The sequence below is a fragment of the Argiope bruennichi genome, chromosome 7, assembly GCF_947563725.1.
Source record: "Argiope bruennichi chromosome 7, qqArgBrue1.1, whole genome shotgun sequence".
In the NCBI taxonomy this organism is placed as follows: Eukaryota; Metazoa; Arthropoda; class Arachnida; order Araneae; family Araneidae; genus Argiope; species Argiope bruennichi.
In genome coordinates this window covers 114,273,690-115,427,122 of record NC_079157.1, presented here as the reverse complement: position 1 = coordinate 115,427,122, position 1,153,433 = coordinate 114,273,690, and the positions used below count along the sequence as shown (strand labels likewise).

The following is a 1,153,433-nucleotide window of genomic DNA, read 5'->3' as shown; positions in this document are numbered from 1 at the left end:
ACCGCTACACTATTTTTTCATTATCATCAAAAAATCATGAAATAGTAAATCAAACATGAAAATAGTTAGTGACAGTCCAAATTTAGGCCAATTAATACGAGTAACAATTGCAACAGTTTAGTTGCAAAAAAAATCAAGAATTTAATTTTGTGAATTTAAAGGAAGCATCCTCTGATGCTGACAAGCGAAGGTTATTCAATATTAGCACAGGGTAATCACATCGTTTATTAAATTGTTCTGCAGCAATTTTAGAAAACTTATGGATTACGGTGTTTAAAATTTATAAATTTCTGAAATCATTTTATAGTTATTTCTTTCCTAATTTCTTTGTTTCAATATTTCTCTTACCTATTTTATAAAAATCATGTGATGAAAAACTTCGATATACAGGGTGATCAAGAAATAGCATGAGGTGTTTGGAACCTTGTAGTATGTTATGTACTGGGCATAATATAACAAAATTTGACTACCATACACATTAAAGTATGTGGTTTCGATTTATCAAGAAACACAATTAGTACCAAAAAAACGCAGATAGATGAAATCCTTGAGCAGCAAACGCATAATTCGTGAAAAAAGAATACATAACTGCCAATGGAAACAGTAAATAGCAACGCTCCAAATATCAATGAAAAACGTTTATTATAGCAACTTACTCAATTTTACTCAAGGTGACCACAGCTTGATGTTCCAATAATGTATGCGTTACACGAGCCTTGCATCATATCGGCATTTATTCGTCTGGTATGTAACGTTATTTGATCTTTTAAAGTAGGAATGTAAGGAACATGTCCTTGATACACAACGCCTTTCAAGTGAACCAGAAAGCCCCACAACCAGAAATTTCCAAGATTCATTTAGTGTCATTAGCTAATGGTTGTTATCTTATATAGATAAAATTTCACGATCTTACGCAATATCTTCTGCACCGTCGAGAACGGAATATCTGTTTGTTGTGATATTGAATGTTCACCGCTGGTACCCTGCTTATTAGCTATCGCCTGATCCATAACGGCGGTTGCAACTTCATACCTTTACATCCTCGGCCTTGAATTCTCACACACCAAGAATTCCTGTGGTTTTAAATCTTTCAACTATTCTTCGTAAGTTAGTTATGGTGAACTGTCCTCTACGTAACTGTTTTAACCGCCGATATTCACGAAGAGCAGTACTGGCATTTTCATCTCGCTGATAAAATAGCTTGCTAATAAGTTGCGTTCACATAGTGACAATGCAGAATGACTTAAAATGCCGCAACCCTTCCTTTTTATCTTCTATGTCATGTCACAAAGTACCCGTATAAGCAAATTATATAATAAAGTTTTGGGTCGAAGCTTCAAAAATACTCTATCGGCATTTTTAGGTACAGATTTTTTTTCTTGACAAATCGAAAAGCATACTTTAATGTGTATGGTGGGCAAATTTTATTATATTTCGTCCAGTACCTAACACGCTACAAGGATCCGAACACCTCCTGTTATTTCTTTATCACCCTATAGATTGGATTCCTAGTTTAAGGTTTCTGATATTTTATTGAAAATAAATATCGGAAATTCTTGGTATTCGTTCCAAATCTTTTGTTATATTATATTATTATAAAATAGATTCGAAAAATGTGAAAGCTATACAAACTGCATTACCAAATATTAAGATTTGGATACATGGTTTCATGATTGCCATGAAAGGCATTATGCCAAATTTAGGTACTTCATGAATTCCAAATTATGGGCTTCTAAATAATAAATATTCCTCATTTTTTTTAGAAATACCTTCTTTATTCTTTAAAGGGGAATTCTTTAATATTAAGTTTTCATTTCAAATTTTTCTACCTTTTTACATTGCCCCCTATGTTCCTTTAGCCTTTCACTCAAAACATCCATGGTTGATTTACATACGATGGGTATAAGTCGGTTTTCCTACCAAAAATTGATGTTTAGAATGCAAGCGGTTATCATTATAAACATAGTAAGATATTTTATTACATTATCTAGCCAAAACGTACATGTGTGTGCGTTTTTATGTAAGGTGGACAACAACTTTCTTGACAAAAATTAATGATGTGTCTAAACGTTTGAAGAGAAAATAATCCCTTCGTGTTATCTGTAATATTGAATAGTCTCTTTTTCAATTTATGGAAGTTTCATTTAAGCGCATTGAAGGTTTTTAAATTGAGAACATTGATTATCTCAGTTTTAGTTTATTCAGAAGTGTTTATTTAGTTCTTATTCAAGTGACTCTCTAGAGACAGGAATAGGTGAATGTCAGGAGTAGCAAGATTAAGAGAATGTATTGTTATATATCATATTATAAATAATAAGGAGTTCTCGGCTTGATTCCAATATTTTTGTCTTTTGTCTTTTTTTCCCAATATTTTTGTCTTTTTTTTATCTTTTATAATGTGCTGTTTAGCTCTATTATGGAAAAAAATAAGTTCTTTCAAGTAAAACTCAATGCATGTTCCTGCTTCGAAATTCATGAGCATTATCCTAATAGCTTCAACAGGTTTCGGCATTGATTTGCTCGTCTACTAAGGTCATAGACAATCATTCTATGATGAATATCTCGAATATAATGTCATACAAACCATGACGTAGACCATAATGACCCAAATGAGGTGAAACCGTTTCGGTCATTATGTGTTTGGCGACATTGTAGACCTCGCACTACGCAAGCAAGAAATATATGGTTTTATTATTTTTTCAGAGGTGGTTGACAAATCTGACTGAGTTTAAATCTATGGCGATTGGTTTATTGAAATGTTTTCGATATCTAAATGCACTTAGATGTTATCGAATGAGGTGGTCGAACGATTTCTCAATAGAAATCGAAGGTTGATGCTCGATTAATCGAACAATTTCCTCGCTGATTATTGCACTAGTTTTTCCAGCACTTAATATGATCTTGGAACTATTTCACTTAATCAAAAAAAAAAAAAAAATTGAGCCACTATCTGATTGTCCTGGCACTTACAGAAGACTCTCCAATAATATAAGTTATAAGGTTTACAGCCCTGTATACATTATGCTTGGACTTTCTGTGGCACCAAAGATATGAATAATTTTACATTTTCAACAGAAATTTCGTAAGACTTAAATTATACTTAAAAATTGTAAATAACTAATATAAATTTTGCATGCTCCCTGAATATACTTTAATATCTGCACAACTACCAGGGTTATGCATATTTGGCTGTAGACACAACTACTTCAACGATTTTGGAGCCATCTATCATTTTTGAAAACAACTATATCCATCACCTTGTTCACTGGTATAAGTGAATATTTGTGAAGCAAAATGTAAAATAGATAGTTTCAATAAAAATTGAATTTTACTTTTTTACCCATGATATAGATAAAAATGATAAAATGATAAAAAAAGTAGTGTTTTAAGATAGATAAACTTGATAAAATAATTTGTTCTTTGAAGTTTATGCCTATCTAAAGAATGAATTAAACAATACTCAGGTCAGACATTTTCCCTGCAACATTTCTGATGATATAGATCACATCAATACCCATTTCATAGACATTTCATTTATTTTACCATCTTGATAAGTAATTTTACTGTTAAACCACTTATCGTTTACTCAAAAGTAAAGTAAAAAGGTTATGCACTTCGATTTCATTCACTCCTCTCATTGTCCGGAAATAGGCCTTGTCGAAGTTGACCATTTCGTTTGATCACATTAAATACTTGAATGACCGTGAAGTTTACCATATAGGGGAGAGTAATCTTTTAGATTACTGATCTAAAACTGTTCCATGCTTATTCGAATTCAGGGAGAGAAGATAAGAATTAAAAGTCAGAATCGAATCAACAGAAATAAGGCCAAATAATTGGATCAATTCTCACTAGTGAAAGATATTCCATGTAAGGAATCGATATCTTTAAAGGTGGTTGCTCTTTTAAAGTGCAATAATCTGCTGAACTGAAAAGCTAGGCACTTTAATCTGTTAATCCATGTGGATCACAACATAGGTAGAGCAGAACTTCAGTCTTTATGATTTGCTTAACGCAAACGGAATTATAGATAGTGCATCAGATAAACAGTGTATTTTCTTTTGAAGGAAGATAAGATCTGTGCATCAGATACTCTCTAACTAGTCCAGGGCGATATTTGTATGTGATGAATGTTTGAAGAGGAAAGTAGATTATATATCCTTGTCTCTCTTCTGAGAGGAAGATGCCACTTTCAAGTTTTTACTATCAAGTAGTTTCGAATGAAACAGGTAATCTGTTAAGTTTATAAAAAAATGCTAAATAAATATTTGATACAAAATAAATAAAAAGTGTTCATATAGGTTTTTTTTAGTGCTTTTCACTTATTTAAGCATAAAAACTTTTCAGAAATATATAAATGAATTTCGAATATCCTTTGATAATTATGGTTCATTATTCTCGCAAGAATATATTTGGCATTTGAAAAACAAAGAGCAATTAGTTTCTTTTCGTAGCTGAATAATGTTACATTCATTGCGTTTTCATTGACAACAACAACAACAAAAAATATTGCCTCAAAAAGAGTAAATTTGTTTAAGAATTAAAGGAAGAAATAAAACTTCTGCATTAAAACACATAATACTGGGAAAATCAACGAGCATGTATATGCTAGAAAAAAAGCAAAACTTAAAAGGCAATAGATACAAAAAAAAGCCTACACTCGCTTCAGTAAAAACATAACTCATTTTTTCACACTGTATTTACATACTTAATTTGGTTAGTTTTTTCCTTTCTCGTGATATTTTTAAACCTGAGAAACATACATTTTTTTATTTATAGCAATTCAAGAAATATATTTAAAGTTTTGTGAACTCGTTCCAAATTTTTTATTAGTTTATTAGCAATTTTTTCACTATGGATATGAGAGACGAAATCTATATAAGTAAACCCAAGAAAATAATGAAAAAAATGCTTCATCTTGTATTGCATGTAAAACTATGTATGACCATTTATTGTCAATTTTTCATTCAAAATATCGGCATCTACCATATATATTTTTCCGTAATCAGAAAAGATGCTACCTGATATATATGTTATCATGGGTCTGTAATTATGAAAACTGACATTTATTTATTGATTCGCAAATCTTCTAATTTAAAATATAGGTAATTTCTATCCTACAACTTGAAAACAAAACCAGTGAAATTATGAAATGAAAATATATTAAAATAAAAAGTGTTTATTCATTCATAATAATAACACTAATGATAATTTAAAATAATCCTATTCTTAGAAATTTAAACCTTTCTGAAAAAACGTATTCCATATTTTTTTTTGGGGGGGGGATAATTATATTTTCGATTTCTTCTTTTTTTTTCTCCAATTATATTCAGTATAGCATTTCAGCAAAATCTTCAAATCAGTACGTAAATAATTTTATTTTTTACTTGAGCCAATATGATCGAAGCACTGTTTGAACTTTCTATTACACCAATAAAATTGTTTTTTCCCCTTTTGAAATCGAATTAGTTTGACGGAAAAATCTAATTTAATTTTTGTAAAGTAAAATTTCAAGCGTAAAAATACACGAATACAGATGTTGAAAAAAGCTGTGGGTAAAAGTTCTTTTTTTCAAAGTCATATCTTTCAGTGAAAAAAATACATACCCACTTAAATATTTTTTAACAGTGTATAAATGAAAATTTTAACTTTCTTAAACATTTTCATTATAATTTTTTTAATCGCTTTTTATAAAGTTACTTTTTTACATGCTGTTTCCTTTTTAACAAGACACATAGAGCGTAGGAGAATTAAATTTCATTATTAAGATACTAATTATTATTTAAAGTCCATAGTAAAAGGCTGGCTGAATTTCATATATAATTCTTTCTTTAGTGAATAAAAAGGATAATTGCATATAGAGTCAGTAAAATTTTTGTAATTAAAGAGATAATCATATTAATTTCTATTTGGCATTCAAATGGCAACAATTCCATTTTTTTTTATTTGCCTCTATAATAGAAATCTACTTCCGTCTAATGTAATATCAATAAGAATTATTTTAGATTGTCAGATAATTTTTTTTTTCTTGAAACAAAAAGATAATTTAGCAGTATCAAATTAAATTAGTCATAATATTCTGAATTCTGTTCATTATAAAATATAAAGTAAAGATAATTATTTCTGCATTTTCCTTCAGTAAAAAGAAAGTTTTCATTTCTCTTTACGATAAGAGAATATATATGTTTATTTACAGATTATTATCTACAGTTTCATCTTAAAGCCTGAAATCTGGCAGAGTTATATTCTGGAAGGTGGCAACATTTTTTACATGCGATTTTATAACATTTAACATAATTTAAAAATGTAACAAATTTTTGGTATTTTCTTTTCATAAAATTCAGAAATATTGTCACACAAAAATAATTTTAACACTTTTTTAAAATTCAATAAATTATTTTGCCATGGATACCAATATATTAATTTATATACCATGCAATGAAATTAAATGGAATTTTAATAATTTTTAAGGAATATTTTTATATAAAATTTTGATAACTTTTTGAAACATTGTCACACAGAAATGATTTTTACACTATCATGAAATTCAAAAAATTATTTTACCATTGATATAAAGATCAATTTAGATTTTATGCTTTGGTATTGGATGGAATTTTGATAATTTGAGAAGAATATTGTTATATAATTTTTGCTACAACACATTTTTTAGGAATTATAATGTCTAAGAAGTTGATGTCGCTATGTGTATTCATTTTCATTTATATGCATTACATACTCTTTTCTGTACATTTCTCATTTCTATAAATATCTTGTTCAATAAACATGCGTATTTAAGAAGACTAGAGGCTTCACTTATCATGGAGAAACATGATGTGCATGCCAGCTGCAGAAAGAATCTCCTACAACATTATTGCAATGAAATGTACCATTTTCAATGTTTGCAAATATATGATCGCTGTTTTTCCTTCATTTCTTTTAGAAGTTATAGAATAATGATTCCATTAAGTTTTTAAACATTTTTTGATTATGCCTTTGTAAATATTTATTATTATAATCTATTAATTTTTTCATATAATTAATGAATAAAGTTCTCTAAGATATTATACCTATATTCAATATCTTGAAACATTATACTGGCTCTTGTTTATTTTTCTAATTAGCATATTTTAACCTATCTATTACTTTACCACATGTGTGCAGAGTTAATGTTAAAAAGATTGTTCTATATCAATTTATCGTTGGAATGACTTGCACAACTTAATTTGTTAAATAAAGAAATGACTCTGTGGCATGATTAAGTTTATATTTTTGGTTAAGTTGTTTTTTGATAAATGGCTGCAGATGTAAGTGTTGGCCGAAACAGGCAAATCAAAAATGTCACGCAGTAAGCTCGGTTATCTGTCCACATAATAACACCACATTAATGAATCTGTACTTGCATTATAAATATATTCTCAACTGAAGATTCCGTTTTTGAGCCAAATTCTCGTTATTTATTGGAATTTTAAATTTTCTGTCCCCATTTAAAAAGACTGCAACTGTGGCTCATCGAATGATTTTAAGTACTTCCAATGAGTCTGCCTTTAAGAAAGAACATATCGTGAATAATTTTAATTATTCAGACCAAATGCTACCAAACCATGATGCTAAGGTTATGTTCTGATTTTGGTGGAATAGCTCAGTGTGATATATTGTGCAATGTTGAAACCGAGTGAATCCATTACATGGGATCGATATAGAACTCATTTGATGCTTTTAAACCTAGTATTGGCGAAGAAATGATGAGAGTATAAACAGAGACAGGGCAAAATTATTCTCCAGCATAACAAAGCTCGCTGTACACGTGCCTCAAGATCAGTCAAACATACTTGGAAACGTTAAAATAGGACATCTTATACAATTTATTGTGTTCACTAGCTGTTGCTCCTTCCGACCACTACTTGTTTTGATCGATGGCACACGCCCATCAATTCTACACCGTATTAAGTGTACAACTATACTTCCACCGTTTTTAGATTGATGGCTGCAGTAGTAAATACTTATCGAAAAACACATTTTTGGAAAATGTCTCTTTATTCAACTATTTGTGACAGACTCAAAACCCCTCTCATCTAAACGAATAAATTTAATTGTCTTTACATCAAATTTGTAGATTTCTGTAAAATTTTGAATAAACTCTTTTCACAAGGAGTCTGTCTGTCTTGCTTTTCGAATATAAGTTAAAACAATAACTACAACATGAAGTGATCAAGATGGATGGAATTCAGTACACAGATTTCCAAGAAAGATATAAGCATGTAAACACGACAACTTAAAAACTCAATGATTTGAATATATAAAATTTGGTATGTGATTTTGTGATTGGAGTTAAAGTTCTGTGTCTAATTTTGCATGAAATCAGTTGGAAAAAAAAACTTATTTTAACGTGCACAAAATTACCATTATTAGAGAATATGCGAGAAAGTTTTAGGGAGACCAATCATCCTGTTTGGATTTCTGTCGCGAGTATATTTTCATCCGGTGAAATATTTTCTTTTTAATCAACATCAGTCAGCCAAGAAATACAACTCTACGCCTATTTCTCTCCTTTAAAGCAAGGAAATTTCTCTCCTACTACCGTGAGTATATTAAATTGTTAGCAGAAATATCTGAAACATCTCCAGACCTGCTCTCGTAATTCGTGTTTCTGTCATTTGATCTCCTCGCAAAAGACCGCCAGCAATGAAAATGGAATATCAGCAATATTCACCAACATCTCATTAATATCCGGGCGATGGGATTTAACCTTACGGGCTGACGATCACATCAAAAACCTGCACTGTGACTGACAGCTCATGTACTAGATGTCCTGGTAGAACGCCCGTCTTCACAAAGGGCCGTATCATCTATTCAAACGTCTAGGCGGAGTAAACGTTTTTACCTCCCCTGTAGTATTGGGCGACAGAAAAGATTCAGAATTTTTCCATCCTAGTCTCATGATTTATTTATTTGGATTCATGCCGCGTGTTGTTGGCAGGTTAGTTTTTACCTGACACTACTAAGAATTGAGTTTTAGAGGGTGTAAATTATGCGTAAGCGTTTTAGTTTTATTCAGTATGCTGGAAAAACTTGATATTTTATAAAATTTTGAAAGAGTTTTTCTTGTGAAATAACTAACGAAATAATTTATACTTGTCTATTAATTGAGATTATTTAAACCTAAAAGTATTATTTTTAAAAAAGTTGTTTTTTGTGTTTAGAAATTTAAATGAAAATTTAGCCCAGAAATAAAGTATGCTTATATAATATGCATGCTAAAATTCTGTGAGAAACATTTTTAAATAACTTATATTTATATTAATAATTTATAGATAGACAAAAAAATAATTTCTAGAGATTTATCTTGCTAAACACTATTATGCATGTAATTATAACTGCTTGATCAAATAAGAGTGGGTTTAGTGGGCAGAATATTTAATTAAATAAAATACGTTATTATAGTGATTGATATTTACATAAAATAAATACTAAAAATATAATAAATAAATAAATGATTGTTCACACATGCACATATTCATCTTTATTATTAGTATCGAACGACTGAAAGTTGGTTTCTTAAAATTTGACACATTCTTGTCTCATTTTTTAATTATTTGAAACATGACAAGTTTTATGGTAAACTTCCTCTGGTGTTTTACTATAGATTATTAACGAAATTTTAGAACCTTGATTTGTGGGTTATCAGTTGATAAATGTCAGCAGCTCAATGAAGATTAATTGCGCATGTGTACTGGTGCAAGAACTTTAACGATCTTGTTCAAACGCCCTCACTTCGGAGCTGTAAAAATTCAGTTGTCGGCTTGATGTCGACTTCTTCTTTGACCATGATTCAAAATCAAGAGAATAGTCCTAGATAATTTACAGGGAATTTGAACCTCTATTTCGAAATATTATAGCATGATACTGTTTTAGGCATGATTCGTTCATCTACATTTTATTTTAAAAATTGACTCTTAACTTTATTGTACCGATAGTGTAACCACAAATAATATATATATATTTTTTAAATTTCATTAAGACTAGAGAAAAATTGTAAAGAAATAAAATTGGTATCGCTGTAACGCTCATTTTAAAATTTCAAATTGGTAATATGGCGTAGTGATTTTTGACTACCAATCTCTGGGATGTGGTTAATACATAAACACCAGAAGATCAAATAATCATTTATTGATCATATATGTACTTATTTACAAACCGATTGAAATGAAAATTTAATTTTAGTTTTTAAGTTATTGTGTTTACTTGTACGTGTAAATACCGACAGACGGAAGATTAACCCCTTGATGATTTTGGTTCCAAATTCCACACAAATCTACATTTTAGATGCTAGACTTATATATGAAATATCATTTAGCTCTCATAGTTTTTATTAACTGATATTTGGACTGCTGCACAGACTGCTTTCCTGTCGATGGATTTTTTTCCAAAATTTGGTAGTAAATTACAAATTTTAATTAGCGTCTATATACAAAATTTTATCCGTTTACCACAAAGAATTTATGAGTTGCCATGCTCATAGACTGACAGAAATAATTACAAAACTGCATTTGTAGAACTGAGGGATTGGGTGGGGGGTCTGAAAAGTAGAGATAGGTAAAAATTTTGAGTTCGAATTTTCTGAAAATTAGAGTACTTTTTCTTTGTATATTCCATATATGAGAATATAAAAAACCATTTTCTCGGAATAAAAAGCCTTAATCTTGCATCCGAGAGGCTTGCTGTTTCAAAAATCTAACTTAGACTTTTATTAATTAATATGTCTCAAATTAATAACATTAGAACTGAGATTTCGTTGACTTTTTATTTTCAATATAGAAAGGTTAAAAAAAGCTAATGAATATAAATAATGATAATAATAATAATAAAGGTAGCATCAGACCTGGATTCATTATTTAATCTTATCTAGATCATAGGGTTTTTATTTTGTGTAATTATTTTTAATTGATTTAGTTGAATGTATTTTTTATTAACCACATTTAGATTTAACCAGCGGAGTCTCTCAAAAACATTCCAACATACTTTTTAATAAATTTGACATGGAACACCTTACATGGCACTGGAGCTCAGTATTTACGAAATGTTTTTTGACATAAATTTAACATTTTTAATGTATCTACCGTGTCATCCTTGGAGAATTATTTGGTGATTAATACTTGGAAAGCGTTAATAATTTTCAAAAATCGAATTTGTGTTTTAGATACTTATTTTTTACTGGCCTCCTGGCATAGGGGTTGCGCGTCTTCCCCGTGATCTGGGTGTCTCGGGTTCTAGTCTCGGTTCGGGCATTGTTCTTCTGTGTTCTCTCTGTGAGGTGTGTGAATGTGCCTCCCTGTAAAAAGAGGTTGTGCAAGCGATTGTGACGCATGAAGTAGCTAAGTCTTACTTTTAGCCTTAAATGGAGTTACTGAAAAAACAACAGATGCTCACTCGGCTTAAACCGCTGACAGATCTGTCAGCGGTCTTGTAAAGTGCCATGAGTAACAACAATAATATATACTTTTTCCCAATCGATTGTAATAAAAATCAGAAAAAAACTCTGCACTTGCAGTCACAAAATCTCATACTAAATTCGATATATTTAAGTCACTGAATTTTTGAAATATTCATGTTTCCAAAAGTGCAGACTGACGGATGGTTAATCGGTTGATGGACTTGGCTCAAAATTTGGCAGCTGTCTAAACTATAGATGTTAAATCTGTCTACCGAATCTTATTTATTTAGCTCTCTTTGTTTTGCAGTTATCGGGTAAATTTATATTCGAACAGTCGGACAGACGGATTTCCACTGAGTAGATTTTACTCAAAATTCGATAGAAATTTGCAAATTTGATTTAAGGACCGTATACGAAACTTCAATCATCTAATCAAATCATTTTAGAGTTATCTTTTTCGCAGGCAGATAGACCGATGGACTGACATTTTCGAGCTTAGGAAGGTCTAAAACGTAGAGATTCATCAAAATCTCGAGTTCGAATTTTTGACGGTTTCTATACTTTCTCTATGATACATATACGAGAAAGTAAAAAGGAAGAAGCGGGTATTCAAAAATAAAACGCATCACTCTAAAAATGAGAGAAAACGCTAATGTCTGTTCAATAAATGGATGGCATAAATGAACTTGGCAGTTTAGAATATTATTACGTTGGCTTCCACGTAAATCCGTTGTGATTTATTCCTACTTTTTAACTGGTTTATTTTCTAAACATTATAGTTAAAGGAAATCGGAGAAGAGATAATCCAATTAAATAGTTGACTCGAATGAAATATGTTGGGAGTGGCAACGAATGTGGTAACTATTTCTTTGAAATAGGAATATGTTAAGTAGTCAGGAGGAAAAAATCATGTTTAAATACCCTGTGAACGAGATCTCATAAGAAAAAAAAATGTGAAGACATCGTGTAAATCCCAATAACTTGCATGTGGTTATAATAATATATTTTATTTTTAGATATATTAAATATGATTCATTTGATTATATATTTCACACAATAAAACTGTACAAGTTCATGATTTAATTTATTATTTAAAAATATATTTATGAAGCAGTATCTATTTAGGATTAACAATATAAAAAATTAATATATTCTTCAAACTTCTTTTCCAGCTTTTGATGCTACAAAAGGAATTTTCTAACTTAATATAAGTTAATGAACTGTGGCTCTGCACGAATCTATGAATATATGTTTCACATCCCCGTCCAAAAAACTATGCAGAACAAATTTTGTGCACTTATATAACAAAACATATGAGAAAAAATACTGTCAGATTATAATAAAAAACAGTGCAAAAATTAATAAAAAATTACTAACAATTTGGGTTTTTACTTTCACTTATACTAAAAAGCATAGTAGAGAGAAAGTATAGTAATCGTCAAAAAATTCGAGCTAGATATAGTATACAGATATAGATAAAATATAGTATACAGATTTATAGATAGATTCATAGATTCTTTATAGATAAAATTCAGTATACAGATTTTACATCTATACTGTAGTTACCTGTCAAAGTTTAAGACAAATCGAACCATGGGTTGACTGTCTGTCGGTCTGTACTTTCAGAAATATGTAAACGCGGTAATTCTAAAGCACAGTGACTTAAATACTCACATTTTGTGGGGAATTTCGTAATTACAAGTACAGTTTGGTGTCGATTTTTTGCTTCAACCGGTTGATAAGAACGTGTCTAAAACACAAAATCTATTTTGGGATGCTATTAACGCATGCCAGGGATTAATCGTTAAATAACTCGACAAGGTTCACATGATAGATACAATAAAAATATTAAATTTAATATTTCGTAATTGTTGTACGCCATTACAATGTAAGGCATTCCCTGGCATGACAAATTTATTAGCGAGTATGCGAGAAAATTTTGAAGAGACTACACTCGGTGTTATACTTTACTTTGCTGTATCACTATTCTTAAAAATTCTTGTTTATTTTAATATGTCTTTTGACAATGTTTATATTGATTTGAAATAGCAATACATCCCTGTTTAAAATTAAATTTAAATATTATTTTCAAATGAAAGTATTTTTCATATTTCAGCATTTGTACAAACAATTTGTTATATTTTGGAGCTAATATTAACTAATATTTTTTGTAAGGATTTTTGCGTTTGGAACAGATTTATTTTTATTATACACGAAAAAGTATATAAGAGATTTTTTGACGAATAGAGTTTTATTGAATTTATTTTTACAACGATGAATATAATTAAATAAAATTTTTATGACGAATTAAATTCGTCATCCATAACTTAATCAAAGCGGGTATATAAACGAGTTATAGCCATCAAATGCTTCCAAGGAAGTAACAGCATTTGTTGGTAAAGATTATATATCTGTAGTTTTTAAAATTTTGTTTTATTGAATTGATATTCTGATTTTAATCAAAAGCGGACTATAAAAGAATTTTGTATAATATTTTATACGAAAGTAATTTTTGCAATAAAAATATTATGCATGAAAAGAATTTTAATGTCGAGAAACTCTATGTTTTTCAACTAGTTTAGCATAAGGGAACCCAATATTTTAAGAAAATATATTTGGAATACACCCTTTCCTAGAAAATTGAACATTCGAAAATATATTTTTTGATACTTTCACAAACAGGCTTACGGTTGAAATGGAATTGTACATAAACTAGGACATTTCGAATCTCTCTACTACCTATAACATAAGAGACTTCAAAGCGAGAATATCTTTTTTGGTAAATATCGTAAGAAAATTCTTTAAAAAGAGATATTTCTCTTCGAATGCTTGTTTTAAAATACGTATTTTTCACTGAAAACTAAAATGTGTTTCATAAACTTCAGACGTAATCTAAGTGATTGAACTTTTTCAGATTGTTTTTCAGTGAATCTCACAATTAATGAGCATCCATTTACTTCAATTAGCTCATCATATTCTTCTACTTTTAAATTATAAAGAGGAGAAATGCGCGAAGTTTCAACCAAACAATTTGAATCAAAGACGTGATAAAGTTAGTTTAATTTGGAGAAAACTTTCATTAGAAATGATATTATTTTGAAAGCTGTAGTATTTCGCCTTTCACCTTCATCAATATGTTTTGTAAAATATTGATTTATATGATACATAAAGTTTAAATTAAAACTGCCAAAGATGTATTCTGGAATCAAATATTAAATAATAATATATTAACCATTTAAAGCACAGGTATAATCAAAGATTAAAGCACAGATTTTATAACCATTTGAATATTATGGAGTATTCAAAGCAGGGTAAATAATTATAATACCTGGATTGTTTTTTAGTGATAATGATTACAAGATGGCATAAATCTACAAAAAGAGGTGACAAAATTCATGAATTACCTACTAATAACGTGGCAGACCTTTTTTTGTCTAGCGAAATGTAGCAACTTGATAAGGGACTCAATATGTTGTTGGATGTCTCCTGCAAAAATATTGAGCCATGCTGTCTTTATAGACATGGATAGTTACAAAATTCTTGTCGGTGTAGGATTTTGTGTACTAACTAACTTCTCGATTATTTACCTTAAATATTCGATTGGATTCATGTCGGGAGATCCTGATGGCCATATTATTTTCTTGAATTGTACAGAATGTTCTTTAAACCAGTCGCGAATATTTATGTCCCAGTGACATCGTGTATTATCATCCATAAGAAATCCATTGTTATCTGGGTACAGGATGTCCATGAATGGCTGCAAGTAGTCTCCAAGTAACAGAACATAATAATTTCCAGTGAATAATCAGTTCAGTTGAACCAAAGGACCCACTTCATTCCATGTGGAAACAATCCATATTATTATGTAGTCACCACCAGCTTGCACAGTGCCTTGTCGACAACTTAGGTCCATAGTTTCGTGAGGTCTGCAGCATACTCGAATCCTACCATCAAATCTTACCAACTGAAATCGTAACTTATCTGATCAAGTCACGTTTTTCCAATCGTCTAGGCTCCAACCGATGTGGTCACGAACCCATGAGAAGCACTGTAGGTGATGTTGTGATCTAATAAAAGTCAGATTTGGTCTTTTGCTGCCATTGTTCAGTAAAGCCAAATTTCGCCACACTATCCTAAAGGACACGTCCGTCGTATGTCCCACTTTCATTCCTGCTGTTATTTCACGCGATGTTGCTTGTCTTTTAATACTGGCAATTCTACACACGCATCGTTGATCTCGGACATTAAGTTCAGCCGGTGGGCCACTGCATTGTCTATGATGGGAGGGTATGCCAAAAAGTAGGTACTCTCACCACACTCTTGACATTATGGATCGTGGAACGATGAATTACCAAAGGATTTTCCAAACAGTATGTCCTGTGGGTATAGCTCCAACTCCATTTCGCGTTCAAACTCTATTATTTACCGTTCAACGGCCATAATCACGTCAGAAATCTTTTAATTTGAATCATTTGAATGGAAATGGACGCCTTGTCAATTATCTGCCCATTTATATATTTTGTACGCGATACTACTGCTATCTGTATATTTAACTTTCCCATGCTATTCCATGATTTTTATCACCTCAGTGTATATTACATTGTACTCTATGCATGTGGCAGGCGACATGGATGATTCAGAAATCATTCTGAAAGTCGTGGGTGAAGGGATGTGAGCTATCCACTTTATTATATCATTAGCTGCTCCTTTCTCCTCAACAAATCCTTCTAGAATGTCAAATGGTGTGATTAAAGACAAAATATCCAAGATCCAAACAAGAAACCTAGAACAGCTCCTTTTCCTAGATAGGACACGGATGAACTTCTTTATTCCTATCAAAGTTCAATATAAAACTTTTACTAATGTATAAGGTTCTATATCAAGTCCTTTGATTATGCAAATTAAACTTTGCATCAAATATAATGAACTGGCTGCTATTCATTGAACAGTTTCTGCATTGTATGTTTGTAATGGGATGCATTCTGTAATTTGAATTTTATTATTATTGTTTTTTGGTATTTTAAGGAACTGTTTTGCATATACCTAGCCAACAGTCTGGGAACTTTAAGAGTTTTTGTTGGAAGTATACCAAAAGGTCCATTGTACATGTTATCTATGATGGCTTTATGTAAAGATATAGGTTGATATCAAAGGCTTTATCAACATATTTAAAGTTCTTTGATTTAATATTAATTATGATTCTGGGTATCAATATATCGAGATTTATTCAGTTCATCCACTATTATTTACGGTTTACCACCATTGGTGATAAACATTTGATATTTATGTAAATGAACATATAAAACTGATATATGATGGAACTGATAAAATAATGATAAAACTGTTGGAAATTGTACTTGTTATGGAACTATTCTCTCCATTTATCACTTAATAAACCTTTTGATTAGCAATCATGGCAGACAGACTAACTATTTTGTAATATATGCTTATAAATGTGTGAGTTCGAAGAAGCCTGCTATTCCTGAATTTCAATAAACGATACGAGAGAACATCATGGTGTTGGCTCAGAAAGGTTGTGATATGAAATACCTTTGTGGTACAAATTTGCCTAATGGATGTAACAGAAAATATACAGGAAATGCTTATTCTGTGGTAAAAGAGAATACAGCAGTTTTGAAAGGGAGGATTCCTTGCATGAAAACAGATTACACACTAAACTGTTAAATCGAAATTCCATTCCAATTAAACTACCCGTCATGCATTATTTCTTAATGCAACCACCGGAAACTACTCCGTTGTCATGGAATGCTGCAAATATATCTACAAAACTATGTATACGAATCAAAATAATTGTGTTCATAATTGGGGAAATGTATGAAGAGTTATGAAAAACTTAAATTGATAAATAATAATTATATTGTTGTATGGTTATGTTTATTGAAAGGAATGTAGCTGTAACCTGATTACCTTCAACCAAAAAGCGTTAACTGTAAGTGAACAACAAAATATTTTTATTTACATTTTTAAATATTTAAAAACGGTTAAGAAAAAAATGCTTTACTATATATGTATTTATTAGTATTTTTTTAATGTGATTCACCTAGGAACTAATTCGTGTATCCAAAAGTATCGTTGAACATGCAGTACGAAAATATTAAGTTAAGATTGCGAAAATTATTTTTTTTTGTCTCCAATTTTATTTTTAAGGCTAATATTACGCTTCACTTGTATACAAAGTGATATATGCAGATATATGTAAGAAAATTATTAATGATTTTTCTTTAATTTCAATTTTAAACTATGTTACAGAAATTCAATATATTTCAACTTGATTATAAAAATTGCAAGCTGCTTAAAATTTTGCAACTTTATTTCAATGGTTTTCATCACATCTATGGGAGGATCCTTGCCATCTTTTTTGTAATCTTTTTCCTTGGAGGAATCCTGAAGTATTTCAACTATATTAAGTTATATCAACATGTTGATTGCTAAAGATTTTTTTTAATTTTCTGTATATTCATATTGTAAACACGCTGAAATGTCGAAAGATAATGTGGTAATATAATAACATAATATGGGGAATCCTCAGTTAATACAAAGGATATAAACTCGATGCAGCATTGGTGCATTTAAACGGTGGAAATTGTAGGAAAAGTTGATTGTATTATGTTTTGATAGGCAAACAAAATTTAATAATGTAGTAGGTGAAGTACTTTGTGAAGAAGCGATTCTTTGTATCGTGTATTATTCTCCACGAGGCGCATTTAATATGTGAACAATAAATGCAGTGTGCATTAAAGTCATAGAGGCCCCTCACGGTTAATAGATAAGAGAGTAATGGATTTTAAATGGCGAAGAAAACATATAAAATAGTAAAATTTCTATCAATGGCTGTTTCGATTTGATAAATAAATGCTATAAAAATTTTTCACTTTCCTACGTATAAAGTTGCTAACAAATTGGATCTATATATTTTTAGGGTATAAGCCTCACCCGAAATACGACAATCAGCTAATAGCACATTGAAAAGTGATTCATCTTATACCCTTTATCTTTTTCCTATCACCTTGAATCCAATATATCCAATATACTTGATAGCGATTTCAAGTAGCTCTCTCCTGCCATTAATTACATTTGTCTCTTGAAATGATCAACTACTCCAACTATTCTCCCAATGTTAAATTCAGCTACATTGGCCAAAGGGACATTACTCGGTCACGTTCCTTATCATTTCGTGCAGTAAGCATTAGTTTTCTTTCTGTTTCGTATAAGAAGTTTAGAGAAAATATTATAACTGTCAAAAAAAATTTGAACTTGGAAATTTTGACGAATCTTTACGTTTCAAATCTCCTGAGTCCACAAAACACAATTTTGGCAATATGTTTGTTTATCTCTGAACACGATAATTCGAAAAAACCTTGAGCTAGACAGCTGAAATTTGATGTATGGAATTGAGACCAAATTTGTAGATTTCTATCAAATTTTAAATGAATTCGATTCACAAGAAATGTATCTACATGACTATTCGAGTACTTGTGAAGGCGATAAATACGAAACTCAAAGATCTAGATAGATGAATATAGAAACTAAATTGCAGATATTCACGAAATTTTAAACCAGATCTGTCAAACGGTTTACCATCTGCCATTCTGTATTTTCGCATACTTATAAACGCAATAAATCATAAATGACATACATTTTTCAATATATTTTTGTGACTACAATTATGAGTTTTTATCAAATTTTGGTGTCTATAGGGTAGCAAAAAGGTACCTAGAATATCTATATTCAGTATATGTATATTCAGTAAATATTCACCTAGAATATATATATTCAGTAAATATTCACCAAAGGCCCCCAATTTTATGGGGAGAAAAAAAAGACAAGACCTTTACTGAAGAGTATGCGAGAAAGTTTCACAGAGACCATTCCTGCTTGTTTCTTGGTAATTCCTGTTCAGATGTTGTTAATCACATTTTGGAAACCAATGATGTTTGCTTTGATTACGAGTATAACATTCCCAGATATATTTCTTAAATTTTAAATATTTTCAAAACGCCGTTCCTGATTTGATAAGCTATAATAATTATAGGGCCGGGATAGCCTGGTTAGTAGGGAGTTGGATTCGCGTCCCTTTGGTTGCGAGTTCGAACCCTGCCGGTGGAAGACCGCCGCGCCAGTCACCCGCGTGCGTGGTGACTGACGCGCGTATAAATCTGTCATGGTCACAAACTCCTCCAAGTCAATACAATACCATTGTGAGTGATCAGAGGTGATCGTTCTCTGATTCAGATCTAAATTACGATCTGTGAATGAAATGCACGAATGAAGTCCGCACCATAAAAAGGGTTGTGACGTGTGTGTAGCTAAGTCGTTCTCTTGGCCCTAGTTTGCCCTCCTGAAAAAAACAAGTGACGTACCCTTGGCTTAAGCGATAAATGACTTCTTAAAGTCAGTGAGCTTGTCTAGACAAGATCCATTAGAAACAACAACAGCAATAATAATTATCTCAAATCTTAATATTCATACTTTTACAAGACATTCCTGATTCCACCTCGAAGCATTGATATTTTTTATAGAATTTGAATTGGATACGATAACATTTTATATTTCTTGTTGCATCTTGCAACACTTAATATTGACACTTGCCTTGAATCGACATAGAAACTATAATAGGAAGTATAAGAACGATTATAGGAAATAATTAATGAATTTTTTTGTATGTATTACGGTATATCTGATTAATACAGTGATAATGTATAGTAATCATCAATTATAATCACCATTAAACATTATTGATTGGGAATAATCACTGATAATTGTATATAATCATCATTTTACTACATCTATCAAAACATATATAAATTATTGCGATTTTGATGAAAGATTACTTTTTAAAAATAATTGAAGGTCTATGAAAACGTTACGAATTTATCCAATTGGCGATGTTTTATAAAAAATTGTTTTTAATTCAATCAAATTGTAATATTTAATTTTAATATTTTGTAATATTCAAATTCCTAAAATTTAAATAATTTCTTTTTTTAATTTTATTCATTTTTTAAAAAAAATTGTAATATTAAAAGACTTGTCTATGAAGATGATGGCTTCTGAGTGAATTTTGTCACCAATACATCAATGATAACCCATGGATTTAAAATATAACGGACTAATTTTTGTTTTGTGATAATTTTACTTGAAATCACTTTGTTGGTGAAATTCTCATAGCAAAGTATGCGAGAAAATAAAGGATAGAACATTTACATTTTTGCAAACTAAGTTATTGCGTTGTTAGGTATAGTAAAAAAAAAAACTAGCATCTAAATAACTTAGTTTTGTTTACTGCTTCCTCATATAATAGACATGCAAAGAAAATTTGCTTTTAATTTCATTTTCGAATTTTTTTCTGCTGCTGTCGATAAGGATACAGCAATCGATTGTCAAATGATGCCACGTCGGCAATACAAAGAAGATAGTTGCTGATAGAAATACTCTGTTAGACTTTATGGCCATAATTTTCTACAAATCAACTGACAAATAACTGGCATTTATATTGTATTGTAAAGATTTCAACTTATTTTGTTCCTTTAAAACAAACGAGGCCGTGGTGACCTGATGGTAAGGTTTCGGCTTGTGGGCCGTAGGGTTTGAGGTTCGAGACCCGATTCCACCGAAGAACCATCGTATAAAGGGAGCTGTTGCATATTAATCCGCAAGTTCCAAAAATCCGCACGTCCTCCCACTGGTACTGTCCTCGTCATCTGGCCGTGGTTCAAAATTACAAGGTCCGTCCCAAAATAGCTCTAGTGCTGCTTTACAACAGGTCGTTAATGTATCTAAATTAAACCTTAAAATCAAAGAACCATAAAAATACTGAATAACTTCTGCAAACGCGGCAAGGTAATACGCAGTTTCAGAAACAGTACCTCATCTTAAAGCTTATAATGAAACAATAATTCATATTTTTGCTAATACATATGGCTAAAATTATAATGTACTTGCATATAGTTTTTTTTTATTTGCACTGTTTAAATCTTGCAAAAATTTTGCGCTATTGAGTTAAATAGCAATTTGGTTGGAAAATTTCATTAAATATTATAAAGTAATATTTTATTTCATTTCTAATTGAAACTTTAATCCCATTTCGTTTGTGTTTCGTTTCCTTTGTGTTATTAATTTTAATTATATTTAAAAAAAGTATGATATAGTGCATTTAATAATGCCCCCAATTTTTTAGTATATTTGCTGAGTTTTTCTTTATACCTGTCACTCTATAAAGTAAACGTAAGCAAATAATGCATTAATATAACATTAAAAATATTTAATATATCATCTCTAAAAAGCCTAAAATTAATAAGTTCATACTACGATTTATTTTAATTCTGTCGGAATTGCCCTTCTTTAATTATATAAATTATTCTATTTACAACAAGTCAACATTCCAACAACTGAAAAAAAACTTAAATGTTAACTGAAATTTTTAAAAAGTTATATAAAGTGATATGTCTCAGACAACAACAACAAAAAAAAAGAAAAAAGAAGAAGATTCAGCAGTGCATCATATTAATTCATGAAGGAATATTTGCAAAGATATAAGAAGTGATATGATTTAAAAATTTTGCCTCACTTATTTCATTTTTTACTATAAAATTGTTTCTTTGAAGATTTGATATATGCAAAATAACATATTTGTAATTTCTTTTACTATCTGAATTTTGAAGCATAAGATTTCTGACTTATGCCTGTTGAAAAAAATATTAAAATATTTTAAACTCTCCTTTAGACAGAATATCAATAACGAAAATATTTCCTTTCTTCCATTGAGTTTGAGCCAAACATTGGTACAGCACTTCAATACCGAAACTTTTCAGACTAAGAGCTTTTTCTCGTTTCTACTTGCGTATTCGAGGACTTTCTGTGCGTGTTTATAATAGCAGTGCTATTTTGATGGAAACAAGAAGAAAAAAATCATTTAACAATGGAAGAAAGATACAAATTTCGGCGAATAAAATGGATTACCTCATTCTTATATGATTTACTATATCTATAGTTGAGGGAGAGCTGTCAATCATTTACAAAAGTTAAAAATATTATAAGTTTTTCGTTGTTAGTTACTTAATTTGATTTTCTGCACAATATCCCTTTTTATATCATTTATGATGATTTGGGTTTAGCTCTATTCAAAATCCCATTTTTTTAATAATCACCATTTTACTACAATGTGAAATGCCAGGATAGCCTTGTTGGTAGGTCGTTGGATTCGCATCCCTTGGGTTGTGAGTTCGAACCCCGCGGGACGGAGATTCCCCGTGTGTGTGGCGGCTGGTGCACGTATAAATCTATCGTGGCCCCAAGTTCCTCCAAATAGAGACAATACCATTGGGAGTACTGGTTCAGAGGTGATCGTTGTCTGATTCATGTCTAAATTAGAATCTGTGGTTGTGTGAATGAAATGTATGAATGAAGTCCGCCCCGTAAAAAGGGTTATGACGCATGAGTAGCTAAGTCGTAATCTTGGAATTAGATGGCGCTACTGAAACAAGAGATGCTCTCTCGGCTTAAAATTGCTGACTTCGTTAGGGAACTTGTCTATGACAAGTGCTATAAGTAACAACTCCAATGTGAAAGTATTTTTTTTAATTAAAGCGAATCTCAAACAAGAAAATCTTGTCCATTTATGTGCGCAGATTTTGAATTTGAAAAAAAAAAAAAAAAAAAAAAAATAACACTTCTGAAAAAAAAAAAAAAAAACTTTTGCACTTTTTAATACTACTTTGAAAAATAAAAGAACGTTTCATGTTTACCACATCATGAAATCGCACAGAAGAGCACTTCGTAATTGAGGATGAAAAGCTTCCGACAGTGTTGTTAATTCTCGCCACATTTGTGGGTTGGTTGGTTGGTTGTGAGTTTTAGTGGCGCAAGAGCCAATTTTGGCTAAACTGCGCCAAACCACCTTTGTGGGTATACGAAACGGTGCAGATCTGGCTCTTCCCATCGATGACGGAACGTACTTCCTTAGGGAAGGATTGAACAGTGGCCGGTGATGACCCTTAGAATTCAACCATATTTCAGAACAGTGTTGTTGTTGCTACCATCCGGTCATTCAAGTTTTTCCTTGTGCTTTCCGTCAGGTTCGGAATAGTCTAGCTTTTTGATTACCACATTATGAAGTTTTACTAATTGCATACCCTACAGCAAAATATGATGCATTATTCTACATTTACGTCTTTTACTGTAATTTCCCTTCAGATATTTCTCAATCCAACGCAAATTTGTCTTTTACTATAATTATTCTTCAGCTATTTCTCAACCTAACGCAAATTAGTTGATATTTCAGAAATAGTATTTTCGGTATCGTTGATATGTTTGTGCATTTTTGAGTATTTATTAATGTAAAATTAATTGAAGTAAAAATAATTAATCTTTTTTTGTGGTCAACTATCTCTTTCGGAAAATATCTATCATCTTCATTCGTATAAAATCATTATATGTGGCTTGAAGCATATCTATTAAATTTAAAGTAACTCACAGAGCTAATCTTTTCTTTTCTAATTCACTAATAGACTATCATAGAGACTCTACAAGTAGATTTTGTTTTTTCAGTGTAAGAGCTATAAATGCATTGCATCTCTAAAAGGTTTTCCGGTACTCACCTTACACCAACCCCACAGAAGTAAATTGTCAGCCAATCAAAAATTCGTATTTGTAATACTCGATGTGTCCGATTCAGATTTATTATTAACAAAGAAAGAAGCATGAAGATACACCGCGATCGGTCGGAAAAGTCAACAGATTTTATCCTTGAAAAACTTTCATTTCCCGTGCCTCTATCAGAATTAGGGTTTTAAAAGATAATATTGAAATCTGATCCCCCATTAATTCGAAGAAAAAGGGGAATTACGGAATATTATTAAATTACTAATCGGCTCAAGTGATCAGCTGGTTTACCTAGGATGTTGTTGATTATATTTGTTTTCAGATAAATCTTTTAGATCTCCTTGATTCTGCCAAATTGTTTGAAACTAAAGCAATGTTATTTTAAGTATCTTCTCTTACTTACTTAGTATAGTGTGTACATGAACATTTCTAAAGGAGACAGCCTCTTATTACCAAAGCGCTGTTAAAAATGTAAATATTCGGTTCATCTACTAAATCTCGAGGTATTTTAGCTCCATAGTTTTATTTTTATTTTAAACTACTTGGGTATCAAATAGAATCCTTCTTCTTTATCTTTCAACAATGGAAGGGGCTGGGGTGTCCTGGTGGTAAGGTTCCGGCTTGTGAGCCGTAGGGTTTCAGGTTCGAGACCCGCTTCCACCAAAGAACCGTCATATAAGGGGGAGTGTTGCACGTTAAGTCTGTCATGCCAAATGTCCTCCCGCTGGTGTGGTGTGGCGTGGAGAGGGAGAGTGCCAGCTCAGGTGTCGTCCTCGTCATCTGACCGCGGTTCAAAATGATGAGGTCCGTCACAAAATAGCCCTAGTGATGCTCTACAACGGGACGTTAATATAACTAAACTAAACTAAATTCAACAATGGAAGAAATTCAGGGCTATTAAATATTTGATGAAAAATTGAAAACAATTTGAATTTCAGGGCAACAATGAGACCAATTGATGAAAATTAGGAAAAGATATTTTTAAAGTATTGACAATATTCTGCAAAATTTTGCACAAATATTAAATTTGTATCGTCAAAAAGAAAAAAATAATAATTCTAAAGCGATTCAAACTGTATTAATCTAAATTTAAGGCAAAATTCAGATTAATTTTTTTATTAAAATTGGAATTAAAATTTCAAAAATAACTCTGCGAGGTGCACATTCCCATCCTCCAGAGTATATAAGTACAAAATTTGTCAGTTGTAGATCAAACGGTTTAACCTGTAAAGCGCCAACACAAACATACACACACATTCAACTTTAGTATTGTATACATATGCATGTTTACTTAAAATTGGATCCTATAATATTTAATCTGATTTTTGAATATCTCTGGAAATTTAATTTATCCCAATATTCTAATATATTTTTATCCTACAGCTAATATTTTTGAGCAGCTTTCTCTTTCTTGGTTATTATTTAAACTTTAACTAAAAACGTATTTGAAAAAAATCCACGGATAATCTCAAAATACAAGTTTCTCTCAGCTGTGCTCTTCTCAAAAGCTTGCCAACATTGACAACAGGATATAAGCAACCCTTGCCAATTTTTCATTACTATCCTAAGATGAAATCTAACCCCATGATCCAGCCCCGCCTTTAGAGCCTCCTCTGCAACTGACAGTTCATGTACTAGATGTCATGCTAGAACTCTCATTTCCACAAAGGGCTGCCTCTTTCATCCATTCTTGTGGCTAGGTGGAGCAAACATCTTCATCTCCCTTACAGAAGATAGTCCCAGACAAGATGATATCAAAAAATGTTCTACCAGACGCGAGGAATTTATTTATTCGGACCCGTACCACATGTTCCTGACAGAACAGATATTAACTAACAATACTAAATTTTGGGTTTTGGCTGTTGTGCATTATAGCATAAATATTGATCTTAAATTTCCCAGACACTTTTATAAAATATTTAGGAGCTATTCTGCATTTTTGCTGCAATCGATGCATTTACTTGATATGAGTAAATTTAACAAAACTGAAGTTTTCAAAACTATTTGTACACTACTGTTTGCTCAGAAAAAAAGTTAAAAACAATAATAAATCTTTCAAGGAAAATTTACTTACAAACTTAAAGGACAGTGAAATATTTATTAATATAATTAACTTTTCCTTTTTAAGAGAAATTTTTTAAGGGGACGGCGAACTCTATTAAATATTATTAATTTAGGATTATTAAATTTTTTATGTATATTTTTAAAGTATAAGTATGTCAAATATCTTTAAAAACTTTTTAAAACGTAATCTGATATTTTAAAAAATAAAATGGTTTATAATTTTTGAAAATTTTAAGATATTCCATGCGACTTATTTTTTTAAATTTTTTATAATACTTTTTTTTTATTAACCTATATAAAATTTTCTTTGGAACAAAATTGTGCATTTTTTTGAAATTCCAATCAAATGTTAATTTCTTAGAAATAATTTTATGCTCATGCATTGATATTTGATAAAAATTTTGTCTTCGAACTAATATTGAATTTTTACTACCTAAAAAGACTAGAAAAATAAAATGAATATGCTGTTAGTTTTTAATATTTAGTCAAAATGTTAATTATCTATTTTATTTAATACGTTCAAAAATTAAAATACCTGGAATATTTCAAAGATGTTTAAATCGAAATTGAATATCGTTTTGAGAAGTGTCACTAAAATACTTTTTATTTTACTCTGGGTTCTTTAAATATTTATTTTATTAAAAGATAAATTCAGCTGAATATAAATTTATAATTTACAGATGAAACAATGAAATGAAAATTTCATATTTTTATCCCGTTTTCCTTTTTTTAAAGTCCACTGTACCCCATTAAAGAAACTATTGTAATCAGTCAAAAAGCTGATCTTGGCAATTCATATTTTAAATATTTTTTCTGACTGCTTGTAATCATGGTACCTAAAACATGCTTTGAACTAGAGAGATGAAATTTGGTATGTAGTCTTTACAGCATTTTTTTCGATATTAAACATATTTTGAAAGAAATCCATTTACAGGAATTCTTTCTATGTCAGTGGAAGCTAACTTGATAACTGAAAGCAAAACTCTAGATAAATAAAATTTGGTATATAATATTAGCTGGTGAACAAAATTCGTATTAGACTTTCCACTAAATCCCTCAAAAGGATGTCGTTCTCTACTTTCGATAGTTTAAAATCTCAAAAGGGAAATAAATGAAATTTGATATGTAATTTTCTGACTAAAGTTATAAGTTTGCTTTAAAGAGTTGAATCCAATCGGTTGAAAAAAGTTGCTAAAAATACTCGGTTTTTTTTTTTTAATTATAGTTAAAAAGTACAAAACGCACATGAACCAGATTCTGAAAAAATATTACAACACTCTTGGAGTTCATGATATTTCTCAACCTTCACAGTATTTATGCAAGAGTTTAAAGGAAGGTAACAATTTTATTACGGAATAAAGTAAAAAGTTTCAATGAGACCCTTTTCGTAAGTTTTGTAAATTGAGCCTTTTATTTTATTTCTTGTGATATAAAATTACCCATGATTAAGATTATACAAAAAAGGAAAATTCAGAAGAATAAAGTTAATATTTTTAGTTGGTTTAAATCCCGCCTCTTAAAAATGATTTACTCGTTCTTACTTAAAATATTTAAATAAATCACATTTTTTTTTCGTTGGAAAATAGAGAAAGTAATTTATGAGAAATTGAAATATCTATGACAGAGACTTTGTGATATTTATTTCTCATATTTTGGTAATGAGGAATCAAGTTGTAACTATTTAAATGAGATTTTCTGATGGGAAATATAGCCAGAAAACTCTTTCAATGCATTTTAACGATATCAGTAAGTTATATAAATTAAAAATTCGGTTATGCTTCAAATTCACGAGAATCAATCAATGCTACTATTTCCAGCGATGTGTAAATATGAAAGAATTTAATTTTCAAGAAAGGAAATTAATAAAGGAAATTAGTAAAGTAAAGTAGTAAAGTAACTTAAACTAAACAAAACTATAATATGTACCCATCTGAACAAGCTGTTGCCATGTTAATTGTATATTAGAACTGATTAAAAGCCGTTTTGGTTTGTCTAACTTTTTATCGTGCAGTTTTTTTTCTAGCTAACCTTTCTTTTCTTGCAGCAACATCTTGTTCATACATTATGTTCATGAATACATACATCGAATTTAATTATGAAAATTGAAACAGATACACTAACAGAAAATGACGCACTAACAAATATGAATTTCAAAAATGTTGAAAGAAAATATTATCAATAACTTCTAACTGACCTTAAAGTGAACATCAGCGTAAAATTGCAAACCTCATCTCACCGTCCTTTGCTACAACCAAAATACATTTGTAAATAGAATAAAGAGTTTATGAATCCATAACTAATTTGTCTTCTTGTTTAGCTTTATTCACACACATATAAATCAATCAATTTACAAATCAAAATTAACTTGGTTGATTCTTTTAACGCCTAAACAGAAACTGGGATTTGCGTTATCGATAAAGACTTAATGGGTGGGAATATTTTCCACCTAGCATTACAGATAGATAGTCTTACATTTTGATTAAGTAATTGCTTATTTCTTCATCACTAAAATGTTAATTAAATCTTATTTATTGTGATAAAAGTTTCGAAACAATATTAAACAAAAAAAATCTAGTTTACATTTTTACATTATTAAAGGACCAATAACAAACAACTGTCGTTTTAAAACTACATTTTCATTCCACTTTGCCCTTTACTACTTTTACTTCAACAAGAATTAATCAAAATAAAGCAAATTTCGCCAAACAAAATGTAGTATTGCGAAAGTTTCCAAATCTTCAGGTAGAATCTCTTAGGAGTCATTTGCGAAAAAGAAATCAGAGGCAATCATTTTTAGCACCAAAGACTGGGGAGCCATTTCTCCAGCCAAATATCAAGAGGGCTTTTCATCTTCTAGGATAATGCCATTTATATATCTTAAGTTTGGTGAAAATCCGTGTTACTTATACTTTTGGGTCAGGATGTTATTACCAAAATAGGCCACTGGAAATAGTATTCTTTCTGTTAGTTTTAAATCTAATTGCGATGGTGAAAGTTTCGAGATGCATTTAATGATATAATTTAAATGAATGTCATACTCTGCATGTGTCAATTGGAGAATAGACAGAATCGATAATTCTTTGAAAGAGAGTTTACCGTTAAACATATCAACATTTAATACATACCTATTTCTGCCATAGCCGATCAAATGGCCGGACGTTATGCTTCTTGATTGAATGTAGGAAATATGAATGTTTGAAAGGAAATAAACAAATTAAATTTATTATTATCAAACAAAACTGTATATTGTCAATGTATTACAAACACAAAGAAAAAGAATTTTTAATTCATTGCTTATCGCATTTTTTACATATACAGGGTGTTTCCATTGTACATTTTCCGCACACATATTTTTCACATTCAGAACAAATTTAGTGGTTTTATTGTCGTTACAATATCCTGTTTGACATGCCTTACGTTGATAAAAATCTGTAATAAATTTAGACATTGATCGTTTTGTATTTTTTCTTTCTTTTGGTTGTTCACTGTTGGTTTCCGGAAAATCGGCGACAAGTTCTATTGCTAACTGGAGTAAAATATCTTGTCTCGATATATTTTTGTCTGTAGTTTGCTTGTACAAAATCCAGGCATTTATGCCAATTAAATCAATGTGCAATTTACTGAATTACATTAATTGCTAAATCAATGTGCAATTTACTGAATTACATTAATTGCTAAATCAATGTGCAATTTACTGAATTACATTAATTGCTAAATCAATGTGCAATTTACTGAATTACATTAATTGCTAAATCAATGTGCAATTTACTGAATTACATTAATTGCTAAATCAATGTGCAATTTACTGAATTACATTAATTGCTAAATCAATGTGCAATTTATTGAATGCAATACGTTGAACGCATACATCAAAATTTGTGTTCCGATAACCTTCTAAAGCAATAAATTGTCCCCCGGTCAAGTGACGGTTGTGGTAGGTAATGGCATACGACAAGTATTATTCAAAATAAAAAAAATGCAAATAAAAAATTTTAGAATATTAACTGTTTATATTCTTAGAAAAAGTCATGAAGTCAAATGTGCAAAAGCGATAACATGATATGCGCACTTTCGATGCGAGAGTTCATAATCGGTCATTTGATTTGTTATGGTATGTTTAGTGTTAAAAATTGTCATCGATTACGATTTTTATTGAAAGAGATTTTGGAAATAATTTTCTTACTAGAGATCAAATGTTTTACCGGATGATTTTTCTTTACATGAACTAATGTAGATACCACAAATCGAAAACAATTAATTTTTACGTTTCTCTAGGGTTCAGCCTAGTGATTGATCTGATTATGGTACGAATAATTTAGCTTCCCATTTTTGTTCCATCCTGATATGTGTAACATGTAAAATTCTGATAAAATTACTCATATCATTACAAAATTAACTCTCTGTTAGTCGCAAAGTATAAATGGTACGCATAACAGTTCGGTACAATTTTTGAGACTCTCATTTGCCAAGTATGATTTACGGAATCTACTGTGTGATCCTTGGCGACATTTTTGGCACGCGGTTAATAGTCTTCTACTTCCACACTTCATATGCAACACTTTCTCTATGCTTCGTATACGAGGAAATAGAAATGGCTTTATCTCGAAAAGACTATTATAAATCTTTCCGTCTTGCTCTAAATAAAAAGAAAAACATGTATAATCTGTATATATTTTTGAAATTTTCCCGAAGTAATCACAAACTCTAAAAGTTTTTTTTTTTTATATTAAATCAATTTAAAATGAAATTTCTAAAATAATTCTTCAGAACTGAAACAATTTTGTCAATTTTTTTTCTTCATTTTTTATTACTTTTTCGTATTCCTAAAGAAAATATAATAATAGTAAAAAAATTGGAAATCGAGATTTCGACGAATTTGTACAATTTAGACTGAGTTCCATAAACGCATTCCTGAAAAATGTCTGTTTGTCTGTCTGTTACAAAGATAACTCAAAAAGGCTTTAGCTAGACAGTTGGAATTTGGTATACATTATTTACACCAAATTTCCAGATTTATATAAAATTTTGAGTAAAGTCTATTCAGAAAAAGTTCGTATTTTCAGTTTTTCGAATATAATTTAACACAATAACTACAAAACGATAATAGCTAGATTAGCTAGATACATTAAATTCGTTATACAGATTTAACATCTTCAGTATAGACACCTACCAAATTTTGAGCGGAATCCAACATGGGGTTGACGTTGACCATCAGTCTACCTGTACTTTCGGAAACTGTAAACGCGATAACTCAAAAAACACAAAAACTTAAATATATGAAATTTGGCACCTGAGTTTGTAAATTTAAATGTAGTTTCATGCCGAATTTTAGTTTCAATCGATTAGGAATAACGCGTCTGAAATCTAAATTTCATAATTACCTACTTTTGATCGAATGCCAGGGATTAATCGCCAGAACATTCGCCAAGGATTACATGATAAAATCAGTAAAAATGCTTAAGTTATGCTAAAATTTTATATTTCGTAACTGTTATACGCCAATACCATTCAAGGCGTTCTCTGACATGACAAATTTATTAAAGAGTATTCGAGAAAGGTTTGAAGAAACTACTCCTACTGGTTTAAGCAGAAGTTCCCTTAAATATAATTTAAAACACGTTTTGTTGAAGTTTAAAAAATCTCAACTTTTCGTTCTCAACTACCATTGCTCAAATACATTCGGGCGACAATGCTAAGAAACGTTAAGACACGGGGTTTGAAGGATTTAAGTGATTATATTAATATATTCGGTTGCCTTGTATTATTCAATTAAGTAGTGCTGTCTCGTAGAGCATAATAACAGTGTCTGCCGTCTGCCTTCCTAAATTAGATGATGGCATTACTGTTACTCATTATCTAAATACGAGATTTGTACCATGGTAGGGACTTGAATGTCAATGAGCAGTTGGATTCCGAAATGAAGTATTTGAAATATTATGTCTGGAAAAAGATACCTTTGATAACTTGGTTTTCTTTTAATGTTATTTTAAATGTTACGATCAGATGTTACAATTTCTGTAACTGTTACTATGTGAGATATTAGTATTTGCAAATTTTTGTATCGTGTCTCCCGGTTGTTTTATTTTTTTAATTTCTCATGTACGTTGTATAGAGAAATTATAGTAATTTTTAAAAGATTCGAGCTCGAGATTTTGACGAATCTACAAATTTTAAACCTCATTCAGTTCGAAAACAATTTTTTGGAAAATGTCTGTCTGTCTGTCTGTGACAAAAATAACTCAAAAACACTTTGAGCAAGACTGTTGAAAATTGGTATGCGGTCTTTATGCCAAATTTGCAGATTTCTATCAAATTTTGAGTAAAATCTGTTCAATGGAAGTCTGTTTATCCGGCTCTTTGAATATGAATTAATACGATAACTATAAATCAAAAAAATCTAGATAGATAAAATTCGGTACACAGATTTAACATCTATGGTGTAGGCGACTGTCAAATTTCGAGCTAAATCGAGCTATAGGTTGACTGTCTCTTAGTCTGTCTTTTCATAAATATGTAAACACGAAATTCAAAAACATAATGATTTAAATATATAAAATTTAGTACGGAATTTTGTGACTACAAGGACAGTCTTGTATCAAATTTTTGATTCAATCGGTTAAGAAAAACGTATCTAAAACACAAATTCGGTTTTTTGATACTATTAACGCATGTCAGGGATTCATCGCCAAATGACTCGCCAAGGATGGCACAATGGATTCAGTAAAAATGCTAAATTTACCCTAAAAGTTAATATTTCTGAACTATTGCACGAAATCCAATGCCATGTAAGATGTTTTCTGTTGTGATAAGTTTATTAGAGAAGATATGAGAAAGCTTTTGGGTGACCTCTCCCGTTGGTTTCTGTATAAGTAAAAGGATTTTAAATCATTAATTATGCATTTGAATATAGAATTCATTGACTATAATGTAAATAATAAATGTATATTTAGCATGCACACACATATTAGGAAGTAATATTTAAGAATAATTCAAATTTTTTTTCTCGAATTATCATTTTAGGAAAACTTATTTAAACCTCCTTCTTGTTTGAGAAAATTATAAAGATTATTTTCAAGTGAAATAAATGGGTTTGCATCGTTTTCGACCAATTTTTAAAACCATCTTCTCTCTTTTCCTAATTAGCTTTTCTTTACACTTTATTTAGGATTTCTAAATAATTTCCGGACAAATCGCTGTTATTTGAAATATGGGTTTGGAAATTTATTTTATATTCTGCCGGCGTCCTGGCATAGGGGTAGCGCATCTTCCCAGTGATCTGGGCGTCCCGGGTTCGAGTCCCGGTTCGGGCATGGTTGTTCTTCCCGTTCTATCTGTGAGAGGTGTTAATGTGCCCTCCTGCAAAAAGGGGTTGTGCACGCGAATGAGTGATGCGTTTGTAGTCAAGTCGTACTCTTGGCCCTAGTTGGAGCTACTATAAAAACAAGAGGCGCTCCCCTTTAGGCTTAAATCGGCTGTCTCTGAACAGCGGGCTTGTCCGTGGCGCCATAAGAAACAACAACAATATTTTACATTTTTAACTTATATAATTTTTTTTTAAATATTTATTGCTTGCTTTTTCACAACAAATGAACTATTTGCGTAATTAATAAGCTAATATCTAACTTAAAAAATGAACATTATATAAGATATAAAAGTAAAAAATTAGTATCATTATTTAAAATATATAAGATAAAAATAGTATCATTATATAAAATATATAAGATAAAATTAATCATTATATAAGATATAAAAGTAGTTTTTAACTACTTCTGGAAATGTCATCATAGAACTGTAGAGAGCATATAGCTGTCCTGATAAATACTCAACAAAACAGCATCGATATTTTTATTGTAAGCTCAATATTTTTTATAAACTTACAAATTATTACAATCGTATCATTATGAATACAATAAATGTTCGATAAATATGCAATTTAACCTTTTAAAGGGCCATTTTTTTCTAGTCATATCATGTTAAAATATTTTTAGGCTTGAAATTAGAATAAGAAAAGGGATTCATTTAACTTATTAGATAAATTTAATTTGATTAATTATTAATTTGGTTAATTAATAATTAAGTAACAAATCAAGATACATCATTTAGTCTGAGATAAAGAACTGAAGCATCTAAGTTTCTGACTAACTAAAAAACTTTGTCAGAACGTATGCCAACCTACATAATTTCATACAAAGATTGATAAATTTGGTGGGAAGCATACTTCTTAACGCCCTAGAAAGGGTTAATATACATTCATAAATTCTTCCGTTGTTTAACCATAGGTTTTAGTAACTAAATCATAATGGATGCATTCAGGGCTTTTTATTATTATGTATATTATATAATATACATATTAATATGAATTCAATATCAATGATTCATTCATTACTTTTTGTATTATCTGAAATTTTACCTCACAAAAGGTAAATATTTACTCAAAAACTGTTACCTATAGTTAAATATTTACTTGAAAATTAATACCTACTAAAGGCAAATATTTACTTGAAAACTGTTACATACAGTATACCTTATTAAAATATCCCACACTAATATTATTACTGAATTAATGTTTAAAATCAAAATTACTGTAGACATGTGGCTACGTTTTATTATTATTTTAAATATATGAATGGTTGCTTTTACCAATTCAAAGCAACCATTCATTAACTACAAGTGCCATTTTTGTATCGCTTCTAGACTGTAATAATATGCTGCACATTTGCAGTGTAAATACAGCTAAAGGATATGATTAAAGCTATTCTGGAAAAGCATATTAACTGATAACAGCGATGATAGAAATTTTGAATTGGGGAAACTGTCTGCATGGCAACAAATTACTTAAAGTTGTTCGGTGAAATGTAGGTTATTCGGCTTAATGTATTTAATGGGAACTAATTGATTCTGTGGAAAGTTACAATGTTGATTAAGAATTGGTAAATATGACCCGAGATATTTCGCTTCCCCTTTAAAAGGAAAGGTTTATAGAAAGAATTCATTTCAATGCATATTTCCAGAACTATGTCTAAGTTCGAAATTTCATTCCAATGCAATGAACATAAAAACATGTTCTATCAAATGTAAGAGATGTAACTGACAGTATATAAACCAAATTTAGTTTAGTTATATTAACGTCTTTTATAAAGCAACACTAGGGATATTTTGAGACGGACTTCGCAATTTTGAGCTGCGGACAGATGGAGAGGACAACACCTGAGTATATAAACCAAAGATGGCGCTAAAGGCAAAAAGAATTTGTTTCAAATATATTGTTCATTTTGCCTCAAAAGTAATTAGTTATTATACTGGATATATTACTGGATAGGTAAATCAGATTGTAAAAGCACTGTAAATTTATTTTCTTCAAAAAATTGCCGAGATTGAAATTACATTTTTACTTTTTCGTATGCAAATGTATAGACAATATTGTAATCACCTCAAAAAATTCAAACTTGAGATTGTGACGAAAACGTTTTAAACCGGCTTGAGTTCAAAAAGCACATTAAAAAAATTGTTGTTTGTTCCGTCTCTCTGTGACAAAGATAATTCGAAACTGCTTCGAGCTAGAAGGATTAAATTTGGTATATGATTTTTGCACCACACTTGCAGGATTTTATCAAATTTTGAACAAAATCTATTCAGAGGAAGTCTGCCTGTGCGTTTCGCCAAGAATCAAGCATGTATAAATATGTATTTGTGTGTGTTCTATAACTGCTGAATGAAGAGAACGAGATGATTTCGGCACACAGATTTAACATCTATACTGTAGACATCTATCAACACCTATACTGCAGACACCATCCAACAAGAGGTTGACTGTCTGCGCCTTCATAAGCATGAAGATGCGATAACCGAAAACCGGAATGGCTGATTTGATGAACGTATCAAATTTAGTATGTGATTTTGAGACTACAACTATAGTTCTGTGTAAAATGTTCATTTCAACTGGTTGTGAAAAACGCGTCTAAAATGTGATTTTCGAATTCTATTATTTGCATGCTAGGGATTAATCGCCAAATAACTCGCCAATGAATGACACGATACATTCAGTAAGAATGCTAAATTCACGCCAAAGGTTAATATTTCGTAACTATTTTTCGCCAACGTCAGGAAAATCATTTTCTATCTTGCCGAAGGTCGACAATTTTATACAAGAACATTTACTTGAAGTGAAATGTATTCTGAAAGATAATTTCCAGTGTTCGTCAGTACGTGTTTCAGAAATTATGGGACCATATTATCTTAAGTCGTAATAGGAAATTTGCAACTCAACTTTCTTAGTGCTAAGAACTGAAATGATTTTATTGCAACCCCTTTTAGTATTCATTGCTTAATACGTTTTTCTTTCTAGCATGAGTACGTGATTTGTGCTCTAGAACTATTCATTTTGAAGACAATACTTACAGTTTTATTGGATCTTCAATTGATTGACTTTCTTATTTTGAAGAATTTGTTGGAGATGTGTTTTAGATGGTTAATTCTTAAAGTTTTGGTGTCTTTGATGTTTTATCACTAACGGAAATGAAGTTTACATTTTATTAAGAAGAAGTTTAAACATGTGTTGAATTTCTATCAATGAAAACCGATGCGTCTTTATTATCTGACTTACATTCGTTGCTGAAGCAGTGAGTAAGTAGTGAAATTTTTTCATTGTCTTTCTTGAATCTAATCTTTGTGTCCTTCCTAGAAAAATGTACTGAAATCGGAGAATAAATATTTTAATCCTTTCTTCTATTATATCAAGATAAATATGCAATCTGCATCTGTTGGAGTTTTCTAATTTACTCCAGTTTCAATTTTTCTTACTGAATATTCATTTAAATTCTCATTCAAATTAATTATTATAGTTATAAAGTAAATATTATCAAACCGAATGAACATATCATAGAATTGGCCTTTTTTGCAATCCTTAATTTTCAACCATTGATCAATAATTTGATTGCAATAATCATAATTAACAAGGGTTTGTTTAAAAAATGCTTGCTTCAGATATTTCAAGAGGTCATGTTTCTCCTTGTTTTTAATTAGAACTGTTAAGTTTACCTTTTCATTACAGAAAACGTTATGCTTTACCATGAATGAAGGATAAGTGGGAAAAGAATTTTCTGAATCTATCATTATAAAGACACTCGCTATCACTGATTTCCCATCTCATTTAATGCATATGTAAAATATGCAATGATTGTAATGAAATAATTTCTTTGGTTTACATGTAAGATAACTTATCTTAAAATCCACAGCAAACTCGATTAAAACAATCATTTGGAATTTTAGACGATGACAAAACAAACAAATGTTTATAGCTTGCGGATTTCGGGGATATATCAAACAAACATATTATTAAACACTTGACCTTTGAAATTTATTCAACTTTCTCATTAGATGACACATCGGATATGGGGCATTTATTATTTTAGTTCCCCTAATATAAGGAAATTGAGATATTGAATCCTTTTTCAATGACTTTTGCATTTTAAATTAATGAATACTTTCACTTAATTGCAGATTTGAAATTAAAAATCCAGTAATTCGATGCACGAGTCAGATACGTCATTGTATGCGAAGGGGTTAATAATGTTCTTCTCAAGTTAAATACCGATTATAAATTATTTAAAAGTAAACTGTTTAGATCTTATACCAACCAATACTTATACCAATTATTTAAAATTTTACTTTTAGAATGAAAACCCTTACCTATCTTATTCTTGCTATCAAAATAAAAAATGGTTTAATATTGCTATTTAGTACACGGTATTGATTTGGTTTTAAAATTTTATATAATTAAGTGTAATTTTATCAAATATATATATTATACATGCAGATATATCGGATAAAGTGTTATTCTGTTAGTAATAAAGTGTAATTCTCTCAGACTATTATTAGTATATATTTTGCCAGATTATGTAATAAAGTGCAATTCTGTCAGACTATTATTAATATATATTTTGCCAGATTATGTAATAAAGTGCAATTCTGTCAGACTATTATTAATATATATTTTGTCAGATTATGTAATAAAGTGTAATTCATTCAGATTATATAGTTATTCTATCATTGGAACATAAATTTAGTATTGGTTCTTCCGTTTTAATGAATAAATCAAAATTCAGTGCAAAAGATTTAATGTCTTGCCAATTCTAACAGAATATTTTGGTAGATTTGGAATGTATCCTATTGGTTTATTGGCTAACATAGTGAAAATATTATTTATAAATAACTGCTGTGTCTGAAAATAGATGAATCATTGAGAGTAAAGATTTTTACTCTCAATGAAGGGAAAATAAATGTAAGAATTGCAACTAGGTCTTTGGAATACGTCCAAAGTGTATACATAATTTGCTTTCATGTTTCTTAAGATATAAATTTATATCGATTTTTTCATCAGTTTCCCTAATGGATGATAACTCCAAAGGTAGTATAGTATTTTATAATTTCAGAACTTATCAATTATTCATTAATTTAATTTTTTTAAATTTATATAAAACGTGACATGTGATATTAAATTTCAGTAAAAATATGCTTATAAGAAAAGGTTTTAGTTATAATAAATTATAAAATATCTTAAAGACTAAAAAAATTAAAAAATAAAGTTTTAAAAAAATGCTTATAATAGTTAATTATAGTAAAATATTTTTACTGGAAATTAGACATTAGAAATAAAAATCGTGATGAAGACATGAGGCTTTAAAAAATTAAATAAATAATTGAATTAACAATGGTAATTATAAAATATCCTGAGCCATTTATTAAAAATTAAAATTTTCTGAATCTAATTAAAATTTCAGTTTAATAAGAATATTTCAATTACCGTTAACATGCATTTGCAATTTTTTGATCTACACGTTTTTGATAAATATTGCTTTCTAATCTTAGTTCACTTAAGAAAAAAAGTGTTTTTATGTGTATTTTTTTAGTATGTATATTTTTATTAGATACTGCTTGTAATTACTTTCTAGAAAAAATTCTTGCAGTATTTAAATGGAGGCTTCTCCATTCTTTGAATGAAAAATTGGTCTAATTAATAAGATTCGAATAAGCAACAGATTGAGCAATTTGTTTCTTGATTTTGACATTACATTTAAAACCTATTTCAGGCTAAGAAATTACAAAATAATGTCAAAAATAAATTGCTAATTATCATGAAGTCGATGCAAATACTAAGAATCTAGTTCGACAAACAGTATAGTTCAATCCGAAGGATAAGAAAAACTAATAATGGATATTGAATAGAAGAAATTAGATACTTTATAACATTTTTTAAGTAATCAAGAAAATATATGTCGTGCAATGATTTCTTGGCTTTGATATTTCGAAAATTTGATACATTTCTAGTGATATTCATTAGAGTATGAAGAAATTCTTAAGAATTGGAAAGTCATTTTACAATTCGGTGTCTTACGTTTTTGATTTTGCATCTAAAAATGGTTTAACTAGTCACAAACACCTGCAAGCGTGGAATTTCATTTGATCAGATACTATTTTAAACAACTAAATACATGTGACTAAAAATTTTATAACACATTCGATTTGAGAAATACTAAATTAACTTATTAATTAGTAGGATTTTCCTGGGGAGTAATAGATGCATTATTTACTCGCCTTTCTGCTCATCTTATAATTAGTATAATGTAAATATTAGAGTATTATACCACTCACGAGAACTCACTGAAATCCGACCATTACAAGCCCAAACAAAGCGTGAATGTAGAAACCTGTCAATTTTAGCATGGTGTGGCACGGAATATTGGATATTCACTTTCCAATGCTTCGCACCGTTTGGAATGGACTCGGGCTGAATGTGGGTGAGAAGAGATAATGCTTAAAAGTGATGGCTTGTATTTTCTTTTAAGGCGTTCATCCAGTAAATTAAACGAATTAAATATGGCATGTCATAACCATTAGGTGGCTTTCCAAATGGAATGCCAAGGCATCATTTGTGTGCCCTGAAATGGCATTAAATTACCTGTCTAAATGTCAACATATGAACGTATAATTTGAAGGTTTAAAAGTTAAACTTTTTCAGCATATATTCATTTTTTTAAATCTTAATAGTCTAATTAAAGCAAGGATGTTTAGATTCTTTTCAGTTTTTAACAAACACTTTATTATATAATTGACCTCTCTCTGATGAAAGTCTGAAGCTATATACTTATATTATGAACGGACGTATTTTTATCGTTTCCTTTTTATTTATTCCTTTTTCAGCAAACACGCGATTATATAGTTCATCTCTCGCTGTTTAAAGTCTGAAATTAGATTCTTTTACTGTGAACGGAAGTATTTTCGTTTCCTTTTATAGATTTGACGCCAATTTTTTTCAATACTTTGCAGTTCGAAACTCGCTAATATATTATTTACTATCAATTAGCCGGCGTCCTGGCCTATGGGTGGCATGTCCTTCCCGTAATCTGGGCGTAACGGGTTCGAGTCCTAGTTCGGCCATGGTTGTACTTTACCCTGTGTTTGTTCTATCTATGAGATGTGTGAAAGAGCTCCCATGTAAGGAGTTGTGCAAGCGAGTGTGAGTTTCATCTTCATATGAGCTAGAAGTCAGACTTCTACCCTCGGATGCTCAGGCGCCTTTACCCTCAGAATCTACTGCACAAACTCGGCTTAAATCGCTGACTTCGTCAGCAGTTTTGTCTATGACAAGTGCTATAAGTAACAACAATGGCCAATTGAGTACTAGTTTTCAGAATCTTAATCTCAAGATTTTTCTCTCTAGAAACAACTTGCTTTCATTAGCAATGTACAAAACATTAACAATTAACGATACATTAGCAATTCAAAATATTAGCAATGCTCCAAGAATATCTAGAAATAAATTGAATTTAGAGATTTCGTTCAAGTTGAAAATAGTGGAAAATAAAGGACTAAGTACAAAATCTCAAAATTTATGATAATTATTTATAGAAGTAATGAAAGATTTGATATAATAAATGATGCTACTTATGTGCCATATTTCTTCATTACAACAAAAATATTATTTAATGACAAGTATTAATTTAATGATTTCACCTGGTTTTAAATTTTTGATTGAGATTTATTAGATTTAACAAAATATGAAAAATATAATTGCAAACAAATCCGTTTTAGTTGAATTTCACCTAACGTGTTGTAGCAAGACTTAATCTGCAAAAAAAAAAAAAAAAATCAACATTTTTTGAAAATTACTTTTGTTAAATTGTCTAGTAATTTTTCATAAAATTCAACCAACGACCAAATTTATTAGGTTTTCTATGTATATTTATAAAAACATAGATATATCGATCGAAATGAAGTGATTTAAATGTGGTTTAGTTTAGAGCCCCGGTTGTCAGATGATTATACCCGAGTTGGCAACCCTCACTCTCCAAATGTCCACACATGCATCAGCGGATTTGACAATGAAAATGATAATAGATTCTCGATGCTCAAAATGGAATGCACCTACACTTATGACTATTTTAAAAATGTTGAAACGTTTGTAGTCTTTTATGTAAATTTTATAATTAAGATATCTGATTTTTTTAAAAAATAGGGCTGCTGATTTTGATTTGTTAGATTACCATTTCTTTTTGAAAATGCTTAGGTATATTTAGGTACTGCCTTTAGTCATTTTGACCGTCTTTATTTTCTCGTAAACGAAGAGAAAGTATTGTAATCATAAAAAATGAAGGAAAATCTAAATAAAAAATGAACTAGAAATTTCATTGAGTCTTCCCGTTTTTAATCCTCTCCTCTGAATCCAAAAAACACCCTTTTGTGTTGATGTATGTTTGGATGTGATCAGAACTCAAAACCCGTTATGATTTAGATGGGTGAAATCTGGTATATTGTCTTTACATCAAATTTGTAGAATCTTTTCAAATATAAGCGAAATCCATTCAGAGAAAAATGTCTGCTATTTAAGTACATGTGAACATGAAACTAAAAAACATATATAACTAGACATTTAAAATTTGGAATATAAGATGAGCGTCTAAAATGTAGAGGTATAGCAGATTTGGAACTAAATCCTTCAAGAAGTTGATTGTTTGTTTCTCAAGAAGTTGTCCTTCTATACTTTTGTATCCCTATATACTCAATAGTTATAAAACGAGGAGATAAGGTAAATGAAATTGAAAAAAATGTATTAGAATCCACTTTCCTTTAGCGAATTATCAACAAAAATATAAAAGTTCTAAAATAAGAATTGCAAAGAAAATTTCATTATAACTCAAAATAGATATTAAATTTTTTTTAATTTGTGCATCAAATATGTTGAATTCATAAATATGGTATAAAAATGCATCACTGTGATTCATCATAATAAATCATCATATAAATACTATAATAAATCATATTATAAATCATAATATAAATAATATAATAAATTAAATTAAACCATACAACAATTCTTATAATAAATAATATAATAAATCACATTATAAATCATAATATAAATAATATAATAAATTAAATTAAACCATACAACAATTCTTATAATAAATACTATAATAAATCACATTATAAATCATAATATAAATAATATAATAAATTAAATTAAACCATACAACAATTCTTATAATAAATACTATAATAAATCACATTATAAATCATAATATAAATAATATAATAAATTAAATTAAACCATACAACAATTCTTATAATAAATACTATAATAAATCACATTATAAATCATAATATAAATAATATAATAAATTAAATTAAACCATACAACAATTCTTATAATAAATAATATAATAAATCACATTATAAATCATAATATAAATAATATAATAAATTAAATTAAACCATACAACAATTCTTATAATAAATACTATAATAAATCACATTATAAATCATAATATAAATAATATAATAAATTAAATTAAACCATACAACAATTCTTATAATAAATAATATAATAAATCACATTATAAATCATAATATAAATAATATAATAAATTAAATTAAACCATACAACAATTCTTATAATAAATAATATAATAAATCACATTATAAATCATAATATAAATAATATAATAAATTAAATTAAACCATACAACAATTCTTATAATAAATAATATAATAAATCACATTATAAATCATAATATAAATAATATAATAAATTAAATTAAACCATACAACAATTCTTATAATAAATACTATAATAAATCACATTATAAATCATAATATAAATAATATAATAAATTAAATTAAACCATACAACAATTCTTATAATAAATACTATAATAAATCACATTATAAATCATAATATAAATAATATAATAAATTAAATTAAACCATACAACAATTCTTATAATAAATACTATAATAAATCACATTATAAATCATAATATAAATAATATAATAAATTAAATTAAACCATACAACAATTCTTATAATAAATACTATAATAAATCACATTATAAATCATAATATAAATAATATAATAAATTAAATTAAACCATACAACAATTCTTATAATAAATAATATAATAAATCACATTATAAATCATAATATAAATAATATAATAAATTAAATTAAACCATACAACAATTCTTATAATAAATACTATAATAAATCACATTATAAATCATAATATAAATAATATAATAAATTAAATTAAACCATACAACAATTCTTATAATAAATAATATAATAAATCACATTATAAATCATAATATAAATAATATAATAAATTAAATTAAACCATACAACAATTCTTATAATAAATAATATAATAAATCACATTATAAATCATAATATAAATAATATAATAAATTAAATTAAACCATACAACAATTCTTATAATAAATAATATAATAAATCACATTATAAATCATAATATAAATAATATAATAAATTAAATTAAACCATACAACAATTCTTATAATAAATAATATAATAAATCACATTATAAATCATAATATAAATAATATAATAAATTAAATTAAACCATACAACAATTCTTATAATAAATAATATAATAAATCACATTATAAATCATAATATAAATAATATAATAAATTAAATTAAACCATACAACAATTCTTATAATAAATACTATAATAAATCACATTATAAATCATAATATAAATAATATAATAAATTAAATTAAACCATACAACAATTCTTATAATAAATACTATAATAAATCACATTATAAATCATAATATAAATAATATAATAAATTAAATTAAACCATACAACAATTCTTATAATAAATACTATAATAAATCACATTATAAATCATAATATAAATAATATAATAAATTAAATTAAACCATACAACAATTCTTATAATAAATACTATAATAAATCACATTATAAATCATAATATAAATAATATAATAAATTAAATTAAACCATACAACAATTCTTATAATAAATACTATAATAAATCACATTATAAATCATAATATAAATAATATAATAAATTAAATTAAACCATACAACAATTCTTATAATAAATACTATAATAAATCACATTATAAATCATAATATAAATAATATAATAAATTAAATTAAACCATACAACAATTCTTATAATAAATACTATAATAAATCACATTATAAATCATAATATAAATAATATAATAAATTAAATTAAACCATACAACAATTCTTATAATAAATAATATAATAAATCACATTATAAATCATAATATAAATAATATAATAAATTAAATTAAACCATACAACAATTCTTATAATAAATAATATAATAAATCACATTATAAATCATAATATAAATAATATAATAAATTAAATTAAACCATACAACAATTCTTATAATAAATAATATAATAAATCACATTATAAATCATAATATAAATAATATAATAAATTAAATTAAACCATACAACAATTCTTATAATAAATAATATAATAAATCACATTATAAATCATAATATAAATAATATAATAAATTAAATTAAACCATACAACAATTCTTATAATAAATACTATAATAAATCACATTATAAATCATAATATAAATAATATAATAAATTAAATTAAACCATACAACAATTCTTATAATAAATACTATAATAAATCACATTATAAATCATAATATAAATAATATAATAAATTAAATTAAACCATACAACAATTCTTATAATAAATAATATAATAAATCACATTATAAATCATAATATAAATAATATAATAAATTAAATTAAACCATACAACAATTCTTAAAATAAATAATATAATAAATCACATTATAAATCATAATATAAATAATATAATAAATTAAATTAAACCATACAACAATTCTTATAATAAATAATATAATAAATCACATTATAAATCATAATATAAATAATATAATAAATTAAATTAAACCATACAACAATTCTTATAATAAATACTATAATAAATCACATTATAAATCATAATATAAATAATATAATAAATTAAATTAAACCATACAACAATTCTTATAATAAATACTATAATAAATCACATTATAAATCATAATATAAATAATATAATAAATTAAATTAAACCATACAACAATTCTTATAATAAATACTATAATAAATCACATTATAAATCATAATATAAATAATATAATAAATTAAATTAAACCATACAACAATTCTTATAATAAATACTATAATAAATCACATTATAAATCATAATATAAATAATATAATAAATTAAATTAAACCATACAACAATTCTTATAATAAATAATATAATAAATCACATTATAAATCATAATATAAATAATATAATAAATTAAATTAAACCATACAACAATTCTTATAATAAATAATATAATAAATCGTATAATAAATCATAGTATAAAATGTATTTTAAAAACTTTCATGTTCATCGGAAAAGTTTCAAAATACATATAAAATTATTCAGATTAAAAATTCTGTGAGCGGAACTGAATTTTCAGTAAAGATTTAAATGATCCGCGACGAATGGCTTAAAACGCGAATGTTTATAGAAGATACAAATTGGCCGAACGCTTTTTGAAAGCATTATCGTTACCAAATTCCCAAAAGTGTTCTTCATTTGCATATTTCAAATAAACAAGAAACTCATCCCTTGTGTTTAATAACTGAGATTTCAATCGAGCTTGGATAGTTGCATCATAAAATATTTCTGATACGAGTTCCGCTAATTTTATGAAAGTCCTTATAAAAAAATTATAGGTGGGAATAAATTTATAATGGAAATAAGCTGGTAGGATTATTATATAAATAAGAATTTTCAACAAATTAAAAAATAACAGTATTTAACAATAATTTTCAATTTTAACAGTATAACAGTATTTAACAAATTAAAAAATAACAATTTTCAATAAATTAAAAAATAACAGTAAAATTTCATGCAAAAACTTACTGTTAAGATAAACTTCAAAATCTTTCTTGCGTATTAAAATATTATACTAGATCTTTGTTTTCCAAGAAACTTTCATTGTAATATATTCATTCGATTGATATTTTTGTGTTAAAACTTTTATAAAAATTGCTTTTTTGAAACTTTCATCTTTGCTCACGGATATTCAACCACTAAAACTTTCAATGATTTTAAATTGCTTTAAAATGCAATTCAGCTTTTTCACTTGTACAACCTAGGATCTAATTCAGTAATATTAAAGAAAAAGATGTGAAAAAGGCACTCGTATTTACAGTATTTTATTTAGCTATAAATTATAATTTTATTTTTTATCCTTTATATATTGCCATAGAAATATAAATTGAAAACGTTCGGCAGACTTGCTTCCATGCGCATCAATTCCCTTGGTAAGGAAAAATAGTTTTAAAGATACAGTATAATCTGATAATTTGATGTCGAGTCAATGACGATTGGCCTTTGACGCATTTGGCGATTTTCGTTGCAAAAATGAAGGATTATAAATATTCAAGAATCTTGGTGATAGTTTCATTACTGTTCGAATTCAAATGTTCTTGAAATCTGTAAAAACCCAAGAGGCAGAATCAATGAAGAGTAAACTAGTTGAGAGATCTTAGTTGAGTTGAGTTCAAGCGAATAGTTGAGCAAAGTGTCTCTGGTTTGTCGATTTCCTTCAAGTTCTCTCTGAACACTTTCTTGTGTTATGGTTGTTTATTACCTGATTGATGTTTAGATGCTGTTGTTTATTCTATTTGTTGTTGTGTGTACACTTCATCAGTGCTTTTTTAACCTATATTTCATGTTTTCGTGACGAATAAAGTGTAGTTATATCTTATTGAGCCTATTGGACTTTTATCGTACTCTCTGAGGACGGATTTGATAAGTTTGTAATAATACACTACGATTTCACTTATCAACAATTGCTGTTTATAATTGGCTAACTTCTTATCTGGATAAATTTGCTTACTGACAGTAAATGGGTTAATATACTTATCACTATAGCATTCTTTTTCTGGTAGGACAATTGGCACAGAGTCCCATCAGGAAGTTCAAGTAAGAGTTTAAGCCTGAGCTGAATGGTCATTAGAGAAATCGATATTGTACTATACCAGATGAGATGTAGTGGACAACTTTTATCTATACTTTATCTTCCTTTAAACTGTCGATAGAGGATACCTCAAAGCAGAATTTTAAATATTGCTTCCATTTGAGAAAAAAAAATAGTATTTCCTCACAACTGCTACTCATCGTCACCATTAAACAATTACAAATAAGTGGAATAGAAAGGAGTAAAATTTTCTTCCTATCGATATAAATAGCTTTTTATAGTTGCTCTTTTTAAGGTAGAGGTTGAAGAAATCCATTGCCTAGTATTACTTTTATTCCAGTAAATACTCAAAAGAAAAATATGCTGATACAACATCTATGTAACATATACTAGTTCGGTATCTGCTTTTTTATATCTCGTTTAACCAATTATTTTACCAACATTCATTGGGGTGTTAGAACTGCCAATAAAAAATGCTTATTTGATTGGTCGCTTAATTTCAAAGTTATGGGTATGGTTAAGTCTGACAGAATTAACCTTAGAATGCATATTTTTTTTTTTTTTACAAAATATGATTATATACCGGCATATAATTTAAGAAAATTATTTTTTAACAAAATTAATTACTTTTTCTGTGAATTTTTAAAAAAAACTATGACAAATGGTTACATAATGAATTAAACAATGCCCCAGTGACACAAATCACATTATAACAAATGCGCAGTAAAAATAAAACTCGTTTGTTTTTACCAATATTATTTTTACAATGCAAAAAATATTTTGATAGTATTTTTAATGGTAAAACTCTGTATACATCAGCCATATTGGAATTTTTTTTTCCAAATTTCCAGTTTAAATCTAATTCGTGAACCGTTATTGCCATATTCAATATGTCTTTTCTATAAATGTTTATCAAAAAGAATTTAAAAATGTATTTCCAAACACTCATTTTTGCCCTTTTGGGACAATCATGTGAAGCTTATAAATGGAAATAAAGACTTGTAGCCAAATGGCTGCATGATGTATTGTAGGGTTATACATCATATGAAATGTTTAGAATTTCATTGGACTAACACATAATTTTCGTTGAAAACATTGTTTCATATTGAGAAATTTGCTATATATTCTGTCTGAATGAATCATGAATTTTATTCATACTATTATAATGTAATAGCTGTATTTATCAAATTTTTTCTACAAATATTTAAATATCATGCATATCTCGTATTACTATGAAATCATCACGCTGCAAAAATTGCGAGTTCGTGAATTTTGATTTACCCCTTTCCACTCGAATGATGACTCTCACTCACCTTCAAGACTGCGCATCATTTTGACATTTTATTTTTTAAATTTTGATTTTCAAAATTATCTACAGAATGGTAAAAAGATGTAAATTAACTTTTCGTGAAAATTCATTTTGAGACAATTATATATATTTATTTTTTGGAACAATAAACAAGCCCTTTTATTAATTTCATTTATTCATTTGCATCTAATTATTTTTCCGAGCACAAAGGGTTAATTTTAACTTGCCAATCTAAAGAAAAACTGGCAATTTTCTACTGTAGGTAATCAACAAATGCCGAAAATTTTATTACGCTGATCTCATAGTAGTTGTATCTGTTATATGTAATGTATTTATAGAATATCAGATTATGGTTACCTCTTGTATTTGTTCTATTATATGCATTCGTTGCTAAATTTTGTTAATATTAAGAAACAGAAATTGCGCTAGATTTTTAGGATAACTCTGTAAAGATATAATTCAGGCAAAACTTTGGTTGTCATTTCTTTTTATAAATGTCATTCAATTCTAATTAAAAAAAATGCACGCATTTATTCATGCATTAACTTATATTTCGGTTGGTTTTTCGTATAAAAGTGGAATTTCAAATCTATGAATACGAGATGTATAATTGGAATGTTTGGTATTATTTAGAAACTTGTAGATAGAATATTTGTAATTGATATTTATTTATACAATATTTGCCTGGAATATAATTTCAAGACATAAAAAGACAGAGAGGAACTTAGAATAAAATCCAGAATACAACAATAGATCATCCTTTTTTCGAATTAGATCAGGTTCGAAACGTGTTCCTCTCATTTCCATATTAGAAGGCAAAGTTGTAATTGTTATTCTACTGGTGTTTCTTCAATTTCATAAAACGTACATACATTTTATGTTAACGACAATAGCAATTTAAAGTTTAAAATATTTTGTAAATAAAGTAATGTAAATAAACTAAGTAAAATGGAAACATACAGAATTTAATTGCTGTGAAATACAATGGATATACATGTCAAAGGAAAATCAAAATGCGATTTTAATTAGAATTAAGAATTCACGGAATATGACAGCAAAGCGAATTACTACTATTTGATGATTGCATGTATTTTAATCAGCGACATCTATTGGTAAACATGCGAAGTATCTATATAAACGACAATGGGTTTGGGTTTAGTCATTTTGAAAGTTTTCCCATTTAGTGTTATTGAATTATTCAGTGTATAAAGACCCAAATCACGGAAAGCTCTAAATTGCATTTTCGACATTCGTTGCTTTTTTGCTTGATTTCAAGAAATCTGCTGCCGAAGCCCATCGGACACTTTTAGAAACTTATGGTGAGGCTGCCCCGCCATATCCCGAATGTCGGTTTTGGTTTCAACGATTTAAAAGTGACGATTTCGATGTCAATGACAAAGAACGGCCTGGAGGACAAAAAAAATTCAAGACAATCAATTGCAAAATTTATTGGACAAAAAAAAAAGTTGCAGAGAATGATGGAAAATATTTTGATATATATTGTACCAATTTTTCTGAATAAATACCTTTACAAAGTGAAAAAATGATCAAATTGCAGGCAAGCAGCTAATAATTCTAAATACTGTTAAGCATACTGCCCATCTCTGTAGCGATTATACACAATACATGGATTTTACTAGTTATATAGATGGCGTTTAATTTTTTAGGAGATTGATATTGCATATAACATTTCTGCATTCTTAAAAACATCGTTATGAAGAACTTAGTATGAGAAAATTTATATTGGTCTACGAATATTTCATACTAATATTTTAGAAATAATTGTGATATCATGCAATATTTACTTTATCCTGTCTTTGTAATGTCGATGAACAAGAAGTTGAAACTAGTAGGTGAATGATAGTGGATAATAGAGAACATTTTTCGGCGACGGTTTCTTCCAGTCCTAATGATCATTGCATATTTTTTTTTTCAAATTTTTTTTTCTCTACAAAATATAAATTGTGCGAAGAAAATAATTTAAACTAGCTCTAGGATATACAAAACAATTTCAACACTTCAGGACATGCAAGAAGTATAAAAACTTTCTCATCTCTCGAATTTTTTTTAATTAAAATATTCAAAAAATTTTAAGTATACTAAAGCGAGTCGAGATGCTGGAATGAATAAAAAATGAAGGAAAAACATGAATAACATTCATTAAAATATCACGGAACACAAATTTTTTTAATAATGTTTTTGTTCAAATTTTTTTATGATAAAGTCACTTGAAATATTTTTTCTTCAAATTGATTTCAAGTTTTGCGAAAAAGTTAATTGATGCTCGTTTAATCTAAATAAAGTTTCGTTTTTTTTACGAACCTACAAAATTAGTTTTGTGAATAAGAGTGTTTTTTTTAAAAATCGGTGACTAAGTCTCACGACTGTTAATTGAAAATATGTGCCTAGTACAGAAAATGGGAATTCTGATTTTCCTCTGCATCCTTCATCTTTTATTCTGACATTTTTAATATCGATTCTAAACGTTTCCTCAAAATTTGAGTTCAAGCATTCTGATTTCCTTTAAATTTCAAATACGTTTAATACAGTTATTATATAAATAAAAATTTACAAGATCTTTAACCCTTTCCCCTCGGATGGGGACGCTCACTCACTATTCAAGACGGTGCATCATTTTGACATTTTACTCATTTTCGAATTTTGATTGCTAAAAACGCCTACAGAATGGTAAAAAGATGTAGATTAAAATGTCAGGGAAATTCAACTTAAAACAATTGTTCTGAAAATAAATACATATACAATAAAATAGCCTTTGTATTAGGTGAATAATTATACATCGAATTACTTTTCCATGTGCAAAGGGTTAATATTTATTTTAGCAACGGGATAAACCCTTTGAAAATAAAATTTTCTTAACCTTCTAATCAGATGACTAATCCTATTTTGAACATTTATTATTGTTTTAACTCCTATAATAAATATAAATGTAGCATTTGAGATGCTGAAGCGTTTATAATTTTTGCATTTTAAATTATCTAATACTTGTTTATTTGCAGATTTAAAATTTAATAATTCGATGCGTAAATCAGACAGCGTCATTGCATACGAAAGGATTAAAATTGTTCTATTACGTCTTTAAAGATCGAAAATAATAAGCGAGTATAATTTTTATTTTGTTCGGTTTGATCTCTGATATTTTAAACCTCTCTAATACTTTTATCAAATAAAGTTTTAGAGACATTTTTTATAGAATTCATAAAAATTTCATTTAAAATCGATGGTAATATATTTATTATTTTCTGTAGAAACCTTTCGTATGTGACAAAGCACGAGGCAAAGTCTTTCCTTATTAAAGAAATTACCAATTAACTTTTTTCGCAAAACTTCAATATTTTAGTTGAGGAAATGCTTTTGATACTTGTGGACCATCACTTGCTAGCATTGCTATAATATTGAATTAAATTCTACATTATTATTTACCGAATCCTACTGGCTGCGTGGCAAGATTCTCACCGACCAACAGTGAAATTGGGAATATGGATTGTCACTTCGTTATCTGGTGGGATCAGGTGTCTTCGTTATTAGGTGTCATCTTCGTTATCTGGTGGGATAATGCTGTCATTAGATAGAATATATTTTAGACTTCGACTTCGTTAAATTTATAAAACATTTAATAAGTTTTATTCTGTTTTATTTTATTTGTGATTTTTCACAGCTGTTTTAAATTCATAATTTTTTTAAATGTGGTATTGGGAATTTTTGGGGAAATAGTTTTGCTCTCTTTCAACCCATTTTTGTTTTAATTTAAATTCAGCATAATATAATAGCAGAAAACCTAAATCTACATATAAAATTCATTTTATTATTCTTAAAAACACTTATAGTAGAGGTGAATTATTCTCCTTTTATAGCTCACGTTTCACATTTCATTATTCAATTACTTCTTTATACCAGGAAATAAATAACAAATTTTAAATAACTCAGTCACAGATTTAAACTAGTTGAAATTTGAAAAATCAATATTCTCAGTTGATATTCAAAAGCAATTAGTTTTTATTATAAAATGCTTGAAAAAAATCGCCTCTAATATATTGTGCAAAAGTATCTTTTAAAATGTTTTAAGCACATTTTTTTAATAAAAAAGTTCAAAATGATTATCAATTTAGATAAAACTGGAAAATTAAAACTGAGATTTATTCACGTCATTAATCTAACAAATATGCTGTCTCTTCACAAGAAACATCAATGGACTTTTCTTATAAGTATTTTTCAAACGTTTGAATTATTTCATATAAAAGTCTTTGGTTTTTGTTTGCTATTTTTATTCCTTCATATTGTATTCGATTCTTTGTTAATACAAAAAAAAATCATTTTTTTTTTATATATTGGTATCAGGACCTTTTTTTATGTAATCGACTTTTTTCCCTTGCGGTATAACATTTTCATCATTTCAGTCGTTAATCTTTTTTTTTTGGGGGGGGGGGATCTTTTAGTCTGCTTATGAAATCTTTTAGTCTACATCCAATTTTTATTCTAAAGTCTACATTCCTATCACATCTATTAGTCTACATTCTTCTCGATGAAGGAGATTAATAGATTAATTAATCTCGATGAAGGGCATTAAATAGAAGGAAATTAATAGTTATTGGTTTAAATTATAAGTGATTAACTGTAAAATTATCTACCAATTCCAAAATTATGATAAAGAAAAGTTGTTTATTTTGTACCTAAAAATCTGCGAATAGAAATTTCTTCTAATATTATCTGAAATAAAACATCCCTTTTTAAAAAAGGCAGAGAGATTCTAGAATTCTTATGTTTAATTCCCTCCTTGCTGAGACATTCTGCCATGCTCACATGATCTATATGATTCGAATGTAAGTATACCATAGGAATGGATATATGAAACTATTAGTATAAAATAATGTAGGCCGAATCGTGATATGAATCGTAAATGGCTTCGGTAAGTAATGTCTTAAAGCATTAGCATGCCACTTTGTATATATTATGGACAAGATGCGTTGAGTAACTTTTAAATTGTTTTATAACTATGTAGAGGTGAAATATACAAAAAGCCTCTGAAATCAAATTTGAAGAGTATATATAGGAAAAATGAAAAATATGAAAGAATATCGTTTAACTTTAAACGAGCAATTCTTATATCGACTATCTCAAACTGCTCTAACAATTTCGATCAAATTTTAAATTTAGATAAAATTTTACTTTTTAAGTTTATCTATATAGGTATCTGTCCTGAAAAAACGAGATTTAAAATAAATATAACTAATTATTAGTCTTTTTGTTTCTATTGTCATATAGCGCCATCTCGTAAATTCGCGTGATACTTTCTTTTTTGCCATAGAATAATAACTTACTGTTACCTCAAAAGTATATGAAATGGCGGTATATGATGTTATCTGAATGCGAATAATTTCGGCTCACATTCAAGAATTACAATGCAATTATTGTACTAATCAATCAAATTGTCGTACAAGTAACCTCACTAAATCTAAATATTTTATTGAAAAAAAAAAAAAACAGCCGTGCGAATCTTTTTCTATTAGGTGCTATAGCATAATTTCTTTAAATTCCCAATTCAGTCATTAAAATTCCTTATACTTGCAGATGTATCATTTCTTATTCATCAGAATCTTCATAAGATCAATGTCTAACTAGATTTTACATATTTTCAAAAAATTAGAATCATTATTAGAACTATAATCTTTTAAATCGATTGTTGCACTTTTTCATAGTTGGTACAAGATAAATTATTTTGTAATTATATAGAAAAATAATAAAGCATAAAATCAATCGTTACATATACTGCCTGAATGGCACTTGCTAAGTTATACACAAACCATTTTGGAATGCACGAGTCTGACTCGTTATTACGAATTTAGGCTCCGATAATGTGTCAGTTCCATGCTTCTCGACATGGAAGTTCAACAATTCCCTGTTACAAATTATTTTGTTGCTTATTTCTTTCTAGAAATAGATTTCCGTGTCTTGTATAGATCAAGTCTATTTCATAGTGATTTGAAAATGAAATCTGTTGAATTTAAATTTTCATTCCTGTGAAAGAAATAAAGGGAATGCTAAAAGAAAAGAAATTAATATATTTTTTTCAGTAATGCATCTGTCATATGTAACAGTAATGCATCATCAATATGTAATTGTCTAATCGCTTCTTAATCATTTTCTTATTTTAGCTTATCCGTCCTTTTTTTCAACGTTGCCATCTGAATTTTGAAAATGATTTTAATAATTTATTTAATATTCTATTTTTTAATGATTTTTTAATAAACATAGAATTTGCTCTTTAGTTAACGTTATATTATTAACTTTCACAGACAGGCGAAGTTTATTTATAAAATTTCCGTTTTTGTAAATCCTTCTTGCATTTTCATTAAAGTTTTTTTTAACCCTTACAAATCTATAAGGTTATTTATGAAAAGAATATATTAACAGGTTAGGCATTTCACTTATTTTTCATGTACTGACAGTCGGTAATTATCATTCTGATACAACGATAATTTGCTCATAAGTTATTGCTGAAAAGTGTACAAATTTCGGTTAATATTTAATACACTGAATATTAAATTAGCTTTGCTAAATAAAAAATTGGCAATATTCTCTCTTGTTATAAATTAGTTTCGAAATTTGGCTGAAAATGTTCATGTGAAAACTTCATATGAAAAATTGTGACACCAACCTAAAAATCCATAAGTATTAGAAAATATTATTATAAGAATATATAAGAAATTATCTTATTTTTAAATTCATTGCATCGTATTTAAGAAGCAATATTATGTAATGATTAAGCATTGATTAATTAGAATTGTTTAAATTCAAATACATAGAATTCCATTTTTATGATTATTTTATTTATTAATTTTATATAAAAACAGCATGAAAACATAAAATATTTTGTTTTAAATTATTTCAATAACAGAGCAAGAATGTTAGACGTTAATAGAAAACGAAGAAATAACAATTTATAGTCAATAATTATTTTTATTATTTCAATTAATCGCTTATAACTTAAGGCAAAGTTTTTTGATCATTTTAAATACGCATTCATGTTCATTAATTTATCTTATTGCTTAACAAAAGAAAGGAAAAATCAAAAGGCTGGAAAGATTTGCATTGTTTTGCTGTTTGCAGTTAGATTAAAAATATATATCCTTGATTTCTTTTATATCGAAAATGTGTAAGGATATCGTTAGTATAAATGTGTAAAATATCAAAATATATTACTGCAACATTTTTTTCTTTTAATTACTGAATTTTTTATTCGAATTGCGTAGTAATAAAAGCCATTTTTATGCTTGTCGATGCTTTCATACAAAATTCTCCGATATAATTATAAAACGAAAAACATTCTTCTGTAGAATTTTCCATATTTTATTTGCCACTTAAGATAATACATGCGATGAAATTCTAATGATATTTAACTGCATCTCATTTCTTCCGCTTTAAAATAATTATTAATATCCCTTGAAAATTTTATTAGAAAAGCTATTTTTAATATAAATAGAGGCTGAAATTACTCCTTAAATATGTTATTTTCTGGGGAATAAATAAGATGAAAATAAAATAAATGTTATTCCAAATCTTAAGACTCGTAATATGAGGAACATATTCAATTCGTAACCAGTGTTGTACGTGTTATTCTTATTTTAATAACAACCACAATAATAGAATCTTTACCAAGATATTTAATATGTGTCGCAGCAATTGAAATAGAATAAGCTGGTTCTGATTTAAATTTTCTGTTGTATCTGTATTGTATATATATATTTGCTGTGTCACATCTCATAATCTTTTAAGTTTTTTTAAGCTTTTTGCTAGGAAGGCAGAAAAGCAATTATGCATATTTTAACTGAAAAGGCAGAAAAGCGAACTTTGCATTTTGTTGGTTTTCTGATTGTAGAAAGGAAATAAGATCTGGGTTAGGAAATTAATTGGATTTCCATATATTTTTCAATCTCAATAATTAATAATATAATTTTCTCTTAAAATCCCCCATGTTACTTCATTATAAAACTTTCTTTTATTCCCTGATCCAAATCCCCCTTTTTTTATTTAATTTCTAATCCCCCCTCTAAAAAATTGCTGACACTTAATTTCTCATGCTACAAGGGAGGAGATAAAAAATCTCTAATGCCTACCCATACCCTTTCAACAATAGTTAAGATTTTCTTTCTTGAATGAAGGATGAAAACGATCACTAAAAGAATATCTGAGTAAAAACACTGAAGGAAAAATTACTGACGTCTTGCTTTTGTTTGCTTGTTATTGCGAACGGAAAGTGTTCTGCCTTCGATTTCCATGTTGAAATCATGCCTTCACATGAAAAAATTAATTGAAGTTAAATTCCCAATTTGTCTTTTTGTCGGCCACGAATCGAAAAAACTGTTACCTACAATATATTACTCGTTTTGAAATTTTACAGTCAATATTTTGCACAAAGCCATGCATTATCTTTCTATCAAATACTCTTTTATCCGTCTTAGAAAATTGATCATTATAAAGTTTGCCCGAAAATTTACTCAAGATTTGAATTTGCCACCATTCAATCAGTAAAGTGTTGACAACTCTATTAAAAATGCCATTTGGCAGTTGATAGTTTAGAATTAGTAAAAAATGGACCATTACAAGATAGAATAACGTGTTAATGTAAGCTATGAATTAAATAAAAAAAAAAAAAACAGTTGTTTTGCCGTTGTCCTGGCCTATGGGTAGCGCGTCTTCCCCGTGAGGTGCGTGAATGAACCGTCTTCCCCGTGAGGTGCTTCCGTCTCTGTGAGGTGCGTGAATGAACCCCCCCCCCCCTGTAAAAAGGGGTCGTGCAAGCGAGTGTATGTGGGTGCTATCTTCATTTGAGCTAGAAGTCAGACTTCTGCCCTCGAGTGCTCAGGAGTTTTTACCCTCAGAAGCTACTGCGCAAAAATCTTGGCATAAAATAGTCGCACGACAAAAAAAAAAAAAAAAAAAAAAAAAAAAAAATTCTGCATGATTCAATAAAAACATAATTTAAAGTACAGATAATATTATTATATATGGAATAACACATAGGACAAATGACCTCCACGGCTTTGCTGGAACATACGCACTCTTTTGTTAAAATTTTCGATGACCATTTTGTATAAATGTGGCAATAGATGCAGCGTTGAATTTTCTCCTTCAAAGGACGCATATTTGGAGCCTTATTTGTATAGACCTTTTATTTCAAATATTCCCATGAAAAGAAATCCAATGGTGTTAAATCACATTATCTAGTGGGCCAATTGTTAAATTTTTTAACCATGGCCGACGAACATTTATTATTTTTTAAAAATTGTTCAACAACGAAAACATGTTGTTCTATCGTGTAATGCTGTATTCTCACTAAACCTAAACTATCAGCTGTCAAATATTTTTAATAGGATTGCCAACACTTCACTGCATAAATGGTGGCACATTCAAATCTACGTTGATTTTTGGATAACTTTATTTTTAAATTTCGGTCTAGTTATGTAAATTGAAATTTAGCACAGTGTTTTCTTGTCAATATTCATACGTACAAAAAATGAAATGGACGCAATTACTCATTTTTAATTTTAAGAAACAGCTGTTGGGATCTTTAACTGACGGTGTTATACCAAGATGCTGTAAGAATTGCTTTCAGGGAGAGTCTTTTCAGGAATTCTAATCATTACATCATTTCTCCTGACACATTCCCAGAACATATCTTCTGCAATCACAATTCCTAAATTTCAAATTTTGTCCTGATTCAAAGGCTTATATGTGGAATATTCAGAAACTGTTTACCACTTTTGCGTTGTTTTCACGCATGAACGTCCACTTAGCTTCATTCTTTGATAAATAATAGAAACCATTTTTAGATGGTTCAGTATTTGTCTGCTGCAAGATGAACGTTCTAATTTTTTTTTTTTTTAAATGAATACTCTTCCACAAGGGAGTTTTGTTCTTGCATCCTCTTTCTTATTGATAGGAGCGTACAGCCAATTGAAATTCACTGTAAAGTTTATAAAGTTTCAAATTTAAAATTTTTTTCTCATTTTACACACGCATTGTGTAAATCGAAAATGCAGTCACTTGCGTATTCAACAGTAAACAGTTTTAGAGGCAACACAAATCGAAACAGAGTTTAGGAAATTGGAAAGGATTCAGTTCTCTCCTTCGAAACATCGTAGTATGATATTTATATAGATTTGATTCCGCTGTCGTTAAATTACTCTTAAAAGTTTCTGAAACGTTTTAACAATGAATAATGCACGTTATAATGTAATGTAAACAAATAGGCATTATAGACATACATTATAATGTAAACAATCCAATTATAATCTGTCCTTTATAATCAATACACTATAATGTAAACAAAAGTTGTATTTATTATCCATACAACGTGTGAATTTATTGGTCATATCCAGCAAATAAAACAATGAAAACTATAATTATAAAATATACAGAAAGTATTTTTACAAATTAGGAAATTTGATGAAAATCTACTAATTTTGTATCAACAACGTATACCAAATTTGTTTCTGTCTATCCCAAAGCGGTTTTGATTTATCTTAATCGCAGACAGACATTTCCAAAAATATATTTTTTGAACAGCAGATAGCCTAAAACATGAAAATTCGTAAAAAGAACTAATTCGATTTTTTTAACAATTGCAATACATTCTCGAACTACGTATACGAGGAATTAAAATTGAACTTGAATTTAAATTAAAATTTTCAGCAGGTTTTTGTTTGATAAAGCTTTATTGTATTTTACTTTAATGCACACAATCCAGATCCCACATCCAGACTTTGTGCAAACTTTCAAATGAGCTGATTGCTATAAAAATATGTTAACCGCATTTCATTTATTGTGTAAGAAAAATCTGTTTTTGTTCAATATTTACATCGGAAAGAAGAACAATAACTCTAGAAAAAAAAATGCCCCACACCGCTATTTGTGAACCTGAACTAAAAAAACAGAAGTGAAAGATAGTAATATAGGAGACATGGATATATCTAAAGTGCTCTTATGAGAATGCAATAAATATATCATTCGAATCAGAATGCAATTCCTCATTGTCATACCTGACCATGACAGTTGTACAAATCTTGTGCTAGGATGTTAGATGCCTGTACATAATGCCGGCATCTAATTTAGCAAGGTAGGTGGGAGTAAATGTTATTATAATCCAGGAAACTGCACCGGTTAGTTGGATAATTAAATGTGTCCCAACACTTGTATCAACATAAGTGGATACGGTTTCCTCTGAATAACTTTAAGGACTGTATAAAATGCCTCATTGCAACTGGATGATGAATTTATTTTTCTTCTCTGGTGTAGATATATAAAATGATTTAATTTGGTACTTAATGGTAACGGATTAATGCTTTTAAATAAAATGACGGAGTTTCGTATAAAACGAAGGAAATTATGTAGAATTTTGAAAGTTTGTGATTATTTAATATAAATTTCTTAATATCGTATAGTAAAATATAAGTTAAGATTAATAAAAACAATTTAATTTGCTTGATTTATCGTGTCTATTTAATATTTAATTAGGATAATGCTTAAAATCTATTAACTTGATTTTTATTTTGAGGAAATGCAATGAAGACAGAAATTGCACATACATGGCAATAGTTACAAATAATTGTTGAAGCTAAAAAAATCTGCAAGATGGAAAAAAAACATTCCCAGAGCAAATTTAGAATAAAATTTCAAAGATAGAACTTCAAATTAACACAAGATAATTTAAATGCGGAAACATTACATATTGTCTTGTACAGCAATAGGCATGTTTTGTAATAAAGTGTGTGTGTGTAACATTTTTATTATAATTTTAATTAAAAATTAAAAGTTTTCTTGATGTTCTTCGGCTGTATTTTCCGACAAAGTTACAGCTGATAATTCATTAGCACATTATTTTACAACTCAAAAGACTATCTTCTCAATGATACCAATGTTTTTGATGTTGAATTTGATTATTTTTTTTAATTTCCAAAAAATATATTGAGCCTATTTTTAAAGGTATATTTCATGTGAAATAAAATTTAACCTACTCGTTTAAGTTACACATGCATGAGAAAAATTAACTTTTATCAACATATTGTAATCATATTCACAAAAGTACACACTCTCGGTACAAAATAAACTCTAGAAAATCTTAGCTTTCAGCATATGTCTGTTAGAAATGAAATAAATATGAAATATGATGATAATTATGAAATAAAAAAATATAATTTAGAAAAGTTTTTTTGTAAACTATATTAATTTAAAAATTTTGTATTATTTATGGCAATTGTAGTTTATATGTACAGGATATTCGCTCTAATTGAAGATCAACAGCTAATTTCTAAATAATTAGTGATGAGATTCTGCATCAAATAAGAAACAAATGGTCTAAATGAAGCAATATATATAATATTTTATTCAATAAAAGAACTGATAAATTGCAAGTTATAAATTTTTTACAGACCTTTCCTACGAATGATATTTGATAAAATTTTCACTAACATTTAAATAAAAACTGACATTTTAAGTTTTAAAAATTCCACTCTCTTCTGACTAAAACTAAGTTATAAAAATTTGAATTTCACTATTATATAAAAACTCTGAATTTTTAAATCCCTCCATTGATCATTTCCGAGAAAATAAGCCAATCAATACCCGACTTTTCCCAAGATTTGATTAGACTAAAATAATAATCGGTTAAATTCGATCATAGAATATTAAAAGGTTTTCTTTCCTTTAAAGTAGAGTGTAAAAAAAATATTTTACTGAAAATGATACTGTCATAAATATATTATGTAATGGAAGTACTTAACTTAAATTTTATGACTTTTTTCAGAGCTGAAACAAAATAAATATTTTTATTTAGGTCATTAGATGCATTTGTTTCTCAATTGAAAATATAAACATATCATGAAAAGTTCAGAAACTAATTGTTGGACCATGATTAGGACTGAGATTTTATAAAAAATTTCAGCAAAATGATAAATTTTAAAAATTTATCATTTTGGCTATTGAATAATTTGGCTGTCATCATCGGCTACTTTTTAAAGGCGACAAGAAATTTATTTATAAAATGAGACTAACACAGAAATTTAATGAATCTTTGAAAAGTCTGTTATTTACAAATAAGATAATTGAAATAAACATGCATAGCCATTGTCATCATGCAAATGCTAAACAAAAGCATTTTTCAAACCGTAGTAACATATTTTTCTTAAAACAGGGTAGTCTCAATTAAATAGATGAGAATAGGCTGTGGAGACTGCATTCCCGAGGATAATACCCTGCGACGTTAGGGTCCGTAGCCGCGTAACATAACCACTAGTAACATCAGAAGGTTGCATGTTCATATCACGCCCGGGTCACCAATGTGGAGACAAAAGTGTTCACCGTGGTCCGGAAGTTGTTAACTAGCTTATGAAGCTACCACCACAAGGCCATTAATTTTCTTTTTACGAGTTGTAAGAATGTAGTATTTATTTATATTCTGGATGTATCATCTTAGATTCTTTATACGTTATAACATCAAGATTTTGAAATTTAAGTACATTATTTACTGCTGAGCTAATCGTGAAACTTTCTCTTCAGGTACGAGTTTGTATTTACTTGTATTTCAATGCAAATAGTTTGAAGATTATTAAAGTGGAAACACAAATTGTTTTTCAAAACCAAAGATTATAATTGTCAGTTAATTTTCTTTTCATTACACAGCTACAAATATTAATGATAAACTGATTTTGACATTTGGATTAATGATTCGCAAAATATTTTATTAAAGTTTTAGTAAAAATGAATGGAAAGTGAAATGATTATATTTCGGGAAAACACGACATCGCAATGTGGCACAATGTTATGGCTTGTGAACCCAAATCAAAAGGATTGTGGTTGAACCCCGGGGATTGCACCCTTCTACTACATGGTCTTCATAAACAGAGAACAATATGTAGATCGTGCACATAGTGTCACATCAACTCAATGTAACTTGCGCTTGGTGTTCGAAATTTGTTCATTATGCAAATACATAAGAAAGGTCATGCCTATTCACATGAAATAGCTATAAAAGAGACATTTTCTTGGGGTTGTATTATTTTGATACTCATGGTCAAGGAGAAATTTTTCAAAGCTCAGTATTGAGATGTTTTTACTTTATGGTAAATGTAGTCCTAAGGCGTGATCAGCAGCAAGATTATACCTGCATTATTTTCCTGCAAGCCCACATATTTCTCATCAAATTACCCTAATTATTGTAAAACGTTTAAGAGAGGCAGGTTGTGTGAGTAGTCGAGTTCGATCCAGGACGAGGTTGTAACGTTCTCATTTTTCATCACGTTGCAATTGGCATTCCCGCAAGATGTAACGTCACCAGTTTCCGCACACATCGTTAAGTGCCCTACGGACTGTCAGATGGGCATCCTCTTCACTATTAGACTCATTGTGTATGGTCATTTATTGTATCCAGATAAAGGGCCACAAATGTGTGTTTCGTCGTTTGAAATAGATCCATCATATCTTCAAGGAATAAGAACTTCAAAACATCTAGATGCTAAACTTTTTTTCCATTAGGAACTCCTCATGTCTTCAAGAAATGATCAATCACCAGCAACCGTTGTCATTAAGTGTCGAAGGCGGGTTTACTCTGGCAGTGTTAGCTGTGAATTGTTTATAATTAACCTTGGTTCGGGAAAGGTCAGCTACAAAGATGGATCACTGACATTCCCACGATCGACTGGAAATTGAGGAAGCATTGCTGGGTAGCTGTTGGGCGATAAGAAACTGAAGTTTACCAATAAGAAAGTCAGAGGTGGAGATCTGATGGAAATAAAATGAGAAGTTTTTTGGGGGGGGCGAAGAGGGAAAAAAGGAGATCAGTGAAAGGCAAGTTCGGTGAGACATCGTGTCAGAAGAAGTTGTTCCTGATTTTGTGAGAAGCTCCGTGTGATTCGGATTTCTGTGTTAAGATCCACCCGATAAAGATCGATGGATTTCTGGAGCTTCCCCTGGAATAGCCATTTGCGCTAACTGCCTATCAGCGTCTTTTTGGGTGTCTATTCTCCGATTTGATCGAGGATCTATTTTATGATTAAACTTTCAACTGTTATGTGAGTTTTGTAAATAATATTAACCTAGATGAAAACAAGTTGTTTCTGTGCAGATTTGTTTTGTTGTACATTTGTGTAGTGGTCTCTTATTTGATCAGTTCAGGATCAACATATTATAAGGTATTAGCACACGCCCTTGCATATCCAAAATGTACCACAGAGAATACTGTGGGATCTCCAAAAGTCAGGTGTTGAAATTCCTAAGCGAATTTAGCACTCATCCATGCCTACCGATGCTTTAACAGGTTTTTCTGGATGGAGATGCCGAGCGGTGCAATGTATCGCGCAAGTTTGTCATGAATGAAATACAAGTCCAGCCAACATTTTTAACAGATATAATGTGTTTGGATGAGGCGTGCTTTGCGCGCAATGGAATGTACGATAGGCAAAACGCCAAATACTGGGCGCTGGAAAATCCTACGTTTTACCGGTGTTTGATGTAAAATGCGATTTTGCTCTTTACTTTTTGTGTGCAGTTTAGAATGTCTTGGATATTTATTGGAATTAATTTAATCTCTTATTAAAATTTGCAAACCAACAGTTACATTATTAAAAAATGAAATTTTTAATGATAGAATTGCTGTGCAATATGTAAAAGATTGAAATATAGTTAAGCTTCAGAAATTTCATTTTTATTTCTGAATGACAGATCGATTATCAAATTACCACGCTGAGTTTCATAATTTTAGGGCTTATAAAATAACTTGAATCATTTACAACGAGTCTACAAAAAATTTCGCAAATTATGGAGATGAACATTGAAACTAGCAATATACTCGGAAAAAATGAAATAAAATTAAAACAGTCCCCTGGCACATACTGTTCTATTTTTATAGTTACCTACTTCCTCTGTTTTTTGAACGAAAAAGTGAATTTTGTTTTATAGTTTATTTGTTTCTTCGCATATTTCATGTTTATTAGACTGGAGTTTTAAACCCGATTTTTCACTAGTTTTCACATTGTACTAACTTCGTAAACGTTTGTACAATTACTGATTCGCGAAAAAAATAGAATATTCTAATAAATTTAGAGCTCTTAATTAATGATTAGTATATTAATAAAGCTCAAAATTCATTTCTCAGATATGGCGCTATCTAAAATGTCTATGTATTAATTATTAAATTCGTTAAAATTTGTAACCAAATATATTACAGAAGTTGAAAATAATGAAATTAAAGCAGTTAAGCAACGTAACACTATTTTATTTTTGTAGTAGAAAGTAGTAATCTTTATAACACTAGCCGAGGTTGGCGATTAGTCGTTTTGCTTTGTCTTATTAACTATATAGGTTGTTAAATAATTAAAATGAAATGTATATTTTGAAAATTTCGCCATGTTATCTGATTTGGTTGAAAAAAAATATAAATTTCATGAAATCAGAATAATACATATTATTTCAGGAGCAAATTAATAAATATATATACTGCGAAATGAAAGCGAAAGTGGAAATGTAACTACGAAATTCAGAATAGCTTCTACTTACTTCAGCGTGTTTTTATATATACAGATTTCTTGATTTTAGATAAAAGGTTGTTTACTTTCAATGAAATCTGCATTTCGTATCTTAATATTCAATATTCAGGGAAGAAAATATTTTTAAGCATCATATTTTAACAGAAATTGAAACTGTATTATTTTAATAGACTATACTTGCTCTGTCCATTAAGTTTGGAAAATCACCCCTAAAGAGCCAAATCTCCTGATATCATAGAGTTTAAAAACATAATTGTGTGGTTCATCAACTATCTAGCATTTATAGTATAACTTCACTTATCTGTCATGCGAACATAACCGTATACTAAACAGATTTCTTCTTCTTTAGCGTTCAATATGGAAAAAAATCACGCGTTTAATCTATACTTATATAAAGCTCAGTGTGTGTGTGTGTGTGTGTGTGTGCGTGCGCTCGCGCTCTGCAGGCCAGACCGTTCGACCTACAGCTACCAAATTTGGCACATTTATACCTTGGAGGTCGGGAATGTGCACCTGGGGTCCCTTTTTTTTGAATTTTTAATTAGAATTTTAATTATTAATTTAAAACTAACTTTCCCGCCAAAAAACTCCATTTTCCCACCCTCCAAATGAGTAAGGCTTCAATTTTTTTCCCACGTTAAAGAGGATAGGCTTAACAAATTTATTTAAAAAGATGCTGTTCATTTTCTTAATGTCTGATGCATTTAAAATTAAACATTCTTAATTAATTGATCTTTCACATTCATTCTGAAGTACTTTTGAATAAAAATAAAGCAGAATAAAGGAAATTAAAAATTTCTAATCTGCATAGCGTTATCCCAACTGAAGTAAAAAATTTGCGAATTTGCGTTACCATAATTGGCATTGAAAATTCACGCATGCGCATTGTGTTCTGATTGCTGACAACTATTTTGAAAGGATGCGGACTTGATTTAAATTATTTTTAAGTTACTTTTGTGCTTTTGTAAATAAATTGTATTTATGTTAGTCATATATTTTAATAAGTAGTAGTCAGTAGTCATAAGTAGTTTTTTTAACCTGTTTTCGACCGATTATTTTAAACGATTCTGTTTATTTTATGCTTTAAATTTGTGTTGATGCATTTAAAATCAAGCATTGTTAATTAATTGATCTGTTCATGATGATCTGAGAAAGTTTTGTTGACAAATTCTTGAAATATTACATTAATTAAGAAATATATTCTTTAGTGCCCATAAGGTTTAAATGCTCAGTGACTCTGTTTTCCGCAATCATATTATTAAAAAAAATGCTTTGTTTCAGTAAAAAATATATTAATTGTAGATTAATCATTTCCACTTAAATTTAAAGCATAAATTCTATGGGAGCTAACAGAAAAATAGAGATACATATTACGTTATGATTGAAAGCATTTATAATATGACTGAATTATATGGCTATCAAAATTTGAAGCTTTGAAATATGTTAATGATGAAGCTATTAAAGTAGGAATTACATAAAGTATTTAAAATTTTAACGAACATTATGATTGGCGAACCGGCTGATTACCAAAGGCGGCTAGTAATTAATAAAGCGGGGAATATATTTTGATTTTAGAACGACAATATATTCCATTATACGAAATTATATAAAGTATTTTAAAACACTGTCAAAACTGAAAATTGATTTACATTGTTATTATATGGATACGATTAAAACAATTTTTTAAAATTTTTATTTAAACTTAATTTTATTTTCTTGCTAAAAATATATAATATGTAAAGAAAAGCACTAAAATATCGCTTAATTTTTAATTAAAAACTTTTCTCAAATTTCAAATTACTGATAGAGTATGCATATTAACACCTTCAAAGTATATATACACCGAATACATAATTCTAGATTTTTTTCTAGTTTTTAGATCCTCAAGATCATTTTCTTTTTATTATAAGTAGTGATCGCATTTTTGAAAAGTAACATTCATTCCTTACTTTTTTCAGAAATATATGGCCATTATGCATATGGTATTCAAGGTTATTTTGTTCCATTTACTGTTAGAAAAAAGATTTAAACAACGATTATTTGTATTTAATTTATATATGACATAATCATAATTTTTATGTAGTTCTATCAAATTTCAAAACAATTTTAGTCTCAGAATTGTAACTTGTGCACGATTAAAAGGTCTGTTTTGGGGGTATATGATTTGGGGGTAGCTGGATTATCTTTAAATCATAAATTTAAGTAAAATGAAATGTGTTACATTCCCTAAATGCTGGTAATGGCGTTTTCTTGACAGATTAAAGGCCCTCTTGATATTTCGTTCAAGAAATGGCTGCCAAGTCATCAGTGCTATAAAAGATTGTTTTCTTTATCTTGAATGTATTTCCTGTAGGACCAAAGCTATAAATTTCGAAACTTTTGAAGCAGTTCATTTTGTTACGGAATTGTAGTTAACCCGCAAACTATTTTGAAATGGATACTTTATTTCAATCATTAAGTGAAATGATCTTGTCTCTATATGTATATTAGACTAGCCGCATTTTGCGACCAGTTAGTTCGCCGAAATAAGTAATTACTAAAAATTCCCATTACATGTTTCATGTAACTTAATTTTAATGCCTTCTTCACCAAAATATTTTAAGTTTTAAATTTTAATTCATATATAAACTCACGTTATTTCTGACGTCTTACACATTGCGCCTTTCCCTAATTTTCTATTGTCTCCGCTAAAGTTTTTACTTTAATTTGAAATGAAAGTGATTAAACTTCAGTTAATCACTTTTATAGTGTTTTAATCATATGTCTCTTATGTAATATAAAAGTAAAGAAAATAGATTCGGATTATCAGAAATCTGTCTATAATTTCAGTATATATATTTATAATTAATAATATGTAACTTTTAATGCCTATGCAGAAATTAAAGTACTAGATTATAAAATTTTATTTCAAATAATTATTTTGAATTTTGATCTGCAAAGAAAAGGAATATAAATGTCATTACTCTCCTAATAACATTTAGAAAAAGGAGCTATTTCCATTGCTTCATTCAGAAACTATGATTTAAAGTGTTCTTTTCCCGTTTTCTTAAGAATACTGTTTCGAGGGTAAAATTTCATAAGAGTGAACCCATTTAAATTTTTCATAAATTGTTAACATTTTGTAACGATAATATATAATTATATATTATATTTATGAATAATTTTTTTCTGTATAGTTATAGTTTAACAGCTCTTTTATAAGTGTAATTTTTAATAGAAGAAAACGTAGTTTTTTTTTAAAAACATAAAAAGGTTACAATAAAACATACGAGCTTCCTTAAAAAAAGTTTGATATTTTATTTCTGAGTTTTATTTTTCTGAATATCATAGTTAAAATAAGTAATCATAGTTCTATAAGAATTTTTAATAAATTTATATTGTGTAAAAATATTCAAAGCTTTACTTTTGCTTTAAAAAATGTGTAATTTATTTTCTTAATATTTTACTGAACTCCATATCCTTCCGTCAAGCTTTTCTGTAATATAAAAAGATGCATCATAAGTTACAAATTCCAAACTTTGTATTGTTCGGCTAGGCATATTCTGTCATCAGCACGTTGCTGGGGCAAAAATATATTGCCGGTTTCGTCACAAAAAATCCTTGCATCATCTTATGTGATGCCCTATACAACAAGGCCGACGAAAGCGCTCAGCCCACCTAACAACCAAAATAGATGGAAGTGCCAGACTTCCGAGGAGATGGGCGTTCTAACAGGAAATCGAGTACATGAACTGTCAGTTACAGAGCAAGCTTTGGATTCGGTCGACGGCCTATAGGGTTAAATCCTATCTAAAGGATAATGAGGAGAAATTGTTAAGGATTACTTGCATCTCGTTTCTAGTACTGATAATATTTGAGTAATATTTGCATATAACAGAAACACGTGTATCTGATTATATCCGTGTTCATTGCATCATAAGTCTCATATTGTTCATTTGCATTTTTAATTACAGTGAATTTTTCAGTGAAATGAATTTAAAATTACTCAATTTCATGTCATTTCCAGTTAATCTGAAACTTATGAATATTAATTCTCTTTTAAAGGTTATATATTTCTATCCTTTAATTATAATATAAATTCCTTTTCTGAAGCTACTAATAATAATTGATTTAACTAGATGCTACATACAAGCGTGTTAACACATAAATGCAAGGGAATAGTATACTGTTTTTCAGAACATTTCTGTATATTTGAAATTCAGTAGATTTTATATTTTTCCGATTCCTTAACTTATGAGTACTGATTTAAAAAATAAAATCCAACTTCCTGCTTTTTTCAAAAAAATTGCTTCTGGAGTTGGAATCTTTTATTCTTTTTCTACAACAATAACTCGAGTATTGAATTTAAAGTTTTCGTATGGGTGTATTCATCTGAAATAAATACCATTACATCGTTTAAATTTGATTTCATTAAGTTGCATTTAAGTGCATTAAGCTTAAAATAAAAAGTATTGTATCGAAAAGTATTGTATTTCTTTCCCCATTCAGTTTGAAATTATTGATCTAGGAATGAAAGAAAGAACACTCCTTGAAGATGAATCAGAAGGGGTACTTTCTCCAAAACTTTCTAGTATATTCTTTAAAAATGTTTTATTAATTGCAAATCATTATAGAAAATAGTTACGAAGGAGCCGGTTAAAGTACGATCCTTAACCATTAATTCCTGGAATGTAGTTATTACACAAATACCAGAACACCGAATGCGAATTTTGACTTTTTTTTTATAGACAAATTGGAATCAAAATTTGATATAAGTCTACAATAGATGTCCCAAAATCACTTACCAAATTTCATTTATTTAAATCATTGCTTTTTTTTAATTCATAGTTCTTGCATGTAAAAGTTAAAACCTACAGGCGATTAGTCTCTTAGATTTTGCTCCAAACTCGATGCATATCAAAATTTCAAAAGTTATATCTATGTACCAAATTTTACCCATCTAGTTATCTTCACTTTGTAGTTATTGAGTCAATTTAGGTTCAAATAGCCGGACAGACAAACTTCCTCTGAATAGACTTCGTTCAAAACTTGATAGAAATCTAATTTTTGTGCATAGACCATATAGACTCCATTCCATCCAGCCCAATCCAAAATTTTATCCTTCTAACTCAAAGCATTTAGAGTTATCTTGTTAACGGGCAGACAGATTTAATTCCATTTTTTTTTAACTCTGAACTAGGAGCTATGAAATTTCGAGTTCGAATTTTTTGATTTCACTTCTTATAATGCAATAAATGTCCTCTGATTTATCGAATCCATAAATTTTAGCCTCTCTTGGATTAAAAAGAATGCTTTACAAAATAACTTTTAAATGGAAAAATATCATTAAGAGGTTTAAGTATTTACAATGGTATAAATTTAACAGAACTATATTCAATCGATCTTCCTCTGAACGTTTTAAGAATAAATATTACCGCGTACGGAGTTACAAAGTGAAAATATGTTGGGAATTATAGATTCGCTGAAAATAAACTCTATTTAAAGATATCCATTTCGTTTTCCAAGAATTTAATACGACTCGCACTTCTGATATACACACACACACACACACACACACACACACACACACACACACACACACACACACACACACACACTCAAAAAAAAAAGATAAAGAAACCTCTCCTCAAAAGTTGAATGTACATCATTTTTTGAAAACATTAATGTCATCAAACACAATATAAAGTAGACCCCAAAAAATCCAGAAATACATCTTGTAACTTAACTAAAATCAACATAGTACAGGATGATTATAAATGAATGTAGCAGAAATAAAGGAAGCAAATTTGCAGAGTTATTAAAAGAAAAAAAATAATAAAGTACAATCTTGTTGTTCATTCGATATTGCAAATAGCAATTGAAAGTTTAAATTCAACACAATCATAATGGTTCGTTATTAGCTATTCGAAAATACATTTTCATATTGTTAAAAACCTGTAATGCTACTTCCCAGCACGGTTATTGCAGTTATTGGAAAGACCGTTTTACGATCAGTTCTGTTGAATGCTGATCGGGTGCCGAGTCAGTTATCTCAGAGCTTGGCGGCAAACTTGGTGGCCATTTGGCGACTTTGGCGACAAATTTGATATTACTAGCAATTTCCAAAATTTTAGAGATTCAGCCAATAGGAACTGAGGTACGCCTGATCGGTCCAGAACCTTCTCGGCACGCCTCCCGGAATCTATAAAAAGCCACCAGTCTCAAGCTGCAATCGTAGTCAGTCGGAGTCGTAGACACGTGTCGAGTTGTCAAGAGGATAACGAAGCATAACCGCTGTGTGGAGCTCAAACGATTGCTGATCTGAGCTGTGTACCGAGTCCTGGTATTTATTGTGGACTCAACATCAAGTCCTGTGAGTAGTAGCCAGTCGTGTAGTAGTGTGTTGGCAGTTAAATACAGATAAATCGAGGAGGTAATGGAGAATTGCAGCCGTTTGGAGATACCGTAGAGTGAAGCTAAGAAGACTCTCTCTCCTGCTGAATTCTGTCTAGCTGCTTTATGTGCTGTAGTTATTGCTACCTATTACTATTTGTCGGCTACTGTGAGTTGTAGCGCGTTGCTGTGTGCTGTCCTGGGTGCGTCTCGGCCGTGTATATTTGCCGTCTTTGTGATAATGTCTTCGTATTTAATAAACGTCGCAGTTGTTTCTACTGAGGCCTGCTGATTGTCTTCATAGCATAAATCCACTACAAGCGAACCCGCTGAATTTACGAACCTGATGGAACCTAGTGGAAAGTTTCCGTAACAATATATTCACCATACGTTTGGCGCAGAATGGTCATTTTGGGCTTTTGTGCCATTAAAATCAAACTCCAACTCTTCTAAAAATATAAACAATACCTAGGCCAGCGTTTCTCAACCTTTCAGTACTCGCGGCCCAGGTCTCAATCATAATTTTCATCGCCCCCCCCTCTTGCAATAAAACTTATACAACAATGTATATTGAGTATTTTAGATTCTGTTTTTAAATTATTTTTAACTAACTGCCAAAACAAGAGCAAAAGCGAGCCAACGTTGGCGAGAAACCACATTTGGCATTTTGCCAAGCGGATAGTGAACAGATGAAGCGAATGAAAGCGGGGAAAATTTAAATATTATATTTGAAATTAACGCCAAAAAGGGAGATAGCGTTAAAAGAGTATGAAAGTAGAAAAATTCGTTAATGAAAGTTAACCTAGACAGGGTTAGCTAAATTTAGAAACTGGGAATACATTTTTTTCGAATAATAAAAGAAATAAAACAGAAGCACGACTAAACAAAAAAAATATGTTTGTGGAAGGGAATCCACACGACCGATGCCGTCTCAAGCAGGCGCAGAGCAAATGTTTTCTCATAGAAAGAAGAAAAATGTTCGATAACGCAAGTTTCAATTCCTGCAAGTCTCATTCGAAACTATCCTTCTATCGCTATCGAATATATCGTGATTGTGTATGTTATATATGTTTTCGTGTAAATTGCAATTCATAATATTAAATAATTACGGCAGCAGATTTATGCAGACTCGTGGATCAATTTTTAAGCGGAAATAAGCGAGAATTAGACAATAGTCAAGCACCAATAAATACACATACGAGCGTGGCTCCGAAAATAAAACCAAGAAAATATTCTCAAGAATACTTAAATTTTGGGTTTATCAGTACTGAAGTAAATGAAGAAGAAAGGCCCATGTGTATAATTTGCTCAAAAATGTTGGCTGCAGACAGCATGAAACTTAATAAACTTAAACGACGACATTTGGAAACGCTTCATATTGAGTACAACAAACCATTGAAAATTCTTCGAATTAAAATTAAAATCATATAAAAAGCAAAAATTACTTTTTAAAGAAACTTTGTGAATAAAAAAGCTTTAATTGCATCTTACAAAGTTTCATATAAAATAGCCAGATATAAAACCCCTTACACTATTAGTGAAGAGCTTATTTTGCCACCAGCAATTGAGATTGCAGAAACTATGTTTGGAGATAATTTTTCAAAACAATTGCAGTCCATACCTATTTCAAATGATACTTTTGCTCGTCGAATTGGTGATATAGCTGAAGATGTACAGTGTCAGCTTTTCTCGAAGTTGCGTGACAAATTGTTTTCAGTACAGCTTGATGAAGCAAGAGATAGTAATAAAGATGGTCATTTTATTGCCTGTGTTCGATTTTGTGATATGTCACTAGTAAAACTACTTTTCTGCAAACCAATAGAACTCAAAACAACGGCCCTCGCATTATTTGCTATTTTAAATGATTTTATGAATAAACATAACATAAAATGGAAAAATTGCGTCGGAATATGCACCGATGGTGCTCGTTCACTGTCCGAAAGATTCCAAGGTATACAAGAACTTGTAAAACAAAAATCGACTCAGTGGGTCTGGATACGTTGTATGATCCACAGAGGAGGTTTGGTTTCGAAAGAAATGAGTCCTGGTCTGAATATTGTGTTAGCTACGGTTGTAACCGTAGTAAATCATATAAAAATGAGACCCCTGAAATCGAGAATCTTTTCTGCACTTTGTAAAGACATGGGTTCAGTACATTCAGCGTTACTATTTTATTGCGAGGCAAGATGGTTATCGCGTGGGAAATTTTTCAACGTGTTTATGAATTAAGAGAAGAATTCGCCATTTTCCTAGAAGAAAACAGACCAGAGGCCGAGAATTTTCGCGATGGTTTATTTGTGATGAAATTGAACTACTGGGTCGACATATTCGAGAAATTAAATAACTTGAATCTTTAACTCCAAGGAGCAAATAGACATATGTTGGATACGAGTGATAAAATGAATGCTTTTTTTAGAAAACTGGAATTGTGGAACAGAAATTTAAAGCAAAAAAAACCTAACAATGTTTGCAAATATGGATGATTGTATTAAAGCTTACAAGGCTGAAGAAGAACATGTAAAAGTTGTTTTTGTAACCATTGAAAATCATTCAGCCATGCTGGCAAAGAATTTTAAAAGGCATATTCTTGTTGATGACAAACTGATAGCAAGTTACGAGTGGATTAGGGACTCATTTCATAAGACTCCCGAAGGACTCTCAATTGATGAGGAAGAAAAATTTATAGACTTCACTACAAGTGGCGAAACTAAAAGAAAATTTAGTAATAAATCACTATTTGAATTTTGGGCAGGAATAGAGGATAATTTTTCTGCACTAAAAGCAAAGGCATTTCGCATTCTATTACCATTTTCAACATCCTACCTTTGTGTAACTGGATTTTCTGCTGTGGCTTCTTTGAAGACAAAATACAGACCTCGGCTAAATATAGAAACAGAACTGAGATTGGCTATTTCTAATATTAAGCCTTCCTTCAAAAACTTTGCTCTGCAAGACAGACCCCAGGAAGTCACTAATAATTATTAAATTTGTTTTAATTTAGTATGTTTTGATTAAGTAAATTTTGACTTAGTAAGTTGTTTTACTTTATTAAGTTATTAAATATGTCAATGTATTTTGTTTTATATGTGTATTGTGCTTTCTTTTCAGTCATTTGATCAATTTTTTTTAAAATAGTATTTTATCTTGGATATTCTCGCGACCCCCCCCCCTCTAGTGTGCTCGCGCCCCACAGGTTGAGAATCGCTGACCTGGGCTATACAATAGCTCATCCCATAAATCCATAAATTTCGGCATCTTATGGGATTACTGTGATTAAGTATGAGATTATTTTGATTGACTTTGATTTTAACTCACCAGTTTTAAATTCAATTCAACTTTAAATACGATAGAGATTTTAGTTCGTCAATTTCAATTGGCAGCGATGAAACAAACACTTGCTAGTTTATGTAGCCCGATACAGAAAATATTGCTATTCACTCATATCTGCGTTATTTCAAAGCTTCACACCAAGCATGCAAAAAAAATTGAGGGATGAGCTATTTTACCACTTCGATATCCTTTGCATTTTTGGAGGGACTCTCAATGAACATTTACAACTGTGTCGAATTTAAACTTTCAGTTGTTATCTTTGATTTCCGATTAACAGCAAGGCTGTGCTTTTTTTTTTAAAGACATGCAAATTTGAGAGATTAATTTATAATCATCTTTCATTTCTGAATATATAATTCCTGACTTCAAAGGTAGCATTTAAATTTACTTTTCAAAATAAATGAGACAAATGATTTTGATTGATTCTGATTTTAACAGACTATTTTAAATTCTAGTCAATCTTAAATTTGATAGATGGTTTAGTTTCCTTCAATGCCCAGGGTCGTCTCACTTTATATCCAGTTATTTTTATATTCACTTTCAAATTTCTAAATACAATTTCTTTCTTATTTTATCAATATATTGTTATAATAAATAGCAATGTCAGCGAATGTCCGATCCTTTGATACTTCATTTTATCATCAAATCAAATCATTTTATTTTTTATTTTGAAAAAGCATTTTGTATGACACTTATCTTGCCTTATCTAAAATCAAATTATCTTCATTGAAATGGTGACATCGCGTCATCCAATATTAAAATAGAAATTATTTATAATTATCTGTTTATTGCCAGGATAAATCAATTAGTACACAAATCGCCCTTTATTCCATTTTATTAAAAGACAGATTGTACTCAAATTTTACTATGCATTTTATAATGCATTCAAGATGTTAACAAGAAATGTTTTTAAAGAAATTTTAATTACTCCTAAATATTTTTTACAAAATATAAGAGATTGCCTTCATCAAGCAAGTCCTTGTTAAAAAAGTTTTTTTGTAGATTAAAAAATAAGTAAATTCAAAGATTTTTCCTTAAAAAGCGTGACAAAAAGCATTTCTTAAGTTTAATATTTTGTTATCAAGGTTCTGTATTTTTATCAATATATCTTTTCAATGATGGAAATTTTTTATATGGGCATTCACGTGTATTTTTAGGGTATTTTTGCATCTTTCCAAGATCGGGGTTTTCTTTTGAAAAATTTAATATAGTTTTTCCTCTCAAATTAGCTATTTTTTCTTATTAAAAAATGTTGTTTATGTTTACTGGTTAAAATGTAAAATTATGTTTACTGGTTTAATTGTAAGAAAATTCAAAACTGTTATTTTCTGTGAATGCGATAAAAAAATGAACCAGTTTCACGACCTGCACACCTTCTTGAAAGACTTCTGAATATTATTCTTAAAATATAGATGATTCTAAATGATGGGTCTAAAGGGTAAGGATAAAGTAAGTATACAGAAACAAATCATAATGAAAACCAAACAAGCTGGAATCGTCATCTGAAAACTTTTTCGTATATTTTCTCTAAAAAAAAGATGTCATTTCATTTTCCCCCTAATTAAATTGTGGGCCTTGGCTACAGATATGAATGCTTTGCATGGCACTGGCGAATGATAGCGAAGAAATATTCAACTTTGCCGAGAATTAAGCATTTATACTGAATCTATTGTTTCACCCATGAAGAATTTTTTGGATCTTAATCCCTGACATACGATTAATGGTATGAATTTGTTCCTTAGAGGCGTTTTTTCCAACAGTTTAAAACCAAAATTGGACAGAACTAACAATTGTAGTAACGAAATCATATACCAAATTTGATATATTTAAGTCACTGCGTTTTTGAATTATTGCGTTGACATGTTTCTGAAAGTACAGACCGGCAGACTATCAACCTTTTATTGTATTTGGTTGATCTATAAAAGAAAATTTCAGAGAAACCGCTCCCACTGGTTTATAATTGTGTACAACTTTTTGAGAATTATTGATTCCCTCTCGCACATTTCGAAATATAGTTGTTTCGAATTAGTAAGAAATAAATGATTTACAAGTTTCTTTACAAGCTTGCAGTGCGAGTTTCTTTACAAGCTTGCAGTGCGAGTTTCTTTACAAGCTTGCAGTGCGAGTTTCTTTACAAGCTTGCAGTGCGAGTTTCTTTACAAGCTTGCAGTGCGAGTTTCTTTACAAGCTTGCAGTGCGAGTTTCTTTACAAGCTTGCAGTGCGAGTTTCTTTACAAGCTTGCAGTGCGAGTTTCTTTACAAGCTTGCAGTGCGAGTTTCTTTACAAGCTTGCAGTGCGAGTTTCTTTACAAGCTTGCAGTGCGAGTTTCTTTACAAGCTTGCAGTGCGAGTTTCTTTACAAGCTTGCAGTGCGAGTTTCTTTACAAGCTTGCAGTGCGAGTTTCTTTACAAGCTTGCAGTGCGAGTTTCTTTACAAGCTTGCAGTGCGAGTTTCTTTACAAGCTTGCAGTGCGAGTTTCTTTACAAGCTTGCAGTGCGAGTTTCTTTACAAGCTTGCAGTGCGAGTTTCTTTACAAGCTTGCAGTGCGAGTTTCTTTACAAGCTTGCAGTGCGAGTTTCTTTACAAGCTTACAGTGCGAGTTTCTTTACAAGCTTACAAGTTTATTTTAAACATTTATCACTTTCCTAAACACTATTTGTCTTGTTATAATATCCATATCGTTCTATAATATATAATCTGATTAACAATAATACAATAATTGTTTTTTACCTTGACATTGCGCAAATACAAAATGTTGGACATTGGTCTGGACAATTTGGCAGACGAACAATACAATAACGATTCGGAAAAGAGCGAATAAATGACAGACTGACCCCGTAACTTGGAATAAACTGGTTGATTTGTTTGTTAACATTTTTTTTTTTCATATTGATAGTATTAAAATACAAATAACTTAGGAACGGGTGGTCACTTAAAATTTTTATTGCTATTCCTCAGTATCTCAAAGATTAAAGTGGCTGTTTTAATTTTGAAGAGAAAAAAAATATTGAATTAAAATTTGTTCTGTGTTATTTGATTTAAATGTTATCATATCAGATTCGTCAGGTAAATATAATTTATTTAAGATAAATTTCTTTTTTCCATTCAAATTAGTAAATGAAAAATGATGAAAATAATAGTATTTTTATTGTTTAAAAACTAAGATCACGGTTTTATTTTTCCTTATTATTCACTATAAATCTGTAAATTTAATAAAATTCAGTTTTATATAAAAATATTTGCTTCACAGTTATACTAAAGGAACATTTCCAGGCTTCATTTGAATTATTCGTGAAAAGATAACTTTTCTTAATGGAATTGCCTTTATTGAAAATTCGATTACTTGCGAAAGTATGAAATCTATTTTATTTTATAATATTAATTTTTGTGCCTTTTTCTTTATTTTTCTTTGTTTCCAAATCCATTTCTTAGAGGAGTTAGTAATTTTTGTTTACATTCATATGCATTTTAATGCTATTTTCTCAAATTCAAATCTTTCGAACAATCTTCTTAATAAATATCTCATAAATTAAGATCTAATACGAATTTTTTGTTCAAATTTTCTATAACAATTTCTCAATATATCTTACAGTTTCTGATATAGATAATTTGTAATCTAATCATTCAGAAATATTATTGTGTGGTTTTTAATGTTTTAAAAGGCAAAAGAACCGAAAATTTCATGCTCTGTATAAGTGGAACTCCAATACCTAAAAATGGATAGAAATACAGCTTATTTTTAAATTCAGAAACTTGAAAATATATTTTCTATACAATTTGAAAGTATTTAAGTAAATTATTCAATCAGCAAACCTCCAAACTAAAAGAATTTTATCACGTTTTAGCCCCCCCCCCAAAAAAAAAAAATTTTTTTTTTAATCTTTCAAAAGAAAATGTTTGGGTATCTGATATATTTTGGTTTGTCTTTCAAAATTTTTATACAAAAATATATAACATTTTAGAGTGTTTTTCAAAAAGTGTTAGTGTTTTCCCGAATGTAGCCATACACTTCAATATCGACAGAACAATTCCCGGATAAGCGTAACAAGAACATCTCTAAAATAAATTCCGGCAGTTATGTATTCCTATCTCCACACATATGTCAAATATAATAAAGTGCTCCATCATATTCAGTCTTTCCTTTTCCCTACATCATCGTCTTTGCAATATGCCTGCCCTGGTTGGCATACCAAATGGAAATCCAAGGCGGAAACCAGCCTTGAACCATGATAGATTCTGACGTAATATTCAAAATCCATAAATTATTGATGTGAATGTGTATTACTTAGTTATAAGAGATATAGATATTTCCCATAGGAGATGAGACACTATAAAAACGTTACTCCAAGAAATAATTTTCGATAATTCGTAATTTCATTGTAGACAAGGAATATATATATATATATATTTATCTTTCCTTTTATTTAAACAGACGTTGCTGCCGTTTTCTTTAAATTTACGAAGGAATTTTATTTACAAAGAAATTTATTTGCAGATATAGCAAGAAAAAATATTCCTTTTGAATAAAATTTAGAATTTTTTAACCAGCAAGTGTACAAAGAACTTTTATTTACAGTTTTGTTTTATAGTATTTAAGAGACGGTGTTTTTTTCATCCTAAATATACAAATATTTTAAACTAGCCGCCTTTGGCGACCAGCCGGTTCGCCAATCTTAATGTTCGTTAAAATTTTAATAATTAAATATTTTATGCAATTCCAACTTTAATAGATTCTTCAGCAAAATATTTTAAAACTTCAAATTTTGATAGTCATATAATTCACTCATAATATTATAAAGGCCTTCAGTCATAACGTGATATGTATCTCTCTAATTTTCTGTTACCTCTCGTAGAATTTATGCTTTAAATTAAAGTGTAAATGATTCATCTGCAATTAATATAATAATATTTTTTACTGAAACAAAGCATTTCTTTTAATAATATGATTACTGATAATAGAGTCACTGAGCGTTTAAACTTTATGGGCACTAAAGAATATCTTTCTTAATTTATGTAATATCTCAAGAATTTGTCAACAAAATTTTCGCAGATTCATCATGAACAGATCGATTCATTAACAATGTTTCATTTTAAATGCATTAAACACTAAGAAAATAAAATGAATCGTTTAAAATAATCGGTCTAAAACATGTTTAAAAAAACTACTTAAAAAACGATGTACTTAAAAATATAAGCATATACAAAAAAATATATAACTAACATAAATACAATTTAATTACAAAAGCATGCAACTAACCTAAAAATAATTTAAATCATTGAAAACAGATTTTAAAAAAACTACTTAAAAAACGATGTACTTAAATCTATAAGCATATACAAAAAATATATAACTAACATAAATACAATTTACTTACAAAAGCATGTAACTCGCCTAAAAATAATTTAAATCGTCTGTTGAAAGTGGTTGTCATGACAACAATCAGAACAATGCGCACGCGTGAATTTTCTTCGGAAACTTCTTTTCCCTTTCCAGCTGTGTTGCCATAGAAACCGGCGCACAGCTGTTTACACGTTTATGTTTATCTATTCAGATTTTATAACATCTAATCAGAGTAACGGTGAATATCAGTGTGTTCGTGTTCGTCAATAAATGTTAATTTTTTTAATAACATGATTAACGAAAACAGAGTCACTGAGCATTTAAACCTTATGGGAACTAAAAAATATTTTTCTTAATTTATGTAATATCTCAAGAATTTGTCGACCAACCGGTTCGCCAATCTTAATGCTCGTTAAAATTTTTATATTTAAATATTTTATGCAATTCCTACTTTAATAGCTTCTTCATCAAAATATTTTAAAACTTCAAATTTTGATAGTCATATAATTCACTCATAATATTATAAAGGCCTTCAGTCATAACGTAATATGTATCTCTCTCATTTTCTGTTAGCACCCGTAGAATTTATGTTTTAAATTAAAGTGGAAAGAATTAATCTGCAATTAATATAATAATATTTTTTACTGAAACAAAGAATTTTTTTATAATCTGATTAATGAAAATAGTCACTCAGCGTTTAAACTTTATGGGCACTAAAGAATATCCTTTTCAATTTACGTATTATCTCAAGAATTTGTCAACAAAATTTTCTTAGATTCATCATGAACAGATCGATTCATTAACAATGTTTACTTTTAAATGCATCAAACACTAAGAAAATGAAACGAATCGTTTAAAATAGACGGTTTAAAACAGGTTTTAAAAAAACTACTTAAAAAACGATGCACTTAAAACTATAAGCATATACAAAAAATATATAACTAACATAAATACATTTTAATTACAAAAACATGCAACGAACCTAAAAAAAATTTAAATCCAGTCCGCATCGGTTGATAATAATTCGTCAACACAATGCGGAATTCAGAACACAAAGCGCATGCGTGAATTTTCAACGCCAGTTACGTAACGCAAATACGTGATTTTTTTTCTACGCCAGTTGGGGTAACGCTATGTGGATTAGAAATTTTTAATTTCCTTTATTCTGTTTTATTTTTATTCAAAAGTTCTTCAGAATGAACCTGAAGGATCGATTAATTAACAATGTTTAATTTTAAATGCATCGAACATTAAGAAAATAAACAGAATCGTTTGAACTAATCCGCCGAAAAATACTAACCCTAGCCTCATTACTGTTGGGAGAAAAAAAACCCGGAACCCTTACTCAGTTGGCGGTGGCGAAAATGGAAGATTTTTTTGGCGGAAAAGTTGGCGGTGGGGAAAATGGAAGATTTTTTTGGCGGGAAAGTTAGTTTTTAATTAATAATTAAAATTCTAATTAGAATTTCAAAAAAAGGGACCCCAGGTGCACATTCCCGACCTCTAAGGTATACATGTACCAAATTTGATAGCTGTATGTGAAATGACCTGGCCTGTAGAGCGCCAACACACACACACACACACACATTGAGCTTTATTATAAGTATAGATTAAATGTAAAAAAACAATTTTAATCATTCTTTTCGGACTACCAATTTATAAAGTGCAAATAAATGAGACGTGGAGAGAATTTCAAAATTATGAAAAACTAAGAAATAAAAAGGAAAAAAAATGAAATTGGATGGAATCGTGTAGTATTATATATATATATCCCTTTTGATAAGATATATTTTAATCACTTCATGATTCTGTATTTCAAGAGTATGTTTTGACTTAATCTACATAAATTGAATGCTTTAAACTCTTTTTATTTACACATATCTGACATTATGTATGATTCAGAGAACGCAATATTTGTTATTACTTTTGGATAATATAACGACTCAACAAATGATCTGTTATTATAATAACATATGTTATAATGTTAATCCCGAGAATTTGAAATATTTCTACATAAAATTGTTGTTACAAATATTATAATAAATGATCCCTTATAATATTTGTAACTACAATTTTATGTAGAAAAATTTCAAATTCTTGAGATCACATTCTACTAAATTAGGATATTATGATTGGTAGGATTAATATGACATAAATATCTGAATGAATATATTTTGCTTGTATGTTTTATTCAAAATTTTATTTATCTTTCTTGTAAGTTTTTTTAGTTATATATTGAATAACTTTTTAATCACATAACTAGTAAGTAAGCTATCGTTTATTTATGATGTAGTAGCTGATAGTAAGAAAGAAGCAATGTCAAGTGATTAGATCGAAAGTTTGCTGTTACTGGAATATTCTGGAAGTTGTATATGTGGTAAATTCCAATTTATAAAATGAATCATTTTAAAAAATTCACAAAAGGGTGATTAAACTCGCAAAGGTGCGGCTATAAAGTACACAGATAATCGATAAAGAATGAACATAAGTTGCATATTACAAGAGTGTGATAATTAAAACTTTAAAAGTTTCGAAAAGCCCAAATGAATATCTCGCGATTCTTTGTAGTTCGAGATTAATTAACTCATAATCAGAAATCAAGCGATAAATTAGTTGCGCCATTGTTTTTAATTAATTAAAAATAAATAAAATTTAATAAATTAAGTTTTAATCATTGAAATAATCAATAAAATTAATAATAAATTAATAATGAATAAAATTTAATTAAAAAAATGAAACCAAACGATAAATTGATGGTGCCATTTGAAAGTGACGTCACTTCAAAGAAACGCCGAACAGTAACACTATCCAATTTAATAAATATTCTTTGTCATCTATTTACGCATACTCTAAAATATGTAGTACTTGTACTAGGTTCAATATTCCATTATATATTGTCCAATTTTTTAAAATTTATCAAATTACTCTTTTTTTATATTTTTCATAATGAATCTTTAGTTACTAATTTTTGGAATGAATAAATTGCTGTAGAAACATTTACTTCGAAATCCCATCTTTCTGTTAATGGAAGGAAACATATTGACTTGGTATGCATGAGAAATTCTTCTACTTAAATATTTCACATTAAGTCATTCTTGAATAATCACATCGAAATCATTCTTGATTAACATATTTCGAAAATAAGATATAAACTTTTGAACTACTTTTCTTAAAAATAAATAAGAATGTTTGTTTTCTTCCAAAAGATTGAATTGAACGTCTAGATTATCTATAATCTTTTTTTATTTAAAATTTCAGAGTTGGCAGCATTTGCATTACTGTTTAAGAATTCTTTAGAACGATCAATTACAGCGATCTTAACTTAAGTCTTAACTACGTCTAAATAATATATGTAAATATCGGGTAATAATATTATAAATGGGCTTTCTAAATATATAATAAATGTTTATAAATCTCCGGTCAATTTCCAATGGAAAATGGTCCCAAATTTACGTAACGTATTACCAAATTACTTAACGTATGATAAAATTTCTGTCCAAGTATATTGGTTAGTCCAATGGAAGTGTAGGGAATGATGCAGCCCAAGTCAACATCCCCTACCACGATTAAAATGTCGTTACCTGGTAACCCAAATTTATTCAAGTAGTAGTAGAGAGATTACCAAATTGATAGTATAAATAGTATATAATGCAATATAAATAGTAATGTAATATAATGATAGTATAAAAAGTATAAATCTGCATCAAAGGCTCCGATTTCATCAAGCGATGTTTGTGCATTTTGCAAATCTAATTGTGCATGTTTGAGGTTCGAACTGGCAACATTAGGGTTCATAGCCGAGTAAAAAAGCCACTAGATAAAAGTGTACACTCCTTTCCGGAGGTTGTTATCTGGCTTATGAAGTTACCTTCATATAATTGTCAGTGTTAATAATACAAAGAATATTGACCTGTGAAATACATTAATTCATTTTTTTCCCATATGTTCGCCACTTTTAGCATAAGGTGATAGTTTTTACGAAATTCAAAAGATCCAAAAGAAATATTTATGTCAATTTCATATTATTGATAAAGAACAGTTTTTCCGATCCACCCAAGACGCAAGGAAATATTCAATGACAACATAAGCTGGGACTATGGGTGAGTGTGATTGACTATATGAGGAACTATGGTATGATTGAGTTATGGGAATAAATGCCATTGGTATTTTAAAAAGGACATAAGTGTTTTCTTTGGATTTTATGAGCTTTGCAATAAAGCTATTACCTCATGCTAAAAACGGTTAGCATCCGGGAAAAAATGATTTTGGTACAATCGTTTCTTTGTCCTGTCATTGCTAGAGGGTAGATGAATTCCGTATCCACCAGGCTGGTGAGAACTACCAATCATACAGAAAGCTTCTCGTCCCAAATATCTGCGGTGCCCCCTGGGAAAGATTAAAGCCCAGGTAAAATTGAGTGCAAATTTAATACAATTCTTAAAAGGAGGTGGCGCTGCGTTTCTAGTAAATTAATTTAAAAATTTACTCATCATGCAATTCATAAGGACGTCTTATGGAAACCTTGCAAAATATGATAGAAAATGCATGTTCTCTGTGAAATTACACAAAAGGATTCCTTCAAAATTATTCAGACTCCTTAGATTTCATAGAACTCTTTGAAACATAGATTCCTTTAAAATTTTAAGTGGATGAAATGAAATGAAATGAAATTTAAAAATTTCATTTCATTTTCCTGTCATTTTTTTCTTCATTTTATGATTAAAATTATGAGAAGTAAAAAATATAATAAAACTATAAGTAATGCGAGTCACTTTTAAAGAAATGAGTTTTAAAGAGCTAACTCGAGAAAACGTTTACGCCTTTATAATGTAATTCCATTTTATCATTACGCAATTTATTATTCTCAAAAACTCAATTGGGAACTGAACTGGAAAACATTAAAATTCATCAAAGTAAACTTGTAAAATATAAATTTGTTTTTAACCATTCTATTCAGTTCCCTTTTCAGTTATCCAAAATATTTTTGGCCTTGCATGTCTAGACATTGTTTATTCAAAGACAAGATCTTGTGACAATGTAATATTCACATTTGTTGTTTCTTTAATAACAAACTATTACTAATTTTAAAATTATTTTACTTTTTAGCCTTCGTTTATGAATATCTTTTGCTTGAAAAGGTATTTATAGATAAAAAGAGAGTGAAATCGAAGAGAAATCCTGAAACACTAAAGACCCTCTTGATATCTGTTCAAAGAAATGAAAGTAATAAAAATTATTTGATGCTCCGAAGTCATTAAGGATAAACGAGATTGCGTCTGATTCTTCCCTCTCAAAAATTCCTCTGAGAACCTAATTGAGAATTTCATAACATTTTGATAAGAAATTTATTTTTATTAAACATGTGATAAAAAAATTTCGATATATGAAATTTAATTTGAAAATCGCTTTTGAATAGATTCCTTATTCTTTTGAAATATGTTATTGTTTATTGATCCAGATCATTTAAAAACTTTTATCGTCTTTTGAATCGCAAAATATTTGGCCTTAAGAAATATAAGCAGTATTATCAAGTAAATAAGTTATCAATTATTGTTGATTTCTCTGGAGATTTATAAAACATAATTAATTTGTCGATTATTAATATATAACTTAATCCTAATTTATAATAATTTCACTTAGTATGGTACCTGTATTCAATTTTAAATAACATACATGTTACTTTGTCCCAGCGAAATTGAAAGTATTGTTTTATAGAATAATACATGTTAGAATAGTTTGACACTTACATAAGTAATTATAAGCAATGATACAATGTTTCATATACTTACATTTTGTAAAAAAATAATTAGCAATGTATGAGAAAAGATCGAATTAAATGATTTATTTTGCAAATTAATAACTTAGTCTGTCCATAAATTATAGTTTCTTTCCTTTTTTACGATGGTACAAAGTTTGTCTCTAAATCACAAGCATTTATCTTCCCTCTCCCTAACGCTGCATTAGTCTTTTGTTCCTCCTACAGATAGCGTCTGCCCTGTAGTATTATATAAATTTATATGTGATAACAATATTTAGTCTAGACAGAAGAAAAGATTAATTAGTTGTTCAGGGGAGAGGATCTCATGCCAAAGGAGTGTAAGACCAATAATGGGCACACTTTCATAAGTGAGTCCATTTCCATTGACAGGACGTCACTCCTAATAAGGTTAGTATTTGAATAGGATTTATTTTTCATTTGACAGCTGCTCACCTAATCTACTGAAATAAAGGTTGAAATATAAATTAATAAATATGAACAAATTAAAATATAGGTACTTGATAGGGTGAAAAAGGAGAACGTCATTTATAGATTAACAGATGAATGCTAGCAACTGAAGACCCCTCAGATGGGCATGAATCATATAAAATGTGCTACATTCGACTGTATTACTTGGATATGTACACGTATAACAGATAATTTTATTTCACGTAACTGTACACAATCAAAGATTAAATATGGAATGTATACAAATTTAATTTTTACTTCTGCTTCAAAACAAATGCAAAATATTTCTTTAGAATTTTTCGAATCTCCAAAGCATTCTCCAGCTTTTTATTAAAAACAGAAACAGATATTCTTACTCATAAATATGAAACTTTTGCATTTTTTGGTAATACCTATCATGCTCAACTCCCATTGCGCAAACCTTTACATGACTTAGATAACTAAAGTAGCAGCAGAATGCATTTAATGTCTCACATTCCAAAAGCTGCGAAAACTTGCACCCCATCTGACTACCAAAATAGATGAACCAGAGCCCACGCCGACTCACTTATCCGAAGATTTAGAGTAATACAATGGAGGAAAATGACAGTTTTCTGTGAAAATGGGCTTTCTGCCAGGATTCTAAAAGAAGTTTCAGATACAAAGCATTCTTTAGATATTATTAAATATCTGTGATATAACTTCTGTTCATAATTGTTCCATCATAGGAAAGATAGTTTTACGAACAGCTCTATTGGACGCTAATCGGGTGCCGGATCAATGATTCTCGGGTTTGTTGATAAACTTGGCGATTTAGCGATAAATTTGGTGACTTTGACTGCAAAATGTTAGATTCTTGTAATGTTCTCCAGGAATTTCGGTGATAGGATGTGTATTATGTTGATTCTTCGAGAACCTTCTATGATCTGCTGTGGAAGCTATAAATGATCAACAAACTAAACTGAATTCTATCAGGGTTATGCTCGATACCATAGTCAGTCTAGCGAAGCAGAAGAGCTGAGTGCATTTCAAGCAATTAATGGACAGAGAATTCAGCCGTGCCTCAAATCTTGGAGAAGCAGCATCGAGTCATATGTTGAGTCTCTATTCGTATAGTAGTGGCGAGTCGTACACATGTTAATTGCATTTATTAAATATTTTAGTATCCACTCGTTAGCAAATGCAATCTAAAAATGCTTGAAAACAAAATGTCTTCTTATAATAGCCGAAAACGATTTCATGACCTTACTAGCAACGTTCTTGAACCTGTGACCCTTTGTTTTGAATTTGTATATCGCCAACCATTCTGTTAGTTTCCGTCACCAAAAATTCTGTCAGAGTTGGAACTTCTGTTGGAAATGCTATATATATGGTGAAGGTCAATGAGGAAAGAGGGCTTCTCTCTCTTTCCCTCCCTCCCACTGACAACAATATTAATTATATTTTAATTAAAATTTTTGGTTGTTGCCAATAAAAATTTTAGTATAATCCAGCGATGCCATCTCATTTGGACACACATCCGCATCTCTCATCCATATATTTATTTCTTTGAAAGATTTTGGCTGCGAGTTCTTGCTCGGTAATAAACATAGAATCAAAGTACTTACTCCAATTTAGAAAGAGACAAATATTTAATTATGCTCTCAAAAAGCAATTGTTCCAAATAATTTGAAGTGAAAGATCTTAACAATTGTAAGGGGAAATATTCTTCAATAAGGAAAAACTTAAGTAATTTAATATAATATAATTATCATTCACAACTGTTGATAATGTATTTACAAATTCAAGATAAGTTAATTATATCAGCAAAGGAATTATAAGTAGTATATTTTGCTCTAAATCAAGTGAATTTTCACTTTCTTGTGCGTGAAGTACACAGAAAGTATTTTAACTGGCGAACTGTTCGAATTCGAGATTCTGATGTAATTCCACCTTTTAGACTTCTCTAAACTCAAATGCATGAAGATCTCACGAACCAATATAAAATCCTATCCCATCTGCAAGTACTGTCCTCATTCGGAACTAACTCCAGATCATGTTTTTGACTGTCAAGCCATTATCGGTTCCCTCTTTCAACTTGGAGCACCCCCAATCGAAATCCTCCACAGCCATCGGACTCCAGAACTTGTCACCAAGTCTTTTGGAGGACTCTACTCTTTTGCACTAGCACTGTATGCATAGACACGACGATGATAACAACAACAAACTTCCCTAATCTCAAAAACCACATTTAAAAATAATGTCTGTACAAAACATGACAGGAACGTCTAAAAACGCTTTGGCTAGACGGGTTAAATTTTATATATGGCCTTTACACCAAATTTTAGATCAGAATTTTGTCTATAAAATTTTAAACTGAATCTATTCAAAGGAAATATATCTATCCGTTTTTTCGAATATAAATTAACACAATAACTATAAAGTAATTTATGTTTGGTTTATAAAATTTAGAATAAAGATTTAGCGTCTTTATTGTAAACACTTATCAAGTTTTCAGCCAAATCCAACAAGGAATTTAAAGTCTTTCTGTCTGTACCTTCAGAAGCATGTAAAAGCTTATAACTCAAGAACGCAATGATTTAAATATATAAAATGTAGTATGAGATTTTATGACTACATGTTCAATTCTGTGACAAATTTTTGTTTCAATCTGTTGAGAAAGTCGCTTTTAAAACATGAATTCGATTTTCAGATATTATTAGCCGCATGCCAGAAATTAATCGCCTAAAAAAACTCGCCAAGGATCACACGATAGATTCAGTAAACATGCTAAATTCACACCTAAGGCTAGTATTACGTAACAAATTATACGCCAGTGCCATGCCATCTTTGCCTTTGCCCAAGTCCACGACATTTTGCTTGGGAGTGGGGTGTATCTATTTTATTATTAAAGTATCCGATAAAGTTCGGGAGACCACTCCTGTTGGTTTGTTCATTGTTTCTATATCTTTTATTCAGTCTGAATGTCTGATAGGCATCGGACCACTTCATTTTTTAAAATTATTTTCAGTTCTAATATGCATTTTCTCTGGATAGTTCTTGATTGTTTGCAAGGGCCCAATGTCATCAAGTGTAGTTTGTTCCTTAGTGCTAGGTGGAGTCGCTCTTCAGTAGCCCGGTCAAGTTTCCTGCATGGCCTCTGGCTAGGTCTTGGTATGGCGCAGTATATGTCTTTTGTTCAAATTTTTACTTGCATAATTCCATTACCTTTAAACTCTTGTTTGTGACGGCAAATTTAATTCGATTATAAAATGCAATTAGGTAATACAAAAATGCTTGATGCAATATGAAAATATATAATTTCAGTTCCAGTTCTGAAAAGAGCTACTAAAAAAAGATATACGAAATTCGAATCAGCATATCAAAATAAAAAAAAGAGTGAAGCGAAGCTTCAAGTAGCTCTGAAAATACAATGAAATAATACCTGATATTCGTTTATAGTATATACTGTGTCATATAGTACATGTTTTTCTAGTTAAATATTGAAAATAAGTCCTTTTGCCTTTTCATTATTTATTACATCAAGCGGATTTTACAAATACTGGACGACATAAAATCAACATAAATATATTGGACACAAAAAAAAATTATGATTGTGTACAGCCTTTTAAATTATTATTACCAGCTATTTACCGATTCCGTATGCTATGACTGACCGAATTCCTCATAGAATAGGGCAAACGCTCCAGAATTTTCCTCTTTAGGGATAAGGGATTTCCTCTTAGGTCCAAATGGCCACATACGCATTAAAACAGTTTATACTACAATTGCTGGAATTTATACAGATTGCTGCGGCACCCAATAACAAAAAGGTAAAGCTTATATTGAATGAATGACTGAAGATACCAAAGTTATTTTTCTAGTAAATGGTTCTTGGCCATCTGTTTCGAATTCAAGACAGAAAATACAAACACGTGAAATTTTAGTAATTTTTCAAATTGTAATCTATTCCACGTTTAAATTGACAATAAGAAAACGATTTTTTATAAGTTATAGAAAAGAACTTCCTGAACTTGCATTTAAATGTTCGCTGATATTTATTAAAACATATATTTCACGGAATTTTAATCATCTTAGAAAATAAAATTCTGTGTTATATTCTGCATTAGTAAAGAAAGAAAATACCTTTCTATAAATTTCGATGTATTTGAATTCAAATAGGGAATCTTCTATAATAAATTAGTAATTTTATTTTGCATTACAATTTCTTTCCGAACGGGCAGCAATTTTCTTTGGGAAATGCATATTTTATTTTACTTCTAAAAAAAGTAAATTTCATCAGAATCATTTGAAAAAACAGCAGAATTATATTTCCTGATTCTTAGAATTATATATAATTTTTAAGCCAAGGAAGAAAATGTATATTAAAGGAAAGTTTAAGAAATTTCGATGTTTTCATTTATTAAGAATATATTTATTATTTATAATTTAAATTATATAATTTAATAAAAATATTATATAATATAATAATTATAATTTAAAAAATTATTTCTTTTAGCGAAAGAAATAAAAATAATTTTCAGGTGTATATATTTCTGTGTATATATTTTTTTCTTTTTGCTGAAAACTCAGATATTTTGTACAGGCTGGAAATCATTAGACTGAAACAAGAAACATATAATATCAAATGTATTCTAAAAAAAACCGATTCATTTTCATAATATGGCATTTGTGTTATTTCTCTTTTTGTATAAATTTGATATGCATTTTCTGATTTTAATATTTTAAATTTAAATTTTACTGAACAAACTGCTGTTTTAGAAATCAATCGCCTAAGTTTTAAAATTATTTTAATAAAGAAAGAAGAACTTATTAATTTTTGAAATGTTAATACAATAATATAATTATTATTCTGTTTTTAGTACATTTCTGGTATTCTATCGTAAAAATAATTCAAAAAAATAAAACGTTAAAATATTCATTAAAATAATAGTTCTTTTATGTACAAAATTATGATAGAAAAATAACAAGTAAAAATAATAAATTAATATTCACGAAGTATGATTTAATTACATTTTCTTTAACGAAGATGTTAATTTTCATTTAAATGAAGCTATTATTAACTAGGTTTATAGATTTGTTTCTATTATCTAACAAAATGATATTTTTTTATTATAGAATGAGGATTGACATACATTTTCTTCCTGCCTGGGGAAATAAAATAAATATTCAAGGAATTTCCTAATCACTGTACTAATAAATATAAAATTTATTAATTAATCTGAAGTTTAATTAAATTTTTGTCTCAATCAGAATTTTTTTTCTGCTCTTTTCGGTTCTTAACACATTGACTGCCGCATGACGCGCCAGTGCGTTACAGATAATCTGTAATTGTACCAAACCATCTATGTTATTAGATGATCCCTTCTCTACTACAGTCAGGAGATAGCAAAGAAGGGGTCATCTAACTAGATAGAGGACCCGAATATTGGGTGTGAGTTGTGGCAGCGAAAGTGTTAAATCATTTTGTATTATATAATTTGTTTTTCCTATAAATCCAAAAGCTTTCGCTCCTATATTTTTTATTTCAAAAGCTTTAACTCTTATTATTGACCTGGCCTAACCATGTCAATTCTGTACCATTACAAACCTGTAATGTTACTTTAAAGCACGGTTATTTCAATCACTGGAAAGACTGTTTTATGATCAGCTCCGTTAGGTGCTGATCGGATGCCTTGTCAGTCATCTCAGAGCTTGGCGAAAATTTCGCGATTTGGGGACAAATTTGGTGATTTTGTCAACAAAATAGATATTGCTGGAAATTTTCAATAGTTTAGAAATTGAGCCAATAGTAACCGAGATACCAATGAATGGTCCAGAACCTTCTCCGTCCGCCTCCCGAAAACTATAAAAGGCCGGCAGTCTCAGGCTGCAGTCAGTCTTAGTCGTTGAAAGAGATTGCGGGTAGTTGGATCAATCCAGATAAGCGCAAGTGTTATTTGGAGCTCAAGAAGTTGCTGAATTGAGCTGTGTGCCGAGTCCTGTTTACTGCAGAAGCAGAATCAAGTCGTGTGAGGAGTAGCAATCGTGTAGTAGTGAGTCGGCAATTGGATACAGCTAAAGCGAGCAGACAGTGGTGAATTGCAAACGTTTGGAGAGACCGTAGAGTGAAGCTACATATATTCTCTCCTTCTGCTGAATTCCGCATGGTAGCTCTGTGTGCTGTGGTCTTTATTACTACCGATTACTACTTGTGGACTACTGTTTGTTGCAGTGGGCTGCTGTGTGTTGCCTGTGTTCATATCGGCTGTATATTTGCCGTCCTGGTTTTAGTATCTTCGTGTTCAATAAACGTCGTCATTTGTTACAAAGGACTGTTTATTGCATCGACCAACAAATCGCAAAAGAACCCGGAAGTATGAGTAACAACACACCCAATTCCCGATTCAAACAAAGAATGCAAGAAATAAAATAAATACCATCAAGGATATCTTCGTTTTACATACTGCGCCTGTCATTTGAGATAAAGGGGCAAGCCGGTATAAAATTTGTAGAGCCACTTATATTTTACCAGTAGTGGAATTGTTAAAAATAATAATGCATTCATAAAAATAAGAATGCATTGATAAAACGATCTTTCTTGTTAACTCGCTTTGACTAAATTGGTATTCATTATTCACTTAAAATGATAAATAATTGTCAGACGGAAAATCACCATGGGACTATAATTATATTGGGGTTATATCCCCCCCTTCTCCCGTCGCTGTTTTCGGGTTAAATCTGAATGATCTTTCTTGTGACAGCACTGAGGATGGAACTAAGGTTTTCTAACCATTGTCTCAGGAGATGCTTCCTTTATGGAAATGGAGGTAATTTGAACCTACAACTGTAATCAAACCACCATACTGGAAGCTTCTGATCTCCATATCGAATTATCCTCTGTGAATGTACTTCACACTATGAAAGATCAAATCATTGACTCTTAGTTTTACAGGAGACTATGATACGGTTTTTGGAATTCGTAAAAATACCATATATGATAAATGTTACACCAACCCTTCCATTTTTTTATCTTTATTCTCATCTAAGTATGTTGTATTGGTGTAAGGTTATCATCGCATGGAAGTCAGACTCTAAAAGGTCACTGACTTCTTAAGAATCATATCTTTGGCTATTAGTATTCAATGAGACTACAATACGAAATATTGTAATTCCTAAGAACATAATGTGTGATTAATATTCTATAGATCTGGGAGTTCCTGCACACAATAATATGTCTATAGATACCATTATTTGTACAAAATATTGAATTTGATAAAAAGTTGAAATTGTGCAAACTAAAATTAAATTATTGATGTGTTTTAATGTATTGTAAGCTTGGATAAAAATGATGGTATTCAATTCACAATTGATCAACAATTTATACATATTTTCCTTATTTCTGATCAATGTATGTTATTAAAGAAATTAACAAACTTAATAGTTTTCCCTCTCAATTTTCCGTATGGAGTCGGGTTCCAGTGTGAATTAATTTTTTTCTTGTCAGATTAGTTTTCTACGATTATAAATATATTCGTTTGATACGCAATTAAAAAAATGAAGGCCAAATTAAATTTTATTCCACATAATTGGAATTTGCTCTTTTTAAAATGTCAAATTACCTCCTTTATTTATTTTGCATTTCTCATTTAAATATTGTTTATATTTTAATTACCCTGATTAAGAGTAATTTCTTTCGGAATTTCTAAGTCAAATTGAATTAAATAGTTATAAATAGAATGTTCACAAACATGATCGTACTTTGCCTGTAAAGAAATTGGATGCAATTTGAATTTTGGCATGCATCTTATAAATACTTAAAATACTAATCAGGAATATATAAGGAAATTTTAATTATGCAGTATTCCATGTTTTCAATTTAATATTTCTTGTAAAAAGAACTTGTATGCAGATTGCTTGTTGCTCTGAAAAAAAAAACATTAGGTGCTTGAGTTAAAAAATCAGTTCAAAAAAAGAAACTAAAGGTTCACCAACGTAGCTTAAAAAATAAGATTTTTTTTGTGTGTGTTTTAGTATTTTTTTTTATTATTATTATTAAGAAAGCGTAGGTTTTTCTAGATCTATTTTTTTCCCTGCGGAAATCCCTTTTTTTTTCTTTATATGCATTTCTGCATGTTTGTAGAGTTTTTCACACTTTTTAAGGTCGAATTTTTGTTTGAAGAAATTAAATTAACTTTTCCTCTTAAATTAATTCGATTTCTTTTAGAAAGTATAATTTTACTGGTCTAATTAAAAGCACAATCATTTTAATTATTTTTCGTTAGTGCGAGTAAGAAATTCAAATTAGTTTCACTTTGTTTCTCGAACGTTGAAAGCTATTTTGAATTCATTAAAGAATTCTGACTCATATCTGTAGAAAAGAATTGGAGATTTTCAGACAAACATTTCATATCTTTTCAAGCAAAATTATAAGAAACTTTCATTAGATTTATTTTTTATTATTGATTTGCAACTCTTCTACAGCTTTTTTTAAAGATTTATTTGATTAACATTCTTATCAAGAATTTATCGAGCTTGATAATTCTGCTTTAATGCTCGAAAAATAAGTTGCTCTTTAATAACTAAGTTTCTTGTTTCTTTCAATTTCTTAAATTTAGTGGCTGCACTTTAGAATTACATAAATTTTAATGGGTTATTAAAAACAATAAAACTGAAATTTTTTACAACTGAATAAAAATAATACATAACAATTATACATTTTAATTGCATAGTTAGTTATTCATGGATATTTTGACTAATATTAATGAGTAACTTAGAATAACAATTTATAATTTGGTTTCTACCATTTTCAAAGAAATATAGAAAATGTCTCAATGAAACGTAATATTAAATATAACTTCACTTCAATTCTTTATTCAAAATTAACCTAAGAGAAATTCCATGTTTCAGAAGAGGTACCGTGTCTTAGTTCTGATTGTTGAAAGTCGTAAACAATGGAAAACTTTATAAACGTTATGTACAGTTATGGTTCAAACGCTCTGACGTTTTTTTTTTTTTTTTTTTTTTTTTTTTTTTTGTGCAGAAAAAGTTAATTCAGTTATGGTATTCAGTAATTAATCTCTTGACTTACGGATTTTTTAAATTTTCATTATATTAGATATCATATCCTATTTAGGATATTTATTATTTTAATTCCTTTAATAAAATAAAGGTCAATTTATAAATTGAAACACCTCTAAATTATTTTGAATTTTAAATTGCTCAACCCTTTCACTTAATCTCAGATTAAAATTAAAATTTAAAATTGAAAGTTAATAATTCCATGAGCGAGTCTGTCTCGTAATTGTGTGCGCAAGGTTTAAACGAGATTAAAAATTTGGAGGAACCAAACGAAATTCTGTGAAATTTATAAGATGAGTTGTGAAAAGCGATAAGCAATTAACATTCTAATTTCTTTTTTTTAAAATAAGTGAATTTTTAATCTTTTCACATACGAATTTTATCTTACAAATAAACGGCACTACATTTATAGGAGATCACTTTGTTTGTTTTTTCCAGTTCGCAAAGAAACATAAACACTTCAAATTTTTAACACATTTTTTTAATTACTGCTACTTCAATTTAACCTTCAACTGGGGAGCTGTGGTTTAACAAATCACAGGAACTCAAGCAGCCTATAAAGCAGCTTAGGTTGTCATGGTTAAAATGGAAGGGCATATGCACCTCAATATTTCAAATGGATCAATTATCATTACAAAGTATTCTATAAAAGCATGGTAAACCCCCTGAGATAATGAAAAGAAAGGTCGATTTACTTTCCGATGCTAAAGATCAAAAATTCTAAATGTTTAACTAATAGATATGTCTCAAATAGAAACGAACGGTGGTTGTAGTCCAAATACTTGAGGAAGTTCAATCTTCGCAATTGCGTTTGGCATTGCATTGGTGTTGATGTTACTACGCATTATGTATTCATCTATTCTCTTTAACCATTCTCTAATATCCAGATCAAAAAACTTTTTGGACTCTGTCTTTAACAGAATAATATTTTTCATTAATCAAGAATAATATTTTTCCACTTCTTATTTGAAAGTTTTATTGCTATTCAATTTTTCTAAACGCTCAAAGAGCTATTCATTGCTTAGCGAACTCTACCATTGCCTGAGTTGCTCAGCCATTTTCTTTTCAGATAGGAATTCTGCCTTGCTCCAAGTTGCTTTGAATTTTTAATAACAATGGATTCTAGATTCCATTTTCTATTAATAAAGGGTGGCCCAAAATTAACATAAGATTTAAATTTGCCACCAATCGTGCAGTAATGTGTTGGAAAACTCTATTAAAAGAACCATTTGAAGCTGATAGTTTAGGATTAGTAAAAATGGAGCGTTGCAAGATAGAACAACGTGTTTTCATTGCTGAACAATATTTCAAAAATAATGAAAGTCTGGAACCCACAATTCAAAAACTTGAAAAAATCTGGCGCTCCTAGATCGTGTGATTTAACATCATTGTATTTCTTATTATGAGGTTTTTTGAAGTCAAAGGTCTATGCCAACAAGATCACAAGCGCACGTTCAGGAATTAAGGAGGAAATGAACGAAATTCATCCATATTTATAGAAAATGGTCATGAAAAATTTCAATAAAATAATGCGAATGTGCCAGGAAATCCTTCGAGGCCATTTGCCCTATGTGTCATTCCTGTGTCATTCCTATTTCCTGTGCCCTATGTGTCATTCCATACACAAACCTTTCCTGTGTTCTTTACGATTCAATAAAAATATAACAATTCCGTTAGGAAATTTTTTTTTAAAATTTATTTAATTTAAATTTTGCGTTAACAAATTGTTCTATCGTATAACGCTCCATTTTTACTAACTTAAAACTATCAGCTGTCAAAGGTTTTTTTTTTTAATAGGATTGTCAACACTTTACTGCCCAAATAAAGGCAAATTGAAATCTTGTGCTAACTTTGGGACACTCTTGTTTTTAATTTTTCAATTATTAATATTATAAATTTTTTCATTTCTTTCTTTTACACTTGCTTTCGTTTTTTTTCTCTCTCCTTTCTATCATTTTTTCATCTTAATCTTTTTATTTATTTCTTTATTATTTCCTTTTTTTCTCTCTTTTTAAACCTTTTTTTACCCCAGTATATGTTTAGTGTCCTTATTTACTTATTTTGTAAAACTTATTTTTTTGCCAGCAAAATTACAATTTTTCTTTAAAGTAAATATTAATGAGCTCTTTACCGGTGTAACGCTATTGTTAACATACATCTTATATATCATTATTGCCAATCTTACCATTTAGTGTTAAGAAATACGAAATTGGTTCCAAAAACTGATTGAATAATTTAGCTATTAAACAAATCCTATAAAAAAAGATATTTTTGACAAATAATTCCGAAATATTTTAATTCTTGTCAACTTTGGCATATTATTAAATTTTCCTTTCCAAAAAAATGATAGAAAAAGCCCTCTTCATTGATATTCCCTTTTGCGTGCCAGACTTGCGTCCCATTCCCACTGTCGAATCACTTTATTTCAATTCTATCAAAATAGCAATGCTTTTCTAAACATGCACAGAAAGCCCCATGAATACGCAAAGGGGAACGAGAAAAAGCTCTTAGTCTGAAACTTTCGTATTGGAGTGCTGCTCTTATGGTCGAATGAAATTCAATAGAAAAAAAAAATGATGGGGATTTTTGTTATTGATATTCTGACAAAAGTCTGGTTTTACGAAATATTTCAAAGCCTTTATTTTAAACCAAAAGTAAACACATAATCTAAAGATGCTAACTGTTTCTAATTCAGATAATAAAGGGGAAATTTTTATCTTTGCATGACCGGAAAATTATGCAAAATAAATTATTCATGAAAATGGCGGAACTAAAGTTTGTTTGCATTATATTTTGAATCTTAACTTCTTGTGCATTATATATAGTTATAGGTATGAATTAATGACAATCCTTTGGAACTGTTATGTCAAAAATGTTTTTATTTTTTGTTCTTTTCCTTCATTTTATTCTATCTAGATAATTTTTTTATAGATTTTTATTGTTTCGAAGATTCTTAAGACAATGCAGAAAATTTTCCAACTAGATTAAAATTCAACTCATTATCAATTTTTTTTTCTTCTAGATTTTCTTTTCTTAACAATATACATTTTTACTACTTCAGAGAGTTATTTTATTCTTTCTCCAAAAAGCAACAAATAAAAATGAGATAACTGCCTGTATAATGTTAAAAGGGATTTCAAAGCTTAAAATAAATTAACTTTTTTCGAAGTCACTGTCATCAATTGACTCATGCATGTGTCTCGCAGCATTCGGTGGATCCTCAATTCTCTATGCCACCGAATACTTACTGGCTCTCTCATGGCACATGAGAAAGCCAGAAAAAAGTCTCGAGGAAGAATGGTACGGGAGAGTTGCATCGAATACCTTTTCACGAGGCAAGATCCACTACATAAGAAATCATTCATAAATACCAAGACCTCTTCAAGACTACACAGTAACTGAGACCAAAATGCCACTTGTCAAAATCAATTAAATTATTCATTCAAAAGTGCAGTTCTCACGAAGGAAATCAAAACACAGTACCCAGATGGACGCTATTGATTTATGACTCTACATTGTTTGTTTATATGATTATACATGTCATACAGATGTTCACAATGTAATTTATCAATTTTCTTTTCAGTTAGTAATCTCATTTCCCTGTAAGTTCAACCCATAGTTACCATTTGTTTAAGTAATCTTATCTACTCCATTTAGTTACTACTTCACCAAAAATTGTATACAGTCGTGTAGGATTTGACACCAATAGGTTTCTGTCTGGAGATTCCTAGATGGTTTGTCACCTTTCTTTCTTTTAACATTTTTTTTTTCTTTCTTCCTTCCATCTTGTGCTCATCCATCTGGTTAGATAACTTAGTGTTATAGATACCGGGGCACAGAATGGCGTTATGTTGTTTGGCACTTCTTATCTACTTTGATCATACCTTTTCTAAAGAAGTTAAGAGATGATTGAGATGAGGGTTTTAGTTAGTGAATGTAATTCACATGCATGAATTAGGACAGCGAATTTTTTTAAATGCATTTTCCTTTTTCAAAACCAATGCAAAATTTTAAAAACAAATTAATTATTTAAAAATTGACATAAAATTTTCGTCATTTTACTTTATTGATAAAGCATCTATTATCATTAATGATAATAAATACTGACAGCGTACAACTAATTATTAATCGTTATTTTAACTTCATTAAACTTAAAGCGTCTAATATGCGAGTCATCGTTATAAAACAGTAAATATTTTAAAATAAAAATTAACAAGAAATGACTCCGAATTTATTCTTCATAATATGTATTCATATACAGAAAAATCTTTCGAAATAATTTCATTTTAAGAATTGTAATTCATAATCAAATAGATATGAAAAATATTATTTTAAAACCTAAAGATAATTCAGATATTTGTTTTTTTAATCAATTATTATTAAAAGAATTTTTTAAATTTTTATAAAAGCTTCTAATCGAATTTAAACCAGGTTTTCAGCTTGCTTTTCTTTAGCTAGCTAGAAAAAATCGTTTTTCAGCCAAGTACTTCTTTGTTATCTCTTAATTGCAAGAAAGAAAAGAATATCTAATTAGATAGTAGGTGTGAATCACAAGTGATTCACACAGTGTCTCTGTTGATACCGAGAGTAATAGGCTAAATTTAGATGTGTTTTATTGGCCTCAAATTCTATACTGAATGAGAAATGAGAACTTTTATTATCATTCAAATATGGGTTATAAGACAGGGAACATCATAATATATATATTTATTTCTTAAAATCTGCATTTTAAAATTATGTTTCGGATTTTCTTATGATTTTATATAAATATTTAATATACAAATTTCGGATTTTGTGTTTTTTTTTAAAAATATAATTTTAAGAATTTATAAACTTGATGTAAAATCGAGGGGCAAAAAAAAGTAGCCCAACTTTATTCAGGCATCGTTTAGCATACAATTATAAAAAGGGTATCATTCGAAAGGAATCAATATATTCTCAAAGATTTTTTGAATTAGAAATTTAATAAAAGAATATCTGTATATTAAAATAAGAACATTATGGTTTCTGTTTTGCTTTTAAAATGATGCACCGAGGGGCGTTCGGCAACTAGAAATTCGAATGTTTTGTTTCTTTTTTTTTTTTTAATTGAGCTTCTTCACAATTTCGATAAGATGCATCTTAGATTCATGCTTAAAATTTCCTATTAAAGACTACAATATCTATTTAATCTATCTGCTGTATGCATTACTCTTGTGGCCAAATTGCTCCATTCAAATTGTTATATTCGCTCTTGTAACACAATATTTATTTTCACGATCACTTCTGTTACATATATTAAATGTAATAACACTGGGGACGAGTTTAGTATCAAGACATCAATGTAATACTGGATGAGGATAGCATTTCATGCATTTTATGAATCGAACATGCTTCCAAGTAGATGCTATCGGCATCAAATATTAAAGCACATATTTTCATCATTTTGGTATTGTTTGTGATAGCTTCGATTCCTAAAATTTATTGAGCAATAGTTGGCCACAGTAGATCTATATTATCAAAATGTAAGTCTTAAATCGATTATGTATGTACAATGATGTAGAGCTTTAATTATTGTACAAGAAAGAATATGATTGTCGCATTCATTATTATGTTCAATTGTAGAAACAAAAAGCAACGAATGTATGAAAGCCGACAGATCTTTGTTTTAAACTTTTAAAATGTAGGATTATTTCCAATTTACTGAAAAAAAAAAACTAAGTGGGCAGACCATTTTTCAAAAAATTGAAAATTGAAAAAAAAAAAAACCCACGCTTAAAGAAAATTTAGTATCTTCATTAGGTTATTCAATCAACAGTTATTTATATTAATAAATAAATGATGGGCAGAGATTGATTTCGCATCGTTACCCGAACAAATTACAATGCCTTTGAATAATTACTCTTCTGCCGTAGAGATGGCCATAAATTTGTAAGTTATTAAAACAGTAGATTTTTTACCAATGACTCTTTTGTAAAAAAAAACTGTTTTTGTGTCATAAACAATAAACTTGGTTCACACGCTATCAAATATATGATAAGAGTCGGAAGACTGAATCATCAGTATCATCTTCACTTCCTATTCACAGTAATGAATGATTACGCCTTAAATTGCTGGCATCCTGGCATAGGGGTAGCGCGTCTTTCCCGTGATCCTGGCGTCCTGGGTTCGAGTTCCCGTTTGGGCATAGTTGTTCTATCTGTGAGATGTGTGAATGTGCCCTCCTGTAAAAAGGGGTTGTGCATGATGCGTGAAGGAATGAATGAGGCGTGAGTAGCAAAGTCGTACTCTTGTCCTAGTTGGCGCTACTAAAAAAAACGAGACACCCCCCCCACCACCACCTCTTAAATCGCTGTCTTCGTCACAGCGGGCTTGTCCATGGCAAGTGCCATAAGAAACAACACGCTTGAATTAAATATTTCTTTGGGGCACATTTTTCAAAAATATCTTTTGCATATCCATCATTTATACGAATTGAAACTAATTTTATTATTGTACGTTTAATATAGTTATTAGTTTGTACCCCACAAACTTAATGATAGCGCCTAGAAATTGCCACTAGTTAAAATAAAGATAATTTAACTTTTAACCGTTTGCACTCAAATGTATTCTCTCGTGCACCATTCAAGACGGTTCATCATTTTAGTATTTTATATATTCATTGTTTATTAAAAATACCTACGGAGTGTTAAGAAGAGGTAGACTAATTTTTCGAGCAAATTCAATTTAGAATAATTAAATATATTTATTTTTTCGAGCAATAAACAAGCCCTGGTATTAGTTAATAGTTATGCATTGAATTTGTTTTCCGAGTCCAAAAGGTTGTGTTTAACCACAATTTGATTAAATGACAATTGCAGGCTTTTAGTTGCAAAAGGAGATTATTCTTCGATCGGTAAATTTAGTAACTTTAGGAATAAAGAAAAAAATTAATAAAATAAAACAAATATTTTTAAAGGATAACAGCGTTGCCAAAGATTGTTACTATTAAATAGATATTTCATTATTGAAATTTACTAGAAAAATAATTTTTACATTATGTAAATGACCTCCAACTTACAAAAATTAACGAAAATGTGTAATATAATTTGTTACAAAATCATAAATTTAACCATTGAAAAATAACCAACACAATAACACCAATAAAGGGCAGATATATATCAAAGTTACCTGCACTAGTGATAATAATTCAAACCGTTCAATTCCGAATACAATTCATCATTGATATCCATGTCATGGCTGAAGCACAAATCTTAGACTTAGATCCTTGGAAACATATAATGTGAGCCTCTAATTCAGCAAGGTGCACTGGCCTGCAGGTGCTGTTATATTGCTTCAGGAAACCATATTGAATAATGGAATGATATAAGGCACTCGAACAGCTGTATCAACACACAAACGTAAATCTCCTTCGTGCCATGTGTGTTTCATTGAATAACTTGTTATAAATGCATAAAACAGGAAATCTGATTACTAAGTTTATTTATTCGTATGAAAGTATTGTAATCGTGTAAAAACTCAAATTCGATAGGCTGGCGAATCTTCATGTTTTAGATCTACCTGAGTTTGAAAAATACATTTTTGTGAAATGTCCGTCTGTGACAAAGATAATTCAAAATCACTTTGATCTAGACAAATGTAGTTTCATATATAGTTTATACATCATATTTTTATGTTCCTAACAAATTTTGAACAAGAGCCATCCAAAGGATGTTTGTTTGTTCGGTTGTTCAAATATATGTTGGCATAATTACAAAAGGGGGAGGGTCAGATAGATAAATTCGAGATTCAGATTTAACTTACATACACTTACCAAATGTTGAGCGAAATCCAACAACAGGTTGATCGCCTGTCAGTTTGTATTTTCAGACATACGTAAACGCGATAATTCAAAAAACGCAATGGCTTAAATATATCAAATTTGGTATTTAATTTTGTGAGAGTTTTGTGTTAAATTTTTGTTTCAAACGGTTGAGAAAAACATGCCTGTAACTCAAATTCAATTTTTGGATACTATTAACCCTCAACTGGGAAGGTGAAATTAGGACTTAACTGGGGAGGTGCAGTCTACGAGACCGCATTTCATTTACACTCAAATTAAATTTTCTAACGAATGTATTAGTATGAAAAACTGCCAATATACTTTGCAGATATTTTTCTTGATATCTAGATATGTTTTAGTAATTTTCAAAATATATAATCATTGAAAAAAGTAAATGCGTTGGAACATACATTTTCTTCTCAAATTACATGTTACAATAAATAATATTCTTGAAAAAACGTATTACTTTTTACTTTTTAAATCGTATTTATTTTTACAGTATATGAGTGTATATAGAAGACAATATAATGTAAAATTCAACAATTATATGAAAAATAAAAAATAAAAAATTGACATTGGGTAAAATTGGCCCTTTATTTATCGGCTTGTGTGACTTTCATAGCACGGTTTTCTAGGGCATTTTAAACATACAGTTTAAGAACTAGTATAAAAATCAACATATAAATTATGTGTGTATATCTCTTGGTATATTAATATATTTTATAAATTTTTCAGAATACATCATCACTAGAAAAATTAATTATGTTTGAACATAACATATTGGAATCAGTTGAAAGCGCACATTCATCGAAAAACTTTTCTGTACAATTATCCTTATCACTAAAATCACTCTCTGCTTCATTTAAAAATGTCTGGAGCACAGCTTCATAATAGGATCAGTAAATAGGATGATATTTCGGGGCCCAAGTTTTAGCGCCATCTATTAAGCCTTGTTTATCACTGGGACACCAACAGAGATGCGGTCTTAGAGACCATGCTCGAAGAAATAACTGAATTATTTTTAAAAGCATCCGCTGAAATCGGTTAAAAAAATGGGCGTGTATTGAAAGTCACAAAACAGGAAGCTACAGGGTCAATTCATTAAATTGAGCTAGAAATAGAATAGGGGTGACCGAAAATCCATCACTAGCGGTCTCACAGACCGCACGTCCCCAGTTAAGGATTAACGCATGCCAGGGATTAATTGTCAAATAACTTGTCAAGAATGAAACGATAAATACAGTGATGGTATTAATTTCATGCCAAAAGTTAATATTTCATGACTATTGTACGCCAATGCTATGTAAGACTTTCTCTGACAGGACATTAGAGAGTATGTGAAAAAGTTTTGTGTCTAAACGTGATAACTCAAAAATGCAATGACTTAAATATATCAAATTTGGTTAATGGTTTTTTTGACACAATTGTAGTTTTATATTCAAATTTGGTTTCACTCATTTGGAAAAAACGTGTCTAAAACACAAATTAAATTTTCGGATACTATTATATGTATGTTAGGAATTTAAGATATTTTCAAATTGTAGAAAATGGACATAAAATACAATTTTCTAGATCTCTTATTCTTTATGGATTTGTAAAATGTATTTATAAAGGAATTGGAAACAGAATCGTAAATGATAAAACATAAAATGCGTTCTAAAATATATCTCCTTAATCTGGCATTCTTTTTCTAATTTATATAATGTTGTGGTGAACGCTCATAAGCTAGATAACAGCTACGAGACATGAGTATTACTTTTGTCTTGTGGTCTTATTACTCGGCTCCGAACCACAAGGTCCCAGGTTGTATCTTCTCTCGTAACAATCCGCCACATTGGTGACCTCGGACGATAAACCTTCAATCTTCGTAAAGCTGTTGTAGCGCCATCTACCCACAGCAACCCAAAGTCGTCAGACTCACTTGGCGCAACAGCAGTCACTCATCCACACACCCTCGCCATAACGCTTGGCGCTACACAAATGCTCAAATGGGTACAGGCGCATTAAACTCAACGACTAATACATCACCACTCAACAGCCATATCGTTCGTCTCACCTCCGACTCACTAGAGGGAGAGTACTATGGTGAAAGCTTATAAGCTAGATAACAGCTACGTATTTTACTTTTACTTTTGTCTTGTAGTATTACTTTTTTGTCTTGTGGTCTTGTTACTCGGCTGCGAACCACAAGGTCCCAGGTTTTATCCTCGCGCATAACAATTCGCTACAATGTAAAAGTCGTTAGCAGAGATTACACCAACTGTTGCACTCAAGTAAAATGGTGAAACAAAGATGAGTAGATTCTGACAAATTAGTATGCTTTGATGTTCAGAACAAAAAGTACATTTCTTAAAACGCGTTTGTTGCTATGAGTCAAGCCTATGATTCGGACCGCTATCTAATGAGATGCTTAATTATTTGCTCTCTCTTAATTACAGAAGAGAAAAAATATCTAATTAGATAGTATGTATGAATCACAAACAATTCACGTACTAAACAACGTGTTGACACAAGGAGATATAAATTAAACATAGAATTATTCAACTCGTATCAAATTCTATATTGACTGAGAACTTTTGTTGTCATGTGAATATGAGAGAAACGGTAGTCGAAGTGATAATTCGTATTAATTAGCTATTGCACTTGCGTCCATTATAGGAACAATCTACATATGCTATGAATTATCACCAGATCCCTTTTGATACAAATGTCGGTGGACTTGATATTTCAGATGGAATTCGTGATAAATCCCAGGAGTATTGGAGGAGAAAAGAAAATAGATTTTCCCCATCTAATCAGTCCACATAAAGTAGATTTCATTCATACAGAAATTCAAATAAATACGTTTTAATTGTCCGAATGGTGATACTCCATCATTTGATATAAAATAATCAATCCAACTATCTAATCAGTTCTTATAATGTAAAACTCATGCATACAACAGTTCGAATGGCTGCGCTTCAATTTTTTAAGTTAAAGTTGGGAAATACTGTATCAACACTGTTCTTTGTATCAAAAGAATTGAGTACAGAAAAAATTGATACACGCCAAAAGATCAAGGGATCAATTTTGGATTCAATTGATAATATCTTCGATTCATTCGTTTTTGATGAGATAATACTATATCAATGTATTATCTATTGTTAGATCTATATAGACTAGTTCTTTATCCAACCTCTGCAATGCTATTTGGATGCGTGAGATTTTTAACCGCTTATATATTTTTTCCAGATATTACTCCTTTTAGCCCATGTAATGGTGCATATGCCACAGAAGAGTCCCCGCTTACTCCTATACTATTTATAAACCTTTCTTTGCTCTTCTTAACTATCCGTAAATCACTGTGTAAGCGAAGACTACCGGCACATCATCATCAATTAATGCTAATATAAATATTGAATTCAGTTTGGATTCTTATTTTAATAATTATCAAATACTAGGTGCGAGAATTAGCACTTATCGAAAGTGCGAGAATTAGTACTTATCGAGTGCTCGTTCATGTCCGATGACGAAAGAATCGGTTGCACTTTAAGCTCGTTCATGTCCGATGACGAAAGAATCGGTTGCACTTTAAGCATTTGCACTCCGGAAATTACTTCGATGCATAATTATTAACCTAATACAAAGATTTGCTTATTGCCCCAAATATATAATAAAAATTTTTTTGAGCTACATTTTTTCGAAAAATGAGTCTACAACTTTTTACCACTCTGTAGCTATTTTTAAAAATTAAAATAAGATTTCAAAATGATGCACCTGCTTGAATGATGCCTGAGAGAAGCCATCCTATTGCAAAGGATATAAATCTATTGAGGATTCAACCTTTTTCCCTTACATAGAGATTGAAAGTTTGGTTATTAGGTACCAGTGTCGTTTTTGTAATCTGCTACTCTCCCAAATTGACAATTCCTTTCCCCAAACTCTCTTGTGAATTTAATTATCACTTTCATTTAACTGAGATGAATGAATCAGATTTTAATTGATATGGCTATATAAGATTTATATAAAAATGACAGTTAAAGCAACGTTTTTTTTACAAAAGAATGTTACTGTCTTCTAATAACAAAATAATGCTGTTTCATTAATGAGAACGATGAAAAATAACTATTGATAAAGATAAGGATTTTAGAGGACAGTGGCATATTGTATACTGTATGACTTCCAAAAGAAATGGGAGCTTTAAAATGAAAGCTTAACAATTCAATCTAGCTTTAAGAAATTAGAAAACTGTACTTCACTACTTTACATTTATCTACTCTCATCAAATGAAATAGGTGCGTGCCTTGTAAAATAATGCCATAGTAATAGGGACTTCGTTAGACACCTGTCTAAATGCCTGGAGCGTGATTGAGGCATTGTTTTCAGGTAAAAGGGAGACAAGTAACAACGCTTCATGATAAAGTTAGTATCATAGTCATTAAAATTGTAGCTTAACAGAAACTTTTTCTTAAGCTCATTATGTAGGTAGAAAAATTTCAAAAACTTTTAAAGTTTGTTCAAATTATATTCAGCATTGTGTCATTCCTCTGTCTAAATTTATCAAAATTTGAAATAATATTTTTTTCTTCTAAAATCAAAATTACATATTTTGGTGTATGCATATGCTTTAGAAAATTTGCGAAAAATTCGAATGTAATCTAATTTATAGTTTTTGTGCCGAATGTTTTTAAACCTCTATTATTTAATTTAAATTAACCAATTCAGGCAGTAGGTTCTAAAATAATTTAGCATTATACATAATATTGAAATCATCAATTCAAGATATTGTAACTTGTACTTTTTGCCTTATAATAAAATAGCTTATACATGTATTTATATCACGAATTTATTTTTGCTATGTTATAACTGTTTTTCCGTTCATTATTTTAAAATAAGTATAAAGATTTTTAAAAAATACCTATAAATATGCAAATGTTGTTTCTTATTGCTTGTTAGAAAATTTATCCTTGTTTAAAGTTGATTGAGAAACGAAAGCATACAAAATTGCAAATCATACTCATTTTATTCATCAAAACGCTATTATTTAACATCATAAAATGTTGTGAATGAGCAAAAATGATTTTTAATACAATACTATAATTTAACCCTTCGCTCTCGGAAAAGTAATCCGATGCATAATTATTCACCTAATACAAGGGCTTGTTTATTATTCCGAAAAATAAATATATGTGGGGGTAAGTGATCTCCTAGCAGTTGTGATTTAGAATTAGAATCCTAGTGAGTTGGTATTTTAGAATTTAATAAATGAAATTAGGTTAATGATGAACGAATTTACAGGGTGGTGTGGATAATCAAGTTCGTCTTTTAATAATACGTTTTAATGTTTCGCCCTCGTCTCTTTAAACACGGCGTAATCGCCTCGTCTAGGCGTCAACTACACGTCGCTCTTGTTTCCTCCACCAGAGGCGCTGCTTAGTGGCGGGAAGTGAGATACATGGCACCGCATATATACTATAAGTGTTTTGAATTGGATTTCCTTGAAAAATTAATCTACATCGTTTTACCATTCTGTAGGCATTTTTAAAAATCAAAATTAAAAAATAAGCAAATAAAACGTCAAAATGATGTACCATCTAGAATGCTAAATGAGACGCACCATCCGATTGCAAAGGGTTAATATTCTCTTAATACTTTATAGTTCTCTGGCATATATATTCTTACCACCTGCAAAAGATACTTTATGAGGACTCAGAAAAGTATTTTAAAATTATAAATTTGGTAATCCAATGCTTAAAATTCGACTGAGCTACCTTAATAGCTCTAAAATGCATTAAGTCTATGATTAAATATCATTTAAATTCAAAAGTGGTAAATATGCTGGTAAGGGGTTTTGTAGCGACATTAAGATCCAGGGTTTGTCATTAAATTTTAACTCCTGAATAAATTTTGAGACATAAAACGACACTGTGTTGTGTTTCTTATGTTAAAGATACTCTAATATTCATCATTATTTGTTAATGAATTTATTTAATTTAAATTCAACATCCATTTTTAAAAATGAATAAAAGCCATTGATGTATTTGGAATTTCTTCCAATTCGAAATCTTTTTAATGATTTTATGCATATTTTGACTTGACCTTTGTTGTATTGATTATTTGAATACTGTAGTTTACCTTATTTCAGTTTAATTCTTAAAGCAAAATGTAGCTAAGATGTTATTAATAAAATTGCATCAGATTGCAACACTGTATTTATGCAATGTTGCAACAGACCAGCCAACCTAATTAATGCAAAATGAGATTCCCATTTTAATGTAAGTAATTAGTGAATTTGAATTCCATGATTTCTAGCTAAAAAAATATAAATTTGTTTTAAATTACCTAAAATTGAGGGATAATTATACCAATGAACATTTGATTATATTTCCCCCTTAACTGTCAGTGGCTCAGTGACTTACCACTTTCAGCTTTCCCAGAAGGATCTCTGGTAATTATGTTTACCATCCCTTATTTCTTAAATTAAATGGCAAATAATTAATAACCCTAAAAATTTTTATTTGTCAATGCCCGGAATTATGCCCTATAAAGGATTAACTAATAAAATTCGTCTTAGAATAAAAAAAAATGTGCCCTACACCATTAAACCTGTCGCATAAATATAAGACAAATATTGGAAAAATCTGATGACCGAATTTCGGTCAGTGTTGACCATACACATCTGTGCAACGCCAGCTGTTCTTGAAGTAGTTCCATCTCATAAGTCAAACTAAATAAAACACTTCATCATATTCAACCTTCCTTTTCCTCGTTATTGTACTTACACCACTTCTCTCCTGATTGCCACACCAAATGGAAATCCATGGCGGGAATCAGCCTCGGGTCATGAGGAGTTCTGACAGGATACTGGAAATCCATAAATTATTGATACGAGTATGCGCGGGTCTGTTACAGGAAATGTCCCTTCTTTCGTAGAAGATATGGACGTTGTCGAAATTCGCTAGGTACCGATATTTATATTTCACAGTCAATCTCATTACGAATGAGGAATTCAGTGAAGGATTCCTCTTGTAAAGAAGATACTACTGCAAAACTTTTTTTTAAAAATAAATTGGGGTGAGTTTTATTTCTAAAAAAACTCCAATTCCAAATAAGGCAGGAAAAAGTACTGAAAGTTAATAAAATTAGGCACTTTCCTCCCTGGAGTGTAAAAATTCATTTTTGAATTTCTACTTTATCGCGTTTGGGGAAAAGGTTTATTTTTTGTATGAGGAAATGCATAAATGTTTCAAATTAAAAGCAAAATGGAATCAAAATATTCGATTGGAAAGGAATCATAACTTGTTTTATACAAATAATTTCTTGATGATATACAAATGAACAATCAAGGACATTTAACATTGGACACAACACATTTTAAAACCCTGATCATCGATTCTTATAAAATGGCAGAGTTCTGGGAGCACATGAAATTTCATAAAAATCTTTATAAACAGGCATTATAAACTAATTGGTATTTTGACCCAACGAGCACATGTTCCTTTTACTGCTTTACGAATACATGGAAAAAGTAGAACATTAATGCGCATTTTTTATGTATCAATATTTTTCTTTTGGTAATATTTTGATCAATCGAATCATTTTCACCTCTGAAAGGGAAAAGAATCGATTTATCCATCATTTTTGTTGCTTTCTACCTAACTATACCTTAATTATAATATACAACCTTACTTATTATTAATAATTATACATCAACCTTACTTATATATTACCTAATTACCTTAATTATAATATACAATAATAATTATCTGCTCTGAGTACAATTTTTAAAATTGATGTTTAAATGAAAAACAATGTGCAATTTTATAGAAAATTCGAATTTAATCCGAACGATTATGAACATAAATTGATTTGGCAGAATAATGAGACATCTTTAAAAAAAATCCGAAGAGGTTAAAAATGAAAGAGATTCGATTTAAAGACCTTTGCATTTATGCAATGAGCATTTTTTCGTTAAGCTACTCTCTGCATGATTATATCGGACTGAACTTCGGAAAAAAGCAAAATTTATAGAATAAACAAATCTGAATTTTCTTGCTTTCTAAATGCGCAAATACAACCCGATTGTTTATCTCTCACAAGTCGAGATTTAATATTTTTTGAATCTTTATTACTTTTTCTACAACAGAAAGAACTTGACCAAATCTATCGTGAAGACTCTTTGTTTTAAAAAAAATGTAGTATCACTAATATTGAAAAAAAAATGTTTTTTTAGAACAAAGCTACGTTTTATTTAAATTAACTAAATCTTTTTATGACACTAGCCTAAGATGGGTTTGACATTATCAATGAGTAAATGGAATTTTTCCATGGAATATCACTAGACGATATTTTACTGCTTATTACATAAAGCTTTGAAGTATTTGATTTGATGCTTGATTATTGCTTAAATAGATACATTTCAGTAGACTGCAGTCATTCTCTAAATTCATCTTTATTCTTCGAATCGACCCAAACCATGCTTGCATTATTATATTCATAGTAAATCCAACTCTTTCATACTAGATAGATCGATTTAATTTTTTCGATATTTCCCGATATAAGAAAGGTCTTTCCTCTAACCGATTAATAATTGTTCAAGATCATTCAATTGCACATTATCTTATACTAGTAAACACAATTTTATGCTAAATCTTCTTTTCATTGATCGAATCTCGCAAATAATTACTTCTTAAAATAAGTCAAATTACCAAAGTACTATTAAGTAAAATAGTAAATATAACATCTAAAATGTTTTATAGGAAATTATTTTTTAGCTATTTTTTTCTTTAGAGACAAATTTTATGTAATTAAAATAAAATTATAAATAAATGAAATTAATGAATTAAATAATGAAATCAATGAATTGCTCTTTAAATATAATTAAATAAATGAAATTATTTTATTATAAAAGATAAAATTGAACTTATGAATTCTTGTGCATTATATTTCAGATTCTTCATTTTGAAAATAACAATTCATTCGATAATATTATCAAATTAAAGAAACAATTCGCAATGTACTTCACGATAAACTTTTTTCCAGTTTTATTTCGCCCTTTATTATTCGAAGAAATGACTCTTACATTTTGATATGACGTAGTTACAAGCCTGTAGCTTAGTTATTAGGATATACTTTCTTAAAATTTTATAAAATACCTGAACCTTCATCGCCATTATATAGAATTTTAAGCGAAACTCAATAACATCCTTTCTTATTATTAATATGTCGCATGGAACTAACTAACTAAATAAATAAATAGAGAGACTCCAAGAAAAATTAGGGGCCATTATTTAGAATTTTAAGCACAATAATATCACGGAAACACAACATTTAAAAAACACAATAGCATCTTTTCTTATCATCAATATATTGCACAAAGCTCAATATATTAATAGAGACTCTAAGAAAAATTCCTGCGATATTCTGTTGTCTTGTACCGAAAGCACAATGTAAACGCTTACTACGCCTACTTAGTGGACTAGATTAACTGACAGTCCGATATGGAACTGGGCGTATGAACTGCCACTCACAGAACTAGCTTCAGACGGTGTCACGAACATACTAGGTTAAATTCTATCTAAAGGGCAATAATGAGAATTTGGTCCGTACTGATATACCTTTCCCCACTTTTGACAGTCTCGGAATGTTATAGCTGACAAAAGGTCACATTCCTAAATATTCTTATAGATGTCTTGTATGTTGTTAGCTAATAATTGGTAATGGGGAAAAAAGAGTTTTCATAGTTCAGCATTATTCAATATATGTTTGGTCTTGTCTTATTTTCTTAATCGATCTAGTGAATTAAAAATTTTAAAAGAATGAATTAAATCTTTTAAAAGTGAGTATATATGGTAAATGTGATGAATTCGTTGACAAATTTAAAATCACCTCTAAATTTGGTAAATCTGATAAATTATTGAATATTTATCAAATTTAGCGGCTAGTTTATAAAATCCCGAATTTGTAATGAAGAATGTAATAAATTCAAATTGTTTTGTGTAATAACAAGATCTTATTTTTTTAAAATGAATAATTTCAACTAACGCTGAAAATTTCGCTGCTAAGAAATAGAAGATCGTCATGAGAGCTATTAAAGTTTATAATAATATTTCGATTTGAAAATGTAAATAAATATTGGCTTTCGAAACTTTAATTTCATGTCTTAGAATAGATATATTAGGTAATAACATAAGTTATATAATGTATGACGTAAAAGATATTGAAAAATACAAATGATCTATAAAGTTAGGAGTTTTAATGACATTCCAAATTATGAATTGGGGATTTTATAAATAACTTGTACATTTGATAAATATTCAATAATTTTTCACATTTTCTAAGTGGTGATTATGTATAATTACTGGTAATTATGTATAATTACCGGTTTATTACATTAACCGTAACATAAACACTTTGAGTTTCATTAGATTTCAAATCAGTTTCATAAATATAGAAACAGAGTATACATTAAAAAAAAATATTTCTGCCTCATGTTATTGAATGGATGGATCTTCGAAACTAATAATTTAAACTCATAAGGTTAAACTAATTGGCTAATAAGTAAAAATAATAAAGTTAATTAATAATAAATGAAGATAATAAGGTGAAACAGAAGACTAATAAGTAAAACTAATAAGGTAAGTTGATAATAAGTAAAATTAACAAGTTAATAATAAGTAAAGCTAATAAGGAAGTTAATAATAAGGTTAAATTAGTAGAATAATCAGACCCTTCTGTAAAAAACTCGAAAGTTTGTTATTGCCACAAAGCAAAGGAAAAATAGTAATTCAATTTTGAGTCACGGTCATATTAAATCAGAGAAAACATATATGCTAATTAAATCCTTACATTTGACTTAAAAAAAATAATTGTTTTGATGGTCAGCTAGTGGAAATTTATAAAATCATTTACAGATATTTCTTAGAAATAGAGGTATTGACAGCCTATTTCAACAAATGAAACGGCGATTTCAACACAAGTGCCCGGCTTTTCCAACCTATTAAGGCGGCACTTGTGATTGTGAACATGGTTTTCAATTTATATATGCTGAAAAATACTTTTTCTATTTCAAAAACCAGATCAATTTAAATTCAACACAAAATACATTTAATTATTAATAAATTTATTTTATTCATCAAAACTAAATATACCATCGAGATTCCTTTCAATCTAATAAAACCTTTAAATATTCTGGCTTCATAGACAATTAAGAAAATTAATGTCAATTAATTTTATCGTCCCAAAATTGTAACTTTTTTTTTATTCTAATAAGAAAAAAGCTGGGAAACAATTTGACATTTATCTCATTAGAGTTACTTAATTTGAAATTAAATTACCCTGATTAAAAAGTGGGTCGATTTTCTGTTCAAAATATTTAAAAGAATAGAAATATATACAATTAAGTTTTATTCTGTAATAGAATAATGGTTGCATTCAAGGCTTTCCAGTTTGAACTAATCAAAAAATGATTAATTTCAATTACATTTCACATTTCTGTATACTTTAATTGTTAACGTGATTATAAATGATGAAATTTTAATTGAATAATATGATATAGCACTTTTTAAAAATTTAATTGATAAAGAATTAGAAAAGGTAATATATGTTTATAAAAAAATTTGTACATGAAAATTAGAAAAAAAAAACCCACTTAAATTTGAACTCCTAATTATGGAAGAATTAAAAAATACTTTTTATTTATTTATGCAAAATTATGTTGGTTTTTTTCTATAAAAATTTTGTGCTCTTTGTAATTTATGCACACATGTATTTTGAGTTTTAACTCTATATATTTTTGCCAAAAAATTAATAAATAAATTTGTAAATACAAATATATGTTTGTATTAATGCCAAGATATAACAAAAATTAGTGAAGAATTACACCAAAAGAACTGAATGATGTGTTAAATTAAAGCCAATTATTGCGTCAAAAGGCTTGACTTGCATTGTTTAGACATAAGCTTAAAGTATGTGACTACATTTGGAATGAATCTTTTGAAAGTTCAAAAATAATTATATTTTTTAACATTTTCGTAAAACTGACTGAAAAAAATCTATGAAACGAAACTATGCGTTAAGTGGAAAAAGTTTTTAAAAATTTGGAAAAAAGTGCTATTTTTGCCTAAAAAGAGGTTTAAAGCAGATATCTATTTTAGAAGTTTATCATGTGATTTGCTTAAAATTTGTAGATAGCTTAAATATTTATAGCTCTTGAACTAAAAAAATAAGATTTATTTCTATCCATTCTTTGAATATTGGAGTTCGAGTGACAGATAGTTTGAAATTTTCTTTTTCAAATTGTGAAGCACTAAAACCATTATAAAATATATCTCAGTGAAAATATTAGTTGTTCTCTACTTACAAAACATACTGAAAAATTCCTATATGATATTTGAATAAAAAGTATGCTATTTATAAAGTTTTTCGTAAGTAATTTTTATCAAAGATTAGAATTTGGGAAAATAGCATCTAAAATATATCTATATATAAAATAGCATTAAAACGTATGTAAAGCGGTTATAAATAGCTTTCAAAAAGAATAATATTCTAACATTTTCATAAAGAAACCTGTTTAAACATTAAAAATATTAAATTTTGAAAAAATGCAGAATTTCGAAAAAAAAAATCGACCTTTTTATGTAGTTACCTACCTTACATTTTACAATTCAGGTAATAGAAATCATTATTGGGATCACTTTATATTAATAAAATGCCTCTTTTTTTTATTTCAGACTAGCCGCCTTTCGCGAACAGCGGGTTTGCAAGTATAAACGCTAGCTAAAATTTTCAATTAAATATTTTATGTAAATTGACCCCTTAATAACTTTTTCAGCAAAATAGTTTTAAGCTTCAAATTTTGATGGTCATATAATTCAGTCATACTATTATGTAGGCCTCAAACAGTTCTGTTCTTTGTACTACTTATCTCTTTCTATAATTTTTAGTCAGCGCCCAAAAATTTCAACTTTAAATTAGAGTGGAAATGTTAAACTGCAATTGATATAAAAATATTTTTCACTGAAACCAGCTACGTCTTTTATTCAATATGAAACTTTGGAACAAAATCTTCGGTATTGAAGTTGCATGTGCACTGCAGAATAATTTTTGTAATTTATATAATATCTTAAAGAATTATTCAACAAAAATCTCTATAATTCATCGTAAAGTTCAGTTTTTAATTTTCCTTTCTAAATATTTAAATAATGTATATAAAAATATTTTATTTTAGCCAATAAATGTATTGATGAAAAAATTACAAAAGTTGAAAAGATGAAGTTTAAATTTTACGCAGTCCTTTTATCCTAAGGATTCATATTCTGCAAAATACTCTTGGCACTTCAACTTTTAAATAATAAAAGTTTTTATCTTCTGCGTTGAAATCTGACCAATTTATATGTTTTTATATATCCATTTTAGAACAATCAACGTTTTCTGAACATAGGCCAGTCACTGTCGAGAAACCCTCGTAAAATATCAGCGTATTTTCTTTGAGACGTTCAATTAAGTGGTCTAAAGTAGTCAGTTTTTATAAAAAAGTGATATTCAAATTTCATAAATTAGTCAGTTTTGGTGATTGATTTAAGTGATTGGAGTTCATCAAATTTTATTTCAAATATTGGTGTCCCAAGAATATTTTGTTAAATATGATCCAAAGGGCAGATGATTTATGTAAGAATTTAAAATTCGTAATTCATCGGAGCATTTGTTGACTCAAATTACATAAATTATAATTATTTAGTTTATTTAGACCATTTGTTAACAGATGTATGCCTTAAAGTAGCTGGTGGGCACTGATTAGAGTGGTTATCCTATATATATATATATATATATATATAAACCATGTTTGCCTTAAATTAAACTGTTTTATTGAATTAATGTCGGGTTTACACCCAGCCAGTTATAAGACGTCCAGGAGGCAACGCATGAGTAGAAAGCAATTGATTTATTTTGCAAAAATTTCATAAGATAGCGTCAGGCATTTCATGCTTGGCTATAATTTGCCGTTTTAGTGTCTCTGAATTTTTATTTTTCGCAGTTTATCGTATTAAAATTATGGATATTTACACAAATAAACATAATAAAATAAAAACAAAATTCAATATACATAAAATTTCGAAAACTATAAGAAAGAAATGGCAAATAAAATGAAAAAAAAAAAAAACCTTGCATCAGATTGAGCAAAGAGCAAAAAATACCAGAATTATTCTTTGATAAATGAACAATCTTTTCAAGCCAAAAAACGCCACATTCTACGAACGCATGCACTGTAAGAAAAAAATACAATACAGAGGCATGTTGTTGTCCCGTCGGGACACTTACTTGTCATCGACCGCACAACAATTTTCAGCCTTTCTGCGCATGCGCTCCCTACTGGCCGTCTTATAACTGCCGAGTGTAAACATGGCATAGTAAAATAGATATTGTAAAAGATCATAGAAAACTGTTCCTCTACTTACTTTAGACAATATCTTATTTCAAATTTTTTTCGCTTCATACAGACACGTGCCGAAAATTACACTTCCAAACATTTAAGTTGTAATAATAGTTGATTTATTTTTTAATATTAACTTCTGTTAAAGTGATGGCAACACGTTTATAAAAGCTAATTTTTTCGCATTGACGTGCTCGTGCAGATTAAATTTTGTTTTTATTTTATGTGAAATTATTGTTAAAAATATGGTTAAAATATTTCTTTAAAAATCGAAACTTAAGGTATATGTTAACACACTTTTTTTCATTAGAAAGCTAATTTTTTTATCTTTAACTTGATAGAGAAATCATGTTTGTGCCAATATATTTTTGGAAGTTATCTCGAAAAAATGCTGAAATTTCACATTTTTAATTAATCAAAATTCTTATCAAAAATTCAAAAAAATCGCTCCAAGCTGCACATTCCCGGCTTTCAAAGTATACACGTGCCAAATTTGATAGCTGTAGGTGGAACGGTCAGTCCTGTAGAGCGCCAACACACACACACACACACACACACACACACACACACACACACACACATATTGAGCTTTATTATAAGTATAGATAGATGTTAATATAAAGTATCTAATTCCTATTTAATATATCTTTAAATGGTATGATAGAAAGCATCCATTTTATATTATAGTGTGTTTAATTACGCGAACAAGAAATCCATGCAATGTGATAACCTATTTTCGGCATTTGATAAATAAGTCTACAATTACTGAGAAAATGCCGACTTGTTAGTACTTTCGAACTGATGATAGAAGGTTTATTCTTCATTATTCTACCATAATTGTGATTTGATGCCCTCGAAATCATCTTCACGCTAAAATGTCATTATGGTTTTTAGATCTTGGAAGAGGGTTGTTGTAGCCAATCAAGATATTTCTAATGTCTGATCTCTAACATAGCTTCATTGCTCACATAGCTTCATTACTTCATTTTTAGATAAGGTATTAATACAACACAATATATTTTTGAGATCCTTATTAGCTCAGAAATATCATCAAATGCCCTTATTAATACGTTTACTGCCACAACTTTCCCCTAATAATCGGATCATTTATGTAATTGGCGACCCCTTTCTAACCATTTCTTGACTACAGTAAAAAAGGGGGTCATCTAATTGGATACAGGTTTCACGTGGCACTCAACGTGTTAAGCGTAGGAATAGCGCCGGCGTCCTGGCATAGGGGTAACGTGTCTTGCCCGTGATCTGGGCGTCCTGGGTTCGAGTCCCGGTTTGGGCATGGGTGTTCTTCCGCTGTTCTATATGTGAGATGTGTGAATGTGCCCTCCTGTAAAAAGGAGTTGTGCAAGCGAATGAGTTATGCGTGAGTAGCAAAGTCGTACTCTTGGCCCTAGTTGGAGCTACTAAAAAACAAAAGACGCTCCCCCACTGGCTTAAAATCTTTCTTCGTAACAGCGGGCTTGTTAATGGCAAGTGCCATAAGAAACAACAACAGTGTAGGAATATTTGGATGCAGATTGGACATCCTGGGCACTCATTAATCAGATAATGAGATTTTATTTTAAAACGAGTTTGAATTGCAATTTTAATGATCGAAATCATTTTACCTTTTGCACTCGGATGATAACTCTCACTTACCATTCAAGACGGCGTGTCATTTTGACTTTTTATTTATTTATGTAATTTTGATTGTTAAAAATACCTGCAGAGTAGGAAGAAAATGCAAATCGATTAAACGGAAGAATTCACCTCAAAACAATTATATTTATTTGTAGGAGTAATAAACAAGTCTTTGTATTAGGTGAATAATTATGCGTCGAATTACTTTTCCGAGTAGATGGGGTTAACTTGTTTGATGGCCTTGTTTGTAATCATTTCTTACAATCAACTCAAATTTAATTTGAAAAAAAATCACTCGTCAAATAACTGATAGAAATTGCCTAAGAGTTCACAATATCCATTAATTTAATTATTTTTAAAAATAGTTTATCTTAAAAAAGTTCGAAATCCACATTCAAAAATATTTGGTAACTTTGAAATTCTTTGAAAAAAATTTGTAATAATTTGGTAAACATCAACGGATTCAAGCAGAAATGAATATAAAAATATATTTTTAGATATAACCTACTATTCATTTATACAAAAAAAGAAAATATTATTCTTTTAAAACATACTTAATTGGGTTACATGAATTTATTTAGCAATAAATCGTCTCGCCTCAGTGTATTGAGCTATATGTTACAGTTCACAGAGCATTCTAATGCTGGAGTGTTATGAATGTTAGAACGAAGACTGAATTGTCTCAGGTTCATTTTAAGGATTAATATTATTAATTAGATCAGGTTCATTTTTAGGATTAAGTCACAAATACGAAACTAATTCCAAATCCATAACAGTATTATAAGAAAGAGATGTTAATCTAACAAATAAAATCGCATTAGCAGATTTGAAAAATAATTGCATAATGTTTATTTTCTTTTCAATTTATATTAATTATTGCAATTTTCTATCCAACAATAGTAATGGAAACAAATTTTTGCATACATATATTTTCCTTTGTATGGTGAAATTCGTGTGCCTATACCATTGTCATACCAATTTATTTCTCTTTTATCAAAATAACAATGTTTTTTTAAACATGCAGAGAAAATCCCTTGAATACACAAGAAAGTACGAGAAAAAGCTTTTTGTCCGAATGGTTTTAGTATTGGATTATTGCTCGTATGGAAGACTGGAAAAAAGAATTTTTAGTTATTGATATTCCTAGAAAAAATTTTTTAGATATGTTCGAATCTTTTTAAAATAACATTGTAACAATGTGTCTAAATCAGACTGGATAAAATAATATATTAATAAGATATATGTGATATTATAAGGTATATAAAATATAAATAATTTAAATATGGTAAGAAAATATACAGAATTATCAAATAATTTTGTATTAATGTATATCAAAAATATTCTTGAATTTATACATTAAAATACCGTAATAATGGAATCTTTTCTTTCTTTATTAGATATCTGACCACATGCTATTAAAAATAAATTTTTGAAGCAGATTTTATTAGGTCTCATATGTTAGGTTTTTATTAGGTATAATATTTGTAATCCATCAGTCATGCAATGTATCTGGACTTCATTTATTTATCAAATTTATGTCATCAAAACATTAATGTTGTTTTCGGAAAATTAATTAAGGTATAAAGTTAAATATTTATTGAAATTTCAGTAATTCAGTAAAAACCTATTTTTGCTACATTCATTTATTTTGGAATATTTTCTGGCAATAAAATATTAATAATAAATAAAAAAATAGAAATAATACCCCTATTATTTTTATTATATTTATTGGAAATGCAATACAGACATTTAATTAAAAAAAAATTTATCCATCAATTTTCTTATGCATTCTTTAAACAGCTCTTAATATTACGCATACATTTAATTTGAACCATCCGTTGAAAGCGTACCTCACTAAGATATTAAACTTCGAAAATTAATTATTCAATAAGAAATCAAAAATATCAATTTATTTCAGACGAAATTATTGCATTTAAATCAAAATACCTATACATCCGACACCTACTCTAAAAAGAAAATGAATCACGGTTTCTGCAATGCAGTAAATCAGAAAAGCAACTGAAACTAAATTCTAGCTCGCTTGGATGAATATTTACAAAATGTATTTTGCTGAAATTCTTTTCCTACTGTATTTGCAGGTAAAGTTTCTGTATAGACAAGAATCTTTCCGATTCAAAGAAAATATTGAATTAATATAAAATTAAGAAAAATTTGATTCCATCTCTAAATTTCTTATTCATCTGAAGCAAATTATACCCGCGTTTTTTCTGTCGGTAAGGCACAGATATCTTCTGTAACAGAATCACACACATTCGTGTGAATAATCCTGTCCGAATTCACCATGATCCAAGACTGAATTTCGGCATGGGTATTCATTTGATGGTCAAATTCGGTGAAAAAGTGATCCAAAAGTATCAATACGAGAAGAAAGAAATGTTGGGAAATTTTATTCAGTTTAACCTATATGTGGATCTGAAAATATATTCAATGGATTTACGACTACACAATCAAACGACACAAGGTATTGGCAATATTTTAAAAATCTAATTTATAAACTTAATGCAAATTCAGGAAATAATTCAACATGTGCGAGCATGCGCATAAAACAAATCAGCTGGAATGGTTGTCTCAAAACTTTCTCGCATAATCTCTAATAAAATTGAATTAGTGTTTTAGATGTGCTTTTCCAAACCCATTGAAACCAACAATTGGCACAGGAATGCAATATGCAGTCACAAAATCACATTCAAAATTTTATTTATTTAAGTCATTACGTTCTTAAGCATCACGTTTGCATGCTTCAAAAGTAAAGACCGATAGACACTCAACCCCTTGTTGGATATGTCTCAAAATGTGATATGTGTCTACAATATAGATGTCAAATCTGTGTACCGAATGCTATCCATCTACCTCTCTTCCTTTTCTAGCCATCGTGTTAACTTATATTGGAAAAACAGGACAGATTTCCTCTGAATATATTTTCCTCAAAATTTGACAAAAATCTACATTTTTTGGTATAAAAATTGTATGCGAAATTTGATCCACCTGGCATAAAGTATTTTTTAACTACCTTTGACACAGAAAGTCAGTTATTTTTCAAAAATTGTCTTTTCAGAAAGGTTTGAAGCATGGAGATTCGTTAAAATTTCCAGTTCCAATTTTTTTTGACGATTACAATACTTTATACCTCGTATACAAGAATGCCAAAATAACATTACACACATGTGCTGTGGGAGTGCTCTTTAAAGTGTTAATGTCAAACTTCAGTTCTAGGAAATATTCGCTCTAAATAAACACATGCAGTCAATACTGATCAATGTTATAGAATAAGAGAGAGTGTAGTACTAGAACTGGAATGCGTCACCGGTTGGGATGCCAGACCTCTGCCTTAAGCGAACATTCTGGCAAACCCTGACACCGGAAACAGAGTATTTCCGGAGTTTTTCTTCAGTCTGTGTGCGGTTCCCTTGCTTGCATGTGAGGAACCCATGTTTATTTAAAGAATGTATTTTTTATAGAATTTGTTAATTAAAATTTCTTTTAAATTATTACTTGACTAATACCTATAAATTGGCGCCCAACGTGGGGCGATACATTTTATAGTGGGTATGCTGTGGTTTTCTAAAGAACTACCCGGTTTTAAATACGATATTTTAATTTCCACAAACACAGCTACACTATAGAATTCACAAACACTTATCTACTACACACTCATAAAAAATTAAGTTAAAGAATACAGTATAGTGGAGGGATTCCACCGTTTCCAGCCGAAAGCATTCGGCATCAGCGCATGGGTTGCGCATAGGGAAAAAGTCGACCTCAGGATGTAGGCCTCCCGATTGTCAACTGATTGTCTTATACAAAACGTCACAAGGGGAGCTCTCGGCTCAAGGGGAAAAAGAGGTGCTACAAGAGATTATACCATTGAATGTTTGGAAAGATTAATGCTTTGGACCAAGTTTCTATTTGAGTGAGGTATAAGTATGCCTTTAAATAGTTAATAGTAAAGAATACATCAATTTAATAATTTTAATTAACCATTTTAAGTGAAATTGCTTTTATCGATGGGAAGATTTGATATGAAGATTACAGATGTGTGGCACAAAACCTTAAGTACAATCCAAAATAACCTCGCATAGTTTAAAAGCACTTATTTGTTTTTAAAAATAAAAAGTATCAATCGTGATCTGCTTTAAAAACTCAATCGTAATCGATTCAACATTACAGTTGAGAGTGGAATACCAGTCTTGTTTGAAAAAAAAGTGCCATACGTTGTGCTTCAGATTTCTGAAAAGGGAAGTTTGAGTGTGAATACCATTCAAAATTTTTCCTTCTTTTTTACATTTGAAATTTGTTGCATTTATAATGGAGCCTAGGGAATCCTGGTTGAAAAAAAAAATCAAAGCGTGTATCTTTTCATAAGAATAATAAAGTATATTGAAAAAAAGATGAAAATCGAAAGCAGTTACAAGTCTTAATGAATCCAAAGATTAGAAATAACAGAAACAGACTTAAAAATTTGACTCCTTCAAATGAAATCTATTTTTTTAATTAAAAAAAAACAAGATTTAAAAAAATGAAAATTCCTAAATAAGTAAATAATGCGAATGACTCAAATTAAATATGAACAAGAATGGCATATGTAAATATTGAAACAGAAAAATTACTATAGAAACAAAAAACATGTGCATCGTTGTAATCATTACAGAAATCATTCCAAATACGATGAAGTAATGACTTACGGTGTCCAAGGGCTGCATTTCCTTTACTCTGATAAACTAGAATAAGAACATGGATGATTCTGTTTGTTGGGAAGATGAGAGGTGCTTTCTTGAAACATCATTTAAAATTTAGCTGTGTTATGATAAAGAAATGTTTTTTAATTAATGATGCGGGATATTTTCTCTTTATTTCTGGGAAGTACATAACTACCATTTCTATCCATTATTTACATAATACAAGTACGAAAATAATGCCTAATGCACCAATAGAAACTAGACATTCAAAATTATTAATTCAATTTTAGAAATATTAAATATTTGAACTGTCAAAACGATTTTCAAACAAATACTAACCAACAAATTTTTAAAACGATATCTTGTTATAGTGTGTGTTTTTTTAAATCAAGATACTGGGCATTTTTACTCAGCTGCCGAGCTCAGATTTTGCAGTTGGAAATTCTTAGTGCAAAACCAGCTCTGAACAGTATAAAAATACAATCAATGAATTGAGCAATGATTATTCAATGTAAATATAAAATAAAAACAAAAATCTTTCAAATATAAATATTGTTTTCGTTTTAATAAATGGCTTTTATTTTAACATTTTTACACACATAACTGAACATTATACTCTTGTACAGTTAATTTCTAAAAGTACCCTCCCGAGTATCTGGTTCGAGACCATGCGGCTTCCGTACTGTCCGCCGTAGTTATCTTTTATCGTATTTAAGTAAAGCATTACAGAATTCATGTTAAAATGTGAACAATTTATATCATTTAACTTACTTTTTATCTAATGAATTATTAAAATGTGCAGCGCAGTATATAAACATGTATAAACTACTAGTACAGAGTCTTCTATGTTAATTCGACACGTTACCGGCAACTGCTTTTATGATTCACCGGGCCACGGTCGCGTTCACATTCTACGTGGCTTGAGATAAATAGAGGACTCAGTACTCAATAAGAAGTGAGAAAATATGAATTATAACAGTGAGTTTTAGCATAAAAAAAAAACTTTCCTCTGATATCAGTGGGCAAAGCAATGAGTTCATAGAATTCCGGTCTATCCTGTTTTTTTTTTTTTTTTTTGTTATCAGGCCTGCCCTTCCGCCACATTAGGCCGGATACTTGGGAGTGTTCTTATTTTAAGAGAAATATTTAATTTAAATTTTTAAACGTGTTGATTTTAAATTTCTTAATAATTTTTACAATTTTGATGTCAAATTTTTGATGTAATCTATTTATTTTAAAATTCATTTTATAATTATAAATTTTAAGTATAAAATAAAAATATTTAATTGGAAAAATTAAAAAGATTGATGTGAAAAAATATTTTTAACGACATTTTGTTGTTTGAATAGTAATGAGTGGTAAAATTATTTCTATAAAAGAAATAGAGAGCGCTAGAATCCCTTATCTTTTTAGTTTGTTTTTTCAAATACTTTCCATTAAGACAAATCAAGGTGAAGAACAAAATGATAAAACAGTAAAAACAGTATTACAATTTTAATGAAATATCCTGCTTATTAAATGGAAATGATTCAAAAATGCATTTTATTCAGTTAAAATAGCGATGAGAAACCATTTTCATATGGAAGACTTATAAATTATGAAAAACACGAAAATGTTAATATATTAAATATTCAAAATACTTTCAAAGCTTTCGTTTTATATAAAAGATTTTCATTATTAACATCACTCTCTTATATCTATTTACTTTATTTCACAAGACTATATGCATTCCAAAAGTAATTTCAGTTCTCTATTTATATTTGAAAAAGCAGTGAAATAATATTTTTTATATCTTTTAACTGTAACAATGTTTTCATGTACATGAAATAAGATAAAATTTAATATCTTCAAAAGAGTGGCTTCTATATTATTTTACATGAAATTAAGAAGAGTTGGAAGATTAAATGTCTAACATATAACAGAAAATTAAAACAAAAGTTAGATGTCGCAAGAAATATAGTACAAAAATAAATGTGTATGAAAAGGCATATTTTATATGAAACCTCATTTTCCTAGTTGAATTTATTTTTGTTTAAAATAATAAAAATAATGAGTTGCGTTATCATTATTTTTTCACTTTATTCACAGACATTAATGTATGTACTCTTCAGTTGGCGTTTAATCCTCAAAACTACTAATATAAAAGTATTCTTTCATACATATGGGAAATAATATCTTTAAAAATTATTTTGTATTATATTTGTTTACATAAATAATAAAGAGCGTCTGAAATTTATATGCTAGCAAACGTCGTAAGATAAATGCAGAGTATATAGACACATTTCTTTTTATCTGCCGACTGCGGCAATCTTAAGACTCTGTGCGTAAATTGAGTCGTTTTAATAGAAATTCAAGTTTTTATGTAAATATTTCAAACATACAGCAAACATTTATAATCATCTGTTTTGGCTTGCACAAATTTCTGGGAATTTCACAAGATTTTGTATTAAAAAATATGTATTGAAATTTTTTCCTATAATCCCCTTTCTTATAATTTTATAAATTTCGTCCATTTTTTTTTTAAATTTTTGTTTATTTATAGAACTGTCTTCCAAAAGCTGCGTTTCTGCTCACGAAAAATGCAGTGTCCAGAAATCGAGTAAAATTATTTTAAAAACTTATAATTCTAAAGCTATTTTGTGCATTTATTATAAGAGTGAAAGATAGAAAAGCTTACGGTAGTTAGAATGCATTACTGCATTATGTTCTAATGAAATATTTTTGTAATAATGATTGTTGATTGCCTAATAATAATCATTATTACATATCTTTAAATCATTTGTTTGATTTAAACGTTATAAATACCTATGGGGAATCAAAACATGCTGTCTTTAACATTTAACCCTTTACCTTCGAAAGGTGATTCACGCTCAGCTCATGATTTATTGTTACAACTCGAGAAGTGACTTTCGCTCACCATTTTATTTGTTGCTGGAATTCGATGCGCAGCGATAACTATTGTTTCGTTTTAAAAGCTTGGCATACATTTGAAATATCGCGTGTAGGTTTAAATATTAATAAAGTGTGTGAATACTAAAAATTTTATAAGCTAAATTTTGTATGTAATTATTATAAGTTAGAGGTAAGAAATTGAAATTGCTACGAAACGACTCGAATTGCAGTGCGAAAATGGCCTGGAGGGCAAAAGGGTTGAGTGTGATAAGTTTTTTGCTTAATACTCCTCGAGTTGAATCTAAATGCATTTACGAAGAGTGCATTAAAGAAACAACAAATAGTTTGAAGAACCCCTCAACAACAATATAAGAATCATTTTTACAGATTAATCTGAATACTTGTAATTAAATTGATTAATAGTAAGATAACATCAACTGGAGGACATTGAAAATCAATTATATTAACTCTTAATATTATATACTTTTTTTAAATTTTAATTTCCATAAAAACATATAGTTTTAAAAACATCAATCGGACAAATAAACCTAGAATATACGTCTAACCTAAAAACACATCTTTTTTTTTTTTTTTTTTTTTTTTTTTTTTTGAAAAATGCTTGTGGCGATAAATCAGAATCTATATTTAAAAAATTAAATGAAATGAATCGAAAATTTCGACTTAGAAGTAGATATGTTTAAACATAAATCTACGATATCATTTTGTTCCTGCTTCAGGTAATTGGTGGAAGCCATGCATTTACAATATGGGCGATAAAGCATTGGCAGCTTCGTCTGTTAGCCTCTGGTGGATCTCCATGAATTACGCTGGGTCTAAATGCCATTACTCATTTTACTCATTATTTTATTTACAATGGATATTGTCATGTATAAGAATGCTGGAATATCTAAAAATATGTTGCCAGCCGATAACATCTTATTTGCAATGCGTTTCCATTATACTATGATGTACAAGAATGCTAGAATATCTAAAAATACGTTGCCAGTCGGTGACATTTCATTTGCAGTCCCTTTCTCTGACGTTTACGAATGCTGGAATATCTAAAAATATGTTGCCAGCAGATGACTTCTCATTTGAGATCCATTTTAATTCTATTGCCATGTCCAAAAATTCTTTAATACCTAAAAATCTGCTGTCAGTCGATGACGTCTCGTTTGAAATCCATTTCCAAGAACATGAACTAGTCGATGCACATTAATTTCGAAAACGTTGCATTATTCTTTGCCCTCCTCTATAGACTTCACCTCTTCTAAATGCAGGCAAATGCTTTTATGATGTAGATTTGATAATGAATGCCGATTTCGTAATATTTCATATGTGGGGTGTTGCGAATATTCGAAACAAACATGTATAGTCTCAGAATCTGCTATTAATGTAAAATTGAGAATTTAACAATTTGTCATAATGTGGCTGTTATTAATAACCTCTATGGATCACCAAATGTGTGATATTTGCTTCAAATTGACGTCGTGAATATCCAAAATATGCAGAAACATTGTAACATTTAAAGAAAGAACATTAAATTAACTACCTTGATCTAAAAATGGTTGAAAAGAATATCTGAGGTATTTTATTAGTTTAATATGCCTCGCTAACTTAAATATTTTGATTTCTTAATATACTGCGTCTCATAATAAAATTTCTCCTTATAATGATGAATAATGATGTCATAATGATGTTGCATAAACAGAATACTGATTAAAAAAAATTTCCAATTTTCACCATCAGAGGGCGCTTTATGTGAAAGTTCATCGAGTACTTTTCGCAAAATAGTCAAATATTTGTTTCAAGATCCATGGATAAGCACATTTTGACGATTGTAAGTCGCTTACCGAATGGATGCAGAAATATGAGTAGTTATTATGCCTGCTAATTCCACGAATATTCTGAATTCACATATTGCTAAAAGTAGATATCTCCTATAATATCCTCTCACTTTTATTTCGTGAAAAAATTTCGTATTTTTATTTTGCGTAAAAGCGCAAACAGTTTCCGAATCAAAGAATAAAGAGTAGGTAAGATGAAAAAACAAAACAAAAACGTTTCAGGGAATTTAAAATTGGATTGAATAACTTTTTATATGCATAAAAATCAACGTGCTCCATTTTTTTTTTGTGTGTGTTTTTTCTAAAATCGGAGAATTAAATTCAACTTAACTTACCTTTATGACAGCAGCTATAAAAAAACCATAAGTAAGAAGCCAGACATTTATAAAATACACCTATTAAATGTCTCTAAATAACGTTTTGTATATGAGGGATATTATTTCTTTAAGGAAAATCCCTATTGATGCTTTTACATTATTACAAAATATACATTTCAATGATCTTTCCAATATGTATGAATTCTAATATTTGGACATGGATTAATAATTAAAAATCTTACTTCTTTAAATTGTCTTTTGAAAATAGAATTTTCCGGATACCATTAAAGCTGTCATTTGATGGACCTCTAACAGAAAGACATTGCAAATCTTTAATTACGGCGTATTCATTCAGTTTGATATAAACATCGTTAGTTCAATTAATATATGAAAAAACTTATCCGTTGCAAGACAATTGTTTTAGAAATCAAAATCTTAATTGATAACTCTTTCATAGCTGTGACCGACTTTATTATTCTTAGAAGAAAATATTTCATCCATACACATCATTATATTTCCAATCCTTACTTTTCCTTCTTAACATTAGAAGTCAAAAAAATATATACATATATAATTTAGAATGAAATTCTACCATTATTTTAGAGCACTAATTGCAACAAATATCTCATTCATGCATTCATTTGCCTTTTTGGTTGAAAAAACATTTTGATTAAAATCTGAATAAACCAAATGGTTAAAACATTCAATAAATGCATATAGTGTTATGCTACGAAACATATTTTTGTCTTCTATTATTTGATGGAAAGAAGACACTAAGTAATCCTAAACAAACTTAACTATTGATAAGACTTTCTACTGAAACGATTTCTTTCCGATTTTAATAAAGTTATTAAAAGTTGTTTTTAATTTTCTCTGCGCCCATAAAGTTTTAAGGAAAACTTCAAATTTTATAAATGTAAAAATGTATTTGTTACATATGCTTATTCCTTACTACAAAATATTTTCATTTATTGGCTTATGGCTGAAAAATTTTAAATAGAAGTCAACACGCAATATTTTACATCCATTTAATTATTATCCCTGCTATAGACGGTTTTTTTTACTGTGTTTGTAGGCTTAGCAAAAGTTTATAACTTTTTAGATAAGAAGTGTAGTTTCATAAAGCTTGTCAAGACTGTAAGAAAATCTAGCTCGTTTTATTAGTTCCTTTATCTTAAAGCTTCTTAAACTTTTGTGAAGGACGCTTCATGAATAAATATTAGGAAGCGGAGGAATTTATTTTTTATTAGGGATGGGTGTGTTCTTTTTTCCATTTTTTTTTAACTGACTAAAATTTAAAAGTAAAACATCAAGAAAAAACATACTTTACTTTTAAATATGGTATCATACTGAAGTTGTTTTAACCCATTAACTGCCATTTTTTTAAATATTTTGCCAAATAAGTTATGTATATACATAGAATGTTCTGTAAGAGTTTAATTATATTCAAATTATGTTTGGTATTGAAATTATAAGACATTTCTGTAGAAGAGTATCCTTATAAAATTACTAATAAAGTCATTTCAATAAAATACAAAATATTAAGTAAGTAATCAATCATTACTATATCCACTAAATTATAAATTTATCTATATACTTCATTATAATATAAAAAGCAAACCAAAAATATGATGTTTCAAATACGGCAATTCTGCTCCGTTTCCACTTACAGACGAATTTTATACTTGTTTGGCTTGTTGTAAAGAAAAGAAGCCCAGAATACAAACTTTCTGTTACACACGATATTGACTAATATATATATAGAAGGAAAGTAAACTATCAGGCACACCAAATATAATTTTGACAGCCTAGTGATGAAATTATCATGACAGCTAATAGATTAATAAGCTTAAAGATTTTTATTCCGATTTGTGTTATAGTAATTTAAGAGCAATCTGCCAGTTATATTTCATTATTTTTTTAATGTGAAATGGAATTTTACTATTACTAAAGCTGTCAAACTTGATTTAATAAAAATATTTATAAAAGTTTCGAAAATACAACAAAGTTTGCTATTTTTCAGTTAAATTTTAAGAAAACATTGTAAACTTAGCAATATAACGGCATTCTATTCAATTTTATGCGTGTATTCTTTTTGTATATCAACCTAATTGCAGCTATGTTTTTGCTTCATTTAATTCTTAATTTTTTTAAAATCAATAACAGGTTAAACAATTTTTAAAAAAATTGCTTTGATCAGTTTTCATTTATTTGTAATAAATCATTTTCAATAAACTATTACCTATTTATTAATTTTAATTAACAATTTTAAACTAAATTCAATTTTGAAATAATTAATCCTATATTTCATAAGCTTGCGAATCTCGATTTTCACACTGAAGCTGTAAAATAACGAATATTACAATTTCGGTTTAACAAATTCAAATTACAGATAGATACGATCTCAAAATTCGTGGTAACATGCAACGTTCATCCCCTTTTTCTTTCTTTCAAAGACAAAATGTGTGACCCCATTGCAACACTTCTCCAAGTTACAAATTCATACCTTGCTTAGTTTTAAAACAACCAAGACAAATGAAATGATGCAATGAAAAAAAAGGATGATAATTGTTTGAACGGTATTCAGAAGAAAGATTCCATGTATCGTTTCCTTAACCCGTTAAAAGACTATTTTTTCTTGTCACAGGGTATAGAAATTTTTTTAAGATCGGAATTGGCTTAACAAAAATTATTCATTTAACTTATTAAATAAATTATAGTTAATTAATTTGGTTAATTAATAACTAACAAATCAAAACACATCATTTTGTGTGACATAAAAAACTGAAACATCTATTATTCTGTCTTATTGAAAAATTTGTGAGAATTTATGCTAACCTACTTGATTTCATTCAAAAATTGATTAATTTGTTGGAAAACATTCTTCCCATGGCCTTAGATAAGGTTAAGAGAGGTACAGACATATATATATATAATACTAGCGCATGGCGCATCGCTCTCTACCAAAGGACACTGTGGATAGTTTTGTGTCAGGAGCATTCACGGACAAAAAGTTATCAGCACAATTGCTATGTTGCAAAAATCTTAAAAATATCGAATATGTGGAAACAAAAGGTGCAAGACCTGTCCATTAGCAGGTAAAGAACAAATCAATAATGACATTTTAAACTTCAAATATTCTGTAAAAACAAAAACTTGATATATCTTATAAATTGTATAGAATGTAATTTAAATTATTACCTCCAATTATTCATTACCTAAAATGGTGTAAGCAGAAACATAATTAGACGCGGGTGGGATAATTTTTGTAAAAAAAATATTTACCTGCTGCTTTTTTTCTTTCCGTTTTGTTTTAATAATTGGTTATGAAAGTTCTTATATAGTTTATTTTATGTTATTACATTTTTTGCTTAATTAGTGGTCGTTTTCTTTTATAATTTGTTGTTGTGTTTTATTTCTGTAAAAAATGGTGTTCATCTTAGCCCTTAATTTCAGGGGATTTTCGGATCACGAGGAGTCAATACTGTTAGGCTAAAGTTAGACTTCTCACAGAAAAAATCCCTTATTTTGAATCGCTGTCTGAGGGTGACCCTTGAGAAAGTCTTGAAGCTGGATTCTTATTTTATTTAGTTTAATTTTGATTCTATTTTTTTCTTTTAACTTGATATTTATTCCTAATTAGTATCTCTTTCTATCTATCTATCTCTCACTCTCTCTCTCTCACATATTGTTTATATAATTTGCTTGCTGACTGCTATGGCTGCCTAATGAATAAACGATTTCATTTTCATTTCATCAGTTTCTGATTTAATCACTTAATGGTTAGCCGCTTTTATTGAAAATCAAAATTTAATTGTTATAATGGAAATAGAAATAGGCAATTACAAGCGTCCATAGAAAATCTCAGATCTTATTTCCTAATCACTTAAAAAGAGAGTATTTATTGTTTCTTTCTTAAAATCCCATAGTGACATATTTTCGTGTTTTCTTCCATTAGTAGATATAGTTTTATGTTGAGAAACATCAATTTACATTTCAGTATGCGAGGTATAGAGAAAATACCATAATCTTCAAAAAAAAACTTTTCGAAATCTTGATCTTGACAAATGTTTACATTTTATACTCCCTCCCCCGAGTTCGAAAAACACATTTTTGGTATTATGTCTGTCTATCCGGTCTGTCTTTCTCTGTCTAATAACTGAGAGAAAATAAAGATAACTCAAAAGCACTTTGAGCCAAATGGTTAACATTTGATAATAACGTGCTAAATTTTAACATAGAAACAATTACCAAATATATAAAAATTTTCTCTTGATAATAAATTCATTTAATTATTATGATTTGTACAGATGTTGGTTTCCATCTTTGTATCTATTTTATTCTATATACTAAAATTATATATTGTAAAGAAATTGTCAATTACGAATTGAATTTACACTTGCATTACGAAACATTATTTATGGTAATATCAAAGTATAATTTAAGGCAAGTGATTAACTAAAAATCAAACTGATGAAAAAGATCCAAATATTTTTGACAGTATTTAAATATTTAATATATATATTCTACTTTACTTATTTAAAACTGTTCAATAATTCTGTATGATAATTTCTGTCGATTTTATTATCTTCTTTCATTTGAAATAAACCATAATAATAAGATCTAACCTGATTGAAGATTTATGTTAAGCATTTTGAATGAAACAAGAATTTATTTTCCAGCCTGGAAATCATACTTTATAAAATGAAATCGATGTGAAACTAACTCCTACTCCCTTTCAATGCAAATAGACATGGATTCTTGTCCCCCAGGGAAAAAAATACTACTACTATACTAAATATACTATGTTTCATGTTTCTTTTCTGCTGTTTTAGCAGGGAGAGTATCTTCTGCAACAAAATACAGTGGAAAAATAAAAAAAGTGAAATACATTCTTCTTAAGAAGAATAGATCCTCTCACTAAATTTCTCATTCGTAATGATATTGTGATTTGCCGATATCTGTATCTCAGAGGCAACTTGTAACGGTGTTCCGCCTTTCGATGGAGACATAGATATCTTTCGAAACAAGACTGAGCATATCCGTATTAATGATTTATGCATTTCAAATCTTCTGTCAGAATTCTTCATGACCCAAGGCTGACTTCCATCATTGATCACCATCTGGTTTGCTGTTTATGACAAAGTGATCTAGAGGCGATATGAAAAAGGAAAGATGAAATGATGGAATGTTTTATTTAGTTTGTCCTATATATAGAGCTAGAAAATAAAAACGCTAACGTTATTCAAAGAGAAGTTAGCATTCATTAGACAGATGTATGCACCAATGCTGATGGAGATTTTATTATAGTACAGAAAGCTATTTATGCTGCCGGGCGAGAATTCGAGTGAGATAGATATAATATTAATAATACCTTTCGCTACTTTCTCCGGCCCAATCCGTCTATGAAAGCTCAATACTAATGGTTCGTTTTCTATTGCAGGATGAAAAGTGAGTTATCACTAAGATTATCATCGTTTCACCTCTTAAATCCATCGTTTGAAAAAGAAACTGACCCATTAGTGTAGAACTTGCACGGCCTGGTTGGGTCGGATTAGTTGTCACAGGGTTCAAAATGAAGCGTGGAAAGAACTGTGTAACATAACTGCTTTTTTTTATGTTCAATAGCAAAATTAAGATTAAGACACCATCACGCTATTAATAAGTTTCCTTCGCTGTGTTGAAAGTTTTCGAATAAGTAATGTTGATTGATATTGTTGAAATAGAAAAATAAAAATACTAGAAAATTCCCCATGCTTTTATGAAATGTAATTAAATGACTGGTTTAAAGTCTGTCTCCAATCGGTTCAGTGTTATAATTTTCAGAACTTATTCATCTATATGGTAATACGATTTCTATTATAAATATTTTAAAGTAAAGAAAATTCTAAATTCAAAAAGTTTAATATAGTAATTACTTTATAAATTAAAAATATTTTCATCTAAGTTTACTTGAAATGAATCTTAATTTTTCCCTCTTAATTTTTTTAAGTAATTGTGGATGCATATTAGTTTCAAATTTAATTTATTAATTGTTAGATAAAATAATAATTCTTTGTATCACATTCATGATTATATCCAAAAAAACTCATTAATTAACTTCACAGGTTTCTCTTTAAGATAAAATAATTTTAGCTTTTTTGAAAGGTTGAAGGTGGTGGATAGATAAACTTTTATTAAACAGTATAGACTGTCTATTTAAATACGTTCCTGCAAAAATAATTAATATATTAATGGACTTGCGTTTACGTAGTCAAAAGTCTACAGAGGGTAACAACATTTTTGAAGAAGTGATTTAAAAGAAACTTAATGAAAATTCATGAAATAACTTAAAATGTGTGACCATACGCATAAAGCAATAACTAAAATATATTTAATAAAACAAATCTAACAATATTATAATAAATTTAATATTTTACCCTTGTTTGATAATTTTGGAAAAAGGCAATAAAACAATAATTACCTAAAATCAAACACTTAGCGATGAAATATTAATATCCACACTTGTTTAAGATCATCAATCATCACACAGATAGTGCGGTACCGGCCAATAATCTTCAGCGGTAGCATCATACACATTGTGTGAGCGGACACTAATAGTTGTTCCAACTATCACACACGCATTGTGTGAAAGGCCATTAAAGTGTTAATGAATCTAATCACTTATAATAATGGAATATTTTGAAGGTATGGTAAAATTTCTATTCGGTTAAAGATAAATTGTGTTATATTTTGTATAATAAATTCTAATTTAAGTCACTATCTCAAACCTTTGAGAAATACAAGATACTCAGTTACAAAACGGAAAATATTGTTAAATTAAAAAATATATATATGTATAAGGAAACAAATAGTTGCAGTCCTGTTAAAAACACTTAAAATATCATTCATAACCTTTTTTACTACAAATCGCTGATTTTTAGTTAAAACAAATATAATTTTATCAATCATTTTAAAACACTTTCGTCGGTAATTCGCAAACAATGTATGAAGGTATAATGAAAGAATTTTATTTGAATATCAGCAGGAATAAAACAGTCCGAATACAAGTTACCATCTGATACATTTTTGTTTAAAATAAAAACTGAATTTTTAAAAATGCACATGTTTTTATCTGTTTATTATCCGTATTTATCACATTTCATTGTTTTTAATATATTTAAGAATAATTTTTTACTGAAAAGATATTGGTTCATTTCAAATATTAATTTAAGTAAGTAATATTAAGAAATATTTATTATATAATATTGAGTAATATCATTATGTAAGTAATATTAACTTAGAATTATTCAGTCAAGTAATAAAATGAATAACACTTCGTAAATATTAGTTTATGTCAAGGTGATAATTTTTTTTCAGTATGTTATTTGAATATTTGATTAATTGATGCAGTATTGGAGACTTGACACGATGAAATCAATATTTTGATTCATTAACCATAATAATGATAATAATATACTGATTAGATTTTATCTCAGATTTTTCAAAATTATACAAAAGTAATCAGATTTTTCTAATTAGGTCTTAAAATTTGTGTGTGAAAACAGCGACTTTCTATAATGATATAGTGCTTTGTACGTATTTTGTACTTTTTTAATATTTTTGCTTCGGTTTCGGATATTTTGAGCAGACTCCTGTTTATTTTCATATTCAGAGGCATAGCATGATATAACAGGAAACAATTTAACTTGCCACTTGTTGATGAATGGAATAATATTCTAATTAAAAATTTTATTAATGTATGCAAATACGAAAGTGCTAAAAAATTGAATCTCTCTATTTACAAGAGAAATACACAGTCGTAGTAAACTAATTCTAAAAAGTCTATCAATGTGGAGAAAAAGGTTTTAGAATTAATCAAGAAATATTTAAAAACTTAATAAAAAAATAAAATTAAATGTCAATTGTCATTTCCATAAATTTATTCATCAGTTGCTAGATTCGACCAAAAATCAATCGCATTAAATTTCATAAATCAGTATTTTGGAAATTCCATTATGTAAACATAGGTTTAATTGAGCAGGGATGTGATTATTCCTCGGGTCTGCAGTTTTCCTCATTTTTGAATATTTTATCTTTTTCTATTTTTCAAAAAAAAAAATCAATTTATAACAAAAAATCGTCTTTTTAAAAAGTTTGTAAGAAGTTAATTAGTGAAGTAAGATTGAATTTAGTGAAGAAATTCTTTAACAAAATATAATGAAATCAAACGAACGTTACAGAAAATGTCCTTGGATGGATAATTTGCTGTTCCAGTCTGCGTTGACAAGTGATCCTGTGTATTGGAAACATGCTCTGTCTTTGACATTAATGAAAGGTTTTCCTGACTCGGTGACTGATGTCATTAGTATTGTAGAAAGATGTTATAACTTGGTGGTGTACATATATCCTGTTTTCAGTTTATGGCAAACACATCAGAAGGGACCGGTGGACAATTGGTAGATGGAAATTGAAAATTCCACACTATTTCCACTAGTGTCAAAAAGGGCATGCGTCATGTTCAACTGTTTTCATGGGCCTCAAATTAAATCAACGTATCATGAAGTTGGTCGTCACTTCTGAAATAAATACATAAAGTGTAGAGTCATTTGATTAGTAAAGTGAAATAAGATCTTATGTCTTAAATCTGCAGCCCGATTGTATAAAAAAAAGACAAAGTGGGAAGAATTCTCTGAGAAAATATGATCTCAACAAGAATGAACTACACAGCAGAAATTCTTAGTAAAAATTAAAATATATATATATTTGTGAGAGACAGTCAAATCCAAGGAAAAAGCTTTCCGCTGGTGTGGAGAGGGGGGTGCCTGCTCAGATGTCGTCCTCGTCATCTGACCGTGGTTCAAAATTACGAGGTCCGTCCCAAAATATCCCTAGTGTTGCTTCAAACGGGACGTTAATATAACCAAACCAAACCAAGGAAAAAGCTAATATGAAAGGAAGCTGCAAATATATATTATGTCTGGCAAAGCGGTTAAATTGCACAGAAATATTCATCTGAAAAAAATGAAGTTACAGCTTTCAAAAATGATTTCATTGTGTACAAAATGAAGTTGCTTGTTGTATCAATATGACTGATGTTTAAAAACAAAATATGAAACGCTAATTGGATCATATCAAAAAAGATCTATAAAAACAAAAGGAAAATGTATGTGGTCAAGATATGCCACAATAATCACTGCGTTTTAAATATTAATTTTTTTTTTAGAAAAACATGCTAATGAGGTATATTTACAATAAAGTACTGCTTTTCCATCATATTTGTTGTCCTATATACATTTAAATTTGTCCTGTACAATATGCTTCTTAAAATATCTTTGAAAAAAATCATACGCTACTGATTTCTTATTTCTATAAATATTTTGAAATGAATATAAAAACCGATTGAGCTGTAATTTTAACACCTTTTTTCTGCACATTGAGTACTTTATTCATAATTTTTCCCACGTTTTTCCTTCATGCGTTTGTTTCGTGTCGCATTTCCGGATTTCCTCTTTTGTGCCTTTTGGTCAATCATCCAGAATTGTGCCAAGATGCTAATAATGTTTCATTGCTTTCATTAATATCATTACAAGTGTAATTATATTAATGTTAAGTACATTAATGATCTGTCCGTCTGCTTGCCTGTACTTCACAAACATGTAAATGCGATAACTTGAGAAAGCGATGACTTGAATATATAAAATTTTGCAATTAATCTAGTAACTACAGTTAAAGTCCTAAGTCAAAAAAAAATTTCCTAAATACAGATTCACTCTTCTAATGCTTATGTAATAACCGCATATGGTATTAATGAGAAATTATATTAATTACAGAGTTGTTTCGGAAAACGAGAATGTTTCCGGAAAACTCTCCTGCTGGTTTTCAGTTTATTTATAGAGATTTTAATTAGAGTTTCGTTAAGTTTTAATGGGAAGTAAGACACGTCACAACTGCTTTCTAATTACTGTATCCCTCCTGCTGTCAGTCAAATCGTTGTAAAATTATATGTGATGTTCGTAGTGTTCGTTTCATGCAGAGAAATTTTACCTCATAAATATGATCTTTTAAATTGTAATTCAAACCAAATAATTTTAATTAAGAGCAATTTTTAAGACGCGCATTTTTTTTAATGTACTAAACAGTAAAAATGTATATTATCTACATTTTAGTCATGAGGTCGTTTGTTTCTCGAACACAATGCTAAATATTCCGTTTGATGTGGAAAGAGAATTTAATTCAATGAACGATTAGCAGATAATTAAGTTTTTAAACGATGAAAATAATGTATTGTCATCGAGAATACACAAATGTCAAGTACTTAACAAATCAGAAAGTCAGAAAAATCATTACAAAATCGCATCTATATAAAACGTGAAATAAGTTGAGACATTGATTGGATTGCACATTGTTTTTATAGAGCTATTGAATGTTGTTGATCATTCAGTTTTATCAACGAGTTTTTTTAGCTTAAAGTGCATTTTAATATTAAGTTTCCAATACTTTTGAAAACGCTTTCCTTCAGTTAATTACGTGAATTTAAAATTAGTTACTTCTATTTCCACTCATTTTCTCGTCTGCAGTCATAAATTCTACGAGGAAAAAAAAGTTATTTATTAAAAAAATATATGAATATTAAATATTCTCGTTTCTTTAATTTTTAATGATATTTTTACTAAGAAGAAAAATCATGCCAAAATTGATTTACAGAATTAATTTTAAAAGAAGATCACGAGGTATTTTTCCTTTTTCAAACTATAAAGCTTTCACCAGACAGAATGCATTATGTGAAATCAAAAATGTTATTGCTAATCTAATGTTAGTTATAAAAAATACCGCAAAACTAGGACAAAACTTTTTAAAGTATATTAAAATACTATGCATAATATTCTGATATATAAAAGCTACTTTAGATAAATTACAGTATTTAAAAAATAATGCTATTTTCAAAAATTTTCAAGCCACGTTAAATCTTAAGACAACTTATATACTTTGTAAGAAATATAATTATTATAAAATACAGCTCACGAAGCAATCCTAAATATACATGTAAGTGCTTTAATATGCCTTGCATTCATCAAATTTCACTCCAGTAAAATAGTGTTGGGTACATAGTGTTTCTTCATAACATATTTATTTACATTGGAAAAATTACTTTGGATAAAATAAATCAAAATAATCGATTTCTTTTTGGATTTAATTCCGGTTTAGCCCTTAATTCAAAATGCTTATTCATTTCAATTCTAAAACCATCCACTCAAAAATGCAATAAACTAAGAAACTCAAACAAAACATGATTCTTTTTCCCGCTAAGAGAGAAAAATCCAAATTTTATTACGCAGCTGCACTTCCTTTCTTACGTATTTACTTACAAAGTTACTTTGCAAACAAAATTCATCCAGATTTAAGGAAAACTGAGCAGCAGATCCCTTCTCTATTTTTCTCATTTGTAATGAGATTGTGATTTATCGATATCTATATCTCACAGGCAAATTGTAAAGGTGTCCTTTTTTTTTTCCAATGGAAATATAGATATCTTCTGTAACAGACCTCCACACACTAGTATCAATAATTTATGGATTTCGAGTACCAATAATTTCCTGTCAGAATTCATCATGGCCCAAAGCTGACATCCGCCATGGATTTCGATTTCATTTTCCTTTTAGGGAAGAAGTGGTGTAACGTCAATGGATTGGGGGAAAAGGAAGACTGAATATGATGGAATGCTTTATTTAGCTTGACGTATGTATGCAGCCGGGAATAAATGAGTACTAATCTTGTTATATCCCTAAGAGAAGTTCATCTTACGCAAATGTATGTGGTCAGTGCTGACCAAAGAACTCTCTGCTGAGACGGGCAATATTCATTCTGATATTGGCGTGAGATTTTATAAGGAAGTGACAGGTTTCTTTTGGTATATACCAAACATTCAACGCCAGTAAATAAACTGAAAAGCAATTACGTGTTTCAAAAGTTTTCTTATTTTTCTATTGTATATACCTGAATGGATGTTATATCAGTTTTTCAAAATAAGAAAATTTTAATGGGAATTTTAATGAAAATTTTAATTTTATAATAAATTAAATTTTAATTTATTTTGTAACATGAAAATATATTTTATGTAGACATTTGTTCATATTCAGAATCAAAAATTAAATGTTACATCACTTTGGCATGGAAGATATTTAGCGGACACGTTATTGCGATTTACACGTTTTATATTGTATGCATTTTCCTTTATTTTGAATTAAATCAATTCAAGTAATATAATCCTTATAATAATTATAATTGTTTACCTAATGCTGATAATTCCTTTATTATATAACAGTATCAAATTCCATTAAGTTATGACACCTTAATTTTTTTTAATTGTTTGATAACCGCATTTCGAAACATTTTGAAAATATTTATTTTAACATTGAATAAATATTCTTAGATCAATTTTTTATTAATATGACAAAATAATTTTGTAAGTGTCAGTTACTTATAAAAAAGTATTTGAAGATTTAATACGTCTATGCGTAAGTAGAGTTAGGAGTAAATGTCTATATTACAGTTAAAAAAATGTCAATCGGTTTTGTTTTTAATTGGTTGTTGGTAAATCGTCATCAAAATATCTTTAATTAAACCATTTATTAAGTCAAACAATACCTTAAACATAATTTTTATTTCATTTTAAACAGAAACTTGAAATGATAAACATTAAATTAAAACATTAATGAATTTTAACAATTATCTGATTTTTTATGATTAGTCAAATAGATGGAAGTCATTACAATCTGAAAGAATGTATTGAAATATTTTAAACATGCAAGATAATATTAATTTTACATGAATCAGATTTTCAAAATCAATATTCTTCACAATTTATTGCAAATATTTCCATTTTGCAATAATTTGTATTTGAATTCTTTGAAACATTTTAAATATCTATTTATTTGTCTCTATTGTTATCTCTATAGAAAAATTATTTGTTTAACATACTTCTTAACAGATTAAAGCGAAACTCATCTTTATATAGGAGAAGTTAAACAAATACCAAATGGGAGGTACTAGATGAATCGCTACATAGCAGCCCCCATCTAGCAGAAATACACAAGCGATACTTGTTGACACCGAATAATGGATGACAACATAAATCCTAAAATAGGAGCAAAATAATACAATTTCATATCCTCAAATTATAATAGTGAATGTTATTTTTTGAGTGGAAATATATATTAGAAAATGATACTTGCTTGCAAAATATTTCCCTTTTATGACATCAAAGAAAATAACGTGTAAAGACTTCAGTAAATGGAGCTTGAAAATGTGATCTTTTATGCTTTATAACGTATAAACTAATAAGACAAAAACTAGTAAAATATAATATAAACTAGTATAACTAGTAAAAAATTAAAATAATTTAACAAGTAAATATTCACCATTTAACAATTCTTTGAAAATTTAAGTAGTTTAATATGTTTTTAACGATTTGACAAAGAAAATAAAATCCCTTTTTGCATAATTGTATCCAATAAAAATGCATCCAACGATTTTTCGGTAATTAAAATCTTTTGTAAGAATTATTAAGCAATTTTGATGGTTTTGTAAAATTTAGCATAAAATAACTAGTCACATTTATCGAAAATTGGTAAAATTATTTTACGGTAGGCAGCCGTCTAAAAATATATTACACTTTCTTTTCTGTCTCTATAAATCTTCTCAAAAATAATCTTTCTCAAAATTTAGTATTTTTATAGTTTCTTATTATTATTGCCATAATTTAAATACAAATTTTTACAGTAATAGGCGTACAATGTGTCTGATGTCATAAAAAAAATAATTTCTGATTAATTCAACGGTTTTCATACTTTACAAATTTCATTTCCCATTAACAACATTAAAATTATTACATTTTTATATTTTTATAAATTACATTTATACATTACATTTTTATAAATTATTTACAATATTTATATAAAACTTTTAACCACATTCACAATGTATTTTCTGAAGAACATGCGGTTCTATCCATTCCCGGAAAATTTTATTTCATATGAATGTTTAAATCTTAATTTATATATACATATCAGCCGATGCTTGCATGAAATATGCATTCATTTTATGCTTACATAATTGTTATTTTGGAATTACACTTAAATAGATTTAAATTTTATTGTATTGATATGGGTATATAAAACAAAAATTGCATATTTCAAACCAAAATTACTTATTTTAATTCTAGAAATTTATTATTATTTTAAAAATTTAAGTTTCATATTTTTAACTTTTGATAACATGCAAAGAAATACTAAAACACATCATAGAGATAGTTCTGAACAAAATAGGTTATTAAAAATTAAGTATGTAATTTAACTGCATTTTATCAAATTCGAATAATTTGAAAATTGTTGGTAGGTTCTTTCTACTGATGATTTTCTTCTTATTTATTCATAAAATAAAATTAAAATTGATAAAGTTACATCGAAACTTCAAATTGATTTGGCAACAAATTGAACCGTATTTAATAAATGAATGCTTTTTTATATCGATTGAAGCTATTTAATATTATTTCAAATATTTTGAAAAGATAAGACTTTATCAAGACTACCTTCTAACAATTATGGAAAATGTCACGAATCTGCATTTTTTTAATGGAAAATTTTATGATAAGATTATCTTTTATTGATAAATCCAAAATTGAAATGTACACTGCCAACAAAGTGTATTAAATTAGTTTTTGGAAAAATCTGATGCCTGAAGAAATAGATGTAAATCATTATTCATAAATTGAATTCCAAAGCTTTCTTTTATTGCAATTTATTGCAAAGCAAATTCTTTTTATTTCCTGTTTTTAATTTCAAATGTATGAATAGTATTTTAATCAAACACGGAAAAGATATATATTTGTATCTAATAAAGGCCTTAATGTTATATACAAAATGAACTAAAGCATCGTTTCTTTGGTTTTCAATTTTCGTTTGATATCTGTCATTAATATATGTCGGAATAATTCTCTTTGCTTTGCATTTTCTGAAATATTTTGTATCCAATTTCATTTTGCTGTGATAATGTAAAAATAAATTTCCTTTATAGAGGTAAAAGCCGTAGATTAGCAAAACATGTTTACGGCATTCCTTTGAAAAGATTGAATATCTCACCATTTTAAACGAACTACCAGAAAATGGTGAATTGTCAATTAATATTGACGATAAATATTAACAAAATTTAAAATTCCTCGTTTTTTGAATGAATTATTCTTATTGAATTGTATTGAAAAATGTGTTTGAGTAACTGATATTTTAAAATATTTTGAATGACTTTCAAATGCAAAAATTCTCATATTATGTAAATCATCATATTATGTAAAATGTTTACTTCTTGATAATACAGGGTTCTAAAAGATATGGTATGAATTTTTTTTGAAGTAATATATTTCATAACAGGAATCAATGAATTTTCAAATATATATGAATTAGAAATATGCTAGATTTTTCATGAAAAATAATTGTAAAAGGCATTTTTTAATGTGTCCACTCAGTTTTTTTTCATGGATTGTTGATGTGCTCAATTATCAAATGATGTGGAACCTGAAAACAATTTTCGCATCTTTCATGTCAGAAACATGGCAGGTATCTCTTTTAGAGGGAGAAAGTAAAAATGTCGATTAAAGTAATTAACGTTACCGACATAAAAATGAATATTTACGTAATTTCTAATTTACAAACTTGCTCGTACTGTGAAGTTTAATATCATTTTCGATTCACTTTATTTTAAATTGAAAATTAAAAGAATATAATGTGCATCTGATATGTTGATGAGATTCAAAAATTAATTATTTATAATAAAGAAAAAAGAATTCTATCAGTATACAGATTATTTTTAAGTATAATAACAAACTGTATTCCTTTAAAACAATTTCTAGTCTATAAATTTATTTTATATAAACTTAACTGCTACCTACTGTGCACAGTAGGGCAAACATATTTATATCTTTTATAAGGAAGAGCAACTACAATCAATCGAAATATTCATCTCTTATATTAATTTAAATTCGGTCGAAAATCAACTTCAATGCACTAAATTATCTTTTATATGTTTCTGATCGTAGAAATAATATTAGAATGAAACGAAAAATTTTCAAAACTGATTAATGAATATTTTGTAATTTAAATTCTACATATAAAACATTTACAAACTTTAAACACTCATTTTTAGATTTAGAGGAATTTTTATTCAAAATATAATCCTTTTTTCAAAACTCTTCTCAGCTAGATCTTCTGTCGATTTTAATGATTCAGTTAGGACATGATTTTTTTTTTATCAAAATGGAAAAATTATTTTGAAAGGGTTTTAAGAATAAAGATCTCGAAAAAGGTTTTCGAATCGTGGTATTTTAATTATTTCGTTGCTATTAGGAGGATGCATTTATAAATCATTTCATCTCGACACAGTATATAACGACAAAATTTTTACCAGAGTAACTTTTTGCATAATATTTCCATTGGAGCAGGAAAAATTCGAAGCTTTTTCTTTAGTACAGCATGGTTAAAATAGATATACATGCACTTATCCACGATTATAAAAACTAGTCAAAACTTTTGAGATATAGATTTAAAAATTATTCGAAAAAGTAAAACAAGTTACTCTGCAAATATCAAAAAAATTACGTCTCATAAAAAATAATATTTTTTGGTTATTAAGATTTAACTGCACATCATTAACTATCAATATTTACGAAAAAATATGTTAGATTGCGAAATTTTTCAATTATCTTTGACGAGTAATTGCTGGTTTGCGGCTAATACACAAATACCAGAAGGAAAAGAAAAAAAAAAGTATATATAGATTATATACCTTCCTCCCCCCCAATGGAACCAAAATTGACACAGAACAACAATTGAAGTCGCAAGATCCAATTTTACATTTCAATTATTTGAATTATCTTGTTTATATACATGTATAAACACAGATCTACGGACTCCAAATTTGTTACAAACCTCCTCTTTAAATGTTAAATATGCGTATTAAATTTTAGTTCAGATCTTTTCGTTTTATAACTAGCAAGTTAACTTGTATTTGGGCAGCTGGGTTGACAACAAGTTATTATAAATGTCTTTCATTCAAAATTTATTAAAACTATATACATTTGATATCAAAAATCGCATCCATTTTTATCCGTATGACTGAAAACATTTTCCTGTTCTCAGACAGAAGGACAAATATTCCAAAAATATACTTTTCGAACTCGGAGGCGTCTGCAAAGCGGAGACTTGTCAAAATTTCGAGTTAGATGTTTTTGATAATGACAAAGCTTTCATTTTATACTTCGCATATGAAAAAGTAAAAAAAGGACACCTCTATAATTCAAGTATCTCAACTTTTAGAAAAGGTATCGATAGAAATAATTCGTTGGGATAGGTTTATTTCATCTTTCTGTACTGATTTCTATACTGAGTAATATCTCAGAATGTTTTAAAATACGATAATAGATTTTTTTTATAGATTACTTATCATAAAACTTGCCCTCAAGCATATATTTTTATGGAATTGCGATGAAAATTTCGAATTTTCTTGGATAATCAAAAATACATACATGTATATACAGCGAATATATAATTAAATGCCTCATGCAATCTTCAATAAGACATGTCATAATCTATTATACATTTCTCAAAAATCTTCACATTGACTAAACTAACTTGGCAGCTCTGGCTTGCTGGTAAGAACACGCTGAGTTTGAGTTTTCCTGTGCTGAGGAGCTGAGTTTTCCAATCTTGAGTTCCTATTCTGCCGAAGAAATGCCGTGAAAACAGATGTTCTTTGCCAAATCCACCCTAATCAAATGTTCCTCCAGTTAGTGAAGCGCAGAAATAGGAAGAGAGAGGAGGGACAGATCAAGTGTCGTCGTTGTCATCTGGCCATAGATTAAATTTACAAGTTTCATCCCAAAACAGCCTTATTTTTTAAATGTTATTTAATATAACAGAACTAAACAAAATTCGTAGAATGAACATGCTCTGATTATAAATATTGATGAAATAAATTATAGTGTTTTATTTTCAATATGGAAGCATGATTTTTTTTAAAAATTACAACATGGTAACAATTTTACGGGGGAATGAGATGAAAAACCTTCCAAAGACAAAAATAGTGTATGAATATCTGTTATAATTTCCGAAATGTTTACAAATAATTGGAATACTACCTACAATCGATTGGTAATGCCCATTTTTTGAGAATGTTATATTATTTTTATTTTTTATTCATCGATCACACATGCACATTCGATGCAAAACTTTATTGCTTCAAAAATTGCGGTGAATTAAACTTTCAGTTTGGAAGTGAAACCCTATGCAATATCCTGTTTTTATGTAAAGTTATTTCTCTCAGTCGTACAGAATTTTCGTTCCTGTCCACAATAGATATTGTTTCAGAATAGCTTTTAAACTTTTCACGATAATAGAAAGATATTTTAGATGCAATTCGGCACATAAAATTGCCTTCTTCCGTAAAAAGTAATATTTTGTACCTTTTATTATCATGCAGAATAAATGAAAATTTGCTCATAATTTTCATATTTTCAGCAAATGTATTTCAAATTGCAATACACAAGTAAAACGTGCTCAGTTCTCTACTTTAAATCCTGACTGAGCGCCCCAAAAATGTAATACTTCTCTCTAATTCGTTATAATAAAGGAGCGTTTCACTGGTTGAAAAACAGTCACTCATTATTACAGTGGCCTTGCGCTTATCTTATCATAGTTATTTCAAGGAAAAAAAAATGGTGAAACTATTTACTTTGCACGAATTCTACAATCAGATTTAAAATGAGGGTGAAAATATATATTATAATCCATAACGACATTTAAGATCATAGGAGAATTTCATGAAGCAAAATTTTCAAACTTAAGAATTAGGTTGGAAAAATGAATGTTCCTCTGTAAACCTGTGCACCATATTTTAATTATTTAGTTCTACTCATTTTGCTTTCATCGTGTTTGCTTTCATAGAGACGGCCTAATCTTATCGAATCTCGTTCCGAATTCAATAGAAATCCACAAATTTGGAGTTAAGTTCGTATACTACAGTCCGTCCTTCTAATTTACAACAATATTTTTCAGTTATCGTGTCCACTGATAGACACCAAAGACAGACAGACAGATGGACATGTCAAAAATGTATTTTACGGACTCAGGAATATCCGAATCGAAATCTTCGAGTTCCAATTTTTTGAAGATTACAGTACTTTATATATTTTGTATAGAAGAATACAACCAGTGGGAATAATCTTCTTAAAACCTTTTCGCATAATCTCTTGTAAAAAGGGAATTTGTCTTTCAAATTGAAACAAATTGAAACTAAAATTTGACAAAGAACCGCAAAGAATTGTATTCACAAAATCATATACCAAATTCGATGTATTTAAGTAATTTCGTTTTTGAATCATTGCATTTATTATGCTTCTAAAAGTAAGGATCGGCAGTCAACTTCACGTTCAACTTGTTGGATTTCGCTGAAAATTTGATAGGTATCTACAATATAGAATTAGTTCAGAAAAAGAATTGTATCCATTTAGTTTTCTTAGTTTTGAAATTATGGTGTTAACGTATATTCAAACAGCCGAACAGACAGACGTCCCCATTGAAACCTTTTTAGATATTTGAAGACCATTGGTTTTTACCCTCACGCTTGAAACTTTTTAGCTTTTATTATATTTGTTCTAATTTCTGTTATACTAGATTTTATACTTTTAAGACCGTTTTTCAATTATGATATTTAAAATTTTACCTTTTATTCACAGCTCTAACCACATGTTTGGCGCAGCATGGCCATATATGGCCCTTGTGCCATTAAACCGAAAAAAATAACAACAACAACAACCGAACAGATAGATTTCTGAGTGGATTTTTGTTCAAAATTTCATGGAAAAATAGAAATTTGGTATAAAGACCATGTTCCAAATTTCGTATGTCTATATCAAAGCTTTTATGAGTTATCTTTGTCACAAATAGATAGATAAACAAACAGATATCTTCTAAAAATTTTCTTTTGGTCGATATCAAAATTTAAAATTCGTATTTTTTTATGATTATAGTAATTTTTCTATACTTCGCCTACGAGAATGTAAAATGTGCTAATAAGATAGAAAGCAACAGAAGCTTCAAACAATAATACGTCAATAAACCATGAGGAAATGATCTTTTTTATTTAAATAACGAAATCTTTCATCTTGAAATAATTTGTATATTTACTAAAATACTCCCTGAAATTTTAAATATCTAAGAGAAATAAAACTGATCATCATTGACAATTATAAATGTATATTCGCTCACATTATAGACTATTTGATTGATATAATAGACTTGACGATTAATCAATCAATTTGATCACTAAATTACTGCAAAATCATTAAACTAAATTACCGCAAGTTTGAAAAATATCAAACGAAAATTATACATTGCAGGATAATTAAAAACATCATAGTTGTTATTTACATCATTCTACTAAATATTTCCTAATTTAATTTCACGAAAAGCGATTTGTAAGTATAAATGATAATGTAAATAAATAAATATAAATAATTTTCTTTCCAAAGAAGATAATAAAATCAATTAATACTGCATCCATTTTGCATCACTGTTGAAACAAACATTCATATTCAAATTACAAAATAATTTATTTTTCACTTCAATGTATTCACTACGGCATGAATTCTTTAATTATAATCAACTAATCATAAAATAAACAATATTCTCGAAGAAAATGCTCAAATTTCTGCTTTCCGGTCCACAGAAAAATGCAACAACATTAACTAGTCAATCAGCATATTGATAAAATTTTCATACAATCATTTTGATTATTCAGATGCGAGAAGCGAGGCGCGTATGATTTATTCTGCACAGAATTACTAATTAACTAACTAGATAGTTATCGGGTTTGTGTCTATTGAGGCCCGTATTGTAGTTTGTTAAATCTATGGAATCGGCAATCAAAATGAGTTGATGCTATGACAGGTGTTGAGCGCATTATTTATCTAGGATATAGGAATTAACTCGTAAACATAACGGAAAAGTTTGCATATTGGAATGAATCCAATAGCAGAATATATATATGCAATAGATTTATCACCTGTTTTCATTTGATATTAACATGTTTCATTTATTAGAGCTGCCAAATAGTCTTATAAATTGGAAATCAGGAATGAAATTATCAGTTGGATTAGTGGCCATGGAGTTTTTGGCAGGTTAAACAGTTTAATGGCAGGTTAAAAACACTTGCAATAGAAAATATATCAATCATTCATATTCTGTATATTATTAGTAAGAGATTTCTTATTAAATTCTTACAAAATAATTTTTACTTTTACGAATACGTAGGAATTTTATAGAAAATAAATAATCCTGAAAATATTCGAAATCGAGATTTTGATGAATTTCCTGGTTTAAGACCTCCCTGACTTTGAATAACACATTTTTTTGGCATTATGTCTGTCTGTGTATATAAAGATAACTCAGACATTTTGAGCTAGATGGGTAAAATTTGGTATATAATCTTTATATCAAACCTTTAGATTTCTGACAAAGTTTGAGCAAATTCTGTTAAGAGAAAGTCTGTTTGTCCTGCTTTTTGAATATAAGTTAGCGCCATATTTTCAAAACTAAAAGTACTAGATGGATAAACTCGGTACACTGATATAATATCTATATTGTAGAACTCTGTCGAATTTTGAGCAAAATCCAACAAGAGGTAGAGTGTCTTACAGTCTTTACTTTCAGAAGGATGTAAATAAGAACTCAAAAACGCAATGACTTCAATGTGGTATATGATTTTGTGACTTCAATTGTAGTTCTATGCCAAATTTGGTTTCAGTACACAAGGGAAAATCTCGTCTAAAACACAAATTCATTGTCATTAGAGAGTATGTGAACAAGATTTAGGGGGACCTTATTCTGAAAAGCGCCAAATCCTTTTTCTATGTGTATATGTTCAGAAAGAGATGGTGTTGTGTCGGAATTGATGAAATAGTGATAGAGTTGAATTGGCTTATGATGAATAACTTCAAGCTTAAAATCTAACGTTTTTATGGACATTTTTAATAAATTTAGTTCGAACTTTATTCTGTTCAAAGCATAAAAAATTAAAATCTCTTTTGAAAAGCTTTTTAAAATTCCTATCAAATGTCAGATTTTTTTAATTAGTCAATAAAAGTATAATCTTCACAGATGAGCGTCGGTGTAAAAGATCTATCTGAAATCTACATTCGGTAATATGTATTGGCGACGTTCTATCAAAATGTTTAATGCCAAATATAATACTCTTCAAAATTTACTTATTTGTTGTAACAACCAGAATTGTTATCTACAGATGGCGTTGTATTATGGTAACCTGAAAACAATAAACAACAATTGAAAAGCAGTCGCAGCTAAAATATATAAGTTTCTTCATCAACAAAATATTTTGGCAAGTTCGATGCGGCGTTTTCATATAACAGAATTACCGATAAAGTTTGAAAATCAAGCATTAGCTTAATACCTAAGTTATCCGAAAATTAAGTGGGCTGTTTTGATAAGAATACAAAAGATTGCTTATTTTTAGAATGCAAATTACAAGATACTCTTTACTCATTAATACTGGTTAAGTGGAGACAATCGTTTGGCTCGGGAATTAAAACACATTATTAAACAATACTAATTGAAAAGATTCCATGAAGTTTTAAATAATTTATATCATAATCATTAGATCGCAATCAAATAGCGTTGATATTTTTTTAACATAATAGTATTTATTTTCTGATTTATTTGTTAAAAAGGCAATAAAAATATTGATTAGTGTTAAAAAAATATCCCATGTTTATTTCTTGTGATTTAAATAATGAAGTTTATAGAAATGTATCAATAAAAAAATTACAGTGCAAAGAATATATTATTAAGGAAATGAAATTGAAAAAAGCATAATAAAATTTACTTAGTGCAGTCTAAATATTGGCAATATTCTGAATTATTTAGCGATTGAATTTTTTTTACTGCAGCCATAGCTTCTTTAGGACGGAACGGTGAGTAGATGTTTTATGGCAATTAAGGAAATATATTTGCAAAAAAGAATAGTCAAATTTCATTTGCGCATATACATTATGTGGTTGTTAATTTGACAGAACTGAATGAATATTATTATCGAGACTCTATTGCTTGCCTAAATTTAATGGTACTCACTATCATATTATAAACTACTTCAAATGCATGCAAAATATATGTTTATATTGCTTTAAAAACTGATCCTAGTTATTGAACGATTAAAACTATCAAAAGTTGTTGTTGTTTATAATGGCACTTGCCATGGACAATCTCGCTGACGAAGTAAGCGATTTTAAGCCAAGGGAGCGTCTCTTGTTTTTAGTAGCGCCAACTAGGGCCAAGAGTACGTCTTAGCTACTCACGCATCACATTCGCTTGCACAACCCCTTTTTACAGGGGGGGCACATTCACGCACCTCACAGATAGAACAGTTGAAGAACAACCATGCCCGAACTGGGACTCGAACCCAGGACGCCCAGATCATGGGGAAGGAGCGCAACCCCTATGCCAGGACGCCGGCATTATCAAAAGTAACTGAGTGCATTAGCTGTTATGCAACAAAAAGTCCAATACCGGAAATTTGTCGTAGCTGTTAGACAATACAGATCCAAAAAAATGTATAAATATTTAACTATTGCAAATTACTTATTTAGGGAATTTATCTCCCTCTTACTTAGGGAAAGTATGCGACTTAAAGAACGCACATACATTCCTGCTCCCTAAGTCTTCACCGGGGTGTGTTATTGTCATCATTCTCAATTACATTTACCTACTCCAATTTATTTTCCATATATAACATCATTACAATAACCCATTTTATATAGACAGCTGAATATCTATTTGACTTCGTTTTTTTTTAGCTATTTGATAGACAACTCTCTATTAAATCAAATAATTGCATATAATGTACCAGCCTATTTGCATAATCATAAGCTAGAACAGGATTGGATATTAAGCTTGTATTGGATAGTATAGAATGACAAGCATGAAATCTCGATAACCGCATATATATACAAATTATACATACAATACCTATCATTATTTGATTGAATAGTGGGCAAATATGGTTATGCATCCAACTGCAGAGTAAATATTTGCATAAATAATTATATCTAAACAATGATAATATGCTTGGATCAACAACGGAGGAAATATAGGCATCGAATGTGATTCACATTTAGCAGGAAATAAACCGTAAAGAAAATAAATGTACCATTTCAGTCTTTTTTTTTAATTGAAAATAATTGTTTATTTCAGGCAGTTTGGTATTTCCAATCTTTACTTGTATTAAATTTACAAAACGCATGAAATAATTTTTGATAAAATGAATTTTAAATTTTACAGCTGAGGCAAAAACGATAGCAATTACTTTGTCTTCAACCTGTATATTTCTTTTTGTTTTACATTTAGGTATACGCTTCATTTTTTCTTCTTTTAGACATATTATGGTGCCGTGCACTCGGTGCCAATAATTCTGATCAATATCTGAATCTTTCGATGTATTCGGTGTAATGTTTGTGACGCATGTAGAATTTCGAATCCCTTAGACACTAGCAAAAGTTACGTCGTCCATATCGAATTGGAAAATAAATTGCGTAATTTAAAATCTAGATTCAAATTTTACGTGGCGTTTATGAATGAATATCCCAACTTTGCAAGTCTGTTAAAAGAAATATATATATATATAATTTTGAAATCTACTATCATAAATTTCAAGTTACCATGTGAAAACTTGATATGTGTATATTTTATTTTCTAAGTCACCGTTTGTCTAAATTAATTCAATTCATTAACTAATGTAAACCGGTTTGAAACAATCACGTGACGATCAGATTACGCAGGCTTCGATATTTAGAAAAAATATTTTTTTTTTTCATCTCAAAATCGGTCGCCCTTTAAAACTTTTTCTCATGGCCAGAAAAAAGAATTGTGAAAATCTGGTTTAAACTGGTTTGGAATGATCATGTGCAATCTTTGATTCTTAAAAAAGCGATGTTTTTTTCTTTTTTCATCTCGAAATCATTCGAGCTCATACTTTTTTGCCAGCTATATATACATCTTTCGAAACCTCTCCTCGTTGTTTCGTGTTGATTTCCGTTTTCTTTGTGCTTCCTCCGGCAATAACTTCTTTCCCCCCTGCTGTTTATCAGCCAGACAGGAAAATCGTGTAGATGGAGGACATTTGCTCCAAGCTGTAACTTTTTATAATGTCGCCAAATGTGGCAACCTTCTTTTTCTAATAACCTTAAAAGCTAAAAATTGTTACCTTGTAAAAGCAATAAATCGCCATTTTACTGACCATGCATTTTGAGGCTACAAAAAACTCAAACCAAAACAACAACATTTTCTCACATGATAATAATTGTTGAAAGTTTAGACTGACTATAAGTGTTCAGTGGTGAAGCCCATTAGAAATACGGAGGATATCTTAGCAATGCGATATCTCATTCCACAATTTTTTCTGCTTGCCTGGTGTGAAGTTTTGAAGGATATAGATACTTGATAATATACAATTTGAAGGATATAGATACTTGATAATATACAATTTGAAGGATATAGATACTTGATAATATACAATTGGAAGGATACAGATACTTGATAATCTACAATTTGAAGGGTACAGATACTTGATAATACACAATTTGAAGGGTATAGATACTTGATAATACACAATTTGAAGGGTATAGATACTTGATAATACACAATTTGAAGGGTATAGATACTTGATAATGTACAATAACCTTACTTGATTTTCTTTTCTGGGGTTACATCAAATATCAGGTATTTCTTCTACCGCTACCCATTGACATTAATGAACTTGAGACATGTATATATGCAGGCTTTCAAAGCATCATATAACTGATGATAAAAGAATATGGGATGAGTTTTCGTATCGTCTTAATATCGTTCGTATTTTTAGAGTAACACTTAATGAACAGTTATAAATGTATTGAATTTAAATTTTTAATTCTTATTTGTGATTTTTGATGTACAACAAGGTTATACATAGTTTTGTTTTCATTTAATAGCCCTTCAAAATTGGGATATTCATTTATAAACACCATGTATAAATGAAAATCACGCAATACGCGGGAAATAATATTCAAGATTTTAAGGTATTTAATTCCACAAAATTAATTATCTAGCAAAATTGGAATAGTAGGGAATTGATATAACTAAGCATTAAGCACATTATATGTTGAAAGACAGTTTCCTAATTAATAAATTGAATAAATCATTGTCAATTTTAAATCTGAATTAAAATAAAAGCAAAATCATTAACTAATCTAGATTACAAAGAAAGATATAACCATTGCTTCAAAGCATTCAGTTTCATACAAAGCATTAATCCTTTTTATTAGATTTATATTATATTTCAATTGTAACAATTTCCTATTTTTGGGAACACTGATATTGTGTTTGATTCCTAGAAAAGTGCATTAATACCATTTGTAAGCCGATTAGCATATCAATAAAATTTCGTATATTTGTTACAAACGCTATTATTTATAAAACATAGAACACAGATTAATCTAAATTACTCTGTACGGAATTATTATTAATTAAATAATTGTGTTATAAAGTTTGTATTTAATCTGATTTGTGTTAGTTTGCCGGCTGCATCTAATCAGGTATCTAAATGAATCGGTGCTTTGGAAATTCTGCCTGCATAATTTACGGAAGAATGGTTAATTCATATGAATTCTGAAATGTATTGAGAAGTATGTGTATTGGAGCATAGCCAATAACGGCTTTATTATCAGATTTTATCTAGGGTTTAACATGTTTCATTTACTTAGGCAAAAATTTGTTTAGCACTTTAATTTACGAAAATGTTTCTAGGAAATAGATATTGGCAGTACAAAATAGGTTTAAAATTATTCGGATATTCTATGAAGAAAATTAATTAAAATCCGAAAAAATATTATTATAGAATCATTCATTTTATACATTATTCTCAAGATGCATTATTATAAAAACATTCATTTTATACATTATTCATCCCCATTTTCACGCTCTTTGAGCTAGACAGGTCATTTACGAACACGTTCGATATTTTTATTTTCTAACAACTTATCCCAAGCCAGATAAAATCGAAACCAAATTACTTTAGTTATCCTGCTCAAAATATGACATGGGCAAAGCCCTATTCGTGTGTGTATATATATAATATTATATAACTTTTGAACGAAAAATCGTTTTAGGTTCTAGGGACCATAATCGGTGAAGAACTGAAGGAAACTTCACAAAGTTTTATTATGAGAACAATTGTAATATGAGTCTTCCTATAGGAATTTACCTAAAAATTCAATTCTAAGGCTGTCTTTTATTAATTATAAATACTAGATGGCAATACGGGCACAACGTTTCTCAAAATGTTTGCTGTTTGCTTCATTTGGACGTTACTATTTATTTCATCCAGAGACTCATCCATATAATATTTAATCATATTTTGAAAACAATGCAATTACGCATTTTGATAAGAGCTGCCTAGCAAGAGGCATCCAAAATTCTTTTGATTCATTTTGATGATGGAAGGAAACTTTATTTTAGTTTCATTACCTTGAACACGAACCGAATATTATGGGTTGGCACATTTTAGTTTTCTGCATCTCATTAAACAATTTTAAAGAAATTCACACTTTCCACAACACGCATCTGTAGAATCTATTTCAATGTTTACATTTTTTTTATATGAAAATATTTTCTTACTTAAAATAATATGATCTCTGCACCAAAAACTAATTTAAATTAGAATTTTCCACGTAAAAAGTGTAGGATATTTCAAACCATTTTTTTTTTCATTTTATAAAATATTTTAAAGTTATTTTATTTTTTTCCATCCTGAAACGTAATTGATTACTGCATATTTATTATATGCATTGATATTCATATAAGAGTCTCTCAAAGGCTTGAAAAAAAGTTTCTTCCCCAGAATGGCCTCCAATTTGAAAGTATTCGAACATACAAGCTAAAACCAAAACTTGGTCTTCCATCTATCATCCACACGATACACAGTATCCGTTCAGCCGGACTGCAATAAGATTATAAATGGATGCGTTGAGCTTAGCGATTCGATGATGAATCGAATTTTATTCTGGGAAATATTTCCTTAAATTGTCCATTTTTCTTCTTGGAAACGAAAAGACTATTTTGGATTTCTGAAATAAAACGAAGTTTGTGGGTTCTGCTTTCGCTGCAGACGGAAGGATGGTTTTGCCAATATTTTGACTTCAGAGTCAAAAGATTTTTATTCATTTTTTTTTACTCATTTCTGTGGAACTCTGTTGCAGGTTATTTATGATTCAGTTTTGGTTCATTTTTATGCCTCCCTCGTTATATACATGCAATAAATAATTTAAGTTTATGGAGTAGAATGTTATCAAATAAATTTCTGTATTAACTCAAGATGATTAAAAAGAAATAATTTGCATTGTATAATCCTCTTCCGTTTGCAATGTAGAAATAGTATGCTTAAAAAGCGAAAATATTTACGTAGCATTATCATTTTTTTTTTCATTTTAAATATACTCTTAAAGGTTATTCTTATGCCAAGTAAAGAAATTTTATAAATTTTTGAAAGTAATTTATTAAATTAGTAAACCTCATTTTATTTATTAGATTTTTAAAAAAAAAAAAACTATATAAAATATAAGGAAATTTACTGCTTCGTTTATTTGTTTGTTTGGATTTATTGGCACAAGAACCATTCATTGTCCGTACTGCTCCAGACTAAATTAAATATTTTTATCCATGTAAAATATCTTAAACGTTATCATTTAAGTAAATTGAAAGTAAACAGGCTTGTAAATGATCTTGAAATAGCGGTAAAGCGAATACTAAATTAAGAATTTATAAAAAGTAAAACGGATTAAATCAGATTATAAAATCAATTTGCATTTAAAAATGGGAAAATGAGGAGTATGAGGTGTATTCCCAATCAATACAGAGAGTGCAGTTGAAAATATCTAAAAAGAAATTGAAGGTACTCTAAATTGAATAATGGGAGTTATATCAAAATAGGAAAAACATTTCTAGATTCGGTTATCTTTCTCACATAAGAAACTTACTTACAGAAAGTATTGTAGTCCAACTGGACATAGAAATAATTGGAGTCTGATATGTTTATATTTATCATAAGACCGGTAAAATTGTTTTTAGACAAAACTTTTAATTTTCTGTGAATAAGAAAACATAGAAAAGCAATGATGGAACTAGATGAATCAAATTTAGCATATAGGCTTTCACTTAAAGTAGTAAGTCTGTAACTGGTGCGTCGGGGAACAAATGTGAAATCTGAAACGATTTTGCATTGCAACGTAGACGATGAGAAGTCGTGTCAAAAATTCAGCCCTCACTTTAGATGCTATGTGGCGCGTTTATTGTTAACACCTTTTCAGCAACAATTTCTTTTGCTGTACTGGTAAAAGAATGACTGGAAGTTACAAGAGCATGCATTTGTGATTGCAGAGCAAGAGCCATTTCTGTCTTAATAGGATTAGGCGATATGGCAAAATTTTGCTAAGCCATTATCGTGGGATACAGAAATAGCCAATCATTTGACAATATGATTTGGGAAGGAAGTTTTGATGTCCTTTGTTATTTTCACAGCAATTCTGGATGCAAAACGATGCATAAGAATTTGGTTCCAATTCATTATTATGCATCCAACAAAAGAGTTTGAAATATGTTTGATCCAAAGTTATAGCACTAAACTTTGTAGTGCAACTACAAAATGACATATTCTTACAAATATCAATCCCCTGTCCTGGCCACTTTAATCACCAAATCAATGACTAAATTTTTATGTGTAAGTTATTTTTAAAAAGTTAATTAATTTCATATCCAGCTCACACTAAAATTATAGATCATACTGAACACGTGTGATGGACATCAAAGGAAGACCCGAAGAAAGATACTCGATGCTTCCATTTCATTTATGGGTGTCTTCCTGTCTACCATCCATTACTTTTTAATACGTGTTCATCCAAATCTCAAGTTGGTGAAAAAAAGCGAAATAATCTAAAATCAGCTATTTTATTTTCAGAAAAATGCCTTAATCTTCGTTTATTACATACTTATAAAAGAATAAAATCTGCATTTTTAGGAACACGATATAAAGTTTGCTTAGACAAATAATAAAAAAAAGTCAGAACTAACAATGTAAGTATTGTTACGAATCTGCGATGCGGCTTCCCAGCATAGTGGGTTCCATAGGAGGTCCCAGAGCGTGGCGACAAACTTGGCGACTTGGCGACGAATGTGGCGACTTTGGCGCCAAAATAGATTATACGCGAAACATCGAATTTTCCCGATCCGTCGAGTAGGAACGGAGATACGCCTCGAACGTTCCTGATTGGTTGAGAGGCGTCTAGCCCCGCCTCCTGAGACCTATAAAAGGAAGCAGCCGCAGCTGCCTTGCAGTCGTGACCCAGCAGTGGTGAACCTGGGAGTAGTCGAAGAATTGTAGGAAGCGACAGTGGTGAGTCGAGTGGTGAATTGAGTAGTCGAAAGCGACCGAGAAGAGTGGCCGTGGACCAGTGGAGTCGTCGTAGTTGTGAACCGACGGTGAATTGAGTCGTGGACCAGTGGAGTCGAAGAGTAGTCGGAAGCGACGGTGAAGAACTCGTCTTTCAGGGACTAGCGGAGCAGCGACGGAGGAGAGCTGCTGTGTATACTGTTGTATGCTGCACGTCTCGGCTGAAGATAATCGTCTTCTATGCTGTATATAGTTGTCGTCTTTGTGCTGTCCTATGTGTCTTCGTGTAAATAAACGTCGTTGTTTCATTTTCTACTGCCGCCTGCTGATTGAGTGCTCTCCACACCATATAACTCCCACTATCCAAACGAACCCCCGGGAAAATTCATAACAGTATGAATAACCATAATAAAATTAAAAAATTGAAAATTGGTGAGAGGCTATAATACAGGATGGTTATAGGGTGGTTTCTGTTATAGCTCCCCTGTAAGGACCCTAGGGGGGCTTCCCCTATAAACAGCATCCTACAAAGCAAACGAGTGAACGGTTTACAGGGAAATTTGGTTGGTTTATGCTCTCACTGAATTTCAAAAAAAGAAAAATTAGTTCTAAAATGTCCACAAAAGGAGTCTTTTCCGGAAAAAAATTAAATTTAACACAAAAAACGGCAAAAACGGAATACAGAAATAATATAAAAATTTGAACAAGAATTATGAGTAATAAAATGGAAACCCGGGAAAGGTGGAAACTCCATAACGCTTTATGTGCGAAGCATCACAACTGATCAGTTACGATCTGCTGTTGAACACACTGTCCATCGACTTGAAATTTTGCAGGTGAAAGATGGTGGTCACATGGAGCAAGTAACTTTCCCTACATCGTCCTGGGCACGATTAACAACTACTCCTCTTATGCAATATCTTCCAAGTCTGTTCTTGTTTCTGCAGGCTGAATTGTTTTGCTTCCCCCCCCCCTAAACGGCATACTGTTATTTTTTCTTTACCATTACCTAATATGGTTCGATGACAAGGTCATTAGAAACTAGTCAAAAAGATGTTAATATTGTTTCTGTACTCCTTGGGGGTCATCTAATGTGTTAAATTTAATGTTTTCCGGAAAAGGCGCCCTCTGGTGGGCGTTTTGGAACTAGAACTTTTGTTTTCAAAATTCCGTGAGCGCATCTCATGTATAGTCTATATGCCAAATTTCGTTGCAATCCGTTCACTCATTTGCGTTTTAGGGGAAGTTTAATTATAACCAACCTGTATATCAATTATCTTAGCACATTATTGTGTATATATATATATATATATATATATATATATATATATATATATATATATATATATATATATATATATGGTTATCTGTAAATTAAGTTATCAATTCTGTAGCATATATTAATAGTTGTAATAAATATCTCGAAGGCTTTTTCAGAAATGAAAATTTAATATTTTATGAAGACAATAAAAAATATAGCAATGAATTCATATTTTTCCGAACATCAATTTATTCTTAAGATTCCTTTTCATGTCTAGATGTTATTGCGTTCTATGTTTGTATGAGTTATTAATTTAAAGACTTTTATTAGATAAGTAAAGAAAAAGGAAAACGAAATCTAAGAGACATGTGCATCTCCAGATATATTTGCACTACAATTTATTTATGAAAGCAAATGTATCTGAATAAACGAGTCTGTACATAAACTCAGCTTTATAAGCACACAGTAGTAATTTTACTTCGCGTTTTATTAAATTATGTTATTTTTATATCCTGGAACAAATTTCCAAGAGAGAAATACGTTCTACTAAATAGAAATTTAAAATAACTTTTTCTTTAATAAAATTTTTGTAAAGAATTTGGAATTAATGATACTTTACATTCGATATTCAAAAGGATTAAACCTCAAAAATTTGAAGCATGGTGATTTATTTTTAGAAATTTTAATTTCTGTGTAGATTTCAATGCCTGCATCGAATTCTGTTACATTTTTGAGAAAATATACAAAAAGTTTTATGTGCATAACTAAATAATACAAACGATTATCAAAAGGAATATATTCATATAAAATATCTCAAGTATGTTGTAAAATTTATGATTTAATCGTCTTTAAATAACAACTCTTATGCTAGCAAATATTTTGATTTATTCAATCAAAAGTTTTAAAAAATCTGATACTCTGAAAATTGCAAATAGAAAATATGGAAACAATGCTGAAGATCCTCTTTTCAACGTGACATTTATTTAGCAATTATTATAGCGGTTTATTGGCGATATTTCCAGTAACTTGTTAATATTTGTTTTAATTAAAATATGTGATATGATGTTTTTAAGATGAATTATTCAGAAGCTTTCATAAAAAACACAAAAAAAATTGTGAAAATGAAATAAAAATGTCGAAAATGAATACAAAACCATTTTATGTTTGTTTTTTTTCAAATAAAAATTTCAGATTCTTTTTTTTATGAAATATAAATAATAAATTTAAAATGTCCTTTATTTACTTTACTTCCAAAACCTATATTTATATTTTCAATTTTATAAACACAAAATATAGGTAGATAGAAGAAAAAGAATCGAACATCATTAATCTACATATAAGCTGCCGAAGTCACTCACAAATTTTATTTTCTTATTTTAAAGAACGAAACGCCTTAAAGAAAGGTAAAATTGTTTATTAAATATTCTGTTATTATGTATTTGCAAACTTCTTAAGAATTACTGACAAACAATCGTAAATCAAGTATATGCCTTCAAAACCAATATTTTGACATAATTGTGTGTTTCTAATAGTTTGTGTATAAAATTCAGTATATATTTCCAATCCAGTAAATGACGTCATCTAGCTGGTGCGGAAATTTGAAGAGGTGTTGCCTGCACAGGTGTCATCTTCTTCATCTAACCGTGGTTCATCTACGATGCCCATCCAAAAATAACCCTAGCGTTGCTTTCAAATGGGACGTTAATATAACTAAACTAAATTCAGTCAATGAGACATGTTAATACCGAGTGAAAGCTAAATGCTAAATCGATTATTCGATGTTTTCCGCGAACTTTTCAATTCAGTTCAATTCACGTACGGATTCACATTTCCGTTATAAATAATGCGCCCAGCACCTTTCAAAGCTTTACATTCCCTTCCTATGGTTCATCACTTAAATCCGATAAACTACAATTCAAGATTCACTAAATATAAATCCGATAACCATCCTGTTAGTTAATTAATAATTTTAAACAGAATAAATCAGTTGAAACTCCGTTTCTCGCTTGCAAGCCATCATAACAGTTAAGTGAAACTTTATCGATATATTTATCCCTGGCCTAAAATATCAAGAAAGCATCAGAGCTTGAAAGTACTGAGCTTTGAATTTTTCACGAATACGGATTATTCTTTAGTTCAAGTTCAATTTATTTACAAATGTGCTGATTAATCATTATCAGGTGTATCAGGTATGTCTGGTTTATTAGGAAAGATAATAAAATCAGTAAGGAATATATTATAATAATAAATGATTTTATCGTTGTTATCTTTGAATTACTATGATATTATGTTAACACCATAACACCTCTTGAGTATAATTTTACTATGCAAAATACAGAAGGGGCCGCTGTGGCCGGTGGTAAGGTCTCAGCTTCGGAACCGGAGGGTTTCAGGTTCGAGACACGATTCCACCAAAGGACCATCGTCTGTGCACTTTAAATCCGTCGGAGCCAAACATACTCCCGCTGGCGAAATTTAGAGGAGGGGTGCCAGCCCAGATGGCATCCTCGTCATCTGACAGTGGTTAAAAATTACGAGATCCGCCCCAAAATAGCTCAAATGTTGCTTTAAAATGAGGTCCTTACTATAACTAAAATGAACAGAGTACATAAATGAAACTTTCTAACATTTAAAGTTTTTAAAGATTTCTCATCTGCAAACGTTATTTACGTGTGATACTTTTTCAAGCAAAGATATAGTTTGTTATTCAATTTTTCTGCGAATTAAGTCATTTTTATTAATTTTCTGGAATAAATTATAAATTGTGTAACAATGTACTTGGCTCAAATTTTTGATACACATAGTCAAACGCACTTATAAAATAAATTAAATTAAAAAATCATTTAATTATTTTACTTCTAACGCATTCTAAAATATCTTTGGAAGAATTCACAAAACATGTTTTCTCTATTGTGATATTTTATTGTCTAAATAACAATCATGATTTTAAATAATATTTCCATATATATGGATATAATTGTTATTTAATTTTCAACTTTACGTTTACGTTAAATTTATTATTCAGCGTTATTAACAGATTAGGTAAATTCTTAAAGAAAGACTACCTGTAGCAATGGTTTTGATAACAGTAATTTGGAAAAATTCTTGCAGATCTTTACCGATCTTGGCCCTTAGAACCGAAAACCACCTTTCGTTCAAAAGTTTATATGCATTATATTCATTTGCAACATTGTCCTTAATATTGAAGATAGAAAAATAAATCCAGTTAGTCAAATTAGTGCCTTATTATGACAAACAATTTTCGTATTTAAAGTTTTTCGATAATTGCTATATTCTAGAAGATTAGGGCTGAAAAATGATTTTCAAGCACTAATTTTGGCTATTTCTAACATTATTTCGCCAGATAGTAACTTAGATGCTGGAAGGTTGGAAGGACCGAGAGGATTTTTTTTATTATAATTCATTTCTCATCTAAATACAATCAATGATTTTTTTTTTCAAATAGAATAATTTTACCTTTGGAAATTAATTTGTACAAAGCGATTTCAACTTATATCTCTTAAAGGAAATTCTTAAACATAAATAAAATTAAGTAATATTTAATTACATATTATTAAGAATTAGCAGCAAGGTGAGATATCAAGAATTTATATATATAATATTAATTTTTCAATTTTTCTAGCTGCAAAAAAAAAGTTTTGGAGCTCGAACAATGTTAAGATGGGGAAAAAAAATAAAAACCATCGCTTTCTAAATATCGATGCATACATAATCTGATAATCACGTGATTGTTAAAAGCGGTTTTTCCTGAAAAAAATCTACCCACGAGTAAAAAAAATTTAGAACTCGATCGATTTTGAAACAGTTAAAAACCGTCACTTTTTGTGATTGCGAAATATGAGTCATGTGAACACATGTTTTTTCAGTCGGATTGATACCACGTGACTTAAAAAAAAAACGTCATGATAACTTGACAATTTACATGATAACTTGAAATTTGCAATAACAGATTTTTATTTTTATTTTTATTTTGTTACTATTTTTAATTTCATATTATTAAACATAATATTTTTACTATTCTTGATCAAATGTGAGATTTTATTGGGTAACTTAAGATTCAAATGCTGCAAAGTGAAATCAGGTGCTGAGACGGCAATATGATTATAAATTTGTCACATTTGTAAGTTTTAGAATTATATTTAAAAATGTAAAAATCAGAAAAAAGATACATATATTAACTTAGTAATAAGAATCTTATTTGTTAGATAATATCATTATGATTAATAACTTAAATAATGCATAAACTATCCAATGACTTCATTAGAACAAACATGAAATCATTAGCCAGATTGTGGAGGATAAATATTACCCTTGTTGATTTAATAGATTACCTCGTATTCAGAGCATTAATTATTTTATTAGATTTCAACTAAATCTGAAGTAAACAAAATTTTCCGTATTTGCAGAAAACAGAGATTTAAGCTCTATCCCCTCAAGTATTCATTAACATCATAACTCTGTCAACTAGTGGATTGGTGAAATATCGCGTAATCGTTATGGTGATTTATAAATGAGAAACTAAACATTATTTAGTTTACTCTGCTCTTAATTATTAATTAGTTAACAGGATTGTTATCAGTTGCTTCAGTGAGTTTTATGTTATAGTTTGTCGGGTGTAGGCGATGCATTGGCAATGTTGGCCACATTATTTATTTATAGAGGAAATGCAAATTCATATGTAGTCTAAACTGTATTGAACAGCCTGAGTATGAGATCGCATCCAATTATATAATATCGTTTAGGTATCATTTACTATCAACATGTTTCATTTAACATTTTCAACGCTACCGACGAGATATCTCGTCTTTCAGATAGTACTTCCAATTACAGGTTTCTGTGGTCTAAAATTTGTCTCTTATGTTAGTTTAGATAGGTTGAACTTTCTAATACATATATGAAGAGTGCCTTTACTTTTTTCAAACTGAATAAGAGAAAAATTTTATCCCACAGAAACTTGTAATTGGAAGTATCTGAAAGACGAGATATCTCGTTGGTAGCGTTGAAAGTGTTAAGTTCTATGGCTACGTTGAAAAGTAGATTTTTTGCGAAGATATGATTTTTTTAAATTTATCTAATATCCAAACAGTTTTCTTTTTAAAAACGTTTGAATTTTGTTTCTTTGTCCATGTTTTGGGAAATTTTACAGAATTTTATAATTGCATTTACATACGTTTTAATGCTATTTTCTCAAATTAATTTTCAAATTAATTAATTGAATTAATATTAATCAAATTAATTAATTGAATTAATATTAATCAAATTAATTTTCAAATTAATTAATTGAATTAATATTAATCAAATTAATTTTCAAATTAATTAATTGAATTAATATTAATCAAATTAATTTTCAAATTAATTAATTGAATTAATATTAATCAAATTAATTTACCAATTAATCAAATTAATTTACCAATTAATCAAATTAATTTACCAATTAATCAAATTAAATAAATATTAATCAAATTAATTTAGCAATTACTCTTAATTCGAATTAATTAATTTTCTCAAATTTAATGCTATTTTCTTTTCGATAGAAATTTCTTACGAAAATCGTAAAATTAAAATCTAGCGCAATTTTTTGTCCATATTTGACAAAAAAAATCTGTCAATTTAGTCTGCAGTTCTTTGGCAAGGGAATAAGTTATCTATTAATTTCGAAATATTTTATAGTTGTTTTAATGCTTCAAAAGCAAAATAATTAATAATTTCATATTAAATTTTAGTTCAAGAAATATAAATATTTATTCACCTATTTGCAAAGTTTTAAACAAATTATTTAATAAATCTTTAAACTAAAAGAGTTTTGATTTATACTTCTTTTTATATAAAAAAATTCAATTTTTTAAAAAATCTTTTGTTATTTAACTGGTATATTTTGGTTTCATAATATTTTTGTCAATCTTTTTTATGCAAAAATTCAAAAATATAATTATTTTATAGGTTTCATTTTTCTTATGATGTATTCTAAATATTATCATCATTAAATACTATTATTTAAAAAAGCATTTCTAATTTTTTCTGCAATTCTTTTTATTTGAATTCGTCTAATGTGTGAAAAGTTATGGACGTGTAATTTCATTATACGCAAGTAGAAACACTTTGGCTTGATTGTAAGAACTCATCTTTGCAGCAGAAAAATTCCGGATTCGATCATATCATATTCCAAGAAAATCCGCTTCGCAAGAAGGTTTAATGAGCGTTAAAAGTTTAATACCAAATGCCTTTCTGCCAGTGTAGCATGCAAACTTGGATAAAGAGTGTCGTCAAAATGGGATATAAATCTAATGGAACTATCATTATGCTCAGAATTATCAATATTTATATCAAGAAAATGCTTTGATTAGATTTGCTTTGAATTTCGGCATTTTTAATTACATTGTACGTTTTAAAATATTGGAAGAAAGGAAAACGTTTTTCTCCCAAAATCTTTTATTTTTGTTATTGTCATTTTACCTTTTGAACTATCTTGTTTTGCTGAAGAATTCTATATTTGCAGAATATTGGTGCCAATATTCGCATGCAAATCATTAAACATTATAGATGCGTAATTTGTAACGTCACGCATCAAAAATACATTATAGCATCTGAATTAGAATGCTGTTCTTGGATCATTATTTTTCTTAATGTCCTAGTGTTTGTATTCGACTTTGTTTTTTATTGTTCCTGTGAGGAATGGCATCATTCCATTCACCAATAAACGAGCTGTGACTGACGTTAGCAGTTGTTTTGTTATTATTTAGATTTTCGTCGTTGTAATATGTTATAATTTTGTAGTTAATATTATTTTTTATTAAATGCCTGTTTTATAGTATATATTTATCCAGGTTGCTAAGAATAAGACATTGAATAGAAGTAAGTATATGTAATGATGTTTGAAGCCGAGTGTGATGCGTCAGTTCACTTTACAAAAGTATGATTGGGCTTAAAAATGAATTTATTTATTACGTGCAGTACAAATCTAAAAGATGGAAACCAATAAGATATAAGTTTATTTAGAAGCTTCAGGTAATAAGAGTGAATATTTAGAAACGTGAGGTAATAATTGTGATAATTTAATATCCACAATTTTGTAGATGTCAGTTTAGATTGTTTGTTGAACCAAACTATCTACCAAAGAGTTGCATTAAAACTATATATTGGACAAAAAATGAAACATACATTTGTTGCAATTTTGTAAGAAATTACAAATATTTAACGTTAAGCAACTTTTCCAGAAAATTGTTTCATAGTATATAATAAAAGTAAAGATTTAAAGACATTCATTTTATTGACATTTTTTTTCTCTATTTAGGTCAACAACTTTATTTAATTTTCTTTACTTAATTAAACAAAAACATTGATATAAATGTTTATGTTTAAAAAAATAAGAAATGATTCAATGTTGAAAAAAAATCGGATTTAATTTTTGTGATACTGCACGTTATATTTTTAAAAGTCCTTATTTATCCATTAAATATATGTAATGATTTATTTTAAATAGTAACATTATTACAAATGTTATGATTAATAATTTCAAAATCATGTCAATAGTCCTTTAAGTAAATCAAAAAATATTTTTAGTTCTTATAGGGTAATTGATATCATTTTTAATTCAAAGGATGTAGAACAGATGATATTTTTGCTCAACCAATAGATATTAATCAGTTATTATATTAACCAATTAATATTTTGATACTCTCTTTAGAAGTGATTTAACTTGAAATAAATATTTAGTATTCATGATAAACGCGATGTTTCATGTTTTATTTCGCAATAAATGCATAAATACCATGAAAGTTTATTGGTCTCTCAGTAGAAATGTTTTTTTAAATCGTTATAATGGTTTCAAAATGAGAAAATGATTATATTATGTTGACATTTTATTTTTGCAGAATTATTTATTTAATAAGATGATTGTCCGTTTCATGTTTGGTTTATTGCACTTATATCTATACAAGCGGCCATCGAAATGATTAATGTATTTGAAGTGGACTAGCTCATTATTTATCAAAGGATTGAGCATGGGGTGTAGTGTGAGACAAAATGAAAATCCCTCACATTTAACTCTTTGCATTAGGAAAAGTAATTCGATGCAAAATTATTGGACTAACACAAAGACTTGCTTATTGCTATGAAAAATATATTTATTATAGTTTTAAGTTGAATTTTACCGAAAAATTAATCTTCATCTACTTGCCATTATTTAGATATTTTTTAAAAATCAAAATTAAACAAATAAATTAATGACATTCCAAAATGATCCACCGTCTTGAATGGTGAATGAGAGGCACCATCCGAGAGCAAAGGTTTATACATATTCAACCCAATATAAGATTAATCCTTCAGCTTCTATTAAACAATAATATGTTTTATTTACTTTTAAATATAATACTGGAGAGAAAATAGTGCGGGTCAAATTTTTGCTACTGACAAATAATATATTGACTTGAGAAATATTTAAATATTGGCATGAAAAAAAATTATTGGAGTTATTGCATGCTGAATTTTATGTACTTTATTTATAAAAAATGCAATGTAATATAATATAAATTACTTCAATGATGAATTAGTAAATAAAGAGGATGTTTTACTAAGTAAATATTCTATGAGATATTTTGTCTTTCAGAATGTATCAAATTTTATTCTCGATTGTTTTATTGAAAATTAATGATATTCATCATTGTGATAAAATACTTTCAACAACCTTTCTTCACTATTTAATTAATATGAAAACTATCACTTCAGAGCTCATTATTTTAGTTCCTTCTTATTTCGGCTATTGTCACGATCACTTTAAAGACATTTTATCGTTCAAATTGTATCAAATAATTCGCAAGTATAAAAATATATCAAATCATGTATAAAATTTATTTGAAAACTATCATTTAAGGGCTCATTTTTTTGGTTCCTTCTTATTGCGATTGTTATTAGATACACATGATCATCCATTTCTTGTAAGAGAAAAAAAAATAATTTACTATTTATAACTGAAATCGTTACTTTAGAATAATAGACAATTCACTTGCAATTGAATAAGGAATCAATTCAAACAAACACAAAATGGTATTATGTAACTAAGGTTGAAATTGTATTTTGTTACATTTTAAGGGTGAAGATTTCGAAATATTTTTATTATAGATATAGAATGCTATTAAATGGATGCTTAAATATTGACGTATACAAATTGTGTATCAGGCTGAAAAATCTATTTAGTTACATTTTCCTCATGAATATTTAAAAATATTTTAATAATGATATAAAATGTTATTAAATATATGTTTAAATATTGACATATCTGCGCTATGCTAAAGTTAAATTTATGTACATAATATGTACATAAACTCAATCGGTGGTTAACATCTGTTTATTCGAATCAATAGGCAGACAAATGTGTTTATATAAGCTGTTATAATAGCTGTTTATACAGGTAATTGCTTTTTGGCAAAGGCATTTTATCTAAACAATACGAGTGCAGAATGGTGGAATGGGATACTTGTCTGTATCAGCAATGAATACGACAAGAATAATAAATATATCTTATTTTAAAATTATTCAAGAATATTTCCAAACTTGATTATATGATATTTTGCGTAGTCATTGTTTATTATGTCAAATAATGTCATAATATAACTAAAGTGCTCTTAGTATACTGTTAATTGATTTTTTTAACAATTTCTAGCACGCGGTACATTAAGGCATGTGTTAGGCTTAATAATGCACCGCGATTATTGTTAACATACAACATTTGATCATATATATTTGTATTAATCAAGTGTTATTGATTAATTTCATCTAAAGACCTAATATTTTGATAATGTAATGAATTCAAAATATCATTTTTTTTTTTTAATTCTACGATGTTTATATATTTTCAACTTTTATAAACATAACGTTCATTAAAGTTCAAAATCTATTTTTTCTACTTGTATCTGCTACCATTAAAGTTGAAAAATCAATTAATCTACACATTAACTAAGAAGACCAGTTAAATTTCGGAAAATTGTTTCATTTCTCATATTGCATAGGTAATTTGCGAATTACCTAGATAATCTGCACATTACCTGCCAGACACTCGTTCAAGTGAAAATAAAAGCTTTGTTGGAACTACAGCAAAATTTCTGTACACTTAAATTAAATGTTGTTTTATTTTTGATATGTATGTGAAGAATGAAGTTAATACAATTAAACAATCCAATTGAAAAACAAAATCAAAATGTTTAAAATATTATTGCAATTAAGGAAAATGATACAATGTTGTTTATTAATTTTTCGACATCTAAAGAACTACGATAATACAATCAAGCAAACAACAAATTAGTTTATAGAATCAATCACCAATCAATTGGAAAATGCAAAGAATAAAATGGTTTAACATATTATTACAATTAAGAAAATAAATTTCCGGAACATATGATAAAATTTCGCTTACTTATTAGTGCAATCTAAAATTGGTGACACTTTGAATTGCATTTCTTCTTCATCGGGATGACCCTGAATTTGAAAATTCCCGAACACACACAATCGAAAAACAAAATTTGGTCATCCATCCTTCATCCATACGATGCACAGAATCCGCCCAGACGAACCGCTGTAATATTATAAATGGGACCGTTGAATTTAGCGATTCGATGATGAATCGAGTTTTATTTCGGGAAATATTTCCTTAAATTGCCCATTTTTCTTTCTGAAAACGAAAAGATTCGTTTGGATTCCTGAAATAAAATAGGATGTGTGGATTTTGCATTCTCAGGAGGAGGAAAGGTGGTTTTATTTATATTATTTCAATATTTTGACTTCCAAAATCAATGCATTTTTATTTTTATTTCTTCGTTCCTGTTGATATCACTTATTGAAAGTCCCATTACTCGCTATTTATATTTATTTCTTCTTTCTTATTTTTCTTCTTTCTCATATGCAATATTTCATTGAGTTTTAATTTCAATAGTAATATGATCTTATAAATTGTTTTTATTTACTCTGGATAATTTAAAGAAATAATCTTGAAAACACTTACTTTCATTTCTAACATAAAATATGTTATTCACATTTCATTTTGAAAGAAGCCATGAAAGATTCTCTGATCGAAAAGTCCAATTTGTAACTTACATCTGAGAATGTTTTTCAACCTTAACTTTATTTAATTTGTTTTCATTTAAAAAAAGAGTATTATTAAATGTTTTAAATGCATATCACTTTTAAAAGTCAAAGCTTGATTGTTACCTTCTTGTAAATAAGATGAACAATGAAAAAGAATATTAATTGGTAAAGAATTAGTCAACGAGATTCATATTAACTATATCAATGTTTTAAATTCCTTTTATTCTAGATATATATTAATTTTTGCTTATCTATGATCAAGAAAAATTTAAAATTCAACTTGTTCGATCATTAAAGCTTAGCTTTTAGTTTTAAAATCAAAATACTAAATTGATATCAAATTTCAAACTTAATCCCCTATTTTGATATAATTAATATAGAAAAAATATACTTGAATTTTCGTCATTTTACTTAGAGACTTCTCAAAGCAGGCTAATATTTCAAAAGCTTTTGCAGTATATGAGTTGCAAAATACTGTGTGTAAAAATATTTATTATTACGAAAGTCGTTGCTTGTAGTGATCATGGATGTAACGATCAATTTGTTGGTTGTTCTGGTTAAAATAGTGAAGAACTCATCACCCATATCAAATTACATACAAATACCTCCGGTTCTAGTGATCAACAATTCGAGGATGATTGATAATTCAATAGCCTAGATAACTTTAATATGTATAAAAATGTTTCAATTCTGTACATTCTATCGATTTTTATTTTTCTAATTAAAACGAATGAATAATACAAAGGAAGCCGTGAAGTTGTTTTTTATATCATCTTTTTCCTATAAAATTGTATAATTTTCAAAGCATTTTTTGTTGTATGGATCATTTAGACCATCAGTACAACGGATCATTTTGTTTATATCTTTTTGTTGAACTGTAATCACTACTAGCGGAATTTACTGTATTTCAATTTATTGATCATTATACTATTTTAATTGTTAGTTAATTTACTTCATCTTTATATTTCATGCTAAAAAAACTATTCAATATCTTGATAGATATTGCAATTTTTAAGAGCATAATTAATCCTTATTAACATTATATAACACGAACGAGTTTTTCCAGGGAACTAATTACTCATATTTATTTAAAAAAGTAACAAGAAAACAATTAAAAAAATTCACAAAGCTTTATTTAATTTTAAAGTTATTATTTTTTATATCAAATCAAATTTTGTAAATTATTACTTTTTATTTTTATGCTACAAAAGTTGAAACTGAAAAATATTTTTCTAAGGAAAAAAAAAAAATGTTTGAACGTTTTTTTTATAGTTCATCAATGGTTCGAGTAAATTGTTTGCTTTGAGTTCAACTGCAATTTTATATGCTCTTCTTTGCAATTTTTTTATTATACATTAAATATGATAGGATGTTTGTGAACGGGAAGAAAAGAGCATAAGATCAGCAATTAAATTAAAAATTAAAATGTTAAAGTTAAGGCGCTAGTGTAAGTCAATGCAGAATACAAAAAAGCAAAACACTTCGCATTTTATTTGAAACTTTAAAAAAAATCTAACACGTCGTTACTTATACTACTGTTTTCTTATAGATTGTTTTTGATTGTAAACAACCTGCTTCTCCTGTACTATGCACTGATTGAATTAATATTTATATTTTACTCTATTTATTATTTCAGCTACATTTTTAAACATGTATCATAGATCCAAGAAACTAAAGATAAGGAAATAAAAGTTTAAGCAAAATATAAAGATAAGGAAAAATATACAAATTTCTCAAAAGAATGTATATATGCTATTTGTTTTTAAATTCATAACTCATGTATATAAATAATACATAACTCATGTTTATAAATAAATTATTTTAATGCAGAGAAAAAAAGTTTTCGTTTATTTAAACATAATGTTTTTTTATAAGATAGAGTTATATTTATAAATAAAAAGTCTTATTTTTATCGCAAATAAAAAAATTAGAATACATACTTAAAAGTCAACAAAATCTTTTTAAGGGCGCTTTATTGAATTATTCAATATTTTTATTATTCAGATTCCATTATTTAGTGTTTGAAAACTAAAATGATTTATATTTAAATTTTTTGCAAACCTAATTATATGCGAAAGTCTAAATCTCCCAAGATATTGGAGAAATAATTAGAAAATTAATAGAAATAATCAAGAATTTCTTCATTAAAAATATCTCCGACTTAATCAAATAAAATATGTATTATACATTTTCTACAAATAATTCTATGGTACAGAATGTACATTTTAACTATTACGTACATGTAATAATTCAAATGAATATTATACTGCTGTTTTATTTGAAAAAAATTGATAACTCAGGCATTTGTATTAATCTTATCTTTTATTTTTAATTCCTATTTATTTATTTATGTGCAAATTTATATTGAAACAATCGCATTAAATGAATCAAGTCTTCTGAAAACTACATTAAAAATTATTTATATATGCTTAAACTATTTAAGCACATATAAATAATATATATATATATATATATGCTATCAGATATCTTCTAAAAAGAGCATATATAATTGTTTTCATATTTTAAAAGGTAAAACGAATAAAAGAAAGGAATTTTCATTAAATGTTCTTTAATGATTTGTTTGAAGCCTCTTAAAGACAACTGAGAAACTATCATACATTTTGCAACTGTTTTCAAAATCATTTATTTACTTTTTATTTCCATTTATTGCAAAACATTTTAAGTTCATATCTCCCTAGCTAGCTACTAACCTCATGTCCTGTAAATATAGTTGCCAATTCAATAAATGAAACATGTTAATTCCCAGTGAAAGCTGAAAGATATATCTCGTATTCGATATTTTCCGTTGAGCGGACTTTTCACCTCAGTTCAGCTCACGCGTAGATTCACATATCCTCTATAAATAATGGAACCAACACCTTTCAAGCATCGCTCGCCTCATTTCGACGGTTGATTGCTCAGATACGACAAACTATAATGCAAGATTCACTCTACACAAGCTCGATAACCATCTGGCTGGTTAATTAATAATTCTGAACAAAATAAATCGGGTGCGACTCCGTTTCTCGAATCTAAGCCATCATAACTGTTATGTGAAATATTACAGAGATTTTTATCGAAGAACATTTGGTGATAACTCTTATTCAGATGAAAATAAAGGTGAAGGTTATGTGTTTCATAAATAGGAAAATATTATATGTTTAATGTGTCTCTAAATTCTGTTGTAGGAATAAATATTTCACAGAATTTTTGGAAAAGGAAAGATATTCCTTTTTCATGATTTAAATTGAAAAATGATGGGCTTTAAATGTATCAGGAATTGTTTGATGCAATTAATCATAAATTATAATATTTTAATTAAAATTTTAAATAAATTGGTTAAAATGAAGGCTTTTATAATATACAAATATTTCAATATATTGTATGATTACCAAGCTGTATAATCTGTTCTTATTGACAAAAAAATATTTCCTTTGTATGTCTTTAAATTTTCATAAAAAGTTTCGAATTTGACTTTCTCTAAAAATATCTTCCAATAGATGAAAAAAATAATTTTGAGAAGAAGATATATTCTAAGAATTTAAGATGTATGTTAAGATAATAAGAATATATTATGATAATAAGAATATATTAAGATATATATTATTCTAAGAAGATATCTTTATTATATTATTATTCTTATTATATTATTCTAAGAATTATTTCCTTCAGATATCTTCTAAAAAGGGAAAAGTAGTTCTAATAATTAATTTTCTCTTAATAAAAAACAAATAGAATACGACTCCATTTCTCGAATCTAAGCCATCATAACTGTTATGTGAAATATTACAGAGATTTTTATCGATGGACATTTGGTGATAACTCATATGCTGTTGAAAATAAAGGACAAAACTGTTTGCTTTTCGTAAATAGGAAATTATTATATGTCTCATTTCTCTAAATTCTGTTGTAGGAATAAATGTTTCATAGAAATTTTGGACGAGGAATGATATTCCTCTTTCATGATTTAAATTTAAAAAATGACTGGCTTCAAATGATGCGATTGATCATAAATAATTTTTTCGAATAAATTATTATTATAACTTTAAATAAGTTAAAATGAAGACTTTTATAACGTACAAGTATTCTTAAATTACATAAGGTTAATTAATTTAAACAGTGCGCATAATAAATTAATAAAAGCTATTATTTATTCAAAAGTCTTATAATTTTCAAAAGCTATTAAAAAATAAAAATGTTTTAGAAAAAAAAACATCTCAGCTTGTTGAGAGGAGTAATTTTCAGACAAAATGTCTCTACGTGTTTAATCTGAAAATATCAATTTATTTGTTTCACTTATGTTTTGTGTTTTTGGAACGATGAACTTAATTTACAATTTGAACATAACTAAGAATTTTTAACTGCAAATAGCTGAAAACTATTATTTTTCATTTCTGTATGTACTTATTGAATATTACACTTTTAAATTATTGCACTTGCTACAGCAAAATATGGTAAAAATTTCACGATAGTGCCAAGTTGATCATTTTCTATGATTAAAATATCCTTATTATAATTCATTTCTCAGCTAAATATTGTTCATGATTTTTCTTATAATTCTGAATTCAATTGTCTTAATTATTTTATAGAAAATTCATAATCTTTTCATAAATCATAAGAAATATAAGAAAAGAATATAAGAAATCTTTTAAAGGAGAATTTTTTTATATAAATCTGGTAAAATGATTATTACTTTAACTAAGAATAATTCACAATTATTGTATTATTTGTTTACGTAAAATGTGAGCAAGTGTTCACCAGTAGATGGTTCGGATCATTTTAGTTATCATTAGATCAGATAATTTTCGTGGTACACCAATTCGGTGCCTCCTGTGTTGCTTCATAGTTTAGTGATGTTGCCCGCAGATCCCACTAAATTTTTTTTCACCTCTGATTACTCATTAAATTAAAGTATTTATACATGTGCTGTTTCACTGACTGCAGTATACTTTGGGACACTGTTTTAAACATGTAAACGAGACATTTTACGATTTTTCATACATTCAACTGTAAAATTATTTTATTTCCACAATTTCCAACTCCAACGAGGAGAATCTGACAAGTATTGTATTATTTATTTGCATAAAGTGTGAACAATTCTTCGCTGGTAGGACTGATTCATATCTTTAGATTACCTTAACATTATTATAAAATGATTAATTATCATCTAATGATAATTAATCATTAGACCAGAAAGTTTTCGCGATATAAGAGATAGACCCATGGCATGCCAGCCATAAATTGAACTAAATTTTTTGCTGTTGATTATCCCCTAACCTAAGCTATTTATACATATGCTGTTCGACAAAGTGCTATGTAATTTTGGGGAAATGGTTTTAAATATATAATCAAGACATTTTACGTTTTTCATATATCCGATTGTAAAATTATTCTAGGAATAGTGTATTCTCAATATTTAATCTCAAACGTAAAGTCTTTGACAATTGTCGTATTGTTCATTTATGTAAAATACGAGTAAGTCTTCATATGTTTTCCTCAATTGAATAATATACGAAAGTTAACACATTTATAATATGTTCAATACTTATTTTTAAATTTAATCTAAATGCACTTGAAGTCCTTTTTCATTTAATTAACACAAATATACATCTGTTTAAAGACTGTATAGCCTATAAGCTATTTATAAATCTTACTGCCATCGCTTAAAATAAATCATGCTCATTAAAAGCCAAATCATAAATCTTCACTCGGTTGCCTTCCAATAAAAATACTTTTCAACTCAATTTAGTTTCTGCATGAATTCACATTTACTGGATAAATAATACGTCCAACTCCTTTCAATGCATCGACTCATTTCGATGGGTGATTGTATTGATCCGACCAACTACAATGCAGTTCTCGCTAAATACAAACCTGATAACCATCTGGTTAATTAATAATTCTATACAGAGTAAATCAAACGAATCTCCGTTTCTCGCGTATGAACCGTCATAACGATTAAATGAAATCTTACCGATATGCTAATCAACAAACTAATTGTATTTCTGCACCCTTCTGAGGACTGAAGTGTGCGTTTTCCAGGAAGGAATAGGAAAATATTGTTTATTTCAGGCTTAGTTCAATGTTTGCTAATGAAGAATTAATGCATTAAGGAGACTGTTGGAACAGCAAAGATAATATCTTTCCATCGTGATTCGAATTATTAAATGATAAAATGATTGTTTTAAATGAGTTATTATACAGACGCTGCGATATTTAAATGATTCATCATTATAACTTTATTCTGTAAATAACGCTATTATCAAAAAGCTATATAAATGAATTCCACTCCTTGTATTTCAATAAATATTTGCTGAGTTTATTTAAATTTAATATTTAAACTTTAACGATTCTTTTGTGAGGTAATATTGTTCCTAATTCATTGGAACAGAAAGATATGATTCGTTATTGAACTTATTGTAGTATTAATTATCGCAATAGAGATGCATTTTTCAAAGTACATGGAATATAGGTAAACAGCATATTGCATTGAATTTTTATTGTGTAAAATTGAATGTGATAATAATTTTAATACGGAAATGTTAATTAGTTTATTTTGAATCCCTTGTAGTCCATATTTTGCTAAATGATGAATTTGACATGAAATTTTAAAGGAATATTTTAATACATCCAATATACTATTATCCAGTGTTCTATTTTGTAATTTAAGAATTTTATTTTTGGTTAATAGATTAATTTAATAAAATTTTGATTTCTACGAATAGCGTCACCTAGTTGTAGATTTTAGAAACGTGTTTCCTAGATTCTACAATATTTTTAATAATGAAATATAAATTGAAATTTAAAATCTAGTAAATAATTAAAAGAAAACTTTTTTTGTACTCTAATAAAAGCATTTTTTTTAAAATTTTATTGGAATTTACTGTATGTTTTTCTACAAAGTCATTCTTAGCATTTCAGTTAATTATTTAAGTCAACTTATTTTAATTTATGAATAGCTCATAGATATTTTTTTTATCAATAGGCACTCCTAAAATTTTTCAAAGAAATAAAAGATGTGCAGCAAGATTAAAATTATCCATCAGAAAAACCTATGAATCGAGTTATTCTGCCTGAAAAAAGAAACATTTATCGTCCATGCTGAAATAAAGAGTGGGATCTTTTATTTTTTGAAACTCTCCCTGTCAGCTATAACAATTTTGGTAAGTAGGTTTCTTACTGAGTATATATAATATACTTACATGCAAACTTGTAAGTTAAATTTTAGACCAAGCATGAATACACATTTCTTAATACAAAATGCATAAACCACTTTCCAACATATGTGTTTCATTTTGATCGGTTATTCCAAAGAACTTTATCTTTCCATAGATCTATGCCTTGAATTTTCTATTCATTTATTTGGGACATGGTTCATTTTGAATGGTAAATAATTTCTTACTGAAATGTTTGTAATATTTATAATTGTCAATTCAGTTTTCAATATTGTATAGAATTTAATAAAATGCATTTACCAAATACCTCGAAAAGGATAGTTAGATATAGATCAGAATTACTTATAATATCTCATAGATAATTTCATTTAAAAGATTGAGAAATTTTTAGCTTCCAATACTTGCAGGGAAAAGGTGAATTTTTGTTAATAAAATTAATGAACCCAATGAATTCTTCAAAGAATTTGTAGACTATTTCTTTTTTACATCTACTTAATAATTTGCTTAATTGTATTATTAAGTCAATTTGACAAGATACCACGGTGATAAGAGTAAAAATCAATGAAAAATATTGTAATTTTGTGTATGGCAACCGCAAATATATTCACAATTATTTTCAGAACTCAAGTTTGCTCAATATATTGCAAGAAATATTCCGAGTGAACTTAACTAACTAATTTTTATCAAATAAAAATATATGATTTGAAAGATAACTTTATTTTAGATAATGTGCTAAAAAGTCATTTATTTTATTATTTCCCTATTTATATTCCACTTTCCCTTTTTGAATTCGGCAATTATTTATTTATCATATACAAGAGATGACTGAGAAAAATGTAACGTTATCTTAATGAAAATATTCCTAATATTCTTGTTACATATTAACTTCAATGTGGTAAACAAAATATTTCCCGACTGAGCAAATGAAATAGATTTAAACATATGAAAGCTGGAGAATATTCCAATTTTTGCAACTGAGTCAATTTTTTAGTCGAAGTTTGTAATCACATCTGTCAATAAAAAAAATACAACGGCACATTTTGATTATTATTTGCACAAATCTGACAACTATAATTCAAGTCTCACTCAATGAAAAGCTATCATTACGCTGATTAATATTTTGAGCTATTTAAATCAGAAGAATTATTTTTTCGTTCATTAACCTTTAAAAAGATAAAATGGAATTGTATCGACATACTTATCGACAAACAAATGGCATTTAAACACTGCTTTTTGATAATTTGGGGAAGAATGCTTAAATTTGTGTTTTTTGTGAATAGGAAAATATTGTATGTATCAATAATAATCCGCTTGAAAAAAAAAAAGAATGTTTTTTGAGAAATCTGATGAATTAGGAACAGAAATATCTGTCACTAGTAAATAGAAAATATTTGAAGCTTTATCTTTGTCAAATTAAGTTATGAGAAAACTTTCTGGAAATAAATAATTAATTATAATTATTTTCTGCTAAGTATAGTTACTATTAATGTTTACAGAATTACTTTAATCTTGTTGAGATTTATAATTGTTTCATGAAATTGAATTTATGTCAAAAATCGCTGAAAATTCTACATGGTAGTATATATTTGGCTACAATTCGTTCCAATTTAAATCATTAAGTTTACATGCAATTATCTCGTGTTATTTATTAAACTATATGAAGGTTTATCAAATTAATTGAATAATTTATGAACAGTTTCCTAGCTCAAGTTTTCATATCTATAATATTCGTATTAGATATGAAATTAATTATAATTTTAAAATCTGAATTTAAATTACCTCGCGAATGTTTCTGAATGTACTGCTGGCATCGGAAAAAGACAGAAAAAGGTATGGCAATTCATAAATAATTCTTTCAAACACTGATACAAATTAAGATGTCTTTATTTAAAAATGTTAATAAATCAATATTGGTGTCACGAAAAAAATAATTTGGCAAAATATTATTTAAATAGCCACTACACAAGCATATTAAAATAAGCATAAGCTGATCGAATTAAATCTCCGGTTTAAAAAAAAAAGGTCCATTGAGAAATAATTGGTTTAACAGCTTGAAGTGTTTTAGTAACAGCCTGATTGTAGCCCTTTTGTCACTTAATCCATATTGATTTGAGACGATTAAACTATAAAAATCACTGTGTTGTAAAGTAATTTCATATTTCTAAAGGTAGAAGATATTTAAACTATAAAAATCACTGTGTTGTAAAGTAATTTCATATTTCTAAAGGTAGAAGATATTTAAACTATAAAAATCACTGTGTTGTAAAGTAATTTCATATTTCTAAAGGTAGAAGATATTTAAACTATAAAAATCACTGTGTTGTAAGGTAATTCCATATTTCTAAAGGTAGAAGATATTTAAACTATAAAAATCACTGTGTTGTAAGGTAATTCCATATTTTTAAGGATGGTAGATATCCAATTCCACCTCAGCTACAATGTTTACATTCTTATATTTAACTTGGCATTGGTAATGTATATAAAAGTATAATTTTGCTGCATAGTTTTTTCAATCCCTTCCACACGAGTAAGAGATTTAAAAAATGTGTACCCTTTCTGTGTCCTAGCTGACAATATATTATTGTAATATTTACTTTTGAATAACTAATATGGTGGTTGTAAAATGGATTCCAAGATCCATAATATATAATAAAGTTTTCTAAATGAACGTTTCTAAAATGTAAGTAAGTTACTGTATATGTATTTATAAATATTCCTTTTATCATAAATAAGTTATTTTTTTAACTGTTTCGACAGAAATTGAAGTCATATAGCAAGACTGAAAATATTTTCCGGAAAGCTTTTAAGCTCAGTTCATTTAAAAATATATATAAGCTCAATCAAATTAATCTGCCTGACAAATTGAACATTTCTTATCCATTACAAACAAAGAATCAGTGCAATCAGAAAGGTTTATAAAAAGTGTAGGAAAAAGAGGGGACACATCTGTGGCATAAGTACCATTACATGGGCTAAAGGGGCTAATATCTGGGAATAATATATAAATATATAAAAAAGCGTCACGCATGTTAGTAGCATCGCAGAGATTGGATAACGAGTCAGACTATATATAGATTTAACAATGTGTATCGGATTGGTATAATACCATTTCATCAAAAAAGAACGAGGTCGTAGAGATAATCAATTGACTCCAAAAATTGTTCCTTTATATTTTTGGACTGTATCAATTTTTTCTGTACCTTTATACTTTTGATAGAAAAAAATCATGTTGATACAATATTTCCCAACTTTAACGTAAACAATTGAAATGCAGCCATTTTAACTGTTTGCATTATAAGGGTTGATTTGATAGTTGGATTTATTATTTTATATCAAACTTTGGACCATCATTACCTCGACAATTAAAACGGATTTAATTGAATTTTTGTGCGAATGAAATATACGTTATGTGAAATGATTAGATGGGAAGATCTGTTTTCCTTGTTCATTGCTCCTCCTGAACTCCTGGAATTTATTCCTAATTCCATCTGAACTATCAAGTTCACCGACATTTAAATCAGAAAGGAGCTGACAATATAATGCCCAATATGTGTGGATTCTTCTGATAATGGATGCAAGTGCTATAGCTAATTATTATATATTATCATGTTGACTGCCTTTTCATTCATATTTATGTGATAACAAAAGTTCTCAATCAATGTAGAATCTGATGCGAGTAGAACAATTCTATGTTTAATTCATATCTTCTTAACATGTTGCTCATCACTTGAATCTTTTGTGATACATACGTACCATCTAATTAGATATTTTCTTCTCTACTATTATTAAAAGACAGCAAATAAGTAGTATTTTTTTAGATAGTGGACTGAATCGCAGGCATCAAGCATGGTAGCAAACGCGTTATCATATCTTGTTTATGAATTTTATGTGGGACATTTTTGAATTAAAAAATGCATCTTTTCTTATATTCATATTTTGATAGTATTACCTTGATCTTTTTCCCTTTGTTTCTTTCCGCGCTTCTTCTCTAAAGACGCTTGAAACAAACAAAACAAAAGATTATCCCTCCAACTCCTCATCCCGTGATTTCCGTGAGTTGACAATTAGTCCATTTTCTATTGCATTCCTCGTTTTTCTGAGTTTAGTGTGATTATTTTTACGATTACAGATTTATATTATACTATATCGTCATGTAACATATATAAGTTCACTTTGCTAGAAAAATGTTGGAAATTATTTGCAAACATCGCATCTAATGATGATTTCAAAAAATTACGCGATCAGAGGATTAAACTAGAGATTTTTTTATTATTTGATTATTTAAAAAAGTTTAAAGAATCAAAATTATCATGAAACAAGACTGAAATATTTTATCAGGAATAATTATATAAATAAATTAAATAGAAAAAAATCTATTTATTTTATATTGAATCAAAACTTTTTGACTAAGAGATTTTTATTGAAGCAGCCTCTCTCAATGACTCTTCTATTTAAGTCTTATATGATGTGTTACGATATTATTACCTCAAGTTCTTTTCCTTCAAACAAAAATAAATAAATAAATAAAATAAATATTTTTTATTAAAGATAAAAGAAAGTGACAAAAAGCAATAAAAAAAGTGACAACCATGATAAAATGCTGTTTTATAAACAAAGTGAATTGAAAGAAATCTTATAAGTTTTCTTTTGAATCAGAACCTTTTTGACACGAGCATTTTCTTGAAACAGTCTCTCCTAATGACTTATCCCTATTTAAATCACTTCTCACAGAGATATATGAATAATTTCCATAAATATTTGTTATGACATGTAAATGAATTCTTTTGAAGTTGTTTCTGATTTCTTTTGAATCTTTCGATGTCAACTTCAAAACTGGGTCAATGTGTAACTTCAAAAATCACTCATCACATCAGTTGGAGTAGTAAGATCATTGCCACATTTAGCAATGAAAAGAAGGAAGAGCATGAAACTTTCAAAATGCATTAACTTTATTCTTTGTCGTTATAAGTTTACCATAGTTTGACAACAAAAAAAATGCTCTTTTTTCAAAAATGGCAGTATATATATATTTTTTTCCTTCATATGTACAAATAATTCACTTGAGTATTTAATGTTGTTATTAGAAATTTCTTTATTTTATTTCTTTGAAGTAAGCAGTAAATAAGCAAAAAATAAAAAGATAATCATAAACCAATACTTCTTACTCCTTAAAAAAATCGTCTTGTTAATTTCAGTAATGAATGAAAATAAAAAAAAATAAAAAATCGATTTTTGTAATGCTAAAATGTTTCAAACTAAATACTGTATCTCGCTTCATATGTCTTGCCTTTTATATTAATTATACCAGTCGAAAAACATTATTTGTATCATCAGTTGAAGTTTTATGACCTTATTTAACAGTAATTTCTATAGGGTTGGCAGATGTAGGAAATCATATCAAAATATCATATTAAAAGTAGTATTTTATTTTATCGCCTCCATTTTTAATTTCTCGTATACGTAATATGGAGAAAGTATAGCAATCGTCAAAATATTCGAGATCGACATTTTGACAAATCTCCACCTTTCAGAACTTTTGGAGATCGAAAACTACACTTTGGGAAAATATCCAACTGTCTGTGACAAAGATAACACAACACGCTTTGAGCTAGATGATTGAAATACAATTCATGCACTAAAATTTTCAGATTTCTATCAACTTTTGAGTAAAATCTGTTAAAAAAAAGTCTGTCTCTCCGACTGTTCGAATATAAGTTAACATAACTACAAAACTAAGAAAACTAGATAGATAAGATTCGGTATACAGATTTAACTCCTGTAGAATAGATACCTATGAAATTTTCTGCCAAATCCGATAACGGATTATTTGTCTGTCTGTCTGTAATTTAAGAAATAAGTAAACATGATAATTCATGCACGCAGTGACTTAAATATATCATATTTATTATGAAAATTTGTGAGTGCAAGTGCAGTTTTGTGTCAAATTTTTGTTTTAATCTATTGAGAAAAACATCTAAAATACAAATTCGATTTGTGGATACTATGATGATTATTTTCTTCAAGTACATTTTCTTGAATCTGTATGAGATATCTTTTAATACTATGTTATTTCCTGCTCTCAGTTCGGAAATATTATGCATTCAATTCTTTTTCCACGTTTTTTTTTTAATAAATATAATTGTGCAATGCCATCTGCAAGGTTCAAATGATTTTTATTTCAGTTCGGAATTAAACATTAACTAAAACTGGCATTGAATAAATGTTGTTTTTAAGACAGTTTGGAAATCATAACTAAACTGAACTGAAAAAATTGAAATCTACTGAAAAAAAAAAATCGTCAAGGTTCAATATGCTTCTTATTGTAAAGCAAAAAGATTATTAGAATTTTTAAAATTAACTGATCCCTTCAATCTGATTATAATATACTGAGAGAGCTAAAAAACTCTGTACTGATCAACAAAGACTTAAAAATGTAAATAATTGCAATTACTATAATTGAAAAAAATGAACAAACTCAAAAAAAAGGAAGGAATATTTTGAAATAGAATAGAAAAAATTACAACAGATATAATGTTTTACTATAAGCACGAAAATACGCGTATATAAATTTCAAACCCGAAATTTGATAATTAAAATAATAGATATATTAAGAATAATTTCATAATTTTTAAGAAGTTTAATATATGTTTTTTTTATTTAAAAAATAATTCGCACATACCACAGAATTAGATCTTAAAAGACTTATAGATTATTAATATTTTGGATATTAAATAAATTTTTGTTTTTCTAGAATGCAGTTATTATGCACTGTTTATTCAATGATTTACTTTTAGCAATAAGCTTATTTTATAGAATAGTTAAACAGAAATCTTCAAAATATTATTTATGAAGTAGATATTAAAATGTTGGTAATGCTGTCTTAAAATTCATTTCGAAATAATAAATGATGAAGAAATATATTTTAATAATGCAGTTCTTTTTACTCAAAACCATCAACATTATGCATTGATAATATCAATATGAAATCAATATGAAAGCACGGCAGGGTTTAATCGCCATATAACTCGCCAAGTGTAACACAATAAATTTTATAAAAATACAAAATTCACTCCAAATATTAATATTTCTTAATTGCGTCAATACCATGTGAGGCTTTAAGTTGTTCAGAGTACGCAAGAAAATTTTGGAGAGACCACTTCCGATGGTTATAATACAGTTTTGTCTCCGATTGAGAGAGAGAGAAAAAAGAAAAAAAAAGAACATTTCATTGTTAACAAGCAGCAACGCTTATTACAATTTTTCAAGTTTTACCTGATGATTTTGCTACCAATAACGAAGAGGTTCGACTTTTTTTTTTCATATCTACTAAAAAAATATATAAGAAATATTTTATAGGAATAGAATATAATACGGAAAAATATTTACTAAAGACTATAAAAAAATTCAGCTTCTCCTTCCTTCTGTAAAAACACGGATATCGTAAGTTTCGTTGTTAAATTAGGAGTTACTTGCTCTTTAGATTTTAGCAAAGGGTGTAACATGCAAGAGGCTTCTGTTATATTTTAAGTAGAAATAAGCAAATAGGCTTTGAAACTTAAATATTCTTAAGCTGTACATTTACACATTTTTTTTTTTTTTTTCATAAAGTCTCCCCCCCTTATGCCCATTCTATGGCGAAACTCGTTACTATCCTTTCAAATGCAAATAAATTAGAAAATCATTTGCATGAGCAATTATTTGGAAATATTGAGATTTTATATTAAGATTGAAGATAAAAGTTCACGAAAATAAAATTGGTGCATGGCATAAAATTGGCGCTTACATAGCTTACAGTGCACAAATATTATATTTGTGTGATAATACACACTTAAAAAAACATTTAAATATAGATTATTTTTAAATAATTAAAAACACATTAAAATTCCCTAAGTCCTTTTTAGGAATATCTGCTTCCAAAGAAATAACTACGTGTTAAATTTGGTACATCTAGATATAATAGTTTTTCCTCTAACGTAGGAAGCCTCTCATAATTTGCTAGAAATATTCCGACTTATAAGCATTACAATTCTCTATCCCTATTAATAATAGAAGATAATGCGTGTGTTTGTGTTTTTGTATTTGCAAGCTGTCTGAATTGGAGATACAAAATTTGTACCAAAAAATTTAAAGATTTTGGTTTTAAAATTTCAATTTTAAGTGCTATAATTAAAATAAGATAAAATATATTTATCTATGAATTTCGAAAGCCTTATTCACCAAAGTAATCTTAGCAATATCTTAAAATTTGAAAAAAAAATCCCCTACCTTTTAAAATTAATTTAACAGTCGAGAGCTATACATTATTTCCCCTGAATTTTCATAGCTTTTTTTAAATACTTTTAAATGCATACTTTATGAAAATTTCATTTGTGCAATTAGATTTAAATCCTTTTAATTGTTTCCATAAATATTTACTCGTGTTATTTATTTGCATTGTTGAAAGCTAAAAGAAATAATAATAATAATAATAATGATTTTCTTCATATTTTCAGTTTTTTTTTTGGAGGGGGGGCAAGGTCTTAGGAGTTTAATTGTTTTATTTCATTACAGAAATTTGTTATGAAGTCTATCAACAAAGCTTTCTTAGATGCTTAACAATATATCCGACATACTTCCACATTTCTAACTAAGCATATAATGTTAAACATGCGTATGCAAAAGAAGCAAATTACATTGTGGCATTGTAATGTTGGAACCAGCTGTGCGTTTTACATGAGGAATAAAATACGAGCTCTGTGTGAGACACCTTACAATTAGTTTTATGTACATTCATTATTGGTTATTTATTCTGAATACTTTAGGGATCCAGGAGGAAAATAACAAAATCAGATGTGAGACTGTTTAAATACCGTGAATTAAATGTCTGTCACAATTTCATGTTTAAAATTATTATATTGAAGGGATCGTGAATATGAAGTTGTAGATAAGAAATTGAATTTAAATCAAAGATAAGGAAAGATACCGGTAGAATAGCTGGTTATGAAAGACGGCTATTATTAAAATAATACAAGCAAATAACAATTTATAACAACCCAGATCTGAAATAAACAAGTTTTTTTAATATTATTTTTAAGATTATTTCTTTAGTAAGGATAATAATCTTTAGAAAAGATATGATAACCACTAATTATTTCCCTTTCAAAAAAGTATCGTGTTAATTACAAGATAATAAATAATACCGGCGAAATAGTTGCTTAGGAAATAAAGTCGTTATTAAAATAAAACTGGCAATTAGCAATTTATAACAACCTTGATGTGAAATAAATAAGTTTGTTTTATTGTTATCTTTAAGATAATTTCTTTAGGAAAGATAAAAAAAAATTATTTTAAGAAATGTGAACTTTTAAATAATTGTTAGATTGGGCATTTAACCTCTTACAGTGGCAAGAAATTCACAGTTGCGCCTGCCAATATAGTCCATTGTAATTCGCAGCGAATTCACACAGGATTCCGATACCTTATTGAACGTACAATCGAAAACGTCTATCACTAAACAGTCACAAAACCTCGTACGTTACCTATCACAAAATGAAGTTTATGTTTTGTATTATCTTATTGCTAATTTTCACTCACTTTATTTGAATCTCAGATTCTACGCAATAAAGTAGATATTCTTAACAAAATCAAGAAGCTGGTACCATTTTTTTTAATCGACATCTTTTTTTTTTCTTTTGGAAAAATTACAACAGTGTACAAAGGCATTTTGACAGGCGCAGCAAATCTTTCCATCACTAGTTGTTAACTAAGATATTCGTTTGTAAGTGAACATATAAATATATGTGTCATATAATAAATAAATTTTGTGTATTAGAAAAATTAAAAATAAATATAAAAAATTACATTAAAACTTATTTTTATCATTAAACAAATTCTTATGTTTAATGTAAGCAATAACAAAGTGAATAACTCGGCGGTGTGTTGAAATATTTTGATTAAAACTTCAGTTCTGATCTAATGTTGATATGCCTGATTTTCCTTTCTGGTATCGGACTTTTTTTATTTTCTTTGAAAAGTAAAATCGTAAAATACTGTTAAAAATATTTAATTAAAAATTAAAGGTAAAATGTTTATTACCGTTTTCTTTGAAATCTGTTTTGAATTTTTATAGGAAAAAAAATAGCTTTTTAGTAATATTAATTTCATTGTCACATAATTTTTTCTCGAATTTTAATTATTTTTCAAAATATTTTGATTATATTTAACAAATTTATTTATCTCAAGGCAGAAAATTCGCCGCGTGATGAATTCCATGCGCCATTTATAGTCACATTTTCGTATCTGCGATTTAGCCATTCTTCGTCTCGATAACAGCAATAACAACGAAATCTGCTACAACAAAACAATCAAATTTAGTGCAGTACTTTTTGGGGCTCTTTTCTTCGTGCCTACCTATTAGTTTATAATTGGCATTTATGTACTGAGTGGCCAAATTATTATGGTCAATCTCTCCATAAAATAGTATATCATCTTTTGCCTTTAATACTGCATGAAATCTTATTGGTATGGATTCTATGTGATATTGGTAGATGGTATGGGAAATTTTAGACCCTCCGAATGAATTGCAGTTACCAGTTCCATAATATTCTATAATAATGAATTCATCTACTATGCTAGATGGATTCAACTACCAAGATGGTTTGCTCACTCAGATTCCATAGATTCTTAATTGGATTAAGATCTGGCGATTGTACGGGATACCTAAGCCAGGTAAAGTCTGTCATGCTCTTCGAACCATCTGCAAACAATACCAGCTTTATGACACGGAACATTTTACTGCTAAAAATATCCGTATGCGGTAGATTATACCATTAATATAAAAGGGTTTACTTGATTTGCTAAAGCACTTGAATAACCCTGGATATTTAGACTTTGCTTCACAGTAATCAAAGGATCCAGACAATGCCAAGAAAAACCATAAACCATAGCACTGCATCCACTAGCTTAAAGTGTTGCTGCAAATGCCGTTTGGGTCTGCTTTCGTGCTGTTTTTTTCCATATTCACATCCTATCATCTGCATAGTGTAATTGAGAACATGGTTAATTGGACCATATGATCCCTTTTCAGTCATAAATTGTACAATCGTTGTACTTCTTTGTGAATTAGAGAAATTTGTTCCAGGTTGCTTTCAGGCAGGTCATCAGCTTTTATAGTCTGCACGTTGTAATGTCCAACAAATAATTTTTTCAGAGATATTCGTAGTTGTTCACTGATCAAAATTCCTCGCAGTTTGACGCACTACAGATCTTCTGTTGAACTTGACAAATCTGGCAATTCTCCTTTCTCCAATTCTTTCAGTTGCCTGTGACGACCATAAGCCTAAAACTGAGACCCGGTTTTCTGCTTGGCAGTCGATTCTCTGTAAGCATTAATAACTACTGCTCTCGAACTCTTTACAAGTATAGACGTTTTGATGATACTACTCGAACTCAGTTAAATCATCTTTTTGCCCATTTCTTCGCAAACAGAATGCAATTGATGCTTCACTTATCCCCCTTTCTTTTTTATAATTATCTCGCCCTCTAGTGACAATCGCATGAAGTTGTAGCAGATCTGCGTATAAGTATCAGAGTGTCTGTAATAATTTGACCATTTAGTATAAGTGTTTTTGTTACGTTAAATATATAAGTAAGAATAGCATGTGGATCTTTTCTTTGTGTAACACTTAATTTTTTTTTTTTTTTAAGTATGTCTATCAGATATGTAATTTTTCGTACATGAAAAGAAAAAGACGATCAATCAATCATTCTGAATTATAATATAAATACTTGAAAATAATTGAATTCGCTTTAAAATATGAAGAAAATTTCAGATTTAAAGAACTGAAATTTTAAACATGTGACTGGTGAAAAAAAATCAGTACATCCTAAAATAAGTTTGCGGAATTTTTTAGATATAAGATGTCAGTTCTTTAGAGTAGTTCAGTGATAGCCTTATCGATAATATTGTTATTTAGATAAGTTATATGTGGCGTTTTATGTGTGATCCACTATTTCTTTCATTTTTCAGCAAGGTGAGTATCAAATTTATGCTCCATGAAATTTTATAGCACGCTATATTTTCTGGTTTCGACATCAGCTTTTGTCATTTCTTTCGAAATATTTTTAAAATAACAGCGGTAAATATTTTTGGGATACTGCAATTCTTAAAGGTTATAAAATTCAACGAACTTGCAGTAACCTATATTTCTGTTTTGTTCTTCGTTAATAAACTTCTATGTTTTTTATTTCACTGAACATTTTTGTATACTTACTTTTTAGAAAGTGAATAATATTTATGATTTTTTAAGAGATTTCTGTTTTTTAAAAAATATTTATAACTTTATTAAACGATGAAAGGCTTGAAATTTTAGAATTTTAGCTTTTGAAAATTTTAGCTTTTTTTTCAAAATTTCAAAGCAAAAAATCATGTCTTCTCTGGCAAAAATTTGTACAATTATTTTTGAAGTAAAAAAAGATAAATATTGTTCCAAAATATGAAATTTTTCAATAATTAGTTTCTATTTAAACATGCGTTTACTTCTGAATTCCTTAATGATCAAATTTTGGTTGGAAACCAGAAATAATTCTATAATATTAGTTATTTTAATATTTATTTTTCATTAGTAATGTAGGTTACTTTTAATGTGTTCATTTCTATAAACAATTTCGCATGCACCATAAAGAAATCTAGGAAATATTTTTATGTTTGAATTTAAAAACATTTGCTGAACTGAAAATGGTAATGTTTATAAAGCATGATGAATATTTAAATAACACATTATTGAAAAATTACTGTTTTATTTTAATAAATATAAAATTATTACCTAAATCTATTTCATTTTAAACTACTTGATTTATTACATTCTATCATCTTTCGATAGTTTTTCAACATACTATCAAAGCAAAGTATAGTTGAACCTTGCTTAACGGGCATAATTTATTCTCGTATCTTACTCGTAATGTGAAATATTCATTCAGCGAAATATCTTTTTCCATTGGAATCCATTCAAAATGCGGCAATGCTTTCATTTCAAAATATATACATCATAATGTAATTTATCATATATAACGCATGCTTTTTTATTAAGGTGATGCTTTACTACAAACAATGCAATAATTTCCCATGCTTTCAGCATCTCTTTTTTCACTGAATGAGTTTCCACCACAGCCTTTTGCTGTGCCACAGAATGGGTCTCTATAATTACTGGTAATTCTGGTTATGTTCTTCAACCAGCTCATTATTGTCGTTGCTATCCACCTCTAGCCCCCCATTTTTGTATATTAAGGATCCACAGACATTTGTAAAAATTCATCGAAGTCGTGTTCGACAACGTTATCTGGCAAAACTTCGACCATAAGGCTTAAGGTATGCAAGGGTTCTTTTCAAGCAAGCGCTCAACTCAAACTGATATAAGCTAATCTAGAATGTGATATCGCATATCCTATCCGTATTTGCTGCGCTCGCTAAGCGAGTCACTTTTTTATATTTTGTTTTGCTTGTTATTGGAATCCTTCGTTTTACGAGATTTGACTAAATATCGAAAAAAATGGTAAAAATTAAAGATATGTTCGATATGTAGAAACCGATATTTTTCACAAAAGGACATGAAGCCAGAAATGCAGGAGGGGGGCACTACAAGCATTTTTTCGTCACTTAATTAAGTCAAAGCACCAGATAAAACATACAGAACATTTAATTAAATATTAATGTATAATTAACATAATATATAATATTGTATATAATATAATTAATATTTATTTTATATTAATATATAATATAATATTCCTCTGTAATATAAAAAAAAACTGTGTGCTAAACAGATTAAAATTACTTTATACAAATGCATTTTCTCTGCATACTTTAAATCCTGCTTTGCTAAATTATTAACTATTGCTATTTTCTAACATACTATAATTGACCCATAGATAGTTTTTTATGTCATATCTTGGCATTTTAACTTATATATGAGAGTTTAATTTTTGAAAAAGAAAAGGGAAATAAGGTAGGCTTGCTCTGTATAGGGTCGTCAGAAGATCTAAACTCCAATAATTTAACCATTTGCAGTGAAAAGATGCGCCAATACGTCGAGATCTTTTTTATCACAAAATCGCCAACGGCGTGCTACATACATCAGCAGGTAATTGCCACAGAAGTAAAAATAATGTTCGCGACCCTTCGACTGAGTTTATTTTCCGGAACACCATTTACAATTAATATTAAGTCGAAAATTGATTCATTCAGAAGATATAAATATTTTTCCAATTTTTATAAGATTTCTGATATTTTGTGTGATTACGCTGGGAGTAACAGTGGGTTGTTCAAATTTGTTGCCACCGCAATCGGTTAAATAAAACTAGGTTTTATAATTTTATATCAAAATTTCTTTTTCAATAGGGTTAAGATTTCTTTTACGACAACTTTAAATTCGATACATATGAGAGAAAGATTACTGGAAGGAATCTGAAAATTTCGATGAGCAATTGTTTATAAATTATCATCCTAGCATTAGCGTGGCTCAGTAGATTGAATAGGAACAAGGATTCAGATTCTGACTTCGTCACTTTTCTTTAAATAGTGACTTCAATGTAATTAAACGGAATTATAACCATAAATTATAGTAATGAAAAGATGCCAGACATTACGAAAAGTTTCGATCATTTTGGCCCAAAAAATGAAACTGTTTTTTAAAGTTAAAGACAGGTTATACAATTCGTCAAGATAACTCTGTTCAGAACTTATAGACATCGCCTTCCATTGAGTCATTTCTCATAAAGACATTAAAATAAATGTCCTTTAATCATTCGGAACTCGCGCCGATTTTTGAATATTAGCACACGCTCAGGGTCATTTTAATCTCAAATTTTCAGGCTATTATTCCCTTTTTAATTGGACTTTTGTATCAAAATAAAATATTATCAGATCATATGAATATTTTTACATGCAAAAATGCTCTATTTAAGATGCAAATGAGTTTTTTAATAAGAAAATTCAGCATTGAATTTAGAACTTCTTCTATATCTTTTCTGTATTCATTTCCTTTTCCCGATTTTATTCACATAAAACTTATTTTTATAATAAATAGTTTTTTTTATATAAGTATAGAAAGAATAAGAAAATCTATATTTTACATACAGTTTACATTTGAAAGATTTTGGGAAAAGGGTGTCAAACATATAATTTTAAAAAATCATAACTTTTGCCTTTTATTTTTATATACGTATTGAAGAAAATTTTATCATTCCTCATTCAAAATAAAATAATTTTTAAGATAAATATCCAGACAATTTATTCATATTATGAGAGAAGTGAATTTTAGATAAAGATTTGCAACTTTTTTCACAAATAGTGATAGAATTTCGATTAGATTCAGAATCTGCGTTTTGTTCCTATTCTGTACTATGATCACTTTCCAATGTTTCATCAATATCAGGCGAATGTGTGCTATCATCATTTTCACTATCATCATTTTCACTATCATCAGGAACACATGAGAGAAAATCTCTGAATCCCTGCTGCTCACGTTCGTAAGTTGTCATAGATATAACGTTAAATAAATCAAACGCTGGTACAGGCAGTGGCAATTTGATCCCAACTCTCCAGCAAAAAATTAGATACATGTTTTATTGATTTCTACTGTTCTAATCTTCTTCTTATAGTTCCTCCATAAGAGAGTAACAGATATAAACTTTTTTTATTAAATTCTAGGAATTTAAAAGAAAGAATGGGCTCCTTTTTTGTTTGATGCATCTGTGTCTTCCACATGCAATATATGAAATTTGGTGCCATTCCATTCTTTAGTTTTAGCAACAGATTCTTCTAAGCTGAGAAAGTTATTTGATGACCATCCTATCTATTTATTTTTTAAAAAGGCTTGTTTTCATTTAAAATAGCAAAGGCAACATCGTTTGAACACATTGAGGATTGACTGTGAAAAAGAGTTTCACAATCATTCTTACGATATTAAATCAGTTATCGAGAGTTGCCATTATAATGTTGCACAATATTGTACAATGTTGTGAGATATTATATTATTCAATATTGAACAATACTGCGAATATAATTTGATATATATATATATATATATATATATATATATATATATATATATATATATATATATATAGATATAGATATATAGATATAGATATAGATAGATGCATTTATGATCAAACATCAAATTCAACACACTAGATTCAAGCATCTTTCATCTGCTTAGAAAATTAGTTAACATTTTTTGGTACTATAACCATTTTGTATCCGTTAAAAGTTTATTATTTAAGTCTAACCTCTAGAACTCACTTACATTGAAAGTTCTTCTTCGTCATATTCAATTTTTAGAACATTAAAAGACAATTTTATTGTACCATGCTTAAACTAAAAAATTTTTTGCATATTTTTTTTTAATTTAAAACTTTACATCACGCATTTTAAAAACTCTAAATTTTAGAATTGATCATCACTATGATTTTCTACAAGTGTTTCAGTATAACATCTTCCTGGAATTTTTTGAATTACATATTTTGCTATAGAGCTGATTAATGATCCTTTCGCCAAAAATGCCAAACACACGGTTCTACTTTTAAATATATTTTTTAATTATTTAATGAATTTTATCTGAGCGATTCTGAATACAAATTAAATGAAACGACAGTAAAAAAAAAATCAATAACACACACTATTTTCTTAAAAACACTTTATTTTCATCATATTATACAACCTTTTTTTTTCTTAGTTTTGAGATGATAGAAAATATACAAGTTGACACAGCAGTCAATCGCCATAACATGTATTTCTGGATAAAGAAAGTTCGTCTCCCTGTGGTTAATATTTTGAAAATCTATTCAATTTATTATTGTGAAAGTACGCATAAAATATTATCATATTCAAATTCTATAATAATTTTACACAAACATGAATGAGAAAGCAGTCACACATTAAATAATAATTTACATTAAACAAGAAAGAGTTTGCATAAGTTTAGATAATAATGGACATTTTGAATAAAAAGAATATTCATTTATTTGTATTATACTAAAACATATTTAAATATTATCTCGAATATTTAATTAGGAAGGAAAATGGAATTTTCACATAAAAGGTGAGCTAATTTTACTAAAACCATAAATAATACAAGCACCTTTAACTAATGGCTTTTGTTACATAAAAGTTATAAAATGATACTAAATTTCCTTATCTGTTATTAATAAACTCAGAGTGTTTATGTAGTAATAATTAATTATGCAATTCAATAAGTAATGTTTTCATTTAAGAATTTGGTCCATTCTTTTAGCCTGTTATGTACATGCCTGAACAATTCAAAAGATTGAAAAACAATGGGATATAAATTTAGAAAAAAAACCTTTTAAAGAACAAAACTCATTAGATTAATCAAATATTTAGCTTCAACATATCTAATCTATATGCATTATATGAAAAATACGTAGTGATAATTTTAAATTGATTTTTATAGACGTTGTATGAAACGTTTAATTTTTATTAAAAAGTGTTCTATAAATATATATGAATAATTGGTAAAATTAAATGCGTTTTCTTTTGTACACTCATTTAAATTATTCATCTAAAAAAATGAGCGCAATAAAAATGCATTGAGCAATTGTTTTAAATGAAAAGAAAATCAAATCATTTTCCTTTTAGCTAACAACCATCATGTTTAGAATCAAATTGCACCATTTAGTGAGATAATTTGTAAATTTGTATTCTTTAATATCGTAAAGTATTAATCAAATGTAAGTGCTTATAAGTAATATTTGGAAGAATTTATGATATTAAACCAGTGCAGCCATGTTACAAAGAGCAATAATTTTTTTATATATATCTATTATCAAATAAAATGTTTTGCACCATGCAGAAATAGTGCTTCCCTAAATTTGGATGAATATCTTAAATTCTGGTGGATAAAAAATTTTTTAAATATTCTCTTTTATTAAGAAAATAAAAGCCATGATTTTGACATAAAAAGCAATTCTTAAATCACCTATGTATCTTCAAATAAATAATATTTAACTGTCCAGATGGAAAAACTGATAATTTTTAACTCCTTTTTTTCAATTGTACTGATGATAAAATTAGAGCTACTGCCACGAAGAAATTTTAAAATAACTTTTACTTTTTTATCTCAAAAAGATTTAGGTGTTATTGAAAATATTAAGCCATCTATTTTTTTAATTATAATTTATATGAATTTTAGAAGGCGATGTTCTTTTGTATTCAATTATACTCTTGGATGTGTCTAAATAGTAATTCAAAATATTAACTTATAATAATACATCAAATATAATAATATATATAAAATCCGATAATCATTATAATAATACATATCAAAGTTATTCGAAATTAATACATCAAGTTTTCATTCCATATTTTTTTGTAAAAAATATACCGATTAAGAATTAAAATTCTGTATTTTGTTTACTTTTCTGAAAATGGATTAAAAATATTTTTTAGAAAAATTACTTATTTGAAAACTTTGCTCTTCCTTGATTTCCATCACAATTTAATAACAATGTTAATTTTCAAAACAATAATAACATTATCATGCATTAAGAAAAAAAATATCATTTACAAATACTCTTTATGTTATCAACATTATTTAGTAATAAATTATAAATTGAATTTCTTTTTAAAATAACTGAATATTTTTAAACCCTATATTTCTACAATTTTTATATAATTTTTTTAATCAATTAATCGACTCTATAATTTTTTTTTTACAGAATTTCCTTTGAACCTTTTTATTTTTTAGATTATTTAATTTTTGAAAAGTTTTACATTATAGTAAAATCGCGATTTTGCTAAGTGTTTACATTTAACTGTAAATTGCTTTTTATCATTATTCTCTAATATTCTTCTTATGCAAAAATTCTAAATAGATTTATTAAATGAAAATCTTATATTAATATAGAAAAACAAATTTGTAATGAAGATTTAAAAAAAGGTTTTCTTGAGAATGTAATAGAATATTAAACCAAATCAAATTCTAAAATGTTATATTTAAATTACAATTTTTTTAACTTAAAAATTATATGGTATAAAATTATGCAATCTGCATGATATTATTTATCCCTGACTTCAATATTCTTCTTTAAATCTCTTCTACATCTTTGAAATGTAGTTGTTTTCTGAAAAAGAAAATTCAATACTTAATTTAAAAAGCGATCTCTGTTTTTCTAGTTTCAAGTTAGCTCTAATGTTAGCTGAAAGCTTTTATTAGACATTATTTAATATTAAAGACAAAGAACAATAAGTAAACTTATAATGAGAAGAAGAATATAATGAGTCGACAAACAGACTGAAAACAGTATAGCACATTGTAGCAATGCACAAAGAAATACTTGATCATTCGTTCCTCATTTGAGAAAATTTGAATTAAAATATCCATAGCTAGATTCATCCAATTTTAGATCTTGAGTTGTACATGCTTCATAACCTAGAAAAAAACATCAATTGAAATTTTAAAAATTTAACTAAGCATAAAAAATTTTTAATTAATTTAGTAAAAAGTCACCGAATATAATTCTTAACTTTGATTTCTACATAGTATGATCAACATAGATATAAACAAGAATTGTGTCTCTTTATAATTAGTACCACATAAAGCTAAATATGATTTCGTAACTTTAAAAACCTGATTTGCGTGAAATTAAAAAAATCATTATTAGTATAGACTATGTTTAATAGTTTGTAAACTTAGAGTATAAACTATTTCATAATTAAATGAAATAGTTTATTTTCTCAGAAAAAATGAATATCCAATTGAGGTAATAAAATATGTATACTGATATGTAGTATTATTTATATAAGTATACTTTTCAGCATGATAATAATTCAGTTATTTGATTCATTATTTAACTTTAACATATCTTTAGTGCATAATTTCTCATGCTTTTGTACATATATGAAACTAATGGTATATATATATATTTGTTGGTATATTTTTTGCACAAAATATTTTAAATGATTTTAAAATCTTTGAATTATAAAATATTCTTAAATATATTTTATAGATATATTCGTTTGAGATTATCGGAGATTCTTTTGAGATTATTGGTGATTCTGGTGAGATTATCATCCCCTATCATAAGAGCCATGCACACTATATGATAGTAACTTCGCTATAGTAATTAAAGAAACGAGTAATAATCATTTACAAAAATTAATTAGTTTAAACGTAGAATCACTTCAAGTTTGCACTCCTATAATTTAAAAACAAAATGAACACATGGGAAAATTGCAATTTGAACATGATTCATGCTTGAAATTAATGTTGATGAAAACGTTAATTTCGAAATGATATTGAATGGAATGAGTAATAAGCATTTCCAAAAATTAATTAGTTGATATATAGCGTCACTACAATCTGCTTTTTCTAATATCTCACACTCATAAAACATAAAAAAATGAATACGTGGGAACGTTGCAATTAAGCGTGATTGATGCTTGAGGAAGCCATAATATCGAAATTAAATACAATGAAACAAATTTATTCATTGAATTAATTTCATCAATAATTGGCAATTCGAATCATGTGTTGTGACCTACTATTAATGACGATAAATAGTATATGTATAAATTATTATAATGTAAAAGTTCCATTTACAAACAATGTTTGGAAATAAAATGTTTTGAAGTGTTTAATTCTTTAAGAATAAGTATTTGCAATGATTTTTAGAATATACTAAATTATATATATATAAATGCAAAATTTAAAATATTCGATAATCTGTTCGTGCAACGTACTTTTATAAAAATTAAATTTTCCTTGTATAACCTTGATTTAGAAAACTATTATAGATAATGCTACAATTAGATGAGAGAGTGTTTGTTTCATCAAACTAATGCAGTAAACAAAAGTTATAAAATAAATTTTGAATGCTATTTGTATTAAGCAAGATTTTTTTAAATAAAACTATTTTTATATATTTTAGTTTTCAAAAAACTGAAAATATCATAATTTCCTCCCGGCTACGAAGAAAAAAAAACTTGCTTCGAAAAGCAATATCTCAGAAAACGAACCTTTGACTCGGTACAAATCACTGCGACCAGGACATTTTTGAAGCTTCATTGGTTTGGCGAGAGATGTCGCTAGGTTACGCTTAGCAGATACTGAATGAAACATTTTCAAAACGAAGAATTGCACGCAGAGTAAATTTTTACATTAGTTCTCAAAAATCAGTCGATATTTTTTTTTCTGTAATAGAATATATAATATGAAGAAAATGCAAATATCTATTATTATTAGCAATTAACAACGTCCTGAATAGCTGCATTTATTCAATAGTTTACATTAACTGTTTGGCAAAGATTGCAAAATGAGTCTGGATATCAATTAATTATCGTTTGGGTTTTTTTTTAAATTTATGTGTGTAAATGTTCTTTGAATTGAAAATTTATGAGTTTATAATATAAATACATTCACAACAGTATTATTAAAGTGAATAGCATTCTAGATGATAACATTTTTTTACGCAAAGTATACAGAGAGAAGATAATGGAGTCGTCAAAGAAATTAGATAGTCAAAAATGTTTTATATTTAAAATAAATAAATAAAAGAAAGAAAGAAAACTAATTTTTGGACAATTTTTGTGATGGTACGAGACGTATAATTTTAGCAAAAAATAAATAAATAATAATAATTTTTTTTTCAAATTTTGAATAAAATTCATGAAAGAACTGTCTTATTAGTGTTTCGGTACGTGAGTTCCTTCACTAGAAAGCACAATAAGCTAGATATATGAAATTTGGATTATTAAAAGTTGTTAATGTTCATTATAAATTTCCCCATATCCATCCATGTTTAAATTACCTATTGCTTTGTGTATTAGTTTGAAATAATAAATGAATTGTGGTACTCGGGCTTGTCACCAAAATGTTAACTACCTGCGATAAATATTAGACTGAAGCAATCAAAGAAAAGATATCAACTAGTCTTTTAACGTTACTTTCTGTACTCACACTCATTAAACAGAAATAAACTGACACACGTAACATATGCAATAATGGTTATCCGTGTATTGCATGTCAATATTCACGTAATTGTAGTTCTCAAGAAAATAAGCTTAATATATCTTTAAAGCTATCTCATTTAATTAAGTGCATGACATAAAAATTTGTAATGAAACTCTTCTACTATTACTCGGTCTCTTTCTATAATTCTTCGGCGAATTAATTTAATTAAACAGGCCATGAATGTGTTGGAAATTTAAGTTCTGTTCCTGAACTTTCTTTTACCTCACTAATGAGGAACATATTCCCCGCTCGCCAATGAACTTCTCAATAGCATCTGATGTAAAAGTCCTTGTGTCCAGCATTCCAGAAATCAGTTGGACTTTCTTTTCCTTATAGCACTCTTTTTAAAATTCTTATATTTATCTTTATGCAATTTTATGTCTCACGAGTTCAGTAGCACTTTAATTTTCAATAACAGATATTTATGGATGATTTATAAAACAGTTTTAGGCATTTTTTACTACAAAACGATCAAAAGCAATATCAATTTTTCAGTGTAAAGGAGATAGGATTGGTTAGAAAGTAAAGCTACAATGAAAACTTTATATTGTGATATTTTATCAGAGAATGTATAACATTATTTTTAGTTAGATTTTTGCATATATATTATTATATAAATAGATTAATTAGTTGATATACATGATTTTCTCAAATTATAATATGAAAATATCCTAACTTAAGGACATATACTAGGAAAATCAAAATTCTTCCTTAAAATGATTTAATTATTAAATATGTAAACTCATGAGCAGTAAACATTTAAATAAATATATAAATATATAAAATTTTCGGGAAATGTGAGAAAGTACTATGGGAATTAATAAATGCGAAATTATTTAGTAACAAGTGTTGACACTGAAGTAATACAATAAGCGAAGTGGTTTTAAATAACACATTACACGATCCTAACAGCACGCATCGTATAACTTTCTGTCTATTATAATATGTCGAACTGATAAATATGTCAATGCTTATTACCCAAGTTGGATTAATATAATGAGAATATTCTTTTCACTCTAAGTTTTTTTTATAGAAAATATATTTTAACAGAAAAGAAATATGCACTCGTTGGTGTTCAAAGAAAAAAAAAAAGTAACAAACAAAGTTTTGAAAGTAAATATGATCTTAAATTGTTCATTTCAGGCAATAAAACAATTTCTTTCTCATTTTTGAATGAGAACACCAACACACACACACACACACACACACACACACACACACACACACACACACACACTCACACTCACACTCACACTCACACTCACACACACACAATCTTAAATTAACAAACATTCTTTGTATAGAACTTTTACTTTTCTACCAAAGAAGCCTATATAATTTCTAAAGCCGTGTCATTAAATTGAAGACCCTGTATAAAAAAATGCAACAATACCCTCATAGTTCTACTCCCTTCTCATTCCAATTATTCTCCAGCCATCTGTAATAACCAGGAATGCTCGGACCGTGTCCGGCAAAAATAGGAGGTCCGGCAATATCACTCGGGCATTATCTTCTTCGGGGCATATCCTGTGATGACCATTTCGTTTACAACCCCTTGACAATGAACACAGAAGCCCTTGTGTCCGGCCACATTCCTGGAATAGTTGGATATCCTTTGTTCAGAATTCTTTTCGGAGGACTTCTTATGTGGATCATTATGCACTCTGTCACGTGCTCTTTTGTCCGCTAAATTTCCATTCCTTAGCAGGTACTTACGCGGAATGAGTAGGGCATATTCGAGATATCTCAGCAGTGAGGATATTTATGAAGAGCTGTATGTATGCAGGAACTTGAGACTTATTTTGATGAATAAGGTTCCAGTTCAATTGAGTGAAATATGATGTGGTGGAATCTGGCTTCTTTTATTGCACTACAAATGTATTCATTTTACTTGTTTTGTGAGAATAATTCTAAATTCATGTACACACACACAAAATACTGTTTTAAGTTTTGCTTTTTAGGATGCGAAATATCGATAATTATAATTAAGAATTATACCTTATACTATTGTTATTGTCAAAAAATTCTTCTCCCACTTTCCTGAAATTGATGATAAATTTTCCTTAACTATAAAGTTCGATAACTTTTTCCAATAATTAAATACTAGAATAATGAATAGATATATATATCAATAAATATTATTATAAGGAACAAAATGCATAATACATTATTCTTTTTTATGCGTTTTAAAATCATTTTCTTATTTATCTTTTCTTCTTAAGTCTAGGTTAAAGAGACAATACAATGTTACCTTTAACCATTATGAGAGGATTTTGAAAGAAATTTTAAGAATGTTAAATTTAAAACTTTTATTCTTTTGAAATGTGTAATAAATGTGAAACTATGCAGAGTTATTTTCAACATTTGCAACGGAATATGAAATTAATAATTATAGCAAATTAAAAAAAATTAGCACCGATAATCAGTCAAAAGTAAAAATCCTTTCCTTTTGTAAAAATAAATAACATTTTATTTCGTAAATACAGTACTTGAAAATAAAGTTTTATTCGTAGCTACTTTCACTGGAATTAGTGTTTTATTCGTAAGTACTGTACCAAGAAATAACTTTTTATTCATGAGTATTGTACCAAGAATTAACGCTTTATTCTTGAGTTCTGTACCAAGAAATAACTTTTTATTCGTGAGTACTATACCTGGAATATTGAATAAAGCTTTCTCCCCTTTCCTATCTAGAAATAACATTTTATTTCGGAAATAAAGTACTTGAAAATAAAGTTTTATTCGTAAGTACTTTTCCTGGAAATAAAGTTTTATTCGTGAGTACTGTATCTAGAAATAATATAGCTGGAATATAGAGTGAAACATTCGATTGAAGATAAAGTTCTATTCGTAAGTACTGTACCAAGAAATAACTGTTTTATTCGGGAGCACTGAACCTGGAATATTGAATAAAGCTTTTTTTTCCTTTTCGTATCTAGAAATAACGTTTTATTTCGCAAATACAGTATTTGAAAGTAAAGTTTATTCGTAAGTACTGTACTTGGAAGTAACGTTTTATTCATGAGTACTGCACTTACAGTGTTTTATTCTTAAACACTGCATCTAGAAATAACGTTTTATCCATAACTACTGTACCTAGAAATAACGCATTATTCGTAAGTACAGTAGCTAGAAATAATGTTTTATTCGTAAGTACTATACCTAGAAATAATGTTTTATTAGTAATGTTTTTTTATTCATAAACGTAATACATATGGAAATAATATCACTTCCGCAAATTATTCACTAAAACTGCTTACCTGCATAGTTTAGTGCTCTTTTCCCGTGAAGAGCATCTTGTCATGATGAGACTGCTGCATTTAGCTGAAGAGGGTCTTCTTTAGAGTTCACAGAATCACAGGATTAGAATGAAACTTAAGAACAACACTTTCTTTAATCAAAGATAGATGTCTTTTCATTTTACAACAGACCATTATGCTTTGCTCGAAAGGAGTATCAAAAAAACAGTTTGCACTCCGTTCTTCACTCAAACTCAACTGATCCATATAGAAAAAGGGAATCATCGACTGTCAGTAAAAATTGAGCTATAGCCCTTCGGATAACTATGTACATCATTCTTGATAACTTTGAATTCTTTCATCAACAATTTTTAAATTTTTATATTCATATATATGTATATACATATTTGCCAAATTTATATATATATCCATATATCATTTAACAACTGTAGAATTCGTGCCATAGAATGAACGTTTCATTTGATATAGCGGCCGCTCGTTGCAGAGGCCGGTTCGGTAGAGAAAAGAAAAGACGCGCACTGTTTCACGACGGCTAGTATAATTTCTTGAGCATTTTTGATGAAGACCTTTCGCCGCTGGACCATTGGTAAGATGATTGGCTCACTATATTCATAAAGGTGTGGTGGCTACGATGCGATCTCCTCGAATACATTCCTGGAAATACAGATGCTTAAGTTTAATGAAATTTATGAATTTCTTAAAAAAAACAAATGATATTTGATTTGGCACTTTCATGTTTACACTTTAAAACATTAAAAGCTTTATTAATATAAAATATGTATTATGTGATTTCTGAATTATGGCAAGGAAAGGAAAGGAAAAAAATCCTAAATAATTTTTAATTGGAATTCTAAAGAGGGAGGAATATTTAGAACATCAATGGAAGAACATTTTTTCTCCTCCCATTCATTTCATTGTAATATAAGATCATGTGTCATCCTGTGGTGTTACTCATTTCTTGGCCCTCAAATAAATAATTAATAAATTTATTCATAATCTAGAAGCTGTTTTAAGTAATGTGTACATAAAATGAATGAATTAATAATCAAATTCAATTAACTTATGGATTTCAATATAAAAATTAAGTATTAATTTGTGTTGTTTCTCGTTTGAAGACATACAACAAATAGTTCGGAATGGGGATGATCTAATATTTTTACCAAATTCTGTAGTTAGGGGAATTATTTTAACGTTCTTTTTCATACCAATTTTCTGTTTTTTTTTTCAAAAAATGGCTTAAAAATATTTTATTTTTCCAGATATTTTACAAATATTAAGAAATATTATACAACACAAAAATAAGAGTGTACAGAAGATTTTTTAGAGATACCCTTTTAAGCTTAACTTATCTATATTCTTACAGATACAAATCAAATGTTATTTTAACCAGACTGCAATATCTAATAATGCCAGTAGAAAATTTGTATATTTTTAATTTAAATTCTAGCATCTTCAGAAGCAATGTTGCTAGTTCAAAAAAAATTCCGGTTCTTGGTATTGCAGACATTATTTTCCAAATATCTCTTTTTTTATATTTTGAAACAAATTGGGATCGAAAATGAAAATATATAAAAAAAAATCTTTAGAAATATCAATATCGCAGAATATGTATCGACTATCAAATAAAAATAAAATTCAAAGATATAATTTCAATTTTTTTTTTTAAATTTTTGAAAAAATAATAAAACTGTTTAATTGTAACCCTAAGAAAACTTTCAAATATAGTAGCAATATTTATTTTTTTTACAAAGAAGGTGTTATATCAAGATTATTAATTTGCTTAGCTACAGAGAATATTTACTGCATTACTTTTGCAATCAATACAGCGATGGGAACAGGTCTGTTCTACACGCTGTTATATTGTTCTGTCTATAGCGATATTTTTATTACTTTATTTGCTATTCCAAAGATAAATTTTTGCGTCGTATCTTTTCCTTCCTACTTTTCTCTTTATTTTCACCTCTTTATCAAATCTCCAGCCACGCCAGCTGACTCTGCATTAGTTCAAGGTTTGTTTGGAGAAAGTAACTTTTGAAACTAAAGCATAGACAGTACTTCGTCTCCTGTAACCGCTCTTCAATCTTACTTTTTGTTGATCTACTTTTTTGTTTTCATGCCGTTTCAATGACATTGAGAGGTCTTTTTGCTGCGTAATTTCAGTTTTTGTAGATCACAAACAAGTCAAGTTTGTTTTCTCCATAGATAGAAGTAGATTAATTTCTCTAGGTTGTTTACTTTGAATTCGACATATTTTTATTAGGATTTTGTCTAAAGCAGCTGATGAAGTAATGATTTACGTTACTTAATAATTTTTAGGCATAAAGAATTTTTTTAAAAATCAAAATTTAAACTAAAGTATGCAGTCACTCAAAAAAGTATTGGGGCACTTGGTTTGAATAACTACAAAGCTATTTATAAAACTATATATCCCATTAAAATAAAATCAAAATAAATCAAGAAATATTTTAACATTTGATTTACAGTTTGAAAGGAAAATTTTATTGGTATTTCAGAATTATAATTTGAACTAGCTTTTTAAAGATAATTCAAAGGCAAATGGAAGTCAAAAAAGTATTTGGACATTACTTGTCGGAAACTTACATTAATTTACATTTAATTGGTTGTACAATGAATAGATATGTCTGTCTTTACATTTTCAAGCGAAATTTAAAGCTAAATGTGAGCAAGCTGGAAATGTAAGGACATTTTAAATTGTACCAAGATAATCACCCGAATTATAGAGGACCCATCACTGCTATTTGCGAGTAACGGATCATCTTCCACTGTCCTAATGTTATTAAGACTCCTGTACAAAGTCCAAACTTTAATCCCATTGAGCATGTGTAGAATTATTTGCAGCAAAAACTATATAAGCATCACATTTCTAACACGCAGGAGTTAAGAAAAACTTTGGTCGAAATGAGGGCCACAATCGATGGATCATTTCGCATAAAATTGATCCAACCCATGCCAAATCGACTACGAGATGTCTAAAAAAGCAAAGGCAACCCATCAAGATGTTAACTTTTAAGTTTGCATTGTTTTCTTTATATATTGGGAAATGTCCCAATACTTTTTTGAGCCCAATACTTTTTTATTTGATTTCTTTTATTTGCAATTTTAACCATAATTGCGTTAATATCAGAGTTTTGTTTGAATTATTATGATTTGTATATATCAAAATAATATTTATTTATTAGTTTTGGTTTCATTTGTAAATTTGAGTGAAATATTATCATAAAAAATCTGTGAACTTGTGGGGTGTCGCAATACTTTTTTGACAGACTGTAGATAGCACTTCGTTTCCAATTTTGTAACCGCTCTTCAATCTTACTTTTTGTTGATTTGCATTACTTAGTCAGTTTTAAGCATAGAGAATAATTACTACTACTAATATATATATTTTTAGATTTTTCCTACCCTTATTATTAAGATGAATATATATATATATATATATATATATATATATATATATATATATATAAGAAGAAGAAATCTTATATATTTTATCATAGAAAATATATATATATATTAAGAAATAGGAAATAGAACATCAAATAGATAAAAAGTATTTTTGAAAAAAAGAGCTATACTAGAACTACTCGATCGTTTAATTAATATTTTTGTACTTGTCATAGGAGATATTTTTTCCTAACGAAGTATTTCTGCATTGTTCGTGAGCGCCTACCCTGTGCTCCTGTTTGCAAAAAAAAAGAAGATTCTAAGCAAGAAAAATACAGGAAACATTTTTCTTGACTACTTATCTATTTATTCACATCGAGTCACATTTTATTTTTATACAGTTTTGGATAAGCAATTCCATATCACGGTTACGAAAATTTCTTCAAGACAATAATAACTATTTCCTACATAAGCTACTATTTCACGAGAAACTCGCTGGGTTTAAATAAATTTGATATGCTTTTCCTAGCGAGGTACTCATTGCTCACATACCAAGTGAACGTCTACTTTTCTTGACTCCCAAACAAGCAAGAAATCTTTTCTACATAACTTTCAAGACAACGTGAATGCTCTGCCATCTAGGGTTAGGAAGGGGAACTAATTCCGACAGTAATTCATTTTGTTTCAGCAATTCTGAATTTTTATCGATCGTTTAGCAAAAGAACTATACTATTAGTACTATTTTGTTCACTATAAATTTGAATCTTTCTTTTTTATGTTCATTCTATCAATCTTATTTTTCGATTTCATTTTTTCGTACTTTTTTCAACGTTATTGATCAGTAATTTTGCCATATTGCCCTAATCTTTAAAGGTCACACATAAACAAGATTTATTTTCTCATTAAAGAGAAGTTAATTAATTCCAGTAGCAATTATTTTTCATTTCTTAAAACTCATTTTTTTAAGATGACATTGAAAGATTAAATTCGTAGATAAAATTATTATTCGTGGATAAATTATATTATTTTTCTTGTGTTATAATGTAAAATGAATATAGAAATAAAAAATAAGAAAATTGCAAAAATTTGATATAATATGATCTCTAATTAAAGTTGGTATTGGTAGGAAAATAAATTGGTTTGTTAATTCGATTTACTCTTTAGCTGCTTTTTTGTCGTTTTTTCAAAGTATTTCTTAAATTTAATCATTTGTTTGAAGAAAATCTTACTATGCCTTATGAATAAGATAGCCAATTATATAGATTCTATAATCAATTTTATGATATTGCATTCGAAAATAAAACCTTTATACTAACCAAGTGTATTTCAGAAATTTCTCAAGCCTATTTTGCTGTTTAATTACATCTATTATTCGCGTGCTTTTGCCAATGTTTCTTCGGTTTTGCTTTTATTTCATAATCCCATTTAATATGTAAATGCAAATACGTGCCTTTAAATATCATCTTTTAAAACAGTAAGAATGCAGAAAGTTTCACTCCTGACCAAATATATATTGCCAATTACTAACGCGGTAACTCCAAGCAAACTTTACATGTATGTTACAAACGATTACTATTCTAGTAAAGTTTGAGCGTTCTAAAAAATCTTAAGCCATAAAATTAAATAATATGATGAAAAAGCATTGGTATTTTGTTTTTCGTTATATAAATATATGTAATGATATATACCATAAGCTAATTTAAATCCATATTAAATTCTTATTTTTTTTATCTTAAATTAGCCATGTTACTTTCCTTTAAAATTGTCTTTCATTTCCTGATCCAAATCTCTCTTTTTTGTTTAATTATTTTTAACACACGCTCTAAGAATATTGCTTACTTTTAATTCTCACGCTTCAAATAAAGGGATAAAATGTTCCTAACGCCTATAACATTTTTTAAATAGATATCTAAGATTCCTTTTTCTAAATAGATACATGTTAAAGATATCTTTAAAAAAAACTTTTAATAAAAGCCCTCCTGTGGAAAAATAAATTGAATTTAATTTTAAATTAGTCTTTTTTTTTTCTGCCACGCATCTGCAACACTATGTTACATCTATACTTATATAAAGCTCAATGTGTGTGTGTGTGTGTGTTGGCGCTCTACAGGCCAGACCGTTTGACCTACAGCTACCAAATTTGGTACATGTATACCTTGGAGGTCAGGAATGTGCAACTGGGGTCCTTTTTTTTAATTTTTAATTAGAATTTTAATTATTAATTAATTCTAACTTTCCTGCCAAAAAATCCTTTAATTTTCGCCGCCGCCAAATGACTAAGGCTTCAGGGTTTTTTTTCCACTCTAATGAGGCTAGGCTTAAGATTTTTCGGCCGATTATTTCAAACAATTCTTTTTATTTTCTTAATGTTTGATGCATTTAAAATTAAACATTGTTCATTAATCGATCTTTCAGATTCATTCTGAAGTACTTTTGAATTAAAATCAAACAGAATAAATTAAATTAAAAATTACTAATCTGCATAGCGTTACCCCAACTGGCGTAGAAAAATTCACGCATTTGCGTTACCGTAACTGGCGTTGAAAATTCACGCATGCGCATTGTATTCTGATTGTTGGCAATTATTAACAACGGTTGCGAACTGGATTTAAATTATTTTTAGGTAAGTTGCTTACTTTTGTAACTAAATTGCATTTATTTTAGTTATATATTTTTGTATATGCTTATAGTTTTAAGTACATCGTTCTTTAAGTAGTTTTTTTTAACCTGTTTTCAACCGATTATTTTAAACAATTCGTTTTATTTTCTTAGTGTTTGATGCATTTAAAATTAAACATTGTTAATTAATCGATTTGGTCATGATGAATCTGAGAAAATTTTGTTGACAAATTCTTGAAATATTACATAATTAAGAAAGATATTCTTCAATGCACATAAAGTTTAAACGCTCAGTGACTCTGTTTTCAGTAATCATATTAGAAAAAAATACCTTGCTTCAGTAAAAAATATTATTATATTAATTGCAGATTAATCCTTTCCACTTTAATTTAAAGTATAAATTCTACGGGAGCTAACAGAAAATTAGAGATACATATTGCGTTATGACTGAAGGCCTTTATAATATTATGAGTGAATTATAGGACTATCAAAATTTGAAGTTTCAAAATATTTTGATGAAGAAGCTATTAAAGTAGGAATTGCATAAATTATTTAATTATTAAAATTTTAACGAACATTAAGATTGGCGAACTGGCTGGTCGCCAAAGGCGGCTAGTATATAATATTGCAAATAAACGCAGGCACACACCATGGTCGCTAGAAAACAATATAAATCGGTTAAAAATTTTAAAATGATTTCAAAAGGATTTTTTTAAAACAACATTTCGTTAATTGTACCAAAAAGTTGATATTTTAATTTATTTTCTATTTTACTGTTTTTTATTTCAATTAATTATTATAAGTATCATAGAATCTTGAAATCAGTTTATCACTATCAAGTGGTGCAAACGATCTTAATCAACTGAGGTGTTTTAACTGAAACATTTAGAATTTCAAAACTCTTGCTTTATGAAATAAGTTTAATATTTGAAAAAATGGAAGCATAAGCGACTTTAAACACTAGTCAAGATAAAGTAATTATATAAGAAATACATGCATTAAGCCATCATGAAGGATTTTCTCACTTGTAAATAAATTCTAAATATTAGCAACTGTGTTATAGATAACCTATATATATTGATGATGCATTTCTATTTCTATTATTAATTACCTCATTGTCAGATAAATTTTATATTTCATTTAGTGCTAAAAAAATTTCAAAACTTATATATTAGTGAATTTCATTAACATTATGTTCTTTGCAAAATAATGATTTTATTAAATTCACTTGGTAAAGCTCTCGTTAATTTTTCATTTGAGACATTTTAAAAGTGAAACGTCGATTAAAATATTGCTTCTAACGCTCCATAAGCTTTTTTTGAAGAAATCCCCGATAAGTATATATCGCTGACGAAAACTGGAGAAGTAAATATTGACAGTAATAAAAAAGTGCTTGAATTATATAATTGGTTTTCAAATCCATATTGTAAGAAAATTATATATTGCATTAATATTGTATTTTTTTAAATTCAAGCAATTATATTGACTTAAATTTTTTTAGAACAAACATCAACCATTTAATGAAGGTAAATTCCTTTAGCATAAAGGAAAAAGAATATCATTGCAATGTTTTGTTTGAGATCTTTTTCTATAAAGAAATCGGTAATCTATAAGTATTAAAAGAACTTAGCATGAACTTTTTCAACCTTACAAAACCTTTACGCCTTAAAGACAACTTACTAAAATAAACAGAATATTTACTGCATTCCTTCTATACTAAATGTGATGGCAGCAAACTATTCAGCAGTTTGTGCGCTATTTTGTTTTAATTGTTGTTTTGCTCCATTTTCCGCTGTTTTCTTCTTTTTTTCTTATTTGTGTTACTTCTCCAAGCTTTTTTATGTGTTTTGTTTTCCCTTTTCCGTGCTCTAATTTTTTTTTTCATCAAATCGCCAACCAGCCAAAGCAGCTGACTGTGCGCAAGTTCAAGGTTTGTATTGTGAGCATCTTTAGAAACAAATGGATAGACTTTACTTTGTCTCTGCTTTTGTGAGCGCCACCTCAATCTTATTTTTTCGTTCGTTTATTTATTTATTTTTTTACTACTTTTCCTATCCTTTTCACTGAAACTGAGTCTTTCTCTCTTTTGTTATGTAGCTTCTGCTTTTATAGATCACAAACAAATAAAGTTTGTTTTCTCTTTAGAAAGGAGTAAACTCATTTCGATTTCTTTTTTATTTTCCTTCTATTTCATTGGACTCGATATCTTTTTATTATGACGTCGCCTAATGTAATTGGTAGAGGAATGATCCATTTTATTCTGTCATTTTTTCCCTTTTAAGCAACATGAAAAACAAATGAAAGTAGGAGAAAAAATGAAAAATAATACGGATGTCCACAGAAGTAAGAGTTATAGCATCAATTTAATATAAAGCACTTGCTTGGGAAAACGGACGTTAGTATGAAGCTAATTGGTCTGTTAATACAATTTCTTTGTTTCTTTTTTTTTTTATTTTGTCTTCAAAACTTGAGTAATTCAAAGAAAATGAAAGATCCTTTTGGTAAGAAAAAGTTCTACCCAAATAATCTGTAATGCTGAACTACATTGTTTGTTACGATATCTGTTATAATTAGAAACAACGATTTTAATAATTTCATAGGTTGAGTAAGATCATTCTAAACCATGGGAAACCGCTTTTATAATATATAAATTTTATGAATTATCTAAAAAAAAATTCTATTAACTCTTTAATTCAGTTTTAAACCTAATCATAATGTTTTAGTAACCGAAACTATCCCAATAGCGTAATGATAAATTAAATTTATTACATTATTATATATTTCTGAAATGGCAGTATAATCAATATGGCAGAAAGCTGAAATATTTTCGATACATTATAGACAAAAGAAAATAACTCATTTGAATTGCTATTTTTATCATCACTTAAAGGTATTATCATTGAGTATTGCATAAATAATTCCTATAATTAAAAGTATTAAATAAAAATACCATACTTATCACTAAAAAAGCTACTAATATAAATAAGATTAGAATATTTACCAATTATCCAATTTATTCCTTAGAAATTGTTATTATAATTACCAGAAGTTGGCTGCAGATAAATGATTGAGCAATTCATGGTTAAAATATCAGCATTTAAAAATTAAGTATACTACAATACTTAGTAAGTTATAATATTAATTAGTGCTTTTAATCTTGAATCTGATTTTTAGTAATTCTAAAACAATCTTTGATTAAAAATAATCATCGTATAAATACATTAAATATTGTCTTAATTACTGGAAATTTAAACCAAGGAATATGCACGCCCATAAGTAAAGGTTCAAATACAAGTTAAAGGATTTACAGAAAAAAATGGAATAAATTTTAAATTATTAAAACACTCATTGTTCAACATGCAAATAAGTAATATTACTTCTCTTTGTTCTGTGAATTTAAATTTAATTATTTTAAAAAAGCTTTACTTTTCTTGGATGGCATGTAGTTGTAGTTATTAATAATATTAGTAGTTATTTAATATTAGCAATAATCACATTCTGTGTCGGTATTTCAATAATGAATGTATTAAATAACATTTATATCAATATATAAGATATTTTCCACAAAAAGGAAATTTAAAAATATATTTTCGCTAACAAATAGATCAAACATTTAATATTATTTAGTAAATTGCAGCAAAGTCGACGTTCAAAACGTTATGCTAAAATGCTTATGTTTTTTTTTAAATAATTAAACTAATGAAAAAAATTAAAAACAATTTTGTGTCTATGCGACGAATATACACACACAAAAAAAAACGATCTCCGAAATCACTAGGGAAATAAATATTGAGTTTATATTGTATAGCAAATTTATTTTATATGAAATTCTGTAAAAAAGAATTGAAAATGGCCATTAATAAAACATTGTAGTTTTTGAGTTAGTCCGCTTTTTATTATTTCCCTTTGTTGCAATATCGTTAAATATTTAAACTTCTTCATAAAAAGACAGGGCCTTACAGATCAATAGGTGGGATGTGAATGAATTATAATTTCTTTAGTGTTTGAATAGAAAAAAATTGCTTCACTAATGGAAGCTGAAAATATTTATTTTAGTTCAAGGCAAAAGAACTATCTAGCTGTTCTAAGCTCCTTTATGATAAATATTTTCATAAAGAATGCTCAAAGGAACTTTATTAAAGATGTTTGAATATTTTTTATGTACCTAATCAATAAGTACAGTGAAATATTTTACAAAAACTAAAGCAGTCAGAAACAAAGGAAAGCAATAATATATTCAAATAATAGTATCTAATTCTTAGAAGATTTGTCTGTGGGTGTTATTCTAAGTTATTCGAATCGAAAATTTATGGCATGCATCATTCTAAAAAAAAATTACTTTAACCCCTTATATGGCTTGTTCATAAACATTATAATGCGATACAGAATGTAGAAGAAAACCATAAACATTTGAAATTATCTATCGATTCTATATTGAATCTATAGATCCATGATGAAACATATTAGGTATTTGTTAGTTATAAAGTAGAGGGGAAAAAAAGAAACTTAGTTGCGATAACTTTTATGTAATATTTATTATAAAAATATTAATAACTGATCTAATATTTTTGGATTAAATTGTTTATATATTATTTAATTCTATCAATATGGAAAGCCTACAAACATCGATTCAATGACGCTACAGAGCCTGCCCGAGGATCCTAGATACTATTTCAAAATTCCCCTCCCCCTTTTGTTAAATGTGATCGATCAACTACCCATGGCGCTTCTTTGTTCTTCTTTGATCGTCAGGGACGCTCTTTCAGATGGGTTAAGGAGAAGGTAGGTTTTGCTTTCCAGAACACTCAAAGGATATCCGAATATACTTAATAGTTATGAGCAAACTAAAGACCTCTTTTGAATAACTACACTTTAAGAATACAGACTGTAATTACGGTTTTTGAGGGAAATGGAGAATTTTTCTTATTTTTGTAAGAGAAATTCGGTCGTTCCATTGAAATATCTGAACTGAAAGGATCTTAATAATAAAAAGGCTTAAGATATAAAAATTTCAATAATTTTCAAAAAGATTTGATCATTATAAAAAATTAAGTAAACATCATTCAACTTACTCAGGAGACTAATGCAGTTTTGAGAAATAATCATCAGTAGTAAAGTTTAAAATTGGGTTTTATAAAACGAAATGCTATAAATCATTAATCATGGAGAAAAAAAAAATTCTATTCTTTGATTTATAATTTTTTTTTAACATAATGAAAGACATTACATCGACTATACTCTCATGTGATTTTCAAAAATTTTAATCACTACCACCTTTTCGAAGGAACGTGATAAAACTGCTCATACAAATTATTTATCTTCACAGATGAAGTCACAACTGAAAAATCTCATATATATCTCTCTTACTAATGAAAGATGGAACAATTTAATCCAAATCAACGTCCGAAAATACAACGACAGTGGTGTTGTCTCAAGAATTCTGAACCTTAATTATAAAATTATTGGAATTACAAATTCTTTAATCCTCTTAGCCTGATGCTTATTGATGACCCGGACTGTACTGGTGGAAAATGTCGACCCCTTAAACTCATTTTCTGCAAAGTAATTAATAACTTTTGCGATTTAAATGGCGTAATCGGATTAATAATTGCTTCACGTAATTAGATTTTCAAAGGAACAGTTTTTAATTTATATTAATGACATTTTCTATAATAAGATAATCTTCAAGGTTTAAAAACTGTTGTCCTTTTTTTTTTCTTTTGTTCTGATTCAAAAATAAAAACGCTGTTCGGCGAGGGGGAAACTAATGTATTTTAAATCGCTTCTCTTCAAAGGGGGAGATAATTGATTTCATAGGATATGCTGAATGTAAAGTTCCACATCATACGGATATGATTTCAATTAATGGATTGCAGATTTAAAATCACTCTGTTTTTCAGAAAATACATTATTATTTTTCAAAATATTGTGCGACAAAATTATTATAATTTTTAGAAGTGCAAGTCTGAAATTGCATTTTAGTACAAATTAAATAATTTCTTCAAAATTTCTTGTGATGAGTTGAATATTCATATATAACAGTTGTTATTTAATGTACAAATTTATTAAAAATACTCAGGAAAAAAATATGTATTCATGCTGTTTTCAATTTAGTTTATTTAAGAATTATAGCAAATACATTCCAAATCAGCATGAAACAATAACTTTCAAATTAGAATGGTTACAAAAAGAATAAGATTGGATTAAGAGTAACATAATTAAAAGTTAGTAATTAGTACTGATTAGTAGTACAAATTAATACTGCTTAAAAATTTTTAACATAAAAAATCTCTTTAGCACCGAGTCAGAGAGGATAAAGGCGTCTAGGGTGTTTAAGAAAATAATAATTTTTTTCGGAATTGTTACACAGTGAAAATTTAATTTCTTTACGTGAAATTAATTTTAAAATATTTGAGTATTGGCATGGCATTTGAAACTAGGTTCAATCGTTGAATTTTTACTATCAATATCAATGTTTGTGTATTTTTTGCTCTACAGGTTAGTCCGTTATATACAAAGATGTGAAATGGGCCATAGAAATACTTTCGGGGTGGAAAAATGTAGTTCGGTGTGATGTTTTTTTTCTTCTTGTTTTTTTTAATTTAATAGAATGTTAACTAATTGAAAGTTTGGCAAACGCAATTAAATGAAATAATCCCGCAATAATCATGAAAATATTTCAGCTAATTTGTACACTACTTGAAAATTAAAAAGGATTTTTAATGATATCGATTTCATAATGCAAATTTCCCCTGAATTTCTGCTATTTTTTATAAATATTTTTGACAATAGTTTTGATTGTGACACTGAAATTCAGACTATTTTCAATGTTTCAGCAATTTTTAATCGTAAGATTTTCTTCCATTTTTGAAAAATAAAGAAAGATTTAAGTTCAGTATCTGAGTAGTTTACATGAGGAATGTATTGGGAAGTTATAGTATAAAGAAAATTAAAAGATGAACCAAACAGTTGGGTGTGTAAGATTATGAGAATAACGTGGCTTTAATGTAAATGACAGTTTGATGCTCAACAAGATGTTTACGGGATCATATAATATGGAGATTTAATTAAAATTACAGTTAATATTCCCAGTGAACTATCTATCTGCCAAAGGTAGTTGTATTCAATAAAAAATTGCTTTTTAACAATTTTTATTTATTAATCTGAAAAAAAAATATTTCCCCTCGTTTGTATGCTGTAAATTTGCTTTACTTTCATTTCTAAATCAGTAACATAACAGTCCATGTCTGACTTCTTTTTATAATAAAATGCTATTAATGTTAGAAATACTGCAAAGATTTTGAACCAAAGATTGATTAGCATTCGAATTCAAACATAACATCTGTATGTAAATGTATAAAAGATTATACACAGTGTCCCGAAAGGCCAAACAGAACAAAGTGATCTTACAGCAGAACATAGAGCCGTACGTGCGAAAGGGCGACTGTCACAGTGGGTTCTTTGCAAATTAATTAATTGAAAGCTATACACCAAATATAACATAGGTCAAAAGAATGCAAATTTACAATTTGCAGAACGTTACATGATTAGTATAACAAGTCCTAAAATAGCAAAGCATGTCGGGTAAAATAGCAAGTATTATATACTATTGATATAATTTAAATTTACAAAGGCAGGACACTCTTAGACTTTCAGGAGTACAACACGTACATTTATAAAATTTTTAAATGATTTGCCTGTTATTAAAACTATATTTCTACTTTATCGGATTCTGAAATTGTCCAAAAATGTCAAAATTGTTAAAAATATAAATTTATAATGATGTTTTTACATTAATATAACACAATTGAAATGTGTTTCGAATGGCTAAATAAACTTCAATAATATAATTTTGTTCTATAGTTATATTGTATGAATGTTATTTAAAAAGTTCCAAATAATACTTACTGATAAGGTAAAATCTAATTTGAATTCAAATGTAATGATTACAAATGTAAATTGCACTACTTTATAATAAATTATGTATATCGAAATCATCAGAAACAAAAGGCTAAATGTAAAAAAGATACATCATGGTTCATTAATTATGTACGATTTGTAAGTTAAAACAATTATTCAAAGTTTTTCTCTCAATATATTACTAATATACATTCAAAACAATGTATGACTCTTATTAAAGATAATCTGGAATGGAACGAATTTGATCCATTTCAAAAATCTTGGGCACTTTATACTTATTTAGAAACAATGCTTTTTGAATGAATTGATGTAACTTACGAATCGACATTGCAACAACAATCACACAATACCTACCAAGATATTAAAAATCAAACACTGGTCGAAAACCCAGATCATAAGTTGGATTGTTGCCAATTTTCCTATGGAGAGAGATATTTTTATAAGGAAAAGTTCTATTAATTCACATTTAGGAACGACTTCCGACTACTGCATATAATTTAATATTCATGAGACAGCAAAAAAAAAATCACTTACGTGTTTCTTTTACTATTTTTGTTGCTGAAGAAACAGATTGCTACTGTGAGACTCTAAGCTAATTTCATCCTTTTTTTTTTTAGTTTGAAATTAATAGCAAAGGGAAAGATCGTTTGCGTTCTAAACTTTTATGAAAAATATTTTTGAGGTTGTTTTTTTAGTAGTTATATTTTTTGAAAAGAATACTTGAATTTATTTTTAATTAATGATAATTGTAAAATGTTCTTGTGTTAAGAAAGTTAAAAACATTTTTATCGGAAAACGTAGTTTTAAAGATAATATTTGTGTTTGCTTTGAGGAATCATGCGATATGAGTTGAATTTTGCGAAAAATTATGAATACAGGAATTATTGCCACAGCGCAAAATAAAATAATATGCTGATGTATTATAACATATCTAATTTCTTTTTTTAATGTCATTTTGGATATAATTCTGAAACTAATCTATTAAAACGCTAAAAATTGTCTTTATTCTAAACCTGATGAGCAACAGTGCTTCTAATTTTCAAAAAAATTACAAAAAAAAAAAAAATATATACATAATTTCAATACGGCATTCATTTGTAAAATGCATTAAGGTTTCTAAATTTTCGAAAAGAAATTGCTTTTTACTGTATTAAACAATTAAAAAATAATCAAAAAAATTTATCGAGGTTTTATTTCCTACTCATATTTATTTAACTTAAATTAAAAACATTAGATTTTAAACACAAAATGTATGTAATTTTCTGAATGAAATTGAGCCATTTCTCCAAATATACTTTATTTTGAAATGATTGAAAAAGCATTAATTACTTAAATTTATTAGCTGAAAGAAAAACAACGCTTGTAATAATAATCTGATTTTCATCATTCCTTATGCTTTTAAATTTCCGAGCAATACTAAAGTAATAATATTAAAGTTAATGCCTGTGATTTAAGACACAAATCAATGGCTTTCGCAACTAGATATGATAGGAGGTTTCTACATCAAAGCAAATAATTAAAAGCACTAAATATTGTTTATCATTTCTTTACTTTCATGCAGATGGCCAAATGCAATTAAAAAGAAGGAATTAACTCAACAAAACTTATTTCTTACTTTTAATGGGAAATATGAAAATTTCATTCAGTAGCTATAAAATAGATATTGTATATGGAAAGGATTTTCTGCTTTTGATTGGAAATTTTATGCATAAAAAATAAATCTCTTTTTTTATAATTACTGTTACATTATAATTATTGAAAGATATAAAGACTATTTTTGGTCTGGTCATTTTCACAAAAACAATAATAATTAATTTTTGATTTCTTTAAGATAAAAATTTTATTAGATTTTTAACAAATAATAATTTGACTTGTTGAAGGAAAAATTTGCATTGGAATGTGAAAAAAGGCATAACATTAAAAAAGCAATAAAAACAATATTAATACTATTATCTACACTATAATTATTGATTACATTTTAATCTATGATGACAATCCAAAAAAACAAATTAGCTTTATTTAAATAAATCAGTGTACATTTACACGAGATTAAAGTAATAATACCTAATGGAGGGTGATTTTAACCCTTTCACTACGATTCAGTTAGGCCATGAAAGTTCTATAGATACTATTGGGTCAGTTTCTGTTTCAAACGAGAGTTACAGGATGTAAAGCAAGTTAAGAAAGCCTTAGCTTTACATACTGAATTCATCGTTTGTAAAAGAAACTGCCCAGAAACGGTCCTTTAGTATAAAACTTATGCGGCCTTGTTGGGCCGAATTAGTTTCGAGAGGGTTAATGATCGTAACAAAAGTAGGAAACAAAAAAAAAAGAAAACTAATATTAAACCTGAAGCAATTACTCACCAAATGCAACAACCCACCGTCTTTCAATTGTAATCTTATGAGTGATTCTCAAGAGAATTCTTTTTTATTATTATTATTATTGATGTATAAAATGACGTGCGGTTTGCGGGCATCTTAATAGTTGGAGAACGTTCCGTGAGTTTTGCGACTTATGAATGCATATAATGGAGGATCAACTTACCCTTGTATTTTGCTGCACATTGTTTATCAAAGGCAACTCAGGGGCGTGTTTGTCAAGGGCATCGCTAACCGGCAGGGGCAGAACTTGAGTTCGGACCCCGTGTCTGTAGACGTCCGCGTACTCCGTTGGGGGCTCCATGTGTAACGGCACGGCTCGTTTGTGGTATCCCCGCACCCCCAGATCTGTGTATGATATATCTTCCACAATCTGAAAGAAAATGCAGATTCCAAATATAATATATGCGACTTTAACCTGTTAACCAAGAAATTAACTTATTTTCTTTTCGTTTTATGTTAAAATATTTCTTCATACCCTGTTAACAGGTAAAGAAAAAATATTATTTTCCGATTCTATGATATGTAAAGTAATTAATTTGGATATATATTAAAAATAAAAAAAGTTTTTGAAAAAAGGCTTTTATTTCTAACTAAGACAAGTAAAATATATTTTTACTCTGAAAGTTGAGATTAAAAATAAATAAACCAGTATTAGCAGTTTATATATATAAAAATGTAAGTATTCATTTGTTCAACATCTTAAATCTCTGAATTGTTGGACGCAAAAGTAACACACTATACTAAACTAATATATTATACCTTATAATAAACATTTTACTTTTACGATTACGATTCCTTTCCAAAGACTCTATGACTACCCTGCATTATTACAAATTTTGCACAAAAATGTACTCAAATTAGCAAATAATTAGGCAAAATATAAATTTATATAGTGGAGAAAATAATTCTGTTCATTTTAAAAATGGTTTAAAAGCGATAATTATACATTAATATTTTCAAAGGTAATTTCCAAAAAAATGTCAAAATTTCGTAATGGAATTTCAAGAAAATTGTTCCGAGGTGCACATCTCCACCCCAATGTATATTTGTACCAAATTTTCTATAGCTCTACTATCCAGTACTCTATTCCTTTCTTTTATTTGAATATCTATCCCTTTTTTTATTTTATTTCATAAAACATTTATAATGAATAAGCATTGTTTGCTGTATAAAGCAGATTACAATATTAAGAAGAATATTTCTTTTACTAGCAATTAAATGGAATATAAATGTGTGTGTGTGTTGGAGCTTTACATATAAGAAGTTTGATCTGAGCTGCAATTTGGCCCAATTATAATATGAAGGGTGGAATTGCATACTTGGAACTATCTCTCTAAAATTTAAAGTTTTAAGTTTTACTCTATGTTTAAATTAAAACTTAATTTTTAATTGTTTCTAATTCATTTTAGAACTTTAACGAGAATTTGGCATTTATTTTGAGGTATCTCCCGAAAATAAACTCCATTGAATTTTAAAATTCCAAAAAATCGCGTTTTCAAGTAATTTCTTCTAGAAAGTATTTACGCATATTTTTTTTCTAATTTTGAAAGCTTTAGAATAAGGATTGGGGCCAGTTTACATGAGAAGTAAGAAAGTGATGTAGCAGTGCAGCGAAAATCAGAAGATAGATTAATAACCAATAGAAGATAGCCAATCAGAAGATAGATTAATAACCAATAGAAGATAGCCAATCAGAAGATAGATTAATCGGACAGTAATATTTTTGATAGAACTGTAAGATACTCAGATAAGGCAAGCATAAACATCTAGTTATGCAAAAAAGTTTTAACTAAAATTAAATAAAACTAATATTACTAGTGAACTATCCGGTCACCAAAAGTAGTTGATAAATAATAATTAAATAACTCTTTGGGTACGAATTTTTTTAAAGGGTTTTTTTCATTTGAAACAGATTGAATTTGGTGATGTCGGGAAAAGTATATGAAATAAATTCGCCATCCATAACTTAGGCAAAAATGTTCTACGAATCTAAGCCATAAAGTGTATCTAAGCAGTTAACTTACAGTAAAGTATTTAAAAAGACACAACCCTCTTAAATTGGCATAAATAACAGTAAAACTATGGAGGAATAAATACATAATTTTCACAGCATAAAACATAAATAAGAATTATTTGATTTTACACATGAATCACAAATTACTATTTACAACGAAAATATTTTTTCAGCAATATATAATTACGCAGCACATCTTTAAAAATAATTTTTACTTCTGAAATGAAAAAAAAAAAAAAAAATCCTCTGAAAAGTTCCATTTCATCAATTTCTAAATGTAAACCTTGAGTTGTCCATTTTTCTCCCCCATTCAAATCCCAGTTTTATGATCCCACGCTATTTTTCATCGAGTTTATGCCTGCTTTACAAAGCAAAAATAATTAAAGTGCCTCCCATTTAAATCCTCTTTGAATAACAGGTTTTTTTCTCCTCCACCGAGCATTTTACTTTGTAAAATATAACAAGATCAACTCCGCATAAAATCTCTGCATTTCTACTTTCTTTCTCTTTTTTTTTATTTAAGATGGTGCATCTGCAAGGAATAAATTAATGACCTTATCCCCCCCCCCCACAGAAATGCGTCATTTTTATCGATTTTGCGTATATTTTACGACTCATTACTTCATCCGGTTCTCAGCTAAATCACGCGAAATCGTATTTTTGCACAATTGGTGAATCTATTCTCTCGCGGTTAGAAAGTATCATGGTCTGAAATGGAATTTAAGAGATTTGCGCACTGCAATGAACCTCCCCCCCCCAAATGTTGTTGTTGTTTTTTTCTTTTTTTCTTTTCATTTTATTTTTTCTTCCATTTCGAATATTTTATTGCTCTTAAAGCGTAAAAAGGAATTTATATTCCTCCCAACACAGCGTATTACTAGACTATAAACATTTACGATGAATGCGGTGATTTTACGAGCTGCCACAATGGCGTATAGTTTTTGTGAGCAGAAAATCGTCTGATGATGACATATATCGATTTCAAATTGCTAGCTTTTTTCCCCTCTCCTAAATAGTGCGATATATTATTGATCAAAGGGGATTCTAAATATGCATAACGAATTTCGTTATATTCCAAGGAAAAAATAATAAGATAGCTAGAAAACGATTTTTAAAAATAAAGATTGTCGTAAAATTTATTCTTTTCTGATATGTCGTGTTGTTATAAATGGTGGCGGCCGAAGATTTGCTCAGATATTTGGTATATTTTTTTGAAGGCATTTGCGTGACAAGTGACGTCAGAACCTCGTTCGCGGTTTTACCGAACCATATTCGACCAAAAAATATGAAATATCGTTTCCGATATATGTTTTTATGTTGCAATGAATCAAGTTTTTCTTTTTTGCGTAGAGAGGAGCCGAGCTGATTTGTGAAACGATTGAGAGAAGTTTGCAGACGTCAATATCTTTGAAACGCAGAAAAATGCTTAGATTAAAGTGCTCGATTTCCTCATGTCTTTCTTAAAAAAGAATTTTAAACTCAACAAAAGAATTCTGTACAATTTCTTTTTCTGGAACTCATTGTTAACGAAAGATTTGTGGTATTTTGTATAGGAAATCTTTTCGGATATATATAATTTATTTTTGGGGAATATTTACTGAATATATAAAAACATACTGAACAAACTGAATAGATTCTTTTTATAATATAACTAATATAGGTATCTATCTTATTTATGAAATCAATACTTAGCAAAGATTTTGTCGAAGATAAAAGTTGTGAGGTTAAATGGATTTTGAATTATTCGAATTTTATTTTTTAGATGTAGAAACATATTGCAAATACTAAGATGTGAAAATCTACATTAGGAAGCCATAAAAAACATCTAATATAACATCTTAATTTAACCCTTTCTAGGGCTGTTGGAAGTATGCTTCCCATCAAATTTATCAATCTCTGTATGAAATTATGTAGGTTGGCATAAATTCCAACACATTTTTTTAGTAAGTCAGAATCTTAGATGCTTCAGTTCTTTATCTCAGACAAAATGATGTGTCTTGATTCGTTACTTAATTATTAATTAACCAAATTAATTAATTAATCAAATTAAATTTATCTAATAAGCTAAATGAATCCCTTTTCTTATTCTAATTCCAAGCCTAAAAATATTTTAACATAATATGACTAGAAAAAAATGGCCTTTTAAAGGGTTAAATACAATATTTAACTACAATTAATAATAAATATTCAATTTACTCTAATATGTAATAAAAGGTTAGTGAATTACAATCATTATGAACCAAAATTTAAATACTAGTTTGGGCAAATTTTCTAGATAATAAGTTGGAGATCATATTTCATCACTGCAGTAGGACACTCCAAAGAAGACCCAAAACGACGAATTTCATTTACTCGGTTATTTTAAGCGACCAACATTTTATAAAAGTGGTTCATTAAATATCTATTATCGTTTGTGCTCATAACTGTGGGAGCCTAAATTGCGCAGTTGTTATACTTTTAATAGAGAGCATAAATTTCGGTTTCTATGCTGCGGTTTCCTTCCTTTGCGACTGATAAAGTGGTCTAGCACAAAATCATCTGTCTCTTTAATAGTCCTCTTTTATGGCCAGGAGAAGAGTCACGGGTAAATACTTTAATAACAACGCCACATTAGCTTTATGAATTATAAATAAATTTTTCAGGAGTTTCTTAAGTTAATTAAGATAGTTTTATTGTTTTTAAATTAGAAGTGTCTCACTGATAATCTGTGGAATGAATGTAATGATTCAGTCTGTATCGATATGGCAAATATTTTTGGAAAACTGCATGACTATTTTTGATTATTCACATTTTATGGAAAGAATTCTTTTAGAGAAAAAGTAGGGAAAACGAATTATTTTTCACTATACATTCCCTGCTCTAATCACCGAGCATATTATAATTACCTGTTGAGATTAATCCATATTGATGGACAATGGTAAAAAATGTCTACAAACAACTTCTTTGCATTTTTAAAGTACAGCAATACAAAATAAATTGCAACGACTAAAATGCATTCTAGCAAATAATGCTTAATGAGCTAGCTTCGATTTAAAATGAGTTTTATTTCTTAAGGAGAAATGAAATAGAGTATGAAATTATAACTGAATAACGCAAGGATCGCGAGCAATTTTTTATTGCAAAATTAATTTGTTTATGTTGTGCTTTTATTGCTTTAGTTTTATACAGTTCTTACAATATGAGCAATTATTTTACGAGCAATTATTTTGTGAATTTGCAGATTCAATTTTATTTTTATTTAATTCGAATTAAGTTTTATTATTCAAATTGGATACAGTAATGTTGTCATTTGGCACCTTTTGAAATAAAGAATCGTTAAAAGGGCATATGCATAGTTGTATAAATTTCATAGAACAGATACAGTAATTTTTCTACAAAAAGCCTTTATTGTGTATCCCAGGTTTTATTAATTCAAGAACAAAAAATTTTTCTGAATCAGTCGCTCATATAAACCTACCAATTTAAAATAATAATTTCTTCATTAATTTTAATGTAAGAAACTATTTACTTGCATAAAAGGAGATGGGATTTAGTATTATGGTAGTATGCATTTAGAATGGTCATTCATGAAAATATTAAAGCGGAATTGCAGCCAATTTTGAAAAAAGGACCCTTAAAATTTCTATGCAGTTTATGTACAAATAATATGACACCGTTATCAAGTGCCCAAATGTTAAAATGGATAACGAGGTGACATAGCAATCGCAAAATCTGAGTACGGTCATAGGCTATTGCTTTTTACTTTTGTTTATATTTTTTCTTACTAAATTATTTCAAATTAATCTAACATTTACAAACAGTTTTAATTAATATGTTTTTTTAATTTTTATTCAAACATAAATATTTATTTTTTCTAATTCTTGGATTACAATTTAATTTTTTGAATAAAATTAATTATAAATATGAATGCGTTTTTTTAAATATTCAAAATTACTTAAAACAAATTAATCCAAAGATGATTTCAATTATTCTGATATTCAGTTTTGTTTAGAAATATAAATGTGTTCTCTTAATACCTAAATTATAATTTTTTTAATTAAAGATGTGAAAGCGCTTTTCCTTTTAAAAATTATTTAAATAAAATTAGTCAGGTTTAATGAATATGTAATCATTTTATCATTAAAAAATAAATGTTCGTTTACCTAATACTTGAATCAATTTCATTTTTAACAGGATAAATAATTGCAAGCATAACTTAAATGTTAATTAAATTACTTACATCATAAAAATATTTTTTTTTTTATTACGTACAAGAAGCAAATCGTAAAAACATTTGAAATCAAGTTAGATATATTTTGACATCTTGTACAATCGATAAATAATGATTATCCACAAGAGAAACCTTAAAGGAAATGATTAGAAAACAAATTTTATTTCATTTATCTTCAAAAAAATATTTGTTTTTCTTCAGAAATATGGGCAGCTTACAAAGCATAATGAATAATATTACTAAAAATTTTCAACCATCTGTCTATTGCATTCCATAACTTAACACCTGCTTTCTACTTTTTCCTTTTCGATTATTGACATTTAGAATAGTTGCTAATAAAATTTTATTAATTTCAGCTGCTCTCTTTTATTACCGATAAAAATACAGCCAATTGAGTTATAATAAATAATATATATATTTAATTATAATAAAAAATTAAAATGTTTAAATGATTTTAAGATGATGTCGTGTCCGCGTTACCACGGAAAGGGGGTGTAGTACCTTCTGAGGGTAAAGACCCTTGAGCACCCGAGGGCAGAAGTCTGACTTCTAGCTCATATGAAGATGAAACTCACTCATTCGCTTGCACAACCCCTTCTTACGGGGGGGGGGCACATTCACACACCTCACAGATAGAACAGCCATGCCCGAACCGGGATTCGAACCCGGGACGTCCAGATCACGGGGAAGATGCGCTACCCTTATGCCAGGACGCCGGCAATGATTTTAAGATAAAAATAGTTATTGAAATTATTTTTATAGTAAAAATTATATTATAATTTAAAAACCGTATGTATGAACATAATTATTTTTCTTTTTACAAACAAGTTGTATATTTTAAAAGAAAATACATTTATTTTTTCCATACAAAAATGAATGTCATGTTAATTGAAGCCAATTATTAATTTAAGCAATTTTGTTTAGTTTTAGTTATATTAATGTCCAGTAGTAAAGCAACACTAAGACTATTTGGGACGGACCTCGTAATTTTGAACCTGGGTCAGATGACGAGGACGGCATCCGAGCTGGCACCCCCCCTCCAAATTTACACACCATGCCAGCAGGAGGAAGTTTGGTCCTGACAGATTTAACGTGCAACAGATCCCCTTACATGGCTGTTCTTAGGTGGAATCGGGCCTCGAACCTGAAAACCTACAGCTCACGAGCCGAGACCTTAAGATCCGCAGTGGCCTGGTGGTGAGTAATTTTGAAAATTTAAAAAATCGCATTCACATTTATAATGAATTTTCTTCTAAAAATTAAATGGTAATCCAAGAATTAGGAAATAAATATTTATTTTTGCATAACAAAATGAAAATCCACTATTAATCTTGTCCATGTTAATTTCCGTCTAATCTTCTCTTTTATTTCATATAGATGAGTAAATTTCTTATAATTTATTTATCAACCAGTTTCCTACATAGATTTGATATATCCTTATATCCTATTCTAGATTTAGGGCCAATAAAAAGCATTCCAATTAATTAGTATTAAAGATAATGATGCTGCAAAACACGGAATGAAAAGCATAATATAATCCTTAAAATATTGCACTTCAATATTTAAGAGCCTAAATAAATTTGAAACAACACAAAATTTGCTGTCCAAAGTTTACAAAGCGAGATTTCATTTAGGTTTAATTTAGCACACAGATATGAATGTTTAGAAAACTAAAATGTTACCTCTGATCGGCTTGGATCGTTTGCTGATAGAAGCGGATCGTAATTGTCCTGCTTTTGTTTGAGAATTTTGTACATTTCTTCATTCATTCGTCTGGTGCATTCCAAATGAATGCTTTTGGAATCCGGAGTGTACACTGCAAAGAAAATTAAAGAACCATCGTTAGAAACCTGAGTTATCGCTAATATAAATCTTGTAACATTTTCAACAAAAATTTGAATAAAAATTAAAATTTTATAAACTAATTTATTAAATATAATAAATATGGAATTTCAAATTGAAATGTAGAATAAATTAGAAACTTTTGCTACAAATTTTCATTTTTACAACAGGATTATCAGGTTTAATTATTTTTCCTTCCTCTCCCTCCCTCTCTCTCTCTCTCTTTTTTTCTTCAGAATAAGAATTACTGATGATGAACCAGTGAAGTGATGATAATAAAAAAGAAGTAAAATGTACGGAGAATGAAGAATACTACTTTAGATAGAACATCGCTAAAGAACTATTATGAAATGACGTCGTAGCTCCTACTAAACAATATGGAATTCTAATAAACAGAATAAAGAGATAATATTGAACCTTCTTCACATTTTTCCGGACCTTTCCTTTGATGGATTTCTTTTTTCGAAGATATATTGTCCAAATTATACCAGAAATACGAACGGTTATACGTCTTGAAATGCCTGGTTCTTACCGCGTCTATTAGATGAATTTTAGACTCCAAACAGGTTATTATAGAATTCTTCTGAAAGTTCAAAGTTTTTTGTTGTTGTTGTTGAACGCGGATTTACTGCAATAACAATTAATATCCTAAATGTTTTTATTATCATTCGTTCAAGTAAGCTATTATGAAATTAATATCAATATCTGGAAGAAACCAGCGGGAGTGATCCCCAAGATTTTTTTCTCTCAGTCTCTCAAATAAAAATGTTATTCGCTTCATTTTGCATAAAATTATGAACACTGAACAAACCCTTAAATAACACGATTTATTTTCATAAATGAAATTGTGTGATTGTACTACAGAAAAGGAAACGCGTATTTAACTATTAACTACTTTGCAGGAGTGGAAAATAATCAAGGATCAAGCATGGAATTTGCATTTCATCCTTGCTTAATTACTTCCTTCACGATTAGTTGCTAAATTCGTTTTTTATACAAGTAATAGAAACTCGAATACACATTTTGGAAGTTTTCACCAAAATTGAATACAGAATTAAAATATTAATCATAAGATAACATACAAAGTTTCTACCGTCGATACACTTCAAAAATTATGACATTTAAATGCATGAGAAAGTACAGACCGACAGACAGTCAATCTCTTAGCGAATTTAGCTCTAAATCATTTATGATTATACATTATAGAACAAAACTATTTAGCAAATTTTATCTACTTAGCTCTTTATTCATTGTAGTTACCTATTCACTTGTATGCGGACACCAGGACAGACATATTTCCGTTGAATGAATTTTGTACAAAATTTGATAAAAATCTACAGATTTATGTGAAGATTATATAATAAATTGCATCCATAAACCTCAAAGCGCTATTCAATTATCACATCTACAGACAGACAGACAGACAGACATAATTCCAAACGAGTTCTCGGACTCAAGGAGGTCTGAAATAAGAAGATACTTAAAGTCTCGAGTTTGAATATTCTGTCGATAAAAATACCTTTCTTTTCTACACTTATATTCAAGAAAGTAAAAAAAAAATGGCTAAATAAAGAAAAAGTTATATTGGTACACAAAATGTTAAATTCATACTTAAGTTTTCAATCTATGATTATGCTATGCTATTACTTACTTATTAATTATTTATCGAAAGTATACATACTTTTTTAAAGATATTTAATGGAAGAAGACATTTTTAGTCATTTCTGCTGAAAAATTCGAGTCACAGATCTTCTTCAAAACATCAGGAAGAAGATTTTAAGAATGTTGTTTAGTTACCGTTTTTGGAATGCTTTTTCTTCTCTTATCCCAAACAAGCATTTTTATTTGTTTCAGTGCAAAATGCTGCATTTATAGCGACTAAAAAATAATGATCCCCTTTTTGCTGCGTCAAACTGGAGAAACTCTTGATGTTCACTAGTATAGAGAAAGCGCTTCACACGTTTGACAGTACATGATGTTAATTGCTTTATAGAGCGGAAGGCTGTTTGTAAAAACTTGTCTGTTTTATTTTTGATCAAGACATATACTCATAAGAGATGTTCAACTAGCCTGTTTAGAAAATTTTATTTCATTACAGAAAACATTATCCGCTTCCACTCAAAAAGAGAAAATATTTCCTCCCTATTCACTTTACTTTAATTGATTGATTGGTTTTTTGCCAACCTCGTGTTAGCTTAAAATATATAAAAAAATTATTCATAAAAAACCAGCATGGAGATGCAAAGTTAAAAGAACAAGATGAAAATAGAAATTATTTATTACGCATAAAATTGATGTCAAATAAAAATGAAAACTCATTAACACGGTAAGGTTCGTCAATTATATATTTCAAATTTGAATAATATCTTCCAAAATTTTCTATTCTTAGAAAAGGGTTCTTAAAGCATTCACATATAATATACCAGACAGAAATTATAGTACTATATCTTGAATAAATTGGAGCTGTATACGAATGAAGTAAATACTTGTGAGTGAAATATGACCTATAAGAAGCCTTGTTAAAATGACACTCATTCTATGGCTGAGAGAGTTTGCCTTAAAACCAGAAATAGATGGTTGGATGGAATGCAATTTATTATCAAATTGCAAATCCCAGATATGTTGCCATATACGCAGCGAACATTGCTTTAAAATTTGATCTAAGTCTTGAAATGGAACAAACGTTTTTTCATTTGAGCTAGCTGTTTTTGCGGCAACATCAGCTTGATTGTTCCCAGGGGTACCAAAATGTCCAAGAATCCAACAAAATTGAATAATAAAATTGCGATCCAGCAATTTAAAATATAATTTTACTGTACTGAGTATCAAAGGACTGGATGAGTTCAAAATTGCTTCAATTGAACTTTGTGAATCAGTATACATGATCCAGTTTTTTTCGTTAATAATCTGATCGATTTTAAAGCCGTGTAAATGGAAAAAACCTCCTGAAGTAAAAACAGAACAATGTCTGTTCAGCTGCCTAGAAAGTACAATGTGATCAAGTATTACAACTGAACCAACATGGTCGCAAACTTTGGTACCATCTGTAAAAGCAGTGCGGTATATTTCAAATGACAGCTTATGATCACAATAGATTTGTATACAAACAGGAGCCTAAGCAAACTTACTGTTTAAAATAAAGTGAAATAATCACAACTAAGAAAGATGTAAAATAAATATATTAATGAAATGTTAACAAATTAGCTCATAATAAATATTTTTAATTACAAATACTCTTTCTTTTATTTTTACCTGCCTATCATTTCTTTATAATTCGCTGACAATGAATTTGTCACCTCAGCAATTTTAAGGAATGCAATATTTAAATTATATCCCGAAATGTTTCTTATTTGAGGGAAGCAATATTATTTCTAGAACTATTCAGGGTATTATTCTGGGAACAACTCTGATGTATTTTGGTGATAATTAGGTTGTGCCATAAGTGACATTACATCCGTAAAGAGATCATAATTAGAACATAAATAATTATCACAGAATTAACAAAACTTTAAAAAAAATTCACACACATATGTGCTGGGTGCAAAAGAAATTGAAGGCACCTAAACGAAATAAAAATCCAAAATAAAAAAATAAATAAAAGAGGGACTTAAAGAATAAACGTGGAGGAGGTCTGTATAACCCAAGTAGTAAAGCATACATTATATTACACGATAATATTATTGTTCAACCGAAGTTAGTAAATAAATTTAGCAAATGTAGGCAATTTAAATTTAGAAAACTCAAATATAAAGAAAATAAAGGATTTAAAAAAGGAAAAATTATAAACAAACGAAAAAAAATACATTGGTTCATTCTTAGGTAGAGTCCATGCTCAGAAACAAAAATGAAATAAAATGAAATAAAATAAATACTTAAAGAAAAAGAGTCAATTTTGCATATTTTCTTCTTATATATATACGATAATTTTCAATTTTAATGATGCTTGACTTTCTCAGTGCATACTCTGAAAGATTGGAATTAGTTTTAAGGAATTAGGGTTAAATTAGTTTATGTAACTTCATTTCTGCACTAATTAGATTTTTGTACATTAGTTATTCACCAACTAGACAGCAAACAAGCAAAAATAATTCTGAATAAAAAAAAGTTGCAATATTACTCTCAAAAACAAAACAAAAAAAATCCTAATATTGGACAGGAAATCCACAGGAATGAAATAAAATATTCCGAAGCCTATTAGATAAAAATTGTGAAACAAAAAAGGTAAAAATGAAAGAAAACGTTTCACCAACACAATTAAAACTCTAAAAAGTTACAGGAATAGAATATAAGAAACATCAGCTAACTTCCGGATACTTGAAATTAGAATTTTTTGTTTTTGTTTTATGCAACGATCATCTACCTCTAATATAAACATAATTAAGATTTGCTTAAATTAAAATATTTGGATTTATCTTACTTTTCATTAATTTGAAAAGTCAAACGGTGCATTGACCTATATATTATGATAAAGTTATATTAATAAATATAATAGTTATATATATACTATATGTAATAGTTATTATATATTATTGTACACACTTATACATATATGTAATTATCAAAGTAATAAAGTATGTATTAGTATAAAAAGTATTATTAAGTAAAACGAATAATAACTAAATAGTATTTCTAATTCCGTAGTAAGTGCAACTTTATAGCAGAGAAATTTTAGACTAAATAAATAAATGAATAATAAACCTTTGAAACGTTGATAAAGTAAATAAAGTAAAGGGAAAATAGCTCGTAATATTCAAAAAATCTACAATATTGAAATTTAAGTCTTTATAATAGTTTAAAAAATTAGAAAGATATAAAAGAAAACAACTCTTTTTAAAATTTCAAATGATGTCAATTAAATAATTCAGTTTCTGTTGTTTATTTTCCAATCCAAAAATAAGCATTTTTTTAAAGGTGAAATGCTGACTTTGCGACTTTTTAGCTCTGGAAAAACGATTCTATAACACATAATGGGAAATTTATTCAAGTTTCTTAACACACTTGTGTTATTGAAGCAGTTCTTTGTTGTGGAAAACAAACAAGCTAATATTGGGATATCGGTATGCCATATTGTATGAGAATTGATTTCAGATAAAAATCAAAATACAAAAAATGTCGTTATTAAAAATTTCGTAAAAATTAGAATATTAGTTTAAAAATAGTTGACACCATTAACATCATTGCCTTGCAAGTAATATAGTCTGTCATTAGAAAGCATTATATTACAAAGGAAAATATTTCGACAATTTATAAAAAAATTATTTCATTTCTGATCAGGTGTACGAATATATATGATACAAAAGAAATAAAAACATAAAAATTTATTACAATTTTATTAGATTTAAAACTTTCTTTAAAAATAGTTCCATCTAAACATTTAATCTTGGAAGAACAATGAAAAATGATGAAAAAGTCGGCCTCCAGCTGGAATTTAATATCTGTCGAGTGTTGAAAAGCTGCACTTCTTAATATCTTCGGGAGATATTAAATCAATATTGGGCAGAAACTAGGCTTCATATTTACTGAAGAAACTCGTCGGATCCACATTCATTCGATTTAGTTTTGATTCGTCACCTCATTCGAAAACGCCTGCCACCTCTTAATACCCATTTCATTGACAAATATTTGCTGATAAACATGCTTAAGAGAAATTTTGAATTTACAAAGCAAATCCGTTATAGTAAAGTGATTTTGCAATTTAATTAATTTCAAATATTGGAATGTTCTAAATTCTACATGATTATAGACTTCATAATATATATATATATCTATAATCTCATTTAAATCACAGGAGAGAAAAATTTCTCAAAACGTTGTATAGAAGAAATCGCTGAGCCTAAATCTACCAAATTTCGCATCTAATTAATTAATCACAGAATAGTATATGTGTATTAAGAGCAACTTCTTTAAAAAATTTAATTAATTTTTAAAAGATATGAAAACTTCAATACTGTAACCTAAAGATTGATATAAATTTCCTTTCTATATAATTTGTTTTTTTACCTCATCTTGCAAGTTTTTTAAAGAAATTTTAAGCATATTTTACATTACTTTGCATTACTTTAATAACCTTACTTTCTTACATACGTAATATAGAGAAAATATAATAATCGTCAAAAAATTTCGAGCTCGAGATTTTGATGAATCCCCACTTTTTAGACCTTCCTGGGTTAGAAAAATATATTGTTGGTACTGTCTGTCAGTCTGTGACAACAATAGATAAGATTCTATTTAATATCTATAATGATAAATATATTAGATTTAATATCTATAATGAAGACACCTATCACATTTTGAGCAAAATTCAATTACGGATTGACTGTCAGTCGGTCTTAAAACAGAAATAATGCGATAACTCAAAAACGTAATGATTTAAACACATCAAATTCGGTATGGGATTTTGTAACTACAAGTGTTGTAGTGAATAGCTTATAAGCCAGTTAACAACTATGCTACCCGAGCAATTGTTTTTGTATCTTGGTCATGTTACTGGACTGCGAACTACAAGGTCCAAGATTCTATCCTCGCGCATCTCAATTCGTTACAGTGTAGTTCTATATCAAATTTCTATTTTAATCGGCTGAGGAAAACGCGTTTAAAAAACAAATTCGATTTCCGGATAATATTAACCACATGCCCGGGATTAATCGCCAAATAACTCGCCAAAGATAGCCACAATAGATAAAGTAAAAATATTGAACTCACACCAAAGGTTAATATTTCGTAACTTTAATACATTAATGTCATGAAGGCATTCGCTGGAAAAACGTCTGAACAGAGTACACGAGAAAGTTTTGGGGTCCTTACTCCCACTTTAAAATATATATATATATATATATATATATATATATATATATATATATATATATATATATATATATATATATATATATATATATATTATAAACTTTTGAAATTCTTTGATGCCTTTGACTGAAATGTGAAGAAAGAAAAATCATTTGCTTCTTATATTGAAAATGAATTGCTTGTACAGTACTCAAATACAATGAATAAAATTAATCTCTTTCTTTTATATCAATAAACATAAATTATAAATTTTCTTGCATTCAAATTTATAATTTACATATTAAATTACAAATATTATTTTTTTAAAAAAAAGTACAAACAAATATATTTGTAAATATATATATACATTTGTTTCTGCCAAATGTTTTTTTTTTTTTTTAATCTAAAAAAATGTATTTTCATTTCTTATGGAATAATGTTTTTAAGGCTAATATATTTTCGAAATTCTGTTAAGCAAATAAATAAACATTTTATTTGAAATTTAAATCTCAAAAGCATAAATTTATACTAATGATATTATAAAGTGTTTCTGATTATAACGTATAACCATTTACTTTTGAAATGAAGTGAAATTATAAAATTTTCTGAAAATTCCTTGCTGTTTATTGAATCTGCCGGATTATTAGAAAGTGGAATTTAATTTTTCCTATATTAGTAAAATATTAAATGTGGAACCGAAAATAAATCATTCTCAATGCTTTAGAGCTAAATTAAATGATAAAATACACATCCTGGTGACAGCAAAATTTTCAATATATCCAAAATAATTATTTTAAGATATATTGAAACGACAACTCAAATAAGGAGTAGTTAAAATAAAATTTCTTATATAATTTCTATAAGAAGCTTTTCTATCATCTGCAAATCTTTTCTTCCCAGATTTTGAAAACATCATATAAATATTTGTTAAAATAGTAAATTAAAATTCAATTTTTAATTGAAAACTTTGATAAAAAAGAGACAAGAAAATATTTTATTGTTTAATTAGTTGATAATTCTAAATTAGTTAAGTAATTCTAAAAGTTGTTACAAAGTAGATATAAATCATTTATGCGGCGCAAAATATGTTTAATAATATAATAAAGAACAATAAATGATATTTTTCAAATGAGTTTGCATACGGAAATTGAGAATTAAATAATGCTTATTTTTTAAGCTCTTAATAGAACTTTAAAATAGTTTTTTTTCTCTTAGCTTTTATAAATTTTATGATATTTTGTATATGAGTATGCATAAGAAAATTAAGAACTATATAATATTTATATTTAAAGCTCTTAATAGAGCTTTAAAATCTTTTATGCACGAACTTTATCAAAACATCGCATTTTCTCAAATCAAAACAGCGATATTTAACACAAATGTACATCTATAATATGTAAGAATGTAAATTTTAACATTAGAATCTCTTACTTCATTAAAATATGATTGACTCTCGCATGTCGTCTTATTTAAATTATTCTACCATATTTCTCGAATTTTATACACGTCTTGCAATCGATGCAGCCAATTATTCATTGCACAGTTAACGTCAATGGCAGGATTCCGCCTATGAATTTATAGTAGAAAATTAGATTGTATCCATGATCAAAGAGATATCCACAATATTATGCAATGGAAATGACTCTCCGAATAATCGTTAAATGAGATCCTAATCGTAAACATATGTCAGTGGAACACTTAATCTGCATTGCGTTATACCAGAATGTTTTCGTAGCCGGGAGCTAAAGATTCCCCTTACTGCTTTCGGCAACTTATTTAAGACGAAATTTACAATTAAAATTCGGAACACTCAGAATAGAACATTGCGAGAACTTCCCCGGCATATTGGTTCTCGATACTCCTCTTATTGATTGAACAGTAAATAATTCGAAGGCTTTTGGATTCAGTGGGAAAGTAAATACAAGAATCTCGCATTTTGTTCAAGGAAATCTGCATAGAATTCAAGGATAAAGAGGCATTACGTAGATACTTTATGAAATTTAAGCATTCTTTTCAAAACGACGAATACTAAAACGTAAAGAATTGTAGCAACTTTGAAATGTAAAATGCTGTGAACTAGACAATTCTGTAATATTTTGATCCCCCAAAAGATTCAAGTAAAAGTCTACTGTTTTTGAAATTTCATATTTTAGTAGTAGATTAATATTTTGATATGAATATTTTTGATATTTATATTATAAAAAATAAATATATATATATAAGAATAGGACATTTGCATATGGTTTATACTATATTAGTATGTGTATAGATTCTTTTCATTCGATTTTTTCAATATAAGATATTCAATTCATGTTATATTAATATAAGAGCCGTTTTCTTTGAAAATGGTGCAAGTCAATTTTATATTATTTGAAGATATTGAAAGGTTTGCATTTGAATAATTTAGAAAAATGTTGGAATACATTAATACGATCATTTTATGTTTTTTAAATATTAAATTAATTAAAGTTTATAATGTGATCATTTTTAAATATCGGTTAAAAGAAACTTATATTTTTGATCGATTCAAATGAACCTACGCCACTTTCAAAATCAACAAAGCATGAAAATCATACATTTGTGAAACATTAAATTTGGGATTCCTATAGAATTAAGCTAATTCTTTAAAGAAATTGTTAATAAATAGGTAAAAAAACAAAATTAAAAAGTTTTATTTTAGTATTTCTTCAAGAAATCTCATTTAAATTATTACAACTTTATATTAATAACTTTATATGTGCTAATGCAGGAAGGACTGCAGAGATTTAAGCCACATTAAGCATTCCTATTTTGTCCAATGCATATGTCACTATGGGCTATTATATTATTTATTATTATTACTAAGCAAAGAAATTAAGCAATTAATTATCTAAATATTATGTCTTTGCGGAAAATGGACTTGCACCCATTTTCACAGAATTTAGAATTGTAATTTCATTAATTACAAAAATTTATACCAACAAAATGTTGAAAATTTTGAAGGATTTTATCGGGAATTGTTTATTGATAAAAAGCTCATAACATCATTATCATTAACTAACTTTTTGTCAAAAATGGATCACTTTCAAAGAAAGCGGCTCATTGAACATGTCACGTTGATTTTCCTAATAGCCTTTCCTAATCTAGTAATCTTTTTCAGTTTCCAAATACAGAAGCATTATTTCTGATTTCATAGAAGCTGTTGAAGTATTGTTTGTTTTATTCTTCGATTCCCTTGTGCTAGTGATTCTGATTCATCTTAAATGACATTTAAAGCTCTTAATGCCAACTTACATACAAATCCATTAATCCGTCACGACAACGATAAATTGATTTTCAGATTTCAAGGACTGTCAGAGCTTTTAAAATGTCTACTTTACCCAATAACATTTCTATACATTATTTATAAACTAAAAGAAGTGTCCATCTAGACGGGCTGTTACCCTGTTAACAAAATATCGGATATGATTGTCAAATAGAAGTTAACAAAAATTTGTAGTAGAAAGTCTCACTCACAATAGCATAGTCCATAACAAATAAATATTTGTTAAGCGCTTTAGATGTAAATATATAGTGATAAGTTTTGTTTCCTTGCATGGGATTTTCTCTATCTATAATATTCATGAACATTCAATTCAAAACTAATTATTAAAACTGGTTTGAATATAAAAAAAATTGCAGACATCAGCTCATTAATCATTGTTACAATACAGCATTAAAAAAATTAATTTTATGATCCCATAGCTAATTTTCTTTTATACTTAGCTTTAGTTGCACACCGATAAATCAGTCAAATAAAATTTTAAAGGAATGTCTCAGTTGACAAATGCCAAATCAGAAGTTCAGATTGTGCATCCATTAACGAAGCAGACCGAAAGGTCAGGTTACATCCATCCAGCGTTAAAGACGGCGAGGGTTGATTATATATATACTGCTTATTTTTTTTCCTTAAGACTAAATATATAATTTTGATAGAATATTTTTCCAATGAAACGTAATTTTATTAGTTTCCGTTTTTTTTTTTTTTTTTTTTGCTTAAAAAAAATAGCACAAGCTGCATGCCTAATTAGTAAAATACCAAAGTTTTTGTCTTAGAATCCAATGTTAAGTGTGAAAAAGTGTATGATTAAGAACTTTAATTATTTAATTCATATTCTGAATTTTCATTAATTGTTTTATTTAACAGCAAACCAACTAGTTTTGTTTGTTTCTGAGTTTGGTTCTCCTAACTATGTCAGTATGATAACCGTGTAATGACTTTCTCTTTTCATGCATTTTTTCCTTCGGTCCAATTTAGTGTCTAATTTTCTTCTCTTTGTTGGCTTACTTATATTTCAAAATTATATTGTACAGATTCAGATCCCTTGCCCTGAGACACCTGTTAACCTCTGTAACATTCCCTGGTTCTCGCACTCGATAATTGGCATTTCCGGCCAGCTGTGTCAAAAACTGTGCAACACACCCACATTGGTAAGTGCCTCCAGACTGCCAGATGGGAGATCCTCTCCCCTAGTAGGGTCATCTGGTCATTAGGTGTCTCAGATAAAGAACCATACGTGCGTTTTTCGTCGTCTCAAGGAAATAAATCGTATCTTCAAAGGGGAAGAGTGTCAAACCTTTTGGATGTAAATCCTTATTTTTTCACTGTGAAGGGTCAGCTACGAGGATGGATCATTAACGGACATTCCCACGATCGACTGGAGCCCATTGAGGATTTTTCTGAACGGCTATTGGGTGACAGGGAACTAAAGTGCACTAATGTGAAAATGAGAGGCGGAGATTTGACAGAAAATAAAATGGGGGGGGGATTTTCGGAAGAGAGAGGAGAGGAGAGGGGAGTTGTTTTGAGGAGAAGTCAAAGAAGCTTCGTGTGATTCCGGCTTCAGAGTTAAGATCCACTTGATGAAAATCGGTGGATTCCTAGAGCTATCCCTGTAGTAGTAGGCACTAACAGCCTGTTAGCTTTTCTTGTGAGGTTGTTTCTCCGAATGAATCGAGGAGCTGTTTATATTTAACTTTCAATTGTGTTGTAAATATTATCAATCACATTAACATAGATGAGAACGAGTTGTTCTATGTACACAAGGCTGTAAATAAAGAAATTTTCTTAAACGCAACCCTCTTGTTATATATCTTATATTTAGTATCTTATATCTTATTATTAACCGCACATTAGTTTTTAGTCTCCAAAAAAAAAAAAAAAATCGTCAGTGATAACATGTTAGACTTACGATCATTTGTAACTATTGTTCGCCAATGGTATGTAGTTAGTAACTAAGTATCGGTTTTATTTATTATGACATTGAACTCTCATGTGTGAAAATAAAACTCTGAGCTCTTGTGGCTTTTTCGCCTTTGTCCAAGGTCCACAATTTCTCGTAGGGGGGGGGGGGGGAGGGTGAGAATAATACTTTTATTTGTGGGTATACGAGAAAGTTTCGAAAAGACCACTCCAGCTAGCTTGAAGTGCATGTTATTTATTCAAACAAATTTTGAAATATTTAATTTTACTATGCATTATAATATAAACAGTCCTACATTATAATATAGTCTGTTTGCGCTAAAATTTTGTACAAAAAAATTTATTTTATCTTAAATTGTGATGAGTCAAATTTTTTCATAATCTTTTTTTCACAAGTCAAATTTTGGCATGAGTCACAACATCAGATATTAGTGGGGCTAATCTAAGATAAGTAAATTGGTGTATCGCTTATATGTGATGCTCATAACGTTTAGTTTAGTTATATAAACGATCTGTTTTAAAGCAACATTATGTATATTTTGGGACGGAACTAGTAATTTAGAACCGCGGTCAGATGACGAGGAGGGCACTTGAGCTGGCATCCCCTTCTCCAAATTCTACATCACACCAGCGGGAGGATGCTTGGCCCAGACTTATTTAGTGTGCACCAGACTCGCTTACACAACGGTTCTTCGATGGAATCGGGCCTCGGACCTGAAGCCCTCCAGTTCCGAAGCCGAGACCTTACCACCAAGCTACCGCAGCCAAAACGCTGGTAATGAAAGATTTCATAACTTTTAAGCAAAGCTAATAGTTCTTATGCATCAATCATGTTATCAAGAGCTCATTCTAAAATAAAATTGCGAAAATTAAGCATGAAATATAACTTTTCTAATCATTTTTATTCAGTTGAAAAAAGAATTTTATTGTATACATCTCACTGAGATTAAATAATTTATGGCCATTGAAAGGCTTTCATTTTATGATGATGCATTCATTATTATCTATTTGAAAGCAACGGTATTTATGACAGCGATACGTAAAAGTAAATAATATTGACTTATTTAAATTAAAAGCTCTTTAGTAATTGATATTTCAAATCTGTTTGGATCAGTCTTCTATCTTTAAGACTAATATACCCAAAAGTAAATGATTTCCCAGTATTAAATCTATGTGAGAATGATTAAATATAAGCATAAACAACTGAAAAGATCAAAGCCTGAAATCTTGTTAATTAAATTATTTGAATTATTAAAAGAGCTTTCTGCAACGAATCTTTTATATACCTAAATATCAAGCAATTAATTAAATATTAGTTTATTAAAGCTGCAATGCATTTTATTTCCCTACAATTTTCTAATTTTCCCTGAATGTTCAGTTCTATCTTAAGAGATATACAAATGTTTAGATTAATCCTTAAAGCAAAGATTAACTTTTTATTGATACGCTGCACAAACAAACTGTAAGTCTGTTTATGTAAAAGAGCACAAGTTTTCAGTTTATCTTTAATGGTTTACTTTACAAGCCAAAGCTACTTCCCATTTTTTTTATTTCAAATAGCTCATTGGTTTTGGCTTTCTTTTGTCCAATATTAAAATTCCCTAACCAAATTTCAATCAATAAATGTTAGACGTCGAACAATAGTTATAGGGATGGATAGGACAGGAGCGTCTTTCCATGTCTCCCCCCCCCCACTTCATGTTCATTACACTGTTTAAATAACCAGAGGATTCTAGTTGCAGGGGCATGAAGCGGTGTTGTGTGTCTTCACGATTCCAATCCTAGTGAAAGTCGTGAATCAGCCACTTCATTTAAAATCACTTTGAAATCGAAATGGCCTTAATAAGTGAAAATCAATGTCTTAAATCTTAAAAGTCTCACCATCGATTTCAAAGATCATTTCATTGTTTTTAAATATATTTCAACAAAACGGATTTCCTAAATTTGAAAAATAACAGAGTTAGGGCCGACATTAAGAAAGCAGAGTCAAATTTTAAAGTTCTTAATAAGTAATAATTGATTCAGTTGAATAGTCTAGCATTTTATGCGAAAATCTTTTTTAAAATTTTATATTTAAAAAAATGAAATAAAACTCATTAATAAAATTTAAAAACCGAAACAACTTTATTCCTTTCTATCTCCAGCATCATTCAAGATGATGAGATAAATCGAGATATAGATAGGCTTTTACAACAGAGATTAGCTTCTCATTACAGCGCTGCATTCCTGAAACTATCATTCTCAAAAGCCGTGAATCAACCACCCAATTTAAAATCACCCCCTAAATCGAAAATACCTTTACGAGTAAGAACCAGTGCTCTAAATCTTAATCAGGGACCTCAGAGAATTGGGTTGCAATCTAACAAGAGAACCATTAATTTTGGGCCTTACGCAAATTAACTGATCCCTTACTTTATGTGCTAAGCCTTACTTCTGTAGACTTTCCGTTTGGAGGGAAGGTTTCTGGCTGGAATGAGGTAACTGCTTAATAAGAATCATACGAATGTTCCTCCCTCAAACAAAACCCCAGAACATGACGAAAGAAGTGAAACGAAGTGATGAATCAACTTGATGGATGACTCCATTAAGAACATCAAGTTAATGGTGAGAGCTAGCAGCTGTGGCACACCTGTTCAGCCCTGCAACTGTTTTTCCTCTCCGAGTACAATGGAAAGAGTTTGGGATAATTCGGCCATAAATTAACGCACGTGTTCCCATGCGGTAACCATAAAAGAGTTTCCCTGCTACTTGACAATACTTCAGCAGACTACTGTCTCATGAAATGACCGGAAATTTCCTAAAATTCGTTTTCTCGAGTAGAAGGGGTTTTGCTTTTTTACATCTGTGCCAAAGTTTCTTTGTCATATTAATTAGCTTTGTGTAAAGTATGGGGGAAAGGAAGAAGGAAAATTTGAATTGAGGCAGTCCTTTTTGACAAAGATGCTTTATGAAACATTTTAGGAAATCGGTTCTTTGTAAAATTATTGTCACGTATTTTCTCAAAGGATGACGATCATGTGTTAATATTTCACTGGTGAATGTTGTTTTCAAAATGATTTAGAAAGTTAAAACATAGAGCGCGCGATATATTAGTGAGAAGTAATTCCGTAGAAGAATCAGATACAAAAGATTCATGCACTATTTTAGGAAAATAAATTGACAGATATAAATTGGTTTCGGTTTTAAATATATCTTTTTAAGCATTTAACAAAATACTATATTTTGATAGGGATGCAGATTTGGAGCAACTCATGCGTCAATTTATGTAAATATAAGCTGGGTTTACAGTCAGCGAGTTATAAGATTCCAGTAAGTCACGCATGCGTAAAAGGAAGATTATGCATGCGTTGAGGGAACGGACAATAGTAAGTTCTTATCTCCACAGGACAAGTACTTGTTACTGTACAGTTGCTGTGCTGATGTAATGGCAGTAGATGATTGTGAGTAAACCCTCCAATACTTTGCTAATAATAATTTTGAAATCTATTGGCTATTTTGCATGAATCAAAAGATTGCTATGCCATATCATGCCGTAAGATAACGTGCTGCAAAATATTAGATGATATGCGAGGCTACTTTATAACATATCCATGAAGCAACGTGAGCAGTTTATGTTGCCAAATATTGAATCAATTAAAGCAGTTACAAAGCAATTCATCACTTGTATAATAATCGACACAATAATTCGAAGTCGAGATTATGGCAAATTTCCATGTTTTAAACCTTCCCGAGTTGGAAAATACATTTTTAGGAAATATCCATCTGTCTTTCTATGACAAGGTAACTCAAAAATTGCTTTGATCTAGATGGATGAAATTTGGTGTATGGTATTTATATTAAATGTGTACATTTCTATCAAATTTTGAGCAAAAACTTCTCAGAGGAAGTCTGTCTGCCCGGTTGTTCGAATAAAACTTACATGATTACTACAAAATGAAGAGAGCAAGATATATAAAATTTGTTAGACAGAATTAAAATCTATAGTGTAAATACCAACAAAATTTTGAGCAAAATCGAACAAGGGGTTCGTATGTCGGTTTTTAATTTCACAAGCATGGGAACGCGATAACTCAAAAATGCAGTTATTTAAATATATCAAATGTGGCATTATGAATATAGTTTTGTGCCAAATTTTGGTTCTAATCGGTTGAGAAAGAAAACGTGTGAGATTTTCGGTTACTATTAGCCGTATGCCAATGATAAATCACCAAAAAACTCGCCGTTGATGACATAATAGATTCAGTAAAAATGCTACATTCACGCCAACCTTTAATATTATAAGACAATGTCATACAAGGTATTCTCTAGGATTATTGTTTTGGAGAGACCACTCCCTAGGATTAATAAAATATATTGAAATTTGGATAGTGGCAAGTTTTTTTTGTTGCTATTAATATGAAATTTTTTGAAACAGCTGAACTTTTATTCATGTTGCGGATACATTTGTGCATTTCAACGGTGATTTTCAATGACTAATTTTAGGTTTCTGATGAATATGATTCTTTTTTACGTGCTTATTTAGTAAGAAAAGAAAGCTGCTAAATGCTAATTTATACATATTTAAAATTTTCATGCTAAATGATAAAATGTTTCCACCTATTTTTGGCTGCGCTTGTTTGTTGGTTTTTAATCGCCTTTACTACGATCTCCTATTATACAGGGTGATTAATACAGAAGTATACAGTTTTAATGCACTATAAATAAAGAACAATATAAGATATTATATGCCACTTGTAGCAGAACTGTATGGGGTAAATTTAAGTTTTGTTAAAGACAGTCGCAAATGTTCTATATATGACTCCTTAGAAGGGGCCGTACACTCTCTTTCTAGACACTACACAGAACAAATTTACCTTAGGGGAATCTCGCATGTACTGCCTTATGAATTTTTGATTTTCTCTTCCCCAAAAGGGAACATCTTCCCACTGATATGAAATGTTGCTTCATCAATGAAAACTAAGTGATCCGCAAAATCCTCATTTCCAAAACGAAGCTGCATATCGGCACAAAATTCAAAGCGCTTTTGTTTGTCAAAGTCATTCAGATTTTGCAACACCTGCAAATCGTATGGAATCACTTTCAGCTTCTTTCTCAAATTCTCCAGATGGTAGGCTGAGAAATTTACATTTCACGACTCACCGTCTAAGTTAATTTTTCCGAGCTTCATTGAATAACTTCTTGCGATACAGTCAGTCATCCAGGACTTATGACTTTGCACAAACAGCCCATAGTTTTAAAACTTTCATGTCATTCATAGATATATTTTCCAATTGAAACATCTGTTTCGAATTGTAATCAGAAATGCCATTTGCGCAAGAGTTGCAGATTCCGTTTTGCTAAAATGAAGAACACACACACACACACACACACACACACACACACACACACACACACACACACACACACACACACACACACACACACACACACACACACACACACACACAAATAAAAATAAAAATTAAAAAAATTTCACTGCCGACGCAGCCATTACGACTGACTTGTCACATGATACGCATGTTACAGCCTATGCGACTTCTCTCATGGGAGAGACACGAACGTTAAGAGTACATCTACCTTACAATTTGCTAAAGAGATTTGTGTCCTTGACTGTTCGTATTTTACAGTATTTGAAAAGTGTGTACTTCTTTATGAATCACCTTGTACTATGGTCGGCATGATAAGCCAGTGCAGTCGTATCATTAAATACAAAATGAAAAAGAAAATAAACACTTAATAGCCTGCACATTGTTCAAAGGGAAGATTAAAAAAAATCATATCTAACATTTTTGCTTTCATAATCATATCTAATATTTTGGAACTTTATTCCAAATTTCTGTATTAGCCACATTTTAGAGCCATTGAAAATTACTTAAACAGAATGCCGATCTCCGAGTTGCTTATAAATGTACAAACATATAAATGTTGAATTAAATTTAAAGTTTTCGCAATTAAATTTGTAACAAATCTGAATTTGGTTTATTAGAAAAAAAGATAATTATGGACAAAATATATGAGCGTTTTGCAAGATTTATGTTCCACGTATTTTTTTTTAATTATATTTTTTTGAAATACTCTGATATGCATATTATATGCTAAATCGCATTCCGATTAATTTACCCAAAATCAATAGAATGGTAATCTCCGAGTAAATATATAGACATATAAATATGGAATTAAATTTAAGGTTTTCACAAATAAATTTGTACCAAATATGAGTTTGGTTTATATATATAAAAAAAAAGATAATTATCGACAATAAGCTCCAAATAATTTTTTTAATTATATTTTCTGGAAATAATCTGATGTGAATATTTTCTGCTAAATCTTATTCCGATTAATTTGCTCAAAATCAAGAAGACACAAAAATTTCCACGTAAACACCAATCAGCTGAAACTGGCGACCCCAACTTTACCGAAAAACACCGTTGCCAAAGAAAAGCATTCCAACGAAATTGCGGTCCACACTCTTCAACCTTTCCCCCTATCGTAAATAAAACCCTAAGTTTACCCAATCCACTGCAGAGGAGACGACTCAGTAAAGTACATTGCGGGGGATGACGGGAGGGGGAGATTGCATCGCAGGTTTCCTTTCCTCCCCCTTTATCAACACGTTCCGTCCAAATAAGGCGGAAGGGGAAAAAATTGGTGGATACAGCCGTGGAACGCTTCCTGGGAAAATCTGAATAGCTCGATATACGCTGGTGACTATCTCTACTCCAGAAAATCCAATAGCTAGGGGTGTAGGAAGAGATTTAGGGTTAAGTCAAATTTCCAGAATAAGCCCGCGGAAGCGATTCAAATAAACTGAAGTTATACACTAGTGGGAAGAAAGAAGAGAACAGAAAAAAAAAATGGCGACTAATTTAGAAAACAAATTCGTGGTCGCCTGTATTTTTCCCCCCTTTAGTAAGAAGAGATTGGTTTAGAATCTTTTGTTTTCTCTTGAGATATTCATATTTAAATATTTAAAAGACTTACCCCTTTATTGAAAATACTTTTATTGAAAAGTAATATTCAAAAAAGATTAAAAGCAGGGATTAAATAATAAAAGGAAAATTGAATTTTCCATTACAACTTTTAAGATGTCGCATGTCGTTATGTATTGTGATGGATATGTATTGCATTTGTGGAATTATTACAGTCAAATCTCACTTAACGGTCACCTCGCTTTGAGAGCAAAATAAAATGTTTCAAAACTGGCTTGCTTAAGAAGTGGCAAGAAAATACTAGGTTTGGCTTGAACATTTACAGCACAAGAACCAATATGAAAGTCATACTGTGCCAAAAAGTTTATTTCTAGTTCATAGTTTAACAAAAAACTGTTTTTATAAAAATGATTCAAAAATAACCATTGGTAAAATGATGATAAATTACAAAAAGTCACAACGAAAACGAAATTGCAAGTTTATCAAATTAATGAATAAAATCCTATAGATTTTAAAAAGGCAAAAAGTTTCTCATGTGGGTCTCTGCCAGGCAACAATGACAAAGTCACTACTGTTGATTTGAAGTCAAACAAGCGCCGAGCATTAAAATATGGACATTCAATAAGGATGTGATAAACTGTTACTCCACAGTCACAATGTGAGACATTGACAATTGATCATTTAATAACAGATGTCTGTGTGTGAATTTAGTGTGACCGATTCTCAGACGAGTTAAAACTGTGGTTTGGTACAAAAGTTTATCATAGTCTCTACCAGGCAACAATGGCAAAGTCACTGTTGTTGATTTAAAGTAAAACAAGCGCTGAGCATTAAAATATGGATATTCAATAAGGATGTGATAAACTGTTACTCCACAGTCACAATGTGAACACATTGGCAATTGATCATTTAATAACAGATGTATATGTGTGAATTTAGTGTGACCGAGACTCAGACGAGTTAGAACTGTGGTTTGGTTCAAAACTTTATCATATTCACTGATTTTCAGATCTGAGCGAGTGTATCGCCGCAAATTTTCTTATCTCAAGAACGAATACCGAATCAAAAAATTTCGCTAAGAGCAACAGCAAGAAAAGGAGCTGCAAATAACTGGACAAGGATTCATCCCTTGTTCTTGTAAAAAAGATTATTTTCCAAAGAGATATTTGCGTATGAAAAATGGTTCTCTTTGCAATTTTAAGTGTCACAGTAGTTTGCCTTGTCGAAATAAGTAATTTGTAATTACGGTACTGTATTAAACAATACCCAAAGTATATTTTTCGTCAATGATAGGGTCTTTCTACAAACATTGTGTTACTAAGTATAATTTAATACAATAATTTTGGATAGATACACATAATATTGTCTAAGAAATCAGTCAAAACACGAATTAAACAGGATTTCCCTATCACTAACAGTTAGAACCTGTTTATTCTAATTAATCAGGGTTCTCCATAGTTAAAATACTGACTTCCTGTTTGACTGACTTCCTGTTTCCACTGTAGCATATCTAATTAATATATGATTAAACTGACAGGAATGTTAAAAGTAGACCTAAACAAACAACAACAAAAAATTAATAGGCCATTATGAAAATCTTCTGAATGCGAGTTACAATACTAGAGAAAATAAACGAAACCGAATGGTCTTTTCTGTCGCTTGTCATAAATAAATATTTTTTGAATGATAACAAAAAGATTTAAAACTTTTTCTAAATAAAATTGAGTTTCTAAACATTTTTATTGAACAATGATATTTGTAATATAATTGGTGCTCTTTATGAATTCAAATACATGAGATATTGACTGTATTTCTTGTAAAATATTTTAACAGTTTCAAGCATATAATTTTAATAATAATAATTGAAGTTATGTGCATTGAAGCAAACTGTATTATCTTTTTAATAATATTTCTACATCGACCAATATATATTTCTTTACATATATTTCATACAAACGGAAAAAATCCAAATATATATATTTTTTAAACAGCAAATTAATTTCATTTTCGAAAGATTTCTCTCATTACTCGATACGGATGTGTAATTGGGGGAAAAACAAAATTTTCATGTAAATTGAATGAAATGTGTATCATTAAATTATCAAGCTAAATAATTTCTTGAGTATTACTAAGCTGCAAAATATTGCATATGAAACCTTGAAATAATTTTCTTCAAATAAACTGCTGCAAAATATGATAATGAATCGGGTGAAATAAGGAAGAGTATTGAATAAAACTCAAGATTTAATAATAATTTCCTTGCATTTTAAACATATTATTTGTTAGGCTCATTAAAAATTGATGTGAATTATGTATAACTATTTTGGTATAGCGAAATTTGTATAATAATTAATGCATAAATTTGGAGCATTTTTAGTCATATTTGAGTATAAGTATGTATTTATTAAGAGATATTGGATTGAATTAATAATTATATAACTGAAGATTTTAAAGTATGAATATAATATGCTATTGACAATTTTATACGGAAATATTTTATTTTAACTTAACCCTTTGCAATCGAATGTCTTCTCTCAGTCACCATTCAAGACGGTGCATCATTTTATGACATTTTATTTATTTATTTTTAAAACTTTAATTGTTAAAAACACCTATAGCAGGTTAAAGTTTAGTTTAATTTAGTTTAGTTATATTAACGTCCCGTTGTAAAGCAACACTAGGGCTATTTTGGGACGGACGTCATAATTTTGAACTGCGGTCAGATAACGAAGACGACACCTGAGTTGGCACCCCCTGTCCACACCACACCACACCAGCGGGAGGACGTTTGGCATGACGGATTTAACGTGCAACAGACCCCCTTACACGACGGTTCTTCGGTGGAATCGGGTCTCGAACCTGAAACCCTACGGCTCACAAGCCGAGATTTTACCATCAGGCCACCGCGGCCTTATAGCAGGTTAAAAAGATGTTGATTCGTTTTTCAGGGAAATCTAACTTAAACAGTTGTTTGTATTTTTTTTGGTGTAATAAACAGGTCCATGTATTAAGAGAATAATTATGCATCGAATTATCTTTCTGAGTGCAAAGGGTTAATATTGAGTTGTATTTGAAATTGCTAACTGCAGTAATTTTGAATTTCTGGATTGGAATTATGGGATTAAGCATGATAATGTTCATTAAAATCTGAGAGAATAAAAATTTTATTTAATAAGAAATGTTGATAATTATTCGAAATAGCATCTTCACAATTATCAATATTTTTTATTGATAATTGTAAGCAGAATCTCAACGTCCCTTAATGAAATGCTAATAAAACGAATAATAAATAATTATGATATAAAAACGCTGGGTTTTTTTTATTCTTCTTGCAACTTATTAATATATCTGAATGCTTACACAACATATTGGATTTTATATAACATATTTCTTTTCAAGAATGTGTTGTCATAATGATTCATTTAAAAATCTATAGAGTACTTGAGGTAATTACGGATTATTAGTAAAATTTTTGTTTCGGTTGAGAGCTTCTTTAAGATGATTTAATTTCAATTTATAAGCATAAGAAGCGATCATTCATGATCGTATGGCACACGGCAACGATAGTTTAAAGATTGACTATTCTTTAGCTATTCTTAATGCAGTAAAATTCAAATTTTTTCCCAGAATACTTATTTACATTCTTATTAAGACATACCACAGCTTAAAGAGAAAGAATCATAACCTGACAAGTGTTTATAAGTCCACTACCGTGTAATATAGCGCTGAATGAAAAAATCCCCTTTGACCTCCGTCATTATCGGATGTAACATCCCATTTTCTGTTTTGGCATGTAGCAAATTTTTTATTGCTTAAATTGATTTTAATGTTATTGATTTATCGGTGTGTGAATAAAACTAGGCACGGATAAAAATTAATTATGGAATCGCTTATTTTATGCATAAATCATACATCAGTATATACATTTTTTATGCTGAATTGTAGCAAAGATTAATGGGCTGACGTCTGCAATTTTCATCATTTTAAATTTGAAATTATTTTTTATTTGAAACGAAATTCGTCAATATTATAGAAAGAAAAGATACCATTGTAAGGAAACAAAACTTCAAATGCAAATATGCAATAGTATCAAAAGTGTTTTACAAATAATATATATATTTTTTATTTCTTCAAAACTCTGTCAATGTGCAGGAGATTTTCTACAACAAGTTTCGTTAGTTAATCTGTGATAAAAGTATCCAAGGTGTTGTTAGTAAGATAACAGCTCATCTAAATGGATGCCCAATCTAGTATGCAATTCAATAGATTTTATATCCATTAAATATAGTATAATAATTGAAAACAAATGCAAATGATTGCGATGGTTAAAAATTATTTTTTTTTAAAAAACGTTTATTTAGTTTTTCCTCAAAAAACTAAATAAAAATTCGTATCTGTTTTGAAGTGCTGTTTCCAGCTTTTATTCCTTTTCGAAACTGCTGGCGAAGCTTAAATTAACTTTGCACTAACCTCGATGGAAATGTCCCTTTTCCAATCTCAAATAGAGAATGATATGCGTCGTAAACAAAGAAAGCGATATCTAAAAGGAGCGGGCAACGTAACTGGCCGGAAATTAAACGGAAATTTGGTGTTATTTAGCTGAACGGAATTCGGTGCGCTGGGGTAATCTGCAGGAATTACCTGAACCAAAAGATTTTTTTTTCCCAGTAGAGGAATGATGTATAGTGACGTGCATTTTGTTGTAAACAATTTTGAAGAAAGAAAACATGCTTTTAAATTTCTAAATTTATTTAGTAAGTAGGTAAAAGAACGCATCATTAAATTTCTTATTTAAATTTTTTGGTAGTATGTCGATTGCATTTTGGTTTTGATACTGATAAATTTTATCTCGGTATTCATTTTTGAATTTGAATTTTGGATCGATGCCCAAACAATCGATTTAGAAGACCATATTTTCATCAATATATTAATATATTTGCGAGGATAAATTTTATATTTTATATTAAATAAAACATATTAAGAAATTGCAGTGCAATGAAGTGAAGCCTTGATCTTATTTATAAATAAAATAAACTATTTTTACTAGGACAAATTTTATATTTTATATTAAATAAAACATATTAAGAAATTGCAGTGCAATGAAGTGAAGCCTTGATCTTATTTATAAATAAAATAAACTATTTTTACTAGGATAAATTTTATATTTTATATTAAATAAAACATATTAAGAAATTGCAGTGCAATGAAGTGAAGCCTTGATCTTATTTATAAATAAAATAAACTATTTTTACTAGGACAAATTTTATATTTTATATTAAATAAAACATATTAAGAAATTGCAGTGCAATGAAGTGAAGCCTTGATCTTATTTATAAATAAAATAAACTATTTTTACTAGGATAAATTTTATATTTTATATTAAATAAAACATATTAAGAAATTGCAGTGCAATGAAGTGAAGCCTTGATCTTATTTATAAATAAAATAAACTATTTTTACTAGGACAAATTTTATATTTTATATTAAATAAAACATATTAAGAAATTGCAGTGCAATGAAGTGAAGCCTTGATCTTATTTATAAATAAAATAAACTATTTTTACTAGGACAAATTTTATATTTTATATTAAATAAAACATATTAAGAAATTGCAGTGCAATGAAGTGAAGCCTTGATCTTATTTATAAATAAAATAAACTATTTTTACTAGGACAAATTTTATATTTTATATTAAATAAAACATATTAAGAAATTGCAGTGCAATGAAGTGAAGCCTTGATCTTATTTATAAATAAAATAAACTATTTTTACTAGGACAAATTTTATATTTTATATTAAATAAAACATATTAAGAAATTGCAGTGCAATGAAGTGAAGCCTTGATCTTATTTATAAATAAAATAAACTATTTTTACTAGGACAAATTTTATATTTTATATTAAATAAAACATATTAAGAAATTGCAGTGCAATGAAGTGAAGCCTTGATCTTATTTATAAATAAAATAAACTATTTTTACTAGGACAAATTTTATATTTTATATTAAATAAAACATATTAAGAAATTGCAGTGCAATGAAGTGAAGCCTTGATCTTATTTATAAATAAAATAAACTATTTTTACTAGGACAAATTTTATATTTTATATTAAATAAAACATATTAAGAAATTGCAGTGCAATGAAGTGAAGCCTTGATCTTATTTATAAATAAAATAAACTATTTTTACTAGGATAAATTTTATATTTTATATTAAATAAAACATATTAAGAAATTGCAGTGCAATGAAGTGAAGCCTTGATCTTATTTATAAATAAAATAAACTATTTTTACTAGGACAAATTTTATATTTTATATTAAATAAAACATATTAAGAAATTGCAGTGCAATGAAGTGAAGCCTTGATCTTATTTATAAATAAAATAAACTATTTTTACTAGGACAAATTTTATATTTTATATTAAATAAAACATATTAAGAAATTGCAGTGCAATGAAGTGAAGCCTTGATCTTATTTATAAATAAAATAAACTATTTTTACTAGGACAAATTTTATATTTTATATTAAATAAAACATATTAAGAAATTGCAGTGCAATGAAGTGAAGCCTTGATCTTATTTATAAATAAAATAAACTATTTTTACTAGGACAAATTTTATATTTTAAATTAAATAAAACGTATAAGGTATTTTCATCGTAATTAAATAGAACATTGATCTTATTTATAATTAAAATAAACTGTTTTTACTAGGCAAATTTTATATTTTAAATTAAATAAAACGTATAAGGTATTTGCATCGTAATTAAATAGAACATTGATCTTATTTATAAATCAAATAAACTATTTTGATTAAAAAATTTTGATTCTTATATTCGAACTATTTTTGTCATAGATTTGTAAATATTTCAAAACAAAACATTTTTTATATAAATTCGTTTAAAATGTAATTCGCAATTTAGTTTTCAAAACGGAGAATTTATCTCCCCAGACCCAAACCCTAAATAAATTTTTGTTTCCTTCCTCAATCAAGCCTTTCTCCAAAAAAATATTAACTTCAACAAAATTCCTGAACTCATACTCCCTACCGAACACTCCTTTTTTCATAATTCTATTGTGTATAGTTATTATTTTGTGTACCGTATATAAACTTTAAAATTTTTTCTTCTAAATAAATTTTTTCACGAATATCCATTCAACCGAAAGGAAACTCTAGATATTATGTGGCGAAAAGAAAAAGTTCAGTTTTCAAAGAAGTTTATTTTTATAAATATATTAATATTTTCAATATTTCGTAATTTATAATTTTTTTTACTCGGAACTCATTATTCCAACTCATCTTACAATCCAATATGCAATTATGCAAGTTACAATTAAATGAAAAAGAAACCTTTGCAACAAACTTATCTACATGCAATTCTCGTTTTAACGGAAATACGGAATAATTACGTGCTTATTTTAAGTGCGTGAAATGCGTGACGCCAACTTTCATTTAGGTTCCACAACGTATTTTGTTGAAGATGTAAAGGAAAACAACAACTGAATTCTGTAAGATAACGTAGAATAAATAGACATAGCAGCATTTTTCCCCATAATTATGACATAACGTCAGTCGACTTCAAATAATAAGTGATCCTTCTATTCATTTATTTTCAAGGCATTCGTTTTTTTTAATATGTATATTACTTTATAAACAAATACGCAGAAAAGACCAAAGATGGTGGTTTATTTGGCTAGATATCCCGAAACAAAATTCATTTATCTCAATATCATGCCAAATATGCAGAGTTAAACAATGATGATAAGAAAAACAAGAGAGGTATGATTTAACTTGGCATGAATCCATAAAAATGCTTCATTGAGTTTATTTTAAATTCCTCAATGCAATTCATTATTTCTCCTAAATGCAATTTATGCTCGAGTTCCCGTACACTATTCAGTTACAATAATACCATCAATTCCCATAACATAGAGTTTTTCATCGAATCTCGATTTAAATGCATAAAAGGAAGATTACCTTATTAAAAAGGAAATATAGAAGTTCTGATTCAAATATTCTTGAAAATGAGGTTTTTTTCGTTGTGACAGATTGAAGAGGATTATTATCATTGGAGTGAAAAATTCAACTAAAGTTTTGTGAAAAACTGCCGTATTAGATGTACAGCTGGAAATGAAAGAATTAATGAATATAAAAGCCAGCATAAAGAATGAAATTGGTTTATTATAGAGAGTAACATATTTCGAAGTTCTTCAATGATATTAATAAGATAAGAAAATTTCAATTGAAAATAATGTAGCGTTAAACGTATCTGAAGTCTACACGTATGATAAAGAGAATAAAGTAAAAATATAAAAATATGTGTATTATGAGCTAGTTTATAGAAATTATTGCTTATTTTCAGGAATAAATATAAAGAAACTATTTTCATTATTTTTCATTTTTAATACATTTGAAATACTCAATATGCGTAACAAAAAATCCAATTTTCGCAAATCAATGAAAATTTTATTTTTTTTCTTCTGTTTTTTTAATCGAGAAAAGTTGGATCATGACTTCAAGAAAACATATTTTATTGTTCAATCAAAATCTTCAGATCGTTTTTCGTACAATCACGTAGGTTTAGTTCATAAAACCCAATACCCATCTTTGACCCAAATGTAAATACATAAGTAATACATTACTGAAAATGATGTCATTTGATTTGTATTTTGATTTTTGAGATTTTTTACCATGCATTTTAAATTTATCATTATAGAATGATAGCTTTCAGTTCAAAAACAGTGGGCTAAGTCTTCAAAATCGAACATAGGAATAACTAATAATTTAATCTATTAAGCAGGAAGAAAAATTCTTAAAATCCGATTTCAGATAACTACTGTATTTTTCTATTGTTGATTCTAAAAATCTTGTGGATTCCTTGTTTTTTCAATCAAACGAACCATTTAGAATGAAGTACAGTGCTTTCCGAGTATCTGGTAATTAAATGAGGAAAGTAATGCGTAGCTTTGGTTAAACAACTTCAAATTGTGACTCTTATTTTAGGGTTACGTTTTCATATTTGTGTAAGCATTTATCAGTGAAAAATAAAATCAGTTTGAATCAATTTCCTTAAGAACAAGGCCTGCGATTTACGTTAATGTTTTGTTTAGATTTCCTGCATTCAAGTTAGGCATGATAGAGTTTAGGTCAAACTGTGAACTGTTTATATCCTTTAACTTTTTCTTTAATAAATTCTTGAAACGTTCAGTGCAGTATATAGTTATTTTTAAACGGCCAATACAAAGACTTCTATTTTAACTCGACTCGTTATTGTCAACGGATGGATTATCTTCCTTAATAACAGTATTGGTCGGTATCATGTCAATTTCTCCTCTAAATCTAAAATATTGCATATGTGGCATCATGAAATTATTAAGGTTACACAGTTCCTCCGTGCAAATTTGCAGGTATTTTTAAGTAAACGATCCATATTTTAATTCTAAGTAATATTCATTCAAAATGATAGGATATTTATTCAGGATGATTGGATATTCATTTAAAATACAATTCAGGATGATTGGATATTCATTTAAAATACAATTCAGGATGATTGGATATTCATTTAAAATACAATTCAGGATGATTGGATATTCATTTAAAATACAATTCAGGATGATTGGATTAATGATTTAATTCAGGATAACGGTATATTCATTCAGAATTCAATTCAGGATGACGGGATATTCATTCAGGGTTCAATTCAAGATGATTAGATATTGATTATGGTTTCAATTCAGGATGACGGGATATTCATTCAGAATTCACTATTCAATTTATTCAGCATTCAGTTCAGGAAAACCGGATATTCATTCATGATTCAATTCAGGATAATTGGATATTCATTCATGATTCAGTTCAGAATATTCATTCAGGATATTCATTCCGGAATCAATTCAGGATGACTGTACTTCCTTTTTATAGTTCTAGTCTATGTTATATTCATAATCATCAGTAGCATGTTATATTCATAATCATCAGTAGCATGTTATATTCATAATCATATAAATTCAGTAGCATCATCATATTACCATCCGATAGAAATAACAATTAACGAGAGGCGGTGAAAATAAAATAATCTTCTAGAAGATGATAAGTAGATCTTTTTATTAACGATTTAAACAATTAAAGCGACATTTTTGTTGCAATCAAATTTAATTTTGATGATTTCACTTAACATCTAGATATAACCTTTTATAGATCTAGGTAAATGAATAATTTTAGACAAAGAGATATCTGTACAAAGATACGCTGTTTATATTATTGAGAGAGATATGAATGGATCGTCTTTTTCTACAAAGACATTCTATTCTTACCGAGATTCAGTAGCAGCATAAATGGACGGAGGAGGTACACACAATGAGATACACTTAAATTAATAGCGCCTTGGATCAAAGAATCTAAATGTTTCCTGTAGAGGACATTGTAGGCTATTAATGAGTAGCCATTATTTGGAGCAGCTTCTACGTGGTGTGTAAAATCTATTGCTTTATGGGCCTAGCACCATTTCTCAGCCGTCCTCTGGCCATTCACTTGATTGTAGGCGTCGGCGCGCTAAACAGCCCTTTAGCGAGCACTGAAGAGTGACGATATTTTGTAAGTCTCCCAGAGCTTGCAAGATGGTGCAGACAATCCCAAGACAGTCTAGAGATAGTCCGATTCCACCCATAGTTTGGCTCAATATGTCTGAATCAGTGCATAAATCTTTCGTTTGATTTGATTTCGTTTGATCGTCTCAGAAAATTTTTGGTTTTAATCGAATGTTAAAAACGCATCTAAAACACAAATTTTATTTTTGGACACTATAATCGCATACCCAAGGACGAATTGTCAAACACCATGCCAAGGAGCGTACGTTAGATTCAATAGAAATGCTAAATTCTCGCCAAAAGTTATTATTTCATAATTATTGTACGCCAATGCTATAAAATGCATTCTCTGCTTTCCAAAGATCCATGATTTTTAGTGGAATGGTGTGGGAGAGAACAATTTTCTTAGAAAGCAGGGGAACAAGTTTTGAGAAAACCATTTCCATTTTTTTTTTGTTGTTGTTGTTGCAGTTAACGAAAAAAAATCATATTTTTGACAATTAGAGCTATCAAAAAATTTAATCACTATATAACTCTCTAAACTGCAAAGAGTAGTATAAAATTTCTTGATAATGAATAATACGTGTTTAAAGCCATGAAGACCGTCACTATTAGAAATTAAATTTTTGACTAAAAGTGTGAAGCATAGTTCCCTCTTTAAAAGTCTTGGCAAATATTTTTTTCCTAAAAAATTTAATTAGATCCATGAAAAACCAGCATCCAAAGCTTTATGTAACAGAAAATCAAAAGCACCATACATTGTATACATCGTCGAAATGTATCTACTCTACGAAATTTCTCAAAACAAAATCTCATAATCTCAAGAATAGAACGAATATTCTTAAAGAAAAAAAAGGGGGGGATGGTATTCAATAAAAAGCCTTATAAAAGGCACACATTTTATCTATAGGTAAAAGTGATTAGAAATAATATTTCCTAATTTCAAATTAGATTATAAATAGTATAAAATATTTCCTATTTATTTTGAATATCCGAGATCTACTTCTCTTAAAGCAGCTATGCATCTTTCAACCATCTACTCACTGGTTGCTCAAATTTTATTTCAAAAAGAATAAAATTGACAAAATATTCCCTATAAGTTCGAGTGTTCTCGCAAAAATGATGGCATTTTGAATAGATTTTACAACGGTAGTTCCACAACCGGGAATAGAGAAAAGCTTCTGCAACAAGCTTTACTGTTCATGGAGCGCAAGAAAATACTCTTTCAGCAAATTCAGAAAGACTTTATACGGTAGACGTGCCTCCAAGGAGAATAAAGCTTTTATTTTTAGCAAATTTTACGCCGAATGAATATTGTTTACGTAGGTACATATGAATAGGAAAGTGATCTCGCCAACTCAAGTTTTAAACTTCACTATCCCATATGTCAGCAATATGCGCTGGAATATCGCATTTGATTCTGCTTTACAAGTTATATCATTTTTTTATTTTTTATTTTCAGTTATTTTCGAATGGGAGATGCGGTATATGATTATTTCTTTTATCATATAAATATCTTCCAATAAAAGTTTTATATTTATTTTTCAGTCACTTATTTAGCTTTTTATATATATAACTGTGAAAATAAGCTTTAATAATCATAATTTTTTTTTATATTGAGATATTCAGAGCATGCTACATAAATATATTCTAATAAAACTATTAGTTTCGAAGAAGTGTTATAATGAAACATTTTTCTCTATAATAAAAGGTAGTTCTTCGTAAGTTATTATTATTATTTTTTTTTAGAGTTTCCAATTCTTAATGTGTAATTGTAAAACTTTCTTGCCGCTTCTACATTTTTTTAATTGGAATGGAGTGAAATAAATTTAATATAAACTATTATTTGAAAGCATATTTTAACTTTGCCAACTAAAATGATTGTTGTCCACATTTTAAAAATAATTGAAAAAAATCCAAGAACCAGATCCTTAGCCCGTCAGTCACAGGATTGATTCACTAAATTTTTAAATCTTATTAAACTCCATGACAATAGTCACCTATCATTAATATCCACCTATCTGTTTTAACCTTCATTTTCCAAGAGATATCGCAAAATGCTTAATTGAGTTTCCAGTCTCTGTAACTGGGCCGATTTCGCCAATTAATTTCGCAAACGTTTCAAGCATATTCAACATATTAGAGTGCTCCATATTTCTTGTGCAAAAATAATTTGAAATTTGTTGCAATAAGATGCAGTTAGTTCATCAAAGGCGGCTGGATTCACAAAATTTATGCTCTGAATATATTTGTCCTCTAATGAGAGTTTTCATTTATTTTCTACTTTTTAATCTTTAATTTAGAATTCAGTATTATTAATATCATGGAATTATGAAAATTCTTTCTCTTTTAATGGAACAACACACGCAGGAAAAAAATATAATTAAATAAATAACTCTATCAAATAAAAAATAATTCTTGAAAATATTAAAATAGAGATTTAGCAAACACAAGAATCGCAAAGTTCAGAAAAAAACCTCCAAGAGATTAGGAAATAAATGAAAATAAATTGCAAAATTTTAAATTAACAAATATGAAGAAGTCAGGTTACACAAATATATAAAGAAAGTAATAAAGTGAAATTTCAATTAACTTTTTGCTGTTTTTATTGACAACGAAAAATTAAAATGGTTAGACATAGAAAAATTAATGTTTAGACAAAGTAATGAACTATTAACTGTATATAAAGAATTTTTTAAGATATTTTATATCTCAAGGAATGGTTTTTAGAGGAATGGGTTTTTCAGTGATTAAAATTTTATTTCAGCTTCTTAATATGATTTCTGTATGAAATTTCATTTTTTACTTCGCAAACTTTTCTCACATTAGAATGCTCATTTAATTAAATAAATCTTATACATCCGACTTTATCATATTCTTTTTATTTTCCCATAAAGTTTATTTTATGATAAGAAAAAATAATGTTTACTTTGATTACATCTATAAAAGTTTGAGTTATATTCCTTGACAATAAATTTCAACTTTTTAAAAATAATTTTAGAAATATGTGCTTACACTTTATTCAATATTCATACAAAGTCTTCGAAGCATTGCCTTTTTCTCTTCAAACACATGACATGATTATTTTTTAACTAAAGCTATGAACTCATATTACATTCCAAAAAATAAATAGAGAAAAGAATCCACAAAAAATAATTTGGACATATATTCAAAATTTAAGACATTTTGATGAAATTTAATGATTTAAATTTCAATACTGGGTGGATATGAAAGCTTCTAAAGCGAATTTTACTGATTGCTAGAAAGCACTATATTTGACTAATATTAAAAATCTTTATAAGACAGGCATGCTTGAAAAAGCATTCAAGCTTTTCTTTCTTACAAATTTCACTCTGAATAAATTTTCTTAGATTGACTATATATGAGTAGTCGAGCGATGTTGTCAAATTTATTTTCTATCTTGTTCTTGAAGAAAAAGGTTTACTGTATCGCTGTAGCTTCAGATCTACTACTGATAATTTGTTTACATCCTCTTACTGCATGCAAAGAGGCATGCAAATATTTTGTCGTCTGTGAATAGAAGAATAAAATTTGTTTCAATTCTTATTAATGGTTTTCATAAAATCATTAATAATTTCATGATGATATCGATTCTTATATATGTTAGGCGAATTACAAAATAGTAAATACTTTTATAATTTCAAGGTCACCTTCAATTTAATTTGTTTCGTGAGCCGACTTTAATTCGGTTTTCTATTCACATGAATGTTAGATTTAGTATGACTGTCTGTTCTCTTGATTATATTTTAGAATTTTTTTTTTAATTTCAAGGACACCTTCAAATTAATTTGGTTTGTGAACCGACCTTAATGCGGTTCATTATTCACTAGAATATTAGATTCAGTATGACTGGCTTTTCTCTTGATTAGGTTTTAGAAAATACATTTTAATTAATAGATCCGTCTGAAGTTTTCAAAGAGGATTTTACATAAGAAACCGCCATGTTTGAAATCATTGAAAATAAAATAGTAAAATTTTCTTTTTGTTAAAAACTTATATAAAATTCTTTACCTACATTTTTTTCAAAATGTTTGATTTTTTTCATAGATTTTTTCAAGAGTAAAAAATGTCAGATTTTGACGTAAAACTACACGTGATAGCACGGATTATGTAACGTAAACTTTTAAAGCTAATTAACGCAACGTTTAAAGCTAATTAAAACGTGTAACACACTGATAAAAATCCTTCGCAATTTCTAAAACGAGTGATATAACATTAAAAAGAACTTTCTTTTTAAAAAATTCTTCTTAACTTTAAAATATCATCGTTTTATTATTTCACACTAGAATATTACAAAAAGTATCAGACATTATTTCAAATTTTCTTCACAATTTTTCTTATTTTATACAAAGGAATTTTCTGTCTATCTTTTCGACTATTCAATCAATGAAGACTCATTTTATTTCAAAGCGCAGATTTCTCAATATAGGTTTTTTAGAATAGGAAGATTTCTTTGTATTCATAGAAAATGCCATTTTGAAGAGATTTGGCAGCGAAAGTTTCACATCTGAGAATATAGGAAAACTGCTTCACAGATCTCAGCAAGCTAGCAAATACTTCTTAGAGAAAATATAAGAAGTTTCTGTGCAATAAATGCGACTCGAAAGTCAAAAAGACATTTCTTCTTAGCAAATTTTACACTGAATGAGTAATGCTTACTTAGGTATATAAGAATAGTAAAGTGAGATCGTCAAACTTAGTTTAAATATCAATATTCCATAAGTCAATATTATGCAATGAAATATCGCAATTGCTTTTGCTTTTCTTTACATTCTTTCTGATGGGATGTGTGATTTGTATAGGTATTGTACGTTTTATAATAATGCTTGTTTGAAAGTATTACATCATGTATAAATTACTAATTTATAGATCATAAATACATTTTTAAAAATAAATTCAAATAATTTTTAAAGAATTAATGATTGATAATTGTATATAGAACAATGTATTCTTATTTATTGATTTAATACTTTTTTTTTGAATGTAAGTAATGAATTATAAACACTTTACATAACCATAAGAAGGATGTTTAAGAAATTCATCATTATGTTACAAATAGATTACGAATACTTTTGAATGATTTTTATAATGCAAATAATGTTTGATATTTTCAGAATAATATAATTAATGTTCCACTTGATTACTTTTACATCTTAATTTTTATGGCAAAGTTATTCTTATATGATATATTCTTATTAATTGATTGAGTACTATTTTAAATATAATGAATGAATTATAAAGATATTACATGGTTCTAGGAAGGGTGTATAAGAAATACATCATTATGCTACAAATAGTTATACAGATATTTTTGAGTGATTTATGTAATGTAAATTATCCTTTCAGAATAATCTAGTTAATGTTCCACTTGATTACTTTTACATTTTAATTTTTATAACAAAGTTATTCTTATTTGATACATTCTTATTAATTGATTGAGTACCATTTTTCAATATAATGAATGAATTATAAAAATATTACATGGTTCTAGGAAGGATGTTAAATAAGTGCATCATTATACTACAAATAGTTGTACGAATATTTTTGAAGGATTTTTATAACGCAAATGAGGATTTCTGAATAATCTAATTAATGTTATACTTGATTACATTTACATCTTAAATTTTATGATAATATTGGATTTCATAAAATCGATACATAAATTAGCACGCTTTTCTGACACATTTTTAAATTGTCTATTAACAGTATTATGTTTAAGTTATTCATTGCTCTTCTCAACAGATCAAAGTGAAAAAAAATCTATGGCAGCTACATCTGGTTATTTAATTGGAGTAAAGTAAAATGCATACTATTGACGTACGTCTTATGTTTATTTCGCATTAATCATCCTTATAGAGTTATTTTTCAACTCGGAGAAGCAAGCGAAATGCACAAATATCAAAAATATGGTCTGGCTAATATCAGGTACAAAACTAAATTTTGCATAATTATTAATAGTTCTATAATACAAACTTTTCATTGATATATTTTTTTCATTGTATTATGTAGTTACTCTGGATGAATCCTTAATAATATGTAAGTTATGAATCTTTACTATTATATAATTAGATAATATGCCATATTTTTGATTTCATAGAGTATTGAAACATATTCGTAGTAAACATATTCGTTTGAAAGTGTAGTTATAACAAATTCTTTATAATTTTAATCTAAAAATTAAAAATAAATGTTTTCAAATGTTCAGGCATTTCCTCTTAATAAAGGAGTTTGATGTGATGGATGAGGAAAGACTCTTATTTAATTTTGAAAAATAAGCTCCATCCTCCCTATTTACATAGGCTGTTCTGATAACTAGTTAAACTAGAATTCACTAAACAAAATACCCTATTCAGAAACTTATATTCTCTAATCAACAATTATTCTCTAAACAACCACACTCTTCATTTACCATAATTAGATCCTACCAACAACTATGCTTTTTATGAAAAATTTGGATCTTTAAACAAGAAAGGCTTTCCATTTTAAAAAGGTTAATAATAAACAATTTAATACAATGGTTAAAAATACAATTTTAAATTAGTAAGTGGAACTCCATTCTAAGTTGCTAGTTATGCCAAAAATAAATTTCAATCATTTACATAATAATTACCACATGCAACTAATTTAAAATCTTGCAATTAGTTTAAAGTATTAACATGTAATGGAAGTTTAATAATGTCGATTCAAAAATAGTTTAAATCTATATTAAATCAGAAATAACACAAATATTTTTTTTTATTTATTTCTGAAATTGCAACTACTAATTTAACATAAATATTCTCATGTAAAGTAATTCTAATAAATTTGAAATTAGAGGATATTTTTTCTCCAATTTATCCCTGTTTATGACTGCCGTATAATATATATACGTAAAACAATAAAAAATTCACTTAACCATATGTTTGTGGAAATATTACAGATATATTAATTAGATTGGAAACAAAAAGTCTGTAAGATACATTTTGAAAAAAAGCGATTTGATTAGCAAGTAACAGATTGGAGACACCTTCCAATAAGGTAGCTATTGGAAGAAACTTCAATTACGCATTTCAAAACCACAATTATGCAAATTTTAGTCGTAGAAGTGTAAGCACTTTTGTTTCAAATGCTAATAATGTCAAAAATATGTTATTAAACAATATTAATAAAATAAGGGCACCTCATAAAATTTAAACTTAAAAATTTTTTCAGCAATGTAATTATTGACTCAATTAACATAATATGTAATTCATTAAATCATTAAAAGCATTTTTCTGATTGAAACTGATTTAGAAACCTATTAAATTTATGAATATTTTTCCATTTAATAATTAAAGAAATTCATAGTAATTCTTCAAGATTAAATTCAAACACTTTTTTGATATAATTTGTAAAATTCAGTAAATAAAGAAGTTCCAGCATAATTCAATGTACTTAGAAAGATCGATAAAAAATCCGACCTTTGCCTAAGAAACTTTACATTCTTTCATCCATTCAACCGATGAAGACTCATATTTTATTTCAAACTGAAGAAAGAATTCTCGGAAGAAATTCGGCGTTTTCTGAGAAAATGCTCCACTTTGAATAGATTTGGCAATGCAAGTTTCACAACTGGGAATACAGGAAAGCTTCGACAATATTCTTTACTGTGCTTATAATTCGAGGAAACCTTCTTTTCATAAATATGAAATGAATGCATATTAGACACGCCTCCAAGAACAGCGGGGCATTTGTTTATTCTTTGCAAATTCTACGCTGTACGAGTATAGTCCTTATGGACATATATGAATAGTCAATTGATATCGTCGAATGTCGTTTTAATGTTTATGTCAAATGCATTAGCAATGTGTATTCGAATATCAAATCTACTTTTTTGCAAGTGATTCTTATTCCCTTTTTACTTTCTTGTATATAAAGTATAAAGAAAAAAATTGAAATTAACAAAAAATTCGTATTCGAGATCTAGCAGTATCTTTACATTTTACACCAATTTCAGTCTGAAAACCACATTTTTGGCATTATATCTGTGTAAATGTGACAAAGATAACTCAAAAATACTTTGATGAAATTCCGTATATGGTCGTTACACTAAATATGCAGATTTCTATTAATTTTTGGACAAAATCTATTCAGAGGAAGGAAATCTAGAATTATGTTTAAATATACGTTATCAAGGTAAGCAAAAAACGAAGAAAGCTAGATGGATTAAATTCACTACATTAGTTAGCATTTATAGTGTAGACGATTATCGCATTTTGTGCCGTATCCAACAAAGTATTGTTCATCCGTCTGTCTATATTTTTCAAAGCAAGTAAATGTGTTACTTAAAAACGCAATGACTTAAATATATCAGATTTGATATGTGATTTTGGACTGCAGTTCTATTATTGTTTTTGACTATAGTTGTAGCTGAGTGAAACGCCTCTAAGACACAAATACAATTTCCATATTAAATATTTTAACTATTAACTGCATGCCAAGGAAATCGCCAAATAATTCACCAAAGATAACGCGATGGATTCAGTAAAAATGCCAAATTCAGGCAAAGGGTAAATATTTGAAAACTATTGTACACCACTAGCATGCAAGGCTTTTTATTTCTTACTCAATGTTCACATTTGTGTGTGTGTGTGTGTGTGTGTGTGTGTGTGTGTGTGTGTGTATGTGTATGTGTATGTGTGTGCGTGTGCGTGTGCGTGTGTGCGTGTGTGTGTGTGTGTGTGTGCGTGCGTGCGTGCGTGTAATATGGATAGTTGAATAAAAGAATTAACATTTTCATGCTTTAATTATTATAAATAATATTTAAATTCAAATTATTACAAATATTCTAATCCGATGAAATTATTTTTTTAAAAAGCCTTAAAATCATTATAAATAATATTTACACTGACCACAACTTACGTGAACTTCCTTTGTCTAATTAAGCAGCATAATGCAAAGGTATTCTTGAAGAACAAGAATTTACAAATAGATTGATAAGTAATTATTTATTCTTAAATTTGTTTATGGAAACATTGCTTCTAATATAAATGCGTTTCATGTTATGCGTAAGAACTTTACTAAATTTATAAGTTAGACCAATGTATCTAATTAAAAACAAAGACATACATTGACCCAATCGTAGACTCATTGCTTGCATGCTTGAGTCTCTCTTTCATTTAGTAAATAAGCCTTTCTCTCAGAGAATTTGATATATCTTCTCATATATGAAAATATTTCGCTAGAAAATCTCTTATAATTGCACTTATGAAAGAGTTAATTATTATATTTACACAATTTATCAAAGAGTTAATGCATATCGAAAGTAATAAAGTAAAAATGGACTAAGTTATTCAAGTAGGAAACCAACTTTTTTTGCTATATCTTCAGAAAATATCTGTATTTCAAATATTTTGAAATGAAGCTGATTGTATTTTTCCAAAATCAATTAATTTGTTATAAATAGCATGTTTATCTATGAATTAGAGTTATATCAAATTTACATAGCAATTCAATGTTGTTTAAGCTATATGCAAGTTATATAACATACGAATTATAATTGGTTTCCTATTGTTACTCAGCATGCTGTTGTTGTTCATGAATAGTTATTGTAAAGAATTTAGTCAGAAAAATTTGAAAATATATTTTCTTAATCAATAACTGATTTATATTTCCACTCATGCTTAATGTATGAAATTTCAAAACTAGGTAATGAAGTAATTCATTGGCTGATACTTTTCAATTAAATCTAGCATTTAAAAAAAAACTAATGCAGGTTTACAGTTTTCAGTTTGATTGGCATTTGTAATGGCAATTATAAAATTGCTAATTTCAAACATTCGGCAAAAAAGCAATAGTAAAATGCTACGATTTTATTACATATAAAAATAACACTAAAATAACAATAGTAACATGCTACACTTTTATCCATTTTTTTATTTTTAGAAATCTATGCTAAATCTAATTTAATATTCTCCCATCTGCTGCATTAAACGAATATATTTTTCTTTTTAATAAGATGATATTATATATTTTAAAAACATTCATTGAAATATCCTGCATACATACCATGGTGTCCACAAAATGAAAAGGATTTAATGCATATATTTGCTTCAAAAATCCATTCCAGCTTTAATATTATCTTTGCCGATTTATTTACGGATTAATTCACATAACACTGAATGCAGAACAAGTGTTTTTTTAAATCAATTAAATAAAAAAACTTAGTTTAATTTTAAAAAACAAGAATGCATTTGTAGATAAATATTGTTCATAAATTCTAAAATAATTTTTCTGCTTTGTATAGAAAAGAGATAAATATCACCGTTTGTAATTTTAAATAACAATGTTTTAAAATCGCCGATTTTCATTATAGAAAAGGAATAAAAAATAAAGATTAATTAAAAGCTTCGAATTTTGGAATCCTTTTTTATCAAGAATTTGTGTTGTGAATCATAATTATTTCTCATATTAATTAATTTTTTAGAAATATTTAAACTCAAATAATTTACCTTTTACTCTTCGAAAAGTTATCCGATGCATAATTATTCACCTAATACTAGGGCTTGTTTATTGTTCCGAAAAATAAATACATAAAATTGCTTTCCTTGAAAAATTAATCTACATTTTTTTACCACACTGTAGGTATTTTAAATAATTGAAATTAAACAAAAAAATACAATGTCAAATGGCGCACCGTCTTGAATGGTGAGTATGAGGCATCATTGGAGTCCAAAGGGTTAAAGATATTTCACCTCCTTCTGTTTCTGTACTCTATTACAACTCTTTGAAAATATTCCATTTGAAATAATTTATAAATTGCGAACTCATAACCCTCATTAAAGCTTATTTTGTTCTGGAAGCTCCAATTTTGTGATTTATTAAGAGTCTGTTGAAACTAAAAATTGCTTCCCATTAATAAACTAGCAGCCATGACCTTTATCATAATTTTGGCTAATATACTTTCCATTTACGACCTCTGCCTTCCTCCATATAAGAGTTAAGTGGTGTAATAAATACACACTCTATTTGTCAAAACAAATTTATCGCTGCTATTAACTACTTGATTTGTTACGGATGAACTTACGGATGAACTATTGTTACTGCTTATTGTTTGTTCCTGAAATGCAATAAACTTTGTAATATTGCATCTCAGCACTTACAGAGAATCAATTTTGCAGTTGCTTCTATTTCCAAGATGTTTTTTGCACTAATTCAGCGAGAGGAAATTACTTTTTGGAATTAGAAAGCCTATAAGACAAATGTTAAATAAGAGGATATTTTTTTTCTGAAATTAAAATAGAAAAATTACACATGTTTTATGTATTGCAATTTCTATCAGATATATGGTATTTATGATAGTATGAATTTGTCAATATTAAACTTAATCCAGATTACCACCTTAAATATTATTTTGCCTACTAAAAGAACAGCGCCATCTTTAGATAGGAAATGGAACTTTTCTTCTAAGGGAAAAAAAAACGATGTAAAAAAGGATATTTATAATAGCACTTTTACGGATGAACCTAATAGTTATTCTATTGTTATTGCTTATTCCTGAAATACAATAAACTTTGTAATACTGCACTTGAGTACTAACGGAGAATCAATATGACAGTAACTTCTGTTTGATTGATGCTTTTTGCACTAATTCAGAGAGAAGTTACTTTTCTGAATCAGAAAGCCTATTAGACAAATGTTAAACAGGAGGATATTTACTACCGAAACTAAAATAGAAAAATTACTCATGCTTTATCTAATGCAATTTCTATCGGATATATAGCATTTATAGTAGTATTAATTTGTTAGAATTAGACGTAATCCGGATTACCAACTCATAAATATTATGTTGCTTACTAAAATGAAAGCACCATCTTTAGAAAAGAAATATAACTTTTCTTCTAAGGGAAAAAAGGTTTTAAAAAATGATACTTATAAGAGCACTTTACGGATGAACCTAATAGTTATTCTATTGTTACTGGTTATTATTTGTTCCTGAAATGCAATAAACTTTGTAACATGACATTTGAGCACCTACGATGAATCAATTCAGCAGCAGTTTCTATTTTCATGATGGTTTTTGCTCTAATTCAGAGGGAGAAATTTGCTTTTTAGAATTAGAAAGCCTATTAGACAAATGTTAAATAAGAGGATTTGTTTCTGAAACTAAAACAGAGAAATTGCTCGTACTTTACCTCATGCAATTTCTTTCAGATATATGGTATTTATAGTAGTATGAATTTGTCAATATTAGACTTAATCCTAATTACCAACTCATAAATATAATATTGCCTACTAAAACAACAGCGCCATCTTTAGATAGGAAATGGAACTTTTCTTCAAAGGGAAAAATATTTTAAAACAGGATACTTAAGACTTCATTTAACAGAACTTTTTATTCCAAATCTTTTCATTGTTATTGTTTAGCAATAATATATTTTTAGAAAAAAATTATTTTAAGAATTTTTTTTTTTTTAAATTTAGAAGTCAGCATAAATAAAAATTTTCAATGGGACACATAAAAATATATTTTTTATAAAAGTTTGAATGATTCTTAGTAGAAATACCATTGGTTTCGTTTTAAATTCTGATTTTTAAATAATTCTTATATTTAAAAGTACCTTCTGACATAATGTTATATTTTCAACTTCTTTAGCAAAATGAATATTTTATTAAAATTTATTAAAATTACATAAAAAATATAATGTAAAATCCACCGCGATTTCAGGATATTTTCAAAAATGTTACGAGCATTTTTTAGAATTTCGTAAAAATAAATTATAAACAAAAACCATAACAGAAGTTCTTCTAATCAATTTTTATTTAAAACAGTGTTTTTCTTTTTCTTTTCTGAAGTATTAATTATATTTACATACATATAAGGGAAAATATATAAAGAATTCGTACTCTATAAAAAATCAAATTTTGTTAGAAAATACTATGCGACATTTCAGAGAAGGCTTCAATAATTAATTAGTTACATTACATTATTAAAAAGTATTCTTCAGTATATAGAAAATATTTTAACTTTGAATTTACATTTCATATGAAATAAAATTTTTAGATATTTTAAATAAGTTTAATTATTTGCTTCCGAATTGCTATTTGCAATGTTTTGTAAAATTTTATATCATTATTTTAGAAAAAAAAAAATTGGATTACTTGTGGAAAACATAGTAGCTTTCTGTGGTCTTTTAAAATAATTTAAAAAAGATTAGTTTTTGAGAACTTTCGATGCCAGGTATGATTTGTTATACTAGATAAGATACATATAATTTGAGATAACAATGTTGTTCTAATGTTCATTTTCAAAAACCCATTTGGGCATTACCCAACCTACCCATTGTCAGGGGTAATTGAAAGATCATCTTCGCAACAACAAGGTAGTGGGGACGAAGAATAAGCTTGAATGGCACTCATTAGCCGAGGTAAACCTCTGTCATACGAGATAAGTGCCGACATTGGAATAGAAGTAACTCGAACACACAAAAATGCCATAACCATAAGGGAAACAGGAACCAATCACTTAACCGGAATATTATCTTCCATATGTGAAGTAATTTTGATGAAGGTTTAAGTTGAATATTCAAAAATTCTTACCTCAAAATTTATTCTTCAATAATTTATGCATCCTTAAAAAACATTTCCTAATTTTTTTTTCGAGATTTTCCATCCATTAATTTACTTTTCTTATTAAGAATTCGTAGGTTTTTGTGACAAAAAATTGCTATGTATTTTGAAACTGCCTATTTCTTCCTTATGGAGATATTTTATCAGGAGTATCATTAATATTTCAGAAATGCACGAAGATTTTCTTCATTTAATTAACAAAATTACTCGTACTTTTAAACAAAAAAAGCCTATTTGGACTTATATCCTCGTCTGTAGAATATGTGCCGAAGAAGCAAATTAAAGATTAATATGATTCTCAGACCATGCTGTGTCAATCCTTAATCTCTCGTTTGCAAACGATATTTCTCCTTCTGGAACTCTTTTTCATATGTAAACAAAAGGTTGAAACAAGAAATGATGATCGAATAAAAAGTAGTTTTTAATATGCATTTATAGAAGAATGTTATCAGTTATAAACTAAACAATACTATATTACTAAATACTTGATCAAAAAGGAAATTAGCCTAATTTTATTGCAACAGTGGGACTTGTAGCGTCAAAATAAAATTTAATTATTTTAATTCGTTGAAATAAGAACGAAATGTCACTTGAAAAGAAATAGTTGTGAAGATTATCATATTAATATAGTAAAAATCATCATCATATAAATTATCGTACACAAGAAAAAAAATTTCCACAGAAATATGAGATATCTTACATCAGTGATTCTCAACCTGTGGGGCGCGCCCCCCTAGGGAGGCGCCGCGAGAATATCCAAGAGAAAATATTATTTTCAAAAATTGATTAACTGACTGAAAGGAAAGCACACATACATATACAAAAAAAATTCATTTCGATATATTTTATAACTTATTAAAGTAAAACAACTTACTAAATAAAAACTTACTTAATCAAAGCATAATAAATTAAAAACAAATTTAATAATTATTAGTGACTTTCTTGGGCCTGTCTTGCAAAGCAAAGTTTTTCGAAGGAAGGCTTGATATTAGAAATAGCCACTTTCAGTTCTGTTTCTATATTTTGTCTTCAAAGACGCCACAGCAGAAAATCCAGTTTCACAAAAGTTGGATGTTGAAAATGGTAATAGAATGTAAAATGCCCTTGTTTTTAGTGCAGAAAAATCATCCTTACTCCTGCCCAAAATACAAATAGCGATTTATTACAAAATTGTCTTTTAGTTCCGCCACTTATCGTGAAGTCTATGAATTTTTCTTTCTCATGAATTGAGAGTCCTTCGGGAGTTTTATGAAATGGACCCCTAACCCACTCGTAACTTGTTATCAGTTTGTCGTCAACAAGAAAATACTTTTTTTAAAATTCTTTACCAGCATGGCTAAAAGATTTTCAATGGTTACAAAACCACTTTTACATGTTCTTCTTCAGCCTTGTAAGTTTTAGTACAATCATTCACATTTGCAAACATTGTTAGGTTTTTTGCTTTAAATTTCTGCTACACAATTCCAATTTTCTACAAAAAGCATTAACTTTATCACTCGTATCCAACATACGTATGTGTATTTGCTCCTTGAAGTTGAAGATTCAAGTTATTTAATTTCTCGAATCTGTCGACCATGTACCTCAATTTCATCACAAATAAACATCGCGAAAATTCTCTGCCTTCGGTCTGTTTTCTTCTGCTAAGAAATTGGTGATTTGTTCTCTTTATTCATAAACAAGTTGCAAAAATTTCCCATATGATGACCATCTTGCCTCGCAATAAAATAGTAATGCTGAATGTATTGAAACCCATATCTTTACAAAGTGCAAAAAAGATTCTCGATTTCAGGGGTCTCATTTATATAGAATTTACTACGGTTACAACCGTAGTTAACACAATATTCAGACCAGGACTCATTGCTTTCGAAGCCAAAGCTTCCCTGTGTCACACAACTTCGAGAAAAGCTGACACTGTACATCTTCGGCTATATCGCCAATTCGACGAGCAACAGTATCATTTGAAAGAAGTATGGACTACAATTACTGCTGGCAAAATAAGCTCTTCACCAATGGTGTGAGGTTTTTTTTTACATCTGGTTATTGTGTATGAACTTTGTAAGGTGCAATTAAAGCTTTTTTATTCACAGACAAAGTCTCTTTAAAAATGATATTTGCTTTTTATATGATTTTAATTTTAATTCGAAGAATTCACTAGGTTTATTGACGTACTCACTATGAATCGTTTCAAAATGTCGTTTAAGTTTATTAGGTTTCATGCTATTTGCGGCCAACATTTTTGAGCAAATGATACACAGGGGCCTTTCTTCTTCATTTACTTCAGCACTGGTAAACCCAAAATTTAAGTATTCTTGAGAATATTTTCTTGATTTTATTTTCGGAACCACGCTCGTCTGTGTACTTGTTGATGCTTGACTATCGTCTAATGCTTACTTACTTCGGCTTAAAAATTTATCCATGAGTCTGCATAAATCTACTGCAGTGGATATTTAATATGGTGAATTGCAATTAACACGAAAACATATATAGCATACACATTCACTATAGATTCGATAACGATAAAAGGATCGACTCGAATGAGACTGGCTGGAATTGAAACTTGCTTTATCGAACATTTTCTTTATTCGTATGAGAAAATATTTGCACTGCGCAAACTCGAGGCGGCGTCGGTCGTGTGGATTCCCTTACACAAACATTGCTTATTTTTTCACTTTTGTTTTATTGCTTTTATTTCTGTTTTATTGCTTTTATTATTCGAAAAAAAATGTATTCCCAGTTTCTAAATTTAGCTGACCTCGTCTAGATTAACTTTCATAAACAAACTTTTTTACTTTTATATTCTTTTAACGTTATCTCCCTGTTTGGCTATCATTTCAAATATAATATTAAAATTTTCCCCGCTTTCATTCGCTTCATCTGTTTACCGCCGGCTTGTCCAAAATGCAAGATGTGGTTTCTCGCTAACGTTGTCTCGCTTTTACTCTTGTTTTGGCAGTTAGTTAAAAATAATTTAACAACAGAATCCAAAATACTCAATATACATTATTATTGTATACATTTTATTGTAAGCGGTTGGCGCGATGGAAATTATGATTGAAACCTGGGCCGCAAATACTGAAAGGTTGAGAAACGCTGTCTTACATGATAACAAAATTCATAAATAAGAATTTGAAAATGTATACTAAAGGTTTTATTATAATTCCCTTCCTTATATCGGTATCCCATTCGGTAGTTTTAGGTATTTGTATTTAACTTTAACTTGTGATTTTTTAAAAATCCTTTTTTCTTTTGGAAATTGTTTTTTTTTCTTCTTGTTTTCTAGTCCCCTCCCTCAGTAACATGTAATGAAATGATATGGTGAAATCTAAGAAAATATTATTATAGTTAAAAAATGAATTAATATATATTTCTTATAAATTATTTTTGGAGCCGAAAATATGTTATAATTTTTTCGTTCCAAACATTGCAAGAAACTCAAACATCTTTAATGTTGAGACAGACAGTTTAAAATTCATTGATGTAGAAGAAGATTCAAATACTTTTATTATTTAGGTTATCAGGTTCAAGTGCTTTTATTATTTAGATTCAAGTCCTTATTTATCAGGTTCAAGTGCTTTTATTATTTAGGTTCAAATGCTTATTTATCAGGTTCAAATGCTTATTTATCAGGTTCAAGTGCTTTTATTATTTAGGCTCAAGTGCTTTCATTCTTTAGGTTCAAGTGCTTTCATTCTTTAAGTTCAAGTGCTTTCATTCTTTAAGTTCAAGTGCTTTCATTCTTTAGGTTCAAGTGCTTATTTATAAGGTCCAAGTGCTTTTATTATTTACATTCAAATGCTTATTTATCAGGTTCAAGTGCTTATTTATAAGGTCCAAGTGCTTTTATTATTTACATTCAAATGCTTATTTATCAGGTTCAAGTGCTTTTATTTTTTAGGTTCAAGTGCTTATTTATCAGGTTCAACTGCTTATGTATCAGGTTCAAGAGGTTATGCATCAGGTTCGAGAGCTTATGCATCAGGTTCGAGAGCTTATGCATCAGGTTCGAGAGCTTATGTATCAGGTTCAAGAGCTTATGTATCAGGTTCAACTGCTTAAGTTTCTTTCATTAATAAAATTTTTCAAGTTTTCATAAGAAATTTTGCAAAACTCGTTCATATGAAAACATTTAAAGATTTTATCTTCAATATGCCCTTCATTCGATTAGTAAATATACTTTAAAATCTGAATAAAAATGCGCATCAGTTTACGCAATGTTAGAGCTACACTTATCTACTTATTATTATTATTATAAGTATTGTGATTGAGCAATCTATATTTGCAAACTTCTATCTATCAAGATGTTTTTATGTAAGATAATCATTAATATTTCAGAAATTAATGAATCTGTTTTTCATTTAATAAATAAGACTACTCCAATTTTTCCTCAAAAAGAAAGACATCTTTCAAATTATGAATACTACCTTCTTTAGAACATTTCTTAACAAAGATGGAAGATTAATACTTGCGGTGTTACAACAGCAACAACATTCGTTGCCACTCATTAATCTGTCGTTGGCAGCCGATAGTTTCCCTCTTTGGAACATTGGAACAATCCTTTGCGTGTTCGAAAAGTTTCTGAAAAAACTGCTGATCGAATGATCGCCATTTTAAAGGGACATTTCTAGAAGAAAACATTCCTTTCCTCAATTACAGTCTATGCACTTTAAAAAATGAAGTTGTAGGGGGCAGAAAAATATAAGAAAAAGAAGAGAACTATTTGAAGGGGGAAAAACTTGAATGGATAAAGTTTCCTGGAATGCAAACGATCTTAAGTCGGTTTATTCTGATGTTCTGTAAAGGATCCTGGTGCGAATTAAGTCCGTTTTATCGTCTTCTTGTTTTGCATATCGATGTTGGGATTTTGTATTCTACCTCGCAAAGCAATTTGCTTTTCTTTCATTTCACGTTATGTTCTTTTACTTTGTTAAACGTTTTATATAAAAAAAGGGAATGGGAAGCAGAAAAAGTGGTTCAAAGAGCTCTTGAAGAAAATCGCCCATAATAGCTTTCTGATACTTCAAAAAGTAATTCTTTTTACAAAACTTTTTAGTAAGAGTATTTATGCTAAATTTTTCTTCTGTTTTAAGTAGTAGCAATAACTCCTGGTAAATTTAGTAATATCCCTTGAAACGTATAAATCGTTGGAAAGAGATCCGCATTTAACGATTAGAATTATTTAAAAGTCCTTAAAAAAGCAATTCTATTTTAATAATAACTCCACAATTTCCTCATTATTTTACATTCATATACTGGATAATTAAAAGGGCTAAGAAATATTAGTGAAATATAAGGGATGAATGTGTTTTAGAAAAGAAAAGTATATGAAAATAACTGGTTTGTATGTTTAAATAAATGTTTCATCTAATAATTTGTTTTTGAACGACATTTTTAAAGATATAAATGTTGTGTTCTGCACTACGATTATGCTACAGAACAGGAATGGATTATTAATACAAAAACTTTCATAATAAATGGAAATCATCATCATAGTATCATTAATATGAATCAAAGTTATTAATACATTTATTTTGAAAAACATTTTTTTTTTGTCTGGCCAATAGTGAATGCCCCTATGCAATTCAAAATCTATGCAATAAATTTTACAATGAATTAGCAGGGGAGCCATTTTATTAATTCTAATTATACCGCGAACAAAAATTTTACATTGTTTCAAATCATTATGTATATTTATGCAACATTTGCATAAACATAAATATATATTTTTAAAATTTTCTTTAACAAAGATGCACGATTTAAAAAACAGTTTAAAAATCATTTTTATCGCCATGAATTATTTCATTAAATTAAAGCCAATTCTCGCTTATAGAGCGATTCACAACTGTCTAGTAAAACAAAATGCAAACAAGTAAATCGCTTAACGAACGATGTTCCGCAGAGCGAGTGGCGAGAAGTTATGATATCACACGCTGAAATGGCCTGTATCAGTTTGTATGGAGCTCTTGTTTGAACAGAATTCTTATATGTACATAGAAGAAGTTTTTGCCGGATAGCGTTGCCGAACGCAACTCCTAGGTCAAGATGAGAAGAACCTGTCTAACCTTAATTGACGAGATTTTGTCACTGTATAAGAGTATGGGGCTAGAAGTGGATGGGAAGGATATCGATTTGTTATTAGAAGGGCATAGCCACAAGTACAGAAACGCGTTATGGAGCTGTATTCTATGTTACAGCAATATGCCGTAGAGGAGATTTGGTCTTGGAGTAGAAATAGTATTGCTGAAAATATAGGACTAAATAGGAAATATAAGAAAAATATAGGAAAATAAATTTTGACTCTTCAGCATTTTTCAAATCACCATCAGTTTTTATTTGCTATTTGAGGATAGATAAATACTGAGAATCGCTGAGAATTGAGTTCTTGATGTTGCTACCGATTTTCTGAGAATTTTCTGCATTGCGCTCAGAATTATTCACTAGCAGATTATACATTTTCTGGTTGGATTTGATTTAGTTAATTACAACTTGCAAATTATAACATGGACCATAGTTAAATTAAACGGAAAGGGTCCCTCCCAAAAAATTTCTCGCACATTTTTTAATAACTGTGTCATTCAGAGCTTAGCATGACATTGGCGTACAAAAGTCACGAAATATTACCATGGGTGCGAATTCAGCATTTGTACTGAATTTTTCGAGTGTCTCTTGGCTGTAACTGTGCGACTGTTTTGGCGATTAATTCTTGGCTCGAAAATCAAATTTTTGTTAAAGACGCGTTTTTCCCAAACGATTGAAACCAAAATTTGACAAAGAACTAAATTTATTACCGAAAACTACCGAATTATAAACTACTGAATTATATTCAATTCGGTATGTGGTTTATGAATACATTTAAATTAATACGTTTTTATCACGTTAAAGGTTTCTGAAAGACAGTCAACTTCTTGCTGGATTTGATACCAAATTTGAAGGAAGTATACATTATAGATTTTAAATCTGTGTATTAGTACTGTAAATCTGTGAATGTATCTAGCTCTCTTCATTTTATGGTTATTGTTTAAAATTGTAATCGAATAGCTGGACAGACAGACTTTCTCTGAATGGAGTTTGTTCTAATTTAGTTAGAAATCTACAGGTTCGGTGAAAAGACAATATATCAAATTTAAGCCGTCAGGCACAAAGTGCTTTTTATTTATCTTTTTCATAGATAGAAGGACATAATGCCAAAAATATGTTTTTTCAAGCGCAGGAAGATCTAAAATGTAAAAAAATTCTTCAAAAATCTCGAGTTTGAACTTTTTGACTATTGCAATATTTCCTTCATACGGGAAAGTGAAAGTATTATTAAAATCCATTTTTACAATAAGTTTTTATGCGACCTATTATTACTTATTTTTGAAGAAATTTGAAATTCCGGAAAATTAAAACGTTTTTGATAATACATATTTTTGTTTATCTACATTATTGCTTTGAATACTGTTAGTTTTAAACTGAAAATATTGTTGTCATTAACTTCTGCTTTGTTAATATGTGTTATAAAGGTTTGACTGTTGAAGTTTAATGAGTTCTAAATGAATGTTTTAGTTAAATGCAATTTAATGATGCAGTCAGATGATTTATAAAATAGTTATGTGAAATGATTCGTTCAAAAAGCTGTATTAACATTGTTTCCGGTGCGGTAATTGAATTTCTGCTTAAATATACTTAAGTATGCATTTCAATTGTTTTCAAGAAGTGCATGAGTCATTATCTTCATCCTTTGCTCACTTTATTTTGAAATGAATGAATTTTATTATCAATATTAAATTTTCCTTGCAGATTCTCATTTCAGGTTGTTTAAAGCTTTACGTCCGCTATAATGCAACGAAATTCATAAAGAATAGCATAGCGTTTAATATTAATGTTGTAATGAAACACGTGAAAAATAACCATTAACAATGTTCCCTTTTTTTTAATTTGATATTTTAAATCAGACAGTAAGAAAAATAAATAAATCACGATTTTCTTACAGCAACAAATAAAGAATTGAAATAATTAATTGGATTTAAAAAAGGAATTTAATTAAAAAAATTTAATTAAATTTATTTTACAATAAAAGCTTATTACTATTTTTTTAATTGTTGTACAGAATACACAATTTAAATTTTCTTAAGTTTATAGCAAAAATATTTAGGGAAAATTCTCAACTTTTGTAAGAAACAAATAACAATAGTTTTTCATGCTCCTAAATTACTCTTTTGTATTTTTAGAATTTTCACTCAACTTTTATCCAATTTCGTGAAACAATTTTGCATTTCAACCACAAGTTATGTTTTGAAGAAATTTGTTAGTGCTTTCAATAACTGCTTTATGTAATAATTCAACATAGGCAATTGTGAGTTCAAAAAGAAAAATGGAAATATCAACAATATTTTGTTATACATTCATAAAGGCATAAAAATGTTCAAGCAAATACACCATTTTCAATAAATATGGAAATATTTCAAAATGGAAATTGAATTACATAAGCTATGATTTTGTTTGAAAAATAAAATAAGATTACTACCAAGTTTATCTTATCATAATGTTCCATATCAAGGAGATGCCATCAAAAATTTAAGTAATGACATCATTAATTTTAAATTTAAATCATAAGGTTAGCTGACTCTTAAATTCAGTGTGCATTTTTGAAAAAAATATTGATTTGTTTTTCTTATACATTTATTTCCTTTAGTTTGCCCTTGAATTTACATTTTTATATTCTAAATTTTAAAAATATATAACGAAATTAGAAAAAAGTCAATAATATGAATTCTGGCACAGTTATTGACTTTTGTTTACTTCAAATTGGCTTTTGAATATCAGCAATTATCAAAATGATATCCACAAAAGGTTAAGTTCTTTTATTAAATACTAGCCGCCTTTGGCGACCAGCCGGTTCGCCAATCTTAATGTTCGTTAAAATTTTAATAATTAAATATTTTATGCAATTTCTACTTTAATAGCTTCTTCATCAAAATATTTTAAAACTTCAAATTTTGATTATCATATAATTCATTCATAATATTATAAAGGCCTTCAGTCATAACGTAATATGTATCTCTCTCATTTTCTGTTAGCACCCGTAGAATTTATGCTTTAAATTAAAGTGGAAAGAATTTATCTTCAATTAATATAATAATATTTTTTACTGAAACAAAGCATTTTTTTATAATCTGATTACTGAAAATAGAGTCACTCAGCGTTTAAACTTTATGGGCACTAAAGAATATCTTTTTAAATTTATGTAATATCTCAAGAGTTGGCCAACAAAATTTTCTTAGATTCATTATGAGCAGATCGATTAATTAACAATTTTTAAATTTAAATGCATCAAACACTAAGAAAACAAAACGGATCGTTTAAAATAAACGGTTGAAAACGGTAGAATTTATGCTTTAAATTAAAGTGGAAAGAATTTATCTTCAATTAATATATAATATTTTTTACTGAAACAAAGCATTTTTTTATAATCTGATTACTGAAAATAAAGTCACTCAGCGTTTAAACTTTATGGGCACTAAAGAATATCTTTTTTAATTTATGTAATATCTCAAGAGTTGGTCAACAAAATTTTCTTAGATTCATTATGAGCAGATCGATTCATTAACAATGTTTAAATTTAAATGCATCCAACACTAAGAAAATTAAACGAATCGTTTAAAACAAACGGTTGAAAACAGGTTTTAAAAAAACTACTTAAAAAACGATGTACTTAAAACTATAAGCATATACAAAAAATATATAACTAACATAAATACAATTTATTTACAAAAGCATGCAACTAACCCAAAAATAATTTAAATTATCCATTGATCACGTTGTCATGGCAACAATCAGAACAGAATGCGCATGCGTGAATTTTCTTCGCCGGTTACGTAACGCAAATACGTGATTTTTTTCTACGCCAGTTGGGGTAACGCTATGCGGATTAGAAATTTTTAATTTCCTTTATTCTGTTTTATTTTAATTCAAAAGTACTTCAGAATGAATCTGAAAGATTGATTCATTAACAATGTTTAATTTTAAATGCATCAAACATTAAGAAAATAAACAGAACCGATTGAAATAATCCGCCGAAAAATTTTAAGCCTAGCCTCATTACTGTTGGGAGAAAAAAAAAACTGAAGCCTTTCTCGTTTGGCGCTGGGGATAATGGAAGATTTTTTTGGCGGAAAAGTTGGCGGTGGGGAAAATGGAAGATTTTTTTGGCGGGAAAGTTAGTTTTTAATTAATAATTAAAATTCTAATTAAAAATTCGAAAAAAGAAACCCCAGGTGCACATTCCCAACCTCTGGCCTGTAGAGCGCCAACACACACACACACACACACATTGAGCTTTATTATAAGTACTAGCCGCCTTTGGCGACCAGCCGGTTCGCCAATCTTAATGTTCGTTAAAATTTTAATAATTAAATATTTTATGCAATACCAACTTTAATAGATTCTTCAGCAAAATATTTTAAAACTTCAAATTTTGATAGTCATATAATTTACTCATAATATTATAAAGGCCTTCAGTCATAACGTGATATGTATCTCTCTCATTTTCTGTTACCCCTCGTAGAATTTATGCTTTAAATTAAAGTGTAAATGATTCATCTGCAATTAATATAATAATATTTTTTACTGAAACAAAGTATTTTTTTTTAATAATATGATTACTGATAATAGAGTCACTGAGCGTTTAAACTTTATGGGCATTAAAGAATATCTTTCTTAATTTATGTAATATCTCAAGAATTTGTCAACAAAATTTTCGCAGATTTATCATGAACAGATCGATTAATGAACAATATTTCATTTTAAATGCATTAAACACTAAGAAAATAAAATGAATCGTTTAAAATAATCGGTCTAAAACAGGTTTAAAAAAACTACTTAAAAACGATGTACTTAAAACTATAAGCATATACAAAAATATAACTAACATAAATACAATTTAATTACAAAAGCATGCAACTAACCTAAAAATAATTTAAATCATTGAAAACAGGTTTTAAAAAAAACTACTTAAAAAACGATGTACTTAAAACTATAAGCATATACAAAAAATATATAACTAACATAAATACAATTTACTTACAAAAGCATGTAACTCACCTAAAAATAATTTAAATCGTCTGTTGAAAATGGTTGTCATGACAACAATCAGAACAATGCGCATGCGTGAATTTTCTTCGGAAACTTCTTTTCCCTTTCCAGCTGTGTTGCCATAGAAACCGGCGCACAGCTGTTTACACGTTTATGTTTATCTATTCAGATTTTATAATATCTAATCAGAGTAACGGTGAATATCAGTGTGTTCGTGTTCGTCATTAAATGTTAATTTTTTTAATAACATGATTAACGAAAACAGAGTCACTGAGCATTTAAACCTTATGGGAACTAAAAAATATCTTAATTTATGTAATATCTCAAGAATTTGTCGACCAACCAGTTTGCCAATCTTAATGCTCGTTAAAATTTTTATATTTAAATATTTTATGCAATTCCTACTTTAATAGCTTCTTCATCAAAATATTTTAAAACTTCAAATTTTGATAGTCATATAAGTCACTCATAATATTATAAAGGCCTTCAGTCATAACGTAATATGTATCTTTCTAATTTTCTGTTAGCACCCGTAGAATTTATGTTTTAAATTAAAGTGGAAAGAATTAATCTGCAATTAATATAATAATATTTTTTACTGAAACAAAGAATTTTTTTATAATCTGATTAATGAAAATAGAGTCACTCAGCGTTTAAACTTTATGGGCACTAAAGAATATCCTTTTCAATTTACGTATTATCTCAAGAATTTGTCAACAAAATTTTCTTAGATTCATCATGAGCAGATCGATTCATTAACAATGTTTACTTTTAAATGCATCAAACACTAAGAAAATGAAGCGAATCGTTTAAAATAGACGGTTTAAAACAGGTTTAAAAAAAACTACTTAAAAAACGATGTACTTAAAACTATAAGCATATACAAAAAATATATAACTAACATAAATACATTTTAATTACAAAAAAGTTAGTTTTTAATTAATAATTAAAATTCTAATTAAAATTTCAAAAAAAGGGACCCCAGGTGCACATTCCCGACCTCTAAGGTATACATGTACCAAATTTGATAGCTGTATGTCAAATGACCTGGCCTGTAGAGCGCCAACACACACACACACACACACACACACACACACACACACATTGAGCTTTATTATAAGTATATAGATATGTATAATCCTCTTTTTAATATTAAAGAAAATAAAGTTAAAATTTCATTAAATTTTAAGATAATTTTAATGTACAAAAATTTAAATGTTTCCACATTATATGATTTTTTCTCGTTGTCTCATATAAGAATAATTAATTATATCAAAAATTAAAAAATAATCTAATGGTTTTGAGCTTTTTTTTGTTTTTGTGTTATATGTTTAGATTTTCAACTAAACATTTTGTTATTTTTAAAAATATTCAAATACATAAAATAAGTAATTTTCTCAAAACTTTCTATTCTAGAAGAACCATTTATTTTTATTTTCACATGTTTCGAAACTTCAATTTTATTACTTCAAAATATAAATGCACTTCTTAAATACTTTAAAGATTAATACATAATTAATTATAATTAAAAGTATAAAAATTTATAATTAGTTTTCTTTTTTCTCAAAGATAAGATGAAACGAATTAAAAACAAAACATTTATCAGTCTCAAATATTTTCGTATAGAAATTTAGCTAAAAAAACATTAATGGAACTTTTAGAGAAAAATATTAATTATTTGGAAAGACTATCGTTTTGCACATGTTTTTGAAAAGATTCTCCTTGTTAAAATAAAATAGAAAAAAAAATATTTACTTGCTAATCATCATTATCCATGAATTTTAGAAATGAAAGTAAATAAGGATTATTAACTTAATTATTTTCATCATTAAAGGATTTAATTAGCTGACAAAAATGAAAAATGATCATTTTTAATACATTATTTTCGGTTTATTTATTTTTTAAATAAATCGGATTTTTATCTCCAAATGATGAACGTATTTTTTTTTAAAAATACAAATATATTATCTCTAGAGAGACTTATAAATTGTATTTGGTTATTAATAATTTCTTTGTAGCATATTGACTTTTATTGGCATCAACATATAGTAACTGCTAAGATAGTTCAATTTTTTTTACACCTAAACAGCAAATATTGAACCTCGTAATAATTTATTTTAAATGTAGCACTATGGATGATTTTTTAATTATATTTTTGATAAAGAATTTAACATTTCTTATTAACGGTTTTAGTATGTTACGCTGAATATATTTTAATTGGAATTTATCCGATATCAGGAAATATCACGCTCTTATTTAGAAAATTAATTTTAAAAATACAAAATTTACGAATAATTTTTTTAAAAATTTAATATTTATGTTATGTGGCGCATAAAAAAAATCCTGTAAATTGAAACAAAATCAAACAGCTATTTTTTTATCACTATGTAAAATCACTTTCATATCAATTAACTCTAACGTTATGTTTAATTCAAAAGTAAAAGACCTGTAAAATGAGCAATCATAAATATATATATATTATATATATGCTAATAAATTTATAATCCAAATATTGAAATAAATTTGAAGCTTGAAAAATAGACTTGGCAAAGTAAAATAGATTTTGAAATGATGCAAGTTTCTACAAAACGAGATTAGAAATTTTATATTATTCAAATTTAAATAGTTAAATATACCATTTATCCCCCTAGATAAATATTAAAAACAATACAGTTTTTTCTTTCTTTTCGGTACATCTTCTATTCTTTTCCGGACGATATACTTCATTACATATATAAAAAATCAGAATTTCTAATATATATATATATATATCGCAAAAAATAAACTGATTGCATTTGTTTGTTCAGATATCGAATTATACAAAGTATAAGAGACGAGTATTGTCTTGCATCAAAATGGTTTGAACTATCGAATATAAAAATGAAATGAAAAACACCCTAAAATAATTCTCCTTTCAATAAACCTTTTTTTTTTTTTTTATCAAAGGTTAAAATTACATTCTTCTATGTTTATTTCATCATTTACGAAATAAACGAGTTTTGAAGAAGAATCTCCGTTAGTCTATTCCCGACACCAGATGGCGGTAGCATTGCTTGATGAGGAAGAGATGGTAGAAAGGAAATTGATTTTTTACCTTGACTGTCTGCTGGAATGACATCTGGACTTTCTATTGTTGAATCAATGGATTCTTCTTTATAATTCTGTATTGGGAGTTCGCACCTGCAATGGTAATGAAGAAAAACTCTCTACATGTTTCTTTGAGCAGAAAAATACAGATAAAGTAAAAGGTTGATGTTTTCTTCAAGAAAATGATACAATGTAATGTAATGATATCTTATTAAAGAGAACTAAGGCATGCTCTTTATTAATGTTCCTATAGAAATGCATTAATAAAGGTTTTCGTAATAACAAGTCATATAAATCATATTTTCCCTTTCCACAATATAATGACAATGTAATATTGTGCTTTATTCTTATTAGAAATGGAAAGGGAAATATCTTAATGTAACAACTTATAATTCAAAAACTGATTTATCTATGGGAATTATTTGTAAGAAATGCAATACCGATTTATTATAAAAATCATTTTTAGCTCATTCCTTTAGGATACCTAATATACTATTTATATTATTATACTATATATAATATTTTCTGAAGTATATTAAAATTTAATAAATGATTTTATTAAATTTGTTTCCAGACAGCCGGTAGCGAATTTGAAAATATAAATAATATTTTTATTAATATACTTCTTAGCATATTAATAAAAATCAGCTTAAACGATTCGTAATTCAAATGATTCCATCGATGTTGTTTTTGTTCTTTGTATAGAAAAATATCGTCTGTAATTTGGAAATTCACAAAGCATTGTTATTTGCTATAAACTAATACAATTCACTTATATTTAGTATAAATTTGTTGTCATTTTCAGTATGATACGCTAGAATTATTTAAATATAAATATTTATCATTTTTAGAATTATTTCTTATTTGAATCTGTTAAAGTAATAGTGGCGTAAGTCACTTTAACAAATTGTTAAATTTAAAATTTTAACCATTGCATAAGCTTAATTCAATTAAATCCCTTTACTAATTTAGATTTAGGAGTCTCCTTAAATTATCACACTACTTCATTTATTTCCTAAATTACTTTTTACGATACATTAACTTCTGAGAAATAATTGAAATACTATATCACTTTTTCCAGTTCAAAACCATTTTTCCTTTTTCTTTTTTACATCAATTTTAACCAGTCCATATATTCAAAAATAGGAATAATATGCAATTTGTGGCGCTACTGGAATTTTTACAATAAAAAAATAAAATGTATGAGTAATGTTGACTGTAAAGTAAATAAATGTCATGTCCTTATTTAAATGTCCGTATTTAATAACTGAGCAGAATTATTGCGTTTTGAAGAATTTATGAATAAAAAATAAATCATTCAGAATGCTATAAGTTGTTGAATTATGTGCATTCCTGTCACAAATATTTTAGGGAATCTTTATTGAACGAAAAAAAAAAAAAAAAAAAATCCTGAACCAGAATTTGTTATTTAATTAAAGAGAGGTTATGTTTTGTTTTGTCACTTAAACTCATAATTTTCTACAGAAAAATATTCTTTTAAATTACATTTAAGTCAATTTTAAAGCAATTCTACGAAGTAATAAATTTTATAAATATAAATAAATCATTTAATATAATTTACTGCTTTTACCTGAAGCAATTACTTTCAAATAGCACTGTATGCAATAAGATTGTTTTCTACGATTTTAGCATACACGATTTGCATTTTAAATGTTAAAAAAATAACGGCCACTCATACTTTATATATTCAAAACATAATGAATACATATTGTAGATTTTATCATGCGATTAACTTATATTTTTTAGCAAATACAGTACACTCTCGAGTATTCGGCCTAATGTGGTGGAAGGACAGGACGGATAACAACAACAATAATAAAAAACCCAGATAAGCCGGGGTTCTATGAACTCATTTCTTTGCCTACCAATACCAGAGGACAAAAATTTGATACCTGACAGATGAAAATTTATAACTGACTGTTATAATATGAATTTCTTCACTTCTTATTGAGTACTAAGCCCTCCATTTATCTGAATGTGAACTCGGCCGCGGCTCGGTGAAACATAAAAGTACTTGCCGGTAACATGTCGAGTTAAAATAGAAGGCTCTATACTGGTAATTTATATACAGCAGTGCAAAAATGTATTAGAGAAAAAGTAAGTTAAAAAATATAAACTGTTCACATTTCAACATGAATTCAGTACACTTCACTGTGTTATAATTTAGAAAACATTAAGCATACCCCAAGAACAATTTACAAATCCCGTGCAGTTATCATCGGGAACAGCGGCAACAATTGTTACACATTGATGAAACAATGAACAACGAGCAGAACACTGCTCGTTTCCTGTCCCAACTTGTATTTTGCACACGACACGTAGGGGATCGTAACAGGCGCCCACTTCTAATGCCGAGGCAATGTTGCCAATGGATCGCCTTGCCTCTCTTATTTAATTACGATAAAGGAAAACTAGGCCGGATAGTAACGAGTCGGATACTCAGGAGTGTACTGTGTTATAAAAAATATGTATCACATTGTTTCACACCAAAGATACAAAAAAGAAAAAATAAATATTTGAAGAATAATTAAAATAGTGGTAATTCACTTACTTTTCTTGTTTTGTTTCCTCTGAATCTGAAAGAAAAATATAAAAATAAAAACTTTAGTTTGAAAGAAAAGAGAAAACTTTAAAAAAATGAAATATAGTTATGATAAATACTCTATTCTCGTCATTTAATTCTCACTACGAAAAAAAAAAGCAATTTAGGAACTGTCATTAATTCTAAGCAGTAATAGAAAAATACCTCTGAATAACTCACACACAGAATATGTGTTTATTATTTAAAAAAAAATTTTAAATTACCATTAAAATAAACATTATGGCAATAAGTGTAAAATGGGCGTTGTTGTCTTTTTTCTAAAACCAGTTCAAGGAAGCGAAAATTTCTTTACAAAATTAAAAAAAGATGTACATTCATTTAAATAGCTAGGGCATAATTGAATTTAATGTACTTTGAAACAAACCAAGATTCTAAACATATACGTTTTTTTACCCAGATAATATATTATGCTAGCAAATTAAAATCTATATGCATAAAGTTTTAAAATACATATTTTTTAGTTTTATTGTCATTTAAAGTAATTATCTTTCTCAAATGAGAGAAGAAATGCTGAATAACAAGTTGGAGAATGCAAACACATATCGTATGCCGAAAACAAAAATGGAAAGTAAAAATGTTAATATAACATTTTCTCAAGCTCTACTGCGATATAAAAAGAAAATTAATTAAGTGTTATAAAAAATACAGAGGTTGAATAGCTGTTAATGACTTTTATAGATCATTATAAAGAGCTCTCCTAGCTTTTAATTATCTATAAAAGCTTACATATGCCGCTAATTTAAAAGATAAAATGAGATATTAACTAAATATGTTATCTCTTTATTTTTATATCTCTAATGAACCAGTCAAAATGGAGTAAAAATTTCCAAGAAAATGTTTACAAAATTACAAGATAAACCCAAACCATTGAAGAAATAAATACATAGCTCATCTGCAAAATTTGAACGTGAATTAATGAAAGATCTATTTGTGTAGTATCTTTTCGTTCCCTTTTTATTTCTCAGTCAGCTCGACATTTTTGAGTTTTATGCTGATTTTTTTATTACATATAATGAAAAGAATAGTCCCTATTTGATGAAAACATATTAGCATTCATATTAATGTATTTACGATACGATAGATAATTACATAAAGCAAATTCCTAATTTAATCTGATTTTAATTTAACATTTTAAAAATATTTTCGACATCAAAATGTAAACAATCATAACTCGATAATTCTATATTTTAACTCATAATTTGGCATGCAGTGTAATTAAATTTTAGAGATATTTATATAAAAGGGTTAAACAGTTTGCGACTCAATTGACATGTAATCTATACACTAATAATAAAGATGAATGTGTGTATTGGCGATCTACAGGCCATACTGTTTGACCTTGAGCTACCGAACCTGAGACATTGGATGGAAGAAGGATTTAGAGGATGGAAATATGCATCTTGGAGCTATATTTTAAAAATTTTAATTAAAAATTTGGCGAAATTTTGGCATTTTCTGTTATAACGACTGAAAATATTGTACCAAAATAATTTTTACACCATTTCAAAATTTTAAAAAAATGTCTTTTTTAAATACGCCAATTTAATATTAATGCAAATTTTTGCTGAATTTCGCCAATTTTTTTTTAAATAATTTTTTGACTTGAAATTAAAACCGTTTTCACTGTTTCATCAACTATCTGATAACAAGAGTTTTTTAATTGTTGAAAGTTCAAGATGGATTTTGTTCAATTTCTGCCAAGTTTATGAAGCATATAGCAAAGTGAAATTAAAAATATCTCGAAATTTAGAAGGCATATTTTTAATAGCGCTACAATGTTATAAGATTGACACCATTAAAGCGGCTCATGCACACAATACATAGAATAAGTAAGAGAATCCAAATAACATGGCATTAAAATCAATAATTTGACAGAATCATGGACATGAATCTATAGTTAAACAAATTATCTGAAAACAATTATAACAAATATTTCTGGGAAAAAAGCAGTTGGTTGCTTGTTGCGACTGGACACAGTTTTCTATTTTGTAAATTGCAAGAGCTTTGAAACATTTCTACATGTTGTTTTATTAACTTAATATCAGATTTTCTACATTTATTATGAGAAAAAACCATATTACATCAGAAATAAAAATTTATATGTAAACTGCTACTGTGTTTTATCAAATATTTAATCCCATGATTTTTTTGATTTTTTTAACTTAAAATATAAGAATTAAGTTTCTTATCTATTTAGTTTACAAGACAAATAAAAAAGTGAAGTTATAATATCGCGCAAATCAGGTAATAATATTAGGTAATATTGTTTTACTAACTTTCAATATCAGAAGAAATTTATTTTCTTGGAGTTTTATGAAGTTTTAAAATTCAAACAACATCGGTTACTCCAAATATTACAATATATTAAAACAATTAATATAAAACATTATAAGTTACTTACATAACAAATCATTTGATAAAATGATATAAAATTTAATTAAAAAAAATTATATTATTTTAAAGAACATTAACATATTTCCTATAAATATTCCCTATAATATTCGTTATTTACTAATTTTATTTTCAATGTATATATCCTGTATTGGTCGACAGTAGCCTACAAGTATATTTCAGAAAATACTAGTGCATTAAGAAAAATTATCTTATAAAAAATGATTAAATTTCATGTATTTATAGCTCAAAAAGCACAACCTTATTTAGGTGCATAAAACACTCGATGAAAACTAAAATATACAAAACAATATAAAAGCAAGGATATGACATTAAGAATTCTTTCACAACTTTCTTTTCACAAATAAACGAATGATCCTACATACTCATTTCTTAGAGTTAAGCAGAGCTTTTTTACAGCGATAAAAGTCAGAGTGACGAAACCGAAGGATATTCAATTTCTTTTAAAATGCAATTTCCGAATAAAATCTGGTTATAAGGAAAACAAATGTTTGCGAAGCTCTACGATTTGTATCAAAGGAGCTTAGAATGATTTTTTTCCTAGTTATTATCGTTTGTTCCGATAATAAGGCCGTTGTTTGCATTTTGCTGTAGTTTGAATAATTTTTGTGAAGTAATGTAACAAAAGCGATAAAGATAAAAGAATTTGTTTGAAATTGGGATATATGTCGAGTGCAGGAATTTAGGAAAAATGCGATGTTAGCAGACGGTAATAATAATAATAATAAACATTCTGTCAAAAAGTAATGTATCCAAGTAATGTTTTTTTTACTCCAAGATTGTTTTGTAATAATATTTTTATTTCTATCTTAAAGGATGTGGGGTAAATGATATTCCCATTTGAATCACTTTAAATGCGTTTTTTTTTTTTTTTTTTACTTCTCTTTTTAGATTTTTTTTCATGAGATTATAATTAAGATATATTAACCCTTTGCACTCAGAAAAGTAATTCGATGCATAATTATTTACTTAATACAAGAGTTTGTTTATTGTTCTTAATATTATATAAATATATATAATGATATTTTAAACTCTTAATTTAATCTAAATTAATTTCCAAAACTTTATTTCAATTTAGCCCATCGTAACTTCATTCTAAAAAATTCTCTTTTCCACTTTCCACTTTCGGTTTAATTAATTATTTTGTAAAAATAATGTGCCATCAGAACTACGTTTCAAATGAAAGTGATACCTCAGTTGCCCTTGTCAGAGGTCAGAATATATATTCAATTGGCGCATGGCCGGAAATCCTATGTTATATAAAGCTAGGGATCATTGGTTTCGTCCCTTTTCCCTTCTTTCTTACTTCTGCTTTTGTGCCGTGCTGCGTCTGCTTGTAAATAAATTGCTCTCCCGAGATGGATATTAAAGAGAAATTAAAACGAAATTAAAAATGTGAAATTTCTCCTCAATGCTTCAAACCTTTATTCTGCTTCAACCAAAATAATGTTTATATATATATATATATATATATATATATATATATATATAATGGTTTTAAGTTGAATTGCCCCGAAAAATTAATCTACCTTTTTTTGCCATTCTGTAGGTATTTTTAACAATGAAAATTGAAAAATAAAGAAATAAACATCAAAATGATACACCATCTTGAATGTTGAGTGAGAATCCCCATTTGAGTGCAAAGGGTTAAATAAACAGATAAATCTTAGTTACAAGTTAGGATTTCACTCAAAAATGCATTCAATTTAATATTTATTCCATAAACTTTATATTTATTCCATAATCTAATTTTCAAAAGCAAACATTATGCAAATATAATAGTTTTACCTATCAGAACTGATTGATCCGTGAACTATTATTCACCATATTTCAAAATAACCATGGCACCAAAAAATTACTCACATATTTTCAAGATAAAATGCCAATCCATTTATTTTTAGATAGTAAAAATGCCAAAATAAATAAACATATGGCATTATATTTATGGAATAATGGCTACTGTTTTCATTCCAAATTAATGCATAAATATAAAATTAAAAACTACAATACATTATAAGATGCAATGACATTAAAAAAAATGCTCTATATTCAATCATTGATTATCAAAAACCAAACAGAGAGATAATACTCTTCATATTAACCCTTTCTAGGGCAGTGGGAAGTATGCTTCCCACCAAATGTATCAATCTTTATAAGAAATTATGTAAGTTGGCATCAGTTCTGACAAATTTTTTTAGTAAGTCAGAAACTTAGATGCTTCAGTTCTTTATCTCAGACAAAATGATGTGTCTTGATTTGCTACTTAATTATTAATTAACCAAATTAGTCAAATTAAATTTATCTAATAAGCTAAATGGAGCCATTTTCTTATTCTAATTTCAGGCCTAAAAATATTTAAACATAATATGACTAGAAAAAAAAATGGCCCTTTAAAGGGTTAACGTAGTTCTGAATTTATCGAATGGATATATTTCAAAGTTATATTTTTGATACAGCACAAATTCGTCACTTGAAAGAATATACGACTTAAAATGATCTTACTATATATATATATAATTCTATATAATCTACTTCAACATAAAAGGAATATTAATCTGTCCAGTCTGAAGAAATTCAACAGAATTCTTCAGACCAAATGTACAGTATTATCAGATACAAGATACGATAATGTACAATATTACTAGAGTTATGGTGATAAAACCAAAAAATTGAAGACGCAACGCTGCCAAAAGAATTAAATCTTTATTCTTCTTTGTAATCCAATCATTAAATCGTTTTACGCCAATTTAAGCTAATTCTAAAGAATAAATCTAAAATACTCAATTGAGTGAAAGCTGAAAAGAATGGAGCTCTAACGGCCGTACGGGACGCAGATACCCCACATTTTATTGCCCCGTAAATTCCAAGAAACGATAATAATGCCAACCATTCCAATAGATACCAAAGGGGGCAATGAGATAAAAGAATACAGAAAGGATAATTGATAATCCTGAAAAATAGTTCTCAATGGTGAATGTAATTGAGACTTCGGGATGTCTGAATATCCTGCGGAATACCAGATCAGTTTATGGAATTTTAGACAAAGAGTAATAATTTTATTTTAGTTTCGAATTTGATTCCAAATAATTCTATTAAAATAAAATGAAGTTATATATATATTTTTGCTTTTTATTCCAACTAAAAGTTTAAAAAAATGAATATACGGTCTTACGTTTAATTGAGATATATTAATATCCCATTATGAACCAAAATTAGGGTTATTTTGGACGGATCTAATGATTTCAAACCACCTACAGATAACGAGAACGATGCATGAGTTGGACCCTGCTCTCCAAACTTCCGCACCATACCAATGGGAGGACGTTTGACCAAGACAGATTTAAAGATTTATACTGTTTTGAAATTAATACTTCGACATAAAAAATTATTTTATCTTCTAATCAATTTATACAATAAGTTTTAGAAATTTTATTTTATCTCGTTTTATAAAAACTAAAATATTTCTGAGGACGAAATGCTAAATTCATTCCAATCCATAACCAGACAAATAGTGTCATAAAAATTTCAATAAAAGACAATGCAGTTATTTGCATCAAAATATCATATTTGCAAAAAAGAAAGGCAAATTATCCAAAAGTTACCACTATTTTTTGATGTTTTGGATAATAAACAGTTTCCAATTCAGTTATTAATTACAGTATTTATGGGCTTTTATCGTACCAGAGCAAATATTTGGCTGTACTGCGCCAAGCAAAATGTAAAAGGAAAATTATTAATTAGTAAAAATACACTTGCCCAAAAAAAGGTGATAAAAATTACATAGAATATGGCGCAACAATCATGAATTTATAAAATTTTCCAATTTAAAACAATAAAGCATTGATTAAAATTATAAGTAAAATGTGAAAACAATGATTTAAAACGATTTCAAATTATATAAAACAAACAGAAAGAACTGGTGAAAAAAAAATGCAAGATAAACAATAAATGGATTTTAAAAAGTTAAAATTATTTGGGTGTTTTTTCTCACTTACTAAATGCGTCGAAGTTAATGATGAAGTATGTAAAATATCGAGATTATGTGAGTTGAAATTAGGACATTCAACTAAAATGTGTTTTATTTTAAAATCGATTTCGCATGTTAGGCAGATTGGCGCCCTTTCGCCAAAAAAGATGTTTATGTGTGAAACGAATGTGACCTATACGGAGGCGATTCAATTCGACCTTCACCCCATGTGTAGATAGAACAAGCCAATTTTAGGCCTCAAGGTCAGTAATTTGTAATGGATCTTCAAATTCTATGATTTTTGCAGGTATAAGGAAAGTCTTTAATAAAGGACTTCTTAACATCACGGTTTGAGAGACTTAGTTAAAAAACGACAATACAGACTTTGCAGCAGAAGCAGTTTAAAAATAAGTATTTTATGGAATATATTCAAGAACAATCTGAAAAATAGCCCTGGCATTTACAATTACAAACATAAATGTCTACATTTTTTTTCTTTACGAATTTCTACATTTTTTTTCTTCACCAATTTCTGCATCTTTTTCCTTCACGAATTTCTGCATCTTTTTCCTTCACGAATTTCTACATTTTTTTTCTTCACCAATTTCTGCATCTTTTTCCTTCACGAATTTCTACATTTTTTTCCTTCACGAATTTATACATTTTTTGCCTTCACGAATTTCTACATCTTTTTTCTTTATAAATTTCTACATCTTTTTTCTTCATGAATTTCTACATTTTTTGCCTTCACGAATTTCTACATCTTTTTTCTTTATAAATTTCTACATCTTTTTTCTTCATGAATTTCTACATCTTTTTTCTTCATGAATTTCTACATCTTTTTTCTTCATGAATTTCTACATTTTTTTTCTTCAATTCTTCCGCGTAGTTAAAAAAAATTAAACAGAAAAAAATAGTGGTTGTGTGCAAAGACGAAGAACAAAGCCAAAATTCTCATTAAAAATATACAGAAATGATAGTGAAGCAAGTCTTTTACAAATTTTTAACGTATCCGCCTAAAGACACGGCGACACTTTATCTGCAGCAGATTGTGCACAATAATGCAGCTATAAGAGCTGGGTCTCTTGAATCCCACATTCAATAACATCTTTCAAATTAGACAAAATGTACATTATGACTTGGATTTCAAGTATCCTTAAAGCCAACAAAATCGATTGAAGTTAGTGTCTTTAGCGATTAACATGAAATGTTTAAAGATAATTCTGTCACAAAAATGTTATATTAAAAAATGTTTGTCAAACGACTTTGGATATGGTACAGTTCCATATTGCAGCCCCACGAAGTCCGGCAGAACATTTCGTTGTGTTCAATTTGGGAATAATGCAATTAGTCGACATTAATTCATAATGAACAGATTAGAAGATTTAAAACAATAATCTTTTCAATAGTAATATCCTAGAAAGATCCATTTTTATTACATGATCACTTATTTCATGCAATGGAAGTGCAATTACATCATGCGAGATTTAAATCGACCAGTATATAGTTTCATGTTAAAAAGAAATAAATATATTCCAGCTACCTGTAGAATATGTAAAGTTTAGTTTAAATCAGTTACATTAGTGTCCCTTTTAAAAGCAATACTAAGGCTATTTAGAGATAGACCATGTAATTTTGAACTGATGTCAGATAACGAGAAACCCTCTCTCCAAATTTCCATACCACACCAGTGGGTGGACGTTTGGTCCCGATGGATTTAACGCGAACTATACTCGCTTGCACGACGATTATTTGAGGGAATCGAGTCTCGAACCTGAAACCCTCTGGTTCCGAAGCCGAGACCTTACTACCAGCCGACAGAGGCCCGTAGAATATTTCAAGGCCAATGCCATATTGGATGGAGAATTAAAATTTCCAAAATACAATATACTTTAGCCGATGACGCTCTGCTTGCAGCATTTGCTATGTTAAAACTGGTAATGAAACATATCAATGGATGGATATATGGATATCTTAAGAAAAAAATCATTAGGACAGCCCATCACGCAGGATTAAACGATAATGAGAAATATAATCCAACAATTTCGGCTATGATATATTTTTTTCCCATTTTCCAAGACGCGCGTGCCACGACGCATTTTATTATGACATGTTTAGAGTATCTTGGTAAGTTCCCTTTTTTTCGATCAAGTACAATGAACATGCCAAGCCTCCCCCCCCCCATTTCTATGCATTATATACTGAAAATAAGAAGAAAAGCTGCTAGAAAATAAACTGAATTTTGCGAAATATAATCAATACGATAACGACGATGAATGTGTTAATACGCTAATAGCCATGTTAAACTTAACATATCCATATTTAACTACATCCGTTAGTTCTAACAAACATTTTGCAATTGCAAACAAACTTATTTCCAGTATTATTCGGGAGATTTTTACCTAGCCCCTTTAGTAAAAATACCGCCTGTTTTTTTAGTCAGCCAAATGTTTCTCCTTTACTTTATAGACAACACGACCCCATAATGACAGCAGACTAACAATACAATATTCATATATCCAAGCCAGCACGGGAGCTTGCGAAAAAAAAAAAAGCAAGAACTTGTTATGCATATGTTGGATGGAGCTGCTGTGTGTGTATCCAATAAAATGGGTTTCATATTTGCAACAACAGTTTTTTGCGATGAAGTGCAATTTGTAACCGCCTTTTTCTAGCGCAAAAAAATTTTTCCATGCCTTTTTTCTGTCGTCTGAAACCACATCGATCAGAAGTTTAGGTGGAAGAAAAAAAATCAAGCACATACACGTTTCCCTTTTTTGAATATGAAATTGAAGTTGTGTTGGATGTTTTGCCAGTACCTTGGAGAATTTTCAGAAACTTCCACGTCTTATCACGGAATCCGGAAAATGTTCGATGCAGATTCGGAGGAATTCTAGACTTTTATATATCCATCGATCCTGTTTTATTCAGAACGGAAATATAAATTTGTTACTTTGTAATGTCTATTTTTTTATTCATTTTCTGGGAATTTAGTTTTCCTGGAACTTCTTTTATGGCAAAAAAATTTAAATCAGAGAAAAGATAAAACTTTTGCATTGCTTTAGAAAAACTGCTTATCTTTGTGCGGAGGTTTATGAGTATAAGGTTTCAAAGCAGAAATTTCAGAAAATAAACCATTTGTTCATCTTCTCTGTTATGTTGATAATATTTTTCATAGAAATTTGGATCGGTTTTAGACACTGAAACTTTACCATGTATTTTTTTTTTTGAAATATAACAAAGTTTGCATCATAAAAAATAATTTAAAATAGATTTAACTACTGTTTTGTAAAAGTTTTTTTTAAATTAAAAAGAAATTAATTTTTTTTTTAATTTTTCTTTTTTTGCATTTTTGAGTTGTTTTTATTCACTTTGCGCTAAAGATAATCATAATGCTTTATGAAATTTAATTAAATTTCTTATTTCTTTCAATTTTTTTTAAATTTAAAAATACTTATGCCAGATAGAATAAATAGATTAGAATTAAAAGCAGGATTGACAAAAAAAAGGAAAAAGTAATACCATCTAACCATACCACGTAAAAAAAAATGAAAAAAAAAATATGTAAGATTTTTTTTTTTTTTTGCATTTTTAAAGTTGTTTTACTCAGTTTGCGCTAAATATAATAATAATGCTTTATGAAATTCAATTATGTTTCATATTTCTTTTTAAGTTTTGTTTAAAGTTAAATGTTGCTTATGCCATATAGAAAAAAATAAATTAGCATTAAAAGAAATATTTACAAATATGAGAAAAACAATACCACCTCATCATGTAAGTTCGCAAGTTTTAGAAATTAAGTGACCAATTCGTAATTACTGTTTATTTCAAGATCCCAAGACTAGAGCTTTACGATGATTGTACTTTGCTGAGGGATGGTACGCTGAAAGATAGCAGTTATTACGCCTCTTAATCCCGAGGATAATTTGAATTCATCCTACTGCTAAATGTAAATATCCTCTCACTCTTTTTTTGATTAAATAAACACCTCTCAGCGCATGTGCAAAAGTTAGGAGGGATTCCGAATTCAAGAATAAATGATATTTAATATCCAAACAAGGTCATTGGGCCTAGGTGGCAGAGTCTCAATCTCAGAAACCATTTTCGCTGAACAGCGGTGCCATCATCTGATACATTAACTTTGGACGTCCTGTGGCTGGTGTGGGACTTAGAATTCTATTTGACCAAAGTTCAAAATTGCAGCATAATCCCAAAATAGTCCCCATATGGCCTTAAAATAAGACATAAATCCAACTAAAGTTAACAAAACAATTCAAACGATTTAGTCAACTTATATTTTCATCACTGCGTATTATTTAATTCAAATTAAGATTTCTAAAGTGTTTTTCTTGATTAAAAATAAGAAACACTGGCAAACATTTCTGCTTTCATTTATAAACATTATCGAGATTTGTACAGAAGCATGGAGTATAAAATTTAATAAGAAATAATTTATGTGTCTTTAAAATGCAGACAAATAAATTAAATTAAAAATGACGATTTTGGGACAAAAAAATATTTATTCCCTCCTTTTTCTGTCATCGAAAAACAAGATTTGCAATTCTTTTCGTAATCGATTATTGTTCGATTTATTTTTGCTTGTTCTTGAACAATAATAATGAAATTTGTGAATATATAACGGACACTCAGGTACAGATCAGCAGTAAATCTATTAGCAGAGAAATCAGATAATGTAAATGCTATAGTAAATGCGATGGATAGATTATTATTTATAACAATCGTTAATATAAAGTTTCACGGCAGTTAATACTAACTGCCATTTTTAACCAATTGTCATTAATACATAATTAAAAATATTAATTTTTAATGCTGCATTTAAATTTATGATACTAATAAAGGTTAATAGGAATAAGCAATTATTCATACTAATCAGATCTTTAACCATAATGCATATTAATTCCGTTTTATAACGGAACGTTACGAGTTACATACTTTTATTTGTTATATAGTTGCATCTGCTTGTACAAAACACATACACACACTTAAAACAAATTCACAAGTTTAGTTTAAAAAAACTAAACTCATGTTTAAAACTTCGATTTATTCCATAAGGTGGGGGAGGGGGGCTTAGTTTAGTTATATTAACGTCCCGTATTAAAGCAACACAAGAGATGTTTTGGGATGGACCTCGTAATTTTGAACCATGTTCACATGACGAGGACGACACCTGAGCTGGCACTTTCTCTTCAAAATTACCTCACCACACCAGCAGGAGGGTGTTTAGCCCCGAAGGACTTAGCGTGCACCAGACACGCTTACACAGTTTTTATGTGGATTTGGGTTTCGAACCTGAAGCCCTCCGGTTTCGAAGCAGATATCTTACCACCAGGCTACCACGGCACTCAAATTCATGAGAGTTTAAAATGATATTTATAGACATTTAATACATTTAAATGACAAAAAAAACTAGAAAAACTTTAACTTTTAAATTGATCATACTTCTGAATTTTTTCCCCTCTTCTCAAACTCTAATTTCTAAAGTTCTTACGTTAAGATTTTATTACGTTGAGCTACCATAGCACTTCAAAATCACAGCCACACAAGAAATATTTGCACAGCTATATTTTGGTAACAACAATAAATTTGCCGTAAACAACATATAAATATTTTGAACGCATTCTTATGTTTTCTTTTGTTTCACTGTCTGCGATTTGAATGTATTACTGAAATTCTTGGCTTGACAAAGAAATGTAAAAATGCCTTAAAGATACAAATTCTGGACAGATGAAGTAGCCAAGAAATAAGTATACGGATTAAGGAACTAATTATTCAGCTCATTTAACAACTAAAGATGATATATATATTATTTAGACTTAACCTATAATTAGATTTTTTCCACTTTTAGGTATTAATAGGATTTAATAGCATATATATACCAAACATATATTCCAGTTCTTAGTTAAGGCCCATTTCTAAATCTATCTTTTAATGCATTCTTGATATACTATGCGTAAGAAGGAATAAATGGCTATGTTAATAAAAAGACTCTTGGATCCAAAAATGCTAACTCCTAGAAACTTCAAATTACCCTTCTAGATTCAGAATGGAGAGGGGTAATAATTTTTTAATCTCTTTTAATGTTATTTGGATTACCAAAACTGAAATAATCGCATTTGCACTAATCTATCAGCTTTGAGATCAAAGCAGTCCTTCTGTCTCCATAGAATATTCTTACACTAGGCAGTCCAATTACCTGATTTCACGATCTCCTGGATAAATGTGTTCATTTCAAAGCAGCACCAAAACAAGATTCGAGATGCCATCAAAGGGAAACAACAATCAAGGGAAATTTTCCGCCTTCATAACCTTGAGTCACAATCGATAACTAATTCGTTTTGGCCCAAATTAAAACCAGGAATTTCAATTCCAATAAAGGAGATTAATTAATGGATTCTCTTTGAAATGTCAAACGTCGTTAATTCAAAACTGCAATCATAGAATGCTCCGAATTAGGCTCATTTAATAGGGAAAGCAAACATTAAAATATTTCTCGCAAGGAACTTATGTAAGGCCGTGAAAATTCTTAATTTTTCTTTCGGTTAATCAATTATTTTGTGTAAACCAATGTTTTGATAATATTAATAAAAAATATTTTGCATCTCAGAAAGTGCAAATTACTTTTTAAGATAATAATACTGTTGTGCATTAAATTCGGCGAACATTATGAAAATGATCTTAGAAGAAATGACAATTTATTTTATTTCTGTTATTTTTTTTTTCATTTGAGATTTATTAAAAAGAGGGTTGAAAAGCCTTAATGCTTTCTGAGACAATTTTTTATGAAGGAAATGTACAAAAAACATCGCAATGAAAGGAATAACAATGGGTTCTTTTGAATATTAGAAAAAAATAATTATGACATAAAGAATTAAACATGCTTTTTTATAATATTAAAATATATCCTCTTTTATTAAATAAATGCAAATTCCAAAGCTCTTATTAAATGGGTATAGTTGATTCGTATTAAATTAATAGGATAATATTCATTCAAGTTTTTTTTTCTGTTATTAAATTATCTTATTTTCTCTCTCTTAAAGCATACAGCTATTAATATAATAGGCAATTCTAATCGCAAATGCTTTTATTTTATTTTTTTAACAGTAAAAACCTATCCTTTTAATAAGAATACTATAGTCTATATAAACATTTACAGTTAATGAACTCGAAAATATATTAATGACAAAGTCTATACAAAAATTTATAATTCATTAACTCAAAAATATAATAGTGATACAAAGGAACGATCTCCCTTGAGTTTTAATATTCTTTTATCCGACAAGGTTAATCCGAAAGAGGATGAAATGGACATTTTTTTTTATGACGATGGATGTAATCCCAGATCAAATTCTGATCTTGATCTAACGAGATTTCGTTATTATAAGGAGCACTTTCAATACCTTTTAACTATTCCAAAATAAACAATAATCCAATTAAATAAAAATATAAGAAATATTCTGGCAATTTATTTTAATTATAAAATACAAAGCATATTTTGTTTTAGACAGGTTCACATATTTTTTTCTTCTTTGTGAATACATTAACAATTGTAGATAGATTTATCAATGAATGCAACAGTATATGAAATTTGGCACAAACTATAATTATCTTACAACTAGTTTGATTATATTTCCATCAATCAAAGAATAGTTATACAGTAGTGACCATTACAGAATCTTTTAGGAAAAAGTGCATTTTGGAGATTTAACGCCTCATAACCGCAATAGTATTTGCAGTGATACCATGAAACTGTATATCCTTAAAAAATAATTTAACCAAGAATGTAATGCATTAAATTATGCTTAATTATCAATACATTTAAAAAGTTATAAATAAATAAGTAGCAAAAGTAGGCAATGCTGTAGTAGTTATGCTATGTAGTAGTTAGGGTTATGTTGTAGTATTTATGTTATGTAGTAGTATTTATGTTATGTAGTAGTATTTATGTTATGTAGTAGTAGTATGTTGTTGTAGTTATAGTATGTAATAGTCAGTGTATGCTGTAGTAGTTTAAGGTATGCTGTAGTATTTATGGTAAGAAGTATTCAGGGTATGCTATAGTAGTTATGGTATGTAGTAGTCAGGGGCATGCTGTTGTAGTTATGGTAAGTAGTAGTCAGGGTATGCTAGAGAAGTTATGGTATGCTGTAGTAGTTATGGTATGCTGTAGTAGTCAGGGTCATGCTGTAGTAGTCAGGGTCATGCTGTAGTAGTCAGGGTCATGCTGTTGCAGTTATGGTATGCTATAGTAGTTATGGTATGCTATAGTAGTTATGGTATGCTATAGTAGTTATGGTATGCTGTAGTAGTCAGGGTCATGCTGTTGTAGTTATGGTATGTAGTAATTAGGGGCATACTGTAGTAGTTATGGTATGTAGTAGTATGCTGTTGTAGTTATGGTATATAGTAATTAGGGATATGCTATTAAATGTATCCAATGGATATGATTGTTTACGCATCAATAAGGTGGCATCTTTTTATGAGAAGAATTCTGCAACTGATGCCATATTTTGGAATTCAGAGGTGATCGTATTTTAGTGTTTTTTGCGATTGCCATCAAGCTGGTAATATTTTTTGTAATCTTAAAATTTGTGAGATTATCTGCGTAAAATAAAAGAAAAGGCTCAAAGAGTTCATTGATCATTCAAAACATATTAAAGTTTAAATAGTATCTTCAAAGTTTTAATATTGCACAAACAAGACTTTAGTCATAATGAAATAAGAAAAAAAAATGATGGAAACCACAAAAAAGGGGGACATTTCAAAATTTTCAATGAGGTGCAAGGAAAATAAGTTGCTAGAAAACGGAATTGGTTAAGCGATGCACAACACTGAGTATTGAATAATTAAAAAGCTATGTCTACTTCATAGAATAGAATCATCCGAGAGTATGTAAAAAAATGGCGCAATGCTATGTGAAGTTGAATACGAAGACCACTCGGCGCAGATTGCACGAATCAGATATAAATGGAAAAATTCGATACAACGGAGTCATTTTTAAATAAGAAACAAAAGTTATAAAAAATTACACTGAGTAAAATTCCATGATATCTGCTCAACAGAAAAATGGAGAAGTATGAGTTGGGCTGATGAGACGGAAATCTCATTTTTAGGTAGCAATGGCATAAAAAATGTAAGAGGAAGATTTCCATTCAAATTACAATACATTTACTATTAAACATCCGATAAGTGTATGATCTTGTGTTGTATGACAGCAAAAGAGAATATAAAAGCTAAAAACATAAATGAAGTACTTATTCCTAAAGTATACATGAACTTTTCTCAAATAATGAAGGATATATATTTCAACAGAATTCATCTCCATTTTATGTAGAAACTGGCTTTAAGACCGTCAGATTGCACTACTGGAATAAACTGAAAATAGCCAATACTGTAACCCAATCTAAAATCTATGGAGGTGCCTAAAGAACATGTTGCAAAGAAGCAACCCAACGATAAACTCTAATTAATTGAAATAATAATTCACTCATTATATCTTACTATAATAGCCGAGGAACTAAACAATATTAGTGAATTCTATGGCTTGGCAATGGAGTGGATTGTTTAAATGTTCTAGTGCGAGAGCTACACATTGAAAAATATTTTTATTATTGTTGTAATGTATTTTTATTAATTGTTTATTGTTAGCAAAAAAAATTTATTCGTTCTTAAACTTATTTTCCTTTGGTTTATTTCTTACAAACAATAACGTAATCCCGATTAATTTTGAAAAATAATTCTATAAATAAAAGAGGAAATTTTAATTTACACAGAAATGAAAAACAAACAAACAAAGGGAATGAACAGTTTTAAAGTACATTATAATTTATAGAAGCTTTAAAGAAAAATAAGTTTTTAAAGGGGCTAGAATTACTTTGCTACTAAACATATTTACGAAAACTATATAAATTGTTAAAAAATTTATATAGTAAATAAATATGCAAGCACAATTTTCATTATGGAAATCAAGAAATCTTTCTCGTTTCTTTAAATTCTTATCTAGAATTTCACTTCTCATTATTATTGCTTGTTCTTGAGAAGTAAAAGCCATTTACTGAATTTTATGTTGATTGAATCAGTAAGTGCACATATGAGCACTTAAGGTCTATGTATCCCCGATTCTATCAGTCATATTTAAAGAAATATTAATTCATTCGCTATCATTTTAAACTAAAAAGGCTCCAGAGTTCTGCAATTAAAATGCATGGAGTTATGAAGCTTTTTATATCACTCTTTTAATTAAGTTCTAGACTTATTCTAAAAGACCATTGAAATTTACTAAATTTATGGCATCTCAAACTTAATAACTCCGTTAGTTTTAATCACAGAATAATAATAAACTTTTGAGTGTAAAATATTAGTGCCTCAATGCGTACTTTTATGTATAACTAATAGGATCGTGACGCGTTATATAAATTAATATTTCATAATGTTTTTAAGCATATTTAGAAATTATTTTTTGATTCAAATAGCATAAGATATAATTCTTTATTTCATTCAAGACACATTTCTTATCATAAATCTATTTCTATCAGTTTATAAATTAACTTTTGAGTTATGATTAGAAAGATCATCTCGTATAAAGTTTTAGGTTTTAATTTATGTTATTAGATACAATTTATATTGAATATACATAATTGATTTTCTTAGTAAAATTATTTATATGAAGTATGCTCATTATTTGATATTATATAGAGATATGACACAGGTATGAAGAAAAAACATATAAAAACTCATAAAAAATGAGTCGTACCCAAATGTAAATATTGAGAAGTAAAATAAATATGACTGACAGGACTGGAAAATGAATAAATTTATATAACAAATGTTCGAAATATTAAAAATATTGTCGAATTATTAAATGAAAGAAAACGAATCGGTTTGAAGAATAAAATTTGATTCAGGAAATGCTGAAACCCATATTTTTAGGGAAAAGTGTCAGGCTTGTATATATAGTTCCAACTTTAAAATATATATTCTTTACTTTTTACTTTTGACATTGATTTCTTATGTTGGAAATTTTTCTAGCCATATTCGGAGTTCATATAAAAAAAGAGCAACAACAACAAAAAAAAAAATTACTACCATGAAACTCTTTTCGCGATTTTTCAATCTAAAGCAATTTTCTTTCCATTCACTCCACCACTACTACTAAAAGCAAAAAGTAAAAGGGAAAAAGAACAACCCTCAAAAACAATATGTGGTCGGAGAACCTTAAAAATTTTGTGAAAGTAAACCTCTCTCGTTTGTATAAAATAAAAAGGAAGAACCAAGACATACACACACAAAAAAAGGTACTTCGAAATGATATGGGGTGAGAATTTCTTATTTTGGTATCATTTCTCCTTAGATATGATCCCCTAGAGATACTTACGTGGTGTGAAGTGGTGCAAGAATATGCATAAATAACAAGACCTCTGAAAATCTTTTAAATCTAAAAATAAAGTCGCCTCTCTGCACAAAGTGAACATGTGCACGGTTATAAACTTTAACAATCCTTCAGTGCGGTTGTATATCCTTACGCAAGGACTGCGTTGGTAGTCCCGAAATTGAGAAAGTTTCGCTGGCAAGAAAATTGCCTTGAAGCACGTGGTGCATCTGGTGAATTTATCGTTTCATTTTTCTTGTTATTTTTAGCTTCATTCGAGCTGTGCCTCGTTGCAGCGAAGAAGTAGGGAATCACTGCATTATTAAATGTGCAGAAGGTATTTCTCAGACTAAAAGTACACTTTCGAAATTTTCTTTGCCTCAAAAAAGTTTTCAAAATAAATCCATCATTGGTATTTAATAAATAGGTTCTTCACATCTTTATTTTGGATTTATAAGTTCTTGTAAGTATTATAGAAATAAAATGTATACATATCAAATTCGGATTTATTTGTGGTTTTAGTTTTACTACACAATCAAAAAATTCTGATGTGAGGAAAACTAGTACAACCTTTAATTATGTTTGGGTACCAACTAGTACATCCAACTAAGATTTTTTTTTTCTCAGATTAAATACACTTTCGTGCGAATTTCCTTCATCTCCAAAAAGTTTTAAAATTAAAATCATGACTGATATTAAATAAATCGGTCCTTCACGTCTTCTTTTTGAATTTAGAAGTGTTTATAAGTATTATATAAACAAAATATATAAAAATCAAAATATGATTAATATGAAAATTTAGAATGTTTTAGTTTTAAATAAACAGTTGGAAAATTCTGAATTGAGTAAAACTAGTACAACCTTTAATCACGTATATGTACCAACTAGAACATCCATCCAAAAATTTATTTCTCAGACTAAAAATGCACTTCAGTGTGAATTTTCTTCATTACCAAAAACGTTTTTCATAATCCATGATTAATGTTAAATAAATTGATTCTCCACACTATCATTTTGGATTTATAAGTATTATATAAAAAATTTATAAAAACTAAAATCTGATTTATATGTAGTTTTAGTTTCAAATAAACAATCTGAATCGAGGGAAACTAGCACATTTAATTATGTATGGATACTGACTAGTACATCCAACCAATATTTTTTTGGCTCAATGCAAACTATATTTAACTAGTTTAAAGTATAACTTTCAATCATTTTAATTTATTACAGAAAATATTATTATGAAATAATAATTATTTTGTAAACGTGCAACATTAAAGCCAGTAAATATTATCCCGGGGAACATTTTTCTTCTTAACATGCAACATTAAAGCTCATTGAACCCAGAGAACATTTTCCTGCTAAAAAAAGAGTTATTTTTCAAACGTGTATTTTGTAAAGAATTCGAAATAATAACTGCTATAAGTATTTTAATGTAAAACTTTTCTGTGAAGCTTTCTCTTATTGTGCGTTCGTCTTCCAAGTGAAATTTCTACATCAGTAATCACTTCCTCAGTTTCAAGTATCAAAGTAAAAAAAAAACGAAAAAAAACTGGGACAATAAATTGGAGCGCAATGCCAAGATAATGGAGAATCTCTCTTCAATGAAAACAAAATGTTTGGTTTCCGTATTTTCTTTTGCTTGTTTCTGAATTTGTTGTATTTTCTTTTACTTGTTTTTGAATTTATTGTATTTTCTTTTACTTGTTTTTGAATTTGTTGCAATTTTTATTTGATTCTGAATTTGTTGTATTTTCTTTTAATTGCTTCTGTATTTGTTGTATTTTCTTTTACTTGTTTCTAATTTCTTGTATTTTCTTCACAGTTGGATCTTTTTTCTTCAAATATTTCTACTTATACTATATAGATAAATATTTTAATTGGGCATTCGGCCATCTGTTTCCAAACATTAAAATAACGATAAACCATTACTAAAATTACAAAAACCAACAGTTTAAACTAAAATTGTTAAATAAGAATCATACATATGTTATTTTAGAAAATATCGGAGTTTTTTTCGGCGATGAGGGAGAATGTAACGGGCACACATGTTTCCATTTTATTTTAATACCATTAAATGAAAAGCTTTTGATAATTTATTTCAGCAATATTATGCATAATAGCAAAACATAATATCTTGTTAATGTTAATATTTGCATTATAGCGAATAATAATGTTAATAAAAGCTTTAGTTATCAGTAACTGTAAATCCTTAAACACCTAATAAATTTCTTCTTCAAAATGACTTTCCTTATGGAGGTAACCAATCAATTCCGGTGCTGCAATTTTCAAAAAAATGTATTTCCCAAATCCATGTGCTACATTATATACTTAGTTTCAACAGTTTTTTTTCCCAAACAAATTGTGACTTTATTCTTAAAAAGTGATTACCTATAGTGATTCAAAGTACTGCTAGGTGCTTACTACAACTTTTTCCCATCTTTCTTGGTTATTGCCGGATACCATCTAGAAATATGACGTGTCTTTTGAAAAGATCCATGAGTCAAACCATCCTCGGAATTTTCCATCAGAGAGAAAATGCTGATCAGTTTAGCTGTAGGCCATAAATTGAAAAAATGGTAGCAGAAGGAGCAATGTCCGGAGAATATGGTGGGTGGGGTAAGACTTCCCAATTTAGTACTTCCAAGTATCTCTTGACCGACCTCGAGGCATATGACAGAACATTGCCATGCCGAGGGAGAACTTGTCTCCATGTATTGTCCCTGTTCCTCCTTTAATATATGTATTAAGTGCAGCAACAGCTTTCAGTATCGATGCCATGTGATGGTTTAACTCGGTTTAACCAGCTCATAATATATCACACTGAGCTGATCTCCCCAAATGCAGCGCATAATCCTGGCACCGTAACACATCGGTCTGAAGCGTTGTAACCACTCACGATTTAAACTTTCTCCAAGAGAAGACTCTCCTTAAGGACTTGATAGTAATTGTTCCGGAATGGAAATAGATAATAAATGGAAGTAGATAATTAGAAAATAGTTTGTGAAATGGAAGTATATTAAAAAACCTTCCAGAAAATGGCGGGAATTCGGCTGGAAAATGTAAATTCTTTCATCTGCTTATTTTAAACAGTACTTACTGCTGCAGCAATCTATCGAAAAACGCGAAAACAGAGTTGTATATCTTTATATTATAATATATAATAGTTTTATACATAAGTGGCCGGTAAGAAGACAGACTGAATTTACTTCGATTTATTTTTCCACGGGAGAGCTTGAATAATATAGGACAAAGACGGGGTACGTCTGTTCGCATCAGAATAAAAGTGAGAGGTTTCTTCCACTTAGTGGTTTTATAATGAGGTTCTTATAAAGATTTCATTGACCCTATCGATTTAGGAAAGGGAATCTTAGGTATTTTCCATATTTAAGCGTTGAACGCTAGCTATTATTATTCCTTCGTTTGCAGTGTACGAATTACAGAGTCAGAAATATTTTAAAGCAAATGCTAGAAATAATTAAATAAACAAATGGGATTTGGATCGGGAAATAGACTATTTAGAATAAAGTGATATATATGTTATTTTAAGATAAGAAATAGGAAATTAATTAGATTAAGAAATATGATTACATATATATGTACATTGCAATCTTAACGATTTAATTCTTAGTCTGTCATAATCTTATTAATATTATATTTCATCCAAAATATTTAATCCATTAGCAGAATAAAACAAAATACAACCTAATTTGCTGTAATTATAGATGCAAAGCTATGTCTTCTACTAATAGGAATATAAGCTAAAACCTTTAAACTCTTATATTGATGCCATATTTCTACAAAAGGTTAATGAAGGCAGGCAATTTCCTGAAGTTGCAATGGCATTTTAAAAGTACCTTTTATAAACATGTCAAATCCTTGTTGAGAAAATTTGGAAAATTATTTTTACATTTTAATTGATAATCGGCAAAAATGATTTTTTAATACTTCTAAATACACAGATTGTAATTTAACATGCCAATAATTTAATTGTATTTTGTTTCGTGTTAGCGGTTAAATACAAACAGAACAAGAATTCCTTCATGCGTATTGCTTAGCTAATCAAGAAACAAATTGCTCAAATTCCAGAGCAGAACGTCATGGATCAGCACAAGGGGGAGACAGAGTGCTGTAATTACACCCTTATAGCAACACGTAGAAACAGGCAAGCAGGTTACGTGCTAACACCACCCCTGAGACAAATTGGAAGCGTAACGCCTAAATGCTGCCGAACCTGTCTTGCGTCCAAACAACGGGCCAGTCTCTTTCTCACTTTCTTTCCTTTGTTTCTTTTCCCACTGGGACTCTCTTTTCTTTATTAGGTTATAGTGTTTTCTTTATTGCTATGGCCCACCTGTGTTTTTTCTTCATTAGTTCAAGCGACCCTTTCCAAATGATAAAATCGTTATTGGTTGGTGCATTATACCGAAATGATGAGGCAACAAACTCAGCGAGTTTTTCTTAATGTGATGGGTAGAATTGCATTGAAGTCATCATGAACTCGATTGAGGTTGGACTCGGAGACGAATCGTAATTACTTTTTTATGAGGGTTATTGACGATCATTTTATTACCTAGACTTTGAAAAAGTGAGTTTGTTTGTTTGTTTGTTTGTAGTAGTTTAGAGATGCAAATGATCTTTGTGTAATTAAGTGTTACTCTGCAGAAACTGTTTTTCTATCAATAATATGAGATAGAATTTTAACAAATGAAGATATTTTTATTTAATAAAGTAGTAAAAAGCTTCATATTATAAGTCATTCTCATATGATTTCAATATATCATAGTGCCAAAATTGTTATATGCGTCTGCGTCATAGTTTTTACTTTGAAAAATTTAATGATCTTGCAAACTTAACTTATACAGCACGATTCTTTTTGTTATATTGATTTGCCTTATTGTTAATGTCTCTTTTCATGGTTTTCATTTTAAATGTGAAACTTAGACTGAATTTGATTTTAATGGATGAGATGTTTATAGTCAGCTAAAAATTATTCAAATATAGCAGAAATTTAGATTTGAATTAATGATAATATTTAGTACAATGATTCTATTCGTGTGTAAAATATTGCTGGGAAAAAGACGTCTAATGGGTGTGTGGTAAAAATGTCCAGCAGGTTCAATAAGGAAAATTGGCGCTTGATACTAAGGTACGGAATCGAAGGTACGAAAAATAGTAACAAAACATAGCCGAAACATCAAGATCAACATATAAGACAACATACAAAAACATACAAGATCAACATATAAGACAACATACAAAAACATACAAGATCAATACTTAAATAAAAAGCATCAAGCAAGCAGCAAATCACTATTAAACAATCCAACGGCACAAAGAGTGCAAAAAAATCTCACTAAGATCAACTATTTAAATAAAGAATTAACTCTACTATTGATTCATCCATGCGTCTCCACTTTTTATAACGACCTGATTGGACATCGAATGTTTTGGAACATACATCGGAACTCAGACACAAATTAAATATCGCCTGGATTCCCGAATACTCCGAATCCTTTATTTTTGTCTTTAGCGTTTCAAAACAATCGCGAAGACCAGATATTATTAACTTAAAATCCTTTCAACATCCGTTTGAACTATCTGTAAAATTCTTCTACATAACATAAAACCAAACAATATTACAAATTCTTAATATTGCTTGGTTTCGAAAATGCAATATTAGAAATTCATAATAATATTATTTTACCGAAAGCGAACGTAAAAGAGAATTTTATTCCTTAGTCCTTATTGATCTTTTAAAAATACATTAAACTTACATCAAGCAATTTATTCAATAAAACTATGAATGATTGGGGAATCATTCAAGACATCCATGAAATCAGAAGTTCATGGGATCATTATGGCATTATCTGAATTTCGAAATGAGTCCGCAATGAGTCCGAGATTCTAAGATACATTAAACACATAGGATTTAAAGATTGTTAGACAGAGAAAAAGAATTTTAACGTCCTTAAAAAAACATCTCTCTCCTCTCATTTCAAAATCTGCTATAATTTAATCAACAGATTACAAAATCATTTAGCATTTGTAGAAATAAAATTATAAAAATTATATGCCAATACCGTTTGTTGTGTACAGTTATCTATTTTGTACGCTTTTATCAATAACCTTTCATATTAAAAAAATGGGATTTATTTTATTTCCGTATTGTTAAAGAAACTTACATCCTGTTAAGATTATTAAATCGAAAAAGCAATATTTAAGATTATCAATGGTAGTAGTATTTCTATATAAAAGATATATAAATCAATACTTAGTTTTATGTATAAAAATTTTATATAGATAAATTACAGTTTATCCGAAGTATTGATCCGCCGCCGCATTTTTCTTCACTTGTGCAGGTTTTATTTAGGTAAAATTTCATCATGATTCCGAAAATGTATTTCATGAGTTGTTTAATATAAATCGTACAAAGATGATTCAGTTATATAAAAAGAAATGATAGAAATACAATTGTTTATGTTTATAACTCATAAACACGTACTGTAAGCAGAAAGCAACGGCAAAATAACAGTGATATGGCTGCCTATACCATTAAAATTCTTATACCTTATTTTCTTTATGATTAATCCTTCACCATTTCTTCCCCCTCCTACGAGCTGAGCTCGGGTTATAAGTTTGGGTTTTGTTTCATAATGAAGAGAAATATCTTAAACTAAATGTGGATCATAGTTCAAAATTAACTAAATGTGGATATTGGAACATTATATATCTAACCATAAGAACTTATACATGTAGATGTCCTAAATGTGGATACTGGATTCCTTGTTTCATAATGAATAGAAATATTTTAAACTAAACTATAAAATTTACTATTTCGCTTTCAACATTAAAATTAAAATAAGCTGCATAAGTTAACCAGATTCTATTTGATTCGGCGTCTAGCAATGAGAAATTAAAAGATTCACTACTAACAGAGATTTTATTTTTAAGTACTGGAAAACTTCTGCATCATTTCGTCAGATACTTTTTTTCTTATAGAAAATAAAAATATTTGCTTTGACTCATTACTGATATTAATTTATTTTAATCACATTAAAATAAGATAACATATTACACATCATCGCGAAGTTGTCAGCAAATGCACATTAAACTACATTTCTAATTCATCGTATCTTCATAGATTATATCATAAGTATCATGCGCATGATTAATATGAATAATACGTTTTGCAGAAAAATAAATGTAAAAAATTGAATCAATGTACAAAGTGTAATATCATTACTGATATTAATTTATTTTAATCACATTAAAATAAGATAACATATTACACATCATCGCGAAGTTGTCAGAAAATGCACATTAAACTACATTTCTAATTCATCGTATCTTCATAGATTATATCATAAGTATCATGCGCATGATTAATATGAATAATACGTTTTGCAGAAAAAAAATGTAGAAAATTGAATCAATGTACAAAGTGTAATATCATTACTGATATTAATTTATTTTAATCACATTAAAATAAGATAACATATTACACATCATCGCGAAGTTGCCAGCAAATGCACATTACACTACATTTCTAATTCATCGTATCTTCATAGATTATATCATAAGTATCATGCGCATGATTAATATGAATAATACGTTTTGCAGAAAAATAAATGTAGAAAATTGAATCAATGTACAAAGTGTAATGAAAATAACATTTAACCCGCAACTGGAGATTTGATTCAAAATGACTCCACATTGTTCATTAGCTTTGATTATCGCGTGGTATTTTGTTCTTGAACACAATCATCTTCTCAGTACCTTCAATTTGTTCTTTCAGCAGTATGTTGGCAAAACTCTGAGTAGGAACACGTGCGTATAAACGAGTAATTCTTATTCAAAGTGTTTGTTGCTATATATGGAGTCATTGACACCATGTCTCTGTAACTGCTTTTAATTGGAATAATACAAAAAGAATAAAGAAATATTCTTAAAATAATATTTTAAAATATTATATTCTGTATTTTTGTTTGTTAAATTCTAACAACATTAGTGTAATTCCTTAATATCTAACCAAAGTAAATATTTATTAAAGGATTGTTTAGGTTTTTTTCTTCTAACATCTTTCCAACATTTAATATTATAACATTTAACATTTTTAATATTTTTGGTATTACAGGATTTCCAGAATGTATTGTGTTTCCAAAATAAATTCCAAAGCTGTTTACAAAAGACAAAAAAGAAAAATAATTATAGAGACATTTTGACTCCATGTTTCTGACCGCGTGAGGAATTCATATATCCAGTTACGGGTTAAGGTACATTCATTCATTCATTTACGGTCAAAAATATATTTCGTTACAATATTGTACGATTATTACAATTATTTATGAAAATTATTAAGTTAATTTAATGATTAAAATTTATGATTGATCATCACATTGAATAAGGCAAAATCAAATTATTAATCATCTCTAAACGTCCAGGATATTATATTATTTTATTTTATATATAACTTGCATATCAGAAATCTAAAACTCTTGTGTGACAAAAAAAAAAAAAAATGATATTCTTGCTCCATAAAGCTAAATTTGAGTGAACATTTTCTTCCAGATAAATAAGAGCTCATTTTTGGTTTATTAACAGTAATGTTATATAATAGTATATTTGTATATTCACCATTTGGCAAAGGGATTCTTTTAACAATTTCTATTTGGGACATTTCTTCTAATCATTTTATTTTCTATAAAAACAAGGGAATTTGGGATATTGGAGTATTTTTTAGTGATTTTTATATTTCAAATTACTTAATATTTTCCCCTAATACAAAATTTAAAATTTAAACTTCAGTAATTCGATACGCGAGTTAGCCTCGTCATTGTATGAGAAGGGGTAATTATCCTATATAATTAGTAGGTTTAAAACAGCGGACAAGTTGCTCTTTTATACAAAAATCTAGATTTAATGGTTCTGCTTAATGCTAATTCATTTGTTTGCTATATTTGAACGTTTAGTTGGTACTATCATTATTAATTTCAAATTTTGATGCACATAGGAAATAATATCATTTATCAAGTAAAAGAACATTAATGTATATATATGAAAGTTATTCCGTAAAAAGAGGTTCGTATTTTCCATTCGCTTTCATACTTGCAAATTAAATTTTAAATTACATTATTAAACTACATCAAAGAATCTAAATCAGGCTAGTTAAAAAATAATTTACAAGCTAATCTACAAACGCATTATCGAAATTTTGAAGACTTCTATTGACAACAGAAATCGAATACCACACCGAAGTTCACCCCTCTGAATCCGTATCTAAAAGAAAACTCAGCCATGCATTATATATTCTACAAATGCACTGTAACTACAAGTCTTGACTCCAGAAAACTCTTACTAAAAAGGGCAGCCACACTGAACAATCAACTGATCACATAAAGAAACAGGAGATAAATATATCCAGTCTCAAAAACACGTACCATTCACACGTAGGAGAACCATTCTCACAATGATATGTCAATACCATTAAATTCCCTGCCCCACCCCGTCCTCGATCCAAGTTATACATCCAACTCTTTTTTGCAACGCTGTGGTATCTTGGCTTGTCGATATTTTGGCTCATAAAGAATAAAAATCTTTTACGCTCGATAGATAAACTAGTATTGGTATGGGAGGAATGTTTTTGTTTACGGCCCCCGCAGCCGTAAACCTCTGTTGTTTATGACTGCCAGGAAACGGTCCCGTATACGTAAATCAGACAGTTTGGGGTGATATGTGTGAACACATTAAACGTTTACTGGGCACCCATAAAAATGGGGTCTCTATTTGAAGAAAGTCAGAGACTTGGACAGCAATGACAGGCAGCCGTGCCTGGCACAAAATAGGATAATATTGGAGAATTTAATGTTTCTACTTTCTTGTATAGAAAAAGTATCGTGATCGTCAAAAAATTCGAAGTCGAGATTTTGATGGATTTCCCCATTTTAAACCTCCTGAGTTTAAAAAAAAAAACATTCTTTGACATTATGTATGTTTGTCCGTCAATATGTCTGTGATAATATGTATATGTATAATTCAAAAAATCATCGGGCTAGACGAATGAAATTTGGTATTCAGTTTTTGTAGATTTCTATCAAAATCATTCATAGGAAAGTCTGTCTGTTTGGCTGTTCGAATACTAGCTAATATGATAATTACAAAACGAAGTGAGTTTGGACGGTTAAAATCCGGTTAAGAGACCTAACATCTGTAATGCATACACCTAATAAATGTTGAGCTAAATTCAAAAAGAAGTCGAGCAATTACCGGTTTATACTTTTGGAAAAATGTCAATGCGACAATTGAAAAACGCAATAACTTAAATATACCAAATTTGGTATAGGATTTTGTGACTACAAGTGCAGCTCTGAGACAATTTTTTTTTCAGTCGGTTAGGAAAAATTGTGTCGAAAACACAAATTCGATTTCCGGACACTATTAACCACACGCCAAAAATGAATCGCCAAAAACCTCGCCAAGGATCACACAGTAGATTTAGTAAAAATGCTTAATTCATGCCAAAAATTAATATTTCGTAACTATTGTATGACAATGCCATGCAAAACGTCCTTCGTGATAACACCCTTAGTAAAGAGTATGTGAAAGCCTATTTATGATGTTTTAGGGAAGGATATCATTTTTGTTTCATAGTCATCTGATTATTGAACGGATTATAATAAGAATAAGAAATGGAAATAATATTTTATTAATTTTTTTTTTTCCTTTTATGACCCGTGAGTTCTTTATTCTTTCACTACATACAATCGTTTAAAATTTATAAAATAAAACTAAAATTATTCATGGCCTTAATTATTTGATATAAAAAAATATTTAGAATCCATAAATGTCTCAAATACCGAGCAAATTATTAAAAAAAAAAGTAAAGTCTTTAAAGTTTTTACAGTCTTTTGTCAGAAATATCGAAGTATGAATATTTTTTTGGCTTCATTCGTCTTTATTTTTTTAAAAAAAATTACTTTAATTCATAAAACAACGATAACGTGTACACAAAAACTATATGCCAAGTATGTGAGTAGAAATCCACTCATTAATACAATGGAAAGTATTATTGTAAATATATTCAAAAATATTTTGAAAAAATGTTTCAAGAGAGAAGCAAAAAGAAAAAAAAACCTCTCTATCATCGAAACTCATGTTAAATTCATTATTAAAATATTATAAACTAGACATTTCACAAGTTTGTAAATTATACATTTGTGTAATCAATCAAGTGCTCCCTATTTTATTAGACTAAAACTAAAAATCAATTTTTTGAAAGTGCAGAGGTTCCCAGTTCTCTTAACAATTACAGTTACATTCAACCGCAATCTATATCTTTCTTTTGTGTATAATAATAAAAAAAAACCACTCCAAAACAACCACTAATTTATCCCACAACGTTTAGCAATACCCGCATTCATAAAAGAACACTTTTTTTTCAATAAACAAAGAATCATTCTATGCAAATAAATTTGAATTTAATTAACGCCCTGAGATAAGCCAAGAAACTCCGTCATCTACGAATCCTAGTACCGAGACATAGCAAATATAAAAATGGAACTCCAAACAAAATTTCACTTGTCCAATTTCATTCATTCAGCATGCTGCCTTCTTGAGTTATTACGGTCAAATTCAAACGATCGTAGAGGTAGACAGTTTACACCGATGATATGGTTTAAAATTTGAAATAATTCCACAGTTTTGACTTCAAACCCTATTTTAAATTTCATTTGCATTGCCAGCAGAATTATACGCAAACAGACACATTTCTGTCTCTGTTTAATGCTGTATAAAGAAAAAAAAATCCTGCAGGAGAGTTAATACTTTAAACAAATGACTTTAGATTTCGCCGTAATCGATGTCCTCCCTTCGAGTGTGATCAGAAAAGCACTACAAAACAACCACTGACTTGCATCACTACTCCTAAAACAGTACCGGCAGCCATCAGAAAACCAATTCCGACAAACCCAGAAGTCATTCCATGCAAAAGAGTGTGCAAATAACTCCGGATCTCATTTGTTCTACGAGGAATCTCCGTCTTTTGCGAGCGCCCAGCACTGAGACCTAGTGAAATCAAATTATAAAAACGGAACTCAATACATAATTCATCGCTTAAGCAGGGCTTAGTGGCGACATCCATTTTAATTCCTGCATTCGGGAATCGAATCACGTGCTCCTGTTGTAACCCGGGTTTCTGAAAATATTGTACAAACCCCCCTTCTAATTTCTTGAAAAGCAATAAATTCGCTGACTTCCCAGCCCGGGCATTTGTACGTGAGAGCCCTGCTGATTCCGATGGCCAGGGACAGAGGCGGTCATTAAAAGCTGAATTATAAACCAGCTGGATTTTCAGTGCTGGGGGACCGGATAGAAGGTGAAACGAGTTCTTGAGATTAGTTCGTGGGTGTGTGTGTTCTGGCACCCGTAAACTAACGAAATGATTGTGTTGGACAACGAAAAAATATTCGATGGTCAGCCATCAAAATAACATTCTGAAAAGATTGCTATGGATTTCAAATTTCGCCCTTTACTCGATTCTGGAGTTAAAAAAATCACTGCGATGATCTATTTAAAGGCTAAAAACAAACTAATAAAATATAGCATTGTTTTTTTCAATAATCCTAAGATAAAAACAAAAATTTCAAAATGAGAATTATTGAAAAAATAAGGAAAACAAGTGACTATAAATATCAAAAGACTCCCTATTTACTCTGAGTGTACCTGGTGCTTTTAGGTATTTTTTTATAGTCTCAAAATATAAAAAAAAAATATTTTATTTTACTAATAAAGTTTTGTTGTAGTAAACCAGTTTCTAAAATTTTAATAACTTAATTTTAACGATTATAGTGTGCAGGTAAAAAATAAATTAATCATTGGAGCAACTCTTTTTTTTTCTTTTTAAATATGGTTCGATATGTCGAGTAATTATTAAATAGAAGAAAATTTAATAAGTGCTTAGATCGAATTCAAGTATATTTCTACAATGATAATATAAAGAAATTCAACCATTTGTCTTTTCGAACTGGATGTACGCATGCATATAATTAGATAAAAAAAAAGACATCAGAGCTAATGAACAACGCTGAGTCATTTTGACTCCCATCTCCAGTTAAGGGTTAAAAAAAAGTGAGTTTTTTTCTTCTTCTAAATACTGTTCGATATGACAAGTAATTAGTAAATTGAAGATATATCAAGCAAGTACTTGAATAGAAATCAAGTATACATCTACATTCGTACAATGAAAAATAGAGAAATTCAACCATCTGTCTTTTCAAACTGGATGTGCGCATGCATATAATTAGAAAAAAAAAGGCAAGTTAAAATTAATTAACAGAATGATCCTTAAAATATTTCTTTTGTTTTTAAATATATATATTTTAAAAAATTTTGGAGAATTTTAAACTTTAATTCAGCAAGTTAAATTTCTGACTATTGATGTCCTTTTTCCTGTTTACATTTCATAACCGGGAAAAATCAATCAGTACATCGTTTTTTCTGTAATACCGTGAAACCTCGCTTACCCAGCATATCACATAACGAGTGAAACACACAAAGAACAAAAACAAACAAACAAACAAAAAAAAAATGTAAAAAAGTTACTCGTTTAATGCGATGTTCGCAGAACGAGTCATGAGAAGACATCGTGACGTCACATGCAGAACTGACCCTTAAGATGGGTTTACACTCGGACAGTCATAAGATTCCAATAAGATACGCATGCGCAGAAGGGAGATAAAGCATTCGCTAAGAGAGCGGACAATAACAAGTTCTTGTCTTGATGGGATAAGTACTTACTATGTCCAATTTCTGTGCATGCGTGGTCTTGCTTGATGGTTTGTAGCTGGCTAAGTGTAAACCTACCTATATTTTGAGTATGTGATGAGCATTTGTTTTAAGAGAACCCTTATCTATATCTATACTTATAATAAAGCTCAATGTGTGTGTGTGTTGGCGCTTTACAGACCAGTTCATTTGACCTACAGCTACTAAATTTGGCATGTTTATACCTTGGAGGCTGGAAATGTGCACCTTTTAGAGATTTTTTTGAATTTTTAAATATAATTTTAATTAATTAAAAAATAAGCGAAATTTTGGCGTTTTTCCGATATAACTTCCGAAAATATTACAGAAAAAAAAAATTATTTTTGCATCGAATTAAAGCTTAAAAATTATCTTTTTAAGGATATCAATAATTTAACTTAAAAATTAAGTTTCGATTTTTAATGATTTTTCAAAGAAATATTTTAATCATATTTTTCAACAACATATTTCGCACAAAATAAAAATAAAATTTTATCTGCATGCGCATGTCAATGGGAAAAAAATTAGCCTTTATCAACTTGTTGCCATCACATTAACAGAAATTCAAATTAAAAAATCAACTATTATTGCAAATTAAATACATTAAAGTATAATTTTCAGCACAGGTTTGTATGAAGAGAAAAAAAAAAATGTTTTATAAAAAGTAAATCGAAGAAAAGTTTTTATTATGATTTCTTACATCTATATAATTAATTTAATAAAGCAGTTTAATTTTAGGCAAACATGGTTTAATATATGTAGGATAACCACTCTAATCAGCGCCCACCAGCTAATTTGGGGAATATATCTGCTAAGAAAATAGTTATATTTTATGTAACTTGAATCAATAAATGAGCCGATGAATTACGAATTTTAAATTTTTACATAGGTCCTCGGCCCTATGAATCCTATTAAACAAAATATTTTTGAGACACCAATATTTTAAATAAAAATTGTTGAATTCCAATCAACTAAATCAATCACTAAAATTGACTAATTTATGAAATTTGAATACCACTCTTCTAAAAAAAAAACTGATGGTTTTAGACGACTTCATCGAATTTCTTAAAGGAGATATGCCAATCTTCTGCCAAGGTTTCCCAACAGTGATTGGCCAATAATTATGAAAATGTTGAAATTATATATATATATATAATTAAATTGATACAAAAGTATTAAAATCAAGTTAATAGGAAAATAAAATAAAAATAAATAAATAAAAATTAAACCAAAAAAAATATAAAAAAGAATCCGGCCTGAAGACTTTTTCAAGGTTCACCCTCAGACAGGGATTCAAAGAAAGGGATTTTTTCTGTGAAGGAAATGCAGACATTAGTCTAATAATGATTCCTTTCGAAACTGTTTTGTTTCGTTTTCATTTTAGATTCGTTTTCAAACTATTTCTTACTACAGATTGGTTACTGATAAATGAATTGATATATTTTAAATCAGGGATATAAAAACTTCATAAATCGGTCAGATTTGTTCGCAGAAGATAAAACGTTTATTTATTTACACAAAATTAGAAGTGTCAAGATTATTTCACAGAATATGATTTCTTAGGACGAAATAAACTGTATAAATTTTATACTTCATAAAATTGTGAAATAAATATTATACTTCATGAAATTGTGAAATAAACTGTATAAATTTTATACTTCATAAGTGCATTTAACTGACTGAAATAAAATATTTTTATTTAAATCATTTAAATATTTTGAAACTGAAAGTAAAAACTGAATTTTATGATGAATCAGAGAAATGCTTTGAAGATATTATATAAATTAAGATATTATAAAATTATTTAAGTTATTATAAAATTATGAAAATTATTCTGCAGAGCACATATAACTTCAATGCAGAGCGACTCTGCTTTCAATTTTCATATTTGAAATATTTATATATTAATTGCAGTTTAACATATCCACCCTACTTTAAAGTTGAAATGAATGCTGGCGAATTAGCTGATTGCCAAGGTGGCTAGTATCTTAATAGAAGAAGTTCTGATGCGACACATTGTCTACTCAATTCCGAGTTATTTGAGCAAGTGCTTGAGAAGTATTAATGGACGATATTTTGTTTCTCGTCAAGAGTATGGAAAAATAGTAACTGCTAGGATATTTGGTCAGGAGAGGAAGAAAAATAGAAATAACAGAGTACCCCTTTCTAATGAAATAAGGGAGATGCTGAATTCATGGGAAATTATTGCATCTTATATTGAAAAGCATCATAAGATAAGGTCCTAACTATGCGCGATATAAATTCATTAATGCCTTGTTTCAATATCGCCAAATATTTGAAGCGTAGCCAAAAATTTGTCTTAAGAAAATTTTCGTGTTAAAAAAACTCACGAATTATATATAATAAATTTAAGTATTTTTTTCGGAATGAAATGCATTGTTCTATTCTACATGATTTCTTATGTAAAAAATTGTTTCATTTAACAAGTGTTTTGATTTCCGAGCAAAATTTGGGAATAATAATTCTTGTAAAGCGAGATTCCACTGTATATACCAGATAAATTTGCACGCTGCCAGACAAAAAGCTAAATATTTAATTCATCCTCAGTTTCACTGTAGAATCTAGAGATTTTTATCGAAAGAGAGGTAAGCGATTGTCAGTGGATTTGGATTGGCAGATCTTCATACCGGGCCCCTGAACAACCAATCGTAAACTATCTTTTATTCGAGGAATGTCACAGTTTGCATCATATTGAATGGAAGTTATCACATAGCTCAATTTTTGTAATAAAAATTGTTGATCTTTATTTTTATTTTTTAATCCAATAACTCATTCGTTTTAGGACCTATAAAAATTGCGATGATAAAAGTGTACTTTTTGAATAGGGGTATATTTTATAGAAATTAAACAGACTGATGACATTCAAATTATATATGTTACGATAAATGTACTTAATTCGGTGATTATATATAATTAAGATTATTAATAATCATTGCTAAATGTATTGATGATGATGGATAATCGTCTCTAGTGATTAAGAATAATCACCATTAATAATACATAGTCACCAATTTATTACATTTACCGTAATATATATTATTTCAACCAATCTGCAACAATATTAAATATTAACGAGAACTCTATACTAAATACCCCTTACCGATGCCACAAAAAACTTAAGATTAATTTCCATTTTTCAAACCCAGAATTTGATGGTTTATTTTTTATGGAATTAAGGAGGAAGAAAACCGCCGATTTTTAAAACTATTTATCAGATTCAGAATATTTTTAATTATGCTTTGAGTCAAAATGTGGTAACGAAACTTGATCTCTAAATCCCTTTTCACTTTGGTTTTTTTAAAATAAATGTCATTTGACGATTAATTTTTTATCACCTGGCTGCATCTCGCAAAATAACCATCAAATTCCCCAAATTAATTATCGTGAAATCGAACAGCTCCCCCCATTCTCTTATCCAACTAAAGTCCGATAAAATAAAACGGGCAGGCAGACCCTTAACCTTTGGTGTCTTGCAAAAGCCCCACTAAATTGGAGAGAGCGGAAAGGGGGATCTTAGCAACATCAATTTAATTAGTACGCTTGACCGAACGTCCCTCAACTACTCTGACCACAAGACGACTAATCAGGCGACCGAACAGAGTGGGAATGGTTAAATCTTTTGTGGGGTGAGGGTTGTAAGGGGTGGAGCCATAAAAATAATCGTTGGTGGAAGGCATCGGAGGGATTACTCCTCTAATGAGAAGAGATGAATTCCTCTCTCTGGTCCTACCCTTTTAGAGGTGGGTTTAATTCAAAGAAATCGCTAGGGTGGTGAAAATTAGCCTTCGATTGGTCTCGCAGACTAACGAAGGCCTTGTGATATGGCTGTCGCTTTTGATTGGTTGGACTTATATAGGTTGTTGCGTCATTTAGATGAGTCTGACGATAAACGCAGTTTGATTTTTTTTAGTTTATTGCTGAAGAGCTAGGTTCCGTCGTGCTGTGCCCAATGAATAATTAAATTAATCACATGCTTAAAAATGTAACAAAATCTGAAAATTTCAATTTAAATTCGAATGTAAAAAACTCCAAGCAAGTAGCAGCAAGATTAATTAAAAGAATGATTTTAAAATGATTATTAATCATATCTTATGATAAAAAATTCCAAATATTCAGAGATGAAACGAGCAGAATTGAAACAAAGTACAGAATTAAATGTCGAGGCAAAGGCATAACAATAAATAAATGTTATATATTTTTTTCTATGTTTTCAATGATTTCAGCGAGTTTTACAGAATTTTGTTCTAAGCATTATGGAATTTCTATTTATTTAAAATGATGAAATATCTACTGTCCCTCACAGATTCTAAATAGTTGGAAGAAAATAGATATCAGACATGAAAAAAGAATACATAAGAATAAAATTGTATGAAGAAATGCATTTTTCGCAGGTGAAGAAAATACAATTGTTCTGTTCAAAAAAGATTGTGATAAATTTAAAATTTAAAAAATCCTTAAAATTAAATTATAAAATACTTAATGCTTTTATGAAATTTCCGAAATATTTTTGTTTTCACAGCGTAACCTCTATCAAAATCGAACAAATTGGGATGTTTTAATTTTAGAGTAGTATTTATATATTCATAATCTTAATTTTATCTGATATATTTTGAAACAACTTCCCCTTCATATATATTAAATGACTAGCGGGAATGATCTCAAAATTTCTTGAACTCTTTCATAAAGGTAAATTTGCACTTTAAACGCATTTATTCTCAACCAATTGAAAATAAAATTTGACGCAGAATTACAATTGCAATCACAAAATCCCATCCCAAATTTGGTATATTTAAATCATTGCTTTTATATGATTCTGAAAGTCCAGACTGAAACACGTTGAATCCATCGTTAGATTTGGTTCAAAATTTGACAAATGCCTACAATATAAATGTTAAATTTGTGTGAATTTTATTCATCTAGTTCTCTTCGCTTTGTAGTTATTGAGTTTATTAATATTCGAACAGCCTCACAGACTTCCTCTGAAGAGATTTTGCTCAAAATTTGAGATATCAACAAATTTTGTGTAAAGATCATATATCAAACTTTATCCATCTAACTCAAAGCGTTTTTAAATTATCTTTATCAGACATACATTTTCCAAAAAATGTATTCTACGAAATCACTCATGTCTACAACCAATGTCTAAAATCTCGAATTCGAATTTTTTGACGACTAAATTATTTTTTTATGCTTCGAATACGAGATAGTAAAAAATTGCACCTTTTAATTTAGGCAAGACTGTATATCGAGTCCCATTTATCTAACTTGTAAGGTTTGTAAAATTATCTTTTGCATGTAGACATAAATAGACAAACCATTGCAAGAATTGTTCCAACACTTCTAAACTACAATTGCCATTATTATACAGAGTATTATATTTCATTTATCAGGCTCATGGCGTGTGTGGATTACGTAATTTTTTGTTCAGAGACAGACAGACAGGCAGAAAGATAAATGAATTCGAAGAATTATGTCTACAGTTACGTTTCTACATTTTTTGAGCATAGATCACTTGTCAACTTTCTTTTGTATAATGAACTCTGTTTGTATGTTACCGTTTTCACGAATAGATATAATTCAGATATAATAGACAAATTCAGGAATATATAAAATTGAAGAAAAATGAAAATCTTCGAATCTTTTTGAACCGATTTTTCAAATATTTATTTTATTTGCGAAAAAAATAAGGAAAGAAAGAAACTAAATGAATGCATTTTTCATTCTTTCTGGAAAGGGAAATTTTTCAGGGTTATTACATGTCTTCATCGATTTTTCACTTTAATATAAATTGATTAAAGTTTTTCCTAATTACTTGATGTCTAGTTTTTTATATTTTTCTTATTTCTAATAGAGGATACTTCAGAACAAGGTATGTAAAGAAATCTTATTTTCTTATAAATAAATAATCCATTATTCTTATCAAAACGTTGTTATAAAAGAAGATATCAAAAGAGAAAATAGTAATTCTTTATTCAAAATTTTATTCTTTTTTGAATATAATTGCATAGATAAAAATATTATTTTTATACCATACATAAATACAATCTATTTTCAGAGAATAAGCAATTATCATAATGATTTTAATGAACAATTCATTTTTTAAACATGAACTTCTAATAAATCATTTGCCTCTAATTGCACTTTCTTTTCAAACATTTCTTTTTTTTAAAAAAAATAATCAATTATATAATGTGCGCTATCTGAAACCTTCAAAAGTTTTCGAAAGCGATGAAACAAAAGTTGTTTTTAATTATCAGTAATTGGTGATGCAATATGAAACGAAGGAATTATCTAAGGTTTGAAATGAATAATTTAATTATATAATGGCTTGAATTTAAATTGACTGTTCTGGAAACTGTACATTTATGGTTCTTAAATTTAATGTTGTTTTTTAATATCTCAAAAATTATATTAATGGATATCTTTCTAAGTAATTTAGGCAACTTTGTTGCCATTTGTGAAAGAAAAAAATTGTAACTCAATTTTTATGGCGAAGTTATTATTTTGTTATTCGACTCTCTACATAAGTTTAATGCACTATAATTTTCTAAAAAAAACCAGGTGTCACACATTAATAAAAATTTAGATTCTTATCGTGCTTTTTTTTAACTTTTAGCTTCTGTCTTCAAGATGTTTTTAAAAAAATGTAGAAAAATATTGTTCGTTAAGCTATTTATAATATCATTACTTCTAACATATAGTTATAAAGAAGAAACTAAAAAAATTGCTAAATTTTATGATAAAGAGGCTTAGAGATTCCTCCATATTTATTGCTTTACAGTTCATAACAATTTAATAATTCTTCTAAATTTTGTTTAAATGTTTTATGATTCATTAATTATCTAGAATACATTGAAAAAAATGCCAATGATAATTTTAAGTATTCACGATGTTATCTGACTTGTTATTCTAAATCTGAAAGATGAGCGTTTTGCGTGAACTTTTAATTTCTATTTCTCATTTTTTTTATTTTAATTAATTTTAACTGTGTACCTCAAAGCGTTTTTGAGTTACTTTTGTCACAGACAGACTGATTTCATTCCAAAAATTGTTTTTCGAATTCAGATTAAAATAAAATTTCGAATTCGAATTTTTTTTTACGATTTCTATACCAAAAAGTAAAAATGGAAGAAATACATAATTAAATATTTGTCGGAAGAATTAAAACTGTTAGTGTTTCATTACAGTGATGAGAAAAAAATGATTGCCATTTATGTAAAAGTAAGGAAAACATTTACAGAATAACTAAACTGGTATAGTTGGAAAAATAGTTCGTTTAATTACTAGTTGGGGTCAAAAAAGTTAAAACGATAATATTTTGATTGTTATTAAACAAAAATTCTATCATTTTATTTAATTTTTAATTAATTAGAAGTCTAGACAAAATCTCAGAAAAAAAAATGCTTTGAAGTGCTTATTCTCTCGTTTCCTATTTAATAATTTAATACATCTAGGCCTAACTGCCTATCTTAAAGATAAAAAAAATAAAAATAAATAAATATATATTTGTTTTTATTACTAGTGGAAATTATTCCTATTCAATCTCACCCACAAAATTAACTTATACATATAAAAATCCTATTTGAAATTCAGATATATTTTTTCTGCTTATATATATTTATAAAGTAGTTTTATTCAAATTTATTTTTGAATACATATTTAATGAAAATAAGACTACCATATTCCAACATTTTAATGATTCATTTGAAATATTAGGCAAAAGCAAAATCAAGTCATTTCAATTTAAAAGAAAAAAAATACTTTATCAATTTGAGTACTTCAAAAGGTAATATCAATTATTCATTCCACTATTTTTACATTTTGCCTTTACTTAACTTTCTAATAAATGCTATAAAATTGAAAATCATTTAAAGAAACCAGAATTCTGAAAAGATTTCTATTAATAATATGGAAGGAGATAATGAAAAGTAATTCCCAATAATGGAATTCTATTCTAGTTAGCTTTTAAAAAATTTACCTAACTTTTAAGCACTTAATTCCCTACATTGTAGCATCTGCACTTGAAAGTAAGTATTTCCTTGCATTAATGATAATTCTAAAATCAACTTTCAGTTAAGCTGCAATTTATTTCCCCGTTTCATGCACTTTATCATAAGACATACCATTAGTGATTCGTAAATGACTTTTCATAATAAACCGACCAACCATTTATTATCTCCTAAATTGACAGACATTCCACTTCCTTTGCGAAAAGATACTCTTGCCCGCGGATTCTTTAGAAAAATTGACATGTTGCCTTTAGCATGAAGTGGAAGATGACGTTAGTGTAACTGAAAAAGAACTAACAGACGAGCGCTCTTAACGAAATAACACTCAGTAAACTCAATTACAAAAATTTTTCGAACGCATTCATGCGCATAAGTATTCATTCATTGCTGAGCAATTATGGAAGCCCGGAGCACTTTATCTAAAATGAAATATTTCGCCATTTATTGTTGACTTTAAGAGTTATCATAAACGGAGGAATTTACAAACGAATAGCTATAAATTGTAAGAAAAAGTAACTTGGATGCAAAATAAGTAAACTGGAATTAATATCAAATATTTTAAAACTAATATATCTAGCGACTGTTGGGAACAAATATTGATTTCCAGTCTTTCTTCCGTGACTCTGACTTCCTTAGTAATAAATAAATATGAGCATTTTAAGATAAGTTGCTAGTTTAAATACAGCTTTAATGTATTAAGAGTTTATTTAGGTATTTTAAAGGGATTTTAGGGATAGTAATTTCATTAAATTCAAAAAGTATAATTTCGAGTTAAATGTATATTTTTTAGAGCTCTCAAAATCTTTAATTTTATATATTTTTAGCCAACTGAAAGAAAATTCCAAAGAAGTATTAGCAGAACAATAATCAATTGAAATAATTTTATCAATCTTTCTTATAAAAATTATTGAATAATAAGAAATTTATTTAATTGTGAATCTAAAGTATAAATTCTTAGTGACTAATTAAAAATATTTAGAGTTTACAATGTTTTATTTTGGAATTTTTTCACAGCAATTTAAGATTTTCCAAATTCAACAGTTAATTTAATAATCATTTGATTGGAAACTAGATAATAAAACCATTAGGATGTTAGATATTAAGATCCTTGAATTTTAAAACCATAAATAATATTATTAATAAATTATCCAATAAAGAAAATACTTAAAATGATGATAAATCTTGTTATTTGTCGCGTTGAATTTCTAATAATTTTGAAGTAGGTTACATCTGATTTTCTAAAGTTTTTAAAGGTTTTTTTTTTTTTTTTTGAAGAAATCTTTGAATTAGAGGCATTATTTTATTATTATGTCACCAAAAATATGCTGCCAAATTAAATGTTATTTTATTAGAAATATGCTATTAATAAGCTAAGTAAAAAATTCCTTTTCCGTTTAAGATTTTCTTTTTTTTAACCCTTTCTAGGGTTGTGGGAAGTATGCTTCCCACCAAATTTATCAATCTTTGTATGAAATATGTAGGTTGGCATAAGTTACGACAAATTTTTTTAGTAAGTCAGAAACTTAGATGCTTCAGTTCTTTATCTCAGACAAAATGATGTGTCTTGATTTGTTACTTAATTATTAACCAAATTAATTAATTAATGAAATTAAATTTATCTAATAAGCTAAATGAATCCATTTTCTTATTCTAATTTCAAGTCTAAAAATATTTTAACATAATATGACTAGAAAAAGATGACCTTTTAAAGGGTTAAATAGATTTATAGTTACATTTATGAATTTATCAATCATTTCAGAGAAATATTTATAATAATTCATTTCATTCCATCGTACTTATTACCATATTTACAGCAACTTTCACCCCCTCCCCCTCCAAAAAATAAAAAGAGCATTAGTGTCCATAAAATAAAGAATAACATATTGGAAGGAAAATTACACTGAAGCTGTTTTATGTTATTAATCCGATTTAGTACACATTTAATTTTCTAAATAATTGCATTTTATGCAGATTTAGTTTCATGGGCATTCTTTCATAAAATCTGCTGTTGTAAAAGTGATATTCATTCATTTCATATTATTCATGATATATGCTCCTATATGATGCTAAGATAACCTAAGGAAATTATTATAACTAAAAATGAAATAAATTCAAACAATCACATGACGTTCTGATACGCCAAATGTTCTAAAAGGTTGAAGGCAGAAAAGGGTTAAATGATATTATGTCAGCTTCTATTGTTGCACTTAGTGGACGAAAATGAGTATTTTATGTTAGGTTAAAGTTTTGTGGAAATCACAGTAGATTAGCAAAGCAATTTTAAAACCAGCAGGGAGGGATTAACAATATAGTAATCCAGTTTCCCAAATAAATTCGAATAATAAGATTATTTTCAAATTTAATTTTTTTCAGATCCGAATTTCAGTATATTGTATTCAGCCCTATTTACTCTATCATATTTTCATCGAATACTCATGCAAATATTTATCAGTAAATAAAACCCATTTTTTAAAATAATCTGTATGTAACACAATTTTTTAAAAAAATATATAGCAACCTTTATTCGAAAATCCTACATGTAAAGAGACTCAAAAAAATGCAGCATACAAGATCAAAACGAGAATAATTTGAAAATGACCAAATTTACACAAAAACATGAGAGATACAGTTACAGATAATTAAAGTCACGCTACATGAATATATAAAATTCTAACGTACGCGCCACAGATAGTTCTTATTACACATTGTCGAATGGTGACAGCCAAATATAAATAAGTCACTGTATGAATTTTGCAGCAGAATTAATTGAACTTCCACAGCTGCATTTACTTTAACATTTCGCTAATTGATGAATCGAAAAATAATATTAAGAAATGCTCTGGATAAGGCTCACCGAAAAGTCAATTCCCTCAGAAGAAAGAAGATATAAACGATATCAAGAAATAGATGCCAAACAAAGTATAAAGGTCACGATAACAGGCTTAACCTTTACCGGACGGATAATCGTAATGACTTATCAATGGTAATTGATGATCATATTATACTGAAACTATTTTCTCACAAAAATGCGTTTTTGTATCATTTAAAACTCAAAAAATTGCCCTTTTAATTATATCAATTTCATTTTTGCACAATAACTTCTTTGCTTTTAATAATTTTTAATACGAGATTTGTCACGATTTTTAATTTTATGATATTCAAACGCATCCATCAAGACTTTTAATCGCGCGTTTTTGCCAATGTATAAATAAACTTTTTTAAAAATGCTTTCTTTGAGCATCCATATTTTAGATTTTTTTTTTTTTTTTTTTTTTTTTTTTTTTTTTTTTTTTTTACTTACGCTTTGGTTTCAAAGTATATTATATACTTTTTAATTCACATGCAATACAATTTATTTTGATTTATTCAATTGATTTATGTTTTTCGGTTTTATCAAATAAAAAGGCGACTTAGTTTTTTAAAAAAAATTAAGTATTCCACGTTAATACAGGGTGTTTATAATAAAACTTCTCCTATAAACAACATTCTACAATGCAAGCGGATTATGAACGGATTGCATCGAACTTTAGTATATATGCTATACACGAGATGCACTCACGGAATTTCGAAAAAAAAAAAAAAAAGTTCCAAAATGTTCATCAGAGGACATCTTTTCCTGGGAAACATTAAATTTTACACAATAAACGATCAAAATGGAATATAGAAACGATATTAGCATTTATTGACTAGTTTCTGATCACCTTGTCTTCGAACCACGTTCAATAAAGGTGAGGAAAACATAACAGTACGCGTTTGAGAAAAACAGCTCAGTTTGCAGAAACAAGAACAGATTAGGCTGAAATTGCACGAGCAGTTGTTAATCATGTCCAGGACGATGTTCTGAAAGGTGCTCCATGCGACCACCCTCAGTCGGCTGCAAAATTTCAAGTTGATGAACAGTAGATCGTAACTCATCAGTGGTGATGCTTCGCACATGAAGCGTTATGGAGTTTTTTAAGTCATTCAACGTTGCAACACATCTCCACGATACACCAGACTTTTTAAGTAAACTGAACAGTTTTTTTTTTCTTCAAACAGCGTACTGTTATTTTTTCCTTACCTTTACTTAATGTGGTCCAATAACAAGGTGACCAGAAACGAGTCAATAAATGTTAATATTGTTTCTGTATTCCGTTTTGGTCGTTTATTGTGTTAAATTTAATGTTTTTCATGAAACGGCGCCCTCTTTCTTCTTTCTTTCGCCACAGAATATCACCGAACATGGAATCTCTAGGATTTCCAGTCGGTTGAAAGGATATAAGTGAAATTATTTACTAAGAAAAAACATTAAGTTTATATACGTTACACAGAAAAAGTAACTATATATAATATTATGATGATAAAGGGAGTATTTGGTGGAGAGTATGAGCAGAGGAATTCTATTGAAGTTAATATGTCCTGGAGAAGGACTTGATCGAGGTACTAGATGAAAATTTATTGAGGATAAACACTTTGAAACTAAATTTTTTTTTCCAAAATTCCGTTAGCGCATTTCGTGTATAGTCTATATGCCAAATTTCATTGCAATCCGTTCACCCGTTAGCATTGTAGGATGTTGTTTATAGGGGAAGTTTAATTATAAACACCCTGTATTTATCAGGACATAAAGACATAATCTGAATGATTAAGCTTGTCGCCAAAAGCAGCTAGTGAAAAAATACAATGATACAAATCGCCAAAGAAAAAAAAAGAGTAATATAGTTAGCCATAAAAAATCAGTTAAAAGTTGAGAGATAAATTCAATTTATATTTCTCAAGCACACATTCTAGTATCACGTCTATCACTCCATTTGGTCTATTATCTTCAAAACAAAGTAGCCTGATAATCATAACGCGAAAAAAAAGACCTGCAAAATAATAACCCGGATTTTACAGGGTTACACATCTTTCTGATTTTATCCGTAAATACTTCTACGTGACCTAATAAAAACGCAATACAAAGGAGACACCCCGCCGTTATAAATTCTACCCCTCGTCCACGTGTAATGAAGTTTTTTGCTTCAGCCATCCTAACAATGAAATAAGGAGCAAAAGAATAAACTCTCTAACATTGAAAGACACTACATACACTCCAAAATCCCATTTGATGGTTCCGAACACGCAGCTTAAAGTAGAAACTCAAAATAAAATCCCTTTAGTAAAGGGAGGTGCGTGTGGGGATTCTTTTCGCTATCTTAGGAAGCGAAGCAAGTGGTTTGACAAGTACTCTAATCCAGCTTCTCTCTCGCAAGGAAAAAAAAATCCTTTTTGTTTCCTTTATTTTTTATCCTCTGTGGATCCCAGTCGCGTTTATCCTGTTACCGTCCATGTCATTGTTCTCATTCGAGGATGGGATACAATGAAGTGATTGAAATAGGGTGGGATATAGTAAGATTTAAATTGCTGTTGGCAAAAGTAATACTCACAGTTCTTGTGGTGTTTGAAGTAATTTAATGGTAGTGCTATATTTTTATGCCGTATACTTTACTTATTCGAGATTTTTGATGTTAAAAAGGATCACAATTTTTCTATTTTACAAACATTTATCATTACTTGTTGTTTATGAAAACTTTTTATTACTTAATGGGTTTTTTGATGAAGTTGGCTATTATATTTTCAAACTGAAACATCATTATTTCTTTTTGGTGTTAGCATTTCTATTGCACAATCAGAATATCAAAATTTAATAATTTATTCCTAACAGGATGCGTTTCTGAGCTTGAATCTCTAAGTCTGAAGCCAATGGTCTCATACTTTGTTACTAGTATATTATAGAAACCAGGAGAGCTTCAGTAGCATATGGATTGTTGTTTTCATCAGCTAAAGCGCATACAACTTGGCGATATCTGCTCTTTATCCCTTATTTCAAATAGGATGTGTGTGTGGATTCAAAATTTGATGGCGTGTGTCATAAATCCTGACACCGTTATCGTCTAAGGCACATACAATTTGAGGATATCTGTTCTTTATATTTTATTTCAAATAAAATGTGTATGTGGACAAATTTCATAGTGTGTGTCACATATCATGACATAGTTATTTTCATCATCTAAGGCACATACAATTTGGCAATATCCTGTCTTTATTTCAAGTAGAATGTGCATGCGAATTTAAAATTTGATGGTGTGTGTCGCATGTCCTGACAATACAATTTTCATCATCTTGACAGATATAAATTGGCAATTTCCGATCTTTATCCTTTATTTCAAATAGCATGTGAATGTGAATTAAAAATTTGATGGAATGTGTTACATGTCTTGATACTGTAAATGTACTTTATTGCGTTTAATTTGATGATACCGAACACACAGCTTATGGTAGAAAAATAAAACCTGTTTTAAAAAAGGGAACTAGCTACACGTAGCTATTCGTTACATTATCTTAGAAAGGAAAGCAGACACTCTCATTCCACAATTGCAAGAAAGGAAAAAAAATATTTCTGCCTTTATTTTTGACATCTTTAGATATCAATCTCGATTGTCCCGTTACCTTAAAAGTCATGGTTCCCATTTGAGGATGAAATTATTTAAATGGAGAGGAATATTAAAAGATTGAAATTGCTCGTGTATTGTCATATTCGAAGTTGATGCATTCATTGAAGTAGTTTATGATAGTTTTGATACAGCTATTCGTGAAGTATCTGTATTTTACCTTAAACTCTTCTTAAATAAAAATCTGGCATCAGTAATGTTTTATATTTTAATGGAATTTATCAGTAATTGTAGTCAACTTAATTTTATTACACCTTGCTTTTCGACTAGCTGTGGTTTCTTAAGGGCAAAATAATGGTATTGTACCTTCTTAACAACTCCACCTCCCATTACTGAAGTCTGTGAAGGATTCCCGAATGATCTTCGTGCGAGATTCCAGAATTGGGGGCCCATTTAATCTGATTCTTATCATTTGTGTTGCTATCCATTGTTATATCACCTGTCTGTTTACGTTGATTTCGTGATAAGAAAAATTCAGCCTTTATCTTTATTATTAACGAATTTCAGTCAGGGGTATCCTGATATTTAACATCCATAAAATGGAGGACAGACCGATTAAAATGAATGGAATATGAAAAAACAAATTATTGGTATCAATGCTATAGTAAATTTATGCAGTTTCTGAAGTAAATTAATGATGGTATAATAATGCATGCATAATTTGATTAGTTAACTTTTGGAAAAAGTAAAAAATTTATTATTTTATTGACATATACTGCATATTCTTCTCACTTAGGGAACAAACTCGAGAGAGATAATAAGAAATTGCCGCGTGACACTGCTGGTTAACAGCCAGTTTCATCGAAAACGAGATGCACCTTCTTGTGATAGCACCACGCAGGGAAATCTCTAAGTTGGAGTTTGCTTCCCATTGATTTTTATAACTATGTTATTATATTCAGCATTTTGTTTATTTACATGCTCGGGATGATAATTTTCGACTATTACGAATTGCTTCATACAAAAAGAACAATAATATCTAGTGACAGACTTAGAAAGCTGTGATACGAGTAAGCAAATAATGACCCCATCACCGTTGATGGAGCTTGCATTCTTGTGAAGGCACCATGTATGAACTCTTGTTAATGCGGCCTTTCTTGAGTCACTCTCAGTGTCTGTTGATATCGACTGAGGTCTAATATCTTAATTTTTAAGGTATTTTTACATGGCAGGAAGTTTAGTCTTATGGTTACTACACAATTATCCATATCAACATGCCCTCCATCTTCAAGATTACACCGCAATGAGAAATGCTTGAATCCTCACTGCGATAATATCAAAAAGTGTTCATGATTTACATAGGTTTGTATAATAAATTAATTTCAGTCTCTATACATATCTTTTTTACAGTCATTTGGACTAATTTTTATAGTCATTTGGAAAGTCAAAAACATTACTTTCATAATATTACGCCTCCTCACTATATTACAAATAATAAAAAAGCTGAACCCTATGAAATGCATACCCCATGGATAACGTTTACCGAGACAATGTAAATATACTATTGTGGCAATTGTTTGAAGACCATATGTTACTTTCCTCTTTGAATTACAACGCTCTTACCCATCATTAAAGACTAAGAATCAGAACTCCCTTCTTTCGTAACTTTGAGCAATTTGAACAGTTTACGTATTAGCAGGTTATCTCTGCAGCTGGTATACAGTGAAGAGGTACAGAACAATATTATATATAATGCTAAAGTACATGGGACAGAAATGGCTTTTATTACCTATTTTCGAATGGCAACACATCAAATGTAAACAGACGTTGTAAAAACATTCGATACTGTTTCATGGAATGTTTTTGTAACTGCACGTAATTCAACGCTTCGCTTAAGCAGGAAAGAAATCAAGATTATAGAAATAAGGGCAAACAAAAAATTTAATTGAGCGCAAAAATGCACTTATTGACGTTGATTTTCGCGTTGTTCTCCAGTTCTATACCGAATCATTTCCTGTTTGGATGAACTCTTCTCAATTTTAATAGAGAAGGGGTCACTTAATTAGATATATAAACCAATTTTCAGGTGCGAGTAATGTCAGGGAACATATTTATCTTTCTAGATTATCTCTATGACTTCCCTATGGTAATTGATATTCATATCGTCTAAAACCATTATCTCACAAAACTGGTTTGCATTACCTTAAATCTCAAAATAATAATAATACCAGGTTCTTTTTTGTTCAATTTTTTTATTTTCAAAAAAAAAAAAAATTCTAAAATTTTTTTTACATAATCTGAATCAATATTTCTAATATTAAGATAAAATTCAAATAGACTATCAAATTATCAGTCGCTTGCTTTTATCAGTATTCAAACTGAAACAAAAAAAGAATTTCTTTCTTCAGAAATTAACTGAACGGAAATAGGAGTTACATTTTCTGTTTTATTTTTAGTATATACAGCTTTGTAATAGACTGATTCATTTAAATTCCCATTTTTTAGTCCCGTTTTGAGAAGTATTCCATAACAATAGATTGACTAATAATAAAAAAGTCAAACTAACCCAACATTAAGGCCATCAAAGGCGGCAATATTTTGAGAATGAAGGGAGAGGAGAAGGAGTCAACGTAACTATTTTATTTACTACATTCAAATTGCCTTTAATTAAAGCTTTGGGAAGCCATTGGTATAAGGAGTTCAATTTAATTTAGTTAATATAAAAAGAGATAGAATATTTTGTAAATATTTTGTCAAAGTCTCGCCTTGAAACACTGTAACAAATTACTTAATTTGAATCTATTGGATCCGTAATCAGTGCATTTCTAATACTGGTACAATATCTTTAATCACTAGTTTTAATCTATTTATCTTTAATCACTTGTAGTTTTTTTCTTCACTATTGTTAAAAAAAATTAAACTTAACCAGATTTATTGAATGCGAATTTTAACATATAAATATATATTTAATCATTTAATGGAAAGTCAATTATCGATTAAAGCTAAGTGAAGGCAAGACTTGCATTTTGCCGGTTTATAATGTTGCCTATTAGATTCGAGACCAGTTCTGAAATTCTTTTCAATACTAAGATAAGGTAAATATGAGACAAACGCCATAATAACAGTATAATCTTAAATTTGTTTGCGGATAATGGTGCTTTTCTTAAATATAATGGAATATGTTTAATACTTTGATTGTGAACATGTTACTAAATCATTTTTTTTGTAAATGTTATATGATAAGAATCTATGCATTTAGATATTCGCACACAAATTTTTAATTAAATTCAATATTATCTTATCTCTATCTACTGGAAAGATAGTTATTGAATCGATTAAAATATTAGAATCTAGAAATCATGAAATGTGGGATTACTATTTATTTTCTTAGTATAAATTTTCATAAAGAGTTAACAGATTTGATTCAAAAGCATTTAGTAGCATAACATAAAACTGAACCAGCAAGGTAGAAATAAAAGTGTCTCTCATGCAATTACTTTCAAACTGAGACATTTTCAAAGCATTATAGACATTTAAAAAAGGCAATTTAATGTGATGGATATCATGTCAACTCTTCGAACTGCAACAGGCTCATGGCTAATAGAGCCATTTATCATGAGAAATTACTTTATTTTTTATTTATTAATACATATTTCACCCTTTTTGGCGTATTGAAATCGTTATTACTACCCCCCCCTCCTCGGGTATTATTACTCTGTGCCAATTTTAGAGGACCAAACAAAAATTAGAGGATATCTTAATATAAATGTGTATAAATAATAATACAAAAAAACTTCAATTTATCATTTATTCAAGAGGGGTAAGAAAGAAAATTTTGTCTTCTTCATTTTAGAGCTTTGGACTTGACTTTCAAATTTAAATATTGCTTTGTCATTATGCAATATTTTTTTTATGAATCATCCAATGTATAATAAACTATTTTAATGGAGGTTTGAAAAATATGATCATTAAGTAAATTTTCATCCTTTATGGGTGAATTTATAATAAAACAGTAAATACAAAAAGCTTCTAGTTTTGGTGTGTAAATGTATGAAATTTTCCATATAGTTATCTGCTACTCTTTGTGCTTATCTCGCTTAATATAAAACCAGTTTTAACCATTAAATACATAATAATTAATTGCAATTTTGAATGCATTCTTAGGATTTTTATATTTTTAAAACAATTTGTACACAATATTGCAATTTAGTAATTTTCAGTTTTCGAAAAAAAAAAAAAAAAAAAACTTCATGCCTCTATAAAAGAAATTATAACTCAAAAATTTTGAATAATAATGTAAGATAAATAGTTTCAATTTTATTACTACATGTAATACACTTTATAATATGTTTTCATGATTTTTTTTGGCTTAAAACAATAAATCATTTAAAAAGTCTTCTGAAAGATTTCTTTTCAGCATGATAAAGCATAGAAAACACATCAATGGTTCCATACTATTCTGCTGGTTATATGACATTAGATTAATGAAAACGAATTTAATTTTCTGTTACATACGACATCCTATTACATTTACATTATTTATAAATAATGTTTCGCTGAATTATGTAAACGTTTATATTTATTCAAGAATACCTCATATAAAATGCAGTCGACGTCGGAAACAATGAATGCTAATGTATTCAATGAAATTTTAATAAATAAATTTGTCTACGTCAAAATGGATAGATGTTCATAAAACAGTATATGAAAAATACACAGGTATATGAAAAGAGAAAATTGAAGGGAGTGCATTTTGATCTTCTCTGTTATAAGCAAATGATAACAATAAATTTATTCCCTTTTGTTTATGTAATCATTTGGGAGTATGACTATTTACTTTCTGTCGTAAGATCTCCAAAGTCTTACTCAAGAGGATCGGAGCTTTTAATATAATGAGTGTATTCCAGATAGAGAAGAAATATTCTATAGCTATAAACTATTTCTCACGATCTCGTAATTTTGTAAATGGACTCTGCCTTTTAATATTTAGTATTCAGCTTTCCATAGAGTCGCAAGCCTGCTTTCAAGATTTTCATTTTAATATTATTTGTTGAGTTTTAGCTTTGTTCTATAATATTTGGAATTTAAATACTTTTTATTAATATGCATTTTTCCTTACTTTTTCGTGTTTACATTTCTTCATCAGTCAGCTGACTACTTTGGCATTATTATAAGACGGGATTTTAAATAGAATTCTTAGAATTTTTTTCCTTTCAGGTTTTTACAATAATCGATTGAAATTTGCCATTCTATGAATTATGAAGACCAAAAGCGAATGAAAGGAATTAAGGAAAATTTTCTTTGTCTATCTAAAATGAAACTCATCCACAATACTTTTATTTGGTATAAAATTCTTTCATTCGAAATTCCACATCGTTTTTTAAATGATGAACTGAATTTGAAAATTGAAAAATATAGTCAAATATTTGTTTTCAGTAAACTGTGATACATACTGTTTTGCTAAATTCTGACTATTTATTTATTCCATATTTTGTTTCAGAAATAAGTTTTCCCGAACAATTTTCTAGTTGTGCTAAAGAAAGGCGAAAATCTGGGAGAAGGTGGAGGGGTGAATTCATTTTATATCTATAGGAATGCTATTCTTCAGAGGAGTAATTGCGAGTGGGGAAATTACTTCTATGCCGATTTCTGAATAATGATGGATTCTAGACTATTGAAAAGGAATCAATCAGGAAGTGAAGAATGATTTTACGGCACTAATTATTGGTTTATTAAGCGTTTCTATATTGCTTAGTGACTTTTCTACATTCCATGAAAGATGCCATCTCGTGATCAATATTTAAACTATTATTTTTTGCAGTTTTCTTTCCCTATGGCCCATAAAACGTATATACCAAGTTTCATTTCAAAGAAGTACATCAGTCAAAACGCGTTCTTTATTGGTCAGAGTAGGTCACTTTAATTATAATCACCCTGTATTATAGGTGAAATACTTCATTTTAATGTTTTAAAAAATGACGACCACTACCTCAAACCTTGTATAAAAAATGGGCAAATACACTGCTTTAATTTAATAATAATACTTCTCTTTAGTTTCAATTATATAAATTATTAAAAATAAATGATTGAATTAAATACAATAAATTTATAGCATTTGAATAAAATATCACGAGATATTTTTGTTTTTATAAATTTTAAAACTTAGTTAGGCTGTTAAACTAATACTTAAATAACATTTAAAATTCAGACTTTGTATGAAGCAATAAGAGAACGCTAGGACATTTAAACATTCAGAGCTTAAATGTAATAAACAATGTTTTATAATTATTTAGAATATACACTTAAAATCAGCGTTTATATTGAAAATTAAATATCACTTCGGATTCAATAACATTTCAAAAGGGAGGGGAGGTCACAAATATATTGACATCAAGAATACAAGTTTGCTTCAAATAATTGTGATCCAAAACTTTGAACCATAAAATGCGAAAAAAAAAACCAATAAAAAGAATAAAATAAAATTTAAATAAATTTGATATCTTCTTTATTTTGTAAATTAATATTAAATGCCTCAAAGCATTGCTAAATTTTCACATAAGCTAATGCATCAGAATTCTCCAGACGTTAACCACAGTCCACATTACATCTCATCTAAATCCGAGGAGTTAGAATTCAAGAAAGGATCATAGCGAAGAAAAATCAACATTCGAATTTTTAGAGAAATTCTGCTTACAGTAAATGGTTTTAGCCAATCTTAATCTTTAACCAGTTACTATCAATTTAGATTTTTTTAGAATTAAAATACTTTTAGAGCAGTGTTTTTAAAGAACTTACAGCGAGAGAGGAAACAATAACGGATTATAATATTTCTTTCGCTTGTATGCAATATATCACGACAAATTCTATGTGAATGCAGCTTCGTTTCGATTCCCACTTTTTTAATTCTTTGTCATTCCCAAAGGTTCGCTCTTTTGAAGAATACACATGATAAAAAACAGAAAGAGGGGTCTACCCAAAATGTTCTAGGATATTCTGCAATAAATGTTAATTTTTATTGCAAATGAGTTTTTCCCAATCGATTGAAACGAAAATTCGACACAAAACTACATTTTCAGTCACAAAATCACAAAATAAATTTGCTATATTTAAGTCAATGTGTTTTTGAGTTACAATGCTTGCTTGCTTAAGAAAGTACAAACTGGCAGACGTACTTCTCGTTAGATTCAGCTTAAACTTTTATATCTGTCTACTATATAGATGTTAAATCTGCGTGTAGAGTTTTATCTATCTAGCTCTCTCCATTTCTTAGTTATTGTTTTTTCTTTTATTAGTTTTACTCTGAAAGTATTTCGTTCAAAATTAGATAGAAGTCGTAATTCCATATACCAAATTTCAGTCATTTAGTACAATGCGTTGTTCAGTTATCGTGTTCACACACACACACAAAGCTAAAAATGTGTTTTTATATATCAGGAAGGTCAGAAACATGGAATTTTTTTTGGTGAGTTTGAATTTTTTGACGACTACAATACTTTCTCTATATTTCGTATGCAAGGAAGTAAAAACGAATAAAGCGGGATTAAAAATGTTAATAGATACGAAATTAAGAAAATATGGACCATTGTTATCATAATAAATTAAACCTTTAATCATGATAGAGAATTATGGGGGATGAATGCCTTATTATGACATCAGTCAAGCTATAATCTTTATCGTATCTAGATTTTTTCATTTTGTAGTCACAGTACTAAATTAAAATCAAACAGCCGGAGTGGCATATTTTCTTTGAACGAATTTTGCTCCAAATTTGTTAGAAATTTGCAAATTTGGTATAAAAACCGTATGTCAAATTTCATCCATCCAGCTCAATGATTTTTTGAGTTATCTTTGTCACGGACAAACGGTCGGACATTTCCAAATACGTTTTTTTTTAAATTCTGGGTAATATAAAACGTGGAGAAAGTATAATAAAAAATTATATAATAAATAATAAAATGTATTTAAAATTATTGAAAAATAACATTTAAAAATTTAAATGATAAACATTTCATTGCCACCATTTTTTCCATGGATATAAAAATTTAACATCATGAATGTAATGTTTTACGTGTTATAAACACTAAATACTCATTTGATATCACTACTGAATTATCTCCGTCTTATGTTAAAAAATAACATTTGAAAACTTAAAAGTAAAACATGCCAATACCACCACTTTTTCCTTGAAAACAAAATTTCATCATCATAAATGTAATAATATTTTATGCAACATAAACACTAAAAGCTAATTACATATTGTATTGAGCATGTCTTAAGTTAAAAAATAACATTTAAAGAATTTTTTAAAAACATTTCATTGCCACCACTTTTTCAACAAAAACAAAATGTTATCATCATGAATGTAATAATATTTTTATTCAACATAAACTATAAATACTTATTATATATTACAACTGAATTAGCCTTCGGTCTTAAGAAATAACATTTAATTTTTTTAAAAAATAAACATGCCATTACCACTATTTTTCCCCCGAAAGCGAAATGTTATCATCATGAATATAATATTCTACGCAATATAAACACTAAACACACTGTTATCGCTATCAGAAATTCTTGGAATTGCATTATCAAGCAAAATACTCAATATTCTGTTATCTAGCTATCAATGGCCATTTTGTCTTGGGGCCAGGAGAGAATGTCCGAAACTATTCATTTCATTATGGAAATCAGGATTAGATGCAGCAGACATTGGAATTTCTGCTTAGGAGCATCAACCTGTCCTAACAGCAAACTCGTGTCGTCCAGTGTCCAATTCAATGGCTAATTGCATTAGGCTTCTGGGGACGGGTCTCGTCTCTACAATCAATTAACTCGGCTCACAAGTGTTTCTGCTGTTGGCTGCTTTGAAATTTGTGATTAGCCCTCTGCTATCATATGCAACTTCTATGGTCGTTCCATGCTTATGTGTTTGCAAAGATTAAGCTTCAAACGAATTCAAGCAGCCATTAATGATAGATTTTAAATTCGTGAATTCCATCTTAGCGGTAGTATTTGAAAATGAGGTTCAATGGGCAAACGAACTCGTTATTAAAATGAAATAATTACAAACAATTTAGCATCTTTTTACTTTATCGTATACGTTTATTTTGTTTCATTTATTTTATTGTTAAATTTTCCAGATATAAATTTTTATTTTATTTTATTTAAAATTAATAAATTTTTATTTCTTTGAAAAAAAATAATGGCAATGAAATATTTTTCTTTTAAATTTCTTAAATGTTATTTTTTCAACTTAAGACTGAGGGATAATTCATGAGCAATATATAATTAGTATTCAATGTTTATATTGGGTAAAAGATTATTATAATCATTATGATAAAATGTTATTTTCGTAGAAAAAGTGGTGTCAACGAAATATTCTTTTAAATTATTAAATGCCATCTTTTAAATTAGAAAGATAACTCAATGGCAAAATATAATCAGTAATTGTTGAGCTACGAATGTTTTGCGCACTACAATGCAAAAGATTAAGAAACTTTATATTTTTAATTTAGTATCTTAAAATATAATATCATGAATTTTATCAAGTATATTCAAATGCTTTGTATTAAAAAGATTCAATTAAATTCACCGTTTTTATATATTTTATGCTTTAATTTGTGAGCTGAAATGATTATCGATTAACTATTCTATAGGCTTAATATCGGCTTTCATAGGCTTAATATCGCAAATTTAAACATTAAATATAAAAATTTAAATTTTTCTTAAACATTGATTATCGAATTTTTTCATTCATTTTTTGATATAGTAGCTTTGAAATTTTGCACATTTGCATGTTCCCAATGATAATTCATTATTTTAATATTTCCAGAACTCTATTATTAATATATAGAGCAATTAAATTTTGATTCCACATGTCTAGCACGACTTAAACAAAATATTTTTCTAAAATATATTAATACTTGCTATTAATGGTATGTTTATAATAACGAATTGTTAATAATTAAACAGTAGAAAATAATCAAAATAAAAATTACTGTTGTTTGATCTATACTTATAATAAAGTTAAACGTGTGTGTGTGTGTCACACATACGCTCTACAGGCGAGACAATTCTACCGACAGCTAACAAATTTGGCATGTGTACCTTGGAGGTTAAAAATGTGCACCTTGGAGCGATTTTTTAAAAATTTTTAATTATAAATTTAATTAATTAAAAAATAAGCGAAATTTCGAGTTTTTCTGCTATAACTTCCGTAAATATTACAGCAAAAAATTTATTTTTGCATCAAGTTAAAGCTCAAAAAATTATTCTTTTTAATAATACCAATGCTTTAACCTATAAATTAAGTTTCTATTTTTTACGAATTTTTAAAGACATATTTTAATCATACTTTTACAACCATATATTTCTCAAAAAAATAAAAATAAAATTTAATCTGCACGAGCATATCAATGGGAAAAATTAGCTTTTATCAACGCCATCATATTAACAGAAGTTGAAATTAAAAAAATAAACTATTATTGCATCTTAAATATATAAAAAGTGTAATTTTCAGCACGTGTCTGTATAAAATGAAAACAAATTGAAATATGATATTTTCTAAAAAGTAATCGGAGAAATAATTTTCTATGATCTTTTACAATATCTATATTATTAATTAAATAAAAGTTTAATTTATGACAAACATGATTTAATATATTTAGGATAATCACTCTGATCAGAGTCCATAAGCTAATTTGGGGCAAACATCTGCTAACAAAATGATCTAAATGAATTAAATAATATTTTATCTAACTTGAGTCAATATATGCTCCGATGAATTACGAATTTTAAATTTTTATCTAGGTCATCTACCCTTTGCATCATATTTAACAAAATATTCTTGAGACACCAATATTTTAAATAAAAATTGTCCAATAAACTAATTCAATTACTAAAACTTTTTTTTTCTTTCGCCACAGAATATCCCCGAACTTGGAATCTCTAGGGCAATTACTAAAACTGACTAATTTACAAAATTTGAATATCACTCTTCTACAAAAAACTGGTGATTTTAGACCACCTCATCGGCCGTCTCAAAGAAGATATGCCAATATTCTACCAGGTTTTCTCAGCAGTGATTGGCCTTTGATTATAGAAATGTTTATTAGTTTATTTATAAGTTGAAGTGTAAACAGTATTTCTCAGAATATGTTTCCTTAGGACCAAATGACTGTGTAAAATTTAAACTTCATAATTTTTTCATAAACACATTAATTAACTAAAATAAGATAAAATATTCTTATTTACATCATTTAAATATTTTGAAAGCAAAACTAAAAACTGAATTTTACGATGAATCAGAGAAATTTTTGTTTAATAATTCTTTAAAATATTATATAAATTTCGAAAATTATTCTGCAGTGCACATACAACCTAAAAGCCGAACGAGTCTGCTTTAAATGTTCATATTTAAAAAAAAGACATGGTTGGTTTCAGTAAAAAATGTTTTTATATTAGTTGCAGTTTAACATTTTCCCTTTAATTTATAGTTGAAATTTTATGGACTCTTGAAGAAAATTGAAGAGAGGGATAAGTAGTACAATGAACAGAACTGTTTAAGGCCTACATAATAGTATGACTGAAAAATGTAACTATCAAAATATGAAGCTTAAAAATATTTTGCAGAAAAAAAAAACTATTAAGATACCAAGTTACAAAATATATTTAATTGAAAGATTTAGCTACCATACTGGCGAATCAGCTGGTCGCCAAAGGCGGCTAGTATAATGATAAATGCGAGTTTCTTTTTAAATATTTTATTACATTAATATATCAGAGTTTTATAATTTTACTGTTATGATGAGCTCGTAGGAAGAATAAAAACGTGCGTTTCTAAACAGAAATGATGCATTTATTTCTTAAACTATATTGTGGGTAGTAGTTAATTTAAAAAAATCCTTGACAAAGACAATTATGATATGGATCTATATATATGATAGAAAGAAATACCTCCTAACCTTAAGTTATGAAAGCATTAATTTTTATGATTTCCCGCCTCTGACGGAAAACAGATATACCAGAAATTCAAATTCACATTGTTGAGCATAGATTATAGGAATGACTGTTTGCCATTTGAGATTGGACATTAAAGAGCAAAACTCAAAAATGTGCAATCTATAAAGGCAAAAACTTTTATGAAAAATGTCTCAAAACCCTTTTCTTATTTTATCAATCACTTTTAAAGTGCGCTTTTAGTCATTTTTTCTGGAAGCTTAAATATTTTGATTTAAATATCTAACAAAAATGTTAATATAATGCACTTAAAAAGAATTTTCTTAAAATTAGAATTTGAATGTTATTATTTATTTCTTCAGAATGCATGTGATGAAATGGTAGCTCAGAGCTATTGATAAAGGACACAGAGAATATGCAAATGACAAAAGAAATGGATACATTAAAGGATTTACAGACAAGGTAATCGAGATTTCTAAGTGAAACTTATTTCTTTAGTCATTTCTGATACATACACAAAATATATACATACTGAAATCTACATTTGAAAAGCTAGAAGGAACTAGATACCTTTCTATGCAATTCTCTAAACTTTAATATTTTGCAATTTTGCATTTAAAAAGATTTTTAAAATTTATTTTTTTTATATTTTAATGAAAAAAATCATTTCATTGAAGTAACTCCTTTGTGCAGAAAAGTGCTTAAAGATGAAGTATACAAAGTATACTAAGAAAGCCATGAATGGATATGAAAAATATCCAAACACCAAATATCAATAATAGTAAAAAAGACTATTTATTAATTTTTCATATTCTAATAGTAATGTAGGTATTTTACTTAGTTCAGTATACTAAAATCATATTATATATATATATATATATATATATATATATCCTAAAATCTACATTTGAAATTTCAGATGAACTAGATCTTTTATACTATGCGATTTTCTAAACTCCAATATTTTGCAATTTTGTATTTAAAAGGAATTTTTGAAATTATTTTTGTTATATTTTAATGAAGAAACTCATTCCATTGAAGAAATTCCTTTTGTAGAAATGTGCGCTCAGAAGAAGTAACAAAGATGCCGAGACAGCTATAAATGGATATGAATTAATATCGAAGCATCATATATTAGTAACAACAAGTAAGTCTATTCAGTAATTTTTTTTATATATTCTGACAGAAATGCAAACATTTTCCCTAGTTTCATTATATTTACGTCACGTTTTAAAGCAACACTATGGCTATTTTACAATGGACCTAGTAATTTAGACCCGTAGTCAAATGGCATGGTCCACCACCTGAGTTGACACTCCTCTCCTAAATTTCCCTACCACTCCAGTGGAAGGATATTTGTCCCGAGACGGATTTAACGTACTCTAGACCCACTTACACGGAGGTTCTTCGGTGAACTCAAGTTTCGAACCTGGAATCCTCCGGTCTCGAAACTGAGACTTTACCACTAGCCTACCGCAAAAGTTGAAGTTCGGTTCTATAAAATATAGATTTGAGAAATTGAAATACTCTCAAATCTTGAAATTTTTAGAATATAAAATATCCCATGAATGGCGGATAATCTCAGTCTAAAAACTATACAAACAAATTCATCATCCTGTCAGATCTACTACTACTGATTTTAACATTTTATTCATTTAGGACTTGACTCAATTACATCATTTAATTCCTAATGACACACACTAGCTGAAATCTATAGCTCATCCTAGATAAGCTATTTTAAGGTGTCGAAATTTTTGTTGATGTCATAAGAATTTCAAAAGGTATTGAAATAAAGAAATCTTTTGAACTCATACCAACTAATTCAGTGCACTTTCAGACATAAATTTAGTTCATAAATGGAAGCACAATTAGCACCTATTGTGAAAGACAATATTCGTTTTTGCTGCTTATCTTTATAGTACCCAGTATCGTTCTGCAGTGATTATTTAGAAGCTTGAGTATATAGACTAAAATTTGACACTAAAGTTACTTATAATAATGTTAATAAATTTAGCATTTTTTTCTTTATAATGTGTTTATATTAAATGCAAAATATGAAGTGAAACAAGAACCAAAGTCATACATCAGCATCAATGTATTTATAAAATATATCAACATTTTCAGTGGAACAATATTAAAGGAGGATTTATATTCACTGAAAATAAGGAATCAAATCAGCTTTAAGTTTCCACAAATAGAACACAGCAATGTCGTTTCTAATTTATGTTTAAATGATTTGAATTTGGAAGTAGCAATATTTATAAAATTCTTTGAGATTTACCTTACAATTGCATATTTTTTAGATCTGAAATTTGATCCACATTTATAGAATCAAATATATATTCTAAGTTGTATAAAATTATCCTTACGTTCTTAGCATTGAAACGTGATACAAATTATGAAGGAAATGCAATTCTTATAGCAAATACCTAATTGAATTCATACAAATATCCTATCCAAATTCTAAAATTAATTGTGTGAAAATTTTATATAAAGTATTATTTCAAAATACAAATTTATTTGACGATAAAGACAGCATTTAAAATACATGTATTATATCTGAAAATATGAACTGAATTTAAATTAAATACCATTAAATAACATCTTATATTAAAATATTCATAAATAAAAAAAAGTACAAACCTTTATGTTTATCGTGAGTCCTCAGTCGAACAATGATAGCAATGACAATCGATAATATAACGAATGCGGCAACGATTCCTATTAAGATACCTATCATTGGACTTAATATTGATTCATCTTCTTCGGCTGAAAAATAATAACACAAATTTCATTTTCAAGCAAAAAAAACGAAAACATTGTTATTAAAAACATTCCTTAATGGTCCAAGATTTAACATTCTATTGAGTAGAGAATACATTTCTTCAGAAACACGATGCAAACATATCAGAATGTGAAAGCGTTTAGTATTTTTATATTACCAAACAAATTTACTTTGTATACATAATTATTTAAAAATCTCAAAAAATTCTTTAAGCAATCACAAAAAAAAAATGTTCCAAGAAATTTATTACCAATCTTAAACATTATTTTTAGAACATGTAACATATTTAAAGCATAATATTTAGACACTTGGATATAATTAATTTTTATTTTTAAAGTTTCGAAGTTAGAAGAATGTCATATTGCAATTTATGTAATAAAGATACATAAAACAAAATACAATAACAATAATTCAAATATTGTTTTATTCTTATTGCAAAATTCTATAGTAAATTTTCTATAGAAACAGTTGAAAAAATTTAGAAAATTAAGAAAAATAAAAGGCTTAGCTAATATTGTTTTAGAAATCTGCAATTTCATTATTATAATTTATATTTCCCCTGGAATTTTATTATACATTTTTAATAATTTTATTTTTATTTTTATATTTATATTTATTCCTTATTACATAGTTATTTTTCCTTTTTGTTCGTATAGAATTTCCATAATCTTCGAAATGACTTCATGTGCTTTATATTAACTATAAAGAAATATCTTTAAAATATCTTCAATAACAGCATGCTCAATTTTCAGGCTCAAAAATACTTTTGCAACATTTTGTATATATATATATGAATATACATTATATTCATATATATACATACAAAATATATATATATATTTATATATATTTGTCTTGTATTGCAGTAAATAGAAAATTTGATAATCTAAGTCTTTATAAACATTTTTTGGAAACATTTCATCTTTTCTTTTTAATAGTTTACAACTTTTATTAAGAAATGCTATAAAAATGCCTTTTTTAAATTCATATCTCATACACTTATTACTGTCTTTCGCTTCTGATATATTAATCAGAAATGAAATTTATAAATAAATCAATAGTCTTTGTTTTGTATTTTATGACGGAAACACAGAAGTATTTATTTTAAATTAATGAAATGTTTTAACATTGTAAACTAAATCATTGATAAAATATATTAACAATTTAAAACAAAGAATAGATGGAGTCCACGGTTATGCCACTTATTCCTAAAAATAAAGAATCGTCACTGATTTCTAAGAAATCAGTGATCGAACAATACATGCAGAATTCTTTAGACTGTCAAGCTACTAGAAGCACTGCACAAAATATGAAAGAGAAATAAATAATTTGAAACGAAAGCAAAGAGAGGAAAACAGAGAGATAGAACTCTAAGCATGCAAATAAGCTAAAAGCATATCGTTATTTAGCTCAGTGATATAAATTATGCAAAACGTTAAGCATTCTAACACATAGTCGCTATGTTGAATGTAACCCTATGTGAGTAGATTAGGCTACATAAGCACAAAATGCAAAAGTTATGCTTAACAGAGAAAGTGGCATAGTAACAAACACATAATAATTATATTAAAACCAGTTGAAGGCAGAAAGTTTCGTGACAGCTATGAAACAGAATACACAAACACACACAATAAAGCATACATAAATAAGTTTAATTCACATGCAACAAAGTATAATATCTTGTTTAAATATAAACATATAACCATTTAAAACTGGTATAAAAGAAGAAAGGTCAACCATTACATGCTTAGATTCCAAGAAAAATAAACAAACAAATAAAAAACAGACCTCCATTTAGAAATGTGAATACTTAGAGTGAACATTATATATACAGGAACGAAATGTGTTTCTATATTTTGAACATGCCTAATATGGCTGAATAGGAAGTAAATTGCGTTAAATAAGGTGATAAAAAAAGCATAGAATTTGTAAATAGAGTTATTTTTTGTTATTGAAATATTTTGTAATGAAATGTATCTTTTGAAAATGAAACTAAAAATAGCTTTACAAAAGTCTTCATTAGGTTTTCAATGTTATGTTTTTGTAAAATGATCGGTTCTTCATTTATTCTTTACAAATTTTTTACAAAAAAATGATTAATTTAAGCTTTACAAATTGATTCTAAATACCGTTACTTATTCAATTACAGGTATTTCGGTAGGAGTGTTAAGTAATGACGCAAATAATTTTTTTGAATAACGCATTTCTAAATAAACAAATATAACATTTTGTAGGAATGTTCAAAATACGAGATAAAAATTAAGTTTTTCTTTAAATAAAACTTGCTTAATAGAATCATTAGTTGTTTTTTTTAAAAAAGAATTTCAGAAAAAATTTATTCATATACACAAAAGTGTATTTGTTGTTGCAAATTGCGAATAATATTGCTCAAATTGCTTTACATTTGAAGTTATTTGAAAACTATTGAGAAAAATTTTATAAATCTAAAAAAATGAATGAAAATGATATTGAATATTTAAATTTATTTCATATAATCACAATAAATGATAACCAATACTTATGATTTATTTAATATCGTTATAAATCTATTAACTAAATATTTCATTTAAGAATCAAATAAATTTTATTATTACTTGTATTTATTGAACCATTAGTTAAATAAAACCTTCTAATCATTCATTTAATATATATATATTTTAATTTAAAAAAAGATTGTATTTATTTCAAAAATTAATTTTAGTAAACAATACATGCAATCAATTCAAAGTCTTAATATCAAACAGAAAGTCTAATTTGTCCTTAATTGAAGGTAATTTATAATATTTATCTTTGCAATTTTATAAAATTTGTGTGTATGAGTTGATAACAATGATTTGAATTTGACTATTATAATGAGAAATAAATTTTATATATGTACTATTTTAATTTGAAAATTTCAAAGAATTGCTCGAAAATAATTTTATTCATAAAATATATTTTAAATACATTTTCAAATACATCATTCTTTATATTTTATTGCATACATTAAAGAATACTACACATTTTTTTCAAAGTTTAGAGAAAAAATTTTCAGTATTGCAAAATTATGCAATCTTCACAAATATTTTCATTAACATACTTATTCATATATTTTAGGAAAACTAATGTTTTCTATAATTTAGTTACATCTAAAAACTTAAAATAATCGTTTACCACATTCACAAGCTCATTATTTTCAGTTGAATCAAAAACAAAATTTCTTGTCAAATCTTTAAGTAAACTTCAATAACTTTTTTTTAATTATTAAAATATAAATCTATGATACTTTATTTTTATTATTTCATTAAGGCTTTATTAATATTTAATAACGAGAAAAAAAATATGATACTTACATATTTAAAAAATAATTAAGACTGCACACAGAATTTTTTTTATGATGGTATTGTTTAGGAATTTATTATTATAATACACTGATAGTTATAACATACATTTAAGCTTTCCATATTTATTGTATACAAATATATAAAAAAAATCAGTAGAATATATCGACACATATATGATCATAAAAAAATATACACTTTCACATTCTGATAATACAGTGACGAAGATTAACATGGAGTAGACATGTTTGAATGGCTATATATAATTTTTAATTATCACGTTTTTATATGCAATTCTTTTAATTGTTTTTTAAGATATTAGCGTTGTTACGTTACGTTAGGTTACGTTATTAACGTTGTTAAGTTATAGTTTGGTAGTTTAGAGAATTACTGAATTTGCATTCTTTATATATCAATAGTTTTCAATTACTAAAATAAAACACGAGACAAAATTTTAATGAAAAAACTCAATAAATTCAATACATAATATATATTTCGATGTTTTCAAATTTTAATTAAATGAATCAATTTTCTTGGGCTTAATATATTTGCTTATAATCATAAATGTTATGCTGAAAATTCTACTTATTCTTTATTATAGAAACATATGAAATATGGTATATTCTTTATGTTTATATTCTAATGATTCGCAATTATGTAGATACTGAATACTTCGCCAAAATGAATGTCAGTAAGTGGCACCAGGGAGCGGATGATATGTTTTCAGATTTTCAGAGAGTAAATCTTATAATAATTATTATCAATATTTTTAAAATCCATTTTGTGCGTGTATAATAATTCCCCAATAGAAATATTTTCAACATTTTCAAATACATAACCACTTTTAATTAGATTTCAAAGTTAAGAATATATATTTTTAAATAAAGTCCTTTCTCATATGTATGATCAAATGATGGCAAAAACGTCTCGATTCCAATGAGAGTATTTCGCATATTCATTTTATATAAAGCTTTTTGATATGACGTTCAGTATCTCAGTAGATCTCAATCCTATTTTTTCGAATCTTACACGCCAGCAGTGAAACCGTTGTTTCATTTATTGTATTCTTTATAAATAAATTATACATTTTTGATATTATCTTACAATTTCTTTTACAAGAATTCTATATTAAAGTAGTAGAGAGGTCATCGGAGATTATGATGCAAGAAATCCAATTTTAATGCTGATCGAAATGCCAATTTTAATGCCAATTAAGAAAATTGATTCAACTGCAAATAACAAAAATTTAAAAAATTGTTTCCAAATTGTAAAAAATCTTTTATTTCATAATTATTTGCAAAAGTTTTTTTATTTCGGAAAAATATTTATTGATTTGTTAAAATAATAAGAGAATTTTAACAGGTGGTATGGACTGAAGTTTCAGGACCCGATAGAAACCAGTGGAACATCACAATTTTTATGATATAATGCATAGTAGAAAATGAAATGTGAACGCAGCAACATAATAAGTATGGAGAAATAGCTCTGTGATCTAGGAACTTTTTTTTTTAGATCCGTGATCTAGGAATTGTTGTTTTAGCCCCATGATATAGGAATTGTTGTTTTAGCCCCATGATTTAGGAATTGTTGTTTTAGCCCCATGATTTAGGAATTGTTGTTTTAGCCCCATGATTTAGGAATTGTTGTTTTAACCCCGTGATCTAGGAGTTGTTTTAACCCCGTGATTTACGAATTTATTTAATTTTCTAATTACATTATATCCAATTTGGAATATTTATTATTTTAATTTCTAAAATAATGTAATGTTAATTGAAATATTAAAGCATTTTTAAGCGATTTTTACATTTTAAATTACTTAATATTTTCCGTAATTGTAGATTCAGAATTTTAAAAAATTACTAATTTGATGCGCGAGTCAGACTCGTCAGTGTACGCGAAGGAGGTAATCCCGAATACTAACAATACGTGTCCAGATGAATAATCATCACTACATGCTTCACATTGACGTAAAAATATGAGGTATATAAAAATTTTGGATAACATCATTACTATGACATTTTTTTGAAGCATCAAAGTTATATCAATTGGATTCTAAAACATTACCTTCCATTCCTTGTTATTGTGATGCTGACATCACAAAGGATTATCTCTTGAAAATATCTTTAAGTACACCCAATTATATTGCCCAATCCAAATTCTAATGTTCTAATGAAAATTAAATATTTAAAAAAGAACATTAGAAATATTTCATGTTTAAAACAATTAATTTCATTCAGACCATAATATCGTTTAAGTACAGAAAAAAAAAATATCTATGTTGATTAGGAAAAGCAAAACGTCTAAAGAATGCTAAATGGCCTTAAAAGTTAAAGTATTAAAAAAAATTCTTTTCGTCTTCCATGTTCTTCATACTTACTATGTTTCAGAAATCACATTTCATAGTGCATTGCATCATAAAATATCTTATTTTTGCCAAGTATCTTAAAATATCTTATTTTTCTTGAAGAATTCGTTGAAATTTATAATTATTCCTTGCTTTGCCTTTATAAACCTGTAGATCCTTATCAATTACCATAATCAAGAATCGTGTTTCTGAAGAAAAAACCACTAAGCCTCAATAAACAGTCATCAACATCAAATCAGCTTGCCTGTGTGTCTTTCTGCTGGCCTTAATGTACTAGCAACCAAAGCCACCGAATTGCTTCTGCCTTTTGCATTGGCCGCGTAGAGTACCAGTATAAATGAAGTGCCAGTTAAGAGGTCCTGTACTAAGAAAGTAGGGATATCTTCTGATGTCATATTTCCTCTCAAATGCTCATTTGTTGAACTGTATATCTCTAGATGAAAAGTTTGGGGCAATCCACCATCGTACCCAGGTTCGCACTGAATCAGCAGGGAGTCAGTTGTATGATTGGTGACCAAACAATTGCGCATTGTTTCTGGTGGACCTGAAATTAGATAATTTCTGTTGGTGCTACTGATAAGTTTAGGTCGATGAACTTCAGAAGTTGTTAGATAATTCCAAAGTGTTTCCCCTTTTATTATAGGATAACCGTATATATAGCATTTTAATACTCTAATATAATTGTTTTAAACAACATTTTTAAAAATAAAAATTTTATAGTAAAATAAATACAGAACGTGTCATAAAAATAAAGTGTAATCACTTCTAAAAATTATTATAGAAGAAGTTACGCCCAAAAAAAATTTCTGTTTTTTGCTAATTCTATAAATAACTAAAGGAGGATGCTCATACGCTATACTGATGCGTTTTAAGCAAATCAAACACGGACAATGAACTAAATCATAGTAACAAGACACTATGCATATATTTTAAATTAAAGGGTGTTCATAATGATCCATCACTTGGTGTTATGCAAGTGATGTACGTCCCTATGGCTATTACAACTACACATGGCACGTCGGCACCGATGGTGCATAGAGTGGTATCATTCACCTTTATAAAAATGATTGGGAAGTTTTGGTGTACATGAGACTAAGTATTCCCTTACACCAAAAGATCTGTCGGGGGCAATTCTGGTAATAGTAGTGAACATATAAATTTACAAGCTCGATTTATTTCCTGGTTCTTAGTGAAAGTATCCAACAAAAACATCTATACTTCAAGTGCATAGTGGAGCGGGGCATATCTTGCCTGAATGTGACGACAGGTAATAAATATCTTTCCTAAAAGGCAGCACAACGTTGTTACGCAGAAGCGAACATACCTCTCTGTAGAGACTGTAGTTTTCTAGGTGAATAACAAACAATACTTTTTTTTTAAAGGAAGGACGCAGAACGAAAGACGTGGTGAGATTGCAACAAATAGTCACACGAAGAGAATTCAGTAGTTTGGTCAAGTATTCATGAGGACTTCATTGATGTCAATATATAATGAAAAGTGAACTTCGTACATCCACATGACCTTCAGCGACTACTAAGTCGTATTCCATTTGGGCCAGATCTGATATAGCAAAATTTAATCTTTTATCTGTATATGTTCATCTGTATAACTGCTGAAGTGCCTATATCTTGTAGGAATACACATAAAAGATTCTGTGCAGAGTATGCCGAATCAACGATATTTCAGAATCTCAGTTATTCTCTAAATTTAGCGAACCCTGCTATTTCCCGTTTATTACGCGGCTGCCAATTTTTACAATATGGACGCGATTTTTGCTTAAAGATGGTTAGAAACTTCATGGATGATACTGTTAACTCCTCTTTTCATAAAACATCGTCTTAAATTCAATTCCTGAAATGGAGCGTTTTTCGCTACTTCAGTCATTTCTCCGTGTGGAACTTTTGCAACGCAATATTTGTAGCTTCGTTATCTTTGTAGAATATTTAACCACCAAAGTTTAATTTTATAAAGATAGCATGCCATTGGGATCGAATAAAGAATTCATTTAAAACCAGGTGCTTTATTTTTTTTGTTTGATTTGCATAGAACGTCTCAGTATGGCGTGTGTGCACTTTTTTTCGGTAATTTTTGAAATAAATGTTTTTATAAAGGAAAAAAAATCAATGCCCCAAATATTCGCGCAAAAGAAACATTTTTAGATAATTACGTCTTTTATTATATATTTTTGAAATTTACACGAATTGATGAACACTTTGTAATTGTTTAACTTTGTAACTGTATATTTTTCATCAAGTATAATGTATGTTTTATCATTTAATAATTCCAGTTTTCAAAAGTCTGACAACTAGAATTCGAAAAAAAAAAAAAAAACATCCAACACAATTTTATTTTCCTATGAATGACGAAATCTAAAAAAAAAATATTTAAAAAAAAGTTTAAAGTCATAAGCTGAAATATTGTTTTTGGATTGTCGAAAATCATATTTATAACCTTTCTTATCATTATTCTTCGTGTTATCTTTATTAAAACGATTCAGAGACGGACATTGTAATTAACTTAATGAAACGTATGAATCGTCAAGTTGAATGGTAGTCTCTACTACATATTGTAACGCTCCAGTGAATAAATCAATACTTGATTATGTCATAACATCCACTAATTCCAGCTGCAAGTAGTTTGACGTCTATTATCTACTGTATGACATCTTTGATATGAAGTTAACTAAAATGTATCAACCGATGAATGGCAAAGATAATTATCGATTTATAATATAACGATGTAGAATTTGTCGTCGGGCAGTCAGTTGCCTTTTCTGAGACAATTGGATTAGCTTGACGAGCGAACAATTGAATAAATAAACTAAAATAATGTATCAAATTTAAAAGTTACTAATTATTAATTATTGCTTTCATGCTACATTTTCATTTGAAAAATTGAGTTTGCAGATTATTCATGTTTTTATTGAGGAGATTCCTTGGTTTCTTCAGTTTAGTACATCTTTTTATTTATTTTCTCTAATATAAAAATAGTTTTTGTTTTGGTTTATTAACTGAAAAAGTTATTTTAATCCTACATATTGCTTTATCATACAATAAAAATAAATAAAGAACAAGATTCCGATTAAGTTATCGGAATGGTTATTATATAAATTACCCCGGTCATAAGTAAATTTCAATGCGAATCTCATCATAATTCAAATGTTAATTCCTTTTTCATTCCGTTCACATTGAATTTAGGTTTGAAAACTTGAACTTGCAAAACGCCCGAGCTCCATTATAACGATTATTTTTGCCTTTATTGATCATTTTGATTTTATAAGAATTATAGTTTATTATTATTACTGTTAATAACTTGCAAGGGTATTTTAATCAAATTCATTGATTAAACAAAATACAAGAAAATGATAAACTTTCCAATAAAATTATGAAAAAAGTGCAAAATACTATCAAAAGATTAAATCTAATGGCTTTTTTTGTCCAATAATTCCATCAGCATCTTTAAAGATGTCACGCTTCTTATATAAGTAAATTAACTTTTCCTTTTTAATCGACCTTTTTCTATAGATGCTATTATTAACATAGTATTGATTCAGGTTAACAGCACATGAACTGTAAATTAAATGCTCTTTCCTCTTTTTTAATGTTTTTTTCAGTTTAGACACATTTAATGATTTTCTTAAGTACGTGATACATTTTATAATTAACTGGTTATTTTATTAGTTTACCATATAATATCTGATATTCTTTTTATCTTAAAGTAGGTGACTAAGTTGGAAAGTAGATTTTTTTGGAGAAATATTAGATATTTTTTTATTCAATATTTTCAATTTCTAAAAAATATTCTTCATAAAACCTTTTCAATTTTGTTTCTAAGTTTATTATTTGGGACATTATATTGAATTTTATATTGACATAATACACGCTTTAGTGTTATTTAGCATTTTAAAATGCAATTTTCTGAAATTCTAAACTTTGGTAGAACTGTCTTTGCAACAAACATCGCAAAATAAAATATAATTCATATTTATTTTCAAACAAGGTACAATAATTTTACAATATGATCTGTAATTATTAAACAACAGAATTAAAATTCTGTTTATTTAAAAATGCTCTTTAGTTGTTTTAATTCTTTATGATACAAAAAATACCAGGTTATTTATCAGTCACATCCTAATATTTAAACATTAAGTAGAAATTAAGTCTATTATCTATTCAGGAACCAAAGAAATATATTTATTAAACTATCCGCAAGATTTTAAGAAAATCATGTGTTACAAATTTAAACTAGAAGGCTTTTGAATTATACCCCATTTTAGACAAAACAAGCTCATTTTTTAATAAAAGTATTTGACCTTTAGTTAGATATTTTGGTTCACTGATTTTTATTCAATCTATTTTATGGACAAAATAAAAAAAAATTACAATTTTGCAGCATTTATCAAAAAATTTATCCCAAACGTAGTCAGATACAGGTGGTTATCAACATAATGGAAACACCTTAGATTTATAAAAAATTCTTTTATTGGTATGGTGTAGGTTCACCTTTGGTATGTAATACAGCCTAGGAATCGCTTCATACAAGTGTTGAATAGTATTTAAAATAATATTATACCATTCTCACTGAAGATATTGTGAATGTTCTTGGAGAGAGCCGGTGGAGGATATCGATACCATATTGAACACTCTAAAGTAGACCATAGTGCTTCAATTATATTGAGGTCGGGTGACTTTGCCGGCCAAGGCTGATGTTTAACTTCATCTTCGTGTTCATCAAACTGTGACTGGACAAATATCGCTGCACGGATACATGCATTATAATCTTGTAAAATTCCATCTCTTTCAGAAAACAAAGTTTATGTTATAGGATGGAACTGGGCAGCTAAAATTTCTCTATACTTCTCCCCAGTGATCCTTCTTTTCAGAGTTACGATTCGTCGAGCAGAAAACCACAACATGGCTGCACATATCATGACAGATCCACCACCATGTTTGACAGTTGGAAGGAGACAACCACGATCATATGTTTGTGCAGGTGTCCTCCAAATTGGCACCCGCGCTGTTTTAAGGAAAAGTGAGGAACTCAGTTCGTCAGACCATATTACTTTCTTCTCCTTATCAATCGATTAGGTTTTGTGAGTGTGACACCAATGTAGACAACGTTTACCATTAGCGTCTGTGACACGTGGCTTGCGAATTTCTGCTCTCGCTAAATGTTCTGTTTCTGAAGGTGCTTTTTAACTGCAATAACTGACACTGAAGAATCTAGATGGGTATTGAGCTCTGAATTCACTTTTGCTGCAGTTGTTCGCTTTATAGACATTACAATCCGTTTCAATACCCGTCGGTCTCTTTCACTCAGTATCTCTTTCCGCCCACTATTTTACTTTGCCGAGCTTGTCTTGCCGCGCTGTGTGTATGCTGTCATGACTTTAGGCACCGTTCCTCTAGAAACGCCTGAAATTTGAGATGTTTTGGTCACATTTGCTCCAGCTAGACGGGCTCCTACACCAATTTGGCCTCTTTGAAAATCTGGGAGGTCCAGAAATGCACGCTTTTGAAAAAAAATCCAAGAATTACTGAACTTTAATAAAGCTAATACATATTACCAGAATATATGCATTGCTATTTATAAAAAAAACTGGTGGCTGTTATTATATTGTAATGTTTATGAAGAGCATTGCAAAATGTCACTTTTATTCACAGATTTTCCCATTATTTTGAAAATCACCTGTACTTTAAATAAATGGGCACAATATTTTGAGCATTCTTTGAGTGTGCATGGTCACCAGAAATGATAATTTGTATTTATTTTTTTACTTAAAATAATTATCTAAACAAGTCGGGAAGTTCAAAGCAATTTTTGATTGCAATCCTTTTGATAATTATATCAGATTTAAAAACCCAGGTGCACTCTTTTTGATAATTATATTAAAAAGACTTGAAAATCTAACTGCAATACTTTTGATAATTATATTAATTAGGTTTGAAAAACCAATGGCAATACTTTTAATGATTATATTAATTAGGTTTGAAAATCTAGTTGCAATCTTTTTGATAATTATTAGGTTTGAAAATGTAATTCAAATTCTTTTGATAATTACATTATTTAGGCTTGAAAACCCAATTGCAATCCTTTTAATAATTACACTAATTAGATTTGAAAAGTCAGTTGCAATCCTTTCGATAAGTATATTAATTAGGATTGAAAATCTACTCGCAAACCTTTTTATAATTATATTAATTGATTTGAAAATGTACAACAAAACAAGAGAAAAAAGACGAATTACAAAACAGTGAAAATTAAACTGCTATTAACATATGAAATGTTTATTAATTATTCAAATATGAAATAAAAAACATAGCAAAATTCTAAAAGTCGTTTCACGGTATTTTAACCCATAATAAAATGTTGACGCCATCTACATTAACCGTTAAATGTATACTGTTGCCAATAGTCTACATAGAGTTATACTTAATTATATTCAAAAACCTGAGTGTGTCCGTTTCAGAACGTATGCTAACAACCATAGAAAATAAATCATATGTGAAAGAAAAAAAGTTGACATTACTTTTGGCTGATAGCTTACATCATTTTTTTTTTTACTTTCATTTGAATGTGGTGGGTTACGAAGTTCAGTATGTTACCTGAAGAGATAGTGTGATAGTGAAACTCTATTGCCGAGTTTCCTAAAAAGCAGTGTTGTTATCTAATGTATCAGTTGTTGTAATCTAAGCTATCTAATTTTTAAAAAAGTGTTTTTTATCTGTTGTCAAGTAAGCTATCAATGCTTGATGTTGCGTTTGAAAATCATATTAGATAGATATTAGATATTTTTTTGGGAAATTGTTGCCAAAATCAGCATACAACTTTTTTTCAAAACAAATATATTAATATATAGATTTTTTTGAATTCATCTTTTACAAGACCTATGACTATTTTCCTATAATAGAAGATTTTTTAATTAAAAACAAATAATCATATATTTAAGAGTTAATTAAGTTGTAATAAATATTATTTTAGAAGCTAGAATATCGGGTTTTGCTAAGGGAACATCCAACATTCATATTGTCCATTTAAAAGAAATGTAAAAAGTCTGGTAAATTTTAGGCTTCTGACGAGCTAACAAGCCAATATTCTTTAGTAACGAAGTAATCATGCAAATGAAACCACAAAATATACGACGCCTCAGAAAAACTACAGTTATCCAAAGAGACCAAACTGTCCGCGGTATTTTGTAAAAGGTCTGGTAATGTAACGTAAAAGGTAATGCGAAATGTAAAAGGTCTGGTAAATTTTAGACCTCAGACGAGCTTTAAAAACAATTTTTTTGAAACAAAGTAACCATGCTTATGAAGCCACAAAATATACGACGCTCCAGAAAAACTACAGTTATCCAAAGAGACCAAACTGTCCGCGGTCTTTTGCCTCATAACCGATTCTTCCACCTACGGAAATGGCATTTTCGCCACCGGATGAACTTTCCATTCCTCCTTGAGATCTTTGCGAGTTCGCTCCATCTTCCGCTCACCATCATCAATTTCAGTGACACAGCCAAGAGATTTATATCTGTTATCATCTGTAAAAGATCGCAGCAAAGAAGGAGCTCTGATCTATGAGGCGTGTTTCCTGTTCCACGCCCAGATATATACGGAATGGCACGTGCTACTTCATTTTGAGTTTGTTTGGGGGGGAGGCGAGGGAAGGAGAGGGTTCGTTTATGTAAGAGGTGGCAATTAAAATGTTTTGAGATCAACCACTTTTGGAAAAGTAAAGGTAGTTTTGAATTGAGCTTGCTTCAAGGAATGTCTTATTATCCATTACATGAGTAAAAGATGATTGTAAGTAAACATGAGCAAAAGATGAATGTGAGTAATTCGTAAGAAACGAATTATTTAAGTTATGTGACTATGTTCAGCATGAATTTTTTGAAAAATTTTCAAGACTGTTTGACTATTTGCATAACAAAATGAAAAAAACGTTTTTAAAAACCAAATATTTACCAATTAAATGGAAAAAAAAAATTGGAAAATATTTTCTTTTTGGTTAAAAAGAAGTATAAAGCAAAAATTTCCTAGCTTAGAGGTTTATCAAGTGATTTGCTTATCGTTTTGTATATAGTTTAAGAAATGCATTATCTAGTTAGCGAATTTAAAAATTAGTTGTATCTCCATCCATTATTTAAATATTAGGATTCATCTGATAAATAACTCGAAATTTCCGATTTTTTTCCTAAAAAAACTATAAAATCTTTCTAAATGTACGTATTATTGATTCTTTAGTAAAGGAACTGCACATCATATTTAAAAACTACTTTGCCAATTTTGATTAAAAAATATATATTAGATTTTTTCTTATGAGGGTTTTGTTCGTAAAATAATTCTATCAAAGATAAGAATTTGCAAAAATACCATCTAAAGATGTAAAATAGCATTAAAACGCATGTAAATGCAAATATAAATATCAGTGTAATTTCTCAATAAAATTGAAACAAAATTCTGATGGTTTTATAAGGAAATTTGTTTAAACATTAAGAATATTAAATCAAAAAAAAATTCTAATTTTGCAAAAAAATCGCCTTTTTAACGTAGCCACGTACCTTAAGAATAATGAAAATTATTTAAAGAACTTTATTTTATTAATATAATAAATTGTAGAAAAACATTGTTATTTGATCAGGATTTCTTAGCCCTTGGCTTAAAAAAATCATTTGAAAACAAATTTTTGAATAAAATTTTCTACTCATAACCTATTCATTTGCAAAATGTAGAGAAAAAGATTTTAAATAATTCGTAATCAAAGGTTCTTTATCATATCATATTACACTCATGTCCATAAATTAAGGAAAATTCAGAGTCACGCGAACATCGAAATCTAAAATACATATATCACCCGTAAAATGACTACACATATCTTCAAAAATAATATGCAAATTGCAGGAAGCCATCAGCTGACACCGATAGTATGCCACAATGACGAGAGTGTAAGAGAGTGATGTATAAGGAATACAGGTAAAGAAGTAAAATATTCCGCAAGCGCTTTATAAGCCTTTCAGTGCAATAACTGCATAGTTATGACACAAAGAATGCATTTGGATGATATTTTACGTGATAGAATTATGAGCCGTCAGGACCCAGGTTTGGTGTACCCAGCTGGAAGTATCCGAAGAACTTGGAATCGTCCAGAGTGTCATCTCCAGGCTTTTCCAACGATTCCAAGATGATGGTAATGACGTTACAACATAGGTCGCCCCTGAGTTAAAACGCCGAATGAGGATCATTATTTGGCAGTTACTGCCGAAAGAAACAGACAGAGCACAGCATCAGACCTATCTCGCCAGCTCTCTTCAGCCATTGGTGCGACAGTTTCAAGGCATACTGTGTCATGTTTAGGGCAGATTGCTCGTAGGCCTGTCAGATGTGCTCCACTTATTGGAACTCACTGTTGCCTGCGGTTATCCCGGAGAAGAGAGCATGCATTGTGGACACCGCAAACAGTGGGCTTGTTTGATATTTTTCGACGAGTCCAGGTTTATTTTGCAGTCTCATTCTCCTTGGACATTCATATGGAGAGTGCCAGGCACTCGTTACCACAAAGAGAACGTCATTGAACGACACCGTTACAGTGGTGCAGGATTGCTCGTTTGGGGAGGAATTATTCTGGGTTCCAGAACTGACCTGCATGCTCAAATTGGAACCATTACTGGCCAAATCTATCTGGACGTCATTATGGAACAACATGTACGTTTGTTTCGGAGCGCCATGGGCACAGAATTCGTGATTATGGATGACAACGCCCATCACCGTGCAAACATCGTAAACGAATGCCTTCGATCAGAGGATATAACTTGTATGGACTGGCCACCATTCTCACCGGACTTGAATCCAGTAGAGCATGTGTGAGATATACTTGGCTGAGGAGTTGTAGCCCGTCCACCACCTCCTACATGTCTACCGGAACTTAGGAGAGCGTGTGCTTGATGAGTGGTGTAATATTCCCCAAGATCAGATCGATAATTTGATACTCAGCATGCCTAGGCGTTGTACGGACTGTATTGCATCGTCTGGGTGACATACTATGCATTAACCATTATACCAACCATGTATTATTAGCTTTTTGTAAATAGATTTTTTTTTTAATTTACTCCAGGGTGCAAAGAATTGCAATTTTTATTAATGATATCAAACATATAGCATCTTTTTTGCTCTTTACCTTTTGTTTAATAAATAGGCTTTATAAATAAGACATATTTGTTTTGCTTCTGACTCTTTCTTTTCTTGAACTTGCATTATATTTAATTTATGGACATGAGTGTTTCCATAAAATTTTCAAAGAATGTTTTTTAAAAAAATTTTTATTATTTTATGCTATTATTATGAATATTATTTTATGCTATTATTTCTTCAGTTTTTTTTTAAAAGTTTAAAGCGGATCTATTCATATATTAACCAATTGATCTCATTTTTCAAAGTCCTAGCACTTTCGAGTTTTTTAATTATCTTGACAAAAATTGCCAAATTCTATTTTTGCTGTATAAAGTAAAACCCATCACGTCTATAAAATCTGAAGAGTTTCAGTCCTTGGCATTACTAAACAGAACACATTTTACAAAATTCTTCCATCATGAATAATAATTCAGTTTAAAATTCCCTTAAAAACAAAATACGCTTTTATAAGAATTTGAAGAAATAGCATTTTTTTCTTTATTAAATTTTCTTTTGGAGGCAGGCATTTTTTATGCCTGCCAAAAAATTCCAACTCATTAAAATTTTTTATCATAAGCTTTCTTTAAAATTTATGACATCACACAGGAAATAAAATAATTTATGTAGCTTATCATTCTATGGTTTTATTAATAGGAAAGAAAGAAAGAAAGAAAAACGTATCTGTCTCAAAAGGATACTTGAATTGAGAATTATTAAAGAAAAACTTTAAGAAACTATATTTACTGCATTAAATGACCTGAAGAAGTCAGACTTTGTTTTTACTTTTTCTTCTGGAAAATATAATCACATCTGATCTAAAATAAAACTTACAAGTAACTAACACATCCAAAGTATAAACAAATGCATCATATCCTTTTCTTGAAGGAAAAGTAAAATCAAATCCATAGCATCTACAAAATTCGAAGATTTTCAGCCTCTTACTTTAATAAACAGAACACATTTTACATAACTTCGCCATTATGAATAATAATTTAGTTTAAAATTACTCTTAAAAGCAACGATATTCTTTAATAAAAATTTAATGAAAGAAAAAAATTATGTTTATGTTATTTATAATAATAAGTATCAGTTATTATTATAGCTGACGATTCTTCCCTCAAAATTGGACAGCAGACAGGCAACCAAATGAAGCTCTTTCAGGCTAAATATTCATTCTTATACCTTTAGATTAAAATATATTCAATGACATACCTTACCCTACAAACAAAGCGCAATTATTTATAGTCAGCAGCCGCTTATTGTTAGGTCTCACAGCAGAGTTTCACCCGTGGTATCAGGCATTCAGGTCTTAGTTTTTACGTTTTGCCAAATAATTTTGTTTAACATTTACTGCTGCATGGGAGAAGATACCATTTCAGAAGAAATATTCTGCACGGATTACTTTATTTTCTGCATTAAATTACCTTAAGAAGCCAGACTTTACATTTCCCTGAAGGAAAAAGTAATGTAATATTAACTTTCTTATTACAGCTGAACGATATTTCCTTCAGAGTTTAAGACAGCGTAAATTCAACTAGATGAAGCATGGGGCTCTTTCAGGCTGATTATTCATTCTTACACTTTTGGATTAAAAAAATATTCTATGTGATACTTATGAACGAAGAGCTGTTATTTATGATTGAACAGCCACCTGTGATAGGCGAGAGTATATCGTTCCACACAAAGTAAAAAGAAGCGGTTAAGTTCTAGTTTTTATCATTTGTAAAAGAATTTAGCTAAATATTCACTATTACGTGAGAAAAATAGCATTTTAGAAGATATATTATTCACGCATTATTTTATTTTCAGCATTAAATTATCTCAAGAAGCAAGATTTTACATTTCCCTAAAGGAAAAAAAAATACTTATGTAATATTAAATTTCTTATTATAGCTGAATGATATTTCCTTCACAGTTTAAGACAGCGTACAGTCAACTTGATAAAGCATGAAACTCTTTCAACCTGATTATTCATTCTTCCATTTTTGGATTAAAAAATATTCAATCACATACTTTCCGAACAAAGCTCAATTATTTATGATTGAACAACCCCTATTGTTACGTAACAGTACATAGTTTCCCTCGCGATGAAACGCGATTAAGTTTTAGTCATTTTCATTTGCAAAAGAATGCAACCAAACATACTGGTGTGCAAAACTTAAGCAATAACTCTTTTTTTTTTGCCATAGATCTACGAGAAATCATCTGAGAGACATGAAATTCAGAAATGAGTATTTTGTACTTAAAAGATGGCAAAAGCATAATTGCGCAAAAATAAATACAATGCGTATAGTATGGAATAAAGCAAAAAAAGGCTTTAATGAGCTCATAGTACCGCTACACATGGTTGTCTGTCCAAGAAGAACATAAAGCAGATGCTACTTAATATGAAATATGCCCCCCTACTGCAATGGTTGCTTCGCGCCGTCTCTCCATACTCAACACCAGATTGCCCAAGAGTTCTTGAGGCAAGAGTACCCATTCCTCAGTCAGCATCTGTTTCAGTTGGGTTTTCTCCGGAGGATGTATTTTATGCCGCAAGGCGTCTCCCCAAAGCATCCCACACATATTCTATGGTATTTAAATTAGGAGAGAATGCTGCCCAATCCATTCGAGTGATATCTTCACTTTCTAGTAGTTGCTGAACATCAGAAGTCCGGTGTGGCCGTGCATAATCATCCATAAAAACGAAGGCTAGTCAAATAGCACTTCGGAACAGACACACATGGGGAAGGATCATCTTTTTGCAATAGTGATCTCCAGTTACAGAACCTCTGATAATATGTGGAGCTCAGTCCTCCCGTTCAGCATAATGCCTCTCCGACAACAATTGCAGGACCACCCTGGTGGTCTCTTTCCATGATGTGACTGGGATGAAACCGTGTCCCGATCTTTTTCTAAATCAAATGGAGTTGAGAATCACTTGTGGCACTAAAACGACTCTCATCCATAAAGAGGACGTGACGCCAAGGATGAGATGTCCAGTTTTTGAACTCCTTATACCATTCTAAACGGTTTCACTGAATGGCCAACTTTCGAAGGGATGCAGCTTTTAGGACGGTGGGAGAATAGGACACCTTTGTGAAGGCGTCTGGCAACAGTAAACCGCAACACTTGTAGCCCTGTTGGTGTACATAGTTTCTGTACAGTAGCGTTTACTAACTGATATCGGTCTCTTTTCGCCTTCAATATGATATATCAGTCATCCATTGCGGTTATTTTCCTAGGGCGGCCGCCACTAACCTTTCTCACAACCATACCTATGGTTTGGAAGGCGTTTCAAGTGAGCGAAACGATATTTTTGTTGATTCCAAACTCTTCAGCTACACTGGTCAAATTGTGCCCCTCCTCCAGCTTTCCGATCATTATTCCACGTGTGAAGTCGTCCAGATGATTTTTTCTAGCCATATTTCAAGAAAAAACTCATCTGCACTTGCAGCGAATGACTTTATTTGCGCCTCCGACCTTCCTTTCCTTGTAGTCTTGAGCTGCGCGCCCCGACTGTACGCGTTTTGCGAACATTCGTGTCTCTAATGATGTTTTGTTCTTGACATTTGCATACGCGTCACCGTTCTACTGAATTGTGTGATTATTTTACTGATCGCAATAACCCCTTTTCTGCAATTTCATGGCTATCTTCTGAAAATTTACATTGTTGCCTAAGTTTTGCACATCAGTGTATTCACTATTGCACGAGAAACAATATCATTTCAAAAGCAAAATTCTGCGTGAAATATATTTGTGAGGATTGATTTATGTTGTTGTTGCTGCTTATCTTCAAAAGATCTAACATATGTTAGATCAGCTCCAGTAGATTGTTGATCACTACAGAAGTCTATAATAAGGGGATTGGATGTTAAGTCTCCTTTAGAAAGTTCAATGCAACCCAGAATGTGATCCGATGAAGATGGATGGTCAAATCTTAACTTTCACAGAATATTAACGGAATTTTATAAAATTTTATTTTTATTCATCACAAAAAAGTTATGTAGAATTTTAAAATTCACCATTTTAAATAAAAGACCAACAATTTAAAAATTAAACAAAATGAAAGTATTTCTAAAAATTTTCAATTTTAATGATAAATGAAACTGAAAAAGTTGTTTTATGACGACTTCAAAAAATTTCAAAATTTAAAAAGAGCGATTTTTTACAATTTTCAGACGGCTTGCAATAAATATTTAAAAATAGCTTTCATGCAGCCATCCTCTTTCAAAATAATTTGTTATTCAGGTAAAATAAAAACTTTAAAACAGCTTAAAACAAAAGTAATTGGAATAAATATTAAATATAGCTATAATAGTTTCCAAATGTATTGTAAATTTTAGATCTGCAGTTTGATTTGGATTTTAAAATAAAACAGTTGATAAAAAAAATCGCTCATTAAATGAAGGGAAAAAAAGGTTTTTTTAATATGATACTTTTGATGCACGCTTTTCATGATGAACAAAACCACCATTTCTCAAAAATTTCATCTTTATTTTTTGACATTGAGAAAGAAAACATTTCCAAGAAATGGGTAAAAAAACGATAAAACTACTGCAAGAAATATTTAAGGGCCGCACTCCATTTATGTTTTAAAGTTCTGGTAAAAATGAATTTAGAATGATGGAAGTTGAAATATTAATGATTTTACAACACGTTAGTAGCACATTCACATTAATAACAAGAAAGAACAGGGGAAAGAACTTCAGAAATCAATTTGTTGTTCAAATTCAATTTCGAATTTGAACTTTGGTTTTTAGGTGTTTTTTTATCTTTTTATTTTTATCGAAATGAAAGAAGACTCAGAAATTATAAATGAAATGCATTTTATTAATTATTCAATTTTATAGCGTTCTTTAAAGAGTATGGTAAAATCACCCCCCCCACCCCTTCCTCTTTTTTCTGTCCTTAAATTTAATTTATCGTAAAGAAATTTCGATATAAAAAATTTATTCATTATGTTTTTGTGAGATATTCAAACGGTGATGCATTTTTGATACGCCGAGTCACAGACATATGTCATAATAATACATGCACTAAAAATTATTTCTTATAAAATCCCTTATTCTTCATGGAAATTGTATTCTGAAAATAAATTAGAAAGACTTGTAATAAGGCTTTTTTTATTATTATTTCTCAATAATAATATTTTTGTATTATATATATTTTATTAAAATCTATTCAAAAACAGCTAAAATATTAATTCAAAACAAATTGTTAAAAATGCCCATTAAAAATTATTATTATTTTAAACATATTTTAATTAAGTTTTTCTTAGCTATTGTCAGCTGTGAAGTATTAATATTGTTCAATAAATTATTTGAGTGTTGTTGATAGGATGGAAAGTTTTTATTTTAAGATTTGACCACAAATTAAAATGTTCGTTTAAAATTAAAATATTAGAAAACAAGTTGTACATGTAATGTTTCATTTTGTATTCATAATTTCATTCTATATAACAATTATTGCCAGAATTCCATACAGTATTTTTTGAAGATCTATTCATGTATTTGTACAAGAAAGATATGCTTTACAGATTTCTTTTTAAATGCAATCTTATTTAAAATTGTTACAAATTCATAAAATTTCCACTATGGAATAAGGTGTAAAGAGAATTAAGATACAAATATAAAATTTGCAATTTTATTAATTAAAATAATTAACATGCAAAAATAAATCTTCGATACATTTTCAGAGTTTGTATGATAATATATTGTATATTTTATATATATTTTTTATTTATATGAATGAAGTAAACTAAAATCAATCTGGTCTATTTTTAAGGACGCTTTAAAATATTTAGTACCCATTAATAACATTTATACAGTTAATTCTTCTTCGTGGATTCCATAATCAGAAGCAATTTCAAAATATAATAATGTGGTTTTAATACAAACGCGACGAATTAAAGATTAAAAAGGAAGGAGACCTAGAAGAAAGAAAAAGGAAGAATCACCTTTAGAAAAAGAAGACTTTATCCTTTTTAAAATTAAATAATTAAACATTAAAAAGTATAAATATTACATTTCAAATTAGATTTGAAATGATTTAAAAGCAAGAATTCATCATTAAAAATGAAGAGATTGAACGAGATTTTATAATTTAAGGATAAAGCTAATTCATTTTAAGCTTTTCAGTAAATATCCTGCTTTTCAATTTCTTTAAAAATTAGAACAGGCCTTTGATTATCTAAGATGGTACATTTTGACTTGTCATAAAATATGGAGGTTCCCTGATTTTTGAAGTCAGATTATATTTATAAGTAACAAGATATGCACACTCGATGGTTTCACTTTTATACCTTATGGAAAGTTTCGACACATTTTCCTTTGGTTACAGAGTACTGTAGTAGAAATATCACTGCATTTCTACTGCAGTGGTATTTCTACTGAAAGTAACTTTAAATATTACACTTAGATATTCAAATAAGATATATTTACTGTATTCATTCTGTAAGAAACTGAATTCATGCATCGTCATATATTATATATTTCATGTTTGAAACTTCTGTTCATCATAATAAGAAAAAAAAATGGAAATTCTTTAATCGGAAATAAGAAAGAATACCATTCTTTCATACCAATGATTAAAAAATTGAAAAAGAAATCAGTTATACTAACTCAAAAAATAAATTCTCACTTTAAACAGCTAGTTAAGATTACATTTATTAGATACTTAATGTCGTATTGAGGTATGATTAATGATCAATAGACACGGTTAAAAACATATAAAAATGAACTGAACAAGAACTTTGAGGAATATTATTTGTTATAGTTAGAATTCGGGCCTATCATTGTTTTAATGTTTACTTAATTCTTGTTAGTTAACTTAATCATTGTTTAAGGTACATTGATTTTCCCCCCTTATTATTTGAACTTTTTTTCGAGATCATCGGTGGAAACTAAAAATTAATATACATATCATTAAATGACAGCATGAATGATGTTTATTTTTCCTTCAATTTTTTTCAAAAGTAGATTAATATTGATCATTTTTCTTAGGCTGCTCAAAAATAACAAAATATCAGTATCTTCTCTCAGCATACAGAGTGGTGCTGTAGTATTCTGTATGCAGTAAAACTGCACTTATTGATCCTTAACTGCTCCAGCATCTTTGCAAGTGATGTTTCACCACAACATAAGTTCTACCTGACTAAAAGTATAGAACAATGTTTTATCTTTCTATATCAACATTGAATCTTTTATATAGGATTTGCTAATCTAATAGTTTACATATTCTGTATGGCGCATGTTGCGTCATTGATTACGTCATGATAATCACCTGATTGTTTCACGGCTAACTGGACAGACGAGAGTTCATTAAGGAGTAGTTAAGGTAAGCCGCTTACATTCATTTAGCTTTTAATATTAAGGTTCGTTAAATAATGTTTTGTCCCTTATGAACTTATATATAGTTTCTTAATAAATATATATTAAATATCAATACTGGTAATTGCTTTTCCCCGCATTTTTGAAACTCGGCGCTTTTAAACTTTATAATGTTTCAAGTTCTAAAAAAGATATACTATGATGATAGCAGTACAGGATTTTTAATTCATAACATTTTCGTAAAGACGACATAGATGGAAAAGCAAGAATATCATTTTACTTAAACCGAGACTTTTCCAAATGCCTTCAAGCATTCAATCTGACTAAAACACACTCAGCAATAATTGAATTCCAATAATCAATAAGTTAAGAAAATCAGTCTTAATTCCATATGGATGATTAAGAAGCCCACATTATTATTCCAGCTAGCTAGATGGCAGATGATAGAAGATAAGTCTCACTGGTAAAAAGACCTCATCACATTATACTCATACATGTGACAAACAATGCGTTATACCCAGATTAAAAAGTTGACTCTTTATACAACTTCAGTATTTTCGAACATTCTTGCACCTAGGGCCTCAAATTCAGAATATTGTCTTTCAGCATGTGTTTCAGAGCCCCTTTTTTCTTTCATAATAGGTTCAAACTCAATATATTCTTTGCAGCAATTCATCGTTTCTGATAACAATAAACAGCTTTGAATGGATTTTTGTATGACATTTTCTCTGTATGTTTGGTACATTACATTGGCTTTTCTAATGTAATTATAACTTTTTAATTATTAATCTTTATTTGGGTTTATATTCTTCACTACTATACAGTTATACTTTCAATTATTTTTCGCTGTCAGACGGATTTGAAATTAATTATTGTAAATGCCAGTACACTTTCATTACATAAATAGTATTTATGTGTGTATTTTTTAATAGATATATCAAAATGTTATACTTTTTGACGTAATATCTGTAGATTTATTATTTATATTATTAAAAAATATTATTTATCTAGATTTTTTTAAATATATACCTATTTACTAAACACTATCAGCATAACAAAAGATTGATATTAAAGATATACACAAGACACATTGCAGATATTAAAGATCGTGGTGAATATTTTTTGTTTTTATTCTATTCCTAATGAAGTGATTTAGAATTATAATGAAGAACACAAATATACGAAGAGTTACTAAGTCTAGGAAGTCATATGATAGGGTATGATTAATTTGTTCTTATTAAAATTATTTTCTCCAACATTTTAAAAATAATTATCGAATACAACCAGAATCAATCTCAGAGATTTTCGAAGAAAATCTTTTCTTAAAATTATGACTTTTCTTTAAAATTACATTCTAATTTCATCAAACGCTATACAAATACGAGAAAAGGACGATAAAATATGTTGGTATTTTAAATTATTAGTTAAAAAACACATAACTACATACAGATAAATGACAAAAAATAAACTTACATTTTAAGCCTTTCTCCGTGCTTTGAAGACGCCATCTCTCAGCACCACTGGTTGTTATTTAAATTTTGCATACGCCAAAACTTACAAATTTCATATTTTATAGATGTGAAAGTGCACAATACATATCACTGAGCTAAATAATATGGTTAGTGGAAATCAATACTGTGAATGGGAATCAACAAACTTTAATTTCAAAAACACCAAGACGTGTGTAAGTAATTGGGAAAAGACTCACCCACTGGTACGACTCTGTACACGCAAGGATCCTTCTGCCTTCCGATGTCATTACTTCCCCAGCACAGCAAGGCCCCGTAGCCGAGCATGTTCCGCGGGGTGTAAAACACGGTGCTGGAGGTGCCTTCAGAAATGAAATTCTTCACGTCCATGTTTTCCACCGTATTGTTGAGAGCCCAGTGGAATTTGACATCAGTAGGGTCGGCCTCCAGTTCACAGGTGATGTTTAAAGTCTCCTGCTTGGCAACACCAAAGACTTGAACAGCCTTGTTCTTGCAGACAGGAGCAACTGCAAGAAAAAAGAATTCAGATATTTAGAAATCGTAATTTACAAGGTGATTATAGGTGTGCACAGTAATAAATTTACAAAGTAATCATAAGTGTATATCATAGTAAACATACAAAGTAATCATAAGTATATATCAAAGTAAATATACAAGGTAATCATAAGTATACATCATAGTAAATATACAAAGTAATCATAAATATACATCATAGTAAATATACAAAGTAATCATAAATATACATCATAGTAAATATACAAAGTAATCATAAATATACATCATAGTAAATATACAAAGTAATCATAAATATACATCATAGTAAATATACAAAGTAATGATAAGTATACATCATAGTAAATTTACAAAGTAATCATAAGTATACATCATAGTAAATTTACAAAGTAATGATAAGTGTGCGCAATAGTAAATTTACAAAGTAATCATAAGCGTGTACAATAGTAAATTTACAAAGTAATCATAAGCGTGTGCAATAGTAAATTTACAAAGTAATCATAAGCGTGTGCAATAGTAAATTTACAAAGTAATCATAAACGTGTGCAATAGTAAATTTATAAAGTAATCATAAGCGTGTGCAATAGTAAATGCGATTTTCTTTTTTCAATCTATTATTTTTAAAGATTGCTTTATATTTTTAGTCATGAAAATAAAAAAAAGTTTGAAAATTTCTTATTAAATCTTTAAAATCGACAGAATTTTAAAACAATGGAAAAAAATAGAATTCGAATTCTGCTTCTGAAGAAATAATCTATTTTTCTCAACCTATTGTTATTTAAGATTTGAGCAGTTTAATAAAAAAAAGACAATTTTCCAACCTTCTCAAAGTCTAAGTAATGAATAAATGCATCATTTATCTTGAGTTTCTTCTAGAAAGAAATGAATTAGACGCTGATGGTTCTGTTAAATTTCTACTCTCTTTGTTTTCATTTCGTTGGTGAAAAATGAATTACGCCTCTCTTCCCAACAATTCATGAAAGTGATTTATTGATCTATTTATTTTTTCTTTTATAAGCTCATTGGTATTCCAGATATTGTTTTAAATCCACATTGAACTTCGAATATAAAAAGAGAATACTAAAATATTTTAGGGAAGAGGGGGGATATTTATTGATTTTTCTTTATTCTAAGGGTGCAGACAATATTTTCGAGCTACTTAATGTCAAGTCATGATAATGAAATCATATGTTACATCTCAATGACCATGAACATGATTTTTGATCATTTGCTTTAGTGATTTTTTTTTCTTTCTAATCTTGCAAATATAATCAAATAGATATTTGAAATTCAGGAAAAATTTATATTTAAAACTTTATAGCTGAAATTTGTTTATATTCATAGAATTGAAACACTATATTAAGGGATTTGTCTATTGCATTCCCACATGACGTCATCCGCTGGATTGACTTCTATCAGCCTGCGTCGAGAACTTGTCTAAAAAAGAGAAGCTTATATCCTCATAGCAGAAGTTTTCGCTGTATAGCGTTGTCGAACGTGGTTACGAGAGGTTTCAGAAAGTGAACGTGAATTTTTAATCTCCGAGATATTTTTTCTGGTTGTTATGGAGTCGAGTTATGGATTAGTAACAGCATCGATGTACTGGTGGAAGAACATAAGTTGTGGAAGAGCTTATGCAGCTCATTCTGCATCAGAACAAAAAAAGTTGCGAAGAATATTCGGTTCGAAAAAAAAAAAAAGAAACGATAGACGTAACAGAGCAGAAACCTTCTAGTGCAATAAGATAAATTTATTGCATCGTACGTTGAGAGCATCACCTTGATAAAGCAGTAGCCATGCAATTTTATAAATTCTTTTAACGATAATACTGCGTCTCATTTTCGTTAAATTTTGAAGCGTATCCAAAGAAAAATGTATTTAGACATTTTTTTGTTAAAAAGCCTGCTTTATAAATAATAAATTAAATAAATAAATTTGCTTGAATATTTGTTTTTCGGAAAGAGACTTATTGCCCGATTTTGCATGGATTCCTATGGAAAAAATATTTCGCATTACAATTAAGATTTAGGAGCGAATTATGCGAGTCGAACGAGGTTTCACCGTATATCATAAGTCGATAAAAATTATTTCTTACAGATACCTAATTCAATATTTTACCTTTTGTATTAGTTGAAATAATCATCAAATCTCATCTGCAATACTATGCTGGGCTAAAATTATCCATGCCTTTTTCCTTCGCATCATTATTGTATGCACAAATTCCAACATGTTTTGGCATCAATCAATTCAATTAGAATCTTCTTTTAATGTTTGAATTAACTGGATATTTCTTTTAAGACTTGAATGTTTGATTCGTTTCTATTTATTCAAATTTAGGTTCATTCGTGCCCAGAGTGCGAATATACCTAAGCATTAATAAATAACAAAGATCCATGGACTGAGGCCAGCAATTTTTTAATTGTATATTTATGCTGATTCATTATAGTCTCCCATAACTAACCAAACTTACAATTATTGTTAATATTATCTTTGAGCCTTTTTTATTTTGTATTCATAAGTGCATTTTTCCGTTAGCAGATGAATACTTTTTTGAATCCGATTTCAATGATCAGTTTTAATTTGAGTGTTATCTAACATTATGGATATAAAAGATTCCATTGGAAGGAAATAAAGCTTCTAATGTTATTATATATTTATATCTAAAGTGCACTGCAAGTAATTTCCTTATTTCTTAAGTATTATGGCAGTGAGAATGAGATTTTCTACTATTACTTTCATTAGTTAGTAGGTAACAATCAGATTCGAGATAATTTTGACATAACAGCTCGTCTTCTATTTACCTGAGAAAACGGTAAGTTAATGCTGTCATGTGCAGTACTGCTTTTTTAATACCCTAGACGAGTAAACTTGCAAAAGTGTTGAGTAAATCAATTCCAGCGGCATTTTCTGAATTCTCATTTTCTGATCGAGAGGTTTCCGGGTTGAAAATCAGATTCCTCCCAAACTTTGATGTGTACGTGAGTGTGGTGCATACCGACTTCATCTTACTATTTCTTATTCATCAAAAATTATGGAAATAAAACCTGGGTGCCTAATCTTTCTGCTATTGCCCAATAAACTTGAGTTCAAATTTCTGAAGCTCATGTCAAAGTAGCCCACATATAACTACAAATCAAGAAATTAATTATACTAAACTAAAAATTCATATCCTTTTAAAAATTTGTATTTGATTTAAATGTATACTTCTAGGAATAACTTTCATAGTGAGTATAGTGAATAGAATAGTTCCCACGGTGGTCGACAATTATCCTGCTTCTCTTCAAAAGCAATGAATTAGAGCTGATGATTTTGTTAAGTTTACGTTATAGATTGTATCCCCGAATAAGGAAATCCGCTTTCTTTCTCAATTTATAAAAATTATTCACTCACTCATTAGTTAACAAATGCATTTAGTCACTTGTTAACAAATGCATTTACTCACTTGTTAACAAATGCATTTACTCACTTGTTAACAAATGCATTTACTCACTTGTTAACAAATGCATTTACTCACTTGTTAACAAATGCATTTACTCACTTGTTAACAAATGCATTTACTCACTTGTTAATAAATGCATTTACTCATTTGTTAATAAATACATTTACTCATTTATTAATCAGTACATTAAATAGTATTCAAAGTATGGTTGATTCCACATCGAATCTCGGATATAATAAAAGGGTAAAATTTAATTATTTCCTTTTATTGCGATAGAGCATATGTTTCTTAACTCATTCAGACTGAAAATTTGAAAGAATGAAATTTATTTGTTCACGCTGCGTATTTCATTTTATTTTTACAAAGATTAACGAAACGATTTAATTTTCAGTTCCAACAGAAACTAACCTCTAAGCAGCCACTGAAATCTTCACTCCTCTGCGCCACCTGATCCTTCAAGATCAACATTCATTAACAACGAGACAATAACGTCCTTATCTCTACTATTCTAAGATAAGATTACGTTGGGTGAGAGTTCTTGTCTAAAAGTGAGTTATTGCATTCCAAAGCACCGGGCGTGATGATACCACTAGCAACAAATGAGAGGAGGGTATTGGATAAAGGCGCATGTATAAGGACGTCTTTTAACCTTAAATTTGGCAAGGTTATATACCCGTGGCAATTAAAGGGTTGGTAAAATATCACTCCTTAGTGCAAAGTACACATCCAGTTCGTGTGGGTCAAGTCACAGCGGGAGTTGAATAGTGGTTGCATAGGTTGCATACATCACGCAATTTTGTGTGCCCGGGCAAGTAATTATTGATTATTTTACACAGCATTTACCTGAGAGGCTGAGAGTAAATCTGAGGTATGTATCCTCTCGTGATATCTACCATTGGGCATTTATATGTTCAACCCAAATGCTAGCATTCGGAATTATATAACACTACTCAACAACTAGGAATTGGAACTATATTAGGGTGCCCCAAAAGTTTGTTTCTCATCACACTATGAATGGCATTATCTGGTTCTACTTGTGCAAACATGTAAGCTTATCTATTAGCCGTCTCTGTCATTAGTTTCAGTCTTACCAGAGCTCTACTACACCCCAAAAAAGTTATTTTGTCTATTTGGTGGGATTGGAAAGGAGTAATTTTCTACGATCTCCTTCCTCAAGGTGAAACAATAAATTCTATGCAATACCCTCAGCAACTGGATCAATTGAAAACTGCCATACCAAAAAAGGCAGAATTAATGAACTAACGAGGCGTTGTTTTTCATCATGACAACGCAAGACCACATATTGCATTAGTAGTAAGAGAGAAGAAGCTTTTACAGTTTGATTGGGGTGTTTTACCGCATCTTGCATACGTTCCAGATCTCGCTCCACCTGATTATTACTTCTTTCTGTCCTTAAAAAAATTCTCTTCGCGATAAGCGCTTCAAATCCATGAGCGAAATAAAAGAGCACCGTCGAGGATTATCTCTTGTCCAAACATAACACTTTTGGAAAGAAGGCATAACGAGGTGTCCTGAGAGATGGAAGAAGGTAATAGAACAAAAGAGTTCTTACATAACAAAATAAATAATATCTTAAACAGTCAATATTTTGTATTCTTTTCATATCAGAAATAGGAAAGAAACTTAAGGGACAACCTAATGCAATAGGACTATCCTATAGAAACGATCGAAGTTACGATTGCTACCGACTTCAAGCAATTTCTGAAAAATTTATGAGATAAAAAAACAACTGTTCGAATATAAGTTAAAACGACAGCTACAAAATAAAGAGAGATAGATAGATAAAATTTGGTACATAGATCCAACATCTAGTGCTTAGACACCTACTAAATCTTGGGCCAAATCCAACAAAGGAGTGAGCGTCTGTTGGTCTGTATTTTCAGAAGTGCTTAAACGTGATAACTTAAATAAATATATCAAAACTTCTACCTGATTTTGTGACTACAAGTTTTGTTTTGCGTGTCAAATTTTGTTTTCAATCGATCGAGAAAAACACATCTAAAATACAAATTCGCTTTTATTAGAGTATGCGAGAAAATTTCGAGGGGACCAATCCATTTGGTTACCATGGTAATTATAACATTGAATAACAATAATAAAAATAAAAGAGTTAAAAACAATAAATGTTTTACTAAAATTGACTTTTTACATATCAAAACTTTTTTAAAAAGCTTCATTGTACAAAGATTTTAAGAAGTACTTTTATTTAAAAAAAATAAATTCGAATTTCTTCAAAATCATTCCCACTTATGTAAAAACGCTGCTTTGTTTTATTTTTAATTCCACTCGCGTAACTGTAATTTACTGCCGAAAAGATTCTACATTCTCTTCATTTTCCCCACAGTGAAGAGCTTTCTGTGAAAGACGTCATTCATTCCAAGAAAACTGAAGAGCAGCATTTCTTTTAGCTAATTCGAATAGTTTCCGAACGAAAAGGCATCAACCACTTCGAACAAACGTAAAACTTTAAACTACTTTTCCTTTATCTTTTGATGCCGCCTTGCCATACACTCAGTGTACGAAACTTTTCAACCAGCCTGAATAGAAGGTTGAACTGGGGTTGTTGTCAGTTGCACTCCTTCAAGAAAACTAATGACTGCTCCTAACTACCTCCACGATAACTTCTGCCCTCGATGTCTGGCGCTTAAATCTTTCTTTGTAGTCATCAAAAACCGGCCGTAGCTTTTGTTTACTTGTTTATGTATTTATCGGTTGAGAGCTGCATATAAAGAAGAGGATTCTGAGGTGGTGTTGATGCCACGAGAACAAGAACACTGAGGCAGTCCTTATGCTCTTGCAATGACAGCTTTGATTCATGCGTTTTTAATGGGCCAAGGATCTAAGATAACGACTTACTCAGTTGTATTTGGAGCAACATTCCTTGTTTCAACAGATGCAAAAAAGAATGAACATCTTTTGAATTATCTAATTTGACTATGAAATGAATAAGGAAAAGAGGCTAATGTTTATTTATTATTAAATTGTGAATAAATGCATAGAAAAAGTTTTTCATCCTTTTTCTTACTCAATATGTGAAATAAACCTTAATGAACTAAATTTTTTCGAGTAATTCTCAGAATTTTTATCAGTAGTACAAACTCTGCTTTTTATCAATAACCTTTTTAAAATATTAACGCTACTATTTATTAAGTTTCTTTGCTTTGTCTTTAATTCAGGAAAGAAATTAAATTAAGAAATTCTGAATAAATTTTAATTGAAAGAATTTTTTTTTATTTTATTGTATATTTGTTGTATATAAATACACATAGATTTTGTTGAGAAATTACAAATTTTAAGAATAGAATAAGAAGAAAGGTGATTTCCTTAATTTGCTATTGACCGAACAGCATTTTTCTGTCTTTCTACGCATGCGCTCTTACTAGCCGTCTTATAACTGGCCGAGTGTAAACCCACCTTTATGGATTTCAGATATATTTATTCATTTATGATGCTATAAAAAATTATAAGGTGATAAAAAATAAGGTGCAATACTAAACTCGTTAGTCTCACCACTTTCTCATCTCTTGAAAAAAATTTAGAGAGATCCAATTCTTTAGGTTTTTGAGTTATCAGTTCACACAATCGAAAATGCACAGACCAACATATGGTCAACCCTTTGCGAGACAAGCTCTAACAATTGATACATGTTTTGTTTGAATGAAAAATATTTATGTTTAATTCTTTAATATAGTTACTTATTTTTTAACTTATGTTATATGGATAAATTAACAAACTGAAGGATATCATCAAAATTTGACAGATATCTGCAAATTTGATAGAGTCCACATTCCAAATTTTACTTTTACAGATCATTCCTTCGTTCACACCCCATCAGACAAATTAAAAATGTGTTTTCTCAATTCATCATGCAGGCAGTTATAAAAATGCAAATGGTCATTAAATAAGAGAATTTATCAAAAGTTCGAAGGTGGATCTTTTAACGATTTTGACTATTCCTCATTACATATTTCAGATACGAGACGGTAAAAAAGCTAAAAATCATTATATTGGAGACATAATTGTGTATATCTTTGGGTTTTTCACAATCAAATAAAAATATATTCGAATATGTGTAAGTAATTGAATAAGTAATAAAAATGAAAAATCACATATATTTGAGATAAACTTTAAAATTTCCCATGAAAAAAGTATTTTTCACTGTATTAAAAAATTTTTTCGATCAAAAAGAAAAAATGCAAATCGATTATTTAAACAATCTTTTGGAAATCATTAAGAAATGCTATAATTACTTATGTACGTTTCTTATGAAAAGAATCAACAATGGCATTCGATATTTTTTTAAAATTACATCCGTCTTTTAAATACCAAAAAGAATGCTTTCGAAATCGTAAATGAAGGTAATTCATCAATTAAAATGCAATCAATTAATTCTTAATTAATGTAAAAACAGAAAATATATTGTTGGATAATTAGATTAATTTTAAATATTTGCTGCCTTTTTGCCTTTTATTTTTTCCCCACAAAATGTTGTCTTTTGCAGTAAAATATAATAAAAATTATGTCCTTTCAGATTTTTACTTGTAATTTTATGGATTGTAAAACTAATAATTTAAAATTTCTTTAATATTTATAAGTTTTAAGCTATTACTTATTCTATTTCACGGAAGTTGAAATCCATTTTTTAACTACAAATACTAATGTTTTCCATTTCCATTTTAATGATCATCCACGAAATAATTCAAATTTATAAAATACCATTTTATCTTTCTATTATATAAAGAATTTTTAATGTAAATTTTGCGTTTTATTCGCCTTGTGATTGGTAAATAGCTCGTCACCTGACCCATCACATTTAAGGTTTGTTTTGCTAATATTTGAAATATTTAATGAAAATTATTTAGTCTTGGGGAGTATTTATATTGTACTTGACGGTGAAATAGTAACAAAATAAGGAAAATAAAGCTTTAGTTAACACCAAATCAACATCAAATGAGTTTAAAACAATATTGTTTGTTAATTCTACTTTTAGACATATCGTTTGTGGCAACACCAATGAGCAGCCTTCTGGGTCTGATTATTTTTTTTTTCTTTCGAATAACTTAAATTTTTCGCATCTCCGTTAGCAATCGTTTAAATACCTAAGCAATAAAAGTGTTAACCCTGCTTTTGGTGCCCCTTGATTTTTTGGCGATTTTTTTATACCAAGATAGGCGCCAAGAGGAGGTATAAATACACCAAGATCGGTAACCCAACAGTAACATCAATGAAAACAAAATATTATGGAAACCAGAAGTAGTGCTTCATCGCTGAAAGTTGTTGCCAATCGAAGGGGCACTCAAATCTACACTAGAACCGTCTTTTTAAATAGTAACGGCACTTCTAATGATATTAGACAAAGAAAAAAGCCGAAGAAAGACCGAGCGAGAACCTGGCAAATTCTAAATTAAAGCTTCTAAATTGGCGGCAAAGATGTGAAAAATTGGCTCAATATTCAGATATTTAAGACATGAGCAAATAATGTTCTCATTGTGGGGCTTTGAATTTTGATTTGGAGGTAGGCTGATTGGTAAATGCATGGGGTGGATCCTAGCACAGCCCACCTCTTGGCGTCTTTTTGAATTCTCGCCAAACGAGTAGCGATAACGTCACCAATGTGGCAACCTAGATGGATTTTTTTAAAATTTATTTTTATTTTATTTTATTTTTTATTATATTTATTTTATTATTATTTAATTATTTATTTATTACATTTATTTTTTTTTATTTTTTTATTTAATTTATTTATTATGCTTATTTTTATTGTACTTATTTTATTTTATTTATTATTATTTCTGGCCTTCAAGTATCCTTTTTTAATTTAAAAATAATAATAACAAATATTCAATTAGTTGTCAACCAGTGGAGTTCAAAAACTTGCTGACAGAAACTGATGATCATACAGTATCTGACAACATCAGGGTTGGCGAGCAAAGGCGAAAAGGGAGCGAAGCCCCCTAAGTTTTATTAAAATATTTATATCAATGGTACTGCAAGGGTTTCGATTTTATTCTTGCATCGACACTAAACTGATGTATCTTTAATCACTCTGCCAACGGTATTACTTTATAATATATTAATGGAGAAAGATAATAATACGCAATTTATCAAGCAGTATGAAAGGAACATATATTTTATCTTCTTATCCTCTGTAATATCGAAACCCCTTCGCAAGCTCTGATGCATCTGACTCGTTTACCGAGTTACAGAATTTAAGATACAAAATGTGTAATAAGTGAAAATAACAAATAATATATACGGCAATAAATACTTATATTTGTTTCAGGGATTAAAGATCCCTTTGCTTCTTAAATGAAATAAAAATTGATGGTCTAAATACAATATGTGATATAATGGTGCTTATTAATTAATGATGAAAAAGCTGAAATTTGCCAAATGTAGCACCAAAACCAAGTTGGCTTTGCAACTCTACAAGCGCGCTTCAAACTTACGAGCAGAAAATTAGTATCTGTTTACGCTGTTTATACATTTAAGGAAGAAAATCGTATTTGTTTGTTTGTTGTTTGCTTTCGGCAACGAATCGTCAATCCTTCACCGTTAATTAATAAGTATCGATATAATTAGGAATCGAAATCTATTCTTAGGGGACGAGATTAGCAAGATATACTGCTTTATACTGTCGTAATTTAAAATTTAAACTTAATTTATATTATATATTCTGAAGAATCAATGTCATTTCACCATCTTTATTGTTTTTGTTTAATATTCAAGAGATATAGAGGAAATAGGAATAATACATATTCAAAAAAGTCAAATACGGAATAATATATAGTAAGAATTTTGCACGTGAAGGTCGATACATAAAAAGCAGTTATTCATCTTTTTATCAAGAATATATTTGCCGGTATTTAAAGTGACTTTACATTCGGCCAGCTACAATCCAACCAGTAAGACAACGCTTCACAGAAACTGTATAGTAGCAAGTACTCGTCCAGTCGAGACAAGAAATTGCTATTGTCCACTGTTTCAGCTCATGCGCAATCTCTTCTGCGCATGCGCGACTTACGGAATCTTATAACTGGTTGGTTGCAAACTCTCCTTTACCCACTCATGCAGGATAAAAAGCTTATTGAAGCCAAATTGAGTTGTAACGAGTCAGACTCACTATGTACCACAATAATACTTTTTGTGCAAGATAGCAAGGGTCATTCACACTGTGTATGATTAATTTCATTATTATATTTCTATATAATTACAAAATAATTTATCATCTTGTGCCAAGTATGTATAAGCTTAAGAATAGTTTAGAAGATTATAGTAATAGTGGCAGTGATGGTTTTAATTTTTTTAATAGACGTAAAGAATGCGATAGAGGTTGATCTTATGGAGATTCGGATGATGATATAAGGAATGTAACTGATAAATCAACTGGTGAAAAGATTTCTAATGACTGGAATCGGGGTACAGCCGAAATGTATTAAAATTAAGCTACGTATTCATTCATATTTCTCATTTTTTTCCTATGTACACTAGTGTGCAAAACTTAAGCAATAATGTCGTTTCGCATGGTTGGAAAGCCATCCTAAACAATAGGTACAGTTGTTAGAAAGATTGGTGGTAGCCGCCGTATGAAAACCTCAGTGGATGACCGATATATCGTCCTGCGGACGAAAAGAGCCCGATACCAGTTAGCAAGCAACACTACTCAGCAACTCTGTATAGCAACAGGGCTACAAATGGCGCGATTTACAATGGCCAGACGCCTTCACAAAGGTGGCCTATTCACCCACCGCTGAACGCTACATCCCTTTGAAAGTTGGCCATTGATGGCACCGTTTAAAATCGTGTAAGAAGCCCAAAAATTGGACATCTCATCAATGGAATCATGGCCTGTTTACGGATGAGAGTCGTTTCAGTGCCGAAAGTGATTCTCAACGCCAATGGATTTAGGGAGAGACGTCGGGACATGGTATATCCCAGTAACTTGACAGAAAGATACTGCTACGGTGGTCCTGGAGTTCTCGTCGGAGAGGCATTATGCGGAACGGAAGGACTGAGCCTAACATTTTCGACAGAGGTTCTGTAACCGGTGGTCACTATTGTAAAGAGATGATCCTTCCTCATGTGCGTCTGTTCCGAGGTGCTATTGAACTAGACTTCATTTTTATGGATGACAATGCACGGCCATACCAGACCCCTGATGTTCAGCAGCTACTGGAAAATGAAGATATCACTCGAATGGTTGGCCAGCCTTCTCTCCTGATTTATATCCCATAGAACATGTGTAGTATGCTTTGGGGAAACGCCTTGCTACTCGATTACATCCTCCGGAGAACACCCAACTGAAATAGATGCTGATTGAGGAACTGACACTCGTATCTCAAGAACTGTGGGACAATCTGGTGCTGAGTATGGAGAGACGTTGCGAAACAACCATTGCATTAAGGGGAGAGCATATCACATGCTAAGGAACATCGACTTGTTCTTCCTCTTGGTCAAAAAATCATGTGTAGCGATACTATGAGTTCAATAAAGCCATTTTTTTTTTGTTTGATTCTGTACTATATGCATTGTATTCCTTTTTTGCGCTACTATGCTTTTGTCATCGTTTAGGTACAAAATGCTGTCTTTCATTTTTGAATTTCATGTCTCTAAGATAATTTCTTGTGCAGTTATGACAAAAAAAAACACCTGTTGCTTATGTTTTGCACAGCAATGTATTATATTTCTATATCTATACACAATATTTTAATCAGGTTTCAAGTGCTGTTTGAATATTTAGTCATTACACCGTCATGAAATTATTGAATAAATCTTTGCATAATATCTACAAAATGAAAGCCACAAGAATGGATTAACCTATCAACAGTCCCGAGATCCATTTGGGAGATTTTAGAATTTTACATATACCACATGGCCCCCAAAACAGATCTGGTACGGCTGATAGTTTAGTTTTATTCTATATATATCAATCAATATTATATGTATTAGAAAGTGTTTAGTCTGTATTTCGTTTCATTACAACTAGCGAACATATTTGGAATTTCTCTGTAAGTTGAAACGGAACATAATTGTCACATTTAAAGCATTATATTTTTGGTTTGGTTTTTATATTATAACCAAATATTCTATATAAATATGTACTTTTGGGGTAATTGTAACGATTTGTTATTTACCCAGTCATTTATTATTATTAAAATAATTTTATTGATCATTTTATAATGATACCATTTGTAATAATATCAAATGTTTCAAAATAAAACATAATTTAAATATAATTACAGTGTCACAAAACTTTGTGCATATTTATATAACTTATCCGGACTTTTTTTTTAAATGGCAGTTAAGGGGTTAAATATACTTACATTGAACATCCAACTGTACTTCTTCGCTTCGACCTTCTCCTTCAGTGTTTGTGGCCACGCACTGGTATCGTCCCCTGTGTTCCTTCTTGACTCTCTGCAGTACGAGGGACTGGTTACTGACGATGATTCCGGCGGATAAGTTACTGAAGAGGATATTATCCTCGAACCTCCAACTGACATCATGGACCCAAGGATTCGCTCGAATGTTGCAATCAAAGTAAACGTCACTTCCCTCTTTGATGGCAGTATGCTGAATGCTAGCTCCGAGGGCTAATCTGAGTTCGGGGATATCTGAAAACAAAAGACACATTATTTTTATATGCGCATATTTACAGCCACTTCCTTGTCAAGAAAGCGATGGAAAATTATATCCTAAGGGTACTTGTCAAATTTTTAAAGTAAAAGAATAAAGTTTTTAAAATTGTTGATGCTGCTACTGACATCATTTGAATCATGTTATGAATTATATCTATTATCTGCTTAGATGAGTTCTTATCTCCGTCATATTAAAAGAGATTAAAAGGGGAGGGGATATGTCATAAGTGGGTATAATTGTCCATCACCATCTGAACACTGGACAGAGTTAAAAATTTTCATAGAAATGATCTCTTGATAGAAGATTAATGTTAACCTATCTATCGGCCACATTCTGAGATAAAAAAAATATAAGTGTACAGCCTCAACAAATAGGCTTCTATCATTAATTCGCCAATTTGCAGCCGGACAATTAAGACAAAGCTAAGCAAATAATATTTTATTGACAATCGTTTTATACAATTATTTACAAAATTATCTTGTAAAAGATAATTCATGTATTATTGTATAAAATCGCGTATTTAATTTACAAAACAGTATAAAAAAGATTATAAACTGTAACCAGATTTTTTTCGAATGCACAGTCAAGCAACTCCATAGAATTGGAAGAAAAATTTAATTACATGAATTGATTAATTAATAATTCTATAATTATATTAGGATCGAGTGTACGAAAATATATAAAAAACAGTACACTCCAGAGTATCCAGCTCTTGACTATCCGACCTAGTTTTTTTCATTGTCATTAATTGAGAAAGGCAAGACATTACATTGGCAACAGTGCCAAGACATTGGAAGCAGGCGTCTGCTACGATCCTTCTACAAGACGTGCAAAATATAAGTTGTGATAGGAAAATAGTAGCGTTATGTTCGTTGATCATTGTTTCGTCAGTTATAATGGACCTCAATTGTTGCCGCTGTTCCTGATTATAACTGTACAGTACGTACAGGATTCGTAAATTATTATTGGGGAATGCTTAATGTTTTCTTAACCATACCACGGTGAAGTGTGCAGAATCCATGTTAATATGTGAACAGTTTATATCCTTTAATTTATTTTTTTCTCTAGTAAATTCCTGCAGTGCCGTATATGCACGTACCTAAACTACCAGTACAGAACCTTCTATTTTAACTCAACACGTTACCGGTAACGGCTTCTATGTTTCACAGGCCACGCTCACGTTCTACGTGGTTTCAGATGAATGGAGAGTTTAGAACTCAATAAGAAGTGAGGAAATAGGCATTGTAACATGAATTTTGGCATAATACCCCTGTCTTCTGGTTTTGGTTGGCACAGAAATGAGTTCATAGAACTCCCGCTTATCCTTTTTTTTTTTTGTTATTTGGCCTGTTTAACCGCCGCATTAGGCCGGATACTCTTGAGTGTACTGCATATAAAATTTACTTTATAAAAGCACTTCAGTATATAAAATATAAGGTATTATAAAAGTATTCCAGTATACACATTTTTACACAGATAATAAATATATCAAGAAGTGAAAATCAATTACATAATTCCCGTTTTACTAATTTGCAATCAATTTAAATAAAAACGTTTGAGAACGCAAAAATTAATAATTTTCTATTGTTTTACTAAAAAATTTTTACCTGAGCGATACTATATTTTTAAACGGATTATAGAATTCGAATTTTTGGAAAAACTCCAAAAGGATCTGAACACATACAGAAATGTTTCAAATAAATTTACCAAAAAATAAAATTAACTTTTGAACGTGCATTTCCTTTAAGAATCTTTATGCCATCAAAGCCTTAAATACAGAAATGGAAACAACGCATTAAGAAACAAAATAAAAACACATGCCTTATCAGACACATTAATATTTTCAAAAGCAGCGATAAAGAAACCTTCATATCATCATAAAAATAACCCTTAGTTGTAAATGATTTAAACAATAATTTATTTATTTTGCTTAGTTAATTTAAATCAAATCAATATTTTTTTACAAATCAAGAAATTTTGATCTCACTTATTGAGTTATAACAGCAAACTAAAGCAAAATAATACAAATACACTAGTTATCAAAGTTTTGTTTTCCAAAACTTAAATTCAAATCAAACGTGATTTAAAAATTTAACCAAATAAAATTTATCATGAAAATTCTTTAAATAAATATTAAGAATACATTTAAAAATCTGAGAGTGTTTTGAGTTACGAAATGAATTATAGAAAACTGCTTAATTTGCAAAAAAAGATAATTATGAAAATTTTCATAAATTTTGAAATCTTAAACAACCTAATATTTAAAATATTTGAATGTTTAAATTTCTATTAATTTCTCTTTTGACTATTTCATTAATTAACGTTAATCAGAAAAATTCTATAATTTGATGCTTATAAATTAAAAATAATTTAATTACTTTTGTTCCATTTTACGATGAGCTTCAATGATATACGAATACAATTTTGATAGCTTTTTCTGTAGTTAATAACGTCACAATATTTTCGAAAGTAAAATTTAGAATGAGAATTTGATTCCTTTACATTAGGAATTAATCAGCAGGGGGGGGGGAGCGGTAGTTTCTCTAAACTCTCTTGCATGCTCTTAATAATAAAAGGTACTATTCCCCCACTACCCCATAAAAAATTGTGCAATTTGGGTAAGGAAAGAGCGACTTGCAAGGCATTGGCGTACAATAGTTACGAAATATTAATATGTGTCGTGATTTTAGTATTTTGACTAAATCTGTCGTGCGATCCTTGGCGAGTTTTTTGGCAATAAATACTTGGCATACGATTAATAATATCCGAAAATCGAATTTATATTCTAGATTTGTTTTCCCAACTGACTGAAACAGAAGTTTGACACAGAATTTCACCTGTTATCACGAAATCACATACCAAATTTGATGTATTTCAATCATTGCTTTTTTGAGTTATTGCATTTACATATTTTTGAAGGTACTGACAGACAGACGGTTAAACCCTTGTAGGATTTGGTTCCAATTTTGTCCACATTATAGAAATACCGAATTTCGTCATTACCGTGTTATCTTGTACTTGAAAAGTCGAACAGACAGATAACCTCTTAACGGTGTTTGCACAAAATTGGACAGATATATAAACATTTAATGTATAGAGTTTATACCAAATGTTAGCTGTTTAGCTCAAAGCTTAGAGTTACATTTATCAAATACAGACAGACAACCCCCGGAGGGGCACCTCGAAATGAGGATGAGATGTTTTCGGCATGGTGGTTGGATCTCACCACCCTGGAGGGTACACAAATTGGTGGGGGATCTGACTCCTTCCATCGATGACAGGACGTACTTCCTTCGGGGAGGGTTGTACTGTGGCAGGTGATGGCCCTTAGGACTCAACCACTCTTGTTGCGGCAGTCCGGTCATTCAGTTTTATGGTTTAAATCCGTGCGACTTCGTGGCGGGTCGGAGAGTCAGATGGTTGACTTGATTTATCAAATGCAGACATATATTTTATAAGATGTGTTTTTCGAATTCAGGGCGGTCTACAACTTAAGGGATGTCAAAATCTTGAGTTTTTTACTATTACAATACTTTTTTTAGACTTAGCATAAGAGGAAATAAAAAAAATGCTCTATAAGAAATCGATTCTGAATAGAAAGGAAAAAAAAGGAAAATGGGAGGAAGATAAAAGGAAGCTATTTAAATATATATTAGTTGATAAAGAAAAAAAAATTGAGAAAAACGGCGCAGAAAAAAGAATTGTAAAACATCTACTTGCATATAAAACGCCTAACGTACGTTGAAAAGAAATCGCTCTATTACCTATTGCTGAACAGCAACACTCCCTATGTTGAATGTAGCAAATCCCTATGCTAATTCTCAAACTGCTTCATTTAAAGTTTTTACCGCAGCATTTAATTAAGTGCTTCGCTAATTAATAGATTTGAAAAATATTATTACAAATACTGTTGCGAGGCTTGTTAAAAACTTCAATCAGTCACAGTTAATAAGATGTAAAATAAATTTAAAAAAATGTACTCCATTAGGAAGTTTATTTAATGCAAAAATTATTAACTGTCGCCAGTTGGGTTATTGCTACGACTGGATAATGAAATTAACGTTTATATCTTCCAAAACCATTATCTCACAAAAATGGTTTTAAAACTAAAAACAAACAAACTTTTTTTAATGATCTCTATTTCCTTTCCATATAGTTTTTTTAAAAAATTTGTGGGACTAATTCTTAAATTTTAAACTGGTACTTAATCGATGAAAGGTTTTCATTGATAAAATGACACCCAAACTAATTTATTTTTCTCCCAGGAAAACATACAATCATGTACTTTTGTAAATGTTTAAATTAAAATTAAAAAATGGTTTATTTTTTTTTAACATTAACTCTCAAATAATCTTTTCACTTCCAGTTTTATTTTGTAATATGCATAATTTTTAATTTGCACTCAAAATAATTTGAAACAACCAGATTCAATTAAATTCATGTTTTTAAGTTGCCTATAATAATCTGGAAACAATCTGGTCACCAAAGGCGGCAAGTAAATTGAAATAACGGTTATTTCACAAAATCCTAGAATATAAATTAGCTGAAAACATTAGCATTATAAAAAGAACAGCATTATCATCTTAGCAAGGATTGAAACTTGAATAAGCTGTGTTCCATTAATTGAAGCAGAATATCTGTAATCAAATCCTTCAACATTCATTTCTGTAATTTTTAAAATATAACAATGAAAGCAATATTTGAGTAGAATTTTTCATGCTTTTCTCACCTCCAGAGAATAAGGAATACTACTTTTCATAATCATTTATCCCCTATGCTTTTTTGGCCACTGCTTTAATAAAATAATTTTATAAAAAGATCTAATGGTTTCTATTTTTTAAAGTTCACCAGGCGTTTCTTTTAAGGACCTATTGGAATGTAAAGATTCTTGCGAAAATTTCCCATTTCTCAGAAACATAGATGGTGTGAAATCAACTAAGCACCCAGCTATCCATATAAAAATCAGCTAACAACATCAATCTTCCATCAAAGCTACAAAACTCACAAATACCTTACCCTTCGAGTTAAACGCGCGGAGGAAGTACTGCAATCCCACATTCAGATTGATAGTTCTTACGTCCAAACCGAATCACATCCATTTCTTGGTCCTCAAGCCCTCTAGAAGAAAAATTGCCTTTCCCTTCTAACCGTTCTCTCTTATGGCGAGATTTTTTTTTAATCATGCCAGCCTGACACGCCAACCAACCATCTCATCCATATTTATACACCTGAAGCAAAACGAAATGGCTGAATAATCAGCATTTCTTCCGCCAACTGCCGCTGGGATGCCCATCTTCTCAATGTGACAGTCTCCCTCTCTCTTTCTATAATGAGGCACGTTCTAGATCAAGGTCTCTGGCAGTGATTTATACTCCTCAACCTTCTGACGGGTCTTATCCTCTCTCTGCTTTCTAAAAGAGTTGCGGCATATATCTATAAATGCATTTTTGCCTCCTTTTTACCCCCACCTACTACTCACTATCCGGATTTTGTTTTTGAGTCACTGCGCAACCATCGGCATTAGCAGGGGGTCAAACATTCTAGGCCATAAAAAAAAAGGAAAGAAAAGATGATTTATAAGGTCGTCGGGAGATGATTATTACGGCATCTTGGTCTGATTTAGGAAAGCAGTTTTTAAATTCTTTTCTTGCTTTACTTTTTCTTTTTTCCTCCGTTTTCTCCGTAAGTAGACTTTTTTTCCTTCCATGAGTTCTTTTGGAATTTCTGATACGATGCTCTTTTTCTCATGTCCATTCTTGTTTTTCGTAATTGCAGTCGTTCGGAGAGTAATTGGGTTATTATGTGTGCTTTCCTGGGGATTTGAGAAATATTCCTCTGCGATTCAGTGCATTGCTTCAGGTTCATCGAGCTTGAGCTGTAGTTGAAAAATAGTGTTTTTATTCATGTTAAGCAAATTTCGAAATGAAACTGAATCAAATAATGCTGAAATATATAAAAAGTTATTATTTAAAGTCTTCAAAAAATCCCTTTAATCAAGTCATTCATCAAAATATGTTTTTCTGTTTCCTCTTTATTAAAATTTAATTCGATCTGTTTTTTTATATATATATTTTTCTTTTTCAATTTTTCTAACTTTAATGTAAAAGATAAAGCCTTACGGTAAGTAAGCAACTTTTGTCTAATTGAAAAAATAAAAATACTAATCTAGTGAAAATTATCTAATAGAAAAACTGGAATAATCTATAAGGAACATTGAAATATTTAGTAATTTATGTTGTATTAGATATATCATTATCATACAGCAAGGCTCTTGAGGGCTGTTTAGATATCTAACAATTACATTTTAATCATATCGCCACACTTAAAAATTCACAAAAATAACATGTAAAAAAAGTCTGATAAGGATAATTTTTAGAGGCGATGGGACTGAGAAAAAAGAAATAAAAATGTCAAGTAAATTGTTTTATTTTAATGATTGTAAAATTTCATAAATTTTTATTCTAATTTAGGTATGCAGAGAACATTAGAAGTAATGATTGTTGATTCCATGAATTCGATTTTGAGGCGCGAAAAGGATTCCTTCTAGTTTATCCAAAGAGGAAAGACCCTTGGTTATTTATCCGAAAATCTTTAATTCTTTTCTAGAGAAGCATAGTATCTAAACATTTAGATAAACTTGATTATATTTTTTTTTTCCTCGCCCGTCTTTCATACATGAGAGTTATTTTCCTGCAGCTAAATTCACATTTAAACGTAAGCCTTTAAAATTCAATAAATTACAAGCTGTGATAAATTTTTGAAATTTCAAATCGTTGTGCATAATTTTTCATCTCCGTCTGTAACACTGGACGAAAGAATATCGTTTGTCTATTTTGTCTGTATTATCACCGAAAGCTGAAATCCCAATTTTTGTCTTGCCAACAAGATCGGCAGTGAATAAAGCTAAGCATGTATAAAAATTAATTGTAGAATAGTAATTCCACATTCTATTTATAATGCTAAAATCGTATTAAAGATTAATGAGCAATTTTATGCCGATTCCTTAAATTCTCACTTGAGGGTTGACTGGAAATCATAGATAATATTTTCTTTCTTCATTTTTTACTAGTATTTTACATTTGGAACTATCTGTCAGTGGATTGTTTTTATTTATCTCAATTCGATTTTACTGATTAGTTTTCCTATGAGTAGTATGAACAGTATACATTGAGAAGATCCTTCAGCAAATAATCAAAAATTAGGCAAAAGATAATTCCAGGATGACAGCCGAGACAACCCCATATGGCATTTAATCAGGTCTGATATATTATTAACAAGATAATAGCCAGATCTAGATCTGCATATTTACCAGTTATATAAGGATACCATGAAAACAGTACTCCCTATGAAGAAAAGATCAAATTAAAATATTAATAAAAATTGAAAATCAAGAATAAATGGAATAATTAAATACTAGCATTAGTCTAAACAGATAAAAGAAATCCATTTCTCCTGATACGCATATGCATTATCATTATCAGTAGAACGGGTCGAATTATAACTGTCAAACTGCGTTGCAAGATTTATTCCATGATCATTCGTCTCAAAAGCATGAATGGATTACGTTAATTCTAACAGCTAAAAGTTAAATCCATTAAATCTGACAAGTAGGAATATATTAAAGGACACTCGCATTGAGCACCCGCATGCAAAAATATTCATGTATTTAAATTGGAATTCATATATTCATATATCTGTTCGATAAATACCTTTCCAAGCTGATTATGCCAAACTTCCGAAAGTATTTTCAAATCTTGATGAAACGTAGTTCAAAAAGGAATCGGTTCACTGATCCAGATGGAATTCCAATCATGAAATGATGCGATATTAAGTTTTGGATCTAATTATACCGTTCGCTTTGATTTTCAGAAAATACAGCAGTTTATAAACTGCGTAAATTAATTAAAGTTAATATTATGAAATTCTCTTTATTCCTGATCACATATTTCATAGTCTTATTGATATTCAAAGTGTTCTTTTAATCCAAATATTATTGCCCTATATCTTTGTTTGGACTGAGAAATATTCTTCAAGAAATAAAAGTGCTTAGAGCTCCGTGTTTATTCGGAAACACTGATGCACTTTTTAAATTATATTTTATTTAATGTACTACTGCTTAAAAAGATGCCGAATTTGGGATATCTGATTCTAAACGTTTAACTTACGTTCAATAGCATGTAGTATTTAAATAATTATTAAAATATTTCTATAATTTAAAATGCTACTGAAGCAAATGTTTTATTCGGAAATCATAATTATAAAGCATTTAACTGAAATTCACTAAAAACGATTAGAAGAATATATTTATTACGAATATTAAAATTGGGTGATACATGCAAATATCTTTTCTTTTTCTTTTTTTACGTTTCTTGTAATGCATTATTTTTTTTATATAAAATCAGTCTGGGAATTGAAATTCTTAATTATGATGTATGACGATAATTACAAGCCCAAACTAACCACTCCATCCCGCCGGAAGGCACACGGAAATACTTGAATGGCCCAAACACCGCAACAGCAGCACTAGTGGGTCTTAAAGGCCATCACCAGCTACGGTACAACCCTTCCCTAAGGAAGTACGTCCCGACATCGAGGGAAGGAGCCATATCTCCCCCCCTTTTCGTGTACCCATAGAGTTGGAGGAGAACCCACCGCCATGCCGGAAGCTTTTCATGCTCACTTAAGAGGTGCCACCCCGTGGAACGATATATAAAGATAAATTTAAAGGTATTTTAATTCCTATATATAGTAAGACTTTATTTTTGTTTCCCCTTGCTCAGGCCTAGCGTTAAATTATTTATGTTCTTTTATAATCGATATTTATGAACAAAAATAAATGGCGAAATATTTTTCGCGACACAATATTGTTACGAAATTTCCGGGGTTGGTTTGGATAGTGGGTGTTATATGGTGTGGAGAACACTGAATCAGCAGTCGGCAGTAGAAAAAAAACAACGACGTTTATTTACACGAAGACACACAGAACAGCACAAAGACGACAACTATATACAGCACAGAGAAGACAATTATCTTCAGCCGCGAGACGTGCAAACAGCAGCACACAACAAGACTCTACTGCAGACAGTAGCGCACAGCTTAGTTCAGCACTAGCTTGACTCCGTCGCTGCTCCGCTTATCTCTGGAAGGCCAGTTCAATTACCGTCAATTCCGACCGTCAATTTGTGTTTATTCCGACCGTTTACCGTCAATTCCGACCACTCACCACCGTCGATTCCGACTACTTCCACTGTCGCTTTTGACTACGACTACTCAATTCACGACGATTCCTCGGCAGCTGAAGCTCCTTTTATAGGTCTCAGGATGCGGGGCTAGAAGCCTCTCAACCAATCAGGAACGTTCGAGGCATATATAGGTTCCTACTGGACGGATTGGGAAAATTCTCGATGTTTCGGGTATAATGTATTTTGGCGCCAAAGTCGCCAAATTCGTCGCCAAGTCGCCAAATGGTCGTCAAGTTTGTCGCCAAGCTCCGGGACCTCCGACGCGACACCCTACTCCGTCCAATGCAGATGACTGTAAAACATTCTTCCTTTTGATGAAACCAACTATGCTGGGAAGCCGCATCGCAGATTCTTAACACTATTATGGATCAAAGTATTGAGATTAATATGATTCCACAATTAAAAGATTCAACATCACTTATGAAAAGCAGATTGTTTCTTAAAAAAACTAATATAAAAAACTATAGTAAAATTAGTTTATTTGTAAGTTATTAATTTATAAATAATATAATAGTTATATAAATTAACTAACTATAATCTATACTTATAATAAAGCTCAATGTGTGTGTGTGTGTGTGTGTGTGTGTGTGTTGGCGCTCTACAGGCCAGACCGTTTGACCTACAGCTACCAAATTTGGTGCATGTATACCTTGGAGGTCGGGAATGTGCACCTGGAGTTCCGTTTTTCGAATTTTTAATTAGAATTTTAATTATTAATTAAAAACTAACTTTCCCGCCAAAAAATCTTCTATTTTCCCCACCGCCAACTTTTCCGCCAAAAAAATCTTCCATTTTCTCCACCGCCAAATGAGTAAGGCTTCAGTGTTTTTTTCTCCCAACAGTAATGAGGCTAGGGTTAATATTTTTCGGCGGATTATTTCAAACGATTCTGTTTATTTTCTTAATGTTTGATGCATTTAAAATTAAACATTGTTAATTAATCCATGTTTCAGATTCATTCTGAAGTACTTTTGAATTAAAATAACACAGAATAAAGGAAATTAAAAATGTATAATCTGCATAGCGTTACCCCAACTGGAGTAGAAAAATTCACGCATTTGCGTCAACGTAACTGGCGAAGAAAATTCACGCATGTTTTTTTAAACCTGTTTTTAATGATTTAAATTATTTTTAGGTTAGTTGCATGCTTTTTTAATTAAATTGTATTTATGTTAGTTATATATTTTTTGTATATGCTTATAGTTTTAAGTACATCGTTTTTTAAGTAGTTTTTTTAAACCTGTTTTCGACCGATTATTTTAAACGATTCATTTTATTTTCTTAAAACTTGATGCATTTAAAATGAAACATTGTTAATGAATCGATCTGTTCGTGATGAATCTGAGAAAATTTTGTTGACAAATTCTTGAGATATTACATAACTTAAGAAAGATATTCTTTAGTGCCCATAAAGTTTAAACGTTCAGTGATTCTATTATCAGTAATCATATTATTAAAAAAATGCTTTGTTTCAGTAAAAAATATTATTATATTATGTGCAGTTTAGTCATTTCCATTTTAATTTTAAGCATAAATTCTACCGAAACTAACTGAAAATTAGAGAGATACATATTATGTTATGGCTGAAGGACTTTATATTATTTAGAGTGAATTACATGACTATCAAAACTTGTAGCTTTAAAATATTTGATGAAGAAGATATTAAAGTAGGAATTACATAAAATATTTAATTATTAAAATTTTAACGAGTATTAAGATTGGCGAACCGGCTGGTCGCCAAAGGCGGCTAGTAAAAAATAAATCTTAGAAATAAATATTAAGTTTAAAGTCAAAGAACCAAAAAGAAAGATATAATGAATCCGGTCTGAAGACTTTCTCAAGGGTCATCCTCAGGCAGAGACACAAACCTAGAGATGCACAATCCCCATTTTTTTGAATAACAAATAATATTGCTATTGTTATTTTTAAATATGCTTTCCAAATATCTGTTATTTCAATCATATTATTAGTTAAAAATTATTACTTAATATTAAATATAAAATTTATTAATTGTAATTAATACTTAATTTACTCATTTAAGTAACGTGTGATTGAATTAATTTATCTGTTTCAGCTTACTTCTTACATTTTTTTTCTCAAAACTACTTAATTTATTTATTAGAGTGAACCATTTTTTGGAAAAGGTGAGTTAAAAATATATGTCATTTCTTTAAAATGTTTACTTTAGTCCTATATTCTACAAATAGATGGCGTCAGCAGTAAACAGAATACATGTAATCAAAGTCAATGATGTCACGAGCAATTAAAAATGATCTGTATGGAATAGTGCATCATCAAATACGAATATCGGTCACCCCAGTAAAGTGGAGCGGTGATTTCGCACTTTCCAGTGAAGCCTCGCACTTTCCGGTGAAATCACCGCTCCGATAAATTTCAGTGATATGCAATTCAATGATACTATACGATACGATAATTCCAATAACCGGTCCATTCACTTTTCAATCCAATCACAGATTTCTTTCGAGAACTTCCATTGGACAGATCGTATCGATTGTTACTTTCCAGTGAAGTTACCTCTCCGGCAAATTTCAGTGATATCGTATCGATTGTTACTTTCTATTGTGATCCCAAACTTGTAATCGAAATATCATCAGTAAGATCGTATCAAGGATTTGAATCACACCCCTCTTTGAAAAGTATTGATCACTTGTATTTGTGACTTTTTGATTTTGGTTACGTAATAACCGCTCTTAAAATATTCGTCATCCCTACACAAACCAGGGATTTTTTATGTGAGGAGTCTGACTTTCGTCCAACAATTTGACTTCTCGTAACCCGAAAATCCCAGGAAATAGAGGTTTTGGAGATAAAATTAGTATTACAAAATTAAAATGAGCAAAATCATTTCCAATTTTTTAAAATCCAAATAAGATCACAGCAAAACCAAACAACACAAGACCATAAAAAATAGAACCAAAGTTATTAAAATATGAAAGCAAAACCCTTACCAAATGAAAGTGCAACTCTAAAAGACAGTGTAAAGCAAGTAAACTTGTTAATGCAAATCCCCTTCTTTAAACTGAATTTTATTTTTCCGCGTTTAAAGCTATATAAAGCTACATACGCCTACCACGTTTGGTCATAATGCATCGTCATCATAAGGAATAATTGAAGCGCCATCTATTTAGTTAAAATTCAAAGTGAATAAGCTGGAGGAATTTAGAAATTAGACTAACTTTCTCTAATAAATACTCCTATATTGAAAAGGTTTTGGGGAAATTCACTAATAGTTAAGTTTTTAATGAGATTGTTTGCTGCTTCAATATAAGAAATTTTATTATTACATATTTTTTTTAATCCTGTTAAATTGTGAGAATATCAAATTTTTGATTTTAAATTAGAATGGTAATTACTAAGTTTAATTATTTTAAAGTTAAATTCATCTCTTATCATAAATACCTATTAACGTTTTTTCCATTAGAAATTTATATATTTAAATCTAGATAGAAGGCTTTAAGTTGATTTCAGTTTGTATTAGTTAAAACTAAATCTTATGGCTAACAATTAATAACAACATTAGGATTATCCAAGTTTAACAGAAGTAAGTCAACAATATATCTCCAACCGTTATTAAATTGTGTTTATTTTTTCTCATAATAATGTAAGAAAATATTGGCTAAAGCACTTGAAAAAGCTGTTCCCATTGGAATTCCCTTTACTTGTTCATAAAAATAAATTCCGTTAAAAACATAATTTTTTAAAAATATTAAATTTACATAATTCTAGCCAATTACTATTGTAATAATATCTCTATTTAAATATTCCTCATATATTATAATACAGACATCTATTAATTTTTCATGAGGTAGATTAGTATACAAATTTTCAAAATCATAAATATTAAGTTTTTTAATATTGTTATCTTAGAAAATCCAAAACATCTTTGTTACTATTGATTATAAAATTATCCCCATGTTTAATTTTATTTAGGATTTGTTCCCAACGATAAAACTTCATAAAAAACCAGTAAAATTTAGATTCGTAACTTGTAGCACTGACAAATTACATTTACTATAAGGGTAAATATCTCTTTAAATACTTGAAAATTATGATAAGTCAGACTCCGCACAGAAAAAATTCCTGGTTTGAATCCCTGACAGAGAGTGAACCTTGAAAAAATCTTTAGATCGGAATCATTACATCTTTCTTTTTAGTTCTTTGGCTTTAAACTTAATATTTATTTATTTCTAATATTTATTTTAATTTGGTTTGCCCATGATTTCAAGATAAACATGTAGATAAAATTGCAATTGAAAATGTATTCCGTTGATATCATTTTATTCAGTAAACTTCTTCATTTTCCCCTAATGCAGCCAGTCGTGTTGCACAATATTATACAATATTGTGCGACATTAAATTATTCAATACTCCAATATATTGTAAAATAATGTGCGATATTATATATTTTAACACTCATCGATATTTTGCAAAATTGGGTGATATTATATTATTCAACACCCAACAATATTATACAATATTTAACGATATTATATTCAATATTTAACGATATTATATTCAATATTTAACGATATTATATTCAATATTTAACGATATTATATTCAATATTTAACGATATTATATTCAATACTCAAAAATATTATACAAGTTTGAGCGGTATTATATTATTCAATACTAAACGATATTATACAATATTGCGAATATATGATAGCTATATACACAATACTGTGCAACTGTGTTACTGAGGAAAGGAAAATTCTTCCCTTCTGATATATGAAAAATTCTACTATAAAGTATTAAATACAAATTACTTTCAAACGATACCAAAGGCAACTTTTACTGAAACCGCTATCTGTTTCACGAAATCTGAAAAATAAAGAACATTTTTTTTTTCTAACCTATAAAATCCTACTGGAGCATATTAACATTATAACAACCGAATGGTAAAATGATCGTTTTCTAATATCAGCTCCACTATATTTGTGAAATGTCGGTGCGTTTAGAGTTGATAATTATATTTTATATCATATACGTCTGCATATTTATTTAGGAATTAAATGAAATTAAATAATTATAGCATTCCTACAATATCCTATAATTTTGCGTAATCATTTCCATTAAAAACTTTTTATCAACGGTTGGCATAAATGAAAAAATACTTTTTTTTGTCGAAATATATATTCTAATCATAAATACTGAATTTACATTTGAATAAAACTATGTTTAAAGGTGGATTGAGATTATTGTAAAGTTTATTAAAATCGACTATTAAAGTAAATCATATATGTAATATACATAATTCAAGAGCAAGTAGCTCTTGGTTAATTAATTTATTCCTTGGTTAATTTATTTATTTAATTATTTATTATAATTATTTAAAATTGTTTTATTCCGAATGAAATTTTTAATGTTTGCAGATTTTAATTTCTATTGGTTAAAAATTTCTCATCATAATAAATATTTTTAAAAATTAATAAAGGGTTTTCAAAATTAAAAATAAAATACATTTTGCCGATTCCTTTTTTCATTTCTCATTTATTAAAAGATTTTCCTTTACTTTTAAGTATCTAGTTTATTAAACTATAAAAATTTATTTATATAATTTAAGACAGAAAATTGCAAAATTAATGCTTATTCATGTTATAATAAAACAACGCAATTATTTCTTAAAAAGTTTTATACACTGAATAAACGCAACATTTCAATGCTAAATTATTTGTAGCTTTAAATTTAAAATTTGCTAATCAAATTCAAAAATTCCGGTAAACGAAATTTTTAGTGAAACGAACCCATAAATTCACATTTTTCTTAAAAATATCAAATTATTTACAGACAGGAACAAAACATTTTAATTAAATCCATTAATTAATTATTTGCATGAATAAAAATAGAATTTCATCATTTCCTAACTAAGAATGATGGTACCCAAATGTGCAGTATATACCTTAGATAAAACTTCATTTTATACTAATTTAATAATGTTAATATTTAATACAATACTACATGAATATTTCCAATCCAGTAAAAGTTTTGAATCCAATAAAATGTGTCCATCTGTAAATTCAGCTCATCTCTGTTATTATGAAATGCATTGTGTATTTTCTTCTAAGTTAAATTTCTATCATTTTTGAACTTCAGAGCCGTATCCGAATTGTTTGCTTTGAAGGGGCCATATGATACAAGTATATGCACATTTTCTACAGTGAGGTATAAATAATGTACAAGAAAGGATACATAAGGAATTTTCAATAAAAGGTAGTGCTACTTTGTTTAGTGCCGTTATTTTTCCTTACTGAAAAATTATGATGAAATTTCTGAAGAATTTTCAGATATATTTTAGCATTTTGTAACTGATTTTTAAATATTTTTTCGAAGTGTATCAGTTATTTGTTATATAGGGAATAATATAAATATTGGTGTGATATTCGTGAAATGTTCGGACGTCTGTTTATCTAAAAGTTTGGCACCAATAAGAGAAATGTGTAATATAATATTGTGCATGTTCTAACATATTTTGTCTTGATAAGACGTAGAATTTACAATATATTTGTCTATAAAAATAAATCTATTAATGAAAAACTTTTAGCATTTTTTAAATACAATAAAAATTTTCAATATTGCTGTATATGCATATGTAAAAATGACAATAAAATATGATTCAATACATAAAGGGTTGAAGATAAATGATGTATTTAATATTTTTCTAATAATTTAGAATTTTGATGTAAAATTTTACAATTTGCTTTCATTTCTCAAAACTTTTCCAATTCAGCATGTGAGAATCAAATAAATTTGAGAAATTCCTCACATGCTTTTGCATTTATTTATTTTGTCATTTAATCTTTTGTAATTTTAACTTTTACAAATTTTTCTGCTGAAAATCTATGAAATAAAAGTAACAAATCTTTACCTGAGGGCTTAGAAAATGGGTTTATATAATCATGTGACTATGAGATTACGTATGCGTCTATATTTAGAAACTAATGGGATTTTTTTTATATCTCAAAATTGGTCGAATTCTAAAATTATACCCGAGGCCAGAATTTTTTATTTTTTTATTTTGCGTAAATCGGGTTTTAAAATGTTTGGAATGATCACATTACTATTGTATCACGTAATCGTCAACTTTTAGATACTTGATGGATTCCCCCACCCCACCCCATTTAAAATCGTTCAAGCTCCAAACCTTTTTTGGACACCTCCCATCGCTGTTTCACTTTCTTTCCCATTTTCTTCTCTGTGCTTCTTCGGACAATAACTTCTTACGACCTCCCCTTTATTGGCCAGATGGGAGAATCGACTACATGGTGGACATTCGTGCCAAATAACCTTTTGTTGGCAATAAGTCGCCAGATGTGACAACCTTCATTATCATTTTTTAACAGCCCTATAATTGAGGCTTCGAAAGCAATAAATCGCTAATATTCTGTTCGTGCATTTCGAGGTTTCAAAAACCCCAAACCAAAGTAACATCATTGTCTCACATGATAATATTTTATTCCTTTACACATAATTCTGAGAAATACGATGTTAAAAGAATATGAAAATATCAGTTTAACTATGCCTTTAATTGTAATCTTAAATGATAAATTCTAAAAATTGAGTACTGAAAATAAAGTTTTCAGATTTTTTTTTCAGAAACTGTTGACATACTGACAGAATTTTAACTTCGGTTCCAGAAAAAAGCAAATTGCACACGGAATTGGGTTTCACAAAATTTTTTAGCATATATAGGGACCTGCAGCAAGTTAAATTTTCCTTCAGGAGTCAATGTCATGTTAGAGTGATAAGGCACTATAGAGAGCAAATTGCATTGTTAGGTGGCATATTCATGTAGTGATGTTATAAATTTATATCATTCTTCTTAAAATAGTGTTAACATATATTCTAAAATGCGATCTGAGTTAACATGAAAAAGGAAAAAAAAAAAAAAAAAAACTAAAATAATAGAGGAATTCGGTACACTAAACTGTATGAGCACATTTTGTATATCAATGCATTTTAATTACGCATTATAATTATCAAAAAAATCGAACAAAAAGTTTTGATGTATTTACACGTTTTAGACCTCTTTGATTTCGAAAAAATATTGCCTTTATAACTGTCTGTGATAAATATAACTCAAAACTGCTTTTTGGAAGGCGGATGAAATTCAGTATACAGTCTTTACATTAAATTTGTTGAAAGGAAGTCTATCCATCCAGCGTTCGAAATTCGTTCAGAGGATTTTGCTTTACTTATATTAACGTAATAATAATGAAATCATTAATTCCTGTAAATTATTCTATTCTATAAAATTATTCTTTTATTCATCGTACTAATCATCAGTTATCTATCATTTTACCATTATGAATATTAAACTCGAAAAAGCAATAAAAGACTAAATGTAATTCTATTAAATTATTCTAATATTCATCATAATAATAATCAATTATCTATCTATTTTGCCGTTATGAAATTAAACTCGAAAAAGCAATAAAAGGTTAAATCTAATTCTATTCTATTAAATTATTCTAATATTCATCGCATTAATCATCAATTATCTATCTACTATTTTACCCTTATGAATATTAAACTCAAAAAACAAAAAGGTTAAGTGTCATTCTATTCTAATAAATTATTCTAATATTCCTCATATTAATCATCAGTTATCCATCTATTATTTTACCGTTATGAATACTAAGCTCCAAAAATCAATAAAAGGTTAAGTGTCATTCTATTCTAATAAATTATTCTAATATTCATCTTATCAATCATCAGTTATTTATCTATTATTTTACCGTTGTTAATATTAAACTCGAAAAAGCAATAAAAGGTTAAATGTCATTCTATTCTATTAAATTATTCTAATATTCATCATATTAATTATCAATTATCTATTATTTTACCGTTATGAATACTAAACTATAAAAAGCAATAAAAGGTTAAATGTAATTTATGCCAAGTAATTTAAGTTGCTTAGCTTCTATCTAACCCAAAACACACCTCTCCAAATGCTTAAAGCAACTTATCCATCTTCTGCGGCACTTGAAAGGAGTAACATCTACACGATTAAAGTCAAGAAACCGCAATAACGATTCACATAAGTGCGAGTTGCCCGCACCTGACAACGCAAAAGCGGCGCGGAGTTTGTAATATGTTGCATATTCATTCCGCTGATGAGCCGATATCGCACGCGATATTCCACCGCCATCAGCGCTATTTCCCCGAACAATTTGTTGGAAGTGCTGCGAGAAACAGTTGACCGCGGCGGGTTTGTGACAGGCCCAAAAGCGGTATTGCGAAACGAATGACGACTCTTTGGAAACCCGAAAGTCCTCTAATGATCTACCGTTTTGTAATGTTTCCACAGTTATTGCTAGGGCGGAAATTGTAAGTGTTTAGCTGGTTGGTTACTAAGCGAGGTTGTCAGCGGTTTTAATCTTAAGTAGTGATACTGCTAAGAAATGGAAATGATATTTACTTTGTTTTATGTTTTTTTTTCTGCTACAAAAAAAAAAGATTTCATATTTTTAATTCTGAAAATAATTAACAACAAAACATTTAATTCTTAGATAAAAGGTGAAACTATTATGTAACTTCAGATTGCTATGTACAAATTATGTCAAGGAAAAACAAAAACAACAAAATAGAAACCGAGAATTAGCTCAGAGAATGCATAGCATAGTATTGGTGTACAGCAGTTAAGAAATAGTATCTTTTGGCATGAATTTAACATTTTTACAGAATCTATGGCCAATCCTTGACGGGTTTTTGACGATTGATTCCTGACATGCTAGTATCCGCAAATAAAATTTTTGTTTTAGATAAGTCTTCTGAAATATTTTAGTCATTGCGCTTTTGAGCTGCCGCATTTACTTATTTCTGAAAGAATAGGCCGACAGAAGTTCAACACGTATTGGATTTTGGCTTAACATTTTACATGGTAACTACAGTATAAATGTTAAATATGTGCATGAATTTCATCTATCTAGCTCTCTTTGTTTCGTAGTTGCATTAATTTATAATCGAACAACAGTACAGACGCACTTCCTGCATTTTGACTGATATAGGCGCAATTTGCTTTAAATTTGATACAAATTTACAAATTTTTTGTAAAGTCATATGTCTAGCTCAAAGCGGTTTTATTTGTCATAGACAGACAGACATTTTTCCATAATGTGTTTTTCACTCAGGGAGGTGTAAAAAGCGGAAATTCGTCACATTCTCTAACTCGAATTTTTTGATGGTTACAATATTTTCATTATACATTTGTATAAGATAGTAAAAATGCTAAAATTATACTAATATATTATTTTTCCTTGAAAATTTAATTCCCATCCACATATAAGTGAAATGAGAATATTTGATTTATTAGAAGAAACATATGCGCGTATGAACCAAAATCTAGAATGAATTTTATATCTTTTGCTCTATTCAATTATTTCAGTTATGGCAAGAGCTGATAAAAGAACCTTCAATTATAAGTGGCTCTATAATATTTAAAATATATGAATTTTTTCTGTAGTTTATGAACACTTATAGTAAAGTGTTACAAAAAACGATTTCATCTTAATTTGGAAATCCTCCTCCTTTGGTCAATAAAATTTTTAATGCTTATTTCTTTATTCTATCTGTTAATTCTATTGAATGTGATCTTAGCAATTTATACAAAAGCACTTTCTTTCTAAAGAACAAATAATTTGAAAAGAACCATAACAAATAACTATATGTTACAACCACGCAACAATGTCGTAAGACACATTGGATTTCACTTAAGAGGGTATTTTGGGTATGTGAAGTTGAGGATTCTCGTTTTATTCTAGTCACAAAATTCGAATCAAAATAACTTTAATGAGCTTCTTCTATTAAAGTACTTTTAAATTTGGCCAAGCCGGCGTCCTGGCATAGGGGTAGCTCGTCTTCCCCGTGATCTGGGCCTCCTGGGTTCGAGTCCCGGTTCGGGCATGGTTGTTCTTCATCTGTTCTATCTGTGAGATGTGTGAATGTGTCCCCCTGTGAAATGGGGTTGTGCAAGCGAATGTGATACGTGAGTAGCTAAGACGTACTCTTGGCAATAGTTGGCGTACTAAAACAAGAGACGGTCCCTTGGCTTAAAATCCCTGACTTCGTCAGCGAACTTGTCCATGGCAAGTGCCATTATAAACAACAACAAATTTGGCCAAAACTGCTTGAAAGGCATTGGGACACTAATGATTCAGTTACTAATGATTTAACTTAAGAAATTACACTGTTCTTTATGTAATATGGAGTGTTTCAACAAATTATGGACTAAAAAATATTTATATTATTATTATTAATAATAATAAAACTTATATTAAATCTTGTAAACATCCAATGAAACTAGGCATCGAATACAAATATTAAAATGTTATGCAAATATTTAGCATCAATTTGTCACCCCATTTCATAATATCCATTTCAGTTGTAAATATTTATCATTTCTATTGATTTAACATTTCATTGTACTTAAATTCTCATTTAAAGTAATTAATCATTGTTTACAATAGATATAAAGCCTTGGAAAATGTAAAGTATTCATTAGTCTGAAATTTCCAAAATCTAATTAGTTTATTATAAATAAATACTCTGTCTAGAGAAAATTTTCATTATCTGAAAAAGTTTTGCAGCAGTAATAAGAAGATAAAAATACATTGTGCAAAATATCAACAAACTAATTATTACAGAATACCTTTATTACTATAATCATCCGTATATAATAAGCCTTCGTTGAAATTTCAAGAAATTATTACAGAAAATTATTTAAATTATTATAATAGGGAAAAAATTGTAAAAACAAATATCTTAACTATCAAACTATTAAAACAGAAGAAAAAGCAATATGCTCTAAGGATAATAATTTTAATAAAAATGAGTTTTTGAAATATTTTTCCTCATAAAAACTTATGCATTCTTTTAAAATCCCAATTTTAGAAGTAATAAAGACTTTGAACTAACAATGATTATAAAATTGTTTTTTTAAAAAAAAGAGAATTCTTTAGTTGAAAGCTTACGTTTTCCTTGGAACTTTTATGTTATTTACATTTAAAAACCAAATTCCATTACTGGCATCTATAAGAAAAACTTCGCTTACTCTCGCAAGAATTAATTTGCAATTAACAAAAACTCATTATGATGTTTCTGTATTATTCGATTGCTTCATATAATACCAAATCAAACAGTTGTTTTTTACTATTTCAGATTTTCTAGTAGAATTAGATTTTCTACAATCTTTCAGTAGAAAAATTCCTGTAAATTTATTAGGCCTGATTTTAAATTTATTGTTTGTGATTCTGGAAACTCATCGAACATCTTCTAGAAGAAAAAATTAAATAAATTCAGATAGCGCCATTTTAAATTTATAGTTTGACTCTGGAAACTCATTGCGTATTTTCTAGTAGAAATATTTCAGGTAAACTCAGCGAGCGCGAATTTTAAATTTATTATTTTGTTATTCTGGAAATCATTGCGCATCTTCACATAGTCATTTTATCTATTCCGAGAGTCAAATATGTCTCTGATATTGCGCTTTTCTGGCAAATTTTAAGCAGCATTTGTTCCATTTGATATAAAAATACCATATCCACGTATTAAATTTAGGTACTCTAAAACTCAGATATATTGGCTCTATGCTAGCCTATATAAATAGTGTGAAAAATACAAAATTAAAACAGAAAAAAGATGGAATATAAAGGATTAGCCAAACGCATACAACAAGATTCTAAACAAAATCAAGGGAAAATTGTCAAAATATACTGTAAAAGTTTACCTTAAATGGAAAATATAGTAGAATAACAGCTAAAAAATAGTTTCTCCAAATTACTTCAGAATCAAATAAACAAAAATAGAATTTGCAAAATGGTATGGTGATCATGAACCACACCAAGTGCTCATTCTGAGATTCATATGACAAACAAGTGTAACTTCAACAAAATAAACACAGGAAATTTAAAACTTTATTAAAAAAACTGCAGATTTTGAAAATTTCAACAGCTTTGATGCCCTAAGATAAATGCGTATTTTCTTATTGAAACTCATTTCATTTTCAAGGAAACTTTAGTTATCATTATTTCTAAAAATTTATTATCTACTGTTTTTTAAATGTCTTGAATCTCCAGCATATATGCAAGCATTATACATTTTTTAATAAGTAAAACATGACGAATATTAATATTTCAAGCATTGTATGCGTTCCACAACATGTTTAATGATACATGATATTAAAAACTTTTAACATATATATGTGATGATATATCTTAGGAAATTAATTAGGATTTAAATTTGACTAATTTTTATCTTAATTTTGCCCATATTAGCATCATTCTAAAATTTTCTCCAATTTCCTGATTCACAGCCTACTTTTTTATTTAATTAATTCTGCGTACACTCAAGAAAATGGATGATTTGTATTTTCCACTCTCAGAACGAAGGGATGAAAGTCCCTAACAATCACATATCCACATCACTCACATTTTTCCGTTACAATCCACATCACTCACAAATTTCAAAGATACTTCCTTGCCCTAATCGACAAGTTTCAAAGAAATCAATATCAAAATATCATAGTAAAATCACTGAAGAGACAAATTTCCTTCTCTATTGCTCTTGTGTCGTGATGTAGACCGATGGATCTTTTATCGCTCTTTCTCTGTATAAATTATGCCTCTCGGGATAAAATAAATCAAAGTTAAAATTCCATCTTTTCAGCCACGCACTGTTAAAATATATTTACATGTGTGTTTAAAATACACAGGCTATTCATAATTGAAATTCCCAAATTGAGAGATGCTTTCAGTATAATCATTTAATGAAAAGTCTGAAACACTGACTGACTTCACAAAGAATTTAAAATCAATTCAGAGAATTAATTTTTTCTCCAAATATGTCCACCGAAGGGCATAGTGACACTAAAATCAGCAATAAAATGCAATTTGTTTTGACATGGTCCAGTAGTTGTTATACAACCCAACAACACTAAAGATTCTAGTGAGGACACCGGTGTTGGCCTGAAAATAGAAACACTGCCCTCCACAGCAGAAATGTTTTTTTTTTTTTTCGATTTCTAAGATGAACAAAATTATTTTGTTTACATTTCATTTATCATTTATTTGTGCCCTTTAATAATAATTCGACCAGACTGAAAATCTTTCAGACTCCGAAATTATCACAGAGCAGCTGATATAAAATAAACTTTTAATAAAAATTTGCAGAATAAAGCGCAGGTTTTGACGCATACAGAGTGTACCTTTTCACTGACATGAAATGTTGCTTTATCAATGAAAACTAAGTGATCGACAAATTAATCACTTTCAAAACGAAGCTGCATATCGCCACAAAATTCAAAGGGCTTTTGTCTGTCAAAGTCATTCAGATTTTTCAACACCTGTACTTTGTAAACTCAGAACTAAGTATTATAATAATGCAATAATGCATAACAGTACAAATTTATAAACGAATAAAATACCGATTACAATATTTTTTGTTGTTATTGCAGACTAAAAAAACACCCTTAATTAAAGGGTATAAAAAATAAAGATTTTATGTTTATACAAAAAAAAAATAACAATAGAATCTTCATTTATGCTACTTAAGAACTAGAAAATAATAAAATGTATTTCCCATCTGATTTTATCTAATTTTTTTTAATTATTATTTATCTTACAATTTCCTGATTTCGGTTGAAGCTTTTCTGAAGTTAAAAACTCAACTAAAGCAAAATTTTATTTTCATTAACTGCTATGAAGATACAATACTTTTGTAAACAAAAATATTTTCTGGCGCCAAAAAAAAAAAAAAATAGATTCTGAATAACATTATTTTTATGTGCAATAGCATATTTATGCAAGTTAAAAATGTGGATTTTTGATAGCTTGTTTTTTAACTGGAGGACAAATATTTTTAAAACTAAAAGCTTTCTAACTTCTCAGAATTTTGACGCCAAATGGATGTTGTTCTGATTTTTGATGATCTTCATTTGCATGTCAATGGTATCGATTCTATATCAGTTTTGAAGATCGAAGTAAGCGTGTTTCCAAAAGGATTCATCAACAACCTTTCAAATTTTTTTTAGTTTTAAAATTTCTTCGAGTATCATTAACGCTGTGCAGTTCCATTTAAAATTGATTAATGTTTTATACATAACATATTTCAGCTATTGCGTCGTGGAATAGAAGAAACTTTAAAAAAAATAAAACCTCAATTTATTCCATCAGGGAGGAAGCTAAGAACAAAGAAGCGACGATAAGATGACGCCTGTTTACATCGCGATACAAGTGCCAAAGAGCAAAAAGAGAGACATTTTCCCTTCAGTGGTTTTTACAATGAGATTTTGATATGGAGTTTTTTTTCACTCGATTAGATTTAGGATAGGAAAATTTAGGTGTCTTTAAAAGAATGTTCTAAACATTAAGGATTTTTAGCCCTTACCGTGAGAACCTGGAAATTTCAGCAGTTTTAAACAACGAGCGTGAAGGATTAATTAAATAAAAAAAGGGAATTGGATCAGGAAATAAGAGATTTTTGGAATGAAATTAATACGGGCTAAATTAAGATAAAAATTAAGAATTTAACTAGTATTAAATTAGATTTAAAGGTAATATTACATATATATATATATTCGAGGAATATATATAAACTATTTTTCGCTAAGTTAATAAAAAAAGGAAACGATTATTAGTAAAAAGTTCTTTTTTCATAATTAATTATGATGTTTAAGTTATTTTTCAACATACTTTTCACGATTGTTGACGAATTTATTTTTGCAGGCTCAACCTTTTATCTGCTTTCTTCGTGTATATTATATTATATATGCATGCAGTCTGAGATTATGAATTGAAAGGGAAATGCATTGACAGTATCATAGGGATAAGTCTTCGATTTCCTTTAATCTTCTGTCAGCAAATCATTATCAACGACTGCCGCTCACTTCTTACTTCATCATGAGCATTTTCAGGTCATTTATGAAAACTTCACATTCACTTTATCATCGAATCATTCATCGCGTTTTGCTCAGCCCTTTAACATTAACTAATTTGTCAATTTAAATTGGTTTATTGTTCCTAACATCATGGAAGCACTTGGCAGAACACGACTATGCTGGAGTATTCAATTAAAAAAAATTAACTCTTAAAACTTAACCGATGCAATATAGCGATGTAAAAATGACATTGTTTGCCGATGAATCAGCAAAGTAGGTATGCAAGTGTGAGATTACAAACCCAGTGCTTCAGCGGCAAACCTCTACAGTATTGTCAGTCATATTTCAACAAACATTTTCAAAACAGTAACATTTTAAATATAAAATATTCCATTCATGTACGACAAAACTGGTGGAATTCGCTTTGAATATTACAATTTTATACCATTTCAGTGGTCTCCATGAGGAAGACAGACAAATAAATTAATGGCATTTGCACGAAACGACTCTTGATTGTCCTGATAACTAATGAAATTCAAAACAGCATTGAGGGTTCAAATTGAAAACAGGAGTTTGGGAAGGAGTTTTTTTTTTTTTAATTTAAAATGTTTCAAAAATATTTTTCAATACGATTAATAAGATGAGGATGTATAACAAAAAATTAGACATCATAATGCTTTCAATATTATGGTATGAATAAAAAATAACAATAATAATTTTTTTATATCATTTATAGCAATTTTCTACTTAGAAATAATATCTTTCTCTTACTATCCGGATACTAGTTATTGTAGCAAGATTAAATTGGGTATTGTGTCTTTGATACATATTAAAAGAAAATAATATTTTGGACAAAATAATAAACACGCATTCTAATATATACATATAAGCATTCTATTTTTAAATCTACTTTTTTTTCTCCCGCAGACTAACCTGTTTTACTAAAATACGAAGAACATTAATAATTAGTTTGGAAATCTGACATTAAGACGAATGAAATTTATTCAAACCAGAGGGAATGGTCTCCTTAAAACGTTCTCGCATAATCTCTAATAAACTCTGTTATTCTCTCACACTTGCAAAAAATTATGGACCTTGGGTAAGGCAGAGAACGCCTCGCACAGCATTGGCGTACAATAATTACAAAATATTAACCTTTGGCGTGAATTTTCATTTAATCCATCGTGTTATCTATCCTTGGTGAGTTTTTTGGCGATAAATCCCTGGTATGTTGTTAACAGTATACTAAAATAGAATCTAGGTTTTAGACCCATGTTCCTTCATCGATTAAATTTACCTAGCACTACACTTGCAGTCACAAAATCACGTATCAAATTTGATATATTTAAGTCATTGTGTTTTCTAGTTATCGTGTTTTTATGCTTCTGGAAGTACAGATCGTCGTGGATAGTCCCTAGCTGGATTTGTCTCAACTAGTTGGATCCCTCAAGGATTGGAGTTTATATTTCTGTGTACATAATTTTATTTGTATAGATATCCTCATTATCTCCATTCATATAGATATCCTCATTATCTCCATTCGTATAGATATCCTCATTATCTCCATTCGTATAGATATCCTCATTATCTCCATTCGTATAGATATCTTCATTATCTCCATTCGTATAGATATCTTCATTATCTCCATTCGTATAGATATCTTCATTATCTTCATTCGTATAGATATCTTCATTCGTATAGATATCTTCATTCGTATAGATATCTTCCTTTTCATATATCTTCATTCATATCATATTAACTTATATACGAACAGCTGAACAGACAGACTTTTTGCTCAAAACTCGATAGAAATACACAATGGCAATCGTAAGTCCATATTTCCAAATTTCATCCGTCTCGTGCAAAGTTCATCTTTATCACAAATATACAAAAAAAAAAAAAAAATGTGTTTTTCGAACTTAATGAAGTCTAAAACGTGTATATTTCACTATATTTCATATACGAGAAAGTCAAAATTTTAAAAACGATGCATCTTTTAGTTCAAAACGAAGCATTACAAATAGTTTAAGTACCTTCCCATGAAATGAAACACTTGCAGGCAATATCTTTGGATTAAAACTCAGAAACCGCAATTGCGATCCTCGTAAGTGCGCATTACCCCACACCTGACCATACGAAAGTGGCGCAGATTTCGTAATATGTTGCATATTCATTCCACTGATGAGCCGATATCACACGCGATGTTCCGCCATCATCAACGTTATATCCACAAACAATTTGTTAGAAGTCCTACGAGAAGCAGTTGATTGAGGCGAATTTGTGACAAGCCCGAAAGCCGAATTGCGAAAGGAATAGCGATGAGGCTCTTTGGAGCTCTTAAAACCTCTAATGTTCTACCATTTTGTAGCTATTCTTCGGCTATTTCTCTGTTGCAAATTATATCTTTCAGGTATGTGTAAATGCCTGAAATCTCATCAGTGGTTTCGTCTAAAACGGCTACGCTGTTTCAGTATGAAATGGATATTGCACAATTTTGAAATTTTAATATAAGGTTGAAACAGAAATCTATTTAATTATCTATGATATTTCCTTTTTGTAGGAGAGTTTAGGTATTATTAAAGCTTAAAATAGAATATTGCTTTACAGAAAAATATGTCTTACGAATATACGGTGGCTTTCAAACAGATGTAACTTTATTCTTTTAACATGTAATTGATTAACTCGCCTAATTTTCTCTTCACTAATATATATAAAAAACGTAAACAAAATGAAGATGCAAATCTTTTCTAAACAATAGCAACAGAACAAAGCGCGCAGATAGAAATCAGCACTCCAAAGAGAATTCACTCAACTACAGCCACCTCGACTTGACTGCCCCTTTCGTCTATGCCTTTGCTTTTATAGTTCCCATAGCAGGGCATTGAATATTCTAAAACAAACGTTGGAATTTGAGTTCTAATAGTTACATTGTTAATATTCGTAAAAATCAAAGGCCTTTCTTTTTGTTGCCAATGTCGGAGGGCACTGATGTGGTATCCATTCAGCATTCATTAAAACATGTTTAATATATATCCTTAAATTCATTAAAATATCTGTAATAAAATCTCTTCCTTAACTTTAAACCATCTGTACAGGGAAGCAACGTTACGAATTCGTACCAATGCCTATATTACAAACAAATGCCAAAGATTGCACACCTGATTACTACAAAGTTCGCACGTTAATACCGAGATCTCCCCATTTCAAACGTAACAATCAAAAAGTTAATATAGTAAGTACACATTATGAAAAATACCGGTTCTAGAATTAAATGCAGACCAGAATTCTTTTCAGTTGCCGAGATATTGCTGTAATTGTTAAATTAGGAGATACAGTCATACAGAATGGTTGTTATTCTATTCGCAATATGTCAGATCTGAATGTCACAGATTAGCTAACAAAAATTGCTGAAGAAAATCTCAACCAAATTGGTAACGTGCTTAAGAAAATAAATTATATATATATATGTGTGTGTGTGTGTGCGTGTAAGCTTATTTTGGTTGAAGCAGAATGCAGGTTTGTCAAGCATTGAAGAAACTTTATATTTTTAATTTCGTTTTATTCTCTCCCTAAAGACAGGCATGATTTATTTACAAGGCGGCGCAGCTCGACACAAAAGCAGAAGTAAGAAAGAAACGAAACAAATGATCTCTAGTCTTATATAACATGGGATTTCCGGCTACTTGTCAACTCAATACACGTGTTCACCTTTGTCAAGGGCACCGGATGTATCATTTTCACTTGATGCGTAGATTGATTGCTCAATAATATTTACACAACTTCATACTTGGAATGAGATCAGGAAATAAGATAATATTTTACTATTGGCTAAATTAAGATAAAATTTTGGAAATTAATTTGGATTAAATTAAGAGTTCAAAATATCATTATATATAATGATTAATTCGGTGATTATGAATATTCACCGGTAATTATACATAAACAATTTATTACATTTACCGTAACATATTCGTGGTACACATGAATACGTAGGTAACATTAAATATTTTTTTTCGTGAATGTTCATAAATTAATCACTAAATCGTATTGAAATATTTAATGATACACTAAAAAGAAATGCAATGCCGAATACAAAATGCGAATTTGAAAAAATGCTAAAAAAATAATAATCCGCAATTAGGTCCGTGAAAGGAGAATGTAAAATAAGAATTTTTGCAAACTTCAGCTCATTGATACTTGGCATTCATTCATAGCTTTATTTCACACATCGATAAAACAGTCAATTCCAAGACTTTAAAAACCTGTTTTAATTGCAAATAAGTTGGGAGTCCATCATTGGATGACGACTCAGATTAAAGAGTGGGAATACTTTTAACTCCGCCCAGTGTTACGGACATTGATGGATGATTATATACATTGATGCTCACTAATTACCTTTCTTTAAGATGAATTCATGGAGGTCATTTCAAGGAAGTTATGCTTTTTGCTGCTGCAAATATTTTATTGTTTTGGAATAATAAACTGATATCAAATTCTTCCTAAAATGGACATCACACATTCTTAATGCTCCATTTCTTAACTGTAATCCATGGCTAGAATAAGTTATGTAAAACAGATTCTATTCTATCAGAAGAAATATCTTTTAAACATTTTTATGATATTTTTTTCCTGCACAAAACTTTTGAGAACATCTCATGAAATTTAGAACACTGTACTGAATACAGGAAATAGCTTCTCTAAAATTAATACAAAAACAATTTTCAAAATTGAAATAAATGACCCTACTGAATTTAATTTTCTACCACATCATTCTACTGGGCTTGTAATGGTAATCCTTTAATTATAGTATGATCTAAACAAATAATAAATAAATATTCACTGTGTTTATTTAAGGAATTATCACACACACACACACACACACACACACACACACACACACACACACACACACACACACACACACACACACACACACACACACAATAACTTTGCAATTTTATAGAGCTTCAACTTCATCTTTTCCATGAAAAGTTTCTGCATTTTAGATCTAAAATTGCTGCGACATCATTTAGAAACTCGCCTGAAGGCCTACAGTATGTGCCCTAGAAATATCAGAGAATACTACAAAAGGACAGATCATTAGAAAGTTTTGAAACTCCAAAGAGACAAATCGTAATTTTGTCTCGCAATACCGCTTTTTGACTAGTCCCAAACTGGTCGTGGTCGACTATTTCTAACAATACTTGGAACAAATTGTTGGGAGAAATACTATCAATTGCAATTGAAAATCATGCTCAATATTGACTCATCATATAGATGAATATGCAATATATTGCAGAGATGCTTTCGTTTTACAAAATGAGAAGAAGGTCAAACTGTTACATCAATTTTTAAACCGATTATTATTTGTGAAATTATAACACAGGTTTTTACTTCGAAATACGAAAACTAGCATTCAAGTGTTTCAAGGCAATAGATTGGTCGTATTTCTAATATTGGGATTTGTTTGAAGTGCAGTATTTTTATCGACTACGCTATTGATTGCGTTATATTTTTGAATTAAAATCAATTAGAGTTAGTAAGTTAAAAAAACTCGAAAAAAATTACGAGGTTTGAAATTGAAATGAATTTTTTTAAAAATATATTACTATGGTTCTCGATATTTGTAGAGCTAAAGTTGAGCATGCATAAAATACAATTATTTAAAAAAAATAATAAAGCAAACCAGGAAAATAACAGAAATATTTTTTTTTATTCTAATTATTTTCTCTTTATCCTTAGATTTATTAAGACTCCCCACAAGATGTCTCCATTGGTAAGGAATAAAAACTGAATTTATTTAATTATTTCTCAATAATCAAGCTTAGAAATTAATTATCGATTGATTGATTAGCATCGATTATAATAAACATAATATTATTAAGTATCGATAATAATAAATATGCAAAAAATTCTCATTTGACACATCAGGACGTTATTAATTTGCGTTTTCAGAAATATCCCACTAGACTCAATTATATCCCATATAATAATATAAATAGCTTTGTATTTGCTCAATAAATACAAAACTATTTATTGCATGTTTCTTTTTTTGATTTGATATATATGTCTAGAACGTTTATGTCGAAATCATGAACCATTACTATTACTACTTTCATTACCTTAATAAATCTTTGGATTATCTTTTCCACATACTTGTGAACACACATACCTATACAGTCAAATCTTTTACAGAATTTGCTCAGAATTTTATAATCTACAATTTAGGGGTGGGTATAGAAGTGTTTCATTTAGAAAATTCTATCTGTCGACTTTATTTCTTTTATACGTTACAATGTTCAAAGACAAGTATTTTTAATACAGTTTTATAAAACTCGAGAAGATCTGAAATGTAAATAATTATTAAAATCAGAGTGAATGTTTTGACAATAACATTGACTTTTCCTTTACTTCTTTCAAAACAGTGAAAGAAAAAGCATCTATTGAAACAGAATGAATAAATTTTATTTTCACAAAATGATACAGTTACAATTTCTTTCTTTTATATTAGAAATAAGCAATAAGCCTGAAAAAGTTGTTTCTTGGTGATATTTGAAAGCGAAGTAAGATCGTTGATTCAGAGAAAAGCACCGTTGGAGATAATTGAGATTCTTAAGGCTCAGTTTCTATGTTGCTATAGCGCCTTATTATGTATGATGCACATTTCCAGTTCTATAAATGTTATGATGGATTTAAATCGTAAGATCAAACTGACTTTAGCCAATCGAACATGAACTGAATCCATTAAGATCCGAATTTCTAAATCATTCTATGACGGAAGAATACACAAACAAACCAGCCATCTCTGCAGCTTGATAAAAAATTTTTTATAAGATATTAAATTTTCACATGTCATGCTTCATGTCTCAGGCAGACGAACAGACAAAAAAAGCCAGCCAATTCTGCATCTTGATTAAACTGTGGTTTATATAGGTGACATTAGTTCTATCATGCTTAAGGGCTGATATTTTAAATAGAAAGTGCAGCATTTTTACGATGGCATTTTACATTATTCCACCAAGAAGTGGTCAATTCGAAACAGGAAAATATGCATTGTATCGCAGTAAAAATATGTACTGTGTGAAAGTAAAAATGATTAGTGCATTGAAACATAATTGTCATTCCTGAAGATTTGAGATTTAATAATAATATTTGATGAAATTTAATGTAAATAATTAATGTTTAATAGAATATTAAATTTTTAGGAATTTTTTCCCATAAAATATTTTTTACTATCATGATCAATTTATCAATATATATTATATCAAACTAGTAATATGACTGCTTGTAATATTCTAAATACGGTCGACTTGATTTGTCACTGATTAAAGAAATAACTGAAAGAATTATTATTTTAAGATTCATAATCATATATTTAAAGAAAATTCCCAATATTATGCAGTACGTAACTTCGATTAAAACAAAGGCATGACGAACAGATATGCCTTTGTGATATGATTTATAATTTGCATTTAATGTGTCCGATTCTTAATGGTAATTTAAAATTCTAATGTAATTTCAGAGAATATTTTATTCCATGAGGATTTTAAAAGCATTTCCATAGCCAGGAAAGGTTCGATTTCGCAATCATTGCACTGCAGTTAACATTAAAGCCCTAATTTACCCTTGATTAGGTCCAAAATGTCAAATTATCTACCAAAAAATTGCTTAATCTCATCATTGCATCAAGATAGGTGAACAAACATTTATGAATATCTTTATCGAAGGGAAGGAAAAAAAACACCGAAACACGCGCATCGCATTATCACAATCTAACAACAGACGAGTAATTGGTAGACAACTAATCCCGACAATGAACTTAATTAGAATAAAATTACTTCTCAGATGCGGAATTACACTTGATGGGCCCAGAGTCATACATAAATGAGGCACCATTATCGAGCCCAACAGTGGAAATGTAATAACGGTTAGTTCTGATCGAGGGAACGATAGCAATTAAAAACGGTGAAACTGCATCGATTAAGTGGTAGGGAATATTATGTTTCGTTGCAGCCCATTGCTTTGACAGAGGAACTCATTTAATGACAGAATCAATAATTAGCAGAGAGCACTTATGAGTTTAAGTCTGATTTACAGATAAGAGGAAGTGAATTAATGGGCGAAACAAAGCTGTATCACCAATACGCGATTCCTGCTTAATAATTGGTCTTATTAGCTATGTAAAGTAACAGAGTAGGAAAAATGTAATCTAGAAATTCTTAGAAATCATAGAAGGCTTTTTAATTCGATAGAAATTTCAAGGAAAAATTAGTGTTACTAAGGTTAGTTGGCTTGATATTCTATTTATAGAATTCTAGAAAAGGGACAGATTTTTTCATTCAGAATTTTTCCATTAAAATTGGATTTAAATATCACAAATTCTGATATTCCATTTATTTGGAAATAATATTTGGCATTAATGTTTTTAGGAGAGAAACATAAGCCTCCCTGTATCAATCAAAAAATTATCCGTTATTTAATTAAGGTCAATAGGCAGTTAAATTATACAGAATTTTTAATCCACAAAATAAGCGATTTTTCTTGAACTTCCTGATGCTTGCTATGACTTCTTACACTTGTCAAGTTGCTGGATACTTACATAAAAATATTTGATCTTAAACTCTTCAGAAATGAAAAGAAAAATTCAAATTCTAAAATTTCCCACAATTATCAAAGTATTTTTTCGTTTCTATTTCGATAATTCCTGATTATCAAAATGAATTCTCGTTTCTATTTTGATAATTCATTAAATATCAAAATTTCTCATTTCCAATTTAATAATTCATAATTACCAAAATTTCTCATTTCCAATTTAATAATTCATAATTATCAAAATTTCTCATTTCTAATTTAATAATTCATAATTATCAAAATAATTTCCAATAAAAAAATTATTTCTGTGATAAAAATTTGACAAAAATATCAGATACAATCAATCAAAAATAGCATATAAATATTTATCAGATTTAAAAAGATATATATTTACATGGAATGGGATAGTGAATTAATGGTCATTAGTTTAATTAGTTACATAATATTAAAATATCAAATTCCAGATAACAAATCCGTAAGAAATTAAAGGAATTTTCAAGTGAAATTTCTTGCTGAAATTTTTAATGAATTGACTTAAATACTGTAAATGAGAATTATAGAACTTCGGATATATATCAGACATTTGAATTAATCGCTTAACATCATCTGAAGAAAATGGTTAACATTATTTACGAAGAATTGCAATATATTGTGCTATAGAAATAAATCGCTTTGCTGATTCAAATCTCAATTTATATATTACGAGATCGAATTAGGTTTCCAGAAATAGTTTATATAGGTTATAGTTCTCAGCTTTTTAACACTAAATATTTTGGGTTCGATTTTCTGCGTAATTATAGCTGCTTACAAACTGCACCATATTTAACTATACTATTTTCACAAATGATGCGCATTGGAATCGTGAAGAATTGTCTTCAAAACTGCTAAATTCTTTCCTCTTTTGCTAATATTGTTTAATTGTCTTGTAAATGCAGTTTAGGCGATGATGCCCCCCCCCCTTTTTAACTAACTCCTGTGTTAATGTTATGGTTTATGGAAAAAATAACAATGGCACAGTTAATATGGTCTTTACATTATCAGTGAAGTGTATGCTTAATAAATGGGATTCTTAAAGATTGATGGCAGTGAATTTTAGCCAATTTCTTAGTGATCAGCAGGATATCTGTTGGAACAAAATGAACATTTTGTGGAAGTAGAGGAGGTTTAGCTGTCTGGGGAAAAAAAAGCTATCTTAGGAAGGAAGCATTAATCGGATACAATTTTCAGTTTAGAGACCATAATAGGATGCAATAGTTGCGTCAGTGTGATGCTATTATTTAAAGTTGCTTTTTTGCCTTGACGAAAATCAATACAGGATTTCCCTTTTTGTGAAATCCCTTTTTTTCCTATTTGTGTGTGTTTTTTGTTTCCCTTTTGTTTGCGCCTTCTATCATGCAACTAATACAGAACATATTAATGAACAGTTGAATCAAATATCCTCATATTTTCTCCGCATCTTTTCGAACGACTTAATTTCATACATGTTTCTTTATTTCTCTCTTAACATGTTGAGTGCTGTGTACCCATATTTAAGGAACAGCAAAAGTTCTTATTCAGTATAGAATTTGATGCGAATGGGACATGCCTATGTTTAGTTAGTTTATATATCTTTATATTATTCAATTGTTCACATGTGAATTACCTGTGATTCATACCTACTAGTTAATTAGCTATTCTTTTCTCTACTACAATTAACAGGTTACAAAGAAATAAACATCTTATTGGATAGTGGTCTGAATCAGCAAATGGTGATGATTTATAGCAGCAGACCTTTTAAAACCAAATCAACCGCCCGATACCCCTAACCGCTACACACCTAAAGCATGCTTAAATCACAGGAACCGTCATGAGAAGCTATTGTTGAATTGATATTGAAAGTCATAATAAAAATATAAATTCCACTTACAATGAACTGTTATGGTCCTGGTGTCTTCTATGAGGCTGTCTGGCAGGGAAGGGTTCTTAGCCGTGCACGTGAATTTCTTCCCGTGATCTTCTGCTGTGGGGACGAAAGACAGAGTGCTCAGGGTGAGGTTGCCATTATCTGAGATGACCTCGTTGCCCGTCTGGATCTTCTGAGAGCCCTTCCACCACGTCATCACGGCCCGTGGCCGAGAGCCTGTAGATTCGCATTCTAGGGTCACTTTGCGACCAGCGGACAGGTGGTGCGGAGGAGTGATGATCCGGACATCGAGGGGCCGGACTGAAAAAAAAATTCATATTTTAAATGTAATGAGATACATTTTTAATTAATTAAACACTTTTTTTAAAAACAAATGAATTGGTAGCACATTTTTATGTTTTTATTTAGTACGAAAACAACTTTCATATAACGTTACCTTTACACTTCAAGTTCTTACCGCCATTAGGTTCTTATTTTTTCGAACCGTGAATAACATTTGTTGTCATTCTGCCCGATATTCTCTTTTGGAATTTCTCAGAATTCTAGGAAGGTTGAGTCCAACTTTTTTTTTTTTTTTTCAAATTACCACAGTATGTAGTAACTGCAATCCTTATTACCCTACAGAATTTATTATTGAAAAGTAATAGTGGTCAATGTTTTTAATTTCTCTTATAGCTCAAAACCTTTTTCGTCCATGAAACTGAATCCAGTATTGAGGTTCCATCTACAGCCTTTAAAACTAAAGAAATATTTTCTCTATCTATTGCCATATGTATTTAACGGCATAAATCGATCATACAAATCGATATTATTTCAATAAAATTGACAAAGATTCACATACAAATGAATGCAAATAAATTTTCTATTTCGTCTTATTTAAGAATCTTCATTTTATTTTTATTATCGAAATCTAGGTCTGAATTTTGGAAAAAAAAAAGGATTCCCCCACACGTTATAAGCATATTAAATCCATAGAACCGGACAAAGAAGAGAGAAACAGCAATCAATGTAAAGAAGAAAATTCGTAATTTATTTGATAATACTATTTCAAGTAGTAAAATATCTAAAAATTATTATCATTAATTATCATAATCATTATTAATAATCATCATAAATCATTATTTAAAGATGTTGATTGAAACTAATAAGTCTCCCGATAGATATAAAATCTAAAAATAAAAATTATAAAAATATAAAATACAAAATAATTATATTCCAATTACTTGCTTTTAAATATAATATATTTAAAAGCAATATATTATATTTATATTGCTTTTATGCAATATAATATATTATATTTATGCATCTTAATGCAATATTATGCCAAGACAAAGTTTATTAAATGTGTTAAAAGTTTATTAATGTGGCAAATGTAAAAATAAAGCTACTAAATAGCAACCAAAAACTTAACAAGCATGTCATCTTAATCCCTACAATCTGAGACTTTAAATCATTTTTGAGAATTTGAGACTCATTTATAAAATTTCATTTTATTATTTATCTTTCTTTTGCTGCAGATAATTTAACTCACTGCATTAGTTGCTCTTTCAATACGAGTATTTTAATAATTTGCACATTCATTACAACCTTATCGTACATGTTACTTATTAGATGAAGTTTACTGTATAAAACCGATAATTAGCAAATACGATGTTAACGATCGAGAAGTAGTCTGTGCAGTTTTAAAATTTTGAAGAAACACTACAGAAAATAAAATTTCATGACAAAAATTCATTTGCAATTCTAATTTTACTTTTTTTCCCAATTTAACTTTGAAATACTTAATAATTAATTAGATAAATACTTATTTTTACTATTTTCCCTTTAATTATAAAACGAACAATTTAAAAAAATCTGAACAAAAATAATATTCACTAAATGCTATTAATCAAAAATAAATTTCTTAAATATTTCATTTATTTATTATTTATTCCTTACATTCTATACAAAATATTGGTTGAAAAATAAAAATAATGATGCAGCTTTGCTTTAAGCTACCTAACATTTGATTTCATAAGATGTATTTTAAATATAAAAACCATAAATTCAATTTCTGTTTGGATAGAAAAAATTGCAAATGTCACAAATTCAAAATAAACATGAAAACTTAATCATGGATATATACTTCTAGTCTTTTAAAGCATTTCGTTTTTAAGATTTCAGAAGACCTGAATGTGCATTTATGGGAAATACATACCATTCACAAAACGAGCATTCCTTTCTGGACAAAAACATGTATTTTCCAAAATACCTTCTAAGCCTCTAAAACTCCCATTGATGCATGGACGAATAATTTAATGCTAGCAATCATGAAAGTTTGCACTTGAGTAAAGTAATCTATTCCACTTGAGAAGATTCCCAAAATACCTCTTTCTAGAAAATCGCCAAGGCTTAAGAAATCATCATAGACATTACCAGAGAGCGCCTTTTTTTCAGCCCTTTGGCGCTTTCCTTCGTTTGCCATTAAATGCAGCTTAATCCGAAATTGTCACATTTCTGGAATTTGTTTTTCGAAGCTGTTATATGAATTAAACTTCAGTTGTTCAGAACATGCTTCGATATTTTTCTTAGAAAATTAGGAAGGATGTCGCCTTTAACTTACTGTTTTTCAGTAAAACTGAAAGTTTTTAAAAGAAACCATTAATACCCATGAATATAATTAATTTGCTTTTATTTTAAAATTTCTCTTTGCAAAATACGTTCATGGCCCTGATAATTTTTTAAATATAGTTTTCACTTGATTGGTATGTATAAAAGCAGTATGCCAATAAAATTATACATCAATTAGTTAATAAGAAATTATATATATTTTTATTAATAAAAATTTAAATAAAACATGCATTTTGAGTCAGATTAAAATTATTAACGTTAATACATTCTTTACAATTTTTCCAATAAGAAATATTAATAAAGAAAATTGTTTAATAGCCAAACTGTTTTGGTAACATTAATCCATGGTTGAAATGATTTTGAACAGTGACATTAATCCACATATTCGTACAGCTTAAAAAACATTATCAGCATTATGGCTGTCTGTCCGGGTGTCCATGAGCATGATTACATAAAAATTTGATTAGATGAATGAAATATTTACATTAAAACTATATGGCCTTTTAACCTTCCTTTCCTGTATCTTTTCAGTATTCATTTCTATCTGTAATATTCTTTTGAATGTCAATCAAAATGTAATATATTCAAAATATGTAAATATTTTTCTTTTTTTTAACGAATATCCTGGTCCACACTTAATGGTTAGGTGAATGGTAAAAATGATTCGGTTACTTTAAGCTTTCTGGAAATAATTTACATAGGAAACTGATATGGCAGTTAGAAACTGGCAGTAGTTGGCAAACAGAAGAAAAAATACCGAACATGCAAAATTGCATTCAAATTGCAAATTATAAGAATATAAGTTATAATTATACGAAGTAATAATTATACGAAAATAAATTCTTCTAAAAGTGTAGAAATAAGAATGTTCTTCTCCCTTTATTATTTTAATATTTATATTTTGAATCGCTATCTCTAAGGAAAACATTAGATTTTTTATCTAATAATAATATATAATAACGTTTTCAGTTAATTATCTCTTTTCATGCTTTCATAATATAATTGTTCTCTTTTAAAGATATCAAAAATGATACGCACGCATATCGCATTTTAGTATTTTTTTTTTTAAATTTTAAAGCTCTCAGGTGAGATTGCAATTACTGATATATACATAAGAGATTCATTTTCTTTTACATTTTGTAACAATTTAAATCTGTCTTTTAAATAAATATACGAAAGAAAATATATATGATTGTAGTAGTTGATAATCAGAAAATAATGTTCTTTTTTGGAATAAAGAGAAAGGGAAGGAAATTGTGCGTTAAAAAATAACTTAACAATTCAAGTCTTACTAATTCAATTCGCTTCATTAGCTTTTACTTAAGGATTTGCGCTCATTGAACAGTGAATATTTTTCTAGCAAGACTTTTTTTTAAATGTCACATTTAATGATTCATGTGAATATTTATTTCCATATACGATAAATAAATTATTATCTTTTTATTCGACATTCGAAATTCCTCAGAATTCGATGAATACATGCTAGTGCATATACTACATATTAATTATATTAATCTATTTAAGCATTAAACTAAACAGACATGTTTCCACAGGTAAGTTTCACAGGTTTAATTCATTTTAGTGAATTCTTAAAAACATTTCCAGAATTTATAATGAGCAAGTAGAATTTCTTTTAGAATTTTAAATTAACCATATAATATTGAATAATGCAAGCAAATTTTAATAACATGGTATTTAGTGCAATTTCAGAGCATTTCTTAAATAGACACAAATACATAATCTCGGGTTTGAGTGCATTATCGATGTATCATTAACCGTTTGTATAATATGTGCGCTTCTATCCAAGAATATTAAGTTTGATGGATTATGATCTAGCTCTACTGTTCGTCTCAGGATTCTGAGATTAACAATTTTCGATGATTGCACTCCGCTAAGGGGTTGTACGCAGAAAGGTGCTTGATTTATGCTCCCTAATTCAGCGAATAATCTTTCATTCTATTGCTAAATGTAAATTTCTCCTGCTTTCATTTCTCCTCTTACCCTTTTTTACTTTCTGGTATACATATTGTCGACAAAGTATTGTAATCGTCAAAAAATTCGAACGCGAAATTTTGAGTCTCCACATTTTAAACCTCTCTGAGTGTGAGAACTGTATTTTTAGAAAATGTTTATATGCCTGTCTATGACAAAGATAATTCAAAAAAGCTTTGATCTAGGTGGGTGAAATTTGGTATACTGTCTTTATATTAAATTTGATGATTTCAATCAAGTTTGGGCCAAACTCAATTTAAAGGAAGTCTATCTGTCTGGCTGTTCGAATATAAATTAACGCGATGACTATAGAAAGAAAAGAGCTAGACATAAAAGAAGGAGAGACTACCGACATAAAATTCGGTATACAGATTTAACATTTATAATGTAGATACGTATCAAAGTTTGAGCCTTATTTGATAAGGAGTTGAATGTTTGTCGATCTGTGTTTTCAGACACATGAAAACACGATAACTCAAAAGGACTTAAATGTATCAAATTTTGTATAGCATTTTGTGACTAAAATTGTAGTTTTCTGTCAAATTTTTGTTTCAACTGGTTGATAAAAACATGCCGACAATACAAATTAGACTTTTGGAGACTATTAACCACATGCCGGGAATTAATTGCCAAAACATTAGCCAAAGAAGGCGCGATAGAGTCAGTAAAAATGCTATATTCTCGCCAAAGCTCAATATTTCGTACGCCAATGCCACAGAAGGCATTCTCTGGGATAATACCATTATTAAAGAGTATAAGAGAAAGTTTTGGGAAGATCATTCTTTCTGGTTATTTGTGAAATAAACGACTTCTTATGCATACGCAGAATTGCAAAGCGATTTCGAATCCAAGAATGAATAGAATAAGAGATTTAATATCAGGTAAACAAAGAAAGTCAATTGTCAGTTCATCTCATTATGAGATATTAAATTATCTGAAATTTTTTTCAGTATTCATTGCTTATATATTGCTTAACAATCAAAATCGTAAAATGTAATTTTCAGTTTTCTCTGCTATTAAGTGGACATTTCATTTATCATTTATACTAAACCGATAAAGTCATGCTTCTATGTTACAACCAAATTATATTCTGTATTATTGTTGTAGGATACAAACTCATTAGAATGAGGCTTTTAAGGAATATCATTGATTAAGTTAAATTTACATTTCTCCTATACGAAGTACAGATAAAGTATTGTATCAGTCAAGAAATTTCAATTGGAGGTTTTGAAAATCTCCACTCCATGACTTCGAAAAACATATTTCTGACATTATGTCTGTCTGTCTATCTGTGACAAAGATAACTAAAATATGCTTTGATATAGAAGCATGAAATTTGATATATGGTTTTTATACCATATTTATAGATTTCTATTAAATTTTGCGCAAAATCTATTCAGAGGAAGTGGGTCTTTCCAGCTGTTTAATGTAGACTTACATAGAAATTACAAAATGAAGAGAGCTAGATAATAATAATTCATGAAATAAATTCCTTCTTCCCTTTTCCTATAATCCAACATAGAAAAATTATTCGACTTAAAAAATTTTTGTTATGACGATATCTTAGGCTATTGTAATAGCGGTTTAATCAAGAAATTATACTTTATCTTCAACCTAAGTAGTCCATATTACCATATTTTCGTGTGAAAGTTTCAAGTAGATTCACGCTTAGAACTTCAAAATATATTTTAGCGACAGCCGAACTATTCTGAGACATTACTATTTTAGCGAATCAAAACGTGTATGGATACAACCTTAGCTAATTTCAATTTGTAACCAGCTTTGGTACATTTGGTTCGTGATTTGAAATTAATCGACTGCACCAACTTGTAGTCACAACATTTGAATTAATTCCGGAATTTGTATAACTAGAAGCACTAAGCACAGATCCAAGCAAATGAAGTAGCCCCCCTCCTCCCATATTAATTTCTAGATTGTGCAAATGTTCTGATGTTTTTCTAATCATCATTGTTGTTCATATCTCTTCGAAATGGAACTAATCAGGATAATTTATTTTAATTATCACCGTGATGATTTCTTTTTACACAGCAAAGTAATCGGAAAATCAAAAAAGTCTGCGCAGCGTTTCAACATTTCAACTACTAATAAACTTCAATGATTTTGGAGATATCGGAATTATATGGAGCTGAATACTGCCTATTATGTCTATAAACGACATCTAATTTTTAATTTCTAGTGTAGAGAAATTAATAGAGAAAGTATTAAAATTGTGAACCAATCTGAACTCGAGATTTCGACGAATCTCCACGTTTTAGATCTGTCTGAGTTCGAAAAATATATTTTTGTTATGTCTGTCTATCCGACTATTTGCCTGTCTGTGACAAAGATAACTCGAAAAGGCTTTGAAATCGACGGATGAAATTTGATAGATGGTCTATTAATAGGAAATATCTGTCCAGACGTTCGAATATAAGATAACACGATAGCTACAAAACGAAGAGCGCTAGATGGATGCAATTGAGTACACAGATTTAGTGTCTATGCAATAGACACCTACCAAATATTAAACAACATCCAATAATGTTTTAAAAATATCTCGTCTTTGTATTTTCAGGAACATGTCATTGTGGTAGTTGAAAAACACAATGACTAAAATAAGTCAAATTTGGCATTTTGTTTTGTGATTACAATTGCAGTTCTGTGTCAAATTTCTGGTCCAATCGGTTGGGTAAAATTATGGCTAAAACAGAAATTTGATTTTCGGATACTAATAAAATCATGCCAAGGGTCGCCAAATATCGCACGATACATTTAGTAAAACACTAAATTCATTTTAAAGTTTAACACTTCGCATTCATTTTAGGCAATCTTTGGCTTACTTAAGATCTACAATATTTTGCAGGGGGAAGGGATGACAGGTTTATAAGAAATTATTACAAAGTTTTCGGGGATTACCCCCACTATATCAAATATTTGGAATGATATTTATGTTTATAAAGTAATTTGTTTTTTTGGTAATATTTACAACTTAAATCTAAAGTTTTGAAGCTAAAGCTTGTACAGCAGTTTCTTCACAAACTGCCCAAATGATAAAACGTAAGTCATAATGGTGAACAAAACACATTCTCGTTTTATCAATATGGCAGCATGAGGTAGTTATCTTATATTTTTAGATACTTTTATTTAATTGGACTTATTTTCCATATATGTAAATATGGAATTTAATAAACTAATTTTTTCTCACCTGCATGTTACAGACTTGTAAACTTGCGCATTCTAGAATGCTGTTTTGATGTTTCTAGAGCTTAATGAATATTAATTAAATAAAATTTTGATTTCGTTTCTGTGCCTCCATCTGGTATCGAGGTTTGCATTTAATATATCTCAAGATTAAAAGATATATTAATCTATGAAAATAAGATATATAATCTATGAAAATAAGATATATAATCTATGAAAATAAGATATATAATCTATGAAAATAAGATATATAATCTATGAAAATAAGATATATAATCTATGAAAATGTTATAGATGTGAATGTTTTGCATGGCAGTGGCTGTTAATAATTACAGAATATGTATATTATGGCATGAATCTAGTAATTTTATTTAATTTATCATGCAAATGTGTACTTTGGGAACATTTTTTTTTTATTGATTAGAAATGAAATTTGACACAGAATGACAGCTGGAGTCACAAGATTACATACCGAATTTCATCGATTTCAGTCATTGCATTTGGGAGTTTTCGGGTTTGCATGCATATGAAAACTGTCTAACCTTTGCATAGATTTGATTCAAAATTTAAAAAAAAATCTATACTAGATGGTAAACCTGTATACCAAATGCCATGTATCGAGTGCTTTATGTTTTGCAGTTATTGACTTTCCTTGCATTAGAATCGCAAGACATAGAATTCCTCTGAATGGATTTCGTTCAAAATTTTACAAAAATTCGCTCTATATCCAAAAACAAATTGTATCTTCATAATACAAAATGCTTTTCAGTTGTATCCACAGACATGATATAATGTCAAAAATTTGTCTTTCAGATTCAGAGAAGTCAGAAACATGGATATTCTTCAAAATCGCGACTTCAAACTTTCTGTCAATTAGAATAATTTTTCTATATTTTTTATACGGCAAAGTAAAAGCAAAGAGTCTTCATTAAATTCTAACGGCAAAAACAAATATTTTTATTCAGCAAATATAACTAACATCATGTCCGATTTATGTTTCTACAAAAAGTCATTAGCTCAAAATAATTTTCACAATGGTTTTTAAAATATTATAAAAAACCATTAAAAGCACGCAACTTAAAATTATTTTTAATCTCACAAATTGAGAAAAATTTAAAAATAAATAAATAAATAAGCCCTCTGCGGTAAGTCAGTGATTTTCGAAGTCATTTGATTCCATTTTCTCCTTTTAAGCGTCGTGATGTTTCAACTACTGGATGTGTTTAAAATTCAAAGCTTGAGACGCCATTTCTATTTTTCAAACTATCTACTTGTAGTAACATTAAAAAAAATCTAGGCACGGGCGTTACAATGAAGTACAAAAAGATATCGAAACCGAAAGAGCTTTATGATTTAAAAATGCATCACACATCCAGATTATCCCATGGGAAATAGTAGACGGAGGATCAGTGAATATATACAGTTAAGATGTTTTGAAGCCATCTTCGGTGTTTCAAGTACGCCCCAAAACCAATTTTATTGAGAGCTTGTGTCTGACGCTTGCTTCTTTTTTATATTTTGTTACCAAGTTGCTCATCGTAAATTATTTATCCAGAACCGTACTTTTTTTAAAGTTGTTCTGCTCATGGTAGGGTGAGAAATTATCTGTTGATATATAAATGCTTCTTTTAAAGATAGGATCGTCGAGGAAAAAACTCGCTTGTTTTGTTCCTGAAATCTCATAAAGGTGGCGAGGGTATTTAATAAAGATTTTGTTTCTCGGTTGCAACACCAGATTTTTATTTCCGGAATAAAGTATTTTTTACTGTGCAGTTTCAAGCGTGTTGTTCGATAAATGGATATTAATGGATTTACTAAAATGTTTTAAAAGAAATGGAGAAAAATTTGTAAATTTGTTAACGCTTTTCCAAAATGAAAATAGTTCTTATGATACATTATATAACATAGTATAAATGCGAAAGTACGGTCATTACTGATTTCTATACATTGTTTTATTTCTTAAGAGACAACTATGGTATCATTGAATATAGATTTATTTTAAATTTTATTTTTTTATTTTGTTTAGATCTATAACGACATGTTGATTATTAAAACTCCGTTTTGGAAATATTCGGGTTATTTTGGGATAAACTTCATAATTTTATGTCATGGAAAATGACAAAAGCGGCATCTTAGCTATCATTTCCCTTTCTAAATTCTGCACCGCACCAACAAAAAGATTTGGCTTATGACGTCAAATTAAATGTATTCCAGAATTACACACACAACAAATCTTTAGTTGATTCCAGTTTCGAACCTATGACCTTCCGGCTGTGAAGCTGAGATCTTACTACTATTTTACATATTGATCATCAGAAGCATTATCTTCTCGCCTTTTTCATGTACATTATAAATGCATTTTGTTTTACCTAATAGAATAAAAAGAATGTAATACGCAATTTAAACATCTGTCTATTTTCTAACAGGATAATTAAAGTCTTTATTTGATGCTTTCATAAATTAAAATTTACCTGTCAAGTTTGTAGCCGGTCTTTTTTAGTAATCGACATCTCATGATAAAATTCATAGGATCGATAAATTTGTAGATGGGTTTTACCCAAAATGTGATTGTTATCTATAATTAGCCTCAGTACTCTCGCATATGCTTGCGCCTATTTTCTCTATATGTATGTGAAAAAATCTTTTATATTTGAATTTTTTGTAATATTTTATCCAATATTTAAATATAGATATTATAAAAATCCTGTGGTTACAGGATTTTATAATTACCAACAAACTTATCAAGTTAATTCTTATGAAATAAACTCAAGTTAAACAATACTTTAAAAAAACGATATACCGATTGAATGCATAAAAATTTTAAAGATCCTAAAATTGCGGAATAAAGTTGACCAATCATTTTCAGAAACTCAAACAATTTCAAAAGGTAAATTCAACCAAAACTCCAGTACAAAAACTACACTCCAAAAGCAAAATTAAATATATCTCTAGAAAATAAATTCAACATTAGTAAAAACGCGCGAATCGTATATATATAGTTAAATTATGAAATGAATTTAATGTTTTGACAAAAAAGAATTAGAAGAAGAATTAGAATTTTTATTAATTAGAATTATTAATAACTGTTTAAATTAAATTTGGAAATTGATTAAAAACCAGATAAAATAATATCTCAATGAAACTGGTGACACTATAAAACTAAATTTTTGAAATATAAGATAGAGTAAGAATAATTTTTTTGCAGTGATTTGTTAGAAAGTTATAACATAAAAACTTTAAATATTTTAATGATCCATTCCAACCCCTTTAGGGGAGCATAGAAAACTTTTCGATAGCGCAATTAATTTTCTAATCAAATTTGGTTTGAATCCCTGAAGGATCCGTAAAGGTTCAAACGAAAAAACAAATAGACATTCAATTTTATAGATTATGGTAACACAACAATTTGCCAGTTTTAGTTCATATGGCATATTGTGAATTTGAATTATTGCATTCGCTTGCATACGGATGAGCTTATAGATTTATCCTAAGCAGACACAAATTTGCAACTTTAATATTAAAACACGCATACAATACAATACAATACATGGTCGGCCTATCCTTAGATGTCATGTTTCTCACAATCGAACAGGAAAACCACGATTCCATGTATGGACTTCTTTGACTCATCTAAAATGCACATTAAAATCCTAAGGTTGAGTTTTTAACAATCAATTACCGTTTGCAAGTGAAGACAAATAAAATTATTATGTAACAAATCGGGGTGAAATCCTTGTTTAAAACGTTTCCGACAAACCTATATAAAAAAATAAATACTTTTTTTGAAATTTATGGAAAATACTATAAGTTGATACTCTGTTTTTTCATCAGAATACCTGAGTTTGAAACCGAGATACAAGTACAGAAACTTTGGCAGGATGTAAAATCGAATTGTCATCAAAATCTTCAATATTGAATATCACTGATATCTTTCTAGTTGCAATCTGTCAAGTTTACAAAAACTTGACAGATTGAACAGATCTCCATTTAATCAGCTTTTGAATGAGCCTTTAATAAATTAGATCAGTGCTCCACTTCAGAAGTAATTTAGTCTTCCGTTTGAAAATTGCAGTCTTTGAAATCGATATTCAACGGAAAGTCCGTAAATGAAAGTATGGTGAATAAATGGAATTAATGCAAATCCGTCATTGTGAACGCTTTAGGATATGAATATGTGTCTCGGTTGGTTTCCACTTTATTTACAACTTAATAAAAATGCTGTTTTTCATTTTGCTTACAAATTTACTATCTTGAACCTAACTAAAACAGAAAACAAGGTGGAGAGTAAAATAAAATCAGGAATTATAATGGTTTCTCGCAATGAAGCTAATGAAATGAAGACAGCGATTTTAAGCCGAGTTTTAGCCTCTCTTGCTTCAGTAGCGGCATCTAGGGCCAACAGAATGGGGCGGACGTCATTCATAGATTTCATTCACACATCCGCAGATTGTAAATTAGACCCGAATCGGCGAACGATCGCCTCTGATCCAGTACCCCCCCCCCCCAGTGGTATTGTCTCGACTTGGAGGACTTCGTGGCTGCAACAGATTTATACATGCACCAACCGCCTTGTACACGGAGAGTCTTCGGCCAGCGGAATTCGAACTTGCAGCTTAAGGGATGGGAATCCAACGCCCTACCAACAAAACTATCCCGGCCCGAAAGTTCACGTTTATCCTTTTTTGTTTCAAAAAATCATTTTGGACCTTCATTTCTTCTGCACTAAAATACTTTTATGGTTTATTGTAAACTGATGGAATAGATAAGTTTTTGATAAATATTTTTATATTGCAGCTGGAACGATATATGCGGTATTGAATATTCAAGGTATTGGTAGCAATTCAAATTGGCATCTCGCCAAGATTTCTGCGCTTTTAGCACGGTTTTAAACCCAGATATCCCGATAAAATTATTGCATTCCTATAGTTGTTGTGATCGGCTTCCGGTAAGTATGTTATCTGTTTTCTGATCTAACAAAATATGATCTTACTTTAAGTGTAGATTTATCAGAAACCTTTTGAATTAGGATTTTTTCAGGAATGGTAGCATACAATTTTTTATCCGCTATAACTTGCAAACGATGAGTGATAGGATGGAATTTCTATAGTGTATTATGAACCATAAGGGCTTTTCTATCCCTCTCTTTCGTTTGGCAAGTCAAACTCACCCTGCATATATATAAATGTATTCTAGCTTTTTTATCTCACAAAAATACTTATACAAGCCAGCGGTATTCAAATAATTCCATTTTCTCAATTTACAAACATTGAAACAAACATCTGCTGGATATGGTAAAAAATATATATAAAACCTTTTTGAAATACTTGTTTTGATTTATGTTTGGCTTTTCATGCAATATCAAGATGAAAGAGAAATTCTTTTCGTATAAGCACTCATATATATTCATTACTTTCAACGATCGGACATACCCAGTCTTTCCACAACAATATTATTATTGCTGCTTTACTCTGTGCGATTGAGAAACGTTGTCATGGTAAGTTGAATTTCCTTTTTACATGTCAGAATTCTTTAAAAGCTAGAATATTCCCTGTGCTATGTTTTGCAGTCGAATAAAAAAAAAGATCTCAATAGAATTTGTTGGAGCGATGCTTCCAAAATCTCAATATCTGTCAAGGGCAGAGTATAAAGAGAAATATAATAGTTTGATAAGTTTTTATGTTATTTGGCGCATCTTCCATTGTTCTTTAGACAGTTTCGAAATCCTGAAATAACAACAGTGTTGAATGCATTGAATACTCACAGGCCATTATAATCATGTCATATAATTGATATGCTATAAGATAAAATTTGCACCGACAGGCAACTATCTTTTTATTGATAGATTCAAAATTGCAAACTATATTGTAGTGTGATTAGAATGCTATGCAACATTGAATTAACATATAGATTACTTTACACCAAAAAAGTATGCCTTAAAACGATATTTCTATTCACGCCTCAATGTTAAAAAAAAAAAGAGTCGCACACAAAAACGATTAGAAATTTCTATTATTTTCTTTGTGTTGTTGTTAGCAACATGTGAAAATTATTATCAGGTTTCAGATAGCTTAAAAAACCAGTCCTCCTTCCTTAAAAAAATATTATTATCAAATGTGGAATAGAGGATAAATGAAATTCATGCAAATCTGTACGATATGAATATGTGTCTCAGTTGGTTTCCACTGTGTTTGCAACTTAATAAAAATGTTAGTTTTTATTTTGCTTGAAAACTTACTTTCTTGAACCTAACTAAAACAGCAGACAGGACAGAGAGGAAAATAAAATCAGGAGTTATAAGGGTCTCTCGCAAGTTTTCTTTTTACCTTCTTAGAAAAGAGTGAAAAACCTATTAAAATTTTCAAACTCTCTCTGAGTGTTGTTATTAGAAACACATAAACCTTGTTATCAGATTTAAATGAATAAAAAATACAAGTCATCCCATTTGAAAAATTGTTAGTATTAAATTTTAGTATTAAGTGTTAGTATTAATTTAGAATACCATCAGCAGTAAAAACGATATCTATTAAAAGTGTCTAATGCTTTCTTTATATTATAATTAACACATAAATATTTTTACCAAATTTAAGGATCGTAAAAGAAAGTAATTTTTTTTGAAAAAAGTATTAATATTAAATTTAGAATAGGATGAGCAGTAAAAAAATTGTCAGTAGTTTCTAATACCTTTTTTATTGTTATCAGTAACGATAGATAGATTACTATAGAAAATACGAACATTGTTATCAGGTTTAAGGGATCATAAAAAACAAGTCATCATTTTTTTTAAAAATTATCATTCGTTAATTTAGAATAGAAAAAGGAATGAAATACCTCTTAGAAATTTCAAGTTCTTTCTGAATATTGTAATCAGTATCACATAAGCATTGTTATCAGGTTTAGAAGAATATAAAAGATGTCATCGCTTTTGAAAAAGTTGTTAGTATTAAATCTGGAATGGCATGAACAGTAAAAAAAATCGCCAGAAGCTTCTAGTACTTTTTATGTTTTTATTAATAACATATGAGTATTGTTGTCAGGTTTAAGAGATCGTCAAATACAAGTCATTGTTTTTTTTAAAAATATATTAATATTCAATTTAGAACAGAAAAAGGAAGGAAAAACTAATTAGAAATTTCATGCTCTTTCTAAGTATTGTTATCGGCACACATGAGCATTGTTATCAGGTTTAAAAGAACATAAAAGACTTCAACCCTTTTGAAAGAGTGTTAGTATTAAATTTGGAATAGCATAAGTTGTAAAAAATCTATCAGAAGCTTCTAGCACTTTTTTGTTGTTATTATTAGCATATGAGCATGGTCATCAGGTTTAAGGGATGGTAAAAAGGCAACTTCTATTTTTTGAATATTAATATTAAATTAAGAATAACATCAGAAAAAAAACTTATTAGAAGTTTCTAAAATAGAATGCATAAAAGACAAGCCATTTATTTCGAAAAAGAATGAGTATAATATTTTTATTAGTCAAAACACATTAGCATATATTTATTGATGTATTAGATATCATTAGATTTGTACGTTTAAATCTCCTGGCCGTCTTCTGAAGAAGGTAAAAAGATCTTAGCATCAAAGTATTAAAATATTTGCTGATACATTATATTCTTTTTAAAATAAAGACAAAGCTGGATTTAGTAGATTGTAAATTTATGTAAATTATTTCTGTATTTACTTGTACTACATCTTTGAAAACACGGTAAAATAATTTAAATTCATCAAAATAATTTTGAAATTGGCTTTTAATTAAACGATATTGTATGATTATTTTACTGACAGTTGCATAAAAAAGGGAAATTCGAAATTTAGTTCAAAACATCCTAATATAATAATATTGTTCTGTTGGAAAGCATTGTTCATTTCATCGTTTCTGTTTTCATAATACTATTTCACAATTGTTTCTAAATCAAAAATATGCATTCATAAAAATATGTCTAAAAGCCAATACTTCCCTTAAGCGTGAAACAAAAATACATAAACATACCTTAGAAATTAAATATTTTTAAATGCAAATATACAAGTGTTTAAATTAATGTTTAAATACCCAATCCGATTACGATTAATATTTATTATTTCAATAAATATTAATCGTAATCGGATCACGACTAAATGCTGAGTTGCATATTACATTTTAAAAGATTTCATGGAAACAGGATTGGTATAATTAAAAAAAAATATTTTAAAAAAAAATAGGAAGCCTCTTATTTTTAAATCAACCTCAGATGGATCGTAAAAAAGGTAACAGTAGAAGTACAAAATGAATTTATTACAAAAAGTTATATATAATCAGGGTTACTTTCAGACATAATCTTCGTGAAAATTCAGATATTTGTTGCCTAATGTTTTTTAAAAAAGTTTTTAGTTACAGATATTTAGCAATTTAAATAAGTTTAAGTTTCATAAAGTACTTGTAATTAATTTTTTAAGAACTTCTTGAAAAAAAGGTGGCAATTTTCTATTGTCTTCTCTATTTAAATTCAACACACAATTTTAGCAATTAGCATCCTGTTTTGAAGCTACGTTTATGATCTTTTGAGAATAATTTGAATTCTAGGTGCACAAAATCCACAGACGTGCAAAAACCATTAATTTATACAAGTCAAGGATATCTAATAAATGTCAATGAAAAAAAATAAAACCAATTAAACCATTTTATGAATGAAAATTTATTAGTTGTTAGGCTACGATGAATGCCTCATCTTAAAAGGATCTAAAATTAAAAGATGTGGAGTCATTAGGGGGTTCAGTAAGAAGTCCGAATTAATGTAACAGTTATTTATTTACAGGTTACTTTACAGACAGACAATTTACATTCAAAATTTTGGAATAATTTTAAGATAAATATGTAAGAGCATGGATCAAAGCATGCAGCACATGCCGTCGCCTCACCTGAACTGACTCATAGTGCCACAAGGCTCCAGAGGGCGCTCTCTCTGACGTCATCAGTCAGTTATGGTATTACAAGAACGACTACTGTTTGAAATAGATTAAACTCTCTATACTAAACTCTCTAAACAATAGAAACTCTCTGACGTCATCAGTCAGTTATGGTATTACAAGAACGACTACTGTTTGAAATAGATTCTAAAACCCCTCGCGCTTTTGCGCATGCGTTAGGATGGGTTTATTTCATCATAATAGGGCGAGAGGAAAGATGAAAGGAGGAGATGTTTACATTTAACAATAAAATAAACTCGGATTACTCGCAGATTGAATTAAAATAATACGGTCAGAAACGGCACGATATTCACATACAAGGGGTAAAAGATTAAAAAAAAAGTATCGAATAGGGCTAAAATCAGGGTTAAAGAATTGACGAAGAATTCCAGAAATGCGCGCATCCTTCCGCGTCTCTCCCCTTATTGAGATAGAATCGTCGAAAAGTGGTCTTCTCAGATTACTGAAAAGAACAGTACAAAGAATGTTTTAATTCTAGACAAGTTTTTATTTTCAGGTGCATTTCAAATTTTATGACATTAAATTTAGTTATATTTATAAATAATCACCAATGCATTGCTTTTACATTTAATAGATAAAATTTACTACATCTGCATTTAAAAGATTTTTTTTTTTGTCTCGTGGATAGCTTAAAAAAATGTAATGCGTCCTACCTATTTCATTTTTTTTTTTTACATTGGTCTTTAAAACCATCTAATGTAAAAAAAAAAAAAAAAAAAAAAAATCGGCATATCACTTTTGCATACATGCACATCTTTTACACTTTCTAGAAAAATTCTTTCGTGGAAGCTTCAGATTCTTCCCCTCTTTTGAGGCCCACTTTTCAATCAAGGGGGGATTACTTCACCTCGAAAAGTATCCAATCGCGTGTCATCTCCTCCGATCGTCACAGATTCCATTGTTGACCCTTAATTAAACGGAAAATGAGGCTCGAAAAGAGGCGCCGGGATTTTCGAAATATTGTCGAAAGAATTTTCAGTCCCTCCACCCCCAGACCCCACTGCATGCCTCTGAATGACAGGGTAATTATCGTTTCAGCTATAATTTTACGGTTCAACTAATGCACCGGTTTCCTTGGTGCTTTTAGCGAATATGATCCAGAGAATTTCTCTGATGGTGGGTGGGTGGGAGGAAAGTGCAGCTCATGTGGTGGGTGAGGGAATTTCACCTTTTCCAGCTATGAATAATTTATCGAGTCTTGTTTTGAAAGTTACAGGGAGGAATTTTTCGCCGAGCGGAATTTGCCACTCATCGAAGATGTTTTGTTCCTCTCACGATAAAGGCCTCCCACATATGAGGAAGGGTTAAAGAAGGCCTTTACCGCTGCTGCTGAAATTGCTTTTTAGATCAAAGCTAGCGAACGTCATCAGATATTCATAGGGCACAGTTCTCCCTGGAGGGGGTCCTTGATTGTGAAGTGATGCTCTGTTTATCATTCATGAGCTGACAACTCAGTCTTAGCTGTGACAGAGACCATTTTGAAAAACACAGCTTTTCGGTAAGGATGTCCGATTAAGTTTGTTATTATGCTTTGGTCCTCATGTTTAAATGACAAAACGACCAGGAGGGAAGAATAAATTTATATGCAATAATCTATGCATATTTTCATTTCATACACTTACATAGAGTATGTACTTGCTCAGAACATTTAGTAGTAAAATCATGAATGGATAAAATAAAGCTCAATCATTTTGAAATATATAGATTATCACTAAGGAAGCCCGATGAAGTTTGTTATTATGATTTGGTCCTCATGTTTGAATGAGAAAACAACCGCCAAAGGAAGATTATATGTAATTATCTTCCTCTGTAAATTTATATGTAATAATCAATTCATATAATTTTTTTCATCTGGGTAACTAACAAAGAACCATTTTTTTTATGAGACCCATGTATTTTCTCTGAGCATTTATTGGTAATATCATGAATGGATAAAAAAGCCCGAATCAATTGAAATATATAAATTATTGATAAAGAAGCCCGATTAAGTTTGTTATTATGATTTGGTCCACAGTTTTAAATGCAAAACGACCGCTAGGGGAGAAATAAATTGATATGCAATAATCTATGCATATTTTCATTTCATCTGGTTAACTATCATAGCAAAGAACCAGTTTGCTGATGAGGTTATGTACTTTTTAAGAGAAATTTTTAAGTAATTCATATTTATTGGCAACATCGTGAATGGATAAAAAAAACTGAACCGTTTTGGAATGCATAATTTATCGGTAAGGAAGCCCAATTAAATTTGTTATTATGCTTTGGTCCTCAATTTTAAATGACAAAACGACCAGGAAGGGGAAAAATAAATTTCTATGTAATAATCTATGCATATTGTTGTTTCATCTGGGTAGCTAGCAAAGATAGAATTTGTTGATGAGGTACATGTATCTTCTTTGAGGATTTCCAATTCAGTTTCGCTAATGTTAATTGATAATATCATTGATGATTATTGATAAATGATGTTTAATGATAATATCATAAGCGGACATAGAACTGAAAAGCGCAAAATATGACAGCGAAATTTTGGTTTCTTAAATGACAAACAGTGCGAATGCACGTCATTTTGCAATGAACATTCAAATTATGGGAACTTAGATTATTTTTAAGACAGTAAGATGAGATTCATTAAAGAATTGTAATATCAATATCAAAATTAAACTTAGAAAATTGAAAAAAAAATCACTTTTCGAGTGACTAAAGAATTTAAACAATTAAAGTTTTATTTCAATATAAAACATTAATGGCTAATTTAATAGCTTTAAATCGTTGAAAACAATTGTAACAATTTAAATCATTAAAAGTTTTTCGGAAATTATCTTTTTGCACATATACTAAGGGTGCTAAAAAGAAATATTTGTTACTTTCAAATGATATCAGATATTCATAAGCATTGCTTTCAACAGAAGATATGTTTTGATTATTGTTGAGAAGCTATATTTTATATGTTCGGTCTGTTTTGTGACAAGAAACATTTCTTGGTATACAAATGATTGCTTAATAGGCTAGATTAAATTTGCTATTTTATTCTATATCTTCCAGGCAATAGGTTCAATAAACAAATAATATAAATGAAAACAATTTTAAAAAGCTTTTATCAGTGCACTTAAGAACAGAAAATAATTTTTAAAACTTTTTTTTGGAAAAAAAACCATAAACTTAATTGTTTTAGGCTCAGATTGAAATATTCTAAGTAAAAATTTAAATTTAAATTACTTTCATAATATTCAAATTGTAATAAATGCATAAATATTTTCTTCCTTGTCAATCATGTTTAACTTTTTTATTATATAATTTCTTTACACTGCCTCCAGTTTTTACGTTTTTATTTTAGATAAATAATTATATCTCTCCTTTCAGTATACTAATATATTTCATGGTTAATTATTGCAATTATTCCTATTCATGCCACAAATATTTTCGAAAGCTAAAGTTTTTCGTTTGGAATCAAAAATTAATTTAATGTGAACGATTCATTATTATCGTAATTTTAAAAGTAATCAAATGTGAGAATATCAACAGAAACAACCTTTCTATATCAAATTTTATAATCCATCCATTTAGAAAGCGAGTAAAAAGGCGAGCACAAAATTCCCTCTTTGCTTAAAAGAAACACATCATGTTAAATAAAAACGTGTACACAATCGAGTATTCCTACCGGCTCTGAATGACCGGATGCCGCGACAACATTGGCGGGAACTATGGCTGTCCTAACGATACAACTAATCTAGAAGGAGGTACGTTCCATCATTGGTAGAGGATAATCAACTCGACACATTTTTTTGTACCCATTAGAACAGCAAGAACTGACCACCATGCGAAAAGCTTCTCATACATGGGTATCTTTATAAGAAAAATATATCTGCATCTTATCTGATATGACTCCGAGGGGTTAGGAAAACGTGTGAAAAAGCTTTTATGAGGGCAGCTGTTTTATTAATTATTTGTACTGTTTAGGAAGATCATAGCCGAAACATGAAAACACAGTATTAATTAGATTCCTAACAGTGAGCTATTGAGCTTAAAATTTTAACATTGAACATGCCTTTATCAATTCCGTTAAAATTAAGATTTAACAGCAATATTGCATCTGAATCATGAAAAGTGCTATGCAAGTTTTTAAAAATGCAAAAACAAACAGAACTCTACAAAATGACGGTTTAAAAATATAGATGTTAACCACAAAAAACTATTTAATACTCCACTTCCTTTCTACAACCTTTAAAGACCAAAAGCAGTGTGACTTTCTCAACAATTTTGTCATAAAATTCTACTAAAGATTCAACATATCAACAGATAATTTCTCACCCTACCGTGAGCAGAACACCTTTAAGAAATACGGCTTAAGATAAATAATTTACGATGAGCAACTTGGTAACAAAATATAAAAAAGAAGCAAGCGACAGACGCAAGCTCTCAATAAAATTGGTTTTGGGGCGTACTTGAAACACCGAAGATGGCTTCAAAACATCTTAACTGTATATATTCACTGATTCTCCTCCTACTATTTCCCATGGGATAACCTGGATGTGTGATGCATTTTAAATCATGAAGCTCTTTCGGTTTCGATATCTTTTTGTGCTTCATTGTAACGCCCGTGCCTAGATTTTTTTTAATGTTGCTGCAAGTAGATAGTTTGAAAAATAGAAACGGCGTCTCAAGATTTGAACTTTAAACACATCCAGTAGTTGAAAGATCACTACGCTTAAAAGGTGAAAATGGAATCAAATGACTTTGAAAATCATTGACTCGACGCGGTGTTGTTTACTTGTTTTGTGCTAAAGAAAAATGGTAATCTTTTTATTCATGCGCTTAGTATTTCTATGGGTTAAAAGAAAACGAACTCATTGACTTTCATATAAAAACATTTCATTTTTTAAGTCAAGCGTTATATAGTTTTGAATAAAAGACGATAGTGTTCAAAAAAGAAAGTAATTTCATATCTTCTAAAAATGATACTTTTTTGGGGCAATGCATTCTCTTAAGTAGTTTTTAATGTAAATTTAAATTGGATTCTCCATTTACGTAAATAATATATAAAATTAAAAATATTCTTTCTTTTTTTTTAAGTTAAAATATTCTTTTTTAAAATTCAATAGTTCCTATTTTTTAATTAATCCTTTAAAGGGCCATTTTTTTTAGTCATATTATGTTAAAATATTTTTAGGCTTGAAATTAGAATAAGAAAATGGATTCATTTAGCTTATTAGATAAACTTAATTTGATTCTTTAATTAATTTGTTTAATTAATAATTAAGTAACAAATCAAGGCACATCATTTTGTGTGAGATAAAGAACTGAAGTATCCAAGTTTCTGTCTTTCTAAAAAAATTTGTCAGAACGTATGCCAATCTATATAATTTCATACAAATATTGATAAATTTGGTGGGAAGCATACTTCCCACGGCCCTAGAAAGGGTTAAATAACTAATAATCTTTAACATGTTTCCTAAAAATTATGAATGACAATTTTATATTTAAAACTGATTTGCATCTACCTATAATTGAAAGAATTTTAAAAACTAACTTATATATTGCATGACGATAGTTGTTTCTGAGAAATACCTGATTAGGAGAATCAGTCTAAATTTATAGAATTCTGATAATTTAATTAAACAGTTTTTTTCCCTTACACATATCCCCCCGGGGGGGGCACCTCGAAATGAGGATGAGATGCTTCCGGCATGGTGATTGGATCTCGCCACCCTGGAGAGTACACTAAAACGTGGGGGATCTGGCTCCTCCCATCGTTGACGGGACGTACTTCTTTCGGGGAGGGTTGTACCGTGGCCGGTGACGGCCCTTAGGACTCAACCACAGTTCCTGACAATGTTGCTGTTGCGGCGGTTCGGTCATTCAGTTTTATGGTTTAAATCCGTGTGCCTTCGGGCGGGTCGGAGAGTTAGATGGTTGACTTCCCTTACACATAACATTGTACTGTTCGTTTCAGTATTCTAAGACTACCACTTTTATACTATTCTGTCTCATAAGGGGTGAGACTCAGAAGGATGAGCGCATTTCCTGAATTCCTCATTATTCTTTGACCTTGATTTTCACCCTATTAGATATTTTGGTTCAATTTTTTTTTTTCACGTGCATGAGAGTATCGTGTCGTTTCTAACCGTATTATTTTAATTCATTCTGCGAGTAATCCGAATTTATTTTATTTTTAAATGTAAACATCCCTTCCTTTCATCTTTCCTCTTATCCCTATTTTGACTAATTAAACCCATCCTAACGCATACGCAAATGCGCGGAGGGTTGTCAAACAATATTTAGTATTAATTTTGAGAGCGAACTCTACCTCGCTATTTTTATCTTATTTCAGTCAGCTTCTCAGAATAATGTTTAGTATTCTTTTATTATATTTAATACTTCATCATTTTTATTGAATTATGCTTTTCTATCTATTACAAATTTAGAATTTGGGAAATATTTTCTTTTTCTGTTCATTGTAGAAGCGAAAATAACTATGTAAATATCCAATTGTATATTCAGTATATATTCGGTTGGGTCTGGATGAACCAAGACTTTTTTATCTGACGCTCGATCAGTGAAAAGTTGCGAATGATTGATAAATAAATGCACAAAAAATATTAATCACCTTCACAGTTATCTTCCGTTTCTGTAGGGGATCAAAAAGCAATAAAAAAATGAAAAAAAAAGTTTCCATAATTTTAAGAATATTCGTAAAATCTTATGTTTGTTTACTATAGCATCAGCTATAAATTACTGAACTTCTCAGGAGCAATAAAAAAGTTCTATCAAAATTTATCTATAATCACTTAAGACAATATATATGTTCAGTTATTTAATTTATTAAGAAATAATATATTTCAAATCGAAATCTGTTTATAACTTCCGGTGGCGTAAGTTAATTTACTTCAATATGCAATTATTAATTCCTAATCATTACCATAATCTTCGTACCATAATATATTGTTACGGATCACCGGATTAGTCTGTTTAACCATACGTTTGGCGCAGTATGGTCAGAATTGGCTCTTGCGCCATTAAAACCCACAAATCCAAATCCAAATCCAATCCGGGTTAGCCTGTAGTGGGGTGTATGGTTTGAAAACAATCAGCAGGCCTCAGTAGAAAACAACTATGAGGTTTATTAAACACAAAGACACAGACGACGAATATAAAGACGACAACTATATACAGCCGAGGCGTACACATGGGACAACACACTACAGCAAACAGTAGCCCACAAGAACTAATCGACCATAGCATACAAAGCGACCAGACAGAATTCAGCTGGAGAGGGGATCCTCGGAGCTTCGCTTTACGGTCACTCCAAACCTCTGAAATTACCCAATGTCTTCTTGCTCTGGCTGTATCCAACTGTCGCCTCACTACCACACGACTGGCTACTCTACACTCAACTTGATGCTGCTTCCACAATAGACAAGAGGATTAGACACAGCTCAGTTCAGTACTGGCTTGGGCTCCACACAGCGCTGGAATTCCGCCTTTGCTTCACTATCCTCTTGAAGACTCATTACTTGTCTACGACTCCAACTGCGATTCTTTGCAGCTTGAGACTGCCGGCCTTATATAGTTCCCGGGAGGTGGGCCTAGAACCTTCTGGGCCAATCAGGCGTATGTCAGTTCCTATTGCATGAATCGTTAACATTCTTGAAATTTCCAGCGTTATCCATTTCTTCGTCAAGGTTGCCAAATGGTCACCAAGTTTGTAGCCAAGCTCTGGGATTACTGGCTCGACACCCGAGCAGCATCCAATACAGATGATTGTAAATCGGTCTTTCCGGTGATAGAACTAACCTTGCTGGGAAGCAACATAGCTTGTTTGCAACAATATTTATGAACTGAAACAAGTCAATGTATATGCATAGCACAAATATATTACATCTAAACCTAAGTGAGCGGTTTCCATAAAATTGCTCGCTTACTCTCTAATCTATTGTACTACTAAATCTATTGTAAGATCCTTTGCAATTGTTTGGCAATTAATCCCTGAGAAACGGTTAATAGTACAGAAATATGGAATTTGTATTTTAGATCCAGTTTTCTCAAACGATTAAAACCAAAATTTGGCATAAAACTACAATTATAGTCACAAAATAACATACTAAGTTTGATGTATTTAAATCATTGCGTTATTGAATTATCGCGTTTACATGCTTCTGAAAGTACTGACAGACAGATGTTCAACCCTTTGTTGGATTTGGTTCAATATTTGATAGGTGTCTATTTTATAGACTTCAAATCTGTGAACCGAATTATATCCATCTATCTGTCTTCGTTTTGTAATTAATGTGCTAATTTGTATTCGAACAGTCGGACAGACAGACTTCTTTAGAATGTATTTTGCTCTAATACTACTACTATCTTGTTAACTACAGTAGCTAAAGTGTTTGAACTGCTGGGCAGACAGACATTTTAATAGATTTTGCTCAAAATTCGATGGAAATACACAAATTTGTGGAAATACCAAATTTCACCCTTCTAGCTCAAATCGTTTTGAGTTATTGTTATAGATAGGGAAATGCCAAAAATGCGTTTTCCGAATTTGGAAAGGTTGGAAACAGGGAAAATTATTTAAATCAGATGATCCTTTTTTTTTCTATTAGAATACGTTCTCTATACTTCACATACAATTATGTAAAAATACCAGCTTCATACAATTTATTTATAAGTGATAGCACATTTACAAATAGACTTGAGAAATGCAATATTTTTTGTTATTGAATCGGCACAAGAAGAAATTTAAAGGAACAAACAAAACAAACTATCTATCTACAGTTCCCGCTATTCAAATAAGAATTGGATTTTTTTTATTTTTTTTGCATATATTTCTAGGGTTGTTTGTTTAACAGCACATACTATTTAGTAACAATATATTTAAGAAACAGATCAAAACAATTTGATTCTTAAGTTCTATTTTATTAAAGTTATTGAGACATTCATAATAAGCAAACAAAAAAAAATGTAAAAAGAAGTAACTGGGCTAAAAGTTTATGATAGGAAACTTGCAAAACTGTAAATAATTTTTATTTAACAAAAACTTGAACAAACAATGGAATTCAAAATATGTTTTGAAATTATCAAATTTTGTAGTTATTTTATTGAAATTAGTTACAATACATGTAGTAAATTAGTATGGTAACTAATTCGATATTGTTTCGTGCATGTATTGTAGTATACGATATAAATTAAAATATTTTTTCCAATCGATAGAAACGATATTTCAACTTAATGCAACCAGATAAGGTCTACTGAATCACTCAATCTCGGAGGATGAAAATGCATTTTATACCCAGATTGTTAGATCATTCTGCAACATATAAATATCGAGATGACTACTTTTTTTTTTTTTTTGTAAGGTTGAAAAGTAGGAAGACCTATCTTCATCGTTTTTGCCTGTAAATTCAATATTTTTGCTTGTATTAAGAAAGAATAAAAATAAATATCAAATAAAAATTAGTAATATCATTTAAAAAATAGAAATAACAGAATATTTTTTTAAAAATAAAAGGTTCAACATTATTTAAAAATAAAAGACGAATAAATAAAAACAGGATCAGAAAATCTAAACAAGTCTATATGAAAGTCCATAAAATTAGATCAACAAAAAAAAAACCCTCAACGAATGGCAAAAGACATTTTGATTTTTTTTAATAGAAAGACGATACTTAACTATGAAAGAAAAGTTCTTTTAGAAAAGTTGATATATATTTTGTCGTCATTTTAAATAAATTCTCGTTGAAAAAGACAGGACATATTTTATTGTCTGTTTCAAAATATGTAAACAGTCCTTCAAAACTCATTTTAAAGTAATATTGTGGTTTTAGTTTAGCATGTGTCGAAATACTTGAAGGTTGATTAAGATTTTCTATATATCTTACATTTATATTTCATACTTTCTGTTTAATTTTTCTGTCATTTGTAATCAAGCTAATATAGTGTTTCAGGCATGTTGAATGAAACATTCCCTTCTATTTTGTCTGCTTCGTATAAATATTTTATGGCGTCGGTTACCATGGTTACAGCATAATAATGTGAAATAAAATTCCACACCTTAGATTAGGAGATTAGCTGAAAACTCTCGAAAGGTAGATTCGCATAGTCTGTTTTTTTTATTTATATTTATATACATTGTATATATTGTGAATTATTAAAATAATATTTTTGTTAGTTTGAAATGTGAGAAATATTAAAGAATATTTGCATCGTATTTGTTCTCTTTTTTACTCGTTTTTATTTAATTTTACTTTGACGAGTTTTTGTAATTTATTTTTCTCACTTGTTTTTTAATATCCAAATGTTCAGAAATTTTGAACAGTTGTGTATTTCAGACGACATTACAATATTTTAATGTTTTCAAATTCAACAATCAATCAATTGAATTCATGAATTTTAAATATTTTCTACATTATGAATAATAAAGATTTTTTAAAACAAATTCAAATATCTATTTATCTTGATTACAGTATCACTATCTTCTTTATTATAATTAGAAGTTCCATATCGATCTTCACTTGTAAAGTTCCAACAATAATATTTTATATGAAATGAAATAATCATTATGGCTAAAGCTACCAAATAATGCCAATTATTTTCGGAAATTTGAGGAAAAATTGATCGAAATCGGAGCACATTTAAGCAAAAATCATATATTGGACAGAATAGCGAAACGCATTTCCAAAAAAATGGTATTCTTAAAAAAAAGACACACACACGCAAAATCGATTTTTTTTTTCCTTTTATACTGAAATTTTTGTAAATTTTAGAAAACTGTATAGAATGGTAAAATAAATCTGTAAATTATATTACTGAACACATCAAATCTACTGCTTGAATTTACATGTTTATTGAATAATGTCTATTCTCAAAATTAGTTTAATAGTATTAAAGCTGCGTTTTTCAGCTTCATAATAAAAGAAAAAAAAGAAAGGAAAGAAAAAGATTAAAACAATACATCTGTGTTTTAGATGTTTGCGTTCATTTTGTGTGATTTGCTTTTTCAAATTTCTTATTGATAATATGGTCAATAGTTTAAATATTGTGCCCAATATTTTTTACTTTATTTTTCTTTTACAATAATTAAATGTCTTCTTAAAATGATTGAATTCGACCTGTGTATTGCAATGAAATAAATAATAAAATGCTTCAATCCATTTAGAAGTAAGGCGTGCAGTTTGAATGATTTATTAAACGCAATCAATAAAGTGAACCAATAATCAAAGCTTCTGGCGTTCTTTCTTTTTCATTTATTCGAAAGAAACCAAAAAGATTACAGTAAGATTACTGCTCCAAGTTTTAGTTATGATAATATATTTACAGTTCAAATGAAGTGACCGGTAATCTGGTTGTTAAGAAAAGTCTCGCAACACAAGAAGAAAAATGATTTGATATATGACCACTGAGAGACAAATAATCAACTAGAGTGCTGGTCAAGTGCTCACTAGAATAAAGTAAAATAAAATTCGAAGCACGTTGTAGGAAGTTTATCTGATTCTATTGATGTAAGTCAGTCCACTTTCTAAAATAGGAAAGGGCATTTAAAGTAAAATAAAGCAAAGGTCTATCAAAAAAAATTAAAATTGAAAACTATTATATAGTTACAATTTTTTTAAATCTCTATAAATGTATCAGTCTATGAATTCTTGAACTTTCTGCCTTCCATTATAAACCCTGTCTTACAATACAACAGTTTCGAAACATGGAATCAGTTTTTATTTTAATAAAAATCAATAACATAAATATATATAAAAAGTTTCTTACTATTTACTAAAACAAATTAAGAACATTTTTTTCCGGTTAAGGAATATGCACAGACAAACATTTTTACTTCTTTTTATGCAAGAGAACCTATTGTAATGTTGAACGACTTCGATTCTGACAGATATCTATAGTTGGAATCTTCTTAATTCTGATGAAAAATAATGCAGGAATTAAAGAGATATTTATTCTAAACTTTAGTGAAAGAAATTGTAGCTTATTGACATCATTCCAGAGTGGCATGGCAGTGATAAAAATATTTGAATAAAGTAGAAATAAAAAAAGGCCGATGTGAGTGTTAAAAGTATAATAAAGCATTATGAGATATCTTTAAACATATTGAAATTCTTTAATGCTTTCTAAATTATGTATTTCGTTAAAGGCATACTTATGAAGGATTTTAAAAAAAATATTAGATTTGTTGTCTGTGTTTATGAGTTTTTTTTAGCACAGTTCTTAAGTAGCAATAGTAGTCGCGATTTCTTTTGAGTGTATCTCAATCTAATATGCATAGAAATAACCGCATATTTATGCCGTTCATTAATTAATAAATAAATGAAACGCACATTTTTTATACACTAAAAGCAATAAAACATTAAAGAAATCTGAAATGCATGGGATCGATATATGTATTAAATTTCCTTTATTTAAAAGTGTAATGAATTTTAAGATAAGAAAAAAAAAGATTACGAATCTAGCAGCTTGCAAATTAAACTTTCATGAAACATCCAATTTAGTTTTGAGCAAGCAGAATTAAAAAGAAAAAAAAATCCTTATTTGCTGTAATTATGCTAAATTTCAAATTTCGAACTTAAATAATTTCCCGATTTCCATATTTCCTTTTCTATTAGACATTTAATAGCTTTTCATCCATCAAGAGATAGGATAAACTGAAATTAATATTGCTATTGCTAATTAATTGAAAATAATATTTTCATGCCATATTTTAGGGCTCTAGCTTTAGCAATTTTAGCAGCGATGACTTGCATTTTATTTGCAATTTGCACTCTATGATTCAATGAGCATGAACATGTCATGAAACATTTTACAATCTGCTATGAAAATATTGTTACGATTCTGCAATATTGTTTCCTTGAGCAGTTAGTATTCATAGTAAAGAAGAGAGATTTATAAATATCTAAATGGCCGCTGAATGGATGCAAGGTCGAAATTCTCCCATATTGGCGACAAAGTAAAAGATGGTACCTGAAAAACCTAGTATTTCGTTGATATCTTAATTAGGTTCAAAGAATGATATTCTTTCAAATACTCGTTTGCCGTGAGATGATTATAAAAATCCAATAGTGAATTCTTTCTGAGCGCCTTGTGCTGTTGCGGCTTTTTAGTAATAATTTGCTGTTTATGTATTATTGATTTCTATGTTCTGTTTATGTTTTTGTATAAATTAAAGTTTCGTAATCCGTTATTGAACTTGTTGGATTTCTCATCGCACACCCATCTGTCTAATTATTCCATAACAGTATGCTTGCAATTTGTAAACTGATTTGATTAGATAAATTACTTTATGATTTGGCTTTTGGGCGTTATAATTCCAAAGAGAAAGTATTTTATCAAGCAAACGCGTAGTTCTTGTTCCTGCATAGCAGTTCTTAGTCATTAAAAGAATGAATTCATAATATTCAAAAGAAAGATGGAATATTGGAAAGTGCATTTTGTTCTTTTATGTCAAAAAAGTTTCTTGCTGTTGTATGTATGTTTTCTTTAGTTTATTAAATAAAGAAGCGTCAACACAGCTTAAGTTAAATTTATTTCTAATAATGATAATAGACACTAATGATAATCTAAATGAAAAAATGATGTTAAATAAATTGATAATAGATACTAATGATAATAATTGAAATTGAAAAATGATGTTAAATAAATTGATAATAGGCAATAATGATAATACTCTAAATGAAAAAATGATGTCAAATAAATAAATTGATAATAGACCATAATGATAACATTCTATTTGAAAAAAATGATGTTAAATAAGTTGATAAAAGACAATAATGATAACAATCTAAATGAAAAAAAATGATGTTAAATAAATTTATAATAGACAATAATAATAACAATCTAAATGAATCATTTCACATTTATTCTGTGACATGGTGTGAACTACATTAACAGTTTTTAGTTCCGTAGGAATGGAAACAAATTAACCGTGCTTTAAATTTATAAAAAAAGAAAAATATTTATGAATATTTATTTTAAATTGCATGTAATTGGCTCCATATATAATGCGATTGTTTGTTTTTTTAAAACAACCTAGTAGTCTGTTTTTTTAAATACTTCCAAACTTGAAATGGTTTTTTAATGAAAAAATTTTATGGTAAAACGCATTGCCTAATTCCTTTTTTATCCGCATTTCAGTACGTGCATGACAATATTTTAAAGTCTAACAAAATAAAGCACAAAAAAAAGTCACAATGGCCGTAACTGCTTGCACCTAATGCATGACCGGTTAAACCCAGAAGTTCACGAAACCAGCAAAAACAGTTCTTTGCCGACATGGCATAGCGCCAAAAGGGAAGAAATACACGGCCCATTTCTAACATAAATTTCCTCAACCTCTTAAATAACAGCCTTTTTATTCTTAAGACGCTTAGCTCGACGATTTTACATCCTATGCTCTTGTTTTGTTTGAAACAAATTTCGCAATATCCTGCGCTAAATGGATGAAAGCCAGTATGAATTTGAAGTTAAAGAGATGAAAAGTTATAAAAAAAATAGTCCATTAAGGATTTTTCATTAATAGGCATATTTTGTTATGCTTTTCCTTGGCAACGTTCTGATATTTATTTTATCCTCGTGTATTCAGTAAGAAGATTTTCCTTAAAATGTTTATTCAGTCAAAATACATTATCTAAAAAGCATTAATTTTTTTGAAGAATATTTTAGATCAAAATTATCTTCAGAAAAGTAAATAACATTCATGTGTTTAAGCCTAAGAAATTTTAGTATTATTTAATTCGGAAAAATCAATCTGCTGGAAAGAGTGCGTGAATGTGTTTCTGATTTTATTATATATCTGTTTACTTGTTTCATATCAGCTATCTTATCGCTTTTATGTATATTTGCTAACGTTTAAAGAGCGATTAATAAAAGTTTTAACTAAATTATACTACGCAGACGATTTAAATATTTATTTCAAGCAAGTTTATTAGGATATAAGTGGCAGTATTAGAAATTTTAAAATACTATATTGGCAGATATATATATAATGTATATATAAAATATAATATATACATCATATTATATATAAGATATATATAATATGAATTTTGAATCGTTGTAGGTGAGAAAAAGTGCGAGAGAATATTTCATATATTAAAAACATATTTGTTTATATTCCTTGCTTAGAAATGATCACGCATTACACTGTGTTTTTCTCAAAAATGGCGCACCTTTCAGTTGCTTCCTTTTTTATAAAACATTAAAATACTGTTTATTTGAGAATTCATAATGAAATTTGCTTTAATATTTTATACAAATGTTTATGTTATTCTAATATTTTCTCTCAAAAATATTAGAAGTTACTTCCAATTTACTTAATACAAGACTAAATAAAAACAACGAAGATATATACTACATTGAATTCGAACTCTGTTTTTCATATCAGATGGAAATTTTGATGAATGCAAACAATGCGTGATTTGCTATTTTCCAGGGAAATAGAGTTTTTATAAAAACAAACAACCATCAAGCAATCGCCACATATAAGAAACGAAAAAAAAAATGTGTAAGTCTTGCTTTTTTATGCAATTTTTTTTCATTGCAAACAATAATAAAAAAGCAGTTGATTTTAGATGAACACAAGGAACACTTGATTATGTTCTGTTTTTAAATTACAGGATAATAAAACTGCTGAATATTCAGCTAATTGCCCGGAAAACAGGTGGTAAGTAGATTTTCAGATTTTTTTTTTATTCGTAACATTTTTTTAGCTGTTTAGCTGAATTCTGCTTTGCTGCATTTGTGAACCGTTTTCCTAACCATTCTAATGAAATTTATAAGAAAACATATAAACCTACATGGTTAGTAAATAAATAATGATATAAAAATTAAAGTATTTATAAAGAATTAATGAATTGTTCAGAATACAAATTTATGAAGTAGAAAATCGAAAATAAAAGAATCGTCCTGATTACATTTATAATAGACATCCACATTATACAATCCAGGATATTTAAAAGAAATAAATATGTAAGCAATCATTTATAAAATATTAATTCATGTTAAAATAATTTATCAGAAATGTTTATCAACCCAGATAAACTCGTCCGGTTCACATTGCATAGTGTCACTTTTTTTTTTATTAGTAATGTTTTTGCACCAGACAATAATAATTTTATACGGTCGCATTTCTATTCAGCAATCTGGTTGGATACGCCCCTGTTTACGCCATATAGTGCCGAGTATTTTACCGGTAATGTATTTGCTCTAGACAATGACATTATATGCTCGCATTTGCGTTCATCAACCCAGATGGAATTATCAAGATTCACAATAAATGCCGCTCTTTTTACCATTAATGCACCACAAGACATTAATGTCAAATGTTCGCATTTGCATTTATCAAACCAGATAGATTTACCCCATCTCCCTGTTCACATCACATAGTACCACTCTTTTTATTAGTAATGCATTTGCACCAGACATTAATAAGAATAAGAAAAGAAGTATCCGATAAAATAATTAGTTTCAATTGTCTATTCTATCTGCTCTCATGTTTATAATTGAAAAATATTTATTAACTGTTTATATGTCTGATCTCTAGATTTAGTTTGGAATCAATTCCAAACTGAAATTAAAGTATTACCAATATTGAATTTCTTGGCATGGGAGTTGTTTGAAAGTTTGAATAATAATAAGCATTAAGCATTAATAACAAAAGCATTTTCTATGGAATAATATGCATTAATTTGCTGTGATCGCCAAGCATTAGAACTGACAAATGTTTTGAAAAGTATTTCAAAAGATGATGAATGCTATAAATTGGCGTTCAGTTTTTATTCCCAGTAAAATTTTCAGGTATGGCATGCCCCACCACTCAAACTGAAGTCATATATTTCTGCATCTGAAGTTTTTTTTTATTAAGCAGTGAGTCCTGCTTTTATATTTTATTTTTATAACCCGCACATACTGAGTAAACATAATAATTTAGAACATCGGAAAAATTATATTTATCAACTACATTTAAGCAAATCAATAATTTCGATTCAGTTTCCTTCTTTGTGCTACATTTTATTCCTTTCTTTAACAATCAAATACTAAAGGAGATCTATCTTATCGTTAAAATATCAAAATACTGAAGGAGATCTATCTTATCGTTAACATATCAAATTATTGAAAGATAATCTTATCTTTAACATATCAAAATAATGAAGAAGATTTATCTTATCGTTAATATATCAAAATACTGAAGGAGATCTATCTTATCGTTAACATATCAAATTACTGAAGGAGATCTATTTTATCTTTAACATTTCAAAATACTAAATTCTTCAAGAAATACTCAGTGGCTGAAATTTCTTAATTCGAATATTGTTCCTTTTGGGATGATGAAACGATTTAATATCCTTTAAAAGAAAAATTACCTTGCCTTTCGTTTCAAGAGGATAAAATCATAATCTTTGCAGGCATTTAAAAGTACGTATATTTGTTTTTTCTAAGTATTTAAAGTACTTTATCTTCATTATACATGCGTTCTAATTATTTAAGGACTTCAACGAAGAAAAAAATTTAATAATTTTAGTTCTTATTCCATTCTTATTAAAATATTTTTTTGTGAAATTAAATAAAGTTTAAAATTGCTTAATTATCTTTGAAGTATTCTAGACAAAAAAGTGCATTTACATGAAAAAGAAGAAACATGTTAATAGCAGACGAAAATAATTAAATTAACTTCAAAAATAAAATCTCAATATTTAATGATTCTTACCAAATATTTTTACGCAATTTTAATTATTAGGATTAATTCAGAATGAATTTTTTGATAAGACTTTCCTTAATTGGAAGAAATAAGTGAAATAACGTAATTTTCATTATTATATATTTCCTTATTCTCTTTTTCAATACATAATTCAAAGTAATCCTTACTTTATAAGAAAAATTGAACGTATATTAATTAAAACAATTATATCCTATAATAATATTATTGTCTAAATCAATTTAAAACCAGGATCCTGACGACGAATTATGATTGCATTTGTGTGTTAATTCTTTCAAATTTCAAAGTATTTGTTTGAAATATTTAAACAAGGCTTTAAACATCCAAATATTTAGAAGTAATTCTGAAAAATTTCATCAGAATGCTAAAAAGGAAATATAAAATATATTAAAACCAATCTAGCTTTTATTGAATTTTTATAATTATTTTCTAACTTAGGAATCATATGAAACACAAATCATTTTGGACCAGTGGAGGCCTATGTAAGTAAGATCTCAAATTTGGTACAGGAAATTTGAAAAACCCAATTCCCCTAATAATTCCTCATGTATGTGGGCTTAGTGTATGTTAAATTCGACTTGGGTGAAGTTTCGTCACGTTGGCGATATGCGAAAGATTGTAAAAGGAGGTGCCAACTCACATATCGTCCTTGTCATTTAATGGCGGTTCAGAATAATGATGTACATCTTAAAATAGCGTCGTGTTGCTTCAAAGCAGGATATTAAAATAAATGAACTAAAACTAATATTATGAAATATTTTATTCTAAATTCAAAGCAAAGAAATTCTTTTTAAAGTATTGTTATTAAAATTTTGCCTAAAATAAATTATGTATATATATATATCTTAATTTAATTTTAATCCTAATTCATTTCTTATTTTTTTATCTTAAATTAGACTATGCTATTTTATTCTAAAAATTCTCACTTATTTAATGATCCAAATACCACTATTTTATTTAACTATTACCAATACTAAAATACTATCAATAAATAAATATACACAGAAATATCAGGATTATCTCAAAAAAGAAGTACAATTTCTTTTTCGCTGTCTAAAACCCCATTTTACAAATGGGCTTTGAAATTTTATTCTATGACATATAATATTAAAATGTTCAGAGGCAGCGATTTGAAAATGATATTAAAAACCTTGATATCGAATTGTTTAAATATAGAACATCTCTTAAATATATATATATATACAGGGTGATTAAGAAATAACAGGAGGAGTTCAGAGCCCTGTAGCGTGTTATGTACTGGACGAAATATAATACAATTTTGCCACCATACACATTAAAGTATGCGGTTTCGATTTATAAAGGAAAAAAAAAATAGTACCAGAAAATGCCAACAGGGAAAATCCTGGCGCTGCAAGCACACAATGAGCGAAAAAAGGATATATAACTACCAATGGAAACATTAAATAGCACAGCATACCAAATACCAATGAAAATTTTTTATTATATCAATTTACAAATTTGGCTCAAGGTAACCACTAACTTGATGTTCCAATAATTGCAGCGGTACACGAGGGTTTCGACGGTGACTCGTAGAATATCGGCATTTATTTTTCTGACATGTAACGTTATTTGGTCTTTTAAAGTAGGAAATTCAGGAGCATGTCCTTGATACACAACGCCTGTCAAGTAGCCCCACAACCAGAAATTGCCAGGGTTCATATCAGTGTTATTAGTTAATGAGCGTTATCTTATACGGATACAATTTCAGGATCTTACGCCATATTTTCTGCACCGTCGACAACAAGATTGTCGTTGTCGACGGTGCAACGACTTTGTCGTGAATTTGAACATGCACTGTTAATAACCTTCTTATTGGATCTAGCTTGATTCATAACGGCAAATGCAACTTCTTCAACTTGTCCCTACTTGATATCTTTACGCCCACAGCCTGCTTGCGCACCAAGAATTCCTGTTGTTTCAAATATTTCAACCAAATCGCAAATTAGTTATGGTAATCTGTCCTCTGCGTAACTGTTTTAACTGCTGGTGTTCACGAAGATCATCACTGGTATTTTCCTCTCGCTGCTAAAACAGCTTGACTAATGAAGCGCGTTCACGTAGTGACAACGCAATCGACGGGCAAATTCTTGTAGAATGGCTTAAATTCTGGCAATCCTTCCCTTTATCTTCGATGTCATGTTGCAAAGTACCCGTATAAGCCAATTCGATCGCAGCCTCAGGATTTTCCCTACCAATGTTTTTTGGTCCTAATTTTTTTTTCTTGATGAATCGAAACCGCATACTTTAATGTGTATGGTGGACAAATTTTGTTGTTTCATCCAGTAATAACACACTACAGGGCTCCGAACAGTTCCTATTATTTATTGATCACCCTGTATATAACGCTACCGTAAGAGATACAGAAATAGAGCTTTTTACTAATTGCCGAATGGTAACAGTTGAATATAAACAAAATTTCATACGAATTTCAGATTCCTTTATTCATTGAACATTTTTACAGCTGTACTGAATCAAATTCTTCGCTTAGCTAATTAATGGAGTTACAAAATATTATTAGAATTATTCTGAAGATAGGTCACCATGTCACCAAAGAAGACATTCAGTCAGAGGAAAGAAGATATAAAGGAAAACAGGAAGTAGTACAAACAAGAAGCTCAAGCAAGAGCAAAAGTAGGCTTAGCTGTTGTCAGATAAATAATCGTGGTAAGACTTAAGATTAATGTACAGGTTTCTCGCCAAGCACATCAAAATCGAGCCAACCCTCCAAAAATTCTCTAAAAGTCCGCAATCCTGAGTGTATACTATAAATGCTTGCAAACGGCTTTTAAAGCTGCAATCACAAACCGTCATGATTGTATTTGGCGAGAAATCACTCAAAAATTGTTCGATTTTGGCACCAGCTATTATTCTTAAGTTTTGCTGTAATCTCTATGATTTGCCTTCGGGAATTGATATTATATTTTTCAAAACAATTATCTTATAAAAAGAGCTATTTGTTTTATTTTAAGATTTAAAAAATAGATCTCTTTAATGACATAAATTTCATTTTCATATACTTTTCCATTGAACTTTAATAATATTTTTTAACTCAATTTGATACATTATGAGAAATAACGTTTTTACGGGATTCAAACTCTCCATCAAAACATTCAAGCACTGCTCTTGCCAGTCATACAATCCGCAGTAGGATTTTCATTTCCACTTAACATATTCGCTTTGTAAATTGCCGTAAACTGTTTTCATTGAATTTGTGTGTTTTAATCGTATTAAATAAGAAGGTGAAATGTATTTTTAAATAAATGCATCCCATATAAATAATTTAACAGTATAATAAGTTAATTATCTGGGCGAACAAACTGGTCGCCAAAGGCGGATAGTGTATTAAAAAGACACGAAACTCAATAGAAATCTGTGAAAATTAGGTTTGATTAAACCTATAAATCCTAAACCTATAACCCCTAAAACCCTAAACCTTCATAAAGCATGTTAGTTTTTTTTTAATGATTTAAGCTTTAACTGCAATAGTTCCTCATTAATTCAAATTGATCCCAAAAGAAATAAAATTACCGCACTTAAGGAATAAACCACAATGTATCATAAACTATATATTAAATCCTATCTATCATTCCTATTACGATGATATTTCAACAAGTTTCGACTATCTGACAAAAGAAGGACTCGAGCTCATCTATTTTCTTTGCTTTGACATATTTATCTATTATTGTTCTTGCAAAGCTGATTTCTCGGCAGCGGATTGTCCTGCTCTGTTTCTTTCTCCTCGATTCGCCATTTTTTTTCTCCTATCCAATGTGACCGTCACCTGCCACCAGCTGTCACCCGTCTGCTACTCCAATACTTGGCACAAGTTGGCGACGTATAAGTTGGCATTTTGGTTTCATACATCATTTCGGGACTCGGACCAATGTGGAATATTCGGCAGATATATTTCTATTTTTCCAACATTTCCATCATTTCTTACCAATTTTGTGACAGATTTACTTGAACCGATATAGCCATTTATATTGAAGTAGGAAAATCTGCGTAAACCAAATTTTATTCCGAAAAGATGGGTAAAGCAACTTCAGTAAAGTTGGAAGATGAAAAGCTATTTTTAAGAGCAATAATTCTTGTTTATTTTCAAAAAAAAAAAAAAAAAAAAAATTGCACAATTGAAACAGATGGAATAGGAATTTTCTACGTGAAATTATATATTGAAGAAATTTTGAAATACTTGATTTAAAGATGGGCTTGAAAATTTATTGCTACGTTGCAATGAACTTGAATAATTTTTTTTATAAAATGAAACAATTTTTGAATAATTGAATATATTTCAAAATTAATAATAGCAGATTTAAATGACGGGCAACTATATCCATATACTTTATTATAACAGATATTACCTCCCCCGCTCCCAATATAAGAGGAAAAGAACACTTAATAATTATTATTTCATTAGTTTATTTCCTTACAAGTCATTTTTTGTGAGATCCTTTTCATATAATGTATTTTTATTTACATAAAAATTACCTATCTGAACAGTAAAGTCATCAAGTTTAGTTTAGTTATATTAACGTCCCGTTTTAAAGTAACACTAGGGCTATATTGGGACGGACTTCGTATTTTTTAACCGCCGTCAGATGCTGAGGATGACACCTGAACTGGCACCCCCTCTCCAAACTTCCATATCAACCAGGGTGAGGATGTTTGACTTCGACTGATTTAACATCACTAGACTCGCTTGCACGGAGGTTTTTCGGTGGAATCGGGTCTTTAACCTGAAACCCTCCAGTTCCGAACCCGAGACCTTAACCAGACCACCGCGGTCATAATAAAGTCATCTAGATGAATAGCATTATAATCATCAGCAGTGATGTTTCTTTCGTTGTTTACGATATTTAATCTATTCATTCGAAATAGCTTCAAATATATTTAGGAGTTAACATTTCCTATTTTTAACTCAGGCAAGAAAAATAATTATTTAAAAAAACATGTACATTTCTGTAATTTATCAAAATAATTGTTTTTATCTAATTAGAATACAGCTAATTTAAACATTAATAACTCAATCTTCCTTTCTTAGCTGAATAATAACATAGAATTCAATGCTTCAGTTACTGTATTATGGTGCTTCCATCTTAAGATATAAATTAGGAAACAGACGCAAGTTGATATCATATATTTAACCCTACTAAGCATTGTGTAGCCATTTGGCTACACATTCTTTTTAACATTTATAAGCTTCACACTACTGTTCCTGAAGGAAACAATGAGTGTTTGAAATCCTTTTTTAAATGCTTTTTGATAAATATTTGTAAAAAGGTCGATTTACTGAAACAGTGGTTCTACAATTAAATTGGAAGCCTGAGAAAATACCAAGATGGTTGTTTTATAAATAGTTTTATCAATAAAAATATTTTTTTTTTTTTACATTGTAAAAAAATATACTGGTGAAAAGGGACTTTTACTTTTATTTCAGAATGGTTATAATGTGATTTGCATCACTGAGATATAGTTTAATTCATAATGTAGCCTTCTAATATTTTTTTTTTAAATTCATGAAAAAGATTATAATTCTTTTCATAAATTTTCTTGTATTATCTACAGCTATTAAACACACATGCATTTTTTTTTGTAAAAAAAATAATAATAAATCATGCATTTTATGGTTAATGCATGCATCAATTTTAAATTCGAATCATTTTTCCACACATTGTATACTTTATCTATTAAATTTTATTATTGAAACCTCAGAAATTTGTGTGTAATTTAAGCAGCTGTTTAGACTTAAAAATGGTTTCAGAACAAAAAGCACAATTACAAAATGGTTTCAAAATCAATTCAATTTCCCACACAACAACAATTTGTGGAAAATAGATAATTGATATTTTTGCAATAAATAATAAATTACAGAATCAAGCAAATCACATTAAATGTGAAATGTCTTATGACAAATTATTTTATTTGAACTTAACCTTTATTAATAGAACGTATTTTTATCCTATACAAGTTCTGAAATAGTGATAGCGAAGCGAATAACAACGCCCTACCATCAATAAAGCTTTATATACTTTTATCCTCTAGTCGAAGCATCAACAAAATTTCTGATGTCTACGAGTATAGTAAACATCTATATATTGATTCAAGCATGATTCTGAAAGCAATTCAAAAGGGCGAATTGTATTGAGAGATTATAAGAACGATTGATAGAATTTGCTTTGGGTTTCTTGATGAATTGCACTAAGATCTTTCGATCGCTTGTTTCACTTCTTTTGCTGAAAGAATCAGGATTCAAATTCTTTCAGTGAAAAAAAAACTGCAACAGTAATAAGCTGCAAAAATAATAACAGTTGCTGACAGAATTTTATAATTGGGCATTGCTCATAAGAAAATGTAAAAATATCAATAGTGAATTCTTTGCAAATGGAATTCTAAATTTTCTGATAGAAAAGATAATAATAAAGGTTATGAAGTAAGTATATTCCAATAATTCAATAAATACATTGCATTTAAAAAACGTTTGATAAATAAAGGCGTTATTTTTTTACTTCACATTTGTAGCATTTTACAAACATAAGTCGTTCACAATACTTTCTCCTTCTGTATTTGGAATGATAAACGAGTTGCTCCTCCCTGCCGGAGTACCTGAGGTAATATGTATGGTCAAACCGTCACAACAAGAAATCAAACACTAGATGAATGCAAAATGATCTCCAATACCTTACAACCCATGCGTCTATACGTATATCCCGTCATCGGTAGGGAAGTAATTCGAACCTAACACCATCAATATGCCCAACCGAGAAGCGAGAACCTGCTTACTTATAGGGCCGTTTATCATCTCTCTATATAATATACTCCACAGTAAGATATATGGAACCGTACAGACACTGTGGCAAAAAATTGAGACCCTATCCTTACCATATATTTAATACTACTCAGAAAGTATCTTCAATAATTTAAATAATACTGTTAATAAATACAGTTTTGCTGAAGTACTGGATGACAATTTGTGTAATAAATTTTTTTACTGCTAACAAGGAAACAATATAACCCAAAAGCTTGGCAAATGTGGAGACACATGTTAACTTTCATTATTAAATTTTCTCCTCACAAAACTAAGCCTGGTAATTTTAATCACGGCAGATACTTTGCATCTAACATCTAATATCTAATTATCTAATATATATTCAATATTATATCACTAATATCAGAATACAATAATTGATTTTCATTCTATGAGATAAAATGTCTATTCCAAATCGACACGAAAAGCAATAAAGCCTTCTCTGTTTTTTTCCCGTAGTATCTTCATCCGCAGAAAAACACGGCTATGTATTTATATTTTCAGAATTGTCATATTTAGAGACCCGTAGCTTCCTTATCAATATTGATAATACTTAATTTCAGTTTAGTCTTTTAGATTTTGTTCGTTTTTTTTAAGCCTAACTTGTTTGTGGTTCCTGTAAAAATTATTTTTGAGCATCAAATTATGATTGTGATTACAGCAATTTTAGTAATCTTACATCTATTCTGAATACTGTGCACATGAACCACATATCATATCAAGCCTCAGATGGTGCCTCCCAGAACCATCTTCAAGACAGTGGATCATTTTGACATTTTATTTATTTATTTTTCAATTTTTGATTGTTAAAATTAACTACAGAATGGTGAAAAGATTTTTCGGGAAAATTCAACTTCAAACAATTATATATATTTATTTTTCGGAACAATTCTTTGTATTAGGTGAATAATTTTGCAACGAATTACTTTTCCGTGTGAAAAGGGTTAATATGGGTCCTGATTCGAATACAATTTTCGAACCAATCAATGAAAGAGAAAAAATTGAATGCAAAGTTCATTTTTTTATTCGAATTTTAATTTAATCAACAAATAATTATTCCTGTTAATAATATTTTAGTAATGTTCATGAAACTAATAAATTATCAATGATAGTTAAATAATTCTTCATTATGAAAATCGAATTCTCAGATAATTATATAAGTACTGAATGCTAAAAACTTGTAAAGTCATTCTAGACAGGAAAGTGACATCATATTTTTATTAAGTCAACTTATCCGACAACGTTAAATGAAATAACCTGTATTGAAAGGAAATGCAGTTCTGTTTATTAAGAAATGTTTACCTGCTTTCGTTTTGAAAATGGACTTCGGCTTGGACAGCATTTCTGATCTTAAACTTTTGGTAAACCCTTGAGAGTTTTGACCACTTCGACATTCGCAAAAAGAAATGGAAAAAGCAATGTTGACAGAAATGATATTTCGATATTTATCTTTGCAGCAAAGAAGTTTGAAAGTTTTTTTTTCCCATCTGCGATTAAATTTTCGTTCAATAAAATAGCTTCAGTGATACTTTTCGTTGTGATGACATCAGATGCCTTTTACAATGATGTATATATTCAAAGATTATTCGATAAAATTTTTAAAGTATGCAATTTATTTCTAAGATAAATAACACACTATTAACAGACAGTGCTCTTATGTGCTTTATAAATAAAGAGGGAAATAAATTTACATATATTTGCATATATAGTTTTTGTATGCATCCTGAAACATCTTAAATAAAAACTTAAATCTTTTTCTTATTATTTTGTTTGATCGTATCTTATATTGAAAAATTAAGAAACAAAACAGTATGTAACTGTAAAGCTTCAGCACAAAACGTATATTCTCACTAAAATATTTTTAAATATAGACAGTAAGGACTATTTTTAGACGGGTAACTTAAGCGTCCTATAGTTTCTTTTCGATTTTGTTTTATTTGCACTTTACATGGAAGAGAGTTTTATGCAAGTTTGTGCCTCTTTCCTTCGAGTAATATTATATATACAGAAAGAAATGAAATAAATACTGTAAATGATGCTACTTTTATGGAATATAAATAAAAAGCGAAATGATCAGAACGAAAGGTTTAAATAAATCAGCTTGAAAACATAATAAAGATAATGTTTTTGGTAATCAGATTCAGGGGAATCAGGAAAATATATAGGAGCAGATTAAATGTCACATTCATCCATCATCCATCCGCTGCGTCAGAGTGCATCTGTATATTGAATCTATCTAAATGAATTTTATAGATGGCACTGCATAGCGTTTCTCCTATACATGACCTAACAAATAGAACAAATTTTTGCCCTAAATCGGAAAAAAAAATGAAGCAACATTTTACAATTTCAATTAGAGTGCTCATAAATATCTTTTTATGCTTTTAAAGCACGATAAGCTCCATAATGTTAAGATTGTTACTTGAAAGTTTGATGAATTCTATAAAGAATTATATGAAAATGTAAAAAATATTTATGATAATTATTTTCATTGAATTTATTTATATAAACACAATGGTAGAACCGTAAAAGATGTCTACTTTTGTTTTCTCATAATAAATAACCCGATTTTTTTTTTTTTTTGACAGAAACTTAGTTTTATGCAAGATTTCTTTTAACTATCTATCAGATTTATTGTATATTAATATCATAATACAAAATTTTCAAAATCTCTTTTTCAAAAACAGCGATAACATTTTAAAAAAATATCATAAATTAATCTTTTATCACCATCCATATTAATATTGAATTTGGATGCAATTTTTTTATCATCATGTCTGGAAAATATTTTTCTAAGAAGGGATAAAACTTTAAAAAAAAGTATGATTAAAATTGAATTCATTTTGAATTTTTTTTTCATTTTTTTTCTTACACCTCAGCTGTGTTTCACAATAAATGTCTTCTTTAATACGATACTTGAGATTAACTAATGATTTCTACATCATTCTGAGTGTCAAATATGTTATCTTAAAATTTAAATACATTTTTAATGGGTGCTGAGTTCTTTAAAAATATTTAATTTGCAATCAAACAATCTGAGAATGGAATTATAAAGATTAACCTTACTTTATTTTGTAACATTAAATTATTTTTGAATAAAATCATTTTAGTGATAAGTACTAGGATCCTCAGGGATTTAGGAATCGTAAGAGCACTATTTACTTAAATGTAATGTAAGATAAATATTTAAAAGAAATATATTTGATAGTTGTTTAAGGAGATTTTATAATCCATAAATGGAAAATACGCTCAATTAATTTAAAACTATAGGTAAAGTATTTCATAATTTTATAAAGTATTTTTATTCATGAGTTTTCAGGAATTTCTATCTTAGATATTCGGATAATAATATAACTTATTACTTCCAAAATTTAGGGGATAAATATTAACATATAATAAGGTTATAAACAAGAAAAATAATTTAAAATTTAAAACCTTAAAGTATATGAAATTGCAAAAAAGTTTTGATATTGAATACTTATATTTCGAATTTTTTGTTGAAAGAAGGGATTCCGCTAAGTACCATACCATTAAATTTGTCATCAATATTATAACCAACACAATGAAACTGAATTCGTTGCTTAAAACTTTAACTACCAATTGTCATTCCTCGCCGTTAAGTAATAAGCACCAGATATCCCGAAACCACAAGATCCTTCATTAGAGGATTTATATTATCATCTATTTTTCTTTCAATATTGGCTATTTGAAACTTCTAGAAACTTTTGGATGTCCGACGATTACAGCCAAATAAGATTTCAGGATAGGCATGAATTTATACAGAAACATAAAATATCATAGGCTTACCTAAATCTCAAATGAAGTTATGTCTGTGTCTTAGATATTATAGTATATTTTTCCAGTATGAAATAAACAATCGCTGATATAATTTTTCGTAATTATATGCATTCCTTATTTATAAGCATTTTCACATTTCTAAGTAAATCAATAAAAATTATACTAACAACCCTTGCAGCAACTTTAAGACTTGATGTAAACATGTTATTGGCATCATGATAAATTTATAGTAATTTATTGACATCATGTAAGCAACTTATCGCAATTTATTGACATCATAATAAACTTATAGCCGTTTATTGATATCATGATAAATTTATAACCATTTATTGACATCATGTAGCCAACTTATAGCCATTTATTGGCATCATCAGACAGCTTATAGCCATTTATTGACATCATCAGACAGCTTATAGCCATTTATTGACATCATGATTAACTTATAGAAATTTATTGACATGATGTAGACAAATTATAGCCATTTAATGACATCATAATAAACTTATAGAAATTTATTGACTTGATGTAGACAACTTATAGTTATTTATTGACATGACGTCATGTGGTCATTCATTGACATCATGACCATCATTGATGTAACCATTTATTGACATCATGATAGATGTTTAGTAGTAAAATGGGAATGACGTAGAAGACAGTGATGGTAATAGAATATCGTTATATCGTTTTCAAATAGATTTCTACTCTCGTTAATAGTTTTTTCTATATTGTATTATTTTCTTTTATTGCTTTGGTTCCATGTTAAAATCAGAAAAAAGAAACGCTACATTGAAATCCAAAGAATAAAATTATAAGAAAAAAAAAAGCAAATTACGAGTGACAGCTGAATCTCGAATTATGTTAACTCTAATAATTATAAAAGTGCTATTTGGCGATTAAGAACTTGACAAAACAATTCAAACTGGGCAAAAACGTTTAGTTAGTTTTGGCCCCTGTACATCTCAACCGAATAAAGATTTCAATGATACGTTCTCGTAAAATAAAAAATAGAATTAAAAAAAAATCAGTGTAATTAATAAGAAAAAGTATGTCAATGAACTGAAAACTTTAGTAATTACTTTCCTTAAGTCGTACGAAATTTGATAGAATCCTCTTTATTTACTTGCATAGAAGAATATTGCGTTCTCTCTATTTACTTGCATAGAAGAATATTGCGTTTGTGCTGATAGTATCCTCTCAATTTACTTCCACAGAAGAATATTCCTTTTGTGTTTATAGTATCCTCTCTATTTACTTGTATAGAAATATATTGCGTTTGTGCTGATAGTGTCCTCTCTATTTACTTCCATAGAAGAATACTGAGATTGTGAAAGCAAGAATAGGAAATGCATTTTTTACCCCTTAAGCAGACAGTAATCTATCTTAACCGATCCAAACTCTTATCAAAAAGAAAAAAAATCACCCTTCATCAGCACCACATAATCCAAAGCACTATCTCTTAAAAAAATCATAGAATAAAATATGATCATCAGCATAGGTTTTAAGCAAACATCACACAATTGCATGAGCAAGAAGAAACTTAGTCCCTAGGTTTAAAAAAAAAAAAAAAAAAAGGGGAAAAAAGGCTTCGGAATATTTGGTAGCGTCATTTTCGTCCCCTGGGATTTGGACCTCCCCTCGCTCAGCTCATCACATTCCAAAATTACCCGGATGTCCTGGTGAAAATGGAGTGGCTGTCCCGAGGGGGGATTCACTGGGATGTCCGAACTTCTCGAGCGTGTCATTAGAGTATCAAACAACGTTTCTATAAAACGATCTCTCGCATCCCAGAAAAACTCTAAAAAATTAGTTTAAAGTTACGAACCCTCATGGCGAGAATGTATCATTTGAAGAAAATCATTTTTGATCCTGGAAATATGTTCGAAAATTGAGATTGAGAAAAACTGAATTTTAAATTCATAGAAATGTGTATATGTAGCAAAGAAATATTTTCAATTTGCCATATCAAACTTGTTGATAACAGAAAATGAAAAAATAAATTTAATCATTTAAAATAATGTTTGATAATTTTAAAACAAGAAAATTTTGAATCTTTCAGATATATCACGAAATTAACATTAGAATTAAAGGTATATGTATGTAATAATATTTTTAAATCTAATTTAAATCTTAATTAATTTCCACATTTTTATCTTAATTTAACACATATTAACTGCATTCGAAAATGTATTCTTATTTTTTTTATCCAATTCCTACCTTCTTATTTAATTAATTCTGCATGCGCTCTGTAAAACTCCTAAAATTAGCATTTTCACACGCTCCAAGTAAAGGGATAATCCTTAATTGTTGCAAAATTCTTTAACATATACCTAATTTTCCCTTTCCTACGTCTACACGTGTCAAAGAAATCCCTATCAGAATCGCACAGTATAAAATCACTAGGGAAAATATTTCGATCACTTTTCGCTCTTTTGCTTTTGCGTCCTACTGTATATTAACGTATCTCGTCGCTTCTTTCTTGTACATAAATTATGCCTTCTGGGATGGAATAAAGTGAAGTTTTAACACATTCAAAAATGTCTTCTCTTCGACCACGAAACTATTTTAAAAATATGTTTATACAATATTTGGATTTTAAAATCAATCTCTATATATTTCTCAGTTATAGATTTCTATTTTTAATATTTATGCAATTTACTATTTCATTTAAACCTTTAAACTTCCCTTAAACCTAAACTATTTCATTTATAGCCTCATATTGAAGATTTTACAATCTGTTAAATTCTTCCTTTGTCACCACTCAGCGTATAATATCTGGCAGACGAAATACATTTTCTTTCTTCCTCAGAGACTTCATCACAAATTCTTCGTTTTGCACGCTCTTAACTTGCTTACTTATGAAACTCTAAAGATTACTTTTCAATTATTGTATAATTTTAACACACTATAAAATTTCATTGAATTCGAATACATGATCAATTGGTTTATCATTCATTTCTTGAAGATGTATTTCTGCATCACCAATCTAGGAGCTTTATTTAATCAACCAAATCCTCTTTCGATGAAGCAGAGTCACTGCCCTTTTCTTTTTTTTTCTTTCCGCTTCTGGTTCTGCTACATCAAATAAAACTTTCTATGCTCTTTTAATTGCTAAATTTTTCTTGTTGGTCTTTCCCTCTTCTTTTCTTTAAATTTCTTTTTTTAGAAGTGTAGAAGCGCACATAGCCTGGAGCGTTTCATTCTGGTCTTTTTTTCTGATTTTGCTGCATGTATATGGTTTTGAAAAAAGGGAAAATGTCAACAACAGTTTATAACAATTCAATTTATAAAGGTTAGCAAAGTTGAAGTTGAGAGTGCTGTAAATGAAAAATGTATATTAAAAATGATATCAGATGGATAATTTGGTTGGATTTCTGGTAAGTGGAATATTAAAAGGAATAGAGAATTTTTCGACATAGCAACAGTACAGCAATGTTTATAAATGGTCAAGGTACAGAGAGACGACTTTGATCAAAGTTTAGCACCACCCTTAACATTTCTTTTTATTTCAATTCAGACAATTATTGTAGTTTTTATTGATTATAAAAAACCTTTCAACGTGCTTATCAGATATGGAACTAAAGGGGGATTAGACGAAATATTAAAAAAAGAGCCTTGTGGTTCTCAGCCGAGTAACATGACCACGATACCAAAGCAATTGCTCATGCAAGGTAGCTTTTAACTGGCATATAAGCTTTCACCACAAACTCTCCCTCCAGTGAGTCGGAGGTGAGACGAATGATATGGCTATTGAGTGGTGATGTATTAGCTGTTGAATCTAATGCGTCTGTACCCATTTGAGTAGTGCCAAGCGTTATGGCGAGCGTGTGTGGGTGAGTGGTTGCTGTTGCTGCGTCAAGTGAGTCTCACGACTTTGCGTTGCTGCGGCCTTTTTGTGTTGCTGCATCAAGTAAGTCTGATGACTTTGGGTTGCCACGTCAAGTGAATTTGACGACTTTGTGTTGCTGCGTCTAATGAATGTGACGACTTCGGCTTGCTGTGGGTAGATGGCGACACAACAGCTGTACGAAAGTTAAAGGTTCATTGTTCGAGGTCACGAATGTGGAAGATTGTGATGAGTGAGGATATAACCTGGGACCTTGTGGTTCGCATCCCAGTAACATGACCACGATACAAAAGCAATTGATCATGCAGCGTAGCTGTTAACTGGCTTATAAGCTTTCACCACAGCCTACATTGAAAAAAGAAAAAAAATCCGTAGCTTTGAAAACCTACACCCCGAGTTGAAATAAATGTGCCTAGATTTTACTTTTAAAAATGGATCATCGCAAATAACGATGCAAAATGTGAAAACGTAGATATTCTAAACTGAAGAAACAAGAAAGGAAAATAGAAATTCTTTTATGTCTCGTTTTGTTGTATTTATTGTTGACCTTGGTACACTCCTGGTAAATGCAACAGTCCTTTTCCTATTGTACAGTTGTTATATAAATATTTTTTTCTTTCTTCCCCATACTTATACTCTGGTATACCCTGTTACCTTGCCAACCGTTTGTTTTGTTATAACATTATATGGGTGATTATAAGAATTGTGATTAAAGAGGTGACCTCATGGTCGGTCAGATGGGAACTCAAACTTTATACTGATTTAATAATAATGATTTGCTAACTTCCTTCATCTGTAGTAATTCTACAAATAAGAAATATATTGTTTTTCTGAATAGTGAGGGTAGAGGTAATCCATATTGAAAAAGAAGACACATGGCTCAGAGAATAAACATTTTATATAAAATAAAGGACATTTTTGAAAAGAATTTCTCTAAGAGATTATGATTTAGGTGATATTAAAAAAAATAATTTATACTTCACCCATGATGAGAACACATGAAATTTGAATCTAAAGAAGAAAAAGTCATACATTTTTATATAGTTAAGAGTCTGAGAAGAAGTTCAATTAATTCGAAGAATAAAATTGTAGAGCTACATAGACCGTTTTTAATTTTGACACTTTATCTTTTGATACCTTTAACATAAAACAAAGGAAATTTCTGAAAAAATTCTACAAGAAATTATGGATGGGGAAATAATTTTTTTAATGGAAGAATACTGCAGCAATGTTAAAAATACAAAAGACTTGATTTCAAAGAAAAAAATCATAATTTTTTTATATATATTTAAGAGTCTTATGTGAGAAGAAGTTCAGCAATTATTTCGTAGAATAAAATTGTAGAGCTTCATAGATGGTTTATAATAAAGAAAGCAATATTTTACTCACATAAAATGCGTTTTATTTTGATATTACAGTAGAGGTTAGTACGAAAAATTGCATACCTACTTTGAAAGATGATTGTAAACATCTATTAGATAAAATATCATGTAAGATCTACCAATTCCTTTTTAACTAATCTTAACTTTGAACCATTGCAAAAGAACAATTGCACCTAAAATTTTTGCACAATTCTAGAAAGTAACACAAAATACCTACTAATTATCGAATATGTTTCGCTTCGTCTCCATTGGGAGCCATATTCAAACACCGAGTATAAAAATGCCGAAAATACCTTGCATGATAAAATAGTCCTCTACACTTCCTGTTCCAGCATCACATTGAAATATAAAGCGTGGTGCAATTTAGAACGCTCCGTAACATCACGAAACAAAAGCCGTTAAACTCACGAAGTAATTTTGAAAGATTATAAACAGGGTCAGATAATACGTGAGTAAACATTGTTAGACGAGAAGCATTTTATATCACCATTTTTACGAAGAATGTATGAAATGGGATTACTATGAAAGCTCTTATAATCATCTCCCAAGTTTCGCCCTCATAAAAGATTCTTGCTGAAAATTACTAGACTATTCTGAACTATTTTCAGCAGCTTTCTGAATTATAACTTATTTCCCTATTGTTCTTTTATGGAAGTAGGCGCATTTAAGGAATTTTTGAATGTTGTTTTAAGAAATATTTATGCATACATTTTTAGAATCGGTATTTTAGTAATTAAGAGGCAATTTTTGGTTTAGGAAGAATCGAATTTTTCAGTTTAAAAGCCAAATTTTACAGAAAATGTTTTGTAAAACTTTGTCAATAACTGTTAAAAATAGACTCCGTAATATTTTCTCTTTAAAGACCTGAATTTCCGTTTCATACTAAATGGTATTTTAAAAGAGACATTTTTTTGTAGCGTTACTTGCTTTCTTTGTGACTACACTGACGTAGGGGCATAGTCTATGTCTGCAAAGCATAAAGTCACGCATTCACTATCTTATACTTTTCAGGCATGCATTATGCCTGATTATTTCAGTCGCAAGGAAAGCGTTCTTTACAACATAAAAGAAATGTACCCGATGTACCAAGTATAACGTAGTGAGCACATGCACTCACTACCTTATAGTTTGCAGACATACATTATGCCTCTGAATCATTGTAGTCAGAAAGAAGGCAAGTGCTCTTCACAACACAAAAGAAATATACCAGATATACCAAAGTATAAAGTAATAAGGCTACGCACTCACTACCTTACTTTGTAGACATACATTAAGTCTTTGAATATTTCTAGTCATAAAGAAATAAAGTATTTTTTACAGCACAAAAGAAACTGACTGAAAGCCAGTTAACGAAAAATTTATTTTATTTGCGCTTCTATCTACCTATTATCTTTCTTACTTATTATATCTTCCTTATTATTTACCTTTGCTTTATAAATTAATTCTTCGTAGCTTTTAATGTCTGAAAAGCTCTTTACATGTACATCTCATAAGAAATTATAAAGTCTCTTCTTTCAGTGGTTCTTATTTTTCTTACTTGTGCACCATATTTTGTGACAATATAGCTCCCCGAAAATATAAATGTTTACAATATATTATCTGAAAGTTGTTAAAAATTGTTAAAATTAGTATTCAGTATCGTTATTCATTAACCCTTTAAAGGGCCTTTTTTTTCTATTCATATTATGTTAAAATATTTTTAGGCTTGAAATTAGAATAAGAAAAGGGATTCATTTAGCTTATTTGATAAATTTAATTTGATTCATTAATTAACTTGGTTAATTAATAATAAGTAACAAATCAAGGCACATCATTTTGTGTGAGATAAAGAACTGAAGCATTTAAGTTTCTGTCTTTCTAAAAAAATATTGTCAGAACTGATGCCAAACTACATCATTTCATACAAATATTGATAAATTTGGAAGAAGCATACTTCCCACGGCCCTAGCAAGGGTTAAACAAATTCCTTAATATATTCCAATTCCTTAATTTCTTCCTACAATTTCTTTGATATATAGAAACAGATAAAATGTTTATATAGCTTCATTTTATTCATTGAAAAATTGAAATATAAAGATCATCACAGTAGACTTTGTAGCAAGCAAATATTTCGAATATAATCTGCAGTTCCATGAAATGAGCCATGAAAGTAGATAAACCTTTCTTTTCGACATGTAATCGAATGACCGTCATCTGAAAAAATTATCAACGTCGTGTTAAAATCTATTGAATCTAATTTTCTTTGTCTACTTTATAACTAAAAATTATGAAAGTTACAAAAAAAAAAGATATTTTTCAAGCTGTAATGAAAAAAATCCCTTTATTTTATGAAGATAATGTTATGAATTCTCTGTTAAATTTTCAACCGCTGTACTGTATGTAAACTGTACAATTCTCAAGTAACTGATAACTATATAGTTACATTCATTTTTATTAATGAAATTCATTTTTTTTCATTTTTATTTAGTAAGTAACAGGATAAATCAAGGAAGGAAAGAATCAATGAAATAGGTTTCATAAACGTTCTACTATTTCACACATAGTCATTTCTGTACGTGTTCTCTTCCTGAACTCAGTAAGGTCGGTGTCAAATCAAAATCAGTTCGAAATTTGTTAATTCCAAATTTAAAAGCATTAAAAATTTACTTATATTCTAAAATATAAATTAATCGTTCATCTTATTTCAAATAACATACTAACTACTCCATTGAATACTTTATTATTTACGTATAAGCATATTAACAGCAATTACATGTATATTCTTTAACTTTATCAGTTTCAGCATCCGATGATTATTAGAAGATCGTTCATTTAAATAAATGTAAACTTGCAACAACAAAATGGGAACCTGATTGTATTTTTAAAATGATTTTAATATTGAATTCATCACTGGGTAGACGCATCTTCTTCATTAAACAAATCATAATTCACCAAGTTAACATTTTTAATCAAATCTTAATTAATCAAATCAACATTTTAAACAAATCTTGATTAACCAAATCAGCATTTTTTAATCAAATCTTTATTAACCAAATCAACATTTAAAAAAAATCTTGATTAACCAAGTCATAATTTTTTTAACAAATCTTGATTGACCAAGTCAAAATTTTTTATCAAATCAACATCTTGATTAACCAAATCATTAACATATGGATGAATGAGATCATTAACATCTTGATAAAACATCTTGATAATCTTGATTAACCAAGGCAGCATATGTGCATGGTCTCTGACACAGCCTATTCTATACTCAGGGTTTTGTTTAGCTAAATATCATGATCTTATGTTTATTTTCGTAATTTAATGAATAGAATCAAGCATGCTAGTTGGAACAGAACCTTTTTCCCTTGATTAGATACAGAATTTTCCCTTTCTTCCCTTGATTAGATACAGATATAAATCTGCTATTCAAATGAATTTAAAATGAACTAAAGTTTATTTTTTTACAATTTCTACATTTTTGAGTAATTATGTTTACATAAACATTGAGCCTAAAGACTGACCGTCCCGTTGATGAATTTGGTTCATAATTTTAATGCAGATTCTGGTGATAAAATCATAAACTAAACTTCATCTATCACTTGTAATTAGGGTGTTCACTTGCAAATGTTAGTTCAAGTGCTCACATCAAATGGTTAATGCCATTTTAAGTTCTATAATTTAGATATTAATAAACTGAATACTAAATGTATTCATTTACATTATTCTTTTCTGCTCAAACACTGACCGATATAATTAATTCCATTAACGATTTTTCTTTGACTTTGGAAGGTCTAAAACATCAAAATTTCGAGGTTGAAATCCCTCCCCACACCATTTCCATTATTTTCTATTTGAAAACTTGGTTCGCTTATTCCTCGAGTAGCTTATTTTTCGAGAAATATTGCTTTGCAACGAATAAAAGTTTGATAAATGGTGAAAAGCTATTTTAAAGATCCTTTCATATTTAAGTATTTCCATCTTATTTCTAGCCAGAAGGCACGGTGCAGAACTTAATAGTCTTGAAATCTTTTTTTTTAAAGCATATTTATCAAACATTTACTCGCATCATAATTCGCTAGATGCACAGAATTCACGTACTTAAAATATGCATACTACATCAGCGAATACAAGTTTTGATTCCATTTCACACGCATTTTTGCCAGAGGGACTAAATCAGAAATACGAATACAAAATAGAATTGCTTTCTATATAGGCTCTCTTTCAAAGAAGGGATGAAGGGGTGGAGGCTATAGCACTGAGATATCTGTATTTCACAAACACACTCAACACTTCAGAAATATTTGCCATGCAAGGCTGGCAGACCGCATAAAAACGGCCGTATTATGCAGTGGTGGGATTGCATAAATTTTGGAAGTATAATTCTGCGATTTAATATATTTTTACTTTTGTGTACCTCGTTATGGTTACGAGATTGGCTTGGATTTCCATATCTATTCCATTTAGAAGTCAGAAGCGTACCTTTTCATGTGATCGGGCTCTGGAATTGTGGGATATATAGCTATTCCGATAGGCGGTGTCAGAAATTGTAGAAATTTTGCCCATTTCTTAAGGTGATTCCTGTTTCTTTTTTTATGTTGTTAGAGACGTATGGGTGAAAACTTTTTTTGTTTTTATAAAACATATTTTATTTATGAATCTGAATAGTGTATAACATATTTTTTTTAAAATAAATATATAATATTTTGATTTAGTCGATAACTAACAGAAAGTGTATTATTACTTCCAATTAAGAATATCTGAATATGATCCCCATACGTCCTTTATAACATAAATCCAGACGTATGCTTGAATTTTTTTGGTTTTATAAAACCTATTTTATTAATGAAACTGAACATTTCTGCATAAAAACCAAGCAGAAAGCTATTTTTAAGAACAAATGTATTTTAGTGCATAAATTTTTTTTTTTTTTAAAATGAATATATATTTTGATGTAGTCCATAATAGCAGAAAGTGTATTATTGACACCCATTAAGAAGATCTGAATATAATACAAATACAGTCTCTAACGATATCATCAAGACGTATGAGTGAAAACGTTTTTCGTTTTATAAAATATATTTTATTAATGAAACTAAACGTTTCAGCATAAAAACAATAAAAAACAATAGAAAGTTTTTTTTAAACAAACAAATATATTTTAGTGTATAACATATTTTCAAAAAAAGGAATAAATAATATTTTTATTAAGTCGGTAACTAGCAGAAAGTGCATTAATACCCCCTATTAAGAAGTTCTGACTATGATCCAAAACTGTATAAACTATTACTATTCGAACAGAATTTGTTTTCTTCTATAATAATTAATCTTCGGTTAACTAAATCTTCATATTCATATAAATCTTCAAATTTCTATCCGAAATTGTTATGTTGTGACTTCACTGTCTCAATTATTTGGTAATTATAGCATAATTACGCATTTAAAGTTCATTAACTTTTACTAATAAATGGATATATATTTTCAAAGATTTAATTGCCTAAGTACTTTATCTCACATCTACAGGTTAACAGATAAAAATCTTTGTAATAGGACGAAGTCAGTCGATTTATATGAAAGGGTAGAAAATTAATTCGAAAGCAAAAATCCGAACATTTAGATTACTTTTGATAATTAGTCTGTATTGTTAAACGGAAAATTGTGTTTAAAGATAAAGTTTAAAATATTAATAATGGAAGCATAATATATTAATCATATATAATGGCATTATAATAAGAATTATGTTGATAAATAATAATATTTTTAATTTCTTGATCAATCATTGAAACGCACTCTTTGTTTTTAAACAGATTTATGATTATTAATCAACAATTTGGTTAGTAAATATTGATTTCAAATCGATTAATTAAACAAACCATTAATCCCTTTGGGACAAGAAAATTAAGAGAGAGAAACGAAAAAGCATTTCAAAAATTAGTTCCCTTTGGTTGTGAGTTCGAACCCAGCCGGCCGAACACTCTTCGTGTGTGTGGTGGCTGGCGCACGTATGAATCAGTCATGGTTACAAATTCCTCCATGCCGAAAGTAATATCACTGGGGATACTAGTTCAGAGGTGATCGTTCTCTGATAGGTCTAAATGACAATCTGTGGATGAGTGAATGAAATCCATGAATGAAGTCCGCCCCGTAAAAAGGGATGTGACGCGTGAGTAGTTAAGTCGTACGCTTCTGTAAAAACAATAGACGCTCACTCGGCTTAAATCGCTGACAGATAACTGTTAGCGGGCTTGCAAAGTGTCATAAGCAGGCAACATTCGTATCAAATAATAAATTCAAATGATATTATACTTCTAAAAACGTTTATAAACATCACTTTGAAAATTGAGTTAACATATTAATATCATGCAGATGGAAAAAAAAGGATGGCCGATATTCCAGTGAAAACATTTTTTTCCTTATAATTATATAGATTTGATACATCGAATAATATTTTTCATAAGTTAAGTTTTTATATCCAAATAAAACATGAAGTGTGAACTTGATTTTGAAGTAAGAATTTGGTGTTTTGGTTCAAAATTATGGAACATAATTATTCACTCATTAACATTGGAACTAAATTTTTAAATTCTGCTGTCAATAGCTATTTTGCTATTGAAAAGAATAATTAAATGTAGTGAGATGTTGAAATATTCATTTAAAAATTAATATATCTTCATTTGTAATAAATTTAAAGCAAGTTATTATACTTAATTTACTCTAAAAAAATTATTTTACTTCGATTTGCCAACATAGAAAAATGATGATAGCGTAAACTCAATGTAGATGTTCTTAAAAATAATTTAAAAGGGTATCAAAAAATAGCTAATTAGTTTTTTTTCAAATCGAATAGTTCTTAAAAATTCTTTAAAAGGTAATCAAGAAGCAGCCAATTGGGTTTTTTTCAAATCAAATAAAAGTAATAACATTTCTGAATAAAATATATTAAATATTTTAAATAGAAATAATGTAATAAATAAAAATAACATTTTGTCCAGAAATATTTTGTGAATTCCAGAAATCTTTATCATAAATTAGCATAAATTTTATGCGTCTAAACCATTTTGAATCTTTGATGTCGATTTTAGTACAACAGAGAAAAGTGAAGAATAATTAATTTAACACAATTTTTTGACGTTCTCAAATGGTTCATATATATATATATATTTTTTTTATAAACCAATACCAAATATTTTATGATACAGATGAAATCAAACTTTTATAAATGTTCAACCAACATATTAGTAAACTGCGTTCTCAATTTAATAGATAAAGGTAAACATTTCAACTAAAAAGAAGAAAAAAAAAATGATTAAATTTCAGTTCGCATTCTTAACAGGAAATTTTTGTAAAATCATTTCATTTTGACGACTTTTGATTCGAATTTGATTGATTAAGTATTTTAAAATAAAGGAATTAAGAAATAAAGTAATATTTAATTTTGAAGGATGCTTTTGTTTGTTTACAAAATTTTGAAGTTTTATGATTTTAATAAAACATTAAAAATCTTTGTGACAACCAAATTTTTCATATTCAAAATGTTTTATATGTAAAAACCGCGAAATTCGAAATTAAAATTAATTTTCATTTGCACACATGCAATAAAAACATGATTTGAATTCATATTCTTAACAAGAAGTCATTGTAAAATCATTTCAATTTGACAACTTATGATTCGAAAATGAATAATATGAAATTAAATTTTAAAAGGAGAATATTAGGGAATAAAGTGTAATACTTATGCTTGAATAACTTTTTATTATATATTTTACAATACGTTGAAGTTTCATGATTTTGATGATATAAAAATTTATTGTAATTAAATATGACATTTTTTTATATTTAAAATGATTTATATGTGCTTATAAAACGAGAAAGTTCAAACTTAAAATTATTTTCCTTTTACAAACATGCAAGAAAAACAGCAATAGATTTTAAATCAGAAATTCATATAAAATCATTTCACTTTGATAACTTACGATTCGAATATGAAGAATGTGAAATTAATTTTAAAAAAAAGAATATTGGAAAATAAAGAATAATAATTATGTTTGAATAATTCTTTCCTTTTCCTAAAAAAAATTTTAAGTTTTAATGATTTGGAGGGATTAAGCATGATTAAATTTAAATTCATATTCTTATCAGATAATAATTCATAAAAAATCATTTCATTTTCGCAACTTATGATTCAAATGTGAATAATGTGAAATTATTTTTTTTAAATAGAATATTTGGGAATAAAGAATAATACTTATGTTTGAATAGTGATTTTATTTGTTTATAAAATTATGAATTTTTAATGATTTTGAGGAATTACTGAAAGTTATTGTGATATTCAAATCTTTCATATTTAAAATTATTAATATTATATATATATATATATATATATATATATATATATACACTTCTCAAAAGGAAAAGTTCAAAGTTAATATTATTTTCCTTTAACATACATGAAGCAAAAAAAAAAAGAAAAAAAAGTGACATTACCATCAAGTAAGGTACTCAGAAGTATCTTTTTAGCAACAGGAATTTAATGTTCGAATAAGATGCTTCTTCCTCTATGTACTGGAAGTATAAAATAAAGAGAAAAAAACAATGTCTCTCTCTGCCTTATAGTGATCTATATTGGCAGTTGTTAGGAAGGCAAAAGCTGGTTCTGCCAGCCGGGCATTTCGTATTCAGCATTCGTAATGTGCACGTGAACCGAATAACTCTGCCAGATCTAATCTTATTTACTTACGGAGTTCTTTAAAGGATGTGCTCTGCTCCACCAAACGGCCCAAAAGTATTTGCGAAAAGTTTACAAAAGCAAAATTTTTCTAAAAGGAATTCCTGCTGCTCCGAGCTAAAAGTGCTTTGCTTCATTATGAGATTCTTAAGGTATGTGCTGAAAAGAATTATGCTTATTGAATATCGCACCAAAGTTTGATTTTTTTTTTCTGGTTTTTGATAGATCCAGTAAATCTTTTTTGAGATAAATCGGCTTAGAAGAGCAATTATTTTTATTTTTTCGTAACTGAAAGGAGTTTTATTTCAGCTAGGAGCATACTAAGATTTGATGGTTAAAGATTTTTTTTTTCTTATTTTACTTCTTTAGAAACAGTCAAAAATGGAGAACTTCAATATATAAAATAACAGAATAAACTGTTATAAAAGAATATATTTGTTATGATAAGAGACACTAATACTTTAATAAAATATTTCGAAATCGTGTACTCATTGAATTTATGTTTGACAATTCTTTATAATATTAATGAAAAATCATTTCTTTTAATTTAAAATATCATGTGTTGGCATAAAATGCGTAGGAATTAAATTTGAATTGAAATTATTATTTTTCTTTGATATATCTATTTGAAAAATTATTTCGGAGAACATATTGATATATTTAGATTTATTTTATCCTCATTACTCTTTCAACGAATGAATTTTGTTTAAATTTCTATTTAAAATTAGAAATACTATTGAAATTGAAAATTATTTAATTAATATATCTTGAACTTGTTTCTGAAATTAGAGATTAGTTTTGAAAAAAGAGGTGAATAAATCAATAAGAAGAGGAGATATAAAACACACGAAGATATTAAAAATTCTTGCAAAATATAAATTCAAAATTTTAATGTATTTCTTTTCTTTAAATACAAACTAAATACAATATAATTTCATACAACTTATTTTCAAAATAAATTATTTTATAAATTTCTGAATATAAAATTTTGATTACTTCTATTTATATTTATGTAAAACATAAAGATATAAAGACATATCTTTGTATATAATATTTACTTTCTACAATGTGATTCATCTTGCAATTATTTTTTCCAAAATCAATATTAAAAATACTGCGCAGAAAATGAGTGACGGAAAGAAACACAGGATATGTTCTTCCCACAATGCAATTTATCTTGTTTTTTTTTTTTTTTTTTTCGGAATCGTCTAAGCTAAGTAAATTTACCTTCTCAAAAATCAACAACGATTTAAGGGAACTCCGTCTCCTTTCAATTTTAAAACTCCGAAAATAAGTTTATCACAAAAGAAAAACTAAGAATAATAAGTAAACAGTAGTAAATGAAAGAATCTTTATGCAAAGTTCCAATTTTTCATCCCAAATCACTCTTTTCATCCAAGTAAGCAAAAAAAAAGGGGGGGGGGAAAGAAACGTGGCGTATATTTGCATAATCATTATTTCTATTTGCTCACTGCATTCAAAGCAAAACGAATAAACTCACCTTAATAGCTGTTTGTTTACTTTTCCTTCCCCACTCCGCAAGTCCACTCCCTTCCCCCTCCTCCCTTACCATATCTGACCTGCTGTTACGAGGCAAATATCTCTGAACACTGGATTCATTTCGGGGATGCTTTCACATTAGCAGAATGAATACTATCCATGATAAACCCGAGGGAACAGTGCGGCAATACGCTTGTCAACAAATCCATCGCTGTATGAATCCACTTTCCATCAACGATTATTTGGCGATTGCCCCTTTGTTCCCTTCTTTTTCTCCAGGGGTGGTGGGAGGGAAGATAGTTCAATATTGGTGCATTAGGGTAACCAATCGCAAAATGCAATACGCAGTGGACGGGATTTAGGTTAATTGCTGCTTTTTCCTCCAAGAAAGTTTCTTTGAAGCTCTTGGAGAGGATTTTCTTTGGGATTCGATTTCTGGTTGATGCATGGGGTGGGACCTGATTGATGATCCTTCTTCGGACACAAGTTTTTGTATACTTTTTTTTTTCATTTGTTTAAGGAAAGGTTTCTGAGATATAGATGACGATTCAAATTACATAAGGCGTAGCTAAAGGTTACTGATAATGTTTATAAGACATTTTAATCCAATACATAAATTAATAATTATATGTAGATTAACGGTATGCCATTCGAATTTGCTTATCTTCTTGAATATTGCAATGGAATTCAGTATATTTTATTTTATTGTTTCTATTGCAGGTTAATGGATCAATGTTCTTAGTAGTGGATTATATTTTGTCCACAACATACTGTTAGTATTTCAACATGGCATAGATAACTCAAACCACAAAAATATATTCAATATTACATTATTTTGAGTGTACTTATTCAAATTATTATCTAAAACGCTGCAGTATCTATTACATTTTCAGAAGTCCAATTTTGCAAATGATTTTTTTCCTTTTGTTAAAAAAAAAAGATTAATTTATTATTAAACCTAATTTAACTTCATTTTACAGATTTTTAATCTGATTAAATCATTTTTAGAAATTCATACTTGTTTTAGCAAAATAGAAAATGAATTATATTTTTAAAACTTTTATATAATTTTGCATCGGAATCAATGCTCCTAATGATTTCAAAAACATATTTTAATACATAATCTCATTTAATTGAATGTGAAAAATTTTATGAATATTTAATAACCACATTAGTCATTAAAAATAACATATATATTTTCAATTATTTTCAAACACGATCTTTTCATTATGTCAAATTATTGCCACAAAATTACCGAAAAAGAAATCAAAAGTGGACATATGAAACCAATTTTTATATTTAAAATCATCTTTCAAAATCCCCATACCCTTAAATGCTCTTTATTTTCATTATGATAAGCATTTTATATTTTTAATATTAATTTTCATTACAATCATGCAGTAGCAAAAGCTAAAAATATAGCATATCAGATGGAAATAAATAAATTCAGAACAAGTTAGTAATAATTCCAGCAGAAAGAAGTTTTTCGTTCAAATGAAGCCTTATTAAAAACAAAACTTTTCTAGAACACCATTAATATAAACTGCCTTTCCTTTCATACTCCTTTTATATTCCCTTGACATTTCTAGTCCAATGTCTAAAGAAGAAACCTCGTGAACAACTGATATTATGAATAACCACATACCACGGCCTTCTTCCGCTAGAGTACATAAAAGGAGAGATTATAAATGGTTAAAAGAATTTGGGTTCCCTATAGTCAATGAAGGCTTATATCATAGATCGCGCTATATTTACATTACTATTGCATTAAGACGCAAGCAGACCACGTTATATTTTTTAAAGAAACATTTTATAATTATAATACATTTTATTCAGTAAACGGACTGTATTTCTTAATATCATTGCATTATCTTTAATATTGAAGTTTATTTCACTTGTATATATTTGATCTCCAAATATTTCCTACATTCATGAAATTTTATTTAACTTTATTTGTTTCGTATTTATTAACATTTATTTCACTCACTTTCTAAATGAGTTAGAATTTTTGACATTTTCAATATATTCATATACTCATAAGAATACACAATTTTAAAATTTTCAGAATTTAATTATCGATTGACTTTATTCATTTTGATTCTTTGATTAATAAAGTGATTAATTTCATTGCTCATAACAATGTACAATTTTAAAATTTCCTGATACTAATTATCGATTAACTTGATTCATTTTGCTTAAGTACCAACGGTGATATTTGAAAAATAATTCATTTCTTTTTATTATTTATTACAATGAATTAAATGTTTAGAACTAAAAAGTAGAAAAAAATTCAAAAAATTATTTTTTCTTCTTTTTAAAATGGTATATTAGAAATATTTTTCAACTATTTTTATTAAATTTATTTTTATTTCACTTAGTGTTGTTGTTTATTTTTATATTACTTGAGTGTTTTGAGCATTTTTATGTAAAATCTTCTTGGCATTATTTCAACCGAATGTTTGAATTTTTTTGCTAGTCGAACAATAAAGATAAATGAGATATGTTTTTCTGTTTAATATTCACATTTATTAGTACTGTTTTTATAAACTGAATAAATGCTTTTTAAACTAAAATTAACCACACAAATTGTAAGAAACAGAACAAATATTTAGTTTATCTATATTAACATCCCGTTTTCCAGCAATACTATGGCTATTTTTTGGACGAACTTGGCAATTTTGAACTGTAGTCAGACAACGAAGACGACATCTTAGCTGGCACCCCCCTTTTCAAACTTCCGCACCAAACCATCGGGAGGACATTTTCCCCCGACAAAGCTAATGTGCTCCAAATTGCCTTAAACGACCTAACCCCCCTTATCGGACCCTAAACCTTACCATCAGGCCACTGCGGCTTTGGAACAGAACGAAATACTATAACTTTATAAGTACTTATCATTTTATTTAAAAAATTTAAGACTGGAACAGTTAAACATTTTTACTTACATTTTATATTCTAAAAAATATCTGCAAACTATAACCTTTATTTAGTAAAAAAATAATTTATTAAAATTACATTATTAGTCGTTACATTTCATATCGATTTTCAAGTACAAACTAAACAGATTTTAATTAATGTAATGAATTATATTTATAAATTATTTCAATTTTTCTTCAGGGAATACATATTATATGGTCCTAGTCGATATATGTTTTTGTTTCAAATAATTAATAATTTCTTCTATCTATTTAGAATTTTTGTTATACTAATAAAGTATAACATATAAATATAAAATTAGTTTATTAGTATAAAAAGTATTAGTTTTAGCACATGCGCCTTTACTTATCTATTTTGATTCAATTAAGGAAAATAATAAATTTAATGGTACAGTTATAAGCCATTGAGAACCAACCAGATAGTCAAAATAGAAGCTCCAAATTTTTCTAATCACTTATAATGAGTCTCATATTTAATTAATCCCACGAGAGAATGTTTTTCCATGTAATTAACCGACTTAGAAAATTGAGGTAACATAGTTCTGCTTGTACTGGTATTGCAATCATAATTCCAAGCGTCAGTTTTTATTAGCACTAAAGAAACAAACATTTCCAGAAAAATAAAGAAAAAGGATAATCTCATTTATTTTCTGACTATTTTTTACCAGACATATAATGAGGATAATGTATTTAGAATCTGTTAACAAAAAATGTATGTAGCAAGAAAAGTAAACATAGTTACCGTGTATGTAAGAAGTGTTTTTTCGTGGCTTTATGAGAACTAAAACGATTTCGTATTAAAAGAAGTTGCTGTAAATCTCTTACAAAAAATTACTGGCTAATCATTGTAGCAATATTAATTAACAAAAATGGAGCAAATCCTATCCAAGTGATTTTTCCAGAAAACAATTAATTTATGTTACTATATGAATATTTTTCAATTTGATAGTGCATTTTTAACAAAAAACATCCCGTTGTCTTATAAATAGAGAGAGAAAAATTTAATATGAGATAATTATAGATATGATTTTAGCTTTTTCATGCTTAATAAGCATTTAATAAAGCTATTTTCCAAATTTCTATAATCATTAATAAAATGTTTTTTTTTCTTTTTCTCCTATAACTGCAATTTGGAAATAACTATTTAGCAATAATACGCGGTACTTTATAGTTGACAGAAAGATATCTTCATTCTGAAAAATATATAATGTTTTGTGTTTCTTCCAACAATTTCTTTAATCGTTTAATGTTCAAATCTCATCTTGTTTTTGATATTAACATATATCATTTTATAATTTCCTCAGTTAAAGTTTCTGCTTTAAAAGACCGAGGTAATCATTGAATAATTTTTATTGCAGACTAAAATGAAATTTTAAAATTCATTAGTTGGTTTGAATAGTTTTGATAATTAAGAAGTTGAATGCTTACCTTAAGAAATTTTGAGATAATATATATTGCTTTTAAGGTAAAATTTCGCATTCAACAAACCAAAAGTAATTCAGACAGTCCAGGATGTCGTTTCAATAGAGCATGACACCTAGGAATTGCAATACCGGTATACCGGGATACTGAATACCGGTATTTTGAGCCATTTTACAATTTCGTAATACCGGTATTCACAAGTTTAAATACCGGTTTTTCGGTATTTACTAGAAATTTTTTAAATTGTCTCCACTATATGTTCAGGGATCGCGAACATAGCAAAATAGTATACGTTTTTGTTTTTATGACTCCCTAACGGGCGAAATTAATTAGCTCATTAATGGTTTAATTAATTGCTTAAATCTAAATTAGCGAAACATGGATTATCCCTGAAAGAAGATATTGTATCTATAACGACTAATGGAGCAACAGTTATGAAAAAATTTGGAAAGTTGATTGGTGCAAATCAGCAATTGTGCTATGCTCATGGAATTCAATTAGGCGTAATAGACGTATTATACCAAAAAAATAAAGAACAAAAGAATCCAAATATTGTGGATATAGAAACTTCGGATTCCTACATTGAAGAGAGTAAGAGTGAGAGTGATATTGACAATGAAGATAATGACAATGTAATTGTGGAAATGGATATTGCTAATGAGGATGAAATATTAACCCATCAAGAATTGCTTCCTATAATTTATAAAGTTCGAAAATTTGTTAAGATATTTAAACTTTCCCCTACAAAAAATGCCATATTACAAAAATATTTACTAACTGAAAATAAAACAGAATATATGTTAATAATAGATTCCAAGACACGTAGGAACAGTTTACTCCTAATGATGGAACGGTTTTTGAAATTTAGAAATCCAATCCAAAAAGCGATTATCGACTTAAACCTGCAAATTAATTTTTCAGACAGTGAGTTCGACTTAATATCCATAACTATATCAGCTCTTCTTCCAAACTGACTATAACTGACTATAGAGGCATTATGTCGGAGAGATTTTAATTTATTAACAGCTAATGCAACAATAAATTTCATGTTGCAATCATGAAAGAACAGCACACATCACTCTCTGAAGAATTATATATTACATTGAAAAATCGCACAAAAGAAAGGCATACCGAAATAGAAAATGTCTTATGGTATTTACATAATTATAATGATTTTAAAAATGAAAATGAAAAAGAAGAAAAGAAAATAATCTGATTAAGTTTATAGTAAATTTTCTTACAATTTTTTACCCACAAACCTATCCACATTCAGAAGAATTCGGTTCAGTTATCGAAGATTATGATGACAATAATGTCGATAGTGAAAAGGAATTGTCTCTTGAACAAAAATTAGAATTAGCGATAAATAAAAATTCAACGAACCAAAATACAATACAGAAATCAGCGATATCCAAAACCATCCGACGAGAAATTGATTTATTTGAAGATGAGGGATTTAGAGATAAATATTTGGAAAAAGTATATCGCGCATTGCTAACAGTATCACCAACTAGCGTAGATGCCGAAAGAGCGTTTTCGACAGCTGGTAATTTTTACACAAAATTACTTTACAGCTTTAATGACAGTACAATTGATGCATTATGTTTTTTAAGATCATATTTCAAAAATTTGTAATAGTACCGCAGACTAAATAATGACATTTACACTTTTTTTGTGATTTAAATAAATAAGTTGTTCCTTTACTTTTTTTGTGATTCTTTATATACTGTTATAATTTATAAGTTCCATATTATTTTTTGTGATATTTACACTCTCTTATAAAATTGGCAAATAAAACAAAGAAACACCATGTTTTCTTTCTTTTTCTAAAATTTCTAATACCGGTATTAAAACCGGTATCTCGGTATTAAAATCTAAAAAATACCGAATACCGGTATTGAAATTTTGGTCCGGTATTGCAATCCCTGACACCACATGTGTTAATAATAACAGTTCCTGGCACAAATTTTAAGAATTGGTTGAGGACACTAACAATTTTTTGTTCCTGAATATATGATCGCAAGTGACACATTGAATTGCAAATACAAAAAATAAAAAGATGAAAGAAAACAAAGCAAGTGTTTATTTAGTGCGTTGTTCATAAATTCAATATTTAAAATAACTGCTCGAAATTACAACCACCAATAGTGATACATGCTTGACAACATTTGGGAAAAGAGTTGCATTCAATTATGCTAGGTATATAGTGTATATGTGAAGAAGCTGCGATTAGTTGAGTAATGAGATTTTCATCTGAATCGGATGTATTCGCATACGCAAAATTTCTTCGGATGTGTCCATAAAAAGTAATCGAGGCTTTATAAATAAGAAGATCGGGGATGGACAAATGACTCATTCTCCGCGCTCAATTCATCGTACCTTAAAGATCTCTATTCTCTTTCCATTAATTCCATTTTCCTTACCTTTTATTTCGTTTCAGCCCATACATACTTACGCAATAAATGATCGTTACAGTGCCCTGCATCAGTTCTTAAAGTTTGTACCAGGAATTTAGGATCATCCTATATAATTTTATTTACATTACATCAGGAAAAACTCTTTGATGCACCATGGAAAGTGACCGGGACTTTATAAACAGAAAAAAGAGGGATGGTCAAAGTTTTCGATCACCACACTCAACTCATAGCACTCCAACGTTTTCTATTCTCTTTCCTTTCACCTCTTATTTCCTGCGTTTGAAGCTGAGCTGATCATTTGCACCTTAGCATTCCTATGCAATAAATGATTGTTCAAGCGGCTTGAACCAGTCTTCAAAGATTCTATTATGAATTCGGGAATTCCATGTACAGTTGTTTTAACACTGCATCAGAAATTTTTTGATTAGCAAAAAATATTCAGTGACGTTTAACTTCATTATCAACGGTGGAAACAAATTGAATTTAAAATTACCAAGACACACTGACGATATTGTATCCAATCGGTTGCTGGGTGAATGAAGCTCTAAAATAAATAGGTACTTACGATTGAGATCTAGAGCGACGGAATTGGACGTTGGAACGGTAAGATTGTTGTTGGCGGCTTGACATGTGAAGATAGCGGACAAATCCGATCTCTTGAGGCGAATGAGTGTTATGTTGTTTCGAACGTAACCCTGCGTCGTGATATGGTACGAGTCATCCAGCAGAACTGAGTCTCGCCACCACGTTACGGAAGGAGATGGAGAACCTGTTGATAAAACAGTTTGATTAAATAGAGGCACACTATAAAGAAATAAAATTTAACATTTAAAAAAGAACTGGTAGAACAAAACAATATCCGCTTATAATACCAAGAGATCCTCTGCATACTATGTCATCGATTTAATTATAACTTTATCATGACACATAAAAAAAAGCCAGAAATCAGTTTTGTACAGGAATATTATACGGGGATAGCATCGAACATATTTTCTCGCACCGAGATTCAAGTCATTATAAATCATATTCATAAATATTAAGACCTTTCCAAGCCTATTCATCATTCAAGATCAAAGCGATTACATCGAAATCAATTTAAAGTCCCCCCTCATAATTTCATAAAAATTCATTCATTTCATTTAAAGTCTCTCTTCATAATTTAAATACCCCACAGTACCAACTAGTCACACTCCCACAAAGAAAAAACAAAATAGTAAAATTTCAGTACTTAATCAACTGAACGATCAATCGCAACAGATTTCAAAATATTAGTTTAAAATAGACTCGGGAGATTGTCTCATATAGGCCACTAAGTAACCATTTTACACCTTTTTGCACATACGCGCGAGATAGTAATTTAATCTTTTTCATTTTTATATAACCAAAGTGGTTCTTTTTATTAAAGGACTTGCATTTAGGTCACTACTGAGGGCACCGTCTTATAGTGTTTCCTTTAAAATACACAACTTAGTATTTTATTCCTCAAAATTGTGTTTAAACTTCAGGTCTCAAGTTCTATACGCAATTGCTACACAACGCTTTTAATTCACACTTTTTAAAAATCATTTTAAGCAATTAATTACTTTAATTAGTAATCTTTAAGTAATCCTTACATAGCTAACGATTTCAAAAAATATATACAAGGCTGCATCTGTGGATAGCATTACTTCTCTTTAATTTATGCTCCTTATTTCTTCGTAATCCTCTTTTTAAATTTTATCTTTTATTCAGATAAAGGGTGAAATACAGTTATTTGCGGTGTATCTCTCTGAAGTCCTAGTGGGAGGTTTTTTTCACCTTGCATCTATCCAACAGGTTAGACAAGGTTAACTTTATAAGCAGTGGAGAGAGCAAGATAGTGTTGTGTTATGTCATAATACATAAAGACACAGATCAAACCCTTGTGCTGGTACTGGAATGTAAAATGATGTGTTGATTATGGCCAAGAGATTATATCACAATATGTCTATATTGATACGGTAGCAAATGATTTACAAATGAACTAAATTGTTAAAATAATTCAATTACTTAAATAAATAATTTTACAATCTTCATTGCCGTTTTAATAATTACTTAAACTTTCTTTTTTTTGATAAATTTTTATGGGATTGACGGTGCTATTACTGTATGTAGTTTGAGCTCATTCAGAATATATAAATGATTGCAACTTAACGCAATATAAGCAGTAAATAGAAAATTTAATTAATTGGAATTATATTGAAAGCAAAGCTTCAAAAATTCATCATATAATTATAATACCATGGCAATGATGTAATTATAATGATGAATCACAACAATCAGAAAATAAATTTTAAAGATTTATATAGCTGTGATATTTGATTTTAATAATTATTATAAACATATAGCAATGGTATTTTATTGTAATAATAATAATTTATTAATAAAGCATTATTAATAAATTGTTATTTATTAATAATACATTATTATTAACAATATATTGTTATTTATTAATAATACATTATTATTAACAATATATTGTTATTTATTAATAATACATTATTATTAACAATATATTGTTATTTATTAACAACAATTTAATAAACAAGTGATTTTTTTATTTATAATTTCTTCGAATTACGAATAACTTTTGATCTATTAAATTTGAATTCTATATGGCACAGAAGCAGATGCGTGTCCAGTGTGTCCATTTATTACTCTTTAACAAAAATCTATGCAGGATTACGAATAAAAATGCATCAAGCGAAATTTCAAGATATTTTCATTCACATTTTTAAAAAACTGGATTAATTTAAACACAAACAAAGAGCATAATTTCTCATTTCTGAAAGACTAAGATCTAAAGCGAATTCAATAAATCCATTAGCAGATGAAACAAAAATTTCTTTTTAAGTCCCACTTAATACAACGGCCGCACACCTTGTATGCAACCAACGATGTAAAATTTAACAAAGCGTGTCTCCCATCCTAACTCAAAGAACCGTCACTTTTGTTGAACAAAAATGAAGTTCGGGTAGAACAATTCGTTGTAATTCATTTTATCCGAACTTAATCACCGTAATTATCTTTCTCATCCTTTCACAAACTCGACACAAGAGGTCGCAACTTCTTATTTTATCAAGAATTCTCGAAATTCCTTTCTTTCCCTTTTCTCTTTCATTTCCTTCTTCGTGCGGAAACGCCCTGCAGGTTTATCAGCATGTTAAAAATGCTTTCGCTCCCACTAATCATTTCATTAGAAGATTCATTTCTGGAAGCATAAATCAGTATACACAAGATTTTCGTTTTTAGTAAAATATTGTAGATGCTTTATTATCCTTAGCATCTGCCAATAGTTAACTCTAAGTTAGAGTTTGTAATGAACATCTGCCCTGTAATAAAATATTGAAAGAGATATAAAATTAGTAATGAAACAAATATCGAATAACATTTCATGTACTTTAGTCCATTTACTAGAATTCTTTGAAGAATGAGTTGCATTTTACCTGCATAATAATGCATCTGTTTATTCAAAATACGCTGACTTTATTTATCCTAAAATATTTTGCGAATAACAATAATCGCTATTTTAGCCCTATGTAGAATTGAACAAAACAGAAAATTTAACATCTGTTCAATGGATGTTACAATAAATTTTCAATATTAACCGTATCAAAATTAACCAAGTTCACTCAGATCTTCCGAGTTGACACCTCGAAACTTTTGATTGTATAGACAAATGTCCTCTTATCATTGATATTAAATTATGATAAGCATGATATTAAAGCAATTATTGCTAGAAAGCAACCATAAATAAAAATAAAAATGTTGCATCAATAAAAATGGTGCTTAATGTATAGGAAGTTCTTGCCCTTCTGGTAATAGTGCTGCTGAAGGCCAATTTGTAAGCTTTTACGAAGTGTTATTGCTTATCTTAGCCAGTCCAATGCCTTATCTCATGAACCTATTTGTTCCACCAACAACGCCATCTGTTGCTAAAGATTTTTAAATGTATTGCCAATAAATATTTTATTGACTTCATGACATCATTCATGACATAATTTTACTGACATCATAAATATAAATAATTGTCAATAAAATTGACTTCATGCTTTCTAACCTTTGTGCTGCTTCTAATTATTCTGCAGGTTGAAAAAAATTATTTCCAAGATTTATTCCAAATTAAAATTATTAATTAAAAATAATAAATTAAATAACTAAGATTGTTGATTAATGTGTAAAAAGTTCTTCTCTTCCAATAATAATGTTACTTGAGGCCAGTTTGTAAGCTTTTATTGAATGTTTTATCTTATCCAATGCAGTGTTTTATCTCGTAAACCTATTTGTTCCACCAACAGCGCCATCAGTTACTAAAATTTTTAAATACACTATCAATAAACCTTTTTTCATGCTTCTAACATTCGTGATTCTAATTAATTTGCATGTTAAAAAATTAGTCGCAATATTTTGTTCAAAACTAAAATTATTAAATTTAAAAAATGGAAATAAATAGCATACAATAATATTGTATGATATGTAGTCAAACCTCACTTTACAAGCACCTAACAAAATGAATGATTCTCATAACAAGTAAAACAAAATATGAAAAATAAATGACTCGTTAAATGTTGTTTCGCAAAACGAATAAATATGAGACATCATGACATCACACGCTGGATATCGTGATCAGATCTTTTATATTAGTTTATGATGAGCATTTGTTTGAAGTTAGTACTTATTTCTGATTTGGCAAGATAATATTGTAAAATACGACTCCGCGGTTTGAAGAAATGCAAGTGAAGCCCTTAATCGACGAGATCTTGTATTTCTGAACAAGATTATAAGGCTCGAAAGTGATAGCAACGGCATCGATGAGCTGGTGGATGAATATAGAGCAACCGAAACGCTTCTGGATATGGAGTTGCATTTTATGTCACATCAAAAAAAGTTATGGAGCATATTTGGTCAGGAGAGGAAGAAATAATATACTAAGTAAAGCAACATCCTTCCAGTGAAATGAGCGAATTGCCGAAAGTACGTGAAATTATTTCATCGTACGCCCAGTAGCATAGCTTTAATCAAGCATAACAATAAACACTAAGCATTTAACTATTTAACGGAGGAATTTTTCTTAAGGTTCCTCAAACCCCCTTTTTAAAGCCAACCGATGACGCATATACGCGTTGTACGCAATACAAATCATGGTGTAGTATATTTTGCAAATATCATAATGAAGCGAATAAGATTTCTTTTTTTTTATTAGATAAAAAATTGTATATCAACTATATAAAAATGAGGATTTCGATCTAACGTGTTTGCACGGCGAACGCACTTAACTAATTATTTAGCAATGATGTCATGTTTCATTTTCTCCAAATTTCGATACATAGCCAAAAATAGATGTCTTTAAATAGCTTTCTAAAAACACACAAAGAATTTCATTAATCATAATAAATTACAATACATTAATTATAATAAATAACATTAAGTATAAATTAGTTTAGGAATGTTTCATTTTTTTAGAAATGGAATGCACTTTCTTATATTAAATGGATTCCTATAGGAAAAACTATGGCTTAACGAATGTATTAAGAGTAGGGTTGTATTAGGAGTAGGTTTGTATTAGGAGTAGGGTTCGGAACGAATTTTATTCGTTAAGCAAAGTTCCACTATATTAATGTTAAAGTCGATCATACACAAAATTACACATTACATGAACTCTTGCAAATTAATTACAACCATTTAATGAAATAATGATTCGTGTTTAATTTTTTTAAAAATTAAGATGTTTTCATTTAAAAGTTTTGTTAATCATTAGAGATAAATATAAGATTAGTTTACAAAATTTAATCATAATTTCTCATCATGAGTCTCTTAAATTAATATAAAAATACCAAGAAAATCAAATTTCACTCGGCATTTTTTTTTTTTTTTTGGAAAATTGTAGATAAAATCTTATCCTATGGCTCTTTTAGTTATAAGCAAAAATTAATTTAATTACAGAAAAGAGATCGAAACATGAGAAAAAGCACTAACCACTAGATCGTGTATAGACAAATGGCAATATTTAGTTACAAAAAACTTTTTTTTTTGTTTGTAAACACGAGGAGTTTCAGGAAAGAAACCTATATAGATAAACTTAAAAAGTAAAACATTATTTAAATATAAAATTTGATCCAAATCAATATTATATATATATATATATACACACACACAAGAATTGCTAGTTTAAAACGCAAAAGAATTTTTTTGCTGAATTTGAAATTTATATGTTAGACATTAGTTGGAATTATGAATATGAAATTTCAAAAGATACAACGGCAATTTTTCAGTCTCTTGTATTTTTTTCATTTAAAATATATCATGCAATAACAAATTTTTCTTAGTAGTTCAAATAACATTATTATTAAAAATTATACTTAATATATTTCTTCCATATTTAAGTGAAAATAAATTGTTGTTCTTTTGAAATATGAAGATATTTTGAACAAAATCAATAAGAATTTTTGAGTTAAAATTTAGATTCATTATCTTGAAGAGAACTTTGAAAGCTAAATTACCTAGAACATTTTTTTTCTGTGATTAATGTTAATATCCTAAATATTGATTATTAATGATTTAATAGCAATTCAGAGTTTTTTAAGAAATAGGCAGACATACTTTTTCTTAGAAATTATAGAAATATTCATTTTACATAAGAACAATTTCAATCTTGAAGAATTATAATTTTAACTGCGAGCTTTTGTTACATTAGAATAACAATAAATTTTGATTTTTAAACCGAAAATAACGAAATTTGAAATATAAAATTAGATAACTGTTTTCCATATTCAATTATTTTCCTAAACATTGTCCGGCATTTCAATTAAATTTAAGCTAAGTATTTATTGTGTACTCTGGTTTTCTTTATTCTAAAATGTCTCTCGGCTTCATCGAGAAACGAACTACCTAAAATTTATCATCATTATACTAAAAAAAACCCTCCCATATATTAAATAAAACTTTTGCAGTTTAAAGACATTAATTTCATGTTCCATTTCTTTAAATTAAGAAACTACATTTTCCGTTTTAAAGTTTCTTTGATTATTCGTAATAAATATTGGGGACCAACTGATACAAATGAATCTTAATTTCTCAGCCTTGACTCTCTAGATTTATCATAAACTCATTTATTGAGTTCCGTTCATAAAGTATATAACAGAGATTACTTAACTTTCTGACAAATCGAGTTAATTACGAATGTGAGACTTAAAAAAGAAAGGAAATGTGCGATAATAAATCGCCATTTGCATTCATTAGCTATATCATTCGCTTTAAAAACTGGTTTGGTTTGTTCTAATCAAGTGAATAGATTAAAAAAGGGGAAACAGTTCCCCTTTTCTGGAGTGTATAGTGGATTCATTAATTAGTTTTAACGGGTCTTAGAAAGAGTAAATAAATTCGAAGTGAATTATGATGTGCGCCGCGGCGAATTTTCCTTAATTTTAATTTAATTTTTGAAAATAAGAATAGCATTGTGCGATGTGAAGCAATAATTAGGCTTGACTTTTGATTGTTTACGGCAGTGATGGTCAGAATGTTTTATGTGCAGACATCTATTGTTACCATACTTTAATTGATAAACCGATATTAATAATTCTAAAGTAGATTACAGGAGATAGATATTTTGTATTTAAAATTTTATACCTTTAGGAAAGTGTTTTAATAATCTATGGAAGATCACATCGGTTAATTTATGTTTCTGGCTTTTAGTTCATTTTTTAAACACACGCAAATGGTACTTTTGATGGATTCGTTATATTAAATCATTGGCCTGTGACGAGAAAAACAAGTTATTTTATAACATCTGATGAATTATTCCTGCTATCGTTTCTAAGTGAATACAAAGTCAATTATTATAGTTTTTACTGACTTATTCTATAACATATCCTTTTTATGTTAAAATGGATTACCTATATGTATAAAATGTTACGTAAATATCAAAGAAATCGCTCTTATTACTTATTGTAGAATGGCAACATTCAAATGGAAACAAACCTTCATACTAAAGGTTGGTTTGCACTTGGCTAGTTATAAGACAGCCAGTAGGGAGCGCATGCGTAGAAAGACCGAAAAATGATGTTCGGTCCATGGCAAGTACTTGTCCCGACGGGACAACAACATGCCGCTGTATTATATTTCTTTCTTACTGCGCATGCGTTTGTAAAATTTAACGTTTTTTAAGGGAAAAAATCGATTATTTATCATAGATTAATTCCAATATTTTTTGCTCTTTGTTCTTTCTGATGCGAAGTTGTGTTTTTTTTTTTATTCATTTTATTTGCCCTTTTTTTACTATACTTTTCCAGATTTAGATTTTTTTTACCTTTTTCTATTTTATCATGTTTCTTTGTGGGAATATTCATCATTTTAACACGATATGCAATAAAAAAAAAAGAGAAATTCAGAGACACTAAAAAGACAATTTATAGGCAAGCATGGGATACCTGAATCTATCTTATGAAATTATAGCGAACTTAAATCAATTCATTTCTGCGCATGCGTTGCCTTACTGGCCGTCTAATAATTGGCCGAGTGTAAATACACCTTCATTTCTTCTGCTTTATTGAATATTTTCACAGTTGTATCAAATCGAATGTTTTGGAGAAGTAATTAATAAAGCAATAAAATAAGATTAAAAATTTTTTGGTAATGGTTCGCCATTAAGTGCGTTTAGTCAGAGGAATGAAGAAATCAAGAAGTAGGTTTGAAACAGAAAGTTTAATTAAGCGAAAAATTAGATTTAATTGTCGGTAAATGAGTAAAAATTATAACGTGTGTATAGAAATTGGTGTTTACATCTTCTTAAACAAATAACTTACAAAAATAATCTTTGTTTTATCATAAAATTCAAAAAGTAATTTAATGATATTTTTAACTGAATTTGATAATTTATACGTAACAATATTTTTAACTTTTATGGAATTTATACTCAGAAATATTCAACAGCGTGTTTCAGCCAATCATTAACCATTTAACTGCTTCGCTCTCTTCGGAACATGGGTATCTAAACTGTCATAACCACCCTATATATATATATATAGGGTGGTTATAATTAAACTTCCCTATAAACAGCTTCTACAACGCAAACGGATGAATTCATTACAGCGAAATTTGGTATATAGGCTATACACGAGATGCGCTCACGGAATTCAGAAAAGAAAAAAGTTCCAAAATGTTCACCAAAGGGCGCGTTTTCCGGAAAAATATCAAATTTAACACAATAGACACCCAAAACGGAAAACAGAACAAATTATTAATATTAACAATTAAGAATTATTAATATTAACAATTCAGAACAAGAATTATGAGTAATACAATGTCAAACCGGAAAAAGCTCCCAATTCTAGGAAAAAATTGGCGAAATTTGCATGCTTACGAAGAAGAGGAAGGTTTATGCAAAACTGGTTAGGATAAGAAACGTTTGGATTTATTGTTATGTCTTTTATGTCGATATTTCCGGCTGTAATCATGACAGTATCTTGTTGCGACATTGAATGACAAAGAACTCCATAACGCTTCATTTCCGAAGCATTACAACTGGTCAGTTACGATCTGCTGTTGAACACATTGTCCATCGACTTGAAATTTTGCAGTTGAATGAGGGTGATCACATGGTGCACCGTTCCCTACATCATCCTGGACAGGATTCACAACCTCTCCTCTTGTGCAATTGCATCCTAATCTGCTCTTGTTTCTGCAAACTGAATGTTTTTCACACAGCGTATTGTTATTTTTTCCTTATCTTTACTAAATACGGTTCGATGACAAGGTGATCAGAAACTAGTCAATAAATGTTAATATTGTTTCTGTATTCCGTTTTGGTCCTTTATTGCGTTAACATTTTTCCGGAAAAGGCGCCCCTGGTGGACATTTTAGAACTTTTTTTTTCCAAATTCCGTGAGTACATATCGTGTACAGCCTACATACCAAATTTCGCTTTAATCCGTTCGCCCGTTTCCGTTGTATGATCCTGTTTATAGGGGAAGTTTAATTACAACCATCCTGTATATCTATACATAGTATAAAATGAAATCTTCTTCTCTATGCTCGAACCCTAAAACTCTAGAAATACTTAACTAATTTTGGAGATATTTGTACCATTTTGTAGGGCATTTATTGGGATAGGTTTTAGTATATTGAAGCTATATCAAAATAAAAAAACGAGTTTTATAATTGCGATTTCAATTATTTTCCTATTACGATTCACGCATGCGTAAAGCAGCAGTATCTGTGCTTTCCACTTATCCGCGCGCGAGCGGAAATCTCAAAATTCGCATGTGCAAATAGCAAGAATTGTGGTATTCATATGGAATACATTTCTTTGTTTGCGACTGATTTTAACAGCGATTCATCTTATTCCCAAAAGAAGGAAATTCAACTTTGGCCGGAGCGCATAAAATTCCAAAACCCTTCGTTCGTTGCGTGATAATGAAAATGTAAAGGAAAAAACATTAGGTTAGCGAATATCAGCGAAAGAATGTCCACATTTTCTTCAAAGGAGAGTCTTTTGCTGAGCGAAGCAACCGTCTCTCTTTAAATCCCATTGCAATTGAATTACAGAGACAGAATGAATCTCGCCTGTCTGGTGAAATGAATCTCGCCTGTTAGAGAAAGACATTTAAATTTGAGACATAGGAGAAGAAGTGAAAGAACAAACGTTCCTTATATTTGGTCCGAAAAGGAGTACACCGCTCTGAATTTCGCTCCATATATGGATTACAGAAATGATGCCTCGGTTTCAATAGGAACAATGTCTATAGTCTGTCCATATTTACATACGAGGGAAACGGGAATGGGGAAAAAGTTAGCCGATGGTTGCCTGAGAAGCAACGTTTCAAAAAATGATATAAAATTAACAAAATTCATAAGGATAATGGTATGGATATGATTTTATTGGTAATCGTACAGAGTTTTATTCGTCTTTTAGATTTTTTCAAAAGTCTTAATAGTTTTTTAGTTATAACTGTAGAAAGTGAAACTTAGAGGAAATTCACAATATAATGTGTATTTTTTTCTCGGGAGGCTTTCAGAAAAAAAAATTGTTGTGGTAGAACTACTAAGCATAAGTGAACATAACATATTCCAAACTACTCTGGAATGCACCCTCTATGTGTGCATTAAAGATAATAAAAAATAATAATTAGTAAGGACGATGGGCGAGAAATATTGAAGGGTAGAAAGGCGACTGTGCATTTGCAAGGAACAGCTTTGATATACAGTCATTTTCGTCAAAAAATAATTTATCGCAAAATTTTAGCGAAATGGCCAAATGTGGCGAGAATGGCAGCAATAGGGTAACGGTAGCAAAAGGACACCGAAAAATTGCCAACTACGCACGGCGCAAAATGGCTGTATATCAAAGCTTAGACCAGCTTTAAAATGGAAAGATGAATCAAAAGGTATGTGTTGTTTACAAGGGAAAATTGAAACCATTTCAACAGACTAAATATGGGACAGCATTGATACACAGTCATTTTCACCCAAAAAGTTTATCGCCAAATGTTAGCGAAATGGCTGTATGTGACGCGAACGGTAGCAATTGCGTTTCCAATCTAAAGGTTCCGAGGAACGCTGCAGCAAATTAACGGAAATATAGAAAAAAAAGTCAATAAATGCAGTAAAATGAAATGAAAGCAAAAAAAATTAATCGAAAATAAAAAGCAGAAGAAGTACGTAGAGCAAGAAAAAATCAAGGGAAATAAACAGGGAAGATCGAAATACAGAAGCATACAGTAACATAAAAAAAATGGCGGTCATGTAACCTTAAACAATGCGCCATCGAAAAATTGCCTACCTCGCAAGGCGCCAAATGACTGTATATCAAAGCATAGCCCTAAATATTTATGAATATGTGCTATAAAATTGTTTTGTAGTTATTTTTGATGATTTTAAAATAGCTATTTGATCCCGCGTGACATTCCCATATCATATCGGATGGAGGCTAGACTTAAGTCTAAAGATAATTTTTCCTCTTAGATGTTATGTCACTGGCAACGTTGTGCGGGTACTGCTAATATATATATATATATAATTAAACAATTATATTATATATAAATATAATAATTGTCATTTAATAAACTTGTCATAACGCAAAATGTTACACTTTTTCCATGGCGAGTATACTCGTCAAAAACAGTTAACTTGTAAATAAGTAGAACTTTCATTTCCGATTTTATTACATAATATAATTTGCAGTCAGTTGATTCATCTGAATTCATATTTTTCAATTGAAATAAATAACAAGGTGGATTTTTATCTGTTTAAAATACATTTCATATTAATCATTTAACAGCCTAAGAAGTCAAAAATTTTGGTGAACAAATCGGTTGTCAAAGGCGGCTAATTTGGATAAAATATAATATTAAACCAAAGTTCAAATGTCTCATTTACTATTACAAATTTAAAATCTGTTACTTTACAAGCCTAAAGATACCAGCATGCATTTCCAAAAAGCTTTTTCTCAAAACAATTTAGTTAAGCATTTGCAGAGCAACGAGATCTTGATATATTATGCAGTTGGCGCCATCTATTAATGGTATTTCTAAAATGAATATTAATAATGAAATTTACATTTTCTGTCGAAAATTTTTCCTGTTCTTACCATAATTATCATGAAGCGAATTTCCCTTATAATCTTTTTTGCAGAGTTATCTTATGTAAATTATCCATTTAATGCAGCATTTTAAAGAATTACTAAATTTAACAGCATGCTATATTAGTTACTGAAAATGATAAACATGACTTCATGCTAATATTAAATGCCATAGATACTTTACCATCAATGAATTGCCTTTGAAATTTTGTGAGTAATTAATTTTAACGACTCAATGAAATTCTAAAACATTTGGAGTGTTTAAAAGTTTCGCCGAGGTTTACTGTTTATTAGATTTATATGGTTTCGTCAGACATGAATGAATGAAAGGAAATTCATTCATTAAAATCTCTTTCGATGTCAAATCAGCAAGTAATTAATTTCACTTTACATTTAATAACATAGAAAAACTTTAAAAAATACATTATAGTGTCTTATCATTATTCTATGAGATGGCTAAAATATTTTGAACTTAATTACTTAACAGCTTTCATTAAACTTATGAATAACTGTCTAACTTTCACTCAAACTTATAGTGCTTCTTCTAAATATATACAAGCAACTCAATTTTTGTGACTCAGCTATAAGTTTATCCTGTCTGAAGCGTTCTAAACAAATGCATCTTTTCATACATCATATTAAACACATGAACCATATTATGCTTCTATTAATTAAACCATTCCACGTCTCACTCAAGAAAAGAACCATGCAAGATGCGTTAAAGATTGCTTTTCCAACATTTTCGAATAGATTAAAAGTGTTTGTATCTTTCGGTTTTAATTAAATTTAAAAAGAAACAGCGAACACTTCCTTAAGATTTTTAAAACTTCTTACTTCCTCACCTCAAGACCGATAAAATAGCGATGCATGTTGCACAAGTACAATGAAGCAAAGAACGCTTCTGAAAAACACGCGCATAAATAAAAATTTTAACAGCAGACTAGCTTTTTCAAAATTGTTTTGTTTATTATAAATACATTATATAAATACATGCGATCAAAATAATAATTATTTACTTTAAATTTTTATTATTAACTGCTTTTTCCCTATGAGAACTTGTGCTTATATTCACTTCTCATCAGTACATGTCGGATCAAATTATCTACAGTTCACAACAAACTACCAGTAGTTCTAAGCACGCATGCGCATTTGACAAGTCTCTGTCCGATTCGGTTGGTGTATGATAAATTTCATAATAGCAATGTGAGAGATTGAGTTACTACTTGCTACAAACATACTTATGTATATTATATCAATCATGTGTTAATTTAAAGAGACATCACGTCAATCCTTTACCATTGTTTATTCAAAAAGAGACCTGTAGTAAGATATCATTTCTAATTATGATTTTAGAAAAGAATGGGAATCTGATATCTTAATATCAGATTATCACCATACAATGTCCCACCTTTCTTACTATCCAAATGTATTTGAAGGGGAAAATACAGAGTAATCCCGAATTCATAGTAAAAACTTTAAGAGTTGGTACAGGACATTACAGCAATCATTTATTGTATAGGAATATATGACAGAAGTGACATGGGGAGGCATAAATACAAGAAATAAAAGAAAAAAAAGGAAAGACTAAAGGCTTATTAACTACGTATAATACAGTATGGTAGGTATGGTATGGTATGGTATGGTATGGTATGGTATGGTATGGTATGGTATGGTATGGTAATAGAGTAGGGTGAAATAAAGGTGGGACATTGTTTGGTGTGCTGACATAAGTATTGTACAGTATGGTAGGGAAAAGTATGTTATGGCATTGTGTAATACAGTATGGTAGGGCAAGTTTCGTATTGCATTGTTTGGTATGGTGTTATATGGTGCAATATAGCTACTCATCAGTAGTAATTCATTGTTTTCGTTGACCATAGCAATGTTTACAATAACTGCTCGAAATTGTAACCACCAAAAATGACACATACTTAATAGCGTCTGTGAAGCGATTTGCGTAAACATTCAAACGTAAGGTATTTTAAATGCACGTGAAAAAACTGGGGATATTTGAGCAACGAGATTCTCACCCGAGTCACAAGTGTTTGAATAAACAAAACTGTTTAATGTACCCATAGAAAATAATCGAGACTATATAAATCAGGAGATAAAGGTGGCCAAAGTTCGTTCATTCGTTTTCATTCACCACGTTCAACTCATCGAACTCCAAAACTCAATACTCCATTCTTGTTTCCTTTTATTTCAAGCATTTGAATCTCACCGCACAACTTGCGCCCTTATATTCCTATACAATAAGTGAACTTCACAGTGTCCCGCCACAGCCATTACAATTGGTACCATGAAATATTAATCATCCCATATATTTTGATATAAACTTTAAATCAGTCACGAATTTTTCAAACAATTTTAAATACATTTTATAAATTCTTGGAAAATAAAAATCTCCATTCCTCTTTAAATATATTTAGCAGATATCTAATTTCGCAATAACTCATAATAAATGTGATGAAACCTCATTTAATAATTCAAATCCTTTTCTCTAAACTAATTAAAAATCTCTTAATTTATGATACTTAGTTATATTTTTCCATCTGTTAAACGTTCATTTCCTTAAGCATACACCTTCTCAAAATCATTAAAATTTATGAACCCGAGTTCTTCATTAAATATTATACATTTAGACACCGAACACAAAACTAAAATCGTACAAGGTACATTAAGAATTCCACTTCCGTCACTAAGTCTCTCTGACGAAACCACTCGGTTTTAACATGTTTATCCTCTTATTTTAATTAAACTTAAAACGACGAGAATTTCATTAAATGTCTTTTTAAACTCTCTACTTTTCCAGCCACAGATTGGCAGCGCAGCGATCAGCAAAACTGACAAAGCCGTCCTTGAAAATATTACTCGGGCTTTTGTCTTAATCTCTTTTAAATGGAATTCATCGAGATGAGCTGGTAAAGCACGCAGGGATGGTATTAAATTAATTGAGCAAGCGTTTCCCTGATACTGGTGTCTCGTTGATGATGAGACTCCAGTAACGTTCCCTTTAAGTAAATTACTTTTCGGTACGGTTTTGAAGCCGGGAGATCAAGTTAAATCAAATGATGGTACCATTGGGCGCCCACTTAATAAAGCGAGTTTCATTGTTGAAAGACAATGACGCTGATTACTGCACGATTTCCCCCCGCCATAGAGAAGAGGTTTGGGAATCTGCGATAATTTATTAAATCTTAGATGGGACCGAGCATCATGGCCCGCTGCAGTTTCTGGCGAGTTGTTAAGGATATTAAGTTTGATGTCAAAGTACTTTGCTGCTGGGAAAGCGAAGCACAAGGGGTTTTTTTTACTTGCTTTTTGTGGTTTAACTAGAATTTTTTGGAAGTTGGAAATGATTAAAGTTTAATTAAATTTCTGTCTTAGTAAGTGTGTCATTGCACAAAAACAAGATTGGTGATAATCGAATGTCCTTTATTATCGACGCATCTTTATTTGTTTTAATACACAGAATTAAGAACAGAAGATAAGTTTTAAGCTATAAGGATTTAGCTTTGAAATCATTAATTTTTTTTTTTTTTTTTGCACAATTCAGAGCATGTAAAATATAAATAAGTATATTTATATTTTACATGGAGTAAAGAATAATTATAAATAAGTACCATATTTTATTTTGTGATAAATATATTAAACATCTAAGGAGTTTATGAAATCAAAAACGAAACTTGTCGGTTGTAACTGCTGCCAGAAAGCGCCAAGGAAAAATTTCGCCAATATGGTGATGATGATGATGTCGTGTCCGCGTTACCACGGAAAGGGGGTGCAGTAGCACCCGAGGGCAGAAGTCTGACTTCTAGCTCATATAAAGATGAAACTCACATTCGCTTGCACAACCCCTTTTTACAGGGGGGCACATTCACACACCTCGCAGATAGAACACAGATGAAGAACAACCATGCCTGAACCGGGATTCGAACCCGGGACGGGGAAGATGCGCTCACGGGGAAGATCACGGGGAAGATGCGCTACCCCTATGCAAGGACGCCGGCTCACCAATATGGTGATTTTAGCAATCAAACTATATAACATGTGATTCGCACTTTCAAAATTTTTCATAATAAATAATAATGCACTTCAGTACATTTTTATAATTTGGCGACATTTCTTTCTTGGCGCTTTTTGGTCACAGTTAAATCCAAAATGTACACCAAAAATTAATAGTAATCAGAACGCCGGGAATTATTCAGCACGCAATAAAATTATTTTTTTCCTTGTGATAATAAAATTTTTACTAAGCATTCGCTGTGATCGAATATCCTTTTTCTCCAAGACGTTTATTTATCTTATCATAAATCATGAAGAATAGATGAGCAATGGTTACTTTTATAGGAAAACGCGTTACATACGAAAAAAGTTATGTATGTAGTTTTGGAAAGTCTTTTAACATTAGAAAGAATTGGAAATAGCTACCAAATAAAAGTAATCTTTATTACAATAAAATAACGAAAGCGTAACATAGCCAAACATTTACTATTCCAGTCAACGAGCTCGCAGAGATTTTATTACAAGTTGTTATGCTTTTATTACGATGTTTTATTAAATGGTTCATCTATTTTACTATTTGTGTAAAGATATTGATCTTTAGTTTATGAGAGAGTGCACTACAAATATTACTATGAATTACCATCCAGAATGGACCAAGATATTTGTTCAGGTTTAGTCCTAAATATTAAAGTATGTTATGATTCTTCGCATTTGTAGTATTAATGCATTGAATAATTCTGCTTTAATACTTCATAAGTTGTGAAGAAATTAAATCTTCTTAACATCTTTCTTAGAATTTTGATATTTGACTCAAATACTGTTCAAATGATTTTCCATTGATTAAAATTATTTTCCTTCACTTTGCTTTATTTAAGTATTTATATATACATAATAAAAGATGATAAGTGCAGGGTGATTTTTCTGAACAATCTTATCAGTCGAGAAAATCTTACCGATTGCTAGGCAATTAGTTCCTATACAACCAATGTGTGCAATTTGATTTTTAATTGAAATTTTTTGATTCAATATTTATATAATGGAAATAAGCAAATAATACTTTCATTGTGCACGCATAAGCATGTTGCTCCAGCTGTATTATTCCCATGTATTTAGATAGGACCTGTATAACCCTGAACTGTTTAGCTAGAAAGGCTGTAGTATTGAATTGTTCCAATTCCCCAATAGTGACTAAAAAGTATGGATACATCGACAGACACTTTTTATAACAAGCTTTACTTTCTACAGTTGATTGGAAAATCATTTCCTGTAACTGTTTTCAGAGATCTTCAAGTTTTTGAATGGCAGAGTTTTGTTACAGAATCGTTTAAAGCAAAATCGATAATGAAAAAATTGCAATACTTTACATTTGATCAAATTTGCATCTCCCCAAAATTTATTTCCATATATAAAAGTGTTTCTACCACATCCTTTCCTCACAAAAAATTGTCGAAATTGAATTAATGAAAGAATGATTTTCATACATAAGCGTAAAATAGTTATTAAATATTAAACTTTGGCATGAATTTAGCATTTTTACTGAATCTATCGCGAGATCCTTGGAGAATGTTGTGGCGATTAATCTGTAAGATGCGGTTAATAGCATACGAAAACCGCGCAATTAGACACGTTTTCCCAAAAAAATGAAACTATAATTTGGACACAAAATTACAATCGTAGCCACAAAATCCCATACCAAATTAAATATATTTAAGTCACTGTATTTTTGAATTATTGTTTTTACTTGTTTAAAGTGTGGACAGATGGACATTCAACCGGTTACTAGTTTTGGGCCTACACTAAAGATGTTAAATCTGTATCTCTTTTCTTTTTTGTAATTGTTGTGTTAACTTATATTCGAACAGTCGGAAACAAACGCCTTCAGAATAGAATTTGCTCAAAATTTGACAGAAATCAAGACATTTGGTGTAAACACCAAATACCAAATTCCCTGTGTCTAGCTCAAAACTTTTCTAAGTTATCTTTGTTATAGACAGACAGACAAGCATAATACCAAAAATGTATTTTAAGAATTCAGGGTGGACTAAAATATGGAGGGTCATCAAAATCTCGAGTTAGAATTTTTTGACGATTATGATACTTTCTTTTTACTTCGTAAACGAGAAACTAAACTGAATATATATTTCTTCTCAAATTAATATTAGAATTTGTTGTGGTAACAGTGTAAACAAAAAGCCAAAAACTCAGCAGGTTATTTTGCAACTATATTGCCGTATTAGTAAAGAAAAAGGAAAATTGTAATAGTGAGAAGATACAAGAAGAAAACTTTCCGTTTTCCATTGAGTTGAAAATACATTTTTGTGATCTGTATTTCAAAATATCATCCGCCAATGCTCCAAATATATGATTTTGTTATGTTCTAAATGAAAGATTTTATCAGTTCGAAAAGGAAATCAATATATAAAACACACACGTTTTGATTTCAAATACAATGAAAAGTCATTCTTTTCTCCCCTTTCAAACCTCAGTGAATGTAAATGTCCAAATCTAGTTCGGATTACATTCCAGTCCTGTAAAATAAAAGGAAGCTACGATAAAGAAAGAGCGAAAGGAAAGGTAGAAAAGTTTCAAAGTAAATAAAAACTGAAAGGGGCACATAAGGAAAGATCCCGTGTTAAAGGTAATCAAGGAATCTATTGCGTTATCAAACAAAGTTAGGCTTAGCTCTAAAGGATATAAAATCGCTTTCAGAGTGTTCCATTTTTCTCTTTTAGCGGGTGAATGTTCCCTGGAAACTAAAAAAGATTCGGTTCTTCACTTTAAAAGAGGAAAAAGAGAGAAAAACTAAATAAAAATCATTCTACAAATACTTCTTTGCTTAACTTTAACCGACGCTTCTCGACTCGCATATTGGATTTTGAGTGATCTCTGTACATCGATTTTATTCATTACATTCCAAGCGAATAAATTTGACTTCAGGTTTTATTCGATTTCTTTTCTTTGATTTCTTTAATCTTACTTTACTGTTTAGTCTGAAATAAATGGTATAGAAAAAAATCATTTGTTAACCAAACAGCACTTTAAAGGACATTAAAATGTATAATTCTTTTGACGTTATTGTATCTGTTTTATAAATATTCTTTGCTTGTTCCATTATAGATAAGTTTTTATTTTATGAAAAGAAATTACAATAATGTTTAAATTATTAATAAATAATATTAATATTTTCAAAACTTTTCTTAAATTTTATTTTGATTTCTTCATTATTTATTAGGAATTGTAACTGGGAAGTTAAAAAAAAAAACTTTTTTCAAAGTACTAATGCAAAAACGAGAGCGTGATTTTCCATTATGGTAATTTGCTTATGCTTTGAAAAAATAAGGGAAATAAATATGAGGAACACAGTTGAACAAGTTCTTATCAAATTCAAAAAGGGAAACTTTTCGCAATAAAGATTAGTATATTATATATATGGGCAGAATCAAGTCTGTTTGTACGAAAGTAACCTCATTAACTCCAGAAGATATTCGAGATACGGCTCTAGCGAGTTCCTCGTTTGCTGTCGTTGTCGTCACAGACGTAGACATAAATGTCTTGATTATACGGGGAATAGTGAAAAACGTGCAGGGGTTAGTTTTCTGGATGTGACATTGAAAACATTCTTGATCGTTAGGTATAATAAAAGTTGCAACAACTGCTGAAATTGGAATGATCCACTGATTGCTACGCGAAGATAAAATCAGACATGACACATTTCATTAGAAAAGCAGTTTTCAGCATTTTCAAAATTAAATGTTTTTTATTCTTGAGAGTGATTTATTTTTTGTTATGTAAAAATTCTACACTATTTTTAATATCATATGTACAATATCTTTATGTACAATATCTTTATGTATCAATTTATTCATTTTATTGTTTGATTAATTATACTTATTTCATTTATTTGCGCTTATGTTTGGTGCAATACATTATTTTATGATGATCAGGTTTTTTTGTTCCAAGCTTTTATCATGTCAGTAAAATGTTTGAAAAATATGATTGCAAATAATTACAAACAGCAGGGGAGAACGGGACTAGTTGTTGCACGGTATAAGTTGTTGTATTCGTATTTTAAATTAACCATCGGTTGAAACTTTCTTTTCTTTTGCTGGTTGGTAGCTCTCATATGTAGCTTCCTCGAAGATTTTTGGATTACTCGCAGTTAGTAAAAAAACTACTAATGTAAAGTTTAACTATGTAGTTATTTGTAAGTTTTTTTTTTTTATTTTTTTTTTTTATTTGTTCTAAATTCTTTAGAAATATCTCTGCATAGCGAGAAATCCTGTATTTCAAGTAAGCGATGTTACAATGAAAAGTTCTGTACAACTTCATTATATTACTTACACTTATATAGATACAAAATTTCGTAACAATAGATAATTCGTAGTTATTTAATATGAATTAGCTGTTACAGTGTAAGTTTTAGTTACATAGTACACGTTTTTCTTTTTTAAAATTTATATGAATTACTATAAACGAAAGATCATAGGAGTGCATTTGCACGAGAAATGTTTCTAGAAGTGGTGACAGTTTGTTCATAGCGAAAGGCAGAATAAATGAGCATGGATTTAATTTCGTGCCATTCCAGAGACATCTGCAGTAAAATGAACATTGCTAGTAATTGAAAGTTGTGATTCTAATCACTATCATCTTCGAATTTTACTACTTTAAGGATAATAAAATAAAATAAAATAAATAAACAATATATATTTTATTAAATTTTTAAGATATATTTCTTTGGGATGCTGCATATAAATTACATTAATGAATTATTTTCAGTTCAGATTTCAGAAACCATTTTAACTAACGTTGTCAATGAAAAAATATCTCCTTGGAGTTTCACGGATAAACAGGAGATGGATAAAAATTAGACTAATAAAACAGAACATGGCTATCTTAAAAAAATGCTTTAAAATATGCTATGGTCTTTCCATTTAGGAAGTACAAAAACTGGTGAGTCATTACCCAATTAAAATCAAACAGAATTCCCAACGCCCTGGAGTGAATGTAAAAAAATCTTCAAGTGACTATTTGTCAGCATTTCTAATGGCTAAAGCTTAAGTCTTCTTACTCACTCTACTAACTCACGAGGCTAACTTGAGTATAAGTCCAGATTTTAATAGGCACAGTATGGCCAAGCCTTTAAAATCTTCGCAATGTCTTTGGTAGATCCAAATTCCATTGTCAAGGCATTTACATCGTTGTACAGACTAGACTGACAGAGATTCAGATGTCAAGAAAGATAATAATCAGAAATGCATCAAGCAGGTTGGAGCTGTAACATAAGCAGAGGCGGCATGTACTTTATATTGAATTGATCTTGTTATTTGAGCTCATATAATTCAGTTCCTTTTTTTCCTATTAAAAATAATACGTTACTCGTTCAAACGCATCTGAAAGAATGGTAGGTTCAGCGGATAAACTTGTATAGATATTAAGAAAAGAGACCTTAGAGGCGACCTTACTTCTGAACGCATCATTTAAATGTTAAAATGAAATATGGCCGTAAAATATGTTCGTCTTCCTTATACTATTCATGATATGCGTTTGCACGTTTCAAAAAAATTCACTATTGGTTTCATTGATTTATGGATGAGGAAAGACCCTTGAAAAATTATCTCCAAATATGATATTTCCTCTATTACATGCTAATTGCTTTAATACCAAAGAAAAGTACGATGATTTTCTCCACAACTGGAATTAGCTCTCTATTAAAACTATCTTGGAGTTGAAAACTTCTTGTCGCCACCAAAATTAATCACTTACAACAGATTTATTTGAGGGATAAAACTTGGGAAAAGATGCGCGAAGCATTCATGCAAAAACAGGAGAAACTCCTTTAATATAGGAAGAAGCCCTTCTATATTACTATTAAGTCTTTCATTAGAAATAAGTCCCTCTGCTTCTACAGAAAGAGGAGAGGAGAGATTTATAACAGCCAACGAGAAATAAGGCTATTTCCAGAAGCTAACAATAGGAAAAATGTCAAAATGAAAACTAATCCTGAGTTTCATTTTAATAGATTCACCGATAAAAATGCTTCGAAAAACCGAATTGCAAAGAAAAAAACTATGTAGAGAAGACTATCAAGTATTATAAGAGAAATAACATCAATTCAGATAAATAAATGTGTTCCTCAACAGCTATCTTTGGACAAACAGAACGGCGAAAAGCTTACTTCATAAAACTTTCTGAATCTTTCTTAAATCTAGGCTGCTTTCAGTGTCGCAATTTGGAATGGACCTACAACCATAGCACCAAGTTTCCAAAATTTATATTTGTAAAAATTGCAACTTAGGCAATAATTATGATTATTGTTCATCAAAGCCCCTTATGAAATTAAGTGCATTGGGAATAAAATTTATAGAATTAATGATATTCTATAAAATATAAATATACTCTATAATATATATAAAATATAAAGTACTATTTAACAGCTATCTTTGGACAGACAGAAAGACGACATGTTTCATAAAACTTTTTGAATCCTTTTTAAATGCAGGCTGTATTCAGTGTCACAATTAGGAATGGATCTACAACCATAGCTCCAAGTCTCTAAAATTTTGTATTTGTAAAAATTGCAATTTAGGCAATAATTATGATTATGTTCATCAGAGCAGCTTATGAAATTAAGTTTAATATGAATAAAATTTATATACCTACTAGCACTCTATAAAATATGAATATATTACACTCTATAAAATATGAATGAGACCATATTATATGTAACACACACATACCATATGTAACACAGACCATATTATATGTAATATAACACAGACCATATTATATGTAACCATATATATGTAACACAGACCGTATTATATGTAACCCATTTTATTGAAACCATATTATATGTAACCATATATATGTAACACAGACCGTATTATATGTAACCCATTTTATTGAGACCATATTATATGTAACCATATATATGTAACACAGACCGTATTATATGTAACCCATTTTATTGAGACCATATTATATGTAACCATATATATGTAACACAGACCGTATTATATGTAACCCATTTTATTGAGACCATATTATATGTAACCCATTTTATTGAGACCATATTATATGTAACCCATTTTATTGAGACCATATTATATGTAACCCTTTTTATTGAGATATATTATATGTAACCCATTTTATTGAGACCATATTATATGTAAGATAATGTGACACATATGCATGTGTCATATGTGTCACATATGATACACACATATATGTGTCACGCATATGACACACGCATATGTGTCACATCATCCCCCATCACAGGACAAGTTGTTCTGTAACAACGATATATGTAGGTGTAAAAAAAAAACTCCTAATTCTGTTAAGTTATTTTGTTTAATCATTTTTAAAAATTGTGTAATGAATTCACAATATTGTAGAAAGTTTTAAAGAGTGATTTATAAAAATACCTGTAATCGAATTCCTGAAAAAAAAAATGCAATCCTTCTAGCATTGGAAAGTGATACTCGTGGAACTTCACTTATTTAAGATTGATCATCCGCATTTTAGAGATGTAACAACAATCAAATAAATAGAGAATTAAAAATTATTTTTATATTAATTTGTTAAACTTTTATATTAATTTGTTACCAACATTCATAAGCAATGCTAGAATTCAATGTCTCCTTTGAAAAGAATTGCATGAAATTGAAATTTCCACCTAGGGTTAATATGATAACTAAAAGTTTATTCATTACATGAAATTCAATATTTAAATTTATTGAACGGTTGGTTAGGGACAACCAAATCTAACGAGTTAATAATTGGAGTAGGTTACGCAACGGGATCAAAGAATGATTCAAGCTAAATCACCAATGTTCAAACTCAGTTCATTTTAATCGAATACTCATAAATGTTTCAAGTAGCATTCATAAAAATTTCGCCAGATAGTATTAAAATCCACCCAATTCTGTATACCTACAATTTAAACGTAATGGCTAGCATGTTAATTTACGTATCGTTATCCTATGTCTTTTATATATCTGTTAAACATAACATTTTTAATGATTTATACAGCTAGAAAATTTCGTAATTAAAGAATAAATTGATTCAGAATTTTTAAAAAATATAAAACAAATGAACGCTTTATCGTAAATTCTAAGAGACGTTCAAAATGCCATATGGGTAAACATCAATAATTTATTTGAAAAGCTACGATTTATCGCGGCATTTATGTTATCTTATTCAGTTCGAGACGTTTATATAGCCTTTAATTGAATCCCTTCTTCCAATATTTAATTTTTGAACTTCAAATAAACAAGGTGTAAAATTTTAAATAATTATTATATTAAGTATTGATAGTATGTTCTTATATGATACTAATTAATAAATTTAGTGATATAATTATATATATATTAATCTAATATACATATTTAAAATTGTATCTGATATGTAAATATTAAAATTATAATTGACATTTATGTAACTGTAATAAAGACTTTTAAATTATATAACTCTTTATAAAAATAATATTTATATTTTAACAATTTTTCAGGAAGTAATCTTCTGATTGTTAAATTAAATTTACGTATAAATCAAACAAGGGAAATTTAATATGCCTTCGCTTGCATTTCAAGAAATATTTATGGAATAACGTTGCTTTGTTGATGAAAATATCATCTGTATGATCAAATGCAGTAGTATATATTATATCGAATTATCTTTAATATAAAACTCAGTAAAATAAATGCGGCATTACACTTAGTTAATATTTCAAATTAGATTTGAAAGGTTTTTAAATAAATATTTCCCTATTTCCCTTATTAAAGTATCATATTACTAAAAGACACTCCTCGTTTAATTGAATAAGATCAAATAATTTGGAAACTAAAAGTATTTTTATTTAGTATTTGTTTGTAAATTAAGTAGAAAATCTTTCAAAATGTAATGATTTGTCTGTATTTACGCTCTTAAAGTAAATTTATTTTCATTTATTTCAAATGTTTATCACGATATCAACTTTCTACATAATAATTCCTGTCTGGAATGATTTCTATAGATGTTTACTTCAAATTAAATGAATCTTGTTTGTAGATCATAATGGTTATTGCATTTCAAACAATCATTAAAACAGTGTTCATTTTCTGGGAGCAGATAATAACGTTTTAAGTATATTTTCGATTGTAAAAGATTCATTTCTCTAAAATATCTTTCTAGGATAATTTTGACTTATTAGAAACCTTTTTTGTCTATTAAATGATGTCGATGCAAATAATTGAATTATTTCTTACAATTATTGAGTAGATTATTGAGATGCGGAATTTTGAGACTTCAATCGATTTTATTTAAATTATTCTTTTACTTCTTGTACATCAAAATTTATTTTTTATGAATGGATATTTATATTTTCTGGCTTGTATTCAACATATGCTTTCCCTCCCTCTAACAGTTTGTATTCGAAGAGAATTTATAAAAGTGTTAATTAAAGATCTGCAAAGATCTTCATGGAAGATCCAAAATGTTTCAAAAGTGTTAATGAAAGATTTTTTAATGAATTTTAAGATGTGAAAAATAGACATTAAAACCAAAATTAGAATTTTGATTTCAACTCATTAGTCTTTCTTAAAAACTACAATTTTGAACCAAATTTTATAAAATTAAAATAATTTGAAACAATTCCCAACAATAAATATATTAATATTTCTAATTTTCTCTTTTGTTTGGCGTTCACCTTTGGATTTAGGAATAAAACCAAAACATTGTAATGCAACAAAGTACATATAAAAACTTTGTACTCATTAGATGTACCACATTTTCAGGGGTATTCAGTAACATAAATCAATTGGTATAAAATATTAGAAATTTTAATTACATTTAAATGCATTTTTATTAAAAAAATTCAAAACAATATTTAATTTTCTAAAACATTTATATTATTATTGTTGAAGAACGTAGAGGTGAATTAGATTATTTTAGAATCTCTGATCTAAGTTAATATACTAACTATTTATCTATTCTTTAATTTCTGCTTAATGAACAGAGTTACATGGCATTTCATTTCTTAGAATTACCAAATTTGCCACAGGTATTTCATTTCTTTAGATATGAAAAAGGTCATTTCTTTAGATACTAGGAATGTATCTGAACTTGAAGATCTCTAGCTGAAATATTATATTTATTTGATTTATATTATATTTAAAATGATACGATATTGATTAATACGAACCCAAGATAATTTGAAATAATTGATGTCGACAGCCAAATTTGGCATAATTATTCTTTAAATATGGTAATATACCTGCATTCGAAGATCATTAGCTGGAATTTTAAATATTTTTTTATATATTTTAAAATTAGCAAGAATCAATTGCTTTTTAAATAATTAATACTCAATAAAATTTTTTGACTCTACTAAAAAAGCGATTCATTATCTTTACAATAATGTAAATTTTAAATAATTTAAATATTTTTGACCAATATTGTATATTTCTAAACTCATTTTGGTATTTCAATATAATGAGAAAAAACATGAAGTAGAAAGTCAACTTGTGATCCCTTGATCTTTAAAGTCAAACTTCTACCCATTTGATTGGCGTTTGAAAAGGAAGGCTGAACCAATAAGGGAACTTCACTTCGCCAGGTTATCCTAGGATGCGGCGAGCCGCCACTTTTGGATTTACAATCACAATCTACTATTGATAAGGTGTCTTAGAAATGCAAATACTTTTTTCGAAATTCAAAATCCTTGAGGGATGTCAGGAGTTCTATATTTTTTAACAAGATTTTTTTTAATATTTTCTCACAGTGTGATATAAAAAAACATCTTTTCAATTTATGTTTGATTTCATTTAGTACTTTATAGAAACTATAAAAGTCTAAAAAAAATTGAGAAAAAAATCTTGAGTTTAATGTTTTTGAAATTTCAGAGTAAAAGTAGTGGGAGTGGTCTCTACGAAACTTTCTCGCATATTCTCTAATAAAGGTGTTATCACAGAGAACACCTTGCGTGGTAATGACATCTAATAGTCATGAAATATTAACCTTTGGCTTGAACTAAGTATTTTTACTTATTCTGTACTGTGATTAAATATTATGATTAGCTATCATCAGTATAGTTAAAGACGAAGAACATTTTTAATTATCTTCCCATCATCCGACGAGTATTTGGTTTCCTAAAAATCGTTGTTATATCAAGGTATCAAGTGATGAAGTTTCCTTGAGTTATCATATTGATCAATAATCTTATATATTTACGTTCAATGATCTGTTGTTATGAATCTGTAATTTGTTTCCCAGTGAGATCTGTCATAAACCGGTTTCACAGACAGATCTTATGGATACAGAATAGATGCCGGATCAATGACCTTCGAACTTAGAAACAAACTTGGCTAGCATTTGGCGATGGATCCAGGATTTTTGGCAGTAGGTATATTAGGATGTGATATAGATTGATCTTTCTAGAACCTTCTTTAGCCTGTTTCAGAAACTATAAAAAGCTGCGAGAGTGAGCTGGTGTGAATCAGTTGAGCAGAGCTTAGATGATTAATGAGTCGAGTATTGGATCCTGTGCAGAAACTAGTCAACTATTGAAGAAACCTCGAGTTCTGTGTTGAGTAGGCTGCGTGTAATCAAATCAGCAATGAATCGGCAGTCAAGATCAACTAATGGTGGTTATCAGATGTCTGAGAGAAGTGAATAATCGTATGAAGTCTCTATTCCTGAGGAGTTCTCACCGAGTGCTTTATGGTGTGACGGTTGTTCACTACCGATTAGCTACTTGTATGCTGCTGTTTATTAAAAGCTTTATTCACATCTAAATCTCGGCATAGTTTTGTGGTCTTCGTGGTCATGTCTTTGTGTTCAATAAACGCCGTTTTTTGTTATTAAACTTGTTGACCGGGTGATATGTCCGACTGTGGGAGATATTCGCTGGGGATGCATACATGACACGTCCGTCATGAAAAGGGTTACTAGCGTAACTATTTTATTCATATTATTAACATAAGGTAAGGCGGCGTCCTGGCATAGGGGTAACGCGTCTTTCCCGTTATCTAGGCGTCCCAGGTTCGATTCCCGGTTCAAGCATATTTTTCAGGTTCTTCCCCCTGTGTTCGAGGCCGTGGTGGCCTGGTAGTAAGGTCTCGGCTTCGGAGCAGGTGGGTTTCAGGTTCGTGACCCAACACCACCGAAGAACCGTCGTGTAAGGGGGCCTGTCCACGTTAAATCCGTTCAGGGCCAAACGTCCTACCACTGGTGTGGAGTGGGGGCGCCATTTCAAGTGTCATTTCGTCATCTGACCACGGTTCAAAATTATGAGGTCCGTCCCAAAATAGTGTTGCTTTAAAAGGGGACGTTAATCTAACTAAACTTCCCCTTGTGCTATATCTCTGAGGTGTGTAAAAAGCCCCCCCCCCCCTCAGTAAAAAAGGGCTGTGCAAGCGATTGCGTGAGTGTCATCTTCATATGAGCTAGAAGTCAGACTTCGAGCCCTTAGAAGCTACTGTGCAAACTCGGCTTAAATCGTTCGTCAGCGGACTTGTCTATGACAAGTGCATAAGTAACAACAACAACATAAGATAAATTTCATATTGCAATGTTTTCATAAAAGAACATAATTTGTTTTTCTAAGGTTATCTTTAAATCAAATTAACACAACTTCAAAAGATTATAAAGTTGAATCTCTGCTTTCAAGTCATATATCGATATTTTAAAAACGTCAAATAAACATTTTTTAAAATAACTTTTTCATTTAAAAGAAAAACAAAGTTGCTTTCTTTTAAGCAAATCTATATGCACATATTTTGAAAGTCCGTCTCACCTCCTTCAGCTTCGCAGATCAAAGTAACATTCGACCCTTCGTCCACTGGTCCAATGGTTTCTTCAATCCGCTGTCCACTCTCGTCCATTATGTTAACCTCTCGAGGTGGAACTGCAAAAGAAAAAAAGAATCAGAGTAAAATACAGGAGCCGGAACCGATCCTCTACATGCACTCGTTCTGGAGCGATCGTATCGACAAATCGCTCTATACGTCACGGATGACTCGAACTGAGCTTCGCAAAGAAATGGGTTTTAAATCTATTGGAATGTTGGACTCGTCTCGAACAATTTGCGAATGGAAATGCGATCTTCGGGAATTGAAAGAATCGAAAAACTTGAACGGCTTCCTTTCTCCTGATTTTATTATCCCCGATGCAAAATTGCTTATTTTATCTGGAAAGCCCGACGCGATTCATGAACTCGTGATGGTACAGGAGAAATTTCTTATGCATTCATGTAACCAATTCCGAAAGGGATCTATCTATCTTCAAATATTTTTGTGTACACTCGAAGCAGGGGCGAATAACAAAGTGCCAAATGGAACGTTTCGTGCTTAAATGCTGTGAATAATGGCTTAGTCTTTACTGCACTTCTTTCAATGAATAATTATCATTTTGCATATAATTTATTATAATTTGATATATATTTTTTAATTTTTACACTTACTAGTTTCTTGTAATTAAAAATTCATTCCTCTAGTAGAGCTAATGTGTAGTCACAGACATAACATTGACTTGGACCAAAAATAAAAAAACTGAACTTCATAAAATAATACTGTGCTACGCATAAACATTGAGAATATAAATAATTGAACAAGAATGTGATTATTTATGTAAAAAAATGCTTGAAATATTAAAAACACTAGCCGTCTTTAGAGAGTAGATTGTTTTCAGGGATTAACGTATCTAAAATTTTTAGTTGAATATTTTATCTATTTAATTTGGGTTTAATGGCTTCTTCAGTTAGATATTTTTAACGTTGAATTGATAGATATATAATTCCTATTTAGAACACGTACGCCGCTCTGTTCCTTCCCTTATACATTTCCCGTATTTTTTGTCAGCTCCTCAAAAATTCATAAAAACTGGATACATTTTAACCAATTGCACTCGGGTGGTGCCTCTCAGGCACCATTCAAGACTGTGTATCATTTTGGCGTTTTATTTATTTATTTTTAAATTTTGGTTTTTAAAAATACCTACAGAATGATAAAAAGATGTAAATTCCTTTTTTGGAAAATTTCAACTTGAAACAGTTATTTATATTTATTTTGCGGAACAATAAACTAGCCCTTATTTTAAGTGAATAAGTTTCCATTGAATTACTTTTCGGAGAGCAAAGGGTTAACAATGTAATTTAATTTCTAATCAGAAATAATGTAAAATAAGGCATACTTTTTTCATGTTAACGCTATTATAAATACGAATTTAAATCCTTTACAGATTTTTCGATTTCAGTAAATATACCACTGGATTTCATGAAATATGCTTAGAAAATAATGATTTGTATTAAAAATAAGATAGAAATTCGAATTGTAAAGCAAAGAAGATAGAAATATCTTCAATAGTGACTTTAATCAGCTGTTGTGTTTTTCTAAAATTCTTAGGGTTTTGTTATTATTGTTTGTAATGAGCTTAATAATTATTCAGAATTTTTCCTATTTTTGTTGGAAAATAGGATTTAAATATTTTTTTTTTTTTTAAATTTAGAAAAAAAATATTTATACAGTAAGAAAACTGATAAATAAAAATATAGTTTTTTCAATTTTAAGAGGGTGTAAAAATTATTTTTGTGCTGTTATACGTTTGGAACTTATCACGAAAAAACACCAAAATATTATTTAATTTTTAATTATAATTTCAAACCAATACTTCCAAGGTACACATTCCCACCATCCAAAATAAAAATGTGCCTAATTTGGTATCTAAGTTAAATAGCTTGCAAGTATAGCGCCAGCAAGCCCACGTACACACTCGCAAACACATATTTATCTTTATTATAAGCAAAATAAAGAAACGTACCTTAAAAGAATATATCTTATTATAATAAAAACTAAGCACACATACATTAAAAAAATATATCTTTATTATAATAAAAAAATAAGCAAACATACATTAAAAGAATATATCGTTATAATAATAAAAAATAAGCAAAAATACATTAAAAGAATATATTGTTATTATATATAAAAAAAAGCAAACTTCCATTAAAATAATATATTTTTATTATAATTAAAAAAAATAAGCAAGCATACATTGAAAGAATATATCTTTATTATAATAAAAAAAATAAGCAAGCATACATTAAAAGAATATATCTTTATTATAATAAAAAAAATAAGCAAGCATACATTAAAAGAATATATCTTTATTACAATAAAAAAATAAGTAAACATACATTAAAAGAATATCTTTATTATAATAAAAAAATAAGTAAACATACATTAAAAGAATATATCTTTATTATAATAAAAAAATAAGTAAACATACATTAAAAGAATATATCTTTATTATATTTAAAAAATAAGCAAGCATACATTAAAAGAATATATCTTTATTACAATAAAAAAATAAGTAAACATACATTAAAAGAATATATCTTTATTATCTTTATTATAATAAAAAATAAGCAGACATACATTAAAAGAAAGTTGTATAATTTGACATATTAAAAAATTAATCGATATTAAGAAAATTAAAATTCAATTCCCAAAATGCTGAAAAACCGCTTTCCACGGAGAAGTGCCATTTCTGAGCAAATGGCATTAATTTCTTGTTCTATTGTTTTATGATAATTATGGTATATAAATTAATTCTCAAGTAGAAAAACAAGTATCTGTGGAATATGAAACAGAGAGAAATTTTTCAAAATGGCTCAGTTTACTCAAGTATATGGCAAAATATTGCTTTAATGATATTGTATATTATTGTAAATATTGAATAACATTGTAAAGGCATAAATAAAATCAACATTGCGTAATTACGTTGATTTTAATACTATACTACGTTTTATTATTACATTAGCGGTCGCCATGCATCAATAAAGAAATAATATGAAAGAAGATTTTAAAAAATGCATCAATTTCGAAAATAGTAAATGGGTAAAAATATTAAAATGAAAATCTCGTGTTCAATTCACTTACCATATTGATTCTCGTCTGAGTTTTCTCCTATTAGACAAGTCAAAATATTCATATGCATTTATTATCTTGCTTATTAATTTTAATTGTTGCATTTAATAAATTTCTTATTTTTAATAATTAATATTCGTCACTCATTTCCCAAGTGGAAATGCAGTTATAGATATCACTAAAGTTATATAAATTAAATTAATTTAAATATTTTAATTTTGTTTTGATGCTTTGGTTTTTTAGTTAATTAGGTTGTGAGATTAATTAACCACAAAAAGCGTTTTTTATTTGGCATTCTCAATCGAATGACAAAACAGAAAGAGAGCAGAAAATATTACATATATATTTTTTTACAAAATGCATGTATATTTTCTTTTGCACCTATTTTTCAAATATTTTAATTTATTAGCAATTGATATTTCATGGCAATAAATATAAATGATAAGATGAGTATTCAAAATAATTGTTGGATACATTACGTTGAAAGTACATGCAATTATTTTAAGAGTGATGGCAGTCGTTTGATAAATAGCGAATTATAAGATTTAGATTAAATTTCCTTAGAGATACGTTTCATAGGCTTAGGATTTACACATAATCGGAAATCTTTGATCGAATCTCCTCATGTGAGCATTTTATGAAGGTTTTAACAACGTAGTAGTGGCTTAAATGCGGAGCTTCAATTTCTAATAATGATCTGAACACATGTAATCCAAAACATTATCAGAAATAGAGGTCAATCAAGAAAATGGATTAAATGAAATCCAGAGGTCATAAACATATAAATTCTCTTTCCAAAGAACTTTGAAAAAAAATTAACTAGCAAAATGATAATGCTGCTTTGCAAAATGCCACTTAAATCATGAAATGAAATCTCAAGTTATAAGCATTCATCTGATAAAATTGAAGATAGTTCTTATTTTATCTGTACATTTCATAACATAGCCTGAAATATAGCTAATTGAAAATAACTACCATATGAACAATGTTTTTCCTCAAACCTTTTAAAAAATATAGCTTTGAACTTTATGCTTTATCAAAAACGCTATTGCTAAGGAAAGTTATCAATTTCCAGAAAAATATTTATAAGAAGAGTAAGTTTCGTTTATTTAGATTAATGCCTATAAAATTATACTAAACAATTAGATTTAGATTTATTAGTATTCGAAAATCGAGTTCATGTTTTAGACATGTTTTATCCATGTTTTAGACATGTCCATCCGATTCAAATAATAATTTCATAAAACTGCTCTTGTGGTTACAAAATCCTTTACTAACTTTCAATGCATTTTTGAGTTGTCGCTTTTGCATGTTCCTGAACGTACATACATGCAGACGGTCAATTCATTGCTGTATTTGGCTAAAAATTTGATAAGTCTCTGTATTGTTGATGTCTCTGTACCGAATTCTAGCTCTTTTCGTTTTGCAGTTATATTAATTGGTATTCGCACAGCCGGACAGAGAGACTGCGCATAATCACATTTTACTCAAATTTTGATTTTAAAGAAACCTACAATTTTGGTGTAAAAACCGTATGCCAAATTTCATACGTCTAAGACAAAGCCTAGTAGAATCTCGAGTTCAAATTTTTGGTACTTACCGTACTTTCTATATACTACATACACAAGAAAGTAAAAAAGCGCATCATGCAACTAATGCATAAAAATTTAACATACAAATGTAACATTTTTCGAAACTACTTTTAGAATAATCAATATCAGAAAGGAAGTTATATTGAAAAATGTCCGACATTCCATGACAATAAACCTCAAACCATTTTCAGTTATTTTATAAAGCTACTGCAGATAATTCTACTCGTACAGATCGACGCAATTAGTTATTTTAGGGCTCGCTTAAAAATTGTGCCGCAAAATCCAGTTCCAACCATGAAACCCAAAAAAGTTTCAACTTTCAGCTGGTAAATAAAACGATGTTCCCCCATCGAAAAACTTCCTCCATGACTTTTTGTCATGCTGCAGACATTATCTTTAATGCCTCTGATATCATTATCCACAGGAAAGAAATACTAAAAGTGATTACAGTTCCATCTTGCTTCATATTCTCCCCGCTCTCTTGTCCCGTGTAGTACAAAGAACAAGGGATTGTCTTTCTTCTAAGAGGTAACTGCTCTGACTTACTCTCTCCCTGTTTGGGCGGATGGGAACGGAATTTATATAAAGAGAAGAAACACTGCGGCGCTTTTTGGTGGATGAATTTTTAATATTTTAAGATAAGGTGTATTGTTTTCAAGGTGCTTTTGATGTATTCGTGAATGCGAGGAACTATTACTATGCTGGGAATGCATGTCTGTGCTTTGTGCAGCTATGAAGCAACCGTACAGTGGGTTCTTTTATTTTTTTAAAAGAAAACGGGTATATGTTAATTATACGACTAAGTTAGTAAAAGTAGTAAATTGTACGACTAACACTAAAATAAAAAGTGGTAAATTACTCGGTTGCATGAAAAAAAATCAAAATGATACCAAGTATAACACGCGTGTACTTTTGTTTTTTACTGTGCTAGAAAATTATAAAATATTTTTTTTTCATACGACACATAATTTTTTATTGTTTTATTGTAAAAAGGTTATTTAAATTTGACCCAAATATATAAAAAAATCATTATATAATTATGTACAGGTAAATATAAAAAATAAGGATTCATATTTTCATAAATATATATAAAAAATTCTTCAAAAATGTCCTCCACTTTTTTTAAAAATTTATTTAAATTGAACAAAAGGCTGACAAATTAAAAAAAATCACAATTTTAAAAGAATGAGTTACATTGTGTGATAAGTTTTTATTTTTGATAAAATTTCAATCTTTTCTTCGCATTAATTATTTTAGAGAAAAATATAAAATACTTTTTAAAAAAGATAATTTCTGATTTTTTGCTATTTTCTTAATAATTTATCTGCACTTTTTACACAAAAAAAGCATTTGAACTAGTAATTTTTTTTTAATTTTGTATTTCGGTCTTTAGAGTGGTTGATGGCAGGATACAAAATGTATCGATAAAATAGAACACTCATATATATACACTTAGTTCATGATATGCAATATACTTTTTCCATAGAGGTACTAACGTAAAATTTTGCAAAGAATTATTTAGAATACAATAAGCATGAAATTTTTCTATTTACATGTGATAATTCAAAATTAAATAAAGGAAAGTTGCTAGCAGCTTATGACAACTGAAATTAATAATTAGGGTTCAATTGCATGTTATATATTATGAGGTCTAGTCAAATAATCATTAAAATAATTCTCAATGCACCGATATAATTCTAAAGAACTTAGGATACGTCGAAAACAATAAATTTTGTGTTTTGAAACTTTGCTACGGTCAAAGACCATAAATCCTTCCTCAGATTATTAGATACAGATATGATTTCTTAAATTTCTCGACTTCTTCTTTGATTAACTTTATATTTCTTATAAAGAAAACTCATTTGTTTGTCCCTTTATATTTGAAATTAAATTTTAAGAATTGATATTGATGGATTAGCATTTGAAAATAGTGTTACAGTAGTTATTGTTTGGTTTTGGTATATGATATACTTATGATTTTATTATAATTTACAATCGAATTTTTCGTTTTTAATTTCCTCTTTAATTTTTGAAGAATCATTGAAATTACCCCTTTTTATGATTTCCAACAACTAACTGCCAATGGTAGGATCCTTAAAACCCTAGGTTTAACGTTCCTATTGGTCATAGGCCCAGTATTGATATTATTAAAATTCGAATAACTTAGAATTGACTTATTCAATATTTTACTTTCGTTGTTAATGAAATTTCTCTTTCTCTGAGTTTTATATGACCTTTTGTATTTTTGGAGGACTTTTGTAATTCATTGTATTTTTGGACTTTTTTTTGTATTTTTTTTTTTTTTGCATTTCGCATTTTTATTTAGGTTATTTTAGTTGAATTTTTAAGCACTTTTATTTTGTTTTGAAGGGCAGTACTCATGAATTTGATGATAACTTATTATATTTAATAAGATTCCGAAGTATTATTATTTTTATAATACTTCGTATACTAGTATAATTATTTTTCCATTTTCTATACATTAATTTTCTTTGCTTTTCTTAATGAATTTTTTATTACTGTTATACACATATTACATCATTTACAACTTACGGGTTGTTGTTTTTTAATGCTTATTTTGATATATTTATCATGCTTAATTTGATTATTTAATGTTTGATCTGTGAACACAATAGGTAGAAAAATTTTGAGTGGATTTGAATTGTCAAATAACATGGCTGTTTAAAATCTAGATCAATTACATTAATGGGCTTATTAACTTGAAGACGATGTGTAGTTGGAATTTCATTTTCCATCACTCCCTTATGATTGGAAATAAAACGATAATTCTAATAAAACACAATACCGCCTTGGCATGATAAATGTTTATACTGCAGACTTTTTGATAGCTGCAATTGCTTAGAAGTTATAGGCCGAAAAGTGACAGTCCTTAATTTTGCGAAATGCGCAGCTGCAATAAGTTTCTACCTTATATCTCTAAATTAAAAAAAAAAAAAAATTCTACTTTAATTTTTATTATTTTTAAGTTAGCACGATAACAACGAAACGAAAATTTGAGCCAAATTCAACAAGGGGGTTGATTTTTTGGCGGCAAGTGCGTTCAGAAATATGTAAATGGGATAGCTCAAAAAAGCGATGACTTAAAATATGTCATATATGGTGCACGATTTTGGTGGCTATAAGTGTTCTATGTCAAATATTTGTTTTAATCGATTGGGAAGAACGCTTCTAAAACACAAATTCGATTTCCAGATATTATTAATCACATACGAAAGATTAATCGCCAAAACGCTCGCCAATACACGATAGAATCAATGAAAAGCTAAATTCAGATGTTCATATTTCATAACTATTGTACGCCTATGCTATGCAAGGCGTTCTTTGGTATATTGGAAATTATTTAGGGTATAATTAGAAAGTATGCAAAATTTTTTAAAAAGACCATACTTGTTGAGTTTGTTAAAAATTTTTTTTACTAGACTCTTATGCCTGTCTGTTCAACAAACTCCGACTAAAATCGCTGTAAATTGAGCTTTTAAAAAACATTTTGAATAAAAAATTTTAAATTATAATTTTGTTATCAATAGCATTTGTCGAACAGAAAATGTTTTAGATTATTTATAATCTTGTATAATATCACCAAAACATTAATCTGTTAACATTATTCTCTGCAAAACTGAATTAGAGAAAAATAATGAGACATACCTGAAAAACCGACTGATTTCAGAAAGTAAAAAATTCGTACCTAAATCTATTTCACAAAGACTCTTAATATAGTAGTACAGACACTGAATGTCATAAGATTAAATGCTACAAGGGAGATGTTGACAATTATTGGATTTGAAATCTAAAATTCATGAAAAATTAGTTAGACATCTTAAAACAAACGAGGCAACAAATAAATAAATAAAACTATCAGACTATAAAAATAGTTTCAATTTTTTTTTTAAAAGTAAAATATGTTTCATGTTTTAATTCTGATATGATGACAAGACGATGCATCTGAGTATCATTAATATTAAACTAAAATGTGACTACACGTTATTAAAATATCATTTTTCATGGATTTTTAATCTCAGAGCCACTCTGTAGTATTAAAGAGCTCTACTAATGGAGAAGTTTATATATTAAAAAAATTGTCAAGGCGAAAAAATTGTAGATTCTACGAAGTAATTTCGTCTTTCTTTCACTATCGTATAAAGCTTAAATCATTTTTCTAAGAATGTAATATTAAAATCGTTATCGATTTTTAAATAGGAAAATAAAGAAATTCAGAGCAAAACTTAATTTTTTAATGTCAGAATGCCGCATGTTTAGTTATCTTTTGACTAATAAAGTTGCATATTTTTTACTTATTTATTTATTCATTTGCATTTTGATACATATAAATATTAATATTTTCGAGATTTTATTTTCTTTAATTAAATGAAAGAGCCAGAGCAAACTATTGGATGTTAGGAAAGTTTTAAAGTGTGGAATTTTTAAATCTTTTTATTTAGTCTTTTATAATCTAAAAATAAATAATGAAGCGGAACATAAACAACTTGATACAAAAGAAACTGCATTTATATTAATACTTAAATTAATTTTAATAAAAGAATAATAACATAATTAGAATTATAAAATAGCATACTAAAAATATTTGAAGAAAAGTTAGATAACTAACCAATGGCAGAAGTTCCCTTAAAACTTTCTCTCATACTTTCTAATAAAGGTGAATTTGCGCTTTAGATGCGTTTTTTACAACCGGCCGAAACCAAAATTTGATGCAAAACTTCTATTGCAGTACTTTGATGCAAAACTTCTATTGCAGTACTTTGATGCAAAACTTCTATTGCAGTACTTTGATGCAAAACTACTATTGCAATAATTTGATGCAAAACTAGTATTGCAGTCACAGAATAAATTACAAACCAAATTTTATATAATCAAGACACTGTATTTTTGAGTTACCGCTCTTACATGCTTCTGAAAGTACAGACTGATAGACGTAGACCTTGTTGGATTTGATTCGAAATTATAGATATTAAATGTACTTTATGAATTTTATCAATCTAGCTCTCTTCATTTTATAGTTATCGTGTTAACTTATATTCGAACAGTCACACAGACAGACGTCCTCTGAACGGATTTTGCATAAAATTTGAAAGAAATCTACAAATTTGGTGTACCATATACCACTATTCATCCATCTAGCTTAGAGAGTTTCCGAGTTATCTTAGTCACATACTTTGAAAATGCGTGTTTTGAACACAAAGAGGTATAAAACTTGGAGATTAGTCAAAATATCAAGTTCGATTTTTTTAAGGGTTACAATACTTTCTCTGTACTTCATATACGAAAAGGTAAATTCAGATACATACGAATTTCATGATAGAATTTGTATTTTAGTACGATGAATTAGAAATAGATAGAAGTACGATAAATTTTACAAAATACCGAACTGAAAGTACTCGATGGAATGCAGATCAGTATTTAATAGTGAGTAATGTTAGCATAATTCATGTTTTCATAGGTGCCAATAAACTCATTTATGATGAAATAATTGATAGTAAAGAAATCTTTTTTTTCCATTTCCTTAAGGCATATTTCTGCGCATATTGATATTTAATGAAGAAAAGAGTCCATTTAATGACATTCTGCCTTTTCCTTAACCATTCTGATTACATCCTATGATATAATACACTTTTTTCATTTATAATGATATTCAAACTCAACATAATGTCTGTTTTCTATAGAATAAATAAGAGATTAAGCAATCGTATAGCATCAAAAACACTCAGTGGAATCAATTGCATTCAGTGGAAAAATCAGTGGAATCAGTTGCATTTCCAAAACTTTTTGCTATAACCAAAATCATATGATCATAATTTTTTCTCAATGACTTGCATTATACTTTTCATTATACTTTCAAGCAATCACAATCTATCTAGTTCGAAGTTAATATCTGTACTCATTCCTTACCCTTTCGAGACCGATTTGATAAAATTATCATAGGTTTAAATGCTCTTAAATGTCCAGTCAGCCTTGAAAGGGTTAAGCAATAATTTATTAATTCACTCTTATTATCACTATCTTAACAATTAATTTTTAATCAAGTGTTTTAACAAGTAATTCAGTGTACGCTTTATCTTTGTAGACGCAGAGAAGTGTACCTCGTATACGAAGTGTACAAAGATAATCTACTGCAACCATTAAATTCGAACTGTATAATTTAAGGAATCTTCAAATTTCAAACCTTGCCAAATAAACACATATTTTAAATAATATCTCTCTGACACTCTGTTTCTCTGTGAGCGCAATAACTAAAAATGATTTGAATTAGGTAAATGAAATTTAGTAAATGGAATTTACACTAAATTGATAGCTTTCCAAAAAGTTTAGATGAAAATTATTCAGAAAAATTCTGGCTTGTTGTCCGAGTACATTTGAACTTGATAACTTCAAAAAGTATAAAAATAGACAGATACAAATTTACGCTAAGTTTTAGTACTTAAAACATGAAAAAGTCGTATCAAATATGGAACAAAATCTTTCAAGAGGTTGACAGTTTGTCAGTCTGTATTCTCAGATGCATGTAAACACAATAATTCAAAGATGTAAAAAGAGGATACAGGAGAATACAATTTTCAACTTTTGGAGGAACCTTTTAGTCAAGGCACGGAAATTTCATAATCTTAATCGCAAGTATCTTCACCAATTTTATAGATAATTCCATTAAACTTTTTTTCTCTGTGTTTTTATTATTGTATAGCGTACATTCTTCTAATAGGACTTTTTGGCCATTGTCTTTTATTTTTTGAATTGCTTTTTGTACATTTCTTTTTTCGCCACCAGATGTACTGTAACCTGTCTCAATAAATACAAATTCACTTTACTATACATACATGTTACCCCTGGGTTATCAGTCAAATACCTCCCCCCATTCGGGGGAGACATCTCACCGGGGATGGATGAATAGGTTCTCGCCGCCCAAGTAGGTACAGAAATGGTTCATGATAGGCTACCCCTATGGAAGACGGGGCGTGTCTCCTACTGGATGGGTTGCACCATGGCTAGTGGCAAGGACTCTTAGGATTGAACCATAATTCCCTATTGCACCGTTCCGATCATTTAATTTCTCAGAATACCTATGGCGAATGGACTAGCCGTTTGTGGTTATCAGCTGAATGCTTGGTATATGATATCGTATTTCAATTTTTAAAAAAAACGAATATTTAAAAACATATTGATGTAAAATTTATTTGTATATTGATGTAAAATTTATTTGTATATTGATGTAAAATTTATTTGTATATTGATGTAAAATTTATTTTTAAAAAATACATTTTCGAATTTTATAATACATTTTTGCAACCGTTCATTATAATTGGGTTAATACAGTAATTTTGAATACTTTAAATTTAATTAAATCATAATCCCCAAAGAATCTCAGATGTTGCGTGTAGCTACACAGGTTATTGATATAAGGGTGTTTTCATTGGGCTTTTAAAATTAAGTTGAAAGACGTGTTTTCATAATATTCGTTATTCTAATTAAAAACAAAAAGTATAGTTAAGGTAATAAAGGGGATACTTTGTTTCTGTTTGTTCTGCTTTATTAAAACTTTTTTTAATTTACATATTTTGCAATTTTATTTTCTGTATAAAGAGTGTTCCAATTTGTTTGAATAATAATTTTCAAATGAATTATTATTCAAACAAATACATAATTTGCTTTTCAAAGGAAAAGCAAATTATGTATTCTTTGGTAAAAATAATTATGAAACAAACGTCTAAAACTGTAAGTGCGCATAATGAAGCACCTTGTAACATTCCCCGTTTTCCCAGTACTGATAAGACATTGTGTTGTACTGATTCATTGTGTTGTCGCTGTTTCTTACCAAACTTCTCCAGATAGCCAGGTGGTGGATCTTTTCACCTGGGTGGTCTCGCATCTGTTCATTAGCGACTACAATGGAAGACCCCATATGGAATTCCTCGTCCCAGAGGTATTGATAGTACCTTCAAAGAGAAAGTGGTGTCCAAACATCTGGATGCTAGATGTTTCTCTTTGTGAAAGGACCTTCCCACGACCACAGGCGCCGTTGAGAGAGCATATGGGTGAACCCCGATTGGCCGAAAGAGAGCTCAAATGACCAATGTAAATTAAGAGGCGGAGATTGTAGCCCAAATAAAGCGTGGAGATTTTTTTTAGACAGAAGAGAAGAAACGAATTGCGGAGGACGGTTGGACTACGCCCACGAGTTCGGAGTCTGTAAAATAAAGAATTGTCTGGAAATTCTGCTTTCTTATTTGATCAGTCTAGATCAGGACATTACAACCTCAAATTTCTTTACCGCTATCGAAATATTGTGACATAACATTTCTATTATCACTACCACTTCTTTCTCACAACGCATTCAGAGGTCGCGGTGGTCTCGGTTTCGGAACCGGAGGGTTTCAAGTTCGAGACCCGATTCCACAGAAGAATCGTCGTGTAAGTGGGCCTGGTGCCCATCAAATCCATTGGGGCCAAACGTCCTCCCGCTGTTGTGGTGAGGAAGTTTGGGGCGGCAGGTGCTAGCTCAGGTGCTCTCCTCATCATCTGACCACGGTTCAAAATTACGAGGTCCCAAAGTGGGACGTTAATATAACTAAGCTAAAAACGCATTCAAATACCCAGACTCTATTCCAAATTTATAATTCGAATTCATTCTTAAAGAGCATCTTATTGATCGAATCAGGTTCCGCTTTTCTTAGCAATTATTTATTTTACCAGATCCAGGTGGAAGGAAAGCCCTTAAACTGAGGAAAAACAGAAAAAGTTTATTTTTTTCTTATCTAAATTGTTTCCCCAGAATGCAACTGAGCGTAGCAGGCATCATTTCCCATCCTATTTGAATATTCATGATCATTAGCAGTCCCACTGCCTCGGAGAAAACGGCTTTCTTTTGGCGAGATCGGCCATCGCTAAGATTCGGTTACTTGCAGAAAAATCTTATCAGCTCCATTGAAGCAGGGAGCAACTTTAACGGGTCTCTATCAACTGATCTAGTTACGGGGGCGCTTTTAAGCGTTCTTACACAAGCTGATGTGTAATGGGGGAGGCTTTCAGTGTTCGTCGAAGTGAATCCTTTTGGAAACTTTAAACCAATTAGGGGGAAAGCATCCCTCTATGGAAAGGCATTTTTCGAAGCGCTTTCAGAAGCAGCAGATTTCGGTTAGTTAAATTATGCATTATTTTTGATGAAAGGATGTGGAATATAAACTGGGCCAATTAAAGTGTGCGTAATACAAAATACTTCGAGGAAACTTGTGTTCTCAATAACTAGTTTTCTTTGAAGCATTAATCGTTATTAGTCTGGAGCTGTATGTTAGAAATTCGGGATTCAAGAAATAATTTGAAAAGTATTGCAACATTATGTTTCAAGTATACATCTTATATAATATAAAAATATTATGGAATCTTTTTTAAAGAGTTTTGATTTAAAAATTATTTCAAGTTCTTTTTAAAATTATATAAAATAGAAGAAAAAATGTTATAAATCTGAAACAATCTGAAATATTTAACTTTCGTACAATATTTTTTTCATAAAAAGAAAAATGAACATTTAAAAGAAGAATTATCATTCATTAGTATGCTCATATTCCAAATAATTTGCTATCAGAAAAGAAAACAGCTGTAAACTTTTATATAAACATATTTATATATATTTTTGTGCAAGCATAAAAACGTGTCTTTGAAACTAGTTTTAAATCTATATAATTTCAGCGTACAGCGTATTGCACAATACTTTGAGGAAACTTGCGCTCTGAATAACTAGTTTTCTTTGAAGCATTAAATGTTTTATAGTCTGTGTACTTTCAATCGGCGGTTTAAAGTCACATTTTCTACCTCATTATTGGTTGTCTGGTACCAATAACGAGGTATAAATTGTGACCTTGAACCGCCTATAGAAAATACACAGACTGTAGTATGTTAGAAATTTTTGATCCAAGAAATAGTTTGAAAAAAATATTAATTTTTTTTTAAATATACATTTTATATAAAATATTATGAAATCTTTTTAAAGAATCTTCGCTTAAAAATTATTTCAATTCTTTTGAAAATTAAAATAAATTCTAAATATTTTAGATTGTCTTAGATAACTTTCTTTTCAATATTTTTTTTTTGTTCATAAAAGAAAAATAGAAATATTTAAAGGAGCAATTATTATTCATTATTATGCTCAAATTCTAAATAATTTGTTTTCAGAAAAGAGAGAAGTTCCAACCTTTCATATAAACATATTTATATATTCCTGTGTAAATATAAAGTGTCTTTGAAGTTTCTTTAAGATGTATAAAATTTTTTTCTAACATACAGCTTAATACGAAATACTTTGAGGAAACTTGTGTTCTGAGTAACTAGTTTTCTTTGAAGCATTAAATGTTAGCTGTATGTTGGAAGTTTTGGATTAAAGAAATAGTTTGAAAAATATTATAAAACATTTTTCAAGTGTGCATCACATAAAAAACGATTATGGAAACTTTTTTTACAGAGTTTTCGTTTAAAAATTATTTCAGTTCTTTTGAAAATTACATTAACCCGTAACTGGAGACGGGAGTCAAAATGACTCCGCGTTGTTCATTCGCTCTGAGTATCACGTAGAATTTTGTCCTTCAATACATCATCTCTTCAGTACCTTCAAATTGTTGTTTCAGCACTATCTTGTTAAAAGTCTAAATATGAACAAGTGCGTATAACCGAGTTATTTTTTTTCAAAGTTTTTGCGGTTATTTATGGAATTATTGACTCCATACCTCTGAAAATGCTTTTAATGGGAATAATGAAAAATGATAAAGAAATATTCTTAAAATAATATTTTAAAATATTGTATTCATCATTTGTGTTTTTTAAATTCTGACAGTTATTAACATTAGGGTAATTCCGTAATAATCCGTATATAATATTCCATTACGGGTTAAATAAGAGAGGGGAAAAATGCTAAATATTTCAGATTGTCTCAGATTTATGATTTTCCTGTAGTATATTTTTGTTTATAAAAGAAAAATAGAAATATTTAACAGAACAATTATCATTAATTAGTATGCATATACTCTAAATAATTTGCTTTTTTGAGTGACAGATCTAAACTTTTATATAAAAAATATTTATATATTTTTGTGTAAGTACAAAAAAAAATGTATTTGAATTTTCTTTTATTCGAAATTGTAAATAAACTAAAACTTAACGAGCTAGCATTACAATTCGGAATTAATTCTTTTACAATACATTTGTCTAACATAAGGGCAAATACACTACTTAAAAATAGCAACAATGCAAATAAATACAAAATTTTTATAAAGAAGCAATGTTTGTTAAGACACAATGAAAAAATTTGAGAACTGAAAAACCGAGCCCCCTTTTTCTATGAGAACGAAAGCAATTTATGATGAATTTAACCACGGACTTATTCATCTTTAAAATCATTTTTTATTCATAACATTTATTTTAAAACCTCATAAATGTATACTTTCTTTTGCTTGCAACTCATATCTATAATAAAAAAATATCAGCGAAATTTATAACACTAAGCAGAGTTAAAAATGTCTCTACACTTTGTCCGATCCGATATTTGCTCCTGTCTGCGTCAATATCGGAAGCACATATCCCAAGTTAAGTTTTCGCGTCAAGCAATTCAGACAAGTTCTTTTTAAATATTTAAATTGACTGATAACAGACCTAAAACATACCTATTAACTAACCTAAGAATGAATAAAAATTAACTAACACATTTTATTCACATTTTTAATACTTCACATGCACATGCATTTCTCATTTTATTCTTTTCACATTTCATTACATTCTTTACGCTAGATTTTAGAAAAGGTCAATGAAACGAGGTTTTATTTGCACTTTTATTATTTCACATTAATGCTGATTTATTATATGCAGTCTTCACGGATCTATTGGATGTTGTTGCTAATATATTATTTCGACAACATTCTTATTTTCTATTCGGCATTGCATTATCTTTTGTTGGCAGATCGTTATTTGTTTCAATTTGATTTTATTGATTAGTTTTGATTCTTGAATATTATGGATACAGAAGGTCCTACTTTAAGGAAACAAAACTTTTATTGCTAAGATACAATTATATTTAGATATATTACTTATTTATATTTACATTATATTTATATATTTTACATTTATGATATATTTATAAATACTATTATTTGTTCATTACTTAAGCAGTCTTCCAGATGGTTTAATGTTTGACATTAAAATGTCAGAAATTTGAACATTATTAATAATTAATTTTAAAATTCCAGAAACAAGCTTTTGAATATCGTTCTTTCTTTTTAATAGTGACATTTTATGATACTATAAGCATTTTTAATCATTAATTTTATTTGATTTACTTTCATAATGTATTTAAAAATAGATTTCACATTAAACTTAATGATATTAAGTCTCTGTTTCCACAATTGTGCTTTATATTAGTATTTTGAGATTATTAGAAAGCTAAAGTATGTCTAGAATGAAAAAAAAAATCCAATAATAGGAACAGCGTAACAAGATAGCGCACAAATAATTGTTAGAAAGGTGATTTTTATACAATTTCAATCTTTAGTTGTTTTTTTATATAAAAAACTGCTGACAAGGAGATGCAATGAATATTTAATGCTTAAAAATACTTATCTTATAGCCGAATTTTTTTGTTACCCTATCAGATAAGTTATAGCTAAAAAGAAAACAATTCATAAAAATCATACTCTATATATTTAAATGCACAAAAAAGAAACCCAAATTACTTGCAAAAACTGTCGCCAACATGTGCAAAAAACAATTCCACTTTCACTATTTTCTATCAAGGAAATGATAACATAACTTTTTTGGCACAGCTTTTGAAAAATGGTTTGAAATGATAGACGAGCCAGAAGAATAGATATAAAAATGCTTCAAGGAATCTGCAGCTTTTTTTCCTATTTGACATACTTTTTTTACACATAAATTATTCGCAAGTTGTTTGATCAGAAGATCTCGTAAAGGACTGAAAAATAACGATAAGATTAAAAAAAACTGTGAAAAATGATATTTTAATAACATGGATTTGCATATTAGTGTTATATTAATGTTACTCTATATATCTTTTTGATGCCAAGCGAAAATTAAATATTGAAACTGACTACTCATTTCAGTGAATTATTTTTTAAATCAATTTTCAAAATTTTTTACTGAATTTCATGTACTCCATGTTTGTGAAGATAAATTTTTAATTGATTTTTTAATTTGCATTTCTGAAATATAAGTTTCTCTCGAAATTTGTGATTACTCCTTTTAAATTTAAAAATAAGCATATTTCTTTAAATTTTGTAGACAGAAACACAAAATTTGCATGCGCATAGATGAATATAAGAGAAAACTTTACTCACTGATAATTTTTTACAAAGGGAGGGGACATATAAATATTTAGTTACGTAATTTTTACTTTCTACAGGAACCAAACGATTTCCATATATTTGATACCTCATATGATAAAACGTTGCAACTGGAAGTACATAATTGCGATAATTGAGAAAGAAAATACTGATTGTTCCATATTGATGGAATACTCTGAATAATAACCACATACCACAATAATTTTAATTTGACTAATAAGGAAAGCCTTAATTCTTATAGAAAAATAAAAAGAATTATTTAATTTCTAAGCTTGATATCGATATATCGATATTAAAATTTACATTAAATTTAAATTTCGGTTTTGTAAATTGTTTTTTCATTTTAAAAACATTTTAGTATTGGTGTTCATACGGCATGACATATGATACCTTTTTGATTTCAAAGATTTTATGATTTGATTTGGTTTGATTTGATATGGCTATCTGGTGCAAAAATCCTTTTTTTTTTTTTTTTTTTTTTTTATTATACTGCATTAAGCATAGGATGTGTACGTATATATGGTCCATAGCAAACGCATGATCGCGTTTAACAAATTCAATTTTGAAAAATCATGTCTTGTTTTATAAGTGGTCAATTTCTTCAATCTTTAAAACCACTTGTATAAACATAAAAATATGTAAAAGAACTATATCCAGATATGATACCCAAAATCCAATAATTTTTTTAATAAAAAGATGAGTATCTGGTACTTTACGTAGAAATGTTTTTTGAAATAATGCTAGAAGTATTAAAACAATATATTCGTTATAGGTGTGAGCATTCTATTAGAATGTGACGAAATATCATTGGGGATTAATCGGCACAGTGTTCATAGAGGAAAGTGCCCTCCCCCCCCAACAGTATAAATGCCTATGTGTGAATCAAATGTGACTGATTCTCAATTGGGTAATAACTATGTCCAGTTTCCTGTTTGATAATCCAGTCTAAATGAAATGTTCAATCGAAAAAAAATTGTTTCTCTCTTTAAACTCCCATTGAGTTTGTCATTCTGAAATAGGAATGGCTGACACATGCCTTTTCATGTCAATAAAAAAAGACAAGACATTTTAGAACCTTCCTACCACATTTCGGTGCTTCGTCAACCTGCTATACTAAACTGGTTATTGAATAATATACCAGCGTGAGAAGGAATAAGCAGAAAAGCACTGGTTCGCAAGTTTGGCATGTAATTCGAAAATACTGAAAGTCTATTAATGATTGAAATGATGATGCATGGTTGGAATGACGATAAAGATTCTAATATTTTATTCTAAGATTATTTAATCTTATTTACTGATTTAATTTAAGTAAATAAGATTATAAACCGGTGAACGAAAATGCATTTATGATAGAGCATGGAAGTTGGCAGATATTACTGCAATAAAAATAGAACATGATGAATAGAGTTAGTATGAGAGAGCGAAATTAATTATAATAGATGAAAAAGATATGAAAGAAAAACATTTTGATCCATCTATGAAGACTGGAACAGAATTCTGGTACATTCCTTGATGATGCGCAAAATGTTGCTGGTAAATCGTAGGAGAGGTGCCAAGCTTAGAAAACGATTTTATGATTAAATAAAAAAAATATACAAACTTACCAATCACTTTAAGCTCATACATATAGCTCAGCGTCCGATATCTTTTGTATTCCACACGACACCTGTAGATCCCTTGATCTTCTCCCTTGACCGGATCTATGGTGAGACCTGGGTTCCTGACGTGCAGGTCGAAGTGGACACGCCTACCCAGTTGCTTACTGGGGAAGTGCTTGGACTTTTCTATAGGTCCCTTCCTGGCATCCAGGGTGTAGATGGGAACTTTCATGTCCCCTTTGTACCAGAGCACCAGAGTGACGACATCGTCGCTGGAAGGGGCTGTGATGTTGCATGGCATAGAGATTCGCCCACCGGCCACAGCGTAATATTCATGAGCAGTTGCTAAAAAAATAATGAGATAAAACTGTTCAAACAACGTAATAAATTGTTTATAATTTAAATATAATATATTATGTTTTATTTTTGCTCAAATCAATAACTGTGGATTTGATAACTATGATAAAGAACATTTGCGCTTGTTTTTGATACATCCATTAACTTTTGATAAACTAGCAGGAGACGCCCTCCCAAAACTTTCGTTCATACTCTCTAAGAAAGATGTTATCCCAGAAAATGCCTTGCCTGAACTTTGGTGCACAACAGTTACGAAATATTAACCTTTGACGTGAATTTAATATTTTTACTGAATCTATCGTGTGATCCTTGGCGAGTATTTTGGCGATTAATCCTCTGCATACGGTTAATAATATCCGGAAATCGAATTTGTGTTTTAGACTCGTTTCTCTCAACCGATTGAAACGGAATTTTGACACAGAACTATAGTAGTCACAAATTCCCATACTAAATTTGTATGAAAATTATATAGTATGATGAATCACATACTATTACGTTACTTATTACGTTGTTCAGCTATCGCGTTTACATTGTTCTGAAAGTACAGAGTAACAGACAGTCAAGCCTTTGTTGGATTTGTCTCAAAATCTGATTGATATCTATAATATAAATGTTAAATCTGTGTACCGAATTTTATCCATCTAGCTCTCTTCGTTTTGTAGTTGTCATGTTAACATATATTCGAACAGCCGGACTAGTAAAATTCCTGGAACAGATATTGCTGAAGATTCAAGAGAAAACTACAAATTGATGTCAAGACCGTATATCAAATTTCATCTGTCTAATTCAAAGACATTTCTGGGTTATCTTTGTCTCAGACAGTCATTTTCCAAAAATATGTCTTTCGAACTCAAGAATGTATAAAATGTAAAGATTAGTGAAAATCATGCGTTCGAATTTTTTTGACGATTAGAATACTTGTTTATGTTGTTGTTTTTAATGGCTCTTGTCAAGACAAGCCCACTGACTTTAAGAAGTCTGTGGTTTAAGCCAAGAGCCCTTCTCGTGTTTTTTCAATAGCGCCATCAAGGGTCAAGAGTACGACTTAGCTACACACACGTCACAACCTTTGTTACGGGCCGGACTTCATTCACACATTTCATTCACTCATCCACAGATCGTCATTGAGACGTGAATCAGAGAACGATCACCCCTGAATCAGTACCCCCAGTGGTATTACTCTCGATATGGAGGATTTTGTGGCCACGACAGATTTATACGCTCGTCAGCCACCACTCAGGCGGGCAATCATCGGCCGGTGGGGTTCGAAATCGCAATCCAAGAGACGCGAATCCAACGCCTTACCAACCAGGCTATCCCGTCCCATATAATATATTTTGTATATGAGTACGAGAAAGCATAAATGCGACAAAGATCTGTATACAACAGTTTCAAGCATTGTATATTGATACTGTTTAGCTGTCGAGGTTGAATATTCCTGTCGACATTATTTGTCGTCTAATGTGTTAGATGTATATCATCCTTCAATAGAATTTAAATTATAATTATTTTATATAAGAATGGTCAACTTCAAGCCCATCGATGCATTTAAATCTCATTGCTTTTTGTAACCAATTCCAAAAATTCATTTTAGCAGTGAGCGTTTGGAATTAAATAAATTGTCTAAAATCTCATTGGTGGAATTCCCGCATTAGTCAAAATCCCATTGGTGGAATTCCCATATTAGTCAAAATATCTCTTTCAAGTCTTTAATATCTATATAATTCTACATTTTTTTATGATAATAAGTTTTAAAATATCCGTGTAAGTTGTTTTAAACAATATCAACATATGATTGAAACTTTAATTTTAAACGTTACATTATTAAAACAATCCACTTTATTGTAAAAGTATTTGTGTAACTGCGGGAAGCTTTGAATACGTTGATGGAACTATGTCTACATAAATATCGATTATAAAAATAGGGTATATAAAAAATAAAGCTTGATATTTAAGGACTTTAAAAAATAACGTAATTCTACGACTTGATTCCACTCGGTTAAAATCCCATAAATTTGACTATCAGAACTTAACAAACCTGAAATTCATTCTTTCTGCAATTACAGTGTCTCTTGTGATATCATTATGACTATATGTCTCCCAATAAATTTGTAGTAGTGAAAGTTTTCAGGCAAAAATTTGCATATAAATGCACACACACGTTCACTCATATTAAAAATAAAATAATTCTACGACTTGTTTTCATTCAAATAAAATCGCATAAATGTGGCGATCAGAATGCACCAAAATTGAAATTCATTCTTTCTGCAATTATAGTGTCTCCTGTGATATCACTGTGACTGTATATTTCCCAATAAATTTGCAGCAGTTAAATCCTTTAGGAAGAAAAGTCATATACAAAAACACACATACTATCACTCATAATATTCATTCAGCTATAATTTAGTAGTCATTTAGTGACTATTCTTAGTAGTTATCTATGTATACCAAAGGATGCAGAGGAGCTATCCTAATATAGTTGAAACAAATATTGTTGTTGCAATTCTAATCCCATTTAACCACATGATATATTGTAACATTTCCCGTTTCCCAGTACTGATAAGACATTTACAGCCAGCTGTGTCATCGCTGTTACTTACTAAGCCCCTCGAGATAGCCAGATGGTGGATATTTTCACCTGGGTTGTCTTACATCTGTTCATTAGCGACTATAGTGAAAGACCACTTGTAGGGATTCCTCGTCCAAGAGATATTGATAGTACTTTCTAAGAAAAAGGGGTGTCCAAACATCTGTATGCTATATGTTTCTTATTGCGAAAGGACCTTCCCAAGACCCACTGGCGCCGCTGAGAGAGCATATGGCTGAAAACCGATTGGCCGAAAGAGAGCTCAAATGACCAATGTAAATTAAGAGGCGGAGATTGTCGCCAAAATAAAACGTGGAGATTTTTTTCTACGGAGACGAGAAGAAACGAATTGGAGGAGGCGTTTGGACTACGCCCACGAGTTCGGAGTCTGAGAAACTACAGCAGGAGTGGTCGTGTTGACGTGATGGAGAACTGAGTTTCAAGAAAAACCTTCGACTTTGACTGTTGTATCTCCTACTACAGGTGTAAATAACTATTTATTTAACCAATATTAGAACAAGTTGTTCTTTGTATATATGGGGCTGTAAAATAAAGAATTGTCTGGAAATTTTGCTTCGTTATTTGATCAGTCTAGATCAGGACATCACAGTATCATATGGAAAGTTAGATTTTTGTAGTTTGGGGGTGGGGTTAATCGGCGGCATTTTCTATAAGGTTAGCAACTTTATTGGATTGTTATACCCTATGCACATAAACTACGGCAATCTATTTATGGAGAAAATCGCAATTTATTGAATTAAAGAAACCAAATTTTTGAAGTCTTTGTTTTATAAGTATACAGGAAAGCTAATCATTCTATTTAAGTCACTTCTTCAATCAGTGCATTAACTTCTACATAATAAACGAGTTATTGTCAGAATAGGTAACGAAACTGGATTTTGAGAAAAAAAATCAATAATACAGAGCAAAACATATTTCAAAATAGACAAATACATAAGCTTGAAATTCAAATAATATTCTCAAATATTAAAAGTACATAAAGCTCAATTATAATGATAATCTTTCCTTTGATTTATTAAAATTTTTGATATCTTTTTTAAAAAAAGGATTTTTGGCAACAACGCAGGACGTCTTGTCATGAAATGACAGCGCATGCAATGACGAGTATTCCGTGAATGTGTTGTCACAAGAATTGGTTCCTAAAGTAAATTTAGAAGATAAAAAAACAAAAAAACCCTGTAAAGTTAAATTTTAAAGGATAAATATTCTAAATATAGCCGTTATTATAGCTAAAAATAGAATGCGTCTGTGCAATTTGTATGAAATATAGCATGTGGTAACTTATATCATATGCCTTAAAATAGGGTTAAGAAATAAAGGTTAACTCCAGATTTAAATTTGTCACCAATCATGCAATAAAGTGTTGGAAACCCTATTAAAAACATTTGACAGCTGATTGTTTAGGGTTAGTAAAAATGGAGCGTTACACTAAACAACAACGTGTTTTCATTGTTGAATATTTTAAAATTACTGATAGCCTGGAGGCCACAGTTCGAAAATTTGATTATTGTTCTCCTAGATCGTGTTATTTAACACCATTTGGGTGTTCTTTTTATAGGATTATTTGAAGTCAAAGGTCTATGCCAACAAGTCCACAAGCACGCGTGCATTGAAGGAAAAAATTCAACGCTGCATCAACGAAATTAAATCACATTTATTCAAAATGGTTACGGTAAATTTCGACGAAAGAGTGCGTATGTGTCAGCAAAGCAGTGGATGTCATTTGTCCTATGTGTTATTCCACACATAACCCTATCCTATGTACTTCACGATGTAATAAAAATATAACAATTTAATGAAAAAAGAAACTGCTTTTTATTAACCAAGTTTTGCTTAACATTCTTTTCCTATTATCCTGAAAACTTATTGCAACTGCTTTAAATTCGCAATAATACTTCAAATACTTCTACAAGAACGAACTTCTCTTTCATAAATGTCACGAAATTAGGAAAACTAATTACATTTTGTTTAGTATTGAAAATTAATGATGAGAACGAAGTCAAAGTTAATTCTCTTTCCAAATACACTTCTTCTTGCAAGGCTATTTCATAAATCTTATCAAATGTATCTTGAACTAAAGAGAACACTCAGGCAAATGTTATTCGATTTCTAAATGGTTCTTTAATAAACTGATAACTCATTTAAAGAGAGCCATAAGTATTAAATATAAATACTTTTCGAAGTCCCTTAACCATCCTACAAAAAGCAAGAAACATTATTTTATGTAATAACCTTCTATTTCATTGAAATAAAATAAAATTTATGAAGAAAAATTTTAATTTTTCCAAATTTTAAAAATAATAATTGATATTTACATTTTCTAAAAAGACTTCAAAGAATGCTAAAATTGTTCCCTTTAATCACGTTCATTTAAATTCTGGAGGCATTCCAGAAATGCAATTATTTCTACGTTATCTAGCCCTTTAAACAAAAAAAAAAGAACACTGTAGCACTTTTTAATAAGTAATGTAATTTCACTACTTAATTCTTAAGTCAATTTAGTTTTAAGTACATTAAAAAGGTAACTTTTAAAACATTCACGACAAATTTTAAGTGTTAGTTATTCGAACATCCAGTAACAGCCAATAACCTATAATCGCACTTTGGTTTTATTTTTGTGCAGTGCTCTAAGTAAAAAAGGAAGCCTTTTCCCCTTCTTAATAACATGACAAAAAAGCTTGATATAAAAGAATAAAGTTTTTAACCCTGCATACCTTTAACCCATTAAAATGATTATTACTCAGTGGTTTTTCAGCATAAAAGGCTATTTTTTGCATTAGTAGATGCATTATCTCCGTTTTTTTAAAACAGAGAATTCTATTGTTCGTATAATACGGTCCACACAATGGTTTATTCAGCCTAATGTTCTTTCCTCTTTTTCATTCTTCATGCACCTCAAAATTACACTTTGTTTTCTAGGGAAATCATTTTTTTATACGTTTTTTTCCCCTTTTAGTTCCAGATGATGCGTTTTGCTCATAGCTATCGTTTTTTTAAATAATTCAAATCTTTGTTCATATAACATGATGTCAGCATATAAGAAAAAAAAATGAACAGACTATTTTTTTTAAAATTCAAACCAGTTTTTTAATCAGTTATTAAAATATACTGTTGGATTAAGATATTCATTTTCATTAAGTTTTTATTTAATGATTTAAATTCTGAATGTATAAAATAATAATAAAAATATTTGCCACCAAAAAATGCAATTTATATACAACTAGTGTTATTTAGAAAATGTTCATATAATTTTGAAATTGCTTATTATTTTATATTTGGAAAATAATAAGCAATTGTTTACTTAGGTTTGAAAAATAATAGTTAAGTTAAACCAAATTTTTTTTCTGTATTAAAGGGGGAAGAGGGTTACACTCGGCCAGTTATAAGATGGTCAGCAGCAGCGCAGGCTTAGGAAGGCTGAAAAATGCTGCTCGGTCAATGGCAAGTACTTGCCCCAATGGAACAACAACACACCACTGTATTGTATTTTTTTTTCTCATTGCGCATGTGTTTGTAGAATTTGGCTGGTTTTTTGGCGTGAAAAAATTGATCACTTATCACAGATTACGATGCGCAGTGAAAAATTAAAAGACGTCAAAACGGCAATTTCTAACCAAGAAAGGAATGCATGAATATATCTTATGAAATTGTGGCAAACATAAATCAGTCTTTATAAGCATGCGCTGCCTACTAGCCATCTTATAACTGGCCGAATGTAAACCGAACTTTACTGCCAATTTGTGATATTTTTAAAGTGAGATAAAATGTATATTTCAGAGTCCTATCATTGATACAAATACTTTTCATAATTAAGTGTTTTTTCAGAAAACCATGCCAAAGTAAAACTGAGGAAAATGGTCTCCTCGAAATTTTCTCACGGATTTTTTTTTAGCAGTTTACCACTGAGATGACAAATCAAAATACAAAAGTACCAGAAAATAAAAGTATTCTTCATACAAATCTATCAGAAAATGGAATGTACATTTTGGAAGCTTTTTTTGTATAAAATTCTTTGACATAAAACTACATTAGTCACTTACCAAATTTCATGTATTTAAATCATGGTGATTAGATTCATGCGAAAGTATGGACAGACAGACCGCTATAAACCACTTGACATATTTGGTTTAAAATTAGATAAAAATCTACATTTTATATGCTAAAAACTATGTAATGAATTTTATCCATTTAGCTTTTACGTTATGCGGTAATCTTGTTCACTTGTGCTTGGCTATTTAGAGATTATTAGTCAGGTTAACCTTGAATTGTATATATATTAAAAATAAAATTCACCCGACTTATTTTGGAATTATACATTGCGAATTTCAATCATTTGCTGTATTTCAGAATGCATTTTTAATGTTAATATATATTTAGATTAAGAAACTTTGATTTCAAAGTAATAATATCTCAATAGAAATATATAACAATATTTCGAGCTTTGCTGATTTCGGTTTGTATATCTCCTTGGCCTATTTTTCACTTCTGTTATTGATTCAAAAAATATTTTCCAATATATTCTACACGCAGTTTTGAGCTCTGAAAGAAAAAAAATCAAAACAATAGTAAAAATCGAAAAGAAACACGAGAAAAAAAATGATTCAAGCATGGCTGTTTGGGAAATGTTTATGGCAGTTGTTTTAAAGAGGCCATTTTTGTTTTTCTTTAGCTTCTCAAAATCTTCCAAAAAGAAAAAAAAATAATAATTACAAACTTCAAACTTCAGTGCTCTCAAGAGACCATTTTGATGACTTAATGGTTTTTGGCGTTTCGAAAAGGAAACTAAAGCCCTTGAATGCTTATGTTTCCTCAGTATTAATCACACAAGAAAATAACATAAGTTTTCGGTTTGAAGTACGTTATTTATTGAACAATAACCAGAATCAACTCAAGTTGACACTGTTGGGGAAGCTACGCAATTTGTCATTATTTCTAGTTAAAGAAACCAGAAAATATATACTAAATATTATTAAACACATGTCGCATATCGCGATGCATTTAACTGTTATGGGCTGATCCAATTTCCTTATAAGTATATTTGAGCAAAATTTAGCTTTAAACAATTAATACAAAAAGGTCATATTTTCTGCATAATTTTTCAAGATGATATGCAGGAAACATAATCTATGCCATTGGCCATTTGATCGTTTTTAAGTATAAATGAATTATAGTACAAGAGGAAGTTCTTCGGGATCAGAATGTTACAAACACAAAATACAATCCCATCATAAATTTAACATGTACTGAGGTAGTACACGTTCGGCTCATTAGTTCAGACATTCTTTAAAGGGAATAAGGCAGGAGTTGCCATTCTTGCAATCTTCTTACAACTAAAATTGATGAAATTCGTTCCAAAATATGTTGTGAAAGAACTTCGGGATAAGAACTTTAGAAGCACAAAATACTATCCCATCGTATAGCTAACATTTACTGAGCTGCTCCACGTTCGGCTCATCGATTCAAATGTTCCTTAAAGGAGATGGGACAGGAGATGTCTACCTTGCAATCTTATTACGGCTCAAACTGATCATATTCGTTCCAAAATAGCTAGTGGAAGTGTTTTGCCTTCTGTATCAGAATCTTACAGACACAAAACATAGCAGGAGTTATCATCCTTACAATCTTATCACAGCTCAGATTGATGAGAGTAGTTCCAAATAGCTATCGGAAATGTTTTATCTTCGGGATAAGAATGTTAGAAGCCCAAAACAGTCCCTTCATATATCTAACATGTACCGAGCTGACATGTTAGACGTTTTTCAGATGTGATAGGACAGGAGATGCCGAACTTGCAATCTTATTACGGCTCAAACTGATCATATTCGTTCCAAAATAGCTAGTGGAAGTGTTTTGCCTTCTGTATCAGAATCTTACAGACACAAAACATAGCAGGAGTTATCATCCTTACAATCTTATCACAGCTCAGATTGATGAGAGTAGTTCCAAATAGCTATCGGAAATGTTTTATCTTCGGGATAAGAATGTTAGAAGCCCAAAACAGTCCCTTCATATATCTAACATGTACCGAGCTGACATGTTAGACGTTTTTCAGATGTGATAGGACAGGAGATGCCGAACTTGCAATCTTATTACGGCTCAAACTGATCATATTCGTTCCAAAATAGCTAGTGGAAGTGTTTTGCCTTCTGTATCAGAATCTTACAGACACAAAACATAGCAGGAGTTATCATCCTTACAATCTTATCACAGCTCAGATTGATGAGAGTAGTTCCAAATAGCTATCGGAAATGTTTTATCTTCGGGATAAGAATGTTAGAAGCCCAAAACAGTCCCTTCATATATCTAACATGTACCGAGCTGACATGTTAGACGTTTTTCAGATGTGATAGGACAGGAGATGCCGAACTTGCAATCTTATTACGGCTCAAACTGATCATATTCGTTCCAAAATAGCTAGTGGAAGTGTTTTGCCTTCTGTATCAGAATCTTACAGACACAAAACATAGCAGGAGTTATCATCCTTACAATCTTATCACAGCTCAGATTGATGAGAGTAGTTCCAAATAGCTATCGGAAATGTTTTATCTTCGGGATAAGAATGTTAGAAGCCCAAAACAGTCCCTTCATATATCTAACATGTACCGAGCTGACATGTTAGACGTTTTTCAGATGTGATAGGACAGGAGATGCCGAACTTGCAATCTTATTACGGCTCAAACTGATCATATTCGTTCCAAAATAGCTAGTGGAAGTGTTTTGCCTTCTGTATCAGAATCTTACAGACACAAAACATAGCAGGAGTTATCATCCTTACAATCTTATCACAGCTCAGATTGATGAGAGTAGTTCCAAATAGCTATCGGAAATGTTTTATCTTCGGGATAAGAATGTTAGAAGCCCAAAACAGTCCCTTCATATATCTAACATGTACCGAGCTGACATGTTAGACGTTTTTCAGATGTGATAGGACAGGAGATGCCGAACTTGCAATCTTATTACGGCTCAAACTGATCATATTCGTTCCAAAATAGCTAGTGGAAGTGTTTTGCCTTCTGTATCAGAATCTTACAGACACAAAACATAGCAGGAGTTATCATCCTTACAATCTTATCACAGCTCAGATTGATGAGAGTAGTTCCAAATAGCTATCGGAAATGTTTTATCTTCGGGATAAGAATGTTAGAAGCCCAAAACAGTCCCTTCATATATCTAACATGTACCGAGCTGACATGTTAGACGTTTTTCAGATGTGATAGGACAGGAGATGCCGAACTTGCAATCTTATTACGGCTCAAATTGATCAGATTCTTTGCAAAATAGCTTGTGGAAGTGTTTTTACTTCGAGATAAGAACGTTAGAAGTACAAAATACTATACCATCATATATCTAACATGTACAGAGCTAGTCCATGTTCCGTTCATCGGGTTTTAAGTCTTTTAAAGGGGATGGGATAGGAGTTGACGACTGTGAAATCCAATTAAGGCTCTAATTGATCAGATTTGTTCCTAAATTGCTAGTGGAAGTATTCTGTTTTGGGGATAAGAAAGTCAGAAGTACAAAACATAATCCCATCATATAAATAACATGTACAAAGCTGATCTATGTTAAGCGTATCGGTTCAGATGTTCTTCAGATAGCGTAGCGCAGGAGGTGCCATTTATGTAAACGTATCGTAGCTGGTTCGTTCCAAATCAGGAAGCTATAATTCTGAAATAGATTGTAGATTAAAAACAGGATGTTAATGTAGCTAAGGTTATTAGTTGCAGAATTTTCTAAACAGTTGGATCAGTTCTACTGCTAATTCCATACATGTGCATAGAGAAAATTCCACCGCATACACGAGCCTGACTTAGGCTACATTTGCCAGCATCAATCAGATGTGGTCAATAAATTTAGAGAAAGGTCGTCATCTTATTAGAATTTACGAAGTTAAAATTAATCCTATTTTGGTTTTAAAATAAACATCAATTATTGGAACCTCATGCATTTGATTTAATTATATATGGTAAAATACTAATGTTCATATTTATTTTATGAATGAAAGCATCTATTTTCGAATTAATTTTTTTTAAATAATAAAAAATACTCTTTAAAGAATTTATGTTTAAAGTTTTCATTTGCAAATATATTCAGTAAATATCTCATACATATATATATATATATAAAACGCTTAGTGGACGCAAAATCATGGCCAATTTGTTAATCTCCGTTTGGCAACACTTCGACCTCGCCCAGGAACACCAACACGTGGTTTGATAAGATTTCAAGCGAACGCTATTCTTGCATCGGCTTGAAAATGTTTTTGAACAAAAAATTAAACGGACAACATTTTTCATGATGAGTTTAAGTCGTGTCGTATCGATTTTAAAACGAAATTGTCGAAAAAGAGAAGGTCGAATGAAAATGCTCAAGAATCGTTCGTAAAAAGATCCAGTCGTAATGAAAATGCTCAAGAATCGTTCGTAAAAAGATCCAGTCGTAATGAAAATGCTCAAGAATCGTTCGTAAAAAGATCCAGTCGTAATGAACGAGATAGGGTTAAACGTTTATGTGTACGGAGCGAAGTTACAGAACTACAGGAGCAAAGTTGAGGGAGTGTACTTTTTGCTTCACATTTTTTACTTCTTTCATTGTTTTGTCATATTTTGGAATGAATTCAATCTGAATATATCTGTTGCTAGGCTAAAGTGGTTTAGTAGATGGCAAGCGAGCGAAGGGAGTGAAGATAGCGAAGCGATCCAAGAGAAACTGCATTAGCAGTTCCTGGGAGTTGGTTGGCGAGCATAAGCGAGCAGAGGGTGGAGCCCCCTAGTAATAAAAAAATCACATTGTTATTATACGCAGCGAAGATCATAGTGTTACTATTGATATTTTAATAAAGTAAATAGCCTAACATACATTTTCTTTTTTTAATCATAAACTTGATAATGTGTTGCTTATATAGCAAAAATTAGTATAAAGGGTCTAATTACTTAGCATCGATGGAAGATCAAATGCATTCATTTTGTTATAACGAGGAAAAATGCTTAAGAAAAGGGAATCAATCAGATTTATAGTCTACGCTTGCTGGGCATGGTTCTAAATTAACAATGTTCTTGCAGTGAGTGTCATTAATGTTCTGTACCGAAATTTCAGAAAACAAAGAAGCAGTAAATAATAATAAAATTAATTTCTGTATATAAATTTTATATTGCATCGTGGTAAAATCATTTCATTTTACAATGCGATTTGCTAAAATAATTTTTCGTAAAATTTATTTTAATTTTCAATATTTCTTATATTTTAATAGTACAGGATTCATTTAATTTTTATTTTTTTAACAATTTTCGAATTTTGAATTAAATAAGTTAGAATGCATAGAATCTATGATTTTTGTACGTGTTCACATTTGGAATGTGGGAACCAACAACAGTTCAAAATAATTATTTCAAATTCTTCTACCTACATGATTTCAAATGCAACTTATTAAATTTCGATTAAACCAATAAATTTACATATCGAGCGTCAAGTTCTTTAAATAGAGAAATGACAACGTTTCTTCAGCTCTTAATTCTGATTCTTAACTCTGATTTCTAATTATTGTTAGAAATCTAGGATGAAACTTGCGTTTTGTACTGACTATAACTTTTGCAGTGAAACGGGTTAGCAACAGAATAGAAAATACAGACACTGTAGAAATTGTGGGTACTTTTCGGTTAAGCGGGCGCAAGCGAAAGATCACCAAATAATTTAGCTCAGATTCAAGAAAACGTCGCCAAAACTAACAATTGCATGCCAACTTCCACACAAATCGACAATTGCATGCCAACTTCCACACAAAGCGACAATTGCATGCCAACTTCCACACAAATCGACAATTGCATGCCAACTTCCACACAAATCGACAATTGCATGCCAACTTCCACACAAATCGACAATTGCATGCCAACTTCCACACAAATCGACAATTGCATGCCAGCTTCCACACAAATCGACAATTGCATGCCAGCTTCCACACAAATCGACAATTGCATGCCAGCTTCCACACAAATCGACAATTGCATGCCAGCTTCCACACAAATCGACAATTGCATGCCAGCTTCCACACAAATCTACAATTGCATGCCAACTTCCACACAAATCGACAATTGCATGCCAGCTTCCACACAAATCGACAATTGCATGCCAGCTTCCACACAAATCGACAATTGCATGCCAGCTTCCACACAAATCGACAATTGCATGCCAGCTTCCACACAAATCCACAATTGCATGCCAACTTCCACACAAATCCACAATTGCATGCCAACTTCCACACAAATCCACAATTGCATGCCAACTTCCACACAAATCCACAATTGCATGCCAACTTCCACACAAATCCACAATTGCATGCCAACTTCCACACAAATCCACAATTGCATGCCAACTTCCACACAAATCCACAATTGTATGCCAACTTGCATACAAAGCTAACGATACAACCTTTCTTCGGCGCCATTTTATTACAGCTCAGATTTAAATTATTTGGCGACTTTTCGTTTGCGCTCTGCTAACCCAAAACAACAAAATTATGACTACAATAATTAAATACGCGACAGTAAAAGCACATGACAGCCATAGTGCGTGTACAGTTTAATAGCAGTTCTCTTAAAAGAAAATTTGATGATGGCACTCTTCGGACAAATCGCGCATCGACATCATTCACCGTATGGCCAAGAACATAAACTACTTTTTTGCTTCTGAAATCATAATTGGAAAAAAAAATTTTTTTTTCATTCATACTAAAAATTAAAAAAAAAAATATGTTTAGGCACCTCCTATGCAAAAATTATAATCTAGACCATAGACAAATTATATACACATATTTTCCTGAGTACTTAAACAACTTACTCGCCCATCAACATTGCTTCACCATATCGCCAAGAATATGAACTATGTTTTTCTTTCTGAAATCGGAACTGTATTCCCCAATAAGTATGTGCCCAAAATTTGATTGTGATCTAGCCTATATGTACAGTTTTTGCAAGTGAATTATCTGATCACTTGCATTCTACTTTTGGATAATATTTTATTGTAATAAATCACTTCAAAAATTGTTTTACAACTATGGTTGTTTCCAAGCTGAAAAAAGTTAACTTAGAATATCGCGCAAACTTCAAAATCTGCACAACTGCTATAAAAACTCACCTGAATATCTCTTCGGATTTATTTAAGCTCAATATACAACTATCACTAAGTGCACTTTGGTGAGATTCTTTAATGCTAAAAGCACACAAACTTTTCGGTGCGATTTATCGTCGACCTTACGACTGAAATAAACATCGGCATTCCATTACAGGATATGCCCTAGGCAAAATTCGAATGCATCTCAGCTTTTAATTCTGTGACTCCACGTTATGGTGCAGACACCTATTTATTTATTAGACTACAGGGACCATGGATTTCTCGGCATTCCATGTCACTCACAAAGGCTTCTTAAATTCATTAGCCAGTCTCCATATGCTTAGGAATTTCTCAAGACCTTTGGGCTAAGAGTTCTAATTGTCTCTTCTATATCTCAACTGTCATGATGAAGGTACATAAATGAGGGTAAACTAAGATCAACGAAGTATATTCGACGTGGAGTCTATATTTGTCGTCTTTCAGCAAACACTGAGTATTTAATGAAATTAAGCGAGGGAGCAGTGAATATGAGAAGGCTTTTCGACTCGAAGAAATGAGCTACTTTTAAGGATGTATTTTGGGGAACTGCCAAAGTGTAATCTTGATCTTTGTTTTCCGCTTCCATACACATTTTAGCAACCTCTTTCATACTTCTGAATGAAACAAGATCGCATATTAAATATCCTTTTAATTTTCACTATTTTATATATCAGTGTAAATGAAATGCACAATTGTAATAAATTAAATTCTAGCATCCGACAAATTAAAAAAATTATACTTCTACAGAGGTAAATTTGAATTTTACAAACAACAAATTCTCTATTAATCCTCAGAGAATGAATATTACATACAGAGAGCAATGTCTCTAAAACAGTCCAGAACATTATTCTGATAGAATGCAATAATAATGCATATTTATGAAAGGTCACATTTTCATCTAACACATACACCGATCCAATCACTTCGCAGCTCAGTGTGTCATGAAGATTATAATTATATACTAAAATCTGATATTTAATTATTGCATTTTTCAGTTATCGTGTTTAAATGGATTGAAAAGTACAGATGAGCAGACGTTCAGTTCGTAGTTGAATTTGTCTCAAATTTTGACAGGAATCTGCCGTATAAATATGAAATTATGTATCGAATTGTATCCGTCAAGCTCTCCATCTGCAATTATGTGGTTAATCTATATTCAAACAATCAGATTTGCAGATTTCCTCTAAACGCGGTTTGCATAAAATTTGATAGACACATAGAAATTTAGTATAGAGACTATATACCACATTTCGTTTGTCTAGCTCGAAGTGTTTTTAAATTATTTTTTGTCACACATATACAGATGGACCGACAGATATTTTTCCAAGGATGTGTTTTTCGATATCGGGGGGGGGGGATTCGTCAAAATCTCGACTTTGAATTTTTTGACAATTACAATCATTTATATCTAATATCTTATCATTTATATCTAATATACGAGAAAGTAAAAACGTGAAGAAAAAGGCAAAAAGAAACTAACAAGGGAAAGAAAACCAGATCGGGTCTAGTAATCAAGTATCCTTGAATGTACACCAACTCAAATGATTCACTTATTTGAAGACTAAAAGGAACTTTTTTTTAATTCACAGGTATCAGAGCTGCAATTTCACCTGATACGCTAAGGAGCACGAATCCTTTATTTAATTCATTGTTTCCTTTTTTTCTTTCTTTCCTGCTTTCTTTCAATTTCTGTTTGGGAATTTCGGTTATTAAATGCTCATTTTATTTAATTAGATGTCACTCCTCAAAAAAAAAAAAGTTCGTCGATAATATTCAAAAATATTATAAATTTTATTCAGATGGAGATTCTTAAAAATATAGATAAATTTTTATTAATTATTATATGTAAAAATAGATGGATTATATAAAAAATTGTACTTCCACAAAGCAAAATGCCGAATTTCAACATTGTTTAAAAGTTTCCAAGCAGAGGAAACCTGCACAAGTGAAAATTTAAAGCAAATTAATTCTAAACAAAAATTTTTATGTGACCATTAAGTAATGTATGAGTCACTTTGATGCCTATGTTTATTTTACTGTGGAGACAATACATGGATTATTGATAATTTACGACATATTTTTGAAAAAAATATATGAAATCTTGAAAACTAAACAAAACGTAGGGGAAAGTAAAACATATGGTGATGCCAGATAAAAAATTATATCTGGTTTTGAAATTTAAAATCTCAGCCATTTTATGAACACTGTAAATATAATTTAAATATACTGTTAAAAACACTGTAAATAAATATAATTTACGAATTATATTTTAACATCGAATACGCAAATCCCTTCTATTGTCCCTTCAAGCAACTTACACAAGATTTGAGTGACTTATTTATTAGTGATTGACTTATTGACAATATATTTACTCCTAATGTTATGCACATAAAAGTAAGAAGGAATAAAAATTATTGATGTATTCGAAAACTTCACATTTTATTTACATTTTTATGCTGAATAATAACAAAGGTTAATGAGCTGAGGGCTGTGATTCTTATTACTTTATTTAATTTTAAATTCGGCATTGTATTTTTTTCCGCTTATGGATCATTGTTTCAATATGATTTTAGGGATGAGTTTTAATTTGAGTGTTTGAGGACATTGTGGATAGAAAAGAATGTTTGTGATAATGAAATTTTCAATTCAAATGTATTGTTTTTAATTTATAGTTTTTTATTATTTAAGTTGAATGTCACTATATATTCACATCTACGTGTACAATTCTAAAAATAACAGTTTTTCCTAAGAAGGCAGCTAATGTCTATGAAATTTTTTTATAACTTAATTAATCTCTAAAACTCAGATCTGAGATACTATTAACAACGTAATAGCCCGTTAACATATGTACGTTTTTAATATAATAATATTTAATGAAAAAAATGTAACAGCAAAAAAATCTATATTTACAAATTTACAAACAAATTTTAATTTATGTTAAGAAAATTTTCATTCTTATGCATGCCCAATGCTGCATTCCAATATTCAGGTTTTATTTCTTAAAATGTATATATAAATATTATTTATGACATAGAATGTGAGATTTCTTATAGATAAGAGATTTTCTTTTAGGAATAGACAAGAAACTGACTTATCTGAAAATGTAAGAAATGCTTTTTTAAATAAGACGCCGCAGTAGATTGGAGTTACATCGAAAGGCATATTTCAAAAAACATCATTTTCTTACATTTCTTACCAAAAGAAGGTCCATAGAAATATGCATTCCCTCTGAATATTCTATAAATTATATGTTCTAACAGCAAATACATAACGTAGGAAAATATGCGCATGCATTTATTGAGAAATATAGCAATATAGGAATGACATATAAGAACACTTCTGGACAGATATATATTACATGACTCAAACACTAGACAAATATATCATTTTTCTAGTGACAGGAAACATATAAGCAATATGTTTGGCGTTTCTACGACGTGACGTCATATAGCACTATCAATTTATCGTTCGGTTTCTTATTTTTAATTAAATAATCTCACGGCAGAAAAAATGTGAGAGTATATCGTTTGGGGTTTTTGAACTTATATGCCGTTTAATTATCGCAATCTTGTAATTCTTAATGAATGTTAATGCCGGGTTTACACTCGGGCAGTAATAAAACGACCAGTAAGCAGAGCATGCGCAGAAGAGGACTGATTTATGTTTGTCACAATTTCATAAGATAGATTCAAGCATACCATGCTTGGTTATAAATTGCTGTTTTGGTTTACCTAAATTTTTCTTTTTTATTGTGCATCGTATTCAAATGAGGGATATTTACACAAAGAAGCATAGTAAAAAAAAAAAAATCAACTTACCTAAATTAGGAAAACTATAGAAAAGAAATGGCAAAATTTTAACAAAACACAACCTTACATCAGAAAGAAAAAAAGAGCAAAAAATGTCGGAATCAATCTGTGATAAGTGATTATTCTTTTTTTACACCAAGGAAATCACCAAATTCTACAAACGCATGCGCAGTAAGAAAATGATATCAATCGGGACAATTACTTGCCATCGACCTATCAACATTTTTCAGCCTTTCTACGCATGCGCTGCCTACTGGCCGTCTTATAACTATCCAGCGTTAACCCAGCATTGATTTTAATGTTTTTAAAAATATTTTATACCTACACTAATTACGAATTGTGTTTTTCAAAGTATTCTGTAAATATGTTTTGACTATCAAAATAAAATTTTGAATTCGAGCTGTATTATATTTATTGGATTTTGCCAATCATACAATAGTTTCCAGAATTTTCCAGTAAATGGGAAAATTTCAAATATAACAACACAAATAATCGACAAAGCACAACAAAATTTTGTATTCATTTCAAAAACGTTTTGTAATTTCAAATCCAGATTCACAGATCAAATACTTTCAATGAAAGAAAATATATTTAAAGTCATAAATTACAAATTGTTATAAGAGACAGGCAATAATAATTTATTATATGTAATTATGTTGTTGGGAACCAGACAGTTTTTTTTTTTTTATTTCGGTTTTATTATTATAAAATATCCTTAATTCAGAAACAAAAACCGGTAATCTTTTAGAAATAGAATTTTTGAAATCTAATGAAGAGAAAATGCCACATCCCTTCTTAAAATAATTGAATTTAAAATCTTTGGTTCCATTTTGACTGCCGTGGAATTACTTATTTAGGTCTCTCTTCTTATCAATAGGGCCGCGGGGGCCTAGTGATCAGGCCTCGGCTTCGGAACCGGAGGTTTTCAGATTCGATACCCGATTCCACATAACCATCGTGTAAGGGAGTCTCGTGCACTTTAAATCCGTTGGGGCCAAACGTCTTTCCAATGGCGTAGTGTGGAAGTTTGGAGAGGAGATGCCAGCTCAGGTGTCGTCTTCGTCACCTCACCGTGATTCAAAATTACGAGGTCCGTCCCAAAGTATCCCTAATGTTGCTAAAAAAACGGGACGTTAATATAACTAAGCTCAATCTCAAACCTTTCTAACCAATAAATCTAATTATCACGCAAATGGATTATGGAAGAAAAGAGAAGATTATCTTCAGGAGAGTAACGGAACAGACAGATTAGCTCAGGGAAAGAGTTTGGAATCTGAATGTTTTAGCCGTATAAAATTCCTACCAATTTGCAAACAACGTCAAATATTTTAGATATATTAACACATGAAAAAAACCGCTAGAAAAATCGATTGAAAGAATTCGTTATTTTTAGCATGATTAATTAAATTAAAATGTCTTATTTTTATGTAAATTTTAATTGTGCATTTCCTTCATTAGTTTTTAGAGGAGATTCGGTAGTGCACAGTTAGTTAATGGACACCAAAGGAGATTGTTTTCCTAAGCAGACGACCTCATTAATAAAACTTACTTGGAGTAAAACTACCTAAACAACATTTCCAATCTCTTTATTATTCATGACAGCTCACAAAATGTACCTTTAACCGTACCGAAAAAAAAGAAAAAGAAAAATCTTATCTTTTGGGATTCAATTAAGTAAAAGGATGGTATAAAAAAAACCCAAATGGATATCCTGCACTTCCAATATCCAGACGAAACAGAACCTTTTCTTTTTTTCACTCTGAACCGCAATAACAAAAACACCTTCATTTTTTTTTTCTCCTAGGAGAAACTCTATTTGTCAGATAAACAGCCGTGGTTCCCTTCTGACCAAAATTACACGGGTTCCCTGAACGCAAATGAAAAAATAAATGTATGCAATATGCACTTATTCAATATAATCTTCTTCATTAAAACGCCTCGGTTTTCAATCAAACGAAAGAGATGCAAATGGCATCATCAAACGGAAGCAACCAGCACCCCCCTTCTACCCCTTCCCCCTTAAAAAAAAGAAAGAAAATTCTTCCCAACGTGTTCATGCAAAAGTAAGTGGGGGTCTTAAAATAAAAAGAATAAATAAAAATATAAACTGGAACCGTTAAAAGCACCAACAACAAATAAAACCACTCTTCATCTGCTGCTGTCTTCTCTTCTTGTAATTTTTCTTTCATCAAAATCTTTCTTTTTTTCTTTTTTTTCCCTTTTCTTTCTTCTCTTTCGATTTCTTTTTAATCGAACGTAATTTTCCATCCCCCCCCCCACCTCACCACCATTTTATTTTATTTCCAAATGAACCGAGCAATTGGGAGAGACTCGAAATTAGTTTCCTTTCTTTGCAGGTATTTGTACTTTCAAGTTGATTTTATTGTCTTCGTAATTCATTTCCGCCAATTTTTTTCTTCCTACTCATCTCTTCAGAAGGCAGGATTGAATGCATGTATTTATGTGTGTTCTAGCTTCATATCGGTGTGATGAAGCGCCATCTTCTGGAAGAAGATGGCAATTAAAAAAAATTCGAATGCGGCTTCATCGCAGCAATTATTTTATAATTAAAACAGGAGTCAAATTATAAAGAAATTCGAATTTCAGATAATTTATATTTTTCTTAATTTAACAACATTTAGTTTTCTCAACTATCCATATTAAGATGTTAAGTTCAATTAATGGTATTGTGTTAAAAATGTACTTTTTGTTTTCTTTCTTCCTTTCTTTCCCCGCTTCAAATATTTAAGACAAAGGATTAAAAAAAAGCTTTATTTGTGTGTGTTAAGATAAACTTCATAACAGTAGCGCTACCTAGTGGAAGAAGATTTTTTTTAAAAAAAATAGAATGCAACTTTATTGCTATAATTATTTTGTAATTAAACATCGTCGGTGATTCATAAAGAAATATATTGGAATGATTTATATTTAAATCTAACAATGTTTAATTATCTACTCCAAATTAAACTGATTATAAAAATTTATTATATATATATATATATATATATATATATATATATATATATATATATATATATATTGCACTAAAACTTAAATTATCTTCCCATTACGAATACTTAGTTGCAATATTGTGTTAAGTTAAAATAAAAACTTGTCTTACATGATTCTCTTAATTACAATGTTTTTCCAAAATTTATAATTAAAAGTTAATTTCGTTTTATTTATTTATTTTTTATTTATTTTTAATTTTTATTTATTTATTTATTTTTTGCTTCTGATAAAGTTTTGCTGATTAAATTTGGAGGAAAATAATTTGTTCACCATTAATTCTGTAAAAAATATAAATCATTTGTTACTAGTAAAATTCACTTAATTGAATTTTTAATTGATTTTTTCAAATTCTAAAGAATTTTTTTGACAAAAAGTTACAACATAATGAATAAAGATTCTGACAAGAAAAGAAAAATATGACTAAATATATGAGAGAATTAAGAATTTTGAATGTAAAATAATCAAATATCAACTAAAACTTTTTAAAATTATTTGACAAGCGATTTGTCAGATCAAGCATTAATTTCATTTGCCTAATTTTAAGTTTAGAATGTTTTTACATTAAAATAATATTATGATATAACTATACAAATATCAATAATGTTTAAATGTTAAAAATTAGAATACAATAAATGAATTTATAAAGAAAATTTGCAGTCAACATAGCAAAATCCTACCACTATAAAATTACCATTTTAAGTCTATTTGTAGATATTTAAATGCTCTAAATCTAAAGCATGTATTTAAATATATTACACATTCGGTAAAAATGTATAAGAAATGTAAACTTTCATTCTTTTTATACGAGTCTTTAGCCTTTATGTTAACCCTTTAAAAGGGCCATTTTTTTTTAGTCATATTATGTTAAAATATTTTTAGGCTTGAAATTAGAATAAGAAAAGGGATTCATTTAGCTTATTAGATAAATTTAATTTGATTAATTCATTAATTTGGTTAATTAATAATTAAGTTACAATTCAAGACACATCATTTTGTCGGAGATAAAGAACTGAAGCATCTAAGTTTCTGACTTATTAAAAAAATGTGTTAGAACTTATGCAAACCTACATAATTTCATACAAAGATTGATAAATTTGGTGGAAAGCATACTTCCCACGGCCCTAGAAAGGGTTAATTGGAAGAGTAACATAATGTCAAAAAAGTGTTTTTCGAATTCGGGGAGTTCTAAAACGAGGAGATCAATCAAAATTACCAAGTCAATTTTTTTGACGATTGCAATAGTTTCTTTTTTCTTTATACTTTGCACATGGGAAAGAAAAATGCCGGAAACCATGGAAGGATGGAATGACCTAAACTTTGATAATTCATACGTACTGGTGCAGAAACAAAATAAGTAGAGAAAACTGAAATTGTGAAAAGTTTTTTCTTTTTTTTAATTTATAGAATTATTTAGGTAATTTCCCAGTTATTTCATAAATCAATAAATGTTCTGTATTCCTCTACTCGAAATCCAGATTCTTAAATGACGTACAAATATTGTTAATGTAATTGCGAGGTTGTTGTTTATGATAACAAATTCAAGTGTTGACATCTAGAAACTTAGAGGACAACAGTTAAAGATAAATCAATCGTTCATGATGATTTTTTGTTCGTTGTTTGACAGAATTTGATGAGATCAAGACACTTATTTCAATCAGATTTACAAACTTCTCTGCATCAAATGAATGCAAATTATTGTTCAATATCACATCTTTAAGCATAAAAAAAAATGTCTGTATTTATAGAAAAGTTCTTAATTTTGTAGGAAATTGTTTTCTTTTATGTCACAAAGAAGCGGCGTAAAAGATTTCTTTATAATAAAAGCAAGAAACTGATAAGCAGTTCTTTTTGGAGTCATAATAATAAAAGACCTTGTTAATGAATGTCATAAAGTTTCAACGCAGCTGTTGCCACACCTTTTTTGTTGCTAAGCAACTGAAAAGTTTGTTTTGTTTTGCATAAAGTGCGGTAAAACCGTTACGTAGACGTCCTATTAAGCTTTAAAAAATCGTAAAAATCCTTTCGGATGCAATTAATAAACTGAATGTAATTGCAACAAAAACAAATTTAACAAAACTATAGTGCTATTCGCGAATAATTCTTTTACAATAGCAAATAAAATGAAAATTATTTAAGAATTTGTTATTTCTGAGATTTAAATTTTTTCATAAAATGTTATAGTATAATCGTTTTTTACTTTCTCGCGTACTAGAAAATATTGTAATCGTTTTAAAATTAAAATTCGAAATTTTGAGGAATATCCACGTTTGAGACCTACCTAAGTTCGGAAAACACATTAAAAAATGCTTGTATATTTGTCACAAAGATAACTCAAAAATGGTTTGAGCTTAATGGATCGAAATTTTTTATTTAGTTTTCACAACAAAATTGTAGAATTTTATTACATTTTGTACAAAACATATTCAGAGATTGTTTGTGCAAATGCTTGATAGGGACTAGTTAAAGATGCATTATATTGTGTGATTATATTTATTATCCATAAAATAATTATAATCACACAATAATTAAATGAGTAATGAGAATAATTAAATGAGTCAATTAGACTTAGGAAGATAGTCGCATAGAAATATGATTGTAAATTCCTTGAGCAGCTCAAGACGACCTTGTAAAAAATAAATAATGCATGGCAAAAAATCTACAAAATTTTATCTACACATCTTCTGGTATTTTTAAATATTACTTGTAACTGTAAGCTCATGCCTGGATGAGAAAATGTTTTTTGCTTATATAGCAAAATAGCTAATTAAATAACAAATAGCTAGTTAAAATCAAAAGCAATTATTTATGTCAGATTTATCTATTTTATGATATTTTCTTACCATGGGAAAACATATAATACTCCGTCATTATTTGAGTTAATACTTTAATCGTAAAATGAGATCTAATGATTAACAAAAAAAAATTAAATGGATTCTAAGTTGTGCAAACAAAATGAAGGAAAAAAGTATAAATTGTGGAAGCTATTATCATTTTAAGATAACACAAAACCATATGAGAGGGAATATCTTCTCCTAAATTCTACTCCACATTCTTGAAGCAATCGGGTTTCGAACTTGAAGACCTGATACTTTCGAAGCCGATAATTTACAAGCAAGTTAACGCAACTAACTTAAAAAATTCGCAGACAATTTAAAAATAGAGACGACAAAGCGGTAAATCTATATTATATATTATTAATAATTCCTTATTTTAATAATTATTAATTCTTATAATTAATAAATCCTTTTAATAGAATTATTATGGGAATTTATTGTATGGTATTTCGTAGTTGCAACAAAGAATGATTTGGCTGCAAAAAAATTCCTAAAATTAATTAAATTTTACAGAATATACCGGCCGGGGAAAATAACAGTTTTTAGGATGAAATTTAAATGTTATTTTTAATGTAACCTTAATTTCACTAAATTTTGTTTTAAAAAATGCCACTTATATAGCGACGATAAAAAAATCAGCAACTTAAACTCTTTTTCAGAGATGGTATGCATAACTGCATTTTATGAACATGTGTCTATATTTAGGTAAGACCAATTAAATATTTTAATTAAATTTAATAAGTCTTAATTAATATTAAATAATTAAATCTAATAATCTTTACGCTATTTTAGACTAAACAGTAAAATATATTATTAATGTCTAACAAGAGAAAATTGTTCGGCTATAACTTACTATAATAAACTTATTAAAATAATTTTAAGACAAGGCTAGATATTCTAAGGTTACTCTACTAAATCTCTCAGAATGGATATGTAATTTACAACATATTACATTTTTGTTTTACCCACTAACTAAATCAAATGGAATCATATCTCTATTCGGCTCAAAGTTGTAAGTATATCAAAATGACCGGCAGCTGTTAATAATCACACAGGAACTAAGGTCAGTTATAAAATAATTATCATCATTGCCCCATTTAATGACTTCAAGAAAAACAAGAATTCGCTTACTACTTCATCAATGACTTAGAGACACTGGCCAGTAAGCAATTAATTACCCGGAAAGGAACTATTACATATATGTAAAGATATTTTTAAATATAAATTAAACCTTAATTAATCTCATTTTTATCTTAAATTACCCCTTATTAACTTAATTCTAAAATGTTCTCTTATTTCTTGATCCAATTCCATTTTTTTTATTTAATTAATTTAACAGAAGCACTGTAAAACTGCTGAAATCGGCATTTCCCACATTCCTAGTGAAGGGATAAAAATCTTCCAACCTAAACGAATTCTTTGAAAAGATATCTATTTTCCCCTTACCTAAATCGACACATGTCAAGAAATCTATCAGAATCTCATGGTATATAATAATCGGGGAAAATATGCTGTCGCTCTTTTCTCTTTCACTCTTGTTCCGTGCTGTAGGTTGACGTATGTTGTCGCTTCTTGCTAGTGTGTAAAATATACCGCCTGGGATGAAATAAAGCGAGATAAGATTAAAATTCAAAAGTGTCTTCTCTGTCTTCGGCCATGAAACTATTCAAAATTTTTTACTTTTTATATTATATATATATATATATATATATATATATATATAATCGTCCATTCCCACCTGTAACGCCTAGTGGAATTACAAATATCTTTGGACCAAAACCATACCAAAAAATACCAAATTTTTGGTCCTCATTCTCGGATGCAAAAACCGAACTTCTGTTTTGATGTTTAGCAAATAAGACAAGCTTCCTTTATTTATGTTTAATTTGATTGATTTGTCGAGACGCAGATAAACCTGAGCATGAATAAATAGCAAAGATCAATGAACGGAGGTCTTATTTTTATTATTTTATATTTATATTGATCATATTCTTTAAACATAATTCAAATACATGATTATTGCTAATAGTATTTTACAGGATTTTTTTAGCGTTTTTATTCTGTTAGTGGAGTTCTAATTGTTTCAGTATAATTTTTGTTATTGATTTTCATGGACGTTATAGGTTTAAAAGATCATATTGCAAGGAAACAGAATTTCGAGTTATTTTACTATTTTATTATTATTATATTATATATATTTATATCTAAAATGTACAACAAATAATACTTTTTATTTCTAAAGAACTCAGCCAATGTCGTGGTATTTTCTACTACAACTTTAGCTAGTTAATCTGTGACATTGTTAACATCTGAGATATTGTTAACACATAATAACAGACCGTCTAGACGGACACATCCTCTAATAATAACCAGTAGACCTCGTAAATCAGAAATAGGAAAAAAAAGTAATAAAGAGAAACATAAGAGATCAAATGTTATAAAAATAACAGCAAAGTTGTCCGTAATAGTAAGGAAACAAAGGGAAAAATTGATTACAAAGCATATTTGATTCATATATTTTGTGCAAACGTAAATTAACGCGAAAAACTAAACTTTACTTTTGCTTTTTTTGTCTTGAAAGAAATTAATGCAACAATTTCGGAAATCAATTTCTTAAATAGCGCCGAAGGTTTAATTTAAATTTTCAGTTTCAAATTATCTTAAAGTATAAAATCTGAATATTTCATTACACTTTAAAAATACATAAATTATAAAAAAAAATTCTATTAGTTTTGTTTCTTAAAACAGATTCTGAATCACTGTTCATTAGAAAGTATTTTGATGTTCTAATTAAGGTATATTTTCCTTAATAGGAGAAAATAAAAATAAGAACTCAGCAACCACCAAGAGAAGTTGGGTGAAATTTCAAACCCCACTTACTAAAGTGCAGATATTTGCTGAAGATAAACAAAAAGTACATTTACTTTATTTACCCTCCTACTAGCATTTCTTTCTTTCTGCTTTCAAAATATTTATTAATTACCGTAACGATAATTAAAATGAAGATCTTTCCTCATTATTCATTTTTATTTTTATTTTATTAATATAAAGAAAAAAGCAAATGAAAGACCACGGACAAAATATTGCTCTCACGTTTTTTTTTCTCTCAACCTTAAATTAACAGAAAGGGAATATGCAAATTAATAATTATAATTTTTTTTTGAATACTTGAGAGCAAATAAAATAAAAGCTTCCAAGTAAATATAAACGATTGCATTCTCATTTATTTTCATAATGGTAAAAACCAAAGCATCCATATTACCTTCAGAGCGAGAAATATTTTATTATCTATCAATATTAACAATGACCCAATTAGTTAGAATATTAAGTTAATATAAGCAAAAAGAATCAAAATAGAATCAAAAAGAAACTATGCATCCGCCCTGAAGACTTTCTCAAGGGTCACCTTCAGGCAGGAATTCAGACAAAGATTTTTTTCTGTGAGAGGTCTGACTTTCGTCCAACTAATATTGACCCCTCGTGACCCGAAAAACCCTCGAAATTGAGGCCTCAGAGATAAACCAGTTTTCACAGAAATAAAATAATAAATTATAACTTCCAATTTAAGCGAAAATTACAATGACATAATATAAACTATTAAAGAACACTCACAACCAACAATTATTCAAACAAAAAGGAAAGACACATACCAGTATTAGGTAAAACTTCTACAAAACGGCATCACACATAGCGATATGGATGCTTCCCGCGTCCCTAGATGCACCTGCGTAAAGTGCTTCGTCATTCTAATTAATAAATAATTGGAGGGCCTCAGCGACATCTATTGAGTAAGTTAATATGTACCAGAAAGCCTATTTTTAGTTGTACAAAAACGTTAGAAAGAAGACAAACCCTCTTTTATTAAAACTTCTATATTGCAAAAGTTTCTGGGAAATTCCTTAGTAGTTCAGTTTTTAATGAGATTATTTGTTGCTTCAATACAAGAAATTTTGTTATTGCAAACCCTTTTAATCCTGTTAAATTGTAAGAAAATTAAATTTTTGAAAATTTTAGAGTTTAGATTAGAATGGTTATTACTAAGCTGAATTAATATTAGCAATGAATTGTAATTAAATTGAGTAGATATTCGTTATGCGAATATAAAATCTTTTGAAAGCAGAAACAGATGCACATTTTGGAGTATAAGTGATGCTGTTCAATCTATATAAAACGCTTACGTACGTGGCACAACCGCTTTTATTACTTATTACGGAATGGCAACAATGAAATGTAAACATTTCAATGAACGATATTTCAGCAGACGGCTTTATTCAGCTTTTTTACAGGAGCACTTAACTTATTAAATAAAACACTTCGCTAATTAAATAAAATGTAAATAAATGTAAAAGAAACTAGGAAATAAACTTTAATTGGAAAGTTTAATAATCGAGAGTGAAAATCGGCTTAAACATCACTATGGATACTCGATATGACTTACCTAGAGGAAATAAATGTCTTCCAAAACTATTAATTTCTCAAAAATGCTTTTGCATTACCTTAAAATTCAAAAAAATATTTTTTTGATGATATCGATTTTATTTCAACACGATTTTTTTCTTTATTTTTCTTATAAAATTCTTCAATTTTAATTTACAATGTTATGATTTTTTTAATTATAGATTTGGTTTGGTTTATTTTGGTTTTAAAAAAGCAATTTAAAAGTACTGTTCTCTTTAGTTACTTTTTTTAATGTTATGAAATTCAAGCTCAACCATCAAAATATTCAATTGCAGTCTTTTGATAATGTTAAATTCAAGAAAAAAAAATTACTTTATTTATAATTAATTCGGGAATAGGATTTTCATTTCCGCTTATATTTCATAACATATACACTTTTAATTTGTGACCACAATAATTTGCCGAAGTATGAATCAATCCAAGTCCTATTTTTAAGTCGTACCAAATAAACTGAAATCTTAAAGAATGCCTTCAATATTAATCATTTAGTAACCTAAAAAATCAAGAACCTTAGCAAGCAAGCTGGTCGCCAGAGGCAGCTAGTTTTTAAGAAAGCGTCATCGTCACATTGTTAAAAGAATTTTAAAATTAAATTAAAAATTCTGTGCCTTTCATAAAATGATCAGTGATAATAATTAACTTTTGTGTCATTTTTTCTATTCGGTTGATCTTATATTAGCTTGATGACCATTGTATACCGTCTTTACTTCCCGCCCATAAGCAAGTACATGAACATCAAGGTATATCGATAAACAGACCAACGAATTTTAGAGCGAATTTGTAATGAGTAAGATCAGAACTTCACCAGTCCTTAAGCTTAAAACCGTACGTCTTTCTAAAACCATATCGCCAGTAATTGATAGAAAAAAGGTACATTTCGGCTTTAACGGGGACAAAAAGCGACAAGAAAAAATTTCGCCAAATTCAAGTACATTAATATTTATTATGAAAAAGTTTGTTGTTGTTGCTGTTAATCTCCATGGTCTGACTTAGTCAAACCAAATCCAAATATCCGTTGACAAGAAGAAAGTCAAAAACGAGGAAGGGAGAAGAATAAATTTCTCCCCAATGAAATCCTAAACAGTCCAAAATATGTTCAGCAGAGGCCTGGTGCTGGCAGCATTTCGTGCAAAGAGGGTAAAATTTTTCACACTGAGAAAAGAGAAGACATTTAAGGTGGCCACCGGCAAGGCGCGACAGGCAAGTGTTGGTTTTTCTATCACAAGGAAGATTTAAGGACTGCCCCGGCTTATTGGCTCTGTACAAATCATGAGTAGGGGGAACCATCCAGTTTTACTTATTTAGGAATTTCGCCTGAGAGAACAGTTCTAAGTATGCGAGCTCAGCAGAAGATGAAGTCGCTAGGCTGTTTCCTTTCTTTGCAAGCCTGTCTGTTATTTCGTTACCAAGTAGATCCACATGAGATGGGATCCACTGGAAATGAATATCATGTTGAAGTGAAATCAGCTTCAACTTCTGAAGAATAGACAAACTTGCTTTATCTCCAACATAGGTCCAATCGTTAAGGTGTTCCATTGAACTGCGGCTATCAGTAAGAATCCAAAGGTTCTTATAATTATTTTCATGTAAAATTTTCTTAAGTCCCTCATCGATTGCTAGAAGTTCGCTTCTAAAAACGGAACAGAAGTCTGGATTTCGCTGACATAGAGAAAAACTAGACTGAGGAGTTACAATATAGATGACACTACCTGCAGAATTGTCGATTTTGCTGCCATCAGTATACAATTTAATGTCACATTTAGGGATTTTATTAATGACTTCCAAGGCCAATTGTCTAAGGTATTCTGACGCATTTTCCTTTTTATTAATGGGAACAGGAAGGTTGAAATGAAAGTGAACCCTGGTAAGTTCTTCAGTAGGATTCATACAGGAGTGAAGAGAATGCGGCTCTACATTTTTAGGAATTATATTCTGAGACAAGACTTGACTAAAGGGACTATTTTTCTTGAGTCTCTGGAGGGTAGTCCAATTTCTTAGATATTTTGAGGTGTTGTTTTGAATGCCATAACTGGAAATTTTGTTGTAATATTTTATAAGGTTAGCATGCCTTCTAACATGGAGAGGTTTCAGGTCGACTTCATAAAGGACAATATCTGAGGGGCAACTTCGTTTCAGACCAGTTATTATACGAGCTGCACTCAGCTGAACCTTTTCAAGTTTTAAACGGAGGGACAGCAATAATTCCCTCCCAAGTCCTGCAGATTGCCTCATCGTAGCGGGAGGATGTCCCTGGGCGGAATGGGTGAAGTACGTCGGGAGCCTGCTCCTGGTAGAGTCACCCAAGGCGTGAAGGCCATTCCACTATGCCCAGCTAAAATCTGCAGGCGAAGGAGCTAAGACAGTCTTCTACCTCCTGGTGCTCCAGTCTTTTGACTCGCAGAAGCTGCACTTCTCTCCCCATGAATCGGTTGACAAATGATGAAAAATTTTGAAAGGGGGAATCACATGTTATATAGTTTGATGATTGAAATCGCCAAATTGGCGAAATTTTTTCTTGGCACTTTTTGACCGTTGTTATAACCGACAAGTACCCAAAACTATATCGCTCCATTCAAGTGTGATAGTGGTGAAGACACTGTATGTATATCTCGCTTAATATATTTTTAGTCTTTTTTTATTTATTTTGTGAGGATTTGACAAATGCAAAGTCCTAAAAATCATTCAACTTTAAGCACGCGAAGAGGGCAAGTATGGTGCAAGAATTATTGTAGCATTCTTTCTATTTTTTGAACAGGGATATTTGATTATAAATTAAGAATTTGTAAGATTCGAGTGTAACGGCCTGATCTTACCAAAAATATTTCACTCTTGAAACTTTTCAAATCATATACCTCAATGAAATTTAATTTAATTCATTTATACAATTTTAGTTATTAGTAATATATTTTTGTTCATTAAATTTTCCCTCCAGAACATTTTAAAAAGAAAATGCATTCTTCTAATATTTATAGCTGTTACTAATGTTTCTTTGTATCAAATGGAATAATTTTATTTTACATTTAAAATATAAATGCCTGATTTGATTTTAAATAAATTTTCTGTTGATTTAAAAAATTCAAAAATAATTTGCTCCGTTTCTATAGTTAACATGATTTTTCGAGAATGATATTTAATTTTATCAAAATAGTAGTATTTTCTATTTTTGGTTTCAGCAATTAGATTCTTTTGTCATAAAATCAATAATACAAGATATTAAAAAAAAATTCTTTGATTTCAAAATGTAAAATGAATACATTGGATATGAAACAAATCAATTAAAAACTGTGCGTTTCAATCTTTTTAAATTAATCGGATTAAACCTAATTTAGGATAGGACGAAAAAAAAATCAAAACCTTTTAATCTTAAATGAAAATAGCAAGAAATAAAATCGGAACTCTTTATATAAATTTAAGTTTTCGAAATGCAGATAGTTATTCGTAGTGAACAGAAAAAAATAATTTTACTGTAATTATTCATCGATTTCCGTGCATCTCTTTGTGCTTTCAAAATATTTATTAATTAGTGCAGCCATAATTAAAATAAAGCATCGTCTTCGATAATTAATTTTATTGTTTTTCTCTAAAGAAGCAAATTGTCTAAAGACACAAATATAGGTAAGCACAGAGATATATCTGCACAAATAAGATTTTATTTCAGATACAAAAATAAAAAATAAAAATGTGGGAAATTAAGATAAATAATGAATTTTTTTTTGTAAATATTTCGTAGCAAATAAAATAAATTTGCTAAACAAATAAATATAAATGACTGCGTCGCCATTCATTTTCTTAAAGATAAATAACTTCCATACTAAGATTACTTACAAAGATTTTAGATTTTGCAATCAATTATAATTAATGGAGACAGATAATAAAACAAACTAATCAGCATTATTTGAATAAAGAATCCTCTTTTGTAAAAGAAAATTTACTATTTGAAATAATTTTTTATGGGAAAATATTTTATTAAAATGCGTGATATATAATTTAATCAGAGTTAATCATTTGATATAGATTTTTATAATATGCTTGTTTATTTTCAAAATGCATTATAAGTTAAAGTAATCGACGATAATTTACTGCCTCATACTGAAAATAAGGCATTTTCATTTCTTTTTATTTGAATCGCAATAATATTTTAAAATACTTTTCACTAATTATTTTTTAAATAAATAAAAAATAAACATTTCCATATAGAAACATTTTGCCGATTGCTTAACAAAATTAAAAATGCAATTTTATAAGATTTGTTATTATATTAAAACGAACGAAATGTTAAAGATATTATTCATAAAAGATTTGTGAAAAGGGCTTTGAATTAATAAGATCTCTTTGATTATAATAAAGAAATATAAATTGCGTTTGAGAAAATACATTTTCGGAACAAAATTTAAGAAACAGCTTATTAAAATCCATACTAACCATTAAAGTTCATTTAAACTACTTAATTTTTTTTTATTTGTTTATTATCTTGACTTCAATTAAATGGGGTCGGCTGATATTTAACAAGGTTTAATTATATATATATCTTTTTAAATGCAATTTTTGTATTAAAGAATTCGTTATTTTTTTTAATGTTTACTTCATTGACTTTATTTATCAATTTAAAAAATATATATTTTTTAACAGTTGGATTGATTAATTCTCCTTTATCAGAGTATAATCCATATCGGGGGGGGGGGAGCGGCAAATAAGATGTTAAGATGACAAGCTTCCGGTATGTTTGTCGGTTCTCCCGCACCCCCGGGTGGTCACAGAAATTATAGAGGTGAGCTATTTCCTATGATGACGGGACATGTTTTCCACAGGAAGAATAGTATTGTAGATTATTTAATGGAATTATGATGAGCGATAAATCGAATTTAATATATGGTATCATCATCAAAACCGAAGATCTGTCAAAAATTCTGAACAGCTTATTATGAATAACATCCTTCGAAAATTTGAGAAATGAAAGTTTTATTTTCATTTTCAGTTTTCTACCATTAATCTTATTCAATTAACAACTTTTTTTAAAGCAATCTAAAGCACATTTTAAGACGGATCCTTATCTAAATTAGATGTTCCTTTGCTTTTTGTATCATGTTTTCACATTAAAATTGCTTTCATCATCATCATCCCCGAATCATTTCGGTAAAAATTTTAATTTTCCATATTTTAGCTAATAATGATTTAATTATATTTTATTTTAGAATGAGATAGAAATATTGGACGCATTAAAATCAAGGAATAATTCCTGTTCCAATGAACCAAAACAAACCAGATCCAAATATTTTAAACATACGCCTTGTTTCCCAGAAGAATTCAAACCTCTGAATCACAGGTTACATTTGAGGAAGCAGGAATTTAAATTGTTCTCCTTTAAGTCACAATAGGAGTTAAAACAGCTTTCAAGGGTGCAAGACCTGAGAACTGCGAAAGATTTATTGCGCGCCAATTGTTTCGAGACAAGCACTAGCAAATATATTTCCTGGAGCCGCCCTAGCTATAGAAAAGGTACAGAAATCCATTTACCAGGTGACTATGTTCCTGTAAAAAGTGTGAGAGAAAACAGGTTTCCGCTCGATAGCCTAATAGATTACACCGCTGGAAATATCCATCTACTTGTAGGAGCGGCAGTTTTTATGTTCTTTGGGCTTTGTTTGCTGGATATTGAAGGAGGTTTCTGGAAAAATTTTGAAAAGCTCTCTTCCTTGAGAAAAATTTTAGTCTGGTTGTATATTAGAATGCGCTTTTTAGAACAAAAATTAAATGTTATAAAAATGATATTGATAAGAGATTATGCTGAATTTACGGTAATTTCATAACTAAATAGGAAAAAATGAATAAACTTAAGGCTGAATTTACGGTAAATTCGTAAAAAAGAAATATTAATGAATTTAATGCTGAATTTAAATAATTTCGCAAATAGGAAAACTGAATGAACTTAAGGCTGAATTTAGTAAATAAATAGAAAAGATTTCCTTACGACTTTTGATGCATCCATATATAATTGTCATTTTATTTTCAAACTATGTATAAAATGATCCTACAGAATTAAACATATTTTTATTTTAATGAATAAAACAGAAAAAAATATGAATTATAAAATGATAAACAGAAAAACGTATTCCACATATATTGTCTGTCCGGATTAGAAAATAATCTTAAAATGGAGTATATTAGAAGTCAATATTTCTGATAAATACGTGTAAGTTAAAGTTAGTTACTTTATATAACACTAGTCGCCTTTGGCGACCAGTCGGTTTGCCAATCTTAATGCTCGTTAAAATTTTTATAATGAAATATTTTATGCAATTCCTACTTTAATAACTTCTTCATTAAAATATTTTAAAACTTCACATTTCAATTCACTCATAATATTATAAAGGCCTTCTGTCATAACGGGATCTGTATCTTTCTAATTTTCTGTTAGCTTCCTTAGAATTTATGCTTTAAACTGGAAATGATTAATCTGCAATTAATCTAATAATATTTTGTATTCAGTATTAATCTAATAATACTGAAACAAAGCATTTTTTTTTTGTAATATGATTACTGAAAACACTGAGCATTTAACCTTATGGGAACTAAAGAATATCTTTCTTAATTTATGTAATATCTCAAGAATTTGTCAACAAAATTTTGTCAGATTCATCATGACCAGATCGATTCATTAACAATGTTTAATTTTAAATGCATCATACACTAAGAAAATAAACAGAATCGTTTAAAATAATCGGTCGAAAACAGGTAAAAAAAATTACTTAAAAAACGATGAACTTGAACTAACAAATACAATTTAATTACAGAAGCAAACAACTACTAAAAATAGATGTAAACAATCAGAACACAATGCGCATGCGTGAATTTCAACGCCAGTTACGGTAACGCAAATGCGTGAATTTTTCTACGCCAGTTGGGGTAACGCTGTGCAGATTAGACATTTTTAATTTCCTTTATTCTGTGTTATTTTAATTCAAAAGTGCTTCAGAATGAATCTGAAAGATCGATTCATTAACAGCGTTTAATTTTAAGTGCCTCAAACATTAAGAAAATAAACAGAATCGTTTGAAATAATCGACCGATAAAATGTTAAGCCTAAGCCTCATTAGCGTGAGGAAAAAAATGCTGAAGCCCTACTCATTTGGTAGGTGGGGAAAGGAAGATTTTTTTTTATCGGAAAAGTTAGTTTTTAATTAATAATTGAAATTCTAATTAAAATTTCAAAAAAGGGACACCATGTGCACATTCCCGACCTCTAAGGTATACATGTACCAAATTTAGTAGCTGTAGGTCAAATGGTCTTTTCTGTAGAGCGCCAACACACACACACACACACACACACTGAGCTTTATATAATATTTATATTATATTTAGCTTTGCTTGAGCTTTATATTATATTTAGGTTCGATATAAGAAGTATGTTGAATGATATGTAATGTTTGCCGAAAGATAAAAAAATAAAATCTAGCCATTCAGTTGAAATGGAAATAATATGTCTGATTATACCAAAGTAACTCAGTTTTTAAATTTAGTTGTGGTAACGTATTGTTTAAAGCAACACCGGAGCTATTTTGAAGAGATGAATGGAATTCCCGAACCATATCATATCAGAGGGAGGACATTTGGTTTCAATTGATTTGACGAACATCAGATTCGTTTTACGACGGTACTTTGGTGTACCGTGAACCCTCCGGTTCAGAAGGTTACCACCAGGCTGACCATATCAGAATTAAGGCAGGTAAGTACTCGTACCGCAATTGCCTGATATCATGGTATGCAAAATGTTTGATTGATGCGGTGAAAAATGTGTTACACCAACAATTTGGCTTTCTAAAGCATGTCATGTATTTTACAGAGAATTATTTCAAGTCAATTGATTAGGATTGTGTATCTGTTCAATCTACATATATGGAATGTCCTTTTTTTCAATGCTGACTTTACATAGTTCCATTCGTTGTCAAATAAAACCTCTGCTTTGTTTATTTATATTATCATCCCTTATGACAGCAACATTAGACATATTTCGGAATGGACACCATAATTTTGAACCTCTGTCAAATTACGAGGACGACAAAGAGCTGCCATATCCGTCTCCAAACTTGCGCACACATCACTTGGAAGGCGATTAATCCATGACGGCAAACTTAACATGCCCCAGGCCTGCATATATGACTGATCTTCAATGGAATCGGGTTTCGCACCTGGATCTTTCCGAACCATAAGCGAATACCTGAACACTAGGCCACCGAGGTCTCTTCAAAGTCCCCGTATTTGGCTTAGTTCAAAATTTTTTTATGCAATCTCCGATTCTTTCTCAACTAGCCTGGAAATGATAAATACGAAATAATGATAGACTTCCTGCTGTTATTCTTTTAAATTCATATATTCTCACCATAATATATCGAAATTATGACATATTACAACAAATACTGATGAACATGCTCAGTAACTGAATTTTGTAATTGTCTTAAGAAATAAAAGCGACTATTTTTACTGAATCATACATAAGATAAAGAAATTTTTCATTTATAGAACAAGCTTTGCTTCTGCTTAAAATCAATTAACTGCTAAAATGTGGTTATTAATGTAGTTTTTATACTTGAAATATAATCATTCATATTTTCTGTAATGTTGCATATATAAAAAACAGATAATACAAATCCAAAAACCAACAACAGGAATCCCTTTTTTCATTTTCATATTCACTCCTTTAGGTACAAATCGTAACCAAATGAACTTACCTGAAAAGAAAGAATACATTTGTTAAATATGAAATATGCCATCAGTTCATTACATTTATTAAAAAAATTGTATTTTTCTTTAAGTAGAAAATAAAACTAATAGCGATAGATAGTGAACCTTAAAATAATAGGAAAAATTTCGTTTAAATGCAAATATCTTTTCAAAAAAACTACAAATAAAATAATTATTAAATAAAATTATTCATATTCTTTAGCAAAATTGATACATTGTCTAATAAAATTAACTTTCAAATTTGTCACTTGTTGCTCATCTGAATGCATAGTAAAAATATGTTTTGAAATATGTTGCAAAATCAATAAAAATCATACTGAATATAATTATTCTCGAAGTTTAGAATGTAAAAATATGCAACTCAGCCCTATTCTCTTTTAAAATAATTTTAATTAATTGAATTATGTATTATTAAACTACATTTTTGCTTTAAATTAGGAATATATACTATACCAAAGAAATCTTAATCAGATATTTATTGGTATTTAAATAGTTTGGATTAAAAGAATTTAAGTTACAGATTATTTCCTGAATATGTTTTATTATTTCATTTATATGAATATATAAAATAAAAATGTAAGAAAGAAAAAATCCACTGTTTTATAAATTATCTAAACATTCGTTGAATACCCAGTTACTAGAAACGAAATTTAAAGGTCTTCTGTCAGAAGGATATCTGTCTCACTAGCATATCAATTATGATCGTTGAAGATGTAGAATGTTAAATAATTACTTAACATGATATTTAAAGGTCATAATGGCCAATATTCCAGAGGGATAACTCTCTTACTAGGTTATTAGCTATGATCACTAAAGAACTGGAATGTTAAATAATTACTTGACATGAAATGTGGAGGCCATAATGAGCAATTCCATTCAGAGAAATAATGGTCTCACTAGGATATCAGTTATCATTTCGTTGATGATCTAGAATGTTAAATAGTTGCTTGACATGAAATTTAAAGGCCAAAATAACCAAAATTCCTGTCAGAAGGATAATTCTCTCACTATGTTACGATCGCTAAAGAATTGGAATGTTGAATAATTACTTGACATGAAATCTGAAGGTCATAACGACCAGTCAGAGAAAGAACTTTTTCACTAAGGTATCAGTTTTCATGATCGTTGAAGATCTAGAATGTTAAATAATTACTTGGCATGGCATTTAAATGCCATAATGGCCAATATTTGAGTTATAGGGATAACTCTCTTTCTAGGTTATTAGTTACTATCGTTAAAGAACTGGAATGTTAAATAATTACTTGACATGAATTGTGGAGGCCATAATGACTAATATTCCAGTCATAGAAATAACGGTCTCGCTAGGATATCAGTTATTTCGTTGAAGATCTAGAATGTTAAATAGTTACTTGACATGAAATTTAAAGGCCATAATGACCAAAATTCCTGTCAGAAGGATAATTCTCTTACTAGGATATCATTTATCTAGTTCTCTGAAGAATTGGAATTTTGAACAGTAGTTATTCAACTGATGTTCAAATTAAATGAATAAAATTGACAAATAAAGTATTATATTTAATGCAAATAGGGAAAAAAGATTTGAAATCTTAAAAATTTTGAGTTGGAACAGAGAACTAGAGAATTAGCAATATAGAAGAGTTTCAGCATTTTTATTTTATAAAATCAAACATCAATTAAGGTTATTGACATACAAAAATCTCATATTTCTTTATTGTGCTAGTCCTAACAGTTATGCTAAAAACACTCACGTTAGAATTAAACTTTGGAATTTCTGCATAGTGACCAAATAAATTCTTCCAGAAAAATATGTGCATTAATATCTTTGTTACTTTTTAATTTAAAAATTAGTCAACAGGCATTAAAAGCAGGATTTGAGCAAATTAAAAAATAATGTATCAAAAAAAAATTATCTTTAATCGTATAAATTTTTTTTCTCCAAATTTTTCAAACACGAAGTTTCCTGACTTTGTTTTTCCAAAAACAGATTATTTTTTTGGAAATTAAATTGCTCGCTAAAAAGAATAACCTTTGTTTACCTACTTTTTCTTTGATAAGAAAAAGGACATATCTCTTTGATTTATAATTCAATGACTTTAACCTAGTAAGTTTAAAATATAAAACAAAGTTTTTAATCAAGCTAACAAAAACAAAATAATCAATTTTTAAAAAAGTGAAGTGAATTTACTTTATATCAGCAATTAACTTTCATTTAAGACAAAGGAAAAGGCAATGTAAAAAAATGCAAATAAGTTCGAAATATCTGAATATGATTCTATTTAGGTTCATTTCAATTTCTTTGAAAAATACCGGTTCTGGAAAAATTTTGTTGTTTAATAATTTCGCACTTTTTTTTAAGAGGAAAATTATATTACTTCGAGTATTTAATCTATATCTTTCTTTTGTAGAAAAATGGATTATTTATATTTATTTCCCATTTCTGCTTTTATTACTTTGGAGTAACTCGCTTTCTTTTCATAATAAAATGCATAAGTTCATCGTTGGCAGCCATTAAGCAGGCCATTTCCGCATAAATTAGTATCAACAATTTCATACGAAACGTATATTTATCTTATTTAGAATACAATTTATATGGGTCACAGTAGCCTGCATGCAAGGTCTTCGCAACAAAGTAAAGAAATATTTGTTTTAAATTCGATTTTATAGACGCTGTGTCACAGATTGTGCGCATATCAAATTTCTGTCATAATATTTTCATATTAGTTTGGCGATTAATTTTAAATTATTGTATACAAAAACGAGCAGTCGTCCTCGTCATCTGACGGAAGTTTACATCTTAAAATAGGCATTGTGTAGCTTTTAGACAGTGTATTATAACCAAATTAAACTAATCATCATTGTTGGTTACAAACCGTTTATTTTAACGGTACTATTTCGAATTTGATTTGCTACGATGTTGGAATATTCATTTAAATTAAATTGATCCTCATAACTATTTAGTTTAAATAATTAAAAAGCTTTATTTTTCAAAGCCTCAGATGCATGTGCTATAAAAAATGAATAATCATTCAAAAGTATTAAAGCAATATTTTAATACAAAAGGCCGCAAACGCCCGATCAACAAAGCTACGAAGCCCGCCCGAGCAAATTTCTTCCGATTTCGGAAATGTGATTGATTGAATACCTGTTGTGTTTTCTTTTTTCCTTAAAGGCGCTCATCCAGATGTATTTGGAGGACAGAGAGGACTTAGAGCACTCAAAGGACGTTTGAACATACATTTGTAAAATAGCTAAGTAAATATATGTTTTGTATAGCAACTGCTTAATAGCATGGGATTTCATTGAGGTTTTTGTAAGAGTGGACGAGGAATTTTTCTTATCTCTGAAATATAAACTTGGGCGTTCCATTATTCTGAGGAACATGAAATAAATTTTCTTAGGAATGAGAAGGTTAGAAGTTTTTAAGAATTATTACTTAGCAGATTTATTTGTATTAAACGCTTAACACCAAGAGTATTCGATTATGCGAGTCGTAATCACACTTGGAAGAACTTTTGAATATTTTTAAATCCACCTTCAGTGACTAAACATTGGAATGAAAGTCTTAAATTCCTTCATATTCACTCTGAAACATTCTGATAAAACATCCTTTTCAATTTAGAATTACACGAATTAGAACTTACTCTCTCTTTTTAGAAACAGACAGATAGGAAACGAAAAAGAACGCGTTAACCTTTAAACAAAATCTTAACTTCTTTTCATAAACTTGTTTAATTCTTTGAATTTCTTGTAATTTCGGTGGCGAAAACTATAAAGAGTGTTTATTTAGTGTACAAGTCTTTAAATAAAGAAATGAATACATTTGCAACAGCTGCTAAAAGAAAGGAATTTTAAAGTAGAGAATAGCAATCATTGCATTTCTTTTAGATAAGTAACCAGTTTCAAAAGAACAGGTTTAAAAAAGCCAAAGTTGATTACGTATGAAATTAAACGAGGCGGGGAAAAAAAGAAGAGGGGGGGGGGAGTAGAATTCCTTCACCTTGCTAACTTCGGTACTGAATTCAAAAGAGTCTTTTTTAAAAAAAGGAATAATTTTCCAGAATTCCTTTGGGATATTTTCGAATAATAAATTGCATTAACGCCATTCTTTACTCCTTTTTCTGCAATGAAATTAAACAAAAGAACGCTTTCCTAAATAAAATGTTTCTAGAGAAGCTTCTGCCTCGTGTTTGTAAAATGCAGGTTTTTCTCCTTTGGAGGGATCTCCAGCGGACATGTTTGAAACAAAGGGAAATAATTGTGTTTGTTTTCCTGGCTTCTGCGTTTCTCAAAATGCGAATTTGATAAGATGCTTAATGAAATTTTATACGACAACAGTCTGGAGCAAAAACAAAAAGAAAGTTGTTTTTTGAAAATAAATGTTTCCTGTCATCGTAAATTTATATAAAAAAAAGCCTTGTTATTTTAAGATTAAACTTTTCGAAAGTGATTGTCTTCGGAAGACACTAGTGTTTATTTTATCGTACAAATGTATTTGGATAAGAAATGCATTCTACAGTTATGTGTCGTTTTATCGAGTGACTTTTTTTATTTCTTTTTCTTAAATCCAAATTACTGTTTCAATTTCTAGGTCAAATATGAATCGTATAAGATCTTAATACATGCATATCATATACAAGAACAAATCGAATAGTTTGCCTTAATTTTTGAGAGCCCAAAATATCTTTTCTTGTTATCTAAAATTGAATAAATTCAGATATCATCTTATAATGGAAACTTTGATGAAGATACAGCAAAATGTATCCCTTCTTCTACAGCGGAAACGTATTGGCTTGAGTTAAAATCTATGTTTCAAGACTATAGGGCTTCAGACTGAAACCTGGTTGCATTAAAGAATCCACCATATAAAGGGTGTCCATAAAAGAACTCCGGTTTGGTTTTAAAAACTCGTATCATAACGGAATGAATTTGGTCCGATCAATTAATTTTGAAGCAATTAATAGCTCATAAAAATATATTCACACCAATTTCAGTTTGTTTTGTCAACAACAGGTAGTGTCACGCGTCATTGAGTTTGAAATAATGTAACAAGCGCTCATTCCATAGTGCAGTGCGAAGGCGACGTCACAACAAAAGGTTCAGTGTCCCCTGTCTATTTTCAGCAAGATGGAGCATCATCCCACTTCAGATTGCGTGTACAGGAAGTATTGGATACATTCGGCAACAAATGGATTGAAAGGACAGGGCTTATTTGTTGGCGTCTTATAAGGCCGGATCTGACTCCATTAGACGTTTACTTCTGGGGACATGTTAAAAATCGTGTTTACGCTGAAAAAATTCAGAATGGAAAATTCAGGAAATCAAGCACATTATAATCACTTGTATGACAAACATTACTCCAGACATACTGGCCAGGACATGGGAAGAATTCGGATGTGCACGGTGCCACAAACGGGGCATATTGAAATCTACTAAATGGTAAAAATCCTGATAAATTAACCTTTAAGTACATATAACAACATTAACCCAATTTTATAATTGAATTTTAAAAAAATCATCAAAACACCGGAGTTTTTTTAATGGACACCCTCTATTTGGCCTGGTTTACTTTATATATGGCGCTGAGCTTTAAACAGATTTCTGTTGGTATAGAATGCAAGAAGGGAGATAAAATTTCTGGCTCAAGAGTGATCATCATTTGACGGCGATACATAATTATGAAAATCAGACCAAAATAGCTTTCGAGTTGCTATAAATTGTAATTCAATTAAACTCTTTTCATTTGCAGAAAATGATAAGTTATATCATCTCCTCTAACCATTTCTGATGATAGTATCTATCTACTCAGCGTCTAACGAGATTATTTATCGACCAATGACACATGCGTGATCCACTATTAAAAGGAATTAAAGCAATCACTCTAGGTATTGAAGTAGATATATGTTAGTTGAATTAGTTATTTAAATCATTTATTGTGCAACAGTTATACCAGTCCATAAATAAAAGTAAAAATTCTGCTCAAACAGTATGAGTCCCTTAGTAAGCGATCACTGGAGGGATTCTGCTCAAACAGTATTTGTCCCGTAGTGAGATCACTAAGGATTCTGCTCAAACAGTATCTGTTCCGTATTAAGCAATCACTCGGAGGATTCTGCTCGAACAGTATCTGTCCGTTATTAAGCGGTCACTCTTAGAATTGAAATAGATATGTTATTTGGATTAATTATTTAAAATCCTTTATTGAGAAACAGTTGTTCCAGTCTCTAAGAGAATGTCAAAACGTGTGAATCTCAAACAGCATCTGTCTCATCATAAAAAGTAAGTAAAATTTTACCTCAGCGCAGTACAAATATTCCCTCAGCAGAAGTAGTTTTTTTTGCGTAACGAATTGGTACAAACGCTGCACCACTAAATCATAAGAATTTCATAAATCAATCGGAAAAACAAAACTACCTTTTACAGACATGTAGATCATTTTACTCCAAATGATTTATATTACACAACAACATATAGGTTGATTTTTTTACAAATGGACAAAGGCAAGAATAGTTTATCCCATTAATTATCTATAAGGAATAAGAAAAAAAATTGACGATTTGAAAACTGAGAAGAGTGTCTTTCTACATCTTCTCAAGTATCCTTTTTTGAATGGTTATTATAAATTTTCTTCTAAGTGATAACTAATCTAATGGCTTTAAATTAACAGATACCTAATTAGAAAAACACGTTAATCTGGTTTTTACCACCAAATTCAATCAGATCAAATTGTTTTCTAAAATGTACGGTTTGTTACTGAAATATTTATCAAATATGGAAGTATTTTCAATATAGTTTAAAAGAAATTTTTTGATGTGAATATTTCATGCATGTTTTAAAAATGATTTAAACTAATATTTATATTCAGGAATTTAAAATTCGAATGGTAGCAAGGGAAAAATAAAGCAAGGTATATGTCAGGCAAAAAAAGCGTTTAATTTTTATAGTAACGCATGTTTGTTTTAAACATAACACAAAAAAAACAAGTACGAACTAGAGTTTAATATTTCCTTCTTAAATGTTGACTCCGTTACAATCTTAAATACTCTGGGATACTGTTTTGCTGGAATTACTTATAAAACCGATATAATATGAGCATCAATAATTATGAATCTATCAGGAGATATATTTCTTCTAAAATAAGAGACTGATGCGAATTAAAAATCAAGATATTGATAATAATAGTAAAGAAAATGTTAAATGCGAATGAATGATTTTGGCATAAAGTACCTGAATTAAAATATTTTCCTAAATATAAAAAAAATAATTGTGATAATTTTTTAATTTATTAGATTTAATTTTTGTGCCACTAAGTTTCGAGTATTATGCCATCTTTCTGTATAAAAAGCTAACGCACGTGACACAGAAATCGCTCTTATTACTTATAACGGAATGGCAACAATCAAATGTTAACATATCGATATGCAAAAATTTCAGCCAACTGCTCTAATCAGCGTTTTCACAGCTCCACTTAATTCAACACTTCGGTAATTAAATAAAATTATTATATTATTTTTATTCCTTGTTGTGCCAAACATTTCATTCAGTTATACGATGTAAAAGAAATAATGAAATAAGCATTAATCAGAAAGTTTAATAATCGAAGGCGAAAACTATGCTTAACTATCATTATGCATGCTGATTTTGATTATGTATGCAAATAAATGACTTCCAAAACTATTAATTTCATAAAACGGTTTTTGCATTATTTTAAAACTAAAAAATTTACTGCTATAATGACTATAATGATATCGATTTCATTTCTATATAGTGTTTTTCTTTGCTTTTAATAAACTTTTCAAGTTTAATTTACAATGTTATGAGGTTTTTAATGTTAGGTTAGGTTTGGTATGAAAAAAGGTGTTTAAGAGTAACGCTCACTTCAGCTGCTTTTATGAAATTAAACTCATTCAACAAAATATTCGATTGCGGGCTTTTGCCAAGGTTAAAATTAAAATTAAAAAATTATTTATCATTAATTCCGAAATAGGATTTTCACTTCCACTTACATATATATATATACATTTATTTACATAGTATATACATTTTTAATTTGTACCCACAATAATTTGATGCGAAATGATTCAGTTAAAGTCATTTTTTAATTCATCTTAAATAAACTGAAATTAAAAAAAAAATGCATTCTATATTAATTATTTAGCCTAAAAGATCAATAATCTTGGCGAGCAAACTTGTCGCCAAAGGTGGCTAATATTTAGAAACTTAGCAACCGTTTTATTAGGATACTTCATTCTTTTTCTTCCAATCGATTCTAATTTCCAGAAATAAGAAACAAAGTTTTTACAGTAGACGTGAAAACAGTGGTAGCCAAGTGTGAAAAACCTAACCTCAAATAATGAAAGTACATTATGGGGCACATTTTAGTTTCAAAAAAAGGGGAAGTCTAGTGTCCCGAACACATTACACCAACATGAGAAAAAAAGTACCGTGTCATAAATCCGAAAGATTGATGTTAAAAATTAGAGTCACTTGGCTGCATTCCAACAAACCTTTTGTTGTGTCTGGGTATCTACTCTACACGGGGAGACATTGTTAGAGTTAGGTGAATGATAGTAGTTTAGGTGAAATGGATGGCAAGGATTAGAAAGGGACCTAACTATTTCAATATGCCTAATTTCACATCGGTAAAAATATGGAAAATACTTTAAATTGCCGTCCTCATTTGAAATCGTTACAGTTGAAGCAGAAACAGAAAATTTATCCTTGAACAGCTATAGCCGATCATAAGTATGACTTGTTATACTAGATTAACCAAATGTATCAGAGTGAGATATGATTTTTTTTATTCACTATATAATGCTAGCCAAATCACTACGATCGCTTTTCAGTTGTACGAAAAAAAAATTTTTTTAACTGAATTTAAGGTTTTATTGAATATTTGTTTTATAACTAAGTCTGAAAAGTCCATTTTTGAAATTATGACTGGTTGTTTTTCTATTTATGAATAACAAATAATATAAGCAAGGATTCCGCTTTTGCACTTCAATAATAGCAAAAATATTCGGTATTCATATTCTAGCGTTCAGAGCGCTGTTATAAGATGATCACATTTGATTTTAAAGTATCCATCTTTAAAATCAAATCTTGTTCTTTTTTGCTTTATTGGAGATCTTCAACTCGCCATTAGTCACTGAAGACAAAGTGTAATTTTTTTTATTGATATTTTTTAAGAAATTGTGTATAGTTTTAAATTTTATTACATTTTAAAGATTTTTTTTAACATATATCCATAAAATATATATATATATTATTGTACGAGTTTTTATCAATTTATGCTTTTTTTTAATCGAATAAGTAAATAATTAAAAACGAAACTTTTTCCGAAATTTAATTTTATTTCATATTTTTTTTAATTCTGGGAGATTTTAAATAAAATTTAAATTAATTTATTAGAATCAATGCTTTAAACCTTTTTATTTTTTTAATTTTTAGTTTCTCTGGAATATATATAAAATAATTAGTGCAATAAGGCAAAATATTCTACATATATTTTTCAAAAATTTTGGTATTTGATATTATTAAGATGCAAAATAAATGGTAAATAATTGTTCTTAATTTATTTGTTAGCATATTTTCATTAAGAATGAACACAAAAAACTATGCAATAATTTTGAATATTAATATCCATAAGATTCAATATTTATATGCATTAATAAATAATGAATAAAAATATGAAAAATGTACAAAAATTTTAGTTCAAATTAGAAACCGGCGAAGTTTTAAATGAACGAATTTACAAACTTTATTTTTCGTATTTTTGACAAAATTGCAAAACAGAATGAATTGCTTAGTAAATTTCGATAGATATCAGTCATATATTTCGTCAAAGTAGTTTCACATGTGGGTGGGTAGGCGTTCCGATGCTGAGTTAGAAGAGGCATGGCATAAAATTCGCATCATTTCAGAAGAAAAAGCGTGAAGGCCATTAGTACAGATGTAAAACACATTGAGAGTTTTTCGAACATAAAAAGTTATTTTCATCAATCCTATCGAGTCACTTATGACTCACATGTAAATTCTTGATAACAATTTTCGACATATTTTCAACTTTCCAGCTAACTCGGTATAACTGCGCAAGTAATTAATTAAACTGGAAGTATATGGCTCAAAACAAATTTGTCAATTTAATTGAAATATAATACCAATATCATATCCCAACACAATAAATTTTAATTTCTTATTTCATAACATACCAAGTCTAAAATTGAGTATACTTGATATATTCAGAGGGAACTCCGATATAAACTCGAATTTGATCTTCAATGTCTGAAAAGACTGGAATTAATTTAGGCTCAGAATGTTTCCGTTTTAAAAGATTGCGCCGAAAATTAAATTTCTTTTCGGTAGCACTTCTATCTCTCTAATTAGCCGAACCAAGTACCAGACAAATTTAATGAATTTTTAAAGAGGGTCTGCTAAAAATTGGAAATTTAATTACTCCACCAATGAAGAGACACTAAATAAAAATTGAAGATCCAGTCCTCTGAACGAGTTAACTATAATAGTTCAGATTCGAATCGAGTTCAATCAATGAAGATTTGTTAACTTTGGTGTGGGGAAATTTATATCTTTTGCTTCATACAGCAGATTCAAAAATCTACCTGATTATTTAATAAAATGTTAATTCATATTTTTATTTTTAAAAGAGTATGAAAGGTCTGCAAATTTTAACCTTCCATTGGGCGCAACTAATCTGTGAGATGAAGTCACATTAATTGAGTACTCATATATACTCAAATACTCATACTAAATATACTCAAATGTAAGTGAAAAGTTCTGTTTAATATGTTTTTTTAACATACATTCAAAAATTGCATTAATTGAGTACATTAATCTCTTAGATGAATTGCGCCCGATGATGTTAGGATTTGCATTGCGCCCGACGGATGGTTAATGAAAGCTGAAATAACTCCTGGGGACATCTACCACATCTTGGTATACCTCGTTACTGGATCATTCGTATGAACAAAATATTTTATTTCTCAGGAAACGTGTTTTTATATGTGTAAGCAGCAGGAATGGTCTCCCAAAAACTTTCTCGCATACTCTCCAATAAAGCTGTTTCACTAGAGAACACCTTGCATACCATTGGCATATAATAATTACGAAATATTAACTTTTGACCTGAATTGATCATTTTTACTGAATATTGTGCTACCCTTGGCGTGTTTTTGGAAGATTAATAGTATCTAAAAATCGAAATTGTGTTTTAGATGCATTTTTACCTACGATTAAAACCGAAATTTGATACATATTTATACTTGCAGCCCCAAAATCACATGCCAAATCTGACATATTTCATTCATTGCCTTTTTCAGTTATCGCATTTACGTGTTTCTGAAAGTATAGACAGACACCCGGTCAATCTCTTTTTGGGTTTGCCACAAAATTTGATGATACAGTATAGAAGTTAAATCTGGGTAAAAAACGTACAGTTAATTTCATCCGTCTATATCAAATCATTAAGTTATCTTTGTCACAGATGGACAAATATTTTTTATGTGTTTTCCTAAATCAAGGAGATCTGAAATGCGAAGATTCGTCAAAATCTGGAGTTCATTTTTTTCGATTTGAATACTTTATCTAGATTCTGTATACGAGAAAATAAAAGCGTAATTTTTCATGAAATCAAATAGGAAAGCATAAATTTTGCCACGAGATTCCATTATATAGAGTACTTAATAAAATTTACTGTCAAGACTCACACTTGGGATTTGAACCACCAATTCGAGTTTGAAACCCCTTTTTTAGACATTTCATAACAATGATAGAGAATTAGAACAATAGAGAATTAATTACTTATTTAATTAGAAAGCAAGTTTGAATCTTAGGCAATTCATATGGCACAAATGTGTTGAAATTCAATGTATCAACTGATGGGACCAAATTTAAAAGCAATCCAAATCCTATTAGAAAACATAACTTACCAGATGTACTTGACGGCTTAGCTGTTCAACATTGAAGTGGGACTTCATATATAATCATATCAAGTTCTCAATGCTTTCCAGAAAATATGCAAAAGTTTATGAAAACTAAAATGTCGGATATGGTCTACCTCGCCACAAGAATCTCTATCGCTTCTCTTAATGTCCTCAAAATTCCGAGTCTAGGAATTCAGAAGGTTTCGTCAGTCCATAAGCAACTGCCGAGGCGTGTGCTTATCTACGAATGGCTAAGAATTCAAAACAGTTTTGCCAAAATCATCGCCAACTAATGCGTTTTCTGGCGTTATTAACGCCATTTCTACAGTTTTGAGCATCCTTTAGCTCATCTCTGAGGAATTTCTGCTCATACATTCCGATATGATAATCCTGTTTCGTTTTTCTACCTTCTACAGTTTTTATTTATATGTTGAAGTTTTAATCATCCGGTTTAAAGCAATATAATTGCTTTTTTATATGTTTAAAATATTTTTTTTCTCATTGTAATTATATTTATACTAAGTAAAATTTAGAAAATAAAGGAATATAATTTTGCAAATCTTTCATAGATAGATGAAAAATATATAACAAATAATTTAAAATATATTCATATTGTCAGTTACTCTAAAATAAGGAATCCATCCATCTGCTTTTCCCACAAATGCCCATGAAATGTAAATCACTATGATGGATGATGAGAGAGACAAATTTCCTCTCAATAGATTTTGTTCAAAATTTAATAGAAATATGCAAATTTGTTGTAAAGACCATATACTGAAATTCATCCGTCTAATTTAAAGAATTTTTGAGTTATGTTTGTCACAGAGAGGCAGTTTTTAAAAAATTATTTTTCACAACTCAGAGAGGTTAAAAGGTGCTGATTCGTCAAAATCTTTTTTTTTTTTTTTTTTTTTTTTACAATTACAATACTTCCTCTATAAGAGAGATTATAAAACAAGACAGTAATACTTTTATTGATACAAAATAAAAATCTGAATAACATTTTATTAAGTGAAATAACAGATACATTTGGTTAGTTTGAACAAAGTTAAATGTTAGCTGTGTCTCGAATGGATTTTACAATGTTGATGCATCTGTATTTCTTTCTTGGTTATCTATAGTAAATTCGTTTAATGGCAATAGAGTTTTATTAGTTCAAAGAATAAATGCCGTGTTGCTTCAAAGAACAAATGAATTTACCGCCCCGATACTCAAACCCACTTTAATTAATATATTATTTTAGCTTCCACCGAAAAATCGAACACAAGAACCCAAAAATTTCTCTTAACACAACCTCTAATCCTAATCCCCAAAAGATCTTAAGAGATTAGCATCAGTTCATGCCGAATCTTTCTTCTTAACAAGATTACTTCAGAATCCGATAGCAGCGCCCTCCGTTCTAATTAGTCGAACTGGAGTGCCTGGTAAATGAAATGAAAAGTTTACCTTCTGAAAATCGGAAATTCAATTACTCCGCCACTGAAAAGACACTGAATAAAAATAGCAGTTCGAATCCTCTGAATGTGTTAACTACAAGAGCTCCCCTTCGAATCGAATGCAATCAGGGGAGGATTGATCACTTCGGGGCAGGAAGTTTATTTCGCTCGCTGCGAAGTGCGAGTTTGAAGTGCTGCTTCATTATTCTGAAGACAGTGTTCTTATTTTTGAGAGGGAACGAAAGAACGGATGCGGAAAATTTCGGAGAAATTTAAAACAACTCCTGGAGCTACGACAGAGATATCTGTTTTTCGCAATCGTCTTCGCTAAGACATTTCATAGGCTTTTAAAGTTAATAATACAGAGTACAGAACATGTTTTTCTGCGATTTTGTTCTTTTTAGCATTATTGCATCGATTCACTTAATGACTGATATTATGTATAATTCAGTTCGATGTATGTTTTTTTTTTCACTTAACAACCCCGCGGCTGTTAAGTGAGGAAAAACATACATCGAGCTAAATTTTACAATAATGTAATACATTCATATATGCGTAGCATTATCTATTCTTTTGCCGATCGCATTCATCTTAGCTAATGATACGCGTTATATGAATGTCTTATATTATTTTCTTCGTAAGATGTGTGTCTTATATTATTTTCTTTGTTTAAGATTGGTGTCATATTATGTTTTTGAAATATTTGTATCTAATATTTTTTGTAATATTTGTAAAATCTAATAATATACATGAAATAGGTGCAAGATTAGATAATGATGGGCGTTATATGAATGCCTTATATTATTTTTTTAAGGTTTCTGTCTTATATTATTTTATTCGTAAGATTTGTAGGATTATTATCTAATCAGGTACATGAATTCGGTGCAAAGTGGGTAATGATGAGCGTTATATGAATTATATTACTATATTATTTATTTTCTTATACTATTTTCTTTGTAAGATCATTATCTAATCATATATATAAAATCGACGGAAGCTTAGATAATGATATGCGTTATATGAGCGCCTTTCCTTATTTTCTCTGTAAAAGCTTAATAAATAATCAGAAACAACAATTAATATGAAAATATATAAATCCGTACCAAAATAGTTTAGACTTAGTATAATTTATGTAGAAGACCAAACAAATGAAATTTGAAAAAATCCGGCAGGAAATGATCCATATTTTGTAAATAATTTTATTTTCCCTGTCTTAAAATAATTTTTATTTTCCTGTCTTGCAATTAAACAGATTTACGCTTTGCTTTCTGATAATTTTTATTATGTAGTATTAAAACTAGTTTAATATATTAAACTGTTGTATATAAAACTAGTTTAATATACAACAACATTTATGTATTCAAAAACAAATTTCGTAAGTTTTAAATTGTTTTATTATTATCATCATTAATTTACTAAACAAAAAAAAATTAAGGTATCATTATCTTACTAATTGTTAGGATTATTCAGTGTAAACAAATACTGCTTATTTACCTTCAGAAAACCATTAAGTTGTTAAAGTACTAAAAGACCATGAGAGTATTCGAAAAAATATTTCATTAATATAGCCATCTAAATACACTCATGTCCATAAATTAAGGATAATGCAAGTTCAGGAAAAGAAAGAGTGTCAGAAACAAAACAAATATGATTTATTTGTAAAGCCTATTTATAAAACAAAAAGTAAAGAGCATATAAGATGCTATATGTTTGATATCATTAATAAAAATAGCGATTTTTTGCTCTCTGGAGCAAATTACAAAAATTATTTACAAAAACCAATATTGCATGGTTGGTACGATGGTTAATACATAGTAGGTCTCCCAGGCGATGAAATACAGTCCGTACAATGCCTAGGCATGCTGAGTATCACATTATCGATTCAAAAATCCCCGATGATGAATGTCCGGCGAGAATCAGACTGCAAGCTAAATCTGGACTCATCGGAAAACATCTCACAAGCCCAATGTTGTGGTGCCCACAACGCATGCTCTCTACTTCAGGCTAATCGCCGGCGACAGTGAGTTGCAGCAAGTGGAACACATCTGAGAGGCCTACGAGTATACAGACCAATCTGCCCTAAGCGTCTGTACAAGGTCTGCCTTGAAACTGCCGTACCAATGGCTGAAGAGATATGATGAGACAGGTCTGATGATGTGCTCCGTCTGTTTCGTTCAGCAGTAACTGCCACATACCGGTCCTCATTCGGCGTTTTAACTCGGGGATGACCTGTGTTGTAACGTCAATGCCATCATCTTGGAATCGCTGCCAAAGCTTGGAGATGACACTCGGGGCGATTCCAAGTTCTTCGGATACTTCCAGCTGGATACGCCCACATTCCAGACGGCCGATAATTCTACCACATAAACAATCACCGAAATGCGACCTTTGTGTCATAACTATGCGGTTATTGCGCTGAAAGACTTATACAGCACTTGCGAACAACTTTACTTCTTTGTCTGTATTCCTTATACATCACTCTCTTACACTCTCGTCATTGGGAAGTACTCTCGGTGTCATCTAGTAGCTTCCTGCAATTTGCATATGAATTTTGAAGATGTGTATATTTATTTTAGGGGTGATATATGTATTTTAGAGTTCGATTTCCGCGTGACTCTGAATTATCCTTAATTTATGGACTTGAGTGTATCATATTCTTTTCAGATTTATTTTAATTTCAATAAGTTCTTTTAAATGCTCAAATGCATCAACCATCTAGATAATCCTTGATTGCTTTTGACAAGATGTCCACGATATATTGTTCCGGTAGATGGGGAAATTAAATTACAATTTAAAATGCTTAAATGCGAAATTAGATTCATTTGTTGTAGCAGTTCTAAGATCTGGAGTAAGGGTTTTTTTTAGTTTTGATTACAAGTTATATTTAACTTTTTATTTGAAATGCATAACACCAAGTGAAGTGAAAAAAAAAACCTAAAGAGAACTTTTCTTTTCCAAATTCAGTTTTGAATTAATGTCATGATTAGTAGATACAAATTCCAAGTTATTATGTGTCAAAAAGGGCTACAGCGGGTATTTAATTTGGTTATCATTGACCGGTTAAAGTACGTTAAATCTTCTCCACCAAAAATCCATCACAAATTCAAAATCATGATGCATCGGTTAGCATTCTTCGGTAATTACACAAGTTATCTTCACTTAACATTAAAGCATTTAAGGAATTATTTCTTTCTTTTGATTGATTTTGTAAATCTAGTATTTGATATTAATCGTAATGCAACAGAACAAACGTGATTAAAGAAAATGTGCAAAAATAATGGCTTTCATATTGCTTACTTTTTTTATTCTTTATCTAATTCGCATTTGCTACTCTGATTTACTTATATTATTTCCTACTTTTACTTACTACTTACTACATACTTTTGCTCATTTGCTTTTACTTCACTTATTTACTTATATTGATTTTTGCATTTACTTACTACTCATTACCCTTGCTAATTTTTATTATTTCTTACTTTTATTTACTTCCTAGATATTATTTATTATTTTTATTAATTATTATTTAATACTTTTATGTACTTACGGTATATTACGAAATAATAATTTTTACTTACTACTTATTTACTTTTGATATTCTTTTCCATAAGGTATGCATTAGAAGACAAATTAAAAAACTTTTTGTATAAAACCGCTTTTATCTTTTTCCAAGCTACTATTTGCCAGTAAATTTGATGTATGATTGACTTGAAGGTGCTACACTTATTCATTCGTTGTTCCTTATATTTCTATATATGTCAGTAATCGTCTATTGAAAAAAATGTTATATAAGAATGCAAAAATGCTTATATTTTGCTTTTGAAATCAGAAAAAAGATTTTAACAAATAACTTTTAATTCACAATTACCGCATTTTCATACAAAAGTTAAAATTCAAAAAGTTATTTTAAAGAAAAAAAAATCTTATTAATTTTCTTCTAAAATTTTATTTATTTATATAAGGAAAAAAATTGAAAGTGAAAAATAAAATCATTCTATAAAATGCACTTTTATCTATACATTAGATTACACAATATTTTTTATTGAAAGATTGGTTATTTTTTTTTACTTTTTAGTATTTAATTTTATTGCAATTTATCATAAATTTTATTGTAGTTCGTAATCATTTTTCTAGTAGGGGAATTATCGAAGTATTTACTTTTCAGAAATTAATTGTCAGTTGCTGTCATTGTTAAGGAATTATTTATACATTAGTTGTTAATTAAATTTTCAAGATATTAAAATAGTGTATTGCCATCGAGAACGCACAAGTATCCAAAATTTTAAAATTGCAAAATACAAGAAAGCGGGTGGAAAATCAGTCACAGAACCCCTTTTTTTTTAAAAAAAGATGAGAAGTCAATGAAAAATCATTTTAGAGCAATTATTAATGAAGAGTTTAAAAAAGGAGATTAGCCTCTGAAGCTGTTTTTTGACAAAACCGTTTATAACCAAATTGCATCTATAAAAATTTATATAGATACTGATGAAAATAATAATATTTAAATAAAAAAAGCTATTTTATATAATATTTTGAAAACACAATAAACGACTGTACAAACAGTAGTGCATATTTTCATTCATTGTTTGAATAATTTAAATAATAATCACTTAATTCCTGCTATTTATCATCATTCTAAATGTTTATTAGACCAAACTTATGCTTCTTTGGATAGCACTATGCAGATAAGCAAAAATAAAACAAGTATTTTAGTATATTGCAATGCTTTTTATCGGCACAGGCAATGGAAATTAATTTTTTGTGCCCTAAGGTATTAATTTAATACGCTTAATCCAGTGAAAAATTACGAAAAAAAAACATGTTTACTTTAATTTTCTTTCCAAGTGATTACTGGATCCATCGGAACTATTAAGAAGAGCCAATCGATTTGCTATGTAAGGCTGCTTATGAGCCCAACGTTTTTCTTCAAAATGCTCATTGATTCCACTTAATTTAATTTCATGAAACTGCTAAGCCCTGGTAATTGAAATAAAATCCACTGTAATTAGGGTCCCCTTAATCCGCCCTAATTAAACAGCAATAAATCAATATTAAGAGAGTAAAAAATAAAATGTGCTTCTTTGAAGTTTACTCTAAGTCTTCACTAAGAAGTTCATAAAAGAAAAATAAAGTTAAGAGTTTTTTTATTTCTTTCTTATGTTCCAAGTAGTTGTTTTTTCTTTAAAGTTGATCGTGTTAATTTAAAATTGGCCCGGGCTGATTTGTAGCGATAAATGAATGTTTTATTTGAAAAAGCAAATTGATAATCAGTATTCAGAGTGTACCGATTTAGTTCAAGAAGATTTTTTTGTTCTTTGCATATATCCCTAAGTTGTAACAGTAGAATTTCAGTTGTATTTATAAGAATCCATGATAACAAATTTCTCTTTAGGCAATCAAATCAACAATAGCAACAAAAAAAACTTTTTAGGATATTTTTTTTTATCACAATGTTTTAATATAATGTCAAATTTTTATTCAAGAATTAATTTGTGCCGAGCCCTTCATACAGGCTAGATGTAGCACTATAAGACTTTCTTTTTGTTCTCTAAATTGAAATCAGAATTGTGGGACCAAATATTAAACTCATCAATTACTATTTCAAAGTATACAGAAGTATTTCTAAAGAGGACGACAAATACTGAATTCTAATATATATTCTAGAACGGCAGATCTTTTGAGCCAAGTTCACATATCTTAAAGGATCGATATCTTCAAAAAAAAAAGTGACATGAAGCTGAAGTATCTCTAATTTTCACAATGAATTACAAGATTATATATTCCTTTTTTTCCCTTGCATTCAGATTATGACATTTTTTTTTCTTTATTTTCTTGCCCCATTCTTATTAGGTCAACGAAAGCATACCAAAAACACTCTGCACCAATTATAGTGTGCTTGATGTATAAAATCTGCGAACTGTGAAGAACGGAGCTTCTGTAACAATGAACTGGTAAAGTTGATAGATTCTGAAAAAATAATGACAACATCTAAATAGTTGCAACTTTCCTATCTAAAAGTCCTTATTCAATATTGGATTAAAACCCATAAAGGCATATAAAACCCATAAAGGTATATGAAACGCATAAATGTATATGAAACTCATAGAGGTATATAAAACCCATAATGGTATATAAAACCCACAAAGGTATATAAAACCCATAAAGGTATATTCTTCGCAAAAGAGGTCATCATCAAGGATGAAGTAGACTTAAATTCTCATACTACAAGGGCACAGAATAAAACCCATATACGAAGACACATAATCGAAAGTTTATACGTGAGATGGAAAATAACAAAGAAATACATCTGGATTAAAAACTTCTCATAAAACTTCGATATAAAAAGATTATAACATTGACATTTACATCAATAAATTTATGATCCATCAGGAAATATTTAGGTCATACAAGGCGAGAATTTTCAAAATTCTACAAAATTTAAATGTAATAAAAGTCCCAAAATAGTTCAGAACATATTATTGGAATGCGAACTTTGAAGTATTATTCGTTCTTCTTGGCTAAAAAATATAAGCAAAATGAAATTAAAGCAGCTTTTTAGAGTTTCCTTTTTTCGATTATCTGTTGTGGATTTGCTATATATATATATATATATATATATATATATATATATATATATATATATATATATATATATATATATATATATATATATATATACTCTTACGTTTAGATATTGATATTAATTAAGTTGAATATTATAATTGTTTAATAAAAGGCAAATATTAATATTTTTATTTATATATAGCTTGAAAAATGCAAGTATGAAATGTGATAATATTTTATTAAGTGTAAATAATTTGTAAAAAATAAATTGGTTTTGCAAGCGGATCCAAAGGTCAGAGGCCAGTTTTTTTAATCATTTCAAATAATTAAATTTTCAAATGGCATTTCTGATCAAGTTTCATTTTTTTTTCAACAAAGTCGAAGAAAATTAAAATTCCATCATAACGGCCAGACATATAGATTTCAAACAATTAAAAGTTTAAAGCAATATAATTTTTTTCATTTAAGTACTTGATATTTTAATTGCAAAACATATTTTGCATTTTTGAAATTATTATTTGCACGCTACAACTCTATAATAAATGTAAACTACAGGGTGTCCTGCTATGGACTGACAGTTTTCAAAAATGCATAATAGAAAAACGATATCAAACAAATGTGTCCGAACACTTGAGATACTTGAAAAAATTACCACGATACATTCGCAGCAATTCAATTAGCCACTTTCTAGAAAGTGGCTACCAATTTCGTCCTCCATATTCGACATATGATTGGTGATGGTAGCGGCTGAGAATGGACATTTAGAAAATATTGTACTGCTATTTTCATTTATTAAAATATTTCGAAAAACTGCGATGTGATTTTTAATTATTTCTTTATTTACATTTTTTTGTCTGTGGCACCATCTATTGCAACTGAACAAAAGTCAAAAGCTGTGGGAGAAAAATGTATACCCGGTCACATGAATTAGCTGCAAGAATTGTTTTTTAACCTTAACCGTTTTCCTGCAATGAATTTTTGAAAATCATCAGTCTATGTTAGAACATCCTGTGTTTACAAAAATTAAGTAGTTATATTTCTTATAGAAAGGACTTTATATTTTTAATTATATGTGCATCTATTATTTAATTCCATGCTTTAAAGGAGAAATAAATAACAGATTTGATAAAAAAAATGAAATAATTCAGTATAGGTGTTTTAAATTTTCAATACATGAACCATTTCGTAAGTTTATCATTTCATTTAAAATATGTATTGTGTTTTATAAGATTTTAAACGGAATTTCAGAGCATGAGCTCCCATCTGCCTTCCCAGCGTGATCACTAAACGACAAGAGCACTCTCTCCTTTGCAAAGGATTGCGTCGATGCCGAAATCCGATGTCGCGACATACCTTTAATAAATTCCTGGTACTGACATGAAAGGATTCCATCGTTGTTACCCATTGTTTGCCTGTAGATTGAGTTTATCTGGGATGTTCGGTTCACTGTCAAATTCAATGCAAATTTATTGTCTGCAATGAATGTTTTTTTTTTTTTTTTTTTTTTTTTTTTTACTTCTTTGTAAATATTAGAATTTTCGAAATTGAATATTTTGACATCTATTTCAAAGGTAAGAGAGCTAATTTGCAGTTAGAAACAGAAATCTAAGTTTTCTTGCTTTGTCAATAGCTTTAATTTTTTAATTTATGATATGGAAACCTATTGATTTTTTAAATTTCATTTCAGAAAAAAGTGTAATATAAGGCTAAAGCTTATAGAAGATAATAATATAAAAAAGTAGAAAATTTTTGTGAATTAATAGCTTAAATAATGAATTTGGTTACTAAATATTATTAATTATCACTAAGCGAAAAAATAGATGTTGCAGAAAAAATAAAGAATTTTAATCAAAAAATCCCTCTTGGTACCATACTCATAAGAATTTTCAAGAAAATCTATAAAATAATTTTAATATTGGTAATATGTAAAATAATTTAATTTTGGCGAAATATTTTTTAAAAAAATATTTTGAGTCTTTCTTTCCCCGATAGCAGTTTCTTGTTTCCAAAACTCCTATAAGTCTATTAATATGCAAATATCATAGGTGTTGCATATAAATAGTTGATATGTTGGATCTTAATTAAGAAAAGCTCAAGGAAACAAATTACTATCAACATTCCAAAGAAATGAGAATTATTTTAGAATCACAGTTTTTAATTAAAAAAAAAACAATAATGTGAGCAGTTTATCAAGTCTTTTTCTGTGTAAAGTAAACTAAATTGCGAAAATTATTTTAGAGAAAGCAAAATTGCTTTAAGAAAATCAACATAAGGAAATTGTATATGTAAATTAAAATTAATTTTAAATAATAATTGTATTTCAAATTTACTAATGAAACTTTACGAAGTTTATGAAAAATTTCTATTAAAACAGAAGTTTTCAAATTTTTAAGATGAGATAAACATGTTTGCAAAAGTTTACAGATAGGTCTATGAAAACCATTCTGTGAATCCAGAAAAAAATATTTTTTTCAATTGTCTTTATTGAGATAACTTGGATTGTTTTAAATGAAGAAATGTATTGGTTAGAAAAATATATTCAAAATGAATAAAAAATATATTAGAAATAAATAATAAAATATATTAGAAATGAATAATAAAATATATTAAAAATAAATAATAAAATATATTAAAAATGAATAGTAAAATACACTGATTAGTAAAATATATTAAAAATGAATAGTAAAATAAACTGATTAGTAAAATGTTTTAAAAATAAATATTAAAATATATTGATTAGTAAAACATATTAAAATGAATAGTAGTATATATTGATTAATAAGGAATAATAAAATATATTGATTAGTAAAATATATTAAAAATGAATAATTAAATATATTGATTAGTCAAATATATTAACAATGATCAGTAAAATATACTGATCAGTAAAATTTTATTGAATGATAAATACACTAATAAAATATGAAAAGAAAAAAGAAAATTATCCATTTTATCAACAACTTACTGTTCGATTAAATGATTAGAGCATTTTTTTTATGTTTCATACTTTAATTCTCGTTTGTTTTAATACACAATTTAGAATTTATACCATTCAGTTTAATTTCACTTCTTTTTTGCATTATGAAGATTAATATTTATCGTTCAAGTTATGAAGAATATGTTTTCATTTGAGAATTGAAAAGATTAATTTATAAATTTACATAAATAAGCTTTAGAAATAACTAAGTCCATTATATTGGCATAACAAACACAATATCTTATATCGCATGGGAATTTAGAACAACAAATAGATTTATTTCATTTTGTAATGTCACATCCTTTGCTTTTTTCCAAGATATACAACAGATACAGATATGAAATGGATGCAGCAATTTTAGTTGTATCTAATAAGCATAAAATAACCCCTTTGGGAATCTACGGAATAACAATATCATTCTATTTTATTCAACCGTAAATTAGACGGGATGAATCGTTTGTTTCGAAGAAATGTTTTCATATACCAATGTAATTGTGCGTTGTCTTATTTACAGTAAAAAAAGGAAAATAAAGGATAACTCTAAACTAAGTAAACACTTCAGAAAATAAAAATGCATTTAATTTGAAAATAAGAATAAGTATTACTGAAATTGCTTTAGAAAGTTATTAGTTGATAATTTAATGTTAAAATAGTTTCCAGGTCAAATTCTATTTATTCCCTTGTTATTTCTTAAATATTACCAATATTTGTATAAAAATTCACATGGAATTTTTAAAAAAAAAAATTCATGGTAGATAAAATGACTTCAACTACAAATTTTTTTTCCATGCATCTATGTTTTTACTTACATTTTGAATTAAAACTAAGATAAAAATGCACACGAACTAAAATTTGCAGTATAAGGACAATTCTATATACAGGGTGATCCATAATGAATGTGACAAAAATAATAGTATTACTACGAATTCTATAACTGATTTATTTAGCTGAAAGACATTTATTCTGAAACTACAGTTATGACAGTTTTATTTGAAAATAGGGATATTATTCCAGTAATGTAATCGCCAGGAGGAAGCTTTTCCCGCCGCCTATATCAAAATGGCGTCACAGAAAGCCTTCTGTGTTTTAAATTTCGACATATTTCTTTTATCGTTGTTGAAAGAGATTTTCGCTCGTAGGTACAGACCCACTGCCACATCGAACAGTGAGTGAAGCAGTTTCATTACATGGAACCTCTCCCCCCCTCTCCCTCCTCCGAAAAAAACCCCACCGCAGTGATTGAAAAAAATTGTGAAAAATTTCAACGAAATTCTGAAAAGCCAACGCGTCATGCAAGTGAAAAACTGTACGTGTCTCAAACAACTGTGTGTTATGTGTTACGGAGACGTGTAATGTGTTAACTGATGCGTTGGACTCATTCACAATAGGTTTCTATCAACTGATCCGCAGGAATAGGAATATCGCAATTATATTTGTCGTGATACTGGCAGGGCATACATAGAACACCTGTAGAAACTTGAATAATTGTAGTTTCATGGTATATTTGATTTATTAAAATATATTGATTACAACTTTCATATTTGTCGAATATAGGGGACATTTACTTAACGAAGTATTTCTGCTCTGTTCGGGAGCACATACTCTATGCTCCTGTTTGCAAAAAATAGAAGATTCTACTCAAGAAAAATCAGAAAACAGTTTTCTTGACTAGTCACCTATTTATTCACATCGAGCCACTCCGTATTTTTATACAATTTCCGATAAGCAATTCCATATCACGGTTACGGATATTTCTTAATGATAATAAAAATTATTTTTTTTTTTATAAAATACTAATTTCACAAAAAACTCGCTGGGTTTCCGCGTGATCGTTAAAAAAATTTGCTCTGTGTTTTTCTCGCGAGCAACTGGGAGCTCACACTCCACGTGAACGCCTACTTTTCTTGACTGCCTAGCATACAAGAAATATTTTCTGAATAACTTTCAAGGAAACAGGAATGCAGTTCTATCTAGGGTGAGTTCTTGAGAATTTTCAAAAGATACGAGGCCATAATTCTATTGCACTTGGAGAATATCAGAAAAGATCCTAATGCCGATACAAAAGCAATGTTAGCATGTTTCTATTCAACGCATCAGCCTATTTTTTTCTAAATATAGAGGGAGAAATTAATAGGTTATATAAAAATCAAAATAATGGGAATTTTATACAAAATAAAAAAAAAATATTTTAAAAAATAAAATTCAATTTAAATCATTCATTTAAAAACAGAAAATAATTTGGTGACTCTTTCGTCACAAAATAACATTTCATAGAATTTCCTAATTTATTAAGCCAACATTCTAACGTTTCATTTTTATTTTATTATAGTTTTGTAAATATTTATTAAATATTCCATCAACGGTTTCGAATTTTTTAAAAATAAAACATGAGATAAGTAGAAATGATTTTGAAGGAATAACGAAGTTGTTCTGCGAATTTTTTTATAATGCATCATTTTCTAAGAGATCCTTTTTCAGGAATATATTCTGTTCATTTTATATATTTCTAAAAATGCTTACCAGTTTGTATTAGCAAGTTATTTTTATCCTGCATATAATTAAATTACGATTCATGTAATAACAGTTTTATCATACTAAAATAATTTTCAGATGGCCTTTTTAAAATTGACGAATTTAATATTTACGTAATTCTAATCGCAAATACTCATTATAATGCGATAGAAAATAACCATAATCTTTAACAAAATCTGTAGAAAGGAATTTAAAAATACATGATTTTGTCACAGGTGTTACGAATTACGTTTAATTTCTTTAGCTGACAAATAAAAAAATCGATAAAAATGAAAAATGTATAATTTTGCTTACAATAGCTTTGGAAAGAACTGAAATATAAATAAGAATATCTTCAATTAATTGCATTACCCCCCCCCCTAAAAAACTGAAGATTGAAGTATCTCTGGCGTGAATTTGCATTTAGTTATTAAGATTGAAATAAAAAAAAAAGATGTACTTTAGAATTCCATCCGTGCGATAAAATATGCTTTTTGAAGCCATTTTTTATGCAATTTTGATTCTGCTTTTAAAAAAATCTGAAAAAGAAAAGGGGAAAAAAAAGAGAAAGAAAGAAAAAAAAAAAGGCTAATTTTTTTCTCAGAAACTTTAGACTTCTTTTGTCTTAGAATAATGCTCTACTCTTTTTGATACTAAAAACAGAAAAAAAGGTATCTTCGAAAGCTTTGTGCATGTAATAATAAGATTAGAATGACGGGTATTTTCTTCCAAGGCTTTGCCTAATAAGATTTGATGGAGTCGAAAACTCAGCAATGGGGGGTTATTTTCTGAATATCTTTATAAAAGATCAGTTTTACGAGTTTCTTTTTTTTTTTATTATTACTTCATTCCAGATTGTATTCTATTATAAGTGACGGTAAGAGAAACAAAAAAGGTAAGAAAAAAGACATCGCATTTTCTTTTGTCTGTGTGCGTAATTAGATGCTAATAACTTAGTAAAATAGGGATTTAGTGTTCGGAATTATAATGTTAATGCAAAACCAAAAGTAGATGCATTTTCTTTAGTAATCAAACCTAGTCATGCACAGGTAATCTTTGAGTGACTTTGATGGTAAAATCTTACTTATCGATTTAGATTTGCGGAGTTTAGCAAGTATTATAAAAATTTTACACCCATTTCAAATAATTGCACTCATTTTCGGCATTTCTATACTTTTACCTGTTTGTTATTAAGAATAATCACAAACGACTACCCCGATCCGCTTTGAAGATACACGGAGGAAACTGAATGACTAGACCTCTCAATAATATTGAAGGAAACTAAGGTTGATTCCTAAGGGATATCACCGGCCACTATTCTAACTCTTCCCAAACATCTTTCTAACATTTAATATTGTAACATTTAACATTTTTAATATTAATATTTTTAACATTTTTGGAAACTACATGATTTCGAGAATGTAGTGTGTTTCCCAAATAAATTCCAATGCTGTTTACAAAAGGCAAAAAAGAAAAATAACGATAGAGTCATTTTGACTCCATGTCACTGGCCACGTGAGGAAATTCATGTCTCTAGTTACGGGTTAAAAATTGTAAATGAATATCCAAAACTGGTGCGAATGAAGATAGACTTCCTTTTAGTTTCCAGATAAGCTCTCTGTTTTTTTAAGAAAACTATTTACCAGAAATCTGATACAAATGAATGAGTGGAAATAAAATGCCAAAAATAAATCTAATTTCACTAATTATTTATAAAAAATGAAGTTGAAAAAAACAGTTTAAATATAAAAAAGGAAAAATCAGTGATTTTAGGGATTGCAGTGCTAATACGGAACATATAATAATCGAACTGAAACAAAGATACGAACGAGACCGGTTTTATTGAGAATTTTAAAATCGTCCAAGCGACTTCGAAAAAGGAGGCGATTCGGACATCCTCCCCAGCTGACCCTAATCCTCCGTTGCGGAACTTTCAGTGAAATCGATTGGAGGGGGAAATCTATTGCGAACCATTAGTCTTTCAGCAACTTCCGTTTCCTGAGTCCAATCAATCTACCATAAACGGACTTGCTTCTAGATAGCACCGTTATTCATTGCTTTTCCAAAAGGATTGGACTCGGGGCCCTTAAACGGCAAACCGGGCTCCGTGCATATAACGAGGCAATGTTGCGGAACTTTCCGCAGTGACAAAGTGTTCTGACGTGTTGTTGAAATTCCAATCAATCAAAAGGGAAAATCTGTCTCGTTTAATTTCGCTCCAAAGCGTCAGGTAATCGACATTGCAAATGGAGTGTGATTTAGTATGCTTCATTGATTTCAACAATAAATTTCAGTTACCTCTGCTGAAATAATTCGATATCGAAAAAAGAGTAAATAAATAAAAGCGAATGTTTTAACTAAATTCCAAGAAATGTTTCGCGATTATGTTATTCAATTATAATGGAGTATTTAAATAAATGAAAGAAATAAGAAGTTTTATCGCAGTTAGGCATGCATTGTAATATTATTCAATAAAAATAAATTGTAACTGCATTGAGAGATGCTTTTATTTGGCATCAAAGTAATAAGAAAATTATTTGTAAAAAATAGATTTAAATGCACTTTGATATAATTACTATTCATTAAATTGTGTCCCAAAATATTATTGAAATTCACATACACACATTGCAAATGGAGTGGGATTTAGTATGCTTCACTGATTTCAAGAATAAAGTCCAATTACTTCTGCAAAAAAGGAAATAAAAGTGAATGTTTTAACTAAATTCCAAGAAATGTTTCGCTATTATGTTATTCAATTATGATGTAGTATTTAAACAAATGAAAGAAATAAGCCACAGTCAGGCATTCATTGTAATCTAAATTCAATAATAATAAATTTTAATAATAATTGTAATTGTTCAATAATAATAAATTTAGAAATTCAATTTGTTTCCATCAAAGGAATAGGAAAATTATTTGCAAAAATTGGATTTGAATGCAGGATGAAATATATATATATATATATATATATTCAATATCTTATTATTGCGTCAAGAAACATTTACTTAATTTCTGTCTACAGAAAATTAATTAATGTTCATGAAAAAAATATTAAATCCTTATATAAAATGCTTTCTCTTATAATATGGTCCCACATCTGGGGTACCTCGTAATTCAAAATGAGAAGTTTCCGGCATGATGATTTGTTCTCGCCTTCTCGATAGGTGCATGAAAGGGTGGGTTCTTGTTCTTCCCAAAGATGGAGGGACGTACGTCCTTATGGAAGGGTGTACCGTGGCCGGTGATGGTCCTTAGGACTCAACAGCAGTTCCTGCTAGTATTGTTGTTGCGGTGGTCCGATCATTCAATTTTTTCCATGTGCCTTCCGTCGGGTCGGTGTATTCAGTTTGTAATTCTCTTTTAATACGAATGAATTATATTGAAATTTATGTTTAGGATTCATTTTATTCTAAATGAAATGATGCAATAGTTTTTTGATAAGGTATATAAAAATGAAAGACAAAAGTTATGAATTTTCGAAATTGTATGCTGAAACTTATATTTAAAAAAATCAACTGCAAACAATATGTAAAGTATATATTTTCTTATTCTTTCAATAATTTTAAAGTTAAAAAGAAGTTAGATATCTTAAAAAGGCATTATACTTTCAAGGTATTTCTTAATTTATAAAAGGTATTTCTTAGATACTTTTAAAAGGTATTTAAAAAAAAAGTTAAATACCTTAAAAATAATAAATTTACATGAATGGATTCGGGAAAATGAAAATATTCGATAAAAAAAGAGAGAAAGTAGGGAAAGAAGAGAATAAATTGAATTTTGGTTTTCCTTCTTAAAAATTACATTGGTGTCTTAAATATAACATATTTATATGAAAAGATTTTCATATACTCTGACAATATTTTAATTTTATACAAATAGTCCATAAAATAAAGAGTAAGTTCCTGACACTTCGAGGTCAAAATGATCCAGCGAGTAAGCTAATGTTTCAAAAAATGGATGCTTGTGCTTAAGGGTTAAGTATAAATATAGTAAAGTTTGTCGCTGAGTTTTCATTAAAAATTAGCCATTATGTCAACTACAACTGTTCACAATGAAATCTTATTTGCTACTTTTGCTGTTAAGACAGTTCTCAAAACTGTATAACAATCAATAAAGTATATAAAAGAGAGTTACATGTACATTTATTTCAGCGAGCAGATTTTTAAAACTCTTTAGAATAAATCATACGCCTTTGGGCGATATTCAAATACACAAACATTAACAAATAAAAAACTTCAAAGAGTCTGGGAACAAAACTGTTTACCCTCAAGTGTTAATTCTGTCTTTTCTTCCCTCTTTTTCTTAAAGTACTAGTTAACTAGTACAATAAAAAAAAACTTTAAAGATCTTACGCTAATAAAAGAATACTTTTATGGAAAAAACATTTATGATACCCTACTTCCCATATTTTGAATTAAAAAACTCAATTCAAAAATACGAATATTAAAAAACAGACTCAAGTAATTCGCAGTTTAGCTTCAGAATAAATAAAATTCTCCATTTTATATTTTTAGAAACTAGAGCTGCCAAATAAATGCATAAAGATTTCAAAAATGAGTTTTACATTTATTTGGAAACAAGTAGTGCTTATTGCTTATAAAATGAGTGCTTATGTAGTGCTTATCGATTTAAAACTAAAAAATACTGCCAGAAACAAACCAATTTTAATATTGAAGTAAAAATTTAGAGAAAGCACAGACATCAGATTAAGTTGAAACCATTCGCAAAGATTCATATTTAAAGGGATTAGCTTGAAGGCATTCTTTTATTCATTTCATTCGTTTTGAATGGCAAGCATTATAATACTGATTTTTTGAGATACTTGAATGCCGCTGAATAATGCTTTTAAAAAAATGAATGTTAAAAATATTAGATGAAAATAATGTGCCAATTTTTCTAAATAATAGAATGCAAAATATCTTGAAATAGGTTCTTATATCTTAACTATTTACTGAGAGACTGATTTAGATATATAGAGATATATTAGATATATTAGAGAGAATATATAGGATAAATATATTTTTTATTTACTCTTAAAAGAATTTCATAAATTTAATCCATCCAGCTGTTAGCTTAGTAAACTATTTCATGTCTACAGGATGTTTCAAAAGTTAATTACAAATCCTAAACAAGTTCTATTTTATAACAGAATATGGATTCGGGAAAGCAACATGCATCTGTCACCACATTTTTATACTTAATTTGAGTTGTTACGTTTTTATACACCGAGGTAACATTATAATATGTATTTAAATTGATAATAATCATTTTTTCAAATTTAGCTTTTTTGGACATTATTCCACGTTAATTTTACTAGATGCATAAATAAGCAAATAAAATTCTTATATAATTTATTTATTTTTTTAAATGCGCATTTATTAAGACATTATTTTTATATATCTTTTATTTTTTTTAAGATTTATGGTTTTATATATCTTTTTAATCTCACATTTAAGTGTAGTTTCAGTAGTTCAATACTATAAATAGAGATATACAAATTACACTAAAAATGAAAATTTGAAATTCATATATTATTAGCCCCATTTCACAGTTCCAAGTATAAAAACGTAAAAGTTCACAGTAAGATTTAAAAAATAAAATATTGTCTTAGAAAATGAGGCAGAGAATCTGGAATATTGTCCTCACGAGTGTGAGATGCGTTGACGTTATCATGAAAACTTCCGAAATTCAACATTGAACAAATTTATGTTGTTTCATTATTCTCCATTTTCACTATTTGGCTTGGTGGGCAGACGAAAAATTCTTAAGGTCATTTTCATCTACAACCATTCCGTCGTCACAGATATTTTAATACATAAAATAAGCGGACTAGAAATTAGACTAATATCAGGAATTTACTGAGCCGTTGTAAACAAACCGCCATAAAGATACTGAGAGCAGAAAAGGCAAATTGCTTGTTTCGTTTATGAAACTTGCTGGAACGCCAGTCACAGGATAATCAGAACCAATTATAACCAATTGTTTCACACATTAACATTCCCATCGACTATGTATTTCTTGTAATTCTGAGAAACTTCAGAAATAAAATGCACAATCTATTTTTACAATATGGTAAGCGACTTACACATAATGCATTTAAGTTAATATGTTGCGAGATTGTAATGGCATAGAATATTAGTAAATTGTATGGTAAATAATGTGTTTTTAAATTGTAATGGCATAGGATATTGGTTAATTGTAAGGTTAATAATGTGTTGTTAATTGTAATGGCGTATGTATTGAAATGTTAAGTTCGTCGAATTACAATCTGTTTAAAACATATTTAGCACTTTCTAAATCTAAGAAAAGTCTATTAATGAGCCAAAACTTTAATTTCTCGATAAGTTACATTTTACTATGGATGAGAAGTTACTATTTTACAGATTCGAAATAATAAAGCAGTGATGAATACTATTCTATCTAATGAAGTTTTAACACAAGTAATTGTTTTTTAATTATTATGATCATTTTATTATTATTTTTGTGTTGTCACTTTTTGAATCGTACACAATTTTACATGTAATATGTTAATATACATCGCTGAAAGGAGATTGTTGTAAATACGATTGTGCAATTTTCAATGGAACAAAAACTTAAAAATTTCGATGTTTTATCTTCAGTTATCATGAAGGGTAATTCTTCCTTTATGCAATTAAATAAATAAATAATATGGTATTTACCAATTTAAATTTGAAAGGAATCGAAAAAATATATTTTAAATTATTTAATTTTTTAATATAATAACGTTTTATAATTTATTCATATTGTATATATAAAATTGCGTAAACACCAGATCCAATATAATATTAAATAATCTGGTATTAATATAAATATCAGATTATTTCATATTAATAAAGAAATTAAAATTTTAAATTGAAATAAATGATTTAATTGAAACAATATTACAAAATTAAATTAAATTTATATATATTCGAATATTACTTCTCTAATTACTCAGTTTACATTTACATTGGCAAATAAAGAGAAAAAAATTATCATATTTATTATGCAAATTTTTTTCTCGCAAAATATTCGTTAGATTATTCTTAAAAATTAAAAAAAAAAACAAAAACAGTGTGCTCAAAATTCTGTTAATTTCCATACCGCACCTCATTAAGTTTCCTCACTAGAAACTATTTGCTATGTTACCCAAGCGTTCAAACGATCGTACGTGAATTACTGCAGACATAAGGATCTAATTATAAAGTTTAACAGCAACAAAATCATGAATTATGCATAGAAATATGCTTCAATCAGTTTTGCTTTAACAGAAGTAATAAAAACATTTCTGCGACTCAAAGCAGATGCTGTGAAATCGATTATGCTACAAAATAATGATGAAAATAAATTGTATTCTAATCGAAAAGGTTTTGCTATTTTAAATAATATATCCATCAAAACTTAAGACTATGATATGCATATAATTTGCTATGTACTTTATAAATTGTTATATAGAATGCACAATTATTTAAAAAAGAAGTTTGAAAGTTAAAAGATATCGTCTGGGAAGACACGTGACTGAATATTAATGAGGATAAGAAAAAGAAAAGTTCAGTTGCAATACTTTTTTTAAGAAAAATTTAATTCAGTATAAAAGCATACAATTTTGCTCTTCCAGAAATACAATGTTTTGAAAAAGAAAATGGATATATTCAGCATACATAGTATTACATATTTAGTACTACAATTTATTAAGCTCTAAAGAAAAGTTAAATTTCATAAAATATTAAATAAGAAAAGGGAAGTTAGCCAAATTTAACAACATTAAAATTTAAAATATTAATAGAATTCGCAGGATTTAAATTTATTCCACATAAATTTTGAATGAAGAACATAAGCAATCTTAAGTCCTATAAGAAATCTTAAGAATATAATCATTATTTAGAGTCTAAACAATAAATAGATATTTTTTTCATAGTCCCTATTTATAAAGATTTATTTAAATTTTACAATGTCTCAAATTCATATAAAAAATTAAATGTCATATATTTATATTTCTTTTCAAATGTTTGATTCGATGAATAATTTGTCTTCTATGAGGAAACTTCATGAAAAATATTATATTCGTGTCAGCATATTCTTCCAGAAATATGATAAAATAAAAAAAATTAATTACAATTTCGTATTTTCGAAAATTTTGCAAATTAAATGTTATTCAACTTTTTATGTTTTAAGTGTGATAACAACCATCTAAAATATGTATATCAATTTAACAGTATTTTAAGAGTACAAATATCCAATTGAGATATTTTCATTTTAATTTCGTTCGTTATGCATGATCTGAAGTACTAAATCACATCATCTTATACAGAAACACATTTTACAATACAAATTTACTTATACAAAACAAAAATTTTAGTTTAAATATATTAATAATAATAAGCGAAAACATGTATTCAAGTTATTGATCCTTCTTTTGGGTACTTGCAACTATTTTTAATAAATGATTTTTCATACAATAAACAGAAGATTGATTTCATTAGTAACACCATATGCTCAAGTTCGTTTCAAAGTGTTTAATTTCACTGCATTTCTTTTTACTTTTGTGGTGAAAAGATTATAAGCCAGATAACAGCTACGAAAAGCTTATAAGCCAGATAACAGCTACGAAAAGCTTATAAGCCAGATAACAGCTACGAAACATGAGCAATTGCTTTTGTCTTGTGGTCTTGTTACTCGGCTGCGAACCACACGGTCCCAGGTTCTATCCTCGCTCATAACACAATCCGCCACACTTTCTCGTATAAAAAGTATGAAGAAAGTATAGCAATTGATAAAAATAAACTCCAAATTTGGCGAATGCACGTTTTTAGTTGAAAATACATTTTAAAAGCAGCTTAAAACCGATTATTACTGGTCAAACATTCCTTCAGCATCTGGGAGAGTTATCTATAAAACTAATATCTTTCTTACAAGAAGATATATTGAAAGGAAAAGTAACATTACTAATTTATAACAGCATAATAGGAATTTTTTTTTTCAAAAACAGTTTATAGATATGAGTTCCCAAAATTCCCAAAGTGTGTTTATTAATTTCACTTGTTCTATTTCTAACCAATACCAAATTCATAAATTCAAACTTGAAAGGAAATTATTAAATATTGGTTTTTAAATCATACTGTCCATGAAAGAAATGATTGGTTTCAAAAGTGGCAAGTGATCTTTTTCTGTTTCGAGGATAAATTCATGTTCAGGCAGATTTTGTGAGGAAATGCTTTAATAAATGTTATTTTTTATTTCTTTTAACTATATAACGCATTGAAAGCAGTTAATTTTTTATCGGAACAAAAAAAATCTTTTTGGATCTCTCTTTAAAAAGATAGCCTTATACTTAGATGAAATTTTTAGAACGCAATCTCATAGTGACGCCATTTCTTAGGCATAGTTAATATATAAATTAAAATTTGAAATAAAATCCGAAATGAAGCGTAAATACGTTTACATAAATCGAATGTTCGGATTATTAACCTTCCCTTTCCTACCTCAGAATACCAGAACGCCCAAATTTTCTCTTTCAAATGTAAAAAGGAAAAAAACAAATGTTCTACTCTTTAAAAAAGAAGTCCATGCTCTTAAGTGGTTATTATACAAAAGAGAGATATTCGCTTAGCTGATAGCTATTAAGCTCAGAAAATCTTTCTTCCCTCAATTCCATCAGTACGAGCGTCTGTAACGAACAAAGCATGCACCATGGGTATTCAATTTATCACATCTAAGAAAGGAGGCGTGATCAATTTGGCAGTGATTAGGGTGGAATTGTAGTTTCGTTGAAAGGGCATTCGCATATCTGTATTGATAGAGTTAATAATCTTTATAAAATTCAATGATGATATAAAAATTATTATTTAACTCGCTGGAAAATACGAAAATTAATGAGAACTAAATAATGAATAACAAAACGCTTTTGAAGAAAACTCTAAGATAATTTTATTTATTTATTATCGTTTAAAATAATTTTTTACTTTCTTATCATGCTAATGTGACATCAGGGACAGAATTTAATGCAGTTTCACAGGTTGTCAAAAATCAATATATAATCTAAAAACCAATTTATATTATTATGAATTTAATTATATATCAATCATTTTTTTTAATAATTTGCACAGAAATGATAATTATTTTCTATTCAAGTCACTTCTACCTATTTTGTATATAAATGGCTATTAAAAGCAAACCATGTTTAAGATACAAATATATTGAGTAAATACTTTTCAGATATTACATTTACTTCACATCATGTTGAAAATTTGAAGAACCATGACTTTAATATTCAAACAAAACTAATTTCTTGAATATAATATATACGCACTAATTTTCTGTTCGAAACAATTTCAAGGATCTTCTTTTACAGCCTTATCTCAGAGCCTAGAATCAGTAAAGCTTTCGCGAAGAGAAGGCATTAGAAATCGAATTAAAGCAAACTGCCTTTCAACATTCAGCGTAATTCTTCCAAGTATTTGTTGAAAACTAATTTGTTACTGAGATCCTTATTGATTAGTTTTAGATTCAACTAGAGCGTGTATAATACATTTCGAATTGGTCCATTCTCCTATTTGAAATCTATTGCTTCCATCGAACGGTTCGTAGCTCTGCGCTACCGTAGCTTAGGTAGAGGCATTGCAGAGGATTTGCAACTGTAATTATTTAAAACCTGGTCAATGGATTATCGAGTTTATGTATTCCTCCTATGCGCATGCCAGGGATATCCCCTGTCAATATATTCACATTCTCGGGAAATTGTAACCTCGGCAGCACTCACCGAGTGATGTAATTTGAATATTTTATGGAATCTTGCTCCGAAGCACAGGCGATTGAGTTTTATCGGATTTTGCAGTAGAATGGAAAGTCAACAATATATTAGTCTCCAAAGTTTGTTTAGACCTCTGCGTAAACACGGAGGAAACACAGTTTCAGATAATGCGTATAAATAGTATTTTGATCACGCGCAACAGCTTTTGGAGGTACTTGAAATTTAGTTTTCATTAGGGCCTGATATAAAAATTGGATATCTGACGCGGAATATACACAGATGACCCAAATTTATGACACTATTTCATAAAGAGTGATTTACAAATTATTAATTGCAAAGTATCTATTGAATAACAGATGAATATTATCATATCTTAAGTTTGTGACGGAAGGAAGTGACTTTGGTATTTCAGGTCTACATTTGAATGAGATGAAGTTTGCATTTTCCATTATTTCTTTCTGAGTTCACAAAATGAGGAACAAGTGTAAAATCTCTGAAAAAATCAAAATATTTGTAGTTAAATGAAAATAATACTGAAATGGAAGTAAAATGAAATGTTTGTCCAGAATACCAGAATATTGCTTTTACAGTTCATAATTAGGCACAGTAATGCCAGAATGAGGTATGCTCATGTTATATTTATAGAAAAAAGAGCAGTAGCTTTATAAAAACACAAAAAATATTGGTGTAAATAGCATCCTAGAAATTCTTGCTTACTTTTGATGCCTACACTGTTGAAGCTATACCATCCAGATTAGTCAGATATATTAGCTAAATGAATTTAATAATGCAATCAATAACCATTCTCTTCCTAATAAGTATCATTTCATTCTTTAATTGGCGTATTTCCTAAATATTTATAACTTAAGCTGCAGCTAGCATTGTTTAACAAGCTGGTTACTAATATTTCTTATATTTTGAAAATAGATCTTTCCGTAAAATTTCTCATAGTTGTTTGCACACATTTGGTGCTAAATATATCTGCGATTTAGTAAAAAAATAATCCTACAGCAGGCGAGACTTATTAGGGAACTGTATAATATAAATCGAATAAGATTTTGAACTTCTCAGTGAGTCCCACAGTGTGAAAAAAGGAATATGAATGATTTCACTTTGAATAATGTAATATATGCTATTAAACATTAATTAGCTTAGTTTCCATAATACCCAGAGCAATGTAGGGACATCATTCTTATGATCAAAATTCATCAAAATCCTTCAGAACTTATCAGTATGATTTTTTTTTTACTTCTGCAAATAAAAAAAATGAGAATCTTTAAAAGGATACGATCTTATCTCTGCAAACAACAAATTTTTTTCTATCGATCATTTTGTGGTTTGGCATATCATGTCATATCTTTGGAAGACTATCGTATGTTACGGAAGGTCTGATTTGCCATTTCATTCCTCTATAAATCATGAAAATGTAATGCGCAAAATAATGTATAATGTGCTTTTTCTTCATTAAAAGCCGATATTATTAAACTATTAAAACATATACACAGATTAAAACCTACAATGAACATAGATCAGAAGAGCCATGCTTGTGTTATTTCATGTGTTTCTCCAGAATGTGCTTGTGTTATTCCAAATTAGCTAAGTTAGTTAAGCTTACCAAAGATTATTGTTCCAGTTGTCCATCATAAAAATAACGATTGGCTCCGATGGATTTAAGCTGCATTAGGCTTTGTATAAATAAAGTCATTAATAAAACCATTTTCAAAAAAAAAAAAAAAAATGTTACCTTCTAGTTACGAAGATGGAAAAATGTCATCAATACACATGCTTCAAAGAATCGATATATTTTTCCATCCTATAATAATGAGCAGTTTCTTAAATGACTTAAGCTAAAGTAAACTAAACTAAATTCAATGGCACGACAGCCCATGTGCGCCAATGCCTACAGTGCCATATCTGCTTTCTTGATCGAGGGTCCAGGTGTGCAAGGCATATGTCCCGTTTAGGTGGTCAGCCTAAAGCGGAAGCCCCAGTGTTTAGTTCCCAAGCATGCTTGGTCCTCAATTTATCGACCCACTGAAGGGGTGAAAGGCTATATCGATTGTTCCCAGCCCGAGGATCGAACCCCGAACCTGTGAACTGGCAGCGCGACTACGCAACCGAGCTTACTAAGTTATTATTGTATATACAATTGATGTTACCCTTTATTTACCGACGGTACTTTAAAGAACACCGGCGTCCTAGCCTAGGGGTATCGCGTCTTCCCCGTGATTTAGGCGTCTCGGGTTCAACTCCTGGTTCAGACATGATTGTTCTCTACCCTGTGTTCTATCTGTGAGGTGCGTGAATGAGGCCCCTGTGAAAAGTAGTTGTACAAGAGAGTGTGTGCGTGTTCTTCTTCATATAAGCTAGAAGTCAGACTTCTGCCCTCGGGAGCTCAGGAGTCTTTACCCTCAGAAGCTACTGTGCAAAAAACTTGGCTTAAAATAGTCACGCGACAAAAAAAAATGAAATAAAGAAGAAAACTTCAAAGTATAAGGCTGATATCTATACAATATGACTATTTTTTCTTACAATATTTCAAAGAACACGAAGAACGTATATCCAATAGAAAGCAGTAGATGTAAACTGAAAAATGACATTACAAATCTTTTATTATTAGTTTAATTCATTATTTTTTTTTCTTTGCTCTAGGTGCATTCTGTACCAAAACTTAACTAATGGTTCAAAAATAATTTTTAAAAACTGATGATAAAATTATTCCTTAAATAAAGGATTAATCTTAAATATTGTCGACCTAATCTAAAATAATGGATGTATTGAGTTTCATATTTAATAAAAGGAATTAAATTTTTGATGACAAGGTTATTGAAATAATGTTAAAATATATTATCATTAGTAAAATGCAATGCCTATCCAATAGAAAACAAACTGTTAAGATACCGAAGTCTTTGAAAAATCAAAATATGATCCGCAGCGGCAAAAAAACAGAAAACCGTGTACTCCTACAGAATACGAGAATAGACGAAATGGAAAAAGGGAGTGATTCCGGAGGCAAAATCACCTGGAAAAAGAGAAATTTGCCGCATCTAAGTAATATTTGCGAGCAGTGCAGCAGTACTCGTCTACTGTTTTTGCTACCTCCTACAAACAGCGCTATGTGTCAACTGTAGATAATTTATTGCGTTTTTCTGCTTTCGAAAACTCCCTGCAGGGAATTCTTCTAGTTCTGTTTTCCTTTTCTCATTTTGTTTTCAGTTTGCAATGCAGATTTATATATATATGCTCTTTTTAACTCCAGGTAGCTAGCTGGTTTATTTATATGCACATGTGTACTGTGTCATCCGAAAAAAAAAATCCTAACACGCTGTGAGAAGAAAAAAGTGATTTATTCTTTAGTTTATTCTGTTTTATTCCGATGAATTTTATGCAAAACACAATGAACAGTGCTTGTTCATGAGTAAAGTGAATAAATAAATAATAAAGATTATTTCAACTTTCCAGTGTAATAAAATATAGAAACAAGACTGTAATATAGTTTTATCACGCTCAAAAGCAATTGAATTTATATCAGTTTTTTTTTAATTTTATGTTAATTTAAAACTCCTAACACGTTGCGAAAAGAAAAAAAGTGATTTATTCTTTCTTTTATTCTGTTTTATTAAGATGAATTTTATGCAGACCACAATGAGTAAAATAAATAAATAAATAATAAGGATTATTTACATTTTTCGGTGTAATAAAATATGTAAACAAGACTGTAATATGTTTTTATCACGCTCAAAAATACTTGAATTTATATCAGTTTTTTAAAAATTTTAATTTAATTTAAAACTCCTAACAAGTTTCGAAAAAATAAAAGTGATTGATTCTTTCTTTTTTTTTTCTGTTTTATTCCGATGAATTTTATGCAAAACACAATGAACAGCGCTTGTTCATGAGTAAAGTGAATAAATAAATAATAAAGATTATTTAAACTTTCCAGTGTAATAAAATATAGAAACAAGACTGTAATATAGTTTTATCACGCTCAAAAGCAATTGAATTTATATCAGTTTTTTTTAAATTTTATGTTAATTTAAAACTCCTAACACGTTGCGAAAAGAAAAAAAGTGATTTATTCTTTCTTTTATTCTGTTTTATTAAGATGAATTTTATGCAGACCACAATGAGTAAAATGAAAAAATAAATAATAAGGATTATTTACATTTTTCGGTGTAATAAAATATGTAAACAAGACTGTAATATGTTTTTATCACGCTCAAAAATACTTGAATTTATATCAGTTTTTTAAAAATTTTAATTTAATTTAAAACTCCTAACAAGTTTCAAAAAAATAAAAGAGATTGATTCTTTCTTTTTTTTTCTGTTTTATTCCGATGAATTTTATGCAAAACACAATGAACAGTGCTTGTTCATGAGTAAAGTGAATAAATAAATAATAAAGATTATTTAAACTTTCCAGTGTAATAAAATATAGAAACAAGACTGTAATATAGTTTTATCACGCTCAAAAGCAATTGAATTTATATCAGTTTTTTTTAATTTTATGTTAATTTAAAACTCCTAACACGTTGCGAAAAGAAAAAAAGTGATTTATTCTTTCTTTTATTCTGTTTTATTAAGATGAATTTTATGCAGACCACAATGAGTAAAATGAATAAATAAATAATAAGGATTATTTACATTTTTCGGTGTAATAAAATATGTAAACAAGACTGTAATATGTTTTTATCACGCTCAAAAATACTTGAATTTATATCAGTTTTTTAAAAATTTTAATTTAATTTAAAACTCCTAACAAGTTTCGAAAAAATAAAAGTGATTGATTCTTTCTTTTTTTTTTCTGTTTTATTCCGATGAATTTTATGCAGACCACAATGAACAGCGCTTGTTCATGAGTAAAGTGAATAAATAAATATAAAGATTATTTAAACTTTCCAGTGTAATAAAATATAGAAACAAGACTGTAATATAGTTTTATCACGCTCAAAAGCAATTGAATTTATATCAGTTTTTTTTAATTTTATGTTAATTTAAAACTCCTAACACGTTGCGAAAAGAAAAAAAGTGATTTATTCTTTCTTTTATTCTGTTTTATTAAGATGAATTTTATGCAGACCACAATGAGTAAAATGAATAAATAAATAATAAGGATTATTTACATTTTTCGGTGTAATAAAATATGTAAACAAGACTGTAATATGTTTTTATCACGCTCAAAAATACTTGAATTTATATCAGTTTTTTAAAAATTTTAATTTAATTTAAAACTCCTAAAAAGTTTCGAAAAAATAAAAGTGATTGATTCTTTCTTTTTTTTTCTGTTTTATTCCGATGAATTTTTTGCAGAACACAATGAAGAGTGTGTATTTCTGAGCAAAGTGAATAAATAATAAAAATTATTTATTTAAAAAAATATAATTAATATATAAGCAAGAAAGTAATATATTTTATCACGCTCAATAGTACTTCAATTTATTTCAATGTTATTTTATATTTAATTTAATTAAAAACTCCTAACCCGTTGCGAAATAATAAAAGCGATTTATTCTTTCTTTCATTCTGTTTTATTCCTGTGAATTTTATGAAGAGCGCTTATTCGTGGGTATGAATAAATAAATAATAAAGGATATTTAAATTTTCCGGTGTAATAAAATATATAAACAAGACTGTAATATTTATATTTTATGGAGAACACAAACATATTTGAATTTATATCAGTTTTTTTATTTTAATTTTAATTTGATTTAAAACTCCTAACACGTTGCGAAAGAAAAAAAAGTATTTATTCTGTCTTGAATTCTGTTTTATTCCTATGAATTTTATGTAGAACACAATGAAGAGCGCTTATTCGTGAGTATGAATAAATAAATAATAAAGAATATTTAAATTTTCCGGTGTAATAAAATATATAAATAAGTTTGCAATATATATTTTATGACGAACAGAAAAATACTTAAATTTATATCAAATTTCTTCAATTTTAATTTAATTTAAAAGAACGAATTTATACTAAGTATTATTTTTATTTATTAGAAACAATAAAAATGTTGAAATCTACGGTATCTGTAGAAGGATTTTGTTTAAAGATATCATAAATTATGCAGATAAATTTCAACAGTCTTCGGTTTTTAATAAATTAATTTGAAATTCACATTATTCTTAAACAGAAAATTTAAAAAGCTGCTGCTTCAGAAATCAACTAAAACTCATTTATATGTGAAGCGTTTAAAAATATACTAGTTACTAAAAGTTAATTTAAAATCTTAATGTTCTGTATACATAGAAATTTGTATTATCTTTGGCGAAGGATATATTGAATCTTTTAATAAACGATATTAAATGGAAAAGTAAAAGTAGTAATGGATACTAATGGAAAAGCTCTTTGCTTTTGTAAGCAAATGTGACGTGAAGGGTTAGTTCGTTTGCAATGTATAAATATTGAGTTAATATAATGACAAACTTAGATTTTTTTAATCATATATAAAAATAGGAACGAAAATTGAAGCATAGTGGTAAACTTATATATTTCGAATATTCGATGCTTCGAATTTAAACAGTGGGAGCTTTTTCCTCAAATGTTTTTTCACATACTCTGTGATAAAGGTAAATCTGTATTTGAGACACGTTTCTATCTGAACCGACTGAAGCGAAAATGTCTTAGCATTACAAATGCAGTCTCTAAACCATATACAAAATTTGATATGTTTGCATTGTTTTTCTCAGTTATTGTGTTAAATACTTCTAAAAGGACAGACCGACAGATATTCAACCCCTTGTTGGATTTAGCTCAGAATTTCCCAAGTATCTACAATAAAGATGATAAATTTGTGTATCGAATTTTATCCAAGCAGCTCACTTCGTTTTATAGTTATCTTGTTAACTTACATTCGAACAGCCGGACAGATTTTCTCTGCATAGATTTTGCTCAAAATTTTATAGAAATTTAAAACTTTGTTGAAAAGGTCATATACCAAATTTCATCCGCTTATCTCAAAGCATTTTTGAGTTATCTTTGTCACAGACCGATATATATTTTCCAAAAATATGTTTTTCGAACTCGGGATGATTTAAAAAGTGTAGATTTGCCAAACTCTCAAGTTCCTACTTTTTGATGATTGCAATATTTTTTCTATACTTCGTATATGAGAAAGAAAAAAAAAAGTAAATGCAACTGTCTGTTGAGGAGTTAATACATTCACGGGTTCGACCGCGATCTGGTATATGCTAAACCGTCCATTGCCTCTATCGCTATGTGAATTCCCATCGCAATGCAGAATCGCGTACTATTTAATGTATCTGGAATTAATTTCCGCTTTGTTTCGAGATGTATAAAGTCATCTGAACTCATGAAACTCTAATAATTTCGTTCATATAATTCTCATCCTTTTATTGTACAAATTGTACTGTAAGTTAAACATTATCTATTTTCATTATTAAACTTACTGTCGTATATCGTAACGCCCGAATTTGTATTTTTATTTCAGGAAATTTCAACGAGGTGGGTGGCATTAGTTCTATTTCAATTTTTACTCTTCTTCATATCGACTAATACTTTTTCCAGTCGGCTGCTGTATTAAATGAAGATTCTTTATTATTTTCAGTTAAGATATGCATGTTAATTTAAGTAACTGAGTAAATTTCTAAATGGTAGAGACTATCTGAAAATGTTTTAATTGTTTAACTGCGAAACATAAAAGCATGGATTCATAAATGAGCTTATTGCGTGCTCCGAGTTTTGCACAGCTAGCATTTAATATGCTTTAAACTACTTTTTAATTGAAAATTGTGTACTCTAATTTTTTCTCGCCTTCATTCACAGGTAGTTTATAATTTTTACGATTTCCTTCCATGAACATTAAGAAGCTTGGGAAATGCGCAAATCGCAAAAGAAACTAAAAGAAGAAACATTTCGCCAGTAAAAGACTTAGTTTGCATTTATTTTAAACACTGCTTCGCTTTTTTTTCGATCATTTTTAAAAAATGATTCACAATTTTTTAAAGGATCCATACACTTTGTTATGCTTCTTTTTTTTGTAAAAAAACAGAAGTAAAATTAAATGTAGAAACAGTAATAAAGGCAGGAACGTTTTGAATCGTTCTAGAAAAAATAAATTATAACGCCAAAATTTACGAAACAATTACATAAAACAGGGAGAAAGACTAATTGGATTTTAATGTATAAAATCATTCTTAACTTGTGTTCATCCGCAAAAATTAATGGGTCATAAATCTGAAAAAAAATAACAACAAATGACAGCGGAGTGTTAAAAAGAGGCAACAAAAAAAAGACTGTTGTTCTTAATATTGTTGTTTAATTACTGAAAATTATATTTCTTGAAGCATTCCTGAAAACGAAAGATGTCGCCCTTTTTAATTAAATGAATCTAAGGTATGCAAAAGAGACTCATCTCATTTAAGTTAAACTGTTGGAGTTTTTTTAAAAGTCTTAATCGTATTTATTATGTGCAAAGCCTTTTAATTAATTTCTAACGACCTTAGATTTTTTATGCTTTTAAGCTCCTTTACAGAAATTCGATTTCTTCCTCGAAAATTTTTAAAGATAATGCTTGTATAGAAAATCCTTAAAACACTACCTATTTTATATTAATTAACACATTCTATTCTTTTATTCAGTATAAAGTCGCAACGATGGAGGTGTGAAATCTCAATGCTTTCCAATGTTAAATCTCAATACTCATGGAAATTTCATTTATACTTTTTTTACAAAATAAATTAAGAAATTTTTCGAAAGATAATCTAAAGGATCTAAATAAAACTGGAACAAAAATAAAGATAAAAAAATAATATACTAAATTTCGAAAATTCTTAGCATTTTGTGCTACTTGGTAGTTATTAACCTATAACTGGAGACGGGAGTCAAAATGACTCTGTGTTGTTCATCAGCTCTGATTATCACGTGGTATTTTGTCCTTAGATATAATCTTATTCTCGGTACCGTCAAGCTGCTCTTTCAGCAGTATGTTGGTAAGTTTGAGCACGTGCGTATAACGGAGTTATTCTTTTTGAAAGTTTTTGTTTATATTTATGGAGTCATTAATTCCATAATCTGCTTTTAATTCGAAAGATGCAAAAAGAATAAAGAAATATTCTTAAAATAACATTTTAAAATATTATATTCATCATTTTGTTTGTTAAATTCTAACAGTTATTAACATTAGTGTAATTTCGCAATATCTAAACGAAGTAAATATGCATTAAAAGATTGTTTAGTTTTTTTTCTTATAGCATTTTTTCATCATTTAGCATTAGAGCATTTAGCATTTTTAATATTAATATTTTTAACATTTTTGATAACTACATGATTTTCAGAATGAATTGTATTTTCAAAACTTACTTGACTTACGGTAATATATCATATTAAAGCTATAAAAAATTTCTCACAAATATTCAGAAAGAGATACATGTGTGCTTCAAAACAATCATTGGGACAGTAAGGAAATGATTTCCAGATTATAACCTAAGGATAATGTTAGAGACAGCTACTTAATGTGTAAGATAACAAATGGGTTATCCTTTCATCTAGACATATTAAGTTGTTGTTTTTTAATTGCATTGTCAGCTATATAATGTAGTGAGAAATTGTGTGACAACATAACAGGAAAACATGTTTAATAGAAACTTCTGAATTCATAAAATGCCCACGAAATCAATAACTATGAAAAATTATTTTATCATTTCTGTATCACTGTATATATTCAAATGGGAAACTACTTCTGAACTGATATATTACAATTTTTCAAAATCAAAAAACAAACATAACTCATGATCATATGACTCTTTCAAGGCTTTGAATGCATACTGAAAATAATAAACAACACAAGAAAATATCTTTCTCGGAGTTAATTTTAAAGTATTTCGTATTATTTATGTTTTTGCATATTATTTTATAATAAACACGGAAGTTGAAATATACATTATAGGAATCAAGATTTGAAATTACATTTTAGAATATTTAGTGATTTACTCCCGTAATTTGATTCATAAAAAATTTACTGTGAATTCAGGTATATTTTTTATCATTTTTCAAGAAAAAAGGTATGCAAAAAAATCCAAGCATTTATAGTCCAGCAAAGATTTATATGATAATTTGAACTCCCAAGAAACCCGAAAAATTCTGGAACCTTTCAGAAGATCTTGGAGATGAAAGATTTTTGAAGAGAGAAGGGAAAAAAAAGTTGGTAAATTGGATGGGAAGCAAACCCCAGAAAATTTTTGGATGACTAACCCTCCAATGAATTAAGTGTAGAGTCTCTTAATGTCTAATAAGACTCAATGAGCAAAGGACTCATAGGACAATTGCTATAAATAGTATTGAACCTTAATGGCTCAGTTTAAATGAACCTCTTTTCAATGATTACTCCCCAAGGAGAGGGAAGATGACCGTGTGCATATGGATGAGAAGTGGCCTTGATCGATTTTCCTGGCTACTTTTCCTGGGGATACGATGATGATGATCTGACACCATCATTCTACTACTAGCATGTCTTAGTATGGCCCATGCACCATACTAACCACAATACTCGTGTTCAGGCAGCCTGTTCATTCAGAAAAATGTATGCCAAGGCAGAGTGTCATATGTTTTTGTGGTTTTTCAAAATCATGATGAATTGATTTAATACATTATAAGTCATTCATTAAAAACTGTCTTTTCAGATGTTAAGATAATAATAGTTATGGCTCATAAACAAGTTCAAAGATATCCACTCTCTACACTGTAGTAAACATTATTGTCATTCGAAGGGGAGCGGATTTAAACGAAATATAATCATAAACTATATATTTAATCTAAGGATACTTTAAAACATGGAAAGATTTCAATTCCAACTACCTCACTCTATCCATGCTAATGACGATGTAAATAGGAAGGGTAAGCATCTATAATTCCTATTTATTTTAAATGTGTCAAATATCTCTCTTGATAGAGGAAATGGGGCACCTTCGGTTACTAAGAGCAAACCGTGGAACCTCTGTAGCATCATATGTAGAAATATAGCTTTCTATGTAGGGTGATCTTGAATTCATGGTATAAAGGGCTGGTGCATGATACTGTAATAATCATTTATTGCATAGGACGGTAAGGGCGCAAGTGATGAGCTGAGATTCAAACACAGGAAATAAAATATGAAAGGAAAGTGAAATAGAGTTAATGGGGGGGGGTGGAGATTTGGTGCACGATAAAGTGAGCTTGGTGAACGGGTGTTTGGCCCTCAATTTCCAAATTTATACAGCCTCAATTACTTTTATGGGCACATCCGAAGAATCTTTGCATGTGAATCCATCAGACTTTGAGTGTTTCGTAGCTCGAATATCCACAGCTTATTCTCGTGTGCGTAAGATACCTGGCTTCTTTGCACGCAGATAACTTCATGGGAGTTGTCAGGCATGTAACCATATTGGAGGACGCAGTTTCGAGCAGTTATTCTAAACATTGCATTAGTCAACGACGCAGTCAATAAACAGTATTTCCTTTCATGTCTTATTTCCTATACTTACACCTTTCATACCACTTACCACCATGTATTCCTATACTATTAATATTTATTATAGTGAACTGTATCAACTCTTCACGTTTGTACCATGAATTCGGGATCACCCTGCATATGGTAGTAGTTAACCTTCCTTGCTAAGAGTTTAAAGAAACCCATGTGTTGGGAACGGGATTATATATATTATTTTAGTTTCCCCAGTTGACAACACCTATTTAAAATTAATTTGTATTTTGAGAAAATAAAGACATATTTTGATTCTTTCTACCCTGGTCAACCACGAGGGGGATGACCAGAGTTATCGGGAGGGTTACCTTTCGACCATTAACTCTCGCAGCCATTAACTCTTCGCAAAATCTTATCTTCCCATCGTGTCCCTGATGTAGGCCCTTAACTCTGTTTGACGATGTTGGAAACGAAATTACATAAAATATTTGAGTTGCACAGTTGTCAACACCATTTAAAAATTAGTTAGTATTTTGAGAAATGTTTTTGTTATTCCTCCGAGTAAACTAACCCAAATTTTAGCAAAGTTGACAGTGAAATTTTATTTCGAGGAGGCATAAAGTTGAAAGCAGTTTCTTAAAAATAACTTTGATTGATTATAAAAGTATAAAGTGCTCATGTGCTCATTACTGAATGGGCTCATTACTGAAACAATCAAAATAATACGATAAATATTAAAATCAAAGTTCAAATTAACATTACCAGACCCTGGTCAACAGATTCGAACCATTCATGCTTTCTGTCTAACATTTAAAAGATATGACAGAAACTATCTTAAAATGGTGAAGCAACAAACCAGTTGCACACAGCTAACTTCTCGTCCGCCTCGACCGAAGGGCTGAAACCACTTCTAAGTATAAGTATTTTCTGTCTAAAAAATATTTACACGAGGCGAGTTTAAATGTAGCCAAATTTACACTGCAGTTGCTGCTAATCACAAATTACGAAACTTGCAGAAAATGGTCGGGTAAGAATCGGTTTGTTTACTTGGGATCATGGCGCGGAATTGGAAAAACACAAGAACACCATAAAAATTCGGATCTGAAATAAATTTCGGTAGGGATCTTTTCCAAATGTCCAACAGTTTTGATACCTTTCAATATAAGTCAATACCTACAAGTTTACACCTGGGTTCAGCAGAAAATCTGTATAGTGAAATTTATTTCTAAAGCACATTAGCCATATCCTTTATCAAATGCTGTTAAAGAATGGTTCAGCTGATAGGAATTATAATCGTCTCCCTATACTTCATATTCTTCGTACCACCCCATGGTTTCATTCATTAGACCATTAGCGGATCCTTTCATATGTCAGTTATTTCAACATGCATTGGGCAGCAAATACAATTTGATATACCTTCTATGACCATACTTTGATAGATACTTTGAATTAATGTTGGTATCTCTTTGAAATCAATAATATATGTTTATTGAGAACTGCAAAAGCAGCATGTAAAATGCTATAATGAAAGCATTTTTATTTGGGCAAATATAGCCATTTCAGTGTAAACCGATGACATTTCATTTTGCTTTCAAAAATTAAAGCTTGCATATTTAAAGCTATTAAGTATTATATTATATCTATTTGTTAAGTTTAAGGTATGGAAAGTTAGTTTTTCAAAAGAGTAGACTGAATTTTGTATTTTACATTTCATAAACTTTCTCAGATATTAAGGGTATATTTTTGAGATATTTTAAGAAAATACAAATATGGATTACCTATTTCTGGAATAAACATGAAGAACCTAGAAAACCAATTTGGCCTGCATAGAGGTTTAACCCTTTGCATTCCAAAAGGTAATTCGATGCATAACTAATCAATTAATACAAAGGCTTGTTTATTGATCCAAAAATATATATATAATTATTTTAGGTTTGAATTTCTCTGAAAAATTAACCTACATCTTCTTATCCCTCTCTCTATATTTTTAACAATCAAAATTGAAAAATAAATAAATAAAACATCAAAATGAAACACCATCTTAAATGGAGGATGAAAGGCACCATACGAGTGCAACGGGTTAAATATACCACGCCCACAAACCATGGTCAAATACTAATCTTAATATTCAAATAAAATTTTACTGAGAATAATTGATGATAATCTGCCTTAAAAAACCTCAGGCATTAAAGTTAGAGTTTCCTTTCAAAATGTAACATCATTTGTGCTTTATTACATTCTTACTTTTTTATGGCGATGGTAATTTTACTCTGGCAATTTAGCAAATTCTCTAAATATTTTACCAACATTAAAGCAAGATTGTAATATTCTTTTAAAAAAGATTTTACAGAATCCCTGCAGAATAAAATTCTTTAGATGTTATGACTTCGACTTTCTATGGTGTTAAACCCTTCTAACGGGTTTTTTAGCTTTTTATGTCTATTACAACACAAATTTCTGAATTTTCACTATAGAGGTTGCAGTTTTATGGAGTATTTATCTTGTCTCAAGGATCATAAAGAGAATGTGATAAGAAGAATAGGTATATTTTTATGGAACGAAAATATTTTAAGTAAATGATAAAGCCATTTATCTTAAAAAAATAATGGTTTAATGCATCGTAAGATGCCATTTATGCTTACATTTTATGCTCGATCCTTTTGACAAGAGCATTCCACTTATATTATAGAAATATCTGTAATTAAATATAAACAGTCTGTATATAATTTCAATATATATTTGCCTTATATCACTTTTGGTCATCTGTTTTACTATCAAACCTGTCTTGAAGTACCATGTCACAAATGTTATCAATGTTGACGTAATAAAATAAAATTATATGAATGAAATGTAAAAAAGGGTGAAAAATATCGTCAGCAAAAGTATAAATGTATTGGCAGTTACGTTACAAAAGTAAAATGTAAACCCCAGTTTGAAATTTGTACTGAATCTTCTAAAATAACTTTTAACTGTAAAGAATGTGTCATCGCAAATGTCATTTGGAATATAATAAGGAATTTGAATTACGAAGAAAGGGAAGAATTTTCTTTTCAACTCATCTACTCTTCACACATTATCTCCATAAATAGTAAATACTAAATTTAATAATTTAATTTTAATTATAATTTAATAATAATTAATTTTATTTTAATTTAATTATAATTTAATAATAGTTAATTATAATTTAATAATAGTTAATTATAATTTAATAATAGTTAATTATAATTTAATTTAATTATAATTTAATAATAATTAATTATAATTTAATAATAATTAATTATAATTTAATAATAATTAATTATAATTTAATTTAATTATAATTTAATAATAATATTAATAATAATTTAATTAAATTTTAATCATTTTTTAAATTTTAATGTGCAGTAATAAAATAAATACAAAATACAATATTCATAACCATGTAACAATGGATTGGTTTTGTAAAACGTCTTAACAATGAATGAACGTAAATCCAAGGCCTCAACTATACTTTAAGTGCTAACGTAAATTGTTACAGAGTGCATAATACTGTGTAATCTTCCAGGTGAATCCTTCCTTGTTCCCATTTTAACATAACTTACAATTTAAAGGAACTAAATGCTCGTTAAAAATGTGTTATGTTATTTTGTTATGAATTTTCGAGGAATGGTTATCCCAAATATTTAGAACAAATGATGATTGTTTTTTGTTTTTTTCTATGAATTATGTAACAAGAATGTTGGACATTTTTCGAATCGAAATATTTTTAATTACAGAAATTTGCGTGAACAATCACTAACATTCTACAATATAATTTACATGATAGACATTAAGATTCTATGCAGCAGATTACTAGTATTGGCATTGTCCTTGAAATAACCTTTGTTATGTTTAACATATATAAGTTAAACACTAATATCAATGTTTTATTAAAAGGAAGCTAATATATATATATATATATATATATATATATGTGACAAAGAAGCAATAATAGATAAAATTGCACTATCACTAAAATCATGAAAAATAAAAATTATTAAAAAACTCCTTGCCTGTTTCTTCAAAAAATGTTTTACAAAAAAGAAGAAGGAAAAAAAAAACCCGTTAAGATTCGAACATGTAAGGGGCAAACCCCAATGGATTTCGAGAAATTTATCCTGTCGGTATTTCTTCGTTCAGTGGCAGCGGGGTGGTCCGCTGTATATAAGAAGAAAAAAGAAGGATTTCGAGAGATTAGGAAATTATTTTCAGAGCGTATATTCATTAAAAATTATTACATATATTAGCTAGTGATATTTTTGAGATATAATAAAAGTGTGTAAACAGTTTGGTCTTTTAAAATAACTGTATGAACTTAGCATGGAGAGTAATTATATAACTAAATTTCCAACATTCTAGATTTCGAATTAACAAACGCATTATTCTGTACGAAGGAGTTAAAGTAATTTTAAAAACTTGCTTTGTCCCAAGGGAATCAAAATCTTCTTCTGTTGTTGTTGTTACTCATGGCACCAGTCATAGACAATCCCTCTGACAAAGTCAGCTATTTTTAAGCCTAGTTTTTAGCGTCTGTGGTTTCAGTAACGCCCTCTGGGACCAAGAGTGTGCCTTAGACAATCATGCGTCACAGCTCTTTTCGTGGGGCAGGCTTCATTCATGCATTCCATTCCCTAATCCATACATCGTAATTTATACCTGAATCAGAGAACGATCACCCCTGATCCAGTACCCCCAGTGGTATTTTCTCGACTTGGAGGACATTGTGGCTATGACAGTTTTAAACATGCACCATCCACCACGTACTCGTGACACGAACTCACAACCTAAGGGAGGCGAATACAGCGCCCTACTAATCAGGCTATCCCGGCCTACAAACCTTCTTCTTCAAATTCATAATGATTTGGGTAAGAAGAGAACTGATAATAATAACTCGTTTAGAAAAAAGTAATATATTTTGCTAAAAAGGATGGAATTTCGAAAATTTCTTTGATATGTCAATAAAAATTTATTTCACATGCATGACATATAATTTCAATAAATGAAACCATAAATTTAATTTCACGCACTGATATTCGCGATAGAAAATCTCTAAATACTGGGTCGTTGATAACTTATGGTAAAATATTATCGGTAGTAAGAATCAACAATTATTTCGTATAGAATATACGTGATACATTTTTAAATCCTTTACTAAATGTGGTTTATATCTTGCCCGGGAGTCAAAAAAGAACAAAATTCCTTTCTTGCTATTGCTAGCGAGTTCATCATTGTGTTCTTTATCTTTTATGAAAAATAAACATTGTCTAGACAAAGTCTGAATTTGTAATATGTGTTTTATAAGTTTTCCACGTTTGTTCCCTTCGAACCTATAAAAATAATGCCAACAATCGACTGTTCCGTAGAAGTCTACACCTAATTCAATTTGCGTTAAGAGTCGCTTGATACCTAGTATTGTTTAGTCAGTATTTATTTATTTTAAAACACGTATTTGAAGTAGACGAAGTGGGTTTAATAATTTTTATTTTTCGTGTTTTTAAGGATATAGATCAATTTTATCTATTATTAAGATAAAATTGATCTATTATCTTTGTCAAAGCATTCAGAGGAGTAGTGTAGGAAATCACCTATGAAAAGAAAAAATATGAAAAATAGATTATGAGAATATATATTGAACGTATATAATTTCAGAAAGGAATTTGACATTACACCTATTTCTGTTTTCAAAGACATACGCACATATATATGCAGGGTGTTCTCAAAAAGTGGAAGAAACATTTATTTTCTTAACCGATAGAGTAGATGCAATGTAATATTTCTGTTTTTGTAGAGAGAAATAACCAAAAAATTTTTTTTTAAAAATAATATTTTTAATTGCAAACCTTTTTTTTTTATCAGAAATATAATTCCTTCTTCAATTAAAAGCATTTCCTTACCACATTTCCGATTATAAAAGCGAAAATATACTATTGAAATCTGTTTTAAAATTTAATTTTTTTTTCCTTCACGGGGCTCAGAAAACAATCATAAATTCAACTTTTTTTGAGAAAATTACAATACGTGAATTATTTTAACATTTTTATTTTAAATCTAGAAAAATTATTTAAAGAAACTATATGGTAAAAAACATAATTTATCATTATATGCTCAAAACGACTTCAAAAAGTAAATAATACTGGACTGGGGAGAATGGTATTTTATAAAATTCTTTAACTATTTTTATGTTTCAACTGTTGAAGTGAAATTACTCTACCTAACTTGCTCATTTTGCCGTTTCCCCCCAAGTTAATTAGAGACAAACAAGTAAAGGAGATTTCAGAAATGCAAAGGTATATCTGATGTTTTTACTTTGTACTCTTTAAAAATAAATAATGTATGGACTTTCAATTGGAATTTTTATTTTTTCCCCACAAGTCATGAAAAATACTATTGCATTCAAATTTAAAATAATATACTTGTGCCTTGGCATTCTAAAGAATTTGTAAACATACTTACATTAGAATTGCAAGGGACTGTAGCAGCAGATTCCTACATCTAATGCCTACATTCCTAATCAATCTATCACTATCAGAACAACGATTTTATAGTTTAAAGCATTGTTGAACTTTTAGAGCAGGTTTAGGCACACAGGATTTCCTATTACGATTGGAAATTTAGCACCTTGCCTAATAAGTTACTGTTACGGTTTGACACTTGTGGAGTTGTCAAATTTCATGAACAATAATCTAACTACCACGTCCATCATCATATAACAGGAAATGATAACACTATAAGCAGAAGTATAACTATCGGGAGTGGTTTCCCCAAAACCTTCTCGCATACTAGCATACTTTCTAATAAAGGTGTTATCCCAGTAAACGTCTTACATGGTAAGGGCGTACAATAATTACAAAATATTAACATTTCTTGAATATTTAGCATTTTTACTGAATCTATAGAGTGATCCTTGGCGAGTTTTTTGCGTGACTAAATGACTGACTAATCCAGTTAATTGTATTCGAAAATCGAATTTGTGTTTTACATGCGTTTTTATCAATCTATTGAAACAAAAATTTCACACAGTCACAAAATGATAAACGTGATATGATATATTTAATTCGTTGCCTTTTTGAGTTATATCGCATTTACAGGCTTGTGAAAGTACAGACCGACAAACTGTCAACCCCTTATTGGATTTGGTTCAAAATTTGCTAAATGACTCCGCTATACGTCTTAAATCGATTTCAATCGATTTTTGTAAAATGTGATCGATTTTTGTAAATGTATCGATTTTTATCTATCTAGCTCTCATCGTTTTGTAGTTATCCTGTTAATTTACATTTAAACATCTGGTCAGATAGACTTCCAAGTGGAATTCACCCAAAATTTGATAGGCATCTGCAAATGTCGCTTAGAAACCCTATACCATCTTTCATTAGTCTAGTTTAAAGCGTTTTTAATGAACATCTATGTAACAATCAAACAGACAGACAGACATAATGCCAAATATTCTTTCGAACTCAGGGAAGTTTAAAACGTCGATATTTTAAAATCTCGAGGTCGAATTTTCTGATGTTTTCATTACTTTCTTACTATACTTCATATGCGAAAAGTGAAAATTCAAAGCTGCTAAGGAAGTTGAAAATGGTACTTGGTAGCATATTACTTGGTAAAAATTTTGGTAGCATAAATTCGTCAATATTTTTTTTTTTGTCGTGTGACTATTTTAAGCCAAATTTTGCTCAGCAGCTTCTGAGGGTAAAGACTCCTGAGCACCCGAGGACAGAAGTCTCATTTCTAACTGAAGTGAAAATATCACACACAAACTCGCTTGCACAACCCCTTTTTACAGGGGGGCTCGTTCACGCACTCACAGAGAGAACACAAGGATGAGAACAACCATGCCCGCACCAGAACTCAAACCCGGAACCCCTAAATCACGGAGAAGACGCGCTACCTCTAGGCCAGGTCGTAGGTATAAAGTTTGTTCAGTTTATTTAAATAAATTATTAATTGTATAACATAATTACCAACCAATCCCGATATAAAATAAAATTATTCATACACTAAATGTGTTGGACATAACTAACTGAAATTTGTATAAAACTCTCTGCACAATAAAACTATACTAGATTTTATTATATCATAACACAACTAATTTCATCCGTATTAAATATAACATAAATCATAAGGTGGACTGACGCATTATTTGTCAGAGCAATTGTTTTTCCAAAAATAATGAACGCAGAATTCTCACAATAACCAGTCGCAACCATTTGGCTGATTCGGTCGCATTAAAACCTTCCGTACATCCGCAATGAAAATGGATGAGAAACTTGTGACCATTTGCCAGATCGCTATCTAGATTGGAAAACGGTAAAATTTTGGAAACTCTGGCAAATGTCGGCAACGCGAAAAGTTAATTAACTCGCAATCGCGTTTCGTAAGCCGAAATTACTTAATTGCAAGCATTTCGTAAAATCCGATTTGTCCTTATTTGAATGCTAATTAGAAGGCGGGAGTTTGTATTGGGAAAGAGGGGCGCATAGCTCAATAATTTTCGAAAACTAATAAAAGAAGCTTTTATGACGAAAAGGCAAGAGCGGGAAAAGACAAAGGGAGAGTTGTGTTTAAACAAGGATTGATTAAATACATCAAAAACGGTTCACTAAATCCAACGGAGGTCTTTTTTTTGTGTTGTAATTAAATAAATACAAATAACAGATTTGTTTGAAAGTCGGCCATGCTTCTACCATTTCCGTATCCGGAATTTTCGCACATGATTGATGACACAAAATAGTCTTAAATAGTAGAAGAAATAATTGCATTTATATAATTATTAAGAAATAAACCTACAAAAAAATAAGCATAAATATAAATAAGAGACTGAATAAATACTCGCTTCCATAAACTAACAATTTATGGTGATCCACCAATTAATAAAACACTCCTTCGCCATGATAAAAATAGCCACATATGTAGTATAGCATCTTCATTTTATTTTCCTGCATAATATACATAGAATGAATTTGTAGTGATCCTGCTTTCCTCAAGATTAAGCTGTGTGCTGGTGTCACCGGATTAATCATGGGATGCACGAGCCAATTGTATTTTCCTTCTTTTTTTCGAGATTTATATATTTACTCCATTAACTAACAAAATCTTCTTCTTCTTAATGTTTCTTTTAAAAAAATGTTATTTTTTGAGCCGTTATTGAATTGATTATTATGAACAACAACCATATTGGTGACTCGGACGTGATATTAACACGCCACCTTGCATTAGGTTTTTGCTAGTTAATGGAATACATATACAAATCTCGAAAAAAGAACAAAAATACACTTGGATTGTGCATCGCATGATTAATCCGTTGGCACGAGCAAGCAGCTTAAACTCCGACATCAACTTGATGAAAGCAGATCACCAGAAATTCTAAAATTAAACTGGTATGACGCATTCCACATAAATATGTATCTAAAAATTCTTTAGTACTACATAAAATACTATATAATACTACATAATTAAAAGTACTACTTGATAAAAATGATAAAATTATATGTATAGAATACACATACCAAATATGCCTTTATATGCAAAACAGAAGATATTTCGTAATTAGAAAACTCTATGACTACTCTAGATCTATTTCTATATGAAAAGTTTCATTTGAAACTTCATTGCTTCTGATTCATTTTGATTCATTGTTTTAACCCCAGAGCTAAAGAAAACTACTCTCCATGATCTTATCTTTGAATAATTTTTCATTAATTATTTATAATAGTTTGAAAAAGGGATAGTCATGTTAACTACTGTATATAAGTTTTCCAAACTGCTTTATAATAAAAACATATGTAATTTTAAGAACATCCAGCATGAATCTAAATAAAAGATAATTGAAAAATGTTGTGTTATTGTGTGTTTCATAATATTGTTATGTAATTTCTTTCTTCTTTTTTTACCCTCCCCAACCCCTGTTTGTAATTTTTATCAAATCTGTATAGGTTTTGAAATTTTTTTTGTCACTTCCCTCTAAAATATATTCAGCCATGTTACTGCATTTGATATGTTATTTTTTCCTAGCGTTGATAAGTTCAGAGGTGAAAAATCTTTGAGTTCAAGTACACCGTTAACCGCCATTTCAAGTCGGCAAATTGAAAATATCATTTAAGACTTATTTGCTAATAAAGGTTTCGCATGGTTCCTGCTGTTGTTTAAACTTTCCGATTATGTTGTTTGCTTGTTGATAATAGAAAATATTCAGAAGACACTTATTCTCTATTTATAGATACGTCATATCTTCTCTATTCTAAAATTAAATAAATGCTTAATTACGTATCAAATGCAATATGATTTTAAGGTTTTTGTCTTCAGCGTCATTATAGCTGCTTAATTGAATTTCTTAAAAATTTAGGCATATCGACATAAAGATTTCAAATATCCAATAAGCCGAACCGAAAAACAACCCTTGGCAAAAAAAGGCTATCCCGAAGATAAAAAGTATTGTTTCCTATAGTTTTATTATAAATGACATAAATGTATGTGCTCATTTTTGTTCATAAAATTTAATAAAAGAATAATAACAATAATTTAATTTGTGTGAATATCTAAAAAACTCTACCTACCTCTCTGATAATAATTATGAAAAAAATTAAATTTTAATATAACCAGTAAAAGCCAAATAATTTAATCTTAACCCTTTGCACACGAAAAAGTAATTCGATGCATAATTGTTTACCTAACACAAAGGCGTATTTATTGTTTCAAAAAACATTATATATGTTTTAAATTGAATTTTCCTGAAAAATTAATCTACATCTCTTTATCATTCAACAGGCATTTTTAACAATGAAAATAGAGAAATAAATAAATGAAATGTAAAAATGATGCACCATATTGAATGGTGAGTGCTAAGTTCCCAACTATTCAAAGACAAAGAAATGAATGAGAAATTTGTAGTTTTTACGGTAAATAGGCTGGCTAGTTGCAAAAGTGTAGAGTAAATTCTAAATAGGCTCATTTATTTTGGTCCACCTGAAAGAAAAATGCAATTTGCCCCTGAAAAATTATTCTATACTTTTCCATTTCCAATTATTTTCAGCAAGTACTTCATCATTAAAATGGTTCCATAATTGAGGGGAGACAAATTTTCCTCTTATGAATCAAAATGATTTTTAAGAACACTTTTGACACACGATGAAATGATGAATTTTAAGCAGAGTAATTTTGAAAATTGGCTATTCTCCGGCGAACCCCGATCAAAAGAAGGCCATCTCTTTTCTAGTCACCGAACACAAAGCAACTCGTTCAGCAGCTGCCACCGAATCAATGAAAATTTTATGAATATTCATTTATCCTTGCCTTTGTGATGATTAGCGCTTTTGTTCGCGGTGAACCTTTTAAATAACGAAGAGTAGCTTTTGTGTAGACTACAAAAGTAAATGTCTAATAACTGAACTGCAATTGGAGAAATATAGGTAAATTTTTATAATTGGATTGCTTTTATTTTTTATACATTTTTTTCTTCTCTCAACTAAAAAACGATTTTGTCTGAAAATTTCAATCTCTCTCTCTCTCTGTGTGTGTGTGTATAATGATATATAATTATATCGTAATTAATTTCCTAATTTTTTATCTTAATTTAACCCATATTAACTAAATTCTAAAAGGTTCTCTTATTTTCAGATCCAATTCCACCTTTTTTATTTAATTAATGCTACAGAATCTCTGCAAAAATGCTTAAACCAGCGGTTCTCAGGCTCCGAGTGCAGGAATAAAAAGTTGTTGATCTAAAAAAATTCTTTTAAAAGATACATATAATTCCTTTACTTAAAACGTGTATAGAAACGTATATAGAAATACGTTTCAATATACAACACGTGTATATAAATACCTGTCAGAATCTCATGGTATATAAACATCGGGTAAAATATTTCTGATGTTCTTTTCTCTTCTCTTCTGCTCTTGTATCGCTTGTGAAGGAACGTCAGTTGGTTCTCACTTCTTATACATAAAATAGGCCTTTATGATGGAATAAAGCGAAGTTCTAAAATTACAAAAATGTCTTCGCTCTTCGGCCACAAAACTGCTCAAAAATATGTGTTTTACATTATATATATCTTAATCTAATTCAAAATTTAATTAATTTCGTAATTTTTATCATAATTTAGCCTATATTAACTTCATGCTAAAATGTTCTCTTATTTTCAGATCCAATTCGACCTTTACTTTATTTAATTAATTTTACACGCGCTCTTAACAAATACTTACTTCTCCAATTTCTCATGTTCAGAGTGAAGGGATAAAATACCGTCCTTAATACCTTGCAACATTCTTTGAAAAAATACTTTATCTAGATTAACATGTGACCCAATCAGAATCTCATAATATAAAACAACTGAAGAAAAAAAATTCCAATCTCTTTTGCTCGTGTTACGATGAAAATTGACGTATTACTTAACGCTTTTTATCTGCTCATTACTTTATATATATATATATATATATATATATATATATTGAAAACAACCTTCATACAAATTTCAGACTGCTTCATTGAACGTTTTTACAGCTGCATTAAATTGAGCGCTTCGCTGCCTTAATTAATAAAGCAGCAAAATTTCAGAAGAATTCAGCAAAATTCAGCAGGAGATTGCTCGCCATGTCACAAACCAAAAAGTCATTTCAATTAGATAGTATAAAATACAATGAAAATTAAAAATAAAAAATTTAAAATAGAAAATTTAATCGAGCATAAAAACAGATTTAACCATCGCCTGAAAGATAATTATTATGATTAGCCTGTGGGAATTGCTGTCCATTATCTCCTAAAACAATTATCTAGCAAAAATGTTCTTTGTATTACCTTGAAACTCAAAAAATTACCTTTTTAATGCTTTTAGCACTATCTCCAGGTAATCCCCTCTAATTTTTTAACATTTTGTAATTCAATTTGTTATTCTATCTAAATAATGTCTTTAAATATTATGATGAAAATCAAATTCACAAAAATTCGATCCCGGTGATTTAACTCCAAAGCAAGATTTCCACTTTCGTTTTTATTTCATCACATCTGCACATTTTAATTTTTCATAAGCATATTTGATTGAATGAATATTTTTAATCCTATCACCTAACAAGATAAAATTTTGAAAATAAATAAGTGTTCTATATTTATTATTTAACAGTCTAAATCAATAATTTAAGGGAACAAGTTGATTTCCAAAGACGGCTAGTATTTTTATAAAATAAGAAAGCATTTCAATCTGGCTTTATAAACCTACATAACAACTGTTATATTCATTAAAAATGTGTATCAAAAATGTTTGCAATGTTTCGGATAATTTTTCTATTAGTCATATTAGAGAAAAGGTAATATCCAAATAATTAAAATCAATCGAAGTATCATGTAGCATTATATCAACATTTTATGTTATATACCGGGTGTCCCATAAATTTGTAAATACTTTAAAAATTCATAAAAATTGAAGGAATGAGTATATTTTAATGCGGTTTGCGAAACTGTTATTCTCCTGAAGGGGGATTTTTTTTTCATACAAAAGAAAAAAAAAGAAATAGTTCAAAAATTTGTCGATAGTGGGCGCTAAATACAAGCAAAACATACAATTCTACGGGAAAAATACTTTTATTTGCATGCAAGCAATTGTTTACATTCGTATCACACCAGTACTACAGTACTTGTTCTATGTGTCCGCCATCACCACAAATAACAGCTTAGAAGCGGGAGACAACACTGGTAACTGCATCATACAGCATATCCAGATGAATGCATGAGATTTCGTGGCGAATGGCTTCTTTTAGCTGCACTAACGAAGTTGGCCTATGGCGGTACACCCGAGACTTAAGGTAACCCCATAGCCAAAAATCAAGGGGTGTTAAATCTGGTGAGAGTGGGGGCCATTCATGTGTAAAGTGATGGTTGATTTTCCGTTCTTCAGTAAAAGTTCTTCTCAAAAATGCCTTCACTTCGGCGTCGATGTGAGGAGGTGCCCCGTCTTGTATGAATGTCCCTGTGTCAAGGACATCGTGTTCCAATAAGGACGGTATCACTTCCTTCTGTAACATTTCCAAGTAACTTGTTCCATTAACTGACCATGTCTTCCATACTGCTTTTTTACAGGGTTTTTCAAAGAAAAAAGGGCCTACAATAATGGATGCAGTGAAACTATACCAAACAGTAACCCGTGGTGAATGCAGGGGCTTCTCAGTGTAAGAATGGGGATTCTCATGTGCCCATATTCTACAGTTATGGGTATTAACTGCTCCATGCAAAGCAAAATGAGCCTCATCTGTCCACAATATTTTTAGCAGCCATCGCGGATCATCTTCAATTTTCGCCAAAGCTAAATTTGAGAATTCCAATCTCTTAGCTGTATCATTTCGTAAGAGCTGATGTAGCGATGGCAATTTGTATGGGTACAATTGCAATACACCGTGAAGGATACGGTACACCGAAGTCTTTGGTATACCAGTTATTCGTGCCACTTCTTGTGCGCTACTGACTGCACTTGTAGACTGTTCTCTTAGCGTGTCCATTTGCGAAGAGACATCGGGGGTACGGACTGTTGTTAAACGAGGTGCACCACTGTGTGGCCGAAACACAAACTTCCAGTTTCTTCGAAACAACGTACTAGGGAAACAAGTCCAGCAGGAGTGGTCAGACCTGAACCTTTCTTCAATCTTTTCTGGGTCCTAAACTTTCGTAAGGCTTCAGCCGCCGATTCGTTGCTGACATAAAACAACTTTACCAATAGTGCTTTATCCACCAGTGTCACCATCTTAATGCAAACCTTTAGAAATGATGTGTCAATCGCTCACTCTGCCTTTCATAAGACTTTAATTTGCATATTTCCACTGATTTGCTTGTATGCAGCGCCCTCTATTGACATATTTTTAAATTATTTTTTTTCTGTATGAAAAAAACAATTTCCCTTCATGAGAATAATAGTTTTGCAAACCGCATTCAAATATACCCAGTCCTTCAATTTTTATGAATTTTTAAAGTATTTACAAATTTATGGGACACCCGGTATTTGTATAAGTCATTTATAATAAAATGAATCATACCGAATAAATTTTTAAAAAAACAATTACTTAGGAAGTTTCGATTATTTATGAACTAATATGCGTGAATGTGTACAATCAGAACATTTATTTGATTAAATTATAACTACAGTTTTTTATACTATTCACTTTTGATATAGCGCACTCAGATTACGCTAAAGCACATTATTGAAAAGGGAGGTGAAGGTTGAATGTGCGAACATATCGCAGGAATTATATGAAATCAAAGCATTTCCATTTCCAAAAAGGCTAGAAATTTGCTGACACTTTAAAATCAAAACGCGCACTCAGATTATGTAAAGTACATAATTGATAAGGGAGAAAAAATTAAATGTGCGAACAATTCGCAGGCGTTCCATGAAATGTGCGATTCCATGTTCCAAAAAAGTGGGAATTTACTGACAGTTTATCAAAAAAAATCAAAACACTGTTTCAACTAATTCAAATTTAATATCCTCAAACAGCTATGCAATTTCCGTATTTGCTATGGAAATTAGGTAAAGAATATGGAATTAGGAATATATAGTGAAAAATTACGAAAAAAAGTGCTGAAAACGCCCTCTTTCCAAATCCTCGCTCACAGCAATACCGGCAATGAAAGAATTTTTAATATGGTTAGAAAAATACAAACAAACAGTTATCTTGTTCCAGCATAAATACAAAAAACACTGGAAGTCTCTTCATTTCAAAAATGTAAAAGTGATTGTCAAAATAATGGAAACATCTGTGAAAAAGAGTGGCATTTAAAAATGGACTTTGTAGACATTAAAATGTAATTTTAACAACCGTTTTTTAATGCAAAAATCTTATCATGACAGCATGATTGACTTTAGAGAAGTTGTATAAGTCTTGTAAAAAGCGTAAAATGTCAGATCTCGCCAACTTTCAAAAAAGCCAAATAGTAGGAACCTGACAAGCTGCAATAACTGTGACTGAAACTTCCCAACTTTCAGACGTTTCTAGAGGCGCAATGTCTAAAGTTATGACAGCATATGCACAGCGCGGCAAGGCATGCTCGGCAAAGCAAAATAGTAGACGTAAGGAGGAGCGGAGTTGAAGAGATTGATGGGTATTGAAGAGAATTTCAATGCCTAAAAACAAAACAACGCAATCGATTTGGCCAACAGAGATCAATCAGAATCTGGAATCTTCTGTGTTAATAATTACAATAAGGAAGCGCCTTTATAAACACATTTTTTTCTGCAGAGCAGCAATTTCCAAGCCACTTGCCATGAATGTAAACCCAAACGTCATTCCAATACATGAAACTACAGTAGTACCATAACCACAAAATATGGTCGATTGATAAGTGGATGATATTATATGGTCAAACAAATAATCTTTCACTTTTAATCACGATAAGATGGGTTGGTACAAGTTTGGAGGATACCTGCACAAGCGTATGATCATGGTTGTCTTCCTACTACTGTCAGGCATGTAGGTGTATTTGTCATGGTATGGACAGCTGGATCGCGGTTTTATGCAGGCCTGAACACTGAAGATCAGGGATCACTGGAAAATATAGAAAATTTTTAGCTGACTTCGTTAATTCTATGATACAAACTTTGTTTCCAGCAGGAAATGAAATTTTCCAATAAACATTCACCTATCCATGCATCGAGTACTTATCCAATTGTGATTTAATGGGTACGAGAATGAATTGAAATGTCTGCCTAGGATAAGACAGTCCTCCACCCTCAATATAATCGTCTATTTTAGAGCGTTCAATTCGCAATCGATATCCACAAGCGGCATCTCTCCTGAAACTTTCACAATCTCAATGAAAAACGATGAATGTTCCTCTAAACGCAATTTTATCAATTGTGCGAATTGATTTCCATGCGAATCTAAGCTGTATTATATACCAAACATGGTTTTACGCCTTATTAATAAAGATTCTTGTATTCGTTTCTAGTTCCATTATTTTGATAACCACCTGTATATGGGAGTTTTGTCGTGATGTTAAACTGAACATTGACGTAATAAAAACAAAAATTTTTTACTCTTTAATGACAAAAAATTGTAAATGTCTAACAAATATTGTTTATTTTAATATTGTTTTATTAATTATTGTTAATCTGTTTGATTAACAAAAATTGTTTTGCATGGTTTAAAAAAAGTATTTCGCTTATATTTTTAGTGGATAGTAAGTTATGTTTAATTTTTTTGTAAATATATCCTATAAGTAATAAAAAAAATCGAAAATATCTATTTTTCAATAATTTGGCGAAACTACGATATAAGTAAAATATTGGTAAGATGTGCTATAGATGACTGGCTCACCAACGTTGGAGGATATGGAATTTAGTCTGAGTAATAGGTAAATACTATTTCTTATTGATAAATACAATAAAACTTCTGTACTAAAAAAGAAATTTAATTTATAACTGAGATCAGTTTCAAAAATTCACATACAGACTTTTAATATGAAGAAGATGATCATTTAAAATTTAAAATAACATCGTCATTTGATGAAAAAGAAGAGTATATTTGCATAAGACATTTCGCAAATACATTCTGTACAAACATTTGAAAAACTGCAATTATGCATTGTAATGATATATGCTAAAACTGAACATTACAGTTTTAGAAAATTTCCGCTTGTAATAGAATTAAAATGATATTAAATTTAATGAGTTAGAACGTATCCTGGCTTTAACAGGACACGTTTTACTATTAAAAAATTCGACCGTAAATAATTACCTGAAACAACCTTAAACCCATTAACTTAATTACCAATTACCAATCCCAGCATTCTTACCTTGATGCTAACGCTCCAAATTCAATCATTCCATGCTGAAGCTATTCAGTAATTTGCATAAATTAAAGACCTATTACTAATCGGATCATGATCAGAACTATCTATTCTTCAAAGTGTAGACCATTATCTTAAGCTGTGACTTGTTCGGTTATGTTCGAACCTTTCCTTTTTCATTGTGAGGTAAATCATTAAACCAATAGCGTACCCCGCTTGGTCGCTTTCTGCATAGCTGAAAAGTTCAAAGCGTTTTCTAAAAGATGGTAATATGAGGCTTTCAATGGAGGACTCAGCCAGTGGCGCCTGTTATTGAAAATCGATGGACTTTTTAATGAAACTGCAAATGGATTTGGATTCATTTGCTTTTATCAGTAAACCAACCCTCTAAGAATCTTTTTAAAACAGATATACTCCTATTGAAGGTAGTGGATTAGAGGGGAAAGAAGTTGTTTTTCAAGGCAGAGGTGGTTTATTGAAAATTTACGTTCGTTATTCATCTTGCTGTTTTCCCATGTTTGAATTAAAGAACACGAAAATATTTATTGGATTTATGGCGTTTATTTTTAAATTTATCATCCTGCGTGGATTTCATAAGAGTTGGAAAAATGCTTAAGCTTCGCTTATAAGGTTTTTGATCGCGTTTTTAAACAGCAGTTTGGTTTGGTAATTGGTTTACAAAATGATTTTTGTTCTTGATTAAAATAATTTCATTTAAGCTTTCCTTTTGAAAGAATTTCTATTTCTGAGGGTTTTTTTCTTTGTTATGTGTACGCATGTGATATGTATTTAGTTAAGATGTACAGCAATGCACTTTAAAATTTCTTCAGAATATTCAAAGTATTCATTGCGAATGAATTTCCAAATGCAGAGAGTTATGTTCATTTTTTATTAGTTTAAAAACATTTTTATGTACTTCAGTATTTAATATATTGTCACGTAGATGAAGTGGTAGATAAACCGTGTATTAACTAAAGTCAAGGATGACACTCGCTAATCTGAACTCGAAATTTTAGTCAAGGAATTAAACTTTACATCCGTTTTTATCCACAAGACGAAATGATTCGAATCTCTCAAATTTAGAAAGATACATAAATATTTCTAGAGCAAACGAGAAATAAAAGAAAGTAAATCACACAAACACAAAACAGTTTTTTAGACAAGGCGCCGGCAGTCAGATACGAATTTGCGAACTGTCGCTTTCAATTCATAGCATTCTACCACTTAGCCATTCAGTCTTCACCAAGTTAGAACAAGTTTCGTTACAATATATTTAAAATTTATTTAGAAAATTTTGATTTTAAAGAAAGTTTATAAAAACAAAACCTTTAGATGAAATAAAAAGAAACATTCTATCATTGAGAGTACTTTTATACTATTGAGAAATTTTAACAATGTAAATAAATACTAAGAAAAGACTTTTATATCCGAATTGCAAGATAAATGCATGGAGTTGATAAGCAATAAATGTAATTAAAATGTTATTTTCTTACATTCAAAATAATTTTTGGCGAATTATCTTAAGCTAAATATTTAAAAATCATATTGGTAGATTTGAAATCAGATAAATTTAAATTTTAAAAAAGTACTAAAGAGCTGATAGAATTCAAAGCTTCTAACCGATTTCAAAGTACATCTAGATATATTATCAGGCTAAAACCCAATAAATATTCTAAATGATTATAGTCTATGTATTTTCTATAGGCGGTTCAAGGTTACATTTTCTACCGTGTTACTGGTGCCAGACAACCAATAACGAGTTAGAAAATGTGACGAACCGCCTACAGAAAATATACTGAGTATAGTAGAGGAATTGGGGGGAAGAGATATTGTCTATATATACACTATTTCCTTAATTGAAAAGTAACTTTTAATTTACTGGTAGAGGAATTGAGCGAAAACTGATATTGCATATGTTTACACAATTTCATTGCTTTAAAAGAAGTCTTGAACTGAATGGTAGAGGAAATGAGGGAAAGAGATATTACACATGTATGCACTATTTCAATACTTTAAAAAACTTTGTAGCTAATTAGTAGAGCAATTGAAGGAAAAGGGATATTGTATATGCATACACTATTTCCTCAATTGAAAAGTCACCTTGTAACTGACAGGTAGAGGAATTGAGGAAAAAGGAATATTGCATATGTTCACACTGATTCATAAGTTAAAAGATTCCTAGTATTGAAGGTTAGAGGAATTGCGGGAGAAAGGATATTGCATATGCATGCACACACACACACACACACACACACACACACACACACACACACACACACACACACACACACACACCACACACACACACACACACACACACACACACACACACACACACACACACACACACACACACACACACACAAAATTACACTGTATTGAATTTCTACGAATAAAACAGATTATCTTAATTTTAAAAATTTTTCGCCATGACTAATATTATTATTTTTTGCTATGTAAAATAAAAAATACGAAGTTTATATGAGTAATAATTTATTTATTATTTAATTAATCACAATTCAATTATAACAAAAAGTACATTGATGTCAAACTCTTTTTTCTATAGAATTAGATATTTTGTTTCAAAAATTATAAGATATCAGAGTAAATTTAAAAAATAAATATTTTCTTACAAAATGCACCCATGTTGGATCTTTTCCTAATTAATAATAAATCTCTATTTCATTGGTGAAATTGACACAAAGTATAATTATTTTGTGTCAGTTTTACCAATTCTCATTTTATTTCGTGGTAAAATTTTTTCCTCAGATACAACAATAAACGTGGAAGAGCGTTAACGGTGATGAATGCTTGCATGTAAATCGTTTTCTTTCACGTAAATAATAACTTTTCATACACTCAGGTGATAAATTTAGAGAATCTTCATATGAATTCTTTCAATTTTAAAACATAATTAATAACTATAAAACTCAATTTTTTAAAATGTTGACATCAAAGTGTATTCGTTGTGAATCTGACTTTGCTATATTTCCTCATCTTATCATCATTTATACAATTTATATTTTATATCGATTGTATTCAGGACATTTATCAAGATTATCAATTTATTACATCAATTTATCAAATATTATAAAATTTATTTACTATACGTTTGCAATGAAAAATATAAACTAATTATTTCAAATTCAGTTCTGAAATTTTAAATATTTTTCCTTAATTGTATGAAATTTTCCTTAAACATTATTTATAGTTAATAATAAGAATTAAGAAATTATAAATTTAACTTAAGAATTGAAATACATGTACGCATTTTTTTGTTGAGATTCCACAAAGTTATTTATTGTGGATAGAGTAACTGATTCTTTATCTTACAGCTCTCATATTATATAATATGCAAAAATATTAGAGATTGTGTAAAAATAATTTTTGATTGACGCGTTTGATTGAAATTAGTTTTCATTGTAATTTTCAAAGCATATTGTTTTAGAATAAATAATTGTAAGTTATATAAGCTATTTATATTACTATTTTATTACTTTATATGAATATAAATTTTAGTTATCAATAAAAGAAATCAAGCATTCTCCATTAAGATGCTTCAGTAATCTAAGATCTTGAGGCAAAATAAAATGTATTAAAGAAAGCCATTAACACGGAAAATATTTAATGGAAAAAAAGCAAAAGCAATTTTATAAAATGCAAATCATTATAATGGACAGAAATGAATGGGCGAAAACAAATAAGAAGCGTAGAAATAATACTAAGTAGTTATCTGATTTTGTACATTAGATTCAAAATATTAAGGGAATCATTAATTTTAGTCCATGACAGTTTAATGCATCGGCTGTGTAGGACGAATTTGAAGTCTCTTATAATAAATCTTTTTTCTAATTTCGGTTTTTGCTTGTTTTCAAAGAAAAAAGACTTCTTAAACATTTTCCCATTCGCAATTATACTTTGCATGGTTATAAAAGACAAATAATTGTAAAATTGCAACATCCGTCATAAATCATGCGCATCGTTTAACTTCCATATTTCAAAAACATTATGGCTAATATTGAATTTGAAGAAGAAAAAATCTGATTATTTCGAAGAAACTTTATTTACAGTCATTTTCCGAATACGATATAAAGTCCAAAGAATTTTTTTAATGTTCTTAGTTACTTTTTTTTTTTTCAAAAAAAAAATATTTGGATAATTTAAGAAGTGCTTATGCAACAAATAGGATGAAAAATGTTTTTCAGAAAAATTATGTTCATTTACAAACTTCTTCTGTATATTACATATGAATATTACTTTGACTTGTTTTTTATTTAAAAAAAACATTTATATGAAATTAACCTAATAAATATTAAAATTAAAAAAAAGTATTCATTAGAATATTAATTTTTTAAAGGCTGTAAAATCATTTTGTTTTACAATCTTTAAATCCTTGTAGATTTTACGTACAGTTATAAAATCTTTTATTATATTACTTCCATATTAGTATGGGTATTTTAAAGTTATAAACGTCTGCAATTAGAAGAAAAATACGATTTGTATTCTTTTATATTCAGACTTAAATATGTTTTCAGTTAACATTCGTTGAGTGCCCACTGAAACAAATTAATGAGTTTCTAAGAACAAAAATGTAAATTAATAATATTATTAAAAATTTGCATGCGAATACAAAACTGATTCCACTACCGTGAAGTCGACAAAGCACTACGCAGATTATCTAAGATTATATCACTAAAAGATCATGCCATAATTTTAAATAAAATCAAAATTTTGTACTTTAAACAGATTATTGTTTAGAATTTCGATTTAAATTTCTGACTAAAATCAAACATTTGTGTATTTTGTTCTAAACTTTTATAAATTTGAATATTTTTCGGTTATCTTATTTTGTGGATAATTAGGGCTCGTGTACAGAAAAAGTTAATGATAAAGTCAAATGTCGTATACGGACACAAAGTGAGAAACTTTGGAGAGTAGAATGCCAAATTGGATATTGCTTACATTATTCGAAATGAGTTTAATATTACGAGATCTGCCTCAAATATGATTCTGGTGTTCCTTTCAATTAGGTATTAATTAATGCAAAGGCGTCTTAAGAATTCTATCTGCGTAATTTCCTTTCTAGGTGAAATATATTTTTGATACATAAATTTGATCACTGAAAAGTTTTATCAAATCCCAAAAACCGGGGGAAAATAATAATCAGAAATTAATTGAAATCATATTCTGCAGTTTGTCATATTGAAACCAACGATTTTGACATCGCATCGATCCCAAAGTCTCATTTCTATAAGGAAATTATACGAGATATCCGAAGAAATAACATACTTTTCTATGGAGGATATGCTATTTCATTCAAAGCTATTTATTTCGTAAAATCACAAAATTTCTTCATTTTTAGACTTGTTTATAAGCAATTACTGTTTTTCATTTGCTGACATTACGGATGACAACTCCCTTACAAACTTTGCTCAACCTTATTTTAAATCCAGTTTGACATTGACCTTAACTAAATTATTTCTAAACTTTTGTATCTGAAAGGACAACCAAAATATGTATATGCAATAATTTTGTATATTTACATGCAAAAATTTGTGTATATTCTCCTAAAAATTGACAGTCTATAACTCTTAAGGCATAAAAGCGAAGGCATAAAAATCCCAGACTATAATGGTCTAACTTATTAAGATTTGTAGGATTCCTTTTCCTAATTCAACATGTGTAAGAAAAATCCCAAAAGCAATCTATTAGTAAAAGCTGTGAGGGGGGAAAGTTAATAAGCTTTATTCTTGTGCCATGAATTAAAAAGACGCGTTTTATCGCTTTTACCCGTGTAAAAATCATGCACAACTGTGGAAAAATTAGTTGAAGTTTATATATATATATAGTAAAAAAAAACCAAGTTAAAAGGAAAAAATCAAAATGAAACCAAATAAAAATTAATCAAAATAAAAAAAGAATAGATAAAAAGGATGAATTCAACTTTCAAATAACGAAACTTTGTAATTATCATTCCAATCTAAACTCTAAAATTTTCAAAAATCTAATTTTTTCACAATTTAACAGAATCAAAAGGGTTTGTAATAATAAAAATTCTTACATTGAAGCATCAAATAACCTCATTAAAAATATAACTAATAATGAATTTCCCAGAAACTACTGAAATATCAATTTTTTAATAAAACAAGGAATGATTTGGGATTAATCCTTTACGTAAAATAAAAATAGACCTTTTGTTGCATATTAGATAACTCAATAGATGGCGCTGAGTCCCTCCAATTATTTTTTACCTTGAATGCGTTAGCTTGGAGGTGTTGAGAGCAGGAAACCAAACCGAAAGCTTAAAATTTTTTTGCCTGCTGCTGGTATTTATTTTACTTTTTGTTTGCATTACTTGTTTGGGTGTTATGATATGGTTATTTAATGTTATTTTTGTTATTGTAGTTTTGCTTATTAGTGGACGTATTCTTCTAATTTATTGTTTTGTATTTTCCTTTCTGTTAAAATGATATCTCTTAAGCCTAATTTCAGGTGATTTTCGGGTCACGAGGAATCGATATTAGGCTGTTTAGTCTGCATTCCTTCACAAAAAAAAAATCCCTTTTTTTGAATCCCTGCCTGAGGGTGACACGTGAGAAAGTCTTCAGGCCGGATTCTTTTTTTATTTGGTTTATTTTTTTTTCCAATTAACTTGGTTTTTATTACTATTGTCTCAATTCATCTTTGTTTTAGAAGTAGCTGCATATGCGCTCTCTAAATAATATGGTGCTTTTTCTGTTCTTTTTTTGGTTTCAGTTTGAATAAGAAATATTTTTTAGTTGCGATTCCGAAACTATTTAGTTTCGTTTTCAAAATATTTCTAATTTTAGATTGGTTACATATATATATATATGCAAAGAAATGCACATAAACTATTTAAAAATTCTTATGAAATCTCTCTGATAAGATTCTAACGAACCTATAATATTCTAATATCTTAAAAGTTTACGAGTTCTTTCTATTTCGTAAGGATCCAGAAATAATTCCTTACTAATATTTTTTGTAGAAGAAGAAGATATGTAGAGATAAAAGAAAATTTCGGAAGTGCATGTAAAGCAGAAAGGCCTCATTAATAATTTCTTTTGGAACAAAAGGCATAAACTGGGCATCCTTCAAAAAAATCAATATCAGATCCATTTTTCTTCCCTTTAAAATATCTGAACTCAAATATTGGCTGCCATGTATTTTTCTTCACCATCGCGAAGTTTAACATAATGCTTAATTTCATTCAAAATTTTTCAACAAATCTCTGTTTAAGAAAATATTCAAAAATAAAAAAGCACAGCTGATGCAGCTGCTTCCAAAGTTTGCATCAAATGAGCTTTCATTTACTCCAAATTTTCTTTCTTTCCTGCATACATTTTTTGAATTATTTTCTTAAGCTTTAGAAGTCAATATCTTCTTTATTCGATATAAAATAAGGTTGACTTTTGTATCTGTCACAAAGAGTTAAAATGCAATGAAAGTGGCTGTCATATTTATTAACTGCTTTCAATAAAAAGAAATAAATATTAAGTATTTTGCTTTAAAACGAAATATATTATTTTGCTAGAAGTCGTTTCCTGTCAGAAACATTCGAGTGTTTTGTGTGTTTTAGAAACAGTTTGTCATCCGATTGGACAACATGAATTGTAATTTTATGTTAACTGAATAATTTTCTGCAAGAAACAAAATACTTTTCGATTGCTTTGCTTTGGAAATAGTAATAAATACATTTATTTGATTATTTCTATACATTAACATTTGTAAGAAAAATAAACTTTATTGCATTCTTATTCTGACTGAACTAGAGACAGTATAATTAAATATTCGCAATTGTTGTTTCTAAGTTTTTCCATACTGTTGTATCGATTAAAACATGATGAGTTGGAGAAAACTTTTATTTACTGTGTACACTGAAACGAGATTTTTTAGAGGAATATTATATAAAATCCAAATAAGTTATATTTTTGAAGGCTGCTATAAAGATTATTTATATAAATAAATATTAAACCGTGTTTACGCAAAGCTTAGAAAGAATAACGAATGGATCTAATTGAATATTGTTATGAATGTGTAGTTCGTTTCAAATAATGTTAGGTTTACGTTCATCCGGTTACAATTCATCCACTAAGATCACACATGTGCAGAAACTATACAGTAACAAGTACTTCCCGGCGAGACAACTTTTTATTGTCTACTTTCTCAGTGCATGCTTGATTTACTGGAATCTTATAAAAGGTTGAGTGTAAACCCATCTTAATATAAGGTTTACATTCAGCCAGTTACAATTCATCTAGTAAGACCACGCAGGTGCAGAAACTGTACAGTTCCGGTGAGACAAGAACTTGCTATTGTCTGCTCTCTCAGTGCAGGCGCAATTTTTCTTCTGCGCATATGAGATTTACTGGGATTTTATAACTAACTGAGTATAAACCCACCTAGCATGGACAGCTTTGATGGAGGCGAAACGAATAACAAATGAATGATCCTCACGTTTGCCGACAGACTTGACAATCAATTGGCGATCAGATGTGCAGGGCCTTATACACATGTACTGGGACGACATCAAATCGTATATTGAGTAAATTAGTCGTATAGTCGAGTCAGCAGTCATGTTCAGTTTAAACGATAGACAGTGAAGGATAACAAACATTTGACGTGAGAATTTATGTGGAGTTTCTCTTCCTGCAGAAATCTATATGAGCGCTTTGTTATGTTATGGTTGTTTTCTACCGATTAGCTATTTGGGTGCTGATATTTATAATAAGAGCTGTTCTTGTGTATCTCTCGGTGTCAATGCTGTTCTTGTGTATGTCTCGGTGTCTATGCTGTTCTTGTGTATGTCTCGGTGTCAGTGCTGTTTTGTGTTTTGTCGTCTGTTTGTTCATGTCTCCGTTTTGAATAAAGATCGTTATTTGTTATTGACCCTGTTGAATTGTTTCACCATACACTCACTAAATCGAAACCTTTCATTTTACGGATGTTCGAATTTTTACAAGCAATTTTCAGTTACAATATATATTTTCTAAAATGTCTTTCACCATGAAGGGCAAAACTTATAAATATATGTTCTGATGCCTTAAAAATAAATATTAAATAACAACAAAAATTAAATAAAACCGATCCTGGAAATTATAGTTCTAAAGATTATCCGCTGAAAAAAATCAAACTAGGTCTAGTAAGAAGATTATACCATAAATCATTATTATGAGAAAATAAAACCACAGTTTCTGCTTTTCGTTAACTTTACACTGAAAATTGGCACTTTTCCCATCAAAATATTATATTATATATGAAGAAATATGCTTGAAACCTAAAGAAATGATGTAAACAAAACATCCTAAACATGATATAAATTATCGCAAAAATGTCACTCGCAGATGTTCTTTGAAATACAGTTTCTTTTTTATTGTGCGCTGACTGTATAAAAAAAATCAGGGACTCATTTTGTCATTTTACAAAATAATGATAAAAATTCTTGACTATGAATCACTACAAAAATATTCATCAATTTTATTGAAACTGGCGAATCCTTTTATATAATATTTGTATAGTGTATATGTTTCTGAAAATTTAAACTCTATACATTAAAATCTTCAATATGATTGATACAAGACGTATAATTTAATGATTTACACTAAATATACTTAAGCCATTACTTTTTATTTGCTATTTGAATAAATAAAAGAAGTAACAATTTTTTCCCTCATTTTCTTGCACACAAAGTATAAAGCATTACAATCATTAAAATATTCGAATTCAAAATTTTTACAAATCTCCACAAATTTTAAAAACGCATTTTCGGTAATATAACGGTTTATCTGTCCTTCTGTCTGTATGTCAGTGACAAAGATCGTTCAAGGCTTCTTTGAGCTAGGCAGATGAAATTGGTTACATGATTTAAAAAAAAATCAAATCATCAAATTTGAAACATCTATTTTGACATTTTGAAACATCCATTTTATATCAAATTTTGAAAAAGATCCATTCAAAGGAAGTCTATCTGTTCGGCTGTTCGAATATAAAGAATATCTAAAATCGAAGAGAACTAAATAAATAAAATTGGTTACACAAAATTTAACATCTATAGAGTAAACACTTATAAAATTGCGAAGCAAATATAACAAATGTATTGCATTTTCAGAACGTGTAAATATAATAACTTTAAAACGCAATGCCTTAAATATATCAAATATGGCATATGATTTTGTGAATGCAAGTGTATTTCTGTGTCAAAATTGTATTTCAATCGTTTGGGAACAACACCTCTAAAACACAAATTCGATTTTCGAATACTATTACCACATATCAGGGATTGCAAGCCAATCAATTGCCAAGGATTGTTCAATAGAGTTTGCAAAATTTCTAAATTCAGGCCAAAGCCTAATATTTTTCGTAATATTATACGCCAATGCCATGCAAAGCGTTCTTTTAATAAACAGCTTTATTAAGTAGGCAAGAAAGGCTTAAGGAGACCACTCCCACTGGTTATCTAGAAAATACGATTTACGGTGAGTTATGGTATTTTCTTAAAAATACATTAATTGTATTTCCGTATTGAAAATAGGCAGTCGACTCTCCATGGCCGAATGGTCATAGCACTGATCTCTTAAGTTTGAATCTTATCTTAAGTAAGTGAAGATCTTAAGTTTGAATCCCGCTAGAGACAATGCTATTCACAGTCTGTGTAAATATTTAATTCCTTAATTTTATGTTTTCCTTTATTTCATGTTCCAGAAGATTCTGCACATTTCTTTAGTTTACCAGACAAGTGTTCTGGATTTTCTTACTGTCTCCAGAAAGGTATTCTGGAACTTTCCCTGCTAGCATAAAAGCAGAAGATCTGTCAGTCACTGGGTTCTCAGTTCAGAGTTGAGTTAATAAATTGGTTTAGTTCTACTTCTTGTGTGTTTCATTGAGTTCCACACTAAAGAACTACGTAATTATTACAAATTTGAAATTATTTACAAATAAATAAATTTAAAGAAACATGCAAATATACTTTCGAAGTCCTCAATCATGCGCTGTTAGAATTTACGAAGCTTGAATTATTTAATAATTAAGTTCTCAAAATAAAATAAATAACCACTTTTCTATATTATAAATCATAACACATTATTATTTTTGTAAATTTCGGAGAAGATATGAAATTTATTAAAAATTAGTTCTCAAATTTATAAAAGTAATATGCAATTACATTATTGAAATCTCCAATCTCCAATTCAATCTCCGTTAGAAATATTTAAGACACATTTAAATGATACGTTCAATAAATATAACAAACATCAGGAGTAGTCCCGTTGAGACATTCTGGCATATTATCTAATAAAAGTGATTTTGTGTTTTTCCCAACCGAATGAAACCAAAATTAGACATAAAATTACAGTTGCAATCACAAAATAACACACCAAATTTCATATATTTAAATCATTGGGCTTTTGTCTTCACAGGGTCGCGTTCACAGATTTCTGCAAGTATAAACCAATAGACGGGGAAATCCTTGTTTGATTTAGCTAAAAATTTCCCAGATATTTACAATACAAAAGTTAAATCTGTGAACCGAATTTTATCCATACAATTCTCTTCGTTTTACCGTTGTGATAACTTATATCCAAATAGCCGGACAAACAGATTTCTCTTGAATAGATTTTGTTTAAAATTTGACAGAAATCTGCAAATTTTCAGTAAAGACAATATATCAAATTTCATCAGTATAGCTCTGAGCTGTCTTGATTTATCTTTATTACAGAGAGACAAACATGCATTTTTCGACCTCTGGGACATCTAAAACTTGGATATTAGCCAAAATCTCGATTAGAATTTTGCAATGATTAAAATAATTTCTCTATATTTTATATGAGAAAAAGTAAAAAGGGAGCTAATTAATGAGTTAAGGATTTACTGTAATTTTTATAAATTCTGAGAAAAAATGAATTTTATTTAAAATTTTGAAGAATTCCAAACAAATAAATATCTGAGCTTTTATAGCAATTATATAGATTTTTTAACGTTTTTATAATTTATTACGTTTAAGTATATATTTTTAAAAAATCTTTATAAGAGTTACGCAGATTACTTCTTCTGATTTCATTGTTCTATTGTATAATGTTACGCCACAACAAATACTTCTTCATATTCGAAATACTGAACAATATTTTGCAACAAATATTATTAAACTGTAGCCTAAAAAAATCTTTTCATCTTCGCGTTCATTCCTTTTCACAATTTCTCACTCTTCCGCTTTATGTCGGAATTACCATAAAAACGCCTTTTGTTAAAATTTAGGTCACAAACGGGAAAGAAAAGAAGGGCACCAACAAAATGAGAGAAAAAAACCCGAAAAGAACAGTTCCAATTCTCCACCTTCCTTCGCATACCTCAACTACACACTCCACACAATTCTGACAATCCAACATGAGCAACCAATTTTCCCAAAATAAATAGAGCCAGCGCCAGAAACTGATTATCTCGAATCCCGCTCAACTTGAAATCTCGAACTGCAGCAGTATGACCGATGAAAGAAACTATCGATTCCAGAAACTGTCTATCGATACGGTTGCTTCTAATAACGCTGGTGATCAGATTTCGGAGCTGACAAAACATAGCCAGCATGGTGTGGATGCCGAGTCATCAATAACGCAAAGAATATATCAGAATGAAGCTTCTCGGATAAAAAAAAGAGCCATGGCTCACCTAAACAAAGGAAGATATCGGTGCAAATGGAGATAAATAAAATAAAACATTCCTGGCCATAATGGTTCCACGTAGGTGTTGTTGTGATAACAACTGGCATCGAGTAAAATGATCTTCCAAAGGAACAAATCAGAGCTAGAGCAGAGATAATTAGATGGGATATGATGACTGCAGGATTAATGCTGGCGAGTATTCTGTTTGAGATATTGGATTTTCATATTGTATGCTCTTTTATACTTGTTTTGGCAGTTAGAAGAAACTATAGCAATTTGATGGTCAGGGAATACAAGTGGGAACAAAGTTATTTCCACTATCAGAATTTATACATTCTAAATTATAATGAGGTAAACATTTATATTTAATTCAGATATATGCATTACATTAAGTTAGAAAAACGCGATGATTATGATAGTTATTAAGTAATGATTTAATTACTAGTAAACTCGTAAACTTGGATTTACTCACTTGGATTTGCTGAAAATAATGATATAGATTTTAATATTTGTTTGAATTATATTCAATAAAATTAATATTTTTCTGGTACTTTTAATATTTTTAAAAAATAGATTATTTTGATACACAAACTCTATGACTTTCAGTAAAAAAATACATACCAATATTCATTCTTTCAATTTATTAATAGTTTTGATAAACTAAATTATACTATGGTATATGTAGATTAGTGGTGTTTCAAAGAAGAAATTTAAGGTACATATCGAAACAAAAACTCACTGTAGACTGCATGTTCTGACATAAAACATGAAGTCGACAGCGTTCCTACACATACTAAATCTTCTTACGAGTTATGTTTACACTCGCCTAGTTATAAGACGGCCAGTGGGCAGAGCATGAGCAGAGAAGGACTGATTTATGTTTGCCACAATTTAATAAGATAGATTTAGTCATTCCACGCTTGGCTATAAAATACCGTTTTGGCATTTTTGAATTTTTCTTTTTCACTGTTTATCATATTAAAATGAAGGATTTTTTTACAAGGGAACATGGTAAAATAAAAAAAAGTCAACGTACCTAAATTTTGAAAACTGTAAAAAAAAAAAAAAAAAAAAAAATACAACTTCACAGCAGAAAGAACGAAGAGCAAAAAATGTAGGAATTAATCTATGATAAGTGATAAATTTTTTCATGACAAAATCTTCCGCCAAATTGTACAAACGCATGTGCAGCAAGATAAAGAAATACTATATAACGGCGTGTTGTTGTCCTGTACGGACAATTACTTGCCATCGACCGAACAGCATTTCTGAGCCTTTCTGCGCATGCGTTGCCTACTGGCCGAGTGTAAACCCAGTATTACGAGGAGAAGATGGATACGATGAAGCAAATAAATAATGCTTTGAGGTGTATTCATTGACGCCAGCAATAACAAAGTGTTCTAATATGCAACCTTTCATCGTAATTGTGGTGCATGGCAAGACGGAGCAGTCATTTGGTGGTAGGGATATATGGGTTCATGATATTATTCACTGGCTGCTCATTTTTTTCTTTGGTATTTTTCTCTCGGTGACCCAAAACAATAACATTCAGAACATCAGAGCAACTAAACTTTAATCTCGGAAAAATCATTCAAAAATGAAAAAAAAAAAAAAAAAAGCACATACATTTGGAACAGGAGATTAAATTGAAAACTGGCGATTGGATTGATAACTATATACAGTTCTTTGTCATATTAATGCTAATAAAGAATCGATTGTAAAAAGAAGTATTAAATAAACATAAAAATAAAGTTATAGATTGAGAAATCAGTATTTTTATTATTCATTATTAGCAATTGAGAATCCCCAGGATTATTTTCTTAAAGCCAAACGTTTTTAATTTCAGTTATATATTTTAAATGATTGCGAAGTTCTTTAGAAAATTTCAAAATAAGTATTTGATTCGATAAACCAATAAAAAACAGTTGCAATTTAGCAAAATTTTATCATTACATTAAAACCGATGAGACATTTCATATCAGTAGTCAGCATTCACTCAATCATGAAGAATTTATCCTATATACGAAGTTCCGAAGAACCAAAACATTTGTTTTCGTAAATTCCAAAAATTAATAATAACAATTGCCCTTTTTTGAATATCACCAATAATGGAATTTTAATATCAATATAAATACTTATTTAGTTCATCAAATTAATTTCAAAATAAGTATATAAAATAGTATATAAATCGAACAATTTTTCCATCTAAATATAATTAATTCTGTGAAGCATTATTCTTGAGGATTTTCGAAGTCTCTGTTCATAGTTTTTCGTTTTTAAATAATAATAATAATAATTTTAAAAAAATAGATATTCTACATTTTATGAAATAATATTGCCCTTACATTATAATAAAAAGTAATATCGTTGATTTATATATAGAAACATAATTAAAGAAAACACGAAAAACTTAATGTTGCATATTGCAAAAAAAAAAAAAAAAAAAAAAAGAATGAACAAAAATAGTTTTTATGAATTTTTTTCTTTCGACCTTTTTATCAGTACTACTTTGAAAATACATTTTTAGAAATTTGATTCCATAATTTCAAAGGATTTAAGAGAAATTTTAAATTATTTTTTGTGAAATATTTCAGTATTCATCCTGTAGAAGAAATGTTATATTTAATGAGCTTTTGAATCATTTAATAAATATTTTGTCAATTTGATAATAGGTGGAATGATTTTTAAAAATTTATATTAGATAAAACACATTCTTAACATGCTGAAATATATATATCATTTATTAAAATAAAGAAAATATTAACAAATTAGAAACATTTAAATTTGAAACACTTTAAGGAAGTAATGAATAATTTATTAATCTATATAGGAATCCTAAAGAGATTTTGTTTCTCTATATATTTACTTAAAAGTAAAAATAACGACATAAAGAAGAAAAAAATTGAGCTTGAAATTTAATATTTATGACAAATTTTCATTCGAATAATTAAAACCTATGCTTTATTTTTTTTATTAGTAAAATGGAAGCACTTAGGTAAGAACCAAATAAGTTGCTTTATACAAATTAGCTAATAATATATTTAAATCACATATATATATACCCCATATACATGTCTTCCAAGCTTGCAGCATATTATATATATATATATATATATATATATATATATATATATATATATATATATATATATATATATATATATATATGCAAAACACTTATAAGCATTAAGTTATATATTTTCTTGAAATAAAATGAACTAAAAACATTTAAACTAATTTCCAAGAAACTGCTGTGATAAATTTATTTATTCTATGTATATTAGTCTACATTTTATCAGATTATAAATCTTAATGTATCTTTTAGTAACGACATTGAAGATTATTATGTTAATAACACGGTATCTTTGAATATGATGTAGTTACATAAAGTTTATAAGAAGCTGAAAATTTTCTTATCTAAAGAAATTGTTGTTTGTTATCACACATTTTGCAAAAGACTTTATGGCAATTATAAAGTATAATATTTGCAAGTATAAAACTCGATTCAAATTATTTAAAATTCTTAAGAATATATTCAAGTTATCTCAAAAGTAATGATCTACTTTTGTGAAATCGGATAATTTAATAAAAAGAATTCAAATATATTATTGCTTATCTTATTAAATGTCTAGCCGCCATGAAGGAAACGAAATATAATCATAATATCTAAATGGAAACATATTTCACATTAAGATTTCTTAATAAAACATTTAGAATTAATCTTTATCCACACATATATATGCTTGATTCCTATTTTTATCTTGTAAATAAATATTCTGTGAAGACCTTTTCATAATCTACATTTCTACGTAATACACACTACATCTCTTTCATTAATAAATCATTATAATTTGGCAACATTTTGATGATCCTGCTTGATATTTGTACCATTTCCGTTTTCTAATTCTTTGCAAATGACCCGGAAAATAAGCCACCTCTATTCATTAAGAACCACACACACATTCCAGACACAGTTACCGACAGAAGAAGGTGGAATCTCCTCAAGTTAAATGAAAAATCTTTTTTTGCATCAAAACAAATGCTTCATAAACAGCAGAGATGAAGGCATTACCACATTTCCCCTTACGGTTACATTATCGTTAAGCCTAACATGTTGCACATAAATCTGATATATAGCACAGTTAATGTTCCAGTTACCAGAGTCGTTTTTGGCTCGGTTGGATGAGATTAAGGGGTGGTCATTTTTGTATTTTTTATTCTGGCCACTGTTCCCTCGTTTTGAACGAAAATAGAGTGATAACTTTTAACTGGTGAGGGCATAGCTTTTATGGGCTTTAGATTCATATCTTTTGAGCCATATACTCACCATTTGGTTGGCTACTTTTTTTATGATGCTTCGGTCTTTAAAAGGTTAATAGCAAAGAGAAGTTTAATATGTAATGATTATGGTCATCTGTTATGCTGCGTGAGAGTGATGACAATCAAAGTGAAACAGAAAATGAGCAAATACTTTAATATGTTTAAAAACAAAATGCAGTTGTATATCGATTTTTTTTAAAAAATAACACATAGACATGCATTAATGATTTCTTAATTTAGAAAAATTCTGTAATTCGTATTTTTTGTTTTTTTGTTTTGCTGGATGTGTTCATCTAGATTATTCTGTTAACACTATTTGAGATATAATTGTCATAGATTAATTAATGAAAATTGTAATAGAAAATTTCATGCACATCAGCAATGAAAATTAAAAAATATATATATAATTTGCAGAGCACTTTAGAAGTAAATATGTTGTAACATTAAAACCAAAAAAAGGGTTACAATACAAAAGGGTTAGGCATACTATGAAATAGGTAAGAAACTTAAAGAAAACTCAAAAAGTAATCACTAAATGTAATCGGAACAAATAGTGATCCATTAATACAAATAAATACAATAATTTAGTTAAAAAATTGAAAAAAAAACCGTTTTTTTTTTTTCAAAATTATTTGAATCAAGATATTAGATATTTTCAAAAAGTTTAAAGTTTAAAAGCTTTATACATTATTCATTTCTTTTTTTAACATTTTTTTCAACTAAGAGTAAAAAAAACTAATTCTTAAAAACTAAGAGTAGAATTCACATACCGATTCAATTGTTATTTTTATTTAAAATTTTTCAAGTACGGAAAAAAATTTAAGACTTGTAACTATTTTAATCTATGATGCTTTCCCTTTATCTCGAAATTGTAGACTCAGTAATACGTAAGAGGTCAAAATGCAAGCTAACAAGTGTTTTCAAGCGTGCAGAAATTGCTGTGTGAATTAAATTTTATGTTTAAAAAGAATTGACAATTAAAGCAATCAAACATCACCAATAAATGTAATGAATTGTGCCTTAGTGCTCCAAAATCTCTGTTAGAAAGTGGCAGCGTTAATGAAAACATGGTCAGCAGTTGAAGTGCGAAGTGTAAAAAGGTTAAAAAGTGTAATAAGCTGTTAAGATTAAAAATTATCCTCAGTTGAAATTCATTTCTCATTAATGGAAGTTTACTAAGAGAATGTAATTTCGGGAAAACAAGACTGGCTTTAATCTAAGGAATTTACATTAAGCAGAGCAGATGAAGATTGAAGGTTAAAAAGGTCAGGACCGTAAATCTCAGATGACAAAGCAATGTAAAGGAATCTGATTTCAGCTGATAGTTGTATTCATATGAGGGAGATTATACACGGACTAAGGTCATTGTCTCCAAGAACAATGTACTGACTATTGTGCACAAATATTTTGTCTACTGGAAGACATTCTCTCTAGACGCCTCGGCAACCCTCACTCGACAATAAATTCATTCGGATTGGACAGTCTCTTTAGCATTTAATGCAATATCAAGCATAAGGTGATTGATTAATGCACAGTATTGGTAAAAAGAGAAAATGAGGGTACATCAACTGATACCTGAGGCGAAAAAGGCATTCCATAACTGATGTTGATAATCAGGAAACCGTCGTTGATAGACTCCATGACATAGACCCTAATTTCTCCAATGTCGATAAATTGGTTTATCTATGGCACAAATATTTCAATAACTATAGTGTCTATATGGAACAAATGCATGCCTCTGCCTTTTACTTCTATCAGTGTCCTAGATTCTATGAATAAAGTTTTGCTTTCAAAGAACTTGTTACTTCAGTTTTTGAAAAAAAATCCCAATTTGAAACACTTTTTTATAAAATTTATTATTGAAAGCAATTGCATTATATTAATCAGGGGTTTGTTTGTAAGTCTTTAAATATAATTAATTCATCATGCATCATGGTTATAGAAAAGTCTTAAATTATTGCTCAAATATTAGTTTTCTTCTCTTCGAAAATCAATTTTTTGTTTGTGAGGATTTGAAACAGTTATTAAGTCTTATTATATGATCATTAAATTTCAATAAAGAAGCAGCCAATGCTTTCAAAATTTCCACAGTTTCTTCATTCCTTGTACTGTAAGTACATAAAGTGATCTTTGAATAATTTGATTCTAGAATTTCATGAATTGCTAAGTCTTACACGTCTAAAAGTTAGAGAAAGTCTTTTCTGAAATATTTTCAGTGTATTTGTAAATAGTAATAAATGTAATAATAATGTTTATGTGTGCTATTTAACCACTTTTCTGGTTCTGTTTTTACAACCAATAAGATTATAAGAAATACTCACTTACAGTTCTTTAGATAAATTAGCTTCAGAATCTTCATCTTAAATGTCTACAATTATAAATTTAAATATTTAAAGCAATTTATATACAAAGATTTCAAAACACTTTTTTACTGAAAAATCGTAGTTTATGGCCTGCACAAGGAAGCAAATTTAACAGTGATAAAAAGCAATTAAAAAAGGAAGAGTAGGATTTTATTTGGAGTTTTGATTTTCATTTATTTTAGCGTTTATTAAATATCCAACTTTCTATGAGGCCCAGGAGAGTAATGTATTAATCATATCAGAATCAAAATTCGGTTATGGAATTTGATTTTAAAATCCAATTATAAGCAGACGAATGATTCTTTCAACTCATTCATAAAGGAATTTGAATCGGAAAAACTCAAAATGATTCCTTCAAAGTCTGGATTTTTGACAATATCATAATGACGACATTTTCATACCATAAGAATCGCCTGAGCGAAGCTACAAAGATGCCATCTTATGTCATTAAACTTTTTATCTTAATTACATCGTAATGTTCATTGTAGTATATATATATATATATATATATATATATATATATATATATATATATATATATATATATAATGCAAATGTAAACTAAATACAAAACAGCTTAAAATTATGTCGGAAAGATCTCACTAAAATTTTTCTTTTTTAAACTATTGCAGGTACGAGATCCTTTTAAGTTTTTATTTATCAGTTTGATATCTTTATACTTTTTTTATGCACAGTAGAATTTACTTTAGGTTAATAGAAATCATTTTCTTAAAGTTATGAGAAGATCTATTTTATTCAGAGGGAAAAAATATACATATATAACGATTTACAATGTAAATAAGTACTTTTCAACATTTAATGAATACTCATCTTTCTGTGTCATAAATATATTTCAATTTTGTAATTTAAAACATAACATCACTGTCACATTAAAAATTATTTAAACAATGTAAATATCTATGAATAAGACTTCATTATGTAACCATCTAAGGAGGTATAGTAAAAATCTCAAAAATTTACTATAATAAATTTTTAATAAAAATTTAAATGAAGAATGAGATGAATTTTAAATATTTAGGTATTATATTGTTATATTAGAAATATTAAAATTTTGCAATTATGTGTTATGTGCCTAGCTCAGATAAGATTTTAAAGGGAGAAAAAAGTCTTAAGTTATGAGCTTACACCAGCGGGAGTGGTCTCCTAGAAACTTTCTCGCATGTTCTCAAATAAAAGGCGTCGACCCTCCCTCCCTATATAAAAATGTGAATATTGGGTAAGGCAGTGAATTCCTTTCATGGCATTGGCGAACAACAATTACAAAATATAGATGTTTGACTTAAATCTAACATTTTATTTGAATCTATCGTATGAATATATAGTTTGCACACCTTTGCTAGGACATATTGAAATAAAAATCTGACACAGAACTACTTTTGTAATCGCAAGATCAGATCTCGAATATCATTGGCTTAAATTATTGTGTTTATGAGTTATTATGCATAGAATAAAGTGAAAGTACATACAGACTTACAGTCAATATAGACATACAGTCAGACCGACATATAGTCATTTAATAGATTTGATTTAAAATTTGACAAGAATCTACATTTTCGATGTTGAATTCATGTACCAAATATTTTCTGTCTAGTATTTTAATCAAATTTACTTGTTTTTCAACGGATAGAATTCTTCTGAATGGATTTTAATGAATAATTTCTGATTTCACGGATTCAAAATTTGATAGACATCTACATCTATAAATTGGTCTAAAATCCATATACCAAAATTCATCTTTCTTCTTTAAAGCTTTTTTAAATTATCGAGTCTATATTTTCGATGTTGAATTCATGTACCAAATATTTTCTATCCAGTATTGAAGTTATCAAATTTACTTGTATTTAAACAGATAGACTTCTTCTGAATGGACTTTGATGAATAATTTCTGATTTCACGGATTCCAAACTTGATAGAAATCTACATCTACAAATCGATCTAAAATCCATTTATCAAATTTCTTCCTTCTACTTTAAAGCTTTTTTAAATTTTCGAGTTTGTAGACAGATAGACATAAGCTAATTATGACTTTTTTTTAACTCAGGGAAATGTAATTTGTGGGGATTCATCCAAATCGCGAGTTCAAATTTTTTTGATGACTACAAATTTCTCTATCTTTGTCATATTTTGCTTGTAAAGAACTATGTATCAAAATCAAAACAATTAACAATGAAATTCACAACAGGTTAACCAACGTAGATCTAGATAACAACAATCTAGAATTATATTCATCAAAGCCGATTCAAACAGAATCTTTTACAAGAAAATTAAAGACTGAAATAAATTGTGCAAGCATGTTATTATAAAAAAACTTTATTATTTTTTAGAATCATTTTTAAATTAAATTACACACAGTTCGGAAGTGCATTATCCCTTTTGTTACTGGTTATAGAGGATATTAAACTCCAAAAAAAATACCAAGAAAAATCAATTAATTTGTTTCGAATATAGAATTTTTATTTTCTCTGTTAGCATAATTAAGAGTTTAGAAGAATTTTTATATCCACATCATTAGCTTCATTTACACAATAAAGGCAGGAAGGAAATTCGCAAATTGAAAATTTGTATTAAATAGCAATTTCCACAATATGGATTTTTTTCGAACACGATTAATTCACTGTTTTCTTTTTCACCCACGTTTAATTACAGAGTATTTGAAAACATCTTTTATCAAAGCGAGACAGGAAAATGATAGGGTTTCTTTTATAAATTCTCCTAGTAATAAAAAAAAAATAAAGAATGTAACATTCATTGTTTAGCGAATGTTATTTTTATTCATTCTAATTATGCTTGAAAATAGAATGAAATGGTTGAAAACAATTTGCGATCCTACCAAAGGGTATTTCACTGCATCTATCAGACGAAATAATGCAACCATGGAAATGAAGGTAAAGAATGATGGCAACCAACTCAGTTATCCACAAATTGAAGCATCATTTGTTATCAATTTAGGAGGGATCATTTTAGTGTATTTTTTATGGCATTTGGCCATAAACGATAATATATCTGATATGCAATCGGGTTGAAATAACAAAGCAGTGCGTTTGTTTGTGCTTCATAATTTTTTGTCAAAAGAAAAAAAAAATGTTCTCCGATGCATCGTTAAATCAAAATCGAATAAAAAGAATAAAAGTAGAACCCTAAATATGTATGCACTGTTATTATTTTCTGGACAAAAAAGGATTCGATTTGACATGGAATTATTTTTTCATCGTTCGAAGTAACTAAAGTCAAATGCAGACGATGTATAAAAAGAATCGTTATCGGAGTTGAAGTACTTTTTCATCAGTTTTTCTTTTTTCTTTTTTTTTTTTTTTTTTACAGCATCAGTATTTTATGTTTCTTTGTTTAAATAACGATTGCAAGTTAATGCTGCATAAAATTGTCTCAGCAGCCTCTGTTTTTGGAAGTTTTTCATCTTTTTGTGCAGCTATGTGTTACGAAATTGACTAAAAAATGGTTACAGAAAACTGAATGATTTTAGTTTTTTTAGAGGATAAATTTTCCATTTTTGCGCATATAATGAAACTTTAAGAATAACTTACTATTAATATCTGTATGAAAGTTGTGTATTTATTTCTTTTTACACGTTTAATTGATGGAGGATTGTTTAATACAAATAGCGCATACTAGAAGTACTTACTAGATAAAAGTTGCCTATCTAATATTGAAAATTTCTTTTGAAAGCTGAATCATTTATAAAATACAAGGGTTCATATTCATTTCCCTAACACTAAACATTTTGAATTTTAAGTGATATCAGAATAATTTTATACAATAGCTATACTTTTCCTAATAAAAGCTTTTGAATACATTGCAAAGTTCTAAATGATTACATATTATGAAAACTTGTAAACCAATCGACGGCTCGATACATTACTGTTTTTACCTTAGACTGCTGACCTTTTATAGTTCCCGTAGCCGGGTAGAATAGGTTCTGGAACAATCAGGCATATCTCCGTTTGTATTGTCTCTAAATGCCAAACGATTTTAACGGTTCTTCACCTTTTAATTGAATGCCCTAATTTTAATCATCATCGTTTACAATTTTTTAATGTTTCAACAGTGGACATGCAAATGCTTGTGGGGGAACGTCCCCACAAAAACCTTTTTAAATTTTTAAAAGCAATTGGTTTGTATCATCTAATTTAATGTTTCATCTTGCTGCAAGTTTTTAATTTCGTTTCTAACTATAAGAGACATTGCCAAGTAATTTTTTTAATCAGCTTTTAATTTTACAGTTTTTTACATAAAGACAAGCTTTGTCTATTCTGACCATGTATCTGGCGCAGTATAGTCAGCAATGACTTTTGCGCCTATAAATCCCACAATCCACAATCCAAATCCACTGTTCCTATTGGCTCTATCGCTAAAAATCTGCAAGATTCCAGTATTATCTATTTTGTCGCCAAAGTCGGGAAATTTGTCGCCAAGTGGTTGCCAACCACTGCGATCAATGATTCGGCATCCGATCAGCAGAGTCATCCATCCAACAGAGTTGATCGTAAAACGGTCTTTTCAGTGATTGAACTAATCGTGCTAGGAAGCAACATTAATAGTTTGTAACAATATATTGTTGCAATGAAATTTTATAGATTTTCATTGTTTCTATATACATATTTAATTACATGCTTTTCTTTTCTTGTTTAAAGCAAAGTAAAAAAAAAAAAAAATTGTTTATTCTTTTTAAGCGTTCTTTGACAATAACATTAATTTTTATTTTATTTGATGAGTTGTCAGTGGAATTTATTAATAAATCTTTTAAGACATTATTTAATATAGACGTATACAGGCTATTCTATAATTATCTCATTATCATGTTTCAATTTACCTTACGGATGGAGTAAGATGGAGTCCTATAATGTAAATAAAATGTGCCAAAGCCTTTTAACATGGGAATTAAGTGTGCATTTTATCCAACTATTCGTCTCCAATTTTGAAAAGTCCTTTCTATGTTAGCAAAAAAATTACCCGCATTCCTTTTCACTTTAAAAATAGTGTAGGTGAAAAAAGACCATAGCCGTATAAAGAGTTGGGAAAATTATGTGTGCAGGTTACTAAATATTTTCTTTTATAAATATTTTCTTTTATTTAGAATTCCAGAGTCACTCTCTGTTAACTCGACCAAAACAGAAATGGATCACGTTGTTTCCATGGAAGCCAACGGTGAAGGGAAATTTAACTCTCGGTTTCGTAATTTAACGTGGAACTTAGGGGAATGTTTTAAAACGTCGTTTACTTTTTTTTATATCTTAAAACATTTACACAACCTAGCATTTTATTCTCCAGAAACTAGCAATTTAACATCACATAAAGCTAGCCGACTTTTTAGAAATATAAAAAGAAAATATAAAAGAAAAAGAAAAATGTTGATCACGTCGTCTCATCAATTTAAAAAGGGATTAAATTTGTAAGTCTTCAGAAAAAAAAAAGGAATAAATACAAGTCAATATTTATCTAGTCAATTTTTCTCTTATTCCAATTTCAGACAGACTTACAATTGGATCTATACAATGACAGTGACATTGTAAAGCAAATAGTACTATCATGTGACGAATCGAAATGGGAAGTTACGTTGAATTTACATTACGTTTTTTGAAAAGGTAGACAAAGTAAAGTTTAAAGAAGAAAACCAAAGATAGTATTTGGTATTCTTTCTGTGATGAAAGATGGTATTTAAATAAGAGCTTCTTTTCATTGCATTCAGTAAATAATTTAGTCATCCTAAAAAATTGTCCACGCGCTATTTATCATTTTATTTTATCATATTAAATACGCATCATCAATGTACTTTCTACGAGAAATAAATAACCGGTTATTTTTGTTTTGTCAATTATCGTTTAGTTTCTTTTCGTTATGTTAACGTCCCGAAACCCTAGAGCTATTTTAGGACAGACCTCGTAATTTTGAGCTGTGGTCAGAGACGAGGTCGGCACCTGAGCTGGCACACCTCTCTCGATACTTCCACATCACACCAGCGGGAGGACGTTCTGCCCCGACGTAATTAGCGTACATCAGACCCGCTTATACGACGGCTCTTCGGTGGTATTGGGTCTCGAACCTGAAACCTTCCAGTTCCGAGGCCGATACCTTACCACCACGGGCCACGTCAATTACTGATTTCTAACATCGTTATATCCATATTGATGTAATCAGATTATATTACGTATAGAACGTTATCTGTATATATAATAAAAATATATAAAATAAAGCATATCGTAAAATTTTAATTCATGAAATTCTTTTTATACTTCTTATATGAAGTCATGGCAATTTCTTTGCAAGAATTCAAGTTTAAAACCAGATTATGTTGAATATTCTTTCGTATAAGTGCTCCCATGCGTCTCTGAATCTTTTAGAAAATGTCATTATTAGTTTTCATGGATTAATGTTTAGTTTAATTATATTTACGTCTCGTTTTAAGCAACCCTGATGCTATTTTGGGACGGACCTCGTAATTTTGAACCGCGGTTAGATGACGAGGGCGACACTTGAGCTGGCACCCCTTTCTCCAAAGTCCCAGACAACACCAGGGGGAGGACGATGGGCCAAGACGGATTAAACGTGCACCAGACCCGCTCACACGATGGTTCTTCGGTGCATGGATTATAGTTTAGATGATTATTCTAAAACAAATTAATTGATACTATGAAATTTACTTCCTGTCACGATATTCTTCAAAAAGTTTTATCCTCATATTTTCTAAAAAAATGAGCATTTTCCATAGCCATATTGTCATTTTCTTTCTATTTTAAAATTTCTCATTTGAAATTTCCAAATTGAAAACAAAATGGTAACACAAAATTTAAACAAAGCCTCTCATAGTTCTTTAAATAGAATCCATTATGTTGCAACATGGACCTTGTAAACAAACTAACATCATCATATTCTTCTCAAACATAGCTTCAAGAACAGAATTGAGCTCACAAAGGGATGACGCCAACTCAAACAGGAGATAATAACAGTTGTAACACTCAGTGTGTGCACAGGAGATCTTTCTTAACTTCCGTTAAGTCAACAAACAATTCTCGCGTGTTCTTACTTTAACGAAAACTTTAAAAGTAGAAGTTGATGTTCTTATTATATACCAGACGATGTTCCTAATTGGTTTAAGAATGTGAGAAACATGGATTCACTTCTAGCAGACTCCACCCCAGGTTCCTACCAAGTCATGCGAAGTGCAAACACGACTCACAGAAGTAAAATTCTTTGGAAAGTCACGCTATTTTCTTGAATACTGAAAAGATAATACATTTACTACTGGCAGAGCAACCGGGAGTCTCGGGGATTTGCTTTCATTTCATTGTTTGTTGAGTTGAAGACAGCGTTTTCACCAGGCATGGTTTCTGTTGCTTTCATTTTTCTGCCCTTTCATCAAGAATTATACAACGGGAGAAGAATTTTTAATAATTTAAATAGTAATGAAAATGCTTCCAGCGGAATTCCAATATTTTTAGCTGCTTTATCATTTATCATTACCTAGAAGATGCTAATTTGTAGACTCCATACGAGGAATCTATTACAATCAAAAATAGATTGCGTCCTATTTTGATTTATTTTTAATACATAAATGTGAAGGCAAAGGGATTGAAACGTTTTTTTAGTCAATTGGAAACTTATATTTATCAATTTTTTATTATTAATAGATTGTAACTTTGAATGCATTTCGTCTGTAAAAAAATTAAACATTATAAGATTAGCTTACTTTAGATTAATTATATTGCGGCCACTTTTCGAAGTCACACGAAGATTGTTTTAGGACATATCTTTCAGTTTTGAAATGCAGACAGATGACGAGGACGACACTTGAACCTATATTTTAACAAGCATCAGCCCATATGAAAGGCGGATAATGTGTGGAATAGGGTATCGAATCTGTGGTTTATCTATAATGAAGCTGAAATCCTTCCATACAGAAATAGCAGCTCGTCTTTAATGATGAAATTCTTCGGCAAGTAATTAAAATCAAGAAAACCTTTATCATAATTTAATTGTTAAAAAAATACTTCCGCAGAAATTCTGGCATATACTATCTATTTTAAAGTACACTAATCCATAATTTCTGCAACTTATCTATTTTATGCACAAGTAATATGTAAATCATAGGTATTTTTTACTATTCAGTAAGAAAAGGAAAACTTCCCAATAATTTATAGACAATTCTCTAGCTCGAGCGAATGTTTCGAATCAGTGCTCTTTTTACTGACATAACATTTTCATGTATTATTAACTTAAATCATAATTAAGCAATACAATCTGCGTGCTCGGCAAAATTCAGGATTAATACTATAGTGTACTTATGCGCCGGTATATGGCGAGTATTTCTCTGTTAGATTAGAGAGCTATATGATTATGAACTATGGTTAGATTAGAGAGCTATATGATTATGAGCTATGGTTATATTAGAGAGTTATATAGATTAGAGAGCTATATGAGCTATTGGGATATGTATTTGAAATTTTTTTTCCTTTAAAATTAAATACACCAAAATTATTTTCACATCATATTAGCAAGGGGCTTTGGAAAAAAAAACTTTATAAAATTAAACAAATAATTACAACATTAATTTCACATCATCTCATGATTATCGTCAATTGTTGATCCCTAAGCACTTCTTACAAAACAATAAGATACATAATAACCAATGAAAAAGCTTTTTACATCTTTATGAAGATATTGAATTAAAATTATGATATTAAACAAATAATAAATATATTAATATTATGATTAATTAAATATAAAATAAAAACGTAAGGTAAAGAAAAATAACGTAAAAATTGTCTAGTGAACAGTTTAATATTATGATATTTAACTTTATTATTTGTAAGAGTGGATTTAATAAAACTGGTTAAAAGATGAAGTTTTGCTATTTTATGAGCATTTTTATCTTCAATCCTTATGTCAAGAAATTAAATTTTCAATATTCAAAAAAAAAAAACCCTTTAGGTATTGTTGCTTGTTTCTTACCACTTCTGAAATATTTTAAAATAAACTATAAACTGAAAGACATCAGATATTATTTTTGTCATTATGATAAATCTGTATTTTATTGTTATATTATATGAGTACTTTCAGTTTATGTATGGAATACAATCCAAAAGATAAAATTGATAAGAGGTGCAAAAGGTGAAATGATATTTTGAGTCATTGGATTAATATAACAAACTATCTATTATATTCATGATATAAAAAAAAATGAATGTCCTAAAAAACACCCAAAGAGATTTGTATAAATTTATCAAAATTTGTCCATTTTTTAAACAAACTTACGGTCTCGCTTGTTCCATTTATTAATTTTTCTATATACTGTTAAGAATGGAAACTTTTCAGGTAAAACATCTTCACTCATCTCTCAATTCCTTTTTTTCAAGACTCAAGAAATATTCCGTCTGAAATATTTGCTCAAATCCGTGCGCAAATCCTCTTCACTGTTCGCCCACGGAATAATGAAGCTAAAACTAATTAATCTGAAATGCCGAATGATAATTTTCTAAAAATTTACATTTTCTCAAACGTATATTTAATTCTATTTCCCTCAAAATATGCAAGAATTTCGCAAACTGCATTGAGATCTTCCGTATCTTTTTTCGCCCCAAGAACAGGCGCATCGATTATTAACCTTCCCACAGCATACGTTATTTGTTGCTTAAAATTAGATGTTCAAAGCAGGAAGCGACGAGCAGCAAAATCAGTGGTAGGTGCGGATTTGGTATTATGACGTCAAACATGACGTAAATTGATGATTCAAAGGTCAAAAGTCAAAAAGATACTACTGAAAATATGTAACTGTTAAATGCAGTTGACATTGGTACTTTAGCAGGTTTACTTGGACTCGTTTGAATAATAATATTTAATACATGTTTTGAGATACAGCCTTTTTCAGATACATTGCTAAGAAATTCATATTGTATATATTATATTCATTGAACATTATATTGATTTCTACATGATAAACAAATTATAGTGTAAGTATGGAGTCTTTTTTTTAATTATGGAAATGAAAGTTTACACAATTAGGCTCAATCTGCATTAGTGAGTCCCAAATGGATTAAATGGCAGTTGCAAGAAAATTTAGTTTCTTATTTCTCATAAATTTACCTAGCATAAAAGATTCAACATAGTTTTATTTTGTGAAACGATTAAAATATCCAAAAATATACTTTTTATTTTGGTTTTCCAATAACTAAAAAGAAATTTTTGGAGAAAGGCCAAGTTGGTTTTTCACCATCTAAAATGAAATGTGAATTAAGCTGGGTTTGTATGTTTGGAAAAAAATGAAGTGAATTTATGTTTTAAGAATATTTTTTTTTATGACGGAATGCTTAACTGACTAAAAAAGTGATTTAATGTTAAAAATGGTTTTTTACATTTACAGGCATTAAATTAAATGCAAATAATGCAGCTTTCAAAATACACAAAACTTCACCACGAACTACATTCACATCTTTCGTACATTTTTATATCCAATGAACATACAACGCGATATCACTCCACACAATATGCTAATTAACTGCTTAAAATTAAATTATAATTGATTCCAATTAGTCTAATAAGTTGTGAAGATGATGTTGTATCCGCGCTACAACGGAAAGGGACGGAGGAAAGGGGTGCAGTAGCTTCTGAGGGTGAAGACCCCTGAGCGCCGCAGGGCAGAAGTCTTACTTCTTGCACTTATGAAGATGACACTGACATATTCGCTTGCACAACCCCTTTTTACAGGGGGGGGGTGCTCTTTCACACACTTCACAGATAAAACACAGCGTGAATAACAACCATGGCCGATCCAGGACTCGAACCTGGGACGCGCAGATCACGGGAAAGACGCGCTACCTTTAGGTCAGAACACCGACTCCTAATAGGTTGTAAAAGTGGATTTTATTATATGTCATAAATTGCATAAATTTATAATTTATAGCTGAATATTAACAAAGAATTCTAAAGAAAATAACTTGATTGTTAAACGAAGGCGGCAATTGTGTTTCGCAAAGCTTTATTCAGCGCATTTATACTGTAGAAATCCTAAATGAAACACATATTCCATTGCTCAATACACTGGAGTCACATCAAACCGTCCACTGCACATATTCTCGACATTCAAACACAGTTTTATACGTGTAAGCCGAAATATATCGAATTTTAATAGCAAAGGCAATTGCAATCTACCTTCGAATATATGAAACATCACCTAGGAATAAAAAACGAGACAAAAATTTAAATATGGGATATGCATATTTTACACTTTTTTATTTGTAAATAATAAAGAACATTTGGAAATAATTTATGTCTAACTAATTCGTTTTGCCCATCTTCTCTTTTTTTCAAACATTTAAGAATATGAATGCAAAATGTACATTCTTTTTTTTGTTCGGAAGCTGGATAAGTTCTATATTTATTTTAGTTTACATAGCATTTTTTTCTGTATTTTTTGGAAGATTGTTGAAGACATAGATCCGTTTCCTTACAAATGAAAATTCAGTAAGTTCAGCAAATCAATCGATCGAGACAACGGCTTTCCTTGTAAAAAGTTGATTATTAGAATAAAACATGAGGTATGCATATTAGCAGCATGAAAAAGAGAAAATGTCAAATCAAGAAAATGAAGAAAAAATGAAGTGCTAACCGAAAAAGAAGAGTATGTGGAACGACAAATTTTGAATTAACTATCTAATTTAAAAATTATCCTTATAGTCCTTATCAATGATGTCTTAGAAAGGATTTTCTGGACTAAGGAATTCACATTTTTTGGTTTAATTTAAAAAAAAAATCATTTATTACTATAATATTAAGTAGATTTCTGTTCAAGTGTGTCCTTACAGTAAATTTGTTTTTAAACGCTTTAAGAAGGATAATAAATTTAATATTTAAAAAAAAATGGCAGTTCAGTATTCCTGTACTACAAAATTCCGGAAATATTTGAATATTTCCGGAATTGCAGTTGTCCGCTGACTACATAACTGAGTCTATTAAATGGAATTTAAATATAAATATTTATTATTAGAATATGTATATACAACACGCAGTCATACAAATATCATCCTGTTTTGTAAAGTAATTTATAAATTTCCAGACAGAAAAATATAAACATTTATGCCGGTTAAATTAATATTTCAGACATAATTAAATGGTGATTAATCATACCAAATATGTCTGCAAATAAAATTTATAAGGTTTCATTTAAAATATTAATCGTAACTTAGGTTATAATCACAAATGGGTCAGAGTGCTAAAAATACATTTCTGAAAATCAAACATTATCATTTTTCTCTTTTTTTTATTACTATTCATTCAATTTTCCTAATTCATTTTATTTTTATTTTAATATCAGCAGTAAATTAAAAATACCAACAAAAGAAAGTTATGTTGAGAGCTTATACTCTTATAAAACGCCAACGCCGAGTATTAGAATAAAACATGAGGTATGCATATTAGCAACATCAAGAAGAAAAAAATCTGAAATAAAGAGAAGGAAAGTCATATCACTGACTCTACGACCCTCCCGAAGGCACACAGATAAATAACACTGAAAGACAGGACCGCCTCAACAACAACTGCGGTTGAGTCCTAACGGCCATCACTGGCCACGGTACAACTCTTCCCGAAGGAAATACGTCTCCACAACGATGGGTGGAGCCAGATTCCTCCCAAAAGAAAATTCAACAATTTTTCAATTTAAAAACAAAAATTTTTCAACAATGCAATCAAATTTTGAAAAAATTCAACACGGGGTTAATCGTTTGTTGGCGTATACTTTCAGAAACATGTAAGTCATATCCCAAACTCTCCCACCCGCCCGAAGGCACACGGATATTCAACAACAACTGAGGTTGAGTCCTAACGGCCATCACTGGCCACGGTACAACTCTTCCCGAAGGAAATACGTCTCCACAACGATGGGTGGAGCCAGATTCCTCCCAAAAGAAAATTCAACAATTTTTCAATTTAAAAACAAAAATTTTTCAACAATGCAATCAAATTTTGAGAAAATTCAACACGGGGTTAATCGTTTGTTGGCGTATACTTTCAGAAACATGTAAGTCATATCCCAAACTCTCCCACCCGCCCGAAGGCACACGGATATTCAACAACAACTGAGGTTGAGTCCTAACGGCCATCACTGGCCACGGTACAACTCTTCCCGAAGGAAATACGTCTCAACATCGATGGGTGGAGCCAGATTCCTCCCAAAAGAAAATTCAACAATTTTTCAATTTCAAAACAAAAATTTTTCAACAATGCAATCAAATTTTGAGAAAATTCAACACGGGGTTAATCGTTTGTTGGCGTATACTTTCAGAAACATGTAAGTCATATCCCAAACTCTCCCACCCGCCCGAAGGCACACGGATAAAGAAAACTGAATGACCGGGCCACCGCAACAGCTACACTGGCGGGAACTGTGATTGAGTCCTAAGGGCCATCACAGGCCTCGGTACAACTCTTCCCGAAGGAAATACGTCTCAACATCGATGGGTGGAGCCAGATCCCCCACCTATTTGTGTACTCACCAGAGTGGCGATATCCAACCACCATACCGGAAGCGTCTCATCCTCAATTCGATGCCCCCCCCGGTGGTTATAAAGAGAAGGGAAAAAAAGAGGTGCTAACCGCAAGAGAACAGGTTGAATGAAAATAATTTCTTGATATATAAATATTCATATACATATTTATTTTTAGAAATGAAAACATAAGTTACAACATAAATTTCAAAAATGTATATACATTTAAAAAAATATCTTCAACTATCATTTCAATTTTGTAATATCTTTTGTGGTCATATATTTTTAAAATTGTATATTTCTTTAAATCGTTATTATTATTTTCAAATATTAAGATTAAAATCCTAATTAGTAAGACTCAAATAAAAGTAATAAGAGCTTGAATAAGATTTTAATAATTTGGAATATATTAATATAGCATTAGAAAGAAGAATATAGTAATCTTTTTCGCTGATTGTCGTTGTAATCGATCTAATAGATATGAGTATTCTCGATAAGTAATTACCGGGAAAGAATTAATGACTTTCATTAGAAGCCAAATGCTGAAATATCTTTTGAAATAACTTGTAATGAACTTCATTTTCTAAACCTAATACATATTTTACGGGATTTGCATAAGCATGAATTTAATTGCTATTTGTTCTAAGAATTCATTCCAAAAATATGATAACGAATCAAATGAATCTAGATTACACAGATAAGAATTATTTTAGCAATTTATTTAAATCCTTTTCTGTTAAGCTGATTATGGAGGGATATTTTCCAAGAGATAATTTTAGATGAATAATATAACAAAATGATTTAAACGGTTTAATATGATTCAATTATAACGAAATAAATATTAACATCCTGTTATTTGTTAATTCCACATATTAGGTTCAGCGATTCTTTTTCCCAAAATATTCTCAATAAATTTCTACAGTGACTATTATCGAGTCTCGAGTCACGTTAATTATCTTTTAGTACATTATTACGCCTTTTTATCTTAATTCACTTTTATAGGAATTGACTGCATCTTCTTTCAATTTTTATAATATTTTATTACTTCAAGTATTTTTTGGAAAAGTTCGAAATAAATAATTTATTTCGTAATTGCAATTGATTTCTGAAAAACACAATTATTCCATTCTATCCATTACAGAATATTTTAATTGATATGACAAGAATAGTTTGTTTCTTTTGTAACATTGAAATACTATTGCTTCCTAGTGGGTAAATGGGATATAAAATAAAAATATTAAATTTTATTGCTTTGTATGCTCGAAATTGAAGGGTCGATTTTATATGTTTCCTTTGCCACAAATATATAAAAAAAAAAAATGATCATATATATATATAATTTATGACTCGAGGGAGCAGTCTCCCGAAAACTTTCTTGTATCCTCCATAATAAAGGTGTTATCCTGGAAAACACATTCCACACAATTGGCGTACAATAATTACGAATTATTAACATCTGGCGTGAACGTAGTATTTTTACTGAATCTATTCTTGGGGAAATTTTTCGCTATCAATCCTGGAATGCGATTAATAGCATTTAAAATCAAACTTGTTTTTTAGAAGCCTTTTTCTCAAATGATTGAAACAAAAATTTGACGCTGAAAAGCTGCATCCTGTGTCACAGCAAAACGTTACGGAGGAAATTTGGTTAAGAGAAAAAGTGATAACAGATGCAAAAGAGCAACAACTTTCCAGGGAAATAAGGGAGATGCTGAAAATATGTGAAAGCTTTGCTCTGATGAAGCATTAAAAATTTATTTAACGATAATGATGTACATTGATGATGTGCAATGATGACCATTCTCGCCGAATTTTGAAATGTAACCAAAGTCAAATGTGTTTAGACAATTTTCTTGTAAAAAATATATCCATTATAAATAATAAAATACATTACTAAAAGTTTATTTAATTATTTTTATCCTGAATAGAATACATTTTTTATTTTACATGGATTCATACGGAAAAAAATGCTTTGCTTAATTAGACTTTCACATTATGACTAAGATTCGATGATGAATTGCGGTCGTTAAGACAGGCTCATCTCTATTTTTATATCATAGACCAAATAAATCACTACTTTTAGATTATCTATTATTCGTAATAAATCTGTGAATGAAAAAAAAAATATAATAAATTTTAAATTATTGTTTCCAAAAGTGTATATATATTATTGATAAATTCTAAAATATATGTAAGTTGTCATAATGCAGGTGTATATATATTTTTTTTTAGATTAGTTGAAAATTATAAAATAAAACCTTACTAAATGAGCTTTCAAAGAAGCAAGAATGAATCTCCTGGAGCATTTGCAATTAAATCAGCAATTTTCATGCAGATTCAGATATGATGTTTAAACGGGCTTAATTTTAAAAAACCGTTATTCATGCTTAATATAGAAAGTTTTTTTTTTTTTTTTTTTTTTTCCTTTTTCACATTATTGGGATATTAAACTTGTAAGCATTTCTAACCTGTCTTTTATTATTAGAGTAAAATATGGTCTTTCTAAATGAAATGATACAATATACTTTTAACAATAACTACATTATCTAAATTTTTTATTAAAAGTCAGACATATTACTGGGAATATAAAATCATAATTGTTTTATTATACAGCAAATAAAATATGGAAACTTTATATTGATAAGAAGTCTGTATTATACTATATGCAAACTAAAATTTTTTACCATCAAGGCACGAATTTTTCATAAGAAAAAGAATATATCAATAAATTCCATTTCACTTTGAATACAAGAGGGATTTTGTTAATTAAGAAAATAAAAGATTTTTATGTTTCCACAGCCTTTATTAAGTTCAAATTTTATATGTTAGTAGTGATTTATTCTAATAAGATGTGAAAACTTAAAAAAAAAAATCAGGTCGTATTGTTTCAAACCTGAGAGAAAAAATCACTTAGAAAAGTAAGATAAATCATTCACAAGAATGGAAAAAAATAGCATCCTATTTATTTACTGCCCACTCTTTTTCGTAATTAACATTCATACGATACTATTTTAAGCCCGAACAACAACTGAAAACCAATTAGAGAAAAATAACACGAGTCTTTCACGTGAATAAAAAAATATCGAACTCTTTCATGGTCCACTCTCCTTCTCAATTTCCGCTCACATAGCAGGAAGCTTGATGTTGCTTAAATATTAAGCCTTTTGGCTATATAACTATTTATTAAAATTTAATTCTGACTTTACTATTCCTAAATGCAAATTTCACGATTTCATTTGAATAATGTATAAAAGGAAACAGCTCAGCTTTTATTGTAAGAAGGAGAATGCTTTCTAAACTAACTTAACAGTTGCTCAGAGCAAATTTCAGATTTTTTTAAGAACCATTTGCTTTTATTGTGCTTCCATTCAATAGAAGGCATTTCAAATGCAAATATGCATTTATTTGCTATCATGATAACACACTACATCATTTTCCATAGAACACACTTCTTTTCGTTTTATGTATCTAAAAATATCGCCAATTCAGTTAGAAGTGTTGTTCAGAACGCAGTGGAGATGAAAATTTAGCCTAAAGAACAAGAAGATTTGAAGTTAAAGTAAGGCAATAAGGAAAGAGCTTCTCGTTTATGATTGATTACATTTCTAAATTTTTTTTAAACATTTTTTTTTTTTTTTTTTTTTTGCATATAATGAATACCACATAGCAGTAAAGTTTTTTCCCCCTTCGGCATTCAAAATTATTTTACTGATTTTGACTATATTTGGTGCTTTGATTTTAAATATATAAACAGTGTTTCGCAGTCAGCTTATTTTTTTGTGATCTAGTAACTGAAATTGTAAAAGAAAGGGAAACATTAAAGTGCTTCTTCGAACGTTTTGATTTCGCAGAGGTTTAAAGGTATGGTAGACTCTATTAAGCATTTTAATGAATTATTCACTTAGGATTGGGAAATCTTTTTATGCATATATAGTAAAGAATAAATACGTCAAAGTTCTTAAAAAATTTGTTTCAAAACGTAATATAGTATTTTTTTAAAAATTAAAAATATATAATTTTGATTTTTAAAAAAATACTCCAGACAATTTAATTTTTAATTTTGCAATTATTTATTAATAATTTATTACCCGATATAAATGTATTTAGAATAAAACTGTGCGCAATTTTGTAATTCCAATTAAATATTAATTTTTTAGAAATATTTTTATGCCCACTGACTTAATTTTCATAAGAATTTCATATTTTTCTGAAACTAAAATTGACTTTTAATCATCTAAAATAATTCAAAATATAAACTGCATATCCTATTTTCTTTAAATGTTTAACCAAAAACTTAATTAAAAATTCTATTTAATTTCTTCAAAAATTAAGATATCTGGAACATTTCAAAGATATTTGAATCTAATTGCAATATCATTTTGGGAAAAATCATTAAGATGTATTTTTTCCCTCTAGGCTCTTCAAATATTTATTTTATGGCACATTTATAACCTTACTTTAAATGAGTATAAATATAAATGTAAGTGATGAAATGGCAAAAATAAAATTTCATATTTCAGCCCATTTTTGCTTATTTCAGAGTCCCCTAACCTCTTAAGTTTATGGACGTCAATAGGGAATTTGTATGGACTTAAGATTGGTCATCGATCATCTTGTTCAGAAAACAAGCAATCTATATACTTATAATAAAGCTCAATGTGTGTGTGTGTGTGTGTGTGTGTTGGCGCTCTACAGGCCAGGTCATTTGACATACAGCTATCAAATTTGGTACATGCATACCTTAGAGGTCGGGAATGTGCACCTGGGGTCCCTTTTTTGAAATTTTAATTAGAATTTTAATTATTAATTAAAAACTAACTTTTCCGCCAAAAAAATCTTCCATTTTCCCCACCGCCAACTTTTTCGCCAAATGAGTAAGGCTTCAATTTTTTTTCTCCCAACAGTAATGAGGCTAGGGTTAATATTTTTCGGCGGATTATTTCAAACGATTCTGTTTATTTTCTTAATGTTTTTTGCATTTAAAATTAAACATTGTTAATTAATCCATGTTTCAGATTCATTCTGAAGTACTTTTGAATTAAAATAACACAGAATAAAGGAAATTAAAAATGTATAATCTGCATAGCGTTACCCCAACTGGCGTAGAAAAAATCCTCCGTACCGGAGCTGGCTAAGAAAATTCACGCATGCGCATTCTGATTGTTGCCATGACAACCGTTATCAACGGAGGATTTAAATTATTTTTAGGTTAGTTGCATGCTTTTGTAAGTAAATTGTATTTATGTTAGTTATATATTTTTTGTATATGCTTATAGTTTTAAGTACATCGTTTTTTAAGTAGATTTTTTAAACCTGTTTTCAATTATTTAATTTATTTTTAGGTTAGTTGCCTGCTTTTGTAATTAAATTGTATTTATGTTAGTTATATATTTTTTTGTATATGCTTATAATTTTAAGTACATCGTTTTTTAAGTAGTTTTTTAAACCTGTTTTCGACCGATTATTTTAAACGATTCATGTTATTTTCTTAGTGTTTGATGCATTTAAAATGAAGCATTGTTAATGAATCGATCTGTTCATGATGAATCTGAGAAAATTTTGTTGACAAATTCTTGAGATATTACATAACTTAAGAAAGATATTCTTTAGTGCCCATAAAGTTTAAACGCTCAGTGACTCTATTATCAGTAATCATATTATTAAAAAAAATGCTTTGTTTCAGTAAAAAATATTATTATATTAATTGCAGATGAATCATTTACACTTTAATTTAAAGCATAATTTCTACGAGGGGTAACATAAAATGAGAGAGATACATATTATGTTATGACTGAAGGACTTTATATTATTATGAGTGAATTACATGACTATCAAAATTTGAAGCTTTAAAATATTTGATGAAGAAGCTATTAAAGTAGGAATTACATAAAATATTTAATTATTAAAATTTTAATGAGCATTAAGATTGGGGAACCGGCTGGTCGCCAAAGGCGACTAGTATGAAATAAATATCTCATAGGATTGCAGAGCCGTGTTCGCATATTTTCAAATAAATGTGTGAGCCCCACATAAAATTTTGTACCTTCGGCAAAACTCTAAACGCCGTAAGTTCCCAGATTTTGATGATCTTTGTGAGGTATATAAGAACAGAAAAGAGAAACAGCATTTATGTATTATTAACCGCATAAGACTGGTAACACTGGTAATTATTGCACTCTAATAGTTACAAAACAGCCTATTAGAGTGCAATAATTGATAATTTGTTTGTGCAATTAATCATTTGTAAGGCAGCTAACAAATATTAACTGAAAACGAATGTACTATGAAAGCTCTTTTATACCAAATTCCATTCGTTTAGCGAAAGTGTTTTTGAATTGTTGTATTTATAGACAGACAGTCAGTCACAAGGGTACAAAAATGTTTTACCCCAAACTCGTATTTTAGACGCGTTTTTTCCCCCCAATTGGTCGAAACCAAAGTTTGACACAAATTACAAAGACATGTATTAAATTTTATATATTGAAGTCATTACACTTCTCAGCTTTTGCTTTAACACGTTATTGAAATTACAGACCGACAGACGGACAAAATCTTTTTGGAATTTTCTCCAAATTTGATTTTTGTCTACAATATAGATGTTAAATATGTATATCGATTTTCACCCATCTAGTTCATTTCGTTTTTTAGATATATGTTAACTTATATTCGAACAAACGGAGAGACAGACATTCTCTGAATGGCTTTTGCTCAAAATTTGACCAAAATCTACAAATTTGTTGTAAAGCATATGTGCTGGATTTCATCAGTCTACCTGAAAGCGTGTTTGTGTTATATTTGTCAGATACTGATAAACAGACGGACAAGCAGATATTTTCCAAAAATGTGTTTTTCAATCTCTATGAGGTCTAAAACGTGGAGATTCATCTAACTCTCGAGTCGAAATTTTTTTATGATAGCAATACTTTCTCTGTACTTCGTATACAAGAAAGAGAAAATGTATTTTTCGAACTCGCGACAGGTCTGAAACGTCAAAATTCGAATTCTAATTTTTGGACGATTGCAATTCTTTTTGTTTGCATATTTTGTATGCGAGAAAATGAAATGCCATTTGATCAGAAAAGGATGACCTAGAAGGCAGAACAAGGTTTCTAAACTAAGAAATGCCATTAGTTAATCTTTTAATCACACGAGGCAAAATTATCATGATTCCGCTTCCATTTCTTTCAATTCTAAATTGTTCGCGTTTTGCTGAATGCGCCAAAATATGTCAGAAAAATACTGACTTAATAAAGGAAATTCTTGTTTAAGTCTAGATAGCCTTTAAACAAGTTAATCAGTTTTTAAATTTTCATCATGCGTTGAAAAGATTGGTAGTTAAGAACGTGATTCCTGCTTGTATCTTCAAATTTTTATTTGAAGTATGCAAACACAGTGAGGCATTAAATCCATCACATTAGATCGACGTGATTTTAATGAAATGACACGAAAAATAATGGGCATGGAACAATATGCTTCAGAACCACCTGATGCTTAAAAAGCAATTTTTCATTAGGAAAGTTACGGTATTAAGGGATGAAAGTAAGTGGGTAAGAGTTGGTGTTGCAAAAGTTAGATTATCAAACGTGTAATGATGCTCATCTTATTTTCCAAGGTCGAGTACTTTAAAAATAAATACATCACAGGAAATTGAAATTTGAATAGAAAAATTCTAGTCATCTGAAAACATTCTAAGTACATCGAGCATTTTACCCATTTTCTAATCACAGAAAACAGGAAAACCGGACCTATAAAACCCAATGCAAACGCTCGCGTTTCAACGCCAACTTTTTTTAAGGTGTATGTACATACGTAAAACTTCGAAAATCGTTCAAAATGCCGAATTTTTTTTTATTACTTAATAATGTTCTCTGATCCTTTAGCTTTCAAACGATACCAAAATGTTGTCAATATTCGAAATATTTCTCGAGTTATAATTATTTTTTCTTGAAGTGCTTTCATTAAAACCTCTAGCTACGGTTCTTTTAAAACTCATTTTATGAAGAATGATATTTTCCCACTAGGTTGCTTCATTCAAACAATCATAATTCAACAAGAAATGAACCAAATACAATTATTTATATATCAAAATAATCTGTATGAAATAGCGGATGTTTTGTGTTTCAATCAAAGTTATATTTATAGAAATAAATTTTTTATAGCTGGTTAAAAGTTAAAATGACAGAAAAACTCTCGCTTTTTCTATTCATCGTTGATGAAAAAATTGTTAAAAAAACTATATATTTTTATAACTTGGTTGAGGCAGACAACATGAAGACTAATATTAGGCATCATTTCCAACTAGAATTGTGTGTCTGTACAAATTAGAATTTAAGATATCATGTTTCAAAAAATATGTTAATTAGCTCATTAAAAATTATTGAATTAATTAATAATTAGTGTAATATGGTTTTTTCTCACTTAAATGAGTTTAAACATGTATTTATGACCTACTGTGAAAAAACTGAATTTATAAAGTTAAAATTTAAAAAAAATCTTCTAATGTGTACGTATACCTTTTTAATAATATAAATTTTTATTACTCAATAAATAATAATTTCAAGGTAAATTTTGTATTTTTTGAATTTTTAAAGGGCACAAATTCTTAAAATTTATTTACTGACTCCCTGCTTAAAATATTTTTGAATGTGTAATTTTGAAAGTAATGTTCATCTGATTTTTTAAAAAATTTTATGTGTTTTAGCTTTAAGAAACTGATGTTTTCTGTCGCATAAATGTAATTTTTTTACATCTGGTAATGAAACATTTTCTATATATCTGCAGAACTTGACACGTGCCCTTGAATTAGGAAAAAAAAAACACTCCTTTGCAGATTAAAGCTAAAGTATAAAGCATTGCGAAGGAAAGGCATTTAAATCAACTTTAATGGTTAGAAATTGGGTGGCTCATTTAAATGCTTGCACAAAATATTGATTAAAGTTTTTATATGTAATGATCTTTTCAGTTGCATGTTTGAGGAATTTCATTATTCTACATGTATGGTGCATATTCATTTAATTTTGCAGCGACGAAGACAACTTGAAAGAGACCACTTTGTAATAAGTAAGACTGGGGAAAAATATTTGCTTTCAACATGCCCATTGTCCAAATCAAAAATCTCCTTGCATGATTTATGAGCAATGTGAAGATTCTGCAAAAACAATATCATCATTATCAAAGGTGAACTTCATTCATAACTACTGGCCATTAGAAGATTCTGCGAAGTCTGTTTTTTTAATTCATGATTCACTGTAGAGATCTGCGGAGATAGCTTGAAATAGACCATTACATAACAAACTGACTTGTGACCAAACCTTTTCTTTCAACAAATCTATTGTCAAAATAAAAAAAAATATATCCCTTACATGAATTATGAACAATCAAGATTTTCAAAATAATACCTTTATATGATCATTAGCTACGAGAAGCTTCATTTATATCTCCTGGCCATTAAAAAGATCTGTGAGCTCATTTTCAAATTCATGATTCTTTGTATACCTTTGAAGCAGACTACTTTGTAATAAACTGGCTTGTGACAAAACCTTTTCTTTCAGCAGGGCTATTGTTCAAATAAAACATTTCCTTGCATGAATTATGAACAATCTGAAGATTCTGCAGAACGAAACCTTATCGAAGGATATCATAATTATCTAAGGAGAACTACATTCGTATTTACTGGCTATTAAAAAAATTCTGTGAAGTGTCTTTTATTAAATTCATGATCATTATATAGCTGAAATCTGCGGACATAACTTGAAACAGACCATCAAGTAACAAACTGACTTGTGAACAAACCTTTCCTTTCAAAAATCTTCACTCATTGTTGAAATAAAAATTATCTTGCATGAATAATTAACAGTATGAAGATTCTGCAGAATAACACCATGATATGATTATTAACTAAGAGAAACTTCATTCGTGTCTATTGGGCCTTAAAGGGTTTTAAGAGCATGTTTTCAAATTCATGGTTGATGAAATAAGATCTGAGGACATAACTTGAAACATACCATTGCGTAATAAATTGACTGTGACAAAACTCTTCCTTTCAACAAGCCCATTTTTCAAATTAAAATCCAAAGATTCTTCAGAAAGAAACCATAGTACTATCCTTATCAAAGGAGAATTTTACTATGCCCACTAGCCTTTAAAAAATTCTAATGGTTTTTTTAATTATTTTGTTTGCTCACTTCATTAACATTATATTTTCTTTTCAATCTGTGACCCTCATTTACATTGAACGTTGTTGAGAAAGCAAAGCACTTCATGCGAGCACTTCTCTTTAAGCTATGTTGAGAATGTAGATTTCATGAGAGGGCTTATCATTGAGCATTGTTGTGAATGTAGATATCGTGAGACCGCTTCTCATTGAGAATTGTTGATAAAGTAGACGAACGAGCGCTACTCAAGGAGCATTGTTGTGAATGTAGTCATCGTAAGCTTTTCATTGAGCATTGTTGTGAATGCAGACATCGTAAGCTTCTCATTGAGAATTGTTGTGAATGTAAACATCGTACGCTTCTCATTGAGCATTGTTGTGAATGTAGTCATCGTAAGCTTTTCATTGAGCATTGTTGTGAATGCAGACATCGTAAGCTTCTCATTGAGCATTGTTGTGAATGTAAACATCGTACGCTTCTCATTGAGCATTGTTGTGAATGTAGACTTCGTGAGACCGTTTCTCATTGAGCATTGCTGATAATGTAGACATTGAACGAGCAATTCTCAAGGAGCATTCTTGATAATGTAGACATCGTAAGCTTCTCATTGGGCATTGTTGTGAATGTAGACATCGTGAAAGTACTTCTCATCGAGCATTGCTGATAATGTAGACATTGTGAGAGTGCTTCTCATCGAGCATTGCTGATAATGTAGACATTGAGCGAGCGCTTCTTATGTAGCATTGTTGATAACGCAGACATCCTGAGAGTGGTTCTTGTCGAGCATTGTTGATATTATAGATATCACAAGAGCGCTCCTCATTGAGCATTATTAATAATGTTGATATCATAAAAGCTTTTCGCTATCAGATGATTGAAAATAATGACGAATTCGGCTAAAATGGACTTTTATAACGATAAAGAAAAATGTAAATGTTAAGATGAGTTTTAAATTTTTTCAACTTTTTTCAGTTTATCCTAATGTTGATGGTTTGAGTTTATTAGACATTATTTATTTGCACGACGCTCCGCTTTCTGTTTCTAATTTTCTAAAGAATTTTTACAGGAATATCCTGAAAAATATGTATTTTTTTTATAAAATATTCTTTTTGGATGTTATCGTAGCAATAGTCACCTTCTATAAATACTGATCATAAACTAAAATGAAATATTTAACTTAATGATAATGAATTTATTGCATATACACTTTGAAAGTCAGTTGCTGTTAAGATATTATATATATATTCTAAATAATAATAACATCTAATAAATCTTTTAATTTTCAATCTTTTTGAAAATCTTGTTGATATGCTCTTCATAAAATATTTAATAAATGCTTTAAAAATCTTTTTGTGTTAATAAATGCAGATATTTATATTTTATGATGGTTCTTCAGCTCCATACAATTCTTGTCAAATAAACATTTATATTCGCACAATACATTAAGAGCTAATAATTTTACGTGAAATTTATTTGAATGTTTTTATAGCACCATTAACAAGCATAAAATCCGAAGTTATCTTTTAAAATGATATTCATAAGAGTTTTCATTGAGATATCGAATTTATTTTCATGGCGAAGTTGCATCATAGAATGAATTCCTTGTTTGACTCTTAGCCTCGTTAATACTTTAGAAAGATAATAAGACATGCCTTCGACACCTCTTATGAGAACGCTTATGTAATGTTCGACACCCCATCTTGTCTTTCATGATATTACAGCGATCGACGCGTAGCATGCAGTTTTTCCAATTTATACTTTGCTAGTAAAGTACTAAATATATCACATGAGATCAAAATCATTTTAATGAAAGAGAAAGAAAAATAAAACATGGAGCATTTGTTTAGAAGCATGTGGGGCTTTCGAAAGAATTTTTAATTAACGCGGATGGAAAGCGAAGGCAAAGAAGGCAAGGCTGGAAAAACAAAAAAAGTAAAGAAGAAAGAAAATGATCAGATTGTATAAAATTAGAGCATCAAATAATAATGATACCAAAATTAACAGCTTGAAGGAAAATACTGTATAGTAAAATGAACGAGTATCTTAATAAATCAGTAAATATATTTTGTAGGTTTGTATACAAAACATTGTTGAGATCATGCTCTCAGATTTTGCAAGAAGTTGGAAATATTTTATGACCTTGAATGATTTTCAATACCAAATACGTCGTTGGGCTAAAAATAGATAGTGCTTTAAAAGAAAACAGAAGTCAATGCTTTATTGTTTCTAAACATTTTCTTAAATATTTTTTTTTTGATAATTTATTGCGAAATACTTGTTTAATGAAAATTCTGACTATGATTTCAATTAAAAAAATCTTTTAGAGGATATTTTCAAAAATATGGTTGAAATATTCTTGAAAAATTGTTCCAATATCGAAATCATAATTTTCGAAATTGAATTTTTTCCAAAAAATAACTAATTGGAAATGTTATTCATAAATTAAAAGGATAAATATAAATTAATAAACATAAAATTTTATTAAATTTAAAACTATGATAATATTTGAAAATTGTCTATCCTTTATTATTAGATAGTAGACTTTATTTTACTTTCCACATTCTCTAGTCTTCCAATCAAGCAATATCTCACACTATGAACCGTCGAAATGTTTAAAAATTAATCATAGTAAATGTCTTGAAATTTATTTACATTTCAAATAATATGTTTTCAAAAAGTTGCCTTTTCCTAAAAAAGATTCACTTTCTATTTCCTCAATTTCATCATCAAACGAGCATCGATTTTCTAGCAGCAAATTACACATTTATAATTTCACCTTTAAGTGTACTTATTTTTCTCTCTTGTGCTACACTAATTAGGAAGTAAAGGCCCCTAGAGTTTTTTTCTTTCAATATTTCAAACAAAGCTCTCAAATTTCCGTAGTTCTCGCTAAATTAGGCCCTAGAAGATGTTGATATATCGGACTACTTCTTTGTTTGATTTCTAGCCCACTTACTCCTAGCAAAAATTAATAAGTGTTTCATTTTGCATAAAACTTGAGCTCCCATTTTGATATTTAGGAAATCGTTTGGGATGATGCATGCTATGTTCTTTATCTTTTTCTATGAAGCATGCATTATCATCTAAGCTTGAAATACAAGATATGAGATCAACATTACTTTAATGAAAAAGAAACTGAAATCAAGTGGGGACTTCAAAGTCACGTGATGTTTTCGGAATAATCGTTCTTTAGATCTGTAGCGAAAAGACAACATGCTAAGAGGATCGAACACTGCAGAAACCAGAATACGAGGGATATTTTTTAAAGCGGGTGCATTAAATGTTAGTGATAAAAGAATGCGGAATGCCATCGACCTAGGAAAACATAAATTTAATTAGAAACCTCAAGAGCAAACAACTAAAATGCAAATTTTCAAAATCTTAAAATGTATCGGCAAATTTCATAGGAAAACAATAGTAATTTACATTATTTCTAATATATATTTTGTATCAACCATTCTTGAAATAAGGATGACATTATTTTGCATTATTTCCAGGTCACGATTTTTTTTAACATGCAATTATGTTGGCGTTTTCTAACATCAGTTTCGAAGAATTTGCTCTTAAGGCGAGCAAGCAAGAAGCATTTTATTGATGTTTTCAAATTATTTTTTAAAAAAATTAGTTTAAAATTATTAGTATTATTAGATGTTTTATCATATGCCAATATTATAATAAATAAATTAATATAAAATTAGATGCAAATATTAAAATTATTCGATGTTTTCACTTCATGACCATTTTCAAGAAAACTCAGCGAGTCAAGTGGTATATATTACCTTGTCTGTAGTCAAATAAGAATAAGGAATTAATATTTATATTCTGGGTTTTATACTTACAAAAGAGCAAAAGGTAGCGGATAATTTATTCAGAAATTTTGTATGGCTATTGATGTTAATCGTCACTGAAATCAGTAAAACAAATTTTAAGAAGCATGGAAGAAACTAAACGTTTTCATGACTGATAAATTAAAGTAGAAGAGTTTTCATATTTGAAATGAAATGTCAATCCACTAATCTCATAAATTACTATCACAAATGTGTTAAATCTTTGGGAAATATTTTCCTCTTGTGAATATTTAAATTATACTTTCTATAAATTCTTTGTGAATATTTTGTCTTTTCTTTCTTTTTTTTTAAATTAAGAGAAGGCGAATGTGTAACGGAGTATAAAATTTTTAACAGTGTTTTTAATCTATTTTTAACAATGATTTTGACTTTTTAATAGTGAACCTCAATCTAATAAGCAGTGCAGCTCCGTGCTATAAAAATGCAAGAACAACTCTAATATGCAATTAATAGTTTTAACTAAAGGGATTGGTCTTTCCGAAATTTTCTCGCATATTCTCTAATTAAGGTCTCATTCTATGTAAAATTATAGACCTCGGGTAAGGCATATAAAAAGTGTTACATGCATAAACAAGAGGTGTTTGGAAGTTCTGGTAACTTTTATTCGAAAAATTGTGCAATTTTTTTTTCGAAAAAAGTATTTTAAGAGACATTGTATTATTCCTGTAAATGATCAATTTAAAAGTCTTTCAAAAATTCAGATATATATCGCTTTGATAGAGGAAAATAAAAAATCTAATCCTTAAATAATTGAAAATTTAAATTCATCCCTGTTTCAAAGCTTTAGAAACAATCAAATATTATTTTGGAACGAGCTTGAGTAGCAAAAGACGATAACGTTTATTTCCCTAAATAAGGAGTAAATACATTAGACAAAAAAGAAAATAAATTATTACAAATTAATTTGCTGAAATAGTATTTAAAACTAAATACTTTTTTTCAATATTTATAGTAAATGCTAGTAATTAGTATTTATAGTAAATGCTAGTAATTAGTATTTATAGTAAATGCTAGTATTATGTCTTCTAAACATATCGATATTATATTTACTAGTTTTATCAAGATTTTATTCGAATAGATAGGAAATTAAGTTGAGAAATCTCAGATCTCAACAAATCCTGTATTTACTTCAAGTATAAATTAACAATTCTTGTAATAATAATCAGGGAAATAAATGATTGCAACCCATCAATATATTATGCCGATTGTTTTAAGAAACTTTTACAAGTATCGATATGCAGATGAGGGAACAAATCGTGAACCGTAACATTACACCGTATCGTTCTTTGAGGTTATAAATATTCGAATCGATATATATGGCTGCAAGACACTAACTATTGTTGTCATCCCGCCTTTCAGTTTTCAAAAGATAAAGGAAATTTATGGTTTCGTTTCATTGATTTGTCCATTAACGACAAATAATGGGATGTATTTTGAGTAAAACTACTGCCTCCTCTGGAATCCAGATAATCAAATTTCGTGGCATAAATCATGGTTTAATGTTCGGGTTTCTTCGGTTTACACCAGAGGTAACGAGATATAGGACGTTGCAGAAAGTTTTGGTTGAAATGTTTTTAGTGCTTATTATAACATGAAGGAGGTTCATTAATTCAACCTCTTATAAGAATTTAGAAACTATTTTGGCATTAAATGGATAATGTTGTATACTATTTAAGACAATAGTAACAAAATTTGGTTTGAATCAATAGAGTTTCATTTTGTTCTATTTATCTTAAACTGAACTAAGTTTATGATTGCTCTAATTGATTTTATATTTATCAATTAAATAAAATGCATGTTTTAGTCTTATGTGCACATATTAATCGCATGTTTTAACCCGTACGTGTAAACATATATTGCGTGTTATATCCCTTATGTGCACATATTCATCTCGCGTATTAACTCTTATGTGCACACGCATTGCACATCTTAATCCAACCACACATACATTGCTCATTTTAAGCCTTATGTGCACACATACATTTTACATTTTAACTTACGTGAAAACACAGACGTATGCACACTGCTTGTTTTTAAAATTTCTCATACATTTTCCGCACATTCATAATGAATACATTTTGGTCATTTCAGACTTTATACTAAAAAAGAGATAAAATATTAAAAAAACTCTTTTAAACAGAGATTCAACTTATGAAGTAAGAATGACTTTTGGAATGGAGGAGGTGTTTTTTTTTTCAGTCTCTGTGACTTTTCCAACCTTCAATTGAAACAAACTTATCAATCACATATAGGTTAGTACAAACTTTCATGAATAGAATTATACAAGATTAGAAGGCAAGAGGAGTATTTCTAAACAATACATAATATAAACTGTTTAAAGATACAACATCCACCGTAATCAGTATCTATAGCAATCGCTACACAGAAACAAATTCTAGATGTACAGAATTTGTAGCTCTTATAAGAAAAATAAATCCTTTTAAATGAATTCGATACATCTATTTATTATCATTCATGCAAAGGCGATAAGGAATTAGAAATTCAGAGCAAAAATGCATGACTTTAAATGAAATGCGGAAGTAAAAAACAGAATTCGCTCTTTATAGTTAAATGTGTCAATTTTTGTCGTTTAAAGAAAAATATCTGTTGATTTAGTTGCTGATTCTTAGAAAGTTAACCTTGATGTCCATGCAATGATAAAGAAATTAACTCTTAAATTAACAAATGGTTTACTTTTGGTTTCTTAATAGCAGCCTGTCGCCAATGATTTCAGTTATCTTATTGAAAGAATTCACATTCGAAAACTAACAAAAGAAAATTCGAAATTAATTGTATTAGATAGTTTCGAAAAATAGAATTGTATCAATAGCTTAATATTTCGAAAAATATTATACTGTATCACATTAGTTTTCTTTTAAAGTTAAAAATATTTCAAAAATAATACAGACAAGGTATCCAACTAGGCTGTAAATATGCTTTTTCTAGAAAAATTTGAAATTTTTTTATGATCTGAAAATAAATTCCAAACTTCGTAAATTCTAAAACAGACTTTGTTTTTAATATATGTAAGATATAGCTATTAAATTAATTAATTAATCAAATTAAATTTATCTAATAAGCTAAATGAATCCCTTTTCTTATTCTAATTTGAAGCCTAAAAATATTTTAACATAATATGATTAGAAAAAAATGGCCCTTTAAAGGGTTAACCAAAAATGAGAGATTTATTTTATTTTTGCCTTAAAATTCTCCAAATAATATTTGATATGTTTCTATTAACTCTCTACCTACTCAGCTCTAGTTTGCTTATTTTTGACATTTCTGTTAAAAAAATGCAAAAACTACATTTGTTTCCAGCGCATTTGGATGAAATAATTTACAAGTATATTATCTAAACGCATTTTCCGAAGAATGAATATTTCACTGTGAGTGATTCAGGAAAACATGATGTCTGAAAATCAATTCAATAAAATTTCATTTTTTGGAATTTTAAGCCCTTTGACTGTGTGATAGACAGCGGATTTTAAAATAGCTAAATTTAGTCATGTTTTACAGACATTTTCAGTAAATAAATTTTTATCTTGTGGTCTGTTACATTTTATATTTGAAATATATATAGGTGAAATAAAAATTAAATATTTTCATTATTTTTTACCTTATTCTTTTTTTTCTAAAAATGAAAAATTTACTAAACTTTCGTTAAATAAGCAGTTTAAAAAAAAACTAAAGGCAATGAATGCATTTTTTCTTCTAATAGTGACCTTTCAAGTCCGTTTTAGATATATGATACAATAAAAAATTTTATGTATTTTTTTTCTTTAATTTGTCTCCGAGCCTAGTCCGATACCATAAGCGTTTTGAAAATAAAATGCAAAATGTTAAATAAATAAAAGAATGTTCTACGATTAAAAAACAGTTTTTTTCCGTAAATTTTATTAAAGAATTTCTGAAAAAAATCAAAAAGTTGGGAAACCATTTTTTTATCGATACACTATAAAAATTTAGAAGCACTTAAATATATAATCAATTACGTTAACTATTTATTTTAAGCAAATAAGCTGAGAAATCCGACATATTAACAACAAAATAAGAAGAAAGTATCTGGCTTGAGCCCTCAAAGTCACATTTATTTATATATAGCAGAGAAAAAGGAAATTTATATTTGGTTAAAACTGTAGATAGAACTAACCATCTTCTGATACGATTTTAACTAGGATTATCGTTTCAATCATGGAAGATGAAGCAAATTGCTTTCCAAAACCTAGAATTTAAATGTACTTAACCGGGTGGAACGTCCAGAAGGTCAAATGCATTCAAGCCGAAAATGTAGTTTGGGGATCGTTTTCTCTAATTAAATTATCGACCGAAAATGTAGGTTAACTTAATAAAATCATTTCAAAGCAGTTGCCACTAAATTTTATGTACGTCTTTCTAAAAGACTTTTGATATAATAATTAATCATAAATTTTCCTTGAATTGATGATAAACAAACATTAGTGATGCATCTTACTCAGGAATTAAGATTCACTAATAATTAAAAAAAAGGAATGATTATTATAAAAACAATTTTCTTGCATATTGAAATGTAATGCTTAGGATATTTTTGAACGTAGTTGCGACCATTCTGGAACCCTTTATCCTAGTGGGACAAGAGTCTTTGTATGTCTTTGTTGTAGAAAGATGCCACCGGCGTTGAGGACGAAATGCTGCAGAAATATGAGGAAAATGCATTGGCAGTGGCATAATGATGAATTTCGGCTCTTTAATCTTCTGTTTAGTTTCTGCCTGCAAATCTGCGTCAATCAGAGACAACCAACCACTTCATTCTTCGTCGGGAATATTTTCAAATCCTTCATTAAAACTTCTCATGCTTGTAAACTTCACAAAGTTGCCCGTGAATTTCAATTGATTTCGTACTTTTAGCATTTAGAAATCAGATGGCAAAAATCGGTTGCAGCGGGATATTCAGCTTTTTAAAAATATTTTAAAAGCTCAACAAACAGTCGATTCAATGATCTAAAAATTGACTTTCATCGCTTGCCAAAGAGCTAGCAAAGTCCATGTACGTCAATCAAATACCGTACACATCACTTACGTGGCAAAAAATGAAGAACGAATGAATTTTTCTAAGAATATTCTTTTTTAACACATATTTGAAATATAAATTTAATCTATATTTTCGAAATTTGGGAATTTCAAGTATAAAATGTAAATCTGTTGCGCATAACATATCGAAATAAAAATCAGCTTTCATCAGCGTCAATTCGCATGATCGTTCACATGCTTATTTGTTTTCATTTTTTGTTTTAATATCTCTCCTATAATTTTATTTGTGCATAAATGTATCAAATTAAAATAAAAATTTAATAAAAACTATTAAGAAAATGTTTCTTTCCAACAGATAAGAAACTTCAATCTTCCTGGTTATATTTCAATATGAAAGTGAGAAAGTATTTTGGTGAAATTTCAAATTGAAGAAAAATATTACCAGCTATATTAGAGTAGAAATTTTATTAATGAAAGCATTTAATTTCAAAACTGCAGCGGAAAAAATATAATATATAAAATATGTACCAGTAAAAAACAAATTATTAATCGATATGATAAAAAATACTTATTTTTTATCATTCATTTTAAAACAAAAAAATAACAGTCTGTTTTTAAATAGTATACAACAAGTTGTGTTATGCCGAAAACTTGTACCTTTTGTTAGTTATACACTTGTATTAAATTCAAAATCATTCTGCTTAATCTTTTTCTGCAGATATCAAGAAAATTAAATTTTGTTTATTATTATGCAACATGGAATTAATATGTTTCTACCCCGTAACTTAAGAATATGCTTTTGATTGTTAATAAGAATTTGATTTTTTTATTTTTTAATCCTTTCGTGGACCATGGAAAGTATGTTTATCATCAAACACATGAATCTTTGCATGAAGTTAGGTAGGTTGGCATAAGTTTTGACAAATTTTTCAACATGATACAAACTTAGAAGCTTCAGTTCTGTATCTCACACAAAATGGTTTGTCTTGATTTGTTACTTAGTTATTAATTAACCAAATTAATTAATAAATCAAATTAATTTTATCTAATAAGCCAAATGAAACATTTTTTTGAACCAATATAAATTCTAAAAATATTTTAATATATGACTGGAAAAAAATGGCCTTTTAAATTGTTAACTAGAGTTTTGTAACTTTTCTAAATTAATTAACAAATATAAGAATAAAAATGAATAACAATTTGAATCTAAAAGGTTAATTACAATTATTTAAATACATAAGATAACTAAGATTACGAAATTTTCATTAAAACATTATTAAATTAAAAATAAAAATGCGTTCATTTTAAAATAGAATATAAGCTGTCTGATTAATTTTTGTAGATTTCTGTATTAATTTAAAAAAAGTATGCATCGTTGCAAATTGTAAGATTAGTGGCATATTTCTGAAATTTAGAAGCAAAGAATAAAAAGAAGCAAAATTGTATTTAATTACTTCGAATTTCTCTTTTAATGTAATTCGATGTACAAATGAAAATGATATAATTTTACATATCTTTATTTGACTTAAATTTGACTAAAAACATTAGCATTAATAAAATATTCTGATTCTCAAAACCTATTTTTGATACATACAAAAGCAGTGGATATTCTTTTACAACCCAATGTTCGACAATTTAATTTTTCTTTAATATTAATAAAAATGCATTTTGAATTCTGTTTCAATATTTTCTATATATAAAGCGTTTCAATATTTTCTTTTATTTTATAATGTCATTAAACAACAAGCATAAATTCTAAATAGTAACTTATGATTGGAAATTCCTCTTCACATTTCGTTCCGCTTCAAAAATTGTTTGAAGAATAAAGAAGCACCAATGGCACTCACCTGAAAAATAAATAAATATGTTATTAGGAATAGATATTTTATATTTAATTATGCTAAGAATATATGTTGTATAATCATGAAAAAAATGAAATTCAAGCAGTAATTATGTTTAACCTGAAATAATGAATTATAAAATATTTACCTGAAATATTTTTATAATAATGAATTATAAAATATTTACCTGATATATTTCATAATAATGAATTATAAAATATTTACCGGAAATATTTTTATAATAATGAATTATAAAATATTTACCTGAAATATTTTATAACAATGAATTATAAAATATTTACCTGAAATATTTTATAATAATAAATTATAAAATATTTCAGAAATCACAAAATAATTTAAAGATGTAAATATGATAATTTAAAAAAAAAACTAACAATTTATATATTGAATTATAAAATTAAATTGAAAATTTTATTAATTTTATTGAGAATGGTGCTAAAATATATTCAAGACAATAAGATTGAATCTCGTTGATTTAGTAAAGTGTATAGAATAAAAAAGTTAATGTCGTTGATTAAAAATATCAAAATATTAAATTTAAATTCAATATGAATATTGTGTCCTCCAACCATCAAGCCTTAAATTCACAATATCGCTAATCCATTTCTTTTCAGCTGATATCTTACAGTTAAGTTTCATTCATATATAATAAATCATAATAACAGAAATTATGCAGGAGTATTGTATTTGAAAACAAAGTGGCAAAAATAACATTTGGTCATTGATGGTCATTTTTTTAGAATTTTTTAGAGAAGCAGATTTTAATAATGCTTCAAATTATGCCACAATTTAACATAAAGTATTCATATATTCCAACAACACTTTAAAACCCCAGTATAGTAATTTCTATTTTATTAACTTCACTTTTTGACGTAAACAGCGGAGAGATTAGACCAATGGATGCAGCATTTTTCTTGGAGACCCAGTTTTCAATTTTTAAGATGAATGACTTGAAGTAAGCAATCAGTTACGGCACGTCATTCATCACTTTCTCATTCTGACAGTTTCCAGCATCTTGATGTTGAGTTTATTCGACAGCTAACTTCATCTATGTGGTTTGCATTGGAGAAAAAGTTGTTGTAATTCCTTATTTTTGAAGCCGATAAATTTGTTTTTTTGTGAAACACCTCAATAAAAAACGATGATGGATTAAAAATAATTGGTTTCTTACAATATACAAAGAAGTAGGCAGATACTTTCATCTTTGATAATAAATATGATACAAAATATTGACTGAAATGTAAATAAATATGGCTAAATAAAGGATAAATAAAGTTGAAATTACAAAAGTAAATATGAAAATGAAGGGTAATAAAAAGAAATTTGTAATTAGCACGAATACATCTAAAAAATTTTAATCCCGCTTTTCCACTACTGTCAAAAAAATTTCTTTTCAAAATAAAATATTTTTCTTCATATTATTCTTTTTAAAATTTATTTTGCTTGTTTTTACTTATTTTCTTAATTTAATAGGTATTTTTAGTATTTGTCTTTAGTCTTTTATTCATTTGAATGTATTCTTTTCTTAAAATTGTTTGGTCCTTCATTTTCGCATTTATAAATAACCATCAGATTTGGAATACCAAAACCAAAAATTAATACACTGAGTTATGTAAAAGTCATCCGACTATTAGCAGAATATATTGCCTGAGGCTGGATGACATGATAACCAGATTTGGATTATTAAAGCAACATGTTGTTGTTAATAAAGGCACTTGCCATAGACAAGCCCACTTGACTTTAAAAGTCAGTGATTTTAAGCCAAGGGTGCGTCTCTTATTTTTTCAGTAGAGCCATCTAGGGCCAAGAGTACGATTTATCTACACACACGTCACAATCTTTTTTACGGGGTGGTCTTCATTCATGCATTTCATTCATTCATCCACATATCATAATTTAGATCTGTATCAGAGAACAATAAACCCTGATCTTGTACCCCCAGTGGTATTACACTCGACTTGGAGGACTTTGTGATACGACAAATTTATACGTGCGCCAGCCACCACACATACGGAGAGTCTTCGGCCGTTGGAATTCGAACTCGCATCCCAAGGGACACGAATTCAATGCTCTACTCGCCAGGCTATCCCAGCACACATACTGATGTAAATATATAGAGTTATAAACAGAGTACCAACTCATAGAGATGTAGGAAAGAGTAAATTAGATGACCATTAAAGATATAAATAGCCTACATAATAATTTAGTAGCACTTTCACATCAATGCCTCCAGACACGAATCAATAGGTTGTATACTTCTGTTTATTTTTTCAATAGAATGCTTTAAGTTTCATCAACATTAGAATTGTAATTATTTTAAATTTTCATGTGCAATTTTTTTTTCCTTACATGTCTAAATTTCGTTTTAGATTAAAATATACAAGTATATAAAACAAAGCTTTTTTCCCTTTATTTATTTCAAAATTATTAAATAAAATGTAAAACCAACTTATATTTCTGAATAAAATAGACACTATTAATAAAGTATTAATTAAAATATAATTAATGAAAGAAAGAAATCTACTTTTTCGATATGTTTTTTCAACAGATTTCAAAAAATAAAATATCCAAAGGTCAATTGCAATTTCAAAGCGTAAAAGTGATAGAAGTTACAGAAGATTCTCACTTGAGACGCGCATAAAATAAAAGCACTAACATAAAATAAAGAAAAGGCAAAATTGAATAAAAGTAACCATATTATTTCAGAAAAGATCGCGTAAGATAATTTAAAATTTTAAAACATAAGTCATACATAGGAAACAAGGATTAATATGCCGGCGTCCTTGGATAGGGGTAGCTCATCTTCTCCGTGATCTGCGCGTCCCGGGTTCGAATCCCGATTCGGGCATGGTTGCTCTTCATCTGAATTCTATCTATGAGGTGTGTGAATGTGCCCCCCTGTAAAAAGGGGTTGTGCAAGCGAATGTGTGAGTTTCATCTTCGCACGAGCTAGATGAAACTCTGTCCTCGGGTGCTCAGGGTCTTGTGAAACTCACGTTTACCCTCAGAAGCTACTGCACCCCCTTTCCGTGGTAACGCGCATACGACATCATCATCAATGATTAATATGCTCAATATTTTTTCTAGATAAAACACAAACTAGGATAGCATATATAAGCCAATACTGCTAATATTAGAATCGCAGCAGAAGTCTTTCCTTAAACACAGTGCTCATACTCACATTTAGATTTCTAAATTCATTGAATTCAGTACATAAATTATTGGAAATTATTAAAATACATGTTTAGTCAAAAAAATTCCAAACAATATTGTCATTATAAAAGGTTTTCACTGTCTTTGTTTGCAAGAAAATTGTGAGCATGTCGAAGGAAGTTTTAAGTCTTGCTTGCATTCGTAAAAATATCCAAAAAGATTCCCCGTGGTTAAACTGGCAACAATCCTATGGTTATCCATTATAATTCATTCGGGCATTTTCGTTATTCACAGAAAAATAGTTTTACTGGGATTAAATAGTAAAGTTAAAAAAACTACGAAATTAAAGAAAAAATAATTAAAATTTTAATTAATTATTAATAACATGAAATTATACAAACGTGAAATTTATATGACATTTAATACTTAAAAATAAAAAATAAATGCTTAAAAAAATTAATAGTAAATTATCTTAAGTTCACTTTTACCGAATATGAATTATTACAGAAATATTTAGAGTCCAGTTTCCTATATTCAGGCAAAGTAATGCCTCTAGAATCTAACTGCAGTTGACAAGTAAGTTGTCATCAAAATGTCTAGAGAAAGTTTTATATTGCAAAACTTTCGAATATGCGATATTACATCAGAAGAGAGAGAGTTGACGGAATATTTATAAGTTTTGAGAAACGCGAAGTTTGTTGGATTTTGCGGAAGTTCCATTCGCGTATAGTTAGGAAATGACAAATAAAGATAACGACAAAGCACTGGCTAAAATTGCAAAACGAATTTTAATTTACTGTCAATTAGACAGATGAAAAGCAGTAACCAGACATAAGATTTATTAGATTGCATAATTCGTCCTTTCAAAATTAATATTCCTTTCCTTTTCACTTTTCCATATTATATATATATATATATATAGTATTTATAAATTATTGCAATCGTCAAAAAAATTAGAAATCAAGAGTTTGACGAACTGCACTTTCACTTTTTCACTCGAAAAAGCCCATTTTTGGCATTGTCTGTCTGTTTGACAAAGATAACTCAAAAACGCTTTCAGCTAGACAAATGAAACTGGCGTATGGTTTTTCAAAATTTGAAGATTTATGTTAAATTTTGCGCAAATACTTTCAAAGAAAGTCTGTCTGCTCGGCTGTTTGGATATCAGTGAAGATGATAACTATAAAACGAAGAAAGCTAGATGAATAAAATTTGGTAAAAACATTTAACATTTTTATTGTAGACTCCTATCAAATTTTGAGAAATTTCAACGCTGGGTTAATCGTTTGTTGGTGTGTACTTTCAGAAACATGTAAGTCATATCACTGACTCTCCCATCCGCCCGAATGCACACAGATAAAGAAAACTGAATGACCGGACCGCCGCAACAGCAACACTGGCTGGAACTGCGGTTGAGTCCTAAGGGTCATCACCGGCTTCGATACAACCCTTCCCGAAGGAAATACGTTCCGTCATCGATGGGAGGAACCAGATTCCCCACCTTTTTGTTTACCCTCTAGGGTGACGAGAACCAACCACCATACCGAAGGCATCTCATCCTTTTTTCAAGGTGCCCCCCGGGGGTTTAAAAAACATGTAAATACGATTACTTATTACTTAAATATGTTATATTTCGGTATGTTATTTTGAGACTGCAAGTGTAGTTCTGTGTCAAATTTTTGTTTCAATCGGTTTAGAAAAACGCATCTAAAACACAAATTATATTTTATACCTGCATGCCAAAGATTAATCACCAAAAATTCGCCAAGGATTACACGATAGTTTCAATAAAAATGCTAAATTCACGCCGAAGTTCAATATTTCTTAACTATTGTATACCATTGCCCTAGAACTCGTTCTCTGGAATGACATCTTTATCAGAGAGTAAGAGAGAAAGTTTTGGAGAATCACCTCCCGCTATTTTTTCACATGAATCTAGAGGATTGGAAATAACACTTCTTTAAACAATAATTATTTATACTTAAAAATATACTGCTGTCGAACCAATTTGCATATTTGTTTACTTATTGCAAAATGCATATAGAAAATTTTGAACTTGTAGCTGCATTTGATGGAATATTATACATATTTGATTCTCAAAACCTTTTTATGCGATAAATAAATAAGATGAATTTAAGCCTTAATTATCTTATTTTAGAACAATAATAATTCTTTTATTTCTATTAAAAATCCTATATAGTTTTTTCAACTAAATAACGCACTCCTACTAGACATTTGTTTTTGAATATGATTATAAGGAATTTTTAAAATTTTTTTGGATGCTATATTTTTCTAATTAATTGTCATCTTGTATTACAATAAGATGCAGCCTTCATTGCATTTCATTACTGGTAATGAATGATATATGGTTTAAACTATATCGCATATACATAAAAATTAAGCAAAGTTCCATAAGAAAATAAGTCAGATATATCACATCAAATGAGTTTGTTACAGGTTCAATTCAGTTCAGGTATATCAATGTCCCGTTTTTAAAGCTACATTAGGTCTATTTTAGGACAGACCTCGTAATTTTGAACCGTGGTCAGATGATGAGGATGATACCTGAGCTGGTACACCCTTCTCCAAACTTCCTCACTACACCAGCGGGAGAACGTTTGGCCCCGACGGATTTAATGTCCACCAGACACGCTTACACGTACGTTCTTCGGCAGAGCCTGGTCTCGAGCCTGAAACCCACCATTTCCGAAGCCGAGACCTTATCTACATCGGATCATATAGATGAGAATTTTAAGTGTAATTGTTACAGATGAATTACACAACGAGATACAGCAAAATTTGGAAGTGTTTTTTTTTTTTGCAGTTATAAACAGTTAATAAAAACTTCTAATTATCTATTAAAAACTTTCAAAACAGACGAATACTTTGTCATAAAAAAAGTGAACAGAAAATGATGCGAATGCAATGACCAAATGCGACTAAAAACAACTAGGGCGTAAACAACGCCTTCATTAATTAAATTCTTTCTAGGAGATTAATCACAAAATATTGTTTAATACAACATTTTATTTTTTATTTAAAAACTCTTATAAAGAGTTGCTGAAGAAGTGGTAATTCTGCATTTGTAATAGATCAAGAATGTTTGACCATTTTACAGAAGCATCCATCGCCTTCATAAATTAAGTTTTTGCTAGCGGATTAATCACAAACTCTAGTGTAGAAAAATACCTTATTATCTGATGAAAAACTATTTATAAGAGTTGCTGAAGAAGTGGGGAATCTGTATTGCAATAGATCAAGAATGTTTCATCATGTTGCGGAAGCATCGCCTTTATTAATTATGTTCTTGCTAGGGGATTAATTAAAAAATCTATGTAGGACAACGTTTCATTTTCTGATGAAAAACTCTTTATAAAAGTTGCTAAAGAATGGGCGAATCTGTAATTGCAATAGAACAGTAATGTTTGACCATTTGACGGAAGCATTCATCGTCTTTATAAATGAAGTTATTGCTAGAGGATTAATCAAAAAATCTTATGTAGGACAATGTTTCATTCTCTGATGAAAAACTCTTTATAAGAGTTGCTGAAGAAGTAGTAAATTTGGATTTGTAATGGACCAAGAATACTTCACCATGATACCGAATCTGTGGCGTTCGGACAGTTTACTATGCTGCAATAAGTAAACTACCAAACTGATGTTCCCAATAGTTTTTAAATTCTTCTATAAGATTTGATATCTTATTGTATTAAATGTACCCACATGGAAAATCGGCAATGTTTCTTAAATAAAATTTAATTGCATTGATATGCTTCGTACAGATTTAACCTTTTGCATTTTTTTTAAATCTATATTTTGAGGCAACGTTTGCATTTAAGTTGAAATATTTATTTTTTTTAATACAGCGAACTGATACTACATTGTTGTACGACAATAATATGATATAATAATAATCTGTAATCGTAAAAATAAACACATTAAACTGCGAAAAGGAAAATGAACTGATTGCTAACCCGTGGAAATCACTGGAAAACCAGATGGAAAGTTACAAATGATCAGAAACCTTTTAAATTTTCATCTATATATAAAAGAGTTTATAATACTCTGCAAATTTTAAACAGCTCTCTAAGAAATTTCTATAAATATTAAACCTCCAAAACACTCATCATTTGAGTTTATTTCTTAAAATACAGAAAATAACACATAAATTATATTTTAATAATCTTCAAAATCGAACGAATATATTGAAGTTCTTCTTTGACAGCAAGTAGGAAAGTGCATTTTATTTTACTAAGTCTCAAACCACAATTAACAAACATAATTAATTTTCTTTTTTTATCTTCTCAATCTTCCCTAAAAAATGGCCGGTTCTTTAATGTTTCCTTAAAGTGAATCTGAAATTCTAATTTCAGCAATTTGAATCCCTGGCTTAAATTGGATCTGCAGATAAAAGCTCCGGAAAGCCTCTGGTGCCCTGCGACAGCATTTTGCTTCCGCAAGTCCTTAAACATGAGCAATTTACTTTAGGCATTTCCCTCGCTTTGGGTCTGTGATTCTTTCCAAAGAAAAACTTTGGACTTTTGAATTCAGAAGGCAGCTACTAGAATTTTCTCCCTTTTTTTTGTTCTTTTGTTGTTGGACAATTGTAGATAGAGAGAGAAGAACAGTGCCGAGTCGAAATAACATTTGATTTTGGTGTTCAAAGTTCCCGTTTTTGCTAAATTTCTAGAAGCAGTACGGGAGAATTTAGGACGCCGAAGTGGTTTTGAATTGCTAATAGCAAGGAGAAAGTTTTTTTTTTAATCAAGTGACCAGAATTGTGCATTTTTCTTTTTCTAATTTTAAGAACTAACCATCGCAATCTTTGCAGATTGAATTTTCAATTTTCAATGGAATTTCAATTTTGATTTTCAATAAATGATCTAAATGCACTTTTAATAAACGACTAAAAAATTCTTACAAAAATTCATCTTTGAGAAAGCCAATTTTGATTTATTCAGCAATTTTTTTCCTTCATTATTTCGTAATAATGCATCTACTTAGTAAGAATACATCGCCCTTGTCTTCTTTTTTCTTTAACTTTCTTTTATTCTTTCTTTTGTCCTTTTCAGGCTGTTTTGAACTCATTCCATTTCCAATTACTCTTTCGCATTTATTAAATTTGTTCAAATTACTTTGAATTCAATTACATCGTTTTGAAATGTATTATAATGAGTATAAATGTGATAAAGTGAAAAATTTTAATATGGTAAATAACATAAGCATCTCAAGCATTTAATATTCTTATGCTAAATAGCATAAGAATATGAAATAATATTCAAGAACTTTTTCATCAATATCCCCTGTTATTATTATTATTACTTAGTAATGATGAAACATAATTATAATGTAAACACATAATTTTTTAGCGGTTTCGTGGCCGAAGAGTGAAAAGACACTTTGATTTTTTTTTTAATTTCGCTTTATTCCATCCTGGGAGGCATAATTTATGTACAAGCAATTAGCGGCGGTATACCACTTCATAGAAGGGCACAACAGATAATAGAGAAAAACGAGCACGAAATATTTATCCCCATGATTATATATTGTGAGATTCTGATAGGGATTTCTTTACACGTGTCTATTTAAGTAAAGGAATTACAGGGATCTTTTAAAAGAATTTTATCCCTTCACTTGGAGTGTGGGAACTTATTAGCAATTTTACAGAGCTTCTATTGCATTAAATGAATAAAAAAAGAGGTGGAATTGGACCAGGAAATAAGAGAACATTTTAGAATTAATTTTATATGGGCTCAATTAAGATAAAAATTTGGAAATTAATTAGGATATGATTTATTAAATTTATATTTGATATATATATGTTGATCTACTAACATTTTTACTTAATTATTACATATTTACATTATACATTACAAGCATATTGTAAGTATTACCAACATTAATACATAAAAATACTCAAAATTTTAGAAATATTTGTTTAATAATATAGTTACGAGTAAGTTTTTTGATACTAATTTAGATAAGAATAAGTATTTCTTCATCTAAACATCCAAGCATTCTATATATTATTATAAATCAAAACCTCTCTAAAGTTTTTTTTTGATTTATTTGGGTTTTTTCTTTATTATTTAGTAATAATGCATGCTATTTAGTAAGCCTACATTGCTTTGTATTTTTTATCTTATGTTTTAAATAAAAATTGCATTCATTAAATTTTAAATTTCAATCTTATGAGGTTACAATCTTATGTCGCATAAAATTACTATTAATGCTTGCTGTATTTTCCATTCTTACAATATTACACATAGTCGGGAATATTTTCGACAATAAATTTTTATGCATTTATGTTAATGTTCGCAAATCAATCACAATAAATTATTAGGAATTTTATGTATATAAAATTCCTAAAACAATTCGGTACTTTTTCCAAGGGCCGCAAAAAATCGCAAAAATCTTTTTCCGTAGGAAAAAATAAATAAATAAATTTTGCTATTTTGTTGAAATATTGGCGATTTGGAAAAAATAATTTAACTGTCGCCAACGGTCCTCGGATTCAAACGCAAATATAAAGATAGAAAAAAAAATGGAATTTTCATTTATACTACGAATTAAACCATCCATTGCAAAATGAATTGCACTGGAGCTCATTTCTTTTTTGCACAATATTTAGTTTTCAGAACTTGTTCCATGGAATAATTACAAGAGATGGCATTTATGCTGGATAAATAGCATTTATGCTGGAAATCATTTCATAGCATTGCATCTCACGCGATGATACGTCATGAACACTCTCTCCCTTAATTAAATGAGCTTCTTTTCCGCATATTTTTGATTTCGTTATCGCCTTTATTTTGATTTTGCTAACGTAGCTGTCATAACTCAGCTACAATGAAATTAATTGTATTCTTCTTATGCTGAACGTTTTACCACAAGGTCAAGCCTGCGTTTCGTGCTTTCGTATTTATTTTTGATATTGTTCCCTTTTTTTCCGCAGCCAAATCCTTTTAATTAAATTGCACAGAGTTTCGGGAAAATTCTTCGATTGTTTTGTATTTATCTTTTATGGGAAGCATTGTTATCTATGTTTAATTATACGTATTTTTTTGGAGGTTTTGAATTGAATTATTTGGCCTAGTACACTAATAATTTGCTCGGAAGCGGATGATATAGTCATCCATTTTGTTTTTTTAAAAATAGCAAAATAACTGTGGAAACTAATGTAGTTGATTTTGCTGGTGATTTGCTCGGAATATTCTTATTTATATAAAGAATATCTTTACATAAATTCAATTTATAAACGATTCATTTGGATTTTATCAAAAAACTATTATTAACTCGTAACTGGAGGCATGAATTTTTTCACGTGGCCAGAGACATGGAGTCAAAATGACTTCATTGTTATTTTTCCTTTTTGTCTTTTGTAAACATCATTGAAATTTATTTTGGAAACACAATACATAAGATTTAACAAACAAAAATGATGAATACAATATTTAAAAATATTATTTTAAGAATATTTCTTTGTTTTTGCATTATTCCAATTAAAAGCATTTTCAGAGACATGGAATCAATGACTCCATAAATAACAACAAAAATTTTGAAAAAAAAATAACTTGTTTATACACATGTGTTTATACTTAGACTTTTGTCAACATACTGCTGAAGAAACAACTTGAAGGTACTGAGGAGAGGAATTATTGAAGGGCAAAATACCACATGATAATCAGATCTAATGAACAATGCGGAGCCATTTTGACTCTCATCTCGAATTACAAGTTAATTGATTTTGCTAAAGCGTTGTTTAGAATATTCTTAATTATATTAATATTTTTTAATACAAATTATAAAATATCCAGGTCTATTTATAACAAAACTATTTATAAATTACTTATTCATCATCTAAACATATTGCTATCTTGTTTCGTATGCGCAATATTAACGCATTTTCAGCTGTCAGAAATAAAACACAATTAAATATGAAGATATCTCGGAATGAATCATTACAAATATCAGAAGATAATGATTCTTACAGAGAGAATTAATAATGATTCGTTATAAATAAATAATGATTCGTTATAAAGGTTCGAGACCCGATTCCACCGAAGAGCCGTCGTGTAGGGGGGGGGTGTTGCACGTTAAATCCGTCATGACCAAACGTCCTCCCGCTGGTATGTTGTGGTGTGGAGAGGGGGGTGACAGCTCAGGTGTCATCCTCGTTATCTGACCGCGGTTCAAAATTACGAGGTCTGTCCCAAAATAGCCCTAGTGTTGCTTCAAACGGGACGTTAATATAACTAAACTAAACTAACCCTTATACATAATTCCATTTACTGGTTTTCTTGAATAATTTCCTGCGTAAAAACAAAGTTTACTTTCGGTGAAAGAATGCAGCATAAATATATAACCCCAAGGACTTCTAGAAGGGTTTGTAGTCTCTGTTATCCAATGAATTAAAATAAAAGGCCTTGAATTTTTTTCCTTTTCGAAATATTAGTTTTATACAGTAAATTTGCTATTTAAACATTCCTTGTTGTGTTAGTCAATGATAGAAAGTTACAGTGAGATTATGTACAAGAACATTTAGAAGTATGACAAATGAACTTTTTTTACGCTACGTCTGTAACGTAGGACAGAGTTAAAAATATATCATTATTGAATATACATATTATGATTTTTTTTGTGTTTATTTTAATGTTTAAATGAACTGATTTATTGGTGAACTGTTAAAACTAATAATGAATAAAAATTAGAAATTAAATATTAAATTTAAAATTTTAGTTGCATTTTTTATGCTGAATTGTAGGTAAGTTTAATGAGAAAAGTTCTGAAATTTTTATTTGTTTATGTCTTTTCATTATTTTCTCATTGTAGGAAATAATGCAAATAATGCTTTTTTTTTATTTTTAAGCACTCGACTAACATGCATGAGAATTTCTATTATAACTTTCTTTGATTTATATAGGATAGTAAAAACTGAGATATCTTTAGCAGGTTATTTTCATATCGAATACATTTTCTAGAAGTTTAATAAGAAAACAAGTTATGTTTTTGAAATCATTCAAATGATTTACCATTTCTTTAGAATATTTCTTTTTCTTTTCATGTTTAATGTTTCAAATATCCGTACTGAATTGTTTTAAATATCAGCACTGAATTTTTTTTTAACATTTTATAACATACAGAAGTGATATGCTTATATAGTCATATTCCTGGATAGTTTCCAACACTGAAACAAACATTTTCCAGATGCATCACACAGTCCGACATAAACTAAAATTTCCATATAAATGAATATATAATAGACATCAAATACCCCTGTATCTGAAACTGCGCCAACATTTTTGCCAGCTAGACAATTGTTAAAGCATAAAACTATTAACTATAGCTTAGAACGTATCAAAAAGTACGAATATATTTTGCATTAAATAACAGCAAAATAAGAATCTCTTTCAATGAATATAAAATACATATTTTAGCTTGATTAATTAACAAAATGCGAGATGTGTTCGCGCATCGTAAATATTCAGTAAAATTTAGTTTTAACTTTTAAATCTGCTTATTCGTAAATTTAAAATACATTGCTTTTAAAATAATTTATAAACCAGTATACATCATTTATTATTGCTGGATGTATTGAGAAAATTGTCATAACATTTTAGTATTTGTTTTAATCATAACTCTCTAATAATACGATATTTCAAAAATTTATACTAAATTCATGGATATCATTCATATTTACATTTTAGCACCTTTAATTTGTAATAAGTAAAAATTGTTTAAATTAACACATTTTTTTTGAAAAATTTGTTAGAATTCTAAGGCAAGTCAATATTTTTACAAACCGAATAATTATAGATTCAAATTCAGCATTTATTTATTTAACAGTCTTTCTATAATATTTTCAATAAATATATTAATTAATTTAATACAAACTTTTATTCCTCACATTCATTCATACTCTTGCCAAACATTCTTTAATAGATTACAAATGCATTGTTTAATATGATTATTCATTCCATATTTTCTATATAGACTTTTATATATATGTAATGATATCTTTTAACTTTATATTTTAAATCAGCCCAAGTTTCATAGTTCTAAAATTTTCTCTTATTTCATGATCTAAATCATTTTTTATTTAAATATTTATAAGGCATAATAATATAACACGAGCTCGGAAAAACAATTCAGTGATGCTTTAGTTATCACACCACAAACGAGAGAATAAAACTCAACAGCATCTATGGCATAGCTTCCAAAGACATCTGTGATTCCTTTTCCTCAATTGCCATATGTCAAAAAATCATAATAAGGAAATCTTAATAAAAGCACTGAGGGAAAAATTATCTGACTTTTTTTCATGTGTCTCGATGTAAGCAGAGGCTTTACATTCTTATTCGAAGTGTGCAAATCATTCCCGTCTGTGAAAATAAATTGAAATTCAATTTGAAATGTGTCTTCTTTTTCAGCCTCATATCTGCAAAACTGTGTTATATATATACCATTAGAAGATGTTCCTGTTTCGATCAATTTAGGTCCTATTAAGTTATTATACCTCTAAAAAGGTTCCAGATAGATTATCACATATTTATTAATAAAAATATTGATAGAAAATCTCGGGCGCATTGCCATAATGCTTACAAAAAAATAAAGAGATAATTTTCAATAGGTGCTAGAGACAAATATAAATAACAATAAAAGTTTCATTTCCTTGCAATGGGATCTTATGTACACATAATATTCAGGACCAGTCTCAAATCAAAACTAAATCGTTAAACTCGTATTCAAGCAAATAGTGATCTACTGGCATAAGAAATATAATAGAAATACGAAATAAAAAAATGCATTAAGAAAATATTAACAATAACTTTAAATTTTGTCCTGGTAGAGACGTTCTTAAAATAATAAAAATTACAGATCTCATCTCATTGATCTTCGTTGTTTATTAATGATTAGATTCATTTGCCTTTGTCAATTTAATTATGGAAAAAAAACCTGTCTCAGTTGCCAAATTCCAAAGCAGAAGCTATAATTACACATCCGATTATGACTCAAATCAATTGAATGGGAATATTTTTAACTCTGACCAGCGTTATAGACGGCTTTGGAAGATTATACATACCGATTCGAAAATTCAGCCTGCAATAAGAGCTACTGAAAAAGGTTGTTGTTCTTTTATATGTGATAAGATTTCAGAAAAACAGCGAAAATTCTTGAATATATACAAGATTTGTAATCACTTTTATTTATATTTTTTATGATTTATTATTTATTTGGCATTTCCGATATTTCTGTAAAATTATAATCAAATTATTTAGAACAACATGAAGAATTTCTTCAAAGTGTGATAATAAACTTATATCACACGGAAAATACTTATATCAAATAAACTTATAACACGTGGAAAGTATTTTCATTTCAATGTTCCTTTCATTTATTTGTCCTTTTTTTTACAATAACTTCTTTTAATAATTTGTCCTATTTTTTAAAATAACATTATAATTTCAAATGTGTTTCAGAAATTTCGAATCAAATAAACATAAAAAATTGTCCTTTATTTTATGAATTTTCATTTGAAATTTCAAAAATTTCAGATCTAAAAACATAAATGAAAAATAAAATTATTTATATATCCCATCATCTTATCAGTTTACTAAGAAATATTCATTTATTTATTTATTTATTTATTTACTCCAATATAATTTGATTTTTTCTTAAATTTTAAGAATAATTAATTAAAGTAGGTGCTACAAATATATATATATTTCACGCAAAATTATCTTTGAAGCCGAATTTTAAACGGTCCATGGTTTAATGTTTCACCTCCCCATTTCCACGCTGGGCATTACCTTTAATGATATGGTTTAAAAACCAATTAAAATCATCCTTCGCTTAGCACTGGATTAAGAATCCAGACTATTCTAGAAACTTCGATTGCAGCCGTTAAATTATTCAGATTATGTTAAACGAAATCCTAACGTCTTCAAAATAAATCACAATAAAAGCTTCTGTGAAGTTATGCCACTATTAAAATCCAAGACTTATTATGCCATAATGACCGCTGAGATCTGATAAATAAGTAGATGAAGATGCGGTATGTTATCGGCTCCTCGCGAGGTTAATTTATATAAACTACCGAGGCAAGTGCGAAATATCTAGCAAAAGGTACTTTAAGTCTGCCTTCTTTCGTACCGTCGGTTTTATGCTCCGGTAATTGAAATTGATGACAAATAGGCAGTGCTTGTATTTTTCCTCCGTTTGTCTTTTTTATTGCATTTTCACGCAAATTGGTTTCTTTAGGACCTTAGCTAAGGAAAATTTATTTCTAATTTAACTTTTCATGTTACAACTTGAGTCTTCCAACCATTAAAGGCATTAAAATTTCATCTTAATATGTTACAGAGTCATCTGCAAATTAAACATTTAAATACACTTTTGTTGGTGAGGATTTTAAAATGATTAAAGTACTTATAAATGCAGCAAAGAAATTGGAAGAAGCTCGTGTTCCAGATGTTGGGGTAATTTATTTTTATAAACGCCATCATTTTAAATTTGTAACCGATTATAATCCTTAATTATAATCAAGAATCTATTTCGCCTTTTTTTAATATTTATATGTGATATTCTTTATAAAATGTTTGGGGAGATTAACTAAGGTATCAAGGATGTATCATTGTAAATGATGAAATATCATGATTGTTTACAGAACAATCCTAAAGAGCGAAATAGAACATTTATTCCTATAAATGTCATCTTTAAAATTTTGCGCCCTATTATATACTTCAATTATAATTATAATTTTTTTTCATCTTCTTAATGGGTATATTTGATATATTTATTTGAGAAATAAAAATTTTAGTTAACTAAGGCATTTATTTAAAAAAGCATTTACAAATAAAAAAATACAATAATTTATTTTCATTTCAACCATATTATCGTTGAAAAAGTCATGGTAATGAAATTGATAGTAACACTTTGATGAAATTTCATTTACAAGATTACCTTATGGATCTTATTTTGTAGCTTTCTGATGTTATACATAAGCATGATTAATTACAGTATTTGTTTTGTTTAAGTATTCATTAAGAAAATGGGAGTAATTTAACCCTTTGCACTCAGAAAAGAAATTCGATGCATAACTATTCACCTAATACAAGGACCCATTTATTGTTCCATAAATGCATTTTTTAAATTAATATGTAATTGTTTTTAAGTTGAATTTCTTCGCAAAATTAATTTACATCTTCTTACAAATCTGTAGAAAGTTTTAAAAATTAAATATCTACAGACATAAATACTTATAACGCTTTGCACTCCAAGTAGTGCTGGCTGGACTTGTCAAACATCTATAACGATTAACTATTTCACATTCAAATAAAAATGTATAAATTGGCTCATTATATTTATAGTATTATAAAGGGATTTTTTTTCAATACTCACTACCAAATTTTATTGTTTTTAATTTAAATTTGCATGCAAATATAAAATGTTTTAACAGTATAATTACAAATTGGCTATACTGACCCACTATAAGGTACACGGATAAAATTGAATGGCCAAACCTCCGCGGCAGCAGTACTATGGTAGAATACCTTCACCAGTACTGCTGCCGCGGAGGTTTGGCCATTCAATTTTATCCGTGTACCTTATACCGGACGGTGGATGACGGGACGTTCTTCCACCGGCCAAGGTACAAACCTTCCCTCTGGAAGAACGTCCCGTCATCGATGGGAGGTATCCAAATCCCAACTTTTTCTATATCCACCAGGGTGTCGAGAACTAAAAACCATACCGGAAGGGTAATATCCATACTATATCAGCATAGGGTAATATCCACATTTTTGAGGTGTTCCCAGTGGGAAGTTTTAATAGTATAAATGCAATTTCTTGTTTCAAAAATAATTTTCACTTCAATAATAGATTTTACAAAAGTAATTAATTTACAAATTAAAATTATTGTATATGTATGCATAATAACCAATGAAACGAAGTGTCGGCACTGGAATTTTATCTAAAATTCGCTTTTTTCAAAAATTCAAACAACAAATCGACAAAAGAAATACAAAAAAATAAAATGAATGCTTAAAAAAATAGGAATTCGAAACGCACTGATAATATATTTCTTTGGAGATATCAAAAACTTCAGTTTTCTTATATTCGTCTTTGCTTTGTTTTCCTATGCTAAATAATTCAGATTCACAACATTTTAAGATTTTATTTTGACCTCCGTGATTCCGGCATTCTTGTTATAGTATACTAATAAATGAAGGTTTTCTAAAATGTATCGTTTTTTAGAATTTAATTCGTTGTCATAATTGTTATTAATCTTTTAATGAATTTATATAAAATTTAAACTCTTAAGTTAACTAATAACTAAGTTCTGAAACCAGTGAAAATATTGTGTTTTCTTCCAAACGTAAAATATATAAAGTTACAGATCAATTCAAAAATGTTATGTGTGCATAAAATGTGTTACAAGTTAAACAGTTTATATATATATATATTCTTTTTTTATTCTCAGAACCCACCACATTAAATGAAAACTATGATCAACAGGTCGTGAGATTTCAGCTCATTAAAAGAACATATAACTATTTATTACGTCAGATATATGACCTAAATTAAAGAGAGAATATTAATCAATAAAATAAGTCTCACTAACGCATGAAATGGATGAGAGAATTTATACATTTATGAGCCAGATAACGATTTTTCTATAGAGAAACATAATTAATCAATTCATTGTTCAGTTATAATTAATTGATTAAGATATAATTAATCAATGTATCATTTACAATTCAAAAAAGACTAGCTAATTACGAAATAAGCTTGAATGCTGTTAATAAAATGCCTTTCAGAATGCCCTTTTGCAAGACTTATGCAGTTGCAAAAAACAAGGAGACGTTCTAAAGATTTTTTTAATTAAGTAATCTAACAATAAAATTATATAGTTCCTTTTGTTTAATAAATGCCATGCTAATTTAATGATATGGACAGAAAATGCCTTGATTAATAAGAACATTAATTAGTGTATACATTAATTAGTACATTAAATAGTGTATGTATTATGAACATACATGCAAGCTAAATGGTTCTTATAATAAGTGATTTCTTCAATCGAAGTTTAAAAAAGATATATAAGAAAACTGCATATTAAAACGTAAACGAAATGCCAAGATACTTTTTATTCAGCTTTTTAATTCAAAATACAAAGTATTTCCAAAAGCAACTTTTGAAAACTTCATCTATTTTGGTTTCATTCAATTGTTTTAAAACATTAGTAAATTGATACAAAATTGTTCAATAACAGTTTTTATTACTCTCATTTTATTTTGTTCTGTGTTTTTGTAATGACATTATTATTTTATTTTTTATTTTAGACTGATTGAGTTTTAGCAAGATACTTGATAACATACTCTCATTATCTACAATTATTTGTATGTAATTAATATCTGTATTAAAACAAAAGGAAAAAAAAATATATTTAAAGACATTCATTCATTTTTACAATACATCGCTTTCGCAAATTCTAAATAAATAGGATTCAGTCATAGAAATATTATAATTTTTAATATGAAAATTTCAATCTTCCTATATACTAAGGCCCCTGATCAACTTTATCACTTAAATTTTTTCGGTAGTAGAAATTAAATTTCAAATACAAAATCAAAAATATATTTCGATGAAAATATTAAAAGATTCGTATAAAAACAAGAATGCAATTATAACTTATACATAAGATTCTATTAAAGAATAGAAAAAAAGTTTTGAAAAAATGTAAATAAATGGATAATTTATTTTTAAAATCTGTTTATTTCATTTTCACAAATCTGAATATTTCTTCATATCTTATAGAACTGTTTCCCTCGTTTGGGATGGGACCATTGTAATATACACTTAATTGTCTTTTCAGGAAAAAAGTAAGTTCATAAAAAAATTGCGAAACTGGTCCTCAGTGAACGATGATTAGCTGATCGAAAATAATGAAATGCAGTCGCATCCCAGTAATGGAAATAAAATTTCAACTGGCTGCAATCTTTTCGAGAGAACGAAGATTAAACCGACTCGCTGGGGAATAACTACAATTCTGGTTTCTACTTCTTTGCCATAACTTTTTTTCCTTCGACGTTATCAGGTAATTGATGCTAATGGCTGCACACCCAGGCGACTGCAGTAAATTTCGAATTCCTGCAACATAAAGATGGCCGGCTAATTGACCGGCCAGCATTTATTATCGAGCCCAGCATTTATTTCGCTTTTTGCGCTGTGTAATGAAGTTCTAAATGTATGTTATGGAAAGCGTCTGGATGACGGCATAATCAAGTCTTCTTCTAAATATAGAAGATTTTTTTTTGTAGATAATTTGTTGAGTTGCAAAGAAGTGAAGTATGATTTGCGATTATAAAGAATTGAATTAGTTGAATTCTACAATGATTTTAATGAAATATATGCATATGAAAAACAAGAGGTTCTATAAAATAATGAATTTAACGTTAACTTTTAATAGTTTAAGAAACGTATTAATTTCATTTTTATAGGATATTCTATATCGAATAATGTACCCTGTTCACATTCTCGATTGTATTTATCAATGATTGCATAATTGGATAGTAGGTACTTCCCAATAAGCATCGATCATGCAGCCATCTATGTTTTCTTTGGCAACAATTATAGTGTTAAGAAAAACATAAATAACAAGCATCACGGAATAAAGATTTGAATTCATTGAATTCTATGGTAACTTTAATGAAATCTATGTATATCAAAAATATGAGGTTCCATAAAATAACGAATTTAATGATAGTTTTTCATAGCTCATAACATATTCGCTTCATTGTTATTTCTATATAAAATTCCATATAGAATAAGGAACCACATTCATATTGTGGATTGTATATCAATGAATGCACAACTGAATAGAACGTACTTTCCAATAAACATGTATGATATAGTACTCTATCTTATCTTTGATAACACGTATGATATTTAGAAATACATAGATAACACGCATTATTGAAATTAATATTTCTTTTCGTTAGATGTAATTAAATTCATCAGCGATGTAACATTTAAAACTATTAAAAATTAAAATATTTTAAATATTTAAAAGAAATATGACATTTCTACAATAAGTAAATTCTAAAGCATTTTTTATAATATATATATATATATATATATATATATATATATATATATATTGTTATAATGTTTGTTTGTTATTGTAGTTCTAGGCCCTAAAATTTTATGTATCAGAAATCATTGTCTTTTTACCAATAAATGTTTGCAAAGTTTTTTTATGTAGAGTTGAAAAAGTTAAAAAATGCTAAAAATAATAATCTAAATTTAGTTTAATTTTTATGGAATTTTTAAAAAAAATTTCCGATTTTATACTTAAAATTTAAATATTTTAAGTATAAAATCAGAACATTTAACTATATTATTAACTTACAATTTAAATACACTGTCATGTTGCAATATTTTCAATACAAAACAAAAAAAGAGTGATTTTAGTCCATCAAATAAAATAGAAACTAATAAGAATCATATTCTAAAATCCTTTTAAAGAACATTCCAAAATGCCAGTCTAGAAACGAGGAAAAGACAAATCAAACAATGTTTAGAGGGGTTCGTGAGTTACAAACAACGCAAAACAAAGAGATTTTTGGTATCGTGAAATGCGAAAAATACCATAACTCCCCATGAAATATCCTTTTAACAAAAATAAATATTTTCTCCTAATTTTGTTTCGCCTTTTTTTAGATCCTGCCATTGACTTTTGTATTTAATTAAGATATTAGTAGATAATTAACTGTGCTGGAAAAATAATATAAAAGCTTTGTTCCCAGTTAATGATTATTAGCTCATTCAAAACAATGGATACCCGTCGCATTCCAGAAATGGAAATAAACGTTCAACTGAGTACGACCTTATGCACAAAAGAAAGATAAAATGAACTCACCTAAGAATAACTAATGTTTTGATTTCAACAGCTGTTCAACAACTTTTTCTCTTCGATTTTATCAAGTAATTGATGTTAATGGTTGTACATTGCCACGACTGCAGTAAATTTTGAAAATGGAAAAACTTTATATAATTCATCAGTCAGTACGTATTATTGCGATCAGTATTTTTAAAAGAAAAGTCTTTGCTCTCTTCAGTTGCTGTCTGCGTAGTTATAAATATGATCTGTTCAGATTATGAGTGGTGGCATAATCTCAACGCTTCCTAAAATTCAGAATTTTTTATTTTTATTTTTCAATACAACTCTGAGTTTTAAAAGGATTACAAGACGATATGATTGTGATAGTAAAAATTATGATATGAATATTTTACCAATTTTCATAAATTCATGTATATTTTAAAATTAAAATTTGGACATAAGACTTGCAAATGTTTCAAATCATAGATAACGAATCTATTCAGGACATGCTGCACATGACAACACTAAAAATTCAAATAGTAGACTGACATTTTCTGAAGCAATTTTCAGATGTCTTCAAAAATATATGGATAATATCTTTAATCTATTTATTAAATGAAAAAAAAAATTAAAAACCTGAATGAAATGGAATGAAAATGTATGAAAAATGTTGGCGTGAAACAAAAGTTATCAATATATTTGCCAAACTTGATTGTCTCTACTTCAAAGTAATTTTTCCTGGATAGAATGCTCTTGCGCCAACGTTTATATCAATAATCAAAACATGCCTTTGAGAATCCATTCAAGGAGTTAGAAGCAAATTTTCTTTTATCGAAATATTGGGCTCGAAAAAGCGACCACAAAGAGGCGATTTCAAAAGTACGAATGAGAAAAAAATCACATGGTGCCATATCAGATAAATACAAAGTTTGTTGAATGTTTGGACAAAAATTCTATGTGAGAAGGCAAATTATCTTAATGCAAAACCCATTGATTACATCACCACATTTCAGGCCTTTTTTTGACGAATTGATTCAAGCAAACTGTGCAAACGTCTCATATAACAATCTTTATTATCTGACTGGTCGGTAGATAGGTGTTAATAATTCCCAGTACCCACGATAGTAAAAGATAGCATCATCATTACTTTGATTTTTGAACGACCGTGACAAAACAGTCTCATTTGTTCAAAAATATGCCTATGGTATTTTCAGTCATGCTTCATCTCTCATGCATCATTCACGTAATTGCTGAGCTGTTTCTGCATTGAAATCATACAACTAAGTTTTATCATTTGTAATAGTGCATTTTACAAAGGAATAACCATAAAAAACATCTCTCGAACCACTTGCGGCTACTTTTAAGTACATTCAAACTTTTTGGAACAAATCGGGAAGTAACGTGCAGATGATTTTAAATGATCTTTTGAATTGCTAAACAAGAACTAACTAATATAGAAACTTGTGAAACAAATTATTAGAAAATGACGATAACTAAGCATTAATTATCTCATATTTTTGTTATTTTCATCGTTAATCGAAGTGGATGGTCTACCAGCTCGCGGTTTGTCTACCATATTATGAGGTAGACAATCTCTACCATCTTTAAACCTTTCATACCATTCAGATATTGTTGTTTTTGATAAAAACAGTAGACTTAAACATTTCAAATGCTTTTGTCGAAAGAATTTTATTTCGAAAAAAAAGTATAATTCACATTCTTTGCATAGTGAAATTCTTTATTTGGGAAAATCAATAGAGAAAAAAGCCTTATTTTCTTAAAAAAACATTCATTTCCAGACGATAAAATGAAGTAATTACTTGATTGTTGCCAGATGTTTACAGAAGTCGTCAAAAGGTTTTATAAAAGTTTGCACACGATATCTATTATAGATGTATTTTGAATGAAACATTCGTTAATAATTGACGAACAAAAAGTTTAAAAAGCAATTAACAATGATACATAATTGAAACAATCGAATAAGTAATTTATTCCAAAATATTAATAAAATTTGCGTATGATATAATATTTAAAATAACAAGATGCTACATTATATGTAATATTAAGCATAGAATGTGTTTGAAAAATGCTATATTGAACATATTTTTTATTACGTGATTTGGAAATTATTTACATGATCATATTTCCTCGCTCTAAGTACAAGCTATAAAAAATACATAATAGAAAAAAACTAGAGTTTGTTCAAGCATAAAACAATGTTTACTTTTCAATACAAAATGCTTCGTTAGTTACAAAGTTTTGATAAAAAAAGATACAAAATTTGATACTGAATCGATAAGTAATCCTGCTCTATATTGGATTAAATACATGCATGGGATAAAATTGAACGAAGTAACTTTGTTCCAGGTTTTAAACTATCAATATTTGCAGTATTCCTCTTGAATAATGCAGTATACATAAATCTTTTAATCGCGTGTTACTGGAGACGCCAGGATGATGGCTGAATCTATACGCATCTCCAAAGATAAATGAAACAATGTTCTATATTTTCCCCCTTAGAGTTAAAAAATACTGAACAATAGCTGCTGGAGAGTAGAGTTGGATAGTTTGTGGTTACAAAATAATAAAGGATTTCCTTTAACATATGCATGAGAATGTTCTTTTTAAATAAATGGTTGATTAGAAAAAAGTTCTAAATATTCTTTTGAATGTTTGGGTCCTTTTCATTGGTAAAATGATTTAATATATAAAATGATGCTTTTGTCTCTATATATCAATAATTGCCAGTGAAAAGCTGGTGAGTAAAATATGAATAATTGTACTAAAAAAATATACAAATGATGATCATTTTTTGATTATTGATTGATTAGTCTGGTTGCTTATATTATCTCATTTTTTGGAAAAATAATATAAGACAATTTTTAATATTTGCTTACATTATATTAAAACGAATCTTAGTTATGGTTTCTTTCAAAAAAGAGACAATAAAAAAGAGAGGGGAAATTCAAAATTGTTAATATTGAAAATACAGGATGGTTATAATTAAATTGTCCTTATTCAAACCCCTCTAAAATCCTTTCTGTCTATCGGATTTTGATGAAGGAATATACGTTATATGAACCATAGGGAAAAGACTTTGGCAATGACTGCACGACTTTACTAATTTGTATAAGGAAATTTAAAAAGTGCACCTGGGGGTTAATATTTTAGCTACTTTTTAAGAAACTATTCCCATGGTCCATATAAAGTGTATACCAAGTTCCATCAAATTTCGATGGGTGGAATAGGTTCTAGAGGGGTCTGAATAGGGTTACTTTAATTATAACCACCCTATATCTGCCTCAAGATATCATTTGATTGTCATTTAAATGATATCAGATGAATAATGCCATAAACCTTGCAGATAAATCTTTTATTATAGAGAGGAAGCAAATAAGAGGATAAATTTTCATGTAAAATATTGAAGAGAATTATTTTTCATCCGATTTCATTTTTAAAATAATCTATTTCAATATCGAATTTATTCAACGTAGTTAACCTTCCAAGTTAGCATACTTTTTTCACTGTTCACTTTTTTCACTCTTTCGCATATGACATATGTAAAGATAAAATATTGTAATCGTCAAAAAATTCTAACTCGATATTGCGACGAATCTCTGTGTTTCAGACCTCATTGAATCTGAAAGACGCATTTTAAAAAAAAATGTCTGTCTATGACTAAGTTAACTCAAAAACGCTTTGAATTAGATAGATGAATTGTGGTATATGGTCTTTACACAGAAATTGTAGTTTTCTATCAAAGTTTGAACAAAATCCATTTAGAGAACGTCTGTCTCTATGGCTGTTCGAATATAAATTAACACGATAACTACATGGAAAATATTTGGTGCACAAATTTAATTGCACCAAATAATTGTATAGATATGTATCAAATTTGGAACGCAGTCTCTCAAGGAATGAGTCATCACTATGTCTATTCTTTTGTACACAACACATAAAAGTAATAATTCAAAAGTATAACAAGATCAGTTAAAGAAATTTTATGCATAGTTTTAACACCTAACATGTAATCTGTATTAAATTTTGCACCATTTCTGACGATGAGAAGACTATCTTTAGGTTTATACTTCCACAAGCATTCAAATTTGAAAACGCAACGGCAAATACATGTATGAAATTTTGTATGTAATTTTGGACTGAAGGAGTAATTCTGTGCCACATTTTTGTTTTACTTGATTATAAAATGTGCGTCAAACTGTGTACTTAGTTTCATTATACATATATATATATAAGCCGAATCCCAGAAATTAATCGCCAAAAGCAGCTATTATGCAGTTTCATAACTACTGTTTGCCAATACCACACGCTTAACAAAATAAGCCCATTTATTAGAGAATAAATGAGTAAGTTTCAGGAACGCCGCTGCCTCTGGTAAAACAGAACGATGCAGATTAAAAAAGGCAGAGTGCTACGTGATAAGCAATTCAGAATGTTGTAAAAAAGTAGTTATTTGGACATAGGCTTACAAATATGACCTGTAATTACTTGTCCATGAAAAATGGTTTTCAAATTTTATTTACATTCTTAATCAATTGAAAATTAAATATTTTTCGCCCAAGAATTTAGGCCCAAATTCTTTATACAAGAGTTGCTTTTACATTAAATAAAAAAATAGCTTATGAATGAATGAATATATATATATATATATAAAGAGTTTGGCATGCAGTTACTTTCCCATAAAAAATGGATTTTCAAATTTTATTTACATTCTTAATCAATTAAAAACTAATTGAAAATTAAAACTTTTTTCAAGAACTTAGGAGCATATTATTATTAAGAAATTATATTAATTGAAAATTAGCATCTAAATGAATATATCTTAATTTTTACACAATGCCTTCTTCAATTTGAATAATTCTTTCAAATTTAATTTCAAACATAATTGTTATTTCTCCGAGTAAACTAACACAAATTTTAGCAAAGTTGACAGTGAAATTTTATGTCGAAGAGACATGAAGTTGAAAGAAGTTTCCTTAACCCTTTAAAGGGCCATTTTTTTCTAGTTATATTATGTTAAAATATTTTTAGGCCTGGAATTAGAATAAGAAAAAGGATTCATTTAGCTTATTAGATAAATTTAATTTGATTAATTAATTTGGTTAATTAATAATTAAGTAACAAATCAAGACGCATCATTTTGTGTAAGATAAAGAACTAAAGCCTCTATGTTTCTGTCTTTCTAAAAAAAAATTTCAGAACTGATGCCAACTTACATAAATTCATACAAAGATTGATAAATTTGGTGGTAAATATACTTCCCACAGCCCTAGAAAGGGTTAAAATAACTTTTATTTATTATAAAGTCAATGTGCTCATTACTGGTTTGGTTTGGTTATATTAACGTCCCGTTTGAAGCAACACTATCGCTATTTTGGGATGGACCTCGTAATTTTGAACCGCGGTCAGATGACGAGGATGGCACCTGAGCTGGCACCCCCCTCTCCACACCACGCCACACCAGCGGGAGGACATTTGGTCATGACGGATTTAACGTGCAACAGACCCCCTTACACGACGATTCTTCGGTGGAATCGGGTCACGAACCTGAAACCCTCCGGTTCCGAAGCCGAGACCTTACCACCAGGCCACCGCGGCCCGTGCTCATTACTGGAGCAATCAAAATAATGCGATAAATGTTAAAATCAAAGGTCAAATTAAAATTACCAGATCTTGGTCAACAGAATCAAGCCATTCATTCTTTCTGCCTAACATTTAAACGAACTAAAAGTAAATATCTTAAAATGATGAAGCAACAAACCAGTTGCATACAGCTGACTTCAAACATTATCAGGCAATTGGTGCTAATGGTCCCACATCCCAGCAATTATAGTAAATTTCACAATCCAACGGAATAAAACTGGTCGGATAATTGACTAGTCAGCATTTATTAACTAGATCTATGTTTATTATGTGATTTTTTTTTCTTTCTGTTTTATGTTATGAAGTTCTTAATACATTATAGTAAGTGTATGGGTAGTGGTATATATGGGTAATGTATGGGTAATGGTATATATGGGTAATGTATGGGTAATGGGTAATGTATGGGTAATGGGTAATATAACCAGGTGTGTTTGGAAATATGAAGTTAAAACAATGTTCCTGTTTTTTAACTTATGAATGCTGAAATAGTTACAGATAATTATGAATTATGAAAACTTATTATTTCGATTCTTACTATTATTCAATTGGTTTTTGAATAATTTTTGTTAGGGTAAAATTCTATTGTTTCTTTTACTTAATGCTTAATATAAAATATTAATCATGCATATATTCAGATTTTTTATTTATTTTTCCAGATTTAAAATAAAAACATCCTAATAAATTAAAGAAATGAATTCATTCATTATCAATTTGCATTCAGTTTTATTATATATCGGGTTACTTAATCATCATCTGAAAATGTAGCTGGCACTTAGGAAATATCGTTCTAATAAGGATTTTTAATTTAGTGATTATCAATAAATATTAAATATTATGAAAGCAGAAGTTTCTTAAAAATCTCTTGATAATCACACATTGAAACCGTTGGGCATATATTTGTAATTCACACAAGTGACATTCAGATGTGGTCTGAAAACGCAAAGGAAACCTCAATCGAAGTCAAATATCAAAAAAGAAAATAAAAAAAGCAATTTCATACTTGTAACTGAACTTAATTATAATTCTTGATAAGAAAATATTATCAAAAATGATATAGGAACAAAATAATGTTAGAATCTAGTATTTGAAAATTAACTTAAGCATAAAGGCAAATGTGGTGACTACTATGTTTTCAAGAATTGGTATTAACGCTAATCAAATATAAATAAGAATAATTAATGCATTTTCAAAAGATCACGTTTGTATTTTTGCAATGGATGATTAATATTGAAAAAAAGATTCTATAAATGAATAAAGATTAAAATAAATTATGATTAATTCTTTGATGTTTTTGAGATTATTGAGATATTTTTGAACAGGAAACTTATGCTGCATTTGATTTTGGATATTTTCGTCTTTAATCCCAAGTGTCAAACATAGCATGTCAAAAAATATTTAGTTAGTTTGTTATCTAAAGATGTAGAGTTGAAACTGGATTCTTATACTTTTTTCCCAAAATTTTTCCCAGTGATGTGTTTTACTTGACGGCTTGTTTTGTTCCGACAGAATTTGATTGATTGATGATACTCTAGAATGTGTCAGTTTCAGAATGTACTATGGTGTCTGAAAAGTTAAACTAAGCAAACAGAGAAGATTTTAAGTTAAAAACTTTCAAAGGAACGTTGGATTAGAAAACTACTGAAAGCATTTAAGTAAATTAAGAATTATAAAAAGTAAATATTGTTAAATATCAAACTTGAGATTATCGGAAAAAATTGTTGGAATTTCCGCCAGTAAATATTTACATACTCTTTTGATTTTTATGACAATCAGTCAATTTTCATGTTTTTCGCTTTCACGATAAACAGTTTTCATTTTTGGATATACTTAAGTCATTTACACATTTTAATATTCAATTCAGGAAAAACGTATAATTCACAAACAGACTTTCTATAAGGAATATATATATCGTTTATTATTAAATAAATTGGTAATTATATAAGTTTGTTTAAACTTAGCAAGTGTTGAATAATTGGTTAACTTGTAACTAGAGACAGTAATTTCCTCATTCTGTCAGAGATACGGAGTCAAAATAACTCAATTGTTATTTTTCATTTTTGTCTTTTGTAAACAGCATTGGAATTTATTTTGAAGTACAATACATTCTGGAAATCATGTAGTTATACAAAAATATTTAATATTAACATTAACAGTGTTAAATGTTATAATATTAAATGCTGGAAAGCCATTATAAGAAAATTTAAAATGAGTATTTACTTCGTTTAGATATTATGAAATTACACTAATGTTAATAACTGTTAGAATCTAACAAACAAAAATGATAATAATTATTTTATTATTATAATATTATTTTAAGAATATTTCTTTATTCTTTTTGCATTATTCAAATTAAAAGTAATTTCATAGACATGGAGTCATTGACTCAATAAATAACAGCAACAATTTTGAAAAAGAATAGCTCTATTATTTGCAAGTTTTATACTTAAACTTTTGCCAACATACTGCTAGAAGAATACCTTGGAAATACTAAGGAGATGATTGTATTCAAGGACCAAATATCAAGTGATAATCAGAGCTTATGAAGAACGCTGAGTCATTTTGATTCCCGTCTCCATTTACGAGTTAAGTCAAATATGTAGTAACAGATTTCTATAGAAATCATGATCAATATGCTGTGTAATGAAATGCCTTTCAAACAAATTATATACATTTTAAAGGAATTCACATAACTTATTAAAAACATACGTTCATAATTTCAAAATTTTATTCAGATTGAGAATCTAGTCAGAAGTATTTGAAATTTGGTATTAGTTGAGCAGTCAACATCGAAACATGGAATTGAAAAGTAGATGTGAAATTCAATTATTTGTACAGATTATCTTCGAGCAGCTAGCTTATGGACATTATTTGTTCTTCAACTATTCAAATTGTGATTCAAATTTTCCAGAACGAAATCTCCATCAGCGTGAGAGAATAGGAGGTCTTAAAGAATTTGTTCGCCAGAATTTCCCAAAAGGAACTTCATATTAAGAGGGGATTTTATGGCAGAATTAAATAATTCAGTAAACATTGATGCATTTTATTTATTATACAGGGTGTTTATAAAGTCCCGGACCCATTTTGATGTTTAATAATTCATAAAATAATAAAGATAGATTTAAATTAATAACATAAATGGTTAAATAGACTCAAAAAGTTTCATGACCCTTGTCAATGAACTTCCACGTGGGCCCCCTTCGTCGCACGGAGAATATCAAGTCGATAGTCAATTTCACGCCAGGTAGCGACAAGCATGCCGGCATCCACAGAGCCATTTGCGCACATTATGGCGATTAACAATGCCAGAAACATGAAAGGATGCTTCATCGGAGAACATTATGCTCTTCAGAAAATCAGCAGCATCTTCTATCCTCCTTAGCATATCTGTTGCAAAGGCCATCCTCCTAGGCCTATCGTTCGGTTCCAAAACTTGAACAATTTGAACTTTGTATGCATGCTGTCTTAATTTTTTCTTAATAACCTTGTACACCGTCGAAATTGGCATATCCAATTCTGTTGCCGCTGATCTCACAGATATTCTAGGATTATGTAAAAATGTCTCTCTGACACGCTTAACATCAAAATCACTTGTGCAAGGACGTCTGGAACGTTTCTTATCTTCGATACTTCCAATTTCTAGAAAATTCTTTTTCCACCGCAAGATGCTGTTTTTGGATGGAGGATCTTTTTAGTAAATTCTTCTGAAATTTCTCTGTGCTTGCACTATCGATTTCATTTCTATGAACCACCATAAAATCTGTGCTTTCTCTTGTGGTGTATGCATTCTCCTTAATATCCGCTCGAATAAAACATCACATACAAAAGTACTACATAGAACAAACACATCAAAAGTAGGAAAGAAAAGGAAAAGGAAAGGAAAATATATGAGTTATTCCATCAATAAATGTCATAAGTGTGTTTATATCTTTATTATTTTATGAGTTATTAAACATCAAAATGGGTCCGGGACTTTATAAACACCCTGTATATGTAATAGTTCTATTAAAATTGATCAAATAATAAATATATATTTCAGGGTACCTCCAAAATAATCAATAAATCTGTAAGACGATAAAAAATGAGGATAATTAAAAAGGATGTATTTGGCGCCCAATTAATGAAATAATATTTTAAATAGTAATAATCAATCATTTCGTATCGTAAAAATTCAAATGTGATAAAAATTGCAATTAGCTTCATTCAAGACCCATCAAATATACTAGCGGGAGAGGTCTCTTCAAAATTTTCTAGCAAACCCTTTACTAAATGTGTTATTCCAGAAAACACCTTGAAAGGCATTCACGTACAACAATTATGAAGTATTGATCTTTGGCTTGAATTTCGCACTTTTGCGGAAATTATAGAAAATTCATTGGCGAGTTTTTTGGCGATCAATCCCTGGAATGCGGTAAATATACCTGAAAATCGAAATCTTGTTTTAGACACGTTTTTTAGAATCTATTGAAACTAAAATTTTGCATGGAATTGCACTAGTAGTCAAATTATTATAAACCGAATTTAAAACAATAATCATTGTGTTTTTATGTTATCACGCTTAATAGTTTTAATAAGTACAGATAGACAGACGGTCAACACCTTGTTGGATTTAACTCAAAATTTGATAGATGTCTACATTATAGATATTAAATGTGTGTACCGAATTTTATCTATTAATTCCTTTTTCTTTTGTAGATGACGCTTTAAATTATATTGAAACAGCCGGACAGACAAACTTCCTTTGAACGGATTCAGCTCAAAATTTGATAGAAATCTACAAATTCTATGTTAAGATCGTATACCAAATTACACCAGTTTTGCTTATCGCAGTTTTGAATTATATTTACCACAGACAAGCGGAGAGATAGATGGAAGGACATATGTATGCCAAAAATGAGTTTTCCGAATTCAGAGAATTTTAAAATGTGGAGATTTCAAAATATTGAGTTCGAATTTTTTGACGATTAAAATATTGTCTCTGTACTTCGTAAGCGAGAAAGAGAGAGGGGGGGGGCAACCTGAATGCTGGATGATCGATCTCACAATAATATAGTGAAAGCATATATTCCACAAATTAATAGTGAGTTTCTGGACAATCGATCAAATATAAGAAGATATTAAATACTAAAGAATTTGCATGAACAAATATTAATCTAGTTAACGAAGTTAAATGAATCTCTTTATCGAATAAAATTCAGAGAAAGATTAATTATTAATGAAAAAAGAGTTAAATCTCCTCACCATACAGTAACTTTCAATCGTTTTAACAGTGAAATGATCATTTGTAATACTCTAAACCCCCACATTGTTTAAAGTCAAAGAGTCGTTGCTTTGTTTAATACTTCTAGATGACACATTCTTTAACAGCCTTCTGATAAAAAAAAAATAGATAGACCCATTTCATGAAGTGAAGAATAATATTACACGATGTATATTTTTGTATAATATTACACGATGATGAATATGGACATCTAGTTATTCTGCTATTGTACAAATGCTGCTGGAATCTGCAACTATAACATATTCTTTGATATCTATAGAAACGGCTTTGTGTTGTACCCGTGAAGATCTACTGATTTCGGAGCATAAATTTGTTTTCTACAATTGATATTTGCTATTTAATTTTTTTTAATCTATAAAATTTTATAATTTTAAAGTAAAATATAAACAATATTAATATTTTCATAGCAAAGTCTTTTGAACCCTAAACACATTTTTTAAATACAAATATCATACTCTAAAAGCCACTTTTTAACGATTTTGAATTCAGAAAGAGGCATTCATAAAACTTCCAAATTACTTTTACTTGACGATTCTGGAAATAGTCAGTAATTAAAATTTACATATTTCTAACTCAGCTTATGAATTAACATATATTTACACGTCGGCAGGCATGTATTTTCTGTCTGTGGTACATTTAGACCGAATGATTTTTAACGGTGCCGCATTTCCATTGGTGGAAAAATACAGAGATGGGACCGAATATAAGATATCCATGTAACACCAACAACTCCTATATATTTTCTTTACGGAGAATCTCATTACATTTATTATTGGAGCTTGAACCGGTTTGCCATCTGTTACGTTACATGGATGTAGCAATTCAATAGAATTCGGAGCTAATAGCAGTAGGTGGCAACTCCATAAGCAGAATATGCAAGTTAAGTATTTCATTTCACTTCATTCCCTTTAAATCTGTCGGTTTTCAGGGCCCTTCAGTTATTCGAAAAAGATTCCACTTCATTAATAAAAAATACCACTTTTTTAATTCTTTAATCCGCCTAATAATACTTACCCAGAATATCGATTAATTGTGAAATCATTTCACTTTTATCTACATTGTTTACACACTTTTATTTACTGGACTTGCTCTATAATTGTAACATTGATTATCTAAAATTAATTTTTTACTCATTTACATATGAGTTAGAAATTTTAAATTCAATGTATCATCTAAGACAATATATTATTCCTGTATTTTTAGAGTTAAATTATCTTTCAATTGATAATTTAATTAAATTTTAATTCCATGTTGTTCTATTTAGCAGCGAATTTGAGAAGAAGTACATACAAGATTCCAAATTATTCATAATATCGAATTTTAAATCAGAACGAAAAGGCAATAACTAAAATTAAAACATGCTTTTATTACATTGATAAAAGTTGGTTTTTAAAATGAATTTGAGTGAATTAGCTTATAGAGAATATTTCATTCTTTTTTGTTATAGTTGAACAATTTTTTAAAGTGTTTTTTATAGAAGAAATATATTGAAAATCATATACATTTGAAATATTTTTTTCTAGCTTAGGCTCATTACATAAAAATTGCGATCTGAAAGAAATAATGATATTTATATTATTTATCTTAGAAAATTTGATTGCTTCTTATAGTTACTTTGAATTATAAAACTTTAAACATTTTGCTAAAGATGAAATGATATTTCTTCCACATTTAATAACAACAATCTATGATTGAAAATTGAAAAAGGTTGAAAGAAATGCTGGAACGTCTAAAACTTCCAAATCAGGTAAAATAATGACTTGGCCATTTAGGCCATTACAAAACACTAAAGTTTCTTTTAAATGCATGTGATACAGCTTTGTGAGCTTTAGACTAAAATTATTAGTTTTTATGATAAATCGTTTAATAAAAGGTCATATATTTTACTTTTATACAAATTATTTTGACATTAGCATCTAATATAAAAAAAGTTACTCTGAAAAAACATACTTAAAAAGTATATATTAATCTCTACATTTTGGAAAAACAATTTAGTACTTTGAGCGAAATATTTCTTAATGTCTGTTGTTGGAATTTGAAAACTAAAGCTCGCAGTTCAATGCTATTACAAAGTCAATATCTTCGATTAATTTAACTCTAAAGCAAACAAAGCACAGAAGAGAAAATGGGGATTAAACTATTCTAAAACTAAGTCACATCTTAATGTTCAAATAAGATAAATGAAACAACTTTGCTTCAAAGTTTAGATATGACAACTAAGGCAGCAAAAACTCTCTTTATAGCTATAATTAATGAAAGTACGCTCATTTGCAAATGAAAGAATATTTCATTCTTTTCGGATTACGCAGGGGTTCTTGGGTAAATTAATGCTTCAAAATTCGAACTTTCAAAATACTTCTAGAAGTTTTCTGATAAATGAAGTATTATTAAGATATATATCCATTAATTTTATGGGTTCGAACATTTAAACATCGACTATTCGAACGTCTAAAACTTCCAAATCAGGTAAAATAATGACTTGGCCATTTAGGCCATTACAAAACATTAAAGTTTCTTTTAAATGCATGTGATACAGCTTTGTGGGCTTTAGACTAAAGCCAAACTCGGCTTCATTTATGTTAATGCAATTCAGAAAAGGTGATGTTCATATTTTGTAAGGTGTTTGGGGTGATTTATTATTAAATGAAGTCAAATAATTTTATGAGTGGGGAGAGATGAATAAATATGTAGATACTACCTAATAACAGTTTTACTTAACTGAAATTATAATGTTATGCATTTTTTATTTGAAAGTTCTGTAATAAAAATAGTTTCGCCTTTTCTTATTCTTCTCGCTATGCTTAAATGTAAATAATTTATGTAATTAAACATTTCACGGCAAGAAAGAAATCGAAATCAAAGAAATAATTTTTTAAAAATGCGATTTCAAAAAGGTAGAATTAATTAGAAACATTTAATAAATTTTTTAGTTTTATATATGATTGCAAAATTCTTTTTATTTTCGCGAATCTTAAAAAACATTGAAGATTACGAATATATTCTTCTCATCAGCTTACTTTATTATAAAATTCAATAAAAAGGCGACATAGCATTAAAATTATTTTAAGACATCAAATAACAAAAGCTAAAAATACTTAATACAATAGGGTGTAAATATGTCATAATTACTAAAACTAGTTAGAAGTTGTTTTTTCGTATTTAGGCAGAATTTCTATGTGGCACTTTCTGCTTTTTTTACATGTTTTACTTGACAGTTTTATTAGATAAATTATTCTGTCTGAAAAAAGCTCTAAAATTACATTTTTTTAAAAAAATAATTTCATTCTATTTCAATAGTATTTCAAAAAGTAACAATAATTCTGAAATAATTATAAACAATTAGTAAAATTCCTAATATTACATATGTTTTCATAGTTAGTTTTATTTTCGTAAATCTTTTATAAACACTAAAGGTTACTACATTTACTACATTTCTACATTGCTACATTTCTCTCTTCAATTTACTTTATTTTAAAATTGAACAAAAAATGGCATGGCATGATAAATCATTGTATAACATTAATGAAAATTGGAAGTGGAAATTATCGTAATTAGCAAAATCGGTCAGAAACTAGTTTTTCGTACTCATTTAAATTTGAAATTCGGTTTTTGTTTTCGTTTTATATGAGTTTTACATGAGCGGTTATACAGGACGTTTTTATTATTAGCCTATTTATTTTCCATGCTAAAATGTTATAAAATTACATTTTTTCACATATAGTTGTTTCAAATACTTTATCGATTTCCTTCACTAAAAATTCTATTAGAAATCTTTTATTAACCTTTTCTAAAAATCTATCAAAATATTTTAAGTTTTAGGCATTTAACTTGGTCGTGGTTTTGAATCATGTTTCATTATGCATGAATGGATGGAATTGGATATTATAGTACACTCATTGACGGAAAAGGTTCAAAGCTGAGATTATAATGGTCAAACTACATAAGAAATTCTAATTATTTCATGATAGATTTACCAATAAACAGTTTATCAGTTCTTTCATAAATTTTATCAAATATCACACATTATATTTCTTTTATCTAGCTTGTTCTATTTTGAATTCATCAAATTCACACAGAAATGCCACAACCCCCCTTTTTTTAAAATCATAGATGTATAAAACATTTATAAATGTCAAATTTCCACATTACATTCGTTTGTCATTATACATATTATTGTTCCGCAGAAAATACAAATTTTATTTTAATAATACATTAAACGTCAGCTTAAAATAAAAAAGTGATAAAATAGTAAAGGCAACAAATTAAAAAATATATTCTTTGTAAGAGGTTAAATATGTATAATTTTTTTAATGTGTATAAAAAGTTTTAACATCAAAGTCATACACAACATTAGATTTTAAATGCAAAAAGGTTAAATATTTCTGAATTTAAATTATCTCGTAATAAATCATCATCTGTGAAAAGCAAAAAGTTATATAATAATAATAATAAAATAATTTTTACTAACAATTATTAATAGCAATGCTTTTATTCTTAATTAATTTTAAATCGCACTTTTCTCAAAGCATAAAAAAAACTTTTTTTTATTTCTGAAAGTAATGTAAAAGTAATTGTTATCATGTGTCAAACAAAAATATGCAAATCTTCAAATATCTGGCTTTTCTCCTCTTTCTAGCGGAAAAAATAGTGAAAAAGAAAAAAATTATAAACATATCTAGAAAATAAGATTATATAAATATATACATTTAACAAAAAGCAATTTAATGAGATATTTATTGGAATTTGATGATATCTTTTTATATCCTTTTCTTTGGAGTTACGATTTTTTTTTCCATCGGTTATATCATCATTACATTCGCACTTTTTAATTGCTGAATTCGTTTGTTCAAGAATTCGTGTAACGACTTCTGACATCTTTTTTTATCCACTTTCTAATCATATGTAATAATTCAATCTAGAACCTTATATTTGAAAAAAAAATAAACACTTCAATTTAGCGAAAAGAAAAATTAGAAAGATGAATTCGACGAAAGGTTGAAACGCTGTGTAATTATGTCTCGTCATGTCTGTAATTATTCTGTTGCAGCTAAGTTAAAAATGTAATTTAAACATTTTTTGAAAAACAGACAAGTCAATCAATTTTAAATATTAAAGGGAAGTAAAGAGGTACATGTGAGATAGCGAATGATTGAAAAATAATCGGTTGCAGAGACACAACCGATATTTTTAGCACAATCATTAAAACGATTTTATTTTTTTAATACTTTTTGAGAATGGTAGCTGGTTTGTTTATAATTTAGCTATCAACTTGAAAGTATAGTTCCAGTCATTAAATAAAAAAATTTATATTTAACAGTTTTAAAAGTAACTAAAATGAATGATGGGAAATTGAATATAAATTAATCGTTTTCATAAAGTTAAATATATAGAATAGATTACAGAAAAAAAAAATCGTTAAATTATCAAAACATTAGTAATGTTACGACATAACAATCTCATTATGATAAATATCCAATGATGTTAAGTAATGTAGATTGTTTTAATTGCTTTTATATTTTTGATTTTCTTTAATTACTAGCTTTAACATGTTTTCTTTGCTTTAATCACTAACTTTAACATTTTTACTTTACTTTAATTACTTGCTTTAAAATGCTTTTATTTTGTTCTAATATTACTGGATTTTTACTTTTCATTAAATTTAATAAATTGTTTTAAAATATGTATTTGAAACATAAAAGATTTTTCCAATGTCTGCAGTAACTTATTACTTAAGCAAAATAATATTCACATAATTAGTGATGATAATAATTTTGAAATCCAATTTTGCAAAAGAAAAACAAATAGTTTATTACAGAATTAAATAATAAATTACGATTTTCTCTTAATTAAGGATACGAGATAAGTACAAGGCGCCATAAATTCTTGCAAAAAAATCATACTAAAAAAGTAATGTTCGTAAAAAATTGTAGTTTGTCGAAATATGATCATATGATTTAGATATTTTTACCCATTAAAAATGATTAAAAAAATAACCAATAGATGGATTCACATGTAAAAAGGAGATGGTTTTTATAAATCAGGGAAACAGAGTACAGTGACTTAACACAACGCATCTTATTTTAAAGCAAAGGACGTTCACCATGGCTTTCATTACAAAATATTAAACGTGAGGCGCGTAACTAGGCCTAACTACTGAGTGCAGCAAGTCAGCATCAATGCCACCAACGATCCATTGAATGACATCTTTCATTGCCATTAAAGTGATTGGAGAGCCCCGGTAGACACGCGATTTTTGGTATCCCTACAACCAAAAATCCGCTGGAGAAAGGGTTGGTGATTGTGAGGACGAAACTACTTAAAATTATATACTCGACTTATTACTCGGACATCAGTCAATGCGCCTAGGAGGAACATCTTGACATAACGAGCAATGCGAGACGGGGTACCATCCCGCATGAAGAAGACGGGAGGTAACACACAAATTTTCTGCTAAACAGGCACAATATGGTCTCGCAAAATTATAACACTGTATGAAGGAGACAGGAGTTATCACACTAATTTGCTGCAAGGCAGGTACAACGTAGTCTCGCAAAAGCGTAATATGCCGTTTTGCAACAACGGAACAAGTTTTCCGACCTGTTTCAGGACAACGCTTTTCATAAAAAAAAGGGTCAAAAATGAAGAACGTGGTGAAACCACATTAAACAGTCACACGCAAAGAATGTAGTGGTCGTGTAATCATGAAGGGTTTATATAGGCCAGATACGACAGCTTTCCGTGTTGACGACACCATGCAATGAAAAGTGTGCTTCATCTGGCCATGATATTCAACAACCAATGTGGGTCACGTACCACTTATGCAAGAGTCCATGTTGCAAAGACTTGTCTTTCATCATAATCTGCTGGCAATAATTGGTGAAGTGTATCTGAGAATTGATAGGATTTCTGTATCTGAGAATTGATAGGACTTCTGTATCTGAGAATTGATAGGACTTCTGTATCTGAGAATTGATAGTAGTTGTTGGTTGTCAATGTGTGTTAGAATGTTTCTGACAGTAGCAAATACAATATAACTTTGAGGAAAGTTGAATAGTGAATATTTTTTCTGACATTCTTTTAAAGTTTTTCAGTTAATGAACAATGCAGTTGATGTTAAATAATAGAAAATATGATGGGAAACCTAAAGATGTGCATACAGAACAGAAAAAAAGAGCTAATCGTCATTTTTTATTCATAAATAATTGCATGTAAGAAAATAAAAAAGTTTCAGCCTTTAAAATTAATTAACCAAATTTCAATAAATATCAAACATTAAAAAATGTTGATATATTAATTAATAATCTAGCTTCAAGTATGTTTATTTCATATTGAATGAAGCGTACGTACTGTAGATCTTAAACCAACGGGATCCGTATTACTTCATTAATAATAAAAATAACTTGAATTGTCGATTCAACGATTTTCTAGGAAATAAAGAAATAAAATTAAATTAGGACTTGAAATTAATTCAACGGTAGTGCGAGCATCAATTTTACACTATAGATGGCGTAATAAATTTGATTTGAAATGTCTATTAAGCATATCAAAGTAAATAACCTAATTTCCATAGATATTGACATGAATTGGCCAAAATATAATTCAATAAACTTGGTAAATAGAATTCTTCAACGTTTATCTTAGGAAAGTCCTCTGAAATTACATTTGCATAATCACTTGTTATCGAAATATCATGATTATAACTTCGATGTTCTAAATCTATATGCAAATATTTGCTTTTCATACATGAAACGTTTACCATGTCATTGAATAGATTAAGCCAAGCCATGAGAACTCTTGTGATAAACTTAAATATATTACAGATGTGATGACACATGAGTTGTATAGAATTCGAGACTAATTTTCCTTACAAATACCAGACAACCTAGGAGTCATGTTTCCCATAAAAACATACTCACTCATCCGGACCACCAGCAGTTGTCTCCCCAAAACTTTCTCGCATAATCTCTAATAAAGCTATTATCTTTCAATTGGAAGAAAGTTATATTATAAAGAGACGTCTGTGCTCCGTTTAATAATGATTATATCTATGATTGTTAATAGAAATTTCAAAGATCTAATGAAACAACTAAAAACCTAATTTATTAAACAAGATTTTACAAAAAAAAATTATATATTTCTTATTTATTTTATTATTTATTTATATTATTAACTGTGTGTACTATTATTATTATTCTTTATTTATACTATTATTTATTTATATTTTATTCAGTTTAATTAGCAATTTAACATTTCTTTTTATTCTTTAATTTCATTTTTTTTGGTTTCCAACTACTCATTAAATATTTATCAATGCAAGCACTAAAACCTAGAATGACGCACGTGATAGAAAGCATAAAGGTTATGCTTGCCTTTAATTTTAAAATAGATCCATCATAATTATAAAAAGTGTTGTCTATATAGATACAGATATGAAAGTAACATAAGAAGATACAACGGCATGTGACTACTGGAGGAGAAAAGTGAAACTTACTGTACTAGATTAACATTACATACGTACAAAAAATTGTTGTTCAGCATCTTCAATTTGAACAGAAATCGACATTCGAGCTAAACCGAAAATCAAAAGTATGAATGTCAGTTGTGACTTTATACTTCAATGCTCTAGGAAAATATCTTTTGAGGACTCAACACTTCATAGTATCAATCGCTCGTGTCGAAATGTTGGACTTAAAACATTTTTTTTACAAAAGAAGTTTATACTTTTTATGCATATTAGCTAACTTTTTATTCTCTCGTGTACGAAGTAAAGAGAAAATACTGTAATCCGAACTTGAGATTTTGACGAATGTCAACGTTTGAGACCTGCATGATTTCAAAAACCACAATTTTGGGAAATGTCCATCTGTCTGTGGCAAAGATAATTCAAAATACTTTGATCTAGACGGTTAAATATTTCGTATATGGTCTTTGCACCAAATTTGTATGTTTCCATCAAATTTTGAAACAATTCTACTGTGAGGAAGTATGTCCGGCTGCTCGAGTATAAGTTAAAAAGATATCTACAAACGAAGGGAGCTAGATGGGTAAAATTCAGTACACATCTATAGTGTAGACGCCTATAGATGTTAAATATGACATTATTATAATGTGATATAAAAGTAGAATGCAAAACCATTGAGTAAACTTTTACTTTTTATCTACTATGCTGATCTACACTGCAGGTGAAAGATGACTGCTATATTTTTCAAACTTAATTTTTGTTTTATAAATAGTTTGAAGAGCAATAAACGGTAGTTGTTTTAATTTATACCATCTTTAAACAGATATAAATTATTATAATTTATCCAAACTTCACAGAATGGTGCTTATTTCTGAACAAAATATGAAATAAAAGACGCTTATTATGAATTTAAAAATGCAATATTTCCGCAAAATAGTTATTAAAATATAAATTTATTTTTATAATAAAATCTAAGATCTCTGAGCGCATGAAAATTATTTTCATCAAATAACTTAAATGTATTTTAAATATTTTTGCGAAACGCATCTATGGTAATGTAATGATGAAGCACATATAAAATATTCCAACGAGTTCCTGTACTTAATGCCCTCTTTACATTGCACTATGATATATTTCAAAGTTAGCCGCAGACCTCGTCATTAGCATAATCTAATCTTGAGCACGCATTCCTGTACTAAGCACTGTGGTCGCAAGGAGATATGAATAATTGAATGCGGGTGTTTAGAGTTATTCCTGCAAGGAGCTGTAGCAAGGTTTCTTTGTAATTTCCAGACCTAAACCAAATTCCTATTTGTAAAGACATTTTTAGACGAACACAGTTTCCTTGTCTTGAAACTGTGTGCTTATAATCTTATTCCTGTACAACTTTATACTAAAGGAAGGTTGATCACAAATAAAATCATGCCACGTAGTTGCTAATTTCTAAACCAAGAAGTTATTACATATTTGGTAAAACGACTTCGATTTCATGAATTTTATAAATATATTATTACGGTAAATGTGATTAATCCAGTGATTAAGTATAATTACCAGTGATAATTCATAATCGCCTTCAAAAGTATAGGTGATTATGGATAACCATCGATAATTATATATAATCACAAATTTATTATATTTACCGTAACATTTACTTTTGGTAAATGTGAGTAATCCGGTGATTAAGTATAAATAAAAGTGATTATTCATAATTGCCACGAAATTTATTGGTGATTATGAATAATCACTAATATTAATTATAACTAATCATCTTTAACTATATAAAATAATGAATTTATTACATTTACTGTAACATATTCAGTGCTTCAAATTATGGGATTCAGCCTATTCCTGTATGCATCGAAATTTAAAATTAAAATGCTCTAAAACTATTTAAGCTATGTAATCATGGCGTATACTTGGTACTTTCCAAACCAAAGTATTACTATCTATTTTGTAAAGCGACTTAGGTTTCATGAATTTGATATATAAATATTTGTTACGGTAAATGTGATACATCCGGTAATTAAATATAATTACCAGTGATTATTCCTAATCACCTCTAAATTTATTGGCGATTAAGAAAAATCCCGTCTGGTGATTATGAATAATCATCGATAATTATATATAATCGTCAATTTATTACATTTACTGTTGCGAATTTATTGTTTTAAATTATGGAATTCATTCTAGTACCGTCTATATCAAAATTCAAAATGTTATTATTTATTTCATAAAATGAAGAAACATTCGAAATTTATATAAAATATGAGATACAACCTCAAAAACTGATATTCTATGAGCAACAATAAGCTACTTCCTTAGATTTAATGTTAATAAGAAACTGATGGTTTATAAATTGCCACAACTAGCTGCATTACATTTCTGTTGAAATGACAAGTAGATAAATTGGGAATTAATTCTTAATTTTGTAGTTTGCAACTGGATAATAAAAGCTACACTTTATTTTGTTGATTGATTTGATCACTCTCTAAATTTAGACGATACTCTACAAAGGAAGATTTAAAAATTCCAACTCTCAAATTCATAGCGAAACTTCGATGAAAAAATACCACAAGTTTGAAATATCCCTTCCTAGAAATTTAAATTCTATACTTAGACCATGCTGACCATAGAAGTAAATTTTGGATATTTTATGAGAGATTCTGGGCTACTGTTTATCAAATCATGAGGAAAAGGTTTCAATGGAGAAGTAGGAAAAGTATTTCTGTCCCTTAGCATTCTGAGAAAATACAGCATTGTCCATCAGTGAGCCATGCAATGAATTCTATAGTAGTAGATATTTTCTTACTAGAACAATAGCCACACTGCGATATTATCTGATCCTCATTAACGACATATAGTTTAACTAAGAGTCTTTAATTTGTACACAATTTTATATATTTCCCACATTTTAAAATATTATTTTAGTCATATGTCTGTTTTTTAGGGGAACATTTATGAGGATTGATAAATCCTAATTTGGTAGCAATCCTAATCTAGCAATAAAAAAAAATCTGGAAAACTGTACAGTGTCTTCAGAAATATTCCTTGGGTATAGTTTGCACTCCTCCTGGAAACCGAGTGGCAATGGTTATTTATCCTTTTCTATAATTTCGAAGATCTTGATTGATTTCAATTGATTGAAATTGATTTCAATAATCTGCTGTCAAAATATAAATGACACCATACCGAATGTGTGAAGTTTTTTCTTCTATATTTTTTAATTGATATATTTTAAATGTTTTAATATTAAATGGATTTAAAGTGGTATTTGAATTTTCTTTATGGCGCGTATCCATGGCTACACTCTACAACGCCACTCGAATGTTGAAAAATCAAAGCAAAACAAAACTTGCCAGAATTGTCATGGCATAATATGGCCTGGATGACTGGATATAAAAAATCTATTATATATGGTTAATATATTGTTTATACATATCATATACATAACTTTTGTATTTAATTGACTATAATTTATTTTCAAAACAAATATAATACGAGACAATTAAACGCAATACAAATAATTTAGGCATTGTGATCAATTAACTTTCTAAATGCAGTTAGGGAGATAAAATTTGTGGTGAATGGAAGAAGAGGGGATTAGCAAAGGGGACCCCGAAAAGAGTTGAATGAAGCTAACATGAGTGACCAGCTTAAAAGAATGCCCGAAAAAATGCAATAATAAAGATTGTCACTACTACATATGCATGGTGTGGAATGCTTATGAATGACAAGCGTAAAGGGATGATCGTAAAACATAGCATAATGCAGAGTGTTACCACTTTATAGAAGGGCGTAAAATGCACGTGAATGTCCAGCCTAAATAGATGGTCGACAAAAAAGAATAATGAGGAGTACTTTAATTCCATAGGCATGGTATGGAATGCTATCGAATGACTAGCAAAAATGAATAGCGAGAAGAAAAAAGAAAGTGGATTAGTGGACATTGCTAGAGTGGTGAGTAACGATTGGCGACATAAACAAGGATAAATGTGCATAATCTTACCGCTATTTCTAGTAAATTTTTACTACTTTTTATTCACAATAGAAAATGCAAGTTCCAAGATGAGAATAATTTCCAAGAAATCTGGAGGGACATTAATAAATGAAAATAAAATAATAGGGGACAATATAAATTTATTTTAATTGTTTTAATAATAGACATTAAAGGTTCTGTCATTATAAAAACTAGCATGTGATCTAAGAGATTATGTAACTAAATATTGTTACACATAATAACGCATTTAAAGAAAAAATAACTTAAATTTTTATACGTCCAATTCAGACTGCTAATTCTGGTAAATGTTTCTACTTTTCTTTCACGATGGAAAATACAAACTCCGTGATGATTATAATTTCCAAGAAATCTGAAGGAGCATTAATAAATGAAAATAAAATAATAAGTTACAATATAAATTATTTTAATTGTTTTACTATAAACATTAAGTATTTTGGCATTATAAAAATAGCACGTGATCTGAGAGAATATCGCACCAAATATGTTTACATATAATAGTACATTTAAAGAAAGGAGAACTTAAATTATTATGCTAAGAGATTTCTAAAAAAATACTTTCTGAATAATTCATTATTTTTTAAAAAATAAATAGATATCATGATTTCCTCTTCATTCAAAGCATGTTTGGAAATATTCTTTGCTTTTTATGTATTTTAACTAACGACTCACTAGACTGAAAGCTGAGCCTTATAATGAAAGCTCTCAAACCTTATCAAAATTTTATTAGCAAATGGATTGCGTTCAACAGATGGAATTTATGACTACCGCTGCTGTTCAAATAATCCAAACTTCATCTCTCCCGTATATTTCTTGAATTTCAAAGAGCCTGTCAAAGCAATGAAGACGTACATCAAAATGCAATATTGCATTTTATGTCATCTGTAAAATTTGATTCCGGTTGAAAGTATTTTTACGGCGCAGTAAAATCTTTAGAAAAGCGGGATAAAACTTTTGATCCCTCAGATACGTTGGCGATAAAGCCACCATCTTTGGAACAATTTTAAATGATATAATTTCTAACCTATGCGGGATCAACATTTTCAGTTGAAATTTTTATTTTTTGTAATAAAAGTTTTGAATATTATTTATAATGTTTTGATGTAATTTAGGAAGAAGATTAAGTTTCACTTTCAAAAGATATTTTTTATTGCAAAAAATATTTATTTAATATTGCAATAAAATATCAATTTAAATAAGCTTTTAGGTTTGCATTGAAATGTTGAATTATATATATATATATATATATATATATATATATATATATATATATATATATATATCCTGGCTGCGAAGGCAAAATTCTCAAAACTTTCGATTATTAATTTAAATTATTTTTAAAAAAATTAAACTTTTTAGCACGCATTTATAATTTTTATTTGTTCTTTTATTTTTATTCATTGTGGTTAAATATGTTTATAGTATCATTTACAGAGCTTCGAAATTTGTTTAAAAATTCTCCATTTTAGTTTACCAGTAGAAGCACATTCTTTTTACGAACGATATTTTTAAAAAAATGCATTTTACAATTTATTGTTTTAATTGAAATGCAATTTTGTAATCAATTCTTCACGAATTTAATACCAATTAAATTTGATTAAATATCTAATATGCTAAATAAATTTCGAAAATTATTTGATAATTAGGTTTTCAAAATATTATAGTGACATCGGGAAAATGTAGCTATATAGAGTTTTTAAAACTGCAGGAGGTTATAAATTTCTAAACTAAAATCACCTTTGTTTCAAATATTTACCTATATTTATTCTGGAAACGAATCACTTAATCTAGAAGTATGCGATTTTACAAATTTTATCATGGACATATTTTGTAATATTCTTTATTCACGGTATATTGAATTAAACTTCTCATATTTCGTAAAATTTACAATTCTACTATTAAACTGATCATCTTGCATTATTTGATTTCAATTCATAAAACCAAATCTTAACGTGCAATTTCATGAAAATATTTTCCCTATCTTTACCTTTTATTTACCTTTTTAAGATTTCTCAAATGATTTTCTACTTCATGTCTACTATAAACATGTCGAATATATTTAACAAACTATTTTTTTGAAAAATACAATTTTATTAATATGCCAAAAAGTGGGATCTTTTATTCTAATTATTTTGTACTTTTTAAGGTTGATTTCATAAATCATTTGTGGATCTATTTTTGAAGTATTGCAAACACAGTTGGGTTTTTTTTTCGAAATAAGGTGTTCCAATTTTATAAAATAAATATTTCTTAATTCGATCAATTATCTAATAATTCAGCTTTGAAAATATGCAAATGAAGCATTGCATATTGGGAAAATATAACTTAAGAAAAAAATTGAATCGATTAGAAAATTTCACCTATACACAGATGAGACTACCAGAGATGATCTATACAGAGATGAGATGTATGATAAAAGATTCTTTTATATAATGTGTTTGTTGATCGAACAATATGTTAAGTGGAATGCGTCATGTGGTATTTCAATAATCTACACACCATTTCATACAAATACTCATTGAAAGCATCAAAATGACATATCAACACAATGAATAAAATAACAATTTTATCTTCCACAACTGGCGTTGTTGGATATTTTTCCAAACCGACCTTTAAAATAATTTTAAATGTCGGTTTTCTTTAACTTTTTATTTAAATATTATGAAAATATAACACAATGAACAATAATTTTAACATGAAAAATGGCACACAAGTTTTTAATAATAGAACAATATGTTAACTAAAATACACTATATGTTATTTCAGTCATCTAGATATTACTCAAAATTAGGTTTACTTTTTGAAACCATAAAAAAATTGAATATTAACAAAATAAATAAAATAACAATTTTCATTTCCACAAGAGGTTTTCATCATAGTTTTTCAAACAGAAAATGAATTCAAATGTCAGTTCTCCCTTTTTTTTCATGAAGCATAATTCAATATATAATAATTTTAATACGAAATAAAGCACACATAAAGTTTTGGTAACAGAGCAATATGTTCAATCAGTTATCATTATTCAAAATAGGGTCTCCTTACAATCACTCATCGAAACCATCAAAATGGAATGTTAACAAAATAAATAAATTACCAATTTTAAATTGCACAAAAAGCTTTCCTATTAATCTTTCAAAGCACAAGATAAATTTAAATATCGGTTCCCCTTATTTATTCATGAAATGTGTTAAAATATAACGCACGTATTATTAATTTTAAATCGAAATAAGGCATATAAATTTATATCATACCTTTAAGTACCAAGCGTCCAAACACATATTATGAATATCGAATTCGTTCGAATCAAAATAATCATTTTATTTCTTTTAGAAGAAAATAAGCTATAAAGCACTATGTCATTTCGACTTTTAAGTACCAAGCGCATAAAGGAAAATCATGAATAACGAATTCGTTCGAATCAGAATAATATTTTTATTTTTCAGAGAAAATAAGTTATAAAGCACTATGGCAGTCATCAAAGTTTAATAAACATCACTAAGCGATAAAGATCTTTTGATCGGATTCAAAGCAGATATCAAAAGGAAATAAACATCGACAGAACTTTCAAAACTTGCGCCATCGACTAATCTCTTTCAAAAATTCCGAAGGGACAAAATGCTCTAAGCAGCAAGGCATGTGTGCCAATTTTATGGAATCCTGTCATTCCTTGTTGAACTCCGAGCAGGTAAACCATTTCCAGAAGTTTCCAAACTAATGACGCTTTGCTAATTCTTCCGAAGTTAGTTTTCTAAAGCTCGAATGTAGCGTGACAATGTTAAAGCCCGATATGCTGCAGAAAGATGAAAATGACTACAACTTGCTCTATTAGTTATCGAATGCAAACACATTTGAATGGCTGATGCTGTTGAGTTTAGAACGGCAAATAGTTCGGGACTTGACAATTTTTGATAAATGATTTCTGGAGTAATTGCTCATCAGTGTCTGTTGAGGCGTGCCATTTCTGGAAATTGCTTTCACATGTCCTTTACTGATAGCATTTGTGCTTCCATTTTCCGCTTTTAGCCAACTGAATGGGAAGCGCTTATCCATTTCATTCTGGATAATTCTCATTCTCTCACAGGAACCACTTAATTTTCGGAAATTTTATACCTTGCTTGATCATACAGTTCAGAGTTTTTAATTTAAGCAAGTACAAAAAAAGGAAGAAATTCGAAAAGAATAAATCTTGTCGGTATTTAATTGTTATTTAATTATAAAAGAATTTTTTAGCTAAATGTATAAATTCACATTAAAGATCTATTTTAATAAAAAAGGAAATAAATGCACTTATGCACAAAAATAAATGCGTTCTCCTCATTCACGTATTTGAAAACCTTCAGTGCTTCTGCGCATGCGTTTAGGAAGCTTTTAATTAGTCAAAATAAGGGTGACGGGAAAGATGAAAAGAAATGTTTATATTTAATAAAGTTAGACTCAAATTATTCTCGAGTTTAGAAAGAAAAAAATCGCGGAAAAAGATTCTAATTCACAATAAAATATTTTAGAAAAATTTTCATTTACTATATGATGTCTAAACATTAAGTTTTGATGAATAAATATAATATTTCTGTCCTTAAAATATAATATGTCATATTTTAAAAAAATAATAATAATTTTTTAATGATAAAATACTTCTTTTTTTTCTCTCTGTTATTGAATAATTTTGATGGCATTTTGAAATTAACAATAGTAGATAGTCTCGGACACATTTAATGATATCAGAAAAAAATAGCCTTTGTGCTACCCCTCAAAGATTAAATTAGCTAAATAATCAATCACTTAAACTAGCTATATAATTAATCAATTCGCAATTTTGATTTAAAATAAAATAGTACTATCAGAAACGACACGACACTCACATACACGTGAAAAAACGCAGAACGAAAAAGTATTTAATGGGGCAGAAATCAAGGTCAAAGAAAGATGAAGAATTCCGGAAATGTGCTTATTGTTCCATGTTTCACCCCTTATCGAGATAGAATAGTCCAAGAATGATAGTATCGGGATACTGAAACGAGCAGTAACTATATATAGGGTTTCTATGATTAAAGTTCCACTTCAAGTTGGTCATAAGAGGAAAACTGCTGGACCAAATGTTATTAAACTTGGCAGTAGTTTAAAAAAGATCATGGCAATATCATTTTTGCCCAAAAAAGTTCAACAATTCACCACCAGGAGGGAAATGACGCTTTATGCAATATTGTTAAGCAAAACAGTACATGAAGACATCGGTTTAAAATGTGTTTAATCGTTTCTGAAACATATTACAAAGCATGTCCAATGTGTGCTATCTCAAAAGCAATGTCTATGGTGATATTTTCAGCAATTTGGCGGAACTGTAAGGTGCGATACACGGATATATGCGTAACATTTCTCCTGCTATGTTAAGAGCTACTGTTGAGATTGCAGTAATGCGATTTAACTTGCTTGCAGAAAATGGTGGACGCCACATTGAACATGCTTTGTAACACGTTTCAGAAACGAGATTAAACACATTTTAAACCGATGCCTTCATGTCCTATTTTGCTTAATAATATTGCATACAGTAACCATCCTCCCTGGTCATGAGTACTTATACTTTTTTGGCAAAAAATAAATTCTTATGATCTTCTTTAAACTATTACCAAGTTTGATAAAATTTGGTTCAGTAGTTTTCCTCTTATGACCAACTCAATGTGGAACTTTAATTATAACCACCCTGCATAATATAGCCTATTTCTAGTTTTTGATCGCAAGATTACTTAAAATACTCCCTTCTGCCTGCGTTTTATTAAATCTTCGCAACTCTCAGGCACCATTAAAGGCGGTGCATTCTTATGTTTTATTTATTTAATTTTGATTGTTGAAAATGCCTATACAGTGGTAAGAAGATGTAGTCTAATTATTCGAGGAAATTCAGCTTGAAAAAATTGTACATATTTATTTTGAAATCAATAAATAACTCCTGGAATCAGATGAATAGTTATGCATCGAATTACTTCGCAGAGTGTAAAGGATTAAAATTGGATTTTTATCTCGTTAATCGAAAGTTTTTTTTAATAATGATGATACTTTGATAAAATCAAGAAATATACAAATAAATTATATTAGGTTGAAAACTGTAATCTGATGCAAGAATCTGATTTCACATTACATTCACGCATAAAAGATTTGATCGATTTTTAAAATTCTAAAAATTATAATTTTTTTTTAATTTTAAAAAAGATCTTTTCCTAAGTCATCAATGAACTCGGGGAAAATATTTATTATTTTTAAAAGTCTTATTTTGATACATGCAGTATTATTATTTATTAAAACAAAAATATAATTATTATATTTAAGAAACCACAATTTTGAATTTAAATTATTTTCAAATAATTTGAAATGTTTATCAAATTATATTTTTTAATCCCATAAAGTTTTTGAATTAAATTATATAAAAATATCCATTCGTTTGTTGAGCAGTTCTAATACTTTAAATCTGTTTTATATCAGTCCGAATATTATTATATATTTGAAAACATTCTATTAAGGAATGTTGAATACTCCATGGAAAATATAAAACTGCCTTAATTGTCATTATCTAACCATATATATTATGAATGCAAAGTACGAGAAATAGAATGTGGGAAATTATTTCATACCTCATAAACTGAAGCCCCATATTGAAATATTTTCCAATTGTTTCCATTTAAAAATAAATAAACGGGTTCTCTGAATTTGCTGATGAATTCGGAAGAACTTTTGTCAGAGAAATGATGAATTAGAGAAAGAAAATTCTTCATAATAAATGTCTTAGAATCAATAATAATTTTGTAAGGTTACATCAAATATGACTTTTCATAACTCAAGCATTAATAAAAAAGGGATATGCATTGCGTATTATGCAATGAGCAAAATGATATCGATTTTAAAACATAATAACGAATAATACTAATTTATACATCCAATTATCGAATGAAAGAAAGTTATGTATTGACACTTATTTGAACTTTAATATGCATGAACGGAAAGAGGGTAAGATAATATATTCGATGCAGATTTATAAATTAAAATATTTTCGAATGCAAATGGAAAAATTAGGATATAATCTTGATAGAAAGACTGCGAGAATCCAATTAAATTGAATCTTAGTTTCCCATTAAGAAACTCATGCATATGTATGCTTACATTGTTTAGTGATTTTAGCATGACAAAGGGGAATTTCAAATTTGATACATTTCTGTCCTTTGATCTTCTTTGTTATTTCATGCAAGGAGAAATCCGATTATCAAACCGGTTTGCACGTGCAGAAAAATGGCAAAAATCAGAATTTTATAACTGTGATGAGTAAATCATCTATTTTCCTATGACGCTATATTATATTTCATTTCGATTTGTCAGAAAATAAAATAATTTTTTGCTGCAAATACGACAAAAACTATTATTAATAAGTAAACTTTAAAAAGAGAGAAATAATGAATTCGGTTCTGTTTATGAGCATTGCAAAATGCTTTAAATTATTTTCACCTTTCTGCACTTAACTCTAAGGTAATCCGAAAACAAAATATAGAAAATCCAAACAATGGATATCGTTAAAAATCTGTAATATTGTTTTTCTTCGCAGGTAGTTCCTTAGTAAGGAAGAGAGTTTTACTGATAGCTCTAATGGAGGCTGAATAGATGGAAGCACAATGAGCCCCAGTTTTGGCAATTTCGGCAATAAAAATGTAGGATCCTAATATTCCAGAATCTTGGTGGTATCTCTATTATTATCCGTGTTCCAGCGTTTTTACTAGAAAATTCGATATGATACCAAAAGAGCAACAAAAAGCAGAAGCATACATAACCATCTCCAACATGTTCTCTCTGAAAACTTTGTACTGCAGCGATTGTTTGGTTACGATTCGCTGCTTGTGTGGATTTATTTATTCGAGTGTTGTTTTGTTTCACTTCATCTCTATTTTCTTACCACTGTTCCGTATAGAATAAATCGTTGAAAAAAGTAATTACGCCTGTTGGAATTTTCACTATATATTCAGCGGACTGTTTTTACCGTAACAATATTACACCTAGGCAGATGTTGCATGATTCAATAAAAATAAATATTATATATTTTTTAGTTAATTTAAAACTTAATATATATTTTTAATTCTAAATTTGATTTTTGTGTGCATCAGTTCTATATAAAGCTGCAGAATTTAATTTTTAAAATATGACTATAACAGAGTTGCATCACACAACTCTAAAGTCAAAACATTATTGAAGAAAGAAATTATTGTTTCAAAGTTGTTGTTAGTTCAAAAGTTGAAATTGTAAAGATATGAAACTGAAATAATTTTTTTTGCAGTTTTAAATTTTAAAAGTTCGTAATAAATAAAATATTTTAAAAAGACTCCAATTATTTTCTTCTAATCAATATATATATATATATATATATATATATATATATATATATATATACAGGGTGTCCCAAAAAATGTATACACACTTTAAATAATTGTAAATTTGGGGTTTATTATAATTCGAATAATTTTCAATGTGTAAACGATTCTACAAATATCATTCTATTGTCTTGTTATCGCATGTTCTCAAACTGATGTCCGTTCTGCTCCAGACAACGCGAAGGGATGGAATAGCACACATGATGGAACAATTTCCTTGGGATATTCGTACATTCATGTTCAATGGTTGCCCTCAATTGAACAACTGTTGCAGGTTTCTGTGCGTAGACTTTGTCCTTTAGGTATCCCCATAAAAAGAAGTCTAGTACTGTGAGGTCTGGTGAACGTGGAGGGTATTCGACAAAACCTCTCCGTCCAATCCACCTGTTTGGCAAAATCCCATCAAGAAAGGATCTAACATCACGATGGTAGTTTAGAGGTGCCACATCTTGCTGGAAATAAAACTCATCCTGTTCAAAGACATCTCTAATGCTTGCTGCTAAAATGTGTATACATTTTTTTGGGACACCCTGTATATATATAAATATATATATATAATTAAAAGTTATTATAATAAATATTATTATTATATTATTATTATTATAAAAAGCCAGTATAAAATATACTTGCGTATAAGCTTGAGAATAAGTGATAAACTGCCTATGCAAATAAAATAACAAAACGTTAATCTCAAATTTAAATTTATAGTTAAAAGATAAAACCTCTTTCAAACTAAGTACTTCAGTACTGATTTAAAATTTATAAATATGCATTGGAACAATATTTTGTATTAATGCACGAATCAGCATATGACAATAATTCATTGATAGCATATTACAATACTTTAAAATAATTCAAAATTGTATTTTTTAAAATGTTTTAAATGGATTTAATGGAAATTTACATAAGAATTTTGCTTTACAATAGATTTTAACTATAAATCAATGCTTAAGTCTACATTTTCATTCAAAGTGCAAATGTTTTGTTAAACTATACAAAGTCACTAAAATGCAAATATGAAGTAACCTACATAGATGCAGATGTATTTTCTCTATATCCATAAAATTCAACAATATTAATAGAAATTTTGATTCGCTTCGATAAAATTTCTTCTCAAAGAATTCAACAAACTACATGTTCCACAAAGAATTCGACATAGTTTATGAAGGCTTGTGAACTGTACATCTACAAAATACAGTTTTTTTCTGAACGGAACATTTTTTCTTCTGCAAAAGAATTCTTCAAAAGGTATTTCTTCAGAAGAATGTGAAGTAAATATTGATGTTCTCAAAATGTCTGGGCCGTTCGGCCTGGCACTCGATGAAACGTTCAAACCGTAAGAAAAATCAGAAAACCCACATTTTTAACTAGAAAAAAACCTCCAAGAATTGAATGGGATGAAACGTCTTGTGGATGTCTGCTTGAATGCTTATGATTTACTTTCAAAAGAGTTACACATTTTTTACCAAAACTATTTGGTACAAAAAAAAGATAACTTTTTTAGAATTTTCTGCGATCTGTATGAAATCTACTCATTCCTTTTTTGATGAAAAATAGCATATATGATTCATCTTTATATTTCTCAATGTTAAAAAAGGAATGAATATTTCTTTTATTAACGACAAAACTAGGATGATTTTATTTAAATATAACAACAGAAATAAATCCATCTACAACTGAAAGCTAAAAAGAAGTCTGTGATAAAATATTTCAAAGACATAATTATTAATTCTGTAATGAATAAGAGAAATTATTTATTACAGAATTAATCAACAAGAATATTCAACTCTTTAATAAATTCTCCGGAGTTGAACGTTGGGGAGGAGGATCCGAAAGGTAGGGCATTTTGAATTTATTTATACTACTGTATAACATAGAAATTAAACAAAAAAAATATACATATTTTTATTACTTGGAAACAAGATGTATGAAAACAGTGATTTCGAAAGGAAGCACGAATTAGAGTTGCACGAAAAAGCAAGAATTACGTAGTTATTACTTTCTAGTAAACGAAATACAGGGAAAGTATTGTATTGGTCAAAAAATTCGAACTCCATATTATGGTGAATTTCCATGTTTTAGATCTCAAGGATTTCAATACACACATTTTCATAACATGTCTGTCCGTCCGTCTTAATATACTAAATTTCATAAAGATATAAGGCACATCAACCAAAAATCAAATTTCATGTGACTACTCAAAGCTTCTTTGAGTTACCTGTCTTGAGAATCCTGTCGATACTGCTACGTTCAGTGGTGGCGGGGAAGTACAAGAAGTTATCTTACAAAGACAACTAAAAAACTCTTTGAGCTGGGTGGATTTTGATATATGGTCTTCAAAGCAAAAGTGTAGATTTCAGTCAAATTTTGAGCAAAATTTATTTCGAGGGAAGTCTGTCTGTCCGAATTTTCGAATATAAGCAAACACGATTACTACAAAACGAAAAGAACTAAATGGATAAAATTCGGTGAATAGATTTTACATCTATTGTGTAGACTCTAATAAATTTTGAGAAAATTTTAACAAGGGGTATTCATCTGTCAGTCAATATTTTCAGAAGCAAATAAATTCTACGAATAAATTTAAAAAATAATGACGTAAATATATCAAATCTGAAGTGTGGTTTCGATCGATTAAGAAAAACGCATCTTAAACATAAATACAAATTTATAAGAGAGTACGAGAGTAAGTTTTGGGAAAACTACTCCCTCTGATTAGAGTAGCAATGACAAAGAATTCATTTTAAAATTAAAAATGTTAAACAAAATGGAATTTTTTTTTTTCGTTTGAATGATGACATCAAAAATTTGCTAAATTCTTCCGGCGATTGAATGATTTTAAAAAGAAAACTTGCAAAATTTTCTTACTCGGCCTTGTGCCTAAAACTGTTTCAGTATACGATGCTATTGTTTTCCATTGTGAGCCAGAATCTCCTGCCATTCCTGTCACTTGCCATTTGGTATTGTGGTTGATCTAGATGCGAGATGTTGGCATAATTTACAGAATGCACTTCTGTAAATTCATCGAATAACTTCTATTTTCTCACATGCACATTTCCTATTAAGGCATGCCATTACAATGAATTTGCAAATCTAATTTAATGGCTAGACTCAAAAGATTCGATTTTACTTTCATATCATATTCTAAATTGAGATTTATTTCAGAATCTATAAAGATTATTTGTAAGGGACACGGAGAATTTTTAGCTATGCTGTTCAGCGTCTCAGGTTATTATTTCATCCACTAGCTCCTGAAGAAGATTTAAATTTAAGTTCAGATGTATAAAGAGATTTGTTTACTAATGGAAGGCTAAAATGGACTTTCCTGGCTTTTATTCTGGCTACTGTTGGTATAAAATCCACACGAACCAATAAATGGCCGTTGTGGACAAAAATTACTAGATGACATTCTACCTTAAGGGGTAAAAGCTACTTACGGTGAGAATATAATGGAGCTCTGGAATTCATTTGTGTGTTGTTGAAAACCCATTAAGCAAGGTAAACTATGTCCCCGTTTAGTGCTGAAAACTAATTTCGGTATTACAATCTGTCTAGTATATTTTCCATATAATCCCGTTTACGATATTAAATTTTCATAAATAGATTTTTGTCACCAGCAAAAGCGTTAAATTCTGATTACTACGAGGGCATCTTTTAACGCTTCACTTATCGACATTATTATTGACAATCTTATCGATTTGAGTGCAAATTTTGTAAGAACAATACAAATAGGTTGAATGATTACTTCCAATTAGATAAACTTTGTTTCTATATGAGAAACACATTAAAATTTTGAGAATGCACAAGTTTTGTTAGAAAATTAAATAAAATTGCATACATTTGTATACTTGAGTATGAAAAGAGATAAACCAGAAAATTCAGAGCGTATAAGTAAATTAAGCGTATAATAAGAGTGGGATATATTAAATGTATAAATAGTTTTATTTTAATTATTTTTCACTAATTTACTCTTTATTTGAAATTAAGTATCATTGGTTCTTGAAATCATTTTTTAAAAATCAATTTCACAACTATGGAATCTAACTTCTGAAATTAAAGTTTAATTATATTCATCTATTAATAGATAATTAGGTTTGAAAAATATTTAAACATTGTGCATTGTATTGAGAACAAAAAAGCGTATAAAATTTCAAACCTAATGTGTTACAAATAAATTTAATATGATTTGTCAAACTTTTCTTTTAGTTTTTAAACTTTGTTTCTTTCATTAAAGCTTAATCACTCCCAAAAATTATATATTCAACCGAAAAACGTATTTTATTTCACATTTTGGTGTAAAAATTAAATCACCTTATAAAAAGTATAGTGTATCCATTAACGTTACAAAAAAATACTTCTCTGAAATAAAATAATTAAAAAAAAAATCAGCTTTAGCAAATGAAATTCTCGAAAGTTTAAATTTATGTCCGGTTTTCTTACTCTTTAATATTTTTCTCATTTAAATCGAAAGTAATTTTAATAAATAAAAAGATATTTTTTAAACACAATATCTTGTTTTATAATAATACTTCTTATTTTGGAAATTCACATTTGGAAATTTCATAGACTTAACTCCTTATTCTTTCCGTTATCTTTTGAAAATATCTCGCAAGTAAAAGTAATTCACCATTGCCAATAAGAATAATTGACAATATTTTCCTCCCTCGAAGACATCTTTGATGATTCTTTACTTTAAAAACTACATTCCGTTTGGAGCAACAACCGGCTCAAAACCGGCCCAAACCTACTCGGCGGATTGAGCCGATTTAGTAATGTAAGGGTTAACAGTTAGATTACGCCCTAGTTAGATGGTCTGTTACCAGAGAAACAATACATCCGATTGATTTATTGTCTATTGACTTTTTCTGGTCTACCTCATGCAATTCTCTATCTTGCTAACTTTTGATTGTTTCATTTGTGCTAACTTTTAGCAGTTAATTTGCGACTAACCAAATAATTATTCTAAATGAAATAAGCTCAATGGCAATAAGAACAAACAATAAAAAAAATTAGTTTCATTATGTTTGAAGTTGGCTCTGTTTAGTACAATTATACTGATACCCTGTTTGAAGGGTGTTAGTATATCTGGACTAAAAAAAGAGCCCTAAGAGAGAGATTGGACTAAAAGAGTGAAAATTGGACTAAAGGCAATACGAAGGCTCATTCGGTTTGTTTTAGAAAATAAACATAATTTCAATTAAGATCAGATGAAAAGGATGACATTGAACCTTCAATTCTTCCACTAAGCTTTCATTTCATACCAGCGTGCAGATGTTTGATATTCATATAAATTTTGACGGGTAATATGTCATATAGAGGTACTTCATCGGTATCCTCAAACTTAAAATCCTCCCTTTTTACTCTTACACTTTGAAACCTTTATTGACGCGCATTTAAACTAGAAATTGAAACACAGAAATAGAAAATGTTGCATATGAATTATCGTATTTTTCATAATTTAAGCAGAAAAAAAATTGTTTAGATTTGAATCTAAGAAGTTACAAACTTATTTGGGATTTTAAAAATGTACTTGTTTACAATATTTTTTTTTTAATTTCTCAAAAATATACAGATGTTATGCAAAGAATTTAAATTGTTCATGGGCAGAAGTGTCTTTGTAAGAATATTTTTTTAGAATAGAAATAACTCTTCAAAACTAAAGAACATATCGCAAAACATAATGCATTCCTTGAAAGAATGTGAAATAAATACTAATATTTTAAAATGTTTATGTTTCTGGGGAAATCCATCCTTCTATGAAATATTCAATCCATGAAAAAAAAAATCACTTGTTTTTAATCAGAACTATAGGAACAGAACGATTCACAGGTTTTGAAGATGTATGTTTAAATTCAAATGGTTAAACAAACTATTTGGAAATAATGATTTCCTTAAAGTTTTCTGAGCTGTTAAATGCTTAATTCCTTTAACAATATCTATTTTATATAAAAGAAAAAATAGTTTTCCATGTTTTACATACGATTCAGAACATTTGTAAAAGAATTTAACTGAACAAAACAAAAAAGAGTATCTTTTTTTAACTAAAATTATACGATTAAGAGTTAAATATAAAAGATAGAAGCAGAATTTGTTCATCATACTAAGAACGTTATTGAAATACTGTGACGTCAATGAAGTTGCAATTTCATGTTCCTTAAATACAGCTACTTTGTTTTAATAATAAAAAGCAATATCAGTAATTGAAGAAATCTATATTTTCTAAACCCGAATTGAAGCAATTTCTTATTCAATTTTTTTAGAAGAGTACAGTTAAAAAATGATACTCATTGGTTAAAAGCAATTTTATTCCTCATTCATTTCCTTTTAGTTGAAACTAAAAATTTTAAGGTTGTTGAAGGAATTTGTTTCAAGGTCGTTTTATTCCATGCAAGAAACAAAAACAAAGTTGTTTGTTTATAATGATGCACATTTTTCTAATACTTGTAAACATAATCTTTCTCAAATTTAGCATATATAACTCAGATTTATTATATATTTATTATATATGGCAGATTTATTATATATTATTTATTTATAACATGTATTATATTCCAACATGTATATACAATATATATTTGAAAAATATATACTATGTATCTAAATTTTCTTTATACCTAACATTTTTTTAGAATTACGAAACTAAAAATATTTATATTTTATGAAAAAAAATTAATATAGTTGGAATGAAAAAGGAGATTTAAATGTCAAATGTAGACAAATATAATCAAAAATGTTTAATTTCGAAAATAAAAAATAAATACTATTTATATGAGCAAGGAAACATTCCGAATTAATGGATAAACCATATTCACATTTTCTATATCCCGAAAAAAAGCGATCATTTGTTTCGATTACAAAAATAAAAGATTGTAGGGGATCATTATTTATATCCGAGTATATAAATTATTTTTTTCTTTAAATAACAAATTTTTTACACAGACTACATTCAATAATTTTATTAGATATTTATTACACATTCGCAAATAAATTGAAACAGTACGAGTTTAAAAATATTTTAATGCAATTTTAAATTTCTGCGCCAGCGAAATTTCTTACAATTTTTCTCTTAAATTGCCTCATTTATTTGAAGTGAAAAATAACTTTTCTTGCATTGTTAGATAAAATATAGCATTAAACATTTCTCAAACTTGAATTATTCCTCAAAGTGTGGCCGCGCTGAAACGTAGCTGAGATATTTATATGCCTTTCTACTCAGTCAGTGCGTAATAATCAATATGCTTTATCATGCATTCATCTTCCCGATTTCCTCTTTCCTATATATTTATTTCCATCCGAGTTGAGCTAATGCGGGTTCTCTCTCTAAACTTGCGTAAATTGACGACTATTCGTGGAGCTAGTTTAGCAACTTCTGGACTGGATTTTGTTAAATGGCAACACTAACAACTAACGGATTGTAAGTTTTAACTTATTTCACTGGAGTGAACAGAATCGCATGAATGTTTCTACCTATGCTAATTATAGCTTAACGAAATGTAACTATTCGCTTGAATTGTCAGGAGAAATAAACGTTATGTAGATACTAAGGAATCAGATATAAGATGAATTAGTAAAACAATTGCATTAAATCTAACTTTCGCTATGCTCTTCTCAATCAACGTAAATCAAATAAAGACGTTAACGCAATTAAAATTTCAAATTCTGATAAGTTTTTATTGGTTCATTAGATAAATATATTTATGTATTAAATGAATGTTTAATTTTTTAATTGAGGCTATTATATTGAATTCATGAGTTGAATTATTGTCACAAAAATTCTCGAGAAAATGAAGATATTGTCAATTAATGTCAAGAAATTTAGAAAATATTTATCAAAAATTGTGGCTGCGCACTAACAATATCTTATGAATGTTATTTGCAACTTAAAATTAAGACAAATGGTAAAAAATGTTATCAGTTTTTTTACAGCGACTTCCTGTTGCAGATTGAGACATCCGGTTAACTGATCAGCAGACGATATTATTTAATTAGCTATATTTTAAAGTGGATTTACACTCAACCAGTTCCAGTAAGTCAAGCATGCGCAGAAAGAAGACACAGACGCTGAGGCAGCGGAAATTATATACTCTTTTAAATACTGTATTTAAAAGAGATATTTACTAGTTCTTGTACTTGCTACTGTACAGCTTCTGCGCAGGCGTGGTTGATTGCATGATTTGTAGCTGGTTGAGGGTAAACCCATCTTTAGCTAATAGATGGCACAAAATGGAAAAAAAAAGGTTTTGGGAAGAAAAATAGAAAAATGCTTGAATTAAAATATATTTGAACCAAATGGTCGAAAAAATCTATTTTCAACGTAGGTATTCATCTTAACGCATTTTTTCTTACATTCTAAATTAACAAAATTTATGCAATCTTACAAATAGACAATTTTAAAGAGAATAGTGTAATTAAGAGGGTCATGATTTTGGGAAATAAACTTTTTCAATTAAAGGATATTAGTATTTTTTTTTTTTTTTTTTTTTTTTTTTTTTTTTTACCCAAATGGTCGAAAAATGTTATTTTCAGCGTAGGTAGTCACCTTAAAGCATTTATTCTTACATTCTAAATTACCAAAATTTATAGAATCTTACAAATAGTATATTTAAAAGAGCACGATTTTGAAAAAAAAAATGCTTCAATCAAAAGATTTTAGCAAAAAGTTTTTTTGACCCAAATGTTCAAAAAATATTATTTTCAACGTAGGCAGTCACCTAAAGTCATTTGTTTACTCTTACATTCTAAATTTACAAAATTTATGCAATCTTACAAATAGCATATTTAAAAGAGTTAATGTATTCTTATTATTCCAACATTCGATACTATTCAATTCTTCTTTGAAGGTCATTGTATCACATATCAGCTAAACAATAGCGCTCGCAATTGTTCTTTAAAGTCATTATGCCTCCATCAGTAATGAATGACATCAATGTTCCCCCAATTCGCTTTGTCCTGATCGATGCGCAAGGATTATTCATGCACCGGAACATTGCAGTTCCATAATCCACAGTTGGTGCGTCAACCCACGTACGCAAGGGGATTCATTTCCCCTTAATCAGAGATTTATGCACATTTTGGGTGCAGATGATTACGCTGAAGTTACATTCTGAAGCTATACGACTATCTGAAATTAATGGCAATATGATACGTCGAAACTAAGTCATGGTGGCTCATCATTTATGAAGCAATAACACTCTCTCAGAAGTTAACAAGAGCCAGAATTACGCCAATAAAAAGATGGAAGAGTATTTTAAGTAATATTCTATCTTTCTATAATGTTACTAAAAATTAATTAATTTAGCAATGCGCTAATGTAATTCTAAGAATATAAAAGGAATGGATTAAGGTTCGATTTCTTATAAATTTCTTTAATTTCTTTGCTCAATTACCTTAATCCGTAACTGGAAACATGATTTTCCTACGCGGCTAGAGACATGGTGTCAAAATTACTCAATTCTTATTTATTTAGTAATTTATTTTTGTCTTTTGTAGTTAGAATTTATTCAACATACTGCTGAAAACACAACTTGAAGAGATTATTGTATTCAAGGACAAAATACCAGGTGATAATCAGAACCAATGAACAACACAAAGTCATTTTGACTTCCGTCTCCATTTACGGGTTGAATTTACTATTTCCTCAAAATATCTACGTATTCTTAAAAATTGCCAAAACTATCAGAAATTGAGCTATTAAACGCTGCTTATTGAATAATGTATTTCACAAAATATCAATGAAACGTTTTGAAACTGAAATACCAAGGGAAACAAACATAAGTTGCGAGGTATTATCGTTTGAAAGCTAAGTTTTGAACCAAAAAGATTATATCAAATATCAGGTTCATTGGCTGAGTTTGGAGTTTCAGCTGATTTGTTCTTACTGAAGAAGTTCATTATCATTCGCGAAGTATGCCTTTTCATAACTGCAATATTTTGTGTTGTTATCCCTTTCAATAAAGCTATCCTTTGTTAATTGTGAAAAAGTGTAAACTAGATAGGAATTGACTAAACAAGATGAAAAATGTGAGTACATTCACCAAAACAGATATCAAGAACTTTATAATTCATCACATGTCTTGCTTTAGCATAGTAATTACTATGATAAAACAATACTTCAAATCTATTGAAATGCTTGCTAAAGTTAATGTACGCAGTTGTTTCAACTTGCTTAGTTCGACTGTCAGTTATTTAACTTTTTTCACGTTTGTATTGACTAAACGTTTCCCTATTTTTAACTTGCTATTTTATTTTTAATTAGTAATTGTTTTTGTCAAACACTTTTGTAATAACTCATGACTTCCTTGGAATTTTTTAGTTAGATTTTCTTCAATTCAAATATAAGATTTTCCTAAGGAACAGGTTTTTTTTAAAAAAAAATTATCCTGTAAATAGCTTTATTTAAAAATGCATTTTTACAGCTTAAAATTCCTTAATTATTAATCCTCTTTATATTTTTACATAAAATATTAAAATATTTTCTACACCATTTATTATGATCACAATCGAATGCACAGAAGGGAAATATGATGCATTAACATCCTTTATCATAACCCTAAAATTCAATGCAACGTGAATCATCAATATATATGAATTGCATTAATATATCGTTTGCATTATGTTTAAGTTGATCAAACTAGAAAAATATAAAAAAAAGAACTATTTTAATGTATTCTTGTTATTTAAAAATAGTATCTTTGCAATGAAAAGGAAACTGTGCATATCAATATATCTGTCATGCTAACTGTAATAAACTGGTAATTATGCATAATTACCGGTGATTATTGATATTCACTAGAAGTGATTATTCATAATTGCTAATACGTTTAGAGGTGATTATGAATATTCATCGGTAATTATACATAATCAACGGATTAATCACATTTATTACAAAATATATACCGTGTACAATAATTATTTTTTCCTATATTGCTTTGTACACCTTTTTTTGATTTAAGACGATATTTTAACACAACTCCTTCAACATAAAATATTTAGTAATATACTAAAAATAATATCAAATCTTAGTCTAATTTGTTTATCAAAAAAAATGTTCTTATAATACTAAGAAAACGAGATTACAAAAATGTTAAAACAAATAATAATTTCTAAGTATACTATAAAAAAAATTCAAATTTCGAAATGAAGTGATGGAGTATTAAATGTTAAACATTCCGTATTGCCTAAATACCATTAAAATTGATAATGTGAACTATGTTTACTTTATATGAAATTCAATACATGTCCATTGTTTTGAAGAAAACAATTTCATTGTGTAGTGAAGCGAACAAAAAAATACATATTATTCTATTTGAACTAAAAATAAATTAGTTAAAATATTAAATTTTGTGCAAGCTTTCATCAACCGATAGCAACTGTATAATCACTCATCTATAAACAATTTAAGAGGCAATGCCGTAACGTTATCTTCTATATACGAAAATCGATTATTTTTAATTAAATATCATGACTTTTATACTTTACAATTTTTCCAAAAACAAATTTAATTTTCCTCTTCTTGGCGGAACTTTGAAGCCCGATTTCCATCTTGCTTGTAATGTTATTAAAAGTTAATAAGGGAAAGATTTTACATAAGGATGGTTTTAATGCAATTTATAACATTTTCCTAATGCAAAGTATCTTGCGACGAGCAATTTTAATTTATATATTTTTTATTTAATTTCCGCATGATTTTACTCTTAAAAATATTTTTTTAATTAATGAAATGTTCTTATTTTTCAGAAAAGGTAGCCCGTGTTAGTTATGAAATATATTTGATTGAGATATTATTCATTAACTTTCCATTACTTGTAAAAGAGCAGCTCCAACAAGTGAATACATATTTGCGATGCCTGTAGGTAGTGAAAAGTATCTCTGATTATAAATTGAAACTTTACTTTCCTCATAAAATAAGCAGGAATGTAAATATTGATAATACTTCTTATTAATGGCAAATAAAGAACTTTTAATTGAAATTGCATGTTTATTATTAATAAACTAAAAGTTTTTATTAATTTTTCATTAGTGGTGAGTCGTTTCTCTGATCCATATTGGCCTTTGAAAACAAATTCTAGTTATTACATTCTTTTCAGCTACTTTTCGATCTGAGGGTTAATCAATTTACAGTTTCAACTGTGAACCGAGGAAAATATAGTAGTAATCTGTCATACCTAGAATCGTAATTTTTAAAATTTTCTTCAAATCATATATTTAAATAAATTATATTACAACTGTAACAACTGATTAAATAAGTCAGTAATTAACTCAGTACAGTTCATTTTTATTCTCTTGAAACCACGAGTTACTAATCAAATCTAAGAATTGTTAAAACTCATTCTCCAACTGTCCTCTCACATGATGCTTGACTATTTGGTTCATTGTTAAACAGAGATCAGAATAGATAACGCAACGAAAAGGAAGATAAAAATAAATTTTTCAATTGCCTCGAAAAGGAAAAGAGCATTTTTCGAGAGCAGGGAATCTAAGCGATGACATTTGCGAATGATAAAATAAATTGTAAAAATACCTAATGTAAAAAAACTATCAATTGAAAATATTTGTATGAATTTAGATCCTTTCATGTCAATTTTGAATAAGTTTTGAATTGGCGAAAAATGTAGTGCGGAAACGTACATTTAAAATTATGTTCGCAGTTTGCCGCTACAAAATATTTTTTTTTAATTTTGACGGATTCAGACATAAATAATAGCTTTTTTTTACTGTAGATATGCGGAATATTTTTATTTCATTCTTATTCGGCAAAGTATGAAAATTATAAAAAAAAATGTATTTCAAATAATATGATTACATTAAAAATGTTTCTATATTAAATTAATGCAAAAAATATGTTTTAATCACTTTTCAGAATTTTGGGCAATAGGAGTAATATATATTCTAAAATTTAAAACAAAGAAAATATTTTCTGACAATATGGAGCTTCTAATCATATTTTTTCACACTTGAGAAGCAAAGTAAAGATTTTTTCTTCACAAAGTTTTAGATTTTGAGGGAATTAAGGATCGTAACTATAAGCAGTAATCTGTCTCCAAAATTATGAAATTTAGAAAATATTTATATTTTTAGTTCTAAATAATCTTTTTTAACTCAAAATCGCTTTATCATTGTGTTTTGATTTCAGACTCTTTTTTTTTTCAAATTATTGAAGCGTCTAAATAATATTATAGTGTATTTTTATGCAAGTATATATATATAAGAACTGATGTTCCATTTTGATATCTCTTACAAAAGCATTACATGATTTATTGTCATTTAAATAATTAACTTATGTGAAAATACTTAAAATATAAATTTATTCCCTGCTTAATGGAATAATTGCTTTGAATTTAGGTTCTCCAGTTTATAGTAAAAAATCTGGTAATTTTAAATAAAAATAATTGATTATATTATTAAAAATATAATACAATAGTTGCATACATTTTTTTTTTCATTCTAATTCAAATTTATATTTATTTTTGCCTATCTATATTGCCCTCAAGTTATTAATTTTCTAAGATATATTTCTAAAAATTCAAATCTGAACGAACAAACGATATTCTTAAACTTAATATTTTATGTATAGACTTCCATATCAATGTTATTAGGTTTCTCAAACAAATATTGCAAAAAAAAAAAAAAAAAAAATTATAAAACCCAATTTCCAGAACATCTCCAAGAAAGCCGGAATTTAGAATTTTTCGTCGTATTATGCAAATCCGGGTAGAAAACTCCTAAGAAATCACATTTGGTTAGAAGAAAAATCTAAAAATCTTCGGAAAGCGGGTTTCCTCAGAAAAATCTTCCTGTTATTACGGAAACAGAGCCACATAAATAAACATCAATTGGATTCCAAACGATTTTTACAAACCAAGCGCAGTAGTTTTAAATCGGCCATTTCTAGCGTTTGCGGCATCCATTTTGAATTTAAATAAAGGCCGCGATCTAGCCTTCATCTCTTAAACTCGATTGCTAGACATTCTCTCTTTATACCTTGCGTCATTTTATTTATTTTTTACTTGTGCCGAGGATGCTTTCGTGTATTACTTTTTTATGTGATAGTATTCATCGTATTTCACGCTCACGTGGTAAAGGAAACGCATCGTATTTTTTCATTCTTTGGTTCGTGTTTGGATGTGATAAAATGGAATAAAATTCTGAAGAAGCGTCAAAGATTATTTGGATTTTTCTCAGATTCACAAAAGATTCTTTTTCTGTACGGGGGAAACCTTTTTCCATCAATATATTTTCATTCTTTCTGTGAATTTGAGTTTGTTATTCGTAATTTTGCATCTCTTTTGATGCAGGGCATTTGCAATTAATCGTATGAATTTCAGTATAAAATGAAGATTAAATGCAGTTTCCTTTAAAAATTTGCACTATTTTATGTTATTAATAATTATCATAAACATTGAAAATAAAAATACATGAAATCGAAATAAAGATTCAAGAAAAGTCATGTCACTAACCCTCGGAGGCACACTAGTAAAAAACTGAATGACCGGACCGGCTCTACTCGGCGAACCACGCTAACAACACTGGCGGAAATTGTGGTTTAATCATAAGGGCCATCACCGGCCACGGTGCAACCCTTCCCTCAGAAATTACGTCCCGTCATCAATATGAGGAGCCAGATCCCCACCTTTTCTTGTAACCTCCAGAAAGGCGAGAAGAAACCACCATGCCGGAAGCTTCTGATCCTCAATTACGAAGTACCTCCCCCCCCCTCCCCCCGGGAAGGAGATTCAAGAAAAGTCATCTTTAAATCTATATGATGATGATACTGAGTCTATCACTGAATAATATGGGATGGGGAAAATTCATTACCAGAATTTCTCGCTACCGTAATATATTAAAAGCATGTTTGTATTAATTTATGAATTTGATCATTGCAATATAGAATTTCAGTGGCAGCAAATAATTTAGATAAGCATTCGATAGATATATTTTTTTCAATTCTAATGTAAAATTATATTATCTTCAGCACATTATTTCCTAAAAAAATTTGTTTACTTCAGGAAATAATTTGTAAGCAGTTTTTTAAATAAAAAGATCGAAAACAAATGCATTTCTAATAATTTTTTATCCTGTGTGTAACAAATAATGATCTACAAATCCAATAATAATTAAATCAACCAGGTTTTTATGCATGACTCACCATTCATTTTAAGTAGAAAATATAAAACTAAAGCGCAATTCCTAAAACATTATACAAAATGTGTAATTTAGAATTTCCTTGGAATTATGCAAAATCCTGTCTGCAAAGTTCTGAGAAATAACATCTGATAGGGAGTGGAGAGGATCTGGGAACTCGAGAAAATAGGTCGCACTATCTGAGAAGCAGAGGCACATAAATAAACATCAGAAGGATAGCAAACAATTTTTACAAACGAACCCCGGTAGTTTTAAATCGGCCATTTCGAACGTTCGTGTCATCCATATTGAATTTAAATAAAAGCCACAATCCAGTGTTCGCCACTTTGAGCTCAATTGCTAGACATTCACTTTTTATTCTGTGAAGTATATTATTTTTATTTTTGAGAATGCTTTGAGGATTACTTTTTTATATTATTGTATTCATCGCATTTCACGCTGATGTGGCAGAGGAAATGAATCGCATCTTTTTTTTTTTTTTCCTTTATGGTTTCAAATTTAGATGCGATAAAAGCGAATAAAATTCTACAGAAACCGTTTGAAAGTTTTCGTATATTTCTAAGATTCACAAAAGATTCTATTTCTTTTCATGACACAGATATTTCTTTTTCTTTTTCTTTTTTTCCTCGGGAATTTTGAATGCTGTTTTATATAAAGCATTGATATTCATACAAGATGTGCAAAACTTTTCTTCGTTTCGAATTTTTTTATTAAGTATTTATTTCTGTATGATGCTGAAAGCCTTGTAGCATTGTCAACATGCTTTAGACTTTAGAATATTCAACAATTATGTTCTTAAAATACACTATTTTTTAAAAAATAAGTTCTATAATATTTTAGTCTTAAGAACAGTCAATACATTACGTTCTTAAAATACTCACTATTTTTTAAAAATATGTTCTATAATATTTTGGTCTTAAGAACAGTCAACAAATTATGTTCTTAAAATGCTCACTGTTTTTTAAATATGTTCTATAATATTTTGGTCTTAAGAACAATCAACAAATTATGTTCTTAAAATACTCTCTACTTTAAAAAAAAATACGTTCTATAATAATTTGGTCTTAAGAACAGTCAACAAATTATATTTTTAAAATACTCATTATTTTTAAAATTGTGTTCTATAATATTCTAGTCATACAAACAGTCAACATATTATCTTCTTAAAATTCTCATTATTTTTTAAATATGTTTTATAATATTTTGGTCTTAAGAACAGTCAACAAATTATGTTTTTAAAATACTCAATATATTCTATATTAATTTGGTCTTAAGAATAATCAACAAATTATGTTCTTAAAATTCTCACTAGTTTTTTTTAAAAATATGTTCTATAATATTTTATTCTTAAGAACAGTCAGAATTAAATTATGCACTTAAAATACTCACTATTTTTTAAAAATATTTTCTATAAAACTTTGGTCTTACGAACAGTCAACAAATTATGCTCTTAAAATACTCACTATTTTTTAAAAAATATATTCAATAATATTTTATTTCTCCCAAAAAAGGAAAATCAAGAACTATTTCATAGCGAGTTCATATTAAAGGCAACCATTGCAACCACTTAAAGCTTTTGAATGCTATAAATAGGATTTGAATAAATGATTTTTATTGATTCGGGTCTTAAACAGGACTTATAATTTGGATTTTTACTCTATATTTTTTAAGGGATGTTTGAAATGCAAACCATTTACTATTAACCAAGCTTGATTAGTTATAATAATAGTTAGTAATAATGGTCAAAATTCATCTTTCAAATGATGGAATCCTTTAATGGTGAATGTTCGATATCACATCACAATAACGTATGAAACCGGATTGAATACAATAATAATTTGCAGCATTGTTTATTTATTTATTTTTAGATTTTATAAATCGGTTTCATAAATGATGAACAATGTAGCTGAATCCAAAATAAATTCTTACATGCTCATATTATATTTTTGAATTCGTATCAATAAATCTTTCAGTCATAAATCATAGGCATTCTGAAAGAAATCTATTTTGATAAAACAAACAAAATCTCCAAACTTAATAGGTTATGTATAACTCTCCAACTGTTTCGAAACTCATGGGCTCAAATGTAAAAGTAAAAAAAAAAAAAAAAAGGAGATATTTGAAATCCTGTTTCGCGATATCACCAAGGAAAACCAAATCTAAAGTTTTCTCGGATGATACAAATCCAAATAGAAAATTTTTAAGAAATCGCACTTGGTTAGAAAAAAACCAAACTGAAATGAACTTTCAGGGAAAATTCATCCACTTATTATGGTGACTAAACCATACAAATAAATATCAAGAGAAACTCATGCAGATTTTTTTAACTTGTATTTTTAAACCATCTATTCTTGTTTAACAATTTATAGAAATCGAGGCAGTTATTTTAAATGTAAATACAAGCTGCGTTCCAGCACGCATCGCTTTAAATTCGATTACTAGATTGCCCATTTTCATATCTTGAGTTATTTAAACTTCTTTTTATCTATATAAAAGATACTTTCGTTTATTACTTTTTTAAAAGGATTCCATTCACCGCATTTTATACCTACAAGCAAAGGCAAAGGATTTTGGTTTTATTTTTTTAAATTTTTTGATTCGTGCTTAAACATAATAAAATAGAAGAAAGTCTTGCAGAAGCATCCAAGATTATTCGGTTATTTTCTTTGTCTCGAAAGATTCTATTTCTTATCGAACAAACAACTTTGTTTTTATTCAGTTAAATAAATTTCAAGTTCTTTTTTTCGATTAAAGTTTGTGCCTCTGATATATTCATATTATATATATATATATATATATATATATATATACATGGTGTCTATTCTAATCATTGTCCAATAGCTAATTTCTAACCTGTTAGTGAGAGACATATACTTCCAATGTAAACATAATAAATGCTACTGTTCATAATTCATGAATTTAAAATCAGGAATGAACTTTTAGCAGTTAAGCTTAACATTTTACAAGCATAAATATACTAACTTTCCAAAGCCTCTGCAAATTAATACTATAATTTATTGCATTACGATTTTAATTTAAATGATATTTCTAATTGCTCTAAAACTTTACGTAATATTATTATTAGAATAAATTGAATCTTTCTTCCTATAAATCATTCCGTATTTTTCAGTATAATTTGTAACAGTTTTCGCTCAAACAACTCAAATTTTTAGTTGTCGCTCAAGTTGGCACATTTCCGAATGAGGAAATTAATTTATCTGAATATTTCGGAGGTATTTACTTGATATTTACCCGTTTTATTGAAACATCATTAGTTTCTTCCATTATCTAAGTTATATTGTGATGTTCTTTTATGTTGCATATTTACAATGATAATAATGATGCTATACATTATAGAAATAATTATTGAGTTAACTAAATGATAAATTTGTTAACTTCAAATGACAATAGTAAAAGAAATAAATTGGAAACCTTTACTTAAGGGGAGGGCGAAAATGGCATTCTCTCTGCTCAGTAACTCTTTCCTAAAAAGAACATTTATAATGACAAAACAGAACACTTCAGCACTTGGTAACATTTCCACCATGAACAACATAAAAAAATAAATAAAAAACGAGAAAAAAAGAATATCTCTAAAGGACAAATTCCAGCAAATCTTTGAAAGGTAAAAAGAAAAATACAAACTGCTCCTATAGGAATGGTTGCTACATTTCTTGAAGCAGCTGCTGTGACCGTAAATTTCCCATTCCCTGTTTTTTCGAACCCTCCCCTCTTTCCCACAATGCTGTGTGGACAGTATGTGACGTCACCGACAGATGGTTCCTTCAATGTCAGATGTTAGCATCTCTTTAGGCTTTTATGCTACACAATGCCAAAAGTCTTTTTAAACATTTTATTGATTTCTTACCCTTTTGATCTATCAGTATCTTCTTCTTCTTTCTTTTTCTTTTTAATCGCGATCTTTTCGACTTTATGGTTATCGATAGTTTCAGAATTCAGCTGGAGGTAAAAGAAGATAAAACTTAAACAGTTTGCAATATTCGAGAGTTATTTTATGAGGCTTTTTAGATGAGGAAATGTTTGACTACCCAATCAGCTAGGCAATTCTCTCGTCATGTGGCGTATACTTAATTTACTTCAGTTCTCATCTTTTTTTTACTTTCTTTTCCTTTAAAGGTTATTATAAATTATATTCATGGATTGAAAATGATATTCTGAATTTGTGCTAATTATCGTTAACCTGTTTTGTTTTGCAGGTCCTTTTCAAAACCTCACCTGTATCAACCTCCCAGTTTGATTTTATTTTAGTTGATTCTATGTATTTGAACTTATCTGTCTTCTCAAAAGTGAAAATCAGTAATGGAAATATGATAAAAGAAAATATTATTTTTAAGCTAGATAAATATACTCGCGAGTTGGTTTCGCAACAGCTTATTTTAGGATTCTGTTTCAAGTTATTTACTATGATGATTAAGTACCAAACTTGTTAAATTTAAAAGTCAATTTAAACTTTCCTTTGAAAGTCTCATTCGTTTTCTCCCGTTCTTTTACAAAATTCCATAAACTTATATTTTATTTAAACATTTATTCTTTATAAAATTCTTGAGCTTTCTGCTTTATTCCAAAATTACATTGAACCTGAAGTAATAGTATTTTATGATAAAGATTTACGAAGATAATTCTGTATTTACTTTTTCTGTATTGGAATTAATTCAAACTTGGATACTATAAATTACCTAATGCTTTACTCCGTTTGGATACATTTCCCCTTTGGATGTTCCGATGATATCTTTTTTTTTCATTTATTGAATAAAAACATTTTATCAGTTAATCATTGAATAAGAACACTTATCTAAAAGAATTTCAAGAAAAAGAACTTAAATTACATTAAATACAAAAAAGTTTTAGATTTTGTCAGCTAAAACTGAAAAGGCATGAGCATACTGACATTGAAAATTCTTAATAGTTTAAAAATATTTATGATAGTAGTTTCACAGTGATGAGAAAGAAAAGTGATGAAGTAATCTTTTAAATTATTAAAAGATAATAATGAAATAAGATAAATGAAAAAAGGATGATTAATTTGAACTCGCTGAAAATGATTTCAATAATTAAAATCAAAATGTTTGAAGTTACAATAATCTTCAAACGATTATAAATATAACAAATAATTTTAAATAATTATAAAAATAACAACAGAAACAATAAAAACATTAGCATATTATAAATCCATCTTTGCACAATCAACTTAAAAATATTCAGGAAAGTAATTTTTTTATTTAGAAAATACAACTAGAAACATAATTTTAGAAAACTAAATTTCAGAAATGAAAGTAATTTTTAAGTACAAGTTGAAGAATCATATTTAAAAAAATATATGTACTTAATTTTATATTCAGATATTAGAAAATTTCACCCGCCAAAAAAAATTTCTTCGGTTTTCAATTGAAAAATATGTAAAATTTAATTAAAAGAAAAAGAATTATCTTGGTGAATTTAGATTAAAAAAATGCGAAAGTGACTATTAATTTTTCACTTTCTTCTGTTAGAGTCACAGCTAATTTTGAATTTAATGTACCTTCAGCGTTGATAAAAGTTACCATATCATCAAAGTTCCCTCAAAAGTTCAGATTCATAACATAAAATAATGATTGAATACATTTTGGGTACTTACAAATAAGTGGTAGTGACAATTTTAATTCAAATTGTTTAGATGAACTTTTTTCAATTTTCAATATATTAGTTATACTACCCGTGAATTTGGTTACAACCGCGATTTTCAACTTCGTTTTCAAGATTCTCGGTATAAAAGCATTTTTTTCTTTTGAATTTATGGTGGAGAAATTATTTAAATGAAATTTTTATGAGATTAGATTTACAGCCTAAAATTATTCAAAGTGGAAAATCAAATAATAACAGTGCCAGCAGAAGTTCTCATTTTCTTTGTGTGTCAGCAGTGTTTCATTTTCTTTACCAGCTAAGCTAATTATAATTCTCTTACTTTACTTTTTTGCCTTCTTTCCTACAGTAATTCTGGAACAATCACCTAAAATGGATTCCAGTGTTTTTAATTTTACTTGCAGCAAATTCAATTCTATCCAGTATCGAGCATTTTTCTTAATAAGGTTGTGTTAGAACAAAGAAAAAGACAGAAAAAGAAAAGAAGTAAATGAAAATTTCTTCTCTTGAAGACTGTGAGGAAACGACTTCTCCCGCACAAATTGGTAAAAACTATTCTGAGCAACCAGGATTAGAGCAATTAAATTGGAAGTTTTTTTTCACACCTTTTGGTGTGTATTTGAAGAAAATTTCATCGAAGAGTATTGGTTTTTTGAAGAGCTCCTTCGTACTTCAACAGAAGCATATTTTTTCGCCTCAATAAAAAGAAAAGATATTTATTTCTTTATTTACTATTCCAGGTTTTTTTGAATGGGAGTTTCTTTTCTTTATTCTTTATAAGTAAAGTGATATAATTTGCAGATGAAAAATGGCAAGAAGTTTCATTTCAGATAATATTCAAATGTTTTGAATGTAAGATTGAATTTCTTTTTATTTATCTCTCACTCTCTTTCTTTATTTTACATTTTTATTTTAGTGTTAAATAAAAAAAGTCTATATATAATTTTGAGCAAAATTGGAAAAGGGTTTTTGAGGAGTGGTTTCATGCCAGAATGAGTTTCGAAATGTTAAAAATAAAATATTTTCCTTTTCATGGTTTATAAGCAAGATAAATTTTCAAATCCATTCACGCATTTTTCATTCAATTTGATATTTCTAATGGAATTTCATTTTCAGATGATTGGATTTTTTAAACTGGAGTTACCAGAATGTTTTCAAAGAAAAATTGAAATAAAATAATGTTAATTTAATTTTTAATTAGGGCTAGCTAAAGTGTGAGCAATAGTTTATTTCTGATAAAAATGCTGAGATTTTTTTCATACAGAATTCATTTGCTACTTAATACAGGTAATTAGTTCTGACATTCAAATGCAATAACAAAACAATATAAAAGCTATCTGGTTATTTAGAAATATTTCAAACAAATTTACGTCATACTTTTATTGATATTTGGACTTAAATTATTCTAGATTATTACGTATGAAAAGATGTTTTTTTCCTTTATGAATCTGATAAAATTGTAAAATTAGTTGAGTGTTAAAGGTGGTTGATCTGGTAAAATTATGAATCAGTTGATAAATCTGATAAAATTAGTTGAGTTCAGATTACTTTCAGTGAAAAAAAATCATAATTATTTAACGAATAAAGAGAAATTAATCGTTTAAGAATATTTCCGAGTAGTCTATGAATTTATGTATTTATGCAATTGAAAACGATTCATAGAATAAAAATCTTTAAAGAAGGTACGCATTAGTTTGAAAATCCTTTTTGAAAATCGTAAATTTTGCTTTTGATGTTTAAATGTGCAGATGCATAAACAATTCCAATATTTGAACCAATTAACTGCGGCATTTATTTTTAAAATATTCTTGACGCGGTACGAAACCAAAATGAAGCAATGACGTATATACACGCATTACTACATAAAACATTTTTTTAAAAAAAATAACAACAAAGCGAATAATACTTATTTCTTTTATAAAAAAATAACAATTCACTTTTGAAAAACTGTAGTGTTATTGAAATTTCAAAAAATTCCAAAGAATCAAATGTAAATATTTGTGGCGTAGCTGATTAGGGAAATGTTTTCTGAAGATACATGTAGGTTCTGCGCTTGATAAACCAACTCTAAGTTCGATAATATTTTAAAAAATCATATTTGACACATCTGAAATACAAAAGAAAAATACAAAAAAAAAATAATACCATTATATTTCTGGAAACCAATATAAGAAATCACATCTCTAATTCACCGTTAGTTTCAATGTATCAACAATATATTCGAAAATATAAAGTTGGTGAATATTTCTTTCGTATGTTAGATTCCAATCTTGGAAACTTTTATAAAAAAAAACATATAACATTTCTTCGTATTGGTTTTCTTACAAATATATTTGAGATCTGAAAATTTATCTGAAATCCGCAAGAATATACTATATACGTCTCTATAAATATAATAGAAGGAAACTGGAAAATAAGTTCCACCAAATAGAGAATTACAGAGCGAATATGCATTCTCTTCGATACAAGTTTCGAAAACTTATTTATTCTTTTTACACTTATGAATACATTGACAACGTATCTCAGGATTACCAAGACAGAAAATGCAAATTAGGAATTTTACAGGAAAATAATGGAAATTGCGTCGGGCGACAGCTAACTCTAAGACTAAAATATCTTTCTTAATAATGAAAAGACTTTCTTAAGATTTTCGAAACGAAAACCTGAGCTATAAAACCAGATCAAATATAAGAAAATAAAAGTTCAAGAAAGTATATTTTCAACTTAACAGTCGAAGATAAGCATTCCATAATTTTCTAGGCCTTAAATCCCTGAGAGTTTGACACTTTTTCTTCCTTTTTACTCTTTATATTTTCCATATTTTAAGGAGGGAATTCCATATATTTTCATGGATTTTTTTTCTGTTGAGGGAAATGCGAAAAATTTGAAAATACATAAATAGGTGAGTGTAGAAAATGTATTCGTCGTCAGCAGCATTCAGCATTTCGCTATGAAGTTTTCTTTGAAATAAAGTTTTTTCACAATATTTTACTTTAAACACGACTTTTAAAGGGCCCGTGATTTTATATATATATATATATATTCAAAAGTTTTAACGATTTTAATTCTTGCAGATATTTATTTTCCTGAAATCTTGAAGCAAAAATTCAGATCCAATGCAAATGTTACAATATAAAAAAAAGTAAAATGTTCGCTTATGCAAAAGATGTTGACATTAATTGAAATATTGCATTAGATCCTAAATATAAGATATTAGTTGATTATAATAGTTAAAGTTTCGCGTATGTATAAATAAAAACAATAGTTAAAATAATATAATAGATTATAAAGATATATTGATAGATCATAACAATAAAATTATCGCAAATTTATAGAAATGGATAACAGTTAAAAATTACAATAAGCTATAAAGATAAGATATTAGAAGACTATAACAGTAAAATTGTCGCTTCTTTCACTACAACAATGCATTATAGTTAAAAGGGATTATAAATATATTATAACAGTAAAATTGTCGCAAATGTCACTATAATAGTTTATTGCAGTTAAAAGGGATTATAAAGATATTAGAACATTTTACAACTTTCAGTTTACAGATAAAATAAACATTATGTGGACATCAAAATTGTAAGGTTTTTATAACTTAATAATTAATCAAGACTAATTTTTAGCACGTGCTATATAGTGTCATATTCGAACGCAAAGATTATATCTTCTATTATTCAATAAGAAAAAATATTTCATATCAAACTTTGATATAATTTTTTTAAAATATTCAAATTTGAAACTAAACACATTTCTGTGATACATATTTCTTACTTATCATTTGTGTGTCTTAGATACTTTACAAATGTATAACAAAATAATATTATTTTTTAAGGTTAGCCTCGGTCTTGTGAAAAGTCTTCTATCTTTTGTATATACTTATTTGTACTATTACTTTGTAGTTCACATTAAAATGTTATTAATATTCCGAATTATGTAGAAATGCTTTTGGTACATAATTTCAGTACCAAACATTTATTTACAATATTTTTTTGCCTGATTTTTAGGTGAGGGGAAATTAATTTCTTTTTCATTCCTCATCTTTATATTTGACAGTATAAAAAGATGCTTGCTTTCATTGCTTACAGAAGGTTATCATCTGGTTGTTATTATCTGATGTGTTCATTTCTGAATCTCTACAATAATATCCCATTCTCCTCACCCATCTCTAGTCTCCTAATAATTTTCATAGAATAAATAATTAAAATAAAATAAATAAATAAGAAAAAAAATTCATAAAAAAGGATGTAAAGACAGGATACCCTTGGTGATAACCCATTTTGCATCTAGCACCCCCTCGGCTCGCCAATAAAAAATTGCATGGTTGGTTAGACCTGGGTAGTATTGTAGTGTTAATTAAATTGATCAATTAATAAAAAAATCAAGATTTTAAATTCTTTGAAAGTTTACAAAATTTTACAATTCAAGTGTATGAGAAAGTGTTTGAAAAATCGTTTTCACTTTAACAAACAAGAAACGTTTAAAGATAGTGTCAAATTAACCTTCAAATAACCTTCAGATTTGGATTTTTGTAGATGAAAGAGGGAGATATCTTTCCACCATTTTAAATCATTGTGAGACACGATATTTTGGGCCAACCAAATTTCGTAGATCATGTTTTCTTCATTATCTCATCTACAATCAATAAAAAATATTACATATAGATTCACATATAAAAATATCACATACGAAGATCCAAGACAGCAAATCAAGATTAAAGAGCTGGGATATTACTACAAGTAAATAGAGGTCCTCAATACGAGTTGTTTAATAATACAGTACTAGCAATAGCCAATGAATGTTAAAATTTTAAAGACAACAACAACTTTGATAGCACAGCAATGTACCACCGAAAGAAAAAAAAGAATAAAACTGAATTTTTGGAATATGAAAAGAAGTTCGCCCATAGGGTGTCACCATCCCTCTTGAGGTTTCTTAACATGAAACGGGGATTGTTGAAACCTTTTGATCTCTTTTTTAGCATTTTTTCAAATTATGTTAAAAACAATTAAGAAATTAATCTTTAATTAAAGTAACTGTTATGTCAATTATACCTAACTCGTGCAGTTTTATTATTAATTTCATTCAGTTTCTGGTATGACAGAGAATTAGTTTATTTTATCAAAATTTCTAAATAACTGTTTCAAAACGAGGTGTCTTTTTTTTGTTAATAATTAATATTTCAAGTTTTTATTAACTGAATAATAACACAATATTTGTAGATATTTTAGAACTAAACATAATTCTCAAAACTGTTTATTCCTATATAATCTATCAGAATGACAAAATCTATTGTTATAATTGTCCTTACTGGAACTTTGGAGCTAAACTGCAGCTGCAAAATTCCTTTTATCCCTAAAAAAAATGTCCAGAATGGCAAAATCTATTTTTATTGTCCTTATCTGAGCAAAGTTCTAATTTTTTACATTTAGAAAATCTTATGTATTGATTCAGTTACTTGCTGCCAATGAACTACAATTTTTAAAATTCAGTTAAAGTAGGTCAGTGTTTAAGGAAACTATATTATAGAAGAAACCTAATCTGTTGTATATCTCTGTCAACAAAATTCCCAATTCTTGTCGGAACGAAAACACGTCTAGAGTTCCTTTTCATTTGAAGAAGGCATTGACAAGAACTTCCTGCTAATTTCCTTCCTGTGACTTGTACTTCTGATACGTGACAAGGGTTTTCATGTCTCATTCGGGTTTTGTTCACTAGCATCTCGACTGTTTTCAGTAGCTTGTGTAGAATTGTAGGATACAAAAGATTTCGAGGAGAAAAAGGAGCATACTTAGTTGAAAGAAGGAGTATGAAGGAAGGAGAAATCGAACATATTATTCATTTTATGTGAAGATGTGTTTATATTAAATGAGCTGGTACCTGGCGCGTTGGTGTCGCAGAAGAAATAATTTTGGAAATATCGTTTGAAATTTGAAATAGCTATCTTGTATAATTTGGACTGATAGAAAGAATGATATTTATTTTCTTATCGGCAATGAATACATTAATTGTAATTGAATGATATATAAAGGATAATTAATATTTATTCTATTTTTCGTACTTTATTATTCAAGTGTTTTAGGGTAGACATTTTTTTCGTTATTTAGCAAAAACAAATTAACTTCTTGGCTGTCTGGCTCGTGAGCATAAAAGCACTAGCCATGTGAAAAACATGGATTTTTCTAGGTTCAATCCACACACTTGAAGTGATTGACCTTGCGCCTTGTCAGCTCTTCACTAAATATTTTCGATTTCATTTCACCCGCATTGATTGGCATCGATGATAATAAATTTATTTTGTTTGCTATATGTGAGATTAACCCCGAATGACAGGGGCTATTTGCCGGTTACAGTTTGTCTTTTGTCGATCGTCAATTTTAAAATAAAGTTACATAATAGGAATGTATGAAATGAGTTGTTTGTAAATTTTATTGTGTTCAAAATAAGGCTAATAATTCTACTATGCCTTTGACTTCCGCGCAAGTAATAAGTTAGCAAAATTTTATTGCAATCTGATGAACGGTGCGGCAATGCATAAAATACGAAAAAACTAAAAATTAATTTTTATATATTAGATATAATTGTACAATGCCTATAACCCTCGCGAAAGTGCAAGCAAAATTTTATTGCAAACGGATGAACGGTACGGCAGTGCATAAAATACGAAAAAACAAAAATTAATTTTTATTTATTAGAATAAAACGTAGGTGCTTATTTAATTCTTTTATCTCATGAATTTTGCAAATAAAATGGAAATAATCAAAATTCATATAATCCCTTGAAATATTCTTGATGTTTTTACTGAATTATAAACCTGAATTTCATTCTTCTTCTTTGAAAATACTATTAATGAACTCTTTCAAAATTCGTATTGGGGGCGATGTTGTATGTCTCACCATTTAACATGTCAGGCAGCCTTTTGAATATGACAAGTTAAGAATACCGTCTGTAAATTTTGGAATAAATCCAGGAAACATTGCAATTTTCTGACACTAATTTTTACTAAATTGATCACTTAAATTTTAATGTAAAGGAAAACTGTATAGCAATATGTTTCTAATACAAAATATTTACGTGAGAATTATATGATTATTATTTTCAAATCTGTATTTAGATTTCTCGATTTATATAATAACTCAAGGCAATTTTTTTCTCATTCTTTTTCTAAAAGTGGATACAAAAAGTGGAGAATAGCACTCATTAAATCATCAGTTTATTAATAATAGCATTAGTTTAATTAAATATAGTTCAAAGTGGTAAGATAATCTTTGCTTCGTATTATTTCAATCATTGTTTATTTAAAAATAAAAAAATCACGATCTTCCAAAAAAAATAAAAAAAAACTATGTTACATGGACTTCGAACTTGCTCTTGTGATCTTTAATATTATTTGAATAAATAAATATCTTTTAAAATAATTTGTAATGCTCATTTTCCATTTTATTGAAAAGTCTTCTGGATATTTTCCGAACATTCGCTTAAGTTATCCCCCTTAAATAATATAATCTATCAAATTCCATGATCTCCTTCTTTTAAATAAAACAGAGAGAGGGTCGTTTAAATAGATAGTAGGCGTGAACTAATAAGATAATAAGTGTGAATTGCAGCACATCACGTGACATCCAATTAGATAAAAGATCGAACCGAAGGTATCTAGTACGGATGAAGCATTTTATATAAATGGCAAATAAGAAGGGTACAATTAAAATAGTGTTATTTGATGAATTCCCGCTTTCATCAAATAAGAATTAATAAAATGGGAAATAATTATAAAAAAATGACAAAAAAAAACTAAAAACAAAATTACAAGCATAAGAAAAGGAAATTAAGTTTACTATAAATTTTTAAAATGAAACAGTGGAGTTCTGAAATGTAACTTTATTATCTGTGGCATTGCTCCCTGTAATATATTATGCCCATTTAATTACATCACCACTTTTTTAAAAAGCCTGAATTAATTCCAAATTATGTTAAAACATGATTGTTACGTGTATGTAATTTTGCTCCTAATATATCCAACACAAAGTAACATAGAAAAATACTTTATGGTTCCATAATTTTTCTTTATCTCTTTTTTGCGATGCTGCAGTGATGTTATTAAAAAACATTGGAAAGTTTTAGAAAATACAGCTGTGTTTTTTCCAAAGCTTTCTAATGTTATCTGAAAGCTTTATATTTTCCGAAATTTCCACTACTAACTGGAAACTTTGTATTTTCCGAAGCTTTCCACTGTTATCAGAAAATTTTGTATTTTTCGGAGCTTTCTACTGTTACCTCAAAGCTTTGTATTTCCCGAAGCTTTCCAATGCTATTTTGAACATCAGAAAGGATCAGCCCACAAATTTTATCAAATTGAGTTAGGAATAATTTTTATAAACAATGAAAATGAATTTCTGCGTGAATGCTATTTTTTAGTATGTATAAACTAAAATGGCTGGTGCAACTATCTAGTAAATTAAAAACATTTCCCATTTCTATCTTAGCTTAAATTTCAAAAATTAGGAATTGCTTGGTTCTGTTTCTGAGTGCCACAATTGTTTTCTCACTGCATTTTCTGCTCAATTGTTTTCCGATTCTTAGATGATTAATTTTTTTGTCCGAGTTTTAGTATGAGTAACTGTCTATTATAAATATTTTATAAGTTCACTGCAGTTCTTTTTTTACTTATCCGAATTTCTTTAATTATTAGTCATTAAAACTTCATATGTGAAGGTGGAAAATACCTTTAAATTGAATTGCTGCAAGATCAACATAATAAATTCACTTTAAACGGCATATAGAGATGACCGAGTCTTAGAACATATCTAGTGAGAGATATCGTTATTTTAAATATAATTGACTCAATACCGTCGCATAAAGTGACAAAGGTGCGGTAAGAAATTACTGAATTATTACTGATGCATATATACTTATTTATATATGCCTCTAATAGGTAATTAGTATGAAATACAAAATTCACTCGGATATGATTCAAGAAATTATTGAAATACTGCCATTTATTTGCGCAATTATAAAGTAATTAGTATAAAATACAAAATTCACTCGGACATGATTCAATAAATTGTTAAATTATTAGTATTTATATACTCAATTATGAAGTAATTAGTATAAAATACAAAATTCCTTTTGGGATATATCGACATGAGCGTAAACATTTCTCCTGATATGCTAAGGGCTACTATTGAGAATGTCGTAATGCGATTTAACTTGCTTTCAGAAAATGGTGGACGCCACATTGAACATGATTTTTAACACGTTGAAAAGAATAAAAACATTTTAAACCAGTGTTTTCATGCCCTATTGTGCTTAACATTATTGCATACAGCGCCATTTTATCCCTAGTTGTGAGTTTTTAAGCTTTTTAGGGAAGAAAAATTTCTATGACTTCCTTTAAACTATTATCACGTTTGATAACATTTCGAAATTTCCTTCCATGACCATTTCAAAGTGGAACTTTAATTACTACCACCTTGAATATTGTGCAGCAAATCATTGTGCTAGGAAAAGCAATGTAGCCTTTTATGTTTTCTAGACGAATCTGTTGACATTTTTTTAAATAAACATTGTCATCTTAACGCTTTGCTCAATTTAAAGGAGCACTGAGATTAAATTTCTATTTAAACATAACCGAATTGCATCCGAAAAGTGAAAAATTACTATTCTATGGATTATATTTCCATGATCTAAGAATGATTCGTTTAAGAAAATATTAAACAATATTATAAGTATTATAAATATTAAATCTTCCATGATTTTGTTTAAGAAAATATTAAAAAAAAAACATTTAAAACGCATAATAAAAGAAATATATCATAAACTAGAAATATAATTCAACATCTTTTTCGCTCAAATCTCAAAGAATTAAATTTAAAATAACTAGGAAACCTTTTCGGCAAGGAAACACACGCTTCTCGAAACGGTTTGTTTACTACAGCGTTCGCGAAACTAGATTAATATATTTCTGACAGAATAATAGGATTTTTGATGCAAACGCTTTACACGGCCGTTTCTAATCCGAAAGTGCAGTCTAATCTTTGTGTTTTCATTTTGCAGTGGGGGCGAGTGCTGAAGCGCGGTTGAAAGGCTTAAGCCGTTCTTCTTATCACAGTTTCACGCTGTCTTATTTTGCGAATCCGACAACATAACACGCCGCGATGAAATATCGCAATCGCGCCTTAGAATAAATTTTCAGAATGTAGAACATCCCAGAAGGAAAGAGCTGCGTATTTCTGATTTAATGGCCTGTCTGATTCTGTGAGAAAATGCATAGCTCTTATCTATACTGATGATTAAAAGAATATGTCGAAAGTTCGAAAAATATATACTCAAATTATAATAGAAAATATATGGAAACAAAAAAAATATTTTTACTATAAAATATATGCTTGAAACTGCAATTCCTGAGGACAGTCGATAACAATTTGCGCTGGCTTTTCTGGAGGGATTTGTAACAGTTCCCATCGTCATATGAATTTGGAATTTGCAGATATTCATCTGACTTATGGGGTTACAAATGGAAACGGATGAGCTTTTCAAAATGTACAATGAACGATTCTCAATGGCCAAATAACTGGATCGACGATTTTCCAAGCTTTCTTTGTTAGCACAAAATGCCCAATAAATATTTTTACGACATTGGGCCAGGATAGCCTGGTTGAAAGGGCGTTGGATTAGCATCCCCTCGGTTGTGAGTTTGAACCCCGTTGACCGGAGACTCTCCGTGTATATAGTAGCTGATGCCCGTATAAATCTGTCATGGCCACAAATTACTCAGAATCTAGACAATACTACAGGGGGTATTGGATCAGAGGTGATAGTTCTCTGATTCAGGTCTAATTTACGATCTGTGATTGAAATGTAAGAATTAAGTCCGTGAAAGAGGGCTGTGGCGCATGAGTAGCTAATTCGTACTCTTGGGTCTAGATGGCGTTACTGAAATAAGAGAAGCTAAATCTCGGCTAAAAATTGCTGATTTAGTCAACGGGCTTGTCTAAGACAAGTGCCAAAAGAAACAATAACAAACACTGTTACGATATCTTGACGATATTGGCCAGTATTTAGAACATCGGACAACATCGTGGGGATATCGTACAATATCTTATGCTTATAGTTTTACTTGAGTAAGAGAGTCTTCAAATGTCAACAAACACGTATATTCTCCATTCTCAATGTTTGTTCTTTCAATAAATAGAACGAGTTAAGTCTGTTATCATGTAATCATTCATATGATTGAACTGATCGCATCCAAGTTATGTGTAACAGTTCTTGTGCCTGTCGATGAATTTATTTCAACTACATTTACAGCAGCTTCTGCTGGGAGTAGTTATAGATTATCTCACACTTTATATAAATACGTTATGTAAATACTTTTTTGGAAAGTTGCAGTCGTATACGTTCAGAAATTAATTCAGCAGCTGTTATCCAATTGGGAATCATTCATTGCACAACCTTTGATACCAAGTTTACCAACAAAATTTACCAGTAACAGGATTTCTGGTATAAAAACTAAGGTTTCGATGTTCAACATGTAGTAATATGAATTCTTTATGCAACTGATGATACACATATTACTGTTTTGCACATTTTCTCTCGCAAATTTGACATTGCAATAAACCGTAATTGATTATTGTGATCATGGAATTTTCAGAATACACGTTTTTGCTGCATTTCTTACCAGAAAACGTGTAATTTCATTATATACCAATCCTTTATACTGAAGCATAGATGAAGAATTAAGACATAAATCTTAAAACTATTGCAAATTATATTTTTAGAATATAATGTCATAAGTAGCCATAAGGAATAAAAAGCTTGTATTTAATTAGATTTTTAAATTTCTGACAACTTTCCAAATTGAAAGTGATATTACGAGGCTGTGTTAGATTTAAAGTTTTTATTGGATAATAATATTTATATTACTTCTCTACAATTAATAATAAGAAACATGAGCAATTATTACAGAAGGAACAAAAATCTTACGATTCAGTACTATGTTTTGACGTGGATAGAATCTATATGGCATGAACGATGATACAATACCAAGACGAAAAGTTCATATGTTAATGCTATTTTTCTAGAAAGTGGGAAAACCTTTTAATTATAATAAATAATTTTTAAAGAAAAATATTTTTCAGATGTAATGCAAATAAATATAGAATCCAAATTTTATAATATTTCTAATTGCAAAAGATTTCAGGTTTGGCAATTCTTGATCAATTTTCTCTTCCTCTCTAAACGATTAGGTGGAAATTCAATTTTTTTTATTTGCCACACAATTCAAAGAAATGCGAGACCTACATTAGAATTTCTACGTAATTTTTAACTCTGTTCAGATGAAGAGAATGGCATCTAATCTATAAAAGATCTCTTTAAATATTCTCACTGCAATGTATGCAACATCATAGAAATACAGTACAATATTGTGTACTTATAAAGTGGAGATGTTTAAATGATTTGACCAATGGATTTAATTGCAAATTTAGAATTTACTTTCTGCTCTATTGTCCTCCTGTCCTGATGCTAAAAATAAGACATTAGGCTACCATACTTCCAAACTTAAATTCATTTATAGTTATGTTTCATCTCAGAAACTATCTGGTTTTGAATATGAAGCTCTGCAATCAGGCAACCATAGCTGTGATTTTAAATGGGGTATACCTTTAGATGTCTCAAAGGATATTAGTGATGAAAGCAATTTATTAATAATTGTCCCCTTCATCAAAATTTTATCAATACTCGTATCGAAAACTGTCCTTAATAATAATAATACTAATAATCTACTAAATTATTATTGTTATTATTAAGGGCTACCCACAAATCTATTACTTAGGCATCCAGGACATCTATACAGTCAATGTTATTTACTGATGGTCATCCAGATTAGAGTGGATGATCATCGTCACAAGGATGATCATCCACTCATAAGCAGTAAGTTGAGCTTTAAAGGCCATTATCAGCAGTGGGATAACACTTCGACTGAATTTAGAGATCAATTTAAAAGCCCCAAATAGATTATTACAACCACCGGCAAAGAAAACAGAATTTAATGTAGAGACGATAACTCAATTTTTAATGTAAATAGCAAATAAATCCTTATTCTAATTGCAAATAAAGTGCAATCTAACCTTTATGGCTTTATTTTCAGCTGACATATTATTGAAGCTTCGGTGAGTCATTATTAAAAACATTTTTTCATGGTTTTTGTATTATATAAGTGTGACATGGCTATACACTGTGATGAAATATCGCAGTCATACATTTGAATAAATTTTCAGTTCAATATAGTTAGTTCCCGGAGGAAAATTAATAATAATATATGTCAGATTCAATGTTATATTTGATTTAGAGGGATTATTACTGATGATTTAAGGCATTCAATAAATGCTAAAAAAAGTGTACTTATAACTTAATTTTATGATTTTTCTATAACAAAAGCCAATTTTCTGTACAATAAATTTTTTTCGCTTGAGTTTTATTATTGTTCAGAAATGAATAAAATTTTCAAAATATTTTGTGTAGGTATCATATTTTATTCTTGCACGATTATTTTTTTTTTTAATTTTTATAAACGATTATTTTTAGTAGTTATATGAATCTGCCAAAAATTATTGGGGAAAATGTATTTTGAAATTTATTAAATTAATAAAAAGTACATTATTAATTTAATAAAATCTGTTTTAGTTTAACATTTTAGTAAAAATATAACTGTTAATAAGCAATTGAGTTTCTCAATACGTTATTAACACAATTATATTTTACAAAAAAGTTTGACTATGGAATATTGAATTTGTCTAGAATAGACTTATTTTCTTCTTTATCACGTGATATTTCTATAACCATCAAAATACATTATATGCAGCCTCAAAAAAAAGCATCAACTGCTGGATATAAGGAACTGAAACAGCACTTTTCCTTTCTTTTTCGATGCTCTATATGCAGTGGCGTGTAAAATATTAATGCATGTCCCAAATTTAATGCAATTTTTTAATTATATTTTTTGAATAATATGCTTACCACTTCTGATAAAATATGAATCTAAATTGTTAATAGATTTTCAATAAAACATTATTCTACAACGATTTGTGAATCAGATAGCTTTGAAGATTTGTTTTCCTTTAATATTTAGTGAATATATTTTTAATTCGCGATTCAGAATAAACATTCAATGCTGTCAATACAAAATAATAATGATGAAAATGGGAAGTGAGTTGAAACTGATAAATAATCATGTGTTAATATTCTAGAGCAGATTCGATAAACAGTTGGTACTGGTCAATAATAGAACTAAGCTATTATAATGCTTACTAAACATTTCAATATTAAGGGAAAAAAGTGAATAAATAGCAACGAAATTTTAATTGGAAACTCAGTACTATTTCATTATGTCTTCAAACAAATTGCTTCAGTAAAATTATAAAAGTATGTTTTTTAATTTAATCTCTCTTCTATTGAGAAGCTAATTTCAAGCAGTTTTGAGATGGATATCAATCCTGATTAGATGATAAGCAGGAGTGAATTGAGGAATTGGGAATAATTATTGGGAATTCCGGTGAGTATACGAAGATGGGGCACAGATGCATAGGTGCAACACTGTTACTGTTGCTACAACGCTATTATTTCTAAGCAGTCATATGACATTTCAAAAACGGCGTTTACATTTTACAATTCATTAATGTTGTTGAGTATAAATTAAAGAATTCTATTTTTAATTTGGCCATTTCTATGCTTTTCAACGAATTCTTTTGAAATGTTTTTTTTAATAAGGTACAATATTTATTCAATTAATTAGTTTCTTCATTTTTAATCATATACTTACAAAAACAGACATATCTATGCTGTTCATTCAACAAATGTATCCAAAAGTATTTGTTTAGAACTTTTATATCTACGTATCTTATGAGACGATGAAGAAAAATTATTTTTATTACTATTTAGTGGTTCTGTTTAATCTGCGGAATATAGCATAATATCCTAGTACTTAGTCGGTCTAATGATTGAACGATAACGAAAACAGAAACGGTTTTACAATTAATCCAACAAATGCATCAAAAAATATTTGTTTCTAAATTTTGCATCGACATATCTTACCAAAAAAGAAACAATTTTTATTCTTTCTTTATGACAGTCAATGGCCATATTCAATTTTTTGACTGTGGTATTACAGTCAATCAAATAGCTGAAAAATAATACTAATCAAAAAACAGAAACGTGTTCGCCATCGAGTCAAAAATACATCAAAAAGTAATTGTTTCCAAATCTTGCATCGACAACAAAACAATTTTTAATTTCCCTTTATTATAGTCAGTGGCCGTATTCAATTTTCTGACTGAATTATTATTTGCAGTCGGTGTAATAGCTGAAAAATAATAAAAAAAGAGCGGTACTGCGTGTGCTCTTCCTTCAAAAAATGCATGAAAAAAGAAATGTTTTTAGATCTTATATTGGTGCATCTTATCAAACAATAATAAAACAATTTTTGATTTCTCTTTATTACAGCTTAGTGATGATATGTAATCTTCTGAATACAGCATTACAGGCAAGTACTTAGACACCCAAATGCTTTAATAATAATAACAGCTCATAAATAGCTCAAATGAGGCGTACAGACTTGAATCTTCCTGAAGGTCAATATTTATTGCCCAGTGTAATCTTACGAGTTAATTTCCCAATCGTGATCTTTAATTTAGTTTTTCTCGGCCCCATTGGGAAGGGCCCACGCCAGTGAAAGGGCAATTATTTATTCAGCGATGAAGGAATCAGACGGGCAATAATCCCGAAGGAATAATAAATCAAGTTTGTAACCATGATAACAAAAAGGACGGAAGGGGAAGAAGAAAAAGAGACAAAGGAATCCAAAATAAATGAGAATTTGCAAGGAGAAAGAAGACATATTGGATTTAATACATAGCAAGCTTTGTAATTTTTATTTTGTAAATTATCTTCTTTTTGTTTAAAGGGGTAATCTTTCAATAATTTCAAAGCAGAGATACCAAACCATATGTGTCGAAACATTATGATATATTTTTTCGGATTCTTATATTTATCATTCTTATGCGTTTAATAGAGCAGTTTCTTGATGTCTGTGGTAACTTCAAGCGAAAATAGTAACACATTATAAATGACAACATCAACAACATAAACTCGATATAATTCAAACTTCAAATAGTTGCATGTGACGTACATGTCTTAGTAAAATTGTTGCAACGGGAAACGAACAAACTTGATTTTTTTTTCGTAGTTTCCTGTAATTCCTTTTTTTAATTTGCTTTTATTTTTTTATATATGATGGCTCTGTTCATTTCTGGTCTGGTGGCGCCAGAAGGGATCATTATTGTTTTTTTTTGGAATTAACTAGTTGTCGGTTAGAACTCCTAAAGGAGTGATTTTATTTTAATAAGCTGCATTAAAAATGTTAAAATGTTAAAGAAAACCGTTCTCACTGCTTTTGTCATGTGGTCAGTAGAGAAGTTATTGGATATTTTTAGTGTAGGCAAGCTCTATCCCGGACACTTTGGTTCGAACTTTGTTCAGCAGAAAGGTATGTGGATTCTTTTTTGTTGATCAGTGGTAATTAAAGAACATCAAATCCGCAATAAAAATCATAACATCCATGAACTAAAGCAGTTTCGTTTTAATAAGAGGTTATACTTTGTGATAAGAAAAAAATGACGGAAAATAAATATTTTTAAAAGAAATTTCGTTTTAAGAGAGGTTGGACTTCGTAATACAAAAAAAAAGGTTTTTTAAATTGTTTTAAAATTAAAAATATGCGCTTATACTCATACTCACTTACAATAGTATTATAAAATGCATTATACAATGAAATGAATATTTGAAGGGCTTAGATGAATATATATATTTTAAAGATTTTATCAAAACAATGTTCTAATCAATCTTAAATTTAAAAAATTATTTATATATGGTAAGCTTTGTAATTTTATTTTGAAAATTATCGCATTTTTATGTGAATGGGTAATTTTTCAATAATTGCAAGGCAGAAATACCAAACCATATGAGATAAAACATTATAATTTTTCAGGTTTTCATATTTTTTATTCTTATGTATTTAACAGAGCAGTATCTTCATGTCAATATTAACTCCAAGTGAAAATATTTACGCATTATAAATGACGACATCAACAAAGAATAAACATGATAGAATTCAAACTTGATACAATATTTATATATGTTGCATATTTCTTAGAACAATATAACCTCCATGTACTAATACAGTGTATTCCTTTTAAAAGGATGGTTTATTTTGAAATAAGTAAAACATGAAAAAAATGAAAAGTTTTTTTTTATTATGTTATAACAAAAATATATGCTCTTATATTCAACTTCAATTGTACTATAAAATGCATTTTCCAATAAAATTGAATATTTAAAGTGCTTAGAGAAATAAATATATTTTAATAACATTATATCGAAGCAACGTGCTAATCAGATATAATATATTTGAAATATCTCAGGTGTTTTAATCTTTGAGGAAATAACATTATTGCTACAGACATCAACAAAGAATAAACATGATAGAATTCAAACTTGATACAATATTTATATATGTTGCATATTTCTTAGAAAAATATAACCTCCATGTACTAATACAGTGTATTCCTTTTAAAAGGATGGTTTATTTTGAAATAAGTAAAACATGAAAAAAATGAAAAGTTTTTTTTTTATTATGTTATAACAAAAATATGCTCTTATATTCAACTTCAATTGTACTATAAAATGCATTTTCCAATAAAATTGAATATTTAAAGTGCTTAGAGAAATAAATATATTTTAATAACATTATATCGAAGCAACGTGCTAATCAGATATAATATATTTGAAATATCTCAGGTGTTTTAATCTTTGAGGAAATAACATTATTGATACAGATGATTTCCACTAAACCTTAAAATAAAATTAGGTATGCATTTCAGATTATTAAAATAATTTCTTTAGTTCAGAAAAACATAATATTCTTATGAAAAATCACTGCATGTGTATAAAAATGTTTCTAAAAAATTAACTTTGAATTGGAATTACAAACTCGTGCCCAGTTTTGCTCGAAATAAATTTATATAGGATAATAAGCAAGAAATTAAAAAAAATATTTTGTTTATTTTTTGGAATATTTTGAAATTTTAAAAAATGATTTAAAATAAAATATATCATTAAAACTACATAAAGAATTTTTTAAAGATATTTGACGTATTTATATTTGAATAAATACGCTTAAAAAATTTATTGCTTTAAATGAAAAATTCGTAAAAATACTTAATATAAACCAACATCTTCCCTAACAGTTAAACCGGATAACATCTGTATATTCTCTACTGGCACTGAAATTAAATTCTTATAATAGTTCCTGGAACTTAATTATGTGTACAGAATCTCAGATATCTCTAAAAAGTAATAAATAATTCATAATTCTTTATAACATATATTAAAAATCAGTTATAATAAAAAAGTACAGCATGTAGCCTTTTTTATTTTCTTTTAATGAAACGTTTATTCGAAGAATCTATTTTATTAGAGCAGAATATTCTATTAAATTCTGATAACGTTTATATATATATATATATATTCGGTTAGTTAGTGGTTTTATATAAATTCGATTAGTTTTGGCTATCAGCTTCTTCTTGATAAAAGAAATCAGACAATATTTTCAGAAATTTTACTTTTGTACTCTTTTTTATTATATTATATAGATCACAAAATAATATAAGATGGGAAAAACGATTTAAGAAAAAAAATAAAAAATAAGAAAGTAATTAGTTAAAAAATAATTAATTAGTTAAAAAAATCATGGAAAACTAAATAAAATCGATAACTTATTAGCTAAAAAATAATTAGCTATCGATTGTCAGAGTTACACGCTTTTAGCATACAAAATAAAATATATCTAACCTTAAATAAAATTTATCTTGATAATGCAGTCTAGAAATTCATTAGATGATAATGAATACTTGACAAAATGATCGTAAAAGATAGATGATTAAAAACGATAAAATTTTTTTTTTATCTGAAATGGATAGCAGCATCAATCACATCTCTTCACAAAGTGCAACATGACATAATATAGCGCTTAACAAACGCAGGTTTCCTGAAAATCTTTGTTCAAAAGCTACTGCGTACACAGCGCTTTATTCAACAGTTATCACAACAATCCTTTAAGCACTTTTAAACACGTACACTTCAGATCCACTCCGTTATCACTAATAAAACGATGCGGTTTCAATACATTACTCAATAATGGATCAACTCGACATATCCGACCCAACACACCATCCAGTAACCGAGGATATCACCAAGGGAACCAGTTTTAAACAGAACCACCTTCATTTCGGCTGGTGATATCGGTTTTGACGTGCATGCTTGTCTGGGAATGTAACTCCATGCATATATTCAGCTTATAATCGTCGAGTAGTGTTCCATTTCCAAATATTAATGTTACCATTACATAGAGGTTTGCATACGCAAATAGATGACACGGTGACTGCAGGCCCGGGGTAAAATGATGAGAGCGGGCACCCTATAATTACCCCATGGCCGTCACAAACAGCACTTACGCCTTGATGAAGTTCGTGTTGAAGGAGGGCTGGAGAGCGTGTTGATGGAACTAATGAAATGGATGGGTGTTGCAGTGTGAGTGTTGAAGCATGCAGCGTGAAAGATAATGGTTACATGTCAATTGTCAATGCATTCACTGGATAGTAGTGGCACGAAGGAATGCAAATTAAATTGTAACAATAGTAGGTAGATGTTGAATTACTTCATTTCCTTAAGCAAATTACGTGCAAATCTGATTTCCAATAAAAATACCAACCCAACTAAAAAAAAAAAAGTTATACTTGATAAAATATTGTTACTTATGTTATTTCTCAATTATCACTCCTTTATTAATTCATTTATACAATCTCGTTTAAATTTTTTTCAAATTAATTACTTGATAAAATATCGTCATCTATAGTCGTTACTTGATAAAAATGTAGTCAGTATAGATAAAATATAATTATTTCTTTTTCATCTTTCCCTTATTAGTTACTTGATAAAATACATCCATTTATGTTAGTTCTTTATCATCTTTCTCCTCTTAATTACTTGATAAAATATAACCAATTATGCTATTTCTTTGTTGTCTTTCTCTTTTTAATTATTTTATAAAACATGATCATTTATCTTTCTCGAATTAATTCTTGATAAAACATGGATATTTATGCTAATTTTAATCATTTTTCTCTTATTAATGACTTGATAAAATATGCCATTTATGCTATTTATTTATCATCTAGATCCTATTTAGTACGTTATAAAATATATTCATTTATGCTATTTCTTTATAATCTTTATTGTGTAAATTACTTGATAAAATATAGACATTTAAGCCGTTTCTTTATCATATTTCTTCTATTAATCTATGGTTATAATAAAGCTCAATGTGTGTGTGTGCGTGCGTGCGTGCGTGCGTGTGTGTGTGCACGTGTGTGTGTGTGTTGGCACTCTACAGGCCAGACCGTTAGATCTACATCTATTTGTCATCTGTATACCTGGAGGCCAAGAATGTGCACCTTGGAGCGATTTCTTTGAATTTTTAATTAAAAATTTAATTAATTAAAAATTGAATGACATTTCAGCGTTTTTCACCTAATACTATAGCACAAAAATTATTTTAATGCTACCAATGTTTTTACCTACAAATTTAAATTTCTATTTTTAATGGATTTTTAAATGAATATTTTAACCATAGTTTTCAACAATTCATTTCCCATAAAATATAATTTAATTTGCACGAGCACGCTTTGAGAACATGGGAAAAAATTAGCTTTTATCAACGTGTTGCAATCACTTTAACAGAAGCTCAAATTAAAAAATAAATCAACTATTATTGCAAACTAAATATATAAAAATGTGATTTTCAGCACGTGTCTGCATTAAATGAAATATAATATTTTCTTAAAAGTGAGTGCAAAGATAAGTTTTCTATAACTTTTGACAATATCTGTATTTTGAGTAAAATTGTTTAATTTAAGAGAAGCATAGTTTAATATATATAGGATAATCACTCTAATCAGCACCCATCAGCCAATTTTGGACATATATCTGCTAAAAAAATGGTCTAAATGTACTAAATAATTATATTTTATTTAACTTGAGTCAATAAGTGATCTGATGAATTACGAATTTTAAATTTTTACATAGGTACTCTGAATCACTTTTAACCAAATATTCTTGAAACACCAATATTTTAAATAAAAACTGTTGAACTCCAATCAACTAAATCTAACACTAAACCCGACTAATTTATGAAATTTGAAAATCACTCTTCTATAAAAAATTGGCGTTTTTAGACCACTTCAGCGACCGTCTCAAAGAAGATGCGCCAAACTTCTGCCAAAGCTTCTAGACAACGATTGGACTATGATTATGAAAATGTTGATTGTTCTAAAATTGATACATATAAAACTTCATAAATGGGTCAGATGTGATCGCAGAAGGTAGAAACGTTTATTTATTTATTTAAAAGTTGAAGTATCAAACGTATTTCACAGACTATGATTCCTTGGGACCAATGGGCTGCGTAAAATTTAAACTTTTTCTAATAAACTAATAATTTTTTCATAAGTTCATTTATTGACTGAAATAAAATAAAATATTTTTATTTATATAATTTAAATATTTTGAAAGTAAAACTCAAAACTGAACTTTAAGATGAATAAGAGATATTTTTGTTGAATAATTCTTTAAGATTTTGCATAAAATATGAAAATTATTCTTTAGTGCATATACTTTAAACTTTCATATTAAAAAAAAGATATAGTTGATTTCAGTAAAAAAATGTCTTTATATTAATTACAGTTTAACATTTCCACTTTAATTTAAATTAGAAATTTTATGGACGCTAACATAAAATAAGAGAGAGTTATAAGTATTAAAATGAACAGAACTATTTAAGGTCTACATTATAGTAAGACTGAATTATATAACTATCAAAATCTGAAACTTAAAAATATTTTGCTGAAAAATTTATCAAGAGAACAAGTTACATAAAATATGTAATTGGAAATTTTAGCCAACATTGATACTGGCGAGCCGGCGAATTGATCGCCAAAGGTGGCTAGTAAGGAAATAAGGCCCAAAGGAATATTATTGATTAGGGTATTATTAGAAATTTATTAAAGCTCTGTTTCATGATTGTCATTATATTTCCTATTTGCTAAAAGCATTTCTGTTAGCAATCAAAATTCTTCCATTTTTGTTTCAAACCGCTGATTTTTAATAAAATGACATATTTGCTTCTTTTAAATGTACGAGTTTAACTTTAGCTGTAATTTCCTAAGAAACATTTTAAAAATATTGATTATTTAATGGTCTGAGAAAGAGAAGGAAATTTTCCTATTTATATACTTTTACAGTACGAGATATACAGTACATGTTACAGGTGGATACTTATATAATACAAGATATATTAATTATATAATAACTCAAATTTTACTCAGTTATATTTTATAAAATGCAGAAAAAAATTACGCAGTGAATTCAATAAACATTCAATAAATAATGAGACATAAAATTGAAGCCAAAATTTTATTTGTGTGAAGGATCATGACAGGGATATTGGAAATTTTGACTATTGCATTAAAAAAGTCTTTATTCTATAAAATCATGAAGAAAGAGGTTCTTTTTGGAGTCGTCGGGATGGTACTAGAAGAGCCTTGATGACAGAAAAAGTCTGGAGCCGTCGAGATGAAAGACTAAGATGATGAATCAGGAACCGCTGAGGTGACAAAACGTTTAGGAAAGTCTCGCAAGACCGAGATGACAAAACGAGATTCTAAATCTGGAACCACCAATTGACAGAACTAGATAGTACGTTTTCAAACTGTGTGAGATGGAAACTGTGGAACCATCGAAGTAGCAGAATGAGTTGATAAATCTTGAGCCGTTGAGTTGAGGAAACAAGATATAATTCATGTGTGAGACATAAGCGAAATGGTAAATTTGCAGCAATCGCTAGGAAATAAAGCGGAAGAGTGTCTGTAGCCATAAACATGACATTAATGTGATGGCAGTCTTGCTTCGCTGTCTTCTCAGAAATTTCCTGATGTTCGAAGTCATAATCAGTGTAAACCTCATTGAGGTATTAGTCATAGTCGGGAAAGTTTTCAAATCAAGTCAAAGTAATAACAGTTGTAATTTACTGTTATCATGCCATGCATATTAAATATACATAGCACATATCCATTATATAAAAGCCACAGTTTTAATAATAAATAAGAGTCCGCAGGTGAAATATAAAAAACAAACAAAGAAAAAACAAAATAATATATACAATATGTACAATATATACAATGATTACTCTTGCTCATTAGGACAAGGAGATTCTTAGCAGGTTGTTGAACTTGTGCTTTTAAATCCATAAGTCCTTTCATTTCAGCCTTTGCCAGATAGTATATAAATCCAGAAATCTTTGAAAAAAGTAAGTGTTCATATATTTCTCGAAAATGTTGTTCCAAAATGATTTACATAGTTTTTTTAGAATATTGGTAGAACAGAGCAAAGAATCATTTAAGTGTTCCATTTCAACTATTGAAGGATTAGGAATGATGTAAAATGTTTCTCCCAGTTCTTGAAAGTTAGCTCATAAGTAATTCAATAACATTTTGCCATTTTTTTAATTGTTTAAAATTGCTAAAATTATTTCACCATCATTAATGTCAGATTGTAAATATACATAAAAACACCTGTAAAAGTAAATGTTCACTATTGTCTGACAGTATAACATTACTACTTTAGTTTTAAATAACATGGTGAATTGGTAACCATATTTCTTGACTTCAACCAAGACGCAACTTTGTTCACCTTTCGTTTCAAATAATGGTTGGGACGTGATGCCACTAATGTAAGAGTATCTTGCTTTGGACAAGAACAAGTGTTAAGTTCAGACACATTTTGTTCATTTGAAATACCAGAAAAGGGATTGTTTTTTGCGATGATCGATTCTTTGAACGGGTTTGTATTTGTTAGTTCGAAAGGATTTTTTGCCAAAAATGGATTTGTAGCAAAATCGTTTTCCGAAGGATTGTCAAAAACGCTGAAAATATTTTTGGAGGTTTCAAATATTTCCATCAGTTCAGGTTCGTCCATTTCAAACCAGGATGGATCTATTTCTGGAGGTTCATCTACTTCCTGGTATAAAAGCAATGTTTTCTCATTTGAATAAATATCAGTTTTGAAAGGATTTGTTTCTTTTTTCACATGTGCAAAATCATCGAAATTGTCCAAGAATGGATTAGTTGCTTTTAATTCAATTGGGGATGCAATAAAATTGTCCAAGAAAGGATTATTACCAGGTCGAATACATTTAGTCTTTATATCTTCAAAATCCAACTGTGAAGAATCAACATCAAACACATATACTCCAGTTTCGCCAGAGCCATAAATATCAGTCATAGTTGAAGCATGTTTGGTTGCTTGATCCTGTTGATAATCTGTCTGCACAGAGACATCAGTCTTTTTCCTGTTTTTTACGCTGGAGTTGCCCATGACGACGAGGTAAATTGCTTATTGAATGAAGTGAAGGCAGTTGAAAAATTCTAGGCAGAATATTTAAAGCAGATTCGGCACAAAATGGATAAAAGCACAAGGACCAACAGCAATCTCCGCAGTTTCAATGACTTAAATTCACTTGATGAAATCGCAAACAAATTCAAGCTCACCACACTTGAATGCGAACAAGCAGATAATGTTGTATTGTTAGATTATAATTGCATTGATATATCATCAATAATAATTTCAAGTATTGTTAACAAGAAATATTGAATTTTAACAATTACTGTTTAGACATAGGTATGCGCTATTGAATCATAACAATAAAATAGTTTTTATTCTTGTCTAATTGTTTTTGAATTAAGAGAAAATAGTAATTTTAAAATTTCGAATTAAAAATAATACTATTCAATTTTATATCGAAAGCGTTAATATTTTAGGTTTAAGAAAATTTATAACAAAATGATTAAATAAATATCAAGAAATTATATTTAATACAAAATATTTAATTTTTTAAATTTAATTATAGCATATTTTTTTCCTACGGCACCAAAATACGGCAAGATCATTCTGAATTCATTAATAAACAGATATAATTTGAAGAGTATTCACCTATGTTATATAAATAGATAATTGACTCTTTGATCTGAGCTTTATTTTGCTACATTCAGTCAAAGGATTTATCAAAAATAAATCAAATCATTTATGAAGGAATAGAATAACATGTATTTGAGAAAATTGGCTTTATATTTAAATTTAATGTCTTTATAAATTAATAATTACTCGAACAAAATATATCTATGAAAATTTACTTAAAGCTTATAAAAATCTAATAATAATTTTTATAACCAATTTTGAAGCTATTTTCGAAAATAAGAACAATGTGCAAAATATTTTTGTTACTGAAAACCGACGGTAAGTATTATTGAATTTAAATTATAACAAACATGTTTTTAAGGGGGTTATCGATATTGTTCTTGACATACTGTATTGTTTCTTCCTTTTCCTCACAAGTTGATTCCCATTCCTACCAGTCACCGTTTCCCATTTCCCATGTCACTCGTTTCTCCGAGAATAGGTAAGTGCTTATAAAAGGCCAGATAGGTATACTCTTCACTAGTAGTATAATAAAGAAAACTAAGCGCGGATCTTGGATGTCTTCCTTTCCATTCATCTTAATAGAAATAAAAATCGTTGTGGCTATGTATGCATGCACATATCCACACATGTTCCGCATCCACTTCTAAGCAATTAGTCGGAATTCTTCCAAATTTTCAAAAGGCGAAAATTAATTAACTGTTCAATTAATTAGAAATTAACAAAAATTTTGGGCATTTTTCGATCTTTATACTACTCTAGCAGAATTTTTTAAAATACCTCTTTTATTTTAAAATGTCTTTTTTAATGTTTTCATTGGTCTTAAGTTAGTGATTTAACAATACTTAAAACTTAGTCAATAGCTTAAACGAAGATAACCTTTCTTATACTTAAGTACTTGTGAGCAAATTTTACAGAGAAAAATTGTAACTTGTGAAGAAAATTAGCTACTGGTGATTGTTAAAAACAGAGATATTCTAATTTTAATTAAAAGTAGATGATAAAGATTTTGGATGATAAAAGAATTTTGAAAATTAGAAATAAAAAATAAACATTTGAAATAAACGTCAAAATAAAAATTCAAATACGATTGCATAATAAAATTTATCTGATTTTCCTTTGCAATTCTACCGTACAATAATCTTAATCGTAATCATAAACTTAAAAAAAATATTTTAAATGATAAATTTTAACAATATTTAGGACAACTCAAGATCAAAACATTTCTCTCAAGTAAAGCAAAATATTTATTTTTATTCTTTTATTATTGTATAATGCGAAACATATTTTTTAATATTATACTTAATTTCATATGAAGTACATCTAGAATAAAATAAATAAATTATCGAATGGAAAATAATTTGGATCAGTAACAGAATACTCATCCGAGAATGCATTGTTCTCCACGTATTTAGAAATATAAATACCGATAGTGAATTGACTGTATCAAATTCAATCACATAATTTTAAATCTTAAAGTAACCCATTTGAAGCAGAAAATTTCAATGCAAATAGAAAAACTAATAAAAATAATTTAAACATGCTTATAAATAAGAATTTTTACTATTTTACTTCAAGAAGCCATTTAAAGAACAATAATTGGAATTTTTATTTCAGAACAATTTTAAGATCATATATTTATGTCAATATATTGAGATTTCTAAAATCATATTGGATTATAAGAATTAAATTGAAAGATTTCTACACTTCATTTGATTTTCTAATTTCCTGCACAAAAGTCTTTCCAATTTATAAAAGGTTTCTCCAGAAATTCCTTTATGCCAACAACAAAATTTTCGAATATTATTCACATTCAAACATCAAAATTATCAAACAAAGGAGTCCATTTTCCAAATGGATTCTTTAATTATTTTCCGAAACTTCAGCGAGAAAATTCATTTTAAATTCTACTCCAGATCAATTTAGACTTCTGAGAACTTCCAAAATATGTTTGGAAATTTGAAGGAAATAAAATGGGCCCAAGAGAAAATTCAATTCGAATGTATTTCCATCTGCATTAAAGTGTAGAAAACTTTCGATTTTTGGAGTTGTCGGAATTATTATTTAAATATAAATAATTTCGAAATTTTCGAAATTGATTAAAAATAAATATTTTCTTTTAAAGTAAAATATTCATTTTGTTGTACAATAAATATTGATTACAAAATTTATTACTTTGTTTAAAAACAAAAATAAAAATAAATAGGGATTTTTTTTTTCGTCAAGTTAAAGATATTTTTAAAAAAAAATAATTTCAGTAAAATAATATAGGTTATATTTAATTTCAATTAAATCATTGAGATATATGTTCATGACTCCTTCAAATTGTTTGATATTGTAATTTCTGGATCTAGACTGATCAAATAACGAAGCAGAATTTCCAGACAATTTTTTTGTTTTACAGCCCTATATATACAAAAGAACAACTTGTTCTAATCTTGGTTAAATAAATAGTTATTTACACATGTAGTAGGAGACACAATAGTGGAAGGTTTATCTTGAGACTCAGTTCTCCATCAATACGGAGAAACAACACCACAGAGAACTAACAGGTTGTTAGTCAACAAGCCCGCTCCAGGGATAGTTCTCGGACTCCGAACTCATGGGCGAAGTCCAACACTCTGCCTGCAATTCGTTTCTTCTTCTCTCCCTAAAAAAAATATCCGCTCTTTATTTCTGCGACAATCTCCGCCTCTTAATTAACATTGGTCATTTGAGCTCTCTTTCGGCCAATCGGGGTTCTGCAATATGCTCCCACAGCGCCGCCAGTCGGTCGTGGGAAGGTCATTTTAGTGACGCACTTTCATAACTGACTATTCTGGAACACGGAGTTATCATAGTCCTTTCACAATGAGAAACGTTTAGCATCCAGATTGGACACCCCTTTCTTTTTGAAGGTACTATCAGTATCTCTTGGACGAGGATTTCCCACCTGTGGTCTTTCACTGTAGTCGCTAATTAACAGATGCGAAACCATCCCGGTGAAAAGATCCCCCATCTGGCTATCTCGAGGAGTTTAGTAATTAACAGTGACGACACATCTGGCTGTAAATGTCTTATCAGTACTGGGAAAAGGGGAATGTTACAATATCAAAGTCTTTATTTTAATTGCCTTACATATATTTTATTCATTGTGCACATGAATGTTTCTAAAGTAGATAAGCCCCAAAGCATCAAAGAGGTAATAAATATAAAAATTTTCAGTTCATCCATCTCGTAAATTTTTTGGTATTGTAACTTCAACTGTTCGCACATCTTTTAACCTACCCCGATATTGAACATAATACATTAGCTTTTTCCAAAGGAAGAAAATTACATTTGATGAAACAATGAAAAGGGTTCTACTTTCCATTAATATTAGTGAGCTTATAATCAACAAGAATATCAAATCAAGCCACTGATTTGAACAGAAATTATATCTTATTGCATAATAATATACATAATTTCCCAAAAAGGTTTAAACATATAGTTTCTTTTTACCTCTCGGATATAAGTAAGAACTGTAAATTGGAAAGTTCTCGAAATAAAGTAGAAATTAGTGTTAAAAGAACAATTCCTTCCATTAATTTTCCATAAATTACATTTTATTTAATTTTCCAAAACTGATTCCCCACCCCCTTTTTTTCGAATACATCATTATTAACAAACTATTATCTTTGTCTCAAAATTACCTGAGATAAACTTGATTCAAATTATGGAAACTTATACTGAAGAAGTAGATCAAGAACGAAATTTCAAAATCATGTACTCAAGATTGTAAAGTAAAAATGTAATTTTTTAGAGCAATTGTTTTTCCCTGCCATATTTCTGCAAAGACGATAAAAATCAAAAATTCAAATCAAATTTCGACACAAAAATATTCTTCAAAATCAAAAAAAAGAAAAAAAAAGCGTAGAATGTTAAGTATAGACATATTCGGAATATATAATGCAGATGCATTAGTTAAAGAAAAGTTCTGTTACGGTTATCATGGCATTGTGTCGTCATATCAGGAAATTCATTTTATTTCGAGTATTTAAGGTAAAATGGTCTTTTAAAAAATAATTGCAAACTCATCTTTTTTATTAAATATTAAGATGTATAATATACCATTTAAACAATTTTTTCTATGTGAATATAAAGACAAATAAAAGATTGAAATTCATCCAAAGAAGAGTCGGTGTGATTATTTCTGATACTACGAATCGACGAATAAGTCGTCGATCTGTTGCCAAAGGAAATTTCTCTTTTCTGCGCAAAGTAATTCTATAAAATTCTATTAAACCATTCTTTGATTCAGTAATCCATGAAAGTATTCTTATAGCTGACAAATATGTTCAAAAATTTACAAACTACCATACAGCTAATCTTAATAACACTATTGCAGAGCGTATATCGCTATTATTTTCTTTATTTGAATGGTAAAAGAAAAATATATAATTTAGCTAATTTTAAAGTTAAATACACGATATGCTTATAATGATCTAGTAGTATTAAAAGAAAAAAAAGTTTTTAATTGTTGAATTGTTTAAATTTTGGATAGGGTAATTGTGAAAAAAAATATAAAAATGCATAACTTTTTGTAATAAGTAAAAGAGCTGTATCGTTAATAATGCAAATTAATTTCTTATCATATTTTGAACATGACTACAATTTACATTGTCTATTTATAGTTGACAGTAAAAAGTTAATGGGACTTTCAGAATTTTTGAACACTCTATATAATTGTACAATACCATACGAAAACGATTTCTATATAATCAATCAGCTTCGGCAATATAAAGAGTCCAACTATGTACCCGATTCATAAAAAATATGTATGCTAAATATTTTATTTCTTATTTTACTTTTATTTCATATTTTTAGAAATTAACACACTGGGATATTAACTAATATCTACATGGATTTCAGCACGATTATAAAAAAATATATTCCATATATTTAAAAGAAAAACAGAGCATTAAATACAAAACAAAAGACTTAAATGATAATTAAATATGTCTTAAACATCATTTAGAGGAAATTTAAGATTCTTAATATTTTATTTAAACAATGATTTATCAAATACTTTTTTCCTCTTTAAACTGAATAATACTTTTGAAATTTTTAAGACTGCATTGACATTCTTTTATATATAAAATTTGAAAATATTTAAGGTATTTTGAAATTATAATCTCGTAAAAAATAGATCAGTAAGATAAAGAATAAAAAATTTGGAATTCATTAATAATAAAAAATAAACGGAAATTTGGAAGCAAAGTGGTATTAAAATAATATTTAAGCTTCTTATATTTTATTTTAATAAAATTTTTTGATATAAACCTTTAGCTTTTTTTATAATTTCTCAAGAAAAATATTTTCAATTGATAAAAAATTTCAAAGAAAATACCTTCATATTATTGTCAAAACATCCGAATAATTTTTCTTATTATAATCATGTAATAAAGAAAATCTTATATATATAAAAAATTAATAAAAGGTAAAACGCATGCAAATGATGAAAATCTCATATCAACGTCTTTTGTATACAAAAAATATAAGCTATTTAATATTTTATTTCAATTAAATTTTAAGAGCAAAAATATTTTTCTTCTTTTTACATTTTTTTCAGCAACAATTGTCACACTAGATAAAATACGATTGCAATTTCTAGGAATTCAAAAATTCTTACCTATTACAATAGTCAAAAATTCTATAGAAGGCGATAAATATAAATCATCTAATTCTTGATTATTTTCATTGAATTATATTTTGTCAAAATCCAATCTATAATTCGTATTTAAACATCTTGAAAAGAGATAGATATAATATTAATTTTTTTTTTTTGGAAAAATCTTTTGAATGAATATGAATTTGTTCGAAATTTCTATAAATGCTTCTACTTAAATCGCCACACAAAGAAATTCATTTCTTCAAATGGAGATTAATCATTCTCAGAAGCTTCAATGAGATTTTAAATTCTTCTGAAAATCATTTTAAATGCTTTCAGAGTCACTTGAATAGGGATGGAAATTTCTGGAAAGTAAACACAATTCCTGGATATAATTTAATTGAAATTTCTTTCCTATTAAACTAGAGACTCTTTTTATATGAAATCACTGGAAAAATTATTGAAATTCAAGTTTTTCCAATAATTTCTCAAGTGAATAATGATAAATACGTCAATTCAAATCTTTAATCACAAATATTTATTTATTTATTTCGTAGAAGAAGTGAAGGAACTATTGGTTTTATTCTCCAAAAATGAAATCTAAATCTAATTTTCATATTTATTAAATTGTTTTTTGTTTACTTATGGGCGTTTTAAAACTAGGAGGCAATACAATTTGAATCATAAAAGATCTAGCATGGAAGGAAAGATTTGAATGATTGGAAAGTTAAGAGATATTAGTTGCCTTTTCGAAAGTCCCATATGAATGAATTAATTCGAGCTTTCCAAAAAGAGATTTGATATTCAAATTTATGAATTAATAATTTGAATATATTTATTTTTAATTAAAGTGCTTCTCTAAAAAAAAAAAAGAAAAATGATATTGCCTCTTAACTACATTTCATAATTTTAAATATTTAATTATCTAGAACTTATCTATATTAACCACAATATAGATGAATGAAGTAATTATAAATAATTAGAAATTAAACTTATTCTATTTTAGGAATAATAACATGAATTTTCGTACTGTTTAAACATCTGGTCAAATTTCAAGTCCAACCTTCCCTCCAATACTATGTACGTTTCTATTCCCTTCAATTATTATTTAGTTTTGCAAAATTGTTACATTTATTTCAAATTGTCTTCAAAATATTCAAGTTCGAATTGTTTTAATACGTTTTATGATTTTAATAAAACTTAATTTATCAAAGAATTAATAAACTGAATTATATTTATATATATTATATATATATTTTCCCTTATTTCGATGATTTGATGTCTGTTGATATTTTTATTAAACTATTCAATAAGATTTAATGTATAAAAGTGTAGATTAAAATTCACTGACTTCAAAACTTGAGACACAAGGCCTGCTTAAATTTAGTTAATATTTTACGCCTCTTACTTTGCATGGAATTGTTTCCTACAAATATTGATTATTCTGGCGTCGTTAAGATCTGCTAATGGATGAAATTTTGTACGTCCATTTATGACAAAGAGATCAATGTTTAAATATATTATTCTAAAAAATATTGATATTAAATTAATTTGATTATTGAAACGAAATCGACATATTTTTTTTTTTATTTTTTTATCAAAATCTTTTTACGTAAGAAACTTTATAAAAGTTTATCATTGGTCACATAAAAATTAAAATTAAAAAAAAAACATGCTGCGCGCAAAAATATGATAAATACTACAACTTTAGAAGTCGCAAAGAAAAGTAAATCATGTTAGATTCTTCTTCTTTTTAAAGCATTGTAAACATAATTTCTCTTTTTTGAAGCTATCCAAATAAATTTTTTTAACGAACCTTTTAACACTGAACTGTCGTTTAATGAATAGAGAAACATTTTGTACCAGTATTTCCTCTTATACACCAACTAATAACACCATTTCATTATTATTGGCCCCATCTTCCAGGCAAGAATTTTTTTTTTTTTTTTAATTATGAACCGAACACAATAATTGACTCTGCAAAACATAGCTGTAACCTCAATAGATATTGAGAATGCATCCTTTATGTCAATCAAATTAAACTTGTACACGATTAAACAAAACTGCATTAGATATATTCCAAATTTTTATAGATAATGTCACCGGTGAAGCTTATTTTAACGTATTTAATGACAGTGTCACCCCATTCTTGCATGGAATAGACAAGATAAGTTGTTATTGGTTTATGCAGGATAATGCTAGACCTCATCGCACTCAGCGAAATTTCGGTCTCTTAGCGGAACATTTTCACGATAGACTGATCGGGTTGATTTCCATTATAAAAACAGGTAATGATATAGAGTGGTCACTTTACTCCTCAGATCTTAACCCGTTCGATTATTTTTATGGAGACGTCTGTAAGACACAGTATATCTCACTCAGTCCTCATCTTTGGACGTTATGTGAGCATCAATTCAAACCGAGGTCAAAGAAATTGGAACAGATATTTTTCAGATTCCAGATTGAAAGTTCTCAATAAACATTGATTTTAACTTGTTTTATTGTTTTTGTTTTTTTCTCCTTTCTTGTTTTCATAAAACACGCTTCACACCTTAATTAGACTATGACTTTATATTTGGGGACCCCACATGTTATACATCAAAATACTCGTCTTGATGTGTTCTATCCGAATTAATAAATATTAGAAGCTGCATATCTTGTGGGACACCGTGTATTTATAGAATACATAATTAAAATTCTATCAGTTTGAGATGTAAAAGTAAATAACCCAAAACTATCATATTCATAATTTTTACTGATGTATACGATACAATTTGAAGTTAAATGAACAAATTATTTCTAAACAAAATGCAAATCTTTCATTCGCATTTTCAATTTGTAAACTGATTTAAGTAACTAAAAAAATGACAAATATATTTTTATGCTTTGGTACCCTGAATTTAAACGATCCCACTGAAATTGACATGACTCGGTCATTATTATACCAGTAAAGATTTAAGACAAAATAAAAACAAATTTAACGAGCTAATCAAATCTATTAAAAGTTTCCAAAGTGTTTGAACTGAATAATTTTTCAAAGAGACTCTTAATACTCAAAAGCTTCAAGAAATTACAAAATAAAATGAAACTTACAAACTTGTTTAGAAAATTAATATCTTAGAAATTATAATCCTTTCTCGTCGGATCTTATTTCTTTCCGACTCAATTGAGATTTGAATCCGCGTGAAATATAAAAATGTACACCTTGATTCTGGAAGAATTCGAAATTTTCCAAGCTACGTAGCACCAAACTGAGAACTGATTAATTGCATTTAATTGGTGCGGCAAGATTACAAATTTCTTATTCTTGAAAATTTAGAAATTATTTGATTAATAATTACAGTATGTACACCACAGAGAGGACTTGCGTGTTACCTCACAAAATTTTATAAAATTAATTAATTTCTGAAGAAAGTTTGTTCGGTTAATTATTTGAATCATTAAATGATATATATTTATTTATAAGAGATATATTCATACAATAGGCGTTATAAAAGAATTAATAGTTCTTTTTAACGCACAGTACATTTTAAACGGTTTTAGAGCAGACAAGAACTAGAGTGGTGTTTCTAAATTTTTAAAATTTAGATATTTCAATTCTAAAAAATTGTTCCAATTTCTAAAAAAATGAGATATTTTAGGAAAAATTTCCTTCATAGTTTTTCCAAGAAAGGACCAATAAAATCATACGAAGTTGGGTTTTACCTTATTCACAGGAAAGACAATATCACTTAAATATGTTGTTGTTGCTGCTTATCCCCCTTAAAATGAACTCCAATACAAACCAAGTCCAAGGGATCGGTAAAGAGAGTTACAGTAGCTTCTGATAGTAAGAAGCCCTGACCACCCAAGGACAGAAGTCTGACTTTAGCTCATATGAAGATGACACTCACACACTCGCTTGTACAACCCCTTTTTACAGGGAGGCTCTTTCACACACCTCACAGATAGAGCACAGCGTAGAGAGCAGCCTTGTCGGAAACAGGACTCGAGCTTAGGATGCCCAGATCACGGAGAAGACGCGCTATCCCTATTCCAGGACGCCGGCCTTAAATATGATATTTAATAAACATACTTTAAAATTAGAAATTATGAGAAAAATTATGATGAAATAATGCATTTCAACTGCAAATCGATGAAATTTTTGCTTTTTCAGCAATATTATTGGCCAAAGCTACATTTACAAGGACTATTCATAAGAATTGAGAAAAGGGTTTTTATTCGACGCTATTTATTAACGACTCAGTCATATGAAATGTATTAATATATTTTATCGATTGTTTGAAACATAATGTAAACCAGAAAGGAAGAACGCAATGTCATATTACAAATTCTATCTTCAAATCACTCACAGCTATACTCATGATTCCAGAGATATCTACCAGCGTCTTTCTAAACAACTTAGAACAAGTTAGAATTCTTGCATCGTTTCGGAGGCTGAAATGCAATGTAATTTATGTTCTAAAGTGAAAAACTACAAATAAAAATACTTAACTGCATTTTATATATTCAGTCTTCAAATTTTTAAATTGAAAGTGTTTGTTCATTTAAATTTTCAAAACAGATGAACTAACTATTCCCTTACGAAATATTTTCTTCACAGAAACACCTGAAACGTAGTTTTTTTATTTTGCATTTTATTTTATAGATATTTGGAAGGAATTTGTGAACATTAAGCTAGCTCTGCAATAAGAAAATTAATGAATTCAGCAACTATTTAAACAAGTGGAAGATGAAGAATATGAACAGTTGATTTCAATCATTTTCAAATATTAGATTTAATGTAGCCTTAATTTTCAAAGAACTCTTTACTGAACTCACTTCAAAGCTGAACGTTATTTAAAATGATCGCTTGGAGAGAAATTATCAAAATTCGATTGAAATGTACTTATGCGCCATTTAGTTTTAGAGACTGTAAATTCAAATTTCGAAAATTATTATTTCAATGTTAATTTTATTCAGGAATAAAACATAATTATTACATTTTTACCGAACTAATAAAATAACACATGTAATATTGAAGTTCTTGTCTAAGATTATATAATTTTAAGCTGGATCAATATGAAATATGATTCCATCGAAAATCAGCCATGTTATAATACCAAGATTACCATTATAGAACTTGTGTTACTCGAGAATATGTTAGATTACCATTATATAATGAATTACGTCTCAAATATCAGTTACCAGTAACAGAAAATCATGTTTCATACGCCTTTTGTCAGAAACCGATTCAGACAAAAATCTGACATAGAATTAAACTCGTATTCACAAAATCATATACAAAATTTGATGTCAGGTTATTGCATTTTTCGTTATCATATTTAGATGTTTCTAAAAGTACAGACCGGCGGAAGGGTAAATTCTTTTAGAATAAGGCTCAAAATCTGGATGATATCTAGAATATAAACTTTAAATTTATGCACTGAAATTTATTTATCTATCTATCTTCGTCTTAGAGGTATCGTGTTACTTATATGCGAGTATCGGTGTCAAAATCCCGCGCTCGAAATTTTTGACGGTCATAATACTTTCTTAAAACTTGTATATAAGAAATTTTTAAAAAGTGTGTAAATACGCTATACGAATGCTTTTAAAATCACGAGGCTCTTACCTAGTAATTCTGTTATTATTTTAGATTTAATATAAATCTAATAGATAAGATAAATTGGCTTTATTTTGATCTACGTTTTCCTAAATGTTTATTTACTGAGAATTACATCACTATTAATTTATTTGAATGTCACGGCAAGAATTAGAATTTGTTATTAGATTAATAACATGATATTGACATTATTTAAATATATTATTAGGTGTATATTAGCAATATGAATGTATTTCTCAATTTTTTTAATAATTCACTATACACGTCGAAACGCTTTATGCCCATATATAATATGCTGTTTCAATCTATCTTCTAAAAAGTTTTAGCCGCTTATAAACGAATTTTAAACAAAATATATTTAAATTAAGGGAATGCCTTAGTTTTTTATTATATGTTCACTCATATTTTAACGGTTTTGAAACGACTAGGAAAGAGACTGCCACAACATACAAAAATATTATCTTTAAAATATTTTTGTTTTTAATTTACCTTATATTTTTATTATATATTAGATCACTGGATCAATAATGAAAAATCAATTGATATCCCAAAATATTTCATTATGTTTATCTCAAGTAATGGATCACATACTTTAAGACAGGATTAAGAACTTTCTTTGTTCAATATTGTGCGAAAAATTTTGCATAAAATTATTTCAAAGTTTAGTCAAATAAATTTTTCAAATGGATGGATTTGGGGATTAATATTAGCATGAAATTCCATGCATAATTCAGTAGCAAAGAGGAGAAAACTCTATAGAAAAGAGCAAAGCTGTCACTATGATTATTTTACACAAAATCATGGAAGATTCATTGTATGTTAATGTATTATAAGAATTATTACAAATTGTTTCATAATTATAATGTAAGATTTTAAATAATTTTATAACTCTAATCCATTATAGTGATAATTATAAGACGATGATTAATATTTAAATATAAAATACATATTTATAAATATGGAAAATAATATTGATTTAAAGAGAATAAAATTAATTATATTATACAAACTAGAAAGTAACGCTGAGGGGAGAATCTACTCAAATCATTCTTGCATACTCTATAATAATAATTGCCCTCCCCCCCATATCTCAGAAAAAATTTATGGACCTTCGAAAAGACAGAAAAAGCCTTGCAAAGTTTTGGCGTAGAATAGTTATGAAATATTAACATTTGGCGTGAATTTAGAATTATTACATAAATTTATTGTGTGATTTTTGGAGAGTGTTTTTGTCATGAATACCTCACTTGCAGATATTATTATCCGAAAATAGATTTCGTGTTTTAGATGCGCTTTTCCAACCGATTAAAACCTAAAATTTGACGCAGAGCTGCAATTGTAATCACAAAATCACATATCAAATTTGATATATTTAAGATATTCACTTTTGAGTTTTTGTGTTTGCAATCTTCTGAAAGTACAGATAGACAGACGTTCAAAACCTTGTTAGATTATATTTGCCAATACTATAGATGTTAAATCTGTGTATCAAATTTTGTGCCTTTAATTTGCTTCGTTTTTTTAGTTATGTTAACAGCCAGACAAAAAGACTTTCTTTGTATATACTTTGTTCAATTTGATAGAAATTTATAAGTTTGGTGTAAAGACTGTATATCTAATTTCCTTTTTTATTTTATTTCAAAATCGTTTGAGCTCCAAAATTTTGTCCCAAAGCTCTTTTTTTTTTTTTTTCGAGAAAATTTAGTTTAAACTGGAATAATCACATAACTATTGAATTGCGCAATCCACACCATTTAGAAAAACGCTTCTTTTTTTCCCTCTCTTAAAATCGTTCGAGCACCATTTTTTTTTTTGCCAGCTTAGAAAAATTGAAAATGAATAAAAAAATTAAAAATTTATATATATATCTTTTGATACATGCCTCCTGTTTCGCATTGATTCCTTTGTGCTTCTTCGTGCGATAACTTTGTGGTAGTAACTTCATAAGCCAGATAACAACCTCCGAACAGGGATGATCACTTTTGTCTAGTAGATATGTTACACGGCTATGGACCCAAACGTCGCAGGTTCGATCCTTGGCATTTCAATCTCCACAACTTCTTACGACCCATGTCCTTTATTTCTTACCTATGCCTTTTTAAGCTTGCAAAATCCCCAAACCAAGACATCATTATGCTCTTACATGATAAAAAGAGACCAGAATAATACTTGTTGTATTTTCAATTGAATCATACGAATAAAATATATAAAATCGACTGCTTCTTTAAATTTAAACCATTTAATACGTCTCTTATAAATGGGCACCATTCGCATGAAAATGAAAAATCATGTATTGTACGCTTGCAAGTTCTATAACATACATATCAACAAAACTTTCATGCAAGAAAAGAAAATATATTTTATTGTTTTTATCAGACGTCGCCAAAATAATCTGAAAGCAAAGAAATCAAAACTGACTTTTTTTTAGTCTGTCTGTCCAAACCATAAAAATTGATGAAGTTGCCATCACATAGCACAGTATACATATCTGCATTTCTGTATTTAAAACTTTTCTTTTTCAAATACAGTAAAATCTTTTTTCAACAGAAGGGACGAAACTATAAAGTAAAAATAAAATAATCGCAAAGTATAATGATATTCTATATCACCCTTTAACCCATAAACCTGTTTGGCCAGAAAAATGATATCACGTTTTCCTGGCAAATACTAAAACTGCAAAATGACCAACGTAGTCTTTCCTGCGTCTTCTCTTATATACGTAGATAAACTCATGACAAATTTAAATTCAAATATTCAAATAACAAAAAAGGATGTTTGGACTTACGTAAAGGTAAAAAGAATTATACGGCAGTAAAGAGAAATTCAGATATTTAATATGAAATAGTTGGCCCACTACTTTATCCTCGTAAGGAAAGTATGACTTTCCATGAATTTCACAGAAGTATCTTGTGTCAAAATGGATAAATTTTTATGTGTTTTTTTAATCCTACATATATGTACTCAGTCAAATAAAGAAAAATAAACGTGCTTTACAAAATATTTTAAAATAATTTTGCAGCCAAATATTCAGAAAATCTTTTTATAACTGAATATATGTAAGGTGGATAATTTTTTATATGATTTTTTTTTTAATTTTTATACTTTTGAAACTCGACACTATAAAGTAATTATAACAATATCTTACACATCAATTTATTTCTGTTGTAATAATAGTTATTTTTGATTGGAAATTACTAAAACCTGCATAAAAAGTTGAAGTATTATAATGATATATTTTAAATGTATGACTGTGAATTTTTTTTAATTGATGAATTACAAATTAAATACTTTCTTTATCTATACCATCACACAAACATCTATAACTAAGATAAAAAGTAAATTTGTGAAAATTTCAAGTAATTGTTTTAACAATATTATAATTACCTCCATTAATTTGCCGAGTTCAGTTTGATTAAATTATCATCTTATTTGGAAGAACAATAGGGTTAGTAGGGCTCGTTTTGTGATGGAACTCATAATTTTTAACACCCTCCAGATGGCGAGGATGAAATCTGAGTTCGCATCCGTTCTCCAAATTTCAGCATTCTACCAACTGAAGAATATTCGGACGCAGCGTTAGAGTCAATGTTCAGCAAATAACAGCGTCAGAGCTAGCGTGCACCAGGTACATGATAGATCTTTCTTTAATCGGGTTTCGAACATGAAGTCTTCTGCCTTCGAAGCTGGTACGTTATCACTAAGACGCCGCGGCCAGTAATAAGTCAAATTTAAATCTCGATGAATTACAAATATAGTATTTGTTAAAAGTAAGTTAAATCTACTCATTTCTGTAAAATGTAATATGCAATAGGAAAATAAAATAACAATCATTTTATTAATATCAAATTTTTCAATATGTAAAGTTATTAATAATTTATATTAATAGGTGGAATATTATTTTCTTATCAAAGGTATATTTTATTATCTAGATAAAATTTATCAAATTGTTTCAATATTAGAAGAAAATAATTTTGTTTTTAATAAACATTTTTCGAATTAAAATGCAAACATTAAAAAAAATAACCTTGCTTTTCGATTTTCTTTTACAATCAACTATGAGAAAACTAAATCTTTATTAGAAATAAAAAATGAAAATAGTCTTTTCGTCTTCTTTGTCTGTTTGCCTAAATTTCTGATATCGAGTAAATAAATAAGTAAAAAATATTCTTTGTCTTTTTGGGGCCGTAACCCAATTTTCTTGAAATACTTTGCCACTTGATTTATAGAAATACTGGAATTGCAAAACATCCTCCATAATTTTTTTCCTTAACATATACAAACATGCAAAATCCATGAAAGATTCAAATTTTATTTCTAACTGTTCAAGGAGGAAATATTTCCAAAATTTAAAGAAAAAATTGCACAAGGTCATAAAGAGGAGAAATTGAGGTACATATGAAACAACTGTTCCACCAACAAAACGTTAAGTTAGTTAAATATAGAATACATGAGTACATTTCATTTCATAAAGAATATACATATTGTGCAACACCCCGACCTAGCCAAAAACTCATGATGAAACATTTTCAAAAAGAATATGCCTTTTCCCTTGTTTTTGTATCTTCATTTCATTCGCATGTCGCCTTGATGAATAAATGAACAATATTCTCCGTTAAGTACGGCACCGCAAGCAGTATTTCCAGCCAGCCATTCAGATATTTCCGTGCACCTTCCGGTGGGTCGGTGTAGCCGGTTTAAAGTTACAATATTGAACAGAATAGCCTCATATTTTGATATTAATTAGGAATTTAGTAAAAATTTTATTAACAAAAAAATGAAAAGAAGCCTATTTAGCATATTTTTTAAATTGCCATATTGAACTTCTGTCTTATTTTGAACTTTTGTTTTATTTGAATTAATCTATAAATTCAAAAGTTTTGAACCGTTTCATTTTTTTCTTTGCAAATAGAAATTGCGTACTTATTTTATAAATGGAAAAAAATATGACATAAAACTGCACTTGTAGACACAAAATCCCATATGAAATTTGATATATTTAAGTCATTGCGTTTTTGAATAATTAAACTGCTTCTGAAAGTACAGACCAACAGACAATCAACTTGTTGTTGGATTTGGCTGAAACTGTGATAGATGTTCTACACTATAGTTGTTAAGTCTGTGTTCTGAATCTTATCCATGCAACTCTCTTCGTTTCACTTTTATCATGTTAGCTTATATTCGTACAGCCGAATAGACGGAATTTCTTTGCACAGATTTTACTCAGAACTTGACAAAAATCAGCAAATTTGGTGCAGAGAATGTAAACCAAATTTCAACTGTCTAGCTCTAAGCGCTTTGGAATTATCTTTGTCACACAAAAACAGGCAAAAGGCGATTTTCCGAAAATGGCTTTTTCGAACTCAGAATGGAATAAAGCGTGGGGATTCATCAAAATCTGGGGTTTGAAATATTTGATGACTGTACTTTATACTACGTATATGCGAATGTAAAAAGGGAACTGGGCACAATACCACACTACGCAACAATAATATAAGAGAGCAAGGTTAAAATTCCTTGATCTACAAATATAAATTACAGGAAATATAGTTTTAGCGAATAAATTAAAATTACAACTATTTTTATTCGCTATTGATTATAAAATGTTATAAGGAAAAGAATTTATTTTTTATGAAATGTTGTCGACCAAAGTTCAAGCAGTAAATAAAATCTGCAAAAGAATGACAAAAAAATTAAGTAAATTTAACTTTATTTCTTCATAATTTAAAATGAAGAAACTAAAAGTATGCCATTTCATACTTGAAATTTTTCTTAACAAATTATTGCAAATCATAATTTACCCAGAGAAAGAAGAAAAATATTTAAAACTGTTAAAAAGAAAAATTAAAAATAAAAATACTTTCATCATTTTCCTGCTGATTTAACCTATTTCCTGCAAACATTTCTTTTTACTGATGCCACAGAATGACCTACATAATATTTTGAATATTTCCCAATAATTGCAAACATAATTGCTACAAAAATAATAGAGCAAGGATGCTTAGGTTATCCAGAAAAAGAAAGGGAGAGTTAGGGGATTTATGGATGTTTAATATGAAATGGTAGATCAGTATTCAATTCTAGGAAGAAATGCTTGACTTCTTCAAGAATACGTTTCGCTTCAAAAAGGATAAGTCTTTAGATCGTATGCATATAATCCATTCTACTTTTCAGTAAAATCTATTTTATGATGCATCTATCAGAGGATTTATTATTTGCTATGCATGTATTTCGACATTGCTTAGAAATGCCATTTTGATGCTTACTTTTCATATTTCAGTTTGTAAACAATTCAATAAAATCGTTAAAAAAAGCTTTAATATATTTTAAAATAATTTTAGAGTGCTTATATATAATATTTAAGAACGCGGGCAGAAACGTTTTGTGTACACGTGCATTTATTTTTATATTATAAAAATATCCCCTCAAATCAATGTTAATATTTAATTTTTGGACTAATTTCTCAATGCATTTAATTAAATATATTTAGGGGACTTTATATAAACAAATCTGTAACACTTCATTTTACTTAATTGGCATATGGGGAATTTTTCTCTTATAAAAAATTTTTGAGTTAGATGAAAATATAAAATTAAATATTGTACATAAAATTCTGCATTTTCCCATCGGATTCGGTATTTTTAAACGATATCGTCTTATGTGTGTTTATAATCAATACTCATGGAATTACACTAAATGTTCAATCCAATAAGAAATCCTTACAAAAGACCATTTACCAAGCGATAAATTAAATATCCACTAATAAAAAATTAAGCGCATATCAATGGATTCAACTAAAAATCTTCTTCAATTTAAAATGAGCAGGTCCTAATAGTGAACATCTAGAAACTTCTTCCAACATAAAAAACAAGAGCTCATTTTTTTTTTTTTTTTTTTTTTGATTTTGGTAAAACAAATCTTATTTTCTCCACATAGAAACAACTAAAACAATGCATATAAGACAAACAAGTGCAAAAATATTTTCATATAATTTTTTGGATTAGTCTTATTTTTCAAAATAGTACAGCATACTATATTATTGAATAATATTGAAAAATGTTGAAACTTCTAATAATATTTCCATCTATGCATTAATACAGAATTTATGAACAGTTCAAAACAAACTTAAAACATTCAAGTAAAAAAAGAAAAAGAAATGAATCAACTTTGGTTAGCATAAAGAGAAAAAAACCAACTAAGGAAAAAAAAGACATATTTAATATGAAGTAGTTTTCTGACTACCTAATTTGAGAAGAAAAATTTAGATTTCTGATAAATTCAGGAATAAGAACAATTTCACAAAGAATACACTTTCATGCCAAACATAATTATGCTAATTCTGTTGTATTTAGAGCATTTAAACAGTTAAGTCAACGAAAATCAGGAAAAACACTGTAGAACTTAATCTCATCTAAGAATTGCAAAAAAAAAAAGTTTATTAATTAAAAAAAATCAAGTAAAAATAACTAGAAAATGTCGCAGATTAGATGAATAAAGTTAGGTACACAAACTTTGCATTTAAATTGTAAATATATATCAAATTTGGAACAAAATTTGACAAGAGGTCGACTGTTTGTCGGTCTCATAAACATGTAAACGCAATAATTTAAATGTACAGTGATAAAATATATGAAATTTGTAAGTGATTTTGTGATTGCAGTACTTTGTTAGTTCCGTATCATTTTCTTCAATTGAAAAAAAAAAGTCCATAATACGCATTCAGTTTTCTAGTATTTCTGGAGGATTAATAGCATCTCTAAGATTAATCCTCCAAAATTTTGTAAAATATCGCATTCTAAAATGCTCTTTCGTAACTATTGCTCGCCAATGGTACACAATGCTCGCCAATTAATACACAAGTACCTTTGCAGTACCACTTACCTAGAAAATGCAAGAATGTTTAGAGGAGACCACTGTACTGATTAAGAAGGAAAATGTGATATTTGAAATTGTTGTACTACCAGCGGTCCGGTCCAAAACGCTTTGTTTGAAATCTAGAAATAATTGTCATTTCACTAATTATGTTTCCCTTTTTTTAAATCTGGATTCCAAACACATAAAAAAAGAAAGCAAAATTGAGTAAATTAATGAAAATATCTTTATATTCAGGTGTATAGTATTTTTTGATATGATTACTAATTTCTTTTAATATTTATTAAAACAAAATATCATGACATGTTCCCTTCTCAAGAAATAGTATAGATAATAATAATCGTTATCATGATGGCAACAGCATGCATCACAGGTCGGAATCATCAGTCCTCTACTCAGTAAATATAGATAAGTCTTGTATAATATTGTATAAATATTATACATGTTATGGTAAATGTAATAAATCCTGTAATTATGTATGATTACTGATTACCACTAAAGTTATAGCTAATTATGAATAATCAGCGGTAATTATACATAATCTCCAACATTTACATTTATTGTAACACATACAGATAATCATTACAAATAGAGAAATTTGGAAAAGAAATACAATCTGAATTGCAGATAAAAATTATGAGGTATAATTGCGACAAATCATGTACATCACACAGATATTATCTTAATGCATAATATACATGAAGACAAGACCAACGTATATTTTTTATTTTGTATTTAATGTGTTGGAACGAGTTGATTTGAAATACGGAAGGTACTGCTAGATATGGTATAATATTATTTCACGTTTCCGTTTTTCTATTACACTTATAAATCTCTGGTTTAAACATTTTCAAATAAAAATTAGTTTTGATCTCTTAACCAGAGGGTTAGTTTGAACTTTTTAATGAGATTCTATTCCTATTTGAATTATTTGCTGTTATTTTGCTGTTAAAATATAAATTAGATCTGACCTATTTAAACAAATGCGATATATTTTTATCTTAAAATTAATTACTACCTTGACTTAATTAGGATTTAAATTATTTTCTGATATACGAATGCAACATATAATATTAGATGAAAAAGTTAAATTTAGAATTAAATATGCATGAAATGGTATTAATAAACTAACAATTGATTCAAATAGGCAAACAAATTAATATCTCATCCTAATGAATTAGATAAAGGAAGTTCTGTAAGTCTTTAAAATATACAGACAAATCTCCTATACCGACTGTTTAGTTTAACGAGCAAACCAAATTGTAAAACTGACTCGCTTAACAAGAGATGTTTCGCAGAACTAGTGACGAAGAGACACCGAAACGTCACACACTAAATTGGCTTATATCAGTCTCGATTTGGCGTTTGCTTGAAGAAATTCTTATTTCTGCATGGAAGAAACATCGAGGGATAGCTTTGTCAAACGCGACAGTGAGTGTTTGAGCAAAGATTTTAATGGAATTTATTTGCAGCGGCATATCAAAAAATTGAGCAGGCGCACCCCGGGATAAAAAGGTAGGAACTTTCGATTCAGTTATTTGAATAATTTTTACCTACATATATTTTGAAAATTAGAAGAAATTTCTGAACAAAACAATTTTCTAGTAAAAAACAACATGCATTTTAAGTAATAAATTACACTGACATTAATTAGCTTTTTTTTTTGCATTTTATTGATTCCTAAGGAAAAAAATAGTTTCGATTAACACGAGTTTCGCATTTGGAAGCAAATTATACTTGTTAAACAAAGTTCCACTGCATTTCAGTCGAAATAATTTTATCAATTTGTATATAAAATTTCATTAAAAACCCAAGACAAAGATCTTCTTTCATTAAACAACACGCATTTCCAAAATTTTTTTTTTGGTATTTATTATTTGAAATATCGTTCGAGTTGAATTTTAGTAAATTTAAAATGAAAATGTCCTTCATCTAACTTTAAAAAAAACGAAATTTTACGAATTAAAATTAAGTGCAATCAAAATTAAGATTACCTAAATGGTTTATATTTTTTAATCTCATAAATTTGTGCAATTAATTTTATGAAAATTACATCGTTTTATTGTAATTAAATATATCTGAAACAATCTTACTAAGAGACAGCGCATTTTTGTTGACATTTTTCAGACGATATCGGAAAAAAGGCCATCTTTAAAAGCGTTCAAAACCTTTATTTCTTTTCCCTGTTTATTTAAACAATAAAAACCGACATATACCCCAAAATGCTAACTAGACGCTCCAACAATTCAACGTTTACAACTTTCTTCAAACGCAAGCGCAAATCTTATGTCACACAGAAAGGAAGAAACAAACGCATAAATAAGACAAACACAAAGCATAAAATTTTTATACCATTTTTTCGGACGTAACCTTATTCTCCAGAAAAACCCATATCACTCTATCCCTGAGAATAGCGGAACTGTAAAATGACCAACATAATATTTCACATATTTCCTCCTTATAAGCAGATACAAAATTCATGAAAAGCTCAAACTATACTTCAAAATATTCAAGTAAAAAAAAAAAAAAGCAAAGAAGGATTCTTGCCTTGCGTGAAGAAAAGGTATCATATGCCAGTAAGGGGAAATTCAAATATTTAATATGAAACAGTTACCCCCTTTCCCCATCACCAACCCTAGAAAAAAATTTGACTTTCGATGAACCTAGGGAATATGTTTCACAAAAAGGATACATTTTATATACTTTTTGCTTCACATGCACGGTATGCCGCTTTGATATCTTCTGTGCAACTGAATAGACACTAACACAGTTTAAGAAACTAAAGGCACAATTTCACTTGTTTACGAAATCTTTTAAAGAATATTTTTATAATTTATAATTTTTATTTATAATTTATTTTATAATTTTATAATTTTTCTTAGAATATTTGTAATTATAAAGAAGAATGAGATGCACTTTTTGCAGTTTTTTTTGTTTGTTTCTTTCGTTTCATTTTAAAGATAATTCAATTCAAGAATGTAATTTTTAACTTGATAAATTATCAGGTGCAAATTATATATTCGAAAATGGTATAATTTTAATTTAAATTTAATATTTAATAAAACCAGTAGCAATAAATTAATAAATGATTAAATTTAATATTTAAAACAAAATTAGTAGTAAAACAGGGTTTTCTTTGACAAATTCATTGTTTTAAACTATAATGAGAATATTTTTTTATCCAGCTGACGTATAAAGAGTGGGGAGTTTCAAGGTTTATTCACGTTTCACATTAAACAGCTTTCAAAGAGGTTATTTTAAATTATTATAAAATAATAGTACTTTAAAATAAAACACTTTATATATATTTAACTGAACTTTTTATGATTTATTATTAAATGTTCGAGGTGTAATTTTTTAAATTGCATAATATTTGTACATTATTATAAATTTAAAGCGCTAAATGTGCATTATGTAAAAGATGCATTCAATTAAAAATAAAGTTTCATGGAAATATGATCTTTTAACAAGACGGTGTACACATACTGTTTATTGAGACCTTAATACGCTAGGATTATACTAAGAAACAGAAGTTTGTTTTACTGTATCAAACAAAACAGTAAAACAAACAAAAAAACAATCCAAAATCACAAAAGTAAACTAAGAAATAAATTTTATTAAAAGAAAAAAAAATGCTAAAAATAATTTGAATAAAAGTTTCATCATTCTTATTTATTTTATTAATAATTATTTGACTAACAATAATAATTTTATAAAGCAGACCAAATAAATGTTCAACCATACCCTGAAGATAATGTATCAAATATTCAACCATTTATCACACAATTGCATATTCAAATAGCATCTTTATGACACTTACATTTCTGTAATGCAGGAAATAATTTGCTTAAATTTATGCAGAGTATTATAACGAGCCACCCTCATTATCGAATGTGCATTGCACTGAAACGTGTCTTGCATGCTAAGACAGTCTGTTCCGTATGACACTTGAATGACTCATCTGAGTTCAGAGGGCGTTCCACCCATTGCTGGTTTTGTCACTTCAGATGCGTGCGTTATGGGGATTAGGGGCGTTAACCCCTTATTCTGAAAGTAGGCAGAACCGTGTAATGAAACATGATGTAACCGGATAATATAATCTTTTATGGTCATTAACTAAAAGCTAGGGGTGATAAGTATGTGTATTTAGCAGTACGATATGTTTTCTCATTTAGAAATTGTCGGCTTAGTGTTAAACGAATATGGATTCAGGTAGAAGCCCCAAAGTATGCATCAGGAAGTTTCAGAGTTTCACAGTTCCTTATTGTTTTCAGGTAAAGTTTATTAGGAATTCCATTGGTCCCTATTGTTTTCAGGTTAAATGTTAGAAATTCAATTGTTGCATATTGTTTTCAGGTTAAATGTTAGAAATTCAATTGCTGCATATTGTTTTCAGGTTAAATGTTAGAAATTCAATTGTTGCATATTGTTTTCAGGTTAAATGTTAGAAATTCAATTGCTGCATATTGTTTTAAGGTTAAATGTTAGAAATTCAATAATTGCATATTGTTTTCAGGGTAATGTTTATTAGGAATTCCGTTGTTTCATATCGTTTTAAGGGTAAAGTTCATTATAAATGTTGGAATGAATAAATATTTGGGTTAAAAGCGCATTTCGTGTTTAGGAAAGGTAGGGAAATGAATTCCTGGCATATCACAGTTTCATGTCAAACTGACCTGTCGCCAAATACTTAATGTCGCCAAATTACCAAATACTGTAATATGACGTTAATCTCTCTTTCTTCCTGCAAAATTTACGATGGATTCCAAAATTAATTTGGAACAATGTATTCGATATTTATCACGAGAATTTTGATTGTCAATGTAACTTTTAGAAGAAATATCAGTACTAAGACAAGTAGCTTTAAAAACATTAGTATTTAACTCTAGAAGTCAAAAAGAAAGAAATCACGTTTATCAAAATTGATTTTTTTATGTAATTAGAGATATATTAATAATACTGAAGCTAGTAAATTCTGTATATTAAAATGATCATAGTCTCAACAAGAATAGCTAGCTTAATTGTACACTGTTGTCAAAATTCATATATAAATCGACATTTTTATAATTGTTAATCAACTGTAAATAATATTTAAGACCATGACTAATCAACTTCACATAAAAGTAATCACTTTTGATAATTTGCAATCATCTCAATATTAACAAGATAAACCAATATTTTATAATATTTAGATCATCCAAATATCGTTTGAAAATTGAAAATATACATTAACAAAAATTGAATAAAATGCTATAAACTTTTTAGACTGAAGCAAACGTTCAGGCAAAAAGAGAAGACGAAAGCAATGAAGTGGATTCATACTAATTAAATCTAGGGCTGGAATTAATTGATATTTTAAAAATATAAAATGTAACACAATGAACGAATATCAAATAGAATAAGGTAATGAGCAGCTTTAGTTATCATGGGAGTGTGACACCCCCCGCGTAGTATTTCGGTACCTTTTAAAACGAATAAAATGGTAAAATATCGACATTAGAGACCAGTAAGACCATATAAAAATTTTCTATTATCTGCAGCATATCAATTTCTAACTATTAAACCCTAGTCCAGCAGTAGATAACAGTCAAATTAGGTAATTTTTTTAAAAAAATTTATTCGATTTAACATTTTAATTTATAGCAAATTTTAATTTAATTATTAACAAATCAATTTAATGTATAACACTGAAATTTAATTTCAGTGCTTGAGATTGGAATGGCCTAATTCAAGTAAGCAGCATCAAGCTCATAAATGCGAAATTTGTATGAAAAATAAACCATATTATCGTTATTTAAATGACATAATGATTTTGCTGTTACTTTGAAACGGTTTTTGGAAGTTAAGAGCCAGATCTATTAGTCACAGTTCAATACAAATAACACTTTCTTTCATAGTTATCGCCGCATAAATGGGAAATTTTCTTTAAAAAGATAAAAATTGATTGTCATTCAAATTTAAGCACATCCATTCTGTAAGCTATAATATTCTATGACATCCCCCATTCTATAATATACTATAATTTGAATTAAGTACCCCATTCTAACAATGTATGTACATTTTTCACCATATATAGCCCACAGTAAGTGCAGGTACATGGAAATTGCTCCAATTTTTAGAATTTTCGATAATTCCAAAATGGTGTATGTAAATATGCTTAATCGTGCAACTCATCTCTCATCAAACATTAAAATGAAGGCAAATTTCAGACATTAAGAATTCAGCCTTGTTTGAACGAAACTTCCCTCGGTGTGCTTATTTTTATAAGGTCGTTTTGATGAAAAGTGCATCATAAAAATGGCGCTCAGCTTTTGTTTTCAAATCATGAGAAGAACATTCTGAAGGAGAAATAACTAAAGCGAAACGACAGCATAAAATTCCACCCCGGCCCCGAATTGTGTCTCAAACATCAATTCAGCTTCTCATCCAAACTATTCAAAATAAAAAGAAACGAAGAAATAGATAAGTATTCTACTGAATTTCAACATAAAATTTTTATCTCCAACATTTAGTCGAGTTAGGAAGCAACTCTGAGGAAGTCGTAAAGAAATTTGGAAGCGATTTCGAACAAATACGCTCCAAAAATGGCGGCTTCTAAAAAGTCGGAGCCATTCTGCGTTATCAAAACCTGCTCTGGACGCTCTAGCATGCATATGAAATGAAGCGTGGGAAGATTTGGATATGAATAAATTTGAAGTGCCTCAGAATCTTAAATGGAGCATCTGAAAGCATCTCGTTTATGAATTTGCATGGAATGTTAAAGAAATGCATATATTCTCGAAGAATACGATTTCGGTAACGATGTAGTAAATATTAATCAATTTTCTTTCTCAATAATATATTATTCTTACAATAGATATCAATTGTGAGCCATTATAAAATTCAAATAATAATTGTAAATTTCTTTTTATTTCTTTGAAATTGCTCTACTGAAATTGTAAATTAATCAGAATTTTTATTGTGGGCCGTGGTGGCCTGGTGGTAAGGTCTCGGCTTGTGAGCCATAGGGTTTCAGGTTTGAGACCCCATTCCACCGAAGAACCTCCGTGTAAGGCTATCGGATCTACTTGCACGATATCGGAACAACTATCGGATCTACTTGCACGATAAATCCGTCAGAGCCATCGACCTCGTCATCTGACCATGGTTCAAAATTACGAGGCCAATCCCAAAATAGCCCTAATGTTGCTTTAAACGGGACGTTAACTAAACTAAACTAAACATAATTTTTATTAAGATTCAGATCATCTGAATGAAAGGAAGTTCTCATTGTGTTCCTAAAATTTCTAACAACGAAAAATCGATAAATATACGATTAGATACTTTTTTTATAACTAACTTTAAGTTGTAATGAAAAGAAAAAAATATGGCAAAGCAATACATATATATTTCTTTGAAATTACTCTACTTAAAATTGTAAATTAATCATGTTATTACTTAAGACTGTAATCATCTTAGTAAAATGAAATTCCCATTGTTTTTCTGAAATTTCTGATAAAGAAAAATCGATAAATATACTATCAGATAATTTTTTTCATAATTGTAAGTTTAAATGGAAAGAAAAATATAGAATTAATATCATTACACGAAGTATTTATTTCACCGTGAGATCAATAGTAGCAGATTTTCCACTACGAATAAATAATAATTAAAGATTATAAGTTTTGGCAAAGATAAAGATTATAAGTCTGCAATCAATAAAAAATAATAATTTCTAAGTAAACAGCATTTTCTCTATAATCTAAGCAACTTCAAGCAGCAATTTTCACTTTCTCGTATACGTCATATAGATAAATTATAATTATCGGCAAAATATTAGAACTCGAGACTTTGACGATTCTCCACTTTTGCGATCTCCCTGAGCACGGAAAACACATATTTAGAAATGTCCGTCCGTCTATCTGTCTGTGACAAAGATAAGTCAAAAATGCTATGAGCTAGACGATGAAATTCGGTATACAATCTTTACAGCAAATTTGCAGATTTCTAATAAATTTTGAGTGAAATCTGATCAGAGGAAGACCATCTGTCCGGCTGTTCGAATAAAATTTAACACGATAATTACAAAACCAACTGAGCTAGATAGATAAAATTCGGTACATTGCTTTAATATCTATAGTGTAGACACCTATCAAATTTTGAGCCAATTGCAACAAGGAGTTGACCGTCTGTCGATTTGTATTTTCAGAAACATGAAAGCGCAATTATTCAAAACGCAAGGACTTATATGTATCAAATTTGATAAGGGATTTTGTAACTACAAGTGCAGTTTTGAGACAGATATTGGTTTCAATTGGTTGAGAAAAACGTGCGTAAAACACAAATTCGGGATTTGATACTATTTACCGCATGCCAGTGATTAATCGCCAAAACACTTACCAAAGATGATACGATCGATTCAGTCAAAATGCTAAATTCATGCCAGAAGTTGATATTTCGTTACTATTATACGCCAATGCCATGTAAGGCCTTTTAAGACATATTTAAGAGACAGTATGCGAGAAAGTTTTCGAGAGCCCACTACCAATGGTTAAATAATATGTTGCACAAAATGTTTTAAACAGAAATTTTGCATTTCGCCTTACATAAGACATTTTCAAAGATATATGTAGAAATAAAGCAAAAAAGAATCCTCTAAATAGTTGCAGTATTTCGGTGACATTTCCTTGACGAAAATAAATAAGGGGTTGAAAAATAAAGGTTTCAGATCATAGTAATTTCAAAAAAATATATATAAGATGCAATTCGATGTTAACGCAGAACAAATTTTAAATATTTTAATGTCTCTTCTTAACATTATCTTTACGAAATATCAATATCAATGATTAATAATCTTATGCAGCAGACGGGAACACTAATATTAATATACACTCTAAAGAAGTTAACAAAATACCTACTATTGCCATTAACAAACAAGCGATTCTGAAAACTAAAATATATACCTTATCTAGCAACAACCACTAAATATTATTTTCTTCAAAATGCCGTTAAATGTTAATCTATGTATGTGGTATGGGTAAACTCAATAATACAAACAGTGTTCTACGTCCTATTATAAAATATCAATGAAAATTTTTTTTCCACATTTAATTTTTCATATATTTTTTGAAACGAAATTAATGTTTACATATTTAATTGTATTTTCTTTTTTTATAGAAAATTTCTATTTTCCAGGAAAAGAAAGGTAACAGAACACATAATCAAGAGCGTAAATTTTAACCATCCCTCCAAAAAAATTTCTACATCGAGGAAATAACGTGCTACTGCTGCCAACAAAAACAAAAGAAAATAATTTAAAAATTATACTTCTCACATTCTGCAAGAATTAAAAAAATTCAAGGCTCATGTTAAAACAGTTTTTTTCATACTGTTTTCTATACAACCATCTTTTGTAGAGTAAACAAGAACTTATAAACTGGGAAAATAAGAGTATTTTTCCGTTAGGCTTGGACCAGGAAAAAATATTTCTTTGCCAATGAGTCCCTTCTAAGCCTCCAGATCTTCTAAAAGAAAACTGCGCAGATCCGAATCCAGAGGATGTTTATCTTGATTCAACAACACATAGTATAAAGACCTATACAGAAAGAAAATTCCCACAATGTTTATATCTTTTGCAATATAGCAAGAAACTCAATACCTGAGAATCTACCATTAAAGATTCTTTTAGAGGGATATTTCTGCAGTTCCATTTCGACAGATATTCACTACATTTGAATATTTCTACAGCAAGGTAGAAAGAAGAATAAATCTTTTCCCTGCTGCCAACGAAAACAGAAAATGCAAGAAATAAAAGAATGAATACATTTTGGAACAATAAGTCAAATACTAAATACATATTATTATCCTTTGATTAACTCACAACATAACGATCTTTTGCAAAATAAGTAGAAAATGCTTTAAAAGAGAGAGTCCTATTTCGTTAGTTTTGATTCACATGCATGAATGATGCTCACTCATGAATCTTCTTAATGATCGACTTTCCTTGCTACAAAAAGAAAAACGGAAAGGGAAATAACGATTGAATCATTTTGCAATCTATTGAAATATAGCAGAAAATTCTATTTAAAAAACATTTACAATAGTCCTATTTTAAAAAAAACATGCATGTATGGAACGCAAATTCATATTTAAAATTCATACTTATAAAAACAAAGAAATTTCTGGCATCATAATTCACGATAGATTAGATACACTTAAAGACAGACATCTTTTAAGTGCAATTTTCCATAATTTATTAAATAAACAAGAATCAACACTGGTGTCAAAAATAAATAAAATGCACTGTAAAGATGAAAGTTATCTTTTTTCAGTTTAATTCTGAAATAAATATTGTTTATTTTCTGACGAATATGGATGGATCTGTATTTGAAGATATCTTTTACAGGTTGATTATAACAAACCGAAAAAATCTATATAAACCTGCTCCATCTATTATAGTATAACAATTTTATCAATTCTACGTAATAAAAGAAGAAAAACATTTTTCATTCTACTTTTCTACGCCTGTAAAACTGTTATGTCGAACGGAAGTCTCAAACAATTTTCAATCCCGCTGCAATAAAAAAATAAGAGAATGTGAGTATAAAAAAATTATTTCATAAAAAATTAGAGATTTAAGCAATTTAATTCACAGGCAAATGTAATTCTCACCGTTTGTCTAAAACAGCAACAAAACAAAATAACTCTTCTTTAACAGAATAAACAGAAGCCAATGCCTGGAATTTAGACTTATTTCAGAAATATAAATGCGCTGTTTATATGTGAATTTTACTCTAAGTATCCTATTCCAGGCAAAAACTAGTTAGATCAGGTTTTACAGACATGTATCAAATAAGACATTCTTGCATTAAATAAGAATTAGAATTGAAATTACCCCCTCCCCTCATGTTGCCAAAGCAACAAAAGAAAATTTCCCATCACAATTTCTAATAGTATTAAAAAAGAAATCCACTATCAGATAAATGCAATTTCCCTCAGTTTGCTAAACAAACTGCTGCCAAATTTCTTTCACTACACAAATAAATTCTACTGTAAAGGTGAGAGGAACTTTCCGTTAGGCTTAACTCAGAAATAAATACTTCTTAGCCAGTGAATCCTTTTCCTAAGCTTTCAGTTGTTCTGCGCGAACACTGGCCGGATCCGTTTCAATTCCTCGCTGTTCCATTCCGATGTACTCTCGAATGGGGTCATTATCTGTAGCAAGCAGGTTCCAGTGCTGCGACCCAGTTAGGGAGAGAACAAAGGAAGTGGCAAATAATCGATGGAACATCAGCATCAACTGCTGGGAGGAAATCGTCTGACTTGGAATTCACAGAAGATTTTCAGTGAAAACAGAGTTTGGAAAAGTTTTTAACTTCTGACCCATCAGATTTCACTGTACTTGCACGCAATTATACGGTCGATGTAGATACCAGGTGCGATGGGAATTCGTAGATAATCCAATTTATTTTAATAGTGGATGTTTGGCACAAGCTTGTTTTTTCCATTAAAGTTAGAACTTTTCAAACTTTCTTGATGGAAAAGATCACTTTTGTGTTACTCACTAAATGTGTAAGATCTGTTACACATTTTTCACAGAGTCTTTAGAGATTGTTTGAAAACCGAATATTTCGGAAAGGATTACTCGAAATTAGTTTAAAGATTGTAGTAAATATAAATTTCTTTCTTTCAATGTTAATCAATAGTTTTACCAACAGTATCTGTACAAATAAAATGGAATTCTGGTCTAGAAGTGGTTCTTGTCTTTCTGTTTAGAAATAGAGAATGTGGAGATGTAAAATTATTTATTTTTACTGTATCGTACGCGAAGTATTCAATAGAAAGAATTATAATTACAATAGAATTTGAACTCGAGATTCTGATAAACCTCCACGATTCTGGCATCACTTAGTCCAAAAAACCTATTTTTGGAATTATGTTCTTCTGCCTTCTACGTGTGAATACGATGAATCAAATCGCTTGAATGGATAAAATTTGTTATGTCGTCTTTATACCAAATTGCTATCAAAGTTTGAACGAAATTTACTCAGAAAAGTCAGTTTCTCAGTCCTGCTGTCCGAGTACATTTCAACACGATAACTACAAAACTTTAAAAGCTAAACAAATAAAATTTGGTACACAGAATTAGCATCTAACATGTAGATATGCATGAAATTTAGAATCAATTTCGTCTTTTTGATCTTCTGATATTTGACATTCTGTACGTTTTCTGCATATAAAACAGTTGCTCTAAACCCCTATTGACTTAAATATAGGAAATTTGGTATATGATATGATGGCTATAATTATAATTATTTATCTGATTTTAGTTTCAATTGGTCAATAAAAAAGTTTCTAAAGTACATATTTGATTTTATAGCACAACTTTATTAACTGCATACCAGAACATTAATGTACACGTTACAATTAATGTACACGTTTCGGTATTTTTACTCTATTATGCAGCATGGAAATCTCATGTCTGGGGCTCATGACATTATGACCTAAGCCAATGCCAACGATTTTATGGAGGGTAGAGAGACATAATATATTTGATCTTCATTGCAGTTTTTTAATTTTTCATAAAAATGCTATGGACATCATTCAGCTTAAAAATTCTGACAGATGAATTACAAAGTCCTTTACATATATTCAAAAACTCTTAAAACGCTATAATCCAATTACAGTTCCTTTAATTGCTATAATGTTTTTGAGATAAAAACTAATTTGCTTGTTTAAAAATTAAAACACAATTATGAATCTTTGCAAATTTTTACTAACATATACAGATTCGAAAGAGATAATCACATTAAACCTGAAAATGAGAACAATTCGTATTTGAGATGCCAAGAGCGAATGAAATTCAAACGGATGAAGGTATCTAGATTTGGGAGCTGAAAGCTGAAGGTGACCTCATTTCAAAAGCTTTGACTGTTATTGATCTATCAAAGAAATTTCTATATCGAGTTATATCTAGTGGATGTATATATAGAGCAAAAGGATGTAAATATAGAGCTAAGAAAAAGGATGTATAAAAGAGCAAAGAAAAGAGTGATAAATAAACACTATGACCGTCATATCCAAAGACTGATGAGTACCCAATAAACGACGATTCGTCAAGTTCAAAGGTCATTGGGATTGTCGGTATCATAGAACATGATTGATAGATAAATTTTGGAATCAAGAAAAATATTTCACCATAAAATGAAAAAGGGAACCGGCTATAAAGCTACATCAGAAGACGTGAAGAATGTTATTGGTTCGTGATCCTAAGTTAAATAAACCGAAAAGACAATCAGTGATATTTAATGAAGTGAAAAGTAGAATTTTGATAGACCAGATGTCTGGGCATCATAATGGCATGATTTGAGCTAGGAACCTTGGTGTTTTTCATGTCGTAGGTAGTCTAATGCTCTGTGATGGTTTGGGCAACCTTTTACTGCTACGGATAAGTGTTTCTGCATTTACCTATGATCGTCAAACATCGCAAAATTATGCTAAACCCATAAGAGATAACTTGCTGTCATTTTCTGAGGATGGCCTAGCTGGCTGGGCATTGTATTGGCAGGATTTGAAGAATGAACCGTGGTGTTTCTCCAGTCGTAGATAAGCTGGGGCTCGATGATGGTTTGGCGGTCTTTTACTACTACAGATAACAATCTTTGCATTTACCTCTGGTAGAAAAACATGGGAACATGTACTAATACGTTAGTGGATAAACTCTGCCATTTGTTGAGTTTCTAGGGGCCCTTAGAAGAGCAGTGCTTCTATCCATACAGAAAACAATGAAAAAGTCTACTTTAATTCTGAGAACATAAAAGTTCTCGATTGGCCGACACGAAGATCAGATCTTAACGCTGTAAAGAATCTTAAGGCATAATGCGTCGCAAAACTTACAGCGATGGTAGATGATGCTCTTCTGTAAATAAATTCAAGATATATTTTGAGGATATCTGAAATGAAGTTCAGTCCCAAATCATGCAAGACTTATTTTTTTTAGATGAAAACTCGCATTTATGAACTTAACAAGAATAGATCCACAATCGAATTTTAAATCATATCTATTTTAATTTCATTCTATCTAAAGTTTTGAGACGATTTTTATTCTGTTTCCAATTCCTTAGTAACTTGCAGTACGCTTAAATAAAATTTATTGTTCTAATATTGTCGAGCAATTAAATGTGTAGCACATTTAATTGAAGTCATGTTAGGGAAACTTGATCTAATAGATTTTGAAATGGGTGTGAATTTGTTTATCCTCTAAACTTTTATGTCGCTGTATTGCATTATATATCACGCTCTGTTATGTTACATATTTTAGAAAGAAGGTCGAAAATCTGATTAATTTGTGAACTCTTACAAGTGACGTGTTACAATAATCACACTTTGTACAATATTTCTGATACATTTGAAATAAATAAACTATCAAACTGATAATAATCCGAAAATATGCGAGCCAGGTGAAAAACTGAATGCAAGGTTTTTGAACGTATTGTAATCCTATTCTCATGTGAAAAAAAATCATATATTTTCTAAGCTGATTCTGAAACTCGTCTTATTTCCTTTATTAAAATATAAATCAAACAATAACGTAAAGATGTAAACCAATCACTTTTATTGAAAATTTCCTGTTCCAAAAGTAGGGCTCACTCTTCAAGCGATTACAATTGTAACATGGAATCCTTGTTATGTAATACATTTTAGCTTTAAATCAAATGACGATAAAATATACTAAAATTTTTATTTCATTTTTTCAACCTTATCTATAAAACCAAATGATATCTTTAAAACTGGGAAACTGCATTTACTTTCTTATCGAAACGCATTACGTGAATATTTATATTTAAAAGCGAAATAACAAATAGAGATTGAAACCTTTTTGTAATAAATCCCAATCATAGAACTCAACAATCGGATTTTGTTCAATTTATTTATCCATTTTGAGGATAAATTGCGCTGTCATGTCTCTAAGTATTCTTTTATAAATTCGAAATAAGATTTGCACATGCCATTTTTATGTAATAATTCAATGAAATAAAAGAAATTAAAATAAGTGTGGAATTAAGAGAAAAAGTTACTTGTACAGAAAGAGATAAACCATTTTATAGGAAGCTTGAAAAAAATATTTTCTCTATGCAAGAAATGCTCAGAATTTGATTACTAGAATTTACTTTATAGTTAAAGCTAAAATAATAATAAAAAACGTGGCACCAATATACTCTTTGTTCAAAGTCTTTCAACAGAGGAACAAAAAAAACAAATTTATCTTTATGCTGCTGTGAGATATTTAAACAAAAATGTATTTATATTCAACTTCTAGAATGACACTGGGTTCTAAATATTTTTAAAACTTTGATAATAATAAAATAAGCTCGAAAATACGTTATGCTGTGCTCTGCTGATATTTTGAAAGCATTTCATGTTTATTCCATTGTATTTTGTCCATTGTATGCACGAAAAAGTCACATGAGCAGCTGACATTTATAATCCCTCATCATTATAAGTAATAAAATATAAAATAAAATAATAGAATAATCTATAATGGAATGATTTATAAAATTTATTTTCTTAGGGGGCTGTAACCTATTTTTTCTTTTGATACGCAGAATATCTTAAAATCGTTTGTATAAATGTTTCTTATTTATAGTATAAGATTTTGGAAGTTGTATAAGACCTCGTTGATCAATAATGGTCAGCCAAACTCGTCGATAATCCTAGTATTTCCCGGACGAAATTGATTGTATTCAAGGACTCATTACATAGTTATCTCAAGAATTATATGCTATTAAATTTATCAAAATAGTTATATACAATCAAGTTATCAAATTCATAGTTATCAAAATATACTATTCTTCTAAACAGTCAATAGTTTCTGCACATTCATGCGGTTTTCCAGCCGTTCTCGCATGTTATTCAGGAATTCTTTAACATCTTGATCTCCCTAATAATTGAAATTCTTATCTTCCGTATTAAAGCGCATTTGGAAGTATACATGAAGAAGACTGCTTTTAACTTAGCCAGTTATATCGGAGATCGTCTTTGTATAGACCTTCTCTTGACCCAGATGTCTCAGAAATAGTCTTGGTTTAGACCATCTCTAGACCCAGATAGCTCGGAAATGGCCTTGGTTTAGACCGTCTCTTGATCCTGATATCTCGGAAATGGTCTTGATTTAGACATTTCTCGATTCTGATGTTTCGGAAATGGTCTTGGTTTAGACTATCTCTTGATCTAGATATCTCTGAAATGGTCTTGGTTTAGACCATCTCTTGACCCAGATATTTATGAAATGGTCTTGGTTTAGACCGTCTCTTGACCCAGATTTTAATCTAATTCTTGGATTAACTCATTTGAATGGTTGAATTACTCAAAGATATAACTTTAAACGATTCCTAAAAAGGTGTAGAAAATTTCTGCATTATCTCTACATAAGTAATTGTCAACCCTTGTTTCCTTTTTATGGGGAAGACTGAAAAATAAGATATTAGAACTACCTGTTGCTGTTCCTGTTAATGCTACAAAATTTACAGGCTCATTCGGTTGTTTTCAATAATCATTATTGCATTAATCTCGGACAGAAATACTTCCCTGTGCCTGTGGCATAATTAAATCCATCAAACTGTATCAGCAAAAATCTGTGCATCTATTTTAATTCTGTGTTATTTCCATTTCCCAGTTTTCTTTCATAACTTGCTGATCGTAAATCACTGTTCAATATATGAACTGAAAAATTGGAGATAATTGAATCACCTGATGATACAGAAGAAATAGTTAAAACATTTTCTTAGATACAGGTATGAATTGAAAATAATGTTTATATATTCAATTGTTAGTGGTTTTTCGACTGTTTTTCGAAGCTGTTTCCGACTTATAATGTTGGTTTTTTATTTCCTGTTATTGTCATAATTTTCTAGATATCAGAACACATTATTACACATAATTTTATTTCTCCTTTCCCGACTTTTATTGCTCTACAATTTCCAATACACTCACAACATGGAAACACATTATGTAAATTTTTTAAGTCACTTTGTTTTTGAGTTATCGCGCTTTCATGCTTCTGAAAATACAGAACAATACACAATCAACCCCTCGTTGGAATTGGCTCAAATTTAGATACATATCTTCACTAATGATGTTAAAGTTGTATACCGAAATTTATCTATCTATCTCTCTTCGTTTTGTAGTTATCGGTCTAATTTATTTTCGAATAAAAGAGCAAACCTCCTCAAGCGGATTGTGCTCAAAATTTGGTCAAAATTTACAGATTTAATGCGACGATCATATACCAAATTTTATCCGTCTAGCTCAAAGCGGGTTTGAGTTATCTTTTTCACAGACAGACCGAGTTATAAAATGTGTTTTTATAACAGAAGGAGGACTAAAATGTGGAGATTTGTCAAAATCTCGATTTCAAATTTTTTGACGATTATAATACTTTCTTTATGCCTTTATAAAAAAAAAAAGTCAAAAACGTAAATATAAAAAATAGCACTAAAACAAGACGTTAAAAAAATTACTTTTTATTTGTTTACAAATAAAAAAGAAAAATTTAACTATCATTTTTTTCTCCAGAGAATGCAGGTGAGATTTTATACCAACTACCATCACCAAGTCCTCAGTTCATGTGTCGGACAAGAAACATTAGTATGTGTAAAAACAACACGAGGCTTCTTTAAATATTTCTTTTATTACACATTTCTACGAACGTTCCGTTTTTGAAGGAGGCACTTGAAAAACTTACACGTTCCATCCGGCATGCGAAACTATAATTTAGCCGTATGAGGGAGGGAGGCTTTGTGTGGTCGTAGAAACTGTATATTCACGTGCCAGCACGGAATGTAGCATTTTACCGAAGCTTTTGTATCCATTACCCCACGTCATACGAGAGTAATGCTCTCGTAGCACGATACATCAAAATGTGCGAGAATTCTAACGAGAGAACTCGTGTCCTTAACGGAAGAAATGGAATCTGCGTAAAAATTGAAGACCTCCGGCGAAGATAGCAGAAGAAGAATAAGTTCTGAGTTAAGTGATACTTACTTGGAATTGAAGCAGAGCGCAGAGAAGAAGATAAATTTTAATGGAACTATTTAAATATTCAAAAGCATTTCATTTTAAGAACTAAAATATTTATGAGTTGTATTTTATAGCAGATGGTGCTCTCTCAATTAGATGTATGTGTTTTGATATGATAAATTTTTATGAAAAATGCGTTTTGCATTCGTCGTGTTTTGCATAATTTACTTATCTCTCGTGTAATCAAATCTTTATGAATGTTGTTAGCTTGAAAACATGCAGAGTTTTCCGATCTAATTATCCAATATCTTAATGGGTTTTCATGTGGTTTAGGAGAACATATTTTAGTTTTATAATTACATTTTAAATTATAAATTACAATATTTCTTTTATTAAAAATAAACCTTTCATGGAATACGTATCTTTTATGTCTCTTAAAATGAGAAAATAAATTTTAAATTTTTCAATTTTACAATTTAAAATAGATTTAAATAAGCTATTCCTCAGGCATTTTCGAAAATTATTTTACTTGATTAAATACTTTGCATTTTTACTTTAGAAACGATTTTGCAACGCATAACAATAAAAAAAGGACTACAGAAAATTGCTTTGAAATTACTAAGCCAAATTTAATTAATTTTAGGAAAAAATCTGTAGTTATGGTTTTCGTAAATTATTTTCATTCTTCGTGCATTCTCTCTTTTGAGAATATAATTAAAAATCCTTTTTTCGCAGAAAATTGCAAAACATGGATAACTAAATCTATTGATCATTTAAACGTTTTCTTTTCTGTATTTTCTAATTAAATGACGCCATCTGTTTTTAAGATTCAATGTATTTTTGTTTCAATAAAGAATTTATGAAATATTCCAGAAGGCAGCCGTTACATGTTAATTTTATACTGACCCGAATAAAATCATGATATAATAAATCATTTTAATGCTTAAAAGACGATGCCAATATATTTTATGTATCATATATATAATGACATTGGCATCGTCTTTAAATACAAATTTCTTGGTGTGGATATAAAATACCTCGAAAAATATTATGAATTGCAAAACATTTTGAAGAGATTTAGGCACAATTATACTTGGAATGTCTACAAAATAATATTATATATCATAAAACCTTGCCAAAATATTTTCAAGTTAGTAAATCCAGATGTAAAAAAGCAAACGTTGGGGTGAAGGCTATACGCGCGAAGACCAAATATTTTCTTTTTAATTTTTCGAGAATATTTTGTCATTTAATTATTTATTATCCTATTATCATTTAATTATTATCATCTATTTTAAAAGAAAAATACATAAATACTTATCCGTACTCTAATTAAAAAGATTTATAAACTTTGGTTGACGATAAAATTATTTTTAACATATATATCTATATAAATGAGCATTTTCTATTTCTTTCGCATCTGTAAAATTTCTAATAAAATCTTATGATGAATAGTGCTTCAATAATGTACCTTTAATATGCATTTGTGGAGAATATACGAAAATTTAATTCCGTAATGACTTTTCTAAAATTTAAAAGATAACAGATTACAGGATTGAAAAACAAACACACTTTCTTTTATTGAAAAAAGAATCACATTATATATATTATAGGTGAATATATTTAAAATTGTTGAAATAATTGTCTACGATTACATTATCACTGAAAATTGATTAGTGAATTGAAACTTTGTATTTGTATTTTACACTAAAATTGCAATTTTTTTTCAAAGTTTGGATGTGAAAAGATGTGCATCTGATTTTCGAATGCAAATTAAAGTTATCACTCAAACTAAACGAAGAAAAACTATTTTGGGGTAACCGAGCATTGGATAAAAAATTTATTAAAATATTCAAGTAACTAAAAGTTTTATAACTTCAGAATAGGTAATTTTTAAAAAAATGAAATAAAGAATTTATACTGAAACAGTATTCTATATTTTATCCATATACAATTCGAAAACTATTGGCTAGAAAAATACAACTACTATCATATTGAAACTATTTAATTAATACAAAATAAAACAAAAATATACAAAGGAAAAGAAATTTGTTATCTTAAATAATAAAGAGTAATGAGTTAAATCTTTAAAAAGATTATATAATTCTTATATCTGATATGAAACAGCAATTATTGCACAAAGAATATCAAACTGAATGAAAATAGATTATTTTTAAATTGCATCTATTTCAGAAAAAAAAAGCAAAAGTATCGTACCAATGATCTTTATCATGATTTATCCTTTTATTTCGTCGTTTAATTTCTGAGCATTTTTTGCATTATATATATTTTTTTATAAAAATAAACAATTATCCATTGAAATCCATTCAAGCAACGATTTTTTTTAAACAGAACTAAAGTAGAATAGTTTTTTAACTCACCAAAAAACGGAACACCTTGATAACTATTGAAGTTTCATTAATCACTTTTTTTATTTCTCACTTCTTTTAATTAGGAAATAATCAAAGTTGAACTTTTTATCTAGCATTTATAATGAAAAGGGTAATTTTTTTCCCTGATTGTAATTAACTTTTTTCATAAATATCGTTATTATATGTCACAAGAATTGCGCCATTTTTTTTATCATTCTATTGAAGTTTCTTCTATGCAACATTTTACGTTAGTTTCCGGATTCACTCAAGAGTAAAATCCGATCATAAATTTGAGCAGACGATAAAAAAAAAGTAGTTTTCAAGTTAATATCAAAAATTTAAATATTTCTTTTCACTCGTTTATTCAAACTACCGCGAGGAAACTTATTCATATCCCGAATCTACAATTTCTTTCATCATCGGGGACATATTTTCTGTAGCAACGAAGGATATTTCTTTCTTTCTTTTTTTTAAATAGAATTGTTTTCTCAAAGAAAATAATATGATCGTCGTTTATTCAGTCTTTATCCCTTAAGAGAGTTTCGCCAGAGCAATTATTATGAAAAACACACACACAAATTAAATTCTGTTTTTTTTTTTGTATATATAAAGAAACATAATCAAAGGTTTTTGTTCTCATTATTTCCTCAGCAGTACTAACATATACTAGTGATGATAAAAAAGAATGTTATTTTTTTTACCTATAAAAACTGTTATCAATATTTTATATATTATATTTGCTTGTCGATGAAATAAACAATCATTTAGTAACAGACAACGACTTTCATTAACACGAAGACACTAATACAAAAACAACAAATATACAGCCGAGACATACACACACAAAACACAGCAACGCACTACGACAAGCAATAACCCGCAAGTAGTAATCAGTAGCAATAAAAACCACAGCACACAGAGCGGAGGGGCAGAATTCAGCAGGAGGGGGGAATCTACGTAGCTTCACTCTACGGTATTTCCAAACATTTCCAACATTCTCCACTGTCTCCTCGCTTTAGATATATCCAACTGCCGACTCACTACTACACCACACAGGCCCGATGCTACTTCTACAATAAACACCAAGACTCGGAGTAGAGCTCCATTCAGCAATCGCTTGAGCTCCACACAACGATTGCTCTTCACTGGACTGATCCAACTATTCACCGTTGAATCTTTCCGTGATTACGATTCATTTCATGACTGACTTCGGCTTGACACTGCCGGCTTTTCATAGCTCCCGGAAGCGGACAGAGAAGGTTCTGGAAGAATCATGCATATCTCGTTTCCTATTGGCTCAATCTCTAAAGTTCTGGAAATTTCTAGTAATATCTATTTTGTCACCAAAGTCGCCAAATGGTCACTAAGTTTGTCGCCAAGCTCTGAGATCACCCGATTAGTATCCGATGATTAAAACGGTCTTTCTAATGATTGAACTAAACGTACTGGGAAGCAACATTACAGATTTGCAATATTATATAATATACACTAAAAATTCAACTTGTTATTTTTTTTTAAAAAAATCTTATATTCCAAAAAACGTTTTAAAAATCTGATCGTGCTTTGCTGCATATATGAAGAATTCATAAGTGAATTTGAAAAATGATTTTAAACAATGCATTAAACATACATTAGTTTGTGCAAAGTAACATGAAGCATTTATGTCGTAAAGATAGTAAACAACATATAGTAGAATAATTCTTATTTCGATACGTTCTGTGAATCAATTATTTTAATTCTCTTTAAATATTGTTAGTTAGTATTCATGGATTTATTCCAATTTTTGCTAGATTATCAATTCAACAGTTTTGTTCTAACTGTATTTAACTATCACATCGCCCCATGTAGAAACTAATAGCAAAACGTCAGTTCATAGATTCCCAAGAGGAGAATTTTACATTCATACTGAATATAACGAGAAAAAAATTATTTTCATGTTAACTCACTATTTAAATACTTCCTCTAGCGAGTTTATTTTAACTATCATAAAGAGGATTATTGCATCTGAAATCCGTAAGCTCCTTCTCCATCCGGGTTGGGGTGGGTTTTTTTTTTTGTAGCAATGACAGATATTTCTTTTTGAACAATCATTTTCTTTGCAGAAAATATTATGGACGTCATTTATTCAGTCTTTGTTCCTTAGAGCGTTTTATATAGCATTTATGATTTAAAAAAAGCATTCATTAAGAAAATTCAGCATTATGTACATATAAAAATGATAACCGTTATTCTGTCTTCTGATTTCTCCGGGGAACGTTTCTATAGTAATTGTGCGAAATTCGTCAATATTTTCATTTTATAAATACCGTATTATTTTATCTTCATAATAATGTAAACTTATCTTCTTTACCTCATAAAGCATATAAATTAGTTATAATGCGTAATGTATTGTCAAAGACAGTTATGGAAACAGATACTTTAAAATAGTATACTTTTAATGATTAGTACAGAAAAAAATTAGATTATATTTTTAAAAAAAATATTTCCAAAAATGAAATGAAAGTAATCTTATGATGACATAATGATATATGAAAATGCTCAGATGATAACTTTAATTTTATAAAAAGCATATAGGATTTTATTAGTTAATCAGGCTTCTGAATCGCCCCAATTTAAACGGATATAAAACATATTTAGCTATTTTTAAAAAGTTAAAATACATAAAAATGATAGAAATATGCTTTATACACTTCGCTTGTAGGCCAAAATAGTTTTTGGAAAAAAATAATAAAATCTAAACCGGATATTTTCAGAACAGTGATTCCATTATAGAAAAAATATATTAAACGTTTCAAACCGTATATATCACCTTATTTTATTCTTTCAGTTGATTGCCTCTAAATTCTATTAAAACATTTGATTTGCATCAAAATGTAACTGAATGAATTAACTGAATGCTTTTATCTACTGTTTATTTAAACTGAAATGTCATTTTATTATTAGATTTCTATCATGTATTAATGCAAGTATGAAAAGATAATACATATTTATACCTGGGTCATATACTGGTTATGCTTAAATATTCGTTTTCAGAATCATTCCACAGTCATATTCAATACTTAGAAGCAAATCCATTAGAGGGAAAAACTTGTGGTTTATTATATGTGTAAAAAGTTAGTAATGTTCGCACAAATTCGATTTAAATTTATTAATGTATTATTTGTATTTTATCATCACATTAAAAAGACTATTTTGTTATTGAAATCAATTAAAAAACTATTCTCAATTATTTTTCTTCTGTAAATACCCAATATAAATAATTCATTAATTCGATTTTTTATACAAGCATGTATAGCAATGTATACGATTTCTGTGTAAAATGATAAAAAATTAGCTCGATTGAAATATCAAATGAACTACATTTAAGCGATTGAAATAAATATATAGGGAATATTATTAGAAAATCAATATTAAATTCATTATAATTACTATATTTATTTATCATAATTATTGAGATTTAAAGAAAATATATATAAAAGTATAACTTTTTAACATCAGAATATAGGAGTGCTAGAACTAATTATAATCTGAAATTAAGCTAACAGAATCACTCGAAATACCTCTTACAGCATTCCTTAGCATTATTTAAAGATTGTTACTAGACGAGTGTAGTAAATGTATTCTCATTTTGTAGCAGCACTTACGTAACAAACACGCTACTATTACACTTGCATTCGAAATCTAGCCGTGAAGTGCTTTCCAGAAATTCAAATGAAGTTTCTATCGAGGACGTTGCTTCAAGAAGCATTTCAATTAGTATTAGTTTAATGTAATTAGTTTCTCAATTCCAGTGCTTCAAACAAATCCTCTTATTCGATATCAATGAAAGTTTAGAGTACCATTATCGATGATCCTCGGGTAATCGTTTCATATCGAAATGGACTGCATCATTCGCATTTTAATGGAGACATATCGATTTAAATGCTACAAATTATTTTATGTAAGGAAATCTTTTAAAGATATCGTAAAGAATTGTTATTATAAGATTGCTTGAAAATAATTTAAAACATTCAGAGAATCTAAACAATCTCATCTATTCATAAAACAAATAACAAGACAAAATTAATTCTTAATTTGCTTCTTCATCGATTTATTTAGAGCTTGCGAAGAATGTAATTATAGTTCCAAGAAAGAGACACGAAAACATGGAAAAGAAGAAGGAATTAAAAAAAAAATTAAAACAAAAAAAGTTAATTCAATGCAGAAATGACCAAATTGATAAAAAATAATAATTAAAAAATAAAATACAGCATAAAAGTATTTTAATTTTAATTATTTAAAATTTTGAAATTCATTGTCATGGAACCAATCTATAATTTAAGTTATTGGAAGAAATATAAGATTAAAAGAATTACGTAACAATATTTCATTTTATAATGAATAGCAATCAATCTAAATCTTTTTCATACTCAGCAATACTCAGGGAGTAGCATTATAAGATTTACTGTACGCCTTTTGAAATATTCTCGGAAACAAAAAATATAAATGTTTCTCAGTATGCAAATCTAAAAAAAGGAAGTCTGTGTGTATCAACTTCAGTTTTTTAATGTATTTTGATAAATATGTTTACTCTATATATAGTTAGTTAGATGAAATTCTATTACGTTTCTATGAAATGCCTTGTCTTACAAATTGGCATAATTATTATCCGACTTCATCAAATTTTAAAATTACTTTGTGGGAATTTAGCTTAACCCCTGGACCCGTATATATTTTTTTAAAATTTCCCTAATTACTTGAAGCATCCTAATTGGAATATTTATTATTATTTTAAGCCCTTTATTATTATTATAACGTCATTTGAGATATTTAATCATTTTAAGTGATTGTTGTAATTAGAATTACTTAATACTTACTAATGACTAAATACTTATTACTGCATATTTAAAATTAGAAATTCAGTAATGCGCTGCCCGAGGCGAGTTTTCGGCGTTAAATCCCAAGTATTCAATGAATAGTATACGAAAATGAAATTTGTTTTAAATGAGTTTTTCGTATTCTATTGAAACTGAAATTTGACACAGAACTATCTTGTAGTCACAAAACTACATACCAAATCAGATATATTTAAGTCACTGCATTTTTATGCATTATCGAGGTACAGCACCAGAAATTGTCAGTTTCTTGCCGTATTTGACCCAAAATTAGACAAATATTTACATCATAGACGGAACATCTAGCTACCGAATTTTATGAACGTAATTCTCTTTGTAATTATAGTGCTAACGTTTATTTGAACAGTCGGACAGGCAGACTTCCGCTGAAAGGATTTTGTTTGAAATTTATAGAAACCTCCAAATTTGGTGCAAAGACCGTATTCCAAAATTCATCTGCCTAGCTGAAGACATTTTTGATTAATATTTGTCACAGGCAGACATACATAATGTAAAAAAAAAGCTTTTTCGAATGCCAGTGGGTCTAGAGTATGGTGATTCGCCAAAATTTCCAGTTCGAATTTTTTGACGATCGCATTACGTTCTCTATAATTTGAATATGAGAAACTAAAAATGTGTTCATTTCTTTTTCTCACTTTTTCTGATTTTTCTTTTTCCTTGTATGCCCAAATCATACAAAACTGCGATTTTATGTTATTCAAAGCGATAACTACCGACTTTATTTGTGTGAAAAATATAGCATTATTGATAAGTAACTACCGACTTTATTTGTGTGAAAAATATGACATTATTAATAAGTAACTACCGATTTTATTTGTGTGAAAAATATGACATTATTAATAAGTAACTACCGATTTCATTTGTGTGAAAAATATAGCATTATTGATAAATAACTACCGACTTTATTTGTGTGAAAAATATGACATTATTAATAAGTAACTACCGATTTTATTTGTGTGAAAAATATAGCATTATTGATAAGTAACTACCGACTTTATTTGTGTGAAAAATATGACATTATTAATAAGTAACTACCGATTTCATTTGTGTGAAAAATATAGCATTATTGATAAATAACTACCGACTTTATTTGTGTGAAAAATATGACATTATTAATAAGTAACTACCGATTTCATTTGTGTGAAAAATATAGCATTATTGATAAATAACTACCGACTTTATTTGTGTGAAAAATATGACATTATTAATAAGTAACTACCGATTTTATTTGTGTGAAAAATATAGCATTATTGATAAGTAACTACCGATTTTATTTGTGCGAAAAATATGATATTATTAATAAGTAACTACTGATTTTATTTGTGCGAAAAATTTGGCATTATGGATAAGTAACTACTGATTTTATTTGTGCGAAAAATATGGCATTTTTGATAAGTAACTACCGACTTTATTTGTGTGAAAAATATTGCATTATTGATAAGTTTTTAAAATTATACACCGTGATATAATCAAATTCAGTATATTATAGATTAAATTCGAGGGTATAGTTTTTGTTCTATAATTAAAATCGCAAACCAATTAACTTCTTAAAAATTATTCATTTTTAAATTTTCCAAATTTGATCAGAAAAGCTCAAAATTTATATTACGTAGATCAAAAAACGGTACTTCATTAAATACCGTGGGTAATTCATTTCATGAAACCAATTTCAAAATTAGAAATGTCTTCCATATTATGAATAAAAATAAATAATTAAACTAACCCACTGCAAGCAAACGAAACACATGAACTAAATTAACATGACTTGGTATTCTCTCAGCGAAAGTCACGTGGTTTTGAATTATTACAAGCCTTAAGCAAAGGATAAATTAATCCTCGGTTATTTTAAATTTCCCCAACACTGAGAGACCGCAGGAGTTTGTGAAGTAACAATGCTTCTAGCAATTTGTTTTTCTCGAATTTCCGTGCAGACGCCGGTTTCAACTTTAGTAAGCCCAGTCTTGAACAAGTATTAGAAAATTAAGTGCTTTGAATATCTTTGAAAAGATAATTTTCGTCAACAAAAGAAAATTATCTAGAACACTGTACCGTGGAACATCTTGTAGGTGGTGATTGTTCTTACGTGTTTTAAATATCGAAGGACCTTTTAGGAAAGCATTATGATAAGTTGTTTGCCAATAGATTTCACAGAAAATGAAGGTCTACATTGAGAAGATGTTTGTCATTTTTATTTTATTATTTTATTAGTTAATCAAAGCAATTTACTTGAGGTATTAAATAAATTATTATTCTAAGTGGTATTCACCAACTTATTCAGTCATACCAATTATTTTATATTTAGCAACATTTGGAATTAAATTCTGTTTTTGAGTATCAAATGTTTACATTGATAATCCGACGACAATGCGAAGTTTTACTGCAACAACTATCATATATATATATATCACTTTCAAATTTTTTGGGAGTGTACAGGGGATAAAATAGAAATTCGAAACTAATAGAATCTTTTCTGTGATATCGAACAATTTATCTGTCCTTTAATGTATGATCTCTTTTTGTTGGTGAATTTTTTGTCAAATAAATTAAAAGATACTTCACAACAATATCTGTATTCAGATGTCGAATCTGAATATTTAGATTAAGGGAAGAGAATCTAAGGATCACAATAAAAAGTGCGATTTTGTTAGAAAAATAGAAACGATTTGTCTTTTTTCTAAATCGATGAAAAATAATATTTTCTGTTTTCAGTAATTACGTTCACTTTCCAATACCAGCTATATCATTTCATTTTCATATTTAAATTTGTAAGCTATTTTTCTTTACAATACGTTCATGAATTCGTTCAAATCCAAACATTCAAAACTGCAAAGTTTCTGTAAATATATATTGAAAAATATGTTAAGAAATTTATAGATTTACATGGGATCATTCAAATCTTCGCTCACAGAATTATTTTCTTCTTCGCAGTTTCGAATCTGTTATGAGAAAGAAACTGGATAGAGCAACCAAATCAACATGAAAATTACCAGTATTATATAAATATTGTTTTATTTTAAAGTTGTTCAAGGAAAAAACATTATTTCCAAAATGTTACATAATATAACAATATCACAGTTTGTCTCAGTGATGGATGAAAATTGTCTTTTGGAACGCTGTCAACAAATTGGTAAATTGCAACAACTATTACATGAAACTTCTTCCGGGTTTCTGGCAGCATTCTTCTGTTTAATAGGCTTTGAGTGTTAGATAAATTATTTTTACTTTAATCTTTTATTCAAAAGGAAATTACTAGCAATTGTCTGCAAACTTTTCCATTTTATTGTGCATTACAAAGATTTTGCAAGTTTTCGCAAAATCAAGATTTATGACATCGTCAACATTATAAAATATTGCACATGCTTGCAATTTTCAAATACAACTTTCACTCTCTTTGCTATACTTTTATATTTGAAGGATTAAAATAAAGAATCGCATAGAAAAATAATTCACAAATGCTGTTTTTTTTATAAATTGCGAACATTTTTAACTAATATTACTACCTTTTGAAAACAATAGATTTTCCATTCTACAATTAATGCACAAATTGTAATTTCATCCATGTTAAACATCTAAAAGACTGTATAAAAATTAAAATATCTATTTCAAAATTCTAAAAATAATTTTAAATTATATTTTTGTCACATCGGAGGTTTGGAGTCTTTTCCTCTACGGGAGAGATTGTACCATGGCCGTTGAAGGCTCTTAGGACTCAACTACTGCTGTCGGTAATGCAATCGTTTTAGTCCAGATTAATTATAATATAAGCCTTAAGGCTGGCTAGGAATAGTTATTTTGAACTTATGCATATTTATATTATATTATCTTTTTACCACTTAACTGTTTTATGTTCTTTACTATCTAATAAGATTTCTGTTTTGGGAATATTTTCTTATTTTGATTCAAATGGAAATTCATTGGATACTTGACTTATCTATATATTGGAAGTAATTTTAATATTGAATTATAATCGTTATGAGTAGTTATTTTTTGCTTCAAACTATCAAAATTCGATAAATCTATCCACGTATGGCACTCGGACAAAACAGTTAAGTGGTTAATACATATGGTGCAATGTGAACAATTACAATAAATAAATCTATTTTATGATTTTTTTTTGTATCGAAGTTTCAGAAATCCGCCCAAGATTTTTTTTTCAATTTTTTTCTGTAGTTTACGAGTTATGAAAATTTTAAAGCATTGAAAAATTGTGTTATAAAACATACATCCATATTTTAAAAGATCTTAAATCATTCAGAAAGTAAGAAGAGACGTTTCCTTATACTTTTAAAACTTCATCATAATACAAAACATGATTTTTATTATAGCATAAAACCAATTATATTTAGTATGGAAGTCATAATTTCCCTTTTTTTCTTGCAATAAAAAAATAAAAGTTAACTCCTTATTTTTTTAAGAGCGAAAGACAATATATATAAACATAACAATTAAGATTGCGCCAAGAAAAAAACTGAATTTTAATAATCCAAATGAGTAATCATGAAAGAATTACTTTAGATTTTCATCAATGCCAATCTCATTTGATAATTACTGTCAATACTATTACATGTGAAGATATACTGCGCATTTTTATTAAAATACAGAAACTACAAAGTTGTGATTCAAAGTCTATTTGAAACCATTATGTAATTGGCTATCAATAATAATCACTAGAAACATTCAGAAAAATATTTTTTTTAATTATATTCATTTGCATTTTATTTTTCTTGTCATAGTGCTCACTTGAAACATTTATGCATTTCGAATAACGCTTTCCTATCATTAATTGTATTAAATTAATCATGAACATGAAATTCACAGCAATGTATAAATGTGAATAAAACAATGTATTCACAGCAATGTTAAAATCTCATATAAAAGAACAAAATTCCGAAAGTATATTTATTAGAGAGTATGCAAGAAAGTGTTCAGGGTGAGCACTAATGATGGCTAAATTTCCTTTCCAACCAGAATTCCTTCGAATCTCGAAAATGCCTTCATAGGAACTCAATAATCAAAGAAGAAAATTTAATACATTATATATATATTATGGAATTTGGAGCCGGATTTTGTGATAACATTTATATCTTTCTGTCAAACGTTCATTTTATTTACCAGATCCTAGATATTAAACGTTAAAAAATATTCCAGTAACGATCACATGCTATTAAAGATCTTTTGCAACTATTATTCTCGAATGCTCTATGATTAATAATACGCAAGTATATTTATTAGAGAGTATGCAAGAAAGTGTTCAGGGTGAGCACTAATGCTGGTTAAATTTTTTTTCCAATCCGAATTCCTTCGAATCTCAAAAATGCTTTCATAGGAACTCAATAATCAAAGAAGAAAATTTAATACATTATATATATATATATTATGGAATTTGGAGCCGGATTTTGTGATAACATTTATATCTTTCTGTCAAACGTTCATTTTATTTACCAGATCCTAGATATTAAACGTTAAAAAATATTCCAGTAACGATCACATGCTATTAAAGATCTTTTGCAACTATTATTCTCGAATGCTCTATGATTAATAATACGCAAGTATATTTATTAGAGAGTATGCGAGAAAGTGTTCAGGGTGACGACCACTAATGCTGGTTAAATTTTTTTTCCAATCCGAATTCCTTCGAATCTCAAAAATGCTTTCATAGGAACTCAATAATCAAAGAAGAAAATTTAATACATTATATATATATATATTATGGAATTTGGAGCCGGATTTTGTGATAACATTTATATCTTTCTGTCAAACGTTCATTTTATTTACCAGATCCTAGATATTAAACGTTAAAAAATATTCCAGTAACGATCACATGCTATTAAAGATCTTTTGCAACTATTATTCTCGAATGCTCTATGATTAATAATACGCAAGTATATTTATTAGAGAGTATGCGAGAAAGTGTTCAGGGTGACCACTAATGCTGGTTAAATTTTTTTTCCAATCCGAATTCCTTCGAATCTCAAAAATGCTTTCATAGGAACTCAATAATCAAAGAAGAAAATTTAATACATTATATATATATATATTATGGAATTTGGAGCCGGATTTTGTGATAACATTTATATCTTTCTGTCAAACGTTCATTTTATTTACCAGATCCTAGATATTAAACGTTAAAAAATATTCCAGTAACGATCACATGCTATTAAAGATCTTTTGCAACTATTATTCTCGAATGCTCTATGATTAATAATACGCAAGTATATTTATTAGAGAGTATGCGAGAAAGTGTTCAGGGTGACGACCACTAATGCTGGTTAAATTTTTTTTCCAATCCGAATTCCTTCGAATCTCAAAAATGCTTTCATAGGAACTCAATAATCAAAGAAGAAAATTTAATACATTATATATATATATATTATGGAATTTGGAGCCGGATTTTGTGATAACATTTATATCTTTCTGTCAAACGTTCATTTTATTTACCAGATCCTAGATATTAAACGTTAAAAAATATTCCAGTAACGATCACATGCTATTAAAGATCTTTTGCAACTATTATTCTCGAATGCTCTATGATTAATAATACGCAAGTATATTTATTAGAGAGTATGCGAGAAAGTGTTCAGGGTGACCACTAATGCTGGTTAAATTTTTTTTCCAATCCGAATTCCTTCGAATCTCAAAAATGCTTTCATAGGAACTCAATAATCAAAGAAGAAAATTTAATACATTATATATATATATATTATGGAATTTGGAGCCGGATTTTGTGATAACATTTATATCTTTCTGTCAAACGTTCATTTTATTTACCAGATCCTAGATATTAAACGTTAAAAAATATTCCAGTAACGATCACATGCTATTAAAGATCTTTTGCAACTATTATTCTCGAATGCTCTATGATTAATAATACGCAAGTATATTTATTAGAGAGTATGCGAGAAAGTGTTCAGGGTGACCACTAATGCTGGTTAAATTTTTTTTCCAATCCGAATTCCTTCGAATCTCAAAAATGCTTTCATAGGAACTCAATAATCAAAGAAGAAAATTTAATACATTATATATATATTATGGAATTTGGAGCCGGATTTTGTGATAACATTTATATCTTTCTGTCAAACGTTCATTTTATTTACCAGATCCTAGATATTAAACGTTAAAAAATATTCCAGTAACGATCACATGCTATTAAAGATCTTTTGCAACTATTATTCTCGAATGCTCTATGATTAATAATACGCAAGTATATTTATTAGAGAGTATGCGAGAAAGTGTTCAGGGTGACCACTAATGCTGGTTAAATTTTTTTTCCAATCCGAATTCCTTCGAATCTCAAAAATGCTTTCATAGGAACTCAATAATCAAAGAAGAAAATTTAATACATTATATATATATTATGGAATTTGGAGCCGGATTTTGTGATAACATTTATATCTTTCTGTCAAACGTTCATTTTATTTACCAGATCCTAGATATTAAACGTTAAAAAATATTCCAGTAACGATCACATGCTATTAAAGATCTTTTGCAACTATTATTCTCGAATGCTCTATGATTAATAATACGCAAGTATATTTATTAGAGAGTATGCGAGAAAGTGTTCAGGGTGACCACTAATGCTGGTTAAATTTTTTTTCCAATCCGAATTCCTTCGAATCTCAAAAATGCCTCCATCGGAACTCAATAATCAAGGAAGAAAATTTAATACATTATATATATTATGGAATTTGGAGCTTGATTTTGTGATAACATTTATAGCTTTCTATCAAACTTTCATTTTATTAAACCTAGATATTAAACGTTAAAAAAATTCCAGTAACGATCGCATGCTATTAAGCTCTTTCGTAACTATTATTCTCGAATGCTCTGTGATTAATAATACGCCAGTACATTTATCAGAGAGTATGCGAGAAAGTGTTCAGGGTGACCACTAATGCTGGTAAAATTTTCTTTCCAATCCGAATTCCTTCGAATCTCAAAAATGCCTTCATTGGAACTCAATAATCAAAGAAGAAAAATCCAACACATTATACATTTTCCTCCCGGAATCATCAATCATTTTCATAGAACTGCTCCCATAAATTACATTAATTAAGAGCGTGGCTCCGAGTAAAACTATTTTTGTGGTTCGGCGTAGTAAAGTGAAGAAATATTTCCAACCTCATCTGTCTCTGGAAATATGGACCTGGATGCACGTTATTTATAGGTCCGGAAATGAGGTGCGTTTTCCATCCGCGCTGGAATAATTACGGCAATAATTAATAAATAGATGGTGAGAATAGCTCGCAATAATTGCCGTGTGAATTTATTATGTCCCTGAATAATCTTCATTAGGATATGCACTGGAAGAGAATTAAAGAATTATTGCTCCCGGCAAAACATCTGAGGTGGAGCACAAGAACGCGACAGGTCTCAGGTATACCGAATAAATAATTGTGGCTTTTAAGAAATAAATCAGTCCAATTAAACTATATATTTACACAAACATATGGATTTTGAAGTTTTGGATTACGAATGTAATTTTATACGAGTTAATTTGCAATAAAATGAAAATGGTTAATTACATACTGGAATTTTGTATGCCAATAATAATTCATCTAATTTTAAATGATTATCTATAGTTATACAAACATCATTGATTTATATCATTATTTACACATGTAAATTTTTTTTTTTTACTTACTAAGGATTTCTACTTTATTTATGAACTAAATATTACCTTTTAAATTTTAACGGTATTACGCTTACGTAAATGGAAATGTATGCGTGAGATATTTCATTGTCAATATTTTGTTCATAAAAATCTATTAGGGTGTCCCAAAAGTTTCTTTCTCATCGCGCTATGAATGGTCTTATCTGACTCTGAGTGTGCAAACATGCAGCCTTATCTATTAGTCGTCTATGTCATCGGTTTCAGTCGTCCCAGAGCTCTATTACACCCCCAAAAAGTTCTTTTGTGCATTTGGTGGGATTGGAAAGACGTAATTTCCTACGAGCTCCTACTTCAAGGCGAAACCATAAATTTTACGCAGTGCTTTCATTAACTGGATCAATTGAAAGCTGTCATAGCAAAATAGATAAATAAATAAATAAAAATGAAAAGGACAGAATTATTGAACCGGCGAGGCGTTGTTTTTCCCCATGACAACACGAGACTACATATTGCATTAGTCGTAAGAGAAAAGCTCTTATAGTTTGATTGGGATGTTTCACCGCATCGTGCATACTCTCCAGATCTAGTTCCATCTGATTATTACTTTTTTTTAAATTCTTGGTTACGAATGTAACGAAAAAAAAACTCTTATGAGTTAATTTGTAATAAAATAAAAAAAATGGTTAAATACATACTTCACAGTTAATAATTATATTAATTATTTAATAATTAATTGCATATATAATCTTGTCTGCCAATAACAATCATTTTAATTATTATCTACAGTTATCCGAACATTATTTATTTACATCTTTATTTAGAATGTAACTTTTTTTTTACTTATTAAAAATTTCTATTTTATTTATGAAATAAATATTTCCCTTTAAATTTTAAAGATACTGTGCAAGATATTTCATTTGGCTCTATTTCGTTGTTGAAAATTTATTTTTAAAGAAAGTGAATTAAATAAGGAGTAAAATCAATATTATAAATATAATTGTTTTTTGAAAGGTATAAATTTTTAGATACTTATGTACACCAATATTTTCATAGACTCTTTTTTTACTTAAAGATGTATTACACAAAGATGGATTTTGAAGATATATTTATTACTTAATCTACACTTAGACAAAGATGGATTTTAAATTTTTTAGTTACGAATTTAACAAAACAATTCTTATGAGTTAATTTGCAATAAAATAAGAAATGGTTAATTACATGTTTCACAGTTAATAAATATATTAATTATTTTATAATTAATTACATATGAAATCTTGTATGCAATAAAAATTCATCTGGTTTTTTTATGACTACCTACAGTTATGCAAACATCATTTTTATCATTGTTTACATATGTAATTTTTTTTTTACTTAAAAAATTTCTACTTTATTTAAGAATTAAATATTTTATTTTTATTTTTAACAATATTGATTTTGTAAAATGTAAAATATTTCATTGGTGCAAGCCTACATTTAATAATAGTAAATGGAATAAGGAGTAAAAATCCATATTATAAATATAATTGCTTCTTGAAAAGTAAAAACGTTACAGATATTCATTAAGTACATCAGCAATTACATAGGATCAACCTGAAATCAAGTTTTTATTATAACTACTCCCAGTTTTTTACTACTAAATTTTAAGATCGTGCCTTAATGGGATTCAGAGAATTATTCAGTTAAACCAATAAATTAAATTCCTTACAAACCTTTTAAATGTAACAATTGTAAAACAGTTTTTAGGTCTCATTTGAAATACGAATTTTTTATAAAACGACCTGCATATAATCAATATCCTTTATATTTAGTGTTAAGAATTCACCATTTCTCTCGCTTAAGAGGCATACGAATTTTAAAATTAGATTGATAAATATTTAAAATCGATTATATCAAATTTTAAAAGTGTATCGATACAAATCTAAAAAACTCGGAATTCACATTTAAAGATAAAAGAATCTTGAAATATATTTCAATTTCATATTTAAAAGTTAATATTAAAACCAATTTTATTTTCCCAAAACAGATCTCTTTATTTTTAGATTATTCAATAAAACACAAAAGACTATATATTTTTGTACCAATATCTCAGATTTTTTCCATGAATAATTTATTATAAATTTTACACAGATTATTTTTTATTATAAATGTATTTATACTTATAACTTTAATGTCAAAAAGAAAAAAGAACTTTCGTGGTCCTGACTAAACACAAAAAATAAAAGAAAACAAATGTGGTAACATACCAGCAATTGAAAACTTAAGAAGTGCCTGTTTTTTTAATGCTGAATATAATAATAAACCATTTCATAAGACTGACAAAATTTCATGACATCAAGCGTTGATCGGCGATGAAAATGAATGAATTTAAGAGCAGAATTTCCAAATTAATGCTTCAATTATTTCTTTCCAATTATAAGATTCATCCAATCAATGGACTATTTTTATGTTTAACGAAACATCCAATTCCGATACCTCACAGCAAGAACCGCATAATACTCATTGGAAGATATCAACAAAATATCGTTCTTTTTAAATACTGACTTTAGAATAAAAAAATTTTAAAAAAAACCTTATTTCTAAAAAGAACCCAAAAAATTCATACTTCAGCGACAATCCTGATTAGATAAAAAATATTACATTAATTATATGAATTTATATAATTTCTAATTTAACATATTCATTTCCCCATCTCTGAAATTACGCAGGAATATATTATGGTTTTTAAAAAAAGTCTAAGTTTTTATCTGAAAGTGGTTGTAATATTTTAGATCAGTAGAACTATTTCTAATTATTAACATTGGTAGAAATTTTCTAATTTATATATAAATATAGAATCATTCCGTTTCTGGCTCTATTACTGTTTAATTAAATGAAATTTTCAAATTTCCATAACATTATTTCGCTAATTATTGAAAATTTAGGTTTTATTTTTGTGTTTGAAATATGTTTATCACGTTTATCTTCACCATCTTAACAACTCAGCGCTATTAATAAATTTTTGATTTCTTTCATAAAAACATTAATTTATTTTTAAGCAAGTGTTAAACTCTAAGTTATTAAAAATCAAAATCAATTAAACATAAGAAAAAAAATTATCCACTAAGTGAATATAAAAAATAAATCAATATAAATAATTTATGAACAATATAAAATAAATATTAATCATTTTTATTAAAAAAATAGAAGTTTTATTAGATTAGAATGCAGAAAGAATATTCGAATACATTTCTAGCATGAAACTCGATAATAGCTTAAAAATTAAAATTACATGATAAAATGTATATTAACAAAATTTACGACTGTCAGCTGTAGAAACTGAAAATTTGTAATTTACATGATAAATGTAAAAATTTAAAAAAAATATATAGCATGTGCTTTGGAAGTATTCCCATGAATATATCTCGAACAGATTTTAGAGGAATAGTTTAAACTGTTAAAAATTGAAAAGTGTCTATTTCATAAGAATTGTGCAGTTTCTTTCAATTTTCAGAAAAGAACCTATGCAAAGTATACGAATAACTCCTTTGAATTCTCCCACAAAGAAAAAACAATTATTATCTCGCAAAGAATCATTTGAACAAATAAGCTGTATTACCTATTTTTTTTTTTAAGTTTTCGATTCTTTTTATTAATTTATCTTTAAATTATTAGAAAGTCCACAATTTTCGAGTAAGTAATTGCGACTGCAGTACATGTGCATGAATATATTCCATCCCTGACCTTTAAAATGCACCATTTTGTATATTTCTAAATTGTATGATTTACAGATCCTTGAATATTTCAATTTTGTTAATTTTAATCATATATTGAATAAATTTTAATATTCAAAACTATCTGTATGCGTTTATGTCAGAATATGCCTATTTTTTTTTTCCTGGACAATATTTCTGCACTAAGCGATAGAATAACTTTTATGCTCTGTTAAATGATATTAAAATCAATTTAAATAAAAATTAAGAAATATTTATAAATTTTTATTTATTAATATTGCATAAGTTATTTTAGTTTTAAAATATGATTTTTCTCAAAATATTTTAATTAAAAAATTAGAACAAAATTTTAGTAATTTAAACAAAAATTTATTATTGACACAATACCAATTCAATTAGAAAATCAAGTATGATTCTTGACATAAAAAATTATATCACATTACATAATATCATATTTTAAACTCTCAATTTATGAGTTTAAATCAGAATATATATATATTTTGATTCGTGAATAATATTTCTGTAATGTGAGATAGAATAATTTTTATGCTTTGTTAAAATGATACTAAACACAACTATCCCTTTTTCATATTTAATAAGTTAAATTATTTTTTTATCCATATCTATTGTTTATGCTATTTTACATCTATTCTTGTAACAATCATAGATTTGCATAAATTTGTACATTCCTGCATATACAACATTCCTAAAAAAATTTGAAATTTAAATAAAAATTTCGAAGTAGTCATCCATTTTAATTTATTAATATTGCATAAGATATTTCAGTTTCAAAACAAAATTTTACTCAAAATATTTATTTTTTTAAAGAAATTTGTTAATTTAGTTAGACAAATAATTGAATTTATTAAATATATTATCGACACCAATTCAATTTGAAAATCAAATACGATTCTTGACAAATTATTTCACACTATGTTTTTTAGAACGTTTTTGTACTGAAAATATTTATTTCAATTTTTTCTATGAATGAAATTTTTTAAAAGCAGATAAAACTTTCAAAACATTTATTCTGTTGAGCATATTTTAGTAAATGATCTTTCTAGAAAGCGCGCAATTCATTCACAGCTAGCGCGCACTGATATTAAAAACTGCGAGAGAATAATTTAATTTAGTTGGAAAAACAAAGACAAATCCCTTAGCCCCCCTAAAAAAAACCATACATCCAAAACTTACCTATCACAGGCCTGAAGCTGATAACAAACATCCACAGTCCTTGAAAACATATAATCCACAACCTTAAATTCCAGTACAGTTGTAATCCATTCATTTTAACACTTCGTCGAACTCGCACATTTGATTAAATCAGAAGTGGGGAAAAATAGATACACCGCTGAAGCACCACCTCACTCAAACAATCCGGCAAAACCTGGCACGTAACGCACGGACGTCCGACAAAGATGAATCCGGTCTCCTCCCCAATCCCTCATCAAAGTGCATGGGCGAAACTGCAGGTCCACAATGAAACAGCAAGGAAAAAAGAAAAAAATCACTCTTATTTTATTCTTCGTCCGGGATGAGAAAGTCCGGCAGTCTTGCTGTGTCCAGATCGCTGCTCTTCTGGCTACTGTGCAGGAGATGGTTAGGAATATTTTGCTGAGATCGAAGCCGGATTGTTCCACTTGCGATGGAGGGGTGCCATCTAGCGTCCGGAAGAGGAACGCATTGGTATGCGACAACATTGTCCGGTACCGTCCGGGTGGGTTGGATTCGTAAAACGTCACAGCCAATCAAAAAACAAAAGAGAGAACAATTTATAAATTTGAGTAGAGAACTGAGGGTTTTTTTAAAAATGAAATATCTTTCAAGGGAACTAAGTAATATAAAATTATGAACCGTATATGACATTATTAAATAATCAGAAAATCCAAACCATTTTTCAGATCTAAAATTTTTTATTCTAAAGCCTTTTTTGCTTTCATGTTTACCAAATATAAAACTAAAAAATGTGTAATTTAATTTTTTTTATTATAAGCGAAAATATTCCATCAATTCTATATGAAAGATTATCGTATCAAAGAATTTTAACTACATGAAAACCTTAATAAATTTTCATTTTATTTATTTATTTTTGCATCTGAAGTATAAATAATTTAGCATGAAGAATTGGATTATTTCGATATCCAAAATCTATGACTAAACTTGTCATTATGGAAATACATATACGTTGAAAGTTTTAATTTAAAAATATTAATTCATTTATACATAATACTTTTCATAATGAAAAATAAGAAGTCAATATTCTGTTCTTTAAATGAAATTTTTATCAACGATTATCATCAAGGTACACTATAAAAACAATTATATAACATTTATCTTTAACCCTTATGTTCATTTTGTATAGTATACCATACATACAACTATATAAAAATATACTACCACTATAAAATAATTTTTAACTTAGTTTTATTAAACACATTATTTATTATTAGTTTATTTCTATTAGTTTATTTATACTTCAAAAATAAAAATAGTAGTTTATCTGTCATAATTTTAAATCAGTTGTAAAAAATAACCGTCAAGAGCAATACTCCGAATTTATGAAATCTTCTCTTACCTAAAAACTGATACATTTCTAAAAGTATTATTCATATACTAAATTTCAGATAAATAATTCATTTCAATTTCAGATAAAATGCGAGTCTTTTTTATATACAATGAGCCATGGACAGATGAGCTTTATTAGTTACGATCAAAATATATACCGCACAATTCGGTGAACAATTGTAGTGTTTGGATAATGAAGGGATAATTGGACAGCTGATATTCCAAAGAGCAAACACGTGAAACAACAAATAAGTTTTATAGAATTGCCTCTTAAAAATTATATTTTATTCATTTACTAAGAAGAAACATTTTATAGGAACCATAATGGATGTTCAGGTGAGAACTGTGCTGATCTTAGGAAAATCAGTCAAGATAGCAAATATTATTATAATTATTATTGCACCCAAACATAAGCGGCAAAAAAAAAATTGCAAGAAATGTATGAATTTTTATACAAAAAAATTGCAAGATAACAAAGATAGGTAAATAATGATAAATTCGAGAAATAAGCATCATATAGTATAGAGCTCATAAAAACAAACAGATGGATGGAAGGAACACAATTATTAACCCATTCACTACCAGCGAAATTTATAAACGCGTAACGTCACCTTGCAAAAATATCTCGCAAATGGCAGTGAATGGATTAATGGCAAAAATTACCTTAAACGAAATATACAGAGATTTTCCTTAATATGTATTCTGTCTCTAAAATTATAAAATGGAATCATAAAGACATTCCCTTGAAAATTATTACCAAAAAAAACCTCAAATATAATACTGTATTAATTTCACAATGAAATAGCCGTGTTCTTAATTTTTTATAGTTCCAAGAGATAACACAACTGATACAGAAAAAGTGATTTTACATTCGATCTTTACCAAAATGTATAAATATAAAATGTAGCATTTCCAGTGAGTTGATTCCCTGTATTCAAATCTGCTATTACTATTCAATGTCAATTTTGGCGTTACATATATTATAAACATTGCAATACCAATTGAAGATGATACACACAATTGAGATTACAAATGCTGTATTTAGTGTGACAACCGAAATGCCAGACGCAACTTCGCAATAAATGGAATACCGTCTTGGCATTCTTCGAGTTACTGAAACTGACCGCTTTTAAATTTACAGATGCACGTATCATTATTAAAACTTTTATAAACGATTTTAGGAAACAATTATATGCCAAAGTATAATAAGTGATAGACAAAGTATAATAAGTGAAAGTATAATAAGACAAATAAAAGTATAATAAGCCAAGAATATGCCAAAGTATAATAAGTGAAAGACTTTTTGTCATCCTGAATATTTGAGTAATACTCTAAGCATAATTCTGCGCGTATTTATCTTCGTCTTCCTTTGGTGATTCTAAGAGAGGGAACGGCTTAAAAGAATATAGGTTCAACTATTTTCCATTTATGAAAAAAAAAAAAAACGATCATGCTTTGAATCGGGCAAAATATTTTCCCACCTGACGGCAATTTCTATGTTACTTCTTCTATAATTTCTTTTTTTTCTTTCTCAGTTATGCTTTTCTATCTTTTTTTTTATTCGTGTAACATAAGCTCGGAACAAAAATTTTCTTTCTGTTATTGCCATATTGTATTTCTTTTGAATTGTCGTAAATATCATATTTCCATAACCCATATTTTACACTTCATTTTTATTCATTTTGTATATATATATTTCAGGAAAAATATGTAATATTTTTATGATTTATCGATTATTAAAAAGCAGTAAGTATAGCTAATGCATCAATTTTGAATTTCTTTTTCTGGTTTCTACACATTGTAAATTTTAAATATTTTACAAACAAGCATTGATATAATAATACAGAATTATGAAAATCCCTATTTACTTTAAATTAACAATATAAAATTTAATATATATAAACATATATATAAATAACAATATAATATATATATAAACCTAGTTCCTTAATAAAGTAAAATCTGAACATTGAAGAAAATGCATTTGTATTATTTGACAAAAGGTAAGATAAATTTCTTTATAGAATCTGCAGATACTCATTTTTAAATGTGTGACAAATATACCTTTGTTTGCAAAATTATTTTTATATATAAAAATAATTAAAAGACCAAAAAAATAAATAAAAATATAAATATATAATGTTCATCTTTTCCTTGATTTTCTATAATCTGAAAATTTAGAATAAAACATTTATCTTATAAATAATATAAATTAGGAACTAATTCTGTTTTAAAAAAAATTAATTTTGACATAAAGTTTAGAATTCGTTCATTCAAGGTTGAATGAAATATATCACATCGATTTTATATTGGAATTATTGCGGATCTTGGAGGAGAAATCAGATGACGTTCGTATTGTGGTTGAAAATATCTTGTAGAAAAATGTTAATTGGCAAGGTTGATAGATAAATGCCAAGCAGATTAATTTTAAATGGCTTGGGTTATAATAATGACGACATAATGAGAATGATTTTGATTTAAAATTATACCAAAACGTTCATTAAAAAATGGCAAAGTATTTTATTACAATGATATGAAAAAAGCAAAATTGTGTGTTTGAGATTACTCAGATTGACAGTTCTTTCATATACATTTGATTCTATGTCACGTTTTATAGTAATGACATGATATATTACAGTCGCGATGCATTTGAAAGAAATTAATCTGTTTGCCAAACTAAAACTAATTGTTTAACACAATTTTATTTGCAAGCTATTAATCAAACTGGTTTTCATCAATTATCAGTAACAAAATGTGTATACAATTGCTATTTATTATTAGTGTTCTGCAATCTTTAAAACTAAAGATAATGTAAAATATATCTAATATGTTATATAGCCAATATCGTATATATACCTATATTGTATTTTCTATTCATATAAAATGAAGTTATACTCTCCAAAGTTATGTTTTACTAACTTGAATTAATATATATTAATATTAATAAGAAATTTAATAATTTAATATAAATACCCAATACAAAAAGAAATTTGTACTCATAGTAACGGTCGATGTTTAACTGTTTAGACCAGTTTCTTCGAGAACAGACCTTGTGTCTAACGATCTGGGCTTATATGCCCTAGGAATTTAGTTTAGTTTAGTTTGGTTATATATTATCATCTCATTTTTTAAAGCAACACTAAGGCTATTTTGGAACGGACATCGACATTTTTAAAGCTGTCAGATGACGAGGACGACGCCTGAGATGGCACTCCCCTCTTCAAATTTCTATACCCCTCCAGCGGGAGGACGTTTGGAACCGACAGATTGAATGAGCGACTGACGCTCTTACACGATGGTTCTTTGGTGGAATCGGGTCTCAAACTCACCGGTTCCGAAGCCGAGACTTTACCACCAGGCCACTGCGGCCCATATGCATTAGGATATTTACCAAAAGGTATAAAACGAAATTTCAGTCTTTACTTCCAGGCATATAAAATATTATAATCATTAAAAAAATCGCAGCTTGAGATCCTTCTCTGTACATTTTTTATCTTATTTAATACAAGGAAATCATTTTTGAAATTATATCTGTCTGCGACCTCTAAAATTCTAAACGTATAGACGTAATTCTAAACGTAAAGAGATGCAGTTGATTTCAATATCATGAAAATAAAATGTATCTTTTTATCAAATTATGGAAGTAATCCTTGTACAGGGTGTCCATCCAGCCATGTGCTTGTGCACACGATAATTCAAAAAGAAAAGAGCCAAACTGATTAAATTTAGATCATTGCTTGACTTTCAAAATTTGTAGCATATATTACATTGAGGTCGAATCATCAAAGAATTCACAGTTCCTGATCTGTCTATCCTTCGGTATTCAAGACAATTGAACCCTACAACTAATTCAAAGTAGATATGCGTACAGTTTAGAAACAATCAGGCAAAAGCAGAACAGACAAAATAAATTAGGCACATACACCATATGCTTTCAGACTCACTGTACCCTATAACTTCAAACCGCATCAACAAAATATAAAACAAAATTTACATATAAGAAGTGAATTCATAATTATAGATTTAATTCTTTCTAACATAATTTAGAAAATACAAACTATATGAATTTAAAAATGATAGTAAGATTTAAAGAATAAAGAAAAATGGAAATAATTTAAAATGCAAAATAACAAACAGACGATATAAAATAATATATGATTATTATAAAGAAAAACGATAACTATACAACAGATTACATAATAAAAGAAAAGAATGAGATAATAAAATGAATAAAATATAAATAAAATTATTATTAGCAATACAAAGTAACGTGTATAAGGCTAACATATGATATATCAAACAATACAGCACGATTTAATATAAATAATTTGTGAAAAAGAGTTTGCAAAAAAATTTGCACAAGGATCTTGATCCCTATTTTTCCAGTTTCATGCTGTACCAATTCCAAAATTCGAATAGTTCCATAACTATTTGGAAAGAACCTTTCCTGTATTAGTCTGTAAATCTGACATCTATAATATCAAACACTTCCTTCATCAATTTCGCTGCCACAATCTATACGTGGGCATAGAAAAAGCAAAGACTTAGATAAACGGAATTGATTTTGTCTCCAATTTCGTGCATGCTTAGCAAATATAAGCTAAAAACCGCAATAATCTGAATATGAATTCGCCATAAAATTCTTTCGTATTTATTAAATCACTAAAAGATTTGGCTATTCATATGAATGTTATACTGTTAATAATATTTCAGATATAACTATCACAGAATTTACAATTATAAAAAAAATCATGTATTGAGCGCTTAAGAAATTAAATATTATATATTATTTTTACAACAGTAAAGTGTAAATAACTAGTAATATTAAAAGTCTTGCTTCCTTGCAGGGGAATTTACTCTATCCGTAATATTTAAAAATAATCAAATTAAAACTAATCACTAATAAAGACAAATGTTGATCTAGAAACAAAAAAAAAATGTAATTCCAACTACAAATTAAAAAATTGCTGAAAGAAAATATCTGCAATAATCTCCAATTGAAACCAGAATATTAGGAATCAGCATTGATATAAAATTACAATAAGGCAGACTTTAGCTCATTCATTATTGTTTATAATCCAGCATAAAAAATATGGTGAACTTTATGATCCCATTAATTCTTATTCATATTTACTTTTATTCGCATACCGATAAATCAGCCAATTCAAATATACATGAAAAAAACCTCATATCCTATACGCTAAAAAGATAATTTGGAATTCCGGATCCGATAATAACTCATACTAAAAGATAAAAGATACTTTTAACTTCGCTCAGGGTACAGACGACGCTAGACAATTATATTATGCATGATTTTTAAGTGGATATGAAAGTATATATTTTTTCTCTAAAAGAATTTGAAAAAAAATTCGCTTAAGATTCTCTATCTTAAAGTGTAAGAGAAAATCAATAAAAGACAGTTTTTCAGGTGCATGTGCCATCATAGGAGAATCTATCATGCACATCTGCCATCTGTTTCGTTAGAACTTTTGCAACCATACAGCATTAAAAGGTTTTAAAAGTAGAATTATGTCATTCCAATCTGTCTGGTGCGTTGATACCCAGACAACTAGGGTGGGATCAAACAAAAGACGGGTCTGACATAAAATTGATTTGCGAGATTTTGAAACAAATTTCGTTCAATAAAAAAGGATTTCACTTTGCTACTTATTTTACTTCATAATTATCGAAGTAAGAAAGAATTTAGAAATATAGAAAATGCTAAATAATGAAGTTAGTTTTATAAAATTAACACTTTAACCTTTTATTCATCGAATTATTTTACCGTCAATCTTTCAAATTTATTTTTGAACCATTAGTTAAATTTTGGTACCGAATTAACTCGGGTAGAAGAAAAAAAAATTAATTCCTTAAATTAATAATAAAAGAGTGTTAATGTTATTTTTAGTTGATATCTACTGCTTTTTATTGGAAATATGTTCATCTTGTTCTTTTTTTACTCATTTTTTTCATCTCATTTTTTACTGGAGGATTAGGGACAAATTGATTCCTTCGTGAACTAGAATTTCTGATTCATTTAACTTTATGGACAAGACAAAGTACGAACACGCGCAGCACAGATTCACAAATCTTTTTGGAAATTGTTCCTGCTGATAGTGAAAATGATGACAGCTCAGATTCGTCAGTCATTGATAAAATTTTGGAAAATAATCATGATGCAGAATCGAAACAAAACATGGATTCTGAATATTTTGAATTTTATTGAAAATCTTTTTCAGTGAGTCAAAAATAATGCAAATCCTTATAAAAAATAATTTTTTAAAAGTAGGAATCAACTGTTTTGACACTTACGATAAAAATTTATTTTTATTCTGAATGAGAAATGATAAAAATGTTTTTGAGTATGCCAGTAAAAATAAATAAATAAAATAAAAATTATTTTTTTCTTATTTCACAAAAAATGTTCCTAAAAATTTGAAATAATAACTGTAAGTAAAATTATAGCTTTTTTTTATTCTTTCAATATTTTTATGTAAAGTCATACCACTGAATCTCCGACCCTCCCGAAGGCACACGGATAAAGAATACTGAATGAGCGGACTGCCGCAAAGCAACATTGGCGGAAACTGTGGTTGAGTTCTAAGAACCATCACCGGCCATGGTACAACCCTTCCCGAAGGAAGCAAGTCTCGTCATCGATGGGAGGAGCCAGATTCCCCACGTTTTATGTACCCACCAGGGTGGCGAGATCCATCTACCATACCGGAAGCATCTCATCCTCATTACGAGGTGCCTCACCAGGGTTTATATTTTTATGTAAAAAAAAAACTATTTACTTTAAAAATAAGTTTTATATGAATGAAATGGGGGGGGGGGGGGTAAATACATAAAAGATACAGAAAAAAAGTTCGAGTTTGGTATTTCTTATTACAAATCGCATTTGTGTCTGTGCCTAATAAGCTAAGGAGTTAATGGTTTACAATTTCGGATCAAAATAAGCCCAGGCATATATTAATATTCAAAAGATCAGTGCGTGCGCTATAGGGTTAATAAAAGAATAAAAGTACTTCTGATTAGACTGGACGCATACATTTGCGTTAGACATATTTCAACAAATACAATGAAATTCGAAGCATCCAAACTGATGTATAAAGTAAAAAGTGTTACTAACGGTACTGAATTTCATTTATGATGTAAATATATTCATAAGTGCTGAGCTAATGTTTTTCGTTATGAATTCAATCACTCTGAAAAAACATGTGCCTAATTTAATTTGTATAACTTCCTCATTATAATTTGAAATAACTGACTTCTTTGAAGAGACAAGGCAAAACACATGAAAAAAAAAATGTCTTAATATTTAATGGACATGTTTATCAGAAACAAAAAATGTTAAAAATATACCTCAATATGAATCTTCGAGAACAAATATATGAAAATATATTATAGAATTAATTTATAAATAATATAATTTTAATAAAATCTCGTCTAGACAAAGATTTTTACATTTATTTATTATCCTAAGCCCGAAGTCTCCACATATTTAATATAGAATACCTCGAAATGCAATGACATTTAATGAGGGAACATTAAAAGAAAAAGGCTTAAAATATTATTTTGTTATGCAACTTTCTAAAATTCAGAAATTTTGAATCTCAGTTCAATCGCATGGGAATTTATTTACTTTATTATGCATACATTAAAAGAATAGTTACTGTTTCAACTACAAAAAACAGAGATGTTTAAATTCTTTTGAATACAAATTAATAGTGAAACGTTTTCAAAATTATATTTAACGTTAAATGAAATTTTTAATAGGGAAATAAAAACAAAACATGTTTATGTCAGTTTTTAATTGTATTTACCAAAAATTATCTTCTAAATCTGATCAGTGAGAAACACTTTAAAATTAACAATTTTTTGTTTCATCAAAATAAGGTTTTAAATCTAACCGAAATAGATTAGATTTTAATAGCAGTTTCGATTTTTCAAAATAAAACTGCTTATTCTAAGTATAAAGATAAATTCTACTTAGTTAGCTATAAATCAAACTGATAAATATGCTCAAATCAGGATATACAGGGTGTTGCCGAATTCGACCGACAAATTGAGAGTGGTGGTAGTAGGCATCAAGAGGATAAGGAATCGCCACACAACATGGGGTTCCAAATGACGTTTAATAGGTGAAAATCGCAAAAATAAAGAGTCCGAGAACTGGTGGGAAAACTGTAAAAAATTAATACAAAAATTACAAATGGTGTTTCAACTATGAATTTTTTTTTAATGAAAGCCCATTCTTAGAGAAGTTTTTTTCACGTAGGTAACATATCCATTTGATGATGCAAAGGGTCGTATATTACTGAAAATAAAAAAAGTAGTTTAGAACCCATATTTGAAAAAATATTAAAACTTGAAGAAAAATAAAAGCTTGAGAACGTAAGGAATTTTATATTCTATAATTTGATATAAGCGTGTAGTGTGAAAACTGGCGAGTTTTAAAAATACTCAAGAAAAAATAAAATAGGAACCAAAAAACATCGCTGCAACATCAGTACATTTTTATAAATGCATCAAAACATTTATAAAAAATGACTTGTACATGAAGGTATTTGGAAAAATATATGTCCCACATGCTACCTGAAGATATGATACATTCTTATAGAAAAAATCGATTTATTTTACATGGTATATCCAGCTTTTCTGAAGATAAGACTACTATTACAGATATTTGTAGAAATTCCAATACTGGTTTGTGGATCTGTTCAAATAATCGAAAACTCTAATAATGGGATGCAGCCGGAATACATTAATATGGAAGACTCAATTTAAATTTCGGAAACTAGATACATATGAACTTTCATTCAGTTTGTACAAAATGTATTGATCGGAAAACTGGTTCTGTTTAAATAAACATTGGAGGCATGGGTGAAAATTATAGCTATGGGCAATATTATTGCAGAGATGACTATATTCAGAGGTGTATTTATCTGTACGTAGCCATGTTGTAGAATGAATGGTTTTTAACTCATAGTGAAGACTCATATTTTCGTTTGGAATGTTGTTCATGGAATACATGAATAATTGGAATTGTAGCTTTAGATTATAACAAGTTTTATTTTAAAAAAAAATATCAATATATGTTTATTAAATGATTAAATATATTTCGAAAATGAAACAAGACAACACTTTGATATAATTTGTTTTATAGATTTCTTGCTTTATGAAAATATATATTTCAAAAGATCCCCAATCCAAATCCCAATTAAAGATGCTTAAACATGAATATTAGCTAATTATATATTTGATAATCTTTTAATGCGATTTTTGTTTAAATAATTACATATGAAGTAATTCCTGATAAATAAGAATAATTAAAATAATTCCCAATTACGAAAAATCGATACTAATATAAGATTCTATAATCTGTAGCTAAAAACACTAAGTAAAATATTATGGTTATAATTTTTCATGCCTTTGATACTGAAAAATAAAATGAAAGTTACTCTAAAATTTTTAGAAACTTTCAGACAATGAATCAATGTTATGCTCTTACAAACGTTTACTGTGAAATTTAAAATTTATTATCCTAAAGTAAACAAAATAAAGCTGATTTATTCGATCTTATTACCAGATTACCATCGATCTAATTTCAGATTATGAGGAATCACTAAATTTAGAAATTATATTTCTATTGCATCTATACATTGATAATTAGTAACATTACTCAAATATTTACATCAACAGAGTTAAATTTAGATTTCTTTAAGATTTCTTTAATACGAATTCTACATTTAACTAACATATTTTTCTGATAAATATAATATTTTTCTGTAATCTTATAACATTAATTTCTGAAAAAAAAATATCACGCATTTGCAATAAAATATCATGCTTTTAAGTGCATATTAACATTTTAAGATTCATGGCTCCAGTATTTAATGTGTTTTATGCTGTCAGCTATTTAATCAATATATATGAAAAATTGTTTATAGCTAAAATAGTTGCATTTATTTTAAAAAGAGACTCTTCGTCTATACAAAATTGCTAAACCAGAATTCCGAGCTCAGAAATATAAAGTAGTGATAGTAATACTTGGTTACAAACTTTTTATTCTTCATAAAGATCACCGATATCATATCAAAAAGAACATATTCTCCCTGCATATAAAGCAACAAATAAGATATAACTTTTTATTTTAGAATTTATAGAACCACTTCACTGAAGATATTGTGCTTTTTTAAAAAATTAGATTGGTCCCAAATCTTCAAAAAAAAAAAAAAAAATGTCATCGTATCCTCTTTTATAAAATGATTGAAAAATATTCTGCGAAAAAAAAAAAAAAAAGGTTTCAGACTTCTTTTTTCTTAGTTTACATTTGTGAAAGTTACGATGACGCCAGTGGAGCGTCGTTAAATATTACTACTATCTTGATGTGATGCACTCATGACACATTGATATCTATATAAAAACGCTTTCAAGTAATCAAAAAATATTAAAGTGCAGTGACCCACTTCCGTCACTTTCAAGTGACAAGGGCAGTGCAATCCTTTTTCAATTCAACTGAGCAATTTGGATAGTTCAGTCAATGTCAGAGTTAGAGATAAAATTGAGAAAGTGCGAAGAAAAAGATCTGTAAGGAATTTTAGGAGATATCGTTTCGTGGAAAACGATTTCAGAATGGTTGTAAGAAAGATACTTGAAGATAAATACTTACAACTAAAAACGTGATTAATTTCTTATCATTCTAGTGATGGAATTTAAGAAATACCATTAAAAATTTGAGATTTATTATTTTGAGTCACGTTTATAGCATCTGTCGTTTAAGGTTTATTTTCTTCCGGGAGTAATCATTTAATCTATTGATTCTACCTAAACAATTTATAAACTTCTTTTATTTCGTAATAAATTTAACAGAACCAATTGCAATTTTTTAAAAAATAATTGGTAATTTTATTGAATTGGAGCCGTTTAAACTATTTATAAACTTCTTTTACTTCGTAATAAATTAAAAAAAAACACAATCGTAATTTTTTTTAAAAATAATTCGTGATTTTATTGAAATACTAATAAATGAAAGTATATACTTTTCTTGCATTACTGGAGGAAAATAATGAATTCAAAGAACATTAAAAATATGTATACTTAAAACGCTATCGTACGTGGCACAGAAATTGAACTTATTACAAATTGCCGAATGGCTAAAGCAGAATTTAAACAAAACGTCATACAAATTTCAGAATGTCTCAACATTTCTATTGTTATACTGAATCAATTACTTCTCCCAATGGATCCCGCAAAATATTATTAGAAGTGTTCTGGTGATATTCGTCATGTTACCAAAGAGGACATTCAGTCAGATGAAAGAAGGTATAAAAGAAATTAAGAAAGAGGCTTCAAACAAAAAGTTCAATCAAGTACAAAAATAGGTATAACCGCTGCCAGATAAGCAATCATGTTAACGCTTAACGTACAGTTTCTCATCAACCATGTCAAAATCGTGCCAATCATCCAAAAATCATCCACTTTTATAAAAAATCTTGATTAAAATTATAAATGTTATTTGAGATATTTTGGTTATCAAGTACTTAATGTAAATATTTTACTATTTCAGTTCTAATACTTAAGAAAAATTGCAATATAATATTTTTGTCCCATTTATAATATTAAGGTAGTTTTAAAACAAACGCAAAAATAAATTTGTCATATTCTAAATATGGAATCTAAAATAATTAATCGGAATCATAGAAATATGGTTACAATCGATCGGAAAAAGAAGTACAAAAGGCACATTCAGTGTTGTAGTGCTTGCTTATGCAATAACAGCATTCCAGTGATTAATCGCACACTAAATAGATCTATTGTAACTATGGTATGCTCTTAATATTATACAAAATTGTATTGTAGGAATACCAAATATTTCCTTGCATTCCCACAATATTGTTTTTGTAAATATTATACAGATAATTTCCTTGGTAAAGAATGCTTACAAAAATTAATAATGCAATCCCAAAAGTAATAAAGAGGTACCATGATAAATAGAAAGAAATTTAAAAGCTGCATCACATCTTATTTAATAGAATTTTAATGTAATTTAATAGAATATTAAAAATTGCATTTTTAATCATTTGCATATAATTCGTGAGATATTTAAATTAAAAATATACTAAATTGAAAAAATTAAGATTAATACCCCAATGATTCCGGAACTGCCCAAATCATCCAGTTCGACGAGGATCGAATTCAGGCGCTTAGATTGATTTTAATGGTCTAATGAAATTGGTGAGGATAGTCCATGCTTTATATGGAGTAATGAGTGTCCGAATATACAATTTTGGAAACACTTTTTGTCAGAGTATAGAAAAGTTATGGAAGAATGATAACATATGAGAAGAAGAATATTTACCAGTAAATAAAAAATGCAATGAAAGAATGCAACAATTTAGTGCTTTTTAAAAAAATTGTCATAAATCTGCTCTTAAAAAAATTACGCATATGATGTAAAAAATTATAATTTCTTCAGTAAACTTTAAAAAAAAAACATTTTGTAATTTATTTTTATGTATATTTATTAATTCAGATATTTTTTCTTTTGCAAACTCTTGGCTCATATTTCTTCTGATAAATAATGTTACCTATTTCTAGCGTTTATTTGCTGAGCTTCTTGTTTACCAAAAAATACTATAAAATAATACATTTTTGTTTATTTCTAATTTTATAGCATCTTTACATATATATATTTCAAAGAAGTGATTATCACAGCTAAAATCAAATGCAGTACGATCATTAAAAAATAGCGAAATATAGGATGATTCCTTTTTAAGGGTACGATAGGATACCGTTGATGATTTCATTTGATGATGATGATGATGATGATGTCGTGTCCGCCTTACCACGGAAAGGTGTTGGAGTAGCTTCTGAGGGTAAAAACCCCTCAGCACCCGAGGGCAGAAGTCTGACTTCTAGCTCATGAAACTCACACATATTCGCTTGCACAACCCCTTTTTACAAGGGGACACATTCACACACCTCACAGATAGAACACAGATGAAGAACAACCATGCCCGAATCGGGATTCAAACCCTGGATGCCCAGATCACAGGGAAGACACGCTACCCCTATGCCAGAACGCCGGCGATGATTTCATCTAAATTAAAGAATGTTAACTAGTAATTGAAAAATTAGAAACCAATGGAGAAACGCTTGTATCTAGATATATCCAAAATATATTAAACGAAGAATACATATAATCTTACTGTATTTAATTCGTCTCATTTTCTAAAAACTTTCGAATTTATTCAGAATTTAGGCAGACACGTGTAAAATTTACTAAGCATGTTAAAACGTTTAAATAAAATGTAAAATATACGTGAGGATTATCCAAGTATATATGATAGGCTCGCACAGAATTTTACTTTCCCGTAATGATGCCTTACTATGAACAGGACACCTCAAAAAAAGACTGAACTATGCGGGTGAAATTTTAAACGAAATATATTCATGGGAAGCCTTTCTGTCTCGCTGCCTGAATGAACACGATAATTACAAAATATATAGATAAATAAAATATGATACATAGGTTTAACATCTAAAATATAGATTCCTTTTAAATTTCGAACTAAATCAGCGAAAGTTTTGGCTTTCCAAGCGCGTAAAAAAATACCAGAAAAAGTAAACAAATGAAATTTGGTATGTTATTTTGTTCAATTTTGTTCTTTGTCAAATTTTAGTTTCAATCAGTTGGTTGCAAGACGTCCGAAATACGGCAATTAATTTCTAAAATATATAACCAAACACCACACTAGAAATTGAAGAATATGCTGGATTCACACCAAAATCTATATTTCGTAATTATTATTAGTCAATGTCATGCAAGACACTCTCAGACTTACTTCATTTTATATGTTGAGATGACCATAATACCTTTACTAGAGTATGCACAAAAGTTTTATGACTACCATTCCAGCCTGTTTCCTTTTTAGAGCGTCAAATGAAGATGATTTGGTCTACAAATAGGAAAAAAAAAATGTCGACTAAAGAAAAAACTATAATATGCTAATTTATATGATTCAACTACTAAGCTAGAAAAGACAGGACTTTAGTGCAAAATGTAGAGATGCTTTTTTCATGAACTATCTTCATAGAAAATCAAATTTATAAAAAAAGAAAGAGACTTTTAAAAATGTATTTTAATGATGATATACAATGTTTAAATATTTAATTATAAATTATTTATATTAGTGAAAGTACATTTTAATTATAGTATTGAATTCTTCATCGGTGATAAGTGTTTTATTAGCCACACACAATGCATTTAACGTTAGCTCACACAAACACCAGAGAGTTCAGTTTCTTTATAAATTTTGTATAAGACAGAGCTTTACAAAATAAAGAAATATGAATTTTCTTTTAATATATAAAGTAAGTTTTGGAATTTTACAATTTTTATTTAATTAATAAATACCGTATAATAAATCGAATTTCATGATATTTTTAATGTGTTCCATGAGAGTGTCTCAATTTCCTTTCAGAATATAAAACGAATTGCAATAAAAAATGGCGTAAACATATTACACACTTAAATACTCACTGACCAGCTAGATATTGTATCCATAAATTTCCTAATCTACCTTCCTTTTAATAACTCCTTTTCTTACTCAACACTTTTTTTTAAAAAACTAAATTTTCGATTCAAAGTTGAAGAATATATCTATAGTATTTCAAATACTATAGATATATTCTTCAAATTAGATTTTTGTTAATTTAAATCACTTTAGAATTACATTTCCGAATATATAAAGAATAAATAAAGAAATAAGGATTTTATTCTTCCTTTATGATGATCTTGCACAATGTCATAAAAAAATAAAATCTTTATCTTAAAATGATATTTTAATTGTTTAAGAATGAACTTTACTTGTTTAAACCAAAAATTTTTTTTTTAAAAAAAGTAAAAAAAAAAAGTTAATTTAAATTAATATTTAAAAACAAGACTTGGAAACTTGAGAGATAATTTAACTAATAAATATATTATAATTAATCGAACTTCATGATATTTTTAATGTGTTCTGAGAGTTTCTCTTTAAATTTCCTTTGAAAACTTAAAATAACAATCTTTGATCTTTTTCTATTTAATTAAATAAGAAAAACAAAATTCTCCAAACGTATATTAACATCAATATAAGTTTGGGAGTCTAAGAAAAATATAAGTCTAAGAAATGTATAAGTCTAAGAAAAATACAGTAGCTGCCGGTTAATATGATCACTTTGGTATTTAAGAATTTTGATAATTTTAATCTATTGATAATAAAGAAAAAATGGGGTAATCAGCCTCATTTTTAAAAAAATCAAAGAAGAATAAATAAAACTCTTATTTAAGAGCTTCTATCATTTATTTCGAAAAAAAGCAATTAAAAAATTCAGTAACGGTCGTCCATTGGCGTTTATTTCTTAATAGATCATATTATATAATGTTGTGATATTTTAAACTCTTAATTTAATCCAAATTAATTTCCATCTAAATTTAGTACATAATAATTTCATTCTAAAAATATTCTTTTATTTCGTGGTCCAGTTCGACTTTCGGTTTAATTAATTCCTCTGTAAAAATAATGCGCCATCAGTGCTACGTATCAAATGAAAGTTACTTCCGTTACTCTTCTCAAGGTCAACATATGTATTCCCTTGGTGCGTGGCCAGAAATCCAATTTTATATAAGTCTAGTGATTATTTGTTCATCCCTTTCTGTATTCTTTACTTCTGCTTTTGTGTCGCTCTGCGCCTTCTTGTAAATAATCATGTTTGCCTCCCGAGAGAGAATAAAACGCTGAAAACGCCGTATTTCAAAACATTTTGTTCAGCGTTCGTAAATGGAGTTTCTTTAATACATTCATCTGAGACCAAATCATTAAAAACGTTTATTGCTTGCTTATTTCGCGTTCACACACAATATAAAATTTTTACAAAATAAAAGGCCGTAAAATTTTCTTGTGCGCTTAATCGTTCCACTGACTCATTTTGAATAAACTTTGATATCCGTTAAGAATTTCAATTTGTATTTAATACTCAAATCACTTAAAAATGTTGGTTTATATATAACATATTTCAAGCTAAAACTGGTAGCATACTTCAGTCTTCATCAATCCAGACCACTCCAGTCCAGAATAAAAATATCTATCCATATTTATGTGGAAAATTACTACCAGATGTTTCTTTAAAAATGGAACAAAAAATTCCATTAAATATCAATTGTTCTTTGAAAATGAAGGATCGAACCAATTTCTACTTCAAATTTGATAACATTTAGAGATGATTAACCTTTCACATTAAACGAACATTTTTGGGTACTATTAAATTAATCGGCTCGCGACCAAAAAATTTGATAAAATAAAGAGAATGGTAACATTAACCGTGATTATATTAAGTGGTATCCTATGTATTGATAAATATAATTGTATATATTTGACGTATAGCAAACAGCATTATTGATGGCATGTAAAAAATGTAGAATTGTTCAACTGTATTTTCTTATCAAATGCATTAATATTTGTTCGATGAATATTTTGTACAATATTTGCATAACATATTTTTTAACTTGAATGCTACACTGGTCAATTATTATTTCAAAATTTTTTTTGATGAACTAGATATTCAGATATTTATTATGGCATAAAAACACTTACTACATTATGTTTAGTTTAGTCTAGTTATATTAACATCCAGTTGTTTAAAGCAACACTAAGGTTGTTTTGGGACGCAACTCGTAATTTTGAACCGCGATCCAATGACGAGGGCAACATCTGAGCTGACATTCTCCTCTCTAAACTGCAACACCACACCAGCGGGAGGAAGTTTGGCTCCGACGGGTTTTACGTACACCAGACCAGCTTACACGACGGTTCTTTGGTAGAACCGGGCTGGAACCAGAAACTCTCTGGTTCCGAAACCAAGACCTTACCACCAAGCCACCACGGGCCCTTAATACACTGAGTTTTTAACGTGCCATACAGAGATATTTAGAAATTTATTTCTAATATCTATCCCTAAAACAAATGCAAGTTTTTTTCATTTTTAAGTACAAAATTCAAAATAAAAAAAAAAAAATAGCAACATACATAAGAAAAAAATTCTGTATAGTAAATTATAAGCTCCTTTCTTATGCATTACAGAAATACTTCAGCTAATCGTTATTTCAATGCGAATAATCTTATAAAAGTTATTTAATACTAGCTGGTACCCGGCGCGTTGCTGCCGAGGAAGAAATAATTATGAAAATGTCGAGTTTGAAATTTGAAATATCTCGTTTCATTAGGAATGGTAGAAAGAATGATACTTATTTTTTTGTCGACAATGAATACATTCAGCAAAATTTATTGATTTATAAAGAAAAAGTATAAATATTATGTATTCTATTTTTTTTTTTTTTTACTTTAGTTATAACAATTGTACTATGTCTATTACGCAAGTGCAAGCAATAAGTTGGCAAAGTTTTATCTCAATCGGATAGACTGAACCAGCAGAGCATAAAACAATGAACAAACAAACATTCATTTTTATATATTAGGTAGACATTGTTAGAATAACAAAATTTTTATCAATAGATTTTTTTTTTTCATATTCATAAAATTTGTGACTTGTTATCTTCAGAAGGTATACATTTCAAAATTTTTGTAAGGTTTTTACTTATTATCAAGTACCATAATTCATACTTGAATACAAATGCAATGTATAATACATATTAAAATTTACAACCTGAATGTGATAAGAAAGATTCTTGAAAAATAATAATTCATATATGTTGTATTAAATTAGCATTCCTTTAAAATCTAAATGATTATGGCTTTGAGAGTCTCCCTTCGCTTTTGACCCTACCCAAATGTTGTTGTTGTTTCTAATGGCTCTTGTCTACACAAGCCTTCTGACTTTAAGAAGTCATTTGTGGTTTTAAGCCAAGAGAACGTCTCTTGTTTTTTTCAGTAGCGCCATCTAGGGCCAAGAGAACGACTTAGCTACATACACGTCACAATCCTTTTTACGGGGCGGACTTCATTCAAGCATTTCATTCACTCAACCACAGATCGTCATTTAGACCTGAATCAGAGAACGATCACCCCTGATCCAGTACCCCCAGTGGTATTACTCTCGACTTGGAGGACTTTGTGACCACGACAGATTTATATGGCGACAGTCACCATGCACGCGGGGAGTCTTCGGCCGGCGCGGTTCGAACTCGCAACCTAAGAGATACGAATCCAACACCCTAACATCCAGGCTATCCCAGCCATACCCCAAGGAGATGGTTGGTATTTGACTACATCTCCAAAGTTCTACACCAGGAAATGCCACATCAACAAATTAACAGTGCGCAGGAATAACAATTCGTACAATCTGTCAGAGCATATATGGTACTGTAGGTAAAACGTAGTTACCAACTCAACATGATCACAAATTCAGATTGATTCTGTAAATATCGAAGAAAACGATTCACCTTTTACTTTTTCGTATACGAAATATAGAGAAAGTACAGTAATCGTCGAAAAATTCGAACTCGCGGTTTTGATAAATCTCCACACTTCAAACCTCCCCCCCCCCCGAATTCGAAAACATATTTTAGCATTATATCTCTCTGTGATAAACATAATCCCAGAACTCTTTGCGACAAATGAATGGAATGTCGTACTGGATCTCTGCACCCAATTTGTAGATTTCTCTCAAATTTTGAGCAAACTTCATTCAGAAGAAGTCTATTTGTCGAATATAATTTAATGCGACAACTACAAATGAAGAGTGCTCGCTGGATAAAATTTGGTGCAAATATTAACATCTGTAGTACAAATACCGATCAAATTTTGTGTCATATTCAGCAGGAGGTTGACAGTCTGTCGGTCTGTTCTTACAGAAGCATGTAAAAGCGACAATTGAAAAACACAACGACTTAAATATATCAAATTTGAAATTTTGTATATGGTCTTTATGTCACATTTGTAGATTTCTATAAAATTCTGAGCAAAATCCTCTCAGTGGAAGTCTGTCTGGCTGTTTGAATATAAGTTTAACGACACTAAAAAAAGAAAGATAGGTAGATAAATAAATAAAATTAGGTATCGAAATTTGAATTTTATAGTGTAAACACCTCGTTGGAGTTTGAGCCAAATTCAACTAGAGGCTGACAGTCTGTCGGTCTGTACTTTCAGAAAAAATGTAAACACAATAATTCGGGATTTGATTAAATACATCAAATTTGATATGTAACTTTATGTTTAAATTTTTCAGTCTTTTGTCAAAGTTTGATTTCATTTATCTTGGAAAAAAGCTTCTAAAACACAAATTTATCTTAATTGGAAAATACATTTGTGTTACTTTCAATAAAGGAGACAAAATACAAATTTATTTTTATTGGAAAGTATGCGAGAAAGTTTTGGAGAGACTGTTCCCACTAGTTTTATCACGTTTTCTTGCAAATTCATATTTCGTTATATAACAGACAACATCACGCATACTCATCTCAATATCTTCTTTTACAAGAAATATTTTATTTAATGGTAATAAATATGCTTATTTTCTCTCATCGAATAATTATGAATCTAGGTTTGCTTAAAACTTCTCGTGTATGAATTTTTACTTTAAAATTTCAAAAGATGAGTCTTAATTTTTTTTCTCAACAAAATATCAATTAAATTATTTAGTCAACAGCAACAAATTGCCAACGCGTAAATATAACACCACGCCTTAATAATCGGGCAAATTGCTTTCCCTGATTTTTTTTTGTTAGAATTGAATAAGTGGGCAAAAAATCTAAGAGAAGGCAGAAGCAATCAGTTGCTGGCAAATCCCTCAAGGGAGCAATTTCGAGGTGTTTATAGACCTCGAAGATGCGTTTAGGAAATTCCCCGGACAGCGAAGTGAGCCGGATAGTTTTGCCGCTAATATTAAGATATGAAATTTTAATGAAATATGGTGTATGGATCCGGACATATTAGAAGTGATAAAACATTTTTAGAGATGTCGTGATGATATAGGAGGAAAGTTCTGTGACATCCTCTGTCGGTTTGGATTGGAGGATATTTGGGAAACTTTTTAGGTTGGTAGTTTTCCAGATGGGATGGTTTAATCGGTTGTTATTACCAACCAGATATCGTTTTTCCATCCATGATATGTTCCGAAATCGTTTTATATTTTAAGCAGGAAATATATATTCCGTAGTTGACATCAAAAAATCTTTTTTTAAAGTTTTAAGTTTTCATATCGACCCCTTGTAATACTTTAAAAGTAAAAAAAAAAAATGGATTTAATTATTGACTACTTTAATGATTATTTTTATGATTCGAAAATTTTAACCCACATATGACGGGTAAGTCAGGATTACAGAAACAAGGCAATTTTACTTTCTTCTATACGAAGTACAAAGAAAGTATTATAAAAGTAAAAAAAAATTGAACTTGTGAGTTTGACGAAATTCTATGTTTTATACTTTCCTGAGTTACAAAGCAATCATTTTTGGTATTATGTCTCTCTGTTACAAAAATAATTCAAAGCAGCTTTGAGTCAAAAAAAAAAAAAAAAAAAAAAAAAAAAAACTAAATTTGCGTACACCCAATTTTGTAGATTTCTAACGAATTTTGAACAAATTATATTCAGAGTAGGTTTGTCTGTCCGGATGTTCAAATGTAAGTTAACACATTAACTACAAACAAAGATATCTAGATTAATAAAATTCCGCACAAAAATTAATTCTATGGTGCAGACATCTGTTAGATTAGAGCCAAGTGCAACAAGAGTTTAAATGTCTGGTTATCTGTCCTTTCAGAAACATGAAACGATATAACTCAAATACGCAATGACTTAAAGGTACCAATTTTGGTACTCGATTTTGTGACTGCAAGTGTAATTCTGTATCAAATTTTGGTTTCAATTGGTTGTTAAAAACGCAGCCAAAACACGTATTCGATTTAAATCTGGAATATTTTTTACCGCATTCCTGGGATTAATGACCAAAACGCACGCCAAGTTTCACACTATAGATTTATTGAAAAAGCAAAATTCACACCAAATATTAATATTTCTTAACCTTTATAAGACAGTGCCCTGTAAGACGTTTTCTGGGATAACATCTTTATTAGATAATAGCCGAGAATATTTAAGGGAGCCAACTATTTATTGATTTTATTAGAAAAAGGAGGCGAAATTTATTCGACATTTTTAAAAGCCCTGACCATTGAATTATGTAAAAGAAAGGGGTATACCAAATAAATTGGAATAGAATACAAATTTTCTACAGCAAAATGCCATCATGATGAATAACAACTTTAAAAACCACATGTAAATTGGTAAATGCAAAGGAAGTAGGAAGCAGTATCAACAACAAATATTTAAAGCAGTGACGGATTTCTAATAGGCGACAGACTAGAGCCCAAAAGCTCAGTTAGGCTTCAGGCAAGTTGAGAAAAAATTTTCGACTAACTTCCAATTAGATAAATTTGCACAAATAATACAACCTCTGTGAATTAAAAAAATATTAGGGTTAAAGTATTAAATATGTGTTTGCATTGAATAATTAGTCTCTAAAATAAAATAAATTGGTTAAAATGTAAATCTAGATGGCTTACTAAAGTGCGACATTATAATGCATATAGCTGGGGCGAAAAAATGCCTAAGTCTGCTAAAAATAAGAATTCAAAGGAATTGAATATGTTTGTTAAAAGAATAAGTAAGTAAATTAAAAGTAAATAATTCGATAAAATGTGAATTTAAACTGATGAAGCATTAAAATGGGACATTAAATTGTGCATTGCCCGGAGCGCAAAAACGCGTAAAACTGCCAACCTATATAATAAATTTGCGTTTTTAAATGCGTCTTTTAAAGTTATGCAAGCTTAACACAATTTTATTCAATTAAATGTAAAGTAGTATGATGAAAATGTTCTAATTCTAAATATAATTGAGTTATATAATCACTTGATTTTTGTACTTTCGTTTTGAGTGCATTTGAATTCCAATAAATAAAATTGATACAAGATTCTAAATAACTGTAAAATAATGAAATTTTCCTTATTACTTAAAAAACATTTTTATAATTTTCTTTTATTTATATATTACAAAAAACAGGATTTATTAATATTTTTCACTTACTTCCAACTCAAACTTATAAGAATTTATCCATATTTTAAAATGATTTAAGTACAGAATAATTAAATAACCCACATATGTGGAATTTTCCACAATAGAAATAGATTATTCCATTGTTAATATTAAGGTATGGAACTTTGATGTAATTAATGAAGTTGAGTTGTGTTTTTTTATCACGGAATTACATCAGAACAATAAAATTAATGTGTAATCAGACAAATCGAATTTCTGCACAATTTTATATTCAAAAAAATATTTTCTAGTCACAAAAGAGCATGTTTTACATATTTGACAAAGGCATAGAACATTCGAATTCATATTAATAGTAGATGAAGAAAGATTCACTGGCCTTTTTTTTAGAGCAGGGAATATTTCATGTTCAAAGAAACTTCCCTATTTGAGCCATATTAAAAGATGAACGTTTCCATTAAGCTGAAAAATATATAAGAACTGAAATGCTTAACGTTATTTATCAACTCCATATAACGTCAGGAAATAAAGAACAAAAGTATGACACATCACATAATAAACCATTTTTTGTTTGCGTGAATCTCGCAATCAAAAAATAGTTTTGCTTTAGTCTCAAAGAAAAAGAATGGATGACCTTATTCGATACAATTAGTTTCTTCATTTTGCATGCTTTTTAGAAAACTACCCGTTTTCTTAAGCTTCAAACTATAGCTTGCAGAGCGTCTTAAATTCTTAAAACTAAAATAATACTCCAAGCAATTTAGAATTCCATCGGCTTGTTTATTCTTTCAACATAAAAACGTATCTTACAAACATTGCCAGATTCCAGAAGGTTTACAATTGATCATGAGCTATTATACAAATAAAAACGAAATAATATTAACAAAATATGTTTATCAAAGAAAAAATCGTTTGCTTTTACTTTTTAATAATATTTTAACAAAATAAAAATAGTAGCAGTTATGAAATGTCTGAAAAGGAATCGTCTGCGAAATGTCTATTAACAGATTTAGATTGTGATATTTACCGAACACTTAAAGTGTCCTGATGACACATTTTTTAAATATGTTTTTTTTTATCTGCTTAAAGGTGTATTTAAAGAAACAGTTAAAAATATTGATTTGGAGCTAAATGAATTTAAAAAATAATCTTCTGCTTATTTTTTAAAAATATAATTTCTATATTACTCTACATTAATAAGTATTTTAGTAAATACAATATGCAGAAATCCCAACCACTAATTAGCTTTAAGAAACATGGAGCCACAGCAAATATTGGAAGCTAAATTTTTCAAACGTGATTCACGACTTCTTAAAATAATATATTAAAGTAATATACAACATATATATATATATATATATATATATAGGGTATTGCCGAATTCGACCGACAAACTCAGAGGGGTGATAGTAGGCATCAAGAGGATAAAGAATCACCATACAACATGGGGGTCCCAAACGACGTTTAGAGGGTGAAAATCGCAAAAATATAGGGAGTCGGAGAACTGTTAGAAACTGTAAAAAATTAATAAAAAAATAATAAATGATGTTTCAAATATGAATTTTTTTAAGTGAAAGCACATTCTGAAAGGCTATTTTTCATGTAAGAAAACATGCCGATTTGATGAACCAGGGGGTCGTAAATTATTGAAAACGAAGAAGTAGTTTAGAACCCTTATCTTCAAAAATATTTAAACTTTAAAACATATAAAAGCTTGAAAATATGAAGAATTTTATATTCTTTAATTTGATATAAGTCTGTAGTGTGAAAACTGAGGAGGTTTTAAGGTATTCAGGAAAAACTAAAATGTTTGCTGGGAAAATCGCTGCAACATCAGCACCGATGTTTACAAATGGTCTTGCCAAATACGAAAGGTAAATTTAGAGAAGTGATAGTAGGCATTAAGGAAGATGAAAAATTATCATAAAATATAGGGTCTCACGAGACGTTTATTCTGTGAAACTCCCAAAAACAGACATCGAAGAGACAATTAGCCTGGCGAAGAGAATGGCCCTATGAATGCGAGGATTTGGAACAAGGTAGTTGAGAAGAAGAAGCTTTCTCGTATGTAAATTTTCCATGCGTTCGTGGAATACAAAAGCAGCGAGCATTGCAGAATTGATGGTTTGATGAGTATAAAAGCAGCTTGTATTTATTAAAGATTAGTGCAGAATTGATAGTCGATAAGTTTCATTCGCAAACAACATGTCAGATTTCACGAATGACGGATATGCATTTAATTTACGACCGATCGGATGTTAATAGACGCATAGCACAAAGAATATATATACCAAGAGAAATATCCAAGTAGGCGTCGTCTACGCCACAGCACTTTTGCAAATATTTATCGATGTTTGCTGGAGGCAGGATCCTTCAAAATAAAGAGGCGGCCAAATGCAGGGTCAGAACGCAGTGTGCGCACATCTGAAACAGAAAACCGAGTTTTGCAGCACTTTGCCGATACCCCATCTACAAGCACGCGATCAGTTGCAGCTGAATAGGGTATTTGGCACGCTGGATGCTTGGTGCCACACAGGAAGATGAACTGTTTCTTGCAAAAATTTTATTTTTAGATTTTATCTCAGAGCTGTTGATTGCCCTCCACGTTCCCCGGACCGTAATCCCTTGGATTTCTTCTTCTGGGCCACATGAAATCTCTTGTTTATCAGACACCTTTGTATACAGTGGAAGATCTCGTAGCGCGAATTGCTGCTGGAGAAATCTCAAGAACACTTGGTATGTTTGAGAGCACACTGCGGTCCTTTAGACGTCGGTGTCGGTTGTGTAATGACCTTCGCGGCCGCAACATTGAGTAATTTTTATAAAAGTTCCCCATCGTCTCCTTTCTTATATTAAAATGTCTGTGCTGTAAATGTATGCTGTATCTGTATTCCCCCAAATAAATTTTCACCATCGTTTGCGACTTTGTATTTATTTCTTTGGAAATTCTTATCGCCTTTTTGCCTACTATCACACCTCAGAATTTTTCAGTAGAATTTTACAATATCTTCTGTAAACATCTTTGCCGATGTTACAGCGATGTTTACCGGCAAACATTTTAGTTTTTATTGAATATTTTAAAACCTCCTCAGTCTTCATATTACAGACTTATATCAAATTAAAGAGTCTAAAATTCCTTATATTTTCAAGCTTTTATTTTTCTAAAAGTTTTAATATTTTTAAAGATAAGGGTTCTAAACTACGTTTTTGTTTTCAATAAATTACGACCCACTGGTTCATCAAATCGGCATGTTACTTACATGAAAAAAAAACCTTTCAGAATGTGCTTTCACTTAAAAAAAAATTCATATTTGAAACACCATTTGTTATTTTATTATTACTTTTTTACAGTTTCCAACAGCTCACCGAGTCAATATATTTTTGCGATTTTCACCCCCTAAACGTCGTTTGGGACTCCATGTTGCATGGGGATTCTTTATCCTCTTGATGCCTACTATCACCCCTCAGAGTTTGTCGGTCGAATTCGGCAGCACCCTGTATATATATATATATATTTGTGTGTATGTGTGTTATTTTACTTAATTAAATAAATACAACTACCACAATTTCCTGCTTATAATCAGCAGGTGCACTTTTAGATCTAACAAAAAAAATTTAGCAGACAATCAGCACTACCGTAGAATCCGCGGATTGTCCGTAGTAACAGATTATTAGTGGCGGTTATAGTGACGATTTTCATGTTTTTCAAAGGACAATCCGTGGATTATACACTGGAAATTACGGTACGTTAAAGTTATTGAGGATTATTGTGTTTCTTCAATTAAGAAAAAAAAAGATTTTTTTTTAGGATGGTATTATTTGCCATCCCTGGAATAAATTACAAAATAAATGGTTTGAACTGAAATACCAAAAATTAAATGCAGCAAAAAATAAAGATAAAAAGTCCCGAAACAAGTAAATTAATGGAATATAAGGTAATAAATAACATTAAAATGTGTGGTATTCTTTGAAAGTTTAAGCGACAAAATAACAATATATTATTATCATGAATTAATTAAGTAAAATTATATTTTCCAAAATTTTGTTTCTAAAAAAATATACATTGTGAGTGTCCAGATAAAATTTAATGATGTAATATTATTCATTATAATATTTAGTTAAAATGTTCCAAATAATTATTCCATTTTGCTACGTTTATCAGTTATAATCTATTTCGTGAAGTAATATATATATATATATATATATATATATATATATATATATATATATATATATGCGTGTGTGTGTAAGGTTTTCGAATCCTGTCGGCTAAATAATATGCAATATATTTTGGTTGAGTAGAGCAGTGAAGAGACTTTGTATCTTTAATTTCGTTTTATTCTATTCCTAGTGGCAGGCATGATTTTAACAAGAAAGCTCAGCGTGGCACAGAAAGCAGAAGGCAAAAAGGGACGAACAAATAATCACTAGTCTTATATAACGTAGGATTTCTGGCCAGACGCCAATTCAATACACGTGTGAACTTTGACACCTTTTGAAGGGTACCGAAGTATCACTCTCATTTGAAACGTAGTTCTGATGGCACATTAATTTTACAGAGGAATTAATTAAACCGAAAGTGGAATATGGATCACTAAATAAGAGAATATTTTAGAATGAAGTTACGATGGACAAAATTAAGATAAAGTTTGAGAAATTAATTTGGATTAAATTAAGAGTTTAAAATATCATTTTATATATATATATAGTGAGTGCATCAGTTATAATGCACTCAGTATTCTCTTTTGGAAAAACTAAAAGCCTTGTCAAAAAATGAACCATATCGATCAATACATGCTTAATTAAAAACATGATGACAACTGATAATTGAATTCTATAAATAACACACTGAGAGAGTTATTAAAAGAAATCTTTCAAAATGTCTACCTTTGAATAGCACAGGATTTCTCACAAATGTTATGTTAACTATTGCGCTTCAAATGCACGCAAGCAATAAGCAGTCATGCGCTTTATTTCTTCCTGCTAGAACACCGAAGATTTAAAAGTGATATCATTGATGTAATTGTCTATTGTATCATTGATGCAATATAAAATGTGATATCCGATAATCTCGTAGCCCATCGCTTTATTATCAGCTACGGAGTAAGATCATAGTTAATAATTAATGTAATAATAATTCAACAACATCTTGTTAGTGTCATTTAACCGACGGATGCATTTTAAAGAATTAAAAATCGTATTTGATTATAGGAAAATAATTTCTTTTTGAAATCTTTTGTAATAGTTTTATCAATATTGCCTTTTACATAAGAGTTATTATCTATGTGTAATTAAGATACAAAGCAAAGTAATTCAAATAAAACATTTTACTTTCATTTATTCTTTTAATATATTTTAAGATTTTTCTATTTCACATTGATATGCATTAAACAGTTTTAATTAATAATTGAGGGTATTTACTTTTTAAATGTATAAAGAACATAGTATTTTTGTAATTTTTAACAAATTACTGATTTACAATTTCTTATAATATGATAACGTTGTGTTATATCTATAATAATTGCATTTCCGGGGATATTTCTAAGAGTAAATCCCCTGTCTCTAACATATGTAGCTTACGAGATAACGAAAACCATATGCGCATGCGCAGTAGAGGACTCCATTGGGGATCTTCTTTAGCCCCATAGGATTACTATGGTGAAAACCCATTGCCTCTAACATATATAGTTTACGAGATATAACGAAAACCATCTGTGCTTGCGCAGTAGATGACTCCATGGAGGGGGAGGGGGGGGTCTTCTATAGTCTCGTAGGATTACTATGGTGAAAACCCCATGTCTTTTACAGCAGGTTAACCTTTTAGAAACGCATCTACTTTCAAAGAAGCATACATAATAAATAATGCAACACCGGTAAAAGCAGGTGAAGCAGATGAAGATAAATATTGCCATTTATGCTTTATTCATTGCCTACGCGATTTCGAGCTTCACTTATTCGTTGCCTTGAATTATTAAAAACCCCGTAACGAAAACAACATAATGTTCTCGCATGATAATAAATAACACGAATTATAATTAAAAAATAATAAGTGCAATTTGAAATTTATGATTTTAAAAAAAATTAATTTTTTTTTTTAATAAACAAGGAAAATGACATTATGTTCAGCAATTTTGTAAAAATTGCCAAATTTTCTTTAATATTCATATCAGCATATTTATTTTAATTTTTTACTGTGAGGAACTGAAAAAAAAAACTGAAGACGATTAAAAATTCATTATTGTCACAATTTTGATATCAGAAAGTTTTTAAAGTAAATTCTACAATAGCTTTCAAACTCTGAGCTGAAAGAAACTTAAATGTCCAAAAGATTTCATATGTCTAAAAGATTGTTCATGTCCAAATCATGTCCATCATCAAATGTCCAAAAGATTCAATTTCAAAAATTCGTGAAAGCAGTTATTATAATTTTACCTAAATTAACCAAAATTCTACTAATTTCAATCACAATTTTTCACCACTAAAATTAAAAAAAAAAAACACATGTTGTCATATACAAAAACAAATCATTGGTTATTTGTAAAAATAAGAAACAAAAGTTTTAAAAAATTCTTACAGTTCTTGAAGCGGAGCAAAATTGATTGAAAAATGTATTTTCCACTACCAAAATCGATACTTAGATTTTTAGTCAACTATTTTAAATAATCGTCAATGAACTTGAAGCAAGTTCAAGATTTTCTAGAAGAAAAAAATGAGACATGAGTTTAAAATTTTAAATAAAATCGACTTGAAACAATGAAAAAAAAAAGTCAGCCCTCTTTCAAATAGATATATATTCAACCCACGTAACATTTTGAGCCTACATAAATTAATTCCTGGAAATTTTCAATAATATACCAGAAATAAGCGATGCAAGATTTTAGTTACTGATTCTGATGAGTTTGCTAGAAAATAAGGAGATTAATAGTTTTTAGCAAAATGTTCCCATATATTTTAATACGCTACGACCAAAAGTCAATTGCTTGTTTTTTAAGGAGAAAAAATGTGAATAATCATTAAAAATAACAATGGAGTAGTTTTACTGGATATGGTCCAAGGTTTTTTAAGTAAGATATTTTTTTTTATTGTTTTTGATGTTGTAGAAAATGTTTTCTGCCATTAGAAAAGCTAATTATATTACTGAATAAATGTACTACGTAAGTATTAAGCTATAATCATGGATCATTAGCCAGCTTATATAGCGTTTCATTATCTCCATGTTAGCGCTTTAATATCAATTAATAAGGTTTAATAATTGCAGCTCTTTTGATGACATCGATAAAATGATTTAATTAATAGCTTTTAAAGCATACTTACATTTACGAAATTTTATTCGTTTCCTTATATTTTCATTAATATATTTTTTAGAATTATATCTGTACACCAATAAACAATTCTATCATAAATTCCAAATAAAGTATCTTAATTTTTATAAGCTGAGCTTTATACAATGATAAAGTCGAAAAAATTTGCTAAGAATAAATGTGCAAAACCTAAGATACATGAAACCTTTCATATCATTATATCAATTGTAAATATGTTGATTGATGAAAAATATGCACCTTCAATACAATAAATTAATTCTGTGATGTCTACACAACACTGTACAGATATCTTCATGCTAACTACTTTTGTATTCTACAAGAGTCTTCATTTTTAACATTTTTATTTTAGGTGTAAATATTCAAAGGTTGATTTTACTGATTTAACTTGTCTGCGTAATTTTAAATAATAATTAATCAGATAATAAATTTAAAAAAACAATTGTAAAATTGTACATATTTTATTTTAGGTGCACAAAAATGATGCATGGAACAATTTCAAAAACTTTGAAATTCAATGAATTTTCAATTATCTGTATTTTATGAATTGAGAAAAATATTATGTAATTTAATTATTTGAAACAAATAGGGGAAGATTACGTTATAAAATGAAGACAATTTTTTTAAGGAAAAATTGTAATGAAATTTTGGTAATGTACATCATTATATTTATTCAAAAATTCCATGAGGATTTCCTGTCTGATGAGAGATCAAGAATAAAAGAAAAATATATAATTAAATTTAAAATAATGTCATAAAATGTATCAGATAACATTTATCATTTAATATGAGATAAATTAAACCTTTAATTTTGAAATTCTGAAAATTATTAAACTGAAGTAATTATTAATTTATTTTGTTTGCTTATTACTCTTTAAATTTAAACATTTATGTATTTAATTATGCAAATTAATGAATTCAATGTTGTGTCAAATGTCACAAGAAATAACATAATGCATACGGCATCATAATGTATTCAAATGCAGGACTGAAATACTAAAATACTCATTACTAAAGATGACGAATACAATCCAGTTATTTATATAAATTTGAATTCTAAATTATGCATTTCTGTTCCAATGTACTTTTAGATTGCCCTCTGAAGATTAAAAATGCTCCTATTTTCATGAGAAAAGATTATTCAGTGCTATTAGCCATCAATTAATTAGTTGTATTTGAATTTAGCCGTCAACTAATATTCATTTTGTAAACGTGTTCCTTTTAGAACGAATTCGTAACGAATTGTACAGAAACAACTGATTATATAGCGTTTTATTTCTCTGTTACGGAAAAGATTTTAAGCTGAAACATACGTACACTTTCTTTACTCAGATTTTAATATGAATTAATAAACTTAGTTTAAAAAGAAAGACAATAATTATTTACTCCGTTTGGGCTGTATTAAGATCTGGTTAATATAATTTACCTACAAGAATGGAAAAATGACAAATAAAAAGCCTATAAATATCTGTATTTCCTCCGTGATACCGGATAATATCTATATTTCCTCCGTGATAACAAAAGATATTTTAATTACTGCTTATTTCAAGAAAAAAAATGCAAGGCGTTTTAACATTTATTATTTGAAGTATATTAATATTAGTTTGATATATGCCATTAACCGAATCAAAAACCTAGAAAACTGTTTATCCACTAAAGAGAGGGACAAACACACTTTCATACATTACTATAGCGAGAGCATCACTTAGTGGGGTTTCTAAGTTGTAAAAATGGGTTTTGAAACTAATTACCAAATTCTCCGAATAAAAGAAACGCAATTAAAAATAATTTAATTAATCATATTTAAAAAATGCAAGACACATTGAATTCCATTATTTTTATTGTATTCTAATAGTTTGATAAAAGCTATTAACTAAATCAGAAACTTAGAGAGTTATTTGAGAAGTGAGTCTGATCAAAGTCATTAACCGAATCAGAGAACTATTTAGCAATTTAAGAGAAGATCAAACACAATTTCTTGCGTTAATACCGCAAGAACACCGCAAAATGAGATTTTCAAGTCATAAAAAACTGTCTGGAAAGTGGTTACTATATTCTCCAAATAACGAAAAATATTTTATGCATGCTGGGTAGGAGAATTGTTAGTCACCTAATGTCCTCGCAATCGTTTCGTTGTTGCTGTATTTTTGCTGTTAGATGGCGCAAGAGTCATATTTGGATGGATTGCGCCAAGCAAATGGTAAAATTTAAGAGCAGATGTTGAATACTTTACTACAAAAACTCCCCAAAACTTTCTCTAATATTCTAATAAACTTGTCAATCTAGAGAATACTTTATATTGCATTGGAGTTAGAGAAACTACAGTTACGAAATATTAACTTTTAGTGGGAATTTAGCATTACTACTGAATCTAATGTGTCATCTTTGGCTATTGATTTGGTTACTTGGTATGGGTTAATAGTATACGAAAATCAAATTTATGCTTTAGATACGTTTTTATTAACCATTTAAAACAAGAATTTGACACAAAAGTATGCTTGTGGTTGCAAATTTTCATACCAAATTAGATATATTTATGTCATTTTGTTTTTGAATTATCGCTTTTACTTCTTTCTGAAAATGCAAATTAACGGATGATAAATCCCTTGTTGGATTAGGCTCAAAATCTGATAGATGTTTACACTATGGATGTTAAGTCAGTGTATCCCATTCTATTTATCTTGTTCTCTTTCTTTATTTAGTTGTTTAAATTATGTTTAAACAGTTTTCCTCTGAGCAGATTTTACTCAAAATTTGATTTAAAAAAATCTACACATTTGGTATAAAGACCGTATTTACTAAATTCCAATAATCAAGCCGAGGTTGTTTTTCGGTTATCTCTGTGAGAAACAGACATTTTTCAAAATTGTGTTTTTCGAACTCAGGTGGTCTAAACCGTGAAGAATTCGTCAAAATGTCGTTCAAATGTCAAAAGTTCGATTTTTTTTTACTTCTCCACTTTCTCTATACTACGTCTACAAGAAAGTAAAAAAACAGATGAAAAACTTAAAATATGATCATGCAAAAATGAATGAACAAAAGTATTAAAACTTCAAAATAAACGGAATGTTGAAAGTTAAGGTAAAATGTGCTAAATCCGATTAAAAATTAAATATATTTTAAAAAGTTCAATCATTAGAATTATTTTTTTTTATTTAGGGACAAAGGAATTTAATAATCTGATAGAGATTTGGTGAAATTTAGAGAAATTCAGAAACAATTAAAGAAAATAATAATAACGATGAGTATTGAAAGAAATATATTTTACTGTGATATGTATAACTATAAAATCAACATGACATCGGGGTCTAATTGGTGCCTTTTTGCTGAAAAGGAAATGACGGCGAGTCAGTTTGACATCAGCTTCTACCGTATAATGAGAACAGGAAACAAAGCAATTGTATATTAAATGGAATGCAGTTTGTTGTGGATCTGCAGAAATCATGTCAGCTCTTTCTTGCCAAGTAAAAATAGCTGACGAACAAAAGTTCTATTCGCATCACAATATGTTAGTAAATGTGTCAGTATGGATCATGCGAATTTAGTAGCAGAATCCACAATCTCGTTACCAGAAATACTCACATGACCAGAAATCCGGCAAAAAATTATAAGGAAACCTCTATTTAGAAGGAGCTGTTAAGCAAACAAATTTTGGATAGCAATGAGTTCATCCGGTTATGAAACTGAGAGAGGATTTCTAAACCACTCATATTGTCAGAATAAATTGTAAAACTACGCTAAGCAGAATGTGAGATTTTCTGAGGAGCACATAAAATTGCCACTAATTCAGCAGTGAAGACTTAGCAACAATTGTGCAAACAATAACTCAGTGTATCAGATGTAAGTAATATGCCACAACCGACATGGCCATTTGATTTTGAGGCATCTGTAAAAATTGGTGAGAACGAAGAGTACTGACAACGATGATAATGAAAAGGCTGCTTTAAAAAAGCAACAGTAGTCTAGATTTTATTAAAACAAGTAAAGAAATACAGAAAAGAAAAGTAAGAAGCATTCCAAAGCAGAAAACAAAAAAAAATCAAAAGTCAATGATAATATTTGATAGATCCGTGTCATGCTGGAGTAATTTGGCTTTCTCGCTGAATGGAAGAATGTGACACGGATAAGTATTTTACGAAGACTAATTGGCAATGGCATAACAATAATTGGATGATTCGGCAACGATTTTGTACAAAAACATCATAAACCAAACAGTTTTTTACGCCTAAAGTGAAGAGGTAGCTGGTGATAGATAACGTCAAAGTTTTATACTGGAGAAGGGTGAAACACTCTGTAGCAGATTAGATTCATTATATTATTGAGGATGTTATCAATTGCCACAAAACAGTAGGGCGTGCAGAGCCATACACCATGCAGTCGTACTCTAGGCGGAAAAGGATGACTACTTGATTAATACGCAGAGAGATTAGCTCAACACCCCAAGGCGCTTTTGAAAGTATCCTTAAAAATATTTAAGGATTTCTCACTATTCCTTCGTAGGTATAAGATGTGTGGAAGGAAGGTGAGATTTCCATCGTGAATGACTCCCCATTATAATAATCACTCCCCCTTTCCTTAATAATCAAAAACAAAATACACCTGAAATATTTTCATAAATATTAAAACCTTTCTATCACGAATTTTCATAACTGTCTTTAAATATCATATTTCCAAAGTTTGGAATTTTTAAATCTTTATAATAATGTAATATACATCTTTAATATATTTATTTGTAATTTTGACCAATATTTTATAAATGAAAATTAAATCCATAAACAATTTGTTATCAATATTTCATTCCTACAGAAGTTTCGAATATAATCTAGTATATGCATTATAACTTCTGCACCTTGGTGCAAATCTTGAGCTTCCGACTTTTGTGTTTGTTTGCAAGAAAAAAAGATGCTTCTCTGGAGATATTTTTCTGTCTGTTGTGTCATATCGCTTACTCTTGTAGCGAAAGGAACAAGCCTACTGAAAAGAAATAGGGCTCCCAGAGGATAAATAAAATGGGATTTAAGAGATGCTTTAAGAAGAATCTTTGCTATGCGGCTATGGGATAATTCGAAAAAAAATTCTTTGCCTTGTCCTTAGACGTCTAAATATGTGCTTCGATATCTATGCAGGTATCTTGGGGGAATGATCAAGGACAAAAAGGAAAGAAATATTGATTCAATGTTTACAAATAAAGTCGTGCACATCATTTACTTATAGAAAATCGATCTTTAATATTTTATGACTATTATAATTAATGAAAATCAAGTTGGTAACATTGGAAAAGCTGTGTGGTTGTGGTTTATCATTGAATTCAGTTAAACTATCCTACGTACGTTTTGGAAGTAATTTATATATTTATAAAAATATATATTTGACATTATAACTTAATTTGAAACAAGAACGAAGTTCAATTCTGCAAATTGATAATATTTAATCATTAAATATCAGAGAATTGTTTGTAATTCCGCTTAACTCGTAGAAATATAAATCCAATAAAGTGAGCAATCGTAACTTTCCATATATTGTCACCTTGAAGTGACCTTGGAATAATTTACTTTAATTTTCCAGTCTAAATTGACTCAGTAAGGACATTTTAAGTGACAGATGAGATCCATTGGCAGCCTATTCCCCTAGGCTGAGAAGCTGCTGCAAGCGGATTGATTAAAAATACAAGTTTTTTGGAATGATAAAATTTTCGGATATTTTTAATATTTTGTCAAGTATAATTGGTCAGGTTTCTATATATTTCATTACGTCCATTAAGTTATTAGAATATTCATAAAATTCAGTATCTGCTTTAATAATATTGTATACAACTTAGGATGATACAGTCTGGTGTCATAATAGATAACTAAAATGCATATTGCCAAAGTAAATGACATAAAAAATATTAAACGAAAAAATAATTAATGTGTTTAAAAATTGAAATTAAATTGATCAACTTATGAGAGGGGGGACCTCATAATATGTATCGAGCATGGCCGCAAAATACAAATATCTGCCACTGATGGGATTGCTTAATTGAGATGAAGTAATAAAAACACTCTTTATGTTCTTTACAAGTAATAAAAATATACTTTATGTTCAGCAGACTAGAAATAGTAAATGAAAGAACAGCAATAAGCTATATACATTTTATATAATTCATAACAGATTTATAAATGGTTTTATTTAAATAATTGTTTTGATTTATCATTATATTACTCAAACTATTTACTTATAATTTACTTTATTCAATTGTTTATAATGTTGTTTATAATGATGAACAGTTTACATATTCGCCGAGAATGTTTTGTTATAGGATTTGCTCAGTTGTCATTACTTTTGAAAATTGTTGCAACTTGTGAAATATTTTTTAAAAAAAAGTCTTTTAAATTAATTCATACGTCATTAAGTAACCAAATTCTTAACTGCAAATAATTCAAAAGATAGTTACAACATTTTCAATAGCATTAGATCAAAATGAAAATTAAATACTAATTTAATTATTTTTGAAGCCACAATAATATATATATCGGAATAATCAAAAAACAAAAGTTTAAAATGAATATATAATAGAAATAGTTATTTCTTATTTGAATAGATTCAAATAAATAAACAAACAGTTCAATAAAATAAACAATGGCCAACAATATAAAAGTAAATTTTTTCTAATGTTTTTTTTGTTTCCTCAATGTTTTTATTTTCACTTTCCTACACTTATTCCACTTTAAACCATGTTTAATTATCTTTAAATAAAAGCCCCTTCGTTCTCCTTAAAATAACACATAATATTAAACATCATAAATGATTAGTTTTTCATATTTTAGATTCACCGAAAAATTCATTTTTCTCATTTAAAATTGTCAATAATAAATGCACCCCATAAATGCAACGTTTATAAATACAATATGTATATATACTTACGTTTATTATTATGGAAGAATAACATTGTACCACGGCATGTTCTGTCGGTCTGAGATAAAGTTTCCATGGACTTCTATACTCTGCGTTTCAGCTTTTATAATGTCAATATTTAACATATAATTAGGAATACGTGAAATTGTGCTATTATATCCAGTCATTAAAATGTAAAAAATACTTAAAATAATTGTAAATCTAAAAATTAAAAAAAATTCTCATTTAGAAATACTTTAAAGATACTTAAACCTTATATTTTAAATTTATTTCTTCAATTTTACAACATTTTTTCCCCATTTTCATTACTTTCATTCTAATGTAAAATACTATATTCGAAGTAAAATGAACTTATTGATAATTGTTTTAACTTAAGAGACTTATTTTTAGGTAATAAAAAATAGATATACTGGGAAGTTTGCTGCTTTTTTTATACATTCAGACAATCTTTTCTCAGTTCTTTGCATTAAAATTTACGCATTAGAAAATAAAATGATTTTCCTTTATTATGTTTTATTATAACTTGGAGAACGAAATTTCTGTTTGTAAATTGAGCACTTATATAATTAAAACAAAAGAGTGAACATTTTATTATTATAATTTTCGTTCTAATCCACTATTTGTATAGGAATTGATTTTCTGTAACAAAGAAAATAGTTCTAAATAATGGTCTTACAAGAATCAAATAAACATGATATATTGGATCTTTTTAAATATAAAATAGGAAATGGAAAACATTTAAAATATAATTATGAACTGTTTTCGTGCAACCAAGCACTTCCTCTGCAATGACCAGACTGACTGTCGCATCCAATAATTTAATTTTAAACTTGCAATTATGTGAAAATATTAAATAAAATAAAAAGTAGAATTCGTTTAAAAATGCAAGTCTTATATGTTAATTAATCAAATATTTCAAGTGCTTTAAAATCTCAAAATAAAAGTTGTCTATCTAATTAAGAAGTTCACGCGATCCGTAGAAAAAAAGCAAGCAACCATTTGATAACAGTATATTTTGTAATGTGCTACATTTATCAAAATTTTCTTTAATTTAAATCTCATTTTTGTGATTTTTTTTTATTTCGTGTGAGAATTAAATCACGATTGGTAAGCATTTTAATGATTGCACTTTGGAAAAGATTTTACAAATTTGACCGCTATTTTGTGCTCAATTATTATGACATTAACTATTTCGCCGATTACATACAATGCTATCATATATATAAATATGCACAATCTAAATTATTAAAAATGAAAATGTGAATCATAAGCATAGCTATCAACATTTAAAACAGAGGCCGAAATGCTTTATTTGTTTTTGTTTCTTTAGAATTCAAGGTTTTCTTAATTTCGGATTCTCAGTAAGAAGATCGTACTTTCTAGAAATTAGCCTTTTTTCGATTCTTTCAAATTAAAAAAAAAAAATTCCTATAAATGCATGTACAAAAACTATATCAATGTTTATAAATAAAATTCTAGTTACCTTAAAAACTCAGCGAAATTCAATGAAAATTATTAACAGAAAAAAGTTGTTTAAAAGTGCGTGAAATATTTTATACATAATATTTTAAATTAGAAAATTGTTGAGTGTTTTTTTCGATGAATTTTGCAAAAATAAAATTGATATTTTGTTGATAAAGATACCACAAAATTATCCTTCGATTTAAAGCTTCTGTCTGAGACAGCTTTTGAAACTCATTTTAAAAGACCGAATTCTTATTCGTTTTAGAGGGGGAGGGGGATAGAAAACTCTCGAGGTAACAGTAACTATAGTATTTTTTTCTTGTTATATTTTCTATTTGCAATAGAGAACTTTAAACAATTCGGAAGAATTTATTTTTAATTTATAGAGTTTTTTTTTTTTTTTTTTTTTTTTTTTTTTTTTTTTTAGATTTTTTAGGATTTATTTCACAAGATAATTTTAAAAATTGATCATATAACCATATACACAAAGAAAGATTAATTCCAGGTTCTCCCAAGTAGAAATATAGACATAACCTATATTATATATAAGATGAAGCTAGAACATGAATAAAACAACTAAAGAGCTTTCCATCTCCGAGATAAGAAAAATAGGATTTAGTGCAAAAAAAGTATTGGCAGGAAAGTTCTTAGAAACTAGAATGCCTTAAAATACCAGACAGCATATGTGGGCAATACAAAGTACAAAAATTTTATAGATATAGATTCAATTTTATATTTCCTATCAGAGATGGAATTTGAAATTTGCAGAAGAATAAAAGAAAAACCCATGACTGAAAGGGAAACTTAAATGGATACGCTGAAAAGACTTGTCATGATTTCTCTACCTCAAGATCTTTGAACGGGGTGAGCTGTCTAACGTGCATACTCAGAATATATGTAAAATAAGAAATACATAAATATACATATAGTTGAAACATCAGTAAAAGCAATAAATAAAATTTAACAATGGTAATCTAAACAAGACAGGAATATAAAAAAAACTAGAAAATTTAAAAATTTAATGGAATATATCCATGTACAAGAAGCTAAAAAAGTGGATTTTCTCCTAATAATAATGATGATGGGATAAAACTGAGTGAAAGTACAGAGCGATTCATTAAAAAGTATGCACTTTCCAGATGCTATAAAACGGTAACTGTTAGAGACACGAACCACCTTAGCGAATAGTATGGTAGACGTACTCTTAAAATTCGTGTCTTGCTGTGACAGAAGTGATATAGGCAGTGCCAAGCGTATCAAGTGACCAGTCAGTCGAAATGGCGATGTCTGCAGTGGTTTTTAATTTAGTTATATTAACGTCCCGTTTTAAAGCAACACTGGGGCTATTTTGGGATGGATCTCGTAATTTTGAACAATGGTCAGATGACGAGGACGGCAACTGAGCTACAACCCTCTTTCCAAACTTCCACAACACACCAGCCGGATGACGCTTGGCACTGATGAAAACCAGACCCACTTACGTGATGTTCCTTCGGAGGAATCGGGTGTCGTAATTGAAACTCTCCGTTCCAAAGCCGAAATCTTACCACAAGGCCATCGCGGCCCTCGTTTTCTTTTTAGAATGTTAGTTTTCTAGTTTCCTCTCATACTTGATTTGAAATAATATCAAGTGATTACTATTTGCTACTTTCATGTAAGAGAAATATTACGTACGCAGATCACAAGATTGATTCTGTATAAATGTCAATCGTTAATTTCCCCTAATTAATAAATATTATTCGAGATACACATTTTCTATATTTAATAATACTTCCTGCATACAATAATTAATTTCAAAGGCATATAAAAACAATTTTCAGATAAAATTACTGTTCCTAATTAACTAACGATACGTCATTCTCAATTACCCACCTGGCCCTATTTTTTTACGAAATCTTCCTGAAGTCTTAATTCTAAATTAGCCGCTTCGGCAAATAGATGGTTGGCCTGGAATATTGGTTTTATTTGTTTGAGATAAATGATTTAAATACATATCCGTTTTCATGTCCATAATTCCGCCAAATTATGTAACAATAAAACCGTCTTATTTTAATTATCTTTTACACATGCTATGTTATAATAACTCCCATTCTAATGGAAATTATTCCCGTCACAATAAAGCGCTATTAAGCAATAATATCTGGTTCATATATCTTCTAAATTTCGCTATATTATAACTTCGTTTTATTTATTTGTCTTGAAAAACTACACAAATAAATCTATACAAAGACAAAGTCTTATCTTTAGCTCTCAAAATCTTTTTTTTTTTTTTTTTTCCTTTTTTCAAAATGAAAAAAAAAATCGTTTGATAACATAGTTGATAAAAGGATGCAAACGGTTTGAAATTCAGAGCATCAATGTAATCGGTTGTTTCAAATCAAGCAAAATAATATTTTTAAGAAATTGTTAAAATTCAGCCAAAATTCACAAGATTATTAAATTGATATGATTGAAAGATACCATTTTTTTATATTTTAAAATAGTATAAAATTTACTTTCTTGCAATAATATTTTGAGAAGTTAATTAATCCATAATTAAAATTCTAATAATTTCAAAAAAAAATAATTTCTAATAATTTCAAAAAAAAAAAGCTCAAAATAGAGAACATTTCTGACCTTCAAAGTATAAATGTGTCAAATTTGGTCGCTGTAAGTCGTACGGCCTGGCCTGTAGACCACCAGCACACACGCATACACGCACACGCAAACATATGCACTCATTATTTTATAAATAATATAGATTGATAAAATTGAAAAAAAATGTAGTCAATTTAAAGAAACATTATGAATAATTTCGTTAAAATTTGTTCATTTTCTTGTAAAATCTAAGAAAAATTGTACAATAATTTTTAAAATATATTTATCGATTATAAAATGATTTAAATTATTTTTTCACTGTCCTCATTTCTAAGCATAATTTTTTAAGATGGTCAAATTTTTAATTTTACAATGGAATAGTCACACGCACTTAGTCATTTTAATGCAATTACAGTGTACATGCGAAATCAAGTATAGGATGGACAATAAAAGATGAAGCCACAGTATTTTATTTCATGAAAATTATTTTACTCTATTTCCTTGGTGCATGATTTGGTGCGTTGACTTCTTGAAATATCACTATCAATTTAAAAGATATAGAAATTTTTCCTGCCAGTATATTTCTTGAAATGTAAAATATATTAAAATAAATTTAATATTTTTAGTCGCTTTTTTATTTTTAATAATCACACTGGAAAAGAAAAAGGAAATATTAAATTTGTATTTTCTTTGGAAAATAATCGAGTATTTTTATATCTATGTATATGTAGTTACTTCTCTTCTCCAATAAAATGCTTGAAATAGCATTTTTATTAAGAAGGACAAATTAACACTCATGCGAGGGCTAATATGAACTGAAAAGCGCATTCTTAATTAAAACTGAGTAGAATTGATTATAATACTTATTTTTATAGCCTGGATTCCATTTTAATAATTTGCCTAGATTAATCTTGCCGACAGATTAATATTTGCGGCGTGTAAATAAGTGAGCTAGAGTGTTAAAATTTTTAGAGAGTTTCCTGAACTGCAGTGTTGATTTTTGTCGCCAAAGGAAGCATTTTTTATTTCACATAAGAGTACATATTAATATATTATTTTAAATAAAAATTAGGGTCGATATTACTAACGCAGAAAATATTATGCTTCTAAATTAGGAGTAGGAAGAAAATTCAACACAAAAATTGCTAAGTACATATTTACTTACCAAAAGCTTGGATATAATTCAACATGAGTTTTCAGAATCATCAATTTATATATTTCATTATTAGAATTCAAATACTTTCATACTTTCTCAATTACTAATCTTTTGGAGATGAGCAAGAAACGTGTATTGTATAGCTGGCTGTCAATTATTATTTCTTTTTAAAATCTTTATCACAGATAAAATAATTGAATTAAATTTAATGTGGCGGCGTCCTAGCCTAGGAAGACGGTAGCGCGTCTTCCTAGGCTAGTCATCTAGGCCCTAAGTCCCCGTCATCTAGGCCCTAGGTCCCCGTCATCTAGGCGTCCCGGGTTCGAGCCCAGGTTCAGGCGTGGTTGTTCTTTACCATGCGTTCTATCTGTGAGGTGTGTGAAAGAGCCCCCCCCCCTTGAAAAAAGGGGTTGTGTAAGAAAGTGTGTTAGTGTTCTCTCCACATGAAGTGGCGTTCCTACCACCTGTAGAATTTGGTATATGATTTTGTAACGGTAACTGTCGTTGTGTGTCAAATTTTGGTTGAAATCAGTTGGGGAAAACACAAATTCATCTTTATTATAGAGTATACGAGATAGTTTTAGAAAGACCACTCCTGCTGATTTCTAAAAGTGGATCACATTTTTTTTTCAAACTGGTTTTGGTAATTAACGATTTGAATGTTCGTTAATTATATAGGTAGAAATGATCCTACTGCAAATAAACTAACATTTTAATGTAACAATATATTTATATTTAAAATGTGCTACAAATGTTTCTCTCTCTTCTTAAGAACTCTCATAATGTTCTAAAATAACTTTATTTAGTTAATTTCTGATAATTATATCCAAGATGTTAACAGTATAATTATCAGTCTAGACGTCACAAATGCTAGTATATTAGTATCCACAATGACCAGCTGTGGTTTTGAAACCAACTGAAGAAGCAGCACTTTTAGAACCCAAGTTCCCGCAACATAAGAAAAATCCATAACAATATAGCCTAGATCTTTTTGCGAGTTCTCATTTAAATGTGTATTAATCTCAGAAACTTCGTGGCATACATTTTAGAAAATGTAGACAAATACGCATGTTCTGCAATGCGTTATCAATTTACTTGATCAATGTAAGAAAGATGCGACTTTCATATGCGAATTTTAAAATTGTTATTCATCGTTATGGTACTTTTTTATTGAAAATTTGTATTATTTTCCATTTTATTTGGTGCACCCTTTTTTTTATTACATAATTCGCTTGTCCGGGCCTCAGCAAATGTCGAATAAATTTCGACTGCACTTTTTATTAAAATCTAGAAAGAGTGATGACAATAATGATGTCGTATCCGCGTTACCACGGAAAGGGGTTGCAGTAGCTTCTGAGGGTAAAGACCCCTGAGCACCCGAGGGCAGAAGTCTGACTTCTAGCTCATGAAACTCACACACATTCGCTTGCACAACCCCTTTTTACAGGGAGGCACATTCACACACCTTACAGATAGAACACAGATGAAGAACAACCATGCCCGAACCGGGATTCGAACCCGGGACGCCCAGATCGCGGGGAAAACACTCTACCCCTATGCCAGGACGCCGGTTTCTAGAAAGAGTAATCGCCCCAATAAAATATCCAGCTTACTCTCTAATAATGGTGTCGTCCCTGAAGAGCCTTAAATGGCACTGGCATGCAATAGTACGAATTATTTATCTTTGGCAGGATTCAACATTTTACTAAATCTATGGTGTGATCCTTGGCGAGTATTTTGGCGATTAATCCCAGGAGTGTGATTAATAATATCCCGAAAATCAAATCGAATATGTGTTTTAGACGCGTTTTTCACAACCAAAAGAAACCAATACTTGACAAAAAAACTACATTTGTAGTCACAAAATCAGATTCCAAAATTGATGCGTTTAAATTATTGTGTTTTTCGCTTATACATGTGTCTAAAAGACATATGTCCAAAACACGTTCAAACTCATCCTGCATTTGGCTTCAAATCTGATAGGTGTCTATCAGATATTAATTTTGTCTGTAGATATTAAATCTGTTTACAGAATTTTATCCATCTAGATTTCTTCGTTTTATAGCTACCATGATAGCTTATATTCGAACAGACAGATTTCCTCTGAATAGAATTTGCTCAAATTTGATATAAATCTACAAAATTGGTGTAAACCCGTATTCAAAATTTCATCTATCCCTCTCAAAGTAATTATGAACTATGTAACAGATAAATATTTTTCAGAGACGTGTTTTGTCTCAAGGAGGTCTAAAATGCGGAGAATCGTGAAAATCTCGAGTTCGAAGATTGCGATTCGAAGATGTCGATTTCAATATTTTCGCTATATTTGATATACCCGAGTGAAAAAAAAAAAGTCGATTGAAATTTTATATTTGCTTTTATATTAAAATTTTTTGTGTCTTAAAATGTGCTATAAATTTCCATCATTCTGCTCTCAGTCTTTGTGACACATTTGCTAAATTATTATAATCATGCAATTCAAATATAAATTTAATATGCAATTTCCGGCTCAAAACATAAATGGCATCATATGACTGCCTTATCTGAACATGTTTTATTTTCAAATATACACAACACATGTGATTAGCCTTTAGTCACATTCATTCAAAAGTATCATGGGAAAAGAATATCGAATTTTGAACAGCGTTCAAGGGCCAAATTGTATGCGTAATTGGGAAGATCTTTTGTTGGGACTTTTCAAATATTTTGAAGCAGTATGGAGCAAAATTAGTTTTATAAGTAGCGTCAATGGATCAAAAAGCGCTGAAATAGTGGATAAGAGGTCAGAATGACAATCAGCATTCCTAAAAGAAGAACAAATCAACTTTTTCAGAGAAATTTTAAAGAAAGTCCACCGAGAAACTGTTGCCTAGATTGCGTAATTCGTTACGTTAAACCTCTGCATGATTCGGTAAGTCTCAAACGACCGTATCTTAATGCGGTTAAGTAACAGGGACTCATCATAATAGCCTGCCCCTTTCAAGTCACTAGCATTGTCAAATTACCTGTCAAAGACTCGCATACTAACTCCATAGCCAGTTTACTTTTCTGATTTCGTCCCATGCAATTTTTTTCTCAAATGAAGAATTTAATTCATCGCAACTAGAGACGGGAGTCAAAATGACTCCGCGTTGTTCATTAGCTATGTTTATCACGTGGTATTTTGACCTTGAATACAATCATCACCTCAGTACCTTCAAGTTCTTCTTTCAGCAGTATGTTTGCAAAAGTCTAACTACAAACAAGTGCGCATAACCGAGTTATTCTTTTCGAAGGTTTTTGTTGTTATTTGTGGAGTCATTGACTCCATGTCTCTGAAAGTTATCAACATTAGTGTAATTCTGTAATATCTAAATGAAGTAAATACTCATTAAAAGATTTTTTTAGGTTTTTCCTTTAACATCTTCTAACATTTAACATTTCTAATGTTAATATTTTTTTATATTTTTGTTTACTGCATGATTTTCAGAATGCGTTATGTTTCCAAAATAAATTTCAATGCTGTTTACAAAAGAAAAAAAGAAAAAGAAGAATGGAGTTGTTTTAACTCCATGTATCTGGCAGCATGTGGAAATTCGTCTCCAGTTACTGGTTAAGAGGCAATAATTCTCAAGGTTAGAACGAATGCAGAGAGTGGTTAAGAAGGAAATGCAAGATGCTGCAAAAAGTTTGCAAGTTGCATTTGCATCTATGATCAATGATGGCAAAAAGTCATAGCAGCACAAGGTAAATACTTTTAAATTTAAAATCTAAAATCTATCTGTATTTACCCTTCTGGAATTGGAATAGTATAGTGATACATACGAGACAGCTTCAGTTAAATACACAAATTTTAGTTGGATCATTTATGTGGGAGTAGGTAAAAGGCTGAAATAGAAGAATCAGAAATAGTATTTTTATTAATTTCAGTTTTCATATTCTGTTTTAAATAAAATCGCCAAAAAATTATAAAAATATTTTTAACTCCTTAATTGCCATATCGTTTTAGTGTTCGTTTTTAATTCTATTTGAATGGATTTTTAACTTCTTTTTCCTCATCAAAATATGTCGCATTCCTACAGCGAATAAGATATTTCATTTCTAAAAAAAAAAAAAAAAAAAAATGTATTTCCCAAGACATCTACTGTGTGGTGAATAAGACAGTAATTCTGTGGATTATTTTTTTCTCTTTCTTGGATATAATCTAGTCGTAGAACATATTACATTTTTGTATGCTTATACTGGCGTTGCCTACATATTTTTACAATGGGTAAATTTTTTCTCTTGATTTCTTTGTTCTACACAGCATTACTAAGAATAAATAAATAAATAAATAAAAATATTCTTTGTATTATTTTTATGGCTATTGTAAAAGTAGAATATATCTGATAAAATGTATATAAAATGAAGTATATTAACCATAAAAATTCTTATTTCTGAAGTTGGGAATATGAAATTATAATAGGCTGAAGAGAAATAATAGAGCATGCTCTTAAAATGACAATTTAAAACACAGGGCTTCGCCTAAATTTACTTGATAAAAAATTCATTCGATATTTTGAGTTTCATAATAAATGTTATTATCTTTGGTTTTACTACGAATCTTTGTGTTTTGACTATGAATGAATTGAATATGATGGTTTAATTATGTTTCATATTATCCTAAAAATTCTTTCGGTATATATAATATTAAATATGTGTATGAAAATACTTGAAAACGCGTATAATGCAAGTTTGTTTCAGGAAAACAATCGATTCAAATACACAAAATTAAGATTTAGCAGCGGTTTCGACTAACATTTAAAATATATTAGAATACACAGTAAAACTAAAAATTAGATAGTTAAAAATCAATGTATCTTCAAATTCCTTCAAACATATGCATGGGAATCATTTCAATGCATCAAGAATTAGAAACTGTTAGTAAAAAAATTAAAATTTGGCAACTGTTTCAATTATCATTTAAATTGTATTAGAATATGCAGTAAAATTATAATGTAGATAAGTTAGAAATCATAGCGTATCTTCATATTCACTCAAACGTCTTAATTATTAATTGTTTAAATGCATCAAGAATGATAAACTGTTAGTAACCCCCCTCCCCCTTTTTTTGCTGCTCATGCTTTTCGAAGACAATTTCTGTTGAAAACGAACTACCATGTGACTTTTTCTGTTTTTGCTTCTAGAGCAGACTGGTCGAGTGCGTTGTACTAATGGATTTTATTTGCAGCTGGATATCAAAGCATTGAGCGGGCTTTTCCAGGAAAATATAAAGGAATTTTCGATTCAATTACTTGAATAATTTTCACCTACATATATTTTGAAAGTCAGAAGAAGTTATTGAACAGTTCTCGGCCACTTCGTAATAATTATAATAAGTTGGTAAATGATTATGCGATTTAACAGAAAATGACAGTAAGCCGAGTGATTTATAATAGAAAAAAATAGACAATTGTTAATCAAAATATCAGTGTAAACGACAACAGATTATATAGTCACTTGATACTCAATATTACCCATTTCAATTTTCGAATTCTAGATTTTTTTACCCTGGAGCAATCATGTCTGTTTCTAATTTTATTTCAAATTGAGAATGAATGTGACACCGGATATTCATATTGATTAAAGTATGTTAGCGTATTATTGTGTATTCTTGCGAAATAAATTCAGTCCCTTCTTTTTATTTGTGAAACGCAAAACTTAAAACTGTGATTGGTAGAATTACAAATAAACAATATTTTTCTTAATTAATGACTTAAAAATGGTAAAACGAAATATATAATACTCTACTAAACAATAAAAAACAATAAATGACAATAAACATAAAAAAGAATCACAATTTAATCATCTGTTTCAAGCTTCCTCGATGTTTTGTGTCAGTTGAATGTTTATAAAAGTTTTAAAACTGTAAACTGTAGAGATTATTTTATTTTACCCTTAGCTTTACATAACATTTTCAAAATTCACAAATATGAATGTTTCACGAGGAAAGAGTTCCAAAAAGCACAAATACAAGTACTACATCTATCCATGTGTTCACAAATGCAGAATAATAGACTCTTCAATTACTATGAAAAGATCTGCCAATAGAATTCGGTAAGTTATGTTCCAGATTTTTTTTTTTGTAGTTTTTTTGTGATATTTTTTTTTTGTCTGGTTCTAAAACAATTGCATTGTTTTATCTTGTCACAGAAAGCACACAATTTTACTTTCAATATTTAAGGGGACAATGAACACTTTTCGGAATTATTCATTCAGGGTGATGAAATTTTTTATGCATATGTATTATAAAATAAAGACGTCAAATTTCTTTAAAAACATTTTAAAACGAAATATATTATTTTTTTAAAAATTAAAAAATATATATAGTTTTTTAAAAAATTGAAAAAATATATATAATTTTTTTAAAAATTAAAAAAATATATATAATTTTTTTAAAAATTAAAAATATATATATAATTTTTTAAAAAATTCAAAATATTCCAGGCGAATTAATTTTTAATTAAAAAAAATTCTCATTATGCAGTAAATTTATTTGGAACAAAATTTCGTATCATATTATAATTCCAATTAAATGCTAATTTTTTAGAAATACTTTTATGCACACTTATTAAATTTTCAGACGAATTTTGGTTTTCTGAACTAAAGTTAATTTTTGACGAACTAAAAAAAACTCGAAGCATAAAATGCATACCCCATTTTCTTTTAATGTTCGACCGAAGTCTTTATTATCAATTTGATTTAATTTCTTCAAAAATTAAGACACCTGGAACATTTCAAAGACATTTAAATCTAATTACAATATCGTTTTGAAAAAAAAATCATTAAAATGTACTTTTTTCCTCTTAACCCTTCAAATATTTATTTTATTCAACAATACATTTTATAACACTATTTTAGTTGAATATAAACATATTTTCATGAGGAAACTATAAAAATAAAATTGCATGCTTTCGTCAAATTTTTGCTTATCTCAAAATCCACTGTCCCTTTAAGAAACTAGAATTCTTTGCTGATAAACAAAATTACAGTTCTTATAAAATATAAACGATTGAAAATGATTCGAAAATCTGAATCTCCAATAATTAAAATTTAAGAAACGTTATTTATTATTTTACAGAATTTATTATTTAACTTTAAAAATAATAAATACATTTTTTTTCTGTAAAATTTTCTAAAAAATCTTATTTCGGATTTTTTTATGAAATAATTTGTTATTTCTATAAACATTAGAGATTATAAAATTACAAAGGTGATTCCTTATTCGATAATTATAATCCGACTTTTTTTTTCTTTCGCCTTTTAATACTTTTCATCTGCAAAACAATATTTTCACCTATTTTATTAATCTTTTTTAAATGTTTACACAGAGTTTCATGTTTGATGAGATTTATTTCACCAGATAATATTGTACTTATTGCAAGAAAAATTATATTCAATTTTTTACTGCTTAGGATATGGACTCAAGCTTTTATATTATATATGATATCTAAAAGAAATAGAAAATGAATAAAAGCTTTGAAAACTTTTAGGTAAAGATCAGCAAAACTGGATACAGCGTAATAAAAATACACCATCTCGACACAAAATTCTTAAGATACTTTGAAATGTCAGATTCTATAGATAGACAGAGCGAAGATACTAAGATTGTACAGATACTGATATCAATTTAGTATTTCTATAAAGATATCAAATAAAATTTCAAATTACAAAAGTGTAGAAGCGAAAACGTTGAAGAAAGTAAAAATAAAAATAAAAGATAAAGTCAATATATTTCACAATAGTATTTTTAAGAATTTATTTCAGTGACGGTAAGGCAAGCATTTCCGAACAATTTTCCATTTTCCATCAACTGTCATTTTTTATTTGGCCACAGAACTATTTCTTTTACCTATAGAATTCACTTCAGCTTCAATACTGGGTTATTGAAAAATACTTGACACATTTTAAAATAAAATATAAAATGAAGCATTAGACATATGAAACTGAAGTTTTCATTAAAATTTCTTCTCGTGATGAAAATATTTTTTCAAGTTTATAAAGAAAACTAATTTCTAATTTTATTGTATATTTAATATATTTAAGTTAACCCTTTCGCTAATGATACGCCCTAACCGGGCGTATAAATCGTATCTGGGCGGTTCGGTTTATATTTCAAACGAGAGGTGCAAGATTTAAAGCAAGGATATTCTTGATGATAACTCGTTTTACATTTACCACCGTTCGTTTGGAATAAAAATTCCATATGTAATTAAGAAAAATTAATAAACCAAATTCTACAGATAATAGCATATACAGTAGCGTTCAGCTGTCAACCTAAATTTTGAAATTATTTGGAATATCATCAATATAATAATATAAAAAGATAAATCAGAGTTCCATTAAAGCAAGACTGAATTTTACAGAAGACAATAAAACACCATAATAAATGATCAAATAAAGAACGTGCACACCTTTTAGAAAATCAATGATTTGATTAATGTATAAATTATAAGATGCAACTGCACTTAAAAAGATTTTGAAATTCATGACAAGACAATAGTAGAATAAAATAATTTTGGATGTGAAAAGAGGCATTGAAAGTGGAGCCTTTATTTCTGTTTACAGTTTAAACAATGCTGAAGATACTTTAATAAAAATTTTCAAACCTAAACCAGTTTTACTTGTGCCATTATTAAAATTGCTGGATGTGGTCACTTGTCACACATAATGATATCGAAACTAGAACTGGGACGCATGTTTCAAAGTCAAAATATTATATTTTCTTTAAAATATTTTTACCCTTTTCATGTTAGTTTTCCTAAATTCACTAATTAAAATTCCAAAAGTTTCCAAGTCCCCGAATAGCAAATTGGTCCATATTCAGACTTTGACAGTAGAGAAGCACGCTTATCTTAATACAAACAATAGACTGTTTACTTTCAAAATTAAAATGTGACTAATGCTGTTATGAGGTTGATTCACTGGATAAAAATGTACTTTAAGCTTAAAGGAAGAGAGATCTTCAGAACTTCTGTGAAATGTCGATGAAGAGAACATTTCCTCTTCACATAGTTTTTCATACTAAGGTTTCCATTTAACAGTGATAATACCTCCATTTCATTATGAATATATAAACTGATGATATTATTTGCATGGGTAACAATGCAGTTATATTACGGATTTTGAACATTAATAGCCTCCAACATGGTTATATCGTTCTTCTTTCCCATAGCAGCATAGGCATATTTTAATTTAGTTTGTTTATTCTTTAATTCTGTATTGTTTACACCTTAAACACCAATTAAACTGCCATTCCTATATTTATTTAAAAAAAACTAATGAAAAATTTAAATATGATTACATCAAACATTCTTTTTTAGATGTTAAATCTCTGCAGTTGATGATTAATGTTATCATCAAATTACTTATAGATTGACAAGCATTCTTATGAAAGTCTTATTTAACAACTTAAGGTAGAAAATTTAAAGTCATGTAGACACCCTATCCAAACAATCTGCATTTTATGTTAGATTATTACAAGGTTCTGATCGTCAGGTATTTTTAAGATTCCAAGAAACTTCTCAAGGCTGAGAAAATTGATAATAGAAATTAAAATAAAAATTTGGAGATTTTGCAAAAATATCAGCAATGACGTTAGCCTCTTATGAAAAGATAGTCATTTTATACGTACTGTTAGAGAAGGAAAAAGATATCCTTAAATTTTAAAATATTTATATTAATTAGAATGTAGAATAAAGGCATTTGAGAATCTGAGCTGTGATTCACCAAGTGTCATCTACATACCATCTGTCCAAAGTCAGATTATATGAATATATAACCATAATGATAGTTCTTGTTCTACAAGTGAAATACCAGAAATTCATAACAATAGTTGAATGATTCTCTTATTCGAAGCTATACGCTGTATATCAGATTTTTGTTTTATTATTCTAAATATCGATCATTTGATAAAAACTTCTAAGCCACTTATCCAGTTTAAAATCATTTACTTCGAAAAAAAACTCTAGACGCTTTCACCCATGAGAATAAGTTTGATAACCACCAGACAGACATTCCGAGTATATAGTGATTGGGTTGAATTTCGTCTAACGGATTTCTGATTGCAAAATCGAGATTGTGCAACAAAATCATTTCAGATTGCTCTCACGATCCTCGAGGGGATGATGCCATTATCACTACATAAATTCTTTCGTTATAATCATGATAAAAAAATTATCATGCACTAAATTTCATATGAAGAGATTTCAACAGATTTGTATCCACTAATATGGATGGCAAGATTGTAGAATCAGTCACAATAGTGGTTCTCATGTTGATAGTCAACGAATATGACATCTTTCGTTATGTTATACATAAAATATTACAAATTCATCAAAAATGAATATTATGAAAAAAAAATCCTAATTGTATGCCGATTATTAAAGAATTCTGCTACAAATTTGAATTGAATTTAAAACAAAAACTGACTAGAACCAAAACCAGAAGATCTGAAACGAGTTACAAAATCTAAGATCGTCTAAATTATTCTAAATTCATCATTAAGAAAAAAGTAATTAGTGAGTTAAAGTAAAGGTTCAATTGATTATATGAAAATGTAAAGAGAAATAATTATTAACACACATTAAAAATTCTGTAGCAGATTTGAATCAATGGCAAAAATAAAGCAATTCACAAATGGAAACAAAAGTGGGAAAGTAATTTTTAATTATTTTGGATCTATATACAATGAGGGTCTATTAATTTGGGTTTATATACAATGAAAGTCTATTAACTTGGGTCTATGTACAATGAAAGCGTATTAATTTGGGTCAATGTACAATGAAAGCGTATTAATTTGGGTCAATGTACAATGAAAGCGTATTAATTTGGGTCAATGTACAATGAAAATCTATTAATTTGGGTACATGTACAATGAAAATCTATTAATTTGGGTCTATATACAATGAAAATCTATTAATTTGCGTCTATGTACAATGAAAATCTATTAATTTGCGTCTATGTACAATGAAAATCTATTAATTTGGGTCTATGTACAATGAAAATCTATTAATTTGGGTATATGTACAATGAAAATCTATTAATTTGGGTCTATATACAATGAAAATCTATTAATTTGGGTTTATGTACAATGAAAATCTATTAATTTGGGTCTATGTACAATGAGTGGCATATTATACCGTGATGTATACGATATTATTATTTTATGACACAAATTTTATTCCAGAAATTCTTTTTCCATAACCACTTTTCTATCACTTAGTACAAGTACATATCGATTCTCTTGAATAAGATCAAAAGAATTCCATCTAGAATCTTCTATTTATACTAATTCATGAAAGTTGTGAGAAAATGAATACAAGTCCGATATTGCCTGAAGCAACGCAAATTGTTTACTTTTATTTTCCTTGTTTTCGACTGCATTCGCAATATTTTCTTTTTATTTCGAGCTTATATTTTTGGATTGCAAGTTCCAGAAATGGCAAAGCTCATTTGCAGAATTAGAACATAAATGTGGATTTAGGTCAATGATTATGAAGAGGTTTATGACAAAAATAAAATTGTCGTTATTAAATAACAAAATAATTAATTGCATCAAAAGGCACTTCCAATTAACAAATAATTCAGTGTTTCAATAATGAAGGACATAATTTGGCCATAGATGGTTGTGATTGATCTACATGATATTTTTACCCATTGGCCTTCAGCTATCAAGTTTCTAAATCTTCCTAAAATGACCCTTACTGCTGAAAAAGGAAAGCACTGACGATTTTCTACATCGGAACCGGTCTCAGAAAAAATTTCTGAAAACGATTTTTTACTTTTCAGCATAATAATCAAAGGTTTTCTACGTCGAAGCCTTTGTAGAAGAGATTAGTTAGGAGAACTTTCTACATTCCAACCGCTTAAAGGGTTAAATACCTCAATGTATCTTTTATAATATTGTTTATATTAACCTAAAATATTAATTATACAATTAATTTAAGTTCCCAAATTACTATGTTAAGTTATCCCTGCTGTTTACCATTTACTGTAAGACTCCTCTCCCAAATTTTGCACATCCAGCTCATTGTAGTTCTTTTGTAATAATAAGTTTAAACTTAAGGTCGAATCCTTTTTAACGTTTATCATGCTTTCTGGAACGCAAAAAAGTAAACATAATTAAGATTACTTTATACGATATTTGCCATTCCTGCAGAATAAAATTCTCCCTTTAACTTATATCCAAAATAAAAATTTTGCAACCGTATAGAGGTAATTAGGGGGATTAAACAAGGAATCTAAATTCATGCTTTCAGAAGTTACACATGATATTTCTATTTTTCATTTGAAATTGAAAGTTGATTTTCGCTTAAGTCTCGCTGTATCGATTTAATTCACTTTAATGCAATTATGAATGCTGTATTTCTATTATTACTAAAAGTAATAAAAAAGTAGTAAATTCCAGTTTTTTAAATATACTCTATATAAAGGGAAGTTCGTTATAGAAATTATAGTTACAATGTTAAATAAGAAAATTACTCAGCAATCAAAGAATTCAAAAGCCGTGAATGGTTAATATTTAAAAAAAACATTAATGGTTTAAAAATTGCAAACACTGAATATTAAAAGTCACCAAAAACTTAAAAGCTGTATAGAATTAATTTCAAAAAATTAAAGGAGATACAGAATATCAACGTCTTTAGAAAATTTTTATAAAACATATAAAGAAATTCTCCATATAACGGAATTAATCGAAATTGTTAGAAATCTCGTTAAAATGTTTTTAAAGCTGAGATAAATATGTTTTGTCTATATAATTCAATTAAACAAGCACGACCGGAAATATGCACTTATTTGTAACATTTTCGGTAGCTGCCTCAAAATGAATACATTTAATTAAGATAATTAAATTAATACGTAATATAAAGCGTATTATTAGGTCATTCAATGTAGATAAAAAAAACAGTTACATCAGTGGAGGGAATAAAATTCATTTTCCTTTAAAATGTTTATGAAACAGACTACATTATTCAAATTTATCTCTGTGATATATAATGACGTTCATGTGACAAAAAAATGTCAAGAGAGCTTCAATTCGGCCTTTCATGAATATAAATCATAACTATACTTGTACATAGATGAGTGGCCGGACTCATCTATTATCTTGAATACTATCGTTATAAATTTGTAATATTGCTTTCCTACACATTCCATAGTGAGTATTACAGATAAGTTATACAGATGCTGAATATATGCCGGATTAAAAAATGCAGTCTTGTCGATAAAAATGAGAGATCCTCAATATTCGAGAATCTTGGTGATATCATTTCGAGCCTTTGCACTACTTTGATTGTTTAGTAACAATTAATTGCTTGTGTGAAGTCCATTTCTGAAAGAGGAGTTTTGTATGCTTTTTCTGCGTTTTGTTACCAGTGTTCAGGTTTTTAGGTCGGATGCATAGTTATATGTTTCTATGCCTCTTGGATTTTTCCTCGTGCACACACATACACACACACGTCAGATTTGAGTTTTTGTAACAATATGATGTTATTAGATATATTCATTTAAAAAAATCGTTTTTTTTATAACTTAAGGACGATTAAATTTTTGACGGTATTCTTGATAGATGGCTTATGAATGATGCCAATAAAAAGAATAAATGAAAATAGCCATTTGGGCTAAAAATAGGTGCCGCGCACATCTAAGTCCTTTTATCCCAAAATCACCAACGAAGTATTGTACACATTGACAGACAAATATCATGGGGGAAAAAAAGATGTTTTGCGCCCCATCGGCTGAGATAATTTTCCTGAGCACAGATTACAAATCTTAGATCAGAAATTGATTAATTAAAAAAAACATAATTCATTTTTCGATTTCTATTAGGTATAAGATATTTTATATCATTACATAGAACTGTTTTGGCACATGCATCTGTGAATCTTTTTCCAGTGCAAGTGGTTATGAAATTTCACGATGGTTACCTCATTTTCTGACAATGACAGAAAATATATACCATAGAATCGCAAGAGTGAGAGAGAAATTTTATTATGTGAGAATGTATATACGATAGAGATACTATAATGTCTCCATCAAGAAAAGTGACTCATACTATCATTATTAGTATAAAATGACCAAAAACATTGCTACAATATCTACGATATTGGATCGCATTCCGAATATCGGACAATATCGTGGAAATAACATACAATATCTTCTGCTAATAGAAATGAGATCATCCACAGCCTCCTTAATGTTGAAGTACAGAACAGACGATCCTATATCGAAAACTTTTGGTAATGTGGGATTAAATTAGAAGGTTGTTCACTTTCATCGTTGTTGAAACTGTTGTTCCAAAGACATGAATAAACTTTAGTGAAAGTTAAAAATTTTAATTTAAAGTTATGTACAAATCTTACAATATGGCACATTTATAACTTATACTATGCACATTTTAATAGTGGACGTGCAGTTAGCAAGTCCATTATTAAAATGTGCACAATCAAAATAATGGAGGAAATTCATAATTCCGCCTAGAAATGATATTCCATATTCATGCATATTCCTATTAAATTGACGATTGCAGCGTTCTCAGTTTCATTTTCCCCATGCATACAATAGTTTTTGAAATAGGTTAGCTGTATTCTGCATTTTGCTGCTTGGTGACTTGTGATTACTCTCCATTACCACGCATTCGTTTACCATTTTAGACAATATTATAATTATAGAGTAATTCATTACTATCGTGTACACATTATATAGAATATAGTTACAAATTAGTAATTCATAACTATAGTGTAATAAGATATTAAGATATTCATAGAGTACTAGCAAATAAATCATTGCGATAATGTAGAATTAACTGCGATTTAAGAGCGTGATTTACTGTGATACTACTGTGATTTAAGAGCGTGATTTATTGTGATAATACGCTCTTAAATCACAGTAGTAAGTATAGTTTCATCGACAAAATTATTCTTCTGTTATGGTGATGCCACTATTTCCTGTCTGTATGTTTGATTCTGACTAATCATTCTAATAAAAAAATTAGTATTTTCATGCTCAACAACGTAAATCAAATTTTCTATGTAATATCATTTACATTTTTCCGGCAGACATTTTGCCATTTATTTTCATAAGTTATTTATTTAACTAAAGAACTGATAATTAATGAATGGAAATTTTCCATCGCAGAGCCTTCGAGTTTTTCAATCTAAGACATTGTTTTTCTTTAAACTTTTCTTAAATATTTAATTAACTTAAAGTAATTATCAAAGAAATTATGAAACTTTTTTTCCGTATTTATAAAGCAAATTTATAAATATAAATTTTTACAGGCAGCCAATACAGGCATCGGAACTGTCTTTTTGCTTTCTCATGTTTTCTCCAAAGAGGCTTTATTCATAAACATTAACAATTTCTAAAAATCCCAACATTTAATAAATATGAAAAAAACCTTACATCCTCTCTTATCAAAAATTATGGTTCATTTCCTTTTAAATATCTTTCATTTGAATCAAAAGTTGGTCTATCAAAATTGCAGAATTATAAATATCGAAATAAAATAGATGATAAAATAAAAATAATGTGGATAATTATGATAAAACTTATGAGGAAGCATTATTAGTAACATCGTGTTATTAACATTATTAATAACACAAGGCTATTAACATTACTAAGGTTATTAGCATGTTATTAACATTAATAACTGTTTTATTTACATTAATAAGTTTTAGTAACCTTTTTAATACCACTGTTTTATTAACATTATTAATAGCAATACATAATAGAATTTATGTTGGAGTATTATAATTCTTAATTGTTTGAAAATCTATGAAATTATGAAACCTTTTACTTTTTGTATATTTATGCATTTAAAAAAAACTTATTTCATCATATAAGTTGGATTTATTGCAAAAAAATAAAATAACACTTAGAATTTATTGTCCACAGTTACAAGTGTGTACAAACAAGAGCTCATCATCTCTGGAAATTGAAAATTCCAATGAATGCGTGCTTAATGCAGAGAACAAATTGAAAAATATTTCTTCCAATAGAATGAATGTTCTTTTCTAAACTTCTATTGATTTTTAAAGTTTTCGTGGAGTTGGTTTCTATTGGAGGCCTCCGATCCTCTGCACTGTGGGAGAATATTTCAGATAAGGACTGCGCCTTTAAACTTGTTTTCGATACAAAACTGGAGTGTTTCTTTCTATCCCATTCGATTTTTTGAGTCAGTTATTTCCTTGATTTTTTTCCCGTTCTTTTTCGTTTTGATAGTATCGCTAAACGTTTTGAATTGTTCCTCTAAGATTATTTAAAAGAAGCTGCTTTTGGAATTACTTTGAAACTTCCAGGCAAAGAATATAAAAACTGGATATGTTGTTCCTTCCAATCGCTTTACTTTTCTTATTCAATATGCATTACATTGTGTCCATATTTTGAAATATTTTATTAAAAGAATGTTCGATTTCTCTTGTATTTGAACCAGGTATAAATTGAAAATAATTGAATTGTTGGTGCGATGTATAAAGTAGAATTTTTGTTTTACAATGAAAATAACTTTTATTGAGTACTGAGGCTCAATAATAGTTGATAAAAATTTTAGCCTGATAAATTTTAAAAAAATAAGGTAATTATTTTAAATTATCATTCGAAATTTTAGGATCATCAAATATTTCAATTCTAAAATTTTTGCAATACATTTTAAAGACAGTTAGTTAGCTCGGTAAATGGTGATGATTATGTTGACCTACCGTAAATTAGGTCATATTTCGTAGGTCATAATTTAGGTTATATTTCAAAAAATTAATCCAATTAAATCAAACAAATCTGCAGAACATGTGGCCTTTAAATTTATCATGGAAGAGTTGAATGTGTTTTTGAATAACATGCCACTGGATGTGCCATTCTCTCATCTGACCACGGCTCACAATTTCGAGGTCCTGCCGTTAATATTGCTACTACATAATAGGTTATAAATATAGCTATCTCTTAAAGAAATTTAGAAGTTGGTGCCAATAGAGATATCACAATTTATATTTCAAATCCTTAGCAGCACACAAATACTGTACAATATTATATGAAGTGTTAAATGTTGGCAAAATTGTATAATATTGTGGAATATTAATAAATATCATATAATATAGCACAATATTGTGCAACAGGCTGGGCAACCTGGGATGATGCATGGTTATTTAATTCGGTAGAAAATTGCTCTGTAATAATAATAGTTGCATTATTTTGGATGAATAGATTATAAGTATGATTAAAGTGATTAGCAGACCCAAGAGAAAAACTCTTTAGAGCTATTTAAGTAAAACTAACGTTACAGAAATTTCATTTTTTTTTTTTTTTTTTTGTATAAAATATTTTTTTGAACTACAATAATACTAATTTGCTTCTCAAATATTAACTGGATACAGTTAAGTTGAAACCACGTAAACAAATGTACTTTTTATTCTCGATATTCTTAACGTTTACAAAGTGAATTTTTTCTATATTTTATATCTTTATAAATTACTTTGTCGTCTTATATCGTCTCCAAGATGGGAATAGTAACCACAAATTTTGACTACAGGCAATCTCAATTCATTACACATTACCACATCATTACTAGAACTCCTTTTCCTACTGAAATTGTCATGGTTTTAAACTTTAAAAGCCACACGTCTACGAATTCAAACGTTTCCAGGGACTTTAAATATTTTTAAAGGATTAATGTAAAAAAAAAACCCTTTCTTACGTTTATTAATTGTCAAACAAAGAGTGTGGTATCGGCCAATAATATTTCACACATTTTTTTGGAACACCCTGTATCTCACATCAAGATGGCGAATTTATGCATCATTTTACAATTAACAAGACAAATAAATATCATTAATTCATTTATTTTACCTGTAGGAAACAAATTTTACAAAAATAAAAAAAATAAAAAATTAACAACATTTTTTAAAAAATCATTGCACATTTTTAACTGTAGTACAAAAACATTTTAAGCAGCCCTATAATTTTAATATCAACGTCCCATCCTATTCTGTTTCTCTAGAAATCGAGGGGGGAAAAAAAGATACGTTTCCTCATCAATTCTGTCAAATCGCATATTCTTGGGGAGAAGAAACGAGCATTTTAATAAGAAAAAGAGCTTCCAGAGAATAAATAAACTGCGACTTAAAAGACAATTCATGAAGCAGCACCTCTTCGTTTTATTGGATAATCCAACAACTTCTTATTTCTTCCAGGATGTCAAAATGAATACATTTAAGATAATAAGTTTTAAAATTGGAAAAGAATGACACAAAAACAGAGGGATTTTATTATAGAGGCAAACGTCTGTTTTTGCGTTTTGTTATTGGAGAGGGAATTGGTAACTTTCTGAAAATATTTTGGCAAAGTTTTTATCTATTAACGGTTTTCTTCTCTGGTAATTATCTACTTATAACTGTTTTTTTTATATATATAAACTAATGTTTTTCGATAGTCAACTTATTTGTTTCGACCCATAGCCCATGATATTTTTATTTTTTTCAATTATTTGCAAGCATAGCCATTTTGCAATTATTTCAACTACGCAAGTATAACCAAAGCAATTGAACTTACAAATACGAATCCAGGTACTAGTGATACTCCTTCGGGAAAGGGGATGTTTACAGGTATGTTATGAGCTCCAGGTGAAATAAGCTGTTTCTGTTTCTATTGGACGGCCACAGTTATGGTGATGAGGTCGTTCTAACTATTTCCAATGAGGAATTGTACCTTCCGAGACCAAGAAGCCTCTCTCGATGTTTTAAAATGAATACCAAAACATATTTGGCTTTCTCTATCACTTTAAGAAAGAACATTTTAACGGTTTTTATAAATTTACGTTCCTTTCTTCAATACTTTAAAAAATATTTTGCTAAAAATTAAGCATTATTCTGGCTACCAGAAAATTCCAAAACAACTGAATTGCTCCAAATGCATTAAGCTTCAGCTGTGTAAATCCATTTTCAACATAAATTTTAAAAACTCAATGACGTACAAACAGCCAAGAAACATTATTTTTGTTAATAAGTATCTATCATATCATATCGGCCATGAATTCTTTGGGGAACTTCATACTCAACTTAAACAGAGCGGATAAATTAAAAAAAAAATCAAAGGACTGATTTAGCGACAAAAATAACCTATACAAGAGAATTTGGAATTTTCGAATTGAAATTCATATCGACTAAGTTATTAAAGTTATAAAGAAATTAAATTTGCTCACATCGTTATATAGAGTTTATACAAAATACATTTTTTTTTTTTTTTTTTTTTTTTTTTTTTTTTTTTACTGAAGTCAAATAAGTGAAATCTGTTTTCAAAATCAAAACTAATAATTTTATCCACAGAAATTTATGTGGAAATGTGTACCACTTAATTTTTTTTTTAATTTTTGTCAGACCGCTTAAATTGCTCAATCCATTTTAAGCAGAAATTAAATAGTACAGCGGTTTCTAAATTTTCAACATAATTTCCAAGTATTTTAAAAAATGCAAATATTAAAAATTTTCCTTAATATCTATATTTGATTAAAAATATTAATAATAAACTCACATTCGTTCGTAATTCGCATTCTTAATTCTTTATAATAACATAAGATTACTCAGCTGAACTTAAAATTAGCAGTTTCAAAGTGAACAAATTTTTTGTGCAAACATACACACACACACACATATTATATATATATATATATATATATATATATATATATATATATATATATATATATATATATATATATATATATATATATATATATAATGATATTTTAAAATATAATTTAAACTTAATTTCTTAATTTTTAGCTCAATTTAGCCCATATTTACTTCATTTTAAAATATTCTCTTATTTCCTGATACCATTCCATTTTTTCTATCTAATAATTCAGCAGAAACTTTGTAAAATTGCTGAATTGGCTAAAGACCGACACGTTTCCACACTTCGAGTGAAGGGATAAAATACTGCTGATATAAACAAATTCCACTAAAACATCCCTGTGTTTCCCTTGCTTGTGATTGACATGTGTTAGAAATCCCTATTAAAATCTCACAGTATATATTCACAGGGATAAAATTTTCATGACCGTTTCCTCATCCCGTTCTATGTTGTGTGTGTTTCTCGTGGCTTCTGCTTGTACATACTGTTTACTCCCCGGGATGAAATAAAACGACGTCAAAAAAATCGAAAGTCCCTTCATTGTCTTCAAACCTGTCTTCTGCTCCAAAAATTATATGCTTACATCATATTATATATATATATATATATATATATATTAAAATCGAACATTTGGAAAAAAAATAATAAAAATATTCATCAAATCAGATCATAATTATTACTGTTACAAACTTTAAATTATCCTAATTTCGTTGTTACAAAAACCAACCTAAAGCGTGCGAGTGATTCGGACTTCAAGTGATTCTTCTGCAGCTGTATGACTTACTAAAAATTATTAAAAACCAAATGTAAAAAAAAAAAAAATTTAAAAAAAGATAATTTTAGCAGCTTTTATATGAATCAGAATTCCATCAAAAATTTAATACACCAAAAAATACAAAAATCAAAGACGATTTAAAAACAATATTGGAAAGGGATCTTAATTAAAATCAACATCGACAATCGTTTTTCATATATCAAGCACTGCGAATTTGTACTTAAATATAGTAAATTTTGTGAGACAAGAAGTCGGCAACGCTCTCTTTCATTTGAATCGCGATTTTTTTTTTTTTTTTTTAGAAATTCATACAAACTTTCATAAATAAAGCTCCTAATTTTTGTCATTAAATTTAAAAAATGAATATCAAATTAAAAAAATCGAAAACATCAAATTAGAATCAGTATTTGAACAATAATTCTTAAAATAATTATTCTCCTTTGTGTTTTTTTTTTCTTATTTTCTATAAATATTTGACAAAGAGCATATAAATATTCAACATCTTTTTATAGCATATAGAAAACTATTAAATCTGATAAATTAATTTCTCAGAATTAAATTATATGACCATATATATTACAAAACAGTTTTAAAATATCATTTCAAAACAAGATAACCATATAAACTATTTGGAAATAATTAAAGAATAAAATCGAATGCAAATTTTCAGCCTACTACCATAAAAATCGGATTCATGTAATAGTAATAGAACCCTTATATGTAAGAAAATGTTTTGAAATATTAATTCGTACAGATAACGAAAAAAAAGGTTATATTATTTATATTTTGATTTAATATTCCTCGAAATCTGAGATAAAACTACCATTAAAAAACTTGAAAAGTTAAATTACATACAAAGATTATGAATCTGTAAATGATGTACACAAATTTTGTATTTTATATTTCACACTAAATTGTTTAACACTCATGCACTATGCGATAAAAATATAGTTTGATATTTTTTGTTGCCTTGCATTTTATGAATGATGATGAATTATATTCCTTTACACGATAATAATGATAATAATCTCTTTCATTTTATATCCAATATTACAATGAGTAATATAAAATTAATATTCACAAATTCCTATTAAATTAAATTTGGGGAGAAACATACGAGATATTTTAGACATTAAAAAATTTGAAATTCGATTTGAATTTAAACAGCAATTCCATTCCCTAGATATAATATCTTTACATTAAGAAAGTAATTGGACGAATTAATGGCCCCAATAAAAGAATAAATCTCGATAAAAATAAATAGGGATAGTAGAGAATAAATAAAGAAATATAAATTTGAAATAAGAATAAATTTTAAAGAACAGAACGAGAAACCATCTGAGCAATAAACATTATTCATTGAGTCAAACGACAGTTCCGAATTCTGATGGGACTGTAATTTGGCGAAAGCATTTTAAGAGTAGTTTAATTTTATGACACCAAAATTTTGATGTTTTTTGTAAGGAAATATGGGAATAACAAACAGCTTTATATGTAATTCTAAAAATATTACATGAATAAAGACAAAGATCCGATCAAAGATTGCAGCCATATTTTACAGAAAATAAATCGAAATACCAAATTTATAATGATATATATGTAATGATATCTCTTTCATTTTATATCCCAATTAGTTTTCTAATTTTTTATCTTAACTTATTCCATGTTGTTTTATTCCAAAAATTCTTATTTCTTACTTCCTAAATTTACCTTTAGTCAGAATTTTACTTTTTTTTATTTAATTATCTCTAACACGCGCTCAAAAAAATTGTTGATCATTGCGATTCTCATGTCCCGATCGAAGGGATAAACGACATTCTTTTCAAATATACCCAAGATTGCCCTTTCTAAACCAACACGTATAAAAAGAAATTCCTGTAACAGTCTCTTAGTAAAAGCACTGAATGGAAAACTTCATACACTTTTAATTTTGTGTTTTAGTACGAACAGACGTGTTCCTTTTTTGGTGACCGTATATATATCCGGTAGTATATAATTGGAGAGGGAAATGATAATAAATATTTTGCAAAGTTTTTATTTATTAATTCTTTTCTGATGATTATCAACGTATAACTATTTTCTGTATAAACTAATGCTTATCAATAATAAACTTAATTGTTTCGCCCCATAACGTTTATCATTATATTTTAACTCCCGAAAACGTTTTCAGACATGAAATATTATTGTGTTGTGTTCCTTATGTTTAATATATTCTTATATTTAATTATCATTATTTGTTATTGAATTTATTTAATTTAAATTCAACATTCATTTTGAAAAATTGTGGATGCATTTGGAATTTCTTAAAATTTGGAATCTTCCTGTTAATGATTTTATGCATATTTTGACTTCATTTTTGATACATTGATTATTTTATATTGTAGTTTGTGACATTTTAGTTTATCTCTTAAAGCAAATTGAGGCTAAGATTCTTTTAATGAAATCGCATTAGACTGCAACAGTTTTATTTTAATGCAATGTAGCAACCTGGCCAGTCCAGCCTAATAATTGCAAAAGTAACTTCAAATTTTAAAATAAGATATTATTGAATTATAATTCTATGATTTCTAACTAAAAAAACTGTATAAAGTTATTTTAAATTACCTACGATAGAGTTGCAACGATGCTTGCCAATGAACATTCGATGATGCTTTCCCCCTTAACACTCAGTGGTTAACACTTTCAGTTTTCTCTGAACGATTTCTGTAAGTATATTTATCAACCCTTATTTCATAAATTAAAAGGTAATTCAATGACTTTTTGATGTTTTAGTATTTATATCACGAGTTTATCCTGATATAACCCTAAAATAACTTATTTGTCTATGCCCCAGAATTATGCCCTCTAAAGGTTTAAATTATTTAAAACTAGCCGCCTTTGGCGACCAGCCAGTTCGTCAATCTTAATGCTCGTTTAAATTTTAATAATTAAATAGGTTGAACCGGAGTTTAACCCCTTCTTCGCCAAGTTGCGATAACGCGCCAAAGCTGGCAATCTTTATTATGCACTATAATTGGACATCTGCTTCTTTGTTTTTGAACATTTCGCAAGACCGTTGTTGGCGATTTTTAAAAATTGCGCCAAGCAGCAGGTTCAACTCTGGTCGTACCATTATATATTTTACGCAATTCCAACTTTAATAGATTCTTCAGCAAAACATTTTAAAACTTCAAATTTTGATAGTCATATAATTCACTCATAATATTATAAAGGCCTTCAGTCATAACGTGATATGTATCTCTCTAATTTTCTGTTACCCCTCGTAGAATTTATGCTTTAAATTAAAGTGTAAATGATTAATCTGCAATGAATATAATAATATTTTTTACTGAAACAAAGCAACTTTTTTTTTTAATAATATGACTACTGATAACAGAGTCACTGAACGTTTAAACTTTATGGGTACTAAAGAAAGAACGCAAATGCGTGAATTTTTCTACGCCAGTTGGGGTAACGCTATGCAGATTAGACATTTTTAATTTCCTTTATTCTATGTTATTTTAATTCAAAATTACTTCAGAATGAATCTGAAAGATCGATTCATTAACAATGTTTAATTTAAAATGCATCAAACATTAAGAAAATAAACAGAATCGTTTGAAATAATTGGCCGAAAAATGTTAACCCTAGCCTCATTACAGTTCGGAGAAAAAAAAACTGAAGCCTTACTCATTTGCCAGTGGGGAAAATGGAAGATTTTTTTGGCGGGAAAGTTAGTTTTTAATTAATAATTAAAATTCTAATTAAAAATTGAAAAAAGGGACCCTAGGTGCACATTCCCGACCTCTAAGGTATACATGTACCAAATTTGGTAACTGTATGTCAAATGACCTGGCTTGTAGAGTGCCAACACACACACACACACACACACACACACACACACACACACACACACACACACACACACACAGAGCTTTATTTATATGTATAGATTAAGTAGAAAAAGAAAGGAATAAATGTACTAACAAACGAGTCAAAATTCTACATTCGCGGAGATTTTTTTTTCTTTCGATTAGCTAGAATGTGCAACTGTAAATAATGACAGTGAGAAGTCTTCGCTTATTTTACTGAGGTAAATACTTTTCCCGAGTATTATTGTTTAAACAACCACTTTTCTGTTACTTAGCCCAAATATAAATCGAATTTCTAAGTTCAGAAACAAGATAAGTCCATCTAGAATCTTCTATCCAGACACTATTTTTTTTACGATCTACGTATAGGAATGAACAGAAATCTTATGTTTCGCAACAGCGAAATGTAGAATGGTCCAATTTTATTTCCCCGTCACCTCTTCCGTTTATTCTGGGATAATATCTTTCGACTGCAATTCAAGCGGAGTTTCCATACTTTTCTTACAAGATTAAACCATTTCCGGAGATTTAGTGCGATGGATTTTGAGGAGACTTAAGACATAATGAAATGGGAATTGTCTCTTTTAAATAGCGAAAGACTTCGCTGCAGTAAAGAGCACTTTAAATGAACATTTGATTCAGATTCATGAAAAGTAATAGAATAATTTCGGGAGAAAACTCTCGTGATGTGATATTTAAGCTTTCAAATATGTCTGATTAATCCGGGTGCTCTGTGTATACCCATGAATGTTACATTTGATTTATAAATAGCATAATTCTGTCCATAATCTGAATTTCAAAATGAGCTTGTCATAGTACAATATAAAGATATTTTCCAGACATAGCGACAGAGATAGACCCCAAAGTAGCAAAATAATGTTTTAACAGAAATATATGTGCATAATGATTCAACTTATGTAATTCAAAACTAGTGATTTGCATTAAATATATATTCTAAGTATAATAATTCTTCAGTTATAAAGTTTTCACATCTGCATAAATTAAGAACCATGTTATATAAATTTTGATTATATTTATACTTTTATGTATATACAAAGAGATTTAGATTATATTCTTAACCAACTGTACATTAAAATTAAATAATAAATAATAAACATCAAGAACTTTATAGTGTAGTTCAAGATAACTTCTAAAATATGCAAAGATATGGAAAACGAAATAAACCTGAAATGTCGTCTTCATTTTCATATAAAAAGTATCTTGTATAAATACATAATATGCGTAAAAATAGACTTTAGAAATATATCCAGATAAATATATTTCATGGAATTTTGAAAAAGATACGATTATGAGATATTTAGAATGTCATATTCCTCAAATATTAAGATCCTTCCCAGAATGCTTCCTTTTTTAAAAAGAAAAGTCTCAACCGTTTTCCCCACAAAGGCTTCAACGATTCAAGTTTAAAAGTGAAAACTTTTCGTTATTACAAGTGTTCATCACCACTACTTCAAGTTTTCCTAATTGAATCTTGCAAATGAACATCTCAATTATACACAAGAAATATTTTTTGGAAAAGTATAACAATTTTAGCTGGTCTGCATCTAATGTCTAATTTATATTTTCCTTCAATCCATCAAATAGCAATATAGTTACTATAAACTTGAAAAAAATAGGAAATATTGAGTAAATAACGAAGTTTTTCTCAGCATTTAATTATACACCTTCTGACTTAAACAATCTAATCTAACTTTATTTACATTTTTTTTAACTTCCTTGTCAATTTATAAAAAAAATTAAATATATAATTTTAATAATGTACATTTATAATATAATGGCAACGTTTTATTCAATTTTAATACCATTTGAATATACAAATATAAGGAATCGCAGTTCTTCAATATATTTCTGTTTCATTCACTTTTAAGGCAACGTGGTATATAGCTTTTAAAATAATTTTCTATTTCGAAAAAAAATTATATCTTAAACTTTATATTACGCACCCATACAGCAAAATAGTGGTCATCAACCCCAGAAAATTGAAAAATAAAGGAATGCGTGCGTAACCTTCAGGACAAATTGAAAAATGTAACTTCCCCAAAAATGAATGTTTTCCTCTATCTTTCATCGATTCAAAATGTTACCTCATAGTTGATATTATTGGGTCTACGATTTCTTGCACTTTAGGAGAACATTTCAGATAAGGGCTGTGTCTTTAAACTTGTTTTGGAAATACTAAATCGGAGATATTACTTTAGATTAGAATATTTTTCGCTATTTATTTGCTTAAGTTCTTTTCTTTTTCCATTTCTGTATAAGTAGAATGCTCCCTATAGCTAAATATCTTTCGTTGTTATGCAGGAAGCGTTTTAGAAAATAATATTTGGGCTTCACGTGAATCTTTTCGGAAGAAAATATGAAAATTTATTCGTCTTTTTTCTTTTAATCTGCGATTTTTTTTGCATATATTTCCAGGGATGTGTGTGACATTTTAGAGGAATGTTATTTATGTGCAGAGACAAAATGGATATTAAAGAATAAATATCTATCATGTTTTTATTATTCAAGGTCGTGCTTTTATTATTTTAAGTGGTCCTGGCTCAGTTAATTTTTGACTTAATATATCATATATGTCATTTTACATATGCCATATTATTCATCCAGCAGGCAAAATTCTTTAATGGCCATAAGGCATTTTGCGGATTATTTACTTAGGGTTATTAAATGTATGCTTTTATACATATAGTCTAAAATGAAGTCATTTCAAGCGTCTGTATGCTTGAAAGAGAAAAACTCGAGAAATAGTTAACTGTTATTGGCGATATTTGTACCATTTTGTAGAGCATTTATTGGCGTTTTTGCATTTTTTGTAGAGCATTTTGTAGAGCATTTATTGGTTTTAGTATATCGAAGTCGTATAAAATTGAAAAAAGGAGTTTTATAATTGCGATTTTAATTATTATCCTACTACGATCCGCGCATGCGAAAAGCAGCAGTATTTGTGCTTTGCACTTCTCCGCGTATGTACGAAAACCTCAAACTGCGCATGTGCAAATAGCAAGAGCTTTGGTATGCATATACGATACATTTCTTTGTTTACGTCCGATTTTAAACAGTAATTCAAAACTCATTATGCCCAAAAAAAAGGGAATCCAACCTTGGCCGGAACATATTAAATGCCAGAACGCTTCGTTTGTTGCGCGAGAACGAAAATGTAGAGGAAAGAAACGTTCGGTTAGCGAATTTCAGAGAACGAATGTCCACACTAAGGTAAGTTTAAAATAAATTTGTCTTAGAGTTATGCCACGGGTAATGAATGCTATACGAGTACTGCTGGCATATATTAAAATATAAACCATCAAATATCTTTGTAAATGCTTTAAAACTAAATATATTATTTTTTTAAAATTATAACAATATAACCTTTATATACGAGAAAATTTCAAAATATTCGAGACAACTTAATTTTTAATTTTTGTTCTATTATTTCTTCCTTATTATTCTTTATAAATTTATTTGGAAAAAAACTACGAATGATTTTGTAATTCCAATAAAATTGGAATTTAGAAATATTTGAATGCACATGCACTAAATTTTCATTAGAACTTTGTATTTTCCATAACTAAAATTGATTTTTAACTGTTTATAAACCTCAAAACATGAAATGTGTATAAATTAAAAGAAAATTTATACACATTCATGTTGATAAGTAAAATTGTGAATGAAGATTTTGATTAAACATTAATTTTATCAAAATCTTCATTCACAATTTTACTTAATTTCCTTAAAATTTAAAGTATTGGAACATCTCCAAAAAATTTTTAATCCATTTGGAACAACATTAAAATGCAATTTTTTCTTTTAGCCTTTCATATATTCATTTTTATTCAACAATACATTTTATAATGCTATTTTAGTTGAACATATATATATATATATATATATATATATATATATATATATAGCGGTGATGAACAATAAAAAAAGATAATTTCATATTTTTGTCTATTTTTGCTTACATCAAAGTCCACTCTACCAGTAAGAATTACGTTTTTGTTGATTGATTCAATGATAATTTTGTGAAGAGTATTCGCATCTAAATTGTTACGCAATCTCCCATTCTTATTAGTCAAATTTTTAAAAACATCTTAGATATACTTTAAAGAAAAGAGTACCAATCTTCTGTGACCGATACTAACCGAGTTATGAAGCTTTGAATTTCATTACTTTATTACAGTTCCGCGTCTTCTAGTTATCGATCTAAATTTTCTAATATCGACTAAAATAATGATATTCAACGATGAATTAATTTCTTTTCGACTGTAGGAGAGAGTATAACCGTTTTAGTTTAAAACTGAGGCATACCAAAAATATTTTTAAAAATATGTTTAATAAGATCAGGAAACTGTATAGATATGTAGTCTTCGTGAATTTCTTCATGCCTATATTTAATTACTCAGCCATAAAATATTTTTAATGTTCTTTAAATCAGCTTTTTTTTTCAATAATGCTTATGACAGTTTAGAAATACACTTTAGGGAACGTCTAACATCATAGAATTTATAATCAGATTTTACGTCGCAATGTGTAAAATTCACCAAGGTGCCATTATTTTGCAATTGAATACTTTGATCTATAAAACAGACATGACCCTATCTTGGTTATAAAAATAGCTGAGATTCATGAAATAATGGTGTCAAATGTAAAGCTGAGAAGGGAAATAAATAATTTTTTGTCCATTAAAATTAAATAAATGTATTCAAAAAATGCCAGAAATTAAAACTTTTGAATTACATAAAAGAAAATTCATCGATCTCAAGATCAATCACATTCGATTCCGAAAATACTAAAATCTACATTTCCGCTTAAACATGTCATGTGTGATAAAACGATTTCGGTTCGCCATTTTTGGGTATGTAAATTTACCGATTTAAAAGTACGAAGAATTATAAGAATCGGAATTTGTGATTTTGTACTTTGTACTTTGATCATGGAAAAGTACACGGCATGATTACCCATTTTATATACAAATAGAATAAATTAATAACAATCCATGTTCAGAAGTTGCTTCTTGAACAAAAAAAAAATGTTTTTAATAGCAGTTTATTTCTAGATCCTTCCACTGCAGCAGAAATTCTTAGCAAGACAAATCGGAACCAACAAACATAGGGGAAAAAAATGCTAATAGGCAAAAAGAAAAAAAAGTTACAATAGAACCATCTTGGCGAAAAAGCTGATCACCAAAGGTAATAACATATAACCTTAAAATAATGCTGCTATAAAGTTATGTTTTGAAACTTTGGAATAATGATGTTCATATTTTTTTAGTCTAATAGAAAGTGCAATTAATGCAAAAATAGTGACTTTACAATCTTAGAGTTTTTTTTTCAAGACGGCGCTAACGAAGAAAATATTTTAATGTTTTCTACGGTTCCTTGAATTTAAAATCACCATTATTGTTAAATGTAAATTCTGATGTTTATATGTATAAAAAATGATTTCAACGCCAGTTGATGATAGTAATACACTCAAAGTTTGGAGTACAGATTCTGTCTTTAGTGCGACAGCCAAAATGCTCGCCAATATTTGGCGATAATTGGAATACTTCCTTGACATTCTTCGAATTACCAAGGGGTTCTCATACTATAATTTACTGACTTAAATGACTTTATTAAAAACTTTATAAATGTCATTACAATACATTGAAAAGAAAATCACATTTCAAATTATAGTTGCTTTTTTTACTATAGTTTTTTTATAAACAAATAAAGACTTTGTGACCATCCTTTCTAAGGATAAACCATTTTATACGTCTCTAACAACATTTAATGAAGCCTCGTTTGCATGATACTGCAAGAGGATTTCTCTCAAACTGTATGACAGTAATCAGATAATGTGAGAATCATTTCCAAACATATTTAATTGTGAATCTTTGATATATTAAATCATTTAGTGAAAGATCCCCTTTTGGGACATGCATAAATTGTATCATTTGTCACATATTAAATTGATATAGTTAGAATCTCATTAATGCAAATGTATCTTATTTAATAAATGCGTGGCTGCATATCACATTAACAAAGGTTCACTTCAAATCCGTTACTATTTTGGTTTCAGAAGTATCAATTTCTGTCTACTTACAGACATTTAATCACTTGCATTGGAGTTACGCAATATTCTTAGCATAGTATTATATTTGGTAGTAGTTATAGAATGAGTAAACTTCCAAAATAACTTTCTCATACAGGAAATTGATAAAAATATTACAGAAAAATTCAAATAGTAAATTTCATAAATAGTTTTAAATATCATTTTACTAAAATTATTATTTATTAAAATTAGTTTATTGTGGGCAGAAAAGGTTGGTTTTAAAAAAATATTTATTATTTCAAAGAACGATGTTTTATTTTGTGACTTAAAAGAGCACAGGCTACATCACTGAATGTGAAACATTTGCATTGAAACTACAGCATTTGAAATGTTTGATGAAATGCATTTGATTGATGAAGTATTGATGAAAGATTTGACGAAGTATTGATGAAATACATTTTGTTTTTAACAGATTATAGTGAATTCTTATTCCATCTGAGGCAGCAATGAATACATGGATGAGATACCAACGGATAAGTACGCAGGTTCTCACTACCAAAAAGCATTCAGACATCGTAGTTATATCATTGAGGAAAGCATATTGTACTTCTTAACCCTACAGTGCATCGTGTAGTCAGTTGGCTACAAGTTTTCATTTCCGTTTATAAAGTTCACAAAACTTTCAAAATGGCAACAATGAGTGATTGGAAATCCTTTTTTTTTTTAAAAAAAACTTTCATTAATATTTGTAAAAAAGGCATATATGACAAGAGTGCAATAGAATAAAATTTATTCTGGAAACGTAAAAGAATATCAAGATGGATGTTGTGTGAATAGTTGCACCGTTAAAAATATTATTAAAATATATCTTTCTTTGCATTGTAAAAATATATATTTGTAACCACAAACTAGCTACTCCGACCAGCAGGAACACACATAAAAGCATTTACGATCGGACCCCCGCAACAGCAACATTGATGGGAACTGTGGTTGAATTCTAAGGGCCATCTCTAGCCACGGTACAATCCTTCCCTAAAGAAGTACGTCCCTTCTTCGATGGGAGAAGTCAGACTCGAACCTTTTTGTGTACCCACGAAAGTAGTGACAACCAATCACCATGCTGGAAGCTTCTCTTCCTTAATGAAGATGTACCCGTGCTCCCGTGAAAATATATTGATAAAAATGGATTTTAATTTTTATTGAAGAATTTTTTAGTTTAGTTATATTAACGTCTCGTTTTTAAAGCAACACTAGGGATAATTTTGGGACGGACCTCGTCATTTCGAACCACGTTCAGATGATAAAGACAACACCTGAGCTGGAAACCCCTCTTCAAACTTCCACATCACACAAGAGGGATGAGGTTTGGTCTCGATGGATTTAATGTGCACCAGATCCACTTACACGACTGTTCTTCGGTGGAACCGGGTCTCGAATTCGAAACCCTCCGGTTCTGAAGCCGAGACCTTACCACCAGGCCACTGCGACCCTTATTTCAGAATTGTTATAATGTGAATCTCGTCACGGATATATTATTTAATTCATAATGTAACCATTTGGCACAATAATTTTTAGTTATTTCAAATAATTTCCTTGAATTATATGCAGTTATTCATTTTTTTTTTTTTTTTTTTTTTTTTTTTTTTTTTTTTTGTAAAAAAAGTTATGCCTTCTGGGGTTAAGACAAGAACTCTTGTTGGACCGACGATGCTAATTTGTAACACTTATACTACCTACTAATCGTAGTATATCATTCAGGTAGACGGTCCTGTTAAGTGCCAAAGTGAGGTGTACATTTATGTCTTATCAGAAAATGTTTAGTTTTTATGAAAATTGATGCACAATTTAAACAATGATTGTCTTGTTATTTCCATCTATATTATGATCCGTCACTATTATAATTATTTGGCAACATAAGAGACTGACAAATTAAATATATTTTTGATTCCACCATCAAAGGATCAGGGTATTCAAAGTTATAGGATGGAAATTATAAACGAATTGAGTTAATAAAATCACTTTTGTACATATATAGTTTGTGGAAATATTTCACTGCTTAATATGCTCTATCATTCTATTTTTTAATTATAAAGATAAAAATATTTACAAATTTCATTAAAATAATAATGTAATAAACATATTATTTATTATTAAGAAATGGATTCAATAGATCCAAAAATCGTTATTAACAGTTTTTAGTAAATTAGGTAGTATTTAACCACCATAAGAAAAAAACAAATTTAATTTAACGAAATATTTAAAAAATTCAAGCATTGTCACAGAAAAATGAAAATAGAATGTTGAATTTTCCGAATTAACCATTTCCTGTTTCCAGTCTTAGGGAAGTGAGTGTAAAATTAAAAATAAATATGTCGCCATATTAATTGAGAAATAATGGAATATAATTTTTTCCATTACTTTCAGATGTTTTTATCTTTCCGATTTATTAATTAAGAATCCTGTATATAAAAAAGCATAGTCTTTCATCAGGAGTAACTAAACAATGATGGTGAAGAAACTGAAATAATCTAAAAGTCATTTTCTTGCCATTAATTCTTTTTTATGATGTGGTTAATCGATTCTAATTAAAAGAATTATTCTTTCATGCTATTTTTTTAATACCCGACGACTCGGAGAACCCACATTTTGTTCTGGAAACTTTAAGATCAATTTAATTCTCAAGTTCCTGACATTCATTTTGTAAAATATTATTTCAATTTAATGGAATTTCATTTTTAATTGAATTTTAAGTAGAATTCCATTATCTTCGTCAAAGCTAAAGAATGCGGTTAAGCTGTTCTAATTAAAAGAATGATTCCTTCACGCTAGTTTTAAATGCCTGATAATTCTGAGAATCTGTATTATGTTCTGATATTCCAATTTAATTCTCAAATTCCTGAAATCTGTTTTGTAGAGTATTATTTTAATTTAATGTTCTTTTTTTAAATTGAATTTTAAATATAATTTCAGTACCTCTTTTGGCAACAAAATAAAGAATTATTCGAAATATTATATGTTTCAAGAAAATGAGCCTACAATACAGTACACTCCAGAGAATGCAGCTTAACCCTTTCTAGGGTGGTGGGAAGTATGCTTCCCACCAAATTTTTCAATATTTGTATGAAATTATGTAGCTTGACATAAGTTCCAACACAATTTTTTTAGTAAAACAGAAACTAACATACTTCAGCTCTTTTTCTCACACAAAATGATGTGTCTTGATTTGTTACTTAATTATTAATTAATCAAATTAAATTAAATTTATCTAATAAGCTAAATGAATCCCTTTTCTTATTCTAATGTCAAGCCAAAAATATTTAACATAATATGACCACAAAAAAAATACTGACCCTTTAAAGGGTTAATATGGTGGAAGTGCAGGCCGTATAACAAAAAAACCCTCATAGGCTAAAGCTCTATGAACTCACTTCTTTGCCCAGAAATACCAGAAAACAATATTTTTATACCAAAACTCACTGTTATAATACCCATTTTCTCAATTCTTATTGAGTAATACGTCCTTCATTTATCTAAAGCCACGTAGAATGTGAATACTCGGTCTCAAGAATTTATTAGTGAAGAAGTAAATTAAAGGATATAAAATGTTGTGGATTCTTATGGCACTTATCATGGACAAGCCCACTGTTACGAAGGCAGCGATTTTAAGCTGGTGGGGGAGCGTCTCTTGTTCTTTTAGTAACGCCAACTACGGTCAAGAGTACGGCTTTGCTACTCACGCATCACTCATTAGCTTACACAACCCCTTTTTACAGGAGGGCACATTCACACATCTCACAGATAGAACAACGGAAGAACAACCATGCCCAAACCGGGACTCGAATCCAGGACGCCCAGATAACGAGGAAGGCGCGCTATCTCTATGCCGGGACGCCGGTGGATATAAAATTTTCACATGTCGGAATCAGTAACAACAATTGAGATCCGTTACATACTGTCGAAGCAAGAAATAACGAGCAGAACGCTGCTCTTTTGAGGTCACAACTTGTATTTGGCACAGGTATTTGCATTAGGAGGATCGTAGCAGACACCTGCTTCCAATGCCTTGCGCTGTTGCGAATTCAATGCCTTTTTTCCCTCATTTAATTGCGATAAAAGAAAACTAGGTCCCATAATATGGAAGCCTGATATCTGCTAATTAAATACTCGGGAGTGCATTGCATTAAGTATTGATTTTTTACAATGTATTTAGTTATTTTGAGGATATAAAGAGTATTCCCTTTTAATATTTATTTCAAAGGTTCTTTATAAAAAAATGTATCTGCATCAATTCAAAATCCCATATTTTGCCCATACCTGCTGTGTATGTTGTCTACTGTAGACATGCTGCAAATATCTACAGAATTGGTTGAAGATAAAAGCCTTAGTCATGGTTAAATATGTTATGAATTGGAATGCTACTTAATAGTCATGCAATAGCTCCATTATTTCTTGATTTAAATCTATGATGCGACTTCCGAAAGAGTCTCTTTTGCATATTCAAAATGGAACATAATTATAATTAAAATATTTTATTCAGATTTTTTAATCCTGAATATATAAGAAACCAAAAGAATTTATGTCTCCAAAATGAAAAGAGAATCTTCTGTTATCATTCTGAATAAGAAGCCTTCTGTAGTGTTGAATAATGCATAGATTCGAATACATGTATCTGAAGTCTCCTAAGCCCGCGAAATTGAATAGAATTTTTAAATCAGTATTTTTCTGGAACAAATATATTTGTATTGCCTTCAGTGCAATCCAAAATAGATAAAATAGTTTAAATGCATTAAGTGGAATACATTTCAACTCATCCATGCTGAAGACAGTATTAGAATGTTCTTTTTTTCATAGAATTGAAATAAAATAGGAAAATAAACTTTTAAAACCTTTTGTAGTGGTAAATTTAAAAAGAAAAACATCAGAAAAAAACAAGAAAATCCATCCATACTCATCCATGCTTTTATTTATAATGACGTATGTTAATGGGTAAATAATTTATTTAATGGGTTAATAATTTATTACTAATGGTTATTTTTATTTAAATAAATAAAAATAAAGTAAAGTAAAAAAATAAAGTCATTATTTTAAAAAAAAAGGTATTTTTGAATATAAATATGAGAAAAAAAAACCCAATTAGATAAAAATAATCGAATTTTTTATTTATAATGCATATTTTAATGGGCTAATAATTTATTTAATGAATAAATTATTAATGAATGTGAACAAAGAAAAAACGGTGATTCAAAGTTGTTAATGTTCATAAAAAATATATGATTTTAAAAATTAAAAACTGTTTGGAGAGTATTAGTAGAATCTTAGATAGACCCTATTACTTGCAAATAATTATGTAAAATAGAAAATAACTGGTTACAAAATTACTATATCTAAAAATGCTAATACAATTGCAATAAGATTTTTTATAAAAATTAAAATAAAGCAATATAAAACTTTGTTGTTTCCAATTATATAACATTTAAGATTGTTATTCTTAGAAATAATGTTAGTTATTTATAAGTGAAACACAATTACGAAATATGACTATTAGAATACTAAAAGTTGTTAATTTAGGTGTTCTGGTATTTCTCGAAAGTGAAGTGATTATTTTTCCTTAAATGCAAATAAATAGTTATGACTTTTTATATTATGTATTTCACCGTTTTATAAGGGAACCCATGATTCTTGTAAAGGGTTTCGGCAAAACGGTATCGCAAAAATAGTTCGGTAACCTCACTAAATTTACTCTGAAGGGTTTCTTTTTTAAATGCCAAAATAAGAACCTTTAAATATTTAACTAATTTTTAGACGAAATTCACAAAATTACTATGCTTGATAGAATTTATTTCTCAAGCTTATTCTATGAAAAGATATCAGCTGTTAGAAAGAATTCATTTACATGATATTAATTCAAATTGTATATCAAAATTTAAAATATATGAAATATAATTTTAAAAAATAAAATTTAAAATTTCTGTCTCTACGTACAGTGAAATCAGGTTAACGTGTAAAAAAAAGATATATTTAATGTGGTTGAAAATTTTCAGTTATTGAAATGTTTCTTTGAAATTATAAAATGGTCGGATGGCCTGAAAAATATTAAAAAAATTGTAATAAAATTGGATCAGTTTTGCATTGTAAGTTGAAAGGTAATGGATGAAAGGGTTAAATCTATCATAAAGGTAAAAATCTTATAGAATTATCTTTAATCTACGATATAAGTTTAGGAATGCAGTGTCATATATAACAATCGCTTAGATTACAAAAGAATATAAATTTCTTTTAAATTGAAATGAAAACATTCGAATCCAATACAAAAGACAGTAATGTTTTTTAAGATGCGTAATACATATGTAACTGCCTTTCAATATACGTGCGGTGATACATTTAATTAGTATGTATAGCTTTAATTCTATTTATGTATCTTCAGTCTGTTCATTTTTGCACTCAAAAAAGGGAAGTGAAAAAAAAAAGTTAGAGGTGACTGAGTTAGAGGTGATCGTTCTCGGATTCAGGTCTAAATTACGATCTGTGGACGAGTGAATGAAATGCATGAATGAGGTCCGCCCCGTAAAAAGGGTTGTGACGCGTGATTAGCTAAGACATACTCTTGACCCTAGATAGCGCTACTGAAAAACAAGAGACGCTCTATCGTCTTAAATCGCTGTCAGATAAGTCAGCGGGCTTGTATATGACAAGAGTCATTAGAAACAACAACAATATATTTTAAGCAAAATCTGTTCAGCGAACCTTTGTCTGGGTATTCGATTATAAGGCAACACGATAACTACAAAACTAAGAGACCGAGACGAATGAAATTCGACACAGAGATTTCAACTCAATAGTGTATAGACCCGTTAAAGTCTGAGCCATATCCAACAAGAGATTGAGCATTTGTCGATCTGTACTTTCAGAAACATATAAATGCAATAACTCAAAAACGCAAGGGTTTAAATTTATCAAATTCGGTTTGCGATTTTGAAACTATAACTATAGCTCTGCGTCAAGTTTTGGTTTCAATCGGGTCTTTAAAAATGTGTCTAAAATAACAATATATCTTTATGAGAGAGTATGCGACAAAGTTTATCAGAGAGCGTGCGACAAAGTTTTGGGGACATCAATCCCATTGGTTCAAAGCTTAATTGGATTGGCTTCTAAATTAGATACAAATTTTTAGGTTTGATTTGATCCATCTCAATACTTGCATTTTTGAATTATTCTGATTGACATAGTCAAACAAACACATTGATTTCCTACAAACAAGAATGTGTGGTCTAAACAATTTTGTGCAAATAAGTTGGAACTAGAACATCTATAAACTGGGTTGGGTTGGGTTGGAATGACATATATAAACTGGCTTTAAAAACATCAAAATTGTCGTTCATATTAACGATCGCTTATTAATGTTTCTGGATTTCGAAAATTTGACATTTCTTGGCATAGCATCACATATTCTCAAATTAATGAAAACTTTCTAAGCCATCATGCGTTATTACATAAAAGAATATTCAGGAACTCATGTCTACTTAATAGTATGTATAAAAATAAGATTAATTGCAAATTGAAACCAAAAATGTTTTAATATAGTATGTTTCCAAAACAAGCAATCTAAATCATGATCGTTTACAATTGGTTTAAAAATCTTAGAGTTACAATATGATTGGACATTGCATAATGACAAAAATGACGTCAAGATATAAATGTTATCTGTAGAAACCAACATCATTCCTGAATAATTAATTAACAATTTGTTTTACTCAGTAGCAAAAATCTCCTTTATAATATCCCTTTATCTCCTTTATAACACCCTCGCGCATGAACCGTTTCATGCGCGAGGGTGTTACAGCCATTACACATCAATGAAAAGAATTCTTATTACTGCTAGTTATGGAAACCCTTTAAGCTTTTGCGCAGGCGCTAGAAGGCGTTCATTTCGCCAAATTAGAAGTGTAAAGAAAGGAAATGCGTCTAACGTGACAGAAGTCAAGAACTAATGAAATACTCCAAGAACGAGCTCTGCATAACAGTCATTTGCAGTATTAAACCGTCCTACCTGGGTGCTGGAACGAAGAATACATTTGAAGTAAAGAAATACAGAATGGCTCAGATTTTATTTGACCCATCACATTTTAATTTATCTGTAGATTATAGTTTTGGACTAAATTTCAGAGAAATTTTTATTGTTAACGGCAAGATCTGTGTGCGAATACTTAATGAAATGCTGTGTCATATACTTAATGAAATAAGTTATTTGTGACGAATTTCATTAAGTATATGATATTCATATCAAGAAAACTGATATTCTTGATGTGTATATTATATACTTAATGAAATAAGTTATTTTTGGTGAATAACATAATTAGCAATTAACTAGCAATTAAGTTTCTAGAAAATCGTTCGCATTATTTTCCAAATCTCAAACATGGTATTGTCACGAAGATTGGAAATAACAAGGTTGTTAGGTTGAACAAGTAATCAGATTTATTCAAGCAAAGTAACTCTCAAGCGTACAGGATCGATAACTCGCCCACAACTGGTGACACTTGACTTTATATACACTCTCAGAATGTTCGAGAAACATCCAGATAGAACATTTAAAGAAAGATCTAGAATCAACTAGAAACTAGAGAAATAATAAATAACATTTTAAATTAAAATTCCAGTCTTTAGATAAAACTGACTTGGCTGGTATTCGAACCTGGGTCGTGAAGGTCTACAGTCTCGTGTCTTGCCAACCAAGCCACAGGAATTGATATCAGTAGTTCATTATGCGGCATTACTCCCCTCCAAAGGAAGACAGCGCCCCGCTGTCAATCAGGTTAAGGGCTTTTACTCTGGAACGTGTCATGGGACCCTTGTAAATTTCTTGATTTTCGGCAGGTACGACATTTTCATTTTGACTGTCCTCAATTTCAATTTGCTTGTCGGGATCATGGTATGGTTTCATTCGCAGTACATGGACAACGTCTCTTGGTCGTCTTCTTCGGGATTCAGGGTCAAAATCTTGCACCTCGTATGTTACGTCTGATAAACGGCGTAAAACCTGGTAAGGCCCAAAGTACCTCCTTAAGAGCTTCTCGGAGAGTCCAACTTTTCGGACTGGAGTATAAATCCATACGAGATCTCCAGGAGCATAAGATACCATTCGGTGTTTGGCGTTGTAACGTCGACGGTCTTTATCTTGGGCACTCAGGGTTCGCACTCGGGCTAACTGTCTTGATTCTTCAGCCCTGGCAACCATCTTAGCGACGTAATCATCATCTACATCATTGGGAGAGAATGGCAACATTGTATCTAACGTCGTTTCGGCGTCGCGTCCATGAAGTAAAAAGAAAGGCGTAAAACCTGTCGTCTCCTGTTTAGCGGTATTATAAGCAAAGGACACAAACGGTAAAATTTCGTCCCAATTTTTCTGCTCTGTATCCACATACATGGACAGCATGTCAGCCAAAGTTTTATTAAAGCGTTCTGTCAGTCTATTTGTTTGAGGGTGATACGCCGTCGTGAAACGATGATCGATATTGCACAGGTCAACAAGGGTGGAAACAAGTCTTGCTCGGAAAACGGCTCCCCGATCCGAAATAATTACTCGTGGAGCTCCATGCTTTAGAATAATTTCTTCGAGCAAGAACTTTGCTACTTCTTCGACTTCGGCGGTCGGCAAGGCTTTTGTTATGGCATATCGTGTCAAATAATCTGTGCAGACTATGATCCATTTGTTTCCCCGACCAGATTTTGGAAATCTTCCGAGGAGATCAACCCCAATGCGATGGAAAGGTGCTATAGCTGGAGGGATGGAAACTAATCGTCCAGGTGGTCGTTGAGGAATAGGTTTTCGTCTTTGGCAATCCTGACAATGCATGACATATCGGACAACATTTCGGTACATCCCTGGCCACCAAAATCTTTTGCGGATTCGGTCGTAAGTTTTTGCGAAACCAAGGTGGCCTGCCGTAGGAGCGTCATGGAAGTGTTGAAGTACGTCGACTCGTAGATGTTTCGGAATGACTGGTAGCCACTTTTGTCCAGCTGGATCAAAATTCTTTCTGTATAGAACCCCGTCAATTAATTCAAATCCTTTCTTTTCTATGGATCGGCTGTTGTTGTCAATGTTAATTTTTACAAGGTCTGGATCTTTTTTCTGTTCTATTGCAAGGTTCATACTCGTGGTAACGGCTAGGGATTTGTCTGTTGTATGAGTCTCATCTTCCACTGGATTTCTCGAGAGAGTGTCGGCATCCCTATGCTTCTTACCGGTTTTATATTGAATGGAAAAATCATGTTCTTGAAGTCGAAGGGCCCATCTTGCAAGCCTTCCTGAAGGATCCTTTAAACTCATAAGCCAGCACAACGAATGATGGTCGGTTTTAACTGTAAAATGTTTTCCGAATATATATGGCCTAAATTTGTTGATTGCCCACACAATGGCGAGGCATTCCCATTCGGTAGTGGAATAATTTCTTTCGGCTTTTGTCAAAGTTCTGGAGGCGTATGCGATTACTTTTTCAGCTTTATTCTGGATTTGCACCAAGACAGCTCCAATACCATAACCACTGGCATCCGTATGAATTTCTGTAGGGGCATTTTCGTCGTACATTCCTAATACAGGATCAGACGTAAGCGCTTTCTTCAGACTGTTAAAAGCTTTCATTTCTTCATGACCCCAATGAAACTCCGCACCACCTTTTAGCAGCATCTGCAAGGGTTCAGCGAGATAACAAAAGTTCTTGATAAATCGCCGGAAGTATGAGCAAAGGCCAAGAAAACTCCGTATATCATGTTCGTTTTTGAGGGTAGGAAAATTGCTAACGGCTTTCACTTTGTCAGGATCAGGACGAACGCCACTACTAGATACAAGATGGCCCAGTATTTTTACTTCTCTGGCCGCGAAAAGACACTTCTTCGGGTTGAGTTTAAGACCAGCATCTTGAAGGCTTTTCAAAACAAGTCTTAATCGAGTGAGATGGTCATCAAAAGTTTCCGAGAACACTATTATATCGTCTAGATAACAGAGACACATAATCCATTTGAAATGGCGCAACAAATTGTCCATCATTCTCTCGAATGTCGCGGGGGCATTACAAAGTCCGAACGGCATGACTTTAAACTCGTATAATCCTTCGGGTGTTATAAATGCCGTCTTTTCACGATCAGCCTCGTCTACTTCTATCTGCCAGTATCCAGAGCGAAGGTCCATGGAAGAAAAGAACTTGGCGCCCTTCAGACAGTCTAATGTATCATCGATACGAGGAAGAGGATACACATCTTTCTTCGTGATCGCATTGAGCTTGCGATAATCAACGCAAAAACGCCAGCTTCCATCTTTTTTCCTCACGAGTACAACGGGTGAAGACCAGGGACTTTCAGACGGCTGGAATATCGTTATCGAGCATCTTTTGAACTTCTTCACGAATGATGAGTCTTTCGGTCGATGAGACTCGGTAGGCTCGTTGGCTGATTGGAGTATGATCACCCGTGTGAATCCGGTGTCTCACATTCGTCCGTGCAGCTGTCTGCTTGTCAGTCTTCGTGAAGATTGCAGTAAAACGTCGTAGCAGTTTAGCTAGTTTGTTTTTCTGTTCATTGTTCAACTCTGGTGACAACATCGGTGAACAATCAATTTCGACGTTTGGTGTCTCTTGCTGTGCATCGATGTCATCTGACTTGCTAGAAATTACACATAAATGTCCCCCATCCAGTGGTTCGGCTTGGCCTATGCACATTCCTCTAGGGATTACTCTGTTCGTGGACTGCAAGTTGGCAACCCAAATTTCACTTTTCCTGTTATGGTATAAGGATACCATGGATGGCACGGCGATGTTTCTTTCAAAGAGCAGCTGCTTATTACCATCAATGACTACGTTTAGGTCTCCTTGAGCATGGTATCCTGATACTGCTACTTTTGTCACAGAATGGGGTTTAAGTGTGTAGTCTTTTGTGGCATACAATTTCCATGTGTCTGGTGTGGCAACGTCCTGGCAAATGTCTTCTACGTATAGTTCACTTTGACCACAGTCGATCACGGCTTGCGAAGCTTTTAAAAAGTCCCATCCAAGGATTATTTCGTGACTACAATGCGGCACAACAATAAATTCAAACGGCAGTTCTCGGCTGTTTATCCGAACACGCAGGATACATTTTCCGATCGGTCGGATGAAACTTCCATCAGCGACTTTCAGTACAAGGTTTTTGGTGTCAGAAAACAAAACCTTCTTTAACGACCGTCGATACTTATCGGAAATGATCGAAAATGAGGCTCCAGAATCGACTAGAGCACGTATAGGTTTCTTATCTGTAAGGACGTCCAGTTGATTTCCCGTCATCTTGGCGGCCGATGGAGGATTTCCGTTGCATGCGGCCTCACCTCCTAGGAAGGTCGCTCCGTTCAGTTTTCCTCATTTCTGCGGCTTGGCGACTGACTGGATCGACGATACGGTGACGGTGATCTGAAACGGCGTGTAGGGGATCGGCCTCTAGATGGACTGGGTGTGGAACGGCGGATGGTATTTGGTCGGCGGTATTCTTCTTCTTCAGCGTCAGTTTCGAAGTTCTGTTGGCGGCGTCGATAATTGTCAAATACAGCTTTCCGTTCTCTGCAATAGCGCACAACATGTCCTGGACGGCCACAGTGGAAACAAACTGGTCTATTGTCGGCAGTTCTCCAAATATCAGTTTTTCTTGACTGTACGGGCAACCTCTGAGCAGGGGCTCTGGTTCGTCTGGCCACAGCTGCATAAGATGGTCTTGGTCGAGGTTCGGTTGGTTTTGCTGAAACCGGTGCCAAAGCTTTTACGACTTCGTCTTGTACCAGGTCCTCTAACGACTGGGAATATGGTTCCGAAGGTGCTTTAAGTTCGGTAACCAACCGCTGAACTTCCTCCTGCACTATTCTGCGAACGAGGGACGTCAAATCTGGCTCGTCCTCCATGGATGCTACAGGTACGACGTTTGGTAGCCTCTCAATTCTCTGTCGTTTTACTCTCTTTTGCTTCATATCCTCTATATAGTTGCACCATTTTGTGAAATCAGCTATAGTGGTGATTTCTTTCATTAAAAGGGCCTGATAAATGTCTTCGGCAATACCTTTCATTAGGTGTGACACTTTTTCGCAGTCAGACATCGATGGATTAACCTCTAGGCAGAGACCTAATACGCTCTGAATATAGGACTGCGTACTCTCCCCTGGGCGCTGGGCTCTGTATTTAAGTTGTTCTTCGGCTTTCTTGGTGTGTTTTTGACGGTCACCAAAAAGTCCTAGTAATCCATTTTTAAACGCTTCCCAAGAATTCAAGTTGTCTTCGTTGTTTTCAAACCACTGCTTAGCAGTGCCACCTAGGAAGAAATATACATTGGCGAGACACACCATGTCATCCCACTTGTTGAAATGGGCAACTCGATCATACTCCTTTAGCCATTTAAGAGGGTCCTCTACAGGCGTTCCGGAGAATGTCGATGGGCTCCTCAGTTGTTAGGGCGTAGGAACAGTCACTACTACGGGCTTGGCTTCGGCTTCTACCGACATTTTTGTCCTTTTTCTGCTTTCTGGAGAGTAAAATCCAAATTCGGGAGATAATCCTCTCAATCGAAGGCTCCTCCGTAGGTTTTCGCTATCGTCCACGGTTGCAGGAATAAGTACCCGGCGCCTCCACCAAACTTGTCACGAAGATTGGAAATAACAAGGTTGTTAGGTTGAACAAGTAATCAGATTTATTCAAGCAAAGTAACTTTCAAGCGTACAGGATCGATAACTCACCCACAACTGGTGACACTTGACTTTATATACACTCTCAGAATGTTCGAGAAACATCCAGATAGAACATTTAAAGAAAGATCTAGAATCAACTAGAAATTAGAGAAATAATAAATAACATTTTAAATTAAAATTCCAGTCTTTGGATAAAACTGACTTGGCTGGTATTCGAACTTGGGTCGTGAAGGTCTACAGTCTCGTGTCTTGCCAACCAAGCCACAGGAATTGATATCAGTAGTTCATTATGCGGCAGTATGATCAAGTACTTCCGATTTCAAATATATCTACTTCATTTTGGCTATTGAATCTGTAATATGAAACGAGTACAGTTTAATTCTTTTTATTTCCCCTATTTCAAAATCAGAATAGAAAATCAAACATATTGATATTTCCATAGTTTCAAAACTAGACGATATTTTAAAAGCCTAAATTGCATTTTAAATTAATACTTAATGATAACACCGTACAATAAATCACTGTATTTTTTTATATTAAGTAAAAAACATAATTTAGATTTCACATATTTCAAAAATATTCAAACAGAACTTAATTGCTCTGAATTTCAAAATTTTTCTTCTTTTCATACACATAAAGCCATCACCTTTCAATATTTTCATAACTCATTTTCAAAAAGCGTCCAACACTACTTATCAAACATTTTCACGTATGTTTCGGAATAAATATAATTTAAAAAATATGGAAAAGTCGTAATCCTGATTCTGAAATCAGGAATTAAAGAAGTATTCTTTTTTGGAAAAGGTTTAAGTGTCTAGAATTTTAACACATTAAATTTGTGCAAATTTCTTAATTTATATACAAGTGTTTGTGTTTCGTTTGTTTAATATATATTCTCTGAATATCAATTCAATATTTGATTTGCATTAAAACTTCATACGAAATTTAATAGGACATATCACAAATTTGTTGGGTTTTTTTAATACTATTCTTTTTTTAATTTCATACAAGAACTGAAACAATTTTAAAAGTAATTATATATTCTAAAAATCGACGAAACTCCAGTTTTATTATTTATAGATACATGTGTGAACATAATGGAGAATATCATTCCTGGAAAATTGAAAATTCCGAAGAATGAGTGCAGAAAAATATTTTCTGCCAAGAAATGAATGTCTTTCTCTAACTTTTATCGATTTTCAATGTTTCTTTAAAGGTATTTTTTTTATTTTATTTGGATGAACTATTTTTGCACTCTGGAAGAAAGTCTGAGATAAAGACCTTTTCTTTCAACTTGCATTCGATATACAGAACTAGAGTTATTTCTTTATGTTTTCGATTTGACTTTTTTCCCACTATTTACATTTTCTTCCTTAGTGTATAACATTTTTTAATAAATATTTTCAATATTCACAATGAAAGATATTGAAGCCTTGATGTACGTCTTTATTAAATAGGTTCGATACTGAACATAAATATCTACATCTGCCTTTCTTTGAAATGTATAATTTAAAAACACAAGAATAATTAATACTTAACCGAATAGAAACAATATCTTATCTCGCGGTCGGTATTAGTCTAAAATTTTATACAGATCTTCAACTCCAATTTTAATACCTCATATCAAATTACAACCAATGCTAGAGCATTTTAATTTTCAATTGTCATGTTCACTTTTTTGTTAATAGACAAGTAAACAGATTGTCCGAATGTACATAAAATAAATCAAATAAAATTCAAAACCTTTAGTCCATAGATTGCATACCAAATTTAATTCACCTGTCTCGTTGTTCTTCTATCATATATAAATGGATGGAAGGTCAGTCTTCGTGATATTTTATCAAAAAAATTACAGATTTAGAATTTTAGAGAAAAGAAGTTATGAAAATTTATGCCTGTAGTTAAGGAATTTAAATTTTTAAAAAATAAACATATAATCATTTCGAAAAATATGTATCTTTTATAAGAGTATATTCTAATAGAAAATCAATGAAATCCGTATAGAAAGTTTATAATCTAAGAGTAAAACATACTTTATATTAATCAATTTATTTTAAGATAAAGCAAATATTAATATTTATTTTCATTGATAATCATGAATTGAAAAATAAACTTTATCATTAAAACCAATTTTGATATCTTGGACTTTATAATTAATTCCAAAATAAGTCAGATTCGGTTAGCAATTATAATAAATTAATTGTAATATATTTTGTTTTAATTTCATGAATGAGAAAACAATTTTGAAAAATTGATGAAGTTTTGAAAAGCATTAAAAATTTTTTATAGTTTTGTTTAAATTATCTATATTTACTTCTTCTATTAAATGAAAAGTACATATCTAATACTGATATCTTAAAAATATTTCTGCGACATTAAACATCTAAAAATTATTATTATGAACTGAAATAATATTTACCATGATATCTTAAAGTATGGAAAAAAATCAGCCACTGCTTCTGATGGTAAGACTGTTATAGATAAGGAATATTATGTATCTGAAAAATTGTTCCAATAAGAACGATGTAATCGACAGCGTTAATTGTATATGTGCCACTACTTTTTAATACATTTTATTATGGAAATTAAAACTTTTTTTAATCTTTAGGTTAGGACAGAAAATGTTTGCCTACAAAATTACAAGGAAATTCCTTCCACTGGATTGCTTTGATTAGCAGAAAAAAATACTTATTATAATATTTCTTTGTAATTCACCCAAATAATTGTTTAAACTGGATTAATTTCTGTAGGTTTTGGATGAATAAATATTATTAATTCCCATTTTTAAGATTCTGAATTAACAAAATAAATTAAAATATTGACAATTTAAATAATTAATATATAGATTTAATGCTATTTAAAATATTATTAAATTCTAAATAACATTAAATCTATACCAGCTCAGCAGATAGAGAAGAAAAATACACTGGTGGACAAAATTAAGAGATGGAAAGCATTTTCCCACATTTCTCTAAAAATACCGCACAAAACCTGGACAGTTGATTGCCATATATAGTTACTGTTGCGCTATTGGCCCTGAGATAAGTTTACGTATTATTGTGGGCGTTGCTAAGCCAGCAGGAGGTATAAAAGTCCGCATCGAGCTGTTCATCTCATTCCACTCTTCAACACAGTTGCAGATTTAAGTGCATTTTTTGAATAATCGTGTTGTTTCTTGCTGGTTTTTAGGCGAAATGAGTGAACATCATCGTTTAGACGATGGTATGGGGTGGAGAATTGTGGGTATACTTGAGGCAGGCCAGTCCCAAGCTGTGGTTGCTAGGGAATTGGATGTAACACCAAGCGTTATTTCCAATTTGTGGAGTCAATTTAAAACTAGTGGGACAGTATGCAGACGACCAGGACAAGGTCGTCCGAGGGCTACAACGGCCAATGAAGACCGGTATTTGTTCGTTTCAGCTAAGCGCCAGAGGACGGCTACAGCCACTCAATTGTCTAGGGACCTCGCGGCTGCTACAGGAACATCAATTTCAAGTAAGACAGTTTCGAGAAGACTCCATGAAAGAGGGCTGTATGCCAGGAAGCCCGCTATTTGCATCCCACTCATACCTTCCCACAAAAGAGCGCGTGCAGAATGATGCAGACAACATCAGAATTGGACAGAGCTTCAATGGGCTAATTTTCTCTTCACCGATGAGTCCAGAATCAGTCTACAACCTGATTATGGACGGTTCTTGATATGGAGGGAACCTGCAACCCGATACCATCCCAGCAACATTATCGAAAGGGACCATTATGCTGGTAGAGGACTCATGGTTTGGGCAGGGATCATGCAAGATACCCGCACACCACTCCATGTGTTTGACAATGGTTCCGTGAATGCTCAGAGGTACAGGCAGGAGGTCTTAGAGCCCTATGTGCGTCTTTTCAGGAGCGCTGTTGGCCCTGAGTTCATTTTTATGGACGACAATGCGCGACCACATAGGGCTCTCATGGTTGATGAGTACCTGGAAAGAGAGGACATTCAACGAATGTATTGGCCAGCCAAATTGCCTGACCTGAATCCTATTGAAAATGCTTGGGATGCTCTTGGGCGAGCTATTGTGATGCGCCAACCTCCCCCAGAACCATTCTAGAGTTAAAAATTGCTCTGGTGGAAGAATGGAAGGGTCTTCCACAACCCCTCCTTAACTCCCTTATTAACAGCATGCATACTCGTTGTGCAGGCTGTCTGTCTGTCTGTCAGGGGTGACCATACACCATACTAGAGGTAACACACACTGTACAAGCCTCACTTTTATTGTCATCTTTTATCCTTAAGTTCAGACTACATTGGATTTATTGGCAACAGGTCTTGCCGGTGAATGGCACTTTCATTTTTGTTTTGCATACTTTATTATCATGGTATAAGCTATATCCATACCAAATTTCATTTATTTATATTCAGCATTTTTTGAGATATTTGGGAAAATGTCTTCCATCTCTTAATTTTTTCCACCAGTGTATTAGTGTAAACCTGTTCAATCCACAGGAAAATGTAAAAAGAAAAAAAAAAATGTTGATTATATTTTTTTTATTATACGGGGCGAAGAATCATCACGTTTTGAAACGATAAAAATTTAAAATTCAAACTTCATTGCAATACTGACCAGCAGAAAAGGCAGCCGGCATGTTTTTAATGCTTTCATTAGTCCACTACCAGACTAAACTCTTTTTCGTGAAAACATAATAAAGTGATTTATTTTTCTACGCCACAATTCAACGAAGACCGGCGAGCAGATGGGTTTTAGTGTTTGGATTATGCGAAATATTCATTATTGTTTAAAGAGTAGCAAGTAATCGGAAAAAATATTGAGTGGGTCTTTTTGATTGTTTTTCACAATTCGAGTACGCTGCTTGTTTTTATAACAGAACGAGATCATAAATGCCATATGTTTAATAGGATGAAGTCAAAATAGATGACTTCGAGCGTAGTTCGCAAAAATCAACATACTCTGCTAATTACGAATTGGATATTCTTCCATAAACTGTTCCAACTATTTTACATCACAAATTAAGTTTAAATGTATAGTAAGTTATTATAAAAAATGAAGCTCCAGGACTACAAACAAGGGCTCAAAGAATTGATATTGTACACGTATATCGTGTTGCAAATGTAAATGTTGAATAACTAAAGCATTCAGAGAAAAAGTGAAATTGCCTTCCTTTTTAACCCTTTGCACTCAGAAAACTAATTCGATGCTTAATTCTTCATCCAATACAAAAGGTTCTTTATTGCTCTGAAAAATGTATAAAATTATTTTAAATTGAATTACCCCAAAATTTAATTATCAATCCTTTTACCACCGCGTAAATATTTTTAATAAACAATCAAAATTAATAAATAAATGAAATTTTAAAATGATGCACATTCTTGAATGGTGCCTGGGAGAAGACATCCAAGAGTGCAAAGGTTTTATATTTATTTTCATGTTTTTAAAACTTTGTCATATATCTAAACCTGTTTTGATGTGTTCTTTCACCTTGCAGTACTTTTAAACGCAATTTATTTGCGCAAATTGAGAAAAAATCCATAAAACTGCATAATATGAATAGAAAGTAATTTTCAAATAAGGAACCAGATGGAACACCAAATCATTACATTGAAAAAAAAAGAAAGATATTGCATTACCAATTTTATTGCATGTGGACCATAAATATTGCATATGAACGAACTTTTATACAGACATAATTCAATTTTTATATTGTATAATATTTAGCGTATAAGAAAATAAAACTTAGAAAAACTTTCCCATATGTAAATTAATTTTTGCCTTGCTTGAAAAATCAATTTCTTTCTACCTCGTGATTTTTTTAACTTTTTATTGTCCATATTTATCGTACAACTTTTTTTAAATGCGATGGAAACATATACTAGTTTCAAAATAATTATAATAATTCAGTTGAGTTTCAGAATAATTTTTTATGTCTTTTTCCCGCACCGAAACCGGTATGAATGTATAATATTTCGTATTTTTAAACATAAGGTATTGATTGTTTTACAAAGTGGGAAATTATGCTAACCTATTATTGGCTATTATTAGATCTGTTTTCGATTAAAAAATGACAGAAATTGGTAATTTATTTAGTAATTATCATAGGAAGAAAAGTAATTATATTTCTTCATGTTATTTACGCAAAAAAGAATATGTGCAATTTTATGAATTCTTCAATATGGCATATAATTTCTATGGCATGGTAAAATTTAAGAATGATGAAATTAGATATGCTAATGAGTTTGTTGAATAACTTAATTCTTGACAATAGACAGAAAATTATATATCGACCGATAAAGGAGAAACCGAATTTGTAACTGTTTTACCTATTGGGAAATTGTTTCACAAGTTATAATATTATTGACAAGGTACAATTACAATTTATTGTAAGTTTATTTACCAACCACTTGCGCTGGAAAGATGATCCACACTAGAAATGATTTTGTCACAAAATCGCCAATGACATATTATAAAGCAATAGTCACAGAAGCAAAAATCAAGTTTCAAAAATTATCAACCTCTGACTGCGGTTGTTTATCGGAGCAAAGTTTACAGGAGAGCAGTGTTGTGTACAAAAATAATTAATTTACAAGATGTAAATATTTTACTGATTTATGCAATGTACTCGGAATTGCTGCGAGTTACAGTTTGACAAGTGCATTTGTGAATCATTTGCCAGCGCAAGTGATTTTAAAAAAATTATTATTAACCTTCGAAGAAATATGTTCAAAATATTACTTAAATGCAAAATATTATTTAAATTACTTGGTATCAAATTTATTTCTTATTTGTAAGAGTTATGCTAGAAAACTGATCAAAAAATGAAATATTGGCATTGAAAATTTACAATAAATTACTAAATGAACTTTGAAATTATTCGTAATAATTACAACAATACTAAAACTGAAAAAAAAAACTAGAGATAATAACTATAATGCATTATAAATATTTCAAGATTCTCTGGCTATCAATACATTAAATGACACTGGAACAAACACTCTTTTAACAAAAAATTTCCAGCATTTCGACAAATACTTAATGTCATTTGTTGATCCAGATTTTAAAGTACACCTACCTTGTTTTCGCATTTTTGCATATTAAAGAAAAAGTACGACATGTTCTAAATTGATATAATGAAACTACGAAATTCCTATTGAAATCAAATTAAATCCTCTCTAATATGCTGAAAATTGATAACATTTCAGTTATGGAAAAAAAATTAATTGGTCCAATTTTACAAGAATAAACAATGAATTCCGACAGAATATCACTACAAAAAGTTAATTATTACAGGGTATTCTTATGAGCAAAGATTATAAGTAAAGAGTTTGTAAAAAACTTTTATTTCATTTGTAATAAATATCTATAAGATTATGTTTCGTTAAATAATATCTTAATATCATGGTAAAAATACGTGAAATATGTTTGAAAATAAAGATATATCGGCATAATAAGAAAAAATACAGACAAAAGATTGCTTTTAGAATAAGAATTTCTTTTTGCCATCACTTAAAAAATAAAAATTGTATGAAAAAGTAAAATATGACTATATTTATTCAGAGTTAATGGAAAAATTACTTTTCATCAAATTGAAAGATATTTTTAGCTCTTCAGATTTATTAATTAAGAAGCTTCTGAATGAAAAAGTACATTCTGTCCTCTGGAATAACTTGATAAGGTTATCGAGAGGAAGTTCGGATAATCTAAAAGTCATTTTCGAGCCATTAACGCTTTTTATGATCTGGTTAACCGATTCTAATTAAAAGAGGAAAATTCTTTTGTGGCTCTTTTCGGAGCCCTACAGGTCGAAGAATTCGTTTCGCTTTCAGGTTGCCTTTTCATTGGGATCAACTTAATGTATAATTTTTCCTAAATTAGTTCTGAAAAAAGATTATTTATCTTGAAAGGTTTTCTGTTTACTACCGCCTGTTTCATCTTTACTTGATTTTTGAAGATTAATCCATTATTTTTTATCACAGAAGATTTTTTTTTTTTTTTTTAAAATTCCGAGATGTTTAAAAATAACAGAATCTGAAAATTAATAAGCAAGACAAATTTTAAACTTTGAGGAGATAAGGCGTATTAGTTTTATCATTTTGTGTAATATTATTTTATCAAGATTATTATTGTTTAAAGAAGTTTCCAATTTTTTACAAATGGAGAATTTAGAATTGTCTTTCACTTTATTGCTTACTAGCCGCCTTTGGCGACCAGTCGGTTTGCCAATCTTAATGTTCGTTAAAATTTTAATAATTAAATATTTTATGCAATTTCTACTTTAATAGCTTCTTCATCAAAATATTTTAAAACTTCAAATTTTGATTATCATATAATTCATTCATAATATTATAAAGGCCTTCAGTCATAACGTAATATGTATCTCTCTCATTTTCTGTTAGCACTCGTAGAATTTATGCTTTAAATTAAAGTGGAAAGAATTTATCTTCAATTAATATAATAATATTTTTTACTGAAACAAAGCATTTTTTATAATCTAATTACTGAAAATAGAGTCACTCAGCGTTTAAACTTTATGGGCATTAAAGAATATCTTTTTAAATTTATGTAATATCTCAAGAGTTGGTCAACAAAATTTTCTTAGATTCATTATGAGCATATCGATTAATTAACAATGTTTAAATTTAAATGCATCAAACACTAAGAAAATAAAACGAATCGTTTAAAATAAACGGTTGAAAACAGGTTTTAAAAAAACTACTTAAAAAACGATGTACTTAAAACTATAAGCATATACAAAAAATATATAACTAACATAAATACAATTTACATACAAAAGCATGCAACTAACCCAAAAATAATTTAAATCATCCATTGATAACGTTGTCATGGCAACAATCAGAACAGAATGCGCATGCGTGAATTTTCTTCGCCGGTTACGTAACGCAAATACGTGATTTTTTCTACGCCAGTTGGGGTAACGCTATGCGGATTAGAAATTTTTAATTTCCTTTATTCTGTTTTATTTTAATTCAAAAGGACTTAAGAATGAATCTGAAAGATTGATTCATTAACAATGTTTAATTTTAAATGCATCAAACATTAAGAAAATAAACAGAACCGATTGAAATAATCCGCCGAAAAATTTTAACCCTAGCCTCATTACTGTTGGGAGAAAAAAATACTGAAGCCTTTCTCGTTTGGCGCTGGGGATAATGGAAGATTTTTTTGGCGGAAAAGTTGGCGGTGGGGAAAATGGAAGATTTTTTTGGCGGGAAAGTTAGTTTTTAATTAATAATTAAAATTCTAATTAAAAATTCAAAAAGGAAACCCCAGGTGCACATTCCCAACCTCCAAGGTATACATGTACCAAATTTGGTAGCTGTATGTCAAACGGTCTGGCCTGTAGAGCGCCAACACACACACACACACACACACACACACACACACACACACTGAGCTTTATTATAAGTATAGATAATATTCTACATTAAAAAAGTGCACTGAAAACGCGTGGTCAAAATTTTTTCTGCATGCGTTGTATGCAATCCATTGATCTCGATTTAAATTTATAAAAATACTCGACAACATTAAAACTTGTTGTTTCCTTTTTTGTGTGTGTAAGTAATGCATTTTCGTTATTTTGATGATTTTCAGCATTAGTTTATGAAACATTTATCAAAGAACAAATTCAATCTTATTCAAAGATAAAATTTAAATCAAATTTAATATGTAAAATAGGAATTTAAAGTTATCATGACTATGTTTTTCTAATTACGTGTACTTTTACCATTTTAACATAATAATTTAATAAGTTCTGATTTATAGGTAATTTGTATACTATCTATAAATTGCGACTTCTGCAAAATCATCATTCATGTTTCAAAAGTCATTTATATTTCACTATAAGAACGATCGTCCCCTCTAGAACTACAATATTTGGTACATTGTTACACCTCTAGTAATTAATACTCGCTAATTATAATCATAATTAAAATTACTTGATATTTAAATTTTTTTGCTCACTTCTAAAGCTTTTGTGCCACCTTGTATATGTAATTGCTTTATTTTTTCATATCAACGGTTTTATTATTTCTGATTTATTTAACGCAGTTTGTGACTTTCTATTGCACGGATTATAAAGGAGGTATTGTAATTGCCAAGAATCTGAACTCAAGACATTGACGAAATCTCCATGCTTTAGTCCTCCCAGAATGGGGAAAACACATTTTTGCACTATATCTGTTTGTATAATATCACGACAGCTCAAAAACGCTTTAAAGTAAAAAGATGAAATTTAGTATATGTAATTAAGGCCAAATCTGTAGATTGTTATCAAATTTTGAACGAAGCCATCCGGAGAATGATCACCTGTTGAAATACAAGTGAACTACAAAACGCAAAGAGCCGGACAGACACTGACTTTTTACACTGATTCAGCATCTAAAATGTCGATTCTAATCAAATTTTAAACCAAATCTATCAAAAGTTGACCATTTCTAAGTCTGTACTTTCACGTGCATATAATCGCAATGGTTTAAATCAATAGAATTCGGTATGTTATTTTATAATTACAACTGTAGTTTCGTGCCAAATTTTGGTGCCAATCGGGTCAAAAAAAGTGTTCAAAATAAATATTCGCTTAATAAAATTCAGTAAAAACGCTGGCTCTATTCAAAGATCTATATTACATTACCAATGCTTTGTAAATTATTCGTGACTTATCGTTATGCGGAGGAAGAGGGATTATTGGCGAATATGCGAGAAAGTTTCGGGGAGACTTTTACCGATGTTATTAATTGCGTATATCATTTCAGAGGTTATCCAACGTAAGTATTAAATTAAAAATTTAGCTACGATAAGAAGACTGCATTTATAACACGATGGGAAGTTATGCAGATGTGAAGAAAGTATTATTCGGTTGTCAAGATGCCGGTTAAAAATTTAGAGGTTGTAGTCCATGTTGCACTTTTAACTGAACATGCAATTATCAAAAGAAGTCCTTTATATCCCTAAAGAAAGAAAGAGCTGAACTTGATATCGCGTATAGCCATTCCAATTTCTTAGTTTCTCAAGATCAATACCGATCAAGTTTAAAAAGGAAACATCTAACACCCCCACCCCCACCCCCCAAGCTATAACTCGGTTACTCTCCTCACCTAACCGGCCATAGAATAGATAACCTTCATTCAAATGTTGCTATTACTTGATTGAAAAACATGAAAGCCACTGATTTTTTTAATCACATGTCTACACATTCGAGTATCCTGGTAAATAAAATGGATCATTGTTTTCAACTATTAAAAAGGGGATTATGAATGAATTTAGCAGGTTATCTCCATTTCATGGATTTAATTGAAAGAAAAGTGACATGAAATAAAATTCCAATAATTAAATTATCCGCTATTTGAACTAAAACAATTTCCGATTCTTGTTGATCCTTTTTCGTCACACTTAAAGACAAGATTTAATGGATTAATATTTCATTGCCACAATATGTTTAAATTTTCTACTCTGCATTATTAATTTACGAATGAGGATAAAAATAATTCATGTTAATTGGATTATTGTATCTCACTAAAGAAAATCCAACATAGCCATAATTCCTTAGAAATTTTTGGTTGATCAGTGATTTTTCACATCGAACTTCGGCTGTCATTTAACCTATTCGGATGAGATCTAACTGAAAATATTTCATCAAGAATTCTTGATGTCCTAGCATTAACTTCCAGTTTCTTATCTTCGTGGCTCTTATCTGTAAAGTCCAGAGGTAGAAGTGCTCAATACCTTATGTTTCCGAATAAAATCATTATTTTTTATTGATAAGAACTTGAACAATTCTCATTTTATTAGATTTTACCTATTGCAAACTTAACTAAAATGTTTAATATTTCATCATTCGTATTTTATTTATTTTAAATGCACCATTTAGACATTTCTCATCAATCAAAGAACGAATGCGTATAAAAGAGGACGAAAATCCAAAATGTGCCGTCACAATGTGTGGTCGCCTTTCGCTTTGCGAAACATCCTCATTTAAACGAGTCGCTTTCTTACATTTTGTTTCGCTCGTTATATGAATCGCTCATTGAACGATTGATTGAGTTGTGTTTTATGGCACAAAAGCCATATCACTCATTAAACGAGGTTTTACTGTATGTACAATTTGATTTTTAAAAACTTTATATTCACAGACAGATTTCGATAATTATACTTCCGTGCAATCAAAATATCTCAAAGCCTATTTTTTTTTATCTATGCACCAATTTCTATACGTTAGAAATTTCTTCTTTAGTGTTAATTGTGATGAACCGTTTCCGTCATTACTCTCGCAAATAACTGTTTTTATTTCAATAAACTAAATAAAATTCCCTTATAGAGAACCAATTCCTGAAAGTCTTGAATATATCAAAATACACTTAAGTAGTTTGTCAGACTTCCTGTTTTCAGAAAACACACAACAACAGATTTATGTCGCTTTATATTCGATTTGTTGCTGAATTTCCGAAATATTAAACTAAACCAGCTGTTTGAGGAAATCTGCGAACTAGAAAAGCTGTTGATGTAACATCTGTTTTCAACACATCCCTCGCCGAAAAGTTTTGTTTACGCAAATGACTAAAAACCCGGAAGTAGTATCTGCCAATTACGATCAATTTTCTTTATTCTCCTTCCTTAATGTAACAGCCAAATATAACTTATCCTTCCTGTTTAGGTATTGTATAAAAAGAAATTTTAAGATGAATATTTATTATCTCTATGTATATGATATATTTTATTCATTTATCAGTAGATTTCTTGATGAAGGAGTTTTATTGAAGATTCAGAAAGAATGAAATAAATAAATACTGATTATATTACTGATATGAAAAAAGATCGATTTTATAAGTAATCAATCATGCGAACATATTTAATTACATGTATAATATTTATTACATAATTGGTATTTCCAAGAAACATTTATTGGAAATTACAGACATTTGCTTTGTTTCTATATGTTATTTTAACACTAGGCTTAAGGCACGCGTCATTTTGTCGTGTTTTTTTTTAAATTCTTTTTTAGGGAAATTACAAAAAAATGTTCGCATTTTTATTTTATCTCTTGTATTGACTTTTATCGGTTGAAGGAGGTAAATATATATTGAGATTTATTTTCTTCAAAAGTTTTGAAACATTGAAATTCTCTATGTGATATACCTATCTCTACGAATGTGCGTCAGTTTGACGCAATGGTTTATTAGTTTTACCCATGCTAAAATGACAATAATAAATATGAATACACCTTGATCCCGTTATCTCAAATGAAACAATGCCGATAAGCAACAGTAATGCGAAAACATTTTGAAAGTTGCAGTTGCTATTGGTCCGAACATTGAAAAATAAAGTACTAGTTTTTGAATTAATGACAATGAAACTCACTTTTATACTATTTAGGATCTCATACAAAGAGAGTACTGGATCAAGATTATCCAGAAAGTATTTTCTATTTCATTTGGCCAAAGAACTTGCGGAAAAAGAAAAGAAACAGTACAAAGACTATAATACACCATCACCAAGTACTTCGCAAGAACGCAAGACTAGCCAAATTGGATTTTGTAAAAGGAACAGGAGCATTAACACCTGTAAAAAATTGTGAAATAATGGTTTGAAAGTGTATAAACAAAACTGAGTATTTGTGTAAAAAGATGCGCGGAATGAATGTAGAATATTCAAGTATTGCACTAAAATAGTATTGAATAAAAACTTTCTATAAATAGTTCTCATATTTTCATTATTTTTATCTGTAGTGTTTCATTATTTTTCTTTCTATGTGGTTGTATTTCTTTAAATATATGTATTCTATGACTTCGATATATGTATTTGTAGAGATTGGTGTATAAAAAATGTTTTGTAAACCTAGTGTTAAATTTGGCCAACAACAATGATATAATATATACAAGTTATCTTTGCGTTATTTTGTTGTTATTAGTAGTCTCTCTCTCTCTCTCTCTCTCTCTCTCTCTCTCTCTCTTCGATGTATAAACTACTTGTGTGCCTGTGCAAACAAGTATACCACAATGCTTAAAAACATAAGTCAGTACACAATTAATTGTAAAAGAAATTTCAAATATAAAAGGCTTAGGCACAAACGAAAAGAAAAATGGGTAAAAAAATATACCAAAAAAATTCCTCACATACTAACGGAAACATACTGTACATGATATTCATATATGCAGTTATATACAATTGGAGCATGATTAAAAATATTCACAGATACAAATACATAAAGCATAAAACAAAAGAAAATACATATATGCAAACATGTGTAGGCAAAGACACAGAAATAACTGTTAAAATGATATCTTATATAACGGCTGGTGATTCAGTCGTTTGATATTAGAGTACTGCAGTGGAAATGATGACAAATAAAGTCTCCAAAGATTGGGTCCGACAAAAGGAAAGGTTTAATTTAAACACAATTTATTAAGAGGAAATAAAATTAAACACATAATGAACCATTTACAGATATAAAGGAAAAATTTAAATACATAGATGGTCATAACAGGACCCGAGACCAGCACCGAACCATGTTACAAACATAATGACACTAATTGCATGTATTAATTCTTATATTTGCATATTAGCTACGGTTATCGGGTAAAATAAATGTCAAATACGATACCGATTAAATAGATATATATTTAATGTCAAGTGAAGTGATTTACTCATACTAATGACGCACAGTAGCAGGGTCAAAATGCATTGCATCATTTTAGAATATAGTACGAGACAAAAGAATTTGGAATTTAGAACCTTAATGCCAAATTTCCTAACAGTAACGTCTAAATAATACGGGAAAATATACTATTATTATATGTACGAAAGGAAGTGAAAGATGATTTGCTCTGTACAAAGGCAAATAAATGAGGAGGCCAAGTTATATTGGTTTTTGAAAGTCAATTCCTAAATTTACGTCTTTCGGAAATATATTTAGTGTATTCAAATATCAAATGCTTGGCATACTATTCCCTATATTACCAATGTATTTTTCTCTCTCAATGCTATAATTGTACTAAGATTTAAATGCACTTTCTCATTAATTAAAAATGTTACAATACAATTTATATATTACAATACAATGTTAGTACAATACAAATTATAATTTTAGTAATTTTAGTACCACTTATCTTTTAACAATAGCAACGTCCCGACGTTGGATATCTTCGAATTCACATATTTTATTTATAACAAAAATCTTATACGTACATTTTGTTTGTCATTACATTCTGTGATTTTTATTGAAAAGCAAAATACATCAACGTTATAAATGTCATTTTTTTAATCTCGGTAATTTTAGTTCGTTCAAATTTTTAATATCACTATTTATTTTTCGTAAATTTTATTTTTCTAAAGGATATTAATGTTTTCACTAAATGTAACTAATTAAGGCAACAGTAGTCAAATATTCAGTTTACAGAAAAACTGTAATAATGATTGGTTCTTATTACAGAATTCAGAGATCTGAATAGCAAACAAAGTGGCGTGAATAAAATTCTGTTCTACTCTGATTTTAATGACATCCTCATGTTCAGAACTCTAGGAAATGGATCAAATAATATATTGTTTTATTTCCAACATTCTTGGAATCAATTTAAATTCATTCATCCGGTATGATCTTAGATACAAAGATTTTGGATCTAATTATCTATTGAGAAGGAAGTTTATCTTCTGAAATTCCATTGATTTGTGTGAATTTATTAAGAAGATCCAATTTCTAAAGAAGGCTTTCTTTGAATATTTATAATGTTCCACGTCTTTGCTACATTTACCTACGGATATGAGTAAAGTACATAAAAATATTAGCGACAGTTAATTCCATTGGTGCAATAACCTACGAAAAGAATAATATAACGTTGATTTAGGTATTTAAAATTAGATATTAGTTATTTCCTGTCCAAAGCAACAACACAAAGGCTGTTTTGAAATGAACCTCATCATTTTGAATTCCTAACAAATATTGAGGGCGGCATCTAAGCTAATATCCCTCTCTCCAAACCTCAGCATTACGCCAACGGGAGAACATTTGACCCATAGATTAATGTATATCAAAACTATATACACGGAAGATCATTAATTGACTCGGGTTTTGAATCTCAAGTAATCAGACACCAAACTTTACCACGAGTAATCATTATCACTAGGTGCGAAAATACACATTCATATTGCTTATTGGAGTAATTTACTAGAAAAATTCATTAACCTTATAAGCTTAAAACAAACTGCGGAATAAAATCATAAGCATTGAAAGTATGAAAAACGAAAATGTTAGGAAATTATAAAATAATAAAAAAATCCTGTCTAATCTGTTTTATATTAAGACACCAGCGACCTCTTTACATGCCATTCAAAACTACTTTAATAGACAACAGGCAGCTTTCACATGTATCGCATTAAAAAGCTTTATCTATTCGGCAGTTTAACTTGAAAAATGGATTGGAATCTCCGATATCGTTTACCACTTACTCTTTTATTTAGCTAAAATATTAATATTCTTTATTATGACATTAAAAAAATTATTAACTATTAATTATATTAATGATCATTAAAATTACCAATTATCATTTATTATGATATTAATTAATATCCGATTTCAACTATCAACGCGTTTCAAATTTAATTTAACTACAACCAAATACGATTTAATTTAACTAGAACCAAAGTTGTCCAATACATTTATCTTTATAAAAATTCAAATCCGGTACATGAAACGTTTACAAATCCTGCAATGAATGCATCTGAATTTTGAAAATTTTATATCAGCGACAAATACGTACTTGTTCATTTTCTCTCTTATGTTAAAACTGCTCTTATTTTTTTCCCTCAAAAGTTAGAAGACCTAGTTAAATTGGCAAGATTTCAAAAATGAACGATTCCCATTTCCATAAAACTTCTAGCTGTGGTAGAAGTAATTAGAAAGTAATATATAACCCTAGTGGAAGAATATTCTATTTCTTTCACAGTTAAGGAATCGTAGTCAAAAATGTAACTGACTCCATCCTAATTTAATGCTCTGATATCACGCAAGTAATTCATACATTTGAATGGAATTGTTTTTTTATATTTTTATAACAGCCTATAATTCATGATTTCTATTAAGTCAGAAAAATACATCCTCAGGAAAACTCCTCAGTTGATCTCAATAAATTTACATTAGTTAGTTAAATAGTGCATGAATATGATTTTTCTTGTGTCTAGAATCAATTTATATATTCGGCCAGCTATTTTTAGTTATATTCACTTCGCGCTTTTAAAGCAATATTAGGGCTATTTTGGGACAAACCTCGTAATTTTGAACCGCGATCAGATGACGAGGACGGCACCTAAGTTGGCATCCCTCTCCAAACTTCCACTCGACTCGAAGATTTAATGTGCAATAGACCCACTTACGATTCTTTGATGGAATCGGGTCTCGAATCTGAAGCCCTCCGATGCTGAAGCCGGGAACTTACCACTAGGCAACCGGCGGCCACGTATATTCGGCAAGAATTTAGCACAAATATTTATTATACATAATAAAAAATATATATTCCTATGTCATGTTCTAAAATCAAAGGTACAATGCATTTGGTTGCAAAAGTTCTAAGATGTGCCTTTCCAAAATAATAATAATAATAAAAAAACCCTCTTCGTGTCGCACAGATGGCGTTCGTTAATGCAAGTTTAAGCTACTTTATTATTTTAATTATTCATTCTACTTGCCATTTTTTGCTGCGTGTTACTCATGTAAAACCTAAATTATATTTACTTCCAATCATTCCGAACTTCACTGTAATAAGCAGCTTTTAGTTCTGATGATTATTAGAACTGAATTACTCATGTCTTTCTAAATATTATTGTATTGCTCAGACATCTTGCGATGTGTAACTACCAAAACCAGCGGGAGTGGTCTCCTCTAAACTTTCTCGCATATTCTCTAATAAATTTTTCATGCCAGACAACGTTTTACATGGCATTTGCGTACAATAGTTATGAACTTTTGGCGTGAATTTAGCATTTTTATTGAATCTATCGTGCCATTCATGGCGAGTTATTTGGAGATTAAACCCTGGCGTGTAGTTAATAGAGTCCGAGCATCGAATTTGTGTTTTCGATGCATTTTTCCCAACTGATTGAAACGAAAATTTGACAAAGCTATACTTGAAGTCATAAAATCTCATACCAAATTTGATTATGATTTTATCATTTCGTTTTTGAATTATCACTTTTAAATATTTCTGGAAGTACGAACCGACAGACAGTCTACTCGCAGCTGGATTTGGCTAAAAATTTGACAGATGTCTGCATCAAAAATGAAAAATCTGTGAACCAAATTTTATCCCTCTAGCTCTCTCCGTTTAGTAATTATCGTGTGAACAGTCGGCAGACAGACTTTAATCAGATTTTACACCAAATTTGATAGAAATCTGAAAACTTGGTTTAAATATATCAAATTTTAATCCCCTCACTCAAATTGTTTTAAAGTTATATTTGTCACAGACAGAAAGGATGCCAAAAATATGTTTTTTGTACGCAATGAGGTCTGAAACCTAGCGATTCGTCAAAATCTTTTGGTTCAATTTTTTGACGTTCAATTTCTCTTTACTACATATACGAGGAAGTAAAAGGACAGCAATATATTTTACATATCTACCATAATTGTAATTCATTCGTTCAATTTGACCTTCATCTCTCAGACTTCCTTCTGCAGTTCTGTTCGGTATGTTTCGATTAGAACATTTCTAATTTATGGTGATTCAGGTTACTGGAAAATGCTAAGTGCTTTCCATCATTCAATTTTTTTTTCTGTTTAATGCAAAAGGCTAGTATCAAATATACATTGACAAAGAATGCGCTTCCGTTGATAAGAATACAAAACAGCAAAATATAATGAAATAATTTTATGAATTAATTGTGTCTGCGATTTAATCCATAATCAATTAGAACAATTTGGCTGTTTAAAAGGAAAAAAAAATGCATAACTGAATAATACAAGAAGGTTGGAATGTGGTTTTAGCAACAGGAGATAGAATTCTAACACTAGAATACAGAAGGTTCTATTTTAACTTAAACTTCTTTATTTAACAAAAACTTCGACAATTAAAAGAACTATTTAGCAGGAAAGCAATAAATGCAGCAGTAAATATTATATGGTAGATATTTTATCAAGGAAAAATATTTTCAATTAAAAGGAGCCTTTCCATGTTAACTTTTCGAACACCAATTGCAAGACAAAAGCTGTGATTATTACAAGTAGTCTTTCTACAGCTCAAAAAACATAAATCGCATAGTACGTCATGCGAGTGTTTTTAGATTATTATGTGTGTAATTCATGATGTTATAACCCCACACGTATTTTGATATCGAGTTGCCATTAACAATACTTTCAAGTAGAATTTTTTTACATGGAAATTAAAACAACTAAAGACCACTGCCAAAATAATGAAGAGAACAAGTAAATGATATTTATGAAAAACGATTGGATAATGAATTTAATGAAATTTCGTCACAGGAATTCTATATTGTTTAGAAAGAAATAAAGGAAGACTGATAAGTGTTCTATTTAATTTCCCTATATATAATTAGACGATTCTTTTTTTTTTTTAATTTATAAGACGCATTCTTGGATCTACATTTAAGAAGGTTTGAATAAGGTATTTTTCTTTTAGTTGCATTAACTCAAGCTATATAATTCGCCCCGATATCATTGTAAATTTTCCCACTTTTTGTTAAGTGTGGTTTATTAGAATACCTGTAATACACGTTTGTTCGTTAGAGACCCCTACCGGATAAATTTTGATGACAGAAAAAGGTTTCTAATAACATTCAAAGAATGCTCTAATATACATTTGCGTAGAGCTATCTTCTAAAATGAGACTCAACTTATATAACAATCTCTTAAAACGAAGACTCTCAATGAGGTTTTTGAGGGAAAAAGTTTCTTACTTTTTAAATTTTTTTATTGGACATTTATAAATCCCCGTGCACCAAAAAGTATCACACGGGGCTTACAGAAGTAAGTATGTAACACATTACAAAAAGAAAAAGAAGAAAATTTAACAGTTATGAAGGATTACATATGTCAACAATAAATTTACAGAAATTTTCAAAAGCACTTCTAGTGGAAATAAGTTGGTGAAACTCTGTAGGCCAATTTAAATTCATGTGCTTGAGAGCCAATCTTAGGATCTGTCTTTCTTGACAAACTTGGAACATAGAAGGAGCACATGTTCAACATTTTCCTCCCCACCAATATCACAATCGCAGGAAGATGACGGAAACAAATTAAATTTGTACAAGTAACTTTTAAAGTTACCATGACCAGTTAGAAATTGGGTTATTTTGTAATTATTTCTTACCTTTAAGAGACAATTTCGGGCATTTTTATATTCTGAGGTACCAGGACTAAATTGACCTTAGGAATTAGAGGATTTATAAAGCAACATTAGGACTTCTTTAAGATCGAAGACTTTTGAGCTGGCACTTCTCTCCAAAACTTCCGCACCACGGAGAGGATACTTGGTCGCAATGGATTTAATATTCACCAGATCCGTTTAGTTGATGGTTCTTCGATGAAATCAGCTTCCAAACTTGACAGATTTTGGTACTGAAGCCGAGCTCTTATCCAGGTTTATCTTCGATATTTCATTTAAAGAAACCCGATCAATGTCTATTTAATAATAAATTCCAACACGCCTTACCAATAAGAACTTAATAGATAATTCTTTGATCCAATTAATTTAGACGAATATATTTTTTTAATAATATGTGTAACATTTTGCAGTTCTCACTTCATTTAGTATATGAATAATCTAGAATGTTCTTTATTTTAATCATAAAAACTTCGTCCATCAACAGTAGCTCACAATAAAAATAAAGAAGCATAAAAAGTCTTTTTTCAAAGCATAAATTCCAGATTTAAATAAAAAAAAAAATTGCTTAATTCCTGTAAATTCGATCTGCCTTTATTACTGAAATATTATGAAACTCAGCATTTATGCTTACCTTCCTTCTATTTACAATATTATTCAAGATATTATAGTTACATAACATTTAAGCAATCTTCGTATAGTATTCACATTAAAATTAGCAATCATGCAGTGCCTGGCAACCTTTGAAATCAGCTGATTGCTTAGTTACCATTATTGTAAATTCTATACCTTCATGCTCAAATTATCGAGAGCTATGATTACAGCTCACAATAATTCAAACTATTCTGATACAGCTGAAATTAATTTATAGTGAGGAAATGATTTTCACTAAGTTCAATCAGATTGCCTCTCGTTTGATAATTTTATTTTAATTTTTATTGAACAATTAAAATAGTGTAACGGCTTATTAGTCAGACATGTCGCGTTTGGCGACAAACTTGGTAACCTAGATTATTGACTTTTAGGTTGTTATATTATTAATATTATAAATTTTATTTCATTATTCGATATTATTGAAAAAAATGAATTCAACTGAATCAAATTATTATAAATTAAAAAGTGCAAATATTACGAAATAAAAATTCTATGGAAATCCTATTATGGAATTAATGATTGGCGAAAATCAGCACTTCAATGTTTTGATGGATGAATTTGAATTCTATCATAGAATTTAAAAAACATTGTTAAAGATAATGTATCAAATTGAATTAAATATTTTATTAAATTAAAATGATAGTTCTATGAAAATGAAAGGGATATCATTAAAATAATTATTTTTTTATGTCTTAAGATAATACAAAGATTATATTTATGAGAAAATTGTTTTGGAAGGTAGGAACATCTATTTCCATAGGCAAAACAAAGATTACTCATCTAACAATACTTACTCATTTTTGTACTCGATCAACCAGTTAATTGTTTTTGACGAGTATACTCGTCATGGAAAAAGTAGAACGTTTAGCATTATGACGAGTTTATTCGTCAGGAGTGGCAAGTAGTGACAATCTGCAATTTGATTAACAATTTTAGTAAAAATTCAAACATTTTCGTAAATTTCAAGATATTTAAAATATTTTAAAGCCAAGGCGGAATCAAATGTATTTATTTCAGCTCCATTATGCATTGTACCATGCTTTGTTAATGCTATTTTTTAACAGCCAATTAAGATAATAAATTCATTTTTTTTATATTTCTTTTCGTTCATATGCAAAAAATGTACGTTAGTTTAAGAAAATAAATGTGATTATTGAAATAATAAATAAAAAAAATCATTTCATTACAACATAATTTCATATTACACGTACTCTGTGTTTGACGAGTACACTCGCCATTGTTATATTTTTACGACACAGTTTAAATACACATTTTCAGCAGAGATCGAAACAGTTTACTGGTTAAACTTTGTTTGAAATCTATTTCTTGATTTCTTTTACATCCGCATTCCTCTGACTGATTGAACTTAAGAGGAAACATTAAATCCCCTCCAGAAAAATGCAATATTAGTATTTTTCAGTTCAATTAATTATTTAAGCGATGCGATAAATTCATACAACTATAAAAATATTCAATGAAGCAGTCAAATTCGTAAAATGATTTGTTTGCATCTAATTGTTGCCATTCGACAATAAGTAATAAGAGCGATTTCTGCGCCACGTGCGTTAACGTTTTATATATAGAAATTTCTTAAGAATTTGGGTTTATTGCCTTTCATTTTAGGTTATATTCTGATAAAAACAAGTTTTTCATTTTTAAAGTAAAAATTAATATTTCAATAGCAAGAATTTAAAAACATTTTCTCTACAAATTAATTATAAATCTAAAACATAAATCATAAATAAAAAAAGTTATACACGTTAAGCAAACCATAGTTTTTGTGAATTACATCAATGGACCTTAATTCTGCTTTGCCATTTGTAGCCATACACATATATTAGTTTCCAAAATTTCAGTCATTTATCGTCGTATTCTTGGCTAATAAGTACCATTATTCCTGTCTTATGAAATTGAAAAAATATGTTTGCACACGATCATTTAATCCATTTGTGTGACAATCATTTTGCATATCTTATAGATAAGCTGTGCTCAGTAATTTTGTAATTGTGTGGTGACGAAGCATTTTAAAAAACGCTTGAAACCCGATTAAAAGAGTATGTATAGATAGGGATATAATATATTAAAAAAAGTGAATGTCAGATTACGTTGCTTACTTTCTATAAACTCCCATGACCCAATTCTAATCACTAGAATTGTTTTCACCTGTTGATGTATCAGTTAAATTTCTTATATCAACATCAGAATCTTCGTAAGATAAGCGTCAAACATATTTTCACGTCTTTCCAAAAATCTAAAATCATTACTGCCGCTATCATAATAATATTCTAAATTATTGTTACACCTTTTCATACTTCTGACAAACTAAATTATTTTGTAATTATATAAAAAAGATAATAAAGTATGAAATCAATTACTACATACACAGCGCGAATGACACTTGCTACTTTGCACGCTAAGCACCGAGCCACATGTATGAGTTCGAGCCATTACTATGGATTTTGATTTCAATAATACATCACAAGTGTAGCTCGTTCGTTTGCGCGAATGGGTTAGAATGCTTACTTCCAATTTAACCTGAAATGCGTTCGATATTCAATACACGTCAATCCAAATCCTCATTTTGGATTGACGTAATTGTAATTTTTTTATCTAATGAAAATAAAATCTTATTCCTTTTATTACGATTATTTTGAAAAATCAGCTATGCAATCATCTGCATCGCATTCGACGTGTATATGCGTCACTGTTTGACTTTAAAAAGTGGGAGTTAAATCACTTTAAAAAATTCTGCAGTTATCTGTTTAATCTATCCTCTTATAGTGACCCATGGGGGGGACTCGTAATTGAAGAGAAGCTTCCGGCATGATGGTTAGCCACCTCGTGGGTACACGAAAAGGCTGGTGTCTGACTTCTTCCATCGCTGACGGGATGCACTTCCTTAGCGAAGGGCTGTACCGTGGCTGGTGATGACCCTTAGGACTCAACCACAGTTCCCGCCAATGTTACTGTGGCGGCGATCCCGACATTTAAGCTTTTTTAGTGTCTTTCGGCGAGTCGGAAATGCCAGTTTGTGATATCCTCTTCTGTACCACTCAAGTAACATAACACATAAATGAGTTCAACAGTTCAGATTACTTATTTCAGTGGAAAGTTAGTTAAATTAGTTTGGAATATAATAAGGATTATGTACGTTCCACAGATTGGTGAATAATTCGAGTAATTCCACCCACAAGCTATCCAGACCGTAATTAGTGGATAATTTTAGTAGCATCAACAATCCGGGATTAATCATAGCAACTATAAAAGGAACAGTGTTCTTCACAAGGCTTATCATCGTAATAGATGCTACATTTTCTCCCCTATATGCAAGAGAAAGATTTTTAAGATATAAAAAAACAAAATAAAATTTCTAGATAAAATGAAATGCAAGTAAAATGGGAAAATAAAATATACAGATAAGATTAAAATTCTTAAACAAGGATAATTCTGGGCACTAGCGCATTATTACACTTTTATGTTATCTTAAAATTAAAGAGTGTGCGTGATGATGGTTAACACAAGAGTAGTTTTTAAAAGAAAAAATATATTTAAAAAATTCTCAATTTTAAGTGAGTAATTTTATAATTTTTTAAATAAAAATTAAACAATAAAAATGAAGATGTTAATAAGAAAGTGTGAAAGGAATGATATCATACAATTCCACAGGCTAATAGAGTTAAATAATGTCAAAGAAAATATTATCGAATAGATGAAAACAGCGTTGAAATGGCCTTATTGTAATAAATTGAAAAAACACAAGCAAGTTTAGCAATGATATTTAATAAATTTAATACGTTCATATTTGTGAAAAATATTTCTGGTTTAGATGTTCTACATGAATTTCTAAGGCGGCAGTCATAATTTTGGACAATGGCTAGATAACAAGGACACCATCTGAGCTAGTATTGCCTTTTCCAATTTTTCGTTCCTCACTAGCGAGATGACATTTAGTAAGGTTTTAGTGTGCACCAAGCACGCTTACAGAAGTTCAGAAGCACTAAAATTTCAGCCAAGAAGAATCCTCTCCAACATCTAAGAATTCCTCATAAGACCACTGCGAGAATGCAATTTAGGAATAATAACAATCACATATGTATTGGTAACTCCCGTGTTGCACAATATTGCATATTTATGAGCTAGTATGTTAAATACGCTATACGTGTAAGCAATTTAAACTTTACATTGAAGCCTTAATACGATTTAGAGTTACTGTTCAGAACTAATATATCATTCTAGAATTCAAGAGTAAATGTTTGAACTAAGGAAATGTTAGTTAGCTTGAAATTTTTTAGATCTATTTAAAATAACTAAATATAAGCCCGATAAAATTCAAATCATTTTATAGTGATCACCGAAACTTACTTCTGTTTCCAACAAATATATTCCGACCTTATAAAAAGTACTGGTAAAATTCGCTTAACAGGCACCTCGCGTAAAGAGCAAACAAAAATGTGTAAAAAGAATGACTTAACGAGCGACGAGAAGACATGACGTCAAGTGTACGACCATGTCTAATTATCTTGGTCTTTGTCTAGAGCTTGTTTGTAGATAATTTCATTTTTTTAAAATTAGAATTGACTATAAAACATAGTTAATTAAATCATAAAAAGAGTAAAAAAAAGCAGGACATTTTGATAAGCATGTTGGTAACAAATTGTTATATGAAAAGGAAGTTCTGTCGAACCTCGCTCAACGAGAATCTTCCATAACGACCGATTCGCATGACTAGAAAAACAAAATGTAAAAAAAGTGTCTCGTTTAGTGAGCGATATTTCGAGGAACTAGTGACGAGGAGCCATCGTGACGTCACACGCTGAATTGGAACCTGTGTCAGTCTGTGTTGAACTTGTATCAGTTTTGTTCGAAGAAAACCAGGAAGGACATGGAAAACGCTTTGGACAGATAGCGTTGCGAATGTGACTCCGAAGTATTTGAGTAAGTATCTCTGGTCAAAGTTATGGAACTAGAGGGGGATATGGTGGAAGAAATATAACTGGTGAAAGAAAGCAGTCAGAAATACTGAAGACCTCAGGGAGTTGTTTTCTGTAAAAAGCTACGGAGGAGATACAGACTTGACTACAAGACTAGGTAATAGACTAGACAGCTGGAGATTTTTAGACTCAACAGAGCAATAACCTTCCAGTGAAATAAGGCAGATAATGAAAGTATGGGAAATTATTGCATCATGCGCTGAAAAACATACCCCAATTACGCAGTAGGTATGTGCGCTTTAAATTTATTTAAAGATATTGCTGTGTCTCATTTTGAAGCATAGACAAAAAGAGTCTTTAAACAACTTTTCTCATAAAAAGCATGCATTATAAATAATAAATTACATTATTATAAATTTATTTGAGGTTTTAGAATGGAAAACATTTTCCTATTTCATATGGATTGCTATAGAATGAAAAAAAAAATGTTTCGCTTAACGTGGGTTTCGCATTCAGAAAATTCGGGAACGAATTATGCTATTTAAGTTGTGGTTCTATTGTAATCTTCCACTTCAAAATATTTTACCTGCATTTGATTTTAACGCTTCCTTGCATGATTTTTTTCTCTTTTTTTTGTGAAATAAATCAGGATGATATAATTCATGCTCTAGATTAAAGGAAAAATGTTTTAAAAAATCCTAGTGTAAATATATAATAAAAAATAATTTAAAAAAAACAGTAAGATGGAAATTTCTATCATCATGCAAATTTGCATGTTAAGCTCAGTCCAAAACTTCAATGTCCCTCTTCGAAATTTCTCCACTCATTATCGCTTTTATTAGCAGAAAAAAAAAAACTCAGATTAGTCATTAAAAAAAATCGAGAAATCGCAAGTTTCTTACAAACACAACAAACAGCGGAAAACAAGTTCAAACCCGCTTTAATAATTGTGACATTTGATTATTTTTTTTATGACAGCTACGTTACTTACTATGCAATAGTCGTGAAAAAAATTGCCAGGCAACAACCAATTTACAGTACACCTGTTTTGAGTACAATTTTTCATTCACAAAATGTTACGATGGAAGTTTTCATCATTATGCAAAAAAGGTAAACTCATTTTTTTTAACAGTTTTATTTATCTGCGAGCAAAATGGTACCTATGTTTTAACTGGCGTGAATCAAAGGTTAGACATACGTTAGGAACTTTATGCAGCAAAACACCGAGATGATATAATAAAATAACTTTTTTAATCTCCTGATATATATTTCAATTTCTTAGGTTTTTATTTTGAAACTAAGATTAATAAATATTTTCCATGTAAAGATTTTTCCTTCAAATAAACGTTTTTCTGACACTAAATTGTAATATCAAATAAATTTTTATGCGGTTAAATTTCAATGTTAAAGTTGAGTCGTCATATTTCTACATATTAAATTTCTGAAAAAATTTCAATGATAAAAATTTGTTTGTTTAGTTAATTACTGATTTATTTCTGTCAATGAGATTTTTCTTTTGTCCATTTTTTTATTCAATTAATTCTGTCAACTCGTTAATTGTAAACAGTTGCCAGTTATAAATTTTTAGCCTAAACAAAGAAAATGATTTGAAATATTTCTTTTAAATAGGTTATGGAGATAACGAGGTGTTTGCAACAACAGTTTGAGGAACAACTATAAATAAATCGACAGTAATAGACATTTCTTAGTGATTAAACCCTACAGTAAGAAACACTTATCCCTATCTGGTTTTCAGTCATTTGCGTAAATAATCTTCTTAGACACGATGCGAATCAACGCCAGATGTTCCTTCAACAGTTATTAGCTCGTTAATTCCCTAAAACTGTTGCTTATTACTGCCTACGATTATTTTCTCAAGAAGAAGTCAATGAAACCACTGAAGGTTGAATGCATTTATACTTTTTGTATTTTATCTAACCCGTTTAATTTCGAAACTGTTGTATTCAAAGCAAATGTATATTTATTGCATTTAAAAGAAAAATGAATGAATTATGTGTTTCAGAAATTTGGAGAAATCATTAATAAATTGGTTTTAATCTATTGCTTTTAATTAATAGAATTAATTCTTCATTAAATTTAATTTCCAATAGCTTATTGCTAAACTAACAAAATATTTACATTTATCACATATCTAATAATGTTTTATTTGATAATTTCCACAAAACCGTTCAATAAGAATTACAAAAGGAGATATCTGCTGAAATTTGATTAAATATTGCGTTTCTACTTGTATTTTTTTTAAACTAATTTATATACAATTTGTTATATTCATTTATTATTTTATATAATAATTTACATAAAATCAAGCGAGCCCTTAGTGTCTGATGATTATCCCTGATTAACCAATTATTTTATATATATTTAAATATAATTTCTCACTTAGATTTTATTACATTATGTTTATTTGATATGAAAATGTGTATAAAGTGTCTTAAAAATGAATGCAATTGGATTAGCTGCAGACCAAAAATAGCAAATGTTATTAATCATTTAAAACCAGGAGATGGAGACGAAAAAATCCAATTCCTTTATTCACTTTAAAGGGTCAAAAGAGCATGTTTTATCAATTAGTTAAAATAAAACGAATATTCCCTCTATTCCTCTAAATTTTAAAATAATCATTGCTTTGGCTAATTTGAAAAAGTTTTTATTGTTGAAATTTTCAAACAAATTCACAATTTCCCCTTAAAAAGTTTACCACTTTTAGTCCTCAATTATTATTACATTACAAGTTATTAACTAACATAAAAGTTCATAATTTAGGTTATATATAACTTACAAACTGTTGATGTTGATGTTAAAACATACTAACTCATAAAATCGGGCAATTGAACTGTTGAAGAACTTTCCGTCAATTTATATTTTTATTCAATGAAAACTCAACTCGTTGATTGTAAGCAATTTTCAGCTATAAATTTTTCAATTCGGATGTATCTTGCAGAAAGAAATCTGTCGAGATTCTGCTCAGTTGCATGTAGGCAATATTTAATAATACTTATCCGTCCTAATAACTGTCACACTATAATTCTATTAAAATTATCCTGCATGATACTCTTGTAATGTAGACGTATTCCATCATGCTGCAGCTGCATTCATCAATATCAATCATCTTTTGAATGTACACCAACAAAGGTGGATTTACGACCAGACAGACTAGACCTATAGTCAATTGATGAGGGAGCCACCAGATATATCGATTAAAATTCTATTAGTCTAGTTACCAAGCAATTAAATTTACAAAAAAAAAAATATCTTGGAATCATAAAATATATATACATTAAAAACCCCTTTTATTATTACCCTGGGTATTAACCCTTCAACTCACACACACATTTTTTGAACTTTAGCACGCACGCGAAGTTATTTTAACTTGAACTTGTCACAGCTTGTCGAATATTATTTGCTTATCTTATTGGCTATTTCTGCAAAAATAAAATATGGTTCGAGTAAAATATTTGTCATGCAAATATGCTTCTTTTTTACATGTAAATGAGATTTTTAACAAGAAAAACCAAAATTAAACCAAGCCCCTTTTTTCCCTCATCTTTTCTGTATTCATTTATTTTTCTTCACATTCCATTCATATGAAACTTATTTTTAAATCAAATATTTTTCGGTATAAAATATTTAAAGAATAAGAAAAACTATGTTTTTAATATAGTTTAGATTTGAAAGTTTTTAGAAAAAAGAAACTTAAGCATACAACTTTGAAAATTTTTAATATTCATTACTTTCTCGTATACGTAATACAGAGAAAATATAGTAATCCTCAAAAATTCGAACTCGAGATTCTGATGAATATCTACGTTTCAGACCTCACTGCGTTTAAAAAACAAATTTTTAGAACTCAGGTTTATGGGTCAAAACCGCTTTCAGCTAGAGATCTGAAATTTGGTATACTAATTTTGCACCAAATTTTCAGATTTATATCAAATTTTGAGTAAAATCTGTTCCAAGGAAGGAAGTCTATACAGCTGATATGTTAACACAATTATTGAAAAAAGGAGGAGAGCTAGAAAGATACAATTAGGTACACATATTTAATAGATCTATTGCACACACCTGTTAAATTTTGAGCGAAATCCAACCAGGGTTGACTGTCTGTCTGCACTTTCAGACACATATAAAAATGATAATTTGAAAACGCAATGATTTAAAAACATCAAATTTGGTATGGGAGTTTGCTACTACAAGCACAGTTTTGTGTCAATATTTTGTTTTGCAATCACAGTTTGTCACATTTTTTCAAGGATTTTTTTTCCGTCAAATTTTAATTTGTTGAGATAAACTTGTCTAAAACACGAATTCGATTTTCGGATACTATTAACGTATGCCAGAGATTAATCGCCAAACTTGCCAAAGATGGCATGATACATTCGATAAAAATGCTAAATACACACCGAAAGTTAATACGTAACTATTGTACATCAAGACCATGTAAGGCTTTCTCTGACATGACAAATTTAATCAACAGTATGATAGAAAGGTTTAAGGAAATCACTTCCGCTGGTTTCTATATAATATTAAAAAAAACATTTATTATTCTTTATTCAGAATAAAATTAATTTTTAACATACATTTCAAGGTAGTCTATTTATGGTATAAGATAATGTATCTTATATAAGCATTTACTACTGTTTCGACTAGGAAGAACTCATTTTTAATCCGATTTTCTAAAATCTGTGTTTTGTTCCGTAAAATGACTGTTTTCCAAAATATTAACAATATCTAAAAAAATCTGAGCTGTCATCATATTTGCGAGATCTCTGAATTTCTGCTAATCGGGTTCGTCTGTGTCATGCTCATAATGTTAAATGAATCTGATATGCTAGAACTCGCTGAAGTTAGTAGGGCCCCAAACCTACAGTAAAAAATAATATACACTGGTTCCATTAATTTCTGTATTTCTAATCTTTTAGCCCCACCATTGAGGAACTTTGGAGTTGGGCGCATTTTTAATTTTCCCACAGAATTAAAACACTGCACATTCTTTAGAAGTGTTCACACGAGATCAACTATTGCGTGTAATGAAAAGTCACGTCTACTTCAGGACGATCACGTGATCCCAACTAGAGAATGGCAAATGATTGTCTCATCGGGACAACTATTTGCCACTGTCCAGTTGCGATTACGTAATCTTCCTAAAGTAGAAATGACTTTTTATTGCGCACAATAATTGCCCTTGTTTGAACCCTACTTTTCTAAAACTAGATAAGATTGAAGTTTATTCAATTTCTCATTTTTTCTACTTACCTACTTGGTTCGTTCCTTTTTTATACATCATTATTTTATTCTAATCCGTTTACCTTAATGTCAACTGTTACTAATACAGAATACTTGTAATCAAAAACTTGAAAACACCGCGCGTAAATTTTTATGAAATAAGATGCAGTGTGAGCTCTGGGAATACCAACGTAAATCAAATAAACATTTTGGAAAATATTTTTAATTTGTTCATTTTTAAATATAATTCTATTCAATAAATTCAAACTGAAAATCAGTAAAGAGATATACTATGCTAATTGGATGCATTATATTTACAAAATTTCATAATATAGTTAACTGCTTTATAGTTTTAGTTTTAACTGCTATATAAAAGATAGTTGAAATTGCAACAATTTTAAAAGGCAACTTTTGAAATAAGAGGTACAATGTAACAAATTCAACTCAAACTCAACTATAAGAGTTGCGTAACAAAAATAAAAGTAAAAATGACTGAAAAATAATATATTTTCACTACTAACAAAAGCTCGCAAATAGTAAATACGCAAATAATGCATGACAGAAATAAAAGTAAAAATGGCTGAAGAAAATAACATTTTCATTACTAACAAAAGCTCGCAAATAATACATGAAATTAAGGATACAATATGATTAGTACTTCAACGGAAAAAATACACACTGCTATATAAAAGGAATTTGAATAAATTTTAAATAAAACGTTTAAATCAGAGAAACAGCAGCTTAGATATAGCATTTTAGAAACAAATTTCAGTTTTTTAAAATTTAAGATGGTATAAAAATAATTTTTGTGCAATTATTTACTAAGTAGTCATGGCGGGAAGACAAAATCTTTCAACCACATTTCACCCCTTCAGGATGTCATACAGATTTTAATCTATTACACTCGAAAAAGTAATTCGATGCATAATTATTCACTTAATACCAGGGCTTATTTATTGTTCCAAAAATAATTATAATAATTTTAAGTTGAATTTCTCTGAAAAATTAATCTACATCCTTTTACCCTTCTTTAGATGTTTTTAAAAATCAAAATTGAAAAATGAATAAAACGTCAAAATGATGCATCTATTTCAATGGTAACTGAGAGGTACCATTTGACTGCAACGGGTTTATAACGCAGCCCTTAACTTCTTAGTGTTAAAGAAACATGCGTATCAAATTTCGTTTGAATCTGACAAGCGGTGTCGAATTGTACAAGTTCAAACTAACAAATGGATTTCCAGTTTTATAAATATAAAGTAGAATTTTGAAACTTCTTGTAGTGGACAAGTTTCTATGCTTCATTTTATTAAATTGTAGCATGAAACTTTTAGAAATATTAATTGTTTACTTAATAATTACTGAAAAATTAGATGCATCTATTATAAATGATTAAATATTTCGATAAAAATAATTGTTTATTATAGTATATTCTATTTAATATAAAGTACAATCTATAATACTGATCTTGATAAAATGAAGGCATAACAATGCAAAACTGAGTAATAGGTTTCTTTCTTACTTTCAATTATACTTTAACATTTCACCACTTACATAAGCGAAATAAGAGTTGCTTTTTTTCAATTTGAATTTTGTTTCAATCATTGCCTTCAATTTTTTTATTTTAGTTTCAAAATAAAATTGAAATTGAAGTCGTAGAAATTTCGTCAATCTCGACAAAATCTTGTCAAATATCAACAAAAGAATACAATTAGATTATCATATTTGGCAACTCATCGCCTTCATATACTTACAGTTTGGCGATTGTGCCATATTCTTTCATTCTGTTCTGCTTTACTCCAATGAACAACATGACCACCTTTCTTTCGCATATCCCTAGTAGCACATAAATACTGTACAATATTGTATAATATTGTGGAATATTGATTAATATCGTATAATATTGTGGAATATTGATTAATATCGTATAATATTGTGGAATATTGATTAATATCGTATAATATTGTACAATATAGTGCTACCTCGGATATCAATAAGTATGAGGTGATTAATTTTATGCTTGCAAAAAATTCGGATTTGTTATCGCTTTGTAAATAAAAGTTGAATAACACTTTAAAAAAATCACTTCATCATTTCTGAACTTTAGATATTCTTATATTCATTAAAACATCGAAAAAAAAGAACTAGAAAATGTTTTAAATATAAAATATAAATGAAGCGATCTAACAAAATCTGAAACATTAAATGGGAATAATCATTTAAACAAAAATTATTCATTCAACCGGCAGCAGAGAAACCTGATCACGTCACAGAAGCTTCGAAAAGCGTTATAAACCGATTCTCTTTTAATTAGAATCGTTTAACCACATCATAAAAAAACGTTAATGACAAGAAAATGACTTTTAAATTATCCCAACTTCATTGCGAAGCTTTCCGCCAAAAGAATAATGTGCTTTTTCATACAACAGTTTCTTAATATAAATTAGAAGAATAAAAATATTTTTATCTTGATAAAAAAATTATGTGAGTATTCATTTATTAATTTTGTGAACTTTCTATTTTTAAATAATTAATAAAACCATAAAATATTTTTAAATTATATGTAGTTTATTAATAAACCTTAGCTTTCATATGAATTTCACTAGTTTAGTCAAAATTAGCATCTATTTAATTCAAATATTGTGAACATCAAAATAGGCCTACCTTTTCTTTCATTTCGTTTCTGTCATTCCACTTGTTCAGTCCTTTATTGCATAAACTTCTATTCACATTCTGGATAGATTTTGGTAATACCATGAAAGGTATGGACTTCTCAGATAGAGTTCAAAACATTCTTCTTCGGATTAGAAAATAAATATTAATTTCTGTGCACCGTGTACTTATATCAAACATACCATACACGTATCGTCTCCGAACAGCAAAGAAATAAGTGCGTATCAGTGAAATTCTAATTTCGACCTCTGATTTCAGTTTCAATTTGGTGTTGGCGGCTTTTTTGGCACTGCTTGGCGGATATAATCCAGTAAGGAGGAAATACAGGGCATTTAGTTCATTATTTTGAGTAGATTTGAATCGTGTTCAATCTTCGAATATTATTATGATGAATGATATTGTCGAATGAATTCTCTTTACAAGTATCTGGGTCGTAAAAGGTTCCTTTAAAAACATGTAACGATATTATGTACTTTATTTATGAATATTTTATAAATGGTTGATATATATTTTTTTCTTGATGGTGAATTTAAAATTTTAGAGGAGAAAAATTTTGAAGGTTGTTCAGACCTCTAGGAACAATTCATATTTGCAATAAAGCATAGAGTACAAAACATGGACTTTAATTCCCTAGAACAGAACTACCAGCGCCCACAGCTGGTGGTTCTGTTCTAGGGAATTAAATAACAGTTTTCTTTTGAAGTAGTATATAAAGCATGTAAATAAGTTTAGAAAAATATAAAATCACATTTCTAAAGTATGGTTAGATGCTCAGTCACGGAACCTCGTAAGAAACCCCCAAAGACACCAAAAATATCCAAGCTTAATTTTTAATAATTAAGCTTGGATATTTTTAGTAATATTTTTAACTAGCTCTAAATAAAATAACTATCTGGTGTCGGAGATGTAGGACCACAGAGTCAAGATAATCCGTCCAAAACATTCATCGCGTCTTCTTCATCTTCTATAAATTCACATTTCCACAAATATTATCTTTATCCATTTTACTAAGCATATAATGACAAATAAGATATAGTGTAAACAACAAATCCGTGAGTACTTGAAGTACATGTTGAAAAGACTTTTAAAGTAATATACGTTTCGCTTGCTTTTATTCATGTATTTGTACTATTGTAAATTTGTATCCCATTAATACTTTAGTGCAAAGTTTCATCCGTCTATTTGCATCTTTTTACTTAATTTATTCGCAGATAACTTTCCGTGGTCATTCATCAATGTTTTGTGATCTCATGCCGAGTTAAAGAAAAAAAAATGTCACATTTTGCAAGGCCGACAAACTCTTGAAAATAGAACTCTAATTTTAGAAGCATCATAAATGTTAATGAATATTAATTTTTGCAATACTATCTTATCGACTTTTTTAGTTTCTCGGACACATAGTATAGAGAATTTACAGTAATCGTCAAAAAATTGCAACTCGAGATTTTGACGAATCTCTATGTTTTTGACCTCTATGAGTTCAAAAACAATTTTTTATTATTAATTTATACTTAATATATAATCTATGGTTGAAAAAGAATATTACGTAAAATATGATGAAGAACAGTTAGTATATGGTGCAATATTTGCTTGAAATGGAACAAGATATTGGTATGGATAATGCATGATTTGAAAAATTAACGAATGATAAAATATTTTCAAACTTTTGTTATTTGAAATATATTGTTAACATAGAGTTACAACAGATAAACAATAATGAAACGAACTAATTCTTATTACTGAGTTCCGCGGCTCGCATAAAAATTGAAATATAAATAATTGATACATTTTATGAATAGAATGAACGAATAACGTGCAGTAGATTCATTTCGTTCACTTACCAGTAGCAGTAATAATTATATTTTATTATTATTAAAAACTTTTGGACATTTTTTGGACAAAAGAAAATTTTGTAAGAGAAATGAATTAATAACACATTTCAGTTACGAAATTTGAAAAATAGAAGCAGCGATTATCAGTCTTCCATTTGAAAGCATTCAAATTAAGAAATATTATTTTGACAGTAATCAAATATCCATTTATTATTAATGTGAAAGCAAAGGCAATTAAAAACTTTTATTTTCCCGTATGATTGTGACTTATGGCACTTTACAAGCCCGTTGACAGTTATCTATCAGCGATTTAAGCCAAGTGAACGTCTCTTGCTTTTTTTTTTTTCAGTAGGTCCAAGAGTACGACTTAGCTACTACACGCATCACATTCGCTTGCACAACCCCTTTTTATAAGGGGGCACATTCACTCACCTCACAGACAGAACACAGAAGAACAACCATGCCCGAAGCGGGACTCGGACCCGGGGTGCGCAGATCACGGGGAAGACACCCTATCCCTATGCCAGAACGCCGGCTCTTTTTAAAGACTGAGTCCAACCATTCAACCACTCGCTCCCCACTCACTGGCGCAATCCCGTTACTACACGATGCGGGGACTTTTGCCTGCTCCGATTCCAACCTGAACCGATCCTTCCCTCTTTAATCGATCTGGTTAACCCGAGCTCCCACAGATTAACCATATCGACACAGTGCTTGGCTCATACTCCAAATCAATATGGGAAAGTCGAGGATAGAACCCCCAACCTCAAGCCATCCTCAATCTTGACTTGCAAGGAGCTGGATTAGAGGATCATGCCATCGGTCCCAGTCATTTTACCGCATGCGAAATTTAAATAAAGCATTGTAATCGTCAAAAAAAAATTCAAATTCGAGATTTTGATGAATTTCTATGTTTCAGACCTCTCCAAGTTCGAAAAACATATCTTTTGTAAGTATGTCTGTCTGCAACAAAGATAACTCGAAAAGGCTTTAAGCTAGATGGATGTAATTTTGTATACGATCGTTACATCAAATTTGTTGATTTCTATCAAATTTTGAGCAAGATTTGTTCGGAGAAAATGTGTCTGTTCTACTGTTCGAAAATAAATAAACACAATGTTGGGTATTTGGAAAAGATTCATACAGAAATTTATTTCGGATCCGAATTTTTATGGTGTCCTTGCGTTTTTCCAATTCCGCGCCATGATCTCTAGTAAACAAACCGATTCAAACCCGACCTTTTTGAAAATTTCGTGATTTATGGTTGGCAGCAACTGCAGTGCAAATTTGGCTACTATTTAAGCTTGCCTCGTGTAAGTATATTTTTAGTGAGAATATGAGAAGTGGTTTAAGCTTTTCGGCCGAAGCGGAAGAGAAGTTAGCTCTGTGCAACTGGTCTGTTGCTTCACCATTTTAAGATAGTTTCTTTGAATTCGTTTAAATGTTAGACAGAAAGGATGAATGGTTCGAATTTGTTGACCAAGGTCTGGTAATGTTAATTTGAACTTTGATTTTAACATTTATAGCATTATTTTTATTGCTCCAGTAATGAGCGCATTGACTTCATTCTTTATAATTAGGGTTTAACGGTTTTTAAATAATAAAAAAAACAAGTTTTCCGGAACGCCTGAATATTCCTCTTCAAAAAAAAAATCAATTTTATGGGTTGTGACCGATTTGTCTAACAGTTGAAGGTTTAGGGCGACGAGATGCCGATTTATTAATAAATGAAAATATATTTGAATTTCTGTTAAATGAACTAAAATTAAATACAGAAATATGTTTGAAATTATTATATGCTTTAAAAGAAAAAATTAAAATAGACAAGTAGAATTACCAACACTATGCTGTATTTGCAAAATAAACAAAACATTTCTAGTTCAAAGAAGAAATCTAGTGTACTTTCTTTAGCTTCAAAAACCAAAATTATTATCTGAAAAGATATAGTTCAAAATATTCTCATATTCTTACGTGGAAACCAATTCTGATGAAGAGCAAATCGAAGAAACTACTCATCAGAATAATGCTTTTTTAAAAGAAGCCATGGAAAAATCAATTCATAATTCCTTGAAGAACAACTTACAAATCCAAAGACGCTGAAAGCTGAATTTGTATTGTTTGAGACAACGAATAAAAGAACAAAATACTTAGATTTGTTATTTGATGTCATGTAAACTAGAAAACCAAGCTCAGTAGCCAGTGAACGAGTATTTTCAATTTCGTGCAATATTGTGATTTAAAATAAGAAGACTTAACTACCGTTCAGTGGATATTTCATGCTTTTTTAAAATCCTCTTTTCTTAGAAGAAATTAAAATTAGTGAAAATAATATAAATGCTTGAAATTTTTGTTTGAGTTTTCGTTATTTTGTGTAAGTAATATGTATATGTAATCCTTGTTTTTTTTATAATTTGACTTTGATATTGATTTCGTTTTTTTTTTTTGTTATTTTATATAAATTATTTTCCCCTATTCTATTTTTTGAAAATAATTTAAAAACCGGCTAAAAACCGGTTTTTTTGAAATATTGAATTCGAAAACCGGTTTTTAAAAAAGTCGGTTTTTGTATAGACACTATTTATAATCAACTACCAATTACCAACGACTTCGTTCGCGTGGAAATTTTGATGTGTATGTAAGAGAATTGACCGTCTGATCAGCAGTCGGCAGCGTCTGTCTAAAATCGTCTGCGAGCAAAACAACAACACCGCCTGGTTGCCGCGGATGTCCTGCAGGCTGTGGTTGAAGCCTCTAATGCGTGCTCGTGCGACATTGTGCACTCGTCCCATACTATCAACTTGAACTGCCGCAAAAGAACTCCCCGGCCGCTGTTTTTGGTGACGTTGCATGTTGGAGTATCTTCATTTGCAAGATTAAGCGACAATTTGAAAACGGAATGTGCAGTTCGGCCACCATTAAGCAAAGTTGCAGCAATGCCTAAGGAAACTACAGCCATAGCTATATTGCGGTCTTTGCAGAGTTGGGCTGTCAGGAGATACAACACAAACGTCTTACCCGTACCCCCTGGAGCGTCAAGATAGAATAATCCAGCCTCTCCACTATTTACTAGGTTCAGAATCGCTTCGTAGACCTGACGCTGCTTGGGAAGCAATCGTAGTATCATTTCATTGACCTGCGCTTCCGAAATTGTGGTGTCGTAGTTTAGCTCCTTCACAACTTCGCCTGATAATTCCCCGCTTCGCTGCAGTCGGAGTAGGCCGAAATCAGCTGGACATTTTCCAGATATGGAAAAATTTTTATCTTCAATCAATACCAAAGCTTCGTTAATGATTAGGTCATTTGAGTGCCATCCAGCCTATGCACGATATCTTCTGATAAAGCGTCCTTGTATTTCTCCCACAGCTGGTTGGGTTTTGATAGTCCCCAAGTGTTCACTAATTCTGCAAACAGGTCTTCTTTCATAGCCAGAGTTTTATTACTGCTCTTCGAAAGATTAGATTAGCGTTTTCTGGGCATTTTGAAAAACTTTCAAATAATAACAAATAAAACAAACTTAAAACTAGCCTAAAAACGATGCACTTAAAACTATAAGCATATACTAAAAATATATAAATAACATAAATACAATTTCATTACAAAAATACTCAATTAACCTAAAAACAATTTATTTGCATAGTATACCTGAAATAAAACAAAACAGCAAATCAATTCCGTGCTTCTTTAAAATGAAGTCGAATCTATTTTATTTATCGATCGAGATTGAGATAGCTACAACAGTCTAATACACATAATTTTTAAACTTTTAATTAAAATGAAAACACAGTTGTCAACAATCGGTACACACTGCGCATGCGTGAATTTTCAATGCCAGTTGAGGTAACGTAAATGCGTGAATTTTCTACGTCAGTTGGGGTAACTCAATGCAGATTAGTAATTTTCAATTTCCTTTATTCATGTTTTATTTTAATTTAAAAGTACTTCAGAATGAATCCAAAAGATCGTTTAACTAACAATTTTTAATTTTAAATTCATCAAACACTAAAAAAAATAAATACTCGTTTGAAATATTCGGTCGAAAACATGTTAAGCCTAATCTCATTAGCATAGGGGAAAAAAACTGAAACCTTATTCATTTTTGACGAGATTTGGCTTCAGATTTCTGGCGATAAAGTTAGTTGTTAATTAATAAAAAATTAACCACTCACTTAACCGTAATAAATAGTAAATTAGAGTCTGGAATAGGACATAGGCTATCTCTGTGCTAAATTCAATCCAATTCCATTCAGCCGTTCTGACGTGATTAACTAACAAACATCCACCCATCCTTCCAAACTTTCACATTTCTAATGGTAGTATGGATAAAAGTTATTTTAAGGAAACTGCTTACAACTTGATGCCTCCTCGACATAAAATTTCACTGTCGACATTGCTAAAATTTAGGTTAGTTTACTCATAGGAATAACATACAATAGCTACAAAAAGAAGAAAGTTAGATCAATAATATTCGGTACGCAATTATAGTATCTATACTGTAGACACCTAACAAATTTTGAGTTAAGTCCAACAACGGGGTTGAACATCTGTTAGTCCATACTTTTAAAGCGAAATAAAAGGGATAGTTCAAAAACGCAAATATATTAAATCTGATATGTGATTTTGTGACTGCCATTATAGTTTTGTGTTAAATTTCGGTTTCAATCAGTTGGGGAAAAAACGCAGCTAAAACACAAATTCAGCTGTATTAAATTTGGAGAGATTAGTCTCACTGATTTTACAGTAAGAATGATTTATTTTTAATTATATAAGGAATTAATAAGTTCATTGGAATACAATTCTCTTTAAGATAAAAGAGCATAGAGACTTCTGTGAGAGGAATGCATTGAAATATTTTTTTATTTTGTTTTATAAAGTTGTCATATTAGGAAGTGCAAACATCATTTCATTTGGAGAAAATTAATGATAAACATTTCCAGGAACTTGTATATTTTGTAGTAATGATTGACGAACAATGTATTTCACTTTATACTTTAAGCATATCTTTTGTAATTAATTACCAATTTAACACGTGAGAATGATTCTCCATATTTTAGAATGTGGTTTACTAATATATATTCGAGTGTCTGGTGAAAAATGATCATTTTAAATTAAATACTAGACATCATAATTAAAGTCGTACCGAAATTAATGAACATTGACGCTATTTTGTAGACTAAATATGTTGAAACGTCTTCTGCACGCACATTGTAATAAAACAAAAAAATAAAAACTGATATGTCTGGAATGGATTGTTGATTATCAGCTTGTAAAAATATCATAGTTCATAATTGTGCAGCGGATTTAAAACTTATTCAAATTGTAACGAATATTTTAAAATATGATTGTAGCTTTTATTTATAAATCAAATTTTTTAAATGTAGCCATTCAATTAATAGTCTTAGTGGCCGTCTTTAGAAACTGAATAACAAAACTTTTTTTTTTAATTTAGACACTTTTATTTCAAATTATGTAACCAAGAAATAATAACTACATTCGATTTTCTTCGTTTATATAAGTTAATTATTATAATTATCTGATAAATAATTATTTATTAAAATATAGTGGAAAGAGGGAAATAGAAATATTTTTAAATATAATTTGTAAAATCTAAAAATAATTTTAAAAATAAAATTGAAATAGTGTTATTTATAGTATCTAAAGTTAAGTTTTATGTATATTAAAAAAAAGTGCTATGTTTCTGCACACCACAAAGAGGGAGATAAAAAAAAAATTGAAAATCCTTTTATAATTTTTAGTTCTTGCTATACTTTGTTAACAGATGCAAGCAAAATCAGTTATTAAATAGAGGAAAATATTTATAGGAAGTAGAAAAATTATTTATTTTCAAACATTTTTTATTTAATTTGCTTTATACTTGTAAAGAAGTAATTTTTCTAATATTTCTCACTCTTTTTTCTCACTTGCTAAAGGCTTGTAAATTTGAATTTTATATATTCTAGATAACAATATACTTTTTTAATATTTTAACTTAATTATTAAATAATCATTAATTGAATCTTATTATTGAATCATTAATTGAACACTTATAATCACAAAATAGCGTTTTATATTTGATATATTAGTCGATGCAACGCGATAACATGTTTCTGAAAGAGCAGTCCAACATACGTTCAATTTTTTGCTGGATTTGTCTCAAAATTTAATGTGTATATACAATATTGGTGTTAAATTTGTGTGGAGGAATTTATTCATTTAGCGCTTTTTATTTTGTAGCTATCGTGTTAATGGATATTCGAACAGCCGGACAAACTGATTTGCTCTAAAGAGGTTTTGCTCAAAATTTGACAGAATTCTACAAATTTGCAGTAAAGTCCATATATTAAATTTCATTTGTATAGCTCAAAGTGTTTCTGAGTTATCCTTATTGTAGATAAACCGTTAGTCTGATATTTTCCAACTAGGTACTTTTCGATCTGAAGAAGGCTGAAAACATGGAGATTCATCAAAATGTCGAGTTCGATTGTTTTAAAGTTTACATCACTTTCTCTGTATTTCGTATATCAGGAAATCTCGAAATCTATGTAAATATTTACTTTATACAAAGTTTAGATTGAAAAGATTAATAAATCTAGTATTCTTTACTGTCTTTTAAAATTTTAAAGAAGCATTGAAAGATATTTTGTTAAAATATTTTTCGAGTAGCAATCGAAAATGTTTTGCAATACTGAATACTCTGATGCAGAAAATAAAGAAGAATTTTTAGAAAATAAATAAACAAGAATCTTGAAAATCGAATAAAAGAGATTTAAAGAAACACTCCAGTTGTGTGCATGTTGAAGAAAATGTTAAAGACACAATTCCTAACTGAAACATTCTTCCACAGTGCAGAAAATCATAGATACCAATAAACCCACTCCGCGGAAACTTTTAAAATCGATAAAACAGAGAACATTTATTTCTGGGGAAGAAAAATCCTTCAGTTCCTCTATAATATCACGCACGCATTCACCAAAATTTTGAATTCTTTTCCTACTCCTTTCAAGCAGCATAGTAGTCAGTAGGCAATAAAGACACAGATAGTAAATTTATTTATTCCCTTATTATTCTTATTTACTTCTTATTATTTATTCCTTATTATAAATTTATTCATTCCCAGTTCCTTTCAGTCAGCATAGTAGTCAGTAGGCAATAAAGACACAGATAGTAAACTTATTTATTTCCTTATTATTCTTATTTGTTTTTTATTATTTATTAATGATTATAAATTTATTAATTTCCAGTTCCTTTCAGGCAGCGTAGTAGTCAGTAGGCAATAAAGACACAGATAGTAAACTTATTTACTTCCTTATTATTCTTATTTATTCCTGATTATTAACTTATTTATTTCCACTTCCTTTCAGGTAGCTCAGTAGGCAATAAAGACATAGTTTCTTTATATCTAATCTTTTGACCTGCGAATTTATTTAACTTCCTAATGGCTTATCCAATTTTGGACATTTATTATTCCTTTAATTTCTATATTAATGTAAATATTGAATATTTATTTCAAATATTGAAGCATTTTTAGGAGATATTTGCATTTTGAATTACTTAATACTTTCACTTAATTGAAGACTTATAAGTAAAAATAATAATTCAATGCGCGAGTCAGACATGCCATTATATGCGAAATGATTAATAGCAATATAGTCTTAATTTGATGAAATAATTTATTCTTTAAAAAGCTTACTATGAATGAACATCTACGTTTAATATGAAATGTATTCCTTATATTTTGCAATTTAATCTTTCAAATATTAATTAAAAACTCATTTATTTAAACTTATTTATTTTTTTATTATTAAAAATATTTATTCTTATAAATAATATATCAAGGTAGCCTAAGCCCAATCTTTTATAGTAGATAATTGTTATTAAAATTTGCTTATTAGATAAGGATTGGCGTTCGCTTCATTTTTAGAAAAAGTTATTTGATCTTCTAATAATTAATTAAATTTACCCGAATTTTTGTAAAAAATGGTTGAATTTAAATACATTTAATTATGATCATCGCCAAATAACTCGCCAAGAATAATGCGATAGAATCAGTAAAGATGCTGAATTCATGCCAGAAGCTTATATTTTGTATGTATTGTACGCCAATGACATGTTATGACAAGGCACGACAAGTTTATTAGAGAGCAAGAGAGAAAGTTTGGGGAAACTACTTCTTCTGGTTCATTTCAAGTAACGCGACGGTTTTGCAAATTCTGTATCGAGAAGAATTCGGTGACAAATAAGGACACATATTGAATTATGGAAATAGAAACGTGGTTTATATGTGAAATTAATCACAGAATATGTGGAACAGGAATAGGAAATTATTGTGTACTGTCAGACTGAATTGAAGATTGTAACTGATTCAAAGTGGAAAAATAAGCCGATCTTGAAACATGCGTGCTTTTAATATTTTCTGTTAACTTATTTTTAGAAATGGCATCTCAAGTATACACTTCCTTTCATTCCTGACTTACTGTTAAGTAATGTAAACGAAAGTGTTCCAATGAAATATGATTTTAATACTTTCTATAAAGAGTTAGTTCCTTTTGCGTTTATATTGTTGTTGTTTTATACTTCCGATGAAAAAATATTCGTTATACCTTTTGAATATTTGTCATTTGTAATATTTAAAAAATGAAAGCGTTAGATTAAGCACAAATTTTATTGTTATTTATATTTAAAAAATGTATTGCTTGGTAATATAATTTAAACTAATATTTTTTTGCTTTATATCTGCGTAGATTGTTTAAAGTGAAATACAATGGGAAAATTTTTAATAAAAATTCTTATCATGATCTTTGACTCGGATTTATTCAAAATTATGTCTGAAGGATTGAAAAATGCATCTAACATCAGGAAAGAAAGAACATAGCATCACATTTAGTTTGGAAAACGTGCAGCTATAAAAAAAACTACAAGGGGTTTATAAGGGAATATCTCAAATTTGTTAGGATTATAGACTTTTTCATCGGAAATCAAAAATTAAAATTCAACGCAATTATAAATGTCCAATATTCACCTTTCCCCAGAAATATGAAAGATGTTGAAATGATACTATAACTCATTCCGCATTTTTTTTCTCCATGCCTTTGAAAACAAGCAGATATGCGTGTATGGTGATACTTAAAAGTTTGTCTGCTTACTGTTTGAGGCTACATCAAACGGCAGGCGTTTATTTCCTCACACCAACTAGCGATGACGATCTTATTTGCAAGTTTTCAAAGTGTCACAGCACACTTTGAAAACCTGCAAATTCTGAAAACAAAAATCGGCTGAGTAAACGAACGGGCAATGAACACTTATAACTGTATTGAATTTAAATTTCCAACTGCTTTTTGTAATTTTCGATGAATAACTAAGTTATATTTTCTTTTGTTTTCTTTTAATGACCCTACAGTGTTAGGATATTCAGTTATATATACCTTGTAAATTCAATACATAATTATGTCTGTGCATGGAGCGTTGCCATCTCTTGACTTGCCATGTTTTGCTAAAACAATTCAATTTATAATTTTAATTTTAGATTACAAACGATTTCAATAATTCACATTTTGAGTTTTGGACACAGGCCCCGCCCAGAATATTGCCAACTTACTTATATTTTTATTTATTTATTTTAAATTTATTTATATTAAGTAGAATGTACGGCTAAATATGTTCGGAAATTTACAAAACTGACAAAGAAGAAATAGAATTAAAAGAACGTTTAAAGCTCTTTTGACTGCAAGTAAATCTTTTTTCTTATTTAATAGAGACAATTCCATTTCAAAAATTCATATACGTATTGTGTCTTAGACATACAATTCACAGTCAGAATATCGCCAAATTAACTTATTTTTAAGTAGAGTGCATAGTCATCAGTTCTGAAAGTCACAAAACTGATAAAGAAGGAATAGAATTACAAATTCATTTAAAATTGTCTGAACTTCAATTAAATAGTTTATTATTTAATAGGGGCAATTCCATTTAGGTAATTTATATGTACATTATGTCTTCGGGGCAATTTTTGACAATAATATTGCAAAATTAACTGTATTTTTGAGTAGAAGGCACGGTCGTCAGTTTCAAAAGTTACAACACTGTTAAAGAAGAAATAGAATTACGAATTCGTTTAAAGCTCTTTCGACTGCAAGTAAATCTTTTTGTATTTAATAGAGACAATTCCATTTCATTAAGTCTTAAGTCTGAACGAAATCCATCGCACTAAATCTCCGGAAATGGTTTAATCTTTATAAGTAGAGTATAGCAGCTCCTCAGAATTGTATTCGAAGGATATTATCCTGGAATAAAAGGAAAAGGTGATGAATGCCATCGAAAATGGAGCAATAAAACTGAGCCATTTTGTATCCCGTTGCTCCGAGCAACATCGAACTTCTATTCATTCCTGTGCGACAGCCGTAAAAAAGTGCACAAATGGAAGATCTTAGATGGATTTCTCTTGTTTCTCAATGAGGAAATTCGATTTATACTTGTGCTAAGTAACAGAAAAGTGGTTATTTAAACATTTTGCTTGAACAAAGTGTTTGTCTACCTAAAATAAATGAACCCATCTCGTCTACCTTATTTATCACTAAGTGGAGAGTCAATCGATTTGGAAATTACTTTAGCAACTCAAAGCAAAATTTTGAATTGCTTAACAATGAATTATTTTGTTGTTCGCGAATCTATATGTAATAAACAATTTAAATTGGTATTTACTTTTAAATATACTTACATCGGAATTTATTCTACTAAAATACATAAATGAATTAAGCATTATTATATAGTTAAATACCCCAAGTAGCACAGCCTGTAGCACTATATTGTACAATATTGTGTGATATTTTATGATATTAATCAATATTCTACAATATTGTGAATATTGATCAATGTAATACAATATTATATTTGTGTGCTACTAGGGACTAACCAATATTTTTAAGGATTTAATACAATGAATACCACAGGAGCATAAGGGGTCATTAATGACTGGTACGGTTTGCTTATAACGTCACGAAGGGGGATCACCGGTGATCGGCGATGCCAAGATAACAAAAAAACCCTCACATTTCTTCAGTAAATGTTCACTGTTTATAAATTTTTCAATAATATTGTGACGAAACTTGTTCTAACTTGTAGCGGATTGAATGGCTCAGTAGTAGAATGCTACGAACCGAAAGCGATAGTTCATAAGTTTGTTTCTCACTCCAAACAAGTTGCTTAAAATAGTTTTGTTATTAATTTACTTTCTGTTATTTATCATTTGTTTTAGAATGCTCTTATAATTTCTCTATCTTTCTAAATCAGGAAGATTCGAGTCATATCATCTTGTGGATAAAAACAGATGTTAGGTTTAGTTCCTTGAATAAAGTCTCGGGTTGAGATTAGCGAGATTTACTTTCTGTTATTTATCATTTGTTTTAGAATGCTCTTATAATTTCTCTATCTTTCTAAATCAGGAAGATTCGAGTCATATCATCTTGTGGATAAAAACAGGTGTTAGGTTTAGTTCCTTGAATAAAGTCTCGGGTTGAGATTAGCGAGATTTACTTTCTGTTATTTATCATTTGTTTTAGAATGCTCTTATAATTTCTCTATCTTTCTAAATCAGGAAGATTCGAGTCATATCATCTTGTGGATAAAAACAGGTGTTAGGTTTAGTTCCTTGAATAAAGTCTCGGGTTGAGATTAGCGAGATTTACTTTCTGTTATTTATCATTTGTTTTAGAATGCTCTTATAATTTCTCTATCTTTCTAAATCAGGAAGATTCGAGTCATATCATCTTGTGGATAAAAACAGGTGTTAGGTTTAGTTCCTTGAATAAAGTCTCGGGTTAAGATTAGCGAGATTTACTTTCTGTTATTTATCATTTGTTTTAGAATGCTCTTATAATTTCTCTATCTTTCTAAATCAGGAAGATTCGAGTCATATCATCTTGTGGATAAAAACAGGTGTTAGGTTTAGTTCCTTGAATAAAGTCTCGGGTTGAGATTAGCGAGATTTACTTTCTGTTATTTATCATTTGTTTTAGAATGCTCTTATAATTTCTCTATCTTTCTAAATCAGGAAGATTCGAGTCATATCATCTTGTGGATAAAAACAGGTGTTAGGTTTAGTTCCTTGAATAAAGTCTCGGGTTGAGATTAGCGAGATTTACTTTCTGTTATTTATCATTTGTTTTAAAATGCTCTTATAATTTCTCTATGTTTCTAAATCAGGAAGATTCGAGTCATATCATCTTGTGGATAAAAACAGGTGTTAGGTTTAGTTCCTTGAATAAAGTCTCGGGTTGAGATTAGCGAGATTTACTTTCTGTTATTTATCATTTGTTTTAGAATGCTCTTATAATTTCTCTATCTTTCTAAATCAGGAAGATTCGAGTCATATCATCTTGTGGATAAAAACAGGTGTTAGGTTTAGTTCCTTGAATAAAGTCTCGGGTTGAGATTAGCGAGATTTACTTTCTGTTATTTATCATTTGTTTTAGAATGCTCTTATAATTTCTCTATCTTTTTAAATCAGGAAGATTCGAGTCATATCATCTTGTGGATAAAAACAGATGTTAGGTTTAGTTCCTTGAATAAAGTCTCGGGTTGAGATTAGCGAGATTTACTTTCTGTTATTTATCATTTGTTTTAGAATGCTCTTATAATTTCTCTATCTTTCTAAATCAGGAAGATTCGAGTCATATCATCTTGTGGATAAAAACAGATGTTAGGTTTAGTTCCTTGAATAAAGTCTCGGGTTGAGATTAGCGAGTGTTATCTTGGACTTTAGTTAACACATGGTTTATCTACGCCAACTTCATCTACGAGACAATATCATTATTATTAAAAAGGTGTGAGAAATTAATGCAATACAAAATATACAAACATAAACGACTGCTTTTTAGCGACATGAGGGTCACTTGGGGTCTTATTAAAATTAAGGCTTTATAAATGATTACACAAATTAACTTATGTGTTGTAAGTAACATTTCTCTAATATATTAAAAGCATAATGAAAAATTCATTTTGGCCTGAGGGTCAAGCCATGTGAAATTAGCGTGACATTCAGCGTTTTGAAGCAATTTTAAGTGATAATTGTATGCATATCACTGTTATTTTTGTATCTTATATTTATATAAATATTTTAATAAATTTTATCGCAATTAACAATTAAAATATGGTATTTTTAGAAAGATACTGTATCCAGAAGTAGTTATGATAGAGGTATTTCACTTTATTATACAGGTATTCACTTTAGATAATTTTATACCATAGTCAAATGATCTATTTAAAGGTTTACCACAATGACTTCGTGGTTTCAAAATGAGAATTCACCGAAGAACTAAGCCATGTATGGCGGTTACGAATATTTAATCCATTTAGTCCAATGGCATTTTTTTGGTTAGATGGATATGTAGAAAATTGTTCATTGACGTTCTTCAAATGAGAACAGTTCAAACTACGGCCAGACACATGCCACCAAAATAGAAACAAAAATTAACTCTCATCTTCGAATTTCTGCTGCATCATTCATTTTAATTTCTATTAAATGTTTTAAATTTTTTCAAATAGACATATTAATAGCTATTGACTAATTATTCTAAGTAATCTTCAAAAATATGTTGGATCAAATAGAAGATATTTTTAAAAAATTAAAGCAATCCTTTTTTTTGAAAGATTTGCTAAAATTATAGCAATCCTGAATAGTTTTTAAGAAATTATAGCAATTTTTGGAATCCTTTACTTACCATTGAAATATATAATTATTTCTTGATTAGGATGCAGAAATGATAAAGTACCGATTGCAAGGGAAATATTTGAGTTATATCTACTAATACTCCTCTGTAAACAAGCTGTAACTTCATAGTCCTAAAGTCATTTGCAAGATTTCTGATGCTCTTTGAGAAATATCTTTAGAATTTCGTCTGTTTTCTAGACATTGACCAGACAAGAAGCCAATTTCAGGTTGCTTCCTTCATGTTCTTTTTTTGCTGATCTAAAATTTCCATCTATAAGTCATTATGGCTTTCAAGTGAATTTGCAGTTAAATCATGGAAATGATTAGCAATTGTATATTATCTCGCCTTTCATGAAAATTTGCTAAAATATTTTGAATAAGTTGTGCGAGAGATGATATATGAGAAAATCATTTATCATTAAATGGTCTCGTCGTCGATCACAAAACATATGGGTGGTTCTGCCAACTTGAACCAACCAATTAAAATACAACTTTAAAAAAATGCGTATGTTTTACATTTAAATATAAATAAGGAGGGTTCTCGATAAAATTTCCTCGAAGGCTTTCTAGTAACAGTGTTGTCCCCTATTCCCCTGTAAAAATTCTTGAAAAAAAAAACTGAAAGGAAGAATATGCCTTGTATTCAAGTACAACAATTACAGAGTATTCACCTTTGGCGTGAACGTAGCATTTTTACTGAATCTATCCTTGGCGAATATTTTTGGAGATTATTTCCTGGCATACGATAAATAGCATACGAAAATTGAATTTGTGTTTTAAATGCACTGTTATCGACCAATTGAAATCAAAATTTGACACAAAACTAAAATTGTATTTATGAAATTAACCGCCAAATATGATATTTTTAAGTCATTGCGCGTTTGAATTAAAGAGTTTACATTCTTCTGCAAGTACAGACCGGCAGATCATCAATTACTAGTTGGATATGGCTGAAAAATTGTTAGGGTTCACCTCTTTAAATGTTAAATGAATGAACAAATGTTAATGAACGAATTTTAGCCACCTTGCTCTCTTCTTTTTGTTGTTATCGTACTAACTCATATTCGAACAGCCGGATATACAGCTCAAAATCTGATAGAAATCTGTAAATTTGGTGTAAAGACCATATACCACATTTCATCCATCTAGCTGATAGCTTTATTTTAATGGGTTTTTTTTTCAGGGACATCTAAAACTTGGAGGCTTATCAACATATCGAGTTCGATTTTTTTTCCAATGCCTTTAATTCACGAAAAACTAAAAATGCGGATTAGATACTTAAAAAAAAGAAAGAAAACAATTTTGTTGACGATAAGAAACTATTTTTCTCTCTTTCAAACTCATTAAAAAATTTAAATCTTTGTTTCCAGCCAAAGTTTTTAGGACTATCGATTCTCACCTTGCATCAATAACAATGAAGCCAACTCTTCACTTTCGCAAAGATCTAATACTGGCACAGGGTTTGGAATATCTACCTGGTGATTACTTGAGATACACAATACAGAGAAATCAAAAGTATATTGTAAGATATTTTTCAATGTGTCAGAAAATGATTCATTTTCCATTTGTCTATTACTAATGGTTCTTTCGATTTGCTATTTAAGTGTGAAATATACTTTCCTTAGCGGTATAAAATAGCCTTCTCAATGCCAGCCAAAATCTAAGAGAAATAAATACATTTTTAAAATTATAAAACATCTACCCTCATATAACCTAAAAAGTATTCCAAAGCATTGGGAAGAAGGGCATGTATTTATGCCATGTTTTATTTACATTATTCATCCCCTCATATTATTCAACCAATCCGAAATAAAACATCAAAAATAAAAATAAAAAATATTACAAAAGAATGAAGGTCAACATAGTTTACATATGATAGATATTGCTATAGCAGGCATAGGACTGTATTTAATGGCAATAAAAAATACTAATTAAATGTTGTATTTAAAAATTCTATGTAGTAAAGTAAAATAATATTTGCGACGATGAGAACTTGGGATGCACTGCTTCAAAGGCATATAAAAATAATGCCAGACGCAATTTCTGAAAATGCATACCTTTATTCAATTGTATAATGAGAAATGATTATAAAAATTAATAAATATTAAGAATTCCCCATTAATAAAATGTTCAAATATGCATGCTAAAATTTCAGAATAAAACATCCAGGTAATTACATTTGATAGAATAATTTTCGTATTATTAATTGAAACATGCACCATATAAAACTGAAAATGATATTTTATGATTTTCATTTCTAATTTTAAATTTTTTTAAAGTAAGATTTAATAGAAAAAAATCAATTTAGTGTTAGTATAATTCAGTATTAAATGTAAGTTGATAAAAAGATAGCATTGTTCAAACGCGGGAACCATTTTACTATTTCCACTGAAATAAATTTCTTGATATATATTTTTATAGAAAACAAAGAAATCTTTGAAGCTTAACTTTCTGTCATTTTTTTCACATCTGTTGCTTTACAATTTCAAATTTCAGCCATTATCTCTTTAGAGAAAATATCAAATTGATTCTATTGCTTTACAATTTATTATCTCAGCTCTACGAATCTGAACAATTTGACATTTTAAGACATTTTTACTTTAGTTATTGAAATAAATTTTTAGCACAAAAGGATCTGATGTATTATACATCAATATTAGTTCAGTTTTTGTCATCGCTTTTCCTTGTCTTTTGTAATTCGAAATATCATCCGTGACCTAGTTATCGAAAATACAAAATTGATTCTGCTTTCTCTATGATTTCGACATCTTTTCTCTGTCATTTATGGAATCTGACATTTCACGACGTTTTGCTTTTAAGAGTTTTACGTTGGTATGGTATATTTTTATTATACTTCATCCGATCTTGCTGAACATACACATCGAATGCTTTTAGTTATTATTTTTTTTTTTTTTTCATTTCTCAAATAGTTGATGCAGTTCAAAGCATCAACTATGCAGTATATGATTTTCAAGATAAAACGAAACTGGCTTGGGAAATGTTCTACAGTAAATGTTATTTCGTAGTTTTCCTCTTGAGAAATAAATTCTATCAAATATAAGATCTTCTGTGGATGATCAAAGACAGTTTAATAGAATACTTAAATTCTGATCTCGAGATAAACATATGTTGAAATTCAGTTTGGAAAATTCCGTACTCTGTAAACATTAAAATCACTCAGAAAGTTTAAATATGTAGTTTAGTTACTTGTATCTTTATAAGAAAAAGAAATTTATAAAATATTCTGAAATATTTCATAAAAGTTAATTATGCTGCTACTTATAAAGTTAGATAAATTTTTCCGCATAATATATTATTTGATTCTTTGATATAGACACATGAAATTTATGCGATATTTCAGCAGAGAACAACAATTAAAATCTTTATTTTTCGATGTATATTTTTTTTCTTCGGCAAACTGATAAAATAACAAGAAAATCAAATTTCGTATTGAAAATTTCATGTTATCATGTGAAAACATTATTTTTTAAGTCATTGTTTGTCTTTGTTTATTTAAAACATTAACCCGTTTAAACAAGTTATTTAAAAAAAATATATTTATAACTTTCGATAACTTATTTTGCTGTTCCGCGTTTATTCTCATTTTCTTCTGGCGATAACTTCTTACGACTCTGCCCTTTATTGACCAGACAGGAAAATCAGGTACATGGCGAACATTAGAGTCAAGTTGTAATGTTTTTTGCCACACGTGATAACTCTCTTTGTCATTTTCTAATAACCCTAATACCAAAAAATTAATGCCTCAAAAGTGATAATTCGCCAATTTTCTACCAGTGGATTTTGTCTATCTTCAAAAAGCCCAAATTTAAACAACATCATGTTTTCACATGATAGAAAAAAAATCTTTGTTTAAGACATTACCATCATACGTATTATTTCAGAACCTCTCCCCTACCCCTACCCCCATAAAAACAAAATTGAAAAATGTGATTTTTCTTATACAATAATTTACATATGCATGCAGAAGCCTTTTCTTACGCATAAACAATTCTATAAAGAGTTTTTAAGTCGTAGTTAAGAGCTATTTAGTTTTCGCTGCCGATGAGTTTCAAAATTCAATGAGCAACAAAATCACTCTAGTTAAATTATTCTTTTATAGCTTATATATGAATATATATGAAATATATGAATATATGAAAATATGTGAATGATATTAACTTCATATTGTCTGACAAAAAGAACTTGCGAATTAAAATATATTTTTGAATTATTTATACAACAAATTTGAAAGAATATGTTTTATATTATTATATTGAGTTGCTTTTATATTTAAGTTTTTTAATTTCCTTTTTTTTCTATTAAGAGATAAAAATTATTTTTGTTCAAAGTTAGATTAAATTATCGAGAAAGAACTATAAAGGATGGGATATAAATTATTGCAATCTTTTGAAAGTTTCACTGGAATAATCAAAGACATTATATGTGTGGACTTTTTCTGATTTTACTTAAGAAAGAACAAAAATTTTAGCATTTTTTTATATTGTATTTTTCTCTGGGGACTCCATTATTTCAATTTTAGATGAGACAAACAAATATCACGTGCAACATAAGATCGACGATACGAGTATTTTTGTTCGCTCTCTTTCCATTTAAATTTTTTAGCATTTCAGTATTTGAAAAGTATTTTCTATAAAGCTTTTTTACAAAAGGCAATTTCTTTTTATATTCCTATACTCCTATATTGAAATTACTATTAAATCCAGATTAGAATAACAATTGCAATTTGAAAAAGAAAATCTAAATTACAACTGCAATTAAAATAACAACAAAATAGCAGGGACACTAGAGAAATCATGTTTGTGATGCTTTCAAACAATTTTATTACTGTCACTTTTATTTCCGTAATTTAAAAGAATCATTGTAAATATATGGAGCATTGTAGTCGTTTTCAATGCCGATTCTTTTTTTATTTTCCCCTATACGAAACATGGAGAAAGTAATGTGATCGTCAAAAAATTAGAACTCGGAATTTCGACGACTCTCCACGTCTTACATCTTCCTGAGTTAGAAAAATACATTTTAGACACCATCCGTCTGTCTGTCTATCTGTTTAAAAGATAACCCAAAAATGCTTTCCTGTAAATAGATGAAATTTAGTATCTCACCAAATTTGTGGATTTTTATCAAATGTTGTGCAAACTCCATTCAGAAATCTGTCTGTCCGGCTATTAGACTGTAAGTTAACACGATAATTACAAAGCGAAGTAGAATATTTGGATAAGATTAGGTATACAGATTTATCATTTGTAGACAACTAACAAATGTTGAGCCTAATCCAACAAGGAATTGACTGTCTCTTCGATCTGTATTTTTAGAAAAATGTAAATGTAATAATTCAAAAACACAGTGACTTAAAGATATCAAATTTGGTATGTGAATTTGTCATTAATTCTGTGTAAATTATTTGGGTTCAATCGGTGGGGAGAAATGCATCAAAATACAAATTTGATTCTCCGGGACTTTTGATTGCATGCCAGGGATAACTCGCCGAAAAGATAGCTTTGACGAGGCCATTCACACTAATTTCTATTGGGATAAATAATAAGTCCTTTATCAATAATATAGAATGAATGTTTATATGCAGAAGCGTATTTACGATATGCAGAAAAATATCTGCTAATGTTTAATTTAATTAAAAAGCCATATTCGGACAATTTAAATGAGCTTCATTAGATTGTTATGATCATATGAGAACATGATGTTGCTTTGGTTAGGGGGTTTTGAAGCTCGAAATCGCGTAGGCAATGAATAAAGCATAAATGGCAATATTCATCAACATCTTGTAGTTGCATGTATTTTTTTACCTGCTTTTACGAGTATTGCATTATTATTATTATGCATGCCTCTTTGAAAGTAGATGCGTTTTTAAAAGGTTGGCCTGCTTTTACTTGTATTTCTTTATTATTACATATTGTTTTTTGACAGCAGATGCTTTTCTAAAAGGTTGACGTAGACCTATGACATCATAGCTGTTATTTCATCTCAAAATCGGCGGAGCTCCAAAGCTTTGTTTGCCAGCTAGAAAAATTGAAAATGAAAGTTAAAAAAATCCTCATTATATATATATATAGAGAGAGAGGGGGGGAATAGAGACCGATAGAGAATTCTCGTGATTGATTCAAACCTGTTTAAACTGGTTAATGACTTAAATTGATTAAGGTAAATAATGAATTAAAAATAATAATGTTCTCACATGATAGCTTGAAATTTGCGATCGTAGATTTCATTTTAATTTTATTATTAATCCTTTCCTAGTAAAATTCGACAAGAACTTCACAACTAATGTCTATCGACATTATTATGAAAACGTATTTGTTACGTAGATGGTCTTAAATCCATGCGTTTAAAATTATCTTTGTGGACGAGAACATGAATTTAGAAAGTCATCGGAATGTAATTGTAAAAAGTGCTTTCTTTGTAAATATTAAGTGGTTTTGCTTTTATTTTATCACTAGCCGCCTTTGGCGACCAGCCGGTTCGCCAATCTTAATGTTCGTTTAAATTTTAATAATTAAATAGGTTGAACCGGAGTTTAACCCCCTTCTTCGCCAAGTTGCGATAACGCACCAAAGCTGGCAATCTTTATTATGCACTATAATTGAACATCTGCTTCTTTGCTTTTAAACATTTCGCAAGGCCGTTGTTTGCGATTTTTAAAAATTTCGCCAAGCAGGGGATAAAAATCCGGTCGTAGCATTAAATATTTTACGCAATTCCAACTTTAATCGATTCTTCAGCAAAATATTTTAAAACTTCAAATTTTGATAGTCATATAATTCACTCATAATATTATAAAGGCCTTCAGTTATAGCGTGATATGTATCTCTCTAATTTTCTGTTACCCCTCGTAGAAATTATGTTTTAAATTAAAGTGTAAATGATTAATCTGCAATTAATATAATCATATTTTTTACTGAAACAAAGCATTTTTTTTAATAATATGATTACTGATAATAGAGTCACTGAGCGTTTAAACTTTATGGTCACTAAAGAATATCTTTCTTAATTTATGTAATATCTCAAGAATTTATCAACAAAAATTTCTCAGATTCATCATGAACAGATCGATTCATTAACAATGTTTCATTTTAAATGCATCAAACACTAAGAAAATAAAATGAATCGTTTAAAATAATCAGTCGAAAACAGGTTTAAAAAAAAACTACTTAAAAAACGATGTACTTAAAACTATAAGCAAATACAAAAAATATATAACTAACATAAATACATTTTACTTACAAAAGCATGCAACTAACCTAAAAATAATTTAAATCGTCCGTTGGTTGTCATGCCAACAATCAGAACAATGCGCATGCGTGGATTTTCTTCGCCAGTTACGTTAATGCAAATGCGTAAATTTTTCTACGCCAGTTGGGGTAACGCTATGCAGATTAGACATTTTTAATTTCCTTTATTCTGTGTTATTTTAATTCAAAAGTACTTCAGAATGAATCTGAAACATGGATTAATTAACAATGTTTCATTTTAAATGCATAAAACATTAAGAAAATAAACAGAATCGTTTGAAATAAACCGTCGAAAAATGTTAACCCTAGCCTCATTACTGTTGGGAGAAAAAAACAACTGATGCCTTACTTATTTGGCGGTGGGGAAAATGGAAGATTATTTTGGCGGAAAAGTTGGCGGTGGGGAAAATGAAAGATTTTTTTTGGCGGGAAAGTTAGTTTTTAATTAATAATTAAAATTTCAAAAAAAGAGACCCCAGGTGCACATTCCCGACCTCTAAAGTATACATGTACAAAATTTGATAGCTGTATGTCAAATGACCTGGCCTGTAGAGCGCCAACACACACACACACACACACACACACATTGAGCTTTATTATAAGTATAGATTATCATTTCTCATGTTACATGTGTGTGTTTTCGTAAATGTATAGATTGAGAAATTCTTTTGATTATCTTTATGTACTCCAGATTAAAAGAAATCCCTTAAATCTTGCTTTATTTACCTTATGGAAACTATATTTCTTCTGTGATGCTTACTGATTCTTAATAGAATAAACCTACAACACAACTGACAGAAGGAAATTCTCAAAAGGAACTCAAGAATAATGTAATTTCGTACTTGTTCTTATCTGAAATATACGTATAGAAAATATTGCATAAAAATTTCACTTTGAGATTACAATGAAATCTTATCTCTATGTGATATCTCATAATGTGATATTTCGATGAATTTCTGAAGCCCGTAAAACTGCTTTGGGCATAATGTATGCTTATGTTTTCCTGCTCATTTCTCCTTGTATGCTAGAAATTAAAGGTCTGAAAAACTATATAAATGAAATTTGGCATGCACTCCCTGCGTAAAGACTGTAGATGCACCTTAAATCTGTCTTTAATCTGTCTTCAAATCTGTCTTTAAGAAGACACATACAAAAACACAATTTTTTTTCTTAGTAATTACGAAGCTATCCAAAAATAGGCTAATTTTACTAAATGTCTGTAATCTGCATTTCACCAATTTATCTTTCCAAATGCAGTAAAACTGTGTTTATGTTTACCTTCTAATTTCTCCATGTATGCGAGAAAACAAATGTAAGAAAAAACCATATAAATGAAATTCAGCATACATTCCCTACACAAAAGCTGTAGTTATGCCTTAAGTTTTATAAAAATTTTACTTGGAGAAGTCGTATTTTTGTAAACAAGAGTTTAATTTTCTTCTTTCTTTTTGAAACCATGATTCAGATGATGACGATGACACGTGAGACGATTTTTTTTCTATTGGAAGGTCATATAGCACGGACAAATTTAACGAACCCTTAGCCTATTTGCACAATTGTTTAAGGTGAAACCTGGTTTAGTGCTTCTCGAGCGGGGATATAGAAGTCGAAATGTTCACAACAATTTATCCTAATGAAATCAATAATTTTATTTAATAACCCCAAAGAAAGCATAACGGAATCATTTTTTATTGAATTAAAGTTTTAGTTTCAAGTTCATGTGCTTTCTCCATTGCTTAGATCTTTCTTGATATCAACGAAGTTATTTTTGACCACTGACCCATCATTTTGTCAATCTAATCCGTTAATGTCTATTTAACACATCTTTTAAAGGCGAAATACAAAGTCTCTATAGCAGGTGAAATCCAACAAACTTATGGCCTAATGATGAGTGGGATGTTAGGTTCTGAGAAACAAACCTAATCACAGATTTTCCAATTCATGGTTCAGTTGACCGCCACGAGATACCTATGATGAAAACAGACCAAATAATGTGTATTTTCGGAGATCCTTTGAGTTTCAAGCATTGGTGATTAACGTACAGATAACTAGCTGTCTTGATTCTTTGACCAAGTTAAACATCGCCAATTAACCAAAATCAGGGGCCAAAATGTTTTTCCTGTTCTAGATTTCTTTTCCCTATTTTTTATTTATTTATTTATTTATTTTAGTTTTGGGGATGAAAAATTTGCCAGTGCTCACGGTGAATCATTTTATAAAATTATCCCCACATTTTAGAATGTGCTCAACATATATTCTTCAATCCAATGTTAACTTGTGATAACTGTTTGTTGCTCCCTTCTAACTAATTAACGATAGTCATTTATTGATTATTCCTAACTGATTATTTCACCATTTGATGAACTATTCTTTCTCAGAAATAATTTGTTTCCAAAAGAAAAATTGACTACTTCACTTTGTATTTACAGTAGTTAATGCCATTCCCAGAATCGTTGCAATCTTCGAAATCAAGGAATTATTAAATATGCTTAGTAATTAAATGTAACGTTATACAAAATAAATTTAACAAAGTGTAGAAATTGCACAAAAAAATAAAGGATATCCGAATTATATATAATACTTGTCAGAATAATGTTTTCAACTTGATTTATTAAAATTATTGCAAGACGCTTGTGCATAAGCGCAGTACCAAAACAATGAAACATACTGTAAGCTATACTTAAAATATTTTTGAGTTATTAAAATTATATAAAACTATACGAAAACGAAATCATCATTACTACTTAAAAGCTATAGTTGGTATATAATATTGCTTAAAAAATGGCATATATGATAATATAATCCAAGATTATATAGAACTAAATAAATTGTAGATTGTTTTTTAATAATAAATTTATTAAAAATTTTGAAAAAAAGCCTTTCTTATGACACACCTACTACCTCAGAAGTAAATTCTAGTAACATACGTGCATTGTGGAATATTGTATGATATTAAACAATAATCGCTATATTGTATGATATTAAACAACAATCCCAATATTGCATGCGATTAAACATTATTTGCAATATTGTATAATATTGTTAAATATTGAATAATATAATATTGCATAGTAATTTGCAACATTCTTTTGTCTCCTGGGAATACTAGCCAGGTTTACAAACTCTGTGCCTAAGTGTGTACAAGTAAAGTGCTTTGAAATCATTTTGTATCACGCGATATTGATCAAGCAATTTATGCACAATATACCGGCCTAGAAGCTTAGTTATGCTAAAATAAAGCAACCCATTTTGTATTTAAGGTTTTGTGTGTGTGCACGTGTGTTTCGTAATTCGTATTAATTTTATGAATAAAAATTTGTTTTATCGATTTGTATTTTCATGTTATATGTAAATATCGATTTCTGTGTTTGTTTCACATTTTTATTTTTACAACTAATATCAAATGACGAAGTATTTTCTTAAATAACAATACAGAAAAATATTCGTCATTCCTGTTAAAATCCGTTCTTGTAACTTGATTATGATACGGGGATAGAGTCTGGTGATTACTGAAAATGAGTTTCTTAAAGTATTCCTTCCCTCAGTTTCTGTTTTTTTAGATGTTGTTACTTACGTCTCTATTTTCATATGCTAAATCAGCATAAAATTTTATTTATTTAAAAAAATATTTATTGCAACTGGTCTGATTTTAAGTTTTATCCATCGAATTAATTAATTAATCAAAAATATCGTTGCAAAAAATATCGTTAATATTTTAAGAAGGCAAATGAATTGCTTTTTGCAATCAGATTATACATAATTAGAATAGAAATAACTAAATAATGAATGTCAAACAAAAATAAAATCGCATTATCTTTCGAAATTAATTAATTTATTAGATTTTGCAATTACGGAATAAAAATTAATATATACATTCGGATTCTAATTATCGCAATATGTTTCCTATGTGTAATCACTTCAGTTTGAAGGTCAAAAATTACGCATAATATGACACCGATGACTAAAAATAATGAAAATGGAAGTGGCGAATTGCTTAATTGAAAATCGCTTCGTATTCAGAACGAGCTATTTCTCAAAACGATTGCACAATCTTAAAATTAAATAAATTAGCTTATTACGAATTTTCCGAAGAAAAATTGCATTTGATAAGACATTTCTAAAGAACCTTTTTTTTTTTAATTAGCAATATGTAGCATAATATTTTCAATTTCTGCGGTAGTTTTAATATCCATTATGTATTTCACTGTGACAAGCTAATGATTTTTTTAAATTGAAACTCATTAATTTGAAAACCTAGTTTTTTAACTTACAGTATTATCTTTTCTATTTTATGTTATGTATTGAAGAAGTGAATTAATTTAAACAGATAAAATGCGGTTATTTTTAAAAATATGTGAATAAAGGTTTTAAAGGATAAAATTTCCAACATGAAAGCCTAATATTACGAAAGAAATTGAGGCCTTGGATAACTTTTAAATTTGGAATGTTGAGAAAAATCAGAATTTGCAATTCATAAGAATTTATTCTGAATCCTAGACAGAATAAAGTAATACTATATTTTAACGCATGTTATGGAATTACAATCCATCTATTAGACTTATAAAAATTTACAGATAAAAAAATAATAAATATCATTAATTTATCCTTTATATTAATGCCTTTAAAAGCATTACATTTTATTAATATTTTACATCATGTTAGAAATGTGGTAATGCACCTGTGTTATCAGAAAGCAATGATTGAGCAATGGAAAATATTTGAGAACAAAATGTACTGTATTTAAATTATAAAATGTTTTGTGTAAGTGATAAAAGCTTCTGAATGTTTAGCTCAAGAGCTGATAAAATCTCAAAATATGCTTTTAAATATGTTTCTGACAAGAAAACTGGCGAGGAATTTGAAACCAAGGAAAATGGTGTCCCTGAAATTTTCTAGCATACTCTAACAAAGATGGCTCTTTATTCACTCGAGCATAAAATTGTAGACATGGGTAATGCCACAATTTTGCAGAATTTTGTCGGGGCTTTAAGCGCCACGGTTGATCATATATTTATTTTCAGTGTCCCGTATTTAAGAGTTGTGAGCTCCATAGTTTAATAAAGGAAACTGGCAATTGTGCATTATTAACCGCATACCATTTGCGGAGATTAGTTATGAAAAAGCCTATTAGCCTGGATATTTTGCTACCAAAACACAAGTATTACTATCGTGCTATCTGTAGTATTGGGAAGCGGTTAATACACAAGCACCAAAAAACCGAATATGTATTTTAGCCGCCTATTTTCTCACCAAATGAAATTGATATGATACAAAATAGTAATTTAAGTCGCAAAATGTTATACGAAATTTAAATTAGTTAAGGGAATGTGCGGGTGAATTAAATTAAATGCTTGTGATAGAACTCAGAGGGAAGGGATAAAAATTTGTCGAGTTAAGGCATTCTTTAAAAAGATCCCCATAATTCCCTTACCAAAATCGACACGTGTAAAGAAATCCCTGTCAAAATCTCACAGTGTATAATCACGGGGATAAATTTTTCATTACCTTTTAGCTTTTCTTCTTTTCGCTCTTGTGTCGTTCTGTGTTGATGTGCTCGTCGCTTCTGCTTGTACATAAATTATGTCTATATCAATGGTTCTATTCTCTTTCTTCAAAATCAATAATTCTAAAATTTATTCTATATTTAAAGTAATATAATAATCTAGGCAAGATTAACCTAAATAGCAAGTGAGAATATATATTCTATATTAAGAGCACATAAGAATACTCAGTATATCGAAAAGAAGTAAAAAAAAATATTGAGATAGATTATTATACATATATGTGGATTTATTTACATATATGTATATTTCAATATACAAAATAATGCATAAAAATCTAAATATAAAATATTGGACGAAATAATTTTATTACAGATATTCTGATGAGATATCCAAGCTATTCAAAATGATATGAAACTTCAGATAGAATTTAATCTATAAAGAATCATCTATTGCCGAACATGACAAGAGCGGCAGTTTCTTTCTTACAACAACATGAGGCAAATTCTAAGCACGGGATTAAAGCACGAAGAAACTTCTTCCTTGTCATCCAAAAATAAACACACGCTAGATGAAAGAAAATTCCGAAGAGTATTCTTCTCTGCTACTATAAGGATAACTTGATCTCCACAACTTCTCCACTCTGTCTCCAGAGAGGAGTATAAGCCTCAGTGCCAGGGTCTTCATTTTGAATTCCTCCAAGGGCCATCCTTGTAGTTAGTTTGCTTTTCGAAGTAAAAGATACGCGGATTATCCAGGAAATAATAGGTATAATATTTGTTGATAAGAACTATTATCTGCAAACTAGTATTTACGTATCGGTGACTTTATTCTCCAGATGAATAAAGATATCGGGGGATGAATTGTCACACCTATCCATTAACATAGTAAATAGATAGATGCATCATATGATGAAGTAAAGTGCTTATAAAATATTCCAGACTGCGTTTGAGTTTAAAAATAACGACTGTACTAAGCAGGTTTTTATGATATATTCTTATAATTAATCAGTTTTCAAAAAAACGGTTAGCTAAACATATTAATAAGAAAATTAGATTCACTTTAAGATTTTTTTTTGTTTTTATATTTTTTTTTTATCAAAATATCATATGCAATGATATCTATTAATATAATGTAAATCTTAATAAGTTTCCTATATTTAACATTAAATTAACCCATACCACTCACTTTATTTCAACATTTTCTCTTATTTCCGGATCCAAATCCCATTTTTTTTATTTAATTATTTCAAACATGCGTTCCGAAAATTTCTGAGTTTGTAATTCTCAAGCTACAAGCAACTACCTAATAATAAGGGATAATAATTAGGTAAACAGAATAAAAATATCTAACGCCTAAGTCACAATGTTACAGCTATTCATCTGCAAAATTATGTTACATACATATACATGAATGTTTGTTTATATTAGCAATTCTTGAAAAACACTAGCTTTATTGGTTACAGAAATTATTTTTTTAATAATTTAATTTCATTTAGCATTTATATATTCCAAAAAATTTGAAAACATTACGAAAAATTGCCTAAAACCGGATTGGGATAAAATTATAATATTTTAATTGATTTTCGAAAAAGAATTCGAATTATTTAATAAATAGCAATAATTAATTCTATTTAAAAAATATGTCCTTTGAAAACGCTTGATTAAATAACAACAGATAGATGTTTAAGTAGGATTATTCCTTTATAGAGACTGCGTAAAAAATTTAAATATTAGTAGCACAATCTTTGTTGTTTAATTTACTGTTAATAAATATACTTATGTTGGTAACATATAAACAGTACAAATGTTTGTTTTAACATAACCATGATGAATTTCGGCTGTACCATAAAAATATTTATAAAAGTATCTCAAAGCGAAATATTCAGTATTCACATTGAAATATTCCTGTCAAATTCAAAAATACTTTATACTAAATAAATTATATTCGATTATGTCTTTTTTTATGAAGTAATTTTTTTTAGAAAAGTACATACAATTTTTTTCATAAATGTAAATGCATAGAATCAACAATAACTAAAGTAAATCATGTTCTTCTATAAATATGTTTCCTCGTTTTCAAAGACTCCGAAAATGAGGCATTTATTTTATAAAATAAAAAAAAAGTTGGGAAGAGTTCCAGGCTTTTATATTTCCAATTACCCTTTCTGTGCCCTTGAAAAATTCTACAGAATCACGAAAACAGAGTAGATGATCCCTGGTTTCTCTTTCTGCAGATTCCAAATATTAAGTTTAAAATCAATGATGAGATTCAATATTTCTACATTTTAATGTTTTTTTAATTAGTTCATTTTTATTGTTTCACTGAATGCATGGATTCAGAAGTTTAGTTTGATGATCGAAGGCGCACAACACTGCTTCATGCCCCTGCAACTATAAACCTACAATTTATTTAAACAGTGTAATGAGCATAAAGTGGGATAAACATCGAAAGACATTCATGTTCTATCCATAACTGTGACTGTGACCTACATTGTTCATCGTCTGACATTTATTTATTCAGATTTGGTAAGGGGATTTTAATATTTAATAATAAAAAGCTGAGAGCAATGGGCTGATTGAAGCAAACTATCAAAAATAAACCGAAAACTTATATTAATCTACAAAAACTGACTTACAATTTGTTTGATTACAAAATTCAAAAAAAAAAATAATGATAAAATTATTAACACAAAACGGCTGCTAGAAATGAGGACATAAATAATAAAAAGAATATGACGAAAAATGAAAATACAAATAAATTCTATGTACAAACACGAAAATAAAAATAAATAAATGCATATGTGTATATTACTACTTTCGGATATTAGTATTCTTTAAATCTAAAGAGATCTTGATTTTCTTCGAGATGACGAATCATTCTCTGAATTTTCATCCTGGATCCTTCGGAAGAGGCAACATTACGAAACCAAACTTGTTCTAGTTCAGATGTTGGCTCGGTCATGTGGAATGAAGAAGTGAATATACATTCTGTTGCGTAGTGGATCGCAGTGGCATCAAGATTTCCGCAAAGGCAGCATGCATTTGGGATCAAATTAAAACGACGAAGATATGAAGGGATTGGCCCATGGAATGTGAAGAAAAGAATATTTTCCCTTTTCCAGTTACTTGAAAGAGGTTGAAAAGAGACTTTGCGGAGAAAGTTTTTAATGTAGATCTCCCCATACTCCGTCTTTCCAATCCTTTTACCACTCTTTCATCATTTTCTGCTTGAATAATGATTTTAGGTAGGATTTTGGTACTTTAGTGTGACATTGTTCCTTGTTTGATTTCTCCGCTTCCTTCGCCTGTGTGTCGACTTCCGCATTTCCCTCATATCCAACGTGGGATTTAATACAGGAAACTTTGATTTGTCTGTGTTGGATTAGATTTTTGCAGATGGCACTCGCAACTGGATTTTGGTTTTGGGGGGTTAGCTGCCGCTTGTATGCTGACTTGATGATCGAAGACAGAGTTACATAGTCCGACTGAAGGAATGAACAGCTAATAAAACAAATGTTTTATGTAAAGGTATGTCAAATGTTAAATGTTAAAGGTATGTCACAACCTTCGGGATGAATTTTTCGAAAACTGTTATGTTTTTTTTTTAATATTGGCATGAAAAAGATTGATAAAACATATATGAAACCAAAATGTATCAGTTAAATGCCAAAAGTTTTTTTTTTTAAGTGGAAAAAGGGAATTTTTTTGGCTAAAACCATATAAAGCAAAAATCTTCTTGTTTAGAAGTTTATCAAATGATTTCCGATAATGATTTCCTAAATTTTTTTCCGATAGCTTAAGGCATATATTATCTAGTTCCTGGATTAAAAATTAACTTATATTTTTATCGATTCTTTAAATAAAGGCGTTCAATGGATAAATAGTAGAAAAATTTCAATTGTTTTCACAATGCGAAGCCCTAAAACAGCCATAAAATATTTCTAAATGAACAGACTATTTGTTCTCTAATTCAGGAACTGCAAAATATATTGTGAAATTATTATACAAAATTTGAAAAAAAATATATGCATTTGCTTTTAATTTATGACGTTTTTAGTAAGAAAATTCTATCGTATTCTATATTTGAGAAAAAAAAATCATCTAAGCATTCAAAACAGCATTAAAACATATGTTAATGAAAAATAAAAATAAAAAAAACTATTATAACTTCCAAAACATAAGCTTAGAAACAAAATTCCAACGGTTATACAAAGAAACCTGTTCAAATATAAAGAATATTAAATAAATAAAAATTCATAGTTTCGCTAAAAAAATTGACTTTTCAACGTAGTCGCCTACCTTAAGTTTTTAAGAGATAATCGCCTTAAGTTTTTAAAAGAGATAGCTCATCTTTACTTTTAATGCAAAATAAATAAATAAATAAATAAAATAAAAATGCTGTACTTTTTTTTTTTTTTGCTAAAATCTTTTACCTTTTACATTATAAAGCTGATAAAGCTGTGGTATTCACTTCGCTATACGTGACTCGGTCAATTAATATATTGCTGAAGAATACTGAATTTCAAATGTCATTTGAAATTTTATTTATTCCATATTGTGAATCTATATGCATCGGTACAATGCGATTTAATCGACCGGACAGAAAAAAAATAATGTCTGTTTAATAAGAATATATTGCTTATCCTCACACAAAGATAAATGCAATAATCTGTTATCTAAAAACCAAGATAATGCTTAGAGAATGTCTAGGAAATTCGATCCAATCATTAATCTTTTGATTTCGAAAGTGCTTTTGTGGGAAAAAAGATAAGAATTCTGTCTGCAAGTAATGATTTTTTCCAGTAATGATGACTAAGTAATAGATTTAAAGGTGAAATCGATATCAATGCAATATAACTTCACTAAAATGATCGTATACAATTACGAGACCATAGGAACATGTAATTGCAAACTTCTTAATAGCGATTGTACGCACTTAAGTGTGTTTAACATGCATAACTGATTTCATCATTTTTTTATATATTTTTTTAAAGCCGTAATGGCATTTTGCTAAATATTACTGAAACAATCAATTCGCACAGAACGCTAAAGTAAGTGGCATATAAATCTATCTTATTACTCTTTTTTGAATGGCAGCAGCCAAATGTAACCAAATCATCATTCAAATGTTTCAGACTACTTTATTGAACGCTTTTCTACCAGTACTTTATTCAAAGCTTCACGTAACTATTATAATTAATGGAACCATTAGGATGCTAGGATGACTATGTCACTGAAATTTTCATTAAGTTAGAGAAAGGAAATGTAAACGAAATCAAGATTCTGGCGTCTATTTAATCCAGCGGTTCTTAACCTATGGGTCGCGAAGCATATTTCTTGGGTCGCGCTGAGTCAAACCAAAAAAGTTAGTAATACACCAAATTTCAGACATTTTAGAAATGACGACTTGAATAAATTTCAACAATCGAAAATGAATGTGATTAACAAGATCAAAAAATATCAGCTGATTAAAAAAGCGAGAGCAAAAAAAGTACGTGTGATGATAATAACGGTGAGAACTAAATGGAACAAAGCTGCGAGGGCTTACAAGAGAAGCGCTCCAAATATTTGAATGCCATTTAATTTTGATGTAAGTGATTTGCATGAGGAATTTGTTAATATTAATCAATTTCAAGAACAATTAATAGAAATACAAAGTGCTTTCTGGTTAAAATTAAAAACCGAAAAGCCAATAATTGTTAAAGAAGCCCTAAAAGTATTATTGCCCTTTGCAACAACATATATGTGTGAGGCTGGTTTTTCGGCTCTGTGTGTAATCAAAAACAATTACTGGAACAAGTTAAATCCTGAAATAGATATAAGGTGCTCCTTGACAAGCATTCAACCGAGGTTTGAAGATCTTTGAAAATGTATTCAAGTACAAGGTTCTCATTAAAACTGTATGACTTGCATTTAAAATTTAAAAGACTTAACATATGCATTGATAATTCTTTTTTTTTTTAGGAATAAGTTAAAATGTCAATTATTTTCAAAAAGTTATAAATATATTTTAATTTGGTCAATAAAAATTATTAAAAACACTTGATTATTAATTAAATTTTCCTTGGATCGAAAAGTACTTTTGTTTATCTTTATTATTAAAAAAATAAATAAAACATTTGTAAGTTAAAAAAAATCATCATCGTAGGATTGAAGACTTTTTAAAAATACGATCTAAAATAAAGCAATGAAAAAATTTTGACTTTTTTGGGGTCGCGACATGAACATATTTCTCAAATTTGGGTAGCGGCTTAAAAGGGTTAAGAACCACTGATTTAATCCAACGCAAAGTTAGGCTTAACATATTGCTATACAAGTGATTGCTGCGCTTTGCATCGTTAAAACATGGAAATGGTTATTTCAAGCAATTCGATGCGATGTTATTTCATGAATAATTATAAATTCTTTGAAATAATTCATAAATCTTGTTCAGTTATTTAATGTAATGACTGAATTAAATAATTTTACATTTAAATATATACATTTTAATTTATTCGAATTTCATCTGTAATCGACTGACATCTTTTAATACTCATTTTGCAACGTGAAATCTTAATAAATGTATTCAGAATGAATAATTTAACAGCCAGAAAAATCAATATTCTGGAAAAACAAGATCGTAACATAAGTCGGATAGTCATCTGATAAAATTACAACAATTGTTTTTCAAGACATCTTTAATATACTGAAGAAAAGTAATATTTTTATTCAGACTTTTTAGTAAGTGTTTCAATTTTATTTAGAGATTTTTGAAATTATTTTTACTATATACATCATAATCTAAAAATTCGTTTGTGAATTTGATTTTGGTGGAAGAGAATTGGAGATCAAACTCAGATGAATATTTTCAGGACTTTTCTCTGAAAGGTGAATATTTTCACCTAAATATGTGGTCACATATGTTGGCAAACTTGAATCCTACAAAATTTAACTTACAATGCTCGTATATTTATCAGTGAAACCATTTGAATTCTTCAAGGTTTATTCGGATGTTAAAAACATGGTTTACTGCAACTAACTGGAGTAAATAACTTTATTTTCGTTTGTTTGCGAATTTATTTATTTTGGAAGTAGATAATGCGAGATCAGACAGGGGCGAATATTTCCACGAGTTTTCTTTGAAAGATGAATGTTTTTGCTTAGATATATGGCCAAACATGAATCCTGCAAAATGTAACTTATGATGCTCAATTATTTATAATTGAAATCATTTAAATTCTTCAAAGTTCATTCAGATGTTTAAAACACGATTTTCTACGACTAACTGGAAGAAATAACTTCTTTTTCATTCTTTTGCGAATTTATTTATTTTGAAGGTAGATAATGTGATATCAAACACGAATGAATATTTTCACAAGTTTTCTTTGAAAGATGAGTGTTTGTGCCTAGATATATGGCCAAATGGGGGATCCTACAAAATGTAATTGAAATCATTCTTCAAGGATCATTCGGATGTTAAAAACACGATTTATTACAACTAACTGGAATAAAAAAATCATTTTAGTTCGTTTGCGAATTTATTTATTTTGAAGGTAGATTATACGAGATCAAACACGGATGAATATTTTCACAAATTCTCTTTGAAAGATTTATGCATTTCTAGATGTATGAAGCTTCTGATATGGTGGTTGGTTCTCACCTCCCTTGAAAAACTGGGACTATGACTCCTCTTATCGATAACGGGACGTACTTCCTTAGGGAAGATTTGTACCTTGGCTGGTGATGGCTCTTACGACTCAACCACAGTTTCCACCCATGTTATTGTTGCGGCGGTCCGGTCATTCAAGTTTTATCCGTGTGCCATCCGGCGGGTCGGATTAGCCAGTTTGTGAGTCTAGATATATGACCAAACATGGATCCTACAAAATTTAATTTATGGTGCTGAGGTATTTATAATTTAAATCATTTAAATTCTTCAATGATCATTCAGATGTTAAAAACACGATATAATGTAACTAACTGGAGTAAATAACCTTATTTTCTGTAAGATGAAATAAAAGAAGCTTTCCTTATTTCAGCTCTTCGGTAGATAGGACTCCCCAGGTTTCCACTTTGATTTCATTCGTATATGGCACAAAGTATTATTTTTGATTTTTCATTTATGGTAGATAATATGGAACGTCCATCAAAAAAATTTATTGTAATCAACCGAACATTTTTCGTAATATTGCACTTAAAATTAACCTTAATTTCGAACTCCAGGGGGCATTTATTCAAAGAAATTCTCCTTCACTTAAATTTTTCTTTTCAGTCAAGTCGAGTGCAAAAAAATCGAGTAAATGTATCAAGATTCTATCTGAGACAGAAAAAAGTGAAATAATTTTCATCAAGACATATTTCAAAAAGTGCTGACCTTTTCTTTACAGTCGTTCGTTACACACTGGGCAACTCCCTGGCGCATTAGTTTGGGCGAAATAATCGAAGTTAACATTTCCACAAAATTACCTCAGCCACTGGAAAAAGGTGATATATATTACTCCTTATCTCTGGCCACCTTCCTCACCCCAAACAGACACTATCACTTTTTCATCTTACTCGTAAACTTCTTTTTTTTTTCTGGATAGCTTTTTTTTTCTTTCCTTTTATCTTTTTCTAATAAAAAGGGAAGATACAAAAGCGTTTCAAAAAGCAAGGAACATTTTTCGAAGTGAGGAGGGCCGGAAGATAAAAGTGAAGTTTGTTTCCGGGGAAATTGATTTCTTTGGAAGAATACCAAGAACCGTGGGCTAGAAGGGGTGCCTGCAATTGTTGGGTTCGCGATAGAGTAGAGAAGTTTCTTCTTTTTTTTAAACAAGAAAAGCGATAGAAATAAACCAATGCTTTCTTTTAAAAAGAGCTGTAATTGATGCAACTCATTCACAAGATTGTTGAAGATATTATTTTCTTTCTGGCACTCAAATAGAGTGGAAGAAAGTTTTAATTTTAATATTTTGTTTTTCCTTCTCTATTTCATGTGTTTTTTCCTTATACATCTTGTATAATTATATTTCAGAAGAGTTAAGGATAAAGACATTTCAAAATGATCGGTTTTTTGTTAATCAATGCATTCCTATCTTCAGAATTATTCAAACGAATGACAATTTTTATGACTATAAAATTAAAGAAAGGCTCTCGTAAGTTTGAAAATGCTGTATTGTTGTTGTTACTTATGTCACTTGTCATAGACAAGCTCGCTGACGAATTCAGGGATTTTAAACTGAGTTTGTGCAGTAGCTGCTGAGAGTAAAGGCCTCTGAGCACCCGATGGCAGAAGTAGAACTTCTAGCTCAAATAAGAGATAGCACACACACACACACACACTCGCTTGCACAACCCCTTTTTACAGGGGGCTCTTTCACACACTTCACAGCTAGAACAGAGGGTAAAGAACAACCACGCCGGAACCAGGACTCGGACCCGGGACACCCAGGTGACGAGGAAGATATGCTACGCCTAAGCCATGACGCCGGCGAAAAAGCTCTAAATTAGTAAAATATTTGTAGCTCGTAATTTTGGGTGGTTTGATAAAGAAGCTTTAAATTTTAGCAATTTAAAAATAGTAATTTAAAGTTTAAAATTCAGCATTTTTTACTTAATTAGCGTATTTTTAAGCCAAGTGATTAGAGAGACGTTTCCATCAAATCAAATCTCTTAGTGTTTAAATATAAAGCAAAGATCTATTTTTCATTGCACAAAATATCTACTGCTAGCTTTTGAAACTTATATCTTTTAATCAATATGAGTCAATTTTTTCCCTTGGCACTCGTATGGTGTCTCTCAAGCACCACTCAAGACGGTGCATCATTTTGACATTTTATTTATTTATTTATTTAATTTTAATTGTTGAAATATCTACAGAATTGTAAAAAGATATCGATTCATTTTTTCAGGGAAATTCAAATTAAAACAATAGTTTATATTTATTTTTTGTGTAATAAACAAATCCCGGTACTGAGTGAATAATTATGCATCGAAATACTTTTCCGAGTGTGAAGGGATAAATGCTGTAGATAATTTAAAGACTCGGAATTATACTTATCGTAGTTTTTCTTGTATTCATAAGTTAATCAATATAAATAGGCTTAAAAATTTTAATATCAAATTCAAAGAATTACGATGAACAAAAGAATGAAATCCAATAGATATTAAAAATAGAATTAATTTGTCAAGTGAAGTTCAGTCAAATGAAATGAATGAAGATAAAATTATAAAAGATACTTCTAGATTTAACTTAAGAATCATTTTTAGAGAAGCATTTGTTTTTTCTAAGCTGGAAAATGCAAACTGTATTGTTTTTTTTATCAGTACAGAAAAATCTTATGAGTATTCATTGAGACCTTAAAATTAAATGCCCGAAAGAGTTTTGGCTTTAATACTTTAAATTTATGTTGAAGTATTGAATTGATTAGTTTAAAAAACAATTGCTTGATTCTAAATTTTAAAAAAAATTGCATGTCATTGCAACTATCATTCCAATAATATCATCTCCTTTACATTCCATTCAACTTGAAGATAAAATATTCTATTTGAGTTAATCCATAATCCATGACCTGTAAACATAAATCAGTTTCCTCGCATTCTGGACATTTTCTTAAGATAACGACACGCACCGTTAATCGTCTTCCGGAACAAACCCTCCGCAGAAAGGTGAGGAAATGCGAACCAATTCGAAAGCCATTTTCCCCATCTCAGGTCGTTTATTTTTCCGTTGCATTTGTAAATCAAACTGCTCGGAGTATCAAAGGCCAAGAAGTGATTCATCGAATAAATATTTCCACCCATTTAGTGTTCTGATGCAGTGACTGTAGGGTTTGGATTGCGCATTTCTGATTCAGGATAAAAAAGTGGGTAAATATATTCCTTTGATTGGAAGTTAGCTTCCAGATGACGATTTGTTTAAAAGCTTGTGATAAAGTTTCTGTCCGTGGTTGCAGCTATTTGAAGGGTATACTATTTCATTCTAGTTGTTAAATGTTTGTGATATTTTACTGTCAAATATTTAAAACATTAATTAATGAGCGTGATAAATTTCTATTACGTCTGTTTAAATACGGACTAGATATTTCAATTTGTGCTAGATCAGAATAATTTTTAAGACTATTCATTTTTGCTTAACCCTTAACTGGGGAAATGAAAATTTAGGACTTAGCTGGGACTTAGCATCTTTTTTACACTAAATTAAATTTTCTAATGAAAGTATTAGTATGAAAATCAGTCAATATGATATGGAGATATATTCTGCAGGTCTTTCTTGATATATAAATATGTTTCAGAAATTTTTCAAAATATATCATTGAAAAAAGTAATTGTGTATAAACATCTTTTTATTCTCAAATGCACGTTACAATAAATAATATTGTCAAAAAAAACATATTATTATTTTTTTTAAACTTTTTAATCATATTTATTTATTTTTCCATTTTACAAATTTATATAAAAAGCAGCATAATGGAAAATTCAATAATTAAAAATATAAAAATCGACAATGGGTAGAATTTACCCTTTTTTTTATCGGCATCATCAGCTTTCGAGGACATTTTAAACATTCAGGTTAAGTACTGGTACAAAAATCAACCTGTAATTTCTGTAGATAGTATTTCTCTCGATATATTAATATACTTTAGAAATTATTCAAAATACATTTACACTAGAAATATTGAATATACTTATACATATATATCAGAATCAGTCGAATGCGAACTTTCATTGAAAAAATCATCTTTACACTCATCTTCCTCCCTAAAAAAATATCTGGAGTTCGGCTTCATAAAAGGTTCAGTAAGTTGGGTTATATTTCGAGGACCAAGTTTTAGAGCCATCTGCTAAGCCTTGTATGATAATGGAACACTAAAAGACTCACAGACATCGCACGCAGTCTCACAGACATCGTGCAAAGAAATAGATGAAATTTTTAAAAACGCATCAGCTGAAACCGGTTGAAAAAACGCCCGTGTAGTGAAGGTCACGAAACAAGAAGCTACAGAGTCAATCCATTCGACTGAGTTAAAATAGAATGGGAAACATTCCTTGTAATGTTAAATTCAGTTTTCATCTACTACAGACAGGAGTATTTGTTGTTGTTTCTAATGGCACTTTTCATAATCAAGCCCACTGACTTCAGAAGTCAGTGATTTTAAGCCAAGGGTGCGCCTCTTGTTTTTTCAGTAGCGCCATCCACGTCACAACCCTTTTTACGAGGTGGTCTTTATTCATGCATTTCATTCACAGATCGTAATTTAGAATTAAATTAGAGAACGATTATCCCTGATCCAGTACCCACAGTGGTGTCATTCTCAACATGGAGGACTTGGTGACCACGACAGATCTATACGTGCTCCAGCCATCATACACAGGGAGAGTCTTCGGCCGGTGGAGTTCGAACTCGCAACCAAAGGGGCGCGAATCCAACGCCCCACCAACCAGGCTATCCCGGCCTCGGGGTTTAAGTAACAGCGTTTTATATATTTTATTTCATACTACTTGATTATAAGTGACGTACTGTTAAATGTAGCTTTTATCATCATCATTCAAAATAAACACTATCGAGATAATAACTTGTAATAATTTATTAAATTAATATTTATTAAATTATTTTACATACTGTTAATGATTCTGCATTGATCAAACGCTTAGTTATGCATGATATAAAAATGTAAATATATATAAATGCATTGCATGCGTATGTATAAGGAGTCCGACTACGTTTTACTAATGTTTACGACTAATGTTTTCAGACCCATTTCCAAAAGCATCCCTCCTACCCTTTTCCATAATGTATCATGAGACAATTTTGATTTTTTCGATAGGTGCTGTTGCATTAATTATTGGTTAAAATAGGTTGAGTAAAAAGGTAACACAATAAGTTTGAACATATGTCAACACCACATTCCCAGTTGAAGATGTCAGTTTTCGAGCCAAATTCTCATTATTTGCAGCAAGTTTTGGTTTTCAGGTTCTATTTGTAGAAAATTCGACTGAGGAATAATGAATGTTCTTCAGCACTTACGTTAGTCGGCCATAAGTGAAAGTGACACTCTAATAAAGGTGTTATTCCAGAGAATGCCTTGCATGGTATTGGCATATAATACTTACTAAATATTAAACTTTAGTATGAATTTAACATTTTTGGAGAATCTATCGCATGATTCTTGGACATATTTTCAGCGATTTATTTCTGGTATTTGGTTAATAATACTAGAAGATTGAATTTGTGTTTTAACCAGGTTGGTATTTCTCAACCTGGGGAAACCAAAATGAGGCATGGAACTTGTAGCAAATGCATACAAATCTCATGCCAGATTTGATACATCTAAGTCATTGCGTTTTTGAGTTATTGTGTTCACATGTTCCTCAAATTACAACCTGCAGACGGTTTAACCCCTTCTTGGAATTTGCTCAAACTTTGTTAGATATCTTGACTACAGATATTAAATCTGTGTACCGAATTTTATCCATTTTGTTCTCTTCGCTTTGTAATTAAGTGTTAACTTATATTTCGAACAGCCGGCCTTTTTCTGAGTGGATTTTACTCAAAATGGGAAAGAAATTTTCAAATTTAGTATAAATTCCAATTCTATATCTTTGTAAAATACAGACGGACTGACATTTTTCAAACTCAGGATTTTTCAAAAACCGGAGAGTCGTCAAAATGTCGTGTTAAGATTTTTTTTGACGATTGCCATATTTTCTTTATACTTCATATCCCTATTTAACCACACGTGCTCTACAATATTGTATGACTTTGACCAATATTTATAATATGGTATAATATTGTGAAACATTAATATCATATAATATCGCACAATATTGTACAATATTGAGAAACTGGCTATGCTACGAGAGATACAAGAAAGTAAAAATGTATAACAAAACATATTATTTGATTTATAAGTCTAAGAAATTTCACAATATTAATATTTGTGGCTTTCTAAATTTAGCAGGTTCATCTATGAATACAATAAACATTATTATCAATAAATATCTTTGTTCTATTCGTTGTATGGATTTAGTGTGTCCACACAGTACCATTTAAGAACAAGGGAATGAGAGTAACGCACGTAACTAGAAAACAATGCCCTACAATAAAGAAGATATATTACTAATCTGACATGAGCTACTCACGGAAAAAAATATTTGTTCCAATACTCAAGTCGTAAAAAGAGTGCTACAAATCAATCAAAGTAGTCTACCCTTTTCCAATATCTTTGTGGTGCCGCATAGCTGAGGAAGGAAGGATAAAAACAATATAAAAACAATTTTGTGTAGTAGAAAACCAAGAATAAGGACATCTCAACTTAGTGGCAAATAGTTTTGTTAGAAATAACACTGTTTATCTTTATTTTTAGACCAACAGCATTGAAAAAGTTTAAATGCATTTGTTCAATGTAGGGTTCTACCATATGAGTGATGAAGGAATAAACATGAAGTGTTTTCTATTCTTATAAATATGTTAGCGTTAAAAGCACCCATTTGATTTGATATATTAATATCTGAACAATTAGCTTTAACTAACTGAATATTTTTAATGTAATCTGAATTCATAAGAATATAGATTTTTTTAAAATTCATTACATATAAACATGAATTCATTATTGAATCAAAATGGGAGGACTGTTAGATTGCATTTTTGAGGTAGCATTGTCACATGAAGATATATAATTGTTTTTCAGAAATGTGTGTGTGCGAGTGTTGTGTGTTTTAACTCGGTGAGGTATAAAACGTGGAGATTCTTCGAAATCTCGAGTCCGAATTATTTGACGATTACAATAATTTATCTACATTTTGTTAATGTGAAAGTAAAAAAGATCTAGGTTATCAAACTACGTAAATAAGCTGAAGGATTCGTACTTACTGCTTTTAATTTATGAACATTGAAAAATGTTTCTCAGATTTAAAAAAAAATTCAAAATTTAAACATTCCTTACTGTTAAAATTTAAAATTAAAAATTCCTTGTAATATTAAAAATAAATATTACTTATAATGCTAAATTTAAAAATAAATTAATATTCTGTACTTTTCTAGAAAAAAAATGTCCTTAAATTTTTACATCATTTTCAAAACGATGAAGTATGTTATGAAGAAGTAGGAATACCATTTCACTTTAAAAACTGAATCCATATTTTACTTATAAATGTCTGCAATGAATAAAAAGTGTAATGCGTTTTCTTCTCACATCTAGATTTTTCTTCTTTTAAATAAGTTTTGTTCTGTGCTTCATCTGATATGGAAACTTTCAAAACAATCTTCAAGTTTAGGTGCGTTGAGAACAGTAAAAAAAAAAAGTTGGCTTGGTGCCCGTAGTTTTGTTTGTTTTGAACAAGGAAAAAAGACATGAACTAGAAGAATACAAATATCTAGTGATTTGCAAACAGAAATCTTTTATCTGTCGTGTACGTCAAAACTCCGAACAACATAGTGTTAGAAAAATATAGATAAAGTATTATATAAACCATTCCGACATCAGAATGTTTTAACATACTTGGTTATAAGAAATATTTAATAGTAAATGAAAACTGTAAGCAAATATTATGCAAAATAATATATTGTGTTCTACACAATTTATTTATATATTTTTTTCTTTTATTATAATTTTGTTCTTTATTTGGCATTTGATAAAAAGATGTTATATAAGTAAATTCAGTTTCCAAAAATGTGTTTTCTAAAATGCGAAGGAGTCTAAAATGCGAAGATTCGTCGATACTTCGAGTTCGAATTTCTTGACATTTACAATATTTTCTATTTGTATATATATTATATGGAAAAGTGAATATGTAAATCCGACAGTTTCACTTGCTTTAGTTTGACGATAGTGTAGAACGTCTGGATTTCTCATAATCCATGACTTGTAAATGCTGGTTTGAATCTGTTCTTTAAATATTCCCAAAATTCTTTAATGACTCGTTCCATTTTATGTGAATCAAAAATGCGAACCAGTTCGAAAGTGAATTTCGCTGTCTGAAATAATTTATTCTTCCGTAACATCTAGAAATCAAATTATTCCAAGAATCTACAGATGCGCAAATATTTCCTTTTGCTTTACAATTTGACGGAACAAATGCTAAGTTCGAGACGCGAGCATTCCTGTTTAATCATTATAAATATTTAAATATTTACATTTTATTTGATTGAAAGTTATGATTATTCCTTTTTATTTTAAAATTCGCAAATATAACTCCTTTGATAATTGCATATATGAATATTCGATTTAAATAATGCAAATATTATTGTAAATTTATTTGATATTTATCGTGATGATGCATTTAATATTGGAAGAATTGAAGCTCAAATACATTTGAGAATAATTTTTATGTAGTGACACATAGTAGATAGCAAGTATTTAATAAGTGCTTTACAGTTTCATTAATGAATTTTCCAATAAATGTATTTAACATTTATCAATATAATATTTGCCTTTTGAATTCTAGATATAATATTTATGTTCAGCACTTTATAAAATTCTTATATTAATCTCTCATATAGCATTATTCTCTACATGCACAAATATAGCTATCTATGTAATATAAATATTAAATATTATTTAATATAAAAAATCCTTGTTATTTAGATATTCACTAGTTTAACAGTTCCATTGCGTCACATTAACATTTCAGTTTAATTGCACATATTATCTTACTGCACATAATCATCTACACGGCTAAGCCTTTTTTCATTTTTAAATTTATTAATAAGTTACAACAATTTAGCATATTCAACATGTATTCTCGTAATTATTCTTTTCTTATTTTCAGCCGTATAAAAAAATCCTTATAATACACACATTTTAATGATAATGTCCTTCCTGTTCTCTTATTTTAATGTATAAATACAAGATTAGAATAATCGAAAGATCGATTTTAATGATCTTTTTATACATACATTGTTTATAAAAATGTCCTTAATCTTTGTAAATTACCTTATTACGAGTGACCCTTACTTTACATTTACATGGGATCTTAAGACATCAATAAAAAAAAATCACATTTTGTTTTATTTCTGAAGATTAAACTTATTACTTAATAATGTGAATTCTAATGCGATTAAAAGTTTTAAAAAAACTTTGTAACGTCAGAGAGGAGAAATAAAAAAAGTTATTTAACTTAAAATCCTTTCTATCATTTTTTTTTCTAATGTCATATGGAAATATGCCAGCTATTATTTTTTCCTTTTCTTTTCAAAGCTGTTTCCCAAAATTTAAATTCTTCATTTTTTTTTCTTATAAAAATGAAACAATCCTTCGTAAAAAATAATATTAATACATTAGTGTAAATCATAAAATCAAGTAAATTGTTCATTCATAAAGTTGTATAGGAATTAAAACTGATGCAATGATCCTTTGAAGTTGCTGTGAAATTTTGAAAGTGTTAAAAATATCTATTATAAGTTGTATTAAATTCAACGGATGATAGCACCACGACATAAATTCTGAAATATCCACAGGGGTTTTGAGAATTATCTAAGCTATAAGCAATTATCTATATTTTAAATGCTAAATTTTTATATAAAATTTTATATATCCAGCACTTTACGTTTTGAATTAAATAAATTCAGGTATATTCGAAAAACCGAAAAATTTCTTCTGAAGTTTTGGTTTCATTCAAAGTCAATAGGGATATACAAATTTGGTCTAAATTCCGTATACCAAATTTTATCATTCTCAAACAAACAGTTTTTGAGTTATCGTGTTCAAACCTGAAGAGAAACAAAAATGTGTTTTTCGAACTCGGGAAAATTTCAAACGTGAAAATTCCTCAAAAACAGATTTCGAATTTGTTGACGACTATAATACTTTCTTTATACATCGGGTACGAGAAAATAATAAAAAATTAACTACCAAACTCCAATTAATAATGTGTTCAAGAATTTTCTATATTTTGTTATATAATATTTGTTTACGTTGACTTTAATGGTTCAAGGTGCAGTAAAAGTACGGTAAATCAGAACACAAAATGAATAAAACTATTCAGGGGAACAAAATACCTTTATTGTCCTTTAAAGTAACATCCATTGACCACAATACACTGTTGACATCATTGATAAAGCGGTTGGAATGAGTCATCGAAGGCCTCTTTTGGAATGGAGTGAAGGAGATGCCACACGTCGTCTGATATGTCTACAAAATGTGTGCCCTTCAGGATCCCATGAAGTGAGGAAAAAAAGATAAGTGCCAGATCAGGTGAGTAGATTGGATGTGCGAGGATAGCTGCATGGCTTTTGGTCAAGAAGTTGCTTAACATGGATCGAAATATGGGGGGTTGGGGGGGGGTTGTTATGCAACAGACTCCACTTACCAGTCCTTTACTACTGTGGATGTTGGATGTGCAGTAGTAACCTCTTCAAAACATCTTTGTAAAATTCGGCATTGACAGTTTTCCCTTCCGGGGCAAATTCCTGGTGGATCATGTTGTTACTGTCGAAAAACGCAATGAAGAGTGTCTTAATCCTGAACGTGTTTAAACGGCTTTTTTTGGAGGGTGCGGGTAAGACTGTGAGCACCATTCCATACTTTGCCGCTTCGACTCCGGATCATACTGGAAGCACCAAATCACCTAGTTGCAGAAAGGCTTCATATTGGTCACACAAATCAAGGAAATCCCCTGCAGTGTGCATACGTGTTTCCTTCTGACCAGTGTCGTGTGCTCGTTGGCCAATGTGTGCACCACAAAACGAGCACTGTGTAATTGCTACTTCCCTATTCCACCGATATCCACCTCAGAGACATTCGGCGATTTTGTAACAGCATCTGTCGCACCCGATCCTTGTTGTCAGTAGTTACACTTGCTGAGGGTCTACCCGAACATGGTTCATCATCGGTGGTTTCCTTTCCCTCCCGAAAACGTTTCAACTTGTCGTTTTTTGTTACATTTTTCGACTAAAAGCGTCTGTTCCATATATCTGAGCCAACATTGCGTGCGTTTCTGTGATCATTTTTTTCCAATTTGTAACAAAACTACATGTAAATCAGTAACCCATTTCAATTTGACGTGAGTTTTCGAACTCAAGCCGTTCGACTTGTCGTATCAGAACAATCTGGTTCAAACTCTTACGCTTCTTTCTACATGGCGTCTCTAATAGGCGCGCTCCCTCCTTGCGCATGATTCTGGTCACATTCCTTACTCACGTTGGTTTAGAGATATTCATCCGCTAATCAAATTTTTTAGATGCACTTCGTAAAATCTTCAATGTGTAGTTGTTTGAACGTTGTGTTCAATCTTTAGCAAATATTTGAATTAAAGATCCCTTTTAGTGTAATTTTATTATTTATTAATGTTGTAAAGATCCCCTTATTTTAAATGGTATGTTACAACTTTACATATTTAAGGTATTTAGGGAAACAAAATTAAGTTTCCCGCTTCGTAAATATAGAAACATAAAATTGCCTTAAATGATTTTGCCTTATTTATAGGACGATTAAAAGTATACACACAAAGAATAATTTAGATTGATTTCATTAAAAAATATTAAAGATATCAGAATTTACAAAGATGCTATTATTTTATCTATTACGCTTTGCCCAAGTAAGAAAGCATTTTATTTTATCTACTACGCTTTGCCCAGGTAAGAAAGCATTTATCATCAATCAATATATTAAATAATTACCCCGTTTTAAAAATTTACTGAAAACTGAAAGTGCATTATATATCCGATAAAATAAAAGTTCCGGAGGCGTATGTTTCTTCGTATATTATTTACGTAAAGTATGGCTTCGACAACTACGAAACTATCTGTAAATGTTAAGCTTCGTAACAAAATTAATTTTGTCTTTGTGAAGAAAACTTCATTATGTTAAAAAATATTTTACTGTCTCTATTCGTTTTGCGAATCAAGTAAATTTGATTTTGACTTCTGAATTGCATTGTATTACAATGATAATTTAATTACATAGATTAAATAGGGCCATGACTATTTCCGGCAATTGTGTAATTGACAAAGAAAATCTAATTATCCTGTAAGATTATCAAAATTTTTGAATGCATATACATTTAAGGAGTACAAAACATTTCGCATACTTATGTTCTATATTAAATTAACTGTTCTAATATTCAAGTTTTGATTTCTTACTTCTACTGAAAGAAAAAAAAAATGCAGTGGATTTTTTTTCTAAAACAATTCAATTAAGAATTGAAGTGATTTCAGAAAAAAATGAGTTATGTATGTTTGTTAATGAATTTTTTTTTAAAATATTTTATTACAAGAAAGACTGTTACTAAATTATACGAATTGTGCTTTCTTTTCACAAGAAATTTTTTTACACGTTATTGCCTTCTTGTGCTGCAAAAATACATTTTCAAGCAAATAAAATACATTTTTATAAATGTATTTACTTTCATATACAAAAACGGAAAAGTTTTTTTTTAGGATTCCTACATTTTTATAATTTTTTTACATACATATTAAAAACGGAAAGGTGTTTTTTAGGATTGTTACATTTTTATAATTGTTTTATATCCATATTAAAAACGGAAAGGTGTTTTTTAGGATTCCTACATTTTTATAATTTTTTTACATCCATATTAAAAACGGAAAGGTGTTTTTTAGGATTGTTACATTTTTATAATTGTTTTATATCCATATTAAAAACGGAAAGGTGTTTTTTAGGATTGCTACATTTTTATAATTTTTTTACATCCATATTAAAAACAGAAAGGTGTTTTTTAGGATTGCTACATTTTTATAATTGTTTTATATCCATATTAAAAACGGAAAGGTGTTTTTTAGGATTGCTACATTTTTATAATTTTTTTACATCCATATTAAAAACGGAAAGGTGTTTTTTAGGATTGCTACATTTTTATAAATTTTTTTTCTGTACATCCATATAAAAACAACTGATTTTTTCATTATTACATTTTTATAAATTTGTTTACATTCATATAAAAAAAGAAAATGCATTTTTAGGATTATTACATTTTAAAAATTTATTTATATTTATATAAGAAAATGGAAATGTTCTTTAAAATTATTATATTTTATAAATTTATTTACATTCATGTAAAAAAAAACGGATTTTTCAAGGTTATTTCAATCGTTTCATCTACAAAGGAGTTTTGAAAATGTATTGCAAGTATAAAATCGATTCATGATTATTTCGATGGAAAATAAATCACTGCTTATTTTGTTCCGTCGTTTTAAAATCTTGGTAGAAATATTAATAATATTTCAAATCAAATATCGATCTTTAAAAGGTATTGAGAGATGCATTAACCCTCAAAAGAAATGAAAAAATATATATATCGTTTTTCTTATATATGTGCATTTATCTTCAAAGCAATGTTTTTTTTTTTTTTTTCAAAATTAAATGCCAAATTCTTTTACAATACTTCAAACTTTTAACTCGGAACTATATTAATCGATCTCATTTTTTTACTAAGAAAGCAAGGAAATAGCTACAACTTATAAAAATTGCATTACTTTATAAAATCAGCCGAGAGGGTCTCACCAAAACGTTCTCGCATAATCTTTGATAAAGATGCTATGGCAATGGCATAGAATGATTACGAAATATTAACTTTTGGCGTGAATTTAGCATTTTTACAAAATTGTGTGAACTTGGCGATTAATCCTTGGCATGCAATGGATAGTATCCGAAATTCAAACTTGTTTTTAGACGAGTATTTCCCTAAGCGATTGAAACACAAATTTGGCACAGAACTATACTTGTAGCCACAAAAAATCATACCAAATTACACATATTTAGTTAACTGCTTTTTTGAGGTATCACTTATTGATGTTTCTGATAGTACAAACCATATATGACCATAATCCTCTTTTTGAATTTGGCCAGAATCCTCTTTTTATATTGGATTTTATTCTTCTAACTTTTCTGATTTTACTTATCGTGTTAATTCTTATTCGAACATCAGGAAAGACTGATTTCTTTGGAATGAATTTTGCTCAAAATTTGATAGAAATCTACATATTTGGAGTAAAGATCTTATTCCAAATATAGCTCAAAGTATTTTCCAGCTATTTTTGTCACAGACAGACAAAATTCCAAAAAAATTTTTGAACTCCATTTTGAACTTGGCAAATTGTTCGAATTATTTGACGGTTACAATTATTTATACTTCGCATATGAGAAAAAAAAAAAAAAGTTGATTTTAATGTTAGAACTCTGACCCTTCAGTTTTGTAACACTTAACTATAGAAAAAAATTTGCGCCAAAGCGCGTGTCGAAATGCGCCAAAGAACCGCAACCGAGTGTTTATCTGCATATACAAAAAAAAAAGTATGCATCATCAAATGAAATGGAGATAAACATTCGTGAGGAAAGAAAGAAATCTCATTCGTGAAGTTTTCTTGAGTTTCTCATCAGCGGGAAACCTTTCTAGTGAAATGCCGGTAAAGGTACTTTATGGGCGAATAATATTGTGATAAATTCGCTACACGCTTTCTATCTCGATGTTATTATTCCCCGGACGGCAATTGTTTCCTACTGTAATCGCCGCTTTTTTTGCTGCTCCTATTCAGAAAGAATGATGCTCAGTTCTGCATCTCCCAGTTGCATCCGAAGCAGAAATGTCTCGTACATCATGGAGATACCTATCATTCTGAATTCAGCAAAGGAATACACGTGCGCGTGCTTGAATTATTCTGCAGACGGTCAGATGAGTTTCATTTATTGTATGTCTGTTATTTAAATGTTTAATATCTAACATGAAAATATATTTTTTCTCGTAATAATATAGACAAAGAGTATTGTAAATGTCAAAAAATTTGAATCTGATATTTTGACGACTCTCCAAATTTTAGACCTTCATCAACGCGAAAAACTTATTTTTGGAAAATGTCTGCATTTTTGCCCGTCCGCCTGCGACAAAAATAACAAAAAATTTCTTTAACCTAGACAAATAAAATTTAATATACAGTCTTTACGCCAGATTTGTAGATTTTTATCAAATTCTGAGCAATTTTTTTTTTCTCAGAAGAAATCTGTCTCTCTGACTGTTCGAATATAAATTAGTATAATAACTACAATATGAAATCTATTCAGATAAATCCCATAAACAGATTCAACAACTGTAATTTACATCTAACAAATATTTTCCGCATTGGCATAAAACAATAAATAAAAATTTATTATATTTTGGTCTGTATTTCTAGACGCATGTATACGATAATTCAAAACTCATATTACTTAGATATATCAATATATCAAATTTGATATGCAATTTTGTGATTAGAACTGTTAAAATGATTTCTTAAAAGATCACTGAGTCAATTTTGCGACGGTTTGAAAAAACGTATCTAAAACAAATTAGATTTCCGGATGCTACTAGACAGGAATGCCAGTTTAATCGCCAATGATTTGTAAAAATGCTAAATTCACGTAAAACGTTAATATTTCGCAATCTTTGTACCCCAATACAATTGAAGTCGTTCTCTGGGATAATACCTTTATAGAAAATATGCGAAAATGTTTTAAGTAATCCACACCAATGATTTAAAAATGTCATCTTATAAATATTTTAAAGAACGGGAGTTTTTAGAATCCTTATCTGCGTTGCGAAGAATTCAATACATTCAATTAAAAGGATTTTTTTTAAAAAAAAAGATACTTTTATTAATTGCAAAACAACATAATGATTGTTTTTTTTAATTTGATTTGAATTTTTATTTGATTTTATTACTTTTATTTATTTTAAATATTTTTAAAACTTTATTTTGTGATCAGTTGTGTCCTAAATTGATTATTATGTAGCTTCACTGGTATGAGTTTGAAATTAATTATTAATGGATAATTAAATCCTGATAATATTAAAAAGTAGCATTGAATATTTACAAGTTACAAAACTTATAATCCGATAACTTCTAAGGAAGTAACTGAAAAACCGTTTACAAAACTTTTTTTCCCCAAACAAAGCGCGTAAAGTCTAGTAAGGATGTTTACTAAACGCGAAACATGCTTGTTCGCACCAGAAGACAAGAGAGAAGAGTAGGAAAATTTTTCCCTTAGTATTTTTACGATGAGATTCATTTAGGAATTTCTTTGGCTCACGTCAGTTTAGGAAAGGAAATCTTGGGTATCCTTAAAAAATATACCTAAAATTTATCTGTGCACATCAGAGGACAAGAGCGAAGTGTATACATTTTCCCCTTAGTATTTTTACGAGGCGATTCATTTAGGGATTTCTTTGACACACTTCAATTGAGGAAAGGAAATCTTAGGTATCTTTGAAAAAGATTCGTGAGTTTTGAGGCTATTATCTCTTTGCTTGAAGAGTGAGAAATCTGAGTCAGCGATTTTTAGTGCGTGTGTTAGAAATAATTAAATATAAAAATATAATTTAAAATTAGGAAATAAGAGAAAATTTTAAAATAATCTAACATAACTAATTTAATATAAATAAAAGTAAATTAATTAAGATTTAAATTGGATCAAAAAATATCATTGGACTAATCCACACACGCAAATATATATACATATATAAAAAGAAAGGAACTGTTTGATATAAGTAGCAGTTTTTAAATGTTCGATTGAAAACAAGAAAGATGTTTCTTTTTTAATTTTTAAAAAGCTAATGGTATGCTATTTATTAATCGTTTAAGTATAATACTATCTGAATTTTTTTAATGTGAAGTAATAGAAAAAAATTAATAAAATATATTTGTAAAATACGTTTATTCGTTATTGTCAAAAACAATATACTTAACTTAAAAAAATACATGCAAAAAATAGGACAAAAGCTCATAAGAATCTGTGTGATCGATCCGATTAAGGAAATAGATTTCCAAATTGAACTGAAGAGTTCTTTCAGCAAAATTATATGTTTAAAATTCTCACCGGTGTAAACCCACGTACAGCATCCTATCATGCCTTTATCTTCTTTTGTTTCTTTAGATATAATAAAGTAATCTTAAGAACACGTTACTTAATTATTTTTTTTTTGTTTTTGTTCGTACAAAAATACGATAAACCAAGTAAGCGAGTGGGTGCACTAGAAGCCTGACTTGATAATGTTCTTTCATTTATTTATCTACGTTTTTGTGGCAAAGGCTTCTTCTTCTAAAAATAAATAAATTATTTTTTGGAATAAAACTCAGTTAACTGGAAAAAGCCAATTCGTGACGCTTTTTTTAATCGGATTTAAAATAAACTATTTGGAAACATAAAGAATTGGTTCAATTTCTTGAAAGCAAGTCATACTTTTAGAAGCAGTACTTAATGTAGTTTTTTTTTTTTTTTTTTTTTTTTTTTTTTTACATTGACTTACTCTATAGTGAATTTAGAGAATTATTAGATATAGTATCTTCTCTTTAAGGTATCTCTCTGGATATAATCTAATCTGAACAAAATTAAGAGCTCACAAAAAATCATCTAATTATATTTATATAATTATTTCAATAAAATTATGACAGAAAACTAAAGCTAAACCTATATAAACCAATAAAATATGTTTTGCTACTTCCTTTAAATGGATTATTAGTTTTTTCATAAAATGTTTTCTTGGTGACATTTAAATATAAAAATTTCTCTTTTAATTGCAATCACTCAGTACATTTTCTAAAATGATTCCTTAAACTGCATTTACATCTTTGCCCCAAAAGTGACCTATCTTATGAGCTAAATATTTAAAAGAACAAAAGTTATTCTACCCCCTAGTGGCATAAATATAAGTACAATATTGTATGATGTTTAACAATATTCACAATATTGTATAATATAATGTAATATCACACAATATTGTACAACTAAATGTATTACCAATGGACCATTCAGTTTCCAGTTACCATTCAGTTTAGGGCGGTTGACCAATCTCGACATTTCTCTTCTTTATCCATATTTTTCTTCTGTTGTTGTTTCTTATAGCACTTTGTAAGCCCTCTGACAAACTGTCCACGATTTAAGCCGAGTGTGCAGTAGCTTCTGAGGGCAAAAGCCCTTGATCACCCGTAAGAAGAAGTTTGACTTTTAGCTCATATGAAGATGTCACTCACACACTTGCTTGTCCAACCCTTTTCTATGGGGTAGGGGCTCTTTCACACACCTCAAAGATAGAACATAGGGCAAAGAACAACCATGCCCAAACCAGGACTCGAATCCGGGACGCCCAGATCAAGGGGAAAACGCGTCACCCCTAAGCCATGACGGCGGCGTATTTTTTTTTCCAGCATATTTCCTGTGACAAACCCTTAAATATGTTCTTCTTTTACTCCAGGCATGTTAATATTATAAATATATTTGGATTTCACTTCTTATTTTATTAAATTTCTCGAAACAATCTTTAACAATAGGTGCGATCAGTGAAGAAAAAAAAATGTCTTGAGCGATGCCGATGCTTTTCTTTATTTCTTTTAGACAGTAAACAGGAAGCGAATAAGACTATGAAGTGACATGCAAACAAATATATTTGATCTATTTTTCTGTTAAACTACTTGTGTTGAAAAATTAGAAGAAGTAGAATAGAATCTGTTGGAATTTCCATTAAGTTTTTATCATTATTATCCATAATGTATTTTTACAAATTTTTGTTTCGTTGTTTGTATTATTGAAATATTTCGTTCACTTTAATACATGAAATGATTTGGCAGAACCCAAAGATTAAATAAATAGATTAAATATTATAAAAAAGTAAATAACATTTTGGCATAAAAATTGCGCACGAATACTGATATTTTATGTCTTTTATTGTAAGCATCTTTTCACTTAATTTTCTTTCACCCATTATTATCAAAATTAAAAACAAGAATTCAAAAACACGATTAAAATGCTTAGTAAGCAATGAACTTTTTACTAAGCATTTAACGATGTAAATTAATAGTTTTTATTACTAATTTTTAAATAAAAATGTATTAAACAATTTTTAATTGTTTAATTTAAATAGTGTTATTGGCCATAAGGCTTTTAAAAGCATTTGAATAAACTTATAAATGGTAAATAATTTGAAGTTTCGCTTCTTTTATCTTATTTTTTCGTACACAAGTATGCAAAGAGAAAGCATGGTAATCGTCAAAAATTCGAACCTTAGCTTTCGATGAATCTCCACAGTTCAGACTTTCTGGAATAAAAGAGAAAATAAAACATATTTTTGTAATTATGTTGCTCTATCACTAATTTAAAATTGCTTTAAGATAGACGGATAAAATTTGATAAATCTACTTTTTTTTTTTTTTCTATTTCTATTAGATTTTGAAAGGCGTCAAATCAGAAAGTTTGCCTTTCTGCTGTCCAAGCACAAGTGAACACCATAGCTACAAAATGTCAAAAACTAGGTAGATAAGATTTGGGACCCAGGGTAAGCATTTAAATTATAGATATGTGTCAAATTTGGAATAAAATATGTCAAGAGGTTGATCTCTACAGGTCTATACTTACTCATTCCAGTAACCATAAACAGCTCCTCCACCCCCTCCCCGAGGAACATCGAAATAGTGAATGATCAAAATGTATCGACATCATAGGTTGGGATTAGAATTTCCTAAAGGCTATCACATCCACAATAAAACTCTCCAGTTGGAGGTACGTCCCGTTATCGGAAAGGGGCAGCTGACCCCCACACTAGCAGGGTGGAGGGCGAGAAATAAAACAATGATGCTGGAAGCTTCTCATCCCTATATATGAGTGCCCTCCTGGTCCATCTTTATTTATCTCATCAAATGCATTAACTAAAAAAACGCAATTAAATGTGATTTGGAAACTTATAATCTCAAATTGTAATTCTATGTTAAGTTTTGGTTTCAGTTATTGGGAGATAAATCTCGAAAATACATATTCGATTTGTTTTGCTCCTTTATTAACCACATCTATCAATTTATTCTAAAAGAAAAAGGGTTATGATGAGACGTTCGATTCGCACAAATAACTATTGTTTCATAAATGTTATTCTCCAATATACATTCATACATAATACTTGGTTTTGTGTAGTATAATATAACATAAAGAAGAACATAGAACTTAGTTTTAAATTCTCTCGAATTAAAATTACAAATTATCCTGTCATTCACTGCCCCTGTTTAAGGTCCACAGTTTTATGCAAAAGGAGGGAGTTAGTACATTTTTAAGAGAGTATGCAAGGACATTTCAGGGAGACGTATATCAATGGTTTTTGAACGCAACATTGTTTTCAATGAGTCTTTAAGTACCTGTTTGACTTCTTACTTTAAAAAAAAATATATAATTAAAGTCAAAAACGTCTTCATAAATATCTATCTACGCTATAAATATAAAGCTTTGAAAATGACTTCAGCATTTACTAAGATTCAATGACGAGGTTGCTCCTTGTCATATATATAATTGTTCCGATAATGAAGATTCCGAATTCCTGTTCTGTTAAGCGGCGGTCCAACGACCTGCGACCTCACGGATTTGGTCATAAATCTGACATCCAACCCACTAGGGGACCACACTCCCCCATCGCCCGCGGTACGCCTGTAGTACGCCTGTAGTTTCCCGCAAAATGTCGGTAGATGGATAAACATCAAAGAGCCGGAAAATTTGTTTGGGCTATGGGGGGGAAGGGTGTCAAAGAAACTGAGGGTTTTGAGCGGTCGAAAGGGGAACGCGTGCCGTCTGAAGATTTCTCTGGTCGTGGGTCCGCTGCCACAGGCGGGGGTGGCACCACGAAGGAAGGGTGACAGTTTTATGACCACATCTGTGAAGACCATCCGGCCGTTGGACCGCGGCTTTAGAAGGAATCTATGCATATAAGACTAGTATAAGTTAAATAAGTCATAATAGGTTAAATTGTTATAGAATCTAGTGAAAGTGAGGTCTACGAAGGTGTAATCTTTGACGACACTGGATAATCATGAGATTCATTACTCTATTCTTAATCTTTGTACAAATTATTAGTGGGACATTAGTCAATAAAAGCACCATTTTTGTACACATTTACACGTTCGGGAGGAGTGATAGGAAGAAGTATCACGTGTTAGGATGATACAACAGACACGTAATACTCGTCACTTGAGTGTATGTTTCTCTACCCCTACCCTCTAACGTGTATAGTAAAAAATAATTATGACGTCCTCTGTGATTTGCAGTATAGTAAGAATAAAAGAGTATATTATATATATTATTTTAGTACTAAACCCATGTGCCGATTTCGTCTATCCTGGTTCTAGAATTATTTAGTCATTGTACTCACAATATATATTTTCTAACAGATAAATTTTCCAGCAAATGAATCTCGCAGAATTTTTCAAAATTTTATATGAAGATTATATACCAAATTATATTAATGTTGTTTGCTTCTTTTCTGAAATATCGCATTTATAGACTGGCTGTCTGTCATAAAGGCAAACAAACAGAAGATTTCTGGACGACGGAATTTTAAAATATGTAGATTCATCAAAATTGAAATACTGGAGTTTTTGACAAATAAATATGTTATCTGTAGAGATATATTTTAAAAGTGAAATATTATTATATGAAGGCAAAATATATTGTAAAACGTTTGATGAATAAATAAATAAATATTGTAAATTTTAGCATTTAAAATACATAAATTCATTGGCTAAATTATCCTTACCTGATTGAAGTAGATTATTAATTTGAAACTTCATCATTTATTGGTTATACTATCCAACAGGTTAATCAACCAAATTTCACAAGCTTGGCAATAATTGTGTGTTTTTACAAATTCCTTGCTAAATTAAAAGCACTCATTCTGTTAGAAACAGATATATGTGCTGATACTCAAGAAAGATCTGATATTTTCATCATATTATTTTTATTTATAAATGTAATTTGAAGATGATAGTAATTTTGAAGTCAATTTGTTCATAATTTCTTAACGGAAATACTCAAATATATAATATCTAACTTAAAGGCTCTTTTAATCTTTTTATTTTATTTAAATGAATATTCAAAATCAAATTAACCCTTTAAAGGGCCATTTTTTTCTAGTCATATTATGTTAAAAAATTTTTAGACTTGAAATTAGAATAAGAAAGGGATTCATTTAGATTATTAAATAAATTAAATTAAATTAATTAATTTGGTTAATTAATAATTAATTGACTAACCAAGACGCATCATTTTGTATGAAATAAAGAACTGAAGCATCTAAGTCTCTGTCTTTCTAAAAAATTTGTCAGAACTTATGCCAACCTACATCATTTCATACAAAGATTGATTAATTTGGTGAGAAGCATACTTCACACGGCCTTAGAAAGGGTTAAGATATCAAAAAAGATTCGATAGATTTACTAAATCGGCACAAAATGGGCCTTTGTTTAATCCGTTAAATTCTTTAAATATTTGTAATTAGAAGAAAAACAATTTTTATTCATTATTGCTTAATTCGTTAGTTTAATCATTTCATTAAATATGTACTTAAAGTAATCTTATTTTAATTTTCTGATGATAATAAGCAGGCACAGTCCCTTGATTATGCATTTTTATTTTTTTAGTTTGAATTTACAGCAATTTTTTACTGCATGTCATATTCGCTAGAATTTATTTATTAATAATCTGATTAATAAGTTGAATATATACCAATTATCTACCAAGCAGAAAATTCCAGAAAAATCATTACAATTACATATTATTTATAATAATAAATATAAAGCATAAAATATTGACGTATGGAAAACATCACAGTTAGTAAATTATAGTGAATATCATAAATAAAAGGACATTTCCAAACATAACGAAAAGAGTTTTAAAATACTTTATATATAGGATTAAATATATTTTATAAATTTTTATAAATTTTATTATACTTTAATAATTTTACCTTTTCACACTTTTACTTAAATATTTGAAATTTACATGATTTGGTGAAAATTCGTTAAAAATCAAATTCTTTATTTAAAATTTTAACAATATTTGAATTTAAGCTGTAAATATTATTATTTGATGTAGTAAATTGTTTACTGTTACTCAACCAAAGGCGCATCTTAAAAATCCCTCCAGAGTTTGTCGATATTTGTTTCCATCTCAAAATATCCATTTTCCATTATATCTACAAAAGAATTAAAAGCTTTTAGAGCAGTATTCAATTCAAAATGACTATGCATATTTGAAAGAAAAAGGTATATCATTTCACAAGACGTCTTTGAAAATAAATCTGAATTCCACTTATATACGTCCCCACTGACAAAGTGCGCAAGGCACTATTCTCTAACTTCGTCTATTTTACTCTCGAAATAATTTTGTTCCTTATTCTTTTGTGAAAGTTTTTAAGCAATCTTCAAGTTTAGGTAACATGAGTGGAAAAAAAGCATGATATTTCTGGCTCGATGCCAAGCTTTTATTTGGTCTGTAAGAGAAAAACACAAATATGCAGTGATTTGCAAACATAAATCTTTTATCCATCAAGTTATATTACCTCTTTTCTTGTCTTCTGAGATAACTTGGAGATAAAAAGAAATGGCGCCGAAGCTCTAAAGAGGCTATTGTATTTTAGCTATTGGAATATGTCTCGGTTTATTTATGTTGGAAAGCAAAACTTTTTTTATCGTTTATTTACATTTTCTATCGATTTCTTTTTAACCAGTTTAGAAGAAACTGGATGAATAGTTCGACACATCCACAATAATTCAGAAACGTGTTCAGATAATGAAGTACACATTTGAGCAAATGTATCACTATCTAATTATATATATATATATATATATATATATATAAAACTTATGCTCTTATAACCCATAGATTTAATGTTAACCTGTAACTGGAGGTGGGAATAAAAATACACTCCGCGTTGTTCATTAGCTCTGATTATCACATGGTATTTTGTCCTTGAATATAATAATTTCCTCAGTACCTTCGAATTGTTCTTTCAGCAGTATGTTGGAAAAGGTCTAAATACGAACACGTGCGTATAACCGAGTTATTTTTTTTTCAAAATTTAGTTGTTATTTGTGGAGTCATTGATTCCATGCCCCTGAACCTGCTTTTAATTTTAATAATGCAAAAAGAATAAAGAAATATACATCAAATAGCATCTTAAAATATCATATTCTACATTTTTGTTTGTTAAATTCTAACAGTTATTAACATTAGTGTAATTCCGTAATATCAAAACGAAGTAAATACACATTAAAAGATTGTTTAGGTTTTTACTTTAACATATTTCCAACATTTAGTATTATAACATTTACCATTTTTAATATTAATATTTTGAATACTTTTGGTAACTACATGGCTTCCAGAATGTAGTATGTTTCCAAAATAAATTCAAATATAATAATAAGAATATTTTGAATCCATGTCCATGGGCACGTGAGTAAATTCTTTTCTCAAGGTACGGGTAAATGAAACTCAGTAATTTTCATCAAATCATTATTATTGGTCTATTTTTGTTTTCGTTTCAGAATATGTAAAACGAACCGATTCCAACTATTCAAAATCAAAAACTCAATAAATCCTCCCTAATTTTCTATTGAACTAAATTGCATTTTAAGATAAATATAATATTAATTAAATTAGAAATGAAAACAAAGAGCAATGCAAAATGTTCAGTAGAGATAAAAACGGTTATGTCGTACAATCATTCAAAATTAAATATAAAATTTATGCACATAATAAATTCACACTACAAAATAAAAGAGAAATTAGAACAATAACAATGCTGACACTGATTCAATACATTATTCATAAGGACTCAATAAACTGAATTTAAATAAAAACGCACCAGAAACAAAGAATTTAGTACTGGAAATCCAATTTACTAAACATGTAGCAAGGCAATTCTTTGCTGAAATCTTTGTAGTGCAAGCATAAAAAAAGAAAGCTTTTAATTAACAAAAATCATGGATTTAAAATAATGTTTTTAACCTTTAAATTGTATCCAAAATAAACGTTTGAAAGAAAAAATGCTTTTTGAAATACGGAATTGCTCTCTTAACAGCAAAAAATTGACTTCAATTATGCTAGGATTCTCTCATGGTGTTCTTCATATATTAATAATCTGTCATATTATTAGTATATAAAATGTATACATTAATAAAAGTATATAGAAATTAGTTTCAATTCTCAACTCGTCAGCACACGAATGATATCCTTCCCCTTTTGTTTACAAATTTTAGGAATTTTTAAAATTTTATACCTGTTACTTCCTTTAACTTCATGGGGGTATTAAAAGAAAATTATAATATCACAGACCAATGAAATAATTCATTTCTGACGGATGGTTGGGTCAAATTGACTCCTGCCTATGTTAATGATTTAGATTCTTTAAAGGTTATGAATATGAATGACATTGTACGAGCATGGAAAGTAGAGACTCAGAAATCTTCAAATTTTCTTACTGATAATGAAGATGATAATAGCTCAAATTAGTCATATATTTATGAAATTTTTAAAAATGATCATGGTACAGAATCGTAAAAAAACATCCCCCCCCCCCAAAAAAAAACGTAGTTTCATTTTAGCTGCAGCAGTTGATTATTTTAGAAAATTTGACCCACATTCTTTCCCTGTTCTTGTAAAAAAGCAAGCAAATACTTATATAAAAGACATTTTATTATAATATGAACAAATTATCATCGAGTTTATGTTAAAAGTTCATTTTAAACTGAACGCTAAAAGTACTTTGAGTATGTATATAAAAATGAAAGACAAAAGTTATGAATTTTCAATGCTGTGTTTTTAAATTTCTTTTTCTAAAAAAATTTAGATGTAAATTATATTTAATAAATGTTTCTTATTCTTTCAATATTTGCTAGTTATTTCTATATTTCAGTATAGAAAAAGTATGAAAAAATGGGATTACATTTAATCTTGATAACTACTTGTATCTTGAATAGAGTGTATTTGCACGAAAAGTTACATTATTTTCTATTTGCATGAATAAATAGATTGCCAGCTTTGAATGAAAATTACAGATTGACAGAAAATATAAAATATTTGTGTTGTGACGATATTTTATTTTTATACAAAAATAAAATAAGATAATGCAGTAAGTGTCTGAACATTTGGTGTCAAAATTACATCACGCATGCGCTAATGTTCAACAAAAATGGGTGCGTGTACTAAACAGTCAAATTTGCGTGTCAAAATCCGAACGAAGCAGCATGTTTCGGTATCAAAAAATGTCATTTCACAAGAAATGTTTGGAAGTATATCCGCATCTTATTATAGCATGTAACTTAAAAATATTTATTTATACTTCATTATTTATAAACGTTTCAAATATGTTTACGTGTGATCTGTAAAGAAAATAACATTTTTGGCACAATGCCTATACATCTATTTGCCTTCTTTCATCAAAATGAGCTGAATACAGAATATATAAATAACCTGCGGTTTGCAAACAAATGTGTTATCTTTAAGGTCTATTTAACCAGCAAGAAAAAGTAGACGGAACACAAACTATTCTGTTTCAATACTGGAATTTGCTTCAAGCTTTAACCTCCCTTTTATCCATTGCAAATTTTTGAAACATCTTGAAGTTTTAAAATTAAAACTTTTAAAAATGTAATTATAAGTAATAATGAAAAAGATTGTTGTGCAGAAATTATATAAAAGTGATTTTAGGGTATTTTGTGAAATTTTTATTCGTCCAAGTCTCTACATCCTTTTCTTTAATCCATCCTTCTATGTGCATTGTACTTATGAAAGAGAATATTTTTTTAACCGATCTTTTGAGAAGACCCCTCTTTCGAATATTAAGCGTCACATTTTTTGTATGTTTTTGCAAAACAGTATCATGTTTCGAATTTTTTTTTTTTTTTTTTTTTTTTTTTTTTTTTTTTTTTTAGTTTCTTTATTATTAAAATGTTTTTCTGCTGCAGGCATCGTTCTATTGATGTTTACAAATTTTTTGTTTTGAAAAAAAAGCAAATTTTGAAAACCAATTTTGTAAATGCCGAAATTTTTTCACTATAACGTCAATTAGGACGGCTAAAAGCATGTTTTATACATCATTCTTCAACGCCTACACTCAAATTTTTATTCCATTTTCTTGAAAAATATGCTTAAAAAATCTTTTATATATATATATATATAAGCACCTTTCCAATTAAATCATAATCTGAACTATATTCGTTATTTGATTTTCTCAGAACAATCAATTCAATTTTTCACTGAAAGTGGTAATTTTACTTCAGGCTGTAATATCTTGATTCTGCCGATGAAATAAGAGAGTAACGTAACAAACAATTCTTTTATTTACAGCCTTATATGTGTACACAAAAACAACTTGTTCTTATCTAGGTTAATATAATTTACAGAATTCACACAACAGCTGAACGTTAATCATGAAATAGTTCATCGGTCAATTCGAAGAATAAGCGTGCGTGCACACACACAAAACCGCAAACAGGTTGTTAGCTGAAGCGGCTACTCCAGGGATAGCTCTAGAAATCCACCGATCTTTAAGGGATGGATTCTAACACAGAAACCAGTATCACACGGAACTTCTCACAAAATCAGGTACGCCTTCCAACATTCACGGCTCTCCGACTCCACCTTAATGCCGCTCTCACTGCTCCCTCTCTTCTATTAAAAAACATAGCATTTTATTTCCGTCAAATCTCCGACTCTCATTTTCTTATTAGTGCACTTGAGCTCCTTATCACCCAATAGCTGTTCAGCAATGCTTTTTCAATGGTTGTACCTCACCTTTTCCGAACACATGCTAATTATATTCAATTCACTGCTAACACTAGCTAAAGTCCATCTGACTTCGAAACTTAATGCCAACGGTTACTGGTGATTGATCGTCTCTCGAAGATTTGGAGTCCATTTATAATGGAATAGAAGCCTAAAATCTGGATGCTTTGATGTTCTTCACCCTTGAATATACGACGAAACACACTCATGAAACGACGACGTGTGAAACGACGAAACACACTCATGGGGTTCTCTATCTGGATACAACTAATGACCAAACAATGATCCTACTGGCGAAGAGGATTTGGAAAAATGATGATCTTTCTTCATCTCAAAATCGTTCATTCGGGCTCCATTTTTTTTTTTTTTTTTTTTTGTATTTTTGTCAACTGGAAAATTTGGAAATGGAAGTTAAAAAATTAAATTGTTATTATCAGTATACTATACCTTTTTTATACTTCGCCTTGCTGTTTCGTGTTGATTCCCGTTTTTTTTTTTTTTTTTCCTTTCTGCTTCTTTGGGCGATAACTTCTTACAACTCTGCCCTTTATTGGGCAGACAGGAGAATTGGGTACATGGAAGGGCATTCGCGCCAAATTATAATATTTTGCTGGTGTAAGTCACCAAATGGGACAACTTTCTTTAGTATTTTTTAATAACTCTAAAACCGAAAAATTGATGCCTCAAAAGAGAAATCACCAATTATTTGTGCGCATTCAATGTGCATTTTGTGTCAAAAACTTCACACCAAATCAATATCATGTTCTCATATGATAATAAAAAATAGGATTTAGATTGGGAAATAAATGAAAATCTTGGAAAAAAAGAGTGTGTATTAATTTAAGATATAAATAATCCACAATACTTAAATAGGAAATTAATTAAAATATAAATTGGATTAAGAGATACAGTTATTCTTTAAAATATGGCTAATCGAAATGTTATATCAGCTGATTCCTTTGTGAATCGATCTAATTTCAAAATACTTTCTCATGGGTTCGCTCTGTTTTTCGCTTTCTATCACTTTCTTCGGTCTGCGCCTCTCTTCTGGCTATGATACTTACAAGAAAATCTTGATAATTGATAAAAATTGAATTCTTTTTGTACCAAGACGAAAAATAAAAGAAATTTTTTTAAGAACTCCACTTTTGTTTATCATATTTTTACATAAATTAATGCAAAAATATCTAGTTAATCTATGTTCTAAGAATTATTTTCTAAACACTCAAACTCCTGGTTTTCTGTAATTTTAACTTCTGTATTGCTGACGCTTTTATGTTTCCTACCGAATGGAAACACTGAATCAACGAATTCCTTTCCAAAACAATATAAGCTCAGAATAGTTTTTCAAAGTCCCGCTTTTTCTTGCATTCTGTCTTCTTATTTGGTTCGTTACATAGTTCATCTCGTAGCTTGGACAAACAATTTTAATAATATATAAAATCTCTCTTTTTCCTTGAAGATAAGCAGAATAAAAAGTGTTAAAATACTCAACAAATACATATATACAAAATATCCATAAAAAACCCCTTTAAAACCCTTTTTAATTGCTTTAAAAAATCATATCGAATTGACGGAGTGAGTTTGTTCAGATCAATTAATTTTAAAGAAATTAATAGCTCATCAAATATTATTCACACCAATTTCAGTTTGTTTTTTCAACACTGGGTAACGTCACGCGTCATTGGCATTGAAGTAACATGGCAGTGGATCATTAATTACTTAGTACAGTGCGATGGCAACGAATAACAAAAGGGTTTGTATGTTATCAGGCTTATAGAAACTGGATGTGTTACCACTGTACAGAGGAGTTTAGTTTAGTTTAGTTATATTAACGTCCCGTTTAAAGCAACACTAGGGCTATTTTGGGACGGACCTCGTCATTTTGAACCGCGGTCAAATGACGAGGACGACACCTGAGTTGGCACCCCCCTCTCCACACCACACCACACCAACGGGAGGAAGTTTGGCCAGGACAGATTTATCGTGCAACAGATCCCCTTACACGGCAGTTTTTCGGTGGAATGGGGTCTCGAACCTGAAATCCTATGGCTCACAAACCGAGACCTTACCACCAGGCCACCACGGCACTACTGTACACTGTATTAACTTTCGGCGCGAGTATGGTGGAAACTTTAAGGATGAGACCACCTTTCATTTAAAAAAATACTGTGAACCGACACAATTGTAGAATTTGGGACCTATTTCTTGGCCTCTAAGGGGCCCGATCCGACTCCATTGGATATTTTTTCCTTCTGGGGACACATCAAGAATCTTGTTTAAGCCGAGAAAATTCAGGATGTAAACCATCTCAGGCAAAGGATAATCACTTGTCTGGCAAACATCATTCCAGACATGCTGAATTAACAAAATTTGCCTCAAAACCCCATTCTGTTATAGACACCCTACATATATACATTACAGGCATTTTGATAGAATATTTAAAATTAAAAAAAATTATTTTTATGTCAAAAATTCTGGAAATTAATGTAATTATAAGTATACAAAATTTTTCATATAAAATTACTTCACATAAAAAAAAACGAGATAATCATTGAATTGACATATTAAATAAACGTTAAAATTTGGAAATAATTCATTCAAATTTTGCAAGCACAGGAAAAATCTGAAAGTGGACATGGAATTATTGAAGGAGTAAATCTCATCTGATAAAAGAAGGGAGAAAAGAACGCGATGTCTGCAATTTCATCACATAACAACATTGCATTTAAAGTGTACAATACATCAAATCTGGATGCAAGTTGATGTAGTTAATGGCGATACATAATGGATTCGCTATCTTGCGTAACGTACTTCCTAAATACAAATTTAATCTTTTTAAATAATATTTAAATAAGTGTTCGTAGCGATACACTAATCTCATCAAAAAGGACCTGATAAGTTAAAAGTTAAAGTTTCCTATGGGCAGAGTGTTTACAATTAATATAATTGAACTTATTTAATGAATGATGTTGGATTTAAAAGCTACATTGTTATTCATTTATTATTTCATTCATTAAAATTAATTCAATATCACGATGCTTAAAACACTCACGCTGTTATGGTAAATACAATCATATAATTCATTTTTTGGACAGTTATCAATCACAGTTATTATTTAATGGTTTGTCAACTTCGAAATTTGAACTGTTTTTAACTTATCGTTTGACTTTTTTTTTCTTTCAACAAATAACTAAAACTTAACAAGAAATTCAAAATTTCAACTAGATTAAAGTATTTAAGGGAACCGCATGATTTTCATGAGTATATAAAACATTTCTGTTTGAAAGTCAGAATAAAATTATATCGCCTCAGACTGACATTTCTAATGTTATGGTCCCATCCTACAATACAGATAAATGAAGTTTTCAAACATTTCTTGTTGCGATGCATTGTGCTGTCTGTTTGTTCATCTATTGGTTCTAAAACCCTAAATTATTGTTCAATTTTTATATTTCTGACTTTGTCTGTAATTTCAAACTATAATACGATAACAATGGTACCTGATTATAAAAAAATTGTACGACGCACGAATACAAGAATACTTGCTAAATGGCGTCAGATAACGACAACAAATTATAAAATCACAAATGACGGATTTCCTTTTGGAAAGGAGTTTTGAACACACAATCAATACAAACTCTAAGCTAAGACCCTGCTGCTATATGACTTTGAATTTAAATATTTTTTCACAATTAAAAACTTATCTGTTCTTTAAAAATATGTTATTATAGAAATATATTATTTTAGAAATATGTTAATTGAATTTATAAAATAATAAAGCCACCTAAAAAAAATGAACACACACTAAGAATCCCCAATTATGCAAGATGTGGTGCGAAGGTTCGAATATTGCCAGAGGCTGTTAGCTAATAAATTGTGGTCATTAGATTTCTATTTATTTAACTAAAAAAAATTAACGGATTACTCATTTTGGATTTACACGAGATAATTGATTTGGATATTTCTATAAACTTGACGTTTAAATATACTTACATGAATTATATCACAAATTGCATGGTATAATGCTAATATATGTAATGATATCTCTTAATTTAACCAGTAACTAGAGACATGAATTTCCTCACGCGGCCAGAGACATGGAGTCAAAATGACTCCATTTATAAACAGAATTGTAATTTGTCTTTTATAAACAGAATTGTAATTTGTTTCGGAAAAACATTGCAGTTTGGAATTAATTTAGTTACCAACAATATTAAAAATATTAATATTGAAAATGTTATAATATAAATTTTGGAAAGATGTTTTAAGAAAAACCTAAACATTCTTTTCGTGGGTTTTTGGAGGTGTTTTTTTTATATAAATTTCTTTTTATGAGTTTACTTCGTACAGCTATTACGGAATCACACTAATATAGCAACTATTAAATTAACACTAATAGTAGTAACTATTAGAATCTAACAAACAAAAATAAAGAATACAAAATTTTGAAATATTATTTTAAGAATATTTCTTTATTCTTTTTGCATGATTCGGATTAAAAGCAGTTTCAGAGACGTGGAGTCAACGACTCTACAAATAACAACAAAAACTTTGAAAACAAATAACTCGGTTGCACGCACATTTTGCCAACATACTGCTGAAAGAATAATTTGAAAGTATTGAGGAAATGATTGTATTCAAGAGCAAAATACCACGTGAGAATCAGAGCGAATGAACAACGCGGAGTCATTTTGACTCCCGTCTCCTGTTGCGGGTTAATTTAAATATAAATTAAACTCTTAATTTTTATCTTAAATTAGCTCAGTTTACTCCATTTTAAAGTTCTCTCTCATTTCATAATCTAAATGCCAAATTTTTTTTATTTAACTATCTCTAATCGGCATTTGAGAACAACTGCTAATACTTCACTTCTAAAGCTCTAGGTTAAAGGACAAAAATCCTTAACACCAGTGCACAAATTTTTTAAATATACCTAAAATTCTTTTTCTTATATAGACACGTCAAAGAAATCCCTAAAAGAATCTCTTGGTAGAAACAATAAGGGAAACATTTCTCACACTTCGCTCTTCTGTTCTGGTTTGAATAGACGCTTTCTGCCTTTACACCTATGTACAAATCATGCCCTGCCATGAAAAAATAAATTAAAATTAATTTCAAATGCTTCTTTTTGATTTTTCGATCGTGCATATGCAAAATTATGTTTCATATATAATAATTAAAAATAATGAAAACCTCTTTCATTCATTATCTATATGCATTTTACAATTTTCATCCAAAGAGAAAAATACATTTTCAATGTTTTCAGTAATTTGTATGCTTATATTACTCACATGATGACATATGGAAAAGTAAAAATACTAACATTCACTTCCCAGAAAGTGTGAAGATTTACATATATAAAATTAATTTCTAAAAATATTAACGAAATTAGAAAAAAAATATACAATTCGCCAATCAAACAATTAATATTCTATTTTTTTTAAAAGTTGACTTAATATTTTTTCCTCTGGTACAATTATGCATGTCAAAACATCAAAATTTGAAAATGAAAAGAATGAATAACAAACCATCAAAGGAAAGTTTTTTTTTTTTTTTTAAATTTTGAACAAAATCCCATTTCTTTTTACCGTTGTAGTATAAAATTACTGGATTTCATAAAACTATATTGAATAAGTTTTGTCATTCGAGTTAATGCTTGTGGTAAAATTTTGGAAAGAGGAAAATATGTTAACATTTATGACTTAATAAAAATAATGATTGACAATTTTTTAAAAAGATTTACCTAATAATTATCATCACTTTATTTATCTACATTAGAAAACATTTGAACTAAATGCAAAAATTTCTTTTAAAGGAAAGCAATGATTTTTTTTTTTAATTCTCTAAACCTTTTAGTCTTATAAGTTATTATGAATCTCTTCGACCACTATTAATATGTGTTTGTTGTAGATATTAAACATATCCTTTTTCTAATAATAGTAGATGAGAGGCGATTCCGTTTATCAGTTGTTATAATGAAACAACTCAGTTAAAAACAAAATTTACGAATCCTGTCAAATTATATGTAAGAATATACAGTATTCTATATAAATGCGACCATTTTGTATATATTAACTTTTAAGTATGTAATGAAGGTGAAATTAAATTAGAAATTTATATTTTCGGATCTCAGAATTATCAAAATATTTCACATCTTAAAATATTATTTCAAAACCGTCATCTTGGAATTCAATAGCTCTAAAATCCACTTTCGATGTTATTTTAAATTACAATATCTCAGACACTGCAGTTGAAATTTGATATATTTCATGGCAATGAGCAATAAGCATCTTACAGCTCATCTGAAGCATCAATAGAATTTATAATGGCAGCTGAAAAATTACACACGAACTCGTTCATTCAGTTTTAATGTTTAGATTGCTGGAAACAGAAATCTGTGAACTTTTTTTGTGAATTAGGTCTCTGGCTCATTTAAATATTTGATATATTTTTTTTTTATCTCTAGTGAATGAATTCAGAAAAAAAAGATATTAAAAAAGATAATTCTGATATTTTTAGACAAAATATTAAAAGGATAATTTAATTTTTATAATTTGTTCATGAAGATGAGGATATATCTGCTGGAATATAAACGATGGAAATGCTTTAAATCTTCTGCAAATCAAAGAAGCTAAGATGGAAGTTCTGCAGTCATTCCAAATGTCTGTAGGATTATTTATACAGGGGAGTTCTTTTATATTAGCAATGAGTCTAGACATGGGATTACATTGCGAAATCGGGAAGGTCAGAAAATAGATTTATAGGCAGGATAGCAATTTATGTGCAATACATAAAAAACATATTATTTTACTCTGGTGAAAAGTGCATGATTTGGATAATGGAGCAAGGATAGATTCATGAAAATTATGTAATGTTCATGGTTTATTTAAGCAAGATATTGCGCATTGTTTGCTGTCGAGAAATAACAGTCCGGATTTGAAACCCTGTGACTTCCACTCTTTGGGCGATTTAAGATAGCATGACAGGGGGCATGTTTCCATTCGGAAGACAAAGTGAAGGATGCTGTGCAGGATTTCTTCAAGAATCAACCATCTTTCTGCATCAAAGGCATATATCTGGTACCTAAACGACGAGACCTGTGTTACAACATCTATGGCGATTTCTTTTGATTTCCAATAAAGGTATTCTTTTCATTGAACTTGCCCATTTTCATTTGGGCAACCCTTATATTAATGTGCTATTGTTCATTCACAGTTTCGGAAACCCTTTCGCTCTTTTGTGCATGCTGAAGGAGGCGTTTATTTCGTGAAAAAAGAGGTGCTAGGAGAGATAAAAGGAAGGCATGTTTATATTTAGTAATAGGGAATTTAATAATTATTCGTGGAATATGAGGCTTAATAACCGGTCACCGTTCTTCTTACCACTCATTAGCGATGTACAATTGTTGGAAAATGCTAATTTCAGGATCCAGAATGAATTATATGGTTATGTATTTAAACGATAAACAGGCATCTTTTTTTTATATATATTTGACATTCTTTATGCTGAGATTTAAGTTATGAGCAAGTAAAAGTTTTACTTGATTGCTGATATTATTTTCAGAATTGAGCTGCTTAAGGCTGTCTTTCATAACTTATTAAATTTCTTTTCTCCAAAATTACATAGCTAAATTTGTAAATTATTATAAAAAAAATGTTAATTTATTTTTCCATTTCTCTTGGAATATTGGAATACGAGTTGGTGAAACTTTCATTTGGCGAGAAATAGGAGACCAGTCGCCAATTTTATTTCCAGGGAGATCATTTCATGTAGATAATGGGCGTGGCACCCATATTAAAAGTTTTACGTCCTTTTTTTTTAAAAAAAAACTAAGATTTCAGTAAAGTAATAAAAGAGTGTTTTTCCTTTTAAAGAACATGGACGTAGCTTTTTTTCTCCTTTTTGATTCCACATGGCGAAATATTTTTCAATATCTATCATTTTAAAAAATTCGAATTATTACAAATGTAATTATGTAGGAAGTCATGGGATTATTTACATGCTGTTTGATGAAATTAATTTCATTGGGTGTAAAAAATTCTGATATATCAATGGTGCATCTTCATAACCACATCAATCAAAATGTTAAAAAATCTATAATATATTTATATCATCTCTAAAAAATAGAAAGAAATTCTATCAAGTGAATTAAATAATATGTGATTTAAAAATTTCATTAGAAAATGCTCACATTTTAACATTAGCATCACAGCTTAAAAATTGAAAATTATTTGTTAAAGATACCTTACAATGCCGATTACATTTCATTGATGAGGAAATTAAGAAAATGAGTTTATCAAATATCTCACTGATCACTAATGCAAACATATAAGATGTATATAAAAATTATATTATGGGCTTTAGAATGAAAATATGATAGAAAGTTAAGTATAATATTTTCATGTAAGGAATCGTGTAACACTATTCATGCAAGGAAAGTTGAAAGTACTATCGAGTGTCAAAAAAATATAGAAACATTTTAAAATTCTACAATTCTGTTTTCAATATTAAATTATATTTGGAAGAAAAAAAATGGCCTAACAACTATATTCTAATAATTTAAGATATTAAACATTATTTTTATTTGATTTTTCTATTAGATTTGGGACTGGACATGTTAAACTAATTAATATTTTGCAATTTGAATATCCGAATAATTTAAAATAATATTTCGAATTGGAAATTTTTAATTTCGCAATCATAAAAATAATGCTTACATTATGGACAAAAAAAATAATGAATAATTATTGTCATGTACATTAACGTGAATTTATGTAAATACCAAATAAAATGTTACATTTTGTAGGACTATATTTCTTAATTATGTTTTTAAGTCTCTCTATAAAATTTAATTGATTACACTGCGCATTACATATTCTTGTGGGTCCCTTTGCCTATATATTAATTATATATGCAAAAATATACATCAGAATAATAGCAATATTTTGAAGTATAATATTGTTTTGCTGTGCTAATTTTATTTGAATTTTTTTTATCGAAAAACTAATTTCTTCCGTTATGAAAACATGATCATCACTTCAAATTATTTTTTAATTTCTATGTCCTTGATATTGTGTTTGTCTTAACAAATTGATAGGAAAAAAACATATTTCCTTTCAGTGCCATCTTTCAAGAACAAAACTCACCAGCAATATTTTCGTTTTTGTGAATCTCATTATATATTTATATATTTTAAATAACCTATAGTTTTTATTTGGCCTTAATTGGACAGTGTAGTCTATTATGTCTTTTGGCGAATTATTCATTAAGAGTTATGAATTTTTTATGTATATGTATTATTAATACACCAAATATTTTTAAAAGCTTTAAAATACTCTTTTAAAATAGTCAAAAGTATATAATTTGTAAAAAAAAAAAAAAATTAATTGATTTCATTTTTAATTGTTTCCTATTTTTTTTTTTCTTTATTATCATGCATAATTTTTTAGAACCGAATTGTGTATGATTGTGTAATATCATTTAAAAATTATTATTTTAGGAGTACTTATTTTTATGCACTCAACTGGAATTTTAATAAACATTTTGTATTCTTTTTAATTAAAATGGATTTTTTTTACTATGTGAAAGAACTCAAAATATAAAATGCATAACCAGATTTGTTTTAATTTTTAACTGTGATCTTCATCGTTTATGCAATTCCTCAAATATTAAGACATCTGGAATATTTCTATTTAATTATAACATCATTTTAAGAAACAATCATTAGAAATATATTTATACCTCTAAGCCCTTCAGATGTTCCTTGTATTGAGCAATGCATCTAATAATGATTTTTCAGTTGAATGAAAAAAATATTTTGGTAATAAAAATTTGTTATATATATATATATATCCTTATTTGAAAATCCATTGTCCCTTTAAACAAAATACCTTCCATTTAAGATGATTTTATTTGAAAAAGGTACGATATGCCAATAGCACAAAGAAATATCAAATTATTGAAGTAAATTTCAAAATATTCGTTGCAAGAATTTCCTTGGAAGCTAACATACTGATACGCTAGCATAGAAATAAATTCATTTATCTCAGACAATTCGCTGATATCTTTTAATCTCTAAGGAATAAAACACAGACGAAAATGGGACATTCGCAAAGTTATGAATAATCAAAGCAACAAAGAAGGAGTGCACCTACAGAAACCTCGGTCTGAATTTCTTAAGAAAAGGATTTATTTCAAAACTAGAGCGCTATTTTCATTCCAGTATGGACTGAAATAAGGAATTTTAGGTTTGAAACTGTAATACGCCTGTTGATACTGAATAAACAGTCAGAAGGCTTTATAACTATATTTTTCTAATTTTACCAGCAAATTCCAACTCTCTTTTAAAAATTTAATACATTCCTATGAAAGCAAGGGTAGAATAAGGAATATTTAAATTGTTTATCCACCAACAAAGATAACACACCTTTGATCTTGTAACTTTTCTGAAATTTGTAAAGAACTGTATTTTTACATACTGTAAATTAAACTATCTTGTTGCAAATTCGTACATACGTAATTTCGTTATCGATTTTCATTCACTTTCTAATGTGCTGGAGTTTGGAATTAAAATTTTAGTCAATCATTTATATTGAAATTTTTTTATTTCGTACTTCTGGTGCCATCTGAAGTGAATTTTTTTTTAAAAAAAAGTAATTGCCCAATTCCTTAATATTATAGGAATATTAATAAAAGCTTAAAAAGTAGAAATTGATTTAAATAAAATTTTACTTTAAAAATATAATTCGATGTTATTTAATTAAATTTCTTTTATTTAAAAGTTATTTGTACAGTTATTAGTACATTTTTTTGTATTCGGTAAGCTTACATTTGTTTCATTAAGACACCAAGTTTTATTTTTGTAAAGTTATTAAATTCTTTTTTTATTACAATCATATTATCAGTTTCAAATGTTTAGATAATATGAAAGGTCATTAGATTTTACAAAAATGTATAAATTTTTCTTAAAAAATGTGTAATACTTTTAAGCTGATGGAACCACAGAGCAAGCAATCTTTAAATGTAACTGGAAGGTATATAACACAAATAATAATACATAAAATTGATTAAATATAAATTTTAATTTATATTAAAATATACTAGTATATAAATTATTTCACAACATACTTTCAAGATGTACATTACTAGATTTGTTTCATATTTAAAAGGCGATTTTGAATTTCTTGTTAACCAGAGCAACCTTGAAAGACCTACATTTTTAGAGAGGGGGGAAAAAGATGAAAATTATTAATTTACAGTCTTAAATTATACAAGCGTCTTTACTTATATAATATTCTGATTTAAAATATAAAAATACAGAGTGGTTATAATTAAGGTCCCACTCTGAAATAATCATAAAAGGAAAACTACTGGACCAAATGCTATTATACTTAGTGATAGTTTAGAGGTACAAAAAAGTATATAAAAATAGTATACTGAGCCATTTGTCCCTATTGTTGAGTTTTTTTTTTTTGATGGAAAAGAAATTACCATGACCTCCTTTTAACTATTACCAAGTTTGAAAAAAATTTGGTCCAGTACTTTTCCTTTCAATACCATTTCAAAGTGGAACTTTAATAATAACCACCCTGCATATTAAAATTATGATTCTTATTTTCTCAAAGATATATATAATAAATCAGTTTTAGTCCTACGAAATAAACAGCCACCAATTGACAAGAGGTTATATTACGATATATTTTGAAAAGCACCAAACTAGTGTGCCTAATATAGTAGACAACTTAGCAATCGAAAAAAGTCAATACTGAAATTCATGGCAACCGGAAACTTTGAGAAGTGGTCACCAGACTTTATAACTCGAATCTTTCATTATACGTACAAGCGGAAATGCATCTGTTGAGTATAAAACATATTTAGGCCTTATGATGCTATGAAACGAATCGAAAAAAGAGAAAGTGCCTTATTTACAAGATGTATTTTACAAGTGTTTTTCATCTCAGGATCCCAAAACCAGAGCCTTTCAACGATTGCACTTCTCTAAGGGGTGTTATGCTGAGAGATGAGTGGTTATTAGGCTTCTTAATTCCGCAAATAATCTCAACTCACTCTATTGCTAAATGTAAGTATGTCTTTTTTTTGACGAAATAAATGCTTCTTTGCGCATGCAAAGGGTTTTTGAAGCTGCAAATGAATAATAGCAAGTTTTATTAACCCTTTGATTGCGTAATTTTTCAAAATCCCTATTTAGACGCGATGTTTGAAAATAAGTTAAAATAGTTTTCAAACAGAGTGAAATGATGTTATATGTTACACGATGAGAATAGGATATAACAAAATTCTGTAATTGTAAAAATAGGTATACTCAATTGAAAAAAACGCTGGATGCAATAGTAAATGGACTGATTGTCAACCCACGGAAATCATGGGATAAGCAGCTGGAGGATTAACTAATTATATTATATCAGAATGGCCTTAATACGTGAGAAAGGGGTTGAGATGGACAACTCCATTCGCAGTCATTACTATTTTGCTTTGGTAAAATTTACCGTAACTTATTTCTCAACAGCAAGCAAATGCACAATACATTGCATGAGTAAATCATGAACATTATATACATTTCATGAATCTATCATTGCTCCATTAGCCAAATCATGCACTTTTCACGAGAGAGTAAAAAATATATATATATATTTTTAATGTAATGTAGATAAATTTCTATCCTGCCTGTACGTTTATTCTCTGACCTTCCATATCTCACTATGTAATCCCATGTCTAGACTCAGCGCTAATATGAAAGAACCTCTCTGTATTGGTAATCCTTCAGACATTTGGAATGACTGTAGATATATCCTCCAAGCTTCCATTGATGTGTAGACGATTTATAACATTTCTATCTTTCATATTCCTGCAGCTCATCGTCATGAAAAAAATTATAAAAATTAAATTATCTTTGTAATATCTTATCAAAAAAAAATCCGAATTTTATTTTTAAATTTCTTTTTTCTGAATTCCTACATTAGAAATAAAGAAAAAGATAACAAGCATTTTAATCATCCAGGGATGTCTGGTAAAAAAAAAAAATCTGCTTTACGCTGTTAAATTTTGTTCTACAACCAGAACATCAAATATTTTACATAAAAGTATAAATAATTTCATAAAATTTCTTTCAAGAAAATAAAAAGTGCATTCAAAAAATGATAAATTGGCTGATAAAGGAAAGTTGTCATAAGAATGATGCTCATTTTTTTCTGTATTTGTATTTATATTAATTACTATTTCTAGGTATTAAAAATATCTTAATACATACTGAGACAACAAACAATTCATTTTAATTTACTTTATTGGAAAATGAAAACAACTTTGTTGTATAAGCCTTACTTTAAATTTTTCAATTTCGAAAAAGATATGTTTAACATGGTACCATTGATTATTTGGTCCCATAGAAAATAACTTACTAGCCTTGTATATGTGGAATTTTCAATAAACAATCTAAAAAGCCTCCTCCGCACTTAAACTTGCAATTTCGTTACAGATTTGACTCTAAGACTTAACAAGATTCAGTCAATAATTTTGAAAACAGTCCCTTGCACTGGTTGTTGCAAATCCTTTGATGTATTTTTAATCCTTCCCAAGTCAAAGGCAGCTTTCAAGATCCTTTTCTAAAGCCTGCTTTTAAATATTTGTAAGTTTTTTTCCTTCATATGTCTAGCAAAATATATAAATTTTTGCTTTGATTTTGTACTTACCTGACGTGTTTTGACCAAACAGTCCTTGGATTTGCTGGTATTATTTTAAAATTGGAGAGGATTATGTCTTTTTCTTCAGCGAAATACATTTCTAAGTGGAACTTAACTTTTTGTGATGCATTTTTCTTTGTTTATTTCAAAAGTCCGAAACTTTTATAAGCTCCCGAAATTTTAGAGGCATTCTAAAAAGTTCTATGCATTGAAGGAACTGATTATTAGAATTAATTCTTACTATACAAGATGCAGAACAAGATAAATGACGGAAAAAGGAGAACTGAATTCCTATTAAATTTTATCGATGTTTTTAAATGAATCCTTTTAATAAACATGGTATTATTAAGATAAATCTCTTGATTCTGCAAAGAAAATGAACAGAAATTTTTTACATTTTCCAGTTATTATTATTTTGTTAAAGCCATTAGCTATTTTAGCTACAAAATTGCTTGTTAATAGGTTCCTTCTATTTTTGCAGCATTTCCTGATTAAAATTAAGGAGAAAAAAACTACAGCATGATCCATAATATACATTAAAAAATATTCAAAATTTTGTGAGAAAAATATATAAATATGAAATGCTGCACTTATTTATTTCATTTCCTATAACATCATTATTTAATCTGTCTTTTCTTGACCCAGTAGGAATTTTAAGCGACTAGTTTTCCCCTTACAATATTAATATCAGAAGATGTTATTTTGTTTATGACAAATAATACCCGGTTAGTCTGTAAATTTTAGACAAATCTATGATTTAAGTACATTTAATAAAATTTTACTAGACGTTTGGTAGAAATGCTTTTGATCCAATGATTTTTGATCTAACATATCTCAACATTTGTTGAAAATAATAATAGTCTATAACTATGATAATGTATCATGATAACTGGCTATGCAGTCATGCTATTTAATAAATGAAGAGAGTTTTTGATGACTGTTTTCTATCTGCAAGATCTTAGCGTTAATTTTATTTGAAATAAGTAAATTTGTTAATAACTAATGTTTATGGCATAGTTACACAAACAATTCTTCGAATAAGCATTTTAATTTATTTATTAAATTCATTTATGATTTATATTATATATTATTATTATAATTTTTAGAATTTTTATCATCTTATAAGATTAATTTTGTTTCAAAATATAAAATTAATTCTGTAAAGAATGCCGGACTTGCGGTATATAAATATTTCGTAAAATACTCGCGCATGATACATTGAAAAATAATTTTCTCTATAATAATATTAATTCCAGTAATCACGTCGTTTAACTTAAGAACCGTAATAAAGGAAATAATTATATTATTCAATCTTTCAAAAAAAATAATTCCAGTTCATATAGTGACAAGATACAAACCAGAAAATATAACCATTCTAAATAAAGTATTTATGAAGATTTATGAAGTTGTACGCACTTTTAAAGTTGCAAGAATTATGATAATGATGCATTATAAAATACAATGCCGCATTTACCAAATTTATTAGTTGCAATAATACTGCCTTATGTTATAAATGAACTGTTATACATATTTAAAATGTATGAAAAAAAAATAAAAAAAATATTTTATTTCTCTAGAAAAGAAAGCAGTCCGATTTCTAAATTTCATAAACATGATGAAATTCGTAATCCGAGTTATAAGACGATTAGAAATTTCATTCGTTTATACATTATAAAACATTTATTTTTGGCATTTAATTAAGGTATTTTATTCTTCTCCTAAGTATACAGCAAAAATAACTGCTGTTTTATAACTACATTTGATTTTTTTTTAACGCATGCGGCAATTATTTTTAATTTCGAACAAAGAACACTTTTAAGTTTACTTTTCTATTCTTGTCAGCAAGTCACACTTTGATATTAGTATTTTTCTTATCGTCGATATAGATGTACTGTACACTTGTTTGATTATAAATAGTTTGATACAATTTTAAAGTCATTAACCCATTGAAATGAATTTCCCTTTTTTCTAGTTAATGGATCAGATTTCTAATCATTTTGCAGATTATATTAATCTTTGAAATTACCTACAAGTCAAATGCTATAATTTGTCAAATTTAAGATAAATAAATAAATAAATAATAATGCATTTAAGAGCTAAAAGGCATTAAATCTTTACTTTCAATATCTTAATAAAGAAGAAAATTCCTTTTTTAATGCAAAATTCAGGCATTAAGTGAAGATATCAGATTTTCTCTAAACTGTTACCCTATTTTCTTAAGTTAAAATACATCAGTCAAGCTTCTTAAGCTGGATTAAATATCCGATATTCCATTACATGTAAAAATTTGTATTTTTAAGCAAAATTAAGTAATTTTATAAAAAACCATTCAATTATTTACAAAATTTATATTTTTACGCAAAACAAAGTATTTTTTATAAAAAAAACTTTAAATTATTTACAATTTTTTTAAAATTTTGTTGAAACATTTCGTTTATTCTAAAACATTGTAAAAATGGATTAAATTATCCTTATTACCATCGTTAAAAGGAATTAAATTATCCTTATTGCCATCGTTAAAAGGAATTAAATTATCCTTATTGCCATCGTTAAAATGAATTAAATTATCCTTATTGCCATCGTTAAAATGAATTAAATTATCCTTATTGCCATCGTTAAAATGAATTAAGCTATCCTTATTACCATCGTTAAAAGGAATTAAATTATCCTTATTGCCATCGTTAAAATGAATTAAATTATCCTTATTGCCATCGTTAAAATGAATTAAGTTATCCTTATTACCATCGTTAAAATGAATTAAATTATTCTTATTACCATCGTTAAAATGAATTAAATTATTCTTATTACCATCGTTAAAATGAATTAAGTTATCCTTATTACCATCGTTAAAATGAATTAAATTATCCTTATTACCTTCCACAAAGTGCAAATGACTACTATCCAATCTCGGATTCGGAAAACCATCGCTTTTATGCGCATGCGTAAGTGAGCGTTTATTTCTTGAAAAAAGGGATGAGAAGACAGAAGAAAAGACTACATCTTACATTTAGCAACGGGCGAATTCAAATTATCCGTGGAATTAAAAAGTATAATGAATGCTCATCTTTCTGTTTACTACTCCTTAGTGAAGTACAAAGTGAAGTAAAATCCTTTTTAACAATATTTATAAAGAGCCATCTAACTAAAAGATAAAATAATTTTCATAAATTTCAATTGCAAAATGTATAATCACAACTTCTGTTAAAACAACAGATTTTTTCCCTTCTATTAAATAAATGATTTGAATCTACCTTCTCAAATAATTATATTTCCCATCAAGATTTTTATTGTGTTTATTATCACAATTCTAATTTGTATTCTTTTACATTTCAAATCATGCAACAACATAGACTACTGGTATGAATGAGTTAGATTAAGAAACAAATATTTTAAAACATATTAAATTAGGGAAATTTATTTTAAGAAAACGCCTTTGATACATTATCACCTATCGCATCTTGGTAAAAAAAACACTTGAAAGATAAACTTGTTAGTCATGCTAAAATTATAAAATATAACTTATTTTGAGTCATATGATGCAATATCACTTACTAATTCAATTTGGTAAGCTGATGGTAATTCATAATTTCAAATGCGTTTTGAAATCCCTGTAATAGCCTAAAAGATATTAGAATGCATTCTACCAAAAAAAATGATAATTCAATTAGCGTTTATGCTTATATGAGATAATGCTGAGTTGTAATATTCTGATCACTTTCGATTCAGAGACGGTCGTTAGTTTCATAGCACACCATTAACTTAAACCATATCAACAAATTTTCGATCGCGGAAAAGCTTTCGATCTAATTACGCTGAAGGGCGGAGGGGGGGGGTCTGCACAAAGTGGAAGCGTTGAACTCAATCTCCCTAACCACTGTACACTGGATGTTCGTTTCTAATGATTATAAATTTGTGAAAATGTACTAATTCTCCTCCCAAATACTTATCTCATTGGTCAGGAAATCAAATAAGATTCCGCGTTCGTTGAATGTTCTATGCGAATCTTGAATAAAGTATGATTCGTTAAGTAGTACGAAATTACGTAAGAAAATATTCTTTAAAAGGAATCGATTTTCAATTAGTTGTGTAAATTTCATTGGTAGAATACAAAGAATTAATACACAGATCAGAAAAATATTCTAGAGAGTTATAATTCTCTAACGCTTTTTGAATGTACAGCGGGATTCGACAAACTTGAAGGGTAAAATATACGTTTTGAAATCATATAGCATTGTAAGATCGAAAGTGCCTTCTTTACGATATAGGATCAACAAAAAAAAAAAAAAAAAAAAACCATAAACTTTCTACTCCGACCCCCCACGGGAGGCACATGGGGAAAATTTTAATGACCGGTCGACCGCAACAGCAATACTGGCAGGAACTGTGGTTGAATCCTAAGGATCATCACCGGCTACGGGACAACCCTTTCCGAGGGAAGTACTGCCCGTCACTGGTGGGAGATAACCAATACCCGTCTTCTCTGTACCCACCATGGTGGCGAGAACCAACCACCATACAGGAAGCTTCTAATCTTCAATTACGAGATGCCCCCCCATGGGACAAACAGGAAATAAAAAGGGGACTCAATGAAAATATCTACATAATAGTATAGTAAAATATTTAAATCATGAAACTCACATTTACATCGAGCTCTAGTGGTACAATCGAAAATGGTTACTTTCGAAATCATTTGTTCTCGAATTCCTGCACATGTTTGACATCGGCGCTCAATAGAATTCATGCATTCTAGGACATTTGTGTCGTATTCAAGACAGTTTCGGTAACTATAGAGACGAGGGATGAAAGTCTAACTACTTCAGTGAGGATCTTTTCTCTCAAATGATTTCAGATGAGGTGTCGAAGTAAAATAGATCATCATCTACATATAATTGATAAACACATTCAGTTCGCAGTTATGTAAATTTTAAATATTGTCAAAATTCATTGATGAAATAAGCTAAGGCTCCATCAGACTGAAATAATTCTGATTCGGTTATGATCCTTCAAGACTTAATGTAGAATAATGTTCATTTTATTCTGTTAGGCTGAGAGACAAGAGATAAAATTGTGTACATTGCAACGATGATATATAATTCATGTGTTTTAAGTAAAATGATTTTATGCAGTGCTATTTCCATACCATGCCCTTTAACCATGAAAAGAACATTTTCAACCCGATCCCAAGCCATCTATCCTTTATGTTAATCGCACTAGTGATAATTGGCTCTTTACATTTTTCCAAACCTTGAAATACGAGTACTTTAAGTAACTAAGTAACAGAAATATTACTAATATTTCCATTTACCATTTGAAATATTTTTTGGAAAAATATATTTTTTCTACTATTGTATAAAATAGATTGAAAAAATATCAGTATAACAAAAATATTCATTATTATATTATTCATTATCGTATTGTGTATAGTTATTAAGCAGTTATTTTGTAAACTGTTTTGTACTGTATGTAAACTTAAATATTTTTTTTCTTAATAAATGTTTTTACATATATCCATTCAAATGGCAGGCAATCCTAGAGATTATTTCATGGGTATACTGTGACAGAAAAAGTACAAGACTGGAAATCGCTGGGCATTTTATCATATTTAAATAATATATAATTTTTAACGCTCTGATCCTGTTTGATCCTGTTATAAAAATAACATAATTTTTCAAACTTTAAATTCTCTTTTTTTAGATTTCTCTATTCATATCACACTTTCTTCCTTTCTACTTACGTTTTCTATTCAAAAATTGTCCAGAAACCAATTGCTTAACTAGACAGTATAGAAGGCCCAAAATATGCTTAAAACAGGTTCCGTTTTCCGTGTTGAATAATAAGATATAAAGGCACATGCAATTTTTTTTCAACTTCAACACTTTCAATTCTTAAAACCGTTATTCTAGACATTCTGCCATGTTTACCACTCTATTATAATCCCGCTGTTATAAACGGCATTAGTTCAGCGACGAGTGTTTGAAGACTGGGGAATATAATTAAATTAGAAATTCAAGATTAGCTATGCACTTCTGCGACGAATTTCACATGCCCTAGTTCCCAATTCTAGAATCAGACTTTAGAATATTAAAAGAAGTAATCATTTACAAATGACCCCAAATTTTGTAAATAAGATAATCAAGACGACTTTTCTTTTTCCTAAAATAATCTAGTAATTTTTATCAATTTCTTAAATTTCATTTCGAGATTTTTTTCCTTCTTGTTTCCTGAAATGAGTTACAGAAAATATTCTCGATGAAAATTATTTCGAATAATACCAAAAAATATTTGAAAAATTATTTCATTATTACTTTGAAAATTACTAAAGGTTTGATCTGAAGTTAATTTTTATAAATTTAAATATATACTATTAAATATTTCTTAGAAAAAATCTAAGCCATCTAAAATTATTCATGTAAAATAAAATTATATAAATATTTTGAGTTCTGTCAAATTCTAAACTTTCATGATAAATTATCTTCAATTTCCAATGTTTTTTAGATAATCTGTTACAAAATTTTTAAATTAAGTTTAAATAGTACGATGCCAATATTTCTTCTGAAAATACAGTTTTCGATACTGCAACATTTTATATGTATTGATATAAACTGATAAAAAAAAATTCCAAACTTTGTTAAAATGAAAAAAATGGTTGCTTGATCTGCCGTATTACTTACTCCCTATAACTATAAAATTAAACGAATAGATATCTTTGAAGTGAAATGAGCCGAATAATATACATCCAAAATGATCTGAACTTATTGTTACAGTATAACATAAACCCTTTAGTATAAAAAAAATCGAATCGTGTGTCGTAAAAATTATACACGAATAAAAGAAAAGAAAGAATTCCCCGGTGAAGCTGGAAACTGTATTTTCCTAATGCATCACACATAATTTCCAAAGAGTTTTATCGTTAAAATATGTGTTAAGTGAAGCACCTAAAAAAAGGATTTTGCATTCGTTATTGACTAAAGTACACAGGTATTGGCAGAATCTCTATCTCAATTGCGATGGAATAAAATGAAATAAAAACTATAGCAGTAAATGCCTTCGGAGTCTTCATTGTGTTTATAATGATGGCAGAAACCATTTCGTTTGAAATCTGCGGTATCAAATAAATATCTTATCAATTTTTGAGCAGTATACATTCCATCAGTGTCAATCAAAATTTAATATTGCAGTAGTCGAAAAAGTTTTCCCTATGATAAAAAAGTGATACAGCTGTTATATAATTTCCTTTTTCACTCTTAGATGACTGGAGAAGATTTGGAATACAATTCTGGTTATAAAAAGAAAGGTCTATTTCATTCGAGAACGATTCAAACATTTCTTCAGTGAACAAGGTCCTTCTGGAAATCATTGAAGATCAGGAATATGATGATCAGGAGGGAAATTCCTCGACGAATAAAATATTTTTATTGCCTGATCGTGAGAAATATTTCGACTGAAGGATTGAATCACTCATTATACCATAATAAAGAAATGCGTTAGAAATCCTTTATCGAATGGTTTAACCACATTTACAATAAATGGCAAATTCCACTGTTTAATATTTTTGCTTCAGAATTATATTAATTACGTAAAAAAAACATTTCTCTTCGGGAAGAAATTAAATATGTTAAATACAACATGGGAATTAAATATGTTAAATAATATGGGAATTAAGTACGTTAGTAGCAAAGTGTAACATTTACAGGTTGTACATGAAAATATGAATCAAGTCAGATGTAATTGGATGAAAAATTCAAGTTTAACATGATTAGCTATTGATTCTTTAGCTTCAAAGATTCAGTTACTTGGAGAATGAATGCATCAAATTACGTTAAAGAGAAAACAGAATACATATAAGTAATGCAAAAACAGTTTCAGGTATTCACAGAAATGTTTGGGAGGGTAAAGACTTGAATTCAAGAAGTTCTAGTTTTTGAATTAAGCTTAACTAACCCAGAGTATTGGGAAGTTACATATCTAATCAAGAGAAACAAATGTGAAATATGCTTAATAAACTGATTTTTTAATTCAATTTCCAAATTCATATATGCGATCAATCAAATTAGTGTATTAAATCGGATTTTTTTTTTTTTTTTTTTTTATTCAAACGTATTATTCACTCCTCTCAATTTGTAAATATTTTCTGTTGCTACCTATGTGATTTAATGGGTTGTCTTTTCCCAGAGAACAGACTTGGAGTTATCCTAATTTGTTCATCTAATGTATCATGATAAAGGGTGTCCATTATAAAAAAATTACATATAAAACAGGAGAGAAACGTCTCCCCAAAACTTTCTCGCCTACTTCTCGCCGGGAAAAACACTATAAAGAAATTATCCTGGAAAACTCCTTGCATAGCATTGAGGTACAACAGTTAACTTTGAAACTTTGACGTGATTTGAGCAGTTTTACTGAATTTATTGTGGGTTCTCTGGCGTGGTTTTATGGCGATCAATCTCTGGAACACAGTTAATAATAATCGAAAATTGAATTTGTGTTTCAGACCGCTATTCCCAGATTGCTGAACCAAAATTTGAAACCAAACCACGTATGAAATTTGATATACTTAATTTATTGTGTTTTTAATTCATCACGTTTATAAAACGACCATTCCCTTGTTTTATATGGTTCAATCTTTAAAAAGTGTCTACATTATAGATGTTATACCTTTCTACCTAATTTTATTTAAATGGGTCTCTCCGTATTGTAATTACCCTGTTAAATTATATTCGGATAGCCAGGCAGACAGACAGATTTCCTTTGAACGTATTTTTCTCAACATTTAATAGAAATCTGCAAAATTCGTGTAAAGAACCAAATTTCATCCAACTCTCTCAAAGTGTTTTTAAGTTACCTTTGTCACAGACAGACAATGCCAAAATATTTTCTGAAATCAGGAAGGTGTAAAATGTGGATATTCTTCAAAGTTCCAGATTCAAATTTCTTGATGATTAAAATACTTTCTTTCTAATTCGCATATACGAATGTAAAATGAGATAGCATCTTTTACTTTCAGATGCACTTTCGTGTAGACTTGGCAAAACCTTTATTTAAATGAACACCTTTAATTTTTGATCAAATTGAGTCAGAGAAAACTCGTAGATGACATAAAAGCGTTTAAATATAAAGAATAAGGTTTGTACTTGATAATACTCTATGTTTAAATTATTACTTATTATTAAATTTTGTGTGTCTAAATGTAATATTTTTATGTAATAACCCGTGGCACTTCCTTTACACGGTAACGAAAGAAGGAAAAATGTTTCAATTTAATATTTTAGTATTTATTATTTCAATGTTATTCTAGTTTTTAATCATATACTCAAGATAAGAATGAAAAGAATCTAAAATTTTACTAATAGGCAACAAAAAATGCAGTTTAGCCCCTTTCAATACAAGGACGAGTTTGATTCGGGGATCAATTTATTGAATTTTAAATCTGCAATTACTTAAAAGTATTATTTAAAATACAAAAAATCATTTAGAAACTCTTAAATCTGTCAGACACTTTATATTATTACTTGAGTTAAAATAACATTAAATATACCAGACAGGATGTGTAATTTAATTAGGAAGTTAAATAAATTCATAAGTAAAAGGGTTAATAAATTTTGAATTTTAATTGGCAATAAGGGGCAATAAAATATTCAGCTCATATAAACTTTACCTTAAACACCTACAAAGTCAGAAACCTATCTTGAACCATTTTGAGTCGAATATTTGCTTAGCTTTGAAAAGAATTTCTTTGCAGGTGCTGTTGTATTTTGAATGAATAAATCAAAAGACCCTCCTCCCCCTTTTCAAAAACAAGAACTTAAAATATTTTGTGTCTGAGTCAGTTCTACAGCATTTCTCGATTCAAGAAATAATTTTGAAGAATTTTACACACATGGTTTCTTCAAATCTTTTGATATGTTTTTAATCTTACCAAAATCAAAGACAGTTTTCAAGACCTCTTTGAAAAGCTTATTTATTTTTTTTCATGCGGGTTGCAAAAGATGTGAAATATTAGTTTGCTTTGATCCAAAAGTACTTGAATTTGCCGGTATTATTAAAAAATTAGTGATGATTACAACTTCAGTTCTAACAAAATAGCTTCTTCTGTGGAACAACTAGATTGTTAAAGCCAAAGATTTATTTCTATTTAAAAATGCACGAATTTTCTCTCGAGTCTGAAAGTTTAGAGGCGCTTCGAAAAAGGTTTTTGAGCTAAACATATTTTATAGTTCTGTTTAATTAGAAGATTTAGGAATGAAATAAAAATCCTAAGTTACACTTAAGTTTGTGTTTTTATATTATTATCATTTGATAAAATGGACTAATATTAGTATCATATATGCAATGGTGTTTCGCTTGAGAATATTAAACCTAGCTGGATTCCTGTGTGTTACTCTGATATTTTAGTAAATGTCTTTAAAAATTGTTTTAATAATTGGAAATGACTGAAATGACATTACAATACCGTATAATTAGAAATTTTGCAATGTCTTTAAAATCAAATTTGAAGTAATTATTATGACTATTCATTTAATTACGTTCTGTTGATTAATATCTCTAAAACGTCTTAATGAAAATTCTGCCACTAACTTTAATATAGATCATGATCGAAGATATATGCACAATATCTTGGTGAAATGCGACACACTTATGATTTATGATAATAACCGAAAATATCTGTGGTACAATATTTTCTATCCGATATCGATTACACCATTTCAAAACAATATTTGCTCAGAATTACATTCATGACAAGTATATACCACTATGTTCTCATTATAATAGGTAATGTTAAAAAGTAATCTGTAATAATTGATAAGTATTATTAATATGTTTACCTTAAATTCATATTAATGAATTTTTATTGCAAAAATATATTGACAATTTTAAAATAATACCAAGTATTAAAATATAAAATGAACTATATCTATACTTATAAAAAAGCTCAATGTGTGTGTGTGTGTGTGTGTGTGTGTGTGTTGGCGCTCTACAGGCCAGACCGTTTGACATACAGCTACCAAATTTGGTACATGTATACCTTGGAGGTTGGGAATGTGCACCTGGGGTTTCTTTTTTCGAATTTTTAATTAGAATTTTAATTATTAATTAAAAACTAACTTTCCCGCCAAAAAAATCTTCCATTTTCCCCACCGCCAACTTTTCCGCCAAAAAAATCTTCCATTATCCCCAGCGCCAAACGAGAAAGGCTTCAGTTTTTTCTTCTCCCAACAGTAATGAGGCTAGGGTTAAAATTTTTCGGCGGATTATTTCAATCGGTTCTGTTTATTTTCTTAATGTTTGATGCATTTAAAATTAAACATTGTTAATGAATCAATCTTTCAGATTCATTCTGAAGTACTTTTGAATTAAAATAAAACAGAATAAAGGAAATTAAAAATTTCTAATCCGCATAGCGTTACCCCAACTGGCGTAGAAAAAAATCACGTATTTGCGTTACGTAACCGGCGAAGAAAATTCACGCATGCGCATTCTTTTCTGATTGTTGCCATGACAACGTTATCAATGGATGATTTAAATTATTTTTGGGTTAGTTGCATGCTTTTGTAAGTAAATTGTATTTATGTTAGTTATATATTTTTTGTATATGCTTATAGTTTTAAGTACATCGTTTTTTAAGTAGTTTTTTAAAACCTGTTTTCAACCGTTTATTTTAAACGATTCGTTTTATTTTCTTAGTGTTTAATGCATTTAAATTTAAACATTGTTAATGAATCGATCTGCTCATAATGAATCTAAGAAATAAATTTAAAAAGATATTCTTTAGTGCCCATAACGTTTAAACGCTGAGTGACTCTATTTTCAGTAATCAGATTATAAAAAAATGCTTTGTTTCAGTAAAAAATATTATTATATTAATTGCAGAATAATCATTTACACTTTAATTTAAAGCATAAATTCTACGAGAGGTAACAGAAAATGAGAGAGATACATATCACGTTATGACTGAAGGCCTTTATAATATTATGAATGAATTATATGATAATCAAAATTTGAAGTTTTAAAATATTTTGATGAAGAAGCTATTAAAGTAGAAATTGCATAAAATATATAATTATTAAAATTTTAACGAACATTAAGATTGGCGAACCGGCTGGTCGCCAAAGGCAGCTAGTATAGAATAAAGCATCTTATGAACTTCAATAAAAGATTTGGGATTGATTATTTATATAACTAATTAGTTAATTAGAAAATGTAATTAAAATTTCAGTTTGCTGCGGTCTCGTTGTAATGAATTAAATTAAAAATGCATAAAATTTGATTGTTGTGTTGCTTTTTTAAGGAAACGCACATTTCTTAATGGTAAAAGAAAGATAAAAAAAAGACCATTAAGAAGTGAAAGCTCAAATGTCCAGAGTTTTTGCCAATATGTGCTTTTTTTAACAACTAGAAACTAGGCTCTCTAGATGGTTTTGTGTCTATACATTTGTATGTAAATAAACGCGTAATAAAATGCAAGAGCTTAAATAAATTAAATTTGATTTGCAACTTAATATTGAAGGTACAAATATGTATCAAATCTTTACCTATATCTCTCAAGGGGTTGGTTTTCTGTCGGTCTGTTCTTTCACTTGTGTATGAAAGCAAAAAATTAAAAACCCAATGACTTAAATAAATGTAATTTAGTATGCGATTTTGTGACTACAATTGCAGCTTTGAATTAAATTTTGGTTTCTTCTGGTAAGGAAAAAGGCGTCTTAAGTACTTATCCGATTTTTCAGTATTCTTCGCCTCATTGATTTATCGCAAAAAAAAAAAAAAAAAAAAAAAACGCCAAGTATCACAGCTTATAGCATCTTTCATAGATGTTATATGCCAATGGCACATAATTAATATAGAGTTGTTCCTTTACTGTACAACAAACAGCACTTGTGACATTCACAGTTCTTTATTAGCACAAAATGCTGCACGACATTGCGACGATATCTTTTCGACATTTTCTGGCATTCCGAACATCGAACAACATCGCGGGAATATCATACAATGCCTTATGCTAATAGGATTTGGTCGGAAATAACAGTTTTATACAAGAGTGAAGAAAGGAGTAGCACCTTTATTAGAAAGTATAGAAGAAAAATTTTGGAAGGCCACTCCCACTGGTTATGTTTATGCTATCATAAATAAAAGTAAAATAGCTATTAATGAAAGCATGTTTCGAAGCATCATGGTACTAGAAATTCGATTATCCTTTAAATTTACCCAAGTAAGTCGCCTAAACTCTTCACTCAAAACCTACACCTCTGTAACAATTTTCCAAGTTCCAGAGAATTATATTTAATTAAACAAAAGAGGGTTCTGTCCGAAATAAATGTTATAAATATGACAACAGTAATTACTATACGATGGTAATTAGTTATGAATTTATGAAGCTGAACTTACTGCATTTTCAGATATTTCATGGAATCGATCATAAAACGAAATTGAAGCGGTCAAAGTTATTAAAAAAATTTCTTTTCTTAACATAGAACAATATACAATGAGTTAGAAAGAACGGGATTTCGAAAGAAAATAGGTTGATCATTCTAAATGTATCTGATATGTAGATTTTCCATGAGTCTATTTTTAGATTCTTAAAATTGTGTGCTGCTTCAGCTATATTATGCTGATTCTTTGGTCAATTATTATTATTTTTTATTTTTGGTATATGCTAGTAATATTTTATTTAGACTGCTTTTGCACAAGATATTTTAACGTTTTGCACTCATTTAAAAAAATAGAAACCGAAAATCGTGAAGTTTAGAAATGTATTCCTTATGTAGGGTCTGAACTAGCATTATATGTTGCAATAAAATTCAAAGATTCTTTTATATGACATTTAGGTTTTGAATGTCAGTTACAGACGCATGTTGTGTTTTTCATCAAATAACCACACCTCTAAATTGCAAGATTAATTAAGAGACATCATTCAAACAGGTTAAAAGTAGGTCAATGAAACACAGGTCCAAATATTATGGAAATATTTTGGATTGGTAGTAAAGTAGAGCTAACATCGCTCCCAAGGCTTGGTATAAGGATTGCAGGAAATGGAATTGTCAGAGTATAATCTTCTCAATTGAAACAAAACTGAGCAACCGGCATTCTCCCCCCCCCAAAAAAAAAGTAAACGTAAGAACTTGGTAATGTGTCAAATAATGCGTTGGGAATGTGTGTGTGTGTGTGGGTGTGTTTCGCCTTTCTTCCTCACGACTACTTTAGCAGAGAAAACTATGAGAGTTACAAATACTTTGCTTTCATCATTATAATGTGTAGGAAAAGGATTGAATAAATAATTTTGAATTATTGTATATTTCACTGTAATATTAAAGTTTAAATACCACAATCCATACCTACGATTCGAATTATTTATTATATTAGCTTCTTTTGGTATCATTATAGAAGAGAAAAGGTAATTTAATTAAATGGCAAGTGTGATACACATGCGATTTATATGGCAGCCAGAATGTTAATGATAATAAATGCAAAGCTATTGCAAAAAATAATATTTGAAACATTAGAAAATATGATAGAAGAATGAAATATTGCTTTGAATCTTGTATTTAATTATGCTACATTCAATGCTCTATGAATTAAATTAATATTTATTGTTATCTTCGTATGTTACACCCTATTTTCTTTTCTTACTTTAATAAGCGCATTTCGTTTTCTTTTCCGTTTAACTAACATTGAGAGATAAAAAAAAAGTCAAGTAATTTAGACGTTTGGATTGATGATAAAATTATAAATGTGGTGTTAAGCTTCATTGAAAATCTTAAGAGAATCTTGAATTCATTTTATATAATATAGATTTTTACTCTATGTTTTATCATGAAATGTTTATAATAGTAAATTTTTAATGATAATTACACATAATGCAATAATTAATCTGAGCTAGGTGATTTCCATTTTTACTAAAACTGCAAAAAGAGAAAAGGGCTCTTAGCAATGATTCAATATTTTTATTATATTATATATATATATATATATATATATATATATATATATATATATATATATATATATATATATATATATATATATATATATATATATATATATATATATATATAGAGAGAGAGAGAGAGAGAGAGAGAGAGAGAGAGAGAGAATCGTTCTTTAGCTTATCGAATATTTTTTTTAAATTTGTAATTTTTAAAGCGTTCCACTTCACGCTGAGGACTATACTAAGATTGTCTAAGACTATACTAGGACTATACTGTCAACTGAGCAAAAGAGTATTATACTTTTTGCGCTGAAGAGAGAGACTGTACATTTTAATGCGCAAAGAGTATTGAAGCGAAACACATGATATTTGTTATATATCATGTACTTCGTAAGGACGATGTTCTCAATGAAAGATAAAGGTCCGGTGTGTGGTCCTAGCTTAACTCAGCTCAAACTTTTAATAAGTTTTATATACTTCTTCAGCTTATAATACTTCTTTATTATATATACTTTATTTATATATACGTTAGTTTTATATATTTACAGTTTATAATAAAGCTGTTTTTTTTGTTTATCTTATATGCTTTAATTGTAAATATTCATCTGCAAATCGCAACTTTTAAAAATCTTCAATAATTTTTACTTAATATATATGTTTCATTGAAACTCCCTAGACACAGTCCCCAAACTTTGAAAAAAAAATACATACATATATTTAATTATATATGAATGTTTCAAACTGACATATTAAGAATGCGTATTATAATTAATTAATATAAAGAGTATTTAATTTCCACTGTTTCGATTAAAAATTAGAAATTAAACAAAAAATCCTTTATTTCAATTTTAATTTTTTTAAAAAAAAGAAACAAAGACCGTAAAATTTTAAGAACTAAAACGATTCGCATCCAGATTAACCCTTTATTTAAGTACAGATAACTATTAGGTAATATTATCTAGGGATTTCGGAAAATCCCTAGTATTTATCTCTTATAAGATGTTTATGTCACATTGATGTGACTACGGAGAATTGGAGTAACATTTCATTAGATAGGCAATTTATTACAATCGAAGATCAAAGCACCGCCAAATCGGAGTGGTGTTCAGAAGGGACTTCGGTGTTCCCTCGCGTTCAAATTGAGTTCTTGCTTTTCTAGAGAATTTAAAATCGGATACATTTCGGATATATCTGCTCTTAATACACATTTTCTGGATAAGACAGGGGGAAATATGTGTGTTTCATCAACTCTTGAATGAACTAGCGACGCATCATGAAATATTTTTTTTTCTTTTGTATTGAATTACATGTTCCATGAAAATATTTCTAATAAGATCCATTGAAAGCTTTTTTTAATTCTTTTTTTTCTTTTACAATGGAGATGATTTTCATCAAATTAAATTATAAGTATCTGATCACTCGAAACAATCTGAACCCTAATTATAGAGTTAAATGCAATGGATGAACTGCTAACAGTGGTGAGGTTTTGACTAGGTATCTGTACAGAATCATAAGTAGGCTGATTAAAAATGTTTACTTTCCTAGTTGCCACGTAAGTAGCTAAAAAAATACAAATTCTCAGAAATGAAAAATAGTAGGATAATATTTAATTTTTTATTGAGCACAAATAATCAAATTCTCTGTTTCATTATATTCATTTAGTTATTAATTAATGAAACTGAATATTTACCTCAGTAATATTGTGTAAAGAATGTAGATACCGAGCAATCTAGAACCATAATAGGCAAGTAAAAACGAATACATATTTTATTATTTATTTTAACCTTGTGAATATATTTTTAATAAAATTTATCATACGTTAATAAATACAACTATTAATATAATAATTTTTTCATTATAAATTGCTTGAATATTAATAAAATCGAATATTTGCTTCAATAATATTGAGTGAAGAGCGTAGATATCGAGCAATCTAGAATCACAATAAGTAACAACAAATACATAATATTTTTTTTTTATTTTATTAACCTTATGACTATATTTTTATTAATATAATTTATCCTATATTAATAAACATAACTATTAATATAATAATTTTTTATTGTAGTTTGCTTCATTGTTAATAAAATCGAGTATTTGCTTCAATAGTATTGTGTAAAGAACATAGAGACCGAGCAATTTGTAATCATAATAAATAAATCCATAATAAAAAGATTAATAAAATAAAATTGTTTACCTAAAATAAATCATTAATGCTTTAAAAATGAGTTGAAATGTGAAACTAAATTGACTATCTTATTAAAAAAGATTCTTCATAAGGTTCTTTGCTTCAAGTCTTAAAATAAATACACCACTGAATGCTAAATGAATTATCTTAGATGTGTTAGTATCAGATCATGGCATCTTTTTGGAATACAATAAGTTTTTTAAATTAGAAATCTATTGGAAGGGGGAGGAAACAATAAGAATGAAATTGATATAAGAACGCAGCTTCTGAATATCAAATAGTTGGAAATAATTTCAAAATTTTTGCAAAAAAGTAATTCGTTAAAGTAGATTTTTAAACTCTGCAGAATACTAATAATATTAAAAACCAATAAGTCAATAAAGTGTAAGTCAATTTTTAAATCATCCCCTAACATAAACATTATACATCTGAATACCTCAACAATGAAATTTTAAAATTACTTTCATTGAATGATATTTTAACAATTAAAATTCATTTTTAATAATTGTTTATTTTTCATTTCAACATATGCATTTTAAGTGAAACGCTTTTTTACTGTATAAAGAGGATTACAATTTAAATTATACATTAGTTCTATCTGAATCGTGTATCCTTAAAAATTTATCGGGGAAAAGTATAAACGTTTCAATATAGTATATCGAAAATGCTTGTAAAATAAAATGTGCAAACATTTTCCTTTCATTGATATTTAAAATTTCACATTCGAGAATAAAAAATTCTAAAAGCAATGTACTAGAACAATCTTAAATACTGTTTTCAACTTAGATATAAATGGATAGATTAAAGAAGGTATTTTAAAATTTCTTAATGGCAAAATCTAATAACAAAATAATACTTTTCTTATAGAAAATGGCTTAGACATGGAAAATCCAAATTTGATTAAATTGAAAACGAAGCCACTAATATGAATAACATTTCAATACCGCATTTTTCAACATAACTTTAAAATAATGTAAAAGAAAGGATTTTTTTAAACATATGATTCACAATGAAAAACGCGGAATAATAAACTTTACGAAAATAGAAACTCAATATAACACAATACCATAAAACCCGTATACAAGAAGCATTACTCCAATCATATAAGAAGAGAAGTCTGAAAAAAGAAGGAATCCACCAGAGAAGCAGAAAACTGTGTTTTCCTAATACAATACATATCATTTCCAATGTATTTCACCACTGACATATGGGCAAGTGCAATGGCTGAAAAAAGAAATCCCCAAACCTACCTCTCGGCTTGGATGGACAGGTATTGGCCGAATCGTTATCTCCGTTTGTACGGAAAGGAAAGTAACATAATAAAACATAGCAATAAATGTCCTCGGAACTATCATTGTTTATATGACGAGGATCTGCAAAACGATTTTTGTTTTCAGAAAACAAGATGAGATATTTTCGGGCAATGATCAATCCATCAGCATCAATCAAATTTCAATATTAGGGCGATCAAATAGGTTTTCTTATGGTAAAGGAATGATACAACTTTTATATAGTTTCCTCTTTCACTCTCAGATTCCTGAAGTGTATGTACTAAGATAAAATGAAATCCTATAAGAAGGTATGTTTATCCCATTCCATAAAGGTTGGGATCCTTTTTTCAGGGAGAAAAACTCTTCTAAAATACATATGGAAGATTTTTAAAAAATGACTACTGCAGGAAAGGAGATAAAATATTGGTATTGCTTGCATACAAGAAATATTATAATGCGATTGATTCACATAACATTTACAGAATAAGCCAATGTGTTAGTTTCAGATAACCTTTTGGAAACATTTGACGTTTCAGAACGTTCCGTATTTGTTTAAATCCATATTATATTATATATATTGTAATTCTAATTAGCTTAAGTTATCTCAATATCATGTAGCAGTATATATTCTGCATAGTAATAAATGAATGAATTTTTAGGTAAAAGCCACCTTCACATGTTCAAAAAATTAAATGCGCTTCAAATACAAAAGTCGTTTCAAATAAATGTATAGTCTAAGGGACACAAGTTCTTTACTAATTGATTTAATAAGTTATGTGTTGCATGGATTCGAGACTATTCGTGGCAGATTATTTTTTATTTTTATTTTTTTATTTTGAAGAACACGGTGGTCAAGAAATAACAGGAGGTGTCAGAGTCCTTTAGCGTGTTATGTACTGGACGAAATATAACAAAATTTGGCTACTATACACATTAAAGTATGCGGTTTCGATTTGTCAAAAAATAGTACCAAAAAACGCCGATTGTCGGAATTCTGGTCCTGTGATCGAAAACTATTATGTAATCTGGTTATACGGGTACTTTGTGACACGATATCGAGAATAAAAGGAAGGGTTGCGGGAATTTAACCCATTAAACGCAAAAACTCAAAATCATGATTTGTTTTCGATGCAAACAATACAAGTTATTATTTTGACCACTTATAATGGTAATTTAATGTAAAAATAAGGAAATTGCACTTACTTTTGAAAATATAGGGTGTTGCGTTTGCGCAACGTCAGCGGAAAAGCAGTACGAATGTTGATAGTTATCACCGAGCACTACGCCGCATTTTCTTCACGTTTTAAAAATTAGAAATTTTTGTGAGCTTATTAAAGGGTGTAAAATAGTCAAATTAAAATTTCCAAAGAAGTGTTTTATTAAAAACTAATAAATAAATGTAGTTGACAAGCTTATTATGTGAGAATAAGGTGATATAAATTTCAAGTAAGATATGCTTCACTACAATTGTGGTGTAAAGCAACTTCACAAACATTGCAGCGATAAATAGTTTGGCTGTGGCAATACTTGCAACGTAGTCTACTTTCAGTAGACTTAACAATAAAATATCCTTTGGATATTGGTTTTTGTAAGGCTGAATTTGTTCGGACGTCCTGTACCTGATATCTTCTTATTTATCTCACTATCCAAGGGTGTCTGTAACAGATGAAGCACAACCTCTCGTCTAAAATCCAACAGTGACTTTTTACTTCCTTGTTCATAAAACCTTGATATTCTCCAAACATTTGTTAGTGCAACATCGATGACATATGAAAATATCGCCCACCACCATTTTTTGCTACGGACTCTAATTCTGTAATTGGAAACAAAATTGTCACACAAATCTATACCACCCATTTTCTCATTATATTGCTCAATGCAATATAATCAGAAAATGGGTTGAGGTTGGGCTACTAATATTTTCTTCTTCTGATTTTTAGAGTATCGAGAAACATTTTTTAGTGGTTCAATTTTTCTAAACGTTGACTCTATTGTCACAACAGAGTTGTTCCACCGAACAGCAAGTATCTTTTTGTTTTCTTCATATTGAAAAAAGAAAAGATTGAAAATATCTGCACTAGTTTTATCTTCTATGATTTGTTTGATACGATCAATTGAAGCTTTTTCTTCATTTTCTGGTTGAGGCCTATCAATTGGTTTCTTTCTTGTCCATCGTAATTCTTCCTTTTTCCGTTTTGTTCTTTTAGCAGAACTTTTGGGAGGATCTAACTTCTTCTTTAAATGAACTTCAACTTCCCCTGTAGTATCTCTAGGTAAAACTTCATTTTCGTTATTTAACCACTTAACTGTTTTGCCCGAATGCCATACGTGCATCGATTTATCGAATTTTGATAGTTGTAATCAAAAAATAAACCATTCATATGAATTATAATTTAATATTAAAATTACTTCGAATACATAGATAAGTCAAGCATTCAATGGATTTCCATTTGAATCAAAATAAGAAAATATTCCCAAAATAGAAGGTGTCATCTTATTAGATAATAAAGAAAATAAAACAGTTAAGGGGTTAAAATATTTTCATTACTTTCTTCTTCATCACTAGCATATGCTGTTTCTGGAAGTACGACAACAATACCTTTCTCATCTGCATCTTCGGAATTTTGTTCGAAAATTTTTTCCAAAGCTTCTTCTACCGTAAGATATCTTGTTCTTCGCATTTCAAACCACAGAGGATAAAAAAAGTTGCTACCAATAAGACGCACAGTACTGAAATGAAATTTTTAAAGAAGGATAACAGTCTACCCCCTTTCCGCTGACGTTGCGCGAACGCAACACCTGTTTTTACTTTCCGCTCCTCCCCCACAGAAATACCTGCTTTGTTGAATGTACTGACAAAGAGTGACCTTGGCTAATGTATTTCACAGCGAAATTCTAATTTGTTTTTAATTTTTATTTTTTCTAAGAAAAAATGAATTTGGAAATTTGAACAAAAAAAAAAATGCTTAAAGTAAAGCATCGATTATTAGGTGTAAAATAATTTATTTAAGTAAATTTTTTCCCTGATTTGTTAGTAGTGCTATTCTTTAACATAAAACTGTAATTTATTCAAAAATTTGTTTAATCGTTATTTTTTTATATTTATTTATATTGACCGTTGCGTCAACGCAACATCAGCGGTTAATGGGTTAAGTCATTCTGCAACAATTTGCCCGTCGATGGTGTTGTCACTACGTGAACGTGCCTTATTAGTCAAGCTTTTTTGTAAGCGGCATGAAAATGCCTGTGCTGCTCTTCGTGAATATAGGCGGTAAAAACAGTTACGTAGAGGATTAATGACCATAATTAACTTATGAAGAATGGATGAGAGATTTGAATCAACAGGAATTCTTGGGGTGCAGCCAGGCCGAGGACGTAAAGGTATCAAGCAGGAACATGTTGAAGAAATTTCAACTGCTGTTATGGATCATAGGACCGTTATTCACATAGCAAATAGGCAGGGTATCACCAGTGTGAGGGCGCTGCGGATGATTAAAACCAGAAAACGAACTGAAGGGAAGAGGTGGAGAAGAAGGACGGCGGGAGAGACGGGGCCGAGAGAAGGTGGTTGGATGTTCGAAAGTTCTATGATGTTAACGTACTAAATTTTGTAATAGTGTTCTTGTATGTTATGTTTCGTCCTACGTCAATTAAATGTTATCAAAAAATTTAAATATGGTGTCATGCCAATTATTTTCGTTTACATTTATTTACTAAAAGGGCAGTCTTTGCCTTATTAATTTTTCTGATGAGAAATAAGAATTAAAAAAGCTCAGCAGCGCCGACAACCAGTGCACTTTCAATATTACTACAAACAGATATCCCGTTCTCGGCGTTGCATAAGATATTGCGTAAGTTTCTGAAATTTTATCCATATAAGATAAAACACTAATCTGAATATTTGCGATTTCTGGTTCTGAGGCGGTTCTGGTTCACTTGAAAGGCGTTGTGTATTAAATACATGTTCATGACATTCCTACTTTAAAAGATCAAATAACGTTGCATGTCAGACGAATAAATGCCGATCTGCTGCGAGCCACCGTCGAAAACCTCGTGTACCGAATGCAATTATTGGACCATCAGGCTGGTGATCACCTTGAACCAAATTTGCAAGTTGCTATAAAAAACGTTTTTCATTAATATTTGGTGTGTTATTTACCATTTCCATTGACAGTTATGTATTCTTTCTTCACTCATTATGCGCCTGCAGCGCCAAGATTTCACCTATCGGCGTCTTTGGGTACTAATTTTTTTTTTAAACAAATCGAAACCGCATTCTTTAATGTGTATGGAGGCCAAATTGTGTAACATTTCGTCCAGTACATAACACGCTACAGAGCTCCGAACACCTCCTGTTATTTCTTGATCACCCTGTATTTCTAGGAATTTTTATAGGTTATTCAAATATTGGATTGATTTTATTACTATGCAGTAGGCAAAATGATTATTTGTACACCACTTATTTTTAAAGTTTTAGAAACATATAAGCAGCTATTTTATTCATTGCGACGTGCGAGTGTGAGTTTGTTGTTTATTTCTAAGTAAACGAAAAAATATTTTAAAATAATTGAAAATAAAATCTAAATCTAACAAACTTGGAAAGTTTCTTGCAAAATGTATATTTGTACACCTATATCTCCGGTAAGTATTACTATCATTTCATGTAATTTTTCACATTATAGTTAATTTTTTGGATAGATTGTATTTTTTTAAACATTGAAGGTGATCTTTTTTAACAGTGAAGGTCACTCGCAGAGAAAAGTTGAGAAATGGCCACGAAATCAAAAGAAGTATCGTTAGACATGAGGACTCATATTGTTAACCTTAATAAAAGTGGAAAATCTTATCGCGAAATTCAAAAGATGGTTAAGTTACCCTTTACAACTATTGGTTACATCGTAAGAAAATATAAAAATACTGGACGCGTTGAAAATGAACGCAGACAAGGAGGCCTGAGTAAATTAACTTCAAGAAATAAACGAAGTATTGTTAAAGCAGCTATTAGAAAACCACAAATTTCTGCTCAGAAAATTGCAAATGACCTTCTCGCATCTTCTAACAATAGAGTGACCGCTCAAATAAGAAATGTGTTACATAGTGCTGGTTTAAAAGACAGAACTCCGAGAAAAAACCAATGATCTATGAAGTGTCTAGAATTTGCTATGAAATACAAAGACAAACCGATGGACTTCTGGGAAAAGGTTATTTTTTCAGATGAGAGTAAGTTTGAAATTTTTTCACCCCCTAGTATCCGAAAAATCTGGCGAAAAAATAAGAGCCTTTGATAGTAAAAATGTACTTCAGACCCTGAAACATCGTATTGGAAATGTGATGCTTTCGGGCTGTGTAGCTCATGGAGGTGGGTGTTGGAAAATTACACTTTATTGACACAAAAATGACAGCTTTAGGTTACATTGATGTGTTGCGGCATAACTTATTAGACAGTGCTAGAAAATTGGGTATCGGTGACACTTTCTTATTCCAACAAGATAACGATCCAAGACACACTGCGATAGTTACTAAAACATGGTTGCTTTATAATGCTCCAGACGCTTTGAAACTCCACCACAATCCCCGGATATAAATCCAATTGAAAACTTGTGGATGCTATTGGATGCTCAAGTCCGAAAAAAATATTACAAGTAAAAATAGTTTGAAAGAAGCACTCATGGAAGCTTGGGAAGAAATAGATAAAAAACCACCAAACAATTAATAGAATCAATACCAAGTCGTCTTGAAGCAATTGTAAAAGCCAATGGAATGCATAAAAAGTATTAAATTTCTATAAAATAATTATAATTATGTTTAAAATTTGTCACTAAGTAAGTGTACAAATACTCTTTTTGTGTAGTTTTTATGTAGTTTTATTCATCAACTAAAGTTTATGAGATTGTTTTTTGTTGATATTTTATTATTTTACCTCACTAGAATATATTTCTGCATTTTTAACTTAGTTGCCTTACTTTATTTTGCTATAATATTCCAAAATTGAATTGTACAAATAAACATTTTGTCAACTGTATGTCTGCCATGTATAAAACTAAGAAAATGAATGGAGTTTCACTTAATTATTTTTAATCGAAGTAAATTGAAGAAAATGTATACTTCTGGTAGCTAGCTAGGACACTTCACTTAATTAGCACTAATGTTTTCGACCGAAGGTAGATTTCCAAACTGGCTGCAATGACTACATCAAAAAGTATAATTGTAAGTTCACCATATATTCTTGTGTATCAAAAATAATGTTTCATTAAAAATTATTGTAATTATTAAAAAATAATATTCGTAATAAATGTGAATCTGGCAATCGTCAATAGAAAGAACCGAGATTTATGAAGAACTGAGAAGAATACAAGATTCCGATTCTTTGTACTAGTGATATTAAGAAATACTTTTTGTAGTTATATTATCATGGGGTAAACTAATTAAAATTTTATATTATTCTTCAACTAGCGTAATTAAAGTCTTAAATTTTATTTATATGCTTCTGATTAAATATTATCTATGTATTCATATAACGTTTTTGATAAAAAAATTCAAATTATAATATTTTATGGTTGTTATATGTATAGTATTAAAATATTGGTTTGTATCTATGAAATTTCTTCTTGCTAAAGACTTCAATTTTATTTTAATTCTAAAAATATCAAATTCATATGTTTCAGTATTATTTAATTATGATATTATTAAACTACAAGTTGCTTATTAGTGCCGGATTTTATTGGATAATCATTTTAATTTCGAGAATAACGATAAAAATTTTAGCATTTAAAGAAAAAGCATTTAATGATTAGAGAAAAATAGCAAAATTACACATAATAATAATCCAGAATTTAATAATAAAGGTTACAGTTAGAATATTTGGGCTTTGTAGAATTAGCCTAATTATTCAAATCTTTAGACAACGAGTATTTGATATACTGGTCGCAAATTTGTAATATTTGAATATGGGAAGATAAAAAAATTACCTTAGTTTATATGCAAGTTTGTTTACCTGTGTTTGTTTCATAATTACATTGAAACAGGTAAAAACTAAAAATTATTATTAAAATTTGAAATTACACGGACAAAATTAAAATTACAAAGCTACCAATTCACATATTCGATAGTAATTTCGAAAGAAGGTTCCTTAATTTCTGATGCAATAAATTTAGGTACTTTTCTGTTTCCAAGAGCCGTTGGCCACAATTAAATTCTGTTCGTCAAATAAAATAATAATAAATAAAAAACCGCCAACAAAAAAAAAAAAATGTAAAAAAATCTCCAACAATTTGGCGGGTTTTTTTTTTTTTTATACTGACTTTGGAAACGGAAAATTTCCCATCTTAAATGAATTAATATTCATTCTAAATTTTGGATTTTACTATTATTTCTATTGATAACTCATTTCTAACTTGTGTTGAATTATCTTATTTATTATGCCAGGTATAAAAACAAAAAAATGGGTCAACCTTCCTCAATTAATGCATTCAAAGAATTGCAACACATTAATAAAAATTTGCTCATTCATGGATTCCGAAACGTTCTGCTCTATTGTACATACATCAGGAGGCGTTTTTTTTAAATTAAAAAGGGACAACAGAAGAGATGATGGAAATTATTTACATTTAGTATTAGGGCGAGTTCAGATTATTTACGAAATTAGGAGATGTGATAACATCTTTCTACGTACCATCCCTTAGCAAAGTACAATCATTGAAAAGTACTAGTCTCGGGATCCTGAAACGAATAATATTTGCTTTGGTGGCCATTGTTTGAGCACAAGTCAGTGATTTCTGCATTTCATTATTTAAAATATTTCATCTGTATTTATGAGTGTAAAAATGTGATTTTGCCATGCTTTATGAATGGAACAAGATATGATTTTGAAAAGAAACAGAGTGGTGAATATTTGTAAGCAATTATTTCCAATTGTAAAACGAGTCATTTATCAACCACGAATTCTGAAATGCGAAGTGGCAAAGTCCATCTCGGTTTTGACCTGTCCAAGGTGAATAAAGTTATATATGTAGTTTTTCGAGACATAAATAATGAGAATTACACAGAAATGAATATAAAAATGCTTGCACAGCTTTACAACATTTAAAAAATATATATAAGGTAGAAGTTAATGGTAGGTATTTATTAAGCAAAATTATCATAAATGGTATTCAGCATGAACAGAATTAATAATAATATGGAAATTAATTTACAATTAACTATAAAATAATAATTGCTGGAAGAAAATAACCTAGTTTCTGAAATAAGATGGGAAAAAAAAAATACGAAACATTTAACAAGTTAAGCAAATGAAGAAAACCATAAATAGAAGTATTAATTCAAATTAAAAAAAAAGTGTACGAAAATATTAATTTATATTTATTTGTCTCGAAAAATAAACCCAAGTTGTCTCCCTTAAACTTTCTCACATACTCTCTAATAAACATGTTACGCATGAGAACGCTGAACATACTTTTAGCCTACAATAGTTACGATAATCTTCAGCTTTAATTTAGCATTTTTATTGAATCTATCGTGTGATCCGTGGTGGTGATTTTGGCCATTAATCTGTGGCATAGGATTAATACTATCCGAAAATCAAACTTGGATTTTAGACACGTTACTCCTCCCAGAAGATTGAAAGGAAAACTTGACATAGATATACAATTGTAGTAATAAATTCTCATACCAAATTGGATATATTTAAGTCAATACACTCTTGAGTTATCAGTTTAAAAAATAGACCGACAGACTGTTAACTTATTGTTGGATTTGATTCAAAATTTGATCGATATCTATATTCCAGATGTTAAATATGTGCACTGGATTTTATTGATCTAGCTCTCTTTGTTTTGTAGTTCTCGTGTTAACTTATATACGAATAGCTGGATGGTCAGACTTCTGAACAACCTTAGCTGAATATTTCATATACATTTACAAATGTGATGCAAGGACCATATACAAAATACCATTCGTCTATTCCAAAGTTTTTTGAGTTATATTTGTCACACTTAAAAAGATGTAATGCCAAAATTGTGTTTTTCGAACTCGCTGAGATCTGAAACATGGAGATTCCTCAAGCTCAAAATCCCGTCCAGCTCAAAATCCCGAGTTCGAATTTCTTGACGATTAAAATACTTTTTAATATGTGCGAGAAAGCAAAAAATGAAATAAATTAGATGCTTAGAAGAAGTGAATTAAAAAAATATCTAAAATATTCCGTAGATAATTTATATGCTTTCTTAAATCGCACCATCCAGTGGATTTTTATACCACAAGTTCAGTGGTGAAAAGAGATCCCCTCCCCCCATCTCACTTGGTATGTCCATGCAGAAAATAGAATTGGTATTCAGAGTGCATTTTTCTTGAATTGAAAAATCCTGTGCAAAGAATAACAGAAATAACGGATTTAAATCTAGCATCTTACTATTCATAGTGAATAGTGGCAGTGCTTCTCTCTTTGTTTTGTTATTTAATATTTCATAGAGAAAATTTTTAAAAGACTGATGTTCTTTTTTGAATAAGGTTTTTGCTTCTATTTTTGGTGAGAGATGAAGTTGAATTACATTTATTTTAACTCTGTTTTAGATTTCCAACAACAATAATAAATAAGAATCTGCATTAAAATGTGTAAATATATTCGAAAACAAGAACATATAAATTGAGATAAATAATGTGCTTATTTACATTGTTCTTCTGTGGTGACACGTCTTTCTTCATTATGCAGAGTGGTTTCCAATATTTAATAAGTTAATTGCCACAGACAATTCAAGAGCCCGGTCCCAGAATTCAATTTAATTTTGTCATATTTTATTATTCTGAACTTTAAATAAAATATAATAAGCTATCAAAACTTTAAATTCTCTTTTAAGCTGTGATATCTTGATCAAGACCATTCAAATAACAGTAGCGTAACAAAATTCTTTTATTTACAGCCTTATATATGTGCATAAAAACAACTTTTTCTCATCTAGGTCAATATTAATCTACAAAAATCAAATAACAGTTTAATCACGAAATAGTTCCTCGATGAAATCGGAGAATAAGACACCAAAAATCTGCTAACAGTCTGTTAGCTTTAAAGGGCTACTCAAGGGCATCCATCAGAAATCCACCAAACTTTATCGGGTAGATAACCTAGCACATAAGCCCGAATCACATGTAGATTCTGAAAAAGCAGGAGCACCTTTTCCGCACTCCGAATTCTAATTCGAAGCCTTTCTCTCCTCAAAGAAAATCGCATTTTGTTTTCATCAGATATCCGCTTCCAGTTTTCTCATTGGTGAACTTGAGCTCCTTATCACCCAATAACTGTTCAGCAACGCTTCCTGAATGGTTTTAAATTGATCAAGGGAGTGTCTGTTAAGGAGCCATCTTTGTGGCCGACCGCCTCTTGAGTACATGTTAATTACAATCAATTCGCAGCTAATACTGGCTGAAGTGCACCTGGTTTCGACACTTAGAGACAACGGTTGCTGATGATTAATCGCGTCTTGATGATTTGAGGGGTATATTCATAAGGGAAAAAAGATTTAGCATCTGGAAGTTTTAATGTTCCTCTCACTTGAAGACATGATGAATCTATATCAAACGAAAGGCTACACATCTTTTCTCCTATCTGGATATAGTAACAATCACAATGATACTCCCAGTGAAAAGGAGGTCCACATGTGGGAAAACAGGAAACGTTACATCTTGTCCGAATGCCAGTTACCATGAGAGGAAAAAGGGGAACCGTTACAAAACATGTAAAATTTTAATTTAAAAAAAGTATTATTAAATGAATTCATAATTGTCATCTGTATTAGAAAATTCTTTATAGAAGCCAATGAGATTATTGATGTGGTAACCATATTAGGACGTATCTCAGGATAATTAAATTACTAGAATATTATTATTTCCAGAGAATTCCATTTACCGAGAAAGAACACCTTCGGCCATATCCAATTTGTGCTAAGGTAAAAATAAATTACGCTACTTCTACCAAAATTTCAAGAGAAGTTAGATCGTAGTGCTGAAGTCTTCTCCTGTATTCTTATGTTTATTTTTATATTTCTTTACAGTATATACTATTAAGTTCTAATTGTCTCTTAGTTCCGCAACATTGCAAAATGTTTCGGTAACATTAGACAATATTGTCAATACCCAGGAATATGAAAATCCGTTTCAACAATAATGAAAATATATTTTGCAATATTCAAAACAAGCTGTAATTTAAAGAAAAATGAATATAAAAGTTTGATGTATAGATGTTATTTTCAGCTTAATATCAGCAAACAATACATATCACATTTATAACCCAAACATTTAAAAATATGGCATAGCGTTGGTATATGATCAAAATGTCATACGCTCGTATTAAACGCAACTTAAAAAAATTTATATCTGCTATCGCAGATTTCAAGTATTATGTGAGAATATTATTTTTTTTAAGTAACGTGGCATCAATCCTACAGAATAAAATAAATAAACAGCTAAAACCGGTTTGAAACAATCACCTGACTATCAGATTACGCATGCGCCGATATTTGGAAAAAGGATTTTTTTTTTTTTTTTTTTCCCCTCATCGCAAATTGGTTCAATCTCTAAAACTTGCTGAAGGTCAGATTTAAGCTGATTTGGAATGATCACGTGATCATTGTGTTACGCAATTGTCAAATTTTAAAAAATAATTTTTTCTTTTTTTATTGTTGTCTTTTTGCCATCTCGAATTCGTTCGAGTCCCAAAATATTTTTGGCAGTTAAAAAAAATTAAAAATTTTAAAACTTATTATTTTATGATAAACTTTTCGACACTTCGTTATTTCGAGTTGATTCCAGTTTCTTCTTCAAGCCAATCCGTTTATTTTCTGCCTATGCATTTTAAGGTTTCAAAAATCCCAAAACAAAACAATATATTTTCACATGATAAGGAGAAAAAAATACTTGCATTATATAAAATAATTTAAGACAATTGAAAATGTAAAAAGAGAGAAAATACATTTTCTTTTTATAATAGATATTATTCGCATAATATTTTACAACTGATAAATGAACATGTTCAATGTCGCTGCTTTTAGATGGACAAGTATTGTTTGGGTAAGGAAAAAGATGCAATAAACTCAAACAATACAATCTAATATCGTTATTGCCTTCAAAGTAAATGCAGTGGAAAGAAAGGCCAGATTTATAACACGTCTTCCTATTATAAATTCTAGAATGTGTGACAATCCAGTCAAAAAGAGAAGTTTTCAAAGTTAACTTCCAAAGATTACAATACCATAAAATAAATAACTTAAAAAATTTTCTTAATGGTTTTGCTAACATAGTTAAAAATACTTTTTGCTTCATTTATAAATATTCTATTTTATACAACAACATTTATACAACATATTTCGAAAGAAAGTAATAAAATTAATGAAAATATTCCGCCAAAGAAAACATCTCACTTCAATATTTTTGGCATTTAAAATCAGTAAATTAAGAGTTAAAATTTCATATCTATATTTTAATTTATTTTTAACCTTACCAAAATGAGAGTTTGTGAGATGCTTTTCCAAAACCACACTTGAATGATTTTGAATCTTTTTTCCTGAACCTTGTCTGCAGAGATCATCAGTTTTTGCTCTGGTTTTGTATGTACTTAATGTATTTTGGAAAAAGAAAATCTAAATATAAAGATATTATTTGATCAATACCATGAACCGAAAAATAACTTTTAGAGTGCAATTGAATTTGTGGTGCAAGTTATTTTAGTGCACGAATTTATATCATTTAACATTTCCTTATATTACTAAGTGGAAAATTCAAATGGTTTTGTTCATAGCTGAAAGTATTTTTAGGACTACACAGTACGTCAAACAATGGCATTATGCGATTTCCTTTTCTGATTTTTCATTATCTGTGGTATAAGACATCATTAGTACTTTCAGCAGGATTTAACAAACGCATTTGCAAATACTCTAATTAGTTATGGATTTGCGACAAAATCGAGTCAATTATGAATGGATATTTATACTTTTACCTATAAAATTTGCAGTTGTTATTTAACAGTTGAAATTTCAGTTCAGTTCATTATATTGATTAGTATTTGGTAAAAGATCGAGTTGCAAGGAAAATATCAATACCAAACATAAAAGAATAATCACAGGAGAATTTCCTAGCATTCATATCATGCATTTGCGATTACAAGTAAAACATTTACGACAATGTTTTGATTAATTCTTAAATATAGCTTTCATAACACGATTTCAGGCAGCATCATCATTATTTGCAGTTATTAATGAATTTTATAATTTCTTTAACATTCGTTTCACAGTATCTTTTTTTAACAGTATCAGTATGTTTTGATTAATTAATTATAATTCCTCAGCTTTATAATTATATTAGAAACATTTTATATGATTCAAAGACTAAAAGTATAAATTATCTGGAGATACTGCCACTCTTATTAGATAAATAACAATGTCAGTTTTTCACTAGCATTCAAATGTACAGTTTTTATATAATTAATTCTATATTAAAGCTAGAGAAATATGATCACAGAACACAGCATCATTACAAATTACAAAGTGGTTTTGTTAATATATATATCTTTTATCCAGTTTTATATACCATAGTCTGTTTTGCAATTAAAGAATATAACTATTTGATTTCATTGTAGATAATAGAATGTTACTTAATTGAGCATTTGTTGGGGATTATTTTTATACATAACTTATCAAAATTATTTAAATTATGAAATGGTTACATAAAACCACTTTAAAATCAAATATCAGAAAGTATTAATTTATTAGAAATGTGTTTATTATTTTAATAAGTTTTTATTTTTAATTGCTTTTTTTCCTTAAACACACTATCAAATACTGTCAGTGTTCAGAGTGAGAAATTAATTTATTGATAAATATTGCTGAAAAAACTAAAATAATGCAATTTCATCAAAAATAGCAATAAGCGAAATTTCCATTTTATAAATAATAGAAAATATGTAAAATTTAATTACGAAATCCCATCTTTACACATAGAAAACTACTGAAGTTAAATAAAAATATTTAAATAATTAATATGATCAATCATAATAAAACAGAAACAAATCCTAGTCCAAACTTCTAACACAAGAAAACGATCAAATATATGCCTCAAAATAAATTATTAAACTAAAACTTTATTATTTGTATGTTATGAGCGTGTACATAAAGCATTTATGAATAACTTTAAGTATTCGATCAACTCAGATAACTAATAGAATTATTTCAACAGTTTAATTTATCTCAAGTAGTTCAGCATAATGCCTTTATTCTAATAGAATACTAGAGTCTAGGTACTGCAAAATTGCCATAGTTCTTATCTCTCCTGATTCATCGATCTTTATTCAGTGCTTCGCCCAACATTAACTGAGACCACAACATACAAATTTCCGAGAGCTCTATTTAGCTATAGATAAAAGATTTCTATGTGAAATGTAAGTTCTGTGCAAACCGCGCCAACTATTATATACGATGTTGTGGTTTCCGGTCGCTACGAATTAGTGGGGGTATACTAATTATATTTCCACTTACTGCACTGCTCTGAAGAGGAAATAGAAACAGGACTCCGCATTTAAAGAATGGTCTTTTATAAGTCTTGGACAATGAGCGGGACCAAGCGGATTCAAATTTCCGACGGAAATTAGTGTGCGCCGAAAATGAATCGAGAAATTTCATTGATTACATTAAGTAAAATGCTCTGATTAGATGATTTGAAACTTTTTGAAAGCGTTATATTTCCGGGCATTTTACGAGACACTAGTCATCAGTAAAAAGGATAGATAATTTCATAAAAATTTAAATACAAAAGCAAAATTTGAGCATTTAGAATATAATCAAATCAAATTTAGGAGAGAGTTGTGCTAAAATTATAATAGTATATTTGTGATTAATATTTCAGAAAAGAAATTAAAGTAATCAGACATTAAATGGAAAGCATAAATTAAGCTTTACTTTTGGGGAAGCTAGTCGCTCTTTTCTACTATTATCCACAGATGTTACTTCCCTAGAGCGCACATATATAGTACAATATTGTACGATATGAAACAATATTCAGAATATTGTATAATATTGGTTAATACTAAATAAGATAATATAAATAAAATTGTACAATATTATGCAATGGATATGCTACCTTAGTTAGTTCATCAATGGCTAATCGATCATTTGCTTTCAAGAAATCAAAGCCACACGTGTAAAACATGGTTATATCTGCTACCCTGAATCTGAACACATCAAAAGCACATTTTATGTGCGAGTCCAAATGCAAATGAACTGGACAGTGTTCATTTGCATTTGGTACTTAATCCAGTCTGATCATTTAGATTGTATTTTGGAGACAACCATTTTAACTGAATCTCAGTCACAGACTGTACGTAATTCAGCAACGAACATTAAAGTTGCAGTAGATATTAGAAAGTACCTATATTAAACCTTATTTTGCTAAGCATCTTTGGTATGATCGTTTTTATTAATTATAAAGATTCAAATCACCCTAACTTGACTTGGCATTTTCTGGATCACCAAAAAAAAACCCATCAATAATTAAGATATCGCTCACCATTATATATAAAAAACAATAGCTAGATGTATGCCAGAAGTTTAGAAATATTTCTAATTTATTGTGCTTTCAAGAATAAAATTCAGGTTTCAGATTCTCGAAAAGCAATCGTCAACAAACTATTAAACGGCTTTTCACATTAGGTTAGAAATCACTATGTGCATCCTTTAACACAGCGTTTCTCAACCTATTCAGTATTCGCGGCCCAGTTTTCAATCATAATTTTCATCACGCCCCCCGCTTACAATAAAATGCATACAACAATAATGCATATTAAGTATTTTGGATTCTGTTTTTAAATTATTTTTAACTAACTGCCAAAACAAGAGTAAAAGCGGGCCAACGTTGGCGAGAAACCACATGTGGCATTTTGCCAAGCGGATGGTGAACAGATGAAGCCAATGAAAGCGGGGAAAATTTAATTATATTTGAAATTAAAGCCAAACGGGGAGAAAACGTTAAAAGAATATGAAAGTAGAAAAATTCGTTAATGAAAGTTAACTTAGACGGGGTGAGCTAAATTTAGAAACTGGGAATACATTTTTTCGAATAATAAAAGAAATAAAAAAGATGCACGACTAAACAAACAAACAAACAAAAAGTTATGTTTGTGGAAGGGAATCCACACGACCGATGCCGTCTCGAGCAGGCGCAGAGCAAATGTTTTCTCATAGAAAGAAGGAAAATGTTCGATAACCCAAGTTTCAATTCCTGCCAGTCTCGTTTGAGTCGATCCTTCTATCGCTATCGAATCTATCGTGAATGTGTATGTTATATATGTTTTCGTGTTAATTGAATTATTACATATTCACGGCAGTAGATTTATGCAGACTCGTGGATAAATTTTTAAGCGGAAGTAAGCGAGAATTAGACAATAGTCAAGCAACAAATACACAGACGAGCGGGGTTCCAAAAATAAAACCAAGAAAATATTCTCAAGAATACTTAAATTTTGGGTTTATCAGTACTGAAATAAATGAAGAAAGGCCCATGTGTATCATTTGCTCAAAAAGGTTAGACGCAGACAGCATGAAACCTAATATGCTTAAACGACGACATTTGGAAACGCTTCATAGTACAAGAAACCCAGATAATTCTTCGAATTAAAATAAAAATAATATAAAAAGCAAAAGTTACTTTTTAAAGAAACTTTGTGAATAAAAAAAGCTTTAATTGCATCTTACAAAGTTTCATATAAAATAGCCAGATGTAAAAACCCTTACCAACCTGAAGAGATTATTTTTCCAGCAGCAATTGAGATTGCAGAAACTATGTTTGGGGATAATTTTTCAAAACAATTGCAGTCCATACCTCTTTCAAATAATACTGTTGCTCGTCGAATTGGTGATATAGCTGAAGATGTACAGTATCAGCTTTTCTCGAAGTTGCGTGACAAATTGTTTTCAGTACAGCTTGATGAAGCAAAAAATAGTAATAAAGATGCTCATTTAATTGCCTATGTTCGAATTTGTGATGATATGTCAGTAGTAGAAATACTTTTCTGCAAACCAATAGAACTCAAAACAACAGCGATCGCATTATTTGCTATTTTAAATGATTTTATGAATGAGGCAAACATAGAATTAAAAAATTGCGTCGGAATATGCACTGATGGTGCTCGTTCAATGTCTGGAAGATTCCAAGGTATACAAGCACTTGTAAAACAAAAATCGCCTCAGTGGGTCTGAAGCTTTGGTTTCGAAAGAAGTGAGTCCTTGTCTGAATATTGTGTTAACTACGGTTGTAACCATAGTAAATTATATAAAAATGAGACCCCTGAAATCGAGAATCTTTTCCGCACTTTGTAAAGACATGGGTTCAGTACATTCAGAATTACTATTTAATTGCGAGGCAAGATGGTTATCGCGTGGGAAATTTTTGCAACGTTTTTATGAATTAAGAGAAGAATTCGCCATTTTCCTAGAAGAAGAAAACAGACCGGAGGCCGAGAATTTTCGCGATGGTTTATTTGTGATGAAATTGAACTACTGGGTCGACATATTCGAGAAATTAAATAACGTGAATCTTGAACTTCAAGGAGCAAATACATATATGTTAGATACGAGTGATAAAGTTAATGCTATTTTTCGAAAATCGGAATTGTGGAGCAGAAATTTAAAGCAAAAAACCTAACAATGTTTGTAAATGTGGATGATTATACTAAAACCTATAAGGCTTAAGAAGAACATGTAAAAGTTGTTTTTGTAACCATTGAAAATCATTTAGTCATGCTGGCAAAGAATTTTAAAAGGTATTTTCTTGTTGACGACAAACGGATAGCAAGTTACGAGTGGGTTAGGGATTAATTTCATAAGACTCCCGAAGGACTCTCAATTGATGAGGAAGAAAAATTCATAGACTTCACGACAAGTGGCGAAACTAAAAGACAATTTAGAAATAAATCACTATTTGAATCACTATTTTGGCAGGAGTAGAGGATGATTTTTCTGCACTAAAAACAAGTGCATTTCGCTTTCTATTACCATTTTCAACACCCTACCTCTGTGAAACTGGATTTTTTGCTGTGGCTTCTTTGAAGACAAAATACAGATCTCGGCTAAATATAGAAACAGAACTGAGATTGGCTATTTCTAATATTAAACCTTCCTTCAAAAAATTTTGCTCTGAAAGACAGGCCCAAGGAAGTCACTAATAATAATTATATTTGTTTTTAATTTAGTATGTTTTAATTAAGTAAATTTTGATTTAGTAAGTTGTTTTACTTTAATAAGTTTTTAAATATGTCGAAATGTATTTTGTTTTATATGTGTATGTCTGCTTTCCTTTCGATCAGTTGTTCATTTTTTTTAAATATTTTATCTTGGATATTCCCGCGACCCCCCTCTAGTGTGCTCGCGCCCCCCTAGGGGGGCGCGCCCCACAGGTTGAGAATCGCTGCTTTAACAAAAGACCAATTAATCATCTCTGTTCGAGAAAATAATAGAGTTACATCTCCCTGGTTTACCTATTTCTAATAGGATGTGAAATTTCCTTTTAGGTTTTTAAAATCTTCTTTCGTTATTCTTACTAATTCAAAATCCAGTTTATCGTTAACCAATGAGTTAAGTTATTTATAATGACATGGTTCCAAACATGGTGTTCAGAACTACTAGTGCAATTGACTATGCATTAAACGTTGCATTAAAAGCTAAAATACCGCCCTGGGCACTTTGCACCACAAGTAAGTGTTAGTTATTTTTGCTATCCGCTTTTTAGAATAAATTAATAGAATTAATGTGACATGCTAATTATGCAACAATAATGGTATTGTTTTCGAAGAATGCATTGGAAGGTCAGTAATAGAATTTTAAAATTGCTACCACTCTTAAATTGACAAAAAAAAATTTTTTTTACTATTTCTATATTTTTGGAATTATATCTTGTGGAATTTATAAATATCACCATATTTATTATTTTCTGAAGGATACAGTTTCAAAAGAATACTTTATAGAAATAACTATGTGCAGTAAAAATTCCAAATGATTGTAAAGCAATTTCGACAAATTCTAACTTCTAAAAACAAGTGATGCACTTAATCTCAAATATATTTAAGAAACGATTTCTTTTCTAATCAAGAAAATTCTTAACTGTCATAAAACTTCTTTTCCGAAGATCTTCAGTGCATGAAAGTAGTTTTTGGATCACGTAAAGCTTATTAATCTTTTGAAAGGAGTTCCGTCTCTCTCTATATATTTTTACCCAGCATTCGGATATCACAACTGATTACATCTACGGCAATAGCTAGTCTCTTAGAAAGAAAATAATCTACGAAAGAGATACTTCTTCAAGTACTTCGAAAAGATAATGATACTTTAAAATGTATTTCTTTAAAAAAAATCATTTTCCAGAAGGGAGTTCTTATTTTTAAGAAACTTTAAAATGGAAAAAGAAGGAATGTCATTGTGAAAGTTCACTAAAACGTAGATTCAAGTACATTTTTATATAGGAAATAAAAATACATATTAAAAATAAATCTTATTATTGTGAGCAAAAATTAAAATTTAATGAATATCATTTACATACAAGGGATTTAAAAAATAGAAATCACTGCATATTTTAGAAATATTATAATAAGTATATTGTCAATATTTTTTAAATCTAAATAGCATAATGATGAATATTTTTTTAATTGAATGACTGTGTTATCTCTCTTAGAAATGAGTAATTTTTTTTGTCTTGCTCAAAACTTCGTTTTTATATTCATTATTTTAAAAATAAAGCTTATCACAACAGCAAGGAACAATCTCATTCATACTCTTTTCATGGAAGTGAAATTATATCACTGACTCACCGTATCCGCCCGTAGGCACACGGATAACAATCACTGAATGACCAGACCGCTGCAACAGCAACAATGTCGGGAATTGTGGTTGAGGCCTAAGGGCCATCACCGGCCACTGTACAACCCTTCCCTAAGGAAGTACGTCCCGTCATCGATGGAAGGGGCCAGACCACCAGCTTTCGTGTACCCTCCAGGTTGGCGAGATCTAACCACCATGTCGGAAACATCTCATCCTCTTTTCGAGGTGTCCCCTGAGGGGATTTAATTGAAGAACAAATCAGGTTATTGGAAACCTTCAGCCGGCTACTCCAACCCGCTCGAGGGCTCACTGGAAAAATCTGAATGACCAGACTGCCACAGTAGCAACACTGGTGGGAACTGTGTTTGAGTTCTAAGGGCCATCATCAGCCACGGTATAACCCTTCCCTAAAAAAGTATGCCCCGTCATTGATGGGAGGAACCGACGCTCACCTTTTGCTGTACCCATCAGAATATCGAGAACCCACCTCAACTCATCCTCAACTACGAGATGCTTTACGGAGAGATAGATAATTAGAAAATCTGAATGCCATTGAAACCTTTAGACTTTCTTAATTTTAATTCAGAGATGTTCTAAATATGGGGTGCCGATCATTTAAATTCACATACACGGATAAAAACATATTTTGGGTGTTTTGGAACAACTATTTACTTTAAACTGATTATTAGAAATATTATGTTCCCAAATTACGACATACCATATTTACTCCTCTACCAAATTCTCACTGTTTACAGAGAATACTTCTTTTGAAAAAATATTTAAAGTCAAATAAATGATTCATTAATATATTCTTTTTTTTTATCAGCGAGGATTGTTCGGAATATTTTCTTGTAATTCTCTGAAGTTTAATAATAAAATCGATAACGTAACAATAATTTAATAATTTTAAACTATGCAATTGAAGAAACATTTTTCCTTATAATTAAACTTTTCAAATAAAATTTATTTAAAGTAATTTTCGAGTTTTATATCTAATTCAGTAACATATCTCTTTACTAAAAATTAGAAAAATAATCGTTACACCGATGAAATATCTGTGCGAAAGAAATAAATATTTTATCTAACTGATGAAAAGAATAAATAAAACTCAATGCAGTTAACCATTTGCGGTGACAAGAAATTTACTGGTACGCGTGCTAAAATTGTTCACTGTAACTCACAGCGAGATCACTCAAAGTATCCGATATTGGTTTAAAAACGAAAAAATATTTATAGCTTAAAAACGGAAAAATATTTATAGCTTAAATGAATTAACTTTCTGCCTAAGATTGGGCTTATTGAACGGTGACGAACGCCATTTTTACTTCTGTGGCAATTGCCTCCCGACGTGTGTAGCAAATCGTTGGCGATTGTGTGACAAAAACAATTCGACATGCGTGACACGTTTTTCCCACCGCAAGAGGATAAATGCATTTCCCGTTTTGTTAGATTTGCAAGTATTAACGCGAATTAAAGGTATTGAAAATTTCAGGAAAATTAAGCCTTGAAAATTAAATATTAGAAGCACTATTTGCATTTCCTTCTTTTGAATTCAGTCCCGGTATCAACAATACCAAAAATTCACGGATAATCAAACAATATAACTGCAAATTACGAGATTAAATGTATTGATGAGACTCTACATTTTAGTGTGTATATTATTTGTGACATTATCCATTATACTATATTAGATTCACGCCATCGTCAGTGTCCATTTTAAATACCCAGTATATATTGAGATGAATATCATTTTCTTTCGAAAGACAGAGAATCGGCACTAAATCCAGATAATACCTGAATATCTCTTCCTTAGTGCTGTCAGAAATAGGAGGCTATTTCGTAAATTTAGTAGAACAAATGCCAGCGAAGAATAGAAAACTTAAATTACATCTGGTGAGGTAGTGGCACGGAAGTTTGAAATAAAGGGAAATAATCAAGAAAAAATTATTTATCCGCCATTTAAGAACATGAATGTGTTATAAATTTTGATAGAATGAAATACGCCGTTCTAGAATAAATTCAGTTTCGGGATATATTAATTGTTGAACCGAATATTGACAACAATTAAACGTTAAATATAGAGACTGTTTGAGTACACTCTGTTGCCAGAGGGAACTAAAGAAAACTTGAAAATTTCGGTTGTCCTAAGGAGAGTATTGAAGAGAAATTGACAAACCGACTACTCCTACCCACCGGAAGGCACATGGAAAAATCTGACAAAGTAGCGAGAACCAATCAACATGCCGGAAGTTTAACGTCCTCAATTACAAAGTGCCCCACCCCGCGGGACGCCTTGAAGAGAAAAATTGGATTTACTTTTGAAGATTAATCCACCTGAGAGCACCTCAAAAATTAGAACGAGAAGCTTCCGGAATGGTGGTTGGTTGTCGCCACCTTGGTGAGTACAGAAATGGTGCGAGTTGGTTGCACCATTTCTGTAACAGGGTTCTCATAAGGGAATGGTTGTATTGTGGTCAGTGATGACTCTTAGAACTTATAATTTCCAACTATGTTGTTGTCGCGGCGGTCCGGTCATTAAGCGTTTCCCGTGTGCCGTGTGGTCTGATTAATTTAGTTCAGTTATATTAACGTTCCATTTTAAATAAACACTAAGTCTATTTTTTGGGACGGACCTCGTAATTTCAAACCGAGGTCATATCTCGAGGACAATACCTGAGCTAGCACCCCCTCACCAAACTTCCGCAGCACAGCAGCAGGAGAACGTTCGACTCCGATGGATACAAAGTGCATCAGACCTGCTTACACTATAGTTTCTTCGTGGAATCGGGTTTCGAATCTGAAACCCTCCAGTTCCAAAGCCAATACCTAGACCCAGACTAACGTGGCCCCACCGTGAGGTCGGAGTAGATGGTTATTGTTGCTATTGAAGATTGTACCAAGAAATTACATAAAAAATAGTAACAAAAAATTGAATGGGAAATTAGTTAAATGATTGATAATATTAGTTTTGGTTTAGAAATTTCAAAAAAACTTTGGTATGTTTCTTGTGTACAGACGACCACCCCGCCACCACTGAACGAAGCAGAATCGACATGTCTTTGGTATACTGTTCGATAAATTGTTTTTAAATATCAATACGGTTATAGTTTCCATATTTTTTTTCTTTTTCTCTTTTATATACGAAACAGAGATAAATTATTGCAATCAAAGAATTCAAACTCCAGATTTTGACGAATTTCAACGTTTTAGACCTCCTTGGGCAGAAAAAAAAAAAACATTTTTTTTGCATTGTGCCTGTCCGTCTGTGCCAAAAATAACTTGTATGAACTAGACAGATGAAATTTAGTGCATAGCTTTTACAGCAAAACTGATGGATTTCTATCAAATTTTGAGCGAAATCTGTTCAGAGGAAGTTTGACTGTCTGGTTGATTCAAGACAAGTATGTTCGAAATTATAAAACTAAGAGAGCTAGATGGGTAAATTTGGCTACTCGGGAAACATCTAAAGTGTAAATAATTCTTCAAGTTGTTTATTTTCTGTTTTATAAGCAGGTAGATGGGATAACTCAAAAACATTTAATATGTGATTTTGTCGCTTAAATTGTAATTTTGTATCACATTTTTGTATCAAATTTTATTTTAAGCTGCTGGGAAGAAAAGCGTCTGAAACACAAATTCAATTTTCGAACACTATTGATCACATTCCAGGGTTCAATCGCCAAAAATCCAGCCAAAGATCACATGATAGATTGAGTAAAAAATGCTAAACTCACGCCGAAGATCAATATTTTGTAGTTTAATTTCGCCATTTTCATGCAAGGTATTCGTGGCCTTATCAAGATCACCTGAGGTGTAGGGAAAAACATTAATTAAAAAATATGCGAGAAAGTTTTGAGAAGATCTCTTCTGCTAGTTATTTCATAAAAATTCTGCAACAGTACTGTTCTATTCATTGAGGTTGGCATTTTTTAACACGCCTAATTTTGGTGTCTTTTATAAGGCTACTGAGAGTAACAAAAGCAGTACACTCCCTCTGATTATAAAAAAAGAAGAAATGACTTTTTTTCCTGTTCGAATAATTTTAAAATAAGGGAAAGCACTTTATCAACTCACGGCGAAAATTTTAAAGTTGTTTTTTTAAGGATTTTTTTTTTTTTTTTACTTCGTTCTCTAAATGCGTCTTAAAAAGTTCAGAACAATGCTTTAAATATGAAATTTAAAAAAAAAAGTAATTTATTCATGAAAAACTAATTTTTATGAGCATACATCTTTTTAGTTTTTATTTCTTTATTATGGGCCTTTATCTCGAATATCTTCCCCTATTTATGAGCCTTTATTCTTATATCTTATAAGTACAGAACATCAGAGTACAGATTAACTTCGAAACGTAACGAACTAAACAGATATAATTTGATATACAATCTTAAGTGTAGATAAGTATATGAATCAAATGTATCAAAATGTTTATTTTCTGTCGGTCTGTACTTTCGTATCAAATTTAAATGCGTTTATTGATAATGTAAAGACTTATAGATAAATAAAATTTATTATGTGTTTTTTTTTACTAAAATTAAAGTTCTGTATCAAATTTTGATTTTAATCAAAATGCATTTTTGATTCTCTTCCATTTAGTATGATGCGCTTGAAACGCTCATATGCGATACTTTCGAGTTAGGTAGCAGGGGCTGGGGGCTATCCATTTTATGTTTTGTCTCTTCTGCTTTTTCCAGCTCTCCGATTCTTTCGTAATAAAAAAGTTCAGCACTTAAAGTATCCATAACCGCCCCAAAGGTCTATGATTTTCATACGGCGAGGCAGATGATAAATTTACAACTTTTTTTAAAAAAAAATTGTTAAAGATAATGCGAGAAAATGTCGAGGTGATCACTTCCACTGATGAGTTATAATATTCACATACTCATAGAATAGATTTTTTTCCAAAATTCGATAGAAATCTACTTCGGCGTGAAAGCTACGCACCAAATTTCATCCATCTAGCTTTTGTATTTTCTAATTACAGTATTTGCAAACAAATAGACAAATCCATTTTTTTCAGATTCGGAGAAATTGTAGAATTAAATCCATTAAAATTTCGAGGCAGATTTTTTTTACACAGTATTTTCTTTTTGCATACTTAGTATTGAGAGGACAGATTAGCAATCAAGAAACCACAAAAATCAGTATCAATCGGATAATATGTCATACCATAAATCGTCTGCCCACTATGCTGTTCTTTTCAATGCCATTATTTTCATTTCTTTAACTCTAACGATGAGTTAAAAGTAAATAAATACTAAGAACATTATTTTTATTCTAATTATTTATTTGCAATAACACAGGATAACTTTCTAAAAGTTATATTTAGAATTTAGCTATTTTTATTTTGCATTCCACGAACTAAATGTTAAATTGTTACCTATATTTTCCTTATTTATTATAATTATATATATACTTTATTATTTTGTTTAAACTTATTCTTATTATATTAATAATTAACTACAATTTGTAGAGACGAATAAAATCAAGCATGATTTTTTACTATTGTATGACATATTATATAATGCCTTAAATTTAACAGTACAACTGTGTACAATAAACCTATTTTAAAATCTGTTACATTTGTCAAAGTAAATTAAATAATGAAAAATTCAAGTAACCGTTCATTTCTGAATTAAATCGTTTTCTCGAAACTTTAATTCCATTTTCTTATATTTTAATAACTATAAGCTTATAAATTCTCCTACCCAATTTCATTTAAAACAAGCTGCCTTCTTTATGTTATTTTTAAGGGAGAGGGTATTCATTTAATATAACTGCCTTTTTGGAGGAAAAAAAATCAGACGAAAAATTCTTTTTTACCTATAAAATATATTGATAAAGTCTATTGGAAAATTGAATGAGTTCCCTTATACAATAGATACTTAATATAACTGCCATAAGAGAAAAAAAAACCGTTCTCCATGTTTAGCTTAGAAATTGCACTGCTAAAATTCAAAGAATGTTCTATTGAAATATTGAATGAGTTCTACCACAAGTACATCGCTATTGCATAAAATCTTTCAAAACCCTCTGGCATAGTAACAAGCATTATGCAATCTCCAAACATTTATTATAAATTGCTCACGATGCTATCTAGATATAAAGATTGTATTACTACAGTTTATAGCTTCTGTTGTAGCTAGTAATAAACTTTCTTGTCTGCGAGCATCAATTTCTCAAAGGGAAATATCACCATTCCCTTCATAGTCAGCAAGAAAAAGATAATATCTTTCTCTCTGGCCATTCTCTTCTGAATGATAAGGATCGCCGTATGAGTTACGTCTTATCATCTCCTAAAGTGGCTAATGAAATGATATAAATCTTTTTCGTCTAGAATTCTTCTTTGTGAGTATCAGAATAATATCAAAGAAGTTTGATGAAATTTCAGCAGATAGATATCTGATGGCTTATAAAACAAAGAGAAGTCAAATGTTATCTGGAGAAATATGATTGAATTTGATATAAATTTCAAATTTAAAAGCAGAAGATGAAGGATGCTGTCTTTTTATAATAAAAAAATCAAATTCCTGGCTAATTTTTTTTTAATTTCTTAATTTCTTCTTTTAATTTCTTTAATTTAATGCTTTAATTTATTTGCCATGGAATTTAATTTTAGCTTCTAGCATTACAGTATATTATTGAGTATTTCTTATAGCAGCAAATATATATCGTAGAAATTATTTTGAATTAGTAATATGATAATTGTAATTTTTAATTGATAATTAAAATATTTTCGTGTATAGACATTGATTGCTCACTTGGATATTTCCACTAAATATCAATTACAATAAATAGGATTCTTATTGCTATAAAGGCGATTAGATATTTATTATAATTTCGATGATAAATGCTGCAATAGAACGGAAAAATTTCTTGAAATAAGTTGGTTTAAGATGGAAATACGTAGGATAAGACCTGTAAACATATTTATTGCTTCAGAAATACGAATCATCACAAAACTTTCATAGTGCTGAATTTCATTAAGAAATGAAAATGATAATTTTAAAAACTAATATTATCATATTCTACTTTTGAAGAAAACTGCATTTGCTTAAACATTTTTCAAAATGAGCATATCAACCAGAAAATATAAATTGCAGTTTTTAACAACCATTCTATAATTATTAACAACATAATTATGGAATTAGGAATAAATTTTGAAAACATTTTTTTTTTTAAATTCAGATAATTTCAATTTTCTCAAGCTATGTAGGTCACAATTAATAAGCTATGGTTGTCTAACATTTATTTTAAATTCTACTCTCTAACTCTAAATCCTATTTCACTAACTATAAAATTACTCTAAAACTCTAAAATTTATTTTAAATTGATAAAAAGTGTTCATGCACTTTAAAGGATTGTTTACAAAAATAAATTATGATCGTATATGTCAAATTTTTAGCAGCGTAAAGAAAGTGAAAGAATGATAATTGATTTCTTATTAAACACAGGCGATTTATTCCTCTTATTACGTTCTTTAGGATTATCATCTCTTTAATATTAAAACACACTTAAAAGAGGAAGAATGACAGCTCTAATAACTTTACAAATTTGTTTATCAAATCACGTATAAAAACACCTTTTCACCCGTAACTAGAGACGGAGTCATGACTCCGCGTCGTTCATTAGCTCTGATTTTCACGTGGTATTTTGTTCTTGAATACAATCATCTCCTCAGTACCTTCAAATTATTCTTTTAGCAGTATGTTGGCAAATATCTTATAACCGTGCGTATAACCGAGTTATTCTTTTGCAAAGTTTTTTTTTTTTTTTTTTGTTACTGATGGAGTCATTGACTTCATGTCTCTGAAACTACTTTTAATTTGAATAATGGAAGCAGAATAAAGGAATATTCTTAAAATAATATTTTAAAATATTGTATTCTTCATTTTTGTTTCTTAAATTCTAACAGTATATTCATTAGTGTAATTATGGAATATCTAAACGAAGTAAATACTCATTAAATGACTTTTTAGGTTTTTCTTATAACCTCTTTCCAAAATTTAATATTAAAACATTTAATATTTTTAGTAACATGATTTCCAGAATGTATTGTGTTTCCAAAATAAATTCCAATGCGGTTTACAAAAGACAAAAAAAGAGAAAATTAACAATGGAGTCATTTTGATTCCATGTCTGACCGCGTGAGGAAATTCTTCTTCCCAGTTACAGGTTAAATATATGAATATGAATTAATGTATACTATCGCATTAAAACTTTAATCCAAGCTATCTGCTTGAAATCATTTCTCTCATTATTTAAAAACAGGAAATACTCCCATCACTTATTGTGATAAAAGTGGAATTTTCTTAATATAAAGATCTAAAGATAAAATGTTCAAAAATATTGTTATGATATCTACATGATGTTTGTCAGTATTCAGAATGTTGACAACATCTTGGAGATATCTTGCTCTAATAGGGAAAGGTTCTGATCTTTTTAGAAAATCAATACCTATACATGACAATGTCATCTTCAAGAAACAAACAAACAAAAACTAAGAGGTAATAAGAAATTCGGCTTACATTTTAATCAAAAAAATTCGGCTTAATTTTTAAAAAACAAATAAGTGATTCCATTATACAGATCTGTTTTTCTGAAAGTTAAATCAATTTCTCGCTTCAGTACCACAGCAGATATTAATTGTTACTTGACGAAACTGCTGTTTTCCCGGAAGTTCGAACGCTTCAAACTAATTATGGACCAAACGGTTTACATTTTCTTCTTTCTGTTTCCGAGTTCAAAACGCACCCAATATCACCAAGCTTTATTTTCATGGATCATCGAGCACCAGGACTGATATTCGACGAGGTTAAATCCAGAGTAGATTCAGCCATCTCAAAATTTTAATATATTCCTGATTAGTGAAACCATTCAATTCTCCTGCATTATCTAAACTTTCCAGACTGATGGACCTGAATGCGTCAACCGTGGCCATTTCGAGCATTCAGGACATGTTGAGGCAAATATCCTGGAGACAAAGGACACACATTAAATCTAGTGAATACCTGAGTGTTTTCTTCTCGGTATCAAAGGAAGTAGAAGGCTATTTTCGGAAGCCTGAATTCCACGGGAGAAGGATGAATAGGAAATTTAGGGTAATCGCTATCATGAGGGATCATGGTGAGGAAATAGGAAATAATAAGAATAATTGGGAAGAAATAAAGAAGATTTGGTTGACAATAATTGGGAAGAAATAAAGAAGATTTGGTTGACAATAATTGGGAAGAAATAAAGAAGATTTGGTAGACATTTTTGAACTCGTTTCTGTAATATATATTTGTTACGATAAAAGTAATAAACTGGTGATGATGAGTAATTAGATAAAATTATTCATAATTGTTAACTGTGATTATTCATAATATGTTAATCAATCATCATTTTATTAATCAATAATCATTAAGATTAATGGTGATTTGAATTATTATTTTCAATAAATTAATAAAAATAAACGAGAACGGAAATAAAACAATAAATGATGGAAAATAATGATTTATTTTTTAAAATGAAAAATAATGGGAATGTTTTAGTGTATTTTGCCGGTAGTCTGTTACATAACAGACTGTTTATAGTGCAACAATTATTTGTAAAAAACACTGGTGCAATTAAATTTCTATTTCAAGATCTACTCAATTTTATTTTCAATAATGTAATTTAGAATTAAGAAATTAAAATTCATTTTAAATTCATATTTTTTTCTAAGAATGGGCAGTATAAAAATGAAATAAATTTAATTTGGTTTCATATTTACATAAAAAAAGGCTTTTTTTGTTAATGGTAATATTGTGTAACTTTAATTTCTTGGTATATGTTTTGATATACATGAAAAATAACGAGATTAAATCATTTGGATTCATTCATAACAATTTGTCTTTTTACAACTAACTGCAGATTTCCCTTACTACTCAAGCAATTAAACCGTATTAACTAAAATTTGAACCATCAACGTATTTTCAATGAATTTCAGTTACTTTTCACACCTTTTGAAGAAAAATAACATTACAAATCGGAAATGCGAATCGAAGTTTCAACTATTCGCATAATCAACACTGGTTCGATAAAATTTCTAATACGATAAAAAAATTAACTTAGATTCACTTTATTTCCTAAACAAATGAAATGATTTTGCAATACTTATATTATCTATTAATGATTATTATATATATAAATATAACTTATATTTTGAGCTTAAGTATCTACAGGTTGTTCATGAGCTCCACGTATAAACTAGTAGTTAGCCGATATTCACTTTTTGAAAATATTCGTTAATCCCTGCAGAGTAGGTATCAATCGTTCATGAATGCCAATGGACCGAATTTCGAACACTTCTTCTGATGCTCCTAACTATTGGGCTATTTTTGGTTTAATAAATACTTAATACTGCTTTCTGTATCGCATTCTTGCTTTGTCTTTCAGTCTTTTTATGCCCCCAAGCAAGAAATCAGTTTAACTATATTATCACTCAAACGTCGGCTACAATAAAAAGCCCGCTCGTGCTGACTTCAAGAGTTCGTTTACAGCACCACCTCTTCATTGGGGATCCTGCTTTTCTATGTGATTTCTAATGATTTTTTTTTCTAGATCCCTTCAAAGTTTGTACGTGAATATCATAAACACCGTTTGTTCTAACCATTTCTGAATAATTGCGGCAATTAGTGTGAAACAGTATGAAATTTTTTTCCATAGATTCCTTCATGCAAAGCTAAATGAAGTTGAGTTTAGATAGAATGGGAATAGAATGTTTTTAGGCGCATCATTAACTGGCGCAGGCATAACAGTCACGTTACACCTGCTTCATTCCACTTTATCTGGTGATCGTATTGAGTGTAGGACGTAGCAAGTTCCTCCCTAACGTCTAGCCTCACCCATGCATTGACTTATCGCATACATCATATGGCTTTGATGTGATGTGAAATTCAGATGAATTGAATGTCCAACATTTCGTTCCACTCCATTCCAAAACTGACCAGTTTACATTCGATTACAGTTGGAAATTTTTAAAGCGAAATATGCAAGAACGACCCATTTTAAGTATCCATAATAAATAAATGGTTAATAACTATCCTTAAGGATTGTTAGAATTTCGTCGTGACAATTTTTATGAAGTTTATTAAATCTGTTTTGCGATGTTTAACTAAGTAATAAGAAATTAATCGTAATCCCTTTCTCAATCTTAGTTAGCCATTGGAAGAAATGGAATAAATGAGCCAGTTGGCAAAAAATGCTTCATATTTAGGACGAGAGAAATGATCGCAAATGGATATGATAATTTAAGAGAAAATCTAATGGAAGGAAAACATCCAATATACGTCTTTGGCAACCAACGGATTCATTGGGATTAATAATCGACAAAATTTTCAATTCAATATTTTATGTAAATGACCTTTTTATATATTCTTCAGCATATCATTTTAATCTTTAACTTTGGATAGCCATGTAACTAAACATTATTATAGAATTCCTTCTGTTTCTTGTACTTATATATTTAATTTTCTGTCAGCTCCCGTGAAACGTGAATTTTAAATTGAATCAGAAGAGATTACACTTCAACTGATATAACTTTTTCTTAAACCAAACATATTAAAAAAAATATGAGTACAGAAAACAGAATTCGTCAGTATTGAAGTTTCACATGCTCAATAGATGATTTTTTTTTTTTTTTTTACTCTATGCAAAAAATTCCCATTTATCAAATTCACTTTTTAGTTTTTCTTTCAAAAAAAATGAAATTAATGTAAATAACAATATCTTATTTCAGTCGCTGAAAATATTTCAAAAAAAGATGAAATCTAAATTTTACACAATGTTTTGGTCCTAAAAATATTATATAGTAAAATGTTCCCGCCTCACCTGCTTTTAATTTTAAAAAAAAAGTATCTATATTTGATCAAATCACAGTTTTGAAAACTACTATTTTAATACAATCGACATTTTTTTTTAATTTCAGGCTGCACATCTTTGAGGAAATTCGGGCGTTGATTGGTTTGGTTTAGTTATATTAATGTTCTGATTTAAAGCAATACTAGGACTATTTAAGGACGGGCCTCATCCACTCAAACTCTCCAAACTTCTACACCACACCAGCTGGAGGACGTGTAACCCCGACGGATTTAACATGCACTCGACCCGTTCACACGATGGTTCTTCGATTGAATCGGACCTCGAACCAGAAACCCTCTGGTTCCGAAACCGGGACCTTACCACCAGGCCACTGTGGCCCCTGGCGCTCATTGAAGTATCTTCTTTAATATGGTCAATGGAGTGGTCTAAAATCGCCCGTTTTTCTTAATATAATAATATTTAAGCTCGTTTCAGTTTTAGTCGCAATAGAGCAGCCATAGAGAACGAAATCTGATGAATACATTCAGTGGAACCCGTTTTAATGGTATAATTATATTTTCTAAAACAACGACCCTACCCTCCAATAGCAAACGCGTTTTAGGAATTTTAACCTCCAATACCAAGCATAAACAGATGCATTTCAAATACAAATATTGTTCCGCCCACTTCGCAAATAAAACATTTTACTTCTTTTGGTCTGTTTTCTGAAACAGACCAGGATAGAGATTTCATTTTTTACAAGAAATATAAAACTTTAATACTCACAAAAAATTATTTCGGATGAAAGATTTTTCTTTCCGTTACCCACTTTAGGAAAAGAGGAAAAAATAAACCATTTGAGATCTTCATCATTTAAAAGAGAATGACCATAAAGAAAGATTATCCCTTTTTTTCGATCGGAATTTAATATCAATATTCGGACAAGAGACAGCAATATTAGCTATTACAGAACTGAAAACTGTAACAACTTTTCGATCTGATAAAGCAAACAGACAGTTTGTAATAACTTAATATATTGCAGTAATGGTTGGGTATTATATCAACATTCAAAATATATATATAACTATTTCTTTTCTTCGTCTAATATTGCAAAAATGAATAGGAAAATTGGAAAATAAGAATATGGAAATTGGGCCACTAAACATTTCTTTTTGAATTTCACAAAATTTTAGCATAAAGCATAATTTACGATTACACTATTACGTATTTTTACGAAGACTGACAGATGGAAAAAAAATGATGCATGCTAAAAAAAAAAAAAAAAAAAAATTAAGCAATATGTTCGTCCCTAAACTCAACGCGTTTATCTGTACTTTCAGTGAAACAACTGGGCATTGAAATGGGAAGTTAAATCCTTTGCAAGGCTTGCTCAAGATCATTTAACGACCTTGAACAAGCGACGTGTTAGGGACCAACGTTAATTAACGAACGTTTTATTAACGTTCCATTTTAAAGCAATACTAGGGCTATTTTAGGACGGACCTCGTCATTTTGAACCACGGTCAGATGACGAGGACGCACCCCTCTAAATTTCCACATCTCACTAGAGGGAAGACGTTTGGCCTCGACTGATTGAACGTCACAAGACTCGCCTACACGATGGTTCTTCGGTGGAATCGGGTCTCGAAACCGAAATCCTCTGGGTTTAATATCGAGACCTTACCACCAGCCCACCGTGGTTCACAAGCGACCTCAGAGAGATATTTGGAGTACTCATCTGGATTTTAGCTAATTCTAAAGTTACTGTATCGCATTATGTTCAAAAAGTGAAATGACAATGTACACTCTTCAAATCTTTATTCTCAAAGTATACTCCGATTAGTGTAATTATAACCCATTTTAATATATTCTTAAATGACACTCATATGGTGTCTTACAAATGGAATCGTATCTTTTTATCTCTCAGCAATGATATTAATTCCATGGAGCAACACAGAGATCTCAGTGGCCCGCTAATCATTCGAGAGTTTTCACTTAAAGCTTTGATTTCTTCGTCTTTGTAATCGTATCTTTAAATAATATTAGACCGGATAGCATCTGGTGTCTTAACCGTTCCTTATCAACATACGACCTGAATCATTCTCCTGAGTAAATTTAGAGATTGAAGAGTAGAGAGGTCCATTGCTGCCTTTCTCGAATAATGTGGTGTGTTGTCTCGCATAAATGGACATTTATATTTCTTTGATTAAGAGAGACTCGCACAAATGTTTTACTTGCATTCAACGTCAAATGTGAAAACACCGTCGCAATGATCTGTCTAATATTATCCATTATTTATCATTAAAAGGACTTGAAACGAGCCAAACTACAGTAGTGGGCATTATACTTCAGGCAGAAAATGCTTTAAAACTGTTTTCTGAAGGATAATTCTTTTTGTAGAATTGGATCTGAAGTCCTTAAAAATATATTGTAGGAACACATTAGTTTTCGATCGCTTACTATTTAAAAAAAAAACAAAAAAAAAAAAAAACAATATCTTTGAGACATTACCAACAATATCTGCCAATATCAATGAACCAATAATATCAATTCAAGATTAACAAACATTCATAGAAAGCTTTCACAAATTAAAAAAAGCACGATATTTGTAATTTCTAGCTTCAAATAATATTGATTTCTTTAAAAAAAATAGTTATACTTCTTCGTGTTAGCATAATTAATTGTAGATAACACCATTTATGTAAAACACATTTACCACTTTGATTTCCAATCATTTCATGATCAACTTTAAACTACTGGATGCATCTTAACTTGGAATTTGGGCAAGCATAAAAGGAATAGTTAAGGTTTGTATATATGAAAATTGTCCCTTTTATGCAGACTGATTTTTATAAATAAAAGTTATGAAAAAAACATATTAGAAGTTTTTTTTTATTGTTGTTGCTATCCATTTAGACAGAGAATGCATACTTTTACAAGCATTGTTAATAGATATATGTAAATCTTTCCCGATTACAAGCAGCCTGGGGTTACATATGTTAAGAAATTTTGGTTTATAAATACTTTGTTACTTGGGAATATTTCCTTTAATTATAAATTTTGCGTAATTCTTTTGCACACGATTAATGAAAGCACAGAAAGTGTTTAGATTAGAGCTTTTTAGAAAACACGCAGAGATAAATTAAAATGTTAAAATATTTAATGAACTGCAGAATTATAAAATGTTTAAAAAGAAAAGACTTAAAAATAAGGGCTTCAAATTTGGATATTAAATTAGAAATGGCAAGGACAGCTACTTTGAAGTTACCACTGGACAAATTTATTTATTCATCGCCTCATTTGAAGAGAATAAAAGTAAGGCACACAGTCTCCAAGACTATATTTATTTGAAGACTATATAATCATTTATTATATTATATTATATATATATATATAATTATAATAAATGATTTCCTATAAATGATTTAATGTATATACTAGCCTATTTTCAGCAAATTGCTTTAAAATCAATTTAATTCTTCAAACGTATGAAAATTGAATAAGTTATTAATTCCCCTTCCTCATAAAATTGTATCTAAACTATTTACTCGTCTTTTCATAAAGCTGTAAGGGATAGTTTTTTAAATGACAAATTAAAATGATCCTTAAAATGTTAGATTAATGACCATATAACATTTATTGTTTATGTAAAATTGTTTGTCATTGTAAACAACGTGTTCACTTGTCCAACGTACCCTATTCGGAAAAAAAGGAACTATCCAATATTTATATGGATTTTTCCATCTTTTTAAGACATATACATAAAACATTGATTTTCTTAAAGCATTCTATTTCTGGGGTTTCAATATAAAAAATGAAAAGTGTCTATTTTTGTATTTATATTTTCTAATTAAATTGTTGAGTCGTATTGTAATTTTTGTTAAGCCATTTTTTTCTTGGATTCTTAAAAAATACTGAAAAACTGGATCTGAAAATACATTTTTTTTCATATATTATTTATTTTTACCCTAATTTCCCCCACATATGCTGCAAGTATATATATGAACTATATGCTTGTTGCTTAATTTTACCAAAATCCAAATTGATAACTTGCCAATTAATGAGCAACTATAACAATATCCATAATACAAATTGAAAATTTTGAAAAACTAAATGTTTTTTTTTATCAGATTAGAACAATTCATTTAGGAATTGCATATTTCATTTACTAACAAAATATTACATATATAAATACCTAAATTGTGCTTAAGATGTCCTCCAGCAAGTAGCTTTATTTGTCACATTTTTTTATTATTATGTCACTTAAAATATTCTTAAGTCTTCTATTCATCATTCTTCTGGGCTGACGCTTTGAGATTGACCTTCAGTTTCTGACGATAGCCAGGGTTGGGAAGTATTAACAAGGATCTTATGTCATTGCTTTGTTTCAGGGAAAGCACGGTATTCGATTCAACATGGCTTGGACATTCAAAATGGTCATCGGCGACCCATTCAGGTGCGAGAGTGTGTAAAGTTTAGATAATGCAGAATAATTGGATGATTTCACAAATGAGGAATACATTGAACTGCGGGATCGCTGATTCAACTTTGGATTTAATCTGGTAGAATAACAATCTTCTTGCTTTCTGTTTGTGAATAAGAATCGGCTGGAATTGTTGATATTGGACAGTTCTTGGCTCCAAAACTGGAGATAGAAAATATAAACTTTTTAACTCAATTTTTTTAAGCTTTTGAACATTCCAAATAAATAGTAGCATTATCCAATAATACTGATACGCGATAGAATTACTGAGATACAAACTTAATTTAATTTACAAGGTAATTGCTTCGATCTATATTTAAGTCCAATCGTTTCCTTATTCTTGTAAGTCATTTTAATATTGTATTCAATTATTGTTGTTTAACTCTTTCTTTTGTGTCGATTTCGGATTGAAACCATAAACACTTTAAGCAATAAATGCTGTCCTCAATGCATATATCACTTGATGGAAGAGATTATTTACTGGAAAAACATAATTTTAGCATATGCTTCGTTGTTTAAAGTAAATTACTAAGAGTGAGACGCTTCACCATATGTAAAAATATCCAAATAAATTTAGAAATACTATTAAATTTTGTAATATCACTCAAGATTCCATAATTTCCATGCTTTTCTTTCATAGATTCATTTTTCATAAAGTATCTTTATATGAATTACATTTTAGCCCTTTTCTGGTTTCTAAAATATTTATTATTTTAATGAATTTAAGTGCAGCTGATTTTCAGATATTTCAACATTCCTTGAAATGATATAAGAAGTTTAATATTTTGTCGACTGTGTTTACACATTCTTCATTTTTTGCACTTTTCAATTCTGCATCCGCAAGTCTAACATTCATTAGAATTTTTAGGATTGCGTACTGAAGCTTTAGGTAAAATGGTCCACCCTTATATTCATTATAATAAAATAAGCTTGCACATATAATATTTTGGCCTTTTTGTATTTTAAAAAAGAATAGTATTTAATGGCGAGGAAATTGGAAATAATGTTACGTAGTTATTTGTCTTGATAATCAATATTTCACTTTTTATAAATTATATTCTTTATTAATTAAATGCCTACTTATTCGATTCATATTAATCCTTTTCGACATGCAATGCTTCAAGATTTTATGCAAACATTAGAAATTTAACTTTTTAACAAGGAATATATTTTGATGAAATGAAAATAGGGATTTTTTTAGACCAGGATAAGAAAATAGGATTTTCATGTTATTTTAGTTAAAAATGTTTAATTTTATTGTGATATATTTGCGGTCAGCTTTAATTGCATGGTGTTGCATGAGCGCTTCAAATAACTTGTGTATGTATGGATTCACCCAAAGCTTCTTACTGTGCTTAATTTTTTTTTACCCTATTAATTTTATTTTACATATTTAAATATTGTTTAAGGCTAAGATAATTTCTACTCCTTATATTGAAGTATTAATACAAAAGTGGAAAAACGTTTTTGAACAGGGGTTTTGTGCAACTCCCAATCAATGAATGATAGAAAAAGTAGCCGATCGTTTTTTTCAAGGAATTTTGAACTTGTCGAAGGTATAAACTGGATACACATTAAGAATGGATAAATATCAGCTAGAAGGAAAACCCGATATTAGCGATATTTTACTCACTGATAAATAACTCAAGAATAAAGAGCCATATTATATACAGGCGTGTAACATTGTTATGATCACCACGCAAACAGGGTTGTGATTAATCAAAGTTAAGACTGAGGAACGTATTTCTTTGAAGGCATGGTTTCTGAGTACATTCTTATATAGCAATAGTAGCCGTAAGGAGTAAGTCACGTGATTCAGTGGACATTGAAAAGGATATTGGGTACAGAGCATGCAGTAACAGCATTCCTGAAAATGCAGTTCTCGTAAAGTGTACACGTTGCAGATGTGTAGAATAATTGGAAGAATCAAGAGGGATACAATTCAGGCGTGCAAGCTAAGTGGCAGGAAGAATCATAAATGGCAAGTTTAATCATTCTTAACAAGGCGCTTCCGATGCCTTGTTAAGAGTAATTGATGAGCTACCGTCGATACATTGACAGCCTCAATGAATCAACAGTGTACCAAAAAGCTATCCAGGGCAACTGTTCACCAAACTTCATTGTGTATTGACTTTCGCAGCAGATGTTTGATTTCGATACGAATGCTTATAAGCATGCTCTGCAAGAAACGAAACGTATTTTCATTCCAGTACAAACATTAAACTGTGGAAAAAGGTTGCTTTTTCAGATGCATCTCGTTTTCTACTGCATTGGGCCAATGCGCGCTGACATGTTCGCCCATAGACATCAGGAAAAGGCAACTTTCAGCAAATTTTGTTAGACTCTAACAAAGTGGAAGAAGTAGCTTGATAGTCTGGGACATATTTTCTTCGCATTCTAATTATAAACTGCATTGGAAATTATCTGCAATAGCCTTGTATACTATCTCTCGTTGTCGGTCAAATACATCCTTACATGCCAACTATAAATTTCACGAATGGTGGTGGGTTTCAACAGGATAATGCCACATTTCTTATGCCCCAAATTATCTTATTACACGAATATATCTTTTTGCCACATGTTTCTTATTGATTGCTGATATCACCTCATAAGTTCCCGAATTGCTTTAATGTCAACAAAGGGCCCTTTTACGTCCTTGCAATATGCAAAATGTAGAAAATTCTTGAAAAAGTTGTAATAATGTCTCACAAAGTCGCACAAATAATTTGAAAAAAATTGCAAATGCTTCCCAAAACCCTCCATGAAAGAATGGATGATGACACTTCTAGTGGATCACATGACGAATAGTATACCCAAAATCTAAACCAATCAGACTGCAATTTCTTGCATAAAATGGGATAATTTTACCTGTAAAGACCATTTTCTTCCTTTTTCATGGAAGGGTCAAAATTCTTGAAAATGACCAACCCATACTATGGGTCCTACGTTTTGTGATTTTTCCTTTATCAGTAGCCTTGGTCATCTTTACTTAGAACTGAACGGAGTTTCCCTTTTCTTTAAGTTTTGCTAACGTTCCTTTTATATAATAGTATAAATTATTTTAATTATATATATTATAGGTTTTTTTTTTATTTTAAATATAAATGTAGATTTTTTTTGTAAATTAATTGTATTGAAAGTGGCTCGGAGAGATTAACTAATTTTTTTCTGAAACAACAAAAATGCTTTAAAAATTGCCCTCCAATAGCGAATCTGAGCATGCCTCCTTGTGGTGCACTTTGGATCATATTAAATCTGCTACACAGATATAATGTAGCGTTATTTTTTATTCAAATTCCAGAGATTTTGATTCATTTTCATGCATTACTGTTATTCTAGCTTTATTGCAGTTTTCAGAGCTCAAGCGATGCAGTGGTCCAGGTGATGGAACACACAAAAGCAAAACGATAATTGCAATCTTCATGAAATTTATCCTGTGTAGACCTATTTAGGTTATCAGCATTTCTTTGCGTTTGAGTTTAAAATTTAAAGGGTAGTGCGTCGTAAAGGCTAATGTACTTACATTTTATAGTCAAATGCTTTTTTTTTTATTTCTAGCACATTTTTCTACTGAAAGCAATTGCAGTGATCCAGTCACCCAACCAAATTTCCAGTGTTAATGTTGAGTACACGCCTTATACAGGGTTAAGATTTAAATAAGATTAAGGGATACCAATATATACTTTTTCCAGAAAGCATTTTAATTGTTTTTTATTCAAGATAGCATTTATATATAAAAAGCCGCAAAAGGATTCAAATAATATCACGCTAATATTCGTAAAGGCATGCACTAATCTGAATAAATTGATATTATTTATCACTTTAAAAGTTGCTCAAATTATTTGATAGAGAAAGATATACGCTGTAAAAGAAAGGGCAATATTTCTTTGAGGAAATGATGCTCACGAACGAGGAAATTCCTTCCGAATGGAAGTTATAAACTGTAATAATACAGCATTTCAGTTTCCATAGAACTTTGTAGGAAATATGTAATAAATCATTGATAGTAGATTAACTTCTCTATAACATTATGCTTCGATGCAAAATCGTTTCCTTTGATTTTATGCAATATGTATTGAAATGGTTTAGAATTTTCTATAAACCGAGAATTTGATTACTATATAGGCTGAGTTAGAAATAGTAAAGTATTTGTAAGAAATATTGCAGTAAAATATTTGTAAAAATATTGTAAATAAATATTTTTATACAAAATTATTGCATAAAAATATGCAGTTACATTCTATAAATGCATCAGTAAAGTAAAGGGATATTGAGAAAAATGGGAAGGTAATTGAAATATACCCAGATAAATTAGTATAATGTATAGGTAAATCAGTTCGACATCGGTAAAAATATCACAATTATGTATTTTTTTTCTATATTATTGATAAGATTAACAAAATTTTTTAAAGTAAATTTATTGTAAAATGCTACATTTATAAGCGATATTTAATTCCTTAAATAAAAAGCAATTCAATTGTGTCAATTTATGCATGAATCAGCAATTACACAATACGGAATCAATTAACTATTTAAATACAAATAGTGAATCATTTTCTTAATTCTGTCCGGAAAACACTGAGAATGATTTAAGAGCAAAAAGTGAAAAATACTCTTCATACAATTTACAGATATATTTCCCTTTTTTCCCCCAATAGAGGGTGAATATTATTCTGAAATCTTTCATTGCATTTCATTCATTATTATTCTGGATTCCTTTCATTCATACGTAGGTTTGTTCAATAACAAAAGCTGTCTAATAGATAATGAAAGTTACCACAAATGAGAACAGTGAAGAAACATTCTAATGAATTAATGGTGCAATTTGTTCTTATTATATGTGTACCATTCGTAAAGAAATTTTAATGGATTGATTTTACAATTGTTATTTCAATCCATATGCATATGACAATTCATCTGCTGATGCACATTTGCACCATTCGTAATAACCATAGAATTTTAAAGATTTGTCTTTAATGAAATCCCGTTCTCTTTGCAAATAGTGAGAAAATTCTTTTGTAGCAGAATCAATACCATTCCAGATGAAATTCTAATTACGAAGCAATATTTACAGTGATGTTCTAGCAAAGTCTGATGACGAATCATTTGTAGCATTATTAACCCCTTCGCATACAATAACTATTCTCACTTGCGAATCGAATCACCTAATTATAAATTTTAAATCCATTATTAAATAAAAATAGTCAATAATTTAAAACTCAAAAATCTTTTTTTAAACCGCTTCAATTTCAAAAAGGCCATTTATTATTGTTTTAATTGTTATAACAATATAATGCCCAGAATAATGATTAGGTTTCATTATATTATCGTCCCGTTTTAAAGCAACACTTAGGCTATTTTGGAGCGAACCTCGTAATTTTGAACCGCGGTCAGATGATGAGGACGACACCTGAGCTGGCACCCCCCTCTTCCCCTCTTCAAACTTCCACACCACACCACACCAGTGAGAGGACGTTTGGCCCCAATGGATTTAACGTGCACCAGAAGCGCTTATACAACGGATCTTCGGTGGAATTTGGTCTCGAACCTGAAACCCGCCAGTTACGAATGTCCCCAAAAAGAATACGTCATATAATAAGAAAATAAAGTAAATTGATAGATCAAGGGATTAAAGAAAGATTTCATGAGACACATGAAAAAGCGATCATTGATAGAATCAGAGGCAGAAATCAGATTACTGAATTATTGCAATATTGTCAACATGCCAAACGATCTATGATTGATGATATCATGACAGAAAGTGTTGCCGGATATCTGAAGTTAACAATTCTATAAAAATGAGAAAGTATTTATTTCTTTTAGATTTGGGTTTTAATCAGAGAGTAATTTAATTTCACCTACTTCTACAATTTTTATTCAGATATTTATTATGAAATATTTCAAAAAGTGGGAAAAATGAAAGTTTTACCAGAACTATTTTCTTTCATTCTAAGTGCTCTTATTTCCTTACCCTATATCTTTGGAAATACTTTTAAGGGGGTCTGGGACACAAAAATCGTCAAATTTTCGAAAAAAACTTTTTTAGCTGAAAAAATTCTGCATGCTTTTCTGCTTAAAATAACATTTAAATCATGTTTTTGTCTTAATTAGAACGAGAGATATCATAATTTTTGTTGACCACTGCTTTGAAATTCCAACTGTCAAAAAGGCGTTGCCATGGCAACTTCATCTCTTTAAATGTAAACAGACATTTCCCGGCACTTTAACTTAATTTTTGATTTTTTTTTGAAATAAATTTTTAAAGAATTTATTTTAAAACCTAGATTTAGTTTGTATGCAACTCAACTTCAATAATGAAGTGAAACGAAGAGATTCAGTGTTTATTAGAACCTCTGTGTTTACATTTCATGAGACAACGTGCTTTTTAATTTTCTGCTCTAAAGTTTGTTTTCTTAATTGTAAATATAAAATTAAATTAAAATAAACACTTGTGAGGGAGGGAGGCGTCTCTTATGCATCTGGAAGCTTTTAAATGTATTTAAATAGTTTTAATTCTTATAAATTTTATTTTTAAACTTTAAACGCATTTTTAACTATGTTGCGTTTTTTCATTATTTGTTGTGATCAAATTGATATAAGTCCAGATCATATAAAGATAGAGCTCTGAAATTTGAAACACATACTTTTCAAACTGTTTTCCTTAATTTTGATTCAGCAAATTAAAAAAAAAAATTACTTTTCAAGATATGAATTTTTAAAAAAAAGAAGTACCGAAGATTTTTTCAAAATTTTCATTCAAATTTTTTAAATTTTTTTTTAAATTAATATTTTTTAAATTGCCGAATCAAAATGAAAGAATATATATTTGTGTTTGATTTAATGAAAAAATTTTGAAAATTGATCAAAAATATTTTGAGTTATATCGATTTAAAACAACGTCACTTTTTTTTAAAAAAATTAAATTTTAAGTTTAAAAAAAAATTTGAAAACTTTTGTGTTGTGATTGTGCTTATTAATAAGATGGTTGATCAGTACAAAAAATTTCAAAATTTTAAATTAATTAATAAAAAAACTTTTCAAAATGTGTCCCGGACCCCCTTAAATCACGCTCCTTTGGATCACTGAGCTCTAGTAATTGCCTCCAGTTTCAGGCGATACGTGGGAGGAAATACTCTGATATTCTCTAGATTTAGTGCCAGCAAGCCTTTGTCTTCACGATATTTGACTCAACATGTCCTGGATATTCGAAATGGCCACCACCGACTCATTCATGTTTGGGAATGCGGAAAGGTTAGATAATGCAGGAGAATTGGATGATTTCACGAGCGGAGTATGCATTAAACAGTATGGATGGATGACTCTGTTCTGGATTTAACTATGAAGAATAGCAGTTCTCTTGTTAGGCGATCTATGAATATTCAGCTTAGAAATGGTGGATATTGGATTGTTCTAGGTATATAAAAGGAAAAAAGAATATGTAAATAGTATGTTTCATAATTTAAATCTTAAACTTTCATGAAATTAGCAGCACCGTCAGATTGGAATTAATACTTGATAAACAAGTGAAGTAATATTTTAGTTTAACTTTTGAGAATTTAGAATTACCGGCATTATCTTAATTTGAATACATGGAAATTTAACCTCGATCCATACAATGACAGTTATTATATGAAATGTATTGAATAACTGACAATATTTATATAATATTCTGAATGACACTAGGAAAATGTTTGATTTCTCTAGGCATTATTTGACATCTGCGTGTATTTAGATCACTACTTTCCTTATAGCTAACTAGCCGAGTTTGCGAACGGGATATCGACTTTTCTAGCTGCAAAATACAGTATTTAATTAACATTTAAGTTTTTTTTATTTTATAGAATTGAAGAATATGGAATTTGTGGAATAAATCAGCTACAAGTTACCCTGTACATGCAATTGAAAACAAATATATGCTACAAAATAAAAGTGGTAAAATTTTATTTCTAAAGAAAAAAATATATATCATTAACTTCATTTTAACATTAGCAAAAGCACGTGACTGAATACATTGATAATCAATGAAATATGAATTTCACTCCAACTATAAAAGCATTGCTATAGATCACATATCAAACAAAAAAAAAATTAAGAAACTCGTTAAATTATATAAAAAAATAAACGGGAAAAAATTTAGCATGAATGAAAAGTTAATTTTGAGTTTTAAGATAATGTACAAATTAATCATGTAAAATATTGATTACTGAAGATATAAATAACACAGATTTCAAAAATATTTGATTAATTTAATTAATTGCTATTTAACTTTTCACTTTTAAAAAATCGATTCCATTCATTCCTCTTGTTTTGAATATTTAAAATGACATTTCATCAAGCAAGTACAAAAATTTTAGATTCGTATAACAGACATACTCACAAACATTTCTTTATACAGATAATGTTTTAAGATTTGATTCACCAAGACAAATATGATTTAATATTTAGCATTTCCACATTCAAAGATAATTATTAGAAATAATTTGCAGTATTTAGAAGTTGCACGAATTTCCTGGTATAAAAATCAATGAAATTACTAGTTGCATATATTTCTTAACTTATATCTATAATTTTTATTTTAAAACGTCATTAAAGGTTGAAATTTCCAGCAAAATGGGCAATAGACCTGCAAATAAATTATTGCATAGGCATATATTTTTCGAAAAATATATTCATCTTGTGGAATATAATTTTACTTTTAAATGCACTGATAAAATATTTTTTATGAATTAAATAATACATAATTTAGATAAATACTTATCTTTTAACTGTGTGGTTAGAATAAATAAATATTTTTTTCTGAAATTAAAATATTCTTCTATGTCATACATATATATATATATTTATAGTAGAATAATAGCATAATTTAAATAGTGTGTATTCATTTTTTTAAAATTGTTATTCCAAAGTATCAAACTATTACGTATTAATAAATTATTAATTATAATTATACGCATATTATTAATTATACGTATTAATAAAAAGTACGTATATAATATATCCTGATGCACATAAAGTGAAAAATTGCAGTCTAAATTTTATCTGTTTGTTGAATATAAGTAGTCTCTTTGAGCCTGCAAGCATTTGCAGAAAAAATAAAAAAATGTCAAAAATAACAATACGAGGTCTTCTGAACTGTTAGACGATTTATGAATCAAAGTATCGTCCATGTTATGACTTGTATAGCTATATTATTTTTCCAAACAATTGGAAGATTCCTTATAGAAATACTATTTAAGTTCTAATAAAATCAGAAGAGAAAAATTTTAAGAGATTGTCACCAAATATGGTCCCCTGAAGAAGAATATATATTTGGGAGGTTGAGAATCTCGAGCGTGTTCGTGAATGGGATATCCATTTCAAAGGGGAAGGGAGTGACGGAATTTGAAATTTTTATTTCTCCATAACCCTTTTGAGATTGAAGATAGAAAAACAATTCAAACACGGCGATATATCTCCATAAAATATCGAACCACCTTTATAAAATATGTTTTTAGATAGCTATAATAGCTTAGAAATTAAGAAATACATTATTTTTAACCTCTATCTTCGAATGTTACTTAACCTAGACTTGTGCCACTTGATTTTAAAGTTATCGCTCGTGGATTTCTCTTTTACCCATTTTTATCATCCTAGTTCTAATCTTTATAAAATCAGGCGGCAAATGGCAGAAACGCTCGTTTTCGTAAAACTCCGAAGTAAAGGAATCGAGCCTTTTCTTCTGATGCGCCAACCAGAATCTTTAAATTTATGAATTACTTCAAAGCAAAAAGAGTTGGGAGACAAAGACTTTTAAAAAAAAAAGACAAAAGTATCATTTTTTTTTAATGCGATTGTCCTAAATCGCTGAACTATTGAATTAATGATTGAAGACTGGTGTTTTGAATTTATTTTCTCATATTTTAGAAGTATTCGAGAAATAGACGTAAAATATATTATTTCTTACATTTAACCAGTTTTTTCATATATTCCGATTTTGTTGAAAAGATTAGAGATTACCTCTAAATGATCAATTATGTAAATGGTCAAATCAGTATAAATATCAGTATAAAATTTAGGGAGAATATTTGAAATTATAAAAAAACATTTTTTTTATTCTTATAAATTCAGGATTTTAATTCTTAAGGTTTTAAGAAGCTGTGTCCTTTTAATTATAAATATAAAGGAACTGGTTCTAATATCTGATTAAATATTACTATAATCACTAACATTCTACAATGACTATCTAAAAATCCACATTATGAGAGTCGAAAATTATGCAAAATAAAATTCTTCAGAAATATTTCTTAAATTTAACTATTTAATTATATTATTTATTTTTCACATAACTGCAACAACAATATTAAAAAAAAAAAAAAAAAAAAAAAAACGAATTTTTTCTTATTGCAACTAAAAACTTTCATTTTGTTTTTATTGTTCAGAAAGTTCAAATAAACACGTATAAGCTGCTCAGTTCATGGGCTTCTTGTTAACCTTATTTTATTTAAGGAATAAAATAAGGTAAATAAAATTTTTATTAAATAATAGTTTTACTAAAAGTATTTTGTGGGTAAGTTATGAAATATGGTATAGGTATCAATATTGTTTAACCTATTGTGACATAATGAATCATCGAAGATGGGAAATACAAATTTGCTTCAATTTTTTAATAACTGTAGCAGCAATCTAAAATAAAACATTTTATTTTAAATGATTTTTTGCACCATTTTCGGAAATCTTTTCAAAATAAAGATGAAATTTATGATGACGCAATATTTTCTTTATTATAATAAACTGGCAAATTTATACAATGTTGGAACATCATTAACGTATGTCTGATGAATCATCAATCGATAGTATATACTTGTTGTATTGTATTATTGCGTAAGAATGATCTCATAGAACCCTGAGTCATAATATGACTTCATATTCATGACCAGTTACCTTTTTTTTCAGCAATAAGCGAAATGTCACTTTTCGTCAGGGTTTATCCTGGGAGTGGTCTTGTTTAACACTGAATCACAACATTATGATGAATTCATCTGTCATAAATATTTCATTAGTATGCATTACCGGTAAACTCTTATTATCTTTCATCAATGAGTAATCAGCAATACTTCGTTTAATCATGATTTATCCTGGGAGTGGTCTTACAGAACATTGTCATAGAATCTTGATGAGCTAATTTCTCAAAGTTTTATTAATCCATTGTAACTTTAATGAGTACGCTGTCAAAAGGCCTTTTTTCCAAATTTGTCTTCGTCATGCAGGAGTTCTGTTACCGCTTCTCTTTACCTGCGGGGCTCGAAAATTTCTTAGAACTGTACAATTGTCATGAAATTATTTTACTACTAAATCAAACTAGTTTTTGCATTACAGAAATGCATACACAGAAATGAACATTTGATGCAAAATCATACTGCAGAAAAATTTGATTTCAATTTAGAATTTTAAAAAATGATGAATCTGATGACCTTTTATTTTGTAATTATGAATAATCTAATTTTGTTTTTCAAAGCCAGCGACTTTCAATATTTAAAGAAATTACTCATTGAAATTTATTTTAAAAATACAAACATTTCCTATCTCAAAAAATTTGATGCAATTTGGAAGCAGTTATGTAATTGGATATATCTCGAAATAACATTTCCAAATTAACTATAAATGTTAAATTTTACAGAAATTATGATGCTTCATTTTCGATAAATGAATTATTTCATTATTAATAGCCTATTTTATGACAAAAATAAATGAAAGATAAAGTAGGCGATTCAGAGATCAATTTGAACTATTGATAACTACTAAATCTAGTATCTTTTCAGGAGATTCATAGTACTAGGTTTGAAACTCTGAAGAAACTTCAAAATGGTTCCTTAGCTTATGTGAAATAATAAAAAACAGAAAAAAAAAATCAAGAATATCTCCAGAATAGTAAATATCCATTGATAAACCCAGAGTTTCCTTGGATAAATATATTTTAATATCGTTTTTTAACATAAAATAAACAATAAGTCACAAAATGTTCATTAAATATTTGCCAATGTTTCAGCATTTCTAAGCAAAATTTGAAACACAAGATGGACAATGTTACAGTAATCACCTATCAAGTTAGATGCTGATGTCTATATGATTGAAGCATCTTACACGGTGTATCTAAATTTCCACTTTATCATATATTTGTAACCAACAGCCATTAACGCTTACCGCATGATGTACAAAATGTTTTCATTCCTCGTTTAGTGCCATTTTTTTCATGTAATTACAACTAACAATGCATGGTAACTTTTTAGGTGCAAGTCTAAACAGTCTGTGCTTTTATAATTTATCTGAAATCTCAGTAAAGACTTAAAAATATTAAAAATATATTGCAATCTTAATATATTTTACACAATGCCGGCTTGATTTCAAAAAGTTATATTTTGTTAGAAATACAACTTTTGGAAATGCAGGCCGAATACAAACAATCATTATCTTTATGGAGCTAATCACATTATTTACAGAGGGTAAAAACCGATAACATCTCATTCCTGCAATCTTCTAACAATTATGAAAAAAAATTTTGTCTTCGAAATCTTAACCATATATTATTATGTCCGTGCAGCAATCATTTTGTTTAACTCGTCTTATTATTACAAACATGATTTTAATAATTTCGATTAAAAACTTTGGCTGTTTCATTCAATTAAATATTTTATACGGTGCGTGGTGGAATTCAGAAATACTCAATTTGCCTGATTATCAATTAATTCACAACAAGTAAAGATATGCTATTTTTTTAATTGTCTGTGATTTTAGTGTAATTTAATGGTCTTATTTCATCGGGCAATATATTGTGCCAACCATGGATTTAGGAAAAGAAATATAATAGTTTATTTTCTTTCGTAAAATAAATGGCAAACAATTGAAAAATATTAGAATTTAATTAAAATTTCGGCATGCTTTTATCGAAAAATATGAAATTCTATACATTAAACTTTTATCACAAATTACATAAATCTTTCTTGCTTCGGTTATTTCTATTATTTAATTAAATTGTACAATTTTGTATTTGCATCAGTTCAGTAATAGATTTCGCTTTACGCCTTTAGAGTCATAAGGGTCTTTTCATACTCAAAGTATATATTTAGAATATGCCGCCCTTTCTAAAATTCGTGATCCTAAAAAGTAGATTTCAGCAAGAAAAATCTTAAAGTTTATACTAAAGAATTTTTGAAAATGTTCATAATATTCACATTTTCAATAAGAAACACCGCCAAATAAACTTATTCAAATGCCTCTGAAACATTTAATTATAATATTTATTTATAAAATTGTAAATTCAAAATATTGAGAATATTTTATGTAGAACGCAACAAAGAAATATCAGTTCTATTTAGATTCTAATGACCACGAAATAAAATATTAAAGAAGTAGTTTTTGATGAAAAGTTAAGTAGGTAATATTAAGAATCTTGAAGTAAGTTAAAGAAAAGCATTCATATTTTTTAAAGCGGGGTTTGCACTCAACCAGTAGGCAGCGCATGCGTAGAAAGGCTGAAAAATGCTATTCAGTCCATAACAAGTGTTTGTTCCGACGGGACAACAACGGGATGTCGTTGTATTGTATTTTTTTCTTACTGGGCATGCGTTTGTAGAATTTGGCGAGATTTTTTTTGGCGTGAAAAAATGTATCACTTGTCATTGGTTAATTCTGACATTTTTTGCTCTTTGTCCTTTATAATGCGAGATAATGATTCTTTTTTTTTTCATTTTATTTGCCATTTCTTCTATAATTTCGAAATTTAAATATGTTGTCTTTTATTTTACCACTTCTTTGTGTAAATATCCATCATTTTGATATCAAACGCAGTGAAAGAAAAATTCAGAGACGCCAAAACGGCAATTTATAGCCAAACATGAAATACCTGAATCTATCTTGTGAAATTGTGGCAAACATAAATCAGTCCCTTTCTGCGCATGTGTTGTCTTACCGGCTGAGTGTAAACGCACCTTTATATCAAGTGGAATTGTTGCATGATGCTTAAATATATAAATAAAATATTTCAAATACATCACTTAAATGTTTCATTCTTTACGAAAGCCTCTGAAAGGTGCAGACATTTTTCGAAATAGTTTAGGGAATATTTTGCGTTGCACTTGAACTTTTCAGCAACGATTCTATAATAGTTTTTATAAATATTCATGCCCTGTTATATAATGTTTTCACTTTACAAAACTATTTTATGCATGCCAAGCTCTATACATTGCGGCTACTTTGTTCATGAAATAAAAGAAAGTGCACAGCAAGAGAACGATCATACAATGCTAACGGATTAAAAAAAAAAAAGGAATATTCTACCAAAAATGGGTCTGTGCGCATTCTCAGATTTAACTTAAGAAAACAAGCAATGTTCACACTGTTACTTAGTATACTTAGTAAGAAGAAACAAAAATGGGAGTTATAGTTAAGGAAGTTTTTATCGTATTTGGGAATTGAAGTTAAAAGATGCACACAAGATTTTAAGAAAATTAATATAGGACTTTAGGAATTTTATCTTTTCAACCACTTTTTTTTAATACAAAATGTTTTATGGCTAAACATTTTAAAATATACTTTAAAAGTTACGTTTTTAAAATGAAGCACAGCACTGAATTGAATTGTCTAATAATTCTCCAAAAATACTTTTTAAAAAGGTGACAATAAAATAATGAGTCTTATTTACTATATTAAGAAAATATGTTATAGGATTATCACTAAATTTTCTTTATTTTTTAAAGTAAAAAAATAATACATTTTAATTTTTTTTAATCTCTTATTTGAAAAAATGCTTACAATGTCTTATTTTACAATATTATAAATACAATATATATCTATGCATTCAGTATACTGTTTTTATTAATTAATAATTTTAAAAACTTAAAGAAATTTCTTAGAAAAACATTTCAAATCTTTTTTAAAAGTTCTTTTAAGCAACAAGGAATTATAAACCAGCATATTAAGCAGTTTAAACGTTAACCATTTAGCGTTAAAAGAGGATTATTTGAAACTGATCTCTCAGATCCTGCACTCAATGTCAAATTTTTTCTCTAGATTTTCTTCACACGTTTTGATTAATTTGCAACTGTAATTATTTAATACAAAATGGATTTAACGTGTCGAAGGAACTTCCTGTAAATTGAACAAATGATTGGTATAATTGATTGACACAAATTCATAGGAATAATTTTAATTCTATCACTTTAAAATCTCAAAATCACCATTTTTAATGTGAGAATAATTATAAGGGACATCTGGAAAAGATGTTCTTTTGTAGTACTCTAAGAATATAATTCTAGTTTAAAATTATCAATATATTTATTACTTATATATTTACCAATAACAATCAATAATTCAGACATTGTAAATATAGATTGAGATATGGATTGATTATAGATATACATTGATATAAATTGAGATATAGTCATGCTTAATATGATGCATATCATAGCATAGACCTATCGAAAAGTGAAATTTCTTCACACAGTAGTTAATTTGCATTAATTATTTCATTATTATTCCATTTTTAAATCGAGTAAAAATGTATTCAGTTATTTTAAACAACAAAAAAGCATAAGGAACATACCTGAAGCCGAAACTCATGCTGGAGAGTTTCACGATATGCCAGAATGAAAATTGTCAGCTTGTAATCAGATTTTCTGTTGTCTTACCAAGCAATACAATTGTTGTGCAAGCAGGTTTTCCTACTCCATATGACATTCAGAATAATAGTTATACCTGCCACCTACAGATTTATAATAATTTCGTAGATAGTTTTTTTCACAGTCATAGTACATCACCACATGATGATTGTTTTCAATGTTGGCAAGAAATGGGCAAAACAAATAATTCCATTATTAGATCTTATCATCGTATACCTTAAAAACTGCAGAAAGTAAGGCTTTGCTCTTATGATTTCCGAGATTTCGTTAAAGTCTCAAAAATTCAAAATAAAAAAGTACTTTTCAGGCGTATCGACACGACCTTTCTATTTTTTCCTTTGTCAGACTACGACGAACTCATTTCACATAGAAGTAATGACCAAATAGGCTATCTGCGACTTCCGGGTGAAGTTCGTATGTACATTGTAGAATCTATTCCTTTTGAATACCTGAAATTTATGATATACGATATACCAATAATATTGGATTAAGTCCTAGCACGTGGCTTTGTCTATAATAATCTGCCTATTTTGAACGGGTTCGATAAGATACAGATGGATTATGCTACTCAAAGAATACGATAAATTTATTTTTCCTCTTCAAATCTAAGTATATTTTACTAATAAGAGCATTGCTTACTACTGGTATAGTCCCCAATCTCAGTGGATGCAATTTCATTTTAAAATCAATCTTATTTGGAATACCTTGCCATCTGTTAATGCCAGTATGGAATCCATTAGCAATAAGAAGGCATGTTAAACATAAGTTTCAACTAAATGGGATTTTAGATTACGAATTCTTATATACCGAATGACGAAATCTTGTATATGACGTCAATAATAACTGTTGCCAAAACCAAATAAGAAGAGGTTGCGTACATTAATATCTGATGTTGTAATTGGATTTGAATTTCGAACCATTATCACATTCGGGAATTTAAGATTTATAAAAAAAAACCTCTAATCTACTGTGCCTCATTGTTAAGAAATCAGTGAATTTTAAAAATAATGAGCTTTTCATAAAGAAAATGGCTTGTTTCATTAAAAACGGCACGTTTTATTTAACGTTGATGATAGAAAATTACAGAAATTCTTTCAGTTATAGTAAGATTATTAAAAGTTTGATTATTACAAACTAATTGAAGGCTGATAAAGAAACTTGTGGAGTACGTCCAAATCGGATAAAATATTTCCAGTTTATTTAGAAATATAAAAGCTGAAGTTTTAAAAGGTCACGCAAATTCAAATGTACGAATACGCCCTCAGTTAAAATAACAAAAAACTAATATGCATTTAAGAATTTTTGAACTGCATTTCAACAACTACTGTTTATCGTTAATCCGCTGCTCTATTTGGATAAGATGCTTTGAATGCTTGACAATATCATGAAGATATTGTATCATGATTGTTTGCTGATGGAAAGTAGAGATTAGTCAGAAATGAAAATGACATATCAAATAGTAGGTAAGTTTTGTTTAGTTATATTAACGTCTCATTTTAAAGCAACACTAGGGCTATTTTGGGACGGATCTCGCAATTTTGAACCGCAGTTAGATGACGAGAATGACATCTTAGCTGGCATTCTCCTCTCCACACTTCCACACCATACCAGGGAGGACGATTGGACCCGACGGATTTAACGTGCACCAAACCCGCTTACACGACGTTTTTTTTCGGTTGAAGTGGGTTTCGAATCCGAAACCCTCGGGTTCCGAAGCCGAGAACTTACCACTAGGCCATCGCGGCCTCTATGAAATATTTGATATGTAAAATTCCATTCCTGTTGTTGACTTTTATGCTCTGTTTTTTTTTATCTGAAATGTTTTTAACAAAGTTTTTAGGAAAAAATATTTATTAAACCTGAGAAGAATTAAGCATCATTTTCATTTCAGAAACAAATTAACATATGTTGTTGCTATTATATATCATTAAGCATAAAGTAAATCATATAATTTAATCAAATTTTTAATAAATGCTACATAATTTTAACAAGATCAATTAACGGAATTCGAATCTATTGAAATTCCAAAATTATAAAACAAATAAGATAGAGAACATCTTTTAAATTTCTTGCTTATTGAATTCCGGATGAAACTTTATTTTTGATATGCGCTTTCATTTTGACTTGATTTTTAATTTGTTTAAAAGTCTAAGATTAAATTTTTATTGCCATGGAAAATTCTAATTATTGCACAAGAATGCATTGTCTGATAGTGTGCTAGAAATTTTATAAACGTATATTCTCCAATGCATTACATCTTTTTTATATTTGCAGAGCATAATTATCTATCGAGCGATAAATTTAATTAAATTTTATTTCTTAATACGATACGCCATATACTTTTAAATTTTAGAAAAACTAATTTAAAGATTTCTTCACATTTATAACAACTTATCGCAAAATCAAGACTTATAAAATAGAATAAATTCAAGCAAAAAAAAGTTATTATATTTTAGAACACTGATAAATTTATTTTCTTCGAAATGTTTCTTTTTTTTATTATTTTTTATTTTTTTATTTTATGATTTGTCGTATTTAGAGTAGAGAAATGCTTCATACAGAAATAATGTTTGGAAAATGCCTTTTTTAATCTAAAATATTATTGAATGTATTGAATATACGTTTCCACTTCTTGTATATGATAACTACCTGGATTTGGGTTCTCCAATTTAAAGTGAACTTCCTTTACAGTATTTCCTAGTTTAATTCTTTGAATTTGGTTTAAAACGGGAAGTCACTTCTTCAAAATAAATTTTTCAACGAAATATATATTAAAGTACCATTATCCTCTCGAAGTACTCGAAGAAGTATCTATTTCATAGATTACTTTCTTTCAAAGAGGTCGGATATAGCCATAGATGTAATCAGCTGCGATATCCGGATGTTCTGGGAAGAAAAGTCTTAGTACTCTCAAAAGATTAATAAGTTTTGCGTGATCCCGAAACCACTTTCAAGCACTCAATACAGTTGGGAAAGAACTTTTATGTCCGTTAAGATTTTTCTTGATTAGAAAAGGAATCGTTTCTTAACTATTTTCGAGATTAGGCGAATCACTTAGCTGTAAAGATAAAAAAAAAAAAAAAAAAAAAAAAAATTAGTCTATCAAGATTTCTCTCCATAATTATACGAAACTCCTTTTTTCATTAAATTTATTTCAATACAATACATCTTTTTTATGTCACTAGCATCAATAAACAACTGGAAGAGATCTGTTTATGGAATTCTCATATAAAACTCTGCAATTAAGAAAGTACAAATTTTATTCTGAATTGATCAGTAATATTAATTCCTATAGTACTTATTATGCTTAACTCGATTTAAATAATGTTTAGTAGTTATATAATTTCTCGTTTCTTAATTTTTTTTAAAAATTAATGTAGTATTTCTGCTTTAGAAGGAATAAAACAAGGAAAATGAAACTTAAAATGTTTTTTTGGTTGAAATAGATCTTGAATAACTTCTAGTTCTTCAAAGGAATCTAGACACGAACGCATGATCCTCTGACTCCACGCCTCTACAACCTTTTGCGCTTTCTCATATAATGGCCAGTCTGAATCTGGAATCGAATTATCTAATTTTTAACCTTAAATGTACAATAAAGTAAAAATATTAAGTATTTAAAATGTAAAAAATTTAATTTTAAATGTAAAACGTAATTTTACATGTAAAACTTAACAGAGCATCATTATCTTAAATCCTATTATAAAAATTAAAATAATAATAACTCTCCAAAATAGGATTTGTCATCTAATTAGGAAATAAATTCTTATGTCATACGGTTATGATATAAAATATTTAGCTGCCTTGCTTAGCGCTACTTGTCAGACAGTCAAATTACGCTTTAGTTTCTTCCAAAATTCAGTTGACAATGATTTCATGCCTTTTTAGCTATTTTCATATATTTTTTAATAGTGAAAATTAATAAATTTACAACCTTATCTATCCACAGGTTCTGGAAATAATAAGTGAACATTTCTCAAACCACAAACTTTTAAAAAGTCATAATATTTCTTTTTTATAATTACTTTTACTTAGTAGCTAATGGGGTAAAGTATGTAGATATGTAATTATTTTATAATGTAATATAGATATATGATTATTAATTATTTTATAAATTGAAAATATTTTATTATTTAGTGAACATAATTATAAATTAGTAGGTATTAATGGATTGGTTCATAGTCTACGGGAAACACATACATGCTGAAAATAGTGTGCCAGATATAATAAAAAAGTATATAATAAAAAAGTACTCTTATTTTTTATTTTAAAATATTTAATTAAAAATTAGATTTAAAAAATTCATTTAATGATTTTATTTTTAAAAGTTTTATTTAAAATTCAGTTTCTTTAAAAATGCTTAGTCTGAAATTAGGATTCTTTAAAAATATTTTATCTAAACTTTAGATGCCTTAAAAATGTTTCATCCAAAATTTTACCTTTCGCGGTGACTTTATGGTAAGATATGAGCTTCGAAACTCATTTCCAACGATGAACTGTCATGTAAGCGAATTTAATGAGTTTTATATCCATAGAGGCCACATGTCCTCCAATTACTGTATTGCAGGTGGGCCGCGATGGCCTGGTGGTAAGGTCTCGGCTTCGGAAGCGGAGGGTTTCAGGTTCGAGACCCGATTCTACCGAAGAACCGTCGTGTAAGGGAGTCCGTTGCACGTTAAGTCCGTCATGACCAAACGTCCTCCCGCTGGTGTGGTGCTGAGAGGGGGTGCCAGCTCAGGTGTCGTCCTCGTCATCTGACCGCGGTTCAAAATTAGGAGATACGTCCCAAAATGACACTAATGTTGCTTTAAAAACGGAACGTTAATATAACTAAACTAAACTAAACCAAATCAAACCATTATTTTGAGTGACCAGTATCAAGTGCTGTATCACATCAATTGTAGTCACAAAATAATACAACGAATTTCATTGATTTAAGCCATTGCGATTATGAATTATCCCGTTTACATGTATGAAAATGTACAGATGGTCAACCGTTTGGCAGATTTGGTTCAAAATTTGTTGTGAATGTCTATTTGAGATGCTAAACCTGTGAACCAAATTTTATTTACTTAGCTTCTTGCGTTTTGTAATTATTGAATCCATTGGTACTCAAAGAGACGGGGAAATGGACCTCCTCTCTGATAAGATTTTGATCATCATTTGATAGAAATCTACAAATTTGCCGAAAAGATAATATATGAAATTTCATTTTCAATCTCAAAGCTTTTTTTGAATTATCTTTGTCACTGATTGATAGATAGCTGCAATGCCAAAAATATGTATTTAAGACTCAGAAACGTCCGCTTTAAAATATCTCTAAAGTTGTTTTGAACATGGAACGTTAAAAAAAAAACTAAACTGTCATTTTGATTCACCGTTATATAGTTTTGTATCACGTCAATCGAATTTGGAATTAAACTTCAATGGATTTTTTTCTTTACTTGCGATTATTAGGAGCCTATTAATGTTCTTTTAATGCTAGTAAGTTACGTTTCATAATTAAAATTAACATACAAAAGCTCCCAATATCCTCAAAGAATCATGAAACTTACATTCAAATTTTAATAACTAAAAATTTGCTGTTTTAAATCCATTTAATCTGGAAATTTATTTAATTCAATCAAATTACCTAAACCATTTATATGGTCAGACATGTCAGCTAGTAACTATCTTATGAGCTGCAACGGAATGGAATCTCTTTGAATAGTTCCAAATCTACTAATAAACTGATGTAATCGATGCAAACAATCAAATTCGATTCACTCACAACCTACAAACAATTTTCTATCGAATTCCTAATTTACTTAGCGCATCGCGCATTGCCCAAGACTCAGAAAAGTCCGTGCCTTAAACACGATATCCAGTTTCCATTTCCTGACAAGCGTCGTGAAATAAATAGAAGTATAATTAGTATAGTTTTACCAACTCATAATGAATGTTAAACATCATGTTTCATACAAAGATTTTCCAGAATTCCATTTCAAATAGAAATATTTTCGTTTCAACTAAATAAATTTCTCTAAATCTGGAAAATCAGTCGCTTATGGACTGAATAAACTTCGTGTAATGCAATAAATAGTGATCGAAGAATAATGGAATGATAAGAATTGAAGCAATTTTGTAGTACCTGTATTCATACATTTGAATTAGAATAAATACAGATTCATTTGCGTCTGTATTGATTCAAACTCGCGATATCTTTGAATTGTTACAATGACAGTAAAATTAATTTAAATTGATGGAAAAACTAACTCGAATTCTAGTATATTATTTAATTATGAATTTTTTCGTAGTAAAGTGAAACAGACTAAAGTAAAGAAAAAACAAATTTCTTGATTATTGTTCGATATTAATGGAGGACGATATTAATGGTATGTGTATACTCGTAACAAAATCAAAGTTAAATTAATTACAAAAACAAAAGCCTTTTGAACTGGTTAACTATTTGTATAAATACACTGAAATATTTGAAAATTTTAATTTTAAAAATATAAGTCTCCAGCCATTCATTTAAATAATGAAATTAACAATTAGACTTTTAATAGTTATTTACTCTGTAATACACTGACAATGTATGATTCATAGAAACATTATGATATAGCTCTATGAACGTTTATTAAATTTAAATATGCATGATCTTTTTAATTGAAACAATTTAAAATTTTTTTATTAATACGTAATAATGTATTATAATTATTTTAATGATAATTATCGAACTTTAGAATATTTGTTATAAAATGAAATAATACATTTCAGTTCATTCATAAGCTTCAAATTCCAGGATAATTAACTGATTTAACCAATTATATACAAGTATATACAATATACACAATTATTACATATATATACACAATATATATGTAATAATGTTATCAAATATATACAATATATTATATACAATTATATGCAATAAAGAGGAAATTGCTATGTGTGGCAATAAAAAATGCCAACGAATACAAACAATCTAAGGGTCTTTAAGAAAAATATTAGATTTTAGGAATACAATTTCTGTTAAAGGTTAATGAATGTTAAGTCTACCTGTAGGTCAAAATTGCATTAATGTAATACCGTCTTTAACTCATCAAGAGGCAAAGAGCACTTCAATGTCCTAGAAAAATATAGATATTATTTGTTCTGGTTTTCTACGATAAAGCCTCCTCTTGCGTGACTGTATTTGTATCTATCTATTACCTAAATGTTTCAGACTTAATAGTGCTTAATCATAAAAGCCATCTGTAAAATCCCATAGCAGTCCCAAGCTGTAATAATTTTACTCCCTCATATACGAAGCATACAAGTATAATATAATAAAAATCGTCCGATTACATTTCTGTATAAACTCGCATAAAAAAAATCGAAAAATGATGCAACAGTTTTTATGCAAAACCAAAACGAAAGCAATATCATGATAAAAATTCATGAAAGGTGAAATATTAAATTACTCACTAAGGGATCAACAAAATGCAAATATAGTTATTTTTTTATAATTATTAAAGAACATTCTATTGGGTTGGCAACTAAGTAATTGCGGATTTCACTCATAGATGGCTTCAGTTGAATTTTTATGTTTGCAGACGTAGTACAAATGTAAAACACATTTTGTTATTTGATAGTTGGCAATTCAGCTGTCAATCAGTAAAAAAAGTTTTTTGATCGGTTGCGTAGTTTTCATTTGGCGTTCGTTGAAAAATGGAAAATCAAAAGGAACATTTTCGTCATATTTTGTTTTTTTATTTCCGCAAAGGGAAAAACGCATCTCAAACAGGATATAAAATTTATGTCCTGTATATGGTGACGAAGCCTTAAAAGAACGGCAGTGTCAAAATTGGTTTGCCAAATTTCGTTCTGGTGATTTTTCACTCAAAGATGAAAAACGCTCTGGTCGTCCAGTTGAAGTTGATGACGACCTAATCAAAGCAATAATCGATTCGGATCGTCACATTACAACACGTGAGATTCCAAAGAAGCTTCATGCATCACATACATGCATTGAAAATCACTTAAAACAACTTGGCTATGTTCAAAAACTCGATACATGGGTTCCTCACGAACTGAAAGAAACGCATTTAACGCAGCACAATAACAACTGCGATTTGCTAAAGAGACGTAATGAAAATGATTCATTTTTAAAACGACTGATAACTGGCGATGAAAAATGGGTTGTTTACAACAATATCAAGCGGAAAAGATCGTGGAGCAGGTCAGGTGAACTAACTCAAACAACATCAAAAACTGATATTCATCAAAATAAGGTTTTGTTGTTAGTTTGGTGGGATTACAAAGGAATTGTCTACTTTGAACTTTTACCGCCCAACCGAACGATCAATTCTGATGTCTACATTGAACAACTAACGAAATTAAACAATGCAGTTGAAGAAAAGCGGCCCGAATTGACAAATCGAAAAGGTGTTGTATTCCACCATGACAATGCAAGGCTACACACATCTTTGGTCACTCGGCAAGAATTATTGGAGCTTGGTTGGGATGTTTTGCCACATCCACCATATAGTCCTGACCTTGCACCATCTGATTACTTTTTGTTTCGATCTTTACAAAACTCCTTGAATTGTAAAAATTTCAATAATGATGATGATGTCAAATCGTACCTGATTCAGTTTTTTGCTAATAAAAACCAGAAGTTTTATGAACGTGGGATTATGATGCTGCCTGAAAGATGGCAAAAGGTCATTGATCAAAATGGGCAATACATTACAGAATAAAGTTATTTAGTTCCATGAAAAAATTGTCTTTGATTTTCCAAAAAAAATCCGCAATTACTTAGTTGCCAACCCAATAAAAAAATATTATTTTTTCTTTAAATATTTTAATATTTAATTACGTTAATATATATAGACGTTATCATGGACGCTAATTTATTATTCCTATTGCTTTTGGAGAAAATGCATTATTAAAAATCATAATGCAGACATATATTCCAATTTTCGTTTATCCATCACGAAGTAAAATGTCCTTCAATGTCAGAGAAAATTTTAGACGATTGATTCCATTTTTTTTTCTTGTAAAGCCTTCTCTTGCGTGACTGTATTTATAATTATTTCAGTTCAAATAGTGTTTAATAATTAAAGAGATTTGCAAATTTCTCGACAAACAATTCGTTTCAACAATCAGTTTTGTAACTGGTAGGTAGTTATTAATCAACTGCCGCACAAAATTGTGTATTACTTTTTGTCGAAAAATCATGACGGGGTTTACGTACGGAACTAAAATACAGTACATAAATTTAATAGAATATTTAATGCATTATACGTCGCGCCGATATTGGAATTAATTCCGTCGATATTTAGATTCATCCTACACGCAAGATGTATACCATGTTTTAATAAAATACATTAAAATATTTTATTAAGAGGAATTTCAGTGTACTTATAATTTATTAAAAAAATGTTTAATTTTTTATGTCATATTTTACTCCGCGGTCATTGGATATTGTCACAGTCAAGCAAAATCCCTCTTCCTTAGTTTTTAACAATAGAAAAAATCACTTGATCAAATATTTGATTAAAGAATGAAAATAATTTGAATTTAACGGCAATAATGTAAGCTTTTGTTGGAAATTAGACAAACATTTTTTTAAATGTCAGAATTCAATAAATATTCGCACAATTATTATATTGGTATCATTAAAAATACATTTTTAAAAATTTCGAAACTATGTAAAAATTATTTTCTGTTCAATTTTGTTTGAAAGCTATTGCGGAAGCATAGAAATGCAGTTTCAGTTTTAATTAATTAAAATTCTAATTAAAATTTTAAAAAAAAACACTCCAAAAGGTGCATTCATCTTTCAGGGTATATATATGCCAAATTTAATACTCTAGGTCGAACAGTTTAATATGTAGATCAACAATACACACACATTCATCTTTATTATTATTAAAAATAGAGATGGAAATTTAAATTGAATCTTCATAGTTTGGCTATTAATAATGGGAAGAAAAATCAGGATGAAATATTAGTAGCAACAATCTAAAAGACATTAGTAACAAAATCTGGATGAAATATTTGTAACAACAATCAATAAATAAGTAGCAACAAAATTAGGATGAAATAAATATTAGTAGTGACAATCAATAAGACAGTAGCAACAAAATCAGAATGAAAGATTAGTAGCAAAATCAACAAGGTAGTTGCAACAAAAACAGGACGTAATATTAGTAGCAACTATCAACAAGATAGTAACAACAAAATCAGGAGGAAATATTAGTAGAAACAATCAACAACACAGTAACTACAAAATCAGGATGAAATATTAGTAGCAATAATCAACAAGACAGTAGCAACAAAGTTAGGATGAAATATTAGTAGAACAATCAATAAGTCAGTAGCTACAAAATCAGGAAGAAATATTTGTAGCAACAATCAACAAGTAAGTAGCAACAAAATTAGGATGAAATAAATATTAGTAGTAACAATCAACAAGACAGTAGCAACAAAATCAGAATGAATGATTAGTAGCAAAATCAACAAGATAGTTGCAACAAAAACAGGATGTAATATTAGTAGCAACAATCAACGATATAGTAACAACAAAATCAGGAGGAAATACTAGTGGAAACAATCAACAACACAGTAACAACAAATTCAGGAGGAAATACTAGTAGAAACAATAAACAAGACAGTGATAACAAAATGAAGATGAAATATTAGTAGAACAATCAATAAGTCAGTAGCAACAAAATGAGGATGAAATATTAATAGAACAATCAACAAGACAGTAGCAACAAAATCAGGATGAAATATTAGTCGTGATACGGGTTTCATTAAGAAGAATGAAACTACTTTTGTAAAATATATTTAAAAATATCTATATTATAGTATTTTACAGTAATTTAGTTTGTATCACTGAAAAGATAATTTTTTTACCAAAACTATGTAAAAATCATTTATGCGCAGAAATATTTTTGGATGTTATCGTAAAACTTCTTAATTAATTAAAATTATAATTTAAATTCCAACAACTTGCATCGAAAGTGCGCATTGCCTTCCTCCAAACTATGTATAAGCTGACAGGAAAATATTTCAATAAATTGCTAAAAAGAAAATATAGCTATTAACTTTTATGATATTATAATTCAAATTAAAGAACTTAAGTTATTGAATACGAAAATAATGAAAAGAACATACATTAATTCTCTGTAAATTGATAAAAAGTAAAACTCTCAATTCCCGAACAATAAAACCATCAAAACTAAATATCATTAGAAGCAAAATTATTCTTTTAACAAACCAGGCAATATCAAAACAATTTTTCTTTGTGTACATTTAAAAAGTGAAATGACTTTTCCTCAGAAACTTTTTCATGGAAGCCAAGTAATTCAACTCTACCTTCTTCGGAAGGAATGCAATTGCTGAAACCCGTAACGAAAGCTAAGCCCAGCTGTAGGTCAAAATCGAATTATTGGAATACCTCCTTCAATCCATCACGCGGCAAAGTGCACTTCAATGTCAGAGAAAAATATAGATGATTGGTTCCTTTTTTCCACCGATAAAGCCTCCTCTTGCGTGACTGGATTTATAACTGTTTCAGAAATGTTTCAGACCAAATAGTGCTTTATCACGAAAGACATCGGTAAAGCCCCGTGACAGCCACAAGTTCCAATAGTCATTTTTACAGCTCGACTGAAGTTTTCACAGAAGGCGGTTACGGTTAGTGCACATAAGTGTGCCGTTTATATAGTTAAAAAAATAATAAAGTTCGGTTTTCTTATTGGTACCTAACTGCTAAATGTAAGAATGGTTTATAAACTATTCTAGGAATTCATTTAGGAAAAGTGGAAATCATTTTATTTTTTGAGGAAATATATAGTTAATGAACTTGGAAACAGAGTCAACTTTCTGAAGGAACTGGCTTTAAATTTGATATTTTTGTTTATTTCTGACTTGGAAAGCCTTTTATCTATTGTTTTTTGACTAATCTGTTTCAGCGATAATTTTTGTATAAAAAGGGGGCAGCATTTAAAGTAAGTAGTTATTGAAAATAATTTTAGAGAAAAGCATGGTCTTAAAATATGATATGGCTAGAAATATTCATATTAAACTGAAAAAAAAATGTTTAAAATAATTCTGAAATTGGTTGCTTTAATACACATATTTAAAAAAAAATAATACTTTCTTTGAAGATTTATTTCTTTTTCACAGTTATTGATATTTTTATTTTTTTATTTTAAGTTTCATTTTGAATCAAAAATATTTATTTGAATATAACCATCATAATGTAGTGAAAAAATAATAATTTGAACAATTTGAATTCAAAGCTTTTCTATACTTAAATTGACTGTAATTAAATTAATACAAGTGAGAATGCGTATATTATGACAGTGATTCAATTAATTTATTCCTTTTAGGCATGAACAAAGTTTTTTAATAAAATATTTATCAAGCAATAGCAACATTTTTGACAATAAAAAATAATCTGATATATCTTCGAAAAAAAAGATATAATGGATATCTTTTTTTCTAAAAAAGATATTCATTTTTCTAAAAAGATATCTTCTCTCTTTTTCTAAATTCCATTATATCTTTCCATTCTATCTTTAGAAGAATTCGATAGATATAGATAGCATCCATTATACCTTTCTATTCTATCTTTAGATAGCACCCATTCTATCTTTAGAAAGAAGATTCTATATTTAGAAATTCTATCTTTAGAAAAAAGATATAATGGAATCATTTCATTTTAATTACGTATACACGTCCTATTAAAATTTTCTAATATACCACGCAATAGAATGGATAATAAATATATATTTCAATTACTTAAGCAATTTTGAACAAAAATTAAATTAATAGCTGAATATAATAATATAAAAAATAAAATAATAGCTGAAAGTTGTTTATTCTTCATTTTTAGAACATTTAGATAATTATCATGTCAATATCAGCGTTATTTCACAGTATTCAGTAAGTAAGACGGAAAGGTACTTCTTATTTGTATCTCAAAATATATTTTAATATGATACTGGAATTCGTTTTAATCAAACAGTTATGTTTTAGCTATCAATGCTTATTTCTTTTTCTTTATAAACAAATTATTTAATCATCATTTGATTGTATCAAAATAACATTATCAAATTTCAAAGTGGTTCTTTTAATTGATAGTTCTTTTAAAGTATCAGTGTATTTCAAGAATTAAAAACTCTTTATTTGAATTAGATTATATGTTATTTTCCGAAGCGATATGAATTTTTTTTTTCAAATTTTAATTTTTAATACATATTATGAATTTTTTAGACTACAAATTCTGAAGAAAAAAGTTTGTGTTGTGCAAATTTTAACACAAACTCATAGGAATATTTTTTTCTTTAATTGATCTTAAAAATAAAAATAAAAATAATTTATTTCTTCCCTTTCGAATACTTCGACAACTTTGGTTGCTATTAACTAAGACCTAGATTTATAACATTTTTTTTTTTTTAAATTACCCTTATATCATTCTTGACGGCGTCTATAATCTAGCATGATATTTTGAATAATTGTATTTATTATTATTCAACGTATTCTGAAGTTATAAGAACTTTCAACGGTGGCTATATTAAAAAAATAATGAGGTAAGTATTTTATTTTGATATGGGAGTGCTTCAAAAAAATTGTGAAGTCATATATATATATATTTTAATTTAATATCCAAATGGTATATTTTTATAGATTTTTCTTGTATTTTCATGCATACTTCAATTGGAAAAATTTCAACACAGTTGAGGAAATAATAGTTAATTATAAATAATCTTTAGAAAAATGTGGATTGAAATATTTGTGTACTATTTATATCATTTTAAAACGCTTTAAAATGAAACTCGATACTTTTTATGATACGAAAAAGTTTACTGCACAACAAATGTAGACAAAAATTCTTTTTCCGATATTTTAATCATGAATGAAAATGTATCGCATCTTCGGATGGAGAACTACAGAATGTCCCGAAAAGTTATTTACAAACTTTATTCCTTCTCAACGAATCTATAAGAGGTCCAGGTGTCTGAATATCCTAACGAAATTTTTCCCTCTTTCATTAAGTACAATTGATAAATACCTGAGGTGCATGATTCGTTCATTAAAGATGCTTGCCCAGATGGATATGGTTGAAAGAGTAGTTTTCTGATATTCTTCGAAGAATGTTAGAACGCACATTTGTTTAAATAGACATTAATTAATCGGGATCTCTTTTGTATATAGAATGTTATCTGTCAATCCAATTTCTGAGAATAAAAGATTTTTTTTTAATCTTTGAAAGAGAACAATTACACAGTATCTTGGATATGAAGTTATATCTAAACGTTGTTATTGAGACTAAAGATAATGAATATTCCCATGAAACAGCTGGATGGCAAAGGCGGCTAGAAAAAACGAACATTTATTTTATAAATTTAGATGATCTAAGAGTAGGTATAATTAATTATACATTTATATTAACCGGATATTAACTTTTTTAGCTGAATTATGATGTCACAGGACAGATCTCTATTAGAAAGCTTCAGGTACTTATTGAATAGAGCCTATATAGGGAAATTAAAATAACACGGCTTTAATGCTTGACACTTTTAGGGAATCACAGACATGAAAATATATCTAAACGATGTAACTAGAATTAAATAAAATCAATATCCCCGACGAAGCAGTTGGTTGCCAAAGGCGACTGGTTAAAATAAATCCACGCAATTCACAATACTTGCAGTCTATTTAAGATTTCATTTGTTACTTATTCAAAGTTTCGACATTTAAACTTATTCTTGTTAAGAAGAGGATTTCTAATTTTCTTAATGAATGTCTGAAAAAATTACAGTCTTCTCTGACTACTTTAAAAAAATTGAAAACTCCGTTTCAAGACTACTACTATATGTTAAGACTGGCATTTACCTTTCTAGCACCGAAAAAAAGGAAAAGAGAGAGATTAGACTGAAAGAATCAGCAAAATGAAAAGTTAGGCAGTGTCTTTTCCTATTAAAAGCAAGCTTTGGGACAAAAGAGGCATTTGGGATAATTGCTGTCCATTTTCCCGGCTGAATTCCAACTGTAATTGCATGTACCTTGTCACTTTCGCACAACACGTGCTCTGAGCTTCTTCTAACTAACGGTTGCTCGTAAGGACTGCCATTAGGAAGAACACGAGAATAGCCATTACGCAATAAGGATTAGTCCTAATCTTATATGAAAGGAGTTGCCGAAAACGGGGCGGTCATTTATTTCTATCAAATATGCAGATTTGATTCTGTCAATGGAATTGCACATTCATTTATGATTAATAAATGCTGAATATTTATTACTTCAGATACATTTAATCTTATGAATTTATTAAAACCAGAAAAAGGAATTTCCGGTTTTCAGAAAGAATCTTTCTTTTTGAAGAAATATTCCAATTGTTTGAATTAAGACAAAATAGAATAAGCATAAATTCCAATCAAATTACTCTCTTCAATTTCTTCTTTGAGTAAAATAAACTCAACTTTTTCCAGGATTGTATTTGCTATTCATTTTCTAAATTCTCTGAAGACATTTCAAAAAGTGTAAAGATATTATCACTTAGACGAAGCTAAACTGGAGAAACTTGTAAGTTAAGATAGAAGGAAAACACAGCGCTCTAGTTGGAACTCAAAATTTTATATAATACAGAACTCAATCATACATTTCGTTATAAACAAAAGGAAAACATCAAGAATTTCCGAGAAATACAGTGGCTTTTCACAACAATAATCAAGGCTGCGGTGGCCTGGTGGTAAGATAGCGATTCTACCAAAGAACCACCGTGTAGCGGGTCTGGAGCACGTTAAATCCGTCGGGACAAAACGTCACCCGTTGGTGAGAGGCGGAAGTTTTGAGAGGGGGCTCCAGATCAAGTGCCATCCTCGTTATCTTGCAGCGATTCAAAATTACGAGGTCCGTCCCAAAATAGGCCTAGCGTTGCTTTAAAAGGGGACGTTATTATAATTAAAATTAACTTAACAACAATAATTACAGTCTGTATTAATAAAAATAAACCGAACAAATAATTTTGAAGCAAAAAACGAGAGACAACATTGCAAAACAAAAGTTTACGCATCTCTCTCACAGTGAGATGTGAATCAACGATCTATCGCTTCCAATTCAGCCACAGAAACATAACGAACTACCAGCTACTCCACAATTTCAAACACGTTGATAAGTGTCTCAGTATTATATATGTATCATCTTTTATGAATGCGTAAACACCGGCATTATTAATATTCAACTGATATAAAAAATGAATTCTTTCTCTAAAACAATTGATCGGAATATGGGATGGCATTTGATTCATTTTGTCATTCATAGTAGAGTAAAAATGTAATACAAAGATATTCTTTGTTTTCCTCAATATCGCACAGTTCCCTAACAATTATGTGGTCTTTTTAACTCCCTAAACATCTGCTGTATAGTGACTATTAGGCTAGAATTATGTCAAACTTTTATGTTTTGCATAGAGCGATGGAAGATTTGAGATCGAATTCCATGGAAAATCGCAAGTAAGATTGGTCAGGCAGATGTTGATTTTGTCTTAGATTTTCATATTCTTTTACTTTAGTGTAATGTGAAATTCAGAGACAGAGATACATGTCTTACTTTTTAATTTGATCATAGCATAAAAAATAAAATCTATTACACAGTTTCTTTCTAAGAAGTAACCCTCTCATTCCTAAGATAATCATAGACTGATTACTCCGACCTGGCCGAAGGCACATGGCCATACTTGAATGACCGACAAAACTTGAATGCGACAGTAAAAGCAGCATTAACTGTGGTTGAATCCTAAGGAACTAAACCGGCCACGTTACAACCCTTCAGTAAAGAACTACTTCCCTTCATCTATGAGAGGAAGTCACTCCCACCATTTCTTATACCCACAAGAGTGGCGAGAATCAACCCCCATTCCGGAAACTTTTCATCCTCAATTACGAGGTGCCCTCCTCCCCGTAGGACCATTCCTAAGAAAATATTAGTTTAGCGTATCTCAGAATATTGGAACGTACAAGTGTCTTCTTCAAAGATAAGAAAAATTCAGTATCCCGTCTCAAAAATCGCAATGATAGTTAGAAGCTCGCTTACGGCTTAGCCATTAGGCAAATGTATGCTCGAATATCTTTTGAGTGTTCGTAAAATACCTTCACTGTTGTTCAAATCCATATAGGTTAGCATCTCTAAAGGGCAAAGCATGGCCCTCGAGTATTCAAACAATCACACATAAATAGGAGGGGGGGGGTGGAATCTCAAATTGATATCCGGTCAATTTGAGTGGGCTCTGTAGCATCATTGATTGGGCGTTTGTAACTATTCCGTATTGATATATTTAAACAGGTTCAATCGCAAGCTGCAACAACGATAAACTATTTGCTGAATGTCGCATACATCAATCTATAATGTAAGAATGGTTTGTGAAAAATCGTAACTATGCCTGCAGTCTGCATTCATAAATCCTCACAAATAAGATACTGTTAATTAATATGACCATTCTTTCATTAAAACATTGATACATTAAGCACAATATTTTTAAAAAAAAACCAGGGTAGTCATATTACTGACTCTCCGACCCGTCCGAAAGCACACGGTTCAAAAACTGAATGACCGAACCACCGTTACAGCAACACTGGCGGGAACTATGGGTGAGTCCATCATCGGCCATGGTACAACACTTCCTTAAAGAAGTACGTCCGTCATCGATGGGAGGAGCCAGACCCCCACCTTTTCGTGTACCCTCCAGGGTGGCGAGAACCAACCACCATGCCGGAAGCTTCTCATCCTCATTTTGAGGTGACCCGGGGGGATTGAATCCACGGAAAGGCGTGTCAATCCTCAGAATACATTTTCTTAAACAAGCATAGTATTTCTATGTTGTGAAAAAGATATTTGAAAGTTGGAATATACAGTATAATGCCACATTCAAACAATTCCAATCTTTTATTTCAACACCTTTCTCCTATTGTCACATTACCAATCTTCCATGGATTCTAGAAAAGTTTCTTTTCCTTAAAAAAATCCATCTCGAGTACGAACGAATGAAAGAAATACACCTTCTTATAGTCAGAATCGTATTTGATATCCATTTCCTACATCCACTTCAGACATCCAGAGAAGGAAAAAAATCCCTATAAGTAGTCTTCTCTTTTTCCCTCCATTTCACCAACCGCAGCGATATTAAAATATGATTGACACTGATGGATTGTTTACTACTCAAAAATTCCCCAGCTTGTTATCTGACACGGCCGATCTAACATGAAATAGTTTTCTGGTTCCTTCATCATATATACTGTGACGGTTACGATGACATTCAATGCCGCCGCTTTATTTTATTGCATCTCCTTCCTTGCCATCTGAAATATAGATTCGACCAATACCTGTCCATCCATATCAAGAGTGGATTTGAAGAATTTTTTTTCGGGCAATGCACATGTCCATATGTCAATGGTAGAACTCCCGAGAATGATATGTATTGTATAAGGGAAAACATAGCGAGTTCTCTTTTCTTTAGCTGAATTTTTAATAATAATAATAAATATAATATATATAATATTTAATAATAATAATATAATAAATATAATATAATAAATATAATATTTAATAATAATAATAAATTTAATAATAATAATAATAATAAATTTGTAATAATAATAATTATAAATTTGTAATAATAATAATAATAAATTTACACTAATAATAATAATAATAATAATAAATTTACACTAATAATAATAATAAATTTACACTAATAATAATAATAAATTTACACTAATAATAATAATAATAATAATAAATTTACACTAATAATAATAATAATAATAATAATAAATTTACACTAATAATAATAATAAATTTACACTAATAATAATAATAATAATAATAAATTTACACTAATAATAATAATAATAATAATAAATTTACACTAATAATAATAATAATAATAATTGGGATTTTTAAAGATTCCATAAGATTCCATTTGAATAATTACACATAATTCAAGAAAGTTATTTTAAAAAAAATTATATTATATATAAATTTAAAAAAAATAATGATGTCAAATTGTTTTATTATAAATTAAACAATATCTCATTGACACAAATCAATTTACAATCACTGTGCAATAAAAATAAAAGTCCATTCTTACCAATAATTTTTTTACAATGCAAAGGAAGAGATATTTTAATGTTAGAACTATTCATACAACAGTCATCTTGGTATTTTTTCAAGCTTCGAGATTAAATTTTATTATATTATCGCTATTGTCATATATCAATCTTTTATATAAATATTTATTAAAATTCATTTCAAAAAGGATTTCCAATCATTCATTGTTGTCCTTTGGAACAGCCATGTATAAATTGAAATTAAAAATTGTAGCCAAATGGCTACACGATGCACTGTAGGGCTAATTAATATGTAATTTTTATTAATTAATTTGACTTTCCAAATTTATTTAAAAAAAGGTATTATTTTATTTCAAAATCCAATATAATATACATTATTTCACAAGAAAATCATTTTTCATATAATCAAATATGAGAATTCAAAATATTATAAAATGAAAATATTTTTAAAATTTCATTTTATCTAGAAATTGTTTTGAGAACTTCGTTTTTTTTTTCTTTCAATATACCTGTCGTTTATATCCTTGGAAAAATATATAGTTGGAAGAAATTATATTTTAATATTATACATTGTTAACTGTTCAAAAATATTTGTTTAAAAAATGAAATGTAAAATATTTTTAAAAAATCATATAATGTTTGAAATGCTGTGTAACGCCTAAAATTGAATTTTTAGAAAGTAATTTTCTATGCCAATTATTGAATTTATGTGAGTGAAATCAAATCAAAAATAAATATTTTCTACATTTCTTTAGTCACTGCTTTGCAAATAAATGGATACAATAAGGAAAGACTGAAATTGTATCAAATTATCAAACACTTTTGGCATTTGAGTTACAGTGCAATTCAAATTTACTTTGTAAATTGTTTTGAAAATAATAAGTAAATAGTGAAGAAAACTGTCATATAAAAGTATTCTAACATTGATTTGTTAAACGTACAATTTTGAAATGCTATTTTAAAAATTTGATTTTAAAATCATGTCAAAATATGGTTATTTAAAAATAACCTTAAGATTCTTTTATAAGAAATTAAGACTTTATGTTCAATAATAAAGCGAACTTAATTAGAATTAAGGCTTTATCTTATAAATATTTAATGAACAAGTTCCTTTCCAAAAGCAAACGGTATTACCTTTTACGAATATAATTCGCAAATCATATACGAATTTTGATATAAAGAGAGAAACCAATTTAAGGTAAAATATTTATATACAGGGTACATTTTTATGAGAAGTTCAAAAATTTATAATAAAATAAAGGATACTCTGAAAAATTTTGTTTGCACAAATATGATCAAAAGGGCATCTCATGTATAAAAAAGTTACTCTAAATGTAGCCTAGCTCGCAGTCCATATCTAAACATTTCATGCAAATGAAGCACACAGAAAATTTAACAATTCACAAACATATCACACTGTGCATTTATTTTAAAGTAAAAAATATTCAATATCAGAAGAATAAAACTCATTATTATTCTTATAAAAGTTAAATGAAGCGTGTCGAAATCAATGTCCCCTATGGTATATTGAACGGCGGCAACTTTAAATTTCTCCAAAGTGACTGCGGCGTCCCGGTGTAAGAGATATTTAAAGTATCTCTACAACCATAAAAATACTAGGATCATACATGGTGATCGTAAGAGCCATTTAAACTTGCAACTTCAATTTTTCACCCATGGACCGCGGTGGTCTAGTGGTAAGGTCTCAGCTTTGGAACCGGAGGGTTTCAGGTTCATGAGCCGATTCCACCGAAGAACCATCGTGTAAAGGGGTCTGCTGCACGTTAAATCCGTCATGACCAAACCTGGTATGGGGTGGTGTGGAGAGGGGGATGCCAGCTCAGGTGTCGTCCTTGTCATCTGATCGCGGTTCAAAATGACGAGGTCCTTCCCAAAATAGCCCTATGTTGCTTCAAACGGGACGTTAATATAACCAAACCAACCAATTTATCACCCGGTCATCAATGAAAGTATTTAACAGAAATACCATCACTTTACGTGGTTAAGACGGCAGAGCTCTATCTGCATGAAGGCAATGACTGTTAATGAATCTCGTCACCTTGCAATAGAGGTACAATGTGGTCATGCAAAAGCCCAACAAGTTATTTTATAGGGATTATACAGGCTTCCTGACTGGGTACAGGACAATTTTCTTCAAGAAGAAAAGAACCGGAATAAAAGATTCGGTAAAACCACACTAAACAATCAGATGAAGAGAATATAGTGCTTTGATCAGATAGTCAGGAGGGTTTGACATTAACCAAATACGGCTGTTATGCTGATTGACTTCCTCGTGTCTTAAAAAATGGTGTTCATCTTCTTCAACATGATTCACATGATGTTCAACAATCATTATGAGTCACGTTCCATTTGCGCTAATGCTCATATAGCAAAGCTAAGTCTTTCTTTTGTATCTTCCCAAAATAACTGATGAAGGGATCTATCTTGTACGAGTACAAATCCATGATACCGTGCAGGATGCATCTAACCGATGATTCTGAAATGTCCGTAATTCTCCCATCTTAGCCAGCAATGCAACTCCCCGTTGGTGGCGACCAATTCTTCCAAACTTTTTGTGACTTATTCGCTCTCCGTGCTCAAGAAAAGTCTGTCATTTCGTGAACCATCCCCCCGTCTCGTTTCTTCAAAACGTCATACCAAATTCAGTATCCCATTCTATGAAGTAGGGCTTTTTGTATCTTCAGTCCTTTCTCTGCAGAAACTTTCGTTAAACATTAGCTGTGAATTCTCCATTATTATAGAAAAGTTTATCCATCAAATCTAGCTTTTGCAGCGACAGCATTTTGCAAGATTGTTCAGTGTTTGAATGATGAATCCATTTCCAGTAAGGAGTTTGAATGCTAGAATGATTTGTAAAACGCTTCTCACTATGATGCGTAAGCGCCCTTTTTCGATTACTATCAGAATCATTTGTTTTATTCATTTCGAAAGCTACTTCTTTTATTTTAAATTTTTGAAATATGCATACATTTTTGATGCACCTTTATATATTGTTTTTTTATTAAAAAAATATGTCATTATTTTTTAAATACATTTCATTATATTGCAAATAAAATATATTTCAAGAATTAAGAATTTTTGTTAAATTATGAAATGAAGCACGGTTTTTATTTACAATGTAAAAAGAAATGAAATAGTTACATTTTTTCATAATAGCTTCAAAATTTTTCAGACTTTATTATTTAGGATAAGTAGATTTATTTAATATTTAAATTCATATTCGAAGGTAAATAATTCATAGGCAGATATTAGAAGAATTTCTTGTAAAATGTCTTTTATGATATGCCAGAAATATTCTTCATTATTAATATTGTATAATATTGCGATTATTGGTATGCACAAAAAGTTGTCGATAGGTGAAATACTGGCGCTGTGGCAGTACAGTTATCAATGAATGTATGGAACTCACAGAAATTTATCTTTTATTCATTAACATGAAGTCCCTTAGACGCCGTGTAACATTTTCAATATTCTTACTTTCCTTGTACACAATATATTACATATGACATTCTTCACTGCTGCATGTTAATTGTCAGTTTTGATGATCATAACAGCCCATCTTATGTTCAGTTTCAAGACATGCAGTTTTGCTTCAGAGCATCCACTTCGTTATACTGTCTAGTGTATAATAGTTTTATTAGTAAAGCATACTGAAGTAATATAGGACCCAAATTAAACATACATCAACAGTCAATCAAGACCACATCAACAGTCAAGAACGAATAGAAAACAAATCGTTTGCTCTTTTCTTTGTACAAGGAATGCATGGAACTGCTGTCACGCATACACAAGAAATTTTACGTAATGTATTTCGATATGCGAATTTACTCATTCGTACTAGACAGCAGCGCCAGTATTTTCCCTTTCGGCAACTTTTGGTACTAATTTTTTATTCTGTTTAATTCATCTTTACTAGCCTTCCACAGTCTGCATATGAAATATAGTTTCATTTCGTTCATTCGTTTTAGCTGCAGATGCCGGGAAAATCATTTTATGGCCACACTATATATCTTTCTTTCTGAAAGGGAGAAATATTTCTATTTATTTATTCATTTATTGTTAACACGTGTTGTAGTGTAAGATGCCATTTCATTAGCTAGTATAATATAAATTCATAGAAACAACACATCTGGTTTCCAAAGAGCAGTTTCGAGATACTTCATTTGCGCTTGCTAATTATCCCTCAAAATCATTAACTGATTTCTTAATAGTGTCCTACTTTTTAAAAACATTACTTCAACTGTTGACATTTTTTATATCTCTCAGTTCCAAGTATTTAATTATTATTTAGTTTTTTATCTTCCTTAAAATGGTCTAGTGGTTGCAGTTTTTAAACCCTTTCACTGATAAAACTGCCCAACTTGCCGTAAGAATTCTATACTGGTTTACCATTTTGTTTCGAACGATAAGCGCTGGATGTAAAGCGATGATCCTAGGAAATAATTCGTTTTACATCCTACACCCTTCGACTGAAACGTTAAACCGGCTACAACGACCCGTCTTAAGGCACACGAAATAATTTGAAGGACCGGACCGCTACAACAGCAACGCCGGCGGGATCTGTGGTCGAGTCCTAAGAGTCATCACTGGCCACGGCATAACCCTTCGCAAAGGAAGTACGCCCTGTCATCAATGGAAAGTACTCAAACCCCCACCTTTTTGCGTACCCACCATGGTGACGAGAGAACAGGTTGTCAATTTTGAAGTTTTCTAGAAGTTACCAGAAATCTCAACGGATATTTGCTTTGCAATTTATTTTTGTTCAAAGATTTTTTTTAACTGTCAAATAAAGAAGAAGTAGTACAGATTTTAAAATGGCTAAATATTTGTTTATTTTTGACATTAAAGACTTACTAGAAAGCAAAGTATCTCGCAAGGTTATTTGAAGATTGAACAGAAATGAGACATACAAATAATGTGAACGTAGGTAGTGATAAAAGAAAATCCACAATATTATTCGTAGAATCAATCATCATCAACGGATGTTTTATATGAATTTCCCTTCATTTGGTCATTAGTTACAGTAAAAGTGTTCGATCAATTAGCCATTCTAAATTAATTAAATATTAAATCCATTAATCATTTTTCTTGGTAGTCAGTTTAGTTTAGTTATATTAACGTCTCGTTTTAAAGCAACGCTTGGGTTATTTTGGGACGGAACTCGTAATTTTGAACCGCGGTTAGATGACGATTCTTGGTGGTCTGAAAAAATACTATAGTAAAATTTTTTTTGTCAAGATATTTTCTATTTATCCAAGAAATTCTAAAGAATTTTACTGATTTGCCTGGATTTTTGAATTTTAAAATCGTGATTTCATTGAAGAGTAAATAACAAATTCAAAAATTTCCAATATTGTTTTTCGAAATATGGAGTTATATGTTAGCCAAGAAGAAAATAGTGACTGCCTTGCATCTATTCAAAGCTAAGGAATGCTCATAATTTATCGAAAAAGTTTATTTTATAAATCACAAATTTTATAAGAAAGTTTTCTCAATTACCCAATTTACTTCTAATAGATTAACTGTTGTCTTTATTTCTAATGGCACTTGTCATAGATAAGCCCACTGACTTTAGAAATCAGTGATTTTAAGCGAAGGGTTTGTCTCTTGTTTTTTCAGTAGCGCCATCTAGGACCAAGAGTGCGACTTAGCTACACTCACGTTACAACCCTTTTTACGGCGTGGGCTTCATTCATGCATTTCATTCACAGATCGTAAATTAGACCTGAATCAGAGAACGATCACCCCTGATCCAGTACCCCCAATGGTATTACTCTTGACATGGAGTACTTTGTGACCACGACAGATTTACACGTGCGCCAGCCACCACACACACACACACGGATTGTCTTAGGTAGGCGGGGTTTGACCACGCAATCCAAGGGACAAGAATCCAACGCCCTACGAACCAGGCTATCCCAATCTTAATAGATAATCTAAATTCATTATTTAATTCATTGAATAATTATAAATATTCCTCATTTCGAGTACAGAATGTGATAAAATTTATTAATATTCTTATTTAAAAAAAATTGACAATATCAATTCCATGATGGCGTAAATTAAAATAAACCGGGAGTCGGATTTACATAAAAGCACACGCTTCAATTATACTCATAAACATACATATGCACATTTAAATTCAAACATAAGGCGACCAGATTCAAGTAACATCTTTTAAATTCAATCTATTAACTGCGACTGCAATTTAATGAATCCTTTCCCATTAGCTTTTAAGTAGATTCTAAAATTGGACATTAAGCCAACGAATCAAATCAATTATCTTCAGTAGATAATTCCGAATAGTAACAACGAATTCAGAATAACCCAAGGAAAATAAAAACAATTCCCGCAAAAATCATTTTGATTAATACCTAATTAATTAGCAAAAGTGGAAAAAGATATATTTATTTAAAAAATATATATTTATTCCTATTTGAAATGACATGCTGAAGAAATCAACAATCGCACTCGGGAAACATTTTCAATTAGTTTTATTAAATCGCATAAAGCCTGCAGTTACTCTGTAACCGACAGAAACTTCCTCAGATTTATTAAATGTCTGGTAGAAAATTGTCATGAAATGAAATGAATGGAGATCCCTGACTGTGCACATGATGAAATTTACTGACTGGAGTGAAACTCTCCTCAAAATGGAGTAAACTTAATTGATTTCCTGAAGTCTCAGAACATTTCTCACGGCAACATCCATTAAATTGGGTCATTTTCATCGGAATTAATGATAGGAAGGACATGTACTATGTTAAACTTGAAAGTAAGTGTATTGCTGGCGATTTTGTCCATCTTTTAATTAAAATTTCTCATTTTTCATAAAAAGAAAATTGTCAAATTTATCAATTACAGAAATATTAAGCAATGATAAATTAATTTAAATCTAATAGATAATTTTAATTGAAGTATCAATTCATCAGTTATTTTTGTCATTAGGATTGTACAAGGCAATAAATCTTGAAAACAGAAACATATCTTTAGTAACTTACAATAACACTCGATATGAATTCCCTTGGTTGTGTGTAGTTTGTCCAAGTGATACTTGATTTTATGCCATGCAGTTTCAAGTACTTGAGATGTAATGGATTGATTAGCAGTTTTAAAACGCAATCTTAAATCTTGCAAGGGGTTCTGATATACATAAGTTTTGCTTAAAATACACAAAACAGTTGAAGTAGGAGATCGTATAACATAAGTACTGCGTAAAATTTAGAGCTGTTTCCACTGTTTGCAGTTAATTTTTATATAATTTGTGAAATTAAATCGTTTTTAATTAATATTAAACCATTACTTTAAAACCAATAAAAAATGTCAAAAATGTATTAAAGCAAAAACAAAAACAAAAAAAATTAGAAGTTTGTGCTAGAGTAGTTGAGAGTGTAAAAATCCATAGACTAATTTTTAATTAATTAAATGAGAAATTAATTTGTAAATTCGACAATATTTCGTTTCTTGTCTTTTATAATAAATCAGCAAAATTTGGTTAAATTCTCCCCAATTATACATGCATGCATGCATACAAACATACATACATACAAACATACATGCTTACATGCCCAAATGTCATCCATTTATATTGCGATTAAAATAGATGAATACATAGATTTTAAAAGTTTGTGTTAGATTAATTGAAAGTGTAAAAATATGGCTGATTTTTTAATTAATTAAATGAGTAATTAATTTCGGTACTATGTAAATTCGACAATATCTCGCTTGTCTTATCTAATCAATTGGTTGATATCGCTCCAGTTGTCTAGAAAGATAAATCGATCATACATACTTAAATAACATTTATATTACGATCAAAAAATATAAAAATGCCAATAAATGATGCAAATAATTTGTACGCAATTCATATGCAAAGATTTGATTATTTTGGTTCATACATTCTTAAATATTTGAACTCTCTCGCTACTTAACCGGCCCAATCCGGCCTTGCAAATTTCTATACTAATTAGCCATTTTGGAGCCGATTTATTATTCAAACGAGTAATTCAGGATATAAAGCAAGTACATCCTTAAGGATAACTTGCTTTACATTATGCGCTCATTTCACAACCTTTTTGTATCGGAAGACTAGTAAAAGAAGATAACTTATTAGAAAGTAGAAGGGAATATCTCCAAACGCAGTATAAGTCCTTTTTGTCCTCGAAAATTCTCTTTTTCCTTCCACGCAATTCTTTTGTCTGTTGTTACTCATCAAAAAAGGGAAAAATTTATCCCCAAAAATCAACTCAAAAATATACCACTTTGAAATGTATATTCTTTTTAGCTTTTTCTTGATGTGTTCGGAAAATGTAAAGCGCAGATTCTAAACTTTTTACAAGCTTTCCTCTGCAGAGGCTGCGATGACGAAATAAAGAATAAAATACAAAACAAACTCCAAGCGAGGAGGCTGGTCCTTCAATTTAAATCTGGTGGCGGAGTGTTCATCTTTGTTATCATGCACGCGGAGTTTTTGAATTCGGAAAAGATGCACTTTGAATATCAATTCAATTTTCTGCAAAATGCCGACCAAGTAGTGGAGAGAGAGGTACGTTTTGCTCAGCTGCTGGGATACACACCGAAAATAAATAATATAGCATAAGAAATTTTTAGAAAAGTCTCAACTTAACTTTTCAGACTTGTTACCAACCTTACATTCAGTTATTTTCTTTAAAAATATTTTTATTTATAATTTGTATTTTTTTCTAATGTTTCTAAATTGCTATAGCTAATTTAAATCTAATGATAAAAATAAGAAATCATTCTTAAAAGTTTTCTAGAAGATACTGGGAATATTGGTGGAAAAAAAGTATTTATTTTTTTTGGTAAAAGAAAATTAATTTTGTTGACGTCCCAATTTTGAAAAATAAATTTTAACTATTTCGAATCATTGATTTGCTTTGGTGACTGCTGGATCGTCAAAGTGGCAAAGGTAACACATCTAAAATTCCTCTTATTTGCAATCTCATTGCAGATATCCTATTCGTTTTGCTTCATGCTGAGTAATAGTTACCAGCGTACAGTTATATGCAATAGAATAAATGAATGTCCTGATATTAAACATCCATATTTTCAAAACAATTGCTCACGGTGTAATCAGTGGTAAATGAAATTTTGTATAAATCACTAAGAATATTACTGAGAAAAAAATGTCTATTATTATTTTTTTGTCAAAGAAATTTAATTTCGTTCCATAATATCTTTGAAAACAATCTTAAACTAATTCCGAACAATTTTTCTTCATTTGTTTTAGTGATTGTTGGATCGTCAAAGTGGCAATGATAACATATTTGAAATTTATTTTAATTGCAATAACATCTTTGTCATCCAATTAATTTCGCCACGCAATGACAAATAGTTACATTAGTAGCAAAGGGTTAAAGCATATAAACGATCAGATATTTGGCATTTGTGTTTTCAAAACTGTTGTACATAATATAATCATCGGTACATGAAAATTGAGAAAATCATTTAATTATATTTCACTTTAAAATGCCCAATTTTTATAAAAGTTTCATAATATGACAAACAAGAAATCTGTAATCAAATTCATTTCTCACATTTTGATGTATTGTTCTGTCAATCATGCATTACTGTATTTAAAGTGGTTTTTATACTCCTTTAATGTTTTTGGAAATGGAAACTCATAAGCAAGATCTTTGGTGTAATATTATATAAGAAATTACACTAGGTAAAGTCCTGGTATCTTGGTGACCATATGATGAATCAGAGTTACTTGCACATCCAATAAAACAATGTGGAAGATCTCATTTAGCTACGTTACAAGCATCCGAATTCAAGGAGATGCGGCCCTATTTCGTTGAGAAATAACATTCGTACTATTCTCATGTAGTTTTGGAAGTAACCTTATTTCCAGTATACTTTTAACTGCCATCAGTTGAGTGATATCAAAAACAAAATTCGGGAAGTTTTTCTTTATTTTCAGGAATTACTATTTATATTATGCGTTAATAATTTTGAAAATATAAATTTTCAAAATACGGTCATACATTTATGCTGAACCTATATATTTCAGTCACTATTGTAGATAATGATCAACGGGAAGCGTCTCCCCGAAAGTTTCTCGCAATCTTTCTATCTTCTGTATTTTTAACCATATGCCATTGGTCAACAATAATTGGTCAACAACAATTGGTCAACGAAAGAGCACATTAGCCTGAGATCTCTGACCATTCAATTCTTTTTCGATTTATCGTAAAAAAAATCGATAAATATCGAAATATCAGAAAACTAAATGTGCATTTTGGACATTTTCTTTCCAATCGACTGAAACGAAAATTTGCCACGGAACTACAATTGCTTCGTATCAAGTTTCATATTGAGTTTTTGAGCTATCGCATTTACATTCTCATGAAAGTACAGACCGACAGACAGCCTGTCTCTTAATGGATTTGTGTCCAAATTTAATTCATATCTACACTATAGATGTTAAATCTGTGTATCTACATTTTAGACGTTAAATCAAAACAATTTTCCTTATGATTATTTTCATTCAAATTTCGGCAAACATCTACAAATTGAATAGAAAGATTATAAACCAATTATTCACCAATCTATCCTAAACTTTTTTAGTTATCGTGTTAAGATTTTTCTGTTTGTCTGTCATAAAAATAATTTCACTACGCTTTGAGTCAGATGAATGGAATTTGGTATACAGTCTTTGCACCAAATTTAAAGATGTCTATTACATTTTGAACAAACTAGACTGAGTGGAAATCTGTCTGTCCAGCTTTTCAAATGTATATAACACGATAACTACAAAACGAAGAGAGTTCGTAGGATAAAAGTCCGTACACATGTTTAACATCTAAAGTGTAGATACATATCAAATTTTTCATATCAGTTATTAGAAAAAAGGGAAAAAGTAAATTAAAAAAGATTTTTTTTTCTTCTATTGATAAGCATTTAATTCGTTCTTTAGATGCCGTAAATTCAATGCAGAGAGTTAAATATAAGGCATGTCTTTTAATTTCCTTTCTATTTACAGCTTGGCTTTATGTTATTTGCTTGATCTGATATGGAAATATATAATTCACAATTTTATATATATATATATATATATATATATATATATATATATATATATATATATATATATATATATATATTTGTGAATTATATATGTAATTGTGTAGCAAAATTGGGATTACATATGCATTTATGTATTATATATGTATTTTGTTGTAACTGTTATTGTAAAAGTTCCAACAAAATTTTAATCTGCCGCTATAGTATTAACATATAAAAATATACAGAGCATCTTCCAGTTAACATGTCAATTAATAATACAATAAGGAAAAAAACACCACTAAATCTAAGCATGTCGTAGAAGGAAACATTAAAATAAAGCTACTATTTCTAAATTTTGCAAAACCTGTTTGAATTATGAAATAAAACGAATAATTTTCTATTCCAACAACGTCAATGTTCAATCCACCACCGTAGTTTTCTGAGGTAGTCTTATAGCCCATCTAAAGATATTTATTTTCCTAAAGAATCGAGATTATTTTTCTTCGTGAATGACCATAAAAATAAACCTGTGTATTTAAACCAGTATTGTCTATGAAATCTATTTCTAATATCCATTCTGACATCTAAAACTAATCTAAGATTTTCTCGCACAATCTGCTATAAAGTTTTTATAACAGAGAACACCTTTTATGTAAATGGCGTACGACAGTCACAAAATATTAATCTTTGGCAATAATTTAGCATTTTTACTGAATATATCGATAGAACCTTGCCGTGATTTTAAATATCTCTTAAGAGAGTAATTCCTGGCATACTATCCGAAAAACGAATTTGTATTTTTTTTTCACCACCAATTGAAACAAAAATTTGACACTGAATTACACTTTTAGTTCCAAAATTAGATACCAAATTTAATGTATTTAAGACATTACGTTTTTAAGTTATCGCGTTCAACCTCTTGTTGGATTTGGCCAAAAATTTGGAAGTTATCTACACTATTAGACGTAAAATCTGTGAACGAATTTTATGCATATAGTTCTCTCTGTTTTTTGTTTTCATCTTAACTTATATTCGAACAGCCAGTCAGAGATCTTGCTAAATATTTGATTAAAATCTACAAATATGGAGTAAATACCATATACCAAATTACATCTGTCTAGCTGAAACTGTTTTTAAGTTATATTTGTCCCAGATATACATATATAATTCCAAAAAAGAGCTTTTTGAATTTAGAGAAGTTTAAAGCATGGATAAAAGTTGAAATCTCGAGTTCAAAGTTTTGCGATGATTGCAATACTTTTTCTATACTTCGTATTGGAGAAAGTAAAAAATAAAGAATATAAATAGTATCTTTTTATCATCACATGCATGAACAACCATAATATTTGAATCTTATTGAAAGTGATGGCTTGTTTACATCTGAAAAGATATTCAACTTGTTATCCGATACGATCTATCTAACATGAAATCGTTTTCCGGTACCTGCATCATATATATTTTGATACTTCCGAGGACATTTATTGCAATCGTTCTATTTTATTACCTCTCTATTCTAACTATACAAAATATAGATTCAACCAATACCTTTCCAACTAAGCCATAAGTGAACTGAATTTTTTTTTTCAGAATTGAAATTGTCCATATGTCAATTGTAAAAATTCTTCCGAATAATAAGTACTTTAAAAGAAACGTATTATTTACCATTCCACGACAGGTTTAGTTCTATTTTATCTATTATTCTTTTATGAATCAGAAAATGCTTTTGGACCGAAAGGATTTGTTCTTTTCTAGAAGACCGAATTTCGAAACAAAATCTATTATTTTGCTTGAAATCTTCAGCTTTTGCAAATTTCTAAAATTGCAATAGTTTAAAGTTACATGGAGTAAAATAGAAATCCGTGCATGCGAATTAAATCCAATTAGATGCAAATATTTTCTTCTATTTTTGTTTGTATGTTTTAATACATCCTCCTTATGATGAAAATGGGAATTTTCTTTTAAAAAACATGGCTTTATATTTGTTATTTCAATTCCTGTTGGGGATAATGAAATAAATTAATCATACTTAAAATATTGAATATAAATGTGTGGGGTATCACGGAAAGGAAAATATTTCCTTACATGCACGAAATCTTAATACGTGTATAATATCTTTTGAAAGAAACGATACTCATACTATTTAGAACAAAAAAAAAAACCACTTGAAATTTAATTTGCATGCTTTTTGTTTAAAAATGCGTGTTTGAAAAAAAAAGTATTCTTTTAAATTTAAAAAAAATCAAATGCTACTTTGATTTCTGATATTCCAATATTTAAAATTTGTAAGCTGTAATTTTGTAATGAAAAGCA

At 29.1% G+C, this 1,153,433-nt stretch overlaps 2 protein-coding genes across 4 annotated transcripts; both read right to left on the bottom strand.

Moving 5' to 3' along the window:
* Nucleotides 1-198,294: 198,294 nt before the first annotated feature.
* On the bottom strand, nucleotides 198,295-853,128 carry LOC129974840 (nephrin-like). 3 transcript variants are annotated; one of them, XM_056087607.1, is made up of 16 exons: nucleotides 852,608-853,128; nucleotides 539,901-540,239; nucleotides 520,208-520,318; nucleotides 491,404-491,607; nucleotides 423,534-423,830; nucleotides 387,583-387,873; nucleotides 374,505-374,792; nucleotides 355,565-355,864; nucleotides 349,494-349,619; nucleotides 288,837-288,861; nucleotides 286,272-286,357; nucleotides 228,823-228,956; nucleotides 221,080-221,286; nucleotides 218,887-218,951; nucleotides 204,592-205,245; nucleotides 198,295-198,751 (listed from the first exon to the last, which is right to left on the bottom strand). In XM_056087607.1, the coding sequence occupies exons 1-14, from the start codon at nucleotides 852,699-852,701 to the stop codon at nucleotides 218,925-218,927; spliced, it is 2,529 nt and encodes an 842-aa protein (XP_055943582.1). In that variant the 5' UTR covers nucleotides 852,702-853,128; the 3' UTR covers nucleotides 198,295-198,751; nucleotides 204,592-205,245; nucleotides 218,887-218,924. The 3 variants fall into 3 exon arrangements, with proteins under 3 accessions (XP_055943582.1, XP_055943581.1, XP_055943583.1); XM_056087606.1 differs by lacking the exon at nucleotides 218,887-218,951; XM_056087608.1 differs by lacking the exons at nucleotides 218,887-218,951; nucleotides 355,565-355,864.
* A 124,682-nt stretch (nucleotides 853,129-977,810) lies between these two features.
* LOC129975547 (uncharacterized) lies at nucleotides 977,811-979,521 on the bottom strand. Its single transcript, XM_056088608.1, has 2 exons — nucleotides 979,482-979,521; nucleotides 977,811-978,361 (listed from the first exon to the last, which is right to left on the bottom strand). The coding sequence occupies exons 1-2, from the start codon at nucleotides 979,519-979,521 to the stop codon at nucleotides 977,811-977,813; spliced, it is 591 nt and encodes a 196-aa protein (XP_055944583.1).
* Nucleotides 979,522-1,153,433: the final 173,912 nt, after the last annotated feature.

What these genes read in the sequence shown, in the direction of transcription:
- LOC129975547 (XM_056088608.1), bottom strand. Translation starts at nt 979,521, where the DNA reads ATGTCGACAGTGAAATTTTATGTCGAGGAGGCATCAAGTT. An exon ending in TGTCGAGGAGGCATCAAGTT is followed by an intron (nt 978,362 to 979,481) that starts GTAAGCAGTTTC and finishes GAAAATGTCCAG; the next exon opens with CTGATTTCGGCCTACTCCGA.
- LOC129974840 (XM_056087606.1), bottom strand. Translation starts at nt 852,701, where the DNA reads ATGAATGGATTACAACTGTACTGGAATTTAAGGTTGTGGATTATATGT. An exon ending in GACTCACGATAAACATAAAG is followed by an intron (nt 288,862 to 349,493) that starts GTTTGTACTTTT and finishes TTTTTCTTTCAG; the next exon opens with ATTCAGAGGAAACAAAACAA. An exon ending in CATTCCAGCAGACAGTCAAG is followed by an intron (nt 228,957 to 286,271) that starts GTAAAAAATCAA and finishes TTTTCTTTGCAG; the next exon opens with TGTACACTCCGGATTCCAAA.